The 1,112,209-nt window shown below is 37.0% G+C and overlaps 36 protein-coding genes, 5 long non-coding RNA genes and 5 other non-coding genes across 51 annotated transcripts; 24 read left to right on the forward strand and 22 right to left on the reverse strand.

The window, feature by feature from the left end:
- Positions 1-7,221: 7,221 nt before the first annotated feature.
- LOC140756837 (uncharacterized) lies at positions 7,222-12,710 on the reverse strand. Its single transcript, XM_073092367.1, has 2 exons — positions 8,970-12,710; positions 7,222-7,883 (listed from the first exon to the last, which is right to left on the reverse strand). Exons 1-2 carry the CDS (start codon positions 12,364-12,366, stop codon positions 7,222-7,224), a joined length of 4,059 nt encoding a protein of 1,352 aa, XP_072948468.1. The 5' UTR covers positions 12,367-12,710.
- Positions 12,711-14,807: 2,097 nt separating this feature from the next.
- On the reverse strand, positions 14,808-43,423 carry LOC140756838 (IQ and AAA domain-containing protein 1-like). Its single transcript, XM_073092368.1, has 19 exons — positions 42,139-43,423; positions 33,792-33,894; positions 32,754-32,858; positions 32,209-32,311; positions 31,738-31,810; positions 29,746-29,860; positions 28,838-28,986; positions 27,907-28,057; positions 26,495-26,662; positions 25,828-25,985; positions 24,983-25,133; positions 24,494-24,603; positions 23,788-23,951; positions 22,004-22,152; positions 21,077-21,176; positions 18,650-18,773; positions 16,565-16,684; positions 15,803-15,881; positions 14,808-15,348 (listed from the first exon to the last, which is right to left on the reverse strand). The coding sequence occupies exons 1-19, from the start codon at positions 43,329-43,331 to the stop codon at positions 15,220-15,222; spliced, it is 3,444 nt and encodes a 1,147-aa protein (XP_072948469.1). The 5' UTR covers positions 43,332-43,423; the 3' UTR covers positions 14,808-15,219.
- A 6,133-nt stretch (positions 43,424-49,556) lies between these two features.
- On the reverse strand, positions 49,557-50,977 carry LOC140756957 (glucose-1-phosphatase-like). Its single transcript, XM_073092497.1, has one exon. The coding sequence runs from the start codon at positions 50,806-50,808 to the stop codon at positions 49,609-49,611; it is 1,200 nt and encodes a 399-aa protein (XP_072948598.1). The 5' UTR covers positions 50,809-50,977; the 3' UTR covers positions 49,557-49,608.
- A 15,785-nt stretch (positions 50,978-66,762) lies between these two features.
- On the reverse strand, positions 66,763-71,468 carry LOC140756925 (vacuolar protein sorting-associated protein 37A). The gene is made up of 3 exons (XM_073092463.1): positions 70,794-71,468; positions 69,792-70,098; positions 66,763-67,528 (listed from the first exon to the last, which is right to left on the reverse strand). The coding sequence occupies exons 1-3, from the start codon at positions 71,265-71,267 to the stop codon at positions 67,404-67,406; spliced, it is 906 nt and encodes a 301-aa protein (XP_072948564.1). The 5' UTR covers positions 71,268-71,468; the 3' UTR covers positions 66,763-67,403.
- A 7,230-nt stretch (positions 71,469-78,698) lies between these two features.
- Positions 78,699-126,337, forward strand: LOC140756936 (fatty acyl-CoA reductase wat). Of its 2 annotated transcripts, none has more exons than XM_073092475.1 (14): positions 78,699-79,079; positions 100,621-100,886; positions 103,272-103,402; positions 109,560-109,682; positions 117,305-117,430; positions 118,030-118,175; positions 118,784-118,893; positions 119,556-119,633; positions 120,371-120,494; positions 121,014-121,139; positions 121,823-121,942; positions 122,497-122,626; positions 123,580-123,707; positions 125,338-126,337. In XM_073092475.1, the coding sequence occupies exons 2-14, from the start codon at positions 100,652-100,654 to the stop codon at positions 125,423-125,425; spliced, it is 1,665 nt and encodes a 554-aa protein (XP_072948576.1). In that variant the 5' UTR covers positions 78,699-79,079; positions 100,621-100,651; the 3' UTR covers positions 125,426-126,337. The 2 variants fall into 2 exon arrangements, with proteins under 2 accessions (XP_072948576.1, XP_072948577.1); XM_073092476.1 differs by lacking the exon at positions 78,699-79,079 and adding an exon at positions 94,235-94,330.
- Positions 126,338-133,630: 7,293 nt separating this feature from the next.
- On the reverse strand, positions 133,631-155,248 carry Lac (septate junction protein lachesin). The gene is made up of 10 exons (XM_073092570.1): positions 155,096-155,248; positions 149,343-149,461; positions 145,354-145,476; positions 144,266-144,422; positions 142,719-142,818; positions 141,564-141,720; positions 140,563-140,669; positions 140,049-140,188; positions 137,845-137,971; positions 133,631-136,445 (listed from the first exon to the last, which is right to left on the reverse strand). The coding sequence occupies exons 1-10, from the start codon at positions 155,148-155,150 to the stop codon at positions 136,424-136,426; spliced, it is 1,107 nt and encodes a 368-aa protein (XP_072948671.1). The 5' UTR covers positions 155,151-155,248; the 3' UTR covers positions 133,631-136,423.
- Positions 147,964-194,297, forward strand: LOC140757016 (uncharacterized). Its single transcript, XM_073092571.1, has 10 exons — positions 147,964-148,001; positions 178,446-178,599; positions 179,982-180,106; positions 181,198-181,364; positions 182,574-182,675; positions 184,460-184,555; positions 185,111-185,188; positions 185,686-185,779; positions 185,971-186,078; positions 194,160-194,297. Exons 2-10 carry the CDS (start codon positions 178,456-178,458, stop codon positions 194,272-194,274), a joined length of 1,029 nt encoding a protein of 342 aa, XP_072948672.1. The 5' UTR covers positions 147,964-148,001; positions 178,446-178,455; the 3' UTR covers positions 194,275-194,297.
- On the forward strand, positions 158,929-159,845 carry LOC140757001 (uncharacterized). Its single transcript, XR_012103922.1, has 2 exons — positions 158,929-159,108; positions 159,517-159,845. It is a non-coding gene; the product is annotated as an uncharacterized LOC140757001 (long non-coding RNA).
- On the forward strand, positions 190,576-191,973 carry LOC140757018 (uncharacterized). The gene is made up of 2 exons (XR_012103924.1): positions 190,576-191,428; positions 191,769-191,973. It is a non-coding gene; the product is annotated as an uncharacterized LOC140757018 (long non-coding RNA).
- Positions 194,298-206,276: 11,979 nt separating the features above from the next.
- Positions 206,277-217,352, forward strand: LOC140756990 (trypsin). The gene is made up of 6 exons (XM_073092535.1): positions 206,277-206,492; positions 210,983-211,090; positions 212,483-212,603; positions 214,708-214,857; positions 215,678-215,806; positions 216,970-217,352. The coding sequence occupies exons 1-6, from the start codon at positions 206,292-206,294 to the stop codon at positions 217,176-217,178; spliced, it is 918 nt and encodes a 305-aa protein (XP_072948636.1). The 5' UTR covers positions 206,277-206,291; the 3' UTR covers positions 217,179-217,352.
- Positions 217,353-257,522: 40,170 nt separating this feature from the next.
- LOC140756890 (scavenger receptor class B member 1) lies at positions 257,523-328,343 on the forward strand. The gene is made up of 10 exons (XM_073092424.1): positions 257,523-258,112; positions 302,762-302,853; positions 303,602-303,765; positions 312,681-312,825; positions 324,054-324,254; positions 324,745-324,972; positions 325,381-325,495; positions 326,187-326,337; positions 326,861-327,002; positions 327,353-328,343. The coding sequence occupies exons 1-10, from the start codon at positions 257,845-257,847 to the stop codon at positions 328,049-328,051; spliced, it is 2,205 nt and encodes a 734-aa protein (XP_072948525.1). The 5' UTR covers positions 257,523-257,844; the 3' UTR covers positions 328,052-328,343.
- Positions 328,344-331,416: 3,073 nt separating this feature from the next.
- Positions 331,417-355,935, reverse strand: LOC140756891 (fatty acyl-CoA reductase 1-like). The gene is made up of 14 exons (XM_073092425.1): positions 355,853-355,935; positions 354,580-354,684; positions 349,617-349,747; positions 346,083-346,170; positions 345,275-345,347; positions 344,710-344,800; positions 342,938-343,083; positions 341,662-341,771; positions 340,865-340,948; positions 337,838-337,946; positions 335,978-336,158; positions 334,109-334,179; positions 333,359-333,616; positions 331,417-331,638 (listed from the first exon to the last, which is right to left on the reverse strand). The coding sequence occupies exons 2-14, from the start codon at positions 354,668-354,670 to the stop codon at positions 331,521-331,523; spliced, it is 1,551 nt and encodes a 516-aa protein (XP_072948526.1). The 5' UTR covers positions 354,671-354,684; positions 355,853-355,935; the 3' UTR covers positions 331,417-331,520.
- A 2,478-nt stretch (positions 355,936-358,413) lies between these two features.
- On the reverse strand, positions 358,414-370,844 carry LOC140756988 (putative fatty acyl-CoA reductase CG5065). The gene is made up of 14 exons (XM_073092533.1): positions 370,767-370,844; positions 370,157-370,273; positions 369,166-369,296; positions 368,695-368,782; positions 365,789-365,861; positions 364,834-364,924; positions 364,229-364,374; positions 363,257-363,366; positions 362,651-362,734; positions 361,661-361,769; positions 360,791-360,968; positions 359,990-360,060; positions 359,451-359,708; positions 358,414-358,740 (listed from the first exon to the last, which is right to left on the reverse strand). The coding sequence occupies exons 2-14, from the start codon at positions 370,245-370,247 to the stop codon at positions 358,620-358,622; spliced, it is 1,551 nt and encodes a 516-aa protein (XP_072948634.1). The 5' UTR covers positions 370,248-370,273; positions 370,767-370,844; the 3' UTR covers positions 358,414-358,619.
- A 4,078-nt stretch (positions 370,845-374,922) lies between these two features.
- Positions 374,923-399,470, reverse strand: LOC140757008 (putative fatty acyl-CoA reductase CG5065). Of its 2 annotated transcripts, none has more exons than XM_073092563.1 (14): positions 399,378-399,470; positions 391,233-391,329; positions 385,205-385,335; positions 384,290-384,377; positions 383,911-383,983; positions 383,144-383,234; positions 382,421-382,566; positions 381,666-381,775; positions 381,180-381,263; positions 380,425-380,533; positions 379,330-379,507; positions 378,737-378,807; positions 375,901-376,158; positions 374,923-375,219 (listed from the first exon to the last, which is right to left on the reverse strand). In XM_073092563.1, exons 2-14 carry the CDS (start codon positions 391,321-391,323, stop codon positions 375,090-375,092), a joined length of 1,560 nt encoding a protein of 519 aa, XP_072948664.1. In that variant the 5' UTR covers positions 391,324-391,329; positions 399,378-399,470; the 3' UTR covers positions 374,923-375,089. The 2 variants fall into 2 exon arrangements, with proteins under 2 accessions (XP_072948664.1, XP_072948663.1); XM_073092562.1 differs by lacking the exon at positions 399,378-399,470 and adding an exon at positions 398,786-398,894.
- A 7,728-nt stretch (positions 399,471-407,198) lies between these two features.
- LOC140757035 (dynein axonemal intermediate chain 7) lies at positions 407,199-446,135 on the forward strand. The gene is made up of 25 exons (XM_073092587.1): positions 407,199-407,315; positions 407,648-407,663; positions 408,885-409,010; positions 410,678-410,721; positions 411,008-411,074; positions 416,530-416,630; positions 418,631-418,722; positions 419,135-419,268; positions 419,759-419,811; positions 420,460-420,597; positions 421,604-421,678; positions 422,147-422,346; positions 422,964-423,130; positions 423,634-423,769; positions 424,334-424,434; positions 424,890-424,965; positions 425,320-425,405; positions 440,622-440,778; positions 441,873-442,015; positions 442,617-442,692; positions 443,216-443,369; positions 444,004-444,152; positions 444,736-444,805; positions 444,895-444,996; positions 445,910-446,135. Exons 1-25 carry the CDS (start codon positions 407,289-407,291, stop codon positions 446,045-446,047), a joined length of 2,628 nt encoding a protein of 875 aa, XP_072948688.1. The 5' UTR covers positions 407,199-407,288; the 3' UTR covers positions 446,048-446,135.
- Positions 427,661-435,409, reverse strand: LOC140756815 (toll-like receptor 6). The gene is made up of 7 exons (XM_073092349.1): positions 435,355-435,409; positions 433,861-434,003; positions 432,872-433,043; positions 430,022-431,362; positions 429,375-429,508; positions 428,648-428,775; positions 427,661-427,934 (listed from the first exon to the last, which is right to left on the reverse strand). Exons 1-7 carry the CDS (start codon positions 435,407-435,409, stop codon positions 427,724-427,726), a joined length of 2,184 nt encoding a protein of 727 aa, XP_072948450.1. The 3' UTR covers positions 427,661-427,723.
- An 8,460-nt stretch (positions 446,136-454,595) lies between the features above and the next one.
- Positions 454,596-478,236, reverse strand: LOC140756984 (uncharacterized). The gene is made up of 17 exons (XM_073092529.1): positions 478,101-478,236; positions 475,500-475,581; positions 473,862-473,963; positions 472,889-472,998; positions 470,654-470,770; positions 469,386-470,150; positions 468,429-468,883; positions 467,340-467,487; positions 466,664-466,751; positions 465,855-465,976; positions 465,188-465,304; positions 463,814-463,936; positions 463,063-463,218; positions 461,867-462,010; positions 460,897-461,039; positions 456,075-456,177; positions 454,596-455,528 (listed from the first exon to the last, which is right to left on the reverse strand). Exons 1-17 carry the CDS (start codon positions 478,137-478,139, stop codon positions 455,226-455,228), a joined length of 3,117 nt encoding a protein of 1,038 aa, XP_072948630.1. The 5' UTR covers positions 478,140-478,236; the 3' UTR covers positions 454,596-455,225.
- A 1,147-nt stretch (positions 478,237-479,383) lies between these two features.
- LOC140756986 (esterase FE4) lies at positions 479,384-488,453 on the forward strand. Its single transcript, XM_073092531.1, has 4 exons — positions 479,384-479,642; positions 483,023-483,159; positions 484,672-485,954; positions 486,902-488,453. Exons 2-4 carry the CDS (start codon positions 483,028-483,030, stop codon positions 487,059-487,061), a joined length of 1,575 nt encoding a protein of 524 aa, XP_072948632.1. The 5' UTR covers positions 479,384-479,642; positions 483,023-483,027; the 3' UTR covers positions 487,062-488,453.
- A 3,684-nt stretch (positions 488,454-492,137) lies between these two features.
- ae48 (alpha-esterase 48) lies at positions 492,138-524,042 on the reverse strand. The gene is made up of 5 exons (XM_073092532.1): positions 523,906-524,042; positions 506,854-506,898; positions 497,879-498,026; positions 493,933-495,203; positions 492,138-493,486 (listed from the first exon to the last, which is right to left on the reverse strand). The coding sequence occupies exons 2-5, from the start codon at positions 506,889-506,891 to the stop codon at positions 492,763-492,765; spliced, it is 2,181 nt and encodes a 726-aa protein (XP_072948633.1). The 5' UTR covers positions 506,892-506,898; positions 523,906-524,042; the 3' UTR covers positions 492,138-492,762.
- Positions 524,043-524,137: 95 nt separating this feature from the next.
- Positions 524,138-525,191, forward strand: LOC140757030 (uncharacterized). Its single transcript, XR_012103927.1, has 2 exons — positions 524,138-524,551; positions 524,730-525,191. It is a non-coding gene; the product is annotated as an uncharacterized LOC140757030 (long non-coding RNA).
- A 1,006-nt stretch (positions 525,192-526,197) lies between these two features.
- On the forward strand, positions 526,198-535,311 carry LOC140756923 (uncharacterized). The gene is made up of 6 exons (XM_073092461.1): positions 526,198-526,350; positions 526,684-526,790; positions 527,641-529,002; positions 530,044-530,214; positions 530,847-531,010; positions 533,872-535,311. The coding sequence occupies exons 2-6, from the start codon at positions 526,701-526,703 to the stop codon at positions 534,053-534,055; spliced, it is 1,971 nt and encodes a 656-aa protein (XP_072948562.1). The 5' UTR covers positions 526,198-526,350; positions 526,684-526,700; the 3' UTR covers positions 534,056-535,311.
- A 4,550-nt stretch (positions 535,312-539,861) lies between these two features.
- On the forward strand, positions 539,862-606,452 carry LOC140756852 (probable multidrug resistance-associated protein lethal(2)03659). Its single transcript, XM_073092386.1, has 33 exons — positions 539,862-540,154; positions 573,927-574,157; positions 575,806-575,868; positions 577,416-577,492; positions 577,859-577,961; positions 578,846-578,950; positions 580,413-580,515; positions 581,261-581,492; positions 582,046-582,202; positions 582,986-583,342; positions 583,870-584,020; positions 584,475-584,636; positions 586,183-586,312; positions 586,779-586,888; positions 587,520-587,645; positions 588,104-588,241; positions 589,690-589,786; positions 590,469-590,619; positions 591,415-591,485; positions 592,114-592,285; positions 592,869-592,995; positions 593,787-593,937; positions 594,463-594,699; positions 595,292-595,401; positions 595,919-596,033; positions 596,575-596,767; positions 598,646-598,832; positions 599,683-599,855; positions 601,054-601,170; positions 601,719-601,821; positions 603,663-603,757; positions 604,502-604,598; positions 605,357-606,452. The coding sequence occupies exons 2-33, from the start codon at positions 574,078-574,080 to the stop codon at positions 605,390-605,392; spliced, it is 4,326 nt and encodes a 1,441-aa protein (XP_072948487.1). The 5' UTR covers positions 539,862-540,154; positions 573,927-574,077; the 3' UTR covers positions 605,393-606,452.
- Positions 551,676-552,712, reverse strand: LOC140756985 (uncharacterized). Its single transcript, XR_012103921.1, has 2 exons — positions 552,505-552,712; positions 551,676-552,327 (listed from the first exon to the last, which is right to left on the reverse strand). It is a non-coding gene; the product is annotated as an uncharacterized LOC140756985 (long non-coding RNA).
- A 5,523-nt stretch (positions 606,453-611,975) lies between the features above and the next one.
- On the reverse strand, positions 611,976-806,723 carry LOC140756853 (uncharacterized). The gene is made up of 2 exons (XR_012103913.1): positions 806,679-806,723; positions 611,976-614,294 (listed from the first exon to the last, which is right to left on the reverse strand). It is a non-coding gene; the product is annotated as an uncharacterized LOC140756853 (long non-coding RNA).
- On the reverse strand, positions 621,054-656,474 carry swm (Zinc finger protein swm). The gene is made up of 24 exons (XM_073092564.1): positions 656,249-656,474; positions 647,746-647,864; positions 646,816-646,959; positions 644,814-644,893; positions 644,109-644,183; positions 643,231-643,340; positions 641,567-641,638; positions 640,814-640,951; positions 640,291-640,388; positions 639,773-639,886; positions 638,988-639,123; positions 637,727-637,818; positions 637,217-637,350; positions 636,476-636,607; positions 635,810-635,978; positions 635,127-635,288; positions 634,444-634,562; positions 633,354-633,398; positions 628,349-628,432; positions 627,458-627,561; positions 626,520-626,682; positions 623,023-623,151; positions 622,061-622,156; positions 621,054-621,406 (listed from the first exon to the last, which is right to left on the reverse strand). Exons 1-24 carry the CDS (start codon positions 656,305-656,307, stop codon positions 621,314-621,316), a joined length of 2,667 nt encoding a protein of 888 aa, XP_072948665.1. The 5' UTR covers positions 656,308-656,474; the 3' UTR covers positions 621,054-621,313.
- On the forward strand, positions 660,122-769,172 carry ACC (acetyl-CoA carboxylase). 2 transcript variants are annotated; one of them, XM_073092384.1, is made up of 54 exons: positions 660,122-660,522; positions 671,909-672,009; positions 672,815-672,984; positions 703,708-703,825; positions 704,862-704,969; positions 706,179-706,319; positions 706,701-706,881; positions 708,205-708,312; positions 708,905-708,999; positions 709,557-709,650; positions 710,530-710,645; positions 711,278-711,451; positions 712,266-712,428; positions 712,917-713,079; positions 713,638-713,782; positions 714,319-714,428; positions 715,016-715,182; positions 715,750-715,961; positions 716,895-717,000; positions 717,521-717,658; positions 721,264-721,370; positions 722,119-722,255; positions 722,981-723,067; positions 724,369-724,451; positions 725,820-725,929; positions 726,649-726,777; positions 727,293-727,475; positions 737,898-738,037; positions 738,851-739,061; positions 739,788-739,883; positions 741,278-741,435; positions 741,969-742,149; positions 742,616-742,731; positions 743,276-743,396; positions 744,347-744,443; positions 744,943-745,049; positions 745,866-745,967; positions 746,797-746,899; positions 748,004-748,104; positions 748,970-749,140; positions 749,645-749,864; positions 750,457-750,595; positions 751,657-751,870; positions 753,280-753,466; positions 755,401-755,528; positions 756,556-756,670; positions 757,523-757,700; positions 758,360-758,475; positions 759,605-759,697; positions 760,226-760,320; positions 760,703-760,768; positions 761,164-761,370; positions 762,805-762,945; positions 768,759-769,172. In XM_073092384.1, the coding sequence occupies exons 1-54, from the start codon at positions 660,435-660,437 to the stop codon at positions 768,822-768,824; spliced, it is 7,203 nt and encodes a 2,400-aa protein (XP_072948485.1). In that variant the 5' UTR covers positions 660,122-660,434; the 3' UTR covers positions 768,825-769,172. The 2 variants fall into 2 exon arrangements, with proteins under 2 accessions (XP_072948485.1, XP_072948486.1); XM_073092385.1 differs by lacking the exons at positions 660,122-660,522; positions 671,909-672,009; positions 672,815-672,984 and adding an exon at positions 694,520-694,759.
- On the reverse strand, positions 728,065-735,276 carry Or-14 (candidate olfactory receptor). Its single transcript, XM_073092482.1, has 7 exons — positions 735,165-735,276; positions 734,356-734,492; positions 732,731-733,254; positions 732,021-732,120; positions 731,111-731,206; positions 730,356-730,514; positions 728,065-728,109 (listed from the first exon to the last, which is right to left on the reverse strand). The coding sequence occupies exons 1-7, from the start codon at positions 735,271-735,273 to the stop codon at positions 728,065-728,067; spliced, it is 1,170 nt and encodes a 389-aa protein (XP_072948583.1). The 5' UTR covers positions 735,274-735,276.
- On the forward strand, positions 759,263-759,334 carry TRNAE-CUC (transfer RNA glutamic acid (anticodon CUC)). The gene has a single exon. It is a non-coding gene; the product is annotated as a tRNA-Glu (tRNA).
- On the forward strand, positions 767,811-767,882 carry TRNAE-CUC (transfer RNA glutamic acid (anticodon CUC)). The gene has a single exon. It is a non-coding gene; the product is annotated as a tRNA-Glu (tRNA).
- LOC140756930 (lysosomal alpha-mannosidase) lies at positions 772,750-802,656 on the reverse strand. Its single transcript, XM_073092470.1, has 29 exons — positions 802,552-802,656; positions 801,603-801,705; positions 798,063-798,144; positions 796,193-796,378; positions 795,115-795,239; positions 794,135-794,215; positions 793,382-793,518; positions 792,388-792,521; positions 791,533-791,653; positions 789,548-789,655; positions 788,869-788,971; positions 788,413-788,503; positions 787,904-787,994; positions 786,904-787,021; positions 786,199-786,356; positions 784,984-785,067; positions 784,406-784,573; positions 783,632-783,783; positions 781,820-781,941; positions 780,493-780,644; positions 779,884-780,010; positions 779,050-779,177; positions 778,072-778,186; positions 777,481-777,649; positions 776,838-776,914; positions 775,938-776,495; positions 775,196-775,543; positions 774,655-774,790; positions 772,750-773,401 (listed from the first exon to the last, which is right to left on the reverse strand). The coding sequence occupies exons 1-29, from the start codon at positions 802,627-802,629 to the stop codon at positions 773,263-773,265; spliced, it is 4,191 nt and encodes a 1,396-aa protein (XP_072948571.1). The 5' UTR covers positions 802,630-802,656; the 3' UTR covers positions 772,750-773,262.
- Positions 790,188-790,259, forward strand: TRNAE-CUC (transfer RNA glutamic acid (anticodon CUC)). Its single transcript has one exon. It is a non-coding gene; the product is annotated as a tRNA-Glu (tRNA).
- Positions 799,470-799,541, forward strand: TRNAE-CUC (transfer RNA glutamic acid (anticodon CUC)). The gene has a single exon. It is a non-coding gene; the product is annotated as a tRNA-Glu (tRNA).
- A 21,848-nt stretch (positions 806,724-828,571) lies between the features above and the next one.
- Positions 828,572-884,557, forward strand: LOC140756885 (organic cation transporter protein). 2 transcript variants are annotated; one of them, XM_073092418.1, is made up of 12 exons: positions 828,572-828,772; positions 844,730-845,161; positions 868,658-868,850; positions 869,998-870,127; positions 872,942-873,070; positions 875,877-876,069; positions 879,003-879,108; positions 880,378-880,628; positions 881,235-881,314; positions 881,892-882,067; positions 882,739-882,911; positions 883,613-884,557. In XM_073092418.1, exons 2-12 carry the CDS (start codon positions 844,797-844,799, stop codon positions 883,785-883,787), a joined length of 1,971 nt encoding a protein of 656 aa, XP_072948519.1. In that variant the 5' UTR covers positions 828,572-828,772; positions 844,730-844,796; the 3' UTR covers positions 883,788-884,557. The 2 variants fall into 2 exon arrangements, with proteins under 2 accessions (XP_072948519.1, XP_072948520.1); XM_073092419.1 differs by having other exon boundaries at positions 828,572-828,768.
- A 9,695-nt stretch (positions 884,558-894,252) lies between these two features.
- On the forward strand, positions 894,253-909,973 carry LOC140756931 (carcinine transporter). The gene is made up of 13 exons (XM_073092471.1): positions 894,253-894,365; positions 900,697-900,863; positions 901,683-901,911; positions 902,627-902,813; positions 903,441-903,570; positions 904,103-904,231; positions 904,633-904,825; positions 905,654-905,759; positions 906,141-906,388; positions 907,336-907,415; positions 907,879-908,054; positions 908,849-909,021; positions 909,827-909,973. The coding sequence occupies exons 2-13, from the start codon at positions 900,776-900,778 to the stop codon at positions 909,843-909,845; spliced, it is 1,758 nt and encodes a 585-aa protein (XP_072948572.1). The 5' UTR covers positions 894,253-894,365; positions 900,697-900,775; the 3' UTR covers positions 909,846-909,973.
- Positions 909,974-911,962: 1,989 nt separating this feature from the next.
- Positions 911,963-918,896, forward strand: LOC140757025 (uncharacterized). The gene is made up of 8 exons (XM_073092577.1): positions 911,963-912,280; positions 912,896-914,572; positions 915,575-915,709; positions 916,256-916,366; positions 916,795-916,830; positions 917,566-917,628; positions 918,057-918,174; positions 918,769-918,896. Exons 1-8 carry the CDS (start codon positions 911,986-911,988, stop codon positions 918,803-918,805), a joined length of 2,472 nt encoding a protein of 823 aa, XP_072948678.1. The 5' UTR covers positions 911,963-911,985; the 3' UTR covers positions 918,806-918,896.
- A 3,975-nt stretch (positions 918,897-922,871) lies between these two features.
- LOC140756839 (uncharacterized) lies at positions 922,872-930,986 on the forward strand. Its single transcript, XM_073092369.1, has 4 exons — positions 922,872-923,029; positions 923,722-923,850; positions 926,038-926,314; positions 928,244-930,986. Exons 1-4 carry the CDS (start codon positions 922,903-922,905, stop codon positions 930,984-930,986), a joined length of 3,276 nt encoding a protein of 1,091 aa, XP_072948470.1. The 5' UTR covers positions 922,872-922,902.
- A 4,062-nt stretch (positions 930,987-935,048) lies between these two features.
- Positions 935,049-945,715, reverse strand: LOC140757011 (uncharacterized). Its single transcript, XM_073092566.1, has 2 exons — positions 945,422-945,715; positions 935,049-936,007 (listed from the first exon to the last, which is right to left on the reverse strand). Exons 1-2 carry the CDS (start codon positions 945,657-945,659, stop codon positions 935,355-935,357), a joined length of 891 nt encoding a protein of 296 aa, XP_072948667.1. The 5' UTR covers positions 945,660-945,715; the 3' UTR covers positions 935,049-935,354.
- On the forward strand, positions 939,476-941,943 carry LOC140756974 (uncharacterized). The gene has a single exon (XM_073092520.1). The coding sequence runs from the start codon at positions 939,476-939,478 to the stop codon at positions 940,988-940,990; it is 1,515 nt and encodes a 504-aa protein (XP_072948621.1). The 3' UTR covers positions 940,991-941,943.
- A 12,820-nt stretch (positions 945,716-958,535) lies between the features above and the next one.
- On the reverse strand, positions 958,536-958,607 carry TRNAE-CUC (transfer RNA glutamic acid (anticodon CUC)). The gene has a single exon. It is a non-coding gene; the product is annotated as a tRNA-Glu (tRNA).
- Positions 958,608-975,457: 16,850 nt separating this feature from the next.
- Positions 975,458-1,011,036, reverse strand: GlyS (glycogen [starch] synthase). Of its 2 annotated transcripts, none has more exons than XM_073092421.1 (18): positions 1,010,792-1,011,036; positions 998,343-998,487; positions 996,674-996,751; positions 995,514-995,620; positions 994,768-994,959; positions 993,655-993,749; positions 993,262-993,364; positions 990,612-990,720; positions 989,500-989,653; positions 988,617-988,737; positions 987,696-987,862; positions 985,900-986,014; positions 984,454-984,531; positions 982,702-982,876; positions 980,866-980,995; positions 980,097-980,178; positions 979,524-979,656; positions 975,458-976,066 (listed from the first exon to the last, which is right to left on the reverse strand). In XM_073092421.1, the coding sequence occupies exons 2-18, from the start codon at positions 998,479-998,481 to the stop codon at positions 975,972-975,974; spliced, it is 2,073 nt and encodes a 690-aa protein (XP_072948522.1). In that variant the 5' UTR covers positions 998,482-998,487; positions 1,010,792-1,011,036; the 3' UTR covers positions 975,458-975,971. The 2 variants fall into 2 exon arrangements, with proteins under 2 accessions (XP_072948522.1, XP_072948521.1); XM_073092420.1 differs by having other exon boundaries at positions 993,259-993,364.
- A 1,286-nt stretch (positions 1,011,037-1,012,322) lies between these two features.
- LOC140756880 (uncharacterized) lies at positions 1,012,323-1,028,793 on the reverse strand. The gene is made up of 9 exons (XM_073092414.1): positions 1,028,500-1,028,793; positions 1,022,715-1,027,654; positions 1,021,130-1,021,310; positions 1,019,314-1,019,521; positions 1,018,344-1,018,453; positions 1,017,175-1,017,273; positions 1,015,689-1,015,884; positions 1,015,220-1,015,316; positions 1,012,323-1,014,589 (listed from the first exon to the last, which is right to left on the reverse strand). Exons 1-9 carry the CDS (start codon positions 1,028,758-1,028,760, stop codon positions 1,013,533-1,013,535), a joined length of 7,149 nt encoding a protein of 2,382 aa, XP_072948515.1. The 5' UTR covers positions 1,028,761-1,028,793; the 3' UTR covers positions 1,012,323-1,013,532.
- Positions 1,028,794-1,029,151: 358 nt separating this feature from the next.
- Positions 1,029,152-1,037,608, forward strand: LOC140756796 (uncharacterized). The gene is made up of 6 exons (XM_073092333.1): positions 1,029,152-1,030,583; positions 1,031,321-1,031,633; positions 1,032,365-1,032,539; positions 1,033,949-1,034,101; positions 1,034,911-1,035,009; positions 1,036,075-1,037,608. The coding sequence occupies exons 1-6, from the start codon at positions 1,029,317-1,029,319 to the stop codon at positions 1,036,321-1,036,323; spliced, it is 2,256 nt and encodes a 751-aa protein (XP_072948434.1). The 5' UTR covers positions 1,029,152-1,029,316; the 3' UTR covers positions 1,036,324-1,037,608.
- Positions 1,037,609-1,045,899: 8,291 nt separating this feature from the next.
- e(r) (enhancer of rudimentary) lies at positions 1,045,900-1,048,197 on the reverse strand. Its single transcript, XM_073092526.1, has 3 exons — positions 1,048,036-1,048,197; positions 1,047,765-1,047,950; positions 1,045,900-1,046,995 (listed from the first exon to the last, which is right to left on the reverse strand). The coding sequence occupies exons 1-3, from the start codon at positions 1,048,036-1,048,038 to the stop codon at positions 1,046,873-1,046,875; spliced, it is 312 nt and encodes a 103-aa protein (XP_072948627.1). The 5' UTR covers positions 1,048,039-1,048,197; the 3' UTR covers positions 1,045,900-1,046,872.
- A 629-nt stretch (positions 1,048,198-1,048,826) lies between these two features.
- Positions 1,048,827-1,053,367, forward strand: LOC140756994 (uncharacterized protein C1orf198 homolog). Its single transcript, XM_073092540.1, has 3 exons — positions 1,048,827-1,049,123; positions 1,050,226-1,050,823; positions 1,053,145-1,053,367. The coding sequence occupies exons 1-3, from the start codon at positions 1,048,992-1,048,994 to the stop codon at positions 1,053,273-1,053,275; spliced, it is 861 nt and encodes a 286-aa protein (XP_072948641.1). The 5' UTR covers positions 1,048,827-1,048,991; the 3' UTR covers positions 1,053,276-1,053,367.
- Positions 1,053,368-1,059,008: 5,641 nt separating this feature from the next.
- BmDJ-1beta (DJ-1 beta) lies at positions 1,059,009-1,071,063 on the reverse strand. The gene is made up of 6 exons (XM_073092389.1): positions 1,070,905-1,071,063; positions 1,067,382-1,067,490; positions 1,066,546-1,066,665; positions 1,064,347-1,064,461; positions 1,062,293-1,062,435; positions 1,059,009-1,060,242 (listed from the first exon to the last, which is right to left on the reverse strand). Exons 1-6 carry the CDS (start codon positions 1,071,009-1,071,011, stop codon positions 1,060,138-1,060,140), a joined length of 699 nt encoding a protein of 232 aa, XP_072948490.1. The 5' UTR covers positions 1,071,012-1,071,063; the 3' UTR covers positions 1,059,009-1,060,137.
- A 328-nt stretch (positions 1,071,064-1,071,391) lies between these two features.
- On the forward strand, positions 1,071,392-1,080,955 carry LOC140756871 (uncharacterized). Its single transcript, XM_073092404.1, has 3 exons — positions 1,071,392-1,071,709; positions 1,074,146-1,074,977; positions 1,079,590-1,080,955. Exons 1-3 carry the CDS (start codon positions 1,071,641-1,071,643, stop codon positions 1,080,729-1,080,731), a joined length of 2,043 nt encoding a protein of 680 aa, XP_072948505.1. The 5' UTR covers positions 1,071,392-1,071,640; the 3' UTR covers positions 1,080,732-1,080,955.
- Positions 1,080,956-1,112,209: the final 31,254 nt, after the last annotated feature.

The raw sequence follows: 1,112,209 nt of genomic DNA on the forward strand, positions 1-1,112,209 counted from the left end.
CCAGTATGACATAAAACTTTCATCCGATATTTCATAATTTTTAATGTAACCTACAAGTATTGCAGACTCATATTTAGTAAAAATGATTTATTATAAACGATAAAAATACATATTTTTTATAAAAACATCGATATTTGAACAAAAATCTCAAATTCACTTACTACTTGTTTCCGACCGTGACGCCATCGTTTGGTTAAAATTCACAATGCAATAAAATAGTATCATCCTATCAGCTAATCACAGTTTTAAATGGTGGACCAACATGTTATTGAATAAAACTAAAAGATCTCGTAAATATTGACAGATGGTGCTGTTACATTTTTTTCTATGTAATATATATATGACGAAAGATCCCAGGAGGATATTATAAAAGTGTAATGTTTTCTTGCTTAAAATGTAGATGCTGGCGCCATCTTTTGATAGGTGTCGAAAATATATACCACTGCTTACATTTATATGAAAATTGCTCTAAGATTTATAATATCTAGCAAGCTAGTAAAATCCAAAAATAGCTATATACCTCCTCATATTAAGTCTAGCGGCATCCACATGTACAACGCAAGAACTCCTAGAAATAGATGTGATTCTATCACCTTTAATATTCTTAGAGCTAAGTCTACAAAAACATTAATGTAAATTGAATCTATTTTTAATCAACTAAATATGAAACTACTTTAAAATCACCTACTTAATATGCATACGCCTGAGTTCAAATTCAATCAGATTAGTTTTTATTAAAACGTGATTTTAATTATTTCAATTCTCTTTAAATCTTATTACAAATAAATCTCATGTCATTGTATTCGGAAAATGATTCTCCGAAACCTCTCAAGCAATGGAATTTTGTTTCTCGCTTTTTTATAATATAGGAGTAGCAGATGAGCATGCAGTCCAACAGATGGTGAGTGGCTACTGCCGCCCATGGACGTCTAATCAACCACAGATAAGATTAGTTTCCTACTTGCGGTCGGCCACAGTTGCGTTGATATTGATGTCTAAATGCCTAAGTTGGATTGCCTCGGAAAAGTATGTCTCCCTTACCACACCCTTCAAACCAAAACACAGCAGCACTACACTGCCCGTAGTAGATGGTGTGGCGGTGATGACATCCGAGTCGAAGCACATAAGGTTATACCACCTCCTCAAAAAGGACGACTTGCTTATCTGTTATTTTATAGAATATTGGGAGTCCGAAGGTATCCTATTTTGAAGGAGTTAGAACCCTCTGTGGTTCGACTCCGGCGGCACTACCGCCACACCTATGTCTATAGCATATTCTATGCAGCGCAGCGCTTAACACTGACATCATTATGCAGAGATAGGTGTGGCGATGGTGCCGCCGGAGTGGAATCACACAGAGTTCGAGCTCCTTCAAGATAGGACACCTTCGGACTGCCAGTATTTTATAAAATAACAAACGAATAAGTCCTTTTTGAGGAGGTGATAGAACCCTAAAAGGTTCCACTCCAGCGGCACCACTGCTGCACTTGCAGTGTAGTGCTGCTGTGTTCTGGTTTGAAGGGTGCGGTAAGGGAGACATACTTTTTCGACACGTTCCAGCTTAGTCCTCAGGTAGCGGCGCGTCTATAGCCAATCTCATTAGGTATCTAATCCTATCTGGGGTTGATTACAGATGTCCATACTGCAGTAGCCACTTACCAAGTGTACTGCATGCGTCTACTACTCCAGTATTATAAATAATTCAAGAATTAACACATCATCAACCCATTACTGTCCCACTGCTGGGCACGGGTCTGAGAGAAGTTCTAACCTTCTGAGAGAAGTCTCAGAATGAGAAAGATTAGGCCATAGTCCACCGCGCTGGCCAAGTGCGTATTCGTAGACTTCACATTCCTTTGAGATATTTTTTTTGTTTCAATAAATTTCTCAGGTATGCAGATTTCCTCACGATGTCTTCCTTCACCGTTTAGCAAGTGATAATAAATTTGTAATACGCACATAACTTTGAAAAAGTCGGTCCTCCCGATCGAGAGGCCGAGTTTTTTAACCACTAGGGTATCACAGCTTTTTAATTTTTCACACAACATACACTTTTTTTTTATAATATAGGAGTAGCAGACGAGCATGCAGTCCACCTGATGGTAAGTGGCTACTGCCGCTCATGGACATCTGTAATCAAGCTAGGATTAGATATTCCTACCTGAGGTCGGCCACAGTTGCGCCGCTACCCCCTGAGGTCTAAGCTGGAACGCCTCGGAAAAGTCTGTCTCCCTTACCACACCCTTCAAACCGGAACACAGCAGCGCCTAACACTGCTGTTATGAGGCAGAAATAGGTGTGGCGGTGGAGCCGCCGGAGTCGAACCACCTTCAAAATTACTACTACATCACAACACTAATTATAAATTTAAATATTACTTACAATTATCCAAAATGCAACACAAGTGATACGTATGCAAAAAAATAATGTTGTGAGTAACTAAAGCCGACAATTGCGAATGAAATTTGTTTTTAAAACGCTCATCTATACATAAAAGAAATGTACTGTCTGTATGTCAATTGACAGGTAGTATTGTCCATACCTTAGATATATTTCTTACGGTTCTGTAGTATTCTGTACCCATAGGGAAAAAACGGAATGTATTACTAAGTCTCCGCTGTCTGTCCGTCTGTCACAGCGCTCTATCTCCTGAACCGTAATAGATAGACACTTGATTTTTTCAGAGTATGTATTACAGTGGCCGCTATAACAACAAATACTAAAAATAAAAAATCTTTAAAATAAATGGGCATACGACATACCACTATTTTTTGGTGTTTTTCACTTTATCTGTTGAACCGGAATAGATAGACAGTTCAAATGTTCATAATGCATTCACTTCTATGGCTGCTATAATAACAAATACTAAAAATAAATAATTCGCCAAGTACGAGTCCAACTCGCACATGGAGGACCTTCCGTACCACCATTCATTTTTTTTTCATTTTATTATTTTCAACAATACTTAGTTATATGATACAACAATAGATGGCGTTGGGATATATAATAAAATTAAAATAACTATATTAAAATATGCTTTATAGTTCTTATTGGTATTTATTATAATACCAGTTATAGTAGTAAACGGATTGTAAAAAATTCAACCGTCTTCTTAGTACGGATTAGGACTTAGATGCCGAAAAATGCCGAAAAATACCGGTTTGTTGTATGGAGACCCCGTTTAATATTCAACTTTATTTTATTTTTAGTATTTGTTGTTATAGCTGCCACCGTTGTGCCTCCTCTGTACAAATTTCATGTGTCTATCTATTACGGTTCCGGAGATATAGCCCTGTGACAGACGGACAGACGGACAGACAGCGAAGTCTTAGTAATAGGGTTCCGTTTTTACCCTTTAGGTACGGAACCCTAAAAAACGAAAAAAAATGGTGGTCGGTACGGAATCTTTAATGTCAGAATTCGACTCGCATTTTTACAATTATTTTTTTGATAATATAATAATAGAAGTATTCCACGAGCATGCAGACCACCTGATGGTAAGTGGCCAGTGCTGCAGAGTCAACTGTAATCGACCCCAGATTAGATTAGACTCCTACCGGAGGTTGAACACAGATGCCTAAGGAATAAACTGGAACGCCTGGAACTGGAAAGAGAGACATACATATCCGGTCTCTCTTACCACACTCTTCAAACCAGAACACAGCAGCGTTTAACACTGCTAAATAAGACATACACTACTCAAAAATAAGGGCCACTCGTTATTTTTAATAAACCATGAAGATTAAGGTAAAAACAACTTAATTAATGCGTATAAGGGTACGTAGTGATATAACAATGTTACACTGTTAATTAAAATTAATTTAACTGTTAATTAATTATTAAAAATAAATTAATTTATTATTATTATTAAATTATTAAAAATAATTTTTATTAAAAAATTAAATTATTAAAAATAATTATTATTAAAAATAAATTAATTTATTATTATTATTAAATTATTAAAAATAATTATTATTAAAAATAAATTAATTTACATAAAAAAAAACAGAATGAAGATTTTGATGAAAACTGTTACCTAAGGAGTCTCCATAAAAACTAAACTAGGTTTTTAGTCCTTTTAGTATCAAATATGTTCTCCTACCTTAGATATGACACCTGAAGCCTGGAATGCATGCTCTCTACCAATTTTTTTCTGCTGGAATTTCTTTCCAGGCTCTTTTCAAGGTGTCAATCAACTTCTGCTCTTTTATATAATATAGGAGTAGCAGACTAGCATGCAGTCCACCTGATGGTAAGTAGCTACTGCTGCCCATAGACATCTGTAATCAACTCCATACAGGATTATATATTTCTACGTGAGGTCGGCCACAGATGCGCCGCTACCCCAGAGGACTAAGCTGGTATCCCTCGGAAAGGTATGTCTCCCTTACCACACCTTATCCGGGGTTAATCACAGATGTCCATAGGCGGCAGTAGCAAATTACCATCAGGTGGACTGCATGCTCTTCTGCAACTCCTGTATTATAAAAAGTCAGGTAAAACTCTAATTTTATCTGGAATTGACTGCATTCTTATTTACTATTTCCATATTCTTTTAATTCCAAAAAACTATCTAAGAACTTAGGGCATCCCAGGTGAAAATAATAGCTACTTTTACCTCGATACTTCAAGGTGAAACTAAGGCCAAAAAAGTCAGTGTTCGTACCTAAATTTGTCTGATTACGTATTGACTAAAGTAGCACACCGATACTTCAGTAGTCTTCTGACTAAATCAGAAGTTCTTATAATAGATCCTGATGGTAGAGTCCGCACCAAACTGCTAGTCCGCTCCGAATATAGAAACGAGTCGCGTCGCAATAGCAAATTGTAGATATTAGCGGGACGAATACAGCGCGGGACCCCCCGGGCTCCCGTCTGCTGCCAACTTTCGCCCACGGGCACATAGCGTTAGTGTGCTCTTACGTTACGGAGTATATGCTAACTAGACCTTCAGAACAGACTAGAAGTTTGGCGCGGAATATCAGCCTACTGCTGCCCATGGACATCTATGATCAACCCCAGAGAAGATAAGATTCCTACATCAGATCGGCCTCAGCGCCGCTATCTATACGGACTAAACTGGAAAGCCTGGGAATGTATGTCTCTTACCACACCCTTCAAACTAGAACACAGTAGGGCTTAACACTGCTGTTATTAGGCAGTAGATGTGGCGGTGGTGCTACCAGTGTTGAACAACAAAGGGTTGTATCACCTTATTTTTCATCAAATATTCGAACGTAGGGGAGTGGAACAGACAGTCCCTATTTTTTTTTATTTTTTTTTATAGTATAAGAGTAGCAGACGAGCATGCAGTTCACCTGATGGTAAGTGGCTACTGCCGCCCATGGACATCTGTAATCAACCCGAGATAGGATTAGATATTCCTACCTGAGGTCGGCCACAGATGCGCCGCTATTCCCTGAGGACTAAGCTGGAACGCCTCGGAAAAGTCTGTCTCCCTTACCACGCCCTTCAAACCGGAACACAGCAGCGCCTAACACTGCTGTTATTAGGTAGAAATAGGCGTGGCGGTGGTGCCACCGGAGTCGAACCACAACGGGTTCTACCACCTTCAAAGTTGGCAGTTGCGTCTTCATAAATGATAAGAGTAGCAAAGAGATATTAAAACATCTTCTTTCATTTGTTTTCAACGGTATAGTCCGCGTAAAACTGCTAGTCCGCTCTGAATATAGAAATAAATTACAAAGCCATAGCAAATTATATGACTACACCTGTACCCTGACCATGAGTTTTCAAAACTACCCACAATTGTACGTTACGTTTACTCAATCCATTATTCAGTTCCGTTTGCTTAGTAGACTGAGTAAACTTAACTATAAGTAAGTGCTCAAGTGCACGATGAACTTTTTGTCTACCTTACATGTTCGCAAAAAAGAGAGACAAAACATAAAGCGCCCTTTAATATAGACATTTAATGTTACGCTACTGACACTATATTTCTGACACAATCCGCTAGGGGCGCTGCTTGGAAATTGTTTGAGCAAGTACGTAAACAAATACCAAAACAGTCATATTTGTCAAAACGTAAAAACTCATGGTAAGGGTACAGCTCGCAACAACTTCAGAGCGGACTAGCAGTTTGGCGCGGACTACAAATGTGTAGTTAACACCTACTTATATACATTTGGTAATATATATCTATTTAAGGTTTATATTAGGTGGACTGCATGCACATTCTACCTCAATTTTATAATTTCATGAACGAAGTCGCAGGCAACAGCTAGTGTATGATAATATTATTAAAACTCGTTAATTTTGTCATAACATTTTTCAATTGAGTCGACAATTGTTTAATGATATAAATGTTATATTATTATTGTATTGATCATAAACATGGGCTATTGGTTACGTCAGGAACAATTACTGAGCAGTGTTGCCATGTTATTCATTTCTCCCGAAATGAGGGGTATGTACGTCGTCAACTCATTACTGTCTCACTGCTGTGCACGGGTCTCATCTCAAAATGAGAAGAATGAGGCCATTGTCCATCGCGCTGGCCAAGTGATGGTAGACTTATCACACTTTTTATTATGTAACGGGTACTCGCGATATGCGTTTTTTATTGCTGATATTTCGACCCAGTTGCAGTGGTTAGTTTATGCAAGTCACAAATAGTGCGTAAGGATATTGTTAGTGTTATGTGTCGTGATATGAAACCTAGAAAAGAAAAACGAGCTAGACGTAGATTAATCTACCACTAGTACTTGTCAACGGTTTCTCCCCTCCACCTCAGTTTCGCCGTGACCACGATCCATGCAACTGGGTCGAAATATCGGCAATAAAAAACGCATATCGTGAGTACCCGTTACATAATAAAACGTCTCAATTCCGCGATGATTTTAGTCTAAAATCATAGACACCCTTATCCCAATTATCACACCTTTGACATATTGTACAAATCCGGTAAACAGACGGCAAGCACTCCACGGACTCGAAATGAAACACTTCGATTTGGTTCTTAAGACATTTTATTAATTATTGAGCCGAGGTCTTATAGTTTTACAAAACGTTCTCAACAGCGTGATTCACAATGATTTTTTGTACCGCCATCTAGTTCCTTGTTGATGAACTATGTATAAAACATTAACATACCGCCCGCCAAGGGCAAAGTTTAACCTTTGACCCTTCGATCACTAATAAGAACTTTGACCTTATAAAATTACATTTGAACAAACAAACTAAAACACAACAAAATAAAGATTATCTTTCTAACGGTAAAAAACACAATTTTGAAACAGGTCTTTTTAGAGTTCCAGATTTTGTCTTTAGTGTGACGACTCTTACAATATTGTCGTCACCAGGATGAGTATCAATAATGCGACCATAGAGCCACCGACATGGGGGCAAATTATCCTCTTTTATAATTACAACATCCCCAATGGAAGGTTCTGAATTTTTATTTGTCCATTTGTACCGGTGTAAGAATTTGTTGAGATATTCCTGCGACCATCGTCGCCAAAAAGATTGCAACATCCTTTGAGTGTGTTGCCACCTCCTCAGATTGTTGACTTTTACATGTTCTATATCGAAGTCCGGAACGGTTAACGGTGCTTCACCTATAAGAAAGTGTCCCGGTGTCAATATGAAATCTGGCTCGTTGCTGAGCACTGACATTGGCCGTGAATTTAGGCATGCCTCTATTTGAGCCAATACAGTTGCCATTTCTTCGAATGTTAGAGTCGAGTTGCCAATAACTTTCTTCAGGTGGTGTTTTACCGATTTTACACCGGCCTCCCATAATCCTCCGAAGTTTGGCGAATGAGGCGGTATAAAATGCCACTCGCAATAGTTGTTGGCCAAAGCTTCAGCTATGTTCTGTATGAGTCTTCGTTCGGCAGCAGAACCTTTTTTGAACTCAGTGGCTGCCCGAACAAAGTTTGTGCCATTGTCACTCCACAGATGTGAACAATGGCCCCGTCTAGCCACAAATCGTTTAAATGCCTGCAAAAAGCCTTCAGCAGTTAGGTCAGTGACGATTTCCAAATGTATGGCCCGTGTTGCCATGCAAACAAACAAACAAATGTATCCTTTATAGGACTTGTGACCTCTTCCTTTACTGGTGCGTATTTGAATCGGCCCTGCATAATCGACACCGCTGTGACAAAAAGGACGCATCGGTGTTACTCGAGCGGCTGGCATCTGCCCCATGAAAGGTGTTTTTGTGACAGCCGAGTTTTTCACACAAGTGACGCATTTGCGGCAATATGCTTTGACCAATTGTTTGGCACCTATTACCCAATATTTATTTTGAATATAAGTCAAAGTCAACTGCAGTCCTCCATGAAGCGTTTGTTTGTGTGCTTCTGTTATAATGAGTTCCGTTAAGTGTGAATGTTTTGGAATTAAGATAGGGTGTTTCCTATTATAAGGCAACACTGCGTTTGATAGTCGTCCTCCTACTCTTAATATTCCATCTTCATCAAGAAAAGGATTCAAAGATCTCAATTTATTGGTTTTGGGTAAGTTTTTTATATCCTTTATTAGTTTTATTTCAACGTTAAATGAATTTGATTGACTATTTTTTATTAGGATAATAAGAGCTTGATTTAATTCCGTTGCTGTTAAATATTTTGTAGTTAATTTATTTTCAGATGTTTTGTAACAATTTATGATAAACCGCCTGCAATATGCCATAACTCTTATAGTTTTTGTTAACGATGAATATTTGTCCCATACTGAATCTTCTAAGGTTACACAATGACTTTTTAGTGTTTTAACTGCTTCTATATCAGTATGTACTTCCAGAGGTTTCAGGTAAGTGATAGGATGGCAGGAGATGAATTTTGGCCCATGAAACCATAACTCATTATCTATGAGTTCTGAAGGACGTAATCCTCGGGACGCGCAATCAGCGGGATTCTGCCTGGATGTTACATGGCACCAATTAGTAGGTTCTAAAGTAGTTAAGATCTCCGACACCCGATTCGCTACAAACACGTTCCATCTACTTGGATGACTATTTAGCCAAGCCAGCACGATGGTTGAATCTGTCCACGCGTGAATGTCATGTTTTTGGACATTCATTACCTGTGACACTTCTAACAACAACTTGCTAAGTAAAACAGCTCCACACAATTCTAGTCTAGGAATTGACACTTGTTTCACAGGTGCTACTTTAGTTCTTGCTGTAACTAAAGATACTGTGACTTGTTCCAAGGAATCAACGACACGCATATATACTACCGCCGCATACGCCGTCTTCGATGCGTCGCAGAAGCCGTGTAGCTCGTAATGAACATCAGTCGCTGTAGTGCCAACCCATCTTGGTATACGTATTTTTTCAAGCATTGGTTGTTCTTCGCGGTAAGTAACCCATTCTTTTAATAAATTATCGGGTACTACATCGTCCCAATCTAGTGCTGCTAACCATAATTTTTGAATTATTGTCTTTGCTACAATCATGCTAGGTCCTATCCACCCCAGTGGATCATATAAACGTGATATGTCTGAAATAATTTTTCGTTTTGTTATAGGTTCCTGCAGAGTTGGAAGATTTACTACGTAGCGGAAGGTGTCATCGGTATGGTTCCAGGTAAGTCCCATTATTTTTGTTAATTCATCTTCTCTTATTTTCAGGTTTTCTTTCAGATCTTCATTTCCATCCCATGCTTTCATTGCTTTTCTTAATTCGTTGCTATTACTATTCCATTTTTGCAACTCAAAACCAGCCTTGCTTAGTAGTTCGGTAAGTTCCTTATAAACAGTTATCCCTTCTTCAATAGTTTGAACTCCTGTCAACAAATCATCAACATAGAAGTGTTTGAGTACTCTTTCAGATGCTGACGGATAATCTGCGCCATGATCGTGTGCTACCTGCTGAAGAGCCTTCACCGCCAAGTATGGAGCAGACGCCGTGCCAAATGTTACTCTGGTATGTCGGTAATGTTTCATTTTCTTATCTTTGTGCTCCCTCCATAGAATTCTTTGAGAATCGGCATCTTGCTGATCAATCTTCACTTGCCTATACATTTTAACAATATCCGCAGATATACATATTGGCGAGCTTCTCCATTGCATGATGATGTGCCGTAACTCGGGTTGCAAGGTAGGTCCTACCAATAACTGGTCATTTAATGAAACATTATTTCCACCCTTGCAGGAAGCATCAAATACGATTCTTACCTTTGTTGTTTCTCTATCTTCCTTGACCACCGCATGATGAGGTAAGTAGATTGACTTTGGATTTTCGATTTCACTGGTAGGCACAATTTCCATATGATCTAAATTTAAATATTCGTCTAAACATTGTTGATATTTATACTTCAATGATTCATCTTTGTCTAATCTTTTTTCCAACGATTTGAATCGTTTTTCAGCTATCTCCTTCGAAGCTGTCACTGCAGGGATGCCATTCTTGTAAGGAAGGCGAACAATATATCGCCCATTAATATCCCTCTTAGTAGTCTCTGCAAAATACTGTTCACACCGCTTCTCTTCATCTGTGAACATCATTCGTTTCGGTTGGGGAACATCGGATTCAATCTCCCAGAATTTTTTCAAATATACATCGCTGTCTGTGCAGCAATGCATTACATTAATGCTCACAGGAGGTTTGTTTAACGAATTAACCACTCCTGACAATATCCAGCCCAAACTGGTTGCTTGCGCTATTGGTGTACCAATCGGACCCTTTACCAAGCCCTCTTGTATTATTTTTCCATATACTTCGGCTCCTAACAAAAGATCAATTCGACTAGGGGCGTAGTATTTTGGGTCGGCCAACACAAGTCTATTTATTCCAGGCCATTGTATTGCCTCAACTCTTCTAGTTGGGAGAAGAGACGTAATACTTTTGAGCACATGTGCTCTTACTTGTATTGCCACACTTGGATCAAACCGGGACCGAATTTCAATGTTTACTACCGCCTTGGAGACAATATTTTTCTCTCCACCCAGACCTGTAATATTGTTTCTTGTCATAACCTTCTCTAGACCCAAATACTGAACTGTGGATTCAGTAACGAAGGACGATTGTGATCCCTGATCTAGGAGTGCCCTAACGTCATATCCTTCTCCGTTTCTGGAGATCGCTTGGACGAGCGCCGTCGCGAGCAAGACTTGTTGGCGCACTTTGTCTGTTGAGAAACACGAAACAACCGGAGTTGGACCAGCCGAAGAAAAAGTTGCACCATCTGAAGGTGCGACAACACTCTCTTCAATTGCATTGTTACTTGTTGTTCCGACCGCCCTACCATTGGGGTGCAATAAAGAATGGTGATCTCGCTTGCAAATCTTACATTTAATTTTAGTGCGACAATCTCTGGCCGAATGATTGTAACCCATGCAGACAAAACATACATTATTTTCCAGAACGAATTTACGTCTGCTTTCTACAGATTCCTTGTGAAACCTTTTACAAAATATTAATTTATGAGCTTCCGTACAAAATGGACATGTTATATTTGCAACATGTAATGTTTTGGTATTGTTTCGAACTTGACTAACCCTAGTAGTTTCTTTAGCAGTGAGAAATTCGTTAGCCCTAAATCTAGTAGTTAAAAATTCCTCAAAGTTCTTGTAAGTTGGGAGATCGTCAGTAAGACTTGCCACGTGGAATTCCCACTGACGTCGTGTTTCAGTGTCTAATTTTAAACTTAAAATATGAATAACTAGAATGTCCCAATTTTTGGTGTCTATACCTACGTTATTCAATGACGCTAAACAATCGTTTGTCGTGTCTAATAAATCTTTTAAACCTTGTGCGGACTCAACAGTTAAATTTCGTTGACTCAAAAATCTTTTAATTACCTGATGTGAAATGTACCTTTTATTATTATATCTTTCGGTTAATAGCTCCCAACATCGTTCAAAATTACAGTCTTGTATTGTAATATGTCTTAACAATTGCTCCGCTTCACCGGTCAAAGAACTTTTCAAGTAGTGTAATTTCTGAACGTTGCTTAAAGAACTGTTTGATATTATTAAAGAACTAAATAAATCCTGAAAAGATGACCACTCGGAATAATGGCCAGAAAATTTTGGTAAATCAATTTTAGGTAGTTTTACGTTTAAGATACTGCTACAATGAGATTTAGATAAAACGGATGGAGCATTAAAATGAGATAATTTTTCTTTAATATCTGACTTATACTCTATGAAAACATCCTCCGTTGTATCATAAATATCATCCTTTTTGTAATCAATGGATTTTAGTTCCTTCGTATTATACATACAAATAAGTTTGTTATGACCAGAGGTAAATTCTAACCATAAGGCCTCTAATGCCTCTAGCCTCCCTTCCAAATATTCTTTTGTGAGTCTTTCTTTCGGAGACTTCTTAAAGTTAGTTTGCGCTCGAATGATACGCGCCTTTAGATCTACTTGTAAGTTAACTATTGCCTCCATGACACCGAAATAATCTAAGTTAATTTACAGCATAAATTTTCCCAAGTCTTTTAGAACAATAAAAATAACTTAAAATCGGGCATGGATTCCCCTGGTTTCAGAGAAAATATTCTAAGTCTTGAATATAAGTAAATTACAATTTCAACATAAGTTCCAATAGAGTTCCAATATACAACACAAATTTAAAGTTACTGAGCACCAAGATATACAGTTCAAATTTGCAATTATTTTTAAAGGGTTCCCTGTCTAACAATTCACTTCACTGTGAAGATGTTATTTAGGAATATTTTTCTTACTCACAGTTCGCGCACCAATATCACCTTATCCTCGTGACGTCTAATCACGCATTGCCTCCGTGGATTAATGTTGCAACTTCGCAACGTCCTGTCCGTTTTACCAGACAGCAACTCTCCCGGCTGCTTTTCCGGAGCCTGACGATATCCTCCCACGAGGATCTCGTCGGAAACTCAGCAGTTTCTTCCGAAACCAGCTGGTTTCCCGTACTTGTGGTTGCGGCAGTATTCCACTGCCCACAAGCGTAGAGTTCACAAAAAATCCGCTTGGTTTTGTCTCAAACATAGACAAATCCGAGTTCGAAGGACCATGTACAAATCCGGTAAACAGACGGCAAGCACTCCACGGACTCGAAATGAAACACTTCGATTTGGTTCTTAAGACATTTTATTAATTATTGAGCCGAGGTCTTATAGTTTTACAAAACGTTCTCAACAGCGTGATTCACAATGATTTTTTGTACCGCCATCTAGTTCCTTGTTGATGAACTATGTATAAAACATTAACACATATTTTTTTAATCTTTCAGCTGTGCAGGTTTCCTCACGATGTTTTCTTTCATAGTTAAATCAAGTAATAGTTAATTTCTAAGACACACATAAGTTTAAGAAATACCTTCGACTTTAATTACGTTAAATTTATTTTAATTACCTAACTGGCTATGCTTCGTCTGAATTTGATATTCATGGTTTCCTCACGATGTAGAGTGCCCATTCGTTAATTATATAGTTAGCCTATAGGGAAACCTTTAAAAGGTACCCAGTGTCGTGGGAGCGACACGGGGCTATTTGGGATTTTTACCGCACTAAAACCCTCCCGGTGTCCATCCTCAGCGCTGCGAAGAAGACTTCGGGGTCTCCACCGAAACGCAACCGGAGTCCTCTGAACGTGTTGCCCCATCAGGCTCCGCCCAGGTGAGTCCAGGCGCTCTCCACACCATCCAATGTTTACGTCGATATAAGACCACACATACCGCCGTCCTTCCCGGGGTCGATGGCCGGGCGGTTCGAGCTCCCACTCTTGCCGCCCGCAACCCCGGAAGCCCCTTTTAAGTCGCCTCCTACGACAGGCAGGGGATACCGGATAGTCTACCTGATGGTAAGTCACTGTCGAGGACATCTGTAACCAACTCCATATAGAGCAGCTTCTACCTGAAGCCGATCACAGGTGCTACTCCTGAGGACTAAGGCCGCCTCATATTATTATGTAAAACAGCCAGTTCCTACTGAAAAGTGTAGTCAATTAGTAATAAATAATTAGTTTTTTCTAGAGACGTTCTGATAGCCACAAGGCTAGTCTAGAACAAGGCTAGATACTTCTATCTACTATGCTACATAGTTACTATGGCCTTATGGTATTGTAGGTGCACCATAAGATCAAGGTTCAAATCCGGCACTACCTAGGATTATCCACCGATGCCCCAAAGGTAACAACCTCGCTATTAATAATTAATCTATCCAAATTTCCTAACCAAGATCGAGATTTCAATTATTCTGCAAACTAGAAATTTCGATTTTTGATGGACGAAATTAGAATGGATTGACTATTAATACCGGGCATTTTAAACATTTAAACATTTATTTATCTTACTTCATAAGGTGTGTTACTTTAGTAAGTGGCTAGAGCCTCCTTTTAAGCACGCAGTGCCTGTATTAGGAGCCTCCGCTCTTCCGAGAACAATATAAACTTATGAAATACAGTACAAGGATTATTTTAAGCTAATTTATCTAAAATAGATAAATTAGATATAGGTATAGATTGGAATGCCTCCTGTAAACCCGTTATTAATTTTAAACAGTCAGGGTTTTGTTTCTTAAATATTTATCTATATAGTTAACATAGAAATACATATCGATACCTTAATTCGCAAATTAACCAACTCCACTTTTTGTCAAAATGGATTTTTTATTCATTTTGATAGTAAATGGCGTTGAAGGAAAACAAAATAAAAAAAAAACGACAAAAAGTTGAGTTGGCTGATTTGCGAATTTAAGGTATCGATATAGACAAGTTCATGTCATAGATTAGGTATTTGACAGACTGCTTAACACAAATTTTCACATAATTTACTTTATGTGGTAGCTTTAAATTTTACAACATAAAACAGGCTCAAAAAGTAACATGAAAAATGAAACAGCTAAATAAGAACATTACTATATTTCGTTATAACTTCGGACAAAATAATATACAGTTTACAAAATAAATTAACATCGTATCTTACATTAATTATATAATTTAAAATTAATAGTTAATTTAATATTTTTTATTTTCTTTAAAGAAATTTTGAAGAATCTATTGGCGCATTTAAGAAAAACAGTTTAAAAGTATTTCTAGTATAGGACGGAGTTGCGCGCCAATGTAACACATAATTGATTTGTAGTATTTACATTCGTCTATTGATCGTTTTCTACCTATTAAATGTGAAAAAGTATTTTTATATTACGAAAAAGAATTGTAACTTCTTAAATGATAAAAGTACAGCCATACTTTATAGTTACATATAATATTTACACTACATTTTTTTGTATATTTAGACTAAATTAGAACGCCTTGTGTTTTTTATTTCTTCTTATCTTTGGCTAGTTTTTTGTAAACAACAGCTCTATATACGTTTATTGTTTCAAATTCTGCCCTTTCCTTGCTCAGGGGTGAGTTCTGTATAAAGAAGTTGACGTATTCTTGGTAATCCTGTAAAAATATGTTTTTTTTTAAATAGGTCATCAGGGCTAAATCCCAAATTATAAGAAATATCGAAAAATGCTGAAAGGTTACGTAGTTATGAGACGAATTTTGATAAAAAATAAAACTGCATCATTAAGTACATTTTTTTAAATCAATTGCCCTAATCGGGAATCGAACGAGTTCATTTTGAAAGAAAAAACATCCTGTATTATTGTGTCATCGGATAGTATCGCTAATAAAGGTCAAATTGTAACTAGGAAGTTGTAATAAACAACAAACTGAAGGAAAAAACTCATTTTCAAGAAAATAAATATTTTCATACATTCTTACACTAAGCCTTAACTAATTCTTCTTAACTGTTATGTCGATAAGTACGAGAGTGCAATAGGCTAGCAACTAAGTTTTCGCCATTTTTAATTAAGTGTCCAAATCCTTATTATTTAATTTAATTTTTACTCACCTCCAGGCTTATAGATTCGATTTCCATCTCAAACAATGGCTGAAGAAATTCTGCTGGAGACAGTGGTGTTATATTTAACCTGAAAAACATAAAAAAAACCATCAACAAATATAAACAAATTTTCAAAAATGGGGTTCCTTCTTTGAAAATTTGTTTTCTGTTGACACCGCCACATCTATTTACTTACATATGAAGCATCCATCTTAGTGCTCAGTACCGTTACCAGGATTTCTTACGTTACGATATATATGACTGTTTTGGTATTCGTTTACGTATGGGCCAATACGATTCCTAGTTCTGACACAATCCGCTAGGGGCGCTGATTGGAATTTGTATGAGCAAATACGTAAACAAATACCAAAACAGTCATATTTGTCGAAACGTAAAAACTCCTGGTAAGGGTACAGGAGTGGCAACACATCTGCGATCAGCTTCAGGTAGAGCCTGTTCTATACGGAGTTGGTTACAGATGTACACGGCGTCAGTTGGCACATATCTACTGGTGAACTGCATGGTCGTTAGCTACTTCTCTATTATCAAAAAAAAATAGGTTCCACGTTGAACTCATGACTTTGGACTATATTTTCTACGAAAGCTTTAATTGACTAATTAAGCGTTGTAGCGGTTCCATTTATTCATTATTTATTGTAAATCTAGGGATTAAAAAACAAGAACATTTAGTTGGTTATTAGTCGACCGATCCGCACTTGACTATCATAGAAATTCCAAAGTTCTCTAGCCCAACAGTGGGACAGATCTTACCTGACAATCCGATCGGCCGTCATGACTTTGTCATATAGCTCTATGACAGCCCCAAAACCGTACCCTTGCAACACTTGGGCTAAAGCTTGAACACAGTAGTCACGTGGCATGCTTCTTATGCTGTGAAATATATGTATATATTAGTGGCCGAAGTTCCGGATTGGGCCGAAGTTTCGGCCAGATGAAGATATTTCGGCCGAAGTTTCTACTTAAAAAGTAAGTGCGGTCGAACTTTCGACCAAAAAAAGATATTTCGGCCGAAGTTTCGGCTAAAAAAGTAAAAAAACGAAGTTTCGTCCAATTTCCGAAAAAGGAAATTTGGACGTACTTTCGGCCATAAAAGATTTATTGTTGAAGTTTTGGCCAAATAACGATGTTTGTGTAGAATGAGGGTTGTAGGGAAAACATTTTTCAGTATTTCATTACACTTGTAGCCGTCCATACTGAAACAGACCTGTATAGTTAATCTTTTTCGTCCTAAAATAAATACTAAGAATATTGAAGTTTTTTAGTTAAAGATTTAATTAACGATTCACCTTTCATAATTAATATGTCGAGATCTCAAACGAGATTAGTGTTTTCTTATATTTTATAATGAAATAACTAATATAATTTTAGTTACCCATAAATACTAATTTTATTTCAACTGTTTATTGAAGTTACCCTTCTTTTAAGGCGTACAAAAATATGAAAATGTCATATGTAATGTAAAATGTATGTAAAAACAGAACCCTTTTATTTAGCCTCCACTGTCTGTCCGTCTGTCACTGGGCTAATAGACACTTGTTTTTTTTACAAAGTATGTAGGCGGCTTTACCAACGAATATTAAAAATAAAAAAGTAGAAAATAAATGGGGATAAACTTTCACAAAACATTTACTTTAATGGCTGCTATAATAACAAATACTAAAAATAAAAATTATATAAAAAATTTGGTGGTACGGCACCCTCCCGGTGCAAGTTTGAATTACATTTTTTTATATTTTATTAGGTACATTCGGAGTATATTTACTTACTACGTCTGTATTATAATTAATTGCATAATAAGCATTATTACTTGCACAATGTTATTGTTTTGATAACTACGTGTATTACTGTAAGAGGGGTGAGGTACGCCCCCCTAGGGGACAATGACCCCTATTAGGAATATTGCGTGTTGCAAAGCAAAATATCCATTTTAAAGTCATTTTTACAAATGAAGACTTAGTCAAAATAGCAGTGACAGCCTAATAAAGTTGAAGGTGGTAGAACCCTTCGTGGTTCGACTCCGGCGGCACCACCGCCACACCTATTTCTACATAATAACAGCAGTGTTAGGCGCTGCTGTGTTCCGGTTTGAAGGGTGTGGTAAGGGAGACAGACTTTTCCGAGGCATTCCAGCTTAGTCCTCAGGGGTAGCAGCGCATCTGTGGCTGACCTCAGGTAGGAATATCTAATCCTATCTGGGGTTGATTACAGATGTCCATGGGCGGCAGTAGCCACTTATCATCAGGTGGACTGCATGCTCGTCTGCTCCTCCTATAATATAAAAAAAAAAATATATGTAGTTAGAAGAGTTAGCAACTCGACTACTAAAATGGTAGGTCCGAGGTTCAAACCCAGTCTCTATCTTTGCTTCTTACTATATGCGTGTCATCAACTAATTACTGTCCCACTGCTGGGCGCGGGTCTCCTCCCAGAATGAGGTGGATTAGGTCATAGTCCACCGCGCTGGCCAAGTGCGTATTGGTCACATACCTTCCACGGGTATGCTGGTTTCCTCACGATGTTTTATCATATTATTATGCATATTAAAAATTAATTATCCCTTATTTAAACGGTGAAGGAAAACATCGTGAGAAAAACTGCACTGGCCAATCCGCACTTGGCCAGTGCAGTGTCGTTCTAACCGAGGACTCGTGCCCAGCAGTGGAACAGTAGGTAGTGGGTTAATCACACGACTTACTTATAGATTTATTTCCAGAAGTTTTTCTATGCTACTGACTCAAGATTTCGTCTAAAGAGCCACCTATAAAGAAGCACTTTAAGCTAAAACCACACACTCACAAAACATTACCTTTTAAACCTACTTTACATTTTACTTACCCTTGAAATTTATAATAAAAGAAAGATCGTAGGCTAGCATAGTCTGTCCTCGGCACTAGGATAATTTCAGAAAACATTGAAACTAAAGGTTTCGCTTGAGCCACAAAGGGATCCGAGCAGGTCGCTGGAACAAGAATATGGTGGTAAACCCTTTTTTATAATATAGGAGTAGCAGACGAGCATGCAGTCCACCTAATGGTAAACGGCTACCGCTCATGGACATCTGTAATCAACCCCAGATAGGATTAGATATTCCTACCTGAGGTTTGCACACATGCGCCTGAAGGCTAAGCTGTTCCAGCTTCGGAAAAATATGTCGCGAAGTCGAACAACAGAGAGGTTAGAAGGTGGTAGAACCCTTTGTGGTTCGACTCCGGCGGCACCACCGCCACACCTATTTCTGCCTAATAACAGCAGTGTTAGGCGCTGCTGTGTTATGGATTGAAGGATACGTTAAAGGAGCCATACTTTTCCAGCGCTCCAGCTTAGTCCTCAAAGGCAGCGTGGTATCTATAGCCGAGTTCAGTATTGTAGGACTCTAATCCTGTATGGGATTGATTACAGACGTCCATGGGCGGCAGTAGCCACTTACCATCAGGTGGACTACATGCTGATTTGCTACCATAGATAAGTAAAGATTACTCACTCCTAACAAGAAAATGTACTCAAGGTTTGAGAATTGAAATAGTTGCGTAAAAAAGTGTTGCCACGTCTCCGTGCTAAAATGTCCCTAAAATATTTGAAATTATTATTTATTTATAATGTAAATTACGCAGTATTACATACTTATTTATTCGTAAATTTTCTCTAAAAATGTTTTTATTTGTCAAGAATGCAAAAAAAGAACTTACTAATAAGCCGTTTGTGGCTTCTGGTACAGGATCCCTAGTATAGTTTTCATCATTTATTAATAACAAGCTGATTTTTCGTGAGTAGCTTCGTTTCGACAAGACGCCCAACATTTTTCCTTACAGCAATGTTGGTAAATGGTAGCTTGATGGGGCAGCAAGGATAAAATATGTTGACCGGACGAATTCTAAAAATTTATTACTAACCAAATTTTTCTTTGTTAATTATCAAGATAATTATTTAAATAACGTGAAAAAATATTTGTCCTACAAAATATAAGGTTTTTATTAAGGCGTCCCCCCTCTCCAACATGTATCATAAACAAGGTCATGAAAAATAATTACTAACCAGCTGATTTTTTTTTTTATTGGCTGTCTACCATTTACATAGTCTACCATGCACATTGTCCTACAAATTGCATGGTATGTCATCTCGGACCTACGCTGAAAAGATGTTAATTCCGCAGGATTATTTTTTTTATTAGTAACTGTAGGACAAAGGTATCACGTGATAGGATAATATAATTTTTATCTAAATAAAACAATGTCCTACAAAAAAAAGGGTAACTTTTATTAATCCTACAAGATTTGTAATTTAACTATAATATAATATAAATAAACTATAAAACTGGCGGACTGGAATAACGTACTTCGCAATTTGTAGGACAATGTGGGTAGTAAGCTGTGTAAATGTTAGACAGCTAATAAAAAAAAAATCAGCTGGTTAGTAATTATTTTTCATGACCTTGTTTATGATACATGTTGGAGAGGGGGGACGCCTTAAAAAAACCTTATATTTTGTAGGACAAATATTTTTTCACGTTATTTAGATAATTGTCTCGATAATTAATAAAAAAAAATTCGGTTAGTAATATTTTTTTTTGATTCGTCAAATCAACATATTTCATCCCTATTATTTTAGTTATAAACCACAATCGAGAACTTTCGTACGAGAATTTGTTGGGCGTCTCATTGAAACGAAGCTATTCTGGAACACTCAGCTTGATACTAATTATTTTTACATTAAGTATTAGTACTACAACTTTTAAGTGTAGGTCCGAGATGACATACCATGTAATTTGTAGGACAATGTGCATGGTAGACTATGTAAATGGTAGACAACCAATAAAAAAAAAATCAGCTGGTTAGTAATTATTTTTCATGGCCTTGTTTATGATACATGTTGGAGAGGGGGGACGCCTTAATAAAAACCTTATATTTTGTAGGACAAATATTTTTTCACGTTATTTAAATAATTATCTTGATAATTAACAAAGAAAAATTTGGTTAGTAATAAATTTTTAGAATTCGTCCGGTCAACATATTTTATCCTTGCTGCCCCATCAAGCTACCATTTACCAACATTGCTGTAAGGAAAAATGTTGGGCGTCTTGTCGAAACGAAGCTACTCACGAAAAATCAGCTTGTTATTAATAAATGATGAAAACTATACTAGGGATCCTGTACTATTCATTCAATTTCAAGGCGGCGAAGTATCTTTACTAATCTATGTTTGCTACGTCCATCTTAATAAAATATTAAACGACGTATTACTGATAATAAATATATTTTTATTTACCAATAAATATGACTTTATCTTCAGGGACTATTTGCTTCACCAGCTTCGGTAGTAATGTCTTCAGTTGAGTTGCATTCAAGTATTTATCCTGGGGTTGCACCTGTAAGGCATTTGTATTATAAGTAGGTAATACAATAAAAAGCCCTAGCCTAGGCTAGCAGTGATAGCCTGGTGGTTAAGAAACTCGGCCGCTCGAACGACGGGCCGAGGTTCAAATCCCAGGCACCTCTGATTTTTCAAACTTATGTGCGAATTACAAATAAATTATCACTTGCTAAACGGTGAACAAAAACATCGTGAGGAAACCTGCATACCCGAGAGATTTATAAAAAAAATCTCAAAGGTATAGCGAAGTCTACCAATACGCACTTGGCCAGCGCGGTGGACTATGGCCTAATCCTTCTCATTCTGAGAGACGCTTGCCCAGCATCGGGACCCCGTGGCAAGGCAGCGTGGTATCCATAGCCGAGCTCAGTATTGTAGGACTCTAATCCTATCTGGGGTTAATAACAGATGTCCATAGGCGACAGTAGCCACTTACCATCAGTTGAACCACATGAGTTTTGCTGCTTAAATAAAACAAAACAAAACCTACTTAAAAATAATCTTGATTTTGACTTCAATTTTGAAAATACCTATTTAGATTTTTACCGCGCTTTTATTAGCTTGACCTGTATATGTATGTATGTATATAACGGAATCATTGAACTCGATGGTTACCTACTTTGAACGCTCCGATTAATTTAAATTTTTGAACAATTATCAAGAACCGATGATAATACATGATTTTAATAATTTTATCCCATTCTCCTCATCAGGATCGTCAGGAATCAGTATTAATGATTTTCCTTGTGCGATTTTAGCGAGGTTTTTAATTTTTAAATTATAATTATTTTATTCTTAGCCAAAGTATTTGTCTGAACTTACCTTCTTACAAAACACCCTCTCGATGTTCCTCATATAAATAACAGAGGGTTGAAACACCCTCGCAGCGATAAAAACTTGGGGTAAAACTTTCAATGGTTTATCAACAACTGCGCTAAACACTTCTGGTGTTATGTCAATTTTGACCGCATCTGTAAGAAATATAAATATATACTAGTGGTGCCCGCGGCTTCGCCCGCATTTTAAAGAAATAATATGACATACATAAAACGGAAAATTTGTACCTGCATTGGAATGACAGTGGTGCCATCTGTCAAAAATTGGTCTTACCAACTCCCAAATCCTCGTGGGCCTTGGACAACAACTTTGCTAAAGATCATCACTTGATCAAATACATAGTTTCCGATTATTAAACTACTAAAGAATTAAAAATTAATAAAAAAATCTTTTCCCACGGTTAGTCCGTGGGAATCTAAACCATTCTCAAGTCCCCTTGAACAAACACAACAAATTTCATCAAAATCAGTCCAGTCGTTTAAGAGGAGTTCAGTGACATACACACGCACACAAGAAATGCCATATACGAGTAAATAAAAACAATGTTAAGGGTGAACAACCCTTATTACTTAGGGGTATGAAAAATAGATAGTAGCCGATTCTTAGACCTACTGAATATGCTTATAAAATTTGGTGAAAATCGGTAAAGCCGTTTCGGAGGAGTACGGTAACTAACATTCTGCCACGAGAATTTTATATATAAAACATATTTTTTCATTAATTATGTCCGAATATATTAATCTCATTTTTATTTTCTTACGCTATAGATAATATTCAGAAGTTAGAATTCAAATTCATTCATCTATAATCATGTCCAACTGACACTCTTACAGCCTTCAAGAATGCATTCTTTCAGCGACCACATTATTTATTTATTTATTTATTTATTGGATTACCCACATAAGAAACAGTGTTTACGTGAATAAATCTATACTATCTACTAATATTATAAAGAGAAAAACTTTGTTTGTTTGTTTGTTTGATTGTAATGAATAGGCTCAAAAACTACTGGACCGATTTTAAAAATTCTTTCACCATTCGAAAGCTACATTATCCACGAGTAACATAGGCTATATTTTATATGATATTTGATAAATAGATTTTGAGGCGGTACAAAGTTTGCCGGGTCAGCTAGTTTTAAATAAACACAAAGGATACATTCCAACTGTTACTTACTATTACGAGAAATGACATCATGCATTATTGGGTACATGTTACACATGTTTAAAATATCACATTAAGTACAAAAATTAAATGTCTTAAGGTAAAAATCCTTATCCTTACTAATTCTTTACTAATATTATAAATCCGAAAGTAACTCTGTCTGTCTGTCTGTCTTCTGTTTGTCTCTTCTTCACGCCCAAACCACTTAACCGATTTTAATGAAATTTTGTACAAAGATAGTGTGAGACCCGAGAAAGGACATAGGATAGTTTTTATCCCGGAAATCCCACGGGAACAAGGGATGTGATCTAAGATCGATTAATCGGAGAATCGATCTTTTGGACACAAAACATCGATTATTTTAATCGATATTAGTAAGGATTGAATCGTACACTATGCATTTGATCAAGTGATGATCTTTAGCAAAGTTGAAGGTACGACTTTTCATTTTGATGTATGTTAGTATTTTATATTATTTTCTTTTGAACTCGAGCGAAGCCGCGGGCAAAAACTAGTAATAAATAAGTCGAGTACAATGAGTATAACTGGGCAATTTAAATAAAAGTTTTTTAAACATTGAAAAATTTCTCAAAAAAATGACTTACTCATTTCACCAGCAACTGCATCGACTAAAAACGACTTCCCATTCCTAACTGGCCCCAATATCATAACTGCTTTGTTCCTAGTCGCCCCAGGTTCGATTCCCGAGCCGAACACACACGACAACTTCAGACGACGCCTCACGTCTGCGTAGCCTGGTGATGGGAATCTAAAAGAAGAAGTAAGAAGTTTTTCTTTATATTTTAATGGGATACCCTAACTATTTGTAAATAAATAAGTAACTAATATAGATTTGCATTTTTCTAGCGCGAAGCAGATCTGCATTTTGGTTTGCGGGTATAGATGACTGACTTAAATATGAGGCGACCAGGGTAGCAGAATGTGTTTTGACTCCGACGGCACCACCGCAACACCTATTTCTACCTCATAATAGCAATGCTAAAAGCTGCCGTGTTCTGGTTTGGAGGGTGTGGTAAGGGCGACAGACTTTTCCGAGGCGTTCCAGCTTAGTCCTCAGGGGTAGCGGCGCATCTGTGGCCAAGCTCAGGTAGGAATATCTAATCCTATCTGGGGCTATTTAAAAATGTCCACAGGTGGCAGTAGCCACTTACCACGAGGTGGACTGCTCGTCTGCTACTCCTACATTATAAAAAATGTGAGATGTCGTAGGATTCTTCTAAAATTCTTAATTGCGTTTTATATAATAATTCTCTACTTTTTATATATTTTTCATATTAATGGGAAACTTACTTTGCATCAGGATCACGTAAATTAAAATCGTATGCCGCATAATTATAATCGCCGTAAATTTCCTTGAGTTTTGATTTCGGCTTCGTAATAATACCAAGATCAAATACTTCCTGAAAACAGAAGAGGTTGCATTAATTAGCTGCGGGAGATCTCCCTATTGGCTAAGTGATCATGCCCGGGGAGCAGCCGTGATCCCACAGTCTCAGTTCGGAACATAAATGTTATTATAATTTTATTTTGAGGCAATTAATAATAATAATAAACGCTTTCTACACTCACTGCCCCACACTGCCGGGGATCGAACCCGGGACCCTTTGCACGTCAGACCGGTATGGTGGCCGCTCCGCCACGCGGGTCGTCATTCAATGATTAATTGATTTATTTTCTAGTTTTTAGTTCGTTCAGCAAACCATTATTTGCCTATTAACCTTAAAGTACGGAACTCTTAATAAGTCTACTTCTATACAAGAAGCAATACATGAATCTAACCTCCAAACCTTGCAAGAGATCATCCTTAATTTTCAGTGGTTTCGGTACAGGTGGTACCCGGGGTTTCGGTCTGGGTCTCAGCTTGGGGTACTTCCAACCCACCGCTTTGTACATTTGTTGATGTGCTTTGATCAACAGTTTGAGGTCCAATCTACATCAATATTACAAGTTTTTTACTATATTTTAATGAAATTCTTTGAAATCGTAAACAATGGTAAACATGTTATTAATAGGAATAGTCCGCGCCAAACTGCTAGTCCGCTCTGAAGTTGTTGCGAGCAGGTGTAGTCATACAATTTGCTATGGCGACGCGATTCATTTCTATATTCAGAGCGGACTAGCAGTTTTACGTGGACTATAACATTTTACCCGATTGTAGGGGGGTATTATTTCTAGATCGTATCTCTCATTTTTTGGAATTCTTAATGACTTTTTTTCTTCGACTCACTGTTATATTATATAGCTATTATATATCGATATTACATCCTTTAAAGGGTCCGCTAAAAGTTACTACAACGCTGTCTAAGACTCCAATCATGTACCTATGCGCTTTATTGCAGATTTTTTTATAATATTGCAGTAGAAAACGAGCTTGTAGTTCACCTGGTGGTAAGTCGTTACTGCCGTCCATGGACATCTGTAGTTAACCCCAGATAGGATTAGATATTCCTACTTGAGGTCTACCACAGACGCGCCGCCCTAAGATCTAAGCTGGAACTCGGAAAAGTATGTCTCCCTTACCACACCTTTCAAACCAGAACACATCAGCGCTTAACACTGCTAACAGATGTCCTGACTAAAGAAACCTTACCATCAGACGGACTGCTACTTGTTCTACAACTTACTTCATCAGCTCATCTACATAGAGCCTGCACTCCGCATGCATATGAGACATCAGGTCTTCGGTCAGAAATGGCTTCATGAACCCATATATAGTGTCAGCGGACTGGTCCGGTGGTAGAGTATCGTAGATAGACCACGAAGCACGGTACTTTTGTAAGGCCTAAAACCATAAGTTTTAGGTAACATAAGTTATAAATAATGATTATTTAAACAATTAAAAACCACGGTAGTATAGTTAAAAAGTAATGATTGTTGCAATCTAGTAACTTTGCCATGAATGCGATATATTAAGAAATGCATTCAAAATTAAATTTACATTAAAATAAAGTATTATCTAAAAAACTAAAAACCACGCTTTTACACTAAACAACTTAAAAAGTAATAATTGTTGCAATCTAATAACTTTGCGATAAATTTTCTTTAAGGCACTCGAACACCGAATCGAAAATCATTAATCCTGATGATCTTGATAAAGACAATGGAACAAAATTACTGTTTGTGTATTTCATTATCATTTACAAGTAATTTGTTTCGCAGCTGGGCAACCATTCAACTACAGATAGGACCGTAATTCTATCTAGAGTTGATTACAGAAGTACATACAAAATTGCCATATCCATTACTTGGACTGCATGCTCTAACTTCTAAAATAATAAAGATATCAGTTACCTCAATAACTTGCCCAGTGACTCCAGAAGTCTGTATCTGGTACCCAGGGTCCGACAGAGGACTACACCTCAGTTTGAAGAGTGCTTCTGCTTCTTTCTTCTCCTGTTCTTTCGCTGCCTGCGCCTTTAGCAGTGCATCTGCTTTCGCTTGCTTCTTCTCTGCATTTAACTGAAATTTTGAATAACATTTGAATTAGAAGCATATAAGTATAATACTTACTAGCTGACCTGGCAAACGTTGTGTTGCCATATAAATAAAAAAAATGTTAAGAGTGAACAACTCTTATCACTTAGAGGTATGAAAATAGATAGTAACCGATTCTGAGACCTACTGAATATACATATAAAATTTGTGATGTGATGGTGATAATCAGTAAAGCCGTTTCGAAGGAGTACGGTAACTAACATTGTGACACGAGAATTATATATATAAGATATGAAAATGAACGTCATAATATCAACGTAAAGTAACGTAACGTGACGTGGCATGACGTGACGTGATATGACATGACGCAACGTAACATCGTATGGTCTCATATCGTATTAAGTATAACTTGTCATGGTGTAATTTACGCGGAACTATGCCGACATGCGCAGTTAAGTAGTGCAATAACACAAAATCAAAGACAAAGTGCTGAGAAATATCGTTTCATTCGCAAATGATCTATAAACTACATTTATTTAATATTTTTCAAACACGAAAATAGATGACAGTGACAATTTCAATTGTCAAAACTGGTAACTTGTTAGGAGTGAGTAATCTTTACTAATCTATGACTAACCTACACTTTGTAGAACATAATCTTTTTATCATTCTGGCTAATTTTGAAAATTAATCAACCGATAATGATGGTACTATAAATACTCCGTTTACAGGCTTTCAGACTTACATAAATTACATTTTCCTTCTTAAATACTTACGTTTATAAATCGTAAATCGCACAATATTCTCAAAATTTTAATACAAGAAAGGGGCAAAAAAATAGAAAAATCGCAACATTTCTTTGAAGGGTGGTATATACAAAGGGGAGAAAGTCAAAAAATCGCACCATTTCTTTGAAGGGTGGTATATAAAAAGGGAACAAAGTCAAAAAATCGCACCATTTCTTTGAAGGGTGGTATATACAAAGGGGAGAAAGTAAAAAAATCGCACCATTTCTTTGAAGGGTGGTATATACAAAGGGGAGAAAGTAAAAAAATCGCACCATTTCTTTGAAGGGTGGTATATACAAAGGGGAGAAAGTAAAAAAATCGCATCATTTCTTTGAAGGGTGGTATATACAAAGGGGAGAAAGTCAAAAAATCGCACCATTTCTTTGAAGGGTGATATATACAAAGGGGAGAAAGTCAAAAAATCGCACCATTTCTTTGAAGGGTGATATATACAAAGGGGAGAAAGTCGATAAATCGCACCATTTCTTTAGTTTTTCCCTTCGTCGCGGCCAAATACTTCTCATCCTCTATAACCTTCTCCTGTATGGTGGGGTAAGCACCCCTTATCACCATGATCGTGCCACCTTCCACCTCGTAGGGGTAGGTCGGAAAGAAGCCATAACCGTAGAACCTGAAAATCAACCCTATCTAAACAATAATGTAAAAATACAAAAACAAACTTACTTTAAAAAAATAAAATTGTTTTATTTTATTTTTTTCTATTTGTAGGGCCTACTTTAAAATGGCTAAATCATGTTGAGTAGGACTTTGATGGAAAAACAGATCAGAGAACACTAGGTTACATATTTCAGTTACTATTATTTTAAAATTAAACGGGAAAAATAAATAGATTTTTTTCTTTTATAACATAGATGTAGCAGACGAGCATGCACCTGATGGTAAGTGGCTACTGCCGCTCATGGACATCTGTAATCAACCCCAGATAACATTGGTTCCTACCACAATCGGCCACAGATGCGCCGTTACCCCTGAAGACTAAGTTGGAACGCCTACGAAAAGTATGTCTCCCTTACCACACCCTTCAAACCAGAACACAGCAGCGTTAACAATACTGTCATAAAGCAGAAATGGTGAGCCATAAAGGATTCTTCCACTCTCCTCAACTTCAAATAACCTCAGATTATCCTCAGATAAAGTTTAAATTCCTAGGTCGGCCATTGGAAAGCCACAAAAAGTATGTTTCCTTAAAAAAAGAACACACTTTCTATACTCACCCTATATCGTGGGTGCCATGGACACACACAGAGACAAATACACAAACACCCAGACCCAGAAATCTTCATTCATCATTTAGATGTGTCTGGCCGGGAATCGAACCCGAGACCCGTCAAGGTAAGGTAGACTTCACGCTCATTTGCTAATTCTATCTTTTAGAACTTAATATACCTACCATTCCCTAAACCAAGCACGAACATGGTCAGTGATGTCATCTATTTGATTATCCTTCTTGTAAACTATCAATCTAGTCTTTTCACGTTCCATTTCTTTTAGGTACACTTCATTTATCTTCTGTCTAATATTCCTTTTTCTTTCATACATCTGTAAATTTTTAAGCAATGATAGCCTTGGCGTCTATCGAGGGGTCCTAGGCTCAAATTCCAGGCTCTGATTTTCCAAGTTATGTGCGTATTAGAAATTAATTATCACTTGCTTAAACGGTGAAGGAAAACATCGTGAGAAAACCTGCACACCTGAGATATCTTTAAAAAAAATCCAATGGTATGTGAAGTCTACCAATACGCACTTGACCAGCGCGGTGGACTATGGCCTAATCCTTCTCATTCTGAGAGGAGACCCGTGCCCAATAGTGGGACAGTAATAGGTTGATCACATCTGTAAATTACGTTTGTATGGCAACGCCATCTCTTGATGAAGTGCGGAAACTTGCGACATAATCACGTTTTACACTACGTCCAGAGAGGGCGCCACAATAAACTATTAATTTTATACTCTAACACCTGTTATTAAAAATTGATCTATCCGGTTTTGGCTACCAGCATTTTGAAAAATTCATAAAGTAAAAATTCAAGTTTAATTTAAAGGTAGTAGAATAATTGGTGGTTCGACTCCGGCGGCACCACCGCCACACATATTTCTGTTATAACAGCAGTGTTAAGCACAGCTGTGTTCTGGTTTAAATGATGTGGTAAGGGAGACATGCTTTTCCGAGGCGTTCCATCTTAGTCCTCTAGGATAGCAACGTATTTGTGACCGACCTCAAGTAAGACTCTAATCTTATCTAAGGTTGATTTCAGATGTAGTGGCACTTATTTTTCGAAAATAAGAATATATAATTACTTTATTGTTTTCATCCTCGAATAAAGGGCGTTCCCTGAAGGGATCAGGGAGGAGTCCCAACTTGATGTCCCTTTTTACTTCTTTTGCATGTAATCTCTTAAGCTCCATAACTTTCCTGATGATGAAAGAATTGAACAAATATTTGCAGCGATAGTCTTTGTTATAAAATTACTTTCTTAGGGATAAAAGACATATTGTTTTGAAGAGACATTTCTTTTGAAGTGAAATAAGATCATAAGATTTTCAGTAAAATGCTTATATAAACTTTAGCGCTCATGCCTAGGGTCTGGGGTTCAAAATATAAAAATTTTTCGTTTTCGTTTTTTCGTCCTTAAACCTAATAATACTGTGCTACCAGATGGAAAGTAGTCACCTTCGAACATGTACAACAGAGGAGTAGCTGTTACATAGTCGGTTTTGTGGAGAGTTGCTTTCTATTGTGTGTAGAGCCCATGTCATCGTGTTCCGGGAATCCCTCAGGATATGTGTGAAAGGTGGTAGTAAGTTATGTGCGTAATAATAGAAATAATTTACATGCTTTAACGACAAGGAAAACATAGTATTAAAAAATTCTCAAAGGTTGTCAAAAACGATTAATAAGTGACAACTACTCGAAATTTACACAAAACTTTATAAAGAACCCGACCCGCGTGGCGGAGCGGTCTGACACGCAAAGGGACCCGGGTTCGATCCCCGGCCAGACAAATCTAAATGATGAATTTAGATTTCTGTTTCTGGGTCTGGGTGTTTGTGTATTTGTATATGTATGTGTCCATGGCACACACGACACAGGGAATCCTAGTGTGGGGTTGTGAGTGTAGAAAGTGATTTTTTTAATTAATACTAGTTGAAACGTTGTGTTGCCATATAAATAAAAAAATGTTAAGGGTGAACAACCCTTATCACTTAGGGACTGAAAAATAGATAGTAGCCGATTCTCAGACTTACTGAATATGCATATAAAATTTGGTGAAAATCGGTAAAGCCGTTTCGGAGGAGTACGGTAACTAACATTGTGACACGAGAATTTTATATAATTAATATATTATATTTCATATAAGAGGAGCTTAAGATTCGAAGTCGGATCCTTTCGTACCTGTAAATACTTTGAATCATTTTAGCAGCAGTTATTCTCAGAGCTATCGGCGCTTCGACGACATTTTCAGAAAAATACATCTTACGTCTTTTGCATTTCGCTCTATAAGCTTCAAGATAGTATTGTCTGAAATAAAATTAATCATCATCAACCCATTACTGTCCCACTGCTGGGCACGGGTCTCCTCTCGGAATGAGAAGGATTAGGCCATAGTCCACCGCGCTGGCCAAGTGCGTATTGGTAGACTTCACATACCTTTGAGATTTTTTTTTATAAATCTCTCAGGTATGCAGGTTTTCTCGCGATGATTTCTTCACTATTTAGCAAGTGATAATTAATTTCTAATACGCACATAACTTTGAATAATCAGGGGTGCGTGCCTGGGATTTGAACCTCGAACCCCTCGATCGAGAGGCCGAGTTTCTTAACCACTAGGCTATCACTGCTTTATATTTTTATCACTTGAAATAAAATTAATGATTTTCAACAATTACACCTAAAAGTTAGGTTTAAAATATACAACCCTCTTGCTCGGCTCCGGCGGCACCACCGCAACCTATTTCTGTTATAACAACAGTGTTAAGCGCTGCTGTGTTCTGGTTTGAAGTGTAGTAAGGGAGACATACTTTTCCGAGGCGTTGCCGCTTATTCCTTAGCCGTAGCGGCGCATCTGTGGCTGACTTCAGGTATAAATCTGAAGTTATCTGGGGTTGATAACAAATTCCCACGGGCGGCAGTAGCCACTTACCATCAGGTGGACTGCATGCTCGTCTGCTACTCCTATATTATAAAAAACATCCAGAGGAAAAGTCTAATGTACTGTAATGTAAGGAAAAGTCTAATAAATGCTTCACTTAAGTAGACGTTTATCAATTTCCAAAATTGTTAATACTTACCTAAATCTTTCATGTTTCTGTATTATATTACTTTGAATAAACTCTTCGGGAATAATTGTATGGACACTTTCCTCTGAAAATAAAATTATGAAAAATTAAAATTCTTCCTTTTTATAAGATTTCTCACGTTCTTTTCCTTCATCGTAAAAGCAAATCACAATTCATTTATAATGTAATACGCATAACTTTTTAAAATCAGAGGTGCATGCCAGGGATTTGAAACCGCGGATATCAGGCAATGGGAGATCTCCCTGTGAACGAGGTGATCATGCCCGGGGAGCGGCCGTGCTCCGACAGACTCAGTTCGGAGCTTGTATATATGCAAGATGTTGAGAAAACTTCGATAGCGTGATTCAGAATACGTGTAGCGCCATCTATTGACGAGTAGCGGGAAGTCGCCACAGCTCGATTAAGAGGCCGGGTTTCAACGCCTAGGCTATCACTGTTTGTAATAAATGAAGCGACCAATACCTTGGATGACTTCTACAGATGATTCCTTCACCCTCTGACGTAACTGCGCTTCAGAATCATCCCCAAACAAACCTCCTTCAGAATGACTCTCTGGTTCTACTTTCTGTTAAAAGCAAATATTAGTATTACTATTTTAGTAACATCAGAATTTAAAGTAAGAAATAAATATAAATAATATGATGTACAAAGAGACAGCTATAACATACATATAATAAATAAATATGAAATTAATTAAAAAATAATGATGTAAATTTTTTATAAACTGTTATAAAAAATAATTATCTTTTTTCGGTCCAGACGCAGACTAAATTTGCCGCCCGGAATATAGACAAGGGGCGTATATCAAAATTGCCGCCCCCTAATATGTATTTGAAAAAAGTGACAATCATTTTCTTCGCAAACAACACAACCCGACAAGTATGTATAAACCATTTATTTTTGTTTCCCTTTAAGTCGTAATCGTATGATTTATACAAATTTGCCGCCCCTAAACGTGCTGCTTTGGCGCTCCTCAATATAACCTACCTTACTCTGCCTAACCTTACCTTTGGACAAGTTTTACGTCTATAGGCATCACTCCACATGGTCTGGAGTAAATGCTCCATTGTATCCGGACGTGATTCCAGCGGGAAATGGTATGGAATTATTATCTGGAACCGAAAAAGCCAAATTAAAAAAAAAACATGTTCCATAAGAAAGAAGTAGCACACGAGCATGCAGTCCATCTTTTTTCTATATAATATAGGAGTAGCAGACGAGCATGCAGTCCATCTTTTTTCTATATAATATAGGAGTAGCAGACGAGCATGCAGTCCACCTGATGGTAAGTGGCTACTGCCGCTCATGGACATCTGTAATTATTCCCAGATAGGATTAGATATTCCCTCCTGAGGTCGGCCACACATGCGCCGCTACCCTTGAGGACTAAGCTGGAACGCCTCGGAAAATTATGTCTCTCTTACCACACACTTCAAACCACAACACAACAGCGTTAGGCACTGCTGTTATAAGGCAGAAATAGGTGTGGCGGTGGTGCCGAAGTCGAACCGCCAAGGATTCTACCACCTTCAAATCTATCTAGTGATAAGTGGTCTTTGCCGCCCATGGAGATCTGTAATCAACTCCATATATTGGGGTGGTGAAGGAAACATCATGACAAAACTTGCACGCTTGAGATTTCATAAATTCAAAGGTGTGCGAAGGCTACCACATCAGGCTTTGGCTAAACATACTTTTCTCAGGCATTCCAGCTTAGTTATCAGGGGTAGCGGCGCGTCTGTGACCGACCTCAAGTAGAAATCCCATCTTATCTGGCGTTGATTAAAGATGTCCAGCCACTTACCATCAGGTGGAGTGCAGTCCTCAACCTCGCCTTAGATATGTATGTCTCCCTTACCACACCCTTCAAACGAATACACAGCAGCGTTTAACATTGCTGTTATTAGGTAAAAATAGGTGTGGCGGTGGTGCCGCCGGAATCGAATCAAAGCGGTATATTTTATAATATGCCTCTGTCATATTATAAAATAGCCCAAACACATTGAGAGGAGATCCGTGCCGTGCATGCAATAAATTCCTCTTACCTCTATATCAAATGGTGTTTTTCTCAAAGTAATCAAAGCATCGTCTACATAAATATAATCGTTCACTATTAGATGCACTAACTCATTTCTAAGTTCATACAACCTGTAAAGAAACAATAGAACAATAACATAGAAAGAACATCAATAGAACAATTTTATGCACAGAACAATTAATTGAACAGAACACAGAATATTTTTAACACGCTTTTATTAGCTTGGGTTGTACGTATGTATGTATGTACGTAACAGAGTAACGGAATCTTTGAACCCGATTTCTATCCACTTTGAACGTTCAGGTTAATTCAAAATTTAAAAAAAATATTAAAAACCGATGACAAAACACGTTTTTAATATTTTTGTACCATTGTCCTTATCAGCATCCTCAGGATTAACGATTTTCGAGGCGAGCGAAAGCGCCTTACAAAAAATTCACGCAAAGTTACTAGATTGATTTTTAGTTTTGAAAAATAATAATGTTATTTCCCTATAACTCAAATGTACTGAAACATATCTATAATGCCATCTTGTAGATTGATTTTTAGGATTAGGTACTCAAAGGGTAAAACGAAACACTCCGCTGTCTGTTCGTGAGTCACAGGGCTATATCTTTTAAACCGTAATAGACACTCGTAGACATTTGATTTTTTTACAGACTGTGCATAATGATGGTCGCTATAACAACAAATACTAAAAATAAATAAAATAGATATAGAACGTATACGTATACACGAGTATAAAAGTGTCGACTTTACCTTCGCATGTGATTTTATTAGGGTTCCGTAAAGAGTAAAAAGGGAACCCTATTACTAAAGCTCCGCTGTCTGTCCACCTATCACAGGGCTCTATCTCCTGAACGGTAATAGACATTTGATTTTATTTTTATGTTTACGGATCTGTTTCCTATACCGTTAAAACATGTGATAATTAATTTCTAATACGCACATAACTGAAAAATGAAAGATACCTGAGATTTGAACATCGGACCCCTTGTTCGCGACGTCAGTTTCAACCACTAGGCTATAGGTATCTTGTCCCTGTAGTCTCGGGAATAGAATAGGGCTACGGTATCACCTGCCTGTCGTAAGAGGCGACTAAAAGGGGGCTTCCGGGGTTGCGGGCGGCAAGAGTGGGAGCTCGAAGCAAGCAACCCCGGGAAGGATGACGGTATGTGTGGTCAAATACCGTCGTAAACACCAGATGGTGTGGGAGGAGCCAAAAGTGCTCCCCCAGGGCAGAGCCCGATCGGGACATCGCGCTTGGAGGACTCCGGTTGTGCTCCCTCGGAGATCCCGGAGTTCTCCAACAGGCGTTGAGGACGGCCACCGGGGGGTTTTAGTGCGGTAAAAATCCCACGTAACCCGGCGTCGCTCCCACGTCGTCGGGTACCTTTTGAGGGTTTCCCGCTCGTAAACAAAAAAAAAGGCTATAGGTATCTTTTGTTGCATTACAATAACAGTGATATTAAGTTAATTATAAGTTTGTTGAACCTTCATCTGGTTATCTTCTAGTAAATAAGAAGGGTCATCGAATATTGAACCTTATTATCTCAGGAAATAATATTTGCAAATAATACACTGGTAATAACTGCCAAGTAGTGTATAGTCTTCTTCAAACACAGCCTCTTGATCGAGGGGTCCGAGGTTCAAATCCTAGGTACGTCTGATTTTACAAAGTTATGTGCGTAATACAAATTAATTATCTCTTGATTTAACGGTGAAGGAAAACATCGTGACGAAACCTGCATACCTGATAAATAAAAAAATATCTCAAAGGTATGTGAAGTCTACCAATACGCACTTGGCCAGCGCGGTGGACTATGGCCTAATCCTTCTCATTCTGAGAGACCCGTGCCCAGCAGTGGGACAGTAATGGGTGACCTACGATGACAAACATTGATAAAGACGTCGACCGTGACTGCATAAACCAACACAACTGTTTCTGCCTCATAACAGCAGTGTTAGCGCTGCTGTGTTCTGGTTTGAAAGGTGTGGTAAGGGAGACATAGGCCGAGACGTTTAAACTTAGGCCTCAGGGATAGCACATCTGTGACTCACCAAGGTAGGAATCTAATCCTATTACGATGTCCACTGGCGACAGTAGCCGCTTATAGTCCGCACCAAACTGCTAGTCCGCTCTAAACATAGATATAAGTCGCGTCGCCAAAGCAAATTATATGACTACACCTGCTCGCAACAAATTCAGAGCGGACTAGCAATTTGGCGGATTATACCTTCAAGTGGATTGCATTCTCGCTACCTCTACATTATAAAGCCTTACCTCTTCATAAAAACACTGATTATCTCCAACATATAAGGCGCTCGTTGCAAATGCACACTGTTCAGGTAAGAATCATACATTTTGTTGATCAAGTCGCAATACTCGGCGTAGACTCTGCCTAAGACCTCTGGGGGTAGGCGCCGCTCTTTCAGGAGGAGGCCTTTCGCTGCTTTTTCCTATAACAATTAATGTAGCAATCTCTCATTCATATTTTTTTGAAGGTGGTAGAATCCTTTGTGGTTCGACTCCGGTGGCACACCAATTTCTGCGTCATAACAGCGGTGTTAAACGCTGCTTTGTTCTGGTTTCAAGGGTGTGGTAAGGGAGACATACGGCGGACCACAATATGAACAAAATTGTACAGATATGCGTATTTATTTTCATTTGACGACAATAAAAACGACTTACATCTTGCAAATAAATATATTTGAATTTGAATTTAAATATTCTTTTTGATAGTTTCAAAGTTGCGGAAGACTGAACCTCTAGGTCATAACTGAAAGAGGAACTCAATCATTTGGCGCCAATAGTTAATTAAAGGTGACAATGGATAGACCACATAATTGGCACGAAACCGGCACGCCAGGGCCAACAGTGGCTCATAGAATGGATTGACATGATAATTAAACGAAAGACGATTCTTTGTGGTTTTATGGATGAAGTGGTGGTAGATTGTGACATTCAAAAAGAGGTCTGTAAAGACTTTTTTTTATAATATAAGAGTAGACGAGCATGCACTCCACCTGATGGTAAGTGGCTACTGCCGCCCATGGACATCTGTAATCAACGTGAGATAGGATTAGATATTCCTACCTGAGGTCGGCCATAGATGCGCCGCTACCCCTGAGGACCAAGCTGGAATGCCTCGGAAAAATATGTTTAGCCAACACGCTAGCAATGTGTAATAAGTCTTACTACACCCTTCAGCAGCGCTTACCACTTCTATTTATTAAACAAAATGAGGTAATCAATACTAATATTATAAAGAACTTTGTTTGTTTGTTTGATTTTAATGAATAGGCTCAAAAACTACTGGACCGATTTTAAAAAATCTTTCACCATCCGAAAGCTACATTATCCACGAGTAACATAGGCTATATTTTATTTGATAAATAGATTTTGAGCCAGTACAAAGTTTGCCGGGTCAGCTAGTATTTAAATATACTGTCTGTCTGTAACCAATTCCATATTGAACAGGTTCTATCTGAAGGTGATATCCGATGCATTGTCATTTCTGGGACGGTTTTAAAGAAATAATTTGTTTTTGAATAATTTTTCCCTCAAATTTAAACTTTTTGTAGCCAGTTTTTTGCTGTATATAGGCATATCTAATCTACCCTACATAAAATTAGTCTTACAAAGTCGGTCACAAACAAATCGCTAAGAGAACTAAGCTGGAACGCCTCGGATAAGTATGTCTGTTCAAACCAGAACACGGCAGCGCTTTAACGCTGATGTTATATGCAGAAATAGTTGTAACAGTAGTGCCGGAGTCAAACCAAAGGTCAAAGGTCCTAACCACCTTCAATAAAAATACCAGATAGATCACACATTACCTGAAGGTCCTTATCATCCTCTACAACTTTCTGGGCATGTTCTAAAATCTTCAACCATTTACTATGGGCTTCTATACTTGTGCTCAAAGAAGATGGTACATATAACTGAGGCATTATATTTTAGTATATTTTAGTCTATTTATAAGTACTGCATTCACTATTTTAATTTTCTAACGAGAATTTTGATTCAGACTAAATTTAGTTAATTTGTAAAAACTAAAATTTAGGTCAACATGATAATTTTGATATTATTCTGTCAAAATAAATATGTCATTTATTAATCTGTTGAGTTATTTTAGTAAAAGTCAAAAATAGCAGAAATAAAATAAGATTGTAAAAAGAGTATTTGTTATGTATAAGGTGGTAGAACCATCTGGTTCGTCCCCGGCGGCACCCCACCACACCTAGTTCTGCCTAATAACAGCAGTGTTAACCGCTGCTGTATTCTGGTTTGAAGGGCGAGGTAAGGAAACCATACTTATCCGAGACATTCCAGCTTAGTCCTCAGAGGCAGCAGTTCACTGTGGCCAACCTTAGGTAGGAACCTAATTCTATCTGTAAACGAAACAGATGAGGTGGTAGAACCCTTGTGGTTTCACTCCGGCACCATCGCCGCACTTGTTTCTGCCTAATAACAACAGTTATAAGCGCTACCATGTTCTGGTTTCAAGAGTGTAAGGGAGATATACTTAAGCGTTCCAACCTAGTAACAACCCGTCTGTGACCGACCACAGATAGATCTCTAATCTTATCAGTTCTTCCCTCTCCTTTGTATGTCCTTTTGATAATCTTATCAGTTCTTCCCTCTCCTTTGTATGTCCTTTTGCAACTTCTGTATTATTTAAACAATGACACTTGGTCCTTCAAGCCAGATTAATGTGACCAAATTCTGACTTAGGTATAACTGTGTAGTGCTGATTTGTTCTGGTTTGAAGTATGGTAAAGGAAAAATTTTTTCGTTTATTTTCAGGAACAATAATATTCACATGATCGACCGTAGGTGGAAATCCTGTTTTAAATTAAATTAGTTACAAATAAAATAGTTCTAAGGTCACCCAGATCTGACCAGGCGCGGTCCCAAGGGTCACAGGGGCATGACCCACCCTCCCCACCTTCCCCTAAAACCATCTTTTATTAACTAACTTTTATTTTTTATTAACTTTTATTTTCGTGGGGAAACCCTTTTTTTTGTTTACAAGGGGAAAACCTTCAAAAGGTACCCGACGACGTGGAAGCGACGCCGGATTAAAAAACCCCCCGGTGGCCGTCCTCAACGGTTGTTGGAGAACTCCGGGATCTCCGAGGGAACACAACCGGAGTCCGCCAAGCGCAATGCCCCGATCGGGCTCTGCCCTGGGGGAGCACTTTTGGCTCCTCCCACACCATCTAGTGTTTACTACGGTATGCGACCACACATAGAGACTACAGGGACAGCGTGGGGAAACCCTGCATGGATACCTCTCTGCCGCGGGGATAGCAAACACAATATGCCGGACTTTACAATAAATACATTTAAAACGCGTTAGAAAAACTTGTCTAATTTAAATAAATTTCCCCTGTTACATCACAAAAAATCGTATGCTGCGACTGTGCCTGAATTCTGTCAGAAATTTAACGAAATATTTTTAGATCTGACCCGGGAATCGAACCCAGAACTGTCTCAAATCACGATGACGCATAGAACTATTTTAATTTTTGGAGGTCGTAACTCAATAGGAAGAGTACAGTTACATAGACTAAATACCAAGAATTTTTAAAGTGACATATGTCAAAATAAAACGGTCTTTAGCTGGCGGGAAGCCAAATTGACTTTCAATTAATTATAACTCGGATAATATATGGATTATTTGTTGAATGTGAGTGGTTATTTGTATGTTATCCAAAGTTAAGGTTAAAGTACTTCCGCACTTGCCCCTGCAGTCCCGGGAGCAGAATAGGACTACGGTATCCCCTGCCTGTCGTAAGAGACGACTAAAAGAGGCTTTCGGGGTTGCGGGCGGCAAGAGTTTCAAACCGTCCAGCAGGCGACCCCGGGAAGGACAGCGGTTTGTGTGGTCGCATATCGCTGTAATCACCAGGGCATGTGAGAGGAGCGTAAATTGCGTACGCCAGGGCAGAGCCCGACAGAAGGGCATCACGTTAGGAGGACTACGGTTGTGTTTCGTTGGAGATCCCGGAGTTCTCCATCAAACGCCGAGGATGGCCACCGGGGGTTTTTTAGTGCGGTAAGAGTCCCACATAACCCTGTGTCGCTCCCACGGCATCTGGTACCTTTTGAAGGTTTCCCCCTCGTAAACAAAATAGGTACTTCCGCACTGTTTTTAAAAATGCGGATTAATAACTATTTATTATTCTGTGGTTTAACTGCAAAATTTAAAGTTTTTAGTAGTAGGGGATTATGTGGGGCACTTTTTACCTGATTTCGATGAGATTTTACCCATAAGGTAGAGGGGAAAAAAGGAAAATAATTTGAATTTTTACATATTTTTAAAAGAAAATCTGATATTCGGAATTAGAATAAATTATAAGATCACTTAGAAATTCTTAAGAAAAAATCAAAAATACATAGAATATAGGAACAATTGTGCATGCAGTCGCCATGATGGTAAATGGCTACTGCCGCTCATGGACATCTGTAATCAACCCCAGATAAGATTAGATACCTACCTACCGGCCACAGATGTGCAACAACCCCTGAAGACTAAGCTGGAATGCCTCGAAAAAGTGTCTCCCTTACCACACTTCAAACCAGAACACAGCAGCGCTTAACACTGCAGCTGTTATAACAGAAATAGGTGTGGCGGTGGTGCCGGAGTCGAACCACAAAGTTCTAGGTACTTAATTATTTACAGGGAATAAGGATAAATTAGGAGTCCCGTACCAAAAAATTACGTTAACCATTTCTAGTGAATGACATAAAAGATAGAATCAATAAATTAACTACGAGTATTAGGAAAGATAAGACGTAACATTTATGTAAGAATATTTAATTAACCCACAAACATACATTTAATACATTTCAACTAATTTATATTCACAAAATTACCATAGGTCAATTGAGATGGTGATAGATAGTTTCAAAGGCTTTAAAACGTGCTATATTAAGCATCGGCGATCGATTAACGACCGTAATTAATAACCAATCTATCCATTGTTTTGTTCACAAAATTACCATAGGTCAATTAAGATGGTGATAGCTTCAAAATTCGATATAACATTAACATCGACGATTGACGATCGATATTAATAACCAATCTATCCATTGTTTTGTTCACAAAATTACCATAGGTCAATTAAGATGGTGATAGATAGCTTCAAAATTCGATATAACATTAACATTGACGATTGATGATCGATATTAATAACCAATCTATCCATTGTTTTGTTCACAAAATTACCATAGGTCAATCAAGATGGTGATAGCTTCAATATTCGATATAACATTAACATCGACGATTGACGATCGATATTAATAACCAATCTATTCATTGTTTTGTTCACAAAATTACCATAGGTCAATTAAGATGGTGATAGATAGCTTCAATTTTCGATATAACATAAACATCGACGATTGACGATCGATATTAATAATCAATCTATCCATTGTTTTGATCACAAAATTACCATAGGTCAATTAAGATGGTGATAGCTTCAAAATTCGATATAACATTAACATCGACGATTGACGATCGATATTAATAACCAATCTATCCATTGTTTTGTTCACAAAATTACCATAGGTCAATTAAGATGGTGATAGATAGTTTAAAATTTCGATATAACATTAACATCGACGATTGACGATCGATATTAATAACCAATCTATCTTTTATTTTGTTTACCAAAGAGAAGACCGTAGAGAATGAAGAAATTTTTATTGTTTATATTAGACATTGTCAAATTTCGATCTTTAGTTGGTAAACTAGAAAGATTGATTATTAATAGTGCGCTATCTTGCGTTGAGATAAACATTGTGTTTGAGTGTAAAATTAATTTTCGTTACTTATGTTTTATGAGATCGTAAAACTTAAACCATTTGACCCGGCAACATTACTGTCCCACTGCTGGGCACGGGTCTCCTCTCAGAATGAGAAGGATTAGGTCATAGTCCACCGCGCTGGCCAAGTGCGTATTGGTAGACTTCACACCACTTGAAAAAAATATATATATTTATTAAGAACTCGCAGGCGTCTTTTCCTCACGATTTTTTCTCTTCGCCGTTAGAAGAAATGACAATTATTTTGAAATATGTGCGTTATGTGCGTAACTTTGAAAAATTAGGGATGCGTGCCTGAAATTTATACCTCCATTGAAAGATTGAGCGATATAGAAATTAGCACACTTTTTTTTCAAAAATTCATTAAAATTACTTAAATAGTTTCTGAGATTAGCGTGCACGAAAGTGACACATGATTCATACAAATTATTATTAAAATTAAAATTACGTCTTATAGAGTTGATAGAATGACTTCAGAGAAATTGCATTCCTAACTTTAACTACACACAGCAATCATAGATTCGTTAAAAACTTTTGAAAGTCCTCCCAAGAACACAGTCCATTTTTATCGATTTTACACTTTTTTAATTCAAGAGTTTTGACCATCGGTGGTGTTTCTAGACTCAAAATGGTACTATGCCTCAATTGGTCTGTCGATTGGTACACATAATCAATTTTGAGGTACGCCTTTTTGGCTTCATCGTCTCTCCATTTTTGGAAAACAACCGCGCTTCCTACTGGCGTTATTTCGTTTTGTTTTTGCAATGTATATGCTTTTACTCCTAGAGTTCTGAAAACTGTATACAGATTTGCATCATGACCAACAAGTAACGTTACTTTGGGCTTATTATCATCCTTGAGAAATATATTTGATATATACTTCACCAACGGCTCTGAAACATCCTTAGCTACTAGAGAGGTATTATAAGTAACGTTGTGGTAAGCCCTATTTAAGGTCATTACTGTCTGCCATGCACTCGCATCTGCTAATTGACCCCAAGCAACATCTTTGGTGGGAAATCCTTCATAATTCTGCATAAGGAAGGCATCGATAACCTCATTGCATATCTTAAGAGGTCCAGCAAGCCCTGGCTTATGTCCAGGTGTGATGTTCTTCCGATTTTTATCTCTCACTAAATCGCATTTCTTATCAACTTTGCAGAATCTCGAGTTTTTGTAGTCCAAAATCGTACTTATCGCATCGTAAGCCTGATTCAGATGAACCGTGTTTAAAACATCTTGCATTTCGTCCAACGCATCTTCTCTGAAGGCAGCTGATGTGTTGTGGATTATCGGTGTGAACAAAGGATCTGGTATATTAATATTTATGTGATGAACTTCAATTTTGCAATTCGGGAACCCTTTTTCAATAAACGACTGTGCTGATGACAAAGTCCTTTCCATCGTATTCGAGTACACATAGAGATCATCTTCCGTTGGACATTTCGTTGGTAGCACTCCTTCCTTCTTCAACCACGCTGCGAAGTAAGTTCCCATGTAGCCAGCTAATCTTGAGCCCTTCGCTGTCAAGTAGCCGGGCTTGTCCGTCCATTTCGGCCACACCTTCGGTGACACTTGGTTCAAGTTCTTCGATAACGGAGTCCTTAGACTATGCCTGTTTAGTATGACCACTTGTTTCAAAGTTAATTTACTTTGCACTACACTACATAGCGTCACTAAGTTGATAACGTGGAAGAGTTTCAGCCTCATTGTCACAAATGCACTGATGGACAGATTAATTATTATTGATTCTATGGTAACGTCATTTCGATGCACAGGCAGGGACTAACTGACTGAATAACGAGTGAAAGTCATGAGGCAACTATGTTTTGTAATCATAGAACTATTGACGAATAGAAATGGCATGTTATTTTTTTTGTTGTTCAGCTTCTGACAGGTCTTAGAATAAAAAGGTTTATGATTAAACCACAGCGCTAGTTAAAACAAACGATTGGGGAAAGTAAATAACCTATTAGGATGTGATGTTTTGAAAAGTTGTAGATTTTTGATTTACGTCAAACTTAACTTTGAATGATCCTTTTCTAACAACATTTCATTATTTAAAAAACAAAATGCTACGTGAGAATAGACGGAAGCGATTTGAAAAATCATGTGTATCTGGGATAGGGGGGGTCAAAAATTGCCAAAATGATCCTTACGTAATTAACGACCATTAATTAATTAAGCAGCAATAAGGGGCCATCCCTTTATCCTGTGACCCCTCCTGTTGCTAATTTGATTTTTACACCATGTAGAATGTAGGTCTATTTCTTGTATCTGAAATGTTTTCTTTCAACAACTCTATGGTTGTCTGGAAGATATCGCTTTTTACTGATAAGACTGCCGTTGCACTTTTCATTATATGAATATTTGTCATGAAGTATTTGGTGTAGAATAAAGCATTTTTGTATTGTATTGTAGGATTTTTTTTTATAATATAAGAGTAGCAGACGAGCATGCAGTCCACCTGATGGTAAGTGGCTACTGCCGCCCATGGACATCTGTAATAAACCCCAGATAGGATTAGATATTCCTACCTGAGGTCGGCCACAGATGCGCCGCTACCCCTGAGGACTAAGCTGGAATGCCTCGGAAAAGTCTTTCTCTCTTACCACACCCTTCAAACCGGAACACAGCAGCGCTACACTGCTGTTATTAGATAGAAATAGGTGTGTTGTAGGATTAAACCTAATACAAAAAACTTCAAGTCTATCATCTATAACTCTATGAAAAGTAATTTCATATTGATTTATGCGACCTTGGGTTAAGCTACTGTTCAGCTTAGTCGACGGATATTTTAACTGTCTCAGCTGATTTACACACTGTCTTGTTTCTTACTAGGAAGTGCATAACCTTGTTTGTTTAGAATGTAATTGATCATGGTGAAGCAATGTCAGCGATTTTTTATAACTAGTTGACTCGGAAATATTGTGTTGCTATATAAATAAAAAAATGTTAAGGGTGAACAACCCTTATCACTTAGGGGTATGAAAAATAGATAGTAGTCAATTCTCAGACTACTGAATATGCATATAAAATTTGGTGAAAATCGGTAAAGGCGGTAAAGCCATTTCAGAGGAGTACGGTAACTAACATTGTGACACGAGAATTTTATACATATTCACTGCTGATGGATGTCTATAATCAAACCTAGATAAGCTAGAGTCCTGCCTGAAGCTATAGAGTCTCATCAGTATCACTCTGTCGCAGTAGGGTATCACCCCTAAGAACAAAGCTCGAATATCTCGGATTAGTACGTCTCCCTTACCACTCCCCTGAAACCAGAACAAAAAGCTTACTGATGTTACTTTTTTATATTTAAGTACGAGCATGCATGCAGTCCAACTGACTGAAAGTGGCTACTGCCGCAAATCTGTAATCAACCTCAGATAACATTAGATTTCTGCTCGAGGTTGGCAAGAGATCCGTTCTCGAAGAACTGAGTTGGAACGCCTAGTATAAGTATGTCTCAATTACTACACCCTCCAAACTAGAACACAGCAGCGCTTAATACTGTTGTTATTAGGAAAAAATAAGTGTGACGATGGTACCTCTAGAGTCGAAATACAAAGAGATCCACCTTTCAACTTTAACATCTGTTAACTTCTGTGTTTTAGCCTAATTATATAGTATTAATTGTATTGTATTAATTAATGAAATGAAAACCCTGTGACAATTGTAAATTACATCTTATGAATAATATGTATATAATAAAAAAAGGGTGTGTGTGTCAGCTACGACGCACGATTGGAGTTTACTCCTTACGAACGATAATTATGATATATATCGAATAGAAAAAAAGGGTAAATGAACGCATCTGCTAAAATGATAAGAGAAACAAACATATATCTGTAATTATTCGGATTATTTATATTACTTCAAAAATAGAAATGGGTCGTAATAATTTAATATAAGTATTACAAAATATTATATAAATATAAAATATATTTAATCAATTGATTAAAAATAATAATAATAAAAACACTAAATAAAAGTTCTAGCTGTTCGTATTTAAAATGTATATTATTCATAAATGTAAACGATAAGCTTACCAATTAACCGCATCCATGTGTTTTTTGGATTCTTCTTCATTATCATCTAAATCAATTTCTTGCATATTATCAAATATTTTTTCAACTTTAATCACTTGATGATTTGTTTAATAGTACATAAAAATACACGTTTCAATGCATAGAAGTACAAGAAAACTTTAAAATCAAAACATTAAAACTTGATGGTTAGGTTGCTGTTTATGTACGTTGTATATAGATGTATATATTTTTTTTTTTTTTTTTTTTTTTTTTTTTTTTTTATAATATGAGAGTAGCAGACGAGCATGCAGTCCACCTGATGGTAAGTGGCTACTGCCGCCCATGGACATCTGTAATCAACCCCAGATAGGATTAGATATTCCTACCTGAGGTCGGCCACAGATGCGCCGCTACCCCTGAGGACTAAGCTGGAACGCCTCGGAAAAGTCTATCTCCCTTACCACACCCTTCAAACCGGAACACAGCAGCGCCTAACACTGCTGTTATTAGGTAGAAATAGGTGTGGCGGTGGTGCCGCCGGAGTCGAACCACAAAGGGTTCTACCACCTTCAAATAATGGGCTAAAAAATATATGGGCGCATGGGTATAATAGCGCCATCTAGTGGCAAGTTTTATAAATTGTAAGTTTGCAAGTTTATCAATCTATGTATTTTGGTTCCAAATATTATAATGGTAACTTAATATAATTATTTATATTTAAAACAATGTTAAACGTTTTATAACTTAAAACTTAATAATTATAATTTCTTTGCCATCTATAAAATATCCTTGTTGCAATTTACGGATGCAATTTATATGAGACTCAATAAACATGTTATTATATGTAATTTGGATTGTTTCTGAATGTTTTATAATTCTAGAATTCATTTAAAACGTATTGCTAATTTTATATAACTTATTTTGAACATCATTCATTAGCAATAATTCTGTAATAAATATTAAATAATACTGTTTTGATTTTGCCCGTTTATCGTTGATAGATGGTGCTGATCAATAATGCATCCATTTATATAAGTTAAATTAATATATCAGTAACTTACAAAAGCCTCTTTATGTTAAAAACTTATTTTGCTAATATTATATCTTATTCAATTGCTTACTGATTTTATATGTTACTCTTCTTTAAAAACGTTCATAAAAGATTGTTAATCATATTATGGCGCCAATGTTCATATTTTTCACAGTGTTTATAAATGATCAAACCTATAACTTAATTTTTGCAAAAATGTAAACAAATTAGTTAATGACGTTTTAATGTTTTATATATTGCTAATTATTGTTATTGTAATAATTACTTTCATATGGGATTTGAACTTACTGTATTTTAAATTAATAAAAGCACTCTTGATTCATATTTTGGTTAAAAACGCTACTTCCTTTTTGAGAGGATATGATGATTGTAATAATATTCCATCTCATTCTTTTACACGTTCAATCCTACAGATATATATGTTTGTCTCTTTCTACGTTACGCCTCAACTTTTCGTGTTACACTTGATTTTACTCCTCATAAAATTTCCGTACCGGGCCTTATAACTCAAATCGTTTCTTAAGGAGTAAACTCCAATAATAATAATAAATAATTAAAATAAGTAGAATAATAATATATTGTATAAAAATTGCACGCCCTTAGGGTATACACAGAGGAACTACCATTGTAAACACCATCATTTTATGTACCTGTTGTTTTAGCAATAAATTACTGATTACTAAAAGGGATAAAGAGGACGCACTCGTAAGAGGCATTTTATTATGTAACGGGTACTCACGATATGCGTTTTTTATTGCCGATATTTCGACCCAGTTGCATGGATCGTGGTCACGGCGAAACTGCGGTGGCGGGGAGAAACCGTTGACAAGTACTAGTGGTAGATTAATCTATCTACCCTACGTCTAGTTCGTTTTTCTTTTCTAGGTTTCATATGACGACACGCAACACTGACAATATCCTTACGCACCGTACTTTGCACTATTTGTGACTTGCATAAATATCAGCAATAAAAAACGCATATCGTGAGTACCCGTTACATAATAAAATGTCTCAATTCCGCGATAATTTTAGTCTAAAATCATATACTCGTAAGAGGCGTTTAACCACACCGCACGAGTAGTAACGAATCTATGGCCGACCTTAGATAGGTTTATAATTCTATCTGGGATTGAATAAAGATTTCCAGAAGAGGCAGTAGCTAGTGGTATTTAAGAGCGGTAAGGTTTCCACTCTTAAATAGCGCATTGAATAATTTTAATGTGGTGTTTTACAAACATAATTTCTAACAATTAGGAGTGCAAAGTGCACCCTTATATGACAAAGTAAATTCTAGTGTAGTCTTTGAAAGGGCCATTTCTAACAATTATCAACTCTATGGCCTGACCTATGTGTGAATGCAATCGTACTAAACTTTTAAATCATGCCAAAAATAAACAAACATCAATCCGACTCAATGAAGATTGACGTTGGATTACGTCACCATGTATACCTATCTCACTCTACCCTAGAAAGTCAGAAAGAGATAGAATATGCGTAGGCGCCGTTTCAGATACCACTATCTTTTGGCAAGCTTATCTTTCAAAACAACATTTAAATTTTTTGTTTCGTAAATCGAGTTACATTTTTTTATAATTTAGAAGTACCAAAGTGACTACTGCCCATGGACATCTGTAATTTACCCCAGATAAGATTAGATTCCTATCTGAGGTCGGCCACAGATGCGCCGCTACCCCTCTACTCCCTGATTAGTCATCAGGGGAGCTCGGGTAATGCCTCGGGAAAGTATGTCTTCCTTACCACACCCTGCAAACCAGAACATAGCAGCATTTAACACTGCTGTTATAGAAAAAAAATTCAAAAATAAATATGTTATAAGTACTTAGAGAAATTTATTTTTATTTCAGTACTGTGTTAATTAAAGAATAAAAGGTTAAAAATATTAGTTATTTTTAAAATCAGTAAGTATGTGTTGTTGTGTTGCTGAAATAAATCGCTTAGCAATCATTGAAGGTGGTAGAACCCTTTGTGGTTCGACTCCGGCGGCACAACCGCCACGTCTATTTCTGCCTAATAACAGCAGTGTTAGGCGCTGCTGTGTTCCGTTTTGAAGGGTGTGGTAAGGGAGACAGACTTTTCCGAGGCGTTCCAGCTTAGTCCTCAGGGGTAGCGGCGCATCTGTGGCCGACCTCAGGTAGGAATATCTAATCCTATCTGGTTGATTACAGATGTCCATGGGCGGCAGTAGCCACTTACCATCAGGTGGACTACATGCTCGTCTGCTACTCCTATATTATATAAAAAAAAAGTTTTATTTATTTAATCATCGATCTATAACAGTGGATGTTTTATGCAAGTAAATCACAAATTTAGGCATATATGTATTTTAAGTCTAGCTGTGTGTGTGTTTCGTGTGCACATAACCAAGGAATACCAGTATGGCGCTATGAGTATGAAATGTATTTATTTCTATAAGACGAAATATAGCTGTAAGATGATGTTTCATAAGCTAACTAATGTATAAATGATCATCAGTCATCAGGAATGGCAGCACATCTGTGATCAACTTCAGGACAGACACATAGAAGACACATTCTGTATGTTCTTAAGCAAAGAAGTCCATGGGTGGCAGTGTCCATTTACCATCATGTGGACTGCTTAATTTTAAAAATTAATCTATACTAATATTATAAAGAGGAAAACTTTGTTTGTTTGATTGTAATGAATAGGCTCAAAAACTACTGGACCGATTTTAAAAAATATTTCACCATTCGAAAGCTACATTATCCACGAGTAACATAGGCTATATTTTATATGATATGAAATAAATTTGATAAATAGATTTTGAGGCGGTACAAAGTTTGCCGGGTCGGCTAGTAATAAATAAAACCACAATTATATTTCAAAATCTGTATTTATAGAAATAGTTTACAGAATGCATCTATTGTTATGAAATACTTCTCATCAAAGCCAAAAATATCTCCCAAGGACAGCAGCCATTTTTATCTGAACAATTTTTAATCTGCATTGAAACCCATAGAGGAGGATTTTCCATAGACAACTTCGTCCCATTTCTTAATTGTTCAAAACTTTGATACACGAAGTCGACCTTCAAAAATTCCTTGCCAGAATCATCCTCCCATTTCTGAAAAACTAATTTCCCGCCAACAGGGGTTCTTTCATGTTGTTTTGGTAAATCTTTATTTACAAAATCGAGGGCCGCCATTACAGGATTCAAATTTGAATCATGGCCGACAAGTAACGTGAATTTCGTCGGGTTTTTTCGTTCAAACATCCGTAACATATATTTTAATAATGGCTTTGCTACTTCTCTAGCTAATATCGTACTATTAAATCGTACATTTTGATTTTCTTTCGTGATCTTCGTTAAAACCTTCCACTGTTCTTGTGTTTTTACCTTTCCCCATGCAACTTTTTCCATTGGCATACCTTCGTAATAGCTCATCAAAAATGAATCGACTATTGAGTTCGCTAAATTTAAAGGCCCGATTATGTTCGGTTCTGTTCCAACTTCATACACAATCTCATTCTTTTCTCTCCCAAGAACACACACCTTTAAAATTGTACACAAAGTCGACTGTTTTACATTAAGAATTTCGTTTAACTCCGCATAAGCGTCTTGTAACTTCAATCCTTTTATTTTCTCTTTCATTTCATTAATTATAACCATTTTTAGCTCCTCCGATGCATTTCGTGGTACTGGATTGAAAACAGGATCCATTTCCTCTGAAGATATACTAAATACTGGGACATTACAACCTTTAAAGGCAGCGTTTGCGAATGCCTTAGCCGATTCTTTTGTTCTTTGCTTAGTATTCGCGTAAATATGTATAGATTCGGATTTCGGACATTCCTGTGTCAGCAACCCTTGTTTTACTAACCACTCCTTCAAATACTCAGCCATATATCCTTCTAACAAAACTCCTTTGGGCGTTAACAAACCAGCCTTCTGTTCCCATATCGGAAATTCATACGTAGACGTATATTGCAAATTCTGTGTTAAAGGCGTGCGAATATTATGCCGGCTCAATATCAACACTTGCTTTAACTTATAACCTTGGTTTTGAACTATAAAAAATGTAAGGACAGATAAAACAATACACTTTCGCGCCATTTTCAACGTCATTTTTTACACTAAGGTGTATACTTATACAGCCAATAAGCTATAAGTAGATATAAATGAGGTTCGCGCACAAATAATTAGAACGAACTGATAAATTTTCACTTAATATTGTATTATTTCGTCACACGATCTAGATAATAGCCGGCCGCTGTCACACTGATGCGAACAGCTTTACAAATTTTAGTCTTTTTACTCGTAACATCACGCCAAGGTCTTCAACATAAGAAATGTCATTCAATGTCATTGTTCTTGGATTCGTGAAGATTGTCGCAAATTGCTGATAATATTGTAATAACAATCTTTATTTTTCCTTTTTGATACTATTTTATTTACCAAATAGCTTCATAATTATAATATTTGATATTTAAAAGATATTTTCCTGTTGGTATTAAGGTGTTTTAAGGTTCCGCAGCAAATCGTAAAAATAAAATTTGCCAAGTACGAGTCGAACTCGCACATGGAAGCTTCCGTACCACCAAATGTTCATTGATTTTACCATAGATTAAAATTAAGTAAAGATTACTCACTCCTAACAAGAAAATGTACCCAGTTTTGAGAATTGAAATAGTTGCGTAAAAAAGTTTTGCCACGTCTCCGTGCTAAAATATTCCTAAAATATTTGAAATAATTATTTATTTATTACGTAGATTACGTAATTATTACGTAAATTAGTTATTTATTCGTACATTTTCTCTAAAAATGTTTTTATTTGTCAAGGATTCAAAAAAAGAACTTACAAAAATAAGCCGTTTGTGGCTTCATTCAATTTCAAGGCGGCAAAGTATCTTTACTAATCTATGGCTTTTACTTATTTTTATTCATTTTATTATTTTCATCAACACTTAGTTATATGACACAACAATAGATAGCGTTAGGGTGATGATTAATGTATGATACGTAAACAAATGAAAATAAATAAAACAATAAAATTAAAATAAGTGTATTAAAATATGTTTTGTGGTTCTCACTTGTATTTATTATAATACCAGTAATAATAGTAAAGGGATTGTAAAAATTTCAACCGTTTCCTAGTACGGTTTAACAGTTAGATCGAAAAATGCCGAAAAAATCCTGTTTGTTGTATGGGGGTCTCCCCTTTCATATTCAGCTTTATTTTGTTTTTTGTATTTGTTATCATAGCGGACACCGTTCTGTAAAAATGTCATGTGTCTATCTATTACGGTTCCACAGATATAGCCCTGTGACAGACGGACAGACAGCGAAGTCTTAGTCGTAGGGTTGCGTTTTTACCCTTTGGGTACGGAACCCTAAAAATACTCACTAAACATAAATTTTGTTCTATGCATTAAGTTTAAAGGCTCTTTGGCAAGCTTCTGAAAAAAAAACAAAGTATTTCTGGAAAGTTATTTCGTTCAAATACCTACACCTCAAAGGTGGTAGAACCTTTTGTGGTTCGACTCCGGCGGCACCACCGCCACACCTATTTCTGCCTAATAACAGCAGTGTTAGGCGCTGCTGGGTTCCGTTTTGAAGGGTGTGGTAAGGGACATACTTCTCCGAGGCGTTCCAGCTTAGTCCTCAGGGGTAGCGGCGCATCTTCGATTTGCGTGGTCAGGTGGATAATCCGGCCATCCTACGAGAATTGAGTTTGTGCGTACCGGACGGTGCCGTCCACCGGCGGCGGCGAGCGCGCCTGCTGGCGTTGCCGCGCGCCCGCACTAACCTATTGCGCGATGCGCCGCTCACACGCGCGCTTCATACACTTAATGCGATGGCTAACAGTATCGATTTATTCACTTGCACGCTGAATGAGTTCACAGAGGCAAATTATAAATTATAGTACTAATCTTGTTATATGTTTTAAATTATAGTGTTTATTGGAACTTATTAAATGAGATCTACTTTAACGCATTAGGATAATCCTGTAATGTTAAATGTAAGTTGTACAAATAAATAAATAAAAAATAAAAAATAAAATCTGTGGCTGACCTCAGGTAGGAATATTTAATCCTATCTGGGGTTGATTACAGATGTCCATGGGCGGCAGTAGCCACTTACCATCAGGTGGACTGCATGCTCGTCTGTTACTTCAATATTATAAAAAAATATATACCAAATATCACGTTGAAACTCAAAAATAGTGCTTCTATGGATAACTTTCGCTACTGAGTCCTACATTTTGATTTTCTTCCGTAATTCTGTTTAAAATTCCCCTACTTGTGGCATAGATTAGTATGACTTGTTGTTATAAGTGTGATATGAACTCTAATCTATTGCGCATTGATTAAATATCTGAGAACCGATAACGGTTCAAAATTGATAACCCTTTTATGTCCCACCGCTGGGCACGGGTCCCCCACAACTTCGGAAGACTTCTAGTCTTTTCAGGGTCCCGTGCCCAAAGAGTAAAAACGGAACCCTATTACTAAGCCTCCGCTGTCTGTCCGTTTATCACAGGACTTTACCTCTGGAACCGTAATAGATAGACACTTGATTTTTTTACATGTATAACGGTGACCGCTATAACAACAAATACTAAGTAAAAAATAACTTGAAAATAAAAAGGGGTCATAAAAGAAACTGGCGTTTTTCGTTTTATGTTTGGAACTGTATCTAATAAATAGATATTTCAACACAATGCATTTTTAGAGGTGGTAGAACCCCTTGTGGTTCGACTCCGGCGGCACCACCGCCACACCTATTTCTGCCTAATAACAGCAGTGTTAGACGCTGCTGTGTTCTGATTTGAAGGGTGTGGTAAGAAAGACATACCTACTTTTCGAAGGCGTTTCGCCTTAGTCCTCAAGGGTAGCGTCGAATTTACGGCTGATCTCAGGTACGAGCATAATCTTATCTAGGGTTGATTACAGATGTCCATGGGTAGCCACTTGCCATCAGATGGACTGCATGCTCGTCCGCTAATCCTATATTATAAAAAAAATATAATAAATATATGTGACTCAAAAATACTTTAGAACGCAAAAAAGATAATCAATATTGTTTTACAAGTAAAGAAGTGGCTAATTCGCCTTAATTAAAATATCTATTATCTATTAAAAGAAAAATTTAGATTTATAGTGTCTGTAAGTTATGGAAATACTAGCTGACCCGGCAAACGTTGTGTTGCCATATAAATAAAAAAATATTAAGGGTGAACAACCCTTATCACTTAGGGGTATGAAAAATAGATAGTAGCCGATTCTCAGACCTGCTGAATAGGCATATAAAATTTGGTGAAAATTGGTAAAGCCGTTTCGGAGGAGTACGGTAACTACATATTACACAAGAATTATATATATATAATCCTGTAAGGAATGACGTGCGTTCTCCATGTTGCCGTCTAGGAGCGACTTTGTTGTCTATGGCGGGTTTTCTCCTCTCCCCCCCGAGGCAAAGGGAAAAATATGAGATGCCATAGATTCAAGATGGCGGCCGATTTAAAAATTTTAACTTTTTTATTTATTGACTTTATTATGATGTTTGTTTCCTTTTCGAATAATATTCAGGTGGGTGTTACGATGAAATTGGAAAAAAATGAAAAACCATGATGGCCGCCGAGATATTTGAGTTTGAATTTTTTCAATTTTCGAGGTGTTTTTCGGAGGTCGTATCTCTTGGGATTTTTAATATTTTGTTGCCATTTTTTAAAATTTTCTCGGATATATCCTCAATTTTGCCAAATCGGATTTATTTTTTTTTTCAACAAGATGGCGGGTCGTCTGTTAGGCGATTTGTAAAATGTATGAAAAAAACAGATTTTTTGAAGTGAAATATTCGGAGGTTGGCAACGTTTGAGCGATTTGCTTTGTTTGGGGCGGTCGTGGGGCTCGGCCCGAAGTGTTGCCAGGTTTGAGTTTTTTTCTCCCCACTCTTACAATTTTTCAAACTTTTCATTCAAAAATATGAAAAGTAGAAGGAGAAATATTTTTGATGAAAATTTTTCACTGGAATATTTTTTTTGGCTGTCGTAATGACATTTGACCATTTTCGTCGATGTCGACTGGCAACACTGGCCGCAGGAATTTTTTTTCACGATTTTCACTTTTTGAGTCCTTGGGCGGAAACCGTGGACAGAGCATATAAGTAATGTAAGGGAGATATTTTTTAATTTAAATGGACCCTATGTAAAAAATCGAAAATCCAATGTTGCCATATACAAAAAAAATGTTTTCATACAAATGCATTTTCTACAGGATTATCGAAGATTTCAAGCTGTTGCCGTCATTTGACGTCATTTTTTTGTATGAGGCGCTTAATGGCACTTATAGACTGTACCAATGTGTAAAAAAATATTTCAGTGTTGCCATACAAAAAATAATAATTTTCATACATGTGCATTTTTGTATGTCACATTTCAAGCTGTTGTAAATTTTTGACAACGTTTTAATGTATGACGTGTTTGTATGTACTAATAGACTGCACATTTTGGTAAAAAAATATTTTAGTGTTGCCATACAAAAAATATTAATTTTCATACATATGTATTTTTGTATGTAATATTTCAAGCCGTTGTCTTGTATTGGTAACATTAGAATGTATGAGGCGTTTGTACGTACTAATATTGTGCACATTTTGATTAAAAATATTTTAGTGTTGCCATACAAAAAATAATAATTTTCATACATTTGTATTTTTGTACGTGGTGTTTCGGGCTGTTGTCTCCCTTTAAAGACCCCCACCACCATGCCCAGCGTCACTAAACGTCAGTGTTCTGTATGAGGCGTTTAATGGTACTTATAGACTGTATAAATTGGTGAGAAAATATTTCAGTGTTGCCATATAAAAAATAATAATTTTCATACAAGTGCATTTTTGTATGCCATATTTCAAGCTGTTGTTTCCTTCTGAGGTCATTCCAATGTATGAAGCGTTTGTTGATATTAACAGTTAAGACATTTCGGTAAAAAAATATTTCAGTGTTCCCATACAAAAAATAATAATTTTCATACATATGCATTTTTGTATGTAAAATTTTAAGCATTTGTGTATTTTGACAACCTTATAATGTATGACGCGATTGTAAGTACTAATAGACTTCACATTTAGGTAACAAAATATTTAAGTGTTGCCATACAAAAAATAATAATCGTCATACATATGTAATTTTGTATGTAATATTTGAAGCTGTTGTCTTGTATTGATGCCATTAAAATGTATGAGGCATTGGTAGATACTAATAATCTGCACATTTTGGTAAAAAAATATTTTAGTGTAGCCATACAAAAAATAATAATGTTCATACATTTGTTTTTTTGGATGTAAACTTTGAGTCTGTTGTTTCCGTTTAATGACCACCACCACTATGACCGGCATCATTTGACGTCATTGTTCTGTATGAGGCGTTTAATGGTACTTATAATAATTTTCATACATATGCATTTTTGTATGCAATGTTTCAGGCTCTTCTCTCACTTTAATGACCACCACCACGATGACCGGCACCATTTTACATTTTTTCTTAGTATTTATTGTAAGGTCACATTTATTATTATACCTTACTGCGTTAGTTCAACATTATAAAAATAAATTAAATTAAAATTAGTTTAAAACCTTTCACTCGAAAAATAATGCTGGCCACATATTTAATTGGCTGTAACGCTGTACTCGTGATTAAAAAAAAACAAAAGGGTATAATGGCGGGAAACGGCAGATGTCAAGAGCGATGTTTGTGGAGGTCTTGGAATTAAATAAAAATAACTAGCTTGATTTAAGCCTTTCATTGGAGACACCCCCAACAATTTAGCCAGTGGGATCGCCTGCGTAAAACTGCGTCAGTTAATTTATTGGATATATTTAAATACAACAAATTAAGAATCGATACAAATGTTGGTTGGTACAGATTGTCTTAAGTTTGCTATCTGAGTTTATTAAATAGGTATGTAGTAGCCTAGCCGGCCGTTTTCAGAAATTTGATTGGGTCAAATATTTATGTTTTCATTTTACTTTTTTTTGATATAAATCATAAGACCACTATATTAGAAGTTCTTACTTACACAGTCGAGATATAAAATGGCAGTACCGTTGTTATGAGCAAATGTTATATTTGTTTAGAAGAACTTTAATGTTATAAGACAACTTTTGCAGGCTTCAAATTATTAATATTTTGTCATACATTTAACACTTAACGTATGTGTTAAATATTTATACGTATATTACGAATAATTATAACAGTCCTATATTAGTACTAGGGCTTGTTGTGCTGATAATATTCGAAAGTAATTATTGATTTTTAAAGTTATCGATGTTATATTGTTTAACATTATATTATCCGTATAATAATAATAAAGGGATTAGGTTATTGAAATTTTGTTCTATTTGCGTTATTCCTAAGTGTCCATTACGTTACTAACAATTGGAAAAGTATGGTTACAGCTTGTACTTACTTAGTTACATTTTTAAATAAAATTAACTGCAAGTTTTATTTTTGTTTTCATGTTTATATTGGATCAAACAATGGAGAATACCTGTGGTCTTTGGAATGTAATAATAATGGACTGGGCATTCAACACTAAAGTATTTAAATCACTTGTTACCATTTCGGAGGAGAAGAATTCATAGTCAGAGTTCATAGAAGAGTCATAAGATATGAAAGAAGAAAAGCAAGTCAAATTGTTTAAATTATTTGGAGAGAAGTAATGGTTATCGATTACAGGGTTTATAAGTATAAGTATATTTCGAAATTTATTTATGAGTCGTTTAAAAAGGTACATATATGATTCAATCTTAATTAGCTAACTTATTGGTATGTTAAGAAAGCAATAACTGGTTTGAAATTATTTATGACATGAGTTTTTGAGTATTCTATTTATTTGAGTTAAATTGTTTGTGGCTTACGTTACCTATATGAATTTTACTCATGATTATTCTTTTTGGAGTGTAGCCCTACCATGCACATAGTGGGACGGGACGTAAGATGTTAGATTTTCTTCTTATGTAATAATTTATAATTATCTATTAACAGACACAGAGAAACAGATTTTGTGGATGTTGTATGTACTCAAGTAAAGGATATAAAATGTAATAATCTTCTACATTTATGTGAGTTATTAAAGAGGGTTAAAATATAAGATTTACTAAAGAAGGGCCATAATCTATGATGTATATTTGGACGTTTTCATGATGCCGTAATGACATTTGACCATTATCGTATTAATCAACTGGCAATACTGGCATACAGATTTTTTTTCATGATTTTCACTTTTTGAATAGTTGAGGGAGAACCGTTGACAGAGGATAAACTTTTTACTTAAAATGATCGTTACGTATAAAATACAATATCCAATGTTGCCATAATCAAAAGAAATGTTTTCATACAAATGCATTTTCAACAGGATTATCGAATGTTTCAGATTGTTTCCACCATTTAACATCATTTTTATGAGGTGCTTAATGGTACTTAGGTATATACTGTACCAATGTGTGAAAAAATATTTCAGTGTTGCCATACGAAAAAAATATGCACTATGCATATGTAATCTCTTTTTTTGGGAAGCGTATATGCTGCAAACATCATATTTTTAAGTCATTGTTACTTTAAAAAGCTATAATCCGATGAGTTTATTTTTTTTACGCGAAAAAAATGCTGTAAGTTGTGGCATAAACAAAATTAATATTAAAATAAAAAGACGTATTTAGGGATCTGGTCTAAAACTAAAACACTTTAAAATCTTACTTTATTTTTTATTGCAGGTAATGAAAATGTAATTCTTTAACGTTTTAAATATAATTGAAATGACTTAAGAAAAAATCGTACATTATAACGGGATCTTAAAAAACTGAGATCGTAATTTTAAATAATTTTCACTTAAACGTTATAATTAAACTTTTCTGATTTTTTAACGCCTCAACTCAACTCATAAAACCTTTCATCTCATCATTGTTTAATTTGTCTCTTACGTTATCACTCTTCTTATACATCAACATCTTCCTCGTCTGTTTCTTCTAAACAATATTTTTATTTTAGTGCAAGGCTTTATCAGTCCTCCTGATGGTATGTGGCTACTGTCTGGACTGCATTTTCGTCTGCTATATATTACATAAAAAGGTACCTATTATACTTCCCTCAAGATAAACCTTTTTTGTTGAGAAGAGGGGAAACCTTCAAAAGGTACCTTATGCCGTGGGAACGACACGGGGTTATGTGGGATTCTTACCGCACTAAAATCCCCCGGTAGTTGTCCTTGGCGCTGCGTAGAGGACTTCGGGATTTCCAAAGGGACATAACCGGAGTCCTCTTAGTGCATTGCCCCGTCGGGCTCCGCCTATGTGAGCATGACGCTCACCAGTTCGTTTGGTGTACGACGGTATGCGACCACACATACTGCCCTTCTTCCCGGGGTCGTAACCCGGGCGGTTCGAGCTCTCACTGTTGCCACCCGCAACCCCGAAAGCCCCTTTTAGTCGCCTCTTAAGACAGGCAGAGGATACCGTAACCCTATTCTGGTCCGGGCGAATCCTCCTCCGAGCTGTGCGCTCCCTGGCTCGCTCGGCATCTTCCTTCGTTTACATGACAATGTCGCAGGTAATCATGCTATATCTTGGAGCTATCCAACAATGGCGCTGGAAACAGGTCCGGTCCCACTTTTGACACGAGGATCCGCCGCTGAGACTCTCGCTGGGCAGTACTGCAGCGTGTGCTATGCGGAATCCTCGTAGTGCCCTCAATGATGGCACTGGGCCCTCATCTCCCTCTAACCTGTTTAGATACTCACCGAAACGGCCATGTCCGGTGAGTATCTGGGTCAACCGGTATGTTGCATGACCTTTCGCGAAGAGCCAAGCCCGAAAGTTCAGTACGATAGCATTGACCAACCGTTGGCTTATGATATGTGGTCCCAATAGCCGATCATGCTAGCAACCTCCAGATACACCTACACAGGGTGAATTTTTCAAATAGGCCTTCAGGGCCAAATCCGAAACTATAAGGAGTAGCGAAAAATGCTGAAAGGAGTTCCGAGGCCGATTTTGATAAAAACTAAAACTGCATCATTAGTTTTTTAGAATATTTTCTTCCTTAGCCGAGAATCGAATGAGTTAATTTTGAAAAATAATACATCCTCTATATTATTTCACTACCTGATAGTGTCTCTTATAAGGATAAAATTCTGAAAATATATATTTTTTTCATATATTGGCATACTGATCCTTAAAGATTATACATAACATATGACTTATATTTAATTCTTAGGAGTATACATAAGTCATAACATTGAAGAATTTGTTGGTTAATCAACTAATTCTTCGATGTTATGACCGTGACATACGGCTCAGTATAACTAATAGGTTGGCAACTAAGTTCCCGCCCTTTTTAGGATTTATGTTTTAAATAAAAATAGATAATTTATTAATATGTACTTTTTTATTTTTTATTGTTTACAACTTCGTTTCAACGTTACATATGATTTTCCATATGCCATTGTTAAGTAATGACTAGGATTTTACTTGAAAAAGTCATACTCGCAAATTGTCAATTTTACATTTGTATTAAACGACACTCCGCGCAGAGCAAGTTGAAAATCTACTATAATGGTCCTAAAGATAACCTTAACTAAGTCAAACATAAAAATAACGTCCGCTTCCGAATGATTTGAAATATTAGACCAAAAACATTGTTAATACGCGAGATGTCTAAATTAATGAATGGCGGGAATTAACTACCAAATTAATATGAAATAATTATAGTTCAAAAAACTAAAAAACACGCTTTTATAATAAAATCAACTAAAAAGTAGAAAATAATTTTCAATCTAAGAATCAATTAAGGAACAGTAAATAGTATAATTGTGGAAAAAGTGTGGGGTGCTTTTCGAACCTGATAAATGGAGCACCCCACACTTTTTCCACAATTATACTATTTACTGTTCCTTAATTGATTCTTAGATTGAAAATTATTTTCTGAACAACGTCTGAACAACGTCTGAAGCTAATAAAAGCGTGTTAAAAATATGTACATTCTTAAAATTTACGCTTTTACTTTAGTTTGTCATTTATCATTACTTCCCAGAATTTGATATTCCAGAATTATCAGAATTGAATTTGACGTGAAGTTCAAAATACAGTCTAGATTTTTACAGGTTATATAGATTCGATGGTCCGATATAATAACGAAAGTCGAATAGGTAAAGTAAATCCTTTAGTTCATATAAGAAAAACAGTGGTTGTGGATATCCAAAAACTTAAACCTGTTAATTTTTTAAACAATATTTTTTGAGATTTTCACCAGACTTATATATTAGCATCTGGAACCAACAGCTGAACGTAAATTCAAAAGAACGAAAACGTTTGAGGAGACAAATAACTTTAAGTGACAATCACCCATCCATGTACTAACCACAAATTTAACCTACTCAACCCTGTTAATATACAATTATTTTCAACTTAATAAAAGTAAGTTATTTGAGCTTGCCTATATATTCAATATCAAATTCCTTAATCCTGATGATACAGGGATACCACCTGTCTATTCGGCCATTTAGTGCTCACTTTTTTACACTTCACAATATGGGAGTAACGGACGAGCATGCAGTCCACCTGATGGTAAGTGGCTACTGCCGCCTATGGACGTCTGTAATCAACCTCAGATAGGATTATATATTCCTACCTAGAGTCGGCCACACGTGCGCCGCTACCCCTGAGGACTAAGCTGGAACGTCTCGGAAACGTATGTCTCCCTTGCCTACACCCCTCAAACCAGAACACAGCAGCGCTTCACACTGCTGTTATGAGGCAGAAATAGGTGTAGCGGTGGTGCCGCCGGAGTCTTACCACAAAATATTCTACCACCTTCAATCACTATATATATTTGAATCATGATAAAAAAATAATCTTTTACTTTTGTAACATTAGTACAGAAAAATATAGTAGGTATGTAGAATTTGTTAGGTTAGGTTAGGTTAGAACGTAAAAGAAAATAAAAAACAAGTAATTTAATTAAAAAATCAAAAACCCGACTGCACTAAAAAGGCTATTTTATCCTCGTAGTGCTCATTTAGTACGCTATATAAAGAACCTATGAGTAAAATTCCAGCACTCTAAAGTTCAGCGGTTTCCTTTGCGTAGAACTCTGGCACAGTAACACTACTCATTTAGTCAGACTGTACTGTCATAATGTACGTGTAATCGCCTTTTGATTTCCTTTATTTTGATACACTACTCGATAGGTTTGGTTGGTAACTTTTTTTAACACGTGTTACTATTTCGCGAAAAAGAATCACCATTTATGCTCTATAAAATATATAACTTCAGTAATTCAAACATTATTTTACCTCTTAAGGGGTAGAATTTCATTATTTTTATAGTGTTATTCATAGTGTTCGCTTCAAAATTGACGGTTGTTCAAATGAACTTTCAACCCCTATTTTACCCTCTACGGGGTTTATTTTTAGGGAGGGGGTAAATGGGTATGTCCTTGTTCCTATCCAGGAAGTCAAATACTAAATTTTTTAGTAGTTGCTTCAAAATGAAAGGATTTCAAAAAACTGACATCGCCTATTTTACCCTCTTAGGGGTAGAATTTTCAAAAGGCCTTTCTTAGTACTTATTTACGCTACGTAGAGAACCTATATAATTGGCGATACCTAAGTAGGTGAAGTCCCTGGCGAAGAATACAGTTACCCGGGGTGAGGATATGTTGGCGGTATCACTTGATATGGCCAACATGTTCCCCCCGGAGAAGATTGTTGGGGACTACTTATTTAGGCGCATGGTCGAATACCCTGGCCAAGACCGGTGGTGTCGGCGGGAAATGTCGTGCGGAGTTCCACAGGGTTTGATGCTGGGTCCTCTCTTGTGGAATATCGGCTAAAACTGAGTGCTGCAAAGAGCTCCCCTTCCCTAATGATTGCCTGTAGCGGAAACCTTGGGGATGCTTTCCTGCGCGTCACCGCCAGTATGGTATTCATAATGGGCCGCATACGGCGGTTGTGTTTAAAAATCTTGAAAAATCCGAGGCTGTGCTTCATGGCATGGCCCTCGAAAGGCGCCGCCCCAGGATGCTCATATCGTCGTCTCCGGAGTTCGTACCGACGTGAGGCCGTTGCGGACGTATCTAAGATTCATCCTGGATAGCCGGTGAAATGTCGGACCCCGCTTTGGATGGACCCCTCAGCGCCTAAGGTCGGCGGTGACCTTGGGTAGATTTTCATGTGAGGCAGCCTACGTGTTGGCGGGAAGTTTGCCCTGGGATTTGGGAGCGAAGACCTTTGCGTCGCTACGTTAGTAGCGCGAGGAAGCACACCGATACTGGCCGCCCGCCAGTGCGACAGGAACTGAAGAGACACAGAGCTGAGCTGCGCCAATGGGTTACCGAGACGTGGAACTCAAGGTTGGTGCGTCCTAGCGCCGTCCTGAGGACTATTGAGGCAATTCGTCCGTTATTGAAGTAGTGCTTAGGTAAGCGCGAGGGCGTCCTGTCTTTCCGTCGGACACACGTACTTTAGGTATATGGTTGTTTCTGGAATTATCTGTGCCGGATCGGGCGGGTGTCGATGGCCAGGTGCCATCACTGTGACAATTGCCTCGAAGAGACGGCCCGGCTAACGTTTTCTCGTGACCCGCCTCTAAACGTCCTGAGGAACGCCGCGGAGTTTTAGTTGGTAAGAGTCTGACGTACCCCTTCTTTTCCTCCGATCTTCTGATCTGATATGCAAGAATAATCGCGTAATTTTTTACAATTTATGTATATTCTAAACAAAGACTGTAATTATAATATATTCAATTTATACTTAAAATACTACTACTGTAACTGAGCAGGGACTAAAATTCTCGGACCGCGACAACGCTGTAACCCGTGCTGTGTTTAAATGTTCTGATAATGAAATTAGTGTAATAGGCGCAGTACAATAAAATGAAGGATTTTTACAGGGCTACTGCATTTTAAGGTCGAAAAAAAAATTTTCATTGAAATTTTCTACGCTGTAAATGAATATAAAATGCTCTTAGAGCTACGAGTGTTAGATCATTCAACACAGAAAAAAATCTGATTCCAAATATGTATATAACGTATTTCCAGATTTTTTGGAGTAACGGCAATAACGCATTCAAGTTGCTGTAAATTTTTGAACGCCTTATAATGTATGACGCGTTTGTATGTACTAATAGACTACACATTTTGGTAAAAAAATATTTTAGTGTTGCCATGCAAAAATAACAAGTTTTATAAATAGGTACTTTTGTATGTAATATTTCAAGCTATTGTCTCCTTATTATGTTTTTAAAATGTATGGCTTATAGACAAAAAAATCAGGACCCAAATTGGTATTTTGCAAATATTAACTCATATCCTTTACAAACGACCCCTAAAATTAACAAATTTTCAATAAATATAGAGAAACAAAAATTGTAAAAAATCTTGCACACAAAACTAAACAAGACATTTCCCCGCGAGCTGCTTGCAGCTCGCGCACCCACGCGATACCTAGTTTTATATATAAGAAGAAAATATTCCTAAATAATAGTAAAATAAATGTGTGTGTAAGTAAGCGTGTAAAAAGTTTTCAATTTAATAATTATAGTTTAAAAAATAAAAACCACACTAAAATCGCACAAGAAAAATAGTTAATTCTGATTCCCGACGATCCTGATGAGGAGAATGGGATAAAATTAATAAAATCGTGTATTTTCATCGGTTCTTGATAATTGTTTAAAAAGTTTAAATTAATCGGACCATTCAAGGTGGGTAAAAGTCGAGTTCAAAAATTCTGTTACGTACATGTAGACCGCGTAAAACTTCTCGTCCGCTCTGAATATAGAAATGAATCACGTCGCCATAGTAAATTGTATGACTACACCTGCTCGCAATAGTTCAGAGCGGACTAGCAGTTTGGCGCGGACTATACATACATACCTACAGTTCAAGCTAATAAAAGCGTGATAAAAATGCTATGAATTACAGATCTAAGTATAAGTTAAATATGAAATCTATATTTGAAATGTTTCTGCAGTTCTGACAAAACTTCGGCATTACTATCACACCACAGCACAGGCACGAATCATCAGAGCGGACTAGCAGTTTGGCGATGACTATACCACACGAGCATGCAGTCCATTTGATGGTAAGTGTCTACTGCCGCCCATGGACATCTGTAATCAACTCTCGATAAGGTTAGATTCCTACCTGCGGTTGGCAACATCCGTAGCTACCCCTGAGGACTAAGTAGAAACGCTTCTGTTAAGTATGTCTCCCTTACCACTCCCTTCAATCCAGAACACGGCAGCGCTTAACACTGCTGTTATTAAGTAGAAGCAAGCTTATCTGGGTTTGATTAAAACTATTCATGGGCAGTAGGCTGCTGCTATGTTCTGGTTTAAGGGGTGTGGTAAAGGAAACATACTTTTCCGAGGCGTTCCAACTTTGTCAACAGGGGTAGCGGGGCATCTGTGCCGGACCCCAGATAATCCTATCTGTGGTTGATTACAGATATCCATGGGCAGCAATAGCCACTTACCATCAGGTGAACTGCATGCTCTTTTTCTTCTCCAAAAAACACGTTTTTGACGTGACGTCTTATAATTCGATGGAGCCGGCTGCACGCATCAAAAAGCATGACTCATGCGGCGTTACCTCGCTCTGAGGCGTTACATTTAAGGCTGTAAGTGCAAGCGAGAGCGCGGAACGAGCGACAAAGAGGCACAATCGACCTCTACGTATTTACCTCCTTCCCTATATCCATACAAAATATCTATCAAACAAATAAAATCAAAATTTTCTTTTGAAAAATGCAACCATTCCATCAGTATTTTCTTATGGCGTTGTCACGTTCAACTATCGTCAGTAAACCGACTTTACAGACAACCGATTTTTTTTATACGTATGGGGGGTAATAAAACATCTAGTCTTAAATAATCCTTTATTTCAATAATATCAAAATTTATAAACACTACCATTAAATATAATCACATTTCTATATTAATATACAATCACGCAATTCCTATTTCGGAAAAATACATTCAACAATACATCAACAATACAGCTACAATAATTTACATGCATTTATTTAAAAGAGCTTATTTTTAAGGGCGTTTTAGGGCGCGAGTTTTTTTTATAATATAGAAGTAGCACACGAGCATGCAGTCCACCTGATAGTAAGTGGCTACTGCCGCCCATGGATATCTGTAATCAACCCCAGGTAGGATTAAAAGTGTACGGAATGCAGTGATAGGCCTGGTAGTCGAAACTCAGCCTCTTAATCGAAGGGTCCGACGTTCGAATCCCAGGCACGCAATTCTGATTTTTCAAAATTTCCAAAATGAATAATTCTCAGAAAGGAGTCTTTCACCGTCAGTTACCATCAGATGGGCAGCAAGCTTGCTACTTCAATGATCAATATTATAAAAAAAATGAATTCCAAAGCGTAATTCATTTAGCTTGCTTTTTGGATAAATTTACCCTAAAATTTTGGAGATAACATACATAGTTGGCAACACTAAACATGGGTACATAAATGTACAAGATAAAATTATTCACATTATAGGGGTTACCTGCCAAAGATCTAAATTTGACAATGTAGAATGAAAAAATATCAAATGCCGATCTGCGATAGGCAATTGGATAGATCATTCATTAATAACGAGCATATATATTATTACTAGTTTTTGCCCGCGGCTTCGCCCGCGTTTAAAAGAAAGTGACAGTGGCGCCATCTGGCGAAAATTGGTTGTACCAACTCTGAAACCTTCGTGGGCTCATGGACAACAACTTTGCTGCAGATCATCACGTGATCAAATGCATAGTTTACGATTCACTCCTTACCAATATCAATTAAAATAATCGATTTTTTTGGTCCGAAAGATCGATTCTCCGATTAATCGATCTTATAATCGCCATCCCTAGTTCCCGTGGGATTTCCGGGATAAAAACTTTCCTATGTCCTTTCTCGGGTCTCAGACTATCTTTGTACAAAATTTTATTAAAATCGATTCAGTGGTTTAGGCGTGAAGAAGAGACAACCAGACAGACAGACAGACAGACAGAGTTACTTTCGGATTTATAATATTAGTAAGGATATATCCACGCTAAGGGCGGGTTGCATCGAAAGGCTGTTTAAAGTTTGCGTTTAAGTAAACTGCAACAATAACTTTGATGATAGCGATGGAATGTAATAATTTGTGGCGCTGTCACCACAATTGTTAGGGATCCGTACCCAAAGGGTAAAAACGAAACCCATTACAGAACCCTAAAAACAACAACTTTAACTTATCGAAATCGAGCAGTTAATGTTAAGTTATTATCTATGACGTCGTTTAAAATTGAAATAATGCAACTAATAAATCTTTTAACCTTTAATTTGACTGTTAAGGCATTTGTAGGACACATGCAACCCACCCTGAGTTTATAAGCAGTCGCTAGGCGCGGTCTCAAGCCTCCCTGCTCCCCTTCCCCCTACCCTCACACACGCTGGCAAACGAATCATATCCCCCCAAAAAAGTTTGTCCGACTCGCATTTTATTCGCAATTGGTCAGTTTTTCTTTCGTGGGGAAACCCTGCATAGATTCCTCTCTGCCGCGAGGGAATATGCCGGACTTTACAATAAATACATTAAAAACGCGTTAGAAAAGTGGTCTAATTAAACCAAATTTCCTGTGACACTCCCACAATCTTATTTTGCGATCGCGCCTGACAGTCACAGAATAAACTACTTTATGTAGTTGCTTTATCCAGTTGTGTTAGCTGATGTGCCAGTCTCTCCTCCCGGGCACGCCTCGCTTGTCCCAATGCACGTTTCTCTGCGAATTTTGCTATAAACGACTCCACAGGTAAGTTTCCTGAAATAAAACAGGAGTTTTAATTGTAGGTTTTTTTATAATATAGGAGTAACAGACGAGCTTGCGGTCCCCACCAGTGGCTACTGCCGCCCATAGACATCTGTAATCTGTAATCCTAACCTAGGTTAAATGCCTGACCGACCACAGATGCAGACCCTTCAGGACTAAGCTGGAATGCCTCAGAAAAGTATCTCCCATAGCACACCGTTTAAACCAGAACACATCTATTATAAGGTAGAAATAGGTGTGGCGGTGGTGCCGCTGCAGTCGAACTACAAAGGGTTCTTCTACTTTTAAAAATAAATATGTTTATATTTATTTTTAAAGGTAGAAGAACCCTTTGTAGCTTACTACCTTTAAAAATAAAAATGTTGTCCTGACAATGGTTCAACAGTAACTGACATGGTCTCAAAATTTTTAAATCAAACACATCAATTAGAAAAACCAATTCAAAATTATAATAAACAAGAGATTAGATCTGCCATTAAAAAAATGGCCATAAAGAAAGCACCAGGATATGATTTGATAACACCAACTATCCTAAGAGAACTACCAGATGTAGGATTAACATATCTTACAAAATTATACAATGCCATCCTACGAAAACAATTCATACCGTTGCAGTGGAAAGTTGCGAAGATTATTATGATCCCGAAACCGGGTAAAAGTCCTGAAGATCCTAAGTCCTATCGCCCCATCAGTCTACTTCCTACCCTTTCCAAATTGATGGAAACCCTGTTTTTAAGCAGGCTAAATCCAATCATCCAAGAATCACACCTGATACCAGACCATCAGTTCGGCTTCAGACAAAGTCACGGTACAATTGAACAAATCCACAGACTTATCGAAAACATCTCTTTGACCTTTGAAAACAAAGGTTACTGCACATCTGCTTTCTTGGACATATCACAAGCGTTTGACAGAGTTTGGCATGAAGGACTTTTGTATAAAATCAAAAAGACTCTGCCAAACAACTTTTATGGCTTCATTAGATCGTATCTCACTGACAGACATTTCTTTGTATGCCAGGGAGAAGCAATTACTGAACTTAGAGATATTCAGGCAGGAGTGCCACAGGGTAGTGTAATGGGTCCCACACTATACCTCCTGTACACTGCAGATTTACCAATTTCTAATAATGTTGTCATGGGAACATTTGCTGACGATACAGCCATCATGGCCTCAGATGTCTCTCCGCATCACGCATCCAATAAACTGCAAGTCAGCCTAAATAAAATAGCAGGTTGGCTCAAGGACTGGCGCATTAAGGCAAATGAATCCAAATCAGTACAGGTTACATTTACGACTCGCAGAGAGACCTGTCCACCTGTAACTATAAATGGTGTCCAAATTCCACAATCTAATGAAGCTAAATATCTTGGCATGTATCTCGATAGACGTTTAACCTGGAGAAAACACATCTATACAAAGCGCCTAGCATTAGGACAGCAGGTCAGAAAAATGTATTGGCTGATCAATAAAAATAGTCAACTCTCAATGGAGAACAAGTTGCTCCTTTACAAAACCATAATCAAACCAATATGGACCTATGGAATTCAGCTGTGGGGAACAGCAGCCAACTCCAACTTGGAAATACTTCAAAGATTTCAATCTAAACTATTAAGAATGATAGTAAACGCACCTTGGTACATAACAAACGCAAGACTCCACCGAGAACTGGGCATTAGAACCATTAAGGAAGAAATATGGGACAAAACATCAACATATAAACTTAAGATAATAAACCTTCCAAATACATTAGCATCCCATCTTATGGATGACATATTTCCAAGCACCAGAAGACTTAAAAAAAGAGTAGTCCAGGACCTACTCAAATGAGATTTAAGAGGGCATGTCACAGGACCTGTGCCTCGCACAATACCACCCGCTCTAAAGATTGCTGAATGTCCATAGGGACAGATTGCAATATCACCTGGTTTAAAAAAAAAAAAAAAATATTCCTTTCAGAAAATCATTCCTTTTGATATCCATATTAGTGAAGAACTTAGTATTATTCTTAGAAATCCTAATCCACCGCCATACCTATTTCTACCCAATAACAGCAGTATAGCGTTTCTGTGTTTTCGTTTAAAGGTTGTGTTATAACTGACATACTTGAGACATTCCAACCTGTGGACGAACTCAGGTACAAATCTAATCTTATCTGGGGTGGACTACAGATGGCCATGAGCAGCAGTAACCCCTTACCATGAGGTGGACTACATGTAGTTTGCTAAAAAAAATATACATTACAAAACCTTACCCATCAAGAACTGTTCAGCGATGACTTCAGCATCCTCATCAGCTCTCAACGCAGCCTCCTTCAAGCAATCTCTTATCCGATGCGGATCATAAACCTCAGCCATTTTCTGATGCTTCTTATGTAGTTCCTCATAATTCATTTTCATTTGAACTATTGTAGATATGCGGTCGATTACATCCGTTTTCAAGTTGTCTAGCATTTGTTGTTTCGTTATATTGTCCTGGGCTATCTCTTCCACACTGTTCATCAGCTCTTCGGTTTCAAGGTCTAGTTCGACGAGTTGTGGGTTGTTTTCTAGAAGCTTGTCCTGGAAATTCAAAGGTTTACTTATAGAATTATTTGAATTTTTATTTTTTTTATAATGTTGGAGTAGCAGACGAGTATGCAGTCCACCTGATGGTAAGTGGCTACTGCCGCCCTTGGACATCTGTAATCAACCCCAGAAAGGATTAGATATTCCTACCTGAGGTCGGCCACAGTAGTGCCGCTACCCCTGAGGACTAAACTGGAACGCCTCGGAAAAGTATTTCTCCCTTACCACACTCTTCAAACTAGAATACAGCAGCGCCTAACACTGCTGTTATGAAACAGAAATAGGTGTGGCGGTGGTGCCGCAGGAGTCGAACCACAAAGGGTTCTACCACCTTCAATGTCGGGCATATAAACACTCAACTAACAACTTCAAAAATAATAATATGATGTATATAATGGACAATGTAATTAACCCCGAATTAATTAGTCATACTCAGATGTTAACTTAAGGATGAGAAGTTTGATAGCGAACATATGTATCTTTTCTTTACCACAGACAAATCAAAACACTATTTACTTAATTTTGCCTTTCGTATGCACATTACTGTCCCAGGGTTGCTTTTTTTGTGTACAAAAACTTATTAAATAAAATAAATAAATAAAAAACACTACTTTTCCTCCAGAGTCCAACTACAAAGGGTTTCTACCACCTTCATATCTGTCCCCATCAGTCTAAAAGATAATACACACCTGCAAATCAGGATTCTCCAGAATCTCCTGCAACTCCTCAATGGTTAACTCACTTAGTTCCGGAAACATCAAGGATTGGGCACTAACATGGGACTGTGGGCTTGTATCCGTCGACTTATCTTCCTGGCTTATATTCGGGACAGTTTTCTGGAACTCCCGTATAATCGCCTGGACCACTCTACCTAGGTCTGAATGTACAGTGAAATTCAACAGCCCTGGGGCTCCAATAACCTGGTTCGAGTTCTCCGCTATCCACGGATGGGGAACAACTGGATTTACGAATATAGCAGGCTTTTCATTAGGAAATTCAGGTGTTAGGACCACATTTAGACTCATATTGCGAGAATCGGCCGCGAAATCTATCCTGTACTCATTACCCTCGCTCAATTCGATTACGTTGTCATTAAATATCTTTAGAGTGTCGATTTGTCGCTTACGAATGTCCTGCTCTGAGTAATAATTACGAGGTAGCATTATTTTAAACTAAATACATACGATTTTTGACGAAATTTGAAACGTAATTTTTGTCAATGAAAACACGCGTCGCTTAGTATAACACTGGTTTTATGTAGTATTGCGATTTGTAAGTATAACCAACGTATTATTAAGATTTATTCCACAAAACTTTACATGAAGAAAATTAAACAAATCAATACAAACATAAGTCTACGTTTTCATTTGCAATATTCCATCAATGATAATTTGAATTTAAAGTGACAGTGACAGATCTCACGTGTGATTGGTTAAAATTGTGTAGAACTGTGACTTTTAGGTATTCTAGCCAATGAGCTGTGATTTAGCATGATAGTGGATTTCACTTATGTATAACGCGAACTAACTTTTCCACTGTTATGTGTCAAAATGACAAAAACTTAACGTTCCGTTACACGATTGTCGTGTAACAGTAAAAGATTAACCTAATTCATAATTTTAAATAAATATTTTCATGACGTTAGGAAATAAGATTTTATATATTTACGTCTGTTTTAATTTATTTGAATAATATAATTTTAGATGAATTAACTACAATCCTTAACAAATACATTGAATCCATAGATTAATATGCTTTGATCTTAAAAATAAATAATTGTTGAAAAGATGAAATAATTGAAGAAAATAATTGAAGGAAAGTTGAGTGCAATAGAATTCTATTTCCGTATATGAACAGGTATAAAATTGAAGAAAAATATTTAAGAGGTTGAAGATGCCTTCAATATTTTGTTGAACAAGCAATAATAAAAATTTACAGGATCCGAGTCGAACTCTCTCATGGAGGCATCCGTACCACCAAATGTTCATTATTTTTTACTGATTTTTATTCATTTTATTATTTTCAACAATATTTAGTTATATGACACAACAATGGATGGCGTTGGGATGTTACGTAAATTTTCACCAATACTTAGTTATATAAAACAAAAATAGATGGCGTTTGGGTGATGATGAATGATACGTAAACAACGTATAATATTATTATTAGAATTAATATAACTATCTTAAAATATGTTTTATGGTTGTTATTTGTATTTATTATAAAACCAGTTATATAATAGTAAATGAAAAAATGAAAAAATAACGGTTTGTTGTACCTATAGAGACCCCCTTTAATATTCTACTTTATTTTATTTTTAGTATTTGTTGTTATAGCGGCCACCGTTGTGCATCCTCTGTAAAAAGCTCTCAGAGCTTCAGGAAATCTACGGCTTGTTTTTGTTTACGAGGGGGAAACCTTCAAAATTTAGCCGATGCCGTGGGAGCGACAAGGGGTTACCTAGGACTCTTACCGCACTAAAATCCCCTCGATGGGCGTCCACAGCGCTGCATAAAGTACTCCGGGATCTTTAAACGAACACAACCGGAGTCCTCTTAGCGCGTTGCCCTATCAGGTGAGCATGACGCTCGCCACATCGTCTGGTGTACTCGACGGTATGCGACCACACATACCGCCGTTCTTCCCGGGGTCGCTGGCCGGGCGGTTTAAGCTCCCACTCTTGCCACCCGCGACCCCGGAAGCCTCCTTTTAGTCGCCTCTTACGACAGCCAGGGGATACCGTAGCCCTATTTTGGTCCCGAAGCTACAGGGACAAGCCAACGCCTGGCCTAGCCAAAATTTTAAGCCATAGTCTAAGTGTAAATTGATAGACTAGGCAAAAAGTCTAGCTTAAGAATTCAAGGTTTTTACACGCGTAAGTCAGTACGATGCACTTGAAATAAGTAGTAAAAGAAAATACACGAACGGTATCTTCTACGCATATAAAATTGGAATGTCTGTCCTTAATTTTAAAATATATAAGCGTTATTTACCAAGCTTATGTAATTTTTATTTGCATGGTAATCAAACGTAGACGGAAAGACAGACAGATGGGTAGACAGACCACGAGTGACCTTATAAGGGTTCGGTTTTTTGGTTTGACTTACGAAAGCGGACTTGTGATTTTTTTTTTGAAGTTAATTAATATTTATTTCCGTTTAGTTATTTTTGGCCTCTTTTACCTAAGTGTTTCTTTATTGTTGTATATAGATGTATGTAGATGTTTTTCAACTTTAGTACTTTTTAAATTATCTATTAATAAGTCAGTAAAACAAAAAATAATAATTCACGAATAAAAATAAGTCTCTGTATCGAACATTAAAAAAAACTGAACCGATATGGATCAGAATTTCACTCGACAACCTATGATTTTTCAGCAGAGAACATACGCTTTTTCAACTCCAATAATATCAAAGGTTACTACGTAAATGTCAAATAAATATAGTTCAAAAAACTAAAAAACACGCTTTTATGGTAAAATCAACTAAAAAGTAGAAAAGTATTCTATTTTATTCTTTCATACATGCAGGGTAAGATAAGGATGTACGTTGATCTCTTTCTACTGAAAAACGCAGTTACTCACTGACAAACATACAAGTGAAGCTAATATAAAGCCTGTAACCGCCCATAGAGGCGCTCGCAAGCAAATCCGCTTGTAAAAGTCGTGCATAAATATATTTCACGCGCAAATAACTCTAGCTATTCAGTCACGCGATTAGCGAATAATTCGCGGTGTTTATTTCACCATTCATTGATCTCCGTAGAATGTTTTTAAGCAAATATAAGCTTCGCTCACTGATACGTATGTGCAATACTTAGTTTTTATTTCTTGGTGAGTAACGCCATCTATGAACTATATGTTGAATCATCATCACGATAGAAAATAATACTTTTTTAAGTGGTAAATAAAATTTTAATGGTGGTAGAGCCACAGATTAATAAATAGTTAGGTACATGTTCTACTCTTGTTCTACCACGTTTATTTATTTATTTATTATTAGTTGCACCAACAACGTATACACCATCTCCTCCAATACACAGGCTTGAATAAATAAGTTACAAACAAAGTGTCATCTCAATCATAGGCACAAACGGCATGCATTAATACCAACATTAACATTCATGTATTAAGACTTAACAACAATTTAAGTGGAAATACAGAGCATAAATAATTATAATTCATTCAACAATTTAATTACAATAAGAATAACAGAATATTATAACAATTAAGAATAAAAAATAAAAAAAATTACCATTTTACCACTAAGAAGTGGTTCGACCTCGGCGGCACTACCGCCACACCTATTTCTGCCTATTAACAGTAGTGTCAAGCGGTGTTGTGTTCTGATTTGAAGGGTGTGGTAAGGGAGACATACTTTTCTGAGGCGTTCCAGCTTAGTCCTCAGGGGTAGCGGCGTATCTGTGGTCGACCTCAGGTAGGAATACCTGGGATAATCCTATTTATTTATTTATTTATTTATTTATTTATTATTATTATGTTACACCAACAAAGTATACACCAACAATCGGTAAAGGTACACAAAAGGAAATAAGACACAGGTACAAGTGCTACCTCAATTATAGGTGCAAACTACAATGCAAATAATAGAATAACATAAAATAGTATACAAATTAAATGGAAATAATTGAATAAAACTGTAAATATAAATTAATGAAATAATTGTAAAATATTAACACTTAAATTTCTCATAACAATTATAAATTACATGTTGATTATTATTATAAAAATACATTGATGAAAAAAAAAAATTGCATTATTACATACAAAAAGAAAATAAACAATCATAAAAGTAATTAAAAATTTAGAAATTTATTTCAAAATGTTAATTAGACTATGCTTAAAATTGTACATGCTATTTGAGAAAATATCTATGCTATTCTGAGGGTGTAACTGTTCTTTACCATGTATACTGCATGGAGAAATGTCTGCATTGCGGTGATGAATGACATTATAGCTTCTGACTGATCTATTTAAAGGAGAGTTATGCCCTAAATTAGATTTGGCCGATTTAGTTAGAAAAGGAGTGTACTTCATATGTCTAGGCAATACTCTTGGCACAGATATATTTATCTGAGAAACCAAATAACTATCATCAATATGCCCATTAACGAGTTTATAGAGAAACATATTATCCAGCAGGTTCCTTCGATGGTATAGAGATGTCAGACTAAAGTAGCGTAATCGGTCAATATAGCTTGGTAAAACTTTAGCTAAATTGCAACTATAGACTAAGTGCCATAAAAACCGCTTCTGAACCCTCTCTATGCGTTTGTTATATACATCGTAGTATGGATTCCAAACCACGCTACAGTAATCGAGTCCGCTGCGAACAAGAGAGTTGTATATCGCGATCTTAGTACCTGGGTTTTTGAATTCTCTACAAGTTCGCAAAACAAAACCCAATGTTTTAAATCCTTTTTTTACTATATTATCAACGTGAATGTTAAAACGTAATTTCCTATCTAGAGTTACTCCCAAATCCCGAATACTGTCTGTCTCATCAAGAGGTACGCCGTTTATGAGATATGAACGAGGAACAGTTGTATTTTTCCTAGTAAAACAAATCACTTGACATTTTTTAACATTTAAATCCATACCATTCAACCTGCTCCATAACACGAGTCTATCCAAGTCCATCTGAAGTGATATACTATCCTCTACTGAGTTTACTTTGGCATAAAATTTTAGATCATCGGCAAACATTAAAAATTTCGAGTGTTCGAAACATTCCTTGATGTCGTTAATAAAATAATTAAACAACAGGGGTCCCAGGTGCGAGCCCTGAGGAACACCAGATAGTGTAACAAAAGGCTCAGACCTGTAACCGCCCACCACAACCATAGATTTCCTATTCTCTAAATAAGATCGGCACCATTGTAGTAAATTTCCGGCAATTCCACAAGAAGAAAGTTTTCTTAACAATATTTCATGGCTCACTTTGTCGAAGGCCTTGCTGAAGTCAGTGTAAATAACATCAACAGACTGTCCACGGTCAACATCCTCAGCAAGGTCCTCGACAAAGGAAACTAAATTTGTTGCGGTAGATCTTGCTTTCACAAAGCCATGTTGTTCTGGCATAACAAGTCTTTTAAAATGCCAAGCAAGAACAGGACATACTAGACTCTCGAAGACTTTTGCAAATACAGGAATGATAGAAATTGGCCTGTAATTCTCTACAAAGCTGGCATCACCACTTTTCAACAAAGGGATTACCAGTGATTCCTTCCACACGCTAGGAAATATACCAGAATGTAAGGATTCATTTATGATTATCCAGAGGGGTAAAGTGAGTGCGCTAGCGCATTTCGCAACGAAGATGGAAGGCACTCCATCTGCGCCAGCCCCTTTAGTAATGTCAAGTCTTTTTAAAACCCTAAATACTTGTTCCTTAGTGACACTTAAAGTAGTCAAATGTACGACACAAAGTGGCATTTGAGAAACATTAGAGATAGTAGCATCAGTATTATAGACAGAGGAAAATTGGTGGGCAAATAGATTACAAATATCAGATCCGGTGGTAGCAATATTGGATCCGGCAGATATTGTTGCAGGGTATGAACTATTTCCACGTCGTTTGTGTTTAATAAACGTCCATATTAATTTGGGATCCTATCTGGGCTTGGTTGCATATGTCCATGGGCGGTAGTAACAAATTACCATCAGGTGGACAGCATGCTCGTCTGCTACTCCTATTTAAAAAAAAACCTTGAGTAAGAATCTTATTTTATCTAAGGTTGATTACAGATGTCCATGGGCAGCGTAACTATACAGTATGAGACCCGTAGAAAATTGCATGAGGCCTTAAGAAATTTTCGCTCACGAATACATACTTTAGTGATTGTTTGCTCCTGGCGACCTTTTTCATGCACATACCCATAGATTAGTAAAGATACTTCGCCCCCTTGAAATTGAATGAAGCCGCAAATGGCTTATTATAGTAAGTTCTTTTTTTGAATTCTTGACAAATAAAAACATTTTTAGACAAAATTTACAAATAAATATCTAATACTGCGTAATTTACATACTAAATAAATAATTTATAATAATAATTTCAAATATTTTAGGGACATTTTAGCACGGAGACGTGGCAAAACTTTTTACGCAACTATTTCAATTCTCAAAACTGGGTACATTTTCTTGTTAGGAGTGAGTAATCTTTATTAATCTATGCACATACCTATAAATATTTCAAGACAAATTATTTTTCATTGATTTATACACATTTTTGGTCACTTTTGAACTAATCTCTCAGGCCGAGGGCCGTATCAGGCCGGGAGGTCATGGCATTTTGCCAGTCCTACCACCCTGTTACCCACTGCCACCTCTGCCACTGCCACCTCTTCACCTATTTCTGTCTAATAGCAGTGTTAAGTGCTGCTATGTTCTATTGTTAGTTTGAAAGGTGTGATGATGGAGAGTCATGTACGAGGCATTACAATTTGATCCTCAAGGGTACTACTGCAGCCTCAGGTAGGACTTTAATTTTATTTATAGTTGATTGACTACATACGTCCATTGGCGACATTAGCCAGATACCATAGTAGGAGGTCACCCCATTTGTAATCAACTCAAATAGATTTGAAGTCTTAAATGAGGTCGCTCTCAGAACCCTTGAAGGTGATAGAAACTTTCATGGTTCGTCTCAGGAGACACCACTGCCACATCTATGTCTGCCCTACATCGGTGTTAAGCGCTGTTGTGTTCTGTTTTGAAGGGTCTATGAAAGACATACTCTTCAGAAGCGTTCCAGCTTAGTCCTCAGGGATAGCGGCGTATCTGTGGCCGACCTTAGGAAGGAATATATAATTCTATCTGGGGTTGATGGGAGGTGTCCAAGGGCGGCAGTGGCCACTTAACCCCAGATGGACTGCGTGCTCCTTCGCTATATAGTTCTGTAATATAAAAAGGTGCGTTAATTTACTATCCCCAAAGTTGGCACTTGGAACCCATGGTAGGGCAGATATATATATTTTTTTTTATAATATAGGAGTAGCAGACGAGCATGCAGTCCACCTGATTGTAAGTAGCTACTGCCGCCCATGGACATCTGTAATGATTACCCCTACATAATGGTACCCCAGATAGGATTAGATATTCCTACCTGAGGTCGGCCACAGATGCGCCGCTACCCCTGAGGACTACGCTGTAACGCCTCGAAAAAGTCTGTCTCCCTTACCACACCCTTCAAACCGGAAACTTTCATTAAACTGTTATTAGGTAGAAATAGGTGTGGCGGTGGTGCCGCCGGAGTCGACCCACAAAGGGTTCTACCACCTTCTTACTACCAGGTGGACTGCATGCTCATTAGCTACTCATATAATATAAAAAGATGCGTTATTTTACTACCTTTAAGACTAAGTTGGAACCCATAGAATCTCTATACCACTATTCAGAACCAAATCCAGAATTCTACCAGTTACATAGTTTAGTTTACATTGATTCGTAAAGATTAATTCATTATGCAGTAATCTATGGCAGTCGCTATGTTTCCGTGTTCATTCCGTCAAATCCAGGACAGTTCGATGTAGGGGGACGCGAAACCAATTGCACCCCAAGCGATACACATTCAATTTTATTCAGATGCAGTCCGACTTTCTAACTGGCATAACGTTCAAGCCTTTGCAGTAAACGTCAATTCGCGCGGCAAACGAACGCATCGGATAACCTAGAAAGAATCGTGAAATCCAACCGTTCTTTGCATAATATACGGGCGTCAGTGCCCAGCGGCGATTTTTATGTAATATGCCGTAATAAAGTTATGCAACTATCATTTTGGCCTCATATTTTGGTGGTTGCGATAGTCTGCAGTTTGCCATGGCGGGGACCGTTCGCGCGCTTTCTATTTGACAGCTCGGTCAGTGCGTATTTTTTTTCTAAAAACAAGTGAGTGTCAGTGCTCTATTTTTTGTGCCAGTGTGTGACTTTAAAAAAATTGTGCCAAGGATCAAATTAGGTGAGTTGTGTAATTGGTTGATTATTATATCATTGTTTTGCTGGTTTTAATTTATGCTGTATTTCGAAAGGTTTTTTTCTGGGTTTTATAAACAAGAGTTGTGAAAGTCGGTCTTGTGGCTTCTATACGGAAATGCTGTGTTTTTATAGCAATGTGCGTGTGTCCGTAAGAAAATGTCGGTTGCCCAATTCCGCATTAGATAAATCAATGTTTGATACATCGCCGCGGGATTTGGCACGTAACCTACTTAAAAGTAGGTTGTAGGTATTGGATCAATGCGGCAAATTTCACCTAGAAACAGTAGGTTTTACTTTTCGTTGTTGAAAGGAAAAGTTGTGCATAAAAGTAATTTCGTGATACACGCAATACACGCGTTGATGTCTTATTGAACTATAATAAATTTGATTATTATCTTGAAATAATTAAAATATGTAAAAATATAAGTGATATTTTGCAGTATTTACCTTTACTAAATAAATAACTGTCGTTTTCTATATAATATATAACTTTATTAATAATAAATTATAGTTATTTTTAATCTGTTGGCTCCCAGCTGATCAAAAATATCGTAATTCGATTTCCGTTAATAGAAATGTAGTTTTAATGTACTTTTTACGAATCATTATTATATAATTTAATTTTCTTCTTTCTTCTTCTATTATCGTTTTTATTTATGTTTTAAAAAAGAGATAATATGTAATATTTATATTATTTATCACATTGGTTTACAAGTTAACATTTTTAATATGTTTCGTATTTCTCTGCGGGAATAGTATTATTCTCTACATCGGATTAGAGCATCGTAAATTCTAGCGGTTTAAGGGGGGGGGGGGGGGGCGGGGGAGGTTCGGAAGGAGGCCTCCTATTCTGGCCCTCAAGCACAGTTGAAAAAAAAATGGTCGTCAAAACCAAACAATCTATGAAATGTGTATCAGACAGCGTAAAAAAGATCACCGAATCACGGGCGAATAATTCTATGACAGATTTATCATTTTGCAAAATCAGATGATCTTTTTACACCGGGGGGCTCCATTTTTCTCCATCTTATGGCCCGGGGCCACAACCTTAGTACAACACTGATTGTAGGATCGCGATTTATTAATAACAGTATTAGGCATATTTTTTCCCGAAAACTATGTCTCCCTTACCACACCACCATTACTGACATTTTGCAAATATTTTTCGTATTGCAAGTTTCCTGTAAGTATATAGCAAGGTACTTGGCCATGTCACAATTTTTCTAGGGTCTAGACCTATACTGACATACTTAAACTAAGAAGGTAGTCCCTAGAACTTTTTTTATAATATAGCAGTAGCAGACGAGCATGCAGTCCACCTGATGGTAAGTGGCTACTGCCGCCCATAGACATCTGTAAACAACCCCAGATAGGATTAGATATTCCTACCTGAGGTCGGCCACAGATGCGATCTCTGAGAACTAAGTAACAATGCCTAGGAAAAGTATGTCTCTCTTACCACACCCTTAAATCTACAGCCCTTAACACTGCTGGTATTAGGCAAAAAAAATGTGAGCCGTCACGGGACGCCTGGCAGATGTGAAACATCGACATTATTTTGTAAAAGTAATATGCAGAAAAGAACATATTGTGATAGGAACTAAATATGTCATAATGATAAAATAAAATATCACGATTTTTTTCCAGATAACGATGACTATTTATTGAATTCGATTGCGCATGGCGACGCGTCGCCACACCGTACACACTACTGCATATAGACTGTATATATATACCATCGTATAGCGTGGCGACGCGTCGCCACGGCATGCGTCGCCACCACGCCAGAAATCGGTTTTACGTGCGGTTATAGATGTTTCACATCAAAATAGATGCGGCAGTGGTACCTCCGGAGTCGAATCACAAAATAGTCTACCACCTGATTAGGGCAGTGACATATCCGCGCCAAACTGCTAGTCCGCTCTGAAGTTGCGCGCAGGTGTAGTCATACAATTTGTTATGGCGACGCGATTCATTTCTATATTCAGAGCGGACTAGCAGTTTTACGCGGACTATACCATCAGGTGGACGCTTCTACTATTTTTATATAAAAACTAGGTGACCCGGCAAACGTTGTGTTGCCATATAAATAAAAAAATGTTAGGGGTGAACAACCCTTATCACTTACGGGTTTGAAAAATAGACAGAATATTTGAAACTGCGATGGTAGCGAAGTCTATCGAATCCAATGTGAAACATTCCAAAATCAACAACTACTTACGAATTAAGAATTAATTAAAAAACCTTTTCCCACGGACTAAATTGTGAATCTAAACCATTCTCAAGTCCCCTTGAACAAACACAACAAATTTCATCAAAATCAGTCCAGTCGTTTAGGAGGAGTTCAGTGACATAAACACGCACATAAGAAATATATATATAAAGATATGTTTTATGTTTATGTAAAAGGATTGAGTAATATATTACGAATATCTAAGTTTCTAAGTATTATACAATATATTTCTAAGCCAACCTTGTTTCAAAGTGGGTCATACAGATTTATTGCCTCGTTTATTCTCACGGTACTGGGTTCGAGTCCAGAGCCAGTCTTTTTAAATTAATCAAAGAGAATCGTAGTTCCACTGTGGCACTACCGTCACACCTGTTTCGGTATTTTTTAATAGTGTTCTAATTTAAAGGGTGTTATGGGAGACTTTATAAAATTCAACAACTGATCTTATATTTTTGAAAATTGTCATAGTTTATTTCGTAGTTGTCTGAAAAACATTTTTATTTGATATCGTAAGGGTGCATAAAAATAATTAGATCAGGTGTTAGGCCGTCGGACATTTTACCTTTTTGACGCCTAGCTAATCTTTAATTTTCATCCAAACCACGTTTTTGCTACATTTTGCAAAAAGCATAAGCGGTTGTAGTTAACATGTTGAAAATTTAAAATTCCAAAATTTTACCCTCACATACGAACTAACAAGACAAGTTAGAACGCTTTCATAAATAGAACTATACTTCTAAGAGTTGCCAAAAATACACATATTTAAAAGATTTTGAAGTGGAAACTTTCTTTCACTTTTTGTGATGGGTAAAAAATGTTAAACTCGCGTCAGGACACGTGGCCTGATCGAAAATTCGTAAGATGGAAAAGCAAACTGCTAATTCAAGATGTCATCCGGTGTCAGCATAGAAGAAGTATGTAAATGGGTGTTAGTTTCATTTTTTATTTATTACTAGCTGACCTGGCGAAATTTGTACCGCCTCAAAATCTTTTTATCAAATACAATATATTTCATATAAAATATAGCCGTTACTTGTGGATAATGAACCACAAAGGGTTCTACCACCTTCAAGTTTCATGTTGTTATATCCACAGTGTTAATGAAAGTGTGAGTGAGATAGCCTCTGTTTTCATTTCGCCGCATTCACAGTATGCTGAACTCAATTGAGGTCAGTGGGGCAAGCTGTCACATACAAAAATTCGCCAATATACAAAATTGTAAATTCAATACTTGCGATTTTCTTGTGATTTTTTGTTTTTATCCGATTGTGGAAGGTAATGTTGTTCAAACGTATTTATGATATTTGGTTTCTTCTGTAATTATGTTTGTGTGTAATTATGTTCTTCTGTAATTATGTCCAAAGGGCTCGACGGATTTTAACAAATAATACCTATTTGTTAAAATCCGTTATATATAAATAATATATAATACCTATGTTATTAGATTATTCGTAATTGTAGCTATTTTGTTTTTAAAATATTTCGTCTTGTTGTAAAGTCATCTAAACTTAAACTGAAAGTCTAAAATTTCAACTCAATTCAATTCCGTTGAAACCTCCCCCTCCCTATACATACAAAGTAAAAAAATAAGTTGAATGAAAGCTTCTAATAATGGAATTAATACCAAAACAGATCATTATTTCAAATTACAGTCCGCGTAAAACTGCTAGTCCGCTCTGAATATAGAAATGAATCGCGTCGCCATAGCAAATTGTATGACTACACCTACTCGCAACAAATTCAGAGCGGACTAGCTATTTGGCGCGGACTATACCATAAATTATAACAGGCAAAGTCCAAAATTATTCACGAAATTTCGTCCGAAAATAGCAGGTTACAACGAAAATAGCAGAAAGAGCAATAGCATCAAACCAAGCCTGACTACCAAGTACGTCCCAGGTTGCAGGCATCTAGAATGCCTAACTATTTCTTCATAACCATTTCACTAACCTTGCCAGCGACGAGATCTGAATATCGGATGGGTAACCACTGAAACTATGGAGTTGGGAGGTTTTGAAAATAAAATAATGATGTGGTGGTCAATTTAAGATATTTCTACCTAACACACACCTATTTCTACCTAATAACAGCAGTGTTAAGCGCTGCTGTGTTCCGGTTTGAAGGGTGTGGTAAGGGAGACAGTCCTTTCAGAGGAGTTCCAGCTTAGTCCTCAGAGGTAGCGGCGCATCTGTGGCCGACCTCAGGTAGGAATATCTAATGCTATCTGGGGTTGATTAAAGATGTCCATGGGCGGCAGTAGCCACTTACCATCAGGTGGACTGCATGCTCGTCTGCTACCCTTATGTTATAAAAAAAAAATAGCAAAAAGATGGTTCATTTTTTTCGTATAATGTAAGTAGCAAACGAGCAAGCAGTCCACCAGGTGGTAAGGGGCTACTGCCGCCCATGGACATCTATAATCAAGCCCAGATAAGATTACATTCCTACGTGAGTTCGCCCACAGATGCGCCGCTACTCCTGAGCTAAGCTGTAAGCTATAAGCTAGCTATAAGCTATAAGCTGGTAACCTCAGAAAAGTATAGCTCCATCCAAACTAGAATACAGCAGCGCTTAACACTGCTGTTATAACAGAAATAGTTGTTGGTGCGACTAGAGTCGAACCACAAAGAGTTCTACCACCTTGATCTATAAGCAACATTATCGATGACACAATAATTAACACACATCCTCTATGTGTGTTAATTTTTAAAATCAACTCTTGACTCTCGGCTAGGGAAAAAAATAAAAAAATCGAATGATGTAGTTTTCCTTTTTAACAAAATCGGCTTCGTTTTCTTTTATCATTTATCGCTATTTCTTATTGTTTCGGATTTATGACACCTTAAAATTCACCTGTATAATATCGCAATTTCTTGTATTTTCGGATTTATCGAGGCCTCACCTGTATAATATAAATGTACTGTCTGTCTGTAGTTAGTAGAACAAAACATTAAACCTTCACCCAGATAGAACCTCAGCTTACATAATCTATTACATGACTATTCGAGGCTCCCAATTTTGGTTCAAGTTCATAGTTAGTGTTGCGGACGGATTTCACTTGTGTCGCAAGAAAGAGTATGTGTTACACGGAAAATTATCTCTATTTATTTTATAATATAGGAGTAGCAGGCGAGCATGCATTCCACCTGATGGTAAGCTACTGCCCATGGATACAGGGCCGGATTTAGAGGTCTAGGGCCTTGGGGCAACAAAGGAGTGGAGGCCCCCTGGCCCCAAATTATTTTCCGAATAAAATGAACAATTTCTTCAGTTGAGTTTTTCAATAAATATTTTATTGTGAAGCACAGGTAGATTCTTCTAGTATTCATGTTTGTACAAAGTACTGTAGATAAAGGTAAAACAGCGACAAAAAATATCAAAGGAAAAGATATATTTATTTTTTTACTAGTGTTTACTAGTCGGAAATAAAAAAAAATCCGACGTCTCTATTGTGGGGGCCCCTCTTTTGTGGAGGCCCCGGGGCTGCCGCCCCGGTGGACCTCCCTTAAATCCAGCCCTGCATGGATATACATATGTTATCTACCCCAGATAGGACTAGATATTCCAACCTGAAGTCGGACTTGAACCCTTTGTGGTTCGACACCGGCGGCACCACCGCTACACCTATTTCTGTTATAACAGCAGTGTAGCACTGCTGTGTTCTGGTTTGAAGGGTGTGGTATGGGAGACGTACATTTCCGAAGCAATCCGGCTTAGTCCTCAGGGGTAGCGGTGCATCTGTGGCCGACCTCAGGTAAGAATCTAATCTTATTTGAGGCTGATCACAGATATCCATGGGCAGCAGTAGCACTTACCATCAGGTGGACCGCATGCTCTTCTGCCACTCCCATATTATATACAAAATATAATAAATACTAAATAGGCAATCGTACTAACAAAATACTAAAACAACTTGTATGTTTTTATTAAAACTGTTATCACATAAAAATAAATTGTATTTCGAAACAGTAATAAAATTACAATTCCGATGTTGTTCTTCGCGAGACTATTACGTACTAACCGATTAGCCTACTTTTATATATATTAGACGAACGGCTAGATTTACCCCTCTCACTCTGAGAGGAGACCCATGCCCAGCAGTGGGACTGTAATGGGTTGATGACAATACCTTAATACCCTAACTGACTTTCTGCGTCGCACTTTTTTTATAATATAGAAGTAGCAGACGAGCATGCCATCCACCTGATGGTAACTGACTACTACCGCCCGTAGACATCTGCAATCAATCCCAGATAAGATTAGATTCCTACCTGAGGTCAGCCGCAGACGCGCTGCTACCGCGTATGTTTCAAAAAAGTTACAGATGTGTATGGGTGGCAGTAACAAAATACCATCAGATGGACTGCATCCTCTTTTGCTATTTAAATCTTATAATAAAACCTTTTTTTAACCCTACTAGCCAAAAGACGAGAGTCAAGGGCGCCGAAAAAGTTACATAATAACTTGCACGTAACTTTAGTTCCCTGATGATCCGGTAGAGGCGCTGAACGAAAAGATGGAAAATGGAAGGCAAACAAAATAAAAACATATCTTTTATTAATAAATTGGTTTGGCTTTAACGTTTTTAAGATGGTAGAACCCGTAGGAAACATCTACTTCTCATCATCATAATCATCATCATCATCAGCAACCCATTTCTGTGCCACTGCTGGGCACGGGTCTCCTCTCATAATGAGAAGGATAAGGCCATAGTCCACCGCGCTGGCAACATGCGTATTGGTAGACTTCACATACTTTAAAGATATTTTTTTTAAATCACTCAGGTATGCAGGTTTCCTCACGATATTTTCCTTCACCGTTTAGCAAGAGATAATTAATTTCTAATACGCACATAACTTTGAAAAATCAGAGGTGCCTGGGATTTGAACCTCGGACCCCTCGATCGAGAGACCGAGTTTCTTAACCACTAGGGCTAGGCTATCACTGCCTTCTATTCATCTACTTCTAGAATGAGGCAATTCCTTCATTTCGGTGTAAAAGCGTGGATTCCGGCTGACTTATATGACTCATCTTAATCCTCAGGAGTAGCAAGGCATATCTGATCGGCTTCAGGTAGAACCTGTTCTATATAAAGCTGGTTGAAGTTCTCACCAACTATCGATCGAAACGTTGCTTCACTATTGGCATAGTTTAAGAACCACAATATATAGCCCGCGTAAAATTACTAGTCCGCTCTGAATATATAAATGAATCGCGTCGCCATAGCCAATTGTATGACTACACCTGCTCGCATCAACTTCAGACCGGACTTTCAGTTTGGTGCTGACTATACAGATTTAACTAGAACCGGATTTAGAGCAGGGCAGGCAGCCATGCCTTTCACAAGATATGGTCCACAAATGAGTTAAAAAATATAGAAATTTTGATGGGTCTGCTTTTACGTCTTATACAAATTGATATTGTGGCGACTTCTCGCTACTGGTCACGAGATGGCGCTACACGTATTCTGAATCACGCTATCGAAGTTTTCTCAACATCTAGCTTATATACAAGCTCCGAACTGAGACTGTCGGAGCACGGCTCCCCGGGCATGATCACCTGAACTATAGGGAGATATCCCGCATCCTAAACATGGTTATAATTTTTTCCAACAATACTTACCTCGACTAACAATTACCTTCTACATTCTTTGTTGAAATAATTTCAGCAAAAATATTTGAGAAACTGAACGAAAAAAAAATTTTTTTGAAAATAATTAGGGCACCTTCACTCCGGACCTGCTTCTGACCCTAAACCTTCCTTATTATTAATAATTAATAGTTTAGTATCTTGAAAGCCTAACTACATCTAATTAGTATTAATTAAAAGACTACGGTACCCTATATTTAAGTTAATTAATTATATATTTCACTCACGCTCGGTTCGCATATAATTAGATAAAGATAACTTATAATCGTAATCTATATCTTTCGAGGTATATCTTTTTAAATGAAATAAACAAAAATACGTAATATCTCTAGATGTTTTTAAGCTATTGCATAGCTTTTATCGCGGGCTTTGAGCGCGGCGACCGAATCGAGAAATTCCGTAACGAAAATAAGTAACACCTTTGTTGGATATCAAGTCTCCAGGCAACCGAGTTGTTGACTGTCAATAGAAAAATATGGATATAATTGAATAAAGTATTATTTTACATTCCTTATTATTTTATTTGATAACCTTGCTTCGTCAACTTGAACACAGATGGCAGTAATACACATTTTTTTATAATCCGTGCGGAAATCTTAAAATTACGTGAAGTATATTTTATAGCTGATATTTGCAATGTCTTATATAATGGAGATATGATAAAATAGTGGATAAAGATGTATTAATGTAAATGTTGATGATTATGGAAGAATGTATTGTATTTCTGGAATTACTTCTGAGCGTTTTCATAGCATAAAAATGCTATGTAATAGCTTTACCGCGGCAGTCTCCGAGTGCCACACGTATTTTTTATTTGTATACCTATCTTACATTCTGTAAGAAGACATGTAATTTTGTCTATTATTTAGATCTATTTAGACGGTGGTAGAACCCTTTGTGGTTCGACTCCGGCAGCACCACCGCCACGTCTATTTCTGCCTCATAACAGCAGTGTTAAGCGCTGCTGTGTTCTGATTTGAAAGGTGTGGTAAGTAGTCCATTTAAAAGTTAGATTTGGGGTTGCGTTTTTTAGAGGACGCAATTTTATTTTATCTAAGAGATATATTGTCAAAACCATTTCAACCCCCATTTTCAAGATGGCGGCCGTGGGACAAGGGTGGCGACCCCACAAACTTGGTTTTAGCTTTACACTGACCCCTCCTACACTTCAAAAAAATAAAATTGCGACCTCTAAAAAACTCAAGGTTAGTGCTAAAAAATGTAACATTTCAATGGACTAAAGGGAGACATACTTTTCCGTTCCAGCTTAGTCCTCAGGGGTAGCGGCGCATCTAATCCTTCTGGGGTTGATTACAGATGTCAATGGGCGGTAGTAGCCATTTACCATCAGGTGGACTGCATGCTCGTCTGCTACTCCTATATTATAATAAAAATATCTGTTATTTTTACCTCACTGCAGAGGGTAATGTTTTTCGAGCGTATGTATGTATGTCTCATTCTTTGTCACGCTGCAGCCCAAACGGCTTGATGGATTAACATATGAGGTGTCGTTGGATTTCTCTAAATTGTGGGAGTGACATAGGCTATAGTTTTAAGCAGTCGGGTTTTTGTTTCTATAATATATGCTAGTTATTAAGATATCTGGGTTTGATTATAAATGTCCATAGGTGAAACAAGCCACTTAGCATCAGGTAGACAGCATGCTCGTCTGCTACTTCTATATTATAAAAAATATGTATATTTATGTGGAAAGAAGACAAGGTATTACCGGAATGATTTGTAATAAGGTCTTCAAAAACGCAAAAAGACTTCTTCAAAACCAGTGATACATTGGCGACTCCTTGAGTGGTAAACAGTTTATTTATATTATTTGAGAAATAATAAATAACGTTACGTAAATAGCACAAAGAAATACTTGTACAGTTTTCACTATAATATCATGGTAATTTTTAATTTATATTACTACAATTAACATATTTATTTGTATAAGTATGTTAGGAATTTGTCCCCGTTCGCCTACTTCCTCGTTATTGTGATAATTTCCACATAAGTTAAACGCCTGATAAAATAGTCAAAGCAATGAAATGTTATGCGTATAACAGTTGATATTATATCAGGCGCTTATGTTACTAATATTATGAATGTAACACAATGAATACTTATAAAATAGTCGCATATCATTCTTATAAATTCACTAGTTTTAATATATTTAGAACGAATAATACAATAGTTTAACGTCTTTGGTTCTATAGGGTTGACATTCAAATATGTTTACTTCTATTGTTAATGATGGCACTGTAAACAATAAAATTGTAATTCAATCATCACCATCATCATCATCAACCCATTATTGTCCCACTGCTGGGCACGAGTCTCCTCTCAGGCTGAGAAGGATTAGACCATAGTCCACCGCGCTGGCCAAGTGCGATTTGGTAACTTCACATACCTTTGATTTTTTTTAATATTTCTTAGGTATGCAGGTTTCCTCACCATGTTTTCCTTCACCGTTTCAGCAAGTGATAATAAATTTCTAATATGCACATAATTTCGAAAAATCAGACAGGATCTGAACCTCGGACCTCTTGATCGAGAGGCCGAGTTTCTTAACCACTAGGCTATCACTGCTTGTCCTTACACTGTAATTCAATAAAATATTGAAATTTACAAGTATTATTGTATTTTATTTAGTCGTCGTAATTTCAATATAATCATAAATATTCCAACTTTTAACATATGGATGTGTGTTTGCGTGTGTAATCCACCAATAAGAATTTTGTTTACGTCAGTTTTTCTAAGCAATATTTTTTACGCCCACCTGCTGGTAAGGTTACTGCCGCCCATGGACATCGATCCCAGATAAGATTAGATTTATTGTTTTTTTTTTTTATAATAGGTATAGGAATAACAGACGAGCATGCAATCCACTTGATGGTAAATGGCTACTGCCCATGGACATCTGTAATCGACCCCAGATAAGATTACCCTACCTGAGGTCTACCACAGATGCGCTGCTACCCCTAAGATCTACACTGGAATGCCTCAGAAAAGTATGTCTCCCTTACCACACTTCAAACCAGAACAGCAGCGCTACACTGCTGTTATAACAGAAATAGGTGTGACGGCGGTGCCGCCGGAGTCGAACCACAGATGGTTCTGCCATGGTGGCTAAGTGTGCATTGTCATCCAATTAAACGAATTCAAAATTTAAATCAATCAATCAATCAAACAATCAATCGTTTAGGGCTAACTAGTAAAAAATCAATTGCGAAATTTGACCCTCAACACAAAGGAACTAACAAAACTAAATGGTAAATAAAAACTTGCGAAAAAATATTTGAATACATAATTACATCCAAATCTGCGACTTAAATCCAAAATTGGCCAAGTACGAGTCGATCTCCCTATTGGAGTGGTTCCGTATTACCATTTTTTTTTTAATTTTATTTTTGATACATTTCGAATCATCAAATCAAATATATTTCGAGTAGTAGATAATGTAGCTTTCGAATGGTGAAAGAATTTTCAAAATCGGTCCAGTAGTTTTTGAGCCTATTCATTACAACCAAACAAACAAAGAAAGATTTCCTCTTTATACTATTAGTATAGATATGTGTTTGTTATAAGTAGCCATAGTAGTACATATAGTCTGATTCATAATTAGGTGTCCAAAATGTAAACAAACAAATGTCACTGTCAAAATTAACAAGAAACAAAAACTTTAACAAACTCAACAAGAAACGAAAACTTTACAATTATTCACAATTTAACAAACGCGCTATAAAAACGATAATACATTCGAGTTTGATTACAATCACGAAAATGAATAACATCAGCTACGAAACTTAAAAATGACGGCACAAGAAATGTTATGGGCTCCATTTGTGTTACCATTATCACATTTAAATTTTCTACCATAAACCTTGTTTTTTATTATTATTACTGTATGGAACGAAATTGAGTTAATATAAATTTTAGAAAATGTGAATTGATCTTAATTTATTTAGATTATTATTTTATTTTTGTTGTATTAATTTAATATTGTCAAAAATAAGAAACTACCATTTGAAACGTATTTTCTTGATAGGTCAACACCTTTGTTTACATTTTGGACACCTAATTATGAATCAGACTATAGATGACTTTTTATTACGGTTCAATAGTTATAATAGTATTTATAAAACTACCGATTTATTTTAAATAGGACCTCTTTTTATTTCTAATTATTTTCTATTTTGAGTATTAATAATTAAAGCAAATTCTATTGCAATAACTATTCTGTAAATTTAAGAGGTTACCTATTACAGTTCAAGAAATAGAACCCTGTGACCATAGATAAATATAGATATCTCACCGCCTTGTAATTGTAGGAAGCCCTTAAATGGCTTAAACGGCTGACAATTCTGTCTGCCACTTAATGGCTGTCATGGTGTAATTTGCGCGGAACAACGCCGACATGTGCAGCTAGGTGGTGCAAAAGCACGAAATCGAAGAAAAATGCGGAGAAATATCGTTTTAATCGTAAATGATCTAAAAACTACTTTTTTAATATTTTTCAAATACGAAAATACATGACAGTTACAGATTACAATTGTCAAAACTGGTTACATTTTCTTGTTAGGAGTGAGTAATCTTTACTAATCTATGCTTGTGACAGACAGGATTCTGTTTTTACCGCCCAGAAGGTACCGTACCACCCAAAATTTTTGTTCTCTTTTAAATTTCAGCATTAATTAATTTCATTATAGCAGCCATTGAAGTACATAAGTTCTGTAAATTTGAACTGTCTACTTATAACGGCTCAACAGTTGTTAAAAAAATACTGGTTTGTTGCATAGGGACCCCTTTTTATATTCAACTTTTTTATTTTCACTATTTGTTGCTATAGCGGCCACCGTTGTGCATCTTCAGTAATTTCAGTAAATACACTGAAAATTTGAACTGTCTACTAATTAAGAATCAATAGAAAAAGCAAAAAACGTTGAGAAATAGCTCTTTCTTGTATGTCGACCTCCACTTATTTCCAACTTTTTTTATATTATTAGTATTTGTTGTTATAGCGGCCATCTTTATACATACTCTGTAAAAATTCAAGTATCTATCTATTACAGTTCAAGAGATCCTGTGACAGACAGACAGACGGACAGACAGCATAGCCTTAGTTTTAGGCTTCCGTTTTTACCCTCTTTATACGGAACCCTAAAAAATGGCTAGTTTACATCCTGTTATGCACTTATTTTATGTACTTAAATCATTAACAATGATTTATGATGTTTACCCCTATATACTAATCGTAAGTCAAAAATATGCATTAGTAACTTATACCAAATAACTACTTATTTACCAGTATTTTTATAATATAGGAGGTGCAGGCGAGCATGCAGTCCACCTGATGGTAAGTGGCTACTGCCGCCCATGGACATCTGTAATCAACCCCAGATAGGATTAGATATTCCTGCCTGAGGTCGGCCACAGATGCGCTGCTATCCCTGAGGACTAAGCTGGAACGCCCCGGAAAAGTCTGTCTCCCTTACCACACCCTTCAAACCGGAACACAGCAGCGCCTAACACTGCTGTTATTAGGCAGAAATAGGTGTGTCGATGGTGTCGCCGAAGTCGAACCACAAAGGGTTCTACCTTCAAAATAATTACTTGTATACTAATCATTCGCAGTTTAATTGCGTATTATAAACTAGCTGACTCGGCAAACTTTGTACCGCCTCAAAATCTATTTATCAAATATATTTCATATAAAATATAGCCTATGTTACTCGTGGATAATGTAGCTTTCGAATGGTGAAAGAATTTTTAAAATCGGTCCAGTAGTTTTTGAGCCTATTCATTACAACCAAACAAACAAACAAAGTTTTCCTCTTTATAATATTAGTGTAAATTAATGATCACTTGCTTAAATCAAGGAAAACATCGGGAGGAAATCTATATACCGGAGACTTCTAAAAAAAATCACAAGGGTGGTAACCGCAACCCTCAGAAAAGATTTAGGAGTTTAAGTCCCTTTATATTATTTTTAATTAACATATAAAAACTAGTGGTGCCCGCGGCTTCGCCCGCATCGGAAAATTTGTACCTGCATTGGAATGATAGTGGTGCCATCTGTCGAAAATTGGTCTTACGAACTCCCAAACCCTTGGACTTGGACAACAACTTTGCTAAAGATCATCACTTGATCAAATGCATAGTTTCCGATTCTATAACTACTTACGAATTAAAAATTAATTAAAATTAAAACCTTTTCCCACGGACTAAATTGTGAATCTAAACCATTCTCAAGTCCCCTTGAACACACACAACAAATTTCATCAAAATCAGTCCAGTCGTTTAGGAGGAGTTCAGTGACATACACACGCACATAAGAAATATATATATAAAGATATGTAAATAAGATTCCCTCAATTTTTTATAATAAGTTTTTTAGTAATTTCAATCTATGTAATTGGTAATTATCTCAGAAAAGCCTTTTTGAGACTTTAATGACGGTGCAAAAAAAAATATATAGTCCGCCATTTTGGATTAATAATGACGTCAGTGATGTGACGTCACTAATCATCCACTATCATGAAATATTTCAGCTCATTAATTTGTGATATAATCCGCGCCAAACTGCTAGTCCGCTCTGAAGTTGTTGCGAGCAGGTGTAGTCATACAATTTGCTATGGCGACGTGACTTATTTCTATATTTAGAGCGGACTAGCAGTTTTACGCGGACTATACCTGGTTTAAAATTCAATTACGTATTAACCCTCACGTACCTTTTTTTTGTTTACGAGGAGGAAACCTTCAAAAGGTACCCGACGACGTGGGAGCGACGCCGGGTTATGTGGGACTTTTACCGCACTAAACCCCAAGGTGGCCGTCCTCAACGCTTGTTGGAGAACTCAGAGATCTCCGATGGAGCACAACGAGAGTCCTCCAAGCGCGATGCCCCGACCGGGCTCTGCCCTAGGGAAGCAGTTTTGCCCTCCTCCCATACCACCTGGTATTCACGATGTATGCGACCACACCTACCGCCGTCCTTCCCGGGGTCGCTTGCTGAAAGGTCCGAGCTCCCACTATTGCCGCTCGCAACCCCGGAAGCGCCTTTAGTCGCCTCTTACGACAGGCAGGGGATACCGTAACCCTATTCTAGTCCCGAAACTACAGGGACAAACCCCACATACCTACTATAAATACTCACAAAAATAAAAATATCAAGATTTTTTGTGAAATGAAAAAAAAACACAAGTAAAGTCGGGAGCAAAGGCTCGTTATAACAAGGCCTGAAGGTTTAAAAGTTGTCTCTCAGTGTCTCAGTTAAATCAAACGTTATTATTACTTCCCGAGCAGCCATTGTGAACAGTTGTGCTGAAGATTTTTTCAAAAAGTGCTTCATTCATGTAAGTATAATATCTGTATTTAAATAGGCTAATTTAGTAATATATCCAATTTGCTTATCGACGATCGAGACAATTTTTATTAGGCAGAAATCGTCAAATATCTAAATTTGGAAATTTCTATTAGGCAGAAATTGTCAATTTTAAGTCTTGGTTAAGCCAATTTTTCTACTTCATTTTTTAATCAATCAATTTTCTTTGTTTTTTTATTTTGTAATTTTGTGTTATAAATAAATTTTGGAAAATTTATAATTATGATCACATACCTTTGTGTGAACAGCAATTATATTATTAGGCAGTCCGAAAGTATACCTATTACTGAAGTAAATAAAAGTGAAAAAAACTATAATGTTATCGTGTAGTTAACGCTTGGATTTACAAGTTCCCATAGGAACTTTGGGATAAAAAGTATATATAAACACTCGGATATATAAATGCAACGTTATGTAAAAAAAATCAAATCAATCCGTCAAGTACTTTACGAGTTTTGTGGACACAAACATGCGGTAGCGAAATTTTTATATTATTTTTTTGAATTTATTACTTACTAGCTGACCCGGCAAACATTGTACCGGCTCAAAATCTATTTATCAAATATATTTCATATAAAATATAGCCTATGTTACTCGTGGATAATGTAGCTTTCGAATGGTGAAAGAATTTTTAAAATCGGTCCAGTGGTTTTTGAGCCTATTCATTACAACCAAACAAACATACAAAGTTTTCCTTTTTATAATATTAGTGTAGATTCATTTTAATTAATATTTAACACTTTAATATTTAATACATTGAGTAATTAAATTCTCATGCAAATTCATTATTAACTCATATTATTCAATACAATGGATCAGAATGTGTTAAATACAAAAATAATGAAAATATTTCAAATATTCTTATCATAATAATGACAATTGTTTGTCCACATATTGGGCAAAAAAATCGCCAAACTAGCTATTAAATAAATATAGTTCAAAAAAGTAAAAAACACGTTTTTATGATAAAATCAACTAAAAAGTAATTCTTCAAAATTTTGAATTAAACTGAACGTTGAAAGTGGATAGAAATCGCGTTCAAAGATTCCGTTACGTAGTTACATACATACATACATATATAACCCAAGCTAATAAAAGCGTGTTAATTAAAAAACAATAAGCCAACTTAAAAATATAGCTAAGTTACTCTTGTAATTTAGACGAATCTAACGACACCTCATATGTTAATCCGTCAAGCCGTTTGGGCTGCAGCGTGACAAAGAATGTGACATACATACATACATACATACATACATACAAACATACATACATACATACATACACACATACACACATACATACATACGCTCAAAAAACATTACCCTCCGTAGTCTGATAAAAAAAAAGACTATCACTACTTTGGACATTCGTGGGTTTTATACCTTTAATATTTTTCAAAAGTTTTTGAGGAAATACGCAAGTTTCCTTATAATTTGAAGGTGGTAGAACCCTCTGTGGTTCGACTCCGGCGGCACCATCGCCACACGTATTTCTGCCTAATAACAGCAGTGTTAAACGCTGCTGTGTTCTGGTTTGAGGGTGTGGTAAGGGAGACATACTTTTCCGTTACGTTCCAGCTTAGTCCTCAGGGGTAGCGGCGCATCTGTGGCCGATCTCAGGTCGAAATATCTAATCCTATATGGGGTTGATTAGGTGGACTGCATGCTCGTCTGGTACTCCTATATTATAAATATATATATATATCAATTTTTTGAGGAAATACACAAGTTTCCTTACAATTTCTTTCTTTGTTGCAAGTGATAATTAATTGCTAATACGCACATTATAACGGAAAGCATGTTGCTCACCTTTAATTCGAACCGGTTATAATCCAGGAGCGGTCAACAAACGTACCACTGAAATAGAGTAACCATTATCAATATCAATCAATCTATCCAGTGTCTTGCTGACCAAAGATTTAAATTTGCCATTTTTGGCCTATACGAGTACATTGATAAATTTCGACTTTCGAACCTTCAAAACCTTCAAAAGGTACCCGGTGCCGTGGGAGCGACACAGGGTTATGTGGGATTCTAACAGCACTAAAACCCCCCGGTGGGCGTCCTCTACGTTGCCAAAAAGACTCCGGGATCTCCTACAGAACGCAACCGGAGTCCTCTGAACGCGTTGCCCTTTCGGGCTCCACCTAGGTGAGCTTCAGGTCAGGCACTGTCTGGTGCGTACGACGGTATGCAACCACACATACCGCCGTCCTTCCCGGAGTTGATTGCCGGACGGCTCGACCTCCCAATCTTGCCGCCCGCAACCCCGGAAGCCCCCTTTAAGTCGCCTCTTACGACAGGCAGGGGATACCGTAGCCCTATTCTGGTCCCGAAACTACAGGGACAAAGCAGTGATAGCCTAGTGGTTAAAAAACTCGGCCTCTTGATCAAGAGGTTCGCGGTTCAAATCTCAGGCACGCACCACTGATTTTTCAAAGTTATGTCCGTGTATGTGAAGTCTACCAATCCGCACTTGGCCAGCGCGGTGGACCATGTCCTAAACCTCACTCTGAGTACCCTGTGCCCAGCTGTGGGACAGTAATGGGCTGACGACAACATACTCAACATAACTATTTCAGACGTCAGTAACTTAAGTTAACTCTCCTTTTTGATAAATCTAGAAAAATAGTTTTCTTGCAAGAGAACTATATGGTCACATTACCTTTACTAAGTCATGACCATAAAATTGCGCATAAACATTGACAATAACGCTAGAATACATACAAGTCCATACAAACATACAGGTTCTTACATACACGACAAGGTTGTGCAAAGATGTGTATAAAAGATTTATGAGACACTTTGTTTCGTAACTTCAATGAAAAATATGTATCAAATCAAAAATCTTTGTCAAATTAAACAAATAAATAAACAATATTTGATCGTTAACAAGTTTTTTTTATAACTAGCTGACCCGGCAAACGTTGTGTTGCCATATAGATAAAAAAATGTTAAGGGTGTACAACCCTTATCACATAGGGGTATGAAAAATAGATAGTAGCCGATTCTCAGACCTACTGAATATGCATATAAAATTTAGTGAAAATCCGTAAAGCCGTTTCGTAGGAGTACTGTAACTAACATTGTGACACGAGAATTTTATATATAAGATAAAGAGGTTGCAGACGAGCATGCAGTTCACCTGATGGTAAGTGGCTACTGCCGCCCATGGACATCTGTTATCAATCCCACATAAGATTAGATTCCTAACTGAGGTCGGCCACAGATGTGCTGCTACCCCTGAGGACTAAGCTGGTTATCTCGGAAAAGAATGCATCCCTTACCACAGCCTTCAAACCAGAACGCAGCAGTGCTTCACACTGCTGTTTAGAGGTAGAAATAGGTGTGGCGGTTGTGCCATCGGAAACGAACCACAAAAGGTTCTACCACCTTCAAATTATGAGGAAACTTGCGTATTTTCTCAAAAACTTTTCAAAAATGTTTAAGGTACAATACCCACGAATACCAACGTGGTGATAGTCTTAATTTTTTATCCAATAGGTGTTGTGTGTAAGAAATGTATTTAATTGAAAGAAATCATTATCTTCTTATTAATACAGATATGATTAAAAAAAAATGTGAGCCGTCACGGGACGCCTGGCAGATGTGAAACATCGACATTATTTTGTAAAAGTAATATGCAGAAAAGAACATATTGTGATAGGAACTAAATATGTCATAATGATAAAATAAAATATTACGATTTTTTTCCAGATTACGATGACTATTTATTGAATAAACATTTATTTTCATTAAATACAAAAATTTACGAATTTATTTCAAGTCGATTGCGCATGGCGACGCGTCGCCACACCGTACACACTACTGCATATAGAATGTATATATACCATCGTATAGCGTGGCGACGCGACCACGACATGCGTCGCCACGCCAGAAATCGGTTTTACGTGCGGCTATAGATGTTTCACATCAAAATTACAATGCTCGAGAATCGAATCTCAGACCGCCAGTTCATATTACTTTTAATGTCCTATGGCCCTCAGTCTTCAAAGGGCAACTAGGTACTTACGGAAGTATCTTGATGCGAATAACTTGCCGCGCCCAAGTTAATGACACAAAAACTCATCTGCTATTTTGGTTAAATGATAATTTGTATTCGATCTGAACTTAAGGTCTTCACTATGTACTTCCGGTAAGGGACGCGGGGTTTGTTTACACGATAATTTATTTTTAGGGTTCCGTACCCAAAGGGCAAAAACGGAACTCTATTACTAAGCATCCGCTGTCTGTCACAGGGCTCTATCTCTCGTAATATATAGATACTTGAAATGCTTACAGAGTATGTATAACATTGTTGTATGTATAACTATAACAATAAATACTTGAAATAAAATATCGGCATTTTTTTGATTTATGTATAGAAACGTAATAGACACATAGATTAGTAAAGATTACTCACTCCTAACAAGAAAATGTACCCAGTTTTGAGAATTGAAATAGTTGCGTAAAAAAGTTGTGCCACGTCTCCGTGATAAAATGTCCCTAAAATATTTGAAATAATTATTTATTTATTATGTAAATTACGCAGTATTAGTTATTTATTATGTTTTTTCTTCTAAAAATGTTTTTATTTGTCAAGAATTCAAAAAAAGAACTTACTTATAAGCCGTTTGTGACTTCATTCAATTTCAAGGCGGCGAAGTATCTTTACTAATCTATGAATAGACATTTAATCTGTCTACTTGACAGATAACATTTTTAAAAGTTTATTCACCCGGGGCGGCAAAGTCAAATGAGGCACCCAGTCTACTGGACGCGGGCAAATGCCGTCGGGACTGCGGACGAGTGCTACTAGCATACCCGTGGTCCCGACAAAGGGGGTACAGAGGAACACCGTGGGGTTTTAGCCGGTAGGAGTCCAGCATATCCTATCCGCCGCCCTCGCGGGTGAGAGGAACCCATGATAGGTTTCTCTACGAAAAAAAAAGAAGTCTAAGAAGTTGATCTAATTTTACAAACTTTTAGAAGTGTCTACAAGAGAATGTGAAGACGTTTAGACCTTCAATGACAGTGGCCGGGGGCGGTCCGCCCCTGCCATCCCCCCCTTTAGTTCGCCAGTGGCAAATACTAAAAATAAATGAAAATTGAAAATATTTTTTACAAGAATAAATTTTATTTCAAATTGAATATCTTTACTAGCCATTGTTGATTTTATACGACACAATAATCGTAAAATATTGCGAAGTAAAATCATAAAATATTTATTTGTTATTTGTACGTGTATTTTGGATGAAATGTAAGTCGGTTTTTGTGGAGAAAATTCGTTGAAAATTATTAAACGTAAAAAGTCATATACTAAATACTATTTATATTATTTATACTCGTAATATAAGTGTAGCAGACGAGCATACAGTCCACCTGATGGTAATTGACTACTATGGTACTACTTGGTACCGTATCTGTAATCAACCCCCGATAATATTAGATTCCTACCAGAGGTCGACCATAGATGCGCCGCTACCCCTGATGACTAAGCTGGAATGCCTCGAAGCAACATTTATATTTAAGACTAATTATGAAAATGAATGTATACGGAAAAGAATGAAAACTTCATGGTTTTAAATTCAGCATCATTAGATCTGAGGTTGAATCCCAGGTTGATTTTCCAAGGTTGCTCTTCCTTAATGGTGAAGTAAAACATTGTAGTTATTCTTGAATTAACTCGTAATTTAATACTTTTAAATTAATAAAAAAAAACAGAGATAGACTAGTGGTTAAGAAACTCGGCTTTTCGATCGAGGGGTCTGAAGTTCAAATCCTAGGCACGCACCTCTGATTTTTACCACGCTTTTATTAGCTTGGGTTGTATGTATGTACCTATGTAATGGAATCTTTGAACTCAATTATGAACACAAAATTATGTATGTTTAAACCCTTATCACTCTCAGAAAAGACCTGTGCCATAAGTATATGGACCAAGCGTCAATCTCAAATTCCATCAATGCTAGAACCTTCTGTGGTTCGACTCCGGCGGCCCCACCGCTACACCTATTTCTGCCTAATAACAGCAGTGTTAAACGCTGCTGTGTTCCGTTTTGAAGGGTGTGGTAAGGGAGACAGACTTTTCCGAGGCATTCCAGCGTAGTCCTCAGGGTCCGTGGCACATCTGTGGCCGACCTCAGGTAATCTGATCTTATCTGGGGTTGATTATAATTTCCATACGGCAGAATCCACTTACTCGTACCATCATGCTCGTCTGCTACTCTTTTTCAAAACTAATTTAGTTTTTTGTCCACAGAAATGACATCAAGATAAAAATTCAAGACAAAATGGCGTCGGTCGAGACCAACGGAATTTTGGACGAGAGACAGGAAAATTTCAAAAATTTAAACAACAATTGCATTAATAGATACTCGTGTGATGTTTTGAGATCGAAAGAAATAGATGACATCGCGAAATGCACGGATTGCAATCGAGAGATTGAAGATAGGAACCTAACACAGAGACTTACGGATATACAGAAATTTTATCATGGGAAGAATATATTGATTACTGGAGCTACAGGTAAGGTTTTTAGGGTACCGTCCCCAAAGGGTTAAAACGGAACACTATTACTAAGACTTCGCTGTCTGTCCATCTGTCCGTCTGTCACAGCTATATCTCCGGAACCGTAGTACTTAGATAGACATGAAAATTTTACAGAGAATGCATAACGGTGGCCGCTATAACAACAAATACTAAAAATAAAATAAAGTTGAATGTTAAAGGGGTCTCTATACAACTAACCGGTATTTTTCAGCATTTTCCGATCTAACTGTTAAACCGTACTAGGCAGACGGTTGAATTTTTTACAACCGTTTACTACTATAATTGGTATTATAATAAATACAAATAAGAACCATAAAACATATTTTAATTTGATTATATGTTGTTTACGTATCATTCATCATCACCCCAACGCCATCTACTGTTGTTTCATATAACTAAGTATTGTTGAAATAATAAAATGAATAAAAATAAGTAAAAACTAATGAATGGTGGTACGGAAGCCTCGATTTGCGTAGTTGGACTCGTACTTGTCGAAGTATTATATTGCATTAGCAAACGAGCAAAGGAGTGGTAGTTTAGTGGTCACACTTGGCTTCTCATTCAAGGGGTTTGAGGGTCAAATGCCAGGCACGCTAAATTTTGGGGTCCGAGGTTAAGGCACTCACAAAAAAGTGAGTGTTTTGAAAGTTATGTGTGTATTACAAATTAATTGCTTGCTTACACGGTGTAGAAGAATATTATGAGGAAACCTGCATACCTAAGAGTTCGAAAATAAATAAAGGAAAGGTTAGGGTGAACTCCATCAAAACGCACTCGGCTAGCGCGGTGGACTATGACCTACGACTTCGAAAGGAAACCCATGCTCAGAAGTAGGACAGTAATGGGTTGTTGCCAAACGAGCATGCAGTCCATCAGATGGTAAGTGACTATTGCTGTATGGACATCTGCAATCAACCCCAGATAAGTTTGAGCCTACTTGAGGTCGGCCACAAATACTATTGGTATCCCTGAGGAGTAAGTTAGACTTAGAACGCTTGCCATAAGTTTCCCTTACCACATTTCAAACCAGAACACAGTAGCGCTTAACCACACCATTCCAGAACCAGAATCAGCGCTTAACATTGCTATTACCACAGAAATAGGTGTGGCGGTGATGTCTTTAAAGTTGAACCACAAAGGGCTCTACCGTAAAAAACTTGTTGATTTAGGACGACTTAATTATTTATATTTAAAGATCGAAAATGAAATCATTTGTATATTTACTTTCGGTCAATAAATTAATTGAAAGATGATGTCTTTATGAACACAAATAAACCTTTATTTAAAGTACAAAATAAGGTCAAAAAGGATGTTTTTTTTTCCAAAAAAAAGTTTATTGGCTTTGCCGAATTGTTGAGATCTTGATGGACTGGTAAAATCCAAATAGATGACTTATAAAGCGAAAATAGAGCCATGTTTTTATATTACGAGACTCCTACCAGTTTTCAAAATGTGACTAGAAGTGTGTTATTAGGATTCTGTACCCAAAAGGTAAAAACGGAACCCTATTAATAAGCCTCCGCTGTCTGTCCGTCTGTCATGGGGCTTTATCTTTGCAACCGTAATAGATAGACACATGAAATTTTCACATATGTTTCACACATTCACAGATATGGTGGCCGCTACAAAAACAAATACCAAAAAATAAAAAAATCTTATAAATAAATAGGGTCGCCATACAAGAAATCACTATTTTTCGGCATTTTCAGCTTTATATATTACACTATGATAACCAATACTAAAAAAAACAAGTACTTATCTATCCATTACAATTCAAGAGATAGAGCCCTGTTACAGACGGACAGACGAACAGACGGGGGAGGCTTAGTAAAAATAAATGAAAAATTCGTCGTACGGAACTCTCAGTGTGCGAGTTCGAAACGCACTTGGCCAATTATTTTTCTGTTATGAAGGCATAGATTAGTAAAGATACTTCGCCGCCTTGAAATTGAATGAAGCCACAAACGGCTTATTTTATTAAGTTCTTTTTTTGAATTCTTGAGAAATAAAAACATTTTTAGAGAAAATTTACGAATAAATAACTAATACGGCGTAATTTACATAATAAATAAATAATTATTTTAGCACGGAAACGTGGCAAAACTTTTTTACGCAACTATTTCAATTCTCAAAACTGGGTACATTTTCTTGTTAGGAGTGAGTAATCTATGGTAGACGGTTTAAATTTTTACAATGCATTTACTTCTATGGCTGCTATGGTGACAAATATTAAAGATAAATGAAACTTTGCTAGCACGGAACCCTCCATGTGCCGGAGCTCGCACATTGGCAATTTTTAGATTAAACAAATTTCACAGAATATCATATCAGGTAACTAAAAGTTCTTATTCATATTCTCAGGCTTCCTCGGCAAGGTGTTAGTGGAGAAACTTCTCCGGTGCTGTCCAGGCGTGGAGAACCTCTACCTCCTGGTGAGACCAAAGCGTGGAAAGGATATCTACACAAGGATTGAGGAAATCTTCGATGATCCTGTAAGTATTTTGTTACGTTGCTATCATCATCAACCATTACTGTCCCACTGCTGGGCACGGGTCTCCCCTCAGAATGAGAAGGATTAGTCCATATTCCACCGCGCTGGCCAAGGTAATTGCTATAGTCCGCGTAAAACTCCTAGTCCGCTCTAAATGTAGAAATGAATCGCGTCGCCATAGCAAATTGTATGACTACACTTCTCGCAACAACTTCAGAGCGGACTTGGAATTTGGCACGAACCTTCTAAGCAGTGATAGCCTAGTGGATGAAACTCGATATTGTCGATCGAGGGGTCCAAGGTTCAAATCCCAGGCACCTCAGATTTTTTCAACAAAGTTACGTGCGTATTAGAAATAAATTATCACATGTTTTAACTATTTATTATAAAAACTAGCTGACCCGGCAAACGTTGTGTTGACATATAAATAAAAAAATGTTAAGGGTGAACAACCCTTATCACTTAGAGGTATGAAAAATAGATAATCCGATTCTCAGACCTACTGAATATGCATATAAAATTTGGTGAGTGAACATAGGTAGAGCCGTTTCGGAGGAGTACGGTAACTAACATTGTGACACGAGAATTTTATATATAAGAAGTCAAATGTATGTGAAGTCTACCAACATGCAGCGCTTAACACTGCTGTTATTACACAGATGTAGGTGTGACGGTGGTGCCGTCAGAAGAATATTGTTAATTGTTAACTGGACTATTAAATATTTGTAGAACAATTGCTAGATTTTACACATATGGTCATATACTCTAATAGACTCAATATTTCTATTAACTATCACGTACATAAAGTAGTATTTACGTAAGCTATTGCACATAAGGTCAAATAATTACTATTTGTCATATTAATTCACATGTGTTAAGAATATATGCACATGGAAAATATAACTTGACAAAGTAAATATTAAAATATTTATGATGATGTAGGAGAACCCTTTGTGGTGCGACTCCGGTATCGCCGTCACCTCATCTTCACCATCAACCCCTTACTGACCTATTGCTGAGCACGGGTCTTCTGTCTGAATGAGGATTAGGCCACCGCGCTGGCCAAGTGCATATTGGTAGACTTCACCTACCTTTGAGAATTTTTTTATAAATCTCTCAGGTTTTACGTTTCGAGAAACATGACTGTTTTGGTATTTGTTTACGAATCGGCCCATACTATTTCCAAGTTCTGACACAATCCGCTAGGGGCGCTGATTGGAAATTGTATGGGCAAATACGTAAACAAATACCAAAACAGTCATATTTGTCAAAACGTAAAAACTCATGGTAAGGGTACAGGTCTCATCACGATGTTTTCCTTCGTAGTTTAAGCGAGTCACAATTAATTTCTAATACGTACATAATTTTGAAAAATCAGGTGCGCGCCTGGGATTTGAACCTCGGTCCCCTCGATCGACAGGCCGGGTTTCTTAATCACTGGACTACCACTGCCACCGATTTCTGCCTAATAACAGCAATTTTGAGCGCTTCTGTGTGGTTTAAAGAGTGCGGTAAGAGACATGAAGTTGGTAGAACCCATTCGACTTCGGTGACACCACCGCCACAACTATTTCTGCCTCAATACAACAGCCTTAAATGCTGCTGTGTTCTAGTTTGAAGGGTGTGGTAAGGGAGACAGACTTTTCCGAGGCGTTCCAGCTTAGTCTTCAGAGGTAGCGGCGCATCTGTGGCCGCACTTAGGTAGGAATATCTAATCCTATCTGGGGTTGTTTACAGATGTCTATGGGCGGCAGTAGCCACGTACCATCAGGTGGACTGCATGCTCGTCTGCTACTGCTATATTATAAAAATACCTATAATGGGTCGATGACAAATAATGTTTCTCACTGCACAAACATCTGAGTGACCTTACACCTAAATTTGCAGACTTGAATGATACTTCATGTATTCATATTCAGGTTTTGCAAGGCTATATAAATATTGACCACACCGTACGTCACGATTCGTTTTATTTACCAGATGATACATAGATCTAAAAAACCTTCAACTTTGGAAAACTGAAGTCTAAAAACTTTATTCTTATGTAAAATTGCAAATACTGACTGAGAAATCTTAGATGAAAAATTCTCGTGTCACAATGTTAGTTACCGTTCGCCTTCGAAACGGCTTTACTGATTTTCACCAAATTTTATATGCATATTCAGTAGGTATGAGAATCGGCTACTATCTATTTTTCATACCCCTAAGTGATAAGGGTTGTTCACCCTTAACATTTTTTTATTTATATGGAAACACAACAATTCCCGGATCATCTAGTAGTTTTATAAATAAGGAAAATTGTTAAAATAAATGCAATATTTATTCTGATCTTGATAAATATTTAAGAACAATAAAGTATAATGTTATATGTATACTTGCATACAAATATTAAATGGGTAAATAGTAATCTTTATAAATAAACATAGATAGTAAATATAATCGCAGTGATAGCCTAGTGGTTAAGAAACTCGGCCTCTCGATCAAAGGGTCCGAGGATCAAATCCCTCCTCTGCACCTCTGATTTTTCAAAGTCATTTGCGTATTAGATATTAATTATCACTTGCTAAACGGTGAAGGAAAACATCGTAAGGAAACCTACATACCTAAAATATTTATAAAAAAAATCTCAAAAGTATGTGAAGTCTACCAATACGCACTTGGCCAGCGCGGTGGACTATGGCCTAATTCTTCGCATTATGAGAGGAGACCCGTGCCCAGCAGTGAGACAGGAATAGGTTGTTGATGATGATGATGATGAGTAAATATAGTGATAGCTTAGTGGTTATAATAACAGCTTATCAATCAGGAGTCTCAGGTTTGAATCCTTTCATTTTTCAACGCTATATGCCTATTAGAAATCAATTATAATTTGCTTAATCAGTGAAGGAGAACATCGTGAGACCCTATATGCCTGAGAGATAAATAAATAACATAATTCACCAAGTATCATCATTATCATCACCACCCTACTGTCCCTATGCTGGGCACGGGTCTCCTCTCAGAATAAGAAGGATTAGGCCATAGTCCACCGCGCTGGCCAAGTGCGTATTGGTAGACTTCACATACCTTTGCATTTTTTTAAAGATTCTCAGGTATGCAAGTGATTGTCCCTGTAGTTTCGGGACCAGAATAGGGCTACGGTATCCCCTGCCTGTCGTAAGAGGCGACTAAAAGGGGGCTTCCGGGGTTGCCGGCGGTAAGAGTGGGAGCTCGAACCGCTCGGTAAGCGACCCCGGGAAGGGCGGCGGTATGTGTGGTCGCATACCGTCACAATAACCAGACGGTGTGGCGAGCGTCAAGCTCACCTCGGCAGAGCCCGACGGGGCAACGCGCTAAGAGGACTCCGGTTGCGTTCCTTTGGAGATCCCGGAGCCCTCTACGCAGCGCTGAGGACGGCCACCGGGGCGGTTTTAGTGCGGTATAAATCCCACATAACCCTGCGTCGCTCCCACGGCGCCGGGTACCTTTTGAAAGGTATGCAAGTGATAATTAATTTCTAATAAGCACATAACTTTGAAAAATCAAAGGTGTTTGCCTGAGATTTCAACTTCGGACCTCTCATCAGTCCTCAGGGATAGCAACGCATCTGTGGCCAACCACAGATAGGAACTTATCTGAGGTTGATTATAAATGTTCATGGGTAGCAGTAGCCACTTACTTACGGACTGCATACTCCTTTACTACTGCAATATTATAAAAATATATGAATATTATTTATATGTATGTATGTATTATTTATATGTGTGTATTTGTATGTATGTATGTATTTATTTTCGCAAACAATGGCCATTGAAAGTCTAACGACAATATTATGTATATTCCCTGAAGATTCCTCTCATATTAAAATGCAATGTAATTGTTCATTATAATATGAAGGACACATTTATATACATACTAGCTGACCCGGCAAACGTTGTGTTGCTATATAAATAAAAAATGTTAAGGATGAACAACCTTATCACTTAGGAGTATGAAAATTAGATAGTAGCCGATTCTCGGACCTACTGAATATGTATATAAAATTTGGTGAAAATCGGTAAAGCCGTTTCGGAGGAGTACGGTAACTAACATTGTGACACGAGACTTTTATATATAAGATAACAATGTATATCGAATCCGCGTATCTGTATATCGAATAATTGGCCAATTGCAAGACAACATGGAGGACTCCGTATCACCAATTTTTTTTATATTAGGATTTGTTATAGCGGCCAACGTTATGCATCCTCTGTGAAAATTTCAAGTGTCTATCTATTACGGTTCAAAAGCTAGAGACATGTGACGGACGGACAGACAGAGATGGCCGAACCGTATTACTACGGTTACATTGTTCCCCTTTGAGTACGGAACTACTAACTACGGAGTACTAAAAACGATTATTTTTTCGCATCCATACTTGTTGGATAGATGCTACCTGATAGGAAATACTGAAAAAACTAACTTGATTCTACATTAGATTTCGACAAAAAACTGCATTAGGAAGCTAAGTTTTTTTTTTTTTTTTTTTTATAATATAGGAGTAGCAGACGAGCATGCAGTCCACCTGATGGTAAGTGGCTACTGCCGCCCATGGACATCTGTAATCAACCCTAGATAGGATTAGATATTCCTACCTGAGGTCGGCCACAGATGCGCCGCTACCCCTGAGGACTAAGCTGGAACGCCTCGGAAAAGTATGTCTCCCTTACCACACCCTTCAAACCGGAACACAGCAGCGCCTAACACTGCTGTTATTAGGTAGAAATAGGTGTGGCGGTGGTGCCGCCGGAGTCGAACCACAAAGGGTTCTACCACCTTCAAAAGTCAAGTTCAGTTCAGTTTTTCAACATAAGCACTTATTCTATATTTATTATAAGTATGGATTAGCTCCAGTATTTTTTGCAACAGAAAACTACATTGCGAAAATAAAATTAAATAAGTTATAATGGAATTGATATTTTAATAATGCTACTTATCTATATTTGAATAAATTAAGTTTAATTCAACTTATTCGGTACACATTTGCATGTTTTTTATTTATTATCTTTTGAAATAATTAATTTGGGTGCAAAAAGAAAAACAAAGTATTTGGAAGTTTTAGTAATTCTTATGTATGCATTAACATCAAAAGAAATTGTTATTATATGTGTGTTCATATTTTTAATAACTTACCAGATTCTCTAAAGGACATGCCACTTACCAAATTCAAAACAATGTTATTTGAATTTTTAATCCTACATTGTTTTTACTCTGTTGAAGAGTTTTTTTCACTTCGATAATTTAATAATAATTATGTAATATTTTTCATTTAATTTAAGTATTGTAATGTTATCACGCCATATAATTGATGTTAGCATTGAGCAGCAATTATCATATTGTGTAATTTTAATTGATGTATTTTAATTTATGTTTAGTTTATTTGATATTACTTTTATATTGTTGCATGCCGATATTGGCCAAATGTGCAGAACTTTATCAAAATATACCATCTAATGTACCATATTTGATGCAATGAATGAATAAATAAATAAATAAACCGATTCAATGCGGCGGCCTTTTGGACAAATACTTTAACGCCTGGCGGCGAACAAATATTTCGTGGCACAACTGTGGTGCCATCCGCACGGAATCGGTTAATTTTGATTTTAATATTAAGTAAGCCTTTTTTTACAACAGGCGAGCATGCAATCAACCCCAGATAGAATTAGTTTCCTACCTGAGCCCGGCCACAGATGCGCCGCTACCTTTGAGGACTAAGCTGGAACGCCTCACCTTCAAACCAGAACACAGCGCTTAACTGATGTTATTAAGAAATAGGTGTAGCGATGATACCTAGTGATTAAGAAACTCGCCGTCTTGATCGAGGGGTCCGAGGTTAAAAATCCTGATTTTACATTTATGTGCGTATTAGAAATTAATTATCACTGGCTTAAACAGTGAAGGAAAACATCGTGAGGAAACTTGCATACTTGAGAAACCTTAAAAAAGTTTAATAGGTATGTGAAGTCTACCAATACGCACTTGGCCAGCACGGTGGACTGTGACCTAATCCTTCTCATTCTGAGAGGAGACCCGTGCCCAGCAGTGAGACAGGGCTGTGGTGGTGATGCCGCCAGAGTCGAACCAGAAGACTTCTTTAAATGCATTATTTTATATATGAAATATATAATTTTTTTCAGGTTTTCAGCCGTTTGAAGGAGGAGGTACCAAAGTTCAGGCACAAGGTGGTGGTGGTGCCGGCGGATTGTGAAGCAGCTGGGTTAGGCCTCACCCTTACAGATAGACAGACACTCACTGAAAAGGTAGATCTTTTATTATTTTTTTAATAGACAGACTCACTGATTAGTTTTTTATCACTCTTTTATTAGCTTGGGTTCTATGTATGTATGTATGTATGTATGTATGTATGTATGTATGTATGTATGTATGTATGTATGTACGTATGTATGTATGTATGTAACGGAATCTTCGAACTCGTTTTTACCCACTTTGAACGGTCCGATTAATTTAAAATTTTGAACAATTATCAAGAACCGATGACAATACACGATTTCAATAATTTTATCCCATTGTCCTCATCAGGATCGTCAGGAATCAGGATTAACGATTTTCCCAGTGCGATTTTTGCGTGATTTTTAGTTTTTTAACTATAATTATTTATTCTGTTATATCTTATGACAAATAGACAGAGTCACTTAAAGATAGATTTTCCAAATTTCGAAGATGGTAACTTAAAGGAAGTACCTCTGACGACCCGCGTAGCGAAGCGGTCACCTTACCAATCTGACGCGCAAAGGGTTACGGGTTCGATTCCCGGCCAAACATGAATCTCAATGATAAGATATATGAAATTTTATGATTTTTTTTTTACAACGACTACTAAAATCGACACCGTGAAGTTAGCAAAAAATGTAGTAAGTTTTGCAGAAATAACTATAAAACAAAGTTTTTTCGTGGAACTAAATATAACACGAAACATATACAGGGTGAATCTCCATAAAGTGCACATATTGAAACAGGTAAAATTAAACCGCATTTTGTCGACAAAAAAAATAAAAATAATAATAAAAAAATTTTTTTTTGGGTTTTATGACCTTTTGAAGTTTTTTTTTTGGAATTGTGCACCTAAAGTAAATAAATCGCTATAACTTTTGAACTAAAAGAGTTATCATGTTCAAACAAAAATTACAATGAATGCCAATTATAGGCCGTACTGATCCATGAAAAAAACAAAACAAAAAAGCTTATCTTCCCAGAAAAAAATAGTCAGATTAGTGTGAAAAAAGCAATTTTTTTAGGTTAAATTTCAGTAATCGTGAATTTCCTCAAAATAATCTAGGCTTTTTATTTTATTTTTATTATTTAATGTAATTCTACGTCGTATTAGCTTTCAAACCCTAAAAAAGGCATGCCTCTAACTTAAGTATAAAGTTTCCTAAGAGCGCTTAAACAAAGGCAGTTTTTAAGGGCGTTGGTAATAAATAACATTTTTAATACAAACTAGTGTTTTTTTTTTAATTATTAAAGATTTATTTTATTACAGTTTTATCACTTTAATATCGTCAAAAATAAGAAACTACCATGAATTTACCATTGAAACATATTTTTGATAGTTTTCTTTGTTTATATTTTGGACATCTAATTATGGGTCGGACTATACCAGTTTTATTAGAGCGCACGTGCGTCGCGTCATGAGTATCTTTTTTGAAACGTTCCTAGCAAACTTTATACTTGAGTTAGAGGCGTGGTTTTTTTAGTGTTTGAAAGCTAATACGGCGTAGAATTGCATTAAACAATAATAAAAAAATAAAATGCCTAGATTATTTTGAGGAAATTGATGATTACTGAAAATTTTACCTAAAAAAAAGTGCTTTTTTGCACTAATCTGACATTTTTTTCCTGGGAAGATGATTTTTTTTTGTTTTTTTTTTTCATGGATCAGTACGGCCTATCATTGGCAATCATTGTTTATTTTTGTTTGAACCTGATAACCCTCTTAGTTTAAAAGTTATAGCGATTTATTTACTTCAGGTGCACAATTCCCAAAAAAAAATTCAAAAGGTCGTAAAAACCAAAAAAAAAATTTTTTATTTTTTTTATATTTTTTTTGTCGACAAAATGCGGTTTAATTTTACCTGTTTCAATATGTGCACTTTATGGAGATTCACCCTGTATACATGGTAATTATCTTGTAATATTTTTTGTATTGTAATACTTATTTTTACTTTTTGCACGAGTACTAATTACACTAATGTTAGATATATATTAATGCAAATCTTAATTATTTTTAGATACGCAAAAGAAATATAACTTTTAATTTGCGTACAAAATATTATATTATGCCTATTTAAAATAAAATTCAAATCAAATCATTTTATTTTTTTATTTAAAATAGGTTCTTTACAGAGCACTTTTTGAATGTCAATACATCTACCACCACTTACAAGGTGTTTCGTTATGGAGAAGATGCAGCGAAAGAATCTCCTTAACGCACATCTTTAAAATGTTTTTTACAATGTCAAACTAAACCTAATGGTACATGTGGAGCTGGAACTACTTCAGACTACACCGTTTTGTCAGTCAAATAATCACTTAGTTTAAAGTACGCTTTTTTACATAGCGTTTAACGACATGATTTTTTTTCTGTGAGAAATTGAGTTAAAAAATGAGCGTGCAGTCCACCTGATGGTAACACTGTCGTATGGACATTTGTAACTAACTCCACATAGAGCAGGTTCTACCTGAAGCCGATCACAGTTGCCACTCATGAGGACTAAGATTTTTTATAAAGTTGAGGTTAAACGAACATCCAATCCACCTGATAAGGTATAATAATAATAATAATAATAACATTTATTCACGAAAACAAGGACTACAGCAATCATTATGACAAAATACAAAATCACATAAAAAACACAAAAAAATAAAAAATAAAAATTTCGACTTATAAATATACCTACAATTTTACGGACAATGTTTTGCATACCGTGCTGCAGGCCAAGCTCGCAAAAAAGGTTACCGGAACTCAGCGTAAGTCGCGAAAACATGGTTCACGACACTGATTTTCAGTCCGGTCCTGGTATTGAAGTAACTCGGACGGCTGTCTGTGTGTATATTTATTTTCATTCTTGATTTTTTTGGAATATGCTTATGTATTATCCTATGAGTAGTATCAAAATTTAACTTATTAGTATAAACATAATCTAAAACTTAATGAGAAACTACAACTCTGAGGGTCGATAAAATTAAGTTAAGAGACTAGTTTACCATGACAATACGTATACTATTAGGAAACTTCTAAATGATTTAATTTGATAAAACACTGTTCTTATGATGAAGTACTCTTACATATTGATGCTTCCACAATATATATATATATATATATATATATATATATATATAGTTATTTCTTTTGTGCGCTATCCATATTATAATCATATTTTTGTTTTTCCAACAACAATGACTTGTATGTATTTTTGAAATTCCTCAATGTTTTCGTGGTATGAAGAGGCGGCGGAAGGTTATTCCAGCACCTCGTGGCGCTGTGCTTAAAACTACTCCTGAAAGATGCCGCACGATTATAGGGATATAAAAGCTTATGAGGGGTAGACTTCATGCCAATTCTTTTATTTTGGTCCCTGGCCCATATCAGTTTCCTATACAAGTAACTGGGTTCTTGACATCTAACAACTCCAAACAGAAGAGTAGCAAAATGTAGCCGCCTGCGGTATTCCATTTTCAAAATATTTGCGTTGTTTAAAAAAGGACCTACATGTGCCCGAGGTGGGATATTAAAGCAGAACCTTCCGCAGGCATTTTGAACCCTTTGAATTAATTTCTTGGAACGCGCCAGTAGACGGGGCCCTAAAAGAGTGTCAGCGTAGTTAAATTTAGACAGTACTAGGGACTCACAAAGACTAATGCGTACTGCTGTACTGAGGTAGTTACGTATGCGGTATAGAATTTTGAGTCTATAGAAACAATTACGAATAATGTCCGCCACATGTTTCTCAAACCGTAGGCTTTCATCCATTATTATCCCTAGGTTACGAACGGTCACCACCCTTTCTATTACCTCTCCATTTATTACAATAGTGGGGTTTCTTGAACTAATTTTTCTTATTTGTGCCGGAGTTCCTAAAATTATAAATTTAGTTTTTATCGGGTTGACGACCAATGCATTTCTTTCGGCCCATAAGGATATACGTTCAAGATCCGAATTTAGATTTCCGATAGCTATGTTAACATCGTCGGGCTTAAAGGACATGTAGACCTGCAGATCATCCGCATATATGTGATATCTACAATGCTTAATGTTGTTAATGATGTCAGCACTATACAGAATGAAAAGCAGCGGTCCTAAAATGGATCCTTGCGGAACACCGCGAATGACACGTAAGTTTTTAGACACTTTTTTTGATCCGTCAAAACCTTGCTTTAGTTCGACCCGCTGAAAACGGTCTTTGAAATAACTGTCAAACCACATAAGTGTTTCTGTACTTGCTCCATAATATGATAGCTTTGAGAGTAGCAAATCTACATTTATAGTTTCGAAAGCTCGAGAAAAATCCAATAGGACCAAGATAGTGCCCTCTCCTTGGGACTGCGCTGTCAAGATATCGTCTACTACACTTATTAGTGCAGTGGTTGTGCTGTGTTTTTTCCTGAAACCGGATTGGTGCACAGGTAATATGTCATTCGCAACAAGATATTCTGTAAGCTGATTGCATGCTATCCTTTCAAGTACTTTAGATAGGCATGGCAATACACTTATTGGGCGAAGATCGGTCAATTCAGATATATCAGACTTTTTGGGTATAGGCTGGACTACAGCTTGCTGCCATGTCTCTGGGAAGGTGTTTACTTCAAAAGATCTATTCACTATGGCAGTAATTGATGTGAGGCAATCCGGAAGTAGTAACTTGACCATGTCAAGTGATATACCATCACACCCAATCGCATTTGATTTTAAAGAATTTATAACATTTACCACCTCGTACTCTGTAACTGAGTGGAAATTGAAGGTAGCGTGACAGAAACGATTAAACTCGTAGAACGTTAATAGGCTGAAAGAGACTTTGGTTATGCCGGGGACTTTTAAAAAGTGATCGTTGATTTCATCTGGATTATTGAATTGGGAAGGGAGTGAAATGTCTTTACATTTTACCTCGACATGTTGTTTTATGTGCTTCCACATTATTTTAGGTTGGTTAGAATTAGAATTTATGTATTGTTTAAAATATGCAGCTTTTTCAGCAGTAATGGCAGAATTTACAATTTTCTTAAGTTCCCGATAATAGTCTATATGAGAGTCAATTTTAGTCTTACGGGCTCTAACTTGTGCCTCGTCACGCTTTTTCATCATACACCGAATATTAAAGGTTATCCATGGATAATTATTTTTTTCCTTTATATAAACTTTCTTCAGCGGCGCATGTACATTATAAAGATTTAAAATATTATTGTTAAGCGTGTAAACCATATTATTGACATCTTTCATCGACGAAATGCTAAGCCAATCAACATTACTCAAATCCCGATTAAAAAGAGCTATGTCTATATTTTTTAAGGGTCTGTATAAGACCCATCTGGGTCGCGGACGAATCTTAGTAATATTTAGTTCACATACAACCATAGCATGATTGCTCAGATCTTTAATGTGGTCTACTTGAACGGAAGATACTGGAGCATCAGTGCATATGACATCTATGAGAGTTTCACTATTAATTGTAAAATGTGTAGGTTGATTTACATATTGTGAAAGATTTCCACAACTTAGAAAATCTGAAAATATTTTAGTAGTGGCGCTATTTTTATTTTGGATGTCAATATTAAAATCTCCAAGTAAAACTACATGATCAAACCGTGTGAAAGAGCTTAATGACTCGCTTAGTGCATCAAAAAATAACGACGCATTTAACCACGGAGGGCGGTACGCTGTTCCAATTATGAGAGCCTTGCCATTAACTATGACGCTCACCCACATTTGTTCAACTGTGTGGCAAATGGGATGGTGTTGCTTCCTCGTAGGTAAGCCCCGCTTGAAATAGAAGCCTACTCCACCACCACGTGATCGTACATCCGAAGGTCGCGGTATATGGTGAAAACGGTACCCAGGAACTATTGGTGCTTTCCCATCTTCACCTTCCCTAAGCCACGTTTCATTTATTGCCATAACGTCTACTGAATGTCGCGCCATTGCCACCAAGAACTCGTCATGTCTGTTCCCTAGCGATCCTGGGTTAAGCAAACCAATTTTTAATTTATTTGAGTTACCCATTGTCATAGTAATATAGAAAATAATGAGTTTTGCGAGAATAATATGTAGTCACTATATAAATTATAATTTTAAAACACTTCTCAAAAAAGGTTAAAATAGATTGAAGTAAATAGAAAGTGATACAAATGCAGGTGACTTTCGATAAAATTAAACCAATGTCTACCACAACAGTCTCACCTGATTTACTTGTACTGCAGCACAGAATGCATACATTATCCGTAGTATAGGGCTTAAAATTAACACAAGCCAAGAAAAATAATAAATGAAGAAAAATTATAATATAATATACTAAAAACAACTTGTAGTATTTCCGGCTCATATTAGTTACATAGTAAAATATAGGTAAACTGAAAACCACAAGTAGCTGCTCGAGAATATGTGCTAAAAACATGTGATGAACAGTAAAACAATTATTACAGACTAAAACCACGGAGAATAATAAAAAAAGAAATTTTAAAATAAAATAAAATAAAAACAACTTGTAGCATTTCCAGTTCATATCAGTTACATAATAAAATATAAGTAAACTAAAAACTATAAGCATCTGCTCGACAATATGTGCTAAAAACATGTGATAAACAATAAAACCATAGTTACAGACTAAAACTAAGGAGAATAATAAAATAAGAAATTTTAAAATAAAATAAAATAAAAACAACTTATAGTATTTCCAGTTCATATCAGTTACATAGTAAAATATAAATAATCTAAAAACTATAACTATCTGCTCGACAATATGTGCTAAAAACATGGGATAAACACTAAAACAATAGTTACAGACAAAAACTAAGGAGAATAATAAAATAAGATTTTTTATAATGAAATAAAATAAAAACAAATTGTAGCATTTCCAAGTCACATTTGTTACATAGTAAAATTTAAGTAAACTAAAATCTTTAACTATCTGCTCGACAATATGTGCTAAAAACATGTGATAAACACTAAAACAATAGTTACAGACAAAAACTAAGGAGAATAATAAAATAAGATTTTTTATAATGAAATAAAATAAAAACAAATTGTAGCATTTCCAAGTCACATTTGTTACATCGTAAAATTTAAGTAAACTAAAAACTTTAACTATCTGCTCGACAATATGTGCTAGAATTAGAGGATAAACAATAAAACAATAGATACAGACTCTAAAGATAAAGTGTAAGGAATTTTTGTAGCCCATCCAATGTATTAAACCCCAAAAGTCTTTAATAAATCTGCTTCTGAACGTATGCGATGGCGGGGTGCTTCCGAATTACGACGAACAAAAATCACTTCTTAAAGGTGGTAGAAACCTCTGTGCTTAGACTCCGGCGGCACCACCGCCACACCTATTTCTACCTAATAGCAGCAGTGTTAGGCGCTGTGTTCTGTTTTGAAGTGTGGTAAGGGAGGCATACTTTTCCGAGGCGTTCCAGCTCAGTCCTCACGGGTAGCGGCGCATCTGTGCCCGACCTCAAGTAACTAATCCTATCTGAGGTTGATTATAGATGTCCACACGGCAGTGGCCACTTACCATCAGGTGAACATCTGTAACCAACTCCATATGGAACTGGTTCTACCTGAAGCCGATCACAAAAGCGTTGGAACGTAACAACTTATATGGTCACCTCATATCACATCATCATCACTAAAGGTCATGTTTTCCAGGTTAACATCATCTTCCATTCGGCAGCAACGGTGAAGTTTGATGAGCATCTTCGAGCAGCGTTAGTCACCAATGTGGAAGCGCCCTTACATCTGCTAAGGCTTGCTAGGGATGTAAAGGACCTTAAGGTAACAATTTAATTCGTATTTTCACTTAACTCCATATATATTTTACTATAATAATAAACGAGATATGAGGAGGAAAAGTGTCAACGATTTAATACTAACTGGTAATAACTAGACATCGGATTATATGCACTATTAAAATGCCGAAATATGCACTGAAAAGAGCGAACTATGCACTAATAGGGCGAAATGTGCCCAAAATATGCCCTATCAATACACTAATTATTATTAAGTATTACGGTTATTTACGCTAATTGATATAGGGTATCCAGTTAGTGGTGTCAGAGTCTTTTGTTATTGGCATTACGGTCAACTTTTATACACAAATTATTTTTCATTTTTGTCAAACCATAATAAAACCATAATAAAACGTGTATCTACAGAACTAAAAAAATGTTTATGAAGACATTTTAATAAGTGACTGAAAACATGAAAAAGTTGAATAAAAATATCTATATTAAACTTTCCAACTTTTTCTGTAAAATCAAGGTGAAGGTTCAGACATCTAAACTTTTATATATTATAAAAAAAAGACAATTTGTAAGTGCCTCCGCAGGCCTAAACAAAATAAATATACAAGATGCAACTATTTGGGTTTCCAGGTCCTGATGCACATATCCACGGCTTATTCAAACTCTCACTTACCCCTGGTTGAAGAACGGTTCTACCCGTGTGAAGAGAGCTGTGAGAGCTTACACCGGATTATCGACAAACTGACGGACGATCAGATCAATGATTTGTTGCCTACGTAAGTAGTTAAAGATTGTCTATATTTTTAAGGTTCCGTTTTTTTAACAGCAGGTTTTCATGATAATCATCTATTACATGTGCTTTGCCAAAATCAATTATCTTCATCATCAGCCCATTGTCTGCCCCACGGCTGGGCACGGGTCGCACCTGGGATCAATGAATGCCTGCGTGCCTGGAATTTAAACCTCGGACCCCTCGATCAAGAGGTCGAGTTTCTTAACCACTAGGCTATCACTGCTATTATATTATGTTAATTATAGTCATAGATAAGTATAGATATCTCACCGCCTTGTAATTGAAGGAAGCCATTAAATGACTTAAACGGCTGACTATTCTGACAGCCATTTAATGGCTGTCATGGTGTAATTACGCGGAACATTGCCGACATGCGCAGTTAAGACACGAAATTGAAGAAAAAGTGCGGAGAAATATCGTTTCATTCGTAAATGATCTAAAAACTACATATTATTATTCAAACACGAAAATAGATGACGGTGACAATTTAAATTGTCAAAACTTGTTACATTTTTTTGTTAGGAGTGAGTAATCTTTACTTATCTATGACTATACTACATTTTAATTATAAGTACGTTGTCATTTTTCCAGAATTCTGGGTCGATGGCCCAACACCTACACATTTACCAAAGCACTAGCGGAGAAGGAACTTAGGGCACACTCAGGTGATATTCCCTTGGGAATATTCCGACCTGCCATTGGTAAGTTACTTTATCTTTTATATCTTATCTTAACTTTTACACATTTCATATGAGAAAAAGTAAAAATTTCTTAATATTGAGATAGTGTCTTTTCGAATATCTTTTAGAATATTATTTATTTGATAAAATAAGGTACAATTTTCTATAAATACCTTATTTGCTACAAATAATGTACAATGTCCTTTTATTTTTTGTCTGTCAGGCGTGCAAATTAATAAATTAACTTATTGTAATAATCTTATTTTTAAGTCCCATTTATAAACCTAAGCATTTTTGAAAAAAAAATCTGTAGTGATGCACAAGTCAATTGTATTTTTTTACCCTTTTTAATATTATTTAGGCGATATAAATAGTTTTGTTAAATGAACGTAATTGTAAAATTTAAAATTAACCTCAGGATTAAACCTATATTTCCATCGGTTATGCCAGATTTCTCCACCAAGCGTTGAGCACGGCCACCGGAGGGCTTTAGTGCGGTAAAAATCCCACATAACCCGGCTCTCTCGTCTTCGGGTACCTTTTGAAGGACTCCCCCTCGTCAACAAAAAAAAAAGAAAATGATTAAACCTACATATTAAACCTAAAATAAATCTTACATAGACTTTAACCTTAGTCGTATTAATCTTCTACGTAATAAATACTTGTGATGATTTCTTTTTTAGTTTCTTCAACTGCCAAAGAACCATTAAAATGTTGGTTAGACAACATGTATGGACCGACAGGAGTAGCGGTTGGTACCGGTAAGTAATATCTCAATCCCACTGCTGGGCTTAGATAATCCCAATATTGGGCTAAACCTTCCTCAGTACTTATACAAAAACATCTATTTGCTGAGTCCCTTCGCTGGGCCGAACTTATTATAGGTAGGCTAAATATTTCGTTTGTAACAAAATAGAACCACAAAGATTAAATATAAGTTCTTTTTTTTTCAAAATATTATGTATTTTTCCATTATACTTACATATTAGTAGCGCCGTATTAAAAAAAAATAGCTCCATGTATAAATCGGAAAGTAAATCTTTGTCTACTAATATTTATTGCCATTTATGTTTGTTACCTGAATTGTGACGTCATAAAATTAAGGGAATTACTGTCCTGTTTAAGTAGATAGAACATCACACACCATGACTAGGATAGAAGGGTAGAAGAAGTAAACTTAGTTATTACTAACTAAGAAAACAATCTTGAAATTGCTAGATTATTCGTGATCTGAATTGTGACGTCATAAAATTAAAGGAATTACTGACCTGTTTAAGTAGATAGAACATCACACACCATGACTAGGATAGAAGGGTAGAAAGAAGTAAACTTAGTTATTACTAACTAAGAAAACAATCTTGAAATTGCTAGATTATTCGTGATCTGAATTGTGACGTCATAAGATTAGGATCATTACAGTGGTTAGAAGATAGAAGGATAGAAGAAGTGTAGAAGTAAATTTAGTTATTACTATTTGTAAGTTTTACTTATTTTCTAGTGACGGGTATACTCCGAACGCTGCAGTGTGATGAGCTGGTGACAGCCGACATGGTGCCAGTGGACATGGTGGTCAACGGTCTCATGGCAGCTGCACTGAACGTACATAACACGTATAGGACGAGGTGGGTAGACTTTGATATTATAGTAGTAAGCGCATGCAGTCCACCTGATGGGTAAGCCGCCCAAGAATATTTGTGATCAAATGTGTTACTTATCCTAGATTTTTAATATAGGAGTAACAGCATGTAGTCCTTCAGATGTTAATTGGCTACTGCCTTCCATGGACATCTGTAATTGACCCCAGATAAAATTAGAATTTTACCTGAGGTCGGCCACAGATGCACCGCTAACCATTAGGATTAAGTTGGAACGCCTCGAAACAGCATATCTCCTTTAGAACACTCCGCAAAGCAGAACACAGCAGCGCTATACTGCTGTTATTAGACAGAAATAAACCTAAAGATAAGTCACACCACAGTATCTATAATCAACCCCTAATAGGATTGTGACGTCGATGCCTTCGAAAACGAACAACGAAGGTTTCTACCTAATTAAATGATAGAAAATATAAGAACATGATATATTTCGAATATTGCACTGCATTGTAAATTTGTCTATTCAATTTTTAATTTATATTCTAGCCCACAAACCCCAGAGCCTCCGATCTTCAACTATGTGAGTTCAGTGGAAAATAGGATAACGTGGGGAGACTTCATGAAACTAAATATGGCGAGAATCGACAGGCATCCATTCTCAAATGCTGTGTGGTAAGAAATATAACAATAATTAACGTTTCTTTTCATCATTATCAACCCATTACTGTCCCATTGCTGGGTACGGGTCTCCTCTCAGAATGAGAAGGATTAGGCCATAGTCCACCGCGCTGGACAAGTGCGTATTGGTAGACTTCACATACCTTTGAGATTACCTGTTTGTTTCTTCTTCCGTAACTTTTCTGTTACGGAGACGGTTACGCAGGGGCGTTATGAAGTTATGGACAGGGTCTGATGTAGGGAGGGCAAACGGGACTGCCCTGGGGCCTCCACAAGAAGCCCCGACAATAGGAAATAAATGTCAAAATTTCAAGGGACAACAACTTATAAGGTTTTCAACAGAATTATGGCAATAATTTTTTGCCAAGAATGCAGTAAATTGGAATATCCTTTTAATTTGAAAAATAATTAGGAGCCTCCATTCCTACGGAGAGCTACATCTAAATCCAGCCCTGTATAAAGAAGCGATAAAGTAAATATTGTATCAATAATTTCCCATTTTTATGTCGTAATAATTTCCCTTATAATAATAGGAATTTACTCAATTCTCATTATTTCGAAGTACAAATAAAATAATCTTCATATTAATTATTTTATATATTAATGCTGTCTTGATCTTATCAAAATTATTTTCATAACTTCTGTACAACATTTATTTGAAATTAACTATTTTTCAGGTACGTCTCCCTAACGCTGAACAAGAACGCATTGATAAACCAAATATACATATTCTTTCTTCATCTCATACCCGCCGCGTTAGTTGATGGCCTGGCTGTATGCATTGGGAAGAAACCTAAGTAAGTTTGTGTTTATAATATAGGAGTAGCAAGCGAGCATGCAGTCCAACTGACGGTATGTGGCTACTGCCGGACATGGGTATCTGTATGAAATGTTTTTGCACCACCTAACTGCACATGTCGGCATTGTTCCGCGTAAATTACACCATGACAGCCATTAAATGACTGACAGAATTGTCAACCGTTTAAGCCATTTAATGGCTTCCTTCAATTACAAGGCGGTGAGATATCTATATTTATCTATGGATGTGGATGACGAAATCCTAAAATTATCGTTAATTAGCCAAATTAGGTATTAGCCAAAAATGCTCATATGAGTTATGCCGATTTTGATAAACAGTAAAAAACTGGTGAGACGAGTTTGCCATACTCAGATTGTCGACAATTTTTGCCTTCACAAATTGTCATAGGCTGCTTTAGGCAATAAATGGTTAAGGTTAGTTTAGGTTATATCAGTTACTTGATTGCTTGCGGGTGCAAGTAAGTTTTGTTTTTATATAATTGTTAAAATATATGTTGCAATAAAATCTAATTATTGATCATTTTCTTTCCAGAATGTTGAAGGTGTACAAGAAAGTTCATAAGTTTTCGTCGGTAATCGCCTATTTTTGCACAAACGAGATACAGTTTTGCAATCGTCGAACACGCGAGTTGTGGGACGGTACTTCAGATGAAGATAAAAAGGTAAGATTCAACTTAACTAAATAGCTATATTAACTAAGAGTCTGTGTAGGGGAATGATAGCCGACTGAAACGTAGCTTCTCAGTAAGGAGTTCGAATTCCATACACCTCTGATTTTATAGTTTTACTAGCTACTACTAGCTTACTAGCTGACTCAACAAACGTTGTGTTGCCATATAAATAAAAAAATGTTAAGGGTTAACAACCCTTATCACGTAGGAGTATAAAAAATAGATAGTAGCTGTTTCTCAGACCTACTGAATATGCATATAAAACTTGAAAATCGGTAAAGCCGTTTCGGAAGAGTACGGTAACTAACATTGTGACACGAGAATTTTATATATAAGATGTATATTAGAAAGTAATTATCACCTACTTAATTGAAATAATAATTTAATGGCCAAGTATGAGTCGAACTCGCACATGGTGGGTTACGTAACTTACGTACCATCATTTTTTTTTTTTCTTTTTAATATTTGTTATCATAGCAGCCGTAAGTAAATGCATATAAAATGCATGCAGATAAAGCTAAAAACGCCGAAAAATAGCGGTTTCTTGTAGGGCTTCCTTTGTTTATTTTTTATTTTTCGTATTTAGCGGCTACCGTTATACGAGTACATACTCTATAAAAAAATCAAGTGTCTATCTGTTACGGTTGAAGAGATGATGCCCTGTGAGAGGCTGACATACTGACTGACTGACAGACAGACGGTCAGACGGTCAGACGGACTGACAGACTGACAAACAGACGGACAGTTGGACCGACAGAGTAACAAACAAACTTACTCACGGCAGACTGACAGACAAACAAACTGACCGACGGAATGACAGATTGACCCACAGACAGACAGATAGGAGTCAGTTCTTACCATTTCGATACGGTATCCCAAAAATGGTTTGATAACTGTTTAAACCAGTCTGCTAGTCCAGAGTTAATCTTGTAGTTCTGTTCCAGCTGTTCCCGTTCAGCATGCGCGAGGTGGACTGGCTGTCGTACTTCGACGACTACCTCGCGGGCATCCGCCGGTACCTCTTCAAAGACGGGGACGACACGCTGCCGGGAGCCAGGATCAAGTGGAAAAGGTAAACCTTAACTTACATATAAAAGTTGTGAACCATATATTGTTCAACTGACGGCATCACTGCTACCATTTTATTATGTAACGGGTACTCAGGATATGCGTTTTTTATTGCCGATATTTCGACCCAGTTGCATGGATCGCGGTCACGGCGAAACTGAGGTGGAGGGGAGAAACCGTTGACAAGTACTAGTGGTAGATTAATCTATCTACCCTACGTCTAGTTCGTTTTTCTTTTCTAGGTTTCATATCACGACACACAACACTGACAATATCCTTACGCACCGTACTTTGCACTATTTGTGACTTGCATAAACTAACCACTGGATTCCACGTTTGGGCTAACTTAAAACCATCTTCTCTATTGAAGTTTCTAGGATGTTTCTTGATCTCTATTGCTTCTCTTATTAAACGAGGAAAGTAATGACGCTCCGCACGCACGCACCGTGCGTAAGGATATTGTCAGTGTTGTGTGTCGTGATATGAAACCTAGAAAAGAAAAACGAACTAGACGTAGGGTAGATAGATTAATCTACCACTAGTACTTGTCAACGGTTTCTCCCCTCCACCTCAGTTTCGCCGTTACCACGATCCATGCAACTGGGTCGAAATATCGGCAATAAAAAACGCATATCGTGAGTACCCGTTACATTATAAAATGTCTCAATTCCGCGATAATTTTAGTCTAAAATCATATATCACTGCTACCACAGACCACCTGATGGTAAAGCTGCTGTAGGGGCCTGTAATCAGCCTCAGATAGGATTATATTCCTGAGGTTGTCCGTTTTGTGCCACTACCCTTATTTTATACAATATAGGAGTATCAGACGAGCATTCAATCCACCTGTACGTGGCTGCTACAGAGACATTTGTAATCAACTCCAGATAGAATTAGATATTCCTGCCTGAGGTCACCCACAGTTGCGCTGCTGTGATTAGGATGGAATGCTTCAGATAAGCATGTGTCCCTTACTACCCTTCAAACCAGAACACAGCAGCGCTTAACACTGCTGTTATAACAGAAATAGGTGTGGCGGTGGTGGTGCCGGAGTCGAACCACAGAGAATTCCACCATGTGCGTCGTAATTATACCTAAATGTTGAGTTTAGATTTCTGTACCAGATCTGAGTTTGATCATGTTTGTATCCACGGCATCCATGCCAAATAATAAAAATCTTCTCCTGTATTTTAAAATGTTCTCCAGAACTCTCTGTACGTCAGATCTTTATATCTCCACCGAATAGGTCATTAACATTTTGGTCTATTCCACTATATAGGAGTAACAGACGAGCATGCAGTCCACCTGATGGTAAGTGGCTACTGCCGCCCATGGGCATCTGTAATCAACCCCAGATAGGATTAGATATTCCTACCTGAGGTCGGCCACAGATGCGCCGGTACCCCTAAGGACTAAGCTGGAACGCCTCGGAAAAGTCTGTCTCCCTTACCACCCTTCAAACCGGAACACAGCAGCGCCTAACAGCGCCGGTGATGCCGCCGGAGTCAAACCACCCAGGTGTACCATGTGCCAGCTGATCAAAGTGCACTAATGAGTGGAAAATTATTACCCAGGTGATCAAATGGAATAGACAAATATTTTATCATATGTTAAATTATTTTTTATTGTTTCAGATTATACTATCTTCACCAGATAGTCAGAATCCTTTTCTTGGCTCTGGTCATCTACGTTTGCTGGTCCGTCTTATCGAGTATTCTATAATTATTCATATTCTAAGACATAGTAGATAATAGGTTTGAATAGCGTTCCGTTGAAGGGTTCTGTACATAGATATGTTTACTGATTTTTAATAAAATCCGAATTTTGGTTACAATGTATTTACTAATTTTTATTTCAGAAGCATTTTATGGTAATAATAAAGTTGTTACGTCGTCAAGAGAAAGCGTTATATGTATAGTCCGCGCCAAACTGCTAGTCCGCTCTGAATGTAGAAATGAATCGCGTCGCCATAGCAAATTGTATGACTACACCTGCGAGCAACTACTTCAGAGCGGACTAGCAGTTTGGCGCGAACTATACGTATACCTGAAGTTTTTTAAGTAAATTATTTTCAATATATGTATAAATCAATTTAACGACTTAAACAATTGTTTAGAAGAATACTTTTTGTCTGCCACGACACGCGTCTGATACGCTTTATGCCTGATGATAAAATGATCACTTATATCAATATATTTGAGTTATGTAAACATTGTAAGCATAATTCGGGTTAAAAGAGTTTTGGCGTAACGAAGGGATGGATTGGGTAGCCACCCTTATCTGGTCTAGGAGTTTGGGGTACAGCAGGTAGCTTTCAGGGGTATTACAGGGTGTTGGGGAATACCTACAAACTCTTTAGAAAATAACTACCGTAATCGTATAAGCGATTAAAGTGTGGTTGTACTATAATAAAAAATATTGGTATACCCTGAAAGAATAATGGCAGAATATGTACACAGTAAACTTGTAACTTTACAAACAATGAAATATTTTAAAACCCATGAAGTCAAAAAAATGAAACACACAAGAAAAATTAAAAAAAAAAAACAAACAAAAGATATCGAAGTAATAGTGACATAATTACAAAGCAGCTTGTTCATAAATCAATTTGACATTTATTTTGACCTCTAGGCGGGAAAAAAGTTTGGAAAATCCAAAAGTGCTCGACTCATAATGCTCATTTAATTATGAAATATAAAAAAAAATAAAAAAAAAACTTAAGTCGTTCAAAATTAATTGCCGAAAAAACAGCTGTCAACAAAAAAGAACAAGCTTTTAAACTTTCTATACTTTCTATACAAATCAATGTCCTGCCATAAATATTTCAGGGATTTAATCCCCCGCCCTTTCCGTTACGCCAATCCTAAGGTAATTCGGGGCTAGCAGGGATCAGTATTAAGGTGAATACAATGTACTTAAGGGTCTGGGCGCATCCATGAATTAAATCACACTATTTCAATAATTCTTAAACTCTGTTCTATGCTATTTTGGCAATACCTCCCGTTGTGACGTCACAAATGTTGAATTTAATATTATTTATGTTTTAATTGAACTAAACATATTGTACAAAAATTATAAACCTTACGTATTTGTCCTTTTAATTATTTCTAATGGTCTAAGATCCGAAGCTAAATCGAACTGGACCGAGCTGATAATAGAATGAAACTCATTTTATAATGAAATTAGTACATTGGGTAATACAATAAAATGGGTTTGCTAAAAAAATCCTGGACAGGATAATTTTAATTATTTTTTGAAAAATTAAAATTTAATTGAAAATTAAATTTTGCAACATCAAGATAATAAGAAAATTCTATTCTGAGTGAAAGTTAAAGACATACAGAATGTGCAGGCTTTGGGTTGCCTATTATTTACGTGGACGAACTACTGGGTTGTCAGGTCATAAACAGGTATTTCGCTGGCAACTACTTTCACTCATAATGATAATAGATAAAATTTTATATCAGTAGAAGCGCTGTTTTATTGTGAACACGTTGATATAGGGTTGTCTGCAAAATGAAAATTAATTTTTCAAAAAATAATTAAAATTATCCTGTCCAGGATTTTTTTAGCAAACCCATTTTTAATGTATTATCCAATGTACTAATTTCGTTATAAAATGAGTTTCATTCTATTATCAGCTCGGTCCAGTTCGATTTAGCTTCGGATCTTCTACTATAATGTGTAATTCGTAACGTCAGCATTCCCTTTCGTAAACATCAAATAAAATTCCGTATTTACAGAATTAAACCTTTGAATTAAATCTCTCATTAACTTTTCTTGTGTTAAGTTATTTTTTGTTGTCCTTAATTTTATCGTTTTTATTAGTCGTGACGTCACAATGATACGTTTTGTCACTTGTTATTTAGTATAATTTAGTATCCCCACCTTTTTATACCATGACATTTCAACCCTTCCCAAATATTTGTTTACTAAGAAGTGACGTCATAAGCCGTCATAATTTCCTAAGTGTGACGTAATTCGTGAATGACCACATAAAATTAGATACACTACGGGTGTACTTGTAGTATTTAATGTTAATCACGCAATAAGTTGCTCAAATATTATCCAAATGTATAATTTTCTGTTGTATAAATATTGTTTACGGCAAACGTATTTTCATTTTCCCACTTATAAAAAAATTTGCTTTATATAAGTATCAATTTTTTTTTTTGTTTTCGGGGGGGAAACCTTCAAAAGGTACCCGACGACGTGGGAGCGACGCCGGGTTATGTGGGATTTTTACCGCACCATAACCCCCCCGGTGGCCATCCTCAGCGCTTGGTGGAAAACTCCGGGATCTCCAATGGAACACGACCGGAGTCCTCCGAGCGCGATGCTCCGGTCGGGCTCTGCCCTGGGGGGAGCACTTTGCGCTCCTCCTGCACACCTGGTGTTTACGACGGCATGCGACCACACATGCCGCCGTTCTTCCCGGGGTTGCTCTCCGGACGGTTCGAGCTCCCACTCTTGCCGCCGGCAACCCCGGAAGCCCCCTTTTAGTCGGTGTTGCTATCCCTAAGGACGAATTTCAAAGCCAATTCTAAATATATTGTATCATCATCATCATAAACCCATTACTGTCCCACTGCTAGGCACGGGTCTCCTCTCAGAATGAGAAGGATTAGGCCACTGTCCACCGCGCTGGCCAAGTGCGGATTGGTAGACTTCACATACCTTTGAGATTTAGTTTTTTCATAAATCTCAGGTATGCAGGTTTCCTCACGATGTTTTCCTTCACCGTTTTAGCAATTGATAATTTAATATATTTTATACATGTGTGTAATTTAGCAAAGTAACATATAGTCCACCTAATGGTAAGTAGTCACTGCCACCCACGGAAATCTGTAATCAACCCAAGATAAGTCCTACCTGAGGTCGGTCACAGATGCGCCGCTACCCCTGAGGACTACAGTGGAACACATCTGAAAAGTATGTCTCCCTTACCACTCTTTAAACCAGAACACAGCAGCGTTACAATGTTATAAAGAAATAGGTGTGGTGGTGGTACCTCCAGAGTTAACCACTCAGGTATTACTAGAAGCGATCAGTGCTTAAACAGTCATGGATAGTCAGAATGATCATATAAATATTCTAGTGTTGGGAAAAACTCGTCAGGAAATTATTTAAAAACAACGTTTATAAACGGAGAACATTTTACTTTACAAAGTTAACAAAATAACAAGCAAGCATACAAATTATAGATTCGACAGCAAAACAACTAACGTTCTTACAACAATTGGAAAATAACTGCCCAGAAGGCGATCTACAGTGCCCTTTTATATTAAATTATTCTCATTTGACAATTAAATTTTCTTTCTTCTACCGTCGTTGCTATCACAAGATTAAAGTTAAAAATAAAACACAATTTTTAAAAAACGCATTTATTACAAACAAAACTTACACACGGGAGGCTTGCAAATGAGAAAAAATCGTGAGGTACCAAAAGTATTGTAATTATGCCTACTGTCCACTGAAGTACTCAAAACTAATATTTAGTCTTTTTATATATCACTTTTTGTTATTGTAACCCGTAAGAAAAACAATTTAAACAAAAGAAAGTCATATTATATCAAAAAAATCTTGGTGTAAGTGAATTATAAATCTGCCTTCGATAGTAAGATCGATCGATATTTCGACCCCTCTTACGATCAATATCGTAACCCACAAAAGTACCTTTTCGTTTTTATTGCATAAATTGCCTTATTTTAATGTGTTTTTTCAACATAAGTAACGTTATAAAGCGTATAAAATAAAATATATATACCAAATTTCATAGAGGGACCTGCAGAAATGCAGATTTTATTCGTATTTTAGCATGAGGTATTCCCGGAGCGCTATGACATGGGGCTCTTCAAAAAAGGTGCAAAAAGAGCTCTCCTTCAAAGCCGGCGATGCATTGGCGACATCTGGTGTTGCAAATGTCCATAGGCGACGTTGACTACTTTCCATCAGGTAGCACGTCTGCTTTATCGTCAGGTTCAAATATGTATATATAAAAAAAAAAGCATATTCGAAACTTTGAAACGCTCTCCTGTAAAGTTGTCATTTTGCAGTTACGATACGTAGGGTCGATTTATATTTCGTTAATAATCGATATTTTGATAATAATAAATCTGAAATTAGTTACATACTAAAGTTAAGTTGTAGTAATTATTTATTGGGTATCTATAAAACTTCAGTGAACAATAAACATTACTACAAGAACGTTCATATGATAACTACAAAATTATACAATCGTATATTAACGACAACGATATAATCAACTTATAAGTAATATGGGTGCGTTTATAGAGGTAACCGGTAACCGGCACCGAAGATAACGGAGAAAAAACACAAAAATTACCCTCGTGTTTTCCATTCCTATAATATCAAGTATTTTATTTTAGGTCATATGTTGAAGTGTTTAACATTTTCACTGCATTTATGTAATTAATGTTTTAATTCGGTGCCTGTAACCGACTACCCTATAAAAGGACCCAAAAATTAAAGCAACATAACATTATATTTTTGCTTCTTAAATTAAACATTACCTTTACTTAAATTGTGATCTTGGATTACATTAAATTATTTAAAAAATGGCTCAAAAAGTTCAAAATTAAGTTAAAAAAAATGGATGGAATATTAACAGTCAAATTAATAAAATAATAAGTTAAAAATCATCATGGTTTTCATGGAATGCTTTTTTATATTTATCATTCGAATTAATCAAGAAATCTTAATAATATATTTTTAATTAATATCCTAAACATTGATTTAAAAAAAATGGATGTCGGATCTAACGTTTCATGACAAAATATTTAATTTTATCATCCGACTGCGGAGGGTAATGTCTTTCGAGCATGTATGTATGTTTCATTCTTTGTCACGCTGCAGCCCAAACGGCTTGACGGATTATTACATATGAGGTGTCGTTGGATTCTTCTAAATTGTGGGAGTGACATTTGGTATATTTTTTCACTTTTCAGTTATTTTCAACTCAGTCAATTTTTTACAACAATTCTGTTTGGTATTTGAAATTTTTACCACGCTCTTATTAGCTTGGGATGTATTTATGTATGTATGTAACAGAATATTTAAACTCGATTTTTACCCACTTTGAACGGTCCGATTTATTTAAAATTTTGAACAATTAACAAGAATCGATGACAATACACGATTTTAATAATTTTATCCCATTCTCCTCATCAGCATCGTCAGGAATCAGGATTAAAGATTTTCCTTGTGCGATTTTAGCGTGGTTTTTAGTTTTTAAACTATAATTATTTAGAATAAGACATCCACTTTTACCTAAATCAAGTTTCTAAGTATAAAAATGAGATTCCTAATCATAAAGCAATACGAACATTTAAAAGATTTTAATATTGTAAATTACAATGAAAATGGGGTTCAAAAAATCACAATATTATATAGCTGTCATATATAGCCTTTATATAACTATAAAGCTGCTGTTAAACCACTGACGAAGTAACGAAATAGAAAACTAATTATTTTTGCATATTTCAACCGGTGCGTACATACTGGTCCATACGATTTTTTATAATATAGGAGTAGCGGACGAGCATGCAGTCCACCTGATGGTAAGTGACTATTGCCGCCCGTGGACATCTGTAATCAACCCCAGATAGGATTAGATGTTCGTACCTGAGGTCGGCCACAGATGCGCCGCTACTCCTGAGGACCAACGTAGAAACTTATTTTTAATATTTAAACCAAATTTTAATTTCGTGAAATACATGAATATCACTATACATAAAATGGTTCCATACCATTTATTTATATGGACTAATATCTGTTCAGATGGATTCAAAGTTTAAAATGCACGCTCGTAATAGTATAAGCATTCCTAGTTCTTCGAAAGGATTCATCATTAACGATGCATTTTTAAAGCTCACTGGATTAATTTTAACAGCGTAATATTTATTTGAAAGAATTCCTAATTTCTTAAGATAATTGCAAATGATTTCTCCTTCTAGATGTCGATTTATTTAAAATGATTCTTATATTAGAAAAAACTGTATGTCACGTTAGCAATCTATTCACTTACTTCGTCAAGTTGTTTTACAATATAAAAACACTATTAGAATATATTTGTTAAATGTAGAAAAGAAGCTATAATTGAAACACACGGACAGAACATTGAAATGTCTAAATAAATATTTTTTTAATAATCTAGGAGTAGCAGACGAGCATGCAGTTCACCTGATGGTAAGTGGCTACTGCCGCCCATGGATATCTGTAATCAACCCCAGATAGGATTAACATTCCTACCTGAGGTCGTCCACAGATGCGCCGCTACCCCTGAGGACTAAGCTGGAACGCCTCGGAAAAGTATGTCTCCCTTACCACACCCTTCAAAACGGAACACAGCAGCGCCGTATTTTATAAGATTGCTAGCAAACGAGCATGCAGTCCACCTGATGGTAACACTGTCGTATGGACATCTGTAACCACCTCCATATAGAGCAGCTTCTACCTGAAGCTGATCACAGCGTCGCCACTCCTGAGGACTAGGAACATCTCATATGTAAATCAACCAATTTTGAGTAATATTTTTTTAATCCGAGAGGTGGCGCTGTTGTTCTAAGACCTGTATTTAAACCCTTTCGAGAAGTTTCTTTTAGTTTTTATCCGATTGCGGAGGGTAATGTTTTTCGAGCGTATGTATGTGTCATTCTTTGTCACGCTACAGCCCAAACGGCTTGACGGATTAACATATGACGTGTCGTTGGATTCCTCTAAATTTTGCGAGTGACATGACTATATTTTTTAAGTTTTTTTTATTATATACGTATTTTTATTTAGAAATTTCTATATTCTGTTTCAATATATTGAAAGCGAAGCGAAAGCGTCACTATTGAGTACATATTCTGCTAAAAAAACACCTTTTTAAATTTAAGAGAAATTACATTGACAAATCAAATAAATGACATATCACTCAAAAATGTTAAGCCGGCTTCAGACTCACGCGAGAAGTATCGCCGGGAAATTACGCGAGAACCGAGAAGGCATCTACACTCTCTACCTGTACTATGCCGTTCTCTTTTCTTGACCGAGAAACCCTTTGAAGCGGGCAAAATACCGACACCGATCGAAGAACAGGAGAGCGCGAGAAGGAAATAAAGCTTCACATTCACGCTTCTCGGGGGTTCTCGGCGTGAGTCTGTACCCGGGGTTATATTTGCGCCAAGTTATGATATTATAAATATATATTTCTATCGCCTCGCTTCGCTTGTGAGACACACGGCTAAATCTTATTGATAAATCGTCTTCAATATAAAAATATTAAAAATCACACGAGCTTACAACTATTCAGGGTTTACTCTATTCTGGTAAATGCTAGAAAAGTCCAAGTCTGTATTCTGAGGTCATTTATAAAGTTCAAAAATACCTAAATCGCATCTTTAGTATTAGAATGACTTAAGCGCCATAACGCGAAGTTACAGCCTAGTGGTTGAAACTTGACCTTTGTCGAGGTCCCAGGTTCAAATCCCAGACACACACCTCTGATTTTTCAACTCTATATGCATATTTGAAATTAATTATCACTGTGAAGGCAAACTTTGTAAAGAAAATTGTATACTTCAGACGTTACTCAAAGGTATGTGAAGTCTACCAATACGCACTTGGCCAGCGCGGTGGACCATTCTGAGACAGTAATTGGTTAACATGTACAGAAAATCATCAAACACACTTCATCAACTGTCCCACTGCTGGGCTGGTTCCTCGATGTTTTCCTTCGCCATTTACGCAAATGATAATTATTTTCTAATATGAACGTTACTTTGAAAAATCAGAGCATGCCTAGGATTCGAACATCGGTCTGATTGAGAGGCAGTTTCTGACTACTAGGCTATCACTGCTTTTAGAACTAATAAAACTCTAAAAAACTGTTCTGTAAATTTCGGATTGAGAGATTTTTCTAGAACGTTTGCTATTTGCACTTCCGTAATTATAATACTAAAGTTACGAATTCTGAGTATAAAAATCTATTTAATTAATATCAGAAAATTTCTATATTAATTCATTGATGAGAAATTGTTTTCATATATCTATTTTTACAGTGTAGCGCGGCCATGTTTCGTTTTATTAAGTGTGCACATGTTCCAACTTACGTCCGTTATTAATAAGCGATCTATCCAATGTTTTGTCTACTAAAGATCGACATTTAACAATTTCTTTGTATTAGACATTGTTAAACTGCAATCTTTGGTAAGTAAAAATTGTGTAGATTATTTATTAATAACGGACATTAGGCTTCAGGTATATAGGTGATAACATTTGTTTAAAGATTGTATAGTCCGCGTCAAATTTCTAGTCCGCTTTGAACATAGAAATGAACGGTTGGACCGATTTGGCTAATTTTAGTTTGTGGAAATCCAGTGAAGGTTTAAAAGGTGAGTAAATATGAAATATACGAGGCGGTACAAAGTTTTCCGGGTCAGCTAGTGAAAAATAATTTCTCATCAACAAATTAATTCTAATAATATTCTCAATTAATGAAATCAATTATATTTTTCTTTATTTTAATAATAATCTATAGAAGACTATATTTAAAAAATCTACTAAAATTTTAAAATTTGTACGGTCTTTAATTGCTATCATATTTATTGTATGAAATCACACCTAGTCTATCATTCTACGAGAGAAAATTTAAAATATGTATATGTATAAATAGGCTGAGTTCAATTTTTGTCTTTTTGACACCTTTTTCACTTTTGTTTATCAATTTTCTTTATACCCGACTGCGGAGAGTAATGTCTTTCGAGCGTATGTATGTATGTAAGTATATATGTATGTATGTATGTATGTCGCATTCTTTGTCACGCTGCTGCCCAAACGGCTCGACGGATTAACATATGAGGTGTCGTTGGATTCGTCTAAATTGCGGGAGTGACTACAGGCTATATTTTAAGCAGTCGGTTTTTATTTTTATAATAATTGCTAGTTTATTTGTTTAGTAGCTATTGAACCCGCTCATTGGCTATTATTACCTGCGCGATAACGTAAGCTACTATATAGTCGCTTGAGCTACTGAGCAGTTGCTCAATCCGCTGCCACTGTTTAAATTGTTGTTTGAGCTACCAACGTGGTTTCTATATTTCATACATAGATGAGTAAAATGCATAAATAGATCACTATTCTCTTGTATATCTCTTTTTCTTGTCGAAGATTTCATTTTAGTAAAAAAATGTGTCGCTTATCTACGCGTCTGTAAAGATGCATGAGCTACTAAATAGTCGCCGATCAACTTGACAGTCGCGTTAATCACATAATGGCCTGAGCTACCAGTTGCTCAAGCGATAGTACTCAATGAGCGATTAATATTAATGGTATTTATGAAAATTTGTGATTATTTTTGTATTTTAACAACAATTTTACGTTATACTAATATAATTTACATATTGAATATATAAATTATATCAGAATCCCTGGGAATTACTGGCCACTGGATGAACATAAAGGGAACTGGATGAACACTCTTGAACATTATTATTATTATTATTAAATTACCACTTCTTTTTTAATAGTTTTGATGTTATTGTTTTCAAGTTGCGGACTAAACTGGGTTTTTTTGGCAATGTTTAAGTGAAAGCGTGTTTCATTTCTTCTAGTCTCGCGAGATAATGAGACTAAGTTAGAACGAACTTATTCCCAATTCATATTTATAATCAGATCTTAACGACTACACTAAGACGTTCACTTACTGTATTTCTTAAATTATTTCGAATCTTTTTTCCGCTTTACTAAATTGGAATGCTTACAATTCTAGCTTACATTTTTCACAAACTTTACTGCTACAGTACACAACTCGGAATCAAAATATGTTTCAAAATTACATTTTTGAGTTTTAAATTTTATAACTATTGCCATATTAAATACTAAACACTGAGACATATAAATGCATATTCAAAAAATTACAAAAAATTGTCAATTCTATTAGAAAACATCCAAAATAGTATAAATATGAGATTCTATTAAGCATCTAAGCAAGATTCTATTAATCAAAACACTAAGAAAAAACGCATATTTCCGTCATCAATTTTCACGTCCTCATTCTTTACGACACGGTGTCGCAACTTTTCACGATATGTATAGGATACACCTTTTTTATTTGGTATGGTACGGACGAACAAAAGTTAATAAGTAAAAATTATGATTGAGAAATTTGACAAACAATGAGTATGGTAAATTTAGACGAAAACGATTTTATCTTAATTTATAAAAATTGTATAAAATAAATTATAAATGACAGTTTTTGAGATACACATAAAACTAAAATGCTGCCACACGCTCTTCAAACATCAACGACCCATTACAAATTCAAAGATGCGGACAGAGTGTTTGACTTTATTTGCGTATATTTGTAAGCGCTTGTACTCGATCCAATTGTGTCAATTTTAGTAAATTAATGATTATTTGCCGCAAACGTTTGCGAAGCGTCCACACGTATGAGTTTGTATTGGTTTGGAATTTGTTGCAAGAGCAAGGTATTTTATATTTTTGGAAAATTTCACAAAAATGTATGATGGCACAAAATTTCATCAAAATTCAATGCAATATATAAATAAATCATCAAACATCATTACATATGTTTTTGTCATTGTAAATTAAAGCATAAATGTTACAAGTGTGATATATATAGATATATATGTGTGTATGTGTTGTGCCGACGAGTTGGGTCCGTACACGAGTGGGTCCGGCCGGAGCCCTGGGTAGTTAATGTCTGGTATGGGCGAACCTGAAAGTACAGACAAATTTAATTAGTTCATAAGTAATATAATGCTGATATATGAAATATTTAAAACTTGTTTATAGGGAAAAAAAGCTTTTGTATATAATATAGAAGTAGCAGACGAGCATACAGTATATTTAAAATATAGGCCTTAATAGGAAATATAGTTTTCTTTTTGTATATAATATAGTAGTAGCAGACGAGCAGCCCACCTGATGGTAAGTGGCTACTGCCCATGGACATCTGTAATCAACTCAAGATAAGATTATATTCCTACCAGAGGTTGGCCATAGGTACGCTAGCCCGGGGACTAAGCTGGAACGCCCCGGAAAAGTATGTCTCCCTTACCAGATTCTTCAAACCAGAACACAGCAGCGCTTGACACTGCTGTTATGAGGTAGAAATAGGTGTGGCGGTGGTGCCGCCGGAGTCGAACCACATAGGGTTCTACCACCTTCATAATTATATGTATTATATTCATATTCATTACTATTATACAAGTGACATATTTCAGTGCTCCCGTCCAAAATACCTAGTAGGAATCTAATCCTATCTGGTGTTGATTACAAATGTCCAGACTGTTTAGTATTATGTTGATAGAGAAACAATGCAAAACAAAAAAATTAAATTTTTCAAAAGCCCACAAATTATGTATGCAAATAAATGAATTCTATCAATAATTTGAAAATAACTACCATTACACATGTAACATAACAATATATTTTTTTTGCAAAACACCAATCATAACAATATTTTAATTTTTTTTCTATTCGATAAAATGAACAAAGCACTACACATGCCTTGCACACAAGGCATTCAGAGTTTCTTACCGTGTATGTAGTACTAGTGGTGGTTATACCTGAGGTTGAGTTTCTCGGAGCCAAAGGCATTCCATACGTACCTGGCGATTACTTTATTGGGTGTAAATCCCATCCCCCTTATCCTGCTTGACACATCAGAATCCCCACAAATTAGCCTAAAATACCAATATCCTAGTCACCCCCATCCCTCCTAACCCTAGCTCGCTAGCCCTCAAAATCCTGGCAAACGAGGCATTCCGGCGTTTATTACACTGGAAACCCTATAAATGTCCCTAAATTCACTAACTCAGTCATTTATAACGCTCAATTCAACGGCACACGAGGCAATCCGGTACAAATCACCCCGCAACCCTCTCTAATCATCTAACCTAGCTAGCCCCATCCCTAACTAAACCAGCACACGAGGCATTCCGGTACTTTATACACCGGAACCTAACCTCACCTTCAATCCTACTGATTTGTATTCCGAACCCCCACAAAACCCCCTAAAATCACACCCCGACCCCCTCAACCCCCCGGAATACTCAGCAACGTCCAGATCCCCTCAACTAACTCAGCACACTCAGCATTCCGTCACATCCCACCTGGCGAGCAGCAGCACAGTGTACGCGGCGAGCAGCGCGGCGGCGGTGCCGGCGGCGGGGGCCAGCGCCGCCGCGCCCGCGTAGCGCGCCTGCCCGCACGCCGGCGGACACACCGGGATTATCGTCTCTATAATACAATAGATGCGGGGGGCACGTGTACGCCATGCGAGCGTTGCATACATAACAGAACAGATTACTATAATTACGACCATGTATAAATGAAATTTCTAAACTACTATAAATCTTCCGATGAATACAACAAAGTTTTATAAATCTACATTACATGTATACATATATATAAAACAAAGACGGGTTTGTTACAACACTTATAACTCGAGATCTGCTGAACCAACTTTCATGGTTATTGATACGTTGGATTTGTCTCCACCACGAATAGCAGAATATATCTTAAAAACAATGAAAACTCGATATGTGTAATGAATACTTAATCATTTCAATAAATGCTAATTTGTTCATAGAAATACGCCGTAATTTCCCTATTATAATTCGTTTTTGTAGTCTTATTCAAACCCCTTTTTTATGTATATCCCACTATTTTCATTTTTTTAAATCACTGAATCATATGATTTTTTTTAATCTTTTAAATCACTGATCCTTATGTAAAGAACTCTAATAAAACGGTACAAAATTGTAACAGAATTAACAAAAAAAAATGTCATTAATCCATGTATAGTGCGAAAATATTGCAATCTGTTCTGCTTACAAACATAAAAACAAACATGCGAAAAAAGTGACATTGTAGGAATTTTAACAACCACTTTATATACATAAATATATACTAATATTTTAATATATTATTATTAGGGTTCCTCACTCAAAAATTATTAATAATTACACTTAAAAAATAATTCGCGGTCAATTTATAAAAATATAACTAATTTAATTTAAAAGCTTTATATCTTTTATTTTAGAATTGTTAACTCATATTTTCATATATATATTTTCATATACTATTATAATTCCAAAATGGTCGATCAAATTCCCACAACATCACCACATACACAAAATGATACAAAAATCAGCCATTAAATATTATCAAGTACATTTAAAACTGGTCAAAAACAATCAAAGAATCTTGCAAAGCTCCAAATTACACAGAATTACAAAAAAATAACTAAATACTTAAAATAAAATCAATAATTAATTTATTAAGATTTGTTTCAGCTGATTAAAAATATATTATTAAAACCCCGAGGACTAAGTTGGAACGACTCATATATTATGTAACTATGAGGCGTTCCAATTTAGTATATGAGTATAGACAGATAGTTTTTTTTTTTAAATAATATTGAATTAGGCAACGAACATGCAGTCAATCTGATGGTAAATAAGACATGGACATCTATAAGCCCTTTGACTTTATGTCCTTTCTGAAGTTGGTCAGCGATGTGTTGTTGACCTAAGGACTACGTTGGAACGCCTCAGCTAAGTATGTCTCTCTTACCAAATCAAAATGAATCAACGCTACGCTCCTGTTATAAGGGGCAAATAATTTGTAATTATTAAAATAAATAAATAAATTATTGTTTTTACCGTGATAGCCTAGTGGTTAAGAGACTCGGCCTATCGTTCGAGGGTTCCGAGGTTCAAATCCCAGGCACACACCTCTGATTTTTCAAAATTATGTGCGTATTAGATATTAATTATCACTTGCTAAAACGGTGAAGGAAAACATCGTGAGGAAACCTGCATACCTGAGATTTATAAAAGAAAAACTCAAATGTATGTGAAGTCTACCAATACGCACTTGGGCAGCGCGGTGGACTATGGCCTAACCCTTCTAATTCTGAGAGGAGACCCGTGCCCAGCAGTGGGACAGTAATGGGTTGACGGTGATGTGTTTTTTACCTATTGTTGCCTTATAACATTTGCGCGAAATCCATGTTGCTGAGACACTTATAAGAGGTATTCCAACTTAGTCCTTAGGGTAGCCATGTTCTCAAATTCAATTACAGATGTCCGACTTACCATCAGATGGACTAAAAACGCTCATTTACCAACATTTATATAAAACTTAGTAAGTTATAAAAAACTAACTAAGTTACTGGCCCAATAATGCACTGACAGACCTCACATAGGTCTCAAATTATAGATGTCATACCATCAAATACACTAAACACTCATTTACCAACATTTATAAAAAACTAACTAACATATAATAAACTAACTAAGTTACAACTCACCGAACAACTCCACTTGTCCCTCATCGGTGCCGAGTTTGTTCTGCGCCTTGCAAGTGAACATACCGTACTGACGTTTCTCTATAGTTATCACTCTGAGTGTAGTGTCTGTGAACTCGTCGGCGGTCGCGAAGTGAGAGATTCTGAAAAAAGTAAGTATTACTTAGTAAGTTTTTTATAACAAGTAACTTTTGTTTAAAATAAGCTTTTTTTAGTAAATATGCAAAAAAAAACGGAGAAATGTGTTTGGTTCTTAAACTTCTTTAGACGCCAATTAAGTTGTGAATATGTAGCTACTTTAATTTAAAATATTTTTTTAATGAAACTGTGAAAAGTGCGCAAAAATGTATTCAGAATCGGTTACTATCTATTTTTCATACCCCTAAGTGATAAGGGTTGTTCACCATAATAATAATAATAATAATCATCTTTATTTGCAAACCATGTTGTAACATTTTTTATTTGTATGGCAACACAACGTTTGCCGGGTCTGCTAGTAATATTATATAAGACGTACCTGTAATGTTGATTGTTGGACAGCTGTACCTCGTCCTTAAGCCAGGAGATTGCTGGTGGTGGATACGCCTCCACGTGGCATTCGAGATCCATGTCGTATTGAAGAGCCTAGAAAATAAAAAAATATTGTAAATACAAAAGAGCTGACTGCTTAAAAATAAGTAACTTAAAGAGGATGTGAAATAATAATAACATAGTGTAAATACGAAGGAGCAGACTATTTAAAAATAATATACTAAGAAGGGAAATAATAATTAATGACAAACTAAAATGAAAATGCAAATTTTGAAGAAAATACACTTATTTTTTTATATTCTGCTTAGGGTGGTACTCGTCGAATATCTTTTTTCAAATGTACATTTGATCAAATAATATGATGACTTCATCCAATTTACCAGCAACACTGATATTTGATCAAAGATTTTTCTAACTATAGTCCGATTCATAATTAGGTGTCCAAAATGTAAACAAAGAAATGTCACTGTCAAAATTAACAAGAAACCAAAACCAAAACAAACTCAACAAAAAACTAAAACTTTAACAAATATACACAATTTAACAAACGCGTTATGTAAACGAGTTCTATCACAATCACGAAAATGAATAATATCAGCTACGAAACTTAAAAATGACGGCACAAGATTATTTTTGGATTCCGATTGTGTTACCATTAGCCATTATCACATTTTAATTTTCTACCATAAACTTTGTTATTATTATTACTGTATTGAATGAAATTGAGGTTATATAAATATTAGAAAATGTGAATTAATCTTAATTTATTTAGATTATTATTTTATTATTGTTGTATAACTTTAATATCGACAAAAATAAGAAACTACCATTTGAAACGTATTTTCTTGATAGGTCAAAACCTTTGTTTACATTTTGGACACCTAATTATGAATCAGACTATAGATGAAGTTGTTTCCAGGCCAAAAACAATCCTGCTTAAAAAATAGGGCAAGTTAAATGAAAGCCTATAAGAAATAAGGTAAATACCTGTCCCAATCTAGGCCTAGGCACGGTGACAACCGGTGCAAATTCGACTTCCAAATTGATATTCCTCCGAGCACCCTTTCCCACACCGTTCTCAGCCACACAGTAATATGTCCCGCGGTCTTCCTTGTGCACGGAGGTGACTTTCAAAATATTACCCCTGGAAAGGAATTATTATGTTAATTGCGATTAGACAAATATAAAATGATAAATTCCGGAGGTTGTTTTAACAATATTATTTATATTTAATTGAGATCGGAGAAAATGGCAGTGATAGCCTAGTGGTTAAGAAATTCGATTTCTTGATCGATGGGGCCAAGGTTGAAATACAAGGCATGTACCTCTGACTTTTCAAAGTTATGTGCGTATTAGAAATTAATTATCACTTGCTTAAACGGTCAAGGAAAATATCCAGAGGAAACCTGCATACCTGAGAAATCTTAAAAAAAAAATACAAAGGTATGTGAAGTCTATCAATTTGCACTTGGCCAATGTCGATCTTTGGTAGGCAAAACTTTGGACAGATCGATTATTAATAACCGGAATATGGCATAACAGTAATTTTTAAGGTGATAGAACCCCTGTAGTTCGACTCCGGCGGCTCCACCACCAGATCTATTTCTGCCTAATAACAGCAGTGTTAAGCGCTGCTACGTTACGCTTTGAGTAAGGGCGAAATCCATATCCAAAGTATTCTAACTTAGTCTTCAGGGCTCACATTGCTATGTGTCTGTGGCCTACCTCACATAGTAATCTTATCTGGTGTTGATTACAGATGCCCATAGGCAGTAGCCACTTACCATCCGGTGGACTGCATGCAAGTTTGCTACTCCTTTTTTTTATAATATAAGAGTAGCAGACGAGCATGCAGTCCACCTGATGGTAAGTGGCTACTGCCGCCCATGGACATCTGTAATCAACCCCAGATAGGATTAGATATTCCTACCTGAGGTCGGCCGAAGATGCGCCGCTACCCCTGAGGACTAAGCTGGAACCCCTCGGAAAAGTATGTCTCCCTTACCACACCCTTCAAACCGGAACACAGCAGCGCCTAACACTGCTGTTATTAGGTAGAAATAGGTGTGGCTGTGGTGCCGCCGGAGTCGAACCACAAAGGGTTCTACCACCTTCAACTCCTATAAAAAGCATTAAATTTACCTGTAGATTGATCCTCCGGTGGGCAGAATGGCGTTGTTCTCACGACGCCAAGATATCTTCGGGGGCGGGAAACCACCAGCGTAACATTCCATCTGGGCACCTGAGACAAGTAAATTACAATATTAAGAAAAAAATAGTCAAATCCAACTGGAACTCGCACGTGGTTCCATACCACCAAAATTTTTATATATTTTTTATTTTTAGTATATGTTATTATAGCAGTAGTCATTGAAGTAAATACATTGTGAACATTTTAAGGTCGCTTGTCCACCGCACCGTCACCGAGCCGATACGAAGAACGAGATTATTTTGGGACCGATTTTAATATGTCGTGACGGCGATAGTTTTGTCCACCGCGACCGATATCGGCGGATTATTTTGTTCCAGCTGTCACGCGTGTGACGGCAGTGTATGGACGAGTTCCAATGTGTTTTATATTGCCGGCACATCGGTCCGTCAAAATCTCGGTGCCGATCTAGCGGTCACGCCGATCTACTCGAAATATCGGCGGCCGGGATGCCGGTGAAGGACGTGCGGTGGACAAGCGACTATAGTAAATGTATGTACGCTACTTCGGCGCCGTCATTAATTATGGGTATCGGCTCGGTGACGGTTGCAGTGGACAAATAGCGTCTAGCTATTACGATTAAATAGATAAAGCTAAAAACGTCGAAAAATAGCGGTTCATTGTATGGCGACCCCTATTTATTTTCAACTTTTTTTATTTTTAATATTTGTTGTCATAGCAGCCACCCCCTTATACAAACTCTGTAATCAATTCAAGTGTATTACGGTTCAGGAGGTAGAGCCCAGGAGGCCTACCATCTTCTAAAACCATCATAGTTCAGGAAAGTTTTATTTCCTCCTTAAAACAGTAAAATATTCCGTCATACACAGTTGAACAAACTTGAACCCTTACACTTCGCTTATCCATTGTATAAAACCAATTGAAATTGTCATATTTTGCTTAAAAAGTTAAATTTCCTGCACAAAAAGTAAGAGTATGTTTAAAATAATATTGTGTTAAGAGATGGTAGTAACCCTCCTGTGCCAGACGGACAGACAGCGGAGTCTTAGTAATAGAGTTCCGTTTTTACCCTTTGTGTAAGGAATCCTAAAAACGGTACCCTATTATTAAGACTGTCTGTATGTCAGTATGTATAATGGTGGCCGCTATGACAACAATTCTCCATAACGAAACACCTTGTGAAGGGGCGGTAGATGTAATGGCATTCAAAAAGTGCTCTGTTAAGAACCTATTTTGAATGAAAATATTGATTTGATTTGACTTCCCAGTCTGACCCGTGCCTATTAGTGGTACAATAATGGGTTGATGATGATGATGAAGGAACAAAATCCACTCACTCTCCCCCTCGCTCGCGACCAACGACCGTGTAGAGTTGTCCGAGGTGATGGGCGGCCTGCGCACTTGCAGCTCATACCCAGCAGTGGAACAGTGAGTTGATGACGATGACGACGACGATGAGGATGATGATGATGATGATGATAATGATGGTGATGATGATGATAAAACAATATCAACTCACTCTCCCCCTCGCTCGCGACCAACGACCGTGTAGAGTTGTCCGAGATGATGGGCGGCCTGCGCACTTGCAGCTCAACTTCAGCGGTGATCTTGTTGCTCACCGTGATGATGACCTGACATTGGTACCAACCGGCGTCTGTCTCTTGGATGTCTTTTATCTGAAAATATGAAAATGGTTTTCATTTAATATGACAGAGTGATTTTCATTTAACATCACTATTTTAGAGAGAGATTTAATGGTATCTGGGGTTGATTTTTTTTATAATATAAGAGTAGCAGATGAGCATGAAGTCCACATGATGGTAAGTGGCTACTGCCGCCCATGGAAATCTGTAATACCCAGATAGGATTAGATATTCCAACATGAGGTCGGCCAAGGATTTACTGCTGACCCCCTTACCCTGGGGACTAAGCTGGAATGCCTCGGAAAAGTATGTCTCCCTTACCGCACCATTCAAACTAGAACACAGCAGCGTTTAACACTGCTGTTATGAGGCAGAAATAGGTGTTACGTTGGTGCCGCCGGAGTCGAACCACAAAGGGTTCTACCACCATCTAAGTTACATGTATAATACTAATAATTGGAAATATTACAACAGGAATTTAAAATATGCCTGATTTATTTTATTTTTGCAATCGTATCTAGGGTTAATTACAGATGCCCATCCACCTGATAGCAACTATTTCCGCCCGTCATTAATAATCAATCTTTACATTGTTTTGCCTACCAGAGATCGACACGTAACAATTTCTTCATACTAGACTTGTCAAGCTTCGATCTTTGATGGTTAACAATTGGATAACTTGATAATAATTTATTAATTTAAGTTATTAATAAATAACGGGGTGTAAGTAGTGGAACGTAAGTAGTGCCATGGAAATCTGTAATCAACCCCAGATAAGCTGTTCTTAGTTAAGTTACAATGCCTCAGCACTAAGTTTGAACGCCTTAGATAAATATGTCTCCCTTATCACACTCTTCTAACCAGAACAGAGCAATGCTACACTACTGTTATAACAAAGATAGGTAAAGATTTCTACCACTTTCACCTTTATTAAATTACTTAACATACAAATGTATAATCTTACCGAAAGTGTATAAGTAGCTGACGCAGCATCGAATCGCAGCGAGAACCTGGAATCTCTGATGATGAGTCCAGAGTTAGTTGACAACGGTAGGGATTCTGTGGTCTTCAGTCTGTCATATTTCACCTGGAACAAAACAAAATATATACTGATTAGATCCGCGGGTATAAATAAAGACAAACATACAAGGCACGCACGAAAAATATAACCCGTCCTTGGCAATCGGGTAAAAAGAATTAAAAACATCTTTTTGTATTCTTCTCGGGAAACCTTTTGATCATCCGCATCATAGGGGTGCAAAAAAAATATTGGTCTCAGTACGGTCATTCTTGACGGCGCTCATATTGGACACGCTTTTTACGCCGTTATCCAACGAAATATATTGAGCGCCGACTTTAGAAATATGTACTAAACCAACATTTATTTCTATTATTTTTACTTTGTAGTGACATAGAAGTCGGTTGTATTTTTTTAAATTTAAAACCCATACCATAAAATTTATTGGACAGCTCATCTAGAGGCGTCCACCATATTAGATTTAGAATGGCGTCAGTAAACTAATAATGCCGTCGTGAAGCCCTTACTGTCCCACTGCTGGGTACAGGTCTCCTCTCAGAATGAGAAGATAAAGATATACATGCATTATCAACTAAACTAAACATATATAGACGAAAACAACACTTATTTAACACATAAACAAATAGGTTAAAAGGTTTAAAATTTATTTTCAAGATGTCCCTTACATACGACCTAACTCAAATTAAATAAAAACATGTAAAACTTACAAAAGTAAGTACACAATAAGTACTGTGATGCTCTAGGCATTCTTCAGTAGTGGGAAACCCGTGCCCAGCAGTGGGACATAAAAATCACTAACTAACCAAAATCTATTATACATTTTATACTAGCTTGTACCCGCTTACGAGGGTGCGTTTTTAAGTTCGCGGAATGAGGGACAAGGAGGGAAAATAAAATGTCAAAATTATTTTTCTTTTTCTACATATTCTCCTGCAAGACGAATACATTTTTAAGATCTTTGTATTAACTTATTTAAACCCTCATAAAAAATGTTTCGTCCTTGTCGGAAAAATTGCGTCCTTAACTTCTTCGTCTGTAGAAAATTTATTTCCACGAAGCTCTTTTTTCATTTTTGGAAAGAGATAATAATCGCTGGGAGCCAGGTCTGGCCTATAGGGTGGATGATTTAAAATATCAAAGCTCACCTTATGCAGGGCAGCCAGTGCAATACGGCTTTTGTGTACGGGCGCATTGTCGTGCAACAGCAGGACACCTCTGGTTGATTTTCCCCGCCTTTTTTCTTTGATGGCTTCTTTTAACCGCTCCAGAATAGTTGCGTAATATTCTCCGGTTATAGAGACACCTTTATCTTTATAATCTATTAACAAAATTCCTTCTGAATCCCAAAAGACTGTCGCCATGAATTTTCCGGCCGATTGTGACACCTTAAACCTTTTAGGAGGTGCTGTACCCTTTTTATGCCACTGCATGAAGTCTTGTTTAGACTCAGGTTCATAATGGTGAACCCAAGTTTCATCTCAAGTAACAATTCGATTCAATACAATATCTTTATCTTCTCCACAGAGGTCCAAAAACGCACGGGAACATTCAACGCGCTGTTGTTTTTGAGGCGGCGTGAGCATTCTCGGCACCCACCGCGCGCTGACCTTAGTCATGCCAAGATGGTCATGCAGAAATTTAAAAATGCTTGTATCCGATACTCCAACCATTTCTGCAAGCTGTTCCTTCTTTAGCCGAGCATCCTCCAGTACTAATTTTTCGACTTTCGCCATCGTTTCCGGAGTGGTCACCTCAACAGACCGTCTGGGTCGTGGGTCGTCTTCAAGTGAATCCCTGCCTAGCTTAAAAAGGTTGTTCCACTTGTAAACCATCGTTTTTCCAGGGCAAGAGTCCCCGTAAACCGATGACATCTTTTCCATTATGATTTGCACAGACTTTCCTTGCTTGGTAAGGAACTTTATAACGGCGCGATGCTCGATTTTCTCCATACTTTATTTTTTTTTCCGGATTGAGTTGTTTAATTGTCGATAGTTTTAAAACTAATGATGCAATTGTGATAAAACTTTATATTTATACTATTTATGAGTCACTTAACACGTACCGCCCTTAACAAGCCCGCTATCATCCCTCCAACCCCGCCATTCCGCGGACTTAAAAACGCGCCCTCGTAGCTTAGCCCGCGATGCGAAGTTTTTATTTATCCCTCGGGAACGGTAGTTTTATTCGGGATAAAAGATATAATCCGCGCCAAACTGCTAGTCCACTCTGAAGTTGCGAGCAGGTGTAGTCATACAATTAGCTATGGTGACGCGATTCATTTCTATATTCAGAGCGGACTAGCAGTTTTATGCGACTATACCTTATGTCCTTTTCTGAAGCCCTGACAGCATTTGTAGAAAATTTAATGACAATCGATTATGTAGTAAAGACGTCAAAGTGTGACAAACAAACAAACAAACTTACATTCGCATTTATAATATTAAGGATTGTTATAGTGATATTTTAGGTACGGATATGACCGATTTTTCTATTGCTTGTACCTATTATAGTAGGCGTTAGATAGAAATCAGTCATAGCTTTGCCTCGTTCGTAGTAAATACGTGTTTTTGTAGGTGAGTTCCTAATTATTTTTATACAGATTACAAAAAAGTTAGTCATATATAAAGTGACCATACGTCCCGTTTTAAATGGGATCGCCCTATTTTCGAACTTTTGTCCCGTTGTCCCCGAAATAAACCTCTAGACAAAGTAATTGAATAAATGAATCGATGTCCTGTTTTGAGTGAAATAATAAATTGTCACTTTAGTCATATATCATCAAAACATTCGAAATAATGTTTAGTTTAATTTTGAACATTCGAAATAATGTTTAGTTTAGTTGCATTACGGTTTTTAAGCTTTAATTAACGGACTTAAGTTTAATTTTTATATACATAAATATTATATTCATAAATCAATTTGTAACTTTTATTCTTGTTGTTTACATAATTGTAAAAAAAACTCGCTAAATTAAAAAAATAATCAACAAATAATAATAGTTTAAAAATTAAAAACCACGGTAATCGCACAAGGAAAATCGTTAATTGTGATTCCTGACGATCCTAATTAGGTGAATGCGATAAAATTATCAAAATCGTGGATTGTCGTCGGTTCTTCATAAGTGTTCAAAATTTTAAATTAAACCAACCTTTCAAAGTAGGTAAAAATCGAGTTCAAAGATTCCGTTACATACATACATAGATAGATACAACCGAAGCTAATAAAAGAGTGGTAAAAAAGAATTTTAAATAAGGCAGAAACGTTCACTTAACAATAATACCAGTGTTTTTCAAACATATCTTCAATCATTCATCATAAAAAATAATATCCCTCTGCAGTAGGGTAATAAAGTAAACATTATTGATAGCACAGGGATCTCAAAGTTCAGTAACCATATGATAGGACAATCTTCTGTCAATATACTCAATTGATCCAATAATAGAACACTTTCTACTGATAATATTGTATTGTTGTTTAATAAGTGACAATAATAGCATAACTTTGGACTATCTCCTCGACAAAACAAATATTATGTGAGAGTATGACCTCAAGTCACGTTCGAGATAAGAAGTACCTTTCAACAATTTTTTTTTTATAATATAGGAGTAGCAGACGAGCATGCAGTTCACGTGATGGTAAGTGGCTACTGCTGCTGATAAACATCTGTAATCAACCCCAGATCGGATTAGATTCCTACCTGAGATCGGTCACACATGCGCCGCTACCCCTCAGGACTAAACTGGAACACTTAGGCAAAGTATGTCTCCCTTACCACACCCATCAACACAGAACACAGCAGCGCTTAACACTGCTGTTATGAGGCACAAATAGGTGTGGCGGTTGTGCCGCCGGAGTCGAACTACAAAGGGTTGCACCAACTTCAAATTTTTGTTAAGTTTTTGAATGTAACTTACCCATAATACAGGATAATCTTGAGCATAGTGTACAGAACAGTCGAGATCAACTTGCCCACCGATATCACGAATTTGTTCCTGTGTTATGTGTGATATGGTCGGTGTGCGTTGACCATATGCTGGAAAGAAAAATAAAACAAATTTAATTTTCTTAGACATAAGTAGGTATAGTCCGCGCCAAATTGCTAGTCCGCTCTGAGGTTGTTGCGAGCAGGTGTAGTCATACAATGCTATGGCGACACGATTCATTTCTATATTCAGAGCGGAGTAGCAGTTTTATGCGGACTATAATACCATTATCACACCTATTTCTAGCATGTAATAAGGCAACTATTAATCCTCAGGAGACATAGATTTTTATGAGCGGCAGTGAACTGCCTCTCATTCGCTACCTCATTTTATAAATAACAAGGGTTGAGGACGGCCACCGGAGGGGTTTTAGTGCGGTAAAAATCCCACACAACCCGGCGTCCCCCCCACGTCGTCGAGTACCTTTTGAAGAATTTCCCCTCGTAAACAAAAATAAATATAGTTTAAAGACTAAAAAAAATTTAACAAAAAATACAACCGACTTCTATGTCACTACAAAGTAAAAAATAATTCAAATAAATGTTGGTTTAGTACATATTTCTGAAGTCGGCGCTCAATATATTTCGTTGGATAACGATCTAAACAGTCTAATATTTTTTACGTTGAAAATTTTTTTTCACCCTTTTTAGTGACGACATAATAACATTTATATTAATACAATATAAAATTGTATAAACGTGATCATGAATTAAGGTAAGGTCTGAATTTACATTGATTGGAACCGCCCGCTCGCAAGGCGCTGCCGCGCCTTACTCGCTTAGTTTTATATTGTCTTATATGTTCTAAACTAACCTAACTAAATAGTCAATGATGAACTGGCTTTGCAATTTCATTAGAACCTACACCAAATATCTTCAAATACAACTAAATTATTCCCATCGGTTGAGGAGTTACATATTTTGTCTCCGAGCCACATTATCAAACCCTTCAATAGTCAATGATGAACTGGCTTTGCAATTTCATTAGAACCTACACCAAATATCTTCAAACAAAACTCAATTATACCCATCGGTTGAGGAGTTACATATTTTGTCTCCAGAACCCACTCTGATCCTCATCATATTTAAATGCAACCAACTTGTAGCAATTGTCCACAGACGAAATTAAAGGCATAAAAATAGGTTCATAAACGGCGAAGTTATGGCTGTTATATTGACATGGATGGAGGAGTTTCCCTCATTTTCTCCAGAACCCATCGATGGATCCTAACCATATTTAAATGGGACCAACTTCCAGCTCGTCTCTATACAATAAAAAAAGAATTATTAAAATCGGTTCACTAACGGCGGAGTAATTCGTGTACATACATAAAAAAAAAAGATACCGGCCGAATTGATAACCACCTCCTTTTTGAAGTCGGTTAAAAACCACAAGGAAAATCGTTAAACCTGATTTATGACGATCCCGATGAGGAGAATGGGAGTCACTACTGCCACTCCTATTTCTGCCTTATAACGCTTTAATTGAAAGGATCCCGGGTTCCATCGCCGGTCAGACAAATGTCTGAATGATTAATTTTGGTATCTGTTCTGGGTCTGGGTGTTTGTGTATTCGTCTTTGTTTGTGTCCATGGCACCATGTCCATGGATACAGGGAATTCTAGTGTGAGTGTAGAAAGTGTTTCATTTTAAAACGATTAGGCTAGAGCTGCTGTGTTGTATCAGTAGTTTTATTTGATTTTTGTTTTGTTTTAATATTTACTATGATCTGTCACACCTTGGGACAATGAATAGTAGGCTGGTTGGGGTTTAACATAACATGCTCGGTATGTGTCCTCTGTCACATCCTACTTTACTATTCATAAATCTTATATATAAAATTCTCGTGTAACAATGTTAGTTACCGTACTCCTCCGTAACGGCTTTACTGATTTTCACCAAATTTTATATGCATATTCAGTAGGTCTGAGAATCGGCTACTATCTATTTTTCATACCCTTAAGTGATAAGGGTTGTTCACCCTTAACATTTTTTTAAATATATGGCAACACAACATTTGCCGGGTCATCTAGTAGTTTTATATAAGTATGTCTTGGGGCATTCTTCGTTTCAGCCTATGGGGTCATGTGAGTTTCTTTCATGAGGGTCTTTGCCACGGGGTTGGGTGGTTTATTATTCTCTTCTGGTAGATTTTAGTATGTCATACTATTTCTTGCCTCAATGTGCTGACTTGCAGGTCATGATGTAATTGTTCATTTGTGACATACCATGGAGGTTGGTTATAGTGCTTAGCATTTTATTTTGGAATCTGCAGGATTTCAATATTAGAGTGAGAGGCTGTCCCCCATAACTGGATGCCATAGGTCCAGATTGGTTTAAGTATACTTTTATACAGGAGAAGTTTATTACTCATGGATAGTTGTGATTGTTTTATTTAATAAAACAAAGAAGTTCTGTATTTCCCCTAGATTACTTTACACATACATATATTTATAAGAACCCATTCATTCGTAAAAAGTTTTAATTCATTAAAAAGTTTGAAGGTCACTTCAGTCCATATTTTTCCTGCTACAATCTTGTTTTATAATAACATTCATTTTTATCACATAAGTTGGTTATGACAAAAAATTGCTTGTTATTATTGATAATTGGTTTCATACCAATTTTTATACAATCTGCAATATAATTAGTAGTCATCTATAATAATAAATGTTCAATATTTTTGTTTTTTAAAAGATAAAAGTAAAAAACAAGCATACAATCTACCTGGTGTTAAATGGTCACTACCACCCATGGACATCAACCCAGTAATCAACCCCAGATACAATTAATCCCACCTCGGGTCAACCAAATACTTCTACATGTGGTGTGTGTGTGCGTGTGTGTGTGTGTCTATGTGAGAATGTGTCTATGTGTGAATGTGTCTATGTGTGAATGTGTCTATGTGTGAATGTGTCTATGTGAGAATGTGTCTATGTGAGAATGTGTCTATGTGAGAATGTGTCTATGTGTGAATGTGTCTATGTGAGAATGTGTCTATGTGTGAATGTGTCTATGTGCGAATGTGTCTATATGCGAATGTGTCTATGTGTGAATGTGTCTATGTGTGAATGTGTCTATGTGTGAATGTGTCTATATGCGAATGTGTCTATGTGTGAATGTGTCTATGTGTGAATGTGTCTATGTGTGAATGTGTCTATATGTGAATGTGTCTATGTGTGAATGTGTCTGTATGTGAATGGCTAATTTTTTAAATTCTTTTTTTATAATATAAGAGTAGCAGACGAGCATGCAGTCCACCTGATGGTATGTAGCTACGGCCGCCCATGGACATCTGTAATCGACCCCAGATAAGATTCATCCCACCTCAGGTCAACAAAAGATACTACTTCATGTGATATGTGTGTGTGAATGTGTATGTATGTGAAAAACTTGTATAAGTACGAGTATAAGTATGTATCCTTTACTACATCCTTTAAGCCAGAATAGTAGTGGTATACTGCTGTTTTCGAGCAGAAATAGGTCTGGTACCTTCAGATTTAAACCACAAAGGGTTCTGTACTTGTTAATCTGATGGTTAAAGTAGTTGTCCCTTTTTGTCACAACTGCTAATATGTCCGGCATTTAATAAGTCCATAAAATCAGTTAAATATTATGGTATTCTCATCATAATTACATGGATATTCTAAACATATTTGCAAATATTTTCATTATGCCAAGTCTCATCATATTAATTACTTATTCATCTTTGAACAATGGTCTATTAAACTATCAATTAATACATCTCTAACATTGACCTTTGAATTAACTTCGACCTGAAACTGATAGACGTTGCCTCTCTTGAGGACTGAGATGGTAGTCTCATATCGACGACGAATTGGCAATAACTCGTAACTCAAAAAAGCCTACTTTACATAAGAAGAAACGCTACTTTACATAAGAAAAAACGCTACTTTACATAAGAAGAAACGCTACTTTACATAAGAAGAAACGCTACTTTACATAAGAAGAAACGCTACTTTACATAAGAAGAAACGCTACTTTACATAAGAAGAAATGCTACTTTACATAAGAAGAAACGCTACTTTACATAAGAAGAAACGCTACTTTACATAAGAAGAAATGCTACTTTACATAAGAAGAAACGCTACTTTACATAAGGAGACACGCTACTTTATATAAGAAGAAACGCTACTTTACATAAGAAGAAATGCTACTTTACATAAGAAGAAACGCTACTTTACATAAGGAGACACGCTACTTTACATAAGAAGAAACGCTACTTTACATAAGAAAAAACGCTACTTTAAAAAGACATAGAACGTATTGCCACACTTTAATATTTTGCTCAATTTTGAACCTAAGGACCTGGTGTCTTAAGGACGACCTGTGATATGTCATTTTAAGTCCAAATATGCAAAAATATCTTTTTCGTAAAAAAAAATGATATACGAGTTATTGCAGTAGCAATGACGACAACAGTTTTGACAATTGAAATAGTTGTGTAAAAAAGTTATGCAACGTCTCCGTGCTAAAATGTCCCTAAAATATTCGAAATAATTATTTATTTATTATATAAATTGTACATTGTAATTGTAAATTACGCAGTATTAGTTATTTATTCGTAAATTGTCTCTATAAATGTTTTTATTTGTCAAGAATTCAAAAAAAGAACTTACTATAATAAGCCATTCGTGGCTTCATTCAATTTTAGGGCGGCGAAGTATCTTTACTAATCTATGGACGACAATGACAATCGACTATGTAGTAACATCGTCGATATGTAAGTCAGCTCGTATATTTTCACTGAAAAAGAGAACTGCTTCGCGCTAGAAATTTGATGGTGGTGTAGTCCGCGCCAAACTGCTAGTCCGCTTTGAAGTTGTTGCGAGCAGGTGTAGTCATATATGCTGGCAGTTTTACGCGGACTATACCTCCCCTGTACGAATACGAACCATACTGCTTCTTCTACCTTTCAAAGCTTTTATTTTAGTATATCACAACATTACATGTTAATAATTGTATTTTTTTGGAAGTTAGCTTCATCCCTACATCAATTAAATATGTAATATGGGCCTAAAACTCCAATAAAAAGTTAAAAACCGGCACAAAATGTCCCAAATTCTACCGCCCACACCAAATTCTATTTCGTGCCATGATCAATTGATCACTCAAATTAAGTTAAATTGCAGTCATAAACAAAGGTTAAGAGGGTAATTTATAAACAAAATGTTTCGTTTATCACACTCGAAATCACCCCCTGTCCTGTTTGGTTACTGATGCAGAAAATTTAAACGATAATGAAACAGGTGTAATAATTTCCCGCCGTTGTATTGTTTCGGCCATTACGATTTTTTACTTTTTTTAAAACTGATAGGTGTGCAATTCATTTCAAAAATCCTTTAAAAAGAGAATTCAGGACGGACATTTTTTTATTCTTTGAAACGAATTTAAACATACGAGAATGCATGTAAAATTTACTTAAAAATAATATAAATGTGTGTTAATACTAACTAACGAAATGAATAGCAAAAATTACGTCTCAATTTGCAAATTTGCGAAAAAACAACAGTAAACAGGGTGTGTCGAGAACGTTACGTGTTCTTAGTAGTAAACAATGCGCCTCACTTTAGTAAGTCGAATTTCAACGCATATTACACGTTAATTACATTTTATAACACATATTTAACACAAGCATGAAGTAAAATAGATTCTTTAACTTACCAGCCACTGTTAAACACAGCAAAAGTGTGAAATATTTGAAAATATTTAACGCCATTGTAAAAACAACGCTCTTTTAACACGCTTTTTGACGCTTCACAACTTTACTTGACGAAGAATCACTTTCATTTGAACGAAGTGAATGGATTGGTTTCAATCAAATATTCTAATGAATGGAATGAGTTGATAATAAAGAGGCATTCGTTCACCCACTCTGTCTCCAAGTGTGAACGACACTAAAAGACAGTATTTTCTTTTTCATTCAGTAACGTGACATTAATGGCAGCTATTCACGAATAATTAATTTCTAATACGCTTATTAATAATAATAATAATGATAAATCAGAGGTGCGTGCTTGGGATTTGGGATTTCGAATTTATTAAATTAGTTGATTTAAAAACTTGTTTCAACATTGGAAGTAAACAATACTTTTTATAATAACCTCCAAAAAATTTGTAATACAGGTTTTTTTTTCATTTTAATGTATCGATACGCATTTTTATTTTACGAAGACACCTATGTGTACCAAAATAAATTCAATATCTCCAGTGGATATAAAAATTAACAAAACAATTACATTATACTATTATCACACGAATCACACGAATAGGTAGCTTTATTTCGTTTAAAAACAGTCAAAAGTTACTAAATTCGTACTCCGTATAACTTTTATGTTTTGAAAATATGAATTTCAGAGTAAATATAATATAGTCACAGATATAAACGCTTGATTTTAATTAAATGTAAATAATTATTCAAATGGTCACATGTGTTTTATTATTTATTTAAGTAGGATACTTCAACAAATAAGGAGATTGTAATATAAAATACGCGTATATTTAATACGATACAAATATTAATAAGTAACATGTATTACTTAAAAGCCTGGGAAAAGTAAATTTATATAAACATACATTTCATTACTTGTAACACTTCGTATAACTGTTACTGGACGAAAACATCTTTCTAAATATTAATTTCCGAACATAATAATAGATGGCGCTGATTGTACATGTAGATTGTAAAATATTAGGCATAATAATATGCAAATGTATTATATAAAATGTCATTGAGCAAATGCATAATATTGAGTGAGATAAAATACTTTTATATAATATTATGTTATTTGCAATATTATTATTACTTTAATATTATTGTTTATTAATTAGATATAACAGGAAAACATGTTTTTTTATAGAATTAAGGAGTAAAAGAAATTTAACCCTATACTTGACATTGTGCACTTAAATGCACATTCAAATCAGATTTTTTTTTTTCGAAAATGCAACATAGAATCTCATTAATAATAACTCAAAGCGACTTAGTAAACGTTTATTTATGTCAAAAAATGAAATCTATATCTGTCTCGTTCACACATTGTCAGTGGTAAACAAAATAGCGAGCCGTCGGTCAGCACCTGCACAACGCTCTCAAAGTATCTTAAGTTATCTGAATGAAATTAGGTTATATGTACGAAATTTATATAATCTGACTTTCTGCAAGCTTTATGCAATGTTTTAGTGATATAATGTTTTGAATATATAGTAATTCATGACTTCTGTTATGTGTGCATTAAAATGCACACTGCCAACGACATACAATTTTATTGTTTGTCAATATTGTGTCTTTAAATGCACAATGCCAACTTTGCTACTATATACTAAGGTTTTGCACACAAGGTAGGGGTAGCGTGAACAAAGTTCAATCAGAGTTTTTTTTTATAATTCATGACTGAATTTAATATATCCCCGTTTCCACTAAATTCCCAATCCTTAGCTTGCAATATTTTTTTCGGATGACTGGAGGCCGAAAAATTCTAGCTTTGGTATCTAAATTGCGTAATTAAATCTGATGTAGAATCCAGCAAATCTTAGAAAGATGAATTCAAAGAAAAAACTGTCAACACGATTGGTCGATATCTCTGGAGATCCAAGAGCTTGCACGCATTTTGCGCAACGAATTGCTATAGAAATTCAAAGAGGAAATGCTGCCAGCATCTTGGGTACCTTGCCCAAGGACAGCGATGGTGATAATTTTTTATGGTAGTTTTTATGTTTTTATATTTTTGTATTTCTTTTTTTGTATATATGTACATTTTGTAAATAAGTTTCTATTAGTGTATAATTTGATTTTTTTTTAGTTTGTTAGTTGAAATTTTGTACTGTATATAACCCTATTATTATCCAATAAATTATTTTTACTTAAAAAATAATAATTATTGGTAATACTAAGTTTCGATTATTTGAAAGTTAATCGATTATGGTTTCTTCCGAATGGTTTGAAGTCGCAAGCTGTAGCCGTAAATTGCCTAATTATTCTTGTTAATAAATGATATCGTAATTGTACGTTTAGAAGTATTTGACTTTCCAATTACGTGTTATATTTTCATACAAAGTTAGTTCAAAAATTTTATGACATTAGGATGACGTGTATCAAAATGGGCCTATTAAAATGTGACGACTATAAACTACTAAATTAAACGTTTGCCTATATGAGGTACATAAGATTGGAGTCAGTGTAGTGTACGAGTACCGTCAGTATTCGAGTATCACTGGTACTCGAGTATGCGAGTATATGTAAGTACTCGAGTACTGATTCGAGTCTATCTGACTCGGCACATCTCTAATCGAAACAAAGGATTTCGGCACTTTTTAAGTCCGACGTCGATATGTCAAGGAAAAAATATCGATCATCGGTAAAATTTTCAAAATATTTGGCGGTCTTAAAATAATGATGAAAAGTACTATACGTCATATTATTATGTTCTTTATTTAGTTAAAGTTTTTTTTACTAAATTAATGTATCAGGAAAATACTATTTCCTACAAATGATAATAGATGGCGTTAGTAAAATGTTGTCAGAATCACGCTAACGACATGATACTGTAGAGTGTATAAGACCTCTGAGAACAACTGTATTTTGTGACTGGTTCTTACACTTCTGATATAATTAAAGTATTTTTGAATGAGGTACTCTTACTAGTACCTTAATATTATAGCCGCGGTATTACTAAGTTAATACTAAAATAACTAGGACTAGGGTTTCTTATGGTTTTGGGCTAGAGGTGCGCAAAATATATCACTAAAGTGAAAAGAGCGAGATATATCTTTTGAACTCAGTGATATATATCACTCTTTTAGCTCACTAGCTCACTTTAGCTCAGTAACTCTGTAACGATATAAGCGACATTTTATATCAGTATTTCAGAGAATCAGATCAAAATGTTTTGACAACATTTTTGATTCCTAAAATTAATACAAAACTGGCAAGAAATTATATATGAATTTCACAGCCAACACTATTTGTATATCCCTGTTTTCATATTCTTAGCAAAGAAAAAAGATTTTAATTTAATGTTTAATAGGTAATGATGCATTTGACTCAAATCAGACTCTCTCAGTCAGTCGCTCATTTGACTCATAACTCGCTCGCGAGCGAATGACTCCGAGTGAGTGATGAGTGTGACGCGGATATAAAGATATAATTCAAAATCGTTGGAGTTGATGAGTGATTAGCTCTTTGGTGAAGATATATATCTTTTATATTACTCACTCGCGAGCTACTCAATTCTATTTTGGGCTTAAAAGTTCGCGACTGGGATTGCTCAATCTAGTTCGCACGTTTAACACGCTTTTTGAGGCTTCACAACTTTACTTGACGAAGAATCACTTTCATTTGAACGAATTGAATGGATTGGTTTCAATCAAATATTCTAATGAATGGAATGAGTTGATAATAAAGAGGCATTCGTTCACCCACTCTGTCTCCAAGTGTGAACGACACACAGACCTATATCTAAATAGATCCCGCATGTGTACGTATTAGCGTAGTTAAAACTCGGGTTAAAGGAGGTGGATTCAACTCACTTCGATGAAATGTCATTTAGTCCGAAAGTAACATTTGTTGTCATCGGATGTCAATTGACAGCAATAAACATGCCGAATTGCGCTATAATAAATTGTGTAAATTCTACAAGTAAAAGTAGCCGCGATAAAGAAAATATTTCCTTTCATACGTAAGTAACGTTTTTCTTAAAATATGTATTATTTATTTTATAATTAATTATTTAAAATTTGTTGTGGTTTCACAATGACACTTAGTTCCTGGTGTGTTTTATCAAATTTTTAATCCATTGCAAATTTTGGTTACAAAGTTGTAAAGCTTCTGTATTAAAACACGCAATGAAAAGTAAAACGATCGATATTTCATCTTGTTGCTTAAAGATGATTGTCATTGGTTATTTCAAAATGAGTACCTGCCATACCTGGGGTTGTACATGCCAGTTTCTTGTTATCGATTATTTAATCGATTTTCGAAATGGATGAATAATAATGTTGTCTTAATAAATATTTTGTAACATTTTTTTATTCTAATCATGTTAATGTTTTTTGTTCTTTTTTAATATTTACCATTAAATTTACAGGTTTCCATTGCGATTGCGAGTGCGCCTACGCACCATCGCCATAATCAAATAACGATATGTTTACAACTTTCTATGAGAATTATGTATATAAAACAGTGTAAGCTTAATGTAGCAAGTGTTTTTATTTATCATTTAATGTATTTGTTCTTATGTTGAAAAATGAAGCAATATTAGTTTTTCTAGGTCTATTATCCATTTATAATACGGCATATACATGGGGTCTACTGAAGTCGAAGGACTTCAGTTGGCCCCATGCTGAGACTATTTTAACACCAGAATTTAATAAATGTTTAAGCAATATTTATTTTGTTTTAAATTATTTTTCCGTAGACATCTTGTTTTATTTTATTGACTAAATTTATGGACGACACGGTAGATTTTGATAATGATGATTCGGCGACTTTTTTACCAAAAAATTCGCAGAGCACTAGTAAAATAAATCTAGACGATCGATTTCTCGAAAATCTATCTTCGATTTTTCGATTTCAAAATCAAATCGATTTTGAAATCGAAAAATTGCATCGATCGATCATAGCATCGATTATAGCAGAACCGAATCGACTTTTGAAACGATTTTCTCTCTGACGGAGAATTAACAATGCACATCTCTAAATCTTTCTTGACAAGTGTCAGCAGTGTTGGCAACCGTACGATAATTATCGTACATGTACGATAATTTGATACCACCGTACGATGTACGATAGCGAGTCATTATCGTACGCAAATGTACGATAATTGGCTACTTGAAACTTTTTGGGAAACTGTTTTAATGAATTCATAAACGTATTATATATATGCCTGTAATTGATAATTTTTTCGAAAAAAGGGCGATTTATTAATAAAAAATATATTTTTATTACCGTATCTGCTGAAAAATTATCGTACATTTCATAAGAACGCGTGCATCGCGCCTAATGATGTGCCGAGTCGGCCATTTTTGGTATTGACTCCAAAGTACTCGAGTACAACAATAAACAAACAACAATAGCACGGAAGAGCAAAAAAAAAAAAAAAAACAAAAAAAAAAAAAAAACGCCACCTCCAGTCGACCTGACTCGGCACATCTCTACTCGCGCCCGCGTTCTTATGAAATGTACGATAATTTTTCGGCAGATACGATAATTTTACGCCCCTGGTACGATCAACGCCATCTCCCAGGTTGCCAACACTGAGTGTCAGTCGATCGGATAAAAGTGGCACGCTTGGTTTTCATACAAATGAAGGTACATGTGTCATCTATTTAGATATAGGTCTGTGGAACGACACTAAAAGACAGTATTTTCTTTTCATTCAGTAACGTGACATTAATGGAAACTTTTGAAGTTATTTCCATTAACGAAACGTCAACGTTAATTTCCGTTTAGAGGTGAGATATACTATAGTCTAATTCATAATTAGGTGTCCAAAATGTAAACAAAGAAATGTCACTGTCAAAATTAACAAGAAACACAAACTTTAACAAACTCAACAAAAAACGAAAATTTAACAAATATACACAATTTAACAAACGCATTATGTAAACGAGAAAACATTAGAGTTTGATCACAATCACGTAAATGAATAATATCAGTTACGAAACTAAAAATGACAGCACAAGAAATGTCTTGGATTCCGATTGTGTTACCATTATCACATTTTAATTTTCTACCATAAACTTTGTTTTTTATTATTATTACAGTATGAAACGAAATTGAGGTGATATAAATATTAGAAAATGTGAATTAATCTTAATTTATTTAGATTATTATCTTATTATTGTTGTATTACTTAAATATCGACAAAAATAAAAACTACCATTTCTAATGTATTTTCTTGATAGGTCAACACCTTTGTTTACATTTTGGACACCTAATTATGAATCAGAGTATAGGTAAAATGCGTAGGTAGTGCGTACTGAGACTTAGAAGTACGCGTCCGCCTAAAGACTTATTCCAAAAACTAGGTCCACGAGTATTTAGGCGTCTCTAGTTTGATGACGTTTCCATAACTAGTAGAGATGGGTTGTACTAGGTAAATTTGGGACTAGGTATGCCTGTTCCTAGTATTTAAAAATACGTGATCCAGAAACGTGTTCCTCCTAGTCCCATAAAGTCTCATTAGCTAGTACACTTTGGTGTGGACTAGGTATTTATTCTTGGACTAGGAAGCTAGTTCGTTCATTTATTTATTTATTCTTCATATATCTAAAATATGGTATAAAGGCGGACTTAATGCTTCATGCCTTGCATCAATACGTAAGGGCGGTAAGGGTTGCACGCGCACTCATTAGTAAGAATGAATTGTAATCTTGCCTTCATACTTTATACAGGCTTGGAGTACATTTACTTCGTATTTTTATGTTCTTTTTTAGTGAAAGTTTTTTTACTAAATAAATGTAACAGGAAAATACTATTTCCTACAAATGTTAATAGATGGCGTTAGTAAAATGTTGTCAGAATCACGCTAACGACATGTTACTGTAGAGTATATAAGACCTCTGAGAACAACTGTAACAGTGTCAGTGGTTCGTACCGCTACTAATATCAAGAAACTATTTTTGAATGAGGTACTCTTACTAGTACCTTAGTATTATAGCGGTATTACTAAATTAATTAGGGTTTCTTATTATAGTCGTGGGCTTAATACTTTATCCACTTTCATCATAAATAGAAATATTTATTAGTCGTGGGTCGGTATGATATCTGGCAATATCATAACGCGGTATCGGTATTGGTACCAATACCATGTTTTGAAACTAGGTACCATTTTCAATACCTAGGTATTGGTCGGTATTTGAAATCTTAATAAACCTATGTTTGTTGATATTAAAATAACGCTGTATAAAAGTAAACTCTTTGGTTATTGCGATTCAACTTAAATATACCTACTAATTTATGCTTAAATATAATATATATAAATTTATTTTGTTTTTTACTAAATACATATAAAGTTTATATTGTTTAAAAAAATGTATATAGAACTTTCATCTTCTTTAAGTGCGACTTGAGGTTTCCTGTCGATGCTTTGTAACTGTATATGTTACCAGTTACCACACAGTGTACATCTAGCTGTTTTAGCCACATTCTCTGTTTTCACAAACATCTCCCACATCGCATATAGCTATAGTATAGTATAGGCAAACATTATGTTGCCATATAAATAAAAAAATGTTAAGGGTGAACAACCCTTATCACTTAGGGGTACGAAAAATAGATAGTAGCCGGTTCTCAGACCTACTGAATATGCATATAAAATTTGGTGAATATCGGTAAAGCCGTTTCGGAGGAGTATGGTAACACGAGAATTTTATATATAAGATTTACATGTAACTTATCAGTTATTGCACTAATCACTTAAAGTTATTATTATATTAGAAACTTAAAAAAACTAATAAAACAAATTTTAACTACAAACATTAAGTACCTAATCAGACGAATAAAATTATATTCATGCGCAAGCAGTGCAAGGAAATTTTACAAGCGAAAAAGTCAAATTCAAATGAAACTTAAAATATTACTGTTACTATTAAATTTTAGTTCCAAACGTAGTATAATTCAATCAAAAAATTATTTTATTTTCATGTAGATAAGAGTCAAAATATTATGTTATTATCACACATTACGTTTCCACGAAGGAATCGCAGCTCGACGACAAGACCTTATTGCTAACAAGTTAAAGGTGAAAATTGTAGTAGGAAAACAGCATCAGGGTTGCGTCGCATAACATATCGGTACCACAATTTCGGCCAATCAGCGTCGTGAATATCGTGCCGTGATTGGTACTTGGTACAGCTCGGTACAAGTTATCACATACCAGCCAATACTGTCAATACCATGTTTCCCAAAATACATAGTTATTACAATTCTCAATACCGTGTTTTCGGTACTGCATTGATAACTATGTATTAAAAACTGTGTATGGTTTGCACCGACCAAGTCTAGTATTTATGAATGAGGTACTCTTTCTAGTACTTTGTAATATTAAGGATAGCGACTGGCGATTCTTTCCGAGAAAGAGGTGCTCCACCACTTGGCAGGCGAGACCAACCGCGGGCGATGCACTGTCGGGGTCTTTCTCGATATCGAAATGGTCTTCGACCGTATATGGCATGCTGGCCTCGTCTTCAAATTATTAGATACACCGGTGTCGGCGCTATTGTGTAGGCTAGTAGCGTCATTTCTAGATGGGCGGCAGTTCTTTGTGTCGGTAGAGGACTCCAGTTGCGTTCCTTTGGAGATCCCGGAGTCCTCTACGCAGCGCCGAGGGCGGCCACCGAGGGTTTTAGTGCGGTAAGAATCCCACATAACTCCGTGACGCTCCCACGGCATAGGTGGTTGAAGGTTTCCCCCTCAAACAAAAAAAAAAAAAAAAAAGAGGGTTATGAATCCGACCCCCGCCCAATTCGTGCAGGAGTCGCCGCTCCTGTACTCCCTCTATACAAACGACATCCCCACTCTAGAGGGCCACCTCAATGATCGATTATTTTGTATTAAATAATAAAATTTTCTTATTCTAATAATAAATGTAAGATTTTTATATTACCAATTTATCAGATTAAAAATCAAATAAAATTATATGAATAAAAAATAACCAAATAAAACTAAAAATCAAAGGATCAAATTTCAAATTCAAATTTTAAATTATTAGGAAACATTACATATATTACATTATTAATAAGTTTTGTGGTTTGACGTTTTACATAGGATTGGTTAGGTTTAATTAGAGATGGCCGTTTTTATAAAAATGTGTCGAATAAACGATCATAGAACACGATGCCGGCATCCGATGCCGCTATATTGTAAAACGGATGCCAACAAAATTCGAAGCAAACATCACCGAGTGCGAGCGCGACAGTTGACTAGCGATGCGCGATTGTTAATAAAAACAATCGAATTATTCGATTGTTATTGTGTTCGATTGTATTCGAATAACTATCGAACAATCGAAATTGTTCGATTCTTGGTCGATTGTTCGATTGTTGGTCGATTGTGGGTCGATTGTTCGATTGTTGGTCGATTGTTCGATTGTGGGTCGTTTATTCGATTGTTTAGTATACGCAAAGCTAGTAGCAGCGCAGTGGATCCTAATTTTTTTGCTTAAAAATCTTGACTTGGTAAATAATATACCTTTTAATCACACATTTTAATCTTTACACATTTTTTATAAGTCAATCAGTTTATTGATTTGTCAATGAACAAGAATTGTGATGTCAGCGGTGCTGACGTCACGTCTTTTAAAAATACTAGGGACGGTGTATCTTCGTCAGATATTATTTTAATTCGAATTCGCTAAATTACGTTACTATCGTAATAAAATGCAGTGAACAGTATACTTGTATAAAAAAATATAATTGCGATATTTGATATTGACGAATGCAGCACGTCCTTGAAAGACAATTGTTCGTTTTCTACTAAAAAAATAGACACACGCCCCCACCGCGCTCGCTCCTTGCGCTTCCTTGCGCGAATGTCGATTTTATTCGTACCTTGATTGTTATTCGCACGTCGATTGTTATTTTATTTATTTTATTGTGTAAAGCATTTAGTACAATAGGTCAATAAGAATACATAAAGTTCAATTAAATGCTATCTTTACAGGTGTTACACACGTCAATATTCGTACGACGATTGTTATTCGAACGTCGATTGTCATTCGAATGTCGATTGTTATTCGTACGTCAATTGTTAGTCGTACGTCGATTGTTATTCGAACGGCGATTTTTATTCGTACGTCGATTGTTATTCGTACGTCGATTGTCATTCGAACGTTGATTGTTATCCGTACGTCTATTGTTACTTGTTTTTTTTTAAATAAATCGACAATCGATTGTTTTTTTTAACTACGAATAAATCGACAATCGATTGTTGATTCCGTCGATTGTTGATTTATTCGATAGGTTTTTTTTTACATCAATTGCCCATTAGTAATATAAGGGTACTAGAAAGAGTACCTCTTTCAAAAATATATTGTAAAAATAGGTATTCAATAATATCAATCAGTTAATGACAGCTGTTCTCAGAGGTCTTATACATTCTACAGTAACATGTCGTTAGCGTGATTCTGAGGACATTTTACTAACACCATCTACTATCATTTGTAGGAAATTGTATTTTCCTGTTACATCTACTTAATAAAAAATAATATTAAACTAATAAAGATAAAGATCAATAATATCACGTTAATGTATTTTTCTCGGTAAATATTACACACTTGCTTAATATTTTACAATCTACTTTAACAGTCCTCAAGCGCCATCTATTGTTATGTTTGGAAATTAATATTTAGAAAGCTGTTTTTCTTCAGTTAGTGTAAAAATAATGATCATAATAACTGTTTATAAAATTACTTTTGCTAGGTAGGTTTTTAAGGCATAAGGCTGAGACCGCACTGCGATTAAACGCAGACTGAATAAAAAAAGCTGAAAACGCCAAAACGCATACGAACACGCACTGCGGTTTTCTTTTGGCTTAATTTTATTTCAGTCTAATCATAGATTTCAGGCGAACAGCACGTGTTGTGGGGTTAGAGACTGAATAAAAAACCAATGATATTTAAAACTATAGATATGTTACCTGCCCACAAAACAACACAAATAAGTGTTACACTAAACACACAAATACACGTTTTTCTTTTTGCTTACCCCAAAGTAACTCATTCATTCATACGTAAATATGTACGTAAATTTTGCTTCTCTATTACTACTTGTGGAAGGAATACGTTATCTCTATTTTGTCAGTTACGTAATTATAGCGGACCAAGCACGAAAAACAATCAAGATATAATGATTTCACCTCATCTACTTGTGAAATGTGATTCCATGAATCTTGGGTATTTTTTTGCATAATTTGTACATTTAAGCATTGCCCAAGAAGGCATTTTGAGGCTTAGAAGACTAAAATAATGACGTTAAACGTATACAGTGACATACATACGTGTCAGTTACTACGCCGCCGCTAGAGCGGCTGGAGTCGATTCACTCCAATTGGTGTATTTTGTATATTTCATGTTTTACCCACTAGTAACATATCTTTAGTTTATATCAATGCCCCACCATACAATTACTATGGGAGACAAAAAACCGCGCTTTAAACAAGCCGCGGTCAAAATGTAACAATAAATCAGTCGACTGAAAAAGTCACTAGTGCGTGCACTTGTATAGAAAGCAATATGTTTTATATTTTAGCGGTTTCAGTCTTGCGGTTAAACGCGTGCGTTTAATCGCAGTGCGGTCTCAGCCTAAATGTGACTTATTGATACTTATATCCACAAAATAAGAAAATACTTTAAATTCTAAATTATGTCTATATCTGTAGAATTAAACATGAAAACAATGGATTATTATTGGAATTATAATTTTTACGGTGTTAGATTTTTGATGACTCTAAAATCGGTTTGTTTACATGATTTCTCTTCGCACCGTGGCGAAGGCATAGTAATAGGAATACTAAATCTAATTATTATGTACTTAATAGTTGGGTATGGTAAGGCTAAAGCAAGCAAAATAACCATAATTCTAAGTAGGGATGTTAAAAAATAATCGATTTTTATTTTAATCGACTATTATTTTCTAATAATCGATTTTTATATTAACATTAATCGATTTTTAATAAATCGATTATATAAATTACGTGTTTAAATCGATTTTAAGAAACAGAATTTCAGATTTTCAGAAAACGAAATATAAAGCTCGTATCTATGCGACGGATGAAAAAATCTTGCAGCAAATTTCAATTTTATAGACAGCGCCATCTATGCGTTGAATGAAAAATCTCGATTTAAGTTCATACGTATAATAGTGGTCAGAGTGTAATAGGCCCATTTTTACACATAATTATTATTTTATTGTTTAAACTTGAAGATTAAGAAAAGATTTGTATTTTAGTTTAGTTTTTGAGACAACATGGTCGTTTTGTTTTTGTTTTTGTTTGTGTCTGTTTTAATTATTTTATTTTAATACTAGTCAAGTGTAAAATAGGTCTGGACATTTGTGACAATAATTATTATTTTATTGTTTAAACTTGAAGATTAACGATACATTTGTATTATAATTTAGTTTTTGAGACAACATGGTCGTTTTTTTTTTGTTTGCGTTTGTATTTGTGTCTGTTTTAAGTATTTTATTTTAATACTAGTTAAGTGTAAAATAGGTCTGGACATTTGTGACAATAATTATTATTTTATTGTATTGTATTACTTGAAGATTATCGAAACATTTGTATTATAATTTAGTTTTTGAGACAACATGGTCGTTTTTTTTGTTTGTGTTTGTGTTTGTGTCTGTTTTAAGTATTTTATTTTAATACTAGTCAAGTGTAAAATAGGTCTGGACATTTGTGACAATAATTATTATTTTATTGTATTGTATTACTTGAAGATTAACGAAACATTTGTATTATAATTTAGTTTTTGAGACAACATGGCCGTTTTGTTTTTGTTTTTGTTTGTGTCTGTTTTAAGTATTTTATTTTAATACTAGTTAAGTGTAAAATAGGTCTGGACATTTGTGACAATAATTATTATTTTATTGTATTGTATTACTTGAAGATTATCGAAACATTTGTATTATAATTTAGTTTTTGAGACAACATGGTCGTTTTTTTTGTTTGTGTTTGTGTTTGTGTCTGTTTTAAGTATTTTATTTTAATACTAGTCAAGTGTAAAATAGGTCTGGACATTTGTGACAATAATTATTATTTTATTGTATTGTATTACTTGAAGATTAACGAAACATTTGTATTATAATTTAGTTTTTGAGACAACATGGCCGTTTTGTTTTTGTTTTTGTTTGTGTCTGTTTTAAGTATTTTATTTTAATACTAGTCAAGTGTAAAATAGGTCTGGACATTTGTGACAATAATTATTATTTTATTGTATTGTATTACTTGAAGATTAACGAAACATTTGTATTATAATTTAGTTTTTGAGACAACATGGCCGTTTTGTTTTTGTTTTTGTTTGTGTCTGTTTTAAGTATTTTATTTTAAAACTAGTCAAATGTACAATAGGGCTGGATATTTTATGGCAATTTTGTTTTTATTTAATTTATATTTTAGGTTTTTAGACAATACTTTTGTCATTTTGTTGGGATGCCTATCATTTTAATTTTATTATAATAATAAAAATAGTTTAATAGTACATAAATTGGTATCAATAATGCTTTATGGTTTCCTAATTCCTTACCTTGTTTCTTATTGGAATATGAAAAATTTTTTAACAAAAAATATACGACTTCTATGTCACTACAAAGTAATAAATAATTGAAATAAATGTTGGTTTAGTACATATTTCTGAAGTCGGCGCTCATATTAGACACGCTGTTTACATCGTTATCTAACTAAATATATTGATAATTTTTTTCACCCTTTTTAGTGATGACATACTAACATTTATATTAATACAATATAAAATTGCAAAAACGTGATCATGAATGAAGGTAAGGTCTGAATTTACATTTATTGGAACCGCCCGCTCGCAGGGCGCTGCCGCGCCCTGCTCGCTTAGTTTTATATTATCTTATATGTTCCAACCTAACCTAACTAAATAGTCAATGATGAACTGACTTTGCAATTCCATTCGAACCTACACCAAATATCTTCAAACACAACTCAATTATTCCCATCGGTTGAGGAGTTACATATTTTGTCTCCGAGCCACATTATCAGACCCTTAAATAGTCAATGATGAACTGACTTTGCAATTTCATTAAAACCTACACCAAATATCTTCAAACACAACTCAATTATTCCCATCGGTTGAGGAGTTACATATTTCGTCTCCGAGCCACATTATCAGACCCTTAAATAGTCAATGATAAACTGGCTTTGTAATTAACAAATTATTAGATTAAAAATCAAATAAAAATTATATGAATAAAAATAATGTGTTATAAAATACTTTCGCCAGTGGGTCTTAGGTGTTTACAGATGGCACCGTTTTTATTTAATCAACTTATACGTATGAACTTAATTCGAGATTTTTCATACGTTGCATAGATACGAACTGTTTCTAAAAATCGATTTAAACACGTAATTTATATAATCGATTTATAAAAAATCGATTAATATTACTATAAAAATCGATAATAAAAATCGATTACAAGAAAATGATAATCGATTTATAAAAATCGATTATAACAGCCGTAGCCACTTACTATCAGGATAATCTATATATCTAATATAATCGATTTATAAAAATCGATTATAAGAAAATGATAATCGATTTATAAAAATCGATTATAAGAAAATGATAATCGATTTATAAAAATCGATTATTTTTTAACATCTCGAGACGCGATGCGAAAGAAATGCAATATTGTACTGTAACCCTGATAACTTCATCACGATCACGTTACTTAGTAACGCATTTAAAAAAATCACTACTTGTATTTGACTTGTAACTAGTGATTCGCTTTTTTTTTATAATATAAGGGGAGCAGACGAGCATGCAGTCCACCTGATGGTAAGTGGCTACTGCCGCCCATGGACATCTGTAATCAACCCCAGATAGGATTAGATATTCCTACCTGAGGTCGGCCACAGATGCGCCGCTACACCTGAGGACTAAGCTGGAACGCCTCGGAAAAGTATGTCTCCCTTACCACACCCTTCAAACCGGAACACAGCAGCGCCTAACACGGCTGTTATTAGGTAGAAATAGGTGTGGCGGTGGTGCCGCCGGAGTCGAACCATAAAAGGTTCTACCACCTTCCAAAGATTCGCTTACTTGCTGCGTAGCTATAGTCTGGTTCATAATTATAGTCGTCACAATCTAATAGGCCCATTTTGACACATGCCATCGTTAGGCTGTAAGCATGTGATATACAAATCACTAACCAAAGAAACCTATTTTTACGACAAATTGATTACGACCCCACATCGTATTGTATAGATTACTTAATATTTTGTAAACAGAGTATTTATTTAATAGTTTTCTAAATCATTTAAATATTTAATAAAAAGGAGAAAAGTATATAAATTCTAGTGTAATTTAAAAAATAATCATCTTTAGAAGATTAAATAAAGCATCACTCGTAAAGTGTAATTTTTTTTGTTTTATCATTCACTAAGAAACAAAGTCTTGGTTATTTTATTGTTCTTATGATGAAAAAGGTATAAATAATGAATTATTGGTAATTCTAAGTTTCGATTACTTGAAAAATAATCGATTATGGTTTCTTACGAATGGTTTGAAGCCGCAAGCTCTAGCCGTCACGTGGTCGTAAATTCCCTACTAAAAAGTTAGTGTAAAACATTAATGACATTAGCATGGCATGTGTCAAAATGGGCCTATTAAATTGTGACGACTTTAGCTGTCCAACATGTAAACAAAGAAATGTCATTGTCAAAATACGATTACAGGTATTTTAAACCTTAACAAAATAACAATAAACAAAAACGTTAACAAACTCAACAAAAAACAAAAACTTTAAGATCTACACACAATTTAACAAAAGCGTGATGAAAACGAGAAAACACTCGAGTTAGATCACGATCACGAAAATGAATAACATCAGTTAAAAAAATATTTTTGATGGCAAATAAATTTCTATAATCATAAAAATGGCGGCACAAAATATGTTTGGATCCCGATTGTGTTGCCATTATCACATTTTAATTTTCTACCATAAACCTTGTTTTATTATTATTACTGTATGGAACGAAATTGAATTAATATAAATATTAGAAAATATGAATTGATCTTAATTTATTCAGATTATTAATTTATTGGCAAGGCAGTGATACCCTAGTGGTTAAGAAACTCGGCCTCTCAATCGAGGGGTCCGAGGTTCAAATCCCAGGCACGCACCTCTGGTTTTTCAAAGTTATGTGCGTATTAGAAATTAATTATCACTTGCTAAACGGTGAAGGAAAACATCGTGAGGAAACCTGCATACCAGAGAGATTTATAAAAAAATCTCAAAGGTATGTGAAGTCTACCAATACGCACTTGGCCAGCGCGGTGGACTATGGCTTAATCCTTCTCATTCTGAGAGGAGACCCGTGCCCAGCAGTGGGACAGTAATGGTTTGATGACGATGACGATTAATTTATTATCGTTGTATTACTTTAATGTCGTTAAAAATAAGAAACCACCATTTGAAAAGTATTTTCTTGATAGATCAACACCTTTGTTTACATTTTGGACATCTAATTATGAATCGGACTATAGTTATAATAACTAGTGACGTGAAATAACGCCCACGTCTAACTAAACTTCTAATATTTAATAAGTACAATTATTATAACTATAATTAGTAATACGAGATATAGTTGAGACTTTTTAAGAACTGTTTTTTCTTATTCATTTCCGTTGGTAATATTAATAAGTAATATTTACTCTTTAAAAATTACTTTTTAAGAAAGAAAAAATACTTTTACATAATATTATGTAATTTGCAATATTCTTTCTAGTTTAATATTATCTTATATATAAAATTCTCGTGTCACAATGTTAGTTACCGTACTCCTCCGAAACGTCTTTACCGATGTTTACCAAATTTTATATGCATATTCAGTAGGTCTGAGAATCGGCTACTATTTTTCATGCCCCTAAGTCAGGGGTTCCCGAAGTGTGCGCCGCGGCGCCCTGGTGCGCCGTAGAAAGTAAAGAGGGGCGCCGTGAGTCGATCCGCTAATTATTTGACACCACAAATATTGGCGTTTTGATTCACATTGATTTGACTGAATAAATATCGTATTTAATTTTTGTTTTTTCTCAAGTATTTCTTGTTGTTTTCCGTTTAAAGTCTTTTAAAATAACATAAGTATGGTACAATTTTATATAGTGCTGTTTAAATTTTCGTTTCGATCAACCTAACGTAACTACTATTATTGTAGGTACCTATTTCTTTCGACTGTCTTCATCTAATAGTTAGCTAGAATAGGGCGCCGTGAAAAAATATCGAACTTGTAACTGCGCCGCGGGTTACAAAAGATTGGGAACCCCTGCCCTAAGTGATAAGGGTTGTTCACCTTTATTTTTATTTATATGGCAACACAACGTTTACCGGGGTAGCTAGTTGTTTATATAATAGATGTATCAGGAAATGCTATTTCGTATAAAATTTAATAGATGGCGTTAGTAAAATGTCGTCAGAATCACGCTAACGACATGTTACTGTAAATTGTATAAGACTCTGAGAGCAGATGCTAATCATTATGTGTACAATGATACACATAGACTTCTGATGTTATTTTTGCATAAGGTACTCATTCCAATAAGTACCTTAGTATTATGGTGTAGCGATGGGCGATGGGTCGTTGTACTCGTTCATCGTAGGGACGTAGGGCTAGTACCCTTAGTACGAGTTTTCAAAACATCCCACAATTTTACGTTACGTTTACTCAATCTATTATTCTGTTCCGTTTGCTTCAGTAGACTGAATAAACGTAACAATAAGTAAGTGCTCAAGTGACGATGAACTTTTTGCCTCCCTCACGTGTTCGCAAAAAAGAGAGACAAAACATAAAGCGCCATTTTGTCAATTTAGACATTTAATGTTACGTTACTGACACTATAGTTCTGATATAATCCGCTAGGGGCGCTGATTGGCATTTGTATGGGCAAATACGTAAACAAATACCAAAACAGTCATATTTGTCAAAACGAGATAGGATAAGAAAATTACGGAGAAATGGTAACATTTCCGTATGTGAAACTACTTACTTCTTTTCTGAGTGAAATGAAGAGAGTAGGATAGGTAAAAGTTATTAAAACGACCATTTAAAAGACCCTAAAAGTAGCAGACAAGAGACAAATCTTTGGTTAGAGATATAGGTTACCGATAAAGGTACTGTTAGTTTTTGCATTATCTACTTGGTGGTGGTAATTCGTATAATAATTAAAATAAATTTTAATTTGGGTTTAAAATACGTAGATCTACGTGAAAAGACGTAGAGTTAGCGACGCTGTCGAGTTAACCTGCTAAATTTGAGGTTGCATCAATATCATTATCGTTGTATTAGTTACTAGCTAGAGCCCGTAATTAATATTCAATCTATCTAATGTTTTGCCTACCAAAGATCGATAATCCTTACCAATATTATCCTTACTAATATTATAAATCCGAAAGTAACTCTGTCTGTCTGTCTGTCTGGTTGTCTCTTCTTCACGCCCAAACTACTGAACCGATTTTAATGAAATTTTGTACAAAGATAGTCTGAGACCCGAGAAAGGACATAGGATAGTTTTTATCCCGGAAATCCCACAGGAACTAGGGATGGTGATCTAAGATCGGAGAATCGATCTTTTGGGCCCAAAACATCGATTATTTTAATCGATATTAGTAAGGATTGAATCGTAAACTATGCATTTGATCAAGTGATGATCTTTAGCAAAGTTGAAGGTAAAAGTAAAGTAAAAAGAAGGTAAAAAGGAATTTTCAGTTTTATGTTATATTATTTTCTTTTAAAAAACGCGGGCGAAGCCGCGGGCAAAAACTAGTTTACAATATGTCTAATTGTTCATACTACCCCTCGGGGCAGCGATTCGACTCATTTATTTTATTTATAAAATGTTAGTATAAACTGTAGTAGGTAGTTTTATATTAGTGTTTAATTGTGTCTAAAAATTGTATTGCATATTATAAATAAAACCTTTAAATACATGATAATTATTTATGGGCCATATCCCTAAATTACGTCACATGATTTTTTTGTCTCCTTTCCCCCTTCTTTGTAACAGTTGGTCATATTTAGTGAGGCCCCTGTGACGTCACATTTCGCAATTTTACATCCAAAAAATATTAAATTTAAACATCAGTTTCCGGTACATTTTTAATTGCATTTAAATTACATACATATAATAAAATTGTTTTACTTTTTGAAATGTGACGTCACAAAATTTGGGACGTCTCCCCACTATTGTCACATAATGTCACAATTCGTTGACTCCTCCCTCTTAACGTGTGACGTAATTTATGGATGATCCCTTATCAGGCATATAATTGTTATATTCACCTACATAAAGATTAGAGCAATGAAAGCCACACATGCTACGGTCACAAAATATAAAGGTACAATCTTTTTATTACTATTATTTTGTTAACGAGGGGGAAACCTTCAAAAGGTATCCGGTGCCGTGGGTGCGACTCGAGGTTATGTGGGACTCTTACCGCACTGAAACCCCCCCGGTGGCCGTCCTTGGCGTTGCGTAGAGGACTCCGGGATCTCAAACGGAACGCAACCCAGTCGGGCTCCGCCCAGATGAGCTTGGCACTCGTCACACCGTCTGGTGCGTAGGACGGTATGCGACCACACATACAGCCGTCCTTCCCGGGACCGCTGGCTGGGCGGTTCGAACTCTTGCCGCCCGCGGAAGCCCCCTTTTAGTCTCCTCTTACGACAGGCAGGGGATACCGTAGCCCTATTCTGGTCGCGAAACTACAGGGACAAAAAATAAAAATACAGGTAGGTACAGTCTTCCGGACGGTTTACCTGCGCAGGTTTGCCTGTATAGGTCAACCGCATCATTAGCGTGTAGGGAGACGTTCCGGTGTAGCGTACAGTGTCCAGATCTTAGGCATACGAAAGTCCCACTGCTGGGCACGGGTCTCCTCTCAGAATGAGAAGGATTAGGCCATAGTTCACCGCGCTGGCCAAGTGCGAATTGGTAGACTTCACATACCTTTGAAAATTTTTGTTTAAGATTTTTCGGGTATGCAGGTTTCCTCACGATCTTTTCCTACACCGTTAAGCTAAAATGATGTTTAATTTCTAATACGGACATGAATTTGAAAACCAAAAGTGCCTGCCTGGGATTTGAACTTCGGACCCCTCGATCAAGAGGCCGAGTTTTTAAAGCACTAGGTTACACAGGTTGAAACCTGCACAGTTGCACAGGTCTTCCTCCCACACACAGTCCGGTGTACCTGCGCAGTAGAGTTGCGCAAAATATATCACTAAAGTGAAAAGAGAGAGATATATCTTTTGAACTCAGTGATATATATCACTCTTTTAGCTCACTAGCTCACTTAAGCTCAGTAGCTCTGTAAAGATATAAGCGACATTTTATATCAGTAGTTCAGAGAATCAGATCAAAATGTTTTGACAACATTTTTGATTCCTATAATTAATACAAAACTGGCAAGAAATTATATATGAATTTCACAGCCAACACTATTTGTATATCCCTGTTTTCATATTCTTAGCAAAGAAAAAAGATTTTAATTTAGTGTTTAATACGTAATGCATTTGACTCAAATCAGACTCTCTTAGTCAGTCGCTCATTCGACTCATCACTCACTCGCGAGCGAGTGACTCCGAGTGAGTGACGAGTGTGATGCGGATATAAAGATATAATTCAAAATCGTCGGAGTTGATGAGTGATTAGCTCTTTGGTGAAGATATATATCTTTTATATCACTCACTCGCGAGCTACTCAATTCTACTGCGCAGGCATACCTGAACAGTTAGACCTCTCTAATGCACCGTAGTATGGCAGGCATAATAATATTATTATATTGACATAATATTAATAATACTAAGACTGCACGAAACTTTACAAACATGTCGATAATAGAAATTATATAATCATAGCGGGTATGTTTATTTGATAATTATAGGGTAACAATAAATTATATTATTGTAGGATATTTCCTTTTCCGAACGTGGAGTGTATCGAGCGTGTTAACGCTTTCTGACAACAACTGAGTGGTAGCCTAGTGGTTAAGAAACACTGCCTCTCAATCGAGGGGTCCGAGGTTCAAAACCCAAGCACGTACCTATGATTTTTCAAAGTTATGTGCATATTATAAACTAATTATCACTTGCTTAAACGGTGAAGGAAAATATCGTGAGGAAACCTGCATGCCTGAGTGATTTAAAGAAAACCTCAAAGGTATGTAAAGTCTACCAATACGTACTTGGTCAGCACTCAGCGCGGTGGACTATGGTCTAATCCTTCTCAGTATGAGAGGAGACTCGTGCTCAGCAGTGGGACAGTAATGGGTTGATGATGGGCGGCAAAACTTAGCATCAGGTGGACTGCATGCTCGTCTGCTACTCCTATATTATAAAAAGTAAGTTGACATTCGAAAGTTGGGTGGGTGACTAATCACATGTGACCACATCCAATTTTGCTCATTTCTTTCCTGATGACTAAGATGACCTTATGTTAGTTAACTACACTGTTCAATCACAAGCAAGCACTGCTTTGCATATTAACATTTAACATACAGAAACTTGATTTTTATGTCAATGATTCACTTTTGATTCACATTTTATCAAAAAAAATTATATTCTGGTATCTATTGTCAAAATATCAACTTTTTGAATGAATAATGAATATATACGGTACTTATATAACAATGAAAAAAAAAGATTAATGTTTTATCTGTCTGTCTATCTGTTTGTTTGTTCCAGCTAATCTCCGAATTGACTGTACCAATTTTAACGAGACTTTCACTAGCAATTAGCTGTTGTTATAAGGAGTAACGATTACTTTGATTTTAGAAAATTATGAACTGTCCACACACACAAACAAAGTATTAAACTTTTAAACGCGGGTGAAACCAACGGCACAGCTCTTATTAAAAATAAAAATAATATTAAAAATAAATATTTAATAGTTATACGGAACCCTCTGCCGCAGTCGACTCGCACTGAGCCTAAAAAAATCGTAGAATGGGAATAGTATTAACACTTACAATTTTTTAGTCATTCTTGTTTATCATAATTATGTGGTTATCTCATTCCTCTATTATTACTGTAATTATCAGCTGTTTACATATAAGACAGATTTGAGTAACGCCGCACGTGTTGACAGTAAGTTGATTTTATTTTATATATTTTATTCGATTACGACAGGAAAGTTATAATTTTAATGTATGGCTTTCCTGTCACACATGTTACGCGGCACGCGTGCCCTTTTATAATATAGGAGTAGCAGACAAGCATGCAGTCCACCTGATGGTTAGTGGCTACTGCCACCTATGGACATCTTTAATCAACTTAAGGATTAAATTCCTATCTGAGTTCGGCCTTATTTATATAGTCCTCAGGGGTAGCGGCGCACCTGAGGCCGATCAGGTAGAAATATATAATCCTATCTGGGGTTGATTATAGATGTCCATAGGCGGCAGTAGCCATTTACCATCAGGTGGTCTGCGTGCTCGTCTGCTACTCCTTTATAACAAAAAAAAAAATGCTCGCTAGCTATTTCTTTGAAATAATAAGCACTATAATAATTATCCGTCTTAGATAATCGGAATTGGCAGCCATTTTAAAACCACAAACGGACCGATTAGTTACATTTATTTTTATCTTTAATAAAACTCACAGTTTGATAAACATTGCATTGATTATGCTCATGGGAGTAGAAACGTAACAGCATTAAGCGGTATTCATTTTTATCCACCTGCTGAGGGTAATGTTTTTCGAGAATATGTCTGTCTCATTGTTTGTCACGCCCTGCAGAACAAACGACTTGACGGATTAACATATGAGGTGTCGTTGGATTCCTCTAAATTGTGGGAGTGAAGTAGGCTTTTTCTGCCTTATAACGGTAGTATTAAACGCTGCTGTGTTTTGGTTTGAAAGTATCTGTTCAGTTGTGGTCTACCTCAGGAATATCTAATCCTATGCGGGTTTGATTACAGATATCCACGGTAGTGAAGGTGGTATGACAGTTTGTGGTTCGACTTCTGCTGTACCACGACCACTCGTATTTCTACCTCATAACAGCAATGTTAAACGCTGTTGTGCTCTGGTTTGAAGGTTAAGGTTTGAAGACATACTTTTCCGAGGCGTTCCAGCTTAGTCCTCAGGAGTAGCGGCGCATCTGTGGTCGACCTCATTAACATCTCCTATCTGGGGATGATTACAAATACAACTGGGGATTACAAATACAACTGGGGATGATTACAATACTGCCGTCCATGGACGGCAGTAGCTTACCGTCAGGTGGTTTGCATGCTCGTCGGCTACTCCTATATTATAAAAAAGCTATTTCAGACAGAAAAAAATGCAGGCAGTCGTATTTGACGGGAAGGCTCTATCGCTGAAGTATGATGACAAGTATCCCATGCCGGTCATCAGCAAAGATGATGATGTGATTGTCAAGGTCGCATACTCTGGTGTTTGTGGCACTGACCTGCACATCATTCAGGTGAGTTCCACTTTCATTTGAAAGTACAACTTATTTCTGCCTTGAAATAAGAACTCCTACACTTATTTCTGTCTTACAACAACAACCGCGATACCTATTTCTATTTTGACCTTAAACCATCCACCGTCATACTTATTGATGTCTCGAAACAACAACTGCCACACCTATTTCTTCTTTAAAGGAAAAACTTTCACATTAATTTGAAAAGGTACAATCTTTTCCATTTCTGCCTTAAAATAAGAACTGCTACACCTATTTCTGTCTTACAACAACAACCGCCATACCTATTTCTATTTCGACCTTAAAGACTCAACCGTCATAGTTATTTATGTCTCAAAACAACAACTGTCACACCTATTTCTTCTTTAAAGGAAGAACTGTTACACCTATTTCTGACTTACAGCAACAACCGCCATAACTATATCTATTTCGACCCTAAAACATCAACCGCCATGAAACCCATTTTTACCTTGAAACAACAACTGCCATACCTATATGTTTCTTCTTTAAGGAGCAACCCTCACAACTTTTTTATTTCTATCGTAAAATAACAACCACTTTACCTATATCATTTTTTTCTGACTGAACTGACCGCCAAACTTACTTCTGACTTACGGCAGCAACATCTTTTTGCAATATTCTCAATATAGTTTCATCTTCACCATCATCATCAACCAATTATTGTCTCACTGCCGGGCACGGGTCTCCTCTCAGAATGAGAAGGATTATGCCATAGTCCACCGCGCTGGGCAAGTGCGTATTGGTAGACTTCCCATACCTTTGTGGTTTTTTTAATCACTCTAGTGTGCAGGTTTTCTCATAATGTTTTCCTTTACCAATTGTATCAGCATACCATATCCGTGAGTCACTCTGTGGGCTCAGCGCCGTGGTGCAACACACCATGGCATCAATGCTGAGTGAGTGCCTTTTTTATTTTTATTTCATTTTTATTTAGGAAACATACAATACAACTTGATACTTAAAGGTAGGTTATAAAACTAGTTCACAAATCAGTAAAGTTTCCACTTTTCCGTATGCAATGTATACATACAAGCATAGGGGTATGCAGGAATCATCTATTTAACTGTTGTATTTTCTTCTTTTTCTATTCGTTTGTGTTGCTATGTTATGTATCTTAAGTTTTCGATTTACCCATATCCCACTATTTTGTAATTAATTAAGATAATTTTTCGTTGCCACGTGTGTGTACAATGCATCAATTAAGCATGTGATAAATAATTTATAATACGCACAACTTTGAAAAATCAGAGGTTCCAGGGATTTGAACCTCGGACCCCTCGATATAGAGTCCGAGTTTCTTAACCACTAGGCTATCACTGCTACTACTAAATATACAGTTAAAATTATTGGACTGTTTACAGGGTGAATTCCCAGCCTCCAAAGAACGTCCTCTGCCGTTGGGTCATGAGTTCAGCGGAGTAGTCCACGCTGTTGGCAAGAAGTCGGTGTTCAAAGTGGGGCAGAAAGTCGTGGTTGATCCTAACAGGTGAGTGGAATATGAAAATAAGTGCCTAATTTTGAAAGATTTATCATCTTAAAGCACAGATGCTCAAAAACTGGTCAAAAACTGAAGAAGAAGAAGAAGAGTTAGAGGGGGACTGTACCACAGTACAAATATGGTACAATTCCATATTTCTACTGTGACTGTACTAAAATGCTTTTCGATTTAGTGCATTAGTGTTACCTACATAGATAATTATATTATCCTACTGAATGGTTACCTACAACAATCCTGGGAGTAGTTCTGTATCCTTACCATGAGTTTTCAAAAAATCCCACAATTTTACGTTACGTTTACTCAATCCATTATTCGGTTCCGTTTGCTTAGTAGACTGAGAAACGTAGCAATAAGAAAGTACTTAAGTGCTTTTTGTCTACCTCACATGTTTACAAAAAATAGAGACAAGACATAAAGCGCCATATTGTCAATTTAGACATTTAATGTTACGTTACTGACACTATAGTTCTGATACAATCCGCTAGGGGCGGTGATTGGAAATTGTATGGGCAAATATGTAAACAAATACCAAAACAGTCATATTTGTCAAATCGTAAAAACTCATGGTAAGGGTACTGTTTTACGTTGAAAACACAGCATAATCTTACAATCATTGACAAACCCAATGAGATTTTTACCGAATCTTCTCAGATGAGGTGGTGTTATCTGATAGTAGTAAGTGGAAGAAAAATATTGTGACTAACAATTTGTAAGCACTCGAAGACCTTTATAAAATAAATAACAAAGAGTTACTTTAATTACCACGCTTTTTTTATTAGCTTGGGTTCTATCTATGTATGTATGTATGTAACGGAATTTTAAACTCGATTTTTACCCACTTTGAACGGTCCGATTAATTTAAAATTTTGAACAATTATCAAGAACCGATAACGATACACGATATTAGTCATTTTATCCCATTCTCCTCATCAGTATCGCTCAGTTCTCCTTGTGCGAATTTAGCTTTTAGTTTTTAAACTATAATTATTTCATTATTCCAAGTTTCAATCACAGTATTTATAACATGAGCCCCTTGAAAACTTTTTATTCATCCAGATCATCGTGTTTCCTTTCTCCAGAGCATGCAACCTCTGCAACTTCTGCCGCGACGGCAACTACCAGTACTGCCTGACAGCTGGCATCAACAGCACCATTGGTATCTGGAGAAACGGCGGCTGGGCGCAGTATGTGCTGTGTCCACAGGACCAGGTCTACGCTCTACCTGATGGCATCACTACTGAGCAGGGTAAGTACGGTTTTTTTTTCAAATCTAATCAAATTTATTGTGGAACATAATATTTTGAGTATAACATATTCCCGCCACAGGTGGGAATACAATTTTGGGAGTACCGGACTATTTAAAAAGAATCGTCCCCTACCCTGTGTTTCTTGTATTTGAAATGTTTTTCTTTCAATAACTATGGTTGTCTGGAAGAGATCGCTTTTAAGTGATAAGACCGCCTGTTGTACTTTTCATTATATGTATGTTAATATTTGTCATTTATTAGTTGGTGTACAATAAAGCATTTTTGTATTGTATTGTATTGTAATCTTTTAATTAAAAAGAATCGAAAGAAAGACTATTTAAAAAGAACCTTTTAAAAAGTCCGCTACTATTTAAAAGTTTTCAAAGGTATGTGAAGTCTACCAATACGCACTTGGCCAGCGCGGTAGACTATGGCCTAATCCCTTATTCTGAGAGGAGACCCGTGCCCAGCAGTGGACAGTAATGGGTTGATGACGGTGATTTAAAAGACGCTTTTTAAATAGTCCACATAAGCACACACATACACACACACAGGATACACACATATTAGGATACTATAGACTCAAAGAAGACCTACAAATATTTACTCAGAACTGATATCATAACATGAGGTGACTATTTTAGTCCTCAGGAGTGACTGAGTGAATGCATCTGTGATCGGCTCAGATAAATTTTGTTTTATATAGATTTGATGCCAATATCCAAACATCAAAGACCACAGGCCCTTACAATCAAATATAATGCAAACACTGAAGGTGGTAGAACCCTTTGTGGTTCGACTCCGGTGGCACCATCGCCACACCTATTTCTCCCTAATAACAGCAGTGTTAGGCGCTGTTGTGTTCTGTTTTTAAGGGTGTGGTAAGGGAGACATACCTTTCCGAGGCGTTCCATCTTAGTCCTCAGGGGTAGCGGCGCATTTGTGGCCGACCTCAGGTAGGAAAATCTAATCCTATCTGGGGTTGATTACAGATGTCCATGGGCGGCAGTAGTCACTTACATTCTCGTCTGCTACACCTATATTATAAAAAAAAAACATGTTTGCTAGTTCAACCTAAATAATCCTGAGAGCCATAACCGTATGTACATTACTGCAAACTTCACATCAGAAAATATGATTACCAAAGATTACAAAAGAACATTTTTGACTTGTTCATCCCATTCATTCGTTTCATTTTCTTTCTTCAGCTGGTCTCTGCGAGCCGTACTCCTGTGTATCCCACGGATTCGACCGCGCTTCGCCCTTGTCTATCGGCAGCAAGATCTTGGTGGTAGGAGCTGGTATTATTGGTGAGTAACCCAGGATTTTTCAGGATTACTTCGACTGACGCTCCAATGTGTATCTAACTAGGAAGATGTAGATTATAAAGCTACTCAAATTGAAGGTAGAACTTTATTTTTTTTTATAATATAGGAATAGCAGACGAGCATGCAAATGGCTACTGCCGCCCATGAACATCTGTAATCAACCTCAGATAGGATTAGATATTCCTACCTGAGGTCGGCCACAGATGCGCCGCTACCCCTGAGGACTAAGCTGGAACGCCTCAGAAAAGTATATCTCCCTTACCACACCCTTCATACCAGAACACAGCAGTGCTTAACCTGTTGTTATGAGGCAGAAATATGTGTGGCGGTGGTGTAGCCGGAGTCGAACCACAAAGGGCTCTACTACTCTACCACCTTCGAACTCTTTGTAGATTACGCAGGCAATACCGCCACACCTATTTCTGCCGAATGACAGTGTTAAGCGCTGTTGTGTTGTGGTTTGAAGGGTGTGGTAAGGGAGACATATTTATTGTTAATCCTTAGGTAGGAACGCATCTGTCTAACTAACATCAAATGGACTTTATGTTCGTTTTGTACTTAAAGACATAAAAACATAAAAAGAAAATATATTGTTATAGCTCTCATCCTTATCAGACAACCAGCGTATCAGGCAATAAACTTTAAGACCTCTTATCGGTAACTTATCAGCAGTGGAATAAATTTTGGCCTCCTAGTGAGGAGGTCTAGGTCAAAATCTTTAGCAATTTTCTTGTAAATTTTGAATAATTATAGTTTAAAAACCACGCTAAAATTGCATCAGGAACATCCTGATTCCTGCGATCCGGCTGAGGAGAATGGGATAAAATTATTAAAATAGTGTATTGTCATCGGTTCTTGATAATAGTTTAAAATTTTAAAATAATCAGACCGTTCAAAGTGGGTAAATTCGAGTTCAAAGATTCCGTTACATACATACATACAGGTAAAACTAATAAATGCGTCGCAAAAAGTGCTATTCGAAGCGTGTTACTATAATTTGCTAACTCTAATTTGGCACAAGAACTCGTAGGAAAAGAATTAACCATAGTTCTAAAAGATAGATATATACTTAGTTCTAAAAAATGAACACATTCTGAAAGCATGCAGAAGTGGCACTTTCTAGTTTGTGACGTAATAGATTGCTGCCAATTCCATTGTTGTGTGAACTTTTCCTAAACTCTAACTAGTATCCACAGATAACAGCTTGAAAACAAATTATAATGTGTAGAGATTAGCTGGTTAGATAAGGTAATAAACATTATCTTAATACTATAATTGTATGGAAATATTTAACTTTATAATATGTAGAGGTGGCCATACATTTGTTATTTTTTAGGATAAATCACTTACTCTCGTTATTAACCAAGATCAAAGTTATATATTTTCAAGTACGCATAGGCAAGGTGGTAGAACCCTTTGTGGTTCGACTCCGGCGGCACCACCGCCACACCTATTTCTGTTGTAACAGCAGTGTTAGGCGCTGCTGTGTTCCGGTTTAAAGGGTGTGGTAAGGGAGACATACTTTTCCGAGGCGTTCCAGCTTAGTCCTCAGGGGTAGCGACGCATCTGTGAGCGACCTCAGGTCTATCTAATCCTATCTGGGGTTGATAACAGATGTCCATGGGCGGCAGTAGCCACTTACCATCAGGCGGACTGCATGCTCGTCTGCTACTCCTATATAATAAAAAAAAGGTACAGCAGTGGTGCCTCTGAAAGCAAACTATGACATTTTGAAGATCTAACTTGAAGGGTTTATCTGGTTGCAGGTAACCTCTGGGTAACCACTCTGCATCATCAGGGTCACAGAGATGTGACCGTCTCCGAAATGAATAAGACCAGACTTGAAATCGTCAAGAAACTTGGTATGTATCGTATTATTTTGAAAATGCATATAAAATTGATAAAACCACTTTAGATCTAGATCTATAATCAAATAAGCTAGATTAATTCACTCAAAGCCCCACACTGTGTCGTGGGTGCCATGAACACGCACACATAGCCAAATACACAAACACCCAGACCCAGAAACAGTATCTAAGTTCAGCATTTAGATATCTGTCTGGCCGGGGATCGAAATCGGGACCCTTTGCGCATCAGGCCCGCTCTGCCACGCGGGTCGTCAATAAAAAGCTTTTAGAGTTCGCACCAAGCTTCTAGTCCACTCTGAATATAGAAACGAGTCGCGTCGCAATAGCAAATTGTAGATATCAGGGAGACGAAGACAGCGCGGTACCCCCCGGCACCCTCCGCTGCCCGCTCTCGTCCGCGGGTACATAGCTGGTGTGCCCTCACGTTGCTACGGAGTATATGCTTGTAGTTGTGTTCGACCGCATTGGCTCTCTGACTACAACTGCGCGCAACAACTTCAGAGCGGACTATACAAAAAAACTTTAACTAAAAGTCGTTTATTTTTTCAGAAACTGGGTACAGGCTGGTCACCCCAGATGTTTTGGACAAGGAGAAGCAACTTTATGACGTCATTATCGATTGTACAGGTAATTTTAACAAAGTAAATCCTATTATCCTAATCCTAACAATTAAAAATGCTATTATCCTAATATTATGTTAATATGATATGTTTACTATAATATTACCTACACCATAACTACATAACTGATTGACATGAAGTCTAGCACGAAAAAAAACTACCGAGGGATAGATAAAAAATTCTAACCGGGAGCAAAGCCATGGGTAAACGTTAGTTAAAAATAAAGAAGATTAATACCTTTAATTCCCGATATTCATCTATTTGATCCGTCTATCAAATAGATAAATATCGGGAAAAGATGCCAATGTATGAAAAAAAGTCGGCAAAACATGGGATAGATTGATTATTAACAATGAGCGCATAAAGATGGGTACAGTTTCTCTTACGGAAAATATTGAAACATCGAATTCCATTACCATATTTAGTGTAATTTGAGTAAAATTTGATTTTATTTCACAAGCACTGAAAACAATTTTAAAACGTTATATTTTGATTTTTTTTCAGGCGTCGGAAAAGTGATGGAGATCAGTTTTAACTATCTTAAACATGGTGGCAAATATGTGCTGTTTGGATGCTGTCCACCGACTCATCAGGCTTCGTAAGTTCTATAACACACAAGAAACTCCATAACGCACATCTTTTTATAAAATAAATGTTATCCACAATCGAAAACTTAACCTAATGGTGCATGTGGAGCTGGAGCTACTACAGACCACACCGTTTTGTCAGTCAAGTAATCGTATCGTATTGTATTGTCTTCAACGTTTTAATCCTTTTATACTTTTTCAGGTTAAATCCTTTCCAAATTTATGACAAGGAGCTGACTATCATAGGAGTTAAGATCAATCCCTTCAGCTTCCCAAAAGCCATTGGGTGGCTTAAGGCTATGGGTGACAGGTAACTATAGTTACTATACTTACTACTTAGGCCTGTGCCAGACAAACAATTTGAACACGACTTCGCTCACACATTTCAACACTTATCTGGAGGCACGGCAGTGCCTCCGCCAAGTCGAGCCAAAGCCAAAAAAAGCGGCACGGCCGTAGCATTCTTTTCTCGAAGCAATTCGGCCCATTTTCGACCTCCTGTAACTTCGTTGCATATGAAGCTAGAAACTGACTGACCGATCATCAAAAGTTTAAGGCACTTCTAGCAGACATAGAAGGTTGAAATTGAGAATACAATTAGTGTTTAGTATATAACTCATGGAAAAACTAAAATATTTTGCAATTTCTGTCCAGTTATCTAGATACACCAACTACATTAAATAACTTTGTATCCTATATAAGTTATATAGGATGACAAAGTTACATTTGCAGTTAATGAATCTGTGTTTCTGTCCGCGAAATGTACGAGTAGTTGGGGAGCCCATGATGTTAAATGGGTAGAAACTCGAGCGTCGATAGGACCTATACGATTGTGTAGATTACACGTTAGAGTGAAGAAAAGGTTGTGTGATATTTTTCGATTCACCGTGGGAATAGTTTCTAGACGATTCGAAAGATGTAAAAAGCAGAGTCAGACATACTCAAGGCGCGGCAGGTTAGTGATAGAGTATATATCTCTGATGCCGGAAATATGTTTATCTGCTGGTTTGCATATTGGGGCAGCCATACGAGAGGTAAAAATGGAAAAAAAAGTAACCAGCGCATTCGATTTTCAAAGGGGATATGAAGTTACCCCAGATGAGTCGCCCATTCGAAAGACTGACGATCCGATTCGAAAGACTGTCAGTGACTCTTCGAAAATGCAAAAAAAAATCGTTATCATGCCACACTAGAGGGCGTAAGATTATTATACAGGAAATTCCAGCTGATGTTTTACTTATCATAACCCTTCATCTGACGATTTAGTGGAGGGGTTTTTTATATTGACGATTTGAATAAAAATAGAATGAGAATGTATGAAGAATAATGTATTTTCCATAAAATTAGTCTTTTCCTTTAGTTTGTTACACAGCATTACTTTCCAGGGATTCATGCTAATAAGTAGCGCTATCAGATAGTGTATATACATAATATTTTCCTTTTAAATAAGTTTTTTGTCACTACATCAACGTGTGGTATGATTATGATGTTACCCGTTTTCTAGCATTATTTCCTTTATATTAAAAAAATGACCGCACTCGAGTATGTCCAGGTATAGATTTTTTTGCAACCTTATTACTCCCTAACGCTGCCCTCAAATCGTCAGGTTAAAATTTATTGTTTTCAGCATGTAATTAAGCTACTATAGATAATACTATTTTTTTTTTAATAATCTGACGGACTTCCCTGGTTGAACCCCCAAAATGGATGGTTTAAGATACTCTATAGGATGTAAGGTATCTCCCATATCTTAATCTGCCGCGTTCGAGTCACTCTCAAAATCCCGTCTTGGGCTCCCCTACTATTATTGGCGACGACTTCAATTGTTTCTATTCTCGAGACATAAGACGTTTTCTATTCCAACTTCAATTTAAATTCAATACAAATAATTGGTGAAGTGCGAATCGAACTCTTACACTGAGGGTTCCGTACCAAAAAAATATTAGTTTTTTTATTTTTATTTTTACTAATTGATATTATAGCTGCCATATAATGCATTGTGAACATTTCAACTGTAACATCTACGGTTCAATCATTAAAATGAAAAACGCCAAAAAATAGCAGATCCTTATATGTTTGTCCCTGTAGTTCCTGGACTAAAAAAGGGCTACGATATCCCGTGCCTGTCGTAAGAAGCGACTAAAAGGGGGCTTCCAGAGTTGGGAGTGGCAGCAAGGAGCTCGAACCGTCCAATAAGTGTCCCTGGGAAGGACGGCGGTATGTGTAGTCGCATACCGTCGTGAACACGGGATAGTTTAGGAGGAGCGAAAACTGCCCAGGGCAGAGCTTGATCGGGGCATTGCGCTTGGAGGACTTCGGTTGCGTTCCGTCGGAGATCCCGGAGTTCTCCAACAAACGTTGAGGACGGCCACCCGGCGTCACTCCCACGTCGTCGAGTACCTTTTGAAGATCTCCTCCTCATAAAGAATAAATAATAGTTTAAAAAAACTAAAAAATACACTTTTTATAGAAAATCCAACTAAAAAATAGAAAATATTTTTTTTTAAATTTGAATTAAGAATAGTGTAAATAAGATAAAAATATTTTTTATTGTAAAAAAAGCGTGGGGTGCATGGTGTCAATAGTTATAAATATTTTATTGATAGATATTGAGTAGAAGGATTATCATTTTGATAATATCTTAAAAAGCACCCCACGCTTTTTTTACAATAAAAAATATTTTTATCTTATTTACACTATTCTTAATTCAAATTTAAAAAAAAATATTTTCTATTTTTTAGTTGGATTTTCTATAAAAAGTGTATTTTTTAGTTTTTTTAAACTATTATTTATTTTTCATTTTTTAGTGATTATTTTAACGATTATTACGTAGCGTATTATCAAGTTTATCTTTCGAATCAGCATCAGCACCTTTGCTTAGCAGTGCAAAAATGAATATTGGGTTATTGTTTAACACAGCTGTATGAAGTGGTGTTTTACATTGGTGTTTATTTTTATTGTTAACGTGAAAATCCCAGAGGAGTTGTTGAATGACATCCGAATTGCCAATGCTAACTGCTTTCTTTCATAATTTATACCATATCCCAGGTCCTCTATCTTGGATAAAAGTAATCACGGAAAAAGGATGATAGAGCATATTTTAAAAACAGGCGCTGATGGCAATACTCAGGAGAAAAACGGTCAACTGCTTTACATCTAGCCATTTCAAAAGGACGTCGTCCAATCATCGATTTAATATTACAGCATGATGATGTTAATATCAAAAATAATTCTAGAATTTCTTCTCTTTGTGTTGCTGCTGCCTGCAGAGATTTTAAAACTGTTAGTAGTTTAATTAATTTTACAGCTCGAGTTAATAATATAAGTTGTGACTATGACGATGAGCTGAAATCATATATGCCTTTACATTTGGCAGCAAGAAATGGGAACAATGAAATAGTGGAAATCTTGTTAAAGGAAGGTGCAGATGTTGAAGTGCTGAATGAATAAGGATGATGAGACACCGCTTCATGATGCTATTAACAACGGACGCGTCGAAGTTGAGGTCAGGTCAGGTTAGGTCAGATCAGGTCAGGTCAGGTCAGGTCAGGTCAGGTCAGGTCAGGTCAGGTCAGGTTAGGTTAGGTTAGGTGATCGGCGCGCCTGGTAGATTCCTTTATTGGTCTTAACGCAGACCTTCCGGGTCTCAGGAAAACAAAAATCGCTGATCCTGATTATCCTAGTAAGGATAACGGGTCAGAATGTTAAAATATTGAATTGTCATCGGTCCTTAATAAGTATGCCAAATTTCAAGTTAATCCGACGTTTTGAAGGGGGTTAAAATCATGTTCAAAGATTCCGTTACATACTAACATACCAACATACATACGTCTGAAGCTAATAAAAGCGTATTAAAAAGAAGGTCCTTGTATGGCAACTCTCCTTTATATGAAAGTTTTTCTTTTTACTTTTAGTACTTGTTGTTAAAGCGGCCACCATTATATATATTCCGTAAAAAAATAAGTTTCTATCCATTAAGGTTCCAGAAATAGAGCTCTATGTCAGACAGACAGCTTAGAAATAGGGTTCCGTTTTTACCCTTTGGGTATGGAACCCTAAAAAGTAATATAATATCAAAAACATTCCGAATTTCTGACAAATGTCATGACAAAAAACTAGATGTTACGGCTAATGTGCCTAAATCAGTTAAAACGCAGATTAGCTTGCCCATTACCTAAAGTACAAAACGAAGATTGTATCAATTTTCACCCCTTGACGTCGACCCGTGCATGTCATGATGCGTCGTCGTGTCATGAATTTACGACAAACATTGTATATTTTCACGAAACAATATCGCTTTGTGGCACAATGTCGCTATGTGTCACGATACGTCATCGTGTCGTAAAAAGGCATGTGTTTTAGCCCTAAGAACAAGTCTGAAAAGATGTTTCGAATTTTAACTACATAGTTAATCTGCATATTTTCTAGTTAATCTTAAGACTGCCTAGTTAATGTGTATGCTAACGTATTCTACAATATAACGGTAACATACAAAAAATACAATAACTGTCGTGAGGTAAAGCAACTGTCACCGTATTATAAAATAATAAGAAGTTTGTTTCCAAGGAAACAAATGTGCAAATTTCGGCCTTATTGCGCTTAAATAAATGTCTGTATGAAAATAATAAACTTACATATACAAATTTACAATGTTCACAATGGAAAATCCCTAATAACTTCTAAACGGATTACCCTTATTATTCAATTCCTTTTGCCCTATCTGTTTTAGACCTAAATCTACCAAATGGCCTTAAAAACAAACCAATATCTACACAAACAAAAAATCATGTTTTCAACTCACGTAATATTTGATACGTAATATTACATAAATTTAGTTAAGTTCGTTTCAAATTATTCGAAATAAGAAACTGTTATATAAATCGAGCTTAGATAGCCACTTTATAACATATTCTTGCCATGATCACCAAAAATATCAGCTCCTAGTGGCTCGGTACAACAGCAAATACCGACTTACCTCCCTAAAAAATTGATAGCTATAAAAAAACGAAAATGCACAGTTTAATGTTGAATTTAAACAACCGTCCATTGCACAATTAGGGTATTTTTTTTGCTCCATTGCTCGTACAAAACAAACATAATAGTTATATATAAAATGATATTGTTCGGTGAGCTAAGTTTTAAATAGAAGTGAATAAAAATATAGTCTAGCTGAAAATATGTATTATTAATATACTCTGGAAATATTAATTCTAAAAATAACTACAGGTTGAATGCAGAAGACAAGTGCAGACTAATAATTTAAGTATGAATTTGTTAGCGGTGAGTAAACTTACTGAAAAAGGATTTACTGTTAATTTCTTGAAAAACGGTTGCACTATTAGTAACTTTATGGATAATATCATCGCAACTGGCCACAACGTAAATGGTATATATAAATTTAAACAATTTGTCAAATCACCGATATGTAATTTGACAATGTCAAATAAATATTGGCATAGAAGACTAGCCCATATTAATCCGGAATATATGCGAATTTTAAAGAATATTGTGACTGGTCTTGATAATGTGAACATTACGACGGATATGACGACTAGTAAGAAACCATTTCCAAACCTCTGAACGCGAACGAACGATATACTGGAGATCGTACATACAGATTTATGTGGTCCCATGGAAGCTACTTCACTCAACGGTTCAAGGTACATGTTATTATTTATCGACTATTATTCTCGAATGACACGATGAATGTTTATTTTCTAAAACATAAGAGTGAGTCTTTAAGAAATTTCAAAAATATAAAGTGTTGAAAAGGGAACTAGCAAGTCGAACAAATGTATGAGATCAGATAGTGGGACGAAATTTTGTAATAGAGCTTTCAATATTTTCTTGTCAACAAATGGAATTCTACATCAGGAGGCGATACTATATACCCCTAAACAAATTGTTGTGGTTGAAACAGCTAACAGAACTATTATTGTAAATGCGAGAAGTTTAAAACGAATGTTATCATTATTAAATAAATATTTCATTTCATTTCAGAAGTCAGAAGTCTATTATAAATTGAAACGAATTTGAGCAAGAGCAGTAAATACTGTGGTTTATATCAAAAACCGGAGTCCGACGAAGTCAGTGAAAGATTACCAATGATTTTTGTCGGATATTCAGAAGAAAGTAAGGGATGTCGATTATTTAATACGAAGACACGTTAAATCACAATAAATAAATAAATAAATCACAATCAGTAGAGATGTTTTTTCCTGAGGATAATGGGAATAATTTCAGTTGTCAAAATAGTAACTTTTTTAGATTTAATTTATTGTCATGTTCGAATGAAAGTGATGATGAATGACAAGATTATTTACATAACTACAAAGACTAACTACAAAAATTTAATTGGCTTTAAAAAATCTGTTGTTGAGATTCAACTAGTAGAAGGTACCGGAAAGGAAAAGAGTAGAAATATCAACAAAAAGGAATGAGATGCCATCAAAAACAATGCTTGTAAAAAGATCCAAGTCTCGCCATTCAGTTCTTCTACCGTAAAAAGTTTTGAGATCTATGTAAAACCAAGCCGGTAAATGTATGCAGTCCCTACTTAAGGGACCTTCTGTCTTAAGGTATTATCTCACTATCTAACCTAACAACATCTCATGGGACCATACCAATATTAAAAATCTTTTATGTTCTAAATAAATCGACGTGGCAATCGTACTAATGTTACCTGTGTGATGCGATATGATAAGATGAAAACACAATGTGACTTGCAGTACGATTGCCACGTTAATTTATTTAGAACATAAAACATTTTTAATATTGGTATGGTCCCATGAGATGTTGTTAGGTTAGATAGTGAGATAATACCTTAAGACAGAAGGTCCCTTAAGTAGGGACTGCATACATTTACCGGCTTGGTTTTACATAGATCTCAAAACTTTTTACGGTAGAAGAACTGAATGGCGAGACTTGGATCTTTTTACAAGCATTGTTTTTGATGGCATTTGTTTAATTATTTAAAACTAGTTTTTACCCGCGGCTTCGCCGGCGTTTAAAAGAAAATCATATAACATACTAACATACATAAAACTGAAAAATCGTACTTTCAACTTTGCTAATGATCATCACTTGATCAAATGCATAGTTTACGACTCAATCTTTACTAATATCGATTAAAATAATCGATTTTTTGGGTCCAAGAGATCGATTCTCCGATTAATCGATCTTAGATCGCTATCCCTAGTTCCCGTGGGATTTCCGGGATAAAAACTATCCTATGTCGTTTCCCGGGTCTCAGACTATTGTTGTACAAAATTTCATTAAAATCGGTTGAGTGGTTTAGGCGTGAAGAAGAGACAACCAGACAGACAGACAGACAGACAGACAGAGTTACTTTCAGATTTATAATATTAGTAAGGAAGTAAGGATGTCACTCATGTCATGATCTCCTAGCAGATGGACTTTTCGCATGTGTAGCAGGCGCCCATATTTGAAGTTTGAACGCTTTGATGTGCGCTTGAAAAACCGACACCAAATGGCAAAGTGCAAATATTTGAAGCAAGCTTTGAATAAATACTCAAATACCGTGTTTCTCTGTGTTCAAATAAGTGTTAAAATATTTGTGCTATGTCTGGCACGGGACTTAGTTTACTATACTCGTAGTTAGCGGTTTCCTCACATTTAAAAGTGTAAATACTCTGACATTATTAATTTCGATATTTCTATGTGGAGTCTTTTGTATAATTAGAATAATTTAAGTCATTCAAGCGCTTGGAAACCTCACAAACAAAAATAATTAAAAAAAAATACAACCGACTTCTATGTAAAAAGTAAAAAATAATTGAAACAAATGTTGGTTTAGTACATAGTTCTAAAGTCAGTGTTCAATATATTTCGTTGGACGGCGTAAACAGAGTGTCCAATGTGAGCAAAAAACATATATACGGTCGAATTGAGAAACCTCGTCCTTTTTTGAAATCGTTAATTTTTTTATAGTTTTTTGATTGTTATATTTTTAAACGCGAATGAAACCGCGTGGCACTGCTCGTATAGAATGAGTATTGAGTATATTTTTTGAAGGTGGTAGAACTCTTTGTGGTTCGACTCCGGCGGCACCACCGCCACACCTATTTCTACCTAATAACAGCAGTGTTAGGCGCTGCTGTGTTCCGGTTTGAAGGGTGTGGTAAGGGAGACAGACTTTTCCGAGGCGTTCCAGCTTAGTTCTCAGGGGTAGCGGCACATCTGTGGCCGACCTCAGGTATATTTAATCCTATCTGGGGTTGATTACAGATGTCCATGGGCGGCAGTAGCCACTTACCATCAGGTGGACTGCATGCTCGTCTGCTGCTCCTATATTATAAAAAATGACTTATATTTTGAAATAACTTAAAATGAAGCTGGAGTATAATTGAGATGAGAACTTTACATTTTCAGGTATTTGGACTACAACAAATTGGGAGTCAAAACTTATTCTCTAGCGGAGTACCAAAATGCTTTGAATGATTTGAAGGCTGGCAACATCGCGAAAGCTATTTTCAAAATTGACTGAAAAGTGCGAATTAAATCTTGTACCTACTATTTTTTTCATTATTTCAAACATCCTGTATATTGTTTATTTCTTCTTATCATCATCAACACATTACCTTCCCACTGCTGGGCACAGGTCTTCTCTCAGAGTCAGAATTAGGCCATAGTCCACCGCGCTGGCTAAGTGCGTATTGGTAGACTTCACATACCTTTGAAAACTATTTTAAGATTTCTTAGGTATGCAGGTTTCCTCACGATGTTTTCCTTCACCGTTTAAGCAAGTGATAATTAATTTCTAATACGCACATAACTCTGAAAAATATGTTACGTGCCTCGGATTGAACCTCGGACCCTTCAATCATGAGGCCGAGTTTCTTAACAACTATCACTGCTTATGAGTCATACGAGTACATACATACATAACTTTACAAAACGTTAATCTCTGCAGTCCAGGTTTTTTTTATAATATAGAAGTAGCAGACGAGCATGCAGTCCACCTGATGGTAAGTGGCTACTGCCGCCCATGGACATCTGTAATCAACCCCAGATAGGATTAGATATACCTACCTGAGGTCGGACACAGATAGATGCCCTGTTGCCCTGAGGACTAATTTAGAAAGTCTTCGATTCCAATAACAAACCTTAACCTTTATCCAAATTGAACATTATTTACATAGATTAGTAAAGATTACTCACTCCTAACAAGAAAATGTAACAAGTTTTGACAATTGAAATTATCACTGTCATCTAGTTTCGTGTTTGAAAATATTTAAAAATGTAGTTTTTAGATCATTTACAAATGAAACGATATTTCTCCGCACTTTTTCTTTGATTTCGTGTTTTTGCACCACTTAACTGCGCATGTCGGCATTGTACCGCGTAAATTACAAGGCGGTGAGATACCTATACTTATTATTATTGATTATTTATGGTTTAATGATAATTTCAGTACATTTAATCTTAAGTTACGATTTTTGCTCCAAAAAGATTATTTTCTTTTATTCTTTCTTATTATTTTATCTCGTTCTACACTTGATAAAGATTCTATAGACAAGTATATATATAAAAAAATGTTCTAAATGTCACTGTGTCAGTGTTTTAACATGGTGTATTGTTAGATGTCGTGTGGGCGAATCTATACCGGTACGTTCAGGAATAAGGTCACATGTGGTATACTTATGTGTAAGCAGTGATAGCCTAATGGTTAAGAAACTCGGCCTCTCGTTCGAGGGGTCCGAGTATTAGAATTTAATTATCACTTGCTTAAACGGTGAAGGAAAACATCGTAAGGAAACCTGCATACCTGAGAGATTAACAAAAAAATCTCAAAGGTATGGGAAGTCTACCAATACGTACTCGGCCAGCGCGGTGGACTATGGCCCGAATCCTTGTCATTCTGAAAGGAAACCCGTGCCCAGCAGTGGGACAGTAATGGTTTGATGATGATGATGTGTAAAGAATTAATTTCTGCGTTGGGATTTTTGTATCCTTTATTCGGTTGCGAAGACTAATATTTTGTCAAGCGCATGCAGGTATAAGTCATAAGTTTTGAAGGTGGTAGAACCTTTTGTGGTTCGACACCGGCACCACCGCCACACCTTTTTCTGTTATAACAGCAGTGTTAAGCGCTGCTGTGTTCTGGTTTGAAGGGTGTGGCAAGAAACATACTTAAATACTTATCCGAGGCGTTCCAGCTTAGTCCTCAAGAGCTGTGGCGTATCTGTGGCCGACCTCAGGTAGGCATATTTAATTCTATCTACGGTTGATTACAGATGTCCATGGGCGGCAGTGACCACTTACCATCAGGTGGACTGCATGCTCGTCTGCTACTCCTATATTATAAAAAAAAACTTTTTATCCGACTGCGGAAGGTAATGTATGTCTCATTCTGTGTCACGCTGCATCCCAAACGGCTTGACGGTTTAACATATGAGGTGTCGTTGGATTCCTCTAAATTGTGGGAGTGACATACTATATTTTTAAGTAGCGAAGTTTTTAGGGTTCCGTACCCAAAGGGTAAAAACGGAACTCTATTACTAATAATCTCTATTTCTAGTATTGATATTATAGTTTGACATTTTAGTGGACTTTTACATTATTATTATTCTTGCACTATTGTTTAATTTAATATATTTGATGTTTTAGGATTTTTTTGACTAATTTGAATATTGGATATAATTTGTATTTATTAACAATTAATATTTAATTAATATTTAATATAATTATCAATATTTTAATTAGTTTCACTACACTAACGCATAAGGTTGGCTTGTAATGTTAAATGTAAGTTTTGAGTGAATAAATAAATAAATAAATAAGACTTCGCTGTCTGTACGTCTGTCACAGAGCTCTATTTCTGAAACTGTCATAGATAGACACATGAAGTTTTTACAGAGGATGCATAACAGTGGCCGCTATAACAACAAATACTAAAATTAAAATAAGTTGAATATAAAAAGGGGTCCCCATACAACAAACTAGTACTTTTCGACTTTTTTTGCTTTATCTATTGAACCGTTATAGGTAGACAGTTAAAATTTTAACAATGTCTGTACTTCAATAGCTGCGATAATAACAAATACTAGAAATAAAAAAACAAAACAAAAATTTAATATTTCGGCACCCTCCGGGGCAGGTTCGACTTGTACTTGGCCAATTTTTGCATTTTTCTAAATGTTTCTTCATTGAGAAATATCTATTTTTACAGACATGTTTGTTGACATACTTTATTATTCAAAATGGTGAATCATTTGACATTTGGTTATTTATGCGATTTAACTGTACCTTAAGATTCCATCTGCTTGTGCATACAATGCGGCTCCGGAAGTGGTGTTCACAACATTTGGTACTTCAGAAACAATCTAATATTTTTTAGCAGTAGTTGAAAATTGACATCTCGATCGACGTATCCAAATTCAAATTTCAGGCACACACCTTTTCAAAGTTATATGCGTATTAAAAATTAATTATTACTTGCTTTAACGGTAAGCAAGATATCGCGAGGATAATACCTGAGAGACCTAAGAACCTGAGAGATCTTTAAAAATTACAGGTATGTCATGCTGACATATATGTATCTGAATGATGATTTAAGATATCTGTTCTGGGTTCTGGGTGTTTGTGTGCGTTCATAATGTCCATGGCACCCAAGATACAGTGAGAGTAAAAGCGTTTATTATTTATATATGTACATACATACATAATAAATAACTTATCTTTTTGAAGTCGGTTCAAAACATTACCCTCCGCAGTTGATTAAAAAGCGAGCCAAATGTTACGAACGCCTGTCATTGAATCACAATACATTTCCTGTTATAATGAGCGAACAAATTTTCATAAGTTGACATGGATATCGTAACACCTATAGACTGCATTAGGGTTGGCCATTTTCAAAAATAAATAATTAAAAACTGACAAATAAATAATTTATAATTGACTGATAAATAAGTTATAGCTGATTTTCTGATGGTAAGTGGCTACTGTCGCCCATGGACATCTGTAATTAACCTCAGATAGAATTCGATGAGGTCGGTCACAGATGCCTTGCTAACCCTAAGGACTATTTGTTTTTATAATAGAGTAGCAGACGAGTATGCAGTCAACCTGATGGTAAGTAGCTACTGCCGTCCTTAGAGCCCTATCTGAGGTTGCAAATGCGTTGCTACCCCTGAAGACTAAGTTGGAATGCCTCGGATAAATATATCTTCCCTACCACAGCGGAACACAGCAGCGCTTAACACTGATGTTATTGAGCAGAAATAGGTGTGGCGGTGGTGTTGAACGCTGCTGAGAGAGGTAAGAGGTAAGGCTGGTAAGAGAGACATACTTTTCCGAGGCGTTCCAGCTTAGTCCTTAGGGGTAGCGGTGCATCTGTAGCCGATCTCAGGTAGGACTCTTATATTATCTGGAGTTGATAACAGATGTCCATGGGCAGCAGTAGCTATTTTCCATCAAATGGACTGCATGCTCGTTTGCTACGCTCATATTAAACGAAAGAAATATAGGTACTTTATTTTTTAAGGTAACTGATTTTTGCCCGCGGCTTCGCCCGCGTTTAAAAGAAAATAATATAACATACTAACATACATAAAACTGAATTCGTACCTTCAACTTTGCTGAAGATCATCACTTGATCAAATGCATAGTTTACGATTCAATCCCTACTAATATCGATTAAAATAATCGATGTTTGGTGTCCAAAAGATTTCGGTCCGATTTATAATATTAGTAAGCGATTTATAATATAAGTGGAGGGGTTATTTATAATATAAGTACTCCTCTGTACTATATTTCTTTATAATGCTCTTTTTTAATTATGTCTCTGTGTACACAAATAAATAAATAAGGATTAGTGTCAACCCTATGCAATTTCTTTATGCATTCACCACTTAATTGTCAATGGATTTTGCAATCGCATTAATACATTGTTGAAATCATAACTTAATGCATTATATTGATATATTATATTGAGTATTTTGTCATAAACATCATAAAAATAATAATAAAGAAACATCAATTAAATAATGTAAGTAGGATTCGTTTTTTTTTTGTTTTCAATTTCTAGGGAGATACATTAAAAAATTACACAAACTTATTCCACACAAATCCTCTTTTGGCATCCAAAATTACTTTTTTTAAGAAACAATAAAAACTGGCGAAGTGCGAGTTTAACACACGGAAGGTTCAGTACCACCAAATTTGTTTTTATGTTTAGTATTTTTATTTTTAGTATTTATATTAGCCAGCCCAGTAAGTGCACTTGATAATTTAAGCTGTCTACCTATTACAGTTCAATAGATAAAGCGAAAAACCCCTGAGAACAGCGGTTTATTGCATGGCGACCCCGATATTTTCAAACTTTTTTAGGGTTCCCTACCCAAAGGGTAAACCTATTACTAAAACTTCGCTGTCTGTTCGTCTGACCGTCTGTCTCAGGGCTCTATCTCTGGAACTGTAATAGATAGACACTTGAAATAGAACATAGGATGCCTAACGGTGGCTGCTATAACAACAAATACTAAAAATAATAAAATTGAATACAAAAAAGGGGTCCCCATACAAAAAAATGTTATTCTATATTTTTCCAATTACCTTTGAACCGTTATAGGTAGACAGTTCAAATTTTCACAATGTGTGAATTTTAATAAAATTTTGGCTTTACGAAACCCTCCAAGTGCGGGTTTGACTTGCACTTGGCCATTTTTATATTTGTAGTATTTGTTGTTACAGCGGCCACTATAACAATTACAACACTATATACAAAAAATCAAGTGTCTTTCTATGACGGTCAGATTAGGCTAAGTAATAGGGTTCCGATTTACCCTTTGGGTACAAAACCCTAAAATTGTAACATTGAAATCAAATCAAATCAATTTTTTTTATTCGAAATAGGTTCTTTACAGAGCACTTTTTGAATGTCAGTACAACTACCACCACTTCACAAGGTGTTTCGTTATGGAGAAGAAGCGGCGAAAAAAACTCCATAACACACATCTTTTAAAAAATGTTTTATACAATGGCAAACTTAACCTAATGGTACATGTGGAGCTGGAGCTACTTTAGATCACACCGTTTTATCAGTCAAATAATCACTTAGTCTATAATACGTTTTTACATAGCGTTTGTTTAACGACATGTTTAAAGTTTCTTTCTGTGAGATCAAGATTCATTTGGATTGTATATCGATTTCTGTGTAACATAGTCTATTGTTACAATGTTACTATGTTATCAGGTAGAAATCGATATAGAGGTGCCGACCGACGGCAGGTGATAAAACCCTTACCACCAGGATCAATATGAATATATGTTAAATATTCATATTGATCCTACGCCCTTCTTCATGACATACTTATATCATAGCCATTTCTCTATTACATATAAGTTCTAAGAAATTACTAATTAAATGTTGAATGGCGCTGATGCAAGTCGACCTCGTGTTGCGAAAAATCTATATGCGGTACATATTTATGTTAGTACGGTGCGCAGATAAAATTGCTGGTTATTTCGTGGAATTTTAAGGTGGTAGAACCCTTTGTGGTTCGCCTCTGGCGATAACACCGCCCCACATAATAACAGCAGTGTTAAGGCAGATAAAATTGCTATTTAGTCACATTTGAAGCAGCGATAGCCTAGTTAAAACTCGAAGTTTGAAGGTGGTAGAACCCTTTGTGGTTCGACAACTATTTCTGCCTAATAACAGTAGTGTTAAGCGCTGCTGTGTTTTTAACCGACTTCAAACACGAGGACTTCAGAAATATGTACTAAACCAACATTTATTTTAATTATTTTTTGCTTTGTAGTGACATAGAAGTCAGTTGTATTTTTTTGTTAAAATTTTTTTGGTTTGAAAGGTATGTCATTTACTGTTACTTACTTTTCCGAGGAGTTCCTTCAGATCGGAGGAGTTGATCTTCAGATCAAGCTGGAACGGTAGCGGCGCATCAGTTAGGTATCTAATCCTATTCGGGATTAATTACAGATGTCTATGTGCGGCAGTAGCCATTTACCATCAGGTGGACTGCATGCTCGACTGCTCCTATCTTTATATATATATTTCTTATGTGCGTGTGTATGTCACTGAAAACCTCCTAAATGACTGGACTGATTTTGATGAAATTTGTTGTGTGTGTTCAAGGGGACTTGAGAATGGTTTAGATTCACAATTTATTCCGTGGGAAAAGGTTTTTTTAATTAATTTTTAATTCGTAAGTAGTTATAGAATCGGAAACTATGCATTTGATCAAGTGATGATCTTTAGCAAAGTTGTTGTCCAAGAGCTCACGAGGGTTTGGGAGTTGATAAGACCAATTTTCGACAGAGGGCACCACTGTCATTCCAATGCAGGTACAAATTTTCCGTTTTATGTATGTCATATTATTTCTTTAAAATGCGGGCGAAACCGCGAGCACCACTAATATTATATAAAAGAAGATCAGTATGGTTCGAACGGGGAGGTATTACCACACTTGACTCTAGCCACCGTTACTCCTATTTCTGCTGAACAATAGTCTTAAGCTGGCGTATTGTGTCCTGAGTGGCGTGGCAAGGGCTTACGAAAAACATATAATGTTGGTCGATATCGTGCACTTATCAATTGGTATTATGGATCATACTTTCCTTGTCTAGTTCTGGTCTACTGCTATTTTTGATAAGAGTTACCTTAAAATTATATGATTTAGGATTTTTCCAAAAATAATTTTCCAAAATTGTTTTTCAATCAGTACACCTACGCAGTACGCCCGTCCTTTACTCACATTATGGGTCAAAGTTACAACAACTGATAATATGTAAATTTTCTCATATGAGTGAAAATGGAGCGAGTTTTAAGGCGCAATAAACCGGTTTGTACCGCTTTTAACTGGTTATTTATTGTGGTGAACTGGTTAGGGGCTTAAAATGGAATGCTTATGATTTTTTGTTTTTTTTACTGAATTATTAAAATATTTTTAAGTAAGCATTGAGAGTATACTTCAATATTGCACTTTACAGATTAAATAATGCTATAAAATGAAAGAATTTGTTTGAACTCAAAAAGACTGTATGGCATTATGCCCGCGTGGCGGTGCGGTCACCATACCGGTCTGACGTGCAAAGGGTGTGATTCGTGTGAAGGGTGCAAGGGGTTCGATCCCTGGCCAGACAGATATCTGAATGATGAATTTAGATATCTATTTCTAGATCTGTATTCATCTTTATGTGTGTCCATAGCACCCATGACACAATAAATCTTAGTGTAGAGTTGTGACTGCAGAAAATATCTTTTATTTTTTTTGATAAAAAACCTTTAACTAACTTTTTCATTCACGAAAGACTTATCGAAATCGTTTCAGCCGTTTAATAGATTCTTTTTCTGATATGTTGAATAAAAGTGTCAAAATATTTTCAATTTGAAAAAAAAAAAAATAGGTATTTCAGGTAGGTACCTACTTATGATTTTTTAACAAACGCTACGTAACCTATTTTTCCTGTAATACCATTATATTTTTTCACCTCACTGTGGAGGGTAATGTTTTCCGAGCGTACGTATGTATGTATGTATGTATGTATGTATGTATGTATGTATGTATGTATGTATGTGTGTGTGTGCGTATGTATGTATGTATGTCGCATTCTTTGTCACGCTGCAGCCCAAACGGCTTGACGGATTAACATGTGAGGTGTCGTTGGATTCGTCTAAAGTGTAAGATAATATAAGCTGTTTATAAGCTGTCTAATTTTTTGTATTTATAATAATTACTACTTTAAACTAACATTATATGACTTACTAATACTTAACGTCGTATGATTTCCTTATACTCATTTAAAAATCTGGTTAAATCTTACAGTTTTAACTATGGTTTTATTAATTACTTCTTTTTTTCGGTTGCTATTTTATTCTTCAATTATCTCTAACAATCTATTTTAGTCTCCTTTTCACTGGTGCTTAGTTTATGCTATATTTTATTTATTCCTACATGCTTTACATCCTTTATGCTATCTTAGTACTAAAATTTGTTATTTTGAACCCTACCTATTTTTAACACGCTTTTATTAGCTTGGGTTGTACGTTTGTATGTATGTACGTAACAGTAACGGAATCTTTGAGCCCGATTTCTATCCACTTTGAACTTTCAGTTTAATTCAAAATTTTGAAGAATTATCAAAAACCGATGACAATACACGATTTTAATAATTTTGTACTATTGTCCTTATCAATATTCTCAGTATTAATGATTTTCGAGGCGAGAGAAAGCGCCTTATGGAGCGTTCAGGCAAAGTTACTAGATTGATTTTTAGCTTTGGAAAATAATAATGTTATTTCCCTATAACTGAAATGTACTGAAACATGTCTACAATCTTGTAGAATGATTTTTAGGATTCCGTACTCAAAGGATAAAACGAAACCCTCCGCTGTCTGTTCGTGAGTCACAGGGCTTTATCTCTTAAACCGTAATACGAGTAGATAGACATTTGATTTTTTTACAGACGATGCATAATGATGGTCGCTATAACAACAAATACTAAAAATTAATAAAATAAATACAGTTCAAACTTACTTACTTTTTAGTTGATTTTATCATAAAAGCGTGTTTTTTAGTTTTTTGAACTATATTTTTTTTATTCATCCCTACTATAACTCCTCACCTAAAGGTTGTCTGGAAGAGATCGCTGGTCAGCGATAAGACCGCCTTTTGTATTGTTTGTTTAATTAATTATTTATTTTTTTACGTATTTTCTTTAATTGGGTACAATAAAGAGTATTGATTGATTTGATTTCTTTACTTTTTTCCCTGTTTTTATAAAAGATGCTTAACTTCAAACTAATTTCTACTAATCGCGCGAGGATCGAACTAGGCCTTAAGTGAATATCATATGCATGTACATGGCATAATTTAATACAGAAAAATAGCAATCGGTACATATGATAAGAAGCTGACATTGGTTAGTATTGATGCAAATGACAATTGTTGTGCCGAGAAATCTCCAGATAGATCTAAATATGGATACCTAATTTTTAATCTTTTTTATATAATTTTTAATGTCTTTTTTTAATAAAATAGGAGTAGCAGAGGAGCATGCAGTCCACCTGATGGTAAGCTACTGCCGCGCATGGACATCTGTAATTAACCCCATTCCTACCTGATATCGGCCAAAGATGCGCCTCTACTCCTGTGGACTAAGCTGGAACGCCTCGGAAAAGTATGTCTCCCTTACCACATCCTTCAAACCAGAACACAGCAGCGTTTAACACTGCTGTTATGAGGCAGTAATAGGTGTGGCCGACTGAGTCGAACTACAAAGGGTTTCACTACATCTTTCTGTTATGTACTGTTATGCCTACCGCTACCTACTTTGCACTACCTATGGCCTATAACATTCTTATCATCGTGGAATTTGACTTGTTCCACGCCAATTCTATTTTTATAAACCAAAGATCGAAATTTGACAAAGTCTATTAAAGCAATGGATAGATTGATTATTAATATCGGACGTTATAGTATCTAAAATTATTTTCTATAAATTCATTAACTGTCACGCGTCACTATCAAAATTCGTTCAGTTTTCAAAATTATTTTCAAATTAAACAAAATTATATTTTTTGAAATGGTAATGACGATTACTTACATGACTAGAATGGGTGACTAATTAAATAGTATAAAAGTTGTAATATTGAAGCTTTATTGAACAGGAAAAACTTTTCCACGAAAATAATTAACATATAGATCGAAATACTTTCACTAAACTGTTGTGCTTATTTCCGTTGATCAGACTGACTCATCTTTACAGCCAGTGATTCTCAACCTGATTGAACAAATAGCTCTCAAATTTACCAAAGAAAACCAGGCTATCTATAATTATCGAACTTTCTTTTTTATTACTTTAAAAACAAATGAACATCAATGAGGGAATTAAATCAATTGACGGGAATTTCTGCTAAAAATCCGGTTTAAAAATTATAATATTTTCCGCTTATGTAAGAAATTTGAGCAAATTTAACAGTTTAAACTGACTATATAATGCTGTTAATAAAATATGTTCTATGGATCCTATAATATCATTAAAAAATATTTTTTTTTAAATTTTGGAATAACAAATCTGTATGCAACTGAATATCGACAATAAAAAAAATTAAACTTTTAATGATACTAATAAAATGATTGCTTGCAGTCCACCTGATGGTAACACTGTCGTATGGACATCTGTAACCAACTCCATATAGAGCAGGATCTACCTGAAGCCGATCACAGTACTGCTACTCCTGAGAACCAAGATCGCCTCATATGTAAGTCAGTCATCAACTCATCACCCTTCCACCAAAGACCTGTACCCTTACCATGAGTTTCTACGTTTTGACAAATATGACTGTTTTGGTATTTGTTTACGTATTTTCCCATACAATTTCCAATCAGTGCCCCTAGCGGATTGTATCAGAACTATAGTGTCAGTGACGTAACATTAAATGTCTAAATTGACAAATGGCGCTTTATGTTTTGTCTCTCTTTTTTGCGATCATGTGAGGTAGACAAAAAGACTTGCGCACTTACTTATTGTTAGGTTTACTCAGTCTATTAAGCAAACGGAACAAAATAATGGATTGAGCAAACGTAACGTAAAATTGTGGGATGTTTTCAAAACTCATGGTAAGGGTACTGCTTCACTTAGAAATACGAGTAGGTGTTAACGATGGCACTAGAAATAGGTGTACAGACAACGCTATTGATTCTCAGTCTACAATCTAAAGAGAATTCCGTTTATTTATTCAATGCTATTATTCGAAGCTATTTAAACTAAAACGAGACATTGTGTGCATCGAATGCCTTGACCTGCTCTAAAAAGTACATGATTAGTTCCGATCCGACAATATATACAATACAAACGTTAAGATGTATCTCGAGACCAATCGGTGACCCACATCTACGTGTGTACACATGGCATTGTGATTGAAGGCTTTGCGCTGATGAATTTAAAAAAAATAAATCGAACGAACGAAACCTCATTCGGTTTTTGGCAGTCATGCCGGACGCACGCGTTTGTTTGTTAAATATATTATCGTAGTTAAAATTAGTTTGGTTATGTGACTGTGGTTCTATTTAGTTTAACTAACGATTAAGTTAAATAAAAAAAATAGTTTATTATTAAAATTACTAAAATAAAAAAATACAATATTTTACGCGCGTTTTTCAACGAGTGTAGTCAATTTTATTAAAGAATAACTATAAAAAAACGCAAGTGAGATAAATAAGTTTGAAACTATTTTAAATATATATTTGAAGGCGAAACAAAAATGGAAAAATATTTTGTTATTTAATAATTATTGTAGTGCTAAAATACGCTTACAGACTAGAACTGTGTGAAAATCTATCCTACAAGAAGACTGCAACTAAATTTGTGTCTAAAACCCATACAAAAACTATAAATAGTGCACTAAAAAAATCACAAACTTTTTTAAATTTTGTCGTAAATTAAAATTTTGTTGCAAAAATGTTCTACCAATTACTTCTCGTTTTTCTCGCTGTCAATCTGGGCGGCGCTAGTGTGTTCATGAGTCACATAAATCATATGGAGTACTACCGTAACAGGACCAGGCCTGCGAAGGCCTTCTCGACCAACTACTTCAACCAGAACTTGGTCCCGAAGCCGGGGAAGAGCGAGAAGGGAGATAAAGTACAGTGCGGGACAAGGACGGTAGATTTTAACCTGAAAAGGACTGGAAAAATTGTTGGCGGTTCGGAAACACCGTATGGTGCTTTTCCGTGGCAGGTTAGTTGAAGTCAGACTTCTTGATGTCTTCAGTACGTTAGTAAAAGTCACACATCTTGCAGGTAGAACTCTTTGTGGTTCGACTCCGGCGGCACCACCGCCACACCTATTTCTGTCTAATAACAGCGGTGTTAAGCGCTGCTGTGTTCTGGTATGAAGGGAGCCATACTTTTCCGAGGCGTTCCGTTTCCAGGGGTAGCGGCTTGTGTGTCAGCGACCTCAAGTAGGAATCTAATCCTATCTGGGGTCGATTACAGATGTCACTTACCATCGGGTGGAATACATGCTCGTCTGCTACTCCTATAATAAAAAAAAGCGTGTTAAAATGTTGATTGATAAGAAAGCCTCGATAGTCTAGTGGTTGAAACTCGGCCTCTCGATCGAGGGGTCCGAGGTTCACATGTCAGGTCTGTGACTTGTCAATTACGTGCGTATAAGAAATTAATATCATTCGCTTTAACGATGCAGGAAAATATCGTAAAGAATCCTACATACCTGAATATAAAATATCTCAAAGGTATGTGGAGTAACAATTCTCACTTGTCCAGCGCGGTGGACTATGGCCTAATCCCTCTCATTCTGAGAGGAGACCCGTGCCCAGCAGTGGGACAATAATGGTTGATGAGAGGTTGATTAAAGATGTCCATAGGTGGCTCTTACCATTAAGTAAAATGCATACTCGCTTTCCACTTTTATTTCACAACAAACAATATTTGTAATATATTACTTTTATTTCATAATACAAAATATCTGCATTAATATTAGTTAGAACCCCAGAGGTATCTAATATGCCACTTATCTTCACCGTTATGTGATGATTAATTTCTAATGCATATGCATGCATATTGGTTTCGAAAATATACATGCATATCTCTAGTTCAAAATTTGATCACTGATCTCAGACTTTAAAGGATACACAATTTGCATTTTTTTATAATATAGTAGTAGCAGTCGAGTATGCAGTCCACCTGATGGTAAGTGGTTACTGCCGCCTATGAACATGTGTAATCAACCTCAAATAAGATTAGATTTTTATCCGAGGTCGGCCACAGATACGTCGCTATCCTCGAGGACTAAGCTGCAATGTCTCATAAAATTATGTCTCCCGTACCACACTCTTCAAACGAGAACACAGCAGCGCTTTACACTGCTGTTAGTAGGCAGAAATAGGTTTGGTGGTGGTGCCGCCGGAGTCGAACCACTGAGTGTTCTAACACCTTTTTTTCATGAATAATAAAAGTTATCACTTTTTAAATTGTTGTAACATTATTTGCACCACTTAATGACACACGATGACAAAGTTTTGTTCAAAGTGTTTAATATTCCGCTTTGTACATAATGTAATTTTAATAATTTGGATGTAAAATAATTGATTAATAAATATTTTGTATGGATAAATAAATACAACATAAGTCGACGGAATTTGGTTGTCATCATCAACTTATTACTGCCTCGCTGCTGGGCAGGGGTCTCCTCTCATAGTGAGGGATGTAAGTCATAGTCTGCTACGCTGCCCAAGTGGATATAGACTTTATGCAACTTAAACAACATTTTTAGGGTGCCGTACTCAAAAGGTAAAAACGAAATCATATTGCTAATTTACAAAATTCTCTAGAATTTTATAGAGTCACTAGCTGACCTGGCAAACGTTCTGTTGCCATATAAATAAAAAAATGTTAACGGTGAACAACCCTTATCACTTAGGGGTATAAAAAAAAGATAGTAGCCGATTCTCAGACGTACTGAATATGCATATAAAATCTGGTGAAAATCGGTAAAGCTGCTTTGGAAGAGTACTGTAACTAACATTGTGACACAAGAATTTTATATGTAAGATTTTAGGGAAGGTTTTCTCACGATGTACCTACACTTTCACTTTTCAATACTGTGATGATTATCCTCTAATAAGTCTTTGAAAATTTAGAAATAGCGTGGCTTTCGAATAATTAATTCAGTGGGTCCGAAAATTTGATAGTTTCATATTTTTTTAAAGCTTGTTTTTATTTTTTGACGGCTTTCGCTTCATCTATTGAACCCTTCGATCAGTAGTAGGACTAGTGATCCTATTATGTTCCTATGAGTGATCGAAGATTAAACCTTAATTTGTAGACAGTTCCAATTTTCACAATACATTCACTTCCATAGCTGCTATGATAAAAATACTAAAAAAAAAACAAATTAAATTTTGGAACCATCCGTGTGCAACGACTTGCACTTGGCCAATTATTTTAACTACTCGCCTATTCTGGTTTGAAACTCCTTTCAATTCAGAAGTCATTTTCGAAACTAATTATTTTCCATTACGAAAATAATTTAAGAAGCGTGAAGTAATTACTATAATTGGTTTTACACGAAAATAACTTATTTAAATTATTAAAAATTACCTCAAAATATGTCATTTTGAAAACCGAACAACCCAATTATGTGAGACGCCTTGCATAATGATAATCTCTTAAGCCTCTTTTTGACTGTACAAATTAAAAAAAATAGGGTCCCTTACACATTTTTTTTTCTACAACGAACGAACTCTTGAAGATGGCAGAACCCTTTGTAGTTCGACTCCGGCGGCACCACCGCCACACCTATTTCTGTTATAACAGCAGTGTTAAGCGCTGCTGTGTTCTTATTTGAAGGGTAAGGGAGACATATTTTTCGAGCCACTCCAGCTTAGTCCTTCCAGCTTTAGTCAGGGGTAGCGGCGCCTCTGTGGTCAACTTCAGGTAGGAATCCAATCTTACTTGAAGTTGATTACAGATGTCCATGGGCTGCAGCCACTGCTAGCCACTTACCATCAGGTGGGCTGAATGCTATTATAAAAAAAAAATATCGGCTTCAAACAGAACCCCTGTTTTATCTCGAGTTACAGGATCATAAACACCATTGTCGAATAACAGGCGGATTGCAAGTTCGTGTGCTTTTTACACTCACAGCCCTACACATAGATTAGTAAAGATACTTCGCCGCCTTGAAATAGAATGAAGCCGCAAATGGCTTATTATAGTAAGTTCTTTTTTTGAATTCTTGACAAATAAAAACATTTTTAGAGAAAATTTACGAATAAATAACTAATACTGCGTAATTTACACGATAATTAAATAATTTATAATAATAATTTCAAATATTTTAGGGACATTTTAGCACAGAGACGTGGCAAAACTTTTTTACGCAACTATTTCAATTCTCAAAACTGGGTACATTTTATTGTTAGGAGTGAGTAATCTTTACTAATCTATGGCCCCACACTGGGATTCCCTATTTCGTGGGTGCCATGGACACAAAAAGACGAATACATAAGCAGGCCCAAAACAGATATCTAATTCATCATTCAGATATCTGTCTAGCCGGGGATCGAACCCGTATTCCACTGCGCGTCAGAACTGTATGGTGACTGCTCCGTATTACTATCTTTTAAAAAAATCCTTGTGTAACAAGCCTTAAATGTTAAATGGTTTATGTAACACTTTTCGTAAATAAAACGAATATTTTACATAAAAAAGCCCGCGAAAATCAACAAAGCGCGCCAAGTTTGACATATGGCCGCCATGTTGCAATTCAGGAACCGACATCATTATTCAACTTTCTCTTTTACATCCATAGTGTCAATTGTTTATGGTTGTTTGAATATGTCGCAATTATTTTATTATGTAATATGACATGACAATAATCTTCTTAAATTTTGAATCTCATTGAGGTCACAACTTTGTGTTTCAATTTGCCGCTATATTTTTACATTTTAATTATTATGGAGACCGTATTATTTTTTTAAACGACTTTCCATACAAAATAAGTCCCCTATTAGTTTTGAAAAATAAAGATTTTGGCTGACTTACATAGTCGACCATTTTAGTTTTAGTAATGCGAAGTTGAAGGTGGTAGGCACCATCACCACTGGACATTTGTAACACCAAGTGAACTAATGCATCGCCGGCTTTGAAAGAGAGCTTTTTGCACCTCAGGGAATACCTCAAGAGGAAGTTCGTTCCACATTTTGCACGTACGCGACGTATATGACCGTGCAAACCGAACTTCAACCGATGTGGATGTAGGGCCGGATTTAGAGGTCTAGAGGCCTTGGGGCAACAAAGGAGTGGAGGTCCCCTGGCCCCAAATTATTTTCCGAATAAAATGAACAATTTTTTCAGTTGAGTTTTTCAATAAATATTTTATTGTGAAACGCAGGTAGATTCTTCTAGTATTCATGTTTGTACAGAGTACTGTAGATAAAGGTAAAACAGCGAAAAAAATATCAAAGGAAAAGATTTTTTTTACTTGTGTTTACTAGTCGGAATTTAAAAAAAAGGTTCCGACGTCTCTATTGTGAGGGCCCCTCTTTTGTGGAAGCCCCGGGGCCGTCACCCCGGTTGCCCTCCCTTAAATCCGGTCCTGAGTCGATGGAACCTCATCCTTCAGCGAGTGGTGCGATGAAGGAAGGGTGATGGAGGCACCAGATCGAAGACTACAGCTCTAAATACTGTGCTTTTTGTTTTCAGGTGGAAATCCAGATGTTGGATCCAGATAAGCTAAACTTCGAGCACCACTGTGGGGGCGCTGTGATCGCGGAACGCCTCGTGCTCTCAGCTGCGCACTGTTTTGATAAGGTACTAATTAAAGGTGGTAGAACTAAGTGGCTAGATCACGGTGACACTAGCGCCACACTTGTTACTACCTATAACAGCAAGGTTTAGGGCTCCTGTGTTCTAGTTTGAAGGATTGGGTTAAACTAAATAATAATAATATCATCCGTAAATGAGTCGGCAAAATTATGTAAGAAATGATTTCATATAAATAACCATGTAGGTTTCTTAAGATCACTTAAGCAAACTGAACTGAAAATGAAGTCACCCTAAAAAAGTTTATCAAGTTTTTGTTTGCACCCTCGAAACAAAATGGAGTCTTTTCTTAATCCTCAGTGGTAGCAACGCATCTATGACTGACATTAGATATAACTCTAATGCTAGATTACAAATGGATTCCTACCCATATGGGTTCAGGTGTAAAGCCTAGATTAAATATCTCTTTCCACACCCGTCAAACCAGAACACTGCAGCATTACACTGCTTTTGTAAGGCAAAAATAGATGTGGCTGTGGGGCCTCCGGATTCGAACCACGAAGGGTTCTACCTACCACCTTCTGATTCAGAGGAGGTTATCCAGACCACCTATTTAAGTCCATATTATGTTAACACCTTTTTTTTTTGTTGACGAGGGGGAAACCTTAAAAAGGTACCCGACGCCATGAGAGTGACGCCGGGTGATGTGGGATTTTTACCGCACCGATTTTTACTCGGTGACCGTCCTCAGCGTTTGGTGGAGAACTCCGGGATCTCCAACGGAACACAACCGGAGGTCTCCTTACGCGATGCCCTTCTATCGGGCTCTGCCCTGGGGGGAGCAATTTACGCTCCTCTCACATCCCTTGGTGATTACAGCGATATGCGACCACACAAAACGCTGTCCTTTCCGGGGTCGCTTGTTGGACGGTTCGAGCTCCCACTCTTGCCGCCCGCAACCCCGGAAGCCCCCTTTTAGTCGCCTCCTACGACAGGCAGGGGATACCGTAGCCCTATTCTAGTCCCGGAGCTACAGTGACAATATTATGTTAACACCTAGTACATACACTAAACTTACATATTTACAAAAAAAGTTATTTTCCTTTTTTATTAAATACCTATAGGAGTAGCAGACGAGCATGCAGTCCACCCGATGATCCCTGGACACCTGTAATCAACCCCAGATAAGACTAGACTCCTACCTGAGGTCGGCCGCAGATACGCTGCTACCCCTGAGTACTAAGCTGGAACGCCTCGAAAAAGTATGCCTCCATTACCACACCCTTCAAACCAGAACACAGCAGCTCTTAACACTTGTTATTAGGCAGAAAAAGGTGTGGCGGTAGTGCCGCCGGAACTACAGAGGGTTCTACCATCTACCATTTAATTATGAAAAAATCAAATTTTCAGGTGTTTTTAAATGATTTTTTTATTTTTCAGCAACCTCTCCAACTGGACCACATCAGACTGGTGGTGGGGGAACACCGACTCAAAGTTCTGGATAAACATGAGAATAGGTTCCTTGCGGAGAAGGTGGTTCCTCATCCAGATTTCAGAAGAAGTAAGATTTATTTTTATTATTTAACACAATATGTGGCGAAAGCATTGGCGTACTAAGGCTCATCAGGGCTTCTGGTCCTAGGGGGCCTGCAAATATCTACTACTTCCCTTGTAGATAATACAGAGAATGTTTAGGACAGGAACGTAACTCTACCTTGTTTAAACTTATGATTTTCCTGAAGACATAGACATCGCAAATAATTTATTAAAACCATGATTGTAACATATGCTAGTGTCAACGCCATCTAGTGGAATATGTGATGCTATACTCAATCTCTGGATGTGCAATGTAGTACATACTTGTATTGCTACATAGATGGCGTTATTGTCAATTATAGCAAAGTGATGCATTTCAACCACAGACATAGATTAGTAAAGATACTTCGCCGCCTTGAAATTGAATGAAGCCACAAACGGCTTATTAGTATTTTCTTTTTTTGAATTATTGACAAATAAGAACATTTTTAGAGAACATTTACGAATAAATACCTAATACTGCGTGCATTTACAAAATAAATAAATAATTATTTCAAATATTTTAGGGACATTCTAGCACGGAGACGTGGCAAAAACTTTTTTACGCAACTATTTCAATTCTCAAAACTGGGTATATTTTCTTGTTAGGAGTAAGTAATAAATTTACTAATCTATGAAACATGCTAATAGGTACAGATCCGGGATCTATTAGGTACAAAACCAATACAGGTCTGTGATGTCAACCCAAAATACAGCGCATTTACATTGTATTATTTATATCATTGTATTTGAAACTTTGGCTTATGATTTTAGAAATACTTTTTATAAGTGGAACATTATTTTTAACGTTATAATTGTAACTTAGCTTTCGCGTAAGTAATTACGTGAGGCGTTTAGTGATCGAGCCAAATCTCATGTAATCTTAATTTGGGCAATAGTCTTTAATTAAATTTAATTTGTTTAAATAATTCGCCAGGTACGAGTCGAACTCGCACATGAAGGCTTCCGTACCACCATATGTTCATTAATTTTATTCATTTTATTATTTTCAATGGCGTTGGGGTGATGATGAATGATACGTAAACAACGTACAATAAAATTAAAATAACTATATTATAATATGTTTTATGGTTTCTTATTTGTTACCTTTTTATTTATTATAATACCAGTTATAGTAGTAAACGGATTGTACAAATTTCAACCGTCTTCCTAGTACGGTTTAACAGTTAGATCGAAAAATGCCGAAAAATACCGGTTTGTTGTATGGAGACCCCTTTTAATATTCAACTTTATTTTATTTGTAGTATTTGTTATTATAGCTGCTACTATTATGCATCATCAATCATCATCAAAAATCATGTGTCTATCTATTACGGTTCCGGAGATATAGCCCTGTGACAGACGAACAGACGGACGAACGGACAGACAGCGAAGTCTTAGTAATAGGGTTCCGTTTTTACCCTTTGCGTACGGAATCCTAATAAAGTATGTTCCTTCATTTATATAGGTATCACACCTAGACTGGGTCACTAGACTATAGTTAACTAAATAAAAATAATAAGCAAGTTATTTCTTTTTCCCTTTAGAATCATTCTGACGCTTACACTAAAAACACACATCTTAAAAATCATAAATGAGATTATGGAATGGAGAAGGTAGTTGAGCGAAATCTCACGACATCGTATCATATAATTTCGGAATCCGTTGAGGGCTCCGGTTGTGTCCCTTTGGAGATCCCGGAGCCCTCAACGCAGCGCCGAGAACGGCCACCGGGGGGATTTTAGTGCGGTTAGAATCCCACATAACCCTGTGTCTCTCCCACGACACCGGGTACCTATTGAAGGTTTCCCTGGTAAAAAAAAAATAAAAAAGGGTTTTCCTGACAAGTGGCTGTGACAGACAGACGGAAAGATGCATGAGTGATCGTATACGAGTTTCGTTTGTTTATTTTCGTATGGAACTATAAAAAAAAATTAACAAAAAAATACAACCGACTTCTGTCACTACAAAGTAAAAAATAATTGAAATAAATGTGGGTTTAGTATATATTTATGAAGTCGGCGCTCAATATATTTCGTTGGATAACGATATAAACACGTAATTAATGGATGCCCTCGTTTCTTCCTCAGACGGTCCCCACAGCAACGACATCGCTCTGATCGTGGTCTCCCGTGGGGGCAGCGGCGTCCAGTTCAACTCCCATGTCCGACCCATCTGCTTACCGGGTCCCCGGGATACCGCTGCCTGGTGTGCGGTCAGCGGCTGGGGGTTGCAGGCAGGTGGGGGGATGAATTTTATTTTTAATTTATATCTTACCGATAGAAAGGGAAGATGGATTTGTGGATGCCGTGGATGGATTTGAAGCGACCCTCAAGTAACTCGGCCGGAGCTCAGCCTGTTCTGAGGACTAAGACAGTCGTGTCTTAATCCTCAGGAGTAGCAACGAATAAATCTGGTAGAAACCAATGTGGTTCGACTCCGGCGGCACCAGCGCCACACCTATTTCTGCTTTATAACAGCAGGGTCAAGCGCTGCTGTGTTCTGTTTGAAGAGATCTAATCAGGGAGACATACTTTTTCGAAGCGTTTCAGCTTAGTCCACAGAAGTAGCGGCGTGTCTGTGGACAACCCCAAGTAGGAATGTAATCTTATTTGGGATTGGTTACAGTTGTCCATGGGCGACAGTAGCCACTTACCATCAATGGACTGCATGCTCGTCTGCTACTCCTATACTATATAGGGTGGATTTTTGAAGGATGGAAGAATGAAAAGGTCATTGCTAAACTATTATAAAACAGCAAAGAATGTTGATAGGTTGATTTTGATAAAAAACTAAAACTATTAAATATAGTAGTAGATTAAAATCTATTTCCCCTAGCCGGGAATCGAACGAGTTAATTTTGAAAAAAATATCTTATAATTTCGAATTTGGCCAGCCTGCATGGCCATGGCCACTTGAAAAAAAATCGAAAATTCGATAGCATAATTTAGATACTATTTGGTGCCATCTCTTCACAAAACCAGAAAATAATTCAGGATCGTACAGCGTCATCTTTTGGCAAAAGTCACAAGTACCTCAATTTTGTAAAAACACTTTCAGAGGGCACCGAGACCTTCGCACCAGTATTAAGGGCTGCAGCAGTACCTGTGATGGACCTGGCCACCTGTAGGAAGAGCCAGGTGTTAGGAGGACGACAGCAAGCTATCTTGGACTCTATGGTTTGCGCGGGTAAGCAAATCTAGGTTCTTTTCAACTCATCATCATCATCAACAATCCACTATTGTCCCACTGCTGGTCACGGGTCTACTCTCATAATGAGAAGGATTGGGCCATAGTCCACCGCGCTAGTCAAGTGCGAATTGGTAGACTTCACATATCTTAGAAAACTTTTTCTCAGGTTTACAGGTTTCCTCACGATGTTTTCCTTCACCGATTAAGCAAGTGATAATTAATTTGTAATATGCACATAACTTTGAAAAATCAGAGTTGCGTGTTTAGGATTTGAACCTCGGACCCCTCGATCGAAAGGCTGAGTTTCTTAACCACTAGGCTATCACTGCTATACTTTTCAACTAAGTAGGTACTACTCGTAAGTCGTAACTATTTTTTGCCCCAAAAAGTCATTTTTACCACGCTTTTATTAGCTTGACCTGCACGTGTGTATTTATGTATGTGTGTACGTATGTACAGTCATGAGCATAAATATAATTATGATTACAGGCACATTAACAAAAATATCTGCTCCAAGAACGAATTCAGTAATATCTGCCTGCAGGAATGCAGCAAAAATATCTGACATTAAGAGACATCACAAATATGTGATGACTTGATGACAATGTTCATCAAACGATGATGATACCTCACGAAGCTAAAATATGTGGCGAATACTTTTGCTAATGTGCCCATAGTCATATATTTATGCTCGCTCGTCGCCTAGGGGGCGACAATTGCATCGCAATGAAATATTCGTCGACCCAGGTCTGACGCGCAGACGGTCCCGGGTTCGATCCCCGGCCAGACATAAATGATGAATTTAGGTTTCTGTTTCGGGGTCTGGGTGTTTGTGTATTCGTCTCTGTGTATGTCCATGGCACTCACGACACAGGGAATCCTAGTGTGGAGCTGTGAGTGTATCAGGCGTTTATGCATTATGTCGTATTTCGACATTTTACTATAGGTATATTAATATATTTCGAGAACTTCCATACATTTCATACATACAATGAACTTAATAGTGTCGGTAGTTCCAAAATTAAAAGATTGTTGTGTAATTTTATGAGTTTAGATGAAACATATGTCTTATATTCTTTCGATAATCGTATCTTCGAGACGAGAATCTCCCCGTCCAAATGGGCCTAGTTTACTAATAAAAATACCCTATATTTTTCCAGGGAGCCTCTCAGGGGGTGTCGACGCCTGCCGAGGGGACTCAGGGGGTCCGCTCGCGTGCCTGAACTCCAACCGCTGGCAACTCCATGGGGTAGTCTCCTGGGGGTCGGGGTGTGCGAGGAAAGCCCGCCCAGGCGTATATACCCGGGTGGCGTCTTACTTAGACTGGATTAAGACCACGGCTGCTTCGTTGGGACATAAAATAGCTTAACAGAGGTTCTCAAAGTTATTGGGTTATTCAAGGATTACGTAAGCAAATTGAACTTGGGGGTTGATGACTCCGGTGGTGACGTTACCAATTTTTATTTATTGTTTCTGTTTTTTTTTTGCTAAATTTATTTCATTATATTTCTAATGTTGACGTAAGTAAAGGAAGAAAGGAGGATTACAAAGTATTGCTTTCGCGATATGGATGTCCACTTTGTCAAAACGTTTGATATAATGATCACGGTCATCATAATATCTGGTACCGGGTTCGACTCCCGGCCAGTCAGACATTTAAATAATGAATTTAGATTTCTGTTTTCGGTCTGGGTGTTTGTGTATGCCAATGGCACCCATAAAACAGTGCTTATATTACAGACAATGAATATGTCGTATAGTCCGCGTAAAACTGCTAGTCCGCTCTGAATATAGAAGTGAATCGCGTCGCCATAGCAAATTGTATGACTACACCTGCTCGCAACAACTTCAGAGCGGACTAGCAGTTTGGCGAGGCCTATATCAGACAAATTCCTAGGCTCGGTCCCTGATTGTACAGAAAAATATAATTCTGTCTCCGACGGTCCGTGCCTGAAACGTATGACGTAAACGTACGAGTGTATTTATAAATGCATCTTTAGAAACAGAAGGAACAGTTAAAACAGAAGGAAATTACATTTTTACCATTATATAATTAAGATAATTTTAATATAATATAATTGTAATTGTAGTAATGTTATAAAATATTTTTATTTATTATATTTTGACAGTATTTTAAATATTAATGCCAAAGATTAAGTTAATATTTAAAGATTATAATACGTTTGGATAACATTAAACCATGCCATTTCGACTTTTAGTTCAATTTATATTGTTTATAAAGTTTAATTGTAAAAATAAAGTACTTATTATAAATTAAAATGTATGTTTTATTTAATTATAATATATTACCAAATTCGTCGTTATAATTATGTAGTTTATGCACTGTCATATAAATGTGGTAGAACCCTCTGTGATTTGACCCCGGCGGCACCACCGCCACACGTATTTCTGCCTAATAACAGCAGCGTTAAGCGCTGCTGTGTTCCAGTTTGAAGGGTGCGGAAAAGGAGACAAAAACACACAACACAAGGAGACAAAACAAAATAGGTTCTTTACAGAGCACTTTTTGAATGTCAATACAACTACCACCACTTCACAAGGTGTTTCGTTATGGAGAAGAAGCGGCGAAAGAAACTCCATAAAACACATCTTTTAAAAAAAATGTTTTTACAATGTTAAACTTTACCTAATGGTACATGCGGAGCTGGAACTACTTCAGACCACAACGTTTTGTCAGTTAAATTATCACTTAGATTATAGTACTCTTTTTTACATAGCGTTTATTTATCAACATTTTTGAACTTTTTTTCTGTGAGATTCAAAATGTGGTCGGGTATTTTATTGTAGTAGCGAATACAGTTACCATGAAAGATCTAGCCACCTTACATAATCCATGTTTAGGAATAGCTAATTTATTTCTATTTGTAGTATTAAAGTTATGGTGGTTAATATTTTATTTAAAAGCGTATGAAGTAATCCCTCACGGGTAACAACGCATCGGAGGCTGACGCTACACAGACGAAAGCGCCTGTTAAGTTATGAAGACAGATGTAGCAATTGATAATTGCTATTGTAATTTAAGCAGGCGTTTTCATTTCTGAATATAACAGGCGTAAAGAGTGATGACGATAGTTTTAACGATAAATATATAGAACTGTTATAATATAAGATCCTTATTTATTACTAAATAATTAACTAGTATTTAGGAGAATATATTTGGTAAAATAGAGTTTATCACTTTATTTATTGTAGGTACAATCGGAGTTATCGACGCAATCTTGTAGACATTACCGGTTATTGCCCTTTATAAATAAACTAAGCCGAAAAGTTGTACGTTATTCTATAAAACAATTTCATATAAAATTATCTTCATATTGTTAATTCCTATTTGATATATAATTACTAAAATAGCCAAACAATTTAATTTCAAAGGGAGATTTTAATCATCGTCATCATTAATCCATTACTGTCCCACTGCTGGGCACGGGTCTCCTCTCAAAATGAGAAGGATTAGGCCATAGTCCACCGCGCTGGCCAAGTGCGTATTGGTAGACGTAACATACTTTTGGGATTTTTTAATAAATCTCAGGTGTGCAGTTCCTCGCAACGCATGATAAGTGACGTCACTTTAAATACAATATGGCGAACGCAAGTACGCAAAAAAGTCTTATAGTTTTAAATTGAAAAATATTGCTCTATATTCATAATAGCAACAGATTTTTATTCAAAACAAACAAAGAAATAGTATAAACTTAGTATATTTGCTTAATAATGCCTAAACGATATTTTGATATCTAATTTGGGACCTAATTATCTTTTAGGTCTTTAGGTCATACGATATCAGAACATGTGATATGATATAGATATTTTGAACTGACTGCGGAGGGTAATGTTCTTAAGCGTTTGTATGACCATATGTTTGTATGTATGTATGTCTCATTCTTTGTCACGCTGCAGCTCAACCGGCTTGACGGATTTTAACATATGAGGTGTCGTTGGATTCGTCTAAATTGTGGGAGTGATATAGCCTATATTACGGTTCAATAGATAACGGGAAAACGTCAAAAAATAGGGGTTTCTTGTATAGCAATCCCCATTTATTTTAAACTTTTATTTTTAGTACTCGTTGTTATAGCAGCCACCATATATACTCTGTAAAGATTCCAAGTGTTTATCTATTTCGGTTCAGAGGATAGAGCCCTGTGACAGACGGACAGACAGCGGCGGCTTTGTAATAGAGTGCGTTTTTACCCTTTGGGTACGGAACCCTAAAAATGTTAAAACACTTAAACGCGGGTAAAACCGCGTGAACCAGCTAGTATTATTGAAGTAGAATATGATATTTATCACACCAATTCATATTTAGAGTAAAAACGACCGATAAGAAAAACAGGCTGAAGAGTGTGTTTAAAACATATATTACTGACATATTATACAGTATTACTAGCTGACCCGGCAAACGTTGTGTTGCCATATAACTAAAAAAATGTTAAGGGTGAACAACCCTTATCACTTAGAGGTATGAAAAATAGATAGTAGCCGATGCTCAGACCTACTGAATATACACATAAAATTTGGTGAAAATCGGCAAAGCCGTTTCGGAGGAGTACGGTAACTAACATTGTGACACGAGAATTTTATATACAGTATTATATGAAATAGTTTAGTTCCACTATCTCTCCCCTAACTGTAAGTTTCATTACAGGCTTATAACATGCTTGTAGAATATATGAAGGTGAATTGAAATAAAATGGAATATATTTATTTTGTATAGGCCAACGGCGGCACTTACAAATTGTCAGTTACAATATTTTAAGATACAATATTTTTCGTAAGAAACTCAGTGGGTTTGTATTTATTTTAATAATAATTATTCTCTTTAATATTAATAAAGCATTAGCTCCAGTATCTTGCTTTATATTTTATCTAAAAAGAAGTTTGTTCAGGAAGATACGCTACACTTTGACCTTTTCTTAATAAAACGCTACACTTTGACCTTTTCTTAATAAATTAATAATTTTGTTATTGATCAGTCCCAAGCTGTTTTATCATCAATATAATCAGAAATTTTATAATAAGCTTAAGGACTAAGTTTGATTTATTATTAATTGATAAACTTCTGATGGTGGTAGAACACATTGTGGTTCGACTCCAGCGGCACCACGAAACACCTATTTCTGCCTAATAACAACAGTGTTAAGCGCTGCTGTGTTCTGGTTTGAAGGGTGTGGTAAGGGAGACATACTTTTCCGAGGTGTTTCAGCTTAGTCCTTAGGGGTAGCGGCGCATCTGTGCCCGACTTCAGGTACGAATCTAATCCTATCTGGGTTTGATTACAGGTGTCCGTGGACGGCAGAAGCTACTTACCATCAGATGGACTGCATGCCGTTTGCTACTTCTTGTTTTTTAATAAAACGCTTTCTACACTCACAGCCCCACACTAGGATCCCCTGTATCGTAGGTGCTATGAACACAAAGACGAATACACAAACACCCAGACCCAGAACAGATTAAAATTCATCATTCAGATATCTGTCTGGCCAGGGATCGAACCCGGAACCCTTTGTGCGTCAGACGGTATGGTGACCGCTCCGCCACGCGGGTCGTCACTTCAATCTATACTAATGTTATAAAGAGGTAAAGTTTGTTACTTTCTATGTTTGTTTGTACGGGCTAATCTTCGGAAATACTGACCCGATCATGAAAATTCTTTCACAATCAGAAAGGTATTACACTATTGAGCAGTGCTAAAGGCTATATTTTATTATGATTGAGCAATAAGTTCCGAGAAAAATAATAGCATATGTGTATCAATTCTCAGAAATTGGAAAAGATGTGATGCTTTACTGGCTCGCTGACTAAACGGTTCGGTATAGACGTACATAATGTTCATCGAAAATGTTGTTCTCATTAGTTCTCACAACATAATTGCATCTCAAAAATATAATTAACGCTCAACGAAGTGGTCACAGGTCGGCTAATTTTTATATACATATTTCTTATGTGCGTGTGTATGTCACTGAACTCCTCCTAAACGACTGGACTGATTTTGATGACATTTGTTGTGTGTGTTCAAGGGGAATTGACAATGGTTTAGATTCACAATTTAATCCGTGGGAAAAGGTTTTTTTTAATTAATTTTTAATTCGTAAGTAGTTATAGAATCGGAAACTATCGGAAACTGCATTTGATCAAGTGATGATCTTTAGCAAAGTTGTTGTCCAAGAACCCACGAGGGCTTGGGAGTTGGTAAGACCAATTTTCGACAGATTTTTCGGCACTACTGTCATTCCAATGCATGTACAAAATTTCCGTTTTTATGTATGTCATATTATTTCTTTAAAATGCGGGCGAAGCCGCGGGCACCACTAGTCTTATATATATAATTCTCGTGTCACAATGTTAGTTACCGTACTCCTCTGAAACGGCTTTACCGATTTTCACCTAATTTTATATGCATATTCAGTATTGAGAATCGGCCACGATCTATTTGTCTTACCCCTAAGTGATAAACGTTGTTCACCCTTAACATTTTTTTTATTTATATGGCAGCAACGTTTGCTGGGTCAGCTAGTATTATATAAACGCACACGTGCGTATGTGCAATTATCAATGTGTTTAGGTATAGTTTCCTTTCCTCTCACGAAAGGGGTCAGGCTTGACGTTGGACTGATATCAACATTTATCGCGTTGCAAACTGGACCACCAGACTTCTCTCATATAAATTTAATATATTTTTAACACGCTTTTATTAGCTTGACCTGTATGTATGTATGTTTTGGGGGTAGAAGAATTTGGTGGTACAAATTTGTAGTTCGACTCCGGCGGCACCACAGCCACACCTATTTCTGCCTAATAACAGCAGTGTTAAGCGCTGCTGTGTTTTGGTTTGAAGGGTGTGGCAAGGGAGACATACTTTAACGACGTAGTCCAGCTTAGTTCTCAGGGCACATTTGTGGGCGACCTCAGGTAGGAATCTAATCTTATCTGGGTTTGATTACAGATACCCATGGGCGGCAGTAGCCACTTACCATCAGGTGGACTGCATCCTTATCTGCTACTTTTACATTATCAAAAAAACGTTTGTAGGTATGTATGTAAAGGAATCTTTAAACTTGATTTTGACCCACTTTGAACGGTCAGTTTAATTCAAAATTTTGAAAAATTATCAACAACCGATGATAATACACAATTTAATAAGTTTGGCCCATTGTCTTTATCAGGATCATTAGGATTAATATTTTAAGAGGCGGTGTTCGAGCGCCTTACAGAGAGTTGATGGCAAGGTTACTAGATTGGAACAATTATTACTTTTTAGTTTGATAACCAAAAATAGTGTAGGATTTAGTTTTTTTTGTATAAAAAAATTGAGTAAAAGTAAAAACGTTGTGGTTTAAAGGGTGTGGGTGAGAGGGACACACTTTTCCGAGGTATTCCAGTTTAGTCCTCAGGGGTAGTGCGCTGTGGCCAACCCCAGGTAGGAATCTAATCTTATCTGGAGTTGATTACAGATGTCCATGGGCGGCAGTAGTCACTTACCATCAGATGGATAGCATGCTCGTCTGCTACTCCTATATTATAAAAAAAAAACTCTTTAAACCAGTACACAACAGCGCTACACTGCTGTTATAAGACTGAAATAGATATGGCGGCATTGCAGTAGAATCGGAGATTTATTTGATTATATAAATCATTTACGATTACAAACCTATTTATGAATAACTGACAGACGTACAAACATTTATTTTTATATATATAATATTATCTTCGAAACAACATATTTAATAAACGTGACATCTCTATAACATACTAGTGTCGCCTGTGACTTTTATCGCATCAATATTTTAATTATTTATTCTTTATTGACCATATTAACAAAAAATGTGGTACAAAAGGCGGACGTAAAGCTTAATAGATATATATTTTATGTGCTGACTTTCTACAACTTGACAAGAGATGGCGCTAGTAGTCTGAATCACGGTATCGAAGTTTTCTCAATTTTTAACAATGGAAATATCCTAACTAACTTTTTAGGGTTCCGTACTAGGGTGAAAACGGCACCACATTATTAAGCCTCCACTATCTGTAGATTTGTCTGTCTGTCCGTCTGTTACATATCTCTTAAACTGTAATAGTTAGGCATTAAATTTGTTTTTTCATTATTTTCATAATATTTTTATATTTAGAAGTTAGTTAGTATTTTTTGTTATAGCGACCATCGTTATACATATTCTCTAAGAAATCAAGTGTCTATCTATTACGGTTCAGGACATAGAGCCCTGTGACAGACGGACAGACAGCGGAGGCTTAGTGATAGGGTTCTGTTTTTACTTTTTGCGTACGGAACCCTAAAAACCACGAGCATAACTAATACAAAAAACAAAACTAATGTGAATTAGTTCCGTAATCAAGCGTAATAAATCAAAATTGCAAAAAATGTTTAATAATTTATTGTTTCGGATATTACAACTAGTTTTATTTAGTAAGTATTCGCACAGTGGTCGAAGTTTCCAAAAAAAAGTTATAATTTTTTTAGGTATAATAAAAAACGAACAGACGAGCATGCAGTTCACCTGATGTTAAGTGGCTACTGCCGCCTATGGACATCTGCAAACAGCCCTTTTTTTTTGTTCACGAGGGGGAAACCTTCGAAAGGTACCCGGCGCCGTGGGAGCGACGCAGGGTTATGTGGGATTTTTACCGCACTAAAACCCCCCCGGTGGCCGTCCTCAGCGCTGCGTAGAGGACTCCGGGATCTCCAAAGGAACGCAACCGGAGTCCTCTTAGCGCGTTGCCCAGTCGGGCTCTGCCCAGGTGAGGTTGACGCTGGCCACACCATCTGGTGCGTACGACGGTATGCGACCACCGGGTTCCCGGGTTCCCGGGGTTACTTACCGGGCGGTTCGAGCTCCCACTCTTATCGCCCGCAACCCCGGAGGCCCCCTTTTAGTCGCCTCTTACGACACGCAGGGGATACCGTAGCCCTATTCTGGTCCCGAAACTACAGGGACACTGCAAACAGTCCTAGATAAAACCAGATTTCCATCTAAAATCAGCCACAGATGCGCCACTACCCTTGAGGACTAAACTAGAATGCCTCGGACGCTGCTGTTATTACGTAAAAATAAGTGTGACGGTGGTGCCGCTGGAGTCAAACCAAAGAGAGTTCTACCACCGGGTAGTACGGCGTGCCAATAACGATACATACATACATTCATACATACGTACATACATACATACATACATACATACATACATACATACATACATACATACATACATACATACATACATACATACATACATACCTACATATGTATAGTCCGCGTAAAACTGCTAGACCGCTCTGAACATAGAAATGAATCGCGTCGCCATAGCAAATTGTATGACTACACCTGCTCGCAACAACTTCAGAGCGGACTAGCAGTTTGGTGCGGACTATACATACGCTCAAATTAACCTCCGAAGTTGGAAAAATATTTATAATGGCAGTTTTATGGTAATCGGAAAACGATAATTCATCCCATAAATCTCAAAAAGACATACGAAGTAACATTAATTTTTATGTTAATGTTTTGCTAGACAAAAAATATTCTTTATTGTATTACGGTCATGTACATGTTAAAAAAAACGGCCAAGTGCGCTCGAACTCCATTACGTAGGGTTCTGTACCAAGAAATATTCTTGTTTTTTATGATTTTTGTTGAGTACTGGTTGCCAAATAAAAACTCCAATTGAATTTTTCTTCGCTTATTCGCTGTCCGCAACAATTTTGATTAATGTTTGTTACGACAGCAGTTATATAAGTACATACATTGTAAAAAATCAAAGTGTCTTCTTATTACGTTTTAATGGATATACCGAAAAATACCGTTTTCATGTCTATATCTATACTCGTATTTAAAACTGCCTTTAAAACCTACCTTTTTGGCCAAAAATTTTATTTTGGCTGAGTAAAATTCCGCAGGTAATATTTTTGGAAAATATGAACAAAGTAGGTACCTATATGTATGTATGTCTCCCAAATTGCGCGATGGATCTCAATTTTTAAGTAAGTATAGTCTTCCGTTTTTACGCATTGAGTACAGAACCCTAAAAATTGAAAACTTTAAATACGTGTTTGCTCCTAAATATTTTTGAAGATGATGTAACCTTTCATGGTTCGACTCTGGCGGCACCACCGCCACACCTATTTCTGCCTAATAACAGCACTGTGTTGTATTCTGGTTTGTAGTATGGTAAAGAAAGATTGCGACACAATTTGAACTTATTACTCTAATAAAGAAATACCTAATTTGCATGCAGTAATTATAATGTGGTTACTGTCGGCCATGGACATCTATAATCAATCTCAGATGAGATTAGATTCCTATCTGATCTCGCCCACAAATGCACCGCTACCAGAGGACTAAGCTGCAATGCCTCGGATAAGTATGTCTCCCTAACCCTTCAAATCAGAACACAGCAGCGCTTAACACTGCTGTTATAACAGAAATAGATGTGGCGGTGTTACCGGAGTCGAACCACAAAGCGTTTTAAGAGCATAATAATTATAGTTTAAAAACTAAAAACCACGCTAAAATCGTTAATCCTGATTCCTGACGATCCTTATAAGGAGAATTTGATAAAATTATTAAAATCGTGTATTGTCATCGGTTCTTGATAATTGTTCAAAATTTTTAATTAATCGGACCGTTCAAAGTGGGTAAAAATCGAGTTCAAATCGTTAGATACATACATACAGGTCAAGCTAATAAAACGTGGTAAAACATCTGTTATCACAGACAGACAGTCGTATTATTTTATATATACATAACAAACGAATCAACAAACAGAAGGATCGCTTATCACTCCCAGTTAGTTTGGAATCGTGTCAGACATACAGACGTATCGCAAATATTATATATAGTTATATATTATTAAAAAATCAAAATCGTGTTTAGTTTTAATTTTCGGACAATGATCGCGGTGAAAGTGGCTGATGGTATTTTTGATTTTGAAAATATTTTTGGCGGGTAAGTTTTAGTTTTTTTTGGATAATTAGTAGGTAATTTCAGTTTTAAGATTTTTTATGGCGTTCGAAATGGTGGTCGAAATTTGATCGTAATTTTTTTTTCAAAATTTCCGATTTTAAGTATAAATCTTTATTTTCAGTTAACAAGCTTCTATTATACAAAAAAGAAACAACAGAGAAAAAGCTTAATTTTATTGTTTTGGCTATGGCTTGATGCGAATTATTTACTTAGTAGTTCAAACTAAGTAAACAAAAATTTTCAAAATTTTTCATAAAAACAAGCGTGTGAATAGCTGCCACCAAAAACAATGAAAATCAGTTGAAAAACGAAAGAGAAAAATGTTTTATCCTGGAAAAAATCCTATAGATATGGCATTATATTTACTGTTGTACATCCCATACTGTCCCACTGGGCAAAGGGGCTCTTGTCCCTCTCAGAGGAAGGTTTAGTCCAAGGCGCTGGCCAAGTCTTCCCTAAACTTAACATGTATAGAAAATTCCAACTCAATCTGTTGGTTAACTAGTTTAAAATTCAGTTGCAAACCGTCACATACATACCAAATAACAAAGTCAAATAAAAGTTTACAAAAAACTTCTAAATTATTTGAAAATAGGATTTGAACCTAGCACTTCCAGTGTGAGAATCTAAATTTCAAACCACTGACCCATAGATTAGTAAAGATTACTCCTAACAAGAAAATGTAACCGGTCTTGAGAATTGAAATAGTTGCGTAAAAAAGTTTTGCCACGTCTCCGTGCTAAAATGTCCCTAAATATTTGAAATAATTATTTATTAATTATGTAAATTACGCAGTATTAGTTATTTATTCGTAAATTTTCTCTAAAAATGTTTTTATTTGTCAAGAATTCAAAAAAAGAACTTACTAAGAAGCCGTTTGTGGCTTCATTCAATTTCAAGGCGGCGAAGTATCTTTATTATTCTATGCACTGACCTGTGAATATTAATTTAAACATACCCGAATACAAGTCAATATTTTTTTTCAAAAATACCCTCATAATTTAGTTAATATCTGACAATCAATTTTAACTATTGTGTATTCATATTGTCATACTTTAGTTAACTTTGCGTGTTATCAGCATAACCACCAGACTAACTTTAGTCTGAAAAAGTAACTAATAAGACTAACTTAAGTGTTAAAGTGAAATAAATTAAAGTATTTAGGATTTTCAAAACGGGTTTAATCTTTACTGTAAATATTCTAGTTACAAGTGTGTGGTGAAGTGATTTTATTTAACAGTGGAAAAGGTATTGATCTTATTAATTAATTACTTATTTATATTTATAGAATATAGTAGCAGACGAGCATGCAATCCACCTGATCGTAAGTGGCTACTGCCGCCCATGGACATCTGTAATCAACCCCAGAGAGGATTAGATATCCCTACCTGAGGTCGGCCTTAGAAAATTATGTTTGTGAAATATATTTTTAAATATTATTTAGCTAAGGTGGTAGATCTCTTTGTGGTTCGACTCCGGCGGCACCACCGCCACTCCTATTTCTGCCTAATAATAGCAGTGTAGCGCTGCTGTGTTCTGGTTTGAAGGGTGTGGTAAGGGAGACATTTGTCTGAGACGTCCATCATAGTAGGGGTAGTGGCGCATCTGTAGCTGACCTCAGGTAGGATCCTAATCCTATATTGGGTTCATTAGATTTGATGTTTATTTACTAGTTTTATACTATAAAAAAGTATGTAAAAGGTCAGCGAAATGTACCTATAACTTAATTAGTATTAAATTAATAAATAAAACATATTTTATTCCTTTATTATCTGCTACCAGTAACAGCGACTTCGTCCGTTTTTTGTTTACTAATAAAATATAGCCTATAGCACTCCTGAATAGTGTAACTTTCTGATTGTGAAAGAACTTTCATGATCGGTTCAGTATTTCCGAAGATTAGCCCTTACAAACAAACAAACGGAGTTACAAACTTTACTTCTTTATAATATTAGTATAGACTATATAGTTGATACAAGATTTTATTATTATATGATATATATATCTCTTTACATCCATAATAATGTGTTTATATACAATGACTTGAACAAAAAAGTAATCAGTACTTTTCGTGTTATTTTATCTTTACATGTATTTTATTTGTCGACAAATTTATAATTAAAAAACGTGATGTACGATTTAAGTATTGTCGTGAAATTATGCCCACTGCTGGGCACGTGTCTCCTCTCAATGGGAGGGTTCAGGCCACTGTTCATTATATTACAGGCGGTAAAACATTCTGTGGTTCAACTCCGGCGGCACCACCGCCACACCGATTTCTGTTATAACAGCAGTGTTAAGCGCTGCTGTGTTCTGTTTGAAGAAAAAAAAGCAGTGAAAGCCTAGTGGTTGATTCGTGGACTCTCAATAAAGGGTCCAAGGTACTAGTCCCACGTACTTTTGATTTTTCAAATATATGTGCATATTAGAAATTTATGTAATAAATTACTTGAAGGAAAATATCGTATGGAATCTAAAACGCCTTACAGTTTTTAGAAAAAAGTTTTCTGACGTGTGTAAAATCTGCCAATCTATACTTGATCAGCAGTACTAAGATGTAAGCAGTGATAGCCTAGTGGTTTAGAAACTCGACCTCTTGATCGAGAGGTCCGAGGTTCAAATCCCAGGCACGCACCTCTGATTTAACAAAGTTATGTGCGTATTAGAAGTTAATTATCACTTGCTTAAACGGTGAAGGAAAACATCGTGAGGAAACCTACATACCTGAGAATTCTTAAAAAAAAAAACTTTTCGAAGGTATGTGAAGTCTACCAACACGCACTTGGCCAGCGCGGTGGACTATGGCCTAATCCTTCTCATTCTGAGAGGAGACCCGTGCCCAGCAGTGGGACAGTAATGGGTTGATGATGATGACTAAGATGTAACTCAGTTACTAACCCTCACTCTGAGAATACGCTTGCCCAGAAGGGGGACAGAAATCAGTCTTCTATATCTATACAAATATTATAAAAAGGTAAACTTTGTTTGTTTGTTTGGTTGTAATGAATAGGCTCAAAAACTACTTTCACAAAGAATTCGAAAGCTACATTCTCTACAAGTAACATAGGCTATATTTTATATGAAATATATTTGATAGATTTTGAGGCAGGTACAAAGTTTGCCGGGTCAGCTAGTTTTATAATATAGGAGCAGCAGACGAGCGTGCAATTCACCTGATGGTAAGTGGCTACTGCCGCCCATGGACATCCGTAGTCAACCCCAGATAGGATAAGATATTCCTCCTTGAGGTCGGCCACAGTTCAAACCGGAACACAGCAGCTCTGAACACTACTGTTATTAGGTAGAAATAGGTGTGGCGCTGGTGCCGCCGGAGTCGAACCACAAAGGGTTCTACCACCTTCAATGAAAAAATGAAGAAATAAAATATATATATATATATATATATATATATATATATATATATATATATATATATATATATATTTATTTATAAAATATATATATATTTCCTTGAATGAAGGTAAATGAAATAGGTAAGTAGGGGCGACAAGGACACGTCCGAAGCAGGTGCCAGCATCAGGTATTTCGTCATCCGCTTTCAACGCCTAGACCTGCCCCCGAAATATATCTCCCTTACCCTTCAAACCAGAACACAGCAGCGCTTAACACTGTTACAACAACATAGGTGTGGCGTTGCCAGATTCAAACAGAGTTCTACCCCAAGTTAAATGAATCACACGTAGTTCCGTATTCTTTAATTCCAAGTAATTAAGATTACAAATTGAGGTCAACAGTTATGTTCACAATATTAATAAATTACATTGCTATCAATATTGACATTTACTTGTGCGTGTAATAATAATAAAAAACTTGCACGTTTTACAAAAACACGTGTGTTATTTTACACATTCAAGAGTCCATTTTAACTGACGTGTGTTTGTTTTTAGGGTTCCGTAAAGGGTAAAAACGGAACCCTATTACTGAGCCTCCGCTGTCTGTCTGTCACAGGGCTCTGTTTCTTGGACCGTAATAGATAGACACTTGAAATTTACATAGTATGTATAACGGTTGCCGCTATAACTAAAAATTAAAAAAAAATTGAAAATAAATGGGGGTCGTCACACAAGAAACCGCTACTTTTTAGTGTTTTTCGAATTTTCTATTTTAATAGTGAACGTTCAAATTTCACAGTGCATTTATTTCTATGGCTGCTATGATAACAAATAGGTACTCAAAATAGAAAACAAATTAATATTTAGTGATACGAAACCCTCCGTGTGTAAGTCCGACTCGCACTTGGCTAATTTTTTTTTAAATATAATTATTATTAATTTATTTACTATATTGATGTAGCAGACGGGCATGCAGTCCACCTGATGGTAAGTGGCTACTGCCGCCTATGGAACTCTGTAACCAATCCCAATTAGATTATTAGATTATTTGAAGGTGGTAGAACCCTTTGTGGTTCGACTCCGGCGGCACCACCGCCACACCTATTTCTACCTAATAACAGCAGTGATAGGCGCTGCTGTGTTCCGGTTTGAAGGGTGTGGTAAGGGAAACAGACTTTTCCGAGGCGTTCCAGCTTAGTCCTCAGGGGTAGCGGCGCATCGGTGGCCGACCTCTGGTAGGAATATCTAATCCTATCTGGGGTTGATTACAGATGTAGATGTACATGGGCGGCAGTAGCCACTTACCATCAGGTGGACTGCATGCTCGTCTGCTACTCCTACATTATAAAAAAAAAAATCCTACTTGAGGTTGGTAACAGATTGCTACCCGGTAAAAGTGGATTAATTTGAAGGTAAAACATTTTGTGGTTCTCCGGTGGCACCGCCACACCTATTTCTGTTATAATAGCAGTGTAGCGCTGCTGTGTTCTGGTTTGAAAGGTGTGGTAAGGGAGACATACTTTTCCTAGGGATTCCAGCTTAGTATCGGCTCCACACTCTCGTTTCTCGTGCTTTTCTCGCGTTCTCGCGAGAATGTGGAGCGGGCTTTAGGAGGAGCAACGCATCTGTGGCCGACCTTAGGTAGGTATGATTCTTATCTTATCTGGGGTTGATTACAGATGTCTAGTGACGTCATTAAGTGATTGCGGCAATTCACGATCAGATGTTCTGCAAGCTTGTTTGCTACTTGTAGATGACGTCAATCCATTGATGTCCCCCACTGCTGGGCACGGGTCTCTCAGAATGAGAAGGATTAGGCCATAGTCCACCGCGCTGGCCAAGTGCGTATTGGTTTCGATATTGATGTGTATTTGTTTTTTCTAAAATTCATGTCATCGACATTTTCAATATCATCAAAGTTACAATTTTATCCCAAAATCAGGTAAAAACTGGTTCAGTAAACAGCCTCCGATAAGGTTGCATTGTTCGATCAGACGGGTTTGAACCTGGAACCCCGTGCTAACAGTACCGTTAGTATGAGTTTTTACGTTTTTACAAAAATGACTGATTTTGTATTTGTTTACGTATTTGCCCATACATTTCCAATCAGCGCCCATAACGGACTGTATCAGAACTGATGGGAAACGTATGAGAAATACGCAAGAAATACAAAAACAGTTATTTTTGTAAAAACGCAAAAACTCATACTAAGGGTACAAATCACAATACGAACGTTGTTTCGATAAAATCGTAGGTGGATAACAAAGGAAGTTAATCATTTTGGTGTGTGTGATATTTTTGCATAAAATTTTAGTGATAGGAATTTGTAAAAATTTTGAAGGCTGGAGATCCTTAGAACAAAGAAAAAATTAGAACGACCGTAAAATAGGGATGGCGATTCTTTCCGAAAAATATCGATTCCTAAATCGATTCGAATCGAAGTGTGATAAGTCGATTTACAAAAATCAAGGTCAATACAATCTATTCCCCATAATCGATCTTTGATCTATTCAGGAGCAATCACATTTGTTAATATTCGATTTTCTGGGATGAAATATCAATTCACTCAATCGATCCATTACTGGAGATCGAGTACAAAATTTTTTTTTGGTTCTCCGATTAATTAATCTCAGATCGCTATTCCTACCGTAATCCAGTTTGCTAGCGAATACAGTTATTTATTTAAGAAATCATATATGCTTAAATTTAAAAACCATCATAGTTCAGGAATCTTTTATTTCAATATTGCATCAACCTTATTTTGTTTCGTACCACGACCTCCTTAAAACCTTTTTATTCCTGACGAGTGATGTAAAAGAATGAGTAATTTGTCTATTCCTTATCCAAGAGGAAACGAGACATCGAAACTAGTGCCATCTCTTTCGCACCACGGTCTTGATTGTGTTCCGTCATACGCAGTTGAACAAACTTAAACCCTTATTAATTTTTCGCTTGTCCATTGTATAAAACCAACTAAAATTGTCATATTATTTTGCTTAAAAAGTTAAGTTTCCTACCAAAAAAGAATTAATAATTTCGACAGACAAAACTGCTTATTGTAATATTATAAAAACAATATTACTTTAACGATGTCGTTTTAAGAGATGGTAGTAACCCTCCAGGTTCTACCTGAAGCCGATCACAGGTGCGTTTCTATTAAGGACTAAGATGAGGAAGTCATATGTATGTAAGTCATCCACACCCTTCCATTCACACAGAACTACTTCACGCTAGACGTAGGTGACAGTACCTACCCGGTAAAACCCGGTATTTGAAGGTAGAACCCTTCGTGGTTCGACTCCGGCGGCACCACCGCCACACCTATTTCTGTTATAACAGCAGTGTTAAACGCCGCTCTGTTCAGGTTTAAGGGTGTGTTAAGAGAGACATACTTTCCTGAAGCGTTCCAGCTTAGTCCTCAGGGGTAGCGGTGCATCTGTGGCCGACCTCACGTAGCTGCCCATGGACACCTGTAATCAACCCCAGATAGGATTAGATATACCTATTAGATTACCAGATAGGATTAGATATAGTTAATCCTATCTGGGGTTGATTACAGGTGTCCATGGGCGGCAGTGACCACTTACCATCTGGTGGACTGCATGCTTATTTGCTACTGCTATATTATAGAAAAAAATAGGAACTCTCGAAATTTTAATAATTCATTTCAGATGCTAAGTCTGTCTTTTTGGTTTGTGTCAAACCATGTTTGTTAAATGTTATTAGTAAACATATAAGGCATTATTGGTCATATTTAGATTCCAAGGTCTTCGTATGACATTATTTTGACCGTATGATTTTACCGCGAAAATATTTTTATAATATACATATAAGTAGCATACAAGCATACATACAGCCCTCCTGATGATAACTCCTGCCGCCCATGGACATCTGTAATCAACCTCAGATAGGATTAGATATTCCCACATGAGGTCGGCCACAGATACGCCGCTACCCCTGAGGAGTAAGCTGGAACGCGTCGGAAAAGTATGTCTCCCTTACCACACCCTTCAAACCAGAACACAGCGGCGCTTAACACTGCTGTAACCTTCGGTGTGGAATCACTAATTGTTCTACCACCTTTTTTACATTTAATTGATATCAAATCTAAACAACAGAGTTTTCGACAGTAAAAACAATTTATATTTAAAATTAAACTCAGTTTAAATCAATTTAACGGAGTAAATCAATTTGTTGTGCAATATTCTTGTATTATATTTAATTTACCATAAAATAAGTAAAGTAATAAATTTATTTCTATTTTCAGATTATATGGTGACAGTGGGAAGAACGGAACAGTTTTTATAAATAACAGTTTCATTAATATAACATAACATAAATGAGAATAAATAACAAACAAGTAAAACCAAGTGCTTAAAGAGACTTCGATTATTATTAATATTGTTTTATTAATAAATATAAAATAGTGGTGTTTTTTAAATTTATAAACATAAAATAGTGAAAACATTATTTCAATAAATATTGCATATTTTATCAAGTGATAAAGTGTTTTAAATTTACTAATAAAATTAAGTTAATATTCAAATATCATATATATAAAAAAACGTATTCATATATGTGTTATATGTTTTACAAGAAGAACTGAAGCGATCAACATGATAACTTTCACACGTAAGTACCTAGATTATTTTCTTAATATTTTGTAAGGTAGGGTTTCTCAAAGTGTATGCGTACACCTAGGGGTATGACAGTTAATCGAAGGAGATAAACGACATTTACGAAATTAAGGCAACTAAACAATACAAATTAAAGATTTCCTTTTTAAGTAGTCTTAATTTAAGACGAAATACAGGACCACCTACGAGTATGATATCAAATAAAAAGCCATATATATTATTTTTCTATACATATACAATACTAGTTTTTGCCCGCGGCTTCGCCCGCGTTTAAAAGAAAATAATATGACATATAATCGATCATGATATGAAAATAATCGATTGTTTTGGTCCAAAAGATCGATTATCCGATTAATCTACCTTAGATCGCCATCCCTAGTTCCCGTGGGATTTCCGGAATAAAAACTATCCTATGTCCTGTCTCGGGTCTCAGACTATCTTTGTAGAAAATTTCATTAAAATCGGTTAAGTGGTTTAGGCGTGAAGAAGAGACAACCAGACAGACAGACAGGCAGACAGACAGACAGACAGAGTTACTTTCGGATTTATAATATTAGTAAGAGTAAGGATAAGGATTCATCATCATCATCATCAACCCATTACTGTCCCACTGCTGGGCACGGGTCTCCTCTCAGAATGAGAAGGATTAGGCCATAGTCCACCGCGCTGGCCAAGTGCGTATTGGTAGACTTCACATACCTTTAAGATTTTTTTTTTTTTATTTTTTTTTATAAATCTCTTAGGTAAGCAGGTTTCCTCACGATGTTTTCCTTCACCGTTTAAGCAAGTGATAATTAATTTCTAATACGCACATAAATTTGAAAATCAGAGGTGCGTGCCTGGGATTTGAACCTCGGACCCCTCGATCGAGAGGCCGTGTTCCTTAACCACTAGGCTATCACTGCTTCGGATATCGGATAAGGATTATTAGTTGAAAAACATTCATTTTGTTTTATCTATAGCTTAATTTGATAGCCCTCGTGGCAGTAGTCATCATACTGCTCTGACAACCAGTAGGCTACGGGTTCTATCCCTGGCAAGACAGATCTTAAAGTTATATTGTGTTTGTCTTTGTGGATCCATATCACCCTCTGTATTATTTCTAACACGCTTTTATTAGCTTGGGTTGTATGTATGTATGTATGTACGTAACAGAGTAACTGAATCTTTGAACTCGATTCCTATCCACTTTGAACGTTCAGTTTAATTCAAAATTTTGAAAAATTATCAAAAACCAATGACAATACACGATTTTAATAATTTTGTACCTTTGTCTTTATCAACATCCTCAGGATTAACGATTTTCGAGGCGAGATTGTTCAAACGCTTTGGAGAAAGTTCAGGCAAAGTTACTAGATTGATTTTTAGTTTTGAAAAATAATAATGTTATTTCCCTATAACTCAAATGTAGTGAAACATATCTATAATGCCATCTTGTAGAATGATTTTTAGGATTCCGTACTCAAAGGGTAAAACAAAACCCTCCGCTGTCTGTTCGTGAGTCACAGGGCTTTATCTCTTAAATAGACACGTAATAGACAGACACTTGATTTTTTTACAGACGATGCATAATGATGGTCGCTATAACAACAAATACTAAAAATTAAAACAATAAATATATTTAAAAAAACTAAAAAACACGCTATTATGATTATATTATATAAGGAGTAACTTATGTGACTTTCATTTTAGAAAAATAATTCGAGGTCCTCGCAAAAATTAAAACTCACCAAATCTTGCAAGTACACTTTAAAATGAGAGTGAAGCTTTGGGCACATCTCGTAATTAAAAAATATATTATTTTTATGACAAAGACAACCCAAAAAGCGACGACATTCTGTGCTATTTTTGTTTGAAGCGTGCAGTAAAGGTAAAAACATTTTAAAACGTTCTAACTAACGCCCGCTAATAATAATCCATTCATCCATTTTTTGCCTTCCAAAGATCGAAAAAAGACAATTTCTATGAAGAGATGATCAAATTTCAATCTTTGTTTCTACTCTTTAACTGAGTTTTTGACACGGAGGAAGCGTTAATAATAATCATTATAATCTCGAATAACAATTAATTGAGTATATAATTTGACATGATACATACTTAATATTGACATAAATATTTATAATTGACATTACATTGACATAATATTGTATTCCATTTTCTAACATGAATTATTTGTTAAATTAGTGTAACGTGTTTAATGTAATGTAGATTAATACTTAGTATATAAAACGTTAAATTAAAACTTAAAATTGCATACCTTACCCGGTGAAATATGTTTGAACTTTATAAATTGTACAACATCCTATGTAATACCATATTTATGCAATAAAGAATTATGATTATGATTATGATTTTGGTAAGCAATATATTTTATGGATTTATTATTAAAAACGAAAGTTAGTCCTGGCTTAGGGGGTAGCATCTCTCGCTAACACAGATAGAACTCCAATCCTATCCAGGCTTGATTACAAATGTCCATAGTATAGCGACTTACCAACAGGTGGACTGCATGGTCGTTTTCTAATAAAAAACATATATATGGAAAAGAATAAAACACATCAAATAACTAAGGAATTTTCCATTAGACAGAAACCACACTAAAACCTTCTGGATTTCCTAATCTATCTCTTTCTAGCACTAAAGTAAGAGTGAGACAAAATATGTGAGTCAGAATAACAATCTTGTAAATAATACGATACGGGTTTGTGATTTTATGCTTAAAGGACTTGTTCCACTAATAGATATAAGTTTAAGAACGTATTGCGATAACGATTTCGTTAATTCGTGTGTGACGTACCTTAGTGTTTCTTTATAATATGAGAGTAGCAGACGAGCATTCAGCCCACCTGATGGTAAGCGGCTTCTGCCGCTCGTTGGCATCTGTAATCAATCTCAGATAAGATTAAAATACTAAGTGAAGTCGGCTACAGAAATGCTGCTACCCCGACGAATAAGCTAGAACGCCTTAAGTATGTCTCCCTTACCCCACCCTTCAAACCCAACACAGCAGCGCTTATCACTGCTGTTATAACAGAAATAGGTGTGACGGTGGTGCCGCTGGAGTGGAACCACAGAGGTTATACCACATTGAAGCAAAGTTCTGAAGAAAAAAATAATTTGTGATACAACATCGTGTGTAAAGTATATGAACCACGAGTTTTTGCCCGCGGCTTCGCTCGCGTTACGAAGTAATATTTTCATCCCCTATTTTATCCCCTTGGGGGTTGAATTGATCAAAATCCTTTCTTAGCGGATGCCTACGTCATAACATCTACCTGCATGCCAAATTTCAGCCCGATCTGTCCAGTGGTTCGGGCTGTGCGTTGATAGATCACTATGTCAGTCAGTCACCTTTGAGTTATATATATTTAGATTTGGAGCTACTTTTAAGCCCTTAATACTATACCATGGATCGAAACTGGAACCTTTGCGAAAACAGCGCATATAACGCTCAGACTCCAAAGAAATACCTAAATCAAACATTGCTTCTGTTTGTTAGGCCGGAAATCGAACCTGGTACTCGTTGCTCTGTGGACATCTGTAACCAATTCCATAAAGAACCAGAATTTCAAAAAGTGCTCTGTAAAGAACCTATTTTGAAAAACATGATTTGATTTGAAGCTGATAACAAATACGTTGCTACTCTTGAAGACTAAGTTAGAACGCCTCGGAAAAGCATATTACAACACCCTTCAAACCAGAACACAGCAGCGCTTTACACTGTTGTTATTAGGCAGAAATAGGCGTAGGTACAAATTACGCTCTTTTTTTTAAACATTATCGTCGATTTTATTCGCTATTAGTGGAAAACAATAAACAAAATCTACAATAATTAATTCATTCTACAGTTATTTATGATCTTTAGGACATTTAGAAGTCTGTGGTTGGCCACACAATTAGATTTAGGAAACTGTTAATATTCTGTTTTTTTCCTATTCGGTTAGATATTCCAGTTAGTAATCGTAAATGCTTAGAATAAATAAAGAATATCTAGCATAAAACTCGATTGTTTAAAATATAGTATGTTACCAGTTACTCCCACAATTGAGACGAATCCAACGACACCTCATATCGTATAAATAATCTAATTATAGTTTAAAAACTAAAAACCACGCTAAAAGCGCACAAGGAATATCGTTCATTCTGTTTCCTGACGATCTTGATGAAATGAAATATATTTATTTTGTATAGGCCAACGGCGGCACTTACAAATTGTCAGTTACAATATTTTCTTAAACTACTACCGGACCTCTATTGAGAAGATCCGCTAAGAAACTCAGTGGGTTTGTCTTTTTTAATTTTAAAAATAATTATTCTATTTTCATTTTTTTTAAATGCCATTATTTTTACATATAATTAATAAAGCATGAGGTGAATAGAATAAAATTGTTTAAATCGTGTATTGTCATCGGTTCTTGATAATTGTTCCAAATTTTAAATTAATCGGACCGTTCAAAGTGAGTAAAAATCGAGTTCAAAGATTCGGTTACATACATACATACATACAGGTCAAGCTAATAAAAGCGTGGTAACAACAGAAAAGACCTGCTGTGTTCTATTTCATAGTAGGGTAAGAGAGAAATTTTACAAGGCGTTCTAGCTAAGTCCTCAGGGGCAATGCATCTGTGGTTGACCTCAGATAGGATTTTAATCTTATTTGGAGTTGATACAGATTGAACGGGAGTGGCCAGTTGACCACTAAAATGAGTACTTCCGCGTAAAAAATAATTCGCCAAGTACAAGTCGAACATGGAGGCTTCCGTACCACCAAATGTTCACTATTTTATTAATATGAATTATTTATTGGGTCTTATTTGTATTTATTATAATAGCAGTTATAGTAGTAAACGGATTGTAAAAAATTCAATTGTCTTCCTAGTACGGTTTAACAGTTAGATCGAAAAATTCCGGTTTGTTTTATGGATACTCCGTTTAATATTCAATGTTACTTTATATTTAGTGTTCGTTGTTATAGCGCCCACCGTTATGCATCATCTGTAAAAAAATCCAGTGTCTATCTATTACGCTTTAAGATAGAGCCCTGTGACAGACGGACAGACAGCGAAGTTTTAATAATAGGGTTCCGAATTTACCTTTTGGGTACGGAACCTTAAAAATAAATGCAAATCGTCTATGCCATTGTTTTTCAATCTTTTTTCGAACCCCTTTGTTTGTGAAATTTCGCCACCCTTTTATCTTTTTAACTGTATTTTATTATGTTTTAAAATCACAGTGTATTTATATTTATTTTGAGGTATCTTTTAAATATATAATTATGTCGTTACAATTTTTTGTCAATATTTTCCTAATGCAAATATATATTCAACTCTGTGATGTCATATTTTTCTTTTTACTGACGCTTCGCTAGACATTACTACACTCACAGCCCCACACTAGGATTCCCTGTATCGTGGGTGCCATGGACACACACAGAGACAAATATACAAACACCCAGACCCAGAAACAGAAACCTAAACTCATCATTTAGATATCTGTCTGGCCGGGGATCGAACCTGGGGCCCTCTGCGTATCAGACTGGTATGGTGACCGCTTCGCCACGCAGGTCGTCAAGTGCAGGTTCTAGAAGTTTTACAAGGTGACCCATACTTTAAAAATCAATGGTCTATGTACACAAACTGTTAAAAGATTCTAATAAGTAATACGGACATGTGAATGACGCTTAAAATATAATGTTAATGACGTATTAATTAAAATAACATTAGCAGAAAACACTAGAAGACTGTAAGCATCTATTTAGGTTTTTGTTTCCATTATTTGATTACATAATTCAGGAAGTTGCATTACATGTAAAAAATTCATGCAGAAAACACTAGAAAACTGTAAACATCGATTTAGGTTTTTGTTTCCATTATTTGATTACATAATTCAGGAAGTTGCATTACATGTAAAAAATGCATCTTAGTCATTATGTAGTATGCAAGCTTAACCCGAGGGTCAAGAGTTGCGATGCTTAAAACAATATCGCTCTTATAGTATGCGTAAGACTCCTGCGCGTTTCTTTTAATATAGGAGTAGCAGTCGAGCATGCAGTCCACCTGATGGTAAGTGCTACCCATGGACATCTGTAATCAACCCCATATGATATTCCATTTGTTGTTTTTTTTCCTCGAAGGGGAAACCTTCAAAAGGTACCCGACGAAGTGGGAACGACGCCGGGTTATGTGGGATTTTTACCGCACTGAAACCCCCCCGGTGGCCGTCCTCAACGCTCGTTGGAGAACTCCGGGATCTCCGACGGAACACAACCGGAGCCCCTCAAGCGCGATGCCCCGATCAGACTCTACCCTGGGGGAGCAGTTTTCGCTCCTCCCGTATCATCTGATGTTCACGACGGTATGCGACCACACATACCGCCGTCCTTCCCGGGGTCGCTTGCTGGACGGTTCGAGCTCCCACTCTTGCCGCCCGCAACCCCGAAAGCCCCCTTTTAATCGCCTCCTACGACAGGCAGGGGATACCGCAGTCCTATTCTAGTCCCGGAACTACAGGGACCAAATCCCATATGATATTCCTACCTGAAGTAGGCCATAGATGCCCTGAGAACTAAGCTGGAGCGCCTCGGAAAAATATGTCTTCCTTAACACACACTTCAAACCAGAACACAGCAGCGCGTAACACTGCTATTGTTAGGCAGAAATAGGTGTGCCGGTGATCCCGCTGAGTCGCACTACAAAGGGTTCTACCACCTTCATAGTGGGTTAAGTTACGTTGATGATCTTGATGAAGACATAGTCCTTTTCATTGTCTTTTTGTTCATATTGACGATACGGCTGACCCTCTTCCATGATTTATTTTGTTCTTACAAAATAATTTTTGAAATCATGCTTGAAGAGGCTCTCAAACTGATAATGTGCCGAGTCTGCCATTTTTGGTATTCGAAATGAAATGAAATGAAATATATTAATTTTGTTGTTGTTTGACGGCACTTACAAATTGTCAGGTACAATATTTTTCTTAAACTACTACCGGATCGGAACCCGACCTCTACTGAGAAGATCCGGTAAGAAACTCAGCGGGTTTGCCTTTTTTTTTAATAATAATTATTCTCTTTTTTAATGCCATAATTTTTACATATAATTAATAAAGCATTAGCTCCAGTATCTTGCTTTACATTTATCTAAAAAAGAAGTTTGTTCAGCAAGATACGCTACACTTTGACATTTTCTTAATTCAAATACTTCTAAATTTGAGTATTTTAGTACTATAAAAAAGAATCGAGTCAGCACTCGAGTCCCGAGTATTCACAATGTACTCGAGTAGCACAATGTACTCACAATGTACTAGAGTATTCACAATGTACTCGAGTAGCATGAAGTATTCGAGTACTTTGTAACACACAGTCCAATACCACGAACACAAAAAAAATACGGGCATACTAAACAAAAATAAACAAGTTACTTGCACAATTGCTGCTGTATTCACTAGTTTGTCTCTATAAGGTACATAAGACTGGAGTCAGAGTACGAGTACCGTCGGTATTCGAGTATCACTGGTACTCGAATATCAGTTATTAGTACTCGATGCGAGTTTATGTAAGTACTCGAGTACTCACTCGAGTCAACCTGACTCTGGACATCTCTATCTCAAACACGCCTCGCGATCCCTAAAAGTTGATAAAAAGTATATCCTATATAATGTAATGTTTATATTATGTCCGTTTATGTACCTGGAAAAAGAACCCTCGACATTTGATTTTTAATTAGAGTACAAATCAAATATCACCTCTAATCCCTTGATTTTCTCTCTCTAGCACCCGCGAGAGGGACTTTATCACCCAGCTTGAGAAACACTGCTCGAAGTTTAAAATACCTTAAAAGCAAAAAAAAAAAAAAACAAATAAAAAGTGTACAGCTAATTCATAATAAATAAAAGAAATTAAAAATAGTTAAAATAATTGTTATAAGCTTCAAATCGATCATAATCTTATTATGATTATTTTGTAAAATTTTCCAGAGATTAAAAATAAAAGATGTAAAGATAAATAATAATGAATCTCAACAAATTATACTTAAATTAAATGTTAACCTTAATTTCTTTTTGTTTAGTTTAGAACAAAAAAGGAAAAATATTCCTTAACCTCGTTCATAATAAATAGTTAGCTAAGCACGAGTCAAAATCGCACACAGAGGGTTCCGGACCACATTAAATAAACACTGTTTTTTTTTTAATTTATTTTTAGTATTTGTTATCATAGCAGCCATGGAAGCGAATGCATTGTGAAATTTTGAACTGTCTATCTATTCCGGTTTAATAGATAGAGAGTAAAACGCCGAAAAATAGCGGTTTCTTGCATGGTGATACCCATTTTTTATTTTTAGTATTTGTTGTTATAGCAGCCATTGTTATACATACAACTAGCTGACCCGGCAAACGTTGTGTTTAAATAAAAAAATGTTAAGGGTGAACAACCCTCATCACTTAGGGGTATGAAAAATAGATAGTAGCCGATTCTCAGACCTACTGAACATGCATATAAAATTTGATGAAAATCGGTAAAGCGGTTTCGGAGGAGTACGGTAACTAACATTGTGACACGAGAATTTTATATATAAGATGTAAAAAATTCAAGTGCCTGTCTATTACGGTCCAAGAAACAGAGCCCTGTGAAACGGACTCACAGCGGAGGCTTAGTAATAGGGTTCCGTTTTTACCCTTGGAACGGAACCCTAAAAACAAATTACGTATTTGGAGTATTTTTTTTTATAATATAGTAGTAGCAGACGAGCATGCAGTCCACCTGATGGTAAGTGGCTACTGCCGCCCATGGACATCTGTAATCAACCCCAGATAGGATTAGATATTCCTACCTGAGGTCGGCCACAGATGCGCCGCTACCCCTGAGGACTAAGCTGGATCGCCTCGGAAAAGTCTGTCTCCCTTACCACACCCCTCAAAACGGAACACAGCAGCACCTAACACTGCTGTTATTAGGTAGAAATAGGTGTGGCGGTGGTGCCGCCGGAGTCGAACCACAAAGGGTTCTACCACCTTCAAATACTTTTTAGTATACTTTTCAGTAAGATTTTCCTTAATGTAAAACTAAAACAGAAGTACAAAAATCCGGTATCTTTAACTACTATTTAAAAATGTATGTCAGTAGTCTATTCCAGCAAGTTACTACCATCTTTTAAAACAATATTATTTCAATCATACATTGAAATTTTGTACCACGATCTTGTTAAAGAAAGATTGTTTTAACAACATTAGAATAAGCAGTTTTGTATTATGTCGGTAAATTATTCATTCTTTTTTTACAGGAAATTTAACTTTTTAACCAAAATATTTTAGTTGGTTTATACAATGGATAAGCGAAAAATGAATAAGAATTTGAGTTTGTTCAACTGTGTATGACGGAATTACTGCTTTAAGGAGGTCGTGGTACGAAACAAAATAATGTTGATGCAATCCTTACTAATATTATAAATCCGAAAGTAACTCTGTCTGTCTATCTGTCTGTCTGTCTGGTTGTCTCTTCTTCACGCCTAAACTACTGAACCGATTTTAATGAAATTTTGTACAAAGATAGTCTGAGACCCGAGAAAGGACATAGGATAGTTTTCATCCCGGAAATCCCACGGGAACTAGGGATGACGATCTAAGATCCATTAATTGGAGAATCGATCTCTTGGACCAAAAAAGTCGATTATTTTATTCGATATTAGTAAGGATTGAATCACAAACTATGCATTTGATCAAGTCATGATCTTTAGCAAAGTTGTTGTCCATGAGCCCACGAAGGTTCCAGAGTTAGTACGACCAATTGGCGCCACTGTCATTCCAATGAAGATACGAATTTTCAGTTTTATGTATGTTAGTATGTCATATTATTTTCTTTTAAACGCGGGCGAAGCCGCGGGCATAAACTAGTATTGAAATAAAATTTTCCTGAACTATGATGGTTTTTAAAAGACGATGGTAGGCCCCCAGTGCTATTTGTCCTCAATTCAAAATTCCTGACTCAAGAAAATTACACCTAATAACTCCATACCGTACGTGGTAAATTAGAGTCAGTAATGAGGGAAATTGTGCTACTTATAAAGTAATCAGTATAGAATGATTGGATATTGATTACAGATTGAGTTAAAATGATACGGATATTGCAATATATTTTAAAATCTAAATATATATAACTCAAAGGTGACTGACTGACATAGTGATCTATCAACGCACAGCCCAAACCACTGGACGGATCGGGCTGAAATTTGGCATGCAGGTAGATGACGTAGGCATCCGCTAAGAAAGGATTTTGATCAATTCTACCCACAAGGGGATAAAATAGGGGATGAAAATATTACTTCGCTACGCGAGCGAAGCCGCGGGCAAAAGCTCGTCGAAAATATTGATAAAGGAAAAATACCAACGACTTATAAAATCCCTGAGTAAAGTTTAGAGGTAGAACGCTCTGTGGTTCGACTCCGGCACTGCCAACACATCTATTTCTGTTATAACAGCAGTTTTAAGCGCTGCTGTGTTCTGGTTTGAAGTGTGGTAAGGGAGACATATTTATCCAATGTAACTTAGTCCTCAAGGAGGAAAAAACTGAGGTGTGTGCAGTTTACCAATTCGCACTTGGTCAGCGCGGTGGGCAATAGCCTAATTCCCTCTCCCTCTGAGAGCAGGCTCATGCTTAGCTGTGGGACAATAATTCATTTATGATTATTTTTTTCAATATAGATGGTAAGTGGCGACTGCCGCCCATAGACATCTGTAATCACCGCCAGATAAGATTAGTTTCTTACCTGAGCTCGGCCACAGGTGCGCCGCTACACCTGAGGACTAAGCCGGAACGCCTCGGAAAAGTATGTAAAAAAAATATTATCAATTAAATTGCATTTATGTAAGAACAAAGATTAAATAATTGGCCAAGTGCGAGTCGAACTCACACGTTGGGTTCAGCACCACAAAATTTTCATTTATTTTTTATTTTTAGTAGTTGTTGTCATATCAGCCACACAAGTAAATGCATTGAGAAAAAATGTACGATGTACGTTACGGTGCAATAGATAAAGCGAAAAATGTCGAAAAACGCCTAAAATAGCGTTTTCTTGTATTAATTTTTACAATGTGACTATTTGTACAGGTACTGGACTAATAAATTATATTTATTCGTACATTTATTCAATTTTTTTTTCTTTAAACAATGTGACAAATTCAATTTTATTAGGTTAGGTTTTTTTTTTGAGATTTTTCAAAATCTACCGGTTCGAATCGGATAATAATAAATTGTTTGTCCAGTACCCGTATTAATAATTATAAAATATTCGTACGGTAACCGTATTAATAATTATAAATTGTTCGTACAGTACCTGTATTAATAGACTCAGCCTTATTTTTATGCTTTTTATTCTTAGTATTTGTTGTTATACCGGCCACCATACATGCTCTTACATATACACTATACATATTCATACTCTGTAATAAATTGAAGTGTCTATCTATTACGATTCAAGAAATAGAGCCCGACAGACAGCGGAGGCTTAGTAGGCGGGTCCCGTTTTTACCCTTTCAGTACGGAACCCTAAAAATGCATTTATAAGATAAATTAACTACTTGTCATATCATGTTTAATCAATTCTTATCAAAAATATTAATTAAGTGTTCGTTGTCCTAAATCATACGAAAAGAACACTTAGTACTTAAACAAAAATGGAGGAGTTTCCACTTAAAAATGTCCCAAATAAAAGTGCTATAAAATGGAAGTATTACACTAGTGGTATATTTATTACCAATACATCAAATGTGAATACAGTTTTGTGTGATAAAATTCTTGAAAGAATGAGGTGCAAGTGCTTTACAAAATGTGGTATGTACCTTTTTATTTTTACCTTTTTATGTAAAAACACTGATAGGTTAATGGTTTAGAAACTCGGCCTCTCGAACGAGGGTTCCGAGGTTCTTATCCTAGGCACGCACTGATTTTTCAAAGTTATGTACGTATTAGAAATTAATTATCACTTGCTTAAACGGTGAAGGAAAACATCGTGAAACCTGCATACCTGAGAGATTTATATAAAAAAATCTCAAAGGTCTGTGAACTCTACCAATACTTGGCCAGTGCGGTGAACTATGGTCTAATCCTTCTCATTCTGAGAGGAGACACCTGCCCAACAGCGGGACTGATTTTGGGCTTAAGTATAATAGATTCTTTATTATTACTGTCCCACTTCTGGGCACGGGTCTCCTCAGAATGAGAATCCGAATTAGGCCATAGTCCACAACGCTGGCCAAGTGTGTATTGGTAGACTTTACACCATTTAAGATTTTTTTATAAATCTCTCAGGTACGCAGGTTTCCTCACGATGTTTTCCTTCACCATTTACGCATGTCATAATTAATTTCTAATACGCACATAACTTTGAAAAGCAGAGATGCCTAAACACAAAGAGGTCTTTTAAATATTTATGTCATAATTTTATCATTTTAAGATAACTTTTGTGCAATGCAGTTCTAGATAGAAAGATCTAGACTTCGTACGATTAGCGATTATATCAAAGATAAATTCATTATATTACACTCAATAATATTATTTCAATTTAAAAAAGTCATCAATGACGTTTTTGTTCACAACAACTGTATCGCATAGTAACCATGTATTTTGACTATAAAATAATCCCCGATATTGATAACCAATCTATCCAAAACTAAAGATCGAAGTTTGACAAAAATCTATACTAATATTATAAAAAGGAAAACTTTGTTTGTTTGTTTGATTGTAATGAATAGGCTCAAAAACTACTGGACCGATTTTAAAAATTCTTTCACCATTCGAAAGCTACATTATCCACGAGTAACATAGGCTATATTTTATATGAATATATTTGATAAATAGATTTTGAGGCGGTACAAAGTTTGGCGGGTCAGCTAGTATTGAATATATTAAAAAAACTTGCTACACTCACACTACACTAGGATTCCCTGTGACATGGGTGCCATGAACACACACATAGACAAATACGCAAACACCCAGAGGCAGAACAAGTGTCTATCTATTTGCATTACGGTTCTAGAGAATGAAGGTAGAACCCTTTGTGGTTCGACTCCGGCGACATCGCCACACCTATTTCTGTTATAACAGCAGTGTAGCGCTGCTGTGTTCTGGTTTGAAGTTTGGTAAGGCAGACATACTTTTCCGAGGCGTTCCAGCTTAGTCCTCAGAACTAGCGGCGCGTCTGTGGTCGACCGGTCGTCAGGTAGGAATATTTAATCCTATTTCGTGTTGATTACAGATGTCCATTGGCGGCAGTAGCTTACCATCAGGTGGACTGCATGCTCGTCTGCTACTCCTATATAATATTAAAAAAAAGAGCCGCGTGACTATGGACAGATGGACAGACCGCGGAGTCTTTGTAATAGGATCCTTTTGGGTACGGAACCCTAAAATCTAATGGCAGTCCCCGCGAAAGACCCATTTTTTCGACCTTCAGTTTTTGTTCCGTTGTAAAAATTGTATTAATTAATACAAGTGACAAACTCGATATTATGTAATAGTGCATACTTTAAAGCAAAGGTTCTCAAACTTTTTTACTATATCGCTTTTAGAATCAATTATATTTCAGCGCCCCTAAGGTCCTTAAAAATAACTTAATCCAATTCACTTAGTTTTGATTTAGTTTAAATGTATCTTTTAGTGACATCTTATAGAATAAAAAAGTCTTTCTATGTCTGCCTAAAATAACGTCTATATCTACTCTTAAAAACTACACAAGGATTCCTTTTTTTTTCTTCCCGAGGTAACCTTCAAAAGGTACCCGGTGCCGTGGAGACACGGGGTTATGTGGGATTTTTAGCGCACTAAGCAGCGGGACAGCGCACTGCCCCGTCGGGCTCCGCCCAGGTGAGATTGAATCACCACACCGTCCGATGTACACGACGGTATGCGACCACACATACCGCCGTCCTTCCCGGGGTCGTTGGCCGGGCGGTTCGAGTCTACCGTCCGCAACCCCGAAAGCCCCTTTTAGTCGCCTCTTACGACAAGCAGGGGATACTGTAGCCCTATTCTGGTCCCGGAACTATAGGGACAATACAATGATTCCCTCTGTCGTGGGTGCCATGAACACACATAGACGAATACCAAACACCCAGACCCGAAACAGATATTAATTCATCATTCGGATATTTGTCTGACCGGGGATTGATCCCGGAATACTTTGCGCGAACTGTGCGGTTGCTACCATCTCTTAAAACAATATTCGTCGTCGTAATAAGGTCACCACTTTGAGAAACACTGCAAACATTTATTTGGATATTTGTGTGACCGGGGATCGAACTCGGAACCCTTGCGCGTTAGACTGGTATGGGTGGCTTCCTGGGGGTCGTCGTAAGGTCACTTTGAGACACTGCTTAAATTTATTTGGATATTTTTCTAACCGGGAATCGAACCCGGAATCCTTTGCGCGAACTGATGTGGATAAATCCGTGGGGGTCGTCACAACTTTGAGAAACACTGTTGCAAGTAAAACGGATCATAATCACTTCTCCCAATACGTATATGCTAATGCTTTAAAACAACTTTAAAAACCTTTTAGTTTTTTATCGTATGGTATTCCGCTTGTCATGGTTTTAATGACGTTATCAATTTTTCCCAAATTATAACGTTTGACGTCATGTAGTGGAAAGATTTTAAACAATTATGGATTGTTTCGTTTCATTTTATGCTGTATTTTTTCAAAAAGGGTCTGACAGACATGCCACTTTTAGACATCAGCGATCGACGATTAGCCTTTAATAAAAATGTGAGCCGTCACGGGACGCCTGGCAAATGTGAAACATCGACATTATTTTGTAAAAGTAATATGCAGAAAAGAACATATTGTGATAGGAACTAAATATGTCATAATGATAAAATAAAATATTACGATCGCGCATGGCGACGCGTCGCCTCACCGTACACACTACTGCATATAGACTGTATATATATATACCATCGTCGGCATGCGTCGCCACGCCAGAAATCGGTTTTACGTGCGGCTATAGATGTTTCACATCAATAATTAATCTATCCATTTTATCTATCTAAGATCGAATAACAGCAGAGTTAGCACCTATGTGTTCGAGTTTGAAGGATGTGATAAGGGAGACATACTTATTTACTTATCTAATGCGTTCCAACTTAGTCCTTAGTGGTAGCAACACCTCTGTGGCCAACTACAGGAATCTGATCTTATCTGGGGTTCATAATCTGGGTTTTATAATATACGAGTAGCAGACGAGTGTAGCAGCATGGGTTCAAACTGTTGTTATAGGCAGAAATAAGCGTGGCAAAGGTACCTCCATAGTCGAACCTTCAAATTTAACACAAAAACGCAATACAGGATAAATGTCGATTAAACGCACGTTTCGGACGCAACGCAACTGACCGTAGCAAGCATAGATAAGTATAGATATCTCACCTTGTAATTGAAGGAAGCCATTAAATGACTTAAACGGCTGACAAATGTGTTAGCTGTTTAATGGCTGTCATGGTGTAATTTACGCGGAACAATGCCGACATGTGCAGTTAAGTGGTGCAAAAACCCGAAATCGAAGAAGTCCAGAGAAATGTCGTTTCATTCGTAAATGATCTAAATTTTTTTTTTATTTTTCAAACACGAAAATAGATGACTGACAATTTCAAATGTCAAAACTAGTTACACTTTCTTGTTAGGAGTGAGTAATCTTTACTAATCTATGGTAGCAAGTCGCAAAAACGCGATGCACTATCGATGCAATCGCCAAAACGCATTTCGCCGATGCAAGTGGCATGTCTGCAAGACCCGTTATACAAGATTTATAATGGCTAATGCCGGAGTGTATGGAAAGTTTTAGGAATAACATCTTGAAAATAAATTAATTCGTTTTTGAATTTTATTGTTATTGTTTTAAAACATTGATCATTCGGAGAGATCCGTGTCCAGCAGTGGAACGGTAATGACAGTATAGGATGAAGGTGATAGAATCGTTTGTGGTTCGACTCCGGCGGCACCACCGCCACACCTATTTCTGTTATAACAGCAGTGTTAGGCGCTACAGTGTAGTTTTCAAGGGTAAGGGAGACATTATCCGAGGCGTTCCAATTTAGTCCTCAGGGATAGCAATTCGTGGCCGATCTTTAATCCGGCCCGATTTTAGTCATGTATTGATTTGATTTCAGATGTCCATGGGCGGCAGTAGCCACTTACCATCAGGTGGACTGCATGCTCGTCTGCTACTTCTATATTATAACAAAAAGATTCAATACAGAGATCTATAGAGCGAACATTATCAAGATTATAAACAAAAACTTTTAATCCTATTTCACACTCACACCATAACGGACTAACATCTAAATATATATAACTCAAAGGTGACTGACTGATATAGTGATCTATCAACGCACAGCCCAAACCACTGGACGGATCGGGCTGAAACTTGCCATGCAGGTAGATGTTATGACGTAGGCATCCGGTAAGGAAGGATTTTGATCAATTCTACCCCCAAGGAGATAAAATAGGGAATGAAAGTTTGTATAAATCTTCTTATTTAATAATATTACTTCGTAACGCGAGCGAAGCCGCGGGCAAAATCTCGTTTGACATACATATTTCAGAACAACTTGTTACCAATTGGTAATAAGTCTTACATGAGACTTTTCCTCCCCATGTCCGGTCTATTACTACTATATAAGTCTCATTAAAAGTCTCATATAAGACTTATTTAATTGGTAAGAAGCCTTATATGAGACTTTTCCTCCCCATGTCCGGCCTATTACTACTATATAGTTAAATCTCTTTGTTATAAAAGAAAAGTTAGTAAGAAAGTTAAGAAAAGAATAGGATAAGGCACCGTTGTCACATCAATGACGTCACAATAATCTTCCGTTCAGCGATTAAGTTTTCCCCGCATTCCTAGCTGAGGCTTGACGTCACGAGCCGTCGAACAACTTGATTCATTCAATGTCATTATCATTGTTAAGATCCGTATGCACATGTCCGTTACTTCGTAACAACCGTTCGTTCCGTTTCCGAAGTTTCGTCCGAATTTTCGGACGTTATTTTTTTCTTTTTTAGGGTTCCGTACCTAAATGCACCTAAAAAATGGAACCCTATTATTAAGGCTTAGCTGTCTGTCCGTCGGTCACTGGGCTCTATCTCTGGAACCGTAATAGATAGACACTTGAAATATATACACATTTTACAAAGGATGCATAACGGTGACCGCTGTAACAACAAATACTAAAAATAAAATAAAGTTGAATATTAAAGAGAGTCTCCATACAACAAACCGGTGTTTTTCGGCATTTTTCGATCCAACTGTTGAATCGTACTAAAAAGACAGTTGAAATTTTTACAATTTTATAATAAATACAAATAACAGCTATTATAATAAATACAAATAAGAACAATAAAAATTTGTAATATGATTATCTTATAAAAACAAGTAAAATATAATGAATATTTGCTGGTACGGAAGCCTCCATATGCGAGTTCGACTCGTACTTGGCGAATTATTTATATATTCGTATAAGATTGTTGGCACCATACCAGATATATGTGGTTACTGCCGCCCACATCTGTAACTCCATGTTAAACAGGACGTTTACCTGAAGCCAATCATCGATAATAAATAAATAAATAAACCCTTTCAACACTCAGAGCCCCACACACACACACACAGGATTCCCTGGATCGTGGGTGTCATGTACACGCACATAAACAAACACCCAGACCCAGAAATCTTAATTCATCATTTAGATATCTGTCTGGCCGGGGATCGAACCCGGGACCCTTTGCGCGTCAGACCGGTATGGTGACCGTTCCGCCACTCGGGTCGTCAAATGCATTGCCAAACTATTCCTAGCGAGTGGTAGTGGTAGTGGTACCACTCGCTAGAAATAGGTGTGATTGTGGTTTGGTTAGCTTAGATGTGGTTAGCTTTTTCATTGCTTACGGATAGTTTCATACGATCTTCACGAAAAATAAAAAATTATATAAGTCATTTAACACCACAATTATTTAATATACAAAACTAAGCCGGTAATTTTTAGTTGTCAATTATTTCAATGGATAGTTCTGAAAAGCACCCCGAAAATTTACAAATTTTAAACAAGTTACTCAAACTGGGTAAGACTACAAAACCTCTAAACCACTATCCATTTTTCCCGGACCAGGGGGCGTATCACCATCTTTAAAAACCATCATAGTTCAGGAAAGTTGTACTTCCTCCTTAAAACAGTAAAATATTCCGTCGTACACAGTTGACCAAACTTAACCCTTATTAATTTTTCGCTTATCCATTGTATAAAACCAACTGAAATTGTCATATTTTGCTTAAAAAGTTAAATTTCCTGCAAAAAAGTAAAAGTATGATTAAAATAATATTGTTTTAAGAGATGGTAGTAACCCCCTAGTACCTACGCATATGTCAGCATTTTCGATTGTACAATCATGGTTTTTAAAAGGGCAGCTAATAAAAGTTCTATAAGGTTCCGATATGACTATTATGTTGTTATTAATCTTGGAGTATTGTTTAATTTAATTATATTTGACGTTTAATGAATTTTTGACAATTTCAATTTTGTATGTAATTTTAATTTATTACCAATTCATATTTAATTTAATTATCAATATTTTAATTACTAATTATGTTTTCAATACACTATCGTATTAGGTTAGGTTGTAATGTTAGATGTAAGTTTTGAGTAAATAAATAAATAAGTAAATAAATTACTCCTTACTCATACGGACGGATTGTGTACAAACTCCTTAACACTGAGTTACATGACGTAGATCAAGTGACAGCTGGATAAAACATTTTTTATTAGTGAATGTACATGTATGTTTTATGAAGATCGATCTAATTCATAAGTAATAGGAATTTTGTTGATTATTTATATTTTTTGAATCATTAAAAATGTTTTGTCTGTTAAGGATCGATATTCGGCTATTTCTTCATACGATCTCTTGTGGCTAAGGGGGGAGGAGGTTGAGAGGAGGAAGGGGCAGTCCACCCCGGGCTCCTGGGGGCCTCCAAACACAGTTACTAAAAAAGGGAGGAATTAAACAATCTATGAAATGTGTATCAGGCAGCAAAAAAGTCCTCCGTTCAACTTTCCGGCGGGGCCTCCGACAACCTTAATCCGGCACTGCATACGATTATTATTATTTACGAATCTCTCTATTTATTCCATCAAAAGATCAAGTCTGACAATTTCTAACACGAAGCAAAGTCGAAACGGTAGACAATACATTAAATATATTGATTACTAGCTGACCCGGCAAACGTTGTTGCCATATAAATAAAAAAATGTTAAAGGTGAACAACTCTATCACTTAGAGGTATGAAAAATAGATAGTAGCTGATTCTCAGACCTACTGAATATGCATATAAAATTTGGTGAAAATCGGTAAAACCGTTTCGGAGGAGTACGGTAACTAACATTGTGACACGAGAATTTTATATATAAGATTAATAATTGTATTACACAATGCTATTTTTCAATGTTAAGTAGTTAAAAAATAGATAGATTGAGTATTGATAACAGGCATTAGGCTATAGTCCACTGTACTGACCAAGTGCGAATTCGTACACAGATTTTTTGAGTACGTGCGTCAAAGTATCTTTGTATTAAAAAATGTGGTAAGTCCGAGTCACATTCAGACTTGGAGGGTTCCGTACCGCCAAAATTTTTATTTTATTATTTTTAGTACATGTTATAGCAAACATAGAAGTAAATGCATCGCGAAAATTTTAACTGTGTATTTATTACGGTTCAATAGATAAAGCGAAAAATGCTGAAAATAAAGGTTTACTGTATGGCGACCCCAATTTAGTTTCCATTTAGTTGTTATAGCAGGCATAATAATACATACTCTTTTTTATAATATAGGTGCAGCAGACGAGCATGCAGTCCACCTAAGTGGCTACTGCCGCCCATGGACATCAGTAATCAACCCCAGATAGGATTAGATTTTTCTACCTGAGGTTTGCCGCAGATGCACCGCTACCCCTGAGGACTAAGCTGGAACGCCTCAGAAAAGTATGTCTCCCTTACCACACCCTTCAAAACGGAACACAAAAGCCTAACACTGCAGTTATTAGGTAGAAATAGGTGTGGCGGTGGTGCCGCCGGAGTCGAACCACAAAGGGTTCTACCACCTTCTAAATATTTCAAGTGTCTACTCTAAATATTTCAAGTGTCTATCTATTATGGTTCAAAATAGAAACCCTGTGACAGTCGGACAGGCAGCGGAGGCTTAGTAAGAGGGTTCCGTTTTAAGCTTTGTGTACGGATCCCTAAAAACCAATGATTAGCAGATGTAACAGATAATAACATGTTTTAGTATTTAATTACAATAACAATATTTCAAACCGAAATAGATAGACACTTATAATTGAGTTTTTACACATAAAAATATTGAATGGATAATTAAAAATTTAGTAAAAAGTTTTAAAGATAAAAATCCTGGTGGTATTAATAGAGAAACTACGTAGTTTTTGAATGCGTAGTTATATATTCAGTTTGAAAAAGTACTCGAAAAAATCCATATCCATTTCTATGCAATTCACAAACTCAAAAATATACTAAAGTAACTCATTGATATCCATTTTTAACCTCAAAAAGAATCAAGTTCTAACAGGGCCGGATTTAGGGAAGGGAAACGGGGCTACTGCCTGGGTCTCCACAAGACAGAAGCCCTCATAATAGGAAAAAAAAAATTATGACACGTCAGCAACTTGTAGTTTCCAAAAAGTGTTTAAATTATTTTATTTATTAGCAGTTTTTGACAAAAAATGTTTCTCTTAATTCGGCAAATAATTAAGGGCTTCCAATTAATTGCCGCAGAGCCTCCACACCTCCAAATCAGGCCCTGATTCCTTCCTGGGGTAGCCCATAGATTAGTAAAGATAACTCACTCCTAACAAGAAAATGTACCCAGTTTTAAGAATTGAAATATTTGCGTAAAAAAGTTTTGCCACGTCTCCGTGCTAAAATGTCCCTAAAATATTTGAAATAATTATTTATTTATCATGTAAATTACGCAGTATTAGTTATTTATTCGTAATTTTTCTCTAAAAATGTTTTTATTTGTCAAGAATTTAAAAAAAAGAACTTACTAATAAGCCGTTTGTGGCTTCATTCAATATCAAGGCGACGAAGTATCTTTACTAATCTATGGGATACCCCTAAAGACTTAGGACACTCCTCATATAAGTTTCTACCTTACCGTTCAAACCAGTCCGTGACGGATCCACAAAGGGCTTTACAACCTAAAAACAGTATTAGTATTGCACGATTATTAAAAAAAAAATCAAGGTATATGACCTTGATAGGACTCTAATTAAACTGTCCGGTTAAAAATAAAATAACTATTTAAGCTTAATTTTTGTTGACTAGTTAAATTCGGCCGTATTTCTTTTTGGTTTAACCTCATATATATTGTGATTAATATTAAATTATTTAGAAATATTTGATTAAAAAGTAAAATTCAACGTAGTTGTCAAATTTGTAGTCAATCCATGAATAACTTTTTGAGTTTTTAGGCTACAAACATACAGAAATGATTTTTGGTCTGTATTTTAACGATTGGCGGGTTTATATATGTTACCTATTTGACGTTCACTGTTGAATTTTAACTATTACGCTAAGTACTTAGTCTAAATTTGACCATAATCATTGTAGAAGTTCGGTAGAACCCTTTGTGGTTCGACTCCGGCGGCACCACCGCCACACGTATTTCCGCCTAATAACAGCAGTGTTAGGCGCTGCTGTGTTCTGGTTTGAAGGGTGTGGTAAGGGAGACGTACTTTTCCGAGGCATTCGAGGTAGCGGCACATGTGTGGCCAATCTCAGATGGAAATTTAATCTTATCTGGGGTTGATTATAATTGCTGGAAAAACAAAATAGTAAAGGGTTATCTTGAAGTCAAAAGCCCTGAATTTAATAAATTTTAAATAGTTTATTTTTGCGATGTGGAGAAACGGCGTGGATGTCAGCTGATTTACATTATATATTTTTTTATAATATAGTAGTAGCAGACGAGCAGGCAGTCCACCTGATGGTAAGTGACTACTGCAGCCATGGTCATCTGTAATCAACCCCAGATAGGATGAGATATTCCTACCTAAGGTCGGCCCCAGATGCCCTACTACTCCTGAGGACTACGCTGGAACGCCTCGGAAAATAATGTATCCCTTACCACACCCTTCAACCCAGAACACAGCAGCGTTTAACACTGCTATTATGAGGTAGAAGTAGATGTGGTGGTTGTGCCGCCGGAGTCGAACTACAAAGGGTTCTACCACCTTCAAAATTTTCAGCTGATTTACATAATGTATTATTATGAGGAACCAAATTAGTTCTTACAAGTGGCAACGCATCTTTGATCAACTTCGAGTAGATCGTCTGTGCTATAACAATCACTTAATCGACTGACAGGAATGATAATAATATTTTAAAATTTCGGACAGACAAATCTATTTCCTTTATTTCTATTTCTATTTTTTTAATCTCACGCGCGATTTATGCGTAAAACAACAACGTCATATTTTTTTTATTTACGCATCACATCCGCTTAGCCGAAATAAAAAAAATACCGATTCGATCAATCGTAATTAATCTCCATAATCGATATTCGCATTGAAAAAAAACAGGTTTCTACGCACACAAATGCGTACGAGCGTGTGTTGCAAAATTTTATTTAAGCGCGGGAATATGAACGGATCTTATTAGATTGTCTGTGACCGATGCAGCGTTCTGTGCACAATCGCCATCGGACGTGATTTACGCGCGCAACAAACGTGAATGTGACATTTTTGTTTTTAAAAAAAGCAAAGACAACACTTTACACACAGCCGTCGTTTGTGAATTTGCTGATTATTAATTAATCAATTGTTAGTGATATTTGTTTAACAAACGAAGGTTGTGGCATTGATTAAGATATAACACATTTTTTGTAATTAAATTTATTAGTGCAATTAAAAAGCTATTAAGCGTTTGTGCTGGAAACATCTTTATAGTTCGATGGACAAGGCTGACCGCTGGTTGTGATCTGTGACTGAATGTGGTAAAAATGAAGGACTTAGTGCAAATCTGGAGCAGAGTGACTGGACGGCAGTACACAAACGTCAACTCAGGAGAGCGGGAATTAGGGGATCTGTCACACAACAGATTAAAAAAAGCGGACTATGACACTTCGGCGTTTGAGGCGAATTTTTCAGAGTGTGAAGAACTAAATAGTAAATTCACAGATGATATAGATTTTAATGAACGAAAAGACGCGATTATAAATCGTTTGTTCGAGAAAAGGAAGAAAGGACAAGTTGCCAGACAGCCAAAATGTAAGTTATTTTTATTAAACGCAATATTTTTATTTTATTTACTTTTGATAAAGTCAAAAATATTCTTTAAAAATACTGTGTCATATTTTACTAGTGTTATGCAATATTATAATTTTGTTTTTATGAAGTTGATAAGAATCTTACATAGGTTGCCCATAAAACATTTATTTAACATTAAATGACTTTAAATAAAATCGTACTTGATTTTATATTTTTCGTATTGATAAAGTTATTATGATGTAAAATAATGACATAAAATATATGAGTAGTTTTTATTATACGAAACCAGATATGTCTTTAAAAAGAAAAAAAAAATACTATGATATAGTCCGCCAAATTTCTATTCCAATAAAGTAAAAAAATTTTTTTTTTTACTTTTATAATTTATTTTTACTTTAATAATTGCATCTTTTAAATATCGTAATTTTATAAATGAACCTATATTTGAAAACTTTTAACCTGCGGATATTAAATTGCCCAAAAAATGTAACACTTATTAAAGCGTACCTGATTTTATATTTTTCGTAGCTGTTAAAATATGATTATGTAAAATAATGATATAATATATTTATGTGTTTAGTTTTTAAACTTTTTGATGCAGAATCGCATATTTTGCGCAGAAAAAAACAAAGGTATATATTTCCATACAAAGGAATAAGGAATGTCATTTGTAGGTTATTCACAGATAAACAATTATGATTATTTTATGGTTATAAATTATAATAAATTACCATATGGGTTATGAAAATTAAAACTATTTCTTGTAAGTTTATTATTCCCGCTCAAAATACAACTCAAACGTCAAGATGCGTCCTTTTTCTTTTTAATGCTTACTCATACAATCGTATCAGCCAGTGTTTAAATAAATGAGTACTCATTATTATTACGAAGATTACATGAAAATAACACAAAATAATTAATTAAAATAATGCTACAATAAATTAATTTGAATAGTTTTCTAACAGATTTTAATTTAAAAATTAAAAATATTAAAAATTAAAAATGAATTTCGTAAGAAAAATCCTTACAACTAGTAGTCGGGGCGTCCTGGTAAAGTAGTCAGAGGCACTTGTAATAAGAACGCCTCAACGCACTTGTGATAGGAAATTATAATGATATTGATACTAGTATCAATATTGCATGTTCTATTTATTATTAACTCATTGTCCCACTGCTGGGCACAAGCCCACTCTTAGAGTGAATTCTTACTTCGTCAGAATGGTAATAACCATTCCCAAAACAAAGAAGCGGTTATTGCTAGAGAGAAAATTAAATATATTTTTTTATACTCTCGATTGAAATATTTATGTCAATCCATTTGCAATAAGTTTTTGACATATTTAATTTGATGGTTGCTAATCGAACCAAAAACTAGAAAATATTTTTTTAATGACAAAGATTGTAATGTATTTATAAATCGCCTGAAAATAAAATTAAAATAATTTTTAAGTTATTGAACTAATAATTAAATTCAGAGTAAAAAGCTTGATATTTAAAAATGTTACCATCATTCTATTGGCAATTAGGTATGAGAGAATAGTTATGAACCGCAGGAAAATGCACAGTACAGTAATCGGAGTTGTGGAAATTAATGAAAATTATGCTCAAAGATTCCGTTACATACATAGATACAACCCAAGCTAATAAAAGCGTTTAAAAAACGTTTAATCCATTAACCATATCGGTCGATCTATTGGGATCTTTTCTTTATAATATAGGAGTAGCAAACGAGCATGCGGTCCACCTGATGGTAAGTGGCTACTGCCGCCCATGGACATCTGTAATCAACCCCAGATAGGATTAGTTTCCTACCTGAGGTCGGCCACAGAGGCGCCGCTACCCCTGAGGACTAAGCTGGAACGCCCCGGAAAAGTCTGTCTCCCTTAAACCAAGACGGCGACAGTAGACGACTGTTGCTGACAATCGCCCACCACAGTCGGCGACAGCACAGTATAAGTATCTATACAGTATTCTATCTTCATACAAACGCACGGAACGCAAGTTATACCTACGCGCCTCGATTTCGGTATGCACTCGGTATGCGAACAGGCGCGACTGTGCCGCTGTGATGAGCGGTCGGTGTGACGGTTTTTAGGCAGTGTTTTTTTTAGTTAAACAATTATATAGCGTCTGTACTAGGTGCCATCATGATATGTTTCTTTTTTGAAATTTGGTATTTCGATTTTTTACCGAGCAAAATACCTGGATTCATAAATAAATAAATGGATAAGACGAAGGAAAATGACATACAAATGATAATTTAGCCAAAGCTATTCTCATTGAACATGAACAAATCTTAACTACACTTTTCATACCTACTAATTTGCAACTTATTTATTATAACTTATTAATTTACTTATTATTTTTCACTAAAACAAAATGTCAGTCAACCTCTCGCCTACTAAGGAGCGGCTAAGTAAAGGCTAAAATATAATATTTACAATAAAAAAACTAGAACAAAGTCAGACGTAATTAAAATACTGTAGGCGCGTAGCCCTAACGTGAACTCTCGCCCAGCGCCCCTGTAGGTACATAGTTCCAGGGCCGAGTTACAAGCCTTTCAGGTTCCCTACTGATTCTGTCTTTGCTATCAGTAACTTATTATCTGTTAGATAATTATATATTATGAACCTAATTTTAAAATTCCATAAAGATCTACCTTTTGATAACACCTTCCTTGATAGGAGACATTGCGATATTGTACCGCATGGGAGGGTCATGCGGTCCGAACCATTTTTGCTCAACGCCAATATTTATCACAAGCATCTCATCTATATAATAAAATTAACCGATTACTGCAAATATACCCTTTAACTTCACACAACTGTAAATGAATTCCAATAAGGTGGCTGCAAACACTAAATTATACAGAGGTGGAGAACCTCCTTGTAAGACTAAAATAACATCTTTAATTGGATAAACATTTTTGTATGTGGACTTAGCTTCCAATCCCAAAGATATCTTTATGATTCCGTAGGACATGCACTAATGATATCTAAACATTGTACTCAATATGGTGTAATATCTATATTAATCCTATGTTTGTAATTCAGTGCCAATACTTTTATGTATAATCCTAATTAAGAAATCCAACAGTGGAAGAGCGAGGCGTTCTTATCACAAGCGCCTCTGACTACTTACCAGGAAGCCCCGACTACTAGTTTTAAGGATTTTTCTTAAAGAAATGCATTTTTTTTAATACTGTGGCGTGTGATCCTTATACTGTGGCGAAGGTCACATAGAATAGGCCGACACCAATCGCCGACTGTCGACATAACCAGTCGCAGACCGCACTAAAACCCCCCCGGTGGCCGTCCTCGGCGCTTGTTGGAGAACTCCGGGATCTCCAACGGAACACAACCGGAGTCCTCCAAGCGCGATGCCCGAATCGGGCTCTGCCCTGGTGATTACGACGGTATACATACCGCCGTCCTTCCCGGGGTAGCATACTGGACGGTTCGAGCTCCCACTCTTACCGCCCGCAACCCCGGAAGCCCCCTTTTAGTCGCCTCTTACGACAGGCAGGGGCTACCGTAGCCCTATTCTAGTCCCGGAACTACAGGGACAGTGTGCAAACTGCCTAAGCTATCATTACTTAACATAATAGTAAAATACCTTAACCTTATTAATTCATCCGATATTAAGTCGAGTTCAAAGTTTATATTATTTTTCCTATAAACAAATTGTAAGTCATTGATTCAATTTATTATGTAACATTATTAATGTCCTTCCTCGTTCGTAAATACATACAATCTATATAATTTGTATATTGAGATTCTTAGAAGTTATGGTGACTGGACTAATTTTTCCATTCATTTATTAATCGCTTTGCATAAATTAAGTAAATAATAATTATAGAAGTAGCAAACTTGCATGCAGTCCTGGTGGTAAGTGGCTACTGCTGCTCATGGATATAATCAAACTCAGATAAGATTAGAATCCTACCTGAGGTCGGCCACAGCGCCGCTACCCCTGAGGACTAAGCTGGAACGCCTCGGAAAAGTATTTCTCACTTACCGCACCCTTCAAACCAGAACACAGCAGCGCTTGAACCTGCTGTGTTCTAGTGTGTGTTTTAGGCAGAAAATGGTGTGTCGGTGGTGCCACCGGAGTCGAACAAAGGGTTCTATCACCTTTTTTTTGATGTGAAACATCTATAGCCGCACGTAAAACCGATTTCTGGCGTGGCGACGCATGCCATGCGCAATCGAATTCAATAAATAGTCATCGTTATCTGGAAAAAAATCGTAATATTTTATTTTATCATTATGACATATTTAGTTCCTATCACAATATGTTCTTTTCTGCATATTACTTTTACAAAATAATGTCGATGTTTCACATCTGCCAGGCGTCCCGTGACGGCTCACATTTTTTTTATAATATAGAAGTAGCAGACGAGCATGGAGTCCACCTGATGGTAAGTGGCTACTGCCGCCCATGGACATCTGTAATCGACCCCGGATAGGTTAGATATTCCTACCTAGGGTCGGCCACAGATGCGCCGCTACCCCTGAGGACTAAGCTGGAACGCCTCGGAAAAGTATGTCTCCCTTACCACACCCTTCAAACCGGAACACAGCAGCGCCTAACACTGCTGTTATTAGGCAGAAATAGGTGTGGCGGTGGTGCCGCCGGAGTCGAACCACAAAGGGTTCTACCACCTTCGAAAACCTTCGAAAAGTCTTAGTAATATACGTTTTTACCCTTTGGGTACGGAACCCTAAAAACGGTTTTTGTCGATTAGATCCATTTTGCATAACTACGTCCAATGGTACAGCTGTGAATCTTAGGAATCTCTTTAGCAAACTCAAAACTAGTTCAGGCAATATCAATATAGATTTATATTAAGTAAACATTATTAATATTATTTAATTTTCTTATAGAAATCCGTGTATATATTAATTTTAAAACCGGATCTTAGCATATATCTATATACATAGCTTTCAATAGCGTATATTATCAATATTTACATCACATTAAAATATCAAGGACTAGTTTTTGCACGCGGCTTCGCCCGAGTTTAAAAGAAAATAATATGACATACTAACATACATAAAACTGAAAATTCGTACCTTCATTGGAATGACAGTGGCGCCATTTAGCGAAAATTGGTCGTACCAACTCTGAAACCTTCGTGGGCTTAGTTGGGCTCAAATGCATAGTTTACGATTCAATCCTTATCTACTAATCGATTAAAATAATCGAGATTTTGGTCGAAAAGATCGATGATTATCTAGTTATTTTATCCCGTGGGATTTCCGGGATAAAAACTATCCTATGTCCTTTCTCGGGTTTAAGACTATCATTGTACAAAATTTCATTAAAATCGGTTCAGTGGTTTAGGCGTGAAGAAGAGACAACCAGACAGACAGAGTTACTTTCGGATTTATAATATTAGTAAGTCTTTGTACAAAATTTCATTAAAATCGGTTCAGTGGTTTAGGCGTGAAGAAGAGACAACCAGCCAGACAGACAGACAGAGTTACTTTTGGATTTATAATATTAGTAAGTCTTTGTACAAAATTTCATTAAAATCGGTTCAGTGGTTTAGGCGTGAAGAAGAGACAACCAGCCAGACAGACAGACAGAGTTACTTTTGGATTTATAATATTAGTAAGTCTTTGTACAAAATTTCATTAAAATCGTTTCAGTGGTTTAGGCGTGAAGAAGACACAACCAGACGGACAGACAGACAGAGTTACTTTCGGATTTATAATATTAGTAAGGATTATTTCTAGACTTCACCTTTTAAAATATTAACATTTTTAGGGTTCTGTAACCAAAGTATAAAAACGGAACCCTACTACTAAGCATTCACTGTCTGACGTCTGTCCGTCTGTCACAGTGTTCTTAGAACTGTAATAGGTAGACTCCTGAATTTTTTATAGCAAATACCTCGATCACTATCTTATTAGTGATCGAAGAGCAAATACAAAAAAAATCCTAAAAGAACAACAAACTTGTTGGTGCGGAATCCTTCATGTGCAAGTTCGACTCACACTTGACCATTTTTAGTAGTTATTGTATAATTTTTGGAATTCGAAAGGTAGAGCCAGTATAGTTCGATAGGGAAGGTACCACCGTCACACCTATGTCTAGCGTGAAGCACTTCTGCGTGAATGGAAGGGTGTGGGTGACTTATGAGGCGGCCATCTTATGAAATGAAATATATTTATTTTTGTATAGGCCAACGGCGGCACTTACAAATTGTCAGTTACAATATTTTCTTAAACTACTACCGGATCGGAACGCGACCTCTACTGAGAAGATCCGGTAAGAAACTCAGTGGGTTTGTCTTTTTTTTAATAATGATTATTCTCTTTTTCGCTTTTTTAAATGCCATCATTTTTACATAAAATTAATAAAGCATTAGCTCCAGTATCTTGTACATTTATCTAAAAAAGAAGTTAGTCCTTAATAGGAGGATCTATATGGAGTTGGTTGGCTACTTTGCTACTGTGGCGACTTCCCGCTCGTCAAGAGATGGCGCCACGAGTATTTTGAATCACGCTATCGAAGTTTTCTCAACATCTTGCATATATACAAGCTCCGAACTGAGACTGTCGGAGCACGGCCGCTCCCCGGGCATGTTCACCTAGTCCGGAGATCTCCCTTTGTCAAACTAACATTATTCTACCAAAATAAGGTTGCAAAGTGATATCATCATCATCAACCCTTTACTGCCCCAGTGTGCACGGGTCTCTCAGAATGAGAAGGATTACGTCATAGTCCACCGCGCTGGCCAAGTGCGTATTGGTAGACCTTTGAGATATTTTTTGTAAATCTCTCAGGTCTGCAGGTTTGTTTACGATGTATTCCTTCGCCGTTTAACAAGTGATAATTAATTTAACTTTTAAGTACAACTTTGAAAAATCAGAGGTGCGTGACTGGGATTTTAACCTCGGACCCCTCGATAGAGAGGCCGAGTTTCTTAACCACTAAGCTACAATTGCATACAAAAATGATATGCGTATTACAAATTAATGATGGCTTATTTTATCGATTACATCATATTGACATCATAATATCATCATAAATCAGTAACAAATAATAAGTTTGTCAAGTTGTCAATATCGCGCAGTCATTAGTGTAGTTAACATCAATATTTTATAGTTCGACAAACATTCGTGATGGAAATCTGTAATCAACCCCAGATAGGATTAGATATTCCTACTTGTAGGCGGCCAAAGATGCGCCGCTACCCTTGTGGACTAAGTTGGAACGCCTCGGAAAAGTATGTCTCCATTACCACACCCTTCAAACCAGAACACAGCAGCTCTTAACACTGTTGTTAATAGGCTGCGTAAAGGACTCTGGGGAACGGAACCGTTGTTATCCGACTCGGGCTCCGCCCAGGTGAGCAGGACTCGCCACACTGTCTGGTGTACATAACGGTATGCGACCACACATGCCGTCGTCCTTCCCGGGGTCGCTGGCCGGGCGGTTCTAGCTCCCATTCTTGCCACCGCAACCCCGGAAGCCCCCTTTTAGTCGCCTCGTACGAAAGGCACGGGATACCGTAGCCCTATTCTAGTCCCGGAACTACAGGGACAAGGATTAAATATACCTGAGGGCGGCCAACGATGCGCCGCTACCCCTGTGGACTAAGTTGGAAAGCCTCGAAAAAGTATGTCTCTCTTACCACACCTTTCAAACCGGAACACAGCAGCGCTTAACACTGCTGTTATTAGGCAGAAATAGGTGTGGCGGTGGTGCTACCAAAGTTGAACCACAAAGGGTTCTACTACCTTAAATTAACACATTAAAGATAAGACATTAAAATAATAATGTCAATACACTTCATTGACGTAATAAATATTTCCACTAAAAGTAGGTTAAGCCCAGAATTATCACTCCATTCATTACACGGACTCAAATATTTGCTTTTGATATAACAACCTAAATAACAATTCAATAAATGATATATTTCATTTAATTATCGTTAATGGATTATGCTGTATCCACACTTGTTACTTGCTACAAACTTTAAATCAAACGTACGAAGTGGATGCGAGCGCTTGCGGCTAATTCGATTTTATTTGCTTAAAAACCGAAACTTGTGTTAGCTGCAAGTCTGCTGCTGTTAGTTGCAAATCTACATAATTTAGTGGTAGAACCCTCTATGGTTGAATGGCGGCACCACCGTCACACGTATTTCTGTATAATAACTGCAGTGTTAAGCGCTGCTGTGTTCTGGTTTGAAGTGTGTGGTAAGCGGGATACTTATCCGTCCGTTACAATTTAGTCCTCAGGGGTAACAATGTGTCTGTAGCTAACCTCATGTAGGAAACTAACATTAACTGGGGTTGATTACAGATGTGCATGGGCGGCAGTAGCCACTTACCATCAGGTGGACTGCATGCTCATTTGTTACTACTGTATTATAAAAAAGTTCTTTTTATAATATAGAAGTAGCAGACGAGCATGCAGTCCATCTGATGGTAAGTGGCTACTGCCGCCCATGGACTTCAGTAATCGATCCCAGATAGGATTAGATATTCTTACCTGAGGTCGATCACAGATGCGCCGCTACCCCTGAGGACTAAGCTGGAACGCCTCGGAAAAGTATGTCTCCATTACCATACTTTTCAAACCGGAACACAGCAGCGCCTAACACTGCTGTTATTAGGCAGAAATAGATGTGACGCTGGTGCCGTCGGAGTCGAACAATGGGTTCTATCACCTTCAATTATAATGAATTATAGACAACAGACTACCTGCACATTTCCTACGTCAATTATATTAAACCGAAGTCAGTATTCCGGTATAATTAAATATATAGCATATTGATGTGTTTGTTTACATTGTAAGTCACTAAACGTCATTGCAATTAATACCTTATTGTGCGCGTTTCCATTGTAACGACATACGATATTTTTTTCATTTTCTACTCAACATATACGAAATAGCAGTAATAGCTTAGTGGTTGAAAGCGGCCTCTAAATCGAGGGTTCCGAGGTTCAAATCCCAGGCACGATCGACCAGGCACCTCTGATTTTTAAAGTTATGTGCATATTATAAATTAATTACCACTTGTTTAAACGGTGAAGGAAAACATCGTGAGGAAACCGGCATACCTGAAAATCTTAAAAAAATAAGTTTTTAAAGGTATGTCAAGTTTCCCAATACGCACTTGGCTAGCGCGGTGGACTATGACCTAATCTTTCTCAGCCTGCGAGGCGACCCGTGCCCAGCAGTGGGACAGTAATGGGTTTTTGTTGAACTGTTAATATACGCATGAAACTTTTATTGATATTTTGATGGAAGAAGGAAACAAACATGCAGTTCACCTGATGGTAAGTGGCTACTGCCGCTCATGGACATCTAATATCAACCCCAGATAAGATAAGATTCCTACCTGAGGTTAGCCTAAGATGCGATGCTATTCCCGAGGACTAAGTTGAAACGCTTCGAATAAATATGTCCCTTCAAAGCGGGACAAATCAGCATTTAATATTGCTGTTATTAGAGTCAAAGAATGAGACATAGTACTCGTAAATACTTACAAATATCTTCGAAAAACATTACTCTCCAAAATCAGATAAAAATAGTGTAATGGACACAAAGCCCTTTGTTTATTTGCTTATAAAGTTTATTGCTTAGAAATTATATATATCTATTTATTTATAAAGACATCTACGCAACTAAAGCGGAACTTTACGACATAATAAAAATATTATCAATGAATGAGATTTTTATCGGAGTTTGTTGAATCAATTATTAAATATGATATTATATTGATATTATTTTGAAGGTGGTAGAACCCTTTGTGGTTCAACTCCGGCGGCACCACCGCCACACCTATTTCTACCTAATAACAGCAGTGTTAGGCGCTGCTGTGTTCTGGTGTGAAGGGTGTGGTAAGGGAGACAGACTTTTCCGAGGCGTTCCAGCTTAATCCTCAGGGGTAGCGGCGCATCTGTGGCCGACCTCAGGTAGGAATATCTAATCCTATCTGGGGTTGATTACATCAAAAATTGAAATCAATTTTCTCAAAATGAAACAAGATTAAGGCTATAATTTTGTTATTTTTCTTCAAATGATAAATTAAGTGCAAAACACTATGCTACATAATAAAACACTTAAACGAATTAATTCGTATGTTATCAGGTAATTATTAATTTTTACGCCATTTTTATAACGTTCCGTGCAGTTTCCTGTATCATTTTTGAAAAATGTGACGTGAAGTATCAATAATAAAATGAATATACATTTTCCTTATAATTAAAGTAATATATAGTCAATTAATAGTCTTATGCAATCTGTTTTTATATTCTAGGCCATAATTCAAGTGCTTCTTAATGGATAGGCTTAAAATATATTATTTATAGTACTAATAAAATTAAAATAAAGCTTAAAATAAACTAAGTATTTGTAAATTTATAAGATGTATCTAAAATACTAAAGAAAAAACAAACGTATATTCATTTTTCCTTATGTTTTTCTCAATAAAAACAATTTACAGTCATAGATAAGTATAGATATCACACCGCCTTGTAATTGAAGGAAGCCATTAGATGATTAAACGGCTGACAATTCTGTCAGCCGTTTAATGGCTGTCATAGTGTACTTTACGCGGAACAATGCCGATATGCACAGTTAAGACACGAAATAAAAGCAAAAGTGCGATGAAATATCGTTTCATACGTAAATTATCTAAAAACTACATTTTTTTAATATTTTTCAAACACGAAACTAAATGACAGTGACAATTTTCAAAAGGTTACATTTTCTTGTTAGGAGCGAGTAATCTTTACTAATCTATGTTTATACTAGATAAATTAAGGAAACGACATACTAACTTAAACTATGAAATAATTTTTAAAACAAAAGCCTATCTGGTTAAAGGTATAGCCTACGTCACTCCCACAATTTAGAGGAATCCAACGACACCTCATATGTTAATCCGTCAAGCCGTTTGGGCTGTAGCGTGACAAAGAATGATACATATGTACATACATACGCACATACATACACTCGAAAAACCTTACTTTTAAAAGGTGGAATATTTTTTATCTAGCTAATATAAAGATAGGAGAACTCTTCGTGGGGTGACTCTGGAGACACTACTGTCACACCTATTACTGGCTTATCGCAGTAAATATATTTCATTTCATTTCATTTCATTTCAGTGTTAAGCGCTGCTGTGTTACCTAAAACATGTCTTAAAAGAGATATACGAGGCGTTACAACTTAGTCTTTAAGGCAGCAACGCATCTAAGGCCGACCACTGGTAGGAATCTAATCCTATCTGGGATTGATAATTTATGTCCTAGAGCGGCATGCAGCACTTATTTATTCGAGGCATTCTAACTTAGTCCTTAGGCATAGCAACGCATCTGTGGCCGACCACAGGTAGGAATATCCTATCTGGGGTTGATTACAGATGTCCATGGGCGGCAGTAGCCAGTTAAAATCACGTGGCCTGCCATGCTCGTTTGCTACTATATTATAAAAAAACAGTCAAAGTATAATAAGGTGATTAGCTAATTTTATTGTTCGAAGCTGGTTTTGACACACCTGCTAAATATATGCTTTTAGTATCCTTAAAATGTCCTCATGAATATATACGAAAGCGGAGAGGAATAGATTTTAAGATTTTAAACTAGCTGTGCCTGCGGTTTCACCTAATTTTATACCTTTGATAATTTCAATAAAATAGGGTATGGTTTAGAGTTTTCCTTTTTGTACGGAACCCTAATACATTTTGTATAATAAAAGAAGCCTATTCTTTTCCTTATAACATAAGCTAACTGCTAGTAAAAGTCTCGTGAAAAACGGTCCAGTCATTTCGGAGATTAGTCAGAACAAACAAACAGTCAAAGAGACAAAAAAAATATTGTTATTTTTTTGATAGAAATACGGTACATAATTTTATATGGAATTAGTCTTTTATTTATAACTTTTCACTATACAAACAGATACTTCAATTTTATTTATTTGTATAGATAAATATATAAAGTATAATCTTAATTTCCATATTATTATGATAAAGGGTGTAATATTTGATAGCTCATTGAATAACCTTCATGATTTTTTAAGATGACACAATCGTCATACCGGTTTGACACGGTTCCGCGTTCAATCCCCGATGAGCTATTTAAATAATTGTTTCAAATTTCTATTCTGGGTCTGGGTGTATCTGTGCTTGTGTTTACCGCATTTAGGACGTTTACTTGTCACGCTGTCCACACATTTAAAATTTCGCCCTTACATCTAAATATATATAACTCAAAGGTGACTGATTGACATAGTAATCTATCAACGCACAGCCCAAACCACTGGACGGATCGGGCTGAAATTTGGCATGCAGGTAGATGTTATGACGTAGGCATCCGCTAAGAAAGGATTTTGATCAATTCTACCCCCAAGGGGATAAAATAGGGGCTGAAAATATTACTTCGTAACGCAAGCGAAGCCGCGGGCAAAAGCTCGTTAAATATAATAGTAAAACTTTAGGAAGTAATACTTCTCTTCGTGGAAGTAAAACTTATGCTCTATACTTCAATTATAAAATGTTTTCAATATAAATGTTTCAAATGTTAAGCAGGCACATAAAATTTCAACATAATTCTCTTTATAGAAGTAACATGCATTTTATTTGCATTCCAAAAATCCTGATAAGAATGATAATAAGGAATACCTGAGGTCAGCCACAGATGCGCGGCCACCCCCTGAGCTTAGTGCTCAGCTTAGTGCTAGAACACCTCGAAAAAGTATGTCTCCCTTACCTCACCCTTCAAACCAGAACATAGCGCGATTAACACTGCTGTTATAACAGAAATAGGTGTGGCGGTGGTGCCTGAGTCGAACCACAGAGGGTTCTACCACCTTCGTAACTCTCATAATTTTTATATTGTATCGCATGCTACTGGATGCAGTCCTAACAAGTCATTGAAACTTAGAACAGTCTAGATCTAGATATAATCTAACATCTAACAATGAAGCAATTACTTAGGTTTTTCACCCGTGACAGTAATAAGGCTTTTGTTTAAAAACTTGTTAAATAATAAGTTTAAGGTGTTAGAACAATTATATATTTAATCACACTCTCATTATGTAACGCAAGGATTATACGGAGACATACTTTTTAAAGACTTTACAAACGCGTTTCCCAACCTGTGGTCCGCGGACCCCTGGGGGTCCGCGAGTATATGTATGGGGGTCCGCGGTGTCATCTCTGGACCATACATACATCGGTCATTAAATGCAAAAGGGCCTATTTACTGCTTTTTTCAACCACGTAGGTGAAAAGGCATTCTCTTCTATTGTTTATTCAAAAAACAAATATAGAATCAGATTTCATGTAGAATCTGATTTGTGATTACAGCTTAGTAGCAACATCAACCCGAATATCCACGATTTAGTTGCAAAAAAGCAACACCAACCTTCACATTAATTTTTTTCTCACCTTCTGTATTTGTTTTTTTTCGTATCTGTAATAACTAAAATAAATACCTAATCCGTTTTTTTGCTGGTTATTTTATTAAGGGGGTCCGTGAAAGCTTTGCTTGATTTCCTAAGGGTCCGTGGACTGAAAAAGGTTGCGAAACGCTGCTTTACAGCTTAGTTCTCAGGGGTAGCGGCGCACTCGTGGCCGACCTCAGATAGGTTTAATTTTATCTGGGATTGATTACAAATGTCCATGAGCAACAGTAGCCACTTAGCATCAGATCGACTGCATGCTATTGCTACCTCTACAAATAGGTAATATAAAAAATACAATATAATCTTATATATAAAATTCTCGTGTCACAATATTAGTTACCGTACTCCTCCGAAACGGCATATTCATATTCAGTAGGTCTGAGAATCGGCTACTATCTATTTTTCATACCCCTAAGTGATAAGGGTTGTTCACCCTCAACATTTTATATTTATATAAACATAACATAAAAACGTAGCATAATAAAAAAACTGCAACATTGTAAAAAATTACATCAATCATCGACTACTTCGTTGCGGACACAAACATACCTTATCCTTACTAATATTATAAATCCAAAAGTAACTCTGTCTGTCTGTCTGTCTGTCTGGTTGTCTTTTCTTCACGCCTAAACCACTGAACCGATTTTAATGAAATTTTGTACAAAGATAGTCTGAGGCTCGAGAAAGGACATAGGATAGTTTTTATCCCGGAAATCCTACGGGAACTAGGGATGGCGATCTAAGATCGATTAATCGGAGAATCGATCTTTTGGACCCAAAACATCGATTATTTTAATCGATATTATTAAGGATTGATTCGTAAAACTATGCATTTGACCAAGTGATCTTTAGCAAAGTTGAGGTACGAATTTTCAGTTTTATGTATGTTAGTATGTTATATTATTTTCCTTTAAACGCGGGCGAAGCCGCGGGCAAAAGCTAGTTTTTTATATATACAGACTTATTAATATAATATTTTAATAAGGTCACAACTCTGTACAGTAGTTGCAACCTGCGGTTACTGTAATTAACGGCAGGTAAAGTAAATAACTGTAATTATATGCAATTTGCCGATATAACCTTTTGTGTTAATTTTCCGTTATGTAACACATTGTAATGTTTTTTGAGCGCATGTAGGTATGACTTATTCTTTGGAGCGTTCAACTTGTCGAGATTCTGTTTGTTGCGGATTTTAACATATGAGGTGTCGTTGGATTTGTCTAAATTGTAAAGTGAAAATGGCTATTAATTTAAATAGTCCGATTTTATTAAATTTAATTTATATGGCAAGCGTTGTGTTGCCATATAAATAAAAAATGTTAAGGGTGAACAACCCTTATCACTTAGGGGTATCAAAAATAGATAGTAGCCGAGTCTCAGACTTACTGAATATGCATAAAAATTTGGTGAAAATCGGTAAGCCTTTCGGAGTAGCATCTACGGTAACTAACATTGTGACACGAGAATTTTATAATTTATATGTAAGATAATTCACTAGGTTTTTAATTAAGAAGTAGCAAACGAGCATGTAGTCCATCTGACAATGCTACTGACGTCCATGGATATGTCTAGTGACGACCCGCGTGGCGGTGCGGTCACCATAGCGGTCTGACGCGCAGATGGTCCCGGGTTTGATCCCCTGCCAGACAGATATCTAAATGATGAATTTAGGTTTCTGTTTCTGGGTCTGGGTGTCAGTGTATTTGTCTCTGTGTGTGTCCGTGGCACCGACGATACAAGGAATCCTAGTGGGTCTGTGAATGTGACGGTGGTATCTCCCAAATTATAATAATGTAATGTATATGTGTAATATTCCAAATTAATTGTTTACTTTACTTGTGTAACTTCTTGAGGCAATAAACCATTATTATTATTATTATTAAAATATACTGCTACAGTGAAAGATTAGAAAAAAACCGTTATTTTATAAATAAAAGGTGTCATAAGTCACAACACCTTACAATATAAATAATATGACTGACAAGGAAAAGGCACCGTAAATTACTGACTAATTACTCTTTATCTTATCTCTATCTATGTACAGTTCATTTTATCTCTCTAATACGTGTGTGTATTAAATAAATTATGTCGGCTTCCTGCTACTTCGACTACTTTTGAAAGTTAGAAATAATAGTTCATTGAAATGTTTTGATTTTAGGGCTTAGGCGTGCAAGCGGAGGGCGCAATTTTACTTTTTCTTAATTTAATCATTTATTTGCCATGAATATTACAGTCATTACAGGTCTTACAATATATACATTAGTATCATATTCAGCTATATTAATTTAATAGCATGCAAATATTACAATTCAAACAATTTCAATATAATTAAATACAATTAATTCACAAAGATTCAACATTACATTATATATTATTACTATATTAAACTTTAACTAATTTATATTCAAGATATATACGGAGCAGTGATAGCCTAGTGGTTAAGAAACGCGGCCTCTCGATCGAGGGGTCTAAAGTTCAAATCCCAGACACGCACCTCTGATTTTCAAATTAATGTGCGTATTAGAAATTAATTATCACTTGCTTAAACGGTGAAGGAAAACATCGTGAGGAAACCTGCATACCTGAGAGATTTATAAAAAAAAAAAGTCTTAAGGATATGTGAAGTCTACCAATACGCACTTGGCCAGCGCGGTGGACTATGGCCTAATCCTTCTCATTCTGAGAGAAGACCCGTGCCCAGCAGTTGGACAGTAATGGGTTGATGATGATATAAGTATCAGGTAGTCTATTAAAATTTTTATACACATGCTGTATGCGTTATTTAGGAGCAGGGATGTACGTGGTGGTTCAGGAAAAAACAGTCTGTCAGGATTTATAATATATGAGTAGCAGACGAGCATGCAGTCCACCTGATGTTAGCTACTGCCGCCCATGGACATCTGTAATCAACCCCAGATAGGATTAGATATTACTAACTGAGGTCGGCCACAGATACGCTGGCCTGAGAACAAACCAGGTATACCTCGGAAAAATATGTCACCTATACCACACCATTCAAACCAGAACACAGCAGCGCTTAACACTGCTGTTATTATTATTGCCAGGGTTGATTACAGATGTCCATGGGCGGCAGTAGCCACTTACCATCAGGTTGACTGCATGCTCGTCTGCTACTAGATATTATAAAAAAATCAAAGTAGATTCTTTACGAAACTCTTGCACGTATATAGTACATATATGCACTTCGCAAGATGTTTCGTTATGGAGAAGAAGCGGTGAAAACTCCATAACACACATCTTTTAAAACAAAAATTGTTATCTACAATGATAAACTGAACCTAATGAACACTTGGAGCTGGAGCTACTTCACCATTTAATTTAGAAAAATAAGTTTTTCAAATTAGTCAAAATAATACATAATAACTTGAAGTTTATTTATTTATTAGACGAAACCTGTAGTCTGCGATTATTACAATATCATGGTAATTTATTTGCCGTTTCGTATATCATTCAAAATAAATCTACACATATAAAATGATGATCAATTAATAACATATTTCCTTATTTTATTTTGTTTAGGATTTTTGGGGTTCCGTACCCAAAGGGTAAAAACGGAACCCTATTTCTAAGATTCCGCTGTCTGTCCGTCTGACTGTCTCTCTGTCCGTCTGTCTGTCTGTCACAGGGCTCTATTTCCTAAACCATAATAGATATACACTTGAAATTTTTACAGAGTAGGTAGAACGGTAGCCGCTGTTGCAACAAATACTAAAAATAAAAAAAGTTGTAAATAAATGGGGGTCGCCATACAAGAAACCGCTATTTTTGAACGTTTTTCACTTTATATATCAAACCGTAATAGGTATATAGTTCCAATTTTAACAATGCATTTACTTCAGTTCATTTAATAACAAGTAGGTACTCAAAATTAAAAAAAAATCAACGGGTTGCACTCCGCGAGTGCCGACAGAAGTGAATACTTTCGAAACCTAACCTGAATAATAAAATATAATAAATAAAAAAAGAAACAGAAACCCATTGATATATTTTTCTATGCTGACACCGGATGACATCTTGATTTTGCAGTTTGCTTTGCCGCCTTACGATTTTTCGATCAGGCCACGCGACCTGACATGAATTTAACATATACCCATCACAAAAAGTGCACAACGCATATAAAGAAGTTTTCACTTTAAAAAATCGTCATACGGAACCCTCCATTTTCCACTTGCACTTAGCCAATTATATTTTTCGATTTATATTTTTATATCTATATTTATATATCTTTATTTATCTTTATTTATCTTTATTTCTCATATAGATATATCTTTATTTCTCAAAAAGACATCACTTTTATAGAGAATCATAGATTAAATAAAATAACCATTAAAATTAAAATACAACAAATTAACATACACGGAAAATAACTAAACAAAGAGTGAACGCAAGTGGAATTTATTATGTCAATAACTATTGACCTTCTATCTAGCTTTGAAAGTCAGATATAATTGCAAACAATTAGTATAAATCCAAAACATGACTATGAATAAAATAATTATAGTTTAAAAACTAAAAACCATGCTAAAATCGCACAAGGAAAATCTTTAATCCTGATTCCTGATGAGGAGAATGGAATAAAATTATTAAAATCGTATATTGTCATCGGTTCTTGATAATTGTTCAAAATTTTAAATTAATCGGGCCTTTCAAAGTGAGTAAAAATCGAGTTCAAAGATTAGGTTACATACATACATATATAGAGATCGAGATAATAAAAGCGTAGTAAAAATAGTTTGTCATTTCCATTTAGACGAATCCAACGACACCTCATATGTTAATCCGTCAAGCCGTTTGGGCTGTAGCGTCAAAGAATGAGACATACATATCGAATAACATTACCCTCTGCAATCGTGTATAATATATTCGCCAAGGGCAAGTGGAATATAAACGGAGGTTTCCGTATCACCAAATTGTCATTTATTTTTAGGCTTCCGGGTAACCAGAACCCTATTACTAAGACTTCGCTGTCTGTCCGTCTGTCACAGGGCTCTATCTCCTGAACCGTAATAAATATAATTTTTACAGATTATGTGGTATAAAGGTGGCTGCAACATAACAACAAAATTAAAAATAAAAAAAAATGAAAAAAAATTGCCGAGAACGAGAAACCGCTATTTCGCTTTATCTATTAAACCATGATATGTAGACAGTCCAAATTTTCACAATGTATTTACTTCAGTGGCTGCTATAATAACGAATACTAAAATTGAAAAAAGTAAGATAATGTTGGTGGTACGGAACTCTCCGTGTGCGAGTTCGACTTGCACTTGACCAATTATTATTTTTAGTATTTGTTATTATAGCACCCATAGAATTCAATGCTTTGAGAAAATTTTGATCTTTCTACATATTACGCATAGATTAGTAAAGATTACTCACTCCTAACAAAAAAATGTACCCAGTTTTGAGAATTGAAATAGTTGCGTAAGAAAGTTTTGCCTCGTCTCCGTGCTAAAATGTCCTTAAAATATTTCAAATAATTATTTGTTTGTTATGTAAATTACGCAGTATTAGTTATTTATTCGTAAATTTTCTCTAAAAATGTTTTTATTTGTCAAGAACTCAAAAAAAGAACTTACTAATAAGCCGTTTGTGGCTTCATTTAATTTCAAGGCGGCGAAGTATTTTACTAATCTATGATATTACGGTTCAATATATAAAACGAATTACGTCGAAATATAGCGGTTTCTTGTATGGCGACTCCATTTATTTTAAAGCTATGCTTTATATTTTTTGTATTTGTTGTTATAGCGGCCACCGTTATACATACTCTGTAAACTTGCAAGTGTCTATTTATTACGGTTCAAGAGATAGAGCCCTGAGACAGACGGACAGACAAGAGGCTTAGTAATAGGGTTCCGTTTGTACCTTTTAGGTGCGGAACTTTAAAAACAGAGTATTAACAGTATTTTTAAAGGAAGAACCCTTTGCGGTTCGCCTCCGGTGCCTCCGGTCGTGCACCTTTCGAAACGGTAATCTTATATATAAAATTTTCTTGTCACAATGTTAGTTACCGTACTCCTCCGAAGCGGCCTTACCGATTTTCACCAAATTTTATATACATATTCAGTAGGTCTGAGAATCGGCTACTATCTATTTTAATACCCCTAAGTAATAAGGGTTGTTCACCCTTAACATTTTTTTATTTATATGGCAACACGACGTTTGCCGGGTCAGCTATATATATAAATCAATCTTTAATAAATAAGACTCGAATTACACAAATTAATAATAAGCGTATAAAACAAAATATCTTGTTTTAATTGTTATATTGTTTATATTATTTTGTGTTACGCAAACGGGCCGGATAAATTACTTTTAAATCAGTCAAAATAAAAACAAGCTCGACTTGGCGGAGGCACTGCCGTGCCTCCAGATGTTAGTAAAAACTAATTTTATACGTTTAAATTTAATACGCAGCTAACAATTCGTAAGAAATTCGCAATGTACTCAAGTTTCTCGTAATAAAAATACTTTGTTCCACAAGGTGGTAGAACCCTTTGTGGTTAGTCCAGCGGCACCCCCGCCACACCTATTTCTGTTATAACAGCAGTGTTAGCGCTGCTGTGTTCTGTACCCTTACCAGGAGTTTTTATGTTTCGACAAATATGACTGTTTTGGTATTTTTTTACGTATTGGCCCATATGATTTCCTAGTTCTGACACAATCCGCTAGGGGCGCTGATTGGAATTTGTATGGGCAAATACGTAAACATATACCAAAACAATCATATTTGTCGAAACGTAAAAACTTCTGGTAAGGGTACTGGTTTGAAGGGTGTGTTGTAAGGGAGACATTTTCCGGTAAAAGGCTCAGGTAAAAACCTCTGGTGTTGATTATGATGTCCATGGGCGGCAGAAGCCAGTTACCATCAGGTGAACTGCACTCGTCTGCTACTCTTATATTATAAAAACAAAATTCCTTAATGACGGAAAAAATATATTCTGATTGAGATATGTAAATTGGACATACGTATCATTGAGATTTCTTGTATAATTTCTTGCATATATTGTATGCAGCTATCAATCTTAAAGATTGAACTCAACTTTTAAGATAACACTTATTTATGTTATACAATTGTGATATTATCTACGCCTTTTAAGGTTTTAAACAGTGATAGCCTTGTTAAGAACCTCGGCCTATCGATCGAGAGGTCCGCGGTTCAAATCCCAGGCACGCACCGCTGATTTTACAAAGTTATGTGCGTATTAGAAATTATATAGCATTTGCTTAAACGGTGAAGGAAAACATCGTGAGGGAATCTGCATACCTAAGAGATTTATAAAAAAAAATCTCAAAGGTATGTGAAGTCTTACCAATACGCACTTGGCCAGCGCGGTGGCGCTATGAGAGCGCTTAGAGGAGACCCGTGCCCAGTGGGACAGTAATGGGTTGATGATAATAATTTTAAGGTTTTATTAACAGTAACATAAGTTAAAGTTTATTAAACTTTTAAATTATTTTTCGATATTGAGAGATGGTAGATTTCTGGCACGCCCTTTTTTGTCTAACAACAAAAGGTATGTTAAGGGCGACTTTACGAGGCATTCCGACTTAGTCCTCAGAGGTCGCCAGAAAGAAACAGCTAGTTTAGGTAGACGACACTTCAAATATTCGTCATGAATTTACTTCTATGGCGTATATGATAATTAGTATTGAAAATAAAAAAATAATTAAAATTTGATGGTACGAAACCGTTGTGCGTAAGTTCGACTCGCACTTGGCCAATTATTTATAATATTGAAGTAGAAAACGAGCATGCAGTCCACTGGATGATAAGTAACATCTGTGATCAATCCCAGATAAGATTAGATGCTTGAGATCGGCTACAAATTCATTGCAACCACTGAAGACTGGATAAGAACGGCTCGGATAAGTATGTCTCCCTTACTACACCCTTCAAACCACAACACATCAGCGCTTAACACTGCTGTTATAACAGAAATAGGTGTGGCGGTGGTGCCGAAGTCGAACAGAGGTGGTAGAACCTCTAAACTACCTTTTATCTGAGAGTTTACCAAGCAGTTAACCTCTGAGCACAAAATAAAAATAAATCAAGTTAACAAAATAAATTAATTTAGTTATTTTTAAATATTTATGTTATCTCAATAAATAAATAATTTTCCATTAAAAAAAAAAAAAAAAAAAAAAAAAAAAGTTAACAATATCACCTTTAGATGTCAAACTATATTTGGTGAATTCAATCTTATTCAATTTATGCTAATTAACAAAATGAACAATACGAACTTGAATTAATTAAAATGTGCTAAATATCTCGACTGAATGACTGACTCGATAATACTTTTTTATTTTTTTATTTTATGATAATATTTATTGTATGCAGTCCTCCTTGTTTTTTTTTTGTTCGCGAGAGGAAAACCTTCAAAAGGTACCCGATGCCATGGGAGCGACACAGGGTTATGTGGAACTCTTACCGCACTAAAACCCCCCCGGTGGCCGTCCTCAGCTGCCTAGAGGACTCTGGGATCTCCAAAGGAACGCAACCGAAGTCCTCTTAGCGCGTTGCCCGTCGGGCTCCACCCAGGTGAGATTGACGCTCGCCACACCGTCTGATGCATTTGACGGTAAGCGACCACACATACCGCGTCCTTCCCGGGACCATTGACCGGGCGGTTCGAGCTCCCACTCTTAAAACCCGCCCACCCACGCGTGACCCCAGAAGTCCCCCTTGTCGCCACTTACGACAGGCAGGGGATACCGTAGCCCTATTCTTGTCCCGGAACTACAGGAAAGACATCTGTAACCGAGTCCATATTCATCATAGATTCAGCTGATCGGCTTCAGGTAGAACCTGCTCTATATAGAGTTGGTTACAGATATCCATACGACAGTTACCATCAGGTGGACTGCATGCTCTGCTTCTTCAAACTTATTAAATACTAACAATTTTTATGTTTATTTTTATATGTATACTAGCTGACCCAGCAAACTTTGTGTTACCATAGAAATAAAAAAAATATTAAGGGTGAACAACCCTTATCACTTAGAGGTATGAAAAATAGATAGTAGCCGATTCTCAGACCTACTGAATATGCATATAAAATTTGGTGAAAATCAGTAAAGCCGTTTCGGAGGAGTACGGTAACTAACATTGTGACACGAGAATTTTATATATAAGATTTATTTTCTGTTTCTTTTGCACTGAAAAGGTAGAACCTTATTTTATATATTCGTCAAACAAAGGGTCCATTGTTATGGGTGTTAATTTTGGCATTGGGTCATTGACCCTCATTTAGGGTTTTAGGTTTTAAACTTACACCTTAATTGTTTACAAAAGATCTTTTTATTTTTACATGTGTTGCATTATTCATGTTCACTTGGTATTTTTAATGTGTAATAAAAATATAAACGAGTGTCATTTTGAAAATATATGTTAAATAAATATGGCTTTTCTCACAAATGAAATTTAATTTTGAAGCCTAAAAATATATTACTGCCTCATAAGAACATTTTAGCGCTGCTGTGTTATGGTTTAAAGGGAGTAAGGGAGACATGTCCAAAGCATTTCAATTTAGTCCTCAGAGGTAGCGGCGCATCTATTAAATTAAATCTGATGGAAATATACTAATGATTTGGACATAATTTAAAAGATTATTATGAGATTTTTGTGGCAGAACCCACTGTGCTTACACTGGCAGCTTACTACAGCTATTGCTGCTTTGAAACAGGAGTGTAGTGCTGTTGTGTTCTGGTTTGAAGTGTGGTAAGGGAGACATAGTTTTTTTTTTATTTTTTTTTATTTGGGTTAACAAACAGTAAACAACAAAAATTACATTGAAATAACAATTACAAACAACTGTACTATGTCGTTAACCAACACCGTTAACCAAAGATTACTATAAAAATAAACAAAACAAAAATGTTATTGAAAGTGGAGGAATACAATATAAGTTGACTTTAATTATTCTTACAAACTACTCTACAGGCACAGTCAGCAGAACTTGTTTCTTAAATAAGCCAGGACTAGTATTTATCATATCCAGGTTTTTAAAATTTACATTATAGTTATGCATCATATTATACATAGGTGAGCGTTTACCATGGCGTTCCAGCTTAGTCCTCAGGAGCGGCGCATGTGGCCGACCTCAGTCAGGTAGGAATATCTAATCTTATCTGGGGTTGATTACTTATATCCATGAGCGGCAGTAGTCACTGACCATCAGGTGGACTGCATGCTCGTCTGCTACTCTTAAATTGTTAAAACAAAGCGCTGCTATATTCTAGTTAGAAGGTTGTCGTAAGGGAGACATAAGTACTATTCCAAAGCATTCCATCTTTGTCCTTCAGAACTTACCATCAGATAGACTGCATGCTCGTTTGATAATTATCTCAAAAACCTCAAAGATAAACATTCCACATTTATTTCTATAGTAGATACCTAAATCTATTAATATATTGACGGTACATAGCCAATACATCTATGAAAATATTATGTATGTAAGAAAACACATTGATATGTTTGAAAAATAGGGTTACCACCATAACTTTAATACTAGAAATAGAAATAAATAGAATTAGACGGACTTAAGGTCTTTTTATCAAAAAAATGACCTTAAGTCCCTCGGCGGCACGTTTTCTTTTTGTTTAAACCAAAAAAAAAAAATCCCGTATTTTTTCGTAAAAACGAAGGCTTTTTAGGGCGTCTCAAAATAAAAAAAAAATTTAACGACCACCCTAATACACACATACATAGCGGTCAAATACATAACTCTTTTTACATCTACATAAAAAATAAAGATTCTTCGTATGATATATTCGCGAGCTCACGGGCGTGCGTTAAGTGGCCAAACTTTTTGCCGGCTTAATTGAGAGTATTGCGGTAAAACCCGACATATAAAAAGTTAAATCAACGGAAATGTACCATGATTAGCACGAGTTTGACCCGAGTTTGTAGTATGGTTTTTAATAGAGATGCGCCGAATAGTGGTTTCACCGAATAACCGAATACCGAATAATATTCGGTTTAACCTTTACCGAACCGAATATTCGGCCAGTTTTGTGAAGTTTTGTGTTTTAATCCTGTACCATGTCGTGTACACAAGAAAATAGAAATATTCGAACCGAATATATTCGGCACCAGAACCGAATAATTCGGCCGAATACAAATAGCAAAAAAGATGCCGAATACGCGGAATACCGAATACCAAACGAATATTCGGCGCATCTCTAATTTTTAAGTGTTTTATTAGTAATGTCTGCCTATCTTGAAGGTGAAACCTTTGTGGTTCGATTTTGGCCGGCACACCTATTTTTGCCTCATAACAGTAGTGAACACTGCTGTGTTCTGGTTTGAGGGTGTGGTATGAGAGACATACTTTTCTGAGGCGTTTCAGCTTAGTTCTCAGGGGCAGCGGCGCATCTGTAGCCGACCTTAGGTAGGAATATCTAATCCTATCTGGGGTTGATTACAGATGTCCATGGGCGGCAGTAGCCACTTACCATCAGGATTGCACGCTCGTCTGCTACCCCTATATTAAAATAATATATATATAAAGTTAAATCAACGGAAATGTACCGTGACTAGCACGAGTTTGACCTGCGGATCTTCTTGTTGTGTTTCATGTGTTTTAATACTGTTTTTGACCGAAACATGAATTAAGGAATACATTTCGTACAATTTATTTATTGATAAACGTTCTGTTTCTATTTTTTTTGTATTTTGATAATATCAAGGGTGGCATTTCATTAAAGATGTGTTAAAAAAAGAAAAAAAAGTATTATAAAAAAAAATGTGTGACGTAGTTTTTTATGTGATAAATTAATATTTATATTAATATAGACGACTATAACGGTAAGAGGGTAAGTCGCTACTGACGCCCATGGACATCTGTAATCAACCCCAGATAATTAGATTCCTACCTGAGGTCTGCCACATGCGCCGCTACCCCTGAGGACTAAATTATAATGTTTCGAAAATGTATATCATTTAAAATATAATGTAAATTATGTAGTAAATTCCGTTAAATACTGTAATTTACAGTATAATAATTACACTAATGACAGTAATTTACAATATGTAAATCATTTCTCATTTTTTATCATACGCCAAAAAAATACCTTAAAAATATTCGTGAGACGCAAAATAAGAATTATGAGATTTAAAATGGCCGTTTATTGTCATTATGAAATATTACGTTATAAGGTGATTTTAATATCTAGTTCTAGAGTATTCCAAAAACTATTAAATTTAATCTGATGGAAATATATTAAACATTTGGACATAATTTATAAGATTATTAGCTGACCCGGCAAACGTGTTGCCATATAAATAAAAAAAATGTTAAGGATGAACAAGCTTTATCACTTAGGGGTATGAAAAATAGATAGTAGCCGATTTTCAGACCTACTGCATATGCATATAAAATTTGGTGAAAATCGGTAAAGCCGTTTCGGAGGAGTACGGTAACTAACATTGTGACACGAGAATTTTATATTTAAGATTATGAGTTTTTGGTGATAGAACCCAATGTGGTTACACTGGAGGTATTACCAACTATTTCTGCCTTATAACAGCAGTGTAGCGCTGCTGTGTTCTGGTTTGAAGTGTGGTAAGGGAGACATACTTAACCAACGCGTTCTAGCTTATTCCTCAGGGGTAGCGGCACATCAGGCCGACCTCACGTAAGAATCTAATCTTTTCTGGGGTAGATTACAGATGTCCAAAGGTGGCAGTAGTTACTTACCATCAGGTGGACTGCATGCTTGTCTGCTACTCTTATATTATAAAAAGAAAAAAATATAAAACAGACAAACTAGCAAGCATCAATCTTAAGTTTGACAAAACAAAGGGTAGATTAATTATTAATAACGTTACTTGATTGAAATTACAAGCTATTAATAAAGTAATTAACCCGCGGAAATGACTGTAATCAAGTTTAAGAATCTTCTAATACAAATATATTTACTAGGCGGAATTACCAAAAGAAACATGTTTTGTACTCCCATATAAAAAAAGGATTTTTTAACGATCGACCCTTGGAAGACAAAACGGTCGATAGATTGATTATTAAAAACAGGCGTGAATCAGTTCATCCAGTTTCACCATCAGTATATAAAATTCAACCAAAAAAGCAGACAGCTTTAAAAAAGACATTACTTATTTATACAGATGTCAAACATGTCGTTAAACAAACGCTATGTAAAAAAGCGTACTATAAACTAAGTGATTATTTGACTGGCAAAACGGTGTGGTCTGAAGTAGTTCCAGCTCCACATGTACCATTAGGTTAAGTTTAACATTGTAAAATCCATTTTTTTTAAAAGATGTGTGTTATGGAGTTTCTTTCGCCGCTTCTTCTCCATAACGAAACACCTTGTGAAGTGGTGGTAGTTTGACATTCAAAAAGTGCTCTGTAAAGAACCTATTTTGAATAAAAAAAATTGATTTGATTTGATTTGATTTGATGTCCATGGGCGGCAGTAGCCACTTACTATCAGGTGGACTGCATGCTCATTTTGTATTTCAATAGAAAATCTAAATTAATGCGTTGGATCTTGTCAAATTGAAAATGTCTTAAGTGTAACATATAAAATATTCCTATAGTATAATCTTTTTTTTCTTTTTTGACAATTCGACAATGTATTTTTAGTGGATTTTCTCTTTTTTGTGACACACTTTGAGAAGTTCTACCAAATAATTTATTCTAAAATAGGATGGTAGTCAACTTTGAGAAGCTCTAGCCTAAATAACACAGTTCTAACTAACAACAGTCGTAAATATTAGTAGCTACTAGAACAAAAAGTGCTAATTTTTTGTCTAGATTTCTAGAACGGACTAATGGTACTAAACAAATACGTTCTTGTCTATCTTAAAATTGAATGCGGATGTTATTATAAATCATAAATTTAACCTTTAATATTATGGAATACTAGTTTTTGCCCGCGGCTTCGCCCGCGTTTAAAAGAAAATGATATGACAGACTAACATACATAAAACTGAAAATTCGTACCTTCATTGGAATGACACTGGCGCCATCTGGTGAAAATTGATCGTACCAACTCTGGAACCTTCGTGGGCTTATGGACAACAACTTTGCTAAAGATCATCACTTGATCAAATGCATAGTTTACGATTCGATCCTTACTAATATCGATTAAAATAATCGATTTATTTGCCTATCGCCATCCCTAGTTAAAAATCCCTGTTTAAAATTGTGAACCAAACTAATTTGATTCACAATTTTAAACAATTATCAACAACCAATGACAAATTTGTGATGGTGATGTGAGAACGATTACTTAAAGTATATTTTTGGACTAAAAAAAGAACAGCAGTGTTAAGCGCTGCTATGTTCTGATTTGAAGAATGTGGTAAAGGAGATATACTTTTCCAAAGGAATCCACCTTATTTCTGAAGGGTAGCGACGCATACGTGGCCAAAATCACATAGAAATCTTATCTTATCTAGGGTTGATTATGAAAGTCCAACGGCGGCTATAGCCACTTACGATCCCATGGACTTCATGCTCGTCTGCTACTCCTATATTATAAAAAAACAATGTGAGCCGTCACGGGACGCCTGGCAGATGTGAAACATCGACATTATTTTGTAAAAGTAATATGCAGAAAAGAACATATTGTGATAGGAACTAAATATGTCATAATGATAAAATAAAATATTACGCATGGCGACGCGTCGCCACACCGTACACACTACTGCATATACACTGTATATATATACCATCGTATAGCGCGCCACGGCATGCGTCGCCACGCCAGAAATCGGTTTTACGTGCGGCTATAGATGTTTCACATCAAAAAGACAAACTAGCAAGCATCGATCTTTAGTTAGACAAAACAAAGGATAGATTAATTATTAATAACAGGCGTCAGTTGATTGTAATTACAAGCTATTAATAAAGTAATTAACCCGTGGAAATTAGACTTATCAAGTTTAAGAATCTTCTAATACGGATATAATTACTAAGCGGAATTGGCAAAAAAACGTGTTTTGCAATTTTTTACGCTTATGGAGAGCAAAAAAAAATATTGTAATTTGTAAGCAATTTGAACCAAGGCTTTTAAAAGCTTTTTGCATCATTATATAGTTTGAATGGCTTTTATTTTTGGTTATAATAACAGTGTGCTGTGATTGAAATAGGCTAACAAAACATATATAAATGAATTCGCAAATGAGTGTTGTGGGATGTTCGCGGAAAAAAATGTAGATTAACATATTCCTCTTGAAACAATCTATGGCTTTGTTTATTGGCCATGACCATATGTTCTTGCTGCTTTGGTAATAAAATTCATTAAAAAGTATATTAAAAATCTCATGGAATATTTCTAAATTATGCTTCTCTCAGCACATTTAGGAAAATAGATCGAAATTTATTTTTAGCGTGGGTCATAGTTGTGAGCGTCAATGTAACACATAATATACCATTAAGTTAAGTTTGACATTGTAAAAAACATTTTTTTTAAATGTGTTATGGAGTTTCTCTCGCCGCTTCTTCTCCATAACGAAACACCTTGTGAAGTGGTAATTGTATTGACATTCAAAAAGTGCCTTTTTAAAAAAAATGATTTGATTTGATTTAATACATTGATTTGTATTTACTTTCGTGTATTTGTAGTTTACTGAGTTATTTGTATTTTTTTATATATTTAATATAATAGAGGCAGACGAGCATGCAGTTCACCTGATGGTAAGTGGCTACTGTCCCCCATGAAGATCTGTAATATACCCCAATAAGATTATTATCCTATCTGAGATCGGCCACAGGTACCCCTGGTCGCTACCCCTGGGGACTAAGCTGGAATACCTCGGATAAGTATGTCTCCCTTACCACACCTTCAAACCACACCGAACCACAGAGGGTTATACCCTACCATTCAAACATATTGTAGAATTATAAACAATTAAATTAATTGTAAATTTCGTAATTATTCTGACCTTGTCTTTCACAACCTTTTAGAAATCAGTATCGAAATAATTATGCAAAACTGGTAAAAATTTCAACACGAATTCATTGAATAACTTCATCTTACTTATTTTGGAACTTTCAAGAAGTTTGTCTACTTATTGTAGGTAAGAAGTATGTTTAATATTTTAAGCATAGATTAGTAAAGATTACTCACTCCTAACAAGAAAATGTAACCAGTCTTGAGAATTGAAATAGTTGCGTTAAAAAGTTTTGCCACGTTTCCGTGTTAAAATGTCCCTAAAATATTTGAAATAATTATTTGTTTATTACGTAAATTACGCAGTATTAGTTATTTAATCGTAATTTTTCTCTAAAAATGTTTTTTTTGTCAAGAATTAAAAAAAAAGAACTTACTAAAATAAGCCCTTTGTGGCTTCATTCAATTTCAAGGCGGCGAAGTATCTTTACTAATCTATGATTTTAAGTGTTTACTGTATTGGTCTAGGATCCCGATATAAGACGACCTTCACCGAGCTGCTTAATGAATGAAACGTTTTTTATATGAAATTAAATATGTCAAAAAGTATATTGCAAATGGATTGTCTAAAAAATTCAGTCCAGAATATGTTTTTTTTACAATTAAAAATATTTTTTCTTTTCTTAAAAATTTCACTGGTCTGATTTTTGGACAAATTACATACCAATCGAAAGAATGAAGCCTATAGAATATACAAATGTTAGGTTGACTATTCTTTTCCTGTCACAACCCTTGGGTGTACAGGTATAAACAGGTAAACAAGTTGGCCTACCCAAGGACTGTGACAGGAAAAAATAGTCAACTTAACGTTTGCATATTATAAGGCTTTATACTTTCGATTACTATGTAATTTTTAACGAAAAAAGTATTTTTTTAAGAAAAAAAATATTCTGGATTGAAATTTTTTAGTCAACCCATTTGCAATATACTTTTTGACATATTTAATTTGATATAAAAAACGTTTCATCCATTAAGCAGTTCGGTGAAGGTCGTCTTATATCGGGATCTTCTACCATATGCAAATATTCGTAATTGCTTTGATGTGCTATCAAAAACCGACATAGCAAACTCTTTTTTATAATATAAAAATATAGTTCAAAAAACTAAAAAACACGCCTTTATAATAATATCAACTAAAAAGTAGAAAAGTATTCTATTTCATTATTTCATACATGCAGGGTTGATCTCTTTCTACTGAAAAACGGAGTTACTCACTGACAAACATACAAGTGAAGCTAATATAAAGCGTGTAAAAAATAGTAAACGAGATGCAATTCTGATTGTAATTACTGCCGTATGGACATCTGTAATCAACCCCAGATAAGAATATACCTGAGGTCGACCACAGATGCGCTGCTACCCTTTTGGACTAAGTTGAAACGCTTCGTATAAAAATCATTTACGACTCTTCAAACCGGATTAGACCATTTTTTTCGTTGACGAGGGGGAAACCCTAACAAGGCACCCGAGGCCGTAGGAGCGACGCCGGGTTATGTGAGACTTTTACCGTACTAAAACCCCCCAGTGTCCGTCCTCGGCGTTTGGTGGAGAACTCCGGGATCTCTAACGGAACACAACCGGAGTCCTCCTAACGCGATGGCCTTCATTCAACCGTAGCCTTTTCTGCTCCCGTCCCGGGACTACAGGTACAGGCTACAGGGACAAGGTGTGATAGTGCCTGTGTAGTCGAACTACAAAGAGTTCTTAAAACCTTAGACCAACCGTAATGTCAAATATAAATGAGTGATTTTGACACATCCTAATTTGTGAAACATTAATTTAAATAAATGTGATATTCATTTTAATATGTGATATAACATTATCTTTTTTCTAAATAGGTCAAGGGGGAAATAAACAATAGATAGGGCATTTGGCCCTTTTGGTCACGTGTACAATAGTGTGTTTTTTATCTACTCATACTTACATAATAAATGCGTAGGTGGTAGAATTGGTTCTACTCCGACCTGACACCATAGATTAGTAAAAATACTTCGCCGTCTTGAAATTGAATGAAGCCACAAACGGCTTATTAGTAAGTTCTTTTTTTGAATTCTTGACAAATAAAACATTTTTTGGGAAAATTTACGAATAAATAACTAATACTGCGTAATTTAAATAATAAATAAATAATTATTTCAAATATTTTAGGGACATTTTAGCACGGAGACGTGGCAAAACTTATTTACGCAAATATTACAATTCTCAAAACTGGGTACATTTTCTTGTTAGGAGTGAGTAATCTTTACTAAGCTATGCTACATAATAATACGGGAAACGAAAATATGGGAAACCGTTGTACGAAAATAATTGTGCGCACGAAGCAGTTTCAGATTTTGCACACTTGATTCAATTATACATGCATAGTCAATTTTATATACAGACACAAAAAAAAACATAATTTATATACATATAATATTTGTAAACATTAAATGAAATATAATAAAACATTCATTGCTGATACTGATGTAAAACACAATGTCAAGAATGTATCTGACAAATTTATTTATTTATTTATTTATTTAAAAAATGGCAAACCAACTAAATACATAAACAGCATTAAAAGAAAAAATACAAAGCTAGTTATTATATTACGTACTTGATTGGTACTTGAAAATGAAACTGAATTGAATTAATTCTTTATTTATACGCAATAGTTATACAAATCAAATTGCGTATTATAAAAATAAATGTTTTACTTCCTGAAAGATATAAAAATAGATATAGATAGAATCGGCTTCCGCGTGTTACTGTCTGCAAAACTCGAAAAGAAGTTGATGGATTGATTTGGAAAACTACCGTAAGTTAAACTTTTAAGAAATTAAAATTATTTATACGATTGATTTTTATAGAGGTTATCTTATATATAAAATTCTCGTGTCACAATGTTAGTTACCGTACTCCTCCGATACGGCTTTACCGATTTTCACCAAATTTTATATGCATATTCATTAGGTCTGAGAATCGGCTACTATCTATTTTTCATACCCCTAAGGAATGTAATTGTAACTGGGGTTGATTAAAGATGTCCATGGCCAGCAGTAGCCACTTACCATCAGGTGGAATACACGATTGTCTGCTACTCCTACATTACATTAAAAAATCTCAGATAGAAATATGAGGGTTGATTTATAGATGATCATGGGCGGCAGTAAGACAATTCCAACGACACTTCATACCTTAAAATCCATCAAGCTGTTTGGGCTTTTCTTTTATAGTATGCGAGTAGCAGACGAACATGCAGTCCACCTGATGGTAAGTGGCTACTGCCGCCCATGGACATCTGTAATCAACCCCAGATAGGATTAGATATTCCCACCTAAGGTCGGCCACAGATGCGCCGCTACCCCTGAGGACTAAGCTGGAACGCCTCGGAAAAGTCTGTCTCCCTTACCACACCCTTAAAACCAGAACACAGCAGCGCTTAATACTGCTGTTATTAGGTAGAAATAGGTGTGGCGGTGGTGCCACCGGAGTCGAACCACAAAGGGTTCTACCACCTTCAATGAAGGTAAATGAAATAGGTAAGTAGGGGCGACAAGGAATGTCGTCCGGTGCAGGTGCCAGCATCAGGCTATCCCTGTAGTTCCGGGACTAGAATAGGGCTACGGTATCCCCTGCCTGTCGTAGGAGGCGACTAAAAGGGGGCTTCCGGGGTTGCGGACGGCAAGAGTGGGAGCTCGAACCGTCCAGCAAGTGACCCCGGGAAGGACGGCGGTATGTGTGGTCGCATACCGTCGTAAAAGCGTGGGAGGAGCGAAAACTGCTCCCCCAGGGTAGAGCCCGTTGGGCATCGCGCTTGGAGGGCTCCGGTTGTGTTCCGTTGGAGATCCCGGAGTTCTCCAACAAGCGTTGAGGACGGCCACCGGGGGGGTTTTAGTGCGGTAAAAATCCCACATAACCCGGCGTTGCTCCCACGTCGTCGGGTACCTTTTGAAGGTTTCCCCCTCGAGAAAAAAAAAAAAAAAAGGTAGAAATAGGTGTGGCGGTGGTGCCACCGGAGTCGAACCTCAAAGGGTTCTACCACCTTCAAAACTGGGACTGTAGGGGCTGTAGAACGTGCTAACATACACACACATACACCTGAAAAACATTAACTTTCTTGTCAGTCAACTAAAAAAAATCGCATACATTTTTACCTTTACTTCGCCCCTAAAACTCATAGGTAAAAAAAACACATACACTTGAAAAATATTACCCTCCTCGTCAGTCACCTAAAAAAATAATTGGCCAAGTGCAAGTCGAACCTGCGCCCGGAGGGTTCCGTACCACCAAAATTTTAATTTAGCTATTGAAGTACATACATTGTGAAAATTTGAAAAAATATCGAAAAATGACAGTTTGTTGTATTGTAGGGACCCCTTTTTATACTCAACTCTTTTTAATTTTTAGTATTTGTTGTTATAGCGGCCATCGTTATGCATCCTCTGTAAACGTTTCAGGTGTCTATCTATCACAGTTCCAGAGATAGAGCCCTGTGACAGACGGACTGACAGTGAAGTCTTAGTAATAGGGTTTCGTTTTTACCCTTTGGGTACGGAACCCTAACAATCTAATACATTTTACCTTACTTAGCCTTGTACGTTTAATTACCCAGAAAACAACTACAATTGACATTGACCTACCAGAGTTCAAGTTTACCAAGGAATTATAAGTAATGCGAAGTCATCATATAACTGATATAATTGACTGACATAACTGACACTTATGAATGAATTAATGTATTTATATAACTGAAGTTGCAAACGACTTGTTTAACTGGTGGTAATGTCTTTTTTCACGAGGGGAGAAACCTTCAAAAGGTAAGGTGGGAGCGACGCCGGGTTATGTGGGATTTTTACCGCACTAAAACTCCGTTGCCGTCCTCAACGCTTGGTGGAAAACTCCGGGAAGGAGTTCTTGTTCTCGCTTGAAGGACTCCATTTGTGTTTCACTGGAGAGTGAAACACAAATGGAGTCCTTCAAGCACGATGTCCTATCAGGCTCTGTACTGGGAGGATCAATTTACGCTCCTCCCGCACACCAGGTGTTTACGACGGTATGCGAGCACACATACCACTGTCCTTCCGGGTATCGCTTGCTGGACGATTCGAGCTCTTACTCTTGCCGCCCGCAACCCCGGAAGACCCCTTTTAGTCGCCTCTTACAACAGGCATGGGATATCGTAGCCCTATTCTTCTGTCCCAGGACTACAGGGATAAACCGATGGTCTGCCACACACACTACGGTGCACCGGAGAGGTCTACCTATTCAGGTATGCCTGCGCAGGTACACCGGACTGTGTGGGAACAGACCTGTGCAGTTTTTGAACCTGTGCAGGCGACCGGCGCAAGATCAAAAATCAATTTCGTGTGGCACTGTACGGTGCGTCACCGTCTTCAATCGATGTCTACAGAACTGAACACCGTACGGTACACCGGAACGTCCCCATACACATTACCGATGCGGTTGACCTGTACATGCAAACCTGCACAAACCATCCAGTAGACCGTAGAGTGTATGGCTTATATTAGTAATAGGGTCTTTACCCATTGGCTACGGAACCCTAATCCGGTAGATCGTAGCGTGTATGGCTCACATTAGTAATAGGGTCCCACCCATAGCATACGGAACCCTAACACGGATGTCGAACCCGGATGCTTGCTGTAATATGGGAATTTTCCGTAGCTCAAAGAAAGTTTAAAAAAATCCAATAAGTTTCAAGGTCAACGACCCAGGATATAGTTAAGCTTTAAACAGGATTCCGATTAGTAAAGTAATAACTTTATGAAGCACTTGTCTCGTTGCGAGTAGCAAGCGATAAGCGATGTTATAATATGAACAAAGACTTTATAAACTAACCAACTTGTACCCTGGTTTCGTACGCAATCAGAGGATTTTTATCTATCCTTCAGAAACGGTAAAAACCGCGCCAAACTTCTAGTCCGCACTGAATATAGAAGCAAATCGCGTTGCAACAGCAAATTATAGGTAATGCGGGAAGTCCCCCGCAATTCTACTTTTTTGAAATATCGTTTCATTTTTAATTTGATCTAAAGATTGCATTTTTTTAATATTTTTCAAACACGAAAATAGATGACAGTGACAGTTTCAATTGTAAAAACTGGTTACAATTCCTTATTAGGAGTGAGTAATCTTTACTAATCTATAGCTATAATTATAAAAATACATTTTATCGTCAACTACTTATCTTTTCAGGGTATCGATACAACGTGTACCTAATCTTGTTTTCCAAAACCTTCGCGAATATATTATATAATTTGAACGGTCATTTGATTTATATTAACCTTGGATACGAACATAGTTAACTATTAATAACAACTTATTGATAACGATTTAATAATACTACGTTAGCCTTCCGTCCAAAGATTATAATTTTAAATTACACCAAATGTGTTGGTCATATAACTAATTACTTTTTTTTATAATAATAAAAGAGTAGCAGACGAGCATGCAGTCCACCTGATGGTAAGTGGCTACTGCCGCCCATGGACATCTGTAATGAACCCAGATAGGATCAGATATTCCTTCCTGAGGTCGGCCACAGATGCGCCGCTACCCCTGAGGACTAAGCTGGAACGCCTCGGAAAAGTCTGTCTCCCTTACCACACCCTTCAAACCGGAACACAGCAGCGCCTAACACTGCTGTTATTAGGTAGAAATAGGTGTGGCGGTGGTGCCGCCGGAGTCGAACCACAAAGGGTTCTACCCCCTTCAAAACTTACTTACATAATTATGTACGAAATAGTATTGGTATCTGTAAGATAAGCAGATAGCCTAGTAGTTAAGAAACTCGGCCTCTTGATAAAAGGGTCAGAGGTTCAAATCCCACGCACCTCTGATTTTTCAAAGTTATGTGCGTATTAGAAATTAATTATTACTTGCTTAAGCGAAGGAAAACGTCATAAGGAAAGCTGCATCCCTGAGAAATCTATAAAAACAGTTCTTAAAGGTATGTGAAGTCTACCAATGCGCACTTGGCCAGCGCGGTGGACTATGACCTAATCCTTCTCATTCTGAGAGGAGACCCGTTCCCAACAGTGGGACAGTAATGGGTTGATGATTACTGTAAGTTTACTTACCATGAGTTTTTACGTTTTGACAAACATACAATTTTCAATCAGCGCCCCTAGCGGATTGTATCAGAACAATAGTCTCAGTAACGTAACATTAAATGTCTTAATTGACAAAATGGCGCTTTGTGTTTTGTCTCTCTTTTTTGCGAACATGTGAGGCAGACAGAAAGACTTGAGCACTTACTTATTGTTACGTTTACTCAGTCTACTGAAGCAAATGGAACAGAATATTGGATTGAGTAAACGTAACGTAAAATTGTGGGATGTTATGAAATCTCATGGTTAGGGTACTGAGGTCGGCTACAGACGCACCGCTACGTCTGTAGATTAAGCTGGAATGCCTAGGAAAATCGGTATACTAAGCTGGAACTCCTCGGAAAATTATACCCTTACCACACCCTTCAAACCAGAACCAGCGCTTAACACTGCTGTTATTAGGTAGAAATAGGTGTAGTGTTTCGTCGGAGATCCCGCAGTTCTCCACCAAGCGCTGAGGACGGCCACCGGGGGGTTTTAGTGCGGTAAAAATCCCACATAACCCGGCGTCGCTCTCACGTCGTCGGGTACCTTTTTAAGGTTTCCCCCTCGAAAAAAAAAGGTAGAAATAGGTGTGGAGTGCCCCCAGAGACGAACCACAAAAGGATCTTCAAAATACACCATTATTTCTAGCTAGTTCCCGAAGTGCCCTAAAACACACACAGAGATATCGAATGTAAACACAGCGCAGACGCGAACGTGTGCCATACTTACAAAATCAGATCATTTTTAACCAAATTCCTTGAAGGTTATGTTTTGTATTCATGTATATTCCGCGTCAAACTGCTAGTCCGCTCTGAAGTTGTTGCGAGTTGTGTGACGCGATTCATTTCTATGTTCAGAGCGGACTACCAGTTTTACGCAGACTATATATATTTTTATAGATCTATTGAAAGAGTGATAAGTGATGATACAGTGATAGTTTAGTTAGTTTGTGACAAGACTGGAATATACACACATCGATTTTTATGCCTTCAAAATTATGTGCGTATGTGAATTTTTTATAAAAAATCGGCTTCAGTATGTGTTAAGGGGTGTGGTAAGGGGGACATACTTTTCCGAGTTCCACCTTAGCCGTCAGGGGTAGCGGAACATCTGTAGCCGAGTTCAGGTAGGAATCTAATCGTATCTGGGGTTGATTACAGATGTCCATGGACGGCTGTAGCCACTTACCATTAGGTGAACTGCATGCTCGTCTGCTACGCCTATATTATAACAAAAAAAACCTCGAAAAGTAGCTGATGTATTGACTTGAAATTTTCACACAATATATTATTTCTATTTTTAAGTGTTATTATATGCTATTTAGGCAAAGTTCTCATGAAAATATCTGACTTTAGTACAGAGACCCGGACATAACTAGTCTTAACATAAAAAGCTTAATTTAAAACATTAGAATAAAACGAAAAAGTAAGTAAAATCGTGAGAAAAATCTTGTATAAGTAGTTGCGCGAAAATCTTAAATGCAAGCGCATGTAATTGAAATTAAAACCTAGCCAGATCGATTTATCGCCCCCGAAACCCTCTATATACAAAATTTCAAGAAAATCGTTGGAGCCGTTTCCGAGATCCTTTCGAAACCTTACCTCAATAATAAATATAAGAAATAAAAAATGAAACTGGTGTCAGTTTCATTTTTTATTTTTTATACATTGACATATTTTTTCTATGCTGACACCGAATGACATCTTAACTTGCAATTTGCTTTGCCATCTTACGAATTTTCGATCAGGACACGTCATCCTGACGCGAGTTTAACATTTTTTACAAAAAACAAAAAAAAAACATTTTTACAAAAAGTGCCGCTAAAGAAATTTTCACTTAAAAAAAAATAGTAGTTCTTGTTACAACTAGTATTTTTTATATAAAGGTGGTCCTTTCATCATATACCATACCATACCTACACCTACAGTATACCTTTTTTTTGTTTACGAGGGGAAACCTTCGAAAGTTACCCTATGCCATGGGAGCGGCACGGGGTTATGTGGGATTCTTACCGCACTAAAACCCCCCCGGTGGCCGTCCTCGGCGCTGCGTGGAGGACACCGGGATTTCCAAAGGAACGCAACCGGAGTCCTCTTAGCGCGTTGCCCCGTCGGGCTCCGCCCGTGAGCTTGACGCTCGCCACACCGTCTGGTGTGCACGACGGTATGCGACCACACATACCGCCGACCTTCCCGGGTACCTACAGTATACTTACAGTATTTATATTTATATAATGATAGACACAGATAGGAATTGATTTTAGCATACCGGAATTTTAGTATTAACCCTACCCATGTCGTAAAAACTGCCATAAGAAAATAAAGTTTATTAATTGGCATTCGATTGACCAAAACGCGGTACGACAAGGGCATTTTGGCATCATTATAAACATAAATCCTCGTAACTCAGATGTAAAATAAATAGATAAAGCCTCAGAATATATAATTGTAGCATAACTTGTACAGAACCCAAAATAATTGTGGTGTATGCGTTATTTGGTTACTAAAATGATAACAAATAAATAAAGCTGCGGATTTATTTAATAAATAAAAAAATAATTAATTAACTTTCCACCCACTTATATGGTCTTAAACCTATATAATGAACTTACCCCTTATTTTTTATGTTATGTTGATTTATTTTTATTGACATATAAAAGAAATAACAAACTATTTACGCACATATTTAAAGCAAGCTACAGTTCTTTTTTCGAGTTACAAATATTATAATATTCTGCTATGTAATATTAGTCACGAAAAGAAAAGTATAAATCTAAATATATATATATAACTCAAAGGGGACTGACTGACATAGTGATCTATCAACGCACAGTCCAAACCACTGGACGGATCGGGCTGAAATTTGCAAGCAGGTAGATGTTATGACGTAGGCATCCGCTAAGAAAGGTTTTTGATCATGGGGATAAAATAGGGGATGAAAATACTTCGTAAATCGAGCGAAGCCGCGGGCAAAAGCTCGTAAAACATATACATCGTCTCATTCAAAAACGTAGAAACGTTATAGAAATACTGCCCCGATTCGCCTACTTTTGTTGGAGAGGCGTAGTCTATCGTTTTTGGTCTGAGTTAAGTATATTAGTTTTCGCAATCCGTTGACCGACGCAGTGCCAATTCTGTATGATTGAGAATATATTAATATTTATTCAGGATCAAGATTGTTTATCTAATGTTTTTAAGTGCTTATGTTTTTTGTCGTAAAACATGTAAAAATATTTAAAAAAATATATATGCAGTCAGTAGCCTTAGTATGAGTTTTTATGTTTTTACAAAAATGACTGTTTTGGTATTTGTACGTATTTGCCCATACATTTCCAATCAGCGCTCCAAGCTGTATCAGAACTGTATGGAAATGTATGGGAAATACGTAAACTAAAACAAAAACAGTCATTTTTGTCAAAACGTAAAAGCTCATACTAAGGGTACAGGTCGGAAATTGACTAATTTCACAATTTGAGGAACTTTTATTATACTAGAAGTGCCCGCGGCTTTGCCCGCATTTAAAAACAACATGACAGACATATAACTGAAAATTTATACCTTAATTGGAATAACTGTGGCATTATGTGTCGAAAATTGGTCGTACCAACTCAGAAACCTTCGTGGGCTCATGCACAACAACTTTGCTAAAGATCATCGCATGATCAAATGCGTAGCTAACGATTCTATAAAGGACACACAGAGAAGCATTCATTTTTAACCGACTTCAAAAAATTAGGTGGTTATCAATTCGGCCGGTATCTTTTTTTTTATATATATAAGAAGGTAACACTAACTCCATCAATAGATACCAATTAAAAAGATAGACAAACTATTAATGTCCCACTGTTGGACATAGATATCCTCTCAGGGTGAGATGGATTTTGGCATAGTCCACCGCAAAAGGACCACCACTTTCAAAATCCGTGCCAAGGATTCGAACCCCGGACCTATTGGGTGTCTAACCCCCAAATTAATTATCACTTGCTTAAAACGGTGAAGTAAAGCATCGTGAGGAAACCTGCATACCTGAGATTTATATAAAAAAACTCTAAATATGAAGTCTACCAATACGCACTTGGCCAGCGCGGTGGACTATGGCCTAATCCTTCTCATTCTGAGCGGAGACCCGTGCCCAGCAGTGGGACAATAATGGGTTGATGACGTGACCCTATTGAGCCAACATTCAAACTTTGGCTAAATTACTATATCAGTGATAGCTAAAGTAAATGTTATAAGCATTCTTTAAATTATTTACTCTTTTGTGGTCGAAACTAAACTGGAACGCCAATCAGATTATGAATTCAATTAGTTGAATTTTTAAAAATATTTCCCAAATATTTGATTTTAAGAAATAATGTAAATTTGTAAATGGTAATGTCATAAGCAAATAAATTAATCGATTATTCAAATTTTATTTATGACATAATTCTGTGTTATCATATTTCTAACATGAATAATAATAGATTATCGGTCTTATTCATAAAAAATGCTTATAGAAGGTTTTAAGCACTCATTAGTTAAAGTGTTCGATAAGCTTATAAAACGTTCTATAAAATTGCTTATTCATAAACGTTCCATAAACCTCCTATAACTAATGTGTCGCTAAAGTCAACTATAAATGAAAATGTTGCCATTATAGTGAAGTTCGGCGAACAAATTGACAAATATCCATAGATAAACACCATTAAATGACATTATTTCGTACTAAAAAAATATTCTGTCTTGACATTCTTGTCAATGCGTTGTCAGTAAAACCAAATAACATGTCAGTGTCATTGTATTTGTAAATACCGCGAATTTAAAAATATTTTATTTGTTAAAATAGGATATTAAGCAAAAGTTGTTAAAAGATAAAGGAGTGAAAATTGGTTGGATATAAATGTTTTGTTAAGTTTCGTTTTGTAAACATTCGCAATATCTTATGGCAGTAAACATTGTATTTCAGAAGGTGTACCAGGATCTCTGCGATCTAATTTACGATAATTACGTACGAGATCAATTATAAAATTTACTGTCGATTTATTAAAGCGATAACGCTTCCGAAAGTCTTCGTCGTTTAAAGAAAACGGATCACTCTTTGGTGCAATGTTCTTCGAAGTGGACGGTTTTCTAGATTATTAATAATATCTAAGCTTCGTAAAATTTGCATTGTAATTTGAAATAGTGATATAATAATGTTATTTATCGGATATTTAAATAAATTATTTCAAGTTTATATACAAAACGGACATTGCCATTTAAAATTTATTCAAAACATATTGTCAAATTAGGTTAGTAATCACTAATCAGCTGATGAGAGTCCGCCATCTTTGTCTTATAGCACTGTTATAGTAGGGTTCTGGCCTCTATAAGTTATAGAAGGCTTATAGAACGGTTTAGTGCCTAAAATACGTTTATGAATAACACTTTTTGACAATCGTACTATAGCAACGTTTTAAGTGTGCTATAACTTTTTATGAATAAGACCGTATTTATATTTATTTATAATAGGAGTAGCAGACGAGCATGTAGTCCACCTGGTGGTAAGAGACTTCTGCCGCCCATGGACATCTGTAATCAACCTTTGATAAAATTATATTTTCTTACCTGAGGTCGGCCACAGATGCGCCGGTACCGCTTAGGACTAAGCTGGAACGCCTCGGAAAAGTATGTCTCCCTTACCAAGCACTTCAAACCAGAACACAACAGCGCTTAACACTGCTGTTATGAGGCGTTGCTGTGTATTACCATTTAATTACCATGTTTAAGGATGTATTCTGAAGGTGGGAGAATGTTTTGTGGTTCGACTCCAGCACCACCACGCCACCCTTATTTCTGCCTCATAACAGCAGTGTTAAACGCTGCTGTGTTCTGGTTTGAAGGGTGTGGTAAGAGAGACATACTTTTTCGAGGCTTTCCAGCTTAGTCCTCAGGGGTAGCGGCGCGTCTGCGGCCGACCTCAGATAGGAATGTCTTATCTGGGGTTGATTACAGATGTCCATGGCAGTGGCCACTCACCAACTGGACTGCATGTACGTCTGCTATTCCTATAAAAAAACTAAAAGAACATTAAATTCGACTATGAAATTAAGATTAACATTTCATGGCCACATACTTACATAATATTAAGGCAATCACTGATTCATATGTAATATATGATCAAATAGCTCTGACCTTAACCTGAGAGACTAAGGAAAACAACTTCAAATTTGCACAAAAAAATTCACACATGATTTCGAAATCACTGCATTTTTCAAACTTTGTCCTCATTAGCAATTTTGTATAAGAATTCGGTTTTAATTACATTAGTTTTTATTGGGATATGTTTTTTTATATACAAAGATTGTATTATTCAATATACTGAGCAGTGATAGCCTAGTGGTTAAGAAACTCGGCCTATAGACGGGTCCGAGGTTCAAATACCAGGCACATCTGATGTTTCGAAGTTATGTGCATTTAAAAAAATAATTATCACTTGCTTAAACGGTGAAGAAAACATCGCGAGGAAACCTGCATACCTGAGAAATCTTAAACAATAAGTTTTCAAATGTAAGTGAAGTCTACCAATACGTACTTGGACAGCGCGGTGGACTATGGCCTAATCCTTCTCATTTTGACAGTAGACCTGTACCGAGCTATGGGACAGTAATGAGTTAATGATGATGACTAGCTAGGGTGCCTTTTCACCAGAGAAGTGCGAATTGGCAAAGCGGTGCCCAAAATCGAAACCAAATTCTGAAGACAGCGCTCCTATTGGACTGACTTTCTTTTTCGTCATCCAGCGAAGTATATTGAGCGTCGACTACAGAACTATGTGCTAAATGAATGTATGTATTATGAAAAATATGACAAAAAATTAGTGTGAAGGTTGGTGTGGCATTTTTGCAACTAGATCAGGGATAGTTGGGTTGATGTGGCTACTAAGCTGTAATCTCAAATCAGATTCTACTTGTAATCTGTTTCTGTATTTGTTTTTTGTATAAACAAGAGTAGAGAATGCCTTTTCACATAGGTATGTGGTTGAAAAAAGCCGTAAAGCCGCCCTTTTGCATATAATGAGCGATTTATATATGGTTCAGAGATGACACCGCGGACCCCCATACATATACTCGCGGATCCCCAGGGGTCCGCGGACCACAGGTTGGGAAACGCGGTACTAAACTAACATTTCCTTACGTTATTGTTTCCATTATATCACATAACCTTTATGTCAATGATTGTTTTTTTTTTATTGGATTTTTTTTAAATTGTGGGAACGTCATAGACTATATTTTTCCGCAATCGCCTTTTTGTTATCATAATAATTCTCCAGTTCTTTTTTTTATTCCAATCTCGCGGCGTAGTAATTGTATGAGTACATACAACAATACAATTAAAACTCTATTATAATCTATCAGATCCGGGATGGGTCATTGAACTCTAACAACCTCCAACGGTTAAAGTTAACTGTAATATCATTTGAAAAGCAATCTATAACTTTTATACTCTTGTATCAAGCGTGACTGATCGAATATGTTTATATATTTTTTTGCGATGATGACGCAAATGAGGTTTCATTTCATGGACATTTATAATCGATCGCAGATAAGAGTCTTACCCGTCGGCAACTAAGCGGACTAAGTTGGAATGACTCTGATAGGGATTACTAACTCAACACACCCTTTAAAATAGGGTAAGGTTAGGTTAGGTCTGGATTTGTCCCTGCAGTCCCGGGACTAGAATAGGGCTACGGTATCCTTTGCCTGTCGTAAGAGGGGTCTAAAAGGGGGCTTTCGGCGTTTAGGGCGGCAAGAGTGGGAGCTCAAACCGTCCAGCAAGCAATCCCGGGAAGGACAGTGGTTCGTGTGATCGCATATCGCTGTAATCTCCAGGGGATGTGAGAGCGTAAATTACTTTGCTCTCCCCAGGGCAGAGCCCGATAGAGACATTGTGTTAGGAGGACTCCGGTAGTGTTCCATTAGAGATCCCGGAGTTCTCCACAAAGCGCTAAGGACGACCACCGGGGGGGTTTTAGTGCGGCAAAAATCCCACATTACCCGGCGTCGCTCCAACGTCGTCGGGTATCTTTTGAAGGTTGTCCCTTCGTAATAAAAAGGTTACGTCAGGATTATAGATTATAGAATTATACTACCTTCAGAATTCTAAAATGAACAGCCAAAGATTATAATATAAGAGAATAATGTATTTTCCTTTTGTTCCAGGTCTTTTCATCTTTCTGATGCTGGGGTTCTTTGCGCTGGGTGCTGGGTTCTTCACGTTGTTTCTACACCCATACGACTTCTTGTTCAAACAGGCAAGTATATAACATACACTATTTTTTATATAATACTAGCTGACCCGGCAAACTTTGTACCGCCTCAAAATCTATTTATCAAATATATTTGATAAATAGATTTTGAGGCGGTACAAATTTTGCCGGGTCAGCTAGTCTATTACATAATATAATGGCGCCGCCGGAGTCGAACCACAGAGGATTCTACCACCTTTAGTTCCACCATTATATTACATAATGATCACAATGAGAAAATCTTAAGGAAAACTAAACAATAAATTACTTATAATTATACGGTTCTTTACCTTTTTAGTAATTATTTCCTTAAGTGAGTACTTAGTACGTTACCTGAATCAGTAATCGAATACCGGATATAGATCGAAATAACTGTGACGTAAGAACAACTGAAGATAACTTTTTGAAGGTGGCACCACCGCCACACCTATTTCTGTTACAACAGCAGTGTTAAGCGCTGCTGTGTTCCGGTTTGAAGTGTGGTAAGGGGACATACTTTTCCGAGGCGTTCCAGCTTAGTCTTCAGGAGTAGCGGCACATCTGTGGCCGACCTCGGATAGGAATATCTAATCCTATCTGGGGTTGATTACAAATATCCATGAGCGACAGAAGCCACTCACCATCAGATGGACTACATGCTCGTCTGCTACTCCTTTATTATAAAAAAAAATTTTTGACAGGTGTCAAATTAATAATACGAAAAACTTTTTTAATAAAGTTAAAATTTATGTTTGACAAGTTTATTTTATTCCAGAAAATAGTATTACAAGATGGCGGAGAGATCTTCGAGTTATGGAGGAAACCTGAAATCGAGTTGTACACCAGAATATACCTCTTCAACATCACAAATGCTGAGGCGTATATGGCAGGGAATGACTCTAAGATTAAGCTTGAAGAAGTCGGCCCTTATGTATACAGGTACGATTAATAACTATTTTATAAAAGTAGCATATATATAGTCCACCTGATGGTGTAGTCCGCGCCAAACTGCTAGTCCGCTCTGAAGTTGTTGCACACAACTACAAGCATAAATTCCGTAGCAACGTAAGCGCATACTAACGCAGCTATGTACCCGTGGGCGAGAGCGGGCAGCGGAGGGTGCCGGGGGAGTCCGCACTGTCTTCGTCCCGCTAATATCTACAATTTCCTAGTCGACGCGACTCGTTTCTATATTCAGAGCGGACTAGTAGTTTGGCGCGGACTATTAGTGAATATATATTACCGCCTATGACATCTGTAACCAACATCAGATAGGATTAGATATTCTTACCTGAGGTCGTCCACAGATGCGAGTCTACCCCCGAAAATTAAGCTGGAATACCTCAGATATTAAGTATGTCTATCTTACCACACCTTTCAGATCAGGACAGTGCAGTCTTAATACTGCTGTTATTAGGTAGAAATAGGTGTTGCGGTGGTACCTCGACTTAAATTCTCAGAAAATAAATCATGTTTTCAAAAATAAAAACTCGACCATGAAAATAAGGGTATTACATATTTACCTGTTAAAAATAATGAACTGAAAAGGAATTACTATTTTATTTTTTTATTTTATATATTATAATAAAATAAAATAAAATACTATTAAATTAAATTAATTAATTAAATCGCACACACAATTTATATGAATTCCTAATTCTTGTAATGAGTAGTACATAAAATCAATAGTAATAATAAAATAAAACCTAATTCCATTGTACTCGAGTTATTAATTACTAGTTTTTACCCGCGGCTTCACATAATATGACATACTAACATACATAAAACTGAAAATTTGTACCTTTATTGGATCGACAGTTGCACCATCTGGCGAAAATTGGTCGTACCAACTCTGGAACCTTCGTGGGCCCATGGACAACAACTTTGCTAAAGATCATCACTTGATCAAATGCATAGTTTACGATTCAATCCTTACTAATATCGATTAAAATAATCGATGTTTGGGTCCAAATGATCGATTCTCCGATTAATCGATCTTAGATCGCCATCCCTAGTTCCCGTGGGATTTCCGGGATACAAACTCGGGTCTCAGACTATCTTTGTACAAAATTTCATTAAAATCGGTGGTTTGGGCGTGAAGAAGAGACAGCCAGACAGACAGAGTTACTTTCGGATTTATAATATTAGTAAGGATTTTTAGCTTAAGACATTTATTTTTTGTATTTAATGTAACATTTTTAAAATGTGTACCATATACCTAATAATGTATGATGTAATTACTTGTAATAGTAAGAACAGTTGGAATGTACCCTTTGAGCTTATTTAAAACGAGTTTCTGCCCGCGGCTTCGCTCGCGTTACGAAGTAATTTTCATCCCCTATTTTATCCTCTTGGCGGTAGAATTGATCAAAATCCTTTCTTAGCGGATGCCTACGTCATAACATCTACCTGCATGCCAAATTTCAGCCCGATCCGTCCAGTGGTTTGGGCTGTGCGTTGATACATCACTATGTCAGTCAGTCACCTTTGAGTTATATATATTTAGATGTATCATTGTAAACACTCATTAAAAACGACTTAGTATCTAATGATTAAGTAATGACTCATTTTAAACACTGTTTCTTATGTGTTTAATCCATTTAATAAATAAATAAATGTTATTTTTATAATCACTGGCTGATTAAATTTTATGAGTTACCGAAAAAAGAACGGGCTTGACGTTTGAGTTGTATTTTGCGCGGGAACAAAAAAGTTGGAGAAATATTTATATTTCATTTGGGTTCTGTACCCTTACTATGAGTTTTACGTTTTAGCAAATATGACTGTTTTGGTATTTGTTTACGTATTTGACCATACAATTTCCAATCAACGCCCCTAGCGGATTGTATCAGAACTAAAGTGTCAGTAACGTAACATCAAATGTCTAAATTGACAAAATGGCGCTTTCGAGGTAGACATAAAGACTTGAGCACTTACTTATTATTACGTTTACTCAGTCTACTAATCAAACAGAACGGAATAATGGATTGAGTAAACGTAACGTAAAATTGTGGGATGTTTTGAAAACTCATGGTAAGGGTACTGTTCTTCTACACATGCCTTATAAGTAACATCCGTGTGTATGCAAAAATGTCCTTTTCAAACCACATTTGTGGTTTCAACTATTTCCTTTTTGAATAAACATTAGATCAGGTGGCCAATGATGTATTTGCATAGTGTTTAGTTTTATTTTATTTAAGTGAAAAACTTAACGGCGTTGTGCACTTTTTGTGACGGGTAAAAATCAAATCAAATCAAATTTATTTTGTGAAATGCTTAATATATATTTTATCAATACAATACTATGCATTTTGTCATCACTGACGTACAAAATTATTATAAAGTTACAGTATTAATTATTATTATTTAAATACAAAATAATACAACAAATATCAAAATTTATAAATTAGAATAGATTTATAATTAGAATGTCAAGATTTTATACATGTAACTCGTCTCCACAAAATAAGTAATTCTTTTATGGGTCAATGTGTACGTTTTTATAATAAACTTCCCTCCGAAATTATAAAATTTCTGATTATATTGATGATAAAACAGCTTGGGACTGATCAATAACAAAATTATTAATTAATTAAGAAAATGTCAAAGTGTAGCGTATCTTGCTGAACAAACTTCTTTTTTAGATAAATGTAAAGCAAGATACTGGAGCTAATGCTTTATTAATTATATGTAAAAATGATGGCATTAAAAAAAAAGAATAATTATTATTAAAAAAAAAAGACAAACCCGCAGAGTTTCTTACCGGATCTTCTCAGTAGAGGTCGCATTCCGATCTGGTAGTAGTTTAAGAAAAATATTGTACCTGACAATTTGTAAGTGCCGTCATTTCATTTCATTTCATTTCATTTCATTACCATTTATACAATACAATTTCAATTTAATAAAAGATATTCAATTTTATTACTGAATAAATTAATCATTTTGTGTCAAGAAATTCTTGCACATTGTAAAAACATTTGTCAGTTAGCCATATTCTTAGTTTATGTTTGACTTTTGTTAATGACAAGTCTTTTATGTGCGTAGGAATAGCATTGAATATTCTGCCACACATAGGCACACAATTCCGATGATAGAAAGCTGTTCTAGGTTTTAGGTTAGGTTTAGGATCGGTTTGGATTTCTAGAGTCCATAGGGTATAATTACATATATCACTTGTTTTTACAAATAAGTTTTGATAGGCTCTAGCAAAAAAAATAAACTCGCGTCACGACACGTGACCTGATCGAAAATTCGTAAGACGTTCTGAGAAAAGAAAGTTTATCAACTTTTTAATGTAAAATAATTGTAATAGTTCCGGAGTATTCAATTTTTAATCTTATATATAAAATTCTCGTGTCACAATGTTACTTACCGTACTCCTCCGAAACGGCTTTACCGATTCACCAAATTTAATATGCATATTCAGTAGGTCTAAGAATCGGCTACTATCTATTTTTCATACCCCTAAGTGATAAGGGTTGTTCACCCTTAACATTTTTTTATTTATATGGCAACACAACGTTTGCCGGGTCAGCTAGTGTTATGTACATTGTTACGTTTGTATACAATAGCGCAATAAATGAATATTGAATTTAACCACATACATGATATTTTGATGATGATGATTTAATGATACTTTTATACTAATAACTAGCTATGTCTAGCTTGGATACTTGGAGAGATGCATCAGATCTTATCTTCTTATACAAATAACTAAATTTTCAGATGTATTGTCCGCGTCTTCTCTCTAAGCTCTCCTTTAGTATACCCGTTAACATGCCTCGCAAACAGATTCAACTCTTCGTACCTCCCCATTGTAAAACTAAATTGGGATCAAACTCTCCTATTGCAAGAGTGTCAATCTTTATATATATACTAGCTGACCCAGCAAACGTTGTGTTGCCATATAAATAGAAAAATGTTAAGGGTGAACAACCCTTATCACTAAGGGGGATGAAAAATAGATGTTGGCCGATTCTCATAGCACAAAAAATTTCATCAAAATCGGTCAAGCCGTTTCGGAGGAGTATGGCAACGAAAACTGTGACACGAGAATTTTATATATTAGATTTCTTATGTGCGTGTGTATGTCACTGAACTCCTCCTAAACGACTGGACTGATTTTGATGAAATTTGTTGGGTGTGTTCAAGGGGACTTGAGAATGGTTTAGATTCCCAATTTAGTCCGTGGGACAAGGTATTTTTAATTAGTTTTTAATTCGTTCATGTGATATTTACCTCTAAGTGGCCGTACATTTATTGCTTGCATTGTAACTAGATTTAATATAAAATATGTATAATGTTACAACCGTTAGTGAACTTAATAAAGTAAATAAACCCTTCTTTAATCGACTCCGGAGGTACCACCGTCTCTATGGCTGCCCTATGACAGTTGCAGAACATCTTCCGAAGCGGTAATAGATTGTTTACGTTGAAAACAGTTTTATATGAAACAATCTTGAATAAATAAGCTTCGGTAATTCGATAACTTTATTGATAAGTTAATAAAAATGATATAAAACAAAATATTTTGTTTTTATTGTTATATTGTTTATATTATTTTGTATTACGCAAAAAGACCGGATAAATTACTATTAAGTCAGTCAAAATAAAAACAATGTTATTCAAAACGGATTTGTTACGTTTAAATTTATTACGCAACTTACAATTAGTAAGTAATTCGCAATATGAACAAGGTTTGAAGGTGGTAGAACCTCTTGTGGCTCGATTCCGTCGGCACCACAGAGGGCCGCCACACCTATTCCTGCCTAATAATAGCAGAGCGCTGCTGTGTTCTGGTTCGAAGGGTGTGGTAAGGAAGACATACTTTTCCATTCCAGCTTTTTCCTCAGGGGTAACGACGCTTCTACGAGCAACCTGAGGTAGAAAACGAATGTTATCTGGGGTTGATTACAGATGACCATGGGCGGTAGTAGCCACTTACTATCAGGTAGACTGCATGCTCGTCTGCTACTCCTATATTATATAAAAAGCTGACCATTTTAAATCACGGTCGTGACGTTGACCATCATAAATCATGGTCAGTTACGCACTAACTGACCTTGTTAAACTCGATACTTCTAATGAACCACAAAGTTAACAAGAATATCTAGATACCTAGAAATCTACCGCGAGATTTCTTGAAATTGTAATTAAATATAATAATGACAATCCTAGGAATTTAAATTAACCGCACTATGACCGTCAGAGGCTAACATGCTCTTCCGTGCTTCGTAGAGCATGTTAATCCCACTGCTGTTTATAGGTAGCATATCTGTGTGTTCCTATAGTTCCGGGACTAGAATAGGCTACGGTATCCCCTGCCTGTCGTATGCGACTAAAAGGGGGCTTCCGGGGTTGCGGGCGGCAAGAGTAGCTCTAACCGTCCAGTAAGCGATCCCGGGAAGGGCAGCGGTATCTTTGGTCGCATACCGTCGTGAATACCACAGTGTGGGAGGAGTGAAAACTGCTCCCCCAGGGTAGAGCCCGATCGGGCATCGCGCTTAGAGGACTCCGGTTGTGTTCCGTCGGAGATCCCGGAGTTCTCCAACAAGCGTTTAGTGCGGTAAAAATACCTTTTGAAGGTTTCCCCCTCGAAAAGAAAAAAGAAAAAAGGAAGCACATCTGTGGCCGACCTCAGGTAAAAATCTAATCCTATCTGAGATTGATTAAAGATGTCCTTGGGTAGAAGCCACTTACCATCAGATGGAAGCATGCTGGTCTGCTACTATTATAAAAATCTAAGCTTAAACTAATATAATATAATGTCCGATTCCCCATGAAATATTTTAGCGAATTTTCTCACTATACCAGACATGGACTATTTAATATATGCACATTCAAATGTGATGCATGTCCTTACATTAAGTATTTTGTAAAACCCACTACTATGTCTCATTTACGGAAACTCATAGATTGCCTTAGACTATAGGAAGTAATAGATAGAGCTTCAACACCACCGCCACTCCTATGTCTGCCTAACAACAGCAGGGTTAAAAGTTTCAACTTTGTCCTCAGATGTAGCAACACGTATGTGGCCGTCCTCGAGTCTCTTATTAATTACTTAGTAGAAATTATTTTCACCATTTTTTTAAATTTAGTATTCTGTTAGCTGATAGGGAATGTATGGGGAGGGTAGGGTAGGTAATCAAATATGTTGTCCCTGTAGTTCCGGGACTAGAATGGGCTACGACAGGCAGGGGATACCCCCTGCCTGTCGTAGGAGGCGACTAACAGGGGGCTTCCGGGGTTGCGGGCGGCAAGAGTGGGAGCTCGAACCGTCCAGTAAGCTACCCCGGGAAGGACGCCGGTATGGGTGGTCGCATACCGTCGTAATCACCAGGGGTCGTGGGAGGAGCGAACGCTCCCCTAGGCTCGATCGGGGCATCGCGCTTGGAGGACTCCGGTTGTGTTCCGTCGGAGATCCCGGAGTTCTCCAACAAGCGCTGAGGACGGCCACCGAAGGGTTTAAGTGCGGTAAAAATCCCATATAACCCACGCGTTGCTCCCACGCTGTCGGGTACCTTTTGAAGATTTCCCCCTCGAAAAGAAAAAGAAGGAGATATGTATGAAGCATAATTGGCTTGACAAATTTTAGATTAGAATTCATAACAGCCTATGTATGTCGGACATTCTTAAGCAGCGGTTATTTTGAAGCAGTCGGATTTGCTTATTTAATTTTTTATTTCAGGGCTTTATTCTTTGTATAGTCGTATATTATATTTTAATAGAGGAAGAATTTTACCCTTTCCTAGAATTAACAAACAAAACGACAAATCCTTAATATATTTCTATCAACAATTTATTATCTGACGACGTCAGATACACATTCTACGTTTTTGCATACTCACAACCACGTGTAGGTCATTAAGATATACTAATACATACAGCCTACATACAGCCTTGGTTCGTCCGTGTTTAACCATTTAATATATGCAAGTGCGTAAATATATAAAATTTACTGACTCTGTCTGTATTTGAACAACTTATGCCTGGTTTTAGCGTTTAATAATTTCAAGATGGAACCTTTTCTGATTTTGTATTGTTTTATAATATGGGAGTAGCAGGCGAGCGTGTCAACCTGATGGTAAGTGGCTACTGCCGCCCATGGACATCTGTAATCAACCCCAGATACGTAAGACCATTGAAGACTAAGATGAAACGGCTTGGAATATTATGACGCACAATCAAATTTCGTAGAACCCTCTGTGGTTAAACTTTAAAGGCACCATACCATACGGCATATTCCTGCGTAATATGCCGTATGGTATGGTTAATGGTGGTAGAACCCTTTGTGGTTCGACTCCGGCGGCACCACCGCCACACCTATTTTTACCTAATAACAGGAGTGTTAAGCGCTGCTGTGTTCCGGTTTGAAGGGTGTGGTAAGGGAGACAGACTTTTCCGAGGCGTTCCAGCTTAGTCCTCAGGGGTAGCGGCGCATCTGTGGCCGACCTCAGGTAGGAATATCTAATCCTATCTGGGGTTGATTACAGATGTCCACGGGCGGCAGTAGCCACTTACCATCAGGTGGTCTGCATGCTCGTCTGCTACTCTTATATTATAAAAAAAAAAAAAAATAACAGCAGTGTAGCGCTGCTGTGTTCTGGTTTGACATGTGGTAAGGATGACAAGGAAAGCAGTGATAGCAGAGTGGTTAAGAAACTCGGCCTCTTGATCGAGCGATTCGAGGTTCAAATTCCATTCCACCAATGATTTTTTCAAAGTTTAGTGCATATTAGAAATTAATCACTTAAAAACGGCAAAGTAAAACTTAAGAAATCTTTAAAAAAAAGGTTTTCATGTAAAAGTTTTCAAAAAATGTATGTCAAGTCTACCACTTCGCACTTGGCCAGCGCGGTAGACTATGGCTTATGGCTTTTCTCATTCTGAGAGCAGAGCCGTGCCCAGCAGTAGGACAGTAGATCGATGAAGAAGAGAGATACAATTACAAAAGCTTATTACTAATTGCATATACGGTGACTATAACATAAAAAACAATTATGTCTGTCTGTTTGTTCCTGCTATCTCCTAAATGACTCAGAACAGACATCTAAACTCATCATTTAGTGCGTCTGGCCGGGGATCGAACCTGAAACCCTTTACCGTCAGACCAGTATAGTGTCTGCTCCGCCACGCGTATTTAAAAGCATGTGAAACCGCAAAGCATAACTAGTTTATAAAGTATTTATCGAATCAAATTCGCACACTGAACATCAATGTAAACCTTTGAAACTATTAATCACTTATATGATTACAATTATTGATATGACGCTAAGAATGTGCATATATTTATTGACGTCATTTCGTATTAATCAATTATTGTTGTTTTAATTGTTTTCTCGGTTTTGTTTTCAATATGGAAGGTGGTAGAACCCTTTGTGGCACCACCGCAACACCCATTTCTGCCTGATAACAACAGCGTTAAGCGCTGCTGTGTTCTGGTTTGAAGGGTGTTATAAGTTAGCCATTCAAGGTGTTCCAACTTATTCCTCAAAGGTAGCGGCATCTGGTCGACCTCAGGTAGGAATCTAATCTTATCTGGAGTTGACTACATATGTCCATGGGCGGCAGTAACCACTTACCATCTTGGATTGCAAGCTTGTTCCTACTTCAATTGTATTAAAAAATATTAAGTGTTTTATTTAAAGATCTTAAAGTTGTGTGAAGTCTACCAATTCCAACTTGGTATTGGTAAAGCTCTATCACTTTAAGAGACCCGTGCCCAGCAGTGGGACAATGATGGGACAACAATAACTGTAGCGTAAGGGACAGTAGGGAAATTTTACAAATAGAAAGAAAGAAAGAAAGAAAAAAAGAAAGAAATACACATTCATATTCAAATTTGTTTACAGAGAAGCCCTAGAACACAATGTGACAAGTTTCAACGAAAACGGGACCCTATCAGCCATCCCTATGCATCCCTTAACCTGGGTGGAAGAGCTATCTGAAGGGCATAAGGAGGACGACATGTTGTTCCTGCCGAATATCGCTTTGTTGGTAAGTAGATTAATATTTTTACTAATTACTAGCTGACCCGGCAAACGTTGTGTTGCCATATAAATGAAAAACTGTTGAGGGTGAACAACCCTTATCACTTAGAGGTATGAAAAATAGATATTAGCTGATTCTCAGGCCTACTGAATATACATATAAAATTTGGCGAAAATCGGTAAAGCCGTTTCGGAGGAGTACGGTAACTAACATTGTGACACGAGAATTTTATATATAAGATTGTTATATGAAGGTGGTGGAACTCTTTGTGGTTGGACTCTGGCGGCACCACCGCTATTCTGCACACCTATTTCTGTTATAACAGCAGTGTTAAGCGCTGCTGTGTTCTGGTTTGAAGGGTGTGATAAGGGAGACATACATTTGAGGCGTTCCTGTTTAGTCCTCAGGGGTAGCGGCGCATTTGTGGCCGACCTCAGGTAGGACTATCCAATTCTATCTCGGGTTGATTATAGATGCCCATGGGCGGCAGTAGTCACTTACCATCAGGTGGACTGCATGCTCGTCTGCTACACCTATATTATAATAAAAAATCGTGAGAAAATCAAAACCTTCCTTGCATCCGGGTAAAAATATAGAAATAAAAACTGTAAGCCTTCAACTAGTATTCTTTACAATAACAATAATTATAATAACACAATATTTTATTGACAGAGACAATTAACATAATATTTCTTGGTTCCCACATAACAATATGTTTAATGTGGGTAATCTATTTTAATATTTTTCTTACAAATTAAGTATATTCTCACATATATTAGAAGTAACCAGTTTAAATATCGCAAATCAAAATATGTAAACATTTAATTATTTAATTTTTTTTACTTCATAATCAATTTTTTTGTTTATTAAACAAATTATTTAATTATTATAGAAATTGTTTTTTTATTTTTTAAGTAAATCATTTTTAAATGACGACCATTTTTAAATGACGATCATTTTTAAATGGCGGAGCGGTCACCATACCGGTCTGACGCGCAAAGGGTCCCGGGTACGATCCCCGGCCAGACAGAAATTTAAATGATAAATTTAGATATCTTTTCCTGGGTCTGGGTGTTTGTGTATTTGTCTATGTGTGTGTCCATGGCACCCACGGCACAGGGAATCTTAGTGTGGGGCTGTGAGTGTAGAAAGCGTTTAAGCGTTTAGCGTTTAAATAATGTTTTTTTTTGGAAATTATTTACCACTTGCTAAAACGGTGAAGGAAAACATCGTGAAGGAACCTATACGATATAACATAATTCTTTAAAAATCATTCTCAAAGTGTGAAGTCTACCAATACGCACTTGGCCAGCGCGGTGGACTATGGCCTAATCCTTCTCATTATGAGAGGAGACCCGTGCCCAGCAGTGGGTCAATGTGTTGAAGACGTTAGAAGTTAAACCAATGCTATTCTCTGATTGTCTAAGAAAATGCTTTTACTAGAAAAACGCAGGACGGAAAAAGAAACAATTAGTTTGAAAACAAAGAACTTGATAATGTGATAATTTACATAAAACAATTAGATACTACAATGTTTAAAACTTTGTATTACTAGTGTAGAATGTATGTATGTATTGTTTTATTTATTTATTCTTAATTTCTTCTTTTCTTAATTTTCTGATACTTATTTAAGTAAATCATCGTCAACCCATTACTGTCCCACTGCTGGGCACGTCTCCTCTCAGACTTTTTCTTTATTATTTTTTTAATAATATAGGAGTAGCAGACGAGCATGCGCTCCACCATCAGGTGTAGTAGCAGTAGCCACTAACCATCAGGTTAGTGGCTACTGCCGCCCATATACATCTGTAATCAACCCCAGATAGGATTAGCTATTCCTACCTAAGGTCGGCCACAGATGCGCCGCTACCCCTGAGGATTAAGCTAGAACGCCAGGAAAAAATATGTCTCCCTTGCCACACTTCAAACCAGAACACAGCAGCGCTTAACACTGCTGTTATAACAGAAATAGGTGTGGCGGTGGTGCCTCCGAACCACAAAGTGTTAACTTCAAACCAAGTTTATCCAATTATTCTTTAAAGATTACATCTCTAGTGTTAACTCATTGCGTTACACATACCGTGTAACGAATTACATAATATTAAGAAATATATCGTAACCAATCTATTTTCGACCTTGTAACGCGTACAGAAATCGCGTATTCTAGAAGAATCAGTTTCGATTCCGTTTTGCAACTGTGCCCTCAATCGTCAAAGGTTATGGTCACGACTTTCGTTAACTTTGTTTCTGTAAATTATAAAAAAGTGTATTTTTATACAATGTAAAAATAAATTTAACGTAAAATAACGGTTTGCACGGACGTTTTTGCCACGGACGTGTAAGATGTGGAAGCTTCCTCCCGAGGTATTCCCGGAGCGCTATGACATGGGACTTTTTTTTATAATATAGGAGTAGCAGACGAGCATGCAGTCCACCTGGTGGTAAGTGGCTATTGCCGCCCATGAACATCTGTAATCAACCCCAGATAGGATTAGATATTCCTACCTGAGGTCGGCCACAGATGCGCCGCTACCCCTGAGGACTAAGCTGGGACGCCTCGGAAAAGTCTGTCTCCCTTACCATACCCTTCAAACCGGAACACAGCAGCGCCTAACACTGCTGTTATTAGGTAGAAATAGGTGTGGCGGTGGTGCCGCCGGAGTCGAACCACAAAGGGTTCTACCACCTTCAAAAAGGTGCAAAAAGAGCTCAAATTCAAATTCTAATTCTAATTATTTATTGCTCATGCTTATTATTATAGGTCTTACACATTAAATATAGTGCAAGCATGCACCCTGCTAGGGTATTGCAATTTAATATTTACAATTTAATTTTTTAACACGAAATATGTGTATCATTATTAAACAAATATTTTATTTTAAAATTAATAGTAATAATTATATCAATTGTAACATAGTCAATTAATTATAGAATTTCAATTATTTTAAATAATTAATATAATGTAATACTAATAATCATAGTAGTTAATTAGTCAATTATTTAATTGAATTGTATAGGTCAATTTGTATAGGTCAGAATGTCGATGTCTGTTATGTAAATAATATTATTTAATTACCAATTTGGTTAAAATTAAATAAAGGAAGTAATTTGAAAACTCTCCTTCAAAGCCGGCGATGCATTGACTCCTCTGGTGTTGCAAATGTCCATAGGCGACGTTAATTACTTTCCATCAGGTAGCACGTCTGCTGTATCGTTAGGTACAAATATAAAAAAGTAAAAAATAACGAATGAATACGATGTTAAGTTACGGCTGCCCAAAAAGATCTGTTATTGAGACAAACAGGCAGTAAATGGTAAAACCCTCTGTGGTTCGACTCCGGCGGCACCTCCGCTACCTATTTCTACCTAAAAACAGCAGTGTTAGGCGCCGCTGTGTTCCGTTTTGAAGGGTGTGGTAAGGGAGACAGACTTTTCCGAAGCGTTACACCTTAGTCCTCAGGGATAGCGGCGCATCTGTGGCCGACCTCAGGTAGGAATACCTAATCCTATCTGGGGTTGATTACAGATGTCCATGGGCGGCAGTAGCCACTTACCATCAGGTGGACTGCATGCTCGTCTGCTACTCCTATATTATATAAAAAAGGGCCATCGCTAATTTACAATTCCGTTAAAAAAACGGTAACAATCGCAAACAATCAATGAAGGGTTCTTCAATGCTAATTTATACGAGTAAGTTCAATGAAAGGGCCAGAACGACCTTTGCACAACATTTCCAAACACGATTTTGCAACTGCAATCGAGATATTGCTAAATTGTAGTATAATTAGTATACGAGCAGACATGGGTGTGGATATAGCTTTGGTACGATCGGGATCCAAAATGACCTTGGAGTAACCAATGCAACACTTGCCGAAGGATGAGGTTCCATTCACATCAATTGGTTATTAAAAGTGGGAGAATCCTTTGTGGTTCGACTCCGGCGGCACCATCGTCACACTTATTTCAGCCTCATAACAGCAGTGTTAAGTGCTGCTGTGGTCTGGTTTGTAGGATTTGGTAAGGGTGACAAACTTTTCCGAAACGTTCCAGCTTAGTCCTCAAGAGAAGCGGCGCATCTGTAGCCGACCTCAGGTAGGAATATCTAATCCTATCTGGGGTTTACAGATCATGGGCAGCAGTAGCCACTTACCATCAGGAGGACTGCGTGCGTCTGCTACTCCTATATTATTAAAACATCAACATTTTACTGGGGGCCTTCAACCTGCTCCTCCTGGTTGGTGCCCCTGGTCCCCTATGAGCTTATTTCGCCAATGCTAATATCGATACCTAAATTCGCAAATCAGCCAACTCCACTTTTTGTCAAAATGTTTTTTTTATTTATTTTGATAGTAAATGGCGTTGAACGAAATCAAAATAGAAAAAAAAATGATAAAAAGTGGAGTTGGCTGATTTGCGAATTAAGGAATCGATATGTATTATAATTAGTACATAACAAACATCGAAACACTCTTAGGGCCTGATACCATATCACGAACCTAATAATTTACAATTTAATTAATACATTAGTAAGTATTTATTGCCTGCCAATTAGCGTATTGCCTTGGAGTTGCGAAAATAATAAAAGGTCATATTTTGACCTACGCGAGGGCGTCGTTCGGTTCAATGTATAGCAAGGTCTAAAATAAGGGCTGGGTTACATCCAGTAGGGCCTTTACACGAGAGATTTAAATAATTGGCCAAGTGCGAGTCATCTTGCGCGTGGAGGGTTCTGTAACACGAAATTTTAGTTTTTTTTGTTTTTTTTTGTATTTAATATCTTGCAGACGTAAAAATGAATGCATTGTGACAATTTTACGTATAATAAATACAGTGAAAAATTCCAAAAAATAGGTTCCTTGTATGGGACCCCCTTTTATTATCAAGATTTTTATTTTTAGTATTTGCTACCTATCACGGTTCAAGAGATAAAGCCCGCCGAGTGCTTATGACACAGTGGTGGACTAAGGTCGTAGGCCCGGGGCGGAAAGTTCAATGGAGGCCCCCAATGTAAAAAGTTGATATGATCTTACAAAATTACAAATGTATCATAGCATTCGCCTGTGATTCGGTGACCTTTTTTTTCGCTGTTACACATTTCATAGATTGTTTGGTTCTGACGAGGTTTTTTTAGCAACTGTGTTTGGAGGCCCCCAGAATCGGGGGCCCGGGGCGGTCCACCCCTTCCGCCCCCTTAAGCCCCTAGAGCTATGACAGACAGCATATTTATTCTAGACGTTCCAACTTAGTCTTTAGAGTAGCTAACATATCAATACCACATGTAAACCGAGTTTTACTTAGAATATGACTAAGATTCGACATCACAAATCAATTACGAAACAAGTTATTGAAACTTCTAGAAGCATTATAAAGGAAGTAATTTTACTTTAAAAGGAGGAAGGATAACATTGTTCCGGTATGCAACATTTTTTTATAATATTGAAGTAGCTAAGCATGCAGTCCACCTGATGGTAAGTGGCTACTGCCGTCCATGGATATCAGTAATCAACTCTAGATAAGATTAGATTCCTACCTAAGCTTGGGCAAGGATGTCTTGCTAACCTTAAGGACTACGCTGAACGCCTCGGAAAAGTATGTCTCCCTCACTACAACCTTCAAACCAGAACACAGCAGCGCTCAACACTGCTGTTATTAGTCAGAAATAATGTGGTGGTGTTAACTCCGGAGTCGAAGCACAAAGGGTCCTAACACCTTCAAATATATTGTTGTTGTACATGCGTTGCTGCCCCTGAGGACTAAAGTTACTCAAACTTTAGTCCTCAGGGGTAGCAACGCATCTGAGGTTGACATTGAGCAGGGTTTAATTATAGATGTCCAGTATTACAAATTAACTATCACTTGTTTCAACGGTGAAGGAAAATATTGTGAAGAAACCAGCATACCAGAAAGATTCAAATTTTTAAAAGGTATGTGAAGTCTATCAATACGCACTTGGCCAGCGCGGTGGACTATGGCCTAATCCTTCTCATTCTGAGAGGAGACCCGTGCCCAGCAGGGACAGTAATGGTTGATATAAACAGATCCGTCCGCCTGGTATTCGAACCTCAGACAGGTGAAGAAATAATTCGCCAAGTACGAGTCGAACTCGCACATGGAGGGTTCCGTACCACCATTCTTTATTTTTTTCTCATTTTTATTCATTTTATTATTTTCAACAATACTTAGTTATATGACACAAAAATAGATGGCGTTGGGGTGATGCAATATGTAAACAACGTATAATAAAATTAAAATAACTATTAAAATATACCATATATATAACCATAAAACGGTTCTTATTTGTATTTATTATAATAGCAGTTGTAAGTAAACGGATTGTAAAAATTTCAACCGGCTTCTTAGTGCGGTTTAAGAGTTATATCTAAAAATGCCGAACCCCGAATATCGGTTTGTTGTACGGGTACAGGGGTCTTCCTTTGTTATTCAACTTTATTTTATTTTTAGTATTTGTTGTTATAGCGGCCACCATTATGCATCCTCTGTAAAAAAATGATGTGTCTATCTATTACGGTTCCGGAGGTATAGACCTGTGACAGATGGACAGACGGACAGACAGCGAAGTCTTAGTAATAGGGTTCTGTTTTTACCCTTTGGGTACGGAACCCTAAAAACTTTAATAACAATGACCCACTTTACATTGAATTATACTAAAAATACTTTCTTTTACTTTTAAAATCGAGGTCTGGCTAGTCGTTGTGAAATGACCCATAGCCCATGACCCAAGTCCCTAAAAGGCCCAATAAACAGTTACTTTATGTCTTTGACTTTGATATTATTTAAACCATAGATTAGTAAAGATACTTCGCCGCCTTGAAATTGAATGAAGCCGCAAATGGCTTATTATAGTAAGTTCTTTTTTTGAATTCTTGACAAATCTAAACATTTTTTGAGATAATTTACGAATAAATAACTAATACTGCGTAATTTACATGATAATTAAAGAATTTATAATAATAATTTCAAATATTTTAGGGACATTTTAGCACCGAGACGTGGCAAAACTTTTTTACGCAACTATTTCAATTCTCAAAACTGGGTACATTTTTTTGTTAGGAGTGAGTAATCTTTACTAATCTATGATTTAAACAAGAACCTATGAACTTTGTCATTTATACGTTATTTTTAAGAATGAAGGGAAAAATTTAAATTAAAAAAGAAAAATGAAAGAAGTTAAAATTATATTCATTGCTTTTATTATTATTTTATATGTTACTAGCTGACCCGGCAAACGTTGTGTTGCCATATAAATAAAATAATGTTAAGGGTGAACAACCTTTATCACTTAGGGGTATGAAAAATAGATAGTAGCCGATTCTCAGACCTACTGCATATGCATATAAAATTTGGTGAAAATCGGTAATGCCGTTTCGGAGGAGCACGGTAACTAACATAGTGACACAAGAATTTTATATATAAGATAAAATGTAATTTACAAAATATGTAGACAAAATTATTCCTTTAAAATCCCTTTATCACAATGCTCTCATGTCTTTTTTATAAATGAATTAAAGTTGTTAATGAATGTTCCCAAACTTTATCTATTTTCGTTATTAAATGTTATATTTTTGATTCTACGATAAAAAGTTATAGAACCAAAGTTGTAGCTAATTCAATTTGAGATTTTAATTGTTCTTACAAATTTTCTGTGCGACGAATAGTTTGCCTGATAGAACCTGAAAACTATTTGCGCCCCTTTTTCAAGATGGCGGCCGAAGGAAAAGAAATTTTTGTTCACGAGGGGGAAACCTTCAAAAGGTACCCGATGCCGTGGGAGCGACACAGGGTGATGTGGGACTCTTACCGCACTAAAACCCCCGCGGTGGCCGTCCTCGACGCTGCGTAGAGGACTCCGGGATCTCCAAAGGAACGCGACCGGAGTCCTCTTAACGCATTGCCCCGTCGGGCTACGCCCAGGTGAACTTAACGCTCGCCGCACCGTCTGGTGCGTACGACGGTATGCGACCACACATATCGCCGTTCTTCCTGGGGTCGCTGTCCGGGCGGTTCGAGCTCCCACTCTTGCCACCCACGACCCCGGAAGCCCCCTTTTAGCCGCCTCTTACGACAGGCAGGGGATACCGTAACCCTATTCTTGTCCCGGTATACTAACCCCCCCTTGATATCTAAAAATATAAAATTGCGACTTTTGACCATTGCAATCGAAATATAACATTTCAATGGAAAACATGTAATATATATGCAAATTATCAGTCGGTTGAGGTTGACTGGTTTAAAATTTAGTTAAACTAACAAATAAAAATTATATATAAAAGCAACATTGCATCACTAGTATGGTAAATAGTACATTTTTACAATTTTGAACACACTAATATTTTTTGGTAAAAAATATAATTAGGTAAAAAAGCGTTTCTCGTGGGAATATATTTATAATTGTAGGTTAATAAAAAGATTTGGTACATACGCAGTCAGGCGAGACAAATTGTAGTTTTTCGGCCATTTTCTTATCTTTACATCTATGCAAACAAAGTGTTACTTAGGTACTATTAAAACTGCTTTAAAGACTTGCACATAAGAAATACAAACCGTACGCCATCAATTGAGTTCTAATCGTGACGTCACAGAATCTTCTTGGGGTCAATAATGTCCCTGTAGTTCCGGGACCAGAATAGGGATAATATCCCCTACGGTCGTAAGAGGCGACTAAACGGGGGCTTCCGGGGTTACGGGCAAGAGTGGGAGTTCGAACCGCCCGGCCAGCGACCCCGGGAAGGACGGCGATATGTGTGGTCGCATACCGTACACACCAGACGGATTGGCAAGCGTCATGCTCACCTGGGTTTTTTTGTTTTTTTTTTATAATATAAGAGTAGCAGACGAGCATGCAGTCCACCTGATGGTAAGTGGCTACTGCCGTCCATGGACATCTGTAATAAACCCCAGATAGGATTAGATATTCCTACCTGAGGTCGGCCACAGATGCGCCGCTACCCCTGAGGACTAAGCTGGAATGCCTCGGAAAAGTCTTTCTCCCTTACCACACCCTTCAAACCGGAACACAGCAGCACCTAACACTGCAGTTATTAGGTAGAAATAGGTGTGGCGGTGGTGCCGCCGGAGTCGAACCACAAAGGGTTCTACCACCTTCAATTCAAATCACCTGGGTGGAGTCCGACGGGGTACCGCGCTAAGAGGACTCCCGTTGCGTTCCTATGGAAATCCCGGAGTCCTCGGAAAACCAAAATAATTATGTCCTATTTATAGAACTCTCTTTAGAAGCAAAAAGTCGCCCTCTACATCGAGGGGTCGGAGGTTCAAATTTCAGGCACGCACCTCAGATGTTTCAAAGTTATATGCATATTAGAAATTAATTATCACATGCCTAAACGGTGAAGGAAAACATTGTGAGGAACCTGCATACCGGAGAAATCGTAAAAAGAGGTTTTCAAAGGTACGTGAAGTCTACCAATTCACACTTGGCCAGCGCGGTGGACTATGGCCTAATCCTTCTCATTCTGAGAGACCCGGGCTCAGCTGTAAGGCCATAATGGGTTAATGATGATCTAACCGTAAAAAATGTCCCACAGCTACGAAGTGTTTTGTATGGTTCAGAAAAGGCGTAAGAAACTCCACACACACGTGTATTACATAAATCAAGTGATGCCTGTCAGTTTTATTGCGTATGTTATTATTCTAAAATATAATTTTAGATAAATTAGAAATCAATGCAAATATTGTTTTTTTTGTTTTCAAGGAAGTCGTTACTTACGTTCGATTTTATTAATTTATTATTAATCGATTACCTACAACTTAACATATGGTGTTAGAATATAAAAAAAACAGAATAGGTAATTTTTTGTGTGAAACGTCGAATAGTAAAAAATAAATTCACAAATTATTTGAACTTTGTTTTACGAAAATAAAAAAAAAATATTGCAAATGAATATACGACTATTGTTCTGATATTATCAATTTAACAATAGAACTAAATGAGGATATGAATGTAGATAGTATCTCATTATTGCTTACAATACAATACAACATTTACAATAAGTTTTATTTTAATTCCAATTAATGATTAAAACGAATCGTTCTAACTTAATATTTATTACCTTTATTTTTTTTTCTATGTTATATGTATTAACCTACACTTCGTTTATAGTTATAATACTTGAAGGTGGTAGAATCATTTGTGGTTCGACTCCGGCGGCACCACCGCTACATCTATTTCTACCTCATAACAGCAGTGTTAGGTGCTGCTGTGTTCCGGTTTGAAGGGTGTGATACAGGAGACAGACTTTTCCGAGGCATTCCAGCTCAGTCCTCAGGGGTAGCGGCGCATCTGTGGCCGACCTCAGGTAGGAATATCTAATCCTATCTGGGGTTGATTACAGATGTCCATGGGCGGCAGTAGTACTTACCATCAGGCGGGCTGCATGCTCGTCTGCTACTCCTATATTATAAAAAAACGACGAGTGTTGTATATACCTGTAATGGCGAATCACACTGAACCCATAGATTAGTAAAGATTACTCACTCCTAACAAGAAAATGTACCCAGTTTTGAGAATTGAAATAGTTGCGTAAAAAAGTTTTGCCACGTCTCCGTGCTAAAATGTCCCTAAAATATTTGAAATAATTATTTATTTATTACGTAAATTATGCAGTATTAGTTATTTATTCGTAAATTTTCTCTAAAAATGTTTTTATTTGTCAGGAATTCAAAAAAAGAACTTACTAAAATAAGGCGTTTGTGGCTTCATTCAATTTCAAGGCGGCGAAGTATCTTTACTAATCTATGACTGAACCAAACAAATTGTCATATTAGTATTAAGGAATGTCTAGTGATAAGGAAGGTGGTAGAACCCTTTGTGGTTCGACTCCGGCGGCACCACCGCCACACCTATTTCTACCTAATAACAGCAGTGTTAGGCGCTGCTGTGTTCCGGTTTGAAGAGTGTGGTAAGGGAGACATACTTTTCCGAGGCGTTCCAGCTTAGTCCTCAGGTGTAGCGGCGCATCTGTGGCCGACCTCAGGTAGGAATATCTAATCCTATCTGGGGTTGATTACAGATGTCCATGGGCGGCAGTAGCCACTTACCATCAGGTGGACTGCATGCTCGTCTGCTACTTCTATATTATAAAAAAAAAAAAAAAAAAAGTCGATGGTGTATCTAAATCAATAAATAATAAAAAAAATAAGATAAACGAGGACGTCACAAAAAGGAAATTTTTAAAACCTATATTTTCTTGTTCCAGAGTATAGCCAACGTGGTCTCACAGCAGAGCTTCATGGCCCGCTTCGGTCTCAACAACCTGATAGGGCTGACAAACAGCCAGCCGCTCGCCAGGATGACGGCGCGGGAGTTCATGATGGGCTACAAGTCTGAGCTGATGACCCTGGGCAACACCTTCATGCCGGGGTGGATCTACTTCGATAAACTTGGGCTTATTGATAGAGTAAGTGTTTTGGTCGTCGTAAGCAGTGATAACCTCGTTGGTTCGTGAAGGAATCAAGGATTGTGACAAGAAAGAAATAGTCAAACTTAAACAAATAAAAAAATAACCTAACCTAACTTAACGTTTGCATATTCTATAGGCTTCATACTTTCGATTGGTATGGAATTTGTTTATTAACGAAACAAATGAAATGTTTAAGATACAAATATTTTTAGTCATACTCCGGACTGAATTTTTTTAGTCACCCCATTTGCGATATATTTTTGACATATTGCATTTAGCAATTTGATATAAAAACGTTTCATTCATTAACCAGCTCGGTGAAGGTCGACCTATATTGGTATTTAAGACTATTGCTCTTACAAACTTCAAGAAGTAGTTTTACACCGATCTTATCTTGCAAAAAGTCTTCTAAATTTATTCTATTTGGATTTTCTTACAGTTTCCTTTCTTTCTCAATCTTTATCTTTAATTCATCTTTATCTTCCAGATGTATGATTTCAACGGCGACTTCGAGACCATTTTCACTGGGGAGAACGACGTTCAATTAGCCGGTCTTATCGATACCTATAAGGGTTCAACCGATTTACCACAATGGGAGGGAAAGCATTGCTCCAATGTTCAGTATGCCTCTGATGGTACCAAGTTCAAAGGTGGTGTTGAGAGGAATGAGACTATCCTCTTCTTCAGGAAGAGTCTCTGTCGTGCTGCTCCTTTGGTAAGTAACCAAACATTTCTTTAACGGATTCAAAAAACGAGATTCTGTTTTCGATCGCTATGTCCGTCTCAAAAAACTACTCATCCAATTTTTACAAGTACATTCTTAACAGAATTTTTTTGGTCGTTACTAGCTTATATTTCAAGGTTATAGATATATTGCAAGTTTTGACTGATTTTTTTAAAGAAAGAGGGCCAGAAAGGCTCATTTTTTTATATGCGAGTAGTAGTAGTAGTAGTAGTAGTAACCGAGAATGAAGTCCACCTAAAGGCCACTGCCGTTACAGATCTACTTTAAATAAGATTGGAAGTGTACCTCAGATCTCCTATCCTAAAATAGCTCTTTTATCTTTCTCTTTCCACACCTTTCAATAATCTTACATAAATAAAACTGTTCATTATATTCCAGATCCCAGTAAAAGAGGGCATGAAGAACGGTCTGAAGGGCTACATGTACACATTCCCGGAACATATGCTGGATAACGGCAAGGTGTATGAAGAAAACAAATGTTTCTGTAGGCATGGTAAGGATTCTTATAATACTGAAGTAGTATAGGAACGACTTTCTAATAATGTTGTCACTGTTGTTGAACATCTATAGATGCCAACATCAATCCCAGATGAGATTAGAGTTTTACCAGAAGTGGGATGAATCCACATTTGTGGCCCACTTCTGCTTAGGTGAAATGTAGGATAAGCGTCTCTCCCTTACGTCCCTTAATATTCCTGTTATCAGAAAGAAATAGGTGCTCCTTATGCTGCCCCTGGAATGTAAATATGATATTCTACCCCCTATAAAATACTTTTAAATTCAACTCAAATTCAGTTCAAAAAATTTCAAAGCCAGTCGGTATAGATGAAAATTTTTAAATTTCTGGTGTAAATTCCAAATGATCCAAATTCGGGCACAATTTTTGAAAATGATACCTGTACCTTTATTTTCAAGAAATAATTGAAGTTTTCATAAATGAATCAATTGATTTTACAATATGCACACAATCAAGTTTTAAGATTAAATCTATAAGAAGGTTTAGATTCACTTTCCAATTGAATCAAAAAAACCAAATTGCTTTTCGGTCCAGTTTAAAGAACTCATCGAATCACAAGATTCATTGATTCAAAAATCCTACAACTTCTTTTACTTCTCAATTCCAACACATTCAAATCCATTTTTTATATATTTTTTTAGATTTATAATTACTTCTTTATTTTCAGGTAAATGTCTCCCAGAGGGTCTTATTGACGTCACAGATTGCTATTACGGCTTCCCCATCGCTCTCTCCTACCCTCATTTCTACAAAGGGGATGATATCCTCTTCAGCAAGGTTGAGGGTCTCAGGCCAAACCAAGAGGAACATGAGACTAGGTAAGATATTTGTTATAACATCATCATTACCTTCCACAATAATCATCATCAAACCATTACTGTCCCACTGCTGAGCACGGGTCTCCTCTCAGAATGAGAAGGATTAGGCCATAGTCCACCTCGCTGGCCAAGTGCGTATTGGCAGACTTCACATACCTTAGAACACATTTTTAAGAATGCTCATGAGACGATTCTTCACGATTTTACCTTCACCGTTTTAGCAAGTGACAATTAATTTCTAGTATGCACATAACTTTAAAAAAATATTGGAGCATGCCTGGAATTTTAACCTCGGACCCCTCGATCAAGAGGCCGTGTTTCTTAACTAGTACATACTTTTCCGAGGTTCCAGCTTAGTCAAGAGTAGCGGCGCATTTGTGGTCGACCACAGGAATCTAATCCTATCTGGGGTTGATTACAGATGTCCATGGGCGGCAGTAGCATAAGCTGAACTGCTCGTCTGCTACTCCTATATTGTAAAAACGACCCGAAACCCCCTTTAATACTCATAATTGTCTTCCAGGATGTGGATCCAGCCCGACTCCGGCCTTCCTTTGGACGTGAGCGCCAAGATCCAAATCAACATGGCGTTAGGTGACATCGCCGCTATCAAGAATACCGCGAGATTCGCAGATATGTACCTCCCTATGCTTTGGTTTGATATTGTGAGTATATTCTATCTTTTCTTTTTCTTTTATATCTTCATTTTAATATATGAGATGTTGTTGGATTAATCTTAATTGTAGAACTATCATAAACTATATTATTACCCATTTCAGATATATTAGCAATACGGCTTTTTGTTTTCATAATATTTACTAGTCCTCTTTTTTCGAATTTTCACAATCATATTTAAGAACTTATTATTTGATGATTATAGAACTTATTATATGATTATTATATGATATTATGTGATGCTAATTAACTTGTATGATCATAACGTTGAACCGTATATTACTATAAGGTTAGAAAGCATTTAATTTTCTTGCATTAATTTTATATTTCTGTCCCACAGAGAATGTATCAACTCCCATCAGGAATGGAACAGCGTTTCAAGATGTACCTAAATATCTTACCATTAGTGGAACGAGCCGCGATGTATATAAGCTTTATGGTTGGAACCATTTTGATTCTAGTAACAATCTACATACTAACATTCAAAATCATGTTCAAATCTTGCAACGGACAGAAGACGCAATGCAACATGAACTTTAGAAGCAACATGTGGATTGAAAAGGAGAAAAATACCCAAAATAAAAGGAGTAACAAGGACAGCATATACGCTCCTTGCGAAGTACCGTTAAACGAATCTGAATCAGACAGTTCTGATGAGAAATTAAAGAAACCATTCATAAAAAGTCATAGTGATAGAATTAAACAATTAAGTCATTTATTAACAGGAAAATTCTCTGATTCTGTTGGAAACATGAAAGGTAAAGTCAAAGACGAAATAACTCAAACCAAAAACAATATGAGCGATCGAAAGAATTCTCTAATTCCACCACATATTGAAGAGGAAACTAACGACGCATATAAGAGTGATTCAGGGAACTCCTACCAATCAGTGACACAGGACAGTGAAGACGAATGCAAATATTTAGAAGTGGTGGATGACGGAAGTGAATTTGAAACTTATCACCCCAAAAACGAGAATAGAAGATCGAAACAGCTACAGAAGTTAGACGAACCAAAAAATGAATTATATATCGATTGAACGAATAAATGAATCCTTGGATTATTTAATAATTGAAGGGCTCGAAGAATTTTTAAGTGAGATTTTCAAAGACTTAAAGTGAATTGGAACTGATCTTTGAACTTAGTCTTGCCATGAAAGACTTGGAACTAATGAGTAAGTGACTTGAGAAGTGAGAATAAACGTGTGAATTAGTGTGTGCAAAACTTTATTAGGGCTTAGTTATATGTATTATTAAGCGAATGACGTATTTGACCCTATATTATTATATCTACAGGCATTGAACTTGTCAGACAAAATCATATTTTTATATAAATATTAGGGGTGTGCGAATATCGTTCGAATCGAATCGAATCGAATATCAATATTCGATTCGAAATTCGAATCGAATAATTCGAATTTTCGAATTATTCGAAATTCTTCGAATAATTCGAAAAAATTCGAATAATTCGAAAAATTTCGAATAATTCGAAAAATTTCGAATAATTCGAAAATTTTCGAATAATTCGCGAATTAAGGGGGTATTCTAGTCTAGAAGCATGAATTTCAGGTAATTTTTTGAAGTGCCGTAAAAAAAGGCAATCAATATTTTTACCATCCATTTTTTTTATAAGTTATTTATTAACATTACAAGAATAGGATCATCCCCAAATTTCAATTTTTATTATTTCATTATTTAAAAAACAACTATATGAATTGTTCTATTTGTGTAGCTATATGGTTTAAATAAAATGTATATTGACTGTTAAATTTTTATTCGAAAATTGAAAATAAGAAACCCTGAAAAAATTCGAATTATTCAAAAATTTTCGGATTATTCGAAGATTTTCGAATTATTCGAAATTTTTCGAATTATTCGGGAACTTTCGAATAATTCGAATTTTCGAATTATTCGATTCGAGTTTCGAATCGAATATTAATATTCGATTCGAAACGAATAATTCGTAAGTTCGAATTATTCGCACACCCCTAATAAATATATAACTCAAAGGTGACTGACATAGTGATCTATCAACGCACAGCCCAAACCACTGGACGGATCGGGCTGAAATTTGGCATGCAGGTAGATGTTATGACGTAGGCATCCGCTAAGAAAGGATTTTGATCAATTCTACCCCCAAGGGGATAAAATAGGGGATGAAAGTTTGTATAAATCTTCTTAGTTAATAATATTATTTCATAACGCGAGCGAAGCCGCGGGCAAAAGCTCGTTTTTGTATAATACTAGAAGTGCCCTTCGCCCACGTTTTAAAAAAATAATATGATAACGGAATATTTGTATCTTCATTGCAATGACAGTGGCGACATCTTTCGAAAGTTTGTCGTACCAACTCAGAAACCTTCGCGGGCTCATGCACAATAACTTTGTATTGTTCCGTATTACAATAAATAATAAAGTAGTTACATATTGTGTAGAAGAAAAATATTTTAACTGCCACAGCGCGTGTCTGATAATTTCAATGTCTGTAGATAGGCTCGTTATTAATAATCAATCTATCCATTCTTTTACTTACCAAAGATATTGACATGTCAATGTTAAATATGAAGAAATAGTCAAATATCAATCTTTCTTAGGAAAAACATTGGATAGATAGATTATTAATAACGGGCCATGAACAGGGCTTTAGCCTGGATGTTACAAATGTATAAGGTTCCGCCTTTGTGCGCTTTACTGTTGGCCTAGGCGAGTGGTTGAAAAACTCGTCATCGAAAAGAGCCAAATACCAAATAGTTTTTGCAAAATTTACCAATACCATAATTAATAACCAATCTATCTAATGTTTTATCTTTCATAGATCGAAATTTGACAAACTAGAAACAGAATCTAATTTCAATTTGCATTTATAGCGGCCATCTTTAAACGTTTTTTTTTAAATATTTTATCGACAATGTACAGATAGAAAATAAGTTTATAACCATTTTTAGCACAAAGATTATAAAATACAATGACAAGTGCAACTGTTATAATTTTAAGAAAATATATATTTTATTGTAAAAAGTATAATTATAATTCTTACTTGGTTTCAATATAAAATTAAATATAAAAAATAATTGACAAACCATTATCTACCTGAAGTTGTTAATAAGTTATTATTAATTATAAATAATAATATGTTCCCAACAATTATTATTATATTCAATATTATTTTAATAATACAGTGAAATGTTATTCTGATAAAATAATTATAATTAATTATTACAAAATGGAATAAAATTATTTGTATTTATTTTTTATTTATAATTATTTTATATTTTGAAATTGTATGTAAATTTATGAAAAACGATTTTAAAATATTATCTTATGATATAAATGAAAATATATTTTATTTTTATATTCTTATTTTATAATTATCTTTATAGACTGTTTTACTTTTTAATCTTATATTTATCTCGTTTATATGCGTCTGTATTATTAAATAAGTTTCATTAAATATTATAAGGGCATTACAACAATAAAATATTAATATTATTATAAAATACAAATCGTAATAATAAAATTGATAGTTAATTTTTTGATGTACGATTTAATTGGCCATTATTAAATAATTGTTTGATTAATAATAAAAAAGTTTGTGTGTACTTATGTTTATTCGTAAATAATTATATTTCTCATATTCAAATGAGCTTATTACCAACAGGCGAAAGTAAATACTAGAAAAAAAGTGTTAAATCGGCGCCTGTAACTCATTCACACGCTAAAAATAAATTCAGAAAAGATTGGCAATTATTTAATAACAACCATTACAGATAATAATTATGGTATGTAAAATATATTAATATTCCACATCCGTGTGCTGGTATAAATAATAATTAATTTAAAAAAATGTATTTATTATTATTAAATAATTAATTATATACCACAGGGTCAAGCTCAACTCACGTTGTGATATTTGAATATTGTTAATTTAAGTGAGGTTAAATAAGTTATATTATTAATTTTAATAATATGTGGTTAGAAGTTCTCTCTTTAGGTACTTGGTGAGCTACTTATGCTTATATTATTAAAAATATCCGAAATAAATTTTACAAATATTTTTATTTGTTTTCTTTCAAATCTAAAATAGGTATAGTCTGCGCCAAACTGCTAGTCCGGTCTGAATATAGAAACGAGTCGCGCCGAATAGCTAATTGTAGATATTAGCGGGTCGAAGACCGAAACCCCTCCCGGCACCCTCCACAGCTGGGTACATAGCTGTGTTATTATGCCCTTATATTGCTACGGAATATATGCTTGTAGTTTTGTGAAACAACTTCAGAGCGGACTAGCAGTTTGGTGCGGATATAGAATGGTAACCCTATTTTACATATTCAATTCTAAGTGTTAATTAATCGATTATACCAAATAGTGTATATTATGTTTAATATTTTATTGAATAACAACAGCAAAATTTATAACCATATTTATTCATTAAAAACAACAAACAAAACAACTTCAAATAATAAATATAACTACTTATTAATTCAGCAGTAAAATATAATTAAAAAGTAATTATGATAACATTTCTTGACTCTTCTCAAGTAAGGTATAGAAGAAATTGCTGTTGACAAACTTCCAAAAGATAAACCCATAGAAAGAGAATTTCACTAGTTTATCTAAAAATACCATTCTGAAAACAAAAAAGATATAAAAATTAATAAATCGCAAACGTAAATGCTTTCTACACTCACAACCATTCACTAGGATTCCCTGAATCGTGGATTCTATGAACACACACCCAGACAAACACCGAGACCCAGAAATAGAAACCTAAATTCATCATTTAGATATCTGTCTGGCCGGAGATCGAATCGGGACCCACTGCGCGTCAGACCAGTATGGGGACCGCTCTGCCACGCGCGTCTTCATGTACTGTTATATGTATCATATATACTTTTATTTATTGTATGTGCATCCTATGTGATAGGGAGGGTGGTGAATACTGGATGGTTTAAAATATATATCATCATACATATTGGTAACCTTGCGAAGTAATTTTAATCCTAACTTAATAGCAGGGATTTCCACAAAGTAACGCCTGATATAATTTACTATTTAAAATTGAGCAAGACAATTCTGCACCCCAGCTAAACAGCGGGGTTGGCATATTTTTAGTTATCTCATTATATTATAATAATTTAAATAACATTATATTGTTATAAAATATATAAACATTCCGGGGGGGTATTCACCCCTTGAGAATCTGCCCGGGCAAATAGGGTATCCTCTAGAGCCGAACAACCCCTACCAACCCCCATATTGCAAACGCAGCCGCGGCATATACTCGTAAGAGACCAGGTGGGTAAGAAATCCCCTCGTATCGTATCGGTACAATTCTAATATTCCCTGGTAATTCTTGTGCGTCAAAGGGTCAAAATAATAGTATGGTAGAACCACCACCACCGCCATACCCATTTCTGCCTTACAATAACAGTGTAGCGCCGCGTTTCCCAACCTGTGGTCCGCGGACCCCTGGGGGTCCGCGAGTATATGTATGGGGGTATGCGGTGTCATCTCTGGACCATACTTAAATCGCTCATTAAATGCAAAAGGGCCGCTTTACTGCTTTTTTCAACCACATACCTATGTAAAAGGCATTCTCTACTCTTGTTTATACAAAAAACAAATACAGAAACAGATTACAAGTAGAATCTGATTTGAGATTACACCTTAGTAGCAACATCAACCCGAATATCCCTGATTTAGTTGCAAAAAAGCAACACCAACCTCCACATTATTTTTTTAAAATTTTTTTCATAATAAACAGTTAACCTTCTGTATTTTTTTTTGTATCTGTAATAACTAAAATAAATACCTAATCCGCTTTTTTGCTGTTTATTTTATTAAGGGGGTCCGTGAAAACTGTGTTTGATTTCCTAAGGGTCCGTGGACTGAAATAGGCTGGGAAACGCTGGTGTAGCGGGTCTGTTTATGTGTTGACGTGTGTTAAGGGAGTAGTCCTTAAAGGTAGCAAACTATTAGGTAAAATTCCAATCCTATCTCAGATTGGTTACACATATCCATTAGTGCCAGTTGTCTCTTAGTGGTGCACCCCGCATGTTCGTTTGCTACTTCTTTAATACATAAAAAATATATAATAAGCTCTAAATAATAATATTTTCTTTCTACTCTTCTACTTAATACCTACGTTATACGGGTGCATAATAATTGATCCCCCATTGTGGGGCGTCCGCCATATTAGATTTGGAATGGCGTCACTAAGTGTAAAATTTCATCTGTATCAGTTAGGGTTATTTGTTGTAAAACTCAGTTGTAAATTTTGACATACAAACTAACAAAGCAAGTATAAAGCCAGTTATTACAGCCAGTATAAAGAAACAGAAGTATACCTATGATAATGAGCCCTAGCTTTGGGTATATCTTCATCCTTTTCTTTCAATAGGTACCGTCTCCCTCCCACACAGCACGTTTTGAAGTATTCAAACTTATTAACATTCTCTAATTCATAATAGAATTCGTTGCAATCTTCTGGTTTCACAGCGGATCGGAGCTTCATGAAGTTTATATTGGAAAACGTCCATTGCTGCGTTATAAAGTAGTTGAGAGCCATATTCGCTGTATAAATCCGGCGTTGGACTTTAAACAATCTAAAATACAAAACACATGAGAGAATATAATACTTATAAAATAAATTCCTGGTAATAATCAATTATGTCACAATTATTATGAATTATGTTATTAAAAATAATTGTCATTATTTATTATTTCTTTTTATATCGATAATAAATAAAATATAGCTAGTTTTGATTAAATATCAATTCTAATTATCCTTATGAATTGCTTATACGTACATATAATGAATATTAAAGTATTAATAAACCGAACAGAATTTATATGACCATTCCATTGTAATTATTTACAATTAACTTATTATTTTTTGTGTGGTAGTAATTAGTAAAATATTTTTGATAAATTATAATTATTAGTTAATAACTCAAAACAAACATTAATTAATAATGACATACTAATTTTCGTTGAGTGATATAATTTGTAATAAAGGGTAAACTTAGTGTTGTTTTATACATTTCAATATCTGGATCTATAAATATGTGCAGTTATATTTTTAAAAATAAACTTACAGCGTTTTTTTCCCTAAAAGCCACAGAATACTGTCAACTAATAGCGCTGGTAACAAATGGAAGAGGTACACCTGAAAATTAGTTAAAATTAAAGTAATTTTTATTGAAGTTAAAAACTTCTTAAGTGGTGTTATGCACTTTTTGTTGCGTTAAAATACAAAAGCACACGAGTATGCAATAGGCATGATGACAAGTTTTGAAAACCCCTTCTATAATGTAGATACATGTCTACCGATTCCAAAAATCGTATTATATCGGTAATGAATTCAGTATTAACGAATATAATAGCATTTGTTTATAGCCATTTTGAATTAAGCGCGAAAACGCTCGCGAGTGTCATGGGGTCTGTTTGTGACGTCACGTTAGAACAACCCATACAAAATTTCAAGCAATTCAGTGACATACCCAAAAATGACGTCATTCGCGCCCCGATTAGCGTTTCAGACAAGATGGCCGACTGCAGTATTTTATACTTTTATTTAATTGAAAATATAATAAATCTTAAAGATTTTTTTTTAGACTGAGTCATTTTCGAGAATCCTTTCAATATATTGTGTTTTCTTAAATCTTTAATTCTTTGATCTTTTAATATGTCATCATGCCAACGTATGTCTCCAACACACATTTTAAACCAGAGCACAGTAGCGCTAACACTGCTGTTATACTTAACAGACATAGGTGTGGCGGTTGTGCACAGTCGAACCGAGGCTTCTATCACCTTAAGCCAAATGTCAGCTAGTATGCACATACTTCCACCATAATGCAATAGCTTAATTACAAAAAGATGTGGGGGGTACCTCCCCCATCGGATCGTACTCACCTTCGCATGACAAGAAAAGGCCTCATTATAAGCATTCGTGACAAGATTCAAGTTATTCTCAAAGGTGCTTTTGAAGGTGGTAGAACACTTTGTGGTTCGACACCGGCGGCACCACCGCCACACCTATTTCTGCCTCATACTTACATACTATTCCGTTCCAGCTTATTCCTCAAGGGTAGCGCATCTGTGGCCGACCTCAGATAGCAATATCTAATCCTATCTGGGGTTAATTACAGATGTTTATGGGCAGTAGTAGAAATGTGCCAAGTCAGGTTGACTCGAGTACTTACATAAACTCGCATACTCGAATACTAATAAGTGATACTCGAACCAACCAACCAAGTGATAGTACCAGTGATAGTCGAATACTGACGGTACTAGTACAACGACTCCAGTCTTATGTACCTTTTTTTTTTTTTTTTGTTTTCGAGGGGGAAACCTTCAAAAGGTACCCGACGACGTGGGAGCGACGCCGGGTTATGTGGGATTTTTACCGCACTAAAACCCCCCCGGTGGCCGTCCTCAGCGCTTGGTGGAGAACTCCGGGATCTCCAATGGAACACAACCGGAGTCCTCCAAGCGCGATACCCCGGTCGGGCTCTGCCCTGGAGCACTTTACGCTCCTCCCTCACATCTAGTGTTTACGACGGCATGCGACCACACATGCCGCCGTCCTTCTCGGGGTTGCTCTACGGACGGTTTGAGCTCCCACTCTTGCCGCCGGCAACCCCGGAAGCCCCCTTTTAGTCGCCTCTTTTAGTCTTATGTACCTTATATAGGCAAACGAGTGAATGCAGCAGGAATTGTGTTTTTTTTTGCTCTTCCGTGCTATTGGCCTGTGTGTTACAAAGTACTCGAGTACTTCATGCTAACTCGATTACATTGTGAATACTCTGAACTGGAATACTGTCTCGATTCTTTTTTATATGAGTACTAAAGTACTCGAATACCAAAAATGGCCGACTCGGCACGTCATTAGGCAGGCACTTACCATCAGGTGGACTGCATGCTCTTCTGCTAGTATATTATAAAAAAAATCTAAATGTTACCTTAATCATATATATCAACTTCGATGTAGTAACTATGGAACTACTGACATTCCAAAGCATATCATTTGAAGGCATAACCTCGGCTAGCTGTAAGCCATAATCAATAATTTCTTGAATTGTTATAGTGTTTAGATTTCCTGAACAACAGTTGTAGATTGGGATGTCGTCCGTTGACTCTAATCTGAAAATAAATCAAAGATGTTACACTTTTAGCCCACTCATGTAAAGTATATAAAAAAACGAGAAAAATCTGTAGAATTTAGAAAAAATACACATTAATTAAAAGTATTCCTGTTTAAAATTATTTTTATAATATTTTGATGGAAGCTTTTTATCATGCTTTTATAATATAGGAGTAGCAGACGAGCATGCAGTCCACCTGATGGTAAGTGGCCACTGCCGCCCATGGACATCTGTAATCATCCCCAGGTACGATTAGATATTCCTACCTGAGGTCGGCCGTAGATGCGCCGCTACCCTTGAGGATTAAGCTGGAACGCCTCGAAAACCTATGTTTCCCTTGCCGGACCCTACAATCTATAAGACAGCAGCGCTTAACACTGCTGTTATTGGGTAGTAATAGGTGTGGTGGCGGTATAACCATAACAGGTTCTATCACATTTATTCGTTTGACCTCTATGAACATATGTAATTAATTAATTATGTATGTAATGTATCTTTGAACTCGATTTTTACCCACTTTGAACGGCCAGTTTAATTATAAATTTTGAACAATTATAAAGAATCGAATATAATATACATTTTAAATCATTTTATCCTTTGTATTTGTCAAGATTATCAGGATTAACGATTTTCGAGGTGGTATTCAAGCGCCTTAGAAAAAGATCGTAGCAAAGTTACTAGTTGTATAACTATAATAGCGTAGTTTTTTTGTTTATTTTATATATATATGAGTATATGTTGTTTTGTTATATGGAAATTTATGATCAATCCCAGATAAAATAGCTTTATCTGACATTCCTGCTAGGTTTTCCTAAGTGTTGGCCCTGTAGTTCCGGGATTAGAATAGGGCTATGGTATCCCCTGCCTGTCGTAAGAGGCGACAAAAGGGGGCTTCCGGGGTTGCGGGCAGCAAGTGTAGGAGCTCGAACCAAAGCGTAAACTGCTCCCCCCAGGGCAGAGCCCGACCGGGGCTTCGCGCTTAGAGGACTCCGGTTTTGTGTTCTCCACCAAGCGCTGAGGACGGCCACCGGGGTGGCGGTAAGAGTCCCACATAACCCTGTGTTGCTCCCACGGCATCGGGTACCTTTTGAAGGTTTCCCCCTCGAAAACAAAAAAAAAAAGGTTTTCCTAAGTGTGAGGTCTCCGACATCGAACCACAAAGGTTTCTACCACCTTTTCAAACATACCTTTGAATACTTTTTTAAACATGTCACATGTGACAAACATGTCAGATGTTTGTGTGTGTCTGTTCAGATGATGGCGTCACGATATTTTCCTTCACCGTTAAAACAAGTAATAACTATTAATTTCTATTACTTACTTAAGTTTATAAAATCAAAGATACATGCCTGGGATTTGAACCTCGGACCCCGCAGTTGAGAGGCCGGTTTCAACTAGACTATTTCTGCTTCCATCACCTTTTAATCATCATCATCATCAGCAGCCCATTACTGTCCCACTGCTGGGCACGGGTCTCCTCTCATAATGAGAAGGACTAGTCCATAGTCCACCGCGCCGGCCAAGTGCGTATTGGTAGACTTGACATACCTTTGAGATTTCTTTTTTTTTTTATTTATCCCTCAGGTATGCAGGTTTCCTCACGATGTTTTCCTTCACCGTTTTAGCAAGTGATTATTATAAGTTACGTAAGTCTCATTTTTTGTCAAAAAATCTTACTTTTTAACTCCTCTGATCCACGCAGCAGTTATGCAACCCTTAATAGCGACGTCCACTGGTATGTAATCAGATATTAAATCCGGATTCGTGTATAGAGTCCTAAGGATCCCTGAAAATAATAAAAATAATATATTAAAAAAAGTTTAAAAACATGTATCCATATTTTGAAGGTGGTAGAACCCCTATGTGATTCGACTCCGGCGGCACCACCGCCACACCTATACTCTATTTCTACCTAATAACAGCAGTGTTAGGCGCTGCTGTGTTCCGTTTTGAAGGGTGTGGTAAGGGAGACAGACTTTTGCGAGGCGTTCCAGCTTAGTCCTCAGAGGTAGCAGCGCATCAGTGGCAGACCTCAGGTAGGAATATCTAATCCTATCTGGGGTTGATTACAGATGTCCATGTGCGGCAGTAGCCACTTACCATCAGGTGGACTGCATGCTCGTCTACTACTCCTGTATTATAAAAAAATCTTTTCAAAAACCCTTTTATTTGATATCAATATCAAAAGGTACGAACAAGGAAAGTAAAATACAATTTTGTGAAAGACTCTTTAAGAGATAGTAGAACAATTTGTGGTTAATTTTTTAACTAAAACTACTGCATGCTAATCTGCTACTATATACTGCTACTATATACAATAAAAGCGGACCAGATTCGCGGGCACAGAGCCGCGTGACAGGAAAAAGGCCCGGAAATTCTTCGATCACTAATAAGAACTAGATACACAATCCCATACAGAAGTGAACTTGAAAGTGGCGTCAAACGTGTTTATAAAATTCTAAGCGACAGAATCTAAAATTAATGTAAAATCAACCTTATCTCTATTATTTAAAGGTGTTTTTCAAAAACTGCTTACCAAAAGCAATAAATTTTTACGACATAAGCTAGCTGTCATAAGCTATCACTTTTACAGGTTTGTCACTTGGACAAGAAATTAGTGGAGACGAACTATCATTACTTTATACGGTTATTATAAATTATCACTTAATATTTTTATTAGGTCGAAGTAATTAATTTTAATGAACATAATAATAATTTATCAATGAAAGTAATGTGAAGACACAATTTATTATAATGCAAATATAAGTTAAAAATTAAAATATAAACCAAATACAAGTAATTTAATTAAAAAATCAACAAGCTGTTTACGCCGTTATCCAACGAAATATATTGCCGCCAACTAAAGAAATATGTAGTAAACCAACATTTATTTCCATTATTTTTACCTGACTGCCAAGGAAGGGTTATGTTTTTCGCGCGTTTCTTGTATGTTTGTCTTTATTTATTTGATCGGATCTAACAAACGGCTGGATGAATGTCGACAATTAAGGTGTCATTATATTCGTCTCAATAACCCGAGTGTCCTTAGATAGGTGTTAGAAAAAAAATCAAAATGGCGGATTTTTGGCGCGAAATAGTATTATTTCAAAAAAAGTTAACCAAACCTATGGAGTGGGGTATCAAAATAAAGGAAATTAAAAGGAGATTACACACATATTATATGATGTATACATATATACATATAACACATCGAGGTGACTGTCTGACTTAATGCGTAAGTTGCTGCGCCAGACACCAACGTAAAGGGAAACCGCTGAACTTTAGCGTGCTGGAATTTTATACATAGGTTCGTAAATGAGCACTACGAGGATAAAATAGGATAATATTGCTTGAACATTTGTTTTTGAAGCAGATACTTATTATGAAACTTTTATTTGGCTTTCTTGATAAAAATAATGAAACGCCTATTTCACTGTTTTTGAAATTTCTACTTCAGCCTTTATAGTAGTAGTAGTAGTAGTAGTAGTAGTTTTAGCCAGGAGGGTTTTTGATTTTTTAATTAAATTACTTGCTTACTTTGTAGTGACAGAAATCAGTTGTATATTTTTTCTTAAATTTGGATTCTTTTCCAACACCTATCTAAGGACATTTGGATATTTGAGACGAATATAATGACACCTTCACTGTCGAAATTCACTCAGCCGTATGTTAGATCCGAGGAATTAAAATGCAGTGCAGCTAAAGTCCGCTTATAAAGATACATACAAGATACGTGCAAAAAACATAACCCTTTCTTGGCAGTCGAGTAAAAATAAAAAAAAGTACGGAATCGACAGGATGCCATTAATTCCCTTGAATAAAGTGAGTTTATTGGAAAACAGTCTTTTCGATGGATTTTTTTTCCGTATCTTTTTTGGCTATGTTAAGCAATCTTATTTTAGTGTATCGTTCGACAATAGACTTTATTATAATAATTCTATGACTATTGTCGCGGCAGTTGGATGAAAAGACATCATAAAATATATTAAATAATAATTTACTTAATAATTTAATTTCACTCATTTACTATTTACTCATTGCCTAACCTTTTAGGTAATACGGGCATATGTTTAATTATTATACAAAACAAATATTTTTATATAACAAAAAAAAGAAAAAAAAAAATTAAATTAAAGAAAAAATATAAAAAAATAGCGTCTCCATTCAAGATAGAACAGAGTCACCATGTTACCCGAACAAATCAAGTGGGCATGCAATAGTAAGAATTGTACGTTTAGTAACAGACTTTACAATTCAAATGGTTTATACATTCTGTTGATTTTTGTTGATAATTTTTAAAACTAAAAAATAAATTATTTACGAACGAAATAGCTGTATTTATAATTGAGTGATAGCAATTACCTACTTATAATAATAATACTTACCGAAAATACGATATTCCATCATTTTTTAACGTCCTAGATGTGTGATTTTTGCAGTTTTAAACGAGAACTGAGGCGTGTTTATTCTCCGATCGTTCAAACACTACTAACCTAAAAGCGCACCCAAATGTCTATTTGGGCGCTCTTTTCGTCGCGCCGTTTTTTTGTCGCTGATTGTGTATCTAGTTATTATTAGTGATCGAAGCGGAAATTAAAGATTCGACTCGTTTCTATATTCGGAGCGGACTAGCAGTTTGGCGTGGAAACTACCTGTTTTTCTAGCAATAAATTACTGATTTCTGATAAAGAATATTATTATTACCTTTACTAACAGCAGCAATTATTCCTGTAGGACCATTGAAGTTGTCTATCCATCCCGGTGTTGGCTCTAAGTGACTAGATATCACTGAAAATGTTAATAAACCATTTAATTCATGATTATTATATTTTTGACAAACTTTTCGCTACCTGACAAGATGGCGCTAGTCGTCTCGAATGAAAATAAAATCGATAATTCATCATCATCAACCCATTACTGTCCCACTGCACGGGTCTCCTCTCAGAATGAGAAGGATTAGGCCATAGTCTACCGCGCTGGCCAAGTGCGTATTGGTAGACTTCACATACCTTTAAGATTTTTTTTTTTTATAAATCTCTCAGGTATGCAGGTTTCCTCACGATGTTTTCCTTCACCGTTTAAGCAAGTGATAATTAATTTCTAATTTCTAATACGCACATAAATTTGAAAATCAGAGGTGCGTGCCTGGGATTTGAACCTCGGACCCCTCGATCGAGAGGCCGTGTCCCTTAACCACTAGGCTATCACTGCTTTTATTGATTAGATAAGATGATTGTAATTTATAATTACAATCATCGTATCTAATCACTAATGAAGAATTTTGTACTAATACATTATGGGCTATGGTCCACGTTATCTACGCCTTACACCGCCACTGCTTTAGCGGAGCCCTCAGGGTCAGCGGGTCTGTGGTCGACTTCAGGTAAGAATTTTATCTTATCTGGGGTTGATTACAGATGTCCATGGGCGGCAGTAGCCACTTACCATCAGGTGGACTGCATGCTCGTCTGCTACTCCTATATTATAAAGAAGTTACTTACCAATTGACGGCCTATAAATGACTAGGGGTAGTTTTCCCCTCTGTTCATATACAACGTGTTCAGCTAATTGCTTGGTGAACACATATGTGTTTGGAAGATCACCGAGATACCTGAAATATAAGAATAATATTCGATCAGAAATTAATTATCACTTGCTTAAACGGTGGAGGAAAAGATCATAAGGATACCTGCATACCTGAGAAATCTTAAAAAAAATGTTTTTCTATGGCCTAAACCTTCTCATTCTGAGAAGAGACCTGTGCCCAGCAGCGGGGCATTAATGGGTTGATGATGATGATGATGAAGAATAATTATGGCATGTTATTTGGTGAAAATAACGCCTTATATTAGAATAAAGAAACATATAAGGTGGAAACTTTGAAGGTAAACTTTGAAGGTGGTAGAACCCTTTGAGGTTCGTCTCCGGCGGCACCACCGCCACATCTATTTCTACCTAATAACAACAGTGTTAGGCGCTGCTGTGTTCCGGTTTGAAGGGTGTGGTATGGGAGACATACTTTTCCGAGGCGTTCCAGCTTAGTCCTCAGGGGTAGCGGCGCATCTCTGGCCGACCTCAGGTAGGAATATCTAATCCTATCTGGGGTTGATTACAGATGTCCATGGGCGGCAGTAGCCACTTATCATCAGGTGGACTGCATGCTCGTCTGCTACTCTTATATTATAAAAAAAAAAAAATTGTCCTTGTTTTAGAGGATCCTAGTATATGACTTACCGAGTTGGATGGATGAAACGTTATTAAATTAATATCAAACTAGCTGAACCCGGCAAACGTTGTTGCCATATAAATAAAAAAATGTTAAGGGTGAACAACCCTTATCACTCAGGGGTATGAAAAATAGATAAGTAGTAGCCGATTCTCAGACCTACTGAATATGCATATAAAATTTGGTGGAAATCAGTAAAGCCGTTTCGGAGGAGTACGGTAACTAACATTGTGACACGAGAATTTGTTATATAAGATTAAATATGTCATAAAATATATTGCAACAGGGTTGAAAAAAAATAGCACTGATAGCCTAGTGGTTAAAAAACACCGCTTGATTGAGGGGCTCGAGGTTCGAATCCCACGCACCTCTGATTTTTCAGAATTATGTGCGTATTAGAAATTAATGATCACTTGCTTAAACGGTGAAGGAAAACATCGTGAGGAAACCTGCATACCTGCATACCAAATAAAATCTCAAAGTTGGCCAGCGCGGTGGACTATGGGTATTGCAAGCAGGGACAGTAATGGGTTGATGATGATGATGCTTACTTTGGAGTAAGAATTTTGACGGTCTGTTCGTCCAAGGTCTCGCAGATGTTTAATGTGTCCCTCCAGTCAGCATGAGGAGGGTACAGGACCTCCTCGATAGGGTCCCGGTTGGTATTTGCATAAGTCGTAGACACGTGGACGAAACTCTGAAAAAAAAATTATACTGTGACTTCCCGCTACTCGTCAAGAGATGGCGCTACGAGTATTCTGAATCACGCTATAGAAGTTTTCTCAACTAGTCAAGTGAAAGTCAAACTTCCACACGAAGGGTTCCGTACCACAAAAATATTCTATTTTTTTATTTTTAGTATTTGTTATTATCACAGTAATTAAAGTTAATTAAGTTAAGTTAAAGAATATGCATTGTGAAAATTTGAACACTACTTATTATGGTTCAATAGATAAAGCGAAAAACGTTGAAAAATAGCGGTTAAGCGGTTAGCGCTTAAAAACATGACAGAATTCAAGACGGAATTAAAAAAAAATGTTAACCGATAAATGGTATTACACAATTAATGAATTTCTTACTGACGCCGATATATGACTTTTATTGTATTTAATAATAATTTAATAAATTTAAACGAATATTGTAATCAATAATTCAATGATTTAATAATATTAATACTTATGGCGTAGATTAGTAAAGATACTTCGCCGCCTTGAAATTGAATGAAGCCACAAACGGCTTATTAGTAAGTTCTCTTTTTGAATTCTTGACAAATAAAAACATTTTTAGGGAAAAATTAACGAATAAATAACTAATACTGCGTAATTTACGTAATAAATAAATAATTATTTCAAATATTTTAGGGACATTTTAGCACGGAGACGTGGCAAAACTTTTTTACGCAACTATTTCAATTCTCAAAACTGGGTACATTTTCTTGTTAGGAGTGAGTAATCTTTACTAATCTATGACTTATGGATGTAAGTAATGATAATGACACTTTTTTATGATTTGTAATAGGAATATAAATTATGTCATTTGTATACCCAAAAGGGTCGAATAGTGCACTTTATATACAATATAAACACCTGTAAGACCTATATTTACAAATAAAGAGATTTGATTTGATTTGATTTGGTTTCTTGAGTTATATAATGCGTCGGGATGCAGCAGCCAGGATACAGAAAAACCGAATTACTTATATAAATGTATTTAATCAAAACAGAATATTACATGTTTTGGATTAAATCTAACCTAAATTAAAACTAACTATCCTAAGTGACTTGCTGGGGCAATGTTAGCACCCAGAGTGAATTCCCACGTTCGGGACTGTACAATGGAAACGGAGCGGTGGTGCGGAGTCAGCGTTCCCACGACACGGCGGCGGTGCAGGATCGGATATCTTTCTAGTAATTTTGTTTAATTCGAATTTCTAACTATGGTGATTAAGGCCAATATATAACACTTGTATGGCGACCCACATTTATTTTCATTTTGTTTTCATTTTTAGTATTTGTTGTTATAGAGGCCACACTTATACAAACGCTGTTAATAAATCAGTGTCTATCTATAACGATTCAAGAGATAGAACCCTGTGACAGACGGACAGACAGCGAAGTCTTATTAATAGGGTTCCGTTTTTACCGTTTGGGTACGGAACCGCTAAATCTAAGATAGGCATTTAATTTATTTTATTTAAATTTAACAACAATATAAATTTAAACAATAAACAATTTAATTTATGAATTTAAATTAACAATTAATAACAATTAATTAACAATTAATTTTTAATTTAACAATTTAATTTAATTTATGAATTACTTACAACCAACTCTCGTACATCTGATGCCAGTTCCACCAACTCCTTAGTTCCCCGAAGGTTCAGTTTGGCTGCCACGGGTAGGGAATCGTCAAACCTGAAACATCAATCAATCATCAAAAATAAAGTGTACAGAATAATTGGCAAGTATGATTCGAACTCGCATGTGATGGGTTCTGGACCATAAAATTTTCTATTATGTTTTTTTATTTTATTTTTTGGTATTTGTATTTGTTAATAAGACGATCATGCAGTCCACGTGATGGTTAGAGGCTACTGCCGCCCATAGACATCTATAATCAACCCCAGATAGGATTAAATATTCCTATTTGACGTCGGCCACAGATGCGCCGTGACCCTTGAGGATAAAACTGGAACGCCTCGGAGAAGTGTGTCTCCCTTACAACACTTCAAACCTGAACACAGCAGCGCTTAACACTGCTGTTATAACAAAAATAGGTGTGGCGGTGGTGCCGCCGGAGTCGAACCACAAAGGGTTCTACCACCTCTAAGTACGTGTGGACTTATTATTGAAGTGGTCTTTGGACTAAACTTGAACAAATTCTCTTACCTGACACTAGCAGCAACATGAAATATAATATTCACACGATTCACAATCAACGCCCTGTCTTCTTCAGAAAGACCTGAAAAGTACAAAAATGTTAGAAAAATACCTCATTCTTCCCTTCGAAAGTTAACTCCGGCGTCACCGCCACACCTATTTCAGTTATAACAGCAGTGTAGCACTGCTGTGTTCTGATTTGAAGTGTGGTAGTGTGGTAGTAGGGAGACATACTTCTTCGAGGCGTTCCAGCTTAGTCGTCGAGGTGAAGGTGGTAGAACCCTTTGTGGTTTGACTCCGGCGGCACCACCGCCACACCTATTTCTACTTAATAACGGCAGTGTTAAGCTATGCTGTGTTCCGTTTTGAAGGGTGTGGTAAGGGAGACATACTTTTTCGAGGCGTTCCAGCTTAGTCCTCGAGGGTAGCGACGCATTTGTTTCCGACCTCAGGTAGGAATATCTAACCCTATCTGGGGCTTATTACAGACTTCCATGGGCGACAGTAGCCACTCACCATCAGGTGGACTGCATGCTCGTCTGCTACTCCTATACTATAAAAAGTAAACGAGTGCAGGCCATCATCATTATCATCCCTTACTGTCCTATTACTAGGCACGGGTCTTCTAAAATTTCCCTTAACACACCTTTCAAACCAGAACACAGCAGCACTTCACTGCTGTTATAACAGAAAGAAGTGTGGCGGTAGTCCCGGAGACACAAAGCTACCACCTTCAAACTGAATAACTTCATCCAAAAACTCTAATTGGGCCAAGGATATGAACCCTGGACCTCCTTGAAGCGGATAGTCAACTTACCCAAGCCAATTTCGCTAACATCGCCGGCTATAAAGAACATCTTCTTCTCATAAACTCCAGGGCGTTCCCTTCTCAAGCGGTCGAAGCACTGAAATTAATTTATTAATGAAATTAAGTAATAAAGTTATCTACAATATTAATCAAGTAAGAACTTGACTTGTATTCTAAGTGTACCATATCAATATATGTACTATATCATATAATTACTAGCTGACCCCGACAAACGTTGTATTGCCATATACATAAAAAAATGTTAAGGGTGAACAACACTTATCACTTAGGGGTATAAAAAAAAAGATACCGGCCGAATTGATAACCACCTCCTTTTTGAAGTCGGTTAAAAAATAGATAGTAGCCGATTCTCAGACCTACTGAATATGCATATAAAATTTGGTGACAATCGGTAAAGCCGTTTCGGAGGAGTACGGTAACTAACATTGTGACACGAGAATTTTATATATAAGATTTAAAACTTATAACAAATCTAACCAAGTGAGGGAAATCGTATATTATAATCACTTAATACTTATCTTAAATTGGGCCAAGTGCGAGTCGGACTCGCAAATGAAGCGTTCGGTGCGTAAAATAAATGTAAAGATTATATCTTAAATGTGTAACAACAAAACCCTTATTAAAAATGTTTGTGGTTGCTACCCCTGAGCTCTGTTTGAACGCCTCGGAAAAGACTCACACCTTTTAAACCAGAACGTAGCAGCGCTTAACACTGCTGTTGTTAGACAGAAATTGGTGGCTGTTGTGCCGCCGGAGTCGAACCACAGGCTTCTACCACCATCAAAATTAACTATAGATGTACAGTCCGCGCCAAACTTCTAGTCCGCTCTGAATATAGAAACGAGTCGCATCGCAACAGCAAATTGCAACAACATTACAGAGACAGCGCACGATCTCCCCTCCCCCCGCCCCGGCACCTGTTGTGTGCTCTCACGTTGCTACGGAGTATATGCTTGTAGTTGTGTTCGACCGCATTGGCTCTCTGACTACAACAACAACAACAACTTCAGAGCGGACTAGAAGTTTGGCGCGGACTATAACTGTATAAAGACGATTTCTAAGCGCACAAACCCCACACTACTATATGTGTATGTGGGTGCCAGGACCATGGACACCCACAAATACCCAAACCAGATATATATTCATTATTCAAATGTCTGTCTGTCCGGGAATCGAAAACGGAAGCATTTGCACGTGAAAAATGGTAGACTCCGCCACGTTAGTTGTAAAAATTATTAAATCCTTACTAATATTATAAAACCGAAAGTAACTCTGTCTGTCTGTCTGTTTGTCTCTTCTTCACGCCTAAACCAAAGAACCGATATTAATGAAATTTTGTACAAAGATAGTCTAAAACCCGAGAAAGGACATAGGATAGAGCGATCTAAGATCGATTAATCGGAGAATCGATCTTTTGGACCAAAAAGTCAATTATTTTAATCGATATTAGTAAGGATTGAATCGTAAACTATGCATTTGATCAATCAAGTGATGATCTTTAGCAAAGTTGTTGTCCATGAGCCCACGAAGGTTTCAGAGTTGGTACGACCAATTTTCGCCAGATGACGCCACTGTCATTCCAATGAAGGTACGAATTTTCAGTTTTATGTATGTTAGTATGTCATATTATTTTCTTTTAAACGCGGGCGAAGCCGCGGGCAAAAACTAGTGTTTAATAATTTTACAGTAGGCACCAATTATTAATTTAAGATTATGTATGTAGGCGTCAGTTATAATTATTTAAGTAATTATTATTTATTAAGGTCAAGTTGGTACGCGTATGGTTAATTATTAATTCAATAATTATCGACTTTAACCTCTGCTTATGTTTCGCGTGTTTAACGGTAATATACTCTATATTTAAATTAAATTCAAAATTGATTTTACAAAAGGTGTTGATGTTACAATAATACTCCTAATCAATAACAGCGATAGAAGTTTAAATTTGAAGGTGGTAAAACCCTTTGTGGTTCGACTCCGGCGGCACCACCACCACACCTACTTCTGTTATAACAGCTGTGGTAAGCGCTGCTGTGTTCTGGTTTGAAGGATGTTGAAAGGGACACATACTTTTTCGAGGCGTTCCAGCTTAGTCCTCAGGCATAGCAGCACATTTGTTGCCGACCTCAGGTAGGAATGTCTAATCCTATCTGGTGTTGATTACGGATGTCCATGGGCGGCAGTAGCTTACCATCAGGTGGACTGCATCCTCGTCTGCTACTCGTATACAATAAAAATAAATGCTTAACCGTAGATTTGGCGGCTTAGGTTTTCGTTATCGTTAAAGGTACATGGTGCAACCCAACTTAGGACTTTATAATGACGATCCGCGTGGCGGAGCGGCCACCATACCGGTCTGACGCGCAAAGGGTCCCGAGTTCGATCCCCGGCCAGACAGATATCTAAATGATGAATTTAGATTTCTGTTTCTGGGTCTGGGGGTTTGTGTATTTGTCTATGTGTGTGTCCATGGCACCCACGACACAGGAAATTCTAGTGTGGGGCTGTGAGTGTAGAAAACGTTTATTATTGTTTATTATAAGGATAAACATACTGGTATTTATTTGGAATTTATTAATATTACAAACATTGAATGGAACAAACAAACACTGAATGGAAAGATATGACTCTATAAAAACATTAATTACAAACAGTAAGTAATATATTATAAAGTTTATTTTCTTAACGCTGCTAACTATGACGCTGTCACTATAGTAAAAGCTATTTCAAGCGATAAAATCTTTACGCATATAACCTTCTATATGTTTGGGTCTGCAAAACTCAAAATACTTAGTTAATGGATTTGATTTTTTTACTCAAAGTTGTTTTTGTATTTTTATTCATATCTGGGGGCACGGTAGTTCCCCCGCCAAGTCAAGCCAAAAAAAGCGGAACGGCCGTAACATTGTTTTCTCGAATATTATTATTTTATCCCAAAATTTTCACGGGAAAAGTCCAAAATTAATTCTAATCAATATAATATATTAAGAAAATCGAAAGACACGAGCTTCCTAATAACGTTTTTACGCCATCTGCATCCGCCATATTGAATTTAGAATAACTTCACTCAAATAATCATCAATCATTGTCATTCAAACCACACGGGTATAAAAAATTTCAGCTCAACGAATTAAGATGGAATGCCAGAAATAAGTCTCCATTAGGTAGCCTAGTGGTTTAGAAATTTAGCCTCATTATCAAGGGTCTGAGGTTCAAGTCCCAGGCACGGACTTCTGATTTTTCAAAGTTATGTGCGTATTAAAAATTAATTATCACTTGCTTAAACGGTGAAGTAAAACATCGTGGGGAAACCTGCATACCTGAGAAGTCTTAAAAAAAAGTTTTCAAAGGTATGTGAAGTGTACCAATTCGCACTTGGCCAGCGCGGTGGACTATGGCCTAATCCATCTCATTCTGAGAGGAGACCTGTGCCAAGCAGTGGGACAGTAATGGGTTGATGAAGTCTCCATTACCTCCCCCTTCAATAAACCTTATAAAATTAAAAAAAATATCAATACTAACTTGACTAGAATATAACTCAGCAAGTCTTTGCTCAGGATCCACTCCCTTCTTACTCCTCATGAGAAGGTAGATCCTGTCCAGATCTGTGCAGGAGTACAGCAGCTTCTCCACCAAGACTTTACCCATGAAACCTGGAAATATAATACTCTCCATAAAGACTTTTTTATTATACAAGAGTAGCAGACAAGGATTCCACTTGACGGTAAGTTGCTACTGCCGCCCATGGACATCTGTAATCAACCCTAGATAGATAGATTCCTACCTGAAGTCAGCTATAGATGTGCTGCTACCCTGGAGGGTTACGTTGGAATGCCTCGGATAAGTATCTCAGTCCTCAGAGCTAGCATCTGTGGCTGACTTCAGACATCACTTTTCAGGGGTTGATTACAGATGTCCATGACCGGTAATAGCCACTTACCATCAGATGGACTGCATGGTCGTTTCCTACTATTATAAGTATAGCTTTGTGTGGAAGATTAACTTTATGTTCAAGGTTAGTATTCTTATAACGCGCGTGTTTACCAATAATTATCGCTTACGCATTGTTACATATTAAAGTAAATCGTTTAGCAGTTTTAATTTTATAGCTAAATCAAGCCACGCTTAAATGTAGCTCACTGTGATACTTTCATGAGAACTTCTGATATGAGGCTCTTCAAAAAGGTGCAAAAAGAGCTCTCGTACAAAGCCGGCGATGCATTGGCGACTCCTCTGGTGTTGCAAATGTCCATAGGCGGCGTTGACTACATTCTATCAGGTAGTACGTTTGCCTAATCGTTTGGTTAAGAATAAAAAAATCAGGTTAAAAAGTAAATAAAATAACTCTAATAATATTTGTTGTATAAAAACGTCAAGTAAATCAAGAACCCATTTTTTCCGAATAAAAGGAACAATTTTCTTCCTATTAAGTGTTTCAAAAATGTATTAGTTAAAATTATTTCATCAAAGAATTTGCCAGTAAACTACCAAGTATCCTGTTTCGAAAAAATAAACGTGTAAGTTGCTATCCCGTTGAAATTTGGATTTTTTTCTATCTCTTTGGAGGCCTCAGAGCAGTCTCACCTGCCCTCCAAGTCCCCTTACCATGAGTTTGTACGTTTCGACAAATATAACTGTTTTGGTATTTGTTTACGTATTGGTCCATACAATTTCCAAGTTATGATATAATCCGCTAGGGGCGCTGATTTGAAATAGTATGGGCAATTACGTAAACAAATACCAAAACAGTCATATTTGTCTAACGTAAAAACTCATGGTAAGGGTACAGTACTGTTCTCTAGTTTATATTTTGGAAAATATATCGATCTAAAAAATAACACCCTAGCATCACACTTCAGTAATATTAATGGATTACAGACTTTATACTCAAGGGCATGATTGTGCATTAAGACGTATGCCGCAGTTAATTACAAATAATTTTGTATTTCTTACACGCTCTTATCAAAATGGATTCATGTAACAATGACAGTATAATCGTTTATAGGTTAAGTACTGTATCAAAGTCACTATTCCTACTCTTTTAGGATTCAGTACGTTTTTTTTTATAATATAAGAGTAGCAGACGAGCATGCAGTCCACCTGATGGTAAGTGGCTACTGCCGCCCATGGACATCTGTAATCAACCCCAGATAGGATTAGATATTCCTACCTGAGGTGGGCCACAGATGCGCCGCTACCCGTGAGGACTAAGCTGGAACGCCTCGGAAAAGTCTGTCTCCCTTACCACACCCTTCAAACCGGAACACAGCAGCGCCTAACACTGCTGTACGTCAAAATATGAAACCTTTATAATATTAATCGTCTCTGTCTGTCCGTCACAGTCAATTTCCACTAAACTTACTGAACATAAAGGTAGAACTCTCTGTAGTTCCACTTTAGCGGCACCACCACAACTTCATCATCAACCCACTGTCCCACTGCTAGGCACGGGTCTCCTCTCAAAGTGAGAAGGATCAGGCCATAGTCCACCGCGCTGGCCAAGTGCGTATTGGTAGACTTCACATAGCAAGAGATAATTAATTTCTAATACGTACATAACTTTGGAAAATCAGAGGTGCGTGCTTGGGATTTGAACCTCGGACCCCTCGATTGAGAGGCCGAGTTTCTTAACCACTAGGTTATCACCACCACACCTATTTCTGCCTAATAACAGCAGGGTTGCAGTGCAGAGCATGCAGTCCGGCTGACGCGCCTATCTCTAAGAACTAAGCAGAAATGCCTCACAAAAGTAGGTCTCCCTTACCACACTTCAAACAGTTGTTGTTGTTGTTGTTGATTACAGATGTCCATGACCGGTAATAGCCACTTACCATCAGATGGACTGCATGCTCGTTTCCTACTATTATAAGTATAGCTTTGTGTGGAAGATTAACTTTATGTTCAAGGTTAGTATTCTTATAACGCGCGTGTTTACCAATAATTATCGCTTACGCATTGTTACATATTACAGTAAAACATTTTGCAGTTTTAATTTTATAGCTAAATCCAGCCACGCTTAAATATAGCTCAATGTGATACTTTCATGAGAACTTCTGATATAAGGCTCTTCAAAAAGGTGCAAAATTTAAAAGAGCTCTCATACAAAGCCGGTGATGCATTGGCGACTCCTCTGGTGTTGCAAATGTCCATAGGCGGCGTTGACTACTTTTTATCAGGTAGTACGTTTGCCTAATTGTTAGGTTAAGAATAAAAAAATCAGGTTAAAAAGTAAATAAAAGAACTCTAATAATATATAGTTGTATAAAAACGTCAAGTAAATCAAGAACCCATTTTTTCAGAATAAAAGGAACAATTCTTCCTATTAAGTGTTTCAAAAATGTATTGTTAAAATTATTTCATCAAAGAATTTGCCAGTAAAACTACCAAGTATCCTGTTTCGAAAAACTAAACGTGTAAGTTGCTATCCCGTTGAAATTTGGATTTTTATCTTTCTCTTTGGAGGCCTCAGAGCAGTCTCACCTGCCCTCCAAGTCCAGTTTCGACAAATATAACTGTTTTGGTATTTGTTTACGTATTGCTCCATACAATTTCCAAGTTCTGAAATAATCCGCTCGGGGAGCGCCCCTAGCGGATTATTTCAAATCAGCGGATTTGAAATAGTATGGGCAATTACGTAAACAAATACCAAAACAGTCATATTTGTCGAAACGTAAAAACTCATGGTAAGGGTACAGTACTGTTCTCTAGTTTATATTTTGGAAAGTATACCGATCTAAAAAATAACACCCAAGCATCACACTTCAGTAATATTAATGGATTACAGACTTTATACTCAAGGGCATGATTGTGCATTAAGACGTATGCCGCAGTTAATTACAAATAATTTTGTATTTCTTACACGCTCTTATCAAAATGGATTCATGTAACAATGACAGTATAATCGTTTATAGGTTAAGTACTGTATCAAAGTCACTATTCCTACTCTTTTAGGATTCAGTACGTTTTTTTTATAATATAAGAGTAGCAGACGAGCATGCAGTCCACCTGATGGTAAGTGGCTACTGCCGCCCATGGACATCTGTAATCAACCCCAGATAGGATTAGATATTCCTACCTGAGGTGGGCCACAGATGCGCCGCTACCCCTGAGGACTAAGCTGGAACGCCTCGGAAAAGTCTGTCTCCCTTACCACACCCTTCAAACCGGAACACAGCAACGCCTAACACTGCTGTACGTCAAAATATGAAACGTTTATAATATTAATCGTCTCTGTCTGTCCGTCACAGTCAATTTCCACTAAACTTACTGGACATAAAGGTAGAACTCTCTGTAGTTCCACATCGGCGGCACCACCACACCTTCATCATCAACCCATTACTGTCCCAGGAGGAGAAGAGGAGATCCGTGCTGGGCACGGATCTCCTCTCAGAGTGAGAAGGATCAGGCCACAGTCCACCGCGCTGGTCAAGTGCGTATTGGTAGACTTCACATAGCAAGAGATAATTAATTTCTAATACGCACAAAACTTTGAAAAATCAGAGGTGCGTGCTTGGGATTTGAACCTCGGACCCCTCGATCGAGAGGCCGAGTTTCTTAACCACTAGGCTATCACCACCACACCTATTTCTGCCTAATAACAGCAGGGTTGCAGTGCAGAGCATGCAGTCCGGCTGACGCGCCTATCTCTAAGAACTAAGCAGGAACGCCTCACAAAAGTATGTCTCCCTTACCACACCCTTTAAACCAGAACACAGCAGCGCTTAACATTGCTGTTATACCAGAAATAGGTGTGGCAGTGCCACCGGAGTCGAACCACAGAAGGTTCTTTAAAATTCAAATTTTATATAAGAGTAACACGATTGTTTTCAGCGTTAAGTAGGCGTCCTAGTATATGAATAAATAAATGTTATAACCTTTGACTGTTATGACGCAATCTTGAATTGTAAATTATAAATTAACATCTATAGTTTAAACACACACTGCAGGACTGATTTTGATTAGGAATTTATGTTAAAAAACTTAAAATTTTACTTAAAATGTGGCTTAAATTATATCACACACACGCGCATATATACACAAACACGCACGCATTCACGTACACGTAAGCACGCACACACATGCTTACATACATACACAGTCACACACACATATAAATACACAAACACGCACGCATTCACGTACACGCAAGCACGCACACACATGCATATATATATATATACACACACACACGCACATATATACACCAACACGCATGCACTCACGTACACGCAAGCACGCACACACACACACACACACACACATACACACAAAAAATACACACACTCACACAAACACGCATGCACTCACACAAGCAAGCACGCACACACACAGAGAAAGCCACATACACACACACAACCACACGCACGCATGTCATACATAGTAGTCAGAAAATTTATTGACTTTTTTTCTTTAAATTTCTTTGATTTAAATAATACAAACAAAAACTGTTAAGCCAAAAATAGCTTATAATTTGATAAGCACTTACCTGATCCTCCCGTGATGAAAATGGTCTTCCCTTTAAAGAATTCCGGAATCGTGGGTGCAGAGCTCAGGTCGCCATCTTCCAGGAAACCCATTTTTGGTAACTACCCTGAAACCAAAAAAAAAATTGTATTATTCTACCAATGTATTACAATTTTTTTTACTATTTTTTGGTAAATACAGTTAGTTAATGAGCGTACAGGACACCAGATTTTACGTCACTTGCCATTGGAATCTGTTATTAAACCCAAAAAAGGAGTCCTCAAAAATTCATTATATCAAAATCACTTTCGTATGTTTGTGTCGACAAAACTCAAAAAGTACACTATGTTTTGATTTTAAATCTTCACCTAACATAGCATTTCTATTCAAGAATGTTTATATATATTTTTATTGCGATTTTTTTACGGGACCAGGGACTAAGCTTTCATTTACGTCCCTAATATCATATCATATTTACTCTAGCGAATTAAGGTAGGGCGGAAGGAGCACTCTGCCCCAGGGCCCCATCCTGGGGGCCCCCAAACACAATTGCTAACTAGCCAAAAAAACTCTTCACAACAAATAATCTGTGATTGCGTATAAATCAGCGAAAAAAAAGTGCCGGAATCATTCGGAATTGTCGGCGAATAAGTATATGACAAATTTGTAATTTTGTAAAATCTAATCAACGTTTTTACACTAGGGGCCCCATTCAATTTTCCGCCCCGGGCCCCCGACCTTAGACCGCCACAGCGTTTACCTAATTTAATAAATGAAAATAAATGTAAATTGAGGCATTTCCGTCCCATTCAGTGCCACTTTTATCCTAACGTTTCTCTCGTACTTGGGTCGAATTAGGCGAAGAATAGTTTAGTTTAATATAATTATAATTAAAAATGGTAGAACTCTTTGTGGTTTGACTCCGGTGGCACAACCGCCACACCTATTTCTGCCTCATAACAGCGGCGTTAAGCGCTGCTGTGTTCTGGTTTGAAGGGTGCGGTAAGGACATACTGTTTCGAGGCGTTCCAGCTTAGTACTTAGATAGCGGCGCCGTAACCGACCGGTAGTAATCTAATCCAATCTGGGTTAAATTACAGACGTCCATGGGCGGCAGAGACCACTTAGATAGACTGCATGCTCGTCTGCTACTCCTATATATTAAAAAGGTAGCATCACTTTTAATTTGATCCCTGAGAGATCACCGCGTCTCTATTTCTGCTCAATAACAGAAATAAAAAAAATATTTAAAATTATATAAATATTTATTTATTTTATAAAAAATAGGTACATACCAATTTACGCGGTTTATTAGCAATGACAAGTCGTTTTTAACGCACAACGCACGTTACTCGTGGGTCTGCGATCAACAATGACTGCATTCATTTGTATGTTAACTGGACCTCATTTAATGCAGTGTTAAGGCGAAGATTGATTTTATTTTTATTTACAACTAGCTGACCCGGCAAACTTTGTACCGCCTCAAAATATATTTGTCAAAAATATTTCATATAAAATATTGCCTATGTTACTCGTGGATGTAGCTTTCGAATAGTGAAAGAATGTTTCAAATCGGTCCAGTAGTTTTTGAGCCTATTCATTACAACCAAACAAACAAAGTTTTCCTCTTTATAATATTAGTGTAGAAAAATACTTTAATATTTTAATTATAGTGATTTTATTATTTTTTTGTATATAAGTACATAACTACAGTTATAATGAATGTATTGTACTTTTTTGTATACTGTAATAGAAATAAATAAATACATTAATGTTTCATTCTTTAATATTTCCTTTTATTAACAAATATCTTTTAACTGCGGTTTCACTCAGAAACAGGAGTCGATGACAATACTTGTCTTATCTATCCCTCAGGAATAGTACTTTTTTGGGATAAAAGATACTCAAAGTCCTTTTCTAGACCACTGACAACGTGTGTACACAATTTTATGATAATCGGTTATGTAGTTAAGGCGTTATAATGTAACAAACAAACACACAAACAAACATTCATATTGATAGTTAGGTTAGTATTTCTTAAAGTGTTTCGCCCGACTTCGTCGTCAATACATAGCTGTCCCACTACTGGGCACGAGTCTCCTCGCAAAGTGAGAGGGGCTTAGGTGGGTCCACCGCGCTGCCCAGATTTTTTTATAATATAGGAGTAGCAGACGAGCATACAGTCCACCTGATGGTAAGTGGAATCTGTCGCCTATAGACATCTGTAATCAACCCTAGGTAGATTTATATATTCCTAACTGAGGTCGGACACAGATGCGCCGCTACCCCTGAGGACTAAGCTGGAACACCTCGGAAAAGTATGCCTCCCTTACCACACCCTTCAAACCAGAACACAGCAGCTTATCACTACTATTATGAAGAAAAGGTGTGGGGGTGGTGCCACCGGAGTTGAACCTCAAAGGGTTCTACCAACTTCAAACCTTCCTATGTATGTCTCATTCTTTGTTACGCTGCAGCCCAAACGGCTTGACGGATTAACATATGAGGTGTCGTTGGATTCGTCTAAATTGTGAGAGTACACATAATCTTTAAAATTCTCGTGTCCAATGTTAGTTACCGTACTCCTCCGAAACGGCTTTTCCGATTTTCACCAAATTTTATATGCATATTCAGTAGTTCTGAGAATCAGCTACTATTTATTTTTATACGCTTAAGTGATAAAGGTTGTTCAACCTTAACATTTTTTTTATATGGCAACACAACGTTTGCCCGGTTAGCTAGTATTTATATAAAAAACTTTTTAATAAAAAAAAATACAGTTCAAATTTAATCTGTAACTTAAATAAAGAGGTATAATAATGATTTTGATTATTCATAAGGTTATCGATTTACGTATTAAGTAGGTATAATAACTATTGGAAACCCAGTAAGGGCAAGGTAATGGTTCAATTATATAAAACTCGTAAAAGTATAGAAATAACAATAAAATATGTATATTTTAGGGTTCCTGAGGTACTCAAAGGGTAAAAACGGAACAACAACAACATATCTTTATTTCGACAACACAATGTTAGGAACACATAAAATAATAGAGACGGAATCCTATTACTAAATCTCCGCTGTCTGTCATTACTGTCCCACTGCTGGGCACAGGTCTCCTCTCAGAATGAGGATTAGGCCATAGTCCACCGCGCTGGACAAGTGTATATTGGTAGACTTCACATAGCTTTGAAAATTCTCAGGTATGCAGGTTCTTCACGATGTTTTCCTTCACCGTTTTAAACAAGTGATAATTAATTTCTAATACGCACATTACATTTCAAAAATCAGAGGTGCGTGCGCGAAGTCAGAGGGCGCGTCTTTGTAGTTCGACTCCGGCACCACCGCCACACCTATTTCTGTTATAACAGCAGTGTTAAGCGCTGCTGTGTTCTGGTTTGAAAGGTGTGGTAATGAAAACATACTTTTCCGAGGCATTCCAGCTTAGTCCTCAATGGTAACGGCGCATCTATGACCGACCTCAGGTAGAAATATCTAATCCTATCTGGGGTTGATTACAGATGTCCATGGGCAGCAGTAGCCACTTACCATCAGGTGCACGGCATGCTCGTCTGCTACTCCTATATAATAGAAAAGTGACCATCCATAGTCTAAAGGATATAGTTATTACAATTCAAATTTCACTTTAGCTGTTTAACTATTCAAATTATTCAAGAAATAAATTATGCTAATACGCATTTGTTACGCCAACTAACGCCATCTCTTATTGTATTGAGGAACCACAATATTAGGTTGCATCATTTCACAACAGATGGAGTTGTATCCATTACTAAAATGTAATCGAATCAAATACTTTTATATTTTAAAAATGTATAAAAGTGTAAAACAAATAACACAAAGTAAAAAATATATTTTATTTCAAATATTAATAACATATTTTTACATATAAAGTAAGTGTAATCCGCGTAAAACTGCTAGTCCGCTCTGAATATAGAAACGAATCGCGTAGCCATAGCAATTTGTATGACAACACCTGCTCGCAACAACTTCAGAGCGGACTAGCAGTTAGGCGCGGACTATACCTACATGTAAAATACATTTTTAATCAAATATACAGCGGCTTAAGCAATTGAATGTATTTACTAAGAAATTCGATTTTACAATATTCCACGCGATGAAGCCAACGAATAAGACTTTTAGAATCAAATCCAAAACATATAATCTGAAACAAAAAAATATCAAATAAAAAAATCTCGTCATAAAAAAGTTGAGAAAATGGTTTTTTCTTTTTTTGAAGTGAAAACTTCTTTAGCAGTTTTTGTGGGTGCACATTGTGTGATGGGTAAAAAATGTTAAACTAGCGTTAGGACACGTGGCCTGATAGAAAATTCGTAAGACGGCAAAGCAAACTGAAAAAGTCAAGATGTCATCCGGTGTCAGCATAGAAAAAATATGTCAATTTATAAAAAATAACATTACATACATATAACTGAAAATTTGAATGACAGGGACGCCTTCTGTCGAAATTGGTCGTAAATTCAGAAACATTCGTGGGCTCATGCACAACAAATTTGCTAATCATCACATAATCAAATGCAGTAACGATTCGATAAAGGCATAGATTAGTAGAGATTACTCACTCCTAACAAGAAAATGTACCCAGTTTTGAGAATTGAAATAGTTGCGTAAAAAAGTTTTGCCACGTCTCCGTGCTAAAATGTCCCTAAAATATTTGAAATAATTATTTATTTATTATATAAATTACGCAGTATTCCTTATTTATTCGTAAATTTTCTCTAAAAATGTTTTTATTTGTCAAGAATTCAAAAAAAGAACTTACCAATAAGCCGTTTGTAGCTTCATTCAATTTCAATGCGGCGAAGTATCTTTACTAATCTATGTATAGATGTTTAAATATAAGAAAGAACGTACCTCGAATTATGAACTATCGCTTTCGGCAAATCCTCATCTTTTTCTCTCAACAAGTACTTCCTTCCTCCATAGCAGCATTTTTCAAAATACTCAAAAATGTCCCTGTCCTCCAAATCATAAAAGAACTGATCTACATCCTCTGTTTTGATAGAAGATCTTACGTCGATGAAATTTTTGTTGATGAAGTTCCAATGCTGCGTCATAAAGTATTCAAGAGCTATGTTCGCTGCACAAATCTTTCGTTGGATTTTGACCAGCCTGAAAATGTATTTAATAAAGGTTTATTTGAAGGTGGAAGAACCCTTTGTGTTTCGACTCCGGCAGCACCACCGTCACACGTATTTCTGTTATAACAGCAGTGTTAAGCGCTGCTGTGTTCTGGTTTGAAGAGTGTGTTAGGAGAGACATATCTATGGCCGACCTCAGGTAGGAATATCTAATCCTATCTAGGGTTGATTATGTTTGTCCATGGACAGTAGCCACTTACCATCAAGTGGACAATGCTCGTCTGCTACTCCCATATTATAAGAAAAACTTACATAGGTTTCTTCCCGCAAATCCGTAATATAGAATCCACGAACACAGCTGGTAGTAATTGCAGAAACAGGAACTGCAGATAAAAAAACAGTTATCAATACTATATTTTAATCATTCAAGATCAATTTGGAGTACAATAAACGTAAATGAACCTTAAAATCAGGACAATAATAGCTCGGTACCTTTAAATTATCATCAAAATCGAGGTACGGAGGTTCGAATTCCAGGCACAAATCAAAATTTTCCAAAATCTTTCAAAATGACGTTCGTCACGTTATTAGAAATCAATCATTTTCTCGATATATGAAAGGAACCATCGCGAAGAATTTTACATGTAACACTTCTTTAGAAAGTTCTCAAAGGTATAGAGTCTACCAATTGGCCAAATATGGCCAAAGCCCCTCACTCTGAGAGGAGACCTACGCCCAGCTGCAGCACGACAGCAATGGATTGACGACGAACCAGTAAAGTTTGTAGCATATACTCCCATTTGTAACTTTTCACAGTAAACACACTCACACCACACGTATTTCTGCCTAATAACAGCAGTGTTAAACGCTGCTGTGTTCTGGTTTGTAGGGTGTGATAAGGGAGATACTTATCTAGGTTTTTCTAGTCCTCAGGGGTAGCGGCATCTGTGGCTGACCTCACGTAGAAAGCTAATCTTATCTGCTGTTTATTTCAGATGACCATGGGCGGTAGTAGCTCCTTACCATCAGGCCCACTGCGTGCTGGTCTGCTATTCCTATATTATGAAAAAAAGAAAAACTAAGTAACATATCAGCTAAGTTATGATACTTTACCCAAAATTGGTACATAAACTTGGAGCTGGTGACTGAACAGTTGATGCTCCACAGGACGTTGTTCAAGGGACACTTCTTGCTCATATCCAGGCCCATCTGCACGAATTGTTTCAGGGTCACTTGGACCAGTTTGCCACTGCAGCAGTGGTAGATTGGAATGTCATCTGTAGGTGATAATCTAAAAAAATATAGTATTATTATTGGCTATGGCAAAGGGAGATCTCACTGCGAGCTAGGTGATCATGTCCAGACAGCGGCCGTGCTCCGACAGTCTCAGTTCGGAGCTTGTTCATATGCAAGATGTTTATAACTTCGATAGCGTGATTCAGAATACTCGTGGCGCCATTTCTTGACGAGTTGCCACAAAACAAAAGACTGCTTAAAATATAGCATATTGCAAAACCAAAATTGAGATGAATCCAATTACACCTCATATATTAAAATCTATTTTACCCTTTGGGCTGGAAAGCAAGCCAAAGCTAAATCATAAATGTGGTAGAACTGTGGTTCGACTCTACCCACCTCTCTCTAGTGGTACTCTACACACCTATTTCTGCCTGACAGCAGTGTGGCGCTGCTGTGATCTGGTTTGAAGGGTGTGGTAAGGGAGACATTTATTCGAGGAGTTCCAGCTTGATCCTTAGGGGTATCAACGCATCTGTAACTGAACTCAGGTAGGACGCAAATCTTATCTGGGGTTGAATACAGATGTCCATGGGCGGCAGTAGTCACTTACCATCAGATGGATTACAAATTCGTTTGCTCGTTTAATCTTTAAAAAAAAATTATACATATATACCCAAAATTTAAGAAAAAAGAAAACAATAGGAAGCCAGTTAAATGTAAAGAAAAATATAAGGAATTTTGTACTTTCTAGTCCCTCGTAGCCACGAAACGGCTAAAAAGTGGCGAATAGCAAAATCCACAGGTACATAGTCTAGTGCTGTGTTTGGCACTGAATGTAGGATACGAATTAGTCCTGTAACAAATTAGTCTATTAGGAAACACTGAGATTTACCAAATATGAATGTATCTGTAGATTGTGTTTTTATCACATCACATCGCATTGCACAAGTATAGTCCGTGCCAAACTGCTAGTCCGCTCTGAAGTTGTTGCGAGCAGATGTAGTCATACAATTTGCTATGGTGACGCGATTCATTTCTTTATTCAGAGCGGATTAGCAATTTTCCGCGGACTATAACATATTGTATTAATCTAATATTGTATAGTACGATTGCCAAGTCAATCTGTATCTGTAATGTTTAAAACGTAAAGATATGGTCTAATAAGATGTTTTTAGATCGGCTAATTACGAAATATTTCAAGTGGACAATGCTCGTCTGCTACTACTATTTAAGACAGAAGGTCCCTTAACTAACTAAATTAATGGACTGAACAAATTAACCGACTTGGTATTAGATGGATCTCACAACTTTTAATGGTAGAAGAACTAAGTCGTGAAACTTATTTTTTTACAAGTGATGTTTTTGATGGCATTATATATTTATAGGAAGGTAGAATTATTGTAGTTTGAATCCAAAGGCACCACCGCTAAACCTATTTCTGCTTAACTGCGTTAAGCGCTGCTGAGTTCCACTTTGAAGTGTGGTAAGGAAGAACTTCAAATTAATCCTCAGGTGTGGCAACGCCTCTATGCACAACTTCAAACAGACTTATCTGGGGTTGATTACAGATGTCCATATCTGGCAGTGGCCACTTACACTCAGGTGGACTTCACGTTCATTTACTGCTTCTAATTTATAAATAAAAAAAAAAACTAAAAAGCATTGTAGACTCCCCTAACCCGTCAGAACTTAGAAGTCAGGAGATCTAATAAATTAATTATGTGTTCTGATTACCTTTGCCAACACCCACACCCAAGCCATTGGGTCCATTTAGCGACTCTATCCATCCAGGCACTGGTTCTAACACACTGGCTACGACTGTAACAAAGTAAATAATACAGTCTGTGGCGACTTCCCGCTACTCGCCAAGAGATGACGCACAATTCTGCATCACACTATCGAAGTTTTCACAACATCTTGTAAGTAACTATGTTTCTTCATAATGATCCCTTTCTTTTAGTTCCACATTTATTATTACTTCCCAGGATTTGATCCAACAAGCGAATAGACACACTCTGTATAGCCATCATTTTCGATGGTGGGATAATACAGGGTGTATTTTTTTACAACTTTCCATAGTGGTTCTATTTCCGTACAGGTTGTTAAAATTTTCGGCGATGGCACAATATAGTATTTTTTCAAAATTAACTCATTCGATCCCTGGTTAGGGAAAATATAAAAAAAAATGCAGTTTAAGTTTTTTTCCAAAATCGGCCTCGTAACTCCTATCAGATTTTTTCAATAATTTATACAATTACGCCATAAAGATTCACTTAAAAATCACCTTGTATACCATTCGTTTCATATATATTTTTTAGATATACGTATCAACAGACTCACCAACAGACGGTCTTATTATAGCTATGGGAAGTTTCCCCCTCTGTTCATATACCATATGTTCGGCCATTTGTTTTGTGAAGACGTAGGTGTTAGGAAGGGCGCCCAAAAGCCTGGAAAAGTTAAAAATAATTATTTTAAAGTTAAGCAACTAAACAGCATTAATAGTGTTTTTTTTATAGTATTAGTAGGAGTAGCAGACGAGCATGCAGTCCACCCGACGGTAAGTGGCTACTGCCGCCCATGGACATCTGTAATCAACCCCAGATAGAATTAGATATTCCTACCTGAGGTCGGCCACAGATGCGCCGCTACCCCTGAGGACTAAGCTGGAACGCCTCGGAAAAGTATGTCTCCCTTACCACACCCACAAAACGGAACACAGCAGTGCCTAACACTGCTGTTATAAGGCATAAATAGGCGTGGCGGTGGTGCCGCCGGAGTCGAACCACAAAGGGTTCTACCACCTTCAAGTGTGGTGATTAGTAGCCAATAGATGGCGTCTCGCAGTGTCGAATACTTTACTGGTATTGAAAGTGATAGAAACCTTTGTGGTTCGACTCCGGCGGCACCATCGCCACACCTATTTCCGCCTCATAACAGCAATGTTAAACGCTGCTGTGTTCTGGTTTGAATGATGTGATAAAAGATTCCGTTACATACATACATACAGATGAAGCTAATAAAAGGCTGCGAGTCCGCGCCAAGCTCCGCTCTCTAATCCGCTCTGAACATAAAGGCTAGTCGCGTCGCATCAGCAAATTGTAGAATTGCAAATTGAGACGAAGACAGCGCGGGCCCCCGGCACCGCCTCGCCTGCAGAGACAAAGCTGCGTTAATGTGTCCTTATGTTGCTACGGAGTACGGAGTATATGCTTGCTTGTGTTCAACTGCATTGGCTCTGACTACACCCTTGCGCAACAACTTCAGAGCGGACTAGAAGTTTGGCGCGGACTATTAAAGAAGCAAACTCACTTAGGCGTCAGTACTCTTTGTGTCTGTTCGTCGATTTTTTCACAAATACTGATCACATCCCTCCAGTCGGCCACTGGAGGATACACCACCTCTTCAATTTCCTCCCTATTAGTGTTCAAATATGATGTCGACACGTGTACAAGCACCTGAAAAAAACATTATGTTGTTTTTATTTAAAAAAATAATACATAAACTCTTGAAATTAGAGAATTATTTTGATAATTAGTAATGTCTAAGTCGAACGCGCCCATAAAATTACTATATGGATCACAATAATTGGACTTATATTGTTTTAAAAAACAAAGTTTTTTTTTAATAAAGAAAAGGTAAGCTTGAATGCTATTGTTACTCACCTGGATTTATTTATGTTTATTCATTACTAGCTGACCCGGCAAACGTTGTGTTGCCATATAAATAAAAAATGTTAAGGGTGAACAACCCTTATCACTTAGGGGCATGAAAAATAGATAGTAGCCGATTCTCAGACCTACTGAATATGCATATAAAATTTGGTGAAAATCGGTGATGCCGTTTCGGAGGAGTACGGTAACTAACATTGTGACACGAGAATTTTATATATCATTATTTAAATTTATATTACTTACGTCCAAATTCTTAACAGCCTTTGCAAGTTGAATAACCTCCCTTGTTCCACATAGGTTCATTTTCACAGCATAGGACATTGTATCGTCGAATCTGAAATACGTTACCCAAAAAACGTTTAAAAAATACCCAACTGCTTAAAAATAACCTTAACTTTAACCCCACCCACAATTAAGACGAATCCAACGACACCTCATATGTTAAGCCGTCAAGCTGTTTGGGCTGCAGCGTGACAAATAATGAGACATACATACATACGCTCGAACAACATTACCCTCCGCATTAAATTGTAAAACTAACTGTTAAAGCGGGTAAATAACTGTTAAAGCTAAAAACCCGACTACAAAATTTTCTAATAACTATGTACCTATCTATGACACATGAAAATATTCTTATAGTGATGGTCAGAGGATTACCGTGGTCATATCTTGCCATAAGTAGAACGTCCTTAGAATAAGATTAGAATCCCACCTAAGATCGACTACAGATGCTACTCCTGAGGACTAAGTTGGAACGCCTCAGACATTTTTTTATTTTTTATTTTATTTATTTATTTCACACAAACACATATCATTACAGGTCCTTCCCAAAGCGATATTGTGGTTCCTTAATTTTTAACAAAATAGCACAGTACATACAGTGTCGTTTTTGTAAATTCATTCAGAGAGCACGTTAGTTCGCCCGCTGCGCACCGCTAATAAAGGGGGCCGGCGCCTTCGCAATACGTAGTTGTCAGGCACATTCAATAGCAATTCTTTTAGTACTACCGGATTACACATCTTCACACACACACCTTACCTTTACACACCTTACCGGATTAATGTTTCCCTTGCCACACTTCTAACCAGAACACAGCACTGCAGTTATTAAGTAGAAATGGGCGTCGCGGTGGTGCCGCTGGAGTCAAACCACAAAGGGTTCTACCACCTTAAAAACAGTTATTATAAAATATCTTACCTGACGCTAGCAGCAACGTGGAATATTATATTCGTTTCGTTGATAATCTTTGCTTTATCATCTTCTGATATACCTGCAATGGAGAAAGATTTTGTGGTACTAACTTTAGACTCTTTTTACACTCACACTAAAATTCTCTGTGTCGTCGGAACCATGGACACACACATAGACGAACAAACACTCAGACATCGAACAGATATTGAAATTCATCAATTGATGCGAAATTCCGGGTTCGATCCCTGGCAAGACAGGGATCGAACCCGGAATTTCACATTTTTTTAAGTTCTCTTATCTTATCACAGAAGAAAAAGAAGTAGTTAATTGTCTTGGTTAAAATATGGTATGGTGAGTGTTACATATTTTTCTAAGTGGTAGAACCCTCGTTGGTTCGACTCTGGCGACATTACGGCCACACCTATTTCTGCCTAATATCAGCAGTGTTAAGCGCTGCTGTGTTCTGGTTTGAAGTTTATGACAAAGCTGTCACTTTTCCGAGGTACACTAGCTTCGTCCTCCGAGGTAGCAATGCATCTGTGACTGACCTCAGATAGGACTCCAATCTTATATTTTGTCCATTACAGATTTTGAAGGTGGTGGAACCCTTTGTGGTTCAATTCCGGCGGCACCACCGCCACATCTAATTCTGCCTCATAACAGCAGTGTATCGCTGCTATGTTCCGTTTTGAAGGGTGTCGTAAGGGAGACATATTTTTCGAGGCGTTCCAGTTTAGTCCTCAGAGGTAGCATGCATCTGTGGCCGAACTCAGTTAGGAATATTTAATCCTATCTGGGGTTGATTACAGATGTCCATGGGTGGCAGTAGCCACTTACCATCAGATGGACTGCATGCTCGTCTGCTACTCCTATATTATAAAAAATAAAAATAAAAACAAAAAAAGATGTCCATAGGCGACAGTAGCCACTTACCATCAGGTGCATGCTCGTTAGTTACTTCCGTAATATAAAATATACGTAAAAGTCAAAGGGTACGTCAAAAGTTGTTACGTCCAGTGTATCGATTGTCCAAAATATAATTTAAATGTATAATTTCTTTACCTACACTAATCTAGTGTTTTGGGACAATGATTTTCACTTTAAGCAGTTCAAACTTACAAGTCATACCTCAATAGTGTCTATGCATATATTAGAAATACTAATAGACAGTAATAAATGCAACAAAAATAATACTAATATTAAATTCAATCAAAAACATCAATTGTAAAAAAACCAAGTCTCACTTTAATTCTCATCTTAATCAACTTAATTCTTCTACCATAAAAATGTGAGATCCGTGTAATACTAAGTCGGTTAATTTATTAAGTCCCTACTTAAGGGATTTTGTCTTAAGTTATTACGTAATTAGCTGACCTAACAACATCTTATGAGACCATATCAATATTAAGTAACAATCTTTTATGTTTTAAATAAATAGATCGACTTGGCAATCGTACTAAACAATATCTCTTAAACCTATCTATTACAGATAGACACTTGATTTTTACCCGACTGCCAAGGAAGGGTTATGTTTTTCGCGCGTATCTTGTATGTTTGTCTTTCTTTATTTGATGGGATCTAACAAACGGCTGGATAAATGTCGACAGTTAAGGTGTCATTATATTCGTCTCAATAACCCGAGTGTCCTAAGATAGGTATTAGAAAAAAACATTCAAAATGGCGGATTTTTGGCGCGAAATACTAACACACATTTCAAAAAAAAAGTTAACCGAACCTATCGAGTAGGGTATCAAATGAAAGAAAATTAAAGGGAGATTATAAAAACTTATTTGTATATATATATAACAGGAAGGTGACTAACTGACTGACTAATTAAATGACTTTTTCATTTTTCAGAAATCAACGTACAGCCAAAACAGCTCGACTTAGAGTTTTGAAATTTTGCACATGGATTTTCTAAATAGCGTAAATAAGTACTAAGAAAGGCTTTTTGAAAATTCTATCCCTAAGATGGCAAAATAGGGAACGACAGTTTTTTTGAAATCCTTTAATTTTGAAGCAACTACTATAATATTTAGTAATATTTAGTATTTGGCTTTCTGGATAGGAACAAGGACGCACCTATTTATCTTCTTCCAAAAAATCAACCCCGTAGAGGGTAAAATAAGGGATGATAGTTCATTTGAACAACCGTCATTTTTGAAGCAAACACTATGAATTTTTTTTTATGGCTTTCGGGATAAAAATAATGAAACGCCCTATTTCACTGATTTTGGAAATTCTACTCCAGCCTTTTTAGTGCAGTCGGGTTTTTGATTTTTTAATTAAATTACTTCTTACAGAATATATATTTCTATGGTCACTTTAGCAACAAGAACTAAAAATAATTCGCCAAGTATGAGTCGAACTCGCACATAGAGGCTTCCGTGTTTCTGGGTCTGGGTGTTTGTATATTTGTGAGTGTGTGTCCAAAGCACCCACGATACAGGGAATCCTAGTGTGGGGCTGTGAGTGTAGAAAGCCTTATTTTTAAAGAACTCTGTGGCGGTGGTGCCGCCGGAGTCGAACCACAAAGATTCTACCACCTTCATGGTGGGTGGGTACTTCTATTTACCAGTATCTTAATAAGCAGTAATAGCCTAGTGGTTGAAAAGCGGCTTCTCAATCGAAGAGTCCCAGGCACGTACCTCCGATTTTTTCGAAATTATACGCGTTTTGAAATTAATTATCACTTGTTTCAACAGTGAAACAAAACATCGTGAGAAAACCTGCATACCTGCGAAAACATAAAAAAAAAATGTTTTCAAAGGTATGTAAAGTCTACCAATTCGCACTTAGCCAGCGCGGTGGACTATGGCCTAATCCTACTCACTCTGAGAGGAGACCCGTGCCCAGCAGTGGGACAGTAATGATTTGATTATTATGTACCTTATCGGGAACTTAAAACTTACCTAGACCTTCTTCCACGATATCGCCAGCAATAAGACTAACTTTGGACTCATAGGCACCAGGTCTTTCTTTACGCAGACGATCAAAACACTGAAAAAAAACTATATTTTAGTTGGTCTAACTAACGGAGGTCTACTGTTTCGACCAAGGGGGTTTGCCACACCATTTCTATAATAAGAGTAGCAGACGAACATGCGGTCCACCTGATGGTAAGTGGCTACTGCCATGGACATCTGTAATCATCCTCAGATAGAATTAGATTGCCTACCTGCGGTTGGCCACAGATGCGCTACTACCTGAGGACTAAGCTGGAACGCGTCGGAAAAGTATGTCTCCCTTACTACACCTTTCAAACCAGAACACAGCAGTGCTTAACACTGCTGTTACCAGGCAGAAAAAAGTGTGGCGTGGTGCCATCAGAGTCGAACCACAGAGGGTTCTACCGCCCTTAAAATTGAGGAAAATATACTCACCGGTGAAGAATATAGGGCCTCAAGTCTTTGTTCTGGAGTCAAACCCTTTTTACCCCTCAAAAGCAAGTAAATCCTCTTCAAATTCGTACAGGAATATAGAAGTTTCTCTATCAACACTTTTCCCATTACACCTGAAAATGTTATAAATTAGATTTGAGGGTGGCAAAAGGTAGGACTAGAATATACATATTAATTTAAGTATGTGAACTTGCTTATTGCGGTTGAATAGATAAAGCGAAAAACGCCGAAAAATAGCGGTTTCTTGTATGTTTACCCCATAGATTAGTAAAGATTACTCACTCCTAACAAGAAAATGTACCCAGTTTTGGGAATTGAAATTGTTGCGTAAAAAAGTTTATATCACGGCGTGCGTAAATTGACGTTTTACGCACGCTTCGCGTGCGCAAAACCCCCATTTCCGACCCCGTAATATAAAATTTTATACAACACGCGGACGAAAAATGTTTTTCTGACTCGTGTGATTGCAGTCCTCGCCTGCGGCTCGGCCTGCAAACTCACACTTGTCAGAAAAAAATTTTTCGTCCTCGTATCGTAATGTACTATTTGCCACGTCTCCGTGCTAAAATGTCCCTAAAATAATCGAAATAATTATTTATTTATTATGTTAATTACGCAGTATTAGTTATTTATTCGTATATTTTCTCTAAAAATGTTTTTATTTGTCAAGAATTCAAAAAAAGAACTTACTAATAAGCCGTTTGTGGCTTCATTCAATTTCAAGGCGGCGAAGTATCTTCACTAATCTATGGTTTACCCCCATTTATTTCGAAGATTTTTTTTATTTAATAATAATAATATATAATTTATTCAAGACATTTTATTTGTAGTATTGGTTTTTATAGCGGCCACCATTTTACACATTCTGTGATAATTTCAAATGTCTATCTATTACGGTTCCAGAGATAGAGCCCTGTGACAGACGGACATACAGCGAATCTTTTGTAAAGTTGTAAAAACAATAGGATCTTACCAGAACCTCCGGTGATGAAGATAGTCTTCCCATCATAAAACTCAGGAATTGTAGGTAGATTTGAAGTATCTACATCTTCTAAGAAACCCATTGTTCCAAAAATATTCCGTGTTCGACCTTTGAACAAAATGAAAAAAAAACTATATTAAAAGTTTCTGACGAAATGTGGAATGAACTTCGTCCTGAGGTATTTTCTGAGCGCTATGATATGGGGCTCTTCAAGAGGGGTGCAAAAAGAGCTCTCCTTCAAAGCCGGCGATGCATTGGCGACTCCTCTGGTGATGCAAATGTCCATAGGCGACGGTGACTGCTTTCCATCAGGTAGCCCGTCTGCCTTATTGTTAGGTATTTTTATAAAAATATCACGGTTTTTGGGGTTTCGTATTGTTCTCAAAAAACCCTTTCATTTGATAACCATATCATAGGGGAGTAACATAGGCTATATTTTATATATAATATATTTGATAAATAGATTTTGAGGCGGCACAAAGTTTGCCGGGTCAGCTAGTTGCAAATAAAACACTAAATAGTACATTTCTATATCAAATAATGATTATCATTATTAAATTTTGATTGAGCGGGCGTTTGTTGATAAAACAATAAAACTTACTTCGTTTTTTGATGACAACAAATAATCACTTTGATTGACTGAAAACCAAATCAGACTGATTCACTTCATATAATCGTCTGGTATTAATCGGATATACATCGTTATAACGTTTTCCCGTGGTTTCGTCTGCGGAATCCTAACTTTGTTTAATAATATAGGAGTAGCAGACGAGCATGCAGTTCACCTGATGGTAAGGCTACTGCCGCCCATGGACATCTGTAAACAACCCCAGATAGTATTAGATATTCCTACCTGAGGTCGGCCGCAGATGAGCCGCTACGTTTGAGGACTAAGCTGGAGCGCCTCGGAAAAGTATGTCTCCCTTACCACACTTCAAACCAGAACAGCAGCGCTTAACACTGCTGTTATGAGGCAGAAATATATGTAGTGGTGGTGCCGCCGAAGTCGAACCAAAATAGGTTCTACCACCTTTAAACTAATTATAAATGCGAAAGTAAGGCTGTTTGTTTTCAACACTTTCACGTCTTAACACGTTCCCTGCGGCACAGATTTTTCTGTACTTTCCATTACTGCGTTACGAGTTGTTTTAAACCTCGTCCTATATCCGACATTGTGGCGGCACGAGGCGTGTTAAATCCCACCGCCCGAAGGAGACTAAAATCCTTTTTTTGGCGCCAAATAAGACAAAATCGACGGCTTTTGTCTTGATTATTATTAACAATGAGTTGATTAACCTAAAACTGCCGCCGCCCTTGGTTAAATTCGTTACTTTAGATTCTATGGGTAAAATAAAATGTGGGTCTAATGCACCTCGGACCGCACTGAAAAATGGCAGGTTTCCATATAATTTAGTGATGGGAAAATAAATATCGATTTTATTTTATTGTTTTTATTTATCAACGTTATGGACAGAATGAATACAAAAAGGGGAAAAGTTATGGATGTTTTTCATTGAAACATTTCAGACAATAAGGTTTTTTGCAAACAGTGCATTCCGTGAGATTTTTTTTTTTGGTTTTTTTGTCTGCCTCACGACATGTCAAGAATGTGCGGAGTTTTTCGTAGCATCCGACACATCTCTTCTTCTTTGGACCCTTATCGAGATGATGTGCTTTCTTTGCAGTGGATTCTGAAAAGTAGGAGCGAGTAGATTAGGGTAAAGAGTAATCGGAATACTCGGTAACGATTTTGCCTACGTTTCCTATATCAATAATGTAGCTACTTAACTGTAATTTCTTACTATACGGATATACGCCTAGCCTGCCAAGTCTCACTACTGGACTTTCACCTAGACAGAGTATATTTGTGACTTACCTGTTTTTGAAATATCTTCCTGTATTCTGATTCTGGCTCAGATTTTTCAACCGATTTTTCTTCATCTTCCTCCATGATCAACTTTTTTCGGCAACGTTTCGACATGATAATTTTCAACATAAAGACAGCGGTCCTACTTCGTCGCTACGCAGCCTCGACTGCGTTGCACAACACTAACCACGTGAAGCTAGCGTGGGGTGCGGTACGAGGTGCGTGGGGAAACGAGGCGTTCCCAACCTCGTTCCGCACTGTGTTAGCATTATTATTTGTTCAGTGCGGTACGAGGTCTAACAAACCCGACATTAGGTTGGTGTACCATAGAACTAGGAATCAGTAGCACATCACAAACATATAGTTATCACTCTCCTACACTGAACCAGACGGAAGTTATGCCTCTCGCACCACAGAGAAGTTAAAGTTTTTTCTTACCGCTATAACGACCAGACATGGACGAGGTGTTTTAAGCCGCGTTCCGCAGCTAACGTGTTAACTATCAAACCTTTTGTCATGATTATATTGCTGTCCCTGGGATGAGTTCCCAGAATGCTGGCAACATTCCCTCGTTGGATAGCGAGGGTGTGTCAGCTCTCTGGTCATTCGTTGACTCTATCAACCGTTTGGACAGATACAAAATTTGTATTAAAAAAGCTTGTTATAGTGACATATTTTTTATCTTCCCTTTATATCCTTTCAGATCATAACACAGCAGCACTTAACACTGCACTTATTAAATAAAACTAATTTTAGTTTAAAAAAAATATATAAAAAAATCTTATGTATGTATGACTAAGTTTAAGCTATCTACATATTCAATTACAAAGAAAACTGGCGAAAATTTTTAAATTTCCTCGAAATGGGACCCCCTGTGAAACTAGCCGCACACAATGACGGTTGAATGATGTCAATGTGTCGCAGCATCGCGAAAAAATCGCTGGACATACATAAAAAAAATATACGCGACAAATAGATAACCTCTCTTCCTTTGGGAAGTCGGTTAAAAAATCAATAAAACTCTTTAGTAATTTTGAAGGTGGAAGAACCCTTTGTGGTTCGACTCCGGCGGCACCACCGCCACACCTATTTCTACCTAATAACAGCAGTGTTAGGCGCTGCTGTGTTCCGGTTTGAAGGGTGTGGTAAGGGAGACATACTTTTCCGAGGCGTTCCAGCTTAGTCCTCAGGGGTAGCGGCGCATCTGTGACCTCAGGTAGGAATATCTAATCCTATCTGGGGTTGATTACAGATGTCCATGGGCGGCAGTAGCCACTTACCATCAGGTGGACTGCATGCTCGTCTGCTCCTCCTATAATATAAAAAAAAAATGTCAACGTACAGACATATCTACTATCTTATATATTAATACTGATTAATTAGTAATTTGCAATTACCCATACAGTAATATGCTGATGAGCACGCTGGTGCCGATGGGTCAAAGAGTAATGTATGTCCAATTTTTTTTGTTTATTAGGAAGTCGTCAACTCATTATTGTCCCACTGCTGGGCACGGTGCTCCACTCAGAGTGAGGGCTTAGGCAAGCGCTGGCTAAGTGGCTTCCTACCTGAGATCGGCCACAGATACGCCGCTACCTCTGAAGACTAAGCTGGAACGCCTTGGAAAAGTACTCCCTTATCACACCTCTGAAACTAGAACACAGCAGCGCTTAGCACTGCTGTTATTAGACAGAAATTGGTTCGACGGTGGTGCCGCCGGAGTCGAACCAATTTTTTTTTATATAAATGTAATATAGATGGCCACTGCCGCCCATTGACATCCAACCCCAGATAGGATTAGATATTCCTACCTGAGGTCGGCCACAGATGCGCCGCTACCCCTGAGGACTAAGCTGGAATGCCTCGGAAAAGTCTTTCTTCCGGTTTGAAGGGTGTGGTAAGGACCACACCCTTCAAACCGGAACACAGCAGCACCTAACACTGCAGTTATTAGGTAGAAATAGGTGTGGCGGTGGTGCCGCCGGAGTCGAACCACAAAGGGTTCTACCACCTTCAAACCTGATAGAGGACTGGTTTATTTGAAGTTAAATAAAGCCTATGGATGGTAGTGTTATTATTATCAGGTGGTATACTAAGGTGGTATACTATCACAATGCTTAATACTAAATTGCTAAGCACTTAATACCAACTTATTTGTGAAGAATATAAAACACTAAGAGTGTTTGTCCACCGCCACCGTCAACGATCCACACCGAGAACGGGATGCCGGCGTTGAAGTAGCGGTACATATATTTACTATAGCCGGGTATCAACCGCACGTGTCATATTAAAGTCAGCCTGAAATAATCTTATTCTCGATGTACACCGTGAACAGTCACCGTGAAATAAAAATACAAATATTTATTAAACATATTTATTATTAAGACAACGCGCTTAATAACTAAAAGACTTACAATACAAAAGATCAGATTTACCTAATTATTCCTCTACAAAAGAATCACAACAAAAAAGTTCACTTAAAAAGTCTTATTCGTTATTTAAGTCCTCATTATGATGAGTCAAATGAGTCCAAAACATCTTGCTATTAATCATTGAGGAGTTCTGGCCAGGGTCTAGTACCATCAAACCTGACAGAACAGCACAAGCTTCACTTAAATGTTAAATCCTACAATTCATTTTGCAAATATTATGTACTTAATCGTTAAGAATCTCACTTAGTCAATTAAAATCTTATACTAATAAGTGGCCAAGTGCAAGTTGTACTCGCACATGGAGGGTTCCGTACCACCAAAATTTTCATATTTTTTCATTTTTTGTTTATTTTTATTTTTAGTATTTGTTATTATGTCAGCCATTGAAGTTAATGCATTGTGAAAATTTAAAGCGAAAACCGTCGAAAATAGCGGTTTCTTGTATGATGACACCCATTTATTTCCATTTCTTTTATTAGTTGTTATAACGGCCACCATTATACATATTCTGGCAAAATGACAAGTGTCTATCTATTAAGGTTCAGGAGATAGAGCCCTGTGACAGACGGACAGACAGCGGAGGCTTAGTAATAGGGTACCGTTTTTACCCTTTGCGTACGGAACCCTAAAAATGTAACTCTTCAAACATATTGTAACTGGAATCAATCCAGCTTTGAACATAGGCTGTGTTGAAGATCCTCCAGGATAGATACCCGTAGAATACGCATTTCACCAGCTTATCCAGGATCACCATTCTGGAAGAAATAGGAATACATTATCCTGGACTAAATAAGTAGTTCGACTGAGGAACCACCGTCACAGTTTTTCTGCCTAATAACAGTGTTTAGCGCTGCTATATTCCAGTTTGAAGGGGGTGGTAAGGGAGACATACTTGTCTAAGATATGTCGATAAGATAGAAAAGCATATCTGGGATAGCATGATCCGTGGCCGGCTTCAGGTAGAACTATCTTACTTGGGGTTGATTGCAGATGTTTCTGGGCCGAGATAGCCATTTACCAACAGGTGGACTTCTTCTATGTACCAAAAGATAGTTAAAAGGTGTTAACTCTGTGATTCGACTCTGACGGCACCAAAATCACACCTTTTTCTGCCTAATAACAGCAGTTTTCAGCTCTCCTGTGCCGATTTAAAGGAAGTTGTAAGGGAAACAAACTTTTCCGAGGCGTTCCAGCCTAGTCTTAGGCGGCGCATTTGTAACCGACCTCAAGTATGAATATAATCGTATCTGGGGTTGATTACAGATGCCCATGCGCGGCAGTAGCCACTTACCTGCTGGGCTGGGCTGCACACTCGTCTGCTACTCTTATATGTTATAAAAAGGTATGTCGTCACACCACACTTCAAACCAGAACAGCAGCGCTTAACTGCTGTTATAAGTAGCAATAAAATGTATTTTTATGAACTTAACCAGTACCTTCGATAGTGTCTTTTGGCTGTGATCCCATCATCATCAGTCTCCTTCAAGAGATACTTCTTCCCACCCTCGCAACTAGCTTTGAAGTACTCGAATTTATCGATATTCTCCATATCGTAATAGAAATTGTTCAGGTCCCCTTTCTTCAGGCAAGATCGGAGAGCGACGAAGTTCTTGTTGCAAAACGTCCATTGCTGCGTTACGTAGTATTCGAGGGCGATGTTTGCTGAGTAAATCCTGCGTTGGATCTTCACCAACCTGAAATTGAAATGAGAATTGGAAATTGAAATTCTTTAACTGAAGAATAATTGGCCAAGTCGGACTCGTACATGGAAGGTTCCGTACCACCAATATTTACATATTTTTATTATTTTTGGTTATTTTACGAAGTAAATAAGTTTGTTTATTAATTTTTTAAGCTTATTTTAAAAAAGTACAAAAATCTTATATATAAAATTCTCGTGTCACAATGTTAGTTACCGTACTCCTCCAAAATGGCTTTATCGATTATCACCAAATTTTATATGTATATTCAGTAGGTCTGAGAATCGGGTACTATCAATTTTTTATACCCCTAAGTGATAAGGGGATACCTTTAACATTTTTTTATTTATATGGCAACACAAGGTTAGCCGGGTTAGCAAGGGCAGCTAGTAATATATAAAACAGGTTTTAAAATACTTAAAAATAAATATTTAAAAATTTATTCCTAAATTTTTTAGGATTTGTTATTATAGCAGCCGAGAGTCGATTCGGTGGAGATTTGGATATCGATTTAAAATTATTATTTTTTTTTTAATTTTTTTTTTTATAATATAAAAAAAAAATCATGTCCAAATTTCACTTCCAAGGCATTAAAAAATTAATTCTGTTTGCAACATCATATCTATGTGAAACTGGGCTTTCAGCTTTAGCTGTGATATAGAACAAATATCGCTCAAGGATCAATGTGGAGCAAGAAATGAGAGTAGCAGTGTCAAGTCATATTCCCCGCTTTGAAAAACTGCGCGAAGATCAACAAGCTCACCCTTGACATTGATTTAACTGAGTAAGTATCGTATTTAATTTTTGTTTTCTCTCAAGTCTTTCTTGTTGTTTTCTGTTTAAATTATTTTATAATAACACTAGCTGACCCGGCAAACTTTGTACCGCCTCAAAATCTATTTATCAAATATATTTCATATAAAATACAGCCTATGTACTCGTGGATAATGTAGCTTTCGAATGGTGAAAGAATTTTTAAAATCGGTCCAGTAGTTTTTGAGCCTATTCATTACAATCAAACAAACAAAGAAAGTTTTCCGCTTTATAATATTAGTATAGATAATGTACAATTGCATATTCTGGTGTTTTAATTTTCGTTTCGATTAACCTAAGGTAACTACTATTATTGTAGGTACCTATTTATTTCGACTGTCTTTTTCAAATAGTTAGCTAGGACATGGCGCCCTGAAAAAATATTACACTTGTAACTGCGCCGCGAGTTACAAAAGATTGGTTACAAAACTCCTGCCGTAATAGATAAATCAACAGATAAATCGAAAATCGCCGAAAAATAGCGGTTTCTTGTATGCTGACCTTGGGTACGGAACCCTAATAATAACGTCCAGAAATCAAACATCAAAATTCATTATGTCATTGTTAAGCGGGATAAAAATGATTGCATATGAAAATCTTAACAATTTCTTTGTGGACACTTATGGGTATTTTAAAGTCTTTGTGGATAATTTGAATGTCTTATACATTATTTTTGAAGGTGGTAGAACCCTTCGTGGTTCGACTCCGGCGGCACCACCGCCACACCTATTTCTACCTAATAACAGCAGTGTTAGGCGCTGCTGTGTTCCGGTTTGAAGGGTGTGGTAAGGGAGACAGACTTTTCCGAGGCGTTCCAGCTTAGTCCTCAGGGGTAGCGGCGCATCTGTGGCCGACCTCAGGTAGGAATATCTAATCCTATCTGGGATTGATTACAGATGTCCATGGACGGCAGTAGCCACTTACCATCAGGTGGACTGCATGCTCGTCTGCTACTATCATATTATAAAAAAAAAAATTAAAATTTCTAATATTAAAATTTTAATTTATTAATTTTTCTTTTCATTTTTCAAAGCAAACAGCTAGTATGTGACAGACGTATTTTTTTTTATTTTTCGTTTTTAAAAACATATAGTTTGTATTTCCAATGTGTTTGAACCCTTAAGTGTCAATGACCCAAAATTTTAAAATGGATGTAAATTAAAAAAGCAATTCAATGTTAATTAATTTATTACTGTTTATGCGCATAAATACATTGAAAATGGGCCTTAAAAGATTTTTTTTATACCAAAGTAGCAGACGAGCATGCAGTCCACCTAATGGTAAGTGGCTACTACCCATTGACATCTGTAATCAACACCAGATGCGATTATATTCCTACCTGAGGTCGGACACAGCGCTACCCCTGAGGACTAAGCTGGAACGCCTCGGAAAAGTATGTCTCTTACCACACCCTTCAAACCAGAACACAGCAGCGCTACACTGCTATTATAACAGAAATAGGTGTGGCGGTGGTGCTGCCTGAGTCGAACCACAAAGGGTACCTTCAAAATGATGGTAATTGTCGTATGGACATCTGTAACCAACTCCATGTACAACAGGTTCTACCTGAAGCCGATCAGTGTTGCCACTCCTGAAGACAAAGGACGCCTTATATGTAAGTCAGTTCACACTCTTCAAGAAAGAAAGAAAGAAAGAAAGAAAGAAAGAAAGAAAGAAAGAAAGAAAGAAAACCGGACATTAAAGGATGGGTGGATGTTTAAGTATATTTTGGGGATTTACTTTAGTTTAAAATACTCACATAGGTTTCTTTCTTAAAATCAAAAGTACGGTATCCACTAAAATTGCTGGTAGAAGATGTGTCAGCCAAATCTGAAAATTGAAATGAAATTTTGGAAAAGTTTTTAAGAATAATATTAAATTTGTACTAAACTGAAAATATTTATTTTATGCAATTCTAGTGCTTAACATTTATGGCATACTTCCGATTGTAACTGCCGCCCATGGACGTATACATAAAACAGAAAAAACAATCTCTTCTATGGACGTATGTAATCAACTCCAAATTAGATTTCTTTTTATATTTGACACTAATAGACGTGCTAACTGATAGAAAGTAGTCTCCGTCAACACCAGAGGAGTCGCCAATGCATCGCCGGCTTTGAGGGAGAGCTCTTTTTGCACGTTCGTGGCAAGAACGTCCGTACAAACCGAACCGTGGAGGACCGCCACAAGTCCAGTTGGTTTGGTTGGAACTTCATACATCAGCGAGTGGGTCCTACCTTAGATCGCCCACAGATACGCCACTCCCCCTGAGGACTAAGCTGGAATACCGCGGATAAGTGTGTCTCCCTTACCACATAAATAAGAGCTTGGATTAAAATTCCAAAATACCTTAAGCATATGCACAGTTATGGACTTGGTCACACCCCCACCAACATTCCACAGCATGGTCTTGGAGGGGATGAGTGGTGCGATCTGGTACCCCATCTTGATGAGGTTCCCGATGCTGACTTCATGCATATTGTTGCTACAACAGTTGTATATCGGGATGTCGTCTGATGGCTCCAACCTGAGGACAGAGTTACAGTCTCACTGCTGGGCACAGGTCTCCTCTTAAAATGAGAGGCTTAGGTCATATTCCACTACATCCAAGTGCGAATGGATAGACTTCACACACTTTTGATTTTTTTAAGAACTCTCCGGCTTGTAGGTTTCCTTACGATGCTTTCCTTCTCCGTTTAAGAAAATGATCATTATTTATTATTATTATTAATGATCATTATTTATTATTATTATTTGAAAAATTGCTGGGTTGCGAACCACGGGTCTTGAAACTGAGAGACCGAGTTACTTACCACTAGGCTATCACTACTTATGAAATTATACGAAGTTCAAATTAATATAGTCTCTCCCATAATAATGAGGTCTCTCCCTAATTAGTAAGATTATGTTAGCTTAGGTTATGTTAGAAGTAACATAACATCGGCATCGAGCGTCCAGAGGAACGCCGCGGAGTTTTAGTCGGTAAGAGTCCGACATATCCCTTTCGCTCCCCCGGACGGAAGGGAATCCATGATGATTTCTCCGCGTTAAAAAAAAAGAAGTAACATAACAGAGGTATTCGAAACTACAAGCTTCGAGATGCGTCAAAGATGATGGGATGGAGTAGCTCCAGTTCCATTCCAAGCCCAGGTGAGCCTGGATGCGGGCAAACGCCTTCGGGATAGCGGACAAGTGCTTTTAGCGTACCCGCGGTCACGACAAAGGGCGTCCAGAGGAAGACCGTGTGGTTTTAGCCGGTAGGAATCCGGCATCCTCTCCGCTGCCCCCACGGCTGAGAGGAACCCATGCAGGGTTTCGCCACGTAAATAAACGACTAAGATGATCGAGGTCTCCTCATATTTCAGTTAGACAGCTCCACGCTAGAAATGGAAGATGCGGCGGTAGCCTCACGATCAAATCAAACAGGATCTTATCAGTACTTACTTCTTCGTACCCCTAATCCAGGCGGCTGCTATGAACCCCTTGATCGCGATGTCCACGGGCATATAGTCAGGGATCAGGTTGGGATCCGAATACATACTTCTGAGGATACCTAGAAACAACAAAATATGTGCATTTTTCAGGATCAGATTGGGATCAGTCGGGGATCAGATTGGGATCCGAATACATACTTCTGAGGATACCTAGAAACAACAAAATATGTGCATTTTTCAGGATTTTGCTCCTTCCAAGCTGGAGTCGTCTTTAAAGGCCATCGAAGGATATTTTTTTATAAAGACATGTTTGAAAAATATGTTCGTTTTCGGAAAATTATTAATAATTATTATTCCTTTGTTACCTCAGGGCCAGACCTCTAAATTCGGTCCTGACTAGAGGGCATTGTTTTTTAAGTTTTTTGTAATTGTTAATAGATGGCGTTATCTACGTCTGTCAACACAACGCAGTAAATAACTCTAATAATACGCAATTTAGTGGATTTGGTGAGGTAATTGGATAACTCTGTGAAAACTTCTTTATTCCTAATTATACAAAATATTTTATCAAAATCAAAATTATTTTATTCAAAGTAGATCCTTTACAGAACTCGTCTTGAACGCCAATATATCTATCACTTCGGAAGGTCTTTCGTTATGGAGAAGAAGTTTATAAAGCTAGTGTTTGATCCAGAGATTCTTAAATTGAAACGACTATCATTACTTCTCTTAACCTATTCTTACTTCTCTGTCCCTAAACCGTACCTTGAGCTCCTGCAACAAATATACCAACAGGACCGTTGAAGTTTTCCACCCAGCCTGGAGCAGGCTCCGCAACGCTTGATATAACTGAAAATAGACAAATATATCAACCTTAGTGTCACTGAAAAGAACATTGTCATCAACCCATTACTTTAAAAACTTAGAAACTTTGAAAACTTTGAAGGTGATAGAACCCTTTGTGGTTCTACTCCGGCTGCACCACCATCACACTTATTTCTGCCTCATAACAGCAGTGTTAAACGATGGTGTGTTCTGGTTTGAAGGGTGGTAAGGGAGACATACTTTTCCGACGCGTTCCAGCTTAGTCCTCAGGGGCAGCAGCGCATCTCAAGCCGACTTTAAGCAGGAATATATAATCCTATCTGGGGGTGATTACGAATGTCCACGGGCGACAGTAGCCACTTACCATCAGGTGGACTGCATGATCGTCTGAAACTCCTATATTATAAAAAAATGTATATTGAATACCAATAGAAGGTCGTAATATGATGATGGGTAGTTTCCCTTTCTGCTCATATACCACATGCTCTGCTAATTGTTTGGTGAAGACGTATGTGTTGGGCAGCTCTCCTAAGTATCTGAAAATTTTATATGTAAACATTAATCAAGGAAACGGTGTCTGTTTTTATAATGTACAAGTAGCAACAAGTTTGCAGTCCACTTGATAATAAGTGGCTACTGCCGCTCCTGGACATCTCCAATCAACTCCAGGTAAGATTATATTCCTACCTGAGATCGCCAAGAGATACGCAGCTACTCCTGCGACCTAAGCCGGTACGCCTCGGATATGTATGTCTCTTACTCTTCAAAGTGTAACACAGCAGTGCTTAATTGCTGTTATTAGACAGTAATATAGATGTGGAGATAGTGCCTCTGGAGGGGAGCAATAAAGGGTTCTACCGCCTTCAAATTTAATACAACAAGAGTTATAAATGCTGCTGTGATATGCTTTGAAGGGTGCGATAAGGCAGAAATTTCTGCAAAGCTTTCCAACAGAATCCTTAGGTTAGCAACGCATCTCGGCTCATCTCAAGTAGAGTCGAAATGGATGCCAGCTGACAACCCATGATGATTACATATGAGGCGCCAACTTAGTCTTCAGAAGGAGAACCTGTTCTACATCGAGTTGGTTCACAGATGTCCATACAGCAGTGACTACTTACCATCAAATCATCATGCTCATCTCCTACCATCAGAATCATAAAACCAACAAACTAACTTACTTAGGCGTAAGTACTTTGAGGGAATGGTCGTCAATATTCTCGCAAATATTGAGCGTGTCCCTCCAGTTCGCGTGAGGAGGGTACATGACCTCCTCCACAGGATCCCGGTTGGTATTCGCGTAGGAGGTGGAAACGTGGATGAGGGCCTGAAAAATGAAGAGTTCAAATTCAAATTCAATTTTTTTATTTGCTAGAACAGAGTTCTTATGTACAATATATTGTGTGTGCTGTATACAGTGCAGTGCGTGTTACTTTATTGCGTTTACTCAATCCATACCTTTTTTTTAACGAGGGGGAAACCTTCCAAAGATGTCCAATGCCGTGGGAGTAAAACTCCCTAAACACTTAATCAATACTCATAGTAAGTAAGATATTCTTATTTTTCTACGATACTATTCTCCGACTGAAGACGAAAACATTGTGCAATTCATATTATTGTGCAAAATAATTGCGATTCAGAGCCTTTCAATCTTATTGTACAATAGAAAGTATTGTACAATGTAATTGTAGGGGCCGCCTTAACGTGGTTTTCGAAGCAAAACACACATCATCACTAATGGTCAGCCATCCAACTCCCGTCGCACTCTACGTCGCTTAACTTTACAACGGCTACATTAATGTAGTATCATTTACCATTTACATTATCATTAACTATTTCCAGAACAATAATCCAGGATAAAAGTACATCGCATTATGATTAACAAATATAGTTAACCTACTCACTTCTAAATTCTTGATCTCGTATGCCAGTGCCATCATGTCTCGGGTTCCTCGAAGGTTTAGTCTTGCTGCAACTTTGAGAGGATCATCAAACCTGAAAAAATAAGGGTTTTTTTAATGCAGTATCAAAGTAAAATGCGATTTAGTTGATGGTCTTTGCTCACACATACCAATCTGAAATAAGGTTAAGTAACTGATACTGAACATTGATCATTTCATGTCAGCAAAGCCTTTTGTGTTTCGACTCCGGTAGCACCACCGCCACGCCGCCAGAATTAGTATTAAGCGCTAATGTGTTCTGGTTTAAACTTATCCGAAGTGTTCCAACTTAGGTCTCGGAGATAACAACGCACATGTGGTCGACCTCAGGTAGAATCTTCAGTGGGGTTGATTATAGATGGACGGCGACAACTTAGGTGGTAGAACCCTTTGTGGTTCGACTCCGGCGGCACCACCGCCACACCTATTTCTACCTAATAACAGCAGTGTTAAGCGGTGCTGTGTTCCGGTGTGAAGGGTGTGGTAAGGGAGACAGACTTTTTCTGTGGCCGACCTCAGATAGGAATATCTACTCCTATCTGGGGTTGATTACAAATGTCAATGGGCGGCAGTAGCCACTTACCATCAGGTGGACTGCATGCTCGTCTGCTACTCTTACATTATAAAAGAAAAAAAAAATCTTAGGCTGGAAAAACATTACCCTCGCTGTCGAAAATAAAAACTTGGTATTAAGAATAAATATTTTATTATAGTCCGTTATTGTTAAATACCTGACACTGGCAGCGACATGGAAGACGATATTGACACGATTTGCAATAACTTGTCTGTCCTCTTCCGATAGACCTGAAAACAAATTAAGTAGAGGATTAGGTGGTACCCTCAACGGTTCTCTCCGGTGGCACCATCACCACACTTCTGCCTAATAACAGCAGTGTTAAGCGCTGCTGTATACTGGTTTGACGGGTGTGGTAAGAGACATACTTCTCCGAGACATTCCAGTTTAGCCCTCAGGGGTAATGGCACATCCGTGGCAGACTCCAGTAGGAATCTAATCTTATCTGAGGTTGAACAGATGTCCATGATCGGCAGTAGCCACTTACCATTAGATGGACTGCATTTTCGTCTCCTACTCCTATATTTTGGACATACCTAATCCAGGCTCGCTGACGTCTCCAGCGATGAAGAATACCTTGGACTCGAAGACACCTGGTCTATCGCGTTTCAGGCGGTCGAAACACTGAAAATAGACAAAGGGACTTGAAAACGCAATAAGTTTTAACTTTTTGGAATATTTTATGGGCAAATTGTAGTATGCAGAAGTTATCATATATCGATCTTTGGCCTACCAAAGATTTATGGGATACTATTGGATAGATTTTAAAGGTGGTAGAACCCTTTGTGGTTCGACTCCGGCACCACCGCCACACCTATTTCTGCCTCATAACAGCAGTGTTAAGCACTGCTGTGTTTCGGTTTAATGGGTGTGGTAAGGGAGACATACTTTTCAGAGGCGTACCACCTTAGTCCTCAGGGGTAGCAGCGCATCTGTGGCTGACTTCAGGTAGGAATATCTAGTCCTATCTGGTGTTGATTACAGATGTCCATGGGCGGTAGCCACTTACCATCAGGTGGACTGCATGCTCGTCTGCTACTCCCATATTATATAAAGATTGACTAATTAATACCGGGCGTCAGTTTTCACTAATCTATCTGGGATTGATTTTGTATTCACGGCACCTGTAACTTACAGATAGGTGGACTGTATACTCGTATGCTACTAGCATACATTTTGAAAAATGGTTTTGAAAACAGGCTTTTTAATATTCTTTTCGGAAAAACGAAAAGAAGACGAATCTTTATTTTCAGATGGATTAAATGGATTATTCAGTTGCAAGATTTTACCTTCAAATACATACGAACTAACGAAAGCTAATAGAGAGGGATAGAGCTCTGTGACAGACGGACAGACGAGCAGAGGGACGGACAGCGGTGGCTTAGTAATAGGGTTCCGTTTTTCTCCTTTGAGTACGGAACCCTAAAAGGCAACGCGACACGACAACATACCTGAGAATCATATATAGCCTTGAGTCTGTCTTCAGCAGCGACTCCCTTCTTACTCCTCAAGAGAAGGTACATCCTGGCCAGGTCAGTGCAGGAGTACAGCAGCTTCTCTATCAGGACTTTCCCCATGAAACCTGGGAACAATTCATAGGAATTTAGTATTATTTTTAAATAGAAGTAGCAGACGAAGACGAACATGCAGTCCACCTTATGGTAAGTGGCTATGGCCGCCCATGGACATCTGTAATCAACCCCAGATTGCATTAAACTCCTACCTACCTACCTACCTACCTACCTGAGGTCGGTCACAAATGCGCCGCTACACCTGAGGACTAAGCTGGAATGCTTCGGAAAAGTATGCCTCCTTTACCACACCCTTCAAATCAGAACACAGCAGCGTTTAAGACTGCTGTTATGAGGCTGGAATAGGTGTGGCGGTGGTGCCGCCGGAGTCGAACCACAAAGGATTTTACCACCTTCAAAATGTTCCAAATGTACAAAATGTAGTATCAGGAAAAATAAAATCTATATAAGTATCGGCACACGAGGCATTCCACGGCAATTGCAGCAGTTCATGACCAACGGAGAATAGTTATTTAACGTATTCCACAATAATACATTAAAACAGATATGATTTCAGGCACACAAAGCATTCCACTTTAGTCCACAGTAAAATACGACAGAAATATCACATTATTTCGATATACACCAACAAATTAAGCATTTTACAATAATTTCATGAAAGGTTGCAGTCCCGGGACATAAGGCATTCCATACAATTTTTATTATGCCCTTGCAATACGTTTTCCCATTCACATGCGGAACCCTAAAACCTTACCACATGACATTTAAGTTAATTTTGTAAATTAATTCACTTTTACGATCACACTTGATATTGCAACACGTTACAGAATGGGCCCTTATGAGTCGATACAACCTTGGGACCCAGAAAGGATGGGTCAAAACAACCGGCTTTTAAAAGTACACCTGTATTTACTTTAAAAAGTACTTCCTTTTAAAATTATTAAAAGGGTTATCTTATATATAAAATTCTTGTGTCACAATGTTAGTTACCGTACTCCTCCGAAACGGCTTTACCGATTTTCACCAAATTTTATATGCATATTCAGTATCTGAGAATCGGCTACTATCTATTTTTCATACCCCAAAGCGATAAGGGTTGTTCACCCTTAACATTTTTTATTTATATGGCAACACAAAGTTTGCCGGGTCAGCTAGATTTTGTATAAATTAGCGTGGGTAACCAAATTAAGAATTATAAGGCATAGCGAAAAATACTGAAAAGGCGCTGAAACCGATATTTATAAAAAATAATATACGTTGCTACCCTTAAGGACTAAATTGGGACGCCTCATGTACCAAAGTAAGAGTTGAACCGCGAAGGGTTGTATCACCTTCAGGTCGTGGTCGTTGGATCCGGCACCCGGATTGAACTTCAAATATGTAGAATAGGGCTCTTACCCTTACTAAGAACTGAGAGAGGAACCACTTTGAAGTTGGTAGAACCCTTTGTGGTTCGACTCCGGCGGCACCACCGCCACACCTATTTCTACCTACACACAACAGTGACAGTAACGGAACACAGTAGTGTTAGACGCTGCTGTGTTCCGTTTTGAAGGGTGTGGTACGGGAGACAGACTTTTCCGAAGCGTTCCAGCTTAGTCCTCAGGGGTAGCGGTGCATCTGTGGCCGACCCCTATCTGAGGTCGGCCATCTAATCGTCGGAATATCTAATCCTATCTGGGGTTGATTACAGATGTCCATGGGCGGCTGTAGCCACTTACCATTAGGTGGACTGCATGCTCGTCTACTACTCCTATATTATAAAAAAAAATCGATCAAGCCGTTTTGTCTGTAGAGCGTGCCAAAAAATAAGACATACCTACATACATTCGAATAACATTACGTTCCACGTTCGGGTAAAGAATCGATGGGCTATTTTCAACCTTGAAACTAATTAATGCCTCGTAAAAGTAATTGTAAAGCTTTTACTATACATAACCTTGAAAGGTTGCAGTAAAGTGATGCAATGTGACCGAATTACAAAATGTCAGGTTCATGCATGTGCATTGTGCATGTAAAAACCAAAATGAAATAATTATTTTAGTTCAGGGGTTCCGTAGAAATAAAATAATTGGTGAGAAATTGTGTAATAATTATAATGACGTTTTCTACACAAAGTCCCACATAATTTTCTTTGTCGTGATCTATAATCAATCTCCGATAAGATTAGTCCTACCTGAGCTTGGTCACAGATTTTTATAAAATAGAAATAGCAGACCAGCATGAGGTGGACCTGATGGTAAGTGACTAATAATAATCAACCCCAGATAAGATTGGATTGCTGCCTAAAGTCAACCAACGATGCGCCGCTACCTCTGAGGATTAAGCTGGAATACCTCAGAAAAGTATATCTCCCTTTACACACCCATCAAGCCAGAACACAGCAGCGCTTAACACTGCTGTTATTAGGGATTTCGGGATTCTATCACCATTGCCTGGGTCAAATATTTTTGTTGTTTGGTTCAATTGTCAGCCCACTGAACCCAAAAACAGAAGTGAGATTAAATCAACAAAGATCAATAAGTTGTAGGATTGTAACACAATCCGATATTTGGTAAAAAGGCTAGAAATATGATAAATTATTGGCTCATGATAAAATGTTATCTTTAAAAATGCAATATTATTTTATCATGATAATTAAGATACTCATTTGTTTTAGTAGAAAAAGGAAGTGACTTTCTTGTAACGTCATTTTAATAGTAAAAAATAACTAATCCGCCATCTTGCGGCGTCCTCTATATTAGATTTAGAATGACGTCACTAAGTAAATAATGCATTGTGATACAAACCAAACCAGGGGCCTACCACCATCCTCTAAAAACCATCATAGTTCAGGAAAGTTTTATTTCAATATTGCATCAACATTATTTTGTTTCTATTTGTACGAAATTTCAATGTATGCTTAAAATAGTATTGTTTTAAGAGATGGTAGTAACCCCCCGCATGCAAAATTTCAGCTCATACAGTTGGGGTTTACTGGTTTAAAATTGAGTTGCAATATTTAATAACTTCATCATCATCATCATCATCATCAACCCATTACTGTCCCACTGCTGGGCACGGGTCTCCTCTCAGAATGAGAAGGATTAGGCCATAGTCCATCGCGCTGGCCAAGTGCGTATTGGTAGACTTCACATACTTTGAGACTTTTTTTTTATAAATCTCTCAGATATGCAGGTTTCCTCACGATGTTTTCCTTCACGTTTAGCAAGTGATAATTAATTTATAATACGCACATAACTTTGAAAGATCAGAGTTGCCTGGGATTTGAACCTCGGACCCCTCGATCAAGAGGCCGAGTTTATTAACCACTAGGCTATCACTGCAATTAATTAATAACTAGATACATACGAACTAATAAGGCAAGTTAAATAAGGATTGTAAAAAGTTGTGGTTAGTCATTTGTACATACTGCATGGTTTAAAAAATATACCATCATGTATATTGGTAGCGAATTGATGCAAAGTAGTTTTAATCATAACTTAATAAAAAATGTAGTAATACGATCACTTTTACCAAGTAGCCAAGGATATGATAAAATCTTTACTTAAGAAAATATTTTTATCATTGTCCTAGGCTTTTGATCAATTGCCAAATATAGCGCTTAATAAGAGCATATTTATCAAGTAGCCAAGGAAAAAGTCTTTATTTAAGACTAGCTGACCCGGCACACTTTGTACCGCCTCCAAATCTATTTATCAAATATATTTCATATAAAATATAGCCTATGTTACTCGTGGATAATGTAGCTTTCGAATGGTGAAAGAAGTTTTAAAATCGGTCCAGTAGTTTTTGAGCCTATTCATTACAACCAAACAAACAAACAATGTTTTCCTCTTTATAATATAGATAAATATTTTATCATAAGCTTAGCCTTTTCATTAATTGCCGTATATTGCGATCAGCCAGCAACAAATACACAAGACCAGTTTCAAAAAAACAACATCAATGCATTTTGATCAGGGTTGTCACTACGCAATTTTTATCACAAGTTTTTTATTTGCTTTTTAGTTCGTTATGTGAAGGTCAAAAGTTGAAACTGAATGTTGAACCACTTAAACCCAGCTGAAATTTTGCAGTTTTGTTAAGGTATAGTCCGCGTAAAACTGCTAGTCCGCTCTGAATATAGAAATGAATCGCGTCGCCATAGCAAATTGTATGACTACACCTGCTCGCAACAACTTCAAAGCAGACTAGCAGTTTGGCGCAGACTATTATATTCATGATTACTTTAGTAGCGTTATTTTAGAATATGGCGGATGTTACTAGTACAGGATGGCGGAACTTTTATGTTGTATGCATTCTCATTGATATTAGTATAAAATAAAAGGGTTTTCTGAGAAGAATATGAAAAAAATTACGTTATAAAAATCTTAGGTAACGTATCTTTTTAAATACTTAAGCTTTTCTGTTATGAACAAAGAACAAAATTAGAACTAAAATTGAATTAATGAATTTAAAAAAGATAATATACATTTCTAAAATTTTAGCTTTCAGTATTACATTTGTGTTCCGGTTTGAAGGGTGTGGTAAGGGAAACATACTTTTCCGAGGCGTTCCAGCTTAGTCCTCAGGGGTAGCGGCGCATCTGTGGCCGACCTCAGGTAGGAATATCTAATCCTATCTGGGGTTGATAACAGATGTCCATGGGCGGCAGTAGCCACTTACCATCAGGTGGACTGCATGCTCGTCTGCTACCCTTATATTATATAAAAAAAAAAAAAAAAAAAAACATAATTTTTCGAAGTATTCAAATGTATACCTAAATGTTTATATGTAATTTTTAGCAAAACATATTTTTTAATTTAATTTAATTTTTATTTAATTGTTCAACCCTAGTTTTTATTTCGTCATAACCATTAATCGAAAGGTGCAAAAAGATAGATTTCGGTACTGGTTTTCCAAAACCGGTCTTTTGTTACAGATCAAAAAGAGAGCTTTTGAAAGTAAAAGTTTATTTTGCAATTTATTCAATTGCAATTGGTTCAATGTCAACAAGAAATGATGTTTTGTTTGTAATGGGCTTGTTACTTTTAAGCCATATTTGTATTGTGTTTTTTTTAAATCTTTCTTCTTTTGTATTTTTTTATATTTATTTAAATTATATTTCTGTCATGTTTTTATACGATTGGAATAAAAGAATATACTTAGTCTTTCTAAGTAAGTCACTGCCGCCCTCCATGGGTAATCAACTAATCAACCTCCGATTAAATTAAATTCCTACTTGAGGTTGACAACAGATGCCTTGGTGATCTGGACTAAATTGGAATGCCCGAGGCATTCCAATTTATATATAACTATGTCTCTTACTACACACTTCAAACCAGAATACCAGCGCTTAACACTGCTGTTATAACAGAAATAGGTGTGGCGGTGGTGCCAAAGTCGAACCACAGTGGGTTATACCTCTATTTAGAAGACCTTGTGTTCCGGTTTGAAGGGTGTGGTAAGGGAGACAGACTTTTCCGAGGCGTTCCAGCTTAGTCCTCAGGGGTAGCGGCGCATCTGTGGCCGACCTCAGGTAGGAATATCTAATCCTATCTGGGGTTGATTACAGATGTCCATGGGCGGCAGCAGCCACTTACCATCAGGTGGACTGCATGCTCGTCTGCTACTCTTATATTATAAAAAAAAAAAAAAAACCTTGGGCTGTTCTTCATTGGGATAACAAACGGCATACCGACACTACAGGCATAATAGATAGACAGCAAGTATTGTTTACTTTGTGGTAACGTAGACACTAGACATACTTATCCGAGGCATTCCTATTTAGTCCTCAGGAATCGTGGCACAACTATGGCCGACTTCAGGGAGGAATTATTACAGATGTCTATGGCGGCAGTAGCCACTTACCATATGTGGACTGCGTGCTTTTTCGATACTTCAATAAAAAAATCTTGCAAGTTATTCTCCTGCTAGGCAATAAATCAAAATTAAATAGTCTTACCAGAACCGCCCGTAATAAAAATAGTCTTCCCCTTATAATACTCGGGAATCTTCGGGACGTCAGAGAAGTCGCGGTCTTCCAGGAACCCCATATTGTCCTGCAACAAAATCAAAATAATACCTTTAAAATCACTAAAATAATAGCCTATTTTGAAATTCGCAGCATCAAGATTTTATTCGTAGTAGCCGTAATCTATACTTATATATAATATAATATAATAATATTATAAAGAGGAACACTTTGTTTGATTGTAATGAATAGGCTCAAAAAGTACTGGACCGATTTTAAAAATTCTTTCACCATTCGAACGCTACATTATCCACGAGTAACATAGGCTATATTTTATATGAAATATATTTGATAAATAGATTTTGAGGCGGTACAAAGTTTGCCGGGTCAGCTAGTGCTTAATAATGGTGAACGAAAACATCTTGAAGAAAGATCTGAAGGATCTTTACAAAAAGTTCTCAAAGATATGTGAAGTCTACCAATACGCACTTGGCCTTGGTGGACTATGGCCTAATCCTTCCCATTCTGAGTGGAGACCCGTGCCCAGCATTGGGACAGCAATTAGTTGACGATGGCCGCATCCATTCGTGATACGAGTACTACGATGCACTAATCAACCCGATGATAAAATTAATATGGTAGTCACCAAGGTTTACTGTGACTTTTCGAAGTATGTCCATATTAGAAGTGAATCACTTGATTTAACAGTGAAGAAAAACATCATGAGGAAACCTGCATACCTGAGAGATCTTTACAAAAAGTTCTCAAAAGTATGCGAAGTCTACCAATACGTACTGAAAGGAGCTCCCAGCCCAACAGTGGGATAATAACGGGTTGATATCGTAGTCAACCCACGGGCTCTAACATTTAAATATAACATTTTTAAATATGTTTATAAGACAAACTATATTTAACTTTAATCTAATAAGGTAATCATCAAATTATCTTTAGCACAAGGTAAACATCCTTTCTATGTTTACTCTAAAGCTGACTGCCCACTGGATTGCACTTTTCCGAGGCGTTCCAGCTTAGTCCTCAGGGATCGTAGTGCATCTAGAGCCGGCCTAAGATAGGAATTATAGATAGGGATAGGAATGTAATTGTATCTAGGGTTAGTTAAAGATGTGCATTTGCGGCAGTAGCCACTTACGAGTACCATCAGATAGTCTTATATTATAAAAAAAGTAGCTGACCCGGCAAGCGTAGTATTGCCATATAAATAAAAAAATGTTAAGGGTGAACAACCCTTATCATTTAGGGGTATGAAAAATAGATAGTAGCCAATTCTCAGACCTACTGAATATGCATATAAAATTTGGTGAAAATCGGTAAAGCCATTTCGGAGGAGTACGGTAACTAACATTGTGACACGAGAATTTTATATATAAGATGTAACACTATAAATAAACATATAAAATAAATACTTTCATAGTTAATACGATTCGATGGTATTTTTTAGTAGCTGTGTTTTTAATAACGAGTATATTGTTAACTACCTTGCTCAAGCGATAGTCAATGTACAGTCAGCTTAATCTTAAATCTTAAGTACCAACAAAATGTCGATATAATGAGCATATTTTATAATAAAATACGCTGTCCTAGCAATTACTGACATGTTTGTACGATTGTGAAATACAGATGACGCAAGTATGAGGTTGCAATTTTGTTTCAGTATACTTTACTATATTTTAATTCTAAATTGATCGAAAATATTTATACTTTTAAAGTGATATGTATACTCGTTTGTAAGTGTATTTACTTTTTTATATATTACTAGCTAACCCGGCAAACGTTGTGTTGCCGTATAAATAAGAAAATGTTAAGGGTGAACAACCCTTATCACTTAGGGGTATGAAAAATTTATAGTAGCCGATTCTCAGACCTACTGAATATGCGTATAAAATTTGGTGAAAATCGGTGAGGCCGTTTCGGAGGAGTACGGTAACTAACATTATGACACGAGAATTTTATATTAGTTTGGAGGGTTATATTAGGTACTAGGTGGGGCTCATATACCATGCCAAAAATATAAAGAAGCGTTTTCGTTTTTATCTTCTCTCTCTCTTTCCATGTGTGTATGTACGCGTTTAAGTGCTTGCTTATGCGTGTGTGCGCGCATGCGTGTGTGTGTTTTCAAGCGGGTTTCAGTATGCAGTTTAATTCCGAAAATACCTTAAATACCTAGTAGAAATTAATTTACATTCCTGGAGAAATACTTCAGTTTACGCAAGCAAAATCGCGGGAGAAACCTAATAATTATTACTCACTTGTTTTTGCCCGCGGCTTCACCCGCGTTTAAAAGAAAAAAATATGACATACTAACATACATAAAACTAAAAATTCGTACCTTCATTGGAATGACAGTGGCGCCATCTGGCGAAAATTGGTCGTACCAACTCTGAAACCTTCGTGGGCTCATAGACAACAACTTTGCTAAAGATCATCACTTGATCAAATGCATAGTTTACGATTCAACCCTTACTAATATCTATTAAAAAATCGATTTTTTTGGTCCAAAAGATCGATTCTCCGATGAATCGATCTTAAATCGCCATCCCTAGTTCCCGTGGGATTTCCAGGATAAAAACTATCCTATGTCCTTTCTCGGGTCTCAGACTATCTTTGTACAAAATTTCTTTAAAATCGGTTCAGTGGTTTAGGCGTGAAGAAGAGACAACCAGACAGACAGACAGACAGACAGACAGACAAAGTTACTTTCGGATTTATAATATTAATATTAGTAAGGATAAGGATTGTATCATCTTATAATCTAGTTCTATATCTAGTTATAGAGTTGAATTGAAACATAAACATCCTTGAGAAACCTATTATTTACCATCATTCAAGGCGCTTGAGAAAAAACTATAATTAATGGGTAATTAAACCGTTTTTATAGACCAGTTAACTATTCATTGTCAGTTAAATCTCTTGTTATGTAGTTCTAGTTCTTTTGCGCACGACAGATAAATCTATTTCTGTCTTATAATCTTATATATAAAATTCTCGTGTCACAATGCTAGTTACCGTACTCCTCCGAAACGGCTTTACCGATTTTCACCAAATTTTATATGTATATTCAGTAGGTCTAAGAATCGGCTACTATCTATTCATATCCCTAAGTGATAAGGATTGTTCACCCTTAACATTTTTTTTATTTACATGGCAACACAACGTTTGCCGGATCAGCTAGTATCCTTATAAAGTTGTATTTTTTAAAATATAGAAGTAGCAGACGAACATGCAGTCCACCTGTAAGTGGCTGCCGCCCATGGACATCTGTAATCGACCTCAGATAAGATTACAGTCCTAACTGAGATCGGCCGCGTTGCCATCCCTGAGGACTAAGTTGAAACGCTTCGGATAAGTATGTCTCTTACCACACCCTTCAAACCAGAACACAGCAGTGCTTAATACTGTTATTAGGTAGGAAAAGGTGTGGAGATGAGCTGCTGAGGTCGAACCACAACAGATTTTACCACTTTCAAAATGCCGCAATTCCATTTACTATGCCTACATTTTACCTGCCGCTACCTTTGAGGACTAAGCGAATGCCTTGAATAAGTATTTCTCCCCTACCACACCCTTCAAACCAGAACATAGTAGAGCTTAACACTTTTATTAGCCGGAAAAAGGTGTGGTAGTGGTGGAGTGGACCGTGGAATCGAACCACAGAGGGTTTTACCTTCAAAATTATCTCCTGCATGATAAAATCAATTAAAAAGTAGAAAATTATTTTCTACTTTTTAGTTGATTTTATCATAAAAGCGTGTTTTTTAGTTTTTTGAACTATATTTATTTTTAAAATAATATTGTGTCATTCCCTCTTCATGGCCATATTTACATTTAATAGCTATAAATACTATTTATTAAAACATATTTACGTATGCTTATAAAATATATTACACATATTGCATTAAATTTCATAGGTACTTAGTTATTTTAAGTTTCGAACGTGACTTCACTTACCGTATTAAGATATTTTCAATATAAGAAGTAAAAATAATTGCTTCTACATCTTTCTTACATATTCGACCCCACTAGGGAGGGTAATGTAATGTTGTTAGCGCATATGTATGTATGTCTCATTCTTTGTCACGCTGCAGCCCAAACGGCTTGACGGATTAACATATGAGGTGCCGTTGGTTTCGTCTAAATTGTGGGAGTGACATAGGATATATTCTTTTGTAGTCGGGTTTTTTGTTTTTACCATTATTACTTTATTAATTGACTAGGTTTTATACCACTGAATCCTTAGAAGTCCTTAGAATCTTTACATAAATAGATAAAAAACAAACGGTTCATTACCTTTTCCCTTTTGTTTGTTAATATATTCTTTTCTTTTTTGCTTATGTAATCTATCCTATCTTTGGAAAATTAGTGATCATGTTCGAATACCAACTGCTGACCTAAACTATCATATATCTATGTTTAGTCAATTTATGTGAACCTACTTACCTACTACGGAATTCCTCGGAAAATTCCGTAATTCTAAAGTTATTAAGCAACAAAATGTATAAAGTGACGAACATACATACCGCATGTATTTCTTATTTATATATATGTAAATATAACAGTGACTCATCTTGTTTACCGACTGCACATGCAGATATAGGTACCTACCTGTCATATACCTTTTTTTTTTTTCTTCTCGAGGGGGAACCCTTCAAAAGGTGCCCGACGACGTGGGAGCGACGCCGGGTTATGTGGAATTTTTACCGCACTAAAACCCCCCATTGGCCGTCCTCAACGCTTGTTGGAGAACTCCGGGATCTCCGAAGGAACACAACCGGAGCCCTCCAAGCGCGATGCCCAACGGGCTCTACCCAGGGGGAGCAGTTTTCGCTTCACCCACACCATGTAGTGTTTACGACGGTATGCAACCACACATACCGCCGTCCTTCCCGGGGTCGCTTGCTGGACGGTTCGAACTCCCACTCTTGCCGCCCGCAACCCCGGAAGCCCCCTTTTAGTCGCCTCCTACGACAGGCAGGGGATACCGTAGCCCTATTCTAGTCCCGGAACTACAGGGACAACCTGTCATATACCTATATAAACAAATATTGTGTGAATATAACATCAATAGGGTAAATTTATCACATTTATACTATTATAGATGCCCCGTCGATTATATATATAATTATATATATATAAATTAGACAATGTTTTTGCTAGAATTAACAAATATAGTTGTTAACAAATTCTATATTTACTGACCAAAAATGTATGATATAATCGTCATCAACACATTACTGTCCCACTGCTGGGCACGGGTCTCCTCTCAGAAAAGGATTAGGCCATAGTCCACCGCGCTGGCCAAGTGCGTATTGATACACTTTATATACCTTTGAGATTTTTTTAATATAAATCTCTCAGGTATTCAGGTTTCCTCACGATGTTTTTCTTCGCTGTTTTAAGCAAGTGATAATATTTTTTTAAAATCAGTAGAGCGTGTCTGGGATTTGAACCGACTGCCGACCATGGACATCTGTAATCAACCACAGATAAGATTAAAATCTTACCTGAGGCCTGTCATAGTATCATAGCCCCGAGGGCTGATACTATGATACTAACTTGCAACGCTTCGGATAAGTGTGTTTCCCTTATCACTGTTATAATAAAGAAGAAATAAATACAACCGTTGTGCCTCCGAAGTCCAAACAACAAAAGGTTCTACCACAGTCATTCATTTAAAAGGATTTAAGACCTAATTTAGGTCACAAATGCGTTGCAATGCCTAAAGACTAATCTATAACGCCACGCGCAAGTTATTCCATGTATTCCATCGCATAAACTTTATCGTAATTGCAAAAATCTAACTACCGTAAGTATGTATAAAAGTCATTAATTGACAAACTATCCACTGCAATGAATCTCGTAATTAGCTTAATTTCCGCTAGAATTAGTGTCAATGTCTAGTTAAAAGGCACTTGAAGATATCACGTATGATTCAATTGCATGTATTAAAATCCATGGTATTTGCAAAACATTGCTGTAATTAAACGGTATCTTTGATTGAAGGTAGAACCGTCTGTGGTTCGATTACCGCGGCACTACCGTCACACCTATTTCTGTAATAACATCAGAGTTCAACGCTATAATTATTATAATTTGAATATTTGGGGAAGTAGTTTATTAGTTTTGAACTGCTTTGATCTTATACAAGTAACAGCAGTGTTAAGCGCTGCTGTGTTCTGGTTTAAAGGGTGTGGTAAGGAAGACATACTTTTCCGAGGCGTTCCAACTTAGTCCTCAGGAGTAACAATGTATCTTTTGCCAACTTTAGGCAGATATGATCTTATCTGATTGCAGATGTCCATGGACTTTTAGGTGGACTGCATGCGCGTTTGCTACTGCAATATTATTTAAAAAAGTGTAGTTAAAATAAATTACTGACGCGTTATTACCCGTGAAGACTAAGTTTTAACGCCTTATATTTTCTTTCTTATTAATCTTCTAACCAGAACACAACAATAGCAACATTACACTGCTGTTATAAGACCAAAGTATCTAAATATATATAACTCAAAGGTGAGTGACTGATGTAGTGATCTATCAACGCACAGCCCAAACCACTGGACGGATCGGGCTGAAATTTGGCATGCAGGTAGATGTTATGACGTAGGCATCCGCTAAGAAAGGATTTTGACCAATTCTACCCCTAATGGGATAAAATAGGGGATGAAAATATTACTTCGTAACGCGAGCGAAGCCGCGGGCAAAAGCTCGTTGGATATAAAACTAATAAACAGATTTCTGTGGTATTCAAATCATATTCACTAATAGGTGAACAATTGTTTTTTTCATAATAATTAACTATTTAATTACTATTTATATGTTGAGGCCTTTTTGACCTCTTTAGTAGTTTCAATAATAACAAAGGGCTTCACCTCATAAAATTTGAAAATTAAAATATTTTTTGTTTTATATAGACTATTACATTATTTATAATCGTGTATACCTATATAAGTAGGAAACGAGCATGCAGTCCACCTGGTAAGTGGTCACTGCCGCGTACAGACGTCTATAATCGATCCCAGATAGGAATAGATCCCTACCTCAGGTCGGCCACAGATGCCTTGCTACGCCTGAAGACTAAGCTGAAACGCTACGTATAAGCGCATCCCTTACTACACTTCAAACCAGAACACAGCAACGCTTCTGTTATGAAGTAGTAATAGATTTAGTGGTAGGGCTTCCGGAGTCGATCCTACAAATCAATAATTTCGAAAAAAATACTTGGTCTTAGATTTGAACGCGAATCTACTTCATTAATTAGCTGATAATTGATTTTTATTTATATATTATTATATCTGCGTTTATTACGGATTCATTTATAAAAAATAAGGCACCGAGTTTTTATAGATTTCGCGTAATAAAAATAAAATTATAATAAAAAGTTGAAAATAAAATATAAAAACTTATTTAAAATCCCTAAATACTAATTAAAATATTCTCAACTTAAAATACTCTCAAAATTGAAAAATTCACAAAAAAAAAAAACAAAACAAAAATAAAAACTAGTTAAGAATTGATAACCCACTAACCTCAATTACTAGTCACTTCCACGAGCACAAAATAAAAAATTAAAGAAATAAAAAATAAAAAAAAAACAAATTAAAAAAATATCACACTGTACCGACTTCTCCGGTAGTCAGAGTTTGAATGTCGTCCGCTACGAAGTTTATCATGAAGCGATTACTTCGAACTCTTTGAGTCAATGCAAACATGCATTTCTTGTTCCGGAGTTGAACCACAATATCATTGCTTTTGAAAAAAATAATTGGTCTTGGATTTGAACGCGAATCTACTTCATTAATTAGCTATATGTATTTTTAATCAAAAATTATTCTATTGATTTTTGTATATAGATCTATGTTAAACTATATCTATAGAGTAGGGACTAATTTGAAAAGAAACGCACCGAGTTTTAATAGATTTCGCGAAATAAAAATGTAATGTTGTAATAAAAAGTTGAAAATAAAATATAAGAACTTAAAAAAAAATCCTAAACACAAAATAAAATATTCCCAACCTAATAAAGCGCATAAAATTACAACAGAAAAATGAAAATATTCACAAAAAAAAAAACAAATAAATTAAAATAGTAAAATAACAAGTCGATAAAAACTCACTAACCTCTATTACTAGTTACTTCCACAAGCACAAAAAAAATAAAAACAAATTAAAAAAATATCACACTGTACCGACTTCTCCGGTAGTCAGACTTTGAATGTCGTTCGCTATAAAGTTTATTATGAAGTACTTCGAAATCTTTGAGTCAATGCAAACATGCATTTCTTGTTCAAATTACTTTCATACCATGTTGACCTTACCATCCATTCTACCTCTAAATACACGGATAATATTGAAACTGTTACCCTAAAAGCCAAAATAAGAATCAAATTAAGTAACAATAAATATATTTTCATATTTAAACGTGATTGAATCTACATTTTTTATGTAGGAGTAACAGATAAGCATGCATCACCTGATGTTAAGGCTACTGCCGCCCATGGATATCTGTAATCAACCCCAGATAAGATATCTGAGTATTAGTTTTTTTTTATAAAATAGGAGTAGCAGACGAGCATGCAGTCCACCTGATGGTAAGTGGCTACTGCCGCCCATGGACATCTGTAATCAACCCCAGATAGGATTAGATATTCCTACCTGAGGTCGGCCACAGATGCGCCGCTACCCCTGAGGACTAAGCTGGAATGCCTCGGAAAAGTATGTCTACTAATTCAAATTTATAAAAAAACTTCTAACCCATATCTCCTGGTACATTTAGAATCAACTTGGTAGAATCCAGGGTTGCCCTACGTACGTACCACGTATATAGAACGATAGCCTACTGGTTAAGAAACTCGGCCTCTGAACCAGGGAGTCCCGGGTTCAAATCCCAGGCACGTAGCTCTGTTTCTTCAAAGTTATGTGCGTATTAGAAATTAATTATCGCTTGCTTAAACGGTGAAGGAAACATCGTGCGGAAATCTGCATTCCCGAAAATTCGAAAAAGGTCAAAGGTTTGTGAAGTTAAATGCGCAATTGGCCAGCGCGGTGGACTATGGCCTTCTCATTCTGAGAGGAGACCCGTGCAGCAGTGGGACAGTAACGGGTAGACGACTCTACTATCCTTTTATTCAGGATTTAGAAATAGAGTTATGCCCAGCAGTACATAAATAAGTTATAGATCTTCAAATTTTATATTGTTTCAAATTGTTTCGTAACATTTACATTAAATGCTAAATCAGTGCAATGGAAAATGACGTAATTGCATTATTTTAAATAATTTTAGGTTAAGCCAATATTGTGACATATATTAAGTCAGCATTATGTACATAGGTAGTGTTGGCTTAGTGGTTCAGAAATTCGGCCTTTTGATCGAGGGGTCCGAGGCTCAAATACGAAAGCACCTCTGATTTTCAAAGTTATGTGCGTATTAGAAATTATTTTTAACCGACTTCAAAAAGGAGGTGGTTATCAATTCGGCCGGTATCTTTTTTTTTAATGTATGTACACAAATTACTCCGCCGTTAGTGGACCGATTTTAATAATTATTTTTTTATTGTATAGAGACGAGCTGGAAGTTGGTCCCATTTGAATATGGTTAGGATCCATCGATGGGTTCTGGAGAAAATGAGGGGAACTCCTCCACCCATATAAATATAACCATAACTTCGCCGTTTATGAACCTATTTTAATGCCTTTAATTTCGTGTTTGTACAATTGCTACAAGTCAGTCCCATTTAAATATGATGAGGATCAGAGTGGGTTCTGGAGACAAAATATGTAACTCCTCAACCGATGAGAATAATTGAATTGTGTTTGAAGATATTTGGTGTAGGTTCTAATGAAATTACAATGTCAGTTCATCATTGACTATTTAAGGGTTTGATAATGTTGCTGGGAGACAAAATATGTAACTCCTCAACCGATGGGAATAATTGAGTTGTGTTTGAAAATATTTGGTGTAGGTTCTAATGAAATTGCAAAGCCAGTTCATCACTGACTATTTAAGGGTCTGATAACGTGGCTCGGAGACATAATATGTAACTCCTCAACCGATGGGAATAATTGAGTTGTGTTTGAAGATATTTGGTGTAGGTTCTAATGAAATTACAAAGCCAGTTCATCATTGACTATTTAGTTAGGTTAGGTTCGAACATATTAGACAATATAAAACTAAGCGAGCAGGGCGCGGTAGCGCCCTGCGAGCGGGCGGTTCCAATCAATGTAAACTCAGACCTTACCTTCATTCATGATCACGTTTATACAATTTTATATTGTATTAATATAAATGTTAGTATGTCATCACTAAAAAGGGTGAAAAAAAATTTTAACAAAAGATACAACCGACTTCTATGTCACTACAAAGTAAAAAATAATTGAAATAAATGTTGAATTAGTACATATTTCTGAAGTCGGCGCTCATATTAGACACGCTGTTTACGTCGTTATTCCTATTTGTATTTATTATAATAGCAGTTATAGTAGTAAATGGATTGTAAAAATTTCAACTGTCTTCCTAGTACGGTTTAACAGTTAGATGGAAAAATGCATAAAAATACCAGTTTGTTATATGGAGACCCCCTTTAATATTGAACTTTGTTTTATTTTTAGTATTTGTTATAGCGGCGACCGTTATGCATCCTCTGTAAAAATTTCATGTGTCAATCTATTACGGTTCCGGAGATATAGCCCTGTGACAGACGGACAGACAGCGAAGTCTTAGTAACAGGGTTCCGTTTTTGCCCTTTGGGTACGGAACCCTAAAAAAATCATTGAACCAGGTAAAAGGCAGATTGCAACAGCAAAGAAATGCGATTGACACTACCCCAATGCATGTAAATTTGAAAGTTCTCAGGATGTGGACCAAGGCTAGGGAGAGTGTGTTGCAAGCAATTCGGTGGCAATTACACTGCAAGATTTTGCATCGCTCCATAGTTATTATTTAAAATCTGTAATTTGTTGATTGTGTGGTAAGGCAGGTATACCAATATTTTTTTTTATTTTATATTTATTCATAATTCTTACATCTAACATTACAGGTTTATAGCCTAATTCGTTAGTGTAGTTACATAACAATAATAATAACACAATAATTGTACATAATAATAATAATAATTAATACAATAATAATCAAAGATGTCAATAATAATAATGTCAGGCTTACAATAAATTTATATAATATTATTTGTATGTATATGTATATGAAGCTTTATAAGCCTAGGTTAGATTTTATTATCTATAGTATAAATAAAGTTGCAGTGCCTAGTGGTTAAGAAACTCGGTCTCTCGATCGAGGGGTCCGAGTTTCAAATCCAACCCACCTCTGATTTTTCAAAATTATGTGCGTATTAGAAATTAATTATCACTAGCTTAAACGGTGAAGGAAAACGTGAGGAAACCTGCATACCTGAGAGATTTATATGAAAAAAAATCTCAAAGGTATGTGAAATCTACCAATACGCACTTGTCCAGCGCGGTGGACTATGGCCCAATCCTTCTCATTCTGAGAGGAGACCCGTGCTCAGCAGTAGGACAGTAATGGGTTGATGATGATGATGAATGTCGAAATAACAGCTTTTTACTCATTGTATACTTAGTATGTGCGTTATTATAATAAAAAAATGGCCAAGTGCAAGTCTAACTCGCACATGGAGAGTTCCGTAGGTACCATCTTTCAGTAAGTAATTTTATTTTTAGTATTTATTATCATAGCAGCCATAAAAGTAAAAGCATTGTGAAAATTTGAACTGTCTACCTATTACAGTTCCATAGATAAAACGAAAAATAACGGTTTCTTGTATGGCAACCCCTATTTATTTGGAATATTTTGATGTGAAACATCTATAGCCGCACGTAAAACCGATTTCTGGCGTGGCGACGCGTGCTGTGGCGACGCCACGCTATACGATGGTATATATATATACAGTCTATATGCAGTAGTGTGTAATGTGTGGCGACGCGTCGCCATGCGCAATAACTATTACCGATTTTATTTTATCATTATGACATATTTAGTTCCTATCACAGTATGTTCTTTTCTGCATATTACTTTTACAAAATAATGTCGATGTTTCACATCTGCCAGGCGTCCCGTGACGGCTCACATTTTTTTTTTATTTTCAGTATATGTTATTATCGTAGTCACTCTTATACATAATCTGTAAAAAAACGTGTCTATCTATTACGGTTCTTGAGATACGAATAGTAGAGCCCTGTGACAGACAGACAGACAGCGGAGGCTTAATAATAGGGTTCCGTTTTTACCCTTTTGGGTATGCAGCTCTAAAAAACTATTTATAAATAAAATAACAAACGTAATATCTTATATATAAAATTCTCGTGTAACAATATTAGTTACCGTACTCCACCGAAACGGCTTTACCGATTTTCACCAAATTTTATATGCATATTCAGTAGGTCTGAGAATCGGCTACTATCTATTTTTCATACCCCTAGTGATATGGGTTGTTCACCCTTAACATTTTTTTATTTATATGGCAACACAACGTTTGCCGGGTCAGCTAGTGTCTTTATAAGCGCATCAATATGACATACTTTTACTAAACGTGTACTTGGCAAAAAACTGATAAATCGGAATATATGTTTCCTAATTTAGGCATTAATTTACGCAAACACTGAACCAGAGGTTAAAGTTGTAATGAAATTATTTGACATTATTAATAATTGGCCAAGTGCGAGTAGTACTTGCACCTGAGGGTTCCGTTCCACCAATTTTTTTTATTTTTTATTTGTAGTACATATTTGTTATCATAACAGTGATAGAAGTGATAGGGATTTAATTATTTATTTATTGCTTCATTAACAAAATTACATGGAACAAAACTTATAGATAACACAGACCAAAAAAGAATAACATGGAATTTCAATTCGAAATAAAGACAGCTAACATATAAGAAGTACATATAAGAAGTACATATAAGAAGTACATAAACAACGCTGTCCGTCCGTTCATCTCAGGGCGCTATCTTTTGAACCGTAATATATAGACATTAGACACTTTTACAGAGGATGTACTCGTATAACGGTGGCCGAAAAGACAACAAATATTAAATATAAAAACATAAAAATTTGGTGATACGGAACCCTTCGTGTGCAACTTCGACTCGCAGTTAGCCAAATATTTCATCATCATCATCAACAACACATTACTGTCCCACTGCTGGGCTCGAGTCTCCTCTCAGAATGAGAAGGATTAGGCCATAGTCCACCGCGCTGGCCAAGTGCGTATTGGTAGACATGCATCCATGCTAACGTGGTATAAACTCCGAGCTTGTGTATTATTTAAATTTTAGATAAATCTTACCAAATTGATAAAACGAGTTGCATTTTTACTTTCTCAGTAGATTTGTTTGTGTAAATAATTCGGATGCAACTATTAAGATTTCCATTTAAATAATGGGTTTGCGATGCAATCATATATTTATGCATATATAATAAGAATGTAATTCGTTTGTCTGTATATCGAATATGTTTACAAAAAAGTAGGTAGGAAAACTCAAAATAAGTCTTCGTCTTCAACCCATTACTGTCCCACTGCTGGGCACGGGTCTCCTCTTAGAATGAGAAGGATTAAGCCATAGTCCACCGCGTTGGCCATGTGCGTATTGGTAGACTTCATATAGCTTTAAAATTATTTTTATTATAAATCTCTCAGGTTTGTAAGTTTCCTCACGACGTCTTCCGTTCCACGTCTTTGCTGCTAGCAAGAAGGGGAACTGACTTAGCAAGTGATAATTAATGTAATCCTATCTGGATTCACACACCTCACACGCACACACACACACACACACACACACACAACTCACACACACATACACTGTGTTACATTTTAAATATTGTTGTATCCAATGTTTTTCTATGTACAATGTTGGAAGAGCGAGGCTCACCTAACACAAATAAGTAACATTGCTTATCAGGTGGGCTCCAATAACTTTATATATAAGGAAAACATTGTAGAGAAGTAAATAAATTTTTTTTTTTTTTTTAATCTGAGGCAGATTACAGATGTCCATGGGCGACAGTAGCCACTTACCATCAGGCGGACTGCTACTCCTATATTATATAAAAACACGCGAACGAAGTCGCAGGCTCAGCTTAGTAATATGCACTTAAAATACCACATAACATAACATCAATGATTTATGTATGCATATAAATAAGTTGAAGACACGTTTTAAATTTAAATATAATGATATTTCTATTCTATTTTTAGCACCAATAATATTTGTCAGAAAATCAACCGGTTGATCAGAGAGTACGAAGTTCGAATCCTAGGCTTACCTGATTTCGCATCTGAGATTTTTGAAATATTGATTTTATGAATATTGAAAGCATCGGATAAGTATGTCCCAATTACCACACCCTTTAAATCGGGAAATAGCAGTTTTAAGCAAAAACAATGCGGTAGGCAGAAATAGGTGTGACAGTGGTGCCTCCGGAGAACCACAAGGGATTCTGTGAAAGTGTTGCTACCCCTAGGAACACCTAGTATACTATGCCTTACTGTGGTAGGTAGTAAGGGTAGGAACGGTGTGCCCTTCAAGCCAAAACACAGCAGCAGTTGACACTGCTGTTACACTACGATCCCACCACAATAAAATATGATTCATCATCATCATCAACCCATTCTTGTCCCACTGCTGGGCACGGGTCTCCTCTCAGAATGAGAAGGATTAGGCCATAGTCCACCGCGCTGGCCAAGTGCGTATTGGTAGACTTCACATACCTTTGAGTTTTTTTTTATAAGTCTCTCAGGTATGCAGGTTTCCTCACGATGTTTTCCTTCACCGTTTTAGCAAGTTATATATATATATTTTTAAATATGATTGTAATTTATTAATAAATATTTGAAGTATAAAAGCTGTTTACAACATGTTATATTTGCCTCATATTTATTTAAAAGTTTATTGACATTTGCGCGGGGATATTCCACTTATTTACCATAAGGACTATGAATGTATGTTTGTATGAATCAATGTGTCAATTTGTTTGTTTATCAAAGACAGTTTGTCAATTTCTATTAGGCGGGAATTCTCAAATTTTGGTTTTCGGAAACCGAAAATATTTATATAGCAGCAGTAAATGAGCATGCAGTCCACCTGATACGGTACGTGGCAGCTGCCGCCCATGAGAAATAATCATCTCTGGATAAGATTATCTTTTTTTTATAATATAAGAGTAGCAGACGAGCATGCAGTCCACCTGATGGTAAGTGGCTACTGCCGTCCATGGACATCTGTAATCAACCCCAGATAGGATTTGATACCTACCTGAAGTCAGCCATAGATGCGCCGCTACCCCTGAGGACTAAGCTGGAACGCCTCGGAAAAGTCTGTCTCCCTTACCACACCCTTCAAACCGGAACACAGCAGCGCCTAACACTGCTGGTATTAGGTAGAAAAACTACTAGTAGTAGTAGTAGTGGTGGTGTTATTAGGTTAGGTGGCCCCAGGTAGAACCCTAGATCCTATCTGGGGAGCAAAGATACGTTGCTACTTCTGAGGACTATCTGGGGAGGATTAGGATCTAAACTTATTGGGGGCAGTAGGCTTGCCATCAGGTGAACAGCATGCTCATTTGCTACTACATACTATATAAAAAAATCGTAGCGTCTAAGACCAGTCCAGGGGGAATACCACCATCTTTTAAAAACCATCATAGTTCAGGAAATTTTTGTTTCCTCCTTAAAACCATAAAATATTCCGTCATACGCAGTTGAACGAACTCACACCCTTGTTAATTTTTCGCTTATCCATTGTATAAAACCAGCTGAAATTGTCATATTTTGCTTAAAAAGTTAAATTTCCTGCAAGAACGTAAAAGTATGATGGTAGTAACCCCCCTCCAGGTAGGTTCAAAGGTCGGCCTAATTGTTTTTTTTCAAAAACGGTGAATACGATCACCAAGTGGAATATACTATACAATACTGACGTTATTTTGACATATCCTACAACGATCTTTTGTATTTCATTTTATTTTGTTATAAATTTATTTTAGTACTGATTATTATCAAAAATGGCTAAAAAGGATAAAAAGAAAAAGGTACACTTTTAAATATTATTATTATCTTTAATTTTTTTTAAGCAAATTGAAGCAAAATGTTCCGTACACTTCGGTTTTCCCAATGTCGTGGGTGCTAAGAACACACGTGTATTACAACAATTCAATTTGTGTATTACAAACACCCAGACCCCGACCAGAAATCTCCATTCATCATTTAGATATTGACTGACCCGGACGAACCCGGACCCATTGCGTGTCAAAACGGTATGGTCACTCCGCCACGCAGTACATCATTTTCTAGACTTCGACTCTTACTTTCCCTTTTATAAAACCTATTCAAAACACATATTAAATGTTTTTATTATTTTCAGGAAGAAGAAGAACCAGGTAATAAATCTATCTTTCTTTCGTTCTTTTAACTTTTTTTCTCATTTTATTCTTTTCTTTTATCTTTCTTCTTTCTATATCTGACAATATCACTTCCCATGATGCAAATCATTAGAGAAACATTTAAAATACTTTAAACAGTAGTAAGATATTTGCACGAGCCATTTCAGCCATGGCATGGGCAATATTGACATATTTCAGAATTGTTATACAATGCATATTACATGCAATACTTTTAGTTTACAGTTTTTATATACGCACGAAGTTTAAAAAACTTCGATAGCGTGATTGAGATATCGCCATCTCTTGATGACTTTCGGAAAGATCTTTCATCATTCATCATTCAAGATTAGGCCATTTTTTTTTTTTTGTTGACGAGGGGGAAACCTTCAAAAGGTACCCTATGCCGTGGGAGCGGCACGGGGTTATGTGGGATTCTTACCGCACTAAAACCCCCCCGGTGGCCGTCCTCGGCGCTGCGTAGAGGACTCCGGGATCTCCAACGGAACGCAACCGGAGTCCACTTGGCGCGTTGCCCCGTCGGGCTCCGCCCAGGTGAGCTTGAAACTCACCACACCATCTGGTGTTCACGACGGTATGCGACCAAACATACCGCCGTCCATCCCGGGGTTGCTGGCCGGGCGGTTCGAGCTCCCACTCTTGCCGTCCGCAACCCCGGAAGCCCCCTTTTAGTCGCCTCTTACGACAGGCAGGGGATACCGTAGCCCTACTCTGGTCCCGGATCTACAGGGACAGGGAAGGATTAGGCCATAACGCCGCGCCAGCCGCGCTGGTCAAGTGCGTATTGGTAGACTTCACATGAAAACTTTTTTATTTTAAGATTTCTCAGGTATGCAGGTTTCTTCAAGATGTTTTCCTTCACCGTTTGGGCAAGTGATAATTAATTTCTAATACGCATAAAACTTTGAAAAATCAGAGCCTGCGTGCCTGGGTTTTGAACCCCGGACCCCTGGATCAAGAGGCCGAGTTTCTTAACCACTGGGCTATCACTGCTTTTTTGCATATTGGCTCCATGACACTATGCAAAAAAGCAGTGCAATGCATTACCTTGCTTTAGTTTATTTCCCAGCTTGTATACTCGTATATGCAAGAAGATTAAAAAACTTCAATAGCGTGATGCAGACATTTGATAGCGCCATCTCGTGACGTCTTTCAAAAAGCTTTTTCGCTACTTAATTAATTAAATGTGTGTGTTTGTAGAACCCGAGGTCCAAGATGAGGTACTCCTGGCCACTACAGATCTGGAACCCGAGCCGGAAGAAGTGCAGTACACCGATACTTCTTACACCAGCGCTTCCTTTGAATCCCTTCCTCCAGTTATTGAAGGTAAAATAACTTTGAAGATGGTAGAACCCTCTGTGGTTCGACTCCGACGGCATCACCACCTATTTCTGTCTAATAACAGCAGTGTAGCGCTGCTGTGTTCTGGTTTGAAGTGTGGTAAGGGAGACATACTTGTCTGAGGCGTTCCAGCTTAGTCCTAACGGGTAGCGGCGCATCTATGGGCGATCTCAAGTAGAAATATCTAATCCTATCTGGGGTTAATTACAGATGTCCATGGGCGGCAGTAAACACTTACCATCAGGTGACCTGCATGCTCGTCTGCTACTCCTATATTATATAAAAAAGTTGGTTATAGATGTCCATACAATAGTGACTATATTAGTACTAGTGACCGGATCTTCTCAGTAGAGGTCGCGTTCCGATCCGGTAGTAGTTTAAGAAAATATTGTAACTGACAATTTGTAAGTGCCGCCGTTGGCCTATACAAAATAAATATATTTCATTTCATTTCACATTTCATTTCATTTCATTTCATTACCTTCAGGTGGACTGCAAGCTTCATTCATACTTCAATTTTGTAAACAAGCTCAAAAGCAGCACACAGTATAGCAGACCATCCCATTTTATTCTGAAATCAATTTATCCCTTAAAGTACAATAAGGTTTGATCAATAATAGTCCATAGCTACCGTGTATTTGTGAAGTGGGCTTCTTTTTATTGGTTTTTACCCTATTTGTGTGTGTGTCCAATCACTCATGTTTCGTACTTATGGATTTGTAATCGGCATTCAATAAGGTAATAATTTAAACCCAAAAAAAAGGGAAAACTTGCATGAAACAATTTGCACTGCGTGACTGAGCACTTTTGATTCTTTTATACGATTGGAGTAGCAAGCTATCATGCAGTCTACTTGATGGTAAGTGACCACTGTCGTGATAGACATCTGCAAGTAATGCCATATAGAACAAGTTCCACAGCTGCCCATAGACATTTGTCCTAATACCCACTACCCCGGAGGACTAAGTTGGAAAGCCTCGAAAAAGTATGTCCGTTACCACACCCTTCAGACCAAAACAGCACGCTTAACACAGATGATGTTAGGTTAGGTTAGGTTAGAAATAAACTCTATAAATAAAATAAGAACTCTATATCAAACAGTGACTCTATCTGAAGCCTGAAGCTATCGAAGGTGGTAGAACCCTTTGTGGTTCGACTCCGGCGGCACCACCGCCACACCTATTTCTACCTAATAACAGCAGTGTTAGGCGCTGCTGTGTTCCGGTTTGAAGGGTGTGGTAAGGGAGACAGACTTTTCCGAGGCGTTCCAGCTTAGTCCTCAGGGGTAGCGGCGCATCTGTGGCCGACCTCAGGTAGGAATATCTAATCCTATCTGGGGTTGATTACAGATGTCCATGGGCGGCAGTAGCCACTTACCATCAGGTGGACTGCATGCTCGTCTGCTACCCTTATATTATAAAAAAAAAAAAAAAAAAAAAAAAGCCTGAAGCCTTTGAAACTCCTGAGGACTAAGCTCGCCTCATATGTAAGTCAGTCATCCACACCCAAACATCGAAACGCAGAACTGCTTCACGGTAGAAATTTATGTGACAATGGTACCTCCCCGATCGAACATTACTCGTAACACATTTCAAATAAACTGAAAAGAAAGTAAAAATTGTTCTTATCAATTTTATGCTTTCTTCTTTCAGAACCAAAACCAAAGAAAAAGAAGGGCAAGAAGAAGGCTGAAGAGGTAGTTAAAAGTGTTTTTAAAATATTGAACTATTAGAAAACAAAGTAATATAAATATTGTTTGTTTGTTTCTTTCTTTCTCTCTTTGTCTATTTTTTTTCTTTATAACCTTCTGTACTATTTTAAAACTGCTTGTCGGTTTGATCAATATGACAGAATGACTAAGAAGAAGTCTAGAAAACTTCGATAGCGCGATTCAGGTTCATTTAGCGCCATCTCTTGGCGAGTTCCGTTCCGAAGATAGAATTTAACACAGTTATCAATTTTAATGCTATCACTCATTGCAGGTTGTAGAAACTATAAGAAAAACGAGCAGCGAAGGGTTCCAATGGTCTGAAGAATCGCTGCCAGCAGGTTAGCTTTATCCAAAATTCATTTTTTCATATGAAAATAGAACTCTACGAAGTTGAACTGCGGGAGACTACCGCCATATGTTTTTTATGAATGTTGCATAGTTTAGTGTTAGCAAGCTGCTGAAAAGAGTAATCCGACGTGGCAATCAGCCAGTCACAACGCTCCCAGGACCGATAACCGATGGAAACGAAAGGTCCTCGAGTGGCGACCATGCTTAGGCAAAAGATGCATAGATAGCCCTCCGTCCAATAATAATAATAATAATAATACTCTTTATTGTACCATAAAATGAAATAGAACATAAAATGAAAACATACAATTTAGGACGACACAAAAGGCGGTCTTATCGCTAAAACAGCGATTTCTTCCAGACAACCTTAGGGTGAGGAGTTAAAGAAAGTATGAAATACAATAAAAGGTAGGGTGCAAAATTATTAAAATGTTAACTAATAATATGTAAAATGAAGTGTAAGATAAGGGATAGCAGTAGGAGAAGAATAAATAAGTAAAAGGGAAAGAAGCTAATAATTAAATTTAGAAACAAAGTATGATTAATAGCAAGAGCACAACTTTAGAGAAGGAATAAAGTTAGAGTTGAAGGTAGTGAGATTTGACTAGTTTTTTGAAGGAGTATAGGGACTGGGAGTTACGAATAGATACTGGGAGGGAGTTCCAAAGACGGATAGCTGAAACAGTGAAGGATTTTTTATAAAAGGAAGTTGAGTGAGAAGGCGTATAGAGAGCAAGATTTTCTGTAGAACGGAGAGATCGGTCATGGGACAAGTGTAGAAACTGGAAGTGTTGTTTGAGGTAGGGAGGCGCAGTTGGATTAAATAGTAAACAATAGAGAAGAGATAGAATGTGAGCATTCCGGCGAAGGCGAATTGGGAGCCACTTGAGTTTAGTGCGATATTCAGAGATATGGTCATATTTTCGTAATCCAAATATGAACCGTATACACAAATTTTGAAGACGCTCAAGCTTATTTAATTGCTCCTCGGTAATGTCAGGATAACACACATCAGCGTAGTCAAGTATAGGTAGAAGTAATGATTGTGCAAGCGTTATTTTAGTGGGAATAGGTAAAACATTACTCAACCTACGAAGAGAGCCCACTGCAGAAAACAGCTTTTTACTAACCTCCGTGATCTGCGGTATCCATGAGAGGTGTTGGTCCATGTATATACCCAGATTTTTCACCGTATTACTGTAAGGAATAATAACGTTATCCAGAGTAATTGGTGGTAACAGGTTCCAGTCGATTCTAGAGGTCAGTCGCGAACTCCCTATAATAATAGTCTGCGATTTGGAGGCATTTAACTTAAGGCCATATGTCTTACTCCAAGTCGAAACATGAGTCAGATCAGTGTTAACAATTTTGATGGCGCAATGCAAGTTGCTCAAATTTGCTTGACTGTAAATTTGAAGATCGTCTGCATAAAGATGGTAGAGAGAAGTGAGGTGGAGACTAATAGAATTTATGAAGATAGCAAACAGAAATGGAGACAACACGCCACCTTGCGGTACACCGGCAGTAGTACTCGACCAGTTGGAAAATTTGTCATCGATTTGAATACGCTGTCGGCGACCATACAAGTAACTATGAAACCAATCAATCGCCGTCGGAGATATGTAACGAGAACGCAAAACCCCTATGAGGACATCATAATCAACAGCATTAAACGCGTTGCTGAAATCTAACAGCGTTAATACGGTCAGCTGTTGATTATCCATCCCCATGCGAATGTCGTCTGTGATTTTTAGTAACGCAGTAGCCGTACTATGACCAGGACGAAAACCGGATTGTAAAGGATTCAGTAAGGCATGCATGGAAAGAAAGGAGCTAAGCTGTTTATGAATAAGGCGCTCAAGGACTTTAGATAGGAACGGGAGTATGGAAATGGGTCTGAAATCTGCAAAGTTGGAGGGATTGGATTTTTTGGGTAAAGGGATTACATGAGCGTCTTTCCAGGAAGAAGGGAAGGAGTTACTACTGATGGAATAATTGAATATGGACGTAATAATAGGAAGCAGTATGTCAAGGAGAGGGATGATCATCTTACGGCTAATGCAATCACTACCGACCGCATTAGATGGTATGGATAGTATTGCTCTCTCGACATCACGAACCGAAAATTGACTAAATGAAAATAAACAAGAATTAGTATTGGGAATTTGTGAAAGGTGATCTAAAGTCTTTTTCTTTGTTTCGCTATTAATGCAAGAAGATACGGAAAGGTGACAATTGAAATTGTTTATGTCGAAATTTTGTGGAGTAGAATTTTTCAATTTCCCAATTCCTAATGTTTTAAGAAATTTCCATACCCTACTAGGGTCTTCATTTTGAACAGACTTATGAATATGGCGTCGTTGTAAATCCCTACACATCATATTGCAGCGATTTCTTGCGGATTTGTACCGCGCAAAATTAACATCGGAGGGATCCGACTTATATCTCGACTTAGCCATATTTTTCTTATTTATCGAGGATCTTACTTCGTCTGTAAGCCATGGCGCTGGTCGATGACGCATACGAACTGGACGAACAGGGGCGTGCAAGTCGTACAATTGTACCAGTAAGGAATTAAAAAGTGCCACCTGCTCGTCAACAGTACTCACACGTTCTATGACACTCCAGTCAACGTTAGCAGCATCATGTCGGAGTTTATCAAGGTCCATCCCACTGAAATTACGCTGAAATAGAATTTTTGACTTAGCTTTCGGAGGTCGGATTTTATACGACAAGTAGATAAGGTCGTGATATGAAAAACCCTCAGCAGCACACTGGCCATACTTTGCCACATGATCCAGTGATGATATCATCATTAAATCAAGCAGAGATGGGTCACAGTTTGGAAAGAAATGTGTTGCACTCAGAGGCAATATATGCAGATTTGCAGCATCGACTAAGGATTGTAATTTGTGAGATCTGACATCCTGCTTGAGTAAACAAGTGTTAAAATCACCCATAATAATGGTATGGTCAAAAAGAGGACAATGGTCTTCAAGCAGTTTGTCTAAGCAGGAAAAGTAGTCGACGTTGAGAGAGGGGCTATAAAAAACACCAAGAAGTAGCTTGGCATTTGATAGTTGGACTTCCAGAAAAAGATGTTCAGATTCGTTCCCAGAAACGTCCTGCTGTGACATACTTAATACTGAAAAGGAGATATGGGAACGAAGGTAAATTGCAACTCCTCCACCGCCCCGAACAGTGCGGTCATTGCGAATTAAATGAAATCCAGGAATAGAATGTGCCGTAGATGGCATATATGGCTTAAGCCACGATTCTGAAATAAGAATAGCGTGAATATGTGTGCTATCGAATGTTGACAATAAGTCGGGGTAATGTGCTGGAATGCTCTGTGCATTAATATGGACAACATTAAAATTTTTCAGCACATCTGAGAAATGAGAATCTAACGTTACGTTTAAAGGAGGAATACTTTCAAAACTATCATTACTGTTTAATCCGTCTGACGCAGAGGAGAAGGAAACGGAAGACTCATTGCTATCATCAAGTGACATGATACACAATAATCAATTATAATAAATATATATAAACAGGTCAAAACAAATATAAATTAACTAAAATAATATCTGTAATAAAATAGTAAGTAAATAACAATAAATATAATATAAAATAAATATATGACTCACTATAACTCCCACCTACCAGCAGTCTGGAAAGAAATCAAATATGATAACTTAACAACCATTCACTAATCAACTGCACAATATTACAACACAATACAACTTTTACTTAAAATATACTGTAGCATAACTTGACATACTAATATTTATTGTTAACAAAATGAAATAACTGAACACTGAAGAAAAAAGGAAATCACGAAAAAGTAAGTAGAAAATTATTAATTAAAAATACATAAATAATTTTGGATCATGGCAACTATTCTTTATAAAAATTATCAGATGGGACAAAAAGTACGAATCCATAGATGGTCATTACAGAAATATGACACTTGTCAGCTGTCAGTACTAACATGAACTTAATATGAACAAATATAAACAAGACTTAAAAAAGATAAATAATAGGGTGAACATTAAATAATTAGTATCGTACTACCGTTATCAAATCATAAGTAAACAAATACAGCTACAGGAGTAATTATTACAAGTACAACAATGCAATAATGGCACCAAGTGACAGAAAATCGACAGCAAAGAATAAGATAAAGAGTAAAGAAGGACGGAAAAATAAAGTATTAATTGCGAAACAGAAGACACAGAAGGAACTTACGCATCAGCAAGATTCACTTATTTTTATGAAGGCGCTTGGTGCGAGTGACTTCTTTGTTGTCTTGGGGTCTATTAGCGCTCGTAGCAGGCTGCACCGAAGACGCTGGTGCTGGGGCACTAGGAATGGCCTCGAGTTCCGCCAAGCATTCCACTTGGTGGTGAGAGTCATCCGGAGCCAGCACGTGAATAACACCATCTCGGGTCCAGCATTTGGTGACACCGAAGAGTTGCCTCGCCCGCATGAAGACACCGTGACGACTCTTCGTCAGGAACTCGGACTGCGTGATGCCTGTACCCTTCAGTTTTGTTTTGGCAAACCACACCTTGTCCCTAACCGAGACCTCCCTGAATTTTACTACTAACGGTCTGGGTCTGCCTTCTGTGGGACGTCCTAAACGATGGCACCGGCTTATGCTGCTTGTTGAGACATCAGATAACTTCAGCTTATCCAATACCAGATTAGTGGCAACAACAGTAGGAGTTTCGTTCTTCTCTTCGGGTACACCATGGAACAGTACCATTTTCCGCCTGCTCCTCATATCCAGGCGCTCCATTTGCCGAGCTACAAACTCGATCTGCTTCTGCACAGTGTCCAAAGCAGACAGGACGAAGAGCCGGAAAGCAGAGAAATCTGTAGCAAGTGCTGATGTAGACGGTGTTGAAGAGCTTTGCTGCAATTGCTTCTGGAATTCATCCATCTTGCATGTAAACAGTGCTGACATGGCAGATAATGAGCCTTGGAGAGAGTCCATGCTGCAGTGTATATTTGTGACGAATCAAACTATAGTGCTGTTAATATTTGTATATATTTTTTTTTTTTTATGGAATTAGTGCTGGTGGGTAGGTAGTGTATCACAGGCACATTTGGGACATTAATTTGTAAGTAATACTATTTTATTTAATTAAAAACGATGAGGCCGAAAAAAAGTTGTGTTGACAGATTTAACACCTACCCTCGAAAAAAGTCCAAAAAGTCCAAATAAACTTATGACCTAATAAAGACACAGAAAACAGCTGGATTAAGAAGGGATAGAACTGGTTGGATGGTAGATAAGGGGAGACCTATGTCCTGAAGTGGACCTTATAATGTTGATGGATTAATGGATGGATAGTATGTTTGAGATGAATCTTCGATCAATTGTTCATCGAAGTCATAAATATATTTCCAAAAGTCTCAAATAGTCCTTTTTAAGCGCAGAAGAACAGCAGAAAGTTGAAGAAGAAGAAGTGACCACCAAAAAGAAGAAGAAGAAGGGAAAGAAGGAGAAAGAAAAAGAGGAAATACCGGATTTTGAAAAGGTAAATTGTTTTGGATAATAACTTTTATGTTGTAAATATGGAATTAAAATTAGATTTGATATTGAGATGTAAAATATAATTAAATTAATCAATTTAAAACTAAAAATCTGACTGCTCAATCATAAATAAGTAAAAAAGGTAAAAATATATACTACAATAATTAAAGTAAATAAAATAGAAATTAATTATTAAGGAAGGTTATGCTGACTTATTGATACAACTAACTTAGTCCTCAGGAAAGGCAACGCATCAGTTCATAACTGTTCCCCTTTTCTATACCGAGCTGGTTGCAGATAACCATGGGCGGCAGTAACCACTTACCATCATGTGGACTGCTAGCTCGTTACTTAAATTTTATATAATACAAGCTAAACCGGCAAACATTGTGTTACCATATAAATAAAAAAATGTTAAGGGTGAACAACTTTTTTCACTTAGAGGTATGAAAAATAGATAGTAGCCGATTCTCAGACCTACTGAATATGCATATAAAATTTGGTTAAAATCGGTAAAGCCGTTTTGGAGGAGTATGATAACTAACAATGTGACACGAGAATTGTATATACATATAAGATTTTTGAAGTAATAACAAATATTATGGCGAACTCCGAATATAAGTTCGCGAAAATTCTAAAAGAAGGTTACGAAGCCAATTTGAAGGGAGACAGACTTTTTCGAGGCGTTCCAGCTTAGTCCTCAGGGGTATCGGCGCATTTGTGGCCGACCTCAGGTAGGAATATCTAATCCTATCTGGGGTTGATTACAGATGTCCATGGGCGGCAGTAGCCACTTACCATCAGGTGGACTGCATGCTCGTCTGCTACTCTTATATTATAAAAAAAAAATATATTATGACGAGAATTAAATCTATCGAAAGCGTTCTTGAAGAAATCTATTTTCCCTACCCCTAGTCGGTAATAGCAGCCATATACACAGTAATAGAATTCCTGTCTTTACTGCACCCCAAAAACCATACATGGCGAACACCCCATGACTATAAACCTTGTTTTGTATTCAACGACTTTCAAACGGAATGACAATGTGTCGATAAAATTTGGGTTTTTTATTGCCGAGTGTTTTTCTATCACGCACACCACTTAACTTGTCTCTTTCACACTTGTAGAGAGTGACAAGGATAGACAAATGTGAAGATTGATTAATAGTCAAATTCTTTTGTGTGTGAATGTTTTGTGAAGTTTCAGTTGGTTTCCGGATTTACGCGAATGAGCAACATTGCTTTAAAAATACAAGTGTTTAGGCAATCAGGCTGCAATTCTAGAGCCGTTATATCGACGTAGTGCACTTGCAATCTTAAAGCAATATTTTATAAGCTTGTGTTCTTCATTATTCGCAACTTAGATGAGTAAAATTAGATTGATCACTGCTAAAAAGAAAGTGTAACCAGTTTTGACGATCCAAATTGTTGCGTAAATAAAGTGTTGCTCTCTCCGTTCTAAAATGTCCCTAAAATGTTTGAAATATTTATCTACTACGTTAATTACGTAGTGTTTGTTATTTATACGTAAATTTTCTCTAAAAATGTTTTTTATTTGTCAAAAATTCAAACAATAAATGATAAAATCATCCTTTTGTGGATTCATTCATTTTCAAGGCGGTGAAGTATCTTTCTATTTTACTTATCAAGAATATCAAGTCGAGGAATACCAGAATTCTGTTTTTACCTTTGAATATCCCGTGATTGCAAGATAGCAAGCGAAATTACTTAGACCCTTAGGCACCCATAGCTTCAGGACTCAAGAATTTTGGGTATAATTTCATTGTCTGGCTTGGTGAAACTTTCCATATCTTACAACTGGGCACGGATTCCCTACATCTTCGAAAAACCTGAAAAAGACTCTATCATCCCTCTCCGATAGGGATTAATGGCAAAATAAATTTAGCGTTCACAAAAATTGAAATTTAGTATTTCCAAAATCATCACCCATAATAGTCTATAGTTACTGATAGTGTTATTATAACTAAAATATAAAAAACAACAGCCAAAGAATTGGAAGAAAATGAATAAGAAGGAAAGAGAAGCGTGGCTTCTGCAGCGGATAGAAGAATGGAGAGCGGAGAAGGAAGCTGAGAAGTTAGTTGTTCTACACCTTCTTACTACGGATTTAGTATATTTCGTAGTTTGAGTTGGGTTTGAGTGTAGTCACTAAGTAAGTAGGTGGTAGTGGTAGAATCCTTTGTGGTTCGACTCCGGTGGCACCACCACCACGCCTATTTCTGCTCAATAACAGCAGTGTTAAGCGCTTTTGTAAGAGAGAATTAATTTCAGCCTTCCAGCCTTCCAGCTTAGTCCTCAGGGGTAGCAGCGCATCTGTGGCCGACCTCAGGTAGGAAATTAATCTTATCTGGAGTTGATAATAGGTCTCCATGGGCGGCAGTAGCCACTTATGATCAGGTTAACATGCTCGTCTGCTACTCCTATATAATAATAAAAAACACAAATCCCTACTGCTTTCAATGTCGGAATAATGCTATTTCACTTTCAGACAAGCAATTTTAGCGGGTGCGAAAGAGAAAAGAATAGCCCTGGCGCGCGAAAGGGCAGAGCTGATGGCGAGAGACAATGCTGAACAGGAGATCAGAAGGGATATACTGGCGAAGACCGCTAATTTGTTTCATAGTAAGTACATGGTGTGAATGGAGGCTGCAGTGATGGCGTAGACATTCAAGGGGCCGAGGTTCAAAACCCTGGCTCTGATTTTTCAAAATTATGTGCGTATTAGAAATTATTTATCACTTGCGTAAACGGGTGGTAGAACCCTTTGTGGTTCGACTCCGCTGTTGTGTTTTATTTTGAAGGGTGTGGTAAGGGGTCTCCCTTAAGTATGTCTATACTTTTCCGAGGCATTCCAGCTTAGTCCACAGGGGTAGTGGCGCATCTGTAGCCGACCTCAGGTAGGAATATCTAAACCTATCTGGGGTTGTTTACAGATGTCTATGGGCGGCAGTATCCACTTACCATCAGGTGGACTGCATGCTCGTCTTATGCTCCTATATTATAAAAAAAGGATCCGATCCTAAAAACTCATAGTTTTGTCTGATAACTGGAATAGTGCCTTCTTCCTTATTCCATCAGATATTTTTAACTTGTTTACTTTTTATTTTTACAGAATTTGAAAAACAGAAGTTCGATTTCGAAAATAAGAAACAAATGGAAGCAGAAGTATGTATTGTTCTCCACTTTTACTTATTTTAATGTACCCTCAGAAAAGTAATTAGTTTTGTTAAGAAATAACTTATAGTTTAAAAAACCACTCTACAGTTGCACAAGAATCGTTAATCCTGACGATCCTGATGAGTCGAATGGAATAAAATTATTAAAATCGTGTTTTGTCATCGGTTCTTGATAGGTGTTCCAAATTTTAAGTTAATCGGACCGTTCAAAGTTGGTAAAAATCGAGTTCACAGATAACGTTACACACACAGAGGTCTGTGGTTACACACTTAGAGTCCGCGCCAAACTGCTAGTTCGCTCCGAATATAGAAACGAGTCGCGTCACAATAGCAAATTGTAGTATATTAGCGGGACGAAGACAGCACGGGCCCCCCCGGCCCCCGCTGCCCGCTCTCGCCCGCGGGTACATAGCTGCGTTAGTGTGCTCTTACTTTGCTACGGAGTATATGATTGTAGTTGTGTTCGACCGCATTGGCTCTCTGACTGACACCTGCGCTAACTTCAAAGCGAACTTGAAGTTTGGCGCGGAATATATCTAGTTACTTACAGGTGAATCTAATATAAACGTGGAAAACAATCATGACAATTAATATCTTATTGATAAAGTAAAAGGCTATAAAAAAAGTATTTTTTCAGTGGGCACAATACCTACGGTGTGATGGTCTACCGGATCCTCGTGTGGTGACGCAAATGAACACATATCTCCACTTGTGGCAAGAGAAGGCGAAGTGTGATGATGATGAGCTGGACCGGAGGTGTATAGAAGCATTGCCGGTAAGTATGGAAGAGCCAGTTAGATTCAAACGGGGTGGTACCACTGTCACATCTAAATCTAGCGTGAAGCAGTTCTGCGTTTTGGTGGAAGGGTGTGGATTCCGGTTGACATATAAGATATTTGGCGACAATCTTGGTCCAAAAGTGTAGCTACGTATTTGTATTTTTACTTTTCCGAGGCGTTCCAGCTTAGTCCTCAGGTAGCGGCGCATCTGTGGCCGACCTCAGGTAGGAATACCTAATCCTATCTGGGATTGATGTCCATGGGCGGCAGTAGCCACTTACCATCAGGTGGACTGCATGCTCGTCTATTACTCTTATGTTATAAAAAAAAAACAAAACAGATTCAGGCCGTGGTAAGGAAGACAATTTTATTAGCGAGGAATCTGTGACCGACTCCAATCGGGACTCTAATCTTTCCTGGGCTTGGTCAAGAAGATGTTCACAGACACCAGTGGCTATTTACTATCAGGTGTACTGCAGGCGTTTGCTACTTCTATATATTCAAAAGGCTACCATCATAATCTTGAAGAATGGCAATGCATCTGTGATCGGCTTCAGGTAGAACCCATTCTATATGGAGTTAGTCCCAGATGTCTATGTATAACAGTGACAATTACATCAGGTGCATCACAAGTTCATTTCCCAGTCCAATCTTTAGAAATAGATAGCTGTGCGCCTATTTTTATTAGACATGGCTAGAAGGTGGTAGAACCCTTTGTGGTTCGACTCCGGCGGCACAACCACCACACCTATTCCTACCAACTAACAGCAGTGTTAGGCGCTGCTGTGTTCCGGTTTGAAGGGTGTGGTAAGGGAGACAGACTTTTCTGAGGCGTTCCAGCTTAGTCCTCAGGGGTAGCGGCGCATCTGTGGCCGACCTCAGTTAGGAATATCTATTCCTATCTGGGGTTGATTACAGATGTCCATGGGCGGCAGCAATCACTTACCATCAGGTGGACTGCATGCTCGTCTGCTACTCCAAAAGATGCTACTATATTTTCAGATGTTGGAAATGTTGGAGGAGTTCGTTGCGAATTCACGACAGTACACGCGGTTACAAGCACAGAGCTACAATGAGGTAGGATACATCATCAGCAGCCCATGTTAGTACCAGTGATAGTTGCAGGACATAAGTGTCTCCGTAGGCACGCCACTAAGCCAGGTCATTAGCTAAGCATTCAGCTTCCCACCGGCCGATGTAGATCATCGCACCACTTTACAAGGCGTCCCACACTACGTTTGCCTAAGATTGAAGTTTTCTATTTTTTCAAGTTGTGCATTATACAAATTAATTATCACTTGCTATAAGGTTGGTGAAAGAAAACTTCGTGAAGAAACCTACACACCTATGATTTTTGAAAAAATCTCAAAGGTGTGACATCGCCAAATTTTTTTTTATATTTATTTGGCTAGAGTGGGGCACTAAGACCTAAATCTCTCTCACTCTGAGAGAATACCTATACCCAGCAGTAAAACAATAATGAGTTGATGAAAAACATTCATGACTTTTCGAGGACTTTTGATCTAAATCCTCAACTTTTACCAGGTCCGTCTAGCCCTCCGTTTCCAGCTGTCAGAAGCTATACAATGCGCCTCGTTCTCTCTCCTTCGGGACCTGGAACACTGCTTGAACTGGGAATCGATCAAACTTGCCACTTACGAACGAGAGTTCAAAGGGCTGAGGTTAAATCTTTGGGTTGCTGTCAGATTACCTACAAGGAAACCTAAACCAGTTGAGCCGGAGAGGTAAGTTTGGCATCATCCTTTAATATAAAGCCGGCGATGCATTCGCGACTCTTCTGGTGTTGCAAATGTTCATAGACGACGGTGACTGCTTTCCATTAGGTAGCCCGTCTGCCTTATCGTTAGGTTACATATAAAAAAAAATATAAAAAATAAGTAAATAAGAAACAAGTAAGTAAATAAAGAAGTAAGTAAAGGATCATGCATTCCACCTGTATATGTGCTCACTACCGTTCATGAACGTCTAAAAAGTCCAGATCTAAATCCAAATCCAGATGAAGTTTTGGCCTTTGGCCTGTTTTCAATAATCAATCTATCCAATGTTTTGCCTAACGGAGATCAAATTTTGACAGTTGCTCCTACGAAAAATTGTCTTCCCATATTTGGAAAGTTTTGCCTACCACATTAGATAGATTGATTATTATTAAAACGAATATAAGTTGCAACGCCTCGGATAAGTATGCCTGCAATACGACACTCCAAACCAGAATACAGCAACGCCACAACCATATTATAAAGCCAAAATAGGTGTGGCGATGTTGCCTCCAGAAACCACAAAGCATTCTACCACCTTTTCGTTTCTTCTGAGGAAACTTTGAACCTAAAATCCGCGTTTCCAGAGAACCAGTGGAATTAGCGTTTCCGTCGATGAAGGTGGGTGTGAAGCTGCCAAAGATCATAGACGGCTCCTGTGTCTGTGTGAGGGCCGCTCGCTCCATGATAGATCTGCTGAGCGAGAGCTCGAGGAGCTACGCTTTGGCTGGAGAAATTGCTAATAGGTACGAAGGTAGGTTTCAAGAACTATTTTTTGCTAAATTTTTGGGTGTTTTCAGAACAGCTCTTCTTATTTCATCCATCCATCCATCCATCTTTATATCTGATGAAAATTTAAATAAATTCCGAACTTTTTAAAAATAATATAGGAGTAACGGTCGAGCCTGCAGTCTACCCGATGGTAAGTGACTATTACCACCTATAAGCATGGACATTTGTAATCAATTCCATATAGGATTTGTTTCCAGAGATCAGTCTCGGATGCATCGCTACCTCTGAGGATTAAGTCGGAATGCATAGAATAAGCTTGTCTCCCTTACCACACCCTTCCAGACCAGACTAGAAGACATCGGCACTTAACACTGCCATTAGGCACTCCAGAGTCTAAACACAAAGGGTTCAACCACCTTCAGCTCCAAGCTATAAATTTTTCAAGTCATAGTAGCAAATGACATCAGGGTTTATAAAAACTACCGGCTTATAATTTTAGCAAAATGTCAAATATACTTTTTTCAGATCTGTTCATATTCAACGTGAAAGAACACGTAGCGACATACAAACTGAAGAAGGAACAGGATGAAATCCGCACGAAATTCTATAAGGAGATACGTGATAAGATCAGAGAAGTAGAGGCGTTTCTGAAGGCGAATCCGTGAGTAGTAATAATGAACAGCGTAGAAGAGACTGTTGAAATCTCGGAACAAAACAATTTAAATTGGATGTATTGACTGGGCAAATTCTTACATACAATTCTAATTGGATTTATACACAGCTCAAAACGTGAAAATACACACAGAATTCAAATGGAATTTATTCACAGCGCAATACGTCGTAATCATGCACAAAATTCAAGTGGGATTTATTTACAGCGTAAAATTTCTAAAGCACACAAAGATCAAATGGGATTTATTTAGAGCGCAAAACGTCAAAATCATTCACAAAATCAAATGGGATATGTTCACGACACAAAACGCAAAAATCACGCCTGAAATTCAAATTGAATTGGGATTTATTTACAACACAAAATATTGAAATATTATTCGATATACTTAAAATCATATTAATCTAAAAGTGATTCGTAACTAAAACAATTCTCTGCTCATAACATCTTAATATAGAGGATGCTCGATTACCGGACTAATCATTGTCTCATATCTTAAACGTGAAGCAATACTTCACAGCACATTCAAGATGCAACCTGTCTCTGTCTGTCCAGGTATACGAAGAACGAGAAAGAGAAGGATGAATTGGACAATTTAAACATGGCTGAACCTCCCTTCTTACCGGACCCTAGAACCTTTATCGGAGAACAAAACGGTAACGTATGAAGACATTCTGGTGATACATTTTCACTACTGAAGTTCCTCTGTTGAAGCTGGTTGATAAAGGTGGTAGAATCTCAGTGATTCGACTCCGGCGGCACAACCGCCACACCTATTTCTGTTATAACAGTAGTGTTAAGCGCTGCTGTGTTCTGGTTCGAAGGGTGTGGTAAGGGAGACATACTTTTCTGAGGCATTGTTATACCTCATCTACATAGTAAAGCATTTGTGGTCCACCTCAGATGGTATAGATCTGTTTTCTAGTTTGAAGGGTTTGGTAAGGTATTCCAGCTTATTCCTCAGGTAGCGTTCCTCAGGTTCCTCGGGTAGCGGCGCATCATCATCAGGGGTGGCCGACCTCAGGTTGAATCTAATTTTATCTGGCGTTGATTGCAGATGTCCACTTACTATATTATATAAAATGCGTTATCATGATAAATTTTGTTACAGAGCTGGCCTTCGCCAAGTATCTGAAGACCTGTATGACAAGAACTAGAACGGGGGAAATTAATCTTCGGAAATATAGGTAATGCTTTTGTAGACTTCCACTCCCAAAGACGAAAAACAGTGATAGTTGAGCAACTCAGCTTTTTGATCGAGACGTCCGAGGTTCAAATCCCAGGCACTCACCTCTGTTTTTGTAAAGCCGGCCGTGCTACGACAGTCTCAGTTCGGAGCTTGTATACGAGTATATACGAGATGTTGAGAAAACTTCGATAGCGTGATTCAGGATACTCGTGGTGCCGTCTCTTGACGAGTAGCGAGAAGTCGCCACAGGCTTAAGTTACTAAGCAATTGTTTCACTAAGGAACAGCTTGCAATAGGTTTTCAACTTAATCTCTTCAGGTACCCTTTACCTAAAATAAAATTCTTCTTTCAGGATATGTGGAGGTGTTTTGAACCTAGATCTACTGACGACTCCTCCACAACCGAAGCGAATAAAGGGAGACATCAACCTTACTACTCGTAAGTAATCATACTACTTTCATAGCCCTATTATGGTTCCTTAAGGGTGTCACGATCACTCACAAAGATCCGAATATTATGATTCAAAAGAAAATCTTAAATTCATAATTTGGATATTGTGGAATATGCATCAGGTCTGTCCCTTTTATTAGGACCCGTACCCAACGGGAGGACAAGATTAAATAGCAAACCAAGATAATTTTGCCTAAAAATAAATAAACCTTATTATTTTAAATAATATTATAATAATAATATGATGCTAATGCACAAATCGCATATATACAACAACAAGAACAACACAATAATTGCCAACAACAACACAATACATCACCACCAACAACAACAAACAATATGAGAAAAGACATAGTAAAGGAATTTGAACAGAAAGGAATACAAAATGAAAATCTGATTAACCAAAAAATAATATTTACTCACTACCAAAGATCATACATATTTAAGAGCCTCCCATCTTCCTTTGTCGCTTAGCGAAAGCCCTGATAATTATGATGGTATAATCCACGTAAAACTGCTAGTCCGCTCTGAATATAGAAATGAATCGCGTCGCCATAGCAAATTGTAACACACCTGCTCGCAACAACTTCAGAGCGGACTAGCAGTTTGGAGCGGACTATAACTGTTAATTAGTTAGACTAATAACAACAGATATCTCCAAAATAAGCGAAGTAAATATTTTTGTACATAAATCCAATTAATAAATTGGAAAAAGCAGCTTAAATAACTTAGATTATATACCTATAAGCAGGAAGGAAAGAAGTTTACTAAAATATTACTTATTTGTCATATTTTTAAATTTGTAATATAGTAGCAGATGAGCATGCAGTCCACCTGATGGTAAGTGGCTACTGCCGCCCATGGACATCTGTAATCAACCCCAAATCGAATCAATTATTTGCTAGAAAAATATTATTACAAGGATCTTAAATATTATATAATGAGTACATTATGTTTTACCAAATTGGGCGTGCAAAATTTATTTATTTATTTTATAAGCTTTGTACACAGAGAAAGTAATAAATAAATAACATAATAGAAACACAGTACAAAGGACTACTTATTTCACAATGAAATTTCTTCCAGCAACCCTGAGATTGGAAATCTCATACGACAACAAATTCAGCGCGCAAAAACAAAATAATAATCTACTAAGGTTATAAATACGGATAAATATATAAATACATACGATACATACATATAAACAATATATATAGGTATATATACATATTATACATACAAATTATATACCTACATATTATATTATGACATTGATAAATAATGCTCTTTGACTCTCTTTTTAAACAAAGAAATACTCTTAGAGAGACGGATATTAGGTGGTAATGAATTCCACAGTCTAACCGCATGAACATAGAAGGAGTGGGAATAGAGAGAATTTATCTATCCTGTTCAGTGGTTTATTACATCGTTAATTAAGTTACATGTCAAATTATAATGTTATGTCAAGTTTGAATCTTATCTGAGGTCGGCCACAGATGCGTTGCTATCTAAGGACTAAGTTGGAACTTGGATAAGTATGTCTACCTTACCACACCTTGCATTGTTATTTGAATTTCGGGTTTCAAAAATATTCTACCTACGTTACAGATTTTTGTAATAAATTATTTTCCCGCACCTCTCTATTTTTGTTACTAAAATGAGACCAATTAATTTTAACTTATCAAAGTTACTTTACAATTTATGCCCGTTATCAATAATCAATCCATCCAATTTTTACCTATCTATGATCAAATTTACAATGTCTATTACAAAATTGTCAAATGTAATAATAATATAATAATAAATAATAAAAGCATTGATAGTCTAGTGGTTAAGAAACTCGACCTCTTGATCCGACGTTCAAATCCCAGACACCCACCTCTGATTTCTCAAAGCTATGTGCGTATTAAAAATTATTTATCACTTGCTATAACGGCGAAAGAAAACATCGTGCGGAAACCTGCATACCTGAGAATCTTTAAAAAAAAGGTTTTCAAAGGTATGTGAAGTCTACCAATACGCACTTGGCCAGCGCGGTGGACTATGGCCTAATCCTTCTCATTCTTAGAGGAGGCCCGTGCCCAGCAGAGGGACATCAATGGGTTGATGATGATGAAATAATAAAATCATTTATGATAAATGTTTATCTTTAGTAGGCAAAATTAAGATTGATTATAAATAATGGGTAGAGTTTTCGTTATCTACTAATTCTTCTTGATTGTCGTGTGGCCAATGAGTTTTGTTATGCCAATGAGTTTTAGTTATCTACTAATTCTTCTTGAATGTCGTGAGACCAATGAGTTTTATTACGCCAATGAGACGTTTTCATTCTTCTGTTTGTGTGTGACCAAACTCTTCTTCAATCTTTTCCAAAACTGTGTTCTCTCCGCTTCTGCCTTCGGCCACACGATGTACGTCTTCGTCAGCATTAAGTAGTGTAGTGTGTTTGGACGGAGCCGCCTCGGTATTTCTTCTAGAAGAATCAAGATCAAATCTTCTCGGCGGGTTTCTAGAAGCCTGTTGGATGATTAAGTTTTTAGATTTTTTATTTGCAAAGGTAATATTTTTTTACTTGGCACAATTTTAAATTATCTTCATCTGGAACATTCAGTCACTTATTTTTTTTAATAATGATCAGTTAAAAATATAAAATATGGAATTACCCAAAAAATATTACAATCTAGTAATATGATTCATATCATAATAAAATCTTTGAAAATATACGAGTCTTTTTCAGTCATATACTTTGTAGAAGAAATGAAGCTCTTGAAAAAGGGACAAATGCATTACGATCTTTCGTGTTGCAATAGTAGTAGTTATAATTACTACCTACCACCTAGGTTTATATAAAAAAATCAACACTGTGGAACGAAATATTTGCAGCTGAAGTTATTATAGATAGAAAGTTTTTTATTGTTAAATATAGAAAAATGCCTTTTGCAAAAATGTGTGTAACGGAGCAGTTGTGAAGTGCTCTAATGTTACCCATTAGCAGTAGTGAGATGCGTTAATGTGGTGAGGTGTGGTGACAGATGGGCTAGGAGAGTTGAGGTGAGGGGAGAGAGATGATTTGACTTTTGGCGGGCTGTCATTACTGTCATTATTATCATATGTATATTTATTAAAAATACCTCTTCCTCTAACTGTCTCTTTGATTGTGAGTGCATCACAAGAAATATAGCGTCATATGTATTTGGATATAATATAAATATACTTAATGTTCAACTTACCTATGCTGTGCCAAATGCATCTCAAACTGACACCATTGGCTCAGAAGGAATCGTTGAGAGAGGATCAGCATTATGAACCGAGATCGATCCATGCAAGAGACTATGTTCTCTAGGATGGAAAGACCAACCTGAAAGTCATAAAAACATTTTAGAACTAATCCATAAGTCACGTAAATTTTTGAGTGAAAATTAATAGCCGCATTAACTAATATAAGTCACTAAGGTAATTAAAAAACGATTTCTACACTCACAACCCCACACTAAGATTCCCTGTGTCGCGGGTGTCATGGACATACACAGAGACGAATACACAAGCACCCAGACCCAGAAACAGAAATCTAAATTAATCATTTAGATATCTGTTTGACCGGGGATCGAACCCGGGACGTTGCGCGTCAGACCTGTATGGTGACCGCTCCGCCACGCGGGTCGACACGTTTTTGTAGATGGTTTGGATATCGGCTGATTATATATGAGGCGACTTAGTTCTTAAAGGACAATGCATTTGTGGCTGACCTCAGGTAGGAATGGAATCTTAATCTTAATTCCTCAAGTAATGAAAATATATTAAATTGATTGAATTGATCGGGTTCGATCCCGGGCCTGATCATCGGAATGATGAATGTACATATCCGTTCTGGATGTTTGTGTAATCGTCTCTGTGTGTGTCCATAGCATCCACGATACAGGTAATCCTAGTGTGCGTTTATTTTGCCTTCAATTTTACCTGAAAATCTCTCTCGTGTAAGCAGACGCTGATATTACAATCCCTCTCCACATGGGGTAACAGCTGGTCCAAAACCCAGGTCCGGTCCTCGTTGCAATAGGATACGAATACGTCATAGTTGTAGATTGTGTCCACTGAAACAATAACAATGAAAAAATGATAAATGCCAATTTAAAACTGAGACAAATAATTACAAAATGATAACAATTTGAAAATGATAAATGATTTTACATAAATAGGATACAAACACAAGAGTGCCAGGTGAAACAATAATTGACAAAGATAGAATGATAAACAACAATTATAAAATGTTAGTTAAATCATACGATTACGTCATAGTTGAAGATTATGTCAACTGCAACAATAATTGACAATGATATAATAATAAATATCAATTTGCAAATGATAGTTAGCATTGATAATTTTCGTCATTTTGAATATTTTTATGTTTGATTGATAAATCTTAGAGTATTATAGTTATAAAAAAATGTAAACGTTTGTGATAGATTTTATAAGAAGCAAAGGAGAAATATCGGTGTCTATTCATAAAAATAGCAAATAATTCACTGTTTTTTAAATTGTCTTCAATAATATTAAATTTATAAAACTTTTTAAAAACTACTTTATAATGTGTAATATCAACTTACCATCTGGAGTCTCACTCTTGCTTATCAAGCTCAACGTCGCTGAATTCCTCATCGTGATCAAGAAATACGCGATACTCCTCCTCATAACAAACAGACAGACCGACGCCGGTAATAATATCGCGGGTATGATTATCAAAAACATCTTGTTCCAAGTTTCCGGAACCATGTTTTCCATGGCACTGTCTCTGGGCATTTGGCTGCAAGCCGCTATCCTCTCGAAACCAGTAGATCTTCCCTCATTTGCCAATAAACATTGATAATCAGCTGGATTGTAGTCAAAAAAGCGCATATTTCCCTTAAATACCAATTCTAAATTCACGTCACAAACATATTTATTATCGCATACTCGTCTTAAGTCGCTTCTATTTTTTATTAACTCATTGTATTGTTGGAAGCCAGTGTGGAAATTTAAACCTTTCTGAATTGAATCATTTCTAATAGGAGCTATCACTTGATCATCAAGTCTTTCATTTCGCCATCCCAACTCGTATATATCCCTTACATGGCAATTACAAACGATGAAATTTCTAGACAGACCCACGTAAGCAATCCTCGACAAATCTCTACCCATTTCCTCCGTTATCATGTTAATACTATTGTCTCTTACCGACAGAAGTTTTAATTTAGTCATCAAAGACGTATTCCTATCGAACCACGTGATAAGTCTATTCTTATCAAGGTCCAAAACTTGTAAATTCTCCAGCGTCTCAGTTATATGTCTAGGTATAGCAGTGATTTCATTAATAGGCACTTTAAGAATTTCTAACTTTCGAAGATGTTGGAACGGTTCCATTACTTTAAGGGCTATATCTTCGCCATAAAGGACTTCTAAGGTATCTTCCAATCCGCGTAGAGTCAGGGGATGGGATAAAATGTCCAAATTACCAGAAACATCGAGATATTTCAGCGAAGTGTTGATGAAGAAGTCTTCGCGTAGTCGCGTCAAGCCTGAGTAACATAAGGACAACCTTTGGACCTTCGGGCTCAAGCTTCTAAGGGCCAAGCTATTCCGTTGTGACAGCAACGTATGAGAAAAGTCCAAGGACAGCAAATTCTCCATATCTTTAAAAACATCCATAGTCTCCAAAACCAAAGGTTTCAGGACATTATTTTCGTCGTAAGCAAAGTTTCTGCTAAGGTCCAGATGGAGTAAGTTCTTCAACCCAGTGAAAGCGTTCGCATCGATAACAGATATACTATTCTCTCCCAAGTATAAGCTCCTCAATTTGTTCATTTTTGCAAAAGATCTGCTTGCCAGCACAGTTATGCCACACGCTCGCAAATCTAGTTCCCTCAAATTTGGGAACGATACGTCATTGAAGCCATTCGACCAGTTCCTTTCTGTAAAACGAAAACGTTTGACTACTTGAATATTAAAATATTTTTTAAATACGGTTTTAAGCATATACTTTTAAGAATTTTGTGGCCGTTGTTTTCATGCTGAAACTGATTTACGTCTGAGGCGTCCTCAGTCCTCAGGAGTGGCAATGTGGTCGGCTTCAGGTAGAACCTGTTCTATATGGAGTCGGTTACAGATGTCCGTACGGCAATGACCACTTATTATTAGGTGGAGTGATTTTTTTTTTATAATATAAGAGTAGCAGACGAGCATGCAGTCCACCTGATGGTAAGTGGCTACTGCCGCCCATGGACATCTGTAATCAACCCCAGATAGGATTAGATATTTCTACCTGAGGTCGGCCACAGATGCGCCGCTACCCCTGAGGACTAAGCTGGAACGCCTCGGAAAAGTCTGTCTCCCTTACCACACATATTTCTATAAACTATAAACAGATTCTATAAACAGTAGACAAATGGAGTGAACATCTGCATCTTAAAGGTGGTAGAACCCTTTGTGGTTGGACTCCGGCGGCACCACCGCCCCACCTCTTTCTACCTAATAACAGCAGTGCTAGGCGCTGCTGTGTTCCGGTTTGAAGGGTGTGGTAAGGGGGATAGACTTTTATGAGGCGTTCCAGCTTAGTCCTCAGGGGTAGCGGCGCATCTGTGGCCGACCTCAGGTAGGAATATCTAATCCGATTTGGGGTTGATTACAGAAGTCCATGGGCGGCAGTAGCCACTTACCAACAGGTGGACTGTATGCTCATCTGCTACTCCCATATTATAAAAAAAAAAACTCTTTTAAATGTCAAGTACATATTGCCAGTGGGTTTGATATACTCTTCAGATTATAAAAGTACATCATATAATTTATTTTTATCATTTGATACTTTAATTTCTTTTTCCTTTGATATAAAGTGATTAGATTAAATATATTATTATGAACTTGAGTATTTATTAAGTTTTAAGCATAATTTATAGTAGGTTTCTGATAAGTGATTATCTCATAAGTTTTGAAACAAATAAATTCATAAGTAGCTATGTAATATCTATTTATCGATGTAGATCAACAAAAAATTATTAAAACACTTATTTGTAACAGTGATAGCTTAGTAGTTAAAGCCCGACCTCTCAATCGAGAGGTCCAAGGTTTCAATCCCAAGCATGAACCTCATTTTTCAAAAGTTATTGGAAGAATACTAAATGCCTGAGGTTTCTTTAAAATGAAGTAATATGTTAAAGCTGTGTGAGATGTACCATCGCTTATCATGAGATCTTGGCCAGCGCAGTCGACTGTTAATTCTGCTACTCTTATATAAAAATAAATATATCATTTATCAGTAGGACTGGCCAGTGCAGTATTCATAATAAGTAACCAACATATACTACATATTTACGTATAAACTGTGACGGTATATCCATGGACGGTAGTAACCTCTTACCATCAGGGGGAAGCTCGTCTGCTAATGTTATATTATAAAAAAAGAATATATCCAATATTCTACTCACGTAGTCGTTGTGAGATCAGATCGACCATCAGTTCCCTGGCCTGTGTAGCGTTCATCGACACGTCATACCTCTGCCCCGTTGCGCTTTGTATCTCGAAGGAGTTGCCGTAAAAGCTGACATATTCCACAGTTTCCGCCAGTACCCTGCCTTGTGTGTCGTTCCAGGAAAATATCTGGAATGATAAATTAAGAAAGAGGTTCTCAATTTTTTTTGTCTCGCAGGCTTGCTGTATTTTTTGGTTTTAAGTAGACCTCCAGGATTGTTTTGCTTTGGGAGACACTGATTGACTATTTTTAGGTGGCGGCGGGGAATTTATAAAAGGTACCATGGTGCCTTGGTATTCCTAAGGCTCTCTTTCGTTATGTCGAATTTGTACCGCTGTAGCCCTTGATCTAGGCCTTCGCCCTTGGCCTTATTCTGCCCTAAAGTCTTTTGTTTAAAAATATTCAAGTATTTTAGTCCTGAAGAGTAACAAAGCGTCAGGCTTCAGATGGAATCCACAGGTGGAATTCCTTCCATTGTTTACAGATGTCCAAAGGCGGCAGTGAGCGCTTACCATAAAGTGAACTATCATCTCTTTTTTTTGTTTTTTTTTTTATTATATAAGGGTATCAGACGAGCATGCAGTCCACCTGATGGTAAGTGGCTACTGCCGCCCATGGACATCTGTAATAAACCCCAGATAGGAGTAGAAATTCCTACCTGAGGTCGGCCACAGATGCGCCGCTACCCCTGAGGACTAAGCTGGAACGCCTCGGAAAAGTCTGTCTCCCTTACCACACCCTTCAAACCGGAACACAGCAGCGCCTAACACTGCTGTTATTAGATAGAAATAGATGTGGCGGTGGTGCTGCCGGAGTCGAACCACAAAGGGTTCTACCACCTTTTAAACTTTTAATCCAATCTTCTTTTAATCCAATCAAACGAAGGCGTCTACTTACCATCTTTAAAAATGATCTACAATTTTGTCATAAGGAACAGATACTTACCGAGGGTATTTCGCTCAAACCACAATTAGCCAAGCTCAGAAACTTGACAGAGACTCTCTTGGAACGTTTCTTCGCAGTGAGAGTCTCCAGCAGTAAGGATACGGCATTTATTTTGTATGACAGGTCTACTGCGCTCCCCTTCTCTGTAAAGAAACGTTGCCAGAATAAAATATTTTCACCCAAAAAAGGGATGTGTGAAAAAGTAATAATAAAATACTCTTTAAACCACTATATTCAATAACCGTTGTGCATTTTGAAAGAATTGTTAATTGTTAAAGAATTCACTATAGTTAAGTTTTTATTGTATGTCGGCTGGGATTGGGGAACAACGCTACTAGCTCCCGCACGACACCTGAGGGAATAGGGAGAGGCTGAAAAACAGCGCTGCCCGGGGCTTACGTAGCGAGCCAGCATAATGCTGATGCATTTATTGTTTATTTAGTTTGCTTTTGTTGGTCATATTTTGTATGTTTTGCTTTGTTTCTTTATTTATGTCTTATTATTGTCTGTAAATTATTTTTTTCTTGTGTTTGGGGCGATAAATCATATTATGATTATTATTGTTGTCGTCGACCTATTACAGTCCCACTGCTGGGCAAAGTCAGAGAGGCTAAAGTCATAGACTACCACACTGGCCAAATGCGAATTAATGCACTTCACATTTCTTTGAGAACCCTTTTTTTTAAATCCGTCAGATATGTAGGTTTCCTCAGAATTATATTTAAAAAGAAAGATTTTTTGGTAAGTTAATTTTATTTTAAGTATTCCTCTTAGAAAATTTAAGTTTTTTATTAGATATCATATCCGCCATCTTGGGTCCCCTACAATCTTGGATTTAAAATGACGTCACCAATTTAATCATGTATTGTCGCCCAAAAAAAAAAGTATCTCATTTGATTGGAATTAACTGGTTTAAAATTCAATTGCAAGATTTGACCCTCACATACATACGAACTAACAAGATGTAGTTAAGTAAAAGGTTTGAAGTAAGTAAAAAACTACTTCGCTACATTCCACTACCAATATATATGATTGCATATATATTAAACCAATATTTTAATATTTGTTCACGTGACCTATTTGGGAGGGAGGATGGTACATACTGCATGGTTTAAATATATACCATCATACATATTGGTAGCGGATTTTTGCGAAGTAGTTTTAATCCTAACTTAATCCTGATACTATTAACAAAATAAAAGCTTTTTGAAGGAACCCTTTGTGGTTCGACCCGGCGGCACCACCGCCACACTTATTTCTGCCTAATAACAGCAGTGTTAAGCGCTGCTGTGCTCTGATTTGAAGGGTGTGGTAAGAGACATCCTTTTCCGAGGCATTCCAGCTTAGCGCATCTCTGGCCGACCTTAGGTAGGAATCTAATCCTAACTGGAGTTGATTACAGATGTCCCTGGCAGTATCCACTTACCATCACGTGGACTGCATGCTCGTCTGCTCCTCCTGTATTATAGAAAAGAACTTGTAAAAAGAACTCACCAATCGAAGAAGTTAAAGTGCCATCATGGTTGACCCATGATTGCATGTTCGTCATGTACCCCGTGAGACATAACTTGGCTGCTGGGGGTTGCGCTTTGAAGGGTGTCGGGCGGTCATACTGCCCACTAACTGCACATATTAGGCAGAAGATACTGAAAACAAAAATATTTTTCCTATTTCATGAAAATAATAATTTTGAAAGAAAGAAAATAATTTTTTCGGCAAAAAATATACAATAAAACACAGATAAAAAATTGCATACAAAAAGAATATTACAAATATTTTCTAACCGAAAAGGTCTCCACGCAGCTTTAATGTTTCAGGTAATATTAGTCACCTGAAACGCTGGTATTCTGTGGAGCCTGTAAAACACTCTTAAACAATTTTGAAGGCGTCCCTGACAAGGCGTCATAAGTCTTGAACTATTGGCACTTTTCCTGTCACACATGTTGACGCCCGGACGCGCGGCTTACACGCGTGAATTATTAACTCGCTGCTTTCTCTTTGCGAGCCGTGTGCGTGACACGATAGGATGCAGGCACGTGTGCGGGCATACTCACGCGCGACAGGAAAAGCACTTTAAAAACTTTTTCAAAGGTTAAATTTAAAACAAAGCAAATTTTTTATTGTATGTAAAATCACTGTAGTTTTGATTAGATGTTATATAAATGTTGTCTAAATTATTTTCTTATCAATTTTTGCATGCATAGAAGGACAAAATACTTTTACTCATCCAATCCATCCAATCATGGCGAATTTGATGTCTTAAATTGGATAATTCGATTAAATACTAAAATTATAATTTATTATATATCCTGGGCTATAGATAAATTTATTTTTAATTTAAAAAATATATATATTTTTTATATTATTGTGAATTTCATATTATTAAGAAAATATATTTTGTAATGACAGAAAGACATTAATTTAATTTATTTTTTTAGATACATTATTACGTAGTAGGAACTCTTATTTTGCTAAAGATTATATATGATACGTGTCAGAAAAGGAGCATCATTGATTTGTTAGATTAGATAAAAATTAAATACAAATATAGACAAAATTCTAAATCATCGTCATGTGCTTTAACTTCTAAAGTTACTTGGCAACCCTTTTTAGGGTTCCGTACCCAAAGGGTAAAAACGGAACCCTATTACTAAGCCTCCACTGTCTGTCCGTCTGTCACTGGGCTCTATCTCCTGAACCGTAATAGATAGACACTTGATTTTTTTACAGAGTATGTATAATGATAGCCGCTATAATAACAAATACTAAAAATAAAAAAGTTTAAAACAAATGGGGGTCGCCATACAAAAAAACTATTAAACTAAAATAAATATTTTTCAACGTTTTTCGCTTTATCTATTGAACCGTAATAGGTAGACAGTTTAAATTTTCACAATGCATGTACTTTAATGGCTGCTATAATAACACATACTTAAAATAAAATTTTTGGTGTTACGGAACCTTCAGGTGCAAGTGTGCAAGTTCGACTTGCACTTGGCCAATATTTATTATGTCTCATTGTTAGTTTAGGTTACAAATTGAGGCCACAAGAACGAATGCTACGAGATTAGTGTTCTCGTGGTCCCGGCAAAGGGGTTACAGAGGAACACCGTGGGGTTTTAGCCGGTAGGAGGCTAACATATCCTCTCCTCACGGCTGAGAGGAACCCATGAAGGGTTTACTCACGTATTAAGGCAGTATAAAGGGTTCACGGAGTGGTCACCATGCGCAGAGGGTTCCAGGTTCGATCCCGGCCAGATATCTAAATGATGAGTTTAGGTTTCTGTTTCTGGGTCTGGGTGTTTGTGTATTTGTCTATGTGTATGTCTATAGCACCTACGATATAGGTATTCCTAGTGTGGGGCTGTGAGTGTAGAAAGCGTCTTATTTATTTATTAAAAAAAAGAAATTGAGGCCTTTATTAGGTAGTAGAGGCGGTATGGTTCTCTAGGAAGGTACCACCGTCACGCCTTTTTCTAGCGTTCTGCGTTTCAGTGGAAGGATGTAAATACTGATTGACTTGATATATAAGGCGACTATTTTTGGGGATCTCATCCTTAGGAGTGGTGGAGGAGGAAATATAGTTCACTAGGGTGGTACCACCGTCACAGATTTTTATAGCGTGAAGCAGTTCTGCGTTTCAGTGGGAGGATGTAAATACAGATTGACTTATATATAATGCAATTATTTATAATTATCTCCTCCTCAGGAGTGCCAACGCATGTGATCGGCTTCAGGTAGAACCTACTCTATATGGAGTTGTACAGATGTCCATACGACAGTGACTCTTATTTTTTATAATATAGGAGTAGTAGACGAGCATGCAGTCCACCTGATGCTAAGTGGCTACCGCCGCCCATGGACATCTGTAATCAACCCCAGATAGAGATATTCCTACCTGAGGTCGGCCACAGATACGCCGCTACCCCTGAGAACTAAACTGGAATGCCTCGGAAAAGTATGTCTCCTCTACCACACCCTTCAAAACGGAACACAGCAGCGCCTAACACTGCTGTTATTAGGCAGAAATAGGTGTGGCGGTGATGCCGCCGGAGTCCAACCACAAAGGGTTCTACCACCTTCAAATGATGCAGATTGACTTATATATAAGGCGATTATTTTTGAGCATCTCAAGCTCAGGAGTGGCAACACATCTGTGATCGGCTTCAGGTAGCACCTGCTCTATATGGAGTTGGTTACAGATGTGCATACGACAGTGTTACCATCAGGTGGACTGCATGCTCGTTGGCTACTTCAATCTTACTAAAAACTAGCTGACCCGGCAAATTTTGAACCGCCTCAAAATCTATTTATCAAATATATTTCATATAAAAAATAGCCTATGTTACTCGTGGATAATGTAGCTTTCGAATGGTAAAAATTTTTTTAAAATCGGTCCAGTAGTTTTTGAGCCTATTCATTACAATCAAACAAACAAACAAAGTTTTCCTCTTTATAATATTAATAATAATATAGAAAACACTTTCAAGCTATTCCAATGTTGACTGGTGGTGAAATGTACGTGTTTTGAAAAACCCGTGTAAGTGCAATAAGACCTTCGACGGCTATCCAAAAATGTCCACCGATACCGACAACGGAACGCATGAAATAATAATTAGCCACCAATGGTCACCCATCCAATCCCGACCGCACGGGATCTTGCTTCAATTTGTTAAACTGGTACTTTCGGCACAATGTATGCTGGCAATTTATTTATTACTATTGAAGTTTCTTAAATAATAATTGTGACTTCAAAATTGTGTAGTTTCGTATTTTATTTTCAATAATTATTCACTTAATTGACCAACTTAGTCAACTGACTTCTTAAGTCACAGAACTAACTAAAAAAAAAAGATACCGGCCGAATTGATAACCACCTCCCTTTTTGAAGTCGGTTAAAAATGAAGTAACGGGTAGCCGATGTGAGAGTAACCGATATCAAATTAGGTTTGAAAAGATTTAAAATTAAATAGATGAAAAAAAGATACCGGCCGAATTGATAACCACCTCCTTTTTGAAGTCGGTTAAAAATATAAAATATAGAGCAATAATACTTACATTACTGTCACTATCATTTTGAAAAAACTTTTCTCCAACCAGAAAGAAATCCCACAAATTTGTACCACATTATCACCAAAAATTGTCAAACACTTTATTTTCTATAAAACACTTCGTATTACACTTCCGAAAACACTGCGCACATTACACTTTACACTTTAGGTTCAACACACACTTTATAATCTTTTTGACACGTTCTATAATTTTAAGCTGTTTTGAAAGTGAATTGATGACAAATTAAGACTCTTTATTTTGGAAATCAACCTCAGTTAGATCTAAAATATGTTAGTATTTTTCGAAAATATGCTAAAACGGCGTGTTAGTCTGATTACGAGCGGATATTGTCAAAAATGTATTGAAACCTTATCTGTTATGATAATGTTATCATATCTGTCAGCATTGAAGACAATCTTGTATGAATAATCAGTTTATACATAATATAAGTATGTAGTATATGTTGGTTATTTATTATGAATACTACTTTTATCCGCAGCGCTGGTCAGTCCTACTAATATTTATAATATAAGAGAAGCAGACGAGTATGCAGTCCACCTGATCGTAAGTGGCTACTGCCGCCCATCGACACCTGTAATCAACCCCAGATAATTAGATTCCTACCCGAGGTCGCCCACAAATGCGCCGCTACCCTTGAGGACTAAGCTACAATGCCTCGGAATGTCTCCCTTACCACACCCATTCAACCAGAACACAGCAGCGTTTAACACTGCTACTATTAGGCAGAAATAGGTTGGAAACCTTCAATCTATGATAAGCTCTAAGTAGAACCTGTTCTATATGTTGGTCACAGATGTCCAAACGGAAGTGACCAGTTGCCATGAGGTGGACTGCTGTATCAATAAAAAAATATAATATAATAATAATAATAAACGTTTATTGCCATAATAACACAGTTTACACAAAGAATAAATGTACATTTTACAGTAATATTAATATGACAAAAGGAATTCGGCTCAGCATTGCTGTCTCAGAATCAGGGATTCGAGTAGCGCTGTTTTTCAGCCGCTCCTATAATCCCTGTGGTGTTAGGTGGGATAAGAGGATAGTCAGCCGTGGGACATCTCCTGGGTTTTAAAATCCAAGCGTGTATGTGTGTGTGTGTATGTGTGTGTGTGTGTGTGTGTGTGTGTGAGTGTGTATGTACGTATTTGGAGGTTAATTAATGTGTTTAATTAGCATTAAAGAACTCCTTTATTGTGAGATATTGCATGCAGGCAGGTTTCAAATTTTCACCAGCAACTTGTCTTTTTAACAAAGCAGATTTATATTTTTGTTTGAAGCATTCCGTTCTCATATTTTATTACATTTCAACACCACCACTGAGGACTAAGATGATCACCTCATATGTTAATCAGTCCCTTTTTATAGACCTACAGGGGAACTTACAAATTGTCAGTTCCAATTTTTCTTATGCTGTGGCGGCTTCCCACTTATCATCAAGAGCTGGCGCCATGAGTATTCTGAATCAGGCTATCGAAGTTTTTTAAGCATCTTGCATATACACAAGTTTCGAACTGAGACTGTCGAAGCACAGCCGCTCCCTGGGTATGGTCACCTAGCCAACAAGGAGATCTCCTGTTGCCAAAATTCTACAGTCGAATTCGAACAGAACCTCTTTCTCTATCCGGCTAAAAACTCAGCAATTTTGTCGATTTCTGTAGAGATGATGTGTGATTTTCTTACAGTGCAACTGCCAAAGCGTCTGCAACCCATGAAGTATCAAGTGCAGTACAGAGCTCCCTCCCCACCGCCTCCAGGAGTTACCAGGACTCCAGAGGAAATAGAAGCTGAGTTGAAGAAGATTGAGGCGGAATATGAGAAGCTGGCTCTTGTTTTTATCGAGTATGTAGAGTTGATGTTATAGTAATAGCCTAATGGTTAAGGAACTCGGCCGCTTGATCAATGGGTCCGGGGTTCAAATCCCAAGCACGCACCTCTGATTTTTCATGAAGTTATGTGCGAATTAGAGATTAATTATTATCACCTGCTTAAACAGTGAAGGAAAACATTGCGAGGAAACCTGCATATCCAAGAAATCTGAAAAAGAAAAATGTGGAGTCTACCAATGCGCACTTGGCCAGCGTGGTAGACTATGGCCTAATTTTTCTCATTCTGAGAGGAGATCCGTGCCCAGCAGTGGGATAGTAATGAGTTGATTATGAGATGATGATTTGGAATTGATGACGTTTTCATAGGAACCCTTTGTTCTATAACTGTTCAGCCTGTTTCATCATAACAGATGGGTTCTGGTTCGAAGTGTTGTATGGTAAAGAGGGAAGATACATGATACGTTCCATTTTAGTCATCAGGAATATCAGTGCATCTGTAGCTGATTTCACGGAGACTTTTCTTTTTGAAAATTAAGCAGCAACGATCATGCTCTCTACTCGATAGCAAGTTACCGCCACCTATGTACATCAGCATCGTCATAAGCCCATGGTACGATCATGTACATTACATGGTACGATCTTCTCTCAGACTGAGGGTTTTAGGCTATGGTCTATCAGCACTGGCCAAGTATATTTGTAGACTTCACACGCATTTAATTTTAATTAAAAATATAAGAAAAATAATATAACTTGTACTTATAATCAATGCCAAATACAATTGAACTCCTGGTTAACACTGCTGCTATAAAGTAGATGTGGCGGTAATTTCCAGGAAGAGGGGGTCACAAGGGCCATGACCCCACGTCGAGAACCGTCGAGTCCAACTCGCACTTAGTCAGTTTTTTTCGTAGGGAAACCCTGCATGGATTCCTCCCTGCTGCGGGGGAGCGGAGAGGATATGCCGGACTTCACAATGAATACTAACGTTAGAAAGTTAAAAAAGTGGTCTAATTTCACCAAATTTCTCCTGTGACCAATACCCCCACCCTCCTTATGCTGCGAACGCGCCTAACTAAAGGGTTCTACTAGTGCTGTAATTGTTTCCAGATTGCCCCAGGATGTGATGTGGTCGGAGCCTCCAGTGGTCTGCCAGTGGCAGGAGCCTCGGACACTCTGGACCAGTAATTATGTCAACGATTACAAGTTCAATGAAGACAAACTTACTATACAGTTTCGTACGGGCGTGCTATGTGAGTTATTGAGTATATATTTTTATATAACATGGAAGTATCAAAAGAATATGCAATCCACCTGATGGTAAGTCTTCAGGGCCGTTCATAGACGTCTGTAACCAATTCCATATAGAACAGAGGTTTTACCTGAAGCCGATCACAGATGTTTTGCCACTCCTGATGATGATCGCCCATATGTAAGTCAGCATCCGGCATCCAGCGTACATATTCTACCTATCAAACTTACTTTTCCACTACAAATGTGCCAGGTAGCTAAACAGTTAGCGAGGTGATTGGGGAAGCTATGATACGAAATTATTTGACCATTTCCACTGAACCGAAGTGGGTATTACAACCCGATAAATAAATGGAGTCCTACTTTGAGGGTGACCACAGATGTATTACTAACCGTGAAGACTTCGTTGGAATATCGTCTTTAAGTGTATCATCCTTACAACCGCTCAAACCAGGACGCAGCAGCACTACACTGCTATTATAAAGCAGAAACAGGTGTTGCAGTGGTGCCTCCAGTGTACAAACCACGAAGCGTTCCACCTTAATCTAATCGATTAACTAAACTTTGATTTCCCATTATCATTTCCTACTATCTTTGATCCAGGGCCAATCGGTATAGCGGCATTAAGGTATGGAAATATGCCCTTCCAGGGATGGGATCTTAAGCCGGACCCAAATGGGTAAGATTTTGGGTTTTGTTTATTTTTTACTAGGTGACATCTTCACCTTTATATAAATAGGCTAAAACAATAAAGTTAACATCATCATCAACCCATTAATGTCTCACTGCTTAGTATTGATCGTTACTCAAAATAAGAAGATAAGGTCACAGTCCACCAGACTATCCAATTACGATTACATACCTTTAAAAACCTTTTGTTTTTTCGATCTCTCAAGTATGCAGGTTTGCTCATGACATTTTCGTTTACCGTTAAAGCAAGTGATAATGAATTTATTTTATAATCTCTAATTCTTAATCTATTCTAAGCACCTGTCGTGCGTTCTCTATAATCTTTTCCGTTCCTTTTACTTTTACTTCCTCCTTTAGTCCTTTCTGTTTTCTCTCCCTTAATCTATGTTATGTCTGTTATTCTTTTATCCTTTCTTTGTTAATTTCTATTCATCTATATTATACTTCTCATTTCTATCTTCTTTATTTGTTTCTTTCTTTCCTTCATTCTAAATCTTACCCCTTCTTTCTAGCAAAGGCGTGATAATAACAGTGACGGGCGTCAACGTGACAGTCACGTGGTTGTGTTTGGGCAACTCGGTGCGGCTCAAGTGGATAGCGAACGCCACAACGCCGGCGCTGAAGGAACACTTCAATAAGCCGTACAGTGTGAAGAGGATGACTCAGGTTTGTTGGTGGTCAGTGGTACGGTGATGGGTTCTAGTTTGAATGGTGTACGAGACACGTATAAGAGATATTGAAATGTGAGAGAACAAGTATTGGGTGACCCGTGAGGTAGGTAGAAAAGGTAGTAAATCTTTTATTCTTTATAATATAGGAGTAGCAGACGAGCATGCAGTCAACCTGATGGTACGTGTCTACTGTCCTTGGACATTTGTAATCAACCCCAGATAGAATTAGATATTCCTACCACAGATGCGCCGCTACCCCTGAGTATGTCTCCCTTACCACACCCTTTAAAACGAAACATAGCAGCGCTTAACACTGCGTGAAAACTGGTGAAAAATGAAGTAAAAAAGCCACCGTCACCCATGGAACCCTAGATAAGATTAGATCCTACCTGAGGTCTTCCACAAATGAATTGGACTAAGACTAATCCGACACACCTATCCCTTTCTCTACCTACCTTTTCTTACTCTTCCTATTCTTTTTCTACTTACCGTGCTTTGCCAACCTTTACCGTTTTGTACTTGTTCTATACTAATCCTTCCCTTTCTCTACCTGTTTTTCTCTTTCTCTACTTACTTTTTATCAATCTCTATCTCTCTCTCTCTCTATCTATATCTCCCTATCTCTATAGATAATGCGAGAAGCAGCCTGCGACTTCTTCCCGGACTTCGACGCCCACAACCATATAGAGTCCACGGGACCCAAGGAATGGGTGATGGAGAGGCACAATTACCACGCGATGGCATTTCTCTCTCGAGCTTATAACTTCCAGTGGAGTAGGTGAGGTAGCGAAAATATGTAAATAAAATTGTAATTTCTATTTGTAATGTCAAATTAACATCATCATCATCATCATCATCAACCTATTATCGCCCCACTGCTGGGCACGGGTGTCCTCTCGTAATGAGAAGGATTAGGCCATAGTCCACTGCGCTGGCCAAGTGCGTATTGGTAGACATGCCTTGCTCACATGCCTTTGAGATATTTTTTTCTCAGGTATGCAGGTTCCTCACGATGTTTTCCTTCACCGTTTAAGCAAGCGATAATTAATTTCTAATACACACATAATTTTGTTAAATCAGAGGTGTGTGCCTGGGATTTGAACCTCGGACGCCTCGATCGGGAGGCCGAGTTTCTTAACCACTAGGCTATCACTGCTGCAAATTAACAGCATTTCGGTACTTATCGTAAAAAAAATCGGTTGTATTTTTTATTTTGTCTTTCTGTTTTCCATGGCTGGACCGGATTTGCCGGGACTTTTTACTGACAGTTATATGGAGTAACTAACCAAGCTACGCTGAGTCAGGACGGTCACTGTGTCCAGCAGTGGGATCGTAATATCAAAGATGATTATGATTTACAGATGGAACGTCGGAGCAGGCAGTCGGAATGTCGTAATGCAATTGAGAGAAGCGGTTGACAAGAAAAGGGAGGTAAAACATAAATAACCAAGGAGACCTTAAAACAGGAAACCCTTCACTTGCCGACTATTAGGGAGATTTATATTTATTTTAATTTTCAGGCTAAATTTCAACTGTTACACGTGACACCGCAACGGGCGAACATTTTGAAATGCAACGAACTCTCTCAAGAATTCAATATGGAGCCGATGATAGGGTTGGGGGTGAGTTTGAGAACTTATTACCATGTGAAATACTAAACCTCCTAGATTGTTTGTTGATAATTAAGTATGAGTAGAACCTTCTCTGGTTCGACTCCGGCGGCTCCACCGCCACACTTATTTCTGCCTCATAACAGCAGTCTTAAACGCTGCTGTGTTCTGGTTTGAAGGGTGTGGTAAGGGTGACATACTTTTCCGAGGCGTTCCAGCTTAGTCCTCAGGGGTAGCGGCGCATCTGTGGCCGACCTCAGACAGAAATCTAATCTTATCTGGGTTGGGTTACAGATGTCCATGGGCGGCAGTAATCACTTACTTTCAGGTGGACTGCATGCTCGTCTGCTAATCCTATATTAAAAAAATAACTAATTTTAATTACAATTTCATAATAATCTAGGGATAGACGTAGGAATAGATGCGAAAGGTAGTAGAACCAGCATAGTTCGACAGGAAAGGTACCATTGTCACACCTATTTCTAGCGTGAAGCAATTCTGCTTGAATGGAAGGGTGTGAATGACTGACTTACATGTCGAGACCATTAGTCCTCAGGAGTGGCAGGGCATCTGTAATCGGCTTTATGTAGGGAACCTGGTCCTTATTATCACCAAGCCATCACTGTCCTACTGCTGGGCACGGGTCTCCTCTCAGAATGAGAAAGATTAAGCCATAGTCCACCGCGCTGGCCGAGTGCGTATTGGTAGTCTTCACATACCTTTGACATTTTTTATAAATCTCTCAGTTGTGAGGTGTTCCTCACGATGTTTTCCACCGTTGAAGCAAGTGATAATTAATTTGTAATACACACAACTTTTGACAATCAGGGTCTATCTCGAATTCGAACCTCGGACCCCTCGTTAGCAGCCCCTAATCAACCAACCTATTGTTGCTTCAACCACCAATTAGTATTATACTTTGCAGTTTTTCCCAGACCTGTTCACGTTGAACATGTCCTATGGATCAGTAGACGCGCGAAGAACAACCTTCGACATGAAATATAGATTAGTAGAAACTGTATTCAATATGTTGCAAGAATTAAAGTTGTCTAGTTATTCGTGAATAAATCAAGGAGTAAAATAAGTTGAATGTTTTGTGACTAAGGTTTATTGTAAAATTTACGGAATCAGAAATAAAGTGTTAATTTCAATGTCATTGTTTTCTTTCTATTCATTAAGAATTTATGCTCCGTGCCAAACGTAGTCCGCTCTGAAGTTGTTGCGAGCAGATGTAGGTAGTCATGCATGTAGAGAAACCACCGCGTACTTCTTTAACAAATATATTTATAATACAATACGACATATAAAATATAAATTAGGAAGACAGAACATATTTTCGTATTTACAATAAACAAACCATAGGAACTAGCGTTGCGATCGCGGAAAACTGCGACCGCAGCCGATAGTTGCCGAACACGGCGCTGACACTATTATTTATATAAAAACTAGCTGACCCGAAAAATGTTAAGGGTGAACAACCCTTATCATTTAGGGGGATGAAAAATAGATGTTGGCCGATTCTCATAGATACCGGATAAGCACAAAAAATTTCATCAAAATCGGTCAAGCCGTTTCGGAGGAGTATGGCAACGAAAACTGTGACACGAGAATTTTATATATTAGATTATCGCGTGTCCGCGCGTTGCAACCTGTCGCCACATACATATTTGCTATGGCGACGCGATTCATTTCTATATTCAGAGCGGACTAGCAGTTGTACGCGGATTATACCCGATTGCGGTGTAGAACATATGTATGTATGAATGTATGTATTGAAGGTGGTAGAGCTCTCTATGGTTCGGCTCGGGCGGCACCACCGCCACAGCTATTTATGTACAGAAGTTATTCAAAAACAAAATTGGATGATTAATTTTTCGCCACCCTGCATGATATGTCTCATTTTTGGCACAACCTAATAGTGTATTGAAATCTTAAACATTTTTGGCCCTAAGCGTGTAAAAGTCAGAGGACGCAATTTTACTTATTTTTTTATTTTAATCCAAATTTGTGGGGTCACAACTATTGTCCCTCGGCCGCCATCTTGAAAAACGTCTCACCGAAAATTGATAAAAATAATTAAGGGCTCGAACACAAAACTGCGACGCGACGTGATGCGAATTCGCAACGCAGAAAATTGCGATGCGAATTGCTGCGATGCGATATCGTGCGGCGTAGCGTCTCTCAGGGTGACCAACAACAACAACCACTGTGCGATGCGAATCAATTCGCAAGTTCTTGCGATGCGTCGAGGGAGCTCGCAGATTTTTGCGATGCGACGTCGCATCGCAGTTTTGTGTACGAACCCTAAGACATCAAATTTAATTATGTTCAAATTTAAATCTAACTTTTGCCTTACAACCAAAAATAACGCTTTCTACTCACATCCCCACACTAGGATTCCCTGTATCGTGGGTGCCATGGACACACAGAGAAAATTACACAAACACCCAGATCCAGAAACAGAAACCTAAATTCATCATTTAAATATGTCTGGCCGGGGATCGAACCCGGTACGCTCTGCACGTTCAACCGGTATGATGATCGCTCCGCGGGTCGTCAATATTAACAAAGATATTAATCATTAATCTCCACTTAGGGTGTCAGGAAAAAATAAAAAACAGTATACTATAAACAAATTCTCCATTTATTATTTTACTGATTAAAAAAAAACTAAAAACTACTAATAGTGGTAGTAAAAAACCTATATTTGCCGCCACTATAGCGAAATTAAGATATATTACAAAAAATATATATTGTGATAACAAATTTTAGTCAACTAACTAAACCTGGCAGTTGATAATATTTTTACGTATTTACAATGCTTTCATACAATTTTTTGTAAACTATTTTTTTACATTTACATGATTTATGCGCGCTTGCATCTTACAAAATCCAATGACATACATATTTATATTATTGAGACTGTTTATATACAGAGTGTTTTTTTAAATGGGCCTTCATGGTGAAATTCGAAAATATATGGATTCGCGAAAGTTGCTAAGTTAAGGTAACTCCGAGGCAGATTTTATTCAAGATTAAACCTGCATCATTCGTTATTTTTAAATGTTTTTATCTTACCGGAAATCTAACGATTGCATTTGAGAAAAAAACAATATAAATTCTTATCACCAAGTGCAGCGCTCAGGATGGAAGGGCGTAAATAGAGATACACTTAAAGGACGCTCCAATTTAGTCCTCAGGCGTAGCAACGCATCCTGGGGCCTTAGGTAGGAATGCAATCCTCCTTTATTATAAGGTAGACCGTTTTATTTGTTGCTTTACTTACATATAAAAAGGGTTATAGTCAACACTGAAAAAGGGATACTAATTTTGAACATCCTGTACTAACATCTGTAACCAACTCTGAAATGAGCGTCCTTATTATTTTAAAAAAGCACATCCTGTACACAACATAATATTCAAAACAGCTTATGCAGGGTGATTAATTTCTATGGTATATACATCTTTTTATATTTTTTTATTACGCATTATATAAAAAACGGTTTTATACAGTTACCAATCTTAATAAAACTGAATTTTGTGACATATTGAAAAATATATAGTCTCAGTTTTTTTTAATTACTAAGTAAGCCTCTCAATATATGTTTTTTTTAGATTTTTTAGCTTATTATTATTATTATTTTCTTCCAGAAGATTGTTTATACGCGCATAAATCATATAAAATATGAATACAATTTTCTACATAATACAAAGGGTTTAAAATTTAAATAAATGTGTCGATTTTATATGGATAGGTTGCACAGCATACTAAATGTATGTCAATAATATTTCAAGAATGTTTGTTTGTTCGTATATACAAAAAAAGAAAAAAAAACATGTGTACACCAAATAGATCCCCTATTTCATTAATTATTTTATCAGGGTTAAAATAAAGAACCACCCTTAACTATTAACTAGTTTCAATAAAACATATAAACCAAAATGACGGCTTTTGTGTATTCATCTCGCTCACACATTATACAGAACAAACGAGAGGTATATAGACATACTGTCATTTTGATTTACAATCTTTATTGAAAAAAAACTAACATATTTATAAACAAGTTGATTCTTGAAAGATTAATTCGATCAAATCCGAGACAAATACAAAATAAAACGATTTTCAAATACTTCAAATGAGCTTATATAAACGCACCTTTAACAACTTTATTAAAAACGCTTCAAATACGCCTATATATAAACGAACCTTTTACCAACTTTATTAACGAAAAAAGGCGAAAAATGCAACATAATTCCGTATGCTTTGCACCTACCCACATTTACAAAATATATATACAGGCATTTTTAACATTACAATGACGTAAGTGCAAATACCGTGCACTCGAGAGAAATGCATTAAGCCCGCTCCACATTCTCGCGAGAATCCCGCGAGAACGCGAGAAAAACCTGATTCGTATTGGCTCCACATTTTCGTTTCTCGTGCTTTTCTCGCGTTCTCGCGAGAATGTGGAGCTGGCTTTAGAATGAGGCGCGTGCGTACAGCTGCCTCCCGACATCGACACTGCCGCCATCTAGCGGGTACGGTGAGCACACGAGAGTCAATGCATTGGATAGTTTGGCGTTTTCTACGTGTTAATAATCGATGTATCTGATGCTTTGCCTTCCAAAGATCGAGTTTGACATTTTTACGCGTTAATAACCGATCTTTCCAATGTTTTGTCTTTCAATGATCGAGTTTGACACTTTTACGCGTTAATAATCGATCAATCCAAGCTTTGCCTCCTAAAAATCGACATTTAACGATTTCTTCATATTATCAAATGTGCACCTTTAGTAAATTTCAAGTTTCTAACTCACAGCTCTACCCTAGGATTCCCTGTGTCGTGGGTGCCATGAACACACAAACACCCAGAAACGATATCTAAATTCAAATCTGTCTGGCCGGGCATCGTACCTAGAACCCTTCGTCAAATCTGTACCCTTAGTATGAGTTTTTACGTTTTTACAAATATTACTGTTTTGGTATTCGTTTACGTATTTGCCCATACATTTCCAATCAGCGCCCCTAGCGGATTGTATCAGAACTGCTTGGAAATATATGGGAAATACGTAAACAAAAACAAAAACAGTATTTTTTGTCAAAACGTAGAAAATCGTAAAGTCCGCATTTTTACCGACTGATTGCATTTTTTTTGACTTTTTGCAATGACGTCATTATAATATTAAACCTGCCGTATAAACAACATATCGTACATACATAAAAGTTGCGTACCATTCAACTAATTACATTACTTGTAACATTAAAAACTAACCACAAACTCACAGAACGTGAAACATATATCGTTATGTGACTCCGTGTGTCGAGGACTGATTTTTTCGATTATCACATTGAGAGAATCACAAAAAAAATGAAAAAAAAATGAATAATATACGTAAAGCATTAAAATTTGCCAATCACAGTCCTTTATAAGAAAAACAATGAAAAAATCAATCCTCCGTTTACATTCAATGAATTTTTCATGGATTTTCAAAACATATTCACATCCATATATAAAAATTCATTGTATCTAACATATTCTACCCCCCATAAATTAAATAACTATAATAATATAATTAAAAAGCATATTTTTTTGTTTTATTTAAATAAAAAAAATCAATGTACTACTAATAGTCTACATTTGATAAAACATTAATGTTCTTAAATATTTACAACGTTAAATGATTAAAAATTAAATTGGTTTACCTGTTTCCTGTGTTGCCAGTTATAATAAATAGCGTGTGGAGTGGGAGAATTTCGTGTCAGCCCGGCAACACGGTTTAGTATTGCCATTGTTTAGACTTAAAATAATAAAAGCATTGTTAATGTTGCCATTCTATTTTAAACTAATATCCGAATGACGTTTTTTTATCGTTAGTAACATTTACACGACTTTTCCGGCGATTGTCGCAATAAGGGCCTTTCACACGATGTGTTGCTTGCAGCAAGTCGTCGTGTTGAAAGGCCTTATTATGTGGGTATAGTAAAAACATAGGGCAATATGGCCCTATATATACAATCGGGCTGGACTTGTGGCAATTTTTATCTGCATTATTACTACCATCGACAATCTATGGCCCGTTATTAATAAAACAATCTATCAAACGTTTTGCCAAAGATTGATTTGACAATGCCTGCCTACAAGAAATTGACAAATTTCGATCTTTACTTAGGAAAATTTGGATAGACTGATTATAAATAACGTGCGTGTATTGCGCCGTTCGTCCATTATTAATATTTAATCGATCCAACGTTTGCCTAAAAAAAATTTGAAAATTTCAACTAGGAAGAAATTGTCAAATGTTAATCTTCGGTAGATAAAACATTGGGATAGATTGATTATTAAGAACAGGCGGTAGAACGCTTGCTGCAATCTCAGTATAGCGGCAATATTGCATATAATTCGACGTAGCCACACCATGATCCTCAACGATTAAATTGCAAACATATTGCAGCAAGAACTTCACGGGCAATATTGCCGAGAATCGCTCGGCAATATTGCCTAGTTGTAATCTTAACAGCCCTTTTACATCCTTAAAAGAATTCGTCAAGTTATTATTTACAAAAGAAAGTATTCCCTTCGATTAGCCACATATTGAGTATTAAATAAAATGGGCTAAGAATCAATTCAGTTTCTTCTTTCAATAAGACATTATTTGATTTCTCGTCAATTACATAATCAAAGTATAAACTCTTTCCTTTGGGAAATCTTTTAAAATCGATATTAGCACTGAACCCAAAATTAGTCAAAATTAGTCTCTCAATCACGACTCCATGCATTCCTTTCCTAAACTTAGTCTAATGCTCTCACAAAAGTCCTTTCAACAATAAATGTTGTGATGTTTTTCAGAAACCAGTAAGAAGTGGATAGCACAGTAATTTGTTTATATAGAAGTCATATATAGACAGACAAAAGATACACAAAAAGGAAGCGCTCGGGTATGAGGTACTCTGGTTTTATCACTCGGGCATGCCACATTGAGACATGTAACACTCGGGCTTTTAACACCTTAGGTGTCTGACACTCGGGCATGAGCGGACATATGATGCCCTAGAACTATAACACTCAGGTGGGTGAAACTCGGGCATCTGAGGCTCGGGCGTTCGTCACTCACACATATATTAATTATGATAAGTCTAGAGTGCAACAGTTAGACATATGACGCAGAGAGCGGGTGACATTGGGTTTGTATGGACATGATGAATTGGGTGGGCGTCACTTGGGTCTGTGATACCTCGAGTATCCGATACTCGGGAAATTTAACACACGACGTGTGACACTCTGATGTGTTATATTCGGTCATATGATGCCTCGATTGCAGGACACTTCAATATGTGACGTCTCGAGCGTGTAGTACTTGCACATTTTACACCTCATACGTGTGTCACTCGGACTTGTAATGTGAAACTAGAGTAAATGACGCCTCAATGATATGACCTTCGGGCATGTAACATTTAAGAGAAGCACTCGGGTAACATCTCGGGCGCACAATACTCGGGCTTATGACACCACGGGCATGTAAAACTGGGGAATCTGTGGTATTGAACAAGTTTAGATAAGAACTGGGCAGAGACTGAGACAGCATACTAAAGGAGTAACATACACATTCATTCAGATGGGCATTATGTTATTTCATTATAAATCGTACCATTATGTTCACAAACACACAAACATAAAAATTTTCATGATTTTATCGTAACGTTCATACCTGTCCATGTGTACAAAATTGTGTATCTTTATGGGTGCTACGATGCACACATAGATAACTAGACCCAGAACTGACTTAAGCAGTAAGTTCCGATATTTATCAAATAGATCTGTCAAACGAGATTTTTTTTACATATTTTTTTCAAACATCGTGATTTTGAATCATCATATGACATCATCAATATATCACTTATCGTATATAGCACTCCCCCCCCCCCCAATATACATCCCCCCTCCCCCAATATACATACCCCCTCCCCCTTACACACATAATTGCAATATTCAAAACACAGTTTACATTACATATGTATATATAATTATTATTATTAGAAGATTTGTAGATATTATACATTGATTTCTATTTATATTGGTACGAAGAATGAACCTGAGACCTTTCCATCTATATACGTCGTGTCTTAAAGAGCTACATCATTATTAATAAGTTATCACAGTCGGTAAAGATTTAGAGGTAACGGGTTCGAATCTCATTTGAATCTTTTTGACAATCTTTTTACAGTTGCATATTTTTTTTATATCGCTACTTACAATTTTCGTGTTTTCTTAAAAAATGGAAGTCTATGTTCAAAATATTTTCGGAAAAAACAAATTATCATTATTATTATTTTATTAACAAAAGAATATATATTGAAGTTATACTTCCTTTAACGCGTTTGGTAAACAAATCAGTTTATTTTTAGGATGGGTCGGAATTGCGGGCGCTGATGTAACACATATTTTATTTTCAGTATTTATTTTCGTCTACTGATCGTATGCTCCATAAAAATAAAACGCATGAAATTTCTTATATACACAAAAGAAATATAACTACATAAATACACACACTTATATATATTATTTATATATATTTTTTTTCTATTGGAAAGCTGTCGTTACTTTTAAATTCATTTATATATAATTTAAAGTACATAATACAAACAAATACATATAAACAAACATATTTATATATTTATTTACTACATACTTCTTATATATGTTTTCTGATCGGATATACATAATAATATATATAAATATATATGACTAATAAGAACAGATTTTTCAATGAATTTGCTAAATATATCAACTCAATACTGTCCCAATGCTGAGCACGGGTCTCTCAGGATTAGGCCATAGTCCACATCTGGCCAAGTGTTTTGGTAGACTTCACACACCTTTGAAAACTTTTTAAAGAATTCTAAGGTATTTCGGACAGTTTATTTCACCGTTAAAGCAAATGATTTTTATATTAGTTTTTTGTTTGCTAGCTATTAATGATCTTTAAAACAACACAAAATGGATTGAGAAAAAAACAAAATGGTTTTTGGAAATGATTATGCTAAAATTTTGCAATAGTTGAAGTATTGTATTTTTTAGGAAGGGGAAGGGGTAAGACTGGACTTATTTAGATGAAAATTAATAAAACCAAGAGGGTATCAAGTTCAGTTTGAGCCACAATTCGTGAACTGAAATATTGGGTAAAGAGAAAAGGTTATTGGGAAATGGTCGAAATTGTAACCGAGAGCGCGTTTTGGCTTTTAAACATTGATATTATATTGATATTGAAACAACGTAATACGAGTATCTGAGCTTAAAGAGCTACAAACTGAGAAAAGAGCTACAATTACAATCCGATGTATTGCGGCATTTCTCTGTAAGAAATGACCGTAGTGTTCATAAGTGTCCGTGATAAAAGAGCTACAAGCCGAAAAATGAGCTACAAATCGAAATTGAGGCATTTTCATCAGTAAAGTTTAAATTAAAATGTTTCACTTAATATCCCAACGGATGGCTTCACAGTAATTAAAAAAAAATATATTTACGAAAATTTAAAGAAGAAGAAATTCTTTAATTTTGCTTTATTATTTCAATAAAAAATATGTTTTGTCTCAATAAAAAATTTGATCTTAATGGATTTTTAATTTACTTTTTGTTTAAAGATAGATCGAATATTACTTTTGTTTTTAAAATCTATCCGTGAGTTGAAGTCGTTAGACCACAATAATATAGTTTAAGTCAAGATAGATCGTATATTACTTTTTTTCAAATCTATCCGTTAGATAGCCATCAGACCACAACAAAAAATGGGACCAAAAAAGTTAAAACTATATAATTATAATTTACATGTAATGTATGTAAAACACATGTCAGTCAAACATAAAAGTTCACATACTCGCTGTAATGTGTCAAACATTTGTTCAAACATTCGGCCAATATCGTCAGTCACCGAACGTCGGCAAACATTTGACAAACATTTCGTTAGTAGGAAGACTGTTTTCGTATCGACGTTGTTTTGGGCAAACTTTTCATCAAATTCAAGAGTTGGTCACGACTATTGAAACACGAATATTCGACACAATCGCAAGCATTGTCATAGCCAACACAAATATCCCCACAATCAGCAAATATTTCAAGTCAATATTCAAAATCAGCAAATACTATCTTCCTTAACATCCAAATATTCGACCAACATTTCACAATCAACCAAATTGGGTCAAATATTTGTACAAACCGAACAACACTAGCCACCAATACGTCCAATCAGCACAAATGTTTGACCAACAGTGCGGAGACGTCCGATTTTGTCAAATCCACAAACTCCGCGGCTTTGCCACGTTGCAATATCTCTATAGTAGACCTAGATTCTAATTGCCTCAAGTGAAATAGTAATTTCTCCTCCGTGAGAGGCTCTACGGGTCTTGCGACTGTCAAAGTTGTGTTTTTCAGGGCTCTTGCTAATGTTTTCAAGAATTTATACCATTGTCGTTCGTTGGAAGTGGCGTCTGGTGTGTTCACTAGTATCACCGCGCGCTCGAATAGTGCACAAACGCAGCTTAAGGTGAGCTGGGGAAGGAAACAAAAATATATTTAATAATTACGACATCATTATCTAAACGAACAACGAAGTTAAAAGGGGTCGAAAATTCCTGGAATGCTTCGAGAAAAGAATTAAGTCCTTGCCGTCAATTATATGTGTTTGCTCGACTTGGCGAGGCACTGCCGTGCCGTGCCGCAGATTACTGATTGAATTAAATAATAAAAAAAAGCCAAAATCTCATAAAAATAACTGTTTTATAATATAGGAGTAGCAGACGAGCATGCAGTCCACCTGATGGTAAGTGGCTACTGCCGCCCATGGACATCTGTAATCAACCCCAGATAAGATTAGACTCCCGGCTACAATCGTACCTATCCCTGAATACTAAGTTACTAAGAACGCCTCAGTTAAGTATATGCCCCTTAGCCCCCTTTAAACCAGAACACAGCAGCGCTACATTGCTATTATAAGGCAGAAATATACAATTGTTCAACGGCATTTTTTTTCTGTAGTAGTTATGACGTCTAGTTTAGTTAACCTACTAAATAACTAACTAAATATCTGATACTCACACACGATGTTAGCACATAGGGCGTCCTGGCGGGATCCAGGGCTTCCGAGAGGAGCCCGCAGGACTCCATCACCGCCGACCAGCCCGTCGTGTTCTGAACGTACCTGTTGATAAATATTGTTTCAGTTATATTTTAGAGAACTTTGGAAACTTTGGAACTTTGTGTAATTTTCTGAAAATTCGTCTTTTTCTTTCATTTATCCTATCCTCAGTACACGTATCGTATCTTGTTGTATTCGGTTTAGGAGTGTTGGGATCCGGTAATATTATAAGGAAATGTATTATGACTGACAAATTGTCCATCTCATCTCAACTTATCGCATGACTCCTTACATCATCTCATCTGATCTCAGCCCATTTTAGCACATTTTAATTCATCTTACTACGCGTCACGGAACCACCTTACTTTATCCCATCTCATCTCACGTCATCACTCATCATCTCACGTCACGTCATGTCATCTTATGTCACCTCACCTGACCTCATCTTAGTTAAGCTCAGCCCACCTAACCTCCATCTTGTTCTATGTGGTCTCATCCCCACGCGGAACCACAGCAGACAAAGACGCATATGCAACACGAACCCTCTTTTCCGCTCTGTGTGGTTACGTCTCGTCTCGGGTCATCACGTCCTCTTTTGTTACGTTCAGTCCGAGCCGACACGGGCCTCGTCCCGTCCTGTTCCATCCCGTCTCGTCCCTTCCCGTCTCGTCTCGTCCCGGCCTCCGCGCACGGTACCTTTTTTTATATGTATATCATATGGAGTAGCAGACCGGCATGCAGTCCACCTGATGTTAAGTGGCTTCTGCCGCCCATGGACATCTGTAATTAACCCCAGATAGGATAAGATATTCCTACTCGAGGTCGGCCACAGATGCGACGCTACCCCTGAGGAAAAACTGAAATGCTGGAACGCCTCGGAAAAGCCTCTCTCCCTTACCACACCCTTCAAACCGGAACACAGCAGCGCTACACTGCTGTTACAACAGAAATAGGTGTGGCGGTGGTGCCGCCGGAGTGGAACCACAAAGGGTTCTGCCACCTCCGAGACCGGTACCTGCGGTAGTGGTGCGCGAGCGCGGTCAGCCTGGCGTCCCCGCGGCGCGCGGCACATAGCGCGCGACACGGGCCCCGTCCCGTCCCGTCCTCCGCGCACGGTACCTGCGGTAGTGGTGCGCGAGCACGGCCAGGCCGGCGTCCCGTCCCGTCCCTTCCCGTCCAGTCCCGTCCCGTCCCGTCCCGTCCCCCGGGCACAGTACCTGCGGTAGTGGTGCGCGAGCACGGCCAGGCCGGCGTCCCGTCCCGTCCCTTCCCGTCCAGTCCCGTCCCGTCCCGTCCCGTCCCCCGGGCACAGTACCTGCGGTAGTGGTGCGCGAGCACGGCCAGGCCGGCGTCCCGTCCCGTCCCTTCCCGTCCAGTCCCGTCCCGTCCCGTCCCGTCCCCCGGGCACAGTACCTGCGGTAGTGGTGCGCGAGCACGGCCAGGCCGGCGTCCCGTCCCGTCCCTTCCCGTCCAGTCCCGTCCCGTCCCGTCCCGTCCCCCGGGCACAGTACCTGCGGTAGTGGTGCGCGAGCGCGGCCAGGCCGGCGTCCCGTCCCGTCCCTTCCCGTCCAGTCCCGTCCCGTCCCGTCCCGTCCCCCGGGCACAGTACCTGCGGTAGTGGTGCGCGAGCGCGGCCAGGCCGGCGTCCCGTCCCGTCCCTTCCCGTCCAGTCCCGTCCCGTCCCGTCCCGTCCCCCGGGCACAGTACCTGCGGTAGTGGTGCGCGAGCGCGGCCAGGCCGGCGTCCCGTCCCGTCCCCCGGGCACAGTACCTGCGGTAGTGGTGCGCGAGCGCGGCCAGGCCGGCGTCCCGTCCCGTCCCTTCCCGTCCAGTCCCGTCCCGTCCCGTCCCGTCCCCCGGGCACAGTACCTGCGGTAGTGGTGCGCGAGTGCGGCCAGGCCGGCGTCCCGTCCCGTCCCGTCCCCCGGGCACAGTACCTGCGGTAGTGGTGCGCGAGTGCGGCCAGGCCGGCGTCCCGTCCCGTCCCGTCCCCCGGGCACAGTACCTGCGGTAGTGGTGCGCGAGCGCGGCCAGGCCGGCGTCCCGTCCCGTCCCTTCCCGTCCAGTCCCGTCCCGTCCCGTCCCGTCCCCCGGGCACAGTACCTGCGGTAGTGGTGCGCGAGTGCGGCCAGGCCGGCGTCCCGTCCCGTCCCGTCCCCCGGGCACAGTACCTGCGGTAGTGGTGCGCGAGCGCGGCCAGGCCGGCGTCCCGTCCCGTCCCTTCCCGTCCAGTCCCGTCCCGTCCCGTCCCGTCCCCCGGGCACAGTACCTGCGGTAGTGGTGCGCGAGTGCGGCCAGGCCGGCGTCCCGTCCCGTCCCGTCCCCCGGGCACAGTACCTGCGGTAGTGGTGCGCGAGCGCGGCCAGGCCGGCGTCCCGTCCCGTCCCTTCCCGTCCAGTCCCGTCCCGTCCCGTCCCGTCCCCCGGGCACAGTACCTGCGGTAGTGGTGCGCGAGCGCGGCCAGGCCGGCGTCCCGTCCCGTCCCTTCCCGTCCAGTCCCGTCCCGTCCCGTCCCGTCCCCCGGGCACAGTACCTGCGGTAGTGGTGCGCGAGTGCGGCCAGGCCGGCGTCCCGTCCCGTCCCCCGGGCACAGTACCTGCGGTAGTGGTGCGCGAGCGCGGCCAGGCCGGCGTCCCGTCCCGTCCCGTCCCCCGGGCACAGTACCTGCGGTAGTGGTGCGCGAGCGCGGCCAGGCCGGCGTCCCGTCCCGTCCCCCGGGCACAGTACCTGCGGTAGTGGTGCGCGAGCGCGGCCAGGCCGGCGTCCCGTCCCGTCCCTTCCCGTCCAGTCCCGTCCCGTCCCGTCCCGTCCCCCGGGCACAGTACCTGCGGTAGTGGTGCGCGAGCGCGGCCAGGCCGGCGTCCCGTCCCGTCCCGTCCCCCGGGCACAGTACCTGCGGTAGTGGTGCGCGAGCGCGGCCAGGCCGGCGTCCCGTCCCGTCCCCCGGGCACAGTACCTGCGGTAGTGGTGCGCGAGCGCGGCCAGGCCGGCGTCCCGTCCCGTCCCTTCCCGTCCAGTCCCGTCCCGTCCCGTCCCGTCCCCCGGGCACAGTACCTGCGGTAGTGGTGCGCGAGCGCGGCCAGGCCGGCGTCCCGTCCCGTCCCCCGGGCACAGTACCTGCGGTAGTGGTGCGCGAGCGCGGCCAGGCCGGCGTCCCGTCCCGTCCCGTCCCCCGGGCACAGTACCTGCGGTAGTGGTGCGCGAGCGCGGCCAGGCCGGCGTCCCGTCCCGTCCCTTCCCGTCCAGTCCCGTCCCGTCCCGTCCCGTCCCCCGGGCACAGTACCTGCGGTAGTGGTGCGCGAGCGCGGCCAGGCCGGCGTCCCGTCCCGTCCCGTCCCCCGGGCACAGTACCTGCGGTAGTGGTGCGCGAGCGCGGCCAGGCCGGCGTCCCGTCCCGTCCCTTCCCGTCCAGTCCCGTCCCGTCCCGTCCCGTCCCCCGGGCACAGTACCTGCGGTAGTGGTGCGCGAGCGCGGCCAGGCCGGCGTCCCGTCCCGTCCCGTCCCCCGGGCACAGTACCTGCGGTAGTGGTGCGCGAGCGCGGCCAGGCCGGCGTCCCGTCCCGTCCCTTCCCGTCCAGTCCCGTCCCGTCCCGTCCCGTCCCCCGGGCACAGTACCTGCGGTAGTGGTGCGCGAGCGCGGCCAGGCCGGCGTCCCGTCCCGTCCCGTCCCCCGGGCACAGTACCTGCGGTAGTGGTGCGCGAGCGCGGCCAGGCCGGCGTCCCGTCCCGTCCCGTCCCCCGGGCACAGTACCTGCGGTAGTGGTGCGCGAGCGCGGCCAGGCCGGCGTCCCGTCCCGTCCCTTCCCGTCCAGTCCCGTCCCGTCCCGTCCCGTCCCGTCCCCCGGGCACAGTACCTGCGGTAGTGGTGCGCGAGCGCGGCCAGGCCGGCGTCCCGTCCCGTCCCGTCCCCCGGGCACAGTACCTGCGGTAGTGGTGCGCGAGCGCGGCCAGGCCGGCGTCCCGTCCCGTCCCTTCCCGTCCAGTCCCGTCCCGTCCCGTCCCGTCCCCCGGGCACAGTACCTGCGGTAGTGGTGCGCGAGCGCGGCCAGGCCGGCGTCCCGTCCCGTCCCGTCCCCCGGGCACAGTACCTGCGGTAGTGGTGCGCGAGCGCGGCCAGGCCGGCGTCCCGTCCCGTCCCGTCCCCCGGGCACAGTACCTGCGGTAGTGGTGCGCGAGCGCGGCCAGGCCGGCGTCCCGTCCCGTCCCTTCCCGTCCAGTCCCGTCCCGTCCCGTCCCGTCCCCCGGGCACAGTACCTGCGGTAGTGGTGCGCGAGCGCGGCCAGGCCGGCGTCCCGTCCCGTCCCGTCCCCCGGGCACAGTACCTGCGGTAGTGGTGCGCGAGCGCGGCCAGGCCGGCGTCCCGTCCCGTCCCGTCCCCCGGGCACAGTACCTGCGGTAGTGGTGCGCGAGTGCGGCCAGGCCGGCGTCCCGTCCCGTCCCCCGGGCACAGTACCTGCGGTAGTGGTGCGCGAGCGCGGCCAGGCCGGCGTCCCGTCCCGTCCCGTCCCCCGGGCACAGTACCTGCGGTAGTGGTGCGCGAGCGCGGCCAGGCCGGCGTCCCGTCCCGTCCCCCGGGCACAGTACCTGCGGTAGTGGTGCGCGAGCGCGGCCAGGCCGGCGTCCCGTCGCGTCCCGTCCCCCGGGCACAGTACCTGCGGTAGTGGTGCGCGAGCGCGGCCAGGCCGGCGTCCCGTCCCGTCCCCCGGGCACAGTACCTGCGGTAGTGGTGCGCGAGCGCGGCCAGGCCGGCGTCCCGTCGCGTCCCGTCCCCCGGGCACAGTACCTGCGGTAGTGGTGCGCGAGCGCGGCCAGGCCGGCGTCCCCGCGGCGCGCGGCGGCGGGCAGCGCGCGCAGCACGCGGCACCACAGCGCGCGGAGGCGCGAGTGCGACGCCGGGGCGCGCGACACGAAGCGCGCGATCAGCGCCTGCGCGAACATAGACGACTTATGAATGTGTAGGCCAATATATATATATGAGTTGAAATTAGGAGTAAATTAATTTGAATTATAATTAAAGATGTTAAATTTTAACTACATTTATTTAGTCACCCAAGACACCGGTATATGTTTCGGGGGTGGGGAGCAGACTAGTAACTCAGCGTTCCCACGAACCAAGCGAATACGATCGCCATTGCAAACCATGCGCATTGCACTTGATTCGTAGAATCGTTTGTATCCCTACAAATGAATGAATGAATGGTTGAACGAATTAAGTAAGTACAGGTGGAGACAAATTATATAACGTATTATGCGTGGACATATAACCAAATAAAAATGCATGATGAATGAAAACTAACAAATGATTGCATTATATGACATTATATTATATGACAATAAAAATGATGAATGAATTATCATAAACACATAAACAAATTAAAAGAGGGGCTAGCTGTGGATTAAATGAATGTATACAGAAAAAATAAATTGAATGAATGAATGTAAGAATAATGAATCTTTAATTTTTTATTAATCTAACAAATTAACGAAAGAACCGAATAGATGATGATAAACAAAATATGCCTTCCATACTAATAACGCTAGAATTGAGTCGATCAATAATAATCAATTCCTGTTGGAATATTTATAAAAGTCAATTTTTTTATCAACATATCTCATAATGGATTCTCCACACAATAATATTTTTTATTTGAAAACACACCACATAAGTATTTGGAGTTGTCGATTACATTATTTGGTCAACAGACAAAAAAATAATATAAACATATGAACAACTGAACGAAAGACCGACTCACCCGCCCCTTCCTGACCGTGAGCATCTGTTGCAACCGATCGCTGTGCAGCAGACCCAGGAACATCTTGTTCAGCAGATCATCCTTGTCTTCGTCTAGAAGGTTCTTCACCGGCGGCGGTTTTTGACTCACCGCTAAGTTCACCACCTGGAAAGTATATAAAAACTTTTTTATAATACTTATGTAAAGAAAAATATTGTTTTCTTTAATATTTCTATGTTAAAATGCTTTTTTGTTTGCGTCTAATATTTATGAAATTTGATTCAAATTCGAGGCGTTCCAGCTTAGTCCCCAGGGGTAGCAGCGCATCTATGGTCAATCTCAAGTAGGACTCTAATTTTATCAGCAGTAGACTCTTACCATCAGGTGCACTTCATGCTCGTTCGCTACTTCTGAAGTATACGAAAAATAGTGCGTGAATCAATGTCTGTATTGTTTAGTTTATATAATATGTATGTATTTGTATATATTTATATATTTTGATATATATCTGAACTATATATATATATAACATGATTTATTTTATGTATATATAATTAACACCTGCCGCCATTCTCTCCTTCCACCCAGGGTTGACTGGCAGAGAATGCCATCAGGCATTAAGTTTGCCCTATTGTATCTTTTTATTTTTATAGAGGTGCAATAAATAAATAAATAAATAAATGTATACACGCGCAAGTATTTATACCGTTACAAAACAAAATTTAAAGAAATACTAATATCGTGTCGTGTTGTGTCGTGTCGTTTCGTAGTGCGTCGTATCGTATTGTTTTAATATCATATCTATAAATCGATGATAATTAAATATCACTAATGTAACCTTACGCCCCACCATTCCACCCCGCCATTACCGTAACGCCCAAGCGTAACCGTTTCCCAGCATTACCATCCCGTTACAAAAACAATCTTCTTCTCAAGGCACATCTCAAGAATTTCCACTTAAAAATAATTATAGTTTCAACAACAACGACACTAAAATCGCACAAGGAAAATCGTTAACCCTTATTCCTAGCTCTCCTGCTCATCAGAATAAAATTATTAAAATCGTGTATTGTCATCTGTTGTTGATAATTATTCAAAATTTTAAATTAATCGGACCGTTCAAAGTGAGTAAAAGTCGAGTTCAAAGATTCCGTTACATACATACAGGTCAAGCTAATAAAAGTGTGGTAAAAACAATCACTCCACACTTTACATACCTGTCTTTTATCAATACATTCGCTCTTGGGGCTCTCCTGCTTCCTCCGTTGTACAGACTCGATGTTCCGTAGAAACAGATTCGAGTCCTCCTCTTGTTCGTTCTCCAACGCTTCCTTCTGGGCCGCTTCTTGCTGCTTCTGCTTCTCTTCTCTTTCCTGAAAACCAATCACACCATAAATGCATAAAATTTATGAAACAAATACAGTAGAAACTCTATTATCCGGATCTCTGTTATCCGGAAATTAAATACCTACAAGTCAAATTCATAAATTGTAAAAAAAATTAAATTTAAAATATTTTTGTTTTATGATTAAGGCTACAGTATTTTATCATGTATATAATTTAAGAAAATATGCCTATACATAAATACATAGTATGTTGGAAAATATATTTTCCTTCAATAATTTCTGAACAATATTGATTGTCATTGATATGTAATTGTTTTTAATAAACACGTAACATTATGTACTACATATAAATAAATGATGAAGTTTATTTATTTAATTTCCTTGATTGAAATATCAATTTAAACAGGAAATATATCACTGTTCGTAAATGTAAAAAAAAAATATTAAATTAATTAATTCATTCAATGTAGTAGGAAAATAACTTCATTCATATTGATTAATTTAAACTAATGAATTAAATTTTGTACAAAGAATGATTGCATTGATCAACCAATATTTACTATGTACAATTTGATTTATTAACTCACAGAAACGGGTTCTTATATTGGTAAATTGAAATTACCTTCAATATGAGCGCATTGGAGATCGCCAAAGGGTCATTTAGCTCTTCGAGTCTCAACAAGATGAGGTACAATGCCTCAATGTCTAACAGTAGTTGCTTCGTCCGCCTCACTTCTCTGGGTACCTGGTAGAATAAAACAAGTATAAATAAAAAGTGATATACCATTTTTTTTTTAATTGGCAGAGTATGAGTAGAACTTGCACAGGCTGCCGTACCATGAAATATGGATTATTTTTTTAACATTTATGGCAACAATACGAAAATGTAATTAGAATCTTAAGTTTCTAATCATTATTACAATAATATTACTAGGAATTAAAAGAACAACAAGAAAAATGGTCGTCACAATATTTACTCGTATGAAACAACTCAACAACAACAAATATAATTATAGTTTAAAAACTAAAAACCACGCTAGAAACGCGCAAGGAAAATCGTTAATGCTGATTCCTGACGATCCTGCTGAGGTGAATGAGATAAAATTATTTAAATCGTGTATTGTCATCGGTTCTTGATAATTATTCAAAATTTTAAACTAATTGGACCGTTCAAAGTGGGTAAAAATTACATACATACATTCATACATACATACATACAGGACATGCTAGTAAAAGCGTGGTCAAAATTAAAATTACTATATTAAAATATATTTTATTATTCTTATTTGTTTTTATTATAATAGAAGCTATAGTAAGTAAACGCATTAACAGTTAGATCGAAAAATATCGAAAAGTACCGGTTTGTTGTATGAAGCCCCCTTTAATAATCCTTACTAATATTATAAATCCGAAAGTAACTCTGTCTGTCTGTCTGTCTGTCTGGTTGTCTCTTCTTCACGCCCAAACCACTGAACTGATTTTAATGAAATTTTGTACAAAGATAGTCTGAGACCCGAGAAAGGACATAGGATAGTTTTTATCCCGAAAATCCCACGGGAACTAGGGATGGCGATCTAAGATCGATTAATCGGAGAATCGATCTTTTGGACCTAAAACATCGATTATTTTAATCGATATTAGTAAGGATTGAATCTACTGAATTAATTGAAACTATGCATTTGATCAAGTGATGATCTTTAGCAAAGTTGAAGGTACGAATTTTCAGTTTTATGTATGTTAGTATGTTATATTACTTTCTTTAAAACGCAGGCGAAGCCGCGGGCAATAACTAGTCAACTATATTTTATTTTTTAGTATTCGTTGTTATAGCGACCATCGTTATGCATCCTCTGTAAAAAATCCAAGTGTCTATCTTTTACGGTACCGGAGATAGAGCCCTGAGACGGACAGACAGACAGTCTTAGTAATAGGGTTCCGTTTTTACCTTTGGGTACGGAACCCTAATAAAAAGGTAATTAATTAGTAGTGTAGTTACCTCGGCAGGGTTAGTAGTGCTAGCAACACTGGGCGCTCTGGACGCCCTGCCTGAGGGCGGCTCACCGGCCACCACCTCCACGTCTATGATCTTCCTTGGAGCAGTCACACTGCCACACTGGAAATTAATAATGAATTGAGTTATTAAATCAAAAATATATTAATCGAAGTAGATGCTTTAGAAAATTCTTTGTAACCGTCGGTATATCTACCTCGGCGAAAGGTACATGGAAAGTGGTACTTGAAGGTGGTATTTGAAGGTGGACGAACCCTCTGTGGTTCGACTCCGGCGGCACCACCGCCACACCTATTTCCGCCTCATAATAGTGTAAAGCGCTGTTGTGTTCTGGTTTGAAGGGTGTGGTAAGGGAGACATACTTTTCTGAGGTGTTCCAGCTTAGTCCTCAGGGGTAGCGGCGCATCTGTGGCCGACCTCAAGTAGGAATATCTAATCCCATCTGGGGTTGATTACAGATGTCTATGGGCGGTAGTAGCCACTTATCATCAGGTGAACTGCATGCTCGTCCGCTACTCCTAAATTATAAAAAAAAATATATATTTACTTAAAAGGGTCTTCCAACATCAACTTATAAGTATGTACACAATTTGTTATTCTAATAAAGTATTTTGATTTTGATTTGATACTATAAAAAAATTACATTACATACCTGTAGCTTCCCGAGGGAGTTCTCAAACTGTGTAGGCACATACGTCCTCGGCGCTTCTTCACTTGTGGAGTTATGTCTGTGGGAGTTGCGTCTTTCCCGAGCGCTGTCTTGTTTCGACACCGCTGCGAAGTAAATATGTAAATAGATAATATACAACAACAGTGATATAAGTATAGTCCGTAAAACTGCTAGTCCGCTCCGAATATAGAAATGAATCGCGTCGCCATAGCAAATTGTATGACTACACCTGCGAGCAACAACTTCAGAGCGGACTAGCAGTTTGGCGCGGAGTATACGAAAGCAGTGTTCGCTGTCTCAATCAAGGCTTGACGATTCAAATCCTAGATTATTATTTTTTTAATTATTAGAAATGAATTATCACCTATTTTGGTAAATAGTGAATGAAAAAATTTTGTGAGTTAGAAACTCACAAAACTCAACTAATGAAAAATACAATAAGTTATGTAAAAAAACAAAGTGCAAATGAAGTGTTCGCCTTCTTTATAAAGAGCTAAACGATTCGTCTTCTAGATCACTAATATTTCAAAGTTATTACTTATTAGAAATTAACTTCACCTATTTCAACGGTAAACTAAAATATTGCGAGTTTGTATTCAACTATACACCTAAATTCTTAAAAAAAAAAATTTTTTAAGAGATTTCCTTTTAAAGAATCTTTAAGAGTAAATAAATGAGAAGTCTACCAATCTGCACTTGTCCAGTATAGTGCATCCATGCCCATCAGTGGGACTGTTATAGCTTAACAACAACAGTCACGAATTAGACAACCCTTAAATGTAATTACTCACCACTATAGAAGGGATGATTCTGTTGATTAGCCTTATGAGCTTCTTTCACACCTTCTTTTTCTTTACTGGCCTGTCTCTCTAAGAATACCTGGAAAGATTTAATCAATTTTCAATAATACCTCATGAGATTGTATATTCCCTCACTTAATCTAACCTAACCTAATAAGTAAAAAATATAGCCTATGTCACTCCTACAATTTAGTCCAATCTAATCACACCTCATATAAAAATCAGTTGAGATGTTTGTGCTGAGTATGCCAAAAAAAGAAAAAATAAGACACACATATATTCATATATATGTTTGAAAAACATTAACCTCAACAATCGGGTACAAACAAACTTACACCCGCTATTAATAATCGATCTATTCAACATTTTGCCTACCAAAGATCAACAATTAACAATTTAACAATTTCTTGATAGTAGACATTGTCAAATTTTCACATACATACTAGACATTGTCAAATCTTTGCTATATAAAACTTGGGACGGATTGATTATCAATAACAAGCATCTGCAGGAATAATCAAAAGAAGATCTTTGGCAGACAAAACATTGTATAATTTATATTTGTGTTTATTGTATATTTTTTTGCAGAATAAATTATTTCCTTTCTTTCTTTCTTCTTTCTATAAATAGCAAATTAATATATGAAGAAACTACTTCAGAAACTGACCGTATAATAAAAGTCGTGTATATACGGTGTTCCGGTATTGAGTTGCAACATCTGTATATTGATGAGCCACTGCTTCTCCCGCGGAGTCATTAGCCCAGCATACTCGTCTGTATCGCTGCAGAGGCTGCTGTCATCACCGTTTGAATGCCTGGAAAAATATCATCATCATCTCATTATTATTAAAGATTAACATTATTCATGATACATGTTTTACTCTCATTATCATCATCGACATTGTCAACAATATCAACAACATCATCATTATCATCATCTTCAAATCAAATCATAATAGGTTCTCTACAATGCACTTTTTGAATGTCAACACAACTACCACCACTTCACAAGGTGTTTCGCTATGGATCATCAACGTCATTATCATTATCACCATGATCATTTGCAATATTTACTATCGTCATCAACCCATTACCGTCCCACTGCTGGGCATAGGAATCCTCTCAGATCAAAAAAGATAGGCCATAGTCCACCGCACTGGCCAAGTGTGTATTGGTAGACTTCATATACCTTTGAGATTTTTTTTATATAAATCTCTCAGGGTATGCAGGTTTCCTCACGATGTTATCCTTCACCATTTGAAGCAAGTCATGCATATCTGATAAATCTTAAAAAAAAAGGTTCTCAAAGGTAGGTGAAGTCTAACAATACGCATTTGTTCAGCATGGTGGACGATGGCCTAATCTTTGTAATTATGAGGGGCGACCCCTACCCACCCCTACCCCTACCCTACCCAGCAGTGGGACAGTAATGGGTTGATGATGCTGAACATATGATTATATTATGGTTAACAATCTTATATTTTTTTTTATTATATAGGAGTAGCAGACAAGCATGCAGTCCGCCCGATGGTAAGTGGCTCCTGCCGCCCATGGACATCTGTAATCAACCCCAGATAGGATTAGATATTCGTACCTGAGGTCGGCCAAAGATGCGCCGCTACCCCTGAGGGCTAAGCTGGAACACCTCGGAAAAATATGTCTCCCTTACCACACCCTTCAAACCAGAACACAGCAGCGGTTACCACTACCGTTATGAGGCAGAAATAGGTGTGACAGAAATATGTGCGTAGCTCACCTGCTAGTATTAACAAAAGTCCCATTCGGTCGATTAGCAAACATCGGCACATTGTTAAATTGGTTAAACAAGTTCCTATTCAGCATCGGATGATGGCTTGCGTTGTGGAAACTGTTATTGAATTGCAGCATTGGATGAGTATTCTGTATGATTTGCACCAAACTTTGCGAGGATAACGGCTGTGTCACCGACGCAGGTGGTGTTAAGTTCTTATTATTATATATCCGAGTTTTCTGAACTTTAACCGGAATCGGTATGTTCTGCGTTGGTTTCTGTATCACCTTGTTCGGTGTGTTTGGTTTAGGGTTGGTCGGTTGGTTCTTCATCATTATTAGGCTCTGGTTTGGATGGTTGACTGGTTGGTTCATTTGTTGGTTGAGCGGTTGGTTCATTTGTTGGTTGAGCGGTTGCTGGTTCATTGGTTGCTCGTTCGGTTTAGGTGGAATTGATGGGCCCTGGAATAAAAAAACCAATATTTAATTAAATATAATAATTTGGTAGTTATTTTTCGATATTTTTTTCTGTACGGCTTATATCAGTGTTATTTATATATTTTTTTCTCTGTAAGGGAATTTTGCAACTCTTAAAGAGAAATAATAAAGATCTTACACCTTTATGATTTTAAGTATCTAAGAATTACATAAAAATTTCATTGGTTTCAGATATATTTTAGACAATTTTATTAATAAACTTCAAACTAAGTACGTATATTGCATGAATTCATAAATCTTTGCTAAATGTTCACACGAAACAGATCGCATTAATAACATATATAAAAAAAATACTTCACAAGTTTTAGCACATGTTCAAAATTTGGAACTTATTGCAGACTTTGGTGACCAAAAATTATTCAAGTTTGATTATTACTAACGCGCTTTAAGTACACAGCGATAATTATATTGTTGTACAAACAAACAAAGAGATAACAACAACGCTAATAAAACAACAGATTCTTACCCGAAAATTCGGATTGAATTGATTCATATTCGGGCTGAAATTCTGCCTAGGCATAGCCATCCCAGGCGGTGGCGCCATCATCCTCGGTTGCCCCATCATATGCGGGAACTGGTTCATTTGCCCAAACTGGTTCCCATTGGGCATCATCTGATTCTGACCCATCTGATTCATTTGACCCATTTGGTTCATGTTCTGGCCCATTTGCCCCATGTTTTGGCCCATTTGCCCCATGTTTTGGTTCATCTGATTCATGTTTTGCCCCATTTGATGGTGGTTCATGTTCGGCCCGATTTGATTTAAATTCTGATTCATTTGATTCATGTTCGGTTGACCCATATTCATGTTTTGGTTCATATTTTGGCCCATTTGCCCCACGTTTGGGTTCATCGAATTCGGGATCAATTGGTTATTCTGATTCATTTGATGTACATTCATGTTCGAGGACATCAAACCTTGTCCCATTTGGTTATTCTGGAATTGATTCATCTGGTTCGCGTTTTGCATGAATTGATTCACATTTTGCCCCATTTGGTTCATGTTTTGGGGCATTTGGTTCACGTTCTGGCCCATTTGGTTGACCGGCATGTGGTTCATCATTTGGTTGGGTTGCCCCATCTGGTTGTGGGTGTTAGGGCCGATGATTTTGTTTAATGATTGGTTCATTTGGTTCATATTATGCGCCATTGGTTGTTGTGGCGCGAATGGTAAAGGCACGGGCGCTTGGAGTCCTGGTGGTCGTTGCAAGATGACTGGTGGAAATCTTGGCTGTAAGAAACATATTTATATATGTAAGTAATTAGTAAATAATTGTGACTTAAAAGTAACCAAAGAAGGACTTGAAACTAAATCCAGTTCTATAGGTAGAAGATAAAGTGAAAGCAATATATTTCGATATTTCATTTTTTTAAAGTTCTTTTTAAACTAAATTACAATAATTACAAGCTACAATTATAATCTGATAATAGTTCTTTCACAAACAATACACTATGACATCATCAACACACACACTCAAATCTCATATTATCGCGCATGGCTTGTCTTTTAAATTCTCAATGTCTGTCTTACCCCCATTTATGCGAGAAATAATATTCTCATTTTTTAAAAGTTAAATAGCTCAACTACGTAAAATGATAGCCTATGTTAAGCCAACAATTTGGATAAATCCAACGACACCTCATAGTATATTAAAATCCATCAAGACGTTTGACAGACATACATACATAACCACATACGTATATGCACACATATAGACAGTCGGGTATATTTACCTGGAAGTACGTCATCGCGAAGTTCGCCTGCACCTGATTCTGGTTCTGATTCTGATTCTGACGGAGCTGACGCTCCAACTCCTCGACCGTGCATACGTTCTTGATGGTAGGTACCGGCTGGAAACATTCAAATAATTCTTTTACTTCATATTTCTTTAATCAAAGCATTAATATTCTTAAATAAACAATTTAATTTAATAATGTAAATTATTTCTTCTTAGTTCTCTTGACCAATTGTTAATAAAATAATTGTTAAACCTATCGTTAGATTTAAAGTTTTAAACATACGGGGTGATTTTTTTAAATACGCGTGGTCATCCGCGTTATCCAAATACAAACTATAATAAATAGCAAAACGATGTAAAGAGTTACGCAGCAGAGTTGATAAACACAAAAACTGCATCATTACATATAATAACTATGTAGGAATCCAACGAATTTATTTAAAAAATCAAAACACCGACAATAAACAATTTCCACTTAATGTTACATATAGGCTGTAGCTGTGTATATATAATAGTACATTACGATACGCGTGGCCAAAGTAGCCTATTTTTGCACGGCGTGAAGTTAGCGCCCGAGCGCAGCGAGGGTGCTAAACGCCGTGCAGATAATAGGCTACTTTTGTCACAAGTATCGTATACTATTTTATAGCTCGTGTGACATAAACCCGCTTATGCTTGTGAAGAAATATGAAAAAATATGATAATTATTTTGAAACTTATAAATGATTGAAACTAAAAATTATGAACTAAAAAAGCAATAAAAATGTGACACAACCAAAACCATTGAAATTTCGAAAAGTTAGTAATTATTCTGCTCTTGTGATAAAGACAAAGCTAACACCACACATACGTCGAAATCTATCAAGCCATTTAGGCTACATACAGGAGTCTAGACCAATGACTTATAACGGGAATTCCACCTAAACGTATTAAAGAAACATATGATAAGCAATCACATAATGTACATAACTAATACTAGTGATACAGTAGAAAATCGATTATCCGGACCTCAGTTATAAATATTCACGATTATTCGGATTGTGAAACGTGAACAAGTAACTTTGTAATAACCCTTACAGATCAGCCATATTTTGTGTGACATGTGCATTTAAATTCCGGAAAGTCGCCAAATCGCAACAAAATAGTTACTATAAAAAACAAAAACCCGATTGTTAAAAATATAACCTATGTTATCGCCACAATTAAGACGAATCCAACGACACATCATGTATCAAAATTAATGAAGTCGTTTGAGTTTGCCAAAGAATGAAAAATACATACGTAACAAACATATAGTCGAAAAACATCACCTTCCTAAATCGGTTTAAATAGCTTTTCTTCATAAACTCAATTATCCAAGTTTCCGATAATCCGAATGCCACCAATACGACAACAAATACGAGTAGGTCGCTTAGTCGAGATTCTACTGGAGTAGTATTATGGCTAATTTTGATAATGACTCCTAATTTAAATATCTCCTACTATGGTGTGTAGCGAAAATACACAGTCAAAACAAACAATAAAATTCGATAAAGCCCAACAGTTAGTCTTATAGTGATGCTATTGCTTAGTATGTACACAATTGCAAAAACATTTATAAATACGTCCAAAATAAAATATTAAAATAATTATAGCTTTAAACAAAATACTCATTACTCACTTTTAAATTTTAAATGGCATTTAAAAGTATGAAACGTTCATAGCTATGTTTATTTTTTACAACTGTGAGGGTAGTGTATTAATATTCGTATGGTGTAAAAATCGGCTACTTTGGACACAGAAATGCGTAGCTAAAATGCGGGTTTAGGTCACAGAGTGCTATAAACATAATATTACTGAGGCCCCTTGAATGCGTTGCGTCGTGTTGCATCGCTGCAACGTCATCGTTTCGATTTTTTAACTTTTTTTTTTGATGGATTAATGTGGCATTAAAGCGTTGCTTCGTCGCCCGAAAATTTATAACGGATCTACGGACAAGAGACGAAGCGGGCGGTTGATATGTTGTGACAATGCGATGCAACGCAATGTGTCCATACAACGCGTTGATCAGTCGCGACGCAATGCAACGCACTAATGGGGCCCCTCTCTAAATAAGTAGGTTATATCTTAGCCAAACTGCTAGTCCGCTCTGAAGTTGTTGCTCGCAGGTGTAGTCATACAATTTGCTATGGCGACGCGATTCATTTCTACATTCGGAGCGGACTAGCAGTTGTACGCGGTATATACTCACCGTGGCCACGCTGGCCAGGCCGATGCCATCGTGCCGCCAGACGCTGGAGCCGATGACGCGCGGCTGCGGCGCGTCCGTCTCGTCCAATACTAGCTTGCACAGTGAGGCCTCTGTGGAATTTATCAATCCATATTTATTTAAATATAAAAGTAGCAAATCCTGATGGTAAGCGGCTACTGTCGCCCACCTGGGATCATCTCTAAAATATTAGATTCCTACATCTGGTTGGCTACAGTTGCAGACCCTTGAGAACAAGTTGGAATGCCTCGGAGCTATCTCCCTTACCAGTAAGGGAGATAGCTCCGAGGCACGATAACATACGTTAAACGCTGTCATTAGGCACAAACGTTACGCTGTAATCGGTTGTGCACGTAGCATAAGACCATTGTTTTGTAATTATTTATAATACATTTCGTGTAACAATTGTTGGCAAACCTTATTAAATAAATAAATTAAAATAAATAAATAGGTGTGGCGGTGGTGCCGAATCGAACCACTGAGTTTACTACTACCTTAAAACTTAAATTCTTTCCTTTACAACTTCCTTAAACACAATTATTATATGAATGAACAATATAAAACATAACAAAAGAAAAGTGATAGAATCAGAATAATTCGAGAGAGGTATCGTTTTCAGGTTGAAGCTCTTTTATTGGAATCGGTAGGATTTTTATTGAAAATGTGAAACCTCTGCATAATAAAATACAGTACCACATACATACATATATATATATATATTATCTATTTCGCAATGCAGAATTTTATTTTTTATGAGAAGAAACTAAGAAGTAAATGACAGCCCTTGAACAACGCTTTAGATATAAACAGAAAAGAAATACCTCTCTTCCCATCTCTTTCGCACTTATACAACAAAAAAACTTATTGCACTGTTTCACAATCAGTTCTACCACAGGTAGACACGAGAGAGAAGACCAATTCTCGTGGCAATTATGACAAAACCCACAAAACTCACCAAGCCTCGTGTCCACGTCGTCGAAGGTCGCGTTCGACCGCCGGCTGCTCTCGAGCTGCTCCGCGAGGTGCTCATGTTCCACCTCCCAGTCGAAGTCCTCCGCTGAGAACAAATATGGTAATGTGTTAAAAAGGTAAAGAAAACATAGGTTAGGTGGTAATCACGAAGGTCCGCGCCAAACTTCTAGTCCGCTCTGAAGTTGCGATGCGAGCAGGTGTCAGTCAGAGAGCCAATGCAGTCGAACACAACTACAAGCATATACTCCGTAGCAAAGTAAGAGCACAGCGAAGGAGGACAGCGGACGGTTGCCGGGGGGATCACGCGCTGTCTTCATCCCGCTAATATCTACAATTTGCTATTGCGACACGACTCGTTTCTATATTCGTAGCGGACTAGCAGTTTGGCGTGGTCACTACAAATATTGCCAAACCTACTTCAGAGGAGTTTTTTTTTTTTTTTAAATTTATTTAGGTTAACAAACAGTTACACAGCGAGATATTATAATACATAAAGATATAATTAACAAAGTAGGTAGCTGTAAACCAGCACCGTTAAGCACTGATTACTAAATTATATATATATATATTTTTTTTTTCTGTTTGCTTATGCTTTCTGGTGGAAAAATGTGGATGACTGCTGACTTACATGAGGCAACTATCTTAGTCTTCACAAGCTATAATGCATCTGTAATCGGCTTCAGGTAGAACCTGTTCTATATGAGTTGGTAACAGATGTCCATACGACAGTGACTTACCATCAGGTGGACATGCTCATGTGATATAAATAGAAACATACAATAGACAGTTGATTAATAGAAATATATATTACATGTTACCCCAAAATAATAAGTAGTACCTATATGAAAGTTCCTGTATGGAGATTTATGGAATCACCTGTTAAATCACCCAATATGATTGAGCCTATAGCAATATATATATTGTATCATGTGTCAATAAGTTAACAAATCAAAAATACACATCATAGCTATTATACATTCAGCTATTTGTACTCTTAGGTGTGTGGGCTACTTAAAAATTCAGAAGTTGCATGTGTGCCGCACAAAAACCCATTGACTTACTCATTTATTATTCTTGACTTATTATTTAATGACTTATTCATATGACCTAATGTATGAATTCAGACGTAATGTACTAATAAGTCATTAAATGATAAGTTAACGATAATTAATGAGTAAGTCCATGGTGTTTTCACTGCACACATGCAACTTGTAAATTTTTCAATATTAGGTAGTCTTATCTACATATTGATGCCTATTTTTGCAGGTGGTAGAACCCTTTGTGGTTCGACTCCGGCGGCACCACCGCCACAACTATTTCTGCCTAATAACAGCAGTGTTAGGCGCTGCTGTGTTCCGGTTTGAAGGGTGTGGTAAGGGAGACAAACTTTTTCGAGGCGTTCCAGCTTAGTCCTCAGGGGTAGCGGCGCATCTGTGGCCGACCTCAGGTAGGAATATCTAATCCTATCTGCCGTTGATTAGAAATGTCCATGGGCGGCAGTAGCCACTTACCATCAGGTGGACTGCATGCTCGTCTGCTACTTCTACATTATAAAAAAAAAATAGCTCATAAAAATAGTTAAAGAAAAATGAAAAGTGTTTATAAATAGTTAAATACTCACAGTCCTGCCCAAACGTCTCATCATTGAGTGCATCATATTCATCTTCTGAAGGCTCACCCCCACCTTCATCGTCATTTAAGTTCTGAAAATAAAGAAACAACACAATGTGAGAAAACTGACTACTTAATATATAGCTCATATGTTAGATTAGATTGTCATTTGGGCCACAAGGCAGGCTAAAGAATGCAAATATGTATAGACACACGAAAAACATTGCCCTTTGCATCTTGTGTGATAAAATTCTATAAAACCAGCAGATTCTTTGTGTCATATATCATAGCAGTACTCTGGTAGAGGCCGCGCCAAACTTCTAGTTCGCTACGAGTATACAGCTAATTGTAGGTATGAGTGGGACGAAGACAGCGCAGGCCCTCAACACCCGTCCACTTTTGGGAGGAGTTAGATCCAATATTGTTCAACCAGGTAGGTACCACCATCACACATATAGCAAAGCGCAAAGCAGTTCTTACATTTTGGAAGCATTTGAATTTTAGTTTTCTAGTTCCATGGAAAGATTTAGAGTGGTCATGCATCTATGATTGGCTGCAGGTATCTCCTGTTCTCAATAAAGTTTACCATTAGATAGACAGTATGGTAGTTTGCTAAACCAACCTTTAAAAAAATAGTAATAACAAAATTTAAATATCAGAACATATTTAAAATGTACTAGGCATAATGTTTACTTAAATATATGGACATAGTACACAATTATATTGGAATGAAGAACTTATGATTAATAGTTTTAGTTACATATTAAACAAGTATAGAAGATATATCATTACACATAAATATAAATTCTTCAAGTACCATGCAAATATAATGTATAAAGTAACATCCAAATTAAGACAATATATAAGTTATTTTAGCTCAAAATGTGACTGAAATCAAAAACAGATATTACAATTATGCATATGTTATAGTCAAAGTCCGATACACAGTCTCTTCGCGGAAGGACTGGTTTATCCTAGGTTTGGCCAAAGCCATCAGGCAATCCCCGAAATACATTTCAATTTCGCCCTTTGCCTGAAGTATTTTTAGTCAAACCCAGGAGCTCCTAACTTTTCAGTCAAACGTCGAAAGTAAATTATTCTGTTTCGGTTTTGGCCTAGTCAATCCTAGAAGCGACTGCAAAACTCGGTCAAACGTTGATCTGAACATGTTTAAACAGGTTCATAATGTCTCTCGCGGTGTTCCGACCGATTGTTTTGTCATTTCATGTTCGTTCATTGAGCGTGCGGGCGTGTAATTGTGTAAAATTGAAGATGAGTGAGGTTAGGTTAGGTTAGGTTAGGTTAGGTTTTTTTTAATTATTAAAACAATAAACATAAAAATTTTAAAAATGTTATTTTTTTATACCTAATCTTACAAACTAACCTCCGTATATTCCAAATCATTTATTTATTTATTTTATACTTTATTGCACATCGTACAAAAGGTGGGACTAATGCCACACGGCATTCTCTCAAAGCATCTCAAATATAAAAGTGAAAATCACGTAAGCTGATCAATCAGATGTCAGAACTGGCAGAGTTAAGCGGTTCTTAAGACTTGAAAGCTGCTTAAATGATAAAATGCTTCCAAATATACGAAGATAAGACACTTCATACCTATATCGGAGTTTGACTCGTCAAACCCCGATTTAATAAAATTGTGTTTTGACGTTTGCCTGACCAAATTAGTCTCTCCCAGGTTTGACGAAAATTGTTTAGTCAAAGGCCGAAAATTTACATTTGTTTGGGCTTTGACTAAGTCATTCAGTCTGACCTGAGGATTGACCAGTCCAACCTAGGAGCGCCGGAGCTTCGGAGTTTGCCTATAACACATACATACAACTGAACCATAACACTTTTTTAATATGAAATGTAAACAATATATAACCGCATGGTGAAGCTGTTAGCATACAGGTCTGATACACTGGGTTCCAGCTTCAATACCCAGCCAAAGCAACATCTAAACGATGAATTTAGATTTTTATTTTGAGTATGGGTGATTGTGTCACCTTTGTGTTTGTCCATTGCACACAGGAAAATTCCTATTGTCGTGCTATGAGTGTAGAAAGCATTATTCATTTCATTTCAGTACTAGATTTCCTGTTTAGTACAATAAATACTTTTAAAACTTTACAAAACTAAAGTTTAACAGGAAACACTGAACACTATTTCATTGGAAATAGGAAAAAACGTAAGACATTTCCAAGAAATTCTCATATTTACTAAATACCGAGTGTGTTAAAACATACAATGTTATATTGTGTAAGTTTAAAAGTACATATGACTAAGTGGTCGAGTATTGACTTTAATAAACAAGTTCCTATAACATTTATACGTATGAAAGACTAACTTTACAAAATAGACAGGTGGTATTTTGAAATACTTGTACCGAAAAAGTACTTCTAGAAGCTTCCACGGCACACACACAACACAACACCGTGTTCTAAACTTAGTTTAACCCAAAATATGTTGGGAGAAAGGGTTATAATCGACGAAATAACAAAATAATTACAGACTCACCATTGGCATGCTGGCACATATCGTGCACGTAAATAAGACTTATCTCACCATATTTAACGGGTTTGAGAGGCTAAACTGTAGCTGGACTTACCGATAACGAAGTATCGAACCCGAAAAACGAATCTGCCATTGGATTTTCTCATGTATCATGGACAAAATTGACATGACTTGTCACGCTACGATGTTGCAAGAACATTCGCTGGCGCCATTGATATGATGAATGTCGGAATGATGGCGGACGACGGTCGGATACTTGCACTGACTAACGAAACCAAACGAAAACAAAAGTTACTTTTATGCTTGTTCAATATTTTTAATTAAATAAATTCCTAATTTTGAAGGATAAAGGTCCTTATTTTCATTTTATTTAAATAGGTATAATACATATTTAATATAAAAATCAATAATTTATAAAATTAATTAAGTTGTACATCGGTAGATGTCGGTATATTATTTCTAGTTAGAAGGTAAATATTGTAGAATACTTTGTGATTCGCCTCAAGCAGCACCACCACCACCCCTGTTTTTGCCTTAAAGAGCCATTAAGATGGAGAGAGTTTCTCGCACGTTTCGGGTTGGGAAATCGTAAGCAACTATCACAAGCAATAATCGCCATAACATAATCGTATCAAAATTATTACACACAGGGGAGAACTAAAATCTCGCCTACGATTATATCCTACGAGACTCGCATATGACTTATCACCTGGCGATAATCATCTATATTGATGCACCGAAGTTTCGGTATCGATTTTGGATAAGAATTTCGTTTTGGCTGGAAATCGGCTGAACCTTTCGGCTTAAGTGAAGCATACAAACGTTAACCTTCGGATTTATGTTCAGCTATACTCAAAATTAAAAAGTATAGTAACCTATATAGAAACTCAAAATATTCGGTTTCGGACCGAAATTAGAACGAAACAGAAAGTCCAGTGTCGGCTGAATAACTAGTTATGCCTGGACATTAATGTTAACATTAAATATTCTGTGTTAAGCATGATTTCATAAGCACGCTTTTATTAGCTTGACCTGCTATGTTGACATGTATGTATGTATGTAACGGAATCTTTGCACTCGATTTTTAGCCACTTTGAACTTTCCGATTAATTGAAAATTTTTAACAATAATCAAGAACCAATGACAATACACGATTTAAATAATTTTATCCCATTCACCTCATCAGGATTATCAAGAATCAGCATTAACGTTTTTCCTAGTGCGTTGTAGCGTGGTTTATAGTTTTTAAACTATAATTATTAATAATCTGTGATACTGCTATTTGAAATTTCAATAACATGACAATGACAATGTCATTGTGACATGAGTAAAATAAATATTTTTGAATATGAGTTACTGATTAACATAATGATAAAATGTATTAATTAACACTTTCACAGTGTACACTTGTATATACTGAAACGGTTATGTATATTAATTAGTTACATTGCGTGTATTCTTTAAAAATAACATATCATTCCAGTACTTTCCTGTTGTACATATAACACGTTCGTACTTCAAATGTACAAGTTTTTTAATTTTATGGAGACCAATTGTTCCAAATACTTCCAATTAACCTGAATAAATCAACCGGTTTTATCTTACTGAAACCATAGAAGAAGCAAACGTTATTAAGGTATTTATCTAATCCAAAGCTAGAATTTAAGTAAATAGTTAAAATTAAGTGATCTATCACGGTATTTATCTAATCCAAGGTTTATTTTTAATTAGAATGAGCATAGATTATGCAGATTTCTTATCAAATTCCCGCCAAAAGAAAAAATGTCAAGGGGCAAAGATCGCGAGAAATTTCAGACGATATATATTATATATACGACGAGGTCGCAATGGCATTAATCATGATGTTTTATCATGATGTGTATGGTGGTAGAACCAATATGGTTCGACAAGGGAGGCATAGTCCGCGTAAAACTGCTAGTCCGCTCTCAATATAGAAATGAATCGCACTGCCACTATTCAGAGTAGAGGTGCGCAAAATATATCACTAAAGTGAAAAGAGAGAGATATATATTTTGAACTCAGTGATATATATCACTCTTTTAGCTCAGTAGCTCACTTTAACTCAGTAGCTCTGTAACAATATAAGCGACATTTTATATCAGTATTTCAGAGAATCAGATCAAAATGTTTTGACAACATTTTTGATTCCTATAATTAATACAAAACTGGCAAGAAATTATATATAAATTTCACAGCCAACGCTATTTGTATATCCCTGTTTTCATATTCTTAGCAAAGAAAAAAGATTTTAATTTAGTGTTTAATACGTAATGCATTTGACACAAATCAGACTCTGTCAGTCAGTTGCTCACTTGACTCATCACTCACTCGCGAGCGAGTATAACACTGTAGAGTTGAAGAAGATCTTATATCCGGAATTGTATGGACCTATGAACTCAACCATGTGACGCGGATATAAAGATATAATTCAAAATCGTCGGAGTTGATGAGCTCCTTTGATTGAGAGATTTAGCTCTTTCGTGAAGATATAAATCTTTTATATGACTCACTCGCAAGCTACTCAATTCTAATTCAGAAACTTCAGAGTGGGCTAGCAGTTTGGCGCGAACTATACCATCGCCACATCTATGTGTAGAGTGAAAAATGTCTGCAATTCGGTGGAATGTATGCATAAATTTTAACATATGAGGTGTCATTCTATATTTTTAAGCAGTTTGGTATTGGTGTAAAAATTCTCTAGTTATTTAAAGTGTTTATTTTCAGCAATCATAAACCCCCTTTATCTTAATCATGATTTATTTACTGCAAATAAAATAAATAACCACAGATTTAATATTATTATTAATTAATTTAATTAATTATTGATAATATTATATATAATCATAATCATGAGTAAGAATTTACTTTACAGTAAATATTTGTTATTTGTCTATGAGTTTGTTTGTCATTATATTATATTACATTTAACTAAATGACTTACTCCACAATTATTTTGATTGTCATACTAATGTAATTCATGTTTTTTTTTATTTTTTTACTGAACTTTGGTGAATAATGTTTTTCAGGCATATGTATGTCATATTCTTTGGCAAGCCTTGGTAGTTTTCCAGTTATCATTTTTAGCGAGCTCCACATTGAAAGGTTTTTTTTAGATATGCCACCCTTAAGGGGCCAAATAGAGGTGGGAAGTTAGATCAAACATCTGTCAATTTTAAAGCAAACAATATGAAATATAGCATTTGCATAGCATTTGGTTTAATCAAAGTAGTAGAAAATCTGTTTCAACATTTTTGGAAAATGAACCCCTAAAATAAAATAGTGGCTGTATTTTTGTATCATGTTATGTTATATTCTGCGCAGTCCCAGGCAACAGCTATATATGTAAAAGAAAATCCTATACCACAACCATATTAAAGTGTTATTGCAATAGCAAAAAATGGTAAAAGAAACTCCATAATATGCACGTCTCAATATTAATTTATTTAAACATGCTTTTAATATTCATGAATTAAATATATTAATGCTTGCGTGACTCAAGTGTATTCTCCCCTTTGTGGTTCGACTCTCTGCCTCATAACAGCAGTGTTCTGTTTTCAAGGGTGTGGTAAAGGAGACATACTTTTCCAAAGCGTCCCAGCTTACTAAGCTGGGACGCTCAGAGGTAGTGACGCATCTGTCCGACCTAAGTTAGGAATATCTACTCCTTTCTGAGGTTGATTACAGATGTCCATGGGTGGCAGTAGCCACTTACCATCAGGTGGACTGCATGCTCGTTTGCTACTCCTATATTATATTTAAAAAACTAGATATGCATAGGTGTCTGGGTTCAATTAACAGACAGCTGATGCTGATGAAGCAGACATGCATGCAGACAGTTCTGCGACAAGAACCTCAAGCGCCACCTATCGGATTTTGTACAGCGCCACCTATCTAAAAGCATGTTAAAGTAGAGTTCGAAAAACTTCATGATTGTTTATTTTCGATACCTTATTTCTAACATAAAAATTGACGCATAATTTTACGTATTATTTGTCTTTCTATTTACGACCTTTTTCGCCGACTCATTGTAACATAGATTACGTATCTTTTATTTCTATTAAATCTAATCTACATTACAATAAAACGCGGGCGAAGACCGGCGTACCGAATACTAGTGAAAAATAATACGATGCATAAATAAAAGTGTTTGGATAAATTTGTTTCAAACACTCGATTTTAAGAACGTGTGGGTCGTGACGGTGTCTGAGTCAATATTAAGTAAGAAAAGTGTTTTTTACGTATTTTATTTTAAAGAAGTGTGTTTTCGTTTTATTTCTATAAATCTCATAAATTATAAGACGTAATTTATTTATATTTCTAGGATCAAGTGTGTTTAATGGGATCAAGTGTAGGATTGTATTTTGACCCTAATAAAAAAGGTCTTAAAGATTTTCAAACTTGATTGATTAGGATAATCGTCTTTCAAAAAGTGTATTAAAACCTGCAGTGTACAAATTTCGTATCTTGCCAAAGGTATACATTTCAAAATTTTCCAGGGACTCTCATTATTCTAGATACTATTATAGTGCGCGTAAAACTGCTAGTCCGCTCTGAATATAGAAATGAATCGCGTCGCCATGGCAAATTGTATGACTACACCTGCTCGCAACAACTTCAGAGCGGACTAACAGTTTGGCGCAAACTATACCATACCGTCGTATTTTTTTTCTGACTGGGAATCCAGGAATCGAATTGACATTATGTGCATATTAGAAATTAATTATCATTTGCATGAGTTGTGAAGGAAAACATCATGAGGAAATGCCTGAGTTCTATACAGATCTAAAAATAACTATGTTTTTAAAGGTATGCGAAGTCTACCAATCCATACTCGGCTAGCGTGGTGGACTATGGCCTTAATCCTTCTCATTCTGACTTTAGACCCGTGCCGAATATTGAGAGGAAAATGGTGTAAATAGGGTTAATTTAGCTGTTAAGAACCCCTCTCTCCCCTAATCCCTAAACAGACTAAGATACATAAGAGATTTTTTTCAGCGAATATGTCCTGTAAAGTGAAAGTGACACAGGGCGTGTTGGAGGGTAAAGTGGCCAAGAGTCACTTTGGTCAAACCTACTTCAGCTTCGAAGGCATTCCTTACGCAAAGCCGCCGGTGGGACAGTTGAGATTTAGGGTAAGTAAATTTTTATATTGGGTATCATCAACATATCTTTTTTTTAAAGTTGGTAGAGCCCTTTGTGGTTAGATCCGGAAGCCCTACCGCCCCACTTATTTCTGCATAATAACAGAAGTATTAAGCGCTGTTGTATTCTGCTCTGAAGGGCGTGATAAGGAAGACTTACTTATCCGAGGAATTGGAGCTTATTCCTTAGGGGTAGCAACACGTAGTGGCTGACCACAAGTCGGACCCAATCCTATCTGAGGTTGATGACACATGTCCATGGGCGGTAGTAGCCATTTACCATTAGATGGACTGTAAGCTCGTTTGATGTTTCCATAATTTAAAAAAGCAGGAAAAATTCACACGTTAAAAGTTTAAACGTCATTTTCTAGCAAGCATTCAGTCCATCTGATGGTAAGTCTCTGCCTTTGTCCCTGTAGTCGAGGGACTTTAAATAGGGCTACGGTATCCCGTGCCTGTCGTAAGAGGCGACTAAAAGGGGGCTTCCGGGGTTGCGGGCGGCAAGAGGTCTAGCCGTCCGGTAAGCAACTCCGGGAAGGACGGCGGTGTGTGCGACCACACATAATACTGTCGTAAACACCAGACGGTGTGGCGAGTCATGGAGCTCACCTGGTTGGAGCCCGAAGGGGCAACGCGTTCAGAGGACTCCGGTTGCGTTCCGTAGGAGATCCCGGAGTCCTCTTGGCAACGTAGAGGACGGCCACCGGGGGGGTTTTAGTGCGGTAAGAATCCCACATAACCCTGTGTCGCTCCCACGGCACCGGGTACCTTTTGAAGGTTTCCTCCTCGTAAACAAAAAAAAGGCACTGCCTTATGGACATCTGTAACAACTCCATATGGAACAGGTTCTACCTGAAGCCGATCATAGATGCTTTGCCACGGAAGGACTATGACTCTTCATACGTAAAGCAGCCACTGTTTCACGCGTCATTAGACAAATTAAATTTTACTTCAACAATTTTGATTTTGTGTCATTCAAAAGGTTGAAATTTAAAATTCATAGGCAAATATCTTTATAATTTATTTAACCTAACTTCACCTCGAATATTGATGTGCTTATATTCAATTTTAATGTATTTGAAAGATCTTTACCGTTTTTCTTTACATAAGTTAATACCGTATCGTCGGTACTGATAATATGAAAAATTTAATGTTTTTATGCCACTTTAACATAAAAAGTGGGATTTTATCTAAATCCTTAAATCTTGAATAACTCTGAAGCACCCGAATTTCAGACATGGTATTACATGACTAAATTAGTTTCAAATGAGGTCTACTTTTACCCCTTGCAAAGAATTATCCGTATAATTTTCTTTATTTTGGCAACCGATTTTATTGTTTTTGTTTGAGAACGTTTCGTTCTTCTTCAACGTTCAAAATTGTATAATAATTTATATTATGATAGAATTTTGACCACTGAGGGGACATTAGTGTAAATAGTTTAGGTTAATATGAAATTTTACTCTTCAATAGACATGTTCACTTACTATTTAATTATTTCAGTCCCCACAGGAACCAGAAAATTGGTCAGGAGTTCGAGACGCTACAAAACCAGGAAACAAATGCGCACAAATCAATCCATATGGAAATCTAGTCTTAGAAGGTTCAGAGGACTGCCTCTACCTCAACGTTTATACACCAAAATTACCAGAAAAAGAAACAGCTAAACTCCCAGTTTTATTCTTCGTGCACGGCGGTAGACTTATAGTTGGTCAGGGAGACTATTACAGACCGGATTTCTTGATACGACATGACGTTATTTTGGTCACAATTAACTATAGGCTGCATATATTAGGCTTCCTCTGTTTAAACACTCCAGATATACCTGGTAACGCAGGAATGAAAGACACAATCATGGCTTTGAAATGGGTTAAGGATAATATAGAGCATTTTAATGGAGATCCCAATAATATTGTTGCTTTTGGGGAAAGCGCTGGAGCTGGTATAGTCTCTAGCTATTTATCCTCGAAAATGGCTGACGGGTTGATTACCAAAATTATTGCTCAATCAGGCAATTTGTTGTCTGACTTATTTATGGTTGAGGAAGACGAAGTTGCAAAGGCGAGAAATATAACTAATATTATGGGGAAGAAAGTTACTGATCAAAGGACATTGGCTGAATATCTAACTGAGGCGCCTCTAGATGAGTTGATCAATGCATTCGTGAACGCTGAATTGAGCAGACCACCTTCAATAATCAATGCGTACTTTCTTCCCGTCATCGAAAAGCAATTTGCCGGCATTCAAAGGTATTTTGAAGAATCTCCACATGCGTCTTTAAGAAATAATCGCTTCAAAAAGATACCAGTGCTCACATCGATATCTTCTCACGAAGGTGCTCTGTTTCTCCAAGATGATGGGCAGGGAAACTTTTATATAGAAGACGACTTTCAATATTTCATACCTAGGTTCCTGTCGATCAAACTGGGAACGCCTAAAGCGGTTAAATTCGCGAATAGTTTACGCAAATTCTATTTCAAAGGTGAAGAGCCTGGAAAAAACCGTTCGGACTATATAAATTTGGTTAGCGACGTATACTTTGGGCGGGACACGGCAATGTTTATAGAAGCTATATCAAAATATGTCAATACATATGTTTGTGTGTTTTCTTATAACGGCGCAATGAATACAAGGGTAATGAAGAAGTTGGGAATAAAAGGTGCATCGCATGGAGATTTGGCGCAGTATATATTTTATAAGAAAAGTAAGATTGGATTGTGTAAGGGAAAAGAGAAAATGGTTGTGGACGCACTGACCGAGGCGTGGTGTAATTTTGCTAAAACTGGGTAAGAAATAACTCTTCTAAAGTCTTCTACAATTTCTATATCTTATTTTTATGATAGCCGACGATGACAGAGCCTTTTGTGGTTGAATTTAGAGGCACTTACGGCTATTTCCGCCTGAGGACTTAATAATTCCCTAATAAATACGTAATAATTTCCGCCTAATGTATTCAGCTTTGCTGTGTTCTAGTTGGAAGGGAGTTGATTACAGATATCCATGGGTGGTAGCGGCCACTTAACATACGGTGAACTGGATGCTCGTCGTAGAAAAATGTTACTTTTTACTACTTTAATATTATAAAAATGATAGATATATTATTAATGATAGATATGTTATTTTTATAGTAACGGTTATTCTCGTAATTACTGTAATTAAATGTAATTATAAAATGTAATGTTATTATTTTCTTTTGTATGTTGTAACTTGTATAGCATGTAAAATAAATGGTTTCTTTCTTTCTTTCTTTCTTTAATGGGTGTTTTTTAAGCTTACTTCTATTGGTGTTTGGGAAACCGGTTTAGAACGTACTTTTAGCGGAGAATGACGTTTTACATGCCGATGTAACACATTATTTATTTGCTTTCTATTGAAATCAGCGCCATCTAGGTTAAAAATAAAATTACTACATGTATTGGTAGACATATTTTTCAGTATGAGAATTTATTTGATGGATTAGTAGTAACATATAATTAAAAATATATGACTAAAATAATTGTCACTTAATATAATTATTTTACCATGGTTGCTGTTGCCGTTTTATAATAATTAATTAATCAATTAATTATAATTACCACCTTCAGTAAATTATAATTGACTTATATTCTTATTTTTATTTTTCTGTAAGTAATTTTTTTATTCTTAAAGAGAAAAATAAAGATCTTAAATCTGTAAACAAATTTCTGAAAGCAAATATCTACACTGTTTTAATTTAATATTATTTTGTTTTCAGTAAGCCAACATGGACAAATCAAGAACAAGAATGGCTGCCATATAACACAGAAAAGAAATTATGCCTCAATGTAGACGATGAAATAAAATTAACTCGATATCCCAATTTCGAAAAATACGAATTTTGGTTCGATCTTATGAACGAAAAGTCGAAGCTTTGAAAAATACGCGCATATAAAATAGATCAAATATATTTGAATTGCCATAAATAGTTTAATGACTTACTTAATAGTTCTAATGAGTTGATTTAGGTATAGGCCGCGCCAAACTCCTAGTCCGCGCTAAACTGCTAGTCCGCTCTGAATATAGAAGCGAGTCGCGTAGAATAGCAAATTGTAGCACCCGCCCCGGCATCCTCCGCTGTCCGCTCTCGTCCGCGGGTACATAGCTGCGTTAGTATGCCCTTACGTTGCTACGGAGTATATGTTTGTAGTTGTGCGCAACAACTTCAGAGCGGACTAGCAGTTTGGCGTTGATTATACTTAAATAATGGATTGTTAAAATCCATTCATATAAAACATAGGTCAAGTACATTTAAATAGTCATAAATAGTTTAATGACTTACTTAATAGTTGTATTTTGTCTAGGTTAGGTGAATAACTGACTCTTAAATCAATATGCAATATCAATATGGATGTACATTGTATATTCTTAAAATGTAAAATTAATCGAACGTTTTTTGATGTACCCACCAAATCGCCATATTGAAAAAATATAGTATTAATGGTCACTAATAAGCAATGTGTCAATCGATAGCATACTTACAATCACATAATATTCAGTGAAATAATATCTTTAATTATACAGGGTGAATTTTCAAGAATTTGATCCTTATAAACAACACTATCAGATACAGGAATAAAATAGAGGGTGTATTTTTTTTTCAAAATGAACTCGTTCGATTCCCGGCTAGGGAAAAATACATTTTAAAAAACTAATGATGCAGTTTTAATTTTTATCAAAATCGGCCTCGTAATTTCTTTCAGCATTTACGCTAACCCTTATAGTTTCGGATTTGGCCCTGAAGGCCTATTTGAAAAATTCACCCTGTCTAGTTTCTGAAATATTTCATTTCATTTGTCGTTGTTTTCAAATCTTGTTGAAGATATGTCAATACAAAAAAATTAAGGGCCTTAATATTTGATAAATAATAAATGCTAAACATTCAATGCAATATGAACTTGTTTAATGATATTGTGTAATATGAACATGATTAAACATATTGCCCGGAATTGAACGCAATATTAATATATTGAACAAAGTTCAAAGGTATTGCAAGAAATTGTGATAATATATTTTTTTAACGTTATGTTTTTGTTCGTAGTAGATTCCAACACTTTCTAATTTAAACTACAACTCATATTGCGCGGATATGTTGCATATTGCACAGATATATTGATATTGAATAATTTAAAGATATTGAAGGAAATGTAATGTGATTTTGTAATATTCCTTCGTCTTAGTATAGCCCCGGCGCCAGACATAAACAAATATTTGAACAAAGACTTTGCTCACACATTTGAACACTTATTTGTTTAATTTTTTAACCTGTCACTAATCATAGTCATACTGTCATAGGCTCCTAGCAACTGGACTTTGTGTATGTGTAGCAGGCTCCTTACATATTTGAAGTTTGAACGCTTTGATGTGCGCTCGAAATACCGACAAAGGCAAAGTGCAAATGTTGGAAGCAAGCTTTGAACAAATAATCAAATACCCGTGCTTCAGTGTGTTCAAATGTTTGTGCCATGTCTGGCGCGGGCCTATGATAAACAATATTTTTTTTAATTCAATCTATTAGCTGGCCAAACGCTTTGTAACTGCGTAGGCAAAACCGCCATACATATGTCTAGAAAAAATCTTAAGCGATATTGTTGTCTAGTTTGTAGTATGGTAAAGGAGACTTATACAATATATTCCAACAATTCCTTAGAAGTAGCGAGGCGTCTTGTCTCCCATCTAAAGTAAGCCATATTTGGAGTTGATACGTGATTTGTGTTTAAAACAATTAGTTTTTTTATTTTTCTAATGTTATTTGTACTTAATGTTATATTTTTTATAAAAGTCTATTTTTTGTTAATTAATAGAAATATATATTGATATTGTTTGGCATGTGTACTATTGTAGATTTTTTCTCCGTAAAAAAAACTGACGCTTTTTACACTGGGGCTACCAGTAAGTAGCCCCAGTGTTTCCGCGTAAATGATAGTTAAAGTTGGTAGAATTACGAGGTTCGTCTCCGGAGTACTCCAGGGGTACTCGAACCACAGAGGGTTCCACCACGATAAAAGTTTTAGTGGTACCATCAAAAAAGCAATTACGGTTTACACATAATCTCTTTATATGTTTATGTTGAATCCTAATGGTAGAACCCTCTGTGGTTAGCAGTGCTAAGCGCTGCTATGTTCTGGTTTGAAGGGTGTGGTAAAGGAGATATACGAGTACTTTTCCGAGGCATTCCAGCTTAGTCAGGGGTAGCGTCGCATCTGTGGCTCAGGTAGATAACTAATCTTACCTGGGGTTGATTACAGATGTCCATGGGCGGCAGTAGCCACTTATCATCAGGTGGACTGCATGCTCGTCTGCTACTCCTATAATATAAAATGTTATTGTTAATGTGAAAAAGTAAATATTAATATAGTTATAATACGGTTTTTTTATTTCAAAGCTGTTCGTTAGATTCTAATTATTGGCAATGGAGTTCGATTAATCGAAAATTCTTGATTCTTGAAAATTTTTGGAAACATGAGTATTTAGAAGAGCTTAAGACAATATTTTTCTAGAAGAGTCACCTAAAATAGGTATGTAATATGTATAACGAAGTTATAAATAAAACAGCCGATAAATTTACAAGATTTTATTTTAATTATAATTATAAAAATACAGCATCAATCAACTATACTGTTGTAATAAAATGAAATGTTATCACTAGGTTATTTATTGGCACATCTATACATAAAATACATGAAAAATGACTTCATAATAAAAATGTAGGAAGATAGAAAGAAATTATAGTTTTAACTGACTTTATACCAACCAAAGATCCATATAAAGTAAGGATTGGTACTGTAATTTACAATGCTAACCAAACGCAATGCAGTCCAGCTGTTATAACGTAACATTTAGATACTCGCGAATAATCCGACAAATAGATTGCCGAATAATTAGATATAAGATGTAGTATGTAAAAGGTGCGCAAAAATGAATTATTTCACACTATATTCGCACCCATTCGTCTGTACTCGGCGAGTATCTAATTGTTACATCGTTGAAATCAGTGCGTTAATATTCGATCTTAAAACTCCAAGTAAGAGTTAAGATCATAATTTAGTTTTCGGTAAAGACATACTTTTATATTAACCATAATTATACTTTAATTAATTTTCAATAAAGCCGGAAAATAACACAATTTTTTGCTTCAAAATATGAAAACAGAAAATACAGTCAGTTTTTGATTACGATAGTACCTAATAATACTTAACAAAATAATATTCTTACAAAATGTGCATATTAAAGAAATGCCTCAAATGACGAGCTTATTATGGCCTGACATAATGCCAATTCAAAATAATGACTTGGTTCCATAAATAATGTATTCCAAAATGGATGTGTTAATATTGCACCTTTAGAATACAACCTTAAGTAGTATTAAAAAAGATAAACACCTTTTGAGAACTGTTGACAAATAACAGCATGCAAGTTTGCTCGCAATGTTTTCCTTGACTGTTTAAGCAAGTGAAAATTAAATTCTAATACGCACATAACTTTGGAAAATCAGAAGTGTGTGCCTGGGATTCGAAGCCCGGACCCTTCGATTGAAAAGCTGTTTTCAAAAGACAAAGACATAAGAGATGTCACCTTTTAATAGTGCTTAGGGTGATAGGCGTTTTTCATTCGAAAATCTTAAAACCGGCTCAATTTAAGAGAAAAAGTATCTATTGTGAATCTAGCTTTAGTAAGACGGTTTACACATTGACGTATGCCGGTGCGATTATTAGTCGGATGACAAAAAATAGGATTTTCATATAAATGACCCCTTTCTTTAGCAGTCATCATGATCATTTATCATCACTTTGGAATTTAATCATGAAAATGATTATCATCCAAAATTTAAATGCGGACTGAAAAATAGATGGAGAATACCAAACTTACGTCTGTCACGTTACGCGTCTGATACGCTCTGTCTGTAAATAAAATGAATCCCCCGACATCCATCCACGTAAACCGCTTTATCCAACATAATGGCAGTATATTCAAACTTAAAAAATCTAGAAATACAATTATACATTAGGAGCGTTTGTCCACCGCTGCCGTCACTGGAAGGTCACCGAGAAGGAGATTATTCGGGCCGACATTAATATGAAGTGACGGACGTGCGGTGAACACGCGGCTATAGTAAGGGAGGGTTGCATCATGTAACTTTAACATTTACAGAAGCCTAACCAACCGTCAAATCAATGGTTAAAAAATAATTCGTTGGACCATTTTAGTTGAGGTTAAAATTACGTCATAACTAATACCTAACTTTAACCGTTCGATTTCGTTCGGTTAAAGTTACTGTATTTGTCAACTTCCCTATCTAATATACCTATCTATAAAAATTGCGGTGACAGCGACACAAATGACAAATCACTTGGTGCAACATAGAATTCTTACATTCCATCGCTATCGTCAAAGTTGCTGTTATATTTAACTTTAACGCAAACTTTAACCGGGCTTTCGATGCAACGCACCCGAAATGTATGAACCGCTACTTCGGCGCCGTCATCTCGTTCTCGGTGACGGCAGCGGTGGACAAACGCTCTAAAATTTTAACAAGGCACCAACATCACAATACCAATCAAATTGTTAATTAAAATTTAATTTAAAAATTAGTTCAATAAATAATTTAGAATTTTTAAGAAATAATTTACCAATTAAAAGACGTCTAAATAAATGCGTTATAGGAATGTTTATACAGATAGGACACAACAAATTAAATTATTTTGAGAAATAACTAGATTTAAAAGATTGTGTATAGAACAATTTAATATAAGACATTCATAGACTGACTAAGTAAAGGACATTGGGTCTAGACTCAAAAATGTCGGAATTAAAAGTGCTACAAATATGACAAGAAGCTACAATTACGCGTCAGTTGCCATTTGCCCGTGCTGACGATCAAACGTCAATGACGTTTTATGTAATAAAAATTATGAGTGAATAATTTTTATATTTTAACATAATAGACACATGTATGTACCAGCCTAAGAAAAAAATTGTTATTTTTCGTGAAAAGACCCAACATCCATATACTAAGTCATAGTAAATACAATTATTTCATACGAATAAGAAATGTAAAAGTCCGACGGAATGTAAATAAATACTGTAAATATATAAATGCATAAAATGCTCATTATAAATATCTGCTTTAACTTTGCAACTCCCGGGTTTTAGCCGAATCGTAAAAGGAATAATTAGGACAAAAAAACCGTTTTAAAAATACTTACTTTAAAAAAGATACTTAAAAAATTATAATTATGTATCATTAGTTAAATGTAAACTTGTAAAGAAAAGTTTAAATATAAGAATTAAACTTGAGTCTTATATAACAAGCTAAAATTGAAATGTTGATACAAAAATTGTAATTATTTTAAAAATGATTTTAAATGTAAAAATCTTTAAGCTTATGAACAACTACGAAATTAAGCTTTAAAACCGATTTTTTTCATTTTTTATTTTAAGTAATTTTAATAGTCATTATTTCAATATTATTTTTTACAATGTAATAGGTACTTTTTAATGACAAAGAATTTATTTAAAGGTTCAATTTACTTTAAATTGCCCAGTTACCCAATGCCTTTTACAATTCGGCGAAAAAATTTACTTTTTCGCTCCGAGGGACTCGAAAAAGTTGACAAATTTGTTGACACCTATATTTTTGGGTAGATCATCCTCTGGTGGGTCGTTCGCTCTGATCACATCTTTGGGATACCCATTGCTTGACTGTACCATCTTAATTTCATTCGAAGGTCGCGGCTTCTTTTCAGAATTTCCATTGAAATGAGAATTAACACCATTCTCTCTTTGTTTCTCTACTTCTTTGACTTCCACTACCTCTGGCGCGTGGATTTCTTTAGCTACGATATCTTTTACACACACGTTTTCCTCTGGAGTATCTTGAAGACACACGTTATCTTGTAAAACCTCTTTAGGTGAATCAACCTGTTCTGAAATGACAACTGCGTCTGCAAACTCATCTTTATCATCAACAATAACTTGAACATCTTCTGTAATTTGAATATCAGAGCCAGATTCTTCGATAGTTGTAACTGTTCTTATAACAGTTTCTTGGACAATAACTGGTGTTGTGTCTAAGAAAACTTGGATTTCTTCGATCTTTGTGTCGGTTTTAGCCTCTGTGCTTCTGGGGTGGTCCCAGATTCTATAGAACTTGGTGTAGAGCTCCTCCCAGTATTCCATCTTCTCCCTATTCGGGTTTGTTATAAGGGACAGCTCGTTCCCGAGTTTGAGACAGTAGAGGTTGTCTTTAGTAACTGGTTGCCAAGTTACTGTTATGTATTTGTTCTCGTCTGGTGTGGGATTCCTGAAATTAATGGGAATATTTTAAGGGTTATATTTATTATTATTATGCATAAACGCTTTATAAGGAAAAAATAAGATTCTCGCTTTGCAACTACTATACAATTATGTTATGAACATATAGATTAATAGAAGTCTATTAATATCACTATTACTAAGGTATGTTTGACCAAGTTTTTAACCCAGAACCTTCTGCATAAAAACAGTAAATTCAAATGTCAGATAAGAATAAAACACTATGCAATGATTAGATAAAGAAAGAAGTCTTGCTTTGTCCCTTTGGGTACATTTAGGTATGTCTCACCAGGAATCGAACCCAGGATCTTCTGCACTCCAAATCAATATGCTGATAAATGCGACATTTTAATCACAGCAGGGAGTAAATCTCTTTTATTACGAGTTCTTAAATACTTCGACTAATTTAAATCTTAACCTTAACAATCAACTTACCCAGTTTTAACAAAGTTGGTCCAGAGCCTCAGCATCCGTTCTCTGGTCATTACATCCTCAGACGTCGGCTCGACGCCCTTCTGCGCATCATTCTTAAAGAGATAACCCAGTTCATCACCATGAGCCGCATGGGTCAACCCGAGGGTATCAATCATATTCTTGTTAGTATTCAACTCTCCAACATAATCGAAATTGTAGAAGTAAATTGGTTTGTTCGTCACTTTTACCAAATAAGTTATGAATCTGTGTGTATCTACGTTGATTAGGATGTCTGATAAAAGCTCGAATCTCTCAGCAATGCTTTCGACTCCAGTTGGAGATTTGTCCTTGAAGTATAGCCTCCGTATGCCAGCAGCGATCGCTAGTGACTCCTCACTGTTCCTCTCTATGTGCAACTCAGCAGGGATGTAGGTTTGTAAGTCCTCAGCACTCCGTTCTCGTGTAAACTCGAGCCCATTCGCTCCAATCATGATCGGAACGTTCGCGATTCTTCCAGAACTCAAAACATCTATGAACGGCTCAGTCAAAACGCTTTCAACCCCCGGAAACTCCTTTTCGACGACAGCAGTGAACATCATCGTACCCTTTTCAACAAATGTCTCACGTGGGTTGAACCTGTCGTACGCTTCAACGATGTCCTTAACCGGCGTTGTGGATAGGAACTCTAATATCTCGTCCACATCCCCAGATTCGCAACCCAACGCATCAGCTAATTTCCTTGCGTTTCCAACAGGATCTTTCTGGAACGCCCAGCTGTTTAAGGCTACTCCGGATTGGATGATCACTTTGCTGATCAAGTTCTTCGTCAACGGACTAGCGGCTAAGATTGACGCCGCCACACCACCCGCGCTTTGACCAAAAACGGTGATATTTCCTGAATTACCACCGAAAGAACCGATATTTTGCTTCACCCAACGGATAGCTTGAACGATGTCTTTGAGCCCAGCATTTCCAGGGACTTCAGGAGTGTTTAAGCTGAGGAAACCTAACGCACCACATCTGTAGTTTATCGTCACAACCACCACGTCTTTCTCGACTAAATAATGCCCGCCGTATAAGGAAGAACTGCCTGACCCGTAGCGGAATCCTCCTCCGTGTATGAAGACCATGACTGGGAGGAATTCCCCATCAATATTTGGGGTGTAAACGTTGAGGAAGAGGCAGTTTTCGTCGCCAATGTATTCCTTGTTTTCTGGGTGTAACTGAGCGCTGATGTTGCCTTCTGATGAGGCATCTCGTATCCCCTCCCATGACTCCGGCTCTTGTGGGGCCTGGAATGAAGAAAAATAGATTTTTTAACATCGTAAGTAATAAATATTTGTATCAATTAAGTAAGTAAATTATATTAAGGCGTTACAGGGTTTTTTATAAGAAGATTGTATGGTTTTGAAATCACAAATAAATAAAAATGAAGTGACTAACTGTGATTTTAAAATAACTTCAACTTTAAGGAGATAGAATCTTTTACTGACTCCGGCGGCACTACCGCCACACCTACATATTTCTGCTTAATAAGAGCATTGAAGCGCTGATGTGTTCTGGTTTAAAGGGTGTGGTAAGGGAGACATACATTTCCGAGATGTGTTGCCACTAAAACCTAAGACAAAAAGGCTTCGAAAAAGTTTATGCCACACTGGAACACAGCCACTTTTATTAAAAAGTACAAATAAAAACCCGAATGCCTAAAATATAGTCTATGTTCCACAATTCATACGAATCCAACGACACCTCATATGTTAATCCGTCAAGCCGTTTAGGCTGTAGCGTGCCAAAGAATAAGACACACAAACACTCAATTAACATTACCCTCCGCAGTCAGGTAAACAGGATTGACAGTGGAACTACCACAAACGTCAGTTCTACCAACTTTCAACATTCAACTCCTCAGGGGTTCAACATAACTCAGTACTTACGTACGATTATTGCATAACACTTACATAACATTACAAAAATTAACTGCAACATTCTATACATTATGTAAACCATTTCACTTCTTAAACAAATATGAAACGCTGGGATATGCGAGATGATAAGAGTAATCTCTACAAACATGATAAGAGTACATGAGAGCAGATATAGGAATATTGCTTGTGACGAGGCGCCTTCGCTTGTGTCATCAATAAGCCACTTTTACTCGACTGCACAGGGGAATGTTATGTCTCACATTTTTGCACGCCCTACAGCACAAACGGCTTAACAGATTTAACATATGAGATTTCGTTGGATTCGTCTAAACTGTGTAGTGACGTAGGCTACATTAGTAAGGAGCCAGGTTTTTATTATTTTTACAATATTTTCAAGCAATTTTTGCTAAATAACAGCAGTGTTTAGCGCTGCCGTGTTCTGGTTTGAAGGTAAGGTAAGGTAAGGCATACTAATCAGAGGCGTAACTTACTCCTCAAGTAGTAACGCATATGTTGCCTATAGGTAGGCCTTTCAATCTTATCGTGTGTTTATTACAGATATCCATGGACGGCAACCACTTACCATCAGATACATGCTCCGGGATTTCAAGCCCGGGCCACCAGTGTAATAAACCGAATAAACCTATATACATACTAGTAGCGTATTTTATACCAATAGGGTATCACCTTGACAATCATATGATCGACAAAGTAAAACGTCGTGGTCGGCAGTTGGTGAGACTGCCAGTGGCTAGTAGATTTAATATTGAATTTTGAATTAAAATACAATCAAACCTTGCGCCAAGTCTTACTTAAACATCATCAATCCATCCCCGTCCCACTGCTGGGCACGAGTCTTCTCTCAGAATGAGAAGAATTACGCCATAGTCCACCGCGCTGGACAAGTGCGAATTGGTCGATTTCACATACCTTTGAAAACTTTTTAAGATTTCTCAGATTACTCTCGATGTTTTCCTTCACCGTTAGGGCAAGTGACAATTAATTTATATTACGCAGTACGCACATAACTTTGATAAATCAAAGGTGCGTGCCTTTAAATACTTAATTCTTGGTTCTCGTGGAATGATTTTCGAATTTTAAAAATCTTGGGTTAATACTCATCTATAGGTTTTTTTCATGAAATTGATGTAGTATGTATGCATTTCAAATGATCCCTATTGGTCAATGTCATCCTTAGCTTTTTGGATTTTAGAAATAGGTGTGACGATGGTACCACCCTGGTCAAATAATGCAGGTGCTAGCACAAATAATTTGGGATGACAATATCGATGATATGTACATAACTTGGATAAATCAGCGGTGCGTGCCTGGGATTTGTACCCGCGAATTAGAGGCAGAGTTTCATAACGACTAGGTTATAACTGCTCAAAAGAAAAACCTGAGAAATGTATACGCTTGCGAATTCTTTAATAAGGTTCACAAAGGTGTGTAAAGTCTACCAATCGCAATTGTACGTGAGTGGAATCCTATCTTGCGGAGTCTAGGTCTTATCTCTGGCATTGTGCCAGCCTTACCCTATGACGTCACTGCACCATGTCGCATCTACCCCACACTATCCTTACGTGATATGATTTATGAATGTGAAAATTTGGACTGTCTAGCTATCACGGATTGAACCGTAGGTAAAGCGAAAAACGCCAAAAAATAGCGATTGGGGATAAACTTTAATATTTTATTATTTTTAGTTTTTTTTTTAAATATAATATAGGAGTAGTAGACGAGCATGCAGTCCACATTATGGTAAGTGGCTACCGCCGCCCATGGGCATATATAATCAACCTCAGATAGGATTCGATTCCCACCTGAGGTCGGCCATAGATGCGCCGCTACCTGAACACTAAGCTGAAACGCCTCGGAAAACTATGTCTTCCTTACCACACCCTTCAAACCAGAACACAGCATCGCGTGACACTGCTATTATTAAGCAGATATGTGTAGTAGTGCTGTCGAAGAACAAAAGAGCTACCACCTTCAAGGTAATAACGGGAGTAAGTATTAAAACAGATTAATAATTCACGTACCTTAAACCTAAGGGAGCCAAGTGGTGGTTTCGCGTAGGGTATCCCTTGGAAGCTGTAGTACGCCTTGCCGGAAGGGCTGTTCGCGAGCCGCCCCTGTAACTCGCCCTGTTCCACCCTTACCACTGGCGCATCTGACATTCTGCCGCCGCTGAAATGAAAAAAAGGGTTGAAAAAAATGAATTACATAAAAATGCACTAAGACATAGGGTTCTTCAAGAAAAATGCAAAAAGAGTTCTCCTTCAAAGCCGGCGATGCATTGGCGATTCCTCTGGTGTTGCAAAAGTCCATAGGCGACGTCCAGTACTTTCCATCAGGTAGCCCGTCTGCCTTATCGTTAGGTATGCATATAAAAAAATATATTTTGTTTATTTATTTAAAAATACTTTCGTTCTCTAAAAAAACTATGATTGACACACAACGAATAGATTAAATCGATGGTTCTAGAAGGATGTTTTGCAAAAAATGTTATTTTGAAAATTCGACCCCTAAAAGGGATAAATAGGATGAATATAGAAAGTCCAAGGCCGTCGTAGTTCAAGGGCAGCTAGTGTATGTCACCTTTATTGCCCTGAATGACCCTTTTAGTGACGATAAACGATAGAAATACAATGTGATTTTTTAATTTCTAGAAGAAGGGCAGCTGAACTTCGCGATGCCCTTGTCGGTACCCATTACTTTTAAACTTACAACTTGGTTACAACTAGGAAATATAGTTTCGGCTCTGCTGGAGGATTTTTGACCGAAACCGAAAATGTGGTCGGTCATTCGTAATCATTATTACGTCACGCATGTCATTTCTGCTTCCACAAAACAAAACATTATTATATTATGACGACCCGCGTGGCGGAGCGGTCACCGTATCGGTCTGACGCGCAGAGGGTCCCGGATTCGATCCCCGGCCAGACAGAAATCTGAATGATGTATTTAGATTTTTGTTTCTGGGTCTGGGTGTTTGTGTGTCCATAGCACCCACGACCCAGAATCCTAGTGTGGGGCTGTGAGTGTAGAAAGCGTTAATAGTGTTAATATGTGATGTAATTTAATAAACTAATTTTATATTTTTTTTACACATAAAAATCCTAATTTGTTTATTTATTTATTACACTTTGCTATCCTATTGTTTTGAAATTTTACAAACACGTTGTTAAGGGTTCAGAAAAGGACATAGGGCTTCCTTTTATCCCTAAAATAAGTACCAAAAAAAAAGGATTACGAAGGAAGCCGCGGATAAAAGCTAGTATCAAGAATAAATAATAGGCCTACATATTTTACAAGTTAATCATAATGTCATTGGCGTAATAATTTATCAAAAAGATTACTATTTATTGATAAATACATTTTTAACATTGTTACAACATTACTATCGTCGTAGATAGCGATATACTATTACATATTTTAGATAATCTCTCATCAATTATTATTGTTCCACTTGTGGACTGCAACGACCGTACTATTTTCCTTTTAACCCCGTCTGCCCCTAGTATTTTCTCGTGTATTTAAAGTATGAATGTTTGTATTGGCTTTGGCACCATTCAAACAGTATACACCCGTTATTAATAACCAATATATCTAATTTTTGCCTACGGAAGATGAAAATTGGACAATTTATTTGGTAAGCCAAATATTGTTATAATTTTAACATATGAGATGTCATTAGATACTATCTTAGACCATACAAGTTTTTCTAAAATGAATAAATATTTAAATTAGAGTATAATATTATGATACGTCCTAGATAAGATTAGATTCCTATCTGAGATCGGTCATAATGCGTTGCCACTCCTGAGGACTATTATCTCCACATATGTAAGTCAGTCACACCATTCCACCGAAATGCAGAAGTGTTTAACACTAAAACTAGTACAACAGTGGTTCGTCCACGGTCGTATACTCCTTCTAAAAACTTAGGGGCCATTCAATCATTACGTAATGATTTTGGCAATTTTCGGCCCCTTCTACCCGCATGTAAGGTGGTTCGTCCACGGTCGTATACTCCTTCTAAAAACTTAGGGGCCATTCAATCATTACGTAATGATTTTGGCAATTTTCGGCCCCTTCTACCCGCATGTAAGGTGGTTCGTCCACGGTCGTATACTCCTAAAAACTTAGGGGCCATTCAATCATTACGTAATGAGTTTGGCAATTTTCGGCCTCTTCTACCCGCATGTAAGGTGGTTCGTCCACGGTCGTATACTCCTTCTAAAAACTTAGGGGCCATTCAATCATTACGTAATGATTTTGGCAATTTTCGGCCCCTTCTACCCGCATGTAAGGTGGTTCGTCCACGGTCGTATACTCCTAAAAACTTAGGGGTCATTCAATCATTACGTAATTATTTTGGCAATTTTCGGCCCCTTCTACCCGCATGTAAGGTGGTTCGTCCACGATCGTATACTCCTTCTAAAAACTTAGGGGTCATTCAATCATTACGTAATTATTTTGGCAATTTTCGGCCCCTTCTACCCGCATGTAAGGGTACGTAAGATTTGTCCCCCTGCCCCTATGCTTATGTAAGATTCCATTTCGTTTTTCAAAATAATAACATGTTGATAAATATTTGACGTAAGCCATTTGACCGCGATTTGAATCATAAATATCAACTTAAATATATTATTAAGGGTTTTTGATCCAACGGGTATGTAGAGATTTTTCCAATACTGAGAGCCCTCGGGACCTTTACGTAATCAATGAATTGCAATCAAAGGCCCCTTACCAATATCGTTACGTAAAAACCAAAAATCAGTTTTGAAAATTGTTTTCACAAAAAGATAAAAGATTACGATACGGATAAGGCTTAGTGTTTATCTTTGGACATTCCTACTCACGATCTATTACTCATATTTTACATGATGAAACATTTCTTATTATTTTCTTGTTTTTCGATGTCCGTATGTACATATGTCTTTGACAAAGATGAGGCTTGAATAGTTTGCTGATAACATTTAAGACGTTGCTAGATTCATCTCAGTAGCGTGATATAGAAATTGAAATTTCAAATTTCAGATATAAAAAAAAAAATACTTTTTTAATAACATAAGAGTAGCAGACGAGCATGCAGTCCACCTGATGAAAAGTGCCTACTGCCGCCCATAGATAGGATGAGATATTTGTACTTGAAGTTGGCCACAGATGCGCCGCTAGCCCTAAGATCTAAGCTGGATCGCCTCGGCAAAGTATGTCTTACCATACCCTTCAAACCAGAACACAGCAGCGCTTAACACTGTTGTTATTAGGCAGAAATAGGTATGGCGGTGCTGCCACCGGAGTCGAACCACAAGTTCTACCACCTTCAACTTACTTATTTTAGTTCTAGTCTGGGGTACTGCGATGCACTAATGAAGCCGATGTTAAAATAAAACTTATGACGTAGAAATCTTTCTCGTTTGAAATCATGTGACTTATTATATGTACGTAAACTATAGTATCCTCTTTAATATGTATGCATGCAAATGCTATTTTCAGAATAAAACACAAATAAAATTGAAGCAAATTTGGGAATTAAAAATACTAAAAATAAATAAACTTAAAGTATAATTGATTTGCAAATAAATAAAATTGATAAATTGATGATAATTTTTTTAGAATAAATACTATATATAAATGGAATTGGAGACTGTTATGAGACTAAATAATAATTAATATAAAAATAAATAAACCGGTAATTGCAATTTTCAAAATCATTCATATATATGAATAGAATTTAATACGGCATTTTACTAAGCTTGAATATTTATTTGGGCAATAGCATTAAAATATCCGTTTTTTTTTATAATATAAGAGTAGCAGACGAGCATGCAGTCCACCTGATGGTAAGTGGCTACTGCCGCCCATGGACATCTGTAATAAACCCCAGATAGGATTAGATATTCCTACCTGAGGTCGGCCACAGATGCGCCGCTACCCCTGAGGATTAAGCTGGAATGCCTCGGAAAAGTCTTTCTCCCTTACCACACCCTTCAAACCGGAACACAGCAGCACCTAACACTGCAGTTATTAGGTAGAAATAGGTGTGGCGGTGGTGCCGCCGGAGTCGAACCACAAAGGGTTCTACCACCGTTAGTATTAAGGCTTTGAATTTTGAATTCTACAGAATAAAATTCACCAAATTATTTTTAAGTTTTTAAACCTCTACGTAAGGATGCAGCAAAATTTTCTAAAATTCAAAAATCTTTGATTCGCACCCGTTTTTCCACTTAGAAAGTAATAAATGGGACTTACCGAATTTTTCGAAAAATGTAAAAATCCAAAAACGCCTACAGCCAACAAACTCACTTGGAATAGTCTTTGTGACTGATAAAGCAAATGATAAGATTACAATAACGTATCTATTTCGCAACCTTATATTTTTGTTAGGCACTTGTTGTATAATCAGCGAGTAGCTATGGAAATAACCGAGACAATTTAAACCTTTTCATAACAACCAGATAGACAGACAGACAGAGCTTCAAAGACGCTTTCTACACTCACAAATCCACACTAGGATTACCTGTGTGAGTGCTATGGAGTCACACATAGAAAAATACACAAACACCCAGACCCTAGAACAGAAATCTAAATTCATAATTCAAATATTTGTCAGGCCGGAAATCGAACCCGGGTCCCTTTGCGCGTCACACCGGTATGATAAGTCGTCAAACTATAATAATTCACACTTTGAGAAACACTGTTTTAATGCACGACGGTTTGATTTCGTTCAACGCCATTTACTATCAAAATAAATAAAAAAAAAATGACAAAAACACATATTTATGTATACATCACATATTCTATTTTATGACGACAGTGATAAGCGCTGTTGTGTTCCGATTTAAAGAGTGGTAAGGCAGACGCACTTACAAGAAGCGTTTCTACATAAACTTTACAGACATATGGTGTCTATCGATATGACTAGTTCAACAGTAACGTCCCTTACGGCAAAATTAACAATAGTAGAGTAAATACAGTGAAGTAATATAAAAAAAAATATTTTATGGTCTCACAATATAGCAAGTACCTTAGATAAGATTTAATATCTTAAAAAATAAACTTTTCTCGGTACTTAAGATGAGAAATATCGGTTGGAAACAGTGTGTAACATAGATGTAATCCATATAGGCTACCATTCTATGAAAAAATGTATTTGTAACTTCAAAATAAGTGAAATTTGATAATCTTTCATGTGTTCTTTCAAGATAATTTACGAGAATAACATTATTATTTTTCATTTCTTTCAAATTGTGTGAATCATCAACTGATTCAGATGAGACCTTTATTGAACTATAGTTTTGAAACATAGCATGATTGCTTTTAAAACATGAATTAATTTGAAAGTAATTAAAGAACATGCAGTCTAATTGATGTAAGAGGCAACTGCCGCCTATCAACATCTATAATCGACCCCAGATAGGCTTAGTTACAGTCCTACCATACCACAGTCCATACTCACGTCTTTATAAAACTTCAAACTAGAATACACGAGTACATTACGAGTCAGAAATAGATTTAGCCGTTAGTGCTTTCGGAGTCAAAGCACGAAGCATTCTACAGCCTCTTAACTCTTTTTATACTATCATTAATTACAATACCACTAGATTACCACGACCTGTAAAGAGTATTCTTCTTAAATTTGTTAACTTTTTTGGAAATGCTCACCAAAACACCATTTTATACTGCATCAGTATGTTCTTCGAAGCCGAATTCAATCGGTATTCCCTTCCTCTCAAAGGATGCTTATCTTCCGTTAGTTTTAATTGAAAGACATTAATATTCCTCGTCAAATCCTCATTCAAAGTGTCCAAAAACGTTGTCCACACGTCGTTTTCTTGGTTTGTTTTTATAAAATTAGCTATTTTCTTATTAACTGGCTTTTTCCCTAACGCCAATAATCTAGATTCTCGCGCAAACAAGTATCTTAGAGCTGTACGGTGGAGAAAAATCAATTCCTCTAAACTTCTTGCCATAAAATACTGGTATTAAATAAGAATAGATGGCAGTACTGGTAGTGTATTTTAATAAAAACTGTTAAAAACCGTTTTTACCGAACAACGGTTTTTCTGGTTACAACAAAACTGTTTTTTTCGTTAACGGTTTACTGCGTTATATGTTTCTGTTGGAATCCGTAAGAATATCTTTTTTATTGTAGATGTAGAATAATTAACACAATAGAAAAAATCTTGAGAAGACTTATCTAATTTAAATTTAATTAACTTATTTTCAGTACAACGTAAATTTAATAAGATTACATAATGTGGTTACTTCCCGGAACATTGAATAAATATATTCACACGGATAACAGTTGCGTAATTCTATCGTTATTCGTTACGTTATTTATCGTTATATTATTTAACGATAACTGCTTTCGTAAAAACGTAGCACAAACTAAATTTCAATTAACACATCACTTTCACTGTCTCAGATAATAATCACATTTTTAACCAGCAGTTAAGTCTACCGTATCGAAGATAGCACTAAACTAGTGGAACTAACTGGTGGAATCTTTAAGAATAATTAACACCCTCGTCGTGACTTGATGGATGGATTGTTAAAAATAGAGTAAACAATAGAATTGTACACATGTTTACATGTTCTACGCATTATATAAGACGTGATATATTTTATGAATTAACGCTCGCGACGCAGCACGCGGCACCGCGCGCGTTTTTTTGTGTATTTTATGGTCACAAAGATAAAGAAAATATAAAAACAGCCTTTTTTGTATTCCTAGAAAACTCTTTTATTTATTACCCATATCATAGGTCATAAAAAATTATTGACCCGCCATCTTGGATATAGAATGACGTCACTTAGTTCGTAATTGTAATCTTAGTAACTCGATGTCTATCTTAATAACCCGAAAGTTACCGAATGTCTGTTTCGGCTATTCCGAAAGGTTCGGCCCATTCTGAGCCGAAACCGAAACGTTTCTTTGGCCGAAACTTAAACTGACCGAAACGTCTCTTTGGCCGAAACTTAAACTTCGGTCGGTCACTCCTAAAAATAACAGTGACATACATGGAAGGGATTTTATTACTACAATTCCTGGGACACTAATGACTAAATCAACATTCTAATTTTGGTTTACGAGTGCGTACCACGTTTATCATTTTCAGTTGGACTCTGTTAATTAATGAGACTCGAGCTATAGGGTTGCCAAAATTTTTGGTTGACTGAATATTTTATTTTAAAGGTGTGCTATAAAAGTAAAGCACATTAAAATAATAGGGGATAAATAAAAATACTATGAAAAAAATATTGATAGGATTAAAATACTGATATTGATAAAATATGCGTTTTAGTTATCCGATAAATGGTAGTTTTATATTAACAGAGCAAATTAAAGACTCAGAAAAGAAACCCAATATTTCCAGAAAATTTTAAATCTGCATAATGTCTATTAAACAAAAACCCCGACTGCTTCAAAAGTAGCCTATGTTAGTCCCACATTTTAGACGAAACCAACGACACCTCATATGTTAATCCGTTAAGCCGTTTGGACTGTAGGGCATGCCAAAGAATGAGACATACATACATACGCTCAAAAAAACATTACACTCCGAATTCGGATAAATTTTTTACACAATGTACATTCATTATGGTGCAGTTGTCAACCCTAGATTTGAGTCGCATATTACTGAAGCCGTTTGGACGTGCCATCTAATGCGACATAAATACATTCAAAAACATTACCCTCTGCAGCAGCGTACAAAATACGTTGAAGTTCTCAGTCTGAAGTTGTTGCGAGCAGGTGTAGTCATATAATTTGCTATGGTGACGCGACACTCATTTCTATATTCAGAGCGGACTAGCAGTTTGGCGCGGACTATACATATTATATATACAAAATATTTATAATATTATAAACTAGTTTTTGCCCGCGGCTTCGCCCGCGTTGAAAAGAAAATAATCATAATAATCGAAATAATCGAAAAATCGAATAGAAAATAATAATAATCGATTATCATATAAAAATAATCGATTTTTTGGTCCAAAAGATCGATTCTCCGATTAATCTACCTTAGATCGCCATCCATAGTTCCCGTGGGATTTCCGGGATAAAAACTATCCTATGTCCTTTCTCGAGTCTCGAGACTATCTTTGTACAAAATTTTATTAAAATCGGTTCAGTGGTTTAGGCGTGATGAAGTGACAACCAGACAGACAGACAGACAGACAGAGAGACAGACAGACAGAGTTACTTTCGGATTTATAATATTAGTAAGGAAGTAAGGATTATAATACAGTTGGCAGCCCTACACGTGAGTCATCTATTACTTATCAATGTGGTATGCGTTACTGATTAGCATGTCTTTAACTCACATACTTCATCAGTCGTGGTCACGAAAAACTGGGTAAATGTTACTACAATGTATAATTTTACTACTTAGTATGAAGTTTGAAGGTGATAGAATCATGTGGTTCGATACAGGAGACAACCACGCCTATTTCTGTTGTAACAGTAGTGTAGCGCTGCTGTGTTCGAGTTTGAAGTGTTGTAAGGAAGACATTTATTCGAAGTGTTCTCACTTAGTCCGGAGGTGGTCCTTATCTAGGACTCTAATACTATTTGAAGTTGATTACTGATTTCCATAGGCGGTGATCCCTAAGTGAACAAACATGTTTACAATCAGATTGTTGTCCTTCCAATAGTATGTACTCACGATTGTATTTTCAAGCGTTTGTTATTTCGCCCCTTCAGAAAAAATATTTTCTTAAAAATTTAGAGGCAGACACATCTACATAATAAAATATCATTTAGAAGTTAAAGAAGTGTTTCTTAAACTGGTATTGGGCCCTAAAGACCTAAGGGGCGGTAGTTGATTTGTTTACGCACATTTTATAGCCGACTTATTTCAAAGATAATCCCTCTTTTTGTGGACCTATTATCTTACGGAATTTCGTTTTTCGAAAATTCGTTCGTTTTCCATGTCTACGTTAGTTTTAATAAGTAGATACTAATTTATTGCTAGTTATTTATATCTAAGGATACTTTACTCACCGTAGGTCATCGAGGAAGTCATTGACCGCTGATATCATGTTGCCGCTGGAAATAAAAAAGATTTTATTGTTATACAGTTTTACACATAGATTGTATATAAGTATGTTTCTGATCGCCTAGTACTTTTAAATTCTTTCTCAGAGGGCCAGGGTTCGAATCCTTTTTAACCTTCGATCACTACTTATTAGTGATCGACGTTTTTAACACGCTTTTATTAGCTTGGGTTGTATATATGTATGTATGTAACGGAATTTGAACTCTATTTTTACCCACTTTGAACGGTCCGATTAATTATAAAATTTTGAACAATTATCAAGAACCGATGACAATACACGATTGTAATAATTTTATTCCATTCTCATAAGGATCGTCATGAATCAGGATTAACGATTTTCCTTGTGCTATTTTAGCGTGGTTTTTATGTTTTAAACTATAATTATTTATTAGTGTTATATACGTATTTAAAATCAATTAAATAATCACTTATTATAATTATTTCTTGTTTTAATGGTGAAGAAAAACATCGTGAATGGAATGTGCTTATTTTAAAATTCTGCAAAAAAATTTAAAGGTGTGTGAAATGAGAATGCCTGGATTAAAACCTTGGACCCCGAATGGGGCCGAAGATACTAGGTTCTAGACTATCATTTAACATCATGCTCAAAGTCTAGAAATACCTTTATTATAGTAATCTAATAGGTAAAATTATTAACGCGTGAACGCTAGCGATTAATCTGTATATACAAAAACCCCGTTTCCGTATGTTTGTGACCGCAAAACTAGAAAAGAATTCAATGTATTAACTTGAAATTTGTACACAGATATGCATTTGTATATAAGAGTGTTTTTATGTACTTTTTATCCCGAAGTTCGCACAGGAATATCAGAATGATCAACAAAACATGGCCGCATTTGACTATCCTAACTAATATTAAATACGAATGTTTGTTTGTTTGCTACGCGCTTTAATTACAAATCCGATTTTTCTAAAATGTTGTACACACGTCGTCAGGAGTCCAGAAAAGGAGACAGGACACCTCTTATCCCGAACAACGTACTGTTTCCGAGGGATTAATAAAACAACTGTCATTGAACTCTGAGCGAGCGATAGTGCTGTTAAAATCTAGAAATTTTATAAAAATCAACGCATTGCAGAAAACTACGAGATGACATCATAAAAATATCGCGTTATTTGACCAAGATGGCGCTGTATAAAGTAAAGGTCAGTGCACATTGATAAAAAACCAATAAACTATCGGCTAAGGAATGAAGTGTTCCGTACAAAATGAATAACGTTTTTTTTTGCCCGAATGTGGAAGGTATTGTTTTTCGAGCGTATTTATGATTATCTCATTCTTTATGATATGATAGATTTTAACATTTTGACGGTGGTAGAACCCTTTGTAGTTCGACTCCGGCAGCACCACCGCCACACCTATTTCTGCCTAATAACAGCAGTGTTAGGCGTTGCTGTGTTCCGTTTTAAAGGGTGTGGTAAAGGAGACATACTTTTCCGAGGCGTTCCAGCTTAGTCCTCAGGGGTAGCGGCGCATCTGTGGCAGACCTCAAATAGAAATATCTAATCTTATCTGGGGTTGATTACAGATGTCCATGGGCGGCAGTAGTCACTTACAATCAGCGGACTGCATGCTCGTCTGCTACTCCTATATTATATAAAAAACATAGTTTTAACATACGAGGGTTCATTCGATTCGTCTTAAATATGGGAGTTACTTGGCTACATATTTCTCTCTTCAGTTAATTATTTTTAAGCAGTTGCGCTTATAGTTTTTATTATAATTAAATTGCAAACGAGCATGCAGTCTACCTGATGGTAAAAGCTACTGCCACCCATGGACATCTGTAATCAACCCCAGATAAGATTAGAGTCCTATCTGAGGCCACAGATGTGTTTGTACCCCTGAGGAGTTGGAACGCTTCGGTAAACATCCCTCCCTTATAACATCCTTCAAACCGAAACATATGTACTGTTCGTTTATTTAAAAAAGTTATTTTTAGATTCCGTACCCATCCATCCATCAGCCTTTTGAGGTCCACTGCTGGACACATGCATCCCCTAATTGGCGCCACTCCAACCGGTCCCGTGCCCTTTGAAGCCGGCGGTTTCCCGCGGTCTTCTTCAGATCGTCGGTCCACCTGATTGGGGGGCGGCCTGAACTCCTTTTGCCTACGCGTGGTCGCCACTCGAGGACCTTCCTTCCCCACCGGTTATCGGTCCTCCGAGCGATGTGGCCGGTCATTGCCTCTTCAGCCTGCTAATTTTGAGAGCTATGTCGGTAAGCTTAGTTCGTCTACGGATTTCATTATGGCGAATCATGTCTCATAGTGAAATAGCTCTCTCCATAGCACGCTGAGCGACTCTGAGCTTTCGAACGAGACCTACAGTAAAGGACCACGTACCCAACGGATAATAACGGAACCCTATTATTTAGCCTCCGCTGTCTGTCCTTCTTACTGTTTATCCGTCTAACATAGGACTCTCTCTCTCTTCTCTCTATCTCTTGAATCGTAATAGACACTTGATTTTTTATTTTTAAGCTTCAGTGTATTAAGTACAGTTTTATTCGGTTTTGTATTAAGCTCTTTTTTATTGTATGAGGTAATTTTGTATAAGTAAAAGCAAGTGTGTACGGCTCTTTAGCTACACATGTGTTATCGTGTATCATTCGCTGATAACGTCAGATACAGATATATCCATAAAATCTAAGCGCCTTATCACAGATCTTATCCCACACGCAGGGTTTTTTGATGTTTACGACGGAACCCTTTATTACTTGGAAGTATGAATTAGCCTATGTAACGCTCTGTGACATTTTCTATCTTTTCGTGAAAGTTCTATCGAAAATGGTTCAGGTTTGTTTGTTGCATTTTTATGTAAATAAAAAAACGTTAAGTTACAATTCATGGCGCAGGGCACCTTAGCGGTGCCATCTAAGTCCCTGGCGTTTGGCACCACAGTGGTGCCAAAGTTGCTGCGAGCAGGTGTAGTCATACAATTTGCTCTGGCGACGCGATTCATTTCTATATTCAGAGCGGACTAGCAATCTTACGCGGACTACAACTATAAATCTCGTTCATCTCGAGTGGCAAATGATCCGAATGTTAATTCAGTTTGAGTATTCGAGTATGGTTGCAACTTTCACTTGTAGATCCGGAATCGATCGGGTTTATTACGTAAATTCAAAAAATGTTTCAATGTTTTATTGATGTGTTTTGACCTTAACTTTTACTCGTTCACTTTTACTTATTTTTAGTTAGATAGTAATACAATATAGTTATTTGTGAATATATGTAGGAAAAATATAACTTTCTGATATTCTGAAATAACTATTTCTTTAGGTTTTTTAAGTTTCATCCATTTCAAAATATAAAAAATGTATTTTAATTCTGTCTGTCCGTGTGCCAGTCTATGAAGACTTAGAAAAGTACGTATTTTTCAAAAATGGCTAGATTTTTAAGCCAATATGTATGAGGAATTGAGAAGTCAGGTTCTTTTTAGAAAAAAAATAAAAATATAATTCAAATTTCATGTTAATTTTTAACTTTAAAATTTTCGGAATTTTGACAAGTAGACAAACACTCAGACTCAAAACACAAATCGTCATTTAGATGTCTGTCTAGTCGAGAATCCAACCCGAAACCCTGCGTGTGACCGGTAGATTGACAACTAATATATCAACTTATCACCAACCCCTATTAGGTAATGTAACGCTCTTATAATGATTAAAATACATTAAAATATTCATACAACTAATTTGTTTTGAACAATAGTTATACAAATATTTTATTCGCAAATAGAAATTGCATAAATTTGCATAATAGTTAATAATATCCAATATTTGCTCATACACAGAGACTAAAAAACAAAATAAAAAGAAAGTTTTTATAGACTTTACGGTATATGGTTTGTCGGTTTTACGTTTCCCCGTAAATATTTTTATTTTTCGTAGTTATTTTTATGTGATTGTTCATGAAAACTTGGAATATAAGAGTAGCAGACGAGCATACAGTCCACCTGGTGGTAAGTGGCTACTGCCGCCCATGGACATCTGTAGTCAACCCCAGTGCTGTGGTCGGACACAGATGCGCCGCTACCCCTGAGGACTAAGCTGGAACGCCTCGGAAAAGTCTGTCTCCCTTACCACACCCTTCAAACCGGAACACAGCAGCGCCTAACACCGCTGTTATGACGCAGAAATACGTGTGGCGGTGGTGCCGCCGAAGTCGAATCACATAGGGTTCTACAACCTTTAAGTTTATATTGAACTATTCAGTATTCAATCTTAGCTATAGTCCGCGTCAAACTGCTAGTCCGCTCTGAAGTTGTTGCGAGCAGGTGCAGTCATACAATTTGCTATGGCGACGCGATTCATTTCTATATTCAGAGCGGACTAGCAGTTTTACGCGGACTGTCCGTTGCTACACTTAAGGACTAAACTGTAACGCTTCATGTATTGCACATTAAATGTGACGAGAGTAACTTAAGGGAATCACAAAAGGTTATTTGTAATGAAACGTAAGGTGTAGAAGCCTCTTACAGCCCTTCAGAGCCCTTAGATCAACCCCTTACAAGTCACCCCTGGTGTTTAAGTTTAGCCTAGATTAAACGGTCTAGTCAATTGGAGTGGGGCTTCCGACTTAAGGGTGGAATGTTTAGGGGTAGCAACCCCTATTTACACTGTCCTTTGAATTTGAAATATTCTTATTTTGCTAGTTTTTAATTTGGACTTTTTTATTGACTTTTTTTTTATTTTCACTATTTTTTGATTTTTATTTAAGCATACATCTGATGGTAAGTCACTGTCGTGTGGACATCTGTAATCAACCCCAGATAGAACTGGAATCCTACCAGAGGTCAGAGATACGTTGCTACTCCTGAAACTAAATTAGAACGCCTCGTATTCCCACACACGTTGCACTCGAACACAGCAGCGATGAACACTGTTGGCAATAATAAGAGTCAGAGGGATCAGGCTTCGATTTCCGGCTAGGTAGGCATTATTTTTTTTATTCCTGTACATGGTCAGGATGGTAATGTACCATCTGTGTGTACATGACACACACATAGTTTCCGGTATGAGGCTACAAGTTTAAAAAACATTAATGCCTGCTCATTTTGAAATCGACTGAACATATTATCCACAATATATACAGGGTGAATTTTTAAAACGGGCCTTCAGGGCCAAATTCGAAACTATAAGGATTAGCGAAAAATGCTGAAAGGAGTTACGAGGCCGATTTTGATAAAAACTAAAACTGCATCATTAGTTTTTTAAAATATTTTTTTCCTTAGCCGGGAATCGAACGAGTTCATTTTGAAAAAAAATACACCTCTGTATTATTCCACTATCTGATAGTGTCGCTTATAAGGATCAAATTCTGGGAAGTAATGTTATGTGACAAATTAAAGGAAAAGGAAAATTTTGAAGAAAATACGTATTTTTCCATACATTGGCATACTAATCCTTAAGGATTATACATAACAAATGATTTATGTATAATTCTTTAGAAACAGACATAAGTCATACTATTGAAGAATTTGTTGGTTAATCAACTAATTATTCGATGTTATGACTATGACATACGGCTTAGTATGAGAAAGTACTAGTTTGGCAAATAAGTTACCGCCGTTTTTAGGATTTATTTTTTAATGAAAATAGATAACTGATTAAATAGTAAATTCCTATTGTTTGTTGTTTACAACTTCGTTTCAACGTTAAATATGATTTTCTATATCTCTTTTTTTAAGTAATCACTCGGATTTGACTCTAAAAAGTAATTCTCGCAAATTGTCAACTTTACATCTGTATTAAACGAAACTCCGCCCATAGCAAGTAAATCTATTTTAATGGTCCTAAAAATAACCTTAGCTAAGTCGGACATAAAAAATTAAAATTATTGGGAAACAAAACGTCCATTTCGAATGATAAGCAACATTGAGCCAAAAAAAATGTTTAAAGTAATGAATGGCGGGAACTTAACTGCCAAATTAATATGAAAAAATATGTATTTTCTTAAAATTGAGGCTTTTCCTTTAGTTTGTCATTTATCATTACTTTCCAGATTTTGATCCTTATAAGCAACACTATCAGATAGTGGAATAATATAGAGGGTGCATTTTTTTTCAAAATGAACTCGTTCGATTCCCGGCTAGGGAAAAAGTTATTTTAAAAAAGTAATGATGCAGTTTTAGTTTTTATCAAAATCGGTCTCGTAACTCCTTTCAGCATTTTTCGCTCATTCTAATAGTTACGGATTTGGCCCTGAAGGCCCGTTTTAAAAATTCACCCTGTATATCAATTCTCCGGCCTACAATATCTTATATATAAAATTCTCGTGTCACAATGTTAGTTCCCGTACTCTTCCGAAACGGCTTTACCGATTCTCACCAAATTTTCACCCTTAACAATTTTTATTTATATGGCAACATCTTTTTATTTATTCGCCGGGTCAACTAGTTACTTAGTTAACTAATGTGTAATTATTAATGATGTCACATTCTAGAATTGTAATTTAGCAGCATAACACGGTTGTAGCTTTTCGGGAACGAAAGGCAACCCATTTAGGCGGCAAAAATTGCGTTTTTGTATTATTTCAGGTATATATCCTACAGGAAGAAAGTAAATTAGGGCTCCGGGAGGCACATTTCAAAGACCATTTAATATTGTTTTTTTTTGTTTATGAATTGTTAAGATTTCTTTTTAACTCGGGTGTAACCGCGGTGCACAGCTAGTAAATTATAAATTAATTATCACCGTGAAAGAAAACATTGTGAGGAAACCTGCATACCTGAGAAATTTTAAAGTTTTCAAAAGGTATGCGAAGTCTACCAATACGCACTTGGCCAACCCGGTGGACTATGACATCCTTCTCATTGTGAGAGGAGACTGCCCAGCAGTGGGACAGTGATGGGTTGATGAGTGACAAATATTACTTTAACCACAAAAATAGGGTTCTTGTAAAAATATAAAAACTTATGACAAATATAAAATAGTAGAATGCCTCGGATATCCGATATGGCGAAGCATCGTATGACTCAAGGAAATAACGTAGAAATAATTCTAAGTTATTCAACAATGATTCACAAACAGGATATATATATATATAGAAATAAATTATGTCTTTGTGACTTTAAAATGTTGTTCGTTGATAAAACCACTGGCATTTATTGTAGAGGGTAATGTTTTTAGAACGTATGTATGTCTCATTCTTTGTTACGCTACAGCGCAAACGGCTTGACGGATTAACATATAAGGTGTTGTTGGATTCCTCTAAATTCTGGGAGTGACATATTTTTTAGCTTTATTTTTAGCAGGACTTTTTCTTGTTTTTATAATAATGACTAGTTTATAAAGCAGAAGTGGCAAAGGAACATGTGGTTCAATATGGTAAGTGGCAGTGCCAACCATGGACGTCTGCAGTCAATCCCAGATAAGATTAGTTTCCTACCAGAGGCCGGCCATAGAAGCGTTGCTACCCCGAGGACTAAGCTTGAACGCTTCGGATAAGTATGTCTCCCTTCTCACACTCTTCAAACCAGAACACAGCAGCGCTACACTACTGTTATTAGGCAAAAACAGTTGTGGTGGTGTTGCCGGAGCTGAACCGCAAATGGTTTTACCACCGTTAAAGCTGTGCATTGTCATCAGCTAGTGTTACTTTTCTTAAGTAGCATCTCTAGCGGTCTAGCGGACTTGCGGGGGCGGAAGAGGCGGTCCGCCCCTTGTCCCTGGTCCTGGGGGCCCCCCCAAACGAAGCTGATAAAAAATCTTCAGAACCAATTTGAATACATCAGCGAAAATCAAATTGTAGTTTTGTAAACTCAAACAACTTTTAAACGGGGGGCCTCATCATTTCCGCCCGGGCCCCCAACGACCTTAGTCCGCCACTGAGTAGCATTTGACAAAATTCAAATGTAATTTCGCATTAAAATTAATTTCGACTTTATTTAACATCACACCTCAACCACTCAATGCTTCGGTATCATATGTAAGCATGTAATAAAAATAATGTATTCAACCAGAATTGTTTTGCCTACCGCTGACAATGGAACCTGGGCCCTTATACAAAACAATTGGAGGAAGACTACACATGACTAATACGATGACATACTTGGATGGTAAGGACGGTGGTTATATCATAACTAGGTTTTCATTACGGCTGAACTATTTGGTTTTAAATTACCGGACTCCGGCGGCACCACCGTCACACCTATTTCTGTTATAACAGCAGTGTAACGCTGCGGTGTTCTGGTTTGAAGGGTGTGGTAAAAGAAACATACTCTTCCGAGGCGTTCCAACTCAGTCCTCAAGGGTAGCGGCACATCTGTGGCCGATATAGGTAGGAATGTAATCTTATCTGGGGTTGATAACAGATGTCTATGGGCGACAGTAGCCACTTACCATCAAGTGGACCGCATGTTCGTCTGCTACTCCTATATTATAAAAAAATATGACAATGGTGGTCATCAAGCCATCACTGTCCCACTGCTGGGCACGGGTCTACTCTCAGAATGAGAAAGATGAGGCCATAGGCCACCGCGCTGGCCAAGTGCGTATTGGTAGACTTCACAAACATTTGAAAACATTTTAAAAATATTTCTTAGGTATGCAGGTTTCCTCATTATGTTTATCTTCAGCATTTAAGCAAGAGATAATTAATTTTGAATGCGCACATAACATTGATAAGTCAGAGGTGGGTGCCGGGATTTGAACCTCGGACCCCTCGATCAAGATATCGAGTTTCTTAACCATTAGGCTATCACTGCTTTTATAATAATACTTGCTGACCCGGCAAACGTTGTATTGCCATATAAATAAAAAAATGTTAAGGGTGAACAACCCTTATTACTTAAGGGTATGAAAAATAGATAGAAGCCGATTCTTAGACCTACTGAATATGCATATAAAATTTGGTGAAAATCAGTAAAGCCGTTTCGGAAAAGTACGGTAACTAACATTGTGACACGAGAATTTTATATATAAGATGTTCTTCTACATATAATATGTTCTACCACCCATAACTTTATCATTAGCTGCTATTAATGTTATATTAATAGTTAAAATACCTTCTTCCTTCCTTGTAAACAATATTAACCGTATTTGTTCGCTATTATTCAATGTTAAATTAATACTACAAATAAATATTAAGTTCATTTGTATATGTAGCTAAATGGAGTAAATTGATTTTTTATAATATAGGAGTAGCAGACGAGCATGCAGTCCACCTGATGGTATGTAGCTACTGCCGCCCATGGACACCTGTAATCAACCCCAGACAAGACCAAATTCCTAACTGAGGTCGGCCACAAATGTGCCGCTACATCTGAGGAAAAAGCTGGAACGTCTCGGAAAAGTATACCTCCCATACCACACTTCAAACCAGAACACAGCAGCGATTAATCCTGCTGTTAGAAGGCAGAAATAGGTGTAGCGGTGGTGCCGCCGGAGTCGAAGCACAGAGGGTCTACCACCTTCAACATATTCATTCCATAGTATAGTCCGCGTAAAACTGCTAGTCCGCTCTGAATATAGAAATGAATCGCGTCGCCATAGCAAATTGTATGACTACACCTGCTCGCAACAACTTCAGAGCGGACTAGCAGTTTGGCGTGGACTATACATACATACATACATACATACATACATACAAACATACATACATACATATGTATGTACGTTCGAAAACATATCCCTTCCTTCTATACTTACTACAAATTAATGAGAAATGTTAACAGATATTCATTTAAAACACTTTCACGCATACCATTTGCACTTATCGTGGAACTAGCTTTTAACCATGGCTTTGCTCGCATTCAGAGGTTTTTCTATATCTCGAAAATGGTAGTTACCTTTTTGAAATTGTAATAAACAAATAACTGGCCAGGTCGAACTCGCATACTAAGGGTACCGTACCTCTAAAATTCTCATCTTTTTTTAGTTATAATAGCAGGCATTGAAATTTGAAATGTCTACCTATTACGGTTCAATAGATAAAACAAAAAACGTTAAAAAATAGCGGTTTCTCGTATGGCAACCCCTATTAATTTTCAACTTTTTAAATTTATAGTATTTATTGTTATAGCATAGCCGCCTTATACATACTCTGTAAAAAAATCAAGTGTCTATCTATTACGCTTCAGGAGATAGAGCCCTGTGACAGTTGGGCAGATGGACAGACGGTCAGACGGACAGACAGCGGAGTTTTAGTAATAGAGCTCCGTTTTTACTCATTGGTTACGGAACCCTAAAAACAAGGGAACAAAGAAACTCACATCGGCATTTACATTAGTTGAAATAAACCTTTAAGAAATGTTAACTATTACTTAAAACACTTTCATACATACCATTTACTTATCATGGAATGACGTCAGAATATCAGTCATTCCATGAGTCACACACTCAACACTTTCGGTTTTCATTTTGTCATCTTTGAACATGACTTGATGGGCGACATGTGTGGTTATTTATAACATAAGGGGTGACGTCACGGATCAATATGTGTATGACAAAATAGACTGATAATGTCAGGGATTTCGTGGTCTAAAGGAAGGCGGCGAAAAGCGGCAGCCTCTAATTATTTTCTGAATAAATCGAAAGTTATCGAGTTTCTTTCGCTGGTTCTTTTCAGCAACACTTCTTCTTAACACCTTGTGAAGTGGCGGTATATTGACATTGCCACAAAGAGCTAAAATAAATAAATTATTTTGAAAAAAAAATATTTGATTGGATTTGAATGTTTTAATGTAGGAGTAACAGACGAACATGCAGTCCACCTGACGGTAATTGGCTGTTGCTGCCCATAGACATCTGTAATCAACCTCAAATAACATACCTACCTGAGGTAGGTCACAAATGCGCTACTCATAACGAGGCCTGGAATGCCTCGGAAAAGTATGGACCCCTTACTATATTTCTGTTACACTGCTGTTATAACAGAAATAGGTGTGGCGGTGGTACCGGAGTCGAATCACGATATAGTCCGCGTAGAACTGCTATAGTCCGCTTTGAATATAAAAATGAATCGCGTCTACACCTGCTCGCAACAACTTCAGAGCGGACTAGTAATTTGGCGCGGACTATACCTACCTTTAAACAGAGCTGTACACGTTTTAATTGACAATGCAACACTAATTATGTAAACATACGTGATCATTTAACGTTGCGTATTATTACATTACAAGTGAAATATAAATGAATCAAGTTAAACCTACTTTTCCTTTTCGACCTTATTTAACCAAGGACTGACCTTGACAGAAAATGAATGTGTTAAATTCTAGTCTAGATTTTATACTGCGACTAAATGTATGTACGGAAATACAGTAGAAATGTTTTTAGTTTTTGCAGATGGTAGAACCCAGATGGTTCTAGTCTAACGGCACCACCGCCACACGCATTTCTATTATAACAGCAGTGTTAAGCTCTGCTGAGTTCTGCTTTAAAGGGTGTGGTAAGGGAGACATTCTTTGGCCCGGTGATCCCGGGACCAGAATAGGGCTACAGTATCCCCTGCCTGTCGTAAGAGGCGACTAAAAGGGGCTTCCGGCGTTGCGGGTGTCAAGAGTGGGAGCTCGAACCGTCTGGCCAGCGACCCCGGGAAGGACGGCGGTATGTATGGTGGCATTCCGTCGTGTACACCAGAGATCCCGGAGTCCTTCCTGCAGCGCCGAGGATGGCTACCGGGGGGTTTTAGTGCGGTAAGAATCCCACATACCCCTGTATCGTTCCCACGGCACCTTTCGAAGATTTCCCCTCGAAAACAAAAAAAGGGATACATTCTTGTCCGAGGTGTTTTAACTTAGTTCTCAGTATTCCTCGGTAGCAACGAATCTGTGGCCGACCTCAGGTAATACTCAAATCCTATCTGGGGTTGATTATATGTCTATAGATGGCTACCATAACCACTTACCATTAAGTGAATTGCATGGCCCTTTGCTAATTCCAATAAGTTTGTAATATAAAAAGGTCTGTCTCTAAACAGTATAATGTTGATACACAATAACAACAAAGCATATTTAATCTGAATTCATTGTTGTTTTGTTTACAAATACAGTTTATTTTGTTGTTGTTGTTTGTTGTCGAGGGTTGTTGATTATAAATCGTATTTGATTGAAGTAGCGAGCGAGCATGCAGCCGATATGAAAGCCCTTCATGAATCTATCCAAATGCCAACCAAAGATAGGAATATCGACGATCGAAATTTGACATTTTTTGGTGGGCAGAATGTTGAAACTTCAATCTTTCATAAGCAATTATTGGATAGATTGTTTTTGCCAACAGAAAAGAAACAGTTATAGTAGTAAACGGATTGAAAAAATTCAACTGTCTTCTTAGTACGGTTCAACAGTTAGATCGAAAAATGCGGAAAAATACCGGTATGTTGTATGGAGACCCCCTTTAATATTCAACTTTATTTTATTTTTAGTATTTGTTGTTATAGCGGCTACCATTATACATCCTCTGTAAAAATTCATGCGTCTATGTATTACGGTTCCGGAGATATAGCCCTGTGACAGACAGACGGCGAAGTCTTAGTAATAGGGTTCCGTTTTTACCCTTTGGGTACGGAATCCTAAAAATGACGATTTTTGTAGGCAAAACTTTGAATAGATTGATTATTAATAATCGATTCAAGTCACTATTATGACTGTCTAATACTAAGCTTATCCTAACTTATACGAGTATAACTAGGAGTTATACCTACACACTCTACAGCACGACCTTATGACCATAAGGTCTAAAATTGCGTATATGGGGCTCCTGAGTAGGCCTCCTGAGGCCTACTTTAGATCAATTACAGATAACTATCTCTATCTCCGAGAACTAAGTTTTCGCCTTTTATAAATATTTTTTCAAACAAAAGAACTATTTTTTAAAGGTGGTGAATCCCATCGTAGTTTGAGTCCAGAGTCACCACCGCCACACCTATTTCTGCCTTAACATTAGTATTAGACACTATGTTTTGGCTTAAAAGGTGTGGTAAGACAGAGACATAAGAGTTTTTTATTATAATATAGGAGTAGCAGACGAGCATACAGTCCACCCGATGGTAAGTGGCTACTCTCGATCATGGACATCTGTAATCAACCCCAGATGCGCCGCTACTTCTAAGGACTAACTGAAATGACTCGGAAAAGTACGTCTCCCTTGCCACACCCTTCAAACCAGAACACAGCAGCGCTTAACACTACTGTTAATTGGCAGAAATATGTAGGCGTGGCGATGGTACCGCCGGAGTCGAACCACAAAGGGTTCAACCACTTTCAAAAGCATTTCTGCTTTAACAATAGTATTATTACTTTTTGGTTTAAAAGGTGTGATAAGACTAGAGTTCATTTACCTACAAATACCTACATATATTGCGAGCCAGACGCTAGGTGGTAGACAAAATATCCTATACAATGTATTGACGTATTTGTGCCGTGACGCGACCGCGCAGACGCGGGTCCTGTCAAATTTATAGACATTAATAAGGCACGATCAATAACTGTAAATATAAAGACTTTGAAGGTAATAGAACCCTTCGAGGTTTTACTCTGGAGTCACGAATAACACCTTTTATGCTATAAAGCAATGTGAAGCGCTTCTGTCCTGGTTTGAAGGAGTACAAGGACTGTAATCCTATCGGACTAGGCTTTCTAACTTTGACTTTAGAGTAGCAACGTACCTATCTGTAGTCGTATACGCGGACTCTATTAAATCTGTAGTTGATTACAGATGTCCATGAGTGATGTAACCACTTACATACATGATCATACATGATCGTTTGCTACTTGTACAATATACCTAACTAGAAAAAATATATATTAAATAATTATAGTTTAAAAACTAAAAACCACGCTAAATGTAGAAGGAAATCGTTAATCCTGATTCCTAACGATCCTGATGAGGAGAATGGGATAAAATTATTTAAATAGTGTATAGTCGTCGGTTCTTGATAATTGTTCAAAATTGGGTAAAAATCGAGTTCAAATATTCCGTTACATAATACATATAGCAAATATAAGCGTGATAAAAATCATACTGCTTAAAAATAGCCTACGTTTCTCCCACAATTTCGTCGAATCCAACGACACTTCATATATTAAAAAAAAATCAAGCCGCTTGGACTAAAGGGCGTGTCAAATAATGAGACACAATTACGTTCGAAAACATTACTTTGCTTTGGATCAAAAGTAGATAAGAAAATCTCTGAGAATACTTTCTGTTAGCACGAACAACTACACCGTCCCAATAAATAGACGTCGCTAATTACCTAATAGGAATATTAATTACGTTGCATAAAACGCGATTATTCTTCATAGGTCCTTTACAATACATGCTATAATCCTTTGTAGTTTCTTTTCACGGTTGATAGAAGCTAAGAAAGTTGATTGTCTGAGTAAACAATGACCCAATTGATTAGTTAAATTACTTAGTTACGCACACAAGGATAACTGGTAAATACCCAGACCCAGATGGCTTATCAATTTTGGGTCGAAATCGAATTTGAAGGCTTATGTATGACAAATCAAACGACATGAGCAATATTATTCTAATGCTTTATTCAAATGACTCAATATTATTAGAAGTAGCCAATGACCATGCAGTTCACTTGGTAGATGGCTACTGCCGCCCATGGACATTTGTACTCAACCCCTGATAAGATTAGAGTTGTAAGGTGGTAGAACCCTTTGTGGTTCTGCCGGCGGCACCACCTCCACACCAATTCCTGCCGCATAACAGCAGTGTTAAACGCTGTTGTGTTCTGGTTTGGGGTGTGGTAAAGGAGACATACTTTTCCGAGACGTTCAAGCTTAGTCCTCAGGGGTAGCGGCGCATCTATGGCCGACCTCAAGTAGGAATCTAATCTTATGTGAGGTTACTGTTGTCCAAGGGCGGCAGTAGCCACTTACCATCAGATGGCATGCATTGTCTGCTACTCCTATATCTAGACTAATATTATAAAGAGGAAAACTTTGTTTGTTTGTTTGGTTGTAATGAATAGGCTCAAAAACTACTGGACCGATTTTAAAAATTCTTTCACCATTCGAACGCTACATTATCTACGAGTAACACAGGCTATATTTTATATGAAATATATTTGATAAATAGATTTTGAGGCGGTACAAAGTTTGCCGGGTCAGCTAGTTAGAAATTATTTATGAATGAACTAGTGTGCAAAGAATGCATAGCGTTTGTAGTTACGTATTATTTTACTGCAAAATCATCAATATTTCATTGAAGTTGCAATTTGATATTCGTTTCGTTGCAAATTGTAGTAAACTTTACCTAGTTAGTAAAATATAGGCCTGTTAATCTTATACATAAAATTCTCGTGTCATAATGTTAGTTACCGTACTCCGAAACGGCTTTACCGATTTTCACCAAATTTTATATGCATATTCAGTAGGTCTGAGAAACGGTTATTATCTATTTATCATACCCCTAAGTGATAAGGGTTGTTCACCCTATTTTTTTTATTTATATGTCAACGCAACCTTTGCCGGGTCAGCTAGTATTTTATAATAGAAAATTTAGTTTCGTATGTTTGTGACCGCAAAACTCGAAAAGTAGTAAATAGATGAACTTGAAAATTTTATATAACGTTGCATTTCTATATAAGAGTGTTTTTATATACTTTATATCCTGAAATTCCTAAGGCAATATGAATTTGAGATACACAAAAGCTAGGTTTAGCTATTATTTTATGACACTGATGGTAGTGGTGTGGTCGCCACTAAAGTTTATTTATAGTCAGGATAAATCGTGAGGAAACCACTTACATACTACATACCTATACCTAAGAGTACTTTATTTTTACTACATTATACATATTTAAAACGAGCTGGTCCCAGCGGTTTCACCGGCGTTTAAAAGTGAAAATACTCGGTGGATTTTATGGGTGTTCATTTTTTGCGCGGAACCCTTTCTTCGAAATTCTTTTTTTAAAATTACGTCTTGTAACATCAGCTAACTGCCAGTGACAATAACGGATTGATTAATGATTGATATTTCGGATAAATAGCCATTTTATAGAATTATCACAATTATTTTTTGTAATGTTTGTAGATTGTGTTCTAATTTAATAAAAAAAACATAGCTTTGCAAATAGATTATTCGTAACACATTCGTAAATCGCGCTTCGTAAATACTAAGAAAAGAACAGCACATGCAATGAGATTCTTATAAGAACCTAGTTGGATTCATTCTTGATTCAATAAATTAAGTATGTAAGCGCCAACGTTACGGTTTAAATGATAAGAGCCGTAACAATAAACTTATTTAGAATAAAACACGTCATGCGTACGTGTGTAATCATTAATTTATTAATAATTAACTGTTTCCTTCCGCCTTCAGATTTTAATAGCATTTAATTATTTTTTAGTCGTATTATTTTCCCCATATTTATTTTCTCTCTATGGTGCGAAATTCGATCATAATTATAATAATTATAATTTATTTTGATAGTAAATTCAATCATCAAACGTAAAAAATTGCTGGAAAATAAAAGAAAAACTGTTTATTTATTATTTTACGGTAATTAATTTCGAAAGCGATAAAAGATGGCTTGTAAAATCCAACAGGTCTTATTAATGTTTAACTACCTACTTAAGACTATTTATATTTAATTTATTATTTGCCATTTTAGTCGATTTGTAATAAAATCAACTATTACTTAAAACAACCTTGAAATTGTTTTAACTGCATGCATACATGGATATTATGATCGTACTGCCACGCATATTAAAACCTTTTTTTAGGGAAACTTTAACGAAATATTACTAAATATGTTCCATACGGCTCTATTGATGTTAAATACAAATATTTAGCACGCCGGATGTGCACCGCGATACACTAAAAATCAAAAAAGTTAAAACAAAAGCATCATTCCAATCGAAACCTGTTTTACTAAAATCTCACGATTTCGCGCGGTCGGCCGGCGAAACAAGGTTTTTTTTTTAAATTCCACATTATGTACTTGAATTCGCAAACATAAAGCCGTGTGAACTTTGGAATTTACAGTAATTACTTAATTAAATGCAACACTCACCTGTACGCGATCTATCACACAATTAATTAATCCGTAACTTTATTCACTGAGGTTTGAAAATGCGATTCGCGAGCGCACTCGTGACCTAGCGGGCATTAGCACTTACAATGCAGCCAACATCAACATGGCTGTTAAATAAATAATTTCCAGTTTCCACGTCAAATTGGCAATACACGTACAGTGTTGCTAGTAATAAATTATTTGTGATTTTCATTATTTTAATGAAGAATTGGGTACTTGACAGTTATAACAATAAAATATGAAATATGTTGGATATGATAGCTTATAAGTAAACATAAATTATGCAGTATTTCGTTTATTTTTTAATACGTTCTAAGTATTTTAATTTTTAAAAAGAAATTTTCGATTTTTTATCTGTGGATTTTAAATCCCAAAACGGCGACAGTGCTGCCTCAAATGTCATGTGACGTCACTACATCGAAACCAAACAAGACAAATAATAATTAAATCGTTTGCTGTTAGAGTTGGTTGAATTTATAATATGTTGTGAACCGAAATGAAGCCATACTATATTAAAGCTGATAGCGTGAACCTGCTTAAAGAATCTCCATATATGCAGTGCAATAAATCAAAATGGATACAAAAACTTCCGTGAGATAACCTATCGAAATATCAAATAAACAACGTAAGTAAAACATTCTTTATATTTACATTTAATCATATCGGACAATTAAAACATTTCTTAACTGACTTCAGACAGAAGAAAGGTTGTCTTCAAGTGATTATTAAGATTTTTTTAAATATACTTATATTCTTATGTGAACTGTTTTAAGGTTATTAATTGGTTATATTTATATTTACAGATCTTCCCGACAATCGTATAGTGACGACGTTATAGAGTATGTGCAGTTTAAGAGGAAGGCAAGTTTGTGTTTCATGAAAAGTAAAAGTTGTCCTGAACACAAGGTACATCAATGAAAATGAAAATGTGATGACTGTCCTGCCTAGAAGAAGTGAGGAGCCAAAAGTTTCGAAAGTGGGCACCAGTCTGAAATACATAAAGTAAAGTACACGGGAAATAGTACTTCTTTACTTGCGTAAACTACCCAACAAGATGAAGGAAGAAAAGTGACCATACAGTTCCTATTATTGCATTGCAATTTAATTCTGAAAATGACAGTGATAAAAATATATATCCATTTGTTACGGAAAATAATTTTAGTAATGAAGAAAAGCAGACACGCAAGCAGCACAAAAATTTAGCTTAGGTGATCTGTAGTAATTATTGTAACTGTAACATATGATAAATATATACAAAAGTTCTACTGTGTGTACTCACTAATAGAACCATATAAACCAAATAAACAATGAAATCGGTTAATAAAATACTAATATTAGCAAATCATGTATTTTTAATTATACAGTCCTGTAACTTAATCAGTGCACATGCACCATCAATAATAACACAGTCATGAAATATTTTAATTGTGTCCTATTAATTACAAAATGGGCCCTTAAAATAGAATTCTCATAGACGTCTTTTAATTCTATTCTTATCATAGACATCTATATAATATATTAAATATATGAATACTTCCACTTGCTGTTTTGTTTTGATTACGTCCCGTTCCAATGATTTGGAATTGACGAATCACTCGAGAGTTACTAAATTTATTCCTTTTTTTCAATAATACTTCTCTTACATAGATAGTATAAAATGTCATTGCTTGCAAACAGAGGATTTAAACATATAAGAATCTGCAAGTTCTTTAACGTTTATGAGATTTGGGTTTAGGAACTTGTATAAGCAAATTTGTTAGGGTATTTAGCGATCGTACTTGAACACATCGTCACTGCACACGCCTTGTAATTTGACATTCTTGCAATTGTACTAATAAAAGTTAAATAATTCCCAAGATTTCCCCTGAAGTATGTGTAGCGTCGAAGTTTATTTCTATATTTTCAATGTGTTGACGTCACGCTACGAAATGACACTTGACCGCCTGTTTTGGCGTAACGTTCCGTTTACCGTAATAAAAATATGTTTTTTATTAATAAATAGCCCTTTTTTCGAAAAAATGATCAATGAAAGGCATATATAATACGTATATGAATTCATTAAAACAGTTTCCCAAAAAGTGTCAAGTAGCCAATTGTCCATAATTAATTTACTCTTTCATTATAATATAATCTTATTTAATAAATCGCTTACTGTGTAAGTGACTAAAATGTAAATTTATATAAATGTTAAAATTTCAAAATTTTGTCTCATTATAATTTGTGAACGCATCTCTAAAAGTAGAATATTTTCATGTTTCGAAAATGAGCGGTTTTAACCGTCAAAGACGTAAATTGGCAACAATTTGATTTGAATGAAGCGTCTAATTTTATATTTAAATCGGTTCCAGTAATTTGTGCACTGTTATTGTACTTTAAATGTGTTATTGTGAGACGATTGCATTAAAAATATATCCTGTTACTGTTGTAAGTATTCTAATATTCTAAATCTAAAATTTTTGTTGCTGTTTCCAGCTTCTTAACTCTGATAAGAATATCATAAAACGTATTTATAGATTTATTTGTTATTCTACACAGAATTTAATACAATGTTATGTTATGTTAAACCTTGTAAAATACTTTATTCTTCAACATAATTACCTTCAGCTTATGTTATTAAGACAATACAAAAATGAATAACTTAGTCAAAATATAATAATAAGGGATTATTTTGCTGCAACAGCACAGCACAACCTTTTCCCGCCATTTAAGAATAAGTTCGTTTGTTACTTCATATTTCATGTGTAATTTTTCCCCTAGAATTTAAAATAACCATAATGGAGACGAAGACAGCTTCAGAACAAAAAGAACGCCTGAATAAGTTAAGAGAGGAAAGAATCGCCAGAGAAAAGGCGCGAATTGAAAAGGTAATACCCAAATTGGTCTGTTTATGAATTAACCAAACGCAAGAATATACATTATACTAGTTATTTCTCGCTAGAGAGACATGTAATGATTGAATTTAGGGTACTGTTGTCTGAGTGTTTTTTTCCTCTTAGTGTGTCGATGGCTCCCTTTACAAGGAGCCGAGAATGATATTTTTGAATGAGGTAGAATCCTTTCTGGTTTACGGAGGCACCACCCCCAAACTTATTTCTACATAATAACAGCAGTATAGCTCTCGTGTTCTGGTTTGAAGGGTGGTAAGGGAGACTTACTCATCTGAGGCTTTTCAACTTAGTTCCTCAGGGCTGACAATGCATCTGTAGCCCTCTTTTGATGGTGGTAGAACCCTTCACGGTTCAACTCCGGTGGCACCACCACCACACATATTTTTGTCTCATAACAGCAGTATTAAGTGCTGCTGCGTTCTGGTTTGAAGGGTGTGATAAGCGAGACATACTATTCCAAGGCATTCCAGCGTTCCCAGCGGAGCATCTGTGGCTGACCTCAGGTAGGACTATCTAATCCTATCCGGAGTTGATTACAGATGTCCATGGGTGGCAGTAATCACTTACCATCAGGTGAACTGCACTGCTCATCAGGTGCTACTCCTGTATTATAAAAAAAGACCTCATGTGGGAATTTAATCTTATCTAGGAATGAAAATAGACATCCATGGGCCGGTGTCGCTTATCACCACATTACCGGTTATATTTGTCTGCTCCACCGTTATTAAAAAAAAAGAAACATGTAGAAGACATGTTTATGTCAATTTCAAGTACAAATTTCTGATTTGTATTTATTTTATTAATTGAATAAATTTCTTTTCCACAGCTACGAGAATTGAATCTAAAGAAATACAACAAAAATGAACCATCATCATTATTAAAACAGTCGGTTTCGAATATTTCTGTCGCCAGCAGGTCTAAGAGTGACACAAGTCAGATCCCCAGAAAAAGCAATGTGTCTAACCCAGTTAAGAATAATTTTCATGTTAACGGAACTACTAAAAGACCTATTACAGCTCCTAATGTCTTTAAAAAACCAACAACTAACAAAGATGTTAAGGCTGTAAATAAAGATATTGCAATAAAAAAAGATAATAAAACAAGTAATCAAAATGAAGTCAAGTCTAGGACTACAAATGAAAAAGATAGTATTAAAAACAACAAACCAAGTTCTATTGCGATGCCAAAACCTAAGTTAGTCGCTAAAACTGCAGATGTTTCCAAAAAAGTTGATTTTACCCCTAATAAGAGCACTCAAAGTAAACCTAAACTTGATGCTAGGAAAAGTATCGCTACAAACAGTAGAGCTAGCTATCTCCCGAAACCAAATGCAACAGTTAAACCCACAGAAGCTAAACCACAGTCACAATCACAGTCACGGCAATCGGTCTTCGATAGTTTGTACAAACCGAAGATGGTACCAAAGGAGAGTGTTAATAATGCTACGAAGCTTAAAACCGATCCAAACTACCTTAAACAGGTTATAAGAGACTCGAACCTGATTTTGAACAAACGACACACAGTTTTTGAGACTAAGAAGACAGTCAGCCAGCCAGTAAGGCGCTCGATATCAGCAGTACACTTTAAAAGAATAAGCAAGAATGAACTATCCAATTGTATTCATAAATGGGCATCGATCGGCGAAAAGTTAAATAAAGTCAACATAAAAGATGTTAACGAAGATGATTGCATAAAAAATGATATCATAGTTTCCGCTGTCAAGAGTGAACGCAAGAGAGTAAAGTTCCAAACACCAGTACCGTTTAATTTCAACACACCGAAGCCAGAAGAGCTGCAACGACGTCTACACAACTGGTTGCAGAAACGAGGGAAATCGTTAGACTCTTTCCACCACTTACAATGCTTTGGTATACATCATTTGGCCAAGGAAATTAAACCATTAAACGAACCGCCAAAGTTTGAGTTGTATGATGATGATAATAAGGAAAATGTTCCGTTAGATTCTGACAGTGACGATGATTCATACACCGAGAACATGAATGAAGCGAAAGATGGTAACGATAAGGTAGACTTTAATAAGGACAAGTGGCGTAAAGCTAGCTATGTAAGTGACAGTGCAACGGATTACAACGAAAGTACAGATACTATAACGTCTAACGAAGTGATGCATCACGTTGACGAGCTTTTGTTGGGAGCTTTGAATGACTTAACGGAGTTGTTACGTGAGGTAAGTGACTGTTTTTTACCTAGTTTTTTTTTAATGAGGGCCAGTTTTGTTTGATTGGAATTTCACCACCTATTTCCATTATGAAGGAGTTCTGTAGTTTCGTGGATAAAAAAAAAAAGTTTCTACACTCACAGCCCCACACTAGGATTCACAAACACCCATACCCAGAAACCAAAACCTAAATTCATAATTTAGATTTCTGTCTGTCCGGGGATCGCACCCGGGACCCTCTGCGCGTCAGATCGGTATGGTGACCGCTCCGCCACGCGGATCGTCAACTGACGCTGATGTTGGCTAACTTAGTACAGAGGTGACCATTTTAGTCCTCTGAAAGTTTGAACACATTTGTCATTGACTTCAGATTAAACTGCTGTGCTGTACAAACAAATGATGATCTATAGGGGCAGAGGCTACTTACCAATAGGTAGTATATTTTCTTAGACAGCTATGGCTACTAATTTTATAATGTCCTGTAAGTGTTAGTAGACCATGTTTGTCTGCTACCGGCACTTTGCAACAAATATTTACCGTTTCATCCCTTTTATGACCCAAATTTAGACATAACCTAACACTTTCGGAATCGATACTCATGCCCTATGATAGGGCATATTATATATATTTTTTTATAATATGGAAGTAGCAGACGAGCATGCGGTCCGCCTGATGGTAAGTAGCTACTGCCGCCTATGGAGATCTGTAATCAACCCCACATAGGATTACATATTTCTATCAGCCTTGCCTAGCCTATCTGAGTAATAACAGCAGTGTAAGGCAAAGGCATTGCTGTGCTTCGTTTTGAAAGGTGTGTTAAGGGAGGCATACTTTTTCGAAGCGTTTCAACTTAGTCTTCAGTGGCCAACTTTTGTGCCCGACCTCAGATAGGAAATATGTATTCCTATCTGGGGTTGATTACATATGTCCATGGCCAGAAGTAGTCACTTACCATCAGGTGGACTGCATGCTCGTCTGCTACTCCTATATTATAAAAAAAAATCGTTACTCTCTACAGTAGGTCATATTATAATTCAGCATCAATTCCAGGGTTTCGACTGGGAGCAATGCGCCCGGTGGCTCCGCGCGATCCGGGAGCGGAGCCCCGCGGCGCCGGACAGCGCGGCGTACTGGGAGTGCCGCGCCGCGCTGGAGGAGCGCCGCGGGGACCTGCCCGCCTCCGTGCAGTGCTGGGAGGAGGCCATCGCCAAGGGGACCGAGGTAGGCCTCTCTAGATAAGTGATGTCTTTTGAAGATGATAGGAGCCGTAGTGGTTCGAGTCCGACAATAGCACTCCTACGCCTATCTCTGAAGCAGTTTTAAGCGCTATGTTCTGATTTGAAGTGTGTGGTAAGTAAGACTTTAAGATTAGCTTTCAAGCTCAGGCCTCAGACGTTGCCAGGCATCTGTGGCCAACCTTAGGAATCTTTTCTGGGATCCTCAATTGGTACTTACCTTAAAGTGTACTACGTTCTCGTTTGATATTTCAGTATTATTTATAAAAAGTCAACAACAAACAATGCCAGACGCCGATGACAACTTACGATCGTCAGCGACGGTCGTCGGCGATGGCCTCCGACTGTCGTTGACGAGTGACGACGATTATCGCGCGTGTGTTACCGTAGTATTGAAGCTTCTTGTCGCTTGGCCGATCATTTTGGTCCTTCGAACCGGATTAGAAAACTGTAACATAAGAGCATGTTTCAAGTAAATATTTTTATTAGTTAAAATACAATTCCAATGACATTGTACATAATGACGAAAGCATAAAATACTCATTCAAAACAAAAAACTTTCTGTAACGTCAAAAAGTTATTATACATTAAAAATAAGTTAACATTATTTAATTCCAGCATTCGGTAGTGGAAGCCAATCTGGACCAGTTGTTGGACAAGTTCCTGCAGCTCAAGATCAGCCCGAGCAGTGGGCGGCGGCGACCAGCTGACCCTAAGATGGTGGACGTGAAGAATGTCTTCAAGAGCACCATCATACGCTTCGCTGTGCAACAGGCTAAGTTGTTAGTATTTATTATCACTTTTACATCGATAAGAGAAGGTTTAAAGGTGGTAAAACCTTTAAACCTAAGAGAGTGAGTAAGAGAGGGGGGCGGAAGGGGTGGTGCGTCCCGGACCCCCAATCCTGTGGGTTCCCAAACAGTGATAAAAACAGGTCGTCAGAAATAAAATCTCTGTGAAATATGTATAAATCAGCGAAACAAAGAGAAACCCGCCGGATCAGACGTATTTCTTGGAGAATAAGTCTATGACACACTTGTAATTTTGTAAAATATGTAAAATATTTTTACACTGGGGGCCCCATTCCACTTACCCGGGGCATTCCAGCTTAGTCCTCAGGTGGTAGCGGCGCATCTGTGGCCGACCGACAGATGGGGCTCTATAGGTAGGGAAGATAGGATATCTCTGATAGATTATAGGTGTCTATGGGTAACATTATCCACTTACCATCAGGTGGACTGCATGCTCGTCTGCTACTTCTGTATTGTAAAAAAAGTATCTTAAATGTTGTAGGTGACTGATAGATTATAGGAAAAGAGTAATGGTGTGTACCCAAGGACTGAGACCGGTGCCCAGCGGTGGGGCATAAAAATATTACAGTCATAGATAAATAGAAAAGATAGATAGAATTTTGAAGGTGCTCGAACCCTTTGTGGTCGACTCTGGCGATACTACCACCACACCTATTTCTGCCTACCTATCTTGGTGAATAAAAAAACAGACAAACAAAATAGATATGGCGATTTCCAGGTTTTCTATAATCATCATCATCATCATCATCATCATCATCATCATCATCATCAACCCATTACTGTCCCACTGCTGGGCACGGGTCTCCTCTCAGAATGAGAAGGATGAGGCCATAGTTCACCGCGCTGGCCAAGTGCGTATTGGTAGACTTCACATACCTTTTTGAGATTTTTTTTTATAAATCTCTCAGGTATGCAGGTTTCCTCACGATGTTTTCCTTCACCGTTTTGGCAAGTGATAATTAATTTCTAATACGTACATAATTTCGAAAAATCGGAGTTGCGTGCCTGGGATTTGAACCTCGGACCTCTCGATCGAAAGGCCGAGTTTCTCAACCACTAGGCTATCACTGCTTTTCTATCAGCAATAAGTTTTTTTCCATCTAGATTTGGACCTCCAACTAAAATCCCAAGACCAGAATCCTATGATGACCCTAGTTCCTAAGATCTAGTCTAGGAAATAAAATATTAAAAAAGTAGGTACATAATATCTACTTTTCTCGATTCAGATTTTGGCGCTACACATTTGGCATAATATTTCTAGTGGCTGTGGCCGTATATTTGTGGTGAAACGGATTAAAAAAAAAAGTAAATGCATTAAATTATTTCTAGAAATTTGTAGTAGACAAATTTTAGAGAATTTCATTAAATTTTTTGTGTCGACTTTTAGTAAAGCGTTAAGAGATGGCGCCACTGGTAGTCTGAATCACGCTATCGAAGTTTTCTTAACATATTTTTTATATACAAGTTGAGAACTGACTGTTGGAACATGGTACTCCTCAGGCATGATCATGTTGTCTGATGAATGAGATGCCAAGATATTTAGGACATTCGATAATATCGACTATAAAATATCGATATTGATTCCTCACCTATACAATATTGACATATCGATAAACATTGAATTTAATAGAAAAATAATGATGATATTGTTAAAAAAAATCTTTTTTAGAAAAATGTCAGACTTGTATATTTTATGAATTGTAGATATCAGTATATCGATATTATATTCTTTCGATATAGATAAACAACTATGCATCCTTAATTTTGATAGTATCTCTTTTTGATATTTTTTTATGTTTGTTGAGTTAGTTGAATTTAAAAGCTACAATAAAGTAGAATATTGAATTGAATTATTTTTTTTCTATCTATACTTAGTTCCGTTTCACCTTAGTTTAGATATTAGCTAGGTTGCTAATTAGGTCGGTAGTTGAAGATATATTATTTGCACTATATGGCATATACAGGGTGAATTCCCAGAATTTGATCCTTATAAGCAACACTATGAGATAGTGGAATAATATAGAGAGTGTATTTTTTTCATAATGAACTCGTTCGATTCCTGGCTAGGGAAAAAGATATTTTAAAAACGAATGATGCAGTTTTAGTTTTTATCAAAATCGGCCTCGTAACTCGTTTCAGCATTTTAAGCTAATCCTTATAGTTTCGGATTTGGCCCTGAAGGCCCGTTTGAAAAATTCACCCTGTATATGGCTATGATATTCTTGCTGTACAAAAAAAAATAGTGATAGTCTAGTGGTTTCAAATTTAGAAGGTGGTAGAACCCTTTGTGGTTCAACTCTGGCGGCACCACCGTCACACCTATTTCTGCCTCATAACAGCAGCGTTAAGCACTACTGTGTTCTGGTTTGAAGGGTGTGGTAAGGTAGACATACTTTTCCGAGGCGTTCTAGCTTAGTCCTCAGGGGTAGCGGCGCATCTGTGGCCGACCTCAGGTAGGAATATTTAATCAACCCTAGATTACCGATGTCCATGGGCGGCAGTAGCCACTTACCATCAGGTGGACTGCAGCTCGTCTCACAGTTCTTTATTATTTTAATTACTTTTTCAATTTATTTCTTTTTACCACGCTTTTATTAGCTTCACCTGTATGTATGTAACGGAATATTTACTCGTTCACTCGATTTTTACCCTCTTTGAATGGTCCGATTAATTTAAATTTTTGAAAAATTATCAGGAACCGATGACAATACACGATTTAAATAATTGTATCCCATTCACCTCATCAGGATCGTCAGGAATCAGGATTAACGATTTTCCTTGTGCGATTTTAGGGTGGTTTTTAGTTTTTACACTATATTTTTTCCTTCCAGACGTCAATCGAACCAAACCGATCAACAACCCAAGTTCACCGTGACGCCAGTACGACGCAGCGCTAGGCTGAGTATACACTGTACGAAGCAAACGCCGCTCCGGATATGCACGAGTGTGAAACAGGCCTACGAGCTCGGTCCAGCCGAGTTCAGGCCGAATAGGACGCTGACTGGATCACCGTAAAGTATATTATAATGATCTGTAATGTATGTATAATGTATGTACAAGTATAATGTATGTATATGCTCGACCAAGGAGGAATAGTCCGCGCCAAACTGCTAGTCCACTCTGAAGTTGCAAGCAGGTGTAGTCATACAATTTACTATGGCAACATGATTCATTTCTATATTCAGAGCGGACTAGTAGTTTTACGCGGACTATACATAACTGCGTTAGTGTGCCCTTACGTTACGGAGTATACGCTAACTAAACCTGCGCGCAACAACTTCAGAGCGGACTAGAAGTTTGGCGCAGACTATACCCTATGTCCTTTTCAGAACCCCTGACATTGTGTATACAAAATTTCATGATAATTGGTTATGTAATTAAGGTGTGAAATTATAACAAAGTCATGTTCGTTCGCATTTATAATATTCGCTGGGATTAACTTTGTATGTAACTAACCTTTAGTAACATGTAAATTTTATTCATTTCTAATGGATGTATAGTCAGCGCCAAACTGCTCGTCCGCTCTGAAGTTGTTGCGAGCAGGTGTAGTCATACAATTTGCTATGACGACGCGAGTCGTTTCTATATTCAGAGCGGACTAGCAGTTTTACGCGGACTATACTATCAGATTGTGTGCACGCTTTTTTGATATTTCTGTCACAAAATAATGATTGTTCTTAACTTTCGCTACATTCCACTTATCGATCACAACGACCAATCGACGGTCTGGTTTCTACTTTTAAAAGTTTTCATTACCTATTTTTCTACTTTTGTTTGTATTATTACATCTATCTGAACTCTGTTGGCGTTGTGGTCTCTAAGTGATATGTATCTAGAAATATTTCAAAATGATACTGCATTTTTTATTAACTTAATCCATTAACCTCCGTTATTAATTATCAATCTATCCAGTGTTTTCCAAGATCAACTTTACACTATGTATGCTTACTTGAAATAGACTAATTACGGCTTTTGACAGGAAAAAATACAACCCAAAAGAGAATCTCAACCTTTTCGAAATCATTTATAATTGGATTTAAGATCGATTATTAACAATCACAAATAAATTTATCTTTCTTTGTACGTATTTTCTTTTCTATATTTCACTATATCATATAGTTTTATATCAAATGTTAAGTTTATTTCTTAACAAATGTACTAAGATTGGTATGGGACCAATTATCGTGTATTTAATTTGTACCAATTAAGAATGTAATGAAGATGCTATTGTACTTTAAAGATGGCGTGTGAATTACAATTTTTATTGATATAAGTTATTACTGTAACAAGTATCAAGTGTTCGACTTGTCGATCGTAACTATCGTCGTCTTACTTTCAAATCTTGAATTAAATTTAACCTTATGTATGTATAAATTCATACAAATGTAGAGGTCGTTACTATCGTTAAGTGGAACACCATTGATCGTGTGCTATGAAATTAAGTAAGGTCTCTTATTCCAAATCAATGTCTCTTGTTTTATTTATTACTAGCTGACCCGGCAAACTTTGTACCGCCTCAAAATCTATATATCAAATAAATTCATATAAAATATAGCCTATGTTACTCGGGGATTTTCTCTCGATTTTTTCTCGGGGGAGCTTTCGAATGGTAAAATAATTTTAAAATCGGTCCAGTAGTTTTTGAGTCTATTCATTACAATCAAACAAACAAACAAACAAAGGTTATCTTTATAATATTAGTATAGATTAATTTAAATTTAAAATAATATATGTATAACAACAAGCTTTTATTTAAGTCGACTATTGATTAAATATAGTTTAAAAAACTAAAAACTACACTTTTATAGTTAATCAAGTAAACAGTAATAATTGTTGCAAGTCAGGGTAAGAAGCGTGGGGTGTATTTTACTGCGGTTCATAAATATTATCTCATAGATAATTGCCAATAGAATGATTGTAACATTTAATATATCAATGCTTTTTACTCTGAATTGGACCGTTTATTTTGAAAGTGGTGTAAGTCCATTTTCTTTTGTTTCGAGAAAATTAAAGGTTACTATATTTGTTGATTTAAAAATACAGGCAAATCATGTGAGGTCTGGCATTGTTTCTATTATTTTATCAACATTTAATTTGTTTATATAAATTTGTTTTTGGCTAATTAGACTACGATAACATATATTTATGTGCTGTAAATGGACTTACACCACTTTCAAAATAAACGGTCCAATTCTTTACTGTTAAACTCTTTGTCATTAAAAATATTTTCTAGTTTTTACTTCTATTAACAATAAAAGCGTGTTTTTTTAGTTTTTTTATACTATTTTTTTATTTTTATAAATAGTCGCCGAACAACTTTTGACAGTCGCGTTAACAACTTTTTAATCGCTTAAACGACTGTTAGTAGCTAATCTGAAACGTCTTATCCCCCGGGCGCACATATATTGCGGCAATATCAATATAAGGGCGGTGGGCAGGAAATTCGGGTCTCGAGGATACCCTCTTTGCCCGGGCCATATATTAGTAAAGATATCTCACCGCCTTGTAATTGAAGGAAGCAACAAATGGCAGACATGTACGTAAAATGGCTGACTGTTTTCCCATTACGTCTCCGACTGCCATAGTGTAATTTGCGCGGAACAATGCCGACATGTGCAGTTAAGTGGTGCAAAAACACGAAATCTAAGAAAAAGGGCGAAGAAATATCGTTTCATTCGTAAATGCTCTAAAAACTATTTTTTTTTATATAATTTTTTCCATGAAAATAGATGACAGTGACAATTTCAATTGTCAAAAATGGTTGCATTTTCTTGTTAGGAGTGAGTAATCTTTACTAATCTAGGCCCGGGCAGATTCTCAGGTGGTCGAATGCCCCCTGGATTTATAATATTTAATCATAATAATATAATGTTATTTAAAACATTATAATAATATATTGAACAAGTATAAAAAATAACCCAACCCCGCTGTTAAGTGGGTGGAACGACTGTTACGTGGTAGTAGCCAATGGGTCAATGTATGCGTGACAGGTGCACGCCGTGTATATGCGAAAATTGTGTTTGTGTGTGTGATTTGTATGGACCTTAATGATTGGGTGTAATGCAGACGAGTATAAGTTTGATGTAAAACTTCTTGTGTGAAGTTTTTGAAGTGAGACTACTTGGAAGTTTTTTAATGAGAATTATAGTCCGCCAAACTGCTAGACCGTTCTGAATGTAGAAACGAGTCGCATTGAATAGCAAATTGTAGATATTAGCGGGACGAGAACAGTGCGGGACCCCTCGCGCAGTTAGTGTGCCCTTACATTGCTACGGAATATATGCTTGTAGTTGTGCGCAACAACTTCAGAGCGGACTAGCAGTTTGGCGCGGACTGTACGTTTCTAAAGATATTACTTAATATTCTTCTATTCTGTTTATAAACTTTAATACTGATAATGTGTTGTTTATTTTTGTTTATTCATACAAAGAATAATATTACTTGATCAAAAGGAACAAGTAAAATTAGTTTCCAGAATACACTTTATATTAATTTGTTATAATAAATAAAAAACTTACTTTTATTTTACTTATTAAATTATGATATTAAACTATACTTATCGGTAGTAATCTGGAGATATTTTTAATAAAAATAAGTGTAGACCGCGCCAAACTGCTAGTCCGCTCTGAAGTTGTTGCGAGCAGGTGTAGCCATACAATTTGCTATGGCGACGCTATTCATTTCTATATTCAGAGTAACTTGCAGTTTTACGCAGACTAATACTACTGTAAATTTAATATTTGCAATGCTAAAATCCATTAAGAAGTTTTCCTTCAATTTTATTGATAAGATATTGTCAAAACATAATTAGATTTAGGCACCTTATATATGCTAATATATATTTAGTATATAAAGGCTAAGAATGTATTTTTGTTTGTATATAATTCATGAAAACATTATTTTTATTATTTTATGTTTACGCTTGTCTGTTTAACATAGTTCTTTCCCTATTTTTATAATTTTGTAATAAATGATCCATGAAAAAATTGAGTTTTATTTAAATGGTTCCTTTAAATAGAAAAGATTTAGATGTATTGGGATTTTGAAAAATAAAATATATTTGGAAAATGGCAGTCCTTTATGGTTCGACTCTGGCGGCACCACCGCCACATCTATTTCTGCCTCATAACAGCAATGTAGCGCTGCTGTGTTCTGATTTGAAGGGTGTGTGTAAAGGACATATATTTCCGAGGTGTTCCAGCTTATTCTTCAGGGGTAGCGGCGCATCTGTGGCCGACCTCAGGTAGTATTAATCTGGGGTTGGTAACAGATATCCATGGGCGGCAGAAGCCACTTATCAGGTGGAATGCATGCTCATCTGCAATTTCTATATTAAAAAAATCTTTAGCACGCACTGCAACTCAAAAAATATCCTGTACTAGATGAAAAGGAGTGTCAGTAGTTTGCTGCCACAAATAGACTGCTCCCACGTTTGAGTCGTTAGTTATGCTACTATTGGATCCAGATTATTTTTGCGAGTAAACCATACTGAAATCGCTCAACCATAGTCAAGTCATTTATCAGTACCATTTTGATTATTACATTGCATTATTATAGCATATATAAAAAGTTTTATACTTAATACTGCAGCGCTACCTGTTAGATACTAGCATTCCGATTACAGCTTATGAGAATTTTAGATATTTTTATATTTAAACGTGTATATATTTTACAAACTTAAATGATGTCTTATTTAAATAACCATTAAAGACTTCATTTAATTATTCGTGAAAGTATGCCAACACTCGTTTGCTGTCATATTCTCCTGTCACATGTCAAAATAGCAATGAAGTTTCAGTGTGGCCGTACAAAACTTTTTACCCCATTTGCGGGAAAAAAACCATAACTGCTTATACAACTAATATTTGCATTCCAATTTTATTTTAATCTTATCCAAAAATATATATGAGAATTACGAAATATGTATCTGGTTCTAACATTTTAAATATTTACTAAATAAGTTAAGTTACACAAACATGAGTCACGTCACATTTTTATTATATAGAATAAGTGACCAAATTGACACTATTAATATTAATATTCAACGTGATCAGTTCTTGACACTGTATTTTGAAGCTGTAAAGAGATCATAATGTATTATAGTAGAGGTGCGCAATATATATCACTGAAGTGAAAAGAGAGAGATATATCTTTTCAACTCAGTGATATATATATCACTCTTGCTAACTCACTTTAGCTCAGTAGCTCTGTAAAGATATAAGCGACATTTTATATCAGTATATCAGAGAATCAGATCAAAATGTTTTGACAACATTTTTGATTCCTATAATTAATACAAAACTGGCAAGAAATTATATATGAATTTCACAGCCAACACTATTTGTATATCCCTGTTTTCATATTCTTAGCAAAGAAATAGATTTTAATTTAGTATTTAATACGTAATGCATTTGACTCAAATCAGACTCTCTCAGTCAGTCGCTCATTTGACTCATAACTCACTCGCGAGCGAGTATAAAACTGTTGAGTTGAAGAAGATCTTATATCCGGAATCGTATGGACCTATGAACTCAACCATGTGACGCGGATATAAAGATATAATTCAAATTCGTCGGAGTTGATGAGTGATTAGCTCTTTGGTGAAGATATATATCATTTATATCACTCACTCGCGAGCTACTCAATTCTATATTATAGGCGCAATTATTAATAATCATAGTCACTGTTTGTTCTGAGAATCGTTATAAAAGGTCTGAATTTATAAAAATTGGACACGATCGAACTCACTGTTATAAAAAAGTACATAATTAAGTGGAAATTCCAAATAATGTAGCTGGCAAGACAGTAAGACGTGCAGTTTTTGCCAATCTGCAAATTTTATCTTCGAATTCCATTTCTCTACATAGAATAGACTTGAGAGAGAATATTCTTCCTTTTATACCGTTTATTTCTCATTCAAGCCGCTAAGTACGGCGGGTCGGTCGTGCGGGTGTATCTTTATCAAAGTATATTCGCAATTCGAAAATACTGTTTGATAAAATCGTGTTATTGTGAAATATTCTTAATATACAGTGTGAATTGAGTTTTATTTAAATATAAATCCGATTTTTGTGCTGTGAATGTGATAAATACATCAGCTGACTAATATCTTGGGTAAGTTTGAATAATATGTTAATTTAAAATGAATGTTTCGGCGTTTATTTCGCGTAAATGTCGATTCAGTAACAGGAAAATGTTTACAGGAAGTAAAACAATAGTTTCATTGAAGTTCACAATGTTTCAGATATATTGTGCAATGTTCGTAAACTTGTAAGAACCAGATTTTGTTTAGCCCATATGACTACAACAGCTGTTTACTAAAACAATGTTACCTAATTACTTATTTTTTACCTAATTACTTTTTCCTTATATTTTTTTAAGAAAACGAGAATTTTATTTGTCATACAAATAATAATACCAACATTTATTTAAATAATAACTCTTTCTCTCTCTTTTAGTTTATTATTATTTCTTATAATTAATCTGCACATAATGTTATTATTGTCTAGTTTTTTAGCCTTTAACATGAATTAATAAATAAAAATATGTCAATTTATAAAAACATCTGTTTATATTTAAAAAATAATTCTTAAGCACATGCTTTCCACGAAAACCATAACGTTTAAAAAATCCACTGAATCTCTGAAAAAAATATATATTTTTTAAAATATAAAGAATTTTACATTAATTGAAGTTAACTTGTTTGCTAATTAATTTATTACAACTAATATTATCTAATTACTTGCAAGGATATTGAATAAATTCAAAATGAAATGTTTTCTTCACAAAAAATATTTAATAAACTCTAAGTATAACCCACAAAATCTCACTTCACAATGATAATTACTTTTTGTTAACAAAGAAGATTACTTTTTGTTTAGAAGGTGGTAGAACCCTTTGTGGTTCGACTCCGGCGGCACCACCGCCACACCTATTTCTACCTAATAACAGCAGTGTTAGGCGCTGCTGTGTTCTGGTTTGAAGGGTGTGGTAAGGGAGACGTACTTTTCCGAGGCGTTCCAGCTTAGTCCTCAGGGGTAGCGGCGCATCTATGGCCGACCTCAGGTAGGAATATCTAATCCTATCTGGGGTTGATTATAGATGTCCATGGGCGGCAGTAGCCACTTACCATCAGGTGGACTGCATGCTCGTCTGCTACTCTTATATTATAAAAAAAAAAGTAGTAATTAAAATTGAAAGAAGTAATAAAAACCGATAATGAGAATATAATTTCAAAATATAACTAAGGACATATTTAATTGATGTTATTGTTGTGTAAATGATTATTTAAAATCATTAAAACTGCAAAGAATTTAATGTATAATGAATTGAAATAACAATTATAAAGGAACCAATATAATATTATTATTGTGATTTTATATAAACTAATCACTAATTATTTGTAAAACAATCATGTGGCCTACTTGATGGTAAGTAGCCACTGTCATCCATAGACATCTATAATCAACCCCAGATAGGGTTAGAGTGCCATCTGAGGTCGGCCACAGATGCGCTACTCCTGAGGACTAAGCTAGAACACCTCAGAAAAGTATGTCTCCCCTACCACACTCTTCAAACCAGAACACAGCATTACACTGCTGTTATAAGCAGAAATTGGCATGACAAAGGTGACTGAAAAGTCAAACCACAAAGAGTTTTACCACCTTTATATTTATTTAAATAAATTACATAAATTAAATAAATAAATAAAACTGAAAAACTCTGAGACACAAACAGGTAATACTGATGATAAAACAATTTACCTAAAAACAAAAAATCACTAATAAGGTCACAGCTGTTTAAATGTAAATATTGTACAACAGTACAAATTATGGTACTTTATTCTATTACATAAAGATAACATATTAGTCAATAAATACAAGGCCATATATCTTTCAATGCTAACATTGACAAACATTGAAAGGTTTTACCATCATCAACTATTACTGTCCCACTCCTGGACATGGGCCTCCTCTCAGAATGAGAAGGGTTAGGCCATAGTGCACCGCCCTGGCCAAGGCGTTTTGGTAGACTTCACATACCTTTTAAAACTTTTTTTTTATATTTCTTAGGTATACAGGTTTCCTCAGTTTTCCTTCACTGTTTAACCAAGTGAAGATTAATTTCTAATATGCACATAACTTTGAAACAGTGGGATTTGAACCTCGGACACTTCAATCAAGAGGCCGAGTTTCTCAACCACTGGGCTATCACTGCAAAGAATATTAACCAGACCAATGAATATAATATATTAACACTAGCTGACCCGGAAAACGTCGTGTTGCCATATAAATAAAAAATTGTTAAGGGTGAACAACCCTTATCACTTAGGGGTATGAAAAATAGATAGTAGCCGATTCTCAGACCTACTGAATATGCATATAAAATTTGGTAAAAATCAGTAAAGCTGTTTCGGAGGAGTATGGTAACTAACATTGTGACATGAGAGTTTTATATATAAGATGGAAGTAGTAGAAAAGTTACGGCATTAGGTATGTTTATATATTCGCAATATTTTCCTTCATCGTTAAGGAGTGATAATTTTTATGTGTACACAGTGATGAAACCACAGCATACAGGAAACAACTTGATTTTCATTACATTGGACTAAATTCAAAAGATTTATGTAATTAAGACTTTTTAAACACAGAATAGTGACCGCTATAACAACTAATGCCTGAATAAAAATATCTTGAAAATAAATGGGGGTCACCATACAAGTAACCGCATTTTTTTGGTGTTATTCGCTTTATTTATTGAACTGAAATAGGTAAGTAGTAGGTACTAGGTACACAGTATGGTTGGTATGATAACAAATACTAAAATTCGCCAACGAGAACAACGAGTCGAACTCGCACATGGAGGCTTCCGTACCACCAAATGTTAATTGTATTTTACTTTATGTTTATAAAAGAACCATATTAAAATATGTTTCATTGTTCATATTTGTATTTATTATAATAGCAGTTATAGTAGTAAACGTATTGTAAAAATTTCAACTGTCTTTCTAGTACAGTTTAACAGTTAGATAGTAAAATGCCGAAAAAATACCGGTTTGCTGTATATGTAAATAAAATAAAGAGGTCTCTCTTTAATATACACCTTTATTTTATTTTAATATTTCTTGTTATAGCGGCTACCATTGTGCATATTCTGTAAAATCAAGTGTCTATCTAGTACGGTTTAGAAGAAAGAGTCCTGTGACAGACAGACAGACGGACAGAGAGCGGAGGCTTAGTAATTGGGTTCCGTTTTCACCCTATAGTTACGGAACCCTAATGAAATGCTTCAATGTACGAAATGCGATCTTTGGCCTCATGACACAATAACTCTTTCAAATATAACACTAGCTGTGTTCCGCGGTTACACCCGCGTTAAAAGAAATGTAACAATATCATAAAAAAACAAATAGTAAAGACTAAAAGGTCTTTGAAATGTGACTTTCTGGGCCCTAATTTAATTTCAAGGTTTTCCTTTACGCAGCGTACGCCAGGACAGCTCTCAGACGGATTTTTTTGCGTTACACATAATATTTATACACTACTAACCAAACAATATCCTTAAAAAAATTCGTTTAAATGTTTTTCTTATTTATAAACTATTTTATTGGAAAGTTTCATCCTAATCCGTTTTTGCTACAAGAACACATAAACATCCATACATCCTCACATACTCTCGACTTTATAATATTAGTAGGAAGTAGGATAGTAGGATTTACTTTTATTTTATCTGATAGCTGACTATTCAAACATAATATAATAAATACGCAGGCAGGCTTAGCAAAAAGTCAAATAGGAAGACATTTACAACCTTGTAAACTCAGTCCAACATTCTTCAATAAACCTCATAGTTTATATACAATTATTATTACGTATATAATTGGCCAAGTGCGAGTTGATTTCGCACGGATGGTTCCGTAATACAAAATTTTAATTTTTTTATTTTTAATATTTGTTATAAGCCATTATTTTAGTATTTTGTTGTCATAACAGCCATAGAATGGAATACATTGTTTAAATTTGAACTGTTCACCTATAACGGTTCAATATGTAAACCAAAAACCGTCGAAAAATAGCGGTTTTTTGTATGGCAACCTCCTTTTGTTTTTAAGATTTTTTTTTTGTATTTGATGTTATAGCAGCCACCATTATACAATATACATATTCTATGAAAATTTTAAGTGACTATTATTACGCTTGACACACGAACAGCGGAGGCTTAGGAATAGGGTTCCATTTTTACCCTTTGGGTACGGAACCCTAATAAAGTAGCTATGCATTTACGAGCTGTGCCCTGTGGATTCGCCCGCGTTTAAAAGTACATAATTATAATCCTTTTTTTTTAAATAAAATTCGCCTAGGTTATTCCTTATAACGATAATTAAATTCCTGTGGAAGTTTGTCAAAATCGGTCCAGCCGTTTTCAGAATAAACAGACAGATACACTTTTTTGTTATTGTATATACTTTTATATTTAACTAGTAGTGCCCTCGGTTTCGCTCGCATTTTTAAAAAAATAACATGACATACATATAACTGAAAAATTTGTACCTTCATTGGAATGACAGTGGCGCCATCTGTCGAAAATTGGTCGTACCAACTCAGAAACCTTCGTGGGCTCATGATGCTCAACAACTTTGCTAAAGATCGTCACATGATCAAATGCATAGTTTACGATTCTATATGGGACATATAGACCAACATTATTTTTTATATTAATAAGAATACATTTGACTGATATTTTGTAATTAAAAACAGACACATCAGTTTTATTTATTTGTAATAAATATATATAGATAATTGATAGTTTTATGTAAAAGATGTGTGTCATGGAATTTCTTTCGCCGCATCTTCTGCATATAGAAACAGCGAAGTGGTAGGTTATTGATCTCACCTTGAAAGCCTTACCTTGTAATAACCAACCGTACACTCACAAAAGTTAATTGCAATTTGTTATGCTGATTCAAAAATAAACGTGTGAATATAAAGGTAAAATTGTTGTCTTTTTGTATTATCAATAATTATAGTTTAACAACTAAAAACCACGCTAAAATCGCACAAGGAAAATCGTTAATCCTGATTCCTGATGATCCTGGTGAGGTGAATGGGATAAAATAATTTAAATCGTGAATTGTTATCGGTTCTTGATAATTGTTCAGAAATTTTAAATTATTTGGACCGTTCAAAGTGGGTAAAAATCGAGTTCAAAGATATCATTGCATACATACATATAGGTCAAGCTATAAAAGCGTGTTAAAAATAAGAGGTACGGTGCGGTTTGAGCCTCGGACCCCTCGATCAAGAGGCCGAGTTTCTTAACCACTAGGCTATTAGTCTATTGTAAGATTTGAATGCCTATGGTTAAGTATTCTTTGTATGGTTTGTGATGTGTCATTGTATGTATCTGGGAAGTACCGGCGTCGGAAAATGTTCAAGCTTATATGGAATGATATGTACATAATGATACTTCAGTTTTTATTACATTGTTTAGTTATTTTATTACAATGGCGCTTTATAACAATTGTGGTTTTATAATTGCGCTCTGTTTAATATTTATTTTCGACTAAAGATTGGTTTGTGAATGAAGCCGACGGTTTTTCTGAAGGTTTTTTGGCTGATGTTTTGGTCATTGTCAACTCGTTACTGTCCCACTGTTGGGCATTGGTTTCCTCTCAGACTGAGTCTGATTTATGCCAAAATCCGCTGACAACCAAGTGCGAATTGGTAGACTACACAGCTTTGAGATTTTTTACTTTCAGGCATTTTAGGTTTCCTCGCAATGTTTTCCTTCACCATTCTTCCTTATTATTATTAAACCTCGCTTTTATTAGTTTGACCTGTATGTACTCGTATGTATGTAACGGTATCTTAGAACTCTTTTTTTTTACTCACTTTGAATGGTCCGATTAATTTTAAATTTTGCACAATTATCACGAACCGATGACAATACATTATCAAGGAGTAACGATTTTCCTCGTGCGATTTTAGTGTGGTTTTTAAGTTTTTAAACTATAATTTTTATTATTACATTGTTTTGTTATTTTATTACAATGGCGCTTTATTACAATTGCGGTTTGTAATTGCGCCCTGTTTTTAGGATCTTCTCTTAGAATGAGCGGGACTATAGACCACATAAGGCCAATTGTTGATTGGTAGACTTCACAACTTTTAAGAACTTTTTTTGTAAGAACTCTTTTCCTTCACTGAAATATATTTAACAATAGGGTGGAACCCTATTGATAAATATATTTCCTAACAAATTAAGTATATTAGTATTTGTCCAAAAACATTTTTAATATTAGCAATCCTGTTCCGTAGCTACTATAAGGTCAAGACCTTTGCTAATAATCGGGGTCTATCCAATTCATTACTAGTCACCTGACAAATTACTGTGTTCCACGCGATGCTTCTGACCTATCTATTGGATGTTATTTTTATATTTTCGAATGTTACTAAGTACTTAGACTAGTGGTTAAGAAACTCGGCCTCTCGATCGAGGAGTCCGAGGTTCAAATCCCAGGCAACCTCTGATTTTTCAAAGTTATGTGCGTATTAGAAATTTATTATCACTTGCTAAACGTTGAAGGAAAACATCGTGAGGAAACCTGAATACCTGAGAGATTTATAAAAAAAAGTGTCAAAGGTATGTGAAGTCTACCAATACGCACTTGGCCAGCGCGGTGGACTATGGCCTAATCCTTCTCATTCTGAGAGGAGACCCGTGCCCAGCAGTGGGACAGTAATGGGTTGATTATGACTAAGTACTTTGTTTTTGAAAAGAAGTTTTTTTTTATAATTTGCCTGTAATCTTTACTTATATTCGTATTTATTTGTTTCTGAAAACAATTAGGGTTTCAGCCTAAAACAATGAATACGATTCCAACACATGAGGTGTCGTTGGATTCGTCTAAATAGTGGGAGTGATGTAGTCTAAATTACTCCTTTTTAAATTTAATTAATTTTTAAACAGATGGGTTCCTTGTTTTTTATTTTGTTTTTGTTAGTTGCAAAACACACCCAAAAGTTATAATGACCTAAATCCTATTTATGGGGTCACGCGAACAGTCAGGCCCGATCGATGGCTACGCTCTGGGGTCTAATTTAGTGACACCGTTGACGAACTAAACAGATGGACTGCTAGTAAAATTATTTATTTATGTACGATACGCATGCCACATTATTGTCCCGATGCTGGGCTCAGGGCTCCTCTTAAAATAGAATTATTTAACTGCTCTGGTCAAGTGCGGATTGGTAGATTTGACACAATTTTTTTAGATAACTCTCAGACTTGTATTCCTCACGATGTTTTCCTTCAACATTAAGCTATTTGTGATAAATAATTTATAATGTGCACGCTGTAATTTGTAACGCTTGAACTAGACAATTATTTTAAAAACAAAAAAACCGAATGCTTAAAAATATACCCTATGTCACTCCCGCAATTTAGACCAATCCAACGACACGTCATATGTTAATCCGTCAAGCCGTTTGGGCTGTAGCGTGACAAAGAATGAGACAAACTCGAAAAACATTACCTTCTGCAGTCGGGTAAAAATCAAAATTATTAAAGGGAATTAAATCCCGTATCATATACCAGTTATCTATTTTTTTGCTTGAAGTTTACTATTTAACTAATAGTTGTCACGAACTAATCACTCTCACGCCCACATTCAACCGATCACGTGATATATGTGTGTGTACGTCACTACATACATACATACATACATGCATGCATACACGCGTGACGTTTAAAAGATAATTTTGATCTGTTTTGTTTCGCGAAAACGTTATCTGTCGCGCTTAGTACGGTACAGTTAGTGTGGCAGTCATGTAGGTAATATTTTATATTAATCATAGAGTAAAATCGAGGGAAATATCTAGAATACATATATGATATAACCGAAATCCTCAGGGTTCGTACCCGAAGGGTAAAAACGGAACCCTATTACTAAAACTTCGCTGTCTGTCCGTCTGGCACAGGGCTATATCTTCGTAACCGTAATAGATAGACACATGAAATTTTTACAGAGGATGCATAACGGTGGCCGCTATAACAACAAAAACTAAAAATAAAATTAAGTTGAAAAATACCGGTTCGTTGTATGGAGACCCCATACAACGAACCGGTATTTTTCGGCATTTTTCGATCTAACTGTTAAACCGTACTAAGGAGACGGTTGAATCCGTTTACCACTATAACTGGTATTATAATAAATAGAAATAAGAACCATAAAACATATTTTAATATAGTTATTTTAATTTTATTATACGTTGATTACGTATTATTCATCATCACCCCAACGCCATCTATTGTTGTATCATTTAACTAAGTATTGTTGAACATAATAAAATGAGTAAAAATAAGTAAAAAGTAATGAATGGTGGTACGGAAGTCTCCATGTGCGAGTTCGACTCTTACATGGCGAATTATTTATACAGTAAGAAACGAGTGTGTAGTCGATTTGCTTTAACCCTAGATAAAATACGATAAAAATAGATTCGTTGCTACGCCTGGGAAAAATATGTCTCTTACTACACAATTTAACCCGGAACACAGCATCCAAAGATACCAAATATCAATTTCTGCGTATTAGTTTCTATTTTTTTAATTATTGGTATGGGGAAATTGAATAGATTGATAATCAATCCAACTTTTTCCCTACCTCCTATCTAAGATCAAAATTTGATCAGTTATTACTGCTTGTTAGAAATTAACAAATTGTCAAAGATAGTCTCAGTATTCTCAATCCTTGGTAGGAAAACATGAGATAGATAGATTATTACACACTTGCAAGTTGCAATTGGCTAAATGATAGTACATATTTAATTTTATTATTTAATGAATCTATAAATTAATTAATCTAAATTATATTAACTATCAACTCAAAAGCAATATTGCTATTTACAAGTTTATATTAGTTTCAATTTAATCAGATTATATAGTAGGTAACTTAGACACACTTTAGGGAGAGTTCAGTTGCCTATATTACAGGTTTTTTACCCAGTTTAGGCAACTAACGATACTTAATTAGGTATTTTAAATAAATTACTATTATATTTATTTATAACTTTCTATACATTGCTTAGGCAACCTTAACAGAATTTATCTAATTCGTTTGTCAAACTTCTCGAGAAATTCCCCTGCCGTCCTGCGAAATACGGCAATTGGTGTAAAAAAAACATCTACTGCTGGGTTCCAAGTCAGTAAACCGTTGAGCAGTGTCAGTGCTACAAAATATACCTTTGTAATGCTTCATCTTTCGTTTTTCTAAGTGGTGCAGTTTGACGGCAGTTTCCATTTACCTAACTCATTGGCGTGCTGTTACGTCAGTTGGTTATTTTGAGTATAGCGATCAATGCCACTGGACCAAGGTCACCACTTTTGCTGATATATTATGATGACGCCATATTTTTCGAGTATCACAATAAAAAAAAATTGAGGAATATTTTTAATAAATCATAATAATTATAGTAATGCCAACCCGCCAACAGTCAGTCATCTCTCTCCCATCACCTCAATTGTGGTTGTGTAATTTTTTTTTTTGTTGACGAGGGGAAACTTTCAAAAGGTACCCTATGCCGTGCGACACGGGGTTATGTGGGATTCTTACCGCACTAAAACCCCCCCGGTGACCGTCCCCGGCGCTGCGTAGAGGACTCCGGGATCTCCAACGGAACGTAACCGGAGTCCTCTTAGCGCGGTGTCCCGTCGGGCTCCATCCAGGTGAGCTTGACGCTCACCACACTGTCTGGTGCGTACGACGGTAAGCGACCACACATACCGCCGTTCTTCCCGGGGCCGTTAGCCGGGCGGTTCGAGCTCCCTTTCTTTCCACCCGCGACCCCAGAAGCCCGGAAGTACAGGGACAAGGGGGTTGTGTAAACCTAAGACCTAATTTGTGGAGTGAACTCCTCTCCTTCGGCCGCCATCTTGAAAAAGGTGCCAATTCTTTTCACGCTGTATCAGGCAAACTATTAGTCGCACAGAAAAATTGTAAGAACACTTTTGGTTTCAAATTTAATTTTCTGTGACGACGTCCTGCTAATCGTTAAGAGATGGCGCTAAACGTTTCTGAATCACGCTATCGAAGTTTTCTCAACATCTTGCATATATACAAGCTCCGATCTGAGATTGTTGTCAGGCCGCTGTCAGGGCATGATCACCTAGTCCGAACGGTGCCCCTTTGCCAAATTTCTACAATTGAGGCTGTTAGAACCAGAGCCTAGCCCAATTACAAAAAACATGATTTACAATATGGAGAAATGTAAAAGTATGCATCTTTTTAAATTACGAAAATACAGATAGGTTAAAGTCATTCAAATGCAGTTAGGTCATTCTGGTTCTAGCAGCCTCCATTTTGGTTCTATACCTTTTTGTTTTAAAACAAAAAATAAAAAAGTTTCCATTTAACTCATTGGCGTGCTGTTACGTCACTAGTTATTCTGGGAATCGCGATCAATGCCACTAGACCAAGGTCACCACTTTTGCTGATATCGATACTGATATATATTTAAAATGGTCAGTATTGCCTTATTTTTGGGGTTCTGTACCTGCAGGGTAAAACGGATGGGCATATTATTTTCAAATAATAGAGCTAGCCCACACATTAGAGTTTTAACCGATTTCGAAAAGGAGGAGGTTTTGTGTTGGGATTGTTGGGCTGTATGTATTTTTAGGGTAAAAAATTAGGATACGCTAGTACGCTGTCAGTCCGTCAGTCACAGGGCTCTATCTGTTGAACCGTAATAGATATACATTTAATTTTTTTACAGAATTTAGTTTTGAGGTTTGATAAAACAAGAATAACTAAAAATAAATATAGTTCAAAAAACTAAAAGAATACGCTTTTATGATAAAATCAACTAAAAAGTAGAAAATAATTTTCAATCTAGGAATCAATTAAGGAACAGTAAATTGTATAATTGGCTACTTGACACTTTTTGGGAAAGTGTTGTAATGAATTAGTATACGTATTATATATGCCTTTCATTGATCACTTTTTCGAAAAAAGGGCTATTTATTAATAAAAAACAAAGTTTCTTTACGGTGAACGGAACGTCGCGTTAAATCAGGCGGTCAAGTGTCATTTTGTGGCGAAACGTCATTATACTGTAAACAAACAACGCTCGGAAGAAAATAGGGAGTTATTTAGCTTTTATAACTAAAATTGAAATAAATGACAAGTTATAAGACGTGTGCAGTGACGATGTGTACAAGTACGATCGCTAAATATCCTAACAAATTTGCTTATACACGTTCCTAAACCGAAATCTCATAAACATTAAAAGAACTTGCAGACAGAGGATTCAAACATATAATAGAAGTATTAATGAGAAAAAAGAATAAGGAGTGATTCCTATACTCTAAATCATCAAACCCGGATGTAATCAGAACAAAACAGCATGTTAAAGTATTCATATATTTCATATATTATAAAGATGTCTACAATAAGAATAGAGTTAGAATAGTATTAGTTAAGAATAGAATAAATGAATTAAAAGACGTCTACGAGAATTCTCTATTCTATTTTAAGGCCTCATTCTGTAATTAATAAGAAACAAACTATTTCGATGACTGAGTTATTATTACTTGTGCACGGATTAACTTACAGGACTGCATAATTAAAAATACATGATTTGCTAATTTTAATCTTTTATTAACCAACTGCTTTGTTTGTTAGGTTTATATGGGTCTATTATTGAGTACACACCATAGAACTTTTGTATATATTTATCATTATATGTTACATTTACAATATTTACTACAGATAACCTCAAAGCATTTTGAAGCTGTTATTTTCTTGTATATTGAAGCTCTTGCTAAGCTAAATTTTTGTGCTGCTTGAGTGTGTACTTTCTTCATTTTTTAAATTATTTTCTGTAACAACTAGATATATAATTTTTATCATTGTCATTTTGAGAAATCTGTAGTGCAATAACAGCAACTGTATGGTCTTTTTCCTTCCTTCATCTTGTTACTCAAGTAAAGAACTACTATTTCCCATTTCCTTCACTTTATGTACTTCAGAGTGCTGACCACCTTTGAAACTTTTGGTTCCTCATTTTCTATGACTCCACATTAAATCATGTTTGCTGCATCCTTGGGAGGCAGGACAGTCATCACATTTAATAATACTTTGTTTTTCATATACAGTCATGGACACTGAGCATGACTTTTGATGTACCTTGTATTCAGGACAACTTTTACTTTTCATGAAATACAAACTTGCCTGCCTCTTAAACTGCACATACCCTATAGCGTCGTTACTATACGAGTGTCGCGAAGATCTGAAAATATAAATATAACCAATAAATAACCTTAGAGCAGTTCACATAAGAATATAAGTATAGTTTAAAAAGCTTGATAATCACTTAAAGACAACCTTTCTTCTATCGGAAATCGGTTAAGAAATGTTTTAACTGTCCGAAATGATTAAATGTAAATATAAAGAATATTTTACTTACGTTGTTTATTTGTGATTTCCATAGGTTATTTCACGAAAGTTTTTGTATTCATTTTTATTTATTGCATTGTATATCTTCTTTAAGCAGATTCACGCTATCAGCTTTAATATACTGTGGATTCATTTCGGTTCACAACATAAATTCAACCAACTCTAACAGCAAACGATATCATTTTTATTTGTCTTGTTTATTATTCATGTAGTGACGTCACCTGACATTTAAGGCAGCACTGTCGCCGTTTTGGGATTTAAAATCCACAGATAAAAAATCAAAAATTTCTTTTAAAAAATTAAAATACTTAGAACGTATTAAAAATTAAACTAAATACTGCATAATTTATGTTTACTTATAAGCTATCATATTGGATATATTTCATATTTTATTGTTATAACTGTCAAGTACCCAATTGTGAAAAAAGCGTGGAGTGCTCCACTTATGAATTTTCGAAAAGCACCCTAGCTAATATAAGCGTGTTAAAAACAAAAATCGTTAATTTTTGTTTTTTTGCATTCCGGGAGTGCCGGCAGAGGTGAAAACTTTAGGAACCTAACGTGAATAATAAAATTGAATGAATAAAAAATGAAACTAACACCTATTGACATATTTTTTCTATGCTGACACCGGATGACATCTTGACTTTTGCAGTTTGCTTTGCCGTCTTACGAATTTTCGATCAGGCCATTTTTAACATTTTTTTCCCATCACAAAAATTGCATAACGCCGCTAAATAAGTTTTCACGCCAAAAAAAGAAACCCAAATACACAAGAAGCAAGTATTTTTCAGTATACCAATCTGCTTGACTAGCGCGGAGGACTATGACCAAAACCATGTTCAGACTTGTTTGATTCATATCAATAAATAGGTACCATTTACTTTATATAAAAGTTAATTAAATACTGTCTGAAACAATATTTTCACAGATAATATTTTAAACAAGCATGCGATGTATCATACTACAAGCAGTTAAATAAATACCGTCTGAAACAATATTTTTACAGATAATATTTTAAAGAAGCACCCGCTGTATCATACTACAAGTAGGTAGATAATATAATTTAAGGAAAATATCATTTGAGTAAGTTTACTTCGTCATGCTCATTAGTTCTTATTCGAATTAACGCCACGTTTTCAAAATACATTTGTTTTTAACTAAATTACACGAGCGTGGTAAGTGGCTACTGCCCATAGACATCTACAATCAATCCCAGATAAGATTAGATTACTACCTGAGTTTATCAGATGCGTGGCGTCTAGGGATTAAGTTGGAATGCCTCGGATAAGTATGTCTCCCTTACCACACCCTTCAAACGAGAACACAGCAGCACGAAAGGTACTGTAGAAATTTTGACAACGCTTGGCTTTTTATATTATTAATTAATTATCACTTGCTAAACGGTGAAGGAAAACATCGTAAGGACACCTGCATACCTGAGAGATTTATAAAAAAAAAATCTCAAAAATATGTGAAGTCTAAAAATACGAGCTTGGCCAGCGCGGAGGACTATGGCCTAATCCTTCTCATTATGAGAGGAGACCCGTGCCCAGGAGTGGGCCAGTAATGGGTTGCTGATGATGATGATGGTTTTTATGGAACTATAGATTACAATCTTTTTTTTAAAGAGCCAAGTGTTACGTAGTAACTGAATAAGGTAATTTTCGCATATGGCGAAAAATAGGTCGTCAAGAATAGTCTTTACGTCGGCGAAAGAAAAACTGTCATCAATTCATATTTATGTTTGAAAAGATGGGCGAAAAATGAAGTATTATATTATGTAGGTACATTTCTTGTAATATATGAGTAGCAGACGAGCACGCAGTCCACCTGATGGTAAGTGGCTACTACCGCTCATGGACATCTGCAATCAATCCCAGATAGGATTATATTCCTTCCTGAGATCGACCACAGATGCACCGCTACCCTAGAGGACTAAGCTTCTGCGGAAAATAATATCTCCCTTACCACACCCATAACACAGCAGCGCTTAATAATGCTGTTATGAGGCAGAAATAGGTGTGGCGATGGTGCCGCCGGAGTCGAATCACAAAGGGTTCTACCACCTCCTAAAAACTTGTTCAAGAAATGTCGCGGGTCGGTAGGAAGGCCGCGGGCTTAAAGTTTAAACTCCTTTCTTTTTTTTTTGTTTACGAGGGGGAAACCTTCAAAAGGTACCCGACGACGTGGGAGCGACGCCGGGTTATGTGGGATTTTTACCGCACTAAAACCCCCCCGGTGGCCGTCCTCAGCGCTTGGTGGAGAACTCCGGGATCTCCGATGGAACACAACCGGAGTCCTCCGATCGCGATGCTCCAATCGGGCTCTTCCCTGGGGGAGCAGTTTACGCTCCTCCCACACATCTAGTGTTTACAACGGTATGCGGCCACACACACCGTCGTCCTTCCTGGGGTTACTTGTTGGACGGTTCGAGCTCCCACTCTTGCCGCCCGCAACCCCAGAAGCCCCCTTTTAGTCGCCTCATACGACAGGCAGGGGATACCGTAGCCCTACTCTAGACCCGAGACTACAGGGACAAAAGTTTAAACCCATGGTTAACACGAAAGATAACAGTAATTGTAAACTGATCGAATGTTTAATAAAACGCAGCGTTTACTAACAGTGTCGATGTATGTTATTGTGCGGTTCGGCGTATTGTTGAACATTTACACGGGGAAGAAAACGCACGGTCTCCCGTTTAAAAACATTATAGTTTGTCTTTAACTCGGAGATACGTTGGAAAATGTTTTTAACCACGCTTTTATTAGCTTGACCTGTATGTCTGTACTATGTATGTAACGGAATCTTTGAGCTCGATTTTTACCCACTTTGAACGGGCCGATTAATTAAAAAAAAATTGAATACTTATGAAGAACCGATGACAATACACGATTTGAATACTTTTATCCCAATCACCTCATTAGGGTCGATAGGAATCAGGATGAGTGATTTTCTTTGTGCGATTTTAGCGTGGTTTTCCGTTTTTAAACCTAACCATTGTTAAGACGCGAAAAATCATCTCGTTAATAAATCCGAATTTTCAATAATTTGACCGCAAAAAATGTTATAGGTACCACTATTGGAAAATCCATATTACAAGATTATATTGACACAAACCCGGAAAATCATACGCAAACAGTAATATGCCACTAGCTCTTAGTCCAAAGGAGAGTTACACAAACCAACAAACTCACAAACATACATACATACATATAGGAGAAGCTAATAATAAAAGCGTGTTAAAAATCGATGCGAAAATGTGTTCGCAAAACTCGAAAAGTAATCAATGGATTGACTCGAAAATTTTACATGATGTTGCATTTGTATATAAGAGTGTTTTTATATACTTTTTATCCAGAAGTTCCCTTGGGAATATTAGACCAGATACCACATCTGGGGTTGATTATAGATGTCCATAGGCGGCAGTAGCCATTTACCATCATGGACTGCATGCTCGTCTGCTAATTCTATATTATATAAGAAAAAAATGTCAACTGTGAAACCGTCTTAATTTTTTTGACGTTTCAACCGCGTCTCACACACTCCGTGTGTGTAAACAGCCTAAACGATGATGCTGATAGTTGTACCGACAATACCAGTATTACCGGTATTTATGGTAAAGCAGATGTCAAAAAGATTGATCTACGCTAAGTCTGGTGTTATCATGTCGTGAGTTGCGTTTTTTTATCATTAGCGTTCCGTGGGCGAATGAGAGAACCGTGGAGTTGCGCAGTTATTCGATGATACTTAATTTTTACACGCTTTTTTTTATAATATAGGAGTAGCAGACGAGCATGCAGTCCACCTGATGGTAAGTGGCCACTGCCGCCCATGGACATCTGCAATCAACCCCAGATAGGATTAGATAGAAAAAGTATGTCTCCCTTACCACACCCTTCAAAACGGAACACAGCAGCGCTTAACACTGCTGTTATTAGGCAGAAATAGGTGTGGCGGTGGTGCCGCCGGAGTCGAACCACAAAGGGTTCTACCACCTTTCGAATTTATATTAGCTTCACTTGTATGTTTGTCAGTGAGTAACTCCGTTTTTCAGTAGAAAGAGATCAACATACATCCTTATTTTAACCCTGCATGTATGAAAGAATGAAATAGAATACTTTTCTACTTTTTAGTTGATTTTATCATAAAAGCGTGTTTTTAGTTTTTTGAACTATATTTATTAAAGTAATTGTTACCCCCGACTATGTATGTGAAAAGAATAGCCGTTTTTAATGGGTACCTGCGTCATAAAGTGAATCTATTGTTACCCACCCTACCACCCATTATTACACCCAAGTTTATTGTTCTAGCTTCACTAATTTAGAATCTGCGATGATTAGTCCAAGTCCGAGGTTCAAAACCTAGGCGCCTCGATTTTTCAAAATTATGTGCGTATCTGAAATTAATTATCACTTGCTTAAACGGTGACGGAAAACATCGCGAGAATATCTACATACTGAGAAATCTTAAAAAAAAGTTTTCAAAGGTATGTGAAGTCTACCACTACGCACTTGGCCAGCGCGGTGGACTATGGCCTTATCCTTCTCATTCTGAGAGGAGACCCGTGCCCAGCAGTGGGACGGTGGGCTGATGTACGGAACACGAGGCATTCTCATTTAGCCTTTACGTATAACTGACCACAAATCTATTTTTATTTTCAATCGATGTGTGTAAAATGATGCGCATAAAGTTATCTGTATTTATTTTATACAATTTGATAAAATACCAGTTTCATAATATTATCACATACTATCAACCATATAAGAGATAAAAAAGTTTAAATATGTTCGACCTTTACTCTTTTTTTAAGAAAAAAATGTAGGTTTTACTTTTTTAATTCTTTTATTTATTTTAACTTGATTCAACTAATATACTCCGCGTAAAACTGCTAGTCCGCTCTGAATATAGAAATGAATCGCGTCGTCATAGCAAATTGTATGACTACACCTGCTCGCAACAACTTCAGAGCGGACTAGCAGTTTGGTGCGGACTATAATAGTATCTAATAACCAATTTTTTGTCAGATAGATACATGGGCATAGGTATAGGTTGGGTTTTTTGTTCCAAAAAAGGGACATATTGTTTTTTTTTTAATTAGTCCGATGAAAACAAAATGAAGACCTGTTTTATTTGAGGGGGTCCTGGCCCCTAAATCCTAACCCCCTGCTTAGTATTGGTGCTATTTTTTGGAAAATATCCAATACATGGTATTAGTCACTTATCTTGAAAAGTTTTCAAATTAAGCTTATTATACCTAAAACACGCAGGTAATGTAGTTATAAACAGACAGGCAGACAAAAAGTTGAACAACGTTTTTGTATCAAACAAAAACTAACTAATGATATATTTATTTTAAAATCACAAACATATTTCTACATATTCATTTGTGTATGTATATGTAGTGTGTAAGAGATTGTTTCTTAGGGTGACCGCACATTGACTAATATTGCTTGAGTGACGATGCGATTTAGGGGTTCCAGTCACATCCGATTTTTTAAGTTATGTTTAGATTTTTTTCACTTGATATAAAGGTGCAGGAAACATCGGAAGATAAGCTTTTGGTAAAGGGTATCTCCCGCCGGGCTAGGGATCATGCCCGGGGAGCGGCCGTGCTCCGACAGTCTCATTTCGGAACTTGCATATATGCAAAATATTTAGAAAACTTCGATAGCGTGATTCAGCAGCGCCATCTCTTGACGAGTAGTGGGAGGTCGCCACAAGCTAACGCCCTAAAATAAGTTCTGAAAGGTGTGTGATGTTTGCCAATTTGAACTTGACCGGCGCGATGGACTATGGGCTAAATACCTCTCACTCTGAGAGGAAGACCCGTGCCCAGCAGTGGGACAACAATGGGCTGACGACGTATACAGGCGCATAGATGACCAACCATATCGCTCAAGGTCAGATTTTTAAAATAAAATCAAAAAGTGTCTTTTGAGTCGTACGACAAAACTCAAAAGAAAAATGAGCAAAAGTAAGTCAATCGCTTAAACGACAAGTCGAGCACCCGAGCGAAAATACGAAACAATTAATAAAATCAGCAGCTTATTTATTACTAGCTGACCCGGCAAACTTTGTACCACCTCAAAATCTATTTATCAAATATATTTCATATAAAATATAGCCTATGTTACTCGTGGATAATGTAGCTTACGAATGGTGAAAGAATTTTTAAAATCGGTCCAGTAGTTTTTGAGCCTATTCATTACAATCAAACAAACAAACAAAGTTTTCCTCTTTATAATATTAGTATAGATAACCCTTTTAATAACATATTTTTCCTTAACTTACTAAGCACAGTACCTTAAGCGAAAAGATCGCTTGCGCCAGTTCTCTGACTTATTTCCGAACAGTTTTTATCCGCGCTTCGCGTGTAGTCAAAGGTTTTTTCTTCCTAGGGATTGGTACTTTTACCGGGATAAAAGTTCTCTATGTCCTTTTCTGAACACCTTACAACACGTGTACAACATTTCAAGACGAACCATTAAGTAGATTACCCTTCACCGTACCCCTGCAGACCTGTAGCATTTAGAAAGAAAGAAAGAAAAAAAGAAAGAAACATTTATTCGGATAATTGCAACACAAATGAAATACTATAATAGAGAGACACAAAAAATAAAAATAACATAAAACAAAAGAAAAAAAATAAAAAAAAACAACAAAAGGACAATAAAATGTACAATCAATTATTACAATAATATGTGTCGCAACGACCCCGAAAAGGGACAAACTCAGCATGTGTTTTGAAGGTGCTAGAACCCTTTGAGGTTCGACTCCGGCGGCACCACCGCCACACCTATTTCTATCTAATAACAGCAGTGTTAGGCGCTGCTGTGTTCCGGTTTGAAGGGTGTGGTAAGGGAGACAGACTTTTCCGAGGCGTTCCAGCTTAGTCCTCAGGGGTAGCGGCGCATCTCTGGTCGACCTCGGGTAGGAATATCTAATCCTATCTGGGGTTGATTACAGATGTCCATGGGCGGCAGTAGCCACATGCAGGTAACCTGCGTCATGGCTCTGATTTACAAGAGGAGTTACCGCCCACTTTGAGAACCACTGACCGACGCGTAGCCAATGTGCGGTCACCATAACTAAGTGTGACTACGACCTTCATACTTGAAAGAAACAGCAATTAGCATTCAAACTAAGTAGTTATATGTGGCATCGCATTATAACATCTCAATTCCACTGTACGGGCTTAATGACCGTTCTTTTAGAAGTGACGTATGTAAGATGGTTGTCGTTTCGAATGATAAGTGGAACGTTGTGAAACGTCACAGTAGTTGTTGTTGTCAAGTGGGTGTCGAACTCGCATATGGTTCCGTATCCGTACCAAGATTTTTAATATTTGCTATCATAGTGCCAATAGAAGTAAATGGATTTTGAAAATTTGAACTGTCTATCTGTAACGGTTCAATATAATCAGCGAAAAAAGCCGAAAATCAGTGTTTTTTTTCCATGGGGACCAGTTTTGTATTCATCTTTTTTAAAAACCGACTTCATAAAAAAGGGAGTTTCTTAATTCGACTGTATTTTTTTTAGTCTTTGTTGTTAGCGGCCACCGTTATATATCTTATATATAAAATTCTCGTGTCACAATGTTAGTTACCGTACTCCTCCGAAACGGCTTTACCGATTTTCACCAAATTTTATATGTATATTCAGTAGGTCTGAGAATCGGCTACTATTTATTTTTCATACCCCTAAGAGATAAGGGTTGTTCACCCTTAACATTTTTTATTTAAATGGCAACACAACGTTTGCCGGATCAGCTAGTACTCTGTAAAAATTTCAAGTATCTATCTATTACGGGTTAAGAGATAGAGCCCTGTGACAGACAGACAGACAGCGGAGTATTTATAATAGGGTTCCGTTTTTACCCATTGGGTACGGAACCCTAAAAATGTAAGTTAAGGTATGATTATATGTGTAGAATAGAATCGGTTTATAGTCAAAAATATAATAATATATAGTTGCTTTACTATAAATAAGGAAAATGGCCAATTTATGCCAATTCTGAATAACAAAATTATAAGTGATTCACTCTGACACTATAAAAACTGCTTATATTAGTTAGTAGTTTGTACAATCTATGACAATAAGTACAATAAATAGATAAATAGGTAGGTATAGTCCGCGTAAAACTGCTAGTCCGCTCTGAATATAGAAATGAATCGCTTCACCATAGCAAATTGTATGATAACACCTGCTCGCAACAACTTCGGAGCGGACTAGCAGTTTGGCGCGGTCTATATACGTATAAATAGGTAGGTGTAATAAAATATCAGATGTAACTACAAAGGATAATTAAATCTTTGTGACTATATATTACAATGTAGAGTCGTTAAATTTGTAATAGAAAACTCTATTTAATCTCACAATTGAACTAACAATGACTACTTTGTTTGTAGAATAATACGTAACGTCATCAACACTAATTATTAAATAATATGTACACTGTACACGTATCATAGATTAGTAAAGATACTTCGCCGCCTTGAAATGGAATGAAGCCACGAACGGCTTATTAGTAAGTTCTTTTTTTTTAATTCTTGACAAATAAAAACATTTTTAGCGAAAATTTACGAATAAATAACTAATACTGCGTAATTTACATAATAAATAAAAAAATATTTCATATATTTTAGGGACATTTTAGTATGGAGACGTGGCAAAACTTTTTTACGCAACTATTTCAATTCTCAAAACTGGGTACATTTTCTTGTTAGGAGTGAGTAATCTTTACTAATCTATGACACGTATGGAGTTTCTTACGTCTTTTTTATAGTAATACTCAATACTAATTTTAAATACGGTCCCTTTATAAGCAACTTTGATAAATTCAACTTGAAATTAATTAAATAAAAATAATAATAATAATTTATTTTAGACCCTATAAACAAAGATACAAAAGTATAATTGAATACAGAAACCGATTTTCAAATAAACTTCTTACATTTACGTAAATTATTATAAATGTATTCCATCGTCGGTGAAATATTTAAATAATCAATCGAAGTATTCCATGTTCAAAAGTTGACCAAAGTTAGTATCGTACATACAACGCCATCTGTTGTGAGAATACTGAAACTGGTGAAATTGTTCCGTTTTACAATAATACGATCAACAATAGATGTCGCTGTATGACTTCTGAATCACGCTAACGAGTGTACGTTGTAGCTTGTATAAGACGGTACGGTTGTCTGAGGAAAGTTGAAGGAAAACACGTGCCTAAAATAGGTCGTGGGTTCGAATCCTGGTATTTTTGGGAGTGGTGTTGTGCGATTTTGTCGTGCGAACACGCTTATTATAAATCAGAGAAAATGACTAAATTTATATTAAAATCTAGAGTATTCTAGAGTTAAACCATAGATTAGTAAAGATTACTCAGTAAATACAATTTACGTTGAAAATAACGAAACGTTCCGTTCAACGTCGTTGACGTATTTAACTAGTTAATTTCTATTGGATTAACGTTGATTCGTTGAAAGTGAATAAACTAGTTCGTTGATTCAACGACCACCGCTATTACTCACTCCTAACAAGAAAATGTACCCAGTTTTGAGAATTGAAACAGTTGCGTAAAAAATTTTTACCACGTCTCCGTGCTAAAATGTCCCTAAAATATTTGAAATTATTATTATAAATTATTTAATTATCATGAAAATTACGCAGTATTAGTTATTTACTCGCAAATTTTCTCTAAAAATGTTTTTATTTGTCAAGAATTAAAAAAAAGACCTTACTGTAATAAGCCATTTGCGGCTTCATTCAATTTCAAGGCGGCGAAGTATCTTTACTAATCTATGAGTTAAACTAAAAACATACATTACTAATGCCCGGTTTCTGAGGCAGTATAGATAGCGGTGTTATACAATTTTGTTGTATAAACACGCTAATAAATATTGTATACAACATATGTTACTTACAAGTTACTTACAGACAAAGTGATCAAATAGCTATTATACAAAAGGGGTAGATGTCATGTATTTATTACTTTGGCTGTAACAAATATACATAAAATATATGTAGGATCTGGAGCCAAGGAAGGTATGTCAGGATTAGGAATTCCCATATTGCAGGGTTTAAATAGCCATAAATAATAATCAAAAGGTTTATTTACACACTAATCTTACAGGATAGGACAACACTCAATATAATAACAGGTGTACAAATAGTGAAACAAAGTTAAAATAGTAACGAACAGAATCTTAATTCTACGTTAATATAATGGCAACACTACCACCTGAATAATGACGAACAGAACCTTAGTTCTACGTTCGTATAGTGGCAACACAACCACCCGAATAGTGACGAACAGAGTCTTAGCTCTATGTTCGTATAGTGGCCTCACAGCCACCCGAATAGAGACGAACAGAGCCTCAGCTCTATGTTCGTATAGTGGCCTCACAGCCACCCGAATAGTGACGAACAGAGTCTTAGCTCTATGTTCGTATAGTGGCCTCACAGCCACCCGAATAGTGACGAACAGAGCCTTAGCTCTATGTTCGTATAGTGGTTACACAACCACCCGAATGGAGACGAACAGAGCCTCAGCTCTATGTGTTCGTATAGTGGTTACACAACCACCCGAATGGAGACGAACAGAGCCTCAGCTCTATGTGTTCGTATAGTGGCCACACGTCCACCCAAATAGCGTATCGCCTTGTTCAGGCAATACAGCTAAAGCATAGGGTATCGCGCTAGCGATTCCGCTTATGCAATATACAGTGCTTGACTGTACCAGGTAAACCAACAGTTCTGTTGGGAGCAGAGCTCTTTCATGAGTCTTATCCGAAGATAGACTGCCTGCACCTTCCAGGATGAGCTCTTATATAGGGGTAGACCACGCCCTAATTCCCGCCAAACAGCTCTGTTCAATGGCGTTCGTCAAGTGTTTACTCGATACAGTTCCAAATTTGAATTATTAAGATTAAATCAAATATTCGTTCAGAAATTATCGTAAAGTTAATACAGTGTTCTTTATTTAAAAACTATAATCTAAATACAATGTTTTGAACAGAAACCCACTTAATATCGAATTATATTCTCAACTGCCTGCGACACGGCCAGAACTGACGATTTACACGTCCTCGTGTGGGTCTAAAACATATTCAGGTAAATACCGATCGGCCTTTCTGACCAATAAATAAAAATAATTAACTTTCTTTAGAAAAAGTCCTGAATCCATCATAAATCATTCTAAAAACAATAGTTATTATAATTAAAGCTGTTACAGACATATCAGATAGCTAACCGTCGTTGGCGTCAAATCAAGATAGACAACCCGCATTGGCGTCAAGTCCAGATAGACAACCCCTCATGGGCGTCAAGTCAAGATAGACAACCTGCATTGGCGTCAAGTCAAGATAGACAACCCTCATTGGCGTCAAGTCAAGATAGACAACCCCCATGGGCGTCAAGTCAAGATAGACAACCAGAACAAGAGTCAAGATAGACATCTTGTAAATTGTAGCTATAATATATCCAGTGAAAGAACAATTATCATCATTACCGTCATAATTGACGTCCTCATTAACACTAACTGGACATTCAGGCATTTTTCTTACACGGTCATGAGCATAATTTATTACTATTTAAAGAGTTTAACAATTAAATAAAAATTAAAATTGTAAATTAAATAAAATAAATTAATTTAACATTTTCATGTTTAAAATAAATTTGCCAGATAATTTATTAGAAAAAGACTCACTAATAAGAGAACATTCAGCTCCAGAATTATAACAAAATGAAAGTGTCTCACCAAATTACTTAAATAAACCCGTGACAGGTTGTACTTTACAAGCTTCTACTCGTTTAACTGTTGGTTGACTACTTGATGATTGGCTCCCATCAGCCTTGTTCGTACCATCCGGCTGCCTCTCGGATGAATTTGGGCAACGCAGAGCTACATGCCCCGACTCCCTACAGTGGAAGCAGATGACCTTCTTTGGCATCGATGTGTAAGGAGAGCTCGAAGAATACTGGTTGGATTTCTCAGCCTTCCTAAATGATAAAACACTTAACTCTTGTTGAAGTTTATGCCTATCAGTTATTTGGCTAGTAAATGCCAAACGGTGAGCACGGGAATCAAACTTGGAAACATGTGCTAATACAGTAGAAACGGCGATTTGCTCTATACTCAGGTTATTCCATTTAGAAGTAAGTGTGGAAACTAAACGACCAGCATACGCAGCTATAGACTCATTATCTTTTGGTTGGCCATTTTGGAGGTTAATAAGAGTAGCGGCTACAGTTTCGGTTACCTCAAAACGAGAAATAAAAAGACTCTTAAAGTCTAACCAGGTCATACCTGCGTACGATACTTGGGAAAGCCATGTGGCAGCACTGCCCTTTAGGGCTTTACTTAAAGCAATAATAAGGGGTCCACCCTGAAGCGGTTTCTCGGTCAGACATACATCGACGGTATTACTCCAAGCTAGAGCATTAGAATCAGGTAAATCAGGATTAAATTCGGGCAAGCGTATCATAGGCGCAGGGGTAGTAGGCGTTTTAATAGCCTCGATTAATTGAGCCATGTTACGGCTTTGAAGTTCTAACATTGCAAGCCATGGATCCTTAGCCTGCAACACCTGCGCTTGTCCCGATCCCACTTCTGATGTAGGATCTGGAGCCAAGGAAGGTATGTCAGGATTAGGAATTCCCATATTGCAGGGTTTAAATAGCCATAAATAATAATCAAAAGGTTTATTTACACACTAATCTTACAGGATAGGACAACACTCAATATAATAACAGGTGTACAAATAGTGAAACAAAGTTAAAATAGTAACGAACAGAATCTTAATTCTACGTTAATATAATGGCAACACTACCACCTGAATAATGACGAACAGAACCTTAGTTCTACGTTCGTATAGTGGCAACACAACCACCCGAATAGTGACGAACAGAGTCTTAGCTCTATGTTCGTATAGTGGCCTCACAGCCACCCGAATAGAGACGAACAGAGCCTCAGCTCTATGTTCGTATAGTGGCCTCACAGCCACCCGAATAGTGACGAACAGAGTCTTAGCTCTATGTTCGTATAGTGGCCTCACAGCCACCCGAATAGTGACGAACAGAGCCTTAGCTCTATGTTCGTATAGTGGTTACACAACCACCCGAATGGAGACGAACAGAGCCTCAGCTCTATGTGTTCGTATAGTGGTTACACAACCACCCGAATGGAGACGAACAGAGCCTCAGCTCTATGTGTTCGTATAGTGGCCACACGTCCACCCAAATAGCGTATCGCCTTGTTCAGGCAATACAGCTAAAGCATAGGGTATCGCGCTAGCGATTCCGCTTATGCAATATACAGTGCTTGACTGTACCAGGTAAACCAACAGTTCTGTTGGGAGCAGAGCTCTTTCATGAGTCTTATCCGAAGATAGACTGCCTGCACCTTCCAGGATGAGCTCTTATATAGGGGTAGACCACGCCCTAATTCCCGCCAAACAGCTCTGTTCAATGGCGTTCGTCAAGTGTTTACTCGATACAGTTCCAAATTTGAATTATTAAGATTAAATCAAATATTCGTTCAGAAATTATCGTAAAGTTAATACAGTGTTCTTTATTTAAAAACTATAATCTAAATACAATGTTTTGAACAGAAACCCACTTAATATCGAATTATATTCTCAACTGCCTGCGACATATATATATAGTATATACGCGTCGCTCTTGTTAGGTTGCATCGAAGGCCCGATTAAAGTTTGCGTTTAAGCTAAATATTATAACAGTAACTTTGACGGTAGCAGCGGTGGATAACAATTCTTTGTTGCACCAATGTATGTGTCGTTATAACAACAATTTTTAGTCTACGTTGACTGATAGGCAACATGATAAATACTAACATACTTACATATGCTTGGAAAACATAACTTTCAAAATCGCGTAAGAAATTAGAGGAGCCTTTTTTTTTTTTTTTTTTTGATAGGCATGCGCTTGGCCTCGATCTCGCCTGATGGTAAGGTTCGATGAGGCCTAAGATGTGCCACGCTTGCCTAGAAGTAGCCTATTCACTCTTGACTTGAAGACTCCTAGATTATATTTGTCGGGAAACACAGAAGCCGGCAGGGCATTCCACTCCTTGGCGGTTTGTATTAGAAAAGAGGCAAAACGCTTCGTACGAACCAAAGGAAGGTCGACTTGATAGGGGTGGTAGCCTGCCGTGCGTCTGGAAGTCCGAAGATAGAATGCCTAGGATCCGAACCTGAGATCTATCAGGTTATTCTTCCCCAGGGCTGCTTTTAGCTTGTCCTTGTAGTTCCGGGAGCAGAATAAGGCTACGGTATCCCCTGCATGCCTTTTACGCTGCGCCGAGGACGGCACCATGGGGTTTTTAATGCGGTAAGAATCCCACATAACCCTGTATCGCTTCCACGATACCGGGTACCTTTTGATAGTTTCCCCCTCGTTAACAGGTGGTAGAACCCTTAATGGTTCGACTCTCAGCACCACTGCCACGCCTATTTCTGCCTAACAACAACAGTGGTAAGCGCTGCTGTGTTCTGATTTGAAGGGTGTGGTAAGGGAGACATACTTTTCAGATGCATTCCAGCTTAGTCCTCAGGGGTAGCGGCGCATCTGTGGCCGACTTCAGCTAGGAATATGTTATTCTATCTGGGGTTGATTACCGATGTCCATGGGCAGCAGTAGCCACTTACCATCAGGTGGAGTGCATACTCGTCTGCTCCTATATTATAAAAAACAAAACAAAAAAGAGCTATTTTTAACTGTTTTTACCTAGAACAGTTATCAACTATTTGTTGTAAGCATTATTTAAACAGAGATTTACACTGATTGCAAGAGACACCTTCATTTTATCTCACAAACAGCTACTATTTACTTTAAAATGCAAACAATTCAATTGTATGATTAACATTGTGCAATTTTGTATTATATGTATAGCAGTGGTTAAGAAACTCTGTCTTTCGATCGAATGGTCCGAGGTTCAAATCCCAGACACGCACCTCTGATTTTTCTGAAATTATGTGCGTATTAGAAATTAATTATCACTTGCTAAAACGGTGAAGGAAAACATCGTGAGGAAACCTAAATACCTAAGAGATTTATAAATAAAAAACTCAAAGGTATGTGAAGTCTACCAATACGCACTTGGCCAGCGCGGTGGACTATGGCCTAATCCTTCTCATTCTGAGAGGAGACCCGTGCCCAGCAGTGGACAGTGATGGGTTGATGATGATGATGATGATGATGAATTTTGTATTACTATCACTTTTCATATAGGTTAGTGAAGTATCGCGGTTGTATTTGCCCTGGCCCTTGAACACTTTCGTCATTGATCGTCAACCCTTTTAAGGGTCTCCCCCAAAGTGAAAAAAACCCTTCCCAAAAATACAGTTTCCTTGTAATTGTAACACAAGGGAACGCCTATGTATTTTTATCCTTTCATTTAAAGTATTTTTTTATATATTTGAGCCTATCGATAAAGCAGACGTGCTACCTGATGGAAAGTAGTCAACGTCGCCTATGAACATTTGTAACACCAGAGGAGTCGCCAATGCATCGCCGGCTTTGAAGGAGAGCTCTCTCTGCACCTTTTTTGAAGAGCCATGTCATAGCCGGGAATATCTCAGAAGGAGGAGGTGTTTGTTGTTATAGCGGCGGCGCGGCAATAGTTATAGATATTCTTTGTAAAATAATTGGCCAAGTGCTAGTCGAATTGGCACATGGAGGGTTCCGTACTGCCCCATTTTCATTATTTTTATTTTTTTAGTAGTTTTATCAAAGCACCCATAGAAGTAAATATTTCGCGAAAATTTTACTTGTCTACCTATTACGGCTCAATAGATAAAGCGAAAAATGCTCAATTAAAAAAAAAAAACAGTGATAGCACAGGGTTGAAAGTTAGCGTCTTGATCGAGGGGTCCGAGGTTCAAATCCTAGGCACATGTGAGGAAAACGGCTCACCTGAGAAATCTTAAAAAAACCTCAAAGGTATGTGAAGTTTACCTATACGCACTTGGCCAGCGCGGTGGACTATGGCCTAATCCTTGTTATTCTGAAAGGACACCTGTGTCCAGCACAGTAATGTAGTACAGCACAGAGATGTGTAGTGTGTGTGTGTTGATGATGATGATGATGATGATGATGATGATGATGATGATGATGATGAGGTTTTAAAGTCTCCAGACATAGACCGTGTCAGACACGTGTCGTGGCAGACAATTAGTATTCTCCTATACAATATAATCTACTATCCATCTCCTTTATAATCTAACGATACCACACAACTCGTAGGTCAACCATACTGTAATAGGGCTCTCTTGTCAATTAAAATGAATTAAAATCAATTTAGATTGTTTAGTAACTTTCCATTTGTGCCATGACTAGACGATTTCGGCAATTTATTTGAAGGTTGTATTCTTAATTTATTGAAGGCTAATTTGATTCGTTCCTATATACTATTAGTGATTGTTATTAGTTGTAAGGTTCGATTCCCGGTCGAGCAGGGATTTCAATTATTCCTAAAATTACGTAAGATTATCTGGGACTCTGGTATGTTACTTTAAAGTTTAAAGCAGTGTTTCTCAAAGTGTAGTTTCTGTTTTAATTTATTAAAAGGTTTGCCACACTGGGGGACAAGCTTCTATGAGGGGGTCACGAAGCCTCGGTTAAAAAGAAAAAGAGAAATAGAAAGTTCAAAAAGATTAAAAAATATTAGGCTGTTGCAGCGATTGGAAACAGCGGAAAGTAAGGTTTTGCAAAATCATGTTCGTAAAAAGTTCATGGCACGAAAAAGTTTAAAAACATTGCTTTAAAGGCTATTCTTTTTTTATAAAAGTCTGACCCTGTAGCCTTGCGATGTTTCCCTTCCCCGTTGAAGTAATAATAATGAATTAATACGCACATAATTTTTGAGAATCAAAGGCTCATATCTGTCAAACTTCGTAGCCCTGAGTGAGAAATCGAATTTCAGACCTCTACTGTTTTTTTAAACCGTTATAATTTCATCATCATCAACAACCCATTACTGTCCCACTGCTGGGCAAGGGTCTCCTCTCAGAATGAGAAGGATAAGGTCATAGTCCACCGGCCAAGTGCGTATTGGTAGACTTCACATACCTTTGAGATTTTTTTTATAAATCTCTCAGGTATGTAACCTACATACGTGAAGGAAAACATGATGAGGAAACCTTTCCTCATGATGTTTTCCTTCACCGTTTACCAAGTGATAATTACTTTCTAATACGCACATAACTTTGTAAAATCAGAGATGCGTGCCTGGGATTTGATCCTCGGATCCCTCGATCGAGAGGCCGAGTTTCTTAACCACTAGGCTATCACTGCTATATGATCAATTCTATTTAGGCGGGGCAAAAACTGAAAAATGCAGCCCCGACCATTTATATTTATTTTTACCCAACTATGACCTACGCACCTCGCGAATAATAATGTTCGTGCGTAGTGCAGGGGGCCTACCACCATCTTTTAAAAACCATCATAGTTTAGGAAAGTTTTATTTCCTCCTTAAAACAGTAAAATATTCCGTCTTACACAGTTGGACAAACTTAAACCCTTATTAATTTTTCGCTTATTCATTGTATAAAACCAACTGAAAATTTCATATTTTGCATAAAAAGTGTAATTTCGTGCAAAAAAGTAAAAGTATGATTAAAATAATATTGTTTTAAGAGATGGTAGTAACCACCCCAGGTCAAAGTTTAGTATATTATGAGTTGTCCATTCGTTTGTAAAGAATTTGGTCACCCTCTGGATTTGCCGCCCGGGCCAAGGCCCCGGCTTGACCACCCCATTAGATCCGGGCCTGCTGCTTTCCACCAGGTCGCATGTCTGCCATATCGTTATGTATACACTATACAAATGTATAGTTTATACAAAAAGTTATATAAAAAGTCCACTGTAATATAGTAAAATAATAAAAAACGCTTTCTACACTCACAGCCCCACACTAGGATTCCCTGTATCGTGGGTGCTATGGACACACACAGAGACAAATACACAAACACCCAGACCCAGAAACAGAAATCTAAATTCATCATTTAGAAATCTGTCTGGCCGGGGATCGAACCCGGGACCCTCTGCGCGTCAGACCGTCATGGTGACCGCTCCGCCACGCGGGTCGGGTAATATTTGATGTTGCTTACAAGACAAAGAACATGTAACTTGTTATAACAAAGTTGTTTATTTAAAATGATAGGTATTCTGTATATCAGTCAGTAGTCTAGATCTAGTACTTCTAGTTTCCACATGGTTCCAAAGCCATAGAGTCATTGTTCGGTACTTATGTAGCACTTGAAAATAGTTATCGGTCGCCTACATTAGAACAATAAGAACTTGTTTATAATGGCGACGTTTTTGAAAGATTTTATTTAATGCCTTGTTCAGTAGGTTATCTTGCTGTTAAATTTTAAATTGGTTAACCCGATAGACTTTATGACATGTTTCTGTAGTACCAATCGAATCGAATCGGCTTCTTGTCGAACTTCAAGGTACATAGTCTTCGCATCTCCATTTTTCTCCAGCATTTTTCGCTAATCCTTATATTTGGATTTGGCCCTTAAGAGTCATTTGAAAAATTCACTCTGTATATACCTAAATAATGTAAAGTTTATTTAAATATATCTACAAGGAAGAAAGGTGATAGAATCCTCTATGGTTCGAGTCCGGCGGCACCACCGCAACACCTATTTCTGCCTCATAACAGCATTGTTAAGCGCTGTTGTGTTCTGGTTTGAAGTGTGGTAAGGGACACATTATTTGCCGAGGCGTTCCAGCTTAGTTCCCAGAGGGTAGCGGCGCATCTGTGGCCGGCCTCAGGTAGGAATATTTTATCCTATCTGGCTTGATTACAGACGTCCATGGACGGCAGCCACTTACAATCAGGTGGACTGCATGCTCGTCAGCTACACCTTCATACCGAAATGCAAGCAATTCTTAGTTTATTTAAGTATATCTACAAGAATTATGGTACCATACTGACGTCACGCAGTATTGGTATTCCGGCGAAGGGCATTTGGGGGAGATTGGCATGAAGGTCGCTATGGTAATGGATTTTCGATGGCACGAACGCGAAATGTCATCGGCGTTAAGCCAAATTTAGGACAAAACAATCTATATCTATTTATATATAGATATGTGAATAAGTTGGTATATTTTTAGGGTTCCGTACGCAAATTGTAAAAACGGAACCCTATTACTAAGACTTCGCGGTCTGTCCGTCTGTCACAGGGCTCTATCTCTTGAACTATAACTATAATATATAGATAGATACTTGAAATTTTAAAAAGAATGTGTAATGGTGGCCGCTATAACAACAAATATGAAAAATAAAAAAGTTGAAAATAAATGGAATTGGTCCTCATACAAGAACCACTATTTTTTGACGTTTTTCGCTTTATCTATTAAACCGTAACATGTAAGATGTAAGACAGTTTTCACCATGCATTTACTTCGGTCTGCTATAATAATAATAACTAAAAAAAAAATCACCATCCAGCGGTACGGAACCCTCCGTGTTCGAGTTCGACTCGCACGTAGCCAAATCAAATCAATTTTTTTATTCAAAATAGGTTCTTTACAGAATGTCAAAACAACTACCACCACTTAACAAGGTGTTTCGTTATAGAGAAGAAGCCAATTATATTCAAAAATAATTTTAGGTATTTATTTTTATCGTCGTCAAACCACAAAGGGCTCCACACATATGTATTGTGCAATATAATAAGTAAATACCGTCACGAGTATGTACAAGTGGGTCAATGACATTAGTTATCATTTGCGCTAAAACGTGGGATTAGTTAGTCGTAATTATAATTAATGTTGTCACTCGTGTTTTATCAAATTAAACATAATTATATTTGTGATAACTTGTAACTTTAAACAGATAACTCATATTTACTAGCTGACCCGACAAACGTTGTGTTGCCATATAAATAAAAAAATGTTAAGGGCGAACAACTCTTATCACTTAGGGGTTTCAAAAATAGATAGAATATTTGAAACTGCGATGGTAGCGAAGTCTGTCGAATCCAATGTGAAAACTTCCAAAATCAACAACTACTTACGAATTAAAAATTAATTAAAAAAAACGGACAACTTTTCCCACGGACTAAATTGTGAATCTAAACCATTCTCAAGTCCCCTTGAACACACACAACAAATTTCATCAAAGTCAGTCCAGTCGTTTAGGAGTTCAGTGACATACACACGCACATAAGAAATATATATATATAAAGATATATTATAATCACACAAGAATCCTAATTATTAATGCGAATGTGTGTGTGTTTGTTTGTTACACTTTCGCGCCTTAACTACATAACCGATTCAGAAAAGTACATAGGGTAGCTTTTATCCCGATAAAAATCACCGTTCCCGTGGGATAGATAGTCTCTGACAGCGAGCGAAATTGCCATTAAAAAGTAATATGTACCTACGTATATACAAATATGTAATTCGTTTCAATAAAGATTGTAATTCAAAGTGACGGCGTTTGTATTTTTTATCCGACTACGGATGGTAATGTTTTTCAAGCGTATGTGTGTATGTCTCTCTTGGACACGTCCTGCAACCCAAACGGCTTGACGGATTAACGTATGAGGTGTCGTTGGATTCGTCTAAATTGTGGGAGAGATAAAGGTTAGGTATATTTTTAAGCAGTTGGTTTTTTTTTTATTTTATTTTTTGTTTAATATGGTAATGAGTACCCACGATACACAGTTTTATTTTCTTAATTGCTGATACCTTATATGTCGAGTTTCTATAAACCTTTTGAAGGTGGTAGAACCCTTTGTGGTTCGACTCCGGCGGCACCACCGCCACACCTATTTCTACCTAATAACAGCAGTGTTAAGCGCTGCTGTATTCCGGTTTGAAGGGTGTGGTAAGGGAGACAGACTTTTCCGAGGCGTTCCAGCTTAGTCCTCAAGGGTAGCGGCGCATCTGTGGCCGACCTTAGGTCTTCTATCTGGGGTTGATTACAGATGTCCATGGGCGGCAGTAGCCACTTACCATCAGGTGGACTGCATGCTCGTCTGCTACTCTTATATTATATAAAAAAAAAAAAAAAACCTTACATATTAAAATGTTTTACATATCAAAACCTGATTACATAATATTAATATTTCTCAATTCCGCGATATTATCAGTCAGAAATATTTATTTGTTTTGTTTTTAATCGTTATACTGTGAAAGCGAATGCAATATTATATTAAAGACCCGTTTTTATCTGATTGCGGAAGGTAATGTTTTTCATATACATATTTGTATGTACGTATGTAGCAATGTATGTATGTATGTCTCATTCTTTGTCACGCTACAACCCAAACGGGTTGACGGATTAACATATGAGGTGTCGTTGGATTCCTCTAAATTGTGGGAGTAACATAGGCTATACTAAAGCAAAAATTCTCTAATTAATTTATAATTTCTTTGTTGCAGGTAAATGTATAATGGCGCCGAGATAACCAAAGTATTATTTGAAGAAAGTGTACAAATATTTATTTACACAGTGCCAAATAAGTCACAAAGTGATAGAATCAAGCTTCAAAGTGAAGTGTAAAGTGTGAAGTGCAAAGTGTAAAGTGGAAGAATGGATCCCGGATATTTTGACACGGAAAGGAATCAGAACCCTCGAGAGAAGGCGAATATATTTTCGAGAATATGTTTTTGGTGAGTATTTTTTGTATAACCCTACGATATGATTATGGCTTCAACATTTCATACTAACAACGGTTAGAGCATTGATTCCCAAAGTGGTCCAGGTGGACTTCCAGGGGTCCACGGGAGACTTATTGGGGGTCTACGTAGACGTGAACAAAAAATGGGGGTCCACAAAATGTTAGTGAGGGTCCACGAAAATTGATCTGCTTTTGATAGTAAAGATCAAAAATGTAAGAATAGTGTTTACCTGTTAATGTATGCCGTAGGGCCTATCTACATTGTCCCTGTAGTACCGGGACCAGAATAGGGCTACGGTAACCCTTGCCTGTCGTAAGAGGCGACTAAAAGGGGCTTCCGGGGTTGCGGGCGGCAAGAGTGGGAGCTCAAACCGTCCAGCAAGCGAGCCCGGGAAGGACAGCGGTTTGTGTGGTCGCATATCGCTGTAATCACCAGGGGATGTGAGAGGAGCGTAAATTGCTCCCCCCAGGGCAGAGCCCGATAAAAGGGCATCGCGTTAGGAGGACTCCGGTTGTGTTCCGTTGGAGATCCCGGAGTTCTCCACCAAACGCTGAGGACGGCCACCGGGGGGGTTTTAGTGTGGTAAAAATCCCACATAACCCGGCGTCACTCCCATGGCGTCGGGTACCTTTTGAAGGTTTCCCCCTCGTCAACAAAAAAAAAAAAAAAAAAAAGGGCCTATCTACATTATTCTAAATATCTAACTAAGCATATAATATTTTAATAAGGCAAGCGACTGTTACTTGTACAAACTTGCGTATTCGATATTACGTACAATGCGTGTACAGACTCGCAAAGCGCTATCCGGGAATAAGGGGACAGAACTCAGCAGCGACACAATTTTTATTTTTAATTTTTTGGCGACTTTAAGAATGTGCTAGAAATGTAGGAGCAGGGGGTCCACCGAAACTAATAAAATTTTGAAAGTGGTCCACGAGAAAAATAAGTTTGGGAACTACTGGGTTAGAGTATGGAAGAGCGGAGCGTCATGCTACAGGCAGTCTTAAAATGCTTAGTAGGATGGCACCAAACACTCCATAAATAGAAAAAATACAAAGAAATTTTTAGTATAACCAAATTTTGTTATACCTAGTTAAAAAAAGTAGTAAATAGATATTTCAAAAAGGAGAAGATTCTCAATTTGTATGTATTTATTTTTCATTTAACCAATGACGTTATCTTTAGACTATTACAAAATTTCATTTCCTCTTGTTTTACATAAGAGGTGGTATTTTTTCTTCAAATATAAATGGGATCACACGGGAAGTGTACTTTTCTAACGAAAAAGATTTTTCCGATCACCCTTCTTATGAAAAAGAATTTTCCGGAGTAATGAGTCATCATCAACCCATTACTATCCCACTGCTGGGCACGGGTCTCCTCTCAGAATGAGAAGGATTAGGCCATAGTCCACCGCGCTGGCCAAGTGCGAATTGGTAGACTTCACATACCTTTTAAAAACTTTTTTTTTAAGTTTTCGCAGGTATGCAGGTTTCCTCATATTTTCCAGTAATGGATTAACATAAAAGAATTATATCTGGGGTATTAACAGAAATCCATTTGCGACAGTGTCCAGGTATATTACATTTTCGGTTGCTGCTTCTATCTATAATAAAATAAAATACAATTTTATTTTCAGGTACACTCTACCCCTTTTCGCGAAGGGTCGAAAAGGACAGCTCAGTATATCAGACGTGTACAGGTAAGAAGCTACAAGCTTTTAATTAGCCCTTTTTAGTTCATATGTAAGGGTCAAAATTTGCAACTAAATTTTAAACGAGTTAACCCCAAGCCATTGAAGTAAAATTTTGGCGTGGATGACATTGCATTATTAACTTAGTTACGTCCATAGATTAGTAAAGATACTTCGCCGCCTTCAAATTGAATGTAGCCACAAACGGCTTATTATTAAGTTCTTTTTTTGAATTCTTGACACATAAAAACATTTTTAGAGAAAATTTACGAATAAATACCTAATACTGCGTAATTTACATAATAAATAAATAATTATTTCAAATATTTTAGGGACATTTTAGCACGGAGACGTGGCAAAACTTTTTTACGCAACTATTTCAATTCTCAAAACTGGGTACTTTTTCTTGTTAGGAGTGAGTAATCTTTACTTATATAATATGGTGACGTCATTCTAAATTAAATTTGGCGGTCGCCCCAAATGGCGGATCAATATTTTTTCTCACAGTGTCTTTTTGAAAACGATTTTTTAATATAAATTTGTTTTAACAATACCTTTGATAAGAAAGAACCCTATTTTTTAAGGGGTAAATTTAACTTTGTCAACCGTCAGATCCACTTTTTAATATTCCGTTTTGGATTCCATTAAAATGAGTCCAGGGGGGTTACTACCATCTCTTAAAACAATATTATTTTAATCATACTTTTCCTTTTTTTTTGCAGGAAATTTAACTTTCTAAGCACAATATGACAATTTCAGTTGGTTTTATACAATGGATTAGCGCAAAACTAATAAGGGTTTAAGTTTGTTCAACTGTGTATGACGGAATATTTTACTGTTTTAAGGAGGAAATAAAACTTTTCTGAACTATGATGGTTTTTAAAAGATGGTAAAAGGTCCCCAGTTATTATCGACCCATTTTTGTCCCACTGCTGAGCACGGGACTCCTCAGAATAAGAGAGGATTAGGACATTAGTTAATCGCGCTGGCCAAGTGCGTATTGGCAGACAGTAACGCTGTTTGTCCACCAACCACCGATACCGAGCCGATACCGATAATTAATGACGGCGCCGAAGTAGCGTACATACATTTACTATAGCGGCTTGTCCACCGCACGTCCGTCACCCGAGCTCCGTCATCCCATAGTAAATGTATGTGTACGCTACTTCGGCGCCGTCATTAATTAATCGGTATCGGCTCGGTGACGGTGCAATGGACAAACAGCGTAACACTTGTAAGAAACATTATTTATTTATTTAGTGGACTGCCGACATAAAGAGCATTGTAAATAGTCTAAAATTTAAAATAAGCTAAATAGATCCATTTTAACTGTTCTTACAGTTATGGGTAATCACATCGTGCATTCAAATTATGTTAAAGTTTACACATTTCATTAGAAACACGTTACAAAAGCCAATGTGTGTGTGTGTGTGTTTGTATGTGTATGAGTGCGTGTGCGTGTGTGTGCTCGCGTATGTGTGTGTGTGTGAGAGAGAGTGAGCGCTCAATTTGTAAAATTTATTCTATTGTTAATTTTTTTCCTATTTTTTTACCAGATGTACACCAGGTCACAGGGCAGCACCGAGAGGTGACGTCATGGGTGAGAAATGGAAGGACGAGTTAAAAAAAATAGGTAAATCCCAGATTTATTTATACTTAATTTTTTTGTGTGGAACCCTAATTATTTTTGGAAAACGAAATTAGCCTAATCTACTCCTTATAACATCAGTTAATTGCCAGTGAAAGTCCTGTCAAAATCTGTCCGGCCGTTACGGAGATTAGCCCGAACAAACATACAGACAGACAAACATAAATTGAATTGTAATCATTGTTTCTTTGCTATAAATACTGTACATACTTTCATATGCATTCAGTAAAAAGCTATTTTTTTGATATTCCAAAAAGATACTTCAATTTTGTTTATTTGATAATGACGATGATTTTTATATTTGATGAGGAGGATAATGATGATGATGATGATTATGATGATGATTTCCAGATGAAGGCAAGAAGCCGTCACTACTGCGTGCCATGCTAAGGATACACGGTGCTAAGTTCTTCATATTCAATTTAGTTTTCGCTGTCATAGATGCTACTTTTAGGTAAGAATATAAAAATATAAATTCATATATGAAGGTGATACAAGTCTTTGTGGTACGATGCCAGAGGCATAATCGCTACATCTATTTCTGTAATAATAGCAGTGTTAAGCGCAGCTTTGTTCTGGTTTGTAGGGTGTGGTAAGGGGGACATACTTCTCCGAGGCAACCAGCTTAATCCTCAGGAGTAGCGGCGCATCTGTGGCCGACCTCAGGCAGAAACCTAATCTTATCTGGGGTTGATTACAAATGGCTATGGCTGCAAGCAGTTCCTGTCAATGTTCTTTAATGTTCACTGCCGCCCGTGGACGCCAGTAACCAACTTTATACAGAAAAGGCCTGCCTGAAACCGATCACATATGCGTTGCCACTAGGTGACGATATGTAAATCAGTTTGAAGGTATGTTTGAAGGTGGTAGAACCCTTTGTGGTTCGACTCCGGCGGCACCACCGCCACACCTATTTCTACCTAATAACAGCAGTGTTAGGTGCTGCTGTGTTCCGGTTTGAAGGGTGTGGTAAGGGAGAAAGACTTCCGAGGCATTCCAGCTTAGTCCTCAGGGGTAGTGGCGCATCTGTGGCCGACCTCAGGTAGGAATATCTAATCCTATCTGGGGTTTATTACAGATGTCCATGGGCGGCAGTAGCCACTTACCATCAGGTGGACTGCATACTCGTCTGCTACTCTTATATTATAAAAAAAAAAAATCCTATTCGCCTTATTAGGATCGTCAAGATTCAGGATTAACGATTTACCTTGTGCGATTTTAGCTTGGTTTTTAGTGTTAAAACAATAATTATATTTTTTTATGTTAAACTGTATCTGTTTATGTTGAAAGTCTATCTCAGTAATGACACAGTGGGTAAACAATGTTCTTTGCTTGCAGGTTGTCAGTCCCAGTGTGCCTAGGGGGTCTGGTCACGTATTTCTCATCGTCACAAAAGTCTATCACTGACACCGAGGCGTACCTGTATGCCGTTGGTGTTGTAGGGTGAGTAGATTATTCTCTTTTTCAAAGAACAATAATAGGTACTATAGTCTGATTCATAATTAGGTGTCCAAAATGTAAACAAAGAAATGTCATTGTCAAAATTCGATTACAGGTATTGTAAACCTTAACAAATTAACAAGAAACGAAAAATTTCACAAAATTCAACATAAAACAAAAACTTAATAACTGCACACAATTAAAAAAAAACGCGCTACGAAAACTAGAAAAAATTCGAGTTCGATCACGATCACAAAAATGAATAATATCAACTACGAAACTTAAAAATGGCGGCACAAAAAATGTGTTGGATGCCGATTGTGTGACCATTATCACAATTTAATTTTCTCTCATAAATCTTGTTTTTTATTATTATTACTGTATGAAATGGAATTGAGTTAATATAAAAATTGGAAAATGTGAATTGATTTTAATTTATTTAAATTATTATTTTATTATCGATGTATTAATTTAATATTGTCAAAGATAAGAAACTACCATTTGACACATATTTTCTTGATAGGTCAACCAACACCTTTGTTTACATTTTGGACACCTAATTATGAATCGGACTATAGGAATATGGGATGTTTAATATTTGACATTACAAAAGTCGTCATTATTAAAATTGAAGAAAATGTTTAAAATGTAGCCCATGACATTTTCACATTTTACACGAATCCGAATGACAGCTCATATGTTAAATTCTGTCAAGTCGTTTGGGCTGCAGTTTGTCGGCACAAATAATGAGACATAGAGGTGAATCTGAAGGTGGTAGAACCCTTTGTGGTTCGACTCCGGCGGCACCACCGCCACACCTATTTCTACCTAATAACAGCAGTGTTAGGCGCTGCTGTGTTCCGGTTTGAAGGGTGTGGTAAGGGAGATACTTTTCCGAGGCGTTCCAGCTTAGTCCTCAGGGGTAGCGGCGCATCTGTGGCCGAGCTCAGGTAGGAATATCTAATCCTATCTGAGGTTGATCACAGATGTCCATGGGCGGCAGTGGCCACTTACCATCAGGTGGACTGCATGCTCGTCTGCTACTCTTATATTATAAAAAAAAGGTGAAACCCATGTATTTTGTGGTGGAGAGTAAACGAGCAGGCAGTCCACCTGGTGCTAAGTGGTCACCACCGTATGTACACCTGTAACCAATTCCAAAGCTGAAGTTAGTCGCAGGTGCATCATTCTTCGGCTCATTTATTTCTGCTTAATTACATCAGTGTTAAGTTTCTGTGTCGTAGTTCAAATTGAGACAAGGGAAACATACCTTTCGGAGGCATTCCAACTCACTTATCAGGGGTAGCAACGCAATTGTGGCCTCATTGCAGCCACATTTAGGCATCTAATCTAATCTGGGGTTGATTACAGATGTTCATGGACGGCAGAAGCCACTTATCACGTGGACTGCATGCTCGTCCGCTACTCCTATATTACTAAACGAAGGTGATTCCATTGTTTCCAGGTTTATGGTTGTGATGGCGAGCATGATGCACTCCATGCTGCTCTTCCTTCTGGACATGAGTCTGAAGATCAGGGTGGCGTGCTGCTCGCTTATTTATAGAAAGGTTAGTAAAATGTTGTAAAAAGGGGCAAAATATTTATCATCATCATCATCATCATCATTATAATTGTTAGCGTCATCATCTACACTATAATCATCCTAATTATCATTAATCATTATCATCAGTAACATAATCACTTTTCTCTTTTCTTCCTGAATCAATTTTCTCTTTTCTTCCTCAACCAACTTTCTTTTTTGTTTTGTTTTAACCAATAAAAGAAATATGAACTTTTTTAAATTTGTGTTTTGGTTACCCATCCAATTTTCATCTGCGCTCGATATTGCTTAACTGTGTAGATAGGTGATCTAAATAAGCCATGTCATTTACAAGTAATAAATAGTGGATCAAATCAAATCAAATTAAATCAAACATCTTTATTTGCCAAATAAGGTACAAAACTCTGGTGAAACCTGTCCTAAGATACAAGAATCCTCTTATTTTACCATTTCGGCGTGCAAATATGGTTATAAACTTAATTTTATGTTAACATACTTTGTTTTAATCGCATAACACAATTAGTCACACTGACGTAATTGCACAATAATATCACATGTCAGTAAAAAATCCAAATAAAATAATAATAATAATAATGAAATAGTTACAATTTTTAATTTTTGATGTCCGTTTACAAAATTAAACTTGCACATTGTGATCCTCACATAGTTACTAATAAAGCATATTAAATGAAAACTTGTGAAACACACCAATATATATTAACTATCAAAACTTTTAAAATGTTTATTTCCAGTTACTCCGCCTGGACCTGACGGCCGGCGGGAAGGCCACCGAAGGCCTGGCGGGCCACGTGGTGAACCTGCTGACAACAGACGCCCAGCGGTTCGACATGGCGAGCATATTCTTCACGGACCTGATTCGCACGCCCATAGAGAGCTCGCTGGTGGTGTACCTCATGTACCGCCAGATCGGGGTCGCCACGTTGCTCGGCGTCGGCTTCCTGCTGCTCTTTATACCGCTGCAAGGTACCTGTGTCACACTTACTATCCTCCCAACTAGGTCAAACTCTCACCATCATCACCCTCAGTGTCACCCTCATTGTATGTCTTACTTGCCCCTTTTTCACCTACACTATATCAAACTCACCCCCACCACCTTTCCCCCTCATTCTATATGTCATCTCTTCCCCATCCCCCTTTCACCCCTAATTTTATATGTCATACTCTTCTCCATCTCCCCTTTCCACCCTAACTCTTTTGTCCCTCCTCTGTCTCTGTCTTGTATTCTGGTTTGAAGGGTGTGGTAACTTGCTGTTGTTAACATTGCAAAGTACATGTGTAATTTATGCACTATGCATCCTTTATATCAGTCACTGGCTGACTTTTAATTGTGTAATTATGTGTATATTAGAACGCTTTTCTTCACTCTTTTTCTCCCTTACTTCCTTCTTATTCCATTCGGATAATCAACTTTTGACATCCACTATACATTCACATAGACAATATTTATTAAAATGTAGATGAACACCTGTAAGCGGAGACAATCTGGCTAAAATAGACATCTAATCTCCATTTCCAGGCTACCTCGGCAAGATAACCAGCAAGCTCCGTCGCCAGACCGCCGTCCGGACCGACAACCGGATCCGGCTGATGAACGAGGTGATCCAGAGCATAGAGGCCATCAAGATGTACGCCTGGGAGAACGCTTTCGCCGGCATCGTGGGACACGCTAGGAAGTATGTGCTGGAGATATGTGTGTGTGATGGACGGACAGACAGACAGACAGTCAGACAGACGGATAGATAGACAGACAGATAGACAAATACATAGACAGATGGATAGACCGATAGATAGACAGACGGACAGATATATAGACAGACAGACAGATAGATAGATAGACAGATAGACAGACAGATAACCTGACAGATAGCCAGAGAGACAGATAGATTGACAGGCAAACTTTTGCCTACTTGGACAAAGTCAGATAGACAGAATGATTTAATGAAATACAGACAAAAAAGACAAAAAGACAGATTGACAGACAGACAAATTAATGAACAGGTAGATGGATCTAAAAATGGGTAATTGGAGAGACTGAAAAATAGACAAGTAATGAAGAAGGTAGACAGGTAGATGTGGTGGTAGGTTGCTACGCAGGTAGGCATGTTGTTAGCTATGCAGAAAAGTAGATAGGTAGTTAGCAAGGCAGACAGCTAGAGAGGCAGTAAAATAAGAGACAAGTCAGGTGGCAAGGAGCTAGGTGAACATACAAGGATACAGACAAACAGGCATACATACAAACAAGTAAGGGGGAGGAGTAATCAAGCCGGCAAGCAAACAGACAGACATGTAAATAGAGAGACATACAGACATGCAAACAGAGAAGACAAACAGACAAGCATAAGTTTAAAATTTTATAACTTTTTTGTTGATTATCGAAATTTTATAAATTGTTCGTGCAAAATGTAGTTTTTAAATTACTTTCCTCTATATTAATTAAAACATAATTTCTATTTCAGAAAAGAAATGAACGTAATCAAAAAGACATCCTGGCTTCGCGCTGTGATGATCTCCTGTGTGAAACTGAACACAAAAGTCGCTATATTCATCAGCATCATCTACTTTGTATCGATGCAGAACGATTTGACAGCCGCCAAAGTGTTCGTCATATTCTCATATTATGATATGTTGAAATCAACGTTAGTGGACTTTCTGCCGTTGTCGATAACGTTTACAATAGAGGCGTATGTGAGTGTGAAGAGGATGCAAGAGTTCCTGTTGCTGCCGGAGGTCGATAATAAGGATGGTGTCAATTTGCTAACGATTGATGAGAAAGATAAGGCTGTTAATGGGGTTTTTGAGAAGATTGGGAATGGGTAAGTTTTTGAGGTTTTAGTAGTGGTAGAATCGAAATCGAAGCTTTTGTTACTTTCGTTTTGGTTAAAAGCGAAACTTTTGTAAGGCTTTTTAAATAAATGATATTTACAGACCACTTAGACCTCTAGTAATATATTACGCTTTTTGATTCGTTAGAGGTACATTAAATGAAATAAGGAAGTCATATTTTAAATAAAAAATGTAACTGAAGGGTCAAAGGGTTCTGGTTCGAATTCCAGACCTGATTTTTCAAAGTTATGTATTAGAAATTAATTATCACTTACATGGCGCCTGAGAGTTCTTTAAAAATATCTCAAAGGTATGTGAAGTCTACCAATACGCACTTGGTCAAGTCGGTGGACTATGGCCTAATCACCTTTGACAGTATAAACGTGCCCAGTAGTGGGACAGTAATGGGTTGATGATGAAACCAAAAATTGGTACTTTTAAATGCACAATGTAAAACAAATATTGAAGCTTTATTTCTTATATCTTTAATTTAGTCTAACCTAACAAATATTTTCAGGCAACAAACCTACATCAAATCGGAATCGAACCTGGAGCAGCCGAAGCCGGGCGCCTTCGTCACCTTCAAGGACTACACGGCTCATTGGAGGAAGGTGGATGATCAGGAATTGGATGGGAAAGTTGTCGCGCTCAGTAATATTAACCTTACGGTGAGTGGAGCATATTTTGTATTAGTTTTGGTCTAAATTAGGCTGGAATAAGGGTGGAAGAACCCTGCATGGTTCGACTCCGGCGGCATCACCGTCACATCTATTTCTACCTCATAACAGCAGCTTTAAGCGCTGCTGTGTTCCGGTTTGAAGGGCGTGGTAGGGGAGACAGACTTATCCCAGGCGTTCCAGCTTAGTCCTTAGGGGTAGCGGCGCATCTGTGGGTGATCTCGGGTAGTAATCTAATTCTATCCGGGGTTGATTGCAGATGTCCATGGGCGGCAGCAACCACTAAGCATCCACCACTTAACATGAATAGACAGCTAAATTTAAAGGACGTGTAACGTCATCGCGTCAATACGCGTCGCGTCGTTTTTTGTGACGTCATCCGTGTCGTCATTGAATGACGCCACGAAAAACGTTTTTTTTATTAAAAAAATGTTTTTTTTTTCAGATAAAACCAGAGTCCCTAACGACAATAGTGGGTACCGTGGGCTCAGGCAAGTCCACGCTTCTACAAGGCATATTGAGAGAGTTGACGCCCAGCGCTGGGCATCTCGAAGTTCGTGGGGCGGTGGCGTATGCTTCACAGGAACCTTGGCTGTTTGAGGCTTCGGTAAGTGAAATATATTTTTTTTTTAAGAGTAGCAGACGAACATGCAGTCCACCTGATGGTACGTGGCTACTGCCGCCTATGGACATCTGTAATCAACCCCAGATAGGATTAGATATTCCTACCTGAGGTCGGCCACAGATGCGCCGATACCCCTGAGGACTAAGGTGGAACGCCCCGGAAAACTCTGTCTCCCTTACCACACCCTTCAAACCGGAACACAGCAGCGCCGAACACTGCTGTTATGAGGCAGAAATAGGTGTGGCGGTGGTGCCGCCGGAATCGAACCACAAAGGGTTCTACCACCTTCAAAATATAGTTTAACAACTAAAAACCACGCTAAAATCGCACAAGGAAAATCGTTAATCCTGATTCCTGACGATCCTGATGAGATGAATGGGATAAAATTATTTAAATCGTGTATTATCATCGGTTCTCGATAATTGTTCAAAATTTTAAATTAATCGGACCGTTCAAAGTGGGTAAAAATCGAGTTCAAAGATTCCGTTACATACATACATACATACATACATACATACAACCCAAGCTAATAAAAAGCGTGGTGATAAATATTTTAATGCTAACTTTTCTCTTTAATACATATTATAGTCTTGCGTTTAAACATCCATTGAAAAGTTCATTCTGTATGTTTGTGGGTTCCGTACTCAAACGGTTAAACGGAACCCTATTACTAAGCCTTCTGTCTGTCCGTCTGTCACAGTCTGTCACACTGTGTATCTTGAACCATAATAGATATGAGATTTTTTACGAGTTTGTATAACGGTGGTAAAACAATAAATACTAATAATAAATACTATTTAAATATAAAAGGGTATCGTACAAGAAATTGCTATTTTATGTAAAAGGATAAAACAGATGAAATTTTTCCATTGCATTTACTTTAATGGCTGCTATGATAACAAATACTACAATTCCGACCTCAGGTAGGAATATCTAATCCTATCTGGGGTCCATGGGCGGCAGTAGCCACTTACCATCAGGTGGACTGTATGCTCGTCTGCTACTCCTATATTATAAAAAATAAAATAAAAAAATTGAAAAATAAATATAGTACACTAGCTGACCCGGCAAACGTTGTATTGCCATATAAATAAAAAAAATGTTAAGGGTGAACAACCCTTATCACTTAGGGGTATGAAAAATAGATAGTAGCCGATTCTCAGGCCGTGCACATAATTTAAAAGTATGAAACGTTCATAGCTGTTTATTTTTTACAACTGTGAGGGTAGTGTATTAATATTCGTACGGTGTAAAAATCGGCTACTTTGGACACAGAAATGCGTGGCTAAAATGCGGGTTTAGGTCACAGAGTGCTATAAAAGATATTACTAACTACAGTAGCATTGTAATATAAACCTTTGTGGTTTTCTCGTGCTATTTTATTGTACTTTTTGTAACGTTTGTCAAATGATTAATAAATAAAAAAAAAACTATTTACTAGAAAAAAACAATCATACTCCTACTATTTACTAGAACGAAAATAACTCTCCATGTTGCCTTTAGAAAATAAGTATATAAAATATTGTAGGTCCGTCAAAACATCCTGTTCGGGCAGCAGTTAGACCTGCGAAGGTATAAACAGGTCATCAAGTGTTGCCAGCTCAACAGCGACCTGGAGATCCTCAGTCATGGTGACAAAACCATTGTGGGGGAGAGAGGTATGTGCTTTAAATTTTTTAACAATTTAAAATTCAAATTAACGGAATATATAAAAGATATTTTATGCATTCATTTGTGACAATATTTATCAATCCTATTCAAGAATCACAATCATCAACTTCAATATTCAATTCTTCAACTTCAATATTCAATTCTAATCATCAAGTATATCATCCTCAAAGTTCATAATATAGATGCTGTGGCTTAAAATATTCAATTATAATCATCACTAACAATAAATCCTCCTTATCAATGCTGTCAAAATTCATCCAGAATTTTATGCTCTGCATATATCAATCTTGATCATCAATAAAAATTATAACTCCATTAAATTCTAATCATCAACTCTATCAATTTTAATCACTTTAGCATTAGTATACAGAATTAATAACTTATTATTAAACCTATCAATCCTATAAATCCTAATCATCCTTATCATCAATTCTAATTATCACACATCAACAGGAGCATCACTATCCGGCGGGCAGCGTGCTCGCATATCACTCGCGAGGTGCGTTTATCAACACGCCGATGTTTACTTACTGGACGACCCGCTCGCGGCGGTTGATGCTAAGGTACGTTTATATAGAATCCTTTTTATTATACAGGATGTTGTTAAGTTCAAAAGTCATCATCAACCCATCACTGTCACAGTGCTGGGCACGGGTCTCCTCTCAGAATGAGAAGGATTAGGCCATAGTCCACCGCGCTGGACAAGCTGGCGTATTGGTAAACTTCACATATCTTTGAGAATATTTTTAGTACTCTCAGGTATGCAGGTCTCAGATATGCGCGGTGTTTTCCTTTACCGTTTATAGTTGCAATTAATTTGTAATGTGCATATAACTATGAAAAATCAAATGAGAGCTCGATTTGGTTAACCACATCTAGCATTGCTTATTGCTTTGCATCGTTTCAATTCAATTCGAAAGGGTCCCGAGTTCGATCCCTGGCAAGACATATAAATGATGAATTTAGGTTTCTGGGTCTGGGTGTTTGTGTATTTGTCTCTGTGTGTGTCCACGGCACTCACGACAAGGAATCCTAGTGTGGGGCTGTGATTGTCATAGAAAATAAAGAATGGAGTTGTTATTGATTTTTTTATTATATAAAATAGTCTTTCAGGAATAATGAGCTTACAGTAGAAACCGTTTTATTTTTTTATTTAACAGTTTTCGATTTTAATTTTCATCGTAATAATTTCAGGTGGCCCAAGCGATTTACGAAGAGTGTATTCGTGGTTTCCTACGTGATAAGGCAACAGTACTTGTAACACATCATGTGCAATATGCAAGACATGCGAACAACGTATGCGTTATGCGGGGCGGACGGGTGAGTCATTTTTATAATATAGGACTAGCAGACGAGCATGTAGTTTACCTAATGGTATAGTCAGCGCCAAACTGCTAGTCCGCTCTGAAGTTGTTGCGAGCAGGTGTAGTCATACAATTTGCTATGGCGACGCGATTCATTTCTATATTCAGAGCGGACTAGCAGTTTTACGCGGAATACTAGTCGCTACTGCTGCCCACGGACATCTGTAAGCAACCCCAGATAAGATTAGTGTCCTACCCGAGGTCAGCCACAGAAGCGCCGCTATTCCTGAGGACTAAGGTGGAACGCCTCTGTAAAGTCTGTCTCCCTTACCACAACCTTCAAACCGGAACACAGCAGCGTTACACTGCTGTTATAACAGAAATATGTGTGACGGTGGTGCCGCCGGAGTCGAATCACACTGGGTTCTACCTTCAAAATTATAATAATAAATTTTAATGTTTTTTGTTTTACAGATAGTCGCCCAAGGGACATACTATGATCTGAAACACAGTGCAGTGACAGAGTTCGAGAAATTGGTAGAAATGGGCGAGAAATTCGAGGAGGAGAAACAGAAACAGAAGGCTGTTTCTTATGAAAACACCGAGAATTTGGTACGTATTGGATCTAAAGTGTAAATCAATAATAGTCTCGTGGTTAAGAAACTCGGCCTCTCGATCGAGGGGTCCGAGGTTCAAATCCTAGCCACCTCGAATTTTTCAAAGTTATGTGCGTATTAGAAATTAATTATCACTTGCTTAAACGGTGAAGGAAAATCGTGAGGAAACCTGCATACCTGAGAAATCTTAAGGTATGCGAAGTCTACCAATACGCACTTGTCCAGCGCGGTGGACTATGGCCTAATCCTTCTAATTATGAGAGAGACCCGTACCCAGCAGTGGGACAGTAAAGGGTTGTAAAGGGTTCTAGTCTGCAGACATAGAGCGTGTCAGACACGTACCGTGGCAGACAAATAGTATTATCTTATGCAATATAATAGCCTATGCATCTCCTTTATAACTATATACGTAACAAATAAGGTACAAAAAAGCTATGGAGTCGAAATAGGTATTTATTTTATTTTATAATTACATTTTTTTTTATATAAAATCTAATAAATAAAATAATAGAATAATTTGCCGAAATGTAATATAATTATGTGCGATTTATTATATTGCGAAAAATCGATTTTTCAAGATGGTTTTTCGTATATGTATTTTAGAATCGATTATTTCATTGGATAAAATCGATATTTTTACCTATAAATGAGTTTTTCTTATTGTTTTCAAGGTGTACAATGCTATCGTGAAAACCGAAGCGCTTGTTGAAACTAAACGGAGTGTTAGTTAAATATTTAATTATTAAAAAGAAAAACAAATTTATTAAAATGTAGTAATTATTCGAAAGTATTTCTATTTGTATTACATTTATCTAAGAGTATATATTTATGTAATGTAACATTCTATCTACTGTTTTATGTTGTTTTGACAGTAAAAAATAAAAGAAATCATTCCACAATTTTAGTACAAGTTGTAATTCAAATTTTTCGATATTTGTAACATTACATTTATCTAAGTGTAATACTATATCTGTGTAACGCAATTTTATTACACTTCTATAATGAATTTGATGTTTACATGCTTATCGAATATCATATTTTTGATAATTCAAAAAATTACATGAATTATTTTATATTTAACTTTGAATGACTTTATTAATTATATATAAAAATAATGGCATTTAAAAAAAAATTAAAAAGAGAATAATTATTTTTAAAATTAAAAAAGACAAACCCACTGAGTTTCTTACCGGATCTTCTCAGTAGAGGTCGCGTTCCGATCCGGTAGTAGTTTAAGAAAATATTGTAACTGACAATTTGTAAGTGCCGTCGTTGGCCTATACAAAATAAATATATTTCATTTCATTTCATTTCATTTAAATTATTGTTTAGTGTAATGTAATGTAAAGTTGATTTTAAAGATCATATATATATTATGTAGATGAAATGTAATTATGATATTTTCATTAATTACAATAAATAATATTTTATATTTGTTTTTAGGAGACCCATAAACTAAGATCCCAGCGATCTATGTCAGAAGCGTCACAACTATCCTTTAATATGGACCTCGATAATAATTTGGATCCGGTATATGAAGGTAATCTTGAAAAACAATTATAGTGACTTTTTTTAGAAATCCAAGTAGCAAGCGAGCATGCAGTCCACCTGATGGTAACACCGTCGTATGGACATCTGTACAACTCCATATAGAGCAGGTTCTACCTGAAGCCGATCACATGTGTTACCGCTCCTGAGGATTACGTTGCAACGCTTTTTTCCTATCTGATTTCTTTTTTTTTTTATTAGAGCTCCATGCGACCTCCTGATGGTAAGTGGCTATTGCAGCCTATGGATTTCTGTAATCAACAGATATGATTACATTCCTATCTGAGATGGGCCACGGATGCGCCGCTACCCCCTGAGGACTAAGCTGGAACGCCTCGGATAAGTATGTCTCCCTTACCACACCCTTCAAAACAGAACACAGCAGCCACTGCCACCAGAACACTGCTGTTATTAGCAAAAAGGTGTGGCTGTGATGCCGCCGGAGGCGAACCATAAAGAGTTCTACCACCTTGGTAGCACCTTGGTTCAGGGGTAGCGGCGCATCTGTGGCCGATCTCACGTAGGAATATATAATCCTATCTGGGGTTGATTACAGATGTCCACCACAGTAGCCACTTACCATCAGGTAGACTGCATGCTCGTCTGCTACTCATATATGAGTAGGAGTAAAAGGTATCAGATATGGTCGATGAACCCATATTGTATGTTACCAGGTGAAGCCCAACAGAAGGGTTCCGTGGACAACAGTGTATACATGGAGTACATAAAGAGCGGTGGTAGCAGATGGTCCATGACCCTACTGATCGTGCTGTTCATACTGGCGCAGGTGTTCTACTCGGCCTGCGACGTCTGGCTGAAGGAGTGGTGAGTGGCCACCGACACACACACACAGGGAGAGAGAGAGAGAAAGAGACACACAACACAGAGAGAGAGAAAGAGACACACACACACACACACATAAACACAGACAGACAGACAGACAGAAAAACAAACAGAGTCACAGATAGACAGACCGGAGGACAAACATATAGACGGACGAACAAATAGACAGACAGATATACAACCAGACAGAAGGTAAGACAGATTGTCCTCTTTGCTTCGTTTTCCTCAATACTAAGGTTGTGGTCATTATTTGTCACCTTTCTTTTGATGATATCTCGTCATTTGACTCCATTTTCGGCTATGTGTAGAGCATTGTATACAGTGGAGTCGAGATTTGTGCGGATTTGGTCAGACTAATTCATTGGACTCCCCCGGGGTCTTTCGCCCTCAACTTTTCCGGTTACCAGAAGCTTTTCTGGGTTCTCGCCTCTTCTCCTAGAAATGTGGCCGAAAAACTTAAAAAATCTGTAGAGGCAGATGGTTGAGAGTCTACATATGATTTGAAGTTGAGTGTGTACAGACAGACAGATAGACATAGCCAATAAAATCATACGGACATGCAGACAGACACACAAGCATAGTCGGACAAATAGACAGACAGACATACAAGCGAACAGGCAAAAAGAAAGACCGAGGTGACTGTATTACTATACATTTTGTTTTGTTTTATTGCTTTTTTGTATGTATAAAAAAACCTTAGGGTGATTCTGATTTTCCTATAGGAAGATTCCAGTATAATATAAATGGGTTAGTGATGGGGTATATAATTATTTTCAGGGTGAATCTAGAAGAGGCGAACAGTGCTAACATCAGGAATGCGTCGATGGCACCACAAAACGCAACGCCACGTAAGTTTCTAGAAAATAATATTATTATTATAAAAACCAAAACCTGATTGCTTAAAATAATAGTCTTTGCACTCCCACAATTTAGAGGAATCTAACACCTCATATGTAAATCCGTCTAGCTGTTTGGGTTGTAGACAAAGAATTTGACATACATACATACAAAATTTTGTGATAGTGTTTTAATTATAATTATATGTATAATATAAAGTTTACATTTAAACGGATTATTCTATTTAATTAATCACTGTTTAGTATGTGTTATATAAATATACATATAACTCGTCATTTTGATGGGAATGTGACGTCAGTTCGATAGTAAACAAAAGAGATGTTATCCTCTTATCTGAGGCATTCCAACTAAGTCCTCAGCGGTAGCAACGCATCTGTAACCAACCTCAAAACTTTGATCTTATCTGAGATTGCTTACAGATATCCATGGGCAGCGGTAGCCTTACAATCAGCTTGGACTGCATGCTTATTTGCCACTTAGTTAAAAAAATATTATCTGTGTCAAAACTTATCTATCTAGGGTTGGTAACAGATATCCACAGGCAGTATTCTTACCAGATAGACTGCATGCTCGTTTGTCACCTTAGTAAAGAAAATAATCTATAAACATTTTTTTTAGCGATCAGTTTCGTAGACCTACCCTCAAACCACTTCAATCTGACACGCGAGCAGTGTGTCTACATATACGGCTCGCTCATCGCCATCTGTATTTTCTTCACCTGGAACAAGCTGGTTGTGTTCTACAACACCTGCATTAAGGCCTCCATTACGCTGCACGATACTATGTTCAGGTGGGTAGGAGAATTTTGTGTGTTTTTGACTCATTTTGGTCCTTCGAGCCGAATTAGTGAATTAGAACTGTATTATGAAAGTGACTTGTTTTAGTACTTCTTGTTTAATCAGGTAACATAGAACTATAACGTCGAATTGACTCATTTTGGTCCTTTGAGCTGGATTAGGTAGTGTAAGACTATATTTTGCAGGTTAACATTTTAAGCTGGATAATTTAGTTAAGGATTGTAAGTCGAGAGATAAAGATAGCAAAAAAGTTGAGGCTGCTATATATGTCCGTCTCGAAGGACCAATATAAATAACTTTAAGATACAGCTCTAATATAACATACTAGTTAAGTACTCAGGGTTAGCGGCGCATCTGTGGCCGACCTCAGGTAGAAATCTAATCCTATCTGGGGTTAATTACAGATGTCCAAACGGCAGAAGTCACTTACGATCAGGTGGACTGCATGCTCTTCTATTGCTCCTATATAAAAAAAATGATTTGATTTGCTAAAAAAAAGAAATATTTGGTCCATTGAGTCAGACTATCCACTAAAAAGACCTGAAGCGATATTTTTTAAAGGGGTTGTTTTTCCAGGGGTGTTACCAACGCACCAATGTGGTTCTACCACCACAACCCTTCCGGGCGCATCCTGAATCGGTTCTCCAAGGACATGGGGCAGGTGGACACCCTGCTTCCGGTCGCGCTGGTCGACTGTTTAGGGGTGAGTAGGGGGTTACATGATTGGGGTAGACCGACCTATAATTTAATTTCAATAAGTATAAATTTTGAAGATAATTAATTATATACTTCGATGTTATCAAAACATAGTAGTATAATATAATAACGTAGTTTCATCTTGTATTTAGTTAATTTTTGGGTTACAATAAACAGAATTACAGATAATATTGTCAAAAGCGCACCAAAGTATATTTAGCGCAGTCAAATAGTTCAATTAGTCATTAAATTATCAGGCTAGCCTTCTTACTAAACAACGCTTAAAGTAGAGTCCTGAATATTCATAATAGTATGGCAAATGACTTGGATCAATAACGTTTAACTATTTGCCTAGCCTAATCATTAAGATTTAGCTCCACTTTCTGCCACCTCAACATAACATTTAAAATTGTATTAATTACATTGTATAGTCCGCGCCAAACTGCTAGTCCGCTCTGAAGTGAGTTGAAGATGGTAGAACTCTTTGTGGTTCGACTCCGGCGGCACCACCGCCACACCTATGTATACCTAATAACAGCAGTGTTAGGCGCTGCTGTGTTCCGGTTTGAAGGGTGTGGTAAGGGAGACAGCGGCGTATCTGTGGTCGACCTAAGATAGGTATATCTAATCCTATCTGGGGTTGATTGCAGATGTCCATGGGCGGCAGTAACCACTTACCATCAGGTGGACTGCATGCTCGTCTGCTATTCTTATATTATAAAAAAAAATCATTATACTTAATAGGTCTAATATAATTAGTCCATTAATTAATGTTACATTAATCCCATTCGTTCCCAGTTCTTCCTGGAGGTGCTAGCTATTCTCGTGGTGGTGTGCGTGGTGAACTGGTGGCTGATAGTGCCAACTACGGTGGTAGCGAGTCTGCTGTTCCTCCTCCGAGCCACCTTCCTCAACACTAGTCGCGAGCTGAAGAGAATTGAGGCTATTGGTAAGCGACCCCTTAGGGGGCTTGAGTTGTTATTTGTACTTAGCCCCTTAGGAGATGAAGTCCTAAACTTCGCCTGATCGAGGGACTATGGTGTATAAAATCGGCAATTCTTGATTTACGCCCTCTAACGAAATAATTCTTCTTTTTAACCCCTTAGGGGATGAATTCCGGTATTTAAATGAATGCCTGATGAAAGAATTATTTTCCGTTTCGGATTTGAGCTGCCCTATTTAAAGGTGGAATAATCCTTCCTGATTCGACACCATACCTCTTAGGTAACACCATTTCTACCTAGAAACTAATACTTCCTACTTCTGTTTCAGCTGTGGGTAGTGGCGCAATTGTGGCCATCATCAGTTAGAAATTTAGTTTTAAACTCTGTCTATGATCAGAATTAGTCATATACCATCACGTGGACTGCATGAAATTCGACATTTTCTGCCTACGCGAAATTGTTAAGTTTCGATCTTAGTAAGCCCAAATTAGGATAGATTGATTATTAACAACGGGCGTAATCTTCCATAGCCCGCAGCCAAAGCCTGAACCACGCCGCGGCGACAGTCTCCGGCCTGACCACCATCAGGTCTACCGGGGAACAGCAGCGCACCCTGGCGAGGGAGTTCGACAAGCTCCAGGACCTACACAGCTCCGCCTGGACCCTGGTGCTGACCACCAACCGGGGGTTCGGCTTCTGGATGGACATGGTCTGCTGTCTGTACCTCGCGTGCGTCACCTTCAGCTTCTTCCTGTTCGCCTCGCCAGGTGAGTGGGGGAGGGAGAGGGAGAGAGAGTGAGGGAGAGGGGTAGAACGTGAGAGACACATAGAGGAAGAGAATGGGATGGGAAGACGATTGATATTGAGAGATAGGTAAATAACGTGAATAAAAATTAAGAGTCAGAGAGTGTGTGAGAGGGACACAGAATAGAGCAGAGTGTGTGAGAGTGATAGAGAGTGTGTGTGACACAGAGAGAGAGACAGAGAGAAAAGCCTTAGGGGAAGAAAGAAATGGAAAGATTTCTACATGTCGTGAGGTAGTAACACCGTAGGTAGAGCGAAAGAAATAAAGAGAGTAGTATAGTGAGACAGACAGAAGACGAGAGTTAAAGAAGGATGGGAATAAACCTAGAAGTAGATAGGTAGTTAGGCAGATAGGAGGAGCAAAGGGGGAGTTCAAGAAAGTGATAAATACTACATTACTTAGTAAAGAAAATCATGTTTATGTGTGCAAGAAAGAGAGAGAGAAAGACAAAAAAAATAGAACAAAAAGATATAAATATAAAATATACTACAAGTGAGGGAAAAGTGTATAAGAGATATCTAATAGGTATCATTATAAAAGATTTTTTGTTTCAGATGCTTTCGGTGGTGACGTTGGTTTGGCTATAACGCAAGTGATTGGGCTCGTAGGCATGTGCCAGTACGGTATGCGGCAAACGGCTGAAGTTGAGAATCAAATGACTTCTGTAAGTTTGTATATTAAAAAAAAAAGATACTACAATTTTTTTTATTCAAAAATAAAATAAGGTTCTTTTAAGACTTCCCGCTACTCGTCAAGAGATGGCGTCACGAGTATTCTGAATCACGCTATTGAAGTTTTCTAAATATCTTGTACAAATCCCTTTCGCAAAATGTCAAACGATTTTGGTATCTTTTTTATAATTTTGATGTAGCAAATGTATGTCCACCTGATGGTAATTTACTGCCGCCCATGGACATCTGGAATCAACCCCAGATGAGATTAGGACACTACCTTAGGTTGCCCACAGATGCGTTGCTACCCCTGAGGACTAAGTTGGAACGCCTCTGATAGGTATGTTTCCCTTCCCACACACTTCAAACCAGAACACAGCAGCGCTACATTGCTGCTATAACAGAAATAGGTGTGGCGGTGCTGCCGGAGTCGAACCACAGAGGGTTCTAGCACCTACTAACCTTCGTAAAAATCTGAAATCACCCTATTTATTTCTACTCCGATTCTAGGTTGAAAGGATCTTGGAGTATACTAACTTGCCACCAGAACAGCCGGTAGAAGTAGACCGCAAGGCCTTGAAAGCTGAACATCCTGACTTGGACTTCGACAAGTGGCCTAGTAAAGGTATGTTTAATCTTTTCTAACCATGATTGGTTTATAGCAATTTTCAAAGTTTGCCCCCTCATGGGTCGATATTAAACATAAGTAGCGTTTGTGATATTTATAAAGGTTAATTTGCAATTGGTAGATGTCCGGTTAAATTGTTTTATTGTGGACCCTTTGAATATTGCAGATAATTTTTTGATGTTTTTTTTTTACCCCCAGAGGTAAAATAATTAGTGATGGTATAGTCCGTGTCAAACTGCTAGTCCGCTCTGAAGTTGTTGCGAGCAGGTGTAGTCATACAATTTGCTATGGCGACGCGATTCATTTCTATATTCAGAGCGGACTAGCAGTTTTACGCGGACTAAATCAATATTCTGCAATAATGATTTTAAGTGTTTTGTTTTAATCCCTCAGGGATCGAGTGTGACTTTTTTAGAGTCGATTAATTCTCTCATAGAGTTTATGATGTTTGTTGACCTGAAAGTGATTTATTTTTATACCCCTAGGGGTCCTTTCACACTTAGAACTATGTTACTGAGAAAAATTATATTGTCTTCAGGCGAAATAATCTTCAAGGACGTGTCGTTAGAATACGAGAAACCCCCCAAAAAGGAGGGGGGAGACGGTGTGAAGCTCGAGGAACCTGCGTACGCGATAAGGAATGTTAGCTTCACCGTCCGGCCGGGGGAGAAGGTGGCGGTGGTGGGGAGGACCGGCGCGGGGAAGAGCTCGCTGATCGCCGCCTTGTTCAGGTAAGGGGGGGGGGGGGGTTGTTAAGGAAGGTGGGGATATAAGAGAGAGCGGTGAAGTTAAGGTGTTAAAAAGTTTGTGGTTGAAGCGAGATATAGATTGAGAGGTCAAATTGAATTGGTTTTGGTGGTATACACAATTTGTTTTTTTTTTACCTATTGTTAAAATTTCAATCCCACGGGAGGATATAAGTGGACTGTATAGTGTAGGATGTATGACCCAATCCTCCCAGTCCCAGCAGATGAGTAGAAAAACCACCAACCTTGCCTTCCAAGTCTATCTGCGGACTCGAATCGTGTCAGGGGGGACGGCGCTGTCACGGGGTTCGAGGAAGCAAGCACGGCCTGATCTTCCCGAGGAGTAGTCTCTGCACTTCACAATGAACACGCGGTAGCACGTGGAAAAATAATTAAAAAAACATAAAAATAAAGTAACTTATTTTTGGAAGAACCACTAATATGAACCAGTAAATCGAGGAAAACGGTGCTGGTAGCAAGGTTAAATAAAATGTTAGATGTAATAATATTTTTGTAATTTTGTTACTGTTTGTTTTCTCTAATAAATTAAAAAAAAAAAAACAGATGGCACGTACAGAACGTCTGTAGGCTCCCGCCGAGCGCAAGACGACGACTGGTCGCACGAAGCGACATTGGCGAGACAACTCTGGTGGATATTTGCATCTACCCGCCTACAGTTGACAAAGATGGAACAATTAGCCCATTTTATATTATGTGTGATGTCATAGTTTCAAATGTCACGTGATACTTTGTTTTAGTGCGACGTTTGATTGAATTTAGAAGAAACATATTTTTCAAAATATGTTATAAATATATTTCAACGTATTTACAAAAGATAAGTAACACACAGATTTTTTATAACATATTTCCTTTAATTATTCAACATAATAATAATCGGTCCGAATGTTATGATTGTAAGGGTCGGTTTCTTGAAAAAGTGCAGACAATTTCCTTTTGTGAGGTATTATTAGTTTATTATCGAAGAGGACAAAAATGATAGCTTTTTGAACTTTAATATGGCAGGACCGTGAACAGCGGCTACCCCATTGTTCGCCACTGATTGGCCACCGTTACCACACAACTCCCTCTGGTGCGGGGTCCAATATTCCGCCTTAACAATAATGTTTTTTTTTTCGAGAAAAAATATCGAGAACAAATGAAATAAAAAACATATTTTTTCGTTTAGCACCCTCGCTGCGGTCGGGTGCTAACTTCACGCCGTGCAATAATAGGCTACTTAGGCCACGCGCATCGTAATGTACTATTTTTCGACAATAAGAACAATGAAAAGAACATTTACATATTTTAAAACTTTATTTCTAAAATTGTCATGTATAACGGAGTAACACCACCCGTAGTATTTTTAAAAGGCGTGACGTCAGCACCGCTGACGTCACAATTGTTGTTATTTTGCTGATGACTCACGTTCAAACCTTTGAAAGAAAACCACACGAGAATTGTTGAGCTTCGTATATTCTTTGGTCAGCCTAACGATGTCCTAAAGAGGTCCGCACTGTGCCAAGGCTCGAGCAGTAATGCCCTGATGTGTTTTTTTTTTTTCGATTTGTGTAGTTTACTGTTGGTCCTAGCGACCTGTACAGCTTCACCGGGTTTTGGGAGGCGAGCTTTAGGCTCAGCCGGGACAAGAAGACTATGGGCTGGAATGATGCCCTGATGTGGCTTGTGCGGCGCTTTTTATAGGGACCGACGCACGTGCACTTGTTTTCATATTTTAAGATGCAGGTGTTTTACATCAGGTGTTTATTCATTTCATTTTATAATAGGAGAACTGCCGTATTTGCTCCGACATGTATGTTATAGTCAGTTCGTCCATCCATCTAACAGTCCCGCATTCATCCCCAGGTTGAGCAAAATCTCCGGCACGCTGACAGTGGACGGCGTGCGCGCAGAGACCGCAGGGCTCCGCGCGTGGCGCTCGCGGCTGTGCGCGTTGCCGCAGCGGCCTGCGTTGTTCGCCGCAACGTTACGCGACAACCTCGACCCCGCGGGACAGCACCCCGACGCGAGTATACACGCTGCGTTGCAGGAGGTTAGTTTTTGTTTTAATGAAAAGTAAAAAAATATATAAATAAAAAAAATGGGTAAGGGTGGTACGTTTGGTTTTTTTAGGGTTCCGTAGGAATAAATAAAAAAAATTGGGTAAGTATGGTTTGTTTGTTTTTTTAAGGTTCCGCAGGACGAATAAAAAAAATGGCTCTCATTATATCTCATTATTTCGCAAAAGTCTAGATATAATAGCTCTCATTATATCTAGACTTTTGCGAAAAATTCGCGATAAGCTATTATTATAAAATTGTTACAAAATGGTGGGTTTAAATATACAAAGCTTATTTCGTTAATTTCATTGCATATTGTAAAAACATACTTTTACTATATTTTTTTAAACAGGAATACCTCTTCAACTTATGTAGGTACCTAACTAAAAGTGATAAAATTTATTTTTGAAAGTTTTTTTACGTGACTCTACTTTTGTGTTCAGTCACACTAATGCAAAGCTCAGCTTAGACCTCGCGGACTCGATACTTAGGGACGGATACTTAGGGTCTGATGTTGGAGCTAGAAAGTATCTCTGTAGGATCTCTGTAATTAATTGACGCAAAGTACTCGAGTTCGGTCTCGTTTGATTCGTAATTCTTATTTTAGTATAAGTAAAAGAGAAAGAAAGAAAGAAAACATTCATTTAGGTAAACATCCTATTACACTTAACGGTACGTGATAATAAAACAAACGTCAGAAGATTATATAACACGACACAAGAGTATATATTTGTTATTATCATTTAGTTTTTTTAATTTTGTCTTTCGTATGCACATTTCTGGCCCAGGGTTTCTATCTCTTCTGTATTGATATGAAAAATATTTTTATTTTCATTTTCCCAGGTGGAGCTCCAAGAAGCGCTAACAGGCTTCGCGGCGGGTCTGTCAACCAAGGTGGGGGATGGAGGGGGTAATCTCTCCGCGGGACAGAGACAGCTGCTGTGTCTCGCTCGCGCGGTGCTCGCGCGCCGCGCGGTGCTGGTGCTGGACGAGGCCACCGCTAACGTTGATACCGAGTGAGTGAAATAGATATATACTCTTGTCTCTTTCTAAGTTTGTAAAAAGTCTGGAATCTGGATCCAAGAAGCGGTAACGGACTTCGCGGCGGGTCTGTCAACCAAGGTGGGTGAGTTGATACTGAGTGAGTGAAATAGACACATACTCTATCTCTTTCTAAGTCTTTCCCCTAAAGTGTGTCTGTCGACTAAGGTAGGTGAGTTGATACTGAGTGAGTGAAAGAGACATATACTGTTGTCTCTTTCTTAGTCTTACTCCTAAAGTCTGCAACTCCAAGAAGCGTTAACAGACTTTGCAGCGGGGTTATCAACCAAGGTGGGGGATAGAGGGTTAATCTTTGGTGGGTCTGTCGCTCGGGCGGTGCTGGTGCTGGACGAGGCCACCGCTAACGTTGATACTGAGTGAGTGGCATCGACTCATCTTTTTATTGTCCGAGAGATTGCACCAATTTTTACCAAGCTTTCATTAGCTTGGGTTGTATCTATCTATGTATGTATGTAACGGAATCTTTGAACTCGATTTTTACCCATTTTGAACGGTCCGATTCATTTAAAATTTTGAACAATAATCCCGTTCTCCTCATCATGATCGTCAGAAATCAGTATTAAGGATTAATCCTTGCGCGATTTTAGTGTGGTTTTTAGTTTTTAAACTATAATTATTAGTTTAATATTTGACACAACCTGAATTCTATTAACCTAAAAATATACATACGAGAAATACATAGGTACCAGGCGTGAATATTAATAAGTATATTGATAAGTCAACTTACATATACATATATGAATGTATACATATTATATTGTTTAGAAATAGTACTGCTACATAATGAAATATGCCTCAGAAAGAACTGCCATGAAAAAAAATGCATTTTCGATTTGTTAACTTACTCACACCCGGTACGGATTTTTTTACCTTGCGTAGTTTATATTTCCCTATCGCTCTCTCCCTCTCTCTGTCTCTTTCTTCCATATCTCTTCCTCCTCTTCCTCCCTCACTCTTTCTCAAAACTTCTCTTTTTAAAAAAATACAACTAACAAAACAAAAATGATAAACCTTCATATCTCGTAATCATATACCTAAAAAATAAAATTCAACAATAGCAACATTCGTTATATCCCAAACACACCAAATAAACAATAACTTTAAATACACAACATAACATCAAAAATAACTTGAAATACATTTCTGTTCCAGGACAGACAAGCACATTCAAGAGACAATCCGAACAAAGTTCGCGGACTCAACAGTGTTGACTATCGCGCACAGGCTCAACACCGTCATGGATTACGATCGCGTCATTGTTATGGACAAGTGAGTTTTTTTATATAATACGGGAGTAGCAGACGAGCATACAGTCCACCTGATGGTAAGTGGCTACTGCCGCCCATGGACATCTGTAATCAACCCCAGATAGGATTAGATATTCCTACCTGAGGTCGGCCACAGCGCCGCTACCCCTGAAGACTAAGCTGGAATGCCTCGGATAAGTATGTCTTCCTTACCACACTTCAAACCAGAACACAGCAGCGCTTAACACTGCTGATATAATAGAAACAGGTGATGCCTACGAAGTCTTACCATAAGGGTCCAAAATTTCCTTTGACTGTACGACTCGCGTGGTAAAACGATAACCATTTTTCTCTATATTTGAGCGTTGAGAGCTTATTAAATTAAACAAATTGAGAAAACTTCAATACTACAATAATACATGTAACGCCATCTCTTGCGAGTTGCAGAAATTCACTATTCTTCATTTTTAATGTTAATTATTTTTTATTTTTAATGTTAATTATTCTTCATTTTCAATGTTAATTATTATTCGTTTTTAATGTTAATTTTATATTATTCGTTGTTTTAAGGGGTCGCGTGGTGGAATCCGGCCACCCGTACGAACTGTTGACGCAAAGCACACAGCAGAAGACTGACGTGCCGCCCAGGAGAATGATACTCTCCAAGAGCCAGGTATAATCGACGCCAAACTGCTAGTCCGCTCTGAAGTTGTTACGAGCAGGTGTAGTCATACAATTTGCTATGGCGACGCGATTCATTTCTATATTCAGAGTGGACTAGCAGTTTTACGCGGACTATAATATTGTATGAGACTTATATTCTAGCAGGGGTCTTATGTACTGGCACAGGGGAATGATGTGTTATAGGGTAACTTTATATTAGTCTTAAAGATAATCGGTCTTATTCATAAAAAATGCTTATAGAAGGTTTTAAGCACTCATTAGTTAAAGTGTTCGATAAGCTTATAAAACGTTCCATAAAATTGCTTATTCATAAACGTTCCATAAACCTTCTATAACTAATGTGTCGCTAAAGTCAACTATAAATGAAAATGTTGCCATTATAGTGAAGTTCGGCGAACAAATTGACAAATATCCATAGATAAACATTATTAAATGACATTATTTCGTACTAAAAAAATATTCTGTCTTGACATTCTTGTTAATGCGTTGTCAATAAAACTAAATAACATGTCAGTGTCATTGTATTTGTAAATACCGCGAATTTAAAAATATTTGTTAAAATAGGATATTAAGCAAAAGTTGTTGAAAGATAAAGGAGTGAAAATTGGTTGGATATAAATGTTTTGTTAAGTTTCGTTTTGTAAACATTCGCAATATCTTATGGCAGTAAACATTGTATTTCAGAAGGTGTACCAGGATCTCTGCGATCTAATTTACGATCATTACGTACGAGATCAATTATAAAATTTACTGTCGATTTATTAAAGCGATAACGCTTCCGAAAGTCTTCGTCGTTTAAAGAAAACGGATCACTCTTTGGTGCAATGTTCTTCGAAGTGGACGGTTTTCTAGATTATTAATAATATCTAACCTTTGTAAAATTTGCATTGTAATTTGAAATAGTGATATAATAATGTTATTTATCGGATATTTAAATAAATTATTTCAAGTTTATATACAAAACGGACATTGCCATTTAAAATTTATTCAAAACGTATTGTCAAATTAGGTTAGTAATCACTAATCAGCTGATGAGAGTCCGCCATCTTTGTCTTATAGCACTGTTATAGTAGGGTTCTGGCCTCTATAAGTTATAGAAGGCTTATAGAACGGTTTAGTGACTAAAATACGTTTATGAATAACACTTTTTGACAATCGTACTATAGCAACGTTATAAGTGTGCTATAACTTTTTATGAATAAGACCGAATATTGACAGGAATCTGATGTGCCACCCAGGGAAATACTATTAAGCGGCCAGGAAATTTTATATAAGATTATGTGAAGATAATTGGCAGATAACATGTATTGGCAGGAGACTGATGTACCGCGAAGGGAAATATTTTTTTAAAAGGGTAACTTTATAGAAGATTGTGTGAAGATAATAATAAATTTATAAATAATATATTTATAAATAATACACATTATGTATTGATGATGATATCGCATTTTTTTTTTACTTAACCACGTTATTTGTAATAATGATTTTGACTATTTAGTAGAGATGACGATCTGAAATCGATTTATTGAGTAATAGGAGTATTCTTATATTCTCGAAATTCTAAAATCGGTCGTATTTCAGGGTTTTTTGGTCCTGACCTTTTATGTTTTTTTAGCTATCCCGCTAGCCCTTTTTTGGAGTAATTTTTTTGAGAATTGATTCTTTGGGCTTCGATTTTTTTTGTCAATTATTGCACTTTGATTCGAATCAATTCAAGAATCGATCTTTTTCGGAACGAATGGCCATCCCTACTCTTTAGTATAAATTGGGAATTTTTGAAAAATGCGTGAAATTAATCTAAAGTGCTAAAATGTCTTTTTTGTATTCCAGGCGCCGTTGGCCATTCCAGAGGAGAGTCCCGAGGGAAGGGATGATAACGAAACTCTGATTGTATCCCGGGATAGGGTGCGAACATATTCTAATAGGTATGTTATATTTAATATATAAAATTCTCGTGTCACAGTTTTCGTTGCCATACTCCTCCGAAACGGCTTGACCGATTTTGATGAAATTTTTTGTGCTTATCCGGTATCTATGAGAATCGGCCAACATCTATTTTTCATCCCCCTAAATGTTAGGGGTAGTACAACCCTAATTTTTTTTTTATTTATATGGCAACACAACGTTTGCCGGGTCAGCTAGTTATACTATAATAATCTAAAATTAGTTGTCACTTGCTTTAACGGTGAAGGAAAACATCGTGAGGAAACTATAGGCGCAACCTTCAATGAGAGGAGATTTATGCTTTTAATAATTAAAAGGTGGTAGAACCCTCTGTGGTTCGACTCCGGCGGTACCACCGCCACACCTATTTCTGTTATAACAGCAGTGTTAAGCGCTGCTGTGTTCTGGTTTGAAGGGTGTGGAAGGGTTGTAAAGGAGACATACTTTTCCGAGGGGTTCCAGCTTAGTCCTCAGGGGTAGCGGCGTATGTGGCCGATCTCAGGCAGGAATCTAATCTTATCAGGGGTTGATTACAGATGTCCATACGGCAGTAGCCACTTACCATCACGTGGACTACATGCTCGTCTGCTACTCCTAAATTATAAAAATATAGAAACAGGTTTTTATATATAAATTGTTTGTACTTAATTTCTATCACCTATGTATTGATATGAATTTTGTGTACAAAATCTTATTAAATAAAAGTAAATAATATAATATTTCAGGTCAGAAATGAGCGACCACGAAGGTGGTATATTCAAGAATCTAGTGGAACAGACCGGACAGGAAACTGCGGCTATGTTATACGAAATGGCTGAAGCGGTGAGTTTATTTGCATTACATTTTATTTTTAGGTTTAAAATGTGTGTAATGTTAAATTTTTGTATCTAATATAAATTTATAGTTTATTTGAAATGATTTTGAATAGGGTTGTAATGAAGTTGAATCGGGTTTTAATGATGTTGTATCGAGTTTTAAGGATTCGAAATGGGTTCTCGAAATGTTGTATTGGGATTTACTGATATTAAAGTTGGTTTAATTAATATTGAATCGGATTTAATGATTTTGCTTGCGTTTTTGAAACGTTAAAATGGGATTGAAGAACATTGAAGTGTATTTAATCAAAGTTCAATCGGGTTTAACTATATTGCTTGGATTGTCGTAACGTTGAATCAGGTTAACGATATTAAATTGGTTTTATTAACGTTGATTTGGCTTCAACATTATTCCATTTGTTTTTGAAATTTTAAAATGATTTAACGATATTGAAGAGGGTTTTAGATTCATTCAATGGGTTTAAATGACTCTCATTTGGGATTTAACAAAGTAGAGTTGTTTTCTAATCTGTTTGGGATGTAAAGATTACATATCATTAGAATTTTAATTCAAAATTAAAATTCTAATGATATGTAATTTTGCAATACATTTTTGTACTGTAATTTACATGGGGGTGGAAACCCCCCATATTTATATTAAGGGATATTTAAATTTAATAATCACAAATGTATGCTGTTGGTTGTTGGTCAGTTTGTATTAATTTTATAGATATAATAATATGTATTTATACATTATGTTTACAGAGTTACAAGAAAATGCTAGAAAAGAAGAATTCCTAAACTGCAATTAGTGAAACCACAAAAGGCTGCCAATAATAATATAATATTTACTATATGTACTTTACATACTTATACTTTACAGGAATTTACTTGTAATGAAGACGTAATTTTATTGAAAATATTTCTATAAATAACCTAAACGTCATTCAAATCGTATGAGTAGTTTTTGAAAATCGCTGGTATACATACTTACATACATACATTACCCTCCAAATTGGACTAAAATGTAGTTTTTTCAAATTTCGAACTTAACTCAAAAATAAAATATAAAAATTGAAGCAATATCTTTCTAATAATATTTTTTTTGAAAAAATCTTTTTAATAAAATTATGTCGTAAAATTATTAAAACTTAAACTGCCTTATATATCGACCAAGAAGGAAATAGAAGGACAAAGAAGATGTAAGAAGACGTTGAGTTAAACAGAGATGGATATACTTAGAAGGAAAGAGACAGACTTCTTCTGTAATTTCGAATTTCTTTAAAATGATGTCAATTTCTATTATTGTAAGACAATAACTTCATGCCTTACAATAAAAAAATAAAGGTTCGTTCAAACTAAAGAAGATTAAGCATATAGCGGAAGAATTGTACCTACACATTTTATTTTAGTCAATTATGGTTTTATATTCAACTAGAATGTGGCACCACCACCTCGCCTATTTCTGCCTATAACAGCAGTGTTAAGAGCTGCTGTGTTCTGGTTTGAAAGGGAGATATAAGGAAGCGTTCGAGTTTAGTCCTCAGGATTAGGCGCATCTGTGGCCGACCGCAGGTAGGCATCTAATCCTATCTGGGGTTGATTATAGATGTCCATGGGTGGCAGAAGCCTACCATCAGGTGGACTGCATGCTCGCCTGCCACTCCTATAGAACAAAAAATACTAACTTTTACCTACGGCTTCGTTTACATATTGGTGTCAATTATTACATAATTTAAAAATGAAAATGGCGAATTAACACATTTAAAGGCTGAGTTTTCATTAATATACCTAATTGTCACTATATAAAGAAGTTTCAAGGGGTTGTCCATTTTCGTTTTAATATTGTTTTGAACGAATTTTTACATTTACATCTTTTGTATAATTCTATTTATATGTATAGTATGTCTCAATATTATATTTTGATAGCAATCCAGAATAATTGTCTAGAAAATTAAACATAAATTCAATTTTACATGTAGGTCTTCATTATTATGTGATTTTGGAAATATGTTCTTCATTTGGTCAATGAATAAATAAGTTCAATTAATAATATTACTGCAAAATGTTGTTAAAAAATGCAATTTATTCGCCATTTTTTGCAATATTTGCTAACAATATTTGTAAAAACAATGAATACCTAAGTATTTATTTAGTTTACTTAAAAAAAAAACTTAATAAAGAAGGTCAAGTTGTCTTAACAATGAATTGAGTGAGTCACTTAATAAAACAGTGAAAAATTATATGTACAAATTACTAAAAATCTGCATTAAGATCGAATATAATTAAAAAATGATGGGTTTAGGCTTATAGTAATAAATAATGACATTATTGATGGAAATGCGAGTATGGAGGGCTTACAGAGCTTAAAAATTAAGTTAAAAAGAAAAATCAAAAAGTAAACATTTTTTTTTGCTGGTGAAAAACTGTTGTTTATTGTCGCGCGTGGCGAAGCGGTCATACCAATCTGACGCGCAAAGGGTACCGGGTTCCATCCCCGGCCAGACCGATATCTGAATGATGAATTTAGATATCTGTTCTGGGTCTGGCTGTTTGTGTGTTCATCTATGTGTGTTTCCATGGCACCCACGACACAGGGGACCCTAGTGTGGGGCTGTGAGTATAGAAAGCGTCTTTTATTAAAAAAAAAAAACTAAATGTAAATCAACAAAATAATTTTCTAAAATTTAAATCATTTTCTAACACTTTTTGGCATTTAGAAAATGATGGTATCATTTAAGATTTTTCAAAATAAATAACTGTTTTTCGCCAACAAAAAAAAATGATTATTTTTCGGTTTTCCTACTTATAAACTATAAGTCAATTTGATGAAATCTTCCAATGATTATGACTTGTAATTATAAATAGTTACGTACATGTCATGTACATTTTTATTATATTTTATTCTTGTAGAAGAAAATATAATATAGAAGAAAGTACTTAAAATATATCTTGACGGGTTAGACGCACTTTATATGTAACCAATGGTACTTAAATGCATTTATGTATAGAAAATGTGCTTACAGATATTGTTTACGACAGTTTTAGTCCGCGCCAAACTTCTAGTCCGCTCTGAAGTTAATGTGCGCAGGTGTAGTCAGAGAGCCAATGCGGTCCAACACAACTACAAGCATATACTCCGTAGCAACGTAAGGGCATACTAACTGCGCTCTGTCTTCGTCTCTCAACTGGTTTCTATATTTAGAGCGGACTAGTAGTTTGGCGCGGACTCTACCAATCAACTTTAAGACAAAAAATTCCGAAAAAATGTTGGCTATGTTGAAATAAATTTTTTGTTTGTTACATTTTTGGGATCAATTTGGAAGACAGGCAATAATTTTTGATCACTGATATTTATGATTTTTATGACATGTAATAGTCATATTTTACTGATATCATAGTCCGGTTATTAATATATCCAATGTTAAGCTTGCTGCATTATAAAAATTAAAAGTGACAATTTTTACCTTTCAAATGTATGGTAGGCAGCAAATCGATAGATTGATTATATTATTAATAACGACGTAAGGGGCTGTTCAAGTATAACGTAACGCAATTTTTGAAGATTTCTGACCCCCCCCCCTCCCCCCCTTGTAACGCACCGTAACGTTTTTCTATACGAATCGTGTATTAAGAAAGACCCCCTCCCGCTCCTGTAACGCATCGTAACGTTTTACAAGACCCCCCCCCCCCCCCCAAATTGCTACGTAATACTTGAACGCCCCCTAAGACCGCGTTTGGTGCTAATTCCAACTACCCACAATTAGTTTTGTCTACTCAACTATTAATACGTTACTAAAATGCAAATAGCGTGAATTGAAATTTTGTAAAGTTCGAATATGTGAGTCTCAGATTTTACGTTAAATGTACATTTTATTTCCATTATTATTTCTTTATCATTACAATTTCCATTCATCTGAGGAGAATTTTAATATTTACACGTTTATTTAAGTTTCAACACGTATTCTTTTGTAAAAGTTTTCATTTTTGGTGCTGAATTGTGTTGTTAGATTGAGAGCTATTAAGTTTCCATTGAGTCAAACCATAACTTTAATATGGTGCTACAGTAGTAGTAATATAATTATTTTGCCCATTTTAACCATAGATTAGTAAAGATACTTCGCCGCCTTGAAATTGAATGAAGCCAAAAACGGCTTATTTTAGTAAGCTCTTTTTTTGAATTCTTGATTTTTAGAGAAAATTTACGAATAAATAACTAATACTGTGCAATTTATATAATAAATAAATTTAGGGACATTTTCGCACGGAGACGTGGCAAAACTTTTTTACGCAACTATTTCAATTCTCAAAACTGGGTACATTTTCTTGTTAGGAGTGAGTAATCTTTACTAATCTATGATTTTAACTGATAATTTTCGTAGATTTCCAAAAGTTATAGTGATTTTAATTAGTTGAGATAAAAAATGAACATACATTGTAACATGGTTATGACAACAGTTCCTAATATTTTGAAATGTTTTCAATTGTTTTCGATAAATCTTCTGGTTTGTAACATTCCGTTTTATATTTTGTACCATATTTTGTGTATATTGTCCTTTGTACTCCTGCAATAGGAACATGATGTTCGCCAACAATATTGCCATAAACAGCTAACATCAAAACGGGCAATATGGATATGATTATCATATTGCACAAATACCATATTGCGACGGAAAAATGTGAATTTATAATGTCCTGTCTAGAATTTTATTAATTAATAAATGCACGAATATGTAATGATTATAATATTTAGGTTTATTTAATTAACGAGCCTGATAAATATATTTTAGTAAAATTGTAATTAATATGTATACCCTATTAAAAAAAGATTTTTTGGTGTCATTTAATTCAAGTGAATTTTATAATTTGTGTTTTTAAGTTACTTAATTTAATCTGTACGAATTGAAATCAGTATTTTATCTCCACTAATAATTTAGTTTACAATTTATGCGTAGATTTAAATTTGCTTATGTATGTTTTAGTATAAGACGCATATAATACGTAGCTTGTTTTACTCTGTAGATCAAGAATTGATAAAAAGTTTTATAGGAACCTCTTGTGGTGAGGCTCCAGTTGCACCACCGCCACAGCAATATCTGCCTAATAACAGCTGTGTTAAGCGCTGCTGTGTTCTGGTTTGAAGGGTGTGGTAGTCCTCAGGATGTAACAATCTGTGGTCAACCTCAGATAGAACTCATATCCTACCTGGGGCTGATTACAGATATGTCGATGGCATTTTCCCATCAGGTGAACCACAGATGGTTTAACAAGCTATGTAATTTGTGTTAGGATTATAATTATTAGCCTTACTTTAGTAAAATTATCCATCATTACAATCTGTAAAACAGCAAAATTTATAAGTACTTACGAAAACCCATAGATGTTAATTAAATTTCCTTTATAATGACGTTGCTTAAAAAATTAACATGAAATGTTATTTTAAAATATGTTGCCAGTATTAAAGTAGTGAAACTACTCCTTTTATGAAGTTTCTGAAAATTTCGAATACTTTATATATTGCCTTTACAAATGTTGCCATTAAATTGTTTTACATAAGATTGTGCGTTTCAAGAAGTTTCGAAACATAATTCGCTAAAATTTATTTGCATTTTTGAAATTTTGAACAGAATTGTTACATTTTTTTATAATCTTGTAATTACTCCCGAAATAGAAAAATATAATATTTTAATGTTACCATCATTTTGTATATTTTTCAATTTGTATCTTCGTCATTGTATAAACGCATTTTATTACTATTATCAACTAATTAATAATTGTATTTACAAAGATATACTTGTGATTTTTAATGTAACTTATTTTTCAAGTACTTATAAATATAATTTATGTTACCTATTCAAGTGTTATTTCAAGAACCAGTCTTTTGACAGTGATAGTACTTAATGTGATATAATTGCGCAGTAAATAAAATATTTAAATTTGTTTCTGGTGTTTTATTTTTACAAGAAAACTTTGTGTATAGCGGTAGATTTTCCTGTGGGATAGATGATCATGTTCGGACAGCGGCCGTGCTCAGACAATCTCAGATTGGAGCTTGTATATATGCAAGATGTTGAGAAAATTTCGATAGCGTGATTCAGAAACATGGCGCCATCTCTTAATGAGTTGCAAGATGTTGCCACACCTGTAACATATATTATGGCTCATATATGTACTTAAAATGTTATATAGATTATTGCAACTGTATTAAATATTTATTATGAATGACTTAGCCAAAATAATAATTAATCAATAAATGAAATACAAAATTTCCCTATTAGTTTTTAACACGGTCAATCAATTAAAACCAATCTTAAAATATTACTGTTAGGGGTTAGCGCCATCTAGTAGCCATAGATAAGTAAAGATTACTCATTCCTAACAAGAAAATGTACCCAGTTTTGAAAATTAAAATAGTTGCGTAAAAAAGTTTTGCCACGTCTCCGTGCTAAAATGTCCCTAAAATATTTGTAATAAATATTTATTTATTATATAAATTGCACAGTATTAGTTATTTATTCGTAAATTTTCTCTAAAAACCAAGAATCTAAAAAAAGAACTTTCTAATAAGCCGTTTGCGGCTTCAATCAATTTCAAGGCGGCGAAGTATCTTTACTAATCTATGCTAACTTTGTTATTAGTCCGCCGTAGTTCAAGCGAATGGGACGCACTGATAGGGAAATCATGACACGTTTATTTTTTATGGACTAGCGGAGACGGAGGTTTTACTGGGAAGGACTACAATTTTTACTGAACATCCGATAAAAATCTTTGTCCTTATTTAGTAATCAATCAATCTAACGTCTACCTACTAAAGATAAAAAATTGATAAGGTCTAAAATGAAGAATATGTGAAATATCTATTTATACATCCACATCACAAAACCATAATTATTTTAGATGTTTCGGACCGGGATCGAACCCAGAGCTTTCTAGATAGTCATCAGTATGATGAACCCTGTAGCAATCACGGTGTAGTTAGATCTGCAGACATTGCATGACAGAGACAAAAAGGTATAATTCTATACAATGTGTATAGAATTTTTTTATATGTACCATAACACTATCACGATTATTTCGAATATTACTGATAAATATACTGTATATAAAAATACAATTTTGTCTTGGACGGCCCGTGCCCGACACGTTCAATGTCTGTAGAAATAAACTGTGTAAACAGGTCAAGAAACTCACATAAATTAACATAATGGGGGTTAATAAAATGAACACAATAATCATTTATTATTCTTCAGTCTTCTGTATCCACAAGCCCGTCTTCAACTTCACATCATCTTCTTCTACTTACCCATATTCTCCATCCTTCTCCATCGCTAAAAGAGAAAGCCGGCATCGCTGCCATAGACGTTTTGTTCGAAACACAGAACCATTTAATTTGGCGGTTGCATTTTTTCATCACATCATTTTTTTACAAAATTCAAATCACAAGTCGTTTTTTTCTTGTGTTACAAGTGTACTTGAGTTTTAGAAAAAAAGATAAGCAACCGCCTTATATAAAATATGCACTGACCATAGTCAAAAAATATTTTTTTCCGTCGTCGGGGGTATTTTTTTTCGACGGTCGCATTCAGTATTTATATTTTTTCTCATCTTTTTTACAAGATTACATCTAAGTCAGCAACATCTATGCTAGGTTACAATGTACAAACATTACGACGAGTAACAGGAAAACAATAAAAATACGCCTATGTACACAGATCGGAAATTTTAACTGCACGCTATTGTAATATTGAAATATCGACTAAACCTACGAGTTTATTGTTAAATGTCATCCTACCTTAGGAAATACAAAAGGACGTATCCAAAAAAATGCAGTTAACATTCCCGTCTTCACAAACAATTACATACTATGAAAAATAGAGAAAAAAAAAACACCTAAGTTGTATATTTAAAAATTTTCACGCGACAAAAAAACGACTATCACTAATAATTAATATAATAATATAACTATTCAGCTAAGTTTATATAATAATAGAAAAAACGTTAACATTTTTACAGCCTCGGGCATATATTTTTGTATGTTGTCGGATGCCGTCCACTCTTAGCTACGTTCCACTTGTCGATACCTAAAGCTACGTTCCACTTATCGTCCGCAACGACCGCAGTGCAGCATTTATTGCTCTCGCGTGTTCCAATGGAGATATGTTCGACCGCGGTCTTACACGATTTAGTCGAATATCGATATCGGTATGAAATATAATTAAATTAAAATCGAAAAATGTGACAACAAAATAACATTCAAGTTTACAAAATATATGATAATAATGTTGATTTCTGAGCGTTCTAAATTCACAACACATTTTATATAGAAAATTTTTAAATACTATAAAGGAATAAATAAAAATAAAATTACAACGCTTCCAAAAAATAAAAACATACCCTTATGGTAAACAATACTTTTATGGCTAAAACACAAAATCTCAACCTAATTCCGTCTTTAAAATCACATATTTTGTCATATATTTTAGATTTTACTCAAATCTAGAAAACGTAAGTCAAAAATGGACAATCATTCCGACTAATATTTTATGCATATTTCGTTTATTTTAAATTATATTCTTTACCGATTTACGTAACAATTTTTAATTTAACATATTTCATATCGACCCGATATTCGATTCCAACAACGCATCGATTCGAAAATTTTAGTGACTAATTTTAGTTAGTTAGTTATTTAAAGTAAGTTAAATATTCCGTTCGGCCGTAGTTAGTAAGTTACAACTAAGCTAGCGATTTCTAAACGTTAATTGAAGTAAGTTTATTGACACTAACCTTTTTCAAAAATTTGACCTCACACTCTTTGACCGATAACTTTGAAACGAAACTCGAATGTAACTTGGATCAATAAAGGATGTATTTCAAATTGGCGGCTCTCTTTATCTCTATCTCGTTTTGTATGTGTGAGCGAGAGGCATATACAAAAGCCGCAATTTGTCTACATTTTTATTGAAACAAATTAAACGAAAATAAACGTAAAATATATGCTTACCATTGGATGATTTCTTAACGGGTTTTATATGACTTTCAAATGAATAAATGGATTTCAAAATAGTCCATTTGAAATATGACTGGTTTTTTTTACTATTTAATATTAATATTGCATTAATATTTAATAAAACTCGCCATTAATCCATTTGGAACAAATTTACTACTGGTACTATACAAAGTAGTACACTCTAGTACTATTTGTACCAACCTAAACAATATAGTACTATATTGCGTTCCAATTTCAAAGTTATCGGTACAATATCCATGGCTTTCTTCCACGACGCATTTCTCTAGACCTACACTACCTAGAGCGAGTCTACGTGCTCTAGGGCTGTATCTAGACACTCGAGAGTAGTCTAGATCTAGAGATCTATCGTGGAGAACGCGCTGAGTGTACTTCCGGTGTTTTACGATTCCAATGCACTCTCTTAGTAAATCTAAGCGTTATTCTATTAGAGTATATCATTTGAAGAATATTGACCGTACGAATTTGATGAAATATTTTAATATTGATGGCTGCTACCTATTGTGTATCCCACTGATGGGCAGGGGTCTCCCCAACATCAAAGAGTATTATGACGAGTTTTAACTACTGTTATTTAATAGTAATATGCATCGACGGCTTGTTCTAGTCCGAAACGAAAGGTATGTAGTCCATGTTTTTTTTATATAATAAAGGCACGATTAGCATGCAGTCCACCTGATGGTAAGCTCCTGCCACCCATGGACATCTGTAATCAACCCTAGATAGGATTAGATATTCCTACCTGAAGTCGGCCACAGAGGACTAAGCTGGAACGCCTCGGCAAAGTATGTCTCCCTTACCACTCAAACCAGAACACAGCAGCGCTACACTGCTGTTATAAAATAAATAAGTGTGACAATGGTGCCTCAGGAGTCAAACTACGAACCAAGTAATAAACTATTCACTAATCTATACATCCAAAATACAATTTCAAAAATTTACAACACACATCTTAGATATACAAAATCTCTATGAACGAGAACGCATTCACAACCATTCATTCACTAAAAACCGGTCAATATTCTCCAAAAGCGACCCAAACTATAGGCCCGTGCCAAACATAGCACAAACATTTGAACACATATTTGAACACAGTGAGGCACGGGTATTTGCGTATTTGCTTCAAATATTTGCAATTTGCCATTTGGTGTCGGTATTTCGAGCGCACATCCAAAGCGTTCAAACTTCAAAGATGCGCAAAGTCCAGTTGCTAGGAGACCATGACATGAGTGACAGGTTTAAACAATTTAAACAAATAAGTGTTCAAATGTGTGAGAAGTCTTTGTTAAAATATTTGTTTATGTCTGGCACGGGCCATACATATACATACATATATATATATATACGTATATATATATATATATATATATATATATATACGTCCGTCCACAAGTCCGTCTGTACGTACACGCTAACATTATTGCTATAGATAAAGCACTTGTTAATTAAATTTAATGTAAAATTTGTACTTTTCATTAAATGGTGTTTAAATAGGCAGTGTAGTATTATTTATAACTAATTTATAATATTTATATTATGAGCAATGTATTTCGTTTTGATTATATTAAGACCCTTAAGCGTTTAGATCGAAAATATATATTTTTTAAATGCTCCCAAAATGGAAACCATTTAAATGACCTCTTTAATGTATTGTGACGCATATAAGCAATGCCAAGCTGTTTTACTCAGCGGCTCTACTCAGCTTGTATTAAACAAATTTATTGTTAACTTTAAAATAAAATTGAACTGAATGAAGTTATCTAAAAATCATTCATTCGTTTTCAATTGAAATTGGAAATTTATACTCCTAAAATTAATAAAACAACGCCCCATTACAGTATAATGAAAGAAAATATATTATAAACAGATATGACGTCACACTTACGCCCCCACCACTTGTGTTTCAAATTGGCCCCCCTCACTCTCAATGATCTAATTTAAAGATGCCCTGGGTTCTGAAATCCCTAAATTTAATAGACAAACATACCCCATTACAAGCATTATCTTTAGACGAATATTTCAAGCAATGTGACGTCACATCCCCCCCCTTTCCCTTCTTACAGCAATTTAAAGATGACATTATTAGACGATATTATATATTTCAATCAATGTGACGTCACTTCCCCCCTTCCCATCCTACAGCAATATAAACATGGTTTTATTAGACGAATATTTCAATCAATGTGACGTCACTTCCCCTCCCTCCCCTTCCTACAGAAATTTAAAGATGGAATTATGATTAAACGAATATTTTAGTTAATATGACGTCTCTCCCCCACCCCTCCCTACAGCAATTTAAAGATGGCATTATAATTAGACGAACATTTCAATGTGACGACACTCCCCCTCCCTCCTTTTCCCACGGCAATATAAAGATTATCTTAAAGGCTTATCAAACAGAACGCGTTTAACTTCAGATTTGTATAGCTATTAACCTACAGTTATATTACTAAACACTAATGCAATCTATATCAAAACCGTATATATATCGCTCTCTTAATTAATAAGTACTTCTTTCATATATCACTTATGTTTAGTTATTATTTTATTTATAATTTTATTAATTATCTATATCGTGAAGTTATTGGAAATGGAAGAGTTAAGAAATTACTAGTAGAGCGTCGGATCCGTACTAAATAGGTCCTACAAAGAGATGAAAGTGCTACATTGGTACGCCAATTGTCATATATACAAGCAACAGTTCCTTAATCGTAATTTCTAATTATGAAAAAATATATTTTTCGAAGACTATGTATTGGCTTACGAAATTTGCAATTTTGCTTCATAGCGTCGTTTTCAAAAATTGTCTTCTTATACAAGAAAAAAAAGAAAAAGAGAACCAAAACGCCCCCAAAAGCACAAGAAACAAGAAAGATGCAAAACGGAAAAAATACAATCTTAACATATTTATAATGATTATGTTTAAAATAAAATCTGAACATGCCTAAATATGGTTTCGTTGGTAATCAACACTATCTTTTGACTTATTTTTATGAAAACGAGCATGCAGTCCACCTGATGGTAGCACTGTCGTATGGACATCTGTACAACTCCATATAGAGCAGGTTCTACCTGAAGCCGATCACAGTTGCCACTCCTGAGGACTAAGGTCACCTCATATGTAAGTCAGTCATCCATATGACTATATGTAAGTCAGTCATGATATATGGAGTATGGATGGCTGACTTACATATGAAGATGTGAATCCGTCCATTCACTTAGAACTGATTCACGCTAGACATAGGTGTGACGGTGATACCTACCCCGAAACAACCTACTTCTACCACCTTTTTAGACTTTTTTCGACATATTTTCGTATATTTGGTACTAGACCCGACCTTCACATAACTACATGAATATATCTAAGCTAAACATATTGCAATAGATATTTAAATATAATAATTTATTTATCAAGAATATTAAAATATTGGTAATTATTTTGACTACATTTTAAGATCATTAGTTCACACGCGAGTTTTTGTAGGAGTCATATTAATTTATAGATATTATTCACATTTAAATCGAGACAAAATCTCATTTACAACATGACTGTAAAAGTCTGGCGATTTTCTAAGAGATGGCGCTTCTGAATCACGCTATCAGAGTTTTCTCATCCGAGAACTGAGACTACCCAAACACGGTCGTCTCCTAGATACGATCACCTAGTCCCGGGACTAAAATAGGGCTACGGTATCCCCTGCCTGTCGTAAGAGGCGACTAAAAGGGGCTTCCGGGGTCGCGAATAGCAAGAGTGGGAGCTCGAACCGCCCGGCCAGCGGCCCCGGGAAGGACGGCGGTATGTGTGGTCGCATACCGTCGTAAACACTAGATGTACTGGAGGAGTATAATGCTATCCTTAGGAATCCTTAGGACAGAGCCTGATGGGCTATCGCGCTCGGAGGACTCCTGTTGTGTTCCGTCGGAGATCCCGTTCTCCACCAAGCGCTGAGGACGGTCACCGGGGTATTAGTGCGATAATAATCCCACATAATCCGGCGTAGGGTACCTTTTGAAGGTTCTCCCTCATGACCAAAAAACAAAACATGGTACTATCCCCTAGTCCGGCCGGAGATCTCCCACCTTCAAAGTCTCTTTACGAAGACTATACAATTTACAAACTGTTACAAATTTGTACCGCACCTGACACAGGTAATTACATTTTCCTTGTATTAGTCTCACATTAAATTTGAGACTATTCTCGTCTTTTAACAGAGTCCCTGTACGCTGTGTACAGTTTGTATCGCGACTGTTTCGCACGAATTTCGTAATAACAGTTTCACATTTCATTCGGAACCGGATAAAACCGGTTCATAACCATTGTTTATTGTATTCTCGCGACCGTATGAATTGTAATACGACTGTTATTTGTATTCCAACTGTTATTCGTATAACGACTGACACAACGCGTGTCACGACTGTATTCACTTCGTATTGAAACTGTTTAATTAATAGTCGTATAACGCGACTGCGTTATATTACAAATAAAACAGTTTATTTACGCGACTGTTTTATTGTAACGCGACAAATTTATGTTAATATTTATCCCATTTTTTTTGAATATTTAAGACTTCCATATTGTTTTACGATTATGAATCGCGACCTCAAGTTTTCGTATCGCGACTTGATTGTATAACACGTCCCAACGCTGGGCGTGGGCAACCCACTACCGAGAGACTTAGTTCGTACTTAAGCACTGCTTCAATATAAATTATTGTATATTAAGTTTTGTAAAATATGTAAAATTGTTATGCCTTGAATATATCTAGTAATAGACTTAAACTAAGTCTAGCCTAATAGATCATTTCGTTTCCAAATCCCTTTGTAATTATCACTATGTTTCCTAGATACGACGCAATATATTCACAATTTAATTTTTATCATAAATATACACTTACCATAGACACTACGGCTAATTAATGCTATTACAAAAATCCCGCGAAAAATATATGTTCTCCAAAAAACGACATCTCATTCGACACCAAAACTAGAAATCAAAATTGACTTTAAATTAAATGTTTTGTTATTCCGACGGTGGTATTGGTGGTTTTAATAATGTAGATATGTGTGGGTCTGGGTGCTGTTCACACACACAGACATAATGTTTAGACCCAGAACAGATTGCAACTACACGAGAATCCAATCCATCTGATATTGTATGTCGTATGGACATCTGTAATCAATCCGAGATAGGGTTAGTCCTATCAAAGATCGGCCATAGCGTTAATACCCCTGAGGACTAAGCTAGAAAGGCTCGTACAAGTGTCTCCGTACACTGCTATTATAAGACAGAAATAGGCTGACGTGGCCTCTAGTAAATCTTGCCCATTTTGCCCAGCACTGGGCAACTTTGCCCACTACATAAAAACCTTTTTTTAAATAGTGACGTTTTAACATGCCTTGTAATATAGTAAATTTTCTCCACTTTGCCCAGCAGTGGGCAACTTTGCCCACAACCCAAAAATCTTTCTAGCCACGTTTTAACGTACCTTGTAACTGTAGACATTGCCCAGCGGTGGGCAAATTTAAAATATATTTTGAATACCTAATCATTATTAAAACCACACACACCGTTCATATACTCCTATGTATAGTATAACTTGATATCAACGATAACTATATATAATGTACAGAGTAACAGACAGACATCCGACAGCATATGGAAGCTAAGCTATGTGAGCTATGTTCGATTGACCAATATATACATATAAAATATTATCTACCGTATGTCTGTAATATCAAATCACTTGTATTTTTTAAATTACGAAAATATACAAAAATATAAAAAAAAAACAAAAAAGTGGGTTTTAGGTTGATTTTGAAAATAGTTGAACCGATTTTGATAAAATTTTCATGCAAAAAGCGACCTTTAAAAGGCTGTATTAATTACTTAACCATTACAAAAAAAAAGAAAACAAATCAGAAATGGCTGAAATTGAATTTTGCCAATTTTGAAACAAGTTCTATAGAACTTTGTATGTATTTGACTTACTGTTTACAAAATGCAACACCTATTGCACAGATTTTGAAAAATCAACCCTAAGGGCAACAAAATAGGGGTCTAAAATCTAAAGTATTATGAGACAAGCAAGTAATAAATAATATAAGTATATATATCGAGTCATTCGAACATAACTTCAGTTTGAGTTAAGCGTCGCTTTGGGGCGGAGTTAGTGCGTTGTGGGCGGTACGGGTGTAGTGCTGTCTCTTTCGCACGTCCGTCACGTTGGATGTTACGTCTCGCTCGCACGTAGGTTTTGGGGCGTGGATGTTTCAAATATTTATATTTGAGTTGTTTCAATATAGATTGTGATTTCAAAAGGAAAATGACTGAGTTTAAAATCTTTTTAAATTTTTGAAAATTTCATTATTATTTTAAACGACTTATCAACTCAATAATTTAATTTACTTTAAACGAATTCAAGTATAAAACATTATGTAAGTTTGCATAAAATGAAAAAGAAATTAAGTAACAGTAATATAAATATCCTTTTTAGTATTCAACGGAAATTTCTTATACTTCTTTTATAGTTTTAGAAGCCAACGAGCATGCAGTCCACCTGATGGTAACACTGTCGTATGCACATCTGTACAACTCCATATAGAGCAGGCTCTACCTGAAGCCGATCACAGTGTTGCCACGTAAGGACTAAAATCACTACATGTACATCATCCACACCTTTCTAAGACCTACTTTTGGATAGAGGCACCCTCCACAACGCATCAAAACCAACCCTTAAGCGAATGCCGTAGCAGCGAAACTTCATAAGAGATTTAATCCCTATAGGGCTATGTTTCACACCCAAAGACCCATAGAGAAACCGCCTTATCGTATATTCATAACAAAATTTGCTGCAAAAACAGCTGTATTCGACGCTTGTGACGTCATCGTATATTAGGTGAGATGTTACACGTGTCTAGATATTCATTGCAAAGAAGAAATAAACAAAATATACCTTTAAAAGTTCAACTGTTTTTTTTTTGGGCTAATTTTTATGACCGTAAAGAAACAATAAAATAACCTATTTTTTATTGCTTAAAATTGAATTAGAAACATATTTTCCCGTTATTAATAAACAATCCATCCGTATTTGCCTACCAAAGATCAATATTTGACAATCTCTTAACGGTTGGAATTGTTAAATTTAAATCTTTGGTGAGCATAACATTGGATAGATTGGTTATTAATAACGGACCTTATTGCAACATCCAAAAACTTTTCGAAATTATACTTCTTTACTTTTAAAGAAAAAAGTGGCAGTGAAGCGATTTATTGTAACGGAAACTGTTACGGCAATAGTGTATATTTATTATACAGTTATAAATTAATAAATATTGTATGAAACGATATTAAACCATTTTTTTTTTTAAAACAATTTAAATATTTTTATTTCATCAAAAAAATATAACTTTTTGAATGCAAACACGCATTTTTATTTTTGCTGTTAAAACAATCTTTTACCTTTCATATTTCTATTTCAATAAAGTATATTTACTCAATCATACTATCCGAATTTACTTTGTAATCAAAGTTTTTTAAAAATCACTAAACAAAATCTCCCATTTATATCAGACACGTATAACATCCACCCATATTCCACATATATATCTTATATAAGCGCGCATCTGTTCCGTGGCGGGGGCGTGGCTCGCGGCGGGGGCGTGGCCGGCGGGCGGGGGCGGGGCCGGGGGCGGGGTCAACGGCGCCACGACCTCTCCTCGTCGGGGTCCTCCTCCTCCTCCTCGTCGAAGCGGGTCAGCGGCTCCGTTGGTAGTGCGTCGGTCTGTGGCTGTGAAAACAATCATCATTACATACATAACCTAAGAAATAGTTCAGTATAGTCCGCGTGAAACTGCTAGTCCGCTCTGAATATAGAAATGAATCGCGTCGCCATAGCAAATTGTATGACTACACCTGCGGGCAACAACTTCAGAGCGGACTAGCAGTTTGGCGGGAACTATACTCTTTTATTTTTTGTCAACATATTTTCTGTAATTTTTTATGTGAAGAAATGAAATGAAATATATTTATTTTCTGTATAGGGTTACTTACAAATTCTCAGTTACAATATTTTTTTCTTATGCTACTACCGGATCGGAACGCGATCTCAACTGAGAAGATACTGTAAAAAACTCAGCAGATTCCTTTTTTTTTCTCTTTGGTTCGACTTCGGCGGCACCACCACCGCACCTATATCTGTTATAACAGCAGTGTAACACTACTGTGTTCGGGTTTGAAGGGTGTGGTAAGGGAGACATACTTTTCCGAGGCATTCCAGCTTAGTCCTCAGAGGTAGCGGCGCACCTGTGGCCGACCTCAGATACCAATCTAATCCTATCTGAGGTTACAAATGTCCATGGGCGGCAGTAGCCTACCATCTAATGGACTGCATGCCCGTCTGCTACTCCTATATTATTTTAGCCCAGCGAGGGTGGCCACCGACCTCGGCGTCCTTGCCGTCGTCCTGCGCGGCGTCCCCGTTGTGCACCGGCGTCGACATGTTCGCGGCCAGCGGTTTGCTGTTCGTCACCCACGTTATCTGTGGAGATAAGAGGGTTTATTAGCGTGCTTGATCAATACGTGTTCAGTAGTAGAGTCCGCGCCAAACTTCTAGTCCGCTGTGAAGTTGTTTTGCGCAGGTGTTGTCAGAGAACCAATGCGGTCGAACACACCTACAAGTATATACTCTAACTGCACTGGTCCCGTGGGCGAGAGCGGGCAGCGGAGCCTAGCGCGCTCGCTCGTAGTCCGTAATATTTAAATTTGCTAATGCGACGCGACTCGTTTCCATATTCGGAGCGTGCGCTCAGAATATAGAAACCGTGGCCGTGAAAACCGATACCGTGGCCAAACTGCTAGTCTTAGCAGTTTAATACACATATTAGCAGTCTTATACGCGTGTATGTCTACGTTTGTCATCGTAACTATCGCGTCTTTGTGTATGATCGTATGTGAGTGCATGTCTAAACATATGCAATACCTCAGCCAAATCCACTTTTTTTCAAAATGTTTTTTTTTTTTTATTTATTTTGATTTCGTTCAACGCCATTTATTATAAAAAAAAATAAAAAAAAAATTGACAAAAAGTGGGGTTGGCTGATTTGCGAATTAAGGTATCGATATGTGCTTTCTTGTATGCGTGTGTGTCGTAAAAGTGCATGTTTAAAGATATTGATTGTGTATGTGTGTGTTAGTGTAACTGTGTACGCGTTTGTTTAAATGTGCGTTTGGGTGCGTGCGTGTGTTGTGCTTGTCTATGCTAGTGCGTGCATGTATGTATTGTGTGTGTGTGTCTGTGCGTTACCGAGAGCGTGCGGTCGTTATTGTTGTGCGCATCTATGCCCGTGCGCGTGTGCATATGTGTGTGTGAGTGTGTGTCTGTGTGTGTGTGTGTATGTATGTTACCGAGAGCGTGCGGTCGTTGTAGTGCCGGGCGCGCAGCATCGCCTGCTCGGCGTGCGCGCGCGCTCGGAACTGTAGAACCAACTCCGGCACCGCCAGGTTCACCTCCTTGCCGGTCACTTCGCCGAATTGCTGCGACAGACACACAAACGACATGTTATAGTACAGGTAAATTTATATTAAGCTTTTTTACATAACTTTGAAGGAGCATACGAGCATGCAAGCCATCTGATTGTATGTGACTATTGCCCTCGATGGATACCTGTGACTACAGGTTTAGTTGATAAACACCAGATAAAGTACGAATCCTACCTGATTATATATCCTTTACCTTGCCTACCTCGGTTGCATGAGTTACCAGTAGACCCAAAGGACTGAATTGGAAAACCTTCAATAAGTATGTCTCCACAGCACTCACGGCCGGTGGTCGACGCTCTGGTGGACGCTGGTCGTGGGCCACACGGGCCACACTCACCGAGAAGTGCGCCAGCAGCGACTCCAGCTCGTCGGGCTCGAAGCCGGAGACGAGCAGCGCCCGGGGCCGGTGGTCGACGCTCTGGTGGACGCTGGTCGTGGGCCACACGGGCCACACTCACCGAGAAGTGCGCCAGCAGCGACTCCAGCTCGTCGGGCTCGAAGCCGGAGACGAGCAGCGCCCGGGGCCGGTGGTCGACGCTCTGGTGGACGCTGGTCGTGGGCCACACGGGCCACACTCACCGAGAAGTGCGCCAGCAGCGACTCCAGCTCGTCGGGCTCGAAGCCGGAGACGAGCAGCGCCCGGGGCCGGTGGTCGACGCTCTGGTGGACGCTGGTCGTGGGCCACACGGGCCACACTCACCGAGAAGTGCGCCAGCAGCGACTCCAGCTCGTCGGGCTCGAAGCCGGAGACGAGCAGCGCCCGGGGCCGGTGGTCGACGCTCTGGTGGACGCTGGTCGTGGGCCACACGGGCCACACTCACCGAGAAGTGCGCCAGCAGCGACTCCAGCTCGTCGGGCTCGAAGCCGGAGACGAGCAGCGCCCGGGGCCGGTGGTCGACGCTCTGGTGGACGCTGGTCGTGGGCCACACGGGCCACACTCACCGAGAAGTGCGCCAGCAGCGACTCCAGCTCGTCGGGCTCGAAGCCGGAGACGAGCAGCGCCCGGGGCCGGTGGTCGACGCTCTGGTGGACGCTGGTCGTGGGCCACACGGGCCACACTCACCGAGAAGTGCGCCAGCAGCGACTCCAGCTCGTCGGGCTCGAAGCCGGAGACGAGCAGCGCCCGGGGCCGGTGGTCGACGCTCTGGTGGACGCTGGTCGTGGGCCACACGGGCCACACTCACCGAGAAGTGCGCCAGCAGCGACTCCAGCTCGTCGGGCTCGAAGCCGGAGACGAGCAGCGCCCGGGGCCGGTGGTCGACGCTCTGGTGGACGCTGGTCGTGGGCCACACGGGCCACACTCACCGAGAAGTGCGCCAGCAGCGACTCCAGCTCGTCGGGCTCGAAGCCGGAGACGAGCAGCGCCCGGGGCCGGTGGTCGACGCTCTGGTGGACGCTGGTCGTGGGCCACACGGGCCACACTCACCGAGAAGTGCGCCAGCAGCGACTCCAGCTCGTCGGGCTCGAAGCCGGAGACGAGCAGCGCCCGGGGCCGGTGGTCGACGCTCTGGTGGACGCTGGTCGTGGGCCACACGGGCCACACTCACCGAGAAGTGCGCCAGCAGCGACTCCAGCTCGTCGGGCTCGAAGCCGGAGACGAGCAGCGCCCGGGGCCGGTGGTCGACGCTCTGGTGGACGCTGGTCGTGGGCCACACGGGCCACACTCACCGAGAAGTGCGCCAGCAGCGACTCCAGCTCGTCGGGCTCGAAGCCGGAGACGAGCAGCGCCCGGGGCCGGTGGTCGACGCTCTGGTGGACGCTGGTCGTGGGCCACACGGGCCACACTCACCGAGAAGTGCGCCAGCAGCGACTCCAGCTCGTCGGGCTCGAAGCCGGAGACGAGCAGCGCCCGGGGCCGGTGGTCGACGCTCTGGTGGACGCTGGTCGTGGGCCACACGGGCCACACTCACCGAGAAGTGCGCCAGCAGCGACTCCAGCTCGTCGGGCTCGAAGCCGGAGACGAGCAGCGCCCGGGGCCGGTGGTCGACGCTCTGGTGGACGCTGGTCGTGGGCCACACGGGCCACACTCACCGAGAAGTGCGCCAGCAGCGACTCCAGCTCGTCGGGCTCGAAGCCGGAGACGAGCAGCGCCCGGGGCCGGTGGTCGACGCTCTGGTGGACGCTGGTCGTGGGCCACACGGGCCACACTCACCGAGAAGTGCGCCAGCAGCGACTCCAGCTCGTCGGGCTCGAAGCCGGAGACGAGCAGCGCCCGGGGCCGGTGGTCGACGCTCTGGTGGACGCTGGTCGTGGGCCACACGGGCCACACTCACCGAGAAGTGCGCCAGCAGCGACTCCAGCTCGTCGGGCTCGAAGCCGGAGACGAGCAGCGCCCGGGGCCGGTGGTCGACGCTCTGGTGGACGCTGGTCGTGGGCCACACGGGCCACACTCACCGAGAAGTGCGCCAGCAGCGACTCCAGCTCGTCGGGCTCGAAGCCGGAGACGAGCAGCGCCCGGGGCCGGTGGTCGACGCTCTGGTGGACGCTGGTCGTGGGCCACACGGGCCACACTCACCGAGAAGTGCGCCAGCAGCGACTCCAGCTCGTCGGGCTCGAAGCCGGAGACGAGCAGCGCCCGGGGCCGGTGGTCGACGCTCTGGTGGACGCTGGTCGTGGGCCACACGGGCCACACTCACCGAGAAGTGCGCCAGCAGCGACTCCAGCTCGTCGGGCTCGAAGCCGGAGACGAGCAGCGCCCGGGGCCGGTGGTCGACGCTCTGGTGGACGCTGGTCGTGGGCCACACGGGCCACACTCACCGAGAAGTGCGCCAGCAGCGACTCCAGCTCGTCGGGCTCGAAGCCGGAGACGAGCAGCGCCCGGGGCCGGTGGTCGACGCTCTGGTGGACGCTGGTCGTGGGCCACACGGGCCACACTCACCGAGAAGTGCGCCAGCAGCGACTCCAGCTCGTCGGGCTCGAAGCCGGAGACGAGCAGCGCCCGGGGCCGGTGGTCGACGCTCTGGTGGACGCTGGTCGTGGGCCACACGGGCCACACTCACCGAGAAGTGCGCCAGCAGCGACTCCAGCTCGTCGGGCTCGAAGCCGGAGACGAGCAGCGCCCGGGGCCGGTGGTCGACGCTCTGGTGGACGCTGGTCGTGGGCCACACGGGCCACACTCACCGAGAAGTGCGCCAGCAGCGACTCCAGCTCGTCGGGCTCGAAGCCGGAGACGAGCAGCGCCCGGGGCCGGTGGTCGACGCTCTGGTGGACGCTGGTCGTGGGCCACACGGGCCACACTCACCGAGAAGTGCGCCAGCAGCGACTCCAGCTCGTCGGGCTCGAAGCCGGAGACGAGCAGCGCCCGGGGCCGGTGGTCGACGCTCTGGTGGACGCTGGTCGTGGGCCACACGGGCCACACTCACCGAGAAGTGCGCCAGCAGCGACTCCAGCTCGTCGGGCTCGAAGCCGGAGACGAGCAGCGCCCGGGGCCGGTGGTCGACGCTCTGGTTGACGCTGAAGGCCTTGCCCGCGGCCGCTAGACGCGGGAAGCGAGCGGAGGCGCCGAAACGACCGCCGCGACTCAAACTGAAACCGACAGATGGCGTTACGTGAGTAGGCTGGTAATGTTCGTCAGTAGATGGCGTCATTGTCCTACAGTAATATTCCCTGTCGTGAGTGCAATGGACACACAAAGACACAGACACAAAACAGAAAATTTAAATACATCATTTACAAATCTGTCTGGCCGGGAATCGAACCCAGAATCCTCTGCGCGTCAGATCGGTATAGTGACCGCTTGGCCTCCCGGGTCACGTTTGCCGCATTGTCGCGAGACCGATTTGTACCGGGTTTGATATGTCCGTCTAATTCAAATTTCATTAACTCAAACTTGTTTCATATAGATCTGTTTTAAATTTAAAATACTAATTTAACTTTTATTTTAGTAATATACAAAGCATCCATTTTTACAAAAGTAAATGAATTAATGTTACATTTTAAACATTTAATTAAAAATGTCAACTCTTACCGAAGTTTCCTCTTCACAATTCGATAGCTTGTAAATAAATTACATTGCATAAATAACACATATACTTGATTCGCTTCTGATAGTAAATATTATTTTTATAAATAATACAAAGCAGTTCATAGAAAGAAAAAAATAATATATTTTATTTATTTTTTGATTGCTATGTTAACAATACGTATATTGTACCAATTCACACTTGGCCAGCCTGGTAGATTATGGTCTAGTGCCCCCTTCCTCTGAAAGTAAGTCGTAAACTCCACCTATATTTTCGAGTTGCAATCAATTTCGAAAAATCTCAGTTTTGGTTCAAAAGTGAAAATTCACAAAACTCACCTAGAATGCGGCCTCCTCATGACAGGATGAGTGGGGAACTGCAACGCCATCTGTCTTCGCATTTCAGCGATCCTCTTGGCTAATTCCGTGACGTCTTGGCCCTCCTGTGGTAATAAACAAATATTTTTAAAAGTTGATCTATTGGTTGGTATCATTTGGGATGAATCATGCGAGTGATTTCTTATGACACCGACAGATAAAATCGACACCATAAGGTTGGCTTTTAAAAATTGCTAGTATGATAGAAAAGGCTAGCAACAAAACCTTATTTTTTTTACACATTGTCGCATTTCTATATAAGAGTGTTTTTGTATATTTAATATTCCGACATTCTCACGGATTTATTTATTACAATTAAATCGAGCCACAAAGAAGCATGGCCGGGTTTAACTTGTACCAAATAAATGCCTCTTTCCTATCTATCACGCGGGATTGGATCCTCGTGCGGATCTGGCCCGCGAGAGTACCACTTGCAATCGTATCGTTTCATAGACATTTCGACTGTCAACTGTAGCCCATTAATAGCAGAGCAGCAGACCAGCATGCAGTCCATCTGATGGCAACTAACTACTAACGCCAATGAAAATCGGTAATAAATCCCAGACAAAACCAGATTCACACCTGAGGTCGGCCACAGATAGGCCACTAGCCTTGAGCACTAACCTGGAACGACTCAGAAGAGTATGTCTTCCTAATCTCACCCTTCAAAGCAGAACACAGCAGTAATCATAATAAAATATAGCCTATAGCACTCCTGAATAGTGTAGCTTTCTGATTGTGAAAGAATTTTCATGATCGGTTCTGTATTTCCGAAGATTAGCCCTTACACACAAACAAAGTTACAAACTTTACCTATTTATAATATTAGTATAGATAGATTAACTATCTCACCTGTTGTTTCGTAATAAAATCCAATTCAGCGTCGAGTATCTCCTTCTGCGCCTCCACGGCAGTCTTCGGTTTCTTCGAGTTCACCTGAGGACAAACGTACATTACAGATCGCGTGTCGCTATATACAAAGCTGTCGCTTTACCGTGACGGTCACACAACACGGGTTAGCACGTAAAACAACGGAACAATATTAATTTGCACAAAAAATAGAGAAATTAATAAAAGAATTTGGTAGCAAAAAGTGCAATACATCTGATTGAGTGGCCACCGCCGTATGTACATCTGTAATGAACTCTAAATAGAACAGTTGAAGACGATCTGATGTGTTGCTACTGAGGACTAATTTGGAACGCCTTATGTGCACGTATAGTCCGCGCGAAACTGCTAGTCCGCTCTGAACATAGAAACGAGTCGCGTCGAATAGCAAATTTTAGATATTAGGGGGATGAAGACAGCTCTCGCCCACGAGTAGATAGTTTGTTAGTGTGCCCTTACGTTACGAAGTATATGCTAACTAAACGTGCGCGCAACAACTTCAGGTCGGACTATCAGTTTGGCGCGGACTATACCTCACGACCTCCAAGACAAGACCCTTAACGAATTTTTGACTCTTTTCAAAAATATATTTGACATAACGCGATAAAACAACTGTCAATACTATTTCAGACGAGTTTAACACCCATTATTAATAATCAATCCGTCAATTTTTTATCTACCAAAGATCTTCATGACAATGTCTAGTATGAAGAAATTGTCAAATCAATCTTTGTTAGGTTAAACAGTGGATAGATTGATTATTAATAACGGACATAAAGCTATCGAGAGTAGGTTTTGCTGTAGGTTATCGTTCGTTTTTCGTAAAGTCCGTGCGAGTCTTCGGACGAAACTACGGATTTCAAGCGTACATATTATACTACATAGCGAATGTCTAGCTTACACGTGTTCTACTGTGATTAGCTTTAGACAGCTGTTATTAGGCAGAAAGCCAGAAATAGGTGTGGCGGTGGTGCCTCCGGAATCGACTAAGATTTCTTTTAATTAATATTTCCCAATATTTCTTATTTGTTGTTATTTATTATTATTATTAAACAAAAAAAATTACATAGCAAATTAATTAGCAAACATTATTATATATTTTTATTTGTGTCGTTAATTAGTTACGTCACATGTTTAGGGGGTGGGAGGGGTTTCTAATTGTGAGAGGGATTAGGGTGGGGGTAAACTTCATGACGTCACGCTAAGTTAAAATATTTGACTAAATTCAAAGGATATTTCATTAGAGATATTTTTCTACACTACACATTACTTGATTTTTTTAAACTATTTCAAAAAGGAGGAGGTTACACATTCGACTGTATGTATTTTTTACTAAAATTTTATGTGCCTTTGTAAACTATGAAATCATAAAAAAATACGAAATAAAATAATATAAATACAGTAATTTTAATACAAATTATGGAATAATTTTATTCTTTCAACGGGTATTTTGTGCCGTCTCTGAAATAAAACTGAAAGAGAGAGAACTCGTAAATATTATAAATTGTGACGTCACCAAAGCGTAGGGGATTGAGGGGATGTAATAACTTGTTACAAAGAAGGGAAGACAGGTAAGAAAGTATCATTAAACTAAGTTACTCTTACTAGTGCAAGCTTAGTTACTATATAAGTACTTACACACATACAAACACACCTACCCACACACACACACCTGTAGTACACCTTAGTGCAACATTTAGATGGTTTAATGAATTATTAATCGACTTCAAAAAAGGATGTTATCTATTCGACCGTTATCTATGTATGTAAGTTTTTATGTCCTCGATTTTCTCAAAACTACTGATCCAATTTGGATGATATAATTGTCTGTATGTCTGTCTGTCTATTCTCTTAAGGTGTATTATATGTACAGATAACTTACGTGTCAGGCACGGCAGTGGCAAAACAAAATCATATGGTTGTATACAATGTGTATGAATGTATTTGTATGTTCGTATCTCCGTAACGCGACTATACAGGTACGGGCCGTGCCTGTCAAGATATCGAATAGATAATATAATTTTGTCTGACACGACACGTTCTTTGTCTGTAGATGTAAAAAAGAGATTTTATAATTGACTGAACTAAGGACGAAGGCTGGCTAATTGGTTATTTTTGTTTTCGGAAAAATTTGGAAATAAATGCACATCAAAGAAAAGTTTAAATTTTGTCACGACTTTCTTCTTACAGAAATTTGGATACAAAAAGTACTAGGGTTCCCGCATAAAAATGAAAAAACGACGAAGAGAGCAATAGAGAAGCGCATAAATACTTTTGTTCTACAAAATGATATTACTAACTATATTTACAAAATTCTACTAATAAATACGGCAAATTCTTTCTTTTATACAAAAGTTAATTTACTTTTTTTTATTTACAATACAATGATGATGTTATCTATCTTTTTATCTACATAAAAGACAATGCGATTTACAAATGATGATGAAGTTAATACACGTGAAATACGATAATATATATTTGACGTGTAATGTACGCATGCGTTGTGATATTTATCAAAAATTTTTGAGCTTCGATTTTTTTTTTAATTACTTTGAAAGTGATATAGGGGAGACTAAGGGAAGTGGGGTGGGGGAGAGGGCGGAGGGCCAATGCAGGAGGTTACGTAACGACGATCTATTGACGTGGAATTAATTGTGGTCATAATTTATTGTGTTCATACATTTAGCATGTTCTAAGTTGAGTGGTAGGCAACCATTTTTTGAATTATGCTATAGTTTTGGGTTTAACCATTTCAGTAATATCTACTTTTACGGCTGTTTTATGTAATATAGGATGAGAAATCCATTTTATGTATTATTTTTTATAATATAGGAGTAGCAGACAAGCATGCAGTCCACCTGATGGTAAGTGGCTACTGCCACCCATGGACATCTGTAATCAACCCCAGATAGGATTATATATTCCTACATGAGGTCGGCCACAGCTGCGCCGCTACCCCTGAGGACTAAACTGGAACGCCTCGGAAAAGTCTTGTCTCCCTTACCACACCAAATGGTCTATACAATTCGACTGCACTTTAGAAATTGCTCATAAAGTCTATCTTAGACTAAACTGGAACGCCTCAACTAAATATAGCGTCATTGTCCTTCAAGTGTGTTTGCAGTGTTACACTGCTATAGAAAATAAGTGTGACGGTGGTACCATCACAATTGAACAGAAATTTAAGTTGGAAATAAGATTATATTGTAGAAAAATGCTTTAAAGATAGCAAAGTATTAGAATATAAATGAAAGAGGCATGCATAACATATTTTGTTTGCGACAAACAGATGTGCCATAATATACGTGGCACAGATCATGCCGTACTACCGTGCAAACGCCGGGTTCGATCCCCGGTCGGGCATATATCAAAAACGATGAATATAATTTTGTTTTTGAGTTTTTGACGTCTATACGCATTCATTTTGATTCGAAATTCTATTTAGAAGTAGCAAACGAGCATGCTATCTATGTGATATTAAATGAGGATTTTTGTTACCTACCCCAAATAGGAAAGGATTTATATCGGAGATTGAATAATATTTTTGGAAAACATAATGCGAATAATCCGTAAAATATAGCTACGTGATATAAAAAGTAATTTAAATGATAAATTTAATTATGAATAAGAAATCCATTATTTTGATGATGAAAGGAATGACCGTAAGGAAAAGGTTTTCAAAGTTGGGAATCTACCAATATCTACTTGATATCTACAGAATATGGGTTTTAACCCCTATTCTGAGCAAAAACCTAGCATTGGGATAGAATAGTAATGATGATAATTATAATGACAAAGTTAACGAATATTGATAGCTATAACGATGATGATCCAAATGGGATACTGAGTGATGTAGATCTGGAATCCTGATTGGATTAGACAAGTGACTTTTATAATGATGATAATGAAAATAATGATAACAAATCTCATAAAATACTTTAAATATCTCAATCAACCATGACGAAATAAAATTATATGATTATAAGAATGATAATCGTAATGATGATAATGAATCTCAATCCTGTCAAATTAAATGAACCAGTATGACAAAATGATAGATATTAAATGATAATGACGATAAGAATGATAATGAAACAGTGATACTTATAATGATACTGAAACGAATCTTATGGAACCTACTATCAACAACTCAACGCCCCAGTTTGCTAACTGTCAAACTAAATGAACCAATACGAAATAAAAATATAATATACTTGATGATAGTGAAAAAATAATGAAAAGGGTGATGCTAATAGTATGAAAATGAGACGATTTTTTAAACAAAATGACTCCTCTATCAAACACAATGAACGCCTACTTGATGTGACGCATATAAGAAAGATGATAATAACCAGTACGAAATAAAGTGATAAGATACTAGATGATAGTAAAAATTATGAAAAGAGTGATACTAATATAAAAATAATGAATACAATGAATCCTCTATCAAACTCAATGAACGCCCATTTGATATAAGGAAGATGATAGTGAAACTTTTGATTAACATAACCCACTATCAAACGTAAAACATCCCCGTTCTAACAATGCAAGTGCAACGTAAATATCACGCGACATGTGCATGTACATATACATGTTTGTGCACGACATGACATGTGCATGTTTGCGCATGACATGTGAATATGTCGCGGTGTAAGAGTCAGATAGACGTATGTACAAAACATCAAAAATTGGTTTCTTTTTCACAAAACGGTCCACAATGTAGTCTTTTATTAAATGGCAAAACGACGTAACGCTATATTCGATATTTTTATTTCAACTACTGTATATTATCTCTATTAATGATCTGGTAAAGTTCGAAGTGGCGAATTTTCACACTATTTTTGCTCTCCCGTAAAATTGACAAAATGTTGACAGATACGTTCATCTGACTCTTACACCGCGATGTGTACATGTGTACATGTGGACATGTGAACATGCACATGTCGCCGCATGCGCACACACGCGGTACCTGCGCCAGCTGCAGCCGGGACATCGAGCGAGCGACACTGTCCTCCTGTTGTCGTGTAACACATGTAACACATGTTTTAATATTTTTGGAAATTTTGTTTTTATTTAAAATATAGATTAATATTGAAAGTTGGAGGTTTGATTATATAGCGATTATTATAAATGCAATATTCTTAATTACAATTGTATTTTAAAAATATAAGATTGTTCAAACTTTGTTGTTAGTATGTTGTTGTTTTGTATTGAATTTTGATTTAAAATTAACATTGAAATCGGATTATTTTAATAACAATAATTTACAAAATTTATTGAAAAATAATATTTTTGAAAATTAAGTAATGATTCTTTAAAGCCGATAATTTCACACTAACGATTGGTTACATTGTTTAATTTCAATTTAATTTGATACAGCGAAATAACAATTTTAATTATAATTATCTTAAAAAGTCATAATGCATTCTTATTTGCACAACCTACGTAACAAAATAAAAACAAAGCATTAACCAAAAAAATAATAACTTTTCAATGGGTACAAAAATTCAGTAAAATTTATCATTTGTTTTAACGTTTCCACGTCTGGAAGTTTCCGCAAACGTACTCAAAAGCGTATGAAGTCTACCAACCCGTACACGTACAATCAAAATGGTTTTACGTACGCAAGATATGACATATGGGAAGGGCATACATTAATTACGTGAGGCATTTAGTAGGGATGTTACATACGAATGACTGATAAGGGACATCATACCCTCCGGGTCTCTCATATGCAAAGGCAGACTGATAAGGGATCTCATATACTCCAGGTCTGTCATAGACTTTGTCAACATAAGGGCTGTGGTTATGGAAATGGTTCTCAAGGGTTCCCTCTTTCCTCGGGTTGATTATCTGTTGTTAAAAAAATACGAATGTTGAACAACCTGATATTAGAGGGTGCGAAATAAACCTCTCAACTAACCAAACGAGGAAAAAAATTGCCAAAATCACCTCACATAATTAATAAACGCCTCCTTAGCCTCTGCACATGTCTACCACATACAATATTAGAATATATGTACTGAACTTAGTATTTTGCCCAACAGTGGGGCACTGACCTGCATCTGTCTCAGCATGCCGTTGTACGCGACCAGCTCTTTCCTCAGCTTCTCGATGCCCTCTTGGGCCGCGTTGATCGCTTCCATTAGCGTTGCTTTTTGTGATTCTGTTACGTTGCCTGAAAACAAAATGTATATGTTATGGTATGTTTTGATACATAGGTTACGCAGGTGGTAGAACTCTCTGTGGTTCGACTTCGGCGGCACCACAGCCACACCTATTTCTACTTAACTTAACAGCAGTGTTAAGCGTTGCTGTGTTCTGGTATGAAGGATATGGTAAGGGAGACACTTGCCTGAAGCGTTCCAGCTTAGTCCTCAGGGGTAGCTGCGTATCTGTGGCGGAGCTCCGAATCTAATCCTATCTAGAGTTGAAACAGATGACCATTGGTGGCAGTAGCCGCGAGTCCGCGCGAAACTTCTAGTCCGCTCTGAATATAGATGCGAGTCGCGTCGCAACAGCAGATTGTAGATATCAGCGGGACTGCGACAGCGCGGCCCCCCCGCCCCCACCGCCGGTCTCGCCCGCGGGCACATCGCGCAGTTAGTATGCCCTTACGTTGCCACGGAGTATATGCTTGTAGTTGCGTTCCACCGCATTGCTTCTCTGCCTGACACCTGCGCGCAACAACTTCAGAGCGGACTGTACCATCAGGTGGACTGAATGCTCGTCTACCACTCACCCCCCTCCAGCCGCTGGATGAGCAGCCGCTGCTGGCGCAGCTGTGTCTGCAGCAGTTCCTGCGCGCGGCGGTGCATGTCCAGCACCTTGCCGCCCGCCTTGCCGGGGCCGGCGGGCACTTTGCCGCCCGCCGCCGGCAACTCCGGCTGCCCGTTGGTCGTCACTGCCGCCGCTGCCGCAGCCGCCGCTGTTTGCTGCTGGTGATATAATAATAACTTTAGTTGTTGAGGTTTGATAGAAGTTGAAAATAAAACAGTATATTTACACGCATTAATTTGACTACGTTAGTTCGTATAGTTCGTCTTCAAATGGGTTGACAAAATTTAATGTACTAACTAGTATTTTATGCATCATCCGAATACGAATCGTCCTAACCAAACAAAAGAGCTTTTTAAGAAGAATCGAAAACACAATATGACGTGACTAAAACTGTGCATAGGTTTTTTTCAGTTTTAACTTCCAAAACGTATTATCTCAAAAACGAGCTCTTTTTCTCAGGCAACTAATATAAGAAAGTCAGCCCTGTCGTGTTAACGACAGTCACTGACGACAGGCCGACGACACACCGGCGACGGTCGCAGATTTACATCGCCCGACTAAAGGATCGTTGGCCAACATCGGATGCTGGGGGTACTGTGTGTCGGCGGGGGGTCGCCGTATCCACCCGACCCCCTGACCCCGCACTCACCTTCTCCTTTTCCGCCTGCTCGCGGATCTGCTTGCTGTCGGCGGTGGCCTTGATGTTGTCCCGGTTGATCAGCACTTTATTGTGCGACATCGGATGCTGGGAGTTTTGTCTGTCTGTTTGTTTGTTCGGTTGCTGGCCTGCGGGCGCTGTGTTCTCTTGCTTGTTCTAAAAAATAATAAAAACAATTAAAGAACATATTTGTTCAAAATTTCATCCTCTATTTAGCCCACTTGGGCGATACAAGGTGGTAAACCTGTTTCGAGGTTCGATTCCGACGACACCACTGCCACACTAATTTCTGATTCACAAGAGCATTTTATTTTGGTTAAAAAAACACATTTAATACAAGGCATTCCCAGTTAGTCTTGAGAGTACTAGTCTTGGTAGCGCGAGTAACCAACCGCGAGTACTCTATGTACAATAATGTTAAAAAAATAAAAAATCTTTACTTTGATTTTTCTGTATATTAGACTCTACTAAGTTGGGATTTAAATACTTATTTTAATAATTTATTATATCAAAAAATAAATTTATATATTGTTTAGAATACAATTTATAATATTGTATGTAAATTACAAATTGCTACTTTAATTGTCATGAACAGCCAGTCAAATATGTCATGTCAGTCAAATAAATAAAAAAAGTGTGACAGGGGTACCAACCTCGGGGTTATGCCAGAACACCTTGATGAACCTGTTGTTGAGCACCGCCTCAGTGCTCTTGTACGCAACGTTCGCTTCCGTGGGGTTCGAGAACGTTATCAACGCACCCTCGGGGTCACCCTCATAACACACCTGGAATTGATTATACTCATTGTAGTGTATCACACATATATAGTGACAGCAAACACACAGACCCAGAAATATAATTTAAGACCCTATTTATATGTGCATATGGATATGTTAAAAATACAGGCCATGGCCGATAAAACAATATTTTTACAAAAATATATGAAAAAAATATGCATTTTCTTCAAAATTAGCCTTTCCCTAAAAATTTCAGTTTTTATCTAAATCGGCCTCGTAACTCCTTTTAGCATTTTTCCCTAGTCCTTATATATAGTTTCGTATTTTACCCTAAAGCCACATTTGAAAAACTGAACTGTTTGTTACACTTTCACGTCTAACTACATAAACCAATTGTCATGAAATTTTGTACACACGTTGTCAGGGGTTCGGAAAAGGGTACCATTTATCATTAAAAAAATACCATTCCCAAGTTCAAAGTTTTACTCAAAAATAAACACCTTGTATAACTTACCAACTATTATAGTAAACTTTAGATTCAAAGACGTTTCACTCACAGATTTCTATATACAAAAAACTATAGATTTTTTTATTATTATAATATAACGTCATAACTTATTGCTAAAGATAAAAAAGTTAAGAAATAGTAATTCTCACCTGTATATTGACAATCTTTCCGAATTTACTGAAATGATTGTTCAAATGTGTGATGTCGTTCAGTCCCCGGGGAACCTTCTTCACTTCCAGGGAACAGTTCGCCGCGTTCGCCGGGAGGGGGGGTCGCGCTGGTCCTGAGGGTAAGGATATATAAATTAATAGGATTTATGAAGGGTATCTACCTATTACAAATTAATTATCACTTGCTTAAACGGTGTGAGGAAACCTGCATACCTAAGAAATCTTAAGCGACAAAACATTTCAAAGTTATGTAAATTCGCACTTGTCCAGCGCGGTGGACTATGTCTTATTCCTTCTCATTCTGAGAGGAGAGCCGAGCCCAGTAGTGGGAGAATTTCCGAGATTAAACCTCAGGGATAGCAGCGGATCTATGGCTGACCTCATGTAGGAATTTAAACTTATCACAATGTGCATGGACGGCAGTAGTCACTTAAGACGGACGGCACGCTCGTTTTCTATATTATAACAAAAACCTAGAAGGTAACGTACCTAGTCTGTTATAATCGAAGTTTTTCTTTATAGGTGGCGGGTGTCTTGGCGGGTTCGCTGGTATCACACCCACTGGAGGTTCGTGTCTTACCCTGCAATATTACAAAACATTTGTTAGGTATTTCTCTTAAATTAATTATATGGGTGTGTATGGTTGCTGTAAGTTAAGGGTTTCAGTGGTACATAGTATACACGGATAATAGTTTGTGATGATAGTATAGGGTAATGAAATTGAATGGTCGATGGTGGTTCCAGTTGTGGTGGTGGTTGTGTATGTAGTGGTAACGTCTGCCGGCTATGGTGATATATATTTTTTTTTAATATAAGAGTAGCAGACGAGCATGCAGTCCACCTGATGGCAAGTGGCTACTGCCGCCCATGGACATCTGTAATCAACCCCAGATAGGATCAGATACTACCTGAGGTCGGCCACAATTGCGCCGCTACCCCTGAGGACTGAGCTAGAACACTTCGGTAAAGTCTGTCTCCCTTACCACACCCTTCAAACCGGAACACAGCAGCGCCTAACACTGCTGTTATTAGGCAGAAATAGGCGTGGCGGTGGTGCCGCCGGAGTCGAACCACAAAGGGTTCTACCACCTTCGATATTTATTGTTTGTAGCAACAGTGTTCACTGTTCGCGGTATTTACCGTACTCGCGTCTAGTGGCGGCTGTGGTAGTGGTAGCGGTGGTGGTGGTGGTGGTGGTGATGATAGTGATGCCTAGTAGTGTTGGGTGGTAAGATGGGTGGTAGTGGGTGGTGTGGGTGGTCACCTGGGTATGGGCACGAGCACAGTGGTTGCTGTGTTCTCCGTAGGTTATGGGTGGTGATGAGTGGTGTGTTTGATGGTATGGGTGGTGTGGGTGGTACCTGGGTATGGGCACGAGCTCAGTAGTTGCTGTGTTCACCGTAGGTAATGGGTGGTATGGGTGGTGTGATGAGTAGTGTTGGGTGGTGTGAGTGGTCACCTGGGTATGGGCACGAGCTCAGTGGTTACAGTGTTCACCGTAGGTGATGGGTGGTATGGGTGGTGTGTTGGGTGGTATGGGTGGTGTGGGTGGTGTACCTGGGTATGGGCACGAGCTCAGTAGTTGCTGTGTTCACCGTAGGTAATGGGTGGTATGGGTGGTGTGATGAGTAGTGTTGGGTGGTGTGAGTGGTCACCTGGGTATGGGCACGAGCTCAGTGGTTACAGTGTTCACCGTAGGTGATGGGTGGTATGGGTGGTATGGGTGGTATGGGTGGTGTGGGTGGTGTACCTGGGTATGGGCACGAGCTCGCGCGGCGCGTGCTGCGCGTGCGGCGCGTGCGGCGGGTGCGGCGGCAGCGGCAGCGGCGGCCCGAACGCCGCGAACCCGCCCCCGCACCATATGTCCGGCGCTGACGGGTTGTACTCTGTGTACACACGATCAATGTTAGTGCTAGTTACTGAAAGTACCTTCAATATAACCTTTGAAAACATTAAATAATATGCTAATTTTAAAAACATCATTTCATGTGTATTATAAACGACCTTTTGCCCGCGGCTCCGCTCGCGTTACGAAGTAATATTATTAACTAAGAGGATTTATACAAACTTTCATCCCCTATTTAATTCCCTTGGGGGTATAACTGGTCAAAATCCTTTCTGCATGCCAAATTTCAACCCGATCCGTCCAGCGGTTTGGGCTGTGCGTTGATAGATCACTATGTCAGTCAGTCACCTTTGAGTTATATATATTTAGATTGCTTACTATCACTTTCCATAATGTTAAATTGTCATATGTCCGACGCGGTTTTTTAATTTATAATTATTACACACTAATACAAACCACCTTTACTTCCGGCTTCGCTCGCGTTACGTAGCAAAATTTTCATCCCCTATTTTATCCCCTTGGGGGTAGAATTGATCAAAATCCTTTCTTAGCGGATGCCTACGTCATAACATCTACCTGCATACCAAGTTTCAACCCGATCCGTCCAGTGGTTTGGGCTGTGCGTTGATAGATCACTATGTCAGTCACCTTTGAGTTATATATATATATATAGATGTTCATCAACGTACCAGGCACAGGGGGTGGAGGAATAAGCACCCTGGTGAGCGCTGCGTCTTCCAAGACCACGGGGTCCACCCCGTGGTCCCATTCGCAGAGGTCTCCTCGCATGCAGTAACCTTTCACTGTAACAAACAAAAATACATTTACGATAGAAAAACAATTACATATACAAGATTTACTTTTCATATGGGTCTTCAGGGCCAAATCCGAAACTATAATAAATGGCAAAAATATTGAAAGTATTGACCGACTTTAATATATACGAACACTGTGTAATTCGACTTTATAAAAATCTATTAATCGAACGAGTTTGTTTAAAAAAAAAAAAAAATACAACATGTATCATTAGATAGCGTCGCTTATAAGGGTTTAAAACTGGCAAGAAATAAAAGTTCGTCTCAAAATTTGACAAAGTAATAGAAAAGTATCACTTTTCAGAAAACACAGTTTGTCCATATGAGGTTGGCAGCTAAGTCATAAAATTTTCGCATGTCATCAATTTTCAAAAAGTTTCCAAAGTACTCACCGTCAAAGTCTCTACACCTCCGCTTGTAGGGGTCCATGTGGTCTAATCTCGAGTCCGGATGCGGCGAGAGAGAGCGGTCGCGGGACCGGTCACGTGACCTGATTACCAAAACACACACAGTTTAGCCGAAACTTAATACAATTTTATAATTTCTAACTTTTTCCTAACATTTCGTCAATAAGTTAGTCAAAACTAAAACTAAAATACAATTTCAATTTTTTTAACTTTAATCAAACATTTAATTTAATTGATGTCTTGTTAGCTCATATCTATGTGAGGTTTAATTTTTTAACTAAATTACAACCCAGGAAAAGTTAATGCCAAATGCTTGAACTGAAATGTTGCATATATTTGATTTGGATGCATGATTAGATTAGTGACGTCATTTTGAAAATAATCTGGTGAATCAATTATTTTATATGCATCACCATAATACATTACCATAATTACATTTTAAAATAAATATTTGATATGTTTGATAAGATATAATCTTTCTTACCACTAATTCAATGTATGTACTCACCGATCCCTATCCCTCGATCTCGACAACCTATCCCTGTGTTCCCGATCTCGGGACATCCTGTCCCTCTCCATCTCCCTGGGAACACGCAGTCTGTCTCTCTCCCGCTCGTGGTCGCGCTCGCGTATCGGTGATCTTGATCTGAGGGACCATAATATTGGGGGATTTACGATTATTGCAAAAAAATTACTTAATTTATAATAGAATTCGCAGGTTACCACCAGAAGGTTAGTGGCTACTGCCGCCATGGACACCTGTAATCAACCACAAATAAGATTATATATTCCTAATCCTATTTGAGGTCGACCACAGTTGCGCCGCTAACCTTGAGGACTAAGCTGGAACGCCTCGGAAAAGTATGTCTCCCTTACCACACTTCAAACCAGAACACAGCAGCGCTTAACACTGCTGTTTTTAGACAGAAATAGATGCACGGTAATAGATGGTAAGCACTCATGGATATCTGTAATCAACCCCAGATTGGATTTATTCATAATAGAAAATTAGAAGGAATATCAGTGTAATATGTACGAAGAGAATACATATGAATCTCTGAAAGTGGGTTGTCTGCAAGGATATTTCGTAATAATAATAATGGTAGCCTTTATTAACATTCTAATTTCTTACATTTCATGTTTTCATGTTAAATTTAACAGTTAATTTATTTCAAGTATTCGCAAGTAATTACATTTTAGATACCATAGTCTTAGTGTCTTTCTGTCTTATTAAAAGCAATATAATTGTCTATATACTCACTTTGATCTGCTTGTCTGTCTGTCCAATGCCGGGGGACTTCTGTTCCTGTATCTCCCTCTGGGGGACGGGGACCTAGAAATTTCACAGATGTGAACTAACCACCACATAACCATACATAATAAATGTACTACATATATCTACATAATAGTCGTAATTTGAAGAACCTGTAATTTTGCAAACATGATGACTAAAAGACATGACACATTGTGGTATAATTTAAGTGGGAAGTAGTAAAATTAGCCCTAATTAAATACTAAAACAGTTCACTGGTATACATTTATTCTTCCTACTCTGCAAGATCTGCGAACTTTGGGGCACAGACGTTTTAGGAAATAATAATTGTTTGTATACAAAGAGAAGGGAAACATTGAGAAAAAACCTACATGTATGAGAGTGACTAGAGAATTATTATAAAAATAAAAAAAAAACGCAACTCAAATATACAGCCTATGATATAGTTTTAATTTATATTAATCCGACACCTCATATGTCAAAACCCGTCACTCCGTTTGAGCTGCAGGGCGTGACAAAGAATGACATACATACATACGCTCGGAGTCGGGTAAAAAAAATTGTTATAATAGCGGAATATATGTAAAAAAAAGAATATTTTGAAGAAACACATGCCCGGAAGTATGACATGCATAGTTGATGACGATCAGTTTTGTTACACAAATTAGTATTATTAAATTTGTTAGTAGTATTATAGTTATTTTATATTTCATAACATGAATAATATTAAATTTACGATAATGATAGAATCTCCAATTTTCTAAGATGTCATGCATATTTTAAAGTACATTTTTTCTATATGCCTTGAAGAAGTTAATCATGTAAGGGATTCTTATTCAAATTCAGGATTCTTATTCAAAGAATGATAATTTATAAGCATAACCACCACCAGATTTACAACCCCCCCCCCCCTCCACAACAACAACCCCCACACACACAAACACTAATCAAATATAAGCATATCAAAGACCCCCACCACTGTTTGATGCTTACATAATACTTGAATGATTCCACACATACAAATATAAACGAAAGCCGCGACATACACATAAACAAAGACATGCAAATTAGTAAGTTAGTAATGACGGAATAAACAAATAGACTGTAATGTGATATGTAATCATTTTTATATACATCTTTAACATTAATGCGGAATTTCGTCTCAATTACAAATTTAAATTTACTTAACGTTATCTTTGTGACATAATCATTTTAAAATAAACAAAACAAAAGGATATCACTGTCAAGGAAATATTTAAATTCCTTGATTTGGGAAAAAATCAAAAATATAAAAAAAATGTGAAAAAAATCCATAATAAAACATTGTCGATTTTCAGCCCCTGACCAATAAGGAGTTTCGATTTTTAAGAATATTATAATCTTAAAATGAGCTAGCGATACATGAAACATCGATCTATTGATCGATCGAAAGTCCATCAGAGAAATCGTTACCCTAACAAAATCTAGCTAATAAATAACAAACTCAAAGTGGTCGCTATCTGGGACGTCTAACCCCGGGCTCACATATATTACGGCAATGTCAACATAAGGGATTTAAAAGAAAATGGTCGCTAGCTACACTATTCTATCACCACACCTATGCACTACGAGTCTATTTGTTTCGTCCGTCGGTGGTTAATAAGTCCCGTTACCTCCTGTCGTACCTCCGCTCGTGTTCGGGTTCTCTCACGTGCCTTCGTCCTCTCGCGCGCCGCTCCCACGATCGCGACTGGCGGCGGCGGCGGTCCTCCTTCTCGCGGAGCTGGGGGTCCAAACATGTGGTTATAGGGGGTATATTTATCCCCCAAGGGGGTCGGACACCCACCTCAGAAAAGGCGAAAAAAAAATTCTTTAAACAAGTGCATATTCCTTTTTCGCCGAAAAATTATTAAAACCTTTTTAATAATATTTTTGCAAATTCACCTAAGCATAAGTGATACCGCCAGTTTCTACTTAATAACAGCAGTGTTAAGCGCTGCTGTGTTCTGGTTTGAACGGTGTGGTAAGGGAGACAGACTTTTCCGAGGCGTTCCAGCTTAGTCCTCAGGGGTGGCGACGCATCTGTGGCTGACATAAGATGGAAGGGATATCTAATTCTATCTGGGATTGATTACAGATGTCCATGGACGGCAGTAGCCACTTACAGTCAGGTAAACTACATGCTCGTCTGCTACTCTTCTATTAAAAATAAAAGTGGCTACAACCGCCGGCAATATATGTAATCAACACTAGATAAATTTCTATCACAGGTCAGCCACAGATACATTTACTACCCTTGAAAACATTGAAATGTTAAAATATTGTAACACATCAAACAATTATGACTATCTTATGTATTATACATCGTTCAAACCAAAATGCTGCAGCGTTTAACACTACTGTTATTAGAAAGAAATAGGTGAGGCAGTGATTCCGCCGGGATCCAACTATCGAGTGTTCTACCACCTATCAAATATATATAATTCTACGTAGAATTGCTTACAGACAAATATGATTTATATAATAAGTCTATATAAAAGTCAGCACTCACCGTGTCACCTCTTCGATCCCTCCTTCTAGGCGGTTGATCTACTGGTTCTTCTAGGAGCTGGTTCAGCGGTAGTACCTGAAACATATGAACATGACAATGATAAATGTGTCTTTAATTTTTTTTATGTGAAGCTGCCCGGTCAGAGTCTCGACTTTCTTTCTTTCACTCCCCCACATTCCCGTTCGAAAGACTACTGTCCCCATCGTCCCTGGCGACCGGGCATGTTCACCAGCTGTACTCCACAGCCCCTGACCAACGTCTTCTTTCACTCTCCAACTTCCGCATTCTCGGGACAACCCCCCATTCCTCCACTCCCCCCTCACTTTTGTGAACATGTACTCGTTTTACGGTAGCAAGTGCGCGCAGACCATCACGCGATGTCGGTCGGTTCCCGTCCCCCCGACCCTCTCACCTTGGTCTGCGTATGCTGTTAGTGAGACGGCGGATGCGTGCCTTCCACCCCCACGTCCCTCCAACCCCCTCACCTTGGGCGACTCGCAGACCTCCGCCCTCTTACCTCCCACCTTAGTAAATGGTGGTAAATACTTCTGGTGCGGTGGCGGGTGAAGGCCGTCCTCCATTCTCATCGACTCCCTCCACCATAAACAGCGTGCCCCCCGGTATTCCCCTCCCCCCCTCCCCCCTCACCTTGGTCAGCGTGCTCTTGCCCCCCCCTCGTCCCCCTTCCCCTCATTCCCCCCTCACCTTGGTGAGCGTGTGCTCCTGGTGCGGCGGCGGGTGCGGGCGGGCGCGCGCCACCACCACGCGGTGGCGGGGCGGAGCGCCCGCGCCCGCGCCCGCAGCCCCCGGCGACCGCCCGCGCGGCCGCTCCGCTATCGGTTGGGGTATTGTGCCTGGGGATTAGTAAAATTAGGACATGTCATTTAATAGATTCATTATCATCTTAAAAAAATATATATTATTGTTGCGTTTGGGAAAAGGACAAGTGATTTTTAATTTAAATTTAATTTCTTTTTTATAATATAGTAGTAGCAGACGAGCATGCAGTCCACCTGATGGTAAATGGCTACTGCCGCCCATGGACATCTTTAATCAACCCCAGATAGGATTAGACACTCCTACCTGAGGTCGGTCACAGATGCACCGCTACTCCTGAGGAATAAGCTGGAACGCCTCGGAAAAGTCTGTCTCCCTTACCACACCCTTCAAACCATAACACAGCAGCGCCTAACACTGCTGTTATGAGGCAGAAATAGGTGTGGCGGTGGTGTCGCCGGAGTCGAACCAAAGGGTTCTACCACCTTCAAAACATTAGGCCCTTTTACAATAAATTTTATTACTAAATAACAAGAAATTATTAAAGCTAAAATATATACAAAATATTTCTAATTAACAATATATACAATCAAGAGTAAAAAAGATAAAATCATAAATAAAATAAACCATCTAAAATTGCCGTGTGAGGCATGGTTCCCAAAACGCTGGCGGCGTTTCCTTGTTGAACGGCAAGGCTTAGCCTTTGAGCAAAGTAGCCGCCAGCTTTTTGGTCCCCGGAAGCAGTTACAAGCTTGGTCGACATATCTGACATGAATTTTTTCATGTCAGATGACCATGGACCCATTGTCTCTATTGCAAGCGCCGCAAACAAATAATTGTCTAATAAATTATTATATTTACGGCGCTTGAGAGTTTGGGCATGGTCGGCTGCGGCCCCCGCACACACAGATGTATTGCTTACGTGCGATGGGGCCAAGGTGTCTACGCACGTCGCGTCCCATACCAGGGGTCGTCCGAGACTCCATGGAACTAGAGTGATTCCATCGGGTCTCTTGCCATCGTCTCTAAAAAGGCCTGGAGGTTCTAACGTCGCAGGTATAGAGACGGTAGCAAGTGCCCGACGAATCAAACTGTTCAGAGTCCCGTGACGATACAACCTGCCGGCACTCCTGGTACAGGACAAGCCATGCCGACCCAACGTGTCCACCTCCTGCCCACACGGACAAAAATGAGGCTCGCAAATCCTGGCACCGAGCCGGAGACCTATGGAAATACGCAAAGTATTAAAGGCCCCTTTTTAAAAAAGTGTACAGTGATTATTAAAAATCCGACAAATAAAAATCGACACCACAAATTTGACTGGTAAATATTGCACGTTTTGCAGAAAATGTTGTTTCTTCGAAATATGATACGATTAGATTACTCAACAATACGTGTGGTAGCATCATTTTGTATCAGTAATTTTGTAATATTTTTTTGTTTTGTAATATTTTCCCTCTGCTGTGTTGAAAGGTATAGTAAAGCAGACATATTTTTTCGAGACATTCCAGCTTAGTCCTCAGGGTAGTGGCGTGACTGTGGTCGACCTCGTCTAGGATACTGGGGGTTGATTACAGATGTCCATCAGCGGTAGTAGCCACTTACGATCAGGTTGACTGCATGCTCGTCTGCTACTCTTTTATTATAAAAAAACAGTACATAAATGAATAGTAAATACACACATACACACAAATCTATACTAATATTATAAAGAGGAAAACTTTGTTTGTTTGTTTGATTGCAATGAATAGGCTCAAAAACTACTGGACCGATTTTAAAAATTCTTTCACCATTAGAAAGCTACATTATCCATGAGTAACATAGGCTATATTTTATATGAAATATATTTGATAAATAGATTTTGAGGCGGTACAAAGTTTTCCGGGTCAGCTAATGTAATATAACGTGGTAACAACTACCAACTCACCGTTCCCATTGGTCTCGGCTTCAACTATCTCCTTCTTGAGCTCCTCCTCTTGCACGGGGGAGGGCGGCTTCGGCTCTATCAGCTGCGGCTTGAGGTACTCCTGGCTGTCCAGCGAACGGAACAGCATGTCCACGAAGGGTTTCGTTTCTGGAATGGGGATTAGTGCAGGATGTTATTTTAATATGTGATAAAGGTGATAAACCAATGGGTTTTTTTCTGAAATGGGGATTTGTTAAAGATGTTATTTTAGTACGTGATAAGGGTAAAACGTCTAGGTTTCAAAATCAATGAGGCACATGAAAAGATTGAAGTAACAACAACATAAGCATGCAGTCCATCTTATGGTATGGTATGTGGTCACTGCCGCACATGAAGCCAATCACTGATGCCTTGCCACTGCCTGATATGTAAGTCGGCGTCCACGGCTTTTCATCGAAATGTAGAACTGCTTCACGCCAGAATTAGAACGGTGATACCTCCCCAGTCGAATCACACTGATACTTCCTGCTCATATAATATCTATTCATGTAGTACATCCTGATTTGGACTTTGGATTTGTGCCGAATCCTGAAACTCTCCTTTAAGACTCTTATAAAGTCGACGGTTGTATTGTGGTTTGGTGTTTTCAGATTTGTGTTCCTCTCAGAAATATCATAGGCTATTTATATATATTTATGGGCAATGAGACTAGTGAAATAAAATTAACTACAACATTTTGTATACTACTGTCAATAGGAGGACCACGTTAGGAGGAGTCTGGTTGCATCCCGTTGGAGATCCCGGTGTCATATATGCAGGTAACAATTAAGAAAGGGGTGTTTTAGTAATTAGAAATCCCCCATAAGCCAGCGTTACTCCCACACCACCTATTGTACGTCTCCCCCCGTTATCCACAATATAAATATTGTGGTATTATTGGCATCCCCAACTCACCCTGTTGCAGGAACACATCGAGCTGGTCGAGCATCCCCTCGCGGAGCTCGTCCAGGGGTTTGTCCTTCTTCACCAGCGCGTAAACATACTTGGCGAGCGCCGCGGGATCCGCGTCACACCTGCAACCAATGTTATCAAATTATTTTTTGTAATTTCATGATGGATATTCTCCAAAAACATCATCATCAACCATTAGGCCATAGTCCACCGCGCTGGCCAAGTGCGTATTGGTAGACTTGAAATACCTTTGAAAATTTTCTTTTCTTATAAGATTTCTCAGGTATACAGGTTTCCTCACGATGTTTTAATTCATCTAATACGCACAAGCACATCACTTCGAAACATCAGCATGGGATTTGTAGTCCAGGAGGAATTGGCGCATGAGTACCGAAAACTATTCCACCTCATTTTTTTTATGCGATCCTCTTTAAATTGTCCTACTGGTGATATAAATGCATGTTGCCATGGGGCAACCCCGTGCCATATTGTTTAAACTGACATTGTTTAAACAATTGCAAGGAATTGTTATTTTTCAACCGGACAATTTTTTTTTATATTCTTTATTGAAATACGAATAAAAAAAGTCCTATGACTTTTCACGATAAAGTTAATATTTTTAGAGATATGAATTTTTAAAGGTTCGAAAAATCTCAAATTTGGGTACTTTTGACCCATGAAAAATATATTAAAAAAAAAGAAATATAAATATTTTTTTTTTTTTTAATTCTTTATACAATAGTTAATAATATTCTTAATAGAGACTTTTAAAAATTTTATTGTTTATACCTGTTTTATAATTGTTAATTTCACGCGCTCACAAGTATGCGCCGCTTTAAGTATCGCCTTCTCTCTCTGACTCATGCGCTGCATCGGCCTCTCTATGTCCTGAATCATTATTTATCATTTATCTTAAAAACTATTAACTTTATCAAGATTGTTAAAGAGAGCAATGTTATTAATAATTAAATTGTCTACAATTTGTTTCTCATAATTTTTTTTCTGAAATCAATTTTACGAAAGTTATTTAAGCATGAATCGGAACATGTAAATAAAATTACTTTTTTATCAGTTTATATTATTTTTTTGTTATTATCATAGTTATTATCATAGAGAGAGACGGCGATACTTAAAGGTAAGCGGCGCATACTTGTGAGCGCGTGAAATTAACAATTATAAAACAGGTATAAACAATAAAATTTTTAAAAGTCTCTATTAAGAATATTATTAACTATTGTATAAAGAATTAAAAAAAAAATATTATTTATATATATATATTTTTTTTAATATATTTTTCATGGGTCAAAAGTACCCAAATTTGAGATTTTTCGAACCTTTAAAAATTCATATCTCTAAAAATATTAACTTTATCGTGAAAAGTCATAGGACTTTTTTTATTCGTATTTCAATAAAGAATATAAAAAAAAATTGTCCGGTTGAAAAATAACAATTCCTTGCAATTGTTTAAACAATTTCAGTTTAAACAATATGGCACGGGGTTGCCCCATGGCAACATGCATTTATTTCACCAGTAGGACAATTTAAAGAGGATCGCATAAAAAAATTGAGGTGGAATAGTTTTCGGTACTCATGCGCCAATTCCTCCTGGACTATTGAACCTCGGACCCCTCCGTTCCAGAGATTTTACATTTTTATGATTAATGGTTTTTTTTAAGACCTTTTTTATTTTATTTGCTAAATACGTCAATGAACAAACTTCTTACGGACGCACATAAATACACATAGGTTTTTTTTATATAGTTACAAACTACGACGTCAATGTAAATTTTGTCGCATAAAAACTATAGTGTTTAAATAAGACGTTATCTATTACGTAAAACTATTTACTATCTTCAAATAGCTTATCTATATAAGATAAAACTTAAGTATTATACATTGGTCTACCTCTCAAAAAAAAGTAGACAGACACGATAAACCAAGGTCTAGTTCTTTACATTTGTGGAACGGCAAAACATTAAGATTGATTATTAACAACGGACATTAGGAAATAGTTTTATTTACTTATAATTTATGACAGTATAGTCCGCAACAAACTGCTAGTCCGACACCGAATATAGAAACGAGACGCGTCGCAATTGCAAATTGCATATTAGCGGGACAAAGACAGCGCGGACACCCCCGGTACCCTCCGATGCCCGCTCTCGCCCACGGGTATAGTCCGCGCCAAACTGCTAGTCCGCTCTGAAGTTGTTGCGAGCAGGTTTAGTCATACAATTTGCTATGGCGACGCCATTCATTTCTATGTTCGGAGCAGATGTTTTTACGCGGACTATACAAAGCTGCGTTAGTGTGCCCCTACGTTGCTACGGAGTATATGCTTGGAGCTTGTGTTCGATCGCACTGGCTCTCTAACTGACACCTGCGCGCATTTCCATACAAACAAAAATTTTAAAAATAAATATATAACAAATCCGATTATTGCGATAAAAAAATCTCGCCAATTTAAATATCTTCCAAAACACTTGTAAATTTATTCACACACACTCATTGGTGCAAAGACACTTACCGACCGCCAAAATAACAACCGATATCCATTAGACTAGCGTCGCACTATGAAAGGGAAAGTTCTGAGTCACAAACCAATTTGAAGTCGGAAGACGTCTGACTAAAATCAATTTCCTATCCGTAACGGTTAGTTGAGTGACCTGTCTGATGTAAAACTTCATGCGAGTTACAGGTCCGAATTTATTGATATTTTTATAACTCTGATTTTTATGTGACCTCGAAGAAATTCCGCGTATTTTTTTTTATAATATAGTAGCATTGTATGGGACATCTATAGTCAACTTTAGATAAGCTAAGGCGGTCGGTTACAGCATTACTACCGGTGAGGACTACGATGACATGCCTCGGAAAGCGGTACACTAGCGCTTAACACTACTATACTATGAAGGAATCAGAAATAGGTGTGGGAGTGATGCCGCCGGAGTCGTACCACAGGGTTCAACCACCTTCAAACCTTTTGAATATCCTTGATATTTAATTGACCTCAAAAAAAAAAAAGAATCGTGTGTTTTTATAACATGCTATTAGCAAACAAGCAGTCCATCTGACGGTAAACTATTATCGCCCATGGACATCTGTAATTAATCCCGGATAATATAAGTTCCATCTGAGGTCGGTCACCGATTCGTAGTCAATTAGTCGCTACCCCTAATGAGGACTAATCTGAAACGTCTCGGATAAGTATATCTCGCTTACCACACCCTTCAAACCGGAACACAGCAACGCTTAACACTGCTGAGAATCGAATTAACATTTTGATACTAAATTTGTCCGTATGAGCCTACCTACTCATAACCATTTTCGAAATCATACCACGCAAACATGAATCATTACTGTGTTTACATCTATACTAATATTATAAAGAGGATAACTTTGTTTGTTTGTTTGGTTGTAATGAATAGGCTCAAAAACTACTGGACCGATTTTAAAATTTCTTTCACCATTCTGAAGCTATATTATCCAACATAGGCTATATGTTATATGAAATAAATTTTGTAAATAGATTTTGAGGCGGTACAAAGTTTGCTGGGTCAGCTAGCCAAAAATAAAACCGATGGTGGTATATCCTCGAATAGTTATGCCAAAAATAAAATCACCGTGCGGCATAAAATAACACATACACCGTACGCATATGCATTCGATGCGTTGGTTGCGCATGTAAAAATAGACTTATAACGTAACTGAACGCTCGGCGTGTGAGTCAGACGCTTTATAATTAGATATTGTTGCATGTTGAAATAAACGGGTATATATGCAATCCATCTAAAGGTACGGCACTTAATCCAAAGAAAAAACTCAAGGCAGTCCTTTGAACTCTTTGTGTTTCGACCCGTCGAAGTATTTCTACGTTAGCAGTATTGAACACTGCTGTGTCCTAATTCGTCAATCTCTTACGAGGCATTCCAGATGTCCATGAACGACAATTACTACTTACCATTAAAAAAATACATTAGTTTCTGCTTAACCAACCCATAGTAACCAAAATTAGACATTAACATGATTATTTACCAAAACTATGAATCTATTGGGTACTTATATCAATGCATATTGCATTCTAAATACAATTTAAGATTTGTTATAACATCTCAGTTATAGGAGGCTCAAATCCTAGCCAAGTTTTCCTACATGACTACAAGGAAAAATATATTGTTGTTTGAAATTCAGCCTCTCAATTCAGACCCCGATTTAAATCTATGGCAACTTTGATTTTTCGAAGTTATGTACGTATTACAGATTAATCATCACTTGCAATAAACATCAAGGAACAACAAGTGATCTACATGCCTAAGCTCTTAAAAAAATTAAGTGTGTGAAGTCTGCCAATCTGCAATTGGCTTAAAACCTTATCACTCCGACCCGTACCCAGGAGTGGCACAGTAATGTATTGACAACACCCTACTTATCACGGGCAATCACTTAACAACCCCATACTAACCTCGTTTACGTCATTCCGATAAAATCCGACCTATGAGTCAATCAGTACTATTATATATCTGTTAATTACTCACTTCTAATTGGATTGGAAAACATTGCAGCACCACATTAAGATAAGACCTTGTTAAACAAATCATATATATACAAATAATTAAATTTTAAGTGTCTGTCTGTAAAGTCTAAATAACAAGTATATATTAACTATTAATGAACTAAGCTGGAACGCCTCGGAAAAGTTTGTCTCCCTTACCACACATTTACACACACAAACACATACACACACAATTATTTATAATAAAAAGTCAATTATTTTTTGTGTTTGTTCTGGCTTATCTCTGAATTGACTGGTCCGATTTTGACGAGACTCACTGGCAATTAGTTATTATTATAAGGAGTAATAAGGTTACCTTTATTATTGAAAAAGAATTAGAATAGAGGTAGAAAACCCATGAAATCTCCAGAGTATTAACACATTTAAAGAGCAGATGAAAGCTCATAGACAAATAAATTTCATGACATCTATGGTCACAGATTCACACTGTTGTGTGCATGTACATACCATGAACACAAATATACACATAATGATAAATATATTTAAAATTCAAAAGAAATGTTTCTTTTGGCGCATTTGGGAAAAATTAAGCGCGCGCGCACTGACATTTTTAATTGATATCATAAAGTTGGCTATTAAATGTTGTAAATTATGCAGGAAAGGCCAACAACACTAACAAAGTAATTTTAAATGTCATTTTTTGTTATTTTTAGGTATATTATTATAATATCCAATATCGTATGACAGGATAGAACAGGATGAACACATAATATTATTTATTTTTTTCGTTAAATACGCCAAAGAAATATAACTGGTTACATCCATACATACACACATTATTAGTATAGTTTACGAAATCTAAGTGGCATACAATCATGCAACCCTCCTGATGGCGAGTGTTCACTACCGCTCATGAAATGACATCTGTAACCAACTGCATAAACAGAGGCTTTACCTGAAGATGCATTGCTACAGAGGATTAAGATTATCTTAGTGTCAGAGAAGCGGAACTTTTTTTTCACCAGTTATTGCAAGCTGTCCAAATGGACATTCAGCAATATTTAAAGCAAAGGTTTATGCAAGGCACAGGTCCTGTGACATGCCCTCTATGTTTTGATCAGAGTAAGTCCTGGATTACTCTTCAGTTTTTTCACACTGGGAAATATATAATATTGAAGGTGGTAGAACCCTTTGTGGTACGACTCTGACGGCACCACAGTCACACCTACATCTGTCTCATAACAGTAGTGTTAAGGGCTGCTGTGTTGAAGTGTGCTGTGTTCTGGTTTGAAGGGTGTGGTAAAGGAGATACTTATCCGAGGCATTCAAACTTATTCCTAGGGGGTAGCAGCAAATCTGTGGTCGATCTCAGGCAGAAATATCCAATCCTATCTGGGGTTGATTACGGATGTCCATGGGCGGCAGTAGGCACTTACCATCAGGTGGACTGCATGCTAATCCACTACTCCCATATTATAAAAAAAAAACGTGCAGCACTCTGGGACTGCTGCGATGAAGCTATTGCATAGCCTTTTTATCAACTTATGCAATTATAATTATTTATTTAACAGTTATAAGAAGGTAATCGGAGTCCAAATGAAGCTAAGGTCATAATGTATATAGAAGGGTAAAATCGGTGTTAGGAGAAAGCCAAAAGTCAATTGTTTTGAATAAATCTACGGAGTAAATCAAACTGGTCAGTACACAACAAACACCACGAAACAACAAACAAAAGTGGCGCAATAAATCATAATGGCGTTTTGTTTTTTACTGTCTCATGTGTCAGTAGTAATTGTATGTTTAAAAATTACAAACACTCGTTATATATACGTTATTTTATTAATCCAGAATTTCAACATAGGTTATGTTGGTAAAACACATTATTTGGATAATGTGGTAATATAATTTTGAATACAATATAATAGGAATATAAAAAAAAATACTAAACGGAATTTTAAGATTTCCGTGCAGATTATAAAAAATATGTTACTGCCATCTGTATTCAAATTAATGAATTAATTTACTATTTATTATCGTTATGGAATTTCTTGTTTTGCGATAGCCTAAAAAATATTGTCCATAAGTTGGGATGCTAGTCTGTTTGGGTAGTTGTTTCTTCCTTAATGGTTCTAATGCCCATTTCTTATAGAAGTGTTGCATTTATTATATACCAGTTTTTTTCTTTCTGGTATATAAGAAATGTTACATGTAAATTATTATTACAAACTGAGTTACGCATCCCCCGTGAGATGTAACACAGGCTTGCTATTTTTATTTTTGCCAAGAGAATTAAACAGGAATAAGAGAAATTTGTTTCATTTAATTTCATTTTACAAAATGTCATAGAATTATTTGGTGACCTTTTTTTTTTTGCTGACTGATACACATTTCATAGATTCTGAGGACCATTTTTTAGCAACTGTGTTTGGGGGCTCCCCACGATCGCAGGCTCAGGGCAGACCGCCCCCCTTAAGCTGCTAGAGGGCTAAAGTTTCCCAAGTATATGTATGTATGTCGCACTGTTTGGTGATCATTCTAGCCCTTTTGGCTTGACAGAAAATTTTATATGCTATTAATGGTTTCATTATAATCCTGAGAGTAATATAGGCCACAATTTAAAACAGTCAAGGTTTTGTTTTTTTAAAAATTACAAGTTTAATAAGCCAGACCAGAGTGGGTCCAAAAGTAAAATTTTATTCCTCTAAATCAGGGGTGCCCAGCAAAGTCAAGATAAGGTCTGCAAACATAAAGTTAGCAGGTGGTGAGCTGTTTCAAAGTAAGTGACGATTTGCATGTAGTTTTGAGTAACAAATTTAGTCCTAACATAGCCGAAGTAGTGGAGAAAATGCAAAGCTCAGAAAGCGCATTAATACAAAATTGGATATGTACATATGTTTTTATTAAGTTTTTAATTAAAGTTAAAAATTTATTATTACAGTTTATTTTTATTATACCTACCTAGTGGTCCCTACTAAAAGGGTGGCATAAAAGTTGTCCCTGAGCAGGAAAAGGTTGGGAACCTCTGTTCTGAATCAACCAGTAGAAGCTTTTAGTTATCTGTCAGTGAAAGTGTTTTAATAAGTATTCTGTTGGTGTAAGAGCAAGTAAATAAATTAAAAAATTGGAATGGGTGTCTTTTTTCATTTTTATTATTAATACTCATTCTTTTTTCACAGAATATGTATTTACACAGTACTTTGAATCAAAAAATGTTTAGTTAAGGTTAGAAAGTATTGAATAGATTTGGATAGGACTTTCACTTAGATTAGACATATTAAAATGTATTCCAAAAATTTTTTTTCCTAGACAATAATAGAGCAACTTCTTAACAAATATCAAAAGACTGCAAAATAAACAAAATAAAAACATTTGGTACTAAAACTATACGAAATACTATTATCATTCAGTTAAGAGTTAGAATATTTGTAAGCATTTAGCAAAAGTCTCGAATCCATACTCTTAAACTTAATAAACTTGGGTTTTTCCATTTGTGGGCAATCAAATTCTAGAATTTTCGCCTTGTTATTGATAACTTGTCAACACAGTTTGGTTATACTTCAAAATAATTAATTTTGACGCCTACACTCTGTCACTTCCAGTAAATATAACTCTATGATCTTGACATAACCTATCGAAACGTTTTAATAGTGAAATATTAACCATACTAAGTCAAAATTAGTTCGCTAAAGGAACCATAGTGAGAGTATTAGTGCATTGAGCATATTTTCAACTTCATTGATATGTTTTATAACGAAAGAAGCTAGTTTTGAAACAAAATTAGATCCACGCGAATGTGTCAAACGCTTACTGATAAAAAAAACGATTACGAAACAGTAATTTGACACCTGGACATATTTTTACACATATGTTTACATTTTACGTGGTTTTATACCTTTAAAATGAGTAAATTGATGAAAATAATCAAAACTAAAGCAATTTGGAGGGTGTTTAGAAACGTAATTATGAAAAAAACATGGCTGATATTATACTCACAGGGGTTCCAATATGGACGTCAACCATGATTTGAAAGCGTCTGGGTTTTCTATAATCATCTTTTTCCACAAAATAAATACGTTATACACAACAATCCATTAACAATACACTTAAATAGAACGAAAAAGTATAAAAAATGTCGCAGGAAAGTTATTATTTCTAGCGAAATATCACGTCTTCTACGTTTCAGTTGTCTTTGCAAACTACTTTTTTTTTATTTTGCTTTGCGTCGACACTTGTCATTGACATAGATTAGATATTTTATGCAGCCAGGGGGTAATGTTGCCAGCAACAATGTGCTCAAAGTAAAAAATATTCTCCTCATTATAATAATAAGTTACAATATAGATGAACATTATTGATCATTTTATTTTGGTAATAGGTTTCGGTACCTAAAAACAAAATTCACAGCGCAGTTTAGGTAACCTAAACATTTATTTAAAATTTTATTGTCCTATAAATTAGATAAGTGCCTACTTATAATATAAAGTGATTGTGGTTTTTCTAAGCCTTGATTTTTGTTTTTGATATTGTTATTCAAAGTAACTAAATAATTTTGTACATAATGTGATTATTAATTACTATTTTATGAGAAAATATTTCTACCACTACAACAATTATAGCATAAAAAATAAAAATGTAGTACATAGCATTCATTATTATAATAAAATTATTTGTTGCTTATGGTGCGTTAAATACTTTTAAAGATTTTAACAAATGATAGCGATTCAAACGCCGTCTACAAAATATGAATGTAAACAAGGCATCGTTGAGCGCTGTAGGATTTACCTGAGTGAAAAATATACGTTTAGGCAATTTATTCATACGAATAAAATAACGTATGTAATAATATTTAAAAGATAAGTAAAGCGCCTGCACCAAGTAAAATCTTTGCCACTGATTTTGTACATTGCGGATAAAAATGTTTAAGGCGCTGTATTGAATTTATTTAGATTAATAGATAACGAAATTAATGTAACAGTATGTAAACACGAACCCGATTTCTTAATTATTATTAATATGTAATGCAAAAAAAAACAAATACTATAATATTTAAATTAATATGTTAAAATAAAAATGAAATATAATGTGCTACAGGCGGGGACAAACGCATTTTTAGTACTTTTTTTAGTAATTATTTATTGTTTATAATAAATGATTACTAAAAAGGTAGTTATGAACACTTGGAAATTTCCTCATTCTGATTCCGACGTATTCGGGTAAATACAAATTAACTATTTTGTTGTCCTGTAGGCGATGAAATACATAGTTTAGATTGTTTTTCCTTAATTGACATTTTTCGGACATTACCACGCTTGGCTTTCCACGGTCCGTGATCTCATCGACAATCTGTACTGATATGATATACAGTCGGAAGGATAGCCTAGTGGTTAAGACGCATTTCTTAGATTGAGAAGCCAAGGTACAAATCCCTGGCACTGTCAGGCAGGCTAACCTCTGATTTTTCAAAATAATGTGCATATAGAAGGAACACATCGCGAGGAAACCTGCATACTTGAGACATCTTAAAAAAATGTTTTCAGAGGTATGTGAAGTCTGTCAATTCGCACTTGACCAGCGCGGTGGGCTATGGCCTAATCCTTCTCATTCTGAGAGGAGACTCGTGCCCAGCAGTGGAACAGTAATATGTATGATGATACATGAAAAGTATCTTCTGTGGTAACGCGGTAAGTCCCAAGTAGTGTCAGTGTTCTATAGGACGATTCTTTCAAGCTAAAATGCTGAAAGCACGCGGTCTATTTTAATAAAAAATTAACTCATTTTTTTTTAATTTTCCACAACAACAACACAGAATAAATTCTGAGAAGTAATGATAAATGACAAACAAAAGGCTCGTTTTTAAGAAAATACATATTTTTTATATTACGCTAATTGAGCTAATAAGAATAAAAATAATTGAGCTAATACGGGAGCTAATGTCGGTAATCCATATATAGGTATTCGCTAATCCATATAGTTTCGGATTTGGCCCTGAAAGCGCACTTGAAAAATATCACCCTTTATTTATTTTATACTATCCGTATTCGCGTCTAGATCCCTAATTTCATATCAAAAACATCTCAGATTACTCCTGTAGGTTTAATTTTGTTATGAATTCAAAGGGCGGTTTTCGAACTAACCGGTTCTGCAAAGTAATCGGAGGCATGATCTGGTTTGGTTCAGGGTCATGTTCTGCAAAAATCAGCGAAAAGTTAAAAAAAATACGCAATTACTAATGTTATTAATTATTTCCGCGCAAGCTTTCCTACTTACTTTTTAGGGTTCCCAAAGGGTATAAACGGAACTCTATTAAGTCTCCGCTGTCTGTCTGTCTGTCATAGGAACATCTCGTTTACCGTAACAAGCCGACACTTGAATTTTTGGCATGTATAACGGTAGTCACTTTAACGTAAAAAAATATTAAAAATAAAAAAGTTTGAAAATAAATTGGGGTCGGCTAAAATGGAACTGCTATTTTTTAGCGTTTATGGTATTTATTTATATGGTCGCTTCGTTTACATTGTTAACAAATAGGTTCTAAAGTACAAAATAAATGAAAATATGGTGGTACGGAACTCTCCATGTCCAAGTTCAACTCGCACTTGTCTGATTTTGTTAAAACTATCTAAGAGAAATATTATTCATTCTGTGTAATTATAATTTCAATATATAGCGATAAGATTTTATATCAATATTCAAATATTTTCATATTTAATACCCAATTTGAAACGCTTGGTTCAATGAATCTAAATTACCATACCATTCAAACCAGAACTCAGCGCCACACTACTTTAAGGCAGTAATAGTGTAATAGTGGTATAGTCCGCGCCAAACTGCTAGTCCGCTCTGAAGTTGTCGCGAGCCGGTGTAGTCATACAATTTGCTATGGCGACGCGATTCATTTCTATATTCAGAACGGACTAGCAGTTTTACGTGGACTATACCATCGATCTCAAATCTTAATATAACGACCACTTAACATAATGGTCACCATACCGGTCCGAGTTGCAGTAGCGTAACTACAGGGTGGCAGGACTGGTCAAATGCCACGGGGCCCCCATCCTAATGGGGCCCCCAGCCCGAGACTGCGAGCTGAAAAGTGACCAGTAAATGTGTATAAATCATTGAAAATAATTCTCTTGAAATGTTTATAGGTGCATAAAAAGGTCGCTAGGACCAAACAATCACTAAAACACGTAATCGTGATCGAAAAATTCTTGGGGCCCCATGCAATGAATTTTCCATAGGTCTGAGCAGTACCAGATTCAACCCCTGACCAGACAGACAACTTAATTTAAATTAAAATCACAGTGAGTTATATATTAGTAGCTACTGTATTCCTATTATTTTTTGTTAAGTATTAAAATAAAGTATTGTTATATCACACACGACTTTATAAATAAAGCAATAAATAATAACAGAGGCAAAATTAAATTAGCGCTACTTAAAATCTACCACTTTAGATATTTACTAACAACAAGATGTAAAAAATATTGCAATAATTTCGCGAAGGCTGTATGTAAGCTCTACTTAACAAGAATCAGATGGACACAGTTAGCGACGATCGATATTAACCTGTCACTCTGACTTAAACCTTATTTCCTTCAAATAGCGCTTAAAAATAAATAAACGCACGGCATTTTTTAAGAATAACCTCTTAAAATAGATCTTTTCAGTCAAACTTGTCACTAAAAGTAATCTATTCTCAATTGGAGTAAAGCATGTATGGGATCGTACGATATCGTTGCACATTAAAGCTAAAAGCGCTTGTTATAGCGTCTAAGCAACAATACGGTTAGACGTCTAAATTTGTAGCGAGGACAGCGCTTGCTTGTTTTGCGAAAGCATTTGCGTTGTATCACTTCACCAATGTCCAATGCCGTATAGTATACAAAACATTTCGGTAGTGTGCCCACGTGAATGAAGCATGGATAGTCGTGCTTGCGGTATTAATCCAACAAATTAAATTGATGTGTGTTTGACTCTAAGATATAAGGGGTTAATTGCTTGCCGATTTTACTGCTTAAAGTGGTTGTGGCGCTGATAGTAATATTGTGGAAAATAGTGATTTAATCGCGAATCGTTCGATTAGACATACAAGCGGCTCGTCGCTTGGCGGGAATTCTTAATTTTATTTTTTTTTCGAATCAATGGCTGTGAATAGTGTGGTGTTCGTTTTAGTTTGATGTTAACAATAGGCTTTTTTATTGGAGTTATTTTAATTACTTTAATTATCAAGTTTATTGTTAAGAAACAATTGGAAAACGGATCAAGTGAGTATTTTTATTTAAAGCATGCTTAATTATTTTTTTACGGTTTTTATACTTAACCTTACATTATTTGTCAGCGGATAGCAATTCCTTATTACGTATGGATGTTAAATTAATGTTAAAATCCTATACGTAATTTTATATGCATTGTTTATTTTATTTTTAATGCAGGTAGGTATTTTAAATATTCAGAGGTTGAAAAGTGACAAAGATAATTGCTATTCAAGGATATTTTATTAAATTAAAAATACTTATAAAGCTGATTATTAACTAAGAAAAAAACGGTAGTCAAACAAAGAGAAAAATATACTGCAATTATCTTTATGTCTATTTTTTAAACGTTAAAAGTTTAATGACATAATAATTACGTACCTACCCACAAAATTACTGGCCGTAGCTCGAAATCCCCCTTTATATAATTTAGTAAATTAACGATACACTTCTTATATGTGACATTTTGAACTTTTTGACGACATTGAGACATTTGCATTCAATACAACATAAATTAAAAACATTGTCCTAAGTATTGTATTCGTTTGAATAATTTTGCATCACTCATGTACAAATCTTACGAATCATTCACGGGAATCTACGCATTGCTAGTCAAATTTGAATACGAATTATTGTCAGGGCCGAATTTGGTAGGGTCGAGGGCCCCTGTTTCGGTTCCTCCAAAAGAGGGGCCCCAATATTGGAGATCAATAATATCAAAATTTCGACGTGTCAGTAACTTTTGCCTTTTCCAAATAGTCTTTTCGTTTTTTTACCGCCAATGTTTTGCATTTACGCAATTACTACATTTGTATTGAAATAATATTATTTGTTGGCAATAAATTAAACATTTGTTCCTTTTTTTCGAAAAATAATTAGAGGCCCCGCTCCTTCCTTACTCCAAGGCCTCCACACATTGAAATCCGACCCTGAGTATTGGTGGTATTGAATTACAAATTACCCAAAATCGTATGAATTATGGCCTAAATAACCACCATAATAAGTCATTCAAATCACCGGCATACATTTACTTGTATATTACAAGTTAATTATCATTTTTTATTACGTTACCAGGGCACATACCTCTGTTTCTAGTTTTCATATGCGTATTACAAATTAATTAGTTGTTATTACAGTAAGGAAAAACATCGTAGGGCACCAATAACGTTGTCTAACGTCATCTAACATTGGCGCTAATTCTGAATCACGCTATTAAAGTTTTCTCAACATCTTGCCTATATATGAGCTTTGAAAGACTGGGAGCAAAGCTACTCCCCAAGAATGATTACCTCGCCTGGCGGCAGGTCTCCGTTTGTCAAAATGCTAACGAGCTTGAAAAACAAAAAAGGAGTATGTTCTGGATCTTGAATCTAGACCTATTTTTGCTATAGACGCGAAGTAAACGTGTGTAATGACTAAAAATCTTCAATTCTTTATATGTTATTGCTGGGCTCCTTTATATGATCCTACCTAAACAAAGGTAATTAAAAAGTGACGTGGGTTTAGTTATAGTTAAGAGCAGGGGGATTGGGAAAGAAGTTTCTGAGAATGGGTCAGCGAAATAACATCAAGGTCCTTTTATTTTAGTACATTTATTTAAGGGGGGTGGCCAAACTAAATAGTCCTTGTTTGGCGTGTGAAAAACGAGAGCAGGTCCACCTATTTGAAGATTTTTTTACCCTTGCTAAGGTAGTTGCTTAAAGGTTGTAGTAGAGCCCTTTGTGGTTCTCCGGCGGCACCACCTCCACACCGATTTCTGCCTTATAACAGCAATGTTAAGCGCTTCTGTATTATAGTTTGAAGGGTGTGGTAAGGGAGACATACTTTTCCGAGGCGTTCCAGCTTAGTCCTCAGGGGTAGCGGCGCATCTGCGTCCGACCTTAGGTAGGAATATCTAATCCTATCTGGGGTTGATTACAGATGTTCATGGGCGGCAGTAATCACTTACCATCAGGTGGACTGCATGCTCGTCTGCTACTTCTAATCTATAAAAAAAAGCGGCCATCCTAAACCCTGCTTTAGACCTTTCACAAAGGTAGCCAAGAACATAGATAAACATCTCAAACGCATGACTGTCGCTCTTCTGGGCTTGAGTTCAGTGTGACGTCAAAACCATGAATAAAATTCAGCACACACCTTCGAACACAAAAGGATATTACAATAACAGTGACAATTGACGAAATTTGAATAACAAGGAACAACACGAGTTCTTTTATCTGATCTCTTTTATGAGAAACGCGATTACTCTGATAAGTATACAGCACAATCCTAAGTACAACAGTATTTTTATCTAATACATCACTCTGTGTTCTCAAGGCCTTTGTGACCTCGGCTGACTGTTTTTGCGGTTTAATTAATGAAAATTAAAAGAAAAGTCGCTAATTTTCACGTTAATTACAGGGTAATTATCACTTATGAATGTTAAATGCATTTTACAAAGTTTAAGTTATAAATTTTGTTTAGAGAATTTGGATGATTGTGTGTGTGTATTTAGTATATGTTACGTATTTGCAAAGGGTCCCCAGTTGACCATAATCAGTTGATTATTGTTCCACCTCTGAGTACGGTTTTCCTCTTAGAATTAGAGGGTTAGGTTAGGTTAGCGTCGTGTACACCAAATGGTGCGGGAGGAGCGAAAACTGCTCCCCCAGGGCAGAGCCCGATCGGGGCATTGCGCTTGGAGGACTCCGGTTGTGTTCCGTCGGAGATCCCGGAGTTCTCCAACAAGCGTTGAGGACGGCCACCGGGGGGGTTTTAGTGCGGTAAGAATCCCACATAACTCGACGTCGCTCTCACGTCGTCGGGTACCTTTTGAAGGTATCCCCCTCGATTAAAAAAAAAAAGGTTAGTTAGTTATTATCCACCGCGCTGGACAAGTGCGAACTGGCAGGATCGCACCTCTGATTTTTTTAAATTATGTGCGAATTATAAATTTAATATGATTTAAGAAAAACATCTTAAGAAAATCTACACGCATGAGAGAGCTTATAAAAGTTCTCAAAGGCGTGTGAAGCTAATTCGCACTTGGCCAGCACGGTGGACGATGGTCTAACTCTCTCACTTTAAGAGGAGACTGGTCCCCAGCCATGGGGCAGTATGGGTTAAAGACCATTGCAGCATCCTAGCGGAGTATGAGGACTCTTGCCCAGCAGTGGGACATATAAAGGGACCGCCATTTTGTGAGTTCCAGGAACGCCGACTTACACCTTGACATGATAAACGTAAAAAATTTTTACGTTTCAGATAATTTCAAACCGAATGGCAAAAAAAAAAGTTTTATGTGCCCTTTCAGCATAAATCCCTATTAACCCTTAGCTATAGGCCCTTTTACCTTTAAGCACGCGATATGTTGACACCTTCAGTGTCATCTACCCAGCGGTCACTCTCTATGGAGCGCCGCTAGCGCCTCTCGTTCCACAATGAGAGGCTGTACGGTCCCCTTGGACGAAGCTTTTAAAGAAGACGTTTTAGTAGTTGTGAGTTTACTGTATCCATTGACCTAACATCATAAAATACATTTAAATGGTCGGTAACTTACGTTGCAGTTTCTGAAGGTAATATTTAAATCGGTTATCACATTAATAACAAAACCTAAGTCAACATTAACAAGAAATAAATAATTTGTTAAAGATTTTCCCTTAAGATAATATTTATAATTATTATAATATGTTATTAGGGATGTCTGTTTATGGACTTGTCGACATATATCGACCGTTTATATCGAAGGACTACATTACTTCACGTTATATATATATCGAATATTAATAAAGTGGGACGTTTTCCAAAAGGTCCTTTTTACACATTTTATATTAGCTTCACTTGTATGTTTGTCAGTGAGTAACTCCGTTTTTCAGTAGAAAGAGATCAACATACATCCTTATAATTATGACGCTTTGTGGATGCTTAATGTGAACAGCAGTATAAATAAAACATTAAATAATAATTAAAGAAACTAAAGAACTCGCTTTTATAAGAAATTTAACTAAAAAATAAAAAAATAAATATAGTTAAAAAAACTAAAGTACACGCTTTTATAGAAATCAAACTAAAAAATATAAAATTAATTTTCGTATGATAATATTATTTTGCGGTTCAATATCGTTAAGTTCAAAATAATGTGACGTGATTAACGTAAATTTCGAAATCTTGAGTAAAGTAGCGGTACTTTTGTTACATAAAAATCGATATTGTCGATATATCGCACATCCCTAAATATAAAATGTGAGATCCAAACTTAAACCAGATTTATGGAACTGGTTGGTTATGGTATTCAATGCCAATTACCTTAGAGCCTACTAAATATGTATTATATAAGCCTAATAAGGATGTTACTATTTTAGTTTGCTTATATGACAATTATGAATGCCCCCTGTCCTAACTCTTTCACCATTTTTTTTTCATTTTTAGGGTTTCGTAACCAAAGTGTTAAAATAGGACCTTATTACTAAGCCGCTGTCGGTCCGTTTGGGACAAGGTTCTATCTCTTGAACCCTAATAAGTATAAAGAGACTTAATTTCTTTACAAAGTGCGTAAATTACCACTGTATTACTATTGCCGTTATAACATTACTATACGAGGGGATTTCCATGAAGGGGGTACCATGAAAAACCGGCGTTCTTAAATTTGTTTACTGAACCATAATAGGTTATAAGATCATATTACTAAATGAGCTTCGTTCCGTTCATATCTCTCATTAGGGAGTTTTAATATCCCTCGTTTGCATTTGAAGGCTATCGTTGTAATTATATACCTATATGTTACGATTTAAGTTACATTTTTGAAACTTAGTTATATAAACCCATATATACCCACTTTGTATTTTTATATTAATTTAAACCTAACTATAACGAAACGTAACCGAATTAATTTGACATTAACAAACATCTAAATTGTCAATAAATTACTTCGAAACGATACCAAATTGCTAAATGAATCATTTTTCACGAATCTAAGCACTATTTGACAGGTAATAGCAATAGGAACTGTCAATGTTATATGCGTCAAAACTATTTTTTTGGTATGTTTATATTCATAGATAAAACACAATTTTATTGTTACAATTACTTTTTCCGGAGTCCATCTGAAATAGATATATACGTATAAACCATTATTCATAATATTACAGAATTAAGATCAGTAATTGTGTTTTTATGATAGTTAAAATATTAAGTATAAATTTATATCCGAAATCATAAAAAAAATATTGTCGATCATTTAATCTAGCATTCATAAAGTCTAGAGTCCCTTTTCTATTTCTTTAAAGGGGTTTACACTGGCGTGGACGTATATAAAGGGCGAAGGGGAATTTAGGATTTCCTTAAAAAATGAAAAAGGAGGACCTTTTGTGTTTTTCGACCTCGATTACGCCACCATTTCTGCATCCCCTTACCAATTACCCCTGGTCATTACGTTAATATTATTATTGATATAGTACAGATGCAGTTTATGTAGATACTGTTGTAAGACTTATAAACCAATTGGTAGCAGTAATATGGTTTCTTTAACATTAGCTCATCACTAGAACAAGTCGTAGAAACTGTGCTCAATACATTGTAGAAATGGCATTAAAATAACGTTACATTTTTAAATAAAACTTTTGTAACTTTTAGCCCCATACCATGCTTGTTTAATACAAAACAGTGTACATCGAAAAACTTTAAGGAACTTTAAAATATTTAAAGGCCATACCAGTGGCACACGTATTGACTTCACGCAACCACTGTTTTATATGAAGATGTCCATGGGAAGTGATCATTTACCAGACGGATAGGAAAATTGTCTGCTACTTCCATCTTATAGAAATATAGGCTTTAACTTATCAAATGATAAGTTAAAGCCTATATTTTATTACAGCCGTTAAATAACGGCTATAATTCGGCACAACTATTGAAGGTGGTAGAACCCATTGTGGTTCGACTCCGGCGGCACCACCGTCACACCTATTTCTACCTAATAACAGCAGCGTTAGGCGCTGCTGTGTTCCGGTTTGAAGGGTGTGGTAAGGGAGACATACTTTTCCGAGGCCTTCCAGCTTAGTCCTCAGGAGTAGCGGCGCATTTGTGGCCAACCTCAGGTAGGAATATCTAATCCTATCTGGGGTTGATTACAGATGTCCATGGGCGGCAATAGCCACTTACTATCAGGTGGACTGCATGCTCGTCTGCTACTCCCATATTATAAAAAAAAACAACTTAGACGGTTCTTTGCTTACCAGACTTGGATAAACTGTACACTTGTAAGTTAGTCAAATATTAACTCTTATCATTAACAATGAGTGTTCCCATTCCAAAATTACTTCGGTGTACATCTAACACGACAATCAATGTGTACTTAGTAACAGTACCATGTCTTAGGTACCCATTATTCCCTCAACAAAACGTGAATAAGCATACATCGTACATTAATAGCGTCTAAGATGAGATTATATATTTGAAATTAATAACTTATATTTTACATCCATCGTGACATTTCTGACCTCCCTGTCAATGAGATTAATGAAAGATGTGTATGGCGTTACGTATGCAATTTAAATCGTAAATATGTTTTATTAATCATACTTTTTACGACCTTAAGTTCGTCGCATACAACTAATAATCCTATAGATTTGTATGGAAATGATAATAATAGAATTCTACCAAGTGGAACGAGTGTGAAGAAGACTCCCTTTTCATGGATGATTGGGATTAAGGGGATACAATTTTCCGAGGCATAGTCCTCAGGGGTAGTGGCACATCTGTGGGCGACTTCGGGGGTTTTGGTTTTGTATGGAATTGTAGCAGATGTCCATGGGCAGCAGTAGCTACTTACATCAGGTGGACTGCATGCTCATCTGCTACTTATATATGATGTATAAAAAATCCTGGATGTAGTGGCATTTTTGGAGCAGTCTCTAGCAAAGTTATCTGTTGATTATGGCTGTCAACCCAATATAGCAAAGAGAACCCTTATTAGGTCCCGTAAATTCAAGAGAGAGAGGGGAGGTCAGGTGTTCCCGTGTATTATGTATATTGGAGGAGGCAACATTTTACCAATCATACTTTGGGAAATTAACCCTGCGCCCCAGGTTTGGGAATGACACTCGATCTTAAGGTTAATTAATGGAACCAACATTAACTTAATTGTTTCTCACTACTTCAAAACACTCGTGGTTTTAGGCCGTAGTCCATACAGATCAAGTGCGGATTATTCACACTTTGAGAATTTGTTTAAGCAGAATTCACAGACAAATTTTCTCACGATATTTTCCATCACAATAAAATCAAGTGATCGTTAATTTCTAATGCGCATATAGCTACCAAAGATTAAATGAGCATGTCTGTGATGAGTCTTGGATACTCAAATTAATCGAATATCAATCCATTACGCTACCTTTGATCATGGATAGACTATTGGTAAAGAATTTTCAAACATTAAACGTCCTCTATTTCACTTCCTCAGTGATATCTGTGTCCTCTTTCACCTTCACATGCGATCGTGTCAGATCGACATTTGACGTTTGAACTTGACATCCGATATCGGGGAGATAACACGTAATTAGGTACTCGGTGTACGGTCTTTTCCCATCACTAGCATTCAGTTTGAAAGTAGAATGTGTTTCCTATGGAATCTTATTATTGAAATATAATACCTAATAATAATAATAACGTTTATTCACGAAAACAAGGACTACAGCAATAATTATGACAAAATACAAATCACATAAAAAACACAAAAAAATAAAAAAAAAATTCGACTTATAAATATACCTACTATTTTACGGACAATGTTTTGCATACCGTGCTGCAGGCCAAGCTCGCAAAAATAGTTTTGTAAATAGACTAAAATAACAGTTGTGAATGTTTTTTTTATTTTTTCCTTGTCAAGGAACTTTAATTTCTTGAATTGAAAGCTATTGACGCGCTTGCTGTATAAGTTAAATGGAAAAATCGAAGATATTCAACTGTAGCTTCAATTCTTAGGTCACAATCCTCCCTTTGAATGACAGCAGTGATAGGCTAGTGTTTAAGAAACGCGGCTGATCGAGGCTTCCGTGGTTCAAATACTTGGCACGCTAGGCACCTCTGCTGTGCTTTTTCAAAATTATGTACGTATTACAAAAGAAATAAACTATCACTAGCTTAAACGGTGAAGGAAAACATCGCGAGGAAACCAGCATACCTGAGAAATCTTAAAAACGGTTTTGAACTCTACACTTTTATGTGCATTTAGTAAAAAGCCAATATTTTGACCTGAAAAATAGACACTTTAATTGTATTTATTTGTACAGAAGATATACATAATATGTACTTAAGATAACTGTGTTCAAACTTCTTACATTATAGTTGAAAAAGTTGTTTTAAAGACATTGACGAAGTTCACCAAGGTTTTAAATATCGAGCTTATTCATTTAAGTTAATTGAGTCGATATAAGCAGGAAATGGGTAAAAACGATCTTCAGAATCAGTTTTAGTGTATGCGGAAGTAGAGGCGTTTTGAACTGCCTGCGGAGGGTAATGTTCTTTGAGCGTATGTATCTCTTTCTTTGTCACGCCCTGCAGCCAAACGGCTTGACGGGTTAACATATGAGGTGTCGTTGGATTCGTCTAAATTGTGGGAGTGACATAAGGTGGTATAAAATGTCGTTTTTTTATTTATTTTAAACTAGCTGATCCGGCAAACTTTGTACCACCTCAAAATCTATTTATCAAATATATTTCATATAAAATATAGCCTATGTTACCCGTGGATAATGTAGCTTTCGAATGGTGAAATAATTTTTAAAATCGGTCGAGTAGTTTATGAGCCTATTCATTACAATCAATCAAACAAACAAAGTTTTCCTCTTTATAATATAAGTAAAGATAATATTTCTATTACTGCTGCTTCTATATTATAAAAAAATCCATCTGATAAGTCACCACTACGGTCCATGGACATCTGTAATGAACCCCTGATAGGATCATATTGCGGTAAATTACATAATAAAATGTTTTACTACTGTTGACTAAGTTGGAATGCTTTATGTCCGACAACATTGCCACGTTAGTCTTTTACGGTATTATGGAAGTCCTACCTTCAAGTCCATATTCTATTTTCAATGCTGATAATTTTGCAATGTATCGATTTTCATGAAACTTACACATGAAAGATAGATCTGTGTAGGTTTTAATATAGATAGATAGATAAGATACACACACAGAAATCGCAAAAGATTAGAGCATAAAGAAAAACACTAAATCTATGGCATCTTACCAAGAATTATTTTCTTTGCGGATGCGCCAAAAATAAAAAATATGCTACTAAATTAAATCGCTCGTAGGAGAATTTGTAAATAATACCAGAATAGTTCAAACGCACTTGTAAAAAGTATTTGTGTTTGAATTTGTGAATAAAAATAAAGTTTTAAAATAGCTCCTTGTGATCAGTGAGTACAAGTAACGCCATCTGTTGATGATTGTCTGAAATTAGTTTCATACACGGAATAGAGAAGGAAGTTGCGTTGTGCGCTCTACCTATAGATACTTATACTGTACTCTAGCGGACTAAGAGGGGGACGGTCCGCCCTGGGCCCCTGATGTCGGGGGCCCCCAAACACAGTTGATAAAAAAACAGTCTTTAGAACCAAACAATCTGTGTAATGTGCATAAGTCAGCGATAAAGGTCACCGCAATCATACATATTTTACGGCGAATAAATCTATGACATATTGTATAATCAAATGAACTTTTTACACTGGGGGCCTCCATACAACTTTCCGCGCCGGATTTTCGATGATCTTAATCCGCCACTGGTTGTGCGTAGTATTTCGCGGTATTTTTTATTTTTATAGTGTAGATATTAATAAATGCGTAGTGAATGAATTAAGTTTGAGATCAAAAAAGGAATCCATACCGTGGTTGACCACTATACTAATTACTAACGAAAACATTGTGATAGCCATGTCCTCAATATATATTTATAATTTTATTATTTATTATTTTATAATTATTATTATATTATATGATTCTTTAACGACACATTTAAAAACTTAAAAAAATGAAATTTCAAAATTCCTTAAATAGATACGAATATTACATTTAAATTAGTGCAAAATTTCATATTTAATCCAGCAATACCTTGCGTCATCTGTCAGTCGATGAAGATTTACGTCAATTATTAATCTATCTATCCATTGTTTCGCCTGCCAAAGATCGTCATTTGAAAATTTCTTCACTTGACATTTTTTCGATCTTTGGTAAGAAAACATTTGATAGATCAATTATTGGTAACGGGCGGTGTTGAATATATTTCTCACATATAGCGACATCTATTGACAACTTCATAAAATTACAAAACAATTTTTAGCATAGCAAATATTTTTATGAGCTTAATATAAATAATTTTATTTGTAAATATCGGTTCTAATAGATGGAATTCTTCCATACTCAGAAATTCCAGGTGCGAGAAATTCCAGATAGCGTGGCATTTAATGGATTCTCATAATGAAATTCCTACCGATTGGAATTTATTCTCGTGGGCATTCGTTCGCGCTTGGAATGTTTCGACGTCATTGGGACCCTTTGCTCTCTATTAAAAGCTATTAAATATATTTATTATATAGTAATTGTTACAATAATAACAGAAAAACTCTCACAGCCCCACAGTAGAGTCCCCTGTGAAGTGGGTACCATGGATACTTTCAGTCATACATAGACGAATTCACAAAAACACAGACATAGAATAGAAATCTAAATTCATTATTTTGATATCTGTCTGGCCGGGAATCGAACCTGGAACCCTATGCGGGTCAGACTGGTTTCTTGACCTCTCCGTCACACGGGTTGCAAAAAATATTGTATGCTTAAAATTTAAAAATGGAATTGTCAATACGTTATCGTTTTATTGAGAGCGCCTGCTATTTTATAATAGCAACTTCATGAACCATATGATTGCTTGTATGTTTTTTAATCGTTCTACAAGACTTATTGCTGGGATATTTTGTTCAGGCGTTAGACATGTGCAACCTTGTTAAATATCATTGCTGAAAAAATACGAAGCTATAAGTTAAAAGTTAGATAATATAATAGGTACAATAATTGTATTATGATTAGTCCTTAGTTATTTATTTAAATTTTATCAAATGCTGCTGCTCATAATATTTCGTACCAGGCGCGATCGTAGCCCAAATTTATTTTAGAAGAATGTTGGTTAATTTGGAACACTTTCTAACGCGTTTAAATTTGAAATTATGATATTAATAATTAAAATTATTTTTATTCCGTTGCTTAGACAATTTTAAAAGGATTTTAGTCTTATTTTTATTCGTAAATTATCTTTTTTATGAAGGCACTTTAATTGTACGATTTTTGACATTGATCACAAATATATTTGCATTTTCCAAAGAATACTTCAAAAGACAATTCTTCTCTTTCCTTCTAGAAGAGATGTCGGAGCAGGAGCCGGAGCAAGCCCGCTGTTCTTCCAGCGAGAGCGACAACTTCGAGAAGATCGACTCTGATGAGGTCCAACGGGAATCCAACGTAAGTAGAATCATAGAAGATATTTATTCTAATAGGAGAATAGGAAGCTTATAGAAGCAGTGATAGCCTAGTGGTTAAGAAACTTGACCTCTCGATCGAGGGGTCCGAGGTTCAAATCCCAACCTCTGATTTTTCAAAATTATGTGCGTATTGGACATTAATTATCACTTGCTCACCTGAGATTTATATAAAAAAATCTCTAAGGTATGTGAAGACTAACAATACGCACTTGGCCAGCGCGTTGGACTATGGCCTAATCCTTTTCAGAGGAGACCCGTGCCCAGCAGTGGGATGATAATAGTTTGATGATGAAGCTTAGGAGTTTCACACACCAGTGATATCGTAGTCATTAAAACTCAACCTGTCAATCGGTTGTAGATCAAATCCCAAATATGCACGCATTTTTCAAATTGACACATAAAAAATAAGTATCCCTTGACATAACGGTGACAGGAATTGTTTTTTTTTGTAGTAGCAGAATTAAACGATGTTGCAATCCACCTGGTAAGTGATGGTAAGTGGTTACTGCCGTATGGACATCTTTAATCAACCTTAGATAAGTTTAAACTCCTACCCGAGGTCGGCCTCAGATAGGTTACTAGTACATAAGGATTAAGTCCAACACCTCGGACGTATGTCTCCCTTACCACACCCTTCAAACCATAACACAGCAGCGCTTAACACTGCTGTTATTAGACATAAATAGGTGTGATGGTGGTGCCTGGTAGAGTCGAACCACAAAGCCTTCTAGCACCTTTAAACCTATATTACATTATAGTTTTATAAAACTACTATAATTTTCCAGAATGAAAACCCCCATTTCACAGTGGGGGAGGAGCCCGCCAGTCCCTCTCCTGACGACGAACCCGCGCACGAGGGTCGGGATTCATTCCCGAATGCACCACCACCGAACATACGGCGCGTTCTCACCCCGGCACAGCAACTAGCGTTAGCGGAGAAGAGGAGCAAGCTTAGGTAAGATAAACGCTTTCAACACTCACAGCCCCACACTAGGATTTCCTGTGTCGTGGGTGCCATGGACACACACATAGACAAATACACAAACACCCAGACCCAGAAACATAAATCTAAATTCATCATTTAGATATCTGTCTGGCCGGGGATCGAACCCGGGGACCCTTTGCGCGTCAGACTGGTATGGTGACCGCTACGCCACGCGGGTCGTCAAAAAATTAGAAGCTTAAGACTTATGTGGTCATCTTAGTCCTAGGTAATGGGATCGGCTTCAGGTAGAACCTGTTATATATGGTTGGTTACAGATGTCCATACAGTGTCTTACCATCAGGTGGACTGCTCGATTCCACAGTCTAATATAAGAATAGAAGATAAGAGCCACGTCTCAGTGGTAACCAGACCGGCCTGGAGCGCAAATATTCCGGATCATGATGTCATGTGAATATTTGTCTGACCGGGGATCGAATCCGAAACCCATATTTAAATGATAGTCAGATAGATAGATAAATCCGTATTTAGAGATCCATCCATTTGAGATTGTGTCCATGGCACTCCTATGGAACTGTGAATGTGGAAAGGAAGAAAAAATGCGTTTTCTATATAGCAAGCGAATATAGCGAAAAAAGGCAATTTTGTCTCACATATGATGATAATACGTCTAACACGAACTAATAATAATTATATTCGTCATAAGTATAATGAAAATCATCAAAATACTATTACAAAAATAGATTTTTGATTACTTTGTAATTAAATACCGTACATAATATTAAGGCCGTGCTCCATAGAGTTTACAAATCTAACAGGTACACAAGTTGGACCAAATTATGATTTTCGTTCTTTCAAACTAAGATTTGACATTTGACAGTTTAGTTTTATTATTATTTGTTTTTATTTATCCGCCAATGGATAGTAAGTATACTTACATAAAAATCGTGTCAAATAAGATTATCTATGTATCTAAGCTATTTAAGTTTGTTAGAAGAAGAAAAATAACTTTCTTAAAAGGTTTTTTTATAAGATTGAAATAGCAACCGAGCATGCAGTACATGTGTATTCTTAGTATGTTTTTTTTACGTGGATGGAGTCGACAGTTGGTCCTCGATACTAAGTTCTTCCATACTCATCTACGTGCAGCGCCTCTTGTGGATCGTTTAGGAACTAGAATTTCTCATTGTAATCTAATGGAGAGGGGTTTGTTTCATATGCAAGTCACTCGGATAACGATCCGAGTCAGTCTGTTTTGTAATTAATATTATATGAGACATCGTTAGGTTTGACTTGAATACGTGAATAACAAATGCTTGGTCTTTTCGAAATAGGTCACAAGCCCAAAGCTTCTGTCTTGACTCTTATCATGCGTTAACAGGAGAAGTCAACTAACAAATGCTAAATTTTACAAATAATGTTCGTTCTGAAATTTGAATCTGTCTTATTTTAAACGTAGTTTGGGCACTATGGTCATAACAAGCATGAAGTATATTCTACTTCATGAAAAGTATTTCCTATATTTTTATGCTATGTACTATAGACAAGGATTACCAAGAAATGACGTAATAGAGGTACATGACAGCTGATGTTCATACTGATTTGTATTTAATTTAACTTTGTAGATAAATCGCAATTAAATATTCCCAAGGCGCCTGAAAAACAATATTTTTAAAACACAAGAAATACATCAGAGTTAGTAGCTTTTTCTGCAAACCTCGCGACATTTTCAAACGCCCTATAAAAATTTCTACTTCAATAATAATCTATGAATTTATCTGATATTATTATTTATTTTTCATTTTATTTTCCTTTTTTATATGCATTCAAGCCCCTTGTGTGATTTCGGCTTTAGTCTATGACTGTAGTAGGTAGCTGCCAGAAATGGCGGCAAATCATCTCGCTAGTTCGCGCCAAGCGCCCGCGAATCAAACACGTATCTCGTTGTATGAAAATACATCGGAAATTAATTTAAAACCCAAAAAACGTTCCAAAAAAGACAAATAAACAGTTGTAATGTATATCTGTTTAAAACAATAGTGTTTCGTTAAAACTGTGTTTTAAAAGTGTGTAATTGACCCAATATTTTGGTGGGAGTTGTGTTTACTTTTTTGTTTGGATATCCAAACAGTGATGTGCGATTGATTAGCTAAGTAAATATCGATATTTTTATCGATATTTCCGGGTATTTATTTACGAATTATTTATCATACTCGTATTTCGTTTAATCTGTTGACGTTTTAGATTTATTTGCCATATCTGATAAACACTATCATATTATTTTAGAGTTTATATGCCACTGCCAATAATTCATTGACTTAGGCCATACTCTCATTAATATTAACAATAATATTTTAAATAAGAAGTTTGTAAAAGCGAATTATTAATTCATAATACACATAGACATAGAAGTAATTGCTGTTCACAAAATATACCTACTAACTTCACCGCAAAATAGTATATGATTTTGGTATAAAGACTTTTTTATTCAACCGAGAGGTTTAAATAGTATTAATTACGTATATATAGACTTCTTGTATTGATTAAGCTTCTAATTAAATAACATTTTCACGGCATACATGTTAATCCTTTGAATATAAATATTCTGTGTAATGTCAACTTCTGATAGCGTCATTATTGCCTCCCATTGACGTCAGTGCTTAAGGGAATAAATATAGAGAATGGTCACAGTCTTCCATTTATCTTTTGCGGTCACCAAACACAGAAGCGGTGACCATTTCCAGTAATTTCAAAGCATTAAAAAGATCTATAACCAATATAAAGTCAAATTTATCTAACCTAAAAGTTAACTGGTTCGAACTCCGTCGTTAAATTCCTACAAAGATAATAAAACTGCTGTTTCAAAAATTAACATACATATCACACGCATGAGGAAAATGAAAAAAGCTGCTATGGTAATTTTAGGAAGGTCGTCCGGATATTTCAAAATTAATCTTCGGGTTTTGACTTTAATTTTCAAAATTTATAACATTATAAAATTATTAGATTAATATAATTCAAATAGGAATTTACAGATTAGTTAAGCTGAGTACGGTTTTCCATTAATTTTCATTAAGTAATATATATTTGCTCAATCCTAAAATCTATATTTATAAACAAGTAATTAATTAAAAATCAAAAAACCCGACTGCACTATAAAAGCTAAAGTAGAATTTCCAAAAATGGTGAAATAGGCGTTTTATTATTTTTATCCAGAAAGCCAAATACATACAAAGTTTCATAGTAGGTATCTGCTTCAAAAGCAAAAGACGTTCAAACAATATTATCCTATTTTATCCTCGTAGTGCTCATTTACGCTATATAAACAACCTATGAGTAAAATTCCAGCACTCTAAAGTTCAGCGGTTTCCCTTTGCGTCGATCTTTATCACAGCAACACTACTCATTTAGTCAGACAGTCATCTCGATGAGTGATATATACGTATATATGTATATATTGTATATATTATATTATGTATGTGTAATCTCTTTTAAGTTCCTTTATTTTGATATCCTACTCGATAAGTTTGGTTAACTTTTTTTAAAACGTGTTTCGCAAAAACGATCCACCATTTACGCTCCATAAAATATATAACTTCAGTAATTCAAAGTTCCGGTCATTATTTTACCTCGTAATGGGTAGAATTTCATTATTTTTATCCAACAAGCCAAATACAAAATTTCATAGTGTTTGCTTCAAATCAGTTTAAATGAACTTTTAACCCTTATTTTACCTTCTACAGGGTTAATTTTTCGGATGGGGATAAATGGGTGTGCCCTTATTCCTATCCAGAAAGCCAAATGCTAAATTTTGTAGCAGTTGCTTCGAAATTCAAGGTTTTCAAAAAAACTGTTTTCCCCTATTTTACCCTCTTAGGGGTAGAATTTCCAAAAGGCCTTTCTTAGTACTTATTTACGCTATATAGCAAACCTTTGTGCAAAATTGCAAAACTCTAAGTTGAGCGGTTTTGGCTGTACTTTGATTTCTAAAAAATGAAAAAGTAATTTAGTTAGTCAGTCAGTCAGTCACCTTGCTGTTTTATATATATACAAATATGTTTTTATAATCTTCGTTTTATTTCCTTTCATTTGATACCTTATTCGATAGGTTCGGTTTTTTTTTAAATGTGTTACTATTTCGCGCAAAAATCACCCATGTTATTTATTTTTTTCTAACACCTATCTAAGGACACTCGGGTCATTGAGACGTATATAATGACACCTTAACTGTCGAAATTCATCCAGCCGTTTGTTAGATCGAATCAAATAAAGAAAGACAAACATACAAGATACGCGCGAAAAACATAACCCTTCCTTGGCAGTCGGGTAAAAATATCTTCCGTATGTTTTTGTTCGCACAACTTTAAAAGAATCGACGTGATAACTTAACTTCTTTACATAGCGTTGTATTTTTATATATGTGTTTTTATATACATTTTGTCCCAAAAGTCTCACGAGAACGTAACCCTTAGTAGGTATGGAATTGGAAATCTGGAGGCACGGCAGTGCCTCCGCCAAGTCGAGCCAAAGCCAAAAAAAGCGGCACGGCCGTAGCATTCTTTTCTCGAAGCAATTCGGCCCATTTTCGACCTCCTGTTAATACTTTTATTTACTTTTTGAATAATTTTGTAATATGTACTTAGAGAAGCACAGGCTCTTACGGGGTGATCAATCATATTTAGGGTTGATTACAGTTGTCATGGACAGTAGTGGATCATTAGCTAGTGCAAACTGTTTAGTCTAATACGAAATTTAAGTAGCAAAGAAAGATGCAGATCTTTCTTTTCTTCTTAATTTCATAAAATAACGAACACACTCAATGTTACTTATCTTCATTAAAAGCATTTAAGAAATGTAAGGGAAGGTTACTCATTGACCTTTTACCTTAAATACATTACGGAATACTTAATTATCTCAGAAATGTCAGTGTGATCAATAGGTCGTGAGTGTCGTAAAGTTGATCGATTTGGGCATAGTGACATTTTTAAGGCAATGGAGTAGCAAACTAGTGTGAAATCTACTTTATCTTCCAGATGTTGGTGATTTAAGCCCATCATCTGACGCCATTCTAAACTAAACTATATACATTATACACATAAATAAAAAAAACCTTTATAGAAATAGTAACTAACATTAAATATAATAGGCTTCATCCAAATTGTTGTCCTTCGGAAGAGTTCCCAAAACACTGGCGACATTACCCCGCTGAATAGCTAAGCTAATTCTCTGCCCGAGAAAAGCGCCCTTTGGTCTGACATCAACTTCGCAAATTTAAATAAATACGCATATAAATTAGTTATAATAATTGTTATTACAACTATTGCTTCTATTTTTAGTAATAATTGTTATATAAACCAGAAATCCGACTCGTTAAAATATTTTCGTCACCTCACTAATTAGGCGAATCCAACGACACCTCAAGCACAGTATAAAAATCTAACAGTATTGAAACTCGGCCCTGTCCTATAATTATATACCTACAGGCACAGTATATTTCTACTGTGCCTCAAGTTAATATGACAGTTTTATTTAGTTAATCAAGTTACTATTTGCTTACAATGCACCCGCTTAATTAATACAAATCATTTTATTTCTCAGGGAATCGACAACGTCATTATACGTCTTTTTTAACCGACTTCAAAAAGGAGGAGGTTATCAATTCGGCCGGTATCTTTTTTTTTTTTTTTTTTTTTTTTTATGTATGTACAGCAATTACTCCGCCGTTAGTGGACCGATTTTAATAATTCTTTTTTTATTGTGTAGAGACGAGCTGCGAATTGGTCCCATTTAAATATGGTTAGGATCCATCGATTGGTTCTGGAGAAAAAGAGGGGAACTCCTCCACCCAAATATAACAGCCATAACTTCGCCATTTATGAACCTATTTTAATGCCTTTCATTTCGTGTGTGGACAATTGCTACAAGTTGGTCCCATTTAAATATGATGAGGATCAGAGTGGGTTCTGGAGACAAAATATGTAACTCCTCAACCGATGGGTATAATTGAGTTTTGTTTGAAGATATTTGGTGTAGGTTCTAATGAAATTGAAAAACCAGTTTATCTTTGACTATTTAACACGTTCCCAGCGGCACAGATTTTTCTGTACTTTCCATTACTGCGTTACGAGTTGTTTTAAACCTCGTCCTATACCCGACATTGTGGCGGCACGAGGCGTATTAAATCCCACCGCCCGAAGGAGACTAAAATCCTTTTTTTGGCGCCAAATAAGACAAAATGGACGGCTTTTGTCTTGAATATTATTAACAATGAGTTGATTAACCTAGATCTGCCACCGCCCTTGGTCAAATTAGTTAGTTTAGATTCTATGGGTAAAATAAAATGTGGGGTCTAATGCACCTCGGACCGCACTGAAAAATGGCAGGTTTCGATATAATTTAGTGATGGGAAAATAAATATCGATTTTATTTTATTGTTTTTATTTATCAACGTTATGGACAGAATGAATACAAAAGGGGAAAAGTTATGGATGTTTTTCATTGAAACATTTCAGACAATAAGGTTTTTTGCAAACAGTGCATTCCGTGAGATTTTTTTTTTGGTTTTTTTGTCTGCCTCACGACATGTCAAGAATGTGCGGAGTTTTTCGTAGCATCCGACACATCTCTTCTTCTTTGGACCCTTATCGAGATGATGTGCTTTCTTTGCAGTGGATTCTGAAAAGTAGGAGCGAGTAGATTAGGGTAAAGAGTAATCGGAATACTCGGTAACGATTTTGCCTACGTTTCCTATATCAATAATGTAGCTACTTAACTTTTGTTTGAACCATAACAGGAAACGTAATTATCTATAATGTAATTTCTTACTATACGGATATACGCCTAGCCTGCCAAGTCTCACTACTGGACTTTCACCTAGACAGAGTATATTTGTGACTTACCTGTTTTTGAAATATCTTCCTGTATTCTGATTTTGGCTCAGATTTTTCAACCGGTTTTTCTTCATCTTCCACCATGATCAACTTTTTTCGGCAACGTTTCGACATGATAATTTTCAACACAAAGACAGCGGTCCTACTTCGTCGCGTGCGCAGCCTCGACTGCGTTGCACAACACTAACCACGTGAAGCTAGCGTGGGGTGCGGTACGAGGTGCGTGGGGAAACGAGGCGTTCGCAACCTCGTTCCGCACTGTGTTTGCATTATTATTTGTTCAGTGCGGCACGAGGTCTAACAAACCCGACATTAGGTTGGTGTACCATAGAACTAGGAATCAGTATCACATCACAAACATATAGTTATCACTCTCCTACACTGAACCAGACGGAAGTTATGCCTCTCGCACCACAGAGAAGTTAAAGTTTTTTCTTACCGCTATAACGGCCAGACATGGACGAGGTGTTTTAAGCCGCGTTCCGCAGCTAACGTGTTAAGGGTCTGATAATGTGGCTCGGAGTCAAAATATGTAACTCCTCAACCGATGGGAATAATTGAGTTGTGTTTGAAGATATTTGGTGTACGTTCTAATAAAATTACAAAGCCAGTTCATCATTGACTATTTAAGGGTCTGATAATGTGGCTCGGAGTCAAAATATGTAACTCCTCAACCTATGGGAATAATTGAGTTGTGTTTGAAGATATTTGGTGTAGGTTCTAATGAAATTACAAAGCCAGTTCATCATTGACTATTTAAGGGTCTGCTAATGTGGCTCGGAGTCAAAATATGTAACTCCTCAACCGATGGGAATAATTGAGTTGTGTTTGAAGATATTTGCTGTAGGTTCTAATGAAATTGCGAAGCCAGTTTATCATTGACTATTTGAGGATCTGATAATATGGCTCGGAGACAAAATATGTAACTCCTCAACCGATGGGAATAATTGAGTTGTGTTTGAAGATATTTGCTGTAGGTTCTAATGAAATTGAAAAACCAGTTTATCTTTGACTATTTAAGGGTCTGATAATGTGGCTCGGAGTCAAAATATGTAACTCCTCAACCGATGGGAATAATTGAGTTGTGTTTGAAGAATGTTGCTGTAGGTTCTAATGAAATTGCGAAGCCAGTTTATCATTGACTATTTGAGGATCTGATAATGTGGCTCGGAGACAAAATATGTAACTGCTCAACCGATGGGAATAATTGAGTTGTGTTTGAAGATATTTGGTGTAGGTTCTAATGAAATTGCAAAGCCAGTTCATCATTTACTATTTAGTTAGGTTAGGTTGGAACATATAAGACAATATAAAACTAAGCGAGCAGGGCGCGGTAGCGCCCTGCGAGCGGGCGGTTCCAATCAATGTAAATTCAGACCTTACTTTCATTCATGATCACGTTTATACAATTTTATATTGTATTAATGTAAAAGTTAGTATGTCATCACTAAAAAGGGTGAAAAAAAATTTTTAACAAAAAATACAACCGACTTCTATGTCACTACAAAGTAAAAAATAATTCAAATAAATGTTGGTTTAGTACATATTTCTGAAGTCGGCGCTCAAGATATTTCGTTGGATAACGATGTAAACAGCGTGTCTAATATGAGCGCCGACTTCAGAAATATGTACTAAACCAACATTTATTTGAATTATTTTTTACTTTGTAGTGACATAGAAGTCGGTTGTATTTTTTGTTAAAAATTTTTTATACGCTTTAAATATAAACTTATCTTGCAACTAAGTAAATCTAATCAAATCTTGTTATCAATATTATTCTTCTAGTCACTAGCATATTTTTCTATAATATACATTATTTAATATACCTTTTTTCCCAAAGTCCAGAAACGTTTTTTGGGGTTACGTAGCTAATTGTAAAATCCAAGGGCACCGGATTGTAATGTTGTATTGTATATGTAATATACTTTTTGTTGTAATCATATTCCTAGTAATAAGCACCTGTAGTTTTTGTTAATGACTTTAAAAATACATGAGCCGAACACCGAATAGGTATAGAATTTCAGTTTTCGATGTCTGTTAAAAATCGATTTTACGCAAGTCATCGAAACAATAATTATATTTATGCATAACATAAACAGTGATGTAACTCGAGTAATACTTAGTTTACACTAATCATTTAATACTAGATACTATACTAAGAATAGTATCCATGGTTTTTGTATAAGGGAATGGAATATAACCTGGGGTAGGGGTCCGCTTCCCCCTATTAGCATAGGTTAGATAAAACTATTAAAATAGGTGTGTTTTTTCATCAACCCATTCCCCTGTCAGGGTAATCATGCTTCTTCACTATCTTGTGACCCCTCAGCCCCTTATCAAAGCTAAAAGTATGCCCCTGCTCTACATCATTGCATATGGTGGTTAAAAATGCATATAGTTTCCGAATTTTATCTATATACTGCTCATAATCTGTCACATATGAATTGACGAACGATATACGAACTTAAGGTTCCGTTTTCCGACCACCAAAACAGCAAAAACCTGATAAAAAGTGATAAATTTTCCGGTCTCTAGGTCAATGCTGACTACATCATTCGAAATACCGTAAAATGTGTCGTGCGTAGGGATGCATGTGAAATTATCGATATAAATATCGATATTTGAATCGAATAATTCGATGCACTAAATTTGCATGACTGATTTTTTCGTTTATTTAGTCCTATTCTGTTAGAAAATAAATTATTAAAATATATTTTATTTATCGATGTCGATTTTCAATCATTTAACGAATTCAAAAAAGAAGCTAATTTAAGTTAAAAAAAATCGACACACAATTATGTAATGTTTATATAAAAAAACGTGAATTCATTCTTAAATTATGCTTAATGCTATTTATTATTAATACTGCAATATTTTTATCATTATTATGATAGATAATTATCGTAACAATGATCATGAAAATTCCAAACAACTATGTACACACAGTTTAATAGTTTTATATAACTGTTATTGACGACGAATCAAGATCGATATTTTTATGTGGATATTATCGAGCTTTCGATATATCGTTACATCCCTAGATATGGGGATTTAAGTACCTATTATAAAATTAAATTTTTTTTACCAAAGTTATTGTTTGTCAGCCTTCAAATGTCGGTAGCTTTTTTAAAATGTAGGCACTCGTTCTACGAAATTAATGGTCTTTTTTCATATTGAAGGGATTTGAATGCAGACGTTCGCTTAATTTCATCTGTTAATACTTAAATATAATTTTAATTGTACCAGAACTCGACCACTGCTACTGAAAATCCTGTTTCTAGTTTACCACACCCTTCAAACAAGAACACAGCAGCGCTACACTACTGTTGAAGCAGAAATAGACGTTAATGATTTTGTGGCATTTCATTGTGGTAAAATTTAAAACCACCGCCACACCCATTTACCGATTTAAAGTGTGCTAAAGTGTCTCTACACTTATACCAAGCATTCCATAGGCTTCAAGGATAGCAACCCATCTGTGGCCGACTTTATTTACGATTTCAATCCTGTTTATGGTTGATACGGCAGTTACTTACCATCAGATCTTTATATATATATATTTATATGTGCGTGTGTATGTCACTGAACTCCTCCTAAACGACTGGACTGATTTTGATGAAATGTATTGTGTGTGTTCAAGGGGACTTGAGAATGGTTTAGATTCACAATTTAGTCCGTGGGAAAAGATTTTTTAAATTAATTTTTAATTCGTAAGTAGTTGTTGATTTTGGAATATTTCACATTGGATTCGTAAGACTTCGCTACCATCGCAGTTTCAAATATTCTATCTATTTTTCAAACCCGTAAGTGATAAGGGTTGTTCACCCTTAACATTTTTTTTATTTATATGGCAACACAACGTTTGCCGGGTCAGCTAGTATACTATATTTTTTTTTATAATATAAGAGTAGCAGACGAGCGTGCAGTCCTTCTGTGATCAACCCCAGATAAGATTCCTACCTAAGGTCGGCCACAGATGCGCCGCTACCTAAAGCCTAAGCTGAAAGTTTGCCTCCCTTACCACACCCTTTAAACTAGAATAGGTACGTATAGTTTTATATATATACACTAACTGACCCGGCAAAAATAAAAAATGGTAAGGGTGAACAACCCTTATCACTTAGGGGTATGAAAAATAGATAGTAGCCGATTCTCAGACCTACTGAATATGCATATAAAATTTGGTGAATATCGGTAAAGCTGTTTCGGAGGAGTACGGTTACTAACATTGACACGAGAATTTTATATATAAGATTTATTTACAAATCTTTATTCATGTCCCTATATTAAATAGTTCTTACGTATTCCATGATCGTCAAAAGTAATTTGGTAATCCACTGACCTAGATAGGTATATATGGCGTGACATCGTAGAACGGATAGATTAAAATACCAAGTGCGTGACATACCACGCACAAGGGTTCTGTAGTCGAGTAAATTTGGCAAGAAATATAATGGATTTCATGGTATTTTTCCAAAACAGAAATGATTTATGAAAATGCTGCCAAGTGCGTGTATGGTATGCTATATCACGCACAGAAGGATTCCGTAGTCGAATGAAATTCGCCAAAAAAATAGATTGTATTGCATAGTATTTTTCCAAAACAGAGAGGATTGATGAAAATACCGCCAAGTGCGAGACATACCACGTGCAGAAGAGTTCCGTAGTTGAATAAATTCTGTGAAAAATATATTTTATATCACGGCGTGCGTAAATTGACGTTTTACGCACGCTTCGCGTGCGCAAAACCCCCATTTCCGACCCCGTAATATAAAATTTTATACAACACGCGGACGAAAAATGTTTTTCTGACTCGTGTGATTGCAGTCCTCGCCTGCGGCTCGGCCTGCAAACTCACACTTGTCAGAAAAAAATTTTTCGTCCTCGTATTGTAATGTACTATTATTTTATACCATTTCTCAAGCATAAAGATTTCATAAAGATTGTTTATATTTCATAGCAACTCAAAGATGTAGTCTTTGACTTGTTTAAAATTATTTCGTGTTTACATTGCGTTTATTGAAGAGCCAAGTTACCAAAATATAAGAGTTATTGAATGTTTAGTCATGAAATAATTCGAAATTTTGAATTTCATATTTATTTTAATCAGTGGGCAAATTCATAATTAGTATGTAACCAAAAATATAGTTACCATTTAATTTTCTTATTTTTTTCCTTCATCGTTAAAGCAAACGATAATTAAGTTCTTATAACTTCGGACAATCAAGTATGTGCCTAGAATTCGAACCCTGGGCCAACAGCGTCACAAACCAAATCCCAATCCACTAAGTTATTTGCTACAATTTGATCACGCTTAAACTATTATAGTCCGTGTAAAACTGCTAGTCCGCTTTGAATATAGAAATGAATCGCGTCGCCATAGCAAATTGTATGACTACACCTGCTCGCAACAACTTCAGAGCGGATTAGCAGTTTGACGTGGAATACATCCCGAGGAAACCCGAAGCGCAGTTAGCGTGCTACGCTAAACCAGTAAACCACAAAGTACGAGTAGTATACATAAATCAATGTTTTCTTTCGCGTAATAGGCAAAACCTGTTTACCAGGGCTACATAGTTAACTCGATCTACGTTTAAATTCGAAAATGTTAACGCCTCGGAATTGAAAAAAATATGTAGACGCCGTTTCAAAATTATTTTAAAAATAAGACGTATTATTTTTTTCATTATTTAAATTGAATGGTTTCTTCAAGGGTCAAAATAGTACCCTATTACTAATTGTTTGTCTGCCACAGGCTTCCATCACTTGAACTGTAATAAATAAACACTTGATTTTTAATACTTCTACATTACATAACACTTCTACAGATTATTTAGTACTATAGTTGCTATGCATTAAAAATAAAAAATGAAGGGGACCGTACAAGATACAGGCATTTTTGGTGTTTATCGGTTTAACTATTTAACCATAAGGTTTATTTTTTAAAATAAATGTATTTTTACGTATGCAGCTACTACGCGATATAAAGTTTAATTTTAAAATATAATAATAAGTATTTGGTGATACGGAACACTCCACATGCGAGTTTGACTCACACTTAACCAGTTTTTTTATTCAATTGAAGCTTTCGATCGTACATATATAATGACGGTAATATCACAGTCTATGGGCTTTTGTGATAAATGCCAAATACATATAGTCGGGGAGCCCTAGAGGGAATTTCGGGAGTGTCTCGAGCGCGATTAAGATATGGGATATACCTTAAACCCTGTAGAGTATCCTAAACCATAAATGAGCTTTCTATGTCGGGAAGCTTGCACAATCAAAAAAATCGATCACTGGACATGCTCGAGCGCAATTAATTTTCCTTTTAATATAAGTAAAGTACATAATGCTAGAAAACGGGAAACATCATAATATGCCGATTACCACACGTCGAAGTATCACTTATCAGCATGAATCCCTGGGAAGTAATGAATCACAAACTAAAGGAAAAGGCAAATTTTTAGGAAAATACATTATTCTTCATACATTCTAATACTATTTTTTTAAATCGTTAGAATAAGAAAACTTCCTTGCTGCTCGAAAAATATCATATAACCTTTTCTTCATTGTTCTTCATTGTTCCCAATGACGCTCGAGTTTGTACACATGTAGCATCATGGGCTCCCATACTAATATGGCCAAATATTAATAATTCCTAGCTAACCTCACCTAGCCTAGCGTGATAGACCATAAAACCTTGTGGATCAGTAATGGCGATGAGTTTGTCACCTTGTTGTATAAGGAAAGCGCGAAGGTTTTCCATATCTTAATATATTCAAGATAACCAATGCCATGAAAAGTTAAAAATACTTCAATTAATTGTTTCGAAATGGAAGAAACAAATTGTATTTAGTTCATTAAAATTTTAACCCTTACTAACTAAAAAGTTAAGACTTCCTCCGGTGACCCAAGAGCTTGGAGCTTAGCTCGGGCAACAAATTAGTTTGTCAATTCAGCGAGGTAATGCTGCTAGTATCTTGGGTACACTTCCACGGGGCAGCGATTTGGCTCATTTATTTTATTTATAAATTTTAGTGTTAATTGTATTAGTTTTATTTTTATTTTAAATAGTGTTAAATTGTTTATTGTTTAAATTTATATTGTTGTTAAACTTAATAAATTGGAATACCTTAATAATGTACAGACTAAGTAAAAATATTTTGAGTAACAATTTGTAAGCACCACTGCAGATCTATGCAAAATAAATATTTCATTATTTAATTTCATTGTATTTCCATTTTGAGCATACGTGTAATATTTCACAAATCGTAAGACAATGAAATTAAAATGAGTTATTGACGACCCTCGTGGCGGAGCTGTCACCATACCGGCCTGACGCGCAGGCCCCGGGTTCGATCCCCGGCCACACAGATATCTAAATGATGAATTTAGGTTTCTGTTGCTGGGTCTGGTTGTTTGAGCAATTGTCTCTGCGTGTGTCCATAGCACCCACGATACAGGGAATCCTAGTGTGGGGCTGTGAGTGTAGAAAGTGTTTTTATTTTATTATAAGTCCCACTGTTGGGTACCTATAGGTCTCTTTTGAGGGAAAGGGAACTCTTCTCTACCGCTATTTTAATCGAAGTCCTGTTTCATAGTAATTGGGTCTTGAAACCCAATCTAGACCGAGACGTAATAGACATTAGGTTGCAACGTTAACTACAAATTTAAATTATGTAGCTACAAAATTGGATAGAGACATTGATTACTCCGTAAATTTGCAGTTTCCTTATAAACGAGTATTAACTGTTAGATTTAGATATGATTTAGCAGTGATAGCCTAGTGGTTAAGAAACTCGGCCTCTCGATCGAGGGGTCCGAGGTTCAAATCCCAGGCACGCACCTCTGATTTTTCAAAATTATGTCCGTATTAGAAATTAATTATCACTTGCTCAAACGGTGAAGGAAAACATCGTGAGGAAACCTGCATACCTAAAAGATTTATAAAAAAAAATCTCAAAGGTATGTGAAGTTCACTAATACGCACTTGGCCAGCGCGGTGGACTATGGCCTAATCCTTCTCATTCTAAGAGGAGACCCGTACCCAGCAGTGGGACAGTAATGGGTTGATGATGATGATTAGACAGGATTTCAAGGTGGTAGAATACTTCATGATTCGACTCTGAAAACTTACTTGTATTGAAGGAATAACTCTTGTCCACAGCTTATTCTTTTCCTGTTTAGATCCACTTGGACCTATTGTGTCCTGAATATCAATTTCCTGTCCGTAAATAGAGATACACATGTTTATGGAGGAAAATAACAACTTATTCTAACACATAACATGGGAATGACGGCTTTGTGACGTTTTGATAAAGTTAACCACAAGGGCATCTTCTCGTGGTTTTGAAGTAGGTTTCGAGCATGCAGTCCACCTGATGGTAAGTGGTTACTGCCGCCCATGTATCTGCAATCAACCCTGAGAAGGATTACATATTCCTACCTGAGGTCAACCACAGCTGCTACTCCTGAGGACTAAGCTGGAACGCCTCGGAAAAGTATGTCTCTCTTACCACACCCTTCAAACCAAAACACAGCAGCGCCTAACACTGCTGTTATAACAGAAATAGGTGTGGCGATGGTGCCACAGTCGAATAACCAAAAGTAAAAAGTTTAAACCATCTTCAATAGTTGTTCAACACGGTGGTCTTACATTTAAATATTTTCGAGCACTTCCGTAGTATATTACGGTGCTTAACGACAATATAGTATGTTTATCACGTATGTGACGTTACGTTATAGATGTAGGTATGTAACCGTCTGTTTGGCTAACGACTAAAATATATTGGTTAGTTTTTGTCAATAACTACTTCTACATTTATCAAAATTTTGTAAGTTTTTTCTCTATTGAAGTGAAACTCCTTTTTCAACGTATGAGAGTATGCCGTCACATTTTTCTGTTATGCGTTACAGTGTTGTTATTTTTAGGGTTCCGTACCCAAAAGGTAAAAACGGAACTCTATTACTAAGACTCTGCTGACTGACCGTCAGTCATAGGGCTCTATCTGTGAAACCGTAATAGACAGACACTTGAACGTACACATACTGTGACAGACACTTGATTTTTTTTACAGAGAATGTATAACGGTGGCCGCTATTACGACAAATGTTAAAAATAAAAAAAAAGTTGAATATAAAAAGGGGTCTCCATACAACAAACTCGTATTTTTCGAAGTAACTGTTGAACCCTTATAGGTTGACAGTTCAAATTTTCACATTGTGTGTACTTCAATAGCTGCTATAATAACAAACACTAGAAATAAAAAAAAAAAATTTTGGTGGTACGGAACCCTCCGGGTCCGGGTTCGATTTGCACTTGACCAATTAGCGTGTCTGCGCTGTGTTACGGTACCTATAAATGTTATAAATAATTAATACACATTGTATAGAAGAAAACTAATTGTCGGTCACGTCACGCGTCTGACACGCTCTCTGTCTGTCGATGTAAAGGAAACCTGAGAAATTCAAAATCAACATAAGTAAGCGGGTTTTGCTGTAAATAAACTTAAGTAATAAATTATAGTAATTCCTTATTATATAATATTATCCTCAATAGTAAAGGAAATAAACAGGATACTACGTATACGTTTACGTCATAATAATTGTTATTACGCTAATTATTTATCAAACATTTGTATTAATAAGATGTCCCTTCCTCCTGTATACCCGTTTCTTAGAAAAAGTTGCAAAAATTGATCGCATTGAAGACGTTTTAATTGGCAAAATATGTTACAAACATTGACTACTTAATATAAAATATCATTGGCTACAAACGTAGGCTACAACTACAAATCTATGGCTACAAATTAGAATTTCGAAATGCAGGATTCTGCCCTTGATTTAAAGATTGTACCTATAACAATGATTAGTAAAGATTACTAACTAACTCCTAACGATAAAATGTTTTGAGAATTGAAATAATTGCGTAAAAAAGTTTTCCACGTCTCCGTGCTAAAATGTCGGTAAAATATTTGTACTTAATACTTATTTATTTATTTTGTAAATTACGCAGTATTAGTTATTTATTCGTAATTTTTCTCTAAAAATGTTTTCTATTTGTCAAGATTTAAAAAAAAACTGCCAATAGAGCCGTTTGTGGCTTCATTCAATTTCAAACCGGCGAAGTATCTTTACTTATCAAAGCCTATTAAATAAATATATTTATGGCGATTATGTGATTTGAAATAAAATTAAAGTTAATCGTAATTAATAATAATAATATGATAAATACGTATTGTCTGCTTAATTTTAATTAGGATTAGATATTCGTAATATTCAAATTAAATAAATTGACGATAAGATTATAGAATTTTTATTTTTTATTTAAGCATATTTTTATAATATAGAAGTAGCGGACGAGCATGCAGTGCACCTGATGGTAAGTGGCTTCTGTCGTCCATTGACATCTGTAATCAACCCCAGATAAGAACAGATTCCTACCTGAGGTCGGCCTCAAATGCGCCAATGCGTTTTGAAAAAAATAGTAACCACCATAACTTTAATACCAGAAATAGAAATAAATTAGCAATTCCTAAGCATAGATTATGTAAGGTGGATAGATATTTCATGGGTAACTGTATTCGCTACTACAATAAAATACCCGACCACATTTTGAATCTCACAGAAAAAAAGTTCAAACATGTCGTTAAACTAACGCTATGTAAAAAAGCGTACTATAAAGTAAGTGATTATTTGACTGACAAAACGGCGTGGTCTGAATTAGCTCCAGCTCCACATGTACCATCACGTTAAGTTAACATTGTCAAAAACATTTTTTTTTAAAAGATGTGTGTTATGGAGTTTCTTTCGCCGCTTCTTCTCCATAACGAAACACCTTGTGAAGTGGTGGTAGTTTGACATTCAAAAAGTGCTCTGTAAAGAACCTATTTTGAATAAAAAAAATTGATTTGATTTGATTTGATTTGATTTGCCACTAACCCTGAGGATTAAGCTGGAACAGTAATCCTCATAAAAGTATGTCTCCCTTACCACACCTTTCAAACCAGAACACAGCAGCGCTTAACACTGCTGTTATAACAGAAATAGGTGTGGCGGTGCCGCCTGAGTCGAACCACAGAGAGTTCTATCATCTTTCTTTCGGAGATAACCGTGTACAAAGATTACATGAGATTGGTATTCAAGATAATAATATTGTATAGTAATATTGTTTTAGTATTGTCAAGTTTTCATCATCCTAGTGACAAATGGTCACTTAGTTCTGAAGGTCGTAACTAGGGTAGCCAAGCGTTATAATTTAGGCGGACAAGTCTCATTTATTTAGATAGAAGGAAAGTAATAAATATGTCTACTATCGACAGTAAAATAATCAGTGAAAGTGTAAGAAATGTAAAGAAGAACAGTATTTTATTTAATCAAATTCCCTCCATTTGGTTTGTCATTTATTATGTATCTGGGCCTCTGGGGCGATCTCACATAGGACTTATTATATTTAAGATTATTAAGATGTTCATAGGTGGCGATAAATATTTAATAGTAGAGTAGACTGCAGATATGGTTCTCACTAGCTGACCCGGCAAACTTTGTACCGCCTCAAAATCTATTTATTAAATACTAGCTGACCGGGCAAACTTCGTACCGCCACAAAATTTATTTATCAAATATATTTCATATAAAATATAGCCTATGTTACTCGTGGATAATGTAAGTTTCGAATGGTGATAGAATTTTTAAAATCGGTCCAGTAGTTTTCGAGCCTATTCATTACAACCAAACAAACAAACAAAGTTTTCCTCTTTATAATATTAGTGTAGATTACAGTTCTCGACATTTAAAATTGATAAAGTAATGAAACTATAATAATTCTTTGTACTATAAATAAATAAATAAATATTGTTATTTAACATCCAATGGACTGTATGCTCGTTTGTTACATAAGTATTCTCATAAAGAAGTATTCTCACGATATTCCAGGGTCCTACCACATTCAAAACCCTTGACTAAATATATCCAATTTTTCAGACAAAATGTCCGATTAAACATAATGGAAAATCCGGTCTTCATTCTTATGTGTGGGAACCCTACTTGCAATACTTAGGTCACACAGTAAATAATAAATATTTGCCTTTTAACGTGTATAACGTATGTGCATATCAATATGTGGTTTAGCTGCGAAAACGAATTTAAATCTATTTATGGTCAGCAATGATTATTTTGAAAATTAGCGAGATTGAGAGCTCCTTTATTTACCTGCGGAGGGGAATGTTTTTCGAGCGTATGTATGTTTTTTCTGCGGAGAAAAATACAATTACGTATCATAGGGTCTAGATTGAAGGTGGTTAGAACCCTTTGTGGTTTAACTCCGACGGCACCACCGCCACACCTATTTCTACCTAATAACAGCAGTGTTAGGCGCTGCTGTGTTCCGGTTTAAAGGATGTGGTAAGGGAGACAGACTTTTCCGAGGCGTTCCAACTTAGTCCTTAGGGGTAGCGGCGCATCTGTGGCCGACCGCAGGTAGGAATATCTAATCCTATCTGGGGTTGATTACAGATGTCCATGGGCGGCAGTAGCCACTTACCATCAGGTGGACTGCATGCTCGTCTGCTACTCCTATATTATAAAAATACAAATCGATGCTTGGACCCCGTATGTCGGACTTGGCCTGGTAGCGACCTGCACCGACTAAAACCCACATCTCTCTTTACTACCTTCGTTGCTCCCGTGGGATCACCGCTAAGTATTTCTTCGCGGGGAATGGTCTTGGCTATTTATAAGCTATTTTCACGTACTGCTTGGCTACCAGTTGTTCGTGCTCTATGCTTATGTATGTATGAATGAATGTATGTATGTCTATACTCTCCCATGCTCTACCGTTTACTTCACTGTTGAAGTGGATGATAAGGTGACTGATAAGGTCGATGCTTATAAGAGGCGTTACAATTTAACCCTCTTCTACTTTATGACATCTGTGAGTTGTGACTGTTACATATAAATGGCCTGCTCGTTTGATTTATTGTAAAATTTACAAATATTGATAAATATATTCGTTAAAATTTTCAATTCATTTAGTAATTGTGACTTCTTAGCAACGTTGATTGCTAGTGGTGCCCCTACGCCAGAAAAGTTTGTTGGACTTACAAAATTTTGTAAAAAAAAATGCTGACGTAAAAACTATCCAGACCCCTTCAGCTCCTTGTTTTTTTTTATTCCTGGGGGAAACCTTCAAAAGGTACCTGACGACGTGGGAGCGACGCTGGGTTATGTGGGAATTTTACCGCACTAAAACTCTCCCGGTGGCCGTCCTCAACGCTTGTTGGAGAACTCCGGGATCTCCGTAGGAACACGACCGGAATCCTCCAAGTGCTATGTCCCGATCGGGCTGTGCCCTGGGAGAGCAGTTTTCGCTCCTCCCACACCATCTAGTGTTTACGACGGTATGCGACCACACATACCGCCGTCCTTCCCGGAGCCTTTAGTGGACGGTTCGAGCTCCCACTCTACCCGCCCGCAACCCCGGAAGCCCCTTTTAGTCGCCTCTTACGATAAGCAGGGGATACCGTAGCCCTATTCTAGTCCCGGAACTATAGGGACAAGACCCCTTCAGCTCCTATGTCATCAAAACTAAGCAAAATAATCCCCAGTCTCCTTCTTTGGATTATTACGTAATATTTGAATGACCCCTTTATTTAGAACCATGTTTTCGAGATACTGAGTAATAACTGATAACACTATTTTTGTATTTGTCATCGAGTTTGGGTATTTCTTCTGCTGTTATCATCAGGGTATGTTATCGCAGGTGACTAGCTTTCGTACAGTTGAATCATTGATAAGCCTAAATCCGTCATAATGTTTTGTTATCAATTTTATCATGTGTGGCTTAGGACTTATTTGCATGTTTTTACCCAACCCTGGAGGGTACTGTTTTTCGCGCGTATATGTCTCTTTATGAGGATTAACATATGAGGTGTCGTTGGATTCGTCTATTGTGGTAGTGACTATATCTTTAGCAATCCATTTGGTAAAAATATAGTCAGCAAACAAATCATAAAATTTGTTTTTATAAAAAATGCTAGTTATACGACTCTTTATTATACTGAAAACTACCTAAACTTTATAAGACTCGATCATAGATTTTAGTTGTTCGGTTTTGTATTATTTTATTAGTTCCCATAAAAACTTCGGGATAAAAGTTTATAAAACAATAATTTTTATAATTGCAATGTTGTGTTAATTTAATACTACAAATCAATTTATTAACTACTTTTCCAGTTTTGCAGACGCAAATATACAGAAGTTGTTTTTTTTATGAGTTCTTCTTAGGACATTTTAAAAATGCATTGCGCAAAAATTGTATTGCGTTAGCCTGAATTTTATTTTTTAGTTTATCGGTAAATTTCACGTATTTCTGTACAATCTCAGTAAACACATTCCAACTAAAACCAAACGTTATACTTAACAATAGACAAGTAACGTCATAGAGACTAGAGTAATTATATTTTTTCTCTATTCAAAGTGCAAATTCCATCAAAACGATGAACTAGTGAAGTGACAATGTTATAACGGATCCGTCAATAACGATGAACTGACAGTGATACGAATAATCGTTCTAAAATTGAATGAAGTGATACAAATATAACAGTAACGGTTTTTAAATAACGAAACGTGAAAAACTAGTGAAGTGAGTGATCTTATTTTCGAGACATCACGATCGCGTTTATCCGAGAGTGGTTCAACATGATGAAGAGACGTACCTCCAAGCGTTTTGTGATAGGCGACGCGGAGGCGGAGACGTATGGAGAGGAGACAGAGGTGTTGCCTGCGAGTATCGGGCAGACATTCCAAATGACGGTGGAAGCAGAGGTCGCTGGGGAGCCCGAGCGTCCCCCCGAACAGGATAAGCGTCTCCTCAAGCTCCCCACTGGGACGCTACAGTGAGTTACTAAATTCATCATATTCTTTATTCAGGATACGAAAGTGCTGTTTGCTTGTTTTTGACAAGGTTTTTAAATAATCCTTCGGGTGGAGGAAGTTGGGGAGTCTAAACGTATCTTCAAATAGGAAAAACCCGTTACTCCCTATGTCACTAGAGTGAGTTAAAGACTACATTACAAAAGGATTAAGTCATTATCTCTAGGCTTATATCTATGTATATGTTATAAAACTCTGTTTATGCGACGAAATGATTTGGTCATTATCTCTATCCTTATATCTTTGTTGTAAAACGACGTCTCTGTTTATGCGTTTGAGTTCCGTTTCTTCCTTTACATGACAAAAACAAAATGTCTTTCAACATCAAAAAGAGTTAGTTTGTGAGTTGTAAGTAGAGAATTGCTGGCGTGATTTGTATCATTTCTTATGGTATGAAAAAAATCGTATTTTGATCAATTTTCAGTATATCTAGTTATAATAATATGTAAAATAACATAGCCCGTAATAATTTTAGTTCATGCTGCGAGAAAAATCGGGATAGAGGGAATGTATAGTAGTATCGTATTAGGTCCTATTCAACTGAAACGGTAGAAGGAAAATAATTAGCAATAATTTAAAGATTTTAAAGATTTAAAGATTTTATTGAAACAGTAAAAATTTTCACAATTTGTACATTCGTAAACAACTGCAATAGTAAGAACTGTGTCGCAGCCGATTACGCCCCCTCTGAACAGGAAGGAAGTTTGTTCCAAAATCTATACAATACGGATAATTGTATCTCCATGGATGTAGAGTCGCGGAAAAAATACTCATACTATCATATGACATTTTAAGTCTGGCATATATTGCGCGACTTGTTTAAATTATACGTAGTAGAACAAACGATGCGCGAAAATTTTAATTTAACTGACATGCGCATAACAATCGCGCGCTGTTAGCGCATTGTGTTGATATGTATGTAAGTGTGTATGAGATTTGTAAAAACACCGTGAAAATGATACCGGTTTTCGTTAGAATTGTGTTATCCAATTTAAAATATTATCATATAATATGTAGTTTATGGGGATTCTTTATTATATATGTTTGTATGTATTTTATGGAGATTTTTTATTATATATTTTTTGTAAATAGGTATTTAAATATATATGAAACTCCAATTAGAAGTCCAATAACTGGAAGATTATTACAACGGTTAAATTTATGTAAACGACGAAGAGCATGACCTTCTTAAAATCTTATAAAAAACCATATGATTTTTCGAGTATGAGCACGTACAAAGAACGTGCTACTAATACACTCAATAAGAACGCTGCGTGAATGACTGACTAAATGAAATAATTATTCGTCATCATCATCATCAACCCATTACTGTCCCACTGCTGGGCACGGGTCTCCTTTCATAATGAGAAGGATGAGGCCATAGTTCACCGCGCTGGCCAAGTGCGTATTAGTAGACTTCACATACCTTTGAGACTTTTTTATTTTATTTATCTCTAAGGTATGCAGGTTTCCTCACGTGATTTCATTTCTAATTTCTAATACGCACATAATTTCGATCGAAATAATTATTGCGATTAATTAATACTACTATCAAAGTTAGTGCTTGCCGATACAAGTACTCTTATACACGATAAGAAAGGGGCTACAAATAAATATATGTATGGTCATATTCATAGACTTAACAAAATGTACTTTGTAGTAAGTCGCCACTTCAATAGAATCTCGAGTAACCTGACTAATTATTGTCGTTAGGCATTTGGATAACCGAATGTAAGAACAGCCGGTTTTATGGACATGTAGCACATACTGTTGTGTTTAATTAAAATAACAATTGTGTATCAACGAAAATCAAAGTTTATTATGGAATTATTAAAAGATACATTTTCCAACATACGATGTATTTTTGCACATGCATATTTCTTAGATTTTATACATACATAATCGGCTGCTGTTGGTAGTAAGGATAATGGCTAATCCGGATAACCGAGAATCGAGTTTCTGTATCTAAAATTTGAGATACATCGAACTATTTGATTGAGTTAACATCAGATCACAGATGCGTCGCTAAGAATAGTAGAGTTATTTAGAGACCGAATGCCAGATCTGAAACGTACTTATATGTACTTTGATAACCATTGATATGTGAAAATATACTTTCAATTGTCCAGCCCTTTCTAGAAGATGGCGCGATAAGTTTAATTACATTTTAATAGAGTAAGATAATGTTAATTGGTATTTATTATCGATTGATATTGATATCTTTTTGATAATCTTTTTTGGCACTAAGCCAACACACTATTCAGTACTTACATTGTTAGTATGAGTCATAATAGTCCATAATTAGTGTGTAGTTTGTAAATAATTCGACTAGAGTATCATATACGGTGTAAAAATAGCAATGAATTGCGAATAAATGGTGATAAATTAAAATAATGTGATATTAATGAAATGTCTTCATTATTACTGTCATTATGAAGCGTGAACCTAAGAAGGTAATAAATAGTGTTTTTACATAGATTTTTTTGAGTTTTCAGACTTAGACATAGAGTCTTTGCAAAATGCGCCTTAAAGCACCAAATTGCATTGGATTTCTTTCTGGTGTGGGAAGAGACCTGGTGTTGCCATAATAATGGCATTTTACTGGATAATTCTATGTTTTATATGTGTTCTAAATTTAACAGGTCTGGTCTGGACTCCCAAGGTGACAAATGGTACGAATAACGCATAGTTATGACCAAGCTTATGGCATATGATCACGTAGAATTGATTATTTATTTTATTTCAAACTTAAACGTTCTAATTTGTGATATAATTTGCTGACAAAACGCTCTTATGATTTGTAAATTGAAGTAAATGATGAGGGTAATAATAGATATTATGATTGAAAACAAAGTAGTATTGTGGCGCCCTCTAATTAATTTTAATGCTTTCTTTATTTTTTCTTAAAAAGATATAAAACAAGCTTAATGACAAAAAAATCCCTGAATTATACATGTATTTGTATGAGTGCCTTTGAATATCATGGTAGATAAAAATGTTACAATTTTTTTATGTAATGTCCAGTTTTGCACTAGTTAAAAACGCAATGGCTTCTTTAGACGCATATAAAATCGTACAAGACCGAACGTCACATTAGATACTGCTTTATATTGAAGGCAATTGGCATGACAATCTGTGCGTTACTTGCAATTCATCTTAGATTCTGCTTTGAACACTTTTGTGCGTAAACTTGTAGTTCATGCATATTATTCAAAGTGACAGAATTTGGTGTGCTTTAAAAACTACAACATATTTTGCTACAAAAACTTCTTTTGCCCTAAATTGCGCTAATTTATAGTGAGAATGGGAGGCATGGCTGGCTTTTCCGAGTCTTATTTTTGAGAAATCCAAAACATGTATTAAAAATATTAATACTCAAATATTTTAAATGTTCATTAAAATATTTATTTCTATTTCTAAATTGTCTAAGATACATTTTTAAATGAAAAAATACACATTTATAAATGTTCACATACAATATTATTCAGTTATATTTTTATAATACTACACACTTTATATAATTTTAGACTAAATCGAGCAAATGTACTTGAATTTTCCAAGATAGACACTATTCAGTATACACTAATAATTAAGAATCTCATTAATTCCAATACTAATTACATAGAACAGGATAAATAAATGGAAATAGATAATTAAGTCATTTAATGCGTCTCCTATTTAATATTTACGCGTTGACCTCTCTTACGTCATAAATCGTCATTATAATATCGATATCACGACCTCTGCCCATCCCTAGTAAACAGCCCGGGAAAACAAAATTTTCTTATGCAATTGCATTAGGGTTCTGCCACACGATGCTAACTAGCGGCTAGCATGCTATTTGGTCTAAATATAGCAGGGGTAGTTAATCTGTCGATCGCAATGATCCCGTTATCAATATTCAATCTATCCAATAATCTACTAAAGATCGACTTTTGATAATTTCTTCATCATACACATTGATTTTCGATCTTTAGTAGGCTAAAGGATAGATTGATTATTAATAACGTCCGTAAATATAGCAGGGTTGATTGACCTGTCTATCGTGATTGGCGCGTCGATTTAAGTGATAAGTCTTGTTGATCGTGACGAGGCAAATAAAAAATCGGAAACTTTTTTTCGTCTTCAATTATATTACAGATTTTAAAATTGTATTTTTTTCGTAATTTCCATGGTGGACAGCGAATTAAGAGTCTAATACAATTCGCAACTACTGAAATATAACACTTATATTCAAAGATTTTTTTCTTTACACAAGCTTTTTAGTGCAAGTACGCGAATTAGCAAATGATAGCAAATATTTGTACAATTACCACAACACTTATTACTATTTCGAGGTCTATGGAATCTTTTGAGCACTTGTTAGTTTGTGACTATAGCGGTGGTCAGCCTTAAGGCGGTCATTTCTATTTTTATTTATTTAACTGTACTATATTCTCAATTCCCCATTTTCATGATCATAATATAATATTAGGTGCACTAAAAAAGTTATTATTATTTCCTTTCCAGACAACCAAAGAAGTATAAATTCATTAAACCAACAATTAAAAGATAATGTTAATAAATACACAGTTAAACCATTTTTTAATCATTTATTTTTTATAAATTGAAACATTTAGTTAATTATAAATTTAAAACTTACTATACTGGCATATATCTATCAGGAAAAAGACGGATTCAAATCAAATATTTTTTGCAACATATATACATTATGTATATAATCTATTATTAGTATTCATACATTATTTTTATAAGTATTTCACCACAACGCTAACTAGCGTTAAAAATGCTAAGTGCAATAAACCATGTGTGTACGCAGCTTTACAACAAAACAACTGTTTGTAGGCCATCCTTGTCACACGCCGCCTAATCAACCAGTTAGAGCGAGATAGCACGATCGTATGATCCGTCATCCGTCATATAATTGGATCTTTAAACGTCAAACGACGAAAACAAACTTGAGTTAGTTTCGGCGAAGAAATGTTCGATTTTCTTTATATTTGTAAAATATATACAGTATTATTCGTGTGTTCTTAGTTCGTAGTATAATTTATTGAATACAGTGTGAATTATGTATTCGTCTATGAACGGGTTGTATTCTGAAGGGCCTTACAGGTTAGAATACCATATTACTTTTAATTTTTCGCGTATTTTTTTACGATATTTCGACGAATTTATTTATTTTTTTCCGACGAATTTATTTTCGAACACTTTTATACACTAAATTGATTATTATTTGTAATTTCGAACGTTGTTCGATTCGAAAATCAAATGTTAGAAGTTGTTTATCATGCGTTAGAGATTTCTCCTAATTTCTCTTTTACTTTGCGAATTTTGTTAGTCATATTTGTAATCATGTAGTTTTCTACTCTGACTTATTCGTTAGTCAATTTTTTGCGAAAAAAAAATAGTATTTGCTTACTTAAATAGTTAATAAAACTTTATATTAAGTTCTTGTAACTATTTTTATTTTTAACTTATAGCAGTAGGTGTGTTAAGGATTTTAAGTAGTACATAAGGCATTCCAACTTAGTCTTTGGAAGTATCAGATAATTCACAAGAAACTTATATCAAACTTACAAAAAATACATTTATTAAGTGTTTAATTTGTCTAGATAAAATGTAATCCTTATAACAGCCTATTTTAACTTAGCCTAGTTTATTTCTAACTAGCTGACCCGACAAACTTTGTACCGCCTCAAAATCTATTTATCAAATATATTTCATATAAAATATAGCCTATGTTACTCGTGGATAACGTTTCAAATGGTGAAAGAATTTTTAAAATCGGTCCAGTAGTTTTTGAGTCTATTCATTACAATCAAACAAAACAAACAAAGTTTTCCTCTTTATAATATTACTATAGATAACTTATTTTGTGTCATGATTTGAAAGCTGTGGTAATGAGACACTTACATATAACTTAGTATTACCATACATACGAGGCGATCGTAGTCCTTATATGGCAACAGGCCGGCTTGATCGGCTTCAGGTAGAACCTGCTCTATATGGAGTTGTACAGATGTCCATACGACAGTGTTACCATCAGGTGGACTGCATGCTCATTTATTTATTATTATGTTACACCAGCAAAGTATACACCAACAATCGGTAAAGGTACACAGAAGGAAAGACACAGGTACAGGTGCTACCTCGCTTTACTGCTACTTTGCACGCCAAATATGGCAAATGTGAGAAACTCTCTAACTCTGTACAACCTACTAACCACATTTATGCAAATAAATAATTATGACTTATGACTTATGACTTATGACTTACCTCAATTATAAGTGCAAACTACAATGCAAATAATAGAATAACATAAAATAGTATACAAATTGAAATGGAAAGAATTGAATAAAATATTGAAATATAAATTAATGAAATATTTGTAACACTCATTGCAACACCATGGCATAGGGGTTTTTAAATGGGAAAAGTTCTTCGAAGCAGTCAATTCTAATACGGATGTTGTCCTCATAGTGGATAAAACTTTACATCGTGGCCTATCTATCTTATTGTTAGGATTTTAAATTAAAAATATGTGTTATACTGATAATACATAGATAAATATACTAAAAATGTCTAGTAAAACGATATATATAATGATTATAAATATAATAATTTTTGTAAATATAGTATATAATAATTATATTTCACATACTTAATATTGTGCTTTTACATATTTTTTGTCCGTATTACATGTTAACTCTATGATATTATTTTTTAAAACCACCTACTTGAGTTTTGATTTATTATTATTGCAACAAAGTTTTATAAATCTACATTGCATTATTCATAAAAAAAAACATATTTACAATACCAATATTATAACTATATTTATGTACATATATACAAAAAAAGGGGAATAAAAGCAAAATCACTATAAATAAAATAAACCATCTAAAATAGCTGTGTGAGGCATGGTTCCCAAAACGCTGGCGGAATTCCCTTGCTGCACTGCTAGGCTCAATCTTTGGATGAAGTAGCCGCCAGCTCTTTGGTCACCAGAAGCGAGGACAAGTCTGGTCGACATATCTGACATGAATTTCTTCATGTCACCATGGACCCATGTCTCCACTGCAAGCGCCGCAAACAAATAATTATCCAGTATATTACTATATTTGCGGCGCTTTAGTATCTGGGCATGGTCGGCTGCAGCCCCAGCGCTCACAGAGGTATTATCAACGTGAGATGGGGCTAGAGTGTATATTTATTACTTTTGTGAAATTAAAATAGCTAAAAAAGCATGCAGTCTACCTTATGGTTAATGGTAATGGTATAGATAGCTGTAATCAACCCCAGATAGAATTAGAGGACTATCTGAGGTCGGCCACAGCATTACTACTCTTAATAAGTATGTCCCTTACCACACTTCAAACCAGAACAATGGAGCACTGCACTGCGGTTATAAGTCAGAAATAGGCAGATCCATTACAAAGAACAAACTTTAATGTATGATATCTACATAAAAATATTAATCATGCATAATATCAATTATAATTATTTGTCATAATTATTAATAATTTCGCTGGTTAATTATTATATTTTCGTCTTAACACTTTTTATAAAAAAATACACTGATATAAAAATATTATATAAAGATTTATTACAAGGACAAAAAAGTTTGCTATTTACATAGAAATATATGTTGTAAGAAATAGTTATATTAATAAATATATTATTATGATCATTGTTATTATTTTATAATAGAAATACAAATGTAGATTTTTATTTTTATACTAAAATGAAATACTACATACTAAATACTAGCTGACACGGCAAACATTGTGTTGCCATATAAATAAAAAAGTTAAGGGTGAACAACCGATATCACTTAGGGGTATGAAAAATAGATAGTAGCCGATTCTCAGACCTACTGAATATGCGTATAAAATTTGGTGAAAATCGGAAAAGCCATTTCGGAGGAGTATGGTAACTAACATTGTGACATGAGAATTTTATATATAAGATTAATACATAATGTATACTTCTTATTATTATGAAAAATCTTGTATACCAACTGCCTCATAGCACTATTATCTTAAAATTACTTCGAAGGTGGCAGAATCTTTTGTAGTTGAACATCGGAGGCACTATCGCTACACCTATATCTGCCTAATAACGGCAGTGTTAAGCGCTGCTGTTCTGGTTTGAAGGGTGTGGTAAGGCAGACTTGTCTGTTCCAACTTAGATCTCAGGGGTAGCGGCTTATCTATGATCAACCTCAAGCAGCCACTTACCATCAGGCGGACTGTATGCTCATTTGTTAGTTTTTGTTATAAAAAAATACACCATATCTATGGTGTATTTTTCACCATATATATATTTAAGGTGGTAGAACCCTTTGTGGTTCGTCTCCGGCGGCACCACCGCCACACCTATTTCTACCTAATAACAGCAGTGTTAGGCGCTGCTGTGTTCCGGTTTGAAGGGTGTGGTAAGGGAGACAGACTTTTCCGAGGCGTTCCAGCTTAGTCCTCAGGGGTAGCGGCGCATCTGTGGCCGACCTCAGGTAGGAATATCTAATCCTATCTGGGGTTGATTACAGATGTCCATGGGCGGCAGTAGCCACTTACCATCAGGTGGACTGCATGCTCGTCTGCTACTCTTATATTATAAAAAAAAAAAATCTCAAAAATAATGTATGTGTATGATATTGTCTAACTTGCAATTTTGGCGGATATTCTATAATTTAAAGTCCTATATTATTAAAAATATACGCTATATCTTGAAAAAAATGTATGGGTATAATATTGCCAAATTGAAATATAAATCTTATGGTTTTATCTTAACACTGATATTCTACAATTTAACTAACACATGTCTTATCTATACAGTTTAGTTTCTTCGAAAAAAAAAACTTTTTGATTTTCATTGAAAAAAATTTACACATTTGTTTTTCTTCCAGGCCATCTATGTCCCAGGGTACCGTGATCCACAGCCACCGTTTCCAAGAGAAGGACTTCACTGTCGCCACTCCTGAGGAGTTTGTGCGCCGCTTCCAAGGGACCAAGGCTATTAATAAGGTACATACATACAATATATGGAAGTATCAATATCAACATTACGAAGTTGGCAAAGCCTTTTGTGGTTCAAAATCGAATTAACAATACTGAAGGAGAAACCTTTGTGGTTAGACTTCAAAGGCAAATTCGCATTTAAAATATTAGTTAGGATGACATATTATAGTCCGCGCCAAACTTCTAGTCCGCTCTGAAGTAGTTGCGCGCAGGTTTAGTTAGCATGCACTCCGTAACGTAAGGGCACACTAACGCAGCTATGTACCCGCGGGCTAGAGCGGGCAGCGGAGGGTGCCGGGGGGTCCCGCGCTGTCTTCGTCCCGCTAATATCTCGCTAATAATTCGGAGCGGACTAGAAGTTCGGCGCGGACCATACTATCCTACACAAACTGAACTGATCTCAGAATGACTTTAATCATATATAATCACATATGCTATGTGTGTGTAGACTTCACACTTTGAAAAAATTATGTAGAGGACTCTAATTTATAGGTTTGCTCATGATATTTTCCTTAGCAATTATATGATGTGGTAATTATTTCTAGTAAATATAATTCTATGAAGTCAGTGGTGCGTTTGCTAATGTATAGGTCGCCGACATTGTTATTACTACTTGAATGTACCTATTTCTACTATGTATGGTCATGATCATCATCATCATCATCAACCCATTACTGTCCCACTGCTGGGCACGGGTCTCCTCTCAGAATGAGACAGATTAGGCCTACGCGCTGGCCAAGTGGCCAATTGGTAGCCTTCACATACCTTGGATTTTTTTTTATAAATCTCTCAGGTATGCAGGTTTCCACACGATTTTTTCCTTCGCCATCTAAGCAAGTGATAATTTATTTCTAATACGTACATAAATTTTAAATCAGAGGTGATTGAGGGATTTGAACCTCGGACCCCCCGATCGAGAGGCCAAGTTTCTTTACCACTAGGCTATCACTGCTTCTGAAGCTATGTCTTTCATAATGTATTTCTGTAAATATTAGTACTACGTTAAATATTAACTACTAAAATACCAATTTTCTATTCACAGGTGTTGATAGCCAACAACGGTATCGGCGCTGTGAAATGCATGAGATCAATACGAAGATGGTCGTACGAGATGTTCAAGACCGAGAGGGCGGTGCGGTTCGTCGTTATGGTGAGTTATAGTCAAAAATTTGGCGCTTACAGGCATAATTTAGGTGCTCATAGGTATGTTTTTGGTGAACACAGGCACACCTTAGACTTTTGTAACCACAAGTTAGGTGTTTAGTGTACGAGCTCGTATATGGCCACGATCTAGGCGTTTATATGCACAATGTAGGCGATTACAGGCACAACCTAGTGTTTTATAGGCGAAAATATGGGAAACTAGTAGAGGAAAGTGTGTTGATCGCCAACAACGGTATCGGAGCTGTGAAATGCATAAGATCAATAAGAAGATGGTCGTACGAGATGTTCAAGACCGAGAGGGCGGTGCGATTCGTTGTTATGGTGAGTTATAGACGGAGCTTAGGTGAAAATTAGGCGTTTAGAGACAAATTAGACGCTTATAGGCACTCTTTAGGTGAACACAGGCATAACTTAGACGTTTGTAGCCACAATTTTGGTGTTTAGTGTTTATAGGCACAATAAGGCGCTTAAAGACATTACTTAGTTACTAATAAGCACAACTTAGGCGTTTAAAACAAATATATGGGAAAACTTTAAGAGGAAATTTAAGGAGAGCGGTGAGCTTCGTCGTTATGACTTATGGTGACTTGTTATAGGTTGTAGCGATATAGGCGCAGTTCAGACATTGTATAGGCAAAAAATAGGCGTATATACATGATTTAGGTTAGGTTAGCTTCGTCGTTATGACTTATGGTGACTTGTTATAGGTTGTAGCGATATAGGCGCAGTTCAGACATTGTATAGGCAAAAATTAGGCGTATATACATAACTTAGGTACTATTGAAGTTTTACTGCTTATTAATTGTTGTTTTGGTGAGTCAATGTAGCGGGTATTGCATGAGATAGAGATCTAAAGGCGCATCTTGGCGCTTTGCTTGGCTTTTTCTATTTGTTTAAATGTTCATTTATACTCGATTAGTAAGTACTGTGTATAATTATGCTACAGACTACCGGTTGGTAACGTTCTTTGAAAAAGGGGTCGCAAATCGCAATATAGTAAATTTTTCGGCGAAAAAAAAACACGAATTTTAAGTCCGCGGGCCGCAATGATAGGTTCTAAGAAGATCCGTGGCCCGCAGACCGCGTGTTGCGGACCCATGTTTATACTATACGTTGTTTGTCAATCAGTCAATAGTTTACTACTGGTTTCAGAAAGAAATACGAAATACATGTACAATCTTTGCAATTTCCACAGGTAACACCGGAAGATTTGAAAGCGAACGCGGAGTACATAAAGCTCGCGGACCATTATGTGCCAGTGCCAGGCGGGTCCAACAACAACAACTATGCCAACGTCGAGTTGATAGTGGACATTGCTGTGCGGCAACAAGTACAGGTATGGAAATGATGGTTTTATATAGAAGTAGCAGACGAGCATGCAGTCCACCTGATGGTAAGCTACAGCTGCCCATGCACAATTGTAACCAAGACCAGATAGGATTATAACCCGCGTGACGCAGCGGTCACCATATGGGTCTGACGCGCAGTGGGTCCCGGGTTCTATCCCCGGCAAGACAGAAATCTAACTCAGCGGAGGGTGCCGGGACCCCCGGTACCCTCCGCTGCCCGCTCTTGCCCACGGATACATAGCTGCGCTAGTGTGCCCACACGTTACGGAGTATATGCTAATTAAACCTGCGCGCAACAACTTCAGAGCGGACTAGAAGTTTGTGCGCGGACTATACCAAGCTCATACTAATTTTATTTTCCTCTCCAGGCGGTATGGGCAGGCTGGGGCCACGCGTCCGAGAACCCGAAGCTACCGGAGATGTTGCACCGCGCCGGTGTGGTCTTCATCGGACCACCGGAGAAGGCGATGTGGGCGCTCGGAGACAAGATCGCGTCGTCGATAGTCGCGCAGACCGCGGATATACCCACGCTGCCGTGGAGTGGGAGCGGTGAGTTTTGTGAAGATAGTATTTGTTGTAGTAGATCGTAGTACTAGCTAGATAGTAGTAGTAAGGCTAGCTGTAGTAGTAGCCTTAGATATAGCAGTAGCATTAGTTATGGGAGTAACTGGCTGTAGTAGTCGCAATAGAAGTAGCAATAAAAATAGCGGTGAGTAATATAGTGGGAATTGTTGCAGTAGTGGCTATAGGAGTGGGAGTAGTAGTAGCAATAGATATAACTAGTACTACTAGTTATAGGAATAGCAGTAGCAGTAGTAGTAGTAATAGCAATAGCAGAAGGAATAGTAGCTATAGTAGTAGGACTAGCTATAGCAGTAGTAGTAGTAGTAGCTATAGTAGAGAATGAAATATCTACAGCTGTAGTAGTAATAGCAGTCGAAATAGCAGTGGCAATAGTGGTAGCTATAGTACTTGCGGTAGAAGGCGATGTGGACGCTGGGAGACAAGATCGCATCGTCGATAGTCGCACAGACCGCGGATATACCCACGTTGCCTTGGAGTGGGAGCGGTGAATAATAGGAATTGTTGCAGTAGCTATAGCTGTAGCTGTATTAGTAGCTATAGCAGTACGAATAGCGACTGAAATAGCGGTATATAGCGTTAGTAGCTTTAGTAGTTGCAATAGAAGGCGATGTGAACGCTGGGAGACAAGATCGCGTCGTCCATAGTCGCACAGACCGCGGATATACCCACGTTGTCATGGAGTGGGAGCGGTGAGTTCGTTGGGGAGATGTAGTAGTAGAAGAAGGAATAGTTGTAGTAAAAGCTATAGCAGTATAACTCGTTATAGGTGTATCAGTACTAGTAGCAGTTGCTACAGCAGTAGGAATAGTAATAGCTGTAGTAGTAGTAAAAGCAGTAGAATTAGCAGTAGTTATAGGAGCAGCCAAGGTAGTACAATAGAAATAGCAGTGACTATAGTCTCAATAGGAGTAGCAAATACTAGTAGCAGTATTTGTATTAGTAGCAGTATTAGTAGTAAAAAGATGCAAATATGCACACGTATGGAGTTTCTTGCGCCGCTTCTTCTCCATAGCGAAATACCTTCCGAAGCGGTGGTAGTTTGTTGACTTTCAAAAAGTATTCTATATGAATCAATTTTGAATAAATGAGATTTGAATTTGAATTTGTAGGAATAACAATAGTAAAAGTGGTAACATACTCGTTAATGAATTTTTGGATCCGTTAAAAAACCTTTTCGGTGAAATGAAATGGACTGTGAAACAGAATTTCATACTGCTACACAATAATGGGTTAAATGAATCGTTATTGTATGAACTTGTCAATTAATTTTTATTTATCGTTTTCCAGAATTGAAAGCGGAGTACAACAGCAAAAAGATCAAGATATCGTCGGAGCTGTTCGGTAGGGGGTGCGTCTCCACCCCCGAGCAGGGGTTGCAAGCGGCCACTAAGATTGGTATGGAATTCTTTTCTATTGGGTAACTTTTATCTCATATTTAGCTTAGGGGATGAATTTTCAAAAGTACTTTCTGTAGGATTATTAAAGAACCCTTTTTGGTTTGTTCCTGGTGGTAGTGGTACCACCTATTTTTGCCTCATAAAAGCAGTGTTAAGAGCTGCTGTGTTCTAGTTTGAAAGAGCTGCTGTGTTCTGGTGGTAAGAGATACACTCATACGAGGCTTGCAACTTAGACATCCAAAGTAAAAACGCATCTGTGGCCGACCTCAGTTATCTAATGTTTGACCTTAGGGGTAGCAACGCCATGACCGACCTTAGGTAGGAATCTAATCTTATCTAGGGTAGATTACAGATGTCCTTGGCGGCAGTAGCCACTTACCATCAGGTGGACTGCATTCTCATTTGATGCTTCTTTATCATGTATATGACAAAATACAATATTTTTACCCCAATGTCAAGGAAGGGTTATATTAATGTATGATCGATTGCTAGCCCAAATGACAGCTCCATCATTGTAGCACATATACTTGGGACATTTTCAACGGAACCCGATGTCAATCTGTTGCTATGATGTATATTATGTTTTTCAGGGTTCCCCGTGATGATAAAGGCGTCAGAGGGCGGCGGCGGCAAGGGTATCAGGAAGGTGGAGAACCCTGAAGACTTCAACAACATGTTTCGACAGGTTGGTTATGCTAATTTCTCTCCCATGGCAGCAGTGTAGCGCTTTTGGATGTCTATTTCGTTCATTCGTCAACGAAGTTTCGGAACCGTTCGAAAGTTCCTTGCTATTTCACATTCGTGACATTAGTCATTATGATTTTATGAAAAAACTGTCACATTTAAACTATATGGAGTAGGATTTGGATGTCAAATTATTTGTTACACACCCGAAACGGATATCCGTAACTGGATTATGAAAAGTCCGAAACTTTGAACGAAATACGGATTGCGTAATTGCGTATGTATTGTCTGTTTAGGTATTGTCTTATTAGTAATTAAGTATCTTTAGTAACTACGTGGATTAACGCCGTAATGATTGCAAAGAATAATATTTATTTAATTTTTCATTATTAAAGTTCGAAACTTGGCAATTTAGCTAGGTAATATTTGTAGAATTTCAAAATTAAGTCGGCATATATTGGTTAAAATTTATTACTAACAGGTGTTAGTGGTTTCGTGGCTGTCCCGTATATAAAAAAATATTGCCATTTTTTTTAATGAAATTTGTAATAATTCTAGGTGCAAGCCGAGGTGCCCGGGTCGCCGATATTCGTGATGAAGTTGGCCAAGTCGGCCAGACATCTTGAAGTTCAACTGCTCGCTGATCAATACGGTATGTGTGTTATGATGTTAACGAGCGTTCAGACCACCTGGAGATAAGTCACTTTTGATTGATAAACAGACAGATAAATAGATAGTTGTCGTTGTACAATAAATAATACAAAATGTCAAAACTGGTAGAATTATTTGAAATTCTACTTAAATTCTTACTTTTAAGTTTAACGGGAGGCATATCGAAGCCTATTTTAGTCCTCAGACTTTAGTAGAGTACTCAGGTGTTATTTATACTTATATCCTAGTCCTAGTGCTTTTATCAAAATAATATTATTATACTATAATGTTACTTTAAGGTCGAGGGTAGTTATAGAAATTAACTTTCAAGTTTATCATCAGCCTGATAGACCATCAAGGCTGGCGTTGTTTTCTTAGACACAAAAAAACATAATTTAAATAAAACAACTTGTACTTTTTGTTGTATAATCTGTGCTTCCTTGCGTATTTTCAAACTTCGCGCGTAATAACCAACAAAGAGAGCGCTCCCTGCCCACATCGGTGACTAGCAAGTGTGCGGTCTTTTATATTTCTAATACTCGTTTCCCCGTTTTTATGTGTTGGCTGTGTATGGCTGAGCCAAAGCCACAAAAAGAAAAAAAAGGGTGCGGTCACGTTTTAATCTCCATTTTTTCGAATAAAACCATTTTTGTTAAACCGAACCCTACAAATCTAATATTCAAAGTCCCACAAAAATACATGTTTTTATTAAATTACTGAATGTAGGACCAATTTAAAATAGGTTCAATTAGCCTTTTTCGTAAAACGGAACATGATAACATACATAATAATTTTTAATCACTGATTAATTTAGTGTAATGTATTCTGTGTTTCGGTCATACATTTTTTTTTATACAAGAATAATCATACTTAATTCCAGGTAATGCTATCTCTCTCTTCGGCCGCGACTGTTCCATCCAGCGTCGGCACCAGAAGATCATAGAGGAGGCTCCGGCGGGCGTCGCCAAACCTGATGTCTTTATCGAGATGGAAAAGGTATGTAACCTTTTTACCACGCTTTTATTAGCTTGACCTGTATGTATTTGTATAACGGAATCTTTGAACTCCATTTTTATCCACTTTGAACGTTCCAATTAATTTAAAATTTTGGACAGTTATCAAGAACCAATGACAAGTCACGATTTTAATAATTTTATTCCATTCTCCTAATCAGGATCTTCCGAAATCAGGCTTTACGATTTTCCTTGTGCGATTTTAGCCTGGTTTTTATTTTTTAAGCTATAATTATCCTAATATAGGAGTAGCAGAGGAATCAGCAGTCCGCCTGATGGTATGTGGCTACTGCCACCCATGGACATCTGTAATCGACCCCAGATAAGGTTAGTTTCCTAACTGAGGTCGGCCATGGATATGGCCATGGCGCCACTACCCCTGAGGACTAAGCTTGGTCTTGGAAAAGTATTAAATTGTAATCCTATCTGGGGTTGCTCGTTTGCTATTTCTACGTAAAAAAAAGATTTTATTTTATTGAATTTAATATATAACTAATTTGGTTTTTGATTATCATTTTCATTTAGTTCGTTTATCATCATTTAGTTTTATTAATTTTAATTTATAATATTTTTTCCATTATTTTTTGTTTCTGATTACTAATAATATTGTTCTAGGCCGCCGTCCGCCTAGCGAAGATGGTCGGCTACGTGAGCGCGGGCACAGTGGAGTACCTGTACGACCCGGCGTCCGGCTCTTACTACTTCCTGGAGCTGAACCCGAGACTGCAGGTGGAGCACCCCTGCACTGAGATGGTCGCTGACGTCAACCTGCCCGCTGCGCAGTTGCAGGTGAGTAGACTGACAAAAGACTTGAAAGACCGGGAGTAGAATGCTAATTGACTAAGTAGGTGAGTAGACCTTTTATAAACCATGAAAAGACCGTGAGTAGAACGTCAGTAGACCATCGATATTCTGTGGACAGACTGCGTAGGGAATGATAATAGACTATGAGTAGAATGTTGATAGATGGCAAGGCGCTGATGGGGGGAATACACTGTTAATAGACCGCGAAAAGACTGCGAGTACGAAGATAATAGACAATGAGTAGAACGTCGATAGATGGCGAGGAGCTGATGAAGGGAATAAGCTGTTAATAGACTATGAAAAGACCGTGAGTAGAACGTCAGTAGACCATGAGTAGAATGTGTTAAAATAGTTAGATAAATGATGGTGGGAATAGACTGGGTAGACTGCAAGAAGAACGTCAGTAGACCACGAGTAGAATGTAGAGTAGTAGGAGTAGTAGCACGAGTAGTAGATCGTGAGTGGTTCGTCAGTTCTTTTTGTAAATCCTATGAGAATTGGCAGTTGAGTAGGTCGTTAGTAGACCTTGAGGTAATAAACAGGAGACGCCAGTAAAACCTTAGTAGTCAAGTATCGCGAAGAAGTGCGATCCGGCGTTCTTACTCTGTCTTGGCGCTAAAAATCCGACTGCAAGTGAAACATCCTTGCGCCGAAACGGTAACGGCCTCGTCATTGCTTTCAGCACTTTTAACTAATCCTTAATCTTTCAAATTGGACCATCCAGACCAATTTAAAAAATCACATTATGTATATTATTTATTATTATATTAGTTTATTTAATACATGTTTATTTTCCCAGATCGCCATGGGCCTGCCCCTGTACAACATCAAGGACATCCGGCTGCTGTACGGGGAGTCCCCCTGGGGGCTCTCGCAGATCGACTTCGACGAGCCCCGCCAGCGCCCGTCCCCCTGGGGACACGTGATCGCTGCCAGGATCACCAGTGAGAACCCGGATGAAGGTGGGTAGACCGGTAGAACAGTAGACTGGTAGACTAGTAGACCGGTAGACCAGTAGACCGATAGATAAATGGAACTTTGGTAAGGAGAGATCTCTCGCCGCACTCGGTGATCATGCCCGGACAACGACCGTGCTCCGACAGTCTCAGGTCGAAACTCGAATATACAGGGTGAATTTTTTAAACAGGCCTACTGGGCCAAATCCGAAACTATAAGGATTAACGAAAAATGCTGAAAGGAGTTACGAGGCCGATTTTGATAAAGACTATAACTGCATAATTATTTTTTCTAATATATTTTTCTCTAGCCGGGAATCGAACAAGTTCTTTATGAAAAAAAATACACCCTCTACTCCACTTCATAATCTGATTTAAGGAATTACCTTACATATCTAAATTTGATCTTGGAAAAATAATTGTGGCTGTAACTTCAATCATTTCTGACTATTTATCATCTTATTTATTTATTTATCTAAACCTAACTCTTCCAGGCTTCAAGCCCTCATCGGGTACGGTGCAAGAGCTGAACTTCAGATCCTCTAAGAACGTGTGGGGTTACTTCAGTGTGGCGGCGTCGGGAGGGTTGCACGAGTTCGCGGATTCCCAGTTCGGGCACTGCTTCTCCTGGGGGGAGACTAGGGAGCAGGCGAGAGAGTGAGTAGACTGGAAGACTAATAGACTAGTAGACTAAAAGACTAGTAGACTGATAGACTGCAGGCGAGAGAATGAGTTAGACTAAAGGACTAATAGACTAGTAGACTAAAAGACTAGTTGAGTGATAGACTGCAGGTGAGAGGGTGAGTAGACTAGTAGACTAATAGATTAGTGTCTACTAGACAGATAGTGTAGTATACAGACTGGATAGACTAGTAGGTGAATAGACTAATAGACTTTAATATTATTGACTGAAAGCTCAATATACTAATAGTCTAGTATATTAATAAATGAGTATGCGATAGACCAGTGGTCTAATAGATTGAAAGACGGGTGGACGACTTTCAGATATAATTAACTAGTAAACCAGTAGACAGTTGTCCAGTTAATTAGTAGACAAGTATACATATACATGTATTTTAATGCTGGTAATTGAAATAAATAAAAACATTATGCTGAAATTAGAATCTCGTATTTCGGGTCTACCATCTTTTACTTGGACAAATCCTTCCATATGTGTATCAGTGGATTTCTAACATTTTTTTTATTTGTACCCAGGAACCTGGTGATAGCCCTAAAGGAGCTGAGCATCCGCGGCGACTTCCGTACCACCGTGGAGTACCTCATCACTCTGCTGGAGACGCGAGCCTTCCAGGACAACAACATCGACACCAGCTGGCTGGACGCGCTCATTGCTGAGAGGGTGAGTAGACCAGATGACCTGGGGAGAGTAAAATAATAGACCAGGAGGTAGTCCAGGAGTAGTACCACTAGATTGAGAAAAGACGAATAGACCACTAGACTGACAAACTAAAGACGAGTAGACCGCTAGACTGACAGACAGAAGACGAGTAGACGGATAAAATTGGGCACAGTAGACAAGTAGACCGGAAAATGATACCGACTAGTAAATAAACAAATGTCTACTAGTCTACTTTATGTCAGTCAGTAACTGAAGAGTGGGTAAGGATGTATACGAGTAGAACATTATACAAACATGTAATAGACGGTAGAGCAATGGGCAATAAATGAATACATCGGTGGAGAGTAGGATATAGACCAGTAGACCGGTATACTAACAGACAGTAGACTGTTAGACCCGTGCACTAATATGTAGAGTGAGTAGACCGATAGACCGGTATAACGACAGCAATTCAAAATTGTGTCTGAGGGAGAAAGATACAGATATCAAGAGAGAGAGAAAGAGATATAGTTAACATATAATTTGTCTCCCATCAGGTACAATCAGAGAAGCCGGACATAATGCTGGGTGTGATTTGCGGGTCCATCCTCATAGCTGACAACATCATCACCTCGCACTTCCAGGAGTTCAAGAGTGCTTTAGAGAAGTATGTGGTTTTATATTCCCGATATTTAGACCACCATACCGGTCTGATGCGCAAAGCGTTCCGGGTTCGAATTCGAACCCTAGCCAGGTATATATCTGAATGATGAATTTTGATAGTTGTTCTGGGTTTGTGTGTGTCCATGGCACCCACGATACAGGGAATCCTAGTGTGGTGCTGTGAGTGTAGAAAGCGTATATTTATTATAATTATTATATTATGCTATTTTTTATAGTATTTATATATCACGCACCATAGTAAGGGGGGGGGGGGCGGTAGTAGAGCGACCTTAGGTAGGGCTCTAATGTTTATCTAGGGTTGATTACAGATGTCTATATTGTTTGCCACTCATGATTTATTTTTATTCATAATAAATCGCAAGTATCTATTTACCTTTATTTTTTTATATCGGTTGGATGCCCAAATGCAACTTTTACAAATAAAAATTACACAAAATGTAATATTGTAACGTTATGTAACGTATACAATTCATGATGTTTATTTCATTTGTATGTTTGCAAGAAAATATTTTTACATTTTTTCCAAACGCCCAAAAAGAAAACTTCTAAAATACTATTTTCTCCCACCAGGGGCCAGATCCAAGGGTCAGGCCAGCTGTCAAACTCGGTGGACGTGGAGCTGATCCACACGGGCAGCAAGTACAAGGTGACAGCGACCAAGTCCGGCCTCAGCTCCTACTTCCTCGCGATGAACGGCAGCTTCAAGGAGATCGAGGTGCACAAGCTGACTGATGGCGGTGAGTGGGCAGTAGACCGAGGGGATGTGGTGGAAAGACCGGAAAGACCAGTAGTGGAATGAAGATTGCATGGTCTGCGATGTTCGGTGGAGTATGAAGATGAATGGTTTTGTGTGTAATTTTGGAAAAAAAGTCTTTGTTAATGTTTTTATTTATTATTTTTTATTTAAATGTATTGTGTGGTCTTTGTTTTTTCATATAAATAATTATATTTGGGCACGATGTCCCATTTGATTGCCATGAGCGCAGACTAAAAACTATATAGATAGATAGATATTGAAGTCAGTTGTATTTTTTGTTAAAAAGTTTTTCTTGCAAGATACCAAAACTTAAAATATTTTTTTCTATGTATGTCAGAACGGTTTGATATTTAATACATTGGGCTCATTGAAGGAAATAACTAAGCTGCGTTTTACCTCCAAAAAGTATACTCGTATATGTCCAGATTAATTTAAAATAAAAATAGAATATTCGCGGTTGAAGATATCAAGGGATATGCAAACACTTATATTTATTTTTATACATTTTTACTATTTTTTTTATGAAACTACCCTTTGTATCCCCCAGGCACCCTCCTATCAGTCGAAGGCGCGTCCTACACGACGTACCTGAAGGACGAGGTGGACAAGTACCGCATCGTGATCGGCAACCAGACGGTGGTGTTCGAGAAGGAGAAGGACCCGTCGAGACTCCGCGCGCCCTCCGCCGGCAAGCTCATCAACACGCTCGTGGAGGACGGAGGCCACGTGGACAAGGGACAGCCCTACGCCGAGATCGAGGTGCGTGGAACTGATGGAGAATTTGAATCTAAATATATATAACTCAAAGGTGACTGACTGACATAGTGATCTATCAACGCACAGCCCAAACCACTGGACGGATCGGCCTGAAACTTGGCATGCAGGTAGATGTTATGATGTAGGCATCCACTAAGAAAGGATTTTGATCAATTCTGGGGATAAAATAGGGGATGAAAGTTTGTATAAATCTTCTTAGTTAATAATATTACTTCGTAACGCGAGCGAAGACGCGGGCAAGAGCTCGTTTAGAAATAAGTTGTAAGAATAAATAAAAAATAAAATTGACAAGTGTGTTATTGAATGAATGAATGAACGAAGGAATTAATGAAATGAATGAATGATTGTAAATTATAGCGGTCATTTTAATAAAGATTTAGACAAATGGCACAAGAAAAATATTTCAAATATTAATTTGGAAGTTATAAAATGAGTGAATGAATTATCTGAAGAATGAATGGAAAAATAATGATGAATTTTATATGAATAGAAAAGGATAGCGGCCATATTGATATAAAGGACAAACTTTTACGGGGATTTAGGTAAGTGAAATAAGAAATATTTAAATTTAGAATTATAGTTGACGAGTAAGTGAATGAATTAAAAAAAATATTTAAAAAATGTCGGCCATTTTGAAAAAGAACACTCTTACGCTTTATTAAAGTGAGTAGAATGTCCAAATATATTTAGAATTATAAAAATGAGTGATTATGAATAGTCGAAGGAGTGAGTGAAAAAATGAGTGAATGATTGTAAAGTACGGTGGTCATATTGACAAAGATTGAGGTAAGGTAAAAAATATACTTCAAAGTTAAATTTAGAATTTATTAAATTTTTATTCAAGGAGGATTTCTGAAAAGAATGAATGGAAAATTTTATAAATAGTTGAATAAATAGCTGTATTTTTGTTAACAGGTGATGAAGATGGTGATGACCCTATCAGCGCCAGAATCTGGCAGAGTGACGTGGTGTCTCCGACCTGGTGCTGTACTGGACATGGGGACTCTGATGGGTACCCTGGGTGAGTAGGACTCTGAGCTACTGTTCCACTGTAGGACATGAAGTTTACAAAACTTGTCTATGATTCTAGTCCAAATACGATATATTTTTTGAGAATATATGAAGAATATAAGTATGTGTAATATATTATGGATATTAGATATTGGTTAGTTACGAGTAGTTAGATAGTTTTTTTTATTATTAATATAGAAGTAGCAGACGAGCATGCAATCTACCTGATGGTAAGTGGCTACTACCGCCCATGGACAGCTGTAATCAACCTCAGATAGGATAAGATTCCAATCTGAGGTCGGCCACAGATGCGCGGCTACTCCTGAGGACTCGAAGCTGGAACGCCTCGGAAAAGTATATCTCCCTTAAAAGTTCTCTTTAATCTTATTTTGAAAACTTACGCCTGAATTTATCAAGTTTGAATTTGAAAGTTTGTATTATTATTGTATTGAAATCGACACGTACGATAAAAAAAATATATGACAAAAATATGTAACCTCTCACACCCTTTTCCCCCTTTATTTCGACAGAGCTGGACGACCCATCCCTAGTGACGACGGCCCAGCCCTACAAGGGCCAGTTCCCGCTCGACGACGGCCCCGTCGTCTCGGAGAAGCTCAACCACGCCCACAACAAGTATAAGAATATATTGGAGAATACTTTAGCTGGTAAGTGAAAGAAAGAAAGAAAAATAATGTATTCGGCAAAATACATAAAAACAATATAATTGGCCAAAGGCGAGCCGAATTCGCATTTCGAGGGTTCCGTACTACCGAAATTTTCATATATATTTTTTTTTATTTTTAGTATTTGCTGTTATAGCGAACCTTATACATGGTCTGTAAATTTCAAGTATCTATCTATTACTGTTCAGGAGATAGAACCCTGTGACAGACGGAGCTTAGTAATAGGGTTAAATTTTGATCCTTTGAATACGGAACCCTAAAAATGGTAAAAGTTACGTTTAAAGACATTTATTTCTCATAAGATTTTACAAAAAATCACTTACAGACAAATTACAAAATACAAACAGATTTAAATGGGTTAGCGTAGTGTAATTGTGGGTAGATTTAAAGTTAACAATCATATCTGTAGAAAAAATGCGAATGCAATGATAATTGATTTTTAAGGGTCATGACCTTCGATCACTAATAAGAACTAGATACACAATCCCATACAAAAATGAACTTAACAAGTGGCGTCAAATTGACGCTAAAAAAAAAGAAAAAAAAAATTGACGACCGTGGTTTGTCACTTGGACAAGGAATTAGTGGAGACGAACTGTCATTACTTTTAATATTTTTATTAGGTCGAAGTAATTAATTTTAATGAACATAATAATAATTTATCAATGAAAGTAAGTAATATGCAGTCACAATTTATTACAATAAAAATACAATAAGTTTAAAATTAAAATATAACCAAATACAAGTAATTTAATTAAAAAATCAACAAGCTGTTTACGCCGTTATCCAACGAAATATATTGCCCACGACTAAATAAATATGTAGTAAACCAACATTTATTTCAATTATTTTTACCTGACTGCCAAGGAAGGGTTATGTTTTTCGCGCGTATCTTGTATGTTTGTCTTTATTTATTTGATCGGATCTAACAAACGGCTGAATGAATGTCGACAATTAAGGTGTCATTATATTCGTCTCAATGACCCGAGTGTCCTTAGATAGGTGTTAGAAAAAAAAATCAAGATGGCGGATTTTTGGCGCGAAATAGTAATATTTCAAAAAAAGTTAACCGAACCTATCGAGTATGATATCAAATGAAAGGAAATTAAACGGAGATTATAAAAACATATAATTTGTGTATATATATAAAATAGCAAGGTGACTGACTGATTGACTGACTAAATGATTTTTTCATTTTTCAGAAATCAACGTACAGCCAAAACCGCTTAATTTAGAGTTCTGAAATTTTGCACATGGGTTCGCTATATAGCGTAAATAAGTACTAAGAAAGGCCTTTTGGAAATTCTACCCCTAAGAGGGTAAAACAGGGGATGACAGTTTTTTTCAAATCCTTTAATTTTGAAGCAACTACTGTAAAATTTAGTATTTGGCTTTCTGGATAGGAATAAAGATACACCTATTTATCCCTTTCCGAAAAATCAACCCCATAGAGGGCAAAATAAGGGTTAAAAGTTAATTTGAACAACCGTCAATTTTGACGCAAACACTATGAAATTTTGTATCTGGCTTGTTGGATAAAAATAATGAAATTCTACCCCTAACGATATAAAATAATTACTAGAACTTTGAATTACTGAAGTTATATATTCTATAAATCGTAAATGGTGGATGTTTTTCCGAAATAGTAACACGTTTTAAAAAAAGTTAACCAAAACTATGGAGTGGGGTATCAAAATAAAGGAAATTAAAAGGTGATTACACACATATTATATGATATATACATGTGTATAACACATCGAGGTGACTGTCTGACTAAATGCGTAAGTTGCTGCGCCAGACACCAACGTAAAGGGAAACCGCGGATCTTTAGCGTGCTGGAATTTTACACATAGGTTCTTTATATAGCGTAAATGAGCCCTACGAAGATAAAATAGGATAATATTGTTTGAACATCTTTTGTTTTTGAAGCAGATACCTATTATAAAACTTTTTTTTGGCTTTCTTGCTAAGAAATGATGAAACGCCTATTTCACTGTTTTTGAAAATTCTACTTCAGCCTTTATAGTGCAGTCGGGTTTTTGATAATTTTAATTAAATTACTTGCTTACTTTGTAGTGACAGAAATCCGTTGTATATTTCTTCTTAAATTTAGAGTTTTTTCCAACACCTATCTAAGGACATTTGGATATTTGAGACGAATATAATGACACCTTAACTGTCGAAATTCACCCAGCCGTATGTTAGATCCGAGGGAATAAAATGCAGTGCAGCTAAAGTCCGCTTATAAAGATACATACAAGATACGTGCAAAAAACATAACCCTTCCTTGGCAGTCGAGTAAAAATAAAAATATGGAATCAACAGGATGCCATTAATTCCCTTGAATAAAGTGAGTTTATTGGAAAACAGTCTTTTCGATGGATTTTTATTTTCTTTCCGTATCTTTTTTGGCTATGTTAAGCAATATTATTTTAGTGTATCTTTCGACAATAGACTTTATTATAATAATTCTATGACTATTGTCGCGGCAGTTGGATGAAAAGACATCATAAAATATATTAAATAATAATTTACTTAATAATTTCATTTCACTCATTTACTATTTACTCATTGCCTATGTTTAATTATTATACAAAACAAATATTTTTATATAACAAAAAAAAGAAAAAAAAAAATTAAATTAAAGAAAAAAATATAAAACAATAGCGTCTCCATTCAAGTTAGAACAGAGTCACCATGTAACCCGAACAAATCAAGTGGGCTTGCAATAGTAAGAATTGTACGTTTAGTAACAGACTTTACAATTTAAATGGTTTATACATTCTGTTGATTTTTGTTGATAATTTTTAAAACTTAAAAATAAATTATTTACGAACGAAATAGCAGTATTTATAATTGAGTGATAGCAATTACCTACCTACTTATAATAATAATACTTACCGAAAATACGATATTCCATCATTTGTTAGCGTACTAGACGTATGATTTTTGCAGTTTTGAACGAGCACTGAGGCATGTTTATTCTCCGAACGTTCAAACACTACTAACCTAAAAGCGCACCCAAATGTCTATTTGGGTGCTCTTTTCGTCGCGCCATTTTTTTGTCGCTGATTGTGTATCTAGTTCTTATTAGTGATCGAAGGTCATGACACACTTGGTTAATACTTATTTGAATAACTTAAGTTAGCGTTTTATTATATTTTTTTTAGATTATTATTAAAGAATTTACATTAAAGTTGTTAACAAGTTAATTTTTATGAAAATAATACTGCATTATTGTATTTTAATATAACCTAACTGGGAATCGAATAAGTTCATTTTGGAAAAAAAAAATACATACGGATATATAAGGATCAAATTCTGAGAAGTAATTATAAATGACAAAATAAAGGAAAAGGCTCATTTTGAAGAAAGTACATTTCTTACATATTTAATGCATTATTTATTAGTATTACATATTTAAATAATTTAAATAAAAAAAAGCTCAAAGGTATGTGAAGTCTACCAATACGCACTTGTCCAGCGCGGTGGACTATGGCCTAATCCTTCTCAGTCTGAGAGGAGACCCGTGAGCAGCAGTGGGACAGCAATGGGTTGAAGATGATGATGATTATATTTATTTATAGGTTACTGCCTCCCGGACCCATACAACACACCACGCTTACGAGAAATCGTCGAAAAGTTCATGTTGAGTCTACGGGACCCGTCTTTACCGCTTTTGGAGTTGCAAGAGGTAAGTAACAACAATATTGAAGGTGGTTGAACCGCCTGTAGTTCGAATCCGGCGACACCACCGCTACACCTATTTCTGTTAGCAGTAGAGCTGCTGTGTTCTGGTTTGAAGCGCGTTGTAAGAGAGACATACTTTTTATTTATTACTGATCTATCCATCGGTCTAGTCAGAACTTAATAGTATTTAATGTCAAGAAATTTTCAAATGTCGATCTTAGGTAGACAAAACGTTGGATAGATTGATAATTAATAACGGACATTATATCCATCGGTAGCAGCCCCGTGGTCAAGCTTATGTAGGTTAGTTTTATCTGGGCTCGATTACAGATGACCATTCAACTGTAATCAATTATCATCAGGTGGACTGCATGCTCGTCTGCTACTCCTTTATGAAGATTTTCAGCGTTTCGGTATGCGTGTTCTGACTTACGAATAAGGCGACCACTTTAGTCATTATATGGCAACGCTGTGATCGGCTTCAGAAAGAACCTGTTCTATATGGAGTTGGTTACAGATTTCCAGATGTGACTTATCATCAGGTGGACCCAGTGGCGACCCTAGCAAAAATTATAGATGGTGCGTCTCATGGTGACGTGATGGTTAAATAGCCGTTCAACAAACATGCTAGCCTCTTTACTAAATGGTTACGCTCGGGTGTTTTCGGCGCCCGCTTTTGCCGGCCTAGGGCCGCCCCTATTTAGACCGCATAATCGTTTGCTACTCTGACGTCATAACACCTATCTCCCCAGGTCCTGTCGACGACTTCGGGCCGTATCCCGATAGCCGTGGAGAAGAAGGTCCGCAAGCTGATGGCGCTGTACGAGAGGAACATCACGAGCGTGCTCGCCCAGTTCCCCAGCCAGCAGATCGCCAGCGTCATCGACCAGTGAGTGACGATGACGTCGTCAGGGGTGTCACTGACGTCATCACTCCCCTCCCTCCACTTCCCACTCCCAAGTGATATTTGATGTCGGGTATAAGCAGTCGCTAGGAGGTGACGTCATCAAACCCCCACCCTCCCCATCTGGACATGACATCATCAGATGCACGTTGATAATCCAGTGAAGGTCATCAGTAATGTACTTTGCTTTAGCATTTAGAGTCGTGACGTCATCAACGTCGCACGCAATCGTGACGTCAGCGCGGTGCGTTATTTGGCACTTGCAGATCATGACGTCATCAGTATTGCGTATTACATAATCGACACGATACATGGAGGCTGTATACAGGGAGAGATAAGGAGTAAATTGATGTAATTTTTGTATTGAATTGATCTTTTTTTTTTACTGTGATACCCAATTGTTGATATTTTCGTCTATTCATTAATTGAATGATTGATTCATTCATACATTCGTTGATACATACATACATTCATATTCTTATCTTAATTCATATTTCATATATATGAATCATATCTTAATTCTTAATTCATATTCTTATCTTATTTTGTTACTTTAATTTATTAAATTACTTTTTTCATCCAATCATTAATTCACTCATTACATTATCCATATTTTTTATTATTTTAGTTACTTAATGTTTAATTAATTTCTTTCATTTCGTTCATTCTTTAATTTTTTATTTTATTTAAATATATGTTTTTGTCGCCAGCCACGCGGCGTCGCTAGCGAAGCGCGCGGACAGAGATGTGTTCTTCATGAGCACACAGGCTTTGGTTGTGTTGGTGCAACGATACAGGTACGGTTTATATAGGAGTAGACGTGAAGTTCACCTGATGGTAAGCTACTGTCGTCCAAGGACATGTGTAGTCAACTCCAGATAGGATTAGATTGCTAGCTGAGGTTTAATAATGTTGTTATTAGGCAGAAATGGGTGTGGCGTTAGTACCTACAGAGCCGAACCACATAGTGTTCTATCACTTTTTACACTTGGCTAGATTGTTAAAGCCCATGCGTAGGCCGACCTGAGGTTTAATTATTCATTTCTTGTAACCAATGAGGACCGAAGTCCTTTATTAAAAAATCAATATCCAACATTTTGACTACGAAAGATCGTCATTTGATAATTATTTTAAACTAGAAATGGCCAAATTTGGAGTTTTGGTAGAAATTTTTTTAGAGAGATTGAGAATAACGGTCGTAAACAGGACCTTACAAAAGTTTCTCCCTTACCACACTTCAAACCGGAACACAGCAGCCATACACTACTGTTATAACAGAAATAAGTGTGACGGCGGTGCCGCTAGAGCCTGCCTATCATATGTTGCCACTATTAAATTATTTTTTATTAACCGACCTAAAGGAAGAGAGGTTATCTATTCGTTGAGTATGTATATATATATACAGTAAAACCCGTTTAAGACGATTTCGTAGGGACCCAACCAAAAACGCGTCTTAAGCGAGAAAACGTATTAAGCGGGATAAGGAAAATAAAAAATACTAGTATTATACATTATGTTCTAATTTAATATACCTAAATATATAGTGTAAGGATCTTGATCCATCGGTTGTAATTTGCTTGTCGCATTTGGAGGTATTTAAGTAGTAATTGTCAATGAATAAAATTATGCGTCTAGTTTTTAGTCTGGAAGTGTTCATCCAAAGATTTTAACCAGTCGATGAAACGAATGCCGGTCGAGATTGTGCATCATAAGTTACAGGTAGCAATCTTACGTTTTTAAAGCAACGTGAATTTTTAGCCATAACTAGCAAACGTAACTTTTCTGACCCATCAGAATTGGCACAGCCAGAACAGTCAGTCTCTCTATATTTGCTTTACCACCATCGAGCAGATTAGGCGTATTACGAATTAGGCGTATAAAACGGGATGACGGAGCGTATTAAGCGTTAAGAAATGTATGAAAACATGTCCTAAAACGCAGGGACTGGCGTAAAATGGCGTATTATGCGAGAAATCGTATTAAGCGTGATCGGTTTAAGCGGGTTCTACTGTATATTTAAACCTAATACTATGAATTTGTGATATATTTTATGTTTAAATTATTATAGTGTAGCTTATACAGATAATTTGTTATGCAGGAATGGTATCCGAGGAAGAATGAAGGCGGCCGTCCACGACTTACTCAAACAGTACTATCAGGTCGAAAGCAACTTCCAATTAGGTGAGTGGTAATGGTTTTGTTAACTAAACCATGTATATAGTCTGATTCATAATTAGGTGTCCAAAATGTAAACAAAGAAATGTCATTGTCAAAATCAGATTACAGGTATTGTAAACCTTAAATACACAAGAAACAAAATGAAAATTGAAACATTCGAGTTCGATCACGAAAACGAATAACATTTCGAACGAAATTTAAAAAATGGTGGCAATAAAAATGTTTAGAATACCGATTGTGTTACCATTATCATATTTTAATTTTCTACCATAAATATTGTTTTTATTATTATTACTGTGTAGAACTTATTTGAGTCAATATAAATATTGGAAAATTTGAATGATCTTAATTTATTTAAATTATTATTTGATTATCATTGTAGTATTTCAATATCGTCAAAAATAAGAAACTACCATCTAAAACGTAGTTTCTTGATATGTCAACACCTTTATTTACATTTTGGACACCTAATTATGAATCGGAATATAGTTGAATTCCCGTAGGAATATCGGGAAGATTTTTTTTTTATAATATAGAAGTAGCAGACGAGCATGCAGTCCACCTGATGGTAAGTGGCTACTGCCGCCCATAGACATCTGTAATCAACCCCAGATAGGATTAGATATTCCTACCTGAGGTCGGCCACAGATGCGCCGATACCCCTGAGGACTAAGCTGGAACGCCTCGGAAAAGTCTGTCTCCCTTACCACACCCTTCAAACCGGAACACAGCAGCGCCTAACACTGCTGTTATTAGGTAGAAATAGGTGTGGCGGTGGTGCCGCCGGAGTTGAACCACAAAGGGTTCTACCACCTTCAAATTCAATTTATAGAAGAACAATGTTATACTAAAAATTATCTATTCGTCTATACAATTACATATTGTATAGACCGCCTTTTGTATTGTCTTTTAAATTAGTTATCTATTTTTATATGTATCTTCTTTTATTGGGTACAATAAAGAGTATTGATTTGATTTGATTTGATAATGTTTAGTATTGAAACCGAGTTTCCGGACTCAAATTATATATGAACGCTTAATTTTTATATATCGATTTGAATCGTATAAGCAATAGTTGCTATACCGTTTTATGTTTTACTTGCACAGACCTATATTTGTTTCTGTGTTTACATGCTATATCCAATATTTTATTCAAATGTGTATTTCCAACGCATTATTTTTCACGCTATTTTACAACGTATCGACAATTAATATTGGATATGTGAATAGAGCGATTATTTTAAAACGCCTGTTAACTTATAACATGTTATAAAACGCGCTATGTTTTAACGTTTTGTCATATGTCACAAATATGCTATATAGCGCGCTATATTTATATATTCGTTATATTACAACTGTTATTTATCGCAGGTTCGTACGACAAATGCGTGATGGCGCTACGCGATCGCTACAAGGACGATATGCAAGCGGTCGCCAATATAATATTCTCGCACAACCAAGTTTCGAAGAAGAATTTGTTGGTGAGTTGTGTCACTTTAATTCTTTATTTGTAAGAAAGAAAGAATTAAATGTTTGAATTTGTTTTAAAGAAAGAAATAAATCTAAGAAATAGGAAAATTCTTCCATATTTAAATATGTAAATCCCTTTTGACCTTTTTTATAATATTTTAATGGCACACAAGCATGCAGTCATCATCAGTCAGCAGTCATCAGTCATGGACATCAGTAATCAATCGCAGATAGAATTAAATTCCTACCTGAGATTCGTCATTGATAAATTGTTATTAAGGATTAAGTTGGAAGGCATTGAAAAAGTATGTCTCCCTAACCACAGCCTTCAAACCAGAACACACCAGCGATTAACACTGCTGTTTTAGGTAGAGATAGTTGTGGCGGTGCTGTTTCTGTAGTCGAACCACAAAGGGTTCTACCACCTTCAATCTGAGGGGTTTCAACTTAATTTCAGGGGTACCAATACATCTTTGACCAACCTCAGATAGGACTTCAAATCTTATCTGGGGTTAATTATAGATATCCATGGGCAACAGTAGCCACTTACCATCAGTTGCACTGTTCATTCGCCATTTCCATCATATTAAATGAAATATATTTATTTACTATAGCCATTTACAAATTGTCAATTACAATACTTTTATATTACTACCGGATCAGAACGCGACCTCAACTGAGAATATCCGTTAAAAAACTCAACATATAAAAATAATAATATTTTCCTCAGGTGACCCTGCTAATAGACCACCTGTGGTCAAACGAGCCCGGTCTGACCGACGAGCTGGCGGCCACACTCAACGAGCTCACCTCGCTGCACCGCGCCGAACACAGCCGAGTGGCGTTGAGAGCGAGACAGGTATATTTTCAAAATATTTTGTAGTATATGTCATGTCTTCACTTATTTGAAGATTATCTAAAAAAATATTTGAATTCACAAAATTACAAATGTGTACAAATGACAAAAACGTATGTTTGACTACGGTGACCGGTGTCATCGGTTGTTGACGACCTTTGGGGGCCCCCTGGGACCCGGAGCCAGGGAGGACCGGAGTGTATGTATCTATGTTTTTGATTGTATATATCTATGTTTCATTCATAATCACGCTCTACAGACCAAATGGATTTTAACATATGAGGTGTCGTTATATTAGTCTAAATTTTAACATAGACTATATTTTTAAGCTATTGTCATTTTTTAAAAATTATAATAATTCTCGATTTACGGTATTATTATGATTATGTACGACCTAAACTAAGCTAACCTAACTCTACCTTTATCAGATAGTTCCATGGGCGGCAGTAGCCACATACCATCAGGACTGTATGCTCGCTTGCTACTGCAATATTACAATCTAAATCACCCATTCCCAGGTGTTGATAGCAGCGCACCAACCGGCCTACGAGCTCCGCCACAACCAGATGGAGTCTATCTTCCTCTCCGCAGTGGACATGTACGGCCACGACTTCCACCCAGAGAACCTTCAGAAGCTGATCCTGTCGGAGACTTCGATCTTCGATATATTGCACGATTTCTTCTATCACACCAACGCTGCGGTAAGTACCTTTTGTTGTTTTACTCGACTTTTTTTTTAAATATGTATTAAAATTTCAACTGTTTTTCCAGTACCGTTTAACAGTGAGATCGAATAATGCCAAAAAATACCGGTTTGTTGTATGGAGACGTTCAACTTTAATATTCAACTTTATTTAATTTTTAGTATTTGTTGTTATAGCGGCCACCGTTATGCATCCTCTGTAAAAAATTAAAGTATCTATCATGGATCTATTACGGTCCACGAGATAGAGGTCTGTGACAGACGGTCACACAGTGAAGTCTCAGTAATAGGGTTCCGTTTTACCTCTTTAGGTACGTTTTTTACCCTAAAAATGATTTTAGTACTCATCTACGTTGTGCTATATGGACGCGTATATAAGTTTGGGTTTTTTGGATAGGTTAGAACATAAACAGCTATAATGTATTTTCTTGCAATTTTTAAATAAAAAGATTGTTTAACTTCTAACTTATTTTTAATAACTAGATATAATAAAACTCGAACTAATAGAATATAATAAAACTCGGTGTTCAATGTAATTAATTAATTGAAAAATTAAGTGCTATTTTCAAAAGCTTCGTTTAATTGAATTATGATCTAAGTAGTGTGTACATCGAGTACGATGTTTGGAGAATCTGAAAAATAAATAAATGTAAACATTAAAATATACTTAAAAGCTTGATGTGTGTATGTAAGAAGTTATATTTATTTGGTGCAAGAAATATATATGCCTCCAGATTTTTTATTCAAACATTTGTACCTAACTTAACGACCAATAGACGAAAGTCCACGATTGGGTTTGGTCAATACAGGTAGAAAATACAAGGCAATCTATTCGGGCATGTTTACGTAAGTACCATGAGCGATAGTGACCACTTAACATGAGGTGTACAGCACGCTACTATACCGCGACACGCACGGACACGAACAGGTCCATGTCGAACACGAGCATGTTGAAGGCGGTGATCTCGGAGGGCCGCTGGCAGCGCGCCACCATGTACAGCACGCTACTATACCGCGACACGCACGGACACGAACAGGTCCATGTCGAACACGAGCATGTTGAAGGCGGTGATCTCGGAGGGCCGCTGGCAGCGCGCCACCATGTACAGCACGCTACTATACCGCTACACGCACGGACACGAACAGGTCCATGTCGAACACGAGCATGTTGAAGGCGGTGATCTCGGAGGGCCGCTGGCAGCGCGCCACCATGTACAGCACGCTACTATACCGCTACACGCACGGACACGAACAGGTCCATGTCGAACACGAGCATGTTGAAGGCGGTGATCTCGGAGGGCCGCTGGCAGCGCGCCACCATGTACAGCACGCTACTATACCGCTACACGCACGGACACGAACAGGTCCATGTCGAACACGAGCATGTTGAAGGCGGTGATCTCGGAGGGCCGCTGGCAGCGCGCCACCATGTACAGCACGCTACTATACCGCTACACGCACGGACACGAACAGGTCCATGTCGAACACGAGCATGTTGAAGGCGGTGATCTCGGAGGGCCGCTGGCAGCGCGCCACCATGTACAGCACGCTACTATACCGCTACACGCACGGACACGAACAGGTCCATGTCGAACACGAGCATGTTGAAGGCGGTGATCTCGGAGGGCCGCTGGCAGCGCGCCACCATGTACAGCACGCTACTATACCGCGACACGCACGGACACGAACAGGTCCATGTCGAACACGAGCATGTTGAAGGCGGTGATCTCGGAGGGCCGCTGGCAGCGCGCCACCATGTACAGCACGCTACTATACCGCGACACGCACGGACACGAACAGGTCCATGTCGAACACGAGCATGTTGAAGGCGGTGATCTCGGAGGGCCGCTGGCAGCGCGCCACCATGTACAGCACGCTACTATACCGCGACACGCACGGACACGAACAGGTCCATGTCGAACACGAGCATGTTGAAGGCGGTGATCTCGGAGGGCCGCTGGCAGCGCGCCACCATGTACAGCACGCTACTATACCGCGACACGCACGGACACGAACAGGTCCATGTCGAACACGAGCATGTTGAAGGCGGTGATCTCGGAGGGCCGCTGGCAGCGCGCCACCATGTACAGCACGCTACTATACCGCGACACGCACGGACACGAACAGGTCCATGTCGAACACGAGCATGTTGAAGGCGGTGATCTCGGAGGGCCGCTGGCAGCGCGCCACCATGTACAGCACGCTACTATACCGCTACACGCACGGACACGAACAGGTCCATGTCGAACACGAGCATGTTGAAGGCGGTGATCTCGGAGGGCCGCTGGCAGCGCGCCACCATGTACAGCACGCTACTATACCGCGACACGCACGGACACGAACAGGTCCATGTCGAACACGAGCATGTTGAAGGCGGTGATCTCGGAGGGCCGCTGGCAGCGCGCCACCATGTACAGCACGCTACTATACCGCGACACGCACGGACACGAACAGGTCCATGTCGAACACGAGCATGTTGAAGGCGGTGATCTCGGAGGGCCGCTGGCAGCGCGCCACCATGTACAGCACGCTACTATACCGCTACACGCACGGACACGAACAGGTCCATGTCGAACACGAGCATGTTGAAGGCGGTGATCTCGGAGGGCCGCTGGCAGCGCGCCACCATGTACAGCACGCTACTATACCGCGACACGCACGGACACGAACAGGTCCATGTCGAACACGAGCATGTTGAAGGCGGTGATCTCGGAGGGCCGCTGGCAGCGCGCCACCATGTACAGCACGCTACTATACCGCGACACGCACGGACACGAACAGGTCCATGTCGAACACGAGCATGTTGAAGGCGGTGATCTCGGAGGGCCGCTGGCAGCGCGCCACCATGTACAGCACGCTACTATACCGCGACACGCACGGACACGAACAGGTCCATGTCGAACACGAGCATGTTGAAGGCGGTGATCTCGGAGGGCCGCTGGCAGCGCGCCACCATGTACAGCACGGTGCTGCGCACGCGCGGGCTCGTCGTATGCTCCCATCCGCTGCAGTAGAGCCGTGTTGAGGTCTCTACCGACTGTGGGGTGGATAGTGGTTATATTATTCGGACAGTGGAATGGGGTAGTAGAGTCGGAAAAACGAGAGGATAGCGGTGAGATATAAAGAGAGCAGAGAAGCGAGAGAGATAGTTCTGAATCAAGGTGACGATGATGAAAGAATGAAGACAGAAGGGATAAAAGCAAGTGTCGGACTATAGAATAGGGTAAAAATAGGTTTGATGGGGCAGGGGAGGGAGGGGAGACGGGAATAAAATAAAGAAGTAGAAGACCGTGGAACTATAAAGGGTGAGCATGAAACAATATAACAAGGAAAAATGATAGGGAAATGCTTAAGATCAGATAAGATAAGAGATACTTTATGGTACCCACAACATGAAATAACAAAGTAACCTACAAATATAAAACAATACAATAGGCGGCCTTATCGCTTAATCAGCGATTTCGGTGAGGAGTAAAAGTAAGGATGAGTTAAAAAATAGGTAGGGTGCAAATAAGAGTGCAGTTTTTAATAACAGTAAAGTAGTGAAGTTAAGGAGTCAATCTTAGTGATATACTAAAGAGAGAAAGAGAGAGAGACAATATAGAATCAAAATAAAATGGTGAATTGTCTTACCTCGTGTTTTAATTTAGTTGAATATCGGCAAGGCAGGTAGATGTGGACGACGCTACCGATTATGAATATTATGTACCTTACGTCAAATTCGAAGCCCTAAAACCAAGTGATAAATAAAAATGGAGAAAATAATACTTTAAATTGAAGCATTGTGCTGTAATTATGACGAGTTATGAATAAATTAGACTGTTTCCGCGCAAAGATGTGACCTGAACTAGGTTTTTTTTTTATTTATCTGTTACGGTTATTTAGTCTGTGGAGGTTTTTCTTATTATCTGAACCATAGTGCCGTGAATATTCTGTTCAATCGTATCTATTTCCTTTTGTCTATATTGTCTACGAGCTTTTGCCCGCGGTTCCGCTCGCGTTACGAAGTAATATTTTCATCCCCTATTTTATCCCCTTGGGGTAGAATTGATCAAAATAATTTCTTAGCAGATGCCTACGTCATAACATCTACCTGCATGCCAAATTTCAGCCCGATCCGTCCAGTGGTTTGGGCTGTGCGTTGATAGATCACTATGTCACTCAGTCACCTTTGAGTTGTATATATTTAGATTCTTTTAACTTCCACCCGATGTGAAAATTCAGTTGAAGTAACGACCGTCTCTAAATTGGTGAGTGGCACCTGTATATCCTCCAAAGATATAACACGACAGACGGTCAAGACACGAAGACAAGACAAGAGGATGAAGAAAAAGGTGTTAGGGAAAGAAATAGATAGACAGTTAATATTTTTTATAGATGTTTTGAAGTAACCAAGTATTCCGCTTACTAAGTGGCTACTGTCGCCCATGGACGTCCGTGATCAACCCCCGATAAGATTAGAAGCTCTTAGATCGTTCATAGATTCGATGCTACCCCTGAGGACGTAGACTTGGTAAGTGTAAATGAGGTATTTAAATCTCACCTCAGTTATATGATACATGCAGTTACAAATTTGTATCATTGTCGCTATAAGAATCATGCCGAGCCATTTGTTGAACGATTCTTGAATCAAGTCGACATACCTGCAATGAATGAATTATAGTTTAAATAATTATAGTTTAAAAACTAAAACCACACTAAAATCGTACAACGAAAGTCGTTAATCCTGACGATCCTGATGAGACAAAATTAAAATTGGACAAATTTATTAAAATCATGTATTGTCATCGGTTCTTGATAAGTATTCCAAAAATCGAGTTCAAAGATTCCGTAGCATACATACATACAGGTCAAGCTAATAAAAGCGTAGGAAAAACCAAAAACACATTGGCAAAGAAATATAAGAATATAATGATTGTCTAGTACAATTGATACCCTTTTAAAAACATGGTGTGCTATATACGAAATATTTGAACTAATTCTGTATTTCGGTATAAAAGTAAAAAAAAAAGATTTGAGAATCGTACTGGCTCTATCACCATTCAACATTTCTTTGTTTATATAACACTGCAAGAAATTAATTATGTGTCTGTCGATTATGTTGATTTAGATAAAAGTCGTGTGACTTATGTCATATGAGCAACTATTTGTTTATTAGGCGTATATTTTAGTGCTTTACGTCTTTTATTGTAAACATCTCATCAGTCAACTTTTCAGTTGATTTAATCATCTTGATTATGCAAATTCACTTACTCAAACAACCTATTCTGCTCTTTAATAACTCCAACGATCTTCTCGTAAATTGCGTTCTCGTTTTTCTCCTTCAACGCGTCCTCGAATGCTTTGCAGTAAAGATCCATTTTCAAGCAGGCGTGGTTAATGCACAGACCGAAGAAGCCGTCGTATCCAAGGTAGTTGATGACGTAGAAGAAACAGCAGTACATCATGTAAGCGAACATTAACTCGAAGTAGGGTGAGTTGAAGCGGTCCTCGGGAGCCGCGAACGGATTGTTCAGATCGTGGATCATATACTTCTCGGGCTCGGACTTGAAGAGGAAGTTGTAGATGTTGAGAACGGTAGCCATGAGGGGGAAGATTGTGACGCACGTGAGGACGGTGATGCCCCAATACCTCTCGCAGTATATCAGGCTTTTCTGGATGCTGGTGTTCACGATCGCCTTGTAGGCCGGTGGGAGGTGGTTGTACATGGCGTAGTCGCGATCTATCTCGTCTATTATCTGCTTACCTGCCGATCGCTTCAAGTGCATTATTAACATCTGTGGAACACATTTTGATATGTAACGGTTACTCACGATTTTAATTTATTTTTGCCGATATTTCGAACCAATTGCATGGATCGTGGTCACGGCGAAACTGACCGTCGCTCTATGACTCCGTGACTTAAGGCCGCGATAATCTTATATATAAAATTATCGTGTCACAATGCTAGTTACCGTATTGCTCCGAAACGGAGTTACCGGTTTTCACCAAATTTTATGTGCATATTCAGTAGGTCTGAGAATCGGCTTTCGGGACCAGAATAGGGCTACGGTATCCCCTGCCTGTCGTAAGAGGCGACTAAAAGGGGGCTTCCGGGGTTGCGGGCGGCAAGAGTGGGTAGCTCGAACCGCCCGGTAAGCGACCCCGGGAAGGGCGGTGGTATGTGTGGTCACATACCGTCGTACACACCAGACGGTGAGGCGAGCACCAAGCTCACCTGGGCAGAGCCCGACGGGGCAACGCGCGAAGAGGACTCCGGTTGCGTTACTTTGGAGATCCCGGAGCCCTCTACGCAGCGCCGCGGACGGCCACCGGGGGGTTTTAGTGCGGTAAAAATCCCACATAACCCTGCGTCGCTCCCACGGCGCCGGGTACCTTTTGAAGGTTTCCCCCTCGTAAACAAAAAAAAAAAGGTCTGAGAATCGGCTACTATCTATTTTTCATATCCCTAAGTGATGGGGGTTGTTCACGCTTAACATTTTTTTATTTATATGGCAACACAACGTTTGCCGGGTCAGCTATTATTTGTCTAAAATCATGTATCTGAGGAAGTTTTAATTGGTGGATAGGTTTTATTTATTACACTTCCAGTTAGAGCTACATTCGGCTGTATTATATAAGTGATAAGAAGTAATTTATTTATGTATATCAAACTGATCTGTTAAGAAGAGGGTTAGGTTAAGTTATAGAAAGTGAGTAAGAAAGAGTAGTAAGGATAGGGTTAGGGACTCAATCGTTTGCTAGTCGTATATTAGAATATTGAAAATTCATTCTACCTTTTTACCACTCATTTCTGATATTAATACTAAAATATAATATGAACTTATACGCTAGCAAGGTTGTGTTGACCAGAAACTCGAATAATGACAAGTTATTACCTTTGCAAATCCTCCCAGAAATGGACCAATAATGGTGCAATGTCTGATAATGTTTAATATGTCGCGCCTCAACCAACATTTATAAATATCCCAAAATATCATGAGAGAAACTGGCATGATAGTCAGTAAGGAGATTACTGTAAAAAAAAGTTTATTAGGGAATTCTTTAATGGTTTATAGGACGGTGACGGCAATTTGATTATTCTGTTAAATTCATTAAGCAACTGCCACACGACGTGGAGCAAGTACGACAATTTGTATTATATTTACTTTTTTATATGGGAACTCCTTAATGGTACATGGTAACATTGTGGTGCTTTGATTGTTTTGTTCAACTCAATTTGCAATTACCATATGAAGCAGGACAACTATTACGATTTGTAGTTTTCTTGTATTTTTACTGATTTTACGAATGAAAAATGGCGTAAATAATAATTTAGGATTTATTCGAATAGTTCTAAAACATGTAAATATATTTTTTTATAATATAGGAGTAGAAGACGAGCATGTAGTCCACTTGATGGTAAGTGACTACTGCTGCTTATGGACATCTGAAACCAACCCCAAATAAGATTTGATATTCCTACTTGAGGTAGACCACAGATGCGCCGCTACCCCTGAGGACTAAGCTGGAACGCCTCGGAAAAGTATGTCTCCCTATCACACCCTTCAAACAAAAACACAGCAGCGCTTAGCGCTTCTGTAATGAGCCAGAAATAGGTGTGGCGGTGGTGGCGCCAGAGTCGAACCACAACGGGTTCTAACACCTTCAATATTACGATATTTATATAAATTAAAAAAATACATACAAATACAAACGACCCGTCGTTTTTCAGTTTTTGGATTCGGGTAAGTCAATCCGAGTCCCATTGCAAATGTTAAAATTTTGTATGTATCACGTAAGGTCGTGTACTTCATCTGTTTTGTACCTGAAATGTACGTTATTTTAGTTTGAATCAGCTTCTGTTCAAAACTCCATCTTGACTTCTATTTTGGCTATATTTTAAGTATATTAGCATCTAGAGTGGAAGACAGAGTACTTAAGAATAGAAAAAAAGAAAAATAACCAATATTTTAAAATTACCATGTCTAAGATCAACGTCTTGGTCTTCTATAGAATTGTAATCCATATTTACTTTTGCGATCAATTTTGTTTAAGATATAAATCCGTATCTCTATCGCATTACACAAATTCTCCGGACATTCAGTTTCTTTTATATGTCTGATTCTTTTCTCTGATTTGTATTATAGAAATGTCTATATACAGCGTGTTGATAATTAAAAACGTTAGGTTTTATTAATTGTTTGTAGTGATTTTTTATTCTGGAGGAGGAGGACATTAAATCACAGTTGGACACGGGACTCTTTTCAGACTGAAACGGGTTTGGGCCGTAAATAAGAACTTTAAGGTGTTTAGGTTTCCTCACAATATTTTTATTAATGAAAGCGATAAATAATTGGTAATACGTATATCACTTTGAAAAATCAAAGGTTACGTGCCTGAGATTTGAATCTCGGATCAGCTGATTGGAAAGCCGAGTTTTAACCTCCAAATTATCACTGCTTAAAAAGCGTTACAGCGATAAGTAACTTTCAAGCTTGTAGGTTTTGTCACCGCTTAAGCAAGAAACAATAAAAATTAAATAAAAAATAAAGGAGACAATGTGGAATGAACTCTGAGCGCTATGACGTGGGGCTCTTTAAGAGGGGTGTAAAAAGAGTTCTCCAATGCCGCCGATGCATTGGCGACTCCTCTGGTGTTGCAAATGTCCATAGGCGACGTCGACTGCTTTCCATCAGGTAGCCCGCCTGCCTTATCGTTAGGTATAAATATAAAAAAATAAATAAATATGTAACACCCTGTATAAGTCTCTATTAAATTAATGGAATCATAAACGTTACCGCATTGCTTAAGGCATAATACATACTCTTTAATCTTACTGTAAAAGTATTTAAATTATCAAAGGTTAGTCATGTAAATTAAAACGGAATTGATTTCCATTAAGTATTCCTTTTATGAGTAGCAAGTGAGTTTGAAATAAGGAATTATATCCTGCTTTTTAATTCAATTATAATGATAAATTATTTTATAATGCATTTTTAATTTGTGTTATGAACCATTTATAAGTCTTTAGATTTTTTTTTTCATATGAAATGGAAGTAGCCAACGGGTGTGTAGGTTATTCCGTACCATTACTTTAGTATTACCCTAAGGGCACACCGAGCCCTTGCCCAGGACCCCGATACAAAAGGGGTCCCGAAATATATTCGCTTACACCACAGACTATAAAAGCTTTCTACACTCACAGCCCCATCTTGGATTCCTTGTATCGTCATGGGCCATTATGGCATTGACACACGAAGACAAATACACAAACACCCAGACCCAGAAACAGAAATCTAAATTCGTCATTTAGATATCTGTCTGGCCGGGGATCGAACCCGGGACCCTCTGCGCGTCAAACCGGCATGGTAACGGCTCCGCCACGCGGGTCGTCACACTCTATATTATGCATTCATAATTTCTAAATTCAAATGTTGATCATTCACCTAATAGATTTTTGCTGAATGCTAGGTGTGTTTTACTATTACTCCCTCCTTTTTTTTGTTTACGAGGGGGAAACCTTCAAAAGGTACCCTATGTCGTGGGAGCGGCACGGGATTATGTGGGATTCTTACCGCACTAAACCCCCCCGGTGGCCGTCCTTGGCGCTGCGTAGAGGGCATTACTCCCTCCCATGGGCCCCTGAATTCCAATGTTCCATTTGGTTAAGTTAACCATTGTAAATAACATTCATTTTTAAAAGATGTCTGTTATGGAGTTTTTTTCGTCGCTTCTCTATAACGAAACACCTTAAGAAGTGGTGGTAGATATATCGACGGTTAAAATGAGTTTTGTAAAGAATCTACTTTGAATAAAATCTTTTTGATTTGATTTTTAGGGTTCCGTACCTGAAGAGTAAAAACGGAACCCTGTTACTAAGACTTCGTTCTGTCCGTCTGTCACAGGGCTATATCTCCGGAACCGTAATAGATAGACACTTTAAGTTTTTACATAGGATGCATAACGGCGGCCGCTATAACAACAAATACTAAAAATAAAATAAAATTGAATATTAAAGGGGGTTTCCATACAAGGAACCGATATTTTTCGACCTAACTGTTAAACCATACTGGGAAGACAGTTGAATTTTTTACAATCCGTGTACTACTGTAACTCGTATTATAATAAATACGAATGAGAGCAATAAAACATATTTAATTATAGTTATTTTAATTTTATTATACGTTGTTTCATCATCATCCCAACGCTATCTATGATGATAGATACATTGCTAGAAAATAGTGATAGATGGCGTATGTATCAGTTGTTCTTTAGGCTTAACTAGATGGCGGTTTTTCATATAACTAAGTATTGTTGAAAATAATAAAATGATTAAAAAAAAATAAAACATAATGAACATTTGGTGGTACGGAAGCCTCCATGGACGAGTTCCAATCGTACTTGTCGAATTATTAATATTAACGATTTGTTCCTTCAGGTTTGCAACGCGTCGCTAGAGGTGTACGTGCGTCGTGCGTACACGTCGTACGATATAACCTGCCTGCAACACCTGGCGCTGTCCGGCGAGCGGGGCGTGGTGCACTTCCAGTTTGTGCTGCCCACTGGACATCCGAATAGGTGAGTGTTGATGTAGTGTAGTCCGCGCCAAACTTCTAGTCCGCTCTGAAGTTGTCATACGTGCGTCGTGCGTACACGTCGTACGATATAACCTGCCTGCAACACCTGGCGCTGTCCGGCGAGCGGGGCGTGGTGCACTTCCAGTTTGTACTACCCACCGGACATCCGAATAGGTGAGTGTTGATGTAGTGTAGTCCGCGCCAAACTTCTAGTCCGCTCTGAAGTTGTCATACGTGCGTCGTGCGTACACGTCGTACGATATAACCTGCCTGCAACACCTGGCGCTGTCCGGCGAGCGGGGCGTGGTGCACTTCCAGTTTGTACTACCCACCGGACATCCGAATAGGTGAGTATTGATGTAGTGGTAGGTGGACGTTGTGGCTTGCGTTCAATGTAGTTGATAATGTTCTGGAAATAGTATTGAAGCATTGGAAAACTGAATTATTATATAAGCCGCTAAAGTAAAGGCGGTGAAAGGAGCCATCTCCTTTAGTTTAGCGGCTCCCCTATGCGAGGGGGGGCAGTGTTCTTCACTATGTGGTTTTAGTAGAGTGTAGGGATGCCTTTCCACCGTACATGAGCTATGAAAATACTTAGCACATCGATCGCAATTCTTCGATTCTTCGATTCTTAGCTCCAATCGCAATTCTTAACTCCAAGTAAACGTAACTTGCTACCAGAGTAACGTTAAGTAATGAAAATCAAGCAATCCTATTGATCGAATTGGAAAACATTTCAATATTAGTAATATCTGGTGGATTGGCTCCCTAACCTTATTGACCTTTAGTGACCTATCAATACATTCGTTCACAGGATCCCGCTCTCCCAGTCAGAGATCGACGTCACAGGCGCTCAAGACGCCCAAGGCACACCCGCGGAGCTCTGCGCGGCGGCCATGCGCAAGTGTCACCACCGTACGGGCGCTCTAGCGGCCTTCGACTCGTTCGAGCAGTTCGTTCAGTACGCGGACGAGCTGCTCGACCTGGTGCACGACTTCGCGAGCACCGCGGCGGTCAGGCGCGAGGTGGGTACTGTACACTGTACACACCACACTGTACACACTGTACACACTGTACACACCACACTGTACACTGTACACAGTACACTGTACACAGTACACTGTACACACTACACTGTACACAGTACACAGTATACTGTACACACCACACAGTACACTGTACACACTACACCGTACACTGTACACGTACAGTGTTACCATCTCATTGCAATTTGCTCAGTGTACACAATACACAGTGCTTGGTACGTGACAGAGAAGATGATACACATACAGTATGTACTTAGTTGTACACATTGGACGTTACAAACTGTACATAGCATAGTACACATAATACACTGCACAGTACACATTGTTACTATTGCACTCACATTCTTACGGCGTTCGACTCGTACCGTACAATACGTGGTACACACTGTACAGTACACAGTACACACGACTTAAGGCATACGACACAATTCAAGATGTACAGCACACAAAACATAGAGCACATTGCATAATATGTAATACACAGGTCACATTTATATGTGACCTGTGTATTACATATCACACAGTGAACATCGATCTACCAATCATTGACGTAAATAAATATTGTCTCTTCTACTTATAGCACTTCATCGGTCTTTATTTCACACTTCACACGTCCATATCTATGAAGCATATGTATTTAGATTTAAAGGTACACAAAATTTTAATTTATATAGCTATTCTAAATGATACACAATATTATTACAGGACCTCCAAGCCTTGCAAGAGGGTAGTGAGAGCAGAAACAGCACGAGTATCAACGTTGGTCATGATTATAAGGTGATCGCAGATCCTGATGAAGTGGTGAGTGGTACCTTTTTATATTATAAAAGCCGCAATCTGATGATATTTGGTGACAGTAATCGCCTATAAATCTTTATATATATATTTTTTATGTGCGTGTGTATGTCATTGAACTCCTCCTAAACGACTGGACTGATTTTGATGAAATTTGTTGTGTGTGTTCAAGGGGACTTGAGAATGGTTTAGATTCACAATTTAGTCCGTGGGAAAAGGTTTTTTTAATTAATTTTTAATTCGTAAGTAGTTGTTGATTTTGGAATGTTTCACATTGGATTCGACAGACTTCGCTACCATCGCAGTTACAAATATTCTATCTATTTTTCAAACCCTTAAGTGATAAGGGTTATTCACCCTTAACATTTTTTTATTTATATGGCAACACAGCGTTTGCCGGGTCAGCTAGTATATTAGAAAAAAATGAATCTTCTTAGTGTTTATTACATTCAAACGTGCGTAAGGGAATTACTTGTACGTGGCGTTTCAACTTAGTATTCAGTTCAGAACTCAAATAGAACTCACATATGGGGTTGATTACAGATGTCCATGGGCGGCAGTAGCCACATATCATCAGGTGGACGGCATGCTCGTCTGCTACTCCTATATTATAAAAAAAATGTTTAAATAGAACCGGCTGTGTAAGTTTAACTGTTCATGGTGAATAGTCACAGTAGTTGGACATCATCATCATCATCATCAACCCATTACTGTCCCACTGCTGGGAACAGGTCTCCTCTCATAGTGAGAAGAATTAGGCCATAGTCCACCGCGCTGGACAAGTGCGTATTGGTAGACTTCACATACCTTTGAGATATTTTTTTTACAAATCTCTCAGGTATGCAGGTTTCCTCACGATATTTTCCATCACCGTTTAAGCAAGTGATAATTGATTTCTAATACGCACATAAATTTGAAAATTAGAGGTGCGTGCCTGGGATTTGAACCTCGGTCCCCTCGATCGAGAGGCTACGTTTCTTAACCACTAGGCTATCAAGTAGTAGTAGAAATAATTCAAATGGTACTGAAGTTTACTTGATTTAGATCAGTGTCAGTACTCTTTATATACTATCTACAACCATAGATTAGTAAAGATACTTCGCCGCCTTGAAATTGAATGAAGCCACAAACGGCTTATTTTAGTAAGTTCATTTTTTGAATTCTTGACAAATAATAACATTTTTAGAGAAAATTTACGAATAAATAAGTAATACTGCGTAATTTACATAATAAATAAATAATTATATCAAATATTTTAGGGACATTTTAGCACGGAGACGTGGCAAAACTTTTTTTACAATTTTCAAAACTGGGTACATTTTCTTGTTAGGAGTGAGTAATCTTTACTGATCTATGTCTACAACACTTCGACTAATAAAAAATATCTTTCACCCCTGTAGCCCCTAGAGCCGATCCACATCCTGATGATAGGCGTGAGGGACACCGGGGACAGTGACGACGGCATCGTGTCCAGACGCTTCGGCAGCTTCTGTCGGGCGCACCGGCACGAGCTGCACCATAAGAGGATACGGAGAGTCACCTTCATGCTGCTCATCAAGTGAGTGGTTGTTTTTTTTTAATTTGGAGGTACATTTCTTTTGGGGTGTTCGGGAAATGTGAGTGTGTGGAAGGTGACAACGACGTAGATAGATCAATAAGATATTTATTTCTGAATTTAATTACAATATAATAATCTTAAAATATCATCATAAATATATTGTAAATCGACATTATAAAGTTGGCTGGTAAATTTAGCAAATATTGCAGAAAAGGCTATCAACAAAGTGATTTTAAAGTACAGTATGATACTGTACGGCATGGTACGGTACGTATGGTACGGTGCCTTACGGTACGGTATGGTACGGAACGGAACGGAACAGTATGATCCGGTACGGTACGGTTCGATGTGGTGTATCTCACTTGCCAAAACATACTATTGAAATACATTTCTATTGTTGTTAAACAGAAATAATATTGAATAGAGTGGTTAGAGTGGGATAGAGAGAGTTTCCTTTGCAATTTGTGATATAATATTTTTTAATAAATTTATTTTAGTTTTAAGTAAATTTATATTCTTGTCTTTCTTCCCAGACGTCAATTCCCGAAGTTCTTCACGTTCCGCGCTCGCAACGACTTCACCGAGGACACGATCTACCGCCACCTGGAGCCGGCCTCCGCCTTCCAGCTGGAGCTGTACCGCATGCGCAGCTACGAGCTGGAGGCGCTGCCCACCAGCAACCAGAAGATGCACTTGTACCTGGGCAGGGCCAAGGTATGCTGTGCAGGTAGATCAGGAGACCAGCTCTGCAGACACCTGGAAGTCTACCTTTCAGGTGGTGCTGGACTAGAAGGTGGTAGAACCCTTTGTGGTTGACCCCCGGACACAACACCACGACACCCATTTCTGTATGGTAATAGCGGCGCAGCCGTAGCACTACTCTGTTCATGTTTGAAAGGTGAATCCAATATGACGGACGGCCCAAGATATATTAAATATTGTTTATACAAAATAAAATCTTGGAAACTGTAATTATTCCCTTGTGTTGTATTTATGAACCAGTCACCTATGTTATATGATATGAATTGTTTGTTTCCCAAATAAATAAATAGATAAAATTACTAAAATAAAATTAATTAATAATTAAAATAAAATTACGATCAAGAATCCTTTTTAACTTTTTTTTAACTTTTGAATGTTAACTTATTTCGATATTCTTCAATAAAATCTTCCCCACCAGGTGAAGAAGGGTCAAGAGGTGACCGACTACCGGTTCTTCATCCGCTCCATCATCAGGCACCAGGACCTCATCACCAAGGAGGCCAGCTTCGAATACTTGCAGAATGAGGGAGAGAGGTACTTTCTTTAGTTTTTAGGGTTCCGTGCCCGAAGAGTAAAACGGAACCCTATTAGGGCTCTATCTCTGGGACCTTAGATAGACACTTGTAATTTCTAAAAACTATGTATAATAATGGCCCGCTATAACAAGAAAGTTTAAATAATAAAAAAAATAAAAATAAATGGGGGCGCCATACAAGCAACTGCAATTGTACAAAAGAAAAAACTATTTTTAGAATAAGGTGTATACATTGGTGTTAAAGTCAAGAATTTTCGCTCATTCTGCCATAAATGGCGTACAAATATAATTTTAAATCGCATTTTCGCATACTTTTCCGAGGCGTTCCAGCTTAGTCCTCAGGGCGGCGCATCTGTGGCCGACCTCAGGTAAAAAAGTAAAGTAAAGTGTCACGTGAGGATGTGGCCGACCTACGCTAGAAGTCTAATTTTATCTAAGGTTGATTACAGTTCCATGAGCGGTAGTTACTTACAATTACGTGCATGCTCGTCTGCTACTTCTATACAAAAATGCTGATTTACATTATAAATTGTATTATTTCAGAGTTCTCCTAGAAGCCATGGATGAACTGGAGGTGGCATTCTCTCATCATCAAGCGAAGAGGACCGATTGCAATCACATATTCCTCAATTTCGGACCCACTGTTATTATGGACCCGGCTAAGGTGAGATATTTGACGCCGCTTCAAAGTTACATACTGTCAGGACTGTATTTTCTGAGCGGCCAGAATTTTTGAACTGATATTAAATAATTTGTTAAATGGTATTACATATAGTCATTTAGGCGGCGGGAGATCTCTCCATGTGCTAGGTGATCATGTCCGGACAGCGGCCGTGCTACGACAGTCTCAGTTTTGAACTTCGATAGCGTGATTCAGAATACTTGTGGCACCATCTCTTGACGAGTAGTGGGAAGTCGCCACGTCATTTAACAAATTATTTAATATCAGTTCAAAAATTAAGCATGTTTGTATTATTTTAATTTGATTGCAGTTTTAAAAAACGAATTCACTATTCGACTGCGTTTTAAGTATATGTATACATATGTATGTGTATATGTATGTATGTATATATGTATGTATGTATATATGCATATATGTATGTATGTATAAATGTCTCATTCTTTGACACGCCCTACAACCCAAGCGGCTTGACGGATTTTAACTTTGATTCGTCTAAATTGTGATTTTTAAGCAGTCGGTTTTTTTATAATAAGTTAACTATTAGATTGAGTTAATATAACTTGAGATACTGAAAGTTAAAGAACTATTAAAATTCTTTAACTTTGTTTCTTTCTTTAGATTTGTCATTAATTAATTAATTTTATTAAGTTTTTAATGAGTTATCATTATTATTTAAAGCTAAACCAGTTTTTTGTATTTATCAAGTGATTTATAAATTCACTAAATTGACATTTATAACATTTTAATGTATTTTTTTAGAATGTTATACACTAATTTTAACTTTAAAACATGTCCTCGTACAATTTCTACGTTAACTTTCCTATACCCCATTACGAATACGTATACATATACGCACACATGCGTACGTTCACGTTTAATTCTCAAACACACACAAACACACAAATAATAATAGTAATATATTATCTCACCAGATCGAGGAGTCAGTACTGGGTATGGTGATGAGGTACGGACCCAGGCTGTGGAAGCTGCGTGTATTGCAAGCTGAGATACGTTTCACGCTTAGAATCGGTGAGTAGTTTGAATTTGGAAGCTGGTTTGAAAATTTGGTCCGAGGTTCGAATCCTGGACATGCATCTAAGACTTTTCGATGTTATGTGCGAATTGGGAATTAATTATCGTTTGCTACAAAAGAAAGATAACGAAAGGGCAAGGTTTTGTAAACAAAGTTCTCAAAGGTATGTGAAGTTTACCAATGCACACTTTACCTGATGTTGATTATGGCTTAAGGTCAGAGGTTCTCAATCTTATTTTTCTATCGTCTTCTTTAAAATAAAGTTTTCCTTCTTTGGGAAAAAAACAATATGAAATGATAGTTATCTGTTTCTAAGTCAACAAAAAAAAGACATTTATATAGCAATTTCATACATCCCCAAGTCCTCTAGTGCCCGTAAGGGGACGTTATTGGCCATTTTGAGAAACACTGGCTTAAACCCTTTCGACTATGATAGGAGATCCATTCCCAGAAGTGGGATAGTGGGCTTTAAATAATTAGTTTTATCGTTCGCAGGTCCCGGTGCACCCAAGAAGAACGTGAGGTTGTGCCTCTCAAACGGTTCAGGGTATTCCCTGGACGTGTATACCTATGAGGAGGTCTCCGACCCAAGGACTGGTGTGGTGAGTTGATAAATATACCTATGAACCCTTTGTTGGATTCTATCAAAGGCGCTACCGCCGTATCATTAATGGTATGGGGCCCGAGGGATAAGGGCCCCATGTGTGTTAGTGTTATTTGTCATCCCACTGCAACTCTTCCCGTGCATACCGGGAAAAAATCATAACAGAAAAACGTGTTTAAAAAAAAACACTTCAAAAGTAAGACAAAAAGTTGAGTCATTTCTTGGGAGATAGATAGAAAGATAGATATTCTTTATTGCACACTTCAATAGAACATAACAATAGTACACAATTATATTAGTTAATTGTATGCAATAGGCGGCCTTATCGCTAAGCAACGATCTCTTCTAAACAACCAAGATATGCATGGAAATTGTAAGGAAACAATTGTTGATGCAGAGCCCATCTTAGAGGCCCGCTACGCTATTCAGTTCTATATGGGTTTCATTTTTTTTTTAATACAAAAGTAGCAGTCGATGCAGTTCATACGATGGTAAGGGGCTACTGCCGCCCATGGATATCTGTAATCAACCCTAGATAGGATTAGATTCCTACCGGACGTCTGCCACTCTTGCGCCCCTACTCCTGAGGACTAAGCTGGAATGCGGATAAGTGTGTTTCCCTTACCACACTTCAAACCAGAACACAGCAGCGCTTAACACTGTTGTTATAACAGATATAGGTGTGACGGTGGTGCCGCCGGAGTCGAATCACATAGAGTTCTACGATCTTCAAATTTGAACGTTTCAGAAGAGATTGATGATTTAGGAGTCTATTTCCTTACCTGTCTATGTTTCAATATAAGTTTTGTTTCAGATAATGTTCCAATCGTACGGACCCAAGCAGGGTCCTATGCACGGCCTGCCGATCTCCACACCGTACGTCACTAAGGACTATTTACAACAGAAGAGATTTTTGGTAAGTTCTATATATACACAACTTATACTAACTTCACCTATATATTATATACAAAAACATTGTTAATGGTTTTATCTGTAATGTCAAAAATATTGGTGAGACATTTATTCGTTTGTCAATAAATTCACAATAATATTATCTAGAAAGAGAAAAGACCATTTTTATGTAGTAACACTAATAAAAATTACTCGATAAGAAAAGAGCAAAATGTTAGTCATGTCATCAACCCATTACTGTCCCCTTGCTGGGCACGGGTCTTCTCTCAGAATGAGAAGGTTAGGCCATAGTCCACCGCGCTGGACAAGTGCGTATTGATAGACTTCACATACCTTTGACAACGTTTTTTCCTCACGATGTTTTCCTTCACCGTTTAGGCAAGTGATAATTAATTTCTAATACGCACATAACTTTGAAAATTCAGAGGTGCGTGGGATTTGAAGCGCGGACCCTTCGATCAAGAGGCTGGGTTTCTTAACCACTAGATTAGGCTAGGGTAGTGTTGCAGTAAGGGGTTGAAGAATTATAAGATCCAATAAAAATACAGAAAAAAAATAACAATAAAATCAAAATACGTTTGACCAATAATAATTTAATTACTGTAAAACCGCGTCAAACTGCTAGCCCGCTCTTTAGTTGTTGCGAGCAGGTCTACACCTGCTCGCAACAACTAAAGAGCGGGCTACGCGGCTACGCGGGCGACGCGATTCATTTCTATATTCAGAGCGGACTAGCAGTTTTACGCGTATACTACTTATCTTTCCCTGTACATTTAATTATTTTTAAGCAGTCGTAATTATTTTTATAATAAAATGTGTTTTATGTCTTCCAGGCGACATCCCAAGGTACAACGTACGTGTACGACATACCGGACATGTTCAGGCAGTGCGTCGAGAAGCGCTGGCGGGATTGTATTGAAGAGGGTAGTGTTGATGGTGAGTGGTTAATTGTTTAGCTTATGGGAGAAAGGGGGGATAAAAAAGGAGGGGAGAGGGGTAATACGAGAAGTAGTTTAGGTGTATCTTATTTGTGGGAGGGGGAGATAAAGATTAAAGTTAGGCCTTTACTGGCTTTTTGGGAGGGAGGGGGAGGGTCGGATGGGGGATCTTAGTTGTATTAATGTATGTAATATGAGTAAAAACACTTAACAGTGATTAATAATGTGGCAATTTTCCACTACTCGTCAAGAGATGGCGCCACGAGTATTCTGAATCACGCTATCGAAGTTTTCTAAACATTTTGTGCATATACAAGCTCTGAATCGATCTAGCCGACAGGGAGAACTCCCGCCGTCAAAGTTGAGGACCCCCTGAGGACTTACGAGTCTTTTCAGCGTTTTTCTCTATTTCTTATAGTTTCGGATTTTTCCCATGAAGGTTACCTTGAAAAAAAATCACTGTATAGTTAGGTCTATGACCCTAAACCTTTCCTAATGAGAGCAGACCCCAGCCCAGCAGTGGGAAAAAAGTGATTTAATGGTAATAATACTAATAATTAGAGATGCGCTGAATAGTGGTTTCACCGAATACCGAATAATATTCGGTTTAACCTTTACCGAACCGAATATTCGGCCGAACTATTCGGTTTACCATTTCTTTATTGTCAATTTGCCAGTTATGTGTGTTCATTCACACTTTAAAATGTTGACGTGAGTTTTAAAAATGATTACTGATTTTAGGTTTAAAATAAATGTTGACTATACTAATTATAGATTAAGTAATAAATGTGTTGACTTGAGGTTTCGAAATAAATGTGGATTTGAAGTTTAATTGCTTTATTTTTTAGCTTCATTCAACATATTCTTCATAGGATGTCAAACTGACTTATAATATAACGTATATCTTATATAAGAAGTTTTGTGTTTTAGTCCTGTACCAAGTCGTGTATACAAGAAAATAGAAATATTCGAACCGAATATATTCGGCAATAAAACCGAATAATTCGGCCGAATACAAATAGCAAAAAAGATGCCGAATACGCCGAATACCGAATACCAAACGAATATTCGGCGCATCCCTACTAATAATGTTTGTTGTCAGGTCCGCCGCCGGACAACGTGATGACGTCAGTGGAGCTGGTGGTGGAGAATGACGGCGAGAGGCGAGTGGTGGAGATGACCCGGCTACCTGGACAGAATACGGTGAATATTACTTACTATTATAATGTGGGATGTCGCAGTCAAGTAATTTATTTGGGAATTTCATTAACAGTTTAAAAATAAAATATATATAGATAAAATATTCTTTATTGCACACTTTAATAGAATACAACAATAATACACAATTATATAAGTTAATCGTATGCAATAGGCGGCTTTATCGCTAAGCAGCGATCTCTTCCAGACAACCTATGCATGGAAAAGTAAGGCGGATAGTGAGTAGTAGTAGTAGGACAATATAGTCCGCGTAAAACTGCTAGTCCGCTCTGAATATAGAAATGAATGGCGTCGCCATAGCAGATTGTATGACCACACCTGGTCGGAACAACTACAGAGCGGACTATAATTAAAAGACGTGGTTTAATTTTTAATTTATTTTTGGTTTTTATTTTTTTATGTAACATAGGAGTAGCCTATACATATTTGTAATCTAAAATTAAGGTTTGCATCCTATCTGAGATTGGCCACACGTGCGTTGCTATCCCTGAGGGCTAAGTTTTATACCCTACAGATTAATATATTTTTCCTAATACACCTGTCAATGTAGGTCGCAGCAACGCTACTCTGCTGTTATATATATATAACAGAAATAGGTGTGACGGTGGTGCCGCCGGAGTCGAAATATAAAGGGTTTCTACCACCTTCAAAATTATTTATATAATACAATATACACAATTAAGTAACTTTCTAACATGTAGACTTCAATTTTATTCGACGCATACTTTTTTCTTTACTTACAAATATGAACTTGACCAACTTTTTATACATTCTTAATTTATATAATTCTACTTTTAACTATTTTCAATTTTGACTAATAAGTCTTTTTAATCTTTTTTTTTGCCCACAGGTGGGCATGGTGGCGTGGCGTCTAACCCTCTACACGCCGGAGTGTCCCGAGGGTCGCGACATCGTGCTCATAGCGAACGACCTCACCTACTACATGGGGTCGTTTGGACCCCAAGAGGACTGGGTGTATTATAAGGCGTCTGAGTATGCGCGGCATTTGAAGATACCTAGGGTAAGTGTTAGCAATTTTTTTTTTCATTTTATTTTTTTAGGGTTCCGTATTCAAAGGGTAAAAAGTGTGAGGTAAGTAAAATAAGGTAAAAAGGGTAAAACTATTACTAAGCCTTCGCTGTCTGTCTGTATCTCTTAAACCACAATAGATAGACACTTGAAATTTTCATAGCTTATGTATAATGGAGGCTGCAATCACACGATACAAAGAAAAAAAAGTAGATTATAAAAGGGGGTTCCATATATGAAACTATTATTTTTTAGTATTTTTCGCTTTATCAATTGAACTGTAATAGGTAGACAGTCAACCTTAGGGATGTGCAGAAAAATTAAAGGCGGTACAACTATACTACAAAATAATAATAATAAATAGGAAATAAAATAAAATGATAAAAAAAGAGAGAAAGTAGAACATGAAAAAAGAAAGAATGAGAGAAAGAGAGAGAATAAAGAAATAAGATATAAATAGATAAGAAGTATAAATACATTTAAAACTATATTATAGGTATATGTAAGCGTGAACTCTGGCGCCCGTATCGGTGTAGCCGAGGAGGTTAAGGCCGAGTTTAACGTGGCCTGGGTGGACTCCGAGAGGCCTGAGCGGGGCTTCAAGTACCTGTACCTCAGCCCTGAGGCCTACTCTAGACTTGGCCCTATGGGGTCCGTGAAGGCCCAGCTGATAGATGACGAAGGGGAAAGCAGATACAAGATTACTGATATTATTGGTAAGTGTTTTTATAATATACAGTGGTATAGTCCTTGCCAAACGGCTAGTCCGTTCTGAATATAGAACTAAGTCTGGTCGGCATAGCAAATTGTATGACTACACCTGCTCGCACCAAATTCAGAGCGGACTAGCCGTTTGGCGCGGATTATAATTAAGTAACTGTACCTCAGCCTTGAGGCCTACTCTAGACTCGGCCCTATGGGGTCCGTGAAGGCCCAGCTGATAGATGATGAAGGGGAGAGTAGATACAAGATTACTAATATTATTGGTGAGTTTTTTTTATAATATAGAATGGTATAGTCCACGCCAAACTACTAGTCCGCTCTGAATATAGTAATAAGTCGCGTCGCCATAGCAAATTGTATGACTACACCTGCTCGCATCAACTTATAACACCTTGCTACAGAGTATATGCTTGTAGTTGTACGCAATAACTTCATAGCAGAGTAGCAGTTTGGCGCGGAATATACCATCACTAGCTACTTACCATCATATGGACTGCATGTTCGTCTGCTAATCCTATATTGTAAAAAAAAATCGCCGATATCACCTATCTGAAATAACCGTGTCTAACAAACCACCCATTCCAGGCAAGGAGGACGGCCTCGGGGTGGAATGTCTTCGCGACGCCGGTCTGATCGCGGGCGAGACTGCCCAGGCGTATGAAGACATCGTCACGATATCCATCGTCACGTGCCGCGCGATCGGCATCGGCTCGTATGTCGTGAGGTGAGGAGGAACACTTTATTGTACAGCTATGTAACTTGCCTTGTTAGTATCGTATGTATCGGTGAACATACAAGTGAAAACTATTGTAATCAGAAATCTCAATAAAAATTACGTTACTAACGAACGTCATATTTTGGCTTTTTTAAATAACAAATCATCGTTAAAGCGTAAGATAATTTTGAAAAAAATTGTAAATGGATTATGCCCTAGGATTTTATTTTTATAGGAAGAAGGTAGAAATCCGCGACATTCGTTATCTTAAACGAAATTATCGGATGACTTTGCGACTAAAATCAAATCATTATAAAGCTATTTGTATTTCTTTTCATATTTACGAATCCACAAAAATGTTTATTTAATCGTAACCGAAATTATCCGGAAGTATCGCATAATCCGAAATTATTTTATATTGTAACTGTATCCAAAATTTGATATAGTGCCATCAAAAACAAAACTTGTAAAAAAAGCCAAGTCTCAAAACTTAATTCTTCTACCGTAAAAAGTTGTGAGATCCACGTAATACCAAGTCGATTAATTTATTCAGTCCCTACTTAAGGGATCTTCTGTCTTAAATTATTTCGTAATTACCTAACTTAATAACATCTTATGAGACCATATGTATATTTCAAATGTTTAAAGTTTTAAATATATAGATTGACTTCGCAATCGTACTGCTAGAAGTGCCTAATACTTTTGATGGCCAGTGAGTGACAAATTTAAGAATTTTGACGAGTTGTAATTCTTAAACTACTGGTTCAAATTGAATGAAATTTGAAATATACCGTCTTAATGCGATGCTTGCTTAGTTCCTAAAAAATCAGGCTTCTAGTTTTACCTATAACGAAGTCAAGGGGAGCCGAATATGGTTTGAATTACTTCGAGAAAAGAATGGTACGGCCATGCCAATTTATTTTCGACTTGGAGGGGCCACGGCCGTGTTCTCAGATATTCTTAATAAATTCGTAACCACAACCAGATTTAAAATTTCACATCCATAACATCCCCATTCTAATTATATCCAGGTGATTATGGAAAATAATTTGTCTGTCTGTGTGTTCCAGACTCGGCCACCGCGTGATCCAAGTGGAATCCTCGTACATAATCCTCACGGGCCACGCCGCCCTGAACAAGGTCCTAGGGCGGGCGGTGTACGCGAGCAACAACCAGCTGGGCGGCGTGCAGGTGATGCACCGGAACGGCGTGAGCCACGCGGTGGCGCCCACCGACCTGGACGCCGTGCGCACCGCCGCGCGCTGGCTGGCATACGTGCCCAAGGTGAGTGCCCGGCAGCTGGGGCTGCAGCTGGAGGAACAGACGATTATTATGTAGGAGCAGACGACCATGCAGTCCACCTGATGGTAGGCTCCTGCCACCTGGGCAGCATGCAGGTGATGCACCGACCTACGTGCCCAAGGTATGGTGTAGAAGGAGCAGACGATTATTATATAGAAGGAGCAGACGATTATGATGTAGAAGGAGCAGACGATTATAATATGAAAGTAGCAGATGTTTATAATATAGGGGGAACAGGCGATTATAATATAGGAGAAGCAGTCGATTATGATATAGGAACAGCAGACGAATCAGCAGTCCACCTGACGGTAAGTGGCGCACGCCGCACATGGACATCTATAATCAATCACAGGTAGGATTAGATGCTCCTATAATCCGCTTAAACTTCGAGTCCGAAGTGTTGCGCGCAGGTGTAGTCGGAGAGCCTATGCGGTCGAACACCCACAAGTATATACACCGTAGCAACGTGCGGACACACTAACTAGCAGCGGGGGGTGCCGGGGGAAAGGGGCCGCACTGTCGCAGTCCCACTCATATCTACAATTTGCTATAGCGATGCGACTCGTGATATATTCAGAAATAAGAAGTTGTATTAAATTAGATAAAGCGGACTAGTATTTGGCGCGGACTATAAGGGGGTAATGCCGCACATGGACAACTGTGATCAACCCCAGATAGGATTAGATGTCTACCTGAGGTCGCCCACAGATGCGCCGCTACCCCTGAGGACTAAGCTGGAACGCCTCGGAAAAGTACTATATTTTGGAAAAACTGCTATTGAACATTGCTATAAAATTGAAATTTGGGTAAAAAAAATGTCCTAACAAAAAGTACTACAAAATTTTAAGTGTTACAATAGCGACCAGTTTCTAAGGTAAATCAGTTTACAAAAATATATCGAGATAAAAACGTACGAAATAAAAGTACTACAAAATTATCTAGGTATAAAAAAAGATAAATTTATCGATAAACTTTACCAAAAAAAGTACAAAAAAGTAGTTAAAAGTTCTACCAAATGACAGATAAGCGAATGAATATTCATTAACGTACTTCTGAAATTGACGGAAATAAAAATATTACAAATAATTTATTGAATATTGAAATACTGCTCTGAATATTTTTTAACGTATTTATAGCATTATTGAAAAAATGTAAAATATAAGAAATATTGTATTTTTTCTGTTTATATAATAATCAAAATCTTCCTTTTTTACTGACACTGACCGTTTTCTATTTAAAAAAAAAATGCAAACAATTCTTCTCAACATAATTATCTTATTTTCAATAATTACATAGAGTTTTATCAATTTGGCAATTTTTCACTAATGCAAATATTAAAAATTTTGGGAATAAAAATAGTGTTCCATTACTTACACATACGTTTTTCCCAGGACAAACTGAGCATGGTGCCGATGATGAGGAGTGGTGACCCAGTCGACAGGCCGGTGGAGTGGGTGCCGCCCCGGGCAGCCCACGACCCTCGGCTGATGCTGACGGGAGATGGGACCAAGGCTGGGTTCTTCGACCATGGGTCGTTCGATGAGATCATGCAGCCCTGGGCGCAGACTGTTATCACTGGTGAGATGTTGGGCTTAATGCTTAAAATTTACAAATAAATTGGCAATTTCGGTCGAAAGTTTAAGAAATTAAAAATACTAGAAAATTAGAAGAACTGATACAATAACCGAAAAGTGTTCGAAAGTAGAGCTTAGGGATAAATTTAGAAATTAAAGTCAAAGTCAAAGTCAAAGCATATTTATTGTGGACACGTAATATACAGGTGACAAAATGTTACTTTATTCGCTATGTCCTGCCATACGGCGTACAATATAATTTGTCTTATTCTAAAATTAATATATGAAGAAGAGAATAGATTTAAAAGACAGGCTAATTAAAATTATACAGAATTAATAAAGACATAATAAATTACAAAACAAGTCAATAAGTGTCAAAATAAACCAGACCAATCTCAGTGGGGCACTGCAATCAGACCTCATCGTCCAGAAATTCTTTAATTGAGTAATAACACTTGTTAATTAAAAAATCTTGCACTTGGGTTTTAAATAGCTCAAATTTTGATATGGCCCGTATGCTCTTTGGTAGTTTATTGTACAGAAGTGGAGCCATACAAAATACACTTTGTTTGAATAAGGCAGTTTTACCACTAGGAATAATTATTTTATCGTTATGCCTTGCTCGCGATTTAAATTTAAATTCATCAATGTTATTTTTAACAAAATTAACTGTTTCTAAAATATAAATACATGGTAGGGTCAAAATTTTAGCCATCTTAAAATATTTTTTACACGATGTTCTTTTCTTTAGGCAATATATTATTCTTATACATCTTTTTTGAGCTATAAATGCTTTGTTTTTATCTGTCGAATTCCCCCAAAAAATTACTCCATATCTCAATGTCGAGGCAATGTAAGCATGATAAGCAGTTAAAGCGACATCGATATTTACTACTTTTCTCAGATTTCGTAACGCATATGAGAACTTACTGAGCTTTTTGCAGACTTGGTCGACCTGTGTTTTCCATCTAAGTTTTCTGTCTATTTGTAAACCTAAAAATTTTGTAACGTCAGTCTCTTCTATATTAGTCCCTAAATAATTGACGTTTATTTTGTCATGTTTATGTTTTTGCTTGAAATTTATTATTTTTGTCTTATCTAAATTTATTGTCAAATTATTATGATTACCCTGGGAAAGGTTCGAAAAAAATTATAAAAACGAGTCACGTAGTATGTTCGTTTCCTTAGTTCGAATTGGTAGACCTCGATAACTTTTTTTTTTAAGAAAAGTGTTACTTCAAGCTAGTGCATTTTTATTACACAGAAGTAGCAGACGAGCATGCAGTACACCTGATGGTAATGCTCATGGACATCTGTAATCAACCCCAGATATGATAAAAGTCCTGCCTGAGGTCCGCCACAAATGCTTTGCTACCTGAGTACTAAATTGGAACGCCTTGTGTATAAGTATGCCTCTCTTACCACACCCTTCAAACCAGAACACAGCAGCGCTTAACACTGATGTTATAACAGAAATAGGTGTGACGGTGATACTGCCGTAGTCGCACCACAGAGGGTTCTACCACCTATACACATACACACATATAGAGTTGTATTTATTAATTTATAGTCCCCGTAAATATGCTAGTCCGCTCTGAATATAGAAATGAACCGCGTCGCCACAGCAAATTGTATGAGTACACCTGCTCGCAACAACTTCAGAGTGGACTAGCGGTTAGGCGATAACTATACTCAAGTATAATTTTGGTTTAGGTATGCCTCTCTTATCATACCCTTCAAACCAGAACACAGCAGCCCTACACTGCTTTTATAACAGAAATAGATGTGACGGTGGTGCCATCACATAGGGTTCTACCACCTTCATATACAGAGTTATTTTTATTAATTTACTCAAGTATAATATGGTTTCCAGGACGAGCTCGTTTACTTAATATATAGATATTTTTTTATATTGCTAAAATGTAATATTGTTTCCAGGACGAGCTCGTTTGGGCGGTATTCCCGTGGGTGTGATAGCTGTGGAGACGAGGACGGTGGAGCTGACGTTACCAGCTGATCCTGCCAATCTTGACTCCGAAGCCAAGACCTTGCAACAAGCCGGACAGGTAGGTGGAACTAATATGTGCAGATAAATTTGTGTACACGTGTGTTTGTGTGCGTGTGTGTGAGTGTGTGTGTGTGTGTAATGGAAATATTTATAAAATTACATCTATGTTTCACTGCTAGATACAGATATGTTTAGAAATAGTCCAATGGAAGTAAAATTGGTAGTTTATATAAAAGAGAGTATTATTACAATCCTATTAAGTAAGAAAGTCTATTTTGCACAGTTCAAAGTTCACTAGCATCAAAATATCATTTTCGAACATGCGAGGCGAGGTGCTCCCTTTTATGGCAGTGTCGCCATGTAAGGTTGTAAAGGGAGGATCGAAATCAAACCACCTAGAATACTCAATCGATACTGATTTATTAATATTTTGGGAGACAATTTATAGGCCCGTTACATTAGGTTTAAATATTATTTATATCCTCCATACCGTTGAGCACTGATATGATAGAAATGAAGCTCAAAGACCCGAGAAAATTATTATACAGCATTTGTTTGCATTTCATAAGAACGAATGTGTTCCATATCATTCACTCCCTCTCCTAACTAAGTTTCGTTAATTTTATCGTAGGCCGAGTGTAAGCTCGAAAGTTATCTTAATTTTTAATCTAAATCTTAATTTTTGAGAATTACACATGAAGCAATCATCTTAGATTTCTCATCCTAGATAGGCTTCAGGTAGAACCTGCTCTATATGGAGGTGGTTACAGATGCCCATACGGCAGTGTTACCATCAGGTGGACTGCATGCTCGCTTGCTAATGTTACAAAAATAAAAGAAACGCTAGCGGTACCGCGCGCGTTTTTTTTTCATTTCACAGAATTTACTGCATATCGATTATCTTTAAAAATAAAGAAAAACAGTAAAAAGCTATTATCGATAACATTGTTTACTACCTCAAAAATTGCCCGATGAGGTATTCAAATGATTTTTGAAAATTCTTCCCTTGAAGAAGTTAAATAGGGGATAAAAATCTTGTATTAAATATTCAGTAATATAATAAATTTGTGTGTTATTGTCTTCAGGTGTGGTTCCCAGACTCAGCGTACAAGACGGCGCAAGCGATTAATGATTTCTCCCGCGAGGGGCTACCCATCATGATCTTCGCTAACTGGCGTGGCTTCAGCGGTGGACAGAAAGGTACGTTCCATACGTACGAGACATACGTTCCCGAGGAATTCCAGCTTAGTCCTCAGGGGTAGCGATGTGTCTGTGGAAGATCTCGGGTAGTACTCTAATACTATTTGAGGTTCATTACAGATGTCCTAAGGGCAGTGGCCATTTACTGTCAGGTGTTATGAATGATCCCATGTTTACTTACCGCTTAAAACACTGATCTGTTATCCCGTATGTAGTAAAATTTTCCAAAATAATGAATTTTTATTATTAACATTTTTTTTAAAAAGCATTTAGCAACGTATTCTTTTTATTCTTCTCAGAAATTTAATACGCATATCGTGGGGCTGTATATAAAAATAATTGTTTCACCCTCTTGGGGTGTCTGTCATATAGGATTTTTTGATTTAGAATGACTTTACTAATAATGCTAAATGTTAAAATCTACAACAAATGTGTATGCAAAATTTTAGCTCACGTCCGTTATCAATATTTAATCTATCCAAAGCCACAGTTGGTCCTGACGAAATTTTTTTTTCGCAGTACGAGTCTGATGACTTTCTAGTTCTGTGTATCTATCAATATATTAGAGTTCGCGCCAAACTGCTAGTCCGCTCCGAATATAGAAACGAGCCGCGTCGCAACAGCAAATTGTAAATATCAGCGGGACTGCGACACATAGCGCAGTTAGTGTGCCCTTACTGTTGCTACGGAGTATATGCTTGTGGTTGTGTTCGACCGCATTAACTCACTGCCTACACCTGCGCACAACTTCAGAGTGGACTTGAAGTTTGGTGTGGACTATACGCTACTACTCGTCCGCGAGCCTGATGGCCTGATGATATGGTTACGACAGATGATATCTTCACATTACAGATATGTACGAGCAAATTCTGAAGTTCGGAGCGGAGATAGTCCGGGCGCTCCGCGGTGCCACAGCTCCAGTGTTGGTGTACGTGCCACCGGGGGCGGAGCTCCGAGGTGGTGCTTGGGCCGTGGTGGATCCCAGTGTCAATAGTCTCAGGATGGAGATGTACGCGGACCCTGAGGCCAGGTGGGTGCTGGGTGGTGGGGGAAATAGCGTTGAAATAGCGTGCTAGAAATAGCGTGTTGAATATAGCGTGCTGAAATAGCGTGAAAATAGCGTGGTAAAATAGCGTTATGATAATAGTGTGTTGAATATAGCGTGATGAAAATAGTGTGATGAAAATAGCGTGGTGAAATAGCGTGCTGAAAATAGCATGCTATATAATAGTATCGGTTAGCGTTATGTGCTGGAAGTGTACTTTAGTTTAGTTCAGGATAGTGTGTTATTTTTAAAATAGCGTGCTATAGCTATGGCGTTTGACTGTTGGAGATTTTGCTATCCTCTATTGCCCATGAGCAAAAATCAATCTGAACCTATTTTTGACTACCAACATTTGAAATTAAACAAAATATGCCCACTAAAGTTTGAATTTCAATGAAAAATTTTAATTTTGGTTAGCATAAGCTAGTTTGGGTCGTTTATTATTAATGGGCATAAAATATGAAGAGAAAAGATCAATAATTTTCACTTCACTACGAGCAATTGTTTTATTGTAGAAAAACCAGCGTGTAATTGTAATTTAAATTAAATGTAATTTTATTTTAATAAATTCCATTAATAAATAGGATAGTCGTATTCGTTTAGTATGTTATTCTATTACTAAATAAAAACCTATTTATTTCCAGGGGCGGTGTCTTAGAAGCCGAGGGCATAGTGGAGGTGAAGTTCAAGCAGCGGGACATACTGAAGACGATGCACAGGATGGACCCCGAGCTGCTGCGACTGAGTGCTAGAATAAACGGTGAGTGGACTTAAATGTAGAAAAGATACTAAAAAACTATTGGATAGTCTTGTACACTTTTGAAGGTGGTAGAACCCTTTGTGGTTCGACTCCGGTGGCACCACCGCCACACCTATTTCTACCTAATAACAGCAGTGTTAGGCGCTGCTGTGTTCTGGTTTGAAGGGTGTGGTAAGGGAGACAGACTTTTCCGAGGCGTTCCAGCTTAGTCCTCAGGGGTAGCGGCGCAACTGTGGCCGACCTCAGGTAGGAATATCTAATCCTTTCTGGAGTTGATTACAGAAGTCCATGGGCGGCAGTAGCCACTTACCATCAGGTGGACTGCATGCTCGTCTGCTACTCTTTTTTTATAAAAAAAACACGCTTTATATTAGCTTCACTTGTATGTTTGTCAGTGAGTAGCTCCGTTTTTCAGTAGAAAGAGATCAACATACATCCTTATCTTACCCTGCATGTATGAAATAATGAAATAGAATACTTTTCTACTTTTTAGTCGATTTTATCATAAAAGCGTGGTTTTTAGTTTTTTGAACTATATTTATAATTTATTTATATAGTAACTCTAAAGTCTTACACAATTTATTTATTTTTACTACCTTAATAATAAATAAATCATGTTATAAATAAGGTTGCATTTTACTAATTATTTATTGTAATTTTGCGATACGACAAATTGTAAATTAAAAAAAATAAATCCAATAAAAAAAAAATGAAAATTATATTATCTTAAGCATTCATTTTTATTTTATTTTACTACTAAATGTAAAATTTGGCTTGTATGTCATCATCCGATATGGTCTAGTGGCTAGGATACCTGGCTCTCACCCAGGAGGCTCGGGTTCGATTCCCGGTATCGGAATAGTCACTTTCTCTTTTTTTAAATCATATTACAATTTATTTTTAGTTTATATTACGAATTTTATTTATATTTATTTTTGTCTAATAAATAAAATACATTTTTTTTTAATTTTTTACTAACATACATTTTTTTGTCAATGTTACCATGTGAACATTTTATTTTACAATTTTTAGTTCCATATGAAAATATTTGAAAGTATTTTTTCCACCAAAATCTATAAAAAATCAGACAATTATTATTATCTTTTAATATTGAATAATATTGTTTCAGAATTGAAGGACCAAATCAAGGAAATATCAAAGAATTTAGACCGAAGAGGCTCTATAGATGATGCTATTATTAAAACCGAGACTGGAAGGCAAGGTAAGAACACTAGAAAATAATAAAGATGGTAGAAACCTCTGTGGTTCGACTCCGGCACCACCGTCACACCTATTTATGTTATAACAGCAGTGTAGCGTTGAAGTGTTCTGATTTGAAGTGTGGTAAGGGAGATATACTTTTACGAGGTGTTGCAGCTTTGTCCTCGGGTAGCAGCATATCTGTGACCGATGAAAGATAGCAATGTAATCGAATCTGGGGTTGATTATAGATGTCCATGGGCGGCAGTAGCCACTTACCATCAGGTGGTCTGCATGCTCGTCTGCCACTCCTATATTATAAACTAGCTGACCCGGCAAACGTTGTAACTTTTGTATTTCATATAAAATATAGCCTATGTTACTCGTGGATAATGTAGCTTTCGAATGGTGAAAGAATTTTTAAAATCGGTCCAGTAGTTTTTGAGCCTATTCATTACAACCAAACAAACAAAGTTTTCCTCTTTATAATATTATTGTAGAAAAGGTTTGCTACATTTTAACATATTATTATGATGTGTTTATTTTTCAGCTGAAAGCAAGATAAGGGAACTGGAAACCGAACTATTGGCTGCTGAGAAAACTGTCAAAAATAGAGAAAAGGAACTGTCACCTATTTACCACGAGGTGAGGGATCATCAGATTTTAAAATTATTTTTATAGCCTATCTGGTATGTATATTAAAATAATGTTGGAGTATATTTCTGTCAAATGTTTTTTTGTATTTAATAATATAAATATTACGGAATTTTGCGATGGTTATTTTGGATGTTTATAAATTTTAATCCTTCATATAATTATAATAAAATTTTCTTTTTTTTAACTTTTTCTTCCTTTTTTCAATTCACGACTTAAAAATATATATATTTGATTTTACAAATAGATTTTTTTAATGTGTGATGTAACAACTGGCATGTGACGTCACATAAAGTTGACGTCACAATGTGTGACGAACATGGGATGTTGTATGTGGAACACATATTTATGTTGTTCTGTTGTATGTTTGTAGATCGCCGTGCAATTCGCGGAGTTACACGACACGGCCGAGAGGATGTTAGAAAAAGGCTGTATATTCGTAAGTTTCATATTTTATAAAATTTTGATTAAATCAATATAAAATAGTTCTCAATATGTAGAGATGATTGATAAAATTGTAACTGAGTTTGCTCTTAGAAATTAATGAGTAAGAAATTGTTTTTAAGAAACCTGAATAAGATTTTTTGTTTTGAAAAAAAAAATCATAAAAAATTATTTGATATATTTTCTGGGATATTTATTTTTCTTTATTATATTTTCTCCATGTTTTGAGTTGATAGAAATTTCATCATGATGTTTTTTTTTAAATAGCTAATATGAAGATTTTTGGGAGAATGACATTGTGTGACTGGATTTAATTCACTACCGTTTCCGTTATCCACACGATGTGCTTTCAATATAGCAAATATGACAAGATTGTTTATCTATCTCCAGGACATAATCCCGTGGCGTTCCTCCCGTCGCCTACTCCACTGGCGCCTGAAGCGGCTACTGCTGCAGCAGGAGCAGGAGCGGAGGGTGCAGCGGGCGTCGGCTCCGGGGGGTAGCGCGGGGGGTGGGGGGAGCACGGGGACCTTGGGACCCCGTGCTGCTGCAGCTACGTTGCGGCGCTGGTTCACCGAGGACCGGGGGGAGACGCAGGTGAGGGGGACATCCTAGGGCCATAACCCATAGCTACGAGGGAACGAGGGGATTTGGTACCTATCGGGGTGAAAGGAGGAGAGATGGTGTCACTGCGTAGCTCAGGTAGGTGGGATATATGAGGGGGGGCACTCGCTAAGGTATAGATAGGTATGGGGGAGAGTGAGAAGGATTAGGCCATGGTCCACCGCGCTACGACGGATCGAGGGGAGACGGTACCTACTGGGGGAAATACAGATGACAGGGGGGACTGTGTCATTACGTAGCTGGGGTAAGTAGAGAGGGTGAGAGGGGGGGAGGGTTGACGTGTTGAAGACAGAGGTGCAGGTAATGGGATAGGGTAGATGTGGTCCCTCAGGAAGGAAGGCGGTATGTCTGGTCGCATACCGTCGTGCACAGACGGTGTGGCGAGCGTCACGCTCACCGGGGCGGAGCAACTCGCCAAGAGGACTCCGGTCGCGTTCCTTTGGAGATGTCGGAGTCCTCTACGCAGCGCTGAGGACGGCCACCGGGGGGGTTTTAGTGAGTACAACACCAACTTTTGGAGGTTTCCCCCTCGTAAACAAAAAAAAAAAGGATAGATGTGGTAGTTCTGATTAAGAATCTTACCGCACTATTTGAGGCATAAAAAAGAGGGGATGAGGAGGGTAAAAGAGACGAGGTAAGGTAGATTGTTCATGATTGTTGTGTGATAATTATTGAGTTACAATAATATTTACTATCGAAGAGAAATAGGTTGACACATTTTTATCATATCGTACGTATTTCTAATTCGTCACCGTTCCCCACAGTGCCAACAGCGGGAGCACGGGTCCCGGGTTCGATCCTCGGCGACACAGATTTCTAAACGAATGAATTTAGATTTCCGTTTCTGGGCCTGGGTGTTTGTGTATTTGTTTATGTGTGTCCATAGCGCCCACGATCCAGGGAATCCTAGTGGGGCTGTGAGTGTAGAAAGCGTTTATTATTCCAAACTGATGGAAATAGATTGATATACTCTTATCGCTAGTACCGTACATATATGTATACTAGTGGTGCCCGCGGCTTCGCCCGCATTTTAAAGAAATAATATGACATACATAAAACGGAAAATTGGTACCTGCATTGGAATGACAGTGGTGCCATCTGTCGAAAATTGGTCTTACCAACTCCCAAACCCTTTGCTAAAGATCATCACTTGATCAAATGCATAGTTTCCGATTCTATACGAATTCTAATTACGAATTCGAATTGAAAATTAATTAAAAAAACCTTTTCCCACGGACTAAATAGTGAAACTAAAACATTCTCAAGTCCCCTTAAACACACAACAAATTTCATCAAAATCAGTCCAGTCGTTTAGGAGGAGTTCAGTGACATACACACGCACACAAGAAATATATATATATATATATATATATATAAAGATTACTAATTCGTGACCGTTGTCCACAGTCCCACCAGTGGGAGCACGACAACGAGGCGGTGTGCCACTGGTTCGAGAGTCAGACCCAAGATGACAATTCTGTTCTGGAGAGGAACCTGAGGGCCATCAAGAACGATTCGGTGTTGCAGGCGGTCAATAACCTCGTCATGGTGAGTTTTGAGGGGGGGGGGCTGTGTGGAAGTGGGGGAAATGTGTGGATGTGGGGGATAAGTGTGGTGGGTGGGGGAGATAAGTGGGAGTGTGGGGAGATAGGGGGAATGTGTCGGTGGGAGAGGGAGAAGTGTGTGGATGTTTTTTTTTATTTATAATATAGGAGTGGCAGACGAGCATGCAGTCCACCTGATGGTAAGTGACTACTGCCGCCCATGGACATCTGTAATCAATCCCAGATAGGATTAGATATTCCTACCTGAGCTCGGCTACAGATGTGCCGCTACCCCTTAGGACTAAGTTGGAACGCCTCGGAAAAGTATGTCTTCCTTACCACACCCTTCAAAACGGAACGCAGCAGCGCCTAACACTGCTGTTATTAGGTAGAAATAGGTGTGGCGGTGGTGCCGCCGGAGTCGAACCACAAACGGTTCTACCACCTAAAAGTGTGGGGGGGATAAGTGTGTGGTGGGTGAGGGAGAGAAGTGTGTGATTGGGGGAATAAACATGTGGTGGGGGTAATAGGATGTGTGTGATAGGGGTCGCAATACCGGACCATCTAAGCAAAACCGGTATTTTCGGTACTGACCCCAGACAAATCCCGGTATTCCGGTTTTTTCGATATTTTCGAGATTAAGATAAGTTACTAATTTTTATTAAGCATTTTACTATGTAATGTTAATTTAGTGGAATTCCGAAGGAAAATATGTCCTATTACTTAATACCAAGTTAATTACAGAAGTTTATGATTTATTAACGACGTTATGAGTTCCGAATTCATCAATAAATGAATTATATAAAAATATATGTGGAAAGCTGGAAAAAAATATCTCTGTAGTCGTGCATTCTTGACAGAGTGGTCGTGGCATGATGATGACAACTGGTCAGTCATCCACAGCTGCCTTGAACAGACGCTATTGCGATCCTTCGCCACCGCCTTCTATGCTGGCCTTGCGGCAACACTCGACGAGGGAACACTGTGTGCTAGATTTTATAAGGTCTGTTCAGCGAGTAGGCGATCTGCCGCGTGACCTCTTTCCGTCTACCTTTCACGGAACTACAACCGTACTACTGAGTTCTCGTCCCTAAATATGCGGCCGAAATATTTTAGTATTCTAATCCAGATAATCGTAGATCCAGAGAATAGTATTTCTAGGGCATCAATTTTACGGCGATCTTGCATCCGAATCGTCTACGACTCTGCAGCGTAGAGAAGGATAGGAAAAACTAGACTTTTCATAAGTCTTATATGTAACCTAACGATAAGGCAGACGGGCTACCTGATGGATAGCAGTCACCGTCGCCTATGGACATTTGCAACACCAGAGGAGTCGCCAATGCATCGCCGGCTTTGAAGGAGAGCTCTTTTTACACCCCTCTTGAAGAGCCCCATGTCATAGTCCTAAGGGAATACCTCAGGAGAAAGTTCATTCCACATTTTGCACGTACACGGCAAAAATGAACGATCAAACCGAACCGTGCAGGACCGCCACGGGTCCAGTTGAGGTCCAGGTCATCCTTCGGCGAGAGGTGCGATGAAGGAAAGGCGGCTTAGGCACCAGATCAAACAGTTCCTCAGAACACTCACCATTGTAAAGTCGGTAGAACTCGCAGAGGGAACCTATGTCCCTCCGCAGGCTTAAGGGTTCTAACCGATCAGAGATCGCTGGGTCATCGACGATTCGCACCGCGCGTTTCTGTACGGAGTCAAATGGGTTAAGCTGGTATTGTGGTACCTCTGCCCAGAGATGCGAGCAGTACTCCATGTGGGGCCTCACTTGCGCTTCATAAAGCAGAAAGAGTTGGCCCCCAGTGAAGTACTCCTTGGCTCTGTTCAGGACGCCCAGTTTCTTTGAAGGCAACTTGGCTTTAACTTCCAAATGACTCCGATACTGCACGTCACACGTGATGTCAAATCCCAGAATCCCTACACTTTTACCAATGGTGAGCGGGGTACTTTGGAACTTAGGCGCTATGACGAATGGGGCTTTTTAGCGGTAAACGCGCAGACTTGTGTTTTCATGGGGTTGAACTCAACAAGGGTAAGACGACCCCATTCCAAGACCTGCTCCAGAGAGTTCTCGATTTCAGACACAAGTCGGATTCTGCTTTCTTCCACGAATGTCCGAGAGGTGTCCGCACGGCCTGTGTACATACCATCTCCCGTGCTATGATCTGCATAGCAATGGATGCCACCGGTTAATAGCAGCAAATCATTGATATGCAGAATAAAAAGCGTGGGAGATAATACAGACCCTTGGGGCAGGCCAGCGTTGATGAGCTCCGTGTCTGAGCAGTACCCTTCAACTACGACCTTAATATGCCGCTCAGACAGAAAGCTGGCTGTCTATGTGCACAACCTCTAGGGAAGACCTTAAGATGGTAACTTCGCGAGAAGGACCCTATGCCAGAGCCGGTCAAAGGCCTTAGCGATGTCCAGGCTTACGGCCAATGCCTTCCCGTTGCTCTCCACAGGTTGTTCCCAAAGGTGAATAAGGTACACAAGAAGATCACCAGCTGATCGGCGCTTGCGACAACCATATTGGTCTGTCTTGGTGTTTTTTGATATGTTGCGGTTCCTCCAAATCTTATTAAGCCTATCGACAGCAGATCTTGTTAAAGCGAAGATCGTGTTGGCGGGTTGTTTCTTGACGCCTATTGTCATAATTGTCATTGTTATAAAATATTTTGAAAATATATCATCTTCCTCTAAATGTTTCTTTTATTGTGATACACTCAAGAAATATAGCATAAAACTATAGTTACTGCACTTCCTTGTCGACCCTTTTGTATGAAGTGTAATGAAAATAGTGTGGGCCCAGTGTCGTGGTCACTGTCCATTTTCCTAGACGCGATTACATATGGTATGCAACATGTCAACCTCGAGTTCATCCATTGATCGAAACACTTCAATAGGAATATCATCTATATTAATTGCTTTGTTGCGTTTTAATAAGTTAAATAGCAGCGCGTACTTCATCTTTGAATATACATATATGGTTCTTTTTGTATATCATTTTTGGCATATGTTGTGTATAAGGTCGACTATTAGAGAAAAGTGATATGAAGTATTTTGCCATACATTGACGATTTCCTTAATTTCGGTAACAATCACACCATCAGAATCCTCAATAGCCCATGTTCTGGAATTAAATTGATGGGTTATACATCGGATTTTTTAAGAGATATTTTATTTCAAATCGAACCTTTTCTTTAGCTCTCCGACGAAGCAATATACAATACGCCAAGTCTCACCTGACATCCAATGCCGATGTTTGTTGATTTTCATAGGTTGTGTCGATTGTAACGCTTGTTTAATATGGACTTTTGCATTGTGCCAGAGTCCATTGGAGTCAATTTATATGACTATAACTTTATTTTGTTTTATTTTACTAAAAACCGAAAATACCGAATATCCCGGTTTTTGTGAAATTAAAACCGGTATTAATAAGACGTAAATTTGGCCCGGTATCCCGGTATTTTCGAAATCTCGAATACCGGATTGCGACCCCTAGTGTGTGAAATGAGACAAGTGGGTGGCGGGGTCGATTTTATAATAATCGATTATTTATATGTTATAATCGATTTTTAAATGGGTTCAATCAATTTTTGTAATGGTCGATTATTTATGTGTTATAATCGATTTTAAAATGGTTTCAATCGATTTTTATAATGGTCGATTATTTATGTGTTATAATCGATTTTAAAATGGTATTAATCGATTTTTAGAATGGTCGATTATATTTGTGTTATAATCGATTTTTAAATTGTAATAGTCTATATATTTTTTTAAAAATTGATTGACCTAAAATTTGATAGCAATTTTAGTGACAACCTTTTTTCACCGACGATTTTACCAAGAATATTTGTGGGCGCGCCGGTAGGTCGATCTACAATGGTACTTCAATTCAACTAATTTAACCAATATTTATAAAAATATAGTTAAAATAATTAAATGAATAAGTGTTAATGCCACCACAGTAACAATAACACCCAAGCAAAATACCAAACAGTTCAGAGCACCACCGTGCCGTGCCCCCTATCGGACAACTTCTGATCCGTTGACAGTTGCGCGCCCCTTTTTAACACGCTTTTATTAGCTTGGGTTGTACGTTTGTATGTATATATGTACGTAACAGTAACGGAATCTTGGAACCCGATTTCTATCCACTTTGCACGTTCAGTTTAATTCAAAATTTTGAAGAATTATCAAAAACCGATGACAATACACGATTTTAATAATTTTGTACCATTATCCTTATCAACATTCTCAGGATTAACGATTTTGGAGGCGAGATTTTTCAAGCACCTTCAGCAAAGTTCATCGCAAGTTTACATTGCAAATAATTATTGCTTTTTAGTTTCAATAGGCGTAACTGTTATAGCGTGATTTTTAGTTTAGAAAATAATAATGTTATTTCCCTATAACTCAAATGTTCTGAAACACATCATATACACACAAGCGTGTTTTTTAGTTTTTTGAACTATAATTTTATTATAGCATGATACAGGTAGCCAATTGTTAATACGGAGCGTTCGAAATTAATATCATGTGATTTTAAAAACGAAATATTTATATATAAAATGAAGTATTCTCCCACATATTGACGACCGTTTTGTCTTTTGTGCTCACTTAAAAATCGATTATTTTTACAATAATTAAATTTTTAATAATCATTTTGTTTGAACAAAAAAATGCATTTTTTATTAATCTATTTTATTTTATTGTTTTCACATCCCTACAGAGGATCAACTACAGATAAGATTACATTCCTACCTTCAAATCAGAACACAGTAGCGATCAACATTGCTGTTATTGGGCAGAAGTTTCTAATAATCATAAAATTCGTCACTTATGTTAACATCCGATATGGTCTAGTGGCTAGGATACCTGGCTCTCACCCAGGAGGCTCGGGTTCGATTCCCGGTATCGGAATTTACAAATTCTCTGCACATCTTTTTTTATCATTTTGTTTTTATAAAATAACTTTTTTTGTTTATAATAATTGTGTTATTTCATCGATTTATATATTTTTCCGTAAGAATTTGGAAATTTTGCTTTTATATATTTTTCGTTTTCTCTTTTATATGATTTGATATTAATCACAATTAATTGAAGGAGAATTTGGTAGATTTTTTTATTATTTTTTTTATGTGTTTATATGTTATTATATACAGAAATGTTTTTCTTTGTCATCTTAATAAAAAAAATCATAATTGTTGGGTACAATATATTTTTGGAAATTTAACAGTTGTAAGACAGAGTTCAAAAACATAAATATTAAAAAACAAAAAAAAAAAAAACATAGATTGCTTAAAAATACAGATTATGTCACTACCACAATATAATTGGCATGATGATAGTATTAAAAAATCAAAGAATAAATGATTTAAGAAAACAATATATATTGAAAGGATTCTCAAAAATGACTGTTTAAAAAAAAAAGCTAAGATTTTTTTATATTTTCAATTAAATAAAAGTATAGAATACTGCAGTCGAACATCTTGTTTGAAACGCTAACGGGGCGCGAATGAAGTCATTTTTGGGTATGTCACTGAATTGCTTGAAATTTTGTATGGGATATTCTAACGTGACGTCACCAACGGACGCCATGACACTCGCTTGTAAAACATTACCCTCTTATTATGCTCGAAAAACATTCCACTCCACAGCCAGATAAATGTCAGAGGTACTTGGGATTTGAACCTGGGCCCCCAAGGTACACAGGCCAAATTTTAAACCACTATTATTAATTTAGCTAACACAGATTGTTAAAATATTTATTTTATTAAAAGATAATATTTTTTCCAGGAACTAACACCTTCCCAACGCGCAGAGTTCATCAGAAATCTTTCAGCTTTGGAAATGGAACAGTAGCGTCGAAAAGTATGTTAGAAAAGCTAAAAGTGGACTTGGGAACACTCGAAACGTCCGAATGATAAGTGCTACAATCGGAAAAAGTACTACAATTATATATGCACTAATAATGTACCAAATGTGTATATACCGTTTCGTAAAATAAATAAAAATATGTAAAGTTACTGTAATAGTAAAAAATGGGGAATATAATTTAAATATATTCTATTTTTTAATTTAATTGTTTAAAATAAGTACATGACATAAACATATATATTCAGGGCCGGATTTTAGAGAGGGGATACTGTCTCGGTGTCTCTACAAGAAAGGGGCCCCTACAACAAAAAATATCCAAATCACTTTTAACTTGTTTTTTTTGATTTGATTTGATTTGATTTGATTTGATTTGATTTGATTTGAAAAAAAAACCGGCATTTTATTTATTCGCATTATACCTACTATATTTGCAAAAAATGTAGTAAATTCATATTGAAATAATTTTATTTGCTAGCACATTTTTAAACTTGACAGAAAAGAATAATTGTTCCTTTTATTGGGAACGTAGGGGCCCCGTGTTTTAGTACTAGTAGTACTACCACTAGTAGTAGTAGTAGGAGGCCCTACAAATCCGGCCCTTTAATAATGTTTATGACGTAATATCTTATTATTTATACAGTGGTCTCATTCCCTCAAAATTTCGTTTTTTGAAAAACACATTTTTATGTTTTTATTTTTTTTTTAATTTTAAAAGATCCATTGTTATTTTTTCACAAACAAGATTATTATTTATTTTTTAAAGTTGAAAGCTCTCGTCTCTGTTATATTTATATAGTATAATTGTTATTTCAAACTATCTATTTTAATGCAGTTGCATTGAAATTGGCAGTGCATTTTTTCTATAAGGATTTTGGAAAAACGGGCGTTTATTTTTAAAATAATTACTTTTTAATATATTTTTACAAATTATTACGAAAAAAATACTACTACTCACTAAAATAATTATAAAGAAATAACAATATTGATTAATTGATCAAATATTGATTAAAACACTTTACAATATCAATATGTATATTGGTTATACGTTATACAAACATCATCATCATCATCAACATCAATATGAATAAATAAACAATATGATTAATATTGAAAGTAAAATACTAAGCACATTTTTTTACACTTAGTGATACTTAAAATCTAGAGGATGTTCTAAAATACAATACAAAATTATAGTGAAATCTCGAAAATATTTTTTACAATATCATTTAGTTAATTTAGTTATATACAGCATGTATAAAAATTATTAATATTTAAAATAAAGTATACAAACATTATTTAGTTGCACGCGTTTTAAAATGGGTTAAAAGTATACATTATATTTAAAATTAGTGTTGATTTTTTATACAGGTTGTGAAAAATAAAAAGTGAACTGATTATTTCTATGCATTTATAATACTTTAATAATACTACTTTTTTTATTTTCATTTATTTTATCAATTGACGTGAAAAATATGTCATGAAATCAAAACACAAAATTGTTATTTTGAAAAATAAAGTTTTATTTAGTTTATTATAGATACGTAATTTTAATGACTTGTCCAGCTGTGGGACATACATAAACTAACGAGTGGATTTTTATTATTTTTTGTGCGTTTTTTCACACCCTGTATAATCTAATATGCCACACAATTTTGAACCTTATGTGCCTTATATTGCGGTATGCTTTCTGTACAAACACACACACACTATGTATATATTTATATATAATAACAACAACATATATATAAAATACATACATGAATTACGTATTATGTATACTATGTATAATACATAAGTTAGGAGCTTCATACAAAATTGTAATGTATTTAGTCACATAGCGTTGATATAATGGTTAATCAGTTATAAAGATTTGATTTAAATGTTTATAATATATTGTATGGGAGTTACCTAGTGAAGTACTTTGTAAGTCTAATTTTGAAAGTGGTAGAATCCTCTGTGGCTCGACTCCGGCCTATTTCTGTTATAACAGCAGTGTTAAGCGCTGCTGTGTTCTGGATTGAAGGGTGTGGTAAGGGAGACATACATATCGTCAGGTGTAGCGGCGCATTTGTGGCCGACCTCAGGTAGGAATATCTAATCCTATCTGGGGTTGATTACAGATGTCCATGGGCGGCAGTAGCCACTTACCATCAGTTGGACTGCATGCTCGTCTGCTACTCTTAAATTATAAAAAAAAAACTCAGCGCCGGATTTGTGGCCGATCTCAGGTAGGACTTATCCTATCAGAGATTGATTACAGATGTCCATAAGGTTGACTTACCATCAGTTCAACGTCCTAACATTTCTTAATAATATTCCAATTTTATTCGTTGAATTATTGTAAATCTGTATGCTTTGTGATATAAAATAGTATGAATATTAGTTACATAGAGGGGGATTAATTTTAGTAAATGTATATTTGAATTTGGAATGTATTATTTGTAAAACGAATGCTTCGAAATATGATATGAGTCCAAAACTTAGACTAAGTAACGAAATAGACTGACAAAATTGGAGAGATTGGTTATAAATAACGGATAATAAAAGCAATAATAGCCTAGTGGTTAAGAAACTTGACCTCTTGATCGAGGGGTCCTAGGTTCAAATTCCAGGATAATAGTTGTGTATTAGAAATTAATTATCACTTGCTTAAACGGTGAAGGAAAACATCGTGAGGAAACTTGAGAATACTTGCATACTTGAGAAATATAAAAAAAACAAAGGTATGTGAAGTCTACCAATACGCACTTGTCCAGCGCGGTGGACTATGGCCTAATCCTTCTCATTCTGAGAGGAGACCCGTGCCCAGCAGTGGGACAGTAATGGGTTGATGATAGTAATAATGAGACAAGTAATATTTGTCAATGCTTGTTTTGTTATACATATGTTTGTGTAAATAACATAATTACGTGTCTATTTCTTTACTTCGTCTATGTTTTGAGGTATAGTCCGCGCCAACCTGCTAGTCCGCTTTGAAGTTGTGCGAGCAGGTGTAGTCATACAATTTGCTATGGCGACGCGATTCATTTCTATGTTCAGAGCGGACTAGCAGTTTTACGCGGAATATAATGATCTAATGAAAGGAGTTTCATGGGATATATTTTGTCGAGTGTAATATAAATATTTTTGAGTTAATAATGTAATATAGGGTAGGTATTTCTTGGGGTAATATAGTAAAAATGCGGGTAGAAACGCGCGCAGAGGGTAGTTAGTCATTACTATTATTTTCTATTTATTTTTTTGAAAATACCATAAGGGTTGCAAAGGGTGGTTGCAGACATTCTCTACTAAACAACCCTGGGTGATGGGAGGGGGTGAAATATAAAATAAATAAATAAACAAATAAACAAAAAATTGTATAATTTAAATAAATATCAATTTATTTTGTATAATTTTGTTACGCGAATTACATTTTCTCATTTTATACTCATGGGCTGTTTTTGTCTCTTACTGTCTCGATAAGAGAGAGCGAGAGAGCAATAATCGTGTATAGGTTAGTAGAATGGGATATATATAATTTTGGTTATTAAATTATTTAATTTACTGCCATAGGGAACAAATTAATGCTCTTTTTAGGGTTCCTTGCCCAAAGGGTGAACGGAACCCTGTAATTTATTTGTGTTACTAATATAAGGAGGTATGTTAGCCTGTATATTTTGAATAGACGCTAAAACATTATAAACTTTTATACTTATACATTGTCTTTTATTTTGTGTTACCCTACCCTTAATAAATCCAGTGATATACCCGTTATTAATAATTAATCTATCCACTGTTTTGTATAACAAAGATCGACATTAGATTATTTCTTGTAAAATCACCTATTTCTTGGAGGAATTTGTAAATTTATCTGTCTTCTGGAAATTGTAACATTACCTATTACTTTTAGAAACTGACCATTTCTTAAATTTCGATATTCGATAGGCAAAATCTGGAAAGATTGAGTATTAATAACGAGTGTTAAAGGACAGGTCAGTAAAATATAATACTTATGGCCAGATATGTCGTTAACCACTGTCTCACTGCTGGGCACGAACAGAGAGATTAGGCCAAACTCCACCGCGCTGGCCAAGTGTGTTATTCGAGACTTAACATACCTTCAAGATCTTTATTTTTTGAAGAGCTCTCGATTATGTAAGTTACCTCACAATGTTTTACTTTAGTCATCAAATCATAAAATATGTCAATTCGGCGCTCTTAACTCTGTTTAGTCCTGTTAAGTTCATAGCTAGACATTTGTAACATATTCGTCATATAAGGTGGGTCTCCTTACCTTCCACACCCTATACTCTAATTCCTTAGGGGTGACCGTTTAGCCCTGTTTTTTCTATTTAAATAATAATTATAAAACAAAATACATGACAAAAATGACACATCAATATTACACATAAAAATTACGTAATAAAATTAAATGTGTGTTACATTACAAAGTATAAGACTTCTTATCCTCGAACCATATAACAAAGGTACGTATTTGTGTCGGTCGCAGCGTCACGACATAGTCCAGGGTGTCGGGCCCTGTCTCCGAGCTGTCTGCATGGTAGTCCTCTTTGTCAGTTGCCCTGAAAATAATATAATTGTAGTATCTGCTGGTTTCTGCTGAAATAATAACAAATGAGTGTGTGATAAATTCTTATCTCATTTATTAAAAAATGATTCATATAGAATACTTTTTGAAACTTGACTTGAAGTGGAAGTCATACCCTCCGGGACTCTCATATGCTAAGGCAGTGTTAGCATAAGGGCGGTGGGCATGGATTTTCGGGTCTCGAGGATCCCCTCTTTGCCCGGGCCGATCCTCGGTTGGTGAATACCCCCGGATTCTTGATATTTATTCATAATAATTTAAAACATTATTATATAATTAAAAAAATATATATCATCCCACTGTTGAGTGGGTGATTCGGTACTTATGCGTCGTTACCGAGCGGACGGTCGGCCTCCTGATGGTCGGAGGTCGCCAGGCCAGGGAGTTCCCGTGGGAGCGGGCGCCCCCCAGCTGGTCGATCGTGTAGGGGCGGGTACCCCTTTAGATGGGAGTATGATCTGGACTCCGGTAACTTTTGAAAGTCAACAATCTACTACCGCTTCGGAATGTGTTTCGCTATGGAGAAGAAGCGGCGCAAGAAACTCTATTCGTGTGCAAATTTGCATCATTTAAAAAGGAAATATTATATACAATTTTACATAGCGGTTCATATTATTAATTATTTATTGATGGTAGAGCTGGAGTTGTCATTGTCGTTGTTCAGAATTCAGATGTCTGTCGCCTATGGTCAATATAAGATTTGTAATAATACTCAAATAGAAATAGAGATCTTCTACGGATGCGCCACTACCCTTAAGAACTAATTAGGAATGCCTCACTTAACGAACTTGAAGGTGGTAGAACCCTTTGTGGTTCGACTCTGGCGGCATTTCCGCCACACCTATTTCTGCCTAACAACAGCAGTGTTAAGCGCCGCTGTGTAATGGTTCGTAGGGTGTGGTAAGGGAGACGTTTCCGATGCGTTCCAGCTTAGTCCTCAGGGGTAGCGTTTCTATGGCAAACTTCTGGTAGGAATCTAATCCTATCTGGGGTGGATTACAGATGTCCATACGCGGCAATAGTCACTTACCATCAGGTGGTCATCATGCTTAATTGCTACTACTAATAAAAATAACATTTAAGGGGCATAACACACGAGCGACAAGTGTCGCCGACCGACCACGATCGCTGACGACAGGCGACCATCGGTAATGTTCATGTGCATAACTGTCTGTAGCTCATTTTATACTTCTCTTACAGTACGAGATATGATTAGAAAAATGTTACCTTTTCTTTCGTCTGCTATCAGTATAATCTTCTCTGTCATAACTCTCCATCTCTCCTCCTTCATTGGATCCCGTTTCGTACTCTTGAGAAATATACGTTGTTTCTTCTGTACGTTTCTTTGGTCTTGTATCTACACCTGAAAATTTAATTATAGGTTTTTTGACTTATAATTTCTGTACCTCGAAGTATGTTAAGCACTCAGTCAGTTGGATCAACTCCGGCGGCACCACCATCATACCTATTGCCTAATAACAGCAGTTAAGCGCTGCTGTGTTCTGGTTTGAAGGGTGTGGTAAGGGAGACATACTTATCCGAGGCGTTCCAACTTAGTCCTTAGGGGTAACGCATCTGTGGCCGACCTCAGGTTGGAATCTAATCGTATCTGGGGTTGATTACAGATGTCCATGGACGGCAGTATCCACTTACCACCGGCGTCTGCTACTGCTGTTTTATAAAAAAGAAATAATTTCTTTTTATTTCGGATCTCCATTTGAAATTGATTAAATTCGATTAATTTGCTAAACATAATGCTTATATTTACCTCGTCTATAAGAATACGATTCACCATCATCTCCCCTCTCTTTAACTCTCCTACTGTCTCTTTCTTCTCTTCTGTCATAGTTGTAACTTCTGTTCGTAATAAAGAAGGGTATATCAATATTCTGCGCTCTGCCACGTCTTCTATTCTTAGTCCTTCTATCACGTTCGCAGGACGCTGTACCGTCATTCTTCTTAAACCTTCTGTTCTTTGCTTTTCTTGGAAGTTCTGTGGTTTCTTCTGAATGTCTTATATGCGGCTTGAAAGCGCTTTTCCGTGGTCGCACTTTGTAATACATTTCATATATAGATTTAGTTATGCCTTCATCGTCCAAATCTGCTTCGTTTTCTACTGAAATTTAACGATATCAGTTTAATGAAGAATATAAGTTTTTTTAGTCTTATAAGTTATTTATTTTTTTAGTTATTTTTTATTATGATTCAATTATGTGATTAAAAATTGCGGCATTTATATTTGCGGTCATTTTCCGTATCGTATTATTATATTTAGTTTTTTTTGTCATAACTTTCAAAGTAATTTACGTAATATTGAAAATTTCTACAGAATTTTCATAAAAAGAAAAAATGTTTTTTTACTATTTTTAGGAGACTTTTCAAATATTCAATTTGTAAATACTTTCCATGAATTTAAGTAGTTCTTTCTATTTTTTGCAATGTCTTTGTAATTTTTATCATACTCAATATTGTAGAAATCATTTCATTTTTATTACGATATTGTAACTTACCCATATGATCATCATAATATCCTCTGCGTCTCTCATCTTGCAATCTTCTGTTAGATACGCTATGTTCAGCTTCGATCTCTGAACTATCTTTTCTGAAATCCTTTAAGAATTTCGCTTTCCTTATTTTATCACTAGACATACTTTTATTTTTCTTAGACTCTGTTCTAGGATATGTTACATAGATTTTAGATTCAGTACTGCTATCAGTATTAGATGTATTATTAACATTACTTGTAGTATTATTATGACTGTTATTAAGATTAATTTCTTTATTAGACACATTTAAATCATTATTATTAATTTCAGTTACATTTTCAGTAATTCCTTGGTTAACAACAGTTTCGTTAAAAACAATTGTTGTCCAATCATTTTCATTTTCAGTTTTGAGATTTTCAGAACCATTTATAATATTTTCAGTTATATTTATAGATCGTTTGTTTCTGCTTTCGAAAGTTTCGTATCGTGTTGGTGGTCTCATTTTGTGTTTTCCCTTTTCGTAATTTCTTCTCCTTGTAATCGTTGTTTTGATCGCTTCAGTTTCTTCATCGGAATAATGCACTGAAAATTATAATATTATAATCTCAGAGAACGTCTTTCATATTCTTACAAATGGTTTTTTTAGGAGATAAAGACAAACTTTATAAAATTGAGTCCAAAGTAAAGAAACTCAAACTCTGACCCTTAACTAGAAGACCATAAAACACTAATTTCGATATCATTTATTTTATTCTCGAAAACATGCAGATGATGACATATTAGAGGGTAACAATGTGAGTTGAAAAAAGCCATTTTATAAAGCTGAAATAAAACATCACGACAATTTTTCTGTTAAAAAATCCTATCCTATAAGAGTTTAAGGTTTAACTAATTTACAATGTAAGTTGATGAAAGATATCTCACCAGTAACCGGTTTTCCATCATCTGGATAATCTAGATCTTCTGGAAGGATGCCATCATCCGCACCAATGTAGACATACCTTAAACCAAATAAATCTTATAACAACAACAAATGGACGTTGGGTTTACTAATAAGTTAACAAAAAAAACTTTTTTAATCTATCTGATGGTGATATCGGCCTATGGAAATTTGGAACCAGACCCTTCCATTAAAATGCAAGAACTAGTTAATTCTTAAAAATGGTTTACAGACCCTTCCATTAAAACGAACTAGTTAATTCTTAAAAATGGTGTTTTTTATATACAAGTGACAGACGAGTATGCAATCCACTTGGGAAGTGGCTACTGCCACCCATGGAGATCCGTGATCAACCACAGATAAGATTAAATTCTTATCTGAGGTGAGCTACAGATGCGCCGCTACCCCTGAGGTGTGTACATGTCGGAAAAGTATGTCTCCCTTACCAACTTCAAACCAGAACACAGCAGCGCTTAACACTGTTGTTATTAGGCAGAAATAGCGGTAGCGGTGGTGCCGTCGGAGTCGAACCACAGAGGATTCTACCACCTTGAAATATACCATTGCTATTGCTGTTACTCTCATTCTAAGCAAATTCCCAGCAGTGGGACCTTTCATTGACATTACCTGGTACTCCAGTCCATCTGCCTCGCGTCTTCAAGCCACTGGTTAGCTGCCAACGTGGCCTCTCTTACTTTTTTAATCTTCATCTGCAGAAATATCTTCCTGAGATCCACTGTGATGTGAGAGAACTTGGAGTAGTCCTCTCGTGTGTCTCGTTCTCTTCTGAATGGTGCTAGAAGTAAAAATAATGTTAAAACTGGTAAAAGTCTATTGATAACTCTGTTAATAAATCGAAATACATTTCCGAGGCATTCCAGGTTAGTTTGCAGTGGTAGCAATGCTGGAAGACTGCCGACTTTAGGTAGGAATTTAATCTCATCTGGGGTTGATTACTGTTGTCCATAGGCGGCAGTAGCCTCTTACCATCAGGTGGACTACATGCTCGTCTGCTAATACAGTAGTATGAAATTGCATCATTCAAGAAGAAGAAGAGGAATTTGCAAGTGTATCATTTACAACTATAAATAGTTGTAAATGATACACTTGTAAATTCTTTACAGATGTAATTACGTAAAATACAAATAAATATTTAAAACACAGATCATCTTGAGTACAATGTCCTACATGTCTTCACTATCGATTGCTGGAACTTACGTCTGGATTTCTCCAAGGTGTTCTCCAATCTTAAAAGAACGGAGCCAGCCTTCCAGGGCTCGAAGGACAGCACGTGGATGTGACGCGGAAGACCGTGCAGACGAAGCGATGAAAACTAAAAAAATAACAAGATAATATGTGTAAGTAGTTAATCACAATAAGGAATAATTCCAAAAATGTAGAGATATGGCAAAGAGAGATCGGTGCGACAGCAGTTCCCAGCTTGTAAATATACTGTACTATATATATATCTGACTTTGTCTCTTCTCACTTTAAATAGACTGGATAGAAATTATAGAGGTCTGGTCATAAATGTATTGCCACCGAGGACTAAGGTATACCTTTAAACCGAGAACACAACAGTTCTAAAGGTGTAACGGAGGTCTTAACAAAATTGGACCACAGTCTCTGATGCGACTTCCTGCAACTTGTCAACAGATGGCACCAAAAACCTATTTTCGAATCACATTATCGAAGTTTTCTCAACATTCTCCGAACTGAGACTGAGTTGGAGTGTAACCGCTCTTCATGATCATCATCATCATCATCATCATCATCATCGTCATCATCATCAACAACAACCCATTACTGTCCCACTGCTGGGCACGGGACTCCTCTCAGAATGAGAAGGATTAGGCCATAGTCCACCGCTTGCCAAGTGCATATTGGTAGACGTCACATACCTTTGAGATTTCTTTTGTTTTATAAATCTCTCAGGTATGCAGGTTTCCTCACGATGTTTTCCTTCACCGTTTAGCAAGTGATAATTAATTTCTAATACGCACATAACTTTGAAAAATCAGAGGTGCGTGCCTGGGATTTGAACCCCGGAATCCTCGATCGAGAGGCCGAGTTTCTTAACCACTACGCTATCACTGCTTCATGATCACTTAACCGTAACCGCTCTTCATGATCACCTAGCCATCAAGATCTCTCTTATCTTCAATTTCATAAAAATACGAATCATCAATAACTTACTCGTTTATTTCTAACGTTCTGCCACTTCCTCCTATTAATCTTCTCCCCCGTGGTCAGGAAGAGCCAGGGTTCCATAATCCACTTCCTGGCCACTTGGGAAGTACGCTCAGAAAATGTTTGCTCATCAACTAAAACAGAATACTAATTTTATATATCTGAAGATGGTAGAACCCTTTGTGGTTCGACTCCGGCGGCACCACTGCCACACTTATTTATGTCACATTACAGCAGTGTTAAGCGCTGCTGTGTTCTGGTTTGAAGGATGTGGTAAGGGAGACAGACTTTTCCGAGGCGTTCCAGCCTAGTCCTCAAGGGCAGCGGCGCATTTGCGGTCGACTTAAGAAGAATCTAATCTGAGGTTGATTACAGATGTCTATGGGTGGCAGTAGCCACTAATCATCAGGTGGACTGCACTATATTATAATAAGGGCGTCAATAATAATTGGTCAAGTGCAAGTCGAACTCGCACACAGAGGGTTCCGTACCACCAAATTTTCATTTATTATTTATTTTTAGTATTTGTTATCATAGCAGCCACAGAAGTAAATGCATTGAAAATTTGAACTATGTACCTATTATAGTTCAGTACATAAAGTAAAAAAACGCTTCAAAATTGCGGTCTGGCGACGCCCATTTATTTCTAAGTTTTTTTTTTATTTTTAGGAATCTATGTTACAGCGGCCACCGTTATACATATTCTGTAACTTCAATTATCTATCATTCAAGAAATAGAGCTTTATGACAGACGGATAGACAGAGGGTTAGTAATAGGGTTTTGTTTTTACCCTTTATATACGGAACCCTAAAAGAACGTTAATAAAAAAAAAACGGTACCTTCTTGTTTATAATTCCCGAGGAATATTCTGTGTTTGCCTTTCACAACTAAACCCACGCCGAAAGCATCTTCGTTCAGCGATTCTTCTAGACCAAACCCATCGTCTGTCAGTAATCTTCTGTGCATCTAAGACGAAGAAAAGAAGCATTTGCTTTTAATATACAATCAAACCTATGATAATTCTAGATATTCTTGATTTATTCTTGCAAGCGTGCAGTTCACCGAGTAAGTCACCCATGACATCTGCAGCGAAGAAAATATTTAATCCGTTAAGAAAATATATTTTTCCTAAAGCCGATCATTAAGACTAAGCAAGTCGTTTTGAGTAACAGCAGTGCTAAGCGCTGCTGTGTTCTGGTTTGAAGGGTGTGGTAAGGGCTATACTTTTCCCAGGCGTTCTACCTTAGTCCACAGGGGAGAGGGGTATCTGTGGCCGGCCAAAGATAGGAATCTAATCCTATTTGGAATTGATTACAGATGTCCATGGGCGGCAGACGTCACTTACCATCAGATGGACAGCATGCTTGTCTGCTACTCCTATATTATAAAAAAAAAGTGTGTAGGTCCGTCAGTTAGTAGAGTCATAGAAGACCAAGTCAGAAACTTACCATCAGCTCTAATTCCCCTTCATCATACGAGGTTCCACCTTGGGTTCTGTCCGTGAGGACGCACATCTCCACGCTGCTGTTGAGAGATTGGAGACAGATCCTGGAGGTCACGGGGTAGTAGCAAGCTGGTACTGGCTTCTTCTGTGGAGTACCTGTAATATTCAAGTTCAGTGTCTGGTAGCGCTTTTTATTAATATTCAATCTATCCAATGTTTTGCCTACTAAAGATCGACTTTTGACAATTACTTTATACAGGAAATTATGAATTTCGATCTTTGCTCGGTCGGTTGATCGGCAAAATTGGGACAGATTGATTATTAATTTTACATTTGTTGTTACATCGTCATCAAGCGATATTATCTGAGTGACATTTTTCAAATTTTCTTTTGGCAAATTGAAGAAAAGTAATGTGAGTGAATTTTTAAAATGCCGACAGCTAGAATCGATACCACGAAGTTGGCCAGTAAACGTTGTAAATTTTACAGATACGGTTTTCGAGAAGTAATAACAAATATTTTATTTTTAGCTTTCATATGATACGAACGAACAATACACACATATTTTTTATTATAACGAAGTAGGTAGACAAGGAGCATGCAGTCCATCTGATGGTAACTGATGACTAAGTTGGGACGCCTGACAATATATGTGTTTCTTCACCACACCTTTTAAAACAAATATAGCTAAAGAATGAGTTCCTTGAAAAGGTGTAAATAGACTTTAAAAACAGTATTTCATTTTTTTTATAATATAGGAGTAGCAGACGAGCATGCAGTCCACCTGATGGTGAGAGGCTAGTGCCGCTCGACATCTGTAATCAACCCCAGATAGGATTAAATATTCCTACCTGAGGTCGGCCACAGATGCGCCGCTACCCCTGATGACTAAGCTGGAACGCCTCGGAAAAGTCTGTCTCCCTTACCACATCCTTCAAAACGGAACCCAGCAGTACCTAACACTGCTGTTGCTAGATAGAAATAGGTGTGGCGGTGGTGCCGCCGGAGTCTAACCACAAAGGGTTCTACCACCTTCAAAACAAATGTTTTAATGTTTGCCATATCGTTAGGTTTAGTATTACAGCTTGACGACCCGCGTGGCGGAGCGGTCACCATGCCGGTCTGACGCGCAGAGAGTCCCGGGTTCGATCCCAAGCCAGACAAATTTCTAAATGATGAATTTAGGCTTCTGTTTCTGGGTCTGGGTGTTTGTGTATTTGTCTCTGTATGTGTCCATAGCACCCACGATACAGGGAATCCTAGTGTGGGGCTGTGAGTGTAGAAAGCGTTTATTATTTATTTATTACTGCTGTTATACTTCTAGAACTTACTAGAAGTTTTATTCCAGCAGTTCCTCTTCATCATCTGCCGAGAATTAGAGTCAGTGAAGAAGTCTCCATTGTTTGAAATATTGGTCTTGAAGATGGTCACTACTTCTTTACCCAAATCATTCCTGAAATATAAATTGTATCTGTTAGGCATAGATTAGTAAAGATACTTCGCCGCCTTGAAATTGAATGAAGCCACAAACGGCTTATTTTAGTAAGTTCTTTTTTTGAATCCTTGACAAATAAAAACATTTTTAGAGAAAATTCACGAATAAATAACTAATTTACGTAATAAATAAATAATTATTTCAAATATTTCAGGGACATTTTAGCACGGAGACGTGGCAAAACTTTTTTACGCAACTATTTCAATTCTCAAAACTGGGTACATTTTCTTGTTAGGAATGAGTAATCTTTACTAATCTATGCTGTTAGGTAATTTAAGTAGCAGGTAGCTGTCTTCCACTCTAGCTGCTGATATACTTAAAGTAAGACTCTTGCTTCATTATATTCATAGGTAAACCTTTGTACACCCCTATCCTGAATCTCTTATTTTATATTTCTTGTGCAATAAGTAAATGGTTGCCTGGAAGAGATCGCTATTTTAGTGATAAGGCCGCCAATTTTGTATTTTTTACTTTTAATTAGGTGTAACAATAAAGAGATTTGTATTGTATTGTATTGTATTGTAGACCATGTGATGCCATGACTGCTTTCTATAGACCTCTATAATATTTTTCAAAAAGAATAGGAGTTTTACTGAAGTTGAAGTGAAGCAAATATGTCAATGAGCATTTTTTGAAACCTTCAGGAATAGTAAGGAATACATCGGTCCAACCACTTCGGTTTGCAAAAGGAATATGGAGAAAATGGGTATGGGGATAGATTTGTACTTTCATATTGCTATTTCGTAGTTTCAAAATCAAGTATCTAGTAAGGGTCCGTTCAAACAGACCGGCTCGGACAGGAGAGCAGATTTTTATCACGTTGGAAACAGATTTTTGAATAATTGTATTAACGTTTATTTTTGCATGTGCACTTCTTTTGTCATTAAGAATGCTTAAACATGCTTCGTGTGAATAATAAGAGGAGCCGACCGGCTCTAACTGCGTGCTCATTCTTCCTCTCACAGCCAATCGGTTCCTATTGCGAGTGCATCCGCTTTCAGATCTTTACCAGCCGGTCTATGTGAAATAGTTGGCGGCTCCGCTCCCGTCAATTCCAAGCGTATACCATCCGGTCTGTGTGGAAAGACCCTTAGAAGTTGGGTCAACTGTACATGATGGATAGATTTTTTCAATCTGAAAGCAGATCCATGCCCAGCAATAGGACAGTCATAGATTAATGGAACTATGGCGACTTCCCGCTACTTGTCTAAAGATAGCGTTTTCTGAATCATGCTATCGAAGTTTTCTCAACATCATATTTATAGGGTGAATTTTACAAAGACCTTCAGGGCTAAATCCGAATATATAAGGAGTAGCGAAAAATGTTGAAAGGAGTTACGAGGCCAATCGTGTCGCTTATAACGATTAGATTCTTGGAAGTAATATTATGTGACAAACGATAATGAAAAATACATATTTTTTTCAAAAAAATTTCATAGTATCTAATCCTTAACTAACTAATTCTTCATTACTTACGACTTGGTATGAGAAAGTGATAAGTTGGCAACTTTCCCGCCATTTTCAAGATTTATTTGTTTATGAAAAAAAGATTCCAAGCTTCGAACTGTGACTTTGGGAGCACGGACGCGGAGCGGGCGTGACCACTTAGCCTACAGGGAGATCTTTGCAAATAACTCAACCCACATACCCAACAGGCACAGGCCCAATAATCCACTCCAGCTCCACGAACTCTTCACCTCTGTATAGCCTGATGATCTGCGTCACCCAGTCGTTGAACCGCTGTCTGATCTCCTTGACCAGAGACCCTCGGACGGTGTAGTACATTGCTTTGTCTGATATCTGGAGATACAGACAGTATTAGTTATAGTATAGAAGTAGACGAGCATGTAATCCACCTGATTGTTAGCGGCTACTGTCATCTATGGAATTATGAAGTCAACCCCAGATTTATTTTATAATAATAATACTAGTAGACGAGCATGCAGTCCACTTGATGGTAAGTTGCTACTACTGCTTATTGATATGTTTAATCAACCCCGATAAGATTATAATCCTAGCTGAGGTCAGCCACAGATGCGCTGCTACCCCTGAGGACTAAGTTGTAACGCTTCAGAAAAGTATGCCTTTTTTATCACACTCTGCAATGCGGAACATCGCAGTGTTTAACAGGGTTGGTATTAGGCAGAAAGAGGTTTGACGGTGGTGCCACCTGAGTCGAACAACAAAGGGTTCTATCAGCTTTATTCGGCACCTCAAATCATCACACCAAGATTAGATCACCTGAGGTTGGTCACAGATGTGCCATTATTCCTGAGGTCTAAGCTGGAACGCCTCGATAAAGTATGTTTCCCTTACCCATACAAACCAGAACACAGCAGCGCTACACTGCTGGTATACTTAAACCAAAAATATATTGATTGTGACTTCGGAGTCAAACCCTGAAAGGTCCTATCAAGCTTACCGGAGCAGGCCTTTCCTCTCTTGGCCTGAACGCGTAAGCCCCCGACTGCAGGGTCTGCTGGCCCTGGCTGTAGAAGTAGAAGTTTTGGGACAGCTGGACCTTCGCGCCGTCGATATGCTGGACCGATTCCAGCAGGCCAGTCGTTTTATCCACTGTCACTTTAAGGTACTGGAATTTTGGAATTAAATTTACGTTTAATTAATTAATTTTGGAAAATACACATCCATTGATCCGGAAGCAGAAATAGACTATTAAAGTAAAAACTGCCTCTGTGAAGGGCTCAAGGTTCAAATCCTAGGCACGCACTTCTTGGAAGTTTATTGGATGTTATGAAAACGCTTTTTGGAAGTTATGTGCGTATTAGAAATTAATTATCACTTGCTTAAAGGTGCATGACGATGAAACCTCCATACCTGAGAAATCTTAAAAAAAGTTTTCAATGGTATATAAAGTCTACCAATACGCACTTGGCCAACGCGGTGGATATGGCCTAATCCTTCTCATTCTGAGAGGAGACCAGTGCCCAGCAGTGGGACAGTGATGGGTTGATGATGATGATGTTGATGATATAATATTACCTCGTTAGAAATATACGGGGTCAATTCTTGATCTGGGTCTGAAGCGCCTGGCTGGCTAGATTTCTTCACATACGCGTTTTCTTCCTGTAATATTTGTATTTTTATCAAAAATCTGTTATCTTAAACATCAGTAAGTACTAAGTTATCAAGTTTAAATAAAATACTTCTACCTGAGGCTGGTCACAGGTGTGTTATTAACCCTAATAACTAAATTCGAACGTCTGTCCCTTTCCATTAGAAAGAATTAGAATTAGAAATTAGAACACAGCAGCGCTACACTGCTGTTATTAGGCAGAAATAGGTGTGACGGTGGTGCCGCCGGAGTCGAACCGTGAAGGGTTCTAACCATTTTCGTATATTGGCATCCCAACTCCCTCCCCCTCTCCTCTTAGCAAAGGCGAGTAACAAAACAATCTTCAAAACCTTTTTTTTTCACACTAGGACTTTCCACTTTTCGCCGATTTGAACTGCAGCGACTTCCCGCTACTCGTCAACAGATGGCACTGTTGAATCACGCTATCGAAGTTTTCTAAACATCTGGTATATATACAAGCTCCGAACTGAGGCTGTCGGAGCACGGCCGCTTCCCGGGCATTATCACCTAGCCCACAGGGAGATCTCCATTTGCCAAAGAACTACGCCTCTGCTGTTAGACCCACTCTCCCTTCGCTAGCGAAGTGGTCTACACCAGTGATCAAAAAGTGACCCTTTCTTTTCTCTGACTTTGACTACCGTTGGATCCCCTCCTTTCATAACAAAGCTATGGGTTTACTTATTTATGTCAAAATTTACTAACATAGGTATTAAGTGCAATGTACATGTATTGTATATGTATTGAAGGTGGTAGAACCCTTTGTGGTTCGACTCCGGCGGCACCACCGTCACACCTATTTCTACCTAATAACAGCAGTGTTGGGCGTTGCTGTGTTCCGGTTTGAAGGGTGTGGTAAGGGAGACAGACTTTTCCGAGGTGTTCCAGCTTAGTCCTCAGGGGTAGCGGCGCATCTGTGGCCGACCTCAGGTGGGAATATCTGATCCTATCTGAGGTTGATTACAGATGTCCATGGGCGGCAGGAGCCACTTACCATCAGGTGGACTGCATGCTCGTCTTCTACTCCTATATTATATATAAAAAAAATACTAACAAAATATGGATTCTGTCTGAATTAAATCGAAATAAAAATAAAATAAATTTACTTCTAAAACCCAGCTTACCAAAGGATCCCTCACAGCAGTGATGAAGTACGCCGTGTAGCCCAGCGGTGGGATATTCTCGGCCTCGAAGTACAACTCCTGGATAGCGGTGGAAGCTCTGCCCGGCATGTTAATGATTGGAGCTGGGAGCGACACTAGCTGGTATTCCACTTCTTCATCTGGGGAAAAAGTAAAAATAAAATATAGGAGTGGCAGACGAGCATGCAGTGCATGGTAGGTTATTGCGCATGGACATCTATAATCAACTCCAGATAAGATTAGATTCCTACTTGAGCTCGGCAACAGATGCGCTGATGGGGTAAGGACTAAGATGGAACGCCTCGGAATTACACGATTGCAATGAACGTCTCCTGTGTTATTTGGAGATAGAACTTGAATATGGTTACTTTAAGTTCAGTCATTGTCAATATATAAACAAACAAACAAACGCTTTCTACACTCACAGCCCCACACTAGGATTCTCTGTATCGTGGGTGCCATGGACACACACATAGACAAATACACAAACACCCAGACCCAGAAACAGAAATCTAAATTCATCATTTAGATATCCGTCTGGCCGGGGATCGAACCCGGGACCCTCTGCGTGTCAGACCGGTATGGTGACCGCTCCGCCACGCGGGTCGTCGATATATTGTAAAATGTTATCTCTATGTTACGGGTAATCTCTTAACAGCTCATGGAAGCTCTTTACAATGTGTTTACCGTTATAATCTCGTATGGAATAGTGCAATGCGATGGCTGGCAACCGCACGTGGTGGTAGGTCTTCACGCTCAATGGGTTGTAGACCAACAGTAGCACAGATTCTTGGGTTTCAATGAACTATAACAAAAACACAGATGAAATTGTATCGCGCTTTCGCCGACAACCTATTACTGTCCCACTGCTGGGCACAGTACCTTTCGTTACGTTTACTCAATCCATTATTCTGTTACGTTTGCTTCAGTAGACTGAGTAAACGTAACAGAATAAGTAAGTGCTCGTCTTTTTGTCTGCCTCACATTCTCGCAAAAAAGAGAGACAAAACATAAAACGCCATTTTATCAATTTAGACATTTAATGTTACGTTACTGACACTAAAGTTCTGATACAATCCGCTGGGGGCGCTGATTGGAAATTGTATGGGCAAATACGTAAACAAATACCAAAACAGTCATATATGTCAAAACGTTAAAACTCATGGTAAGGGTACAGGTCTCCTTTCAGAATGAGGGGTTTACGCCTGAGTGCACCGCGCTGGCCTAGTGATTGGTAGACCCTAGTTTTTTTTCAAAATGTGCAATTGGCCTCAATATGTACCCCTTACATCTATAGTTAATACATCTTACACTGTGTTGTAAGATTAAATTAGCAAACGAGCATGAACGCAGGCGCGGTCCTAGGGCGGGCGGAGGTCACAGGGGTTATGTTCACCCCAATACCTTCGAGTCGCACTTGGCCTGTTTTCTTTCGTGATGAAACCCTGCATGGATTCCTCTCTGCCGCAGGGAAAGCGGAGATATGCCGGACTTTACAATAAGTACTAAAATATATATTTAAAAAGCATTAGAAAAAGGGGTCTAATTTAAGCAAATTTTCCCTGTTAGCAAAATTTTATGCTGCAATCGCGTCTGCATGGACGATTATAATTAATGATAATCATGTAATGCACGATCATTTGCTTCAATTTCTTTCTTTCTTTTTTTGTTTGCACTGGATACTTACCCTACACTGGCTGACATTAAGTTGGTGACAGACAACAAACTGCTGATTTATCTTGGATCGTCTGCTGCCACCCCACGAAGGTGTCAAGATGCTGAAATATTCATAATTATCATTATAATCATCTTTCTTTTATTCTTTCTTCATTATACTTTTTGTAAAATATTAGAGAACAAGTAAGAAACCTTGGTGGGTTGACCTTAAGGACTGTTACACCTTATAACAGCAGTGTTAAACACTGCTGTGTTCTGGTTTGAAGAAGTGGTAAAGTCAACATACTTTGCCGGGCAATTCCAGCTTAATCCTTAGGGGTAGCGGCGCATCTGTGGCCGACCTTAGGTAGGAATATATAATCCTATCTGGGGTTGATTACAGACGTCCATGGGTGGCAGTAGCCACTTACAGGTGAACTGCATGCTTGTCTTCTACTTCAATATTATCACATGAGTTAAGTACGATATATACACTTAAACACCAAATTAATTTAGCTTTCATAGAAAATACGTATTTACCTTAAAGATTGTGAAACTTTCCTGGTACAAGCTTCCACAGCTTCAGATAGAGTTTTAGTGAAATCATTTATTACGTGCTGTTGGCTGGTTCCTGTAAAATAAATGGTAAGCTTAAAGAGATTTTTAAACAGATTTTATTCTCAAATAATACAAGAAATATTAATGGAAAGTTTGAGATTTTCCTCATTGATAATGATAATGATGTGTATAATTTGATCGAATTTAGGCAAAGGGAGATCTCCCTGTGTTGATTCAAAATGTAATTTTCCACACATACATCTTCTTATTTGACAAGTTTATTAAAATAAGACTTAGTAAACTTCCTTGAGAAACCCCTATTTACATACGAAGAGATGTTAATGAAAATATTTTCACAAATTCGATTTTCATTTGTTTTTTTTCTCAATAGTGATGAAAAAGATAAAGTAGAATCGATAAAAGTTAATTAATTATTACCTGTTATAACATCATGGTGTAACATCAAGCCTATCGCATGCCTCAGCGAATGCAATTCATATGAATCCGCCATTCTTGATATTACTGTCAATTGTTTTACTATCTGCAAATATTGGTTTCTATTAAATAAAGATAGAAACATAGAAATAGATAGACAATATACCACCTAAAGAAAAGATAATACTATACAATAACGATAACAATTTTCAAATCAAAAAGTTTTTGAACAATTCACAGAAGAATTGTTCAATAAATAGATAAGCGTAAAAAAGGACGAAAGAAAAAACAATAATGAGAAGAGAAAATAAAGAAGAAATGAATAAAAGAAATACGTAACGGAAGAAAATTCACAAGACGTTATTTTCGAAAGAAATAAAACAAAAAATAATATAGATAATGATTATACTCAGAACTACAAATAAGTAATAAACTTTAATTCAATTAATAGAAATATTGAATTTATATCAAAGCCAGCTGATCCGGCAAACGTTGTGTTGCTACATAAATAAAAAAATGTTAAGGGTGAACAACCCTTATCACTTAGGGGTATGAAAAATAGATAGCAGCCGATCCTCAGCACTGAATATGTATATAAAATTTGGTGAAAATCGGAAAAGCCGTTTCGGAGGAGTACGGTAACTAACATTGTGACACGAGAATTTTATATATAAGATCTTACCTGCAGGAAAATGTGAGCTTTTCGCACAAAATATTTTAGGCTAGGTCTAGAAGTATAAAATCCAGTCCAGTAGGTGCTTGAGTCACTTCCGTATGGAAGATGATCGCTCTGAAATAATATTGAAAAATAATAGTAGAGAAATGCTTTTTATTCTGAGTTCGCTTTTATTGTCTGTAAAACTTTTGTGGCAGGACTAAAGTTTAGTCAATTAGCTTGATGTAATGCGGATTAGTTGGCAGTGATAGCCTAGTGGTTAAGAAACTCAGCCTCTCGATCGAGGGGTCCGGGGTTCAAATCCCAGGCACCTCTGATTTTTCAGTTATGTGCGTATTAGAAATTAATTATCACTTGCTAAACGGTGAAGGAAAACATCGTGAGGAGACTTGCATACCTGTGATATTTATAAAAAAATCTCAAAGGTGTGTGTAGTCTTCCCATACGCACTTGGCTAGCGGTGGACTATGACCTATTCCTTCTCATTCTGAGAGGAGACCCGTGTCCAGCAGTGGGACAGTGATTGTTGATGAATGCGGATTAGTTGAGTAAATAATTTGCTAGGTTCGTTTTTTTTATAATGTAAGAGTAGCAGATGAACTAATTTGTGTGTTGTATACATAAACTTTCAAAACATATATCGTGATCCGATATGGTCTAGTGGCTAGGATACCTGGCTCTCACCCAGGAGGCTCGGGTTCGATTCCCGGTATCGGAATTTACGGGATCTGATATAAGTTTTATATTTTTTAAATCATATTTTCATATTATATTGTTTTATTTTTAATTTTCTTTTTGTTGTTGTTTATTTCATGTGTAATATTTTTTTTCTAAATTTATTTTCAAACATTTGCAATAAATTTCGAATGGCATTTTTTAACATCATTAATATTTTAAAAGAGCCATCATATATTTAAGTATAAATATAGAATAATAATGAGGTAGCAGACGAGCATGCAGTCCCCCTGATGGTAAGTTGCTACTGCCGTGTGGACATCTGTAATCAACCCTGTATAGGATTAGATATTCCTACCTGAGGTCGGCCACAAGTGAGCCCTGAGGACTAAGCTGGAACGCCTCGGAAAAGTATGTTTTTTTTTTTATATAATTTAGGAGTAGCAGACGAGCATGCAGTCCACCTGATGGTAAGTGGCTACTACCGCCCACGGACATCTGTAATCAACACCAGATAGGATTAGATATTCCTACCTGAGGTCGGCCACAGATGCGCCGCTACCCCTGAGGACTAAGCTGAAACGCCTCGGAAAAGTATGTCTCCCTTACCACATCCTTCAAACCAGAACACAGCAGCGCTTAACACTGCTGCTAAAGTATGGAATGTCTAGAGGGTGTGGTAAGGGAGACATACTTTTCCGAGGCGTTCCAGCTAAGTCCTCCGGGGTAGCGGCGCATCAGTTGCCGACCTCAGATAGGAATATCTAATCCTATCTGGGGTTGATTACAGATGTCCATGGGCGGCAGTAGCCACTTACGATCAGGTGGATTGCATGCTCGTCTGCTACTCCTATATTATAAAAAAAAAAAAAAAAATGGAATAAGATGATATAGCCTGTGGTGCGACACCGTCAATCCTATTTCTGTAATAACAGCAGTGTTAAGCGCTGCTGTGTTCAGGTTTGAAGTGTAAGGGAGACATACTTATCCGAGCCCGAGGTTTAGTTCTCAGGGGAACCGCAGGTAGGAATCTAATCCTATCTGGGGTTGATGGGGGACCATCAGGTGGACTGCATGCTCGTCTCCTACTCCTAAATTATAAAAAAAAACATACTACAAAAGAACGCCGCGCGTTCCAGCTTAGTCCTCAGGGCTCACTTGTGGCCGACCTCAGGTAGGAATATCTAATCCTATCTGGGGTTGATTACAGATGTCCACACGGCAGTAGCAACTTACCATCAGGTGGACTGCATGCTCGTCTGCTACCTCATTATTATTCTATACTTATATTACTAAAAAAATAATACTTAGTTTACCTTTTCAGTATAAAGTGCTTTATCCCGTTTTCCATACAAGTAAATAGCCTTCAAATAACAAGATGGAGTTGAGTAGAAGATGTTAATATCCGACATATTAGCAGAATGGGAGTTCACGTGACTGAAATGAAACAATCATTAATCGAAGTTATCAAAAAAAAATGTGAGCCGTCACGGGACGCCTGGCAGATGTGAAACATCGACATTATTTTGTTAAAGTAATATGCAGAAAAGAACATATTGTGATAGGAACTAAATATGTCATAATGATAAAATAAAATATTAGGTACGATTTTTTTCCAGATAACGATGACTATTTATTGAATTCGATTGCGCATGGCGACGCGTCGCCACACCGTACACACTACTGCATATAGACTGTATATATATACCATCGTATAGCGTGGCGACGCCAGCAATCGGTTTTACGTGCGGCTATAGATGTTTCACATCAAAAGGTGGTAGGATCCTTCGTAATTTTACCACTACCACCGCCACGCATATTTTGCTATATAACAACAGTGATGTTACTATGCTTTGCTTTAAAGGGTTTTTTATAATATAGGAGTAGCAGACGAGCATGCAGTCCACCTGATGGTAAGTGGCTACTGCCGCCCATGGACATCTGTAATCAACCCCAGATAGGATTAGATATTCCTACTTGAGGTCGGCCACAGATGACTAAGCTGGAACGCCTCGGAAAAGTCTGTCTCCCTTACCACACCCTTCAAACCGGAACACAGCAGCGCCTAACACTGCTGTTATAACAGAAATAGGTGTGGCGGTGGTGCCGCCGGAGTCGAACCACAAAGGGTTCTACCACCTTAAACGTTCGTAAAGTTATCATAATCTTACCTGATGATCTTGTCAATATTCATGAACCAGTTCGCGGCGCTCTGGTAAGTGAAGTCACCACCCATAGTCACCAGGATATTGTCGTGGTCATAGTACTTCGCTTGCTTCTCTATTTGTGTTATGAAGTCGTTCACCTGTCGCGGGATATAAATCTATATATGTATAACTAGCTGACTCGGCAAACGTTGTGGTGCCATATAAATAAAAAAATGGTAAGGGTGAACAACCCTCATTACTTGGGGGTATGAAAAATAGGTAATAGCCGATTCTTAGACCTACTGAAAATGCATATAAAATTTAGTGAAAATCGGTAAAGCCGTTTCGGAGGAGTACGGTAACTAACATTGTGACACGAAAATTTTATATATAAGATTTTGATATTTATCAGCCGCATCAAATTGACTGCTGAACACGTGTTCTCATCATCATCATCATAATCATTATGACCCATTACTGTCCCCAAGGCACGGGTCTCCTCTCAGAATCAGAATGATTAGGAGATAGTCTACCGCGCTGGCCAAGTGCATATTGCTAGACTTCACATACCTTCGAAAACTTTGTTACCATTTTCAGGTTTGCAGGTTTCCTCACGATGGTTTCCTTCACTGTTAAAGCAAGTGATAATTATTTTATATGAGAGCTATATCAGTGAATTTACGATAATATAGCAGCTGTGATAGCCTAGTTTTTAAGAAACTCGGCCTCTTGATCGAGAGGTCCGAGGGTCAAATTCCAGACAGGCACCTCTGATTTTTCAAAGTTATATGCGTATTACAAATTCATTATCACTTGCTTAAACGGTGAAGGAAAACATCGTTAGGAAACCTGCATACCTGAGAAATCTTAAAAAAATGTTTTCAAAGGTAAGTCTACCAATACGCACTTGTCCAGCGCGGTGGACTAAGCCTATCCTTCTCAATCTGAGAAGAGACCCGTGTTTAGCAGTGGGACAGTAATGGGTTGATGATGATGTGGATGATTATATATTTCTTACCCGTTTTTCAGCGTTGTACACCCGGCTATCCGGATCATCCACAATCGGTTCATCGCTGCAGAGGAAGTCGAAACAAAACCCATCTGGTGCGTTGTACAGGTTGAACAATGTGTGTGTCATTATGTCCGACATTTTGCCTGCAAAGCAAATGTGTTTGTGTGGTTTATTACACTGAGTATAAATGCTACTAAGCTATGCTATATTATAATTAAATTAAATTAAAGAGGTTGTAATATTTTATAAAATTAAAAAGGCTAAGATAATGCATATTTAGTAAGAATAAATATATTTTAAAAGCTAAAAACCACGCTATAATCGCACAAAGAACATCGTGAATACTGAAGGTCCTAATGAGGAGCATGTGACAAAAGTATTAAAATCACGTAATGTCATCGGTTCTTGATAATTGTTCAAAATTTTAAATTAATCGGACCGTTCAAAGTGGGTAAAAATCGAGTTCAAAGATTCCGTTACATACATACATACAGGTTAAGCTAATGAATGCGTGGTAATTAAATAATCAATCAAAAGTTTATTTTTAATGCTACTACGAAGAGAGAAATACTTTTGGAAACACGAATAAATTTGAAAAATATGTTATCTGTTTCTTTTCTAATATAGGAGTAGTAGACGAGCATGTAGTCCACCTGATGGTAAGAGGCTACTGGCGCCCATGGACATCTTATTTTATTTTATTTTATTTTTATTTGGGAAACATACAATATTCAATACACACAGTAACTTTCATCTTACCAAGAACATCACTTCCTCTCCACATAAATTCCATTCTGTCTTCATCCATCATGGCTTCTCTTACTTTGTGGTCTACTCTTCCTGTAAAAGTTTTCAATTATATTAAATTTATAGCTAAAATATTATTATAAATAATTTTACATTTAACATTACTTTAAAACTTATAACGCTTATTTGTAAACAATAAAATTATGTAAAACCTCATGTAAGAACTATTATTTTTGTAAAAAGGTAAATCAAGAACTACCTACATATTTCTAAATTAAGTAAATGTTATTTTTAGAAAACAGCGCCATCTAGTATCTTTACTGGCAACTTTAATAAGTACCTACATGAAGACAAAACATTACATTTAGTTTTAGACGTCAATCAGAGATGGCGCTATTAACACCGCGTGCTTCGTTTTTAAATATAAGTAATTTTAATACAACCCCATCTAGTAGCTTTACTGGCAACTTTATTAAGAACATGTTGACAAAACGTTAAATTTAGTTTATGATACTAATCAGAGATGGCGCTAGTGTCTGAATACTTCTTTTTTAAATATAAGTAGTTTTAATACAACGCCATCTGGTTGCTTTACTGGCAACTTTATTAAGAACATGTAGACAACGTATTATTTATTTATCGATACCAATCAGAGATGGCGCTATTAACACTGCATGCTTCGATTTTAAATATAAGTAGTTTTAATACAACGCCATCTGGTTGCTTTACTGGCAACTTTATTAAGTACATTTAGAGGCCAATCCAATATTATTCTACGAATGAACACGATAACGTTGTACAGTTCGTATTATTGTGCAATATAATTGCTTGTTTGGATTCAGGCTTTATTGTACAATAAAAAGTATTGTACAATGTTATTGCAGGTTTACGGGGCGTAAACAGTTACATTTATTTTTTGCCGTCATTCAGAGATGGCGCTATTAACACTACATGCTACTTTCTAATATAAATCTTAAAATATGTTTAATTACCTATAAATAAGCCATCATATCCCATTTGCGCTAATAGCGACGCCTGTTCTCTTGTGTGTCCGTATGTATCGATCTGCCATGCTGCCTTTGGAATGCCACATGGCCCCAACGTATCATTCAGCTTTCTGGTAATATAAATGTAATGAGCATTAAAAATCTGACTTTTATAACATAAGCATCGTAAGGGTTAAAATCCGACTTTTATCTACTATATTATCATGAAGAACTCTTTGTGGTGGGACTCCTGAAGCATCGCCACACCCACGTAGGTGTCTAACAGAAGTGTTATAACAGCAGTGTAGCGCTGCTGTGTTCTGGTCTGAAGGGTGTGGTAAGGGAGACATACTTTTCCAAGACGTTTCAGCTTAGTCCTCAGCGGTAGCGGCGCATTTGTGGGCAACCTCGAGTAGGAATTTTATGTTATCTGGGGTTGATTACAGCGGCTCTTGCACCTAACTATCAGAGGTCTTTTTTCATAATATAAGAGTAGCAGGCGAGCATGCAGTCCACCTGATGTTAAGAAGCTACCACCGCCCATAAACATCTGTAATCGATCACAAACAAGACCAGATTGTCACCTGAGGTCAGCCTCTAAGTTGCAATGCCTCAGAAAAGTATGTCTCTACCACACCCTTCAAACCAGAACACAGCAGCGCTTAACACTGCTGTTATAACAGAAATAGGTGTGGCGGTAGTGCCGTCAGAGTCGAATCACAAAGGATTCTACCAATTGATGTCCATGTGCGGCAGTTGCTTCCTATCAAGACTGCATAATCGTTTCTCAACAACAACAACAACAACAAATAATACTCTTTATTTGCACACCACAATACAAGGAACACATAAAATAATATTAGAGACGGTATACAAAAAGGCGGTTTTATCGCTAATGAGTGATTTCTTCCAAACAACCTTTGGACGGAGTTAAAGATATATGAGACATGAAGAAAGTAGGGTGTACACACAAAGAAGAAAGTATATAAATAAACTACACATATATCTCTCGTACATACACAACACACGTTTCTCTTTCTATATAAAAAGGTTAGGTTAGGTTAGGTTATGAAGACAAATAAACCTTAATCCCCAAGTAAACTGGTCAATGATTTGCAGATAGTCTGCCGTGGCCTCGTCATTCTGCACCCAGGCTCCCCCAGCGAACTGCACCCTGCCCTCCTGCACCAGGGTCCTGAAGGTGGCCCGGGTGGTAGCCCGCTGCTCCTTCCACCAGCGCCAGAAGTACGCCGTTTCGGAGAATGTGAATCTAGGACAGACCCAATCGCAACATAAAATTAGGGGAATTAACCAAAGGACAATGCCCATTCTTGGTACTGATTTTTCTCATGCGTCATAATGAAAGTAATATTAAAATTATTTTTTGATTTTTTTAACATAATTTGTCGATTAGAATAGTTTCTTTGAACAGGGAATTCCATTTAAGATAAAATAAGACGAAATGTTGATTGTTGTTCTTAAAAATTAAAATGGCGGTATTTCATACTCGGAATTCATTATTTTAGGTTTTTTTACCTACTACCTTTAAAAGTAAATGGAATATGTTAGTCGAACTACATTATAGATACCTACTATCAGTTAAAACCGACCATCAATCTATCGTCGGATATTTTCGATTTTGAGGTTGTGTAACATTTCGGTAAATAACTTCAGAACCCGGGTGCCGATCTAAAATATAATTATTGGTGGTAGTATTTGGTTAATTATACATCGTCCACAACAAGTTTCAATTTGATGCAACTCTGGACGGCGGTCCATACTTTCATGGGCATTGTCCTTTCCCCTGTAAACCCTTCACAGGGGATTTGGTTAATTAGACCACTTTTTGTACGATTGTGACAAGTTTATTATATATTTTGATTTTATCTTTATCTTTGTTATTTAGATCCTAAATTAATTTATTATCAATAATTAATTATTATAACTGAATATTATTAACTTTTTTATAATATAGGAGTAGCAGACGACCATGTAGTCCACCTGGTAAGTGGCTACTGCTCATGGACATCTGTAATCAACCCCAGATAGGATTAGATATGACCTGAGGTCGGCTACAAATGCGCCGTTACCCCTGAACTAAGCTGGAACGCCTCCGAAAGGTATATCTCTTACCATACCCTTCAAACCAGAGCACAGCAGCCTTACAGATACAGGCGTAGCGGTGGTGCAGCCGGAGTCTAACCACATCGGGTTCTCCCACCTTCTTGATTCTCTTACTTTTTTTTTTTTATAATATAAGAGTAGCAGACGAGCATGCAGTCCACCTGATGGTAAGTGGCTACTGCCGCCCATGGACATCTGTAATCAACCCCAGATAGGATTAGATATTTCTACCTGAGGTCGGCCACAGATGCGCCGCTACCCCTGAGGACTGAGCTAGAACGCCTCGGAAAAGTCTGTCTCCCTTACCACACCCTTCAAACCGGAACACAGCAGCGCCTAACACTGCTGTTATTGAGTAGAAATAGGTGTGGCGGTGGTGCCGCCGGAGTCGAACCACAAAGGGTTCTACCACCTTTATAAACCTTTTTACTTGATTCATTATAAACATATCACCAATAACAGACGAGTTGTGGATCCTCCTATTCTTTTGGCGTCATAAGAGTTGAATGAATTGCTTGACTTGTATGTATGTAACGGAATCTTTGATCTCGATTTTTACCCACTTTGCACGGTCCGATTAATTTAAAATTTTGAACAATTATTAAAAACCGATTATGAAAATCGTATATTGTCAATACACGATTTTAGTAATTTTATCCCATTCTCCTCATCAGGATCGTCAGGAATCAGGATTAACGATTTTCCTTGTGTGATTTTAGTGTTTAAATTAAAATTGACATGTACCTACTAAAAATGTCAAATTTCAATCGTAGGTAAATAGATTGAATAGATTGACTATTAATAACGTGGTTAATTGACAAATAACTTACTTTCTGTGTTTGTCATGCAGTAACTCGGATAGAACAGAGTGATATATTAACTGTACATTTGCTGTGCTTGCTGCTGTTTTAGCTGCGAACAGAAAAATTATATCATTATTATCGACCCAATACTGTTCCACTGCTGAGCACGGGTCTCCGAATGAGAAGGATTAGGCCATAGTCCACCGCGCTGGACAAGTGCGTATTGGTAGACTTCACATACCTTAGAAAACTTGTTGTTTATTAAGATTTCTTGAGTAGGCAGGTTTCTCGCGATGTTTTCCTTCACCGTTTAAGCAAGTGATAATTTCTAATACGCGCATAACTGAAAAGTCAGTGTCTGGGATATGAACCTCGGATCCCTCGATCGAGGCCGAGGTTCTTAACCACTAGGCTAAATCATTACATATAAACGAAATAATTATCTCTAATCATTCTCCATAATAATTATCTATAATAATTAATCTCTAATAATAATAATTATCTCTAATAATTATTTCAAAATATTATAAAAACAAAACCCTCATTGCTTGAATTAAATTGAATTTGCTTTTGAATTGAAGTAACAAACGAGGATACTATAATCGAGGATTTATAATCAACCCCAGATACGATTCGATTCCTACCTGCGGTTGGTTTCAAATATGTATATTATGTATACTAGCTGACCCGGCAAACGTTGTGTTGCCATATAAATAAAAAAAATGTTAAGGGTGAACAACCCTTATCGCATAGGGGTATGAAAAATAGATAGTAGCCGATTCTCAGACTTACTGAATATGCATATAAAATTTGGTGAAAATCGGTAAAGCCCTTTCGGAGGAGTACGGTAACTAACATTGTGACACGAGAATTTTATATATAAGATATTCCTTTATATATATTTTAGTTCTAATGAGCATTAGTATTGTTTAATTTATAGGGAGAATAAATAAGTTAGGTAAGTCTTTATTACTGCACATACGCAACTTGTATTTTTTTTATAATATAGGAGTAGCAGACGAGCATACAGTCCACCTGAAGGTAAGTACCTACTGCCGCCCATGGACATCTGTAATCAACCCCAGATAGGATTAGATATTCCTACCTGAGCTCGGCGACAGATGCGCCGTTACCCCTTAGGACTAAGCTGGAACGCCTCGGAATAGTCTGTCTCCCTTACCACACCCTTCAAACCGGAACACAGCAGCGCGTAACACTGCTGTTATTAGGTAGAAATAGGTGTGGCGGTGGTGCCGCCTGAGTGAAACCACAAAGGGTTCTACCACCTTCAAACTTGTATTTTTTTAAATCACTCTCTGACCAAAGAGCTAAATAGCTGTATATGAAAACTGTATTTTCGAATTGTAAACATTCACACTTGGTACGAATAGAATTTGTGTGAACTAAATATAAAATTCAAGCCACAATTCATCATCCGATATGGTCTAGTGGCTAGGATACCTGGCTCTCACCCAGGAGGCTCGGGTTCGATTCCCGGTATCGGAATCAAGAGGGTCTGTACTTAATTTTTATATTTTTTAAGTCATTTTTTCATAATATATTATCTTATTTTTCATTTTCTTTTTGTTATTTTTTAAAACATGTATATATTTTTTTTTTGAAATATGAAAATTTTGCCTTTTTTTTTTAAATATTTATTCGATTTTCATACTTAGGAATATCATCAATATTTTGAAAGAGCCATTGCTGTATAAATATAAAATAATAATTGAGTAGCAGACGAGCATGCAGTCCACCTGATGGTAAGTTGCTACTGCCGCCCATGGAGATCTGTAATTAACTTCCGATAAGATTAGATTTCTATCTGAGGTCGGCCACAGATGCGCCGCTACCCCTGAAGACAAAGCTGAAATGTCTCGGATAAGTATGTCTCCCTTGCCACACTTCAAACCAGAACACAGCAGCGCTTAACACTGCTGTTATAACAGAAATAGGGGTGCCGCCGGATTCGAATCATAGATATTTTTACCATCATCATTGTCATTAATTGATCTGTGATATAAAAATCATATAATTTATCATATATTATTAAAATGATTATCAATAAAATATCGTAAGGAAATCTGCATGCTTCAGTGTTTATAAAAATGTTCTTAAAATAAGTTTTTCACTGTGTAGTCTACCAAACAACACTTAGCCAGCGGTGGACTATGGCCTAAGCACTCTTTGAGAGGAGACCCCTAACCAGCAGTGGGACAATAATTTGATGATGCTAAAACTTGCAAACACACAAAGGGTAAATACTAGATTTGTAAAGATCACTCCTAACAAGAAAATGTTACCAATTAAAATTGTCACTGTCATCTATTTTCGTTTTTGAAAAATATTAAAATAATTCGCCAAGTACGAGTCGATCTCGCACATGGAGGCTTCCGTACCACCATTCATTATTTTTTACTTATTTTTATACATTTGATTATGTTCAACAATACTTAGTTGTATGAAACAACAATAGATGGCGTTGGGGCGATGATGAATGATACGTAAATTTTCAACAATACTTAGTTACATGACTCAAAAATAGATGGCGTTGGGGCGATGATGAATAATACGTAAACAATGTATAATAAAATTAAAATAACTATATTAAAATATGTTTTATGGTTCTTATTTGTATTTATTACGATACCAGTTATGGTAGTACAGGGATTGTAAAAATTTCAACCGTCTTCCTAGTACGGTTTAACAGTTAGATTGAAAAATGCCGAAAAATACCGCTTTGTTGTACGGGGACCCCCTTTAATATTAAACTTTATTTTATTTTTAGTATTTGTTGTTATAGCGGCCACCATTATGCATCCCCTGTTAAAATTTCATGTGTCTATCTATTACGTTTCCGGAGATATAGCCCTGTGACAGACGGACAGACGGACGGACGGACAGACGGACAGACGGACAGACAGCGAGGTCTTAGTAATAGGGTTCCGTTTTTACCCTTTGGGTACGGAAGCCTAAAAATGTAGTTTTTAGATCATTTACGAATGAAAGGACATTTCTCCTCACTTTTTTTCAATTTCGTGTTTTTGCACCACATAACTGCGTCGGCATTGTTCCGCGTAAATTACACCATGACAGCCATTAAATGGCTGACAGAATTGTCAGCCGTTTGAGTCATGCTTCAATTAATTCAATTACAAGGCGGTGAGATATCTATACTTATCTATGGGGTAAAAACGGAACCTTATTACTTAGACTGCGCTGTCTGACCGTCTGGCACAGGGCTCTTGAGAACCGTCATAGACAGATACTAGAAATTTTGACAGAGTATGGATAATTTTATCCGCTATAACAACAAATACTAAAAATATAAACATCTTGAAAATAAATAGGGGTCGCCATGCAAGAAACCGCTATTTTTCGGCGTTTTTCGCTTTATCTACAGAACCGTAATAGATGGACGGACAGACAGCGAAGTCTTAGTAATAGGGTTCCGTTTCTACCCTTTAGGTACGAAACCCTAATAAATGAACATTTTGTGGTACGGAACCCTGCATAAGCGAGTTCGGCTCGCATTTGGCCAATTATTGTTTAAACACTAAAACTTACTTCCGTAGTAGTATTCGTCGAATGTCTTCACCCACCCTGCGTCCATGTGTGAGTGAGGGATGATGTGGACGTTCAGAGCCCCCTCCCTCGTTTGCGGACATTGCTGGAATGGAATGAAACGGAATGAAAAGAAACGAAACGGAACGAGATGAAATGGAACGGATTTAAATGAAGTAGAATGAAATGGTACAAAAAGAATTGAAACGGAATGATGTAAACTGATAACGAACGATGATGAAACGAAAGTAGTGATAGTCTAGTGGATAAGAAACTCGGTTTCTGGATCGAAGGGTCCGAGGTTCAAATCCCAGGCATGCACCTCTGATTTTTCAAAGTTATGTGCGTATTGGAATTTAATTATCATTTGCTAAACGGTGAAGGAAAACATCGTGAGGAAACCTACATACCTGAGAGATTTATAAAAGAAAAACCTCAAAGGTATGTGAAGTCTACCAATACACACTTGGCCAGCGCGGTGGACTATCTCCTAATCCTTCTCATCATGAGAAGAGACCCGTGCCCAGCAGTGGGACAGTAATGGGTTGTTGATGATAATGATGATGATGATGATGCAAAATTAAATGTAATTATACAAAATTACACGGAATGGTAATGCAGAAGTAGAAAACGATGCAGTTCACCTGATGGTAAGTGGCTACTGCCGCCCATGGACATATGTAATCAACCCCAGATAGTATTAGATTCCTACCTGAAGTGTGAATAGATGCGTCGTTACCCCTGAGGACTAAGGAACGCCTGGGACAAGTGTCTCCCTTACCACACTTCAAACCAGAACACAGCAGCACTTAACACTGCTGTTATAACAGAAATAGGTGTGGCGATGGTGCCGCCGGAGTCGAACCACAAAGCGTTCTGCCTTCTCATTTAGGACTCCTATGCCCAGCAGTGGGACAGTTCTCACAATAAATAAAAGAGTATATAAACGTACCTTGTAACCGCATTCTATCTTAGTTTTTGATATAGTATTTTGAAAATTAATACCCAAAATTAATAACAAAAATATCATGATTATAACTGCTATTAAATATTTTTTCAATTATAACTTGGTTCAAATTCAAATTTAAAATTATATTACTTATTTAGTTCACATATTGTTAAAATATGAGATTTAAATATTCATCGATTTTAATTAATTAAAATTAATTTTAATTCCGTTTTACATAAATAACTTTTTTACCATCTTTTTTATTTAAAACCCAAATTATTTATAAATTTATTTAATTATGTTTTAAAAAGTTAATAACTTTTTTGTAACTGACACTTAAAAGTCAAAAACTTTTGATTTTGATTATTTTAAACTGATTTCACATGTATTGTTCTTGTTACTAGCTAACGTTTGACTTAAGGCCTGATGTTCACGTAATTATAGTGTTATGGATAAGGGCTTGTTCACACTGGCGACTTGAATGAAAATAATTGTAGTTTAAAAACTGAAAACCACGCTAAAATCGCACAAGGAAAATCCTTAATCCTGATTCCTGACGATCCTGATGAGGAGAATGGGATATTTTTTTTAAAATCGTGTATTGTCATCGGTTTTTGATAATTGTTCAAAATTTTAAATTAATCGGACCGTTCAAAGTGGGTAAAAATCGAGTTCAAAGATTCCGTTACATACATACATACGACCCAAGCTAATAAAAGCGTGGTAAAAATAAAGGTGGTAGAACCCTTTGTATTTCGGCTCTAAAGCATACCGTCACACCTATTTCTGTTATAACAGCAGTGTTAAGTGCTGCTGTGTTCTGGTTTGAAGGGTGTGGTAAGGGAGGCATACTTGTCCGAGGCTTCCCGACTTAGTCCAGGGTTAGCAGCGCATCTGTTACTAACTTCAGGGAGGAGTTCCGTGGGCGGCAGTAGCAACTTTCTATCAGGTGGACTGTATGCTCTTTCGCTTTTTCTATTTTTTGGTCTTTACCGTGTGTTAAAATAATGTTTTATGCCCATTTTCAATATGACTGCATCTTTACTTTCGTGTTGAACAACGCAGTTGAGCTGATATCAACATTCAACAAGGTGTTATAGGAACTCGGATTTCTGGGAAAATGTTTGTAATAATACATTATAAGGTCATATTATTATCAGTACCTGGATGACCGAGCTTTGCTCGGTGTTGTAATAATAAAACAAAAATACCGAATATTTGAAATAAAAAGTCACAAGTGCAATTAGTTTTCTCACAAAAAGAAGGAACTCGAAAAAAGAGAATAAATAAATGAAACAATCGGCCCGAGATTTGAACCCGGGTTTCCTGCGTTTTACGGCGCCCGATTTCCCGACCGAGCTATTCTAAGTTCGTATGGAGGCGAAATTTAGCTTCGTATTCTAATGATATTGTAGGAGGTTTTTATTCAATGAAAACACGGTTAAAACAACATTTTTTGAAAATAAATCCTAGCTAGATCGATTTATCGCCCCCAAAACCCCAAACAGATCAAGGTGTGACGGTGGTGCCGCCGGAGTCTAACTACGTTCTACTTACAAAAGCTTAATCAATGAAAGAAAGTAAAAAAATATTATAATAATAATAAAAAAAAAATCTACAATGATAAGCCGTATTTCGACCAGGCGTAAAATAAACTAATTTAATCCAAGTATTAAGGCTGTACTTGTTGAAATTGACCCGTCAATCTGATAACTACAGCCTACTTGGTCACACAACTTATACACATTCCAAATTGCACGTTGGTTGAAAAAGTTGTAGGGATTAAGGTTGGCTATACACTCTCGTTTTTTTTTATAATATAGGAGTAGCAGACGAGCATGCAATCCACCTGATGGTACTTACCATACCCACTTACCATAGCCAAGTACTGCCGCCCATGGACATCTGTAATCAACCCCAGATAGTATTAGATATTCCTACCTGAGGTCGGCCACAGATGCGCCGCTACCCCTGAGGACTAAGCTGGAACGCTTCGGAAAAGTCTGTCTCCCTTACCACACCCTTCAAAACGGAACACAGCAGCGCTTAACACTGCTGTTATTAGGTAGAAATAGGTGTGGCGGTGGTGTTGCCGGAGTCGATCCAAAAAGGGTTCTACCACCTTCTCGTGTTTGTAAACAAGTAACAATGGATATACAGTCCACCTGATGCTAAGTCACCGCGGTATGCTCGTCTGTTTGAAGATGGTACAACCTTTTGTGGTTGGATTTGGGCGGCAGTAGTGGGAGTTCAAACCGCCCGGCCAGCGACCCCGGGAAGGAGGTATGTGTGGTCGCATACCGTCGTGTACAACAGACGGTGTGGCAAGCGGCATGCTCACCTGTGCGGAGCCCGACGGAGCAACGCGCTAAGGACTCCGGTTGCGTTCCGGGAGATTCCGGAGTCCTCTACGCAGCGCCGTGGACGGCCACCGGGGGGTTTTAGTGCGGTAAGAATCCCACATAACTGTGTGTCGCTCCTATAGCACCGGGTACCTTTCAAAGGTTTCTGCGGCGAAAACAAAAAAAAGGTAATCACTGATAATCATAGCTTTTCATTAAAAATCTTTTACACAACTTTCAAATTACACATACAGATATCGACTGATATCGATATATACTGATACATATGAAGTGATATCGATATATATCGCGTGAATGTAGTAGCACTCTAAAATGATTGCAAAAAGGCCTCCAAGGTAAAATCAATTCATATAATTTAAGACACTGAATGGTCATACCTGACAAGATTTGAACCACTTATGATTAACCGAATATATTTACGAGGTTGTAAAGGTGTGTGTAAGGTTTTTGAAAGTTAAGATTAATTTTATGAGCGATTTTGTAAGTTTATTTATTTAACGGAGTTTTGATTCTACGCAAGAACAGGGGGGGGTTACTACCATCTCTTAAAACAATATTATTTTAATCATACTTTTACTTTTTTGGCAGGAAATTTAACTTAAGCAAAATATGACAATTTCAGTTGTTTTTATAGAATGGATAAAAGAAAAATTAATAAGGGTTTAAGTTTGTTCAACTGTGTATGACGGAATATTTTACTGTTTTAAGGAGGAAATAAAACTTTCCTGAACTATGATGGTTTTTAAAAGATGGTGGTAGAGCGAGTATTGTTCGACAGGGTAGATCTATATTTATCATTTATTATTATTTATTTTTTATTACTAGCTGACCCGGCTAACGTTGTGTTGCCATATAAATAAAAAAATGGTAAGAGTGAACAACCCTTATCACTTAGGGGTATGAAAAATAGATAGTAGCCGATTCTCGGACCTACTGAATATGCATAAAAAATTTGGTGAAAATCGGTAAAGCCGTTTCGGAGGAGTACGGTAACTAACATTGTGACACGAGAATTTTATATATAAAAAGTTATTCCACACCAATCAAAAGGCACTACTGTTTTACGGTAGCAATAGGTGTGTTAGTGATACCTCCCTTTTTATAATATAGGAGCAGCAAACGAGCATGCAGTCCACCTGATGGTAATGGGCTACTACCACCCATGAACATCTATAATCAACCCCAGATAAGGTTAGCTTCCGACCTGAGGTCGACCACAGATGCGCCTTCACCCTTGACGTCTAAGCTGGAACGTCTCGGAAAAGTATATCATACCACACTCTTCAAACCAGAACACAGCAGCGCTTAACACTGCTGTTATAACAGAAATAGGTGTGGCGGTGGTGCCGCCGGAGTCGAACCACAAAGGGTTCTATCACCTTCACAATTTCGTCATATCCGTGGGAAACATGCCAAGCATGCATGGTATGCATGCTTATTTGTTTTAATAAAAAAATCCAAGTGCAAGTCGAAGTCGCACTCGAAGGATTCCGTACCACCAAAAATTTCATTTTATTTTTATTTTGAATATTAGTAATTATAGCAGCCATTGAAGTAAATGCATTTTGAAAATTAGAACTGTCTACTTATTACAGTACAAAAACGTCGAAAAATAGTGGTTTCTTATATGACGATCCCGATTTATTTTCAACTTTTTTATTTTTGGTATTCGTTGTTATAGCGGCCACTCTCATACATACTCCGTAAAAAATCTTGTGTCTATCTTATTTTTATAATATAGGAGTAGCAGACGAGCATGCAATCCACCTGATGGTAAGTGGCTACTACCGCCCATGGACATCTGTAATCAACCCCAGATAGGTTTAGATATTCCTACCTGAGGTCGGTCATATTTGCACAACTAACTCTGAGGACTAAGCTGTAACGCCTCGGAAAAGTATGTCTCCCTTACCACACCCTTCAAACCGGAACACAGCAGCACCTAACACTGCTGTTATTAGGTAGAAATAGGTGTGGCGGTGGTGCCGCCGGAGTCGACTACAAAGGGTTCTACCACCTTCAAACCATCTATTACGGTTTAGGTGATAGAGCCCTGTGACAGACGGACAGCGGAGGCTTAATAATAGGGTCCCGTTTTTACTCTTTGGGTACGGAACCCTGATAACAACCTCGTTTAAATCAAGAACTCTTATTAAAACTTAAATATTTTAAATAAATTCATTACCTTTTAAGTAATGTTGTTTGACATATGTGTGTTATATATTTTATTTCACCGGAACTTTAGTTTAAGGTTGCGAGGTATTTTAGGGTTCTGTAAACAAATTGGAAAAACTCTGTCTAGGCAAATTTAGTAGAACCTTACATTGACTTTTGTCTTAGCCACATTATTTCTTTTTTGTATAACATAGGAGTAGCAGACGAGCATGCAGTCCACCTGATGGTAAGTGGCTACTGCCGCCCATGGACATCTGTAATCAACTACAAATATGATTACATATTGCTACCTATGGTGGGCCACATATGGACCGCTACCCTTGAAGACTAAGGTGGAACGCCTCGGAAAAGTATGTCTCCCTAACCACACCCTTCAAACCAGAACACAGCAGCGCTTAACACTGCTATTAACAGAAATAGGTGTGACGGTGGTGCCGCCGGAGTCGAACCACAAAGGGCTCTACCACCTTCAAATGAACAGTAACTTCGAAAAATCTCACAATTTTTTTTGAGAAATAGGCAAAGAACACTTTTTGTACGAGCCCCACTCACACTTTGCCGATATGTGATTAGATAAGTAACTGTCACGTTTAGATATGCATGTCCATGTGGTATATTGCCATTTTATTCCACTTCGACACTACAAGGACCGTGATTAATGATTTAAGTTATTTCTAATGAATATATCAAGTATCTATTTGTAAATTCAGAATTAAGTGGCATTTTGGTTCGACTCCGGAAGTCTAAAGGCACTGCCGTCACACCTTTGCCTAATAATAGTAATGTTAACTGCTGTGTTCTAGTTTGAAGAGTGGTAAGGGATACTTTTCTGAGGCGTTCCAGCTTAGTCCTCAGGGGTAGCGGCACATCTGTGGTTGACCTCAGGTCATATCTAATCCTATCTGGGGTTGATTACAGATGTCCATGGGCGGCAGTAGCCACTTAACATCAGTTGGATTACATGCTCGTTTGTTGCTTAAATTTTGCATAAAAATAAAAAAAAAAAAACAAGCTGAGATTTTATATAAAAATAAATGAAATAAACCACAACAGCATATACGGTCGTAAGGGTCACCAAGTGGAATGTTGTTATCGATTAGAACTTTCACTTTCGTACTTCCGTTGGTAGCAGGTTCAAGTCCAGATTGCGACATGTGGCATTGAAAACTTGGTTACTGATTTTGAAAATTAAATTTGCATATAAGTTTATATTAATTATTAATTAAAATGTAGTTGTGACTCATAAGCATTAGTAATGAATATTAACCAATTTTTGCTTACCACATTCGAAATATGGCAATTATTACCTTTTTGTTAATGAGGGGGAACCTTCAAAAGGTACCCGGTGCCGTGGGAGCGGCACGGGGTTATGTGGGATTCTTACCGCACTAAAACCCCCCGGTGGCCGTCCTCGACACTGCGTTGAGGACTCCGGGATCTCCAAAGGAACGCAAGCGGAGTCCTATGACAATTGTTGCCTAGAAAATTGTCAAGTTTCATCACATCACATCAACAACCCATTACTGTCCCACTGCTGGGCACGGGTCTCCTCTCAGAATGAGAAGGATTAGGCCATAGTCCACCGCGCTGGCCAAGTGCGTTTGGTAGACTTCACATACATTTGAGATTTTTTTTAATAAATCTCTCTGGTATGCAGGTTTCCTCACGATGTTTTCCTTCACCGTTTAAGCAAGTCATTAATTTCTAATACGCACATAACTTTGAAAAATCAGAGGTGCGTGCCTGGGATTTGAACCTCGGACCCCTCGATCGAGAGGCCGAGTTTCTTAACCACTAGGCTATCACTGCTTGTCAAGTTTGGATTACCATTATTAGGCCTTAGTCGTAAGTAGTAAGTCGTAAGTAATTAGAAATTAATTATCACCTGCCTTAACGGCGAAGGAAAACATCGTGAGGAGACCTGTATACTAAGAGATCTTAGAAATTCTCAAAGGTATGTGAAGTCTACCAATCCGCACTTGGCCAGCGCGGTGGACTATGGCCTAATCCTTTTCATTCTGCGGAGACCCGTGCCCAGCACTGTGACAGTGATGAGTCAATGATGACGAAGTAACTATAGTCCGCGTAAAACTGCTAGTCCGCTCTATTGTATGACTATTATTGACTACACCTGCTCGCAACAACTTCAGAGCGGACTGGCAGTTTGGCGCTATCTATATAATACAGATGAAATAGCAGAAAAGACTAGTTAATAAAATACTTATAAAGGACAATAATACAATTAATTTCAATAAAAGTATTTATTATCATTCAATGCATTAAATTGACGGCCATTTTGTAATTGTAATTCTTATTATTCGATTTATTAGGTCAGATACAGGATGTATTTTTGTGCACATAATTAATAATGAGGATGGGGTAAAAAGATTTTTAAATAAAATATAGTAGTAGCAGACGAGCATGCAGTCCACCTGATGGTAAGTCGCTACTGCTGCCCATGGACATCTGTAATCAACCCCAGATGACATTATATTCCTACTTGAGGTCTGCCAAAGATGCGTTGGTAGTCCTGAGAGAAGTTAAAAAGTCTCCCTTACCACACCCTTCAAACCAGATCACAGCAGCGCCTAACACTACTGTTATTAGGCAATATAGGTGTGGCGGTGGTGCCGCCGGAGTCGAACCACAACGTAGCATACGACCATGCAGTCCACCTGATGGTAACTCCATACGGACGTGTGTAATCAATTCCAGATAGAAATAAAACCCTTCCTGACTTCCGCAACAAATAAGCTGCCATTTATTTTCTGAGGACTAAGTCGGAATGTCTCATATCACCTCAACACAATCTCACTATTATAAATAAGATACAGGGCTGATAAATAGTCCTAAAACTAAATAACATTTAATAATTTACAAAATATTTTGCTAGGAAAAAATAATAAATTTATTTTTCATTGAAAAAATCATACTGTACACACCACACACGCATTTTCAAAAATAATGCAATACAGGTAATTAAAATTATTTATGTGAGAAACACATTTTAGTGTCTTACCAATTACCTACTTAAGTTCAATATGGCAATATATTTAAATTTTCAAAATATTTTTGGATTTATTGGTTTTGGAATGACATAATAATGTATCCAGTATGTAAACATTGCATTTTGATTTCCTTATATGGCACGCAGTAAGTAAATAAAGCAATATGTTGTAAAATTATGAGCAAAAAATAAAAATCTGGGGTATTTGACCACCCAAGAACTTGCCTGGGTCAATGTATCTTTGAGGCTCTAAAATGCGTATCCACTGCCTTTATTTGTTGCCCTTGAAGATTGTTTAAAGGTAGTAGAACTCTCTGTGGTTCAACTCTGCACCACTGCACTATTTCTGCCTAATAACAGCAGTGTTAAGCGCTGCTGTGTTCCGGTTTGAAGGGTGTGGTAAGGGAGACAGACTTTTCCGAGGCGTTCCAGCTTGGTCCTCAGTGTAGCGGCGCTGTGGCCGAGCTCAGGTAGGAATGTCTAATCCTATCTGGAGTTGATTACAGTCCATGGGCGGCAGTAGCCATTTACCATCAGGTGGACTATATGCTCCCCTGCTACTCCTATATTATAAACTAGCTGACCCGGCAAACTTTGTGCCGCATCAAAATCTATTTATCAAATATATTTCATATAAAATATAGTTTATGTTACTCGTGGATAATGTAGCTTTCGAATGGTGAAAGAATTTTTAAAATCGGTCCAGTAGTTTTTGAGCCTATTCATTACAATCAAACAAACAAAGTTTTCATCTTTATAATATTAGTATAGATAAAAAACGCTTTCTTCACTCACAGCACCACACTAGGATTCCTGTGGGTGCTGGACACACACACACAAACACCCAGACCTAGACAAAATTCAGATGTCTGGCCGGGGATCGAACGCGGGTCAACTCACTGGTTCTATTAATTAACTTTTTATACGCATAACATTGATTTATCTGTATTATACTGCGTTGCAAATTTGACAATACTTTACAGCCTTGCTCCAGTTATTTCGTCGTCCGTTATATAATAAATGATTTAACTTATTGTATAACACCGTACGTGCTTGTCTGATTTAGGGTTCCGTAGGTTCATCATCAACCCATTACTGTCCCACTGCTGGGCACGGGTCTCCTCTCAGAATGAGAAGGATTAGGCCATAGTCTACCGCGCTGACCAAGTGCAGATTGTTAGACTACACATACCTTTGACAATTTTTTAAAATTTCTCATGTATGCAGGTTTTCTCATGATGTTTTTCTTTGCCGTTTAAGCACATTTCAGATTTCCATGGGCGGCAGTAGCCTCTTACCATCAGGTGGACTGCATGCTCGTCTGCTACTCCTATATTATAAAAATAACTTCTGTTGCAGAAATATGTGTGGCGGTGGTGCTTCCGGGGTCAAATTACGAAAGGTTTTGTTTACGAAACATGAATTCTCGTATTCGAAAAACAAGATTGAAACGTGGGAATTCGTAATATTTTCAGAATAGCACTGGTTTTGACTTAAGTAAGAGGTTGACCTGTTTGTCTTATGCATTTAACTGGTAAAATACTATCACTTTTAGCGCATACAAATGTTAGGGATGGCGATCTGAAATCGATTAATCGAAGAATCGATTTTTTAAACAAAAAAATCAATTATGTTAATCGATCTTTAGTATTGGATCGATTCAGTGAATCAATATTTTATCAATATTTTATCCTAGAAATCTAAATTATTAATTTAGGTTTCTGTTTCTGGGTCTGGGTGTTTGTGTATTTGACTGTGTGTGTCCATAGCACCCACGATACAGGGACTCCTAGTGCTGCGCTGTGAGTGTAGAAATTCGATTTTTTCGAACTTGATTGAGTATTAACATAATGTTGTAGACATTTTTTGCTGTCAGATACGTATTTCAGCGGTCGTTTTTTTTCGCTTGCTACGCTCCTGAAAAGATTGAAAATCGATTTTTACAAAATAAATTCTTTAAGCCTCGATTTCTTTAATCGATTCAAATAATACTTCGAAATCGATTCAAGAATCGATTTTTTCGGAAATCGACATCCCTAGTGTATATTGCAATCAGCTTAATTTGTTAATAAATTTGTTGTTCAAATTGTTTGTAGGTTTGTACCAGTTACCTCGATTAATAAACCTACCAGTTACTATGAGGAATGAAATAAAATAAAGTAAAATATTTATTACTAGCTGACCCTGCAAACGTGGTGTTGCCATATAAATAAAAAAATGTAAAGGGTGAACAACCCTTATCACTTAGGGGTATGAAAAATAGATAGTAGCTGATTCTCAGACCTACTGAATATGCATTTAAAATTTATTGAAAATCGGTAAAGCCGTTTCGGACGAGTACGGTAACTAACATTGTGACACGAGAATTTTATATATAAGATTATAGCAGCTATTGAAGTAGGTAAATGTATTTTGAAAATTAGAACTGCCTACTTATTACGGTCGAATAGATAAAGCGAAAAACGTCGAAAAATAACGGTTTCTTATATGGCGATCGCAATTTATTTTCAACTTTTTTTATTTTTGGTATTCGTTGTTACAGCGGCCACTCTCATATATACTCCGTAAAAAATCTTGTGTCTATTTTATTTTTATAATATAGGAGTAGCAGACGAGCGTGCAATCCACCTGATGGTAAGTGGCTACTACCGCCCATGGACAACTGTAATCAAACCCAGATAGGTTTAGATATTCCTACCTGAGGTCGGCCATAGATGCATAACTAACTCTGAAGACTAAGCTGTAACGCCTCGGAAAAGTATGTCTCCCTTACCACATCCTTCAAACCGGAACACAGCTGCGCTTAACACTGCTGTTATAACAGAAATAGGTGTGGCGGTGGTGCCGCCGGAGTCGAACCACAAAGGGTTCTAGCACCTTCAAATCATCTATTACGGTTTAGGAGATAGAGCCCTGTAACAGACGGACAGACAGCGAAGTCTTAATAATAGGGTTCCGTTTTTACCCTTTGAGCACGGAACCCTAATAACAACCTCGTTTAAATCAAGAACTCTTATTAAAAGTTAAATATTTTAAATAAATTCATTTCCATGTATGTAATGTTGTTTGACATAATATGTGTATTATATATTTTATTTCACCGGAACTTTAGTTTAAGGTTGCGAGGTATTTTAGGGTTCTGTAAACAAATTGGAAAAACTCTGTCTAGGCAAATTTAGTAGAATCTTACATCGACTATTGTCTTAGCCACATTATTTATTTTTTGCTTAGAAGTAGCAGACGAGCATGCAGTCCACCTGATGGTAAGTGGCTACTGCCTCCCATGGACATCTGTAATCAACCTATGATGGGCCACATATGGACCGCTACCCTTGAAGACTAAGCTGGAACGCCTCGGAAAAGTATGTCTCCCTAACCACACCCTTCAAACCAGAACACAGCAGCGCTTAACACTGCTATGTACAGTAGGTGTGGCGGTGGTGCCGCCGGAGTCGAACCACAAAGGCTTCTACCACCTTCAAATGAACAGTAACTTCAAAAAATCTCACAATTTTTCTTTGAGAAATAGGCAAAGAACACTTTTTGTACGAGCCCCACTCACACTTAGCCGATATGTGATTAGATAAGTAACTGTCACATTTAGATATGCATGTCCATGTGGTATATTGCCATTTTATACCACTTCGACACTACAAGGACCGTGATTAATGATTTAAGTTATTTCTAATGAATATATCAAGTATCTATTTGTAAATTCAGAATTATTATGTGGCATTTTGGTTCGACTCCGGAAGTCTGAAGGCACTGCCGTCACACCTATTTTTGCCTAATAACAGCAGTGTTAACTGCTGTGTTCTGGTTTGAAGGGTGATAAGGGACATACTTTTCTGAGGCGTTCCAGCTTAGTCCTCAGGGGTAGCGGCGCATCTGTGGTTGACCTCAGGTCATATCTAATCCTATCTGGGGTTGATTACAGATGTCCGTGGGCGGCAGTAGCCACCTACCATCAGGTGGACTGCATGCTCGTTTGTTGCTTAAATTTTGCATAAAATAAAAAAAACAAGCTGAGATTTTATATAAAAATAAGTAAAGTAAAGTACAAAAACATATACGGTCGTAAGGGTCACCAAGTGGAATGTTGTTATCGATTAGAACTTTCACTTTCGTACTTCCGTTGGTAGCAGGTTCAAGTCCAGATTGCAACATGTGGCATTGAAAAATTGGTTTACCGATTTTGAAAATCTAATTTGCATATATGTGTATATTAATTAAAATTTAATTGTGACTCATAAGCATTAGTAATGAATATTGACCAATTTTTGCCAAATTCGAAATATGACAATTATTACCTTTTTGTTAACGAGGGGGAAACCTTCAAAAGGTATCCGGTGCCGTGGGAGCGACACGGGGTTATGTGGGATTCTTACCGGACTAAAACCCCCCGGTGGCTGTCCTCGGCGCTGCGTAGAGGATTCCGGGATCTCCAAAGGAACGCAACCGGAGTCCACTTAGCGCGTTGCCCCGTCTGGCTCCGCCCAGGTGAGCTTGAAACTCACCACACCATCTGGTGTTCACGACGGTGTGCGACCACAAATACCGCCATATATCCTGAGGTTGCTGGCTGGGCGGTTCGAGCTCCCACTCTTGCTGTCCGCAACCCCGGAGGCCCCCTTTTAGTCGCCTCTTACGGCAGGCAGGGGATACCGTAGCCATATTATGGTCCCGGAACTACAGGGACAATGACAATTGTTGTCTAGAAAATTCTTAAGTTTGGATAACCATTATTAGGCATAAGTAAGTAGTAAGTCGTAAGTAATTAGAAATTAATTATCACATGCTTTAACGGCGAAGGAAAATATCGTGAGGAGACCTGCATACTAAGAGATCTTAAAAAATCTCAAAGGTATGTGAAGTCTACCAATCCGCACTTGGCCAGCGCGGTGGACTATGGCCTAATCCTTCTCATTATGAGAGGAGACCCGTGCCCAGCAGTGGGACAATAATGAGTCGATGATGACAAAGTAACTAGTTATAGTCCGCGTAAAGCTACAATTCCGCTCTGAATATAGAAATGAATCGCGTCGCCATAGCAAATTGTATGACTACACCTGCTCGCAACAACTTCAGAGCGGACTAGCAGTTTGGCGTGGTCTATAACTAGGTAGAATACAGATGATATAGCAGCAAAGACTAGTCAATAAAATACTTATAAAGGACAATAATACAATTAAATTCAATAAAAGTATTTATTATCATTCAATACATTAAATTGACGGCCATTTTGTAATTGTAATTCTTATTTTTCGATTTATTAGGTCAGATACAGGGTGTATTTTTGTGCACATAATTAATAAAGAGGATGCGGTAAAAAGATTTTTAAATAAAATATAGTAGTAGCAGACGAGCATGCAGTCCACCTGATAGGAAGTGGCTACTGCCGCTCATGGACATCTGTAATTGTTTACAGATGTCCATGGGCGGCAGTAGCCTGGGGGTCTGGGGTTGTCCCCAGATGACATTATATTCCTACTTGAGGTCTGCCAAAGATGCGTTGGTATTCCTGAGGGAAGTTAAAAAGTCTGGGAAAAGTATGTCTCCCTTAGGACACCCTTCAAACCAGAACACAGCAGCGCTTGACACTGCTGTTGTTAAGCAGTAGCAGGCGTGGCGGTGGTGCCGCCGGAGTCGACCCACTAAGGGCTCTACCACTATTAAATTCTTATATTCATATTTAAAGGCGGTAGAAACAGTAGAATTCGATCTGGGAGGTACCACCGTCACACCTATATCTAGCGTGAAGAATTTTTTTATTTTATTTTATTTTTTATTATATAGGAATAGCAGACTAGCATGCAGTCCACCTGATGGTAACTCCATACGGACGTGTGTAATCAATCCCAGATAGAAATAAAACCCTTCCTGACTTCCGCAACAAATATGCTGCCATCTAGTTTCTGAGGACTAAATTGGAATGTCTCATATCACCTCAACACGATCTCACTATTATAAATAAGATACAGGGCTGATAAATAGTTCTAAAACTAAATAACATTTAATAATTTACAAAATATTTTGCTAGGAAAAAATAATAAATTTATTTTTCATTGAAAAAATCATGCTGTACACACCACATACGCATTTTCAAAAATTATGCAATGTAGGTAATTAAAATTATTTATGTGAGAAACACATTTAAGTGTCTTACCAATTACCTACTTAAGTTCAATATGGCAATATTTTTAAATTTTCAAAATATTTTTGGATTTACTGGTTTTGGAATGACATAATAATGTATACAGTATGTAATCATTGCATTTTTGGTTTCCTTATATGGCACCAGTAAGTAAATAAAGCAATATGTTGTAAAATTATGAGCAAAAAATAAAAATCTGGGGTATTTGACCACCCAAGAACTTGCCTGGGCCAATGTATCTTTGAGGCTCTAAAATGCCTATCCACTGCCTTTATTTATTGCCCTTGAAGGTTGTTTAAAGGTAGTAGAACCCTCTGTGGTTCAACTCTGCACCACTGCACTATTTCTGCCTAATAACAGCAGTGTTAAGCGCTGCTGTGTTCCGGTTTGAAGGGTGTGGTAAGGGAGACAGACTTTTCCGAGGCGTTCCAGCTTAGTCCTCAGGGATAGCGGCGCTGTGGCCGACTTCAGGTAGGAATATCTAATCCTATCTGGGGTTGATTACAGATGTCCATGGGCGGCAGTAGCCACTTACCATCAGGTGGACTGGATACTCGTCTGCTACTCCTATATTATAAACTAGCTGACCCGGCAAACTTTGTACCGCCTCAAAATCTATTTATCAAATATATTTCATATAAAATATAGCCTATGTTACTCGTGGATAATGTAGCTTTCGAATGGTGAAAGAATTTTTAAAATCAGTCCAGTAGTTTTTGAGCCTATTCATTACATTCAAACAAACAAAGTTTTCATCTTTATAATATTAGTATAGATAAAAAAAGCTTTCTTCACTCACAGCACCACACTAGGATTCCTGTGGGTGCTGGACACACACACACACACAAACACCCAGAACCAGACCAAATTCAGATGTCTGGCCGAGGATCGAACGCGGGTCAACTCACTGGTTCTATTAATAAACTTTTTATGCTCATAACATTGATTTATCTGTATTATTCTGCGTTACAAATTTGACAATACTTTACAGCCTTGCTCCACTTATTTCGTCGTCCGTTATATAATAAATGATTTAACTTATTGTATAACACCGTACGTGCCTGTCTGGTTCAGGGTTCCGCAGCCAATTGTTAAAAACCCTAAACTAAGTTCAGTCTGTCCATCTGTAACACGGCTCAATCCCTTGAAGCGTAATAGATTGACCCTTGATTTTTACAGAGATGTATAACGGTGGCCGCTATAGCAGTAAATACATAAAATAAAAAAGTAAAGAAGAAATGGGGTAGCCAATAAAAATAATTTAAAAATATATGTAACCCCATTTTCTACACGTTCTTACACGAAAACGCTAATCATCAACTTTTTGTTAGGGTTCCGTACGCAAAGGGTAAAAACGGAACCCTATTACTAAGACTTCGTTGTCTGTCCGTCTGTCACAGGGCTGTATCTCAACTGTTTCTTTCAGAATCGTAACAGACAGACACGTGAAATTTATAATAGACAGGAAGCATAACGGTGGCCGCTATTACAACAAATACTAAAAATAAAATAAAATAAAATAAAGTTGAATATTAAAGGGGGTCTCCATACAACAAACCGGTATTTTTCGGCATTATTCAATCTAACTGTTAAACCGTACTAGGAAGTCGGTTGCATTTTTTACAGTCCGTTTATTACTATAACAGGTATTATAATAAATACAAATAATAACCATAAAACATATTTTACTATAGTTATTTTAATTTTATTATACGTTGTTTACGTATTATTCATCATCACCCCAACGCCATCTATTTTTGTGTCATATAACTAAGTATTGTTGAAAATAATAAAATGAATATAAATAATGAACATTTGGTGGTACGGAAGCCTCCATGTGCGAGTTCGACTCGCACTTGGCCAATTAGACGACATTAGAACTAGAGAATTGTTTTAAATACAAAAAATCCGACTACTTAAAAATATAGTCAGTGTCACTAGTTTGAAGGTGGTAAAACCCTTTGTGGTTCGACTCCGGCGGCACCACCGCCACACCTATTTCTGCCTAATAACAGCAGTGTTAGGCGCTGCTGTGTTCCGGTTTGAAGGGTGTGGTAAGGGAGACAGACTTTTCCGAGGCGTTCCAGCTTAGTCCTCAGGGGTAGCTGCGCATCTGTGGCCGACCTCAGGGATGAATATCTAATCCTATCTGGGGTTGATTACAGATGTCCATGGGCAGTAGCCACTTACCATCAGGTGGACTGCGTGCTCGTCTGCTACTCCTATATTATAAAAATAACTTCTGTTGCAGTAATATGTGTGGCGGTGGTGCTTCCGGGGTCAAATTACGAAAGGTTTTGTTTACGAAACACGAATTCTCGTATTCGAAAAACAAGATTGAAACGTGGGAATTCGTAATATTTTCAGAATAGCACTGGTTTTGACTTAAGTAAGAGGTTGACCTGTTTGTCTTACGCATTTAACTGGTAAAATACTATCACTTTTAGCGCATACAAATGTTAGGGATGGCGATCTGATATCGATTAATCTAAGAATCGATTTTTAAACAAAAAAATCAATTATGTTAATCGATCTTTAGTATTGGATCGATTCAGTGAATTGATATTTTATTATAGAAAATCGAAATTGCCGGTTTGACGCGCCGAGGGTCCCGGGTTTGATCTCCGGCCAGACAGATTTCTAAATGATCAATTTAGGATTCTGGGTCTGGGTGTTTGTATATTTGTCTCTGTGTGTGTACATGTCATCCACGATACAGGGACTCCTAGTGCTGCGCTGTGAGTGTAGAAATTCGATTTTTTCGAACTTGATTGAGTATTAACATAATGTTGTAGACATTTTTTGCTGTCAGATACGTATCTCAGCGGTCGTTTTTTTTCGCTTGCTACGCTCCTGAAAAGATTGAAAATCGATTTTTAGAAAATAAATTCTTTAAGCCTCGATTTCTTTAATCGATTATCACACTTCGAAATCGATTCAAGAATCGATCTTTTTCGGAAATGGACATCCCTAGTGTATATTGCAATCAGCTTAATTTGTTAATCAATTTGTTGTTCAAATTGTTTGTAGGTTAGTACCAGTTACCGAAATACCTCGATTAATAATTACCTACTAGTTACTATGAAGAATGAAATAAAATAAAGTGAAATAGCATATCGATACCTTAATTCGCAAATCAGCCAACTCCAGTTTTTGTCAAAATATTTTTTTAATTTATTTTGATTTCGTTCAACGCCATTTACTATCAAAATAAATAAAAAAAACATTTTGACTAAAAGTGGAGTCGGCTGATTTGCGAATTAGGGTATCGATATTTATTCTGCATAAGCCTACAGAGTCACTTACAAATTGTCAGTTAAAATATTTTTTCTTAAACTACTGCCGGATCGGAACGCAACCTCAACTCATCAACTGATAAGAATGGCAAATATAAAAATAGCTGACGAGCATGCAGTCCACCTGATGATAAACTACCGCCGCTGTGGACATTTATAATCAACCCCAAATAAGATTAGATTCCTAACAGAAGTTGACCACAGATGCGCCGCTACCCCTGAGGATTAAACTGGAACGCTTCGGCAAAGTATGTCTTCCTTACCACACCTTTCAAAACGGAACACAGCAGCGCTTAACACTGCAGTTATTAGGTAGAAATAGGTGTGGCAGCGGTGCCGCCGGAGTCGAACCACAATGGGTTCCACATGGGTTCTACCACCTTCTACAGAATTTATTTATAAAGAAGATAAAGTTTGGAATTTAAGGCTTTCGAACGTAGTCTTCTGTCAATACCGGTCTGACGCGCAGAGGTTACCGGGTTCGATTCCCGGCCAGACAGATCTAAATAATTTATTTATTTATCATTGGGTTACACCAACAAAGTGAACACTTATACATTGTCTAGACATATCACATTGAACTTAAATCTAAGTTTCACCTCAATTACAGGTATAAACTAACTAATAATGAATTTAGATGTCTGTTTCTGGGTCTGGGTGTTTGAAAATTTGTCTATGTGTGTGTCTATGGCACCCACGATGACATGACACAGGAAATCCTAGTGTGGAGCTTCTAGTGTGAAAACTTCTTTAGCGGTATTGTGCGCTTTTGTGATGGGTAAAAAATGTTAAACTCGCGTCAGGATCACGTGTTCTGATCGAAAATTCGTAAGACGGCAAAGCAAACTGCGAAAGTCAAGATATCATCCGGTATCAGTATAGAAAACATAATATGTCAATGGGCGTTAGTTTCATTATTTATTTATTATATTTTATTATTCAGGTTAGGTTTCGAAAGTTTTCACTTCTGCCGGCGCTTTTGGAGTGCAACATGTTGATTTTTTTAATTTGTCGCTAACCCAAGGCCAATTATTAGGCAAATGTCCATAACTTATCTTTAGGTGGAATGAACTTCCTCCTGAAGTATTCCCTGAGCGCTATAACATGGGGCTCTTCAAGAGGGGTGCAAAAAGAGTTCTCCTCCGAAACCGGCGATGCATTGGCGACTCCTCTGGTGTTGCAAATGTCCATAGGCGACGGTGATTGTGACGGTAACTTTCCACCTGGTAGCCCGTCGGCCTTATCATTAGGTATAAATATAAAATAAAAAAGTGGACTGCATGCTCATTTGTTATTACATAAAAAGTTTTGTCAGCCCTATAAGTCACGTATATAGGGCAGATTTTATCTCAAAGGGCACGTCCAACTAATTTAATCATTTTGGATCCAGTGGAGCATAATAAACAAAGGTTCAATGACTTCATTTTATTTATTTGAAGGTTGTAGAGTCCTCTGTGGTCCGGTGGTCCATCGCCACACCTATTTCTGTTATAACAGCAGTGTTAAGCGCTGCTGTGTTCTGGTTTGAAGGGTATAAGAGAGACTTTTCCGAGGCGTTCCAGCTTAGTCCTCAGAGTAGCGACGCTTCGGCCGACCTCTGGTAGGAATATCTAATCCTATCTGGGGTTTATTACAGATGTCCATGGGCAGTAGCTTAGCATCAGGTGAACTGCATGTAACTACAAACTAAGTCCTTCGCTGTAGTTCAATCTGATTCTCGTGGGAACTTCGAGATAAAAATAATATAAAAACATTCTTATATAGAAATGCAAGGTTGTAGTAAAAAAACAAGTAGATTAAATAACTACTTTTTGAGTTTTACGGGCACAAACATAAGGAAGCTGATTTTTTATGAATAAACATTATGTTGTTTTTTTTTATACAAAAATGTGAATTTCATTGATAAACTTATTCAAAATTCATGATTTTATTTTAAGGCCGAGGTTTTTAAAACTATATAATTATTTCGATGTAAATTTGTGTAATGTTTACTTTTTAAAAGATGCAAATTTGAAGGTAGACTTTGTAGTTCGACTCCGGCGGCACCACCGCCACACCCATTTCTGATATAACAGCAGTGTAGCGCTGCTGTTGTCTGGTTTGAAGTGTGGTAAGGGAGACATACTTTTCCGAGGCATTCCAGCTTAGTCCTCAGGGGTAGCGGTGATGGTTGACCTCAGATAGGAACCTAATCTTATCTGGGGTTGACAGATTTCCATGGGCGGCAGTAGCCACTTACCGTCAGGTGGACTACATGCTCGGCTGCTAATCGGATATTATGAAGAATTAAAATATGCACATGTATGGAGTTTCTTTCGCCGCTTCTTCTCCATAAAGAAAGATCTTCCGAAGCAGGGGTAGTTTGGGGCCCCGAGGTAGCGGGGCGGAGTGGTCACCATACCGGTCTGACGCGCAGAGGGTCCCGGGTTCGGGTCCCGGCCAGACAGATAGCTGAATGATTTCTGGGTCTAGGTGTTTGCGTATTTGTCTATGTGTGTGTCCATGGCACACACGACACAGCGAATCCTAGTGTGGGGCTGTGAGTGTAGAAAGCGTAATTTCATAAACACTACTTATTTATTTATTTTTATAATTATTTAAAAAAATGACCTTTTCGACGAAGGTTCGATTAATTAGGACCTGTTTAGTCATTAGTAGTATTGTTAATTGCAGCAAAAACCAGGCTAAAATAGGACGCGTCACAAAAACTGTTACGGGCTGCGAGCGACGAGGTCGCTGTCGTCGTAGTAACGATACTAGAGATTGGCATTTAATTTAAAGACCAATATGATGTAAAATAGGTGACTAATATAGTGGATAACGTGGCCAATTTCCACACACCCTACTAAACAGTGAGTTTTTAGCGTTCCGTACGCAAAGGGTAAAAACGGAACCCCATTACTAAGCATGCGTTGTCTATCTGTCACAGGGCTCTATCTCAGGCCGAGAACGCACTGCGATTTAACGCAATCTGAATCAAAATAGCTGAGAACGCCAAAACGCATACGAACACGCACTGCGGTTTTCTTATGACTTAATTTTATTTCAGTCTCATCATGGATTTCAGGCGAACAGCACGTGTTGTGGGTTAGTTTCATCGCTCGCACATCGAGACTGAATAAAAAAACAATGATATTTTAAACTATAGATATGTTACCTGCCCACTAACAACACAAATAAGTGAGCGAACCGCGAGCTCATTAATACATAAATGCACATTTTTTATTTTGCTTATTTGATATTTTGAGTGACAGAGCTATTGGAACAATGTGATAAAAAAAGACAACTAGTGTTTGCTATTGCGTTTTAAGATTCATTCATGCGTTTGCTTCTCTATCACTAGTTGTGGAAGGAATAGGTACGTTATATCTTTTTTGCCAGTAACATATATTTACTTTATATCAATGCGCCACCATGCGTTCATTTGAAGGTGGTAGAACCCTTTGTGGTTCGACTCCGGCGGCACCACCGCCACACCTATTTCTACCTAATAACTGCAGTGTTAGGCGCTGCTGTGTTCCGGTTTGAAGGGTGTGGTAAGGGAGACAGACTTTTCCGAGGCGTTCCAGCTTAGTCCTCAGGGGTAGCGGCGCATCTGTGGCCGACCTCAGGTACGAATATCTAATCCTATCTGAGGTTGATTACAGATGTCCATGGGCGGCAGTAGCCACTTACCATCAGGTGGACTGCATGCTCGTCTTCTACTCCTATATTATAAAAAAAAAATACAATTCCATGGGAGACAAAAAACCGCGCTTTAAACAAGCCGCGGACAAAATGTAACAATAAATCAGTCGCCTGTAAAAGTCACGACTGTCACGTCAAGACTGTCGCCGACTATCGTTACCGAGGACTGTTGAGACTGTCGCCTGTCATTAACAGCAGAGATCGTTACCGACCGTTGTCATCTAATGATAGCAATTGCCAGGGCTGCTATTGCTAAAAATTAAAGTTTTCAAAGGTATGTGAAGTCTACCAATACGCACTTGGCCACCGCGGTGGACTATGGCCTAATCCTTCTTATTTGAAGAGGAGACCCGTTCCCAGCAGTGGGACATTAATTGGTTGATGATGATAATGAATTTCCAGTGAAAATCTTCATATGAACTCGCGCATGTCTTATTTCATTGTCGTACATGTGTTATAAACCTATTGTCGCCCGTGTGTTCCTACCCTAAGTTATCAAGACGCCAATGCACATCAGCAGTGCTATATGTCTTTAGTTTCGAACCGATTAATGAGACAGGGTGAACTCGCTCTTCAATTATTTCATTGTTCATGTGTTATGAGCTTAATGTCGTTCATGTGTAACGACCCTAAGGTATCATGATACCAATGCATAACGTCAGCGCTACATGACTTCAGTTCGATCCGTTTAATGAGATAGGAAGTGAAGACTCACGACAAAAACTTATCTATTTTAACAATCAAAACTTTATATACACCTTGTTTTACATTTCAAGAACTTTAAATATTTCCGGCATATAAATATTATAATTTGAGTTCAAAAATTGCTATTTTTTTTTAGTTTCATTGGGTTTTTTTTTGTAAAAATGTTTTTTTTTTTTTATATAATATAGAAGGAGCAGACGAGCATGCAGTCCACCTGATGGTAAGTGGCTATTGCCGCACATCGACATCCGCAATCAACCCCAGATAGGATTAGATATTACATGAGTTCGGTCACAGATGCGCCGCTACACCTGAGGACTAAATATGTCTCCCTTACCACACTTGAAATCAGAATACGGAAACGCTACACTGCTGTTATAAGGCAGAAATAAGTGGCGATGGACCCTATTCTATTATCCTATTCTTAACGGTAGTAGCTAGTCAACCAATCCGCACTTGGCCAGCGCGGTGGACTGTTGCCTAAACACCCTTCACTCTGAGAGGAGACCCGTGCCCAGCAGTGGGACAGTAAATCTAAATATATATAACTCAAAGGTGACTGACTGACATAGTGATCTATCAACGCACAGCCCAAACCACTGGACGGATCGGGCTGAAATTTGGCATGCAGGTAGATGTTATGACGTAGGCATCCGCTAAGAAAGGATTTTGATCAATTCTACCCCCAAGGGGATAAAATAGGGGATGAAAATATTACTTCGTAACGCGAGCGAAGCCGCGGGCAAAAGCTCGTGAATAATAATGCTGTCATCCCTACATAAAATGTTTTTTTTTTTAAACAAATTGTGTCTTCTTCAATGACGGTGCACACCGGTAAATGCCTTCTCCGCTCCGCATACACGACATGCAATAGAAAAAATACTTCTGACTGTAAATTGCAATAACTTTTGATAGAGTTGATCGATTTGAATGAAATAAAGACTAAATGTTAAGTCAAGATATGAACTATATAATACTATATATTCATCAATATTCATTGAATTCAATTCAGTAGTTTTGTTTTGATGCGTCTTCAAACATAGACAAATAGATAAAATTTGAAAAATGATAGAAATTGTTATTATTTCGACCTATGTATAATATCATAAGCCACAAAAATACCTTCGTTTTTATTGCATAAATTGCCTTATTTTAATGTGTTTTATCGACACAAGTAACGTTATAAAGCGTATAAAATAAAATATGTATACCGAATTTCATAGAGATACCTGCAGAAATGCAGATTTTATTCGCATTTTAGGATATTCGAAACTTTGAAACACTCTCCTGTAAAGTTGTATTTTTGCAGTTACGATATTATATGTAGGAGGCAGGGCTGGATTTAAGGGAGGGCAACCGGGGCGGCAGCCCCGAGGCCTCCACAAATGAGGGGCTCCCACGATAGAGACGTCGGATTTTTTTAAATTCCGACTAGTAAACCCAAGTAAAAAAAATATCTTTTCCTTTGATATTTTTTTTCGCTATTTTACCTTTATCTACAGTACTTTGTACAAACATGAATACTAGAAGAATCTACCTGCGTTTCACAATAAAATATTTATTGAAAAACTCAACTGCAAAAACTTGGGGCCAGGGGGCCTCCACTCCTTTGTTGCCCCAAGGCCTCTAGACCTTTAAATCCGGCCCTGGTAGGAGGGGTCGATTTATTCTCAGTTCTCCTATTTTTTTGCAAATATATTCGATGTACAGACCAGGGTTGTTGCTGATGCAGGTTTTTACTAGATCAGCGGATGCTGATGCTGATGCTGATTTTTTCAGATTAATATCAGCTGATGCTGATGCTGATATTTAAAAATACTAAATATAAATATATTTTATACTCAGGTATTTGTACGTCCCTTACGAGAAGTCTTTTTTAACCGACTTCACAAAATAAGGCGGTTTCTCAATTCGACCGTTATGTCTATGTATATGTTTTTTTTATGTTTGTTCGCGGATAACTTCTTCGTTTATGAACCGAACTGGATGATTTTTGTTTTGATGGAAAAAAAGATATTTCCAAAGTGGTTCCATTATAAGAAAATCAGGGTCTGATGATGGTAGACCAGAGAAATCGAGGGGAACTTTCAAATCATAAGGGCGACTAGTGTGTTTGTAAGATTTTTAGTATGTCATTACTAAAAAAGGTGAAAAAAAAATTTTAAAATACAATCGACTTCAATGTCACTACAAAGCAAAAATCAACTGAAACAAATTTTGGCTCGGCGCATGTCTCCGAAGCCGGCGCTCATATTGAACACGCTGTTTACGCCGTTATCCAACGAAATATATTTAGCGCCGACTTCGGAATCATGTGCCGGGCCAACATCCACTTCAGCTACCCTCCACTGTGCAGTGACACAAAAGTCGGCATTTTTTGTTATTTTTTTTAACGAATACTACACTGTGCCGTATCTTTATTCAATAACGAAATATTTGGTCATATTGCACTTTTCACTGGATGTGGCATTATGAATTGAATACATAATTCTGTTATTGATTGATTGATTGAACTATGATCGAAAGTCATTGATGTCTGACCAAATTACGTTGTCAATACAATCGAATTGTTTGATGAGGGAACAAGTGACAACTTGTGTTTATAAACCGTCTGTGATTGGCTAAAACTCCACGTGATTTAAGCTCGGTCCCGCCTTCAACGAACACGTTACAACTTCAATATCAGCATTAAAAATCAGCATCTTTTGTTGCGGATGCGGATGCTGATGCTGATATTTAAAATGAAGCTGATAATCAGCGGATGCTGATGCTGATATTCGCAACAACCCTAGTACAGACACACGAAACTCACATTCTTCTTATATGTAGAGATGAAGATATCATATTCATCAAAAGACGCGAACATTGTAAATTAAATAATATTTAATTTAAGCTACCTACTTCATGTAACATTTGGTGTAACTTTTTGTTCTTATTTTTTATAATCTTTTATCACGTACTTGGCAAGTAATCTTCGAATTTTATTATGTTACTGCTAAATATCATAGTTTTTGTTAATTGTTATTTTTTGTTTAAAATTATATTTTTCGTGTCATATTTCAGTAAATGGAGTGTTTTCATAAAATGTAGTGAATTATGTGTAGTCTACCTGATGATAAAATCATCTTATGGACATCTGTAATTAACCTAATTTTGATGGTAGAACCCGGTGTAGTTCGACTTCGGCGGCACCACCGCCACACCTATTTCTGTTATAACAGCAGTGTTAAGCGCTGCTGTGTTCTGGTTTGAAGGGTGTGGTAAGGGAGACATACTTTTCCGAGGCGTTCCAGCTTAGTCCTCAGGAGTAGCGGCGCATCTGTAGCCGACCTCAGGTAGGAATCTAATCTTATCTGGAGTTGATTATAGATGTCCATGGGCAGCAGTCGCTTACCGAAGGCTAGCTTTAACCTATATATAGTTAAAAATTAATTAAAATTAAGCATAATTACTACCTAGTTTTTTTTGACAAATGTTTCCTTGACAATAGACAAATGTTCAAAATCTTGTCACCGGAAGTAGGAAAGAGTAGAACCGCCAAAAACAAATCTAAAATGGCGGCCAGCGAAATTTGGCGCCAAAACAGTACCGTCACGTACGGTAATTGTATGGAGGTCAAGATAGAATGGTAAATCCATTTTATATATAGAAATTGGAATGTTTGTTTGTTCTTCCAAATTTTGGAATAATAATATGAAAATTGTGAACATTGTACGGATTTTTTAAAGTACGTAACATCTTAACTTATAAATAAAAGAAAATAATCTTGTCTTTTTTGATTTTCAAAACTTGTAAAATTTCAACTTCATGGCATAGATTAGTAAAGATACTTCGCCGCCTTGAAATTGAATGATGCCACAAATGGCTTATTTTAGTAAGTTCTTTTTTTGAATCCTTGACAAATAAAATCATTTTTAGCGAACATTTACGAATAAATAACTAATTTACGTAATAAATAAATAATTATTTCAAATGTTTTAGGGTCATTTTAGCGCGGAGACGTGCCAAAACTTTTTGACGCAACTATTTCAATTCTTAAAACTGGGTACATTTTCTTGTTAGGAGTGAGTAATCGTTACTAATCTATGCTTATAAATAAAAAAAAATAATCTTGTCTTTTTTGATTTTCAAAACTTGTAAAATTTCAACTTCATGGTGTTGATTTATTATCTAGCGGTATTGTAAAAAGTCACTCTTATTATTTTTTTAAAACACTCCAAAATAATTTTAATTTTAAAAAGGAACATTGAATTTTAATTTATATACTTACCTAATAGGAATGGTCATTTTATTTTGACAGTTTCAATACCCAAAGAGATAAAAAATAGGATCAAAAAAATAATATTTTAAGATTTTTTCAAAAAATTTGCTTAACTTTTTATCCGGCTGCCAAGGAAGGGTTATGTTTTTCGCGCGTATCTTGTATGTTTGTCTATCTTTATTAATTCAAGGAAACGTTGACCTGTGCTCTTAGAAATAAGATATTACAGGCTATCCTGTTGAACCTAACGCCCTGATTTAAAAATAAACGAACAAAGCCGAACCCAAAGCTAGTAAATCACCCGGTTATGTATAGTTACGTTCAATGATATAACTTTATGCAGTTTAAAAAGCAAGGTTAGAACAACGCTGGCTCAGTCGATGTAGGCGCAGCGATCGCTGCGTTTGCCTGTTACATTAAAAAAAAACAAGTAAATTTACGCGCCAAACCGTATAGTACTTGTGTTATCTGTGTTATTTAGATCGGACAATTGACAACCCTTGAAATAACACGAAGTGTTGTGCTATTTTTTATCTGTGTGACGTTCCGGTTTTCAGTTTGAAAAAGGAATGGTAGGTATGTTCATGATTGTTTTTTTTTTTCAGAATTATGTTTATGATCTATGATTATTCTTTTTTTTTAAATATAGCGAACCTTCATATTACGCGCGATAAATATAAAATGTTTATAAATATGCATAAAACTTTTTCCGTATTCTTTTAATTGAATACATTATAAAAATATGGGCATTTCAATTACTTAGATAGAAGACAGTATAGATCAAGATTCCTTAGCCTTTTTGTGTGATGTAAAACATAAACTTGAGACAAAGGACTATAAATCACAGATTATGTATGAAAACAAAAGTATATGTTACAAACAGCCATTTATACCGTTTTTATTGACTATAAATAAATTTAATCATTATTTATTACAGTTATGTAATGAGAATAACGTATTAGAAGCCGAAAAGCTTTATTTCGTATGTTATTAAGTGTTTTAACTGTTTTGTCACATGATCATCTTAAAATAGTAAACTATAAACAAGTAAAAATTTCGCGCCTTTGTTTTTTTGTTTTACTTTTCTATCTCTGTAATGCGGAGAAAGTTTGAATATGTACAGATTATAAAAAAAACATGACAAAAATCTATATATACGAGTATAAAAAACAAATTAGTAAAAAAACTTTATAAAATAAATTTAACGAATGAGAGTCCTACAAGAAGTTAAACCAAGAATTTGTCGGTCTTAAAAAATAACCTAGGATCATAGATTAGTAAAGATTACTCACTCCTAACAAGAAAATGTACCCAGTTTTGGGAATTGAAATAGTTGCGTAAAAAAGTTTTGCCACGTCTCCGTGCTAAAATGTCCCTAAAATATTTGAAATAATTAATTATTTATTACGTAAATTACGCAGTATTAGTTATTTATTCGTAAATGTTCTCTAAAAATGTTTTTATTTGTCAAGAATTCAAAAAAAGAAATTACTAATAAGCTGTTTGTGGCTTCATTCAATTTCAAGGCGCGAAGTATCTTTACTAATCTATGCCTAGGATAAAAACTTACTCTTGAAAATATTTTGAGTCCAAACAGACTTTTAACTAGCATCATGATGAATGTAGATATCCTGGGTCTGGGTGTTAAATGCTTGTCTATGTGTGTTTCTATGTATTTACGAAACAGGCGATATAAAAGTCACGTATGCATAGAGTTACAAAATGTACAATAAAAATAATAAAAAATGCCCGCTAAATCACTATCATCATCAACCCAGTGTCCCACTGCTGGGTACGGGTCTCCTCTCAGTATAAGAATGATTAGGCCATAGTCCACCGCGCTGGCCAAGTGCGTATTGGTAGACTTCACATACCTTTGAAAAGTTTTTTTTTAAGATTTCTCAAGTATGTAGGTTTCCTCACGATGTTTTCCTTTAACGTTGAAGCAAGTAATAATTATTTTTTAATATTCCCATAACTTCGAAAAATAAGTATGTGCCTGGGATTTGAACCTCGGACTCCTCCATTAGCGTTTTAACCACTGTTTACTTCTTTTTAATAATGTTTCGTAAGTTACTAAAATTAATGAACTGGTAATTAAAATGGTACATTAAAGAATTAATTAAATAATGTAATAATTTTATATGACTGTAAACATATTTTGTAGTATTGAGTCATATTTGAATGTCTTGTATCGAAATTATAAACATTGTTTATAAGAATGTTTCGAAAATAATTTAATAATTTTTCGTTTATTTAAAAAGTAGAACTATGTGGTTCGACTCCGGCGGCAGCACCGCCACACCTACTTCTGTTATAACACCAGTGTTAAGTCCTGCTGTGTTCTGGTTAGAAGTGTGGTAAGGGAGACATACTTATTTAGCATTCCAGCTTAGTCTTCAGGGGTAGAGCATCTGTAGCTGACCTTAGGTAGGAATTTCTAATCCTATTATGGGTTGATTACAGATGCCCGCGGGCGGCAGTAGCAGAACACTATTATAAAGTCATAAGTTGTATAGTTGTTAGCCTTATGGATAATTGATAAAATATTTGACATGGTTCGGGCACTAACCCGTGCCTCTTTTTAACACGCCTTTACTAGCTTGGGTTGTATCTATCTATGTATGTATGTAACGGAATCTTTGAACTCGATTTGTACCCACTTTGAACAGTCCGATTAATTTAAAATTTTGAACAATCAAAAACCGATGACAATACGCGATTTTAATAATTTTATCCCATTCTCCTCATCAGGATCGTCAGAAATCATTATAACCGATTTTCCTTATGCGATTTTAGTGGGGTTTTTAGTTTTTGAATACAATTGTTTTAAACACGAAGTGGATCATACCTAGAAATAAGAGTTATAATAGTTGGAGATACAAAATCCATAACGTTTCGAAAATTTCCCCAGTTCCCGGGAATTCCCGGGAAATTGTGGCTGAAATTCCCGAGTAGATAAAATGCCGGGAGATCAGAAACCCTTGTAACAACCTATCATTAGTATGACACACTAGTAGAAATATATTTCGAATGTGAGAGACCTTCAATAATTCCTGGTTGTTTAAACGTCGATAAATAATTGGTTTCTACTCGTATGACCTCACGGCGTAGTAGCTGGTAGATGGATCCGGGTTCAATTCTCGGTGAGATAGACAAGTTGATCCATGCCATATTATAAATGTGAAAGTTATTTTGTTATGTTTAAAGCATAGATAAGTATAGATATCTCACCGCCTTGTAATTGAAGGAAGCCGTTAAATGACTTAAACAACTGACAATTCTCTCAGCCGTTTAATGGCTGTCATGGTGTAACGAAGAATATTGCCGACATGCCCAGTTGAGACACGAGATCGAAGAAAAAGTGCGAAGAAATATAATTTCATTCGTAGACGATCTAAAAACTAATTGATGTGAAACATCTATAGCCGCACGTAAAACCGATTTCTGGCGTGGCGACGCATGCTGTGGCGTCACGCGTCGCCACGCTATACGATGGTATATATATACAGTCTATATGCAGTAGTGTGTACGGTGTGGCGACGCGTCGCCATGCGCAATCGAATTCAATAAATAGCCATCGTTATCTGGAAAATTATATATGGTAAGGAGGTAATTAAATTCTCTTCTATAAAAAAATCGTAAATTTTTATTTGATCATTATGACATATTTAGTTCCTATCACAATATGTTCTTTTCTGCATATTACTTTTACAAAATAATGTCGATGTTTCACATCTGCCAGGCGTCCCGTGACGGCTCACATTTTTTTTTTAATATTTTTCAAACACGAAAGTAATTGACAGTAACAATTGTCAAAAGGTTACGTTTTCTTGTTAGAAGTGAGTAATCTTTACTAATCTATGGTTTACTCGTGGATAATGTAGCTTTCGTGTAGCTAATCGTGAAAGAATTTTTAAAATCGGTCCAGTAGTTTTTGAGCCTATTCATTACAACCAAACAATCAAACAAAGTTTTCCTCTTAGTTATATTAGTGTAGATATACAGACAGATATTTAAATTTTATGTATTTGTGTTACATAGTGAACCAGCTTTTACCCACAGCGTTTTTATCCTTTTTTGGCGCCTTTTTTCATAACAATCAGCTATGTAGTTAAGGCGTGAAAATGTAGCAAACAAACCAACTCACATTGGCATTTATAATCATCATCATCATCATCATCATCATCATCATCACAACCCATTACTGTCCCACTGCTGGGCACGGGTCTCCTCTCATAATGAGAAGGATTAGGCCATAGTCCACCGCGCTGGCCAAGTATTGGTAGACTTCACATACTTTTGAGTTTCTTTTTCTTTTTTTATAAATCTCTCAGGTATGTAGGTTTCTTCACGATGTTTTCCTTCACCGTGTAAGCAAGTCATTAATATCTAATACGCACATAACTTTGAAAAATCAGAGGTGCGTGCCTGGGATTTGAACCTCGGACCCCTCGATCGAGAGGCCGAGTTTCTTAACCACTAGGCTATCACTGCTGTATTTATAATATTAATTAGGATTAATAGTTTATTGACATTTTTCCATTTTCATGTCTTCCTGATTGTCTAAGATTAGTTACATGGATAACTATTAATTAATCAAATACTTATGTTAATTAAATACAAAGTTAACCTTTACTCGATTGTGTATAAAATAAGAATCGGCCAAGTGCGATTCGGATTTGCAAAAGGGTTCCTTAGTACCTTAAAAAAATATATGCAATGTTTTTGACATCACCAACTCATGTGGGAATTCCCTTTATTTCTTATCTTTCTTATTTTGTTTTTAAATACCAACCACAAATGTCAAACAAATTACGCGTAAAAGCTATACGCACTATTTTTTTGGTCTAAGACAGAGGTTCTCAAAGTTATATAATAATTTAGTACCCCTTTAAGAGTTCAAATGGATATTTTATTTAAGACAAATATATATATAGAAATAATAAATTATATGAATTGTTATTATAAATTATAGTCGTCACAATTTAATAGGCCCACTTTGACACATGCCATCCCAATGTCATTAATGTCTTAAACTAACTTTTTAGTAGGCAGATTACGACCACGTGACGGTTAGAGCTTGCGGCTTCAAAGCATTCGGAAGAAACCATAATCGATTTACTTTCAAATAATCGAAACTTAGAATTATCAATAACGAATTATTTATCCCTTTTTCATTATAACAACAATAAAATAATCAAAACTTTGTTTCTTAGTGAATGATAAACCAAAAAAAAAAACAGTTTACGACCGATGCTTTATCTAATCTTCTAAAAATGATTAAATTTTTAAATTACACTTTTATCTTTTCTCCTTTTTATTGATTTTTTAGATAATTTAGAAAAATATAGAAAAATATTCTGTTTAAAAAATATTACGTAAATTATACAATACGGTGTATGCTTGTAATCGATTTGTCGTAAAAATCGGTTTTTTTGGTTATCGATTTGTATATCACATGCTTAGAGCCTAGCGATGGCGTGTGTCAAAATGGACCTATTAAATTGTGATGACTATAATGTGTGTTTTTGTTGATAACTTTGCGAATACGTAATAAAGTTATTTCTATCTTTCAGTACTAAGATAAATTATTTAATTGGATGAACTAAGTAGCCGTCATTACGAAAATTATGTCGCGTATCCCTCATAATAAGATGGTGAAATCCTTTGTAGGTCCTTTTCTGCCTAATAACAGCAGTATTAAGCGTTGCTGTGTTCCGCTTTGAAGGGTGTGATAAAGGAGACACATATATCTGAGGCGTTTCAATTTAATCCTCAGGGGTAGCAACGCATCTGTTGCTAACCTTAAGTAGAATTCTAATCTTATCTGAGATTCCTTTCAGATGTCTAGAGACAGAAGCCACTTACAATCAGGTGGACTGCAAGCTACTTTGATATAATAAACACAACCTAAGTGTCCCCCTAAGGGGTACAAACTTTGAGAAACTCTGATCTAAGAAATGTTGTTAAAATATGTGGTTTTGGTGATCATGTGTGGGTGCGCTGCCCTTGTGTGTACACGGAAATAAAGTTGTTTGCGTTATCCTTATTGAGACTATGTACTTGTTTAGTTCATTAAACAGAACAGTTCCGCGTTCGATTCCCGGATATGCAACGATCTAAATTACGAATTTATGAATATTATTAAGTAAACGAGCATGCAATGTCATAGGTCAGAAGTAAATAAAACATTAAGTTTTTATAATATAGGAGTAGCAGACGAGCATGCAGTCCACTTGATGGTAAGTGGTTACCGTCGCCCATGGACATCTGTAGTCAACCCCAGATAGGATTAGATATTCCTACCTGAGGTCGGCCACAGATGCGCCGCTATCCCCGAGGACTAAACTGGGACGCCTTGGAAAAATATGTCTCCCTTACTACAACCTTCAAACCAGAACACAGCAGCGCTTATTATTGTTGTTATGAGGTAGAAATAGGTGTGACAGTGATGCCGCCGGAGTTGAACCATAGAGGATTCTACCACCTTCGAATATGTGTGCACCAAAAAACATAAATCAAATCATTTTTTTTTATTCAAAATAGGTTCTTTACAGAGCACTTTTTGAATGTCAATACAACTACCACCACTTCACAAGGTGTTTCAATATGGAGAAGAAGCGGCGAAAGAAACTCCATAACACACATCTTTTAAAAAATTATTTTTTACAATGTTAAACTTAACCTAATGGTACATGTAGAGCTGGAACTACTTCCGACCACACCGTTTTGTCAGTCAAATAATCACTTAGTATAACGCGTTCCAACTAAGTTACTAGAGCTCACGCCTGTATGATCGACCTCGATTTCTCATATTTATACAATATCTGTGATGTTACCGAGGCGTTCTAATTTAGTCTTCAGAGATAGCAATCCTATGATTCATTGCAAAAAATCAGGTACAAATAAACCACCTCTGTACCCTTACCATGAGTTTTCAAAACATCCCACAATTTTACGTTACGTTTACTGAATCCAATATTCTGTTCCGTTTGCTTCATTAGACTGAGTAAACGTAACAATAAGTAAGTGCTCAAGTCTTTCTGTCTACATCACATGTTCGCAAAAAAGAGAGACAAAACATAAAGCGCCATTTTGTCAATTTAGACATTTAATGTTACGTTACTGACACTATAGTTCTGATACAATCCGCTAGGGGCGCTGATTGGGTATTGTATAGGCAAATACGTAAACAAATACCAAAACAGTCATATTTGTCAAAACGTAAAAACTCATGGTAAGGGTACTGGCTCCTTAGGCATTCCAAATTAGTTTTTCAAAAAAAATCTTATGCTTTGTTTAGAGAAGAAGGAATCTTAGTTAAAATAATTACTAAATATGCCTTATTTTTAACTGCAAATTACATAAAGAATTGCATTTTCAACCCTATATTTAAAGCAAAAAGGTTCATTTATGCTCATCTTATATATCAATTGACAATTTTATATACGTACTTAGTTAAGGGATAATAGACCTTATGTCCCTAGTAATAAGACTCTATAAAGTGTAATACTTGGTTAAATCACAAAATTGCATTTTCTGTTTTGCTATTCAAAAATAGGTCTTGTGTGTTGGTAATAAGGTTGTTGGTCCCGATGGTCAAATAGCTGACATTGACCCCAATGGGTAGATATCGTGACTTCCCACGAATAACAAGATGTATGAAGAATGGAGACGATGTCTGTACAAACGATCGAATTTGTTAAAATAGTCGCGTATTAGAAATTAATTATCACTTGCTAAACGGTGAAGGAAAACATCGTGAGGAAACCTGCATACCTGAGATAAAAAAAATCTCAAAGGTATGTGGAGTCTACCAATACGCACTTGGCCAGCGCGGTGGACTATGGCCTAATTCTCATTCTGAGAGGAGACCCGTGTCCAGCAGTGGGACAGTAATGGGTTGATGAATGGTGGTCGTCGTGGTTTGATGACTCCCGTGGCGGAGCGGTCACCATACCGGTCTGTCGCAGGGGGTCGCAGGGTCCGTTTTATAAATGATAAATTTAGGTTTTTGTTTCTGGGTCTCGGTGTTTGTATTTGTCTGTGTGTGTCCATTGCACCCACGATACAGGGAATCCTAGTGTAGGGCTGTGAGCGTTAAAAAAAGAAAGGAAAAAAGAATAGTAGAACCCTCTGTGGTTCGACTCCTATTTCAGTGTTAAGCGCTGCTGTGTCCGATTTGAAAGGTAAGGGAGATGAGGGATATTTCCATAAGGTAGCACGTCTGCTTTATCGTTAGACTCAAATATACAGAGTGAATTTTTCAAATAGGCTTTCAGGGCGAAATCCGAAGCTATAAGTATTAGTCAAATGCTGAAAGTTACGAGACCGATTTTGATATAAATAATAACTGCGTCATTGGTTTTTTGAAATATCTTTTTCCCTATCCGTGAATCGAACGAGTTCATTTTGAAAAAAACACATCCTGTATTACATCATTGGATAGTGTCGCTTATAAGGAACAAATTCTGGGAAGCAAAGTTATATAACAAACTAAAGGAAAAGGCATATTTTGATATAACTATATGACCATTACTTACGGCTTAGTATGAGATAGTAATAGGATGGTAACTAAGTTTCCGCTATTTTTAAGATTTATTTTCAATAAAAATAGATAACTGATTACTTTAAAGTATTATTTTGTTGTTTACAACTTCTTTCCAACGTTAAATATGATTTAGTATAATTAGTTAGTAATCACCATAGATATATTTCTACGCCAGTAGGATAATATATCTATGGTAATCACTCAGTTTTGACGTAAAAGTCAGTCACGCAAATTGTCATTTTACCTCTGTATTAAACGATCTGCGCATAGCACGTTGACAATTTATTATAATGATGTGAAAAATAATCTTAATTAACTTGCACATAAACATATGAATTACTGGAGAACAAAACGTCCGCTTTCATATGATGTCAAACATTAGGCCATACAAAGCCAACTCGTTCGATTCTCAGCTAGGGAAAAAAGATATTAAACAAACTAATGACGCCGTTCTAGTTTTTATAAAGATCGATCTCGTAACTGCTATCAGCCTTATTCGCTAATCTTTATAGATTCGGATTTGGCCCTGAAGGCCCATTTGAAAAATTCACCCTGTATATATACTCGTATATAAAAAAATACTTACCGCCTGAGGACTAGTCAGGAGTAGCGGCGTATCTGTGGCCGAACTTAGGTAGGAATTTAATCTTATCTGGGGTTGTTTACGGATGTCCATGGGTGGCAGTAGCCACTTACCATCTACTCCTACTCTATAAAAATTGCCATCCATGCCCATGCTTATCTGTAATCAACCCTAGATTAGATTCCCAACTGCAGAGGTCGGCCACAGATACCTTGCTACGCCTGAGGACTAAGTTGAAACGCCTCGGCAAAGTATGTCTCCCTTACCACACTTCAAACCAGAACACAGCAGCGCAACACTGCTGTTATAACAGACATAGATGTGGCGGTGTTACCGGAGTCGCACCACAAAGGGTCCTTATTCCTTAACCTTAATATATAAGAACAAAGTGTACATAGCATATCCAGATAATTTAAATCCATGTTAGTAATTATATTGACGCGTGAGAATCATAAAACAAGAAGTATATTATGATTATGTTATTTTAATATAGAACCTTACTGTTGCCCATTTATCGTGCCCACTGTTGGGCTAGAAGAGCCCTTTACTCGACTGCGGAGGGTAATGTTATATGAGAGTATGTACGTGTTTTTATAATATAGGACTAGCAGACGAGCATGCACTCCACCTGATGGTAAGTGGCTACTGCCGCCCATGGACATCTGTGATTAACCCCAGATAGGATTAGACATTCCTACCTGAGGTCGGCTACGGATGCGCCGCTACCCCTGAGGACTAAGCTAGAATGTCTCGGAAAAGTATGTCTCCCCTACCACACTTTAAACCAGAACACAGCAGAGCTTAACACTGCTGTTATGAGGTAGAAATAACTACAGATGGTAATGTTTTTCGAGCGTATCTATGTTTGTCTCATTCTTTCTCACGCGCTGCAGCACAAACGGCTTGACGGATTAACATATGAGGTGTCGTTGGATTCGTCTAAATTGTGGGAGTGACATAGGCTATAGTTTTGGATTTTTGTTTTTATAATATTTTGTTTATTTTAACAGTCAGTATCAGAATTTTAACAAACAATGCTCTCACGCAATACCGTGGTTTTCAATGAAGTAATTAGGAATACTTTATCAATTTTGATTTATTCATTTATCCATAATTATTTTAGTCACGGTAGTAAGAATTGGTATTTTTTGGATTCTAAGAATTGGATAGCAAATGGCTGACGTTACGACAAAACGCAATAGCAAGGTACCTACTAGAGATAGATGCAGTGATAGCCTAGTGGTTAAGAAACTCGGCCTTTCGATCGAAGGGTCCGAGGTTCAAATCCCAGGCACGCACTTCTGATTTTTTCAAAGTTATGTACGTAATAGAAATTAATTATCACTTGTTTAAACGATGAGGAAAAACATCGTGAGGTAACCTGCATACCTGAGAAATCTTTAAAAATGTCAAGTTTTCGAAGGTATGTGAAGTCTACCAATACGCACTTGGCCAGCGCGGTGGACTATGGCCTAATCCTGAATAATAATCAGAATGAGTCTGAGAGGAGACCCGTGCCCAGCAGTGGGACAATAATGGGTTGATGATGATGACTAGAACTGTAAGTTTTAATAGAAAACTATCATTTAATTGTTCTAATTAGAAATGTAAATAACTGCCCCTAACCATGAAAGGCATTACATAACTTGATAAATATGCACTATTGCGACATGACGACACGATGTCGTATCGTGAAGTACGATGTCGTGTCGTCAGTTCTAACGTAGTTTGAAATGACGTTGTCTGTGATGATGGTTGCCAACGGTAGATTTTTGAAGCGAAAACTTCTTTAGCGGCTTTGTTCACTTTTGTGATGGATAAAAAATGTTAAACTCGCCTTTGTTTCCACGTGTTGTGACTTTGTAGTTCCGTGACTAGAATAGGGCTACGGTATCCCCTGCCTGTCGTAAGAGGCGACTAAAAGGGGCTTTCGGGGTTGCAGGCGGCAAGAGGGGGAGCTCGAACCGCCCGGCTAGCGACCCCGGGGAGGACAACGGTACGTGTGGTTGCATTCCGTTGTATACACCAGACGGTGTGGTGATACAAACTCATCTGGGCGGAGCCCGACGGGGCAGTGCGCTGTGAGGACTCCGGTCGCGTTCCTTTGGAGATCCCGGAGTCCTCTACGCAGCGTCGAGAACGGCCACCGGGGGGTTTTAGTGCGGTAAAAGTCCCACATAACCCCGTGTCGCTCCCACGGCACCGGGTACCTTTTGAAGGTTTCCCCCTCGAAAAACCTCAAAAACTACACGTGACCTCATCGAAAATTCGGAAGACTATCATGTTTGTGTACGATAGCGTAATAAATGAATATTGTATTTTACCACAACAATTATAGCACTTTTATAATGAAAATTAAAGCAATTCGTGCAAAATTATTCCCTGACCATTCCAAAATATCAAAAATGCACAACGTTTATATTCAAGTTTCACTTCTGCCGGCACTCCCGACAACCCAATGATTTTTTTACATAAGCAGATAAAATCTCGTATTTTGCCTATTAAAGCTTTTCACTCCTGGTAGGATGAGGCAGTGATAGCCTAGTGGTTAAGAAACTCGGCCTCTCGATCGAGGGGTACGAGCTTCAAACCCCAGGCACGCACCTCTGATTTTTCAGTTATGTGCGTATTAGAGATTAATTATCACTTGCTAAACCGTGAACGAAAACATCGTGAGGAAACCTGCATACCTGAGAGATTTATATAAAAAATAATCTCAAATATATGTGAAGTCTTGGTAGACTTATTTGGTAGACATTTAAGATTCTTTTTTATTGGTATGCACACTTGCCAGCTTGGACTATGGCCTATTCCTTCTCATTCTGAGAGGAAACCCGTGCCCAGCAGTGGGACAGTAATGGGTTGTTGGACTGGATACTCCAGGAAGGATGGTATATAGGTGAAAACATCTGAAATGTGTTTTTATCAGCTAAAAAATAGGTCATTAGGATCAAAAAGTCTGTGAAATGTATATGAAATAATGAGACATACATATACGCTCGAAATAAATATTAGCCTTCGCAGTCGGGTAAAAAAAAAACAAAGACAATATAATTTTTATAGACAAGGATAATAATTATATCATCTGTAATTATTCTTGGCGCGAAGCGTTTTGTTACAATTTTCAAAACGAGGCCATGGTGAAAATAATTATTTTTTTGTAATTAACCATGATTTTTAATCACGCGATTATTTAATTCATTGGTATTACAAATAGTATCTTTGATTGATGAATTAGAAATTAGTTGAACGGTTGTACGCGACTAAAGCTTAGTTTTTTAGGGTTCCGCATACAAACGTAATAATTATAATTTAAAAACTAAAAACAACGCTAAAATCGTTATCCTGACGATCCTGATGAGGAGAATGGGACTAAATGATTAAAAACATTTATTGTCATCGGTTCTTGATAAGTGTTCAAAATTTTAAATTAATCGGACCGTTCAAAGTGGGTAAAAATCGAGTTCAAAGATTCCGTTACATACATACATACCTTAATAGAAACTTTATTTATTTTTATTTTTTTAAAGTTAAAAAAGAGGGGCCCTATACATATAAGAAACCGGTATTTATCATTTAAACCAATGAATTATAAAGAGTAGATTAATACTTTAAATTTTACTTTACATTTTAACATGCCCATTATATCTGCTCTTATTAAATACTAAGAATGAAAATAAAACGGATTTTTTGGACGCAACGAGTTCGGTTCGCACTTGTCCAATTATTTTTATAATATAGAAGTAGCTCACAAGCATACAGTCCACCTGATTGTAAGTGGCTACTACCGCCTGTAATCAACCCCAGATAAGATTAAATTCCTACCTGAGTTCGGCCACAGGCCGCTAACTCTGAGATCTAAACTGCCTCGGAACAGTGTGTCTTTCTTACCACACTTCAAACCAGAACACAGCAACACTGTTGTTATAACAGTTGTTCCGTGGCGTTCCAGCTTAGTCCTCAGGGGTAGCGGCGCATCTGTGCAACCTCAGGTAGTAATCTAATCCTACATGGGGTTGATTGCAGATACATGGGCGGCAGTAGCCTCTTACCGTCAGGTGGACTGCATGCTCGTCTGCTACTCCTATATTATAAAAGGTGTGGCGGTGTTACAATCGAACCATGAAGCGTTTCAATTTAAATATCAACTAACATGTAATAAATAAAGTACAGCTAGTTAATAGTTGGTTTACTGCAAAATGTCATTACCATTCTCAGTAAAGATTTGCGAATGTTTCGCAATAATCCTTGAGCGTACAACACCTGGTGTTTGTGGTGGCCATGTTTGTGTAGGATTTAGGATATTTACTTTGTAAGCTGCACATATACATTTAAACGAGTTTTCGCGGCTTCGCTCGCGTTACGAAGTAATATTTTCATTCCCTATTTTATCCCCTTGGGGGTAGAATTTATCAAAATCTTTTCTTAGCGGATGCCTACGTCATAACATCTACCTGCATGCCAAATTTCAGCCCGATCCGTCCAGTGGTTTGGGCTGTGCGTTGATAGATCACTATATCAGTCAGTTACCTTTGAGTTATATATATTTTGAAGGCAGTACGACTCCGGCGGCACCATCGCCACACCTATTTCTGTTATAACAGCAGTGTTAAGCACTGCTGTGTTCTGGTTTAAAGGGTGTGGTAAGGAAGACATACTTTTCCGAGCCGTTCCAGCTTAGACCTCGGGGATGACGGCGCATCTGTAGCCGACCTCAAATAGGAATACCTAATCCTTTTGGGGTTGGTTACAGATGTCCATGGGCGGCAGTACACTTACCATCAGGTGGAGTGCATGCTCGTCTGCTACTCCTATATTATAAAAAAATACATTACAATTATTTTTTGGCTTAATCTTATATATAAAATTCTCGTGTCACAATGTTAGTTACCGTACTTCTCTGAAACGACTTTACCGATTTTCACCAAATTTTATATGCATATTCAGTAGGTCTGAGAATCGAATGCTATCTATTTTTCATACCCCTAAGAGATAAGGGTTGTTCACCCTTAACATTTTTTATTTATATGGCAACACAACGTTTGCCGGGTCAGCTAGTTGGCTTATAAAATTATTTACTTTTAAGCTTACAACAGTTTGATTGATATTTTAACTAAAGTTACCCCTATTGCAGGTTAATAATAATTTATTTCATTTGTTAAATACTTTTCTATTTTATTTTTGGAATATTCAGTCTTGCTTTCAGTTTTGAAATGTCTTCTGAATTTTGCAATGTCTTTTGTACAGATCCTTCAGTTGTCCAAGTTTTCTTAAAATGTTTTCCTTCATCATTTAAGCTAGTGATAATTAATTTCTAATACGCACATAATTTAAAAAATCAGAGGTACGTGCGTGGCATTGAACCTCCGATACCTCGATCAAGAGGCCGAGTTTCTTAACCACTGGGCTATCAATACACTTGTAAATTGTTTAGGACTTTTTTATATAAATACTAGCTGACCCGGCAATCATTGTGTTGCCTTATAAATAAAAAAATGTTAAGGGTGAACAACCTTCATCACTTAGGAGTATGAAAAATAGATAGTAGCCGATTCGCAGACCTACTGAATATGCATATAAAATTAGGTGAAAATCGGTAAAGCCGTTACGGAGGAGTACGGTAACTAACATTGTGACACGAGAATTTTATAAGATGGTAACCCTACTATTTGCTATGTTGTATCTATTAAATTAAATTTGAGATACTAGATCATTCATTTTAGACAGCTAACGATTACTATTACGCTTTTTGAACGCACAAAATAACAACTCACATTTATACATTATGTATTAAGTTGATATAATAATATTAAATCTTTAGTAACACCTATTTCTAGCTAAGTACTTGCGTTTTAGGGTTAAGTGGTAATAAAAACGGAACCTTATTAAAGTTACCATCTGTACCACACATACAGCCGTCCTTCTCGGAGTCGCTGACGGGCGGTTCGAGCTCCCACTCTTGCCACCCGCAACCCCGGAAACCCCCGTTTAGTCGCCTCTTACGACAGGCAGGGGATACCGTAGTCCATTCTACTCCCGGAACTAAAGGGACGAGGGAGTAGCCACCTACCATCAAGCGGACTACATGCTCGTCTGCTACTCCTATATTATAAAAAGAATAGGCCTAAGATGGTTGTCCCTGTAGTTCCGGGACTAGAATAGGGCTACGGTATCCCCTGTCTGTCGTAAGAGGCGACTAAAAGGGGGCTTCCGGGGTTGCGGGCGGCAAGAGTGGAGCTTGAACCGCCCGGCCAGCGGCCCCGGGAAGGACGACGGTATGTGTGGTTGCATACCGTCGTACACACCAGATGGTGTGGCGAGCGTCAAGCTCACCTGGGCGGAGCCCGACAGGGCAACGCGCTAAGAGGACTCCGGTTGCGTTCTTTTGGAGAACCCGGAGTCCTCTACGCAGCGCAGAGGACGGCCACTGGGGGGGTTTTAATGCGGTAAAAATCCCACATAATCCGGCGTCGCTCCCACGTTGTCGGGTACCTTTTGAAGGTTTCCGCCTCGACAAAAAAAAAGGCCTAAGATGGTGGCTTCATAATTGAGTATACTTCATGTGAGTCAGCTCATAAACAGGAGAACATAGTAACTTTATGCTTTAAATACCCATTGACCATAAAGCTATGTCGAAATATAATGTACGCTAGTTCAATGTTAAGTAATTTAGAGTCAATTCGAGTGCGTAAAGGTGACCAGAATTATAATTATTTCGTAAATAACAAGACTCTGAACTAGATTCATTGAATTTGTATTTGTAAAATAACTTAAGACATATTTGTAATAACAAATTGAGCGACTGACTGTTTGCTTATGGGGTTTATCTTATATATAAAATACTCGTGTCACAATGTTAGTTACCGTACTCTTCCGAAACGGGATTACCGAATTTCACCAAATGTTATATGCATATTCAGCAGGTCTGAGAATCGGCTACTATCTATTTTTCGTACCCCTAAGTAATAAGGGTTGTACCATTTAACATTTTTGATGTGAAACATCTATAGCCGCACGTAAAACCGATTTCTGGCGTGGCGACGCATGGTATATATATACAGTCTATATGCAGTAGTGTGTACGGTGTGGCGACGCGTCGCCATGCGCAATCGAATTCAATAAATAGTCATCGTTATCTGGAAAAAAATCGTAATATTTTATTTTATCATTATGACATATTTAGTTCCTATCACAATATGTTCTTTCCTGCATATTACTTTTACAAAATAATGTCGATGTTTCACATCTGCCAGGCGTCCCGTGACGGCTCACATTTTTTTTATTTTTATGGCAAAACAACGTTTGTCGGGTCAGCTAGTATGATATAATATAAAGCATATGATGAAAACTTTAAACAAATAAAATATTGTTATAATTTTTAATTTCTTTGTTACAGATAATATCACAACGATAATTAGAGCATGAACATTAAATAATTAAAAAACAAATCGACAAACAACAAGATGGCGCCCCAAGAGCGAACTCCTTGCTGCGAAGATGACAGTTCCCGCCAAAACGGTTCTGACAACCTGTCAAACATAAATTTAAATGGCGGATTTGTCAACAAAGGCTACGAAAATGACAGCGACAATGTTGCCAACCCGAAAACTGACAAAGAAGTTGCCAGTGAGAAAAAAGCAACGGATTTTGACGATTTATTACCCCATGTCGGCGAATTTGGATTATATCAGAAGATTTTGTTTCTCTTAATGATTCCGTTTGCGTTTTTCGTCGCGTTTGTGTATTTCTCGCAAATCTTCATGACTTTGACGCCGGAGCAGCACTGGTGTTGGGTTCCTGAGTTAGCGAATTTGACTGTTGAAGAAAGGTAAGATTTTTTATACTCTTAAATAGACGTAGAGGCACTATCGTCACACCAATTAGTGTTTAATTATGAGAGATTATTATTAATAATTATAAATTATTAATTATGAGAGATACATGGGCTCTAGCGGACTAAGGGAAGACGGAAGGGGGACGTAAAAGGCGCTCCTTCAATATTGTTGCTAAAAAAGGCTGTCAGATCCACACAATCTGTGAAATGTGCATAAATCAGCGAAAATAAAGGTCACCGGAGGCATTTTAACTTAATTCTAATATATAGCAACGAATTAATCGTCCTCTGAAAGAAATTCAATTCTATTTTTAAATATATTAAGAGGGTCGTCATATGTAGAGGTCGCTACAATCGTACCACATAAAACCACAGATAAAAATAAAGGAAATATGTGTATTATATTTTTTAGTAGTCGCCATGGTTACACCACACCTAATTCCACAAAGAGGAAAAAATAATTGGCAAGTGCAAGTCGAGCTCGCACCCGGAGGGTTCTCTACTACCAAAATTTTCATTTTTTTTAATATATAGTGTTTTTTTTATTATAGCAGCCATTGAAGTACATACATCATAATACATACAAAATACCAATTTGTTGTATGGGGACCCCTTTTTATATTCAACTTTTTTTTATTTTTAGTATTTGTTGTAATAGCGGCCACCGTTATACATTATTTGTAAAAAAAAATCAAGTGTCTATCTATTACGGTTCCAGAGATAGAGCCCTGTAACAGACGGACAGACAGTGGAGTCTTAGTAAAAGGCAAAAGATGCAAATATGCACACGTATGGAGTTTCTTGCGCCGCTTCTTCTCCATAGCAAAACCTTCCGAAGCGGTGGTAGTTTGTTGACTTTCAAAAAGTATTCTATATAATTCAATTTTGAATAAATGAGATTTGAATTTGAATTTAGGATTCCGTTCCTACCCTTTGGGTACGAAACCCTCATAAAAATATTATGAAATATGAATGTATTAGAGCTGCACAAACAAGCATAGCAGTGATAGCCTAGTGGTTAAGAAACGCGGCCTCTCGATCGAGGGGTCCGAGGTTCAAATCCCAGGCACGCACCTCTGATTTTCAAATTTATGTGCGTATTAGAAATTAATTATCACTTGCTTAAACGGTGAAGGAAAACATCGTGAGGAAACCTGCATACCTGAGAGATTTATAAAAAAAAAAAAAACTCAACGGTATGTGAAGTCTATCAATACGCACTTGGCCAGCGCGGTGGACTAAGGCCTAATCCTTCTCATTATGAGAGGAGACCCGTGCCCAGCAGTGGGACAGTAATGGGTTGATGATGATAATGATGATGATGAAACAAGCATATTCTTTAATAATACAAACAAACATTACAATTTATTTACTAATATAAATATATGCCAAGGTTAATTACTTTCTTTAGGCAAATGAGATAATATGAATGTACGTCATATAAGGTCAAATTACAAATTACTAATTGGTAAGTTGTAATAGATTTTGAGTTACGCAATTTTTGTTAAGTTAGTGATAGTGTAGTTTAAAATGACCTCCTGATAAAGAGGTCCGAGGTTCGAATCTGAGGCACAAATTTTTCAAAATTACGTGCGTATTATTTTCTTATATAATCTGTAATCATCACTTGATAAGTGTAGATTATGGGTTTTCAAATAAAACTCCAACTTGAATCTTCAGTTCTTTTCTTCTTGTTTTTATTCCGAGGCGTACACATTTTTCCATACAAAAAGGCGAGCTTAAGTACTTATTTTGGGTACCGCAACAGGCGCAGGCTCAGTCAGCAACCGCGTCCTATTGCCGTCCCTTTCTAACATAGCCTGTCTTACTCTTACAATTCTATGCTTACACTCTATTGCTATCCTACTCTTACATATCTATTCTTATTACGTAGGACTTATATCTATTGCAATAAAATGTCTTATTTACATAGTCTTAATTACATACACAAGTTACATTAATCAACATTTACATTTAAATTCTTAGGCCGTTGTCGTCCGTAATATTCTCCCCCCGGCGTAGATTCTTCGAAGCCTCCTCCATCTGAAGGACGGCAAGCTTCGTCGCTGGCCTCTGGAACACACCTCCCTTTGTGCGGACGTCTGCAGACCGGACGATGCCATCAGGTCCCGGGTGAACTCGCTCGACGACTCCTCTCGGCCAGGTATTGCGGGGTAAGGCGTAGTCGACCACAATTACGAGATCGCCTTCCCGCAGTTGTGACGCCTGTGCGTTGGACGGCCCCCGCGGAATGAGCGTAGGCAGGTACTCTCGCAGCCATCGCTGCCAGAACTGGTCCGCCAGTGCCTGCGCCCTTCTCCACGTGCTGCGGTCCGCCTCGGTGCATGGCCCCGTCCGCGGTAGCCCCGTCGATGAGCCGATGAGGAAGTGATTCGGCGTTAGTGCTTCCTCGTCCTCGGGGTCCACGGAGACGTGCGTGAGCGGTCGCGCGTTCACGCTGTACTCGGCCTCGGTGATTAACGTCTGCAGTACCTCTTCTTTTGGCGACTTTTCTTTGAGCGTGGTGCTTAGTGCGGTTTTTACTGAACGCACTAAGCGCTCCCAGGCTCCTCCCATGTGTGGCGCCCCCGGCGGTATGAAACGCCAGTCGGTGTTGTACTGCAGACCGTAGTCCCGTAGTGCTGCGATCCATGCTCCGTATGTATTTCTCAGTTCGACGTCGGCCCCTCTAAAGTTAGTGGCGTTGTCGGAGTATATGACGCGCGGCCAACCCCTTCTGGCGGCCATCCTTCGCAGCGCCATAACAGCTGAGTCCGTAGAGAGCGACTGGACGATCTCTAAATGAATGGCCCTTGTGGTGAGACAGGTAAATAGTGCACACCACCTCTTTTCGTGTCTTCGTCCGATAGTCATAGCCGAAATAGTCCACGCCACAATAGGTGAAGGCGCGGTGCCCCGAGTCCAACCTCACTTTAGGTAGGTCTCCTTTCGGTGGTGTCGTCGGAGTCGCCTTGTACACGCGACAGTATTGACACACTCGTGCTACTTTCTTGACTGTAGGCCTCAAGCGCAGTATGATGAATCGTTGACGGAGCTCGTTGACGACTCGTTCGTTATTCGCGTGTCCCGCCCGGCGATGATAATGCTCGACAAGCAGGTGAGTAAAGGGATGCTGCCCGTCGAGTATTACCGGCTCATTAGAGTGCGTTGTAGAATAGAGCGCACCTATACGGCCTCTTGCGGTTATTAGCCCGTCGTTCAATACTGCGTCGAGCCTTTTAAATTTGCTGTGTCGTTGTAGCGGCTGGTTGTGACTTAACCGCGCTAAGTCTTCGCTGAAGGAGTCCCGCTGCGCGCGTTGAAACCACCGTCGTTCGGCCGCTTCTAAGTGTGACACTTCTAAGTGTAGAGTCTTGTCTCTAGATCGAAGCTTCTCGACGAATAGCTGAGTAAGTGCCGTCGCCCTTATAAGCTTCAGGTAACTGGAGAACCTTCTAATGTCGGGTAATGAGTCGTTGCGGTCCGAGTCCTCTTCTGAGACGGTGTAACACGTCTCCCCGGTCTCTTCACCTTCCCCGTTCTCCGTAGGCCAGTGCTCTTCTGTGGCTCGTAGGAATTGCGGTCCCGTGAACCACCGGTCCCGGCTGTCGATCCCGTCGGTTTGAAGCCTGGTCGCATCGTCGGCTACGTTGAGTGTTGTAGGCACCCATCGCCAATCCTCTGTATGTGTGAGCTCGGCGATCTCAGCTAGGCGATGTGAGACGAACGGCGTGTATTTTTTCGTCTCGTTTCTTATCCACTGAAGGACGGTGCGGGAGTCACTCCAGTATATGACTCGTTTGGGTTTCCAACAGCTGTGCTCCCTGACTATAGTGTTAGCCATTCGTGCCCCGATTAACGCAGCTTGGAGCTCCAGTCTCGGAATGGTTAGTAACTTCAGTGGAGCCACCTTCGCCTTGGCCATTACTTGTATTGTTTCTATGTGATCGCCGTGTGCGATCCTCCAGTAGGCCACCGTAGCGTAGGCTTGCTCGCTTGCGTCGACAAACACGTGTAACTCGATGTGAGTTTCCGGCGTTACGTTGTAGCTATAGCACCGCGGTATTGCTAGTGCTGAGACATCTGGGAGTCGCCTTATCCACTCGTCGAATAGGTTAGCGTCTTCAGATGGCAATTCCTGGTCCCAATCAACCTTCTTGAGCCACAAGCGTTGTAATATCATCTTGCCGACGATCGTATATTGACTGATAAGCCCCAGTGGGTCGTACACCGACATAACCGCGCTTAGGGTTTCGCGTTTAGTCGGTGCTCTCAACCGCAGTCTGACCTCATCGGGAACCCTCTTGATGTCAGTGTTGAAGGTGAGGGTGTCGGAGCTCGGGTCCCAGCGCAGCCCCAATGTCTTTTCCTTCTGGTGTGCTGCTAACTTTACATTCGCGCTTTCAGACTTCTTATCTTCGGGTATGCTAGCTAAAACTCTCTTGCTATTTGAGTTCCATCTTCTTAAGTTGAAGTCCGCTTGTTGATGGATGTAGGTAACTTCGTTCACCATTTTAATAGCCTCCTCTTCAGATGGGAAACTGTCTAGGTAATCGTCCATGTAGTGTCGCTCCTTGACCGCCGTGGCCGCCTCTGGGTATTTACTTTCATAGTCGACGGCGTTGCGGTTTCTTACGCTGTGAGCGAGGTATGGCGAACTGCTGGCTCCGAATATCATGGAGACCATTTTAAATCTTCTCGGAGGGTCCGTAGGCTTGTCCCTCCATAAAAACATCTGTGCCGGTTGGTCCTCGGGTCTGATTTTAACCCTAAGGAACATTTCTTCGATGTCCGCTGTGACGGCGATTCTCTTTTCTCTGAACCCGAACAATATTCTTGTGAGTGAAGCTAGTAGGTCGGGTCCTTCTAGTAGGAAGTCATTGAGACAGACTCCCTTCACCTTAGCCGCCGCGTCGAAGACCATTCTAACTTTTCCCGGCTTGTTGTGATTGGTGACGGCGAAGTGCGGCAGGAACCATTTTACGTTGCTATCCCTTTCGCTGCCGTCGCATTGCACCGCGTAACCCTTTTGTATAAGGTTAGCGATCTGAGCCGCGTATTCCTTTTTAAACGCCGGCTCCTTAGTCATCCTCTTCTCGAGCGTGTGTAGTCTCTTAAGGGCAGACTCGTAGCTATCTGGGAACGTGGGGTTATCTATCTTCCAGGGCAGACCCACTTCGAAGTGGCCGTCCTTTCTTGTGGCGGTCGCTTCGAAAATGTCGTTGGCTCTCTTCTCATGCTTATTAATTTTTTCTTTAGTCGATACGCCAAGCGAGTCCACGTCGAAATGTGACTCGACGAGCTTCTGTAGTTGGACGTCGCTCGCGCAGATGTGAAGTACGGCCGCCTGGTCTTGATAAATCGATTTCCTGGGTACCGACCCGTGCAGTACCCATCCCAACTTCGTTCTCGACGCGGCGGGTTCATTTCTCTTGCCGGCGCGCAGCTGTCGCGATATTATTAGATGCCAGTTGTCGGCACCTATCAATATGCGAGGTCGAGCTTCTCCCTTACTGATGCTATCTTGTACAACTTGCAGGTGCTTGTACCGTTCTAAGTTGTGCGGTACGCGTTGGTGATGTAGCTGTAGTCCTTTTACTGTGCGGGCTGTCACTAAGTAGGCTTCTTGTTCGTGTACCCCTTTGACACGAACCTTGACCGCTTCGCTGTCGATCCTTCTCTGATCGTTAATACCCCTTATGTTCAGAGGTCGATTCGGTCCGCCGTTAGTGAGTTGCTTCGCTAATTCTTCGTCTATTAGCGTCACAGTAGACCCTTCGTCTAGGAGGGCGTACGTATTTACCTCCCCCCGTGGACCGCTGAGTTTCACCTCGCAGGTTTTGAGCAGTACTGATGTAATAGGCGACCTCCTTGTCGTGACGCTCATTACTAGCGCGGCTGCTTCGTCTTCCCTGCCGTCGTCCGGAGTGCTCACTGTAGTCGTAGACTCCGTTACTTTTTCTTTATGTAGTAGCGCGTGATGTTGGTAGGTACATCCGTGGACTCCGCAGGCCTTGGCTTTGCATGTGAACCTGCTGTGCTTCCTTTTCATGCATTTGAAGCACATCTTGTTGTCCTTTGCCCACTTCCATCGCTCGTTGACGTCGAGTGCTTTGAGTTTATCGCACTCAGTAGTGTAGTGTCCCCCAGTTGGACACATGAAGCATTTTCTTTCTTCCGGTTGACTTTCCCCCGCAGTGTATACGCCCTTGGTAGCAACCCGCTTTGGTGCTACTTCTCTTCTGACGGGTACCGGAACGCTTCGCTTCGTTGTGTGGGTGTACCTTATCATAAGGTCCGCTTCGGCCATTAAAAACTCGGAGAGTACTATCATTTCATTATCTTCCATGATGCGTGCTTCGTTATTGGCTGCGTACTCCGCCCATTTGCTTATGAGATGAGGACTCAGTTTGTCCATTACGTCTCGAACGAGTAGCGGGTTTCGTAGGTAGCCTCTTCTATCTATACTTTTTATCGTATAGACAATATTTTGAATCTTCACCGCGAACTCATACAGATCGGTGCTCGCGCTCCCTAATTTCGGGATCTTTTTGAGCTCTTCCATGGCCCGATCTATTATGAATTCCGGTCTTCCATATTTCATCTCTAATGTGCGCATGATGATATCTGGGTTAGATGCGGTGAATAGCTGTGACAGCACGGTTTCTCTCGCTTCCCCTCGCAGGCTGTTTCGCAGTCGAAGGAGATTTTCCGTTGGAGAGAACTTAAAGAGTCTTGTAGAATCTTCCATGGCGGCCTTATACGGTAGCCACTCGGCGACGGCTCCCGTGAATATAGGTAGTTCCGCTGTTTGGCGAGGCAACGGTCTTGAGGCGACTAGTTTTTCTAAGGTGTCGGCTAGCCGTTGAATGCCTTGGAATTTCGCGTTCTCCCCCCGTTGCTTACTAACGGGAGGGCGAACCTCTTCCGGTTCTTCCCTGTATTTCGTCGCCGTTGGTTGTTCCATGCTTCTATCCACCCAGTCTTGTACCCTTTCGTTGCATGAGCTCGCCGCATATTCAGATTCGGCTTCGATTGCAGTCATTTCGGCGGCTAATCTCGATTTGATTAGCTTTTCTTTCATAAGTAGCCGCTTCTCTTCTATAGCCGCGAGTTCTTTCTCCGCTTCGTATTGTGCCATCTTCATACGTGCGTCGATGCTTCGCTTTGAAGTGTTACTGCGAGCGGTGTGTGCCGGCGACGTAGGTCTCCGCACCGGCGATGTAGGTCTCCGCACCGGCGATGAAGTTTCACGCCTTGGTGGCGTGCTAGCTGGTCGTGCAGGTGGCCCCATGACGGACGTCCGCGTTGACGTCGCTGGTGCTGTCTCTCTCGCCCCTTCTGGCGGAGAGTGCTCCATCCTTTTTTCTTGGGAATTTCCTGCGACCGTCGACGGCGACTGCGGAGAATCTTCATAAATTCGGTGTAGCGATGGCCCTGGCGCACCCTTAGCGCCCGGGGCTGCTTCTGACTCGCTGTACCCCGATTCGGAGCGAACACGACCCCTTGTGTTCATTGCGATCGGCGTATTCATCTTGAGTCTTCTTTAAATCCGGCTTCTCGAAGGACCAATGTAGATTATGGGTTTTCAAATAAAACTCCAACTTGAATCTTCAGTTCTTTTCTTCTTGTTTTTATTCCGAGGCGTACACATTTTTCCATACAAAAAGGCGAGCTTAAGTACTTATTTTGGGTACCGCAACAGGCGCAGGCTCAGTCAGCAACCGCGTCCTATTGCCGTCCCTTTCTAACATAGCCTGTCTTACTCTTACAATTCTATGCTTACACTCTATTGCTATCCTACTCTTACATATCTATTCTTATTACGTAGGACTTATATCTATTGCAATAAAATGTCTTATTTACATAGTCTTAATTACATACACAAGTTACATTAATCAACATTTACATTTAAATTCTTAGGCCGTTGTCGTCCGTAATAATAAGATTAGATTCTTAAAGTCCGCGCCAAACTGCTAGTCCGCTGTTGTGAGAAGGTGTAATCATACAATTAGCTATGGCGACGCAAATCATTTCTGTATTTAGAGCGGACTAGCAGTTTTACGCGGACTATACCTGAGGTCGGCTACAGTTGCGCCGCTATCCCTGAGGACTAAGCTGGAACGCCTCGGAAATGTATGTCTCCCTTACAACCCTTCAAACCAGAACACAGCAGCGCTACACTGTTATAACAGAAATAGGTATGGCGGTGGTGCCGCCGGAGTTGAACCACAGAGGGACTCAGAGGGTTGTAGAATTGTAGATGCCACATATAGAACCTTTGAGGATATTTTTAACTTACTCTCATGCGATAATTTTCTCTACGTTTTCATTTACCGTTTAAGTGATAATTAATTTCTAATAAGTACGCAATTTCGAGAAAAATTAAAGTTATTTCCTGGGAACCGAACCTCGGACCTCGGCTTGAGAGGCAGAATTTTGAAACAACTACGAGGCTTATTACTTTTTATCACATTTACTACATAATAATATGTTGCCGTAGGCTTTGTAATTAAATTGACTTCTAATTAATTTCATAATAACCAACATATGAACAAAATAGGATTTATTTAATAAATTTGCTCGAGCAATTAATATATGTAATTACTATATGTACTTGATTGATATATTCAGATATTTTATTTCCCAAGTTCAAATGCATAAATAAAAAGAAATAGCTGTCACTATAATTAAAATAATTATTTTACCAATTACCTTGTTATTCATAATCGATCTATCGTTTTGATTACTAAAGATTGACATTTAACTATTTCTACACAATCGTCATACATTATTGTCCCACTGCTGGGCACGGGTCTCCTCTCAGAATAAGGATTAGGTCATAGTCCACCGCGCTGGCCAAGTGCGTATTGGTAGACTTCACATACCTTAGAGAACTTTTTTTTAATCTCTCAGGTTTCCTTACGATGTTATTCTTCACAGTAAAAGATTTTCTTCACTTGTAGAATGACTAGAAAAAATTTAGAACAAGAAAATGTTTCCTAAATTTTGATCTATTTTTGTCAACAATTGTGTTATATTTTATGACAAAAAGTTATAAATTCTAATGTTTTTTATTTGTCAAGAATTCAAACATCAAATGACAAAATCATCTTTTTCTGGCTTCAAATATGTATTTTTTATGATATGGGAGTATCTGTAATCTGAGGAGGACATCTGTAATCAACCCCAGATAGGATTAGATATTTCTACCTGAGATCAGCCACAGATGCGCCGCTACCCCTGAGGACTTCTTCATTTAATTTCAAGGCGGTGAAGTTTCTTTCTATTTTATTCTTCAAAGTTCTCTAACTTTTCTTCTCTTCTCTCTTCTGTCTCTTCTTCCTCTTATTTCTCTCTTCTCTAACTCTAGTTCTCTAACGTTAAAAACAATTGTGGTCTCTTCCATAATTGTATTTAACGCCATCTGTTATCGTATTGAAGGTCAACTCTTCATTCCTTGGTAAGGGATTCCAGTAATTATTTCCCTACAACCACAATAGCTTACAAGTCACGAATTCGTGACATAACAGCGTGTATAAAAAACTGATCACTGATTCCTGTGTACTAGTTTGTTCCCGCGGTTGTGTCTAATATTTTAATACAAGAATTATTAAAAAAACGATTATGACCACTGACATATCATATGTTAAAATCCGTCAAGCCGTTTGGGCTGTAAAACGTGACAAGAGGGAGAAATGCTAACATGCGCTTCAAAACATTACTCTCCGCATTCGGGGAAAAAATAGTATTTACCTCCAAACCACATTATTATTTTTTTTTTGATAAACATATCTTTTTCTGCACGCCTAATAATAATACTTGCAAAAAATATTTTTTGAGATACTTTTGTTGTTAATTTTTACAAGTTCTACATTATGTATTTGTCAGGTGAAACCTATGAATGATTGCATGGAATCATTATCTGCCACAAAAAAAAACAAAAACCTTATCTTGCCTCAAAACATAACAGCATAGAAAAATCTTTTGATTTACAAAATTGTTTTAATTTCGTTGCATTTACACTTTCATAGTCATTGTGTATTATAATACACAATATTATTATGATAGATTAGTGAATACTCACTCCTAACAAGAAAATGTAACCAGTTTTGAGAATTGAAATAGTTGCGTAAAAAAGTTTTGCCACGTCTCCGTGCTAAGATGTCCCTAAAATATTTGAAATAATTATTTATTATGTAAATTACGCAGTATTAGTTATTTATTCGTAAATTTTCTCTAAAAATGTTTTTATTTGTCAAGAATTCAAAAAAAGAACTTACTAATAAGCCGTTTGTGGCTTCATTCAATTTCAAGGCGGCGAAGTATCTTTACTAGTCTATGATTATTCTAGAAAAAAAACGATATTTGTAAGTTTAAGACCGACAACTCATATTTTTTATGTATATAAATTCTTCCTGTTTTTGTACTAGATATTCTTCCATCCATAACGTTATCACGATTATCAGAAAAACTTATATAAAGCATTTTTTCTCACGCAAATTACGAAAAAACGAATGTCAATGAAACGTCATGTCAAAACAGTTTTATAACAAAAAATCTACACAAAATAATTTATAACCTTTAAGAGGAAGCTTCTTAAAAACTCCAATACTCGTCAATCGTGTGTAAAATTAGATATTTTTTACCACGCTTTTATTTTGAAGGTGGTAGAACCCTTTGTGGTTCGACTCCGGCGGCACCACCGCCATACCTATTTCTGTTATAACAGCAGTGTTAAGCGCTGCTGTGTTCTGGTTCGAAGGGTGTGGTAAGGCGAAAAGTTTTCCGAGGAGTTCCAGCTTAGTCCTCAGGGGTAGCGGCGCATCTGTGGCCGATCTCACGTAGGAATATCTAAATTACTAAACCGGGTTACATATGTATAATTAAGGAAAACAGTCGAAACTATCTAAGTACTATGTTATGGTTACTTTGTATTAAACCGAACGTAAATCACCTCTACATAGGGTCTTCTAAATTATAAGTCCAATTTACATGCTATAAAGAGCAAATTTTATCTATATTAAACGCTTGATTTTTTGAAACAATTTATTTTGATAAGGATTAATATTTGGTATCTATTAAAACCATTTTATTATGAACTAATTTTTTGTCTTCTTTTTAAATCATAAAATTAGTTATTGTGGAGTACGCAACAAAGATAGACATATGCTATCGCGGACTTATTTGTAGACCGTTTTAAGGTGTACAATACTGTAGAACATTAATTTGATTTATCTCGTAGGGTTCAGCCAGCGTTTGCAATGTAAGCACAAAAAATGTGTTTATTTACGAAATCAGTAAAATTATCAGTGTTTTTCTAGTATGTTATGCATGTATTATACAAACCTTCCTCTTGAATCACTCTGTCTATTAAAAAAACTGCATCAAAAACCGTTGTTTAGTTTTAAAGATCTATGCGAACATGGGGACAGACAGCGCGAAGCGACTTTGTTTTATAATATCGTGATGATGATATACATATCGTAACAGACAAACAACTTATAAATAGTTTTTATGATATTATCCGTACGCACTTGTGGTATGTTACCAATTATTAGGGTTCCGTACCGAAAGGATCAAAACGGAACATAGTCTTCGCTATCAGTCCGTCTTTACAGAGCTCTATCTCTTGAACAGTAATAGACAGGCACATAGAATTTATACAGAGTATCTATTACAAACAATGATAGCCAAATGGTTGAAACTCGGCCTCTCGAGGAATACCAGGTTCAATTCCCAAGCACGCACCTCTGATTTTTCAAAGTTATGTACGTATTAGAAATTAATTATCACTTGCTAAACGGTGAAGGAAAACATCGCGAGGAAACCTGCACACCTGAGAGATTTATAAAGAAAATCTCAAATGTATATGAAGTCTACCAATACGCGCTTGTCCAGCGCGGTGGACTATGGCCTAATCCTTCTCATTCTGAGAGGAGACCCATGCCCAGCAGTATGACAGTGATAGGCTGATAATGATGATGATGATGATGTTACAGTAATTGTTGAAAATAAACGGGACTCGCCATACTGAAACCGCTACTTTTCGGTATATAATTAGTAGTAGTAGTAGACTGTTTATTTCACAATGCATTTAGTTCTATGGCTTCTATGATGACAAATACTAAAAATAATAGATACAGAATATTTGGTGGTACAGAACCCGTGAGCTAGATCGACTCGCACTTGACCAATTATTAACACAATACAACACGATATCACGATCTTATTTTGAATTCTATAAAAGATCCGGATCGAATTCTCGGATCATCTTTTTTACACGGTATTAAGATGAAAGATAAGTAAGTTCCAAAAATTGTTTACAAGCTTTTATCCTTAAGAAATCCCAGATAGCAGCTGGGGTTTACCGGCTTTTTAAATTGCTTTTGGTATAGTTCAATAACTTTTATTACTATTTTGTAGCATCATCAACCCATTACTGTCCCACAGCTGGGCACGGGTCTCCTCTCAGAATGAGAAGGATTAGGCCATAGTCCACCGCGCTGGCCAAGTGCGTATTGGTAGACTTCACATACCTTTTGAGATTTTTTTATAAATCTCTTAGGTGTGCAGGTTTCCTCACGATGTTTTCCTTCACCGTTTAAGCAAGGGATAATTAATTTCTAATACGCACATAATTTTTGAAAATCAGAGGTGTTTGGGATTTGAACCTCGGTCCCCTCGATTGAGAGGCCGAGTTTCTTATTTTTTTATAATACTCGTACTAGCTGACCCGGCAAACGTTGTGTTGCCATATAAAAAAAATCTAACATCGAGCGGTATGATGAAATTACTGAAATGGCTATTAAAAATAGGGGTTGATGATAAAAGGGTAAAAATTTCGGGTTGAATGTATTTTAATGCCACATTATAGAAAAATAAACGACCCATGTGATCCCCTCTGGGACCGCGCGTGATATTGTACAAACGAGCTCGCCGTCTATTTGATGATAAGTGGCTACTGCCGCCTATGGACATCTGTAATCAAACCTTTAATATGAGACCTGAGATCGGCCACAAAAGCGTCGCTACCCTTGAGGACTAAGCTATAACGTCTCAGAAAAGTATGTCTCTTACCACACTTTAAACCAGAACACAGCAGCGCTACACTGCTGTTATTACAGAAAGTTATGGCGTTGGTGTCGCAGTCGAACCACTAGAATTCTACCTTCAAATAACTAAGAGCAATAACTAAATTGTCAATTACATTCTACCTTCAAATATAATAACTAAAGTGTCAATTACCCAATTGAATAGCACAAAGAATGAACAGAATCAGTAAACCAGCAAGTTATTTTGGAATAACCTTAATAACTGAATTCACCTGGTCTAATAACTTCCGTTTTTCAGTCGTTCCGTTTTACAGGAAGTTGTATTGTTAACAATTATTCACGCTTGAATTGCACAGTTGAATTTTTTTCATTTTTGCAAATTTATTCACGTTTCGTTTGTACTATTTTAAGCTTGAACGCCCAAAGATATTGACTGTAAATTCCTGTGATCGACTGTTTGAAGAAAAAATGAATTGTTTTGAAGATTGTTAAGTTTTTATAAGATTTAAACACGAGCATGCACCTGATAGTCTTGCGTCTAACACTGCTGTTATTAGGTAGAAATAGGTGTGGCGGTGGTGCCGCCGGAGTCGAACCACAAAAGGTTCTACCACCTTCAAAATTTAAAATTCTACCTTATAAAAGTTATTTATAAATAGCTGACCCGGCAAACGTTGTTGACATATAAATAAAAAAATGTTAAGGGTGAACAACCCTTATCACTTAGGGGTATGAAAGATAGTAGCCGATTCTCAGACCTACTGAATATGCGTATAAAATTTGGTGAAAATCAGTAAAGCCGTTTCGGAGGAGTACGGTGACTAACATTGTGACACGAGAATTTTATATATAAGATAAGAATAGCCACAAATGTTTTGCATTAAATATATAACAATGTATGTAAATCTCCTTAGATATGAGTATTAATTTAAATATTTATATTTATAATTCAGTATTATATCGTTATTCACAACATTGTCTTCCGGATGCAAATTTGTTAAATCACATATGCATATTTTTTTTTTGTATAATATAAGAGAAGCAGACGAGCATGCAGTCCACCTGATGGTAAGTGGCTACTGCCGCCCATAGACATCTGTAAACAACCCCAGATAGGATTAGATATTCCTACCTGAGGTCGGCCACAGATGCGCCGCTACCCCTGAGGACTAAGCTGGAACGCCTCGGAAAAGTATGTCTCCCTTACCACACAACATTATTTATTATGGGTTGTTTTCACAGACCTATCCAAAAAACAAATACAGGTCTGTGGTTATTTTTGATGCATTTTTTTTGTCTGTATTCATTTTAAACCAGTATGACAGCTTTAATCAATCATAGCGGTTTGAATTTCGGTTGCTGAATTCGAGGGTTCCAGGTTCGAATCCTAGACACTGATTTTCAGTCTAAGAGTTCTATAAAAATGCCAAGGGTATGTGAAGTCTTGGGGTTCCGTACATAAAGGGTAACAACGGAACTCTATTACTAAGCCTCCGCTGTCTGTCCGTCTGTCACAGAGCTCTATCTCTTAAACGATAGATATCAAAATTTTCATAATGCTTTTACTTCTACAGCTGCCATGAGAACAAAATATAATATAAAATTGAATATTTGATTGTACGGGACCCTCCATGTGCGATATACTCCAACTTGGCTAATTTATTTTTAAAACTTCGCGTAATATATTGGATTCTTTACGATGTTTTCCTTCACCGTTAAAAAAGTAATAATTTCTAATACGCACATAACATAAAAAAATCGGATTCGAACTTAGGACCTCCAGATTGAGAATCAATCTCAAACTTCTAGTCTATTGCTCTCGAATTTACAATTTACATATTTTAAAAATAATTATAGGCTTGCATTCATAAGTCATATTATTTACATAATTTAAAGTAATATTTCCGTAATAATAAATTAGTTAACTTTAACCTTAACCGTGGTTTAAAATTGTGTAATTTATATAACCTTAGTTATGTAATGCATTACCATTTTATATCATCATCAACCCATTACTGTCCCACTGCTGGGCACGGGTCTCCTCTCAGAATGAGAAGGATTAGGCCATAGTCCACCGCGCTGGCCAAGTGCGTATCGGTAGACTTCACATACCATTGAAAACTTTTTTTTTTCTTTTTCTTTAAGATTTCTCAGCTATGCAGGTTTCCTCACGATGTTTTGAACCCTTCGTGGTTCGACTCCGGCGGCACCACCGCCACACCTATTTCTGCCTAATAACAACAGTGTTAGGCGCTGCTGTGTTCCGTTTTGAAGGGTGTGGTAAGAGAGACAGACTTTTCCGAGGCGCTTTTTCCGAGGCAACCTTTTGAAGGTTTGAAGGCGGGTTACCTTTTGAAGGTTTCCCCCTCGTCAACAAAAAAAAAAAAAGAGAGACAGACTTTAAAGAGGCGTTCCAACTTAGTCTTCAGAGGTAGCTGCGCATCTGTGCCCGACTTCAGGTAGGAATATCTAATCCTATCTGGGGTTGATTACAGATGTCCATGGGCGGCAGTAGCCACTTACCATCAGGTGGACTGCATGCTCGTCTGCTACTACTGTATAATAAAAAAAAAAACAAAAAAAATGGTTGTCTCATATGCGTAAATCAGTCACCCACACCCTTCCATTCACGCAGAACTGCTTCACGCTAGACATAATGGCGGTGATATAGTCCACGCCAAACTGCTAGTCCGCTCTGAAGATTTTTTTTTTTTTTTATAATATGAGAGTAGCAGACGAGCATGCAGTCCACCTGATGGTAAGTGGCTACTGCCGCCCATGGACATCTGTAATCAACCCCAGATAGGATTAGATATTCGTACCCGAGGTCGGCCACAGATGCGCCGCTACCCCTGAGGACTAAGCTGGAACGCCTCGGAAAAGTCTATCTCCCTTACCACACCCTTCAAACCGGAACACAGCAGCACCTAACACTGCTGTTATTAGACAGAAATAGGTGTGGCGGTGGTGCCGCCGGAGTCGAACCACAAAGGGTTCTACCACCTTCATTGTTGAAGTAGTTGCGCACAGCCACAAGCATTTATTCCGTAGCAACGTAAGAGCATTCTAACGCAGCTATATACCCGTTGGCAACAGTGGGCAGCGGAGGGTGCCTGGAGGGGGCCCGCGTTGTCTTCCTCCCGCTAATATTTACAATTTGCTATTCGACGCGACTCGTTTCTATATTCAGAGCGGACTAGCAGTTTGGCGCGGACTTTACCCCGGTCGAACTCTACTGTTTCTACCTTCAGATTTTCGTTTTACAAGTTCCAACTTAGTCTCAAGGGCGTTACGCATTTCCGTAATGACTAACAAAAGGGTAAGCCCTGACCCTGTAAGACCACGTCTAAAGTTATCTGACCTTAAACAATAATTGTTTGCTTTGAATAACGTAATCTTTATCACACTTGAATGATTTCCGTACTTTTAGTTTTATGTTCCGGATATCTGGCGAATATAATATATACTTACTTATAATAAGTATAACGGCGCGAGCTATTATTTTCAATTAATTTTGAGTTGAAGCTATTTAATCTTATTTTATGATTTCCGTTCAAGTTACTTCACTAACAATTATTTTAGTAGACTATATTTTTGGAGCGGGTAACTCCGGATGGGGTTGCAAGTATCGCCTTTTTGTTATAAGAACTATGATTATTGTTTCGTTTTTTAGAGTCGGTTGACAATTGACGTGGATGGCGTGTCGACTTGTAAATCCATCGGCTCCGAATTTATTATTTTCTTGTGTGATTCTTTGTTGGAACCGAAAGCAGTTGGTGCACTATGAAGGAACGCCATCTGGCATTTCCATATCGGTCAGACGCGAGGCTCGGCGATCTGACAAGTATATTATAGAGCCTATTAGTATTTAATCTACACTAATATTATAAAGAGGAAAACTTTGTATGTTTGGTTGTAATGAATAGGCTCAAAAACTACTGGACGGATTTTAAAAATTCTTTCACCATTCGAAAGCTACATTATCCACGAGTAACATAGGCTATATTTTATATAAAATATATTTGTATTTGATAAATAGATTTTGAGGCGGTACAAAGTTTGCCGGGTCGGCTAGTAGTAAATAAGTTTGCAATTCACTTGATGGTAAGTGGTAACTGCCGTCTGTAGATAATCGACGTCGATTAAATTAGAGTTCTATCTGAGTTCGACCACAGAAGTCTAATTTGTAACGCCTCGGATAAGTTTTTTTTTAATAATATAGGAGTAGCAGACGAGCATACAGTCCTCCTGATGGTAAGTGGCTACTGCTGCCCATAGAGATCTGTTATCAACCCCAGATAGGATTAGATGTTCCTACCAGAAGTCGGCCTCTGATGCGCGACCCCTGAGGACTGGAGCGCCTCGGAAAAGTATGTCTCCCTTACTACACCCTTCAAAACGGAACACAGCAGCGCCTAACACTGCTGTTATGAGGCAGAAATAGGTGTGGCAGTGGTGCCGCCGGAGTCGAACCACAAAGGGTTCTACCACCTTAAATATTCACAGATGTTCATAGCAGACTATTAGGTGTATGCTGTGTGCTACAATCTTATAAAAACTTAACAATCTTCAAAACAATTCATTTTTTCTAAAAACAGTCGATCACAGGAATTTACTCTCAATATATTTTGTCGTTCAAGCTTAAAATAGTACAAATAAAACGTGAATAAATTTGCAAAAATGAATAAAAAATTCAACTCTGCAATTCAAGCGTGAATAATTGTTAACAATACAATTTCCTGTAGTGACTGAAAAACGGAAGTTATTAGACCAGGTGAATTCAGTTATTAAGGTTATTTCAAAATAACTTGCTGGTTTACTGATTTTGTTATTTCTTTGTGCTGTTCATTTGGGTAATTGACACTTTAGTTATTGTATTTGAAGGTAGAATGTAATTGACAATTTAGTAATTGTTCTTAGTTATTTGAAGTTAGAAATCAATTGGTTCGACTGCGGCACCGCCACACGTTTCTGTTATAACAGCAGTGTTAACCAGAACACAGCAGCCTGTGTTCTGGTTTGAAGTGTGGTAAGGTAGACATACTTTTCTGAGACATTCCAGCTTAGTACGTCATTGGTAGCGGCGCTTTTGTGGCCGATCTCAGGTAGGACTGTAATCTTATCTGGGGTTGATTACAGATGTCCATGGTCGGTAGTAACTTACCATAAAGTGGAAGTTGAACCACAAAGGGTTCTACCACCTTCGAAGTATGTCTCCCTTACCACACTCTTCAAACTAAAATACAGCAGCGGTGAAACTATTGTTAAATAATATAAAATTTCTCAATTTAAGTGCAGAATAAATATTGTCCTGCTGTGCACGGGTCTCCTCTCAGAATGAGAAGGATTAGGCCATAGTCCACCGCGCTGACCAAGTGTGTATTGGTAGACATTACTAGAAAATTCAACTAAAAAAAATAATGCAAATCCCCCTCTTCTAAATTCAATATTAAATCCTGAAACTAACTCTCTTTCACCTTCAGCAAAATCAAAAGGAGTACGATTTGTTTCAGCTAATCTTTTTTCTTTTTTTTTTCTTCTCGGGGGGGGGGGGGGGGAACCTTCAAAAGGTACCCGGTGCCGTGGGAGCGACACGGGGTTATGTGGGATTTTACCGCACTAAAACCCCCCCCGGTGACCGTCCTCAGCGCTGCGTAGAGGACTCCGGGATCTCCAAAGGAACGCTACCGGAGTCCTCTAAGCGCACTGCCCCGTCGGGCTCCGCCCAAGAGAGATTGAATCACCACACCGTCCGATGCACACGACGGTATGCGACCACACATACCGTCCTTCCCGGGATCGTTGGCCGGACGGTTCGAGCTCCCATTCTTACCGCCCGCAACCCCGAAAGCCCCCTTTAGTCGCCTCTTACGACAAGCAGGAGATACTACAGCCCTTTTCTGGTCCCGGAACTACAGGGACAAGTTTCAGCTAATCTAGAAGATATCCAACATATTCTCAAGACATACCTTTGAGATCTTGCCTGCCAGAAATACATTCAATTCTATTTGCAGATGATTCAAAGTCCATGAACGTCAATGACCTTCGAATTGACTGCATGCTCGCTTGCTACTTCCACACAAAAAACTTTCGGTTGATTAACTAATAATTAATGATCGAACTTGAAGTTCAAAGATTGTAAAAACTTAAGGTCGAAGGCAGAAGTAATTTACGGTTATAATTGACTCATAGAAACGCAATAATCAATATTAATTATTTAATTAGTTAATTGATTGAAAAATAATTGTCTGATTTAGATTTTTAAGATATTAATTTGCTATAATTATGTATCGATGAAATCTTGGTACTGAATACTTTCAAATAACGCATTGAATTTTTTTTATAATTTAGAGGTAGCTGTGAACATGCAGTCCACCTAATGGTGAAGTCTACTGCTGTCTATGGTCATCTGTAATCAACGCTACATAGGATTAGATTCCTACCTCAGGTCGGCCACATGGACCGCAGGACTAAGCTGGAACGCCTCGGAAAAGTCTGTCTCCCTTACCACACCCTTCAAAACGTAACACAGCAGTGCCTAACACTGCTGTTATTAGGCAGAAATAGCGGCGCATCTGTGGCCAACCTTAGGTAGGAATATCTCTATCTGGGTTTGATTATAGATGTCCATGGACGGCAGTAGCCAGTTTTTTTTATTATATAAGAATAGCAGACGAGCATGCAGTCCACCTGATGGTAAGTGGCTACTGCCGCCCATGGACATCTTTAATCAACCCCAGATAAGATTAGATATTCCTACATGAGGTCGGCCACAGATGCGCCGCTACCCCTGAGGACTAAGCTGGAACGCCTCTGAAAAGTCTGTCTCCGTTACCACACCCTTCAAACCGGAACACAGCAGCGCCTAACACTGCTGGTATTAGGTAGAAATAGGTGTTGCGGTGGTGCCGCCGGAGTCGAACCACGAAGGGTTCTACCACCTCAAACCAGTTACCATCAAGTGGACTGCATGCTCGTCTGCTACTCCTATATTATAAAAAAAGAACATAATTATAGATGTCTAGAATGCAGTCTTATCATCAGGTGGATTGCGTGCTCATTTGATAGTTTTATATTATAAAATATGTTAATTATTAGGCTGAGTCTATTAATACAGGTACTGTACGAACAATTTATAATTATTAATACGGTTACCGTACGAATAATTTATAATTATTAATACGGGTACTGGACAAACAATTTATTATTATCCGATTCGAACGGGTAGATTTTGAGAAATCTCAAAAAAACAAAAAAAAATTTTTAAATGTTTTTTTTTAATAACTTTTAAACGGCTCTACCGATCGATTTTAGAAACTAAGCTCTTAACATCAAAAAATGACGTCGATCGCTATCAGCCCGTTCGCAATCAATTTAAAAAAAAAAAAAAAAAAAAACCTAACCTAACCTAACCTAACCAATTGAATAAACGTACGAATAAATATATTTAAAAAAAAAAATAATTTGTCACATTGTTTAAAGAAAAAAAAATTGCATAAATGTACGAATAAATATAATTTATTAGTCCAGTACCAGTACAAATAGTCACATTGTAATTATTATCTTAGTAGTTATATAAATCACATGTAATTATTTGTACTCGCTAATTCGAAACCGCTTAACCGATTTCAATGAAACTTCGTGAGTGTGTGGTCGGTTTCACCTTGAATAGGATACTTATAAACCATATAGGTGGCGCTGTTGTGCGTCTGCCTATTACATGCGTTAAAGATTGCACTATTTGGCTGTGTATTTTTTACACAGCCCCACACTATGATATCCTGTATCGTGGGTGCTATGGACACACATAGACAAACACCCAGACCCAGAAACAGAAACCTAGATTCATCATTTAGAAATCTGTCTGGGGATCGAACCCGGGTCGTCATTGCAAATAAAAGCCTTTATTATATTCAACTAGCTGACCCGGCAAACTTTGTACCGCCTCAAAATCTATTTATCAAACATATTTCATATAAAATATAGCGTATGTTACTCGTGGATAATGTATCTTTCGAATGGTGAAAGAATTTTTAAAATCGGTCCAGTAGTTTTTGAGCCTATTCATTGCAATCAAACAAACAAAGTTTTCCTCTTTATAATATTAGTATAGATAGATAATTTTCAAACCAGAAATAGCGGTTAACTGTAATAACATTATTAACTAGATGATCTTGAAACAAGGTGAAGTGCGTTCGAGCGGCTAATAAGCAAATTTGCAGGTAAATTTAACTTCCGCGAGTATTGTAGTAACATAACACTGTAATGCCTATTTGTTTAAAACAGTTATCATGAGTCATATGTATCGTATGTAGATTTCTGCCTTACAACAGCTGTATTGATTTGTATGTGTGAAGGTTTCCTCCGTTGTTTGATTCCCGAAGTCATCGTCATCAACCCATTACTGTCCCACTGGGCACGGGTCTCCTCTCAGAATAAGAAGGATTAGGCCATAGTCCACCGCGCTGGCCAAGTGCGTATTGGCAGACTTCACATACCTTTGAAAAGTTTTATTTTTAAGATTTCTCAGGTATGCAGGTTTCCTCACGATGTATTCCTTCACCATTTAAGATAGCCTAGTGGTTAAGAAACTCGGCCTCTTGATCGAGGGGTCCGAGGTTCAAATCCCAGGCACGCTCCTCTGATATTTCGAAATTATGTGCGTATTAGAAATTAATTATTAAATTAAACTTGCTTAAACGGTATCTTGTGATCGGCTTCAGGTAGAACCTGTTCTATATGGAGTTGGTATAGTCCGCGTAAAACTGGTAGTCCGCTCTGAATATAGAAACGAATCGCGTCGCCATAGCAAATTGTATGACTACACCCGCTTGCAACAACTTCAGAGCGGACTAGCAGTTTGGCGCGGACTATAACAGATGTCCATATAGTAGTGACTACTTACCATCAATTACACTGCAAGTTTATTAGCTTCTTCAAAATAAATGCAAAAATAATATTTCTAATAAATCTTCTTATACTTCAATGATCATTATTTATTTTTTTATTTGATTGAAGATTCTGGGAGCTCACGATCTACACAAAAGCTTAATTTGTATAACCTTTTGAATCGCAATAAAAAGCCTAAACTAATAACAAAATGAAGCTTCGAAATAATTATGCATGAATGCAATTTTATCATGAGTTTATATTTACAAAGAAATCAAAATATCATTGATTATCCTTTATAATATTATATTATTTAAGTGAATTAAAGACATTAATATAAAGGTCGAACGGTCGTGTTTCATAACAAAAAATCTATGGATTATTCCATATAAATAATATCACTTGTAGAAGAGCAATGTTCTCAATCTTGTTCTTGACCCCCTAATATGTAAAAATGTTTTGCGACCCCCTACTCTCTGCTGTTTCTAACTTGTTATTATGTTACAAATATGGGATTCATTCATCATGGACCCATTACTGTCCCACTGCTGGGCACGGGTCTCCTCTCAGAATGAGAAGGATTAGGCCAAGTCCACCGCGCTGGTCAAATCCGTATTGGTAGATAATCTTTGAAAACTTTTTTTAAGATCTCACAGGTATGCAGGTTTCCTCACGATGTATTCCTTCGCCGTAAGAGCAAGTGATTATTAATTTCTAATATTGACATAACTTTGAAAATCAGAAGTGAGTGCCTGGGATTTGAACCTCGAACCCCAGGTTTGCTACTCAGACCCTTAGGAGCGGAAGTGCCAAATAACTATCAATCGCAGCACCGCACTTACCTCGAACTTCAACAATAACAACGTGTCATTAGTTTTATTACAGTTATTACGTATAACTCATTGAGTTTCAAATGATATATAATTTAAATAAAACTATAAACTCTAATGGGCTTACAGACTGGCTCATTTACTGCGCATCGCGTTTTTGACTGACATTTGGCTGTTCAGATTTTTTTTTAATATAGGAGTAGCAGACGAGCATGCAGTCCACCTGATGATAAGTACCTACTGTCGCCTATGAACATTTGTAATCAACTCCAGATAAGATTAGAGTCCTACCTGAGTTCGGCCACCCATTCGTTCCTAAGTATACCTGAATACTAAGTTGAAACGCCTCGGATTCTTACCACAATCTTCAAGGTTTAATACAGCTGGTATAAAATGTAGGTGTGACGGTGGTACCTGGAGACAAACAGGTGTGACGGTGGTACCTCAAAGGGTCCTCCTACCTTTGGGATGCGTCGGAAAAATAAGTCTTACTACACCCTTCAAAGCAGAACACAGCAGCACTACTCTGCTGTTATTAGGCAGAAATAGGTGTAGCGGTGGTGCCTCCAGAGACGATCGAAGGTTTCCTTTAGAAAGGACCTTCAAACAATAACTAACATTTTTTTGTAAAAAAAAAATATTTTTTTGCAAATAAATGTACCTGTGTTCAATATAAAAAAAAAAAATAATAACTAACATGATAATTTCATCCCCAGACGAGCCCTAGCCATCCCCCCTAAATCCGACGGGCCCTACCCCCACGACCGATGCCGCATGTACTCAGCGGACTGGGCCGCAGCCCTAGCGCAGGGGCGAAGCACCCCGGACGACGAGTGGCCTATCGTCCCTTGCCAGCACGGTTGGGAGTACAACCGTAGTGATGTACCGTATGAGACGATTGCTTCCCAGGTTAGTATATTTTTGAAGTTACACTTCTTTGGTTCTTTGGTTCGACTCCGGCGGCACCACCGGCACACCTATTTCTACCTAATAACAGCAGTGTTAAGCGCTGCTGTGTTCCGGTTTGAAGGGTGTGGTAAGGGAGACAGACTTTTCCGAGGCGTTCCAGCTTAGTCCTCAGGGGTAGCGGCGCATCTGTGGCCGACCTCAGGTAGGAATATCTAATCCTATCTGGGGTTGATTACAGATGTTCATGGGCGACAGTAGCCACTTACCATCAGGTAGACTGCATGCTCGTCTGCTACTCTTATATTAAAAAAAAAAAAAAATGTAAATTTTTGCACACCAAAATGTCGGTGGTTTTTATAATATATGAGGAGCAGAAGAGTATGCAGTCCACTTGATGGTAAGTGGCGACTGCTGCCCATGGACATCTTTAATCAATCTCAGATAAGATTAGATTCCTACCTGAGGTCGACCACTGATGCGCCGCTACCATCTGAGAAATAAGCTGGGATGCCTCGTAAAAGTATGTCTCCCCTACAACACCCTTCGAACCGAAACACAGCAGCACTTAACACTGCTGTTATTGAGTAGAAATAGGTGTGGGGGTGGTGAGATCGAATTGGATGCACAGAGGTGTCTATCACCTTTAAATTTTAAATCGACATCATAAATCTTATTCACCACTTTCTTTTACAAAATTGAAGTAGTCAACAGACTTGTAGTCCACCTGGTGGGAAGTGGTCACATCTGTAACCATCATATAGAACTGGATTCTTATCTCAAGTCCTTCGGATCCGTTGTCTTCTGATGATAAGGTCGCCTTATGTAATTCAGCTGGCATCTACTATTCGAGTCTCTAGAACTGCTTCACGCTTGAAACAACAACTTCGTCATGGGTGTCATGGACACACACAAAGACGAACATACCAACACCCAGACCCAGAAAAATAATCTAAATTCATGATTTAAATATCATTCTTACCGGGGATTGAAACCGGAACCCACTGCTCCACTGCTCCACCAAGCGGGTCGTCAAAGGTCTGGTGGTGGTACTTGCCCAATTCTTAAAATGCCTTTATGCAAAAATATCCTTAAGACATAAAAGGGCTATGTCCTTTGAATCCTGAATAACCTCAACACTATTTTGCAGTTGGACTGGGTTTGCGAGAACGACAACCTCCCAGCTACCACCCAGGCCATATTCTTCTGCGGAGCCATCGTTGGAGGATTGGTCTTCGGCTGGATAGCTGACAAATACGGCAGGATCCCTGCTTTAGTCGGTAAGAGATGAGGAACCCTACTTTAGTTAACAACGAAAATTTTAAAGATTTTTATGATGTTCTCCGATTAAATTGACGAGGAATATTAAAAGCTCAGTTTCTTTTATGAAATTGAAGAATAAAAAGCAGTATCTGATAGTAGGCACTGTCGTGGACATCTGCAGTTTATCTTAAAAGGGATTAAAGTCCTGAAGGTTGATTACAGATGCGTTCAAGCCTTGAAAGCTAAGTTGAACAGCTTCATGTTTTTGTTTTGTAATTCTCCTGTTTTTGTTAAATCAGTTTCCTTACCTTTAAATTCCCTAATTAATTGGCAAAGGAATTAATTTTAGTTATATTTAAATTCCCTTACCAAAAAATTCCAAAGTTGAACATAAGGACACCATCGGCTATACTGCTTTTAGCACCACCGTTTTAGCTGCTTTCCGAAACCTGAATGCAGGGATCAAACAAGGTTGCAGCTACTTTAAGATGCAGGCTTATACAGTCGCTAGAAGGTGTGTTTTCGGTACCGCAATCGAACGCAGGCAGTCGTCAGAATGGGATGCAGTATACGTGATCGCCAAATCTCGAATCGCCGATGCTAAAACTAGTCTGCTAGATTGACAAAAAAATCTTGTCGATGCTCAAAATAGCTAGGTTACAAATGCGTTGCATGTCATGGAAACTAAGCTGGATTAGGCACTACATTTTTTCGTGACCCAGCTTTAATACAAGGGCTAAAACTATCGAACTAAGATAGGGATGAAATATCTATGTAATCGCCAAAACGTATATTGCCGAAGCTAAAACTTCTTTTTCTTTTTCGTCGTTTCTTCATTTCTGAAGGTCGTGCTCGTTCTGGTAAGCCTCTGTGGATGATCTGACGAGCTGCTTCCATGCTACCCTGTCTTCCGCTTGTCTGAGAGCAGTTGTAACTGGAAGTCTCATTATTTCTTTTATAGAATCCGACCATCGGCTAGGTGATCGGCCTCTAGGTCTTCTTCCATCTACCTTGCCCACCACAACCAGCTTTTCAAGGTTGTCTTGCTGTCTTCGTGCTATGTGGCCAAAGTAGGTCAGAATGCGTTGGTAGCATAGCGTGGATAACCTGGTTTTAATTTTAAGCTGTTGGAGAATCGACTTGTTGGTTCTTTTAGCCGTCCACGGTATTCGTAACATTCTCCTCCAGCACCACATTTCGAAGGCATCGATCTTCCTTCTGTCTATAGCTCGGATCGTCCAGGACTCAGATGCGTATAGGAACACCGAGAAGACCAAAGTCCGTACAATTCTTATTTTGGTGGCATTGGACACATTTCTGCTCCTCCAGATCTTTGTGAGCTTACTCATTGCATCTTTGGCCATTTGAGTTCGTCGGCGTATCTCCTTTTCACATCCTCCCTGGTTGCTGATCATGGATCCAAGGTAGACAAACTCCTTTACCGTCTGCAGGTTTGATAAAAGGCCAGTCTGTGAAAGCTGCCCAGCTCTATCGACGAACATGACTTTGGTCTTCGCCCTGTTAATCGACAGCCCCACCAGCTTGCTCTCGATCTCCACTTTCCGAAACAAATCGGCCATCTCATCCTCTGATGCCGCAAATAGTGCGGTGTCATCTGCATATCTCAGGTTGCTGATCTTTTTGCCACCAATTGTGATGCCTCCATCCCAGCCATCCAATGCTCTTCTCATGATGTACTCTCCGTAGATGTTAAAAAGGATAGGAGATAGAATACATCCCTGGCGCACTCCTTTTTCTGGTTTCAGGGGTCCCGAGATCACATCATTAATCCTGATCATCGATTCACCATCTTCGTACAGGCTTGCGATCAATGCTGTCAGATGTGTGGGAACTCCCATTTCCTGCAGGATGCGCCATAGGCAGTCCCATCGTACACAATCAAAAGCCTTTGTGTAATCAATGAAACAGATAAGCATCGGCACGTTGAACTCTCGACTCTTCTCTATCATCTGTCGCACATTCACTATTTGCTCTCTTGTGCCGCCACCTTTGACAAAGCCAGCTTGTTCACATGGTATTTGCCATTGCAGATAAGATTGCAGTCGCCCATTGATTACATGAAGCATTACCTTGCTGGCGTGAGATATGAGAGCCACTGTTCGGTAATTTGCGCACGATTTTGTAGATCCCTTCTTATGTATCGGAACTAATACGGACTGTTTCCAATCCGTTGGCCATTTGCCTGTACGCCACACTTGGTTACACAAATCTAGCAGAAGTTTCTCACCTATATCACCGAGGCATTTTAGCTCTTCAGCGAATATTGTGTCGACGCCGGCTGATTTGTTGTTCCTAAGTTTCCTTAAAGCATTTCGTACCTCGGATTTCAATATATCAGGTTCCAAGTGGTTCTGCTCGATCAATATATTTGCGCGTTCCCAGCTCCTGTTGTCAGCGTAAGTAAGCTAAAACTAAGTAGTCAAAAAAAATCTTGTCGATGCTAAAAACACCTAGGTCCAAAGAAACATAGCGATTCACAAAATAATGATTCAATTTTTTATTCCCTTGATAAAGAGTTTTTTCATCGAAGATATTTTTGGAAATACTCCTGTAAAAGGGTTCTACCATCTTTAATGGAGATATTAGTGGTATATCTTTTCCGAGGCGTTCCAGCTTAGTCCTCAGGGGTAGCGGCGCATCTGTGGCCGACCTCAGGTAGGAATATCTAATCCTATCTGGGGTTGATTACAGATGTCCATGGGCGGCAGTAGCCACTTACCATCAGGTGGACTGCATGCTCGTCTGCTACTCTTATATTATAAAAAAAAAAAAAAAAAAAAAAAATATCTATAAATTTCTTTTTTTTTCAGGTACAAACCTCATCAGCTTCGCCGCTGGTATCGGCACAGCTTTTTGCAACGGCTTTTGGTCATTCGCTATCTGTCGATTCCTCGTTGGATTGGCTTTTGACAACTGCTTCACCATGATGTACATCTTAGGTAAGTCATTTACATTTTTATGACTGTGGATGGTAATGTCCTCATATATTAAAACGCTCATAAGGGATTTCAAAAATACAATATATTCTTTCATAATCATCAACATTTCCAGTATTACATATTTATCCACTAATTTTATCACACTTCACAAAAGTCTGCAAAAATCAGCTGATAATCAAAACCAAAAATCGCAACACGAATAAATAAGTTTTATACATCAAAAATACTAATTTTATTACGAACTAATAGTGCCCGCGGCTTCACCCGCGTTTTAATAAAATAATTGGTCGTACCAACTCAAAAACCTTCGTGGGCTCATGCACAAGAACTTTGCTAAAGATCATTCATCATCATCAAGACAAACATTCATTTTTATATAGATACTAGCTGACCCGGCAAACGTTGTGTTGCCATATAAATAAAAAAAAATATTAAGGGTGAATAACCCTTACCACTTAGGGGTATGAAAAATAGATAGTAGCCGATTCTCAGACCTACTGAATATGCATATAAAATTTGGTGAAAATCGGTAAAGCCGTTTCGGAGGAGTACGGTAACTAACATTGTGACACGAGAATTTTATTTATATATAAGTAGACAATCTTATAGACTTTACCTTACTTATCTATCCATCCACCTATCTTTTTTTTTTTTTTATAATATAAGAGTAGCAGACAAGCATGCAGTCCACCTGATGGTAAGTGGCTACTGGCGCCCATGGACATCCGTAATCAAACCCAGATAGGATTAGATATTCCTACCTGAGGTCGGCCACAGATGCGCCGCTACCCCTGAGGACTAAGCTGGAACGCCTCGGAAAAGTCTGTCTCCCTTACCACACCCTTCAAACCGGAACACAGCAGCGCCTAACACTGCTGTTATTAGGTAGAAATAGGTGTGGCGGTGGTGCCGCCGGAGTCGAACCACAAAGGGTTCTACCACCTTCAAATCTCCTTAAAGAAGCTACAAAAACACGTTTCTCATTACGAATAAGCGATCGTAATCGGAAGCCCGATCTGACCTTCCGTTCAAGAAGCTATTACAGTAGTTATGTCAGCAGATATAACCCGAGTCAGTAGATCAAGGTGTGTTCGCTGAACCGTGGCGGAGGTCAGTAGCCACGGTTGGGTCAGCTTACAATGTTGTTTGGCTTCTGTTAAGGGATGTTATCTTATATATAAAGTCTCGTGTCACAATGTTAGTTACCGTACTCCTCCGAAACGGCTTTACCGATTTTCACCAAATTTTATATGCATAGTAGGTCTGAGAATCGGCTACTATCTATTTTTCATACCCCTAAGTGATAAGGGTTGTTCACCCTTAACATTTTTTTATTTATATGGCAACACAACGTTTGCCGGGTCAGCTAGTATCTATGTAAAGCAGTGATAGCCTAATGGTTTAGGTAACTGGGCCTCTCGAACCAGGGGTCCGAGGTTCAAATCTCAGGCACCTTTGATTTTTCAAAGTTATGTGCGTATTAGATATTAATTATCACTTGCTTAAACGGTGAAGGAAAACATCGTGAGGAAATCATACCTGAAAGATTTATATAAAAAAATCTCAAAGGTATGTGAAGACTACCAATACGCACTTGTCCAGCGCGGTGGACTATGGCCTAATCTTTCTCAATGTGAGAGGAGACCCGTGCCCAGTAGTAAGGCAGTAATGGGTTGATGACGTTTTCTATGTAATTTCGAAGCTGAATATGAACACTGATATATTACCTCTAAATATCATATAAAATATCGCCAATCTAGTTTGCTCTGAAGTTATTCCGAGCAGGTGTAGTCATAAAATTTGCTATGGCGACGCGATTCATTTCTATATTCAGAGCGGACTAGCAGTTTTACGCGGACTATATTTAGATATAGAAGATAAGTCATAAATTAGCAAAGTCTACAAGGATTAATTATTTAAAACCTAGATCCAAAATAAAAACCTGACGTCCTAGCTCTTTTTTCAGAACCTAATCTTGACTTAATTGCAATATTACAAAACTTTTTAACAAGTCAGTCAAGACCACTAATTGATTGACACAAAGAATTGCGCAATACTTAAACATTCTAATCTTTTGAAAGGATTTTTTGCAATGGAAGTTGATAGCGCATGCAGTCCACCTGATTTTGTTTGACAATCATGGACAATGAATCATAAATGAAGGTAGACTTTGTGGTTCGACTCCGACGGCACCACCGCCACATCTATTTCTGTTATAACAGCAGTGTTAAGCGCTGCTCTTTCGGGTTGAAAGGTATGTTAGGGAAGACATACTTATCCGAGGCAAGTCCTCAAAGACAGCGGCGCATCTGTGGCCGACCTCAGGTAGAACTCTAGTTCTATCTGGGGTTGCTTAACATGACTCAGGTGGACTCCATACACATTTGCTATTCCTATAATAAAAATAAATAAAAACTACCAAAATATACAAAATTTTCAGAGTTAAGCGTGTTACTTACATACACATATAAGGGCCCCTGTACATACACAAAAATGGGGCCCCTGAGAATAATAATTTAACGAGAATGGAAAGAAAGTAAAAACCAGATTTGGTGACTAATTTAGAAATGTTGACCGTATTTCTCAGCGCGTCGTATAAGAATATATTGGCCTTTCAGGGCCCCACCTGATGGCCACAGGGGCCCGTGCCCACAGCCCCCGAAATACTTCTCCTGTACCATCTATACCACGTGCTCTTAAAGCAAAGATGGCACAAGATACTTTATTTAATACCGTATATAATAACAAAATAAGACTTAAACTGTTTGTTTAAAAGAAAATAAAACAAACTACATTTTTTTTTCAGTCCTCGAGTACGTCGGCCCAAAATGGCGTACATTCGTCGCGAATATGTCGATTGCGTTATTCTTCACGCTAGCGGCTTCGCTGTTGCCGTGGATAGCGCTATGGGCGGACGATTGGAGAACATTCGCTATCGGGACCAGCGTGCCGTTCATACTAGCCGCTGCAACGCCGTGGCTCGTGCCGGAGAGTGCTAGGTGAGTCTCTTGTTTCTTTTACAAAATGGCATGTTCGTCGCGAACATGTAAGTACGTCGCCGCTAGCGTGAAGAATAACGCAATCGGCGTTATTCTTCACGCTAGCGGCGTCGCTGTTGCCGTGGATAGCGCTATGGGCGGACGATTGGAGAACATTCGCTATCGGGACCAGCGTGCCGTTCATACTAGCGGCTGCAACGCCGTGGCTCGTGCCGGAGAGCGCTAGGTGAGTCTTTTGTTTTACAAAATGGCGTGTTCGTCGCGAACATGTCGATTGCGCTATTCTTTCTAGCGGCTTCGTTGTTGCCGTGGATAGCGCTATGGGTGGAGAGATTGGAGAACATTCGCTATCGTGCCTTTCATACTTGCCGCTGCAACGCCGTAGCTCGTATATATACAATATAATCAAATTAAGTATGACGTTTGTATAGTCCGCGTAAAACTGCTAGTCCGCTCTGAATATAGAACTGAATCGCGTCGCCATAACAAATTGTATGACTACACCTGCTCGCAACAACTTCAGAGCGGAATAGACTAAGGCGTACTAAAACTAGAATAAACTAGTTTTACAACCTTTAAATTATTACTACGGAATCAGGAACAAGGCTCTCAACCTTTTGACTTCTTACTTAAATAATAGAATTCAGAAGGTTGATGTAAATGGTACAAAATCGCCCGGTGCTTCTGTTACAATGGGCGTGCCGCAGGGTTCAATACTCGGTCCATTTCTGTTTTTAATTTATATTAATGACTTGCCCTACTATGTAGGGAATAATCACGAGATTGTATTGTTTGCTGATGACACTTCACTTTTATTTAAGATTAAAAGACAATTAAATAATTATGACGAAGTAAATAATGCTCTCTCGAAAGTTATTCATTGGTTCAACATAAATAATCTTCTTCTTAATGAGAAGAAAACTAAATATATCAAGTTCTCGTTACCCAACGTGAAGCATGTTGAAACCAATGTGTTATTAAATGGAACGGTTTTGGATCCCGTGGAGTCAACTGTTTTCCTAGGTGTTACTATTGACGCCAAATTGCAATGGGGCTGCCACATAGATAAATTGTCGGGTAGACTCAGTTCGGCGGCATATGCTGTTAAAAAAATTAGACTTCTAACAGATGTAGAAACAGCTAGAATAGTTTATTTTAGTTACTTTCATAGCATTATGACTTATGGTATATTGCTATGGGGGTGCTCGTCACACCTAAATGATATATTTATATTGCAAAAGAGAGCTATACGAGCTATCTACAGCCTGCCTCCAAGAGCTTCACTAAAAGAACTATTTAAAGAAATAAATATTCTAACTGTTATATCCCAATACATATATGAAAACCTAATTTATGTAAGGAAAAATATTGATAAATTTGTAAAACGGTGTGACACGCATAATGTAAATACAAGGAACAAACTTAACCTTTCTACACATGTTACTCGTCTCCACAAAATAAGTAATTCTTTTGTGGGTCAATGTATACGTTTTTATAATAAACTGCCCATCAAAATCAGAAATTTGTCAATTAATAAATTTAAAGTTATTATCAAAAACAAACTTAGTCGTAAAGCTTATTATAAAATTTCTGATTATATTAATGATAAAACAGCTTGGGACTGATCAATAACATAATTATTAGTTAATTAAGAAAATGTCAAAGTGTAGCGTATCTTGCTGAACAAACTTCTTTTTTTTAGATAAATGTAAAGCAAGATACTGGAGCTAACGCTTTATTAATTATATGTAAAAATAATGGCATTTAAAAAAAATTAAAAAGAGAATAATTATTTTTAAAATTAAAAAAGACAAACCCACTGAGTTTCTTACCGGATCTTCTCAGTAGAGGTCGCGTTCCGATCCGGTAGTAGTTTAAGAAAATATTGTAACTGACAATTTGTAAGTGCCGCCGTTGGCCTATACAAAATAAATATATTTCATTTCATTTCATTTCATTTCATTTCATTTCATTTCATTTCATTAATGAAAACTGTTTTTTCTTATAATACAAGTGGATTTTTTTTAATTTCTAAAAAATATATGACTTGCGTTTTACAAACCAAACCTTAACTTTTGTATTAATTTGATTTGATTATAATATGGTAATGTAGGTGTCATTTGAAGGTATTGCTTGATAAACCCACATATTATAATACTCACAAAAAGTAATAAGACATATCTAAAACATTGTCATTAATGATTTATGTTGCAAAAAGTGACAAATGATTAAAATAGCCTTGGAGTTCGAGTTTACGGAAATCCGCGAAACCATTGCATGGTTGCAAATATGTAGAGTTGATTGATTAGTCATTTAACCCTCAAATGTCAAAGGGGTCTATTGAACCCAAGGTCATATATTACAGGGTTATTTATCTAATTTTTTAATATAGATGTAGTAACTAAACGAACATTCAATCTGGCTAATTATATGTGGCTGCTACCACTCATGGTTCTGTGAAATCGATTTTTTTATAATATAGGAGTAGCAGACGAGCATGCAGTCCACCTGATGGTAAGAGGCTACTGCCGCTCATTGACATCTGTAACCCCAGAGAAGACGAGACTCCTATCTTACTTCGGCCACAGATGCGCCGCTACCCCCGAGGGCTAAGCTGGTTGCCTCGGTAAAGTATGTCTCCCTTACCACACTTCAAACCAGAACACAGCAGCGCTACACTGCTGTTATAACAGAAATAGGTGTAGCGGTGGTGCCGCCGGAGTCCGAAGAGTTCTGCCACCTTCAAGAATTAATAAGAAAGTGTTTTAGTTTAGACCACAACTTAGTAATACTAAGTTGTGGTCTAAAACACGGTAACACGGTAACATGGTAAGTATAATATATACTTTTACTGTTATCTTATGTCCTGCCCATGTTTATATTTGAATTTGAATTATTTTGTTTATTTATAAATATATTTTTTTGTTTTCCAGATGGTTAGTGTCACAAGGTAAAATAGACAAGGCTCTTACGATAATGAAGAAGTTCGAGCGAATCAATAAGACCAAGATTCCGGATAAGGTCATCAGTGAATTCACTGTAAGTTTTATACATTTTAATACATTACACGAGACATTTTAGATAAACATAGGAATTTGTAAAAATATCAGGTCATTTTCGTTTCTTAAATAAATTCATTTACATTTCCTATGATATTGGACTTAAAATAACGTATTTTTTTGCCGTGAAAACAAATCAATTTGATCCCAATTTTGAAAACTCTGGGAATTAATTCATTCTATTCGTCGTGTCTGGGCAGGTTTAAGATTCATCACATTGGCAAACTGTAACTTAGTAGTTTATTGTGTGCATAGATAAGTATAGATATCTCACCGCCTTATAATTGAAAAAAAACATTAAATGGCTGACACATAAGTAAAATGGCTGACTGTTTTCCCATTACGTTTCCGACTGTCATGGTGTAATTTACGCAGAACAATGCCAACATGTGCAGCTAAGTGGTGCAAAAACAACACGGACACGAAAAAGTGCAGAGAAATATCGTTTCATTCGTAAATGCTCTAAAAACTTTCTTTTTTTTTTAAATTTTCAAACACGAAAATATATGGCAGTGACAATTTCAATTGTCAAAATTAGTTACATTTTCTTGTTAGGAGAGAGTAATCTTTAATAATCTATGAATGAGCTCATATGTGGCGGAAAATAGAGAAGTGTTTCTTTACAATTAAGACCTATTGTTAACTATTTTTCACAATAAAGAAGATTTGATTTGATTAGTGTAAGATTAGTAGAATTCACAAGTTTAACTATATTTATTGGTACCTGTTAAAGATTGTGATATGATTATAATGAATATCTAATAAATAATCACAAAAAATATACGCGGGATTTGATGGCTGAACCCCGAGATGAGACCCGCAAGAGACCGAATCCATACCATTAGTTTGTAGTATAACAACGCCTGATAAATGTATATCAGATTGTAGATTGAAAAGCGAAAATTATAGGAGTTGCCCATAGATTAGTAAAGATTACTCACTCCTAACAAGAAAATGTACCCAATTTTGAAATAGTTGCGTAAAAAAGTTTTGCCACGTCTCCGTGCTAAAATGTCCCTAAAATATTTGAAATAATTATTTATTTATTACGTAAATTACGCAGTATTAGTTATTTATTCGTAAATTTTCTCCAAAAATGTTTTTATTTATCAAGAATTCAAAAAAAGAACTTACTAATAAGCCGCTTGGAGCTTCATTCAATTTCAAGGCGGCGAAGTATCTTTACTAATCTATGGAGTTGCCCCTTAAAACAAAAGAATAGATATATGTTTAATAACACCCATTCCAGGAATCATCCCTAAAGACCATAAAGGAATCAGAAGCCGAGTGCAGGACCTACTCCGTCCTGGACCTCTTCAAGACTCCTCGTTTGAGGAGGAACGCGATCCTCCTCATCGTTATCTGGATGGCCATCTCCCTGGTCTTCGACGGCCACGTGAGGAACGTTGGGTCTTTGGGCTTAGACATCTTCCTCACTTTCACCGTTGCTTCAGCTACGGAATTACCAGCTGATACGTTTTTGACCGCTGTTCTGGATAGGTGAGTTGATTTTTCACTTAGTTATCTTAGGAACACGTGTTTGAGCCTAGAGATCTTCCTCACGTTCACCGTCGCATCAGCTGATAATTTCTTAACAGGTTGTCTGGAAACTTGGGTTGATTTTCTACGTTATCTTTGATGGTCATGTGAAGAATGTTAGGTCTTTGGGCTTAGACATCTTCTTCACTTTCGCTGTCGCTTCAGCCACTGTGTTACCAGCTGATACTTTCTTAGAAGATGTTCTAAACAGATTAATAGTATGATAGTTATTATAATAAGTTATCATTAAACCTGAGCTCTACCTCAATGCTTTGCTATTCCTGAGTAGTAAAATGGAATGCATCAAGTATTATACATCAGGTATATATAGTACCACTCCCTTCGAACTAGAACTAGGAACGTCTACACATCTGTGAGAGTTCAGAGAGGGCGCTGGCGTAGTTAAACCATGGAAGCCTTACCTTTTTTGAAGTTTACTCTCGGTCTTTTTAGACATGTGAGTTGCCTCATGATCTTTACTTTCTCTAGGTGATAATTATTTTCTAATCGAAAAGTATCGACAATTCGAGCCTGTTTATGAATCTCAATTTTAATCTCTACTTTCAGATGGGGAAGAAGATGGTTAGCCTGTGGCTCTATGGTCATTAGTGGGATCTTCAGTCTTCTAGCCACAGCTGTACCTATTGGTATGTTATAGGTTTCAGATAACGAACATATTTTAAATTGAACCCCTAGAACGTTAGCCATGTCAACTTATATCATATTTTATAAATCTTTTATATATCCGATTTGAAATAACCTCTAAAGTTGCTAAAATCAAGTTCTATAATTACAATGAATTCAAAAATATAATTCCTCTGAAGTATAATTCTAGAATGGAAATTTATAATTGCAATTAAGCCTGGAATTTTATTCAGGCCCTCGAATAATTATAATCCAGGTCTATCTTTTCAATTAATGCAAAAAAAATAATACAAGCCCCTAAACTGTATTTTCAGGGTTCAATTGTTAAAATTAAATTATTTCTAGGTTTTTATTACTGGCTCCTAAAGGCATCGTTTTAAATGCCTTTCTCATTTATCGTCAACAAATCACTGTCCCACTGAAGCACGGGTCTCCTCTCAGAGTGAGAGGGGCTTGGTTTTCATAACTACTAATTATTATTATGTATTATTATTTTTCATTGTTTTTATAACAAGCCCCTAAGGAGTTATTCCAAAATCAATCTCCAACATTTCAACACCACGAGTTTTATCTTCCCAGGTGGACCATCAGCCTCCCTGGCCATCCTCGGCAGGTTCGCTGTGAACATCTCCTACAACATCGGGCTGCAGTACGCTGCAGAGCTGCTGCCGACGGTAGTGCGAGCGCAGGGAGTCGCGCTGATACACATCATGGGCTACGTTGCGTCCATTGTAGCGCCGTTTGTGGTTTATTTGGTGAGATTTTCTTTGAAGTAGCAATGAGTAGCTGATGGTAAGTAGCTACTGTAAGGGTATATTTTCATTACAATAGTTTTAAATTGGTTTATGTTAATAAGATTCTATTTCATTGCTTGTGAGTAGCAAACTAGCGGAAATCTGTATAAAAAGAAAGGATATTATATGTTTTTAGAGAATAAGACGTCATAGAATGGATTGTCAAGGAAAATGAAAAATGGAGTTGTTATTGAATCTTTTATTATATAAAATAGTATTTCAGGAATTATGAGCTTACACTACTACCACCCATGGACATCTGTAACCAACTTCATTTTTACACAGGTTTTACCTAAAGTCGATCACACATACTTTATACTTTACCGCTCCTGAAGGTTAATATGGGCGACTTATAAGTACTTAATATGATAAGAATTTTGATTTTAAAAGACTGTAATTTCATGAAAATGAAGTAGCAAACAAAAATGCAGTGCAGTTTCTGAAAAAAGATGGGAAGTGATCATTGACTTTACTCCAAGTCAATAAATCCTATGTGAGCCTTGTCTTATATCTCTGTCTTTTCAAACCCTTTTAAATCGGAATACAGATGCGCTACTCTGTTGAAAGCAGAAATAATTTGACTTCTAAATACCTATAAATGTTTTAAAACTATTTTTTTTGTTTTTCTCCAGGCCAACGTTTCCCCCGCCCTGCCACTCCTAATCCTCGGCATCCTGGGTATAGTGGGTGGTCTCCTGTGCCTCTTCCTGCCAGAGACCATGGACACGGAGATGCCCCAGACCCTCGCTGATGGAGAGAACTTCGGCAAGGACCAGCGCTTCTGGGATAATCCTTGTTTCCCCAGGTTAGTCACAATCTTTTATCAACAGATTCCATAAAATAATAATTACAATATAATTAAATAATATATACAAATTATTTCTAATTTACATTTTTTATACATGTGTTTAGTCAGGTGTCCAAAAAAGGAATCATAAATAAAAATAAGCCATCAAAGCCAATAAAATTGCCGTGTGAGGGATGGTTCCCAAAACAGTGGCAGCGTTTCCTTGCTGCACGGCAAGACTTTTGTGCATTTTTTTTTAAATCTCACACATTTAAAATATCTTCAATGTTTTAAAGTTTACTTATATGCTATTACAACATCTGATTTTCGCGAAAAGTTCACTAAATAATTAGCCGAACAATGACGAATATGTAACGCCATATATGAATATAGACGCATAATCTTTTGATTCGCGGCAAAAAACTGACTGTATAAAAACTTTCGGTAAAAAATCTTTTTTTTTCCGTTCTCAATAAATCTTTACAATTTGTGTTTTTAAATTATTGCATTTTATATTTTTAGTATTAATTAAGTTAAACATGAAAAAAATGTACAGACCTGAAGATAATTAAATGCTTTGAATAACTAAAAATTCCAAGTAAACCAATTTTTTAACGTTTGTAAAAAATAATTAAAAGTAAGAAGCTGAACTCTTATTTTGGATGCTGTAACTGTAAGTAAATCCGTAATCAATATTTTTTTTTACATTTCCATTACAGAAAGAAGAACAACGAAGACACAGACAAATACACACACAGGAAATCAATTCCTACTGAAGACCATTTTGTAAGAGCTCTCCCCGCTGTTGGCGCTAGAGCCTCCATCAGAGCCTCCATCAGGCTATCTTCTAGAAGTACGCTAAGAAATAGAGAAGGAAGTGATAATGTTGTGTGAAAAACTACTCAAGGTTTCATGGACTTGATTTTGTTGATTTTATGCAGGTTTCCATTTTTTGGAACGGAAAGTTGACTTTTTCCATTTTGTGAACGGAAACTTGATTTTTTCCATTTTGTGGAACGGAAAGTTGATGTTTTCCGTTTTGTGTAAAGGAAATTCTGGTTTCTATTTTTATGATAAGAGACACACGTTTTGGTTTTATTATTTGGAGCAATTATTGAGCAAAGTTTAAAGATGGGAATTTATGCTGAACCATTTATAAAATTATTTCCGTAATAAAAAGATAAAGTAATAGATTGAAATTAAAATTCGAAATCTTTAGAAACTTTGTTATTAAACAATGTTTTTGCCGATATATTTAATTTAAATTGCCAACTTTTCTTTTATTATTTTTTTCTAGTTTTCACAATTAACTTAAAATGATTATTGCCTTATTCCTAAATTGTGATATTTAAAACAAAATGGTGTTCTCATATTAATTGTGATATTAAATATTAAAGTACAATCGGATTTGAAAATGAATGAATGAATATAAATTATACAAAGGATTTGAATTATGTTATTGGAAGGGAGATTACAATTATTGTAATATACAGTAATGAAAATTTGTAGATTCGTTTTACTAACGCTATGTATAATTGGGAGTATTGTATACTTTAAAAAAAATAATACACGAGAAAATATAGATTAAAAATTAAATTATACAAACCATATGTATTATTGTTATGTATTATAATATGTCATATATAAGCATAGAAAAGAAAAGCAAGTAAGTATACTGTATATTTTTGTTAGAGTTTTTTGGATTTAAATTCAAATATATCAATCGTTTTAGTCAAAAAATTTTGGATATCTATTTTAAAATATTCATAAAAACACAAATAAAAAAAATAAGTCAAGAGGGTAATTCAATAGTAATATGTATTTATTATATACATAGTGAAGTGAAATGTATAAAATTTTGTATAATTCAGTATTTAATAACTTTCAAATCGAATACATTATCTTTTTTATATACTTAAATAATATATTTTTATAATTGTATATTTTTTTAATATTGTACAATTATACATTATTCCCCAATTATATTATTAGTGAATAGTATTTGATATAACTTTGAACAAACAGATGGACAAACATATAATCAACAAGTATAGTAAGTATAACTAAATATAATGTAAATAAATAGTTTAATTAATGATATTATTTATTGATTAAAATTTTTCAACTGTTAATAATTTATTGGTTTTTAATTGACATTTAAACTCTTGCCCAATCAAATGTATCTGTGATTTTTGATTATATTTTATATTAATATATTGAAAAATGTTGTAAAATCTCATCATCGTAGTAGCAAAGTGTAGACGCCTTATTTGTTAAGCCCGATATAGTTTTGACATTTAATGCTACAGAGGCGCCATTTACTTTGTAATGCCGTCTACCTTCTTTTATTAAACCTTCTATATTTATTTATTAACTAAATAAATAAATATATAATAGAAATGTATATATATATATATATATATATATATATATATATATATATATATATATATATATATATATATATATATATATTATTAACAGTGTTATTTTAATGTACTTAGATAATAAGTTGATTGTATATTTCGTATAAGTGTTAAATTGTAGCGAAAAGAACAAATTGTAGCAGTATTTTTTTATTTTATTTTCCTGTGATTTTTGGTGCAAATTTTTAAGAGTATACGAATCTGATTCTGTGATAAAAAATACTGATAAATAAAAAATATAAATTAATTATTTTTTTATTTACCATAAACTTAAGTTATACTTGAATATAAACACTTTTATACCCATAGACAAATTAAATAAAAAAAATGATAATAATCATTTCTGAAAAACCATCAAGCCGTTTGGACTGTGGTGAAATAATGCCTACATCATAGATTAGTAAAGATATCTCACCGCCTACTAATTGACGAAGTCAAAAAAAAATCAAACAGCTTACGGGTTTCATGCATGTACACGAAATTACTCACACACTCACGTAAAACAGTTTACGGTTTTTCCCATAACGTTTCCGACCGTCGTGGTGTAATCAACGCGGAAAAATGCCGACATGTGCAGTAAAATGGTGCAAACACAGCACGGAATCTAAGAAAAAGCGCGGAGAAGTATAATTTCATTCGTAAGTGGTCTAAAAACTACATATTTTTAATATTTCACAAACACGAAAATATATAACATTGACAGTACTAAGTGTTGCCAGTACCTCATTGTGAATTACTTTACATGTGGGAAATAACTTGCAAGTAAAATTAGATATTGATTATGTGTTTTATTTAAATTTAACAGAAATAATAGCTACGTACGAGTAACATTAAATTGAAATATTATAATATTATTAAATTATAATTAAATTTTTGAAATATTTTTTTCAGTCGAATCATAACAGGTAAATAATAATAATAATCACCTTCAAAATATTCATACGTAAATATCGACGTAACTTTTGCGTCACTTTACTTTTGGAAGGAATACATTGTCTCTTTCTTGTCAGTAACTTAATCATGGCGGACTAAACACGAAAAATAATGAAACAGTAATATCTCCTCATTTACTTGTGATTTGTGATTCCATGAAGCTTGTTTATTTATTATTTTTTTTTGATGTGAAACATCTATAGCCGCACGTAAAACCGATTTCTGGCGTGGCGACGCATGCCGTGGCGCACGCTATACGATGGTATATATATACAGTCTATATGCAGTAGTGTGTACGGTGTGGCGCCATGCGCAATCGAATTCAATAAATAGTCATCGTTATCTGGAAAAAAATCGTAATATTTTATTTTATCATTATGACATATTTAGTTCCTATCACAATATGTTCTTTTCTGCATATTACTTTAACAAAATAATGTCGATGTTTCACATCTGCCAGGCGTCCCGTGACGGCTCACATTTTTTTGTTTAATTTGTACATTTACGGATTTAGTTAATCGTTGTTATAGCAATTGTATATTTTATGTTTGTTGTTGCACTGTCACATATTTTCTTCTGTATATTTTTTTAATTTTTAATATATTTTACTTTTTATTGCTTATTAGTTATGGTGTGCGTTGAGTATATTTCATAAATAAACATTACTTTCGTAATACACATTTAATTTAATCCCTTTTCCCTTGCTACTCTAAGCGCCTACTAAATTATACTACTAAGAAAACAATTCGTCATGTGGTGTAGATACAGACGACGGGATTGGTCATTTTATTGTTTGAATTCTTGACAAATAGAACCTTTTTAGAGAAAGTTTACGTATAAATAACGAATACTTCGTAATTTACATAATAAATAAATACGTATTTCAAACATTTTAGGGAGACTAGAACGGAGATGTGGCAACACTTTATTATTACGCACACAATTCCTACTGTCAAAACTGGCTTCATTTACTTGTATGGAGTGAGTTATCTTTACTTATCTATGGCCTACATACATACACTAGAAAAACATTACCTTCTAAAATCAAGTAGAATTATAAACACGATTGATTTACATTTGAGGCAACTCGGCAAGGCAAATCGGCTTCAGGTAGCACCTGCTCTACATGGAGTTGTTACAGATGTCCATACGACAGTGTTACCATCAGGTGGACCGCATGCTCGTCCGCTACTCCTACATTATATAAAAATAACATCTTAGTCCTTACGTGGCAACTGTGATCGGCTTCAGGTAGCACCTGTTCTAAATGGAGTTGTTACAGATGTCCATACGACAGTGTTACCATCAGGTGGACTACATGCTTATTTGCTCCTTAAGGTTAAAAAAATGGCCAAGTACACGTTGAACTCGCGCACGGAGGCTTCGTACTACGAAATTTGAAGGTGGTAGAACCCTTTGTGGTTCGACTCCGGCGACACCACCGCCACACCTATTTCTACCTAATAACAGCAGTGTTAGGCGCTGCTGTGTTTCGTTTTGAAGGGTGTGGTAAGGGAGACAGACTTTGCCGAGGCGTTCCAGCTTAGTCCTCAGGGGTAGCGGTGCATCTGTGGCCAACCTCAGGTTCGAATATGTAATCCTATCTGGGGTTGATTACCGATGTCCATAGGCGGCAGTGGCCACTTACCATCAGGTGGACTGCATGCTCGTCTGCTACTCCATATTATAAAAAAAAAAACGAGAATTGTATTTTTTTTAGTAATTGGTATTATAATTATACTAGCCATTGAAGTACATATTACTGTTAAATAGATAAAGCGAATAAACGCCGAAAACTAGCGGTTTGTTCTATGGCGACCCCCGTTTATATTGTATTTCTTTTATTTTTGTTGTAATGCCACCATTATACATACTCTGTAAAAAAAACAAATGTCTATCTATTACGGTTCCGGAGATATACCCCTGTGACAGACGTACAGACGGACAGACAGCGAAGTCTTAGTAATAGGGTTCCGTTTTTACCCTTTGGATACGGAACCCTAAAAATCATCGGAAAATATGTGGTTTTAATTAAACCTGTACCTAGAATTGAACCCTGAATCTACCTATTAGGCTCCCATCTTATTGTACTACTGTACTTACACAATAATTAACCGTTCTTATCAAGTAAGTAACATAAAACCAGATAAATCCAGTTATCACCAAATGACGCAGATGATATCTAAATATTATTTTTATTTACTTTATTTGTTAACTAAAAAAAATATATAAGCATTGGTGATACGGGAAGCAAATCAAATCAAATCAAATCATGTTTCTTTATTCAAAATAGGTTCTTTGCAGAACATTGTTTGAAAGACCACCACGACACAAGGTGTTTCTTTATGGAGACAAAGAACAGCAGCAGAAAGAAGCAAAAAGTCTTTTAAATATAAAAAAATGTGAGCCGTCACGGGACGCCTGGCAGATGTGAAACATCGACATTATTTTGTAAAAGTAATATGCAGAAAAGAACATATTGTGATAGGAACTAAATATGTCATAATGATAAAATAAAATATTACGATTTTTTTCCAGATAACGATGACTATTTATTGAATAAAAATTTATTTTCATTAAATACAAAAATTTACGAATTTATTTCAAATCGTGACTACTTAATTCGTTTAATCAGTGACTTCGGTAATAGTTATATTCGATGTTGCCTCTGAGGACGGTATTACTGTGACAATTGGTCGATGGTAACTGAAGTATGTTACAAAAGTATTGGACATAACATTATCAAGATATCTAATAAATACAGCATCTATTGTTGTTCCGTATCTGGTGGTAGCTTCTCTTGGATTGTTATTAATTTGCAATTGAAATTCTTCTTGGAGAAACGTAATTAATGGCGTTGATTCATCTTTTGCAAAATTTACATTGAAATCCCCAGCTAAAATCAATGGTAGTTTGTCTTTATTGGTTTTGAAAGTTATTGAACCTTTGTGACTGTACGGAAATAATCTCTCGTGTAAAAATGAAATGATGTCATTTATTTTTTTATTAGGAGAAATGTACACAACAATCATCATCAATTCACTTCCATCTTCTAGTTTAACATGTGAGGCACACATATCGCCAATAGTTTCATTGACAAAAACTTTCATTGATTGAATTGAACTGTCATAGATCAATGAAAAAATTTTCATTGATCTATGACCATAGATCAACAGAACAGAAGTGACATTTTATTGAAGCTCACGATGTTCATACGTGTATGTTATAGTTTAAGATCCCACTGCTTAATTTTTATATTAGTGTGTTTTAGTCAAAATATAACTTTTTATAGTTTATTTTAATAAAATAAAATCGATATATGGGAAATTCTGTATCCTAATCTCTAAATTTTCTTCGATATCTGTGGTAAATAATAAAAAATATTACCATAAAATTTATATAGGATAGTATACGGTATTTTAAAATTTCTTTAATTGAATAAATTAACCTAAACATAATTTAATAAACAATCTTTGTATAGCCAGAAATTAATCCTCAAAAAGACCACGGTAAGATTATATAAAATTCGCATGTCACGATGTTAGTTACTGTACTCCTGCGAAACGCTCTTACTGATCTTCATCAAAATTTATATGCATATTCAGTAAGTCTGAGAATTGGCTACTATCTATCTATTTTTCATATCTCTTAAGTGATAAGGGTTGTTCACCCTTAACATTTTTTTTATTTATATGGCAACACAATGTTTGCTGGGTCAGCTAGTACATTTATAAAATGTACACAACTTTGCAATTAATGGTCGTGTGTAAAATAAAACTGAAAATAATAAACATAAATTAGTAAAGATACTTCGCCGCCTTGAAATTGAATGAAGCCACAAACGGCTTATTAGTAAGTTTTTTTTGAATTCTTGACAAATAAAAACATTTTTAGATAAAATTTACAAATAAATAACTAATACTGCGTAATTTACATAATAGATAAATAATTATTTCAAATATTTTAGGGACATTTTAGCACGGAGACGTGGCAAAACTTTTTTACGCAACTATTTCAATTCTCTAAACTGGGTACATTTTCTTGTTAGGAGTGAGTAATCTTTACTTATATACGATAATAAATATAAACAATTTTTAAATCGTATATTTTAAACCAGTCGATACATCTGTATAGATACATTCTTTCATCAAATTATATATTTATATAATAATAATTTATTTAGTTAAACTGTACTATAACATTTCTACGTAAACGATGTACTAAAACTATTATCGACAGTTCTGGACATTTTTTACCTTCTGTTCCATTATTTCATTGTCTTTGACAAGCATGAGTATCAATGAGAAATATACGTCCATACGTCCCGTTTTTAACGGGACAGTCCCTTTTTTCGATGCTTCGTGCCGTTGTCTCCGAAATGAACCGTTGCCATTGTCAATTAAGTAACAGTAAATATTATAATTGTGAAAAAAACATGGGGTGCTCCATTTATCAGTTTTCATAAAGCGCCCCACATTTTTTGCACAATTATACTATTTACTTTTCCTTAAATGATTCCTAGATTGAAAATTATTTTCTACTTTTTAGTTAATTTTATCATAAAAGCGTGTTTTTTATTATTTCTAACTATATTTTTTCAAGTAAAAAGTATTTGACATAAAAAAATCGATGTCCCGTTTTGACTGAAGTAATCATTGGTCACTATATTCCATGGTCAATATTTACGTTTGCGTACACTTGAAACGCAAGGTCAAACACTAGTTGTCTTTTTTTATCACATTGTTCTAATAGCTCTGTCCCTTATAGAACATTTGTCTATGTAGTTAAAGGTAATCGTCGCCACGCCAGAAATCTTTTTTACGTGCGGCTATAGATGTTTCACATCAAAATAACGCTTCTTAACTCAAGTAACAGACAAACTTGCAGTTCACCTGATGGTAGTCACTGCCACCACATATTTTTCATAATACAGGAGTAGGAGACAACCGGCATCTACCTAGCAAGGGCCCCTTTTACGTGGGGCCCCGACCAAGGGCCCCTTTTGCTTGAATAGCAAGTGTTGCAAGTGTTGTGGTGCCCGCCTAGTCGAACCATACCCATTCTATCATGCTATCTATGTAATATATAACTAAGAGATGTTTCTTATTTATATAACAACATATTACTTTATTAACATTAATATAAAGTCATATAAAGTTATTGCAGTCTCAATGCATCTTACAGTAACGCAAATATGTTATGATTTTAACCAAGTTTGATGCACAGGAATATAGCCGTTAACTTTAAGATTTAAGGGTCATTATCGCTTGTATTTTAAGGCATGTACAGTTAAACTATAAGTTCATTGTACAGAGAACAATTACAGTTTAATTGAGAAGTACACGCTACATAGGAACTAGAGAGTTAAGAAGGTACAGAAAGCACTGTATTTTAAGTAATACCTATTTTAAAAGTAATACAGAGACTAAGTTTTGAGGAGGCCTTCATTTGAGGAGGGAGGGCATGGTAGAAATAACTAAGAAAGACATGAACTATATGAATGGATAAAATAATAATCATGTGAGATAAAATGTAATGATAATAAAGATATGTATGTAATATTTAGAAGTCAAAAATAAAACCATTTTTAATTAATTTAAATTCTGAAACGTATAATGTAAAAAAGTAAATAATAAAACACACTTGAATATAGTGGTAAAACCATTACGGTTGGGAAAAAAGTCAAATGAAAAAAGTCATTTCTATTTTATTAATAGTCGTCGTACAATAAATTTATTGACCATACGCTCAATCGATGGTGGTATGGTGACCATGACCATTATGACATCATATACTTATACAATAACTTTATTGTTTATAACTTGTATTGGTCCAAATCTAAATTCGACAATAATGACATATTTTTCTAATACTTTTATTGTTAACACTTAACCTCGCTAGTAAAAAATAAAAAAGGGATAATAAACATAATTTATACGAAAACAACAAAATGGAGTGCTTAAAAATATAGCCTATGTGACTCCCACAATTTAGAGGAATCTAACGACACCTCATATGTTAATCCGTCAAGCCGTTTGGGCTGCAGCGTGACAAAGAATGGGACGTACATACATAACGCTTGGAAAACATTACCCTCCGCAATTTAATAAAAAAAGACAAAATGACGTCATTAATGTGATGTTTTGCGGGGCATAGGTGATTTTACATAGTCGAGTTTTCTGTTTTTGAAAATATATAAATTGTTTTTCTTTCAGTAATCGAAATAAAAACTGAAACTTAATACAATACTCGTACAATCTATATCTATCTAAATTATATTTAGATAGATCTGAAGGACTCGATTTTGAAGTCTGGGGGCCCTGGGTCGAGGAAGAAACGGAGGCTCCTAATTATTTACTGAATAAAATAAACATTTTTTTCATAAAGTCTTTCAAAAAAATATAGCCAATAAATAAAATTATTTGAACAAAGAATATATACTTATTTTAGTGCAAATATTGTCGGTAAAAATGCAAAAAAATCTTAATGGTTCAGAACAAAACATGCGTCAGTAGCGTTCTGACGAATTTTGCATTTTATGGGGGCCCCTCTCTTATGGAGGCCCTAGGGCAGTAGCCCAGCCTGCCCTCTCTTAATCCGACACTGTACAAAGTATAATTTTTACATCACTACTATTACTTTCAATGTAATTTTCAATTTAAACATAGGAGCATACTTCCGCATGCCTTATTCAATATTTACAATTATGCATCATCAATCTCATAGTTTCTCCGGACAGCTGACTATCATATATGACATATAACACTAGTTTCCTTCGACTTCGCTCGTGTATAAATTAATTATCACTTACTTTAACGGTAAAGGAAAACATCGTGAAGAAACCTGCATACCTGAGAGATCTTAAAAATCGATCTTAAAAGTATGTGAAGTCTACCAGTACGCGCTTGGCCTTAATCCTTCCCATTTTGAGAAGACACCCGTGGGACAGTAAAATAATTTGTTCCACCTTTAAAATAATTATTAATTTCTAATACGCACGTAACTTCGAAAAATTAGAGGTCTAAATATAAATCCAATTAGTTTTTAACTTCAAGCATATATGCCGACTTTTCAAATAATGTCAATTTCAAACTTTTCAAACGATTTTTCAAACATACAGATAAACTGAACAATTTTACTATAAATATAGTAAAAGATCTATTGAGATAGTAACCCCATTTTGATGGCTTATTTACTATTATTCCTTTTGTGGCGCTACCCTTCTTCTTGGTAAGTAATTTGAAACATATAAGCGTCTATTTCTAAGTAATTTTCAACAATAAGTTGTTATTTCTGCTATTTCTGAAGAAATATTTTTTATGAAATCATACTTTCATCATAATCATTCGATAAAAGAATTACTTACACGATTTGATATGTAATAAGAAAAAATAAGTGGTAAAATGGTGGATGCTGGCAGACTTATTTATTAGGTGACCATCTTAGCATTTATGAAGGTGGTAGAATCTTTTGTAGTTCGACTCCGGCGTCACCACCGCCACACCTGGTTCTACCTAATAACAGCAGTGTTAAGCGCTGCTGCGTTCTGGTTTGAAGGGTATGGTAAGGGAGACATACTTATCCGAGTAGTTTCAACTTGTCCTCTGGCAAGGCATCTGTGAACATCACCAACCCATTACTTTTCCACTGCTGGACACGGGTCTCCTCTCAGAATGAGAAGGATTGGGCCATAGTCCACCGCACTGGCCAAGTGCGTATTGGTAGACTTCATATACTTATTACACGATTTTTTTAAGATTTCTCAGGTATGCAGCTTTCCAAGATGTTTTCCTTCACTGTTTAAGCGAATGATAATTAATTTCTATTATGCACATAACTTTGAAAAATCAGAGGTGCCTAGGATTTGAACCTCGGACCCCTCGATCAAGGCCGAGTTTCTTAGTCTTCAGGCTTAGGCTTCAGGCAATCCTGTTCTATATGGAGTTGGTTACAGATATTTAGTCTTATTGACTTACTTATAAACTGTCATCTTGATTGGACCGTCATTTCGCGAACGCGCCTCGTTCAAGCCACTTGCTCTAAAGTGCTTTTCATGTTTTGTTTCGTCGAAATAATTTTATAGCGTCTTTGGTGGGACTTAGTGAATAAGACGGTAAGTGAATTATTTATTAATAGTACAATAAAAATAATTTAAAGATTTTTTCGGACAATAATAAAAAAACGGTTTTCAAACAAAATAGAAAATTTAAATGGTTATTTATAATACGGTTTTAAATTTGAAATATTGTAAGTTAATTGTTACACTTAGCTAAACAACAAAAATCGATTAATTTTTAAATTATTTTGTAATATAAGTTTGTGGTTTTCGAAATGTATCAGCGTCAGCAACATAAACTTAGCTGAACTAAACTAAGTGTACTGAAGCTAAGTCAGGACAAGTAACTAACTAACTGCGTAAAAATAAAATTAGTTAAAATGAACTTAATTTTTTTGATGTAGTCACACAACAAAATTGTAATTTACTAAACTTAGCAACATTGCGACTAAATGTAGTCTTGCCAATATTAAAATAAGTCGAGTAAACTAATCACCTATAATGATCTTTTGACAAAAATGCAATTAAATATATTGTGTTAAATCCAAAAATAAAACATTGAGCGTATGTAGCTCAAAAAACATTACCCTCATTAGTCGAGTAAAAAAATATTTAGTCCTCAAGACGACGTCACTATATTTTTTTATTTTTAATTGTGACCCATTTAAACGTATTTTTGACGAATAATCAAACATATCAATTGACAAAACAATGACGTAATTATATGAAATAGGAATAATTTTGTAAAACGATACGGTGACTAATATAGTCACGGTGCGTATTTAACGATAACGTTATTTTTGTACTAAGAATATATAACACAGATAGAGCCCAATATAATTGAGAAAGTAAGCGATTTTTTTCTAATTAATAGGTTATTTTTTATGTAATTAGGAGTAGCATGCAGCATGCAGACGAGCATGCAGAGCACCTGATGGTAAGTGGCTACTGCCGCCCATGGACAACTGCGATAAACCCATCTAAGTTTCCTACCTGATGTAGTACATTCCTAGCTGAGGTCGGTCAATGCGTCTCTTACTAAGCTTTAGGCTGGAACGCATCGGAAAATCATGTCTCCAAATATTAATATTATAACAAAATCATATGAATTTGTGTTTCTAGGTTTTATTTCATTTATACCTTTAAAATTAAAACGAAATAAGTGCCAAAATTTACGAAGTAACATACATACAAAAACGCTTTAAAAAGTGTCAGTTACCAAGCACATTGACTCTCGTGTGCTCACCGTACCCGCTAGATGGCGGTAGTGTCGATGTGAGAGGCAGCTGAAGGCAACGCGCCTCATTCTAATGCATTTCTCTCGAGTACGTGCTATTTGAACTTACATCATTGTAATTTAAAAAGTAAATGTAAATTATAAATTAAATATATAAATTCCCTTACGCTAAAGTGAAATGTAAATATTCTAAAAGGATACCGAAACGGCTTCTTAAACTATGGACCAATTTTTAAACAGTCATTCTGTTCTTTTTTATGTTACAAGTTATGTTGCTAAATAGATAATGAGTCATCTGAAAGTTTACATGTAATTTACACAGTTTATTTCCTACCCATATTTGTATGTAAAACGTGGAATATTTCAGAATAAACATCTTCTCGACGGTAGGTACATTATTTTTAGGGTTCCGTGCCCACAGTTAAAATCCCCTATTACTAAGCACCGTTCTGTCCGTCTGTCACATGGCTCTATCTCTTAAACCGTAATAGATATATACATGGTTCAAATCCCAAGCACACACTTCGGATTATTCAAAAGTTATATGCGTATTAAAAATAAATATCACTTGTTTTAACGGTGAAGGAAAACATAAGGAAATCTGCATATAAATAAATAAATAAACGCTTTCTATACTCACAGCCCCACACTAGGATTCCCTGTATCGTGGGTGCTATGGACACACACAGAGACAAATACACAAACACCCAGACCCAGAAATAGAAACCTAAATTAGTCATTTAGATTTCTGTCTGGCCGGGGATCGAACCCGGGACTCTCTGCGCGTCAGACCGGTATGGTGACCGGCACGCGGATCGTCTGAGAAATCTTAAAAAAAATCTCAAAGGTATGTGAAGTGTACCAATACGCACTTGTCCAGCGCGGTGGAATATGGCCTAATCCTTCTCATTCTGAGAGACCCGTGCCCAGGAGTGGACAGTGGGTTAACGACAATATATTTATTTTGTGGAATATCTGTTTCAGTATTGCATAACTAATGAAATTCGCTTCATTTATTGTTATATTTAACAATAGCATTACAATATCTTGACAATGAAACAATGTAATGAAAATGAATATTTCACGCATAATTAAACAAAATTTTGTTAATTGAAGTAGCAACGACCGTGTAATCCATCTGAATCCGCGTCAAACTGCTAGTCCGCTCTGAAGTCGCGAGCAGGTGTAGTCATACAATTTGCTATGGCGACGCGATTCATTTCTATATTCAGAGCGGACTAGCAGTTTTACGCGGACTATATGTCGTACGGACATCTGTAACCAACTCCATATGAAGAACTTTCCGGTGAAGGAAAACATCGTGAGGAAACCTGCATACCTGAGAGATTTATAAAAAAAAAAAAAAAAAAAAACAAATAATCTCAAAGGTAATGTGAAGTCTTCCAATACGCACTTGTCCAGCGCGGTGGACTATGGCCTAATCCTTCTCATTCTGAGAGGAGACCCGTGCCCAGCAGTAGGACAGTAATGGGTTGATGATGAACCAACTCCATATAGACCAGGTTCTACCTGAAGCCGATCACAGCCACTGCTGAGGACTAAGATCACCTCATATGTAAGTCAGTCACTCTTCCACCACCAGAACCGCTTCACGCTATACGTATGACGGTACGTAGGTACCACCATACGTTTTTTATAGTATAGGACCATCCCAGGTCGAATCATACTATACATATAGGGTCAGACGAACAGGCAGTCCACCTGATGGTAAGTGGCTACTGCCGCCCATGGACATCTGTAGTCAATCCAGATAAGATTATATTCCCACCTGAGGTCGACCACAGATGCGCCGCTACCCCTGAGGATTAAGACAGCATGCAGTCCACATGATGGTAAGTAGCTACTGCCGTCCATGGACATCTGTAATCAACCCCAGATAATATTATATTCCCACCTGAGGTCGATCACAGATACGCCACTATCCCTGAGGATTAAGACGAGCATGCAGTCCACCTGATGGTAAGTGGCTAATGCCGCCAATGGACATCTGTAATCAACCCCAGATAACATTATATTCCCACCTGAGGTCGACCACAGATGCGCCGCTACCCCTGAGGATTAAGACGAGCATGCAGTCCACATGATGGTAAGTAGCTACTGCCGTCCATGGACATCTGTCAACCCCAGATAAGATTACATTCCTACCTCAGGTCGGCCAAGGACGCGCCGCTAACCCTGAGGACTAAGCTGGAATATCGCAAAAAAGTATGTCTACCTCACCCTTCAATCTAGAACACAGCAGCGCTTAACACTGCTGTTATAACAGAAATAGGTGTGGCGGTGGTGCCGGAGTTGAACCTCAGAGGTTTCTATCTGTTACCAGTTCTATAGGCTCTATATCTATCTAAACTACGTTATCACACCTCCATCTCAGTTTAAATATTGATTTATCTGAACAAGGCGTACAATGTCATCTGAACATTGTCTTAAATGTCCTTGTTTTCTTGTCTGAATAATCTGATGTAATGAGGTATTTTATGATTATTATAAAATAATAAACACACATACACAATCTGTCATACACACATAAGACATATTTCATACACACACTATTTTACACAAAAAAAAATCATACTCGAAATATAAGGTAGTAAAACCATTTGTGGTTCGACTCCGGCGGCACCACCGCTACACCTATTTTGCCACATAACAGCAATGTTAAGCGCTGCTGTGTTCTTTTGAAGGGTGAGGTAAGGGAGGCATACTTTTCGACGCGTTCCAGCTTAGTAGCTGTGGCCGACCTCAGGTAGGAATATCTAATCCTATCTGCGGTTGATTATAGTTGTCCATGGGCGGCAGTAGTCACTTACCATCAGGTAGACTGCATGCTTCTCTGCTATTCCTATATTATTATAAAAAAAACGTCTTGTAGCAACCATTTCTGCCTAATAACAGCAATATTATTGCTGTGTTCCATTCTGAAGGGTGTCGTAAGGGAGACATAGCTAGACTACCCAAACCTTAAAAGTGAAACACAGCAGCACTTAACACTGCTGTTATTAGGCAGTAATGAGATTGAGGGCGGTACCTCCGGAGTCCATTCACAAAGGGTTTACCTCCTTTATTCTCAAGCGATATTAGCAAGTTTTTTTTTATATAATATAGGAGTAGCAGGAGCATGCAGTCCACCTGATGGTAAGTGGCTACTGCCGCCCATGGACACCTGTAATCAACTCCAGTTAAGATTAGATATTCCTACCTGAGGTCGGCCACAGATGCGCCGCTACCCCTGAGGACTAAGCTGGAACGCCTCGGAAAAGAATGTCCACATAGTGTGTGGTAAGTGTGTAGTCAGCCTAAACCTAAATATTTCTTGCTAACGGTTGCATGAACCTAACAAACTCCAGTACATGATGAAACTCGCGATTAATTGAAACGATTGAACGATGGAGTCACTGATCAGTGATGCAATACAATTAATTAATATTAGTCTTCATGCATCGTTTTATAGATCGTAGCTACACACCAGCAAACTACTTTTAACAACGGCAATGGACCATGTAGCTACTTTTGTGAACGTAGAACATAGTTCTACTCTGGCGGCACCACCGCCACACCTATTTCTGTTATAACATCAGTGTTAGGCGCTGCTGTGTTCCGGTTTGAAGGGTGTGGTAAGGGAGAGATACTTTTCCGAGGCGTTCCAGCTTAGTCCTCAAGGGTAGCGGCGCATCTGTCGCCGACCTCAGACGGGAGTCTGGCCTTGTCTGGAGTTCATTGCAAATATCCTTGGGCGGCAATGGCTACTTAATATCAGGTGGAGTCCAAGCTCGTCTGTGATTCCTATATTATATTTTCATATGTAATATAGAAGTAGCAGAGCATGCGATGCATCTGATGGTAAGGTTACTGCCGCATGGACATGTATAATCAACCCCAGATAAGATTAGGTTCCAACCTGAGATCACCAGACCAGATCCGCTACCCCTGAAGACAAAGCTAAAACGCTTCGGAAAAGTATGTCTCACTTCAAACCAGAACACAGCAGCGCTTAACGCTGTTATTAGGCAGAAATTAATAGGTGTAGCGGTGGTGGTGGTGGTGGTCGGAGTCGAACCACAAAGGGTTCTACCTTCATGAAATGTAAGTCTACGTGGTGAAAACACGTTACTATAGTTCGTTTACTTATGATATAGTTCGTGAGGCAGGTACCGCGCATGCGCCTTAAGACACTTCGGATTATATTGAGCATTCGGTCATCAACCCTACACTGTATAAGACACGTGACTCCCAGAAGTATACGTGTTAGGACGAAGCCCTGTGAAAACTTTTAAAGAACTCTTAGGCATGTAGGTTTCTTCACGATTTACATTCACCGTTAAAGCAAGTTTTAATTAAATTGAGTCTGAAAGATCATTGCCTGGATTTAATCTTCAGACCGATTGAGAGAACAAACCAACTACTATTATATCACTCCTATCCTAATCATCCTTAAAGATTAATTTGACACTCGTTAGAGCGTATCTGTTGATGTAAGTAGTAATATATTTCCTTGTGCCATTGCGCATACTTTATATTATTTAAAGGAACTATTATAAAAACGAATCACGACGGCTTAAAAATACGTTACTGAATTGGGAAGTAATAGCCTGTCACTCCCACAATTTAGACGAATCCAACGACACCTCATATGTTAATCCGTCAAGCCGTTTGGGCTGTAGCGCGACAAATTAAGACATACATATGCTCGAATAACATTACCCTCCGCAAAGTATATTTCTTTTCTTCAAGCCGTTTGGGATGCACATGCACTAAGTATGAGTATAGTCCCCACCAAACTGCTAGTCCGCTCTGAAGTTTTTCCGAGCAGGTGTAGTCATACAATTTGCTATGGCGACGCAATCCTATATTCAGAGCGGACTAGCAGTTTTACGCGGACTATACATACCTACATGCTCGAAAAACATTACCCTCCGCAAAGTATATTTTTTTCTTCAAGTCGTTTGGGATGCACATGCACTAAGTATGAGTATAGTCCCCACCAAACTGCTAGTCCGCTCTGAAGTTGTTCCGAGCAGGTGTAGTCATACAATTTGCTATGGCGACGTGATTCTATATTCAGAGCGGACGAGCAGTTTTACGCGGACTATACATACCTACATGCTCGAACATTACCCTCTGCTTTTTCAGACCAGCGTCCAAACTTCAATTTCTGTAACCAGAAGGACGTCGGGTAAAGTGTCTTTTAGGGCAAAAACGTCTTTCCAAAATGGAATCACTTGAGAAGAGAGCCAAGGTCGTGGGAACTACCCACGACCCTGAACATGGTGAAAGCTTGGAGCTGCAGAAAACCACTGGTAAATGGATCCATTTTTTTTATAGTATAGGAGACGAGCATGCAGTCCACCTGATGGTAAGTTGCCGCCGCCCTGGACATCTGAAATCGACCAGAGAGGATAACATCCGCCACAGATACGCCACTACCCCTGAGGACTAAGCTGGAACGCCTTGGAAAATAATATCTCCATCAAACTGGAACACAGCAGCGTTTGAAACTGCTGTTATTAGGCAGAAATATGTGTGGCGGTGGTGCCGCCGGAGTCGAACCACAGAGGCTTCTGTCACCTTTAAACTACTCGTACCTTACCAACTTTGTATAGAACTGCGATTCTACCAGAACCGATCACAGATCCGTTACCGCTCGTCAGGACAACGAAATTACATTCTACTCACCCTTCCACCAAAAAGCAAGAACTACTTCACGCCAGAATAGCTGGTGGTGGTAGATACCGGACCGAAATATACTGAATCTATCAACTTTATCCCGATGTCCATAAGCATTGACCACTTACAAGTCGAATTATACTGGTTCCACCTCTTTTGTCCGGATGTCCATAAGAATTGTCCATTTACCGTTTAAAACTGCTAGTTTTGCTACTTCGACAAAAATAGACTTACCGCCGGGCTAGATGATCATGCCCGGAGAGCGGCCGTGCTCCAACAGTCTCAGTTCGGAACTTCCATATATACCAGATGCTTAGAAAACTTCGATAGCGTGATTCAGAATAGTCGTGACGTCATCTCTTGATGAGTAGTAGTGGAAAGTCGCCACATTACTAAATCCTATAGAGATAATACATTTTAAAGTCACCCTTATACATGTTTTTTTCTTCCAGAAAATGGTGCGCAGCTCCTGGATGCCAGAAGCAGAAAACTGAAAGATCTGGATGACTTATTCCCGTATATTGGCGACTTCGGCTGGTACCAGCGCATCCTGTTCCTCCTGATGATACCCTACTCCTTCTTCTTTGCGTTCGTGTACTTCTCCCAGATATTTATGACGGTAGTGCCTGAACAGCACTGGTGTTTTGTGCCTGAGTTGGGGAATATGAGTGTTGAAGAACGGTGAGTAATGGATGTGGAGAAGTTTGTTTTGTATAATATTGAAATAGCCAACGAACATGCAGTCTACCTGATGGTAAGCGACTACTGCCGCTCGTAAACCTGTATGATCTGTAATCAATCTTAGATAAATTAGATTGCACCCTGAGGTTGTCCACAGATGTGTTGCTACCCTTGATGACAAAGTTGGAATGCCTTGAAATGTCAGCCTTGCCGCACCCTTCAAACCAGATCTTCTTCTCAGTTGTTTCGCTCTTGTCAGAGCGGTCGTGGTCATCATGTGTTGTGTGTGGGGCTGATGTCACTCGCCTCACGACATTTCGCCATTTCACTCTATTGGTGGTCAATTGGTCATTCTAGAGCACTCGTGTACAGGGTCACCTACAGCTGATTTCACTTGATCTGTCCATCGCGTGGGTGATACTCCGCGAGATCTGGCTCCTTCAACTCCACCCGCTACGACAAGCCGTTCAATGGAGTCATTATTCCGTCTTGTAACATGCCCAAAGAATTTTAGTATACGAGTTGTTATTAGTGTATAAACCCAGAATACACTGCTGTTATAAGGCAGAAATAGGTGTGGTGGTTGTGTAACTTGGTTACAGATGCCCTTGGGTGACACTTGCTCTTCATCATCAGGTGGACTACACCACTTCGATCTAAAAAAATCTTAACATTAGAAAACTAATCACAATAATTATATATTTATGGATTTTAGACGTCATCTTTCCATCCCAATAAACGCAAAGAATGAGTACGAGAGATGCGTGGTCTATGACGTGGATTGGTCAAAGATTCTAGAAGAAGAGGTCATTGAACCGAATCCAAAATGGCCGACGAAGAAATGTGAGGAAACTTGGGAGTACAACTTTACTGATGTGCCGTATGAAACTATTGCTACCCAGGTTAGTAGATTTTGCTATTAGATGCTAGATGGTTCGTTGGATTCATGGTTGGTTCTATGGATGAATGGATCTATGGATGAAAAGGTTCATGAGTTTAGGGATGGATGGCTTTATGGATGAAATGTATTTATGGATGGATGCATTCATGGTTGGTTGGATTCATGATGGCTGGTTATGGTTAATTGCAATCATGGCTGACTGGATTCATGAATATAGCTGTAACAATATACTTGGATGGTTATAGAACCCATTCATCTATGGGTAGATAGAATCGCTTCATGGATGGGGTGGATTCATGAATGGATTAATTCATGGATGCAGTTTTAATTTAATTGATTCAAACTATCACTTCAAGTCTTGGTGAGTAGTGGCTATTAGGTGTGGCAACAGGGACTCATATAACGCTAATCCTTAGGAGTAGCTTCTTTGGCCAACCTTAAGTAGGACTTCACTGCTATCTGGGGTTGGTTACAGTTGCCTATGGGCGATAATGGCCACTTTAATGCAGTTGGACTGTACACTCTTTGCTTTTGTTGCTTTGATGCTCATTTTAAGAAAAAACTATTTCTTTATCAAACTATTTGATTATAAGTGAAATTAAAACATTACAATTTATCAATTTTTCAGCTGGATTGGGTGTGCGATAAGGATAACTATTCTGCTACAGCTCAAGCTATTTTCTTCTGTGGGGCTATTTTGGGAGGATTGATTTTTGGCTGGATTGCTGACAAGTATGGAAGAATTCCAGCTGTTGTTGGTTAGTATACCATGGACATGATGTCATACGCGTATATCATAGAGAAGGAGTGGAGACTGGACTGATGAGTGGAACAATCCATATTGGAGTAACTTGATGGACTAAAACTCAGGCTTCCAATTTTGATGAGACACACATGTCCTGTTTTGAAAAGGGTAGTACTTATGGTTCGACTCCAGAGACACGGCTACACCTATTTCTTCCTAATAACAGCAGTTTTAAGTGCTACTATGTTCTTCATTGAAAGGGGCACACACTTAACCAAGGTATTCCAACTTAGTCCTCAAGGGTAGCAACGCATCTGTGACCGACCTTGGGACTCTAAAATAATTTGGCTTTGCTTACAGATTGATCCTTAGGTGACAGTAGCCACTTGTGCTTTTTGCTACAATCATTACAAAACCAGTGGGTCATAAAAGGTTTTTGACCATTTTGGCGATCTCCTTTTTGCACAGCTTACCACCTCTATGATAGTTCAGGACCATGCGTCAGTTTCAAAGAGCTCCATATCATACCTTGCGATATGTTACAGGAACAAACATAGCAGGATTCGTGGCTGGGGTGGGAACAGCGTTCACCTACAGTTTCTGGTCCTTCTGCCTCTGCAGATTCCTCGTCGGATTGGCGTACGACAACTGCTTCGTTATCATGTATATTATTGGTATGTATGTAAATTCTCAATATCATTTTAGTCGTAACAGGCTTTGTTAATGGTATAGCAGGAGTTGATGGTGAATACAAACCGTATAAGTACCTGATCGAGTACAAAATAATCAAACTCGAAGTTGATCAAAGATTACTATTAAAACCTTATTAAGTATACTCATACTTATAGATAAGGATCTTTATGTCATGTGTGCTAAAAAACACGCATTTAAAGATGACTCAAGCACCAAATCTAAATCAATTAAGTACAGTTATTGTGATCCAACCACTATGCGTATATTAAAAAGTATATCCAGGAGAAGATTAAATTGAGGAACTCCTCATCCTCCATCCGTCATGTGCCTAGAATGAGACAGTTCAACAACCTTTCCTGTAAAAACCCTTATTTTGTTTCAGTGCTAGAATACGTGGGTCCAAAATGGCGCACATTCGTAGCCAACATGTCGATAGCGGTGTACTTCACGTTTGCGGCGTGTCTGCTGCCCTGGATAGCGCTTGGAGTGGCGGACTGGCGACGCTACACGCTAGCCACCAGCGTGCCGCTCGCACTCGCCGCTGTCACTCCCTGGTTCGTGCCAGAGAGCGCTAGGTAAGTGAGTTATTGTCCCTGTAGTTCCGGGACTAGAATAGGGCTACGGTATCCCCTGCCTGTCGTAGGAGGCGACTAAAAGAGGGGTTGCGGGCGGCAAGAGTGGGAGCTCGAGCCGTCCAGCAAGCGACCCCGGGAAGGACGGCGGTATGTGTGGTCGCATACCGTCGTAAACACTACATGGTGTGGGAGGAGCGAAAACTGCTCCCCCAGGGTAGAGCCCGTTGGGCATCGCGCTTGGAGGGCTCCGGTTGTGTTCCGTTGGAGTTCCCGGAGTTCTCCAACAAGCGTTGAGGACGGCCACCGGGGGGGGGTTTTAGTGCGGTAAAAATCCCACATAACCCGGCGTCGCTCCCACGTCTTCGGATACCTTTTGAAGGTTTACCCCTCGAGAAAAAAAAAGAAAACGTAAGTGAGTTATAGTCCGCCAAACTTCTAGTCCGCTCTGAAGTCGTTGCAGGTGTAGTTAGAGTCAATGCGGTCGAATACAACCACAAGCTTATACTCCGTAGCAACATTAAGCGCACACTAACACACCTATGTACAATTGTACACGTGGGCGAGATCGGGGCGGGTGGTGATGGGAGGACGCGATGTCATCATCTCGCTAATGTTTACAATTTGCTGTTGCGACGCGACTGGTTTCTATATTCAGAGCGGACTAGAAGTGTGGCGCGGACTCTACTGCTGGCGCTCGGTGGTGGACTGGCGGCGCTACACGCTGCACGCTCATATCTATCTACCTAGGGTTCTACCTAGATTTCGTAATAACCTATTAGAATATGTAGATTATATGGAAAGAGGTTTTAACAAAAAACGTTGTTCCAGGTGGCTTATATCCCAGGGACGTATTACAGAAGCTCTGGAAATATTGAAGAAATTCGAAAGAATCAACGGCAAGAAGATTCCAGAAGAAATTTTGTTAGAGTTCAAAGTAAGACATTTAAAATTTGGATTTAGATTACTACATCGAATCAACTTCGGAGGTACTACCACCACACCTACTTCTACATAATAAGGGCAGTGTAATCCGTTAATGTAACTGTATTATTATTTGCAAGATACATATGATAAGGGAGATACTTATGCAAGAAATTCTAAATGAATCCTCTGGAGCCAACGCCTTTATGCCTGAACCTCAGGAGAACTCTATCTAGGATTAATTATAAATATCCACCGTTAGCAGTAGCTATTTAGACTCAAGAGAACTACATGTTTGTTTATTACTTCTATTTCATAAAAAAAGGTTATTTTCATTTAATTCATCGTTATAAAGTAACAATCAAACTATAATCCAATCAACATGGTCTTCCAGGACACAGCTACAGAAATCGCCAAAGCTGAAGAGGAGACGAAGAACTATTCAGTGTTGGACCTCTTCAGGACCCCCCGGTTGCGTCGTCACAGCCTTCTACTCCTTGTCATTTGGATGTCCATCGCCATGGTCTTTGATGGCCACGTCAGAAACGTTGGGTCGTTAGGCCTGGATATGTTTCTGACGTTCACGATTGCGACCGCTACTGAGTTTCCTGCTGATATTCTACTGATTCTAACCTTGGATATGTATGTGTTCTTACTGATCTAATGATGAATTTCGTTTTTTTCTTTTTTATAATATTTGAGTAGCAGACGAGCATGCCACCTGATGGTAAGTGGCTACTGCCGCCCATGGACATCTGTAATCAACCCCAGGTAGGTGGAGGTATATTCCTACCTGAGGTTGGGCATAGATGCGCCCCCGAGGACTTACCTGGAACGCCTCGGAAAAGTATGTCACCCTTCGACCCAGAACACAGCAGCGCTTAACACTGCTGTTAATGGGCAGAAATAGGTGTGGCGGTGGTGCCGCCGGAGTCGAGCCACAAAGGGGTCTACCACCTTCCTTTATGAAAGGTGGTAGAACCAGTATGATTCCAACAGGGAAGTACTGCCGACATACCTATTTCTAGCGTGATGCAGTTCTGCGTGTCGGTGGAAGACTGTAGACTGTGGATGCCGGCTGATTATGAGCGACCATTTAGTCCTCAGAAGTGGCAACGGATCTGAGATCGACTTTCGGATAAAATCATCGAAAAAATAAAATCTCAGTTCTATAACTTCATAGGATAGAGGTATTAACCAAATCTAACAGATATCCATGAGCATCAGTGACTACATACGATCAGATGGACTACCTGGTCGTTCGTTCAATCTATTCTAATGTTTGTTTTAAAGGTGATAGAACCCTTTGTAATTCAACTCTGAAGGCACCACTGCACCTATTTCTGTCTATTAAAAACAATATTAAACGCTTTTGTGTTCTGGTTTGAAAGGTATGGTAAGGGAGACATACTTTTCTGAGGCATTCCAGCTTAGTCCTCGAGATAGTCTGGTCTTGTCTGCAGGCAGTAGCCACATACATTACATCGGCTACTTCTACCGACAAACAGTACCAAATTTCCATACCGTTCAGATGTTTCATACTAGTTGTAATGGAGTAATTAATTCATTCTTTATTCATCCCTTTTCAGTATTGGACGACGCTGGTTAGCTTTCGGGTCGATGGTCGTCAGTGGGGTATTCAGCTTCTTAGCTACTGCTGTGCCTTATGGTAAGCTTCAAATAGATACTTTGTTATCTTACTTTGGCGACTGTCCGCAACTAGCTAAGAGATGGCGCCACAGGTATTCTGAATCACGCTATCGAAGTTTTCTCAACGTCTTGCATATTTACAAGCACCGAATTGAGTCTATCGGAGCATGACACCAGAACCGTTCTTTAAAGAATTAAAGAATTAAATATCTTTAATTTTCTTGATGTGAAATCATTTTAATTTGCTAAGATTAACTTAAGTATGTCATTATTAATTTCATTCATGTAATATTATAAGTATTACGATTAGGTAAATCTTGATATTTTTCAAGATTTCTGTAATTCTGTATTCCTAACTGTAAAGTCTACTTTACTTTAATACTGTTATAATGAATTACCCGATTTTAAATTATTAAACAAAGAATCATAATCATACATAAGTCAGCTAATTTTGATTCTTTCACACTTTTTTCTAATTTTAGGCCTCCCATCAGCTTCCCTAGCCATAGTGGGTCGTTTCGCCGTCAACATCTCATACAACATCGGTATGCAATACGCCGCGGAGTTGCTACCAACAGTGGTACGCGCGCAGGGCCTCGCGCTCATACACATAGTGGGATACGTCGCTACTGTGCTCGTGCCGTATATTGTTTACTTGGTGAGTACGGGTGAGGAATGACGGGTGACGAAAGACGGGTGAGGAAGGACGGGTGACGAGTAATGGGTGATAGGTAAAGGGTGAGAAGTAGGGGTAACGAATGAAAAGTTGCTTTTTAAGTAGTACAAGTGACGAGTGTCGGTTAAGGGTGATAGGTAAAGGGTGAGGAGTTAGTAGGGTAACAAAAGAAAACTTGCTCCTTAAGTAATATCGTTAAATCTTGGGGATGGATGTTAAGATTCTTAATTCTAGGACTCCCATCACCTTCATTAGCCATAGTGGGTTGTTTCGCTGTTATGCAATACGCCGTGGAGTTGCTACTAACACGGGTGACGAGTGACGGGTGAGGAAGGACGGGTGACGAATGACGGGTGACGAAGGACGGGTGACGAGAAGCGGGTCATAGGTAAAGGGTGATAGTTAATGGGTGAGGAGAATGACGAACAAAAACATGCTTATTAAGTAACATGTATAGATTTGATGAAGAAATATAAGAATAGATAATGATGATGATGATAATAGATTAATATGGGTGATGATTGATGAGCGTTATATAGATGATGGATATTATTTGAAATCTGATGAGCAACTAACGATTGACAAATTATGAAATTAAATAACTAGAAATAGACATTTTTTTAATTAATGTAGTAAACCAGTATTTTTCAGTCTGGAACGTCTGGAACACATGAATACTTAACATTACTATTATAAGACAGAACATGTATGGTTTAAATACTTACTATTTTCAACCTTAACGTTGATTTTGGAATTTTGAAATTGTATTTTTTCAGGCAACAATAGCAAAGGAAATTCCGCTGTTAATACTGGGTTGTATCGGTATTATTGGCGGTTGTCTATGTATGTTTCTACCTGAGTCAATGGGCAAGAACATGCCACAGACTATACAAGATGGCGAGGAGTACGGGATGGGACAGAAATTCTGGGATATGCCGTGTTATCCCAGGTATGTATCTTGATTACAATACATTTAGTTGCTAAACCAAGCCATGCTTCGTCAACCATTACTGTTTCGTATTCCCGGAACGCTATGAGGTATATATGATATGGACCTCTGTATTCAATTATACTTTTGTATCTTTGTTTATATTGTCTGAAATAAATGGTTATTATTATTTATTATTATTATGACATTGGTCTCTTCAAAATAGGTGCAAAAAGAGCTCTTCTTTTTTTATAATATAGGAGTAGCAGACGAGCATGCAGTCCACCTGATGGTAAGTGGCTACTGCCGCCTATGGACATCTGTAATCAACCCCAGATAGAACTAGATATTCCCACCTGAGGTCGGCCACAGATGCGCCGCTACCCCTGAGGACTAAGCTGGAACGCCTCGGAAAAGACTGTCTCCCTTACCACACCCTTCAAACTGAAACACAGCAGCGCTTAACACTGCTGTTATGAGGTAGAAATAGGTGTGGCGGTGGTGCCGCCGGAGTCGAACCACAAAGGGTTCTACCACCTTCAAGCTCTTCTTAAAAGTCGATAATGCTCTGGTTACTCCTCTGATGTTGCAAATGTCTATAGGCGATGAGACTGCTCTCCAACAAGTAGCTCATAGGTACATAAAAATAAGTAACATAATCGTTTTTATATAGATCGTTTAAAGACCGTTGATGCAATTTCTACAGTTTTTAACCGACTGTGAGAGCATATATGTAGTCTTATTCTTTGATTTTAATACTTTGTCGTTAGATTAGAAAACAATTATATTAACTGTTGTATGAACATTTATTTTTCTTTAATTTCAGAAAAACTGCAGAGAAATAGAACTTAAGAAGACTTTTCGACTTCTATTTTCACTTTACTTGATTTTTGTGTAAAGTATTTACATTTTCTTTGTATTTTGAAATAAGTACATGTTTTTGGTTTTTTCTCAATAAAGTACTTAACCCTTTTTTTGATTTATTATTTTCCTATTCCATCTAAAGGTACGCTATTTGCCAAGATTTGCCACTTTCATACATAAAAATCTTAACAGAAACCATATAAATATTTTTTTATATAACATAGGAGGAGCAGACGAGCATGTCCACCTGATGGTAAGTGGCTACTGCCGCCCATGGACATCTGTAATCAACCCCAGATAGGATTAAATATTCCTACCTGAGGTCGGCCACAGATGCGCCGCTACCCCTGAGGACTAAGCTGGAACGCCTCGGAAAAGTCTGTCTCCCTTACCACACCCATCAAAACGGAACACGGCAGCGCCTAACACTGCGGTTATTAGGTAGAAATAGGGGTGGCGGTGGTACCGCCGGAGTTGAACCACAAAGGGTTCTACCACCTTCAAATTATTCAAATTGTTCTAAACCTTATTTTTGTATAGTATCGTTTTATGATTTACACTTGCGAGCTAAAGGGGTGGGGCAGGGCCTCTGGTCATAGGGGGCCTCCTAATGTCTACAAGATCCCTTGTAAACATTTGTAAAAGCTTGTGAAATTAGATCAACTTCTTGTTGTTAAAGCGACCACTTTTCATATTCTGAATGAGCTTCCACCGGAGGTATTTCCGGAGCACTATGACATGGAGCTCGTCAAAAAAGGTGCAAAAAGAGCTCGCATACAAAGCCGGCGATGCATTGGCGACTCCTCTGGTGTTGCAAATGTCCATAGGCGGCGTTGACTACTTTCCATCAGGTAGCACGTCTGCCTAATCGTTAGGTTAAACTACTTATAAAAAAAAAACTGTGAATTTTTTTATGTAATTTAAAAAATAAACAAGCGCCTATTTATTACGGTTACAGAGATAGAGCCCTGTGACAGACGGACAGACAGCGGAGGCTTACTAATAAGGTTCCTTTTAACCCTTTGGATATGGAACCCTAAAAACTGTACCTTTTTAATATAATTCTAAATCTTTCCGTTAATGTGTATTCGTTATCGGAGCAAAAGGAGGTCAAATTTCTTATCGGACGAAAATCAATGAGATTGTTTTTTAAATAAACAAAAAACCAGATCATAACAGAATCATTCAGCCCGCTATGCTAAACGTAAACATTGTTTAGTGATGGGATATATCGATATATTGTGTATCATCGATATTTATATATTGTTTTAAGTTTTAAATTTCATTTAATGCTTGGGGTTTTAAATTTTAATTTCAAATTATTTTTTGAGGTGTTCATTTTAAATTATTATTTTTTTAAAATTAAATTAAGTACTGATAATAAAATTTAAATGATAAATTAATTAATTAATTGTGTGTCAACACAGTAACATATGTCAATAACCAAATTACATAAGCTACATGCTCGTTTACTGTACCTATTTTATCAAAAAATATACGGGACATTTACCTTTATATTATTATAACTTTTATAAGATAAAAATAGCAAAAGAGCACGCAGATTACCTATTGTAAAGTGGTCACTGCCGCCCATGGACCTCGGTGACCAACTCCATACAAATCCATGGACCTCGGTACAAAAGATGGCGCCACGAGTATTCTGAATCACGCTATCGGAGTTTTCTAAATATCCTGCATATATACAAGCTCCGAACTGAAACTGTCGGAGCACGGCCGCTCCCCGGGCATCATCACCTAGCCCGGCGGGAGATCTCCCTTTGCCAAATATTTAATATTCATATGATCGTTAGTCGAGTTGTTCCATTTGAACCTTTCCACCAAATCGCAATAGCTTCTTGCTAAAAGTAAAAAATGGGCGTGGCAGTGCTATTTCCCTGGTCGTATCACCATAATAGAGTATACATAACATTAGATAGATAAAAGGCCTTTCTTAGCAGTACAAAAGGATACCCACCATCTATCGATACTTAACGAAACATCCCTAAACCAAAACTGTTTACAAATAAACTAAAAACCCCAAACACTGTAGATATACACACCGAATTCCATACCACAGTCATTCTACGTTCATCTTGTGTGACAGTATCATTATAAATAGAGATGTCCAAGCGAATAATATTAACGATAATTATAAATCTAATAAGTTTCTCGAATTCGCAGTACTTCGACAAAGTGAGCTCAAAATCAAAGCTTGAAAAGAATAATGTTCTAAACAAAGGGCTTTGGATGAAAGAAAAGGTCGAGAAGTCGAACTACGGGGACTTTATATTCAGGGCAGATTCGACAGATGTTGATAACTTATTGCAGAATAATTTTGACGCGTTTTCGGAAAATTATATGGACACTGTGCCGATTTTTTCGAGTTACGTCGAAAGGAATAAACGGTCGGCAATTCGTGAGTAAAATAATTACATTTGTGTAAAAATTATATACCTTATCGCTGTTCTTGTTACATCAAATTTGAGCCCGTTATTATAAATCAATCTATCCAATGTTTTGCTAACTTAAGATCAACATTTGATAATATATGATACTTGAACTTGTAATTTTCTGATAGATTAAAGAGTAATTTTAAGATAAATACAATTTTGATGGATTGAGTATTAATAATCGACTTAAACGGATAAATCTTTGGATCGAAATAGGTAGCCAATAATATTTTTACACTATAATTGCAATGTTATTATTGTTGATATAATAAGAAACGATACTTAACAAAAAAGTCTTCAATTTCTATCATACAATATGTTTTTTAACCTTTTCGATTCTTGATCTTGCATAAAAACATTAATACATAATTAAATTTAGCTTAATAAAGTTTAATATTTATATCCTGGGGTGGATTTATCGATTACAATAATACAACCAAACAAACAAGGTGCAATGGAAATACAAAGGCTAATAAATTATTATTTAGAATACTGTTTCTAAGAGAAAATAAAATCTCAATAAAAGTCAATAATTTAGTAAAATATTCCGTTATATTACTTAACTACTTTCTATTTTTCAGATAAACAAAATGAACGATATAGAAAGAGTGTGAAGAAATGTAAAGATAACGGAAATTGTTCGAAGAAAGATGACACGCCTCCTTTCAAATCCAAATTTATATCTAGACTGAAACCTGCGTCTGTTTTTAACGATTACCCTTACGAAGTGGCTATGTTATTAGCTACTACTAATAAGAGAGAGATAAATAATAATACTAAGGGACATAACGAGGAAGACTTTAAAAATCTGGACAAATTTGTCGAAGAAAATGTTTTAAATCGCAAACTAGACAGAAATATAAGTCCATTAGATAAAATAGAAAGAGATGAGTATAACAAATCAGTTGCTAATCCAAAACGAATGGCCCGTCCTGGCTTGGAATCGGAAGCTATGAATAAGTTAGAACTAGTTGAAATTATTAACAATACGCAACATATTGATGGCAATAAGATCCATAGAAATGTTTTTGATAAAGAAGACAGGATGTGGCAAAGTGCTCCTATAGAAAACGTTGCGTATAATGTAATTCCCAGGCCCGAAAGTACCGTTAAAAACAAACCAGTCACCGAAAAGGGATTGGTTAAGGTGTTAGCTTTACTTACAAAAACGTTTAGGAAGGTAATGAAACAACATAATGAGATACAGGAAATAGATAATAAACTACACAGTCTTAATGAGGATTTCATGAAGAATGTAGCTAATTTGGATAGTAAATTCCAAGATTTCGATAGTAAATACGCTCATTTATTGAAAATAGACGAAGAATCAAAGATCTTGAATGAGAAATTTACTAGGAAAAACGAAGATTTTAAGCTAAAGGAAATAGAAATGTCAAATAATATGATCGAATTCGAAAATCAACAGAAGAAATTTTTGGCTCAGCAACGCCAATTTTACACGATCCAAAAATTGATGCTGGAACAGAACGAAAAAATAAATTTGAAACAGAATTTGATTGCAAAGACTCAGAGTGAGATATCACGGCGGCAAAATAACTTCGCACGTGTTCTGAAGAAGGCAAAACAGCTGTACATAGAGAATAAAATGCAAAAGAAATCTAAATTACAGTCGATTCTAATGAAACCCAAAAATACAACGAAAACAAAAGCAGAAGATTCCGAAAAAAATATATTCACTACATCAACCCCTGTTACTACTGAATCTGTAAAAATAAACCTTTTTTCAATTCCCAAAATAGGACCCCTTCTTAACCAAGATAAATTAATTATTAATGAAAAAGACGACCAACCAATAGATGATTTAGTTTACAAATATTACTTCAATAACACATTCATTGATAACTTAATGAAAAGCAAAGTTCTAACAGCAATAATGAATAATGAGGGGAAAGATACACGTAATGCTAAAAGCAAAAGAAATAAATTAATAAATCTAGATTCCACTATTCTTTTACCCGTTGAAAATTCAAAAGATATGTCAGTTACTAGAAACCTACAAAGGGAAAGGAGATGGATAAGGCATACGAAGAAAGGTACAAATAAATTCCACGGTAAAGAGGTGGTAAGAGATAAGAAAAAAGAAAACGTAGAGAGTGTAAAGGTAAAAGAAAGTAAAGATAAAAATGACCCGTTTTTGACCATGGCAACTCATTTCTGTGTTGAAGTTGGTCAAAATTTGAATACGCAAATGTTAAATTGGTGTATAGAAAAGTCTTTGAGAAGGCTGAAAAGTATTGGTGAGTAATTTTATTCCATTTTTACTATGCCATAACTGTAACAGCTTTTAAGATGAGAGAAACCTTTGTGGTTTAACTCCGGCGGCACCACCGCCACACCTATTTCTGTTATAACAGCAGTGTTAAGCGCTGCTGTGCTCTGTTTTGAAGGGTGTGGTAAGGAAGACATATTAAGTCCACAAGGATAGCAACACATCTTCAGCCAACGTCAGGTTGCAATCTGGTCTTATCTGGGATTGATTTTAAATATTCATGGACAGTAAACTTACCATCAGGTGGACTGCTGTTTGATCCTACTCCTGCATAATAATAATACGGAACCCTAAAAATTGTAGCTATGCTCATAGGTAGCAAAGCATTTACTCACAAATCACAAATGCTTAGCATTTAATAGCAAATAGCAAAGCATATGTGATCGATCTCAGATAGAATAAATTCTATCTGAGATTACACATAAGTCCAATAACCATTTACCATCAGATGAACTATATACACATTTGCAACTTAAATTTTAAATGGCTTATTTTATTTATAATTTTCTTGTATATTTTGTAAATAAGTTATTTTTTTAGTTAATACTTTATTTTATTACTTTACATTTGATGTATTCAGTAATTATAATTGTAAAAAATAAATATAGTTTAAAAAAACTAAAGTACACGCTTTTATAGAAATCAAACTAAAAAATATAAAATAAACTTAGAAAAACTTCAATGAAAAAATGGTATTAACAACAAAAAAATATATATTTAATTGTAAAAAAAGCGTGGGGTGCACACTCTCGGTAGTTATAAATATTTTACTGACAGACATGAGAAGAAGGACTAACACTTTGATATTTTCAAAAGCACCCCACGCTTTTTTACAATTAAATATATATATATTTTTGTTGTTAATTGTACTTTTTTATTATAAAAATAACCTTTTGATAATAAAAAAGTGAAAAAAATGAATATAATTAGCAATTACTATTTGAAAAGAAATATAAAAATGATTTTTCAGATATGCAAGCCCTTGTGAAACCGACCGCATCTTCTCAGGTGGAAAGTATTACGGAAAAACTACCCCAGCGTGTAATAAGTTCATTACCGAACCCAACTAAATTATTCCCTATAGAAGTATCTACGTTAGCTACTGGTAAGTAAATTTTATTTTTAGTTTATGAAAATAAAATTTACTAGCTGATCCGGCAAACGTTGTGTTGCCATATAAATAAAAAAATGTTAAGGGTGAACAACCCTTATCACTTACGGGTTTGAAAAATAGATAGAATATTTGAAACTGCGATGGTAGCGAAGTCTGTCGAATCCAATGTGAAACATTCCAAAATCAACAACTTACGAATTGAAAATTAATAAAAAAAACCTTTTCCCCACTTTGGATATCAATGCAGGATTAGCTTAGTGACGTCATTTTAAATCCAATTTGGCGGACCACATTTTTTTTTATATATCTTTACAATATTTAACTCAAATGAGTACTTTTTTGAGAAAATATGATTTCTTTTTAATTTTAAAGACAGTAAATATCTTATTTAAAAAACGTAATATAAAATTTAATTTTAAGAATTTTCTTTATGACATAATTATAATTTCGTTCTTGAATTAGAGGCAAAAGAATTTCCATATTGGAATTTAAAAAAATCATTACGAATATAATTTATAATTTCATAACTTTTTTCAGAACAAATATCTACAACATATTTTCCATCGGGTCCTGGCGGTCTGAAAGAAATGGGAAACGTGTTGATTACTGAAAAAGGTGATACTGAAAAACCAAGATTATTCTTCCCAGGTATTTTAATTTGCTTTATAATCCAACTGTGGAAGGTAATGTTTTTCTAGCGTATGCATTTTTCTATAATATAGGAGTAGCAGACGAGCATGCAGTCCACCTGATGGTAAGTGGCTACTGCCGCCCATGGACATCTGTAATAAACCCCAGATAGGATTAGATATTCCTACCTGAGGTCGGCCACAGATGCGCCGCTACCCCTTAGGACTAAGCTGGAACGCCTCGGAAAAGTCTGTCTCCCTTACCACACTTCAAGCCAGAACACAGCAGCGTTTAAATCTGCTGTTATAACAGAAATATGTGTTGCGGTGGTGCCGCCGGACTACCTTAACTCCTCACTTAGAGAGGAGACCCATACCCAACAGTGGGACAGTAGTGGGTTGAGGATAATGTCGACTATACTATACCATAAAACATATTTGTTTCAGACAATGAGGAATTGGAATCGAACGTAAAACAATTTGGTAAGAAATTTGATTTATCACAAAATTTCTAATTAAGGATTCCTGTCCAGCACGTAAACACAGTGATAGACTAATGATTAAGAAACTTGACCTCTCGATCGAGGGGTCCGAGGTTCAAATTACAGGCACCTCTGATATTTCAAAGTTATGTGTGTATTAGAAATTAATTATCACTTGCTATACGGTGAAGGAAAACATCGTGAGGAAACCTGCATACCTGAGAGATTTTATAAAAAAAAATCTCAAAGGTGTGTGAAGTCTACCAATACGCACTTGGCCAGCGCGGTGGACTATGGTCTAATCCTTCTCATTCTGAGAGGAGATCCGTGCCCAGCAGTGGGACAGTAATGGGTTGATGATGATGATGATGATGATGTGTCCAGCAGTGAGGTACACGATAGAGATGAAGAAGAAGACGCAAGAATAAAATCTTAGACTTCGCAAGGCATTCTTAATTTAATAATTTTAAAAGCTGATTCTAACTAGAAAAGAGCTGACAAAGTTGTGTTCAGGTGTTGGAAGCAAGCAAGCTACCAACAAAAAACCCAAAATCTTTCTTTTATCTTTTATCGGCTCATCGTTGTACTGAAAATGGATATGGTCACTGAAGAAAGAAACAAAGAAAGGAAAGAAGAGAGAAAAAAGAAAAAAAAAAGAAAGAAAGAAGAGAAATCTTTATACACGTGCGGTGTGTTTGTGTAGGAGGCTACTAAATTTGAATTATTTTGATTTCAGAATTGAACCCTGATCCTGAAGGCACAGTTTATTTTGATGGAAGTTTACATACTAGCGATATTGGTAACAAATAAAATATTATCTACATAACTAGCTGACACGGCAAACGTTGTGTTGCCATATAAATAAAAAATGTTAAGGGTGAACAACCCTTATCACTTAGGTATGAAAAATACATAGTAGCCGATTGTTAGACCTACTGAATATGCATATAAAACTTGGTGGAAATCGGTAAAGCGTAAGGAGTACGGTAACTAACATTGTGACACGAGAATTTTATATATAACAGACAGGAGTAAGAGATGAGATGATGATGAAGAGCATGCAGATGGTAAGTGGCTACTGGACTAGGCTGAAACACCTCGGAAAAGTATGTCTTTCTTATCACACCCTTCAAACTTGAACACAGCAGCGCTTAACATTGGTTTTATTAGGTGTGTACAGTGTACACCGTGTGTGTGTGAAATTAATCAAAAGATTTCTATCAACAGTGCTATCAGAAAGCGACGCCCTCTCAGACGTAATGCCAGGTCTTGATAGCAACTCCCACGTCGATGTAGACCCGATGGCTTTGGACCTGCAGGCCAAAAGACGAGCTTTCGTACGCAGGTCGGTTAATCTATAGGTATAGTCCACGTAAAACTGCTAGTCCAATCTGAATATAGAAATGAATCGCGTCGCCATAGCAAATTGTATGAGATGCCTGCTCGCAACAACTTAAAAGCAGACTAGTAGTTTGCCGCGAACTATACTTTATCCCTTTAAGGGCTTTAATACACGAGCGATTGCCAGCATTTGTAGAATGTAGTTAGTCTGCTAGCAAACGATATAATACGAGCATGCAGTCCACCTGATGAAGTGGCAATTGCCGTTAGGAATTTTTTAATCAACCCCAGATAATATTAGATTCCTATCTATGATTGGGCATAAATGCGTTGCTACCCCTGAGGAGTTAGTTGGAAAGCCTCAGATAAGTATGTCTCCCTTACCACACCCTTCAAACCAGAACACAACAGCGTTTAACACTGCTGTTATAAGACAGAAATAGATGTGGAGGTGGGGCCTCCGGAATCAAACTCTAAGGCGACCCTAGAGAAAGTAAAAAAGATCTTTTGAAAATCTTCCCTTGGGGTCTAAAGGAAGATAAAAGAAGATAATTGATAGAAATATTTTAATAATTCATTATGTTTTTTTTATTCACAGACTTAATGAAAAAATCCTGAAGAATATCAGATCCTAATATTAATTTAATATTATTATTAAAACTGAACAATACTTATTATTAATTATAAAATACTTTGTATAATGTAACATTGTAATAATTTAAATAATTATAACGTTAATTAAACTGTAACTTTAAAAATGAATAAATATGAAAAAATATGATCTATGATATTTTTTATTTTAGCTAGTAATTTTTAAGTAGATTTTTTTAATAAAAGTACAATTTCGTTGATGAATAATTTATTTAGAACCGCCTTTCCCAACTTGTGGTCCGCGGACCCCTGGGGGTCCGCAAGTATATGTATGGGGGTCCGCGGTGTCATTTCTGGACCATACATAAATCGCTTATTAAATGAAAAAGGGCCGCAAAACGAAAAATCAGCAAACCAGTTAGATTCGATTTTTTTTCATATTTTCATGATAAACCGTTATAATTACTTTCTGTATTTGTTGTTTTTTGTATCTGTAATAACTAAAATAAATACCTAATCCGTATTTTTTGCTGTTTATTTTATTAAGGGAGTCCGTGTAAACTGTACTTGATTTCCTAAGGGTCCGTGGACTGAAAAAGGCTGGGAAACGCTGATTTAGAACAATTGTGTAAAATCCCGTATCAGGATAATTTTAAAGTAAGGATGGCGATCTGAGACCGATTAATCGAAGAATTGATTTTTTAGACCATACATTATCGATTATTTTTATCGATATCTAGTATTGAATCGATAAAGGGAATCGATATATCATCCTAAAAAATCGAGATTCGTTTTTTTTTTCGATAACAACCATAAAATATTTACAATTACTTGAATGTACTTCCTAACTAAATTTAAAGAAATAAGAGAAATTTTCACATAATTCCTTACAAAGTCCCTAGATGGATTTTTACTAATTTTCCTTCGCCGCTCCTTAAAAGGAATAAATTGTTTTACTTAAATTAATTAAAATAACTTAAATTAGTTTAAAAATCTGTGTTTCATTTTTACATTCCTTGTAAGTACGTCCTAAATCGATGTCTTCACAATTAAACCATCGAAACTGTATTTCCTTAAGTACTAAAAATTTTGAATTAAACTGAACGTTCAAAGTGGATAAAAATCGGGCTCAAAGATTCCGTTACTGTTACATACATACATACAAACGTACAACCCAAGCTAATAAAAGTTAAAAATGACAATTTTCTTCGAAATATATATAACTCAAAGGTTGAGACTGACTGACGTAGTGATCTATCAACGCACAGCCCAAACCACTGGACGGATCGGGCTGAAATTTGGCATGCAGGTAGATGTTATGACGTAGGCATACGCTAAGAAAGGATTTCGATCAATTCTTCCTCCAAAGGGATAAAATAGGGAGTGAAAATATTACTTCGTAACGCGAGCGAAGCCGCGGGCAAAAGCTCGTTGTCTATAAATAAAATATTATCACAACTAGATAGACACAGAAATCATGCAGTCGAATGATAAAATAGAACGATAGAATAAAGTAGTATCAACCCATTACTGTCCCACTGCTGGGCACGGGTCTCTTCTCAGATTAAGAAGGATTAGGTCATAGTCCACCGCGCTGGACAAGTGCGTATTGGTGGACTTCACATACCTTTAAGATTTTTTTTTTATAAATGTCTCAGGTATGCAGGTTTCCTCACGATGTTTTCCTTCACTTTTTTAGCAAGTGATAATTAATTTCTAATACGCACATAATTTTAAAAAATCAGAGGTGCATACCTGATATTTGAACCTCGGACCCCTCGATCGAGAGGCCAAGTTTCTTAACCACTAGGATATCACGGCTTTTTTGAGAAAGAATAAAGAATGATATAATATTCTATTAAAATAGAACAAGATTTTTTTTTATAATATAAGAGTAGCAGACGAGCATGCAGTCCACCTGATGGTAAGTGGCTACTGCCGCCCATGGACATCTGTAATCAACCCCAGATAGGATTAGATATTCCTACTTGAGGTCGGCCACAGATGCGCCGCTACCCCTGAGGACTAAGCTGGAACGCCTCGGAAAAGTCTGTCTCCCTTACCACACCCTTCAAACCGGAACACAGCAGCGCCTAACACTGCTGTTATTAGGTAGAAATAGGTGTGGCGGTAGTGCCGCCGGAGTCGAACCACAAAGGGTTCTACCACCTTCAAAACTACTACTTTACTTTACTTTGGTGGATGCCGTCTTACATATGAGGTGAGCTTAGTCTTCAGGAGTGGCAACTGTGATCGGCTTCAGGTAGAACCTGTTCTATATATATATTTTTTTTAACATTTTAGTATGCTTTATTATATTAACTGAAAAATCTTTACAATTATAATTAAACAGAACACAGAAAATGAAAAGAATGTTCTATATGGAGTTGTAGAGATGTGCATACGACAGTGTTACCATCAGGTGGACTGCATACTCGTTTTCTACTTTAACGTTAAAAAAATACATATTATACGGTCGAATTGAGAAACCTCCTCCTTTTTTGAAGTCGGTTAATAATAGAAAAACGCGAGCGACACCGCACGCGTTTTTTATTTCACACTATTTACTGAATATTCGTTATCAGTAAAAATAAAGAAATTGGAATAAAAACTGTTAAGAGCTATTAGCGATAACATTGTTTACTAACTCAAAAACTGTTTTCAAAAAACGTCAAAAAATCATCAGAATCGTATGTTTCATTCATGTGGTGTATAGCGTCAAAATCAGGTCGAAATAGTGATTTGTGGTTAAATAGAACAGTTAATGGGACCACTTTAATGGTAAGAGATGTATCTTTTATTATTTGATTATGAGCTTCCTGTACAGGTATTCCCGGAGCGCTCAAAAAAGGTGCAAAGAGCTCTTCTTCAAAGCCGGCATGCTGGCGACTCCTCTGGTGTTGCAAATGTCCATAGGCGGCGTTGACTACTTTCCATCAGGCAGCACGTCTGCTTAATCGTTAGGTTAAACAATAAAAATAAATAGTTGTTCGAAGTTGCAGACGAGCATGCAGTCCACCGATGGTAAGTGGCTACTGCTGCCCATGGACATCTGTAATCAACTCCAGATAAGATTAGAACCCTATCTGAAGTTGGAGTTGTAACGCTTTGGATAAGTATGTCTCCCTTACCACATTTCAAACCAGAACACAGCAGCGCTTAACACTGCTGTTATTAGGCAGAAATAGGCGTGGTGGTGCCGACGGAATGCCATAGTGTTTTACCACTTTTGAAAATGAAGTTCTACTATTCACGTTGGTTACAATCTTCTTTGTCTAATTTATGTCGAAATTATGTATGAATTAAAAATTGGTGATCGATGACCAAAAACATTGTAAAATCTATTTGTATGCGTTCACAAAAAAGTCCTCAAAACTTATGAAGTCAACCAATTCTCATTTGGGTAGGGTCTCATTCAGAAAGGTGCAATGGGCCGTGGGCCGTGGGCCGTTGATAACATTATTAATCTATGGTTGATAATGATAATGCTGTCAAGACACTAAGACATTTAAATATTACCACACATTTAAGAATTTTCTGAATACATACATAAGTACTTTAAAGAACTCTGAAGTCTTCTAGATTTTTCTTTTACCTTAATCATTAATGTCACTTATAACTTTCTACTCCAAATCCCCAACTTAAGAATTAGTAAGGTTAGGTTACCTTACGTTCACTCCTTTTTTTGTTATCGAGGGGGATACCTTCAAAAGGTACCCGACAACGTGGGAGCGACGCCGGGTTATGTGGGATTTTTACCGCACTAAAACCCCCCCGGTGGCTGTCCTCTGCGCTGCGTAGAGGATCTCCGGGATCTCCAAAGGAACGCAACCGGAGTCCTCTTAGCGCGTTGCCCGTCGGGCTCCGCCCAGGCGAGCTTGACGCTCGCCACACCATCTGGTGTGTACGACGGTATGCGACCACACATACCGTCGTTCTTCCCGGGGCCGCTAGCCGGGCGGTTCGAGCTCCTACTCTTGCCGCCCGCAACCCCGGAAGCCCCCTTTTAGTCGCCTCTTACGACAGGCAGGGGATACCGTAGCCCTATTCTAGTCCCGGAACTACAGGGACAACCTTACGTTCACTCCTAATATCTTATTTCCAGAATCTATACAACCTACAGTACCCAAAAGCGAGCGAGATGCCACGGACCTTCGACACCACCTTCTACCGGGTCCTCTGGGTGACGCTGATAGCCCTGGGCCTCACCTTCACCGTCATACTCACCAGTGTCTTCGTTGATATTGATGAGCTGCTGGCTAAGGGAAGTGAGTAGCTTTTCTTGCTAAAGGACTTTATATAATACTAGCTGACCCGGCAAACTTTGTACGGCCTCAAAATCTATTTATCAAATATATTTTATATAAAATATAGCCTATGTTACTCGTGGATAATGTAGCTTTCGAATGGTGTAAGATTAATAAAATCGGTCCAGTAGATTTTGAGCCTATTCATTACAACCAAACAAACAAACAAAATTTCCTCTTTATAATATTAGTGTAGATAGGAGTAGTAGACGAGCATGCACCTGATAATCTTATATATAAAATTCTCATGTCACAATGTTAGTTACCGTACTCCTCCGAAACGGCTTTACGGATTTTCACCAAATTTTATATGCATATTCAGCGCTGAGAATCAGCTACTGTCTATTTTTCATACCCCTCAGTTTTGTTCACCCTTAACATTTCTTTAATTTATATGGCAACACAACGTTTGCCGGGTCAGCTAGTTTATTTCTATATTCAGAGCAGACTAGCAGTTTTACGGACTATACCGTTGAAAACAAATGAAAGAAGATGTTTTAATCTCTCTTTGTCTTCGATCACTTATAAGTGATCGAAGCTCTTTGTATATGGAGTTGATTACAGATACGGCAGTGACTTACCATCAAGTGGGCTCAACGCTTAATGCTACTTCTGTCATATAAAAATATCTGATAAATGATTATATATTTCAGCACACGTCATCCAAACCCCATCAGAGCCGGAACCCATAAAGCCTCTGCCAACCTTCGAAGAACTCCAAGATTTTCAGCCAAATGACTCTGATGAAATGGATTCTGGGTACAGGACGAAAAGATCTTTAGGTATGCTAAGAAATAATTTATTTCTCATTTGTTTTCTTATATATAAAATTCTCTTGTCACAATGTAAGTTACCGTACTCCTCCGAAACGGCTTTACCGATTTTCACCGAATTTTATATGCATATTCAGTAGGTCTGACAATCCGCTACTATCTATTTTTCGTACCCCTAAGTGATAAGGGTTAAGCTAGTATTATATAAAAATCAATATAAATAAAAATATAGTTAAAAACTAAACCACGTTAAAATCGCACAAAGAAAATTATGTATCCTGATAAGGAAAATTTGACAAATTTATTAAAATCCTGTATTGTCATCTGTTCTTGGTAACTGTTTAAAATTTTGAATTAATCTGACAGTCCAAAGTGAATCACAATCGAGTTCAAGATTCAGTTATAGATAGATAAAGAGTATTCTATCTATCTATAGACAATCTAGAATCTAAAGATAGATAGATGGAATACTCTTTAATTGAATTTTAATAATAAGCAATTTATAGGCATACATACATACATCCATACATACATACATCCATACATACATACATACATACATACATACATACATACATACATACATACATACATACATACATACATACATACATACATACATACATACATACATACATACATACGTACATACGTACATACGTACATACATACATACATACATACATACATACATACATACATACATACATACATACATACATACATACATACATACATACATACATACATACATACATACATACATACATACATACGTACATACGTACATACGTACATACATACATACATACATACATACATACATACATACGGACGGTAGGCTTCACGTACTGCCGCTTACGTGTTAAATTACTGTCGCTCATGTGATCTTACCCTTACAACTTTTTGTGTTCAAGGTACATCTAGGAAAACTAAAATTTTTGGAGGTACACCACAAATTAAAAATTAGTTTTTAAGTAATAATTATCATCATCAACCCATCACTGTCCCACTGCAGGGCACGGGTCTCCTCTCATAATAAGAAGGATTAGGCCATAGTCCACCGCGCTGGCCAATTGCGTATTGGTAGACAGCACATACCATTGACTTTTTTTTTATAAATCTCTCAGGTATACTGGTTTCCTCACGATGTTTTCCTTCACCGTTTAGCAAGTGATAATTGATTTCTAATACGCACATAACATAAAAAATCAGAGGTACCTGGGATTTGAACCTCGGACCCCTCGATCGAGGGGCCGAGTTTCTTAACCACTAGGCTATCACTGCTCAAATAAGCAATATACATACATACATACGGCAGCCCTCACGTACTGTCGCTCATGTGGTCTTACCCTTACACAATATTAAATGCGACCTAGCCGACGATTATCGCCAATACGATCCTCGCGTATTCGATCAGTGTCGCTCATGTGTTACTACCCTTAGGCAGTTAAGTGTGTAAAATATTCAATCCCTCGAATTGTGCTATACCTACGTAAATAATATATTATTGTGATCAATACTGTTGGCATAGTTACTAAAATGGTAGCTAACTATTTTAGTCTTACTTAGGTAGTTAATTGAAAAGTATGCAAATCTGATGGTTGATAAGTTACTGCATTTTAAAATATAGGAGTTGCAGACGAGCATGCAGTCCACCTGATGGTAAGTGGCTATTGCCGCTCATGGACATCTGTAATCAACCCCAGATAGAGTTAGATTCTTACCTGAAGTCGGCCACGCATGCGCCGCTACTCCTGAGGACTAAGCTGGAATGCCACAGAATAGTATGTCTCCCTTATCACAGCCTTCAAACCAGAATACAGCAGCGTTTAACACTGTTGTTAGTAGGTAGAAACACGTGTGGCGGTGGTGCCGCTGAAGTCGCACCACAGAGGATTCTATCATCTTCAAAATTGTAGCAGTGGTACCACCCGAGGGGAACAACAGCGAAATATAATAATATTATATATAGCGAAATATAATAACAGTTGTTGTTCCCCTGTTGTTGTTGTTGTTGTTGTTGTTCTTGTTGTATATTATAGTCCACGCCAAACTATGCAATTTACTATGGCGACGCGATTCATTTCTATATTCAGAGCGGACTAGCAGTTTTACGCTGACTATACCTGTGTAATTTATAAATATTAAAATAGATTTAAATAAATAATAAATATTTTTATAATGCATTTTTAGAATCCAGAAACTTACTTTTTCATATAAAGAGTCCGAAAATGAAAAAGATCATTACCAACCGCCTCGCAACTCTTCTAGAAGAATTAGATGAAGAAGAATCATCACATAACACAGAAGGATTGTCAAATAAAGCTAATAATAAACCACAATTTCTTAGCACAGAAGATCTGGTACAAAAAACAGAAGAAAGAGAAACAAATAAAGAAAATAATGATAAATTAAGAAGAGAAATGAATAATAAAGATATATTTCATTTAGCGATGCACAATATTCTTCTGCAAGGGATATGGATTTAAATGATGTGTATAATAAAGTACATTTATTGGTTAAAAGTTTTGATGGCGTGGATGCTAAAGGTAATTGTATTTAACATGGGAATTATTTGAAGTTAAATTTAACTTCTAACATGGAAATTATACATATTACATATAACTTATACATATTTTTTAAACTTTTGACGTAATCTTTCAAAAAGTACTTCATCATCAACACATTATTGTTCCACTGCTGCACGGGTCTCCTCTTGGAATGAGAAGGAGTAGGCCATAGTCCACCGCGCTGGCCAAGTGTGTATTGGTAGACTTCACATACCTTTGAGATTTTTTTTTATAAATCTTTTAGGTATGCAGGTTTCCTCACGATGTTTTCCTTCACCGTTTAGCAAGTAATAATTAATTTCTAATACGCACGTAATTTTGAAAAATCAGAGGCGCGTGCCTGGGATTTGAATCTCGGACCCCACGATCGAGAACCGAGTTTCTCAACCACTAGGCTATCACCAGGACTAATATTGGTCTCATAATATTTAAAAATCTGTGCACTCTGAAGCTAAGTATTCAAATTATTTTTTCTAGAAACTCAAAATCCATTAGAAAATAAACCCAAAGAGCTGATGAAGATGATATCACAAAATTCTTATAATGAAGAGGATAAATTCTTTGAAGAACTTCTGAAATGTCACCAGTTACAAACACAAATAGCCCAAAATAAGGAAAATAAGAATGGAGATAAAAATGACACCCTTAAAGGTACTTTATATTTAAGTTTGTTTTTTTTATGATATAGAAGTAGCAGATGAGCATGCAGTCTATCTGTGTGTTCCGGTTTGAAGGGTGTGGTAAGGGAGACAGACTTTTCCGAGGCGTTCCAGCTTAGTTCTCAGGGGTAGCGGCGCGTCTATGGCCGACCTCAGGAATATCTAATTCTATATGGGGTTAATTACAGATGTCCATGGGCGGCAGTAGCCACTTACCATCAGGTGGACTGTATGCTTGTCTGCTACTCCTATATGATGCCTCGGATAAGTATTTCTCGCCTAACATTGCCGTTATATACCGGAGTCGAAACACAAAGGTTTCTACCTTCAATAGTTCCCAATTTGATGCCTGGTTCATCTGAATTTTGAAGTAACCCGTTTAAGATAATTTTAGATCTATAAAGTAAATTTCGAGAAAAAAAAGGAATATACAGGGTGAATTTTTCAAATAGGCCTTCAGGGTCAAATCCGAAACTATAAGGATTAGCGAAAAATGCTGAAAGATTATTCCACTATCTGATAGTGTTGCTTATAAGGATCAAATTCTTGGAAGTGTATTTTTTTTTTCAAAATGAACTCGTTCGATTCCCAGCTAGGGAAATAGATATTTTAAAAACTAATGATGCAGTTTTAGTTTTGATCAAAATCGGCCTCGTAACTCCTTTCAGCATTTTTCGCTAAACCTTATAATTTCGGATTTGGCCCTGAAGGCCTATTGGAAAAATTCACCATGTGTACATACTCGTAGTAGTTGTAATAAATAATAATCAAAAAAATAATAATAAAATCTCAATTATTTTCAGATTCTCCTATATTAATTAAAACAGTGATTGAAATAACAAACAAAATGATGAATGAAAAAAATAAGTAAGTAATTGGTTTTCGTTAGGGAATATCATATTAATAAAAGGAGCGATAGCCTAGTGGTTGGTGGTTGGTTGGTGGCAGTACTAGCCTAGTAGTGACTAAAAAAGTCAGCCTCTTGATCGAGGGATCCGAGGATCAAAGCCCAGGCACCTCTGGCTTTCCAAAGTTATGTGCGTATTAGAAATTAATTATCACTTGCTTAAACGGTGAAGGAATTAGGAAGGAAGGAAGTGAGACATGTTTTGATGATGATGATGAATATCATATTTATTAAAGATCTTTGACAACTTTTGTTTTTTGCAGAAACTCAGGCAAACCTATAAAAGGCCTTGTTAAATTACTGTATAATGGGAAACCAATAGAACTGAAAGAGTTGACAGATGCAAATGTACATAACACAGAAAATAAAATACAAGTAAAACCACAAAGCGTTGAAAATATAGAAATAGTTGCAGACAAAGTAAATACAGATGGTAAAAATGACAAAACTGGTGACTTAGGTCAAGCAATAGCTGAATATTTCAAATCACATGCGGTGAAATACCAAAATAATCATAATCTTTTAACTAAAGAGAGTTTTGAAACGAAACGATTGAAGCGACAAGTAAAAATTCACTATTTAAACGATGGAGTCACTACTGAGAAATCAAAACTAAACGAAAAGCTTAAAAGACATGAAGAAGAACTATTCGTTGAAATTGAGACACATTTTGATGGAAAGGGAAAGAAAGGGGAGAAGAAAAAGAAACTAGTTAGAAGTTTGATTGACAAAATTCAAAAAGCTATAAATTCTAACATCGAAGTCTTACAGAACGAAAATAAAGAGGATACACGTGTGCAAATTAAGAAGAGGACACAAAATCCTATCGACCATAAGGAAATAGTAAAGACTTCAAAAGTTCAACCAGTAGAACACAGACAACTGAATCCTATAAGTAAAACTGCGAATGTAATGCAACCATTGACGAGTGTGTTAGACAAACAAGGAGAGCATTGGAGGAGACGCTACAATGGACCTGGTTTCCTAGCCGTTTCTAAATCTCTGAACTCCGCTGAAATGAGTGAAGTAGATGTCGACTACAATAGCGTTATGAAAAACGGAATACCAAAGCGGTTACAAAAACCGTTGAATACTGAAAGTGAAGATTTAGCTAATCAGATTTCAAATTTGGGTAACGTTACGTTATTTTTGAAAGAAATAGGTGGAAGTGGGTTTTCGATTGGTATTAACCAATATACAGATGAACCGCCAGATAAAGAAAGCTTAAAAATGTTCACAGGCTTAGAAAATCTCATACAAGCGTATCATGAACAGTATGACCAAACTGAAACGGATGCTGTAAGTAATTCCGAAGAATCTAACATTAATGATCAAGAAATACGAACAGATAGACGAAAACGTGGAGCGATGAGTGTCAAACTATTTTCAAATTTAAAAACCAAAACGCACCTCAATAGATTTCTGAACACAAATGCAATGCAAACAAAGAAAATATTTCTTAAAAGTAAGAGAAATAAACGTCATGTTGATAAGATAAGGATTGTGGCGTCTGATTACCCAATTACCCACTACCCAAGATCGAAAGAGGAGGTTTTGGTAGTTTCACATGAAGATATATTTGCTAACAGAGCGGTGGTGAAAGAAGAGCTGCCAGAAGTAGAAATAGGTGACAGAGAAGAGCGCTATGACTTTATAGCACCGTATAGGAATCCTTATGGTAGTGTCCCTAATTTTCAGCCATATATAGGTAGTATTTACGATTCTCAATCATTACATAGCGGACTAATGTCGAAATACCCTCATATATTGGTAGAGAACATCTCAAAATCTAAAGAGGAATTCGTTGATATACATGCAATAAATAGAAAAAATGGAGAAACAGAAATAAAAACACATAACTACCATAAATTAGATACTGAAGCTAAAATTGATGCAAATGATAAATCGACGGAGGGAAATGTCTCTACATCAAACTTAGAGGAGTTTGTTAATGCAATATTACCACCGCCAAGTAATTATAAGCTAACTGTTAATATATTGCCCAAAAATAGGACCAATATGGGTCCAGGGTACAAAGAAGTACATACAACAATTAATAAAAGTTTTGATAAAAATGGCGTTCGGTACGTTTCATCTGTAAATGTTTCCGAAATATCCAAATTTGAAAGTCTAAATAAGACTAAAGAAAATGTTAGAACTACAATACCAGGAAACAAAAAAGTTGATGAGCAACAAAATGAAATCAAACTATTGCTACAACTACATAAAGTGAGAATAGATAATCAATTGGAACATCTTAAAATGGAAAGTCAAAAACTAAAACAAATGATTGGAAAAGAAGACAAAGAAAATTGGACTAAAAATATCAGTAATATTATAGATATCTTCAAAAATTTAGGACACAAAGATTTTGATGAAAAAGTTACTATAAATAAACCTGATAGGAATTATGCCGTAAATCCAGAAAGTAATTTACAAAAATATGCTACAATTAAGCCTATTGAAAACCGACATGAGGAAACAGCAAAGACGAATCTAATAAACATAATAAAAGAAAATGGTAATATAACAAGGGAGATATTACAGAAAATTGACAAAAACACGGACATACTACAATCATTCTTACAAAAAGTCTCTGACAAAATAGCAGCTGAACCCAAAAAAGTAACTGAAGCTCCAAATTTTCCGAAAATTGATCCAATAAGTCCATTTATTGAACAATTACATCGTAATTACACAAATTCTATACCATTTATCTACGCGTTTCAAAAACCGATACAAAATAGTGATGTACCTTTCAAAAACACAGCTAGTGTTGTTTACCACGGACATCTACATACAAATGAATTACAAAATGGTGGCAAAACAAATTACCAAGACGCAAGTATAAAAACACAAAATAATAAAGATAATTTGAAAGATTTTAGCCACAAACTGAGTAACCAAAGTAGATTCTTCATTGATGATCTAGAAAATGATTTTAAACTTGATCCAAATGTTAATAATCGTCTTCTTAACATTAAGATTAATACTACAACTGTATAATCTTAGTATTCTGTATATAATATAAGTTTTCATTGAATAATACAACTATTTGTAGTGATAAGAAAATAAAATCTGTATAAAATCCTCGTTGCCGTACTCCTCCGAAACGGCTTTACCGATTTTCACCAAATTTTATATGCATATTATATAGTAGGTCTGAGAATCGGCTACTGTCTATTTTTCATGCCCCATATATTTTCATTCAAGTGATAAGGGTTGTTCATCTTTAACATTTTTTTTATTTATATGGCAACACAACGTTTGCCGGGTCAGCTAGTAAACAATAAAAAATGCTACTTGGTTTAACATTCATAATGTTGTAAAAATGTTCAATTATTAACAGCTGACTTATAAAATACTTAATAAAATGTTGATTATTTCAAGTAGTTGGTAAGAAATAAATAAAATTATTAATAATTAATTAATTTGATTATTAATTAAAACAGCACCTATGTAATTAATAATTTAGTAATTTTGTTATTAATTATTTATTAAATAAATCTCTATATTTTCATATTCTACACATGTTGTGGTTTCGCATTAGCGCGCATAAGCGTTTAAAAATCGCACCATATGTACCAGGCCTAAGAAAGAAATAATGATAATGATGGCAATTAAATTACAAAGAGAGAACTTTATGTAACTGCTATTTCAAATAAATTTTACAGAATATTCCGTTGAGCCGTAAAATAAGTTTTAAAAATGTTGTGAACTAAATTTTACAGAATATAACAGAAAGGCCGTGAAAGCCTAGTGGTTAAGAAACTCGGCCTCTCGATCGGGGGGCCCGAGGCAAATGCCAGGCACGCACCTCTGATTTTTCAAAGTTATGTGCGTATTAGAAATTAATTATCACTTGCTAAACGGTGAAGGAAATAGTGAGGAAACCAGCATAACTGGGAGGTTTATAAAAAAAAAATCTCAAAATTATGTGAAGTCTACCAGTACGCACTTGGCCAGCGCGGTGGACTATGGCCTAATCCTTCTCATTATGAGAGGAGACCCGTGCCCAGCAGTGGGACAGTAATAGATTGATGATGATGATTACAGAATATTCATGTGTAATATGCAATAACACTACATCAAATTTAAATAAGTTTTATTTACGTTTATATTACATTTTAAAATGTTGAGAATAGTTTTAAAATACAGTTTACTTACATTTAATTACTGTGCTCCGTCAACTATTATTAATAATAAATAAAATAAGTATATAAATAAAATTGTTTTTTTACTAAATGCATATATAAGTATAGACAGCGTAAAACTGCTAGTTCGCTCTGAATATAGTAATGAATCGCCATAGCAAATTGTATGACTACACCTGCTCGCAACAACTTCAGAGCGGACTAGCAGTTTGGCGCGGACTATATAAGAAAATCCTTCCGAGGCGGTGGGGTGGTACTTTGTTGGCCTTCAAAAATAATTCTATATTATATTAGAATAAAAAAAAAACAAAACAAATATTAAACTTTTTCTTTGTCTATTCCTCTTAGTTCGTCCGTATTCGTTCATATTCGTTCTACCTTTCCAAACTAAAATTAAACAGTGTGACGTCAAACAGATATTAGTTACGGAGCACAGTAAGGGTGAGACCACACGAAGCGTTTTTCTTCCAGCACAGCGGACGCGGAACACTAATAATTCTTATGTAAATCATTTTATTCACAAACCCCTTTGGCAAAAAGACTTTCCAAAAAGTGAAATTGATTCTGACTTTTGCACGCTAAGAACCATATTTTTTATAATATAGGAGTAGCAGACGAGCATGCAGTCCATGTGATGTTAAGTGGCTACTGCCGCCCATGGACATCTGTAACCCTAAATAAAATTAAATTCCTACTTGAAGTTGGCCACGAATGCACTACCCCTGAGGATTAAGCTTGAATGCCACTGAAAATATCTGGTTTACACCAATCAAAGCAGAACACAGCAGCGCTGAACACTGTTATTAGGCAAAAATAGGTGTGTGTAAAAATTGTAACATTTCAATGAACTATACCTATTTCGCGTTGGCGGCTAAAAAAACGCTACGTGTGTTCCGACCCTTATCTTAAGCTAACCACTACAACAGTCAGTATTACGTAAAATACGTATAGACATCAAATAGTATTAGAAAAATAGTTCACTTCACGAAAGCAAGACTGTCTCTTTCACTCCTGTTGTTACCGTGTCTTGCGTCCCTTTCCCTCGTAAAGATGCACACATAGATAATACTTGTATCAATGATAAAGAGTAAATACTTTAAACATTTGGTTTACGTCATATTTTTGGGGATCCACATAGATCTGTACTCTTAGTATGAGTTTTTACGTTTACTCGAAAACATACACCGTTTACGTATTCAAGTTAAGATTAAAACTACTTCGCAACAATCCGCTACAAATATGTATGATGGTATATATTTTAAACCATGCAGTATGTACGTATTCGCTCATACAGCGCCCCCGTGGAACGGATCGGAACTAAAACTTCAAATCAAATCTCCCAAAACTGGGTACATTTTCTTCTTAGGAGTGAGTAATCTTTACTAATCTATGATTATTACATGGCAAAGTCAAATACGGGAATCGTCAAAATACGTAAACGTTGAACGTTTTCGAGCAAACGTAAAAACTCATACTAAGGGTACTGAAACATTTAAGCTCTGTACTTACAGTTAGTTATAACTACACACTTTAACATATTAAATGCCATCAAATATAAATAAACATAACATTCATTGTTGTGCGCGTAGCAACGCTCATTTTAGGGTTCCGTAGACAAATAGTAAAAACGGAACCCTTTTACTAAGTGTCCGCTGTCTGTCTGTCCGTCTGGCTCTATTCCTCGAACCGTAATATATATACACTTGATTTTTCAGAGCATGTATAACGGTGGCTGCTATAACAAAAAAACATAAAAAATAAAAAAATCTTCAAAATAAATGTTGGTCGCAATACAAGACTCGGCTATTTTTCGGTATTTTTCGCTTTATCTAATGAAACGTAACACATAGACACAGTTCAAATTTTCACTATGTAGTCACTTCTATGGCTCCTATGTTAATAAATACTAAAAATAAAAAATAAATTTAAATTTGGTGGTACGGAACCCTGTGTGTGCGAGTTCGATTCGCACTTGGCCAATTATTAGTATTTGTTATACGGCTACCGTTACACATTCTGTAAAAAAATCGAATGTCGTATTACGGTGTAAGAGATAGAGCCCTGTGACAGACAAACAGCGGAGGCTTAGTAATAGGGTACAGAATCCTAATCATCAAAATCGAAGCTGTTATGAGAATTTCCAAATTTTATTTATTTTACGTATTAATTAACGCGACTTATAAGTCACAGGCCGCGAATACATCAGACCGTAAAATATAAGTAATAAACGCTTTCGACACTCACAGCCCCACACTAGGATTCCCTGTGTCGTGGGTGCCATGGACACACGAAGACAACATACAAACACCCAGACCCAGAACAGATATCTAAATTGATTATTCAGTCTGTCTGGCCGGGGATGGAACCCGGAACCTTTTGCGCGTCAGACCGGTATGGTGACCGCTCCGCCACGCGGGTCGTCATATAGTCAGACAATATAGAACATCATCTATAGATCTTGGAGCAAAAAACATCTTGAAAAATAATATAATTACACCAAATTGTGTAATTTCCAAATTCGAAATCGAAATATAAATGTGACAGTTTGACTAAGAAGGTTGTATATTAAGTATAATTCTGGACATTTAGACATAGACAATGATATAACTATAGATACGTTACATGCCCACTAAACAACAAAAAAGGGAGCGAAACGCGAGCACGTTGACACACACATTCACTTTTCTTTATACTTACAAATTACTACATAGACAGATATTCTATAAGGAACAGAGCTATTAGAACAATAAAAAGAGACAACTAGTGATTGACATTGCGTTTCAAGTTTCATTCACAGGTAAATATCGACGTACATTTTGCGTCTTTATCACTTTAGTTGTAGAAGGATTACTTGTCTCTTTCTTGTCAGTTACGTCATCATGTAGGACTAAACACGAGAAATAATGAAAATATAATAATTTCTCCTCATTTACTTGTACTTAATATATGATTTCATGAAACTTGTTAATATTTTTCCGCATAATTTGTACATCTACGCATTGCACAAGAAGGCAATTTGAGGCTCAGAAGACTAAAACAAATGACATTTTATATGTACAGTGACACATGTATCAGATACTACGCCGCGCGAGAACGACTGGAGTCGACAAACACCAATTGGTATATTTTGTATGTTTCAAGTTTTGCCCGCTAGTAACGTATCTTTAGTTATTATATCAATGGACATAGACAACATTTACCATTTTCGCTGTTTCAAGATTTAAGCATTATGATTGACTCTAAACTTTATGGCGTTTAGCAAATCAAGAATACCGAGACGAAACTGCATATTCTGCTTCACATTTAGCGACATTATTTCCGGGAGGAGGGAGAGGAGGAATTTTTTGCTGGCTTCAGCAGTGAGGTCGAGAGAGGAGGTCTTGTTCAAGGTTGTCGAAGGGCTCTGAGCTGGTTTAGGCCATGGAGGATTGACAGGCTTAGGCGTGTCAGTTAACAGCTTCATTATCTCAGGGTTCTTCGACACAATTTGAGCTGGAACAGGAGATTTCGGTTCTTCTTTCGGCGTCAACAGCACAGGTCCTGGAATATCCAGCCCATTCCCATTAAGCATTGGGGCGTTCAAGTCCTTGTTTTCAGCATTCATCTTCTCCAGCTCATTCACATCCTCAACGATGTACAGCTCATTTGATTCTGAGTCTGTTGACGTCTCGTTTTCGATGTACTCCCTGCCAATGTTCTTGAAGTCCTGGATTCGCTGGATACGCCGTCTTAACACAGATGCGTCGAGGAAGGTCAGCATGGAGTGGTAACGTCGCCTCTGCTTCTTTCTAACAGGACTCTCTGAATTAGATTTGCGTACTTCGTCCGTATAATATTTGCGAATATTCGCCCATTTCCGCGTCATCGCGTAAACTGAAATATTAGACAAGAATTAGATATGGTAAGAATAATAATTTTGCAAAGCTCGGGTTTTTTTATAGAGAACGCACAGCTTATATCTAAGTTGAAGAAATTGCACGCAAGTTTCTTGTATTAAGGCATGAATCATTTAAAAAATAATCAATAAGAGATAAATATAAAAAGTATACATAACATTTAATACATTTAAAATTCTACCTTTCAAATCAAATCAAATCAATTTTTTTTATTCAAAATAGGTTCTCTACAGAGCACTTTTTGAATGTCAATACAACTACAGCTTTCATAGTTAAACCTAGATAAGGCAGTCGCCAATGGATATTCGTAACATCAGATCATCGATCGCCAATGCGTCGCCGGCATAACATTATATTAACTTTAACCTTATACAAAAAACAGCTAAAATCTTCCCCTAGCAACACTAGAAAAGCTCACAATTGGGCATCCATGCCCAGTGTATCACATAGATTTATATTCAAATAGACAAACCCTATTTTGTCGCCAGATCGCAAAAACTTGAGACAAAATTAAAATTCGCTTTTATGTTCCCATAGTTAAAAACATAGAAAGATACTTCGCTGCCTTAAAATTGAATGAAGCCACAAACGGCTTATTAGTAAGTACTTTTTTTTAATTTTTGACAAATAAAACATTATTAGAGAAAATTTACGAATAAATAACGAACACTGCGTAATTTACATAATAAATAAATAATTATTTCAAATATTTTAGGGACATTTTAGCACGGAGACGTGGCAAAACTTTTTTACGCGACTATTCCAATTCTCAAAACTGGGTACATTTTCTTGTTAGAAGTGAGTAATCTTTACTAATCTATGGTTAAAAATTAGATAATTTTATTATAAACTATTGTGAAATAAATAAATTTAGATGTATAATGTGTTTTTCAATCTTTCACGACCTCCTTTTGTATGTGAAAATATTTCTCAACCCCCTACTCTCTGCTGAAACCAACTTTTATTTTATTATATTAGCAGTGTGAAATATATATAACATATTTATTTATTGTCATTAGCCGGTTAAATACATAATTAAAAAACAAATATAAATTATTTAACATTTTCAAAGTAAAAACAGCTGTAATTAAACTTTTTGTTTTTCTTTTCTTTTTAACTGAGATTGTGATGCCCCGCGACCTCCTTGTAATGGCCTTGCGAACCCCCAGGGGATCATGACCCACATTTTGAAAATCACTGACGTGAACAATTTACACAACGAAATTGATAGCAAATGAAGAAATTTATTACCAAAATAAAAACATTTAGGTTACAAAAAGTATGATTATGGTCAACAATATGAAAATATTACTTGAATAAAGTTTAAATAAATCTATATATCAATATAATAATAATAAAATATCTATTTCTATTTATTTATATAGTATCTATGTATAAATAGGCTAAGATGAAACAATTAAGAACATTTTTTCTATATTTTTCAACCGATATTCTTTTTATTTTGTAAGTTTGTTTTTTTTACTTAATTTTCTTTTATGTAGCTTCGCTTAGCTCTGTTTTTGTACGGATTGCGAGCTATATCATGACCGGTGTAGTTAAGTTAAGTGAAGTTAAGTATTTTGGTAGCATGAAGGTGGTAGAACCCTTTGTGGTTCGACTCCGGCGGCATCACCGCCACACCTATTTTTATCTAATAACAGCAGTGTTACCCGCTGCTGTGTTCCGGTTTGAAGGGTGTGGTAAGGGAGACAAACTTTTCCGAGGCGTTCCAGCTTAGTCCTCAGGGGTAGCGGCGCATCTGTGGCCGACCTCAGGTAGGAATATCTAATCCTATCTGGGGTTGATTACAGATGTCCATGGGCGGCAGTAGCCACTTACCATCAGGTGGACTGCATGCTCGTCTGCTACTCTTATATTATATAAAAAAGCATATATTAGCTTCGACTTCTGTTGGAAAGGCACCCTAAATTTCCCCAATAGCTAAGTAACATAATAACTAGTAATGAATATAAGAACAGAACCCTGACTACTTAAATTAATGTTACTCCCACAATTTAGACGAATCCAACGACACCTCATATCGCTTCTTTGGAAGAAGAATGGCACAACTCAAAATTCATTTTTCTGTTATATGTTCAATTTAAACCCAAATATTTCGTATTTTAATGTGTCCTAACGGTACTGTGGTTATACCTTCGATCACTAAGGTTATACATAACTACTTATAATTGTATTTATGATTATTTTAATTCTTATTTAAATAAAAGATTTCGAAACAAAAACATTGTTTAATTTATTACGTAGTTTTATGATAATAAAAATGTACCCTCCGCACTGTGGATATCGCGAACGCGCGACCGGCGGTATTGGTCGGTAGACGCGTTGTTGCAAAAATTAAGTGTCTTGAATCGAAATTATTCAAGTTATTTATTTGATATATATAAGAGTGTAAGGCCAATTGTATTGAGCTATTAGTGTTGTGCGCAAAGAGAAAGGGCTTACCGAAACGCCCTTTTGAGTAGTGGTAGTTCCACCTAATACACTAAGGGAAGTTAGATTAATTAAAACCTTGAATTTGCCGTGACACGGTTTTGGCAGAGTTCCGAAATCACTGCAGGACTTTGATGACTCAGTGCAAGAAAGAAAAAAACTCTCCTGGCGTCCAACCTAGATTAGAACTTAGTTATTTACCTAATATGTAATCATTCTTATAAGCTCTAGTTAACATTCCATTCAGTAGGCTAATGGTAGGTTAGTTAGTAGTTCATTATAATTCTGTCAATATATGTATTTAAAGCATTATTTCCTTTCATTTTATAAGAATCCGTAACAAATGACGCCCAACGTTAAAATCAACGGGTTTTTATATAATTAAATTAAGGGAGTATATAACAGATTTGTATTGCTTAGGTAAATTAGTTTAGATAAAAATATGAGAAGTTTCTTGATGTTGTAAACAATGAATTTATGATATGTGATTAGTTTATTAATGTTATTATAAGAAAAACAAAATATATCTCAAGCAGTATTATAAGTTAGGTAGATAGGTCACTTGTTTATATTTCATTATAATATAAGGTACATTTTGCGAATGTATTAAGTTATTGATTTTTTAGCGTTTAGTGTAAGTAGTTTTATGTATATCTCGCAGTTGATATATTAATGTAATTAAGTAAACCTTAGGCACGTATAATTGTATAATTGTAACTTGTAAGGACCCATTTATCTGTATCTTCTATTAGAAGACAGGGTTGATTTACCTTCTTTTGCTATTTTGTTATGGTTACAAGAATATATGTATAATACAAGGATATAGTAGGTATATAGCATAACATAAGTACTTACGAGATATTTAGCAATACTGCTAATACATTGTTATTGTTTTGTTTTATATTGCATTGTTATTTAGTTTGTTTCAATTTTCCTCACGTCTTTGCGCACATATTTTTACATTCGTTTTTTTTATACTTCTTTTTTCGTTAACATGGACCCTCAATTTTTGCTCAAAGATGAAGTAGAATTTGAGCTGCAATGTCGGGGCTATACTCAAACAGGTATGGTTTCTGCTTTAAAAAGAATACTTAAAAAAATGTTACATGTTGAAAGTTTGAAAGAAGTATCATATGAAATAAAACCACCCCTTTCATGCGTTAACAATCCAAGTGCGGAGTTAGACATTTGTTCAGAAAAAATAAATGCAATTTTATGTTATATATCTGAGTTACATGAGAAACCTGATAAGCAATTATACAAACGTTTAGTGTCACGCTTATTTCATGTCGTTAATAGAATTAAACTTACGGTGCCTGTTAGCGAAGCGGAAAAAGAAAAGGCAAATTTACTTTTAGAAAAAGCGTCCAAGCTAATTGATGATTTGGAACGTAAAGATGAAATAGTTGATAATGACATAATTACAACAGAAATGAAAGAAGCCTTGCAAAATTCTTTCGGCGAAGATAGTAAGAAAATTTTAGAACAAATAATGGACAACGCGTCTTTAGATATTGTGGCTCCAACAACTTCGAAATCAGATAACATTGATGTTCCTGAAGAAGTACTTCCTATAAAAGAAATTATTGAGCAGAAAAGAGTTAGTTTTGCGCATGATGACTTTGATATCTCGGCTCTCAACAACAATAAAGCTACTTGTGATTCAAAATTATTTAACTCCACTTCTTTCGGTGACGATCCTCCATTTCGTAGGCTCAAACTGGTACCAATTAGTCAATGGGGTGTTCAATTCTCCGGTGATAATAGATTTAGTGTTAATGCTTTTATTGAGCGGGTAAATGAACTCAAAGATGCTAGAAATGCAACTGACGATGATTTATGGCGCCATGCCATAGATTTTTTTAAAGGTGACGCTTTGATTTGGTTTCGTGCAAATAGGGAGTACGTTAATAATTGGCATGAACTAGTGTTATTGTTGAAACGTACTTTTCAAGCTCCATATTACCAAGAGGAATTATTGGCGGAGGCTAAATCGAGGACTCAGGGTAAAAATGAATCAGTTCTTATATTTATTTCAGTAATGCAGAACATGTTTAATAGACTTCCTAACAAAATTTCGGAATTTGAAAAAATTATGATTATCATAAAAAATTTACAGCCATATTATCAGAGAGCAGTTTGTAGGGATGTATTTAACTCCATATCAGATTTAGTAAATGTTCTTAGAATTGTGGAAAGAACTAAAATAAATTGTGATAGCTTCCAAGAACCTAAAGCTTATATAAATTCCTTGGAGCCAGATTTAGCATACAAAGCTAATGTGATTACAACAAAAACTCCTGATGTTTGTGAAATTAAAAATTCCAGCTCTACAAATAGTATTAAAATGAGATGCTGGAATTGTAGGGAGATAGGTCATTTATTTAGGGCCTGTTCCATTCCAAAGCAAAGATTATTTTGTTATAGATGTGGCCGATTTGGAGTTACTTCTAAAGATTGTACTTGTAAGGGAAACGCCACAGGGGAGACTCCAAGTCCTGCCAAATGAGTTTTCCCCTAAAGCGCGAGGACAAAGAGTGGCAGGATTGGTTGAAGTTTTTAAATAAATTTATGGTCCAGGGCGAAGTATCGCCATTGGTTTTTAAAAAAAAATTTGATAACAGACCTTATGTAACACTTAGAATTTTAGGATATGCTTGCAATGGTCTACTAGATTCTGGGGCCACACGCACAGTAGTAAATAAAGATTTTGCTAACACGTTGAAACAATTAGGTTTAAAATCTCAAAAACTTAAATCTGTGCAAATGGCCACAGCAGATGGAACAAGTCATAACATTACGGAAATATTTGATGTTCCAATTCAATTCGATGATCAATTCCATATAGTTTCCATGTTACTTATGCCTCATTTATCGCAAAAGTTGATTTTAGGAAAAGATTTCTTTGATGCATTTGGTGTTTCCTTTACATTTAAAGGCAATAGTCTTCAGAATATATCTATCATAAATGAGATTGATGAGCACTGTGTAGCATTGATAAGCAAAGAATATTTAAAGGAAGATGAAAAACAAAAACTGTTAGAGGTAGTTCAGGAAATAAAAGAAAATATAGGGATAGGTTTAGGCAGAACTAAAATGATAAAACACACCATAGATACAGGAGATAATAAGCCAATATATCAAAGACAGTATAACTTTTCACCAATTATTAGGAAAGAAATAGAACGTGAGCTAGATGAGATGTTAGAAAAAGACGTGGTTGAGCCATCCCATAGCCCTTGGTGTTCTCCTATTGTGATGGTAAAAAAGGCTAACGGTGGTAATAGGCTTTGCTTGGACAGTAGGCAGTTGAATAAAATAACGAAACGAGATACATATCCCTTGCCAAGAGTAGCTTCAATCATAGATAACTTGCGCAATGCTAGAGTTCTCAGTACAATTGATCTCAAGTCCGCATTCTGGCAAATAGAATTAGAAGAGTCTAGTAAGGAAAAAACAGCATTTGCTGTACCGGGTAGTAGGTAGAGGACTTTTTCATTTTAAAGTAATGCCGTTTGGCCTAGTAAATGCTTCACAGTCTCAACAAAGACTTATGGACATCTTGTTTCACGCCTTAGAAGGCAAGGTATGGGCATATTTGGATGATATTGTCGTTTGTTCAGAGAGCTTAGACGAGCATTTAGAAATGTTGAGGCGTGTTATGGTAATTTTAAACAAAGCAGGTTTGACTGTCAACATTGATAAATGTCAATTTGCGAGGCGTAGTTTACGGTTTCTGGGATATATAATCGATAAAGATGGGTTACGCACAGACCCAGATAAAGTTACAGCCATAATGAATTTTCCAAGACCTAGAAACATTACAGAACTAAAAAGATTTGTAGGGATTGCTAGTTGGTACAGGAGATTTGTAAAAGACTTTTCTCTTGTTGCGGCCCCACTCCATGATTTAACTAAGGGGAAAAAGAATAAAAAGTTTACTTGGAATGAGGAAGCCGAGAAATCGTTTGTAAATTTAAAGACTTTACTTACTTCTACACCGGTTATTTCTTGTCCAGATTTTTCTAAACCGTTTATTATACAATGTGACGCATCAAATAAAGGGATAGGGGCGGTTTTGTGTCAAAATGTTAATGGCGTAGAACAACCCATATGTTACTTAAGTAGAAAGTTAAATGATGGAGAACAATTATTTTCGACATCAGAAAGGGAGCTGTTAAGCATTGTTTATGCCGTAGAAAAATTTAGGCCCTATATAGATGGAACTCATTTTACGGTTGTAACCGATCATAGTGCTCTTAAAATGCTACATAAAATGAAGGATCCCCATGGCAGATTGGCTAGATGGGCAATGAAATTACAACAGTTTAGTTTTGATATAATTCATAGACCAGGTAAATGTAATGTCGTGCCAGATGCTTTGTCTAGATGTATTGAGGTTCTTGAAGATCATAATCACGAAATACAAATTTTAGACAAACATAAAGATGATTGGTACAAAGACAAGGTTAAAAAGCTAACTCTCAGTCAAGCACCAAATTTGGATTGGCAAGTTAAAGACGGCATACTGTATAAAAAACTTATTTTAAAGCAATATCCGGACAAAATTAACGATTGGAAATTAGTTATACCAAAACCTCTAAGAGTTAATATTTTAAAGTTTTGTCATGATGATGTAAAAGCCGGTCATTTAGGAGTTCGCAAAACTTTATTTGGAATAAAACAATATTATTATTGGCCCCATATGAAACATGACGTTTTAGAATATGTTGGAAACTGTGAAACATGTGCAAAAGTAAAGATACCTCAAAAACTACCTTTTGGTCAAATGGGTCAGCATAGAACCGTAACAAGGCCTTGGCAGATAATTTCATTAGATTTAATGGGACCCTTTCCTAAAAGCAAGCAATGTAATACCATGCTATTAGTAATCACCTGTTTGTTTAGTAAATTTGTACTTTTATTTCCGCTTAGAACAGGTAAAGCTGATAAAATTTGCGAAATTCTTGAAAACCAATTTTTACTTTTCGGTATACCTCAAGCAATTATATGTGATAATGGAAAGCAATTTGATTCACACGTATTTAGAGATTTAGTACACAAATATAATAGTCAAATATGGTTTACTCCTAATTACCATCCGCAAAGTAATCCAACAGAACGGGTTAACCGAGTTATTGGCACTATGATATCTTCGTTTATTAGCACAAAAAAACATAACGAATGGGATATTCACCTGCAAAAGTTTGCTCATGCTATACGGACATCTATTCATGAAACAACCGAATATACACCATCCTTTCTATTTTTCGGCAGAGAAACATCTATTCCAGCTAATATTAACAATTCAACGAGAGATCAATATTCCACGATTCTAGATGAACCCATTAAAATAAACTATAGTGAATATTTATCGAATTTACAGTCACTATCTAGCTTGTATAAAAATGTGGAAGGTAAATTAATAACATCTTACAAGAAAAGTGTCCAAATCTATAATAGTAAACGTAGAAATGCTAATTTCAAAATAGGGGATGTAGTATGGAAGCGCACGAAATTTCTCTCTAATGCAGGAACTAAATTTATGGCTAAACTAGCACCAAAATTTGAAAAAGCCGTTATAATTGAAAAATTATCTGACAACGTTTTTCGTCTTAATAATGCTTATGGCAGATCAATAGGCGTGTGGCATGCTAAAGATCTGAAGCCATTGCAGCAAGCTGTTGGGGTTTAAAGAAATAAAATATTGATAATATTTTTTTTCTTAATTTGGTTGGGGGAATATTACGTAGTTTTATGATAATAAAAATGTACCCTCCGCACTGTGGATATCGCGAACGCGCGACCGGCGGTATTGGTCGGTAGACGCGTTGTTGCAAAAATTAAGTGTCTTGAATCGAAATTATTCAAGTTATTTATTTGATATATATAAGAGTGTAAGGCCAATTGTATTGAGCTATTAGTGTTGTGCGCAAAGAGAAAGGGCTTACCGAAACGCCCTTTTGAGTAGTGGTAGTTCCACCTAATACACTAAGGGAAGTTAGATTAATTAAAACCTTGAATTTGCCGTGACACGGTTTTGGCAGAGTTCCGAAATCACTGCAGGACTTTGATGACTCAGTGCAAGAAAGAAAAAAACTCTCCTGGCGTCCAACCTAGATTAGAACTTAGTTATTTACCTAATATGTAATCATTCTTATAAGCTCTAGTTAACATTCCATTCAGTAGGCTAATGGTAGGTTAGTTAGTAGTTCATTATAATTCTGTCAATATATGTATTTAAAGCATTATTTCCTTTCATTTTATAAGAACCCGTAACAAATTTTAAACTGGCTCTCCTGGAAAATTGCCTTTTTACTTGCCGGTATTCTTGCAAAGAAGCGATATGTTAATCCGTCAAGCCGTTTGTGCTGCAGCGTGACAAAAAATAAGGCATACAATTCGAAATACATTACCCTCCTCAGTTAATAAAAAACGAAAATCGGTGACACACGGTATTTAAATATATTACAATAAAGACAAAATACAACTGTAACATATGTTAGTAAATATTACGTAACAATTTGCGACGCCTTACTTTTTTTAATATAGGAGTAGCAGACGAGCATGCAGCCCACCTGATGGTAAGTGGCTACTGCCCATGGACATCTGTAATCAACCCCAGATAGGATTAGATATTCCTACCTGAGGCCGGCCACAGATGCACCGCTACCCCTGAGGACTAAGCTGGAACGCCTCGGCAGTCTGTCTCCCTTACCACACCCTTCAAAACGGAACGCAGCAGCGCCTAACACTGCTGTTATTAGGTAGAAATAGGTGCGGCGGTGGTGCCGCCGGAGTCGAACCACAAAGGGTTCTACCACCTTCAGTTTTTGTCTCTGTCTAATTAAACAGATAACAATAAAAACAATATACCAGTAACATATGTTAGTAAATATTACGTAACAATTTGCGACGCCTATCAATGATATTAACTTACCCTTCTTATGCTTCTCATCTTCGGGCAGTTGATCCCAATTCTCGTTCATGGCTCGGCCAATATCATCCCAGGCTTTTTTCTTGATCTCCCTATTCCGAAGACACTTCATATTATAATGTTTTGAGTAAACATTCCAAATACATTCTTGTTTTTGGACTTCCAGAATGAATTTCTCGTCGGTATCATCTGATTGTGCTCTGTTCCGAATGTATGATGTGTAGATATACTTCGAACTCATTTTGATTTTTACAATTCGGTCTAGGATAGGGTGGGTTCAGGCTTCCCGGGCGGCGCCGCCGCTCGTACTGTTGAAGCCGGCAACGTCAGCGCCAAAGATTAGGTAACTGAGGTGGCTAAATACATCAAAAACTAAGGAAAAGTCTAGGCTATAGTTAAATTTAAACATTTAAACATTTATTTGTTTTACTTCATAAGGTGTGTTACATTAGTAAGCTAGAGCCTCCTTTTAAGCATGCAGTGCCTGTATTAGGAGCCTCCGCTCTTCCGAGAACAACATAAACTTGTGAAATATAATACAAGGTAAGGAATATATTATTTTAAGCTAATTTATCTAATTTTATATTAATCAATAACATAAGTATTCTTGCCTAGTATTGTGTGTGTGTGTGTGTGTGTGTGTGTGTGTGTGCATGTGTGAGTGTATGCATTTAATGTATTATATATATGAGGACTGTAGTAGTGATTCTGCCTCTTCGTAGCTGCAACGCAATATGATGATTTGAATAGAATCAAGGCATTTTTGTAGAATCCTTTGTGATTTAATGCTGGCATTTGCCACATCTTTTTCTGTATAACAGCAGTACTATGTTCTGATTTATCTTATATATAAAATTCTCGTGTCACAATGTTAGTTACCGTACTCCTCCGAAACGGCTTTACCGATTTTCACAAAAAATTATATGCATATTCAGTAGGTCTGAGAATCGGCTACTATCTATTTTTCATACCCCTAAGTGATAAGGGTTGTTCACCGTTAACATTTTTTTATTTATATGGCAACACAACGTTTGCCGGGTCAGCTAGTAAGGTTATATAGTAAGACTTACAAGAGACATGTCAATTTAATCCTCAGAGCTAGAACAATGGCTTTTGTCAACTTAAGGTGGAAAGTAAATCCATAAAGGTAATAATCCATGATTGGTAGTGGCAACTTACCGTCAGGTGGACTGCATGCTTACGAATTACGTGTAATTTTGTATTGCAAGATTAAATCGCACTTATGTTTTCTATTCAAACATTTAAAAAGTAATATTGTAGAAGATTACTAAACGTAGACTACAGATTTATTTCATACCGAGAATCAAATTAAACCTTACTTCATCAAACTGTCCCACTGCTAGGCACGGGTCTCCTCTCAGAATGAGAAGGATTAGGCCATAGTCCACCGCGCTGGCCAAGTGCGTATTGGCAGACTTCACATACCTTTGAAAACTGTTTTTTTAAGATTTCTCAGGTATGCAGGTTTCCTCATGATGAAAACCTTCACCGTTTATGCAAGTGATAATTAAGTTCTAATATGTACATAACTTTGATAAATCAGTGCCTAGGATTTGAACCTCGGACCCCTGGATCAATAGGCCGAATTACCTATTGTTATCAATGCTTTTAATATGCTAACCTAACTTATTTACGAATATTTTAAAAATCCTGCTTCATTTCTCCAAACATCAATTAATCAACAAATTTGTCTCACAGAGACAACCGCGGAACCAATAAAGTAGTTACTTCACCTTCTGCGTTGCTTTATAAATGCCGCATGCATTTTTGCGCATGTGCTAAAATGCATTATACATATTATAAGCAATATACAGCCGAATCAAATCAATTCACCTGGTAGACATTGAAATATATTGATGTAGTAAGGTCACGCCAATATGATATCAGTAGCACTTATATCATAAATGGCACAGATCGAAACTAGTGGGCAACAGTTGCGGTTGTTTCATTATTACCATGCTCAGTCATAGATTAGTAAAGATTACTCACTCTTAACAAGAAAATGTACCCAGTTTTGAGAATTGAAATAGTTGCTTAAAAAAGTTTTGCCACGTCTCCGTGCTAAAATGTCCCTAAAATATTTGAAATAATTATTTATTTATTATGTAAATTACGCAGTATTAGTTATTTATTCGTAAATATTCTCTAAAAATGTTTTTATTTGTCAAGAATTAAAAAAAAAACTTACTAATAAGCCGTTTTTGGCTTCATTCAATTTCAAGGCGGCGAAGTATCTTTACTAATCTATGTGCTCAGTCAGTATTATAATGGTTGCGTATGGTTCGATTTGTTCCATACAAATTAAAAATACAGTCTAATATATAAACGTTGTTAATGCCTATAATTGGCACTCATACGAACCTTATTATTAATACTACTATAGTGTACTTCTATATACTATATAATGTATTGTGTGTGTTGCGGTGTGGTCTGAATTAGCTCCAGCTCCACATGTACCATTACGTTAAGTTAACATTGTCAAAAACATTTTTTTTTAAAAGATGTGTGTTATGGAGTTTCTTTCGCCGCTTCTTCTCCATAACGAAACACCTTGTGAAGTGGTGGTAGTTGCTTTGATATTCAAAAAGTGATCTGTAAAGAACCTATTTTGAATAAAAAAAAATGATTTGATTTGATTTGATTTGCTGTTGGCATGTAAATAAATAAATAAATAAATATGATCATTATTTATTAATGACTTTGTAATGAATTACGATTACAAATAACATTTTGGGGTATTCTTAGGTACTATTGTCACACTTAAATGTTATAACAGTAATCTAGCGCCGCTGTGTTCTGGTTTGAAAGGTGTGGTAATAGAGGTATACTTATAGGAGATTTATTTTATACTTTTTACACGCTTTATATTAGCTTCACTTGTATGTTTGTCAGTGAGTAACTCCGTTTTTCAGTAGAAAGAGATCAACATACATCCTTATCTTACCCTGCATGTATGAAATAATGAAATAGAATACCGAAAGCTTTTTAGTTGATTTTATCATAAAAGCGTGTTTTTTAGTTTTTTTGAACTATATTTATTATAATATTAAAGTAGAAAATAAACATACAGTCCCTGTCATAGTAAGTGGCTACTGTCGCCCATGGATATCTATAATCAGACTTTTGAAGGTGGTTGGACCCTTTGTGGTTCGACTCCGGCAGCACCACCGCCACACCTACTTCTGCCTCATAAGAGCAGTGTTAAACACAGCTGTGTTCCGGTTTGAAGGGTGTGGTAAGGGAGACATACTTTTCCGAGGCGTTCCAGCTTAGTCCGCAGGGGTAGCGGCGCATCTGTGGCCGACCTCTGATATATCTAAGACTATCTGGGTTTGATTACAGATGTCCATGGGCGGCAGTAGCCACTTATAGTCCGCGCCAAACTGCTAGACCGCTCTGAATATAGAAATGAGTCGCGTCGTAACAAATTGTAGATATTAGCGGGACGAAGACAGCACCCCCTCCCCTCCCCCCGCACCCTCCGCTGCCCGCTCTCACCCACACACATAGCTCCGTTAGTATGCCCTTACGTTGCTACGGAATATATGCTTGTAGTTGTGCGCAACAACTTCAGAGCGGACTAGCAATTGGCGCGGACTGTACCATCAGACGGATTGCATAGTACATGCTCGTTTGATACTTTCATTTTTTTTAAATATCTGGTATTAAACAATAAAAATATAAATAAATTTAAAAAGGAAGCACTAGCGCACGCCATTAAAATATTGAAATTTAAATAGAGTAACTCATCATCCTTACTAGTCCTTACTTCCTTACTAATATTATAAATCCGAAAGTAACTCTGTCTGTCTATCTGTCTGTCTGTCTGGTTGTCTCTTCTTCACGCCTAAACCACTGAACCGATTTTAATGAAATTTTGTACAAAGATAGTCTGAGACCCGAGAAAGGACATAGGATAGTTTTTATCCCGGAAATCCCACGGGAACTAGGGATGGCGATCTAAGATCGATTAATCGGAGAATCAATCTTTTAGATCCAAAACATCGATTATTTAAATCGATATTAGTAAGGATTGAATCGTAAACTATGCATTTGATCAAGTGATGATCTTTAGCAAAGTTGAAGGTACGAATTTTCAGTTTTATGTATGTTAGTATGTTATATTATTTTCCTTTAAACGCGGGCGAAGCCGCGGGCAAAAACTAGTGTATTTATAAGCACGCTTACTGAAGTTATCTTACTGTATTAGCTTAAGTGTGTCTTATAAGTGAAATTTTGTTATTTCTTTAGACAATAAAATTCTTTAAAACAAACCTAAACACGGGACCTTTCGTCAGATGTCAAAGTAACTACTGTGCCATTTAATCTATTGTTAAAATCAAATCAAATCAAATTTATTTTGTAAAATGCTTCATATACATTTTGTCATCACTGACGTACAAAAATATTAATAAAATTACAGGATCAATTATTATTATTTAAATACAAAATTATACACACAAATATCATAATTAATAAATTAGAATACATTATAATTACAATGTCAAGACTTTTAGCCATTTATACAAAAATAAAATTTAAATTTAATAAAATAATTTAATAAAATTTAATCATTTTATGTCAAATAATTCTTGCACATTGTAAAAACATTTGTCAATTAGCCACAATCTTAGTTTATGTTAATTAGTCATCAAAAGAGGAAAAAACGTTTTTAATTGAATTTTAATAGACCCTAATCGAGTTTTAATTTATTTTGGAATTCTAATGATAAATACAGAAGCAAGTTATTAATTAAAATGCTTTTTATAGAACATATAAGCATGCAGTCCACCTGATGGTAGGTGGCTACTGGCGCCCATGGACATCTGTAATCAACCCCAGATAAGATTATATATATACCTACTTGAGGTCGACCACATATGCGCCGCTACTCCTGAGGACTAAGCTAAAATGCGTCGATATGTATCACCCTCGCCACATCTTTCAAACCAGAACACAGTTGCGCTTCAAATCAGCAACTTCAAATCAGAACACAATTACCTTTTAATACGATACTTTGTTATTTTTAAACTAATCTAGAAACGAAAATAAAAATCTTTTTGAAACTAAGAGCGACAGTTCATGCCTGTCGACAGCGACAGTCGCTGCCCGTTGCCCGTTGCCTGTTAGTGAATGATAGAAACTGTCGCGCAATGTTATCTCTGTGGTTAGCGACCTTCAACGACTGTTGCCAACTGTCGCCTGTTGTCATCAAGCTTTAGCAACTGTCGCTTTCTTTTGTCTCTGTTGTCAGCTATCGTCAACGATTGTCGCCTAGCGTTGCCTGTTGTGAGCGAGTTCACGGTTCGAGCTCCCACTATTGCCGCCCGCAACCCTGGAAGCCGCCTTTTAGTCGCCTCTTACGACAGGCAGGGGATACCGTACCCTATTCTGGTCCCGGAACTACAGGGACAAAAAGAAATGAAATACCCATAACTAATTCAGATTCGGGGAATCGAACCCGAGCCTCCTGGGTGAGAGCCAGGTATCCTAGCCACTAGAGCATATCGGATGTTCGCGCATCTTACCTAATGTACCAATGATGACACATAATCGATTTACAGATAAAAGATGTAACTGTTTAAGATAAAGTATATTTTCTAAGATAACTGTAAAAGATAAAATAACGATTAGTTGTATATTTATAAGGAAAAACGAGATTTTGTTAATAGTTGGTTGTGTTTTGTGACTGTGGTTAGTGCTTGTTAACAAAATGTTTGGATTGATGGTGAGTTTTAGTGTATTTATATTGAACATCTTTTTAGACGGTGGAAGGTAATGTTTTTCGGTTGTATGTGCTTCATTCTTTGGCATGCTACAGCCCCAACGGCTTGATTTTGGGGGTGACTTCGGCTAAATTAATTTCCTTGTTCAGTTAATTATTTGCAAATCAAATCAAATCAAATTTATAGTGGAACAAGGTACAAACATAATATTTTGAGTACAACATATTCCCGCTACAGGTGGCACAATAATTGTGCAATAAAATATAAGTAGCAAATCAATGAAACAATTAAAAATATTAATTAAACAATTAGTATTTTGCATATTAGTAATTTGAATTAAATGTCAAAATAATTAATATTGGATAACAATGTTTATTATACAGGGTGATTTTTCAAAGGGTACCCAAATTTTTTTACCATATTCTAGACATCAATAATGTTATGTACAAAATGTCAAAACTTTAAAATCCCTCTTAATTATTTAATTACATTAATTCTAAGTTATTCCAAATTCTGCGTACATTATGGACAACCGTTGCATAGTACGCGCAGTCATTGATAATGACACTAGCACTAACGCACACAAACTCGTAATACAAGTATGCCGACGCGCGATTCTTCATTGAGACTGACACGCACACAAGGCCTTAGGACCGTTATAATGAACAAATACACACTACCTACATTACGACTTTATTGTTTTAAAACGAATGTGCATGTTTAATTTTTATGGCGTATTTAAAAAATTGGAATCAACTATTTACAGCAAATTAACTTACCTAATTACATAATTATTGAACGTCCCTTATAAAACACACTGGTATTTACATTGTCTACATATCACTGGTATTTCAAAAACTGTTCAAAGTGGAGTCCATTTCTCTCAATACAAAGCTGAGCACGCTTTCTTAAATTGTTTTTAACATTATTTGTGTCTGGACACTTTTCACTTCACTAAAATCTGTAATTATTTTATTGCGTAGGTTCTCATAACTCTGCGCTTCCTCAACGTAAACAAGTCTTTTAATTGCTCCCCATAAATAAAAGTCTAAAGGAGCTAACGGAGTCTAACGGAGCTGCTAAAATCGTCGTCGTATTAGGTACTCTTAAGTTATTTCCATGTATTTGAAAACGCGGTAAAGATTCACTTTCATAAAGTCTTTGCGCACCATGTAAACTTTCACCATTTAAAATGTAGCACCGTACCATCTCATAATACTCGCGGTTCGTATAAATTATTTGATTTTGTGCCGCCATTTTCACTCATAAAAAATAGCAAACGCATTCGAAAATCGGTCACGGTCGACTGGCGCCACTGGCGGCCGGCGGGCGGCGGATGCGCATCACAGGTGTCTGCGAGGACGAGGGGGAAGGGGTTGCGCGAAACTAGGCGATCGCTAGCCGAATATTACCGATATCTCCCTGCATAGTTTTTATGTTTGTGTGCGAGCGCTCAGAGTAGTGTGTGATAATAAATAGCAGAACTTATGAATGATAGTTTTCGTTGTTGAAATCATGTCCATGAGTTCTGTATTTAGGGGATAAAATGGTTCAATATTTCTTAATATTTTTTTTATTTTTTTATTTCGAAAATCGGTTATTTAACCGCTTCTGAACCATCTGTGTCAATTTGGGTACTCTTTGAAAAAACACCCTGTATAAATTCGTCATTAATGAGTAATTAAAAAAATATATATTTTTTTGAGGGCTCAGTGTCTTGTTTTTATAATAATTACTGGTATATAATATAGAAATAGCAAACAAGCATGTTTGGCATGTTTGGCATGGCATGGACATCTGTAATCAACCGCAGATAGTATAAGATTCCTACCTAAAGTTAGCCATAGATACGCTGCTATCCCTAAAACTAAGTTGTAGTCTGGGATAACTCCCTTACCACACCCTTCAGAGCGAAGATGGTAGAACCCTTTGTGGTTCGACTCCGGCGGCACCACCGCCACACCTATTTCTACCTAATAACAGCAGTGTTAGGCGCTGCTGTGTTCCGGTTTGAAGGGTGTGGTAAGGGAGACAGACTTTTCCGAGGCGATCCAGCTTAGTCCTCAGGGGTAGCGGCGCATCTGTGGCCGACCTCAGGTAAGAATATCTAATCCTATCTGGGGTTTTTTACAGATGTCCATGGGCGGCAGTAGCCACTTACCATCAGGTGGACTGCATGCTCGTCTGCTACTCCTATATTATAAAAAAAAAACTATTATATGGTAGAAATAGGTAACACTAGATTTTAACTACGTAGGACTAATTTTAATAATGCCTTTCTTTCCAGATATTATTATTACTATTTAATTTTCATACGAGTATCAACGCGGGCCATTTCGTAAAGAAAGTTAAGGTAAGTTGTAACAATTTAGGTAACAATTTAATATTATTTAATTTAGGTAACAATTTAATAATGTTTAATTTAGGTAACAATTTAATAATGTTTAATTTAGGTAACAATGTAATAATTTTTAATTTAGGTAACAATTTGATAAATCTATTTTTATTATCTGACCAATCGTAACTTGTGGTAATTATAGTTTAAAAACCACCCTAAAATCGCACAAGGCACTTTAATCCCGTTTGACGACCCGCGTGGCGGAGCGGTCACCATACCGGTCTGACGCGCAAAGGGTCCCGGGTTCGATCCCCGGCCAGACAGATATCTAAGTGATGAATTTAGATTTCTGTTTCTGGGTCTGGGTGTTTGTGTATTTGTCTATGTGTGTGTCCACGGCACCCACGACACAGGGAATCCTAGTGTGGGGCTGTGAGTGTAGAAAGTGTTTTAAAAAAAAAACCTGACTATCCTGATAAGGAGAATGAGATAAAATTATTAAAATCGTGTATCGTTATCGGTTCTTGATAATTGTTCAAAATTTTAAATTAATCGTACCGTTCAAAGTGGGTAAAAATCGAGTTCAAAGATTCCGTTACACACATGCAGATCTAGCTAATAAAAACGTGGTAAAAATCTGATGTACCTGGGATTCAAATCTCGGACCCTTCGTACAAAAATCCAAGTTTTAACCTCTAGACTATCACTACGTTTTTATACTCTTATTTTTATAAAAATAACATATCATGAAAATAATACAAAATAATGATTAAAAGGGTAGTATTTAAACGAGTGACTGCAAATAAAAGTTTTGAGTGACAAAAATAATGAATTGTGGTTATACTATTACTAAGTGAGCGACAGCATTACTAAGTGAGCGACTGGCTGCGAGTGACGAGAAATCAACAGAACAGCGACTTACAAACATTAATCTGAGTTACTTAAAATACGAAATGAGAAGGTTCATTTATTTTTGAGCGACCTAATATTTGTCTAAGTGTAAACATTACGTCTTGCGTTTTATTCAAAATTTAGCAAATGTGTTTTTTTTTAATACTGAGCAGCATTTTATTTTAAATTAAGTGTTTCGAATACAAAAGCCACTTTGTGTGTAATACTGTGTGCTCATGTCATTGATCATAAATAAAGGTAAGGTCTGAATTCATACAGATTGGGCCCACCCGCTCGCTGCTCGCTTAGTTTTATATTGTCTTATATGTTCCAACCTAACCTAACCAATTCAATTAGAAAAACCTAATCTATCTTAATACTAAAGTTGCCTCTCTATATTTCCAGTCGCTCACTTAGTAATGTAGTCGCACAAGTTATTAAAACAGTATGTCATTATCAGTCGCTAAGTTTTTTTTTATTCGACCGTTTTATAATTTCCCTTATTAAAACAGTACAATTATAAAATAATTTGAATAGTTTAGTAACAGTCATAGATTAGTAAAGATACCTCGCCGCCTTGAAATTGAATGAAGCCACAAGTGGCTTATTAGTAAATTCTTTTTTGAATTCTTGACAAATAAAAACATTTTTAGAGAAAATTTACGAATAAATAACTAATACTGCGTAATTTACATAATAAATAAATAATTATTTTAGGGACATTTTGGCACGGAGACGTAGCGAAACTTTTTTACGCAACTATTTCAATTCTCAAAACTGGGTACATTTTCTTGTTAGGGAGTGAGTAATCTTTACTAATCTATGGTAACAGTATGTACAAGTACAAGATGATTAAAAAACTTCGATAGCGTAATTCAGAAACTTGTGACGGCATTTCTGAACGACCAGAAAGTCTTAAAATAAATATTTTAAAGTTTCAGCCAACGGACAATAAGGATGGCGATTTCTATGCAGTCATAAAAAATGGGGAGAATAATTTGGAGATTTTGAACCCAAAGTCCGAAGAACCCACTTTGAGAGAGATCGTCTATTACAGGGTTGTTGAAAAACCTTATAATTGGGATGTAAGTACTTAAAAAAAATATATATTCTTAAGGTTTTCAAGGTGGTAGAACCCTTTGTGGTTCGACTCCGGCGGCACCACCGCCACACCAATTTCTGCCTAATAACAGCAGTGTTAGGCGCTGCTGTGTTCCGGTTTGAAGGGTGTGGTAAGGGAGACATACTTTTCCGAGGCGTTCCAGCTTAGTCCTCAGGTATAGCGGCGCATCTGTGGCCGACCTCAGGTAGGAATATCTGATCCCATCTAGGGTTGATTACAGATGTCCATGGGCGACAGTAGCCACTTACCATTAGGCGGACTGCATGCTCGTCTGCTACTCCTATGTTATAAAAAAGAGTCCTAACTGTATATTTTGTGGGTTGTAACTTTTTGGGTGACGGGTTTCTTTATACCTTTTTATGTCCTACTGCTGGGCATAAATTCCTTTTGAAATAACGAAAGCCTGGAAAACATATCACTTTCAATTCCTTGAACAATTGATAACAAATACTAAAAATAAATTTAAATTTATTGGCACGGAACTCTCTATGTAAGAATTCTACTCGCTTAGACAATTGATCTTTAAAGATTTCTATATTGCTTTATCTTTCAGGATACTTCAGATATTGCCTCTAAAGAACTGCATTATTTCACCAACGGCCATGACAATCCAGTCCTGCTTTGGAGTTCACAAGAAGTAAGTACTAACTGTTGTAAGAGCAGTAAGCCTAATGGTTAAGAAACTCGGCCTTTCGATCGAATGGTCCGTGTTCAAATCCCAGGCACCTCTGATTCAAAGTTATGTGCGCATTGGAAGTTAATTATCACTTTCTTAAATGGTAAAGGAATCGTCGTGAGGAAACGTGACTTGAGAAATAAAAAAAAATATTCAAAGGTATGTATGGAGCCTACCAATACGCACTTGTCCAGCGTGGTGCACTATGGCCTAATCCTTCTCATTCTGAGAGGAGACCCGTGCCCAGCAGTGAGACAGTAATGGGTTGAAGATGGTAATGATTAACAGCAGTGTTAAGCGTTGCTTTGTTCCCGTGTGAGGTGTGGTAAGACATACTTTTCCGACACATTCCAGCTTAGTCCTCAGGGGTAGCCTCAGGAATCTAATCTTATCTGGGGTTGATAACAGATGTCCATGGGCGACCATCAGGTATACTGCGTGCTCGTCTGCTACTCTTTAATATACATTAAAAAAACATGCAGTCCACCTGATGGCATGTGGTAACTGCCGTGGACATCTATCAACTCCAGATTGACGCAGAGTCCTATCTGAGGTTGGTAACAGATGCGCCGCTACCCTTGAGAACCAAGCTGGAATGCCTCGGATAAGTATGTCTCCCTTACCATACTTGCAGAACACAGCAGCGCTTAACATTGCTGTTATAACAGAAATAGGTGGTGCTGCCGGAGTCGAACCACAGAGAGTTCTAACACCTTCAATCATTTATTTTCATTATTATTTTTATATATATCTTTATTATTATTTCAGGATGTCGAAGCAAATAATTCTTCACCTAAAAAGTTAAATAATTCTGAAGAACTTAATAATAAAAATGCATCTAAGAGCTATGATAGTAATAAATATGTTTACGGCGATGAAAATAATAATAATGATGCGGATGATTTTGGTAAAGGAGAAAACGCTAATGACACAGATAATAATGATGATGGTGATAATAATGATGAAAAGAATTATCACAATGATAATAACCTTGAAAAGGTAAATACCAATATCTTGTAGAAGCTCTAAATTTAAGTATGAGTAGTAAATATATGAGTAACAGAAGAACATGCAATCCTTCTGATGGTAAGCGGCCACTGCCTCCCATGGACACCTGTAATCAACCCCAGATAGGATTAGATATTCCTACTTGAGGTAGGCCACAAATGCGCCGCTACCCCTGAGGACTAAGATGGAACGCTTCGGAAAAGTCTGTCTCCCTTACTACACTCGTCATAACGGAACACAGCAGCGCCTAACACTGCTGTTATTAGGTAGAAATAGGTGTGGCGGTGGTGCCGGAGTCGAACCACACGGTTCTAAACCTTGCAGTAAAATATATGATTTTGTCTGATACGACACGTTCAGTGTCTGTAGATATAAGGATCTAAGACTATAGTTTATTAAGAAAATGATACTGAAACTATCAAAGTACAAGAAGAGAAAAAGATTACCAAAATCTTATATATAAAAATCTCGTGTCACAATGTTAGTTACCGTACTCCTCCGAAACGGCTTTACCGATTTTCACTAAATTTTATACGCATATTCAGTAGGTCTGAGAATCGGCTACTATCTATTTTTCATACCCCTAAGTGATAAGGGTTGTTCAACCGTAATATTTTTTTTATATGGCAACGCAATGTTTGCCAGGTCAGCTAGTAACACAATATATTTGTTAACCAAACTTACAAGTTCACTTACTTGACGCGACTACGTTAGCACTGTTAGCAGTGATAGCCTAGTGGTTAAGAAACTCGGCCTCTCGATCGAGGGGTCCGAGGTTGAAATCTGAACACCTCTGATTTTACGAAATTGTGTGCGCATTAGAAATTAATTATCACTTGCTAAAAACGTGAAGGAAAACATCGTGAGGAAACCTGCATACCTGAGAGATTTATAAAAAAAATCTCAAAGGTTTGTGAAGTCTACCAATACGCACTTGTCCAGCGCGGTGGACTATGGCCTAATCCTTCTCATTCTGAGAGGAGACCCGTTCCCAGCAGTGAGACAGTAATGGGTTGATGATGATGTTAGTCCTTATATGGCAACGCATGTGATCGGCTTCAGGTAGAACCTGTTCAGGATGGAGTTGGTTATAGATGTCCATACAGTGAATTACCATCACGGCTGTATGCTTTGCACCTAAAATCTTAAATAAAAAATCTAAATTCTAAAATAAAACTTGATAACCAAAGATCGACCAATTAATAAAAGAAATAAGTTTTTATATTTAATTCAAAAGTAATGAATAAATATTAAATAAATATTTCAATTAAAAAAAACTAAATAATTTTATGTTATTTTCACAAAAGATAAAAATTTGCATCAGCTGAAACTTATTCCGATACCGGGAATCGAACCCGAGCCTCCTGGGTGAGAGCCAGGTATCCTAGCCACTAGACCATATCGGATTGTACGATATTGATTGAAATTAAGTAACACACTTTTCTGTATTGGATTGTTTCGTTTATATTTAAATTTCTATGTTACTAGCTAACCCGGCAAACGTAGTGTTGCCATAAAAATAAAAAAATGTTAAGAGTGAACAACCCTTATCACTTAGGGATATGAAAAATAGATAGTAGCCGATTCTCAGACTTACTGACTATGCACATAAAATTTGGTGAAAATCGAGAAGAGGAGTACGGTAACTAACATTGTGACACGAGAATTTTATATATAAGATTTTACACAGATGTATAATAATAAAATGTATTTAAATTTGTTTTTCAGCCAAAAGATAAAAGACACGAGCTGTTTAATGCAGCTAAACGGAAATATGAAGAACGAGTTGCAGTTGCAGTACAGAAGGTATGATATACCTTTATCTAAATATATACATATATAACTCAAAGGTGACTGACTGACATAGTGGTATATCAACGCACAGCCCAAGCCACTGGACGGATCGGGCTGAAATTTGGCATGCAGGTAGATGTTATGACGGAGGCATCCGCTAAGAAAGGATTTTGATCAATTCTACCCCCAAGGGGATAAAATAGGGGATGAAAATATTACTTTGTAACGCGAGCGAAGCCACGGGCAAAAGCGCGTTTTATTTACGACTAGTAGTGACCGCGGCTTCTCCCGCGTTTAAAATAAAACATGACATACATAATTGAAAATTTGTACCTTCATTGGAATGATAGTGGCGCCATCTGTTGAAAATTGGTCGCACCAACTCAGAAACCTTCGTGGGCTCATGCACAACAACTTTGCTAAAGATCATCACGTGATCAAAAGCATAGTTTACGATTCTATAAAGGTCTTACAGAGAAACATTGATTATTATTTATATAGAAAGAAGATGTTTTTAATTATTTTAAACGTTTTTTATTAAAGTAATTGAATAATTTACTTTATTTTCAGGAAAACACAATTAAAAGGAGGCAAATAAGAAATGTGAATTCTAAGGTAAGTGTTTTTTATAAAATATCTGTCAGGGATGACACGATGTTAGGTTTCTTTTTTAATTTTATGTTATTATAATCATTCATATTAAGAATACATTGGGATATATTTATGATTCGACCGCAGTGCCGCTTATTATCATTTTTTGGCAATTATTACTTAATAGCGAAATCAAATCTTAATTAATAACGAAACATGCGTTCATTTAATGGTAGAAAGAAACCCTATGGACATCAACCCAGATTGCATTGAGTCCAATCCAAGGTCATTTACAGTCACAAATGTACTAGCTCTGAAGGCTAAGTAGGAATGCCTTGTGTTAGTGTTAAAGGTGGTAGAACCCTTTGTGGTTCGACTCCGGCGGCACCACTGCCACACCTATTTCTACCTAATAACAGCAGTGTTAGGTGCTGCTGTGTTCCGGTTTGAAGGGTGTGGTAAGGGAGACAGACTGTTCCGAGGCGTTCCAACTTAGTCCTCAGGGGTAGCGGCGCATCTGGGGCAAACCTCAGGTAGGAATATCTAATCCTATCTGGGGTTGATTACAGATGTCCATGGGCGGCAGTAGCCACTTACCATCAGGTGGACTGCATGCTCGTCTGCTACTCCTATATTATAAAAAAAACTTCTTTAACACACTCTAAATCAAAACACAGCAGCACTTAACACAGCTGTTATAAGGCAGAAATATGTAGATATGGTGGTGCTACCACCGGAGTTGAATCACAAAGACTTTTACTACCATAAACATAGATTAGTAAAGATTACTCACTAACAAGAATAACCTAACCAGTTTTGAGAATTGAAATAGTTGCGTAAAATAGTTTTGTCACGTCTCCGTGCTGAAATGTCGCTAAAATTTTTGAAATACTTATTTACTTATTATGTAAATAACGCAATATTAATTCAAAAAAATAACTAACAAATCAGCCTTTTTGTGGCTTCATTCAATTTCAAGGCGGCGAAGTATCTTTACTTATCAAAGACCTTAAAATACTACCCTTCTTACTGTTATGACGACCCGCGTGGCGGAGCGGACACCATACCGGTCTAACGCGCAAAGGGCCCCGGGTTCGATCCCCGGCCAGACAGATATCTAAGTGATGAATAGATATATATAGATAGATTTCTGTTTCTGGGTCTGGGTGTTTGTGTATGTGTCTATGTGTGTGTCCATGGCACCCACGACACAGGGAATCCTAGTGTGGGGCTGTGAGTGTAGAAAGCGTTTATTTTATTTTATTTTATTTATGCATGTTGACTAATCTCATATGTTTTAAAGTTGTTTTTATTTATTTTCTAGAACTTGCCACCAGCGCCGACTCTACCACCACTCAACTGGGAACAAATACCAGATTATATTAAAAGGATATTAGATAATGAAAAATCGGTGAGTACAAATGTTTCGTATTTCCAAAAAATAATTTGGTAGAAGAATTGTTTTTCACCAGCATGACACCAACCATCAATTTTCAAAAATCCTACAATTATTTACTCTTAAAAATTAAGCTGGAAATCATCCACAAAATTTCTCATACAAACACAGTCGCTACTATCATAAGGTCGAAAAAGATGTGACGGAAGTACCAGTCAACGGAAATATAACAAAACGAATGTCTCGAAAGATTTACACCTATTTACCTTCGAATTACACCTCTTTCTGCCTAATGATAGGAATTTTAAGCGCCGCTGTTTGAAGACTGTAGTAAAGTAATACTAACCCCAGGTTATCCAACTTCAGCACAGCACACAAAAAGGATCGTGCACTTCTGTAAGAGAGACATCTTTTGATTGATATTTTTTTATAAAATAGGAGTAGCAGACGAGCATGCAATTCACCTGATGGTAAGTGGCTACTGCCGCCCATGTACATCCGTAATCAACCCCAAATAGGATTAGATATTCCTACCTGAGGTCGGCCACAGATGCGCCGCTACCCCTGAGGACAAAGCTGGAACGCCTCGGAAAAGTACGTCTATGTGTGTGTCCATGGCACCCACGACATAGGGAATCCTAGTGTTATTCAAAATGTATTAATTACAATCATATTATCTTACAGACCCAACCACCAAGTACTACTGAAGGAGTCTGGCGTGTTAATAACATTAATAATGGAGATAGTGTTATTAACAATACTATGTCTTTCTTCCCACCGCCTAATGTTGAAAATCTGAAAACTGGCTACGTACCGAAAAGTTATGGAATGAGTTTGAAAGGCAATGAAGGCTTTACTTGGAACGTAAGTTATAAGTTATTTAATTGGTTACTATAAATTTATTTATTTATTTATTTATTTATTTATTAAAAAGTCGCACCAACAAGGTGAACACTGATGCATACAAATTATTTTGATAAAACATTGAAAGATTTTTTAAGTGCCACCTCAATTACAGGTGCGAACAGCTTGAGCAACTACATACTAAACAATATTTTATAGTTATATTCTAAAATGCTATTAGGAAAAAAATGTAAAAAATAACAATATTCAAAAAACTATACATTCCTGATAACATAACTCACAACATGATTACAAATTAAATAACATCAACATTGAGAATACAGGTTAAGATGTGATATTTTTAATTTAAATTAATTATAGTTTGATTAAATTATATAATTCAATTATTATTATTATATTATTAAATTGAACTTAAAATTCAAAATTAACAATAAATATTTACATAAAATATTTGTTTTTGAGCAAAGAAATTCAAGTATTGATAAGTAAGTAACTATAGAAACTTTTCCTTTGGAAACTTAGAAAAATTAAATTAATTTATTAATTTAAATTTTCATCTTAATACTGAAATAAATATAATAATAGTAATTAATCTTGAAACAACAATCATAAAGTCAATAAAGCTTTTTAAAGGTAATTCTAAAAATAGTTTAAAATTAATATTGCAAGTGCTAAGAATTGGCTTTTAAAAGTATTCGAACTTAAGCCAATTCTCATTATGTTGTGTTATTATAAATAACATGTACTTATTATTTTTTATGTAGAATTTTGCCGAACCTCGACGCCCTCAAGACATCAACTACAATATCTATAAAGAAGAAAATAAAGCAAATGTTAAAGAAAGCGTAATAAATCCTCTCGAAATATTAAAACAACATTTAAAAGTTGATACAAAAGTAACAGCTGAAAAAAACATAGAACAAAATCAGCAAATAGAAAACAATGTTTTATTAAAACAAATGTTTGTGAAACAACCATTGATTAAAGAAGAAAATAACAAAGAAAGTAAATCTATGAATGAAATTAAAAAGGAATTGGATAGTGAAAAACAATATTCAGACACAAATAAGGTTATTGAACAATCTACAACCAAAAAACCCGAAAATACAAAGAGTATACCGATTGACTCTATTGATACAGATATCAATAGAGTAAAGAATGTATTAAGAGAAAATTTTGGTTTGATGGCTGGAGTTCCAAAGGTAGATGACGCTAAAGTAATGCCGGGGACGTATGGAATGAGGCTTAGCAACGGAAAAGCAGAAACTTGGAATGTAAGATTTTTTATACTTATTATATGCACTAATAATAATAAAATCAGTAATAGCAGATTAGACACTGCCTATTAATTGGGGGGTTCGAAGCTCAAGGATATCGTATCCCGCAGGATAACAGTAATGGGTTGGCTAATATTCGAAGAACTTGGATTTAATTCCAGGCCTCTGATATTTAAAGACTATATGCAGGGCCGGATTTAGAGGTCTAGAGGCCTTGGGGCAACAAAGGAGTGGAGGCCCCCTGGCCCCAAATTATTTTCCGAATAAAATGGAACAATTTTTTCAGTTGAGTTTTTCAATTTTATTGTGAACCACAGGTAGATTCTTCTAGTATTCATGTTTGTACAAAGTACTGTAGATAAAGGTAAAACAGCGAAAAAAATATCAAAGGAAATATATATATATAATGGCTTTTCAATATATATATATTACTAATGTTTACTAGTCGGAATTAAAAAAAATCCGACGTCTCTATTGTGGGGGCCCCTCTTTTGTGGAGGCCCCGGGGCTGCCGCCCCGGTTGCCCTCCCTTAAATCCGGCCCTGACTATATGATATGACAGTATTATCAACCATTTATTGTCCCACGGCTGAGCATGTTTATCTTTCAGAATGATGAGGATTAATCCATAGTTCACCATGCAATCCAATTGAAAATTGATAGATTTTACTCATTGATAGATTTTTGAGTTTTTTTTAAAGATATCACACATACCTAAGTATGTAAGCTTACTCAGGATCAAAGAGAAAATATATATTATAGTTGAATTTCCTCGCGCACGATTACATTCTCAAGATGATGGCATTATATTTCCACATTGATTGTGCTAACATTAATTAAGTGACTTCTTTCTTATTCTTCTTCTTACAGAATCTTGCAACACCACAAACCACACAAATCGATGAAGATACCATGTTGAGTGACGACAAACATCACATTGATAATCAAACGAAAAACATTGAGCCTAAGGAAACCGAAATGCAATCAGAAATTATGGAAATATTCCGAAAAATCTATAATCACGAATCGGTGAATGTTAATGAAGTTGATAGAACACCTAATGATGGAGTTACACGTGTTAATGATTTTGAGTTAAAAGAAACAATACCAAGTGTGTTATTTAATGATGATAGTATTAATGATGGTCAAAAACTAATTGATCCTAGAAGCTACATTTCTTTTGAAAATAATGAGAAAAAGTTTTTAAATGTAAGTAATAATGATTTTTTTTACTTAGAAATACCAAATAGGTCTGGCTACTAATAGATAGATTTACGTTCATTAGTAACCAGTAAAAATCGATTTTTACAAACTTTTGTCTTCCAAAATTCGAAATTTGTCAATTTTTGCCTAAAGTGCGTTAATGTAAATAGATCACAGTCATCCATAGTTTGTTATACAAACAGAACAGATGCTATACCTAAAAACTAAAATGGAACGCCCTTCAAAACTACCATGCTAATATAAAGTATAAATAGGTGTGGCGGTAGTACCACGGTAGAAACGACAAAGAGTTTTACCAATTTTATTTATAAGTGAAATAAAATACTAAATTAATATTAAATATACATTTCAGAATATTCCACCACCTCCAAAACTACCAGAACATGAAGTAAATATTAAAGAAATCAGTTTTGAACCTAATACTGAAAGAAATACAATGGAAGTGGATACCAGAATTGATGACACAATTCCAAAAACGAAGCAAAATGATAATGAAGTACCAGACACAAGTGTTAATAAAAAAACATATGATACGAAAGATTCATTTGTGAATGCAAATAAACTTGATTATGGAAAAAGTAGTTTTAAAAACCTAGCAAGAGGTGCAGAAGGTACATATGGTATGGATCTTAGAAGTGACGGCGGTTATGTATGGAATGTAAGTAATTTTATGTATTTCTGGATTTACTTCTAGCTATAACAAGCAATAAAGCAGCATACAGTATAAAAAGCAGTGATAGCCTAGTGATTAAGAAGCTTGGCCCCTCGATCGAGGGGTCCGAGGTTCAAATCCCAGGCAATTTTTCAAAGTTATGCGCGTATTCGATTCCAAAGATGCGTATTAGAAATTAATTATTACATGCTTAAACGGTGAAGGAAAACATCGTGTGGAAACCTGCATACTTGAGAGATTTATTTAAAAAAATCTCAAAGGTATATGAAGTCTACCAATACGCACTTGGCCAGCGCGGTGACTATGGTCTAATCCTTCTTATTCTGAGAGGAGATCCGGACCCAACAGTAATGGGTTGATGATGCTGATTCAAGCTGTAACGCCTAGCAAGGCGTTAAAATTCGCGTATCGTTTGCCCAGGCCTTACATGTTGTTATTTTGTACACCTTCTTTGGTAAATAAATAAAAATATATCCTGAATGCACTGTTAAAATTTTGATTTTATATTTCAGAAACTGCAGCCTAATAATTACGACTACACTATTGGCGACAATAACGTAGAAGAGAACCCTAATTTAGATGAAGATATTACTACTACAACCCCACCATATAGTGTTGCAACTACAGAAACTTTACAACAGACTACAATGAAACCTTGTGATAATGGAAGTAGTTCTACAAATATTGTTACTACAACCGAATCAGCAGGAACTACAATAAAATCTAATGATGAAAAGAGTTCAACTACAGCGAAACCTGACGACGAAGAAAGTTCAACGACAATCAAACTTAATGATAATGAAATTTCAACAACAACTACAAACCAAATAGAAGATGCAACTACAATGAAACCTAACGAAGAAGATAATGTAACTACAGATATGACTACAACAAAACCAATACGACCAACGACAATAAATCATAATGACGACGAAAGTACAACTACTGATGTCGTCACTACAACTGCAAAAGCAGTAGAAGACGAAACAATGCGACCTGACGAAGAAGATCATGTAACTACAGATATGACTACAACAAAACCAATGCGACCAACGACAATAAATCATAATGACGACGAAAGTACAACTACTGATGTCGTCACTACAACTGCAAAATCAGTAGAAACCACGACTACAATGAATCCTAATGATGACACAGGTGTCTTTACTACAGAAACAACGGTTTCTGTAAATGACTCGAAATCATTTAATATGAAAGACTTATTAGAGAGCGTAAGTTTTATTTATAAGTAGTACTTGTAGTTAATTAAAATTGAGACTGTTAAATTTTGAAGTAGTAGTCCTATGTTAAAATTTAGATTTGAACGTCAGTGTCACAACTAATATGACTTATATTCATTATAATATACTAGCTGACCCGGCAAACGTTCTGTTGTCACATAAATAAAAAAAAAAGTTAAGGGTAAACAACCCTTATCACTTACGGGTATGAAAAAAAGATAGTAGCCGATTCTCAGACCTACTGAATATACAAATAAAATTTGGTGAAGATCGGTAAAGCCGTTTCGGAGGAGTACGGTAACTAACATTGTGACACGAGAATTTTATGTATAAGAAAATCCTAGTTTTTCATTTTCATTTGAAATAAACATGAAATTAGGCAGAAATAAACGACTTACGCCCGTAATTAATAATCAATCTGTCCCTTTTTGTATACCAAACATCGAATTTTATCCCTTTTTTAGATGGTTACCCACAACTGTTAACACATCTTGTGCATATAGATTATGTCATAAATATAAATATAATTAAACATTTCTTGCAGCCCGAATTCTGGAAATGGCTCGCTGATTGGACAAAACCTTATTTGGAAGTGATGAATGAGGTAAAACCACGTTACATAACATATTTCTTTTTCTATTTGAATTATAATTTTATAAATTTTACTAACTTAAAATGAAGCCTGCAGTATTTAGAGTGGCTACACGTCTATAACTGACAACAGATTTTTTATTCTACTAAAATTAGCTATACTACTCATACTATCATCATACATACATCATACATACTCATACATCTATTACTAGATTATTCAGTCATCACCATTACTGTCCCGCTGCTGGCCACGGGTTTTCTCTCAAAGCGAAGAGTTTAAAAGCCCAGCCCCTGTACACTCACCAAGTGTAAATTGGTAGACTTCACCACAAATTCGATAAATAACTCGTCCTAGCAATTGAATAATGATGGTTCGATGATCCTTAACTAAAAGTTCTAACATATTAATCTGATTCTTTTACAGACAATCAAAGAACTTGTCACAGAAGAAGTCTCCAAACAATTAGCAGAAAGGGAAGCTTTTCACAAAGATAATCCTAACACAACAAATAATTCTAATACAGAAAAACCGGATAAAGAAAATAAAAAGAATGATACAAAACATGATACATCTATGACAGTGAATGCCCAAACTATTTACGGTAATTCTCAAAATGATGACCACGTTACGAATATATTTGTTTTCTACCCAAATAATAATACACTTAATGATATTAAAACTTTGGTAAATGATTCGAAAAATAACGAAAATAATGATAATGAAGGTAGTACTAGTGAAACTACTGAAAAGGCAACTACTGCAGCTCCTATTAATACTAGTACTGAAGGCGCTATTACAGGCGAAGTTACAACAGAAAATGAACCTACCACAGTCACTGATAGTAACATAATTGAATCGTCAACGGTTACTGAAAATAATCAAGGCAGTACAACTGAATTTATTGAAAGTAAAACTACTAGTACTGAAATGACTGAAGTTACGACAGAAAATCTACTTACCACTGCTGATATTGATATAGAAGAATCCAGTGTTAATACAGAAACATATGATAGTACGACTACTGAAAAGTTATTTGATTCTACAACGAATGCTATTCAGGACATTACAACAGAAACAGCGATGGAAACTGTAGGTACCACGTCTGAAGTTACTACAGAGCCTACTGAAGTAGTTACTACCTTTACTGCTACAGAAGGGAATGTGATTTCTACAACAGATCTTACACAGGATGTAACAACTGAATTGGTAATGGAATCAACAGTAAGCATAGAGCCTAAAGTTACAGAGCCTACTGAATCAGTTACTGCATTTGCTACTGAGAAAACTACCGAAGCGAATGAAGTAATTTCTACAACTGATCCAACAGAAATTGAAATAGAAACCACTGTTACTACAGACTCAGCGACTATTTTTGTAGACTCTACATACCCAACAACAGTAACCGAAGTAAATCCTACAACTGATATTAAACAGGATATAACAGAGTCTATAATGATAGCAACTGTAGTTACAGAATCCGTAGATAAAGGAACTACTGACGGGACAATAGAAAATATTGCAGAATCAATGATTAGTGGTACAGAAACTGTTATTGAAAAAACAGAGATGGAAAATGAAAATATTGAATTTTTAAATGAATCAACTACAAAATTATCCGAAATAGAAAATTCCCAAACAACCACGAAAGCTTTTGAAACTACTACAAAAGTATCTGATAATAAGAAAAAACCAAAAATCATTTTCAATACGAAAAACACAACATATTATGTAAATTATGATTCAACTACTGAAGCTATGAAAAATAGTTCACAAGAAATATCTAATATGTCTATAGAAAAGGTTACAAAAACGAATAAAGTGAAAACAACAATTTATAATGAAATAACTGAATTAAATACGAATACGAAAGATACAAATGATTCGACAACAGAGTTTTCTACAGTAGTCAATTCTCAGGAAGTTTCAAACAAGCCTGATGTAGAAGATATTATAAAAGTAATGCAACGAATACATGTATAATAGGAACAAAGTATAGTTTAAATAATTGGCCAAGTATACATTGAACTCACACCACCAATATTTTCCTATTTTTATATTTTTAGTATTTGTTGTTATAGCACACCTTTATACATACTCTGTAAAAATTTCAAGTGTCTATCATAGATTAGTAAAGATACTTCGCCGCCTTGAAATTGAATGAAGGCACAAACGGCTTATTTTAGTAAGTTCTTTTTTTGAATTCTTGACAAGTAAAACATTTTTAGAGAAAATTTACGAATAAATAACTAATACTGCGTAATTTACGTAATAAATAAATAATTATTTCAAATATTTTAGCATTATTTTAGGGATATTTTAGCACGGAGATGTGGCAAAACTTTTTTACGCAACTATTTCAATTCTCAAAACTGGGTACATTTTCTTGTTAGGAGTGAGTAATCTTTACTAATCTATGGTGTCTATCTATTACGATTCAGGAGATAGAGCCCTGTGACAGACGGACAGACAGCTAAGTCTTAGTAATAGGGTTCCGTTTTTACCCTTTGGGTACGGAATCCTAAAAACTAAAAACCACGTTTTTATAATACTATCATTTTGATTTCAAACTAAAAAGTAATAATTGTTGCAATCTAGTATAGTCCGCGTAAAACTGCTAGTCCGCTCTGAATATAGAAATGAATCGGGTCGCCATAGCAAATTGTATGTCTACACCTACTCGCAACAACTTCAGAGCAGACTAGCAGTTTGCGCAGACTATAACATTGCCATCAACTGTATCCCGACAGCATCACTTGGCTAATTAGTTATGATTTAGTCCGCACCACATCGCCGCAGCGCCACTTATCTCGAACACTGCCTCGAAAATCGAAATAATCGATAAGGTCAATGGGACATAATTATTAAAATCGTGTACTGTCATCGGTTCTTGATAATTGTTATAAATTTTGAATTAAACTGACCGTTCAAAGTGGGTAAAAATGGAATTCAAAGATTCCGTTACATACATACATACATAGCGTAGTAAAACGGAATTAAATTTTTGTATAATTTCTATAATTTCATTATATAATCAATTATAATTATTTATGTTCTGTTTTTCCACTCAATTATTTGTTAAAAACACAAGAAATATTGTTAAAGTGTATGTTAATGTAAGGGACGAACGTATGAGACGAATAAAACAATATTATATAAATGAACACAGTTTATTATTAAATCCTAACTTAACAAATTTCGGCTTTATGGCACATTTTCAAAATAAAAATTGTCTTTCAAATATCATGATCTTAAAAATAAACCAATAACTTAAATTGTGTGAAAAAGAAATTTTTATACCTAATACTATACCATATTTATATTTTTGAGAAAATATTCTTATTTTAATTCGCTTTTAGGACCTGTTCTTGTCACGCAAGTTCATAATTGCATGCATGTGTGTTGAAGGTGGTAGAACCCTTTGTGGTTCGACTCCGGCGGCACCACCGCCACACCTATTTCTGCCTAATAACAGCAGTGTTAGGCGCTGCTGTGTTCCGGTTCGAAGGGTGTGGTAAGGGAGACATACTTTTCCGAGGCCTTCCAGCTTAGCCCTCAGGGGTAGCGGTGCATCTGTGGCCTACCTCAGGTAGGAATATCTAATCCTATCTGGGGTTGATTACAGATGTCCATGGGCGGCTGTAGCCACTTACCATCAGGTGGATTGCATGCTCGTCTGCTACTCCTATATTATAAAAAAAAATCTCGCGACACGCATGTGTCAAGAAAAGTATGACAAGAAAAGTATTTATAAAACTATACGATGCATGTATCTTTATAATATTGAAGTAGCAGACGAGCATGCAGTCCACCTAATGGTAAGTGTCTACTCCCGCCCATTTACATCTGTAATCAACCCCAGATAAGATTAGACATTCCTACCTGAGGTCGGCCACAGATGCGCCACTACCCCTGAGGACTAAATTAGAACGTCTCGGACAAATATGTCCTTATCACTATTCAAACCAGAACACAGCAGAACCGCACGCGTACAAACCCGCGTGATAAGAAAAGGCCCTTACAATATAATCGACTACCAAAGAATTGTATAGGTCTAGATAATCTAAACTCTTGAAAAATTACTTCATTTCTTATTGATGTGTGCGTGAGAATTCGTGTGCATTTATTTATGAAATGAAATGAATCATGCAGTCCATCTGATGTTATCACTACCGTTTGACATCTGTAATCAAACCCAGATAGAATTAGAATCCTATCTGAGATCGATCACAGCATTGCTACCCCTGAGGACTAAGGAACGCCTCGGATAAGTATGTCCTTATCACACTTCAAACTAGAACACAGCAGCGCTACACTGCTGTTATAACAGAAATGGGTGTGGCGGTGGTGCCGCCGGACTCAAACCACGTAGCATTTTACATAGAAAATTTGCTGTATTATTCATTTTTCCAACTTAATCTAGACATATAGAAAGTCTTCATCCTACTTATTATTATATTTACTAACATACTAAACATTTCCATTGAAACAGGGAGATGGAGTTTTCGTTTTCGAACTATCGATTGAAACGACAGCTCATACTAACGGCACTGAAGTACATTACTAGATCAATATATGGAATAAGCAGACATACGGGCAATCTATAGTGTAATTACATCACCGTTTAGTATTACAATGAAGTAAGTGCAAATACCGTTTACGTAGTAACTATTTCTTAATCTGTGATACAGTGCACTGGAAAGAAATGCATTAGAATGAGGCGCGTTGCCTTCAGCTGCCTCTCACATCGACACTACCGCCATCTAGCGGGTATGATGATCACACGAGTCAATGAATTGGGTACTTTGGGCAGCTTTTGTTTTCGTTCATATGTTACTTTGACGACTCTTTACATTTACATTATTGTAATTCTAAAGGCGTATACAATCCAAAGTCTAATGCCGCGTTCACACCTTGGCATTTGCCGCAAACTCCAAACCTTTAGACACGTTTGGCTTGATCAAAAGCTATCCTACAAGCGCTTGCAAACATTTAAAACCACGTCAGATGTACTATCCACACATTCGTAACGGTTTGACAAGTATGCCGACACGAACTTTGTAAGGTCAGGGTACTTTGAGAAATACTGTGCGTTAAATTTTATAGGTTTCGGAGAAAAATACGCAAGTTAGACAAATGTTTGGAATATTTTTTAACCACCTTAATCGACTTTATGATTCAATTGATTTATCGATTTGAAACGCTTTGCATTCTTATAAAAAATGCAGCGGTAATAGTACCAATTTTGAAAATTAGATGAGGTTTAAAAATACACCTATTTTGTCGCCACCCACTTTAAAAATTGACCCATTTCTGTTTACCAGTCTGTCATTTTACCCACTTTAAAAATTCACCCATTTCTGTGTATCGGACTGTTATTTATAATATATATCTATGTTCTTAGATTAGTGTAAACTTCCACAGATAATCTAATGTGCAAAAATCCACAGATTATACATATTTATATCTAACAAAGCGAATGATGATAAATAATTGCTTATTCTATAATGGCAGTACACTTAAACTAATGTTAACTAAATAGCTACACAAAAAATATTTTATTTAGTTAGCCATTTTTAAAAATACGATAAAATCTTGAAAATTCTTAAAATTAATCTTATTTTATCAAAATTGTATTATTGCTCTAAATTTTTGGAGCGAAGTTCCTTAACCTTGCAATATTGAAAAGTAGAAATCGTCACGTAAGGAAAAAGCGTTATGTTCTTAATTGGAATCTATCTGCCACTTATTAGATTATGTCTTGTATGATTATTATCAATAGGAGTTATGTGTCTGTGAGAGACATTAGAGCATCGTACGCGGCCGTTTTTCTTCGAAGTAATACTTCTTTTGGTGCGTTTTAGAAGAACAATAAGAATAGGTTTAAAAAACTGACATATAAAGACGACACCATCAAGTTGCCTAGTAAATGTAGTAAATGTTGCTAACAATTGCAAGAATGACTAGCAACAAATTTTATTTTAATTTTAAATGTTTATTTTTTATGTAGAATACGATACGTACCAATTATTTTGAATATTTCTTTTTATTTTTGTATAGTTTTTCTCCTTGCGCATGTTCATTTAATACACGCACTATTTACTCGACTGTGGAGGGCAATGTTTTTCGTGCGTATGTATGTACGTCTCATTCTTTGTCATTTCTTTGCCCTACAGTACAAACGGCTTGACAGATTTTAACATATGGTGACGTCGAAATTACCGAAGTTATAAAGGATATATTCTTAAGCGGTCAGCTTTTTGTTTTTATAATAATTACCTAATATAAAATGAGCCACAGAAGTATAACTTTTCTCATGTGTACATAACTACACACGTGCTATTTTTAATGATACGTGAATATAATTTGTTATTGTTACAATTTCGCAATGATTAAAGAACTTCGTTCTAGATGGTACCTGACCTTAAAAAATATTTATTTTCTCCATTGTATAAAAAGTATGATAACAGAATACAATATTGTTTTAAATATATATATTTTTTTTCGATACTAGTGAACAAAATAATTAGGCCACCTTTAATAAATTTAGACTTTCCAGATGTGTTTGAACACTGTTTGCATTCACACGCTCGGCACTTGCCGCAAACCACAAAAATCTACAAACGCACAAACGTGGACGAGTCGCAAGCAACCGCGGCAATGTCCCTTTGATTTGTTAAAATCGACACTACATTAGGTCGAAACAATATAATTTGGCAATATATGAGAACATTTATACATAGAAAATAAATACTATAAAACTCGTGGTGGCCTAATTTTTTGTCCACCTTCATAATAATATGAAGTATAAACGACCTACAAACAAATGGACATTAAGTCTCAAAAGAGGTCCGAACAAAAAGTACTCTAAAACGGAAAATGTGCTACAATGGTGGATTAGATTTCATTCACTTGAATGATATATTATTATATTATTTACTTTAATAAATAGAAAGCCAAAGAAGTATAACTTCTCATCTTTTTATAAGATTGAAGTAAACAACGAGCACACAGTCCACCTGATGGTAACACTGTCGTATGGTCATCTGTAACCAACTCCATATAGAGCAGGTTCTACCTGAAGCCGATCACAGCTGCCACTCCTGAGGACTAAGCTATCATCCATATATATATATATATATATCAAATCATCCACACCCTTTCATCGAAGCACAAGAAACTTACTGTCCATTTGTTTAAAGTCAATAAAGATAGTAAAAGATAGGTTATAAAAGATATATAAAAGATAAGGTTGAGTATTAAAAAGAGGTATGTGCTAGGAACATTGGCTTATATTTCTATAGTAGTTTTAACAACTTGTCTTATTTTTAGCGGATTTATTTTCGCTAAAAGATATAAAAATATTTAGGTTTACATGAGCAGGGATGTCTTTAAAATGTTTCAAAATGACGCCTTATTTTTTGTAGATAATTAAATATATCCAAAGATACATGTTTTATAATAAAAACAATTATATTATACACCTTGTAAAACATAAAATATATATATAAAATAAAGAACCTAAAAAATAATATTACACTGATGTATAAATTATTGTTATTAAAATACATATATTTAAAACATTGTATAAGATGTATAATATATTATAAATTAATATTTTCAAATCATAATTTGCATAATTCAAATTGACCTAATTATACACTACAAAAATGTAATATTCTTTTAAAATATACATAATTAATAATTATACTAAAAAAAACAATACATAATTAATATATGATATATGTATAACGTATTATAATAATATCATTACAAACAATAACCATTATAAATTATAAATAAAATGTATAATAATTTAAGGTGTACATTTTGTAAATAGATTTATACATTTCATAATTTTATTTACACTCTGTATAAATCAAATATTGCAATATCAATTAAATTTTAAATGTTTTCATAAAATTCTATTGTATAATAAATATTATTTCATTTAATTATAATATAACATTCATAAATTATTAAATATTCATAAAAAATCCATTTCATTTATACGCATAATTTTTCAATATGTAAATAATCTCAGTTGTTTTTGTAAAATATTAAAAAATGTCTGTATAAATATAAATAAAATGTATATTTCGTTCGAGTTACTTATTTAAATAGGGTTTTAGAGGAACTTTAATAGGAGAAGGTAATAAATAATAAAGTTATTACATATTATGGCAAGTTTAGGTTTTATACAATGTTCGAATAAAGTCGCAAAAATCTCGTCATCAACCCATTACTGTCCCACTGCTAGGCACGGGTCTCCTCTCAGAATGAGAAGGATTAGGCCATAGTCCACCGCGCTGGCCAAGTAAAAAAACGCAAAAATTCTACGTGGATGTTATGAGCCGAATACACGTATTATAATAATTATGTTTAAATAACTTCAAATAGAACCAAATGACAAATGGTAAGTAAATTTTACTGTCAATAAAATCTGACACATAATTAATCTGTTTTGCAAACTTTACATATTCTCTAAGTAAAAGTATGTGAATAACTCACTCGGGTGTATTCGGTATTCGCCACGATTTCGATCCGTTCTCTAATAGGTGTAGGTTTTTTAACGTAAATTAAAAAAAAAAAAACATTCGTCTGTACTCGTCGCGGCGTTTACATATTCGTCATTGTTCGGCGGGTTACTCGACGACTATTCGCGAATTACTTTACTCGGACATTGTGAGACACCCTTAGAGTTATAATAGATTATAATTTATATAGACAATGATTTAAACATCTGAGTAGAGGGCGCCACTTGTACCTCTTAATCTGTCACATTGACATCTCGTGACATCAATGAACCTAAATTACATACACAGTGGCGCCTCTAGCGGCAAAAATAGTAACAATTTTTAGTAAAATTTTAGGCACTATGGAGAAAACTTTGACACATTTATATATATATAAAAAAATAACTGAAATAAATATGTTTCGTATTACATATATATGGAACCACTAAACACTTAGGTTTTTTTCATAATTTTCCGGTATAAAATATAAAATTTCTGATGTAATTTCAACAAAAATATACCATCAACATACCTCAGTATCTCGTGCAATCAGTTGGAATAGAAACTATTAAATTATTTTTAATCTACCACTATTATTATTATTAATCTGTGATCCTTAGTTCGGCTAGCTCCTTCTCCTCGTCGACCTCGTCTTCATCATCAGACCCGTGGACTGATGCTGCTGGGGTTGTGAGTCCTGGAAAATATATTTTTAAAATTTTAGTTTTCATTTTAGGAACTAAGTCCTTTTCATAGTGACAAAATTACGTTAGCAGAATTTTAGTAATTTTAACTCCCCAATATGTCCAATATGTCAGCTGAAGTAAGCAAAACTCTTCCCACCCTCCCCTCCCGTATTCAAAAATTGCAAGTACAATCTACTGATATGGTAAAAAAATCAAAAATAAATCTCTAAGAAGTAAAATAAATCTATCTCAAGTGTGCTTGCTACAAAATCACTAGTGCCCCCACTCCCTTTAACGAACTACTTCCACTCAATCACACTTCTACAACTCAATCCTAACCTCCCCAAGTTTCTAATCTACAACACAATCTCAAACTCCCAAAACTGATAAAACCTTATTCTTCGTGGTCTCTTCAACACAGTCGTTCAGTTTCGTTATCAGCCGATCGAAAGGTTTCATGAAGAAAGGTCACTTAAGAAGTAAAATAAAACTATCTCATCTGTGCCTGTTTGTGCTTTCTGCAAATTAGTCACTAATATCCGATCCCTTTAACTAGAAAAAGCTTAGAACTAAATCCACATAGTTTCAAATGTACAACTCGATCCCAATCCCAAAAGCGACAACCTAATTCTCCGCGGTCCCCTCAACACAGTCGTTTAGTTTAGCGATCAGTGATCGATTTTTTCAGTAACAACTTCATTCAACGACTCAAGTCATATAAAACTATCTCAATTGTGCGTGATACAAAATCAATAGTGCCCAATCCCTTTAACCAACTAATTCCACTCAATCTCACTTCTACAACTCAATCCCAGTCTCCCTAATTTCAAATCTACAACTCAATCCCAATCTCAAAAGCGACAACCTAATTCACCGCGGTCTCTTCAACACAATCGTTCAGTTTAGCGATCAATTGGTCGATTTGTTCGGTGCAGCTTCATTCAACGACTCTTAGAAGTCAACTAAAACTATCTCTACTGTGCTAATTTGTGCTTGCAGCAAATTTGACACTAGTATCCGCTCCTTTTACCTAGAAAAAGCTTATAACTAAATCCACTCAACCTCACTTCTACAACACAATCCCAGTCCCCCAAGTGTCAAATCTACAACTCAATCCCAATCCCAAAAGCGACAACCTAATTCTCCGCGGTCTCTTCAACACAGTCGTTCAGTTTAGCGATCAATTGGTCGATTTGTTCGGTAACAGCTTCATTTAACGGCTCTAGGAAGTCGCTCGGCGTCCTGTAGTTCTCCTGCTCTGCCTCATTAAACTCTAAGGTCCTTTCGAAGCTGACCTCCAGGTCCTGACCTTCATCATCATCAGTAATATCGAGGATTTCGAGTGATTTTTGGACGTTAAGCTTCTTTTTTTGTATGTCAGTTGTTTGGACCTCCTCGTCTTTGGTTTCCTTCTGTCGCTCGATCTCCTTGTGGTAGGACGACGTCAGCCAGTTGGTCTCGTGGCGGCTGCGACGAGCCGCTGTCGGGGGCGTTACGATCTCTTCACAGGAAAGAGATTTTTACAATATTTATAACCAAGAGTGTGTGATCGAGAGAACATTAACATATTGATACTATTATAGATACACATAAATGATTCACATTAAACGTATAAAATATGTTGGTCGGTTGTTTATTGTAATAAAACTTCCTTCATTCCTTCATTCATTTTATAAAACATTCCTTTAAACATACCCAGTCATTCATTCATTCACTTAATAAATATAAAAATAGTAACAAAAGAAATTCATTATTACCTGCATCAGGATTTTATATCTCATTCATTCACTTTTAATCCATTCGTTCATCCTCATCCTACATCATTACCTAATCGCTTACTTGACACAGACAAGATAAAAACTTTATCTTTTAATAACCATGTATAACATATCTGTTCATGTATCCATGTACAACCTACTCTGTCAATGTATAATGAATATAATAATCTTACGCCCGTTCTCAATAATCAATCTATGTGTCAATCAATTTTTTGTCAACCAAAGATCAAAATTTTACAACATATAATACGTAGCAATTGTCAAATTACGATCGTTTTTATGCAAAACAATCTCTTGCAATATCAATAATCAATCTATCCTTTTTTGTCAACCAAAGATCAACATTCGACGATTTATAATAAATAGCAATTATCAAAATACGATGTTTCGTAGAGAAAACAATAGATAGATCGATTACTAATAACGGCGTTAGTTTGGTCTCCTTCTGTTCGATCTCCTTGTGGTAGGATGACGTCAGCCAGTTGGTCTCGTGGCGGCTGCGGCGAGCCGCCGTTGGGGGCGTTACGATCTCTTTGTAGGAGAGAAGTGACATACAAAATGTATACTGTTTCATACATTTTTAGTATTATACATGAATGAGTGACAAGAAATGTATATAATGATATGATTTATACATATAATACATATAACTATAGTACATATTGAATATACAAAATTTGCTGATTGTGTGAATGGAATGGCAAATGAATAATTAAAAATTGTAACTATTTCATTATTATTATTATTATTTTGATTTTTTACTGACATGTGATATTATTGTGTAATTAGTAATTACGCCAATGTGACTAATTGTGTTGTACGATCAAAACAAAGTAAGTTAACATAAAATTAAGTTTATAACCATATTTGCACGCCGTAATGGTAAAATAAGAGGATTTTTGTATCTTAGGACAGATTTAACCAGAGTTTTGTACCTTATTTGGCAAATAAAGATGTTTTTTTTTTGATTTACTATTTATCATATTACTCATTCGTTCATTTTATTTTCTTTAGAAGACAATTAATTTAATATTTCAGTCATTCGTCTCACAAATCAATCATAACAAAAATCATTGATTAGTATCCGCACTATTAGTATCCCCTTCATTCCTTCATTCATTCTTCTAACCATTCGTTCTCCATTCCCTAACTAAATTTTACAAACAAAACAAAATCATTTTCTTTCTCCAAACCTACTTTTTCATCTATAATGTATAACGTAAAATAGTTACTTAAATCATCCATAATTTTATACATTTTTGCAAAAAAATGAAAAAAAACGTATGAAATTAAATGAACCGGTACAGTAAATGGCACCACTAATTGGAGTACAGTGGGGTACAGACGTGGTACTCTGGGGTGCATAAATGTACCATTGTACATCCACAGAACCCCCCAGAACCCATCGAGTATTGGGAGGTTCTGTGGATTACAATGGAGTACAGTGTTACAACGGATTATAGTAGGGTACTGAAGAGCACCGTGGGGTACATTGAGGGAAATTAGAGTAGAAGGGAGTACTGTGGGTTACAATGAGGGATACTTTGGGATTTAATGAAGTACTTTGGGGTACAGTAGTTTACAGTGTGTTAGAATGGAGTACCGTGGAATGGATACAGAAGGGGTACTGTGGGGTATTGCCCACCATAAAAGTGTAATCGAGTATAGTGGGGTAAAAGGGGCTACTCACTGGAGTGCGTAGGGCTCGGCGGCTCGGATATCGGCCGCGGGTAGTTGAATCTCTTGCCCAACTCAATGTCCATGTGATCCACGTAGTCTGGGTAGACTATCTTCAGCGCCTGAGCGCGCGCTTGGCGGTAGTACTGTGGGGAGAAAGGGGGTAAGTCAGTTTTTTTTAGTATAGTAGTAGTAGTAGTAGTATAGTTTTTTAGTATAGTAGTTTTAGTATAGTAGGGTTCCACAGTGGCGACCCTAGCAAAAAAATAGTGGTCATCTCTCATCGAAGCTGGTAGAACCCTTTGTAGTTCTTCTCCGGCGGCACCACCGCCACACGTATTTCTGTTATAACAGCAGTGTTAGGCGCTGCTGTGTTCCGGTTTGAAGGGTGTGGTAAGGGAGACAGACTTTTCCGAGGCGTTCCAGCTTAGTCCTCAGGGGTAGCGGCGCGTCTGTCGCCGACCTCAGGTAGGAGGAATATCTAATACTATCTGGGGTTGATTACATATGTCCATGGGCGGCAGAAGCCACTTACCAGGTGAACTGCATGCTCGTCTGCTACTCCTATATTATAAAAAATACTTACAATGCCTAGATTCCGCCAATCCATAAGATCAGATAGCCGCTCCGTTCTGTTTCTTTGGATGATACGCTGTCGCCGTGTTAGTCTAAAAATACAAAAAATACATTTTTTTATGTTAATTTAATTATATTATAAATATTAATTAAATTTTGTTTTATTTATTTAATTAATAAGTTCATGTACGCAAAAATTGTGACAATACAGAAATGATAGTGTTGGGAACGACGGTAGAAGATAGAAAATGTTATTGTCAAATGAGGGTATCTAAAAATGGGCATATAAAAAGGCACTGTAGATCGCCTTCTGGGTAGTTATTTTCCGATCATTGTAAAGAACGTTAGGTACTGTGCCACTTTTGTTGTCGAATCTATAATTTGTGTGCTTACTTGTTATTTTGTTAACTTAGTGAAGTAAAGTAAAACGTTCTCGGTTTATAAAAGTTGTTTTTAAATAATTTCCAGACGAGTGTCCTAATAATAGATATAAACTACAAAGGATTGCTTATTCCAAAATGGAATTTCTTCCAGTAACTCTGGGACAGGACTGTGCAGGCGAAAGGCAAAATTAGTGTGCAAAAAACTTTTAATAGACCTTATAATATTTGGCAATAAAATAAATATTTCTTGCATTAAATAAAAAATCTTAAGTACATAATAGTTAAATTGTTGCACGTCTTAGCTAGTTTTTTTTTTCCTGGCAATATTATGGCATGTGCCGCCTCCTGCCACACGCAAAAAAAATTGACAAACTAAAAAAAAAAATATGAACTCACTTGGTAAAATCAAACATGTATTGAGCGAGCTGTTGAACAGAGCCTTCTAGAGATATATATCTTCGATCGACCACATATATACCGTAGGACATCGGGTCCGCTATGTGCTCCTGCATGAAGCAACCGAAACCTGGGGGCAAAATTAGTTATATATTAATAGAAAACAATCTCTGAACATATTTATTACATTAAGTTCTTATTAGTGATCGAAGCATTAATTTCATTGAAAAAAATCGTTAAAGTGAGTTATTTAGTAATAAATTATAATTAAAAAAAACTTAAAACCAGTCTCGTATAGTTATATACCTGGTTGGTGGAATTGGTGGAAACATGGGAAATGTTTTCCAAAGTCGGATAAAAGTATTAAAAAACTCACTTGACAAAGTATTGGATACATTACCCTCCACAGTCGGATAAGTGTTAAATAAACACACCCGATATAATGTAGCGAACATTACCCAGAGACGAATAGAAGTATTTAAAAAAACTCGCCTAATAAATTTGTGAAAACATTACCCTCCACACTATAATAAAGTATTTAAAAAACTCGCCTAATAAATGAGTGGAAACATTACCTTCCACAGCCGGCTAAAGGTACATTTTAAAAAACTCACCTGACAAATTGGTGGAGACATTACCCTCCACTACTCTCCACAGTATTGTAAAAGTATTTAAAAAAATCGTCTGATAAATTGGTGGAAACATTACCCTCCACACTTGGATAAAGTGTTTAAAAAACTCGTCTGAAAAATTGGTGGAAACATTACCCTCCACACTTGGATAAAGTGTTTAAAAAACTCGTCTGATAAATTGGTGGAAACATTACCCTCCACACTTGGATAAAGTGTTTAAAAAACTCGTCTGATAAATTGGTGGAAACATTACCCTCCACACTTGGACAAAGTGTTTAAAAAACTCGTCTGATAAATTGGTGGAAACATTACCTTCCACAGCCGGCTAAAGGTATATTTTAAAAAACTCACCTGACAAATTGGTGGAGACATTACTCTCCACTACTCTCCACAGTAGTGTGAAAGTATTTAAAAAACTCACCTGGCAAATTGGTGAAAACATTACCCTCCACACTTGGATAAAGTATTTAAAAAACTCGCCTAATAAATGAGTGGAAACATTACCTTCCACAGCCGGCTAAACGTATATTTTAAAAACCTCACCTGACAAATTGGTGGAGACATTACCCTCCACTACTCTCCACAGTATTGTAAAAGTATTTAAAAAACTCGTCTGATAAATTGGTGGAAACATTACCCTCCACACTTGGATAAAGTGTTTAAAAACTCGTCTGATAAATTGGTGGAAACATTACCCTCCACACTTGGATAAAGTGTTTAAAAAACTCGTCTGATAAATTGGTGGAAACATTACCCTCCACACTTGGATAAAGTGTTTAAAAAACTCGTCTGATAAATTGGTGGAAACATTACCCTCCACACTTGGATTAAGTGTTTAAAAAACTCGTCTGATAAATTGGTGGAAACATTACCCTCCACACTTGGATTAAGTGTTTAAAAAACTCGTCTGATAAATTAGTGAAAACATTACCTTCCACAGCCGGGTAAAGGTTTATTTTAAAAAACTCACCTGACAAATTGGTGGAGACATTACCCTCCACTACTCTCCACAGTAGTGTAAAAGTATTTAAAAAAACTCACCAGATTAATTGGTGAAAACATTACCCTCCACACTTGGATGAAGTATTTAAAAAAACTCACCTGACAAAAAGATGGAAACTACCCTCCACAGTGGGATAAAAATATTGAAAACTCACCTGAAAAATTGGTGGAAACATTACCCTCCACAGTAAAAAAATCTCACCTGACAAATTGGTGGTGATGCTCGGTATCCCCATGACGGTGCACTCCGCGGGGGTGTACCCCCAGGGCTCGTAGTAGGAGGGGAACACCCCCAAATGGCACCCCCTGACGAACTCCTCGTAGTCCAGACCGAAGAGGGGGTTGGTGGAGGTCAGGAACTCAGGGTGGAATATCACCTGGGGGTTACAAAATAATGCTTAAAAATGGTTGCTTTTAGGGTACTTTACCCAAAGGGTAAAAACGGAACCCTATTACTAAACCTTCTATCTGTCCGTCTGTCACAGGGCTTATCTCTTCAACCGTAATAGATAGACACTTGAATTATTATTTACAGAGTATAGCGGCGGCAGCTATAACAACAAATACTAATAATCGATCGATCAAACTAAAATTTATTTTTAGTATTCGTTATCTTAGTTATAGAAGTGAATTCATTGTGAAAATTTGAACCACCTATTACAATTCAAAAGCGAAAAACGCCGAAAAATAGCGGTATCTTTCAACCACCATTTTCTTATTTTTTTTTTTATAATACAAACGTTACAGACGAGCATGCAGTCTACTTGATGCTAAGTGGCTACTGTCACCCATACACATCTGCAATCAACCCCAGATAATATGAGATTAGCAGCTCCACTACCCATGAGGACTGCTGGAACAGCTGGAACGCCTCGGACAAGTATGTCTCCCTTACCACACTTCAAACCAGAACACAGCAGCGCTTAACACTGCTGTTATAACAGAAATAGGTGTGGTGTTGCCGGAGTCGAACCACAGAAGGTTCTACCTTTAAAACCAATACAATTCGGCCAGGAAGGTACCACCATTTCTGACTTACATATGAAGCGACAATCTAAAGCTGGCCCGCATACGTTCGTTTTCCTTGTTACGTTTCCGTATTCAGTTTCCGGATTCGGGAACCTGAATGCTATTTTCTACACTAATACATATTATAAAGAGGAAAACTTTGTTGGTTTGTTTGGTTGTAATGAATAGGCTCAAAAACTACTGGCCCGATTTTAAAAATTGTTTCACCATTCGAAATCTACATTATCTAAGAGTAACATAGGCTATATTTTATATTAAATATATTTGATAAATAGATTCTGAGACGGTACAAAGTTTTCCAGGTCAGCTAGTATTGTATAAAATGTTCCAACTGCCGCCCACACTTCCGTTTTTTTTTCCGTTCTGTAAACGAACGAATGTGTGCGGCCAGGCTTAGTCCTCAAGAATGGCAACTGTGATCGGCTTCAGGTAGAACCTGTTCTATATGGAGTAGGTTACAGATGTCCGTACGACAGTGTTGGACCATCAGGTGGACTCCTAGCTTATTTACCTTCTATCTTATAAAATACTAGTGGTGCCCGCGGCTTCGCCCGCATTTTAAAGAAATAATATGACATACATAAAACGGAAAATTTGTACCTGCATTGGAATGACAGTGGTGCCATCTGTCGAAAATTGGTCTTACCAACTCCCAAACCCTCGTGGGCTCTTGGACAACAACTTTGCTAAAGATCATCACTTGATCAAATGCATAGTTTCCGATTCTATAACTACTTACGAATTAAAAATTAATTAAAAAAAACCTTTTCCCACGGACTCAATTGTGAATCTAAACCATTCTCAAGTCTCCTTGAACACACACAACAAATTTCATCAAAATCAGTCCAGTCGTTTAGGAGGAGTTCAGTGACATACACACGCACATAAGGAATGTATAAATATAAAGATATAAATGAACACTTACTTTAACACTATCATGGATGGTATTGAAGAGTTGACACCTTCTGATGGAATTCAAGACTGGATCACTCCAATCGTCTACCTGTTGACAGAAAATATATATTTTAAGGGTCTATTTCTTTCGTCGCCATATCGAATTAGTAATATTTGAGTAGCTCCCCTAGGGGGTCGTAAATCATCGTAAAGCAAGAGTAAGGGGGCCGCTAAACCTCACATCTGTATAAAAAACAATATAAATTAATAATATTTTTTATACTGATGTTGTAGTTGTTTAAGATATTTACTGTTCCCCTGGGGTGTCGTAAATCATCTTAAACCAAGAGTAAGGAGGTCGCGAAACATCACAACATTAGTATAAAAATACATTATTAAGTTAATAAAAGCGTGTTAAAAAGAGGTATTTACTTTATAGGTATTTATTGGTACGTATGAAATTCCGCCTCGTTTTCGTCTTTTTCATGTGTACCGTGTCATTGTTTTGTTTGTGTTGTTTTTTCTCTCTATTTTTGTTGCTTTAACACTAATACTAAATGTATCCTATCCTTTATAACCTAATCCTTCTCTAACTTCACGCACACTATCCTCCTTTCTTCGCTTGTCTCTCTTTTCTTTTTCATGCATAGGTTGTCTGGAAGAGATCGCTACTTAGCGATAAGACCGCCTATTGCATACTGTTTTACCTGTTATGTATATTGTGTATTGTAAAATTTCAACTGTAAGTGTGCAATAAAGAGTATTTTATCTTATCTTATCTTATCTTATTTACTAACCTTGTTTTAACTACTAACCTAACCTAACCTTACCATACTAAAAATATTTAAAGGCGTTTGTCGCGACGTAATCGGTGTAAAAATATTAAAATTTCGAGTATGCACTTTATTTTAAACCGATACTTAATCATGTAAATAAAAAAAATATTGTACATATTTCATATTTGAAACATAATGTGGTATAAATAAGAATAAAAATGAAAATGTTTTATTGATTAAAGTACAATTGTAAAAACAAGACGCAAGGGCCCCTGTACTGGGTTGGTAGCCAGTATTACTAATATATACAAACAAACAAAACGCAAACGCTTTCTACACTCACAGCCCCACACTAGGATTCCCTGTGTCGTGGGTGCCATGGACACACACACAGACAAATACACAAACACCCAGACCCAGAAACAGAAATCTAAATTCGTCATTCAGATATCTGTCTGGCCGGGGATCGAACCCGGGACCCTTTGCGCATCAGACCGGTATGGTGACCGCTCCGCCACGCGGGTCGTCTGGGTATGTTTTTGAAATGTATATTGTTTTGTTACTGAGGTTTCGCGACCCATTTATAGTCTTCGTGACCCCCCAGGGGATCAAAACACTGAACAACGCTTAATAATTACACTCAGGTATAATTGTTTAGGTCTTGTGCCCAACAGTGGGACAGTGGAGTAATAGATACTTACAACATTGTGCGTAGTAACCGGCGGTAACCCATCCCTCTGCAGCGCGTAGATACACCTCTTCAGGCGCACTGTATCGTCCTTATGCAGAAGATCTGACGCGTCTGGTAGATGACCTCTGCAAAAATAAATGAAATCAGTGCTTAAGGTAAGAAGCTAAGAATTTTTAAAATTTTGAAAGGTAGGTCTAGTATAGTTCGTAAAACATTACCCTCTGTATAGGGTATAATTATCGGATCACCTCAGGCACACATGATAGATATACACACTCGAAAAACATTAACCTCTATAGTCACGTAAAAACATTACACGCTGCAATCACACAAAACATTACCCTCCGCCGTTTACTCGCCTGACATATATCATTCATACGTAAAACATTACATTCCGCAAATTAGTAAAACATTATCCTCCGCCATTTACTCGCCTGACATATATCATTCATACGTAAAACATTACATTCCGCAAATTGGTAAAACATTATCCTCCGCCATTTACTCGCCTGACATATATCATTCATACGTAAAACATTACATTCCGCAAATTGGTAAAACATTACCCTCCGCCATTTACTCGCCTGACATATATCATTCATACGTAAAACATTACATTCCGCAAATTGGTAAAACATTATCCTCCGCCATTTACTCGCCTGACATATATCATTCATACGTAAAACATTACATTCCGCAAATTGGTAAAACATTACCCTCCGCCATTTACTCGCCTGACATATATCATTCATACGTAAAACATTACATTCCGCAAATTGGTAAAACATTACCCTCCGCCATTTACTCGCCTGACATATATCATTCATACGTAAAACATAACATTCCGCAAATTGGTAAAACATTATCCTCCGCCATTTACTCGCCTGACATATATCATTCATACGTAAAACATTACATTCCGCAAATTGGTAAAACATTACCCTCCGCCATTTACTCGCCTGACATATATCATTCATACGTAAAACATTACATTCCGCAAATTGGTAAAACATTATCCTCCGCCATTTACTCACCTGAGGCATATATCTTTATATGGTAAAACATGATGGGCATAATTTGGTAAAAACATTACCCTCCACAATCGTGTTAAAAAGTTGACTAAACGAAGGCATATATCATACATACGAAAAGAAACATTACCCTCTGCAATCTATTATAACATAGAAATGAACCGCGTCGCCATAGCAAATTGTATGACCACTGCTCGCAACACCGTCAAAGCGGACTAGCAGTTTGGCGTGGACTATACAACATTACCCTCCACAATCGACTCACCTCAGGCATATATCATACATGCGCTTCCCGATCTTCTGCTGTATGTCCTGTATGGTGTCGCGCAGGGACTTGGTGACCGCGTGGCCCCGGAGACTCCACGTTGAAATTGTTAGTCTTCCACTCCGCGGTCGAGTAGACATAATTAAATAAGTTTCAGACACACATGCATATTTACGCTCAAAACATTACCCTCCGCAATCACGTCAAACATTACCTTCCGCAATCGAGTGAAAATAATCTACTCCCTTTAGACATATATCACATTCATACACGCTTGAAAAACATTACCCTCCACAAACGTATAAAAACAATCGAGTCAATTGTCATTCATCACATACGCAAAAAAGATTACCCTGCACAATATGGTAAAACATTACCTTCCGCAATATGTTAAAACATTACCCTCCACAAACGTATAAAAACAATCGAGTCAATTGTCATTCATAATACATACACAAAAGACATTACCCTCTGCAATCTGCTAGGACATTACACTCCTAGTCGACTCACCTCAGGCATATATCATACATGCGCTTCCCGATCTTCTGCTGTATGTCCTGTATGGTGTCGCGGAGAGACTTGGTGACCGCGTGGCCCCGGAGACTCTCCACGTTGAAGTTGTTAGTCTTCGCCGGGAATATCAGGAACGCTATCACTGTCATCTCTGAACCTGAAGACTGAAAACAAATATCCCATTATTAACACGCTTTTTAAGACGCTTTTATTAGCTTGGGTTGCATGTATGTATGTATGTATGTATGTATGTATGTAACGGAATCTTTGAACACGATTTTTACCCATTTTGAACGGTCCGATGAATTTAAAATTTTGAACAATTATCAAGAACCGATGACAATACACGATTTTAATAATTTTATCCCGTTCACCTCATCAGGATTGTCAGGAATCAGGATTAACGATTTTCCCTGTGCGATTTAAGTGTGGTTTTTAGTTTTTAAACTATAATTTATTAGAATAATAATCCCTTCTATAACCTTCAAAATCTATTAGTGAGCTTGGGAAGACAGCTCCACCTATGGGGTCCAAAATATTTTTTTTATAATATAGTAGTAGCAGACGAGCATGCAGTCCACCTGATGGTAAGTGGCTACTGTCGCCCATGAACATCTGTCAACCCCAGATAGGATTAGATATTCCTACCTGAGGTCGATCACAGATACGCCACTACCCCTGAGGACTAAGCTAGAACGCCTCGGAAAAGTATGTCTCCCTTACCACACCCTTCAAACCGGAACACAGCAGCGCTTAACACTGCTGTTATAACAGAAATAGGTGTTGCGGTGGCGCTGCCGAAGTCGAACCACAAAGTGTTCTACCACCTTGAAATGTCTTTATCATAAGATATATTACTCAATAATTATTTTTAAAACATATTCAATATACCATAATTTAAGAAATATTGTAGCCTACCTTCAAATAATGATTAAGTCTTGCTAGGGCCTCTATAAAGATGTCAGCGCCCTTATTACCGAACTCGTAACGACCGGCGATGAAGAAATAAAGGGTCTTGTCCAGGTCGAAATTGAAGTGCCTGGAATAAATCAAAAAATAAAAAATATTAGTAGTATTTTACATACAACTAGCAAATAAGCATGCAGTCCACCTGATGGTAAGTCACTGCCGTATACAACTGTAATCAACCCCAGATAGAGTTAGAGTTCTACCTGAGGGTGGAGACAGGGTTGCTATCCCTCAGGACTAATTTGGAACGTCTCGGATAAGTGTCTCTTACCACACTTCAAACCAGAACACAGTAGCGCTACACTGCTGTTATTAGCTAGAAATAGGTGTGGTGCCGCCAGATTCGTATTTGTTCAAGGCGTTCCAGTTTAGTCCTCAGAGGTAACAATTCTGTGGTTGACGTCAAATAAGAATCTTATCTTATCTGTGGTTGATTACAGATGTCCATAGTCCACGCGGCAGTAGCCTTACCATCAGACTGCATGCTCGTTTACTATTTCTACTTTATATAAATAAAAAATCAAAGCACATCACTGAAAACCGCATAAAAATCATACCCGTGGTTTTGGAGATAAATGGTATACTCCACGCCAAACTGCTAGTCCGGTCTGAAGTTGTTGCGAGCAGGTGTAGTCATACAATTTGCTATGGCGGCGCGATTCATTTCTATAATCAGAGTGGACTAGCAGTTTTACGCGGACTATAACATAGGTTTGTAAAATCACTCACCCCAAACGCATATACTGTCTCCGTTCCGTCGCGGGTAATAAAGAAAGAAAGTAAGAAAGAAAGAAAGAACGACACAAACAAACAAAGAAACAAACAAACTGACCCATAAAAATGTCCACGAGCAAACTCATTAATCTTCTCCTTAGCGAGCGCATGTAAGTTCTGAAATTCATGGAGCGCTGAAAACTTCTTAACATTCAATCCGTTGGGTGTTATGATGTCCGGCTTACGTTTCAACAGGTGTTCCGCTTCGTAGCCTGAAAACATGAAACAATTAGCTGAAACATCTTTATTAAAGTACACTTTAATAAAAACACTTAGGGGCTGATCTCGGGTAGGAGGAGCCTAGTCACATCTGGGGTTGATTTTTTTTATATTGAAGCCACAAATGAACATGCAAAGGAAAAGTATGTCCATTTTTATAATATAAGAGTAGCAGACGAGCATGCAGTCCACCTGATAGTAAGTGGCGACTGCCGCACATGGACATCTGTAATCAACCCCAGATAAGATTATCTTACCTGAGGTCGGGCACAGATGCGCCGCTACCCATGTTGACTAAGCTGGAATGCCTCGGAGAAGTCTGTCTCCCTTACCACACTTCTAACCAGAACACAGCAGCGCTACACTGCTGTTATAACAGGTGTGGCGATTGTGCCGCCAGAGTCGAACCACAAAAATATCATCTTTATTAAGGTGAATACTTCTTTAGAGCGGTTATGTTTCGACACTAGATGAAATAAAAGCAACACTAATAAGAAAAAACAGATACATGGTAACGTGTGGTAAGGCAGTGATAGCCTAGTGGTTAAGAAACTCGGCCTCCCGATCGAGGGGTTCGAGGTTCAAATCCCAAGCACGCACCTGTGATTTTTCAAAGTTATGTGCGTATTAGAAACTAATTATCACTTGCTAAAAACGGTGAAGGAAAACATCGTGAGGAAACCTGCATACCTGAGAGATTTATAAAAAAATCTCAAAGGTATGTGAAGTGAAATACGCACTTGTCCAACGCGGTGGACTGCCAAACACAGGTAGGAATCTAATCTTATCTAGGGTTGGTTACAGATGTCCATACTCAGTAGCCACTTACGATCAGATTAACTGACATGCCAATCTGCTACTATAAGTAATACATATGTAATATTACTATTTTCCTGTATATTTTTTTTCCTTTTTAATTTCGAAATTATAATATTTTTTTATAATACATACCAGTAATATCAGAAACGGTGGTGAATATATGTGCCATGTGGGCCGCAGCGCGTTCCATACAGTAGCGGTGGTAGATCTGCCTCTTACCAGCCTCCTCGTCTACAGAAAACTGTAAACACACGAACATACAATAAAACAAAATAAAAATATATATAAAAATTACATTTATGTGCAGCGCAAAATGGTCCTTCTTGGCAGGATTTTGTCCTTTTAGAAATATTTCATACTATAAATGCCCGCGGCTTCGTCCGCGTTTAAAAAAATAACATGACAAACATATAACTGAAAATTTGTACCTTCATTGGAATGACAGTGGCGCCATCTGTCGAGAATTGGTCGTACCAACTCAGAAACCGTCGTGGGCTCATACAACAACTTTGCTAAAGATCATCACATGATCAAATGCATTTACGATTCTATACAGGACATACAGACAAACATTCATTTTATATAATTACTAGTGATGCCCGCGGCTTCGCCCGCATTTTAAAGAATTAATATGACATACATAAAACGGAAAATTTGTACTTGCATGGAATGACAGTGGTGCCCTCTGTCGAAAATTGGTCTTACCAACTCCCAAACCCTCGTGGGCTCTTGGACAACAACTTTGCTAAAGATCATCACTTGATCAAATGCATAGTTTCCGATTCTATAACTACTTACGAATTAAAAATTAATTAAAAAAACCTTTTCCCACGGACTAAATTGTGAATCTAAACCATTCTCAAGTCCCCTTGAACACACACCACAAATTTCATAAAAATCAGTCCAGTCGTTTAGGAGTTCAGTGACATACACACGCACATAAGAAATATACATATCTTTATATAAGATATAGATTATGAATTTTAATGACATAGGTGAAAACACGAAACACAAGCAGTGATAGTTTAGCGGTTGAAAGGCGGCCTCTCAAACGATGGGTCCGAGGTTCAAATCCCAGGCACGCACCTATGATATTTCAAAGTTATGTGCGTATTAGAAATTAATTATTACTTGCTTTAAGTAAAGGAAAATATCGTGAGGAAACCTGCATACTTGAGCGATTAAAAAGAGTTCTCAAAGGTATGTGAAGTCTACCAATACGCACTTGTCCAGCGCGGTGGACTATGGCCTAATCCTTCTCATTCTGAGAGGAGACCCGTGCCCAGCAGTTGGACAGTAATGGACTGATGATGATGATGAAGTGGAACTACCGTGCACTTCAAAACAATGCATATGAGTCATCCGTGCTACCTTCATTTGGAATCATGACAGTATTAAGGAATCAAATAATAATGGAATGACCCCCATTTTAATAAATATGAATTATATTTTCAAATAATTATAGTTTTAAAACTAAAACCGGCGCTAAAATCGCACAAGGAAAATCGGTAATCCTGTTTGCTGACGATCCCGATGATGAAAATGGGATAAAATTATTAAAATCGTGTATTGTCATCGGTTCTTGATAATTGTTCAAAATTTTAAATTAATCAGACCGTTCAAAGTGGGTAAAAATTGAGTTCAAAGATTCCGTTACATACACGCTGAAACGCTAATCGGAGCCAATGGCGTCATGCCTCATACGCATCGATACAATACCGTTCAATATAAAAACTTCTTCCATTTAGCGGAATTATCTAATTTTTATAATATAGGAGTAGCAGACGAGTATACAGTCCATCTGGTGGTGAGTGGCTACTGCCCATGGACATCTGTAATCAACTCCTAGATTCCTACCTGAGGTAGACCACAGCTAAATAATCATAATTCTATTTTAGTTTATAATTATAATTCTCGGTGCAATATTTCAAAAGAGCTCAAAATCTTCCTAAAAAATGTGCTACAAAACTGAAAATGCTACAACAGGAACATTCGTGTTGTCCAACTAAATATCAAAAATGCTGAATCGTGTAATAAAATCACACAAAAAAAACATTGCAAACGTGAAAAAAACATATTGTACACCATTGTACTACTTGTAATTTGTAGGTCTTATTTCCACCCTTTTTTAGACGCAAAATTGATTTGCAGATAAGTCATTGCCACCAGTATATTTTTTTGTAACATTTATGTACTATGTACGTTTTTATTAGGTATAAATACAAATATAAGTATTTTTCTTTAACTTTCTTTCATTCTTTCTTTTTTTTAATTTCTATAAGTTTCTTTCTTTTAATTTATTTGTCAAATCAAATCAGATTTATTTGTGAAATGCTTAATATACATATTTAATATATTATGTAATAATATGTCTTTTTTACAAATATTTTTTGATTTATTTCCTTTCTTTATTTTTTATATTAGTTAAATTACTTTATTTTTTTTGCTTCCGTTATTTTATTAATTTGTCATGCCTGTTTTTAATTGAGTACTACTTTTAGAAAGTAACTGATTTTTTTTCTTCCTTAACATACCGAACCTTTTTTCTTTCTTTAAAGATAAATAAGTACTGCTTACGAGTAACTGTATTTTCTTTCTTTCTTAACACATCAACTTTTCTTTTTTTACAAATTATTTTTTCTTTCTTACTTAAAACACCTTTTCTTTTTTACAAATTCAACACCCACTAGTACAAAATCCGGTACGAAGGACCAAAGCAAGCCACCAAACAAGCGAGCAAGCGGACGAACAAACAAACAGACACCACACGCAAACTTACAACCTTATCCAAATTATTGTAGAAGTCAGTGTTGCCGGCGCAGAGGTATCTGCCCAGCAGGGTGGCGTGGGTGGTGAACACAGTGGCGACATCTACGTGGCGGACTCTGGAATTAAGAAAAAAAAAACAAAAAAATAATAAAAAGCTCCTTTTTTGAAGATTAACGTGACGAACTCTAAAAAATAAATAAAAAATAAGAGCTCCTTTTTATGCAGATTTTTGAGGAGAGAACGAATGACTGAATGAGATTCCCACCTGAGATCGGCTACAGATGTGCTGCTACTCCTGAGGACTAAGCTGGAACGTAGTAAGCAGTAGCCACTTACCATCAGGTGGACTGCATGCTCGTCTGCTACTCCTATATTATGAAAAAAAAATAAAAGGAAATGTAAGTACCTTAGTACGATGAGCCCGATGCCCGCTTGCCACTCGTGGAAATGTGCCACCACTCGTGGCGGCGTGTCACTGTAGTTCTCGGCTGCTTTGCGGAACTGGAACAATGAAATATATTTCACAATTTATAATATACTAGTGGTGCCCGCGGCTTCGCCCGCATTTTAAAGATATAATATGACATACATAAAACAGAAAATTCGTACATTCATTGGAATGACAGTGGTGCCATCTGTCGAAAGTTGGTCTTACCAACTCCCAAACCTTCGTGGGCTCTTGGACAACAACTTTGCAAAAGATCATCACTTGATCAAATGCATAGTTTCCAATTCTATAAAATGTATATAGACAAATGATCATTTTCATATAAATAGATAGATGATCGATTAAGACGGATAAATAAAGTAACTGTAGGTAAATTATAAAATCGAATTTCGATCTTCTGGGTTGAAAGATCGATTCACTGAATCGATCCGTTACTCGAGATCGATTAAAATAATCGACTTTTTGGTCCAAAATATCGATTCTCCGATTAATCGATCTATATTCAGCGCCATCTTGCGAGTATCCAGTGAAAATATTGTGTTTTGATGCATTGAAAACTATTAAATGAAAATATGTGCTTTATTGCACTCAAAATAACCGTATTAAGCGCAATCTATCATTAACTCTGTACGTAAATATGCATTGTATTGAGCGCCATCTAGCGGCCCTCATGCAAACTATTACATTGAAAACAGCGCCATCTACCCACCTCGCTCACAAACTGCGCGACCATGAACCCGAGTATAACAGCGTCGTTCGCTTCAATGTCCAAGTGGGGTATCCCGAGGGAGCACGTGTCCCACAACTCCTACTTAGGCTAACTTTACTATAGACTATTGTTTTATATTGAGAAGGTATATTCAGCACCATCTTGCGAATATTCAGTGAATATATTGTGTCTTGATGCATTGAAAATTATTAAATGAATATAATGTGCTTTATTGCACCCAAAGTAACGGTATTTACTGCAACCTAACATTAGCCTTGTACAATTTAGATATTGTTTTTAACGCCATCTAGCGACTCTCATGCAAACTATTAGTTACACTGAAAACAGCGCCATCTACCCACCTCGCTCACAAACTGCGCGACCATGAACCCGAGTATCACGGCGTCGTTCGCCTCAATGTCCAAGTGTGGTATCCCGAGGGAGCACGTGTCCCACAACTCCTGCTTGTAGCTGTCCAGTTGCCACGCTCCGGAGCCGATGTCGAACAGAATGATCTGCGGGTTGCCATCCACCAACCATGTGCCGGTGTGGACCTGTTAAAAAAATAAAATATATTTTTTATACACTTGTGAAAAAATATTGAAATTTACTATAGTAAAAATGTAATATACTACATATGTAAAATAAAGATATGGTTTGATTATACTATAGAAGAAGAATTTGAGGTCAATTGTATACATGAAAAAAAAAATAACGAAATTGATAATTTGAAGGTGTTAAAACCCTTTTTGATTCGACTCTGTAGGTACTATAGCCACACCTATTTCTGTTATAATAGCTGTGTTACGCTGCTGTGTTCTGGTTTGAAGGGTGTGGTAAGAGAGACATACTTTTCCAAGGCATTCCAGCTTAGTCCTCAGGGGTAGCGGCGGATCTGTGGCCGACTTCATGTAGGAATCTTATCCTATCTGGGGTTGATTACAGTTATCAGATTCCTACCTCTAAACGCCTCGAAAAAGTATGTTTCCCTTCCCACCCCTTTAAATCTGAACACAGTAGCGCTTAACACTGCTGTTATAACAGAAAGGTGTGGCGGTGGTGCCGGAGTCGAACCACAGAGGGTTCTACCTTCAAATTGAGTGCATACCTTATAACCCTGGCTCCTCATGGCGTTAACAGCAGCGGTGAGGGGAGAGTTGGGAGGGAAGTCCGCCTCCTCAACTTCCGTGCGAGCACATTGCTCCTTGTATGGACCTGTGGATATACAATCGATTTTTATCATCATCATCATCATCATCAACCCATTGCTGTCCCACTGCTGGGCACGGGTCTCCTGTCAGAATGAGAAGGATTAGGCCATAGTCCACCGCGCTGGACAAGTGCGTATTGGTACACTTCACATACCTTTAAGATTTTTTTTTATTTTTTTTATAAATTTCTCAGGTATACAGGTTTCCTCACGATGTTTTCCTTCACCGTTTGAGCAAGTGATAATTAATTTCTAACACGCACATAAATTTGAAAATCAGAGGTGCGTGCCTGGGATTTGAACCTCGGACCTCTCGATCGAGAGGCCGCGTTTCTTAACCACTAGGCTATCACTGCTCTGTATCATACTAAATTTGTATCATACTGAAGATTTATTAACCCGAGTGTCCTCTTTTGACATTACTAAAAACGACATCCTTCGCATAATTTCGACTTTTGAAAGTAAATTTTGAGGGAGGAGGTCAGCAAACTTGTTACCGTTCCGTCCGAAATTTTAACCGTATGTTTCAACCCGGGGGAGATCGGAGTCAAACCCATGGCAACCGAGCATAATTAACTGAGCTCGGAGCGAGCGGACTTGTAGTCCTCAACACAAAACTCTTTATTTTATGTAGAGTGTTGATCATCATCATCATCACGTCAGCCTTAACATTCCACTGCTGGACATAGGCCTCCCTTAGGGTGCTAGGGTGTGCCACAATACCCGATCCTGCGCTCTCATCCAGCCACTACCAGCAGCCTTCTGTCGGTTGTTGTGAGTGTTGATCAAATCCAGTAAAATCCTGACTATTGCGATGTACTATGGATATTAAGAGAACGAACTCGAAAACAATTTTCAATATCAATTTTTCCGGGAGCAAAGGCAAGTGTCCAATGGCAAGCTCTTAAGATCGGCGAAGCGATAAAAAAACCGCAGATTAAAAACTGACGAGTACATTCACACATTTTTTTTATTTTGATTAATCAACCTTTTTTATAACGGACATTAAAGTGGCCGTAGGTAAGGGTTATTTTCAAAACATGGAAACATAATCTTACCCAATAAGCAGTAATTCTCCCCCATCTCCTCCGTCGAGACATAGGCCTTCGATCTGATCACGGTATAAATACCGCCCACTGAAATAAATAAACATAAATAAATAAGTACTAAAATTCATCATTCAAATATCTGTCTGGCCGGGGATCGAATCCGGAACCCCTTGCGTGACAGGTATGGTGACCATAGAATACATCAAGTTTAATAAAAGGAAAGTATGTGAAATTATAATTTATACATCGTCACACAAAAACGACAGGTTCAGTAACCTTTGACAGTTATACTTGTAATTTTAGATAAAATAGGATATATAGTAAATAAAGTTTACATTTCGTTTAGGTAACTGCGCGAATGCAAATCATTGAAATCTTAAAACCAATATATGCAAAACCTAATTAATGAATGGCGGGAACTTAGCTGCCAACGTAATATGAAAAAAATGTATTTCCTTAAAATTGAGGCTTTTCCTTCAGTTTGTCATATATCGTTACTTCCCAGAATTTGATCCTTATCAACGACACTATCGGATGATGGAATAATACAGGTGTATTTTTTTCAAAATGAACTCGTTCGATCTCGGCTAGGGACATTGATTTAAAAAAAAAATTAAAGATGCAGTTTTAGTTTTTTATCAAAATCGACCTCGTAATTCCTTTAATTTTTCGCTAATCCTTATCGTTTCAGATTTAGCCCTGAAGGACTATTTGAAAAATTCACCCTGTATATTCATGGAAAAAAATTGTTATTACGGTTTAAGGGACAAGCCCTGTGACAGACGGACAGACAACTTAGGTTTACTAATAGTGTTCCGTTTTTACCCTTTGGGTACGAAACCCTTACAACAATCTTTGATTATTGGCGTTCGAAGGACTTTTATAAAAAAAATACTTTCATTAACATTTTGACTACAACAATCAAAACAGATTGCAATACAAACGCTTGCATTGTGCTTAAAACCAGTCTACCGCACCATTGTCTTCAAGACAAGGCTTCACGGGCTATTTACTGGCAGGTTTCGTCACGGTACCCATTGTTAGATCCAGGCGAAGATCCCGAAGGACTAGAATAACTCGTCTTCAAGATCTCGTGTTACTTACAAGTCCTATTCCAGTTGCTAGCGGTGTAGAATCGTATTCTAATTGTTCTAAGATTTTACTTAATTCGACATGAAATTGAATGTATTTTCTACAGGTCTGAGGTTGTTTTGCCAGTGAATCGGTTCTTAAAGCTTCGATTTGAATCGATTTCAAAGTAGATATGTTTCTGAAATAATCGGAAGTCGCCTCAATTTCAATTCTCTCATCCTGTTTACGGAAGTAAAAGTTTGTAATACCAAATAAATCCGGGGCATATCTCGTTAAAACGCACACACTTAACAATAGTAATCTTTGGTATGTTATTTACTCGTACAAAATGGTAAAATTATTGATACAAAAGCCAATACTTATACCGAAGATCTTAAATATCGATAATAATCAATTTATTTTATAAAAATAAAAAATACCAATAAAAATATCGATATTTTATTGCCGATACTCTACGCATCATTGCATTAAATACTAATAAAAAATCGATATTTCAACAGTCGAAGTTACTGATATATCGTTGCATTCAACATTGATACATCGATATTTTAGTCCCGATATCATCCCATCCCTATTTTCAAGTTACCTTTATTCGCGGCTTCCCAAGCCGTTTCGAAGGTCCATCTGTTCTCATCGATGGCTGCTTGGCCCTTATCCATGAAGGACAGGAGGTCATGGGTGGAGTCCGCTCTGTAGAACCTTCGAGACGTTCTGTCACGCGACATCGTGAACTGAAAAGAGAATTAGAATTAGTGGTAGGTTTTTATATTGAACGTAGCAGGCGAGCATACAGTCCACCTGATGGTAAGTAGCTACTGCCGCCCATGGACATCTGTAATCAACCCCAGATAGGATTAGATATTCCTACCTGAGGTCGGCCACATCGCCGCTACCCCTGAGGACTAAGCTGGAACGCCTCGGAAAAGTCTGTCTCCCTTACCACTCCCTTCAAACCAGAACACGGCAACGTTTAACGCTGCTGTTATGAGGTAGAAATAGGTGTGGCGATGGTGCCGCCGGAGTCGAACCACTAAGGGTTCTAGCACCTTCGGGATTTATTTTATAATGTTCCTATGGAGATTCGGGAGTCCTTTACGCAGCATCGAGGACGGCCACTGGGGGGGTTTTAGTGCAGTAAGAGTCACATAGCCCCGTGTCCCTCTCACAGTGTGGGTAAATTTTCAAGGTTTCGCCCTTGTTAAAAAAAATAGGTTTATTTTATAATAAGTAGCAGACGAGCATGCAGTCCACCTGATGGTAGGACCACTGCCCATGGATATCTGTAATCAACCCGAGATAAGATTAGATTGCTACCTGAGGTCGGCCACAACGCCGCTACCCGTGAGGACTAAGCTGGAATGTCTCAGAGTACGTCTCCCTTACCACACTTCAAACCAGAACACTGCTGTTATAACAGAAATAGGCGTGGCGGTAGTACCCGAGTCGAAAAGAGGATTCTACTTTCAAACATACATATTTGCATATCTAAAAACATAGTAAAATCTTCATAAAACCAAATAGCCTTGACTCGGACAGATTTTTGCATATTGCACGTGATTTGTATGAACGTCAGTTCTTACGTAAACAACATGTTTTAGACTTGGAAAGTGTCCAGAATTACCTCTAATTACTAATTAGGTACATCGACACACCTGTTTTTGCCTTATAGTGACCAAACTAGTATATATTTATATATAATATTATAAATCCGAAAGAAACTCTTTTTGTCTGCCTGTCTGTCTGTCTGTCTGTCTGTCTGGTTGTCTCTTCTTCACGCCTAAACCACTGAACCGATTTTAATGAAATTTTGTACAAAGATAGTATGAGACCCGAGAAAGGACATAGGATAGTTTTTATCCCGGAAATCCCACGGGAACTAGAGATGGCGATCTAAGATAGATTAATCGGAGAATCGATCTTTTGGACCCAAAACATCGATTATTTTAATCGATATTAGTAAGGATTGAATCGTAAACTATGCATTTGATCAAGTGATCTTTAGCAAAGTTGAAGGTACGAATTTTCAGTTTTATGTAAGTTAGTATGTTATATTATTTTCTTTTAAACGCGGGCAAAGCCGCGGGCAAAAACTAGTAATTATTATAAACGCAACTGATAAAAATAATTAACTGAAAAGGGAGGTAGTATAGTCTATGTCACTCCCACAATTTAGACGAATCCAACGACACCTCATATCGACGACGAATTGGCAATAACTCGTAACTCAAAAAATGCTACTTTACATAAGGAGAAACGCTAATTTAAATAAGAAGAAACGCTACTTTAAAAAGACAGAACGTATTGCCACACTTTAATATTTTGCTCAATGTTGAACCTAAGGACCTTGTGTCTTAAGGACGACCTGTGATACGTCATTTTAAGTCCAAATATGCAAAAATCTCTTTCGTAAAATTGAGATACGAGTTATTTCCAATTCGTCGTCGATATTTTAATCCATCAAGCCTTATGAGCTGCAGGGCGTGACAAAGAATGAGACAATTTAAATCTATATTTTACTAGTTAACCCGGCAAACGTTGTTGCCATATAAATAATAAAATATTAAGGGTGAACAACCCTAATCACTTAGGGTTATGAAATAGATAGTAGAAGATTCTCAGACCTACTAAATATGCATATAAAATTTGATATAAAATGGTAAAGCCGTTTCGGAGGAGTACGGTAACTAACATTGTGACACGAGTATTTTATATATAAGAAGATATAGTGCAAGGCAAAAAGAAAATTGATAATTTTATTACAGTTAGACATTACATTTGTTCCCGGAATCCCAAATCTCGGGACGGGGTGAATTAATAAGGTGTTTTTTAAATAAATTCAAAAGAAAAAAAAACACTTTTTAAAAACAATTTTATATCAGACACATTTTTTGATAAATCAAAGCGTGTTACATTGTGATTGACAAATAAAATGTAAAGAAGATACATGCGAAATTTCAGAATCGGATACTGGGAAGTGGGTGAAATTTAGCTTGTAAGATTTCATTACAAACACAGGGACAGGTGAAACTAAAAGCTTGTAATTATATGACTGATTTTTCGTTTAAGTTTACAATCCCGAGATCCCGGGATTAGAAAAGAACGCCGCACTTTATGTAGTCCAATTCTCTTATCTTGGTTAATACGCAGACTACTACTCGTAAAACCGCGAAACTAAAAGGTGAAACTAAAAGCTTGTAATTATATGACTGATTTTTCGGTTAAGTTTACAATCCCGGAATCCCGGGATTAGAAAAGAACCCCGCACTATGTGTAGTCTAATTCTCTAATCTTTAATACGCAGACTACTACTCATAAAATCGTGGTTTTAAAATACTTTTTATAAACATTTCTTAAAGACAAGCCTTACTCATATAACATCGAAATAGATTATCCATGCTGACGTAAATTGGACACACCTCCGTATGTTTTGATGCTAAATATACAACGCAAACGTTCATTACATATTATTTGTGAATGTGCGCACGATGTATGCGATGTCTCGTGTTAAATTGCTATATGAACTATACAGATGTCTCATTGAAGTACGTGACTTAAAAACGTGATGCATATCACGTAGAAATAAACAGTGATAGCTTATTTTTACAAGGGATAACCTTCAAAATGTACCCGATGCCGTGGGAGCGACACCGGTTATGTGGGATGCTTACCGCACTAAAACCCCCCGGTGGCCGTCCTCGGCGCCGCGTAGAGGACTCCGGCATCTCCAAAGGAACGCAAACGGAGTCCTCTTAGCGCGTTGCCCCGTCGGGCTCCAGCCAGGTGAGCATGACGCTCGCCACACCGTCTGGTGGACAACGGTATGCAACCACACATACCGCCGTCCTTCCCGGGGTCGCTGGCTGGGCGGTTCGAGCTCCCACTCTTGCCGCTCGTCACCCCTGAAGCCCCTTTTAGTCGCCTTTTACGACAGGTAGGAGATACCGTAGCCCTATTCTGCTCCCGGAACTACAGGGACAGACTTCTTACGTATCCACATGTCTAGAACTCTAGACAATCGCTTTATTTATTACTAGCTGACCCGGCAAACTTTGTACCGCCTCAAAATCTATTTATCAAATATATTTCATATAAAATGTATGTTATGGCCTATGTTACTCGTAGATAATGTAGCTTTCTAATGGTGAAAGAATTTTTAAAATCGGTCCCGTAGTTTTTTAGCCTATTCATGACAACCAAACGAACAAACAAAGTTTTCCTTTTTATAATATTAGTGTAGGTTATCAGTGTTTTCTACCATGTTATGCATGTATTATACATAGAAACCTTCCTCGTGAATCACTCTGTCTATTACAAAAACCTGCATCAAAATCCGATGCGTAGTTTTAAATATCTAAGCGAACATGGGGACAGACAGCGGCAAGCGACTTTGTTTTATAATATGTAATGATATTGACACACCAGTACGTAAACCGCACATAGCATAAATATTAATAATCAATTAGTATTATAATAATAATAACTTTTTTATTTCAAGCCACAGGACTCATATGTGTTAGTATTACATTATAGACTTATCCTATGTTAGTACTTAATCTAAAACTTATGGTATAACATATTGTGAAATCATTGCTATGCCTTTCCATTAGAAATGGCACAGCAATGACCCACGTATCGGCAGTCTAATCTGCTTTCAATCATGTTCAGGATGCTGTTGGTACCGCCCCGCAGTCTGCGCACAAGGGATCCACATCTTTTGCGCATAGTCGCATAAAAGCAGTCGACTCGCGCCTCTGCGAACATCCCTGACGCGCTACAAAATCGGGGCAGCTTCATCAGCACCCTGAACGCATTGTTATATTGGACACGGAGGGCGCCGTACGACTTTAGACTATACGCGGCCCACAGGCTGCAGGTGTAGAAGTTGGTGCAGAAGGCTCTAAACAACGTTATTTTAACATATTTCGAGCAGCGCGCAAACCTGCGAGCGAGCATATTAGCCCTGATCGACAGCGCCCTCCGTTCCCTCTCAATATCGGCGTTGTCTTTGAGGTCCGGGGTCAACATGTGCCCGAGATATTTAAATTGGTACACTCTCTCCAGTTGTGTACCATTGAGAAATACGGGAGGTACTTGTTTTGGCGTTTTCCCATCGGCCTCAAAAACCATCACCACACTCTTTTTTGCATTATAGGTCAGACCATGCCTCCCCACATAAGCCTCACATATGTCCAGCAACCTTCTGAGGCCACCAATCGACGCACTCAGCAGAACCATGTCGTCTGCATAACTTAAGTTATTTACACAAACATCATCAATGTAGCAGCCGACCCTGGTGCTGCTGAGCTCGCCGATCAGCCCGTTCACGTACAGGTTAAAGAGGGTAGGTGAACTTAACCCCCCCTGCCTCACCCCGCACTCCAACCCATACGGACGCGATAATGCACCTGCCCATCGAACGTTGTTGACCTGGTTTCCATACCAATACTTTAAGATGTTTACAAGATCTGGCGGTATATTCACTTCTTCTAACTTCTTCCACAGTATATCATATGAAACCAGGTCAAAGGCCCTGGACAGGTCCAGGAAACAGGCATAGATTGGAGTCTTGCGCCTAGAATAGTATGTGACAGCATGCTTAAGACTCAACACCGCACTTTCTGTGGACAATCCTGTTCGAAATCCAAATTGGTTGTCATGTGGAATGATGTATTTATTCAGACGTGAGTTAAGCATGCTGTCAAACACCTTGGAGATGACCGTAGCTAACGATATGGGCCGATAGTTGGCCTTATCAGCTAAATCCCCGGTTTTATTTTTGGCAATCGGCACAACTATCGTTCTCATCATCTCGCTAGGCATAAAACTATGGCTCATACAGGCGTTATACAACATAGCAAGAACCCTGGACATATGTGGTCCTGCGTATTGTAGATGCTCAATGCTGAGACCATCATGACCTGGGGATTTACCTCTAGTCATTTGCTTAATGGTATTTGCCACTTCTATCGGTGTAAATTGAATCCCCATTTCCCTGTTGTTCTCAACATTTAACATCGATAAAGAGGGCCCCCGCGGTGACTTAACAATAAAGTGCTCCCTAAAAACATTGGAAATTTCGGCAGGCTCACAAACGCCGCTGACACTCACGGGAAGGGCTGGCCGTGTGTTTATCTTATTGGTAGCCTTCCAAAATCCCCGAAAATCGTTCCTTACATGATGCGAAGCTAGAATGTCCATCTTTATTAATTAAGTATTGTAACTCTAAACTACTACATAGATTTATCTAAGAACGTTCAGTAACTATATTTAGTTTCTCCACAGGAGACGAACGCTTATTTCAAGTGCACATTTAAAGTGTTCAGTCCCTATTAATAAATCTATTATTATTGTCCTTTTATTATAATATAAGAGTAGCAGACGAGCATGCAGTCCACCTGATGGTAAGTGGCTACTTCCGCCCATGGACATATGCAGGCAACCACAGATAGAATCAAATTCCAATCTGTCGTCGGCTACAGTTGCAAAAGTATGTCTCCCTTACCACACTTCAAACCAGAACACAGCAGCGCTACACTGCTGTTATAACAGAAATAGGTGTGGCGGTGGTGCCGCCGGAGTCGAACCACAGAGGGTAGATTTATACCTAAGAACTTTCAGTAACTATAATTAGTTTCTGCACAGGAGACGAACACTTATTTCAAGTGCACATTTAGGGTCCGTTCACATAGACCGGCTCGGAGAGCATCGGCCCGCTTTTTTCTTTTCACATAGACCGGATGGTATACGCTTGGAATTGGCCGGAGCGGAGCCGCCAACTATTTCACATAGACCGGCTGGTAAAGATCTGAAAGCGGATGCGCTCGCAATAGGAGCGGATCGGCTGCGCGAGGAAGAATGACCACGCAGTTAGAGCCAGTCGGCTCCCCTATTTATTTCACACGAAGCGCGTTTAAGCATTCTTAATGACAAAAGAAGTGCACATGCAAAAATAAACCTTAATGCAATTACTCAAAAATCTGTTTCCAACGTGATGAAAATCTGCTTTCCTCTCCGAGCCGGTCTGTGTGAACGGACCCTTAAAGTGTTCAGTCCCTATTAATAAATCTACGTAAGTATGTCCACTTGTTTGTCTATAACGAGCTGTATATATATTTTAACCACAACTACTAATATTATAAATGCGTATGTAAGTTTGTTTGTTTCACCTCCACGCCTTAACTACATAACCGATTGTCATGAAATGTACAGTCCGCGTAAAACTGCTAGTCCGCTCTGAATATAGAAATGAATCGCGTCGCCATAGCAAATTGTATACACCTGCGAGCAACAACTTCAGAGTGGACTAGCAGTTTGGCGAGGACTACACGTTACAGGGATCCAGAAAAGGGCATAGGGAACCTTTTATACCGAAATAGTACCGTTCCCGAGGGATAAGAAAAAACAAACTTAACTTTTATCGTGATGATCTTAACTACAATGTTTTCAAATTATTAGAAGCTAATTTATTATAATTATTACTAGCTGACCCAGCAAACGTTGTGTTGCCATGTAAATAAAAAAATGTTAAGGGTGAACAACCCTTATTACTTGGGTATGAAAAATAGATAGTAGCCGATTCTCAGACCTACTGAATATGCATATAAAATTTGGTGAAAATCGGAAAAGCCGTTTCGGAGGAGTACGGTAACTAACATTGTGACACGAGAATTTTATATATAATATAAGCATTGCCAAATGTTAGTCGGTCCGCTAAGTATCACAAAGTAGACATTTGAAGATGGTAGAATTCTCTGTTTCGACTCCGGCGGCACCACCGCCACACCTATTTCTGTTATAACTGCAGTGTAGCGCTGCTGTGTTCTGGTTTGAAGGGTGTGGTAAGGTAGACATACTTTTCCGAGGCGTTCCAGCTTAGTCCTAAGAGGTAGCGGCGCATCTATGACCGACCTCAGGTAGGAATCTAATCTGATCTGGGGTTGTACAGATACTACAGACGTCCATGGACGGCAGTAGCCACTTACCATCAGGTGGACTGCATGCTCGTCTGCTACTCCTATATTATAAAAAAAACACTTGACCGATTATTGCAACCACGATATACACAGAAATCTAGTATATTTCACTATTTATATTAATATGTTATTGAGATGTAATTGTATCTTTATCGGCATGTTTACGTAGATATTAAATTCTAGGCGTATGCTTATCATCAGGGTTGTCAACAAAGATATATTTTTTATGATAATTTCTAATTATATTCAAATTTCGATTTGTGTTATTTTCCTGTTGTGTTATTTTTATAATTTATAAAGTCACTGGCTGGTACGATTGTATGCGTTAGCATAAAAAAATGTTAGCATGAAAAAGAACGCTTTTGACGATTGAGATGTATTTTGCGCGGAAATAATAAAATTTGTAAATTGGTTCAATAAAAAGTTTTATTCTTTAAGTCGATTCTATATACAGCATATTTTAAACATCAAGAAGTAAAATCCGCAGTGTTTTATTTTCGAAAAAAAGCGCAGAAAGTATAGTCCGCATAACACTGCTAGTCCGCTCTGAATATAGAAATGAATCGCGTCGCCATAGCAAATTGCATTACTGCACCTGCTCGCAACAACATCAGAGCGGACTAGCAGTTTTGCGCGGACTATAACTGCATAGGACTGTTCATAAAATCATTTACAATATTAATGTATGCTAATGGATCTAGTGGAACAGGAGCTGTTGCAAAGAACACGTTTTCATCTTTTAATTTAAATTCATCGATATATTATTTATTTTGAGACAAATTAATATTTGCAAGTTTTGCCTTTGGTAATTTGGTTTCACATGACTGTCGATTCGTTGTATTCTATAGCAGTTAAGAGTAATATAATCTTTTGTTACTTCTAACTAATAACAGTGTTAAGCGCTGCTGTGTTCTTATTTGAAGGGTGTGGTAAGGGAGACATACTTTTCCGAGGCGTTCCAGTTTAGTCCTCAGGGGTAGCGCCGCATCTGTGGCCGACCTCAGGTAGGAATATCTAATCCTATCTGGGGTTGATTACAGATATCCATGGCAGTAGCCACTTACCATCAGGTCGACTGCATGCTCGTCTGTTACTCCTATATTATAAAAAGAGAAGAAGAAAAAAATAAAATTATCAAATACTACAGCAAGCACACACTCCTAGGCATACTTAAGATATTTTACAGCCCTACTTATCTACGTTTCATTCACGTTTACTAGTACCTACTATCAGTTGTTGTCGATAAGCTATCTCGTCTCGTGTCACAGATCTCTGTATCCATAGTAATAACTTAAATACCTATTAGATAAGTAGCGGTCGTTCATACACACAAGTCATACACGCTTCTATATATATAAAAATGCATGTTTGTCTGTATATAATCGTAAACTATGCATTTGATCATGTGATGATCTTTAGCAAAGTTGTTGTGCATGAGCGCACGAAGGTTTCTGAGTTGGTACGACCAATTTTCGACAGATGGCGCCACTGTCATTCCAATGAAGTTACAAATTTTCAGTTAAATGTGTCTTGTTATTTTTTTGAAAACGCGGGCGAAGCCGCATGTACTACTAGTCTATATATATGTATATAAAAATGAATGTTTGTCTGTATGTCCTTTATAGAATGGTAAACTATGCATGATCATGTGATGGTCTTTAGCAAAGTTGTTGTACATGAGCCCACGAAGGTTTCTGAGTTGGTACGAAAAATTTTCGACAGATGGCGCCACTGTTATTCCAATGAATTTCATATGTGGTTGGTGGCGTAGCAACGCGCACAGGGTACCGCTAGTTATAAATGGTTAGAAGGAAAACCACAGGTGTTAGGCCCACTGACGTACTATAAACTAGGTTTTACCCGCGACTTCGCCCTCCCAGAGGTCGATGGAAATAGTTGTTTTTATCCCTCAGGAAAAGTACTTTTTTGGAATAAAAGGTGCTATATTCACAATATCTGGACTCCTGACAACGTGTGTACAAAATTTCTAAACAAACAAACAGTTATCGCATTTATAATATTAAATTAGTATCAGGGCAGGTACCGAAAATCAGGGTTCTTATGGAGCTCCGTAACCGTCTCCGAAACTATTAGAAACCCTAAATAAAAATCTATCTGAAACTGTAATCGAATATCTTATGAAAGTTTCTAATAATTTCGGATAGCAGCGGAGCCTAACGCCCTTTATTAATACTTAATCTATCCAAAACCTGCCTACTAAAGATCGAAATTTAATAAAATCTAATATGAACATTAAATAGATTGAATAATAGATGAAAGCAGAAATCGTCAAATATGGTCCTTTCGATTAAACATTAGATAGATTGATTATTGATAACGCGTAAATCAATACGAAAATACGTCATGGGCTAGTCAGTTTTAAGGAATAAAGGATATTTTTAATACAATTTGCAGATGACATTTGTCTACTTGCTAAGGTCTTACGAATCAGGAAGTGATCTCGAAAAATACTCTTTAGTCGATTACTGTCTGTCCCATTGCTGGGGTACTATCTGGTCAATAACATATTAATAGGCGTAAACAGTATTTTAAAAAAGTCCCGGAGTTTCCTCATAATGTTTTCCTTCATGGTAAAACAAGTGATAAATAATTTCTAACACACATATAACTTCGAATGATCAGTAATGCAAGAAAGGGTTTTTTTCTTTTCTTTTATGTTTGTACCACTTTATTATTTTCTGCACAGCCCAAAGGTTGGCTGGGAGATAATGCTTTTAGCATTAAGCCCGCCTTTTGTTCCACATGTTTTGGTTCAATTAAGTAAAAAAAAGCTGAAATAATTGTTTGTATACAGCAGTATATAGTGATGCAGTTTTAGTATTTGTGAAAATTGTCCTCGTAACTCCTTTCAGCATTTTTATAGTTTCAGATTTGGCCATGAAGGCCCATTTGAAAAATTCACCCTATATGTCTCTAGAATAGAACCTTCTCTTTTTTGAAGTCGGATAAAAATAACAATCAGATTTGAAAAAATATTAATGGGTTTAAAAAAGGCCACTATTAAAGAATGTATTATTTATGCTAAAATTGATAAACACATGCAATCTGTAACAGGAGATCTAGTATAGTGCAATAAATATATACTTAAACATCAAATCAGCAATAATATTATTAAATAACAATCTTATCTATATATTTGTGCGTTGAGTATATTAAAGTTCAAGTTAATTGACATAATTCAAGATTTGCATTTGATATAGTTATTGCATTAAGTATAGTCCGCGCCAAACTGCTAGTCCGCTCTGAAGTTGTTGTGCAGGTGTAGTCATACAATTTGCTATGATGCGATTCATTTCTATATTCAGAGAGGACTAGTTTTCCGTGGACTATACTTTTATAAGTTACACCTCTTATGGCACCTCTGCTGGTGCATATTCTAGTGTAATAGCCTTTTTCCCTTTAGCTTAGGTCAGAATTTCATTTAAACAAATCATATAATAAAAAACAAAAAAGTGAATAAAAAACACTCTCTCCCTTAACATAGGTAAATTTCGATATAAAAAAAATCTAATAAGATAATATAAATAAGAGGACCCTGTTTTCATCACCTTTTTTCACATCGCTGTTACATTTTGAAGGGTGTGGTCATAGATTAGTAAAGATACTTTGCCGCCTTGAAATTGAATGAAGCCACAAACGGCTTATTAGTAAGTTCTTTTTTTTAATTTTTGACAAATAAAAACATTTTTAGAGAAAATTTATGAATAAATGAGTAGTACTGCGTAATTTACATGATAAATAAATAATTATATCAAATATTTTAGGGACATTTTAGCACAGAGACGTGGCAAAACGTTTTTATGCAACTATTTCAATTCTCAAAACTGGGTACATTTTCTTGTTAGGAGTGAGTAATCTTTACTAATGTATGGGTGTGGTAAGGGAAAGATTTATCCGAAGCATTCTAACTTAGTCCTCAGAGCTAGCAACTCATCTGTGGCCAACCTCACACAGGAATCTAATTTTGTCTAAGATTGGTTAAAGATGTCCATGGGCAGCAGTAACCATTTACGATCAGGAGGATTGGCTTTTTGCTACATATTTTTTTTTTTTTTTTTTTTATATTATAGGAGTAGCAGACGAGCATGCAGTCCACCTGATGGTAAGTGGCTACTGCCGCCCATGGACATCTGTAATCAACCCCAGATAGGATTAGATATTCCTACCTGAGGTCAGTCACAGATGCGCTGCTACCCCTGAGGACTAAGCTGGAACGCCTCGGAAAAGTCTGTCTCCCTTACCACACCCTTCAAACCGGAACACAGCAGCGCCTAACACTGCTGTTATTAGGTAGAAATAGGTGTGGCGGTGGTGCCGCCAGAGTCGAACCACAAAGGGTTCTACCACCTTTAAACTACTGCCTGCTACTTAATTATTATAAAAGCATGTGTGATACACCATTACAGGTGGTAAAAAAATCAGAAAGTATTGATAAGGGTGTGATCATTGATAAGGCTCTATAACTATGACTTCACCCATATAGATTTTCTTATCAATATGAAATTTTAAGTCCCTATTCATTATAATAAAGTAATAAGATTATTTAATTTTGAAATCATGTTATATCTAATCATAATAAGCCATGAGTGTATTTTTTAATTTAAAAGAATAAAAAGATATTAAATTTAGTCATAGATAATTATAAAAAAAAAAACTAAAAGTAATTACGTATTTAATAAGAAAAATATTAAATAATCTACTTAATAAAAGTTTCAAAACTTTTAAAATAAATTACAATTTTCGAAAGTGGGTATATAAAATAATATTCATTCTTCCTATTTTTTTATCTATTAAACATTTTATTTTATAGGGATTAAAGGCTTTGAAACTTTACAACCAGCCAGTGATAAGATAGGAACTATCGAGTAAATTGAAAAATACTAAAAGTTCGTTTTCAATTTAAAGAATTAAGATAAATCGAGTATCATAACAGACTAAATTGTTTACGATTGATACAGGAAGATAAATGACTATTTTTAACCACGCCGTCTGAATGAGCGACGCGCCCGAACCGAAGGAAAGTAAAAAAAACTTCACTTACCGATTAAAAAAAATAAAGAAAGCCGCTACGGAATCGCTGCTGTTTTTGGCGGTTTTATCACTTAAAAATACACTGAGGACGTGGCACAGACCTATTTACGACGCGATTTTGGTGTTACGAAGTTATTTGCGGCCGCACTATAACATATCGCATGTCTACGCGGGTAGAAAATTCAAATGAAAATACTTTTTTGTAGGTTATGAAACGTCAAAAGTCAAAACGGGAAGACGTGAAGGTCACCTTCAAATGACAGACGCGGGTAATGTTACCATGTTGCGTAAAACGTTTCGTTTATGCACTAAGGATGTTAAATACAGATACACTTATTTTCTGAATTTCGCATAAGATTTGGCTTAAGTATTTTAATTCAATAAAAGAAAACATAATACTATGTAATATGCTTAACATTTACTTGTACTGATTATATTTCAATTATTTTTGTGGACGTTTGAGATCTGAATAACATTATTTTTACCATGTGTTATATCCTTACATATAAGATATTTTATTTTAACATATGTTTTTAGATCCCTTCTTATCATAAAACATTCTACGTCTACAAGAAACTTTCATATACTAAAACATTTAATAATGTGTTGTACATTTTTTATTGTCATTATGCCTCCATGTTCGTAATCAAGTTGCAATATGCAGTATTGTTAATATGTTCCTAGCTTTAGCTCAATGTGCATCACATATATAGGTATTACTTTAATATAAAACTACTAAAAGAAGACGTCAAATTTGACAAAACCGTAGCACCTACTGGACTTTTTACATTTTTTTTTTATAATATAAGATTAGCTGACGAGCATGCAGTCCACCTGATGATAAGTGGTTACTGTCGCCCATGGACATCTGTAATCAACCCCAGATAGGATTAGATATTCCTACTTGAGGTCGGCCACAGATGCGCCGCTACCCCTGAGGACTAAGCTGGAACGCCTCGGAGAAGTATGCCTCTATTACCACACCCTGCAAACCGGAACACAGCAGCGCCTAACACTGCTGTTATTAGGTAGAAAAAGGTGTGGCGGTGGTGCCACCGGAGTCGAACCACAATGGGTTCTACCACCTTCAATATATCTACAATTTACTTTTACGACGCGACTCGTTTCTATATTCGGAGCGGACTAGAAGTTTGGAGCGGACTATACCAGTATGCAGTAAAAGCAGTCAGCAGAGGGAACATAACACACTGCGTGTTATAGACAAAACTAGACCCAGAATAATATAAATTCATAATTTAGATGCCCAATTGGACATTCATCGAACCTGAAACCCTCAATATGTGAAAATACAAAGAAAAAAAACAAACCTTTAAATTTTTAGTCATTTATTAACAAATCATACTTATTCACTAAAATAACTTTTTGTTTTACCAAAATAACAATATTAGTTATAATAAAGCTTCAATTTAATCACATTATCTTTCTACAAGATAGTTACTATATATATGAAATTGTATGTAATAAAATAAACTATAAACTAAAAAAGGACTTATTTACAAAATATACAAGAAAAAAATCACATTATCTTATATTTAACTTTAACGGTAACATAATTTTATATACACTGATTTCACATTTATATATATTTTATAATTTTTAAGTTATATTTTTCAGCGCACTATGAGAGGGAATAAATAGTGGTGAAACGATTGTTGTAACAGAAATAGTTACGCTGGACGGTTACATTGTAATAATATTTATTTATTATCGACTTATAGGCAATATATTATGATACTAGCTGACCCGGCAAACGTAGAGTTACCATATAAATAAAAAAAATGTTAAGGGTGAACAACCCTTATCACTTAGCGGTATGAAAAATAGATAGTAGCCGATTCTCAGACCTACTGAATATGCATATAAAATTTGGTGAAAATCGGTAAAACCGTTTCGGAGGAGTACGGTTACCTATATTGTGACACGAGAATTTTATATATAATATAATAGTATAAAATATGTTTTATATTTATATTTATTTTTGGTTTTGTTAGTTTTACTTTTTCCTTATACAGATTGATACACAAACCCTTTTTACTTCAAAGAAATATAACTACTTCTTATATTATACATAGGATACATATATTTATACTTGCTACATTATACATACGTTTATAAAGGCAATTATATGAGATTTCATATTAATCAGGACTAGCAACGCTGTGGCCGACCTCAGGTAGAGTCCGCGCCAAACTGCTAGTCCGCTCTGAAGTTGTTGCGAGCAAGTGTAGTCATACAGTTTGCTATGGCGACGCGATTCATTTCTATATTCAGAGCGGACTAGCAGTTTTATGCGGACTATAGAACTCTAATCTAATCTGGAGTTGATTACAGATGTCCATACAGCAGTGACTTACCATCAGATGGACTGCATGCTCGTTTGTTACTTCTATATTGTGAAATAGGTACAGGAACATAATACATATCATACTTATTATAATATAGCATTAGCAGACGAGCATGCAGTCCACCTGATGGTAAGACTCCTGCCGGCTATGAACATCTGTGATCAACCCCAGATAAGATTAACTTCCTACCTGAGGTCGGCCACAGATTCGCCGCTACTCCTGAGGACCATGTTAAAACGCCTTGGGAAATTGTCTCCCTTATCACACTTCAAACCAGAACACAGCACCGCTTAACATTGTTTTTATAACAGAAATAGGTGTGACGGTGGTGCCGGAATCGAACGACAATATACCTTTAAAATCACACTTTGGTAGCCAAAGTAAATCAATCTAAGCTTAACGGAGGACTAGCATCAAACTCCTCTTCAAAAGGATTGCTTCCCTTCTCATCTTCTAAATTCGAAAAATTCAATTTAATAGGATTTGCTGCTCGAATCACCCGATTGTTTGACAAGATCGGACTCGATTCCAATTTATTTGACGTAACAGGACTGTCATTAACATTTTTTGTACTGGCAACACTCGAAATGTCAGCTGTCAACGGACTTTTGTACGCGCTTCCCGCGTTTTTTATTTTATTTATAATATACATGTTATTCAAAGGCGGTGGTTCACCATACATTTTTAATTTAGCAATCTTTTCGTTTACTTTTTGTTTTCGCTTTAAAATCTCTGGTCGTAAATCTAAATCACTTATTTTAAAACTAGACTCGAAATCTAAGCCTGTGAGGTTGAAATTGTTGTCTTTTGTCAATGGGGAGTCTATAAATATCTTATTCTTTGTCAAATTATAGTCACTAGTATTAAATCTGTATGGAGAAACATTATTATATCTATTTAATAATACATTATTTTTACTTAAAACGCAATCATCAATAAATTTCTTCTTGTCTACACAGCAAAATGATTTAAGCAATACGTCGGCCATTTTGCGAACATTTTCAAATTTGGAACTCTCTGTAAAAGTAGACAATTCCATCGCGCGGTACTGCGGTATGCTTTTCCTGGTGTTGCCAGCGCGTTTCAGTAAGTTCGAGCATGCAACAATGTTGCCAGGTGAAAAAATATTTTCATAACCGAACTTTTTTATCCCGCCCCAAAAGTTAACACAGATAATATTCTTGTCTATGTCCGTTAGGTACACATTTTGAAACTGTGCTTTCTTGTCAAACTCTTTTGTCGATGGTTCGATTAAAAATACAATACCTAGTGTATCTATTTCATTAAAATCTGTTCCCATTGTCGGATTTTGAACTAATTCGTAAATGGTGAAGCATTTTCGTTTTAATGACTGTATTAGAGGTTTAAACTTAGCATTTTCCTTGTACTTCGACCTGCAAAAAACTGACTGCCTACCCGCTGAAATTTGTATTTCAGAATTTCTGAAAAATCAATACAAAATCCTCATTAAAAACTTTTAAAAACACAAATAAAGATTAGTTCTATAAAACTACCCTCATTATCGATTTAAGGGGAGGGTGGGAATTTTATAAAGAAATAGTAAGCAAACAGTCACCTGATGGTAAGTGGCTACTGCCGCCCATGGACATCTGCAGTCAACCTCAAATAAGATAAGAGTCACACCTGAGGTCTGCCACATCGCCGCTACCCCTGAGGACTAAGCTGGAACGCCTCGAAAAAGTATATCTCCCTTACCACACCCTTCAAACCAAAACACAGCAGAGCTTAACACTGCTGTTTATTAGGTAGAAACAGATGCATATAGTTATTATTAGAATTTGAAAATTGAAGGTAGAAGAGAACCCTTTGTGGTTAGACTCCGACGGCACCACCACCACACCTATTTCTACCTACTAACAGCAGTGTTATCCGAAGCGTTCCAGCTTAGTCCTCAGGAGTAGCGTTGCATCTGTGGCCGACCTAGCGTAGGAATATCTAATCCTATCTGAGGTTGATTACAGATGTCCATGGGCGGCAGTAGCTTACCATCAGGTGGACTGCATGCTGATCTGCTACTCCTATATTATAAAATAACAGAAAAGTATATTTACCTCACAGCAGTAGGAACTACATTGAAGACATCAATCCATGAACCCTCCTTTACTATATCTAAGATTGCATCATTCGGACGCCATATTGAAATCATTGCTGAAAGAAAAGAAATATATTGTTATACACAAATTCACACACACTTAAATGAACAGTGATAGCCTAGTGGTTAAGAGACTCTGCCTCTCGATCGTGGGGTCCGAGGTTCAAATCCCACGCAACCCTGATTTTTCAAAGTTATGTGCATATTAGAAATTAATTATCACTTGCTTAAACGGTGAAGGAAAACATCGTGAGGAAACCTGCATACATGAGAAATCTTAAAAAAACGTTTTCAAAGCTATGTGAAGTCTACCAATACGCACTTGACCAGCGCGGTGGACTACGGCCTAATCCTTCTCATTATGAGAGGTGACCCTGCCCAGCAGAGGGACAGTAATGGGTTGATGATACAGGGATACAAAAACTCACCCTTAGTAACAACCACATTGTCCACCCCCTGGAAATCAGCCACCCTTATCTTCAGCAACGTCACCACATTCCTGCCTGTATCGAGACCCTGCTTCTGTATCCTTTCCTGAAATCTCTTCTGGAGTGCTTCTAGCAGCTTCTCTCTCCTTCTTGATGTGTCTTGGAGGCGTGTTGATTGGGAGTCGGTTAGGTGTGTCTGGAAGAACGAAATTTGGTAGTAGGTAGTGGTAGTACGGTAAGAATATTTTTTTACAAACAAAGTTAACAAATTATATTTTGTATTCGTTTTTAATCAACTTTAATCCTGGCATATGTGCGGCAGTGTTGCCCTCTAGCGGCTTATGGGGGGAAGGGGGAAGTCCGCTTCGGACCTCCGATCCTCCTGGGGGCCCCCAAACACAGTTGCTAAAAATATTATCGTCAGAAGCAAACAATCTATGAAATGTGTATCTGTCAGAAAAAAAAGGTCACCGAATAATTCTATGACAGATTTGTCATTTTGTAAAATCAACTTTTTACTGAATTTTCTGAAGGTGTTAGAACCCTTTGTGGTCGACTCCGACGGCACCACCGCCACACCTATTTCTGCCTCATAACAGCAGTGTTAAGCGCTGTTGTGTTCCGGTTTAAAGGGTGTTGTAAGGGAGACATACTTTTCCGAGGCGTTCCAGCTTAGTCCTCAGGGGTAGCAGCGCATCTGTGGCCGGCCTCAGGTAGGAATATCTTATCCTATCTGGGGTTGAGTACAGATGTCCATGGACGGCAGTAGCCACTTACCATCAGGTGGACTGCATGCTCGTCTGCTACTCCTATATTATAAAAAAAAACATGGAGGCCTCCATTTAACTTTCCGCCCCGGGCCTCCGACGACACTAATCCGCCACTTGTGAGTTTAAAAAGCGCTATATCGCGCGAAAAACCGTGACTATTTTCTAGAAATTATTTACTATGTGACGAAAACCCAAGACATCCGCCCCTGTGACCAAGCATGGTATTTTTAAAGAAGAGTTTCATACAATAAAATGTGATAAAAAAAAAAATTGAGATGCATATTTCTTCCATTAAACATCTGTATTTTGTATTATAGCACATATTCCATATCAAAGTATAGTATGCTATAGTCTTCACAATTTAATAGGCCCATTTTGACACATGCCATTCTAATGTCATTAATGTTTTAAACTCACTTTTTAGTAGGCAGTTTACGATCACGTGACAGTTAGAGCTTGCGGCTTCAAATCATTACACTAGAATTTATTTTCTTTTCTCCTTTTTATTAATTATTTAGATGATTTAGAAAAATATTAAATAAATATTCTATTTACAAAATATTAAGTAATCTATACAATACGATGTCGGGTTGTAATCGATTTGTCGTACAAATCGGTTTCGTTGGTTATCGATTTGTATGTCACTTGCTTAGAGCCTACAGATGGCATGTGTCAAAATGGGCCTATTAAATTGTGACGATTATACAATAACATACCCGAAATTCATTGGAATCGCCACTCTTCATATTTTCATTCAACTGCGTACCACTTAGAAGGCTCTTCTTGAGGTCTAAACCTTCAGATTCAGGCGAATCCTGTAATTTCCAGATTAAAAAGATTTCAAATATGCTAGTCTATCGTTTAACTATATGATTAAACTAGGAAAGGTACCCTGTGTCCTGTGACAACATGAGTATAGTCCGCGTAAAACTGCTAGTCCGCTCTGAATACAGGAATGAATCGCATCACCTGTTCGCAACATTCTCAGAGCGGACTAGCAGTATGGCGCGGACTATACAAAATTTCATGACAATCGGCTAGGTAGTTAAGTCGTGGTAGTGTAACTTTCGCACTCATAATATTAGTTAGGATTTTTATGTTTTTAATAATCCTTTTAATTTATATCGATCATGTAATAAGCCCGAACGTCACCCAAATGTATTTGCCCCAGTACTAAACTTTCGGACGTTCTACTACTATTTACCTTCTATTACTAGCCGAGCTCAAAGTACTGACGTCATAGACCCGAGCAAAGTCTGGCGTCACAGACCCGAACATTACATCAACGTCACACGCTCGAGCGTGACTTCTGACGTCACAGACTCAAATTTTACATGGACGCCACACGCCCGAGTATGATATCTGACATCACAGACCCTGCTCGGGTCTATCTAACGTCACGTTCCGAGCATTACGACTGATGTCACACGCCCGAGCGTGACTTCTAACGTCACGAACCGAACATTACGACTGACGTCACACGCCCGAGCATTCCTACTGACGTCACACGCCCGAGCGTGACTTCTGACGTCACGACCCGAGCATTACGACTGACTTCACGACCCGAGCACTACTACTGACGTCACGAGCCCGACCGACACACACTCAACTTCCAAATACAAATAAATCTTGTATATAAAATTCTCGTGTCACAATGTTAGTTACCGTACTCCTCCGAAACGGCTTTACCGATTTTCACCAAATTTTATATGCATATTCAGTAGGTCTGAGAATCGATATTTATTTTTCATACCCCTAAGTGATAAGGGTTGTTCACCTTTAACATTTTTTTATTTAAATGGCAACACAACGTTTCCCGGGTCAGCTAGTTATTCTAATAGCTAGCTAGTCATACATTTGTCCCATTATACATATAAATACACACCTGTTCAAAAAACTCCTTCTCCACTTCCTCATACAACTTCTCCAGTTGCATCTGTCTCTCCGTTTCGTATTTCATCTGATGAAGATTCTCCAGTCTTTCAGAACGCGTCACTGCAAAAGAAGCAACATATCTTTTATTATAAATACGTATTATTTCAAGATTTTAGTAGGATTACTTTACCAGATTTTTCTATCAGAGTTAAATAAACCAAATATTGATTGGAGTAAAAATGATTTTAATTTTAAGATATACTGCACATATTGCTCAAATTCTAATTCGAAATGCAGCTACCTTTTTATAATATAGGAGTAGCAGACGAGCATGCAGTTCATCTGAAGGTAAGGGGCTACTGCCGCCCATGGACATCTGTAATCAACCCCAGATTCGATTGGATTCCTATCTGAGGTCGGCCATAGATGCGTCGCTACCCATGAGGACTAAACTGGAACGCCTTGGAAAAGTATGTTTCTCTTACCACACCCTTTAAACCAGAACATAGCAGCGCTTAACACTGGTGTTATAACAAAAATAGGTGTAGCTTAACACTGCTGTTATAACAGAAATACTCGTAGGTGTGGCTTAACACTGCTGTTATAACAGAAATAGATGTGGCTTAACACTGCTGTTATAACAGAAATAGGTGTGGCTTAACACTGCTGTAATAACAGAAATAGGTGTGGCTTAACACTGCTGTAATAACAGAAATAGGTGTGGCTTAACACTGCTGTTATAACAGAAATAGGTGTTGCTTAACATTGCTGTTATAATAGAAATAGGTGTGGCTTAACACAGCTGTTATAACAGAAATAGGTGGGGTTTAACACAGCTGTTATATCAGAAATAGGTGTGGTTTAACACTGCTGTTATAACAGAAATAGGTGTGGCGGGTGTACCACCGGAGTCGATCCACAGAGGGTTCTACCACCTTCAAAACTATATTGGTTCTATTTTCTATTTTCTACTGGTATACCTGTACTCCCATCCTGGAACCTCTCCACATGCAGCGCAGGGTACACTCGCACAACCAGCGCTCGTGTTCTCGCCACCTTGCCCCCAGACACCAGGATGGTGGACAGCTGGGAGGTTATGCTCCCGTTGCTATGGTAACCGAGTTTAGCGTCCCAGTGAGCTGGCCGCGTGGAGTTGCCGAAGAGCTTGAGACGCACTGAGGATGTGTCCTGGAAATATTAATTTATGATTGTTGATAAAGTATATTCTTTCATAATATAGGAGTAGCAGACGAGCATGCAGTCTACCTGATGGTAAGTAGCTACTGCCGTGCACATCTGTCATCAATCCCACATAGGATTAGATATTCCAAACTGAGGTCGGCCACAGATGCGCCGCTACCCTTGAGGATTAAGCTGGAACGCCTCGGAAAAGTCTGTCTCCCTTACCACACCCTTCAAACCGGAACACAGCAGCGCCTAACACTGTTGTTATTAGGCAGAAATAGGTATGGCGGTGGTGCCGCCGGAGTCGAACCACAAAGGGTTCTACCACCTTCAAATTGATTTAAATACTCGCGAACAGTGACAGTGAAGGTTAAGAAACTCTTGTTCGAGGGGTCCGAAGTTTCTCCCCATCTATCCCTTTGTAAGACTTATTTTTTCATTCTTCATCTCTAATTCTCTCAGTTTCATACTCTTATTCCCTCTTCCTCCCAATACAGTACTAATCTCGTTATACCGCATTTTCAATTATCTTCTTATTACATGCCTGTATATCCCTCTTTCTTATCAAAATTAATCACTAGTCTACTACGACAATTTTCACTATTACTTTTATACTAGCTGACCCGGCAAACGTTGTGTTGCCATATAAATAAAAAAATGTTAAGGGTGAACAACCCTTATCACTTACGGGATTCATAAATAGATAGAATATTTGAAACTGCGATGGTAGCGAAGTCTGTCGAATCCAATGTGAAACATTCCAAAATCAACAACTACTTACGAATTAAAAGTTAATTAAAAAAACCTTTTCCCACGGACTAAATTCTGAATCTAAACCATTCTCAAGTCCCCTTGAACACACACAACAAATATCATCAAAATCAGTCCAGTCGTTTAAGATGAGTTCAGTGACATACACACGCACATAAGAAATATATATATATAAAGATTACGAAATTGATCCCCTTTTCTTCCCAACACAAGATTAAAGTCTTTCCAACATAAGCCTTTCTCAATTCTCTTCTTAAAATGTAATCTTCTTTTATTGATGTGTAACGCTGTTGGATTGCCAAATAAATGAATAAATAAATAAATAATAAGCTCTGCCTCCCTCCCTCTTTTTTTATCAAAGCTATTCTGTAGAGACGCGTTTCCCAACCTGTGGTCCGCGAGTATATGTATGGGGGTCCGCGGTGTCATCTCTGGACCACACATCAATCGCTCATGAAATGCAAAAGGGCCGCTTTACTGCTATTTTCAACCACATACCTATGTGAAAAGGCATTCTCTACTCTTGTTTATACAAAAAACAAATACAGAAACAGATTACAAGTAGAATCTGATTTGAGATTACAGCTTAGTAGCAACACCAACCTTCACATTTCTTTTTTCATATTTTTCATAATAAACAGTTATAATTACCTTCTGCATTTGTTTTTTTTTTTTGTATCTGTAATAATTAAAATAAATACCTAATCCATTCTTTTTGCTGTTTATTTCATTAAGGGGGTCCGTGAAAACTGTGCTTGATTTCCTAAGGGTCCGTGGACTGAACAAAGTTAGGAAACGCTGCTGTAGCTAATAGAATCTCATTAATTCTCTAATACTCACCTCCCAAGGCGAAACGCCCTGTTCACAGTTGAGCAGTTCAGCGCCTACTGTAGCTATCTTGCTGCCAACTGCAATCCTACCATTGCATACCAGGTTGACCAACATACGATCCAAACACGCCTTTACGCAGTACCAACCGTCTGTGAGCAACAATTCTATTGTGGTTGATGGGTTGGTTGCACTGAAATTAAAAAAAAAAGTAAAAGCTATTATTGATTTTTTTTATTTATTGAACACCAACATAATTTACACGAAATATATTAATAAAGCGTGAAACAAATAGGAGAAAACAGGTAAATGCCGTTAAAATTACTGGTGAAAACTGCATGCTATAGAGCTAATAAAAATATTGAGTAAGTTTTTTTAGAATCAATTCATCGAGTAAATTAGATACACACACAATAAGTTAGGTTAGGTTAGGTTAGGTGATGGGGAGCGGTTGGAGCCAAACCTCACTAGGGGGAAGGGGGGTGGGGTTGAACCGCTCACGTAATCACTCAGTACTCAACGCTACATTTCACGTAATTAATGGATGTCCGCTAATTAAATATTATTATCGATACAAACATCGTTTTACCACTAGTTTTAGACAATTGCGGATAATAATGTTTATTGAGCGTCTATTTGTATGTATGTCTTATAATTGCTACTTGAAATAATAATTATTTAGGTGTCTCAAGAGATAAATATTAAAAAAATAATTATTATGTAAAAAAAACCCGACTGCTTAGAAATATAGCCTGAGGTTTCTCCTAGAATTTAGACAACATTTCATAATACATATGTGAAAATCTGGCAAGTTGTTTGGGCTTTAGGGCATGTAAAGTTGTCCCCTACGCAGCGCCGAGGACGGCCACCGGGGGGGTTTTAGTGCGGTAAGAATCCCACATAACCCCGTGCCGCTCCCACGGCATAGGGTACCTTTTGAAGGTTACCCCTAGTCAACAAAAAAAAAAGGGCATGTAAAGTTGCCCCTGTATTTCCGGGACCAGAATAGGGCTACGGTATCCCCTGCCTGTCGTAAGAGGCGACTAAAAGGGGCTTTCGGGGTAGCGGGCGGCAAGAGTTCGAACCGCCCGGCCAGCGACCTCGGGATGTAAGGCGATATGTGTGGCCGCATTCCATCGTATACACCAGACGGTGTGGTGATACAAACCCACCTGGGCGGAGCCCGACGGGACAGTGCGCTGAGAGGACTCCGGTCGCGTTCCTTTGGAGATCCCGGAGTCCTCTACGCAGCGCCGAGGACGGTCACCGTTGGGGTTTTAGTAAAAGTCCCATATAACCCCATGTCGCTCCCACGACACCGGGTACCTTTTGAAGGTTCCCCCCCCCCCCCCGAGAAGAAGAAAAAAAGAAAAAAAAAGGGCATGTAAAGTATGAGACACACACACACATACATACATACATTCGAAAAATATAACCCACCACAGTTGGGTGTTAACCAATCTCCAATCTCAGGTCTGCTGAAAGAAATTTCTTTAGAAATAAGCAGTGCCTTTGCACTAAATTTTAGATATAAGCTCTCTTTTGTATTGTATTTTGTGTGCATAAATAAATAAATAAAAATAATAAAGAAACTTACCTGTTCACCCTTACTCCATCCACATACACGCCAACAACAGCTAGAACCATAGTTCTAGTTGAAACGTCATCTTTTTCTAGAATTTTCCTCAACGCGGGTCGTTCCACATTATACAACTCCTTGTCATATCGATACTTTAGCTGCTCTAGAACATTCTTCACCGAGCACACACCCTCCGTAGTGTCAGCAAACCTTATTTCGTATGAAATTAGTTTCCACATAATCAATTTCAAATGGTTGTCTAACCAACCGTCCGGTATTATTTTTCTATTTACAGATTCAAGAAAACACGTCTTTATATTATCTGTTGTCCAACTGACATCTGTCAAATCGTTTCTTTGCCGCGCGAATTCAAAATTTAATAACGTGTCGAATTCGAAATTCAAAATATAAGGATCTATTTCTTTATTTTTATTCTCATTAATATTACTTAAATCTTTTAAAGTATACTTCTTTGTTTTCTTGTAAGTTTCGTTAAATTTATATTTGGTATCTGTGGTTGGGTTGGTATTATTAGTCTGTACTTTAAAGGTACTTCTGTCACTTCTATATGGAGTTTCGAATTTCTTTCGTTTTTTCGCTTTAGGGCACGAGAGAATAGGGCTTCCAGACCTTTTAGATTGCTTTGGCGATACATCACTATAAAAATCTTCAGTATGTAAAGATTCTTCGAAATTATTTAGTACTTGTGTATTAAGAATACTGTCTAAATTTTCTGAATTATTTTTTGGAATTTCACTGTCTATATTTGATTTAATTGTATAACTTAAATTGTTGTCTATATTAGCAAATAAATCCCTGGATTTCTTCAAAGAATCCTCAGATATTTTTATAGTTTTATTTGTACCAGTTTTAAATCCAAATTCCTGTACATTTATATCTTTATCAGGATCTTCAACTTTCTTACCATCAGTTTTATTTATAAATTCACGTTCTTTCAACTTATTTTTATTTTGATTATCAACATTAAAATCTTCAAATATTTTTCTCCTAGCTAAAGCCTCTTCTGATACTTTCACAGCCTTATTATTAGCTGTTTGAAAACCTTTGAATATGCCACAATCAGGTTTTATTTTACTTTCCATTCCATCCACTACAGATGGAATTATAACATTTTGTAATCTCTCTTTATCATTAAAATTGACTTCTTGATCAAATCCAAAATCTTTAAAAATGTCTTTAGTCTTAGCTAACGCGCTTTCAGATATTTTAACGTTTTTATTACTTGCTGTTTTAAATCCTTCGAACGATTTTTTATTTACCTCAATGTTAGCATTGACTTCAGTGTTCGTTGAATGTTTCATACTATCTTTACCATCTTCATTATCATAATTATCTCTATAACCATCAGTTTTAGATTTATCATGACTACAGTTAATATCTATATCTTGTAAAATCTTCTTACTTTTCAGTAGCGCTTCTTCAGAAACTTTCACAGCTTTATTACCAGCTGTTTTGAAGCCTTGAAAAGTGAACTTATTTTTAAAATTCCCACAATTTTCATCTTTTTCAATACTGTCAATATCTTTAAATATATTTTTAGCATTCATAATAGCTCTTTCAGGAACGTGTATATTTTTGTTACTCGCTGTTTTAAATCCTTCTAACGCTGAAGGAAAATTATCACCTTTTATACTAGTTGCTGTAGTATTATTATTTATCGCTTCAAGATTATTAGTAGTATAATCCACACTATCAAGTATTTTCTTACTTTTTAAAAGAGCGTTTTCGGAAACTTGTATGTGTTTGTTACTAGCAGTTTTAAATCCTTCAAAAACTGGAGGTAAATTGTCACTGTCTTTCACCCTATCTGCTGTAGTTTCATTATTTATCGCTTGAACACCACTATTATCTATATCTTTAAATAACTGTCTACTGTTTATAAGAGCTTCCTTAGTAACTTCTATGTTCTTGTTACTAGCCGTTTTAAATCCTTCAAAGACGTTTATTCCTTCGTCATCACAACTTTTATTATCCCTATGAGCCATTTTTGTGTTCAAATCATGTTTACTATTATCTTCAATATTCATGTCAGGTACATCAATGTCCTGTAGAATTCTCTTAGATTTTGTAAGAGCTTCTTCAGAAACCTCAATAGGTTTGTTATTAGCTGTTTTAAAACCACTGAAGGTAGATTCTTTAGTATTATTATTTTTGTTTGGCAAAATTCTTATATCATTATTATCATTCCCTTCAATTCTTATATCTTTGTTAGCTCTAACTGTATTTATCTCTTTAAATGTTTTAATCGTCTTTGAATATGCTTCTTCAGATATGTTTACTGTTTTACTGGTATTCTTAAGTCCTTTGAAAATAGTGATGTCTTCATTAATTTTATCAGGTTCATGTGAGTCAACATGATTTTTATTTATTTTATCATTAAGCGACCCTTCAGTATTATATTTGGTAATACAAGGGTATGCCTCCTTGTACCTTTTAGTACAAATATCATTCAAATGCAAATCAATTTCTGCATGACTATAACTTTTAACTTTAGATAATTTAAAATTACTCTGGCCTTTATCACGTAAAGGAACTACTTCACTTGGAGATTTTTTATTTATCCTATTAGCACTATAATTTAAATATTTAATATTTTCATCCTTATTGTTTGAGGATTTACTTTGGAGACGTTTATCTGCTTTTGACTTACGTTCTGTGTTCAGCTTATTCTTATTACAATCAAAATCATTTGTAAAATCATCCAGATCGAAATCTTGAAATAAATCCTTTGTTTTAGCTAACGCTTTTTCAGATATCTTGATTTCTTTGTTATTACCAGTTTTGAATCCCACAAAACTAGTGGCAGGTTTGGAATTAGGATACATTCTATTTTCAGTAACTTTTGCTATTCCAGGCTCAAAATTTTCATAATTTCCTTTGTTGATTTCTTTGAAAATATCTTCACTCTTTTTCATAGCCGTGGCCGATATTTCAATGTTTTTATTGCTAGCTGTCTTGAAGCCTAAAAATTCTACATTATTATCTTTTTGTTCGTATTTAGAAATCGATTCTTCAATAGACTCATTCTCAAATTCTTGTAAGAGAGTTTGGTCAACTATGTTTAGGTCTTCATTATCGTCATTTTTGTGAAATAGGTCATCATCAACAGACATTTTGTCATTATCATATTGAAGATTAGTTTCCATATTTTTATCGGTTTTAATCGATTTCAAGTCAGTATTTGTAGGTTCTTCTTTAGCTAAAGCTTCTTCTGAAAGTTTAATTCTCTTATTATTTGCTGTTTTAAAACCTAAAAATTCCCTCTTTTTTCCTATCACGTTCAAGCTAGGTGCTTCACTTTTAGTATCAAAAATATCTCCTTCAATGTCTTTAAAAACATTTTTAGAATTTTGTAACGCCTTTTCTGAAACATCAATAGATTTTCCATTTGCAGTTTTAAATCCTACAAACTCAGCTTCTAGAGGATTTATATTAATATTTTCTTCTTTAATTATATCAGCATCATTTTCTGTATTTAAATTACAGCTTCTTTTATCATTAGACAGTTCTTTAACAATATTAATATTTATGTTATTAGAATTAGCATCATAAATCTCCACCAACTCAGTAAATGTTAGGTCCTCATTAGTTTTTTGATCTATATTATCGAAAATACTTTTCGCTTTATCAAAGGACTCTTTTAAGACTTGTATGGACTTATTACTACATGTTTGAAAGCCTACAAATACTGTTTTGTTTAAGTCTAACATTTCAGACTTAGGTGATGTCTTTAAAGGACATGTCATAGGTAACTCATCTTTATTATTTTCCAAATAGTCATTTTCTTCATCACTACTAAATAGAATTTCGTCTTTTATACTGATACTAGGTCTTTTTATAGGCGTTTTAATTTCTGCTGCATTTGTTTCTTTGTTTGAATAATCTTTGTTAGAATCTTCATTATTTTTATCTGAATTACTCTTATCAACTAACAGCACTTTATCTTCTTTATCAAAAGCTGAAGTTATGTCTTGTATAACTAATTCCTTATTAATAATTTGCGAATTGATCAAATGTTTTGCAGTTTCAAAGTCTGCAATCTCTTCAAGAACCGGTATAGCTAACGACTCGAATTTTTCAAAAGCTTCCAGTGTATAAACTAGCGGAGATTTTCTTTCTTTCTTTATTTTGGGTTTAAAATGATTAAAGATAGGACTACTAGGACCTTCTGCATCCTTAATTCTTGTATCTTCTTCATCAAACATTTGTGTATCATCACATTTTTCACTTAAACTATCTTCTTTAATACTGTATGGCAATAAATCAATTTTATCAGATTCTGTTTTACAATCAGTACATATATTATCTTTATCTTGCTCTTCCACTTTACTTGAGGGACTGAGTAATATATCTGTAACACATTTTTCTATATGCATATATTCTTCATCTGCTGTACTTTTTACTTCACTTATTAATATATTTACATTAATATCCTGTACATTAACATTTGGTATATTTTCACTTCTATCCTTAAGCATTTTCTCTTCTTTAATTTCTGTAACAGTATCTTTAAAAAATTGTTCTATAACTGGTTTAATATTAATTTCCACTTCATTTTCTTTACTTACAGACATATTATCATTATTTGTTCTACAGTATGATGTCTCAAATTCCTTACAAACATCTGTGTTAATATCAAATATATCACAATCATTAGTAACATTACTCTTATTTATATTTTCACCATCATTCCCTTCAATAAGCTCATTTCCCTCGTCAGGACTCCTACTAACATTATTTTTAGTATCTTTTTGATATAGAGTACTATCATTTTCCACACATATAACTTGTTTGTCTGGTTTATGACAGAAAGTAGTCTCAAACTCGTCCGCCATACCCTTGTTGACATCTACCATTGCTTCAACACTGTCGACAATGTCGATAAGTTGTGTGTCTGTCACGCATTGTGTTTCAAACTTGATTTGCTGATGGTGAGTCTGAAAAGTTAGAAAATGGAGCTTTCTTTAAGTTTGAGAATCATGAAATAAAATCTTTTTTTTTTCTTCTATTTTGACATCGCCAATTATCATTTATATATTGTTTTGAAGAAGCATTAATATAAAATCTTTTAATTATAATTTTAGATGAGGGGGCTTGGAGGTCTTCTTTACTTACTTACTTTATATATAGACCAAAGTGATATGAGATTGTACTAAGAGAAAATATGTAGAAATAATTATCAGGGTCTAAATTATAATTTACACAGAGTAGGACGAATAACCATAATATATGTTATTTTTAAGTCAATCTCGAGAGATCTCGTGAGATAATTTAAGACAGTCCATAATTAAGTAATCTAAATTATAGGAAGAGGGAGAAATACAAAATGTTTTGTTATAGACAGTAAATTTGAGAATGACCTCCCGAAATTTATATACCAATATTCATACAAGAATATCTGATTAAGCTCTATGGGAGCCATAGATTAGTAAAGATTACTCACTCCTAACAAGAAAATGTACCCAGTTTTGAGAATTGAAATAGTTGCGTAAAAAGTTTTGCCACGTCTCCGTGCTAAAATGTCCCTAAAATATTTGAAATAATTATGTATTTATTATGTAAATTACGCAGTATTAGTCATTTATTCGTAAATTTTCTCTAAAAATGTTTTTATTTGTCAAGAATCCAAAAAAAGAACTTACTAATAAGCCGTTTGTGGCTTCATTCAATTTCAAGGCGGCGAATCTTTACTAATCTAAGATGGGAGCATAACGGGGATTAACTAGTTTTAGCACTTTTAAATAAAGAATTTTGTGTGTACGTATAGAAAAGTATTTCTTACCTCTCTCCTGTACATATCATTAACATGAAGGAACTCCGATTGTTTTGTCTTCGTAATATGATTACGCTTTCTTTGCAAACAGTCTGCTTTTTGCATTTCCCTCAACTGCCGTGAAACTGAAGAAATCACATCCTGAGGTTTTAATATTTTAGAAGCTGAACACTGTTTATTTCGAGTGTCGTATAAAGACAATGGTTTTTTCTCACTGCGCAACTTAAGAATGGCTTCAAAAGTCTCGATATTATTCCCACTTTCGTCCATTTTAATAAAATATAATATTGAACATTTATTTTTAAAGATATAGTTTTGTTTTTTGCACCGCGAATAAGCAAACAAATGTATTTTTAGAATTTGACACTTTTCGTAGATTTTAGATGTCATTTTTTCTGTTTGAAATGTCAAGTAAACAATAACTGACAATGATAACTTATAGTCGTAAATCCGTTTTGTATATTAATGGAATACTTTTTTGGATTTAATTGCAATAAAATAATTTTAAACATGTCATTAATTGTATTTTATACTCTAAACGCAATTTATATTATATTTTTAATACCAACAAAAAATATTTTTGAGTTCAGTAAATAAAAACTTTCATGACAGAAACGAAATTTATAACAACTTTGCGTGAAACGTATCGCATCAAAGTAAATAAATGACAATCCGTCGTTTTTTGATGGCTGCCTTGCCTTCCATGTATCCTCTTTGTGAATTATAAATGTCGAAAATGTCAAAATGGCTCAAATAGTCCGTGTTTATTGTTATCAGTGGACTTTATACTGTTCTTAAACTGTGCATTAGTGTTATTAAAGTGACAATGTTGCATAACAGCGACCAGTTCGGGGCGTCTGAACCGCCGATAAATATGGGAGCTTCGGTAAACATGTCTATGAACGGTATGAATGCGAATGGGTACGGGAAGACACACGATGAGAACCCTAACGCACACTACAATCTTGGTAACTACACAGGCTACGGGCATACTGTAATGAGCCCACACACATCGATGCATCCATTTCAGAACTACTCCAATGTTTTTCAAACTTCGTTTATGGGTCACAACCCGCCTATGCACGATAATTGGCAGCACGGCTTGCTCCCCATGAACTTGAATCAAACTGACAACCATAATAACTTTTACGAGAGGAAGGATTACTTGAACGATTATAAAGATCAAAGTTTACAACGTCGTAGCGTTCCCGTGCCGTTAAACGTGCCTCATGTGTACCCTAAGCCCTACAAAGACCCTCAAATGAGCTACCACTACCAGGAACCCAGCACGAAACATTACCTGGACACTAATCTAGATCTGAGTATGAATAAGACACCCAAACTAGACGAATCTAGACGACGGAGCTTAGAGAACACTGTGAAAATGATTGAGAATATCTTAATACACAACCCGACAAGTTCGACCAAATACGGACCATGTGTACCATCAAAACCAGATATAGCACCGCCAATTGATAATTACGGACTTGTGATGCCACCAAAAACAGACACAATAAGTCCAATTGATAAGTATGGACCTACGATACCAAAACAAAATACATTACCTCCAATTGAAACAGAAAACCGCACACATGAAACATATGTCGAACCACAAAAAACTCCGGACAACGAAAACATTGATAGTAAAAACGAAGAAAATTCTAAGTCCGTTTATAGTTGCAGCAACGAAAACAGTGTTGAGAGCGAAACAAACAGTGACGAGAAAAACAATAACCTCACGATAACTCTCGAGCCCGATAACAGTAGTAATAACGATGATAGTCAGCTCCAAGTAGAGAAAATAGAAATCAAAGTAGAGCTACATCCTAACGACAGTGAGTCTGAGAATGAGGATGTTAAGCCGCTAAACATGTTTAAATGCTTAAAAAATCCGTTAGACATGTTGACGGGGAACAAAAATGATGGGGATAACGAAGTCGAGGTTAAAGTAGAGGAGGTTTCGAATTGGGCGGACTATGAGAACCACAATCCGTTTCAGAGAGATGTGTTCGGGGTGGCACAAACTGCGCCTAACGGAACCATTGTTGAGGCCACTACGAGTGTGTCTGTTGCTAAGGATGCGATTAAAAATGGTAAAGCTTTTGTTCAATTCAAATCATTTTTATTTGCTAGAACATAGTATTTTACAAGGATCTTAAATTTATAACGGGTACTGTATATTCAAGAGGCATGCAAAATTTAATTATCTTGTTCAATGATTTATTATAGTCCTCGCCAAACTTCTAGTCCGCTCTGAAGTTGTTCCTTGCAGGTTTAGTTAGCATGTAGTCCGTAACATAACGGCACTCTAACGCAGCTAGCTAACGCACCTGTGGGCGAGAAAGGCAGTGGACAGGTGTTGAGAGGGTCCTGCGCTGTATTCATCCCGCTAATATCCGGAATTTGTTATCGCGACGCGACTCGTTTCTGTATTCGGAGCGGACTAGCAATTTGGCGTGGACTATACATACAGGTCGACCTAAAAAAAGCATGGTAAAAAATAAATATTAGAGAGAACTTTCTTAAAATTAAATTTGCTACCTGTTATGTCTTATAGTTTCATTGTAACTTCATAAAAACTGAATGGTTAAAGTCAGAAAAAATGTGTCATTTCTACTGACTCGAAGTAGAGCACACTCTGAGCTCACTTCCGATGTGTGTAAATAATGAATTCTATCTAACAATTAATTTTATAAGAAATAGCACAAATATTCATAATAGTGAAAAGCACATATGCACCTGGGATTTGAACCCTTAGACCTCCATATTACAGACCAAATAAACCACTACAGTATTACTATTTTTGAAAACACTACAATATCTGTTTCAGACACCGATTGGACCTGCATAACAACATTCTACGAGTGCCCAAGTTGCAACCTCTTCTTCGTCAACCCAAAACGATTCCTCGTGCACACAAAATGGCACTCCTTCGGTCTGACCAACGAGAAACGGAAAGAAGAAGAAGAGGAAATGCTTAAAGAGAGATTAACGAAGCGTAACAAGCGGAAAGAGGCACGGCAGCTCAAGAAGTTGGAGTTGGAGGAAGTTAAAGATGATAATGTTCTGGGGAATGTGTTCAAGTGTAATTGTTGCGAGAAAGTGTTCAGTACAAGAGCCAGTTTGAAGAACCATAAACAGAGGTTGGTTTGTTTTTGTGTTTTTTGTTGATCAATGTCACGATGAAAATTGGTATTAAGATAAATAGATAGACAAATATTACATGGCATTCGATGCAGGTAGAAATGAAGGTGGTAGAACTCTTTGAACTTGGACTTTGGAGGCAAATCGTCAAACCTATTTTTCTTTACAGTAGTGTTAAGCACCATGTTCTGGTTTGAAGGTGGTAATGTATGTAAAAAGTATTTTTTTTTTGTATATATAAAGTACCAAGTGAATAATAAGGTACTTTATATTAATTACAATCTAGCCAATGTAAGAAAGTATGTAAGATATATACTTATTCAAGGCTTTCCAACTTAATCCTCATAGCAACTCATCTATGCCTGACTTCAGGTGGGGTTGTAATTTTATCTGGGGTTGATTACAAATATCCATAGGTACAGTAACCATAAGATGAGCTTCATGCTTATTTGCTGCTTCAATTATATAAAAATGGCCTTTTATACAGTTTGGTAACGTCTTACATTGAGTTCAAAACTCTTCCTTACGTTCCTCCACCAATCTGCATTAAAAAAGTCTTAATTTATTATGCTCCCGGCCTCCCTAATCATATTGAGACCATTGTCCAACAACAGACCACTTACAATGTCATAAGTGCCTTTGCTCTAAATTTTAAATATAAAATCTTTTCTATTGATATTTTTGTGTGCATAAATAGATTAATACAAAAATATGCGCCCCTTTGTTAAAGGTACCACGCAGCGCGCATAATAGACTGTCGCATATGCCACAAGTCGCTAGCGGGGTGGGTCGCGATGCGAGCACACATGGCGACACACACGAGCGACTCGCGCTACCAGTGCAGCGACTGCCCCAAGCGGTTCAAGTACTCGCACTCGCTGGTCAAGCACCGGGACACGCATCTCGTGAGTATGACGCAGTGATAGTGACGTCATATAGAGTGTCGCATGTGCCACACTCGCGCTACCAGTGCAGCGACTGCCCCAAGCGGTTCAAGTACTCGCACTCGCTGGTCAAGCACCGGGACACGCATCTCGTGAGTATGACGCAGTGATAGTGACGTCATATAGAGTGTCGCATGTGCCACACTCGCGCTACCAGTGCAGCGACTGCCCCAAGCGGTTCAAGTACTCGCACTCGCTGGTCAAGCACCGGGACACGCATCTCGTGAGTATGACGCAGTGATAGTGACGTCATATAGAGTGTCGCATGTGGCACACTCGCGCTACCAGTGCAGCGACTGCCCCAAGCGGTTCAAGTACTCGCACTCGCTGGTCAAGCACCGGGACACGCATCTCGTGAGTATGACGCAGTGATAGTGACGTCATATAGAGTGTCGCATGTGCCACACTCGCGCTACCAGTGCAGCGACTGCCCCAAGCGGTTCAAGTACTCGCACTCGCTGGTCAAGCACCGGGACACGCATCTCGTGAGTATGACGCAGTGATAGTGACGTCATATAGAGTGTCGCATGTGCCACACTCGCGCTACCAGTGCAGCGACTGCCCCAAGCGGTTCAAGTACTCGCACTCGCTGGTCAAGCACCGGGACACGCATCTCGTGAGTATGACGCAGTGATAGTGACGTCATATAGAGTGTCGCATGTGCCACACTCGCGCTACCAGTGCAGCGACTGCCCCAAGCGGTTCAAGTACTCGCACTCGCTGGTCAAGCACCGGGACACGCATCTCGTGAGTATGACGCAGTGATAGTGACGTCATATAGAGTGTCGCATGTGCCACACTCGCGCTACCAGTGCAGCGACTGCCCCAAGCGGTTCAAGTACTCGCACTCGCTGGTCAAGCACCGGGACACGCATCTCGTGAGTATGGCCCCGTGTGGCGCAGTGATAGTGACGTCATATAGAGTGTCGCATGGGCCACAAATCGCTGGCGGTCTGAGTCGCGATGCGGGTTGGCATAGTGAGTTAATGTTGTTCAGGTTCATAAGAAATAATATAACTTAAAAATAATTTAGCATAAGCAGCCAGTTTTTAACACACCCTAAGTTAAGGACAGGTGAGGTTCAGTATGTTAAAGACACATGAGAAAAAGTGAGCTTACAGACGGTAAATCATGAGGCGGAATTTAGTGAAATAAAATTTGTTAAAGATTAGCTCCACATAGTGTCATGCACTACTATTTTTAGACATTTAATAATTGTATACTATACACATAACTTCGACCAATCAAAAAAATATTACTAGTTATCGTAAATAAGTAGGAGGCCAAAATCCATATCATAGAGATATGGCTCCACTCAGCCAATAAATGGATTCGCATCACACACATATAAACCCAAGTTCCTTCAACAGGAGAAAACACACGCATGCGAGCAGTGCCCTAAGATGTTTGGGTCCCAGGCCCTTTTGAACACCCATATGAAGACCCACGAGCGGTTTCAGCGGGGCATGACCTTCCATTGTACGTACTGCGGGAAGGGCTTCTTCGAGTCCTATAACCTTCAGGTACTTTTATTTAAGGAGTAGCAAAGAAGCATGTAGTGCGCTTTATATATATTTTATAGTCTGTTGCGTTGCTACCCTTGAAGACTAATGCGTGCTATAAAGAATATTTTTTATAATATTAATGTGCTACATTAAATGAGCATGCATGCACCTTTTGAAGGTGGTAGAACCCTTTGTGGTTCGACTCCGGCGGCACCACCGCCACACCTATTTCTACCTAATAACAGCAGTGTTAGGCGCTGCTGTGTTCCGATTTGAAGGGTGTGGTAAGGGACAGACTTTTGCGAGGCGTTCCAGCTTAGTCCTCAGGGATAGCGGCGCATCTGTGGACGACCTCAGGTAGGAATATCTAATCCTACCTGGGGTTGATTACAGATGTACATGGGCGGCAGTAGCCACTTACCATCAGGTGGACTGTATGCTCGTCTGCTACTCCTATTTTATAAAAAAAAAACCTGATGGTTAGTGAGCATGATCACTGCCGCCCATGGACATCTGCATCCAGCTACATGTACACCATTGGTTCTATCTGAAGCTGATCACAGAAATGCAGAACAGTCCCACGCCAGAAATAGGTGTGGATGATGGTATCTCTCCAGTTAAACCATACAGGTTCTACCTTATGAAATTAAACGTGAAATATCGGACTTTGATACCCAGACCATTGGATAGATTGTTTATTAATAACCAGCATAAGTTGTTATCTCATTACCATTCCATTTTCATTCGGCGTTATTCGTTTGTCCTATGAATGGCCTGTTACCAGCACATTTTGATTGTAATCAATAACTCAACAATTATATTTGCAGGTCCACGAGAGAACTCATCGCAACGAGAGACCCTTCCTCTGTGATATATGCAACACCAGTTTCGGTACAAACTCCAGCCTCCAAAGACATCTCAGAGTGGTGAGTTTGTTATATTTCCCTTAGATATCCTTGTAAATTATGATGATCATGATCAATAAAGAAAACAAAATGTACATGAAAAATACATAAATTAATTAATCAATAAATGTCTACTTATTTATTGGTTAATTGGTTTTCCTTCTATAGACACTTTTATAGCAACATTAGATTTTACCCGCGGCTTTGCTAGCAGTCAGAGGTTTTTATCTATCCCTCGGGCATGGTACTTTTTCGGGTATCAAAGGTACCCTATATCCTTTTCTGAACCCTGACAACGTGTGTGCAAAATTTCATGACAATTGACTATGTAGTTAAGGCGTAAAAGTGAAACAAACAAACTTACATTCGCATTTATAATATTAGTTAGATTGTTAATTATTTTGATACATAAATAAACAAATACCTTTTTAATAATATAAGAGTAGCAGACGAGCACGTAGTTGACCTGATGGTAAGTGGCTACTGCCGTCCATGGAAATCTGTAATCAACCTTAGATATAATTAGATTCCTACCTGATATCGCTCATTTGTTAACCGCCGCTACCCCTGAGGACTAAGCGGGAATGCCTCGGATACGTACCTCCCTTACCTCCAACCTTCAAACCAGAACACGGCAACGTTTAACATTACTATTATTAGACAGAAATAGGGTCTTGCCGTCGGAGTCAAACTACTGATCGTTCTACCATCTTCAAAAATATATTTCTTGTCTCATCATCATCATCATCAACAACCCATTACTGTCCCACTGCTGGGCACGAGTGTCCTCTCATAATGAGAAGGATTAGGCCATAGTGCACCGCGCTGGCCAAGTGCGTATTGGTAGACTTCACATACCTTTGAGATTTTTTTTATAAATCTCTCAGGTATGTAGATTTCCTCACGATGTTTTCCTTCACCGTTTAGCAAATGATAATTAATTTCTAATACGCACATAACTTTGAAAAATCAGAGATGCGTGTCTGGGATTTGAACCTCGGAACCCTCGATCGAGAGGCCCAGTTTCTTTACCACTACGCTATCACTGTCTATTTCTTGTCTACTATAACTTATCTCTCTCAACAGTCCCACAACTCTTCAAAACCCTACCAATGCTCGACATGCCATCGCAACTTTATATCGGAGAAGATTCGAGAACGGCACGTGATGCGTCACCACGGGGACGCCGAACAGTTCAAGTTCCACTGTACGCATTGTCCATGCAGGTATCTCAATCTTAAAGATCTTAATAAACACGTGCATAAGAATCACCCGAGGCCGGGACGTAAGAAGCGCAGCCGGAAGAATAAGGACGAGTCGGGTGAGGACGAGTGAGGTATTTAAGGACGGGTGAGATGAAGTTTAAGGACGGGTGAGGTGAAGTTTAAGGACGGGTGAGGCGAAGTGAGTCAAAGACGGGTGAGGTGAAGTGGTTTAAGGACGGTTGAGGAAATTGTGTTTAAGGGCGGTGAAGGGGTGGAATTCAGATCGCGGATATATACTTTATTGAACATTAATGTCGATGTTGATGTTGATATTCATAGTTCGCGAGATAAGTTTTTTTATGGTTTGAATAGATAAATTTATGGTGGGTAGTTGTTATATAAGAAATACTGTTACGTACCTAATTGTTTATTTCATTCTGTTTTGTTATTGCCACGGGATAAGGTTCATGTCTTCAATTTTGTAACGATTATGCAACAATTATAAGACTTTTTTGGTGGCAAGAAATTGAAAAGCGCTTTTGTAAGTGTAACTAATTGTTAACGGGAATATTGCCGTGTAAGTTGAAGTATGATTGTCTTTTATGCACTATTGATTCAAGCACGCAGTTAGAAGTTCATGAACGTAAAAGACGAAAATGAGGTCACTTGCGCAGTGGCGTAACTATACCATAGGAGAGACTAATGGGAAATTCATTGCATGGGGCCCTAAGAAATTTTCTCTCACAAACAAGTTCTATAGTGATTGTGTGGTCCTGGTGACCTTTGTTTTTTTAGCTGATTTATAAATTTTTGGTCACTTTTGAGCTCGCATCTCGGAACGGGGTTCGGTGGTATTTTTTCATTCCTGCCACCCTATAATTATGCTACTGCATCTGCCCGGAATATTAAAAGCGCTGCATTAGGATGAGTTGAGGATTAAGGATGGTTGAGTTTAAAGACAAAAGAGTTTAGGGAGATATACGAATAATGAATAAGCAACGCAGTAAAGTTGAGTGTCACAGACCGTGTATTGAGGGTAGGTATATTTTCGGAATTTTTGCTAAATTTCATATTTTTTCGTTACAAAATATGCGCAATTGGTGATGGTCACTTATTATGAAAATATTTCAAATTAATGAAAATAATTGGGGAGGTTTTGTTTTAAATGATACTGTTATATTTAATTTTGTCATTGTATATTTCGTTATGTTACGTTATTTTGTTGAAGGCGTCGTATTTCATAAATTATATTGGAAATTAGGTTTTTTTTTGTTTCATTATACTTTTTTAATTACCTGAGGGTATTTCGAAATTACATAAAATTTTCAATTATATAATGTTATACTAGGGCGTGGTTGATGACAGTTCAAACTAAAAAGTAATAATTTTTGCAATCTATCGTGCGGTAATTTTGCCACGATTTATGACACCGTCATAAATCGTTAATCCTGATGGTTCTGATAAGGACAATGGGACAAAATTATTAATATCGTGTATTGTCATCGGTTTTTGATAATTGAGTGGATAAAAATCAATTGGGGTTTTAAAAAACGTTTTTACCACGCTTTTATTAGCTTGACCTGTATGTATGTGTGTAACGGAATCTTTGAACTCGATTTTTACCCACTTTGAACGGTCCGATTTATTTAAAATGTTGAACAATTATCTGGAACCGATGATAATACACGATTTTAATAATTTTATCCCATTCTCCTCATCAGGATTGTCAGATATCAGGACTTACGATTTTCCTTGTGCGATTGTAGCGTGGCTTTTGTTTTTTTAACTATAATTATTTTATTCGCAAGTGCTGATTTACAAGAACCGTCAAAATATATGCTCCACACTTGTACATTATATTTAATAGGAATAAATCTATTAAAAAATAGTCAGAATACACATAAAATATAGAAATGTTTGTATTTTTAGCAAAATATTACGTGAATTAAAATAAGAGATTTATAATAATTAAAAGTGTGATTTTTTCCTTATTAATTAATTCACTACAGTTGTCTTTTTACACTTTTCATATCTAAAGAATATATTTTTATGTAAATAAATTAGTTTCTAAGATAAGTAACTAATTGTATATTACATTTAGAATATCTCCAACGCAAAAGAATTTCTAACCTAACCTAACCTAACCTAAAAGGTGAAAAGGGTTAAATGGTTCTTCCGGAGAGGTACCTCTGTCACATTACTTTTAGCTTAGGTGTGGAAGCCGGCTACGTCCTACTTTCTTTTAGGAGTAGCAAACGAGTTTGCAGTCCACCTGATGGTAAGTGGCTATTTACCCGTGGAGATCTGTAATCTCTTCTGATTCTTACCTAAGGTCGGCCATAGATGCGCCGCTACCAATGAGGACTAAGCTGGAACGCCTCGGAAAAGTATGTCTCCCTCACACCCTTCAAACTAGAACACAGCAGCGCTTATCTCTGCTGTTATGAGGCAGAAATAGGTGTGGCAGTGGTGCCGCCGGAGTCGAGCCACAAAGGGTTCTACCACCTTCAATATTTTGACTAATAAGCGAACACTAGTGTGGTTAAATTCTTATTTGCATTGGGGATCATATCAAATAAGAATCTTTAAGAATAGTATGTTGATATAGAAATAAATATAAAATCTGTATATATTTTGATCTGTTTATCTCATAAATAAGTGTACGTATAGTTTTATTAATTATAAATTTAAATATATTCGCTATTAAATAAATATAACTATATCATAGTGTATATTGATAAAAAGATTTAAAGTTATTATGATTTTGTTAAGTTTTGAAGTTTTTTAATGGACATAACAGACAGCTAAGTACAGACACAGAACGTGTCATGTCAGACAAGGTCATTTTTTATAGGATAACTTGACAGGCACAGCCCGTGTCCGCGCAGTTGCGTTACGGAAGATATAAAAAAGTTCATACACATTGTATGGATATTATTATGTCTGAATCGACCCGTGTCTGACACGTAGCTTGTCATACACTTATAAATGCTTTATGCGTGTACGCAGCTGCCGTGACAATAACTTGGTAGAGTCCGCGCCAAACTTCCAGTCCGCCCTGAATATAGAAGCGAGTCGCGGCGCAACAGCAAATTGTACCTCCCGGCACTCTCCACTGCCCGCTCTCGCCTGCGGGCACTTAGCGTTAGTGTGCCCTTACGTTGCGACAGAGTATATGCTTGTAGTTGTATTCAACCACATTAGCTCTCTTACAACAACTGCGCACAACAACTGCAGAGCGGACTAGAGTTCAGCGCGGATTATAACTTTAGTATTGTCACTATTGGTCAACCATGTCTACTTATTTCAAGTGGTACAATTTTTCGTTCGAGCAACGCCTCTGTGACACCTATTTCTGTTATTACAGAAGTGTAGCGCTGCGGTGTTCACGAGCGTGAACACAGCAGCACTTAACACTGCTGGTATAACAGAAATGGGTGACGGTGGTGCCGAAGTCTAACCACATGTTCTTCCATCTTCGAAATTCGTTTAAGACAAATAAAATAAATGTTATATTTAAAAGTATATTAGTATAAGTTGTACAATTATTAAATTAGATTTATTTTATAATATAATTAATGATAATTAATATAGTAACTTTTATCTTTAGAAAATTAATGTTATAATAAGTTCAAGTTTTGTATTATAAAGTATTTTTAATTGTTATAGATATAAATAATATATTTGACAGATGTATGAGACATTAAAATGTTTTATTAATATTATTAATTACTTTCTTAAGTAAAGCATAATGGTTCTTACAAATATCACTTATTTTAATTTTGGTAAAATATAAAAAAAATTTGGACATTTAAATGTATATTATATTATTATTCAAGTATACAATAAGTATAGTTTTTGCATCAATTTACAATCGGATAGTTCTAATTTATAAGTTCGGAAAGTTAAGCTTTAAAAAACTTTGATAGTGTGATTCAGAAGACATGTAACGCCATCTAGTGGTAGACACTAGAAAACATTTTTAATGTCTCATACATTTGTGTATAGATATTTTATTATTACAATTGTATTTTAAACGTTGTGTAAGATAGTCGTCTTAACAATTCATTACCAAATTGTATGCGTCTCACACAAATAAAGATTTTAAACACCTTTTTCTTTGTTTATACTTTTATGTCTTTCAATATTGCGTTATGGAGTACAGGTCGTCATTGGGTTTCATTGGGTCCTCAGGGTTGGGTTTTAACTTTTCTTTATTGTTATAGCGGCCACCGTTATACATATTCTGTAAAAATGTTGAGTGTCTGTCTATTACGGTTCCAGAGATAGAGACACAGACAGAGTAACCGACGGACAGACAGCGGAGGCTTAATAAAATGGTTCCGTTTTTACCTTAGGGTGGGCTAAAAATCATTGGTAGGCAACATTGGATATTAAAGTCGTGCTTTAAAACTGAAAAGGTATGAATAAAGAAAACTAAGAGAATATATCAATCAACGATTATTTAATGTGCATTGCTTAAGACAGGAATTTATGTTATGCTAATAGAAATTGTAAGACAACACTTTTTTAATATACAGTATACAATGTCGCAGCTAGGAAGTCTAGGGAGAGGCCTGAGAGCCTATTAGGAGCCTATTATGGGAGGCGAATTTTGCAGACACACAAATGAAAATAAACTATGTAATCTATATATTACTACTAGCTGACCCGGCAAACTTTGTGTTGGCATATAAATAAAAAAATGTTAAGGTTGAACAACCCTTATCACTTAGTGGTATGAAAAATAGATAGTAGCCGATTCTCAGACCTACTGAATATGCATATAAAATTTGGTAAAAATCGGTAAAGCCGTTTCGGAGGAGTGCGGTAACTAACATTGTGACACGAGAATTTTATATATAAGATAATGGGTTTGCGTAAAAAAGGTCTTTAATACATACAATGAAAGGATCATGTCTAAATGTAGAGTAGTCTTTGAAATAAGTCAGTTAGAAAAAGTAGTCAACATTTTCTAACTTATTTTTTATCATTATAATTCTTGGAGCACAAGGAGGGTGCAAAAGAGCTCTCGTTCAAAGCCGGCGATGCATTGGCGACTCCTCTGGTGTTGCAAATGTGCATAGGCGACGGTGACTGCTTCCCACCAGCTAGCCAGTCCGCCTTATCGTTAGGTATAAATATATGTAAAATAATCAATTGTCTCACGGCTATGAAGCCCTAGCTACGACACTGATTTTCACAAAGTCGTTTGAAAATAGGCAGAAAATTTAAATTTTTTAAAACATTTTTCTTTATTTTACATCTGTAATAGTCTAATTTTTATTTTACAAATTCTACGGCAGTTTACAAAGTCAGACAGAATTAAAGCAATTGCTTAACTTAAGCTTAGATAACTATCAATTCTGAGACAAAAAGAAAGAAAACATAATAAAAAAACTCCGTACTCCCTACGTATACTTATTATAAGTAAAATATATATTTATATTGGATGAGAACACCACAAAAGATAACAGAAAAGGGGGCTTTCAAACCATTATAGAAGCAACTTAACAAAATTAGGGTAGTTGACAATTCTCACACCAAAAAAATCCATAAAGAAGAAGATATATTTACCTCTCACTTGTTATGTATAATGTATGAGAGACAACTCTTTTAGAATTGTCCGCGTAAAACTACTAGTCCGCTCTGAATATAGAAATGAATCGCGTCGCATAGCAAATTGTATGGCTACGACTGCTCGCAACAACTTCAGAGCGGACTTGCAGTTTGGCGCGGACTATACAATGACGTATGTACAAAAAACATCAAAGTTATGTGCAAAAATAAAAGCAAATTTAAAAAAATGCCAAACTATCCAATGCATTGACTCGCGTGTGCTCACCGTACCCGCTAGATGGCGGTAGTGTCGATGTGAGAGGCAGCTGAAGGCAACGCGCCTCATTCTAATGCATTTCTCTCGAGTGCGTCGTATTTGCATTGACGTCATTGTAATTCTAAAGGAGTAATGTATACAGTTTGTACTACAAATTCCGCCATTAAATAGTTATATCAATAATTATAATAGTATCAGGCTGTAATAAACTTACCTTATAAGATTCGGCTACCCTCGGCTACCTTCGGGTTTAGAAACTAACAGTCCAATATCTATTAAGAGTTGTTACAACTTATTTTTGTTATACACTCTTTAACTCTTACCCTATGCTGCTATAAGGTTTTTACAACTCTATATTATATACTTTTACGACAGACATTTGAACGACTAAACCTCACACAGACAAGAGTGACAGAGAATACACTACAAACCAGTCTCTTTCTAAAATTTGAAGTTAATTGCGTAGCTAAGAAAAAGCGCCACTGGTATCTATAACTAGATTATTTCAACTGTGCACCAGCTATTGCCAAAATACCTCAGTGCGAAATAGTGCCAACTGTACGCCCTACAGAAAAATCAGAGTCCCTTATTCGATTCACACAAACATCACGAAGATACTGCAGCGAGTTAAATTGATGCATGGAGTTCTCACACGCGTGTGCAGAGAACCGCGTGAACAAGAAATGTTTAAGGCCAATACTGCCAGCAATACCATTGTATTAATTATTATTATTATTTATATTTCTGAATATACCATTATCATAATATGTCAGACTATTGGACAAACGACGTAACCTACATTACAAAAGTAGTACATAGTATAGAACTACACTACTTAGTAAGTAAATAGTTATAGACTCTTATATGACGGTTCTTAAGTTTCCGAGTACATTCTAAGTATAAAACTATGTGCAATATCAACACGGCAATATGAAGTCATATTGACAATACGACATGACAATATGAAGTCATATTGAACTATCAATATGAACTAATGGCTTATTCTTAAAAGCGATTCAGAGATTATATAAAGGCAGATAGAACACTTCAGATTAGTAACAAAAAGCCAATGGGAATAAAATGGTGAAAAAACTAAAATAAATGGAGATGCAACTAAATAAACGTCATGTTCTTAATATTTAAGGAGTTTAATTATCAATAATGACTTATTGACAAGAGAACACACGTAACACTTCTTTTTTTACAAAACAAGTATTTGAATGAAAACAAAAAAATATATATTTTCAACTGAAAACTAGGGTAATTAGTGTAGGGCTAATTGAAATGTTACATTTTTTTGGGCTTGGCAACAAAAAACAGAGGACGCAATTTCTTTTTTATTTTATTGTGTGTGGCTATTGCAACCCATGGACATCTGTAACCAATCCCTGATAAGATTAGATACCTACCTGAAATTGGCCACAGATGCACTGCTACTCCTGTGGACAAAGTATGTCACCCTTGCCACACCCTTCAAACCAGAACACAGCAGCGCTTAACACTGCTGTTATAATAGAAATAGGAAAATCACACTCCATCAGGCAAATTGTTTGTCACACATAAATTATTTTCTAATCTGACCCCAAAAAAATGTCAAAACTAAAATTGCGTCCTCTAACATTTCCAACTCCCAAATGTAACTTTCCAATAAAGGGTCATTTAAGTATTACATAAGCATAATTTTGGAAAATTTTAAAACCCTCCCTTTTTCTTACAACTATTTAAGTTTATTTAAATCTATTCGGCATATTGATTGCTATTTATAGGAATCTTCGAACCCCCTGGCCCCCATGTCATCAAAAACCCCCCCACCCCTTTAGTAGCTTACATAAAACTTAAGACCCATAAGAACCCCTAAATAGTTATTTCTATTAACAGTGTACATATTTTAGCTAATCTTATAGCTAATACATTTCACATTATGTACCTTAAGTAAACATAATTTTTGAACAAGAAATTTTAGACACTAATCTTTTATATTATTATATGCTGCTCTTAGACACATGAAAATGCAACACCATATTGTCTGTTGGTAGATACTTTTTACTATTAGGGTGGGTTGCACCATAGATTGATTAAGAGTTACTATAACCACTGTGACGATAGTAGAATTGAGTAGCTCGCGAGTGAGTGATATAAAAGATATATATCTTCATCAAAGAGTCATCATCACTCATCAACTCCGACGATTTTGAATTATATCTTTATATCCGCGTCACATGGTTGAGTTCATAGGTCCATACGATTCCGGGTATAAGATCTCCTTCAACTCAACAGTTTTATACTCGCTCGCGAGTGAGTTATGAGCCAAATGAGCGACTGACTGAGAGAGTCTGATTTGAGTCAAATGCATTGATTGAGATACATAACAGTTACGATTACGTATTAAACGCTAAATTAAAATCTTTTTTTCTTTGGTAAGAGTATGAAAACATGGATATACAAATAGTGTTGGCTGTGAAATTCATATATAATTTCTTGCCAGTTTTGTATTAATTATAAGAATCAAAAATATTGTCAAAACATTTTGACCTGAGTCTCTGAAATACTGATATAAAGTGTCGCTTATCGTTACAGAGCTATTGAGCTAAAAGAGTGAAATATATCACTGAGTTCCAAAGATATGTCTCTCTCTTTTCACTTTAGTGATATATTTTGCGCACCTCTAGACGATAGCTATGGAATCTAATTCGGTGTTGCTCCAAGCTATTTGTCATTAACATCATTTGTGTCGCTGTCCTCACGATTTTTAGTCGACGTTGACAGATATGGAAGTTGACAAAATCAATAACTTTAACCGATCGAAATTGGTTAATTTTAAGTATTAATTATGACATATATTCAACCTCAACAAAAATTAACTAATTAATTTTTAAACCATGGATTTGACGGTTGGTTAAGTTTTTATAAATATTAACATTAGATGACGCAACCCACCCTTATTTTTTTAATTATAAAGTCATTTCAACAGCGACTAAAACGCTACAACTACTAAGGGTGGGTTGCATCATGTAACTTTAACATTTACAGAAGCCTAACCAACCGTCAAATCAATGGTTAAAAAATAATTCGTTGCACCATTTTGCTTGAGGTTGGAATTACGTCATAACTAATACTTAACTTTAACCGCTTGATTGCGATCAGTTAAAGTTACTGTATTTGTCAACATCCCTATCTGTCAATTTCGAATAAAAATTGCGGTGACAGCGACACAAATGACATTAATGACAAATCAATGGATGCAACACAGAGTTTTTACATTCCATCGCTACCGTCAAAGTTAGTTATATTTAACTTTAACGCAAACTTTAACCGGGCTTTGATGCAACCCACCCTAAGTATATTAACCATAGATTTGACAACTGATTAGGCATTTGTAAACGTTAAAGTTAAATGGTGCAACCCACCCTTACTAATTTTCCTTCTTTAGTACTTAACAAAAAATGCAAAAGCTACACTTATTTTATTATTATTAATCAGTAATCAATAAACTTGAAAATGGGTTCCAATATAGCTGAATCTAATTTTTATTACAAATACCATTTTCAAGTTGAATTTTTAGCGATACATATAATTATTTATCAATTAGTTAACCTTAATGACACAAATATAATTTGTAGTAATCTTTATGGCCTCATAAGGTCAATGGATGAGATTTTTTTTATTTTGGTATTATATAATATTTTTATTTTTTTAAGTAAATTAGTAAATTATTTTCATGAGCCTATTAACATAGTCAAATCTGCCCTCAGAAACACCAAAGTCAGTCGCGTAAAACTGCTAGTCCGCTCTGAATATAGAAATGAATTGTGTCGCCATAGCAAATTGTATGACTACACCAGTCCGCTCTGAAGTTGCTGCGAGAGCAACTTCAGAGCGGACTAGCAGTTTGGCGATAACTATAGCTCAGTTGAAGTAAATTTCAAGTAAATCGAGGTTCTTTTTTCTAAATTTGAATAAGTATTTTTTTTCTTAATTTAATTATCTTTTTGTTTTAGAAAACTAAATGTTGATGTTATTACTTATTTATGTCTAACACAAAATGTGTTATTTCCATTCGATTTTTTAAGATAATAAGAGGTTTTTAAATAAATGACAATTTACCCGTATATTTTTAATATACCTCTACATAGTTTGCAGTAGTAATAAGTAACATTGCAGTAGAGACAATATTCTCACTGGTTTTCTTGTATATTTGAATTACGATATAATCAGTTGGCTTAGTTCATTAGATACTTAATTTTATAAGCTATCTAAAGGAATGAAAATCAAGGAAGTTTTTTTAACAGGTGCTAAGGGCAAAAACGGACTTAATCACCAAGACCATAGAATGAATTGAAAGGTTTATACATTAAAAAGTTTATATAAGTAATGGATAACTGATATCAAATATGGTTAAACCTCCCCAAACAGAATCTACAATCAATCTTAGACCCAGTAGCTGACTGAGGTTGTCGGAGGCCCACAGCAGAAATGTTAAATGAGGCCCCCAGTTTAAAACGTTGATTGAGTTTGATTTTACAAAAAAAAAAATATGTAATACACTCATTAGCTGACAAATACGTATTCCAGTGATAATTTGAATCCAACAACCTTTTTTTCATAGATTTAGACATTTTTTGTTTCTGATGACCGTTTTTTGCAACTGTGTTTTGGAGGCCCCTCTTAGTCCGCTAGAGCTTCACCAGAACAGAATTTTAAACCAATCTTACACACTTTTGGACCGAATGAAGCCATAATGATCATCCGTAACTACACCTTACTTATCACTCACTTTCACAAGTCCGTCACAAAAACTTTTTTGGCTTTACAAGAGGGCATGTTTGCCCTCTTGTTTTATGTCTCATTCACTCTGTCCTGCTGCCTGTCGGAGGAGGACGTAGATTTTCTCCTTGATCCAGTCCTTGTTGTATGGTGCATAGGTGTTTGTGGACTTCTGGTACACCAGGCAACTGAGGTCGGCTAGCTGGAAGTCATAATAATGATAGTAAATTAATTTACGTTGTAAAATTTAGGATAGAACATGTTGTTGTGCAATGGAGGCACCATAGGCATTTCATTTTCGGCCTTATGGAAGATGAGCTTTTGCCCGCGGCTTCGCTCGCGTTACAAAGTAATATTTTCATCCCCTATTTTATCCTCTTGGGGGTAGAGTTGATCAAAATCCTTTCTAGTGGATGCCTATGTCATAACATCTACCTGCATGCCAAATTTTAGCCCGATCCATCCAGTCGTTTAAGCTGTGCGTTGATAGATCACTATGTCAGTCTCTCACCTTTGCGTTATATATATTTAAATGATACAATGACAGATCTTATTCAGGCTTATAAGAGCTGTGTAGTACGCTGTGGTCCTATTTGAAGGGTGCGGTAAGGGGGACAAAAAGAAAGGTTTTTAAGTAATAGTCCCCACACTAGGATTCCCTGTGGCGTGGGTACTATTGATGCGGATGGATGGAGACTATGATGGCACTGGAGACAAATTTCTTTCAGTTATACTACTTTTAAAAACAAAATTTGTTTTCTCTAGTAATAGTTCTAACTATTACCTCTACTCTGTCTAGTACAGAGATAAATAGTTTTAAACCTGGGCTATGTGAGTCGTATTTTTCTTAGCGCGTATCCGTGGCTACATTAGTCCCTTATGGACCTTATTGTACATATAATCTGACACGCTATATAGTTGAATGAAAATTAACCCTGAAACGTAGACGAGTAAATCAGTGTTAATTTTACCTGGTCAATGAAATCAAACAATTGGGAAATATCGTAAGTAATAGTCGGAGTGTTAGGGTTCCGTCTCTTCAAATGCTCTTCGTAAATCTTACAGACACCTTCCATACAGTCGTTTACGCTCTCGTAGTCAGAGTAGGTCCTCGTCTCCGGCCTAGGACCCGGCTGGACCAGCAAGATTGTGTGCGACTGGAAATAAAACGCATAACCTCAAAGTTACCGCCATTTTTATTAACAATATTTATGTTATTACACATATTTGAGGCGAACATACCATTCTTGTAGCACTTTAACTCTCTAAATCACTTAATTTGGCAAGAAACCACAGTTTTTGTGGTCCAGAAATAGTATTTTCAACGGTATTTCGAGAAATATTTTATTTGGAAGTTTTTATCAATGCTTCACAAGCGGAAACTCGTTCAGAAATTGAATTGAATTTTTGAAATTTGAATATGATAAAGGTACTGCATGAAATAATCGTTCAGAAATGTTAAATCAAACAAACGTGAATGAATGACTCAACGGAATAAATACAATGAATAAATTAATTTATTTTATTTTCTAATTAGAAAGAAAAGTTACATTTATATATTTAAGTAATACAACACCTATAATATAACTAATGTGACAATAATGTTACAGCATACTACTTATTTGGCCGCAGAAGATTTACTTCCAAAAACGTCTGCAACTGTTAAAATCGTTACAGATCAGGTAATCAAGAATTAATGATTTTAAAAAATACATTAGTAATTTTACTAACTGACATCATTATTTTTTTGCCAGATCTGAGACCATTATAGTTTGTATAGTAAAAATTCTATCTTATCTTATATTTACCGAAAACTTGATAAGTTTCCGTTTTCAATCCATCAGTGGATTTACTGTGTATAACGCATAAGTAATACTATATAAGTAACCGTGAGTTTATTTATAACATCTACAATCTGCATGTTACGTTTTTGTGGACAAAACTTGTGAGCAGGTAAAATCGTAATGTGGTGATGGCCTTATATAAACCAGAGACAATGCTATACCATTCGCAATGACAATAACTCATCTGTCATTCATTTCATTACCCATTACTCATATCGGTCGTATGTTCAATAATTCACTCAATTCAATTTCATATTTTGTTTTGACGTGAGCGGAAGTCTACAAAATGTAATTACATGATATATTGCAATATATTTAGTATTTATTATAAACGGAAGCGTTTTAAACTGCATTATGGCGCTGGGCGCTATCGCGGATGAGTATTTTCGAACAATGAATCCCATTGCTTCGAAAATACACGAAGATGTTACTGAAGCGAGGAACGCGTATGAAAATATATGGGATTCGCTTACTGAGAAGGAAAAAGTGAGTATTTGTGTTTTATACGCGTAGATTTTCACTTTAAAGTAATTTTTTCAGTAATGGAAACCAAATAACGGTATTTGTCATGACGCGATTAATTTTGGTCTTTTCTGGTTATATTCGTGTGGGAAGTCGGTAGAATCCATCGTGGTTCGACTCTGCTGGAAACCCGCTACTCTTATTTCTGTCTAGTAACAGCAGTGATAGCCTAGTGGTTAAGAAACTCTGCCTCGATCGAGGGGTCCGAGATTCAAATCCCAGGCACGCACCTCTGATTTTTCGAAGTTATGTGCGTATTAGAAATTAATTATCACTTGCTAAACGGTGAAGGAAAACATCGTGAGGAAACCTGCATACCTGCGAGATTTATAAAAAAAAAGAAAATCTCGAAGGTATGTGAAGTCTACCAATAAGCACTTGTCCAGCGCGGTGGACTATGGCCTAATCCTTCTCATTATGAGAGGAGACCCGTGCTCAGCAGTGGGACAGTAATGGGTTGCTGATGAACAGTGTAGCCCTGCTGTGTTCTTATTTGAAGTGTTCTAAGGGAGACATACTTATCTGAGGTGTCCCAACATAGTCCTAAAGGGTAGCAATGCATCTGTGGCCGATCTCATGTAGGCCTTATCGTATCTAGGGTTGATTACAGATGTCCACATGGCAGTGTTCACATACCATCAACTAAACTGCATACTGTGCTACTACATATTATAATAACCTACGTAATATACCTCTTACCTGATAAAAATTAAGTCATCATCATCATCAACCTATTACCGTACCACTGGGCACAGGTCTCTCAGAATGAGAAGGTTCAGGCCATAGTCCATCTCGCTGGCCAAGTGCTTGGTGAACTTCACATACCTTTGAGATTTTGTTCCATCTTTCAGGTATACAGGTTTCCTCATGATGTTTTCCTTCACACTATATGCAAGTGATAATTAATTTGTAATATGCTCATAATTTTGAAAATTCAGAGGTGCGTGCCTGGGATTTGAACCTCGGACCCCTCGATCGAAAGGAATTCTTAACCACTAGGCTATCACTGCTTCTGTCAGTATTATTGTATTGTAAAAAATATATATTAATAAACAATTTATTTCAGGTTGAAATAATCAATGAAACAATAATAAAACCAGACATAGCTCTCAAATATGCACTCCTCGACACACTAGAGTTTGACCTCAATGACCCACCGGTACGTAAGGACGACCTCATGTCCTTTTTTGGTAGAGAACATGCAACGAAGGTCATACAAGATGAGAATACTACGTACCGAGATGAACACTCTGGTCCGTTCTTATACCAAACGAAAAGCCAGCTAAATCTATGCGTTTTGAGCGAACATCGTTGTTCAAAGGACGTTAGGTCCTCGTCACCGCCCCCTGTTATGACAGAGCTAGCGTTATCCCACTCAAAAGTGGTCTCCGAACTGAAAAACGCTCTGAAATCTCACGATGTGTTAAAACCATATAAGGAAAAAGATGCAGAGAGAGATCTGGTGTCTCCGACCGGGTTTATCAGCAAGTTTATCGGTAACTTCAAGAGTAAGGATGAGGAGCGAGAGTGCCTGATGCCATCAGCAGCACAGAATCAGATAGTGGCGTCGTCGGAGAACTTCTTCAGGACGAACTTTAAGAGTCCGCAGAATGACTGCAAGTTTGAGAAGGATTACAGGAGTAGTGTCATTAAATCTAGCAGTGGTGAGTGTTTTAGTCTTAAATTATTTCTTTCTTCCCTAGGATGCTGGTTTAAACTTCTTACCTATTAATACAGAAGGTTTGAGGGTTAAATCCTAGGTTCGCTTTTGATGTTTCAAAGTTATGTGTGTATTAGAAATTATTTAATAACACTTAATGTAATGGTAATGTGACCTATGCAACTTTTTTAATTTAAAAAACAGTTTTTCTTGGTTCAACTCCGGCGGCACCACCGCCACAATTTTTTCTACCTGATAACAGCAGAGTTAGCGCTGTTGTATGTTTTGAAGTGTGGTAAGCGAGACATATTTATCTGAGGCATTCCAGCTTAGTTCTCAAGGGATAGCAACATATCTATGGTCAACCTCGGATAACGATCTAATCTTATCTAGGGTTAGTTACAGATGTTTATAAGCAGCAGAGGTACTTGCCATCAAGTTACATGCATGCTAGTCTGCCACTCTGATATAAAAAAAAATCTCATCAATGAATATTACTCCAACATTACTAATATTGATGTAGTTAAGTGGTATACAATAGAGAGACCTACTTTTTGTTATCGAGTGGGAAACCTTCAAAAGGTATATAAAGGTTATGTGGGATTCCTACCGAACCAAAAGCCCCCCGGCGGTCCTCGGCGCTGCGTAAAGGGAACGCAACCGGAGTCGTCTTAGCGCGTTGCCCCGTCGGGTTCCCCTTAGGTGAGCATGACGCTCACCACACCGTTTCAATTCTACGACGGTATGCGACCACACATACCGCCCTCCTACCAGGGGTCACGGCCGGGCGGTTCGCGCTCCCACTTTTGCCACAGACCCCGGAAGCCCCCTTTTAGTCGCCTCTTACGACAGGCAGGGTATACCGTAGCCCTATTCTAGTCCCGGAACTACAGAGATAAAATACAAAGGGTTACAGAATAAATAACTATAATACGCATACAGCCTATAGACACAAGTACTTCATGTTTCAAGAGTAATTGAGAAATCATTCCTTGAATAATTATGTAGGATGTAGCGTTAGTCACAGTGCATACCCTATCGTTAGTACAATGTTTGTTGTAGTTAAATAAACAAGGTCTTGGATGATCTCACATAGTGATTAATTGTTATGACTACACAACGCCTATAGTTTACCCATGGGCGCCGCTATGATTAAATACTAGGATTTAAAAGGCCGAGTTTCTACCACTAGGCTATCATTGCTTTCTCCCTGTCCCGGGACCAGAATAGGGCTACTGTATCCCCTGCCTGTCGCAAGAAGCGACTAAAATGGGCTTCCGGGGTTGCGGGTGGCAAGAGTGGGAGCTCGAACCGTCCACCAAGTAACTCCGGGAAGGACGGCAGTGTGTGTGGCGGCATAGCGTTGTAGACACCAGGTGTGCGGGAGGAGCGTAAATTGCTCCCCCAAGGGCATTGCGCTCGGAGGACTCCGGTTGTGTTCCATCGGAGATCCCGGAGTTCTCCGCCAAGCGCTGACGACGGCCACCGGGGTTTTAGTGCGGTAAGAATCCCACATAACCCCGTATCGCTCCCACTGCATAGGGTACCTTTTGAAGGTTTCCACCTCGTAAACAAAAAAAATATCATTGCGTTGCTAACTTACGAGCGATAACTAAAACAAAACGCTTTCTAAAAGGAAATGCATTGTGGGCAGAGATATAAGTGATTAAAGTGCTCACTGCTCATGTAACACTATTTACATAGAGAATCAATAATTTATTGCAACTATTTGTGAATCAAATGAGATAATTAGATATTCAACATGAGTTCGATTTTAATGTTTATGTAATGAAGTAAATATTATGACTAGAATACTGTATCTACAGTGGTAGATGGTTGAAACTGCCTCTCAATCAAGTCGTCCGAGGTTCGATTCCCACGCACATGTTAAAAGTGGTAGAACTTGCGGTTCAACTCCGGCGGCAACTCTAGTCTTCAGGGGTAGCGGCGCATCTGTGGCCATGTCAATTACGACTCTTATCTGGGGTTGATTACAGATGTCCATGACAGTAGTCACATATCATCAGGTGGACTGCATGTTCGTTAGTTATATCAATAAATTATTATAAAAAAGTATTGGAAATTAATTATTACTTGCTTAACAATGAAGGAAACATCGTGAGGAAACGTGTATACCAAAGAAATAAAAAAAATGTTTTCGAGTGTATGTGAAGTCTACCAATACGCACTTGGCCAGCGCGGTGGACTATGGTCTAATCCTTCTCATTCTGAGAGGAGACCCGTGCCCAGCAGTGGGACAGTAACGGGTTGATGATGATGAATATAAAAAATAGTGTAAATAAACGTTCCATATTTTATTTTCAGATCTTTCAGAAGAAAATCGCGGTCTTCTGTCATCGAGTCAGGCATCATCAGGTACTGATTTTCAATCAACAGAAACTTTGACGGAAACAACGCTCCCTAAGACAGGCTACGATTTCTTAGATAACTGGTAATTTAGTTAATTAATGAATTAACGAAATTAATTATTTGTTAATTCGGTCAATTAACGAATGGTTAATTGTTCAGTTCGTTATTAATGAATTAATGTTTAATTGACTGTTAATGAATACGTTAACATGATCGTTAATGCAGTTAATTAACGAATTGATAAGAAATTAATTGTCTATTCAGTTCATTATTAATGAATTGTTATTTAATTACTTGATTAACTATAAATTACGTTAATTGAGTTATTGTTAATTAATTAACGGTTAATGAAGTTAATAATTAATTAACGAATTATGTCAGCATATGATGTAAATTAATAGTTATTAGAGTATGGTGTTTAGATTAATACCCATTTAATACTTTTACAAGTTAACATGAGTAGAATCTCACGTGCGATCAAATTGTGTTATTGTATGTAGTGTATAAGTAGGTGTCCCACTGCTGGGCATAAGCACAAAACTGGGAAGACCTTCAAGTCTTCATCACTACAGGTTTTACTAACTGCCGACCGTAAGGTATGAAGCTACTTTGTGGATCAGAGGTCCACAAAGTTTTGTTACGTGGAGAAATGGGGTTTACGCCAAACCAAATATTGCAAGGTTTTTAATAGCCCGCCACCTTTTAGAATATAGCAAGGTTATTAATAGTCACAGAACCCCTCCCCCACTATGAAAATAGTCTCAGAACAGAAGGAGGTTCTCAGATCGTCGGAATCTTATTGTCTTGGGAGAAACACTGTCTTTTTGTGACGGGGAGAAAACCTACACGGTACTTTTGGAAAGAGTATTAGGTGCGGTGGGAGAGACACTGGGTAACCTTTTTTGTATATTATGGTATTTTTACCAAACCCGTCAGGAATCTTCCTTGGTTTTAACTTGGTTTTACTATAATAAACAGAGGGGACCGTTCAAAAGGTACCAGCGAACCTATATGAAGAGTAGCAGGTAACTTTTTTGTATACTATGGGATTGTTACGACACTAAAACACCATCTGACCTTCCTCGGTGTTAAAATCATAACTGAGACCCACTATCGTTGACCCTTTCTCATCTTACCGGCCCCCAGATAGTTTCGTGTTTTCACCCCCTAGGGGTTCACACTTTGGGTATCACTTTTAGATATAAGTACGTAAGTCTCGTATACAATTATAATAATTACATTTAAATCGTATTTTATCCTTGTAGTATAATTAAGTAATCGATATAATTATATGAGTCATTACATGTAATTTATAAACGCACTAAGAATTACATACATAGAGAGAAGTAGTGCCGTCAGCAATCTCATGTTTATGTTCTATTTCTAAAAGTTTAAATATTAATCGTCGCTATGGTATTGTTTGTCCACCGCCACCGTCACCGAGCCGATACCGATAATGTGCACCATGACAAATTTTGAACTCCCCTTCTATAATGTAGGTACATGTCTACTGATTCCAAAAATTATATTATTTCGGCAATAAAGTCAGTATTCGTTAATACTGACTTTATTGCCGAAATAATATAATTGCCGAAATAATAAATATTAGTATATTTAAAACAAATTCTGAATTAAGCGCGAAAACGCTCACGGGTGTCATGGCGTCCGCGAGTGACGTCACGCTTCGATATCTCATAGAAAAGTTCAAGCAATACGGTGACACGCCAAAAAATTGACGTCATTTCGCCCCAATTTATTTTATTGAAAATATAATTAATCCTAAAGTTTTTATTAAAACTGGGCTATTTTTGAGAATCCTTTCAACATATTGTTTTTAAGTAATTAATTTGTTTGATTTTTTAATACTCTGATTATGCCCATTAATGACGGCGCCGAAGTAGCGTATATACATTTACTATAGCCGCTTGTCCACCGCACGTCCGTCACCCGAGCACCGTCATCCCGGCCGCCGATATTTCGAGTAGATCGACGTGATCGCTAGATCGGCACCGAGATTTTGACGGCCCGATGTGCCGGCAATATAAAACACATTGGAACTTGTCCGTACATTGCCGTCACACGCGTGACAGCTGGAACAAAATAAACCGCCGATATCGGTCGCGGTGGACAAACTATCGCCGTCACGACATAATAAAATCGGTCGAAAATAAGCTCGTTCTCGGTATCGGCTCGGTGACGGTGCGGTGGACAAACGACTTTAGGATTATTGTCAAACTATACCTCCTAGGAACTCTTATGATGTGAAGTGGAGCGAGGAGGCAATGTATAGGTAGAGAGAGAGAGAGAGAGAGAGAGGTATAATAAGCAGAAAAGAGGCCTATCTCTATATAATATCAAAAATGATAACCATTTTTTTTATTCAAAATAGGTTTTTTACAGAGCTCTTTTTGAATGTCAATACAACTACCGCCACTTCACAAGGTGTTTCGTTATGGAGAAGAAGCGGAGAAAGAAACTCCATAACACACACAAAAAATGTTATTTACAATGTTAAACTTATCCTAATGGTACATGTGGAGCTGGAGCCACTTCAGAACATAATGTTTATGATATAAGGTATTTAATGTTTTAAATGTGTAATTTATCGAACCATAAATATTAGTTTAATAATATACTCAAATTAATACTAGAAAGATGGGCGGGATGTTTTGGGCCATTTTTAATGTATTTTAACATGGAAATAATTATGTGAATTATTAACTTTAGTACAGTTTTTCATTGCATGTATTTATATACAAAGATCATGCTATTATCGATATTCAATTGAACAATTAATCTTTAAAAAATAATTAATTTTAAAATTGTCAAAAATATTTTACACTGAAGTTTTGAGAATAACGTATTTTGTAAACGAAAAATATTAGTATTTTGTTTATTTAAAAAACGATTATTTCTATTATTCATGTTGTCTGTAACAGGTAATTAACTAATTGAAACAGATGATTTGAAATGTAGAAACTCAATGTGAAAATTTGATATTAAGCTAAATTTAAATAGGTTTTTTTTATTATAAGGGGTCGAAATGACCCCAATCTCTTTAAATATACCCAAATATTCCGTTCCATCTTTCTAGTGTTAAATGCCAATTGCGATGAAACTAAGTATCATTACGAACTAAACTGAGTTTAGTTTTTTCAAAATGGACGCTAATTTTTTAAAGCAACATTGCCAAATATTGTTCGCTTTTGAACAAGAAATCTCATAGGCAAGACTGTATTATTTATATTAGGTGTTTAGCAAGATATTTGATGTTTTATGCTTTTTATTTTTTATATTGGTTGTATGCTTCTGTTACTTGATAATAGATGGCGTTTAATGTTCTGTATTAGTATAAATCCATTATTAATAATCAATCCATATATTTCTTGCCGATCAGAGATCGAAATTTGAAAAGATTTTGTATGCAGAAATGGACAAAAGTCCGTCTTATATAAGACCATTATTTATAACCAATCCATACATATATTTTTGCCTATCAGAGACCGAAATTTGAAAATATCTAGTATGCAGATATGGTCAAAAGTCTGCCTTATTTAAGACCATTATTTATAACCAATCTATCGATTTTTTGCCTACGAAAGATCGAAATTTGAAAATGCACAAATTGTCAAAAATCGATCTACAACATTGCATAGATTGCCGATAATAAAAGATAGATAGATAGATAGATTATTTATTTCAAGAACTTAAGCAACAACAACAAATTATAACACATAATAAACAGTGAAATCAAAAATACACATATGGGAACACAAACTTAATTATGAACTTATTGACTAAATTTTCTTAAGAAATAAAATTATACAAAATTAAAAAAAAAACTGAAAATAATAAATAATAATAATAATAGGCGATATTGTAATCAATTAAAGCCAATATTTGAGCCAACTAAAGCCAATATACGTAATTCTCTGAGAGGAGACCCGTGCCCAGCAGTGGGACAGTAATGGGTTTGATGGTCACAATTTTCACATACTAATGTGATATGTTAGAAATGAAACTGATTAACTCAACTGTATTTTTTAGATGGAGTATTGAAATCTTTATTTTTTATGATAGCAGGTTCTATCCCTTGGTTTTTATAAGACAGAATTATTATTATGAAAAAAAAAGACTAACCCACTGAGTCTCTTACCGGATCTTCTTAGTTGAGGTCGCGTACCTATGCGGTATTAGAATAAAAATTTTAACTGACTATTTGTAAGTGCCTGAATAGGCTTATAAAAAACTAGCTGATCCGGCAAACTTTGTACCGCCTCAAAATCTATTTATCAAATATGTTTCATATAAAATATAGCCTGTTACTCGTGGATAACGTAGCTTTCGAATGGTGAAAGAATTTTTAAAATCGGTCCAGTAATATTTGAGCATATTCATTACAACCAAACAAACAAACAAAGTTTTCCCCTTTATAATATTAGTGTAGATATATTTCATTTCAGTGTGGACTACGCCATCTATTATGAAATTTCTGAAATTAATATGAATAAAATTCGTTTTTTTACTATATTTTTTAAATAAGGCTATTAATTGGAAAATGTACTCTCTTTATTTTATGCATTTATTTTTTTATACTCGTGTATTTTTTTGTATTAAAATTGTGCATGTATTAAAATTATGAGAAGGAATGAAAATAAAATACTCTATAAACAAAATTGTTTTATTACTGTTACGATAATTATAGTTTGGCAAAGGGAGATCTACTGGGCTAGGTGATGTTTTTGTTATAATATAGGAGTAGCAGACGAGCATGCAGTCCACCTGATGGTAAGTGGCTATTGACATCTGTAATTAACGCCAGATAGGATTAGATATTCTTACCAGAGGTCGACCACAGATACGCCGCTACTTCTGAGGCCTAACCTAGAACACCTTGGAAAAGTATGTCTCCCTTACCACACCCTTCAAACCAGAAAACAGCAGCGCTTAACACTGCTATTATGAGACATAAATAGGTGTGGCGGTGGTGCCGCCGGAGTCGAACCACAAAGGGTTCTATCACCCGTATGTATTCATGTCCGGACAGCGGCTGTGCTCCGACAGTCTTAGTTCGGAGCTTGTATATATACAAAATGTTGAGAAAACTTCGATAGCGTGATTCAGAATATGTGTTGCGCCATCTCTTGACGTAGTTTGAAGTTGCTATAATAGGAAGTAAAATTTGTTAGATTGCGCTTGCACCATTGTCACACTTAGTTCTGAGTAATAGGTTTTTATGGTATCGTAAAGGAGATATTTTAAGTGAAATCTGTGGTCGGTCAAGTAGAACTCGAATCCTATCTAGCATTGATTAAAGATTTCTACTCTTATAGTCTTCTGTCTGACCAAGTTCCAATTTTATAATAAAAATATAATTAATTATATATATAATTATTTAAAACATAATTAAATTTAATTTTATATTAAAAATAGTATGTGTTAAAGTCATAGATTAGTGAAGATACTTCGCGACCTTGAAATTGAATGAAGCCACAAACGGCTTTTAGTAAGTTATTTTTTTTGAATTCTTGACAAATAAAAACATTTTTAGAGAAAATTTACGAATAAATAACTACATGCGTAATTTATATAAAAAATAAATAATCATTTCAAATATTTTAGGGACATTTTAGCACGGGGACGTGGCAAAACTTTTTTACGCAACTATTTCAATTCTCAAAACTGGGTACATTTTCTTGTTAGGAGTGAGTAATCTTTACTAATCTATGGTTAAAGTAAAAAAAAACAAAAGTAATTTTAAATTATTTATTCGATTACGTATCACTTCAAGCGAGCAATTAACAAACAAAAAATAAGTCCTTCAGTAATTTTACTGCTTAATATAATAATTAACAACACTTCATATAGCTTAATATTCACCCAATTGTAAAAAATAATTAATTTTAACCAATTCTTGCACACTAAAGTTCAAAATTGACAATTATTGCTTTTTATAATATAGGAATAGCAGACGAGCATGCATTCCACCCGACGGAAAAACTACTGCCGCCCATGGACATCTGTGATCAACCCCAGATAGGATTAGATTCCTATTTGAGGTCGGCCACAGATGCACTACCCCTGAGGACTAAACTTGAATGCCTCCGAAAAGTATGTCCCTTACTACTAAAAAAAATATCAAATTTTTACACCTTGATAAGCTTATATGTATGGGTTTAGATTCTTTATTACTAACATACAGGGGCGGCCCTAGAGCGGTGTGACTGCATCAGGCGCCGTAGATACCCGAGCGTCACCGTTTAATAAAGAGGCTAGGCTGTTTATTGAATGGCTACTTAAACTACTTTGCTGCAACATACATTTAGTGACGTAACTATAGAAGGTGGTAGAACCCTTTGTGGTTCGACTCCGGCGGCACCACCGCCACACCTATTTCTACCTAATAACAGCAGTGATAGGCGCTGCTGTGTTCCGGTTTGAAGTGTGTGGTAAGGGAGACAGACTTTTCCGAGGCGTTCCAGCTTAGTCCTCAGGGGTAGCGGCGCATCTGTGGCCGAGCTCAGGTAGGAATATCTAATCCTATCTGGGGTTGATTACAGATGTCCATGGGCGGCAGTAGCCACTTACCATCAGGTGGACTGCATGCTCGTCTGCTACCCTTATATTATAAAAAAAAAATAGTGACGTAACTCTATAGACCTTCGGGTAAAAAACAAACAAAAAAAAAACGTCTTCAGGACCTAGGAAGCGCTACCATGAGATGTAACACCACCTAAGATTTTTGTTAGGGCCGCCACTGGTATAGTCCGCGTAAAACTGCTAGTCCTCTCTAAATATAGAAATGAATCGGGTCGCCATAGCAAATTGTATGACTACACCTGCTCGCAACAACTTCAGAGCGGACTAGCTGTCTGGCGCGAACAACAAACATATACATTCTTATAATCAATTAAATCTGCCTTCATCTCCTCTAATAGTCTTAGATCTTTAGTATCCGGTGATAATCATTCCTTTTTCAACCTGAGCCGCCTTTTCCTTGCCTGTCAGCATCTCAATTAGAGTGAGACCGAACCAATATGCTGTTCCTGGACCCTGAAATAATAATAAAACATATATCAATACAACTTCAAACGATTCTTGGATTGCCTGTTTACAGTAGCGTAACTAATCAATACAAGAATTGTAGGGTAGATGCAAGTTGGTAGAGTTTTATGGTGCACGAGCTTTTGTCCGCGGCTTCGCTCGCGTTACGAAGTAATATTTGCATCTCCTATTTTATCCCCTTGGGAGTAGAATTGATCAAAATCCTTTCTTAGCGGATGCCTACGTCATAACATCTACCTGCATGCCAAGTTTCAGCCCGATCCGTCCAGTGGTTTGGGCTGTGCGTTGATAGATCACTATGTCAGTCAGTCACCTTTGAGTTATATACAGGGTGAATTTTTCAAACGGGCCTTCAGGGCCAAATCCGAAACTATAAGGATTAGCGAAAAATGCTGAAAGGAGTTACGAGGCCGATTTTCATAAAAACCAAAACTGCATCATTACTTTTTTAAAATACCTTTTTCCTTAGCCGGGAATCGAACGAGTTCATTTTGAAAAAAAATACACCCTCTATATTATTCCACTATCTGATAGTGTCGCTTATAAGGATCAAATTCTGGGAAGTAATGTTATGTGACAAATTAATGGAATAAGAAAATTTTGAAGAAAATACATATTTTTTCATACATTGGCATACTAATCCTTAAGGATTATACATAACATATGACTTATGTATAATTCTTTAGAACTATAAATAAGTCATAACATTTAAGAATTTTTTGGTTAATCAACTAATTCTTCGATATTATAAACATGACATACGACTTAGTGTGAGAAAGTAATAGGTTGGCAACTAAGTTCCCGCCATTTTTAGGATTAATTTTTGAATAAAAATAGATAACTCATTAATTAGTATTTTTTTATTATTTGTTGTTTACAACTTCGGTTCAACGTTAAAAATGATTTTCTATATCTCTTTATTTAGTAATCACTTTGATTTGACTCGAAAAAGTCATTCAGCTAATTGTCAACTTTACGTCTGTATTAAACGAAACTCCGCGCATAGCAAGTTGAAAATCTATTATAATGGTCCTAAAAATAACCTTCACTAAATCGAACATAAAAATATAAATTCTTGAAGAACAAAACGTCCGCTTTCGAATGATTTGAAACATTAGGCCAAAAAAAATGTTAATACGCGAAATGTTTATATGAATGGCAGGCGGAAACTTAACTGCCAAATTAATATGAAAAAATATGTATTTTCTTAAAATTGAGGCTTTTACTTTTGTTTGTCATTTATCATTGCTTCCCAGAATTTGATCCTTATAAGCAACACTATCCGAGAGTGGAATAATATAGAGGGTGTATTTTTTTGCAAAATGAACTCGTTCGATTCCCGGCTAAGGAAAGAGGTATTTTAAAAAACTAATGATGCATTTTTAGTTTTTATCAAAATCGGCCTCGTAACTCCTTTCAACATTTTCCGCTAATCTTTATAGTTTCGGATTTGGCCCTGAAGGCCCGTTTTAAAAATTCACCCTGTATATTTAGATGAACTGCATGCTTATCAGCTATGAAAAAATGAAAATGAAAATATTTTATTTGTATCAATACAGTTACATAAGTAATCCATTGTTGGGGCCTCCTTTTAAGTATATTTATACCTGTGACAGGAAGCCCCGCTCTTCCATAGCATAATACAAATATGATTATTTAAAATTACAAGTTTTCTTCACTTACTAACTAAGTGTGTGCGTGTGTGTGTGTGTGTGTGTGTGTGTGTGTGTGTGTGTGTGTGTGTGTGTGTGTGTGTGTGTTGCTATATTATAAAATATACATCAGTCCATGGGCAGCCATATTTACTTACCATCTACATGCTTGTCTGTTACTCCTTTTTTTTCTTCTCGAGAGGGAAACCTTCAAAAGGTACCCGGTGCCGTGGGAGCGACACGGGGTTATGTGGGATTCTTACCGCACTAAAACCCCCCCGGTGGCCGTCCTCAGCGCTGCGTAGAGGACTGGGATCTCCAAAGGAACGCAACCGGAGTTGTCTGTTACTCCTATTAACCTATTAACATGTTCAGTTGCCACTCACCCTGCTGGTGACGATGTTGCCATCAACCACCACCTTTTCACCCTCGATGTACTGGTATTCTCCGGTGATCTTCTCCTTAGTGGTCGGGTATGATGTCACCTTCTTGCCTTGTGCAACACCGTGAGCCACGAACGCTGTTGGGGCTGTAATAAAAAAAGTTTGTTTAACAACAAGTTAAACAAACTGTTAAACAAACTAAGCTGATGGTGGTAGAACACTTTGTGGGTCGACTTCGGCGGCACCACCGCCACACCTATTTCTACCTAATAACAGTAGTGTTAGGCGCTGCTGTGTTCCGGTTTGAAGGGTGTGGTAAGGGAGACAGACTTTTCCGAGGCGTTCCAGCTTAGTCCTCGGGGGTAGCGGCGCATCTGTGGCCGACCTCAGGTAGGAATATCTAATCCTATCTGGAGTTGATTACAGATGTCCATGGGCGGCAGTAGCCACTTACCATCAGGTGGACTGCATGCTCGTTTGCTACTCCTATATTATATAAAAAAAAAAGTAACAAAAAATTCTTAATGCTTAGGATGATAAAGTCCGCTCTGAAGTTGTTGCGCGCAGGTGTAGTGAGACTCATTGCGGTCGAACACAACTACAAGCATGTACTCTACAAATATTTGGTAGGTAGAATCCGCGCCAAACTTCTAGTCCGTTCTGAGTATAGAAACGAGTCGCTTCGCAACAGGAAATTGTAGATATTAGCGGGACGGGATAGCGAGTGACCCCCGGCATCCTCCGCTGTCCGCTCTGCCCTTACGTTACGGAGTATATGCTAACTAAACCTGCGCGCAACAACCTCAGAGCGGACTAGAAGTTTGGCACGGACAACAACCTTACACTTTACAAATACCAACATCCTTCGTAACACAAATATCAGTTCAAGTGCCCATCAGGTTCATCGCAGCGCATCAAGTCAACGCTTCCTGATCCTGATGCAGCTCCTCTCCGGTACTTCATGGACGGCTTCCCGCTCTCCGGGCATGATCACCTATAGTCTGATTCATAATTAGGTGTCCAAAATGTAAACAAAGAAATGTCACTGTCAAAATTAACAAGAAACGAAAACTGTAACAAACTCAACAAAAAACGAAAATTTAACAAATATACACAATTTAACAAACGCGTTAGGGGGCGTTCAAGTATTACGTAACGCAATTTGGGGGGGAGGGGGGGTCTTGTAAAACGTTACGATGCGTTACAGGGGCGGGAGGGGGTCTGTCTTAATACACGTTACGTAACATTTTTTAATAAAAAAATAGAGAATTAAAACTCCTAAATTGGCAACCCTTTTCATTTACATTTTACGGGGAATCCCTTGAATGAGTGGGTTCAGCCGAACTAAGTCCTGAGTATTCTGAGTTAGACTAAGTATAGTACAGTATAGTAGTATATATGCTTTGACTATACTTAAACTAACTTAGAATACTCAGGAGACCTAGTTCGGCTGAACACGCCCAAGGATAAAAACTATAACATAACTTTTTAGCGAGTTTAGGGTAAAAATTGACACTTGAGTGTTACGTAACGTTTAGAGAGGAGGGGGGGGGGGTGGTATAGAAAAACGTTACGGTGCGTTACAAGGGGGGGAGGGGGGGTCAAAAATCCTCAAAAATTGCGTTACGTAATACTTGAACGGCCCCTTATGTAAACGAGAAAATATTCGAGTTTAATCAAAATCACGAAAATGAATAATATCAGTTACGAAACTTAAATGACAGCACAAGAAATGTCTTGGATTCCGATTGTGTTACCATTATCACATTTTAATGTTCTACCATAAACTTTGTTTTTTATTATTATTACTGTATGGGACGAAATTGAGGTGATATAAATATTAGAAAATGTGAATTAATCTTAATTTATTTAGATTATTATTTTATTATTGTTGTATTACTTTAATATCGACAAAAATAAGAAACTACCATTTCTAACGTTTTTTCTTGATAGGTCAACACCTTTGTTTACATTTTGGACACCTAATTATGAATCAGACTATAGCCTGGAGGGAGATCTTCCTAAACCAAAATGTAATGCTTTAGAAATAGATATACCTGCACAAATAGCAGCAACGATTTTCCCACTCTTCTCATGTTCCTTTAAGAGGTTTCCGACTACACTGGACTTGGAGAGGCGCTCGGAACCCTCCAGACCTCCTGGCAGGATCACCTGAAACCAACCAAATTGTGTTCAGCTTTGCAGGGTATGGTAAAGGGACATTTATCTGAGGCATTCAAACTTAGCCCTCAGGGTTAAACATTGAAATTGGAACTTGCTAAATTTTGCAAAAGGGGTCGTTCAAGTATTACGTAAGCGCTTTTAGGGGGGCGGGGGGTCTTTGCCTTGCTTATTTTGGATGACATGGGGGGTAGGGGAGTCTAGATGATGATTACGTCATCGGTAGTTTGTTACTTATTTACACGAATGGCAACCCTCACATTGTCTTTACTTGAAAGCGAAACGTATATTCGGGGATTCCCGCAAACCATGCATACGTTTACGCATTTTTAAAATTATAATTATATATAATTATAATATAAAAGAAACAATACATTAATTGAAAAATGTTTACGTAAGCATGGGGGAGGGGGTAAGAGCTTTTCTTACTTTTGCTGACAAGGGGGATGGGGGGGTAAATAATTGTAATAAATCTGCTTACGTAATACTTGAACGACCCCAAAGTCTGAAATATTTATTTTGTATAGGCCGATCGAGGCAATTACAATTTGTCAGTTACAATATTTTTTCTTATGCTACTACCGCAACTGATAAGATCCGGTAAGAAACTCAGCTTGTAAGTAAATAAATGCAGACGTAACTACCATCCCCTGGAGACCCCAAATCATTTTTTTTTTTTTTTATAATATAGGAGTAGCAGACTAGCCTGCAGTCCACCTGATGGTAAGTGGCTACTGCCGCCCATGGTTATCTGTAATCAACCCCAGATAGGATTAGTTATTCCTACCTGAGGTCGGCCACAGATGCGCCGCTACCCTCGAGGACTAAGCTGGAACGCCTCGGAAAAGTCTGTCTCCCTTACCACACCCTTCAAACCGGAACACAGCAGCGCCTAACACTGCTGTTATAAGGTAGAAATAGGCGTGGCGGTGGTGCCACCGGAGTCGAATCACAAAAGGTTCTACCACGTTCAGAATAGAAACCAAATATTTGAGTGACCTCCAAGAGTGATACTAAAATTAAGCGTTCTAAATTCGTTCAAGCAAGATGGTCGTCCTATGCCGCGGCGTGACTTCGCCGCATGGCGCAGGGAATACGGGCCTCGAGGGATCCCTCCTTACCCGGGCAATCTCCTCAGTGGGTACACTGCCCACCGGTGTTGTGAGCTGCCGTGTGGCAGCGGTGCAGCAATCGGTCCTAACGTGACCTGTGCTAGGCTGCGTGTGCAGATTTTCAGTCCTCCAGATGGTCGGAGGACACCTGCCCCTCGAGTTCACGAGGGAGCGGGCGACCGTCGGGGGGTCGAGCGTGGAGGGGCGCGAAGCCTCTGAGATGGGCATGTGGACCGTTGTCGGCGCGTGCGTACATACGACGCGCCAACCCGGCCACAAACCCGTCTATGGTCGGAACCCTAAATTCGTTCTACATCATTTTCTAGATAGTTAATTGTATCAGGCGTTACTTTGCGGATCCATGCTATTAAGTTAAGATTAAAACTACTTCGCAACAATCCGCTACAAATATGTATCATGGTATATATTTTAAACCATGCAGTATGTATGTAGTTTGTGGCGGATTAATCTTAACTTAACATGATTTTCTGCCTATTAACAATAATGTTAAGCTGCTGTGCTCTTTTGAAGGGTCTGGTAAGGGATACATACTTTTCCGAGGCGTTTCAACTTAGTTCTCGGGGGTAGCATCTGTGATCAACCTGAGTTACCTTTAAAATAATCTGGGGTTGATTAGATGACCATGGACACCCATTATAATAATAATATAATAATAAACGCTTTCTACACTCACAGCCCCACACTAGGATTCCCTGTGTCGTGGGTGCCATGAACACACACATAGACAAATACACAAACACCCAGACCCAGAAACAGTAATCTAAATTCATCATTTAGATATCTGTCTGGTCGGGGATCGAACCCGGGACCCTTCGCGTGTCAGACCGGCATGGTGACCGCTCCGCCACGCGGGTCGTCATTTATCTTTTATTATTTCTAGTATATGCTCATCAAGTGGATGGCATAATGTTTGTTACTTCGTCTTATAATAAATATACTTACAGCATCATACTGAGATGTCTCCGCTAAGGCATCGGCCAGTGACTTGTCGGGGACGAGAGTGACTTGTCTCGAGCATAACACTGGCGTGTTACCGTCCAACCCTGCTAGAATTACTGTCACCTGAAAATATTAAGAGATAAAATTATAACATGAAAAATGACACTTTGGTAAACTAGCAGCTCACCTAGTTCTTCCTTGTAAGTTTTTTGTTTTTATAATGTAAGAGTAGTAGACGAGCATGCAGTCCACCTGATGGTAAGTGGCTACTGCCGCCCATGGACATCTGTAATCAAGCCCAAATAAGATAAGATATTCCTACCTGAGGTCGGTCACAGTTGCGCCGCTACCCCTGAGGACTAAGCTGGAACGCCTCGGAATAGTATGCCTCCCTTACCACACCCTTCAAACCAGATCACAGCAGCGCCTAACACTGCTGTTATTAGGTAGAAATAGGTGTGGCAGTGGTGCCGCCGGAGTCGAACCACAAAGGGTTCTACCACCTTCAAAGAGTAAGAGTGCAATGCTGCTGTGTCCTGGTTAGTCCTCAGGGTAAACAACTTATTTGTAGTCTACTGAGGAGACTGAGGTAAGTCTCCAATGTCACTCGAGATTTATTTACAGATAAACAAAGACTGACAAGGTTTTATTCTCTTGTTTGTTTTTTATTAATGTGTATATTCGTTGTATTTTTTCCCGATGAACATTACAAAAAAAAAAACAAAAATTTATCAAATCTTACAAGAATTTCATTTTTTAGTCACATAAAACACTTTTTTCCTGTTACTTTCTTGTGATTAGGCCAAAAACAGGCACAGTATTATTATATGAATACTTACTCCACCCCTTCGTAACATATCAACGGTGATGACAGTCTCCATTTCCTCAGCGCCCTGCGCCAGGATCACCAGAGCCGACTTGAACATAGTTGCTGATGTTACTAGCGACCTGGGGAACATAATACAATCATATCACTCTCGTGAACTGATACTGAACATATCACCAATTTTCGTTGGAACTGGTTAAAAAGAACCTTAGTTGAAAAATAAAGCATTTATTTTATAATATAGGGGTAGCAGACGAGCATGCAGTCCACCTGATGGTAAGTGGGTACTGCCACCCATGGACATCTGTCATCAACCCCAGATAGGATTAGATACCTACCTAAGGTCGGCCACAGACGCTACCCCTGAGGACTTAGCTGGAATACCTCAGACAAGTATGTCTCCCTACCACCCTTCAAACAAGAATACAGCAGCCCTTATAATCCACACCAAACTGCTATTCCGCTCTGAAGTTGTTGCGAGCAGGTGTAGTCATACAATCTGCTATGGCAACGCGATTCATTTCTATATTCAGAGCGGACTAGCGGTTTGGCGCGGACTATAACTTAGTACACATTTAATTTAAAAAAAAATGTTTGCTATTTCTTTTCTATACTTCTAGAGCCTACCGTAACGTGTTACTACCATAATAAGATAATTTTCAATTAATGCAATAATATAAAGCACTGATTCTTGACGGAATCTATATCTTAATTATAGATTAGTAAAGATTACTCACTCCTAACAAGAAACCCAGTTTTGAGAATTGAAATAGTTGCGTAAAAAAGTTTTGCCACGTCTCCGTGCTAAAATGTCCCTAAAATATTTGAAATAATTATTTATTTATTATGTAAATTACGCAGTACTCGTTATTTATTCGTAAATTTTCTCTAAAAATATTTTTATTTGTCAAGAATTAAAAAAAAAACTTACTAATAAGCCGTTTGTGACTTCATTCAATTTCAAGGCGGCGAAGTATCTTCACTAATCTATGACCTTATTAAATATAATAACAACGTTGAATACACATACTCACACAAACACCCACAAATGCGCGCGCACACACACACACACACAAACAAACAAACACACACTCACACACATAACACATATAGGCATACCGGACACATATAATAATTATAATAATTTTTAAGTTTCTCATTCTAAGGAATGTAAAAGTCATATGAGAAATAAAGATTCTTAAACCTAAACCTAATCGATACCTACCTTCTATGGAATTCATTTAAAGGCATTTCAAGTTGATTTTGATCTGAGTCTGAACTATAGAGATTATAAATATTATCATAATAATCAAAACAATCGTAATGATCAATTTCGTTTAAAATTTCTACAAAATCCATGTCGTGGCGATACGTAAACTTCGTTTCAAATCAAGGACCGACTACAACAAAATACATTTTATTTTGTGCGACTGCACTCTGACGCATCGCATCTCAAGTAGGGATGGCGATCGACTGATCTGAGATCGATCAATCGAAGAATCGATCTTTTGGGCCCAAAAAAATCGATTATTTTAATCGATCTCCAGTAATTGATCGGTTCAGTGAATCGATGTTTCATCCTAAAATATCGAAAGTCGATCTTTTTGAAGGTGGAATGCGTTATAGACATTTTTTTCTCAGCGAGATACGTGTTTCAATGCTTGTTTGGTCCCGATGACCTTATTTTTTTGCAATCTTCGCCCTTTTTAGCTGAAAAGATCGAAGATCGATCTTTAAAGAATCGATTCTTTGCTAAAAAGATCGAAGATCGACCTTCAGAGAATCGATTCTTTGCGCCCATTTTGGGCCTCGATTTTTTGTGAATCGATTTATTGCACTTCAATTCGGATCGATTCAAGAGTCGATCCTTTTTCGGAAAGATTCGCCATCCCTAATCTCAAGTAGCCTCTTGAGACGTGTGTTTCATTTATTAATTAACGAATGCAATGACAGATCACAAGTGAGAGCGCGTTTGTTGGGAAATGGCCACAGGAGAACGAGAAAATAAACTATAAAATATAATAAAATAAAATTCACTCCAAAAATACACTTTTCATTATATCGAATCATTGACAGAATGACAAACCAGAAGAAGTAAAATATATGTTTTTCAGCTGCCAGCTTTATCATATACAACCTACTTGAATATTATATATTATGAGAGGCTTGGGTTTTTGCTATATTCCAACAGCGTTTAATGGTTGACAGTGTTTGTCCACCGCTGCCATCACCGGACCGCCTCCAAGAACGAGATGACTGCGCCGATGTAGCAGTACATACATGTACTATAGCCGATAGCAGTGTCCACCGCACGTCCGTCACTTCATATTATAGTCGACTCGAAATCGCGGTGTAAGAGTCGGATGAACGTATCTACATTTTGTCAATTTTACAGGAGAGCAAAAATAGTGTGACAGTTCGCCATTTCAAACTTTGCCAGCTGATTAATAGAGATTATATACAGTTATGATATTGTGATGATACTGTGGACATACAATAATCTATGATTAAAAACGTTTTTTTGCAAATAAATTCTTAAAGGTCTAACAGTTAACATGATAATTAAAACTAATTTAACGGTACTCAGAATACTGTGAGTACTTATTCTGGTTCAGTCGAAAGTGGGTCTTATGTTATTTCTGTTTTTGTAACTTGTGAAATATTGAATATAGCGTTACGTCGTTTTGCCATTTCATAAAGGACTACATTGTGAACCGTTTTGTGAAAAAAAAAACAATGTGAGCCGTCACGGGACGCCTGGCAGATGTGAAACATCGACATTATTTTGTAAAAGTAATATGCAGAAAAGAACATATTGTAATAGGAACTAAATATGTCATAATGATAAAATAAAATATTACGATTTTTGCGCATGGCGACGCGTCGCCACACCGTACACACTACTGCATATAGACTGTATATATATACCATCGTATAGCGTGGCGACGCTACTGCATGCGTCGCCACGCCAGAAATCGGTTTTACTTGCGGCTATAGATGTTTCACATCAAAATTATTTTTTGTAGATACGTTTACTCTTACACCGCGAAATAATCTCGTTCTCGACGACGGTCCGGTGACGGCGGCGGTGGACAAACGCTAAATTTTGTTATTTAAACGACACAAACTTGAGATCAGTTTATTAATACGGCCCCAAATATTTGATTTTTTTGTAAACTCTATTTTTATAAGTCCTAGATCCTATCGAATCTTCTAGCAGGCCTCTCCGAGTTTTAAATCAACCTATGGTGTCGCTACCCAGTATTTTCAACCATATATAAGATGTTTTGTAGACAGTATTACTATAATTTCAGTTGTTAATATTCTAGTAATACATTAATTGTGTAACTGATTGTCTGATCAACATTATACTGCAGCTTATAACAATTTATAATCATTGGATTGTACCGTAAAAGAATGCAAAATCTTGCCAAGAATCACCGCAGTATTACAGGTTATATATGTTATATAGATAATAGATAATTTGTCTGCATTGAAACTTATTTACTAGATGAAATTAATGATGTTACACTTACCGTTTATCACACAATAATATAAGTTTAGATGTTTCTAGTAATCTGAATTGCGAATGATAAGAAGTAGAACAGATTTTTGCGAAGTTTCTGGCCGCTAACAAAAACATGAAGCTGTCACTTTGACTCGATTCAAGGTCAAATAAAAATTGCAAATGATCAATTTCCGTTTCCCTTTGAAATTATTTGATTATGTAACACTTACCCTACATATTGGGCCGGCAAAATATCTGCTGTCTCTTTTATAATTCTCTTGTAAGAATGAGATAGAATAAAAATAGATGTGTATAAAAATTTCAATTGTTTCATTTGAAAAGTATTGATTTCATCTGTAATAACAATTTTATTATAATAACAATTATTTTAATACAATAATATTGTATTTCAATTCAGTAATAATAAAACAAGAATACTTTAGTTTAAGGCTGTATGCATTACTATAATCTTTATCACAACTGTAGAATCAGAACATGTTTGTTTATGACCAGCTTCCTTTCTTTCGTTCGCTAACGTCAAGCGAACAAAAAAAATGTTCTTTTTGTTTTATTTCTTTTTTGTATAAACTTGACCTTTCAATCGCGAATCATGTATTGGTATCATTAGAATAAATTCAGTTCCTTTCCCATGATTTTAACATACGCTCTAAGTTATAGTTTTAGTAAGTAAGTGAGGTTATTTTTCGAACGTTAAAAACTTGAAAATTTAACTTCGTTTTTGTAACATCAAATATACAATAGAAATGGATTTCGTTAAGAGAGAAGACAGTAATATTATAGATGAGGAGAATTATAAAGTGTACATGGATGCGGTAAGTCAACAATTTCAAAATCTGTACTATTAAAAAACATAAAAAAATCGTTTTCGTTTTAAGCCTGATTTCTATCAAAATAACGAATATAAGAAAATCTTTTATCAACCTGTTTTGGTTTTAAATATATGGTATAAGCTTCAAAATGCTTAAATTAATTTAATATTCAATTTTTTCGTTTGGTTATTTTTTTAGTTTTTAAGTGTTTTGTTGACCCTATAAGTAGGGTTACCAACTTTATAAGAAGGACCAAAATATGTTTAGTTGTAAAATAAGTAGTAGAAGGGTAGGAACTCATCCCAAGGACAGTAATTTGAATGTAGATTTTAATTTAAAATATTATCATAGTATTATTAGTACATCTAAATTATATCTATTTATATGTGAAATTGCAATTCAGTCATTTTAATTTTGTTTTTGCAATTTATAAAATTATAGTAATAGGAGCATCATTATATTTTTACGTAGCATACAAATTAAAACTATAAATATAATTATCTATACTAATATTATAAAGAGGAAAACTTTGTTTGTTTGGTTGTAATGAATAGGCTCAAAAACTACTGGACCGATTTTAAAAATTCTTCCACCATTCGAAAGCTACATTATCCACGAGTAACAGACTATATTTCATATGAAATATATTTGATAAATAGATTTTGAGGTAGTACAAAGTTTGCCAGGACAGCAAATTTATTTATTTATTTATTTGGGAAAAAACAATTCATGCTATATAACATAGTTAAATGGTTCAGAGACACAAACAGAAGAATAAACAGTTTCCACTATTAAATTTCACAATAAGTTAAAAAGCAAAATGAACATGAAGTACCACAATGAAGAGGGAGAGAAACACATACATTAAAAATTTTATAAAATAAAAAAAAATATATAATAACAGATATAGGTAGTGGTGCCACCAGAGTCAAACCAGAAAGGGTTCCACTACTTAGTTATACTATAGTTTTTGTACAAACGGACGGTAAATAAAATTTATATAAATATATTTTAATAATCAATTAATATATAATGAAGCATAGCAACAAACATAGGGTAAAGTGTGTGATAACATAATCAGGTCTCAAGCAATGATAAGGAAATTAAATACATATTGTTATTATATAGAATTAATAGTATTTATATTATGTTGGCATAGAAAAAGTATATTAAACTAAAAAGTTGATATTATTGTCTAACATTATCTTATATATAAAATTCTCGTGTTACAATGTTAGTTACCGTACTCCTCCGAAACGGCTTTACCGATTTTCACCAAATTTTATATATATACTAGTGGTGCCCGCGGCTTCGCCCGCATTTTAAATAATATGACATAAATAAAACGGAAAATTTGTACATGCATTGGAATGACAGTGGTGCCATCTGTCGAAAATTGGTCTTACCACCTCCCCTCGTGGGCTCTTGGACAACAACTTTGCTAAAGATCATCACTTGACCAAATGCATAGTTTCCGATTCTATAACTACTTACGAATTTAAAAAAAATATTATAAAATTATATTAAAAAAATTAATTAAAAAAAAACCTTTTCCCACAGACTAAATTGTGAATCTAAACCATTCTCAAGTCCCCTTGAATATACACAATAAATTTCATCACAATCAGTCCAGTCGTTTAGGAGGAGTTCAGTGACATACACACGCACATAAGAAATATATATATAAAGATTCAGTAGGTCTGAGAATCGGCTACTATCTATTTTTGATATCCCTAAGTGATATATTTCATAAATAGATTCTGAGGCGGTACAAAGTTTGTCGGGTCAGCTAGTATATGTATATTAGAGGGTTTCAACACCTTTATCTTAGCTATAACTAATATAACAAATGTGAATGTGAGTTCTTTAGTACATTTTTACGCCTTAACTATTGTCATGAAAAAAAAACATTTTTTTTTAATCAAAATAGATTCTTTCCAGAGCAGTTTTTGTCATTACATCTACCACCACTTCACTAGGTGTTTCGTTATGGAGAAGAAGCTGCGAAAGAAACTCCATTACTTAAATCTTTTAAAAAGAGCCTCGGATCCCTTGATCAAGAGGCCGAGTTTCTTAACCACTAGGCTATCAGTGCTTTTAAATCATCATCATCAACCCATTACTGTGCCACTGGGCACAGGTCTCCTCTCATAATGAGAAGGATTAGGCCATAGTCCACCGCACTGGCCACGTGTGTATTGGTAGACTTCCCATACCTTTGAAAACTTTTTTTTAATATTTCTCAGTTATGCAGGTTTTCTCACTATGTTTTCCTTCACCGTTTAAGCAAGTGATAATTAATTTCTAATATGCATATAACTTGAAAAATCAGAGGTGCCTGGGATTTGAGCTTCGGACCCTTTGTTCAAAAGGCCATGTTCCTTAACCATAAATATGGCATAAATAGATTTTTGAAATAAAAGCTTGTTATTGTTGCAGGTACAAAAATACGAGATGGCCGATTACCAACACACAGCGATAACGATGGAACAACTCCACCAAGCGATGCAATCATCCCTCAACGCCACATCCATCGTTCACAACCTCCAATTGCCAATATCCCCGCGCCAAATGTCCACACTTATGTACAAGTCAAATATAACGAGAACTCTAAACTTTGACACGTCACATCTCCAAAGGCCCGAAGTTGGGTTGGAGTTGGCCCAATCTTTGCCAAATGATTTGACCCAAAATCTCCGGCACGAAGACTTCAATCAAAACTTAGCTAGGAATCTAGATGTTAATTTAGCTAGAACTATAGCAAATGATTTGGAATTGCAAAGCGCATTACCGAATACGTTGCAAAATTTAAATGAACAGGAATTGAACAGAAATTTGGCCAACGAAAGTCTTAATTTAAATAGAATAAACGATGTTGGCTTACAACAGACAATTATTAGAACAGAAAACAATATTGCACATAGCATAAGCAATGAAATGGCGTTGGCGCATATGAATCGCCATAATTTGGACCAACAAATGATTATCGACGAAGAAGAATCTCGAACGACACCAGTGCAATGTGTTAGCGAAAGTTTGATCGAGCAAATGAATCCGAGGTTGGACCAACACTTGGTGCAAAGGTTGGAGCATTCGACGCAAAGGTTGGACCAAATATTGGCGCATAGAATGGCGACGAACGCGCATAGTGTACAACGCCATCTAGAGACAAATGATTTGATGCAGTTTCATATCAAAGCCGAACAAGATGATGAAGGCTATTTTTACGATAATATGAATCAAGGGATTCCTAGTAATAATGATATTAATGGTAAGTTTATATTTTGACTTATTTTTAACCTACTTGCATCATAATATACTTTTTATTTTCAAAATATCTTAATTTTGAAGGTAGTAAGTACCTTTTGTTTGAACCACACCTATTTCTGTCTAATAACAGCAGTGTTAAGCGCTGCTGTCTTCTGGCTTGATGAGATTTTTTAAATATACAGGGTGAATTTTTAAAACGGGCCTTCAGGGCCAAATCCAAAACTATAAGGATTAGCGAAAAATGCTGAAAGGAGTTACGAGGCCGATTTCGATAAAAACTAAAACTGCATCATTAGTTTTTTTAAATATTTTTTTCCTTTGCCGGGAATCGAACGAGTTCATTTTGAAAAAAATGACACCTCTATATTATTCCACTATCTGATAGTGTCGCTTATAAGGATCAAATTCTGGGAAGTAATGTTATGTGACAAATTAAAGGAAAAGGAAAATTTTGAAGGTAATACGTATTTTTCCATACATTGGCATACTAATCCTTAAGGAATATACATAACAAATGATTTATGTATAGTTCTTTAGAAACAGACATAAGTCATACCATTGAAGAATTTGTTAGTTAATCAACTAATTATTCGATGTTATGACTATGACATACGGCTTAGTATGAGAAAGTAATAGTTTGGCAAATAAGTTACCGCCGTTTTTGGGATTTATTTTTAAATGAAAATAGATAACTGATTAAATAGTAAATTATTGTTGTTTGTTGTTTACAACTTCGTTTCAACGTAAAATATGATTTTCTATATCTCTTTTTTTAGGAATCACTCGGATTTGAGTCTAAAAAGTAATTCTCGCAAATTGTCAACTGTATTAAACGAAACTCCGCCCATGGCAAGTAAATCCATTTTAATGGTCCTAAAAATAACCTTAGCTAAGTCGGACATAAAAATATAAATTATTGGGAAACAAAACGTCCATTTCGAATGATTAGAAACATTGAACCAAAAAAAATGTTAATACACGAAATGTTTAAATTGATGAATGGCGGGAACTTAACTGCCAAATTAATACGAAAAAATATGTATTTTCTTAAAATTGAGGCTTTTCCTTTAGTTTGTCATTTATCATTACTTTCCAGATTTTGATCCTTATAAGCAACACTATCAGATAGTGGAATAATATAGAGGGTGCATTTTTTTTCAAAATGAACTCGTTCGATTCCCGGCTAGGGAAAAAGTTATTTTAAAAAAGTAATGATGCAGTTTTAGTTTTTATCAAAATCGGCCTCGTAACTCCTTTCAGCATTTTTCGCTAATCCTTATAGTTTCGGATTTGGCCCTGAAGGCCCGTTTTAAAAATTCACCCTGTATAATAAAGGAGTAGTAGACGAGCATATAGTCCACCTGATGGTAAGTGGCTATTGCCGCCCATGAACATCTGTAATCAACCCCAGATAAGATTAGATTCCTACCCGAGGTCAGCCACAGATGCGCCGCTACCCCTGAGGACTAAGCTGGAACGCCTCGGAAAAGTATATCTCTCGTACCACACTTCAAACCAGAACACAGCAGCGCTACACTGCTGTTTTAACAGAAATAGGTGTGGCGGTGGTGCCGCCGAAAACGAACCACAGAGAGTTCTATCACCGTATTCTATCACTACTTTTACATAATAATAATTATTCTAAATTGTCCCATTCCCCTATATTAAAACAAATATGTTTTTAAAAACACAATTAATATAATTAGTTGCATATTAAATAATGTCCTGAGTAAAAAGTCAGATTACTGGTTTTTCGTGTTCTTCAATCAATATGTAATCGGCGAGACGTGTGTGTCAAGGGTGAGCGGGGCTTTTGATGGGTTCTGTAGTTTTACCCCTTTGATAATCGACATTTTTTTTTTAAGGATGTGAATCCGAATTTCTTCGAAAATATTATCATGTACAATTTTTCGTCACTTTATTATAATCATTTTTTATTATAATCATTTATGCGTCAGAAATTGCTCAATTTCGATATTTACTACGTCCTTGATAGATTGAAAGTTTTTAAGATAAGATCTAAGTTTGCCAATTTTAATAGGCTGAAATTTTCAAATTTCTATGTTTGTTAGGCAAATAATAGATATTTTGACACTACCCGCCATAACCTTTTTTTTTAAATGGCAGACTTATAATGCCGAAAATATAGACGATGTATGACATAAGTAAAACGCTACAACTCCGTGTAAAAAATCCTTCAGGCTTATAATGCCAAAAATATCTGTGACGTAAGCAAATATATAACAATACTAGCTTACCCGGCAAACTTCAAATAAAATATATTACATATAAAATATAGCCTATGTTACTCGTGGATAATGTAGCTTTCGAATGGTGAAAGAATTTTTAAAATCGGTCCAGTAGTTTTTGAGTCTATTCATTACAATCAAACAAACAAACAAAGTTTCCTCTTTATAATATTAGTATAGATAACTTCATGTTAAATAAAAACTTTTGAGTTCGGTTCGGGGGGGTTTGTTATCGACCACGGATCCCCAAAAAATCAGGGAAAGGATGAAATTCTGCATTTGGTATTTAATAAACAACTTGATATTACGAACCTGCTCGTGACATTTCTAACTTGATTCGGATTCATAGTTTAATATAATGTGGCAATAAATTAGGTTGACCTGTACAGCGGTCATGGCGCCGGGTTCCGGGTTTAATCCCGGCGGGGTAGACGTCAAATGCCTTTATAGATGGTAGAATCCTTTGTTCATCATCAACTCATTACTGTCCCACTGCTGGGCACGGGTCTCCTCTCATAATGAGAAGGATTAGGCCATAGTCCACCGCGCTGGCCAAGTGCGTATTGGTAGACTTCACATACCTTTGAGATTTTTTTTATAAATCTCCCATGTATGCAGGTTCCTCCCGATGTTTTCCTTCACCGGTTCCCTTTGGGGTTGAACCACTCTGATTATAGACGTTAAGGGGTTGAAAGTGGTAGTACCCTTTGTCGGGTTAATGACAATCAGGTCGACTCTGATACCAAAAAGGGTTTTTATAATATAGGAGTAGCAGACGAGCATGCAGTCCACCTGATGGTAAGCTACTGCCGCCCATGGACATCTGTAATTAACCCCAGGTAGGATTAGATATTCCTACCTGAGGTCGGCCACAGACGCGCCGCTACCCCTGAGGACTATGCTGGAACGCCTCGGATAAGTGTGTCTCCCTTACCACACCCTTCAAACCAGAACACAAGGGTGTGGTAAGAGAGATATTATACTTATTCGAGACTTTAAACTTAGTTCTCAGGGGTAGCAACACATCTGTTGGCAACCTCAGATAATAATTTAATCTTATCTGGGATTGATTATAGATGTTCACGGGCGACAGTAGCCAATTACTATCAGATATACTGATCGTTTGCAATTTCAATATAATTAAAAAATAAAATAGTGTATGTTACTACGAAGTACTTTCTAATTAAGTAATCTGTATATTATATATGTACTAGCTTACCCGGCAAACGTTGTGTTGCCATATAAATAAAAAAATGTTAAGGGTGAACAACCCTTATCACTTAGGGGTATGAAAAATAGATAGCCGATTCTCAGACCTACTTAATATGCATATACAATTTGGTGAAAATCGGTAAAGCCGTTTCGGAGGAGTACGGTCACTAACATTGTGACACGAGAATTTTATATCTATATAAGATTGTTATTGAATATTTATTATTTTTTCTATTCAATTCATATTTAAAATTGTACTTATAATAATAATTGTGTTTGTATTTTACAATTAATATATTTTTTAATTATTATTGATTCGCTTTTCGTATTTTATTGTATTATTTTGTTTTATACCCACCTCTTAGATCAGTTAAATAAAAAGATTGATCACTCCTAACAAGAAAGTGTGTGAGCCAATTTTGAGAATTGAAATTGTTGCATAAATAAAGTGTTGCTATGTTTCCCTTCTAAAACACCCTCAAAATGTTTGAAATATTTATTTATTTATTACGTAAATTACGTATTATTAGTTATTTATACATAAATTTTCTCTAAAAATGTTTTTTTTTGTCAAGAATTCAAACTAAAAAATAATAATCATCCTTTTGGGGCTTCATTTAATTTCAAAGCGGTGAAGTATCTTCCAATATTACTTATCAAAGGCCCACCTGCGGCGGGAATAGCCTTGTTATCCAAAAGTTTAGATTTCTGTTTCTGGGTCTGGGTGTTCGTGTATTTGTCTATGTGTGTGTCCATTGTGCCCACACGGAATCCTAGTGTGTGTGTGGCTGTGAGTGTCGCAAGCGTTTATTTAAAGGTGGTAGAACCCTTTGTGGTTCGATTCCGGCGGCACCACAAATAGGTGTGGCAATTTCTGCCTCATAACAGCAGTGTTAAACGCTGCAGTGTTCTGGTTTGAAGGGTGTGGTAAGGGAGACATACTATTCCGAGGCGTTCCAGCTTAGTCCTCAGGGGTTGCGGCGCATCTGTGGCCGACCTCAGGTAGGTATATCTAATCCTATCTAGGGTTGATTACCGATGTCCATGGACGACAATGACCACTTATCATCAGGTGGACTGCATGGTCGTCTGCTACTCCATATTTTAAAAAAAAAATTAAGGTTTCTAATTATGTTTTTTTTTGTATTTCAGGTCACATAGCTCTCCAACCAGATCACCCACAACCAAATATAAACCAAGATCATGTTTATTGCGTCTATAATAACCAAATTACACCCGTTCCAGCCTTAAACCAAATAGATATGTACTCAAAACAGAGCTACGTCCAAAACTACGTATCGAATATACGAGAAAATCCACAAAATCTAGTCGTTAATAAGCAATTTGAATATCAAAACGAAAAAGTAAGACCTGATCCGAAAAACGATCCCAAAAATGAAGAACCGAAAGAGAATATGAAGCCGTTCGATCCGAATAAGATGTACTATGATTATCAGAGTGATTTCTCGAAAAGTGCAGAGAAGAATGATAGTAAAACTAAGGAAGCTGTTCTGAATGTGAGAGGGTTGCATGTGTGTTATAAATGCAACGATGTGTTCTCGTCGAAGCGAGCTATGAAGCAACATACGAAAGTGTGTGAGAAGGACGAAGTTTTGGCGGACAAGGCGGGGAAATTCTCCTGCTCGCAATGCGCTTACAGCTGTCAATCACCGGCCATTTTGAAGATACACGAGCGCACGCATTCCGGTGAAAAACCGTACGCTTGTACGTTTTGTGATTATAAATCCGGACAGAAGAATAACGTGACGAAACACGTGTTGGTTCACATGAAGGAGAAGCCCTTCAAATGTCAGTATTGTGATTATAGGTGCGCGCAGAAAAACAACTTAGTTGTACACGAAAGGACTCACACAGGATACAAGCCGTTCGGTTGTCCGTACTGCGATTACCGGACAGTGCAAAAACCGAACTTAGTGAAACATATGTATCTGCATACGGACCAAAAACCGTTCAGTTGCGATATTTGCAACTACAGATGTGTCCAAAAGACGAATCTGACGAAGCACAAGTTACGGCATGTGAACGAAAAACGGAAAATGGATGACAAAACGCAAAAACCGTACCGTCCGAGGCAGAAATCGGTGAAGTGTCCACATTGTACGTACCGGTGTGTGCAAAAATCGAGTCTCGAGAAACATATACAGTTCAAACATTCGGAGGTACAAGAGTTTGTGTCTGAGGGTCCTGTGGGTCCCAGTGATGACAGTGTGTGTGTGCAAAATTTAAGTGTCAAAAAGGATCTATGTGTGGGTGATAGTGATGTGCAGTCATAGTGGTAAGATTTTTTTTGTAAATACATTTTTTTCCGATTTTTTTAACTGTATAGATAGGTTAAGTGAGGTTGTGCTTTATTTACGATTTTTATGTTTTTTTATAGTCAATGATATGCCGTTTTTACCCGCTAGAGGCGCCACCGTGATAGAATGTTTTTAAATTTTCATATTGACTAATGTTCGTAATCAATAATTCAATTTATGCTTACTAAGATGAAATTTAAAAAAAATGTGAGATTTTTTTAAGTTAATAAAAAAATAGTGAAATTTCGATCGTTGGTACGCAAAACATTGGATAGATTGATAATAAATAATGAACTTTAATGATAAATGGGTTGGGTGTAAAAAATTGTGATGTAAACAGAGATATTCAATCATAGTAGCAATAGATCGACCATAGAAGAAAATGTCATCAACAAGTTATTACCAATTAGTAATAAATAAGTCGATCTGAAATATATTTCAACTGTCAATTAAGCCGAATGGTGTTAGTGTAAAGCAGAAGTTTTATTTTTAAAATCTTGACTAAGTCCGCAACCATATTGAAATGTCGTTGCTGTAAAATGACTTTTTAAAAACATTTTTTTGGATAAATCATCAATCGATTTATTAAATAAATAATAAAAAATGTAATAAGAGGGATAAAAACAATGAAATCAGTTTCTGAAATAATATATTTTCATTTTTGAAAAAGTAAGACAGAAGTACAGAAGATATTTTGTCAATTTGTCAAAAATATGGTCAATTTTATTGATAACATAATTATGTCGATGGATTTTTCAATTTTATTGTCATTATTTTAATGTCGAAGGAAAGTCCAAAATAAGCTACCTGAAGAATATTGTACATTTTTAAATTGAAGTAAATTTTAATGAAATTTTAAGGAAATATTAATATTTTAAGGAAATTGAAATATGAAGTAATCTGTTAAATAATAATCTGTTATGCTGTATTCATACACTGCACTTTCTGCAAAGTGGAAAACTCTACGTGTGGACACGTTGAAAACATTTGCAACGAATTCTTCTTGATTTTCTATTAAACTGACACTTCGTTGGATCGACTACAGGCGCTTGCAAATGTATAGTCCGCTCTGAAGTTGTTGCGAGGTGTAGTCAAAGAGCCAATGCGGTGAAACACAACTACAAGCATATACTCCGTAGCAACGTGAGGGCACACTAACGCAGTTATGTCCCCGCGGACGAGAGCGCCGCGCTGTCTTCGTCCCGCTAATATCTACAATTTTCTATTGCGAGACGACTCGTTTCTATATTCAGAGCGGACTGGCAGTTTGGCGGACTCTACACAATTAAGCCAAACGCTCTATCAACACGTTTGAATTTGTGATGATTTGGCAAATTTGCGGACGCGGGATTAAATAGAAAGTTTAATCAAAAAATAATCGTGAATGCAAATCGATTAAAGTAATAATTAATTGTTTTCTAATCGGCCAATCTTCTGTTATTAAATGTTATATCAGAAATCTTAAAAGATAAAGAGTCTTAATAGAGAATTCATTGAACTAAATTTATCTAATAATAAAATGGACGCCGGGTGATATAAAATTTGGACAAAAAGATCAATTTTTAATCATTAGTAATAAAAATTAAAATAATGATAGAACCCTTCGCGGTTATGAGGCATTCCAGCTTAGTCCTCAACAACTCAAATGTAACCTTAGGTAGGATTCCGATCCTATCTGGGGTTGATTATGTCCATACTGCAGTGAGTCTTAGGTTGGTAAGTTTCCGCCAATTTTCCCTGAGTGGAGGTTAAAAATATGAATTTAAACGGGTCTTTAGCTGAAGTTATAAGAAGTATAGTCTGCGTAAAACTGCTAGTCCGCTCTGAACATAGAAATGAATCGCGTCGCCATAGCATATTGTATGACTACACCTGCTTGCAACAACTTCAGAGCGGACTAGCAGTTTTGCGCGGACTATAACTTAGGCTATTTTTATTTTAGAAAAAGAATTAGAGTTTCGTGCAAACAAAAAAAGATGAAATTTCTAGACGTTTTACACTTATCAACGCGGGGCACAGTTTAAAGAAGGTAAACATTAAAAATGGCGGGAACTTACTCCGAATCTAGTATATTAAGAAAATAATAGACTTAAAAAATTAAATTAGGAATAATTTTAGATAGTTTTGCTAGTTATATTCCAATGCCGGCTGGCTGTGATGGCGTTTTTATGTTTTGTTACCAAGAGATTAAAATGTACCTTAACTTTAACATCACATTTTGAAAACGAATTTTCGATTAGGATTAGTGATATTTTTTATGTTAATCCATTTTTGTATGTTCTTTTTGTAATTAAATGAAGCTTACCAAAGTGATTTTTTGTTTTATTACACGCGTAGATATTACTACAGTGTGTGTAATCTATATTGTGTTAAAAATATCTACTTCTAGTGTGAAGCAGTTGTGTTTCGGTGGAAAGGTGTGGATGCCGCCTGACATACATATGAGGCATAGATTAGTAAAGATTACTCACTCCTAACAAGAAAATGTACCCAGTTTTGAGAATTGAAATAGTTGCGTAAAAAAGATTTGCCACGTCTCCGTGCTAAAGTGTCCCTAAAATATTCGAAATAATTATTTATTTATTATGTAAATTACGCAGTATTAGTTATTTAATCGTAAATTTTCTCTAAAAATGTTTTTATTTGTCAAGGATTCAAAAAAAGAACTTACTAAAATTAGCCGTTTTTGGCTTCATTCAATTTCAAGGCGGCGAAGTATCTTTACTAATCTATGATATGAGGCGGCCATCTCAGTCTTTAGAAGTTGTGACGCATCTGTGATCGGTATCAGATAGAACCTGTTCTATGTGGAGTTGATTACAGATGTCTATGGGCGGCAGTGACCACTTACTATTATTATTAAGACTTAAGTAGAAACCTTCAAAAGTTACCCGACGACGTGGGAGCGACGTCGAGTTATGTGGGATTCTTACCGCACTAAAACCCCCCGGTGGCCGTCCTCATCGCTTGTTGGAGAACTCCGGGATCTCCGACGGAACACAACCGGAGTCCTCCAAGCGCGATGCCCGGATCGGGCTCTGCCCTGGGAGAGCAGGTTTCGCTCCTCCCACACCATCTGGTGTTCACGACGGTATACATACCGCCGTCCTTCCCGGGGTCCCTTACTGGACGGTTCGTGCTCCCACTCTTGCCGCCCGCAACCCCGGAAGCCCCCTTTTAGTCGCCTCTTACGACAGGCAGGGGATACCGTAGCCCTATTCTAGTCCCGGAACTACAGGGACCAAGGCTTAAGTACCTACGAATCATACGCAGATTTGCTACAGCTGTCTCGGCCTAGCTTCTTGTGAAAAGTAGTAGTTTTCACTGCATATTTCTTCAGAATTTCCATATTTCAGTTTTCTTACCTGTTCTTAATGTTTTTACCTAAGTAGGTTCGTTCTATAGTTTATAAATTAATAATAAATTATATTTAAAAAGCTTAGTTTTCTCAATATCTATGCTGTTAACATCAGTAACATCCTATCCTATTGCAGAGGTTTCCTAGAGTGAGAAGGGGTTAAGCCACATTCCACAAGCCATACGAAGGGTTACGCCACGCTTTCTTATATTTAAGCTATTGACATAGATTAGTAGCTATTGATAGAAAAATAAATTTCACTGAATCCACAAGAATAAAGACCTTTTTTTTTGTTGCAATAGAATCAAGTATATTGTAAGTACCACACGCTATTTTATTTTTTTGAAATAACTTTTCGACAATAGATGGCGTTGTATGTTTATAGTAATGGTACTTATATATTATAGCTACTCGACACTAGATGGCGCTAATCTAACTTTTGTTATATGATCAAAAGATGTCGCTACGTGTGCAATTTAGACCTGATTACCGATCCTTTTAAAATATTATGAGCTTATTGACAGCTTGGACAATAAAATATCTATTATTAGGATGAAAATATATTATTGTTAGCATGATATTACAAATACTTATATGTTTAAATACATTGATATAAAAAGCTATAATTAAAGAACCCAAATTCTAAGTACAATCCCTACTTTTAAATATACATTGTAATATAAGTAGTATTTTAATACGATAGCGATATTAAGCTGTGTAAAACATATGTGTATTTTATTTAAAACGAAATTCCATTAGGTGTATTTAACTATTCTAGGGTCGTTTACAGACATCAATATAGGTAACAGTGACCTTATCGGGCTCTAGGTTTGCCTCGCTAAAACCTAATTATTATTACGTAAGCATTAGGAGAAGGCGTGTATCTGTCAGCGCCTGAGGCCGACATCTCAAGTTAATTGTTTCAAAATTAGTAACAATTTGATTAACCAAACCTACTTACCTAGTTTTAATTAACAAGTTTTCTTTAATTATAACTTTAATTAGGAATTTGTAAGTTCAGAACTTTATATTTGCGACTGACATCATGTTTTTGTAATAAAAAAATAAAAAGCTTATTTGGTGTTTGTGTTTGTTATTATAAAGTCCACGATACTTATTTTTGTGTACTGAAACAGTCATACATATCAGAGTCTAATCATTTTCTCGATGTTAATAAATCTTCGATCAAATATGTATTGATCGAAGGGTTTCATATTGAAGTAGGTATACGTATTAGAAATTAATTATCACTTGCTTAAACGGTGAAGGAAAACATCGTGAGGAGACCTGCGTACCTGAGAGATTTATAAAAAAATATCTCAAATGTATATGAAGTCGACCAATACGCACTTGGCCAGCGCGGTGCACTATGGTCTAATCCTTTTCATACTGAGAGGAGACCCAGCAGTGGTACAGTACTGGGTTGATGATGATACGTACTAGGAATTTAATTGAAGCAAGATATGTTTCATAAGTTACTATAATAATTATTATTTTTAAGTAACATTATATTTAATAGATAACTCATTGTTATATTGATTATTCTCACATTTTTATAATGTTTATTTATTTAATATATATTTATATGTTAACGGATATTAGGTATATAATGTTATATACATACTTTACTTCATACATTTTTAAACGAATTCATCGAAAAACAGTGAGCGTATCACACAAAAAGAACTTGTAAAAAATGTAAATTCGAATTATTACCAAATACGTAGTTCGTTTCGTTCCGGTATGCTCGTGACGGCGCCTCAGGGGCCGTCAATCTGGACATTGTTAATTGATTCCACAATGGACGAAACATGGTAGTGGTATCTGAATTGTGTACTCTATTATGAATAGATATCTATGTCTATCGCAGGTGTGAGAAACCTTTGGAAATTGTATCTTACGGATCTTAACCATATGAAGTTTCTGTTAAAAGTCATAGATTATGTAGTAAAGATACTTCGCCGCCTTGAAATTGAATGAAGCCACAAACGGCTTATTAGTAAGTTCTTTTTTTGAATTCTTGACAAATAAAAACATTTTTAGAGAAAATTTACGAATAAATAAGTAATACTGCGAAATTAACATAATAAATAAATAATTATTTCAAATATTTTAGGGACATTTTAGCACGGAGACGTGGCAAAACTTTTTTACGCAACTATTTCAATTCTCAAAACTGGGTACATTTTCTTGTTAGGAGTGAGTAATCTTTACTAATCTGTTTAAAATATGCAAAAAAAATCTTCTACGCCAGCGATGCATTGGCGACGTCTGCACTAGGTGTAAGCGCTCGCTAATCGGAATGATATCGTCAATGAAATACTTGAAAAATAAGACAAAGAATGTTTGTATCAACGCCACAAATACAAACGCGAACGAAATATTACAAATTGCTACTATACTTACCTGGTTGAATACTTTGTGTTATTATTTTTGTAATAATGAAACGTCATATTCGCCGTATTAGTTTGTTATCTTATAAAAATAAACAAATAACTCTGTATAAGTACATACATGTATAGGTATAGACGGACTTTTCCCAGGCGTTCGAGCTTAGTCCTCAGGGGTAGCGGCGCTGTGGCCGACCTCTGGTGGGAATATCTAATCCTGGAGTTGATTACAGATGTCCATAGGCAGTAGCTACTTACCATCAGGTGGTCTCATGCTCGTCTGCTACTCCTATATTATAAAAAAAACCTTTTTAGGTTTGAAAAGAAAGACCTACCGTTCAAAATATTCCCAAATTTCGTAGTCCATTACAATCCGGGGTTTGCGCGTGACGGCGCCCGAGGGGCCTTCACTTTGGGCAGTTGCTAATTGTTTCAGTACGAAACATCGACAGTTTACTGTTACATTTTTGTATTTACCTAGCTTTTTATATAAGACTGACCCGGCAAACTTTGTACCGCCTCAAAATCTATTTATCAAATATATTTCATATAAAATATACCCTATGTTACTCTTGGGTAATGTAGCTTTCGAATGGTGAAAGAATTGTTAAAATCGGTCCAGTAGTTTTTGAGCCTATTCATTACAATCAATCAAACAAACAAAGTTTTCCTCTTTATAATATTAGTACAGATTGTACACGAGCATGCAGTTTACGAGAAGGCAGTGATAGCTCAGTGGTTCAAAACTTCAACTTCATTTCACATATGTGCAATGAAATATCGCTTATTATAACGGTGAAGAAAAACATCATGAGAAACATCATCATCATCATCATCATCGACCCATTACTGCCCCACTGCTGGGCACGGGTCTCCTCTCAAAATGAGAAGGATTAGGCCATAGTCCACCGCGCTGGCCAAGTGCGTATTGGTAGACTTCACATACATTTTGAGATTTTTTTTTATAAATCTCTCAGGTATGTAGGTTTACTCACGATGTTTTCCTTCACCGTTTAGCAAGTGATAATTAATTTCTAATACTCACATAAATTTGAAATATCAGAGGTGCGTGCCTGGGATTTGAACCTCAGACCCCTCGATCGAGAGGCCGAGTTTCTTAAGCACTAGGCTATCACTGCCCAAAAAAAGGTCAGATGTCATGATTACACATGTCCAAGGGCGGCGGTAGCCACTTACCATCAGGTGGACTTCGACTCGTTTTTTACTTAAATATTATAAGAAAACAAAGGGGAAAGTTAATTGCTTCAAAGATATAAAATTTGATATAAAACTAAAATAATCTCAAATTCAAACATGGAATAGAAAGTTCCGGTTCATTGTAAAAATGTCACATACAGACGTTATCTGTGCGCTCGATACCGGAAATTCGAATATCTATGGTTATAAAATAAAACGTTATAGAAATATTGATAAATACCGCTTTTATTGCTATACAAATAACGTTATGTTATAACGCGTTATAATAACGTTATAAATATGTTATAGCTATAAAAATATATAACAAGTTACCAGACAAAGATCTGACCTTAAACATTTTTAAGAGAAAAAATATCGAATGGCTTATGCAACACTGCTTTTATGACATCAATGATTTTTTCAATGTACAGAATAAAAATGACATGTAATAATAATAATTTAATATGACGCGTGGTCGCATACCGTCGTAAACACCAGACGGTGTGTTGAGTTCTGAAGCTCACTTAGGAGGAGCCCGAAGGGGTCACGCGTTCAGAGGACTTCGGTTGCGTTCCGTAGGAGATCCCGGAGTCCTCTTGGCAACGCTGAGGACGGCCACCGGGGGGGTTTTAGTGCGGTAAGAATCCCACATAACCCTGTGTCGCTCCCATGACACTGGGTACCTTCAGAAGATTTCCCCCTCGTAAACAAGAAAAAAAAATAGAAAAAGAAAGAAAAAAAAAAAAAAAGGTATCTAGTTAGCTTAGTATGTGGGCGCGCCGGTAGGTAGATCTACAATGGTATTTCGATTCAACTAATTTAACCAATATTTATAAAAATTATAGTTAAAATAATTAAACGAATAAGCGTTAATGCCACCACAGTAACAATAACACCCAAGCAAAATACCAAACAGTTCAGAGCACCACCGTGCCGTGCCCACTATTGGACAACTTCTGATCTGTTGACAGTTGCGCGCCCCTTTTTTATACCATGATACGGGTAGCCAATTGTTAATACGGAGCGGTAGTTCGAAATTAATATCATGTGATTTTAAAAACGGAATATTTATATATATGAAATGAAGCATTCTCCCACAAGTACTACCTATATATTTAGTTCGAACTTAAGCTTGTGTGTTACTATTAAATACTGAAACATTATAGTCGTAAGGGGACACCGGGCAAAGTGCTTCGGCAAACAATTCGAGGGTCATTTATTGTTTACTGGGGATACTGGGGTGAGCTTTACGCTACACCATTTGTGGTGATAATCTTTTTGAGGTAAAACATCTTTAGGTTCGAGAGAGAAGTATTGGCGTTACAATTATTGAAAAAAAATGGTTATACTGGGGTATTATTTAAATTTTAATTCTTATCCATTTACGATATACGGGTACCCATTTGAAGCTTTAATCTTCTATGGATCGACTGGCGGTACCACCGCCACAACTTATTTTTTTGTTGTTGAGGTGGAAACCTTCAAAAGGTACCCAGTGTCGTGGGAGCGACACGAGGTTATGTGTGATTCTTACCGCACTATAACCCCCCCGGTGGCCGTCCTCAGCGTTGCCAAGAGGACTACGGAACGCAACCGGAGTCCTCTGAACGCGTTGCCCCTTCGGGCTCCTCTTAGGTGAGCTTCAGGACTCACCACACCGTCTGATGTTTACGACTGTATGCGACCACACACACCGCCGTCCTTCCCGGAGGTGCTTGTTTGACGGTTCGTCCTCCCAATCTTGCCGCCCGCAACCCCGGAAGCCCCCTTTTAGTCGCCTCCCGTTATAACAGCAGTGTTAAGCGCTGCTGTGGTCTGGTTTGAAGGGTATAGTTTGGGGGGCAATGACATTTTAGTGTGGGGGACATGTGACCTATATAGACCTCAAGTGTAAGGGCGCATCTGGGGCCGATCTAAGGTAGGAATCTAACCTTATCTGGAGTTGGTTACAATTCTCCACGGGCAACAGTAGCCACTTACCATTAGGACATAGGGAATCCTAGTGTGAGGCCGTGAGTGTAGAAAACGTTTGGCGTTTAGATTTAGAATTTAAAATTTTGAACATTTATCAAGAACCAATGTCGATACACGATTTTATTAATTTTATCCCATTCACCTCATCAGGATCGTGAGGAATCAGGATGAACGATTATACTTGTGCGATTTTAGCGTTTTTAATTTTTAAACTATAATTAATTTTAATCTAAGATTGAAGTCTGTCGCGTCGCCATAGCGAATTGTATGACTACACCTGCTCGCAACAACTTCAGAGCGGACTGGCAGTTTGGCGTGGATCATACGTTTCTTTATTTTCAAGTCTACTTTTAACATAACTTAATACATCATCATCAACCCATTACTGTCCCACTGCTGGGTACGGGTCTCCTCTCAGAATGAGAAGGATAAGGCCATAGTCCACCGCGCTGGACAAGTGCGTATTGGTAGACTTCACCTTTGACATTTCTTTTTTTTTATAAATATCTCAGGTATACAGATTTCCTCACGATGTTTTCCTTCACCGTTTAAGCAAGTGATAATTAATTTCTAATACGCACATAATTTTGAAAACTCAGAGGTGCGTGCCTGGGATTTGAACCTTGGACCCCTCGATCGAGAGACTGAGTTTCTTAACCACTAGGCTATCACTACTTTTACTTGATACATAAGTAGCAGAAACTATTACATTTACCATCAAAATGTTTACATTGAACAACTAAACTTACATTACTGCACTCGCTCGTATCGAGTGTTCGCAATTTGTAGCGAAATGTAACACCGATGGGGTTTTAAGAGCAAAATCACAGGGACGGACTCAGTATTCTCAAAAAAGATACATTTTCAACTAGTTTTGTGTCATAAAAAGAAAGGATGAATTAGGTTAGAAATAAAAAAGGAAGGAACGAAAGAATGAGGTTAGGTTTGGTTAGGTTAGAAAAATTAATAATAATTATTTCACTAAATACTCAATTTTGTCGCAGTAAGTTGCTATAAGTGAAGTGATGGCCTAGTGGTAAGGAACTTCACTGTCAATTTGAAGGGTCCGAGGTTCGAACCCTAGGCCTACCCTAGGTAAGTTTTCTAGATTTACACAATTTAAAAAATAATTTAATTGTATTAGATATAACCTGCTTTGACAATGAACTAATAATAGTTGAGGAATCTACACATACGAGAACTCCTTAAACATGTAAAATGCTAAGTGTGTGAAATCTGCTAATTGCAAAGGGCTAAGCCAAAACGCTTCCTTGAGAAAAACTGTTGCTGGGAGTAGGTAGTCATAAATAGACAATGAAGCCCTCATAACAAACGTACAGTAGGTAAAGACAAATTGTGCTCATTACTTAGATTTTTTTTATAATATAGGAGGAGCAGACGAGCATGCAGTCCACCTGATGGTAAGTGGTTACTGCCGCCCATGGACATCTGTAATCGACCCCAGATAGGATTAGATATTCCTACCTGAGGTCGGCCACAGATGCGCCGCTACTCCTGAGGACTAAGCTGGAACGCCTCGGAAAAGTATGTCTCCCTTACCACACCCTTCAAAACGGAACACGGCAGCGCCTAACACTGCTGTTATAACAGAAATAGGCGTGGCGGTGGTGCCGCCGAACGAACCACAAAGGGTTCTACCACCTTCACTACTTAGATTACGCGTTAAAACTTATTTTTGTTCTGAGATCTTATACAGATGTGGGTTTACTTTTTATTTACCGGGACTAAATTATGGAAAATCTATTTTAAAACAAAACTATTCTGTATTTATATAAGTACACACAGATTCTACCATTCTGCACCCCCTATCCACTCACAGGTCTGCTGGAAGAAATTTCTTACAGAAATAAGCAGTGCCTTTGTACATACGATTTCATTATATGTGTTTTTTTTTCTTCCTGTATCTATTTTGTGTGTGCATAAATAATAAATAAATAAATAAATAAATATTCTGTACATAACAGTGTATGTTCAAATCCGTCCCTGGCCTCGTCAAGCGGCGTGTTTACATGTACACTACACGAATCTGTATGAGTATTGATGGCTGGATAGATCTGCGAAGCCTGGATGTGGTATGTTGGTGTAGAACTGTGCTCATTATAAGGTTTTAGAAACTTTATTTCCCATTAAGAATTATACAATTCACTTACATGAGAAACTTAAATATTACTTATTAATTTACGCGAACATGAGCGTGTTTAGGTAGGTACAATTATATTTGTTATAGTTTATTTATTTATTTATTTATTTATTTATTCACAACTTACATCTAACAGTTATTAGCTATCTTAAGAAGTGGGTAGTAAGACAAACTCCTCCTATTATAACGCCTCCAATTTAATATTTTTATATAATACTAGTGGTGCCCGCGGGTTCGCCCGCATTTAAAGAAATAATATGACATACATAAAACGGATTTGTACCTGCATTGGAATGACAGTGGTGCCATCTGTCGAAAATTGGTCTTACCAACTCCCAAACCCTCGTGGGCGTTGGACAACAACTTTGCTAAAGATCATCACTTGATCAAATGCATAGTTTCCGATTCGATAACTATTTACGAATTAAAAATTAATAAAAAAAACGGACTAAATTGTGAATCTAAACCATTCTCTAGTACCCTTAAACACACAGCAAATTTCATCAAAATCAGTCTAGTCGTTTGGAAGGAGTTCAGTGACATACACACGCACATAAGAAATATATATGTATAAAGATAGAATTAACAGACTAGTGCAGTTTAGATAGAATGCGACGACAGTATCGACTTAACTGTTAAGTAGCTATTAAGTACCTGAGGTCGGCCACAAATGTGCCGCTACCCCTGAGGACTAAGCTGGAATTCCTCTAAAAAGAAATAAAAACAAAAATTAGAAGCTCAAAGTATAAACTGAAAGTCAAGTAGACAAGAAACTTCGGTCAGTCACTATACCTTAAAAATATATCGACATCGTTTGAATGTTCGAAGTTTTTATATTTACGCGTGTCATTGGCAAAATGAGAAATAAAAAATAGATAGATTAAATTATTTGCAGGTTTGCACTTCAGATAGATATAATAGAAGAAGTAAGGTTCTCACGCCAACACGTGCAAAAAGACACAAAATATCGCTCGAGCTCCACATTCTTATAAGGATTACTAGCAAAAAGTACTAAATCCAAAAGGCCAACAATAATAGGCCACACACTACGTAAAAGATACTAAAAAACGATAAAAATACCCGAACCCCATATAAACATTACGATCACCCCTTCTTATTAAAAAAAGGAACGCGTGAACGCACCCAAAAAAGCAACAATGGAGGATTGACAATTGTCAAAATGGCGGGCTAATTTGACATTAAAAAACGCGCGAATTCAATTGTCGGATAATTTATCGATGTTTTGATAAAAGCGACGTTTTATTAATGATGTTTTATGAAATTCATTCTTTTCGGTTTATATCATAAATAATGTTAGCTGAGATTTTACGCTACAGTTGTTTTTAAAGCGGCTAATGTTTACAAATTGTTGCTGTCGTTGACGGAACCGGTTTTTCTGATGTCTTAATTAAAAATTATTCCGGTACATAAACTCCTTGAGAGCGGTCCGGATTCTTAAAATGCTACGTAGTAACGGTTACTTTGACCTATATTTGTAACAAAATAATTTAATCATTGTTTTTTCCTTATTTTTGTGCACAGCCCCATTAAAATATATCATAATATTATAGTTTTTTGATAATTCGTTATAATATAATAACGTTATTATATAACGCTATAACGTTATTATTAGCACAAAACTATATAATTATTTATCTTTTATGTGTTATTTTGATGTAAAAGGTAAAGCAGTGCGGTGAATATCAAGCATATCCCAGGCTTATCCCAGTTGTGAGAGACCCGAGCCAAGCAGTGGGAAAGTTGCTATGGAATTCATTTTATTAATATTTATTTTACATGTAAATGCAATTGTATCTGTCAATAGTAAATAAAAGTTGCAACTCAACAAATTTAGGTAGTAAGACACGAGTAGGTATAGTTCGCGCCAAACAGCTAGTCCGCTCTGAAGTTGTAACGAGCAGGTGTAGTCACTAGTCATACTATTTACTATGGCGACGCGATTCATTTCTATATTCAGAGCGGACTAGTAGTTTTACGCGGACTCTAGTGTAGTAGTACTCAGAGACTATATATAATCGTTACTAAAAGAAAAAGCTATGTTAAGTATAAAATATAAAAGTCAAAAAATATATTCACTTTTGATAATCGATTGATGTTTAGAAATATGATTTTATCTTGGATTTACAAAGGGTGTTTGAAAATTCAAAATGTCCACACTGGCAACTAAACGGGGGCTAGTTTCAAAATAAAAATGGATTCGTGTGGAATTTTGGAAAAGAAAAACGTAGTCGACGGATGACAGGTGCCGCGCGCAGACACCGCCCTCTGGCGCTGCTGACGCTACACTACAGTTTGTATTTTGTAACACGCTTGCAACCCCGTGCATATTTATTTAAGAACTGTAAATATGTTCGAGATGAAACGTCTACATTTTATAATATAGGAGTAGTAGACGAGCATGCAGTCTATCTGATGGTAAGGCTGCTGCTCGTTGACATCTGTAATTAACCACAAATAAGATTAGATTCCTACCTGGTCAGCCACAGATGCGCCGCTACCCCTGAGGACTAAGCTGGAACGCCTCCGAAAAGTATGTCTCCCTTACCACACCCTTCAAACCGGAACACAGCAGCGCCTAAAACGGCTGTTATTAGGTAGAAATAGGTGTGGCGGTGGTGCCGCCGGAGCCGAACCACAAACTTCTACCACCTTCATGCAGTCCATTTGATGGTAAGGCTGCTGCCCGTGGAAGTCTGTAATTAACCACAAATAAGATTAGATTCCTACCTGACGTCGGGCACTGGTGCGCTGCTAACCCTGAGGACTATGCTGGAACGCCTCGGAAAAGAATGTCTCCCTGTGTAAATTATTATATTTGAAGTACCGAAAGTCTCATTAATTCAGATCAATATGCTATTATAATATTTAGATATTTAATTATTTAGTAATTGTAATTTACCATTATCGTGCGATAAATCATATTCAATTTTTTATTTACTTACATTCCGTTTCATTTAATTTAATGTATCATTATTTTCTTTAATTACGTAGGTATTGAGTTTTAGTATTTTTTATTTAGTTTTAGTTTATTTTATTTTATTTTAATAGTGAAACGTTTTTTATTAATTACTAAGCAAATTAATGTTAAGATGTTTTCACTGAATTGTCTACTTGCCAAATAACCATAGATTAGTAAAGATACTTCGCTGCCTTGAAATTGAATGAAGCCAAACGGCTTATTAGTAAGTTCTTTTTTTGAATTCTTGACAAATATAAACATTTTAGAGAAAATTTACGAATAAATAACTAATACTGCGTAACTTACATAATAAATAATTATTTCAAATATTTTAGGAACATTTTAGCACGGAGACGTGGCAAAACTTTTTTACGCAACTATTTCAATTCTCAAAACTGGTTACATTTTCTTGTTAGGAGTGAGTAATCTTTACTAATCTATGATAATAACCAAGTAGTAACCAAGTAGGTTTTACTTGAACTTTTTTGGCCCTGTTATCGTCGTTAATATTAAATAATAGTCATCTTGAAGGTCTTGAAGGCGTGTAATCTTATAGTCACATAAAAGGTACAGAGTAACGATATAATAACTATACGTAAGTAAGTTCACACTAGTGATTAGAAGTATTATAACTACACAAGTATCTCCGTTATTTGACTGTTCTTGCTGAAGTCTCCGACCAGAATGTCGCTCTCTGTTAATTCGAGCGCCTTTAAGGTGTCGTCCCCACTTCACCTACCCGCATCTGTTTTTAAACTGTAGTATCAAATGAATCACTTATTACTTTAATGTAACGTTATAAAAATGTGATATCGTTAATATCCAAGCTTCTTATTAACGACGATAACATTCGGCCGTCCTGCTCACACGTTCGTCCTCGATCGTGTATGGTCTGATGCAAGAGCTGCAAAAGAAAACCAGTTGTTTAATGCCTAAGTCCAGAAGAGTTACACATTTTCTTGTAATACCGACTCGCACGTAAGAGGCCCGAACTGTTTATCAAAAACATGGCTTAAACTCTACGCATTTTCTTGCAATACCGACTCGCATGTAAAAAGCCCGAACTGTTGATCCGAACCAAGGCTTAAACTAGGTGATGTTCATATAGAATCACACTAGTTGTGTATTACCTAGGTTATAAATCTGCCCCAACAGTGTTCACCACGGATTTCTGTTGCAGGCATAGTTCATAAGGACTCTTTACATAAATGTCATATGCGCGACAGGTATTGAAGCGAATGCATTAGACCATTGTTAAATAATAAAACACACGGTTATAACTAGGTGATGTTCATATAGGATCACTCTAGTCATGTATCACCGCAGTTTTTATACCTTGTTTACGATAACATTCGGCCAGTGCTCAACTCAAATTTACTCTAAAAATGCAATATTCACTCAATGTAATACATCCACCCAACATACATACATACATACACCCAACCATATGCACCACCAAGAGACACCCGCGAACATTACACTGCTCGAGGCATCTGCACTAATCCATCTTAACTACAGATAAATAAAAATCAAACTAAAAAAGTTTCCTACACCTACAGTAATGACAACATCTAGCTGCCCACTTTACTTATGTCTGGATTCTAAGTCCAATAGTTAAATCTCCAACAACTATTGATTCGATAAAGTTACGCATCAGAATAACGACGTTAATCTTATTAGTCCATTTCGGAATGCTCAACAACCTGTTCAATAACTGTTATACTGATAGATAGATAGATCTATAGTTGGCCACTAAATGAATCTGTGCGACTCAAAATACTATTATAAAATTATTTTATTACTACTTAGTACTTCTTTTAATTATTACAATGTTATTTTATACAAATAGTTGCCTTTCCAATGTACGTCTTTTATCAACTGATGAAGCAGTATCAAAATAATAATATATCGTGAATATTTGAAATGAATGATATCAAAGTTAAAGACTAAATAATGGTAAACAAACCATGAATTTCACACAATATAACACGTATAAGTTGTATGAACCCAATTTTTTTACGTTATTTATCACAAATTCAAATTATTTCTTTCAAAGTAGGGCCACATAACCCACTTTTGAAAGTCAGAAAGAAATTTCATTACATTAAATTGAATTTATATTCAGTTATAATAATACATACTATTACATGAATTTCAAAATTTAATTAACAAAGCAAAGGACCCATGCGTTCACGTCAGCGACATACTTGTCAATTGTGTATGGCTTAACTACTTAACTTTTTTTTTTTTTTATTTCACCAAAAGTTTTAAATTAAGATTCCCATAAGGAAGTTATAGTTTGGGCTATTTTACTGTAAAAGTTATGCATTATACTAAGGAAGATTTGCTAGACTTTACGCAAACGTCGTTTTTAAAAAAAAAAAATCAAATAATGTTATGGAAAAAATAAACACATTAAAATGGTCCGTTAATCTAAACGGAGTTTAAACAGACCTTGTCTTACATTGAGTTCCTCGGAAGCGGATTTTTTTTTTTCCGTAGGTACGAGTAGTTATCAAACGGATAGTGTTATTGAATACACACTCGTAAACTACCTACCAAGAAAAATGACTTCAGAAACCGGCCATTATTTAACTATACTTATTTGTGTCTACAACTGATAAAAGATTTTTTTTAAACACGCTTTTATTTTTGCCACGCTTTTATTAACTTGACCTGTATGTATGTAACGGAATATTTGAATTCGATTTTTACCTACTTTGAACGGTCAGATTTATTTAAAAATTTTGAAATACTTATGACATGACATGATTTTAATAATCTTGTCCGATTCTAATTTTGTCTCATCACGATCGTCAGATTTAAAACTATAACTGTTTTACATAACATGTGGCTCCTTATCAATCACAACCTAAAATTTCTATGACCTGAAAAAGGTCTATTAAAGTTGATCATGATTTTATACCAGCCAGCCAAACAAACAGTTAGAAGTCAAACTATCTTATGATACACCTTATTACCGAACAATTCATATTTATTATATATATTTCAAACGCCTCGGCTTCACCTGACTTTTATATAGTTTGTAATAAAAATTATATTAGTGCGTAATATCTGTATAGATTATATTAATATAATATGTATCATTTACAACCAACACTCTCAAGGAGATGCTCGATGTTTCTATAGAGAAAACCTAGACATGACCAGGTAATGGAGAATTCCAAATTACTAACGTACTCCGTGATCTTGACAGAGGGCATTGTATAATTCAAATTATATTTTGAATCCACATGAACAAAGTCGCAGGCAAGACTAGTTTTAAAAATGCAATTCAAATTATATTTTGAATCCACATGAACAAAGTCGCAGGCAAGACTCGTTTTAAAAATGCAATTCAAATTATATTCTGACTCCACATGAACAAAGTCGCAGGCAAGACTCATTTTAAATATGATATACAAGAGACTATCTAAATTTATGTAGGCTTCAGTGACCGTTTCTCACTTAATACGTATACTAACTTAATTGCTGTAACTTGTAAATAGAACTAAGTTATAAAAGCATCAATTTATTATTATTATTATTATTTTACTTAAAATAATTTATTCTCAATCCCATACAAAGTGGATCCCGTTTATCATTTCGTAAATGGCTCACATAATTGATAATATCGATAGTCTAAGCGTCTCAACGTTTAAGGTACAAACTTCATTTACCAGTATTTGATAGTGCCCAATTTTCAAACCAAAAGGACGTGTAATGTGTCAAATTCAAATTGAAATTTAAAGATTTAAAATTACGAGATGTAAAGAAATATTAATACAAAACGAAACGTTGCATACTAAATTTAAAACAGACATTTAATATTATGTATAAGTGAGTCAGTCAGAAGTAGAATGGGAGATAAGAGAGATATTTTTATATATAATATTCCAAAGACCGCTGCGCATAAGTTTCTCAGTTTTCTTATAGATCATTAACTAATGTGCATTTATACTTTATGGGAGTCAAAACACAGTAGTACACAGTACTGCGTGAATTCGCCTAGAATTGATGGAAATCTAAATTTGGCAACGTACGTATGCTTCTTTCATAACAATTACGTATCAAGTATATGAAATCAAAAGGAAACTTTCATTGATTTATAAAACGAAAATGTGAACAATGTAGATGTGAATGCCAGTTTATTTTTAAATAAAGCCAATTTATATCCATATAAACATAAAACCTTAAACTCATTGACCATTTCCCTCGTGGGTACAATCAGCCACTCAATACGGTGGTCGTGATACTTATTTGCAGCCCGTTAAATATTTACCACGTAGATATTATATATTTCTGTACAATTATGAATAATCAAAATTTTGCAACCTAATAAACGTGTCAGTTATATCAAGTAGGTATACTGTACTCTGTAACTGCACTTGTTATTACCGCATAGTCCCTTCCATACAATAATAACAAACGCATATACGTAAATCTAGTTGATTCAACATTAAAAGTTATCAAAAATAAATACAAGTCTAATCTGTATGCAATTTATGGCGTACATTAGCCTATATTAACAACCATTAGGTTCCCATATATGCCTCTCTATCTATACAGCCTGACATTTAAGAATAAAGACCCTTAAAATATTTTCATAAGTTGGTGTACCTTTAGACCAATTAGGATTTACTTTTCACACCACAGACAATAGCCAAATGATCAGAGTTACCACAAGAACTGCTTTGCAAAAGTTTTTACATCACGGCGTGCGTAAATTGACGTTTTACGCACGCTTCGCGTGCGTAAATCCCCCATTTCCGACCCCGTAATATAAAATTTTATACAACACGCGGACGAAAAATGTTCCTCCGACTCGTGTGATTGCAGTCCTCGCCTGCGGCTCGGCCTGCAAACTCACACTTGCCAGAAAAAAATCCCCCGTCCTCGTATTGTAATGTACTATTTTTAGACACTCACAGAAAATGAACTTATTTTGAAGTAAACTCTTCAGTTTATAATGTTAACAAGTAATTTGAGAAGATTAAAGTTTGTATTGTTTTCAGAGGGTATTAACATATCATTTAATTATTAGTTAATTTATGTAACAATTAGGACAATTCGTTCCAGTATTAAGAATTATCGGTATGCACAATTGTACTATATATATATTTTTAAATTGAGCCTCCAATTATAATAGCAACAATAATTATATTAATCAATTATATCTTGTTTTCAACATACTAGTCTCAATCTATCCATTCAAATACTTTGCCCTTACATCAAAGACATTTATCTACCTTCATTTTTACTTATTACCGAGATTGAACTCACATATGACAAAATAATGTTTTAACTCACGGTTTTTAGTCCTGTGTCAAGGATGTTCGTACTTACGAATCGCCGTTCATGATTGCGAGCTGGATTCTTCACGAGCACTTCTGATATTAAATAATAGTCATCTTGAAGGTCTTGAAGGCGTGTAATCTTATAGTCACATAAAAGGTACAGAGTAACGATATAATAACTATACGTAAGTAAGTTCACACTAGTGATTAGAAGTATTATAACTACACAAGTATCTCCGTTATTTGACTGTTCTTGCTGAAGTCTCCGACCAGAATGTCGCTCTCTGTTAATTCGAGCGCCTTTAAGGTGTCGTCCCCACTTCACCTACCCGCATCTGTTTTTAAACTGTAGTATCAAATGAATCACTTATTACTTTAATGTAACGTTATAAAAATGTGATATCGTTAATATCCAAGCTTCTTATTAACGACGATAACATTAATAAGAAGCTTGGATATTAACGATATCACATTTTTATATCGTTACATTAAAGTAATAAGTGACGCATTTGATACTACAGTTTAAAAACAGATGCGGGTAGGTGAAGTGGGGACGACACCTTAAAGGCGCTCGAATTAACAGAGAGCGACATTCTGGTCGGAGACTTCAGCAAGAACAGTCGAATAACGGAGATACTTGTGTAGTTATAATACTTCTAATCACTAGTGTGAACTTACTTACGTTTAGTTATTATATCGTTACTCTGTACCTTTTATGTGACTATAAGATTACACGCCTTCAAGACCTTCAAGATGACTATTATTTAATATCAGAAGTGCTCGTGAAGAATCCAGCTCGCAATCATGAACGGCGATTCGTAAGTACGAACATCCTTGACACAGGACTAAAAACCGTGAGTTAAAACATTATTTTGTCATATGTGAGTTCAATCTCGGTAATAAGTAAAAATGAAGGTAGATAAATGTCTTTGATGTAAGGGCAAAGTATTTGAATGGATAGATTGAGACTAGTATGTTGAAAACAAGATATAATTGATTAATATAATTATTGTTGCTATTATAATTGGAGGCTCAATTTAAAAATATATATATATATAGTACAATTGTGCATACCGATAATTCTTAATACTGGAACGAATTGTCCTAATTGTTACATAAATTAACTAATAATTAAATGATATGTTAATACCCTCTGAAAACAATACAAACTTTAATCTTCTCAAATTACTTGTTAACATTATAAACTGAAGAGTTTACTTCAAAATAAGTTCATTTTCTGTGAGTGTCTAAAAAAAAATTTTTGCAAAGCAGTTCTTGTGGTAACTCTGATCATTTGGCTAGTCTGTGGTGTGAAAAGTAAATCCTAATTGGTCTAAAGGTACACCTACTTATGAAATATATATAAATACACCAACTTATGAAAATATTTTAAGGGTCTTTATTCTTAAATGTCAGGCTGTATAGATATAGAGAGGCATATATGGGAACCTAATGGTTGTTAATATAGGCTAATGTACGCTATAAATTGCATACAGATTAGACTTGTATTTATTTTTGATAACTTTTAATGTTGAATCAACTAGATTTACGTATATGCGTTTGTTATTATTGTATGGAAGGGACTATGCGGTAACAACAAGTGCAGTTACAGAGTACAGTATACCTACTTGATATAACTGACACGTTTATTAGGTTGCAAAATTTTGATTATTCATAATTGTACAGAAATATATAATATCTACGTGGTAAATATTTAACTGGCTGCAAATAAGTATCACGACCACCGTATTGAGTGGCTGATTGTACCTACGAGGGAAATGGTCAATGAGTTTAAGGTTTTATGTTTATATGGATATAAATTGGCTTTATTTAAAAATAAACTGGCATTCACATCTACATTATTCACATTTTCATTTTATAGATCAATGAAAGTTTCCTTTTGATTTCATATACTTGATACGTATTTGTTATGAAAGAAGCAAGGAGTACGTCGCCAAATTTGAGCTTTCCATCAATTCTAGGCGATCTCGCGCAGTACTGTGTACTACTGTGTTTTGACACCCATAAAGTATAAATGCACATCAGTTAATGATCTATAAGAAAACTGAGAAACTTATACGCTGCGGTCTTTAGAATATAATATTTAAAAAAAAAGGTCTCCCATTCTACTTCTGACTGACTCACTTATACAGAATATTAGATGTCTATTTTAAATTAATTATGCAACGCTTCGTTTTGTATTAATATTTCATTACATCTCTTAATTTGAAAACTTTAAATTTGAATTTGAAACATTACACGTCCTTTTTGTTTGAAAATTGGGCACTATCAAATACTGGTAAATGAAGTTTTGTACCTTAAACGTTGAGACGCTTATACTATCGATATTATCAATTATGTGAGCCACTTACGAAATGATAAACTGGATCCACTTTGTATGGGATTCAGAATAAATAATTTTAAATAAAATAATAATAATAATAATAAATTGATGCTTTTATAACTTGCGCTTAGTTCTATTTACAAGTAACAGAAATTAAGTTATTATACGTATTAAGTGAGAAACGGTCACTGAAGCCTACATAAATTTAGATAGTCTCTTGTATACCATATTTAAAATGAGTCTTGCCTGCGACTTTGTTCATGTGGATTCAGAATATACTTTGAATTGCATTTTTAAAACGAGTCTTGCCTGCGACTTTGTTCATGTGGATTTAAAATATAATGTGAATTATACAATGCCGTCTGTCAAGATCACGGAGTACGTTGGTAATTTGGAATGGTCATATAATGTTTAAAAAAATGTATACTTTTGATATCAACTTCGAAGTTTCGGTTTTAATGCATTTTCAAACATACAAACCGACAGAAAAAATTCTTTTTCAAATATATTCGATGTAAACACGTGAAGATTTCATTCTTATTATAGGTATATCATAGCCAAATGAATAATAATGTTGTTTAATAATATAATCAAATAAAAGCATAGGTACATTTCGATGGGATTTTCTTATACAATAATTTGCTTTTCATATGGATTTCATACGGTTCACAATTGCGTCATGTCTAGGTTTTCTCTATAGAAACATCGAGCGTCTCCTTGAGAGTGTTGGTTGTAAATGATACATATTATATTAATATAATATATACAGATATTACGCACTAATATAATTTTTATTACAAACTATATAAAAGTCAGGTGAAGCCGAGGCGTTTGAAATATATATAATAAGTATGAATTGTTCGGTAATAAGGTGCATCATAAGATAGTTTGACTAACTGTTTGTTTGGCTGGCTGGTATAAAATCATGATCAACTTTAAAATACCTTTTTCAGGTCATAGAAATTTTAGGTTGTGATTGATAAGGAGCCACATGTTATGTAAAACAGTTATAGTTTTAAATCTGACGATCCTGATGAGACAAAATTAGAATTGGACAAGATTATTAAAATCATGTCATGTCATAAGTATTCAAAAATTTTAAATTAATCAGACCGTTCAAAGTAGGTAAAAATCGGATTCAAATATTCCGTTACATACATACAGGTCAAGTTAATAAAAGCGTGGCAAAAATAAAGCGTGTTTAAAAAAATATTTTATCAGTTGTAGACACAAATAAGTATAGTTAAATAATGGCCGGTTTCTGAAGTCATTTTTCTTGGTAGGTAGTTTACGAGTATGTATTCAATAACACTATCCGTTTGATAACTACGGAAAAAAAATCCGCTTCCGAGGAACTCAATGTAAGACAAGCTCTGTTTAAACTCCGTTTAGATTAACGAACCATTTTAATGTGTTTATTCTTTCCATAACATTATTTGATATTTGTTTTTTAAAAAAAAAAAACGACGTTTACGTAAAGTCTAGCAAATCTTTCTTAGTATAATGCATAACTTTTACAATAAAATAGCCCCCAAACCATAATTTCCTTATGGGAATATTAATTTAAAACTTTTGGTGAAATGAAAAAAAAAAAAAAGTTAAGTAGTTAAGATTATTGCACAATTGACAAGTATGTCGCTGACGTGAACGCATGGGTCCGTTAAGCTTTGTTAATTAAATTTTGAAATTCATGTAATAGTATGTATTATTATAACCGAATATAAATTCAATTTAATGTATTGAATTTTCTTTCTGACTTTCAAGTGGGTTATGTAGCCCTACTTTGAAAGAAATAATTTGAATTTGTGATAAATAACGTAAAAAAATGGGTTCATACAACTTATTACGTGTTATATTGTATTGGTTTACCATTATTTAGTCTTTAACTTTAATATAATTCATTTCAAATATAAACGATATATTATTATTTTGATACTGCTTCATCAGTTGATAAAAGACGTACGTTGGAAAGGCAACTATTTGTATAAAATAACATTGTAATAATTAAAAGAAGTACTAAGTAGTAATATAATAAATCAGTATAACAGTTATTGAACAGGTTGTTGAGCATTCCGAAATGCACTAATAAGATAAACGTCGTTATTCTGATGCGTAACTTTATCGAATCAATAGTTGTTAGAGATTTAACTATTGGACTTAGAATCCAGGCATAAATAAAGTGGGCAGCTAGATGTTGTCATTACTGTAGGTGTAGGAAACTTTGTGGTTTGATTTTTATTTATCTGGAGTTAAGATGGATTAGTGCAGATGCCTCGAGCAGTGTGATGTTCACGGGTGTCTCTTGGTGATGCATATGGTTGGGTTGACCCAAGGCATCGAGTACCTTGAAGACACTAAGTGAATATTGCATTTTTGGAGTAAATTTGAGTTGAGCACTGGCCGAATGTTATCGTAAACAAGGTACAAAAACTGCGGTGATACATGACTAGAGTGATCCTATATGAACATCACCTAGTTATAACCGAGTTTTTTATTATTTAACAATGGTCTAATGCATTCGCTTCAATACCTGTCGCGCATATGACATTCATGTAAAGAGTCCTTATGAACTATGCCTGCAACAGAAATCCGTGGTGAACACTGTTGGGGCAGATTTATAACCTAGGTAATATACAACTAGTGTGATTCTATATGAACATCACCTAGTTTAAGCCTTGGTTCGGATCAACAGTTCGGGCCTTTTACATGCGAGTCGGTATTGCAAGAAAATGCGTATAGTTTAAGCCATGTTTTTGATAAACAGTTCGGGCCTCTTACGTGCGAGTCGGTATTACAAGAAAATGTGTAACTTTTCTGGACTTAGGCATTAAACAACTGGTTTTCTTTTGCAGCTCTTGCATCAGACCATACACGATCGAGGACGAACGTGTGAGCAGGACGGCCGAATGTTATCGTCGTTAATAAGAAGCTTGGATATTAACGATATCACATTTTTATATCGTTACATTAAAGTAATAAGTGACGCATTTGATACTACAGTTTAAAAACAGATGCGGGTAGGTGAAGTGGGGACGACACCTTAAAGGCGCTCGAATTAACAGAGAGCGACATTCTGGTCGGAGACTTCAGCAAGAACAGTCGAATAACGGAGATACTTGTGTAGTTATAATACTTCTAATCACTAGTGTGAACTTACTTACGTTTAGTTATTATATCGTTACTCTGTACCTTTTATGTGACTATAAGATTACACGCCTTCAAGACCTTCAAGATGACTATTATTTAATAGCCCTAAATCATTCTTCAAGCCAAGAAAAATGACAATACGTTATCAATCTTAAACAGACTAAACTTTACCCTCCAATAAATCAATAATTCAATAAATAATCGCCTAATGACCTGTAAAATAGCATTAAAGTATTGTTGAATTAGTTATTTGTCGATATTTCGTTAGTTACGACCCCACATATGGCAGATTAAAATGCCGTAAAGTTAAACCCTTCTGCAAACAAGATGGGGTACTGATACTGACTGATAATATTGTGACAGTTTTAAAAGAAAAATATATTTGCTTTAAGCTTTTGGAAATTGAACGGTGGTAATAGGTTTGACCGGGAATGTATAGTCTGCGCCAAATTGCTAGTCCTCTTTGAAGTTTTTGCGAGTAGGTGTAGTCAATAGATAAGTATAGATATCTCACCGCCTTGTAATTGAAGGAAGCCATTAAATGGCCTTAACGGCTGAAAATTTTGACACCCATTTAATGGCTGTCATGGTGTAATTTACGCGGAACAATGCCGATATGCGCAGTTAAGTGGTACAAAAACACGAAATCGAAGAAAAAGTGCGAAAAATATCGTTTCATTTGTAAATGATCTAAAAACTACATATTTCTAATAATTTTCAAAACCGCAAAGAGATGACAATGACAATTTCAATTGTCAAAAGTGATTACATTTTCTTGTTGGCAATGAAATATCTTTACTAATCTATGGTGTAGTCATATAATTTGCTATGACGACGCGTTTATATGACGCAGTTTTACGCGGACTATACCATATTCATAGATTAGTAAAGATTACTCACTCCTAACAAGAAAATGTACCCAGTTTTGAGAATTGAAATAGTTGCGTAAAAAAGTTTAAGGACATTTTAGCACGTCTCCGTGCTAAAATGTCCCTAAAATATTTGATATAATTACGTAAATTACGCAGTATTAGTTATTTATTTATAAATTTTCTCTAAAAAATGTTTTTATTTGTCAAGAATTCAAAAAAAGAACTTACTAAAATAATCTGTTTGTGGCTTCATTCAATTTCAAGGCGGCGAAGTATCTTACTAATCTATGACCATATTGCGTATTTTTTAAGTGTAGCCGTTCTGCGGTAGGAGGGTGTGGTTGATTGACCTACATATGAGGCGACTTAGTCTTCAGGAGTGGCGACGCATGTGAGCTTCAGGTAGAACCTGTTCTATATGGAGTTGTTACAGATGTCCATGGGCGGCAGTGACTACTTACCAAAAGATACATTCTACCACATTCGTGTAGTTCGCGTAAAACTGCTAGTCCGCTCTGAATATAGAAATGAATTGCGTGGCCATAGCAAATTGTATGACTGCACCTGCTCGCAATAACTTTAGACCGGACTAGCAGTTTGGCGCGAACTATACTTAATTTAAGATTAATTGTTAACAACAATATCAACAACATCATAATTAGTTCATAACCTTTTTAAGTTTAAGATGACAGTTTGAAATTTGAATGTAGTAATACCAGATTAACACATTTGAGGGGTTCTACCCTTGTTGACATGGGTAATGTATCTGAGATTGACTAACGACCTAACAAAGCACGTTACTTTGAGCATTAGCGATCGATTTAGCTGTTATTCGGAAGCTAGATGCAGATACGAATCTAAACTTATGTGATTATGTCAATGGGCAGCAGTAGCCACTTATAGTCCGCGCCAAACTGTTAGTCCACTCTGAAGTTGTTGCGAGCTGGAGTAGTCATACAATTTGCTATGGCGACGCAATTCATTTCTATATTCAGAGCAGACTAGCAGTTTTTATGCGGACTATACCAAATCGGTGTTGGCGCGAAAGAAATATTTTTCCTAACCCTTGACAGATAAAAATTAAGTCAAATTTAATTAATCTTTAATCTGTGTAACGCTGCGTAACAGCTTTTCTTCACCGAGGTCTTCAAAACAATACATCCATCCTCTTCTCGCATATACGCGCGTCTCGCTCGCACACCAGATGGCGCTGGTCGACACGTGACGGTCACGTGACCACTTGCAGGATTCTGTACGCATTTGTGCCTTTATTTTATTGGTTGCAAATCCGTTTATTTTATGATGGATTTAATCTTTGTTTATTGGTTTTATTTTGTTATTCGTGTCTAACAGATTGTGTAGGTTTTATAGAATAAAAAATATTTTAGATTTTCTTAGACCATCAATCACTTGGAGTAGCGAAAATTTACGAAATGAAATTTACAATCAATTTATTTATTTAGTTTTTCTACACTATCATTTGAACTCGTGAAAATTCTATACATAAAAGTATGAATGTAATTAGTTTTTCCTGTTCCGTGGGTAATTTGAACATATCGACGCACAAAATGGCAGTCGCTTACGATTTTCCACGTACAGTGAATATTTCTTTATTAATGGCAGAATAGTAAAGAAAATTAATATTTTTACATTTTTCTACATCTTTTCCATCAACTTATTATGTTTTCCACCATTGCTCTAATTTTAGTTATAAAAAAACAAACAAACTTCCCGCCATGTTTACAGAGTAAAAATACCCGCCATTTTAATCGAATCTGTCAAAAACCACTAGTAACGTAATTATGTTATTCAGCCAATGCATACAAAATCCTTAAAATCATCTCTATTTGCATAGATTTACTTAAATGCATCACAAGGGTGAACTCCAAAATCCCTTTAATAGAATAATTGTACGATCACGAGCAAGTAAGCTATATCTTTCATAAAAAACATTTATTTAACTAAAACTTTACTACTGAAATATGTATTTATTCCTTTTTTTTTTTAATATAGGTGTAGCAGATGAGCATAGAGTCCAGTTCTGTGTCTGTGTTCTGGTTTGAAGGGTGTGGTAAGAAAGACATACTTTTCCGAGGCGTTAAAGCTTAGTCCTCAGGGGTAGCCGCTCATCTGTGGCCGACCTCAGGTAGGAATATCTAATTCTATCTGGAGTTGATTACAGATGTCCATGGGCGGTAGTAGCCACTTACCAACAGGCGGACTGCATGCTCGTCTGCTACTCCTATACGAGTACGATTATAGTCCGCGCCAAACTGCTAGTCCTCTCAGAAGTTGTTGCGAGCAGGTGTAGTCATACAATTTGCTATGGCGACGCGATTCATTTCTATATTTGGAGCGGACTAGCAGGTACGCAGATTATCTTACTCTTATTTTTTTATTTATATGGCAATACAACGTTTGCCGGTTCAAACTATAAGGGTATAATAAAAAAATCGCATTTGGCTAAATGTGACCATGGGCTAAAGCTACATAGTTTCGATGATATTATATCGCGTGTATCGCATATCTCCAGTAATACGACAAGCGTCAAAACAAGTCGTGTAATAGTCAGATCAAAGAGTGCGATTACTTGCAGCGCATATGTGTCTGACGTCACGCGTGGCGCGCACGTGTCATCTGGTGGCGATCGATCGCAACTGTGATTGCTACTGCGAATTTTATAGATTTGTTTGGCGCATAGATTAGTAAAGATTATTCACTCCTAACAAGAAAATGTACCCAGTTTTGAGAATTGAAATAGTTGCGTAAAAAAGTTTTGCCACGTCTCCGTGCTAAACTGTTCCTAAAATATTTGAAATAATTATTTATTTATTATGTAAATTACGCAGTATTAGTTATTTTTTCGTAAATTTTCTCTAAAAATAATTTTATTCGTTAAGAATTCAAAAAAAGAACTTGCTAATAAGCCATTTGTGGCTTCATTCAATTTCAAGGCGGCGAAGTATCTTTACTAATCTATGGTTCGGCGTTAAGATTTATGGGAGTATTATTGATAAATAGTTTTATATCTTGTATTATTCGAAGGTGTTTTGGCGCGTTATAAGAAATTGTTAAGTGTATTTTAAGTATGTTATGGAAATGTCGAGCGTAAGTTGCGTACTGGATCGATACTAATGAGTTAGCTTTTAAAATAGCATAATAAACTTAAAAACACAATTTTATATCTTACTGACATGGATATTTTTAAAGATACTTTGCCGCTTTGAAATTGAATGAAGCCACAGATGGCTTATTAGTAAGTTCTCTTTTTGAATTCTTGACAAATAAAAATATTTTTAGAGAAAATTCTATTTCAAATATTTTAGGGACATTTTAGCACGGAGACGTGGCAAAACTTTTTTACGCAACTATTTCAATTCGCAAACTGGGTACATTTTCTTGTTAGGAGTGAGTAATCTTTACTAATCTATGGAAAAATTAGGGCTTACTATCTGTCCTACTTACTACATTTATTGAGTTGCACAGATACGTTGCTAGTTGCTACCCTCTAGGACAGCGTTGGAACACCTCAAAGGGACCTTACCCCACCCTTCAAATCGGAACACAGCAGTGCTTAACACTATTTCTTCCATTTAATTTCCTCACGATTTTTTCTTAAACTGTTTAATAAAAATTCAGGAATATTCGTTATAGAAACGTCTAAATTCGCGCCACAAGGCGGTCATTCATATTAAAAATTTTCAAATTACTGTCTTTGGTAGGTAATTTCGATAGATTGACTATTAATATCGGGCGTAGGACAAACTATACTGGGTGTGAAGTAAACAGATCTTAAAAATAATAGTATTTCAAAAGAATCCCACCAAAACAAAACAAATGTAGGTGTGAAGCTATAAATAATACGCAGTGTATGTGACAGGCGTAACACCTTCACATTTATAATGCCCTGGTACGCCCATAGACATTATGTTGAAAAGAAATATATTTTTTTACCGTTTTTCGCAAATAATTCTGACTTGCGTGTTTCGGTAAAATGTGTGGTTGATGATTAATGATTTTTTTGGAATCTGAATTTATATCACAGAAAAAATAATATATTTTTTGTTAATACTTTTGTCATACAAAGTCATCATCATCAACCCAATTCTGTCCCACTGCTGGGCACGGGTCTCCTCTCATAATGAGAAGGATTTGGACATAGTCCACCGCGCTGGCCAAGTGCGTATTGGTAGACTTCGCATACCTTTGAGAATTTTTTTTATAAATCTCTTAGGTATGCAGGTTCACGATGTTTTCCTTCACAGTTTAGCAAGTGATAATTAATTTCTAATACGCACACGACTTCTGAGCATACTAGGGGTACGAACCCCTAACCCGCCGACTAAAAGGCCGAGTTTCAATCACTACACTATCACTTCTTATTTATGTATTTATATTTATTATAGAACTGGAAATAATTTTCTGAATAAGTAATTATAAGTGATAAACTAGCTGACCCGGCAAACTTTGTACCGCCTCTCAATCTATTTTTCAAATATATATCATATAAAATATAGCCTATGTTACTCGTGGATAATGTAGCTTTCGAATGGTGAAAGAATTTTTAAAATCGGTCCAGTTGTTTTTTAGCCTATTCATTACAACCAAACAAACAAACAAAGTTTTCTTCTTTATAATATTAGTATAGATTAAGAGCTACTTAAGATTTAGATATTCGTTTAATCATGATTGTTATTCTAAATCTATAACACAAACATTACCTGGTATAAGTTAATAATTTTGAAGTTGACAGATCTCTCTGTTGTTCGACTCTAACGGCACCACCACCACACCTATTTCTGCCTAATAACAGCAGTGTTAAGTGTTGTGTTCTGGTTTGAAGGATGTGGTAAAGGAAACATATCCGAGGCGTTCAAACTTTGTCCTCAGGGGTAGCAAAGCATACGTGGTCAATATCAGGTAAGAATCTAATCTTATCCGGGGTTAAGCAAGGGAAAAGACAAATAAGTATTAAAGTAAATACGTTTTTTACTAGATTACAGGGGGTAATGTTTTGCGAGATTATGTAAGTATATGTCTTCCACATACTTTGTAATCCAAACGGACCTAACGGATTTTAATATGCGATGAGATATCCATTTATACTTTTGACTTGAGGGAGTGACATGGACTATATTTTAAGCAGGTTTACTTGTTTTTTTTTTTATTATAATTCTTTATTTTTTACATTACTAATCATAATAATTATTCAATATTATATCGAATGGTTTGCCAGTTGTCTCTAAAACACGTATTTTTTTACCACATTGAAGCCTATTATACATTCAATTCTTTTCCCAGCAGTGGGAAGAACCCATTTCCCAGCAGTGCAGTGCAGTTATATCTACCTCATACGTGATAAACGCTGCTGTGTTCTGGTCTGAAGGGTGTTAAGGGAGACATACTTTTCCGAGGCGTTCGAGCTTAGTGTTCAGGGGTAGCGGCGCATCTGTCGTCAACCTCAGGTATATATCAGGTATATGTAATCCTATCTGGGGTTGATTACAGATTTTCATGGGCGGCAGCAGCCACTTATCATCAGATGGACAGCACGCTCGTCTGCTACTCCTATATTATAAAAAAGTGGGATATTAAAGTAAATAAAATCCAAAAAGGGTTTTAATCAATTTTATTTCCACATAATTATATGACACAGTAACAATTAGTCTTCAAGCTTATATTATGAGATCGCTTACATTTTCGTGCAAAATGAACTATTCAAAACTATTCAAAA

The sequence above is a fragment of the Epargyreus clarus genome, unplaced genomic scaffold (assembly GCF_041222505.1).
Source record: "Epargyreus clarus isolate Ecla_fem2 unplaced genomic scaffold, WU_Ecla_fem_2.2 ptg000036l, whole genome shotgun sequence".
NCBI classification, from domain to species: Eukaryota; Metazoa; Arthropoda; class Insecta; order Lepidoptera; family Hesperiidae; genus Epargyreus; species Epargyreus clarus.

Coding starts and splice junctions, on each gene's coding strand:
- LOC140756890 (XM_073092424.1), top strand. CDS start 257,845: ATGAAGGACTTAGTGCAAATCTGGAGCAGAGTGACTGGACGGCAGTAC. Junction 303,766..312,680: donor GTCGGCCCTTATGTATACAG/GTACGATTAATA, acceptor ATTTGTTTACAG/AGAAGCCCTAGAACACAATG. Junction 312,826..324,053: donor TGCCGAATATCGCTTTGTTG/GTAAGTAGATTA, acceptor TTCTTGTTCCAG/AGTATAGCCAACGTGGTCTC.
- LOC140757035 (XM_073092587.1), top strand. CDS start 407,289: ATGGCTAAAAAGGATAAAAAGAAAAAG. Junction 410,722..411,007: donor GCAAGAAGAAGGCTGAAGAG/GTAGTTAAAAGT, acceptor CACTCATTGCAG/GTTGTAGAAACTATAAGAAA. Junction 419,812..420,459: donor AGAAACAAATGGAAGCAGAA/GTATGTATTGTT, acceptor GTATTTTTTCAG/TGGGCACAATACCTACGGTG.
- LOC140756936 (XM_073092475.1), top strand. CDS start 100,652: ATGGCGTCGGTCGAGACCAACGGAATTTTGGACGAGAGACAGGAAAAT. Junction 118,894..119,555: donor AATATTCCGACCTGCCATTG/GTAAGTTACTTT, acceptor TTTCTTTTTTAG/TTTCTTCAACTGCCAAAGAA. Junction 121,140..121,822: donor CCATTCTCAAATGCTGTGTG/GTAAGAAATATA, acceptor ACTATTTTTCAG/GTACGTCTCCCTAACGCTGA.
- LOC140756891 (XM_073092425.1), bottom strand. CDS start 354,670: ATGGGTTTCCTGGAAGATGGCGACCTGAGCTCTGCACCCACGATTCCG. Junction 345,348..346,082: donor TGTTAGCGAAATTGGCTTGG/GTAAGTTGACTA, acceptor TGTACTTTTCAG/GTCTTTCTGAAGAAGACAGG. Junction 340,949..341,661: donor CATTTATAGGCCGTCAATTG/GTAAGTAACTTC, acceptor TAACATTTTCAG/TGATATCTAGTCACTTAGAG.
- BmDJ-1beta (XM_073092389.1), bottom strand. CDS start 1,071,011: ATGTTTTTGTTAGCGGCCAGAAACTTCGCAAAAATCTGTTCTACTTCT. Junction 1,062,436..1,064,346: donor CGTTGCTGCTATTTGTGCAG/GTATATCTATTT, acceptor TTTTTATTACAG/CCCCAACAGCGTTCGTGGCT. Junction 1,060,243..1,062,292: donor GCAACATCGTCACCAGCAGG/GTGAGTGGCAAC, acceptor TTATTATTTCAG/GGTCCAGGAACAGCATATTG.
- LOC140756871 (XM_073092404.1), top strand. CDS start 1,071,641: ATGGATTTCGTTAAGAGAGAAGACAGTAATATTATAGATGAGGAGAAT. Junction 1,071,710..1,074,145: donor ATAAAGTGTACATGGATGCG/GTAAGTCAACAA, acceptor TTATTGTTGCAG/GTACAAAAATACGAGATGGC. Junction 1,074,978..1,079,589: donor TAGTAATAATGATATTAATG/GTAAGTTTATAT, acceptor TTTGTATTTCAG/GTCACATAGCTCTCCAACCA.
- LOC140756885 (XM_073092418.1), top strand. CDS start 844,797: ATGGCGCCCCAAGAGCGAACTCCTTGCTGCGAAGATGACAGTTCCCGC. Junction 873,071..875,876: donor CACCATGATGTACATCTTAG/GTAAGTCATTTA, acceptor TTTTTTTTTCAG/TCCTCGAGTACGTCGGCCCA. Junction 880,629..881,234: donor TTGACCGCTGTTCTGGATAG/GTGAGTTGATTT, acceptor CTCTACTTTCAG/ATGGGGAAGAAGATGGTTAG.
- swm (XM_073092564.1), bottom strand. CDS start 656,307: ATGATTATAGAAAACCCAGACGCTTTCAAATCATGGTTGACGTCCATA. Junction 633,399..634,443: donor GCATGCTGAGACAGATGCAG/GTCAGTGCCCCA, acceptor ACACGACAACAG/GAGGACAGTGTCGCTCGCTC. Junction 622,157..623,022: donor ACAACGACCGCACGCTCTCG/GTAACATACATA, acceptor TTATCTCCACAG/ATAACGTGGGTGACGAACAG.
- LOC140756796 (XM_073092333.1), top strand. CDS start 1,029,317: ATGTTGCATAACAGCGACCAGTTCGGGGCGTCTGAACCGCCGATAAAT. Junction 1,030,584..1,031,320: donor TAAGGATGCGATTAAAAATG/GTAAAGCTTTTG, acceptor TATCTGTTTCAG/ACACCGATTGGACCTGCATA. Junction 1,031,634..1,032,364: donor TTGAAGAACCATAAACAGAG/GTTGGTTTGTTT, acceptor CCTTTGTTAAAG/GTACCACGCAGCGCGCATAA.
- ae48 (XM_073092532.1), bottom strand. CDS start 506,891: ATGATATCAGCGGTCAATGACTTCCTCGATGACCTACG. Junction 498,027..506,853: donor GACTTCCTCGATGACCTACG/GTGAGTAAAGTA, acceptor TTTTCATTTCAG/CGGCGGCAGAATGTCAGATG. Junction 495,204..497,878: donor TTGGCTCCCTTAGGTTTAAG/GTACGTGAATTA, acceptor TCTTCATTCCAG/GCCCCACAAGAGCCGGAGTC.
- LOC140756838 (XM_073092368.1), bottom strand. CDS start 43,331: ATGAGGCTGAAACTCTTCCACGTTATCAACTTAGTGACGCTATGTAGT. Junction 29,861..31,737: donor CAGAAACATGAAAGATTTAG/GTAAGTATTAAC, acceptor TTTCATCATCAG/GAAAGTTATGGAGCTTAAGA. Junction 28,987..29,745: donor TCGAGGATGAAAACAATAAA/GTAATTATATAT, acceptor AAAAATTTACAG/ATGTATGAAAGAAAAAGGAA.
- LOC140757008 (XM_073092563.1), bottom strand. CDS start 391,323: ATGGGGTTCCTGGAAGACCGCGACTTCTCTGACGTCCCGAAGATTCCC. Junction 383,235..383,910: donor CATGTCGCTGCCAGTGTCAG/GTATTTAACAAT, acceptor TTATTTTTTCAG/GTTTGATGATCCTCTCAAAG. Junction 380,534..381,179: donor ATTTGTTGCAGGAGCTCAAG/GTACGGTTTAGG, acceptor TGTTGTTTCTAG/GTATCCTCAGAAGTATGTAT.
- LOC140757025 (XM_073092577.1), top strand. CDS start 911,986: ATGTCCAAGCGAATAATATTAACGATAATTATAAATCTAATAAGTTTC. Junction 916,831..917,565: donor ATCGAACGTAAAACAATTTG/GTAAGAAATTTG, acceptor TTTTGATTTCAG/AATTGAACCCTGATCCTGAA. Junction 918,175..918,768: donor AGACGAGCTTTCGTACGCAG/GTCGGTTAATCT, acceptor TTTTATTCACAG/ACTTAATGAAAAAATCCTGA.
- LOC140756837 (XM_073092367.1), bottom strand. CDS start 12,366: ATGGAGGCAATAGTTAACTTACAAGTAGATCTAAAGGCGCGTATCATT. Junction 7,884..8,969: donor TTGGCTAAATAGTCATCCAA/GTAGATGGAACG, acceptor TTGTTCGGGCAG/CCACTGAGTTCAAAAAAGGT.
- ACC (XM_073092384.1), top strand. CDS start 660,435: ATGTTAACAATAGGCTTTTTTATTGGAGTTATTTTAATTACTTTAATT. Junction 715,183..715,749: donor GCACAAGCTGACTGATGGCG/GTGAGTGGGCAG, acceptor TGTATCCCCCAG/GCACCCTCCTATCAGTCGAA. Junction 757,701..758,359: donor TACGCGGACCCTGAGGCCAG/GTGGGTGCTGGG, acceptor ATTTATTTCCAG/GGGCGGTGTCTTAGAAGCCG.
- LOC140756925 (XM_073092463.1), bottom strand. CDS start 71,267: ATGCTACCTCGTAATTATTACTCAGAGCAGGACATTCGTAAGCGACAA. Junction 70,099..70,793: donor TGGAGAATCCTGATTTGCAG/GTGTGTATTATC, acceptor TTGAATTTCCAG/GACAAGCTTCTAGAAAACAA. Junction 67,529..69,791: donor CGCTGAACAGTTCTTGATGG/GTAAGGTTTTGT, acceptor GTTTTATTTCAG/GAAACTTACCTGTGGAGTCG.
- LOC140756994 (XM_073092540.1), top strand. CDS start 1,048,992: ATGGCGCTGGGCGCTATCGCGGATGAGTATTTTCGAACAATGAATCCC. Junction 1,049,124..1,050,225: donor CGCTTACTGAGAAGGAAAAA/GTGAGTATTTGT, acceptor AATTTATTTCAG/GTTGAAATAATCAATGAAAC. Junction 1,050,824..1,053,144: donor TGTCATTAAATCTAGCAGTG/GTGAGTGTTTTA, acceptor TTTTATTTTCAG/ATCTTTCAGAAGAAAATCGC.
- LOC140756839 (XM_073092369.1), top strand. CDS start 922,903: ATGCCACGGACCTTCGACACCACCTTCTACCGGGTCCTCTGGGTGACG. Junction 923,030..923,721: donor TGAGCTGCTGGCTAAGGGAA/GTGAGTAGCTTT, acceptor TATATATTTCAG/CACACGTCATCCAAACCCCA. Junction 923,851..926,037: donor CAGGACGAAAAGATCTTTAG/GTATGCTAAGAA, acceptor ATGCATTTTTAG/AATCCAGAAACTTACTTTTT.
- LOC140757016 (XM_073092571.1), top strand. CDS start 178,456: ATGCAGGCAGTCGTATTTGACGGGAAGGCTCTATCGCTGAAGTATGAT. Junction 180,107..181,197: donor GTCGTGGTTGATCCTAACAG/GTGAGTGGAATA, acceptor TCCTTTCTCCAG/AGCATGCAACCTCTGCAACT. Junction 182,676..184,459: donor GGTAGGAGCTGGTATTATTG/GTGAGTAACCCA, acceptor ATCTGGTTGCAG/GTAACCTCTGGGTAACCACT.
- Or-14 (XM_073092482.1), bottom strand. CDS start 735,273: ATGAAGTACACGACCTTACGTGATACATACAAAATTTTAACATTTGCA. Junction 734,493..735,164: donor ACGACGGGTCGTTTGTATTT/GTATGTATTTTT, acceptor TTTTTTTTACAG/TAATCTCCTTACTGACTATC. Junction 732,121..732,730: donor GAGCAGAATAGGTTGTTTGA/GTAAGTGAATTT, acceptor CATTCATTGCAG/GTATGTCGACTTGATTCAAG.
- LOC140756986 (XM_073092531.1), top strand. CDS start 483,028: ATGTCCTGTAAAGTGAAAGTGACACAGGGCGTGTTGGAGGGTAAAGTG. Junction 483,160..484,671: donor TGGGACAGTTGAGATTTAGG/GTAAGTAAATTT, acceptor TAATTATTTCAG/TCCCCACAGGAACCAGAAAA. Junction 485,955..486,901: donor TGTAATTTTGCTAAAACTGG/GTAAGAAATAAC, acceptor TTTTGTTTTCAG/TAAGCCAACATGGACAAATC.
- LOC140756923 (XM_073092461.1), top strand. CDS start 526,701: ATGGAGACGAAGACAGCTTCAGAACAAAAAGAACGCCTGAATAAGTTA. Junction 526,791..527,640: donor AAAAGGCGCGAATTGAAAAG/GTAATACCCAAA, acceptor TCTTTTCCACAG/CTACGAGAATTGAATCTAAA. Junction 530,215..530,846: donor CCATCGCCAAGGGGACCGAG/GTAGGCCTCTCT, acceptor ATTTAATTCCAG/CATTCGGTAGTGGAAGCCAA.
- LOC140756930 (XM_073092470.1), bottom strand. CDS start 802,629: ATGATATTTTTGTTATTAATTTTGGGTATTAATTTTCAAAATACTATA. Junction 791,654..792,387: donor AATATTGACAAGATCATCAG/GTAAGATTATGA, acceptor GTTTCATTTCAG/TCACGTGAACTCCCATTCTG. Junction 781,942..783,631: donor ATTGGGCCTGTGCCTGTTGG/GTATGTGGGTTG, acceptor TTTATATTTCAG/GAATGATTTGGGTAAAGAAG.
- LOC140756880 (XM_073092414.1), bottom strand. CDS start 1,028,760: ATGGACGAAAGTGGGAATAATATCGAGACTTTTGAAGCCATTCTTAAG. Junction 1,019,522..1,021,129: donor AGGGCGTTTCGCCTTGGGAG/GTGAGTATTAGA, acceptor TAATATTTCCAG/GACACATCCTCAGTGCGTCT. Junction 1,014,590..1,015,219: donor GTAGTTCCTACTGCTGTGAG/GTAAATATACTT, acceptor TTGATTTTTCAG/AAATTCTGAAATACAAATTT.
- LOC140756974 (XM_073092520.1), top strand. CDS start 939,476: ATGGACCCTCAATTTTTGCTCAAAGATGAAGTAGAATTTGAGCTGCAA.
- LOC140756984 (XM_073092529.1), bottom strand. CDS start 478,139: ATGGCAGATTCGTTTTTCGGGTTCGATACTTCGTTATCG. Junction 472,999..473,861: donor CGACGTGGACACGAGGCTTG/GTGAGTTTTGTG, acceptor TAAATTCCACAG/AGGCCTCACTGTGCAAGCTA. Junction 468,884..469,385: donor AATTCAATCCGAATTTTCGG/GTAAGAATCTGT, acceptor TTTTTATTCCAG/GGCCCATCAATTCCACCTAA.
- LOC140756815 (XM_073092349.1), bottom strand. CDS start 435,409: ATGACGAACATGCAATCATGGGTCAACCATGATGGCACTTTAACTTCT. Junction 429,509..430,021: donor CAAGAGTGAGACTCCAGATG/GTAAGTTGATAT, acceptor TTATTGTTTCAG/TGGACACAATCTACAACTAT. Junction 427,935..428,647: donor ATGCATTTGGCACAGCATAG/GTAAGTTGAACA, acceptor ATCATCCAACAG/GCTTCTAGAAACCCGCCGAG.
- Lac (XM_073092570.1), bottom strand. CDS start 155,150: ATGGCGTTAAATATTTTCAAATATTTCACACTTTTGCTGTGTTTAACA. Junction 142,819..144,265: donor GGTCGCGAGCGAGGGGGAGA/GTGAGTTGATAT, acceptor TACTTGTCTCAG/GTGCCCAGATGGAATGTTAC. Junction 141,721..142,718: donor ACCGGAGGATCAATCTACAG/GTAAATTTAATG, acceptor ATTCCTTTCCAG/GGGTAATATTTTGAAAGTCA.
- LOC140756988 (XM_073092533.1), bottom strand. CDS start 370,247: ATGGGTTTCTTAGAAGATGTAGATACTTCAAATCTACCTACAATTCCT. Junction 365,862..368,694: donor TATCGTGGAAGAAGGTCTAG/GTAAGTTTTAAG, acceptor TCTCCATTGCAG/GTATATCAGAAGATGATAAA. Junction 360,061..360,790: donor AGTTTATGTACCAATTTTGG/GTAAAGTATCAT, acceptor TTTTATCTGCAG/TTCCTGTTTCTGCAATTACT.
- GlyS (XM_073092420.1), bottom strand. CDS start 998,481: ATGTCGCGTGACAGAACGTCTCGAAGGTTCTACAGAGCGGACTCCACC. Junction 993,750..994,767: donor TCGCGCAGTTTGTGAGCGAG/GTGGGTAGATGG, acceptor TCATTGTTCCAG/TTCCGCAAAGCAGCCGAGAA. Junction 979,657..980,096: donor ATTGGCGGAATCTAGGCATT/GTAAGTATTTTT, acceptor TTCTCCCCACAG/TACTACCGCCAAGCGCGCGC.
- LOC140756931 (XM_073092471.1), top strand. CDS start 900,776: ATGGAATCACTTGAGAAGAGAGCCAAGGTCGTGGGAACTACCCACGAC. Junction 900,864..901,682: donor GGAGCTGCAGAAAACCACTG/GTAAATGGATCC, acceptor TTTTTCTTCCAG/AAAATGGTGCGCAGCTCCTG. Junction 906,389..907,335: donor CTGATTCTAACCTTGGATAT/GTATGTGTTCTT, acceptor ATCCCTTTTCAG/TATTGGACGACGCTGGTTAG.
- LOC140756990 (XM_073092535.1), top strand. CDS start 206,292: ATGGAGTACTACCGTAACAGGACCAGGCCTGCGAAGGCCTTCTCGACC. Junction 214,858..215,677: donor CGGCTGGGGGTTGCAGGCAG/GTGGGGGGATGA, acceptor AAACACTTTCAG/AGGGCACCGAGACCTTCGCA. Junction 215,807..216,969: donor GGACTCTATGGTTTGCGCGG/GTAAGCAAATCT, acceptor ATATTTTTCCAG/GGAGCCTCTCAGGGGGTGTC.
- LOC140757011 (XM_073092566.1), bottom strand. CDS start 945,659: ATGAGTTCGAAGTATATCTACACATCATACATTCGGAACAGAGCACAA. Junction 936,008..945,421: donor AGATGAGAAGCATAAGAAGG/GTAAGTTAATAT, acceptor CTAATATTTCAG/TTTACGCGATGACGCGGAAA.
- LOC140756852 (XM_073092386.1), top strand. CDS start 574,078: ATGGATCCCGGATATTTTGACACGGAAAGGAATCAGAACCCTCGAGAG. Junction 603,758..604,501: donor GTGCGAACATATTCTAATAG/GTATGTTATATT, acceptor ATAATATTTCAG/GTCAGAAATGAGCGACCACG. Junction 604,599..605,356: donor TATACGAAATGGCTGAAGCG/GTGAGTTTATTT, acceptor TTATGTTTACAG/AGTTACAAGAAAATGCTAGA.
- LOC140756957 (XM_073092497.1), bottom strand. CDS start 50,808: ATGACGTTGAAAATGGCGCGAAAGTGTATTGTTTTATCTGTCCTTACA.